At 43.5% G+C, this 1,099,790-nt stretch overlaps 21 protein-coding genes, 6 long non-coding RNA genes, 4 other non-coding genes and 2 pseudogenes across 95 annotated transcripts; 15 read left to right on the top strand and 18 right to left on the bottom strand.

Moving 5' to 3' along the window:
• Window positions 1-59,237: 59,237 nt before the first annotated feature.
• DAPK2 (death associated protein kinase 2) lies at window positions 59,238-183,459 on the bottom strand. Its single transcript, XM_038580648.1, is given in 13 exon segments — window positions 59,238-59,863; window positions 62,930-62,992; window positions 62,994-63,014; window positions 63,125-63,214; window positions 75,280-75,325; window positions 76,369-76,521; window positions 79,410-79,436; window positions 80,230-80,278; window positions 85,887-86,016; window positions 103,075-103,213; window positions 112,624-112,845; window positions 176,772-176,869; window positions 183,416-183,459. Coding segments are annotated over 13 exon segments (1,134 nt in total). The 5' UTR covers window positions 183,431-183,459; the 3' UTR covers window positions 59,238-59,782.
• Window positions 132,767-132,871, bottom strand: LOC119866964. The gene has a single exon (XR_005381916.1). It is a non-coding gene; the product is annotated as a U6 spliceosomal RNA (small nuclear RNA).
• A 17,006-nt stretch (window positions 183,460-200,465) lies between the features above and the next one.
• CIAO2A (cytosolic iron-sulfur assembly component 2A) lies at window positions 200,466-216,300 on the bottom strand. The gene is made up of 5 exons (XM_038580652.1): window positions 215,997-216,300; window positions 210,881-211,045; window positions 204,792-204,841; window positions 202,376-202,421; window positions 200,466-201,758 (listed from the first exon to the last, which is right to left on the bottom strand). Exons 1-5 carry the CDS (start codon window positions 216,124-216,126, stop codon window positions 201,661-201,663), a joined length of 489 nt encoding a protein of 162 aa, XP_038436580.1. The 5' UTR covers window positions 216,127-216,300; the 3' UTR covers window positions 200,466-201,660.
• Window positions 216,301-216,377: 77 nt separating this feature from the next.
• On the top strand, window positions 216,378-257,609 carry SNX1 (sorting nexin 1). 3 transcript variants are annotated; one of them, XM_038580651.1, is made up of 15 exons: window positions 216,378-216,520; window positions 232,102-232,210; window positions 238,358-238,485; window positions 239,633-239,699; window positions 245,404-245,447; window positions 247,166-247,307; window positions 248,598-248,676; window positions 249,149-249,224; window positions 251,197-251,310; window positions 251,531-251,624; window positions 252,639-252,844; window positions 255,234-255,377; window positions 255,960-256,040; window positions 256,537-256,608; window positions 257,178-257,609. In XM_038580651.1, the coding sequence occupies exons 1-15, from the start codon at window positions 216,506-216,508 to the stop codon at window positions 257,226-257,228; spliced, it is 1,422 nt and encodes a 473-aa protein (XP_038436579.1). In that variant the 5' UTR covers window positions 216,378-216,505; the 3' UTR covers window positions 257,229-257,609. The 3 variants fall into 3 exon arrangements, with proteins under 3 accessions (XP_038436579.1, XP_038436578.1, XP_038436577.1); XM_038580650.1 differs by lacking the exon at window positions 216,378-216,520 and adding an exon at window positions 216,893-216,925; XM_038580649.1 differs by lacking the exon at window positions 216,378-216,520 and adding an exon at window positions 218,054-218,269.
• Window positions 257,610-260,532: 2,923 nt separating this feature from the next.
• On the bottom strand, window positions 260,533-266,390 carry LOC119866853. The gene is made up of 4 exons (XM_038581111.1): window positions 266,358-266,390; window positions 266,066-266,278; window positions 264,613-264,709; window positions 260,533-261,823 (listed from the first exon to the last, which is right to left on the bottom strand). The coding sequence occupies exons 1-4, from the start codon at window positions 266,388-266,390 to the stop codon at window positions 261,456-261,458; spliced, it is 711 nt and encodes a 236-aa protein (XP_038437039.1). The 3' UTR covers window positions 260,533-261,455.
• Window positions 266,391-266,702: 312 nt separating this feature from the next.
• On the top strand, window positions 266,703-269,423 carry LOC119866915. Its single transcript, XR_005381767.1, has 3 exons — window positions 266,703-267,156; window positions 268,862-268,979; window positions 269,233-269,423. It is a non-coding gene; the product is annotated as an uncharacterized LOC119866915 (long non-coding RNA).
• Window positions 269,424-269,516: 93 nt separating this feature from the next.
• On the top strand, window positions 269,517-274,439 carry SNX22 (sorting nexin 22). 6 transcript variants are annotated; one of them, XM_038580654.1, is made up of 7 exons: window positions 269,519-269,678; window positions 270,004-270,087; window positions 270,473-270,577; window positions 271,069-271,163; window positions 271,539-271,571; window positions 271,804-271,871; window positions 272,295-274,439. In XM_038580654.1, the coding sequence occupies exons 1-7, from the start codon at window positions 269,604-269,606 to the stop codon at window positions 272,447-272,449; spliced, it is 615 nt and encodes a 204-aa protein (XP_038436582.1). In that variant the 5' UTR covers window positions 269,519-269,603; the 3' UTR covers window positions 272,450-274,439. The 6 variants fall into 6 exon arrangements, with proteins under 6 accessions (XP_038436583.1, XP_038436582.1, XP_038436585.1 ...); XM_038580656.1 differs by having other exon boundaries at window positions 269,521-269,678; window positions 272,337-274,439; XM_038580655.1 differs by lacking the exon at window positions 271,539-271,571 and having other exon boundaries at window positions 269,517-269,678.
• PPIB (peptidylprolyl isomerase B) lies at window positions 272,851-278,778 on the bottom strand. The gene is made up of 5 exons (XM_038580653.1): window positions 278,588-278,778; window positions 277,799-277,912; window positions 276,214-276,307; window positions 273,754-273,938; window positions 272,851-273,204 (listed from the first exon to the last, which is right to left on the bottom strand). Exons 1-5 carry the CDS (start codon window positions 278,720-278,722, stop codon window positions 273,082-273,084), a joined length of 651 nt encoding a protein of 216 aa, XP_038436581.1. The 5' UTR covers window positions 278,723-278,778; the 3' UTR covers window positions 272,851-273,081.
• Window positions 278,779-280,682: 1,904 nt separating this feature from the next.
• Window positions 280,683-450,715, bottom strand: CSNK1G1 (casein kinase 1 gamma 1). Of its 37 annotated transcripts, none has more exons than XR_005381769.1 (16): window positions 450,267-450,524; window positions 407,467-407,515; window positions 389,148-389,547; window positions 363,708-363,748; window positions 358,074-358,143; window positions 329,176-329,259; window positions 327,325-327,476; window positions 325,422-325,656; window positions 320,288-320,373; window positions 318,382-318,466; window positions 317,978-318,255; window positions 317,239-317,346; window positions 305,247-305,357; window positions 294,214-294,320; window positions 287,038-287,176; window positions 281,032-286,883 (listed from the first exon to the last, which is right to left on the bottom strand). XR_005381769.1 is itself a non-coding variant. In XM_038580676.1 (16 exons), exons 3-16 carry the CDS (start codon window positions 389,326-389,328, stop codon window positions 286,829-286,831), a joined length of 1,485 nt encoding a protein of 494 aa, XP_038436604.1. In that variant the 5' UTR covers window positions 389,329-389,547; window positions 407,467-407,515; window positions 450,267-450,523; the 3' UTR covers window positions 281,032-286,828. The 37 variants fall into 37 exon arrangements, 35 of the variants coding, with proteins under 35 accessions (XP_038436622.1, XP_038436592.1, XP_038436588.1 ...); XM_038580676.1 differs by lacking the exon at window positions 287,038-287,176 and adding an exon at window positions 290,893-290,916 and having other exon boundaries at window positions 317,978-318,123; window positions 450,267-450,523; XM_038580664.1 differs by lacking the exons at window positions 281,032-286,883; window positions 287,038-287,176; window positions 450,267-450,524 and adding exons at window positions 280,686-280,873; window positions 450,695-450,715.
• Window positions 299,600-306,631, top strand: LOC111093364. The gene is made up of 3 exons (XR_005381771.1): window positions 299,600-299,663; window positions 304,411-304,525; window positions 306,247-306,631. It is a non-coding gene; the product is annotated as an uncharacterized LOC111093364 (long non-coding RNA).
• Window positions 327,208-327,315, bottom strand: LOC119866971. Its single transcript, XR_005381921.1, has one exon. It is a non-coding gene; the product is annotated as a U6 spliceosomal RNA (small nuclear RNA).
• On the top strand, window positions 375,904-376,007 carry LOC119866981. Its single transcript, XR_005381929.1, has one exon. It is a non-coding gene; the product is annotated as a U6 spliceosomal RNA (small nuclear RNA).
• LOC111093365 lies at window positions 450,130-452,165 on the top strand. The gene is made up of 2 exons (XR_005381772.1): window positions 450,130-450,258; window positions 451,012-452,165. It is a non-coding gene; the product is annotated as an uncharacterized LOC111093365 (long non-coding RNA).
• PCLAF (PCNA clamp associated factor) lies at window positions 451,031-465,385 on the bottom strand. Of its 7 annotated transcripts, XM_038580699.1 has the most exons (5): window positions 465,191-465,373; window positions 464,737-464,817; window positions 461,634-461,796; window positions 456,026-456,063; window positions 454,156-455,153 (listed from the first exon to the last, which is right to left on the bottom strand). In XM_038580699.1, exons 1-4 carry the CDS (start codon window positions 465,234-465,236, stop codon window positions 456,051-456,053), a joined length of 303 nt encoding a protein of 100 aa, XP_038436627.1. In that variant the 5' UTR covers window positions 465,237-465,373; the 3' UTR covers window positions 454,156-455,153; window positions 456,026-456,050. The 7 variants fall into 7 exon arrangements, with proteins under 7 accessions (XP_038436624.1, XP_038436623.1, XP_038436627.1 ...); XM_038580696.1 differs by lacking the exons at window positions 454,156-455,153; window positions 456,026-456,063 and adding an exon at window positions 451,031-451,100 and having other exon boundaries at window positions 465,191-465,377; XM_038580695.1 differs by lacking the exons at window positions 454,156-455,153; window positions 456,026-456,063 and adding an exon at window positions 451,086-451,161 and having other exon boundaries at window positions 465,191-465,378.
• Window positions 465,386-470,081: 4,696 nt separating this feature from the next.
• TRIP4 (thyroid hormone receptor interactor 4) lies at window positions 470,082-527,517 on the top strand. The gene is given in 14 exon segments (XM_038580706.1): window positions 470,082-470,238; window positions 474,593-474,762; window positions 475,410-475,501; window positions 475,503-475,544; window positions 479,874-480,086; window positions 481,670-481,748; window positions 485,313-485,442; window positions 487,355-487,570; window positions 491,747-491,873; window positions 495,825-496,012; window positions 499,623-499,747; window positions 501,439-501,530; window positions 518,891-518,993; window positions 527,216-527,517. Coding segments are annotated over 14 exon segments (1,746 nt in total). The 5' UTR covers window positions 470,082-470,137; the 3' UTR covers window positions 527,284-527,517.
• A 4,846-nt stretch (window positions 527,518-532,363) lies between these two features.
• Window positions 532,364-741,553, top strand: ZNF609 (zinc finger protein 609). 4 transcript variants are annotated; one of them, XM_038580703.1, is made up of 10 exons: window positions 532,364-532,559; window positions 562,518-563,391; window positions 685,181-685,406; window positions 729,309-729,396; window positions 730,140-732,480; window positions 733,480-733,846; window positions 735,619-735,794; window positions 736,022-736,238; window positions 736,748-736,826; window positions 737,147-741,553. In XM_038580703.1, exons 2-9 carry the CDS (start codon window positions 562,645-562,647, stop codon window positions 736,819-736,821), a joined length of 4,236 nt encoding a protein of 1,411 aa, XP_038436631.1. In that variant the 5' UTR covers window positions 532,364-532,559; window positions 562,518-562,644; the 3' UTR covers window positions 736,822-736,826; window positions 737,147-741,553. The 4 variants fall into 4 exon arrangements, with proteins under 4 accessions (XP_038436631.1, XP_038436630.1, XP_038436632.1 ...); XM_038580702.1 differs by lacking the exon at window positions 532,364-532,559 and adding an exon at window positions 532,733-532,844; XM_038580704.1 differs by lacking the exon at window positions 532,364-532,559 and adding an exon at window positions 532,733-532,844 and having other exon boundaries at window positions 562,518-562,812.
• LOC609207 lies at window positions 551,396-552,646 on the bottom strand (annotated as a pseudogene).
• LOC111093416 lies at window positions 677,005-695,299 on the bottom strand. 2 transcript variants are annotated; one of them, XR_005381776.1, is made up of 4 exons: window positions 695,167-695,299; window positions 694,694-694,904; window positions 682,295-682,444; window positions 677,005-677,129 (listed from the first exon to the last, which is right to left on the bottom strand). It is a non-coding gene; the product is annotated as an uncharacterized LOC111093416 (long non-coding RNA). The 2 variants fall into 2 exon arrangements; XR_005381775.1 differs by having other exon boundaries at window positions 677,009-677,129; window positions 682,295-682,399.
• Window positions 741,554-742,957: 1,404 nt separating the features above from the next.
• OAZ2 (ornithine decarboxylase antizyme 2) lies at window positions 742,958-759,980 on the bottom strand. Its single transcript, NM_001289914.1, is given in 5 exon segments — window positions 742,958-744,204; window positions 744,460-744,545; window positions 745,367-745,542; window positions 746,759-746,916; window positions 759,826-759,980. Coding segments are annotated over 5 exon segments (570 nt in total). The 5' UTR covers window positions 759,846-759,980; the 3' UTR covers window positions 742,958-744,073.
• A 470-nt stretch (window positions 759,981-760,450) lies between these two features.
• LOC111093359 lies at window positions 760,451-785,053 on the top strand. Of its 2 annotated transcripts, none has more exons than XR_005381773.1 (5): window positions 760,451-760,542; window positions 765,089-765,269; window positions 778,104-778,193; window positions 782,900-783,223; window positions 783,330-785,053. It is a non-coding gene; the product is annotated as an uncharacterized LOC111093359 (long non-coding RNA). The 2 variants fall into 2 exon arrangements; XR_005381774.1 differs by lacking the exon at window positions 760,451-760,542 and adding an exon at window positions 760,954-761,050.
• A 2,016-nt stretch (window positions 785,054-787,069) lies between these two features.
• On the top strand, window positions 787,070-789,392 carry LOC119866916. 2 transcript variants are annotated; one of them, XR_005381777.1, is made up of 2 exons: window positions 787,070-787,753; window positions 788,052-789,392. It is a non-coding gene; the product is annotated as an uncharacterized LOC119866916 (long non-coding RNA). The 2 variants fall into 2 exon arrangements; XR_005381779.1 differs by having other exon boundaries at window positions 787,070-787,749.
• RBPMS2 (RNA binding protein, mRNA processing factor 2) lies at window positions 789,094-815,770 on the bottom strand. Of its 2 annotated transcripts, XM_038580707.1 has the most exons (8): window positions 815,648-815,770; window positions 799,070-799,147; window positions 798,418-798,456; window positions 797,659-797,721; window positions 796,984-797,134; window positions 796,341-796,492; window positions 790,451-790,520; window positions 789,094-790,220 (listed from the first exon to the last, which is right to left on the bottom strand). In XM_038580707.1, the coding sequence occupies exons 1-7, from the start codon at window positions 815,744-815,746 to the stop codon at window positions 790,458-790,460; spliced, it is 645 nt and encodes a 214-aa protein (XP_038436635.1). In that variant the 5' UTR covers window positions 815,747-815,770; the 3' UTR covers window positions 789,094-790,220; window positions 790,451-790,457. The 2 variants fall into 2 exon arrangements, with proteins under 2 accessions (XP_038436635.1, XP_038436636.1); XM_038580708.1 differs by lacking the exon at window positions 790,451-790,520.
• Window positions 815,771-839,889: 24,119 nt separating this feature from the next.
• Window positions 839,890-840,756, top strand: LOC106558045 (40S ribosomal protein S20-like). Its single transcript, XM_038579882.1, has one exon. The coding sequence runs from the start codon at window positions 840,133-840,135 to the stop codon at window positions 840,505-840,507; it is 375 nt and encodes a 124-aa protein (XP_038435810.1). The 5' UTR covers window positions 839,890-840,132; the 3' UTR covers window positions 840,508-840,756.
• Window positions 840,757-853,512: 12,756 nt separating this feature from the next.
• PIF1 (PIF1 5'-to-3' DNA helicase) lies at window positions 853,513-865,781 on the bottom strand. The gene is made up of 14 exons (XM_038580709.1): window positions 865,383-865,781; window positions 861,649-861,750; window positions 860,276-861,203; window positions 859,305-859,437; window positions 859,094-859,219; window positions 858,829-858,982; window positions 858,623-858,737; window positions 858,440-858,546; window positions 856,661-856,800; window positions 856,188-856,294; window positions 855,445-855,532; window positions 855,183-855,328; window positions 854,386-854,577; window positions 853,513-854,203 (listed from the first exon to the last, which is right to left on the bottom strand). The coding sequence occupies exons 3-14, from the start codon at window positions 860,831-860,833 to the stop codon at window positions 854,144-854,146; spliced, it is 1,926 nt and encodes a 641-aa protein (XP_038436637.1). The 5' UTR covers window positions 860,834-861,203; window positions 861,649-861,750; window positions 865,383-865,781; the 3' UTR covers window positions 853,513-854,143.
• A 5,894-nt stretch (window positions 865,782-871,675) lies between these two features.
• Window positions 871,676-894,021, top strand: PLEKHO2 (pleckstrin homology domain containing O2). Of its 2 annotated transcripts, XM_038580710.1 has the most exons (6): window positions 871,677-871,832; window positions 877,690-877,839; window positions 882,091-882,207; window positions 886,983-887,087; window positions 888,555-888,653; window positions 891,092-894,021. In XM_038580710.1, exons 1-6 carry the CDS (start codon window positions 871,821-871,823, stop codon window positions 892,103-892,105), a joined length of 1,497 nt encoding a protein of 498 aa, XP_038436638.1. In that variant the 5' UTR covers window positions 871,677-871,820; the 3' UTR covers window positions 892,106-894,021. The 2 variants fall into 2 exon arrangements, with proteins under 2 accessions (XP_038436639.1, XP_038436638.1); XM_038580711.1 differs by lacking the exon at window positions 886,983-887,087 and having other exon boundaries at window positions 871,676-871,832.
• Window positions 894,022-937,492: 43,471 nt separating this feature from the next.
• ANKDD1A (ankyrin repeat and death domain containing 1A) lies at window positions 937,493-982,515 on the top strand. Its single transcript, XM_038581112.1, has 15 exons — window positions 937,493-937,652; window positions 942,187-942,290; window positions 943,130-943,228; window positions 947,246-947,344; window positions 953,779-953,883; window positions 954,586-954,684; window positions 959,713-959,811; window positions 960,199-960,297; window positions 962,689-962,787; window positions 972,827-972,925; window positions 973,485-973,583; window positions 974,519-974,689; window positions 978,011-978,206; window positions 981,183-981,314; window positions 982,309-982,515. Exons 1-15 carry the CDS (start codon window positions 937,493-937,495, stop codon window positions 982,368-982,370), a joined length of 1,722 nt encoding a protein of 573 aa, XP_038437040.1. The 3' UTR covers window positions 982,371-982,515.
• LOC119866846 lies at window positions 957,511-958,047 on the bottom strand (annotated as a pseudogene).
• A 4,460-nt stretch (window positions 982,516-986,975) lies between the features above and the next one.
• SPG21 (SPG21 abhydrolase domain containing, maspardin) lies at window positions 986,976-1,007,880 on the bottom strand. 5 transcript variants are annotated; one of them, XM_038580715.1, is made up of 10 exons: window positions 1,007,730-1,007,880; window positions 1,006,895-1,007,126; window positions 1,004,108-1,004,194; window positions 1,001,306-1,001,467; window positions 997,495-997,575; window positions 995,835-995,980; window positions 992,730-992,838; window positions 991,817-991,924; window positions 989,104-989,244; window positions 986,976-987,698 (listed from the first exon to the last, which is right to left on the bottom strand). In XM_038580715.1, the coding sequence occupies exons 3-10, from the start codon at window positions 1,004,168-1,004,170 to the stop codon at window positions 987,582-987,584; spliced, it is 927 nt and encodes a 308-aa protein (XP_038436643.1). In that variant the 5' UTR covers window positions 1,004,171-1,004,194; window positions 1,006,895-1,007,126; window positions 1,007,730-1,007,880; the 3' UTR covers window positions 986,976-987,581. The 5 variants fall into 5 exon arrangements, with proteins under 5 accessions (XP_038436643.1, XP_038436642.1, XP_038436644.1 ...); XM_038580714.1 differs by having other exon boundaries at window positions 1,007,723-1,007,879; XM_038580716.1 differs by lacking the exon at window positions 1,007,730-1,007,880 and adding an exon at window positions 1,007,498-1,007,595.
• TRNAK-UUU lies at window positions 994,511-994,583 on the bottom strand. Its single transcript has one exon. It is a non-coding gene; the product is annotated as a tRNA-Lys (tRNA).
• A 9,620-nt stretch (window positions 1,007,881-1,017,500) lies between the features above and the next one.
• Window positions 1,017,501-1,044,520, bottom strand: MTFMT (mitochondrial methionyl-tRNA formyltransferase). 2 transcript variants are annotated; one of them, XM_038580712.1, is made up of 9 exons: window positions 1,044,287-1,044,520; window positions 1,041,190-1,041,399; window positions 1,038,728-1,038,850; window positions 1,036,958-1,037,060; window positions 1,035,720-1,035,795; window positions 1,027,717-1,027,808; window positions 1,020,314-1,020,392; window positions 1,019,379-1,019,461; window positions 1,017,501-1,017,977 (listed from the first exon to the last, which is right to left on the bottom strand). In XM_038580712.1, the coding sequence occupies exons 1-9, from the start codon at window positions 1,044,505-1,044,507 to the stop codon at window positions 1,017,783-1,017,785; spliced, it is 1,182 nt and encodes a 393-aa protein (XP_038436640.1). In that variant the 5' UTR covers window positions 1,044,508-1,044,520; the 3' UTR covers window positions 1,017,501-1,017,782. The 2 variants fall into 2 exon arrangements, with proteins under 2 accessions (XP_038436640.1, XP_038436641.1); XM_038580713.1 differs by lacking the exons at window positions 1,017,501-1,017,977; window positions 1,019,379-1,019,461; window positions 1,020,314-1,020,392; ... (2 more) ...; window positions 1,036,958-1,037,060; window positions 1,038,728-1,038,850 and adding an exon at window positions 1,039,782-1,040,037.
• On the top strand, window positions 1,044,422-1,067,571 carry SLC51B (solute carrier family 51 subunit beta). 3 transcript variants are annotated; one of them, XM_038580722.1, is made up of 4 exons: window positions 1,044,422-1,044,546; window positions 1,064,445-1,064,643; window positions 1,065,598-1,065,688; window positions 1,067,246-1,067,571. In XM_038580722.1, exons 2-4 carry the CDS (start codon window positions 1,064,547-1,064,549, stop codon window positions 1,067,454-1,067,456), a joined length of 399 nt encoding a protein of 132 aa, XP_038436650.1. In that variant the 5' UTR covers window positions 1,044,422-1,044,546; window positions 1,064,445-1,064,546; the 3' UTR covers window positions 1,067,457-1,067,571. The 3 variants fall into 3 exon arrangements, with proteins under 3 accessions (XP_038436650.1, XP_038436649.1, XP_038436648.1); XM_038580721.1 differs by lacking the exon at window positions 1,044,422-1,044,546 and adding an exon at window positions 1,055,093-1,055,236; XM_038580720.1 differs by lacking the exon at window positions 1,044,422-1,044,546 and adding an exon at window positions 1,056,903-1,057,328.
• Window positions 1,067,521-1,081,140, bottom strand: RASL12 (RAS like family 12). Its single transcript, XM_038580719.1, has 5 exons — window positions 1,080,919-1,081,140; window positions 1,078,710-1,078,766; window positions 1,073,076-1,073,149; window positions 1,072,185-1,072,375; window positions 1,067,521-1,069,417 (listed from the first exon to the last, which is right to left on the bottom strand). The coding sequence occupies exons 1-5, from the start codon at window positions 1,081,019-1,081,021 to the stop codon at window positions 1,069,042-1,069,044; spliced, it is 801 nt and encodes a 266-aa protein (XP_038436647.1). The 5' UTR covers window positions 1,081,022-1,081,140; the 3' UTR covers window positions 1,067,521-1,069,041.
• Window positions 1,081,141-1,086,755: 5,615 nt separating this feature from the next.
• KBTBD13 (kelch repeat and BTB domain containing 13) lies at window positions 1,086,756-1,090,061 on the top strand. The gene has a single exon (XM_038579883.1). It carries the CDS (start codon window positions 1,086,868-1,086,870, stop codon window positions 1,088,374-1,088,376), a length of 1,509 nt encoding a protein of 502 aa, XP_038435811.1. The 5' UTR covers window positions 1,086,756-1,086,867; the 3' UTR covers window positions 1,088,377-1,090,061.
• The last annotated feature ends 9,729 nt before the right edge of the window (window positions 1,090,062-1,099,790 follow it).

Below are 1,099,790 nucleotides of genomic sequence, written 5' to 3' on the forward strand. Positions count from 1 at the left end.
TTATGTCAGCAAATAAGCCCTGACTTTGCACCCTCGCCTTGACCATTCTTTTCTAACACTATTCTAAACAGTCTTTTTCTAAACACTCTTTAATATTTTTTTAAGATTGTATTTATTTTAGAGAGAGAGGGAAAGAGATCACATGTGCATGAGTGAGGAGATGGAGACAGAGGGAAAGAATCTCAAGTAGACTCCATGCTGAGTGTGGAGCCAGACAAGGGGTTAGATCTCACAACCCTGAGATAGTGACTGAGATAGTGACCTGAGCCAAAACCCAGAGTAGGAGGCTTAATGACTGAGCCACCCAGGTGCCCCAACACTCTTTAGTATTTAAATCAACATCTACTGAAGTCTTATTGTAGTATCATTCTCCCAACTCTACCAGTTCATTTTATCTAGATTTTCCCTAGAGAAAAATGTTGAAGTTGGAGGAGGTGATAGAAGGAACTCCAAGTCAAGGCCTCAGCATGGCTGGCCCTTGCCCTGAAAGTCCTCTGAGCACTGTGGCCACAGTGTGGCCACACCAATTAGCTACAACTTTCCCCACACATACACATCACCCCCTTCTCATGCCACATATTCCACAATCCCAGGCAGAGGAACTGGAGAATCAACAGAAGAATATATATTTTTCAGGGATGCCTGGGTGGCTCAGCAGTTAAGCATCTGCGTTTGGCTCAGGGCATGATCCTGGAGTCCCAGGATGGAGTCGCACATCAGGCTCCCTGCATGGAGCCTGCTTCTCCCTCTGCCTGTGTTTATGCCTTTCTCTCTCTGTGTGTCTCTCATGAATAAATAAATAAATTCTTTTAAGAAATGAAAGGAATGTATATTTCTCATCTTTCAACTGCATATAGGAAATATGTGGCTCCAAAATAAAAAGTAGTGATGGACTAAGGGCCCATAGAGGGTCCCACAGAACCAGCTGAGAGAGTCCCTGCCTGTGTGCAGGATAGAAATCAAATGTGAATCAGCAGGAGGTAAAAGCAGAGTTTATTGAAGGTATAGAGGGCAGGTACAGATAGTGTCTGGGAGACTCAAGAGGGAAAGAATATTATCTTTGTTCAGGACCTGGGGTTTTTATTGAAGATTGTAGTCTGGTGTACATGTGTCCAAGAACCCATTAGAACAAAGGCAAGGGCCCAGGTGTTATTCCTTGGAGCCAGGGGGTCTCGGCATTAAGATGTCTAGCACCACTGGTCTAGAGTGTGCAGATGAATGCTTCTTCTGGTCATTCTCTCTCTCTCTTTTTTTTTCTAAGATTTTATTTATTTATTCGTGAGAGACACAAAGCGAGAGAGAGAGAGAGAGGCAGAGACACAGGCAGAGGGAGAAGCAGGCTCCCCACAAGGAGCCCAATGCAGAACTCGATCCCAGACCCCGGGATCACGCCCTGAGCCAAAAGCAGACGTTCAACCACTGAGCCACCCAGGTGTCCCTCTTATGGTCATTCTCACCTGGCCCTTCCTTAGATATAATCTATTCTAAAGAAATCATTAACTCCTTGTCCCTTACAAGGGACATAATGCTTGCATTATGAAGTGTAAAGTCGGGGTGCAGGTCCTAGTAAGAATAGAAGCAGGAGGGACACCCAGCTGGCTCAATCGGTGAAGCATGTGACTCTTGATCTTGGGGTTCTGAGTTCAAGCACCAAGTCTGGTATGGAGCCAACTTATAAAAAAGTTTAAATATACGTGTAAAAGAGTGGAAGCAGGAAAAGGAGCAAAATGCAGATTTTTATGGAATACTTCAGGCTTCCTATCTCAGTAGGGCTAAGTCAGAAGTGAAAACACCCAAGAGAGGAGTACAGTGTGGAGGCAGAAAACTAAGAGGACTCAACAAATAAGTTTGTTTTGCTTTTGCCACATGGCTCAGAAAACAACAGTTCCAGTGTTGAGAAAAGCACTCTAAAGATCCAGTCATGAGTCCTGGTGTCTCCTGAAAGTGCAGCCTATTTGCCCTTAGATCATACAGCCTTTCTGAACCTCTTCTCAGATCTGTAAATAGGGTTGATAATGAGATTCCTGCCTGTCTCAGAATATCATAGAGTCAAATAACATAAGAAAGTGCTTTATAAGTCTAAATTTCCATAAAAATGTGAGGCTTTCTTATCATTCATTCTTTTAACAGTTCAGGCACTTTTGCAAGGCATCAAATATATTATTGTTTAAAACAATATATTTGTTTTATATATATTTTTATATATAATATATATTTTTGTTTTATATATATAAATATATATAAATTTATATATATAAATATATATATAACAAATATATTGTTTATATTAAGTTGAAGGAGCTTTAATACCTTCCCTCAAAGAGCTTCTAGTCTAATAGGAGGTAGTAGGAAGAAAATAGATCATTATAATACGATGTTAGAAGAATGCCAGTGACAAGAGTATGGGCAGGGGGAGGATTGAGCAAGAGAAAGGCAAAGAGCTGAAACATTCTTGGAGAAGGTTTGGAAGGACAGCACACATAATGAAGAGCCAGCACAGTTCATGAAGAATGATTTATAAATCAACTCCAAAGTAACTTCGACAAGGTCTGTGTTGTGGCTTGCGAATTCTGCTTTGTTCTAATAAAACTCACATCTCTTAAACCATTAGAAAACAGTCTTTGATGTGAATTCATTATATACACCCATTAACTTGGAAGAAAAATGGAATTAATGGAGGAAAAAATCAGTGGTATCTGAATTAGAAACATTTTGTTCTTGTGTTTAAATACTATTAAAAAAGAATGCATTCTACTTCACATACTTAGTCCCCAATTGTTCCTTTCAGCCAGTCTTTCTGATCTGGGTAATATTGCAGATGGGAGGCCAAGAGGCATTTCCAAACTGTGGTAATAATGTCTTTATTATTCTCCACTTCTTTACAAAAAGACTTTGAGATGATTATTAGCACTTTATTCTCAATCATGTTACCCTGCAAAGAAACTCTGAAAGAGTATATATGTCATTCAATCATTTCTCACATTTATTAATGCCTACTTTATATAAGACATGTTAGAACTGTAGGCTGGACAAAGTAGGTCCATGCCTTCTAGGGTTCTGAAAATGAAAGGTGGAAATAAATATCCATAAAAAGATAGCTAAATAACTACCATAACGTGGATTCTATTCCTGTATATTTTTTATTGTTTGAATGAGCAAAATTGTAAAGTTGAGTGCCCAATTCTGAAACTTGTTTACTCTATTGTTCCTCCAAAGAAGCAGGTTACATAGGAAGGGCAAGATGTTTATTGTAACTTGATATTTATAGATGTGTGATAGGTATTTTAATAGGTCGTCTGGAATACATCATCCTTTAAACAGAGTGTAACCATTATAATTTTCTCTGAGTACAGGTAAGATTCAAAATCAGCCAAACCCCAAAACCAATTAAATTTATTCTAGAAGACAAAAACCTGCACAAAATAACAGACATCAGTAAAAAGCAGTATGATGCAAACTAAAAGAAAGTACAAAAAAAATATTCTCAGAACTCAGAAAAGAGAATATAGATTTGGGGACAGAGAGAACTTCACCCAGGTGATAGAATTTGAGAGGGGAGTTGACAGCTAAATATAAAAAAGTCACGTATCCTGATAATAATGTATTTTCTTTTTTAAATAGATTTTATTTATTTATTCATGAGACACACACACACACACACACACACACAGAGGCAGAGACACAGGTAGAGGGAGAAGCAGGCTCCATGCAGGAAGCCCAATGTGGGACTTGATTCTGGAACTCCAGGATCGTGCCCTTAGGAAGGCAGACGCTTAACCACTGAGCTACCCAGGTGTCCCTGTATTTTCAAAACACCAACCTCCAAGCTACAAAAGTTGCCTAGAATTTTTAAATGTATCTTTATATGAAAACACACTCATTACCTCTTTTCTCCCTAATGCTAACAAATAATTGATTTGCCAAAGAGGTTTGAAGGGAAGCTGAGATACTAAAAACAGAACCATGAGATTGGCAGGTGATCCTTTGGGAAATGGAGTCCCTTCTTGCTGAATGCAAGCCTTATAGGGTTCCCACTTGAAATTCATATACTAAATGAAATATCACATATACCAGGACAACCCACCATCTAAGCATCAGTCACAACTTCCCCCACCAGTTCATTAAGCTTACAAAGCAATAACCAACCATTTTTAGATAAATTCTTTTTACAACAGTTTGTTAGTGTTACCTAATCAAAACACAACTGCCTGGGGCAGACACAGATGTACATTTTCTCACTCAGCAGCAGGAAATGGAATTTTGGTGCTGGGGAAAGTGAAGCTACAGGAAGAGTGCCTACAATGAGGAGAAGGGAGAGGAGAAGGGAACTAGCATTTATACCATGCTATCCATGCCAGACATTGTGGTAGTATGGTGGGAATAAGATGAACAAGGCAAATCTTTGTTCTGGAAAGAAAATAGTAGAGAGGGTGTATATATAAATAATTATAATGCAAGTTAGGAAGTTCTGAGTACAATAAGGTAACTTTTCTCTCCTTTTAAAGGATTGAGGGGCTTCCAGGAGAGATAGGTTAATTCCTGCAGGTTGAATCAGGAGATAGTGCATGAGAAATGAGGCCTTAAAGACCAGGTGGTTAGTTTTGGACATGTGAGACAATGGAACATTCTAGGCACAAAGAACAGCACAAGCAAAAGTGTGCTCAGGATCAGTAGGCAGTCCAGTCTTGTTGTAGTGATATGAAACATGTGCTATCCAGAGTTGTTGGTTGCAAGGGACAGAAACCCAACATGATCTTGCTTGGGCGAAAATGAAAAAGAATTAGCTCAAGGAATCCGAAAAAGAGTGAACAGTGAAACCAAAGGTGGGAGGTTGGGAGAGCAATGAACCAAGGCTGCAGGAAATTTCAGAACCAAAAACTTCAGCATCACCAGAACTCTCTTGCTCTTTCCTTGCTTCCCTTGATGTATTGACTTCAGTTTCTCTCTAAACTGGTTTTTTTTTTTAAGTTTATTTTATTTATTATGTATTTTAATAACCTTTACACACAATATGGGACTTGAACTCACAACCCTGAGAGCAAGAGGCACATGCTTCTTCAAACTAAGCCAGCCATGTGCCCCCAAACTGGCTTTCTTCATATATCTGGAAATATGGCACTCCCAAATTTTGCATCTGACTATTTCTACCACTAGAAAGGGACTAACGTTCTTAATTTGAATTTGAGAAATCCCAGAAGGTAAAAAGTGCTCATTCCTAGAACAATCCCAGGGCTCAAGAGAAAGGGAAGGGCACATGGTAGATGTACACTACAGTACCCACTAACCATCTGAGAAAAAAGTGAGAGATGGGTCTGGAAAGGCAGAATTGTAAGGCTGTACTCTTAGAGTTGGTAAGAATTGAATTTGGCATCTGTAAAGGGAGCTTTTTAACCAGGGGGTGTGGGAGAGTGGTGGGGATGTGTTGGCCCAAAATTATGATGAATATTCGCTGGACTATGAGGTTAAAAATTGGGTTGAAAATTTTGTTACTGTTCAAACTGATGAATATTTTGTCATTTCAGTCAAGATGTGAAACAGAGTGGATCTCTCACATTGACTTTAAGGACAATGAGACCTGGGATCCTTCTTCAGCCTTCTAGCTGGTTGACTTTAGGTGGATATCTTAACTAATGGAGCCTCAGTTTCCCCCACTGAAAAGTAATAGTAATCATGACAGCTAGTGTCTGTTGAATCTAGATATTCTAAGGACTTTTCAAACATTATTTCATTTAAACTTTAAAACAACCTGATAGAGCTCTATAAATCTGAGATAATAATTCCTGTTCACTCAGTTGTTATAAACATTAAAGAAACCATGTAAGAGGGCAGCCAGGTGGCTCAGTGGTTTAGCGCCGCCTTCAGTCCAGGGTGAGATCTTGGAGACCGGGAATCGGGTCCCGTGTTGGGCTCCTTGCATGAAGCCTGCTTCTCCCTCTGCCTGTGTCTATGTGTGTGTGTGTGTGTGTGTGTGTGTGTGTCTCATGAGTAAATAAATAAAATATTTTTAAAAGAAGAAAGAAAGAAAGAAAGAAAGAAAGAAAGAAAGAAAGAAAGAAAGAAGGAAGGAAGGAAGGAAGGAAGGAAGGAAGGAAGGAAGGAAGGAAGGAAAGAAGGAAGGAAGGAAGGAAGGAAGGAAGGAAGGAAGGAAGGAAGGAAGGAGGAAGGAAAGAAAGAAAGAAAGAAAAGAAAGAAAGAAAGAAAGAAAGAAAGAAAAAGAAACCATGTAAGAAACAGAGCCCATTTGCCCCCAAAGTCCTCCCGTAAAACTGATTAAAGAGCCATTTGAAATTTCTTGTCTTTTGACCTAAATGCTGTCAAATAACTGGGATTATTCAGCCAAGGACAGGAACTAACATTCACTGAGAAAAAAACAATGTGTTTGGGCTCTGGACTGAGCTCTTTAAATACATTAGTATCTTTTATTCCCCCTCCCCATCTGTCAATATTTTCTCTGTTATACAGATAAAGAAACTGAGGCTGAGTTTAGAAGTAATTTGGTACTTTTTAGTTAAGTAGCAAGGCTGGGATTCAAACACAGACCTGTCTGACTTCAAAGATTTGAATATAAAATAGTCCCACTTCCTTACCAGGGAGAGATATTCAAGGCATGAGTACTACCAGAACCTGAGAAAATTGGTGAAATAGTAGGAGTTTCTCAACTCCTCTTTTACCTACCCTCTCTCCTGTGGTCATCCCCCTCCCTTACCTTAGACAACACCTCCTGACTGCCCAGGGCTACAGATTCTTTCCAAAGACTGTCCTCTTATCAAAATGTATCTGTCCTGGGGCACCTGGCTGGCTTAGTCTGTACAGCATCTGACTCTTGATCTTGGCATGGTGAGTTCAAGCCCCACCATGGGTGTAGAGCTTACTTTAAAAAGAAGAAAAGTATCCTCTCCTACTCTTCACCATAGAAATAACAGGTTCTAAAGTGGCTCATTCCTCAAGTTAACACATTTTATATTTTAAAGATTTTTTTTAAAATTATTTATTAATGAGAGATACAGAGAGTGAGAGAGAGAGAGAGGGAGGCAGAGACACAGGCAGAGGGAGAAGTAGGCTCCATGCAGGGAGCCCGACCTGGGACTCGATTCCGGGACTCCAGGATCAGGCCCTGGGCTAAAGGCGGTGCTAAACCGCTGAGCCACCAGGGCTGCCCTAGTTAACACATTTTAAATACATTTTTGCATTCTAAAAGTCCCAGGGACTTCCTGGGAGTACTACAACAATATTAAGAAAAATTCATATGATGGAAATTTCAAAAGCTAGAATCTGGGATGAATCAAACCAGAGATTAACCAAGAGCTCCCCTGGTTGCACCACATAGTTCTTCACTCTGCCTGGTGTGAAGTGTATTTCCGGAGTGTGAGTTTCCTGAGCACTGAGCCTGGGAGTGTCATATTCAATCCCTGAAAATTGATATATATACAATGAATTGATTAATGTCATGGTGGGGGTAAATGACTCCATTGGGGCTTTAAAAAAAAAAAAAAAAACGATGAATAGGGCAGCCCAGGTGGCTCAGCAGTTTAGCACCGCCTTCAGCCCAGGGCCTGATCCTGGGGACCCGGGATCGAGTCCCACGTTGGGCTCCCTGCATGGAGCCTGCTTCTCCCTCTGCCTGTGTCTCTGCCTCTCTCTCTGTCTCTCAAATAAATAAAATCTTAAAAAAAAAAAAAAAATAAAAATAAAAAAAATCTAAAAAAAAATAAAAAATAAAAAATAAAAATAAAACAATGAATAGATGAATGAATGATACCTGCAACACAGGACTGCCCACTACTTCCCCCAGGCTTCAGATTACCCCAACAAATGTGCCAACCGTTGCAGGTGATGGGATTTTTTATTCCCTTTTGATAGAACATCCCTTCCATTCCCTCCTTCTGTGAGCTCTGCCAACTTTCAAACAAGGTCAGAATGAACCATGCCTTAGTGAATGACAATGGAGTCCATCCACCATTATAAAACATGGAATAAAGCTTTTAAGACCATTGGGAAGAATGAAGGACAGATTTGCCTATGTGTGGCAGTGAACGTGAGTTACCGCAGATACTTGAAGCAATCACCAAAAATCCAACAAAACCAACAGTTTCTTGAGAAACATTTACTAGCTCTTTGAGAGTCTATAGATACGTGGTTACAAACCAAAGCAGTATAAATAAAGGGACTTTCTTGGTTCATATAAATGAAAATTCCATGGATATATCAAGCTTCAGAAATGCCTGGATGCAAGTAATCAAACAAGATCATCATGGACTTTGTCAAAAAAAAAAAAAAAAAAAAGCCCCAAATGGAGTTGTTTACCCCCACCATGAGAGCAAACCAAGATTTAATTACAGTCCCAGGACTGGGATCTTGAAGAAGAAGAAGAAGAAGAAGAAGAAGAAGAAGAAGAAGAAGAAGAAGAAGAAGAAGAAGAAGAAAGAAGAAGAAGAAGGAGGGGGAGGGGGAGGGGGAGGGGGAGGGGAGGGGGGAGGGGAGGGGAGGGGAGGGGAGGGGAGGGGAGGGGGAGGGGGGAGGAGAAAAGAAAAAGAAGAAGATTTTATTTATTCATGAGAGACACTGAGAGAGAGGCACAGATATAGACAGAGGGAGAACAAGGCTCCTCGCAGGGAGCCCGATGTGGGACTTGATCCTAGACCTCGACCTCGGGATCATGCCCCTGAGTGCAAGGCAAATGCTCAACTGCTGAGCCACCCAGGCATCAAGATTGGGATCTTTTAAAAGTCAGCCTGAAATTTCCAGATCAACACTATAAGGTGACCTGCATGATAAAAGAACAAAAAAACAAAACAAAACAAACCACCCAACCCAACACCCCAACCCAAACGTTCAGGCCTGAAACAATCCTTTCTTTTGCTAATAACTTCTTGTCCCCGCCTCCTGCCTATGAAAACCTTCCGTTTTATACAACTCCGCGAAGCATCTCTGTACCTACTACATGGATGCTGCCCAGTTCATGAATACCTTAATAAAGCCAACTAGATCTTCAAATTTATTCAGTTGGATTTTGTTTTTTAACAACTTAATGTCTCACATTCTGTCTCTAGGTCCTGTGTTCCTCTGGGCATGACTTCATTCCCTCTCTGCATACAGGAGACAAACAGCTCCAGGCTTATGTTGTCCTTAGAACTCTTTTTTTTTGACTGCAAAATAAAACATAGGTATACCAAACAAACAAAACACAAATCAAAAGCATAGTTCAATTTAAGCTGAACATTCTTTTCACCACCAGCAGCTCTACTCCAGGAGCCCTATGCTTGGAGCCCCTTCCCAATTACAACCCTCTCCAGACCCTGATTTTTATAATACTCATCCTATGATACGTATATCCCTAAACTGGAGTTGGGTCCTGCCCATTCTTCTCAAAAACAATACAACTCTAAATCTCTTTCAACTGGTATCTCCAACCTCTATCCTTTTGCTTTACCCAATCTGTTGAAGAATCCTTTTGACTTACACAGCTTCCCACAGTCCAGATTTTGCTGATTGCATACTCTTGGTACATTTCAACATGTTTCTCTGTGCCCTATATTTCCTGCAAATATGTAGCTGCATCCGAAGACAGAATTAGACTCAGGTTTGGTCCTTTGGCAAGACTATAAGGAGTGTTTGGCAAGACTATGAAAGGCACACAATGTCTGGTTGTCTCACTTTTTATGATGTTAAAATCCACTGATGAGAAAGCCCATATCTATTAACTCACCGAGGGCTGTTAAATGAAGATATTCTGATTCAAGGGTTAGCAAACCCTTGTTATGTGGGCTAAATCTGTCCAAACTTCCCCAGTTTTTATAAATAAAATGTTATGGCCAGGAAGTGACAGTCAGACGTAGAAAACCAGGATCCAATCTCTCTGGATGCACCAGGCTTCTGGTCCCCTCTCGGGTTCTGGAATCTCCCTGAGACTAGCCATTTTAGGTTACAAATTCCCAAAAGTCGCAGAATTTACAGACTCGTATTCCTCTCCTATCTCAACAACTCTCCCTTCACTCTCCCCACCTAGAACCTCTCTCCATTCCTCCTGAATAGTCTTCCCAGAGAACTCAAACTTAGGGGAACCAAACCTATGACAGCAGGCTGCCTTAGGTAACTTCTCACACCCCTGTAGCTCAAAGTTCCTCTGAGACAGGAAACCCAAAGCCTGTCTACCTTCTCAGAACAGGGAAATCCCAAGAATAAATAAACAAATGGCTGTTTCTTTCTAATTCTTCTATAACTGCAAAAGCATCATCTAAGTACACTTTCCTGCCACACCTTCTTGGCTATCATATGCCAAAGAAAGGGTTATTCTGGAGGGCTCTAACTTTATGAAGCCCTCCCTTTTCGCAAATAATGGAAAAATTATTCAAATTAGCTGAAGGAAAATGGGGGAATCCATTAAAAGGATCCAAGCACAGGAGTGGCGTGGCCTCACTCATGAGGAGTGAGCAGCAGGACTGGGACAGCTGCTCTGAATCCCCTCAGACCTCACAATGTCCTCATCCTGCCTCTTGTTGTACATTTACTCCATTCTCTTTTCTTTGCAAAACACCCCTCCTTGGTTCTCTGTTCTCATAGCAGAAAGCAGCCATCCTGTGGCTCCCAATTCTCTTTCTTCTCAGTTCGAGAGACCAGCAAATATTCACTGGTATTTCTTAGAGGCCTAAGTTTCCAGATTAACAAATCTGATTGTCCCATCTTTGGTGTTTGCAGACTTCTCTTCCACTCATGTCTTGGCCAGCATTTATTCAAAGGGCCACACCGAGCAGTGAGGGAGGCAGGGCTGTGTGTTCTCTCACTGGATGGTCACAAGCTCCGTGGGATCTATTACTAAAAGCAAGAAAGGAAAATAGCCACTGGAGATAATTAGGTGCCTCTGCCACAGTCCACATCAAATGCTTAGCTGTTTAAGACCATGATGGGTATGGCAGTCTCTAAGGCCAAAGACACATGCTAGATCTAGCTCATGCAGGGAGCTATGACTTGTGAAGAAAGAGAAACTGACACCATCAGGAAACAGACCCAGTACCTTGCTTTTATTGAATAGATTCACAAACATGAGGCTCTCAGGTCAATTTTTTCCAGCTTTATTGAAATATAATTGACATATAATGTTGTATAAGTTTACGTTGATTTGATATACTTAAATATTACAATATTATTCACTCGTGAGAAAGAAGTAGATGCTGCCATTTGCAACGATATAGTTGGACCTTGAAGGCATTATGCCAAGTGAAATAAACTGGACATAGAAAGACAAATAAGGGGGGTTGGGGATGCCTGGCTGGGTCAGTCGTAGAGCATGTGACTCCTAATCTTGGGGGGTTGTGAGTTAGGGGCAGAGCTTACTTTAAAAAAGAAAATGAAAGGAAGGAAGGAAGACAGATATGGTATATCACTTATATGTGGAATCTAAAAAAGCCTCCTGGAAACAGAAAGAGAAAGTGGTTACCAGGGGGTGGGGGGTGGGGGTGGGGAATATGAGAGATGTTGGTCAAAGGGTACAAACTTCTAGTTAGAAGATGAGTAAATTCCAGAAATCTAATGGACAGCACAGTAACTGTAGTTAATAATACTGTAGTATATTCTTTTTTTAAAGATTTATTTATTTATTTTGAGAGAGAGAGAGAGCAAGTGAGGGAGGCAAAGGGAGAGGGATAATCTCAAGTAGACTCCTCCCTCAGTACGGAGCCCCATATGGGGCTCCATCTCATGACCCATGAGATCATGACCTGAGCTGAAATTAAGAGTCCCATGCTTAACCAGCTGAGCCAACCAATCAGGTACCCCTGATAATACTGTACTCTATTCTTGAAAGTCATGAAGACAACAGATCTTAAATGTTCTCACTGCCAAAGAAATGGTAGTTATGTGATGCAATGGAGGTGTTCTCAGATCAGTTTTAATCCGTGTGGCCTGATTACTTCCCAAAAAGCGGTCCTAATTGCCATCTCTATCAGCAATTGGTGAGGGTGCCTCTTCCCCCAGTCTTACAAACACTGCAGGTTATCCGTGTTTCTAAGTTTTACCAGACTGATGGATGAAAGACAGCTCTACTATGCAGTTCCCTAATTACCAGTGAGTTCGCATTTTTTTTCTTGGTTTTAAGCAGGGTAAGTGTACTTCCTGTTTATTGCTTTGGTCATGGCCTTGGGGCACAGTGGTCTGTGGTATCCTTTTAACTCACTTCTGTTTGCAAGGCCTGGAAGGGAGCCCTGCTCTACCTCTCAGTCAAAGCAGCTGCACCATTTCCTGTACATTTGTGTAGCCCTCCTGGAAACCAATTTTGCCACCTTTAACCCTGGAAACCCTCTTTTGGGAATCTGTCTTACAGAAATAATCTAGACTTCAGAGTTAAACATTTGCACAAAAATGTTTATCACAGCATTATTTACAATGGGAGAATTTTTATAACAGTCCAAATATCCAACAATATTTAAGAAAAGGTTAGGCAAAATATGGTATGTTGCAAACCAAAATCCATTAAAATGATAGGTATAGAGACTTAGAATAGGGGCACGTGGTTGGCTCAATCGGGAGAGTATACGGCTCTTGATCTCAGTGTTGTGAGTTTGAGTCCTACATTGGGTGTAAAGATTACTTAAAAATAAAATCTTAAGGCAGCCCTGGTGGCTCAGTGGTTTAGCGCTGCCTGCAGCCCAGGGTGTGATCCTGGAGACCTGGGATCGAGTCCTACATCAGGCTCCCTGCATAGAGCCTGCTTCTCCCTCTGCCTGTGTCTCTGCCTCTCTCTCTCTCTCTGTGTCTCTCATGAATAAATAAAATCTTTAAAAATAAATAAATAAATAAATAAATAAATAAATAAATATCTTAAAAAAAAAAGACTTTGGAATGAAATACAAATTATTCATGTTATAAACTATGGATAGAGAACAGCTCCTGTTTTTTGCATGCCTGAACGTGTCCTATCCGTTAAAAGAAATGCCCTTCTCCCTGGCTGTATGGAAATCACCCCGTTCCTTCTAATCCCTTCCTGCAGGAGTGGGTATGTGATGCAGGCCCAGACAATGGGCCCCTACCTACACTGGTTTGTCCAAGTGTCCAAGGGCATAAGACTGATGGCAGGCCAACCAGAGTCTCAGCATGATATTCGGTATGTGGCTACTTTATTTTCCTTTGGGATGAAGAGCTATAAGGCCCACAGAAGCCTCCTTATGCGATTAACCATCCTTCACCCCCTATGAAAAGAGAGCCCCCTCCCCGCCCCCCGGATATTGAAGCCACACAGATGAAAGCAGAGCCAATGCCTGGAGAGACAGAGAACCCTAACATCGTTTGAGCACATGGATCTGGCTATTCCAAAAGCCAGTGCGCTTCCCAGTTATTGAACCCACAAATTTCCTGTTTTTAACTTGAGCTACTTTGAGTTGGGTATTGGTTACTTGAAACTGAGTCTTGACTAACAGAATGCACATTTGAAAAGAAGATTGGAGGGACCCCTGGGTGGCTCAGCGGTTGAGCATTTGCCTTTGGCTCAGGATGTGGTCCTGGATTCCCCAGATCGAGTCCCACATCAGGCTCCTTGCATGGAGCCTGCTTCTCCTCCCTCTGCCTGTGTCTCTGTCTCTCTCTCTGTGTCTCTCATGAATAAATAAAATCTTAAAAACAAAAAAAAGAAGAAGAAGAAGAAAAGAAGATCGGAAGAAAATGCACAGACGAATTATGGTGTTAAAGTGAAGAAATTAGGAAAAATGATTTAAGAAAGAAAAGCAGTCTACCCTCTCAGGGCCCACTGCAGTTAAAAATGATCATATTTTAGGGTCCACACACCTAGCTAGGTTAGGAGATCAGAAAAGGCTTCTAGGAAATTATGAACCAAGGTCACACAGCTGAGGGGCTGAGATGTAAATTCCAGTCTGCATTCTCCAAAGCCAATGCTACAAATCAATCTTCTTTCTAATTTAAAGGAATGTCATCAGTGAAAAGAAAATATATAATGATTCCACTGTATTTGATGACATACTGTTGTAATAACTGGCAGTTTAGGATATCAGTTTTTGTTATATACATTCGTCATTTCAATTTTATTATATAACTTTTTAAAAGATTTTATTTATTCATGACATACAGAGAAAGGCAGAGACACAGGCAGAGGGAGAAGCAGGCTGTGGGGAGCCAGATGTGCGACTTGATCTCAGGAGCCTGGGATCATGACCTGAGCCAAAGACAGACACGCAACCACTGAGCCACCCAGGTGCCCCCAATTTTATCAGATATATTACACTCATTTCCTATCACCACAAATGTAGTGGCCTAAAAAAACACACTTCCTATCTCATAATTTTGGGGGTCAGAAGTGTAAAATAGGTCTCACTGGGCTAAAAATAAGGTGTTGGCAGGGTCGTATTCCTTCTGGAGGCTCTGGGGGAGCCTTCGAGGGGTGGTCATTCTGCCTACCATGACAAGTTATATAACTATAAAATTTAAAACTTGGAGTATGTACCAAAAAGTTACCCACTATTCCTCCATCATCCTAATATTATTGCCAATAATATTTCTGTAACTCTTTCCAATCTATTTTCCTATTCAGTCTTTCACACAGTTATGCTTTACCATCGTGTCTTTTTTTTTTTTTTAATAAAGATTTTATTTAGTCATAAGAGGCACAGAGAGAGGCAGAGACAGAAGCAGAGGGAGAAGCAGGTTCCCTCCCAGGACTCCAGGATCATGCCCTGGGCCAAAGGCAGAAGCTCAACCACTGAGCCATCCAGGTGTCCCTTGTGTCTGACTTTTTCACTTGATATATATTATAAGCCTTTTCCTGTGCTCCTGGGTGGTCTTTGCGATACTCCGTACCAACAGCTCTATAATATTCTGCCAAATAAATATGCTGTGGTTTATTTAACCAGCCCTCTACTGTTAGGCTCTTACGTTGATGTTTAGGATGGTTCCATCTTTTTTTTTTTTAAGATTTTATTTATTTATTCATGAGAGACACACAGAGAGAGGCAGATACATAGGCAAAAGCAGGCTCCCCACAGGGAGCCTGATGCAGGACTCAGTCCTGGGACTCGACCTGAGCCAAAGGCAGACACTCAACCACTGAGCCACCCAGGCATCCAGGATGGTTCCATCTTTTAACTCTTTTTTTTTTTTTCCATCTTTTAACTCTTAAATGCAAAGACACAATGAAAACCACAGGCATATAGCTCTAAATTTGTGGATTATTTGTTTAGAATAGATTCTCAGAGATAGATTTACCAAGTCTAAGGAAAAAAAAAAAAACCTTTGACATCAATAGCCAAATGACATTCTCAATGGTTATAGTGATCACTGGCACCAGTGATGAAGGAGAGTGCTTGCCTCACTGCTTCCCATCACTTTTTTGTTGCTCCAGGGCCATGAGTTCAGAGCTGTTGCCAAATGTCATTTGACTCATTCCCTATTTCCTGTTTGTAACCTGGGAAAATTTGCTCCCAGTCACCACATTTGAGATAAACCTGAGGCATCATGCTTTCTCAGGTGTGTTTTCATCAGTTATGACTGAGTTAGTCTGTTCACTATCTCAACCCTTTTGTCCAAAGACACATGAAGTTAGACACATCTGCTGTTGTTTTTTATGGTTTCATGGGAGAGACAGCATCAATCCCCACTACGACAGCTGTGGAGCATATCTGGAACCTGTCCACATCTCTTCCTTGTCTCTTACAGCTGTGCCTAGCTGAACCCACCAGGGAGATCCTCAGGCTGCCTGACCTCGCAGTGCTTGCCAAGTATGTGGTCTCAGGCTGCTGTGACAACATGGAGAAGTAAAGCTAAGTTGGTACCTAGCCTTGTGGCTGCCTCTGGTCCAGAATTAAAGCTTTTTCTGAAAATGATAATAACACAACAATGATACTAACAATAATCATCACTATCTCCTCAGTAATTGCTGAAGGCCAGGCAGTGGGCTGAGTACCATATATAGATCATCTCCTTTCTCCATACAAGAGCTCTAGGTATCTGCTATTACAATGGTTTTTAAAGTTAAGGAACTTGAGGCTTGGAGAAGTTATGGAACTTGTCCAAGGCCACACAGCTAAAAAGTGACAAAGCTGGAGTGTGAGGGTAAATTTTATCTCACTCCAGAGGAAGATTCTTAACCACCACATTAGGTGGTAGTGTGGTTTGCTAAAATTAGGTACAACATATTGTCTTAGTGGGTTGCTCATCCAACCAGTGTCTCAGGGAAAAGCCACCTGGTGCCTTTCTGTACATTCAAAGAAAAGAAGCATGGAAGGCCCCTAAACAGGGTGTTGGGAAAGAATTACAGAGATAATGAGGAGGCGTTTGTACCTTGCTGCACATTCTGCTATCTGACCTGTTTTCTCAATTGGAAAATACTCATGAAGAAATGAATGTGTACTTGGGTTCAGGATCCTGGTTTGTCTTCCAGGGGAGAAGATCAGACTTGAATTCTGGCCTCTTTCATGTTTCTGCATTTCTCTGGTGTTCCAGAGGGTACTGGGCCAGACAGAAACTCAGACAGAAGGCCTTGGCTGGTGATTCTGAGTCAAGGTCTCTGAGCTAGGAGGCTGCGCACCCAGAAACAGACATCTAGCACCTATCTGGGGCCAGGCAGATGTTGACCTCCTTGGCCTCGAGAGCCCTCAGGCCAAAGTCAATCTCAATGAGCAGTTTGCAGTTGTGACTTCCACCAACCCTTCCTAATCCCCAACCTCCCTCTTCCTTACCACTGTCTCTCTTGTGGCTCCTGCTCTGCTCTTCAGCTCTTGCTGGTAGTGGTAGGAGTAGCAGGAGCAGAGGCAGTCACAGTAGTGGTAGTAGAAACCGTGGCAGTGGTGGTGGTGGTGACCATGGTAGGAATGAGAATACTTTCTATTATTATGTATCGTGGCACTATGCTGAGTACTTCACCTGCATTATTATTTTTTAAAGATTTTATGTATGTATGTATGTATGTATGTATTTACTCATGAGAGACACACACAGAGAGACAGAGATACAGGCAGAGGGAGAAGCAGGCACCCTGCTGGGAACCTGATGTAGGACTCGATCCCAGGATCCCAGGATCATTACTGGAGCTAAAGGCAGATGCTCAACCACTGAGCCACCAGGTGCCCCTACCTGCATTATTTTATTTCATCTTCATGACCTCCCTGAGTGAGGGAGGTATTGATGCTTCCACTTTATGGATGAGGAGTTGGGGCTCTGAGATACTGTGTAATGTAGCAGAGCTGGGATTCAAATCCAGGTCTATCTGCTTCTAAGGCACAGGCTCTTAACTGCTTTGTTATTTCCTTTTGATGAGAGATGAGTTTTCTACTGATCACCAGGCCATGTGCTAGTTGTCTTGGGATTTGGTCACAGCCCTTCTGTGTTAGTTTTCTGTTTTGATAAATTGCCACAAGTTCAGTGGCCTAAAACAAGAATTTATTGTCTTACAGTGTTGGAGGTCAAAGCCTAGAGTGGGTCTCACAGAGCTGAAATCAAGAGTATTCCTCAAGGCTTTGGGGAGAATCCATTTCTAGCTTCTGGAGGCACCTGTATCCTTTGGCTCATGGCCCCTTCTTCCATCTTCAAAGAACAATCACTCCAAACTCTGCCTTTGTCGTCACATCTTTTTCTCTGACCCTTGATTACTTTGGGCCCACCTAAACGATCCAGGCATATTTTCCCGTTTCAAGATCTTTAACTTAATCACATTTGCAAGGTACCTTTTGCTATGAGGTAACCTATTCACAGGTTCAGAGATTAAGATGTGAACATCTTTAGGGCACCATTATTCGGTCTACCACACCCACCAATGACCAGTTTCCACAACCCAAAGGCAGGCAGGAAGAGAAAGTCCCATTGAGCGAGTGGCACACACCTGCCCCTCCCCTCAGAGGCTTCCTCGCCAGGGTCATGGAATTTAAACTTGGTGTTGGTCTACAGAGGGATGTGTCAGGAACAGGGTCAGAATGAAAGGAGAGATGTGGTTACCCACAGAATCCAGAGCTGGATGGAGTAAAAGGCAATGGAGAATATATTCCATGCATTTGACCACAGCAGGCTTCTACTACATGTTTTAGATAGACCTTTGCTAGAACACCTCCTGGAATGGGAACCTCATTCCTTTACAAGATGGCCAGTTCCATTGCTGGCCACTCCAGTTGTTAAAACTTATTCCTTAACTTAAGCCTTCCTCTTCAGAATAGTGCCCAGTGGTCTTGGCTCTAACTGAGGCCGAACAAACACTCTCCTCCTTCTGGAGGTGAGGCCTTCAAGAGCAGTGAAGAATCTGAAGGGTGCTTCTGCTCCATTGAAGGCACCAGTTGCACCTGGGGTGCTTTCTGTCATCCTCCAGTGCTGCAGCAGGAGATAGTGGATACTCTGGGGGCTATCAGAGACCCATGTGGCCATGGACAACCCCAGGCTGGTGCCTCCCACACAGTAAAGGGCTCACAGAGGCTGTGCTCTGGACTGCTCTCAAATAGCAGAGCTGGTTCAACCTTGAGAGAGAAGGGCTGAAGCAGGTTTGGAAGCCCCAGATCCGGGAGCCCCAGATTCCTCTCTTTAAAGCAGCTGCCAGAAATAAGAGACTAGAAGCAAGTGATAAAAATTATATAGGGTGATGCGGGACAGCACCTCCTACGGCTTTAGCCCAAACTGAAAGTACACTTCAGGCCTGATTTTTCCTTCCTGCTCACACTCATGGGCTCTGCTGCTGCCTCTGCCTCTCCCCCTTGTCTCTCTCACCTCTTCTACCTGTGGAAGAACCACTGTGCCTCTCCTGGGCCTGTGCCATTTGCCCTCCTTGCCAGTCCTCTTCTTTCCCTGCTCTGGTCTGTATTACAGGCTGCATTTTCCAGGCTCCTGGATCAGCTTTGGCCAATGGGAGGCCCTGGAGGGAGGTACTGGGGAAGGGCCAGGCTATTTCTTCCCAACCGGTGCCTCTGACTGCATCTCTACATTTGTTCTGTGGTTCCAGCTTCTGTTGGTGTCCCTGGCTCCTGTGCCCTAGAAGCTCTTCCCGGGAACCTTCCAACCTAGGGTTACAAGTGGCTTCTAGCTGCTTCTCACCTCTGAGCTGTATTATGTTCCCCCCACTCTTGTTCTTCCATCACTTTTGTAGCCAGTTCTCTTTATGAACATCTATGTTTTAAAGTAAATACTCAAGAGGGGCCTGGGTGGCTCAATGATTGAGCATCTGCCTTTGGCTCAGGGCGTGATCCTGGGGTCCTGGGATTGAGTCCCACATCGGGCTCCCCACAGGGATCCTGCTTCTCCCTCTACCTATTATGTCTCTGTCTCTCTCTGCGTGTCTCTCATGAGTAAATTTTTTTTAAAATCTTTAAAAAAATACTCAAAGTGGTTTTTGTTTCCAGGTGAGACATTATCCCATATCTGTTTTGTTACCCTTTAAGCTGTCATGTTTCAAGCAAACCATACTGGTGTACAAGTCCTAAACTCCCTCCCTTTATTATTTTTTAAAAGATTTTATTTATTTATTCATGAGAGACACACAGAGAGAGGTAGAGACATAATAGATAGAGGGAGAAGGAGGCTCCCTACAGGGAGCCTGATGTGGGACTCCATCCCAGGACCCCGGGATCATGACCTAAGCCAAAGGCAGATGCTCAACCACTGAGCCACCCAGGCGTCCTTCTCTCCTTTTAGTCTAAGTATTGATTTTCATGTAACAGCCTTGGTAGCTGATTTAGAAAATTCCTTTTTGTTTCCTCAAATCTCTGAAAAGGAAGATATAAGCCTGCGAGCCCTGCAAAGGGCAAGAGTGGGATCCAGTTTCATTCATTCCAACAAAAATCTCCTTGGTTCTCAGCATTCATTCATTCATTCAACAAATATTTATTGAATACTCATTATTTTCCAGGCACTGCTATATCCCTAGGAAGGCCCCGGGACAAAATCTTTGCCTTCGTGGAGTCTAGATTCTAGTGAAGGGAGACCATGAACAAAGAAGCAAATAAATCTATAGTATATCAGACGGTGATAAGAGTTACAGAGAAAATACAAAACTGAGCAAAGGGGTGGGGAGTTCCTAGGAGGATTGGAGTGGAGTGAACAGGAGAAAGGGTGACGGGGATGAGAGAAGAGAGAGAGGAGTGGGGAGGAAGAATCAGGTGAAGCAAAGAAGATCAATGTAAGAATGCTGGCTTTTGCTCTGAGATGGGGACCATTGGTGGGTTGTGAACAACTGAGTGATGTGCTCTGGCTTGCATTTTTGAAAGGACTGCAACATTGCAAATAGATGAGATGAGGGCAAGGATGGAGGCAAGGAGACCTATGCAGAAAACCGGGAGGCTAGAAAAATGACCCAGGGAGAGCTAATGATGGTGTCAACCAGGGTGGACGTGGTAGAGATGGTCATATGAGGTTGGATTCTGAACATATTTTACAGGTAGAATCAACAGGATTTGCTGATATAGAATATGAAAGATGGGATCATAGGCGACTCTGTTTTTAGACGTGGGAACCTGAGAGAATGCAGTTGCCATTTATTAAGATAAGGAAGACTGCGGGAGGAAGGAGTGTGGGAGGGAAGGTCAGAAGTAAGTCTGACTGCTCAGGGGCTCCTGGGTGGCTCAGTCAGTTAAACATCTGCTTTTGGTTCAGATCATGATCTTGGGTTCTTGGGATCAAGCCCCCCATTGGGCTCCCTGCTCAGCGAGGAGTCTACTTCTCCCTCTTTTTCTGTTCCTCTCCTCCTCCCACTCATTCTCTCTCTTTCTCTCAAATGAATCAATTTTTAAAATCTTAAAAAAAAAAAAGTCTCTCTGTTTTGGACATGTTGAGTTTGAGGTGCCCGTCAGCCATCCAGGTGTGTGTGTCAAACAGACAATTGGATATAAGTGAGTCTGGAATTGATGGGAAGAGTCTAGGTTGAAAAAGGGGAGTCATCAGAGAGCTGGTGGTGCTTAATGTCATCAGACTGGGTGGGATTACCTGGGGGAGTGAGTGCCAACAAGATGGGAGGTCTGAGGACTGAGTGCTGAGAACCCCTGTTTAGAGGTCAGGAAAATGTGAAAGAAGTAAGAGAAGGGGCTGGGAAGGGTGTGTGTGTGTGTGTGTGTGTGTGTGTGTGTGAGAGAGAGAGAGAGAGAGAGACAGAGACAGAGACAGAGAGAGACAGAGAGAGACTGAGAGACTGACCCTGTGGGTGACTGCAGTCTGTGTCCTGCCTGTCTCTAGGTCAAGTAACTCCAGGTTTGTGAGGCAAAGGGAAGCCACACAGACTTTGAATCTGTAGGCAAAGCTCTAGGCTTGCAGCATGAGTTCAGTGAGATTCCTAAGAAGCGTACTTAAACTCAGTTCATTGATCCCTCCAATAAGCCCCCGTGACTTGAGTTCAATATAGTCCCCAAGAACGTCCTGTTGGCCCTGAGCTCAGTACCCTCCCTTGGACATCCTGACAGTCAGAGTCAGCACTCAGCACATCTGCCCAGAAGCCCTCTTCCTGAATCTGTGAGTCCCTGCAGAGCCTTTGTAGCCTGAATGGAGTACATTTCCCAAAAAGATCCCACAGACTCAACTCAATGCTACCACTAGGATGTCCTCAGAGCCTGGATTCTAAGATTTCTCAAGGGTTCCTGCAGCCTGATTCCAAAGCATTCCAGAAAAAAAATCCTGACGGCCAGAATCCCTCTATGTCCTATGCCTAGAACTCCTAACTTTGTGGTCTGATTTCCAGGGTTCATTGTACACCCAATCTCCATTACTCCAGGCTCACCCCTCAGGCTCTAAGTTACCAAAACCCAAGCCCATGACGGCAGCTGAAGCCAGGAGTCTTTTTCTTGAATAAAGGGGGGAAGCTGGGTCTCTCTTCATGCTGATACCTTGACAATGGCCTCTGTCCTCTCACTGGCAGTCTAGGGTCCCTACTTGGGGATCCTCAGGGGTGGCCACAGGCAGATCAGGATGCAGGCTCAGGATGGCAGGAAAGAGGGATCCTAGGCAAGGAGAGGGATGAATCACCCTGGCAGTTCTGCCTCTGTCCCTCTCTCTTCTTTTCCCCAGTTCTGCAGAATTGCTGGGCACAACTTCCAAGTCACGTTTCCTGAATGGACTCCAGAGTGGGTGGGAGAAACAGGGGAGAGAATGTGGAATGGGAGCCCCAGATGGCCCTAACACAGACCAGCATGTTGGCGGGGAGCTGCCAGAGGTCTCTGAGGTTAGAGAGCTCTGCGACCACCCCCAGGAAGAAAGTTTTGAGCTGGGTGGGCCAAGGGCTCTGGCCCTTAGTCTGCTACAGAGAGCAGAGAAATGCTTATTCAAAACCATTCCAGACCTCCCTAATGCCAAGAAAATTATCCTGATCACGACAGGGACTCTGCAGGATTTTTAGCAGGTAAGGGCAAAAATTGGTTTTTGTTTTTGTTTGTACATTTGGGTTTTTCTAAGAATCCACTGGCTGGTGACCTGGGGAGTGGTCTGGAAATGGGGAGATCAGGAGTAGAGAGCACAAGTAACAGTGAAGAGGTTGTTGTATTTGTCCAGGCAAGAGATGAGGAAAGGTTAGACTAGGGTAGCAGTAGAGCCACTGGAGGAGCAGAGGTATATCGGAGGATGTGTTAGGATGCAGAATAGACAGGTCTTGGAGATGGTTTGTGTACGTAGGGACAGGGCAAGCATTTATTCAGCAAATACTTATTAGGCACACCTATAGCCAGAAATGGTTCCAGGTGCTTAAAATATAGGGTTAAAAACAACTAAGGGAACAAGGTCTCTGTCCTGGTAGAGTTCACATTTGAGGGAATGACTCCAGGTTTCTGTCCTCTGGTGCTTGGGGCTTGGGGACAAGGGGAGGGGAGCTGGTTTGGAGCTGGAGAGGATGATGAGTTCCATGTTAGATAGACATGGTTGACTTGAGGCCCCTGTGGGATGACCAGCAAGGGTAGCCACGTGGGAGTTGAGGTTGGAGCTCAGATGGGAGGTCCAGCAGGAGGTGTAGTTTTGGCACTGGCACACGAGGCTGTCCAGGGCAAGCAGGAACAGTGGCAGAGGGCTTGGGACCAAAGTCTGAGGTAAACCAGCCTCTAAAGGCAGGGCAGAGTGAAGGAGGTAGAGGAATGGTCAGAGCTGGGAGGATTGTGAGAGTAGGATGCCATGGGAGCATAGGAAAAGCCAGCACAGTTGCCAAGAGAGGCAGCCATTGCATTTGGTCACTCAGTGACACCACCTGCAATTGGGGTCGCATCAGAGGAGCAATGGGATCTCGGTAGGTTGAGGAATAACAAGGAATGAGGAAGCAGAGACAGTGGTGGATCCTTCTTTCCAGAAGTTTGGCCAGAAGGGTGGCTTATTCATGTCCTCAAAGGAGAACCTTGTAATAGGCACAAAGGAGAGACTGGTTCAAAGTTGAGTAGGAAGGGCGGGTGAGGAGCCACCAGGGACCAGAAGGTACTCTGTAGTTTCCCCTCCCTGACTGCTGTGGGCACCAACCAGCCCGCCTTCCAGCCACTCTGGACTGCTTCCCTCTGAGGGACCTCTCTGCCTCAGGAGAAGGCAACACGACATGCGGGGAAGAGCTCAGCTTTCAGGGTTGGCAGATCTAGATTTGCACGACTCTACCTGGCCACTTCCTCACTGAGTAACAGTGGGTGAATTTGTTAGCCATACTCAGACTCAGTTTCCCATCTATAAAATGGTAGTCCTCACAGATATTGAATGAAACACTGGGAATGTAATGAATGCCTCTGAATTGTCCACTTAAAAATGGTTAAAATGATCAATTTTATGTTATCTGTATATATATTTTGCTACAATTTAAAAAGATTTATAATGTAATATACCAAAAACCATTAGGGATGCCTAGGTGGCTCAGTAGTTGAGCGTCTACCTTCAGGTCAGGTCATGATCCTGGAGTCCCCAGATCGAGTCCCACATGGGGCTCCCCTCGAGGAACCTGCTTCTCCCTCTGCCTATGTTTCTGCCTCTCTTTCTGTATCTCTCATGAATAAATAACTAAATCTTAAAAAAAAAAGCGTTAAAGTGTGCACTTTAAATGAGTGGGTTGTATATGTGAATTACATCTCAAAAAAGATAGTAAAAAAAAACATTAACGGGCAAAATTGAGTTAGTACCTGCAAAGTGCTATTTAGAAATTGTGCCAACCTACTGCCAAAGTTCATTTTTATTTATTGGTATATACTACCCTTTATGCACAGAGTTTATTGTTGGATTTTTACTCTAAGTGTTGTAATTAAAAGGACTCAGGCCTGGGAGGAAGAACTTCAAAGAACACCTTGACAGGTCCCTCGGAACCTGAGTTTGGTCCTGGTTTTGAAGGTTGTCAGACTCCATCTGCAAAGTTCACATAAGGAAACCAAGCTCTGGAGCATCTAGGCCTGGGCTCCAGATTCCTGAGAGACTGATTAATAAATAGGAGAGCCAGTTGATTCATTTAGCAATGGGCTCACACGGAGAGTCCTGGGGCAGGGCCATCCCCTCGTGGGGGGCCTAGCAAGCAGAGAGGGAACAAGACAGGGAGCTCCGTGTTCATCAGCTACCTCCTTCTGACAATCACACCCAGTTGTCATTGACCTGGTTCATTTTATTGTGGGATGGAAGTCAGTGACATAGAACAGATAGGAAAAGAGAAGCATTAAAAAAAAAACTAATGAATTAGAAATATTTGATATTTTTTCTTTTCTCTAATTTGGCCTCCAATAAAGCCAAAGATATGTTTGTTTTTGTGAGTTGCCTGCATCTGCACAGGTTTTTTTTTTTTTTAAGTTTATTGGTTTTTATTAAGATTTTATTTTATTTTTTTAAGTAATCTCTACACCCAACATGAGGCTTGAACTCATAACCCCCAGATCCAGAGTCACACACTCCACCAACTGAACCAGCCAGGCACCCCCATTATCTGCATAGCTTAAAGAGTCCAAATGCAGGTGCCTATAGGTGACTCAGTTGGTTGAGTGTCTGCCTTCAGTTCAGGTCATCATCCCCAGGGTCCTGGGATCAAGCCCTGTGTTGGGCTCCCTGGTCAGTGGGGAGCCTGTCTCTTCTTCTCCCTATGTGCTTTCTCTCTTGTTCTCTCTCTCGCTCTAATAAATAAAAAATTAAAAATTCTAAAAAATTATAAAAAATAATGGGCCCAATTGCTCAAAGTGCGTTAGGAAAAACAGCAGTCCTCCCACTCCTGTTTTATACTTCCCAGAGGAAGCCCCATGTTCAACTCTTTTCTATTTCTTTTTCATATCTACATCTTCCTGATGTTGTGCTATTTCTTTTTTGTACCTACATCTTCCTGATATTGTACAGATGAGAAAACAGCTGTAGGAAGTTCTAGGTGGGGGCCCCAATTTTGATGGTTGCTCTAACATAAATGTAAACACTATATCCTAACCTCTTTACCACAGCTAATTGGTTTGTATTGCTCCACAGATCGCAAAGCATTTCCTTCTAAGTTACACCATTTCTTTAAAAAAATTATCATTTTTAAAATTGTGGTAAAATATACATAATGTAAAATATACCATTTTAAGCATTTTTGAGTGTACAGTTCAGTGGCATTAAGTTCATCCATATTGTTCTGCAGCTATCACCGCCATCCATCTTCAAATCTTTTTTTATCATCCCATGCTGAAACTCTGTACCCCTTAAACAATAACTCCCATTCTCCTATCCCCTAGTTCCTGGTAACCACTATTCTAATGTTTTTCTCTATGAATTTGACTATTGTAGGTACCTCATATAAATGGAATTATACAATATTTGCCCCTTTGTGTCTAGCTTATTTTATTTAGTATAATGTATTCAAGGTTCATCAATGTTATAGCATGTATTAGAATTTCACTTCTTGTTTAGGATAAGTAATATTCTGTTGTCTGTAGAGACATTTTAAAAAATTCATTCATCTGTTGATGGATATTTGAGTTATTTCCACCTTTGGGCTATTGTGAATAATAATGCTGTGAACATGGGTGTACAAATATCTGTTTGAGTCCCTACTTTCAATCTTTTGGGTATATACCTAGAAGTGAAATTGCTGGATCATATGGTAATTCCATACTTAATTTTTAAAGGAATTGTCACAACGGTTTTTTGCTGTAACAATAATTTTATGACAGAGATAAGACAACTATTCCCACCAATAATGCAAGACACTTGGTGACTTGCCTACAGTGTCAAAGCTTGTTGGAGGGTAGAGCTGGGATTTGGTCCTCTTGCTGGAAGTCCAGACTTCTCTCCACCATGTTGTCTCCCATGTTGTATTGGCCTTCTTCAGTCTAAAGCACCTAACCAGCAGTCTCAAATATTTCTTTTCCTCCAGAGAATGAAGAAGACCTTTCATTTATATAGGTCTTTGTTTGCAATCATCATTAGTATTTGCCATTGGAGCATGAACATTCCATTACAGTTCTCAAATTAGAACTCACTTCACTTCCATTTAGACCAACTCTGTTATGGATGTAGGGGTCTCATCAGCACATTGGAAAAAAGAGTCTCTTTGCAAAGATTCATGCCTATGCTGTGTTAACCTGTAGATCACAGGGGCCCTCTTTTGGCCCCAACTTTGGGTCCCCTCTAATCTGGACCAACTACTTCAATATAACTCATGGAATTGAAATAACCATTTTCAAGCAGCTGCCACACTCCAGGAACTGCACTGAGGGCTTTGCACATCTTATCTCATTTAATCTACTGGTAATATTCCAAGAGATGGGAAAAATCTCCCTTTTTCAGATAAAGAAACAAGGCCAGAAGCAAGCGATCAAGTTGCTTGCCCGAGCAAATGCCCAGGATCTGATGGTGCCAAAGCAGTGCCACTATTGCCCCACCTCACAACACCTCCTTCCCAAGGAGGTAGTCTCATACCCTATCTTGCCACTATGTAAAGCATCTTAATCTAATGTTGTGAGATTAGATCTCATATCAGAGGGTTTTTTGAAAGGATGACTTTTTTCCTCTTTTCTTATCTCAAGTTCAGACTTGATTTCTAATTGGTAGAATTTATTACTCCTTTAGATCCTCTTCTGCAGGACTAGCTACCTTGAGTCCTAGTTATCTGTGCCTCTTTTATTTTTTTAAGATTTTATTTATTTATTCATTAGAGACAGAGAGAGGCAGAGACATAGGCAAAGGGAGAAGCAGGCACCCTGAGGGAAGCCTGATGTGGGACTCGATCCCAGGACTCCAGAATCATGCCCTGAGCTGAAGGCAGATGATCAACCACTGAGCCACCCAGGCATCCCTATCTGTGCCCCTTTTAGATTTCTTCTCATTATCCAGGTATTTGTAATAGTAAGGTGCCATTTAGCCCCCGTGGGTCCTGGCATGTAATAGATGACCATGATCTTTAGGTTTCTGGTCTAAGACCAAGTGTTCCTGTTTAGCCAGTTCTCACTGATCTGTGTTGAAAGAATTAATACCTTTTTTAAAATTTTTATTTATTTATGAGAGAGAGAGAGAGAGAGAGAGAGGGGCAGAGACACAGGCAGAGGGAGAAGCAGGCTCCATGCACCGGGAGCCCGACGTGGGATTCGATCCCGGGTCTTCAGGATCGCGCCCTGGGCCAAAGGCAGGCGCCAAACCGCTGCGCCACTCAGGGATCCCGAATTAATACCTTTTTGTGTTCCACCTACCCACCATTGGGTAGATGTGTTCCATCTACCCAGTTATAACTCTCCTCAGTGTTCTCTGCTTCAAAATAGTAGGGGGCAGGGCATGAGGACTATGGAGGTGAGAAGAGGCAAATATGATACAATTAGAGTTTCAAGGTCCTAAGTTGAAATCCTGGTCCAGTCATTTACTCTGTGGCCTTGGGTAAGTAACTTAACCTCTCTGAGTTGCATTTTCCTCACTTGTGAAAAGAGAATAACAACTCGGGCTCCTGGGGTGGTCGGTCATAATTAAGTAACATGATGGGTGTGAGGGTGTGAAGATGAGAGAAGTTGTCCAGTACACAGGAGACACAAGATAAACATTTGACGGGTAAACAAATGGATGAAAGACCTAGAAAAAAGTATACAATACAGAGTCTATTTAAAGAAGTGCAGTTTTAAATTTTTTCATGCAATGCATTTTATCTTTTGGAGCTATAAATGGCATTAAGCAATAAACGAGGTGTGTCAATGAACAGTTATGACTCACAGTGGAAATGCCAAGCCTTTAAAATCTAACAGCCAATTACTGGATCCAGCATCAAAGACACACCAAAGGACTTTAAAAAATTCCCATAGTCTCAGATATGACAGAGTCGCTGTGTGTGGGACAGTGCCCTTTATTGCTTAATAAGATTCTGAATAATCAAAGTGGAAAATTTTTCTTCTTCATAGCATCAAGTGAGAACCCTATATCTTATATCTGGAATAGGGCTAATCAAGATATCAGGGTCTAAATGATCTTGGTGATCTTGGCCCAAAAGCTGCAGTCTCTTAGTTCCTCCGCTAAGGGGCTAGCGTTGGCCTAGATCTTCGAGGCCTTGGAACTCCTTACCACTGCTGGTCCCTACCCTTTTGCTCTAGGAGGGAACTCCCGGCTCTCCCACACCCTACCTGGCAGCCCAGGTCTAACATCAGCTGAGTTCTCTATCCAACCAGCCTGTGGTGCTGTCCAGATGCTGAGAGCTGGGAGCCTTCCCCGCCCCCTGAAATACCACAGGAGCTGTCCAGCCTGAGATCAGCGAAGGGTCTTGGAGCTCAGGCAACACCCACATGGCCCAGAACCCAGAACCTCTGAGCCAAGGGAACGTAGCTGGAGGGCCCATGGAGGCCACATCCATATGCAGAGGGGGGGAACTGAGGCTTTGAGAGGACAAGAGTTGGCTCAGGGATACTTAGCCCAGGAGCAGACAGCAGCAGGTTTTCTACCTCTGAGTCCAGCACTCCCTCCACAGTGCTACACTGTGGGCTCTCATCCCCCACCATACAGTATTACCCGCTCTTAGGCCAGTGTCTGTTGGACACATGCCTATTGTTGACAATGGTGTTCACTTATACAGCCCTTTACAAGGTGCTTTTTACTAGTATCTCATTTTTACCACTACCATGTGATTAGCTTTGGTAATACTGGCATCATCAGCCCCATTTTCCAGATATAGAAACTAAGGCACAGAGACATGTCTAGGGGACTGGATGTAGCAAGAGGGGTGGGTCAGAGAAGGCTGCCCAGAAGAGGAGACATCTGAGCTGGACTGGAGAAGAAGACGTTGACTAGGAGGGTGAAGGAAGTGTAAGGATGCTATAGGTAGAGGAACCAGCAGGCAAGGTGTGGATTTACTGGATGGGAGGAGAGTTGTGGAGGGGGACATAGACAAAGAACATGATGGGATCATGAGGGTAAAGTCAATGTTCTGGGCAAGTAGAGGCTGGGGACTGCCTCACACAGCTGTCCCCAAAGGCTCCCTCTGAGGGAAGATATCCGGTAGTGTGGAGGTAGCAGATGGTCTGTACCCCAGCTCAGAGTACTTGGTAGCAGAGCCTGAGAATCTTCCCTGAGGGTGTTCCAGAGAGGGCATGGCTCACTGTGCTGTAATTTTCCTTCAATAAGAATGACAATGATCCTGCTGGGGTCTCCTCCTTCCCCATCTCAGGGTTGAGTCATGGGCTGCAGCCCCATAGTGATAGAGGCTCAAGGGCCTGCCTGGCTTTCCCCTGTGGATGGCTGGAGGCAGGGGTGTTGAGGGAGGAAGGATGGTTGATGAGGGGCTGAGCAGAGGGGGTCATGTTGCTGCGTTGAACTTGCCACTAGGTGGGGTATAACAAGGGAATGAAGGGAATCTGTGTTCCCTGAACATATACTGGGCACTTGTCTCCACTCCCAACACTGTAAATATGCGTTTTATTTAATTCCCTAGCCCGCATTTTGCAGTTGAGGAAACAAACTGAGAGGTGAGAGAATTTTTAAAAATTTTTATTTCTTCATGAGACACACAAACACACACACACACACACACACACACACACACACAGGCAGAGACATGGGCAGAGGGAGAAGCAAGCTCCCTTTGAGGAGTCTGATGTAGAACTCGATCCAAGGACTCCAGGATCACGCCCTGAGCCAAAAGCGGACACTCAACTGCTGAGCAGGCATCCGAGGTGAGACAATTCTCATGACTGATTCCAGGAAAGTAAACTATATTATTAGCCACCAGAGTAATAAAATGACAATATGCCATTCTTACTGCTTCCAGAAATATAATAAGAGATCACTGAGCCCATCCCTCATATCTAATAAATTCTAAACAGCCTGGTTGCTATCTCAAGGCTCCAGGAAGAGGAAATGAACATAATTATTTTTATTGTTTTTTTTAAGGATTTTATTTATTTGAGAGAGACAGACAGACAGAAAGCATGAGTGGAGGGAGGGGCAGAGGGAGAAGGAGAAACATATTCTCCACTGAGCAGGAAGCCCGATGCAGGCTTGATCTCAGGACTCCAGGATCATGACCTAAGCTGAAGGCAGATGCTTAAATGACTGAGCCATCCGGGTGCCCCCACAAAATTATTATTATATTTTTAAAGATTTTTTTTTAAATTTTTATTTATTTGTGATAGTCACAGAGAGAGAGAGAGAGGCAGAGACACAGGCAGAGGGAGAAGCAGGCTCCATGCACCGGGAGCCCGATGTGGGATTCGATCCCGGGTCTCCAGGATCGCGCCCTGGGCCAAAGGCAGGCGCCAAACCGCTGCGCCACCCAGGGATCCCCTATTTTTAAAGATTTTACCTATCCATTCAGGAGAGATACACAGAGAGAAGCAGGCTGCATGCAGGGAGCCTGATGTGGGACTCGATCCCAGGACTTCAGGATTACACTGTGGGCTGAAGGCAGGCGCTAAACCGCTGAGCCACCCAGGGATCCCCACAACATTATTTTTTAAGGACTTCTGTGGTAGGAGGTGGGAGGACACCTAGACTAGAAATACGCTGTACTTGGATATGCTCAAGGCAATATTTATAGGTTCTCTGCCCTTATCTACTGAAAGTATCAGAAACATCTTTTCCCAGGGCTGCCTATTGTGACATTAGCCAGATGACATCAGGCCTTGATCACCCAGGCAAATCATTATAGACTGCCAAGGAATCAGCTGTGGCCTAGGACACTCAGGGTCATGGAAGAACTAGCTGTCACAAGAATGCCGGAAAACCAGAGAGGAGAGGACACCAGACTCAAATAATGAATGCTCAGAATTATATCCTAGGGTTCTAAAACACCTTCGCCCCAGGCCAGCCACGCTCCCTCAGTCCCTACTCTTCTATCTAAGTCCTATCTATCTTTTAAAGCCCAGCGCAGGTTTCACCTCCTTCCTGAAGCCTCCTGTGGCCACCTCTTTCCACATTCATCTCTAGAGCCTCAAAGGGCTTAGAGGCTATTCTGTCCAACACAGCCTTTCTTGTCTAAGCTCTGCCTTTTATAGCCATGGTCATCTAACATTTGGCTCCAAGACTCAGTTGTGAGTTCTTAGAAAAAGCCAGGACTTTCATGTTCTCCTCAATTCCAGACACACAGTAAATATAGATCTTCTTTGACTTATGGTAGAGTTACACCCAATTAGCCCATTTTTTAAGTTGAAAATATTGTTAAGTCAAAAGTGTATTTAATACACCTAACTTACCGAACATGATCCTAACCTAGACTACCCTAAATGTGCTCAGAACACTCAAAATCAACTAACATACAGCCTATTTTAAAATAAAATGTTGGATATGTCATATAACTTACTGAATACTGTGCTGAAAGTAAAAAACAGAATGATTGTATCAGTTGTTTTTTTTTAATAATTTTTATTTATTTATGATAGTCACACAGAGAGAGAGAGAGAGGCAGAGACACAGGCAGAGGGAGAAGCAGGCTCCATGCACCGGGAGCCTGACGTGGGATTCGATCCCGGGTCTCCAGGATTGCGCCCTGGGCCAAAGGCAGGCGCCAAACCGCTGCGCCACCCAGGGATCCCCATATCAGTTGTTTACCATCGTGATCACGTGGCTACTTGAGAGCTGCAGTTCACCTCCACTACCCAGCATCATGATAGAGAATTGTATGCAGAGAGCTAGCCGAGGAAAAGATCAAAATTTATCATTTGTAGTTTCTATTGAATGTGTATTACACTTTTGTACCATCATAAAATAGAAAAATCCTAAGTTGAAAATTGTAAGTTGGGGGCCAAATATAAATACTCATTGGCTTGCATACACAGTAAGCACTCAATAAATAAATGTTGATTTGGTATCCAATAGATGCTTAATAAACATCTATTGGTTTAGTTTATAGAAGGTGCTCCAAAAAATGCCTGCTAGTTTGGTACACAATAGGAGTTTGATAAATGGTTGGCTTGACTTAATAGATTTTTTAGGATCTCTCTCTCTCTCTCTCTCTCTCTTTAAAAAGATTTTATTTATTTATTTGAGAGAAAGTGAGAAAGCCGAATAGGGTGGGGAGAGCAAAGGGAGAGGAAGAAGATGACTCCCTGCTGAGCAGGGAGCCCAATGCAGGGCTCAATCCCAGGACCCTGGGATCAAGACCTGAGCCGACGGCAGATGGTTAACTGACTGAGCCACACAGGCGCCCTTCTTTCTTTTTCTTTTCTTTTCTTCTTTTCTTTTCTGTTCTTTTTTTTTCTTTCTTTTCTTTTCTTTCCCTTCCTCTTCTCTTTTCTTTCTTTCTTTCTTTCTTCTTTCTTTCTTTCTTTCTTTCTTTCTTTCTTTCTTTCTTTCTTCTTTCTTTCTTTCTTTCTTCTTTCTTTCTTTCTTTCTTTCTTTCTTTCTTTTTCTTTCCTTCCTTCTTTCTTTTTTTTTTTTTAAATAAGCTCTATGCCCAGTGAGGCTTGAACCCACTGACCCTGAAATCAATACTCAGCAAGGTGCCCTGGGTCTCTTCTTTGATGAGATCTAAGCTGATTGGTGCTAGCCAGCCACTGGGAAGCTGGATTGGGTTCTGAAAGACACTAGGAAAGGAGAGCTCCCTAAAACAGGCCAAAGTAGGGAGTGAGCTGGTAGGAAAAATCCAAGCCAAGTTCCTGAGTGGGACTCAGAGTCAAGTCTGGAGAGCCCAGATACAAATACCAGGTTCCAAGAGGCATCTCCAGTAACTCTCAACAACACTTGCTCAGGGGTCTACGAAAGTAGCCCTGCCATGCCCTATCATTCTCAGGTACACTAACTACCCTATTTTATTTAATTCTTAGCATCCACATTACTTGGCATTATTGGCATCATTACCATTTCCCACCACACCCAGCACCCACTTCATCTCCCCACTAGAATGTATACCCTAGAGAGATTTTCTTGTTCATTGACACTTACCTTGTTCACCAACATAATCCCACTCATGGCTACAATAGTGCCATCACATAGTAGGTGCTCAATAAACTGATCTTGAGTGAATGACTAAATGAACTGAGAGAAGCCAAAAGAGAGGAAATCACCAGGAAGTAGATTCAGACAGATGTGAATAGAAACTAGCAACTGTCTGGCCTTTAGCCATAATTGCCCATAAGCCTATGTTTTCCACCTCCTTTTGCGGGACTGCAGGTGCCATGAATGGTAGTGTCTGGTTGACTTAAAGGGACATGAAGGAAGGATCAAGGAAGAGGGGGTCAGCCTATCCCCTGAACATTTGTTCTATCCTCTAACAAGATTATATAATGACTCTCTATCTTATTCTTGGAAAGCCTTATAGGATTCTCTCTAGTGGACAACATGAATGCATCTCAGGAAGTACATCATGCTCATTTTGTTATGCAAATCATAACTAATAAATTTAGATTATTACTCAGCATATATTCACTTCCTTCCTATTCTTATTGTGGTGGCATTTACTTCCCTGCTCCATTCATGTTGGGCTTGGCTAACATGTGACTTGCTTTAGTCAATGACACATTATTGAAATGACGTAAACAGAGGCTTTCTATGTACTTATACACTTTGGCTTGTGTCTTGGGCTCTTTAGACCTGGAAAGAGAAGCAAGTCCTCGATAGCTGCTGTCTCTTCAGCCAGAGTCCCAAAATGAAGACCCATGGAATAGACCTGAACCCAAACCTGCTGTAAGGAGCTGGGCCCAGTCGACCCACCACCTGATACAGAGCAGCGCTCTGTCAAGGCCATGCCACATCAGTCAAATTGAAGTTGATCTGCAGACCATGAGCATAAGAATAAATCCTTGTGATATAAGCCAGTGGTTTGGGGGCTGGCTTGTCCTGCAGCATTACTGTGGAAATAGCTGAGAAATATACAATACATGCTCACCATAGAAAAAAACGAGAAAACATAGATAAGTAAAAAGGAAGAAATATAAGACATCTATGAGTCTATCATCCAGAATAAACACTATTAACATTATGGTATATGGCTATCAACTATTTGTCTATATTCCACATTAATGAGGATCTATTGTACACAAATTTTTGTAACCTGTTTTCTCATACCAAGCATCTTTCCAAAATCCATAAACATTGTAGTGTTGTCCCATTGTCTTCACAACCCCCTGCAAGGCAGGCTCAGACAGGCAACCTGAGTTGCCCTAAGTCACACCTCTGGGAATCATCAGAGCCCTATGTGACTTTCAATTCAGTGTCTTTCCACCAGGCAGGTTGCCTCTTGGGGCCTAATTAACATTCCTGGCAGCTGGCAAGGTCAGTTCTTTCCCCAACAAGAACAAAATGAAACTTTATCTTATCTGGAAGGAGAACACGAGTGTTTGGTTCCCCGACTCACACAATCCCAAGGGCTGTGACAACGCACATGTCCTGGGGGATTGTTGTTTCCTCCCTGGGGTGGAAGGAGACAAGGGCAAGTGGCTGGGAAGTATTTTTTGATGGAGCCTTTGGCAGGCCAATAGGTTTCCAATTTCGTGTGGGGGAGAAACAAAGTTCTTGGGTGTTCTAGTCAGCAGGAATGGAGCAGAGGGTAGCTCCAATTCCTGTAGAAGAGCCAGCCTAGGAGCTGCTGGCACAAACCTGGGAAACCCAGGGAGACAGGCTGCATTCCAGATTATGGACAGTGTCAGCTAGAAAACTCCATGAAGGATGGAAGGAGGAGCCCAGAGCGACCAGGTCAGGAACCACAGTCACTCACCTAAGCAAAGGACCAGCACTCAGAGATGGGAGACCTGCCTCCTAGTTGTATGGCCTCAGTTTTCTCATCTCTCAAATGGTCATGGAACCATGTGCCCATTGACCCCTTTCTTCTGCTGCAACAAAGCAGGGCTGCTGTGAGGGTGGTACAGTGAGGAGTGGGACAGGGCTCTGGAACCATGGAAGTCGATTCCCAGAACCCTGAGGGGCAGAGAAGATGAGGCATGCTGGCCTTCACTCTCCCAAGGGTGACAGAAAAAGAAAGAGCCTGGATTTGGGGAGCTTCAGGTAGAGAACAGTAGAACCTACAGAATCCTCGAAAGTTTGCAGAAAGTTCCAGTCACAGCTTTTCCTGTGATCAGGGCTCTAATTGGATAAAGCCCTTTATTTGTATTTTCCTTCTTAAGTTAATTTTCTGACCCTAGCTGGTGAAAGAGAAGGAAGGAAAGAAAAGGAGGAATGAAATCAGCCCACTGGGTAGACTGGGGCCGATGTAGGTGGGTGGGACCACTCTGGGCCCAACTCCTGAGAAACCAGAAACCTTGGTGCAAACTCAAACAACGGTGGGGACAGCCTCTCCCCTCCAGGCCCAGTGGCTCTGAAGGGACTAACAGTAAGCCCTTAAGTGGCTTGTTTAGCTAAGGGCTTCCTTCCTGCCTTCTTTCATCAAGTTAAGTCCAACCTCTTTAAAGGAGAAAGAAGAGGTGGGAGAGCAGAGACCTGTCCTGCAGGGGAAAGATAGCACTAGCCCTGGAGCCAGAGACAATGGAATTGCAATTCTACTTGTGTGACCTTGTGCAGTTTACAGAGCCTCTCCAAGACTTGGTGCCCTCACCTGTAAAAGAGAGAAAACACATTTCTAAAAATGTAAGGTATCTCACATAGTGTCTGGCACCTCCTAGGCAACAAGTATCACCAAATGTCCCCAGAGAATTAATGGCAGGGCCAGGACTAGAGCCCAGGTCTTTGAATTCCACACCCTGGCTCTGCTTCTCTCAACTCGTTGATAGCAGGGAGCAGCTGGGGCTCTAACCCAGGCAGTGAGGACAGCTACAGAGTGAGCCTCCTGGGGACCTGCCAGGTACAACCTCCCTCCCTTAAGGATTCAGGTCATCAAGGCCATCTCTCTCTGAGGCCTGAGGACAACAGATTCACTCTTCGTCTAGGCTAGAAGGCAGCCCTCCACCGGCAGGAGTGGGTTCTCTGGAGTCAGCACTCTCACCAGGCCCCAGGAAATGCCAACAGGAAACTGGCCTAGTGGCTGCTCCCCAGAACACCTGCCCCAGGAACCCAGATCTTGACAGCTCTGCTCTGATTGATAAGCAGGGAAGAGGGGTCCTCATCAGAGAGCTCCACAGCATACCTGGGGCCCCCATGCCTTAGCAAAGCTTGAGAGGGCACTGGGACACTCAAGTTGCAGCTGTTGTGACCCACTGCCCAGGTGAGAAGCCACCTTCTACCTCTTTCCCTCCTGCATATAATTCTTTCATCTCTAAATGCCAGCCACCAAAAGACATTCCTTTGTTTGCCCAGCCACCTGGGGATGGAGATCACTCCATCTTTAGCAGAATCCCTCAGCTCCTGGCACAGAGCCGGATACAGGGTGTTCAGCAAGCCGGATACATGGTGTTGAGTTGAGGGGTGAGAAACAGAATTGGAATCTCAGGGGGTCTTCAAAGGTACTTCAGAATTCTCAGGACCAAAATGAGTTAAGGAGAAGTTGTAAGACTTTCGAGTGCCTCAATCTCTACCTTGGTTCACCTGCCAATATAGATTTCAGTACTTTAAAGAAAAAGCAACATAGATAACAATTATACATGGGAAAATGTATTGTTCACCATGACTTTGTTCTCGTTAGAACTATAATGCATGTTCCCTGGGAACACATTAATGTATAAAAAGGAAATGTAGTTCCGTATGCATATGTATATAATGCCACTGTTCATATTTCAACATGTAGACTGGGAGTCATTTGCTAAATATAAACTTTGTTCAAAATTGTACATCTAGACACATTCCCCAGTCTGAAGTGAATTCTGTCAGCCACCCGAGGCTCTTACTGATTGCCTCCCGAGGCAAAAACAGGAGGAAGGGAGATTTCTGCAATTAGGAATCCAGGCTCCTTTGGGATGCTAACCTCAGACCCTGAGAGGCTCAGTGGGTTTGTGGCTGTGGGTGAAGGGGGAAAGGGGGGCAGAAAAGGACAGGTGACATCCAGGCACATGGAGTGACAAGTGAGGGAAGGTGACTTCCCAGAGGGGGAAAGGGAGTTCCTAGTTATTTAACATGTTCCCCGCACACCAGGCTGGAGATGGCTAGCAGGTCACTCTGGTGCAGACATTGCTGGTGGACCCCAGCACTCTTACTGCCTGTCCACACAGCACCCTGGGCAGCCACTGCCAGTTGCCACCTAAGTTGCTAGACTCTTTCAATTCATTGCCTCTTCAGTCATCACTGCAGCCCATTGCTAAGGTAGGTCCCCATTTTATGATGAGTAAGTCAAGGCTCAGAATGTTTAAGTCACATCCCCCAAAGCACTCAGTGTGAAGTGCCAGAGCCAGGATTCAAATCCAGTCAATTGGAATTCATAGCCTGAACACCCTCTCTCTCCTCAAGCCCAGAGACCTCAAGAAGGACATTGCAGCGGCCCCTGGGAGCTTCACAGTGCTTTAGCGGGACTCTTGGCTGCCATTCCCAGGACACTCAACTGATAACAGGCCAACCCTGAGAATCAGATACCTTTATTATTATTATTTTTAAAGATTTTATCTATCCACTCATGAGAGAAGAGAGAGAGGCAGAGGGAGAAGCAGGCTTCCTGCAGGTAGCCTGATGCAGGACTCAATCTCAGGACCCCGGGATCACGACATGAGCCAAAGGCAGACAGTCAACTGCAGAGCCACCCAGGCATACGGAATCAGATACCCTTAAGTCCTGCTCCTCACCATGAGGTGGGCAAAAGGCCTCCCCATCCCCTATCCCCACCCTCATCAGCTGCCGCTCCCCTATGTGGAAGGATCTGGAATCTGTGCAGAGCCTCCAGGCCAACTGGGAATAGGAAGGGCAGGACAAGCCCCAGAGCCACCACATCCTTGTCTTGACCTCTTGTCTGGCTTGGGGCCAACCAGGCAGAGAGGGTAGGGAGGAAGGTTCTTGGGAACTTTCCAGTGACACCTAGAGGGAAATGCCTTAGCTTGAGGGGAAATTCCCAAGAGAAATAGTTCAATCAACTTTCTGTGACCCAGGGCCATTCCCCGCCACATGATTGAGGGGGTCACACTTGGGCCCGTATCTTGGAGCCCCCTGGGAGAGAGGATACTAGTGACCTATTTCAGCCATTTTCATTGTAGTGCAAATGGGTTCAATGCATTTTCCCAAAAGCTGAAGAAAGAGTTTAAGCCCCAAGGTCTTATGGTAAGTAGGTCCCAATCTGGGAGACTCAGAATGCAGATGCAAACCTGGGTTCTTCTACTTGCTGAGTGAATTGGGGCTAATAACCACCCCCACCCCCTTTCTCCATCCCAAAAGTGGGGAAGTAACAAGTCCCAGGTTGTCGAGACCAAGCATGGAGACACCTGAGTGAAGATGTGCTTAGGCATTGTGTCTGCCTATGTGGCTGCCTTCTTCACAGGGCCTCAGGTGGAGGAGGACCGCCCACCTCATAGCTGTTCCAGGACGAAGTCAGAGTAGCCCCAGTGCATGGAGAGGCTCTGAGTGACCGACCTGGCTGAGAACGAAGCTGGAGCCTGGAGCAGGGCTCTAAGTGGGTTATCTGGGACTGGCCTGGACTGTGGCCTGTGGGTGGAAGTGCTCTGAATACCTGGATCTGACATGAACGTTGACATCAGCAGAATTATCTTCACAAAGTCAGGTGAGGAGAGGCCAGTGCAGGGCAGGGCCGAGGGGATAGGCCTTGCTTACCCCCCGGGGACAGCCAGGGATCTAGAATCCCAGGGGTTTTGCCCAGCTTTACCCCTTGGGTAACTTAGTCCCCTCTGAGGCTACTACAGACCCTTTTGGGGGGGGCCAATGAGGTCCCTGGGAGTGAGGAAAAGGCAGAGGGCAGTAGTGGTCACAGTCCCTAGGCCTCAGAAGGCAGCCTGGCATGTGGGGAATTTCCTACTGGGGCCGGGAGCATTGGCAGGGCGATCATAATAACCATTACTGGGCATAGATTGCATGCCAGGCTCATTCAGCACTTGCCTGGCATTTTCTGTGGGTCCTTGGAAGCAGACAGACCTCCAGTTTCAGGACCAGGACTGTGGAACACAGCTCCAGCATGGCACTTCCCATGGTGGAGGGCTGCCCCAGAGCTGGTAGGGACAGGAAGGTGGGGAGCATAGGAGCTGTTGTCCGAGAGGGACAGGGATTTGGCTTTGCTTGCCTTCATTTGTTATTAAAGAAAACAACACAAGATAGTCTTTGAACAAATAAATCCAGTGTGCCAGCTGCTGGCCAGACTGTCCAAGTGGAAAACCCAGAAAAAACCTTGAACTCATCATTCTAAAGATGGAGAAACTGAGGCCCCCAGAGGTGGCAGGACTGGCTTGACTTCATGAACCAGGACTTCAACATAGGTGTCTCCACTCCCCGTATGTTGTAATTTCCACTCCAGGAAGGGTGGGGCTGTCGTCTTAAGGGTGGCAGACTTTAGGCAATGAGGACCCTGAATGGCTCCTGCTGTATACTCTTCCTCTTCCTCACACTTACTCTTCCTCACACTTACTTCATGAGTCACCTCCTGACCACATTCCCCATTCAGAACAAGTCACCCAAGCATGAACAGAGAATAAAACTCTTGTCTCTGGGTGTGAAGATGGCCAATATTCTCTTTTCAAAAAGACTCTTCAATGATAGAATCAAAACAAAAATCATCATTTAAAGTAAAGACTTATGGGGTGCCTGGGTGGCTCGGTCAGTTAAGTGACTACGTTTGGCTCAGGATCCTGGGATGGAGCCTGGCATTGGGCTCCCTGCTTAGCAGGGAGCCTGCTTCTCCCTCTCCCTCTGCTCCTCCCCACTCATGCTGGCTCTCTCTGGCACCCATGCTCTTTCTCTTTCTCTCTTTCTCTCTCTCTCTAAGTAAAATCCTAAGAAAATAAATAAAACAAAAGCTTACTTCTGCTGTGATGCACCACAGAGCCTTGTTTGTAAGTCATGGACAATTTCATGTGGTTTGAATACCGGTTTGCATCCTTGGGTCCCTCTCACCCACTAGCCTGTAATCCCCTTGAGGCCCAGACCTGGGTCTTGTTTGGCATTGAGTGAGCCAGCACACAGCAGGTGCTCAACAATGTTTGTTGAACTCAAACGGAAATGAGTACAAAAAAACTACTAAGCTGCTATTTGGCTCAGGGTGTGATAGGGAGACGGTAGGATGGGCACCAGTGGCAGGGTCCCTGTGTGTTGCTCACAACGCGGTCCTGTGAGATGCAACTGCAGTCAAGTAGTTCAGGGTCAAATAAAATTGCTCAGCTCCCAACTGGCAGGACCCAAGGAACGTGATTTACGTTTCCTGATTGCACAGCTTTTCCCGAGGGTGTTCGTATCATGTTCAACACTGCCTGATGGGAGCTTAAATTGATTGAATTGTCTGGGAGAGCAATTGAGAAATATCTAGTAAGTTGAAGGTGTTCACACCCTCGGGCCTGTGGATCGCACTTCTGAGGTATACACAGGAGAAACTTTCTCCGATGGGCACAGGGAGACTTGAAACCAAATGTTCAGTGTGATAACATTTGTAAAAATCGAAAAACAGGGGATCCCTGGGTGGCTCAGCGGTTTAGCACCACCTTCAGCCCGGGTGTGATCCTGGAGTCCCAGGATCGAGTCCCACATTGGGATCCCTGCATTGGAGCCTGCTTCTCCCTCTGCCTGTGTCTCTGCCTTTCTCTCTGTGTCTCTCATAAATAAATAAAATCTTAAAAAAAAAAAAAACAAAAAATCTCCCTCAACGGAAAAAAGACTGGCTGTGGGTAGGTTCAGGTAATGGAGTACTATATAGCAATTAAAATCAATGAGTTAGAGACACATGTATCAAGTGGTAAAGAAATGTGTGTCATGCCACTGGAGATGATGGAACACAGACGGGAATTTGAGCTCACAGGCCCTGTGAGCACCGCCTTGCCACACCTCACCAAGCCTCTGCTCTCCAGGTGGGAGCTCTCTTCCCAGCCCAGGCCGCCCCTCTGAATTCTTACAGGCAGAGAAGGTGCAAGCAAAAAGCTCTGAGTCTTTTGGGCCTTGATTGTCTTCAGCTCAAAATAATCCACGTGCCAAAGTGCACGTTCTGGGGAGGCTCATTGGGCAATCCTTCAGTAGGGCTCAATTAACTTTCAGAACACACCTGTGTACCCAGTCGAGCTCCCCGTAGTCCCCTGGTGTCCCTGCTAGTCACCACCAGCACCTCTCCGACCAAGCAGGACTCCTGATCCGACCCCACGGATGAGGGCTGACTGTTCTCTACTTTATGTAAATGGGATCTTGCACTATGTTACCCTCATTTTTAAGGTGCCTCCCCCATCTCTCCCTGCTCTGCCTCACTTTTCTGAACCTCTCCTTGACACAGGCTGTCCCGGGGCCTCCAGGAGGCAAAATCAGACAGAGCCTTATTTTTCTTCTTACCCTCACAGGATTCAAGTGTCCCGAGAAGGCGGAGGTCCAGGATTGCTGGTGAATTTTCTGGGCCCCGACCCCATGCTGAGAAAAACAAGTCTTTATTCAGTGGTAAGGCCAGCTCACCCACCCCGGCTGCTTGGTTTCCCAAAGGATGCATTCCTGTTTCCCTCTCTCTTTCTGACCCCTGCTCCACTTCCTTCCTTTGGAGGATTTCCTCCCCTCTGGGCCAGGCCTCACTGACCTTCTGTCAGCACCTCCTCCGAGGGCCAGGCCCTGGGCAGGAAGCCTGGGAAAGCTGCCCTCAGCTGCTCTTCTGTGAGACTTGGGCCAAGCAAGCCTGGGGCATTCTGCTTTGAGGTTGGTGTGAGCATGGGAGGGCGTGGGGGTGGGGGAAATAAGATCTCCAGGCAGACCTAGGGCCAGGTCCTGTTCCAGGGTCAGCTCTTATCACCCAGAAAGCCACAGGGCCTGGGAAAGGTCCCCACAAGCCTTCCTTGGACCCAGTCCTTGTCTGCATGATGCCCCAGGAGATGCAGACCCTCCAGGGAGCCCCAGGCAAACACATACAGGCACAGAACCCTCGACAAATGCCAACAACCTGCTTTTAAGCCTGCTTGAAACTCTGGAATGTTGTATTTATAGATATCATCTTTATTTTATCATATTTTGTTTTAGATTTTAACTTCCAAAATTTATCTACTGCTTTTCCCCCTTCCTTCCTTTCTTCCTCCCTTTCTTGAAGAGAATTTTCATAAAGTATGAAAAGTATATACCCACAAGGGGCAAACTAGGCCCCTGTTACAGAGCCACATGGGGAGGGTGGAGGTAGGGTTGACATTCCCTCCAGTCCCACCCCTGCCCCAGCTGGCCCTGGGTCATCTGTGCAGCAAGCTGTGTGGCTAGATCTCACAGCTCCCACCATAGTTCACTGCCCTCAAGTCTGTCCTAAGGTTAATTATCTGGATTGTCCCCAGGGCTGACGGGGTAGAAAGGTGACTGTCTACAGGGCAGGCCTCCTGGATTAGTATCTATGGGATGAGAGTCCCTACTTGGGTATCCATAAGAATATCGGCCTTATCTGCAGCTGTTGCCTTTTGTTGTCTGTCTTTAGGGTTGAACATTGTTCTCTCCTTATAGGGCCTCTTAGATTGCACTTCTCAAGGAGTGAGCTTAATGCTTTTCCTTTCCTTCAAACTCAGGAAGGTAGAGCCTGAGGAAGAACTTGCTGGAAAATGGGAAGAGGCATAGCAAGAGGGCCCTGAAGACAAAAGTGGGTGGTGGCCTAGTTTGCTGATGGGAATGGGTCAGAGGCAGCTCTGGATATAAGCGCCTTCTGGTAAGAGCCCATGAACTCCCTGGAAGGGGCTCTCTGCCTGCAGAAATGCCCTTACTATACACACACCATGAACACACTTATACTTACCACCACCCTGTCATGGGCATACTTCCTCAGCCTCATACATCCCACCCCACACTTTACTCCTACCCTCCCCACCATACACAGAGTCTAGAGCTAACAAGGATCTTAAAAATTCAGTTATTTTTTTATTTTTTATTTTTTATTTTTTTTTATTTTTTTTTTTAAATTTTTTTATTTATTTATGATAGTCATCAGAGAGAGAGAGAGGCAGAGACACAGGCAGAGGAAGAAGCAGGCTCCACGCACCGGGAGCCCGACGTGGGATCCGATCCCGGGTCTCCAGGATCACGCCCTGGGCCAAAGGCAGGCACCAAACCGCTGCGCCACCCAGGGATCCCCAGTTATTTTTTTAAATTCAGTTATTTTATAAACAAGAAGACAGGTGGAAGGAGGAGAGACCTCCCAAAAGTTGCTTAGATGTCGTGGCCTAGCCAGAGCAGGAGCCCAGGTCTCCACATGGTTCAGGGAGCTGTGTGTAGTAGATACAACATCTCATTTCCTTCCCCCAGCTGTGTGACTTTGGGCAGGTCACTTAATCTCTGAGCTTACAGTCTTCAACTATGAAATGACAGCACCCACCTCAGTAGGTTTTTTTGAGGAGTCATGTGGTATGAACACTTTCCTTACAAGCTATTAAGATGATGAGGGTTGGTAGTCCGAATTCTGGCCTTTTCCCTTCTTTTGAAAGTTCTGCAAGTTATATTGAGAATATATATTGCAAATATTTTTTCCTGTTGGTTTTTAAAACATTTTTTCAGAAACAAAATAAAAATAAAAACTTTTTCAGGGATGCCTGGGTGGCTCAGTGGTGGCTGAGCATCTGCCTTCAGCTCAGGGCATGACCCAGGAGTTCTGGGATCAAGTCCTACATCGGGCTCCATGGGAGGAGCCTGCTTCTCCCTTTGCCTGTGTTTCTGCCTTCTCTCTGTGTCTCTCATGAATAAAATCTTAAAAAAAATTTTCAGTATATTGTTTATTATATAGAAGTTTATGATTTGAATGTAGTTAAATATAACCTTTTTTTGTATCCTGCCTGTGTTTTTTTGTATCCTGCCTAATGTTGTAAGTGAGGAGCATTTTATAAATGACAGATTCCTCAGACAAAACATGGAAAAGAGAACATAAATGGATGTTTAAAATATGAAAACATCCCACAAGTTGTCTCATAAGAAAATAAATGCTGAGATATCATTTTTTAACCTTATCAGATTAGCAAAAATCCTTATATTGATAACACATCACATTGATGAAGTTGATGGACACAAGCACTCTCATACTTTCCCAGTAGAGGTATAAATTGGTATAACCTTTATCAAGGGTAATTTTGCATATTTGTAAAAATTAAAAATGCAATACCATTTGATCTAACAATTCTACTTGTAGGAATTCACCCTCAGATATCACACATATATAAAAAGACATACAAGGGTTTTCATGATAGCCTTATTTGTAACAGCAAAAGAAACCACCTCAATATCCATCATTAGGGAGCTGGTAAAAATATGTTTCATTCATTCAGTGGGCTACCATACAACTGTAACAAAGAAAAAGGAAGACATTTTTTTAATGAACTCTTATGAAAAAAGAATATTTATATTGTTAAGTGAAAAACAATGCAAGGTGTGCATGTTAATATACAACACTCTTGCCCCAAGAGGGAAACAGACCACCACATCATGGAAGCAGATCCCACAGATCACTGTGGTTGGGGACCAGGGAGTGTACCACCATATCCTGAGGGTACTCGAAAAATATACAGCCATTTGTTTGGCATCATCGTATAGCAAGAGGTTAAAGACCCTGCTCCCAAAGTGGTGATCATGAGAACCAAACCTTCCCAAAACTGAATGACATCTGGAAAGAGTCAGACACATCGATCAGAAGCTTTGATGCATTTTGGAAACTACTTTGGCTTCCATCACGTCAAATGAGTGGGATCACTTGAGAGTTAAGTAGAAGAAGCATAATGACCAAAGGTTTTTGACAGTTTGTGTGAGTGGGAATCAAGTATCCCTCAAGAGAGACAAAATAAGTAAGGATTACAGGGACACCTGGGTGGCTCAGTGGTTGAGCGTCTGCCTTTGGCTCAGGGCGTGATCCTGGAGACCAGGGATTGAGTCCCACATCGGGCTCCCTGCATGGAGCTTGCTTCTCCCTCTGCCTCTGTCTCTGCCTCTCTGTGTCTCTCATGAATAAGTAAATAAAATCTTAAAAAAAAAAAGGATTACAAACCTAGTGACCCAGACCAGTCCTAAAACCACAATTTGAGATTAGCCAATAAAAAAAAAAAATCAAATGAATTTTTATAATAGGAATCATGGCTGAGATATTCTTATTTCTACCTAATCAAGAGCTACTGCTTGCTAATATTTTTACTTATGATAACCTATGTTTTGCTAGATAGCAAAAGAATATGCTATTTTGTTATTATAATTAAAATCTATTCTTTTGTTGGATGTATATATTTCATATTTGTACGTGACCACATAAAATATGGCTCAGATCACTTTATTGCTTTAAATGGCAACTTAGTCTTATTTAATGGAGAACTGTAATATACCTTCTCCTTCTTATAAAACTTGTGGTTAAATATCTATTTTGAAATTGAATAAAACAATAAGCATGCAGTAAAAAGATGTGCAACCATTTGTATAAAAAAAGGGGAAAGAGGGACACCTGGGTGGCTCAGTGGTTGGGTGTCTGCCTTCGGCTCAGGGGGTGATCCCGGAGACTCAGGATCGAGTCCCACATTAGGCTCCCTGCATGGAACCTGCTTCTCCCTCTGCCTGTGTCTCTACCTCTCTCTGTGTGTCTCTCATGAATAAATAAATAAGATCTTAAAAAGGCGGGGAGAGGAAGAATAGCCTTATGTGTTATTATATATGTGCTCCTATATAAGACTTTTTATATAGATGACCATATATAATATTGTATACCTATGTATAATCTCTAAAAAGATTCACAAGTAACTAATAATAGTGAAAACATGCTGGAGAGTGAATGGAGATTTTTCTCTATAATATCTCTCCATACTTTAAAAATTTTGAACCATATGAATGTTACTTTGCCAATTTAAAAATGCAATGTATAAATAGTGGCAGATACTTGGAACCCAATTCAGAATACCAAACCAGACTCACAGGGATTGGATTTGTAGTTTTGGGTTAATCAGGACCCACTTAGAGGAATCCTGGCCTGTTGGAGGAGATCCCTAAGGATCCACAGAGCCTTTAGATCTAGGAGTCAAGGTCTCATGGTTTATGCTACGCCACCTGGTGGCCTTGGACAAGATTCCAAGCATCTCTCTGAAAAACCTATGAGAACGCTCAGCAGATACAGAAGAGAGAGGGCAACATGGCATTGTGCCCACAGGCTGGGTAAGTGGCTCCAGCGGGCACACAGACCCTCGGGCTTTGTGTCTAGGTCTTAATTGGAATGAGACACAGCTTCCCAGCGTCCTACAACCCCTGTGTCCCAAGGAGCCACCCAGAGGTAGCCTGCAAGAGCACGCAGCACATGCACTTTAAAGTTAGACCTGAGTTTAAACCCTGATGCCACCATCTACTAGCCTTGCTATCTCATATGGCTTAACTCTCTAGGCCCTCAGTTTTCTCATCTGCCAAATGGATACAGGTATACCTCAGATAAAGTCTGCACACAAACCTAGAAAAATGCCCGCACATAGCAGGAATTTGATAAATGTTCATTCTCTTCCCTTTTGTTACTTCTTCATAAATTCACTCCCTTGCCCAAAAGAGGGTAGCCTGGCTCCTGGGAGCTACTGTGGCCACATTGCCAGGAGGATTCAGGATCAGAAAGACTGCAGAAAAAGAAATCTGTATGCTTCTGGTCTTGCTAAACACCCTCCCTCCCTCCTTCCACCTTTATCTACCAGGGAGTAAATTCTGGCCTGGCTGATAAGGGGAGTGAACTCAGGAGGTGGCTGCAGATCTCATAGGCAGGTCTCATCCAGTTCCAGTCATTCTCCCAGGAGGCCCGGGTGCTGCATTAAGCACTTCCTCTGGCCAGGGGGCAAGACCCAGACCCTGCCCTCAGGGAGCACGTAGCCCAAGGAGAGTGCCAAATAGAGCAAAAATCACAGTGAATGTACAGGAGGGTGAAGACACCCAGAGGGCCTTGATGAAATTATTCAGTTGGTCACTTGCTCTTTTGGGTTAAGACACTGCTTCTAGAGGCTTCTGACAGCATCCAACTCAAAAGCCCACTAGCCCCTTAACCCTTAATTCAGATTAGTATTTTAGCTTCCCTCCCAGGACTTCTCAAAGATGCCAGAACTCAGGGAGATGAGACACTAGACTGAAAAAATGTTTTTTGAGGCTGTGGGCAGAAATGTTCAGAGAACAGGGCAGATGGGGGGAACACTGGTTCCAGGCCACCTGACAGTGGGGAAGAGCCAGGGGAAGAGCCTCAGCAGAGGAAAGTGGGAAATCCCAAGGTCACCTGTGTCACGATTCTGACCTGGTTGCTCCCTGTACCTGTGGTGGCAGAGGACCTTCAAGAGGTTGGATACCACTAGAAAAGAATCCTAAGTACGGGCACCTGAGTAGCTCAGTGGTTGAGCATCTGCCTCTGGCTCAGGTCATGATCCCAGGGTCCTGGGATTGAGTCCCACATCAGGCTTCTGGCCAGGGGCCTGCTTTTCCCTCTGCCTGCATCTCTGCCTCTCTCTGTGTGTCTCTCATGAATAAATAAAATCTTAAAAAAAAAAAAAATCCTAACCTTAGGCATCACCTCATTCACAGGTGAGGACACTGAGGACCAGCAAGAGGAGGTGCTTGCCCCAGTCCCAGGTAGATGATCTTGACTTGCACCTTGAGTCTTCTCCCCATCGTGTGCTGCAAAGCACTTGAGCTCTGGAGCCACATAGAACCGAATTTGAACCTGGACTCTCCTGTTCATTCTTCCCTGGCTATACAGTCTTAAAAAGGTCATCTACCTATCTGAGCCTTGGTATTCCTCCCCTGTAAGATAGACAATTGCTCTTCCTTGGGATGGTTGTAAAGACTCAAGATAATATATGCAAGTCACCTGGCACGTAGTCATTGTTGTCATTGCTTTTTCTACCCAAACTGCTCCTGGCACAGGTAGGTAGGAAGAGGGCCAGCTGGGCAGTAAGTCAGCTTTGCACGTGGTGGTGGTCACAATGGGAGTGTGGGGCTCTGGTTGGTGGGGAGGGGGCACAGATGTGTGGAAAGCAGAATGTGCCTCACGGCTGGCCCGTGAGACCTAACTAACCCTGCCTTGCATGTAGACGATGGGGACCATGCACCCAGCCCACAGTGTGGGGAAGCCGAGGAGGAGGCATGGCCTCTTAATAAGAGTGAGAGGTATGGCCGCTTATTCACATTAAGACACCTGCCAACTGCATGCTTTGCAGTCACCAGAGCAGTTGCCAGGGGCAGAAATACTACAAGGAGTGTCCTCCTCTCCCTTCTGTCCACTTTCCTCATTTATGTACTTATTCTTTTTCTGTATGACATCAGCAAGAAAGACTGTTGTAGCAGCAAGAACCACGTCTTGAGTGCAATGGACTTAGGCGCTTATGATATTATCTTACACACATTAGTTCATTTCTTATAAACCTCAAGGAACATATTGTCATCCCCATTTACGAGAGGGAAGACCTGAGGTTCGATTTCTTGCTGAAAGTAACCTGGCCAAGAAGGTGCCAGAACGGAGATTCAAACCTGGAGGCCTGGCCTGACCTCAAATCCAGCGTTTGCACACCTGAGACTCGCACTTCCTGCCTGGGTTTGATGGTTCCTTCCAGGGAAGAGGGGTAGATATGGGCAGGGCCTGCAGGTTTTGGAGGCCTGACTCCCCTGCAGGAGAGGGTACAGGCTGGGAGTCAGGAGCCTCATTTGAACCCCAGAGAGTTTTCTCATGAGACAACCCTGAAGGAGTGGAAGGCATCCCAGCAGCAGAATGAGGTAAATAGTACCACCCAGCAGGAAAGGGGAAGAGAATGAGGGAGATATTAGGTCCCTCCTGACATCTGTCTCCTTTCTCTTCGTAGTGACTTCAGTTCCCTCTATTAGGTTTGGAGGAAACAGGCTCTATGGCTCTGGGTCTCAGGCCTAAACAAATCACCCTAATCCATCCCCAGTCCCCAGCAGAAACACATGGAGAGGTTCCATGGGGTCTTCAGAAAGAAGCCGCCCCACTTCACTGAAATACCCGTAGGTAACTTTTCTATCTGGTATTTACACCTCAGTTTCCTGTGGAAAGAAAAAACTCACCATGTAGGAGAGAGGTGGGAGGCCTGTAAAACCACCACACCAGCCCCCAGGCCCTGGCTAAAGTGGTAAGAACCCAGCTGAGACCAGAGCAGTAGGGTAAACAGACACCACAGCCACTCACCCCCACTCCTGGCCCAGAAGAGTCAGCCAGGCGCCCAGGCCAGGGCACTGGGTATTTTCAGCCTCCAGCAGCATCAGCAGAGTATGAGAGACGTCAGCCATATTGTATTTCATGTGACCCAGGCACTGGGCCAGTGACATGGCCATGGGGAGCCAACCTTTCGTCCTTGCCTTAGGCCCAGGCCCCATCTCCCTTTCTGCTGGTTTCCAGAGCCAGAGCAGGGCAGAGGCCTGTGGGAGGGGCTCCGGCCAGCCCCACTGGGCACCGGAAACAGGTGGCAATAGGGACTGCCAACTTGAGAATGGGCTTGGGCACTTGAGGAACCCCACTCTCCACCCATCCCCTCCATACACGTTGTGAGAAGTGTTTCTCTCTGGGCTCTGCACAGGGGGTGGGTGACTCACTGCCCTGGTTTGCCCTGGACACTCCTGGGTTCAACGCTCAAAGTCCCATGTCCCATGAAACCCCTCAGGTCCTGGGCAACCCGAGAGGGTTGGGGTGAGATCTCCTACCGTCCTGCAGCTGGGACTCCTTTTTAAAGATGCAGAAATTGAGGCCCAGGAAATGCAAGTCTTGCCCAGGTTCACGCAGCTAGAAGGTGAGGAGCTGCCACTGGAACCCAAATGCTTCCTGCCCCATGGCCAGGCCAGGCCTGCTTCCTGCCAGTGCTGGTCAGTCCAGGAGCCCTGACCACTCTCCCTTCTCCAGACCCCTCCCCCGCAGCCCTCCCTCAGCCCTCTGTTTTTTGTTTTTCCAAAGTCTGCATCAGAATCACCTGGAGGGCCCCTTAAAGCAGATCATTTGGTCCCACCCTCCCAGAGTTTGTGATTCAGAAGGTCTGGGGTGGGGCCTGAGAACCTGCGTTTTTAACAGGAACCCCCTCCCCGCACCAGGATGCTGAAGCTACAGATCAGGGACCACACTTAGAGAAGATCTGATGTAAATCACAGCTTTGAGAAAGTCTCACAAAACCTCTGGACCTCCCCCCATCGCTCACTGAATAAAGGTCCAGGTCTGGGTTCAAGGCCTCTATGCCCCAGTCTCCATGGCCTACACAGCTCCCCTCCACACCAGGCCCTCACCGTGCCAGGCTCCTCCATGGGCTCAGCAGCTGCTCTGCCCTTGAGGCTCTGTCTTTGCTCCAGCTGTTCCTGGCCTGGCCCCCACAGCCCCTCCACAAACACAAATCTCCTTAAAGAAGCCTGTCTGTGGGGCGCCTGTGTGACTTAGTCTGTTGAGCCTCTGACTCTTGATTTCAGTTCAGGTCATGATCTCTTGGTCAGGAGATGGAGCCCCATGTAGGACTTTGCATTCAATGGGGAGTCGCCTTCCCCTCTCCCTCTGCCCCTCCCCCTGCTCTCTGTCTCTCTCTCTCTCTCAAATAAATAAATAAATCTTAAAAAAAAAATGCCTGTCTATACTGCTTCCCCCTCCAGATGCCCCCAGGGCTTCCATCCTTCAGGACAAAAGACTCCCCCCTCTGCGCACAGCTTAGCTCCTATTTCATCCTGCCCTCTGCAACAGCCGTCCTTGTCACTGGTCTGTGGACTTCCTAAGGATGTGGACTTTTGTCTACATATATTTGTTAAATGCATGTGACCCCAGAAGACAGAACCAGAACGATGAATGGATCTTCAGGAAAACCAGTTTGGTCTCAACCTGAGAAAGGACTTGGAATAAAGTGAACAGTTGGACACCAGCTCTTGAGGGTCCTACCAGGAGAGTGTGAGCCCCCTGTTACCTCTGGGCACCCTCAGTGAGGTTGGATGAGCACCTACAAAGTTGCCGAAGTCCCCAGTTAGGCAGGTATTGACAACTCCAACCTCCTTCTCAGGCCCTGCTCTCCCCAGGAAAGCTGGCCCTACGTTCTAGAACCTACCCCCCCCACCCCCACAAGGCTCCTAGGCTGGCTGGACCTTATCCGAGGAGAGTGATGGTAGGCAAGCATGAGTTTTTGTCCATGGCCTTACTGGAATATAAGATATGACTGATGGTGAGGGCTCCCTCCTCTGATTAGGCCTCCTCAGAAGGATTAACCCTTCCTGATGCACCTATACCCACTTCCCTCACCTCACCCACACCTGTGCCTCCAGCTTCACAGGCTAGGGGAAGCAGCTTATCTCAGAGTAAGCTGAATATCTCTAGGTTTGTCCCCACCTGGGATCCTTGGGAATAGCACCTAGGACCACACCAGGCACATGAGAATGCTCAGTACATGTATGTGTATCTCCCATGCTCTGCTCAAACCCTTTCCCCACCTGTGATGCCCTACCAGGTATATACCAGTGGCCACATGTCCTCTTGCCCCTTCCCATCTGCTCTTGGGAAAGATCCTATCAAATCCATTCCAATCAAGGAGCCTGTGACCGAGGCTTCCTACCCCTGCCATCCCTGGTTGGTGGGGGGCTGAATTTTACTGTTGGAATCAGACAAGCTTGAAAGACTCACTTGATTGCATTTTGGCTAAGTGTACCATTGCAGTGCTTTTTGTTTCTTTGTTTGTTTATCAGTTGGTTTAAAGAAGGAAGAAAAGGATTTTCTGGAGTCTAGACTCATGGCTTGGTGGGGTGTTCCAGGAGCAGCTCTGATTCTAAGAGTTCGGTGAGGTCTGCTGTTTGTAACATTCAAGATGACCTTCCCTGGCTTCCTCCCTCGCCAGGAAGTGCCCATCAGTCAGTTTCAAAGCTGGCAGCTTGGTTATTGGAATGGCCTGAGAAATCCATGACCCAGGGGATCCAGGTGGAGAACACCCAGGTCTCAGCTTGCCTTCTGCCAACCTCTAGGTCTCATGAACATTCTCATTTCCGCTCCTTTCTGGAGCTGGTTGAGGTCATGACCTTCTGAAAGAATACGGGGTCAGCCAGCCCATCTGAAATCTCCCCTCCCTGTGTGTGTGAAAGGAGATATGCCCAACTGTGAACACATGCAGCCCACATCCTTATGACTCAGCAGATGTGGCTGTCCTCAACCCTGTCGCCTGGAATGTCAACTAGACCAGCCTCAGAGGTCTGACAGTATTAGAACAGATGCTGTAAAGCCTGGGCTTAGAGGCACTTTCCCCATGAGTCCTTTTGGACAACACCTAGACATCCACATACACCCAGACACACCTAGTCACACAGTCAGATACATACACACAGAAGCAAAGACAGACACACGTAGAAAATTCAGATACATCCAGTGATATATGTACACACACACATCCAAATATACCCACACAGAGACATGCACACATACAGATACCTGGGAACACCCAGAAACACACACACACACATACACACACACACACACTCTTCTAAACAACTCGGTCAGAGTCAGATCTGTCCTCCATGCTTAACCTTGAACACTTCTTCCAACCCTAACAGGTGGCTACCAGCTTTTTGGCTGGGGCCCCTGGGTCTCTGACCTAGAAACAGGGTCATAGTGACTAGAGAGGGGTAATTCATCACACTACTAATTCAGCACCTGGAAAAGAAGTTTTGCTCTTTCATTTATTTGATAAGTTTCCAAAGTCCAATCATGAAAAAGCATAAGGGCAAGAAATCAGAACACCAACCCATACCTTCTTTTCCTCCTCTCTTACCAGAAGGTTATCCATCCCTTAAGGCCAGATGAAAGTCTGATGCATGGTAGGCCTGCAGGACCAATGTGCACTGAACCTGATGAGTCCATGAGGGATGGCCCTACCGGGAAAGGGTGGCTGCCCATTGCCTGGTGCTGAGGGCTCTGTTTTGGCTTCTTGCCAAGGTCCTGCAGCTACACTTGCCATTGGGTCAACCAAGGAAAGATAACTCTTTTGTTAATTCCTTCAATAAATACTTACTGAGCCTCCACTATACAGAAAACAGGAAATGGAGAGATTCAGCCCTGCTCCTGTGAAGTGTATGTCCTACCACAGGAGACAGACATCAAAACCTCAAGTAATTCTTGAAGTATTTGTTATATGCTGAATTGTGCCTCCCTCCCTTCCCCTGAAATTCCTATGTTAAAGTCCTAACCTCCAATATTTTTGACTGTGCCTTATTTGGAGGTATAACACCCCTTTAAAGAGGTAATTAAGGTAAAATGAGGTCATATGGGGGTTCCTAATCCAATATGACTGGTGTTAGGAGGTTAGGACACAGAGCTGCAGGGAGAAGGCCAATGAGAGAGGTCTCAGAGGAAACCAATCCCCGCTGACACCTTGACCTTAGACTTCTAGCCTCTAGAATTGTGAGAAGATAAAGACAGTTGTTTAAAGCCCACCAGTCTGTGGTACTTTATTATGGCAACTGTAATAAATGCATACAATATTTAATTAAAATTAATCAGTATCATGAAGGTGGAATGAGAAGTTACAGAAGGGGGACCTAAACTCTTCTGGAAGTAGGGGAGGGTCACAGGAAGTGTCATTTAAGCTGAGGTCTCAATCAGGCACACATGACAAGTAACAATGAAATTATTATCACCATTTCACAGATAAAAAAAATTGAGGTTTTGGGACACCTGGCTGGCTCAGTCAGTAGAGCATGTGACTCTTGATCCTGGGGTCATGAGTTCGAGCCCCACATTGGGTGATGAGATTACTTAAATAAAAAAAAAAAAAAAAATCAAGGTCCACAAAAGCTGAATGGCAAGATTAAGATGCAACAGCTGAAAAATGGCAGGACTTTGCCCAGGCTTTCTGGCTCTGAGTGTGGTAAGATATAATTAGGACTGATAAGAACCAGAAAAGGGGGGATCCCTGGGTGGCTCAGCGGTTTAGTGCCTGCCTTCGGCCCAGGTGTGATACTGGAGTACCGGGATCGAGTCCCACATCGGGCTCCCTGCATGGATCCTGCTTCTCCCTCTGCCTGTGTCTCTGCCTCTCTCTCTCTCTCTCTCTTCTCTCTCTCTCTCTCTGTCTCTCATGAATAAATAAATAAAATCTTAAAAAAAAAAAAAAAGAACCAGAAAAGGGAATTGATGAAAGGCATAGGATCACCTTCTCTCAATTCAAAATGAGATGAAGAAACCCAAGTGCAGCCCTGCCCAAGAACAGGGGAATGGCCCAGATGGCTTTTCAAATCCCGTCTGGCTTCTGCATTTAAACTCAAAGGGATATGAAGACACCCAGAGCAAGAGCTGGCAAGCTCAATCTACTTGGGCTCAGAAGACGTCCTCAGACGAGAGTCCTTAGGTAAACTTCAAGGGGGAGGTGATGACTGGGGAGGTGGTGCTGGGAGGGGCAGGAGGTATTTTCTGCCCCTTTTCTTTAAAATGGAAGTATTAATGGGGCACCTGAGTGGCTCAGTTGGTTATGCATCTGACTTTTAATTTTGGCTCAAGTCATGGTCTCAGGGTCGTGAGATCAAGCCCCACGTCAGGCTCTGTGCTGGGAGTGAAGCCTGCTTAGAAGTCTCTCTCCTTCTCCCTCGGTCCCTCCCTGCCTCACTTGTGTTCTCCTGCTCTCTCTAAAAACTAAAATAGGAATATTAATCCAGCCCAGGTACTCTCACAGGGTAGCAGGACGAGCTCTGATCAAGGTGCCAGTAAAAGAACAGAGAAAAGCCTGTCAGTGAGTTTCAACGGGCAAGGCACATTCAGGGATAGTCACCATGCGGCCGCATGTCCTGTCCACTCTGGCATCTGATGACCTGATGACCATTAGGATCTACTTTTTTCACCCCATTTCCTCTTTCTTTATTATTGTAATGTAATATCTGATAGATGCAAAAGAGTCGATAACTAATATATTATAAGTAAGAAAGCACAATGATGAACTCCCGTGAGCCCACCATGAACTCAGTGTTGGCTAGAAGGCTCCAACAGCCTAGCGCTCAGCTTTGTGTGCCTCCTCACCTCAGCCATCCAGAGGTAAGCTTGGCCTTGAATTTTGAGCGAGGTCATTGCCTTGCTTTTAACATGTAGTTTTATCATATTTGCCTGTATTCCTAAACGATGCACGGTATAGTTTTTGAGCTTTATAAACATAGTATACTGATACGTGCTTCTCTGGGATACTTTTTTTTTCACTCCACACTGTTGTCTCCAGGAATGGTAGAGAAGAATGTGGATTGGCCGGTAGGCAAAACCGGGCAGAATCTAAATCTCAAGTGCTCAAGCTGTGTGATTGCATGCAAATTTCTTAACTCTTGTCAAGTCTCAGCTTCCTCATCTGTATCAATGAGGCTCTTATTCCCCTTATAAGGTTATGAAGAGGGTATAAAGCCTATCTATGAAGTGTTCCTCTTGCAGAACAGGTTTTTAAAAATTACTGTGACCTTCTGTTGTTTTCTTTTCCCCTTGGCTTTCTTCTAGCTCACGGGTGGAGATCACTGATCCACCGTGGGGGGAAAATCCTTACAAAATTATTTCCCCCCTAGATAATACAATCAACTGTTTCCTAGATTAAGAACTGAGAACATGAATTTTATTCAGTAAGTGAAGACACTACTAAAACAGGTACTTCAGCTATATATTATGACTTGTGAATGGATGGAGTGGTAGAGAAAAAGAGAACTAGTGGGAGAAATGGAAAAACAGGAAGAGAGAAACTATGAGTGTAAGGTCACTGACTGTGTTTCTGCTTTTTGAAATGTCAATGTTCACTACCCTGCAATTGCTCCCATCCTTAAGCCCATCAACGTTTGCTTAGAGTGGGATCCTCTTAGCAGACTACCCAAGAAGGCATTATTCTTTGGGGTCCAGCTACAGCGAACAGAACAATGTTGGGATGACATGTTGCTGGGAACCAGGTGGAAAGAAAGTTCTACAAGCCAGCGTCCAGATAAAATTCCTTGCTATACCTCAGTCCTCAGTTTAGTTTTCACATTTACCTACTTTGGTGTCTGTAGAGCATAGGGCTTGACTTTTCTTTCACAGAGATTTTGTGGCTCACCTCCAAAATAAGGTTTTCACCAAATAAATATGTGAGTGGAAAAGGCAAATGCAATCTAAGATCTGGAGTCAGGAAGGCTGGTGAGATTGACATTAAAACACAGTATTCTAAAATATTTATGTGTGCATTTGTGAAATATTAATGCGGCATCCTGCAAACACACAGGCAGACACTCCGGGGCAGGGCTCCCTTAGATCTCTTTGAAGAGTTGCCTTTTAACTGAGCACAGCTTTTATCACTGGAATATTCCATTCACCTCAGAGTACACTGTGGTGTCTTTCAGTCTTGAAGTGTCAGCTGGCCAGCACATCCTTTTTCAGAGCCAAGCCTAAATACTTGGTTCCCATTGCCAGCTGCTCCCTTCATCTTCACACCTGGAGGGCACCAGCCATCTGCCGGGACAGAGGCCGCAGGCACTGAGCCTCTGTATGGGAGTGGCATGGGCACCTGGCTTCTTCTGGCTGCTGGCCCTCAAAGGCCCCCCTCTGTTCTCTGCCTGGCCCTGTGTTCCCAAGGGATCTGGGAAACCAAATGGGTGCCATTAGAACCCCAGAGAGCTGGGCTGAGGGGACTCAGTCAGCAGGGCTTGATTGATAGGAGCCTGGATGAGAAGAGCAGTCTGGAGGAGGAGCAGTCTGGGCAGGTGGGAGTCCTGGATTCCCAGGACTTACAGAAGAATGTGGACCCTTTCAGGGCAGGTACCATGTCTGTCCTGTTCACTCTCCAAACCCCAGAATCTAGAACACTGCCAGGTACATACTAGTTCATTGACTGACTCACAGCCCATGGAGGTTGACTGATGTCCCCGCTGGGCAGCAGTATCCTTTACTGTGAAAAGATGGACAGGAACAAGTGTCACGACGTCATCCATTTCCAGGAGTGAAGTACAAGGCAGGGCACAGGAAAGGCCTGATGAGAACTTGTTTAAAATGAGGCAAAGTAAAATGTCCATCCATACGTTTCACTAAAGGTTGACACAGTTCACCAAACTGAAGGAACAAGCACGGTGCCAGGAGTCAGGAAGTCTGGGCTTTCATCAGACATTTTCACAAATCTGTTGTGTGATATAGGACTGGTCACGTCCTGTCCAGGCTTCAGTTTCCTCTTCAGTGAAGGGCAGTGGCTGGGCTGCACAGATTCCGAAGGGCTAACTCTATGGTCATGATTGGAAACTCACGGCTGGGCTTGTCAACACCAGTCACTGCTCTGCTTCCCAGCAGGAAGGCAGACCCCCCACGCTCTACCATACTGTACTTCCAAGGAGCTCCCGCTTAGCCCGTTCCAGAACATTCTCTGCTGACTGATGTGCCCAGCCACCACTGAGAGCCCCTCACAGGCCCTGGACCTGGTTCCCAGCCTCAGTTGTCCTCCAGAGGCTGCAGTGAGGCATGGAGCTGGTTCTGCCTAAGAGCTGGGGTCACGCAGGACCTACAGGTCAGCTACAGAGCATCCCCAACACCCTGACAGGCCCACTCCCATTCTTCCTGGGAGCTTCTCTGGAACTGGGTTGCCTTTTTGTTCCTGTGGGGCCGTTTTGCTCTGGAGCCACGCACTGGCTGAGGGCAGTGTGGCCCACTCCTTTGCACCATGTGCTTCAAACCTGCTGCTGACAAAAGTACCTCCCTTCCTCCCCAGGCCCTTTCTTTTCGGCCCATTCTCCTTGCTCTCTCTTCTTTCTGGCTCACGTTTCCCTCACTCACCTTCCAAAGTTTTCCCTTTCTTCCCACCTCTTCCCACGTACTTTCTCAGTCTCAATGACTCACCCTGATCTCTGGCTTCTAAAGATCTGCTCTTGGGTTTCTGGTCAGTGTCATCATTCTTTTGGCCTGGAAAGCAGGGCCCAGATTTCTACATCATTAAGGTTTCCTTACCATATTCCTTCCAGGGTCCATGAAACCCATCTCTTTTTCCTCTCTTTTCTCCTTGTGGGTCTCTCTTTCTTTAAATATTTTATTTATGCATGAGAGACACACACAGAGAGGCAGAGACACAGGCAGAGGGAGAAGCAAGCTCCCTGTGGGGAGCCTGATGTAGGACTTGATCCCAGAACCTTGGGATCACAACCTAAGCCAAAGGCAGACACTCAGCCACCCAGATGCCCCTCCCTGTGGGTCCTTCTTTGCCCTTCTCCATCCACATCTTTCAAAAGTCCCCTGCCCTGGGCACCTGGGTGATTTAGTCAGTTAAGCATCTGCCTTTGGCCCAGGTCATGATCCCAGGGTCCTGGGATTGAGCCTCATGTCAGGCTCCCTGCTCAGCTGGGAGTCTGCTTCTCCTCCCTCCCTCAGCCCGGTCACAAGAACCCCTTGTGCTCTCTCTTCTCTCAAATAAATAAATAAAATCTTAAAAAAAAAAAGAAGTCCTCTGCCCCTATCTTGGTCACAGTTGGCAGGTGTATTCATTTTCTAGGGCCACTCTAACAAAGCTGCACAGATGAGTGGCTTAAACAACAAGAATTTAATTTTCTCACAGCTCTAGAAGCCATCAGTCTAGATATTGTCAGGGTTTATTTCTCTGAGGCCTCTCTCTTTACTCTGTAGATGGCTTCCTTCTCCCTGTGTCTTCACACAGTCTTTCTTCAGTGTCCTATCTCCCCTTCTTGAAAGGACACCAGCACATTGGGTTGGGGCCCACCCCCAATGACCTCATTTTAATTTAATTACCTCTTTAAAGACCCTATCTCCAAATATAGTCATATTCTGTGGTACTGGGGGTTGAGAGACACAACTGAGCCCCCTGCTACCAATGGTGAGGGTAGTAGTAGTGGAGGGGGCACAGGCATTTAATACCACATCTGTGCTGATGTGAAGGGGCTGAAAACCCTTAGGGAAGGACCTAGAATGCAGGTACCCTAAAGTCCAGAGGGGATGGTTCACTGTGACCTTCTGAGGCCCTGTCCACTCAGCACCCCAACCCTGGGTGCTCCTCCTGAGTCAAAGGCACCCGAGCTAAAGAAAACCAGATGGGGATAACCCTAAAAGAAGCCACACATCAGGTAAATCAGAAGTTTAATAAAAAATGAAAAAAAAATTACAATACAGTGAGCTGCTTTTAGAAGGTCTACTGTGTTGGTCAGCCCAACATGCAGACTGCATGTGAGTTCTGGGAGGTCACAGAATTGATCCCTCACATTCTAAGATTCACTTCATTCATTCTTCTTGTTCCCACATGGGAGGCTTCTGTCTTTGACCACGCTAGGTCCGAACTCCCTCATCCTGTGAGGTAACCTGCCCAAGTCTGGCCTTCCCCCATGATGATAATGTTCATTTACATTGTTTTCTCAAGTCCGCACCTCCACTGCAGGTTCTGAGGTTGGCAGACAGGTGAAAGCCCGTTTTATGGAGAATAAGAGCTTTGGGAAGGTAGAGGCCTCCTCCATAGGAGATGACCAGAGCTCCCGGGGGCTCTTTGCTCCTCTGTAAATTCTTCTGAATCCTACAGGCCCATCTGTCTTGCAAAGTGTTCAGGGATGCAGAAATGCCTGGGTGCTGGTGATGAGTGGGGACCTGGAGTCTTCACAGAGAGATCCAGGCCCACTAGGAGGTACTGCTCCTCCTCCGGGAGTGGAGAGCTTTCCTCTTGGCAATGTCCTCCTCTGTGTCACTCTCACAATTCCTCTGGAAAAAAAAAAAAAGGAAAAAGAGGCCCAGGGCAAGAGGGTCATGAGTAGCCAGGGATGGGGTTGTGCTGGGCAGCCTGGCTGATACGCCTGGGTCAGGGGCCTGCAAGCCAGGGGGGTGGAGAGATGCCTGGGTGGCTCAGTGGTTGAGAGTCTGCCTTCAGCTCAGGGCATGATCCTGGAGTCCTGGGATGGAGTCCTGCATCAGGCTCCCCTCAGGGAGCCTGCTTCTCCTTCTGCCTGTGTCTCTGCCTCTCTCTCTGTGTCACTCATGAATAAATAAATAAAATCTTTAAAACAACAGAAAAAAAGCCAGGGAGGTGGATGTTGAGGCAAAGCGTGTTGTTCTGTCCAGAATCTGGGAGTGGATTGGGTGGGGGTGGGAAGGGACCCAAAATGGGGCCAGACCAACTGCCTTGAGGCCTCTTTCCCAGGAGGAAGGAAAGTAGGCAGTGCATCTAGGAGAAACCAGACCCCGGGAGAAACCAAATTGTAATAATAGTGAAGATGACAGGTGGTGTTCTTTGTAGCTGTCACATAACCAAGACCACTTAGATAAGTGCTCTCTGGGTTGACAGGTCTCCTGAACTCAGCCTAGAGAGAGAATGGAAGACAGGGGTGAGCCACAGGGTCCTCCCCAGGCTCTGACGGCCACTGTGCCACACCCCCTCTGCTCTGACTGGCTTAGGCTGTATCTCTGGCAAGCCTTGTCAGTTTTCCAGGGACATGGCTCGTGTGCTCCATCTTTATGAAAAAGGAAGAGTAAAGTGCATTCCATGGCTAAACCAGGGTCAAGGCAGCTGTCAGGGAGGTCATAGGCCCTTTTTTTTTTTTTTTTTAATTATTTTTTTTTCATAGGCCCTTTTTTATTCAAACCACATCAGTCTAATCACACTATTAAAATTTATTTAAAAAGGTACTAATTCAGAAAGACTCCTGTGTGTCATAAAAAATCTGTTTTTGGATGTTCAGTTTTAAGGCTGCCTGAACAAAAGGACCTATTATTACTATTAACAACAATAACAATATCATCATTATTATTGAAAGGAAATTCCCTTTAGGAAAACTATATAATAGATGTCTGGGACCCAAGCTTTCCTTTTCCACTTGTAGAATGAGCCACTGAGCTGATGGCACTGAGTGTTTAAGTAAAAAGAGGACTAATTTTAAATGTTTGCACAAGGACAAAAATTAAGAAAGAAATTTATATTCTTTCTAATTATTCTCTGGTCCTATCTCCCCACGGCCTCCATTCTATCAGAGCAACTTATGTGCCATGTACCCTCCCAGAGCCTTCTCTCTCTCTCTCTCCTTCCCCTGTTCTGAGCCTGTTGGAAATCCAAGGTCAAGATTAACTTTTGCCAAATACATCCTGGACCAAGCCCGGCTATCACAATAAAAATAACTCAGGCTCTGCTGAATAGCAACTTTTTTAGCATGAGTCAGAGCCAAACAATGAAAAAGTAAGCTGGGGGAAAGTCTGCCTGTCATTAACAGGGATTTTCAGAGGGAAAGTCCAGTCCCCTTGAATAGCAGATGAGAGCAGTCAGAGAAGGGACATGGCTTTGCCAAAGCCACACAGTTGGTTTGGGCCTCTGGAGCCATAAATCCTCAAAACAAGAGCAAGAATCAACAAGAACTTCTGCTGAAGAAAGAGGATCCCAGGATGTGGGGGCGAGAGAGGAGCTGTGCCAGGTCCTGGAATGCAGCCCGAGCGCTGGGTGTCCTGAGATTGTTCTGGGTTGACTATCCCATCCGTCTCAGGTAGCTGCCCTTCTTGAACAGGAGCCACTTCTGTCCCTACCTCTGCCATCCCATACACTTCTGGGGCCTCACCACATTTGATGAGTGGCGGGGAGCATCTATCCGGGGCACCTTTATGAGCCGAAATACTAACGCTGCATTCTGAAGCACTGGCACTGCATTTTAAAGTCTACAAGGAGATTTTACACAATAATAACTGATATTACACAGTGAGCACTTAAAATGTCAGGCTCTAAGAATATGTCATTTAATCCTCATATCTACCCTATGAGATAGGACCTGTTGTTAACCCCATTTTATACATGATAGCATTTTGGCACAGAGAAGTTAAGTAATTTCCTCAAGGTCACATAACTAGCAAGTGGCTGATATGAATTCTGAAAATCTGGTTCCAGAGTCCACTCTCTTGACCAGTGTGAGTTCCTCATTTTAAATGTATATATGGGGCACCTGGGTGGCTCAGTGGTTGAGTGTCTGCCTTTGGCTCAGGGGGTGATCCTGTGGTCCTGGGATCAAGTCTTTCACTGGGCTCCTTGCATAGAGCCTGCTTCTTCCTCTATGTCTCTGCCTCTCTCTGGGTCTCTCATGAATAAATAAATAAAATCTTAAAAAAAAAAAAACTTTTGGAACACCTGGGTGGCTCAGTTGTTGAGCATCTGCCTTTGGCTCAGCTTGTGATCCGAGGGTCCTAGGATTGAGTCCCACATCAGGCTTTCCACAGGGAGCCTGCTTCTCCCTCTGTCCATATCTCTGCCTCTCTCGGTGTTTCTCATGAATAAATAAGTAAAATCTTTAAAAAAATAAATGTACATAAACATTAACAAGCTAGTCAAATATCATCTAAGTATTATTATTGTTGTTGTTATTGATGGCAATCGAAAGCAAAGCAAATGGAAAAACTGAAAAACGAATATTATGCTCTGATTCTACAGTAGATCTTTGGATTGTCAGGAATACATTTTGGATGGATTGTGGTGGTCTCGTTACTCAGAGTCTTCAAGGCAGGCTACAAGTCCTCAGGGACTGGGGCAGTGAAGCGGCAGCAGCGGTCCCTCTGAAGGCCCTCCAGGAATGGATTCAGGATCCTCCAGAAGCCCATGCTGCCCCATTGGACTGCTCCCCTCCTGGCACCACCCCAGGTGTCCCCCTGAACAAGCAGCCTCTGCTGATCGCACGGCACAGAGGAGAACAGGACGAGCAGAACAGCGGGAAATAGTTAGGACCCACCTGCTCCCCTCCATCCCCGGGCTCCAGGCCACCCCAGAATGCTGCCCAAGAAGCGAGCACTGCATGTACCTACCAGGTCCCCATCTGGCCTCAGGTGCACCTTCTTCATCAGGGAGCGGGTGAGGTGGTTACACAAGGGAGACGATGCTGAAGGAGAGCTGGGGGAGAGAGCAAACGGGCTGCCAGGTGAGAAGGTGCACAGCAACCCTGGAGGGAACTAGGAACCCGCCAGGGCCCCCTGCTTCCCCGTCCCTCCACCCCGACACACCTTCCATCGCCTGCGGACATACTGCTTCTTGAAATTCTCCAGGTTGACCACAGACTCCCTGCGGACCAGGGCTTGCTGGTTGTCCACCGGCTGGGAGACAAAGCAGAGCGTGGTGGCTGACAGTGGGCTTGGGTCGGCAGCCACCCCCCAAGCCCCCCACCGCATGCCGTCCTTAGCCCGAATCTGGCACCTCCTCAGAGGGCAGGGCATACGCAGAGGGACATCGCATTGAGGGCAGTGGTTACCGATGGCTCAGCTGTTGAGAAGATGCCCCTGGTTCCCCTGAGCTCCTGTGCCTACAGCCAGACACACTCTGGCTGGGCTGGAGAATCGTGGGAAGAATGGAGGTGGGGCCTTCAGTCCTGGCTCACTTTGGGGAAGGGTCAGGGACAGCAGTCTAGGACGCCCACTGTGTGCTGGGCTGGTTCTGGGGCTTAGCAAAACAGATGGCAAATAGAACATTAGGACTCTGTTCAAGAGGAAATTGAAGGAAATCGGGGATTCAGATGAAGTGAAGAGGAATTTAGATGTAAAGTTGCTTTTCACAGCCTGGCAGCCAAAGCTCAGCATAAAGCCTGACTTCTCCACCAAGCCTGGCCTGGCTTCTCTAAGCCTCAGTTTTCTCATCTGTATTATGGGGATAATAGCTTTATTAAGGTATAGTTGATGTATAAAAAACTGGACATATTTAATGTAAATAATTTGATGGGTTCATTGCTTCTTGAATTCCTCCCTTTCTGTAAAACAAGGTTTTACTAGATCAAGAGATGGGTTTCAGAGGTTCAATGAACCTCCGGAAATGGTTGGCAAATTTTGGTGTATGAACTGGTCTATGAATGCTCGAGCAGCATTATTCTCATAGCCAAGAAATAGAAACAGCTGAAAAGTATATTGCCTGATAAGTGAATAAATAGAATTCCATACAATGGAATATAATTCAGAAATATTATTCATAATACAATTGACCCTTGAACGATGCAGGGGTTAGGGCACTGAACCCCTACACAGCCAAAACTTTTGACTTCCCAAAAACTTAACTACTAATAGCCTATTGTCGATCAGAAGACTTACTGATAATATTCACAGTTGATTGACACATATTTTGCATGTTAACTGTTTTACATACTGTATTCTTACAATAAAGTAAGCTAGAGAAAAGGAAGTGTTACAAAAATTGTAAGGATGAGAAAATACATTTACAGTGCTGTTCTGTATTTGTAAAAAAATATTCTACATATAAAAAAAATCCACATACATCCACATATGCAGTTCAAACCTAGGTTGTTCACGGGTCCACTGTACCAACGTGTGCTACGATGTGGATGAACCTTGAAAATATTATATTGAGTCAAGGAAGCCAGACACAAAAGGCCACATGTTGTATGATTCTATTTACATAAAATGCCCAGAACAGGCAAATTGATAGGGACAGAAATTAGACTGGTATTTGCCAGGGCTGGAGAGACGGGAGGGTGGAAGATGACTTTGAGAGGGTAGGAGGTTTCTTTTTAGAGTGACAAAAGTGTCCTGGAGTTAGAGGGTGGTGATTGTTGTACAACCTTGGGAGAATACTAAAGACTACTGAATTATATTCTTTTAAATGGTCACTTTTATGGCATGTGAATAACATCTCAATAAAAAAATTTAATTCAATGGGTGTGTATAGATACACATTTCTTCCAAGGAGAGTTGATAGATTTCATCCATTCTCAGAGACCTCTGTGATCTCAAGGAAATGAGCCGCCCAGGAGAATCCATATGGTCTTATCCAGCTCGATTTTTCTCTCTGCTCTGACAGCCTCCTCACAGCAATGCCTCACGTGGCTCCTCAGTGAATGCTGAGTGACAGAGCTCGTGGGTTCCTGAGTGCTTGTCTTGTCTCCCATCCACGCTTGGTGCACACTCCTCCTGTCTTGTCTATTTTTCATCATGGCACTGGGCACCAGGGAAACCAGTGCATGGGGCTGGCCCACACTGCTCAAGACTTAAAATCTTCTGGCGGGAGGCACACTTTCCATGTCCACCCAACGCCCCGTGCTCTGGGAAGGCCTCTGCGTGTTTCAAAGCCCGGTTCAAGCGTGACCTCCAAGGCAGCTTCTGAAAAGCAATGTCTCCCTCCCTGCCATGACTGAAACACAGGTGAGCTCTCTCAGTTTTTCTCACCAACCTTAGCACTAGTGAAAAACTACTTGAGGGAACAGAAGGAATTTTCTTCATGGTTTTGTCAATGTTCTCTGCCCTACCTCCTCCCTACCCAGAGCATACACCAGTGGGTGCGTAATAGTTGCATAGTTAGTTTCCTCGAGTTGCTGAAGAGACACCCTGGCATGAATTCCTAGGACCCAGGACCTGCTCACTCTTGCCAGTGAGAGGCCCAGGCACCTGGATCAGCAGCCATGACACTGTGACTCCCTGCAGCTCTGCCTGGGAGTCAACAGAGCTCTGTGGGGGGGGGGGGGGGGGGGCAGGGAGCAGGTTGGAAAGTACGCACACCCCTGACATGGAGGGGGGATGAGAGAGCCAGGGGCTGTTCACCCTCTCAAACTAAAACACTCTTTGGGCCAAAGAATGAGGGGGCGTGAGGGGAGAAGTAAGACAGAAAGGGAAGAGAAGAGGGTGAGGTTGCTGAGGGGACCATCAGGCTAAGCTCCCCCAGCTCTTTCCTTAACTGCCTCTTACCTTCTCTGCTGCACCTGCAAGCTCAGCCCCAGGTCTAGGTCTCAGTCGAGGGGAGACACAAAGAGCACATAGCTTGACTTTTCTTGGTATCAGCCTTCCAACAGCTTCCTGGCACTACTGATGGAACCCAACAAGCTCACCAAGACCCCCAAGGCCTGTACTATCTGGATCCTTCTCTAACCCAATTTCCTCCGTCTCTCCTGTCACTGTGGTTCCCATCACATAGTCTGCTTTCTGGCCCAGGAACCCAAAATCTCAGGGTCTTTGTCCTTGCTCCTTCATATATTCACTTCGTCACTTTGTTCAGTCTTTGCTCAAATGTAACCTCCTCAGGGAGGCCTTCCCTGATGACTCTATATAAAATAGCACCCCAATTGCCCCATACAATTCACTGGGCCTGCACCCTACTTCCTCCTAGCATGTGTTACTACTTGACATTTTATTCTGTATTTATTTGTTTTTTTGGTACTCTGCACCCTCCCCTGCACCTCCCAGGGTGATTTCCTCCCTCCCCAGCCCACAGAATATTTCTACCTCTAACTTCACTAATGTCTGCATTCACTTTTGAGCCTAACCCTTGTAGGGGATGTTTGCACTGTACTTGGAAAAGTCTGATGAAGTGGGATCAGTAGACTTGGGAGGGAAGGGGCCTCTTTTTATTCACTTACTGATTGGCGCTCTTGCCAGAAAAGAGATGTTGAACCCCATGGCTGGAAGGTCAACATGAAATTAGGGGCATCCCATTAGTAAGAATCCTACCTTCCAACTGGTCCAGCACTACCAGCCACGGAGCAGAGAGCCCAGCTAAAATACGAGGGAGAGCCATTCCCAGGGGCCATTAATGGGAGGTGATGCAATTGCTTCTAGGGCTCTGTCTATGTGCTACACAGAAGAGCATGAACTCTCAGCATAAACTGAGAAGGAGGCCACCCAGGCATAAATCTGTCAGGCTGGCCTTTCCTAATCAATGGGTCTCCTTGGTTGCTAAGAGGTTCACCACATGCCGACACTACCATGCAATTCTTGAAAGTCAGAGACCTATAAATTCTGCAGTGAAATCTGTTCCCAGAAGGAATGTGGCACCAAGACTTTTGATTAAATAGGGGTGTCCGGGGGATGGGGCTGTGCCCTGCCTTCTCCTGGCCCTCCCCTCTCTGTGAACAGATAGTACCCACCTTCTGGCTTATGGTCCCTTGGCCAGAGAGTAAGCGCAATTACAAACAAGGCTCCTAGGAGCACGTTTAGCATCTTGGAAAAATGTCAGGAGGGAAGGCAAGAAGACAGAAGGCTGTGGCTGAAGTCTAGTTTTGTTTATGGAGATTCAAATGGCTTTGAAAAAGTCCAGCAGGGTGTGCTAGGTCAGCACCGTCGTCCACAGAGCAGGGAGACAGAACAGCAAGTGTCTAGCCCCCTGGGCACAAAAAGAGAACTCTGGCTTTCCAGAAGAGGCACTCTGATTTTCTCTCACTACCCGGCCTCCCCCAGAAACTGCAAACAGATTGCAACTTTCCAAACTTCCATCTGTGCCACTTCTCCAGCCCCATCCTCCACTGAGAGTCAGGGACACCTGAGTACCCACTGCCCTCTCCAGCCTAGGTCCGAATGTCTCCAACTCCACTAATCTCCATTAATTGAGTCTCTCTGTAGGTGGCATCTCCAATCCTCCGTTTTGCTGGCTGGAGCCTGGGCCCTGGGGCCTCATCTCCCAGTCTTCCCAGGGAAGGAGCACAAGAGACTTATGGGGCCCTGAGTGTCTCCCTCCTTATAAAAGGGTGGGGAGGGATCCCTGGGTGGCGCAGTGGTTTGGCGCCTGCCTTTGGCCCAGGGTGCGATCCTGGAGACCCAGGATCGAATCCCACGTCAGGTTCCCGGTGCATGGAGCCTGTTTCTCCGTCTGCCTGTGTCTCTGCCTCTCTCTCTCTCTCTGTGTGACTATCACAAAAAGAAAAAAAGAAGGGTGGGGAGAACTGTGGCAAGACTGCATACAGGTTGTCCTGTACATAGATTCTTCTAGAAGCTAATGGAAAGAAGTGGGAATGCCCCTTTCCTTGCCTGACCTGGTCTCATTTTTTTTTCTTTTTTTCTTTTTCTTTTTCTTTTTCTTTCTTTTTTTTTTTTTTTTTTTTTTTTTTGTGGTCTCACTTTTTTGAGCTAGGTCTCTCAGCACTTTTAATCCTCTTCCCAGGACCTTCAGTCTTCTGAGCAATTTTTCGGTCCCCAGGAAATGCCTCAAGAGCTCTCCCTCCGGTATGGTTACAGGAGACGGGGGACCTGAGAGATGTTAACAACCAAATGCCAGGTTGCCAAACAACCAAATGTTTAGATCCTGATTTGAACACACCAACCACAGGACATCCTTGGGAAAAGTGGGGATGGGGGAGTATGGACTATGTATCCACATGATATTAAGGAATTATTCTTGGTTTTGTCAGGTGTGATAATGACAGTAGTCACAGGAAAGAGAAGGTGCTTAGTAATTAATGCCGAAGAATGTATGAGTTAAATAGGTTAAAGTAAAATAAATAAATAAATAAATAAATAAAAATAAATAGGTTAAAGTTTGCTTTAAAATACTCCAGAAAAGCAGTGGTGCATTTGAATGGAAGAGCACTGGCCGTGACTTGCTCACTCTTGAAGCTGGGAAATAGTATGTGGAATTCACTCTACCATTTTGGATACTTGTGTGAAGATTTCCCATATCACAAAGTTCAAAACAAAAACTCCCCTCCTGTTAAATCTCTAAATCTCCTCTTTAATCTCCATTCAACAGGTTCCAGGGTCCTGACCCCAATCTGGGCTCATCCCCACTCCTCCAAGTTCCACACCGCACCTTCTCCATAGGCTACAGGTTGGGAAGGAGGTGTTGGAAGCGGGACTCACCCTGAAAATGTTTCTGCCCCCTGCCGCCCCTCTTACCCTTTCTCAGTCCAAATTCATCTCTCTCCTGTTTTCTGGAATATTGGGTACCTCTACTTTTTCACTCAGCATGGCCTTTCCCAACTCCCAGTTGGGGGGGGGGGGCTCCCCATCTGTCCCAGACACTGAGTCTTTTATTCAAGGATTGTCTTGTCCTTCTCTGTCACCTCCCTCCAGAGCCAGAGCACAATCAGTGTTTGTCCAAATGAACTGGTCCCTTCGGCTCCTCAAAATATGCCCGCTGCTGGGTCTCCTCTACAGGGCAAAGAATCTTCTCCACAGGCCAAGAGTTTCACAGACAAAGGAGAAGAGGCCATTCAGTTCCACAGACATTTACAGAGGCTGACAGTGAGGGCTGGTAGCCGGGGGCATGCAGCCACCTCCCACACGGGCCCACTGTGCTGCGTGTCACAGTGAGGTGGGAAGCGGCCATCTCCATAATCACCTGAGGGGGAGGGTGGGCGGTGCGGGGAGAGGGCTGGAGGGGGAGACCGGCTTCTCCTGTCATTATCACTGCCCCGCGCCCTCACTGGCAGCCTCCTGCCTGCCGGAGAATCACCTTTCCCAACGCAAAGCTGAGCTATCATGTACCATGTGCATCTGCATCAGAGCGGGGACAGGCTGCTGCCTTCCCCAGGTGCCCACTCTCCAGCTTCCTGGGGAATCTGTAACTGGGAAGATGTGACAACACTGAGCCTCCTCTCCCCAACAGCCCAGGGTGGCATTTGCACAGAGCACAGAGGCCAACCTCTCACTGCCTGGTGAATGAAAACTCTTCTTTATGGCTAATATGGCCGAGCAGCCCCCCCCCCCGGCCCCACCAGACCTTCCCCCTTCTAGGTACTAGTGAAACAGTCCCCTCCCAACACCCCATCCGGCCACTGTCAGCCCTGCCCCGCCCTTGACTCCACTGTTAAAATTCCAGCTATGGGCAGCCTAGTGGTCTGGCTCTGCCTTCAGCCCAGGGTGTGATCCCGGGGACCCGGGATCGAGTCCCACGTCGGGCTCCCTGCATGGAGCCTGCTTCTCCCTCTGCCTGTGTCTCTGCCTCTCTCTCTCTCTGCGTCTGTCATGAATAAACAAAATCTTTAAAAAATAAAATGCCAGCTATGGGCACATGGCGGGGAATCCGACAAATCCTCCGGCGGGGCATTCCATGGGCCTCCTGGGGCTCTCCCCTTTGGCATCAGGTTCTCATGCCAAAGGGTGATAGGAGTTGGACCAGCCAGGTAACAAAGGAAGGTCACAGTCTCCTCTAATTTCCTTGAAAGACTGGGGGGGGGGGGGGGCATTTGTCAGTTCATTTCAATTTGTGCTCAGAAGTTCTTAGGTACAGAAAAGGGTCTGCTCATAAAACATCTCAGTAATCAATAGTTATCCATGATCAGACATGAACACAGAGAGGATGATTCCATGACTGTGAGGAAAACCACTTACGGTTCTAACCCCAACTCTGGGGATGACCAGTGGGGTGACTTCAGACAGGTCTTGTCCTGTCAAATGCTGTAAAACAAGGGTGTCTGGTGGCTCCCCTCTCAGTAGCTCCCCACACGAACAATGAGTGGCTGATGCCACAATTCTAAACTAACTGCTTTTCCCTCCCTGTTCCCAGTCTCCTTAATTCAAATCATCATCAACCTCTTACTCCTTTAATGCATTTTATTTCAACCTTCACAAGAAAGTCTAACCAGGAGTCACTCAACTGGGGGCTTCCTTTCCTTAGGAAATCTGGCTAAATGAGGTAAAGATCTACTGACATGGCGAGAGGGACCTTTGATACTTGCAGTGTCTTAAGCCAGATGAGTACATCACATCTCACGACAGGACAAGTAAGTTCTTGGAGAGTCTTGTACCCAGTCTCCCAGGCAGGGCACAGGAGACAGGGCTTTGCTATCTTCCACTGACTCCAAATGCACATTTTTGGATCTCTGAAATCAGGACTTACCTAATTAATGGCATCATATCATTATTGTCGGTTTGAAGAGAAGGTGGGTGTCCCAGGAGATGGCCACACTGCTTCTATTAGACATTGGGAGGCACTCAACCTCAGACTGTGTGATGTTAGATTCTCTGCCTCAGGTTCTCTTGGATCCCACTGATTGTGCAAATTCAGAAAGCAACCCTGCATGAGTTTTCACCCCTCCGTCTAGCATTAAGGATGAAACACTCATGTTTCCTTGCTTTCTCCTTTTGCATGACGGCTTGATTTCTCATTTGCCATCTCAGTGAGAGTGTCCCAGCTTTGGGGGGAGGGGAGGCAGTCTCCTATGGCACTTGGCTGTTTTCTTTCTTATTTTTGGTACATAAAATAACAATGCATCTTATGTCTGATGAAAATATGGTTTCTTACATCTGATGGAAAAAGTTTCTGTCACAAATATTATATATAATATTTGGAATGATCTAGCATGATCATGGAAAAAGAGGCAGACAGGACTCTGAAGAAATGGTTGCATGGGGGCAAAATCTCATGTCTTGTCTTAAACCATTTGCCATCTGTGCTGCTCCCTGGCCATTCCCCCACCCCACACCACCCAGGACCTCAGGCCGTTAACCAGTTTGGCACTCATCATGGCTCCCCATGACTCTTGGGATAAAAGCTCTTTAATATGGCAAAGTACCACTAGGCATGCTTCCTCTCCAGCCACATCTACACCATACACACACCTTATCCTCTCCCTTCTAGCATTCTTTCCGTCCATGTAGTTTCAGCTTCCATGCCCCATCTACCACAGAGCCCTGGCATGACAACTCTGTCAGGAACACTTCTTTCTCCTTGATTTGCTCAGCTGACCTCACCTCCAGCATCACCACCTCAGGGAGGCCTTCCCTGATTAGATCAAATGCGCATGGCTGCTAGTGCAGTACTACACACTTCTCTTTCTTAGCATGTGATCCACCTGCAGTTCTATACTTATAGAATGTTCTTGACTAATGTTGGAATTCTTTACCTGACTATGAACTCCATGAAGGCAGGAAATGTGCCTGTTTTCACTCAACACTGTATCCCCAGTGTCAACCTGAGCACCTGGCAGTTGGCAGGCGCTCAAAAATTATTTGTCAATAGATGGATGGCTGACTCTGAGTATCACTGCCCTCTAAGCAGAGAGCCGGGGGGCAGTTAGAGGAAGCAGAAAGAGCAACAGACGTATCATCAGAAGACTTTCACTTTTCCCACTACTGTGGCTTTGGGCAAATCACATCCTCTCCATTTCCTCATCTCCAGATTGGGAATAACACACACCCTGCCTATCTGACAAGGGTGTTATGTGAGTCTGTGAAGTCACTTTGAAATGATACAATCTGGTTCCCCACCTCCAAGCTTCTAGCACAGTGCCAGGCCCACACTCCACCACGCTTTGCCCATATGAGCTGGCTGACTGGCCCCTCCAGGGACATGACCTCATGCAGTCCTTAGGGAGGTGTCAAGAGGGGACCACTGAGCCTGTGCTTCCCAATTTTAAGCTCTCATGTAGTTTCTCAACTTTCAGGGCCCAATGCCCTAGGTTCATAAGAAAAGGGACCTTCTTATCGAGTTCCTTTTGGTCTTCATTTCTAACACAAGGTTGGGGCCTTTAGCCAGAAAGGGGGGAAGGGGAAGATGCTGCCCCTTGCCTCCTGCCTGTAGGCTGATCTTCACATGGAGACAGGGCTGGAGAGAACAGTGAACGGCACCCCCTCAGGACCCACTTCTCAGGACAATCGTCTAAAGGTATGAGGCATTCTACCAATACTTGGCAGAACACAGAACTACGTGAAGTTGCTAACTTTACCTCTGGAGCTGAACTTTAATGTGAAGGTGGATATTTAGAGCAAAGTCTCAATATTTCTTCCCATAGACCTCATCTGAGGCTCGGGCTTCTTGCCTTTCTGTTTCAGCCAGCGACCAAAGACTTGAGTAAGTCATTTTTCAGCTCTGCGTCAATTTCCTCAACAGTTACATGGAAATAATAGTAACAATAATAATACCACCCACCTTCCAGCTCACAGAGTTCTTTTAAAGACGGAAGACATGAGTGCAAATGAAAGATAATATTTTCTCCATGCATTTTTAAATCCTCCTTCTGTAGCAGGAAAGCACCACACTGGCTTATTGTCATCCCTAGTTAACTCAAAGATTACCCAAGATCTGCATCCCATAAGGCATAGAGGTGGGAAGTGAGATGTGAACAAACCCATTATCATGAATCAATTATTGAGCATCTCCCCCGGGCCAGCCATCCTCCCTCTGGAGAAGGGTAAGAGGAAGGGTATTCATTTGCAATTGTTTTAACAGCCTGGCTACCCTGCCAGTCAGCCTCCCAGAAAACCAGGTTGGTGAGAGGAGGTGCAGAATGAATAAGTAGCTAGCACCTTCCTGATTCTGGATTCTGCTACAGATATAGACCCTGCAGGATAATTCTAGCTGATGCCCAGGCAGGGCACTTAGAATCATGCTTCTGCAAATCATCCAGGATGCAGTACTGACTGGATTCTGGTACTCAGAGCTTCAAGCCGGCCAAGACTTCCTTGCTGGATGATGTGTCGAGCAGCTCCACCAGGGACTCCCTGGCATCCCTGTGGAACACAGAGCCTAGGCCATCTGTGTTCCTACTCTCCTGCTGGAAGCTGCCCACCAGTTCCTGGATCCACTGTAGGTCTGCTGAGAGCTCCTGCCTTAAAGCTTCAAACTGTGCCTGCAGATGCTCCAATTTCCTGCCCATGCTTCCGAGGCTGGACCCTGTGGCCTGGATATCTTCTCGCAGGACCTTCTTCAAGGACTCCACTTTGCGGAATTCATACTTGAGCTGAGATAGGTCATGCCGGGCGCTCTCATTCTCTTCTCGGTACCACGCTTCTTTCTCATTGTATATGGAGATCAGGGTCTCCACGTCATCCTGGATGGTGTCATGGGTCCCTGCCAGGGCACGGCATCCCTGGTCTACCCGAGCTACATCCTCTACTACACGGGCAAAACGTTCAAAGTTGACGTAGGTGTTATTGGGGGGCATGCTTGAGTGGCATTTGAGGGTGTATTCTCTCAGGCGCTTGGTCTTCAGCTGGGCAGGCTCTGTCTTCTGCTGTTCTGGGGCTCTGACTTCTCCTTTGGACTGGTGGGTATTTAGATAGAACAGCCAGGATTAAGCTGAGTTCTGATCCAAAGGGCAGTTCGAAGTGCAGTCAGAAGGCACATAAGCAGCCTCTTAGGCATTCACTGCATGCATCAGGCCATGGGGAGGACCATGATGGGATGAACATTTCCACAGATGATGAAAAAGATCAAAGAGTACAGGGGTGTTGCCTGCATGCTCACTTAAGGGTAGGGGGGCAGGGTCCATGGCCATTAGAGGTCTCCACATGCATAGCATTTAGGGGGCTCACACAGGCAAGCAGGCCATAGCCAGGACTCTGCAGGCATCCACTCAAAGGCAGGAGCAGGCAAGGCCATGGCTGACAGAAGGAGGCTGAGGGGCTTCTCTCCTTTAGGGCTAGTTGGCATCCTGGGTCTCGGCAACTCAGCACAGTAAGCCCAAGAGCCTCCCTAGCTCCCTAGCTCTGTGATCTGGGCCTGCTCCAAACCTAGGGGGCCCTTGGCCTTCCCCATCCTTTAACGAGCAGATGAACCTGACCTTTTCCAAAGCATTCCAGCCCTCCTGGCTCTCCATCCTTCATAAGCCCTACCCTTGCTCATCTGCATACTCAGATCACCCTAGCCAGCCCTCTTCTTTAATGATCCAGGTGCATGGGAAATCTGGTGATGCCTGGGGAGTACACATCTCATTAGTCAGCAGAAGTAGGGCCAGAATCCCCATCTCCTGGTTTCTATCCCACCAAAGTGTTTTGTTCTGTTTTGTTTTCTTCAAGTAATCCCTGTGCCCTATGTGGGGCTTGAAAGCTTGAACTCCCAGCCCCAAAGAGTCAGTAAGACATCCCTGGCCAAAGTGCTTCTAAGTTGTGACTAGACAGCAAGACCCTTCCCAAAGCAGCAGCTGGAAGCCCAATTACAAAGCAAGTTAGGCAGAGAGTTCAGCTTTGTGCCTCTACCTCCCCAGAGGGAACAGCATTGCCCTGAGGAAAGAGGCTTCCATCTCCAAACCCTGTTCCCTGAGGTCTCAAGGTACCTGAGGAAGCTAGCTGACTGGACAGTGTCATCCTTTCTCAGAGCCCCAAAAGTCAGAAAGAAGGAGCCTTGGTTACAGAGTTGAGGTTTTTAATTGTCATTGCTTTCTCTCTACAACTCAGGAGTTGATTTCTGCTTTGAGAATGAGAGTGACATGTCCTCTGACAAAGTATACTTTGTAAGATGGCCCCAAAGATAAAGGACTTCAATGGAGGTTTGTGAGGGTTTCATTTCATAATTCACCTGAGCCCATGAAATATAATCTTAAACCTATAAACCTCTTTGAACAAACCCAGACCACTTGGCACTTAGCATCCCTGCCTGGCTTTCATCTGTGCCCAAGAGTGGGTATTTCTAGCAAAGGCCTCTCCATGGGCCCTCTGCATCTGCCTGCTGCACACAGCCCTGGCGACAGATCAGGGATGTGCTTACTCACTGGCACTCAACACCATGCCCTTACCGTGATCCAGGGGTGTCTGAGAGCCTCTTGGATTGTGAGCCGTTTCCTGCAACGAGGATCAGAAAACAGTGATGATCCATGAGGACAGAAGCTGAGAACAACAGTCCCCATTCTTACTCTTGTCAGACCTGCATTTTGGCATTCTTTGACCACTGCCATCACACCAGAACAATGGGGGATGCAGAAATGGATGGGAACTGACTGAACTGCCTGCACTCCAGGGAAAGTGGTCCAGGCAGAGTGACATCACATAAACCCTCATCTTTGGTACCAACGTTGAAGGGCCTTGTGCTATACTCTACGAGAGTCCTAAGTGCTCTTGTGAGCTTTAGCTCTCCACAACTAAACCTTTGGTCTGTGTTTTTCTTTTGCTTCCCAGATCACTTCTCTACCTGTCCCTGCTCCAGTACAGATCTGACTTAGCACTGCCCTTAGATGGGGAAGCCAGGTCCCTATACTTTAGAGGACCCTACTTTGGCTTTCTCTGAAGTCTGTGGGATCAAGAGGATATGGCCTTCTAGAATCTGTGGATCTCATTCCTGTTCCATCTAGTCCATGCTCTGGGCACCCAGCACCTTACAATTCCCTGCTTAAAATCTCCTGCTTTGACTTTATAGCTATGGGGCTCACCATGGGCCTGAGGAAGGGGTAGGATTAGCATGTGTCCTATTCTTCCACTTGCTTGACACCTCTGAGTCCACCTCTCCCCAACCCCCCCACCTGAATTGGTTTGATAAACTCTGCCACTTTCCTCTTCAAATCCTAGTTCTGGATGCCTTTGGGACAGGCTGGAAAAGATAATGTGCCCTAGAGAAACCCAGGCTGACTTCCAAGCATGCGCACAAGTGCACACACACACATACACACAGTTATTTATATGTTGGCAGGAAAGAAAGCAGAAAGACTTGAGCAAACAAGACAAATGCCAAGTCTCAGCTAATCCACACATCTCAGCACCTGCCCAGATTAGACCACAATGGTGCAGATGGCAGTGCATGGCAAAGTAGGGACAGACTGATACGTCTGTTGGTAGAGGGAACAGGAGAAGGTCAGTACCTCAGAGGCCCATGCCTTTCTCTGTCATCTTACCGAGTCTCTTTAACCAGAAGCTTCCGAATAAAGTCCTTGGCCAGCTCACTGGTCTGGCTGAAGAATTCTTCATCAAAGTCGTAACTCACTGCTGTGATATTTGCTAGCGTTTCCTGCTTCGTGTCTCCCAGGAAAGGGGATGCTCCACTTAGGCTGAGCACACAGAGAGGGAACATGTGACTATAGGAAAGTAGATGGAGTTGGGGGTGATGGAGTCAGGGAACCCTGATTCATACTGTTGCATGGGGGATGGGAGGCTCCCAGCAACACCCTCTGCCCCCTCTGGGCAGCCAGTCAGCAGCCTTTTCTACTAACTGAGTCCAATTCAATCTACTTTGTGGAACTCCTACTAAGTACCTGATAGGGAGAAACTGTCTTCAAGGGACTTGACAGAGGACAGGTGGAAACACAGAGACATGGTTCTTCATAATCCCAAGCAGAATATAATGGATGACCAGACAAAGGACTGGGGGAACACATGACGGTGGGGAGACCCAGTGCTCTCCATGGGAGAGCTGACATTTGTATCAGTTGCGTCTTGAAGAATGAAAAAGTTGTCAGCAGTCAGAGGAGATGAAAGGTCTTCTAGATTAAGGGAGCAGTTTGAGCCTGAGAGGTGTGGAAATAGATGGGCCATTAGGGCCTGGAAGGGGATGTGAGGTTCCCCCGCAGGGTTTGTCAAGAATATGTATTCAAATAATGACTCCCAAATCTACTGTTTTCTGACTCATATTCCAGCTGATGGGACATGTGTCCCTATATGTGCCATTGACACTGTGCCCTAACCTCCCTCTATAAGCTCCTTGCCTTGATTAATGATGTCACTTCACAAATGCACCCAAGCTAGAACAAAGGGGCTGCCTCTGACTCTTCCATCCATTCCCTCATCACATCTAACCGGCCCAAAACTCTTGTTGGTTTTATTTACTAAATCTCTTGACATTCATCTCCAACCCCACTGCCACTTTCTTAGCATAGTGGCAGTATGGCACACTGGGAAATTTTTATAGTTTAGTCCTGTATTTGAATACCAGCTCTGCTACTCAAAAGCTGTGCAAACCTAGGTAAGTTACTCAACCTCTGAGCTGTTGTTTCCTTCTCTATAAAATGAAGAAAATAAAAGTCTCCACCTCACAAGATTGTCACAAAGAATAAATACATTTTCAATGCTCTATGAAATCTTGCCCAGGCTAAGAGCTCTGGAATGGGTGGCCATTATTTTTGTCTTTGAACACAAAGAACCTTCTATGGCTTCCATTTTCTATAGGGTCACCTCTAAACTCCTGAGCAAGACATCACAAGTTAGTCCCTACCACTTCCACAGCACATTTCACCACACTTAATCGGCTCACCGTTTCCCTCCTCATCAGACAGTCCTTCCCTCCCTTTTTACCTGGAGAATTAATCTCATTCTGTACAGCCCAATTCAGATTAACATCAATCTCTCTCTCGTCAAATCTTCCTCAGCCCAGCAAACCAGTGCCTCTCCCAGGAAGGTGTGTTCATATATCCAGCATAACCTTGGTCCCACTGTGTGAGACTTAGCTGTGTGGGGTCTCCCCCTGACACAGGGAACTCCAGGCAAGCAGGGCAGACATCCTTCATGTCAGCATCCTGAGTGCCTGGCCCGGTGCCCACCATGGAGCAGGCACTTAGTAAACTGTGTGGCACTCAAATGAGCTTCAAGAAGACTATGTGCCTTGTACACACTGAAATCCCTTAATATTTCAGTATGGAAATTAGAGTTCTGAAAAAAAATCAAGGTTTCAAGAGCCAACACAGAATTTGGAACCATCAAGCAATGCATCAAATTCTTTCTGTGCATCCAATTCCTCTGGGGCTTTTAAAAAATGCTGATGCCCAGGTGTACCTGGATGGCTCAGTCAGTTAAATGTCTGACTCTTGATTTCGGCTCAGGTCATGATCAGGGTCCTGGGATCAAGGCCTACATTGGACTCCGTGCTCAGCACAGAGTCTGCTTGAGGACTCTCTCTCCCTTCTCTCTCTGCTCCTCCCTCCACTCCTGCTCTCTTTATAAAAATAAATACATAAATCTTTTTTAAAAAACTGATTAAAAAATACTGATGCCCAGATTCCATCCCTAGCAATTCCGATGTAATATATCTGCAGTGGGCCTGGGCAGTGGTAGGTATTAAAAGGTCTAACGCACAGCCAGGATGGAGACCCTCCGCTGCAGCTCAGGGGGGTCCACCACACCGTACAGAGCTCGGGTCGATGGGCTGTTGGAAGAGTCAGAGACCGGGTATGACACACCAGAGCCTCCATGTCGCCTCTGGCTCTGATTCTTACCCAGTGTACCCTAGAAATAGCACGCACCAGGTGTACAGAGAGGAGACAACAGTTGGGAAGCACTGTTGGAATTAACATGCACTAATCAACCACCTATTATGCACCAGAGCAGCGCTGGGAAGTCTGTACACGGTAGCTTATGTGACCCACAAAACATATCCCGCGGCTGGAAGTTAGTGATTCTTATTCTCCTGATGAGGAAAACAGGCCCAGAGGTTAAGTATCTGCCCAAGGCCACAGAGATCGAAAGTGACAGATCCACTGCACATGGAGCTACACAGGAAACGTCTGCTTAAGCGACCTAATACTACAAGAATGGGAAAGAGACTCTGGGGAGAGACAACAGAGCCTGTGAGAGCTGAGGAAGGGGGCAAGGGGACAGAAAGATGTGGATCAGGGAAGTTGTGGTGGCCTGAGGGCTGTCCCCAGGCTTCTGGGTGAAAGCTGACTTTCTCCCAGGACATGCAGCCTGGGTGAAGCTGAGCGGTGGATGCCTGGTCACAGGGATGCGGACAAGCCTCAACCTCCCCCCTAGGGCCAAACATCCGAAACGGAGCTCAGAGAACAGACCCTCAGGTGTGCTATGTTGGTCAAACACATCTGGCTCGTGGTGAATGAGTAAATGAGTAAAATCAGTAAATTCAGTCTGCCCGTTTGCCTGGCCCTCTTTCATTTCTCCCAGGTCCCCTCCGTTCAAGCTAGGGGGGCGCCCCGGCATCAGGGATACTCACAGAATGTAGGTGATGACGCCTATGCTCCTGCAAAACAAAAAACAGGCCAGTCAGAGCCACCTGGCTCTGATCCCAGCCCTGCAAGGGACTCCCTGCACGGTCCTCCAGGGATGTGGTCACTTGGCCCCCCACAGCAGCCTAAAGATGCCATCTCAAGTCCACGGCCCTCTCTGTCCTACACCCTTCAGCAGCAGTCGGGGATGTGTCTGAGTCATTGAGCTCTGGATAGTCAATCGGAAGAGCCGAGTTCAAGATCAGACTCCCACACTTGCAGGCCGGGACTGGGGCCCAGTCCCTTATGATCTCTGAGCCCCGTTCTCCGCATAAAATGAAGTTAATGATAACTACCTAACAAAGCTGCTGGGAGCATTTTAGAAAACCAGGCAATCAAGGTACTCAGCCAACTCTAAAGCATTGTTCAAATGAAATGAGTCCTGTCTGTGTAGAAAATCAATCACTAAAGTATCCCTGGGGCCCCACACAGCACTTAGAGCCTAAGAGGCTCTCAGTGATCACTTGGTTGATTAACTGAACAAGCTGTTGTTACTGTTTCTTCATCACGGCTGTGGCAGGCCTGAGGGTTGAGCCTGCACCTGCAGCCTTGCCTCTCTTGTCTCTGCCTTGGCCATGTTCTAACTGGCCTCAAGTCCAGGCCTGGCTGCCTCCAGCTGCCCGGGCCTTGGGTCCAGCACACCTGGAGCAGCCAGAGGCTCTGAAGAGGGGTTTTCATGGTCAGGGGAATGTCAGCTGGAGCCAGAGTCTGAGGCCTTCTGCCCTTGAAAGGATTCCCTAGGTCACCTTGGTGGCCTATACAACTTACCACATGTCAGCCTCCAGTCCCAGGGGCTCGTAGTTCACAATTTCTGGAGCTGAAAGAAGCCGTATTGAAGAATCAGCAGGAGAATGAAAATGAGAAGACATGGCTATAGGGAATTTTAGAGCATTTGGTGACAAATGTCCCCCTCCTGATTCCTCACTAAGGAAAAATCAGAGCAACAGATGGAGATAATCTGGGCCTAAGAATTTTGAGAAATGAAGTTGCCTGTTATTTTGGTAGAAACCTTTTACAGAGAGGCCTTGAGAGTGAGGAAGAGGGAAAGTACAGAGGAACACTTGGAAGAGGAAGAAGAGAGTGCAACAGGGAAGATGTAAGAAGGAGAAATGGGGCCTAACACAACAAGCCTACTTGAGAACTTTCTGGTGGAAACCAGTCAAGTCAGCACTGGAAGGTAATAACGAAGAAAGGAAGGCAGAGAGGGAATGCACACTCCTGAGTCTGTCTGGAAGAGGGGCCCCATTCTGGGGCAGATGATGAGCCTGAGGTGCCTGAGGTGCATCCAGGCAAAGATGTCCTGGGAATGGGCGAGTTGAGTCAGAGCCGTCAAATCTGGAGTCATCGTACAGGTAGCAACAGAAGCTGTGTGGATGATGTGGTGAACAGGAGTGAGTGCAGAGTCTAGGAAAGAAGATTCTACCCAGGACAGAAGAGGACCAAACGCTGCCCAAAGATCAAGCAGGCAAGCTCTTAGAAAGTAAGTAATGTCCAGAGAGTGCCCTGCCTGTGGGAAGTAGAGAAGTAGAGATATGAGTGTAGATGATGCCATAAAAAAGCTTGACCATGAAATGGAGAAAGAGAGGTGAGTAGCCAGAGAAGAGAGAAGGGCTGAGCCTGTGTGATCACAACAGGAAAAGGGAGAGAACGGGGAAGACTATGCTTGTTCATCAAGAACAATATCAAAACCACTGGTATGGCCACCATCCCACCTGCTTCGACACAAGGAACCACTTTTCTGGTTTTGATTATTTTTTAGCTTCATAAAAATGATGTCACAGTGGTATGATGTGGTCACTTGATCCTCCCTCCCCCACCTTAACATTATACTTCTGGGGTTCATTCAGTGTTCATGCATGGTCTTTCCTTCTCACTGCTATTTAATAGTCCACTGCACTAACATATAGCATATTTTAGTTATGGTCCTCTCAGTTATCATTTGGATGGTTTCCACTTCTTTTCTTACTGGAATGACACTGCTATGAACTTTTTTGCACACGTCTCCTCACAAACACACAAACATGACTTTCCCTAGGACAGTGATGCAAAGTGTGGTCTTGAAGACAAATAATCACTGGTCCAGACAACTTGACATTGCCATGACATTCAAGTTGTGATAATTTTTCTAGGGATTTATTTTTCTCGTATCTTCCTAAAGAAGCAGTCCAGGGCAGATTGAAGAAAAAAAATTTTAAAGTCTTTCACCACAGAGAGTTTGAAAAGCACAACTCATTTTCCAGGCTTATCTGCTTAATACACATAAACAATCACTTCTGTCCTCTGTGTGCTTTTGCTTGTCCATTTTCTTCTGTGCTTTTCTTCTTATCTCTTGTTTTGTTTTGTTGTTGTTTGGATAGTTTTTTTAAAAAATTCTTGTTCTTATTATCTGCCCCCCCCCCACTTACATTTTTGTAATGGCCACCCTTGAGACTTTAGGATGGTTATTCTAATATAAAGCAATGTTTTGACTCTCGTCTAACAATACAGGCACCTTAGAACACTCATTTCAAGCACTTTGTTCTACCTAACATTATTTTCTTCAATTTTTAGTTCATTTTTTAACCCTGCAATTAAAACATCATCATCGTTATTTTAAACAGAAAACGTTTACATTTGCCTAATGTTTACTGATTTCTTTGCTCCTGTTACTTCTTGCATTGAGACCTCCCCTCAAAAGTCATTTAATCCAGAAGCAAATCTTTGGAAGTCCTATTAACAAATGTTTGTTGGTGTTTATCTTTTTTGTTGTTCATTTCTGACTTTTTTTTTTTGCTTTGTTTTGTCTGAATTGTTTACCCTCATTCTTAAAATATAAATATTCCTCAGTGTGCAGCACTGAGCTACCCAGGTGCCCCTGGGGATGCACATTTTTACAACAGTTCTGAAAATTCCCAGCCATTTTCCTCAAACGTTGTTCCTCTATTATCTCCAATCCTTCCTCTGGGATTCCAAACAGACCTAGGGTAAGTTTTCAATTTTTACCCTCTTCCACTCGTCCTCTATTTCATATTCCTGTGTCTTTGTCCTTCTGTGGTATTCTATTTTTTTTTTCAGCTCTGCCTTTTAATTCTTCAATTTTCTCTTCAGTATGTAAAACCTGCTGTTTAACTCATTCACTGAATTTTAAATTTCTAGGAGTATATATTTAATCTCTCAAAATTCTATCTGGTTCTTTCTAGAATTGCCTGGTCATTTCTTAAAAAAATATTTATTTATTTATTCATGACAGAGAGAGAGAGACACAGGCAGAGGGAGAAGTAGGCAGGGAGCCCGACGTGGGACTCGATCCCAGGTCTCCAGGATCACAGCCCGGGACTGAAGGCGGCACTAAACCACTGGGCCACCAGGGCTGCCCAAGCTTGGTCTTTTTTTTTTTCTTTTTTTTTCTTTTGCCTGGTCATTTTTGACAGCCTCTAGTTGCTTGCTAATTCTTGTGTTTCTACCTTTTTTTCTATATACACTCCATTTATTTTATAGTTAACATCTGAAAATTTCATTATCTTATGTCCTCGGATGTCTAAGTTTTACTGGTCTCTCACTGAAATGCTGATACATACCCTTGTCTTTGGGAGAGATCCTCCTACTGAATTCTTTTGCTGCTTGTAGCCGAAGCTCTAAGTTCATTTCACTGGCTTTGGTGGTGGAGCCGGTGATGCTGAAGGAGTTACTACCCTTAAAGATTTCTCTTTTTTCCTATGAGTCCAGAATTTCCATTAAAAATTTCATTTCATTTCATTAAAAAGCATATTTTTCTCAGAACACCAGGGCAGCTCAGAGATTGAGTGTCTGCCTTCAGCTCAGGGCATGATCCCAGGATCCTAGGATCGAGTGCCACATCGGGCTTCCCAGGGGGAGCCTGCTTCTCCCTCTGCCTACGTCTCTGCCTCTCTCTGTGTGTGTGTGTGCCTCTCATGAATAAATAAAATTATTTTTAAAAACAGTATTTTTCTCAAGAATCCAGTTTTGTAGCAGGAGGGCTTTTGGAAGACCGGGTCTACCACACTCCTAGAAGCTGACAGTAGTAAGTTTTCAACACTGTGCCTCAGGTTCAAATTTCAAAGGAATGGTGGGAGTAGGACAAGTGATTATAACACTGTTTCTCAGGAGTCCTAGGTAAAGAAAGTCATCATAATTTGGGCAGAGGCCTAGAGAAGTCACCTTATATACATGTAAGGTGCAAACAAAACCAGTTCTGGGCTGGAGTTAGGTCAAACTGGCTCACAAGAGTCAACTATGTGCATCTCTTCCCAACTCTGAATTCAGTGGCAAGTTGGTAGCTTAAAATTGACAAATGCTATAAATTAGGGTTGTGTTTTGTTTTGTTTTTAGCCCCAGTTGTTAGACATTTAATACCATACCACCAGAAAAAAAACTTCTACAGTCTGGTCTACTCATCAATATCTCACTCACATGGCCTGTCTGATGGGAACTCTCTGCTCAGTCCAGTCCCAGTAAATTCACTAATTCTGTCCTTACCCCCTGCTATAAATGATTGAACCTGGATGTGCTACTCCTCTACCCTGGCTCTGTCCCCATCCCTCTTCAGACACTTCTCCCACCCACGACACCAGCCCTTTGTCTCTGATTGACTCAAGGGCATGACTGGTCCCATTGACTTTGCCAGAGTGGACATTTTGTTTGAACAGTCTTTCAGATAGTGAAAGGGACCATAAGGGAAGGGGGGAACTGAGTGGGGAAAAATTAGAGAGGAAGACAAATCATGAGAGACTCTAAACTCTGGGAAACAAACTAAGGACTGCAGAAGGGGAGGTTGGTAGGGGCATAGGGTAACTGGGTGGTGGGCATTAAGGATGAGCACTAGATGTTATATGTTGGCAAACTGAATTTAAATAATTTTTTTTAAAAAATGCACAGTCTTTCAGAGATATCTTTATCATGCATGTATAATTAATCATATGCTGTGTTGTGACACTTCTTCCACTATTGCCCTGAATTTCCGGCTGAACCATTTGCTGTTGATTAACACTTGGTATGAACTTACCTGACTAAATAAATATATGCATTTTACCATGTATATGAATAGTGGACAGCAACTGCTATCTTGGACAAAGTTCAAGAATAGATGTCTTGTGTCCTAGGTTCAAGGTGGTTCTGTCACCAATTAATTATGTGACCTTGAATATGTCATTCTGAGTGTGGCTTCTTCCCATCACTGTGTCCCCAGTACCTCTCTAATATCTGTCATACAGTAGATGAAGAATAACCATTGGTTGACCTTAACTAAAATCCCCTAGCCTTCCAATTCCACATTTGTTAAACTAGACCCGGAGACCTAAAAAGATCCTTCTAGCACTCTTCCTTGGTGTTTGATGTCTCATTTCCACAACTAAATTGTAAGTCCCCTGGGGCCAAGGTCTTTTTTAAGAGACAATCCAGTGTAACCACAAGAACACAGGCTTTGATGCTGGATGTATCTACATTTGAATCTTAGCTCTACCACCTACTGGTTGTTTTGCCTTGAATAAAGCACTTGACAGAGAAATATAATTAAATCTCCTTTATGAGGTTGTTTGAAGATTAACTGACATGCCTGTGGAGTACCCTCATAGTGCCTGGCATACAGCAAGGTGCCCCACCTGGGGTCTGTGGGGCCTTGACATCACCATTCCGTAACAGCTGTGGAGCTGGTATGTGCGACCTGAAAAATCCATCAGAACGGATGATCTTACACATTCTATTTTCCTTTTGACTGTGGTCAGAAGTTTCTGCCTCCAGGTTTTGGGTAGATCTCGCCCTCCCTCCATTTCTAAGACTACTCCAACCCCCAAAGCTGAGAGACGGTAGTCCTCACTCAATTCTCATTCCTCTCCCCTCTGCAAAGCTCTAACTCTAAGACCCCCAAACCTGTAGCCCCAGTACCATGTGGGGGCTTCTGGGGCCTGAGCCAAGGCTGAGGGAAGCAGAGGGAAGAGAGAACTGCCAGGGCCCCGCACCAGCAGGGCCCCCTGTGCATGAATAAAGGCCAGGCACACAGGCGAGGTGAGTGGGTGGATCTGGCATCTAGCAGATGATTTCCCTTTTCCTTTTCAGGAAATCAGAAGCTGCTCCAGAGAAACGTGAGTTTATGGGAATGCCAGAGGGTGGGGTAATTTTACATCTTCACAATAAATTCAGCAAGGGGTGGGGCCAGCTCTGGGAGGGTTTGACTCTGCAAAAGTCTGTAAGCCTCACCTGGGGAATTTACTTTTGTCCTACTGGGTGCTCAGCCAGCACCTGGACCCTTACCCAGAAGACCAGCAGGACATTTTCTACCCACTCATTAGATTTCTAAGGTGGGGGGGGGTGTCTCCAAGGTACCATCTTGGCCCAGAGGCCACAGCCCCAGACACAGGGTTTGTTTCCAGAACTTCTCTATCTTTTGATCCCAGATGCTTAGGTGGGAAAGAAACAGGCCTAAAACTTACCAACAAATTCTGGAGTCCCAAAAATGTTCTTAAATTCAACTCCATCTTCTATTTCATGAGCCAGGCCAAAGTCAATCAGCTTGATGTGTGGAATGGGAATATTCTTGTCTAACAACATAATGTTTTCTGGCTGGAGAACAAAAAACAAAACAACAACAACAAAAAAACAACAACTATAAAAAACAGAAAGAGAAAGTAAGTAAAGAAGGAAAAGAAGAAAAGATGGTAATTAAAGCCCTGTTTTGTATTTTCACTTTGGGGTTAGGGTGGAGTTTGGTATTCTTTTTTAAGAGACTAAAATTCTTTCTGGTTTTTGTGTCCTGTCTTCTCCTGTGAACTCAAAAACAGGCACAGCGCTGAGGGCAAGGTCCATGTTTTCCAAACCTGCTGCTCACAGCAGAACTGGGGAGACCTTAGCTTTAGCTCCCTTTCTGTCTCTGAATGGCAGATCCCTTTAATGCACTGCCTCTATTTCCAGATCTGTTAAATGGGGCCATTGAGAAACTGGCAGCATTTCCTGTAAACAAAACCCCTGCCCTCTGAGTGAGCATGGGAGGGGTGGGAGCCTAGCAGCCTAGCTTCGGTTTACACATGGTTTATTAACAATCTTCTTCCTGGGGACCCCTGGGTGGCTCAGCAGTTTAGCGCCTGCCTTCGGCCCAGGGTGTGATCCGGGAGTCCTGGGATTGAGTCCCGCATCGGGCTCTCTGCATAGAGCCTGCTTCTCCCTCTGCCTGTGTCTCTGCCTTTCTCTCTCTCTCTCTGTCTCTCATGAAAAAATAAATAAAATCTAAAAAAAAAAACAAAAACAAACAAAAAAAAAACAATCGTCTTCCTGACCACCTCCTTCCCCTAGCTGGCCAGCTTCCTGTTGACAAACTCCCCTCTCCTGGACTAACTGTGTAGTTTACACTAATTTTGGCCTCAGCAGGACCAGGAAAAAATGCACCTGATTTCCAGGGAAAATACCAGCTGCCCAGGCTATCCTCCAGTGCTGCAAATAGCTGCCAGATCTGACACAACTGTGCAGGTGTGTGTGGGTGGCAGGACGGCCCTGCCCTGGCCTCATAATCCACAGGCTGTTAGTGAGGCCAGAACAGGAGCCTACCCTTCTCACTCCCACCCAACCGCTCATAGTTCACAGTGGGTGAGCATGTTGCTCTGCTTCACCCTGTCCCTTCCCACTCTCTACCATGACAAACCCAGACTCCATTCAAAGTGGAATGTCCTGAAAATATCATCCACATAAAAACATCAAATGTCACAGCTGCATATTCATAATAGTCTCAAAGTGAAAACAAGACAAATTTCTATCAAGTGGTGAATATGGTATAACCATGTAGTAGAATACTATTCAGCCATTAAGAGGAAAGAAGGCAAAGAAAAATAAAAAGGAATGAAATACTGATATTTCAGCATGGATGAACCTTGAAAACATACCTGGGTGGCTCAGTTGGTTAAGCATCTGCCTTTGGCTTAGATCATGATCCCAGGATTGTGCAATCCAGCAGGGAGCCTGCTTCTCCTCCTTCTGCCCCTCCCCCTGCTTATGCTCTCTCCCTCTCAAATAAATAAATATTTTAAAAAGGATTTTATTTATTTATTTGAGAGAGAGAGAGAGGGAGGGGGAGAGAGACAGCATAAGCAGGGGTAGAGGCAGAGCGAGAAGCAGACTCCTCGCTGGGCAGGAAGCCCGATGTGGGGCTTGATCCTGGAACTCCAGGATCATGACCTGAGCCAAAGGCAGATGCTTAACCGACTGATCCACTCAGGTGCCCCAATAAAATCTTTATAAAAAAAGAGAAAGAAAATATTATGCCAAGTGACAGAATCAGTCCCAAAAGACCACGCATTATAGGATTCCATTTATACGAACTATCCGAAGAAGTGAATCCAGAGAAACAGAAAGTAGATTAGTAGTTGCCCAGGACTGGGGGAATGGGGAGTGACTGTTAATGGGTACCGGGCTTTATTGTTTGGAGTGACAAAGATTTTTTACAATTGATTGTGGGGTCAGTTGCACAACTTTGCAAACTGTACACTTGAAATGGGTGACCTGTATAGTAGGTGACTTATTATCTCAAGAAAGCAGTTTTAAATAAAGATAAATACGTGTTTAAGAAAATCAAACATCCCTATTTTCAAAGTCCTGAAGAATTTCCCACCTTGTACCTTTGCTCGAATTATTTGTTCTACCTAGAAAACCTTCTGCTTTATCTGCCCATTAAAATCCTAGCTGGGGGCAGCCCCGGTGGCTCAGTGGTTTAGCGCTGCCTTCAGCTCAGGGCATGATCCTGGAGACCCTGGATCGAGTCCCACATCTGGCTCCCTGCGTGGAGCCTGCTTCTCCCTTTGCCTGTGTCTCTGCCTCTCTCTCTCTGTCTCTCATGAATAAATAAATAAAATCTTAAAAAAATAAAAATAAAAAAAAATAAAATCCTAGCTGGGCTTCAAAGTCTACCTCAACTCAGCTAGTCCTTGAAAGCTTTCCTCCCTGAGTACCCCCCACACACCACAAATGAATCCTACCCCTCAGTCCCCGTGGTGATTATTTGAACCATTATGTTATGACATTTGTCACACTCTCCCTTGCCCAACAGTCCTTGCTGGCTCTGTCCTCACTCCTCTACCGGACCCTCAGCTGGAGGGAGGATTGAGGTCTTTGCATGTCCACCCCCATAGTGCAGAGCACAGAGGCTGGTAGGCTGAGGGGGGCCCTAAGGATCAGTTAGCTGAACCGCTCCTGAATCTGGCCTGAGGACACTCCAGGTGCCGTATCCCAAACTTCCTGGCTCCCTGAAGTCTCTGTGACCTCATGTCAGAGTGGCTGGAAACTTTCACTTGAGTGAGCCGGCCAGCTGAGGCCTTCCCCCGGCTTCAAAAATAAATAAATAAGACATTTCCTTTTGCAATTTTTTATGCTTGTTTATCCTTCTTCCCCTCTGGAGATTTCTCTCAACTTTATTTTTAAAATGTGTCAAAGTCCTCTCCCAAGGCAAAGCAGAGTCTTAGGCCCTGCAGAAAGGAGAGTAGGGACAGGGGAGGTCAGGAAATGGGACCCAGACAGATGGCCCCGCTGCAGTACCCCCAGTCCAGCCCTCCAGTGGCTGCCCACAGACCCCAAGTATCCTGGCACCCCATGCAGGAAGCTGTGCACCATCTCCCCAGTGGGGTGGGGTGAGGGTGAGGCTTCTCCTCTATTCCACCACATTGGAATTGAGTCACCTTATTGGGACCTTCCCCTCTCCTCTGGGGACTGGTCCTGAAGCTTGTCTCTGGAGCTCAGGGTCAGGGCCCAGGGCTTCCCGATGACCAGTGTGCTCAGAGCACAGCACATGCTGAAGGGGGATGGGAGCCTCCATGGACAAAAGCAGTCACATCGGACCTGGTGACTCCCAGGGTTATGGGGCAGTAGGAGCTGGGTAGGGAACATCAGAAAAGAAGGAAGAATGATGGGAGGCTGGATCTGGCAGCACTGCTCTGAGAGGTGAGAAGCATCCTGGCCGCACACCCCCTCACCTCTGTGTCCCACCGTCCAGGAGCAGTAGCCTCTCCACTGGCTTAGGAAAACCTCAGGGCCAGGCCACGTTTTCTTACCCAGTACTGCCTGTCTGCACAAGATCTTGTCCACCCCAAGAACCTAACACACACAGCAGGTGACTTCTCCCCCACTTGGAACATTCTTCCTGCACGGCCCCTATCACAAAGCTGGCTAATTTCCTATTCACATTTCAGTAAAAATAGTATCTCCTCCAGAAGGCCTACACGTGCATGCGCGTGAGCGCACACACACACACATGCTGCCATTTAGCTGCACTGTGCTAACCAAGCACGTGACAAACCTTATACCTCACTGAACCCTCCTATCTTATACAGTGGATGTTATCATTCCTCTGTTTCAGAAAGAGAAATCAAGATTGAAATACTGGTTTGTGGACACAGGGCTTTCAACTTTTATCTGTTGGACTCCAGAGCTTATGCTCCTAACAACTAGAGTAAATGATCTCCCTTCCCTGTGGCTCAAGCATCCTGGGAATCTACTCCAGGGAGAAGTGGAGATGCTGCTTGGGCCTGGCAACCTAGGGCAGGCTTGCACCCTGGCACAGCAGGAATGTTCTGCTGGGTGGGCAGGCCTCAGATTCTTGTCCTGCCCTCACCACTCACACACTGGGCCTTTGGACCAAATGGACCTTCAGGCTCAGACCTGCCCTAACTGGGAGTGAACCAGAATATAATAAAACAGGAAAACAGTCCTCATATCTACAGTTCCTCTTGCTTTCAGAAGGGCTTCCTTCTGGCTAGCGCAGCCTCCACTAACCCAGTCTGATGTTACCCAGGAAGCAAGGTGGGAGCTGAGATTTTCTGAACATTTAGCAAGGCAAGCAGCTCACTCGTGCTCTAGGTCATCCTTGCAATCACTCTGAGGAGTAGGTGCTGTTATCACCCCCACTTCACAGCTGAGAAAACAGAGGCTCAGAGAGCAAAGGTCATTGGCCCAAGGTCCAACAGCTCATAATGGCAGAGTCAGGGGGGTTTTCCAGGGTAGTCTGGCTCCTACTCACCACATCACCCAGTTTGGTTAAATATCTTCAGTGGTCCCACTGACCATGAGAGAAAGCTCAAATGCCCTGCATGATACTTGAGGCGTGGAGGCTCTGCTCCAACAGGCCCCATGCTACCTTCCTAGCCTCACTGCCCATCACTTGCTTGTACCTGCCCATATCCCTTCAAGGTGGCTATTTCCCACACCCAGAACGACACCGCTCCCAAGCTCCAGCTGGCCCCCTTACTTAGAATGCCTTCCCTACTTCATCTTTCAGAGACCATGCCGCATGCCTGCCTCCTTCTCCCATCTCACTTTTCAATGAAGTGGTCCCTGACCTCGTGTATAACCCCCTCAGGGCTGATGATGCTTATGAGCAAGTGGTCCTAAGCTACAGGCTGTCTCCCATATTGTGACACTGCTCTCCTGGGTGGTGGCCTCCCTGGGAAACTCAGATCAGTGCTAAGTTTCCTGGCCTCCCTGATGATGTCTTGCATCCTGCACATGCCATTGAAATATGCTGACATGAACTGAAAGAACTGGGAGTTGGTGGTCCTTCCCCTTCTGCCCTGTGGAGGTCCTCCACCAGCCCGAGGGGGGCGCCTTGTGCACTCCTCCCCACAGGGCTGCTGTAGGGCTAGGTCAGGAGGAGAAATCTGAGGGAGGATCCCCAAGGGCAGCCTGAGGGCCAGCAAAGCAGCAGTTCCCCCAAGGGCTCTTTCTCAACTTCTTTGCTTCCCCCATCCCAGGCACTAGCATAGGGCACTAGAAAAGATTCCAGGCCAAGTACAGGGAAATTGCAGTTTCACCTCCACCATACAAGGCCATGGGAACTGAAGCATGCCATTTCCTCTCCCTGGGCATGAGCACCCCCAACTCTAAAATAGATACTGGATTAGACCCAGAGCCCCTTCGAGCTCTAGCCTCTGCAACTGCAACTGCAAGATGGCATAACAACCTTCCAAGCTGGTTGGGCAAATTCTCCCCTTCTGGGGCCCAAGGCGAGACATACAAAAGGCTCAGGTCTCCTGGCTCCCATCAGGAAAGAAGAATAGGCCACTGTGACCACAGAGTGCTGGGCCCAAGCCAGGCTGCCCTCTGGGGTAGCATGAGCCTATCCATCTGTCCTCCTCTAGCTTTATTTACTTCGACAAATTCTATCCACATACTTGACCTCACCTCCAAAGCACGGCTAAAAGGAGGGATCACATTCCCATAGATGCCACCACTGCCCAGCAGAGGGCTTGTGGAGTTGCTACCAGGAGGTGAAACTGTCCTCACCTGTCTAAACAAATCTATCCATTTCAGCCCATGAGGCAGGCCCCTGCGGGAGAGGCCAACATGCCCCACCGTGTCCCAGGGGATTTGGTCAGAGATACCTGCTTTGGTGCTAAACCAGAAGCTGGTCCTCTGGGCAGGACCCATGTCAGTGGGTGATCCCCATCAGTTCAGTACAGCATGTCCAAGAGCGTCTGCAGGATGAAGGCAGCCTTGCGGTGAGGGTGGGGGTGGGGGGCTATATAGTAAGGTACAAAAGGCTTGAGCTTAGAGGCAGGCAGGTCAAATCCCAGTGCTGTCACTCACAGCAAAACCTGGCCAAAGTCATTGGACCTCTTGCAGCCTTGGTTTCCCATCTGTAAAATGGGACAACACCTACCATGGCATAGGGTTGTTCTGAAGATCCAGAGAGATGGAGATGGTCCATGGAAGGATCAATGCCCAGCAAGGTTTCAAATAGTGGTGGCTATGTCTGTCCGTTCCTCTCTGAGAGTAGCAATGACTATAGTCATCCCTGGGAACCTTACTGAATCCCTGCTGAATCACCTGTGCACAACTACAGAGCATGCCCTTTCCCTGACCTGCCTGCCTCCTTTCCCACTCATCCTCACCCCCATGTCACTCCTACAGTGCTCACAGAGTTGAGGCTGCAGGGGACCTCAGAGATCATTTAGTCCCTTCATTTTGAAGAGCAGCTCCAAGAGGTCAAGAAACTGCCAAGGTCACTGAGCAAGGAGTGGAGCCCACGTCTGCTAACCCTCTGCCCAGTGTCCTCTCCAGGGGCCCGTGTAGCCTATCACTGGGCAAGGCTGCTTCACTCAGCAGAGCAGGGGCCCAGCCAGTCTGTGCTATGGTGACAAGGAAGCTCTTACGAACCTTCACTGCAAATATCGACCACAGCCCCAGATTATTCAGGAAGTGCTGGCAACCTGAGAAAGCAACACTGCCTGCTGCCAGGCCCCTATGGGCAGCTTTCCACAGTGCTGCAGCAAACACTCCCCCCAGCATACCATAGATGAGACCATAGGCAGTCACTTCCCCACCACCAGTGTGGTCATGCCCAAGGTCCTTGTCTATGTGGCATTCAGGGCCCTGCTACCTCTGGACACACACCCCTCTGCTACATCCCAACCGACCTCCTTATCACCCTTACCCCAACCTGCAGTTAACTCCGCTGGAATGGCCTTCCTCATAAGCTTCTTCTCCACCATCCCCCACAGCTCCAACACATTCATGCCGGAACATGTTCTGTAACCCCTTCCCCTCCAACATATGCAGCTAGGTGTTTCCCCCAGGGCCCGCATGGTACCTCGACATGCTTCTGCCAGAGCATTAACTGCACTCTCATTCCATATGTGTCCTCTCCCCATTCTCCTGAAGCTCTGGGAGGAGGACAGGGGCCCTGCTGCTCATTTCCACCCCTAGCACCCACGGGTGGATGGCATTGCAATTCCCAGGTGCTCAGGAATTGTTTCCTGGACAAATGAACCACCAGTGCAGTCACATACGCATCTCTTGCATATTCTGCTCTCAGGGAATCAAGACAGATAATGGCTAAGCGCCTTAGAGCCTGGGTTCCAATCCCCGGTTTTGCCATTTACCAGTCCAACACTGAGCAAGTCACTTGGCCTGTCAGCTGCAGGTTTCTCACCTAGAAATTAGTAATGATGATCAAACCTGTCTCACGAGGGTTATCAAGAAGATCAAACGGGGCTTATAAAGTGACCTGTAGCTGTCAGCATCACCTCTGAGATTATTTCCTTGATCATGTGTCTCCTTCCCAGAATGAGAGTCTTTATCATCTGCCTACTGAACTCCTACCCATCCTTCCAGGCCCAGCCAAAACTCTTTCTCCCCCAGGAAGTATCATCTAAACACCCAGTCCAGCTCTCCTTCCTTCTCCCAGCTCCACACTTGTGAGCAGCCTCACCCTGGAGCCTCAACCACCGCCGAGAGCCCTGAGTGTTAGTCCTGCCTCCCTAAACAGATTGCACACTTGCAAAGAGCAGGCTACTTCTCATGCTCTTTCTGTGTTTCTAAAATCACTCACCCTGGGGATTCAGTATAGCACAATCTATAGCATTGAGTTTACAAAGCATCCATATTCATGTAATTCTCATTCTCTGAGGCAGGCACCATCATCACCCCCATTTTACAGATGAAGAAACTGAGGCTCAGAGAAGTTAAGCACTTGCCCAGGGTGTCTCAGTAATAAGTAGGGCAGATAAGGTTCAAGCTCTGGCTGACTCCAAATCCTGTGTGCTCTCCTCTCTCCCCTGTCTCCTCTAGTTGATGCAAGGGTGCCTGCTGGGGTTGCCCTTGCCTGCTGGCAAAGTGGGGGTGTCCATCTCGACTCTGATGCCTCTGCAGCTTCCTGCCCCAGCTCCATGTTTTTCCCAGAAAACCCACAGCTGTGGCTTAGGGGAGGGCCCTAACTCGGTGCATTTGGATTTGTTAAACTACAGCTACTGGCCACTCACTCATGGCCTCCTCCACCGGGGAAGGCTGCTCCATGGTTCTGACCTCCCATTGTCCTGTATGGTAAAGCAGAAGGGAAAACCTACTCTACCTACCTACTCTGTCTCTAGGCTCCTGTGGCATGGAGAGAAATAAAAATTCACTTTTAAGGACATCCAGGACCACTGGCTTTCAGCCTTGGGCCAATCAGCAACGTTGGCTCTATGGTCTGTGTTAAACTAGCACTTGTGGTGGGCTTTCCCCACTTATCACCTCATTAGATCCTCAGAGCCACTAAGCTGTGGATGGGTTGGTGCCCCCACCTAACCAGTGAGGAACCTGGGCCTGAGTCAAGACATTCTGAGTCCCCAAGCTATGCTTTAGGGGTTCGTTTCTGAGCTAGTTGCCCACTGGAATCCCCTGGGGACTGTTAAAAATGCCAAACTGGGGGCACCTAGGTGGCTCAGTCAGTTAAGAGTCTGCCTTTGGCTCAGGTCATGGTCTAAGGGTCCTGGGATTGAGCCCCGCATTGGGCTTCACGTTCAGCAGGGAGTCTGCTTCTCCCTCTGCTCCTCTCCTCGCTTGTATGTTCTCTCTCTCTCTCTCTCTCTCTCTCAAATAAATAAATAAATAAATAATCTTAAAAAAAAAAAAACCAAACTGACGAAATCAACTCACCAGGAGTGAGGCTCCAGTATTGCTTTTGTAAAGCAAGCTCTCCAAGGAAGTCAGAAGCACACTGGGCCATATTTGGGAAACCAGTGCTGAAGAGGATCCTCTCAGGCATCTGACAGACACAGGTTTGAATCCACTCTGCCCTGCACTAGCTGTGTGGCTCTTGGCAAGTGACTCACCTCTCTGAGCCTTGGCCCCTCATCCACAAAATGGCAATATTAGTACGGTAAGGGGTTCTGAGGAGACACAATGAAGCCCTAGGAGCCCTCAAGTAACCTCCTCTTTCTATAAAATGGGTATGACCGCAGAACTTCCCTCACAGGGTGGTTGCATGTATTAAATGGGTAAACATACATACAGCATTGAGACAAGAGCCTGCTCGCTTAAGAGGTGCTCAATAACCGTTGGCTGCCATTGTTATTACGACACTGTTGACAGCAGCCTGCATATAACACTATCCTGGTTACAAAACGCTCTTGTTTTGTGTGCAAAGTCTCTGAGAGCCAGGGAGGTACTGGAGCTTGGTGCCTACTGGTTCATGACAGACCAGGAATTTTGTGAGCTGGTTTTTAAGGGAGCTACATAATTATATTAATATTAATATTAATATTAATATTAATATTAAATTATATAAACTGATATTGAAATAAGTTATATTAAAAACAATCCTTAAAACTCATTGCTGGGACGCCTGGGTGGCTCAGCAGTTTAGCGCCTGCCTTCAGCACAGGGCCTGATCCTGGAGTTCTGGGATCGAGTCCCACATTGGGCTCCCTGCATGGAGCCTACTTCTCCCTCTGCCTGTGTGTCTCTCCCTCTCTCTCTTTCTGTGTCTCTCATGAATAAATAAATAAAATCTTAAAAAAAAAACAAATAAATAAAAAAAAACTCATTGCTTCCTCATTTATTAAATCATATTTTATACTCTTGAGGTGATTTCTGCCCCTTATCTCTGTATTGGAGAAATATTAAATAATGGTGTGCTACTGCACTCCTCTTCTTTTTTTTTATTTTTATTTTTTATTTATTTATGATAGTCACAGAGAGAGAGAGGCAGAGACACAGGCAGAGGGAGAAGCAGGCTCCATGCAGGGAGCCTCCCGGGTCTCCAGGATCACGCCCTGGGCCAAAGGCAGGCGCCAAACCACTGCACCACCCAGGGATCCCTGCACTCCTCTTCTAAACTCTGGTCAGTGGCATGTTGGTACCTTGAAATTGGCCATGGTGGCTGTATTGACACCATGGAAACTGGCAGATGCTACAGATCGGGACCTGATTTATTATCTTCTTGATTCTAGACTTGAAAAGTGCTGGAGAAGATCACTTAATAATGCAGATTAAATGTAAAAGGGTGCTGTATATGTAGCCATTGTTGTGTGATTAGCACAGAAATGAAGGACATATTTTTTCAGTATACAGAAACTATTATCCAACTCAGCAAAGAAGTCATTCTGTCATTGACAAATGAGCAAAGTTCTAACACACGTCTTCATTGTATCATTTTCACCTTACTTGTTAATGTAGACAAAAATATCAACCAATATTTTTGTCAGAACTACAGTCAGGTGTCAACCACATCCATAGGTTGGCTATTGATACAAGGGTTTGGCAAAAACCAAAGAAAATGTTGTATGAGAAACAATTGGCTCTCTGGAATTTACAATAAAAAGGATAACAGTTTTTTTGTTTTTTTATTGTTTATAAGTTGTGTTACAAATCTTTATATCATAAAATTCATGGTAAATTTGTGTGTGTGTGTGTGTGTGTGTGTGTGTGTGTGTGTGTACATACACTTGTTTCCTGGCGATCTGGCTGTTACCAGAATACTACTGCACAGAACCTCAGGCAAGCAGGTTATTACTTTTTATAATAGCATAAAAGACTATCCTCACTTAAAAAATGCTAAGGGGAGGGATCCGTGGGTGGCTCAGCAGTTTAGTGCCTGCCTTCGGCCCAGGGGGTGATCCTGGAGTCCCAGGATCGAGTCCCATATCGGACTCCTTGCATGAAGCCTGCTTCTCCTTCTGCCTGTGTTTCTGCTTCTCTCCCTCTTTCTGTGTCTCTCATGAATAAATAAATAAAAATCTTTTTAAAAAATGCTAAGGGGAGCCATTGGGTCATCTCTTTCCCAAGTTCTTATCATTTCCTCCAACTATTCTACTCTCTCCTATCTATCATCTCTGCCTACCAGAATTTTCTTTCAAAGTCAGAAATGGAATCATGTGTATTCATTTATTAAAGGTCTTCCACCAATTATTATTAATTTCCTTAAGTGTGATAATGGTGGTAGGTCGGTAGGAGACTGACCTTAATCTTGGGAGATGCCTACAGAAGTGCTGAGAGTGAAGTGTCAGGAGGCTACAATTTTCTTTCAATGCATAGGTATATATGTATATAAAAATACTTTTATAGAAATATAAATATATTTTTTTCTTTTTTAAAGAGAGAAAGAGGTAAAGCAATGAGCTTACATGTTGAATCTAGGCAGAAGGTCTAATGGCGTCCATTGTATTCCTCCAATTTCTTTAAATGTTCTGAAATGTTTTCATAATAAATAATTTTGAGGGGAAAAGTCTTCCATGGTTGTGACTACCTATGCAGACTCTTTGGTCTGCCCTGGACCTTCACAATCTCACCCCATCCTATCCTGGCAGTTAAATCTCTCCCCTGTCTTACCTTTGCTTCATGCTGCCAGGTTTTAGTCTGGAAACAGTCTTATTCTTATAAATTCTACTTTCAAATACATGCACATTTTATAGCAACCGATTAAATATACATTAAAAAAATAAGGAATAACTTATGAGAAAGAAAAAACAATGTAACCAGATGAGAAATTAACTGTGTGAAGGAGACGTGCATGGCACAGCACAGATCTTTGGATTAACTATGTGTCAGAGGCACGGCCCAAGGAAGTAAGAAATCTACACTGTCAGAACCTGGGGAAAGAAAAGCTGGTAGCACACAACTTGACTTTGTGTTTCCTCATTGGCTAAGTTGAAGGCCCAGCTCTGTCATTTAATACCTGTGTGATCTTGGACAAGTTATTTAACCTCTCTGAATCTCAGTTGCCTTGTGTGCAAGAAAAAGGACAATATCTTATACCTCAATGGGTGACCATAAGGATCAAATGAGACAACAACTGTATAAGCATGCTGTATTACAGAAAGTGCCATAAACATTTAAAGTATAAGGGCATTATTCCTATGAAAGCTTGACAAACAGACCCCATCATGTCATGAACATAAAAATAATTGAAAGGATGATCAGGGCATAGAGGAATTTGGATTTTCGAGGTACTTTGTTCAGAAATTCACTTTGTAATACTATTTATATAAACCAAAAAACCTCATGAGAGTTCTGGGTTCCTAGCTTGCATATAATTTCAATCTTCATGGCTTGTTCTCTTTGCTGAAAATACCAGTCAGACCTGAGGATGACCTTCCATTTTTGATTTCTCAAATTGCAGCTCAGAAATAATACTCAGAAGGGAAATTCTCAAATGCAAAATAAACATAAAACCGCCCTCTACAAGGCCTTTATTTGTGTGTTGGGATGGCATACCAGGGTGTGGTCCCTGGGTGGTACTGAAGCCCACATTGGGTGCTACCTAGTACAGAGAGGCAGTCAGCCCCAGTGTTCCTTCCATCCATGTAATACGCAGCAACATCATCTACCCACATCAATGGCCTTTCTGTGATGTATTTACAACACACTGGCATGGTATTCCCTCTGCTGAGGGAGAAGGCTTACTCCCTGGAAGTGAGCATTTGTTGGTGAGGGTCATGCTTCGCTTTCATTTCATTTTCAGTTTCATTTCAGGTGGCCTCCCTACTGCGTCTTACCATGGCCATCTCCTAGTAGACAGTGGGCCCTTGGAAGCCAGTACCATATCACACTGATATTTGACACTCTACTTCTGGGCATACAAGAGTCCCTCAATAAATGTTCACATCACAGGATGCAAACCTGCCTGTAACCTCTTTTGCATTTACCAGGTGACATGAAAGGGCTTTGCCATCCATGCACGCATTTGGTCTTACCAAAGCATTCATTTACTCATTTACTCATTCATTCAATTGAGCCTCTGCTTTCGGCTCAGGTCTTGATCCCGGGGTCCTGGGATCAAATCTCACATCAGACTCCTCTCACATCAGGGACCCTGCTTCTCCCTCTGCCTATGTCTCTGCCTCTCTCTGTGTGTCTCTCATGAATAAATACATAACATCTTAGAAAAAAAAGTGATTGATGGTGATAGATATTCTCAGCAGAAGACTGTACAAAGAGCAACATAAGCAGAAAGGCAGGTTCATTCTTAGTTATGCTTTGGGAGGTAGCAGGGATAGGAAAGGCTTCCCAGAGGAAATGGTGTTTCTGCTGGGCCTAGAAGGAGGGGCGAGAAGGAACCCCTGGACAGAGAAAGGGAAGAACAGCAGTTTCCTGGATGGGAATAGCATGAACAGAAGAGGAAAGAGGCCAGAACATGTATCTGTCATCTGATTGCCTGGAGCTAGCATTTTGGAGTGGGGAAAGGTGGATGAGGTCAGAATCAGGGCTAAGGTAGTGTATGAAAAGCCTGAACACCATGCTGACAATGGGTTCGTTTATCCTACAGATGACAAGGACCCATCCTAGATATCTGGGCTGCAGCATACCACGATCTGTTTTACCAAGATTGCTTATTATACATTAATTTGTCCATTTATCTGCCCTATGCCACAAGCTAGGAGCATGTCAAAGGCAGGGATGGGGGGGCACATGGGTGGCTCAGTTGGTGAAGTGTCTGCCTTTGGCTCGGGTCATGATCCTGGGGTCCTGGGGTGGAGCCCTGCATTGGGCTCCCTGCTCAGCTGGGGGCCTGCTTCTCCCTCTCCTCTGCCTGCTGTGTGCTCTCGCTCTTGCTCTCTCTGTCAAATAAATGAATAAAATCTTAAAAAAAAAAAACAGGGACAGGGCCTCACCTCTCTAGCAGAGTGACTGAACATAGGAAGAGCTTAACAGGTAGTGTCCCAAGAGAAGTTGTTCATATTCAGAGGCAGGTGAGCGCTGCCCCTCCTCCATCACCTGCTCCTTCAAGCTGGAAGATGAGCATGGAGAACAGGTAGGGGCATGGAGACAACAGGGTGGCTGTGTCCCTGGGACAGCAAGGCTAGCCTGACTCACTTGGTGACGGGTAACAGAATACAAGAATTGAGGAAAGCAGAGGCACCTCATAGAGAATGAAAATCGGGAAGAAAAATATATTCATGTAAAATGATTTTTATATGGTGGGAAACATGGAACCAAGAACTCCTCCCACCCCAAACTACCAGCTGGACTTTCTATATCATCCCCTCCAGCTGGTGGAAAGTTCCAGCCAGGGGCATGCATATCCACATTCTGGCTCCAGGAAGTATCTACCCAATCATGAGGTAATGCAGCTACTCATCACTTCCTGAAGTTGCTCAGCAGGGCCTGGGCCAAGAGACCACAGATGGGTGGGCAGGCAGAGGTCAGAAGGCTCAGAGTCTGCACAACTCTAAGGATAGGAGGACAAGATGGGGGTTAGCAGCATCCTCCCCCTACACACATCTGGGGAAAACCCAGACTATCTCCAGGTCGTGGAAAGCAACCAGACTGAGCCCAGGAGCCGGACATGCCCCAGCAGCAAGCAATCTCAGCTCTCTGCTGGGCAACTGAGAACTGCACTAGCAGGACTGTTATCCTAGTCTAATGGGCCCAAAATACTGTAACAAGAGTTGTGTTTGCTTTTCCTCTATTCTGGGAGGGGAAATAACAATAGCAGGTACTATCACAGAGCACTATCTGGTATTTGGCATGTAATGCTGCTTCTCTTTAACCAAGTAGCTATTATTATTTGCATTAAAGTTGAAAGGCTGAGGTTCATTTGTATCCTGGGATATAGCAGGATGAAGATCAAACCTCGACGTGGCCACCTCCAAGCCAGCATTCCCCACAACCACAGTGGCCATACAAGCAAACTAAACAGCATGAACCTGCTGCCATCATAGCATCTATGGGATTACAACTCCTCCTACCTCTACCAGACTTCGTAGAGAAAAGACAAAGGAGACTATTTTGAAGCCAGTCTCCTGGAGCCAGTAAAGACACAGAAAATGACAAGTTAACTTTCAATTGTACTGTCAGGAAGGAGACACAAGTGCAATCCAGGTAGACCACTTTCTGCTTGGTGCACTACCACTCCGAGGTCCAAAGGTCAGCTCAGGCCACCTCCTCCTCAATGACTCCCAAGTTTTACCCCTGATTCCTGTGTGAAATGCTACAAGGTGTCTTCTGTTGGAGGAATTCAAAATACTGTGACAATCAGCATAAGGAGGAAGGACCTCTCTGAGGGGAATCACAGCAAGTCACCCCATGGGGCAGAGTAAGAGCTGGGGCGGGGTCCATGGCAAGAACTGAGCCTACATTGGGATGCCTGGGTGGCTCAGTGGTTGTGCGTCTGCCTTTGGCTCAGGGCGTGATCCTGGAGTCCCAGGATCAAATCTCACATCAGGCTCCCCACAGGGAGCCTGCTTCTCCCTCTGTTTCTCCCTCTGCCTATGTCTCTGCCTCTCTCTCTGTCTCTCATCAATAAATAAATAAAATATTTTTTTAAAAAAAGAACTGAGCCCACTGCCTGATGCCTTTGCTGTAAGACCACGGGCATGCCATGCCCTCTCTGGGCTGGTGCCCCCAAGTCATAACTTGGCTGTCATCTTGGACTCTGCCCTCTTCCTCATCCTTCACCACTAATTAGGCACCTAATCAAAACCTCAGATCAACCCTGTAGTAGATCCTCAATCTGTCCCCTCTTTAGTTTGGCACTTTCCATGTCTCATCCTCATTACTGCACTGGCCTCCCAGCTGGGCCCCAGCCTCCAGGTGTCCCCGCTCTATCCATCCTTCCAGCCAGAAGGATCCTTCTGAAACACACATCTGCTTGCCTCACCTCCCTGATCACTTGACATGCCCCCCCCCACACACACACACACCCAGCCCTTATCCCTTAGGGTAAAGTTCAACCTCTTTGGTTTAGCTCTCACGCCCTTGTATCTGCCTTCTGCTCTCCTCCTGGCTTGCTCTCCAGCCATTCAGAACATTGCCACTTTGCCTGTACTTCCCTGAATACATTGTGCAATTTTGGGACCATGTACACTGCTAGCCTCTGTCCCTTAGAAGATCCTTCCCCTTTGATAACTTCTACCAGTCGTTTGAAACTCAACTCAAAGATCATCTCTTCCAGGAAGCCCTCTCAGATACTGCAGTCTGACTTAGATGCCCCCTCCTCTGAGCTCCCCAGCTCCCCTATACTTCCTTCTACTGCAGCACTTAGAGTTGTTGATCATTCTTTTCTGTCCCCTATGTTAGGTTTCCTAGAAAAGAGGAACTGAGCCCAGACAGAGCCTCAGTTGATTTTTGTATCTGTAGTGATACCTGGCACAATGCTTGAAACACAACAGGAATTTCTAGATAGAAAAATGTGTGGGTCTTCACCCCAATAAATAGGTCCCTCCGATCACCAGTTAGAGGATCTTTATACTTCGGGTATCTGGAAAGGCTCATCAGTCTACTAAACTGAGCTCAGTTACCATGGGAACTTATCCTTCCACTTTGACCACACTCTTGCTTTATGAGGTCCTACGTGGTCACAGTGAACTTTCTTGACACTGAATACCAGTTACCACAAATGATCAGTGGCCCTTAGAAGCAGTTTTGTGGCCACAGTAGGGGATGGGAACAGAGAGGACAGCCAGCGGTTCCTGCGATCCAAGACTGATGACCTCTGGGCCAGGGGTGCCAGAGGCTGTGTGGGGCCTGGAGAGCCAGCCAACCTCAGCAGTCCTCACCCCAACACTTCCACTTCTGCCCCCTGACAAGTTAGTTCTTGGTTACTGAAGAGTCCAGTCTTGTGAAATGTGTTTGGTTTCAAGTTTCCTGTCACTGGTCTACTATTTAAAAATTACACCCCACCTGCTGCCTGAAAGAGATAAGGTATCTGTGGTCTGAGTGAGAAGCTTCTTGCAGTCAGCTCCTGTGTGAAGAAAGCCTGATGTGTGAAATGAAACTGAGGAGAGGGATGCTTTCTGTGGCCTCATTTCTTTCCCAGGAGCTCAGAGTTTTCCATGGCAAGACAAGGGAAGACGGCCAAATGGGCACCGAGCCCTTCCTGGCAGCGATGTCAGAAGGGATTGGTCCAGTCTTCCTAAAATGATTCTTCTCCCTCATTCCTTCACTGACCTTGAGATCAAAGTGAGCAATTTTCTTGGCATGAAGGTAGTTCACCCCGTCCAGGATCTGCTTGATGAAGCTGGTGGCCTCCTCCTCACTCAGAGACTCCTTCTGGGCCAGGAAGTCGAAGAGCTCTCCTCCTGACACCCTGCAAGACACCAGTGTGGGGTGGGGGCCAGGCACCGTCAGCTCCGTGTGTTAGGAGGCCAGGAGGCCAGGTCATGGGTGGCAGCTCCTGAACCTGATCCCCCACCATCTGGGCATATGGCAGGATATCCTTCCCCATCTCTGGGGGCCCCTGTCCAGTCAGCACCAGGAACCGACTTTGCCACTGATCTCGGACAACTCACTCCCCAACTCCCCCCCTCACCCCACCCCCGTTCCCAGGCAGATCTTAGTTTCCCTACCTGCAAAATGAACAGATTGAGTAAAATGGCTCCTAAAGCCCTTTCATTTTACAAAAGATGGCCTTCCAAGCTCAAGAGAATCTAGGCATGGATTCTAGACCCATCTAAAAAACCTGAAAATGCTACTTTTGTCCTCACACTTCACACTTAAACCTTATGGTAGATATGGCAGGAATAGAGGCCCACAGAGCAAAAAACCACCTCCCCTGTAAATACTAGTTTACATTTGTAACTGAATTAGGGATCTGGGATTGCCAGATAAAATAGGGGATTTTTATTTGCTGAATCTGGCAACCTTACTGGGCTTGTTTGTCCTCTGATGGACACTAGGGTATCCCGCCAGGATGTGCTTCTTTGGGGCTGAGATAGAGCCAAGGGTCACCCCAGGGAAAGACATTGGGAAGGGATGTGGGCCAGGAGGTTCCAAGAACTTAGGATCACCTGGAGAACTTGTTTAAAATGCAGATCCCAGGTCCTACCACAGACCCTAACCAATTAGATTCCTCTAACCCCCAAACCTTGGAACCTATAATTTTACAACAATAACATAATACTAGTAATTCATACCATTGAATATTTACTCTGTGCATTATGTGTGCCTTAGGCACATTATCTCATTTAACCATTGCAATACCTTATAAGCTAAGTACTAGCATTTTCCTATCTCACAGTTGAAAAAACAGAGGCTCACGGACACCTAGGTGGCTCAGTGGTTGAGTGTTTGCCTTTGGCTCACGTGATCCTGGGGTTTGGGGACTGACTCTCACATTGGGTTCCCTGCAGGAGACCTGCTCTTCCCTCTGCTTATGTCTCTGCCTATCTCTCATGAATAAATAAATGAATAAGAAAGAAAGAAAAAAAGAGAAAGAAAGAGAAAGAAAGAAAGAAAGAAAGAAAGAAAGAAAGAAAGAAAGAGAAGAGAAGAAAGGAAGAGAAGAGAAGAGAAGAGAAGAGAAGAGAAGAGAAGAGAAGAGAAGAGAAGAGAAAAAGAAAAAAAAGACAACCCAGAGGCTCAGTGAGGTTAACTGACTTGCCCAAGGTCATGGAGCTAGTAAGTGGCAGTCAGGATTCAAATCCAGGCAGAATGACTTTCAACCACTATATCAGACTGAGTGTCCTCAGATGATTCTTTATATGGCCAGAATGGCTTCTGTCCCAGTTTGGGGAATCACTCATTCCCTGCCACCTAGTTCATTCTAAACAAAGAGCACTGAAATTTCCTTTTCTCCTTTCTTTAAAAATATCCAAAAGCACCCATGGACCCACTAATCAATCCCAGCACCATGAAAAACACAACAACTGGACATGATGGGATACAACAGGAAAATATACAGCAACACCTATGAGGTATTTCATACCTACATCTGCTGAAGCCTCTTCAGTGCTATCCAACAGAATTTTCTGTAGTGATGGAAATGTCCACTAGGAACATTCTCCAATATAGTAGTCAATAGTCACACATGGCTACTAAGCATCTGAAATATGGCTAATGCAACCCAGGAACTGAATTTAAATTTTTATTTCATTTGAAGTCATTTTAGTTCAAAAACTGAAGTGGTGTAAAAAGTTTTCCTGTAAACACAACTTTATTGTTTTGATAGGATTGTATTTCATGCTAACCATTACATTGAGAATGAAGTCAATGTGCTGTAAGTGTAAAATACACACTGGGCAGGACACCTGGGTGGCTCAGTGGTTGAGTGTCTGCCTTTGGCTCAGGTCATGATCTTGGGGTCCTGGGATCAAGTCCCACATCAGGCTCCCCACAGGGAGCCTGTTTCTCCCTCTGCTTCTCCCTCTGCCTATGTCTCTGCCTCTCTGTGTGTCTCTCATGAATAAATAAACAAAATCTTTAAAAAATGCACACTGGGCTTTGAAGATGGAATATGGAAAAAAGAATGTAAAATGTCTCATTAATGATTTTTTATCGATTACATGTTAAAATGATAATATTTTGTATATATTGGATTAAATAAAAAATATTACAAAATTGATTTACCTCTTTCTTTTTACTTCTTATTCACTGTGGCTACTAGAAAATGTAAAATCACATATGTGGTTCATATTATATTTCTATTGAACAGAGCCAATATGGAGAGTATCTCATTTAGATCTATTAGTTTAGAGGAAATAAGAGACATAGAGGAACAAGTTAACTAACAAGCATGAGGAAGGAATAAGCCAAATCCAGGCTGTGAGACAATCAATGGAACAAATGACCTAGTTTTTCCAACAAATCAATGGCACCAAAGAAGAAGGGGAAGGAGAACTGCTATAGGAAATGAGATAGAAGAGGCCAAAGAACCAGATGCAGTATGTAGACCTCATTTGGAAGCTAATTCAAATAAAACAACCATAAGAAGGTATCTCTGGGTCTATCAGAAAAACATATGGACTGGAGTGGACACACCCTCGGTGGTCCCGAGGCCTTGGCTGGATATTTCCGCCAGGTGTAATACATACACAATGGGCATGTTTTTAAAAACTGTCATCAGTTAGAGATGCACACTACAGTATTTATGTGTAAAGTGACAGGATATCTGAGATTTGCTCTAAAATATTCCAGCAAACAAACAGTTGGAGTGGGGGCAGGTGTGGGCATAGGAATTTTACATAAAACAAGACTGGCAAAATGGTAATCATTTGAAGCTGGGTGATGGGCATATGAGGGTTCCTTATGTTATTCTTTCTACTTCTGTATATATTCCATCATAATAAGAAATTACCAGTAAATTTCCATGGGGGCAGGGGGAGACTCCACAATCTCCCTCAGCCGCCCTCCCTCATAATGACCATCATCACCTGGCAGTTCTTCCATAACAGATGAGGAAACCAAGGCCCACAGGAGGGGAAGTGGCCATGCAAGATCTCCGAGTAGGGGGGTGTGCAGTGAAGGACATGTCCAGGCCCTGGTCACAGTCCAACATTGTCTTCTCAGGTGAATGTGTAGACTGGAGATGAGCTGCACTAACTCTGTCAGGGACTGGGGGTCATGAGAATGTCTACGTGCTCACCTCGTTCCGAAGAGCAAATGAGTCGGTGCAATAAGGAAGGCACTCAGCCCAGTGACCCAGCACAGGCCAGCACTCCACCAGCAGGGGCTCCCGCCATGATGTTATTGTTTGTCACATGTGGTTAGTGTGGGCTGACACAGTGGGAGAAGGTGCTGGGAATGCAGTGAGGCTTGGGGAGGGTCTGGATGGAGGCAGCAAGGAAAACAGCGCCAGCAAAGGCACAGGGATGAGGAGGAGCACAAGGTGTGTCTGTGGCAGTAAGTCCCTGTGCGGTGGCCGGCCTCAGGGCTGAGGTGCACACCTGCCAGCATGCTGGTTCTGTCACTGACTAGCGCAACACTCTCCACCTCAGTCATCAGTCATCTGCCAAATAGGTTAAAAATGTCTACCTGTGGCAGACAGATGCATGTCAGAAGCCTCTGTTCCCGCTGGGGTGTGAGTTTCTCAAGGGCAGGAGCCATGAATCAGGTCCTCATCTTTATGTCTAGTGTCTACCACATAATAGACGCTGAGTAACTATTTAGAGAAGGTGGGGGACGTGGCAAATGGGTGAAGAGAGAGCGAAGTGAGGTGGCGCCTGTGAACATGCCATCCGTTAGCGCCTCGCTGTCCCCTACTCAGTCAGCTGGGTGCAGCCTGCAGTGGCTGCCTTGGTGTTTGAGATGAGGCTGGGGCACTACTTTTCCATGTGTCTCATGGGTGAAGTCATCTTCCCCCTGAGCAGGTGCTAGAAACTAGAGCCCCCTCTCAGCTGCTGAAGGAGTAACCCTGAGTTTGCTCTGTGGGCCTTGATCAAAGGGCCAGACGGTGGTGGTCCCAATCCTTCCCTGACACAGACCCAAACTTCCCCTTGGGGCGCTGCACGTGAGAGTTCCAGGACCTGGCTTTTCTTCTTGCAAAACAGGAATGAGGATGGGGAACCTCAGTGGCTCAGTTGGTTAAGTGTCCAACTTGATTTCTCCTCAGGTCAGGATCTTGGGGTGGTAGGATTGAACCCTGCATTGGGCTCTGAACTCAGCAGGGAGCCTGCTTCTCTCTCTCCCTCTGTCCCTCCCCCTGCTCATGCGTGCTCTTTCTTTCTCTCAAATAACTAAACACATCTTTTTTTAAAAAAGAGTTTAAAAAAAATAGGAATGAGGAGAAAACCGAGCCTATTGCCCCCTGGGAAGGTGGGGGGGCGGTTCTTGCTGTAGATTTGGACAAGTGCTAGGAGACCCTTGATAAAGTCCTGGAAGTAAATGTCACACACCATATCATTGTTAGGCGTGACAGTGCTAGAAGGGCATTCGATTCCAAGTTTATTCTACATTTGTCACCTGTGCACTGTGCTTCCCCAAGCATTCTCTCACTCAAGACTCCTATCTACCCCAGTGGGTGGATGGAACTTCTGTCCTGATTTTCCAGATGAGAAACTGAGGCCCCCTAGAGAGCAAGTGACTTGCCCAAGGTCACACAGTAAGTCATAGAACCAGGATTTGGAGCCAGATCTTCTCAGCCCCCATCCACCATGTGTATTTCTCCCCGCTGTGTCCACATTATAAAGGCCAAGTTGGTGTGAAAAGGAAAAGCTCAAAGCCACCCCGAGCATTGCGCAGTCCTCTGACATCCCTGTTCAGCCACATTCAAGCCCTCATCACACCACACTATTGTTACCTGTCCTTCTCTCTCCCTAGCTAGGTTATCTTTGCTTCCACAGCACCTTGTGTAACAAAGGCATTCAATAGAAGGTAGGCGGATAAAGGAACAAAGGGAGAAAAGCATTAAAAATATCAGCATAATATAGAATAGTCTGTATCATAGAGAAATGACGCCTTGGCATCTGCAAGGGACCTGTCTGGAGGCTGGTGCAAATGTTTAAATCCCCACCCCCACCTCCCCACCCCGCCCCCTCTGCAACACAGAACCCTGCCTGGCCCTTGTTTCCTGTACTTCCTGCTGGGTCCTGTTAGGTTGTGGCCTCAGGCACATCCTACCCTTCCTACCTTAAATAGAAGGCTACATAAGTATTAAAGAATCTCATGAGATTCTAATACATCTGGATGTGTCCTGTCACTCAAAGACACTGACATGAAGGCCCAGGCTGGGTGAGGACTTTGGGAGGCAATAATCAGCCACTCTGTTTGAAGGCGTGATCTGGGCAGGAGAGTGGGTAAGACATGGTCTCCTCTGGATAAAGAAGGGAATAATAGCTACAGTGGTCCTCAGAATCTCCCCCAGAGCCCTGGAAAGGGGGGAGGCCCACAGGGGTAAATGTCCAAGTCTGGACATCCAGGCTGGGGACACCCACATAGCTCTCCTCAAGGTTTTGTTCATTTTTCTCCCCCATAGTTTTTCCCCAGGATTTCTCAGCCCCAAAGCCTCTTCCCTGGAGCACCCTGTTTCCTCCCAAATTTCTCTCCTCTCATATCCCAAACCTCTTCAGCTTAAAGGTCAAAAGCAAATTCTAAGAGTTGGAGCCTCTTCTGCTCTCCTCTCAGCATCCCCAGGACCAGTCCCCTTCCTGCTAAGCTGATCTTCCTCCTCCCCGGTTGCTCTGCCTGCTGGAAACGCTTTTCAGACTCACTGTGCACCCATACTGAAACGATCTGCGTAGGCAGTGATTTGGGAAGGATCCTGCTGGAGCTGCTCGGGCCCAGGGAGCTGCACTCAATCTGGGGTGCTAGGAAGCCCTGCTGATCCCTTGGGGCATCCTGCCAGGCCATTCTGTGGTATATGCAATTGCCTGGGGATTGCTTCCCATTATCCTGGAGTCCAGGAGGCCCCAGGGCCATCAGGAGCCTGGATGGGAGGCCTGTCCAACCCTTCTGAGGCTAACTTAACATTTTTCAGAGCAAGCTCCACATATGACATGAGTTGATGTACTGAGACTTTGAAAATATTCTTTATGCTATACAGAAGTCAACTTATATGGAAAAACCAAATCCTTTCCATCCTTGCCTTCAACAGCCCTGACCAGAGGCAGCTGCCACTAAGGTCATGGATGGAGTAACAATAGCTAAAGGGGGCTTAAGCAAGAGCATGCCCTGCACCAGACAACAGTTGCTGAGAGGGGCAGTGGGATTGGGGTGAACCCATCCACAAAACCTGCAATTTCAACTGAATAGGCAGGCACCAATACTCATGCTTAAGCATTGGGCAGACCCATTAACCTATTAGGGCACCATGAAGACTGGGGGCCCAAAGGCTGCTGATCAGCCCAATAGGGATCACCAAGTTCAAACACAGAAACCCATGAAAAGCCCTTCTCTCTCAGGAGTCCTCCCTCTTGGGGAGGACCCTCCTGGCACATATGGCTTCAGTACAGCCTTAGCAGTTGCTAGTATTGCATAGACAAGCACCTTGAGAACAATGAGACAGCTTTAAAGAAAAGGAAACAAAGAAACTATGAATAGATAGAACCGAACAAGCATGGCAGCTCATGCAAGTCACACTGGTGGCATGGATGGTGACAGCTCACTAGAAGAGGTCACGTAACTGTTGCTGACCATGGGCCTTGCTGGGAGGAACAGGAACATCTCAAGACCATCCCAGATCCTGACCCCTAGGGTTTACAAACAGGGAGAAGCAGACAATTTCCCCAGCAATTAAAGAACAAAATTCTTTAATTTTATCAAAATAAAAATGACAACAAAGAATCATTTTATGACTATAAAGGTCAATAAATACTGAATCTTACTTTAAAACAAATGACCCAGAGGGACGCCTGGGTGGCTCAGTGGTTGAGCATCTGCCTTCAGCTCAGGTTGTGATCCTGGGGTCCTGGGATTAAGTCCTGCATCAGGTTCCCCACAGGGAGCCCGCTTTTCCCTCTGTCTATGTCTCTGCCCCTCTCTTTGTGTCTCTCATGAATAAATAAATCAAATCTTAAAAAAAAAAAAAAAATGACCCAGGGCTGACAACACTACAGGCAAATAGGAATGTTCCTATGTTATAGGTCATACTGGTTGATTAACACCGTCCCATGAAAGTGAGGCTGTCAAGAAGATACCTACAAATGTCAGCCTAGTCATCCCCTTCCTGGGAATTGATCTGAAAGGATCAATTCAAAAGAAAGTGGGATATTATGGGAAGAAATTTGTTTTATGGCAATAAATTTGTAATGGTTTAAAAGCTGGGAAAAAAACCCAAATGCCCAACAATAGGGATATATGAGTACGCAATTCAATGAAACATGACATCCTCAGTTAAAAGAAAAAAAATTTTTGGTGATATTATGCTGAGGGAAAAAATAGAGCAAGAAATTGTACAAGTACAATGATTGTATACAAATAGATAAAGACTGAGAGGAACCACAGAAAAACATAAATAGCTATGTTTGGGTGGTAGGATTATGAATGTAATTTCTTTTCAGTTGCTGGGAAGTTTTTTAAAGCAGTGGCCTCGCCTTCCCAGTGGAGGTGGGCTTGTCACTCTGCTGGGAACCAGAGTGCATGGTTCCCTGAGCCCTGCCGCATGCCACACCTTGGGCTGTCCACGTGCCTGAACACACCTGTGGGACGCCCCCAGGCTTGCTGAGTCAGGCAGCAGCATACGCCAACTAGTCCAACTGGCTGGGAGGTTCATGGGAGAGACATGAAGGATGCTGGAGTAAGAAAGGAATAGCACAGGCAACCCTATGAATTTAAACAGTGAGATGGATAATTTAAGCATCAAATGCAAGAGTATGCAAATGGCCATCTGCTACATAAATCTATATCCTGGTAATACAAGGGCTTAGCTCTCAAATTAGAATTCTTTCAAAAGTCAGGTGGTCCACCCAACCTGTAGGCAGGTTAAGGATAGCTGCCACATTTATAGATGAGAGCTGAAGCTCAAAGGAGGGAGGGGACTTGCCCGAGGTCACAAAGTCAGGGATTACCAAAGCAAATTCCACCAGTCCTCTGTTAACTGGCAGATGCATACATGTCTATGAGGCTCAGAACATTCCCAACACCAGTCTCTTTTTTTTATATTTTTAAGATTTTGTTCATTTATTTGAGAGAGGGGGAGGTGAGAGAGAGCATGAGGAGGGGGGAAGGAGAAGCAGACTCCCCTCTGAGCAGGGAGGCCCCATGCAGGACTCCGTCCCAGGACCCCAAGATCATGACCTGAGCCAAAGGCAGATGCTTAACTGACTGAGCCACCCAGGCACCACACCCCAACACCAGTCTTGCTGCTTGACTGAACACAGCCATTGTGACTTGTGCCACAGTCCAACTCAAACTCTGTTGCCTGCCAGAGCCCCATCTCCGCATTCCATGGAGACACCTCCAGGAGGGACACCAGGTTGCCAGTCCCCGGAGCCTTGGTATCACCAGACTGTGACATCTTCCCCAGCTAAGCCAGCATAAGGCCCTCCCAGCTCATGCTCATTGCTATAGATTCAAGTTCTGGCCCCACCTCTTCCTGGCTATAGGGTCTATAAGTGACCTGGCCTCTCAGTGTTCTTGTCTGCAAAATGAGCAGAATAAGAGTCTCTGTGAGAATGTTAGGAAGATTAAGTAAGGTAATAGAAGTGCTCAGTACAGTGAACACAGAGTAGCCCCTCCATGCTAGTAGGACACTTCCCTCGATAGTCTTTGGGAGGACTGAACAAGATAGCAAACACGAAGCATCTGACAAATGATTGGCTTACAGTAGGGCTTTCTAAATAATGGCTATTATTACGATAATGAAGGCATCAAACAGCATAAATGTGGGGAGGTTGGGGTTGGGGGTTCCCACGAAAGGGCTGGAGAAGGGCTTTGCAGAGCCTGGAAGATGTTTGTCCCTCTCCTCCTCATAGAGAAGACCGTTCCTGGACAGGCTTTCCTTCTCTCCTACCACCTTCTTACACCCCGCCCCCCACCATCCTCCCAGGTGCTCTCCAGCCAGGAAATGATCCCAGAGCCAGCACTGCTTCCCTTTTATTCCCAGGGTCCAATAAAAGCCAGACGTAGACCTAGTCCTTTGTCCCTGTTGCTCAGCAAACCCACTGAACTTTGACCCAGGTTCAGAAAGAGGGGGTGGGGATAACCACGGGAAACCACCCACCGCTGACTTCACCTCCTCTGGACAGAACTTAGGACTGCTTGCTGCTGCCCTCTGGGGCCCGTGGCTGGAGCACCCACCACCCTACCTGTCCTCATGCCCACCATGGGTCCCGGGCACCCACTCACAGTTCAAGGATGAGCACCACGTCGGTGCGGTTCTCGAAGACATCGTGCAGTGTGATGACGTTCGGGTGAAGCACCTGCCGCAGGATGCTCACCTCCCGCTCGATCTCCTCCCGGCACACGCCCCGCCGGCTGGCCCGACTCTGACGCTTTTTGATGAACTTGGCCGCGTACTCCAGCCCCGTGCTCTTCTCTCGGCACTTCTTCACAATGGCAAACTGGCCGCTGTGGGGACACAGACCGGCACAGTCGGGGTGTTACTGTGTCCATGGAGGAAGTGACCCAGTTATCAGCCCCCAGGCCACACTAATTTAGAGTCATTCTGCGGGTAGGACAAGTCATGCCACCAGCCAGCATCCTCACCTGCCCATTAACCAGTGGCTGAGATGGGGCAGGTACTGAGCTTCCCTTTTGTTCATATGAACCCTTTCCTTTACTAGGAACGAATGTTAGTATTGTCATTCCCAGTGTACAGATGTGACCACTGAGGCCCTGAAAGGTTATTGATTTGATCAGGATAATACAGCCTCATCATTCCTAAATCTGTTAGATTAGAACCCAAGTTCAGTATCCACTAGATAAAATCACAATGTCCAAAGGCTTATACTATATAATGTAAAGACTAAAAAGGAAAAACACAAAGATCAGATTGGCATGGTCAAAATACTAACAGTTACTTGTTTGGGTGTGCCTTATCTGGATACAAGCATGAATTCATCCATTTATAATTATAATATCTCTATATTCTTATGTTGGTACCTTTGCTCCTAACCTCCTCCCAACAAATAAAATCTTAATGACCTGAGCAAAGCAGGTCCTCAGTTGGGTAACAGAGCAAATATGAGGGTGATGCATTTAATGTAAAGACAAGGCCAGAGGATATGCTGGCTGGGTTGGTGGGATACTGGCAGAGGCAGGGTGGGTAGAGGTAGCCTAACACTGTTAATAACCCTAAGTGGGAGTTCGTCATGGTGAGAGGGCTGATGGGACCACAGAGTTGTAAAGTGTTAGAAAACTGAGGCATAGAGGAGGTCAAGTGACAAGTGTGAAGTCATCACAGAGTTAATGGCCAAGCCAGGTGCCGAGCCCTGTCCACAAAGCCACTAAGTAGTTATAGAAGTCAAGACTCTGCTTAGTGCCCTTCAGGTCTGGGTCTGGAAATGCTTCACTGGGGACCAATACAACCACCATGAAATGGCGTCCATGCCAGTGACAGGTGTCCCTGAGCCAGCTGCTCTGAGTGCTCCAAGGATAGCCCAATCTACAGGGAAGGGCAGTAGCCTTCTGTTCACGATCTCAGTTTAGGTGGGCAGGGTGGGTGAGCAGCTCTAGGTCTCTGGAGACTGCCCCTTTTTGGGGTCCTCCCACTCTTCTTCCATCATTTTCCACAACTGCCCCACGTTTTCTCACCCACAATACCCACTGCTTAAGACAGATCACCGAAAATTTTCAGGTCCAGCTTAATAAGGGAGCAGCACACCCCACACACAGGATGTACTCTCTTAGTGGCTCTGGGGTAAGAGTTACACACAATGAAATTCTCCAGATATTTGCCTCAACCTCAGAAAATAGCATCACATCTGAACCACTCCATTCCTAGAATAATCCTCAGTGAGACAGCCTTCAAAATAAACCTAAGTGGAAAAAAAAAAGTCAAGTAGAGGAAGCAATGGATAGATATGCCAATACTTAAATAGCATTCTATGGCAACCACCTTAGAGATGTCACCCGACACATATTTCTGTATCTCTCCATGCTCTCATCCTCCATTCACTCAGTGCTGCCAACAGGTACAGAGGGAGCGCTGGGAAATGATAAGGTCCTGGGGACTGGGTTAGGATGGACAGAGATGGTTTTGTGGAACCAAACTTATACTACATTGCCTACCTACTCTAAAGTTTCAGCTATTTATGCCCTGAATATAGGCTCCTGGCTGTCTACACACCAGGGGCTGACACAGGTGGAGTGAAGCCAGGCCTCCCAAAGCCAGAGTGAATACATTCAGTGAGATCTCTAACATAGCTGGTCCCTTGGAACTACTTTGGGCCTCAGAGACATTGGGTCCCTTAGTGAGTGTCAGCAAACACCTGACATAGCTTCCAGTCCCAGGCAATTGTGAGTCTTAATGTCAGGATGGCCAGTTTTTTCTTTTCTCTGACATCTTAGGGGCCTGGCATCAGGAGGCCTAGGGGCACACAGGGCTCACACTCTTTCTAGCTGACTGATAGGGAAACCAAAGCTTAAGGATTTTAAGCTTTTTGTTTAAGCTTATAGAACACAGATGTGAAGGTGCAGGGTTTTTATAAAGCAGAGAGAAATATTTTAAGTCACCTTGAGATACACTACCCCTCTCCCCACCTTGTCTTATGAGGGAAACGGAGACATTTTTTTATCACATGACTTAAAAATTCCTCAAAGTCTCAAAAAAGTAAATGAGTGCTTGCTTTTTCCTGGTTGAGTTTTCTCCTGTGAGAGCACCTTTAGCAATGCGAAGTCACTAAGAGTCAGTCCTAATATGCAGGTGACTTCCTCCTACCAAAAAGAGGTATTTTGAGAGTGGGTGAATAATGGAGCCAAATACCAAGCCACACCACTCCTCTCCCCTCTCTTCCTAGAGGAAGGATCCCTGCCCAACCTGCCCCAAGGAGCCTAATGGGAGCCCAAGGAGAGTGTAAGCTACTTATGGGTTTGCCCCTCTTGTTGGGCCATTACTGAGAAAAGGGGAGAAGATGTTCCATGAGGGCAGGGCCCAGGCCATGAGACTTTAGGAGCAAAAGCAGCCTTCCAGGAAAAGCAGGCCAGGACTCAGGGAACTCACACTGTCACCTGGGGCAAGTGGCTGCCTACTCTGAGCATCAGTTTTCTCATCCATAGAATGGGAATCATGACTCCCTACTAGGGAATCGTGATGACTGGAATATCTACTGTGCTGGGCCATGGTCAGCTCTAATGAATGATAGCTATTCTGTTACTAGTTTATTGCTCATATGAAGGCCAAGCAAGAGGCACCACAGAAGTCACTGATTTAAATGGTGTACAATATATGGCCGGGGAATCAGTGTCATTTTAAAAGTCCTCCTGATGATTCTAGTGCTCAGCCAGATATAGGAATAACATTGTTGTAAGCACTTAGCCAACTTAGCCCTTGGAGCAGTGGTTCTCAACTGGCTGTGCATCATAATCACCCAGGCAATTTAAAACCTGGCTGCCTGGGTCTCATCCCCAGAGATTCCAACCTCCTGAGTCTGGGTGGGCTGCAGTCTGGGAACTGAAATATTCAAAAACTTCCCAGGTGACTGATGTACAGCCAGGGCTGAGAAATACCAACTTACAACTGTCCTCTGATTCTCTCCATTTTACAGATGAAGAAACTATACTTCTGTTACTCACTTTATTCCTTGTCCTTTTCAGCATTCATATACTGAACTGCCATTGAAGTGTGTCAAATTAAGACTGAAGATTACCCTAGGCTTTGGGCGTAACAAGAGGGGAAGTTTACATTCAGGCATGCTCTGGTCACTGTGCCCACAGTGAATGCAAAAATCAGAGCTGAAGTAGAAAAAATATCAGAGCTGAGATGACTCTCTATTATGCACTGTTGATCCATAGATGGGCAGGTAAAAGCAGTGATGGTGATGTGCTCTCATCTGCCCATTAGGATGCTCCAAAGCCAGGGGTTCAGGTCACACAGTGCAGAAGCTGCCCAGCTAGGCTGTGGGGACAAAGGGTAGGCAGTGAGGGCCCCTCTAGGTTAGGAAAGAGCCACCCAGAGTGCCATCCAGAGAGGGAACAGAGAGGACCCACCCAATCTCTAATGAAAGTCATTGCCAATACTAAATCTAAATTATGGGAATGCTGAAACACTGACGCACATGTGCAAAGCATGCATATTCCAATCCTCCCTCCCTACCTCCCCACATTGCAAACAGTCAATACCCAACCCATGGTCTACTACAAAGGACTGGCTGGCGGTCAGGAGGCCCAATTCTTGGTCCTGCCATCAGAGCCTCATGGGCTGGCACAAGGCCCTGCCTTTCTGGTTTGTGTTTCTCCACCTGCCACCTGAGGTCTCACCTCAGAAAGCTTCTGTCAGAAAGCTTCAAAAAGCTGGTGACAAACTGAACAGACATAAGGGCTTTCCCTTCATTCTCCATGTGGGTTCTAGGCAGAGCCCCACCTTGACCTGGAGCAGCCTGTTCAAATCCTTGGGCTTCAATCTCCTTCCCTGTCAAACAGGGGTGAGAACACCTGGCCTGGCCACATGACAGGGGAAATCATAAATGATGCCTGAGAAAGGGTTTTCCCATCTAGTGCTATAGAAGGGAAGGAGGCATGGAGGGGCGGGGTGGAACTCTGCTCCTGAGGGTGTCTTGCAAAAGTCACGTAGCATGGTTTAGTGACAGATGGGCAATCCCTAGACACAAGTAAGCCTCCCTACTTCCGCCAGCACACTCTCCTGAGATGAAGTCAAGAGCACACCCCTCTTCTCAGGCACAAGGCTCAGCTCCTCACTCACTCCCAAACCCCAGGAAGATGGAGAGCAGCCTGCACAGAGTGAGGCAGATAGGGCCTCATTCAGAAACTCAGTAGTGCCCAAGGTGGCACCCCATGAGGGTGTCCTATTGTCTGCCCAGGAATCAAATAAAAAGGTGTAAACCTAGAAAGGTTTCTTGGTGCCAAAAACGGTGTTATGTCTCCAACACCAGCTCCTCAACTCTATGGAAGAGCCTGGCTCAGTCACCTCCAAGAAAGGAGGTGGTTTTTCACTGCCAAAAAAGAATAACCCGAACATAAACCAGATCTCACACCATTTAGATTTTGTATAGCACTGGGATACTACAACACTGATATCCAGCTTTTCTCTTTATAAGCTAATTGTCTATTTATTCTCTTTTTTAATATTTGCAGGTATCCTTCATAGTTCCATTTCACAGAAAAGAAAACAGAGGCCTAAGGAGGTGACTTGGTAGTTGGGCCAGCTTAGCCGGCCCTGAGGTCAGGGCTAGGACACAAAACCACATCTACTGATTCTAGATTCAGTAGTGTACCAAACAGTGGGGAGAGGAAGCCCACCCTAGAAGAGAGGAGTATTTTATCATTAATATTATTTAGAATTGCATATGGACAGTGAAAATAAAAGGCAGACTTATTTTTACTTGATTTTGTTGCTGGTGCTAATTTTCAAAAGAAAATGCACCCATCATGGCCTGCATGGAGGCGACCAAATCCTATCTTCCATGGTAAGCAGCAGCCAACCAGACTTGCTCTGACAACCACCAGGGGTGGGCTGCTAAAGGTGTTCTGTAAGGCTTAGGAATAGAGCAGACCTAACTCATTTCCTTTCTCAATCAACTTTAAAGTGTCCGTGACTTTAGTAACCCAACCCAAAGCCACCCGTTAATAAAGGTAAAGATCAAGCAAACCCAGGGATGAGATGCCATGTGAACCAAGTGATAGCAAATGGGAAGTGTTCCAAGGCACAGGGATGTGGAGACCAGGTTCCTCCTCCTGTTTGCCCCACACGGTCACTGTCGTTCCTCTTTCTACACTGCAGAACAATGAGCCACGAGTCCTCTGGAATTACCCTGCAAGTTTTCATGGCCACAGGGCAGGGAAAATACTTAGATGCTTCCAATCAAGGCCATCTCAAATGCAGCCCACCAGGTCGAGGAATGGGACCTTCAGCTAACATGTCTCAAATGCATGGGCCATGGGGACTTTGGTTAAGCTTCCAACTCTTGAGTTTGGCTCAGGTCATGATCTCAGTGTCGTTAGACTGAGCCCTGAGTCAGGCACTGTGCTCAGCATACAGTCTGCTTGTGAAATCTGCTTGAGATTCTCTCTCTCCCACTGCCCTTCCCCCAGTGCACACACTCTCTCTCTTTCTCCCTCTCTCAAAATAAAGAAATAGAATCTTAAAAAATAAAAATTAAAAGACATGGGCCAGGAACATTTCAAATCTATAGTCTGTAGGAACCAGACCAGCCTGATCCCACAGGACTCACTCCTGATTCCATGGCAACAGCCTATCTGGGGATGGTGCCATGGAGCCCCCTCCTCACCCCTCTGCCAGCCCACCTTTGACTATGGAGCCTCTGTGGCTGACCCTGCCTCTTATCTCCCTCCCATGACCAATACATCCAAGCCCTAGTCAGGCCATTCCTAATTCCCATGAACAAGATCCTTCTCTTCATTGCCTTAGCACTGAGCCTGTTCTTATCTCCTACACCCCAGTCCAGGACTTAAGAGTCAAAAGACCCAGGTTCTACTTCCAGTTCTACCTTCAGTAAATCATATCCCTTGTGTGTAAGAGAGACATAAAAACATCGCAATCTCACTAGATTGTAATGAGAATGAAATGAGACACATGTATGAAAGTACTACGTGAAGTATAACTTCACCGTGGATGTAAATTATTTTTTCTTTCCATCTAGTAGGTCGCCACATCCGGATCCTGGTCCCCATTTTCCAGTCCCAGCATATTATTGAACTCGATTCAGCTGCCAATGAACCGTATCCCCAGAGCTCAGCTTAAAACCAGATAGTGCTGGGGAGGACCACAGTAGATGACAAGCAGGTCCCCGTTTGATGCCAGGATCCAGGAAGGCAGAGGACACCTAGGACACAGTTTCTCAAGGACAAGGCAAGAAATCAGATAGCCAGGAAGTCAAAATAGGGTGAAGAAATAGAAAGTTACCAGAAGTCAGAGCAGAAAGCAGGTCAGAATTCCAGGCCACAGAGATAAGGGTAAGGAGCAAGAATTTACCAAAAGCCAGGAAGGCAGCACATCAGGAGCTAGGTGGGCAAGCAAGGAGTGCGAGGCACACAGGAGCAGCATCCACGCCAGCCTGAGGTGAGTAGAGACTCAGAAGCAGACAGAAACATCAGCACCAGACCTGTAACACAAGAGTGCCCACAGCCGTTCATATGGCCTTTTCTCCCAGCTACTGAGCCAGACCTGCTGTCCAATGAACCCGTTTCTCCTCCCTGACCATGTTGCCAATGACTTCATAGTCTTCTGATGTCGGTTTTTAAATTTGAGGTGTGGAACCCTCTCTCCCATAAATCTTGCACAGAAGCCCAATATTGACAAAAGATAAAAAGCAGTGCTTCTTTTAGCGGAGGGGCCCTGGGAACCCACCCACTCAGAGCCCACCCCCTGATGGCTAATAGGCTTCATGGTACTCCAAGAGCTCCAGGAAAGACAATTTGAGAAGTACACTGTACAATGTGGCAACATGCTCTTTGCTGATACCCAAAATAGTTTCAAACTGTAAATGGAAAGAGAGAGAGAGACAGAGAGAGAACACCTATGCTTCTCCAAATTAATGGGGCGCCTGGGTGGTTGAGTCGGCTAAGCATCTGCCTTTGACTCAGGTCATGATCTCCAGATCCTGGGATTGAGCCCCACATCAGGCTCCCTGCTCAGTGGGTGAGTCTGCTTCTCCTCCTCCATCTACTGTTCCCCTAGCTTGTGCTTGTGCTCTCCCCTCTCCCTCTCAAATAAAATCTTAAAAAAATTATTATCTAGCCTTTTAAGAAGTCACCCCCAGTAAGCCAAGCTCAGAGTCAACAGTAAGGAATACATGGAGGACAAGAATCAGGGACTACCAGTCTCCAGGGAGCTGAACCCTGACCTATGAATGGCCCCATCCACAGAGTCACAGGTGTCTGCTCCTGCTGGCCTATGGCAGTTGCACTCACAGGTTAGCTCACTTGATTCTCTGCCCCTGCAAAATAACTTCCTTCCTCTGACCTTTTTTTCTTCTTTCGTCAGAAAAAACTCCTAAAGCATAGAAAGGAAGGAATTGTTGAGCATAGCTAAGTTGGGCTGAGGTATGATTACTTTTGGATTCTATTTTTAAGCATAAGCACATTTTGATGCTGCTGTCAAGTGAACATGAGCCCACACGTCCAAGACCTGAATAAGTTAGGCCTGATTTAAGCTGGACTTGGCTCTATAGAGAATGGTTTTTGCTGAAAATACAGCTCAGTGTCCTCTGGTGTATCCTTAAGTCTAGAGTCTGGATCCTAGACATCGACATGATACAGGTTACATAATATAGTGTTGGGCATGGCGCCTTCCACCCACTCAACCTGCCTCTCTCCCTACCCACCCACTCCCTCCACCATCCACCTACGTGCCTGTTCACCAATCCATCCATTCACTAATTCATTCCTCCATTCCTCGTTTATTGATCTGTGTCCTAAGTGCTGTGAGCATGACGCACCCCACAACTTGAAGGGCTCACCATCAAATGGGGAGAGGAGACACACACTAATGGGAAAAGAAAGAGTACATGGGCATGTAAGAGATATTTGGCTCAGGGTCAGGTGAATGGGCAAACAGACAATGCTGCAGCAAGTTAGCAGAGAAAGACAAGTACAAGCTGACGGGGGCAGGGGGGGAGGTCAGTGGAAGCCTCATGGAGCTGGTGGAATTTGAACCAGGCCTGGAAGAAAAAGCTGGATTCAGACAGGCAAAAGGGAAACAGCTCAATAAAGAGAAGCAGAGAGTTATATACGAATACTTTATTCAGCAGAGGCCCCCATTACCACCTCTCTACCTCACTTCCTTGCTGACAAGTGGCCACTTTCTCAAGAAAATACATCAGAAAGCTACACTTGCCCCTTCCTCTCCTTTTTGTGGGGGCAGTGGGATGGGGGGAGCAAGTGGTTAGCCCACAGTAATGTTCTGTTGGGGTGGGCCCCTCTTCTCACTATCTAGTTCCTAGCAATCAGATGTACATTTGATCAGTGGAAGAACTTCAACAGAACTAGCTAGCTCGAGCCTAGAAACCTCAGCCTGGGTGGCTCAGTGGTTGAGCGCCTGCCTTCGGCCAGGGCGTGATCCCAGAGTCCCGGAATCGAGTCCCGCATCAGGCTCCCTGCATGGAGCCAGCTTTTCTCTCTGCCTATGTCTCTGCCTCTCTCTCTCCTTCTGTGTGTGTGTGTGTGTGTGTGTGTGTGTGTGTGTGTCTCATGAGTAAATAAAAATATTTTTTAAAAAAACCAGATGAGATCTTAAACATGAGCTCATCGGTGCAGAGTAAGACAGAACTGCAAAGGAAAACAGAACAGTCCATGATGGTTGAGGTTCTGCTATTCCTCTGGGGGTACAGGGCCATCCTCAGGAAATGGTGAGATGAGCAGTTTATCTTCTATAATCCCTCCCTCCCAACTTGCCCGACCCCCTCCCCTCCAGCACAGGCTATTTCCTGTCAACTTTTACCTCCTTGTGGCCCCCATTGCTCTGGGATCCTTTCTAGAACTCACGTAAAGTGACAAAGGATTCCAAAGGATTCACCTGACCTCACGCCAAAGCAACATATTCACATTTTAATAGCATCCTTGGCCAAGAGGGGCTTCAAGGTGGCAAATTGAGGCCCATACCGGGCAAGTTGAGAAATTCTTTGGAGATAAAATGGTCTCTCCACTTTCCTAAAATTCACATCAAATAGGTGGCTCTGCAGAGAACAGACTATGTATGTCTCTGTATGTAAATGTGAGTATATGAACAAGTCATGACCAATTATTTCTTCTTGATTTTCTTCTGTATCCCTAGATCTTAATATCCTAGGAATTCTTGTTGCAACTTCTTCATTGATACACTCAGTTGTTTGCCATCCTCTGTTTATCAGAATTTTTGTGAATTTTTCATCTCAAAGTTTGCTTCCTTGCCATTACTTGACGGTGTCCCAGATGACATCTCTCAAACACTCAGCTGTGAATGTGGGGAGATCACAAGGTTAGGAATCCTGGCTCTGTCACCAACTACCAACTTCTCTTCTCTCTTGGGGCCTCAGTTTCTTCATCTGAAAAATTAAGGGTTGGACCAGATGTCTTATTCACATCCCAGCTCAACCCCTTAGGATTGTCTGATGCAGGCCAGTATGTCACTATCTATCAGTTTGAGATACAGAGGGTGACTTCTGGGTTTTCCACTGCACAAGGCCCAGCTATAGGGTGAGGCTACTTAGACTTATCAGTCACATGTTAACCAACTACATTTCCAAACAAGGAGGGGGATTAGGGGCTTCTGGCAGGAAAGCAGATCTCAGGCACTCTCAGCAAGATACCCGTAGACCATCTTTATATCCAGCAAAATGCTGAACACACCAAAGGCCAAAGGTTATTTCTATAACAAATGACCTGGGCATTTACCTTAGCCCTTTACCACTAACCAGCCCCAAAGAGCCTGGAGAGTAAGAACTCTCACAGACCCCACTCAGCACTGAGCACACAGCAGGGAGGCAGCCAGTGCTTGCAGACAGCAAAATTTCTTCTCTTTTAAAAACTTTTTTTACTTAAATTCTATTTAGTTAATATAAACGGTGTTATTAGCTTTTGGGGTAGAACTTGGTGATTTATCAGTTGTATATAACACCCAGTGCTAATAATATCAAATGCCCTCTTTAATGCCCATCACTCATTTAGCCCATCTTCCATCCACCTCCCCTCTAGCAACCAGGTTTGTTCCTATAGTTAAGATTCTTAGGTTTGCCTCTCCTCTGTTTTTATCTGATTTTATTTTTCCTTCCCTTCCCCTTTGCTCATCTGTTTTGTTTCTTAAATTCCACAAAGGAGTAAAATCATATGGTATTTGTCTTTCTCTGATTGACTCATTTCACTTAGCATAAGTGAAATACCCTCTAGTTCCATCCACATAATTGCAAATCACTATTTTTGATGGCTGAGTAATATTCCCTGGTAGAAATATACCCCATCTTCTTTTTCTGTTCATCTGTCAACAGACATCTAGGCTCCTTCCTTATTTTGGCTATTGTGGACATTGCTGCTATAAACATTGGGGTGCATATGCCCCTTCAAATCACTGTGTTTGTATCCTTTGGATAAATACCTAGTAGTGCAATTACTGGGTCATAGGGTAGTTCTATCTTTAACTTTTTGAGGACGCTCCATACTGTTTTCCAGAGTGGCTGCACCAGCTTGCATTCCTACCAACAGTGTAAGAGGGTTCCCTTTTCTCCGCATCCACATGGTTAACAGACACATGAAAAAAAGTTCAACATCACTTGGCATCAGGGAAATATAAACCAAAACCACAATGATATGCCACCTCACACAGGTCAGAATGGTTAAAATTAACCACTCAGGAAACAACAGATCTGGCAAGGATGCAGAGATTGGAGAAAAGAAGATTTAAACTGAGGCAGCAGAAAGAATGGTGAAAAGGATCACCCACAGCCAGCCTCAATGCAGCAGGAGCTCTTACTGGCAGATTCACTTAAAAAGGAATAGGTTCCTTGTAGTTTTTTTTTAATTACAAAAGCAGCATGTTCATTATCTAAGAGAAAAAGGAAACACAGAAAAGCACAAGGAGGAGGCTAAAAATTGTCCTTAATCACACTTTCTGAGATAAGCATTGTTATCATTTGGTCTGCTCTCTTGGATTTTTTTCAGCGCATAATATAGTCTTTTCTATTTGTTTCTTAATTTTTTTAAAAATGTAACTACCCAATAAAAAATAATAAAAAATAAAAAATAAAAAAATAAATGTAACTGGAATGACACCATAAGTACTGTTTTGTTTTTTTTTTTGTTTTTTTTTTTTGTTTTTTTTTTTTATAAGTACTGTTTTGGAAATTGTTTTTTTGCTCCACTTAACAATATATCCACTTCACATTTTCCTAAATAATTAGACATTCTTTTACTGCCTGATTTTAAATGGCTACATAATATCCCATCGTACAAATAAACCATGGTTTTATTTTATTTTATTTTTAAAGATTTTATTTATTTATTCACAACAGACACAGAGAGAGAGAGAGGCAGAGACACAGGCAGAGGGAGAAGCAGACTCCATGCAGGGAGCCCAATGTGGGACTCGATCCTGGGTCTCCAGGATCAGGCCCTGGGCCAAAGGCAGCGCCAAACCCCTGGGCCACCAGGGCTGCCCTAAACCATGGTTTTAAAAGAAAATTCTTAATTTTGACATTTTGACATTTTACTTTGACATCACCTCCAATTTTTTTTTAAAGATTTTATTTATTTATTCATGGGAGACACAGAGAGAGAGAGAGAGAGAGAGGTGAAGACACAGGCAGAGGGAGAAGCAGGCTCTATGCAGGGAGCCTGATATGGCACTCGATCCTGGGTCTCCAGGATCACGCCCTGGCCCAAAGGCGGCGCTAAACCGCTGAGCCACTGGGGCTGCCCCACCCCCAATTTTTAATATAATTAATAACGCTGTTAGAAATAACTATATATATTTATTTATATATCTTTGTATACACGCCCTATGATTCTCTTTCCATTTATTTATTTATTTATTTATTTATTTATTTATTTATTTATTTTTTATTCTCTTTCCTTAAGATAAAGTCCAGAAAATGGAATCCTTAGCCAAAGGGTATATATATTTCTTAAGGTTTTTTATGCTGACAAATTATCCTCCAGAGAGACTGTCCTATTAATACTCCTAACTGCCATAAATATTGTCAGCCCCTATATTCCCTACTCTATATGCATCTTGCCAAATACTGGCTCATTACTTTTTTCAGCTTTACTATTTTGATATTCAAAAGATGATATCTCATTATTGTTTTAACTTGAATTAAATTAATTAACTTGTAAAAAAGAGGTAATTGACTTGTCATAGATTATTAGTGAGAATGAACAACTTTTCCTATGTTTATGGGTGATTTGAACTGCATACTCATATCTGCTTTGCTAATTTTTCTATCGGGGTGTTTGCCTTTTTGTTAGTATTTATGACAGCTCTTTATATATTTGTAATATTATCTATTTGTCACATATGTGCAAATATTTTACCCACCTGATTGTATTGTCTACAAAGGAGCTTCGGGTCCTCTTAGTAGCAGATGGTGTTAACCAGTTTTTCCCCTTTATCTCTCTCTACTCCTTCTTGTCGCTTCAATCACCCAGATGCTGTGCTTGAAGCACAGTGAGGGAGGTAACTTGTGGCTTGGGGTGAAACTCTTGACTTGGTTGGTCACCTAGGCACTCAAATCAGGTTATATACCTTCAAACTTACTGCATAGGCCCAGGAGAACCACCGCCATTTCTCATCCTCCACACCTGCTCCCTTCCTCAAAGTAACCTCACTTTTCCTCCTGGTGATGTCCCTCCTCCTGGTTGATAGCAGGAAGGGATGGCATCTGAGGGTGCGCAAGTCCTGCTGCAGAGGGGGCCTGGTGACCCCTGAAGGGGCTGCAGCTGCATGGGGTGATCAGCTCAACAGACCCTTGAGGGATGAAAAACATCTCTCTTGCCCCTGGATTATCCATTATATTGTTTAGTGTCCTTTGTAACAGGATACACATGATGGTTTTCTTTCAGAAATCAGCACCACGAAGAAGTCTGTCTACCCTGAAAAACTGATACTCTTCCTCATTTCAGAAAATGAAAATGACATAATCTATCTTATTTCTTTTTTGTTATCTTGGTGGTCAGTAGCAACTATGATGGCCTAGATCCTGGGTATATTTTCTTCCTCCTTCCTTCATGCCAGTGGTTCTCAAACTTTGGGGTATTTTGGAATCATCTGGGGGAACTTCATTAAAATAGATGCCCACTCATGTTCTCTCTGTCTCAGAATAAGTTAACAATATCTTTTTAAAAATGGAGTGCCTGGATGGCATAGTCAGTTGAGTGCCCAACTCTTGGTTCTGGGTCAGGTCATGATCTCCTAGGTTATGAGAATTGAGCCCCATGTGGGTCTCTGTGCTCAGCATGGAGCCTGCCTGGGATTCCCTCTCTCTCCTTCTGTCTCTGCTCCTCCCCCTGTTCGCTCTCTCTCTCTCTAAAAATACATACATAAGATCTTTAAAATGCAGATTCCAGGCCTTGCCACCTATTTGATAAATCATACTCTTTGGAGGGCACGTGGCTTTTGATCTTCTACTTTTATTTTCCAATTCTATGTGCTTCTTATTCTATGTTGTCTCCAATCCTCAACACACATAAATAGGAAGAACTAACTATAAGTGGTTCTGTGTTCCCATCACCGTAGCACAGAGAAAGACAGCTGCGGAGCACACCTGCAAAGACAGAACTCGGCCTATTTCACAGACGGCTGAAGAAGCCTCCAAACCATAAAAGATCCAAGACAGAACCACCCAAATACTCACTTGATCCCAAAAGGTGATTGATCTCAGAGCAGAAGGCATTTCCCATAGAATTAAAATGATGACACCCCATCCCCCTCCCCAGCTCACAGGTGGCCCATCCCTTCATCCCCACCCTCAGAGGGATTTGACTTCAGATCCACACCCAGTCTCCCACAAGCCTGGAGGTGGGGTGGGTGGAAGGGAACAGGTCCAAGTCTTCTTGGATTCAGATTCCTGTCCAAAGCCTCCTCCCATCCCTCCCCTGCTCCCAGAAGCCAGAAACTCTGTTGGGCAAGTGGCTCAGAGTTGCAGCTTTGCCACCTCCTCTCTCATCACCACCCCCAATTAGAAGCTACCAGGCATTCTTGGGGCTGCCACTCCCCAATTCCTCTAACTCTGCTGCTCTAAGTCATTACAGGATTTGCCACTGCCTGGCATGTTGCCTTTGAGCCTAATTGTCAGAATGCAGGAAGGGTATGTGTCACATCCAATGTGATTTATTTTTTCCTCTGTCTACCCAAATTGCAATCTAGAATAGACCCAGCCCATGGCCTCTTTGCTCTAGAAACCCACTCACAGGGCCTTCCTCACTAGCTGCCTCAGTGTGTCCCTGTCCTTGCACACATGACCCATGTAAGAGTCACAGAAGGGTAGAAATTAACCAGCCGCACTCTGAGGGCATAGGGAGCTCTGATCTGGGAAGGACCCTAGGATAACCCAGTCCAGTTCCATTACTAGCTGGCTCTGGTAACTTGAGTGAGTTTCTTAACTTTTCTTTGCCTCTGTTTCTTCATCAGTAAGATGAGGATGACAACCACCTCATAGGCTGTGATAGGATTTAAATGTATTGACAGATCTAAGGGCTCAGAACAGAATGTGCCATATGATAAACACTTGTAAGTATGATCTTAGTTCTAGCTCTCTGGGCTTCAGTTTCCATGCCTGTAAAATGGAAATAATACACTTAAACTTGCAGGAATGTTAGGGAATTTTAATTAGAGAAATACAAGGACACTTAGCACAGAGCCTGGCATATCCTCCCTGCTCAGTGAATGGTTTCTAAATGTGAAAGATAAATAAATGAGACAATGAATATCCTGATTCAGAGGAGATGTTTTCACCCAAGGTTGCAGGCTGCTCTTTCCTTCTCCTCAATATCTCAGAAAATCACTTCTACCCTTAGACAAACAGGCCAAGAGAGCAGTCACCGGCTCCCACATGGGCCCCACATGGGCCCCAGACTGGCCGGACAGGCACATTCTTGCCTTATCTTGAGAGCTGGCAGGTTCCAGCTTTCCCTTCAGAGCTGAATGAGAAGCTGAGCCACATCTCGACAGATCAAGGCTCAGGACAGCCAGGGGACAGACTATCTCCCTTGGATCTCCTGCCACTATACCATTTCCTGCAGGTCAAGGACTCTGCAGGATCCCCTGCCAGACACTGGGTCTGGCTGGTGAGCTTCATTTACACACAGAAAAGGGTCCCCAGATAATCAGAGCTCTTTACCTGGGTCTCTGGGTCTCTTTTGGGTGGGCCCACTCCCAGGGCCAGACCCTGGGAAATTGCCAGAAAGCACAGGTAGGAGGGCTGAGATTGTCAGGACCAGGGCGACAGATGCCCTGTGTATACAACTCAGCATTCATCACAATTCTTACTGCCCTGAGCTATTCTGATTGTCTACTTGCCTGAATCCCACAGCCATGCCTTCCTCCCATCCTGCAGAGCTAAAAACTCCTATAAGGCAGGGACAGTGCTGTCTTGTTCACTATTGTGCTTTTGGCATTTATCAGGGCTCAGGGCCTGTGAGTTGTATAAATGAGTCTTGAGTGCAGCCACTGGAGACACAAAGATGAACAAATGAAGTTCCTCATTCATATATGAATCACCAAGGATTTGAAGAAGGTACGTTTGCCAATGTCTTCTCTGAACTAAACATTCTGCGTGTTTTCTTTCTCACGCTCTCTGAAGGCAGCACCGTTCTGTGGAACTTCACTTTACCTCTAGGACACCTAAGCTCACACAGGGTACACAGTAGGTGCCTCTTTGACACAGACTAAACTCAGCTCAGAAGCACCACATGTATACTCCGCTGGCCACCCGCCCAGTCCCTCTCTGTTTTGCAAGGAACTTTCTCATGATCCCAGTGGAGAGGAAGATGCAAAGTTATTTGGTCAAAGTTCCCCTTCCTTTCCAGCTGAGGAATTATCTGACCAGGCTGGGATTGAGAGTGAGAATGGTCCACAGGCCAGGTGTGAGAGCCAAGTCTGTCCAGGGCACAGCCAGGGGAGTGGGAGGGACAGTCCTGCTCCCACAGCTGCCAACAGCTGCTTGTCACGGAACTGTAGGGTAAAACCACAGGGGAGAGGAAGGACCCCTCTGACAGTTGAGGAAACACTCAGGGCTTGCCCAAGGTCACAGAGCAATTCACAGCTGGGCAGCCTGAGATCCCAGGTCTCTCAGCACCTGTTCTGTGTCTTTCTTCTTTCTTTCCTTCTTCTTTCTTTCTTTCTTTCTTTCTTTCTTTCTTTCTTTCTTCCTTCCTTCCTTCCTTCCTTCCTTCCTTCCTTCCTTCCTTTCTTTCTTTCTTTCTTTCTTTCTTCTTTCTTTCTTTCCTTCTCTCTTTTTCTTTTCTTTCTCTTAAGATTTTATTTATTCATGAGAGACACAGAGAGAAAGGCATAGACACAGGCAGAGGGAGAAGCAGGCTCCCTATCCCAGGACCCCGGGATCACAACCTGAGCCAATGGCAGATACTCAACCACTGAGGCACCCAGGCGCCCCTATTCCATGTCTTTCTAGGATGGCAAGGATTTCCAAACTTTTTCTGGTAGCAGAGCTCTTTCTCTTTTCACTTTTTCTTTCTTAAATTTTTAGCAAAGTAATGCCCATGACCGTGGCTAAATAAAAATGAAATTGCACAGAAGGCGGTAGAGTGGAATCACACACAGAGGAAAGCCCCTAAGTCTGCACCAGAAGACTCAGTGTGAAACCACTATAACAAATGTCCCCTTACATCACAGCCTCCTGCTTTTACTTGGTGCCTGCTATGGAGGCAGAGGAAACCTTGCTCCCTGCACAGACACCCCCGCAACCAGGTCTACCTGCATTTTATCCCCACAGCTCCTGCCATACCCAGACTCCTGAGGTATCACCATCTGTAACAAAAGAGACCTCTACAAAGCACCAGGCTTTCCTGTGGCTCGGGCTCTGATGAGACAGCAGTAGGGAGGAACCCACCTGTGTCACAGCTGTAACAACATAAATAACTAACAGCTACTTAGATTAGCGTCATGCAGGCCTAAATTAGTTGAATCCGATTACTTTCCTACCAATTGGCATAATTCAGCTATGCTGCAGAAGAGAAAGGAAATTTTGATGCAAAAGGAGAAGGGATAAGTTGGAAGTGGGGAGCACTGAGGCACCTAGGAGAAAGCAGAGAAAGATGGGCCCTGCAGCGGAGGTCTTTGGGGGTGCTAGAGGTCAGCATGAGGGCACCCAGAGTTGGAAACTGGGACGAGAAGGTGATAAAATGTGTCAGAAGGATGCAAAAAGAAAGGGTGGGAGCACCTCAATTGCTTATTCCTCAGCCGTTCCCTTTTGCAAAACACTTGAAGTCAACATTCTTCAGCCACCTCCAGTACTGACAAAGAAAAGAGTTCTGGTCTGCACCGGATTCAGCTGTGCTGCCCACTGGATGCTGAAGGCAGGAACTGGCTCATTCTGCTCTCTCTAGATCACTGTCCAGCCATGAGGAAATGCAGCTTGTCACCTAGATAGGACGGTTACCATACATGATGGTGCAATCTCCTTCCTTCCTCCTCCTTCCCCTAAGCTCTCACAATGTGCTTTTCTTCCTCCAAAATGCAGAGCAAAGGGGTGCCTGGGTGGTTCTGTCTTTTAAGCATCTGCCTTCGGCTCCAGTCATGATCCCCAGAATCCTGGGAACAAGTCCCACATCAGGCTCCTGGCTCAGCAGGGACTCTGCTTCTCCCAATTCCCTCTGCCTGCCGCTCTCCCTGCTTGTGCTTGCTCTCTCTCTCTCTGTCAAATGAATAAATAAATCTAAAAAAAAAAAAAAACTAAAATGCAGAGCAAAGACACAGTCCAGGAAGATAACAGCCTCTTTCAGATGAGGATGGGAAGGAAGTAGGGGCAAAGAATTCCAATCACAGCTCCCACCACGATCTTCCTGGAAATCTCCCTCCCAGGGCCCTGGGCTGCACTTCCTCTCCTTTCCTCACCACTGAACATTGCACCCCCAAGAAGATCATTCCTCAAAGTGATATATTTGCACCAGTGGCATTGACTTCACCTGGGGAGTGGTTAGTAAAGCAGAATTTCAGACCCCATGCTAGCACTACTGAATCAGAATCTGCATGTTACCGTGACCCCCATGTGAGTCATGTACATATTAAAGTTTGAGAAGCACTTTGTTAAAAAAACTTATATCAAGCCCCCAATCTACTACTTAATAGAACTCTGAGTATCCAAAAATTCACTCCACATTCTCTTTGGTTCTGGCACTTCTTGCTGGAAATCTGGACCTATGAGACTGTTTACATACTTTGGTAAAGGACAGAATAATGAGCAAACACATATTAATAAATATCTGTTGAACGATTCCTCTCTTGAATAATAATAATAATAATAATAATAATAATAATAATAATTGACTCTTACAAGGTAGCATTATGATTTACAAAGTGGTTTTATAAAAAAACAAAACAAAAAACAAAGTGGTTTTATGTGAGCTCTCTTATTTCATATTTACCAAATCCCTAGGAAGCCCTTGGGGACAGGTATTTTTACCAATTCCCATTACAGAGGAGGAGCCAAGCGTGGGGGTCTTGAAGAGAATGGCATAAACAGCCTTAAAGGTGGCACCTTGGAGCCACAGCTGGTGGAAATGTAGCAGCTCAACACGGATTAACCATTCATAGAGTTTGGAGGAAAGGGTGACCTGATTCTAAAAAATGTTTTAGTAACAAAGTTCATCAGAAATTCCTTCCTTATTTGGGTGTTCTTGTTGGGAACATGAATCAGCTTTACCTGCCTTAGTAATGAATAAGATTCTATATATGTGCTTTGATCAAATATGGCTTTGAAGATTAACAGATCTTGAAATGTCTTCAAGTGCTCCTCTTATCAAGTCTTCCATAGCATCTATTATGGTAATTTGCATGTAACTGTCAATAAATATTTTTGAATGAATGAATGAACTGATAGATAGATGTGGCAAATTTGTCAGAACATATCTTTTCATCTGTCATTGGAGAGGGCTGTAAACTGAGCTATGGGTGTGAGAAACTGGGGCCTTACCCCTAAAATATAAACTAGATTCCTGATACCATCTTGTTTTCTTTTGATCTGCCTATTTAAAGGGTCACACATATACACATGCACACAATTCCATTTGGCAGAGGATTATAGTTAACTGAAGTTTCATAGAATGAGACCATAATGTGTCTGATTGTCTCATATGGTTTGCAATCTGGCACAGAAGGCAATTCCCAGGAAAGAATTTCAGGACTATTTTCAGAATTGACAGCATCCTTGGAAGGTTCTCCAGTTTATTTAAAAACAACAACAACTGATCACTCATTATTTTGTAGTTATATCTTGCTCTATTTTACGAAGACTTTTTACTCGTTTTTAAAAATGAGAGCTACCATTTATTTCTTGTTATATTCTAGGCACCATTTTAGAATGTATTAACTCACTTGGTCCTCTTAGTGATCTGATAAGAGAGGTATCCTGATTGCCCCATTTACAGATGAGGCTCCTGGAGCTCAGAGAGGGTGAGTAATTTTCCCCAATCACACAGCTAGGAAGGGGCAAAGCTGGAATCTAAACCCAAAAGAACTGGCTCCAGAGCCTTACTCCTGACCTTGCTTGGCTCATCTAGAGTTGATGGGAAATTGGTAAAAAACAGACTCAGCAGCCTGGGGAGAGACAATGAGAAAGGAGGTCAGGATTCAGATCACTTTGACAGCCAAGCAGGACCGAGTTTGATCCATCCTTGAACATCACCAGAATGTGTTGGGAACTTGGCCATGAGAGAGCAATCAATTCAAGTTTCGTGTCATCCTTGCGCAGGGGCCATGCTAATCTTCTCTGTATCGTTCCAATTTTAGTATATGTGCTGCTGAAGCGAGCACTCAATTCAAGTTTCTACAATCAATCCAAGTTTCTACAATCAAGTTCTTTTTTTTTTAAGATTATTTATTCATGAGAGACACAGGCAGAGACATTGGCAGAGGGAGAAGCAGGCTCCCTGTGAGGAGCCTGATGTGGGACCCAATCCCAGAACCCCAGGATCATGACCTGAGCCCAAGGCAGACACTCAACCACTAAGCCACCTACGCATCTCACCAATCAAGTTCTGACTGAAACAAAAATCACCAACTGACCCCTGAACCCGAATGTTCCTTTCTACCTCAGTCACAAGTAATTGTAGACTTTTAGGATAGGCCTGCAGAGGCAGAGCACCCATCCTCAGAACCTACAGCCACTTGTCTACAGATGCGATAGGTGATCCCAGGACTCAGGTGGCCTGGGATCTGGTACCAGCTTCCTCGAGAGAGCTGTCATACTTGGGTAAGTCATAAAGTCTCTCAGCCTCTTCCTACTCTTCTATAAAATGAGGGTACTCCCTGCCTATGGAAGGCTGCTGTGAGGCCCACCCATGACAATGGAAGTGAGCACACTTTGTAAACTGCAGAAGGTCACACAAACACATGGACAAGCTTCATGGGTCTCATGCACAGACACAGTGGGCAGCTACTGGTAAGATCTGGGGGGCCTCTGACCCCATACCACGTTTCTTTAAAGTAGTATTCCTTATAGTACTGGAGCTTTTTAACAGAGAATCATCAAGCTAATAAAACTGGCAACAGAGAGAGAGAGAGAGAGAGAGAGAGAGTGTGTGTGTGTGTGTGTGTGTGTGTGTGTTGCTGGAGGTGGGGGGGTAGGGTTGTGGGCAAATCCTTTATCAACTCATTCAAAGCAGGAATGAGTAGGAATGGGCCCTAGGCTGGGAGGCTGAAGAGGGCAGGGGCGGGATGCAGGGAGGTGAGGAGGGGAGGAACTGACCTTGGGAGCAAGGACAGGGCCTGCCTGCTTTGGCTCTTCTCTGCTCCCTGCAGGCCACATATCCAGATCCCATCCCTCTTCAGTGACTGAAAAAGTCAGAACCCAGAAGGCCAACACAGCCTAGGGTGTGAAACTGACCTATATTCATGGGAAGATTTAGTGACCGTGCTTCATCATAGCCAGTCCCATTGCTGGCAGAGACCTAGACACATGCTGTAGACTGCAAGATAAGGTCCTTACGGGGTATCTAATGCTTCCAGCATCACCAGGATTCTTGTTTCTTTACTTATCCCTAATAAAGTTCAACAACCCAGGTTTAATCTGCCACGTGATGGAGAGTAAATCAGTCACCCTATCTGGACCTTAGTTGCCTCATTTTGGGGGAAATATTTTTATTTATTTATTTATTCATGAGAGACAGAGAGAGAGAGAGAGAGGCAGAGACATAGGCAGAGGGAGAGGCAGGCTCTCTGCAGGGAGCCCGAAATGGGACTCGATCCTAGGGCCCCAAGATCATACCCTGAGCCAAAGGGAGATGCTCAACCGCTGAGCCACTCAGGCATCCCTTAGTTGCCTCATTTTTTAAAAAAAAGATTTACTTGTTGGGGTGCCTGAGTGGCTCAGTCAGTTAAGGATCTGCTTTCATCTCAGGGTCCTGGGATCGAGCCTTGAGTCAGATTCCTCTGCTCATGCTCTCTCTCTTGCTCTACTCACTCTCTCCTCAAATAAATAAACAAAATCATTTAAAAAAAAAAGATTGATTGATTAATTTGAGAGGGAGAGTAAGAAAGAATAAGCACAGGTGGGAGGGGCAGAGGGAGAGAGAGACAATTTTGAACAGACTCCCTGCTGAGCACAGAGCCCGAGGTGGGGCTTGATCCCATGACCCTGAGATCATGACCTAAGCCAAAATTAAGAGTCAGATGATTAACTGACTGAACCACCCAGATGTCCCTAGTTGCCTCATTTTAAATGAGATGACTGATGTAATCCAGTCTTCAAACTTCTTAACTAGAAAAGCCCAACATGTAAAACAAATGAAAAGAGAAATGCAGGGATGGAGAAGCCACATGCTCAATCCCCATTCCCCTTTCTCCTGTGTTGGCCCCCAGAGCGGGGGCTGTGGCTCCAAGGAACACAGCTTGAATATCACGAGGTCAGATGGACTCTATGTTCCCGTCTATCTCTAGCTGATGGGACTCCATGGTTCATTCTGGGAGCTGGTGATGAATGTCAAGGTGAACTGGGAGCCAAAGTGATTCTTACAGCCAAGTCCAGCAACCAGGCTACACGGGAAATTGGCCAAGCTTGGAGTTGGGGGGGATTCACAAAGTTAAGCAGACACAGCTTGCAGCTGCCCATGGAGAATTCATCCCTTGACTGAATTCGTTTGCCATATTTAAGATGAGGTTATTAAATCTTCCTTACAGAAGAACTCCAAATATATATATATATAAAATTATACCCCCCTCTCCATGAGGCAGAGCTGAGTTCCTCTCCCCTTGAGTGTGGGCCAGACTCAGTGACTCACTAATAGAGCATGGAAAGGGAAAAACAGTAACCTTCCAGTGAAGAAACCTGGTTGACACCTTAATCAAGTCATCAAAATTAACATCACCAGTAATGAGTCATGTTGATGTCAGCTACCCCCTCCTAGCAGGGAATGAGAAGGGTACTTCACCTTGGTGGTATTCTTGCCCCAAGTTCAGAATCTCATGAGGAAAACATCAGACGAACCGAAACAGAGGGACGTTCTACAAATACCTGATCAGGACTCCTCAAACTCCTCAAGATCGTGAAAAACAAAGAAAGACAGAAATAGTCACAGACCAGAGTTCCTTTGTCCCCTGTATTTCCTGCACATTAGTACTTGGACCTAGAGGTTTGCTCAGATTCAGGTTTGAATTTCTGACAAAACTCTATAGGTGATTCCGTGCCTAAGGAGACATGACAACTAAATACAAGGTGGTATCCTAGATGAGATCCTGGAATGGAAAAAAGGACATTAATGTCAAGACTGGTGAGAGCCAGAGAGAGTCTGGAGTATAGTTAACAGTAATGTACTAATGCTGGTTTCTTAGTTCTGAAAAATATGGGTATGTAAGATGTCATTAGAATTAGATGGACTTGGGTAAGGGGTATCCAGGAACTCTGTGTGCTTATCTTTGTAACTTTTCTGTAAATCTCAAATAATCCTGCACATCTGAAAAATTCCAAAATAATAGTATCTACCTTACAGAGTTGTGATGATCAAATGGATACAAAGAGCAAAGAACAGCATCCAATGCACAGTAGATTTTCTATAGATATTAATTACTCTTATTATTACTACTACTTTGTGCCAACCCAGAAAATAGAAAATCATCCTATTCTATTTCATGTTCTATTGTACTGGAGTTCATATGGTCCGCAAATATTTCAGTGATGCTTGTGACACCGAGACTTGGTACATGTCTTCTGAATAAGGTTTCTGAATCAACTTGGAGGTCATGCAGTCCCATAAAAGTTTTTGTCCAATCTCATTAAAAACAATTTTTTTCAACTTCCACAATTATCAGTTCCTAGCCTTCTCATTTCGTCTGCCTACTGACTCCCCACTCTGCTCGATTATCTTAAAGCAAATCCCAGACATAATAGTATGTCATCTGTAAATATTTAAGGATGTGTGTCTCAAAGGTAAGAGCTCCTTTTTAAAAACTATAGCCACAGTACCTATCATACTTCTAAAAATAAAAATAATTCCTTAATATCAATACCCTGTTGGTGCCAATATTTCCCCTATGGTGTCATAAAGGTTTTTCACAGTTTGTTTCATTGAATCAAAATCCTATTAAGGTCCCTCTGTTGTAACTGATTGAGAATGTCTCTTAAGTCTCTCTTTTTTTTTTCTTAAGTCTCTTTTAATCTACAGATCTCCTTCTCCCCTCTCTTCTCTTTTCCCTGCTTTTTTCTCTTCCCTCACTCTTTTCTCTTTCTCTCTTTCCCTCTTTCCATCTCTCTCTTTTTCTTAAAATTCATTTGGTGAAAATACTCAGTCTTTTGCCCTGCAGTTTTCTTTTCCAGTTCTGGCTGACCCATTGTGTTGTTGAACATGTTTCTCTGTCCCCTGTATTTCCTATGGATTAGAAATTGGGTCTAGAAGTTTGATCAGATTGAAGTTTGAGTTTCTGATAGAACTCCATAGGTGCTTCATTAGGAGCATACACAGCTGTCTCTCTGTATTATTAGCAGCTTTTGATGATCAGTATCTAGAGTCATTCATTCAATGTGGGGGATGGGAGTAAAAATCATCATCACTGGGGCACCTAGGTGGCTCAGTTGGTTAAGAGTCTGACTCTTGATTTCAGCTCAGGTCAAGATCTCAGGGTTGTGAGATCGAGCCCCATGTTGGGCTCTGTGCTGGGCATGGAACCTGCTTAAGATTCTTTCTCCCTCTCCTTCGGCCCCTCCCCCCTCAAAAAAAATCATTATCATCATCCCATGACTTGCCCCATGCTGATACCTTTACTTGGAAGGGACAGCTTCTTTTAGACCAGTAGAATGTCCTGAGGGTTTGGAGCTCCTTAGCAGGATGCAGACTTTCAAAGTTGTTACTGCCCCGTTGGCATGGTGTGGAAGTGGGGGTCTCTACTGATTGGTTTGGTGGGGCCTTCCCCTCAGCTTTGATCAAAGCAATCACATGGTAGGCCCCAGGGTTTGGCACAGGCTCTGGGATGCACACAGGCTCTTTTTCATGGGCTCTCACAAATGCACTGGGCATGGGCAGAACTGCCTCCTGCATCAGCCAAGACACAACCCAAGACATAACTCTAAAAGCCACACCCTCCCTTTCAGCAGCCACAAGTTGTTTTTTGACCTAACATTCTTGGCTTCAGGGCCAAAATAGTGACGACTTCTCTTTCTTTCCTTTGCAACATTAATTCCTTCTATTCTATAACTCCTTTCAGGTGAGGGTTTCAAGAGCTTTCAAAAACACTCTCTTACCTAATCCTCCCAGCACTTAAGTGAGTAGGGAAGGTGACTAGCAGAGAGCTCCACTCCCCAGGCAGGGAAACTGAGCCCAAAGAGCTCAGCTGGACTACTTGCTCTCCTGCTCTGGCCTAAGGCCTATGCTTCAGATCTTGCCTATACGAAGACAAAGACTGTCTTGTAAGTCCAATACCTTCCCCTGGGGAATCTTCCTACCTGTGATATTGGAGGAGCTAAGAAGCTCTCAGCAAGACAGGTTCCAGTCAGCTTGTAGCAAATTATCCTGCCTAGATTTTCCACAAAAGCAGCAATTTTAAGCATTCTGTTCTACTCTCAGGCTGTGTGTGATGCCATGTGTTTTGATCAGGGATTTAGTAAACAGTCACCATACATATTGGAAACAAGAACAGAAACATTATCCTCCCTTGACCCAAATCCCAGCTGCCAGTCCAGAAATACCACATGCAGCTCAGGAAAGATGTGCAGGTGCTGGAGAAGACATAGAAAAGGATGTCCAAAACAGCCCAGGAGGTGGGAGGACAGCCATGTACCCTCCCAAGATGGGAATGGGCTTGTACCAATCTGCCTAGAGTCCCTCATGCTTGAGGCCAACAGCCAACACTGGGAGACAGATGGCCAAGGTGGAGGCGGGAGTGGGGAAGAAACAAGAAACTATGTTGCCCACAAAGGAGGGAAAGTGAACACAAGGACTGGATCCAGGAGTAGAACCAGACCCATCCCACATAAATCTCTGCAACATGGGCAAAACCAACCTGCCCAGCATTGCTCTGCCTATGCCATCTCCTGGCACCCCAACAAGAGGGCTTCAGCACCAACCAACACCAAATGGTTCCAGCCCACCATACCGGTCCACCTGGCTCCCCCATGCCAGCCCTGACTCCTCTGGTACCATAGCAACACCTACCACCAAGGTCTATACCAACCTGAATCAGACACATATAGCTTTTGCCAGTTTACCAAAAAAAGGCCAGAGTCAGAGAATCAGCTCTTAGCATCAGAGGCCACAGGCTTCAGGGTGACCGATCAGAAGCAGGAGACACTAAAGTAACTTCTCTCCTCATATTATGTTCTGGTTTATATGATACATATTGGCTCCTGACACTCCCCAGCTAAGGATGTACAGAAGGGTCTTATGTCAGGACCCTCAAGAAACAAACTCCCCACAAATTGCCAAAGCAGACAGAGCCAAACAAGGAAAGTTGTCTGAGATCTCCCAGTGCACAATAAAACTTGGCAAACCTCATAGAACCATGGAAATAAAGGGAACTTCTCACCATCACCCTCACTTCCTAGATGGGACAACAGAGACCCAGCAAAGGGAATGGCCCTGCCCAAGTTCCCTGTTCTCCCAGGCAGCAACAAATCCAGGACCAGACAGGTCTCCTGACGGGCAGCCCAGTTCTCTCTCCTCTCCTCTCCAGTGTGCCTCAAGTTTCAGACAGCTTAGACCTGGCGCCTAAGGGGAAGGCCTGGCAGCTAGGGGAGGAGGAGGCCAAGTCCAGATTACATCAGTCTCACAGGGAGCCAAGCAGGAAGTGGAGACTACTCTTCCTTCCCACCCACAGGTAGCCTGGCTCCAACAAGTGGCCCAGCTCCAAGTAGCCACTGATAATGCAAGGAAAGCTCAAAGACAGGGGTGGGCCCATCCTCACTTCATCACGCTCATCATCACACAACCCTTTCTCATGTACCCCCAAATGATGGGAAGGCATAAGATCCCCTCAGCTCATAATCTAGCCAACCCAGTGCCCCCCAATTTTCCCTCTGCTCTCCTATCACGGCAACCTGTCTTCTGCTCACACCTGTCCAAGATGTCCACCTCCTCTTAGCTCCAGCCAGAGCTTTCTATCCTTGAAGAGCTAGTTGGAAGGCCCCTCCTCCAGATAGCCTTCTTTGCCTCCTGAAGTCCTCCCTCTGATCTCCCAGCCCTGAACAGTTAGTGCTAAGAAGGAAGGCAGAGGCATCCTCCTAGAAGGCATGTGCTTACTCTGCCCTGGGATTCTTCCTAACTCACTGGGACAGTTCTCTGATGGGTCTACTAATTTCTGTGGTTTAACTCTTATGTTTTTTTTTTAATAATAAATTTATTTTTTATTGGTGTTCAATTTGTCAACAAACAGAATAACACCCAGTGGTTTAACTCTTATGTTGGAAAAGTACCCAAGAGTAAGACCAAGAGACCTCCTTTCTAGCACATCAAACAGCTTGGGACACACAGCAGTGTTTGATAAATGCCATTTAGCACTACAGTGCTATCATATCAAGAATGATACAATCTAAATGACCATCAACTGACACATGGATAAGTGAAAATTTGCTATATCCATACAAAGGAATATTATTTGGCAATTAAAAGGAATGAAGTTTTTGATGCATGCTGAACATGGATGAGTCTTAAAAAACATTATGATAAGTGAAAGAAACCAGTCATAAACACCACATATTGTATGATTCCACTTATATAAAATGACCAGCATAGGCAAATCCACAGAGATAAAATTAGATTCATGGTTGTATAGGGCTAGAGGGATTGGGGGACATGGGGAATGACTGTTAACGGGTATAAGGTTTCTATTTCAGGGTGATAAAATGTTCTAAAATTGATTGTAATGATGATGTGCAAATCTGAATATACTAAAAGCCATTAAATTGTGTAACTATAAAGGGTAGGTGAATTATTTTACTTAAAGAGATTTTTTTTTAAAAAAAGAAGGAAATAAAAAAAAATAAAATAAAATAAAAAAAGAAGGAAATATAAAAATACTCACATCCTTTTACTGAGTGATGTCAACTGTGCCTAAAGAGGTATAAAACCCTTCCACGTACATCCATCCTGGGTCTCATCTCAAAATCCTGTACAGTCACTATTATCTCCCTTTTTATAGACCAGGAAGTTGAAGCTTAAAGAGATAGCTAACTAGCCACAGACCTGGAACCCAAAATCAGATGATCTGAGTCCAAGTACAGTGCCCTTTGGGAATGACCTATGGAGAGACTTCAAAAGAAGAAACAACTCCATACACAAGGAAAAGCTGGAAATAAAACATCTTCAGCTAAGGAACTGCCGTAGAGTACAGCAACATGAATGTGATAAATAGGATCACCGCGTATTATAAAAATGTTAAGTAAACATGTGCAAATGGTATGTACAGTTTGATTTCCGTTTTTGTTTTGTTTTAAATACACTTGTGTGACCAAAACATAGTAGAGAACATGGGTGCAAAAATGTGCTGGGATGATGAATAGCCAAATGAAAACTTTCCTTTAAAAATTTCCTGTGTTGTTTTAACAGTAAAAAAAGAGAGAGAGAGAGAGAGAGAGAGAGAGAGGGAGGGAGAGAAAGAGAGAAACTAAACACTTGAATGGACACCCCCCACCAAGCAGCACAGCAGAGCACTATAATTATCCAGTCAGGGGTGAATTCCCTGGGGAATCAGCACAGGCCACTGAGCCGCAAGGTCACCAACAGCCTTACAGGCAACAAGGGGAAAAGGCAGGACCCCGTTTGTAGTCTGCAAACATAAGATCAAAAGGGGCACAGGAGAGTCAGCCAGAATTTATTCAGTCACTACTGATCTTTCCTTCAAAATGTTCCTTGTGTCCCTCTCATGGCATTCAGCACATTTTACTGGAATTCTCTTTTTATATATTCTTCTTCCTCAGGAGACTGGAGTCCTCAGGCAGAGCCAGGAATCACTCATCCTTGTATCCACAGGCACCCGATACAGTGCTGGACACACAGTAGGTCTATGGTACATGTTTTCTGAATGGAATTGACTAATCTCTCTTCATACCTGCCACTATCTTGAGCGAGACTGTTGCACACAGATACACTTTGTGCCACCTCCTGATCAGCATTCCTGCCCACAATCCTCCACCCACACACCCTCCATGTCCATCTTCCTGAAATGCTGATATCATTTCATTCTCCTCTGCTCTACCTGTTTACCCCTTCCCATCAAGCCTGAATGCCTTGGCCAGGCCCCAGGGCCCTTTCATCACCTGGCCCCATTCGACCCACCCAATTATCCTCTAGCTTCCCAGCAGGCGCAGCCCAACACACTCATTCCCACCTCCAGGCTCCAACTAGCCCTGTTTGCCTATCCTGAGATATCTCCTACCTACTCAACTCCCACCTTTGTTTAAAATCAAGTTCCAACTCCTCCTGAGGCCTTCCTGACCATGCCCACCCCCAGGGATCCTCGCCTCTGGATGTGTCAGCTCCAAAGCTGAGTATACCTAATAATCTTTTTGTACCCCTTTCTTTCCGTGTTTGTCTTTTTCCCACTCTCAAACTAGATTAATCTTCTTAAGGGCAGGGCAGGGTTACACTTCATCAGTGTGACCCACCACACCCACTGTTAAGACAGGCGCATTGTAGAAGCGCAATACATCTGCAAACCATATTGGTGGTTACATCTCAAAATCTGCAATATAGCTGTGGTTAGTAATGAAAATAGGTTTTTTTGTTTGGTTGTTTGTTTGTTTTGTTTTGTTTTCCGGGTGGTACAGAGACTGGTTCTAGGCAGCTGCACAACTGGAGCATGAGTAGGAGGATTTCTCAAAAGGGGCTTAGAAACTTAAATCTATATCATTAAAACAGCAGAGTCCTCTCTAGCTCCTGATGGTGCCCAGTAGCTTCCGCACCACCTAGAAATTTGTTAGAAATGCAAATTCTCAAGCCCTACCCCAGACCTCCTGAATCAGGAATTCTGGGAGTCAGGCCTAGCATCTGTGGTTTAACAAGCCCCCCAGGGGATTCCAACATCCACCAACGTTTGAGAACCACTAGTGCAAACACTTAAGAGGAATATCCTGGTATATCTGAAAGAGCACTTCCTCCTGTCTCTAAAAACTGTGTATGGATGTGATTTTTAGCTCCTATCTTCCTGTTTCCTATTATCTCTACTGCCACTAAAATTGAAAACTGCAGTTGGGAAAATTAGCAGAGAGTACTGAGCTATTAATAATAACTATTATTAATAGTTAGTACTAATACCCAGCCCTAGTAGTAACAGCAGTACTACTACTTGCTACTAGTACCAGCAATAACAATTATCAGCTTCTCAGTACTCTCTGCCAATTTTCCCAACTAAACGGTAGTTTCCAGGAGCAGGAGTAGAGAATAAAATTTATGAGGCACTGGGTATATGCATTCATGACCCTTCCAGGGTGACCATGTTCCCCATTTGTCTCTCAGGTGGGTTTTTTTGTTTTGTTTCCTTTTTAAAGATTTTATTTATTTATTTATTTGAGAGAGAGGGAGAGGGAGAGGAAGAGAAAATCCGAAGCAGACTCCACTCTGAGCGCAGAGCTCAATACAGGGCTCCATCCCACGACCCTGAGATCATGACCTGAGCCAAAACTAAGAGTCCAACACCTAAATGGCTGTACCACCCAGGTACCCCAGCTTCTCAGTTTTGACCAGTGATTTCTCATCATTCCCTAACTCCAGAGGACAACTGGAGACAAAGGCTACACTAGCTGCCTTCTCAATCATCTTGATTTGCAGTTTGCACTTGAATCATTCTAAGCCCCTACCAAAGGCTGTGGTCTCTACTTTGGATACCCGCCCCCACCTCTGAAAACACTGGGTCAGTCTCCTGGCATCTCCAGTTATATTCCATCCATGAAGACAAGCTTTACATGCTCTCATTCTTCAGCACCTGTCCAAGGGCAGATCACTGGGAGGCATGGGGTTGTGTGCACAGCAGCATCCCAGCTTCCTGCAATCTTGTTCATAAACTGTGGATGCTTGTCCTGACCCCATCCATCAGAAGAGGGTTCAAGAGGAGGACTGCAGTTTTGGGGAAGAATATACAAGGCATAGCATCACCTTGTAGAGGTGGCTGACTTGCTCTGTGGTCTCCTGGTCTTGGGAACAGAGCGAGAACAGATACCCAGGGCTACTTGGCAGAGGGCACCTGATCTGGGCCCTTAGGCTCAGCAAGTAATCAGGGCAAGGGAAAATATGAAGCCATAAAGTGAAGGGGTCCTCAGTAAAAATGGAGCATATTGGAGAGGAGGAAACACAGGAGGAGGGCTGGCTCAATCAGTAGCTTTGTACCCCCAGCAGTGTGACTGTGGGTAGCTAATTGCTTCCCATCTGTGAGTCTCCTTTTCCCTATACAGCTGGAAAGTGAAGATGATCTCAAAAACTCCCACAAACAGCCAAGTGTTCAGAAGAAAAATGATGTTCCAGCCTTACACTCTATGCCAGGGCTGCGGATGATGGAAACGTTCTGTAAGTGCGCTGTCCAACGTGGTAGCTCCTAGCCACACGGGCCTACTGAGCACCTGAAATGTGGCTACTATGCCTGAGGAATTTGTTTGTAATTTTATTTAATTTTAATTACTTTACATTTGAATTTAAATAGTCACACATGGCTGCTGGCTACTGCACTGTAACAGCACAGCTCTAAGTAAATTCATGAAATGCAAGTCGTTTAAAACCCTATCTCCACATAGTAAATGAAAAGTAAAAACTAACTTAATCTTCCAGTTTTAAAATGATTTAATTGATTTTTTTTAAAGTATTTTATTTTCAAGTAATCTCTACACCCAACTTGGGATTCGAACTCACAACCCCAAGATCAAGAGTCATGGGGTCCACTGACTAAGCCTGCCAGGTACCCCTAACATGCTTTAAAGAGCAGAGACTCAGGACCCCTTAAGAGGCCCAGGATGCAAAGCCCCTATTCCTGGGTCCTCATCCCAGCCTTGCCCCCAGCCAGCTTCGTGGGGAGCCAAGAGCCCCATCACCAACTTTAGCTCCACCTTACCTCTCTGTGCCCCAGTTCCTTCTGTAAAGTGCACACCTGTCACTCTGACTTTCCTACATAGTTGTGAGGACACACTGCAAAGTGGTACCCTAAGGAACCTTAAAAGTACTAACAAACACATTATAGTCACCACTCACACCCCACATGAATGCTGTTAATGACCTTTCTGAAGCCTCACTAAATGGCCCTTTAGCCACTCAGAGCTGGGGAGAGGATGATGATAATGTGGCCAGGAGCAAGGGCAGGTGGAGAAAGTTTCAGGCTGCCACTGATTTATCATTCAACAAAATACAGGCACACCTCAGGGATATTGCAGATTCAATTCTAAAACCACTGCAGTAAAGCAAATATCACAATAAGGCAAATCAAATGAATTTTTCAATTTCCCAATGCGTATAAAAGTTATGTTCACACCAGGGACGCCTGGGCGGCTCAGTCAGTTTAGCTTCTGCCTTTGGCTCTGGTCATTATCTCAGGGTCCTAAGATCAAGTCCTGCATCAGGCTCCCTGCTGAGGAGCCTGCTCTCTCTTTCTCTCTCTCTCTCTCTCTCTCTCTCTCTCTCGTTCTCACACATGCACTCTCACTCTATCAAATAAATAAATAAATAAAATCTTTTTTTAAGTTATGTTTATAATATACTGTAGTCTATTAACTATGCAATACCATTATACCTTAAAAAACAATATATAGGGGATCCCTGGGTGGCTTAGCGGTTTAGCGCCTGCCTTTGGCCTTGGGCATGATCCTGGAGTCCTGGGATCGAGTCCCACGTCAGGCTCCCTGCATGGAGCCTGCTTCTCCCTCTGCCTGTGTCTCTGCCTTTCTTGCTCTCTCTCTGTCTATCATGAATGAATAAATAAAATCTTTAAAGTATATATATATATATATATATACCTCAATGAAAAATGCTTAATTGCTAAAAACTGCTAACCACCACTTGACCTTTCAGTGAGTCATAATCACTGACCACATAGATCACCATAACAAATATAATAATGAAAAAGTTTGAAATAATGCAAGAGTTACCAAAATGTGACAGAGCCACAAAATGATCAAATGGTGTTAGAAAAATGGTGCCAAAAGACTTGTTCAGTGCAGGGTTGCTACAGACCTTCAATTTGTAAAAACAAAACGTAATAAAACAAAGCAGGATAAAATGAGGTATGCCTATATTCTATGTGGCTTAGATGCATTCAATAAATGTAATAAATCAATCTGCCAAAAATTCTGCTTTGAATTTATCTTACAATTATACCAGTACAAACATGGCACAAGAGTTTGTCTTATTTACTGCAGAATCCACAGTGCCTGAAATCATGCTTGGTAGTTAGAAGGTGAGTAAATGCTACATGCAGATACGCAGATGTACAAGGATGCTCATTGCGGTAACAATTCAAATGTCTACCAACAAGGGCACTAATTAAATTCATTATGGTCCATCTATAACAGGTGGTACAAGTAGCTGTGAAAAAGAACCTTTCTATCTCACACATACACACAGATCTGGGGAAAAGCACAAAATTTAAAAATCAAATTGCAGAACAACATTCTGATCCCATCTATATGTCCCTCTCATCCCACCTACATTCTAAAAACTACAGATTATGCATATATATGGTTGTATATGCATAGATCATTTCTGGAAGGATACATAGAAACTTAACAATGGTCACCTCTAAGGAGAGGCCAGAGAGGTTCAGGAGGATGGGGCAGGAAATATCCAATGCATTATTTGATTTTCTTTTTTATTGACTAGTTTTCTTTTATTCAACTATAAAAGTTAAACATGATCATGTTAGAAATTATATCTGGAATGTCACGTGGGCCTATATATATAACTGAGGGAATGACAAAAAAAATGTTTACATTGTAATGCAACTGGGGAAAATGGGATATAAATTGTACCTTCGGTGTGATCATACCGTGAAATAGACAAAAAAAGAACAACGTACAGATGCAAAACCCTGACACAGCCCCTGACAGTCTAGTCCCTGAAGACCTGAGGCCCCTGCCATCCTCACCCTGAGCCAATCCACAAGGTGGCAACCAAATCATTAAGGAGCCTCTCATTTCCACAGCCAGAGCACAGGAGGCAATCATAGTAACACTGCAAATGTCCTGAAAAGTGAGACCAGGTCCAGCTCCCTCACTCTGAGGGAATATGGAGGTGGAGTAAGCCTGATTTAACTCTCCCCACGGGCTGAGACTTTGTTCTTTGTTACTGAGATATTTTGGGCTGGAAGCTGCAAGCTGGAGGACCTAAAGTGAATCTGTGCAATCTTAAAAGACCAGAAACTAGCAGCTTAAATTCCACTAGGTGCCTTTGAGATTTAGTAATTAGAAAAAAAAAAAAAAAAATGAAGGCAGGCACAAGGTTTCCAAGCCGCTGAGAGGTCTCTGATTACCTTCAATAGCCCTATGGACACAAATACCTCAGGAAAACAGAAGTGTTCGCTTCAGGAAGGGGCAAGAATTTAAAAGCAAAGAACCTAAGGGGTGGAAGGCCCTGAGATACTATCTAGCCCAACCCCTACATTGCCAGAAAAGGACTGAGCCCCAGATAAGAATGCATTCCTTCTAAAATAAGTGCAGACCCAGGAAAGAGGGTGTTATTAAGTGACCAATTGAGGCTTCCTGGCAGCGACTGGGAAAGCAGGCTAGATTAGAGAAATTATCCCTTCTGGAAAAATACAGTTGGCTGCACATCACATGGAAACCACAGGAAGCAAGGGCCCAATCCCTTACAAGAGTTCCAGCCTCACATGAATAAATCATGATGCCATTGCAAGCATGCATGTTCCAGATAGAAATCTCCTGCTTCTGGACTAATTAGTCATTTCACTTAGTAAATCCCAACCTCCTTTGGGTGTGGCTGGCAGCTTCACCAGAAAGAAACACCTTCCAGGTAGGGTTCTGGGCTGGGCGGCTCTGTGGCCTAAGTCCTTGTGACGTGGCAGTGACACAAGTCAAGTGTGTTTATTCACCTCATTTTCCTCTAACTGGGCTCCATGATAGCCTTCCCGGGTCCCAGAGAACATGACCCTAGGGAAGTGGGGTTCTCTCAAAGACTCCTTACAGAGAAAAGCATGCATGGCCCCACCTGCCGTTTGGTTCCCTGAGGAGAAGCCCTGCTGTGGGTGGCGGTGGAGGACTGGGTGTCTCTGACCTACCTCAGGCACAAGGAGAACTTTCATGTTGGCCAGAGCCTGCCATTATCAGACGTGATCCTTCAGAGACCTGAGGGCTGTTGGGATATCATACAATGTTCAACCTGAAGAGGACCTTACAGAATATCTAACAGCTCAACACTCTGGTTTTCCACAGGAAGAAGGAGGACTGAGGAAGTGAGTGACTTGTTCACAGCCACCCAATATTTACGAATAAATCATCCAATTCCTGGGCTTTCATTTCTCCCTACAGCCCTCAGGTCTCTGAAGGAGAGACCTCAGGTCCTAGATGAAACCCACAGTCCACATCTTCCGATGCCAGATGAGCAGCTAATGGGCCACCAACAGTTATTTATCAGACACTGCATGCAAAGTATAATGGGAGCGTACATCTAATGGAAAAAATAGACCTGATTCCCCAGAAAAGTTAACGCCATTAAATAAAAACATGACTAACCACCAGTAGGGGAGGAAAAAGAAATTACCAGACAAGCAAGAGGCATGGAATAAGGAAAAATCCCAAGAAGAGGCAGCCAGAAAGTATAAGGAGATCTAGCCAGAGAAGGAGAGCAGATCTTTGCAGGGTAGTCAGTCAGGGTGAGGCGGCAGGAGAGGGCACTGCATGGTGACCCCTGGGGCCCTGCCATGCCAAGAATATCCCCTCTCCTTCCTATGCCATACACCAGGAGGACAGCATGTTCCAGGTGGGAATTACTGCTCTGAAATTCAAAAGCAACTAATGCCAGTGCTCTATGTGCATTTTATACAAAAGCCTCCCATTGCCAGTCTTTGGGGGCCAAGACCCACTCGACCATTGCTTCAAGGGGCTGCTTGGGGAGAAGAGGCAATGCATGAGCACAAGGCCCAGCCTGCAATGAGAGCATTGACCCCAAAGGTCTCAGGCAACTCCAAGAGGAAAAGGGGGTAGCAGGTATAGTGAGTTTAATAGTAGTCCCTAAAAAGATATTCTATGTCCTAACTTCCAAAATATATGATTGTGGCCCTATTTGGAAAGAAGGTCTTTGAGGATGTAATGAATTTAAGGATCTTGAGATGAGATCACCCTGGGTTACCAGGGTGGGTCCTAAATCCAATGACAGTTGTCCTGATAAGAATGAGGCAGAGGGAGACCAGACAAAAGAGGAGGACACATGGAGGCACACAGGGGAGAAGGCCATGTGAAGACAGAGGCAGGGAGATGCAGCCACAAGGCAAGGAATGCCAAGGCTTACTGACAGCCGCCAGAAGCTAGGTGAGGGGCAGGGAAGCCATTCTCCCTGAGAACCTCCAGAAGGAAGCAACCCTATCAGCACTTTGATTTTGGACTTCTGGTCTCCATAACTGTGAGAAAATAAATACCTGTTGTTTTAAACCACCTAGTTTGTGGCAATTTGTTATGGTGGCTCCAGAAAACTAATACAGCAGGGCAGGGGGTGGGGAAACAGGCTGGGGAGTCTCAGGAGTTCTAGGAGATGATGTCACTCGTGTTTGTGTAACAGAGGTCACAAGACAAGGCAGCCTCTGGCTCCTGAGGACTTCAGGCCAGCTGGATACAGGGGCCATGAACAGGAGCTTGCGTGTTCCCATCAGGTATGGCTATGACAGTGGGGCTCCCTGCCTCTTGGTTCTCTGTCCAGTGCTGTGGTCTTGTCCATCCAGCCCAGGCCCTCCACAATGGATTCTCTTTATCAGTGAGTCCCCCAAAAGTAAGTGGCAGCATCCAGTGATTTTTTCAGAGTCCATTATCATCGGCAGTGTAGTTCAGTGGAAAGTATTCTGGCTTTGGAGTCAAACACACTTGGGTTTTGTGTTTTTTTATTATAATTATTTTTAGTAATCTCTACACCCAATGTGGGCTCAAACTCACAACCCCAAGATCAAGAGTTGTGTGCTTTTCCGAGTGAGCCAGCCAGGTGCCCCAAACAGACCTGGGTTTAATCCCAGGATGAGTTGGGATTAGAGTGACTGACCTCTCTGAGCCTCAGTTTTCTCATCTGTAAAGTGGGGCAAGCATCTGCTACCTCACAGAGCTACTCTGGCCATTAGAAATAGCACCGGTAAACCGCCCAGCCCATGGTCTGCTTGATAACAGGAGTGCAATAGGTGGTAACAATTATCACCATTATTCACATGAATAATGAAGTGGAACACTGGCCTGAGCCCACCTTGTTCTCATTGCTGTGGTGAATACAAAGACAGCCTCAACCCGGGGGCTGCCCTCAAGGGCTCTCACTGAGCAGAGAGTTGCTGAGCATCTACTGTGTTCCTTCTGTTTAGTCCCTCCTTCCCCAGGCACTGGCTGTGACCACAGCCCCCAATGTAGCTCCAAGAGACACCCAACACACACTCGTTTTATGAATAACTAAAAAAAAAAAAAAAAAAAAAAAAGTGACACCGACTGAGTCACCCACCTCTTAAAACATTGTTTTTCGCATCTGCAAAATGGGACTAATAGCATCTACCTATTCTGCTGCCTCACAGGGTGAATGTGAAGACCCAACAGAGACAGTAGCCACAGAAGCCATAGAGGCAAAGCCCCAAACTGTACCTCAAGGCCTAAGGAGATTGGCTGTGCTGGGCCTATTTCAGGACAATGGCAGGTCCACATCTTAACTGGGTACAAACCTCCCTGCCTCCCCTGGTCTGGAGTCAGGAAACCTTGACTCGACTTCTGACACTGCCTCTTCCTAGCTATGTGACCAGGTCACTTAACCCAGCCTGAGCCTCAGTTTTCTGTAAAAGAGAGAGCTCATTGCTTTTGCTGATCTAGAAATATAGCTATGAGAACTAAACGCGGTATATGTGAGTATGCTTTGCAAACTGTAAAGCTCTATACAAACATAGGAAATTACCATGATTATCATGTCAAAAACAGGTACTCAACACTGGTGTGAACCTCAGAGGAACAAAGACTCCTAGGCCAGAGAGAGGAAAGCACAAATACCCCTGCTCCTTTCAATCTGGGTAGCTTTGAACCCTTCTCCATCAAATTTCAAAGTTCTCTATGGCTTTGCCAGGAAACCAAAAATATTCTACCCACAACTCTGGAGAACCACAAGATAAGCCATTTCTATAATGGGTGCTGCTGGGCTTCAAACAACTCGGCTGCTTGGGACAAAAAGAAATAGTTTTTAAAAAAAACACCACATACCACAATTCAGCCACTCCTCTAGAACACATATCTTTTCTCCTAAGAAAACTAAAAAAAAAAAAAAAAAAAAGGAAACCAACTTTAACAGATTAAGTCCAACTCTGAGATATTCATTCTTGGAAGGCAGGCCTTCCTGGATGAGGGGGCATACAGAGCATTCTCCAGTTACAGTGCTCAGGCAGAGAGATTTCCAGGGGAAGTGGGCGAGGAAGTGGGGCACCAGTCCCAAGGGCTGTGAGGACTGGATCTAGGAGCCCAAAGAGGCAATCGCTGCCTCAGATTCAGAAATTAAAGCTACTAATCCAGTTAAAGAGCTAAACAACCATAAGATTCCTTTAGTGGTTGTTTTCATTCACCAGGCATAAAGAAGGTCCAGAGACCACTTTCTCCTCACTCATAGGCCTTGATGCCAATACCTCAAGCTCCAATTCCTTTCTCCTCAGCAAATGCATCCCCCCTCCCCTCCCCACCAATCTCATAAGCAGTTAGCAGATAAAAGGCCCTCTGGACTGGCCAGAACTATCCTCAAAGGAGGTCTACCTATCTCATGGTTCTCTTGGCTCTACCAGCTCCTTTGGGTCACCCCAGGGCCAAGGAGGCAGACACACCCAGTCCTGGGATCAGGGCTGACTCACAAGGATCCTCCCTGTAGCTATTCACCCATGTTTTACACTTGGGGCTGCCTCTTTCTCCAAAGACCCTCAGTCCTGGGTGAAGGCTGCATGCACCTTGTTTCTTAGCTCATGCTCTCTTTGGAAGTTTCTGTTCTCTAGTGCTAGACCCTAAATCACTTGATAGGCAGCCTGGCATTGTGGGAAGAACACATGTTATGCAGTCAGGCAGACGTGGGTTTGACTCCAGGCCTGCTGCTGACTGGCTCTGGAGCTTTGGAAAGGTGACTGTCCTGGCCCTGGTTTCCTCATCCCTAAGAAGTAACTAATTCCTATCACACAGTTTTGTAAGAATTAGTAATAATACATGGAAGGCTCCTATTATATGGTTGGTGCTTAATTAGCAATAGTTATTATAATAATGGCACTGCCACCCCCATGCTCCAAACTCTAAGGCCTAGTCCCTCCATACCTGGCTCCTGTCACCTTCAGCTCCCATATAACCACTCATCAGAGTGTCCTGTTCTTAGACCTGCCAGTTCTGGGCCAACCCAGGCCTCACCACTGGGGTGTATAGAGCTGGCAAACAGAAAGCATTCAAAGCAGTGTTTGTTTACTTAGGAAAAAAATATCCTGTTGTTTCACAACAGGTTTGCCACCAGAACACAGGTGTCATGAAAACCACCACTAAACCTAAACCAAAATGGGAAAGGAAAAGACTCGCATCATCGTCATTGGATATATGCCTCAAGGATGCAAGTATCCACTTATTTAAGATTTGGGCAAGTCTACCACTACTGGCCATCTGATCTACAAAAGTGGTGGAATCGACAAAAGAACTATCGAAAAATTTGCGAAGGAGGCTGATGAAATGGGAAAAGGCTCCTTCAAATATGCTGGGTCTTGGATAAACTGAAAGCTGAATGTGAACATGGTATCACCACTGATATCTCCCTGTGGAAATTCGAGGCCAGCAAGTATTATGTGACCATCATTGATGCCCCAGGACACAGTCTTTATCAAAAACATGATTACAGGCACATCTCAGGCTGACTGTGCTGTCCTCATTGTTGCTGCTGGTGTTGGTGAATTTAAAGCAGGTATCTCCAGGAATGGGCAGACCCGTGAGCATGCCCTTCTGGCTTACACACCGGGTGTAAAACAACTAATTGTTGGTATTAATAAAATGGATTCCACTGAGCCACCCTACAGCCAGAAAGAGATATGAGGAAATTGTTAACAAGTCAACATCTACATTAAGAAAATTGGCTACAACCCCGACACAGTAGCATTTGTGCCTATTTCTGGTTGGAATGGTGACAACATGCTGGAGCCAAGTGCTTAACATGCCTTGGTTCAAGGGATGGAAGGTCACTGGTAAAGATGGAAATGCCAGTGGAACCACACTGCTTGAAGCTCTGGATTGCCACCAACTCATCCAACTGATAAAGCCCTTGCATCTGCCTCTCCAGGACATCTACAAAATTGGTCATATTGGTTCTATCCCAGGGGGCCAAGTGGAGACTGATATTCCTAAGCCTGGCATGGTGGTCACCTCTGCTCCGGTCAATGTTACAACTGAAGTCAAGTCTGTTGAAATGCACCATGAAGCTCTGAGTGAGGCTCTTCCTGGGGACAATGTGGGCTTCAATGTCAATAATGTATCTGTCAAAGATGTTCGTCATGGCAATGTGGCTGGTGACAGCAAAAATGACCCACCAATGGAAGCAGCTAGCTTCACAGCTCAGGTGATTATCCTGAGCCATCAAGGCCAAATCAGTGCTGGATATGCACCTGTGCTGGATCATCACACAGTTCACATTGCTTGCAAATTTGCTGAGCTGAAGGAGAAGATAGATCGTCGTTCTGGAAAAAAGCGGGAAGATGGTCCCAAGTTCTTGAAATCTGAGGACGCTGCCATTGTTGATATGGTTCCTGGCAAACCTATGTGTGTTGAGGGCTTCTCTGACTATCCACCTCTGGGCCATTTTGCTGTTCGTGGCATGAGACAGATGGTTGCTGTGGGTGTCATCAAAGCAGTGGACAAGAAGGCAGCTGGAGCTGGCCAGGTCTCCAAGTCTGCCCAGAAGAAGGCTCAGAAGGCTAAATGAATATTATCCGCAATACCTGCCACCCCTCCCCACTCTTAATCAGTGGTGGAAGAACCATCTCAGAACTGTTTGTTTCAATTGGCCATTTAAGTTTAATAGTAAAAGACTGGTTAATGATAACAATGCATCGTAAAACCTTCAGAAGGAAAGGAGAATGTTTTGTGGACCATTTGTTTCTTTGTGTGTGTGTGTGTGTGTGTGTGTGTGTGTGTGTGTGTCAGTTCTAAGTTATTAGTTTTTAAAATCAGCACTTTTTAATGGAAACAACTTGACCAAAAATCTGTCACAGGATATTATTCAGTAGGCAAAACACAAAGGTCTGAGGTACTTGGGAGATTCGGAAATTTCCTTCAGACTCTTCAAAGAAAAATATGTCATTTCTAACACATCGCCCTTTTGTAATTATAAAAGTAATATGTGATCATTGCAGACACTATGGAAAGTAGGAAAAGTATATGAAAAATCCAAATGAGTGACAATTTCACCATCTTTAGAGAATATTGTGGAGGATGTTTTGGTGTATTTCCTTGCATTCTTTTCTCTATATGCCTCAAGGATGCAAGTATCCACTCATTTAAAAGTGAACAGATGAATACACAGGCCAGCCAGTGTCTACAAGAAAGCAGCAGTTGATTGCCCACGAAGGCTTCCTTGTCCTGTTTTCCATTCTCCCCAACCCTAAACAACTTGTTAGTGACATACTCCCACATTGCAAAACTACATCTCAGCTTATCAGCACTTGGTGAACTCTTACCTCTGAGTGAGTTAACATAGTCATCTCTGCTTTCCACTTTCATGTCACAGGGTCAATATTTACTAGCTGTGTTGCTAAAACAGGCTCTGGGCATGGACTCCGTGCCAAATGTCCCTGTCTAATCTCAGCAGCAGCAGTCCCAGTGGCACTGGGTGCTTTCCTGTGCCACAGGCCACAGCATCAGGTGAGTGACTCCTGCCCTAACTAAGCAGGTGGCCTCCAGCCTGGCAAGGATGCTTCATATAATCATCAAGTACAGGAGACTAGTGTCAGGAGACACTTAAATATTAGAGATAGTGTGTGGGAGGGTGGCCTGGGTAGCATAGTGGATTGAGTGTCTGACTCTTGGTTTTGGCTCAGGTCATGATCTCAGGGTCATGGGATTGAGCCCCTCATTGGGCTCTACACTCTATGCTCCTTCCCTATCTCTCTGCCTCTCACCTTGTGCACTCTCACTCTCTCTCAAATAAATAAACAAATCTTTAAAAATATATATTAGAGATGGGAAAATTGAGGCCATATGGGGGAAAGGACTTGCCTAAGCACATGCAGCTCCAGAACCAAAGCCTGGACACACACACACACACACACACACACACACACACCCTGCCACTGCCCACCCCACATCAGCACTCTCTCTCACTGCCCTCTCATTGAATGCCTGGACACAGAGAAAGAGCAGAGATGGCAGGTGGGCACAGGTCACATTTTATCAGGCCTTTCATTGCCAAGTGGGCAGGTGCTGCTCTGAGATGGTCCATTTCACAGGGTGGTCTTCCCAAGAGTGGCCTGATCTCTTACAGTGATGATTAAGGTAATATCGTGGCATCATCAATTCTCCTGTTTCTTGTTGTTATTCATTCATTGCTGCATTCGTTCATCCGTTCATATGACAAACAGTTATTGAGCCCAGCTGTGGGAGGGCATCGCTTGCTGCACTCAAGCATTTCCACTTTACCCTCCTCCTCTGGGGAGGATCTCCCTGCAGCTGTCGAAGGAGACAGACTGTCTGGTAGCCCCCAAGGGAGTCTGAGGCTTAAAGAGAAATGCCTATAGAGGGGCGTCTGGGTGGCTCAGTGGTTGAGCGGCTGCCTTTGCCTCAGGGCATGATCCTGGAGTCCTGGGATCAAGTTCCACATCAGGCTCCCCTGTGGGGAGCCTGCTTCTCCCTCTGCCTATGTCTCTGCCTCTCTCTCTCTATGTCTCTCATGAATAAATAAATTTAAAAAATAAATACCTATAGGAAGGAAATGTGGGAGAATTGTGGTTTGGGGGTAGACCCTTGATAGCACACCTGTGGAAGAAAGCCCCTATTCCTAAAATCACCTCAGGTACTGAAAGGAATATGTGTTTCTGTGCAACAGTATAAAGAGCCAAGGACCTGGAGTGAAGAGACCTGCATTCAGGTTCCTGTCACACCACCAAAATGCTACATGGCCCAGCGGGGAATAGTGCCTTGCCCAAGGCACAACATATTAGTGGCCAAAATGGAACTTGAATCAGGTTCCTTTTTTTTTTTAAGATTTTTATTTTATTTATTCATGAAAGACACAGGGAGGGGGACGGTCAGAGACATAGGCAGAGGGAGAAGCAGGCTCCATGCAGGGAGCCCGATGTGGGACTCGATCCCGGGACTCCAGGATCACGCCCTGGGCTGAAGGTAGGCATTAAACTGCTGAGCCACCCAGAGATCCCACTGAATCAGGTTCTTTACTCCAAAGTCCACGTGTGGACTATTGGCCTGGATGCCCCAAACGAGGCTTTCTATGTCTCTTATCCTCAGGCAACCCCAAGAATGCCACAACCCTGATCTGGACCTTCTAGGGCAATAGGACTCCTCTTCATCTTCTCATCTGAGATTGGTACCTGTGCACAGGGTGAAGAGCTCCCTGGACTTAGTCACTCCGCTTGGGTTCACAGAACCAGGCTCAGCCACTTCCGGAGATGCAGGAGCAGGAAGGCCACCAGGAGGCTACCAGGCTAACCCCAAGGGAGGAAGAAGCTGTGAGGTGGGGCAGTTGTGGCACACGAGAGGGAGAACAAGCGGGCATTCTGTCCAGCTGCTGAGATGTCAAAGGGCTCTGCACACTTGGCCTGTTCCCGGCTCCACCCCCCTTCAGGCAAGAAAACAAAGAAGGTCGTGTGAGCAGGGCTGTGAGGAAAATGATGCTGCATTTCTACCTTCTTCTGGGCTGGTCAACACAAACTCAAGCCCTTGGGGCTCAGCGCTAGCTGAGCACGGGTTATGGTCTCACCAGCCCTGGCATCTGCTGACTGCCTGCTGTGGGCCAGCCCCATGCCAGAGGTGGCGGCAACACTAAGGAAGATAAATCTCGGCCCCTGTGCTCCAGGGGTTCCCAGTCTGGCACAGGAAACAGAATGAACCTCCACGAAGCCTTCTACCTCAGAGTAATTACGTCTGAGACACAGACTCTAAGGGCTCTATGGCTCCTCGAAGCTGAAGAGATGGATGAAGCCAGGGCAAGTCCCAGGGAAGGCTGCAGAGGAATAGGAGGTATTTTCAATGAACTCGAGGACTGAGGAACACTAGAGGAGGAGAGGAAGAGAGATGAGAGAGAAGGGCCTCCAAAGGAAAAAAAGAACATCTTATTAAAAGGCTTGGACACGAGAGGGGTACCTCAGTGGCTCAGTCGGTTAAGCATCCAACTCTTGGTTTCGGCTTAGCTTGTGATCTCAGGGTCATAGGATTGAGCCTGGAGTCAGGTTCCATGCTCAGTGGAGTTGGCTTGAGATTCTCTCTCTGGCCCTCCCCCTGTTTTCTTTCTCTCCCTAAAATAATTCAATTCTTAAAAATTTTTTTTAAATTAAAAAAAAAAAAGGCTTGGACCCAAGAAACAAGTGTTGGCAAGGATGTGGAGAAAAAGGAACCTTCATGCACTCTTGGTGGGAGTGCAAACTGGTGCAGCCACCCTGGAAAACAGTACAGAGGTTCCTCAAAAAGTTAAAAATAGAATTACCCTAGGATCCACCAATCACAGTCCTGGATATTTACCCCCCAAAATACAAAAACACTAATTCAAAGGGATACATACATCCCGATGCTTATAGCAGCATAATCTACAATAGCCAAGATATGGAAGCAGTCCAAACGTACATCGATTGATGAACAGAAAAGGAAAAAATACTCCACACACAATAGAGCATTTTTCATCCATTAAAAAAAGAATGAAATCTTGCCATTTGCAAGGACATGGATGGAGCTAAAGAATATAATGCTAAGTGAAATAAGTCCGTCAGACAAAGACAAATACCATATGATTTCACTCATGTGGAATTAAAAAACAAAATGGGATCCCTGGGTGGCTCAGTGGTTTAGTGCTTGCCTTCGGCCCAGGGTGTGATGCTGGAGTCCCGGGATCGAGTCCCACATCAGGCTTCCTACATGGAGCCTGCTTCTCCCTCTGCCTGTGTGTCTGCCCCTTTCCCTCTCTCTCTCTCTCTCTCTCCCTATCATGAATAAATAAATAAAAATCTTTAAAAAAATAAAAAAACAAAAATAAAAAACAAAACAAGCAAAGGGGAAAAGAGAGAGAGAGAAATAAAGAAATAGGCTCTTATTTATAGAGAACACACTGATGGATACCAGAGAGGAGGCCGGTAGGGAAGTGGGTGAAATAGGTGATGGGGATTAAGGACGGAACTTGTTGCGATGAGCACTGGGCGATGTATGGAATTGCTGAACCACAATACTGTACACCTGAAACCAATATAACACTGTATGTTAACTAACTGGAATTAAAACTTTTTAAAAATCTAAAAATATAAGACTTGGACAGAGGGGCATAGCAGCTAGGGTAGAGAAAGTCTGGGAGGTACGGAGAGGTAAGTAAAGTAAGCAAAACAATAGAGCTAAGTAAGTCAGCCACGTCCCTCAGTTTAATCAGCCAGTCACTTCTTCCTGACTCTGTGTTGTTTGTTTGTTTGTTTGTTTTTTCTGACTCTGTGTTTGACAAAATATAGGGAAGATGTGGCTTCGACATGGTCCTGAATCACCCTCCCTGCAAAGAGGAAACTAAGGCAGATAAGTCAGAGCCATATACCTGTGGGCATAGAGTGCAGCTGTACACGACTAGCCACGCCAGTGCCAGGTAATCTCTGGCTATCCAGCAATCTCACAGAGACAGCAGGAAATGCACAATACTGTCATCACTAAACGGGCACCTGTTGCTATTAACAGTTTAAGTTCTATTCTCAGTTAATGGTCATGTTCAAAGTCCTAGGCAAAGGCTTTCCAGGCTTATTTTGGGAGGCTCTCGTTTAGGAACAGCTTCCTAAAGCCAGCTTCACTGGAATTAGGACTTGAGCTAGAGTATATAAAAATACGTGGCACTTCACCTAACAGACAAGATCCCAAAGAGTGAACTTTTTGAGAGTGAAGTCACTTTTTTTTTTTAATACTCACAGAAGAAAGTCTTGTGCATGGTGAACACTTCTATGAAGAGCAGACTACTTAAAATTTTTAAATTACTCTAGGGGTGCCTGGGTGTCTCAGTAGTTCAATGTCTTGCCTTCAGCTCAGGTGGTGATCCTGGGGTCCTGGGATCAAGTCCCACATCAGGCTCCCCACAGGGAGCCTGCTTCTCCTTCTGCCTGTGTCCCTGCTTCTCTCTCTGTGTCTCTCAAGAATAAATAAATCTTTTTTTAAAAATATATTAAATAAAAATTACTCTAAAGAGCTTATGGTACATTGAAGGGGTTAGACATATGGTATCTGGGGCCCTTCTGGGCTAAATTCTGATGGTGTGATGACAAATGACTCTTTCCAAACCCCCTGATGTATCTGCCAGAATTTTTCTGATGAGAGAGCCAGGAGACTCATAGTAGGTACCAGGATGGATCTGTCACCACTTCGTTACCTTCCCTGGTAGCTGCTGCCGTACTGACTCACTAATCCTTCAGCAAGTGTTTCCCGAATCTTTTCCTTGTCAAGGACATAAGGCAGTAAAGCCACATCCCTCCCCTGAGATCCCCTCCAGATCCTCATCACCTCATATTCTCTAAAGCAGTTCACTCCTCTTTAGCCTGACTCCCATGTCCCTTTCTGCATGCGGTCCCATTAACCTTTCCTCCAGCTTAAAACCAGCAAAAAGTCCAAAACTTCAAGCATGAGATACTTAAAAAGTAGTATGTTCTCTATAACATAAATATATATTAAATGTTTTTTAGAAGATACAGAGAAGTATAAATAAAAAACCGTTGGGTGCCTGTGTGGCTCAGTAGTTGAGCATCTGCCTTTGGCTCAGGTCATGATCCCAGAGTCCTGGGATCAAGTCCCACAACGGGCTCCCCGCAGAAAGCCTGCTTCTCCCTCTGCCTGTGTCTCTGCCTCTCTCTGTGTGTCTCTCATGAATAAATAAATAAAATCTTAAAAAAAAAAAAACTGTTAAATCATCCCTAGTCCTACCTTCCCCTCCATCTCTGCCCCACCCACCCCTGTAACCAATACCATTAAATCTTTAACAGCTAGCTAAGATTTTTGTCCATCTTCTGTTTGCTACTCTGGGCTTGCCCACTGCTCTCTGACCAGAGTTGGTCACCTAGTTTCCAAGGGACCCACCCCCTGCAAACATACCTTGCATGTTCCTGCTCATTTGGGAGGCTCAGGTATATCTGGAATGCCCACCCTCCCCAACTCAGCCTCAGGTCTCAATTCCAACCACTCCTCAGTGCCCCACTTAGCTCCTATCTCCCAAAGCCTTCTCCAGCTGTGCCACGCCATGGAGGTGGCCATATTCTAAACTGGAAAAGAGGGACTGAGGACCAGAGAAGAGGAGAAACATGACTGAGGTCATGGTGCAAAGCCAGAATAGAGACTACAGAATGGAGCCAACTGAAACCAGAACTCATCTGAACATTTATTATGTACCCACCATATGCCGATCACTATGTAAGGCACTAGGAAATAAAACAGAATGGCCTCCAGATCCTGTGATCAGAAAACTTGCTGGACTGTGAGCTGATTTAGGGCAGCTGTTTGTCAAGAGGTAGTGTAAAACACAGTGCAAGCAGACTCATGAGCAAATAATGACGGGTATCCACATATATTGTAGGACTGTAGACACTCCCAACCCAGCCTGCAGTCAACATGCCTGCATTAGTTTGGGCAGGCTTCCAGGAGGAAGCAGCCATGCATGGCTCCATGCATGGGTGAGAGTAGAGAACACTGGAGAAGCCTGCTATTCGAGCTCTTTAAGGGAACGGTAGTCACTGGGAGAAACATGCAGGAATGGGAAGTGAACCTAGAGGCCATAAAGGAATCAGATTGTAGAATCAGTGGCTGCTCCATGCCCTCCTCACACTCTGAGTCAAGTCTCAGAGAGAAGCCGGTTAATTGGCTTTTAGCTAAGTATCATAGCTCCTAGTGGGCAGAGCTGTTTTAGCTCAGCCATCTCGTAGGATATCAGCTAGCCAATGAATGGGTCACTTTGAGGTCAATCAGGGGCTCCCCCTGCACAAGAACCAGCCCAGCCCCACTCTACTAGGGTAGGCGAGTGGGAAGAGAATAGTTCTAGCAAGAAAGGAATGTTGAGGATAGTAGACACCATGCAAAAGCAGGGGATTGCCGGGGAGGGCAGAGGAGGCAGGGAGGGTGGCATCTCAGCATGGGTGGCTGTGAGCAAAGACAAAGAGGTAAAATTAACAGAGGATAATACAGAGACTTGCTCCATCAGGGGAAGAAAGGAAGAAACCGATATCTCTGAGAGCCTGCTAGGTGGTGTGTCTCAAGAGCTATTTTGAAGAAGTGATCTCAGATCCAGTTGTATATTCTACACAAATTGGGACAACTTACAAAAATACAGAGCCCCACACCAGGCCTTCTAGAGCTCAATTCCCTGGCATGTAGGCATGTTTGTTTATAAGATTTTATTTTTAAATAATCTCTCTACCCAATGTGGGGCTTGAAGCTACACCTTCAAGATTTAAGAGTCACATGCTCTATCAACTGAGTCAGCAGGTGCCCCAGGTTTCTTTCTAGGTTTTAAACCTCCTGTGTGATTCAGATGTACTGCCTAGGATCACAACCATGGTGGTGCATGTTTCACTCTTTTTTTAAGTAGCCCAACATGGGGCTTGAACTCATAACCCTGAGATCAAGACCTGAGCTGAAGCCAAGAGCCAGACGCTAACCAACTGAGCCACCCAGGCACTCCTACATGTTTCTGTCTTAATCTCTTTCAATTCTCTAGAATCAAGAGAGCTATCGATTCACATCCTGGCTTGATAAGGCACATGGTATGTCTCCCATTTCACAGATGAGAAAACCAAGGCTCAGAGAGGTGAAGTAACTTGCTCAAGGTCACAGTCATACAGGCAGTCAGTAGTAGTCGGTTTTTTATAAGTTTGACCCCCAACTCTGAGGGACACATTCTTGGCTGTGTCCTGAAGAGGAGTGGTTCAGCTGTCCCATTAGAGCAGCCCAGCCACAGACCTTCCTGAAAGATAGCAGCACTGGGAACCACAGGATGTGGAGAGGTGGGAGTGGAACCAGCCAGCCTAGCCAGCACCTGGCAGCGCTCCCTGACCAGCAGGGATCTAACATCTTCTCAGACGTGTGTGGCCTCCAGGAATGATCCTACATCAGAATTGCTCTGATGAGACATCAGAAAGAATTTCAAGACCCCAATCTCTAAAAATGCTACAGAGTTAGCTAGCTCTGAGAGTGCTTTATAAAATCTCTTTCTCTAAGAAATATTTTCAAGATTGCTACATGGACCTGTGTTTATAAACCTCTGTGGACACACAGCCTTAACTCCACTCAGTCTGGCCCTTCTGCTCTCCAGGGTAGGGACTGGATCTTGTGCCTCTGTTTTCTAATCTGTAAAATGGGGACAGTGACTTCCCACCTGTTTGCTTACGCTAATCAGGAGTCTCCCCATCAAATGAGGTAACAGAGAAGCTGCCCAACCCAGCTCCTCTCCATAAGCTCTCCAGAACAACTGACAGCCAGGCTTTCAGCACAATGATGTCCATATCTGTAACCATTTGGTAGGTGGATGCCTGGCTATGCCCCTCACATCTATGGCAGGAATGGGAAAAGTGGCATTTTTTTTTAAATTATTTATGATAGTCACACAGAGAGATAGAGAGAGACAGAGACACAGGCAGAGAAAGAAGCAGGCTCCATGCACTGGGAGCCCGACGTGGGATCCGATCCTGGGTCTCCAGGATCGCGCCCTGGGCCAAATGCAGGCGCCAAACCGCTGCGCCACCCAGGGATCCCAAAAGTGGCATTTTGAAAGTTGCTGAGAGCTGTTACCATGTACTAAGGGAGACAGAAGACTCCATCATGGGGGCAAAGTGGGTATAGGTCAAAGATGGCTTTTGTTTGGGAAAAAAAAAATTTTTAAGAGTTTATTTATTCATGAGAGACACAGAGAGAGACAGAGACAGAGAGGCAGAGACACAGGCAGAGGGAGAAGCAGGCTCCATGCAGGGAGCCCAATGTGGGACTCAATCCCTGGTCTCCAGGATCACACCCTGGGCTGAAGGCAGCGCTAAACTGCCGAGCCACCCAGGCTGCCCTCTTTGGGAAAAATATTAAAGGGCCTTTGATTCAGGGTCCATTCAGGGACAGGTTGCAACAAGGAGCTAACCTGGTGCTATCTGAAGGATAGGGGGTCTCCCCTGGGTAGTAAGTATAAAGAATGGTAGCAGATTTGGGGCCTTGGGTGGGGTCCTGGAAGCCCCAGCATCATGACACAGGTCAGGAGTCAAAGGAGCAGAGGGTTCTGCTACCATACTTTAAGCCATCTCTGTGCAGAAATTCCTTTCATTACCCTCAAGCTTTAGGAGAAACTCAGCATACCCTGCAACCAGTCTTGGTGGTGAGAGAAGGCACTCAGAAATGGGCCTGAGTCCATGCCTGAGCCAAGGTCACAGAGGGAGCCCAGCTTTGTCTCACAGGAGGAAGAAGCCCCCAAGCCCAAGGCCTTGAGACTCAGAGAAGGATATGAGTACTCCCCAGGGAGAGCCAGAAAGGCTGGATTAGGAAGAGGACTTCCTGTTGCCCTGGAATGGAATGCTCGTTATTCTTATTTGGACATTAAAGAATGGGACCCCAGAAGGCTGGAAAACATGAAGAGACTCAGATTCCACATGTGGTATTTCAACAATCCTGTGAGATGGGGACCATCTTAGGATGAAGAAACAGAGCCTGTGAGAGTGAAGCTGCCGGAGGTCTAAAAGCTCCCAGGAGCAGAGTCAAAATCAAAACCGGGCCTTGTGGCTCCTGCACCCAGAATAGTCACTGCCAGGCTAGGGCTCGTCAGTCTCCTGCCCTGAGTCCCTCAGCTGCTCTTTTCCCCTCTGCCCTGTCTTCTCAGCTGGGAAGGGAGGACAGAGGAGAGAGAAGCAAGGCTCTCCTCCCTAAGCCTGGTAGGAATGCTTTTTTTCCCTCCCAGAACCACCCTTCAGCTAACTTACCCCCGTTAGCTTAGAGGTCCTTCCCCAGGGTGCCAAATTAACCTCACCCCAAGGAGGGAAGCTTATTTCATCCTCCCCCAGGCCTGGTGGCCAGGACGCCAGGGGGCCAGCAGCTCAGAATTCAAGATTAGGGTCCTGAGGCCTCAGGATTAGATGCTGGCCACCAAGGGCAAAGGGTGAGCAGGGAGCCAGCCTTGGAGGTACACCAGATTCAGGACAACTAGGCTCTCACCAGACCTCCTTCAATAGCCTACCAGGGGGATCCCTGGGTGGCTCAGCAGTTTAGCGCCTGCCTTTGGCCCAGGGTGTGATCTTGGAGTCCTGGAATCAAGTCCTACATCAGGCTCCCTGCATGGAGCCTGCTTCTCTCTCTGCCTGTGTCTCTGCCTTCTCTCCCTGTGTTTCTCATGAATAAATAAATAAAATATTAAAAAAAAAAAAGCCCACCAAGAGCAGGAAACAATTGTATCAACCTCCTTCTTTGTTCTCTGGAGGAGACCTGAAGGTCTGAGGCAAAAAGAAAATTCAGGACATCTGGGTATCTCCAAGGAAGTGCTGGACTAGGAGTCAGAGTCATGGGCTTAAATCCTCACTGACACCTACCATGGCAAGTCAGCCAAGCTAACTAAACTCCAGCTTCATCTGCAAAATGGGAGAAAGACCTATCATCACATAGGCTGCACGAGGATTAAACCAGGTAATGAACTCCTGTGGCTAGTGCAGGACCAGATTTAGAGAAGACACCCAATCCCTAACACCCAGCGCTCCTTTCCCTTCTTCTTAGCCCAGCACTCTCTGAAGAGGACAGGATTTTTTTTTTTTTTTTTTAGATTTTATTTATTTATTCATGAGAGATACAGAGAGAGAGGCAGAAACATAGGCAGAGGGAGAAGCAGGCTCCCTTTGTAAAGCCTGATGTGGGAATTTAATCCTGGAACCCCGAGATCACGTCCTGAGCCAAAGGCAGATGCTCAACCACTGAGCCACCCAGGCATCCTGAGAGGACAGGATCAACCTAGGTAGACAGTGGCTCTGAAACCGCCTTCTTGGAGGTTCCTTGCAGACTACGAGAGGGAGGGCAAGGAAGAGAGCCAGGTAGACCTCTGCTCATCCCTTCTTTTGCCTTTTCTATAATGGCACCTTCACTTTGATCGCTTTATATCCTGTCCCCCAGCCCATAATAATCCCCTTTTGAAAGTTTTATTGCTTAAGTAACAAACTCTACTGAAGGAAATCAGGAGTAGTCACCTTTTTCCACAAAGAGCCAGATAGTAAATAATTTCTGCATTGTGGACCAAGAAGCAAAATCAAGGTAATCTATATAAGGAAGAAGAAAACAAAATCTCCATAAATATTTAGTTGATGAAATTCAAAATATAATACGGAGTTTTATTTTATTTTTGTTTGTTTTTGTTTTTGTAATACAGATCTTCCAATGAGAAGAATAGAACATTTTTGGTGGGAGAGGGATAACATTTTGCTTAACCGGGGTCCAAAGTCAGTGTTCCCTATCATCAAATCCGTTGGAACTGTTCATCTCTAAAATCTGTTCATAGCCCCAGGGCCACTCAGACAAGTGGCAGAACAGATGTGGGGGGTTATAGGTTTCTACCCCCAAGACTAGACAGGGTAGGGTAGGACTCCTTGCAGATTAAAGTTCTTGGGCTCTAAAGCCTGGTGAAGGCTGCTTTGAGTCTGGGCCAATATCCCAGAGGGACACTGAAAGCCACAGCCATCACCTCTGTGGGAAGACTGGAAGCATCAAGGTCTCCTCCAACCTCCTACCTGCATGGCCAGAGCCTGAGCTGCTTGACTGCCACTAAAGTGATGGGTACCTAAGGCCCAAACTCCTACCACTAGCCTCAGCTCTTACCCCTCATGTGGATTTCCTCAGCAAGAAGTACAGGGTAACCATGTTCTCTCCTTTGCCCTCAGAAGCAGGCCCTTCCCCAGGCAGCCCTTCCCCCAGAGCTCTCAAAAACCTGGAGACCCCTTCCAGCCAGCTTCTAAAAGTACGGACAAAGAAGCAGAAGCTTCTGCTGGAGTTCTGTAGTCTCCTACAGACCTTGGATCCCCTCCGCCTCTGAGGGGAGGGAGGCCACCCCATCTCTGCCTCTGGTCCTGGCACGGCTGGGTCACAGACATATCCCGAACCTCATCTGCATCATTTATAAAATGGGAGTGATTACATTTGCCTTACCCACCTTGTCTTGCTTTCAAAACTTCAAATTATCCAATGATTGAAAATGTCATGACATGTAAACACCACGAAAGAGGGCAAAGTCAGAGAAAGGAAAAAAGGTTGGAACAAAGGGAGAAGCACAGAAGAACTCGACCGCTTTAAACGTTCCCGCCGTGAAAACTGGAAGGCATCTTTACAAAACTCTCAAAGTCCCCAAAACACACAAGATCGATGAAAGCGTTTCGGCAAAGCCACATGGAAATGAGCATCTACTGGTGACCCAGTAAACCCATTCGGTCTCCAGTTTCAACTATGACACAAATCAGTCATGACCTTCGACCCAGTATTCCACCTCGGTGAATACGCCCAGCAGAAATAACGCAGAGAGGAAATTAAACAAATATGTCCACAGAAACATTTATTTTTAGTAGTGAGAAACAACAGGGGGAGCTTAAGTAAACCGGCAACGTCTGTATGGCAGACTCTGATCCTGGGGTCCTGGGATGGAGTCCCACATGGGGCTCCCTGCATGGAACCTGCTTCTCCCTCTGCCTGTGTCTCTGCCTCTGTGTGTCTCTCATGAATAAATAAATACAATCTTAAAAAAAAAAAAAAAAAAGAAGACTCATGGAGGGGCACTTGGGTGGCTCAGTGGTTGAGTGTCTGCCTTTGGCTCAGGTCGTGATCCTGGGGTCCTGGGATCAAGTCTCGCATCAGGCTCCCCACAGGGAGCTTGTTTCTCCCCTCTATGTCTCTGCCTCTCTCTCTCTCTCTCTCTCTCTCTCTGTCTCTCATGAATAAATAAATATAATCTTTAAAAAAAAAAAAAAACTATTGACGAAATTGCAATGAGGGTGATAGCATTGATAAAAATATTTTATCAGAGTTAGATGTCCTGAAGTTGAAAACTGTTCTCTAGATGTGAAAGAGAATAGTCAAGCTCTTCAGAGATGCATAATCAAGTATTAAGGGATAAAGAAGCATAATGTCTGCAACCTATTTTCAAATGGTTCAGAAGCAATAAGAGACAGTCAGACAGACAGACAGAAAGGAAGGAGAAAGAAGGGAGAGGGGCAGGGGGAGGAGGAGGAAAGAGGGGAGGGAAAGAGAGAGAAGGTTAAAAAAAATATTCAAAATTGGTGTATTTGAATAAAGGATCTATGAGGGGCACCTGGGTGGCTCAGCTGGTTGAGTGTCTGCCTTCAGCTCAGGTCATGATCCCAGGGTCCTGGAACTGAGTCTCACGTCAAGCTCCCTGCTGAGCAAGGAGCCTGCTTCTCCCTCTCCCTCGGCCTGCCGCTCTGCCTGCTTGGTATCTGCTCTCTCTCTCTCTCTCTCTCTCTCTTAATAAATAAATAAAATTTTAAAAAAATAAAGGCTATATGGGAGTTCTGTTATTCTGAAAACTTTTTAAATTAAATTTGAAATTATATTGAAACAAAAAATGTTTAAGTCATATGGATTCAGGATACATGGAACGGTATAAATAAAACAATGTCAAGTCGAAAACAACACAACACAGACATAGATACTGGTGATGAAGTAGAAAAGAGAGTGTACACTATAGATATAGGTATCTAATTATTTCAGTGACCCACCACCACACCTAAGTGCCTCCCTCCTACTCTTAGAGTTTTCATAATGCAAACAGAGCTCAGTAAGACATACCCCTCAGGGCAAACGATTTGCCCCGTGTGCCAGCTTCTGACGGAAGCGTGGGCAATGCAGCCACTTTGTTTGAGTGGCTTTGTGCTTTGTTTTCCTAACAATGAGTGATGAAAGCGCCTCCCTCCTTCTTCCATTGCCTCTATCATCCAGGGCCCTTGGCGGTCGCCTGTCCTCCTGCCAGCCCCATCCCTTCAACCCCCACCATGTGTCCTCTTGCCCAAGCCTAGGCCTGCTGTTCCTCAATTCCTGGCAGAGCCCTAACCTTGGGGTGGTTACCTGCCATCTCCTGCATTAGACTGTGAGGTGCTGTCCTACCCAGGGTGAGGAGTTCCTCCTCTGAACAGCTGGCACATGTTTTTGGTGTCCCCCTATTAGATTGTGATCTGTTCCATCTCATTTCATTTGAGGAGAGCACTCCTGTGCCCTAAACGATCTTAAGTGCTTCTGGGGCCAGGCCCAAGCCCTAAATGTCTTACATCCATCATAGTGCCCATTGTACAGTGGGTGCCTAGGAAGGATCATTTGACATGTGATAATGACCTAGAGTATAGACGTGAACATAGGCATCCACATACATACCACTCATCTTTCAGAAACCACTGGCTTGCCCAGGGCACAGTATGGCCCAAAAGCTACCTTGCCACTAACACCAAGCTGAGAGCTTCCTGGGCCTGAAGAAGACAAGCTTAGTGTTAATGGCAAGGAAGCCTTTTGGTACGAGGGACAAGAGTACACTGTAAAACTTCTCTGAGTCTCAGTTTCCTCATCTGTGAAGTAGGAATGTGACCCAGCTCATATTATTCTGGAAGGATGGGAAGTACTTGGTACAGACACTGATGTGAATGCAGAAGATTCTTTTTTTTTGTTTTTAATAAATATTTTATCCATTCATTCATAAGAGACACAGAGAGAGAGCCAGAGACATAGGCATAAGGAGATGCAGTCTCCCTGTGGGGAGCCTAATACGGGACTTGATCCCAGGACCCCAGGATCATGCCCTGAGCCAAAGGCAGATGCTCAACCACTGAACCACCCAGCATCCCAGCACAGAAGATTCTTAACACATGTCAGCCACATTCACCTTCCCAGCAACAGGAAATATAAGCATGTATGTGATCAAAGAGGCACAAAAATCTCAGGCCAGGGCAGCAGGCAGTGCTTTGTCCAGTAAAGTTTCTGGCTTTTATTTCTGACTTTCTCTGGGATTGGCTGTGTGGCACAGAGGTGGAAATTCCCAGTTGGCTTCTCCTTGATAAAGGAAATCTGAATTTCTTGAGCCAGCTGCCTACCATTTTGAAGACTGAATTTCTTCATCTGTGAAGTGGGAGTGATAACTGCTTCCTGGGATATTACAAGGATTAAATATAATAATGTGTGCCCAGAAAATGAAGGTAATTACTGCATTTTGTTTCCCACTTTGTGTTTGTAAAGTCCTGGCCGATCATGGACTTTGAGGCGTGCTGGGGGCTTGGCTGAGGTTTTCTGCCTCAGATTTAAGCCAAGGTGGGTTCCAGACAGCGCTGCGGTTTACTGATGGGTATCTGTGGGGGCTGAGCACTTATCAAGTGTAAAAGGCCTGTTCTGGACCCTACAGAAGGGAGCCCAGCTTGGAGGAATCTTCGTGCAGAGATGACCAGGTGAACCCTTTCAGGTAACATGAAGTATGATGACCTGAGCACTTAATATGGATATGCGTCTAGAATAAGAGGTATTTAAACACACGGAATGGGGTGGAATAGGTAAGGTAGGTCAGGCTTTGCCAGGGAGACAGCATTTGACCTGGACCTTGAAGGAAAAGTTTCATTTTTCCAAGAGTAAGGGAAAACAGCAAGAGCAAGGAGAAATCAAAGAGGTTGTTAGGACTTCTGGCTTTTGTCTCAGTTCTATAGTGATGCTCAAAATAAGAACCTAGGGGGATGGGTGCTCGGGTGGCTCAGGTCATGATCCCGGAGCCCTGGGATCAAGTGCCTACACAGGGCTCTCTGCTCAGCGGGGAGTCTGCTTCTCCTGCCCTTCCCCCCTGCTCGTGCTCTCTCTCTCTCTCTCTCAAATAAATAGATAAAATCTTAAAAAAAAAAAAAAAAAGGACCTAGGGGAGGGGGTAGAAAAGTGGGAGGGGAGGAGTGGGGAGAGAGGGAGATAGATGATGGGGATTGAGGAGTACATTTGTTGTGATGAGCACTGGTGCTGCATGGAAGTGCTGAGTCACTGTACTGTACACCTGAAACTAATATTACACTGTTAACTAACTGGTATTTAAATAAAAACTTAAACAAACAAACAAAATAAGAGAACCTGCCTTCGAAGGGCTGACAGCCTGGTACAAACGAACTTGAGATAGGCCTCATTTCATCACTGGGTGATCCCAGAGCCATAAGCACTGCTCCAGTAGCACAGGACTTGGGAGGAATGTTAACTCTGAGCATATGTGCCTCAAGCAAACACAAAAGAGGAGGGCATGTGTGGGTGTGAGAAATAGCCCTGGAAAAATGAGAAGGTAGGACTGAGAAATAAAAATAGTTGCTGAGTTAAGGCTGTTAATCTCTCATTGGCTTAACTTCCCTTCTTAAGTTTTTTATTTAAGAAAAAAAAAATTTCATCCAAAATAAGACTCACAGATCTTTATATATTGCTGTAAAAAGATATTCAATGTATTTCATTAAGTGAAAAAAGTAAGTTGTAGGTTTTTATGGTTATGTGATCCCCATACACACACCTACTTTACTTAAAACTTCTGAAAGGTGACACAAGAAAAGTATCACCAAAGTCCAGCTGTGGGCATGAGACAAGGTGGAGGGAGTTGACTTTTTACTTGAACTCTTCAGAGCTTTATGACATTTGCCATGCATTACTTCTACAACTTTTTTTAAAAAGTGTTTTCTTTTTAAAGATTTTATGTATTTATTCATGAGAGACACACAGAGAGAGGCAGAGACTTAGGCAGAGGGAGAAGCAGGCTCTCTGTGGGGAACCCAATGTGGGACTCCATCTCAGGACCCCGGGATCACGTCCTGAGCCAAAGGCAGATGCTCAGCCACTGAGCCACCCAGGTGATTCCCTCCCAAAAAAGTTTCTAATTTAAAAAGAATAAAAGCAGGCAGCCCCGATGGCCCAGCGGTTTGGCACTGCCTTTGGCCCGGGATGTGATCCTGGAGGCCCGGGATCGAGTCCCACATCGGGTTCCCTGCAGTGGGCCTGCTTCTCCCTCTGCCTGTGTCTCTGCCTCTCTGTGTGTGTGTGTGTGTGTGTGTCTGTCATGAATAAATAAATAAAATTTTTAAAAAAAGAATTTAAAAAGAATAAAAGCCCCTTTGCTTTAGAGTTCACCTTGGAAACTCTTTTCCCAAGGACTGAGATGGGGCAATCCAAACACCTGCTGTTGCAGTTTTCTCTATAGTGCTTTGTGGCTAGACTGGGCTGTAGAACCCAGCCTGGGTAAATCTGAGCTCTACACATTCCTGAAGGTTTTGTTTCTATCCCCAAAAGAGGTTGCCCTGACTAAGCTGAGTGTGTAATCTTAACCACAGAGGACCCCATAGGGTGACTCAGGTCTGGCAGGCAGCCCTATCAATATGGATGTCGCAGGGAATTCCTCAGTTCTGTTTAGGAAGGGTGAGGTTCAAGAACAGTGGCTCCTTCCCTGGCCCAAGGCTCCTGCCCTTACAGAAGGGGATTTTGCAGGTGTCATGCTTAGCAGGGTGCCTTGTACACAGCGCCTCCTTTAAGTGGCAGGGCATTCAGCTGGTGTCTCCACCAGGGGAGAGGGGAGGGAGAGAGGGCATGTGTGGGGTCATGATGAGGTAGGCTCCTCGGCAGAGCCAGAGCTGTAGATAAAAGGTGAATGAACATACAGATAAACATTTATCTGTCGGTTTAAACCAACACAGTGTGGTTCAAAAGCTTCTTTGAGTTTCACTTTCTGTATTGCTTATTCTGCAACCTTGGACAAATCACTTGCCCTCCCTCAGCCTCCCTTTCCTTGTCTATAAAATCAAGACTTGGGATCCCCGGGTGGTGCAGCAGTTTAGCGCCTGCCTTTGGCCCAGGGCGCGATCCGAGACCCGGGATCGAATCCCACGTCGGGCTCCTGGTGCATGGAGCCTGCTTCTCTCTCCCTCTGCCTGTGTCTTTGCCTGTCTCTCTCTCTCTCTCTCTCTCTCTGTTTGTGACTATCATAAATAAATAAAAATTAAAAAAAAAACCTTTAAAAAAATCAAGACTTTAGCTTCTTGTTGAGATTGGTTTGGCATAACATTTTATCACTTCATGTTAATGCAATAATCTAAGTAAAGGAAAGTACTATAAGTATAGGAAAGGAGAAAGCGCTGATCATTATATGATATAGATCATATACATTAAATTACCTCATATTTTTGGGCGTACATCCCTCTGGGGAACATCACTCCTTCCCAAATGCTCACACTCCTGATTCTGACTCTCAGAGTTGCTACCCTAATCTCAAGGTCAAAGGGAAAAAACCACCCTGCCACATATTTTCCCCAACTCCCCAGAAACATTCGAATGAGAGCAAAAATGAATTTGTGCTTCATGAGTTCTGATGGTGTGATAGCCAGAGCTCTAGACTAAGAGTCAGACCACCAGTCCCTACCCCTGAGTGACCTCAGACAAGTCACTTCCTCTTTCTGATCCTGGTCTTGTCTAAAAAGGAGGAGTTGGATAGGTTTTTATTTTTATTAAGATTTTATTTATTCATGAGAGACAGAGAGAGAAAGAGGCAGAGACACAAGCAGAGGGAGAAGCAGGCTCCATGCAGGAAGCCTGACGTGGGACTCGATCCCGGGTCTCCAAGATCAGGCCCTGGGCTGAAGGCAGCACTAAACCGCTGAGCCACCTGGGCTGCCCTAGATAGGTTTTTCTTTTTTTTTTTTTTTTTATGATAGTCACACAGAGAGAGAGAGAGAGGCAGAGACACAGGCAGAGGGAGAAGCAGGCTCCATGCACCAGGAGCCCGACATGGGATTCGATCCTGGGTCTCCAGGATCGTGCCCTGGGCCAAAGGCAGGCGCCAAACCGCTGCGCCACCCAGGGATCCCAGGTTTTTCTTTATAAGTCCTGCTCTGATAGTCCCCTGCTCTACCCAGCCCCAGCTACCAAGGCTGAGAGAAGCCAGAATCGACAGGCCAGCATTTCTCCATTCCCAGAAAAAGACAATCTCCAGCATCCCCAGCAGGCTGGTGCCAAAATGGGAGCACAGCCAAGCGCCTGTACTCGATGCTGGGAGCCAGAAATCAGGCAAGATGCACAGGGTCACAGCCGAGGACCCCCTAGCCAGGGCATGCTGTCCTGATGCAAAGGTGGATCCTGCAGCTTTTCTCACAGATGTCCTCTCACTTATAGGATAAAGACATAGAAGGCCTCCAAAGGAATCAAAAACATGTGTTTTGGGGGCCAGACCAGGACGAGAGTGAGAGAGTCCCTGTTTGTCAATGTACAGTTTTAGTTAAGGTATAACATGCCTACCGAAGATGTACATAAACATGTATGGCTTGATATATTTTCATGAAAAGAATGCATCCGTGAAACAAGAACCTAGATCAAGAAACAGAACAATACCCATCTCCCAGGCACCTCCCTCGTGCCCCTTCCAGTCCCTAGTTCTTCAAGAATAACCACTATTCTGGCTTTTAGCACCACTGATTCATTTTGCCTGTTTGGAATGCCACGCAAATGGAATTATACAGTATGGACTCATTTGAGTCTGGCTTCCTTTGCTCAGTGTTATGTTTGTGAGCTTCATCTAGCAGCATAGGTAAAAATGAAAAACTGGGGTGCCTGGGTGGTTCAGTGGTTGAGCGTCTGCCTTTGGCTCAGGGCGTGATCTCAGGGTCCTGGTAAAGAGTCCTGCACTGGGTTCCCCGCAGGGAGCCTGCTTCTCCCTCTGCCTATGTCTCTGCCTCTCTCTGTCTCTCATGAATAAATAAATAAAATATGTTTTAAAATGAAAAACAGTACTACTCATTTTCATTTTTGTATAGTAAGGATTTAACAAGGAGCTAAAATCAGGAAAACATTCCCTGAGTCTAACCTAGGGTGCTCACTGACAGCAGAGGAAGCCAGGTTTACATGTAGCTCTCCCCAAAATAAGAATGACCCAACCCTGTTCTTCCTGCAGAGTCCCTCCTAGGTGGCTCCAGAGGTGGGAGACAGGGCCTTGGTACCCCAAACTTACTTCAAAAGTTGGAAGCCCTTGTTCACTGAACATTTACCTTGTGCCTGGCTCTGGGAAGGGTACCATAGACTCAGCATCTCACTTAATCCCCGCAACTATGAGCTAGGTATTGTTATTATTCCTATCTTATGGGTAAGAGAACAGAGGCCCAGAGAGGTTGAATAAGTTGTCCTAAGGTTGCACAGCTAGGAAGGGGACACAAATTCTAATCTGTGTTGACTCCTAGGGCCGAATCTCTCCACTACTCTGTGTTGACAGGGAGCTCACTGGCTGGCTCTGGCCCCCACCTATGTCTCCAACCAATTCTAGTGCTGCTTACCCACATTTCAGCAGCTCAGTCCTCAGGCTCTACCCCGCGCTGGGCCTGTGTCCCTGCTCTTGCCTTCACCTACATATTTACCCTCAGTTTTTAAATGAAGAGTCACTTCCTCAGAGCAGCATTCCCTGATCAGTTGGTCTCAACTGTGCACCTTATTCTCTCTCAACACATCCTGGTCTCTCCTTGCACAGCCCTTAACACAATGTCATAAGGAATTATCCTTTGGGTTCTCCTGTTCATGGGCTTAGTACCTTTCTCCACCAATGTATCAGAAGCTGCAAAGGGACAGGAGTGTGTCCCTTGGGCAGTGGCTGGTACACGATAGCTCCTCAACAGCCAGTGAAGAAAAGGAGGAGAAGGGAGAAAAAAATAAGACTGCCTCTTCTGAATCTGAACACTCGTCTGCAGAAGCTCTAGCTCTAGCCTGTTTATGGCCCCCGGCAAGACCACCCCACCACAAGCCTCAGTCTCCTCAGTTTTCAGATGAAGAGTATGGAAGAAAGGATCTCTAAAGGCCTCCGAGCTCATCTGGACTCTAGACCACAAACCACAGGAGGTCAAGATATTCCAAAGGCCTCAGGACTCTGCAGCCTCTTACCCACCCTATGTCCAGTTAGCACTTTAGAAATGTAAGGGGGTGGGTGATCCAAGGTTCCCAGTCTATGAGGACCAAAGAACAAGAGGCTTCGTCAAGCTCTAATAGCCCTGATGCATGAAGTTGAAGAGAGACAGGACTAAAAAGGAATAATAGATGAATTCCCCAGGAATCTGGCTCTACTTTCTTCTGCAGAGCCCCCCACCCCGACAAGGTCCCTTCCAACTCTGCCCTTGGCAGGTGCCTGGCTGCTCCACAGCCAGGTAAGAGCTGGATCTAGGAGGGCAGAAACTGTCCATGTCTTGCTCATCTCTATGCCTGGAGGACTTAGCACAGACCCCTACAGCTAAGATGTGACTAAGGTGAGGCTACCGAATCAGATGCCATTGGCAGAGCCTGCCAGGGCCTGCTGCTGAACTTTCCACTTTCCTCTTGGTATCATCACCTCAAGAGAATCCCCTGGCTACCCATTCAGAGGCAGACTCCAACTGACCACCATCTAGCCTCTGGCCCTCCATCTTCTTCCCACCCCTTCCCCTAGTCCCTGGGTTGCCAGTGGCAGTCAGCTCAGACATAAGGCTGAGGACTCATGTTCCCCCTGGGTTTCTGCAGTCTTTTGCTCCCCCACCCAGCCAGCCAGTCAGGAAGGACAAGCACTTCCTGGACTTGAAATAATTGCACCTTCTTCTTGAAATAAGGCTCTTCTGGCTTTGAAGCTCTTTCTATTTTGTCTTTTTAAAAAAAAAAAAAAAAAAAAGGGCGGGGGGAAGATGGAGGTGCCTGGGTGGCTCAGTTGGTTGAGCATCCAACTTTTGATTTCAGCTCAGGTCATGATCTCAGGGTCCTGGGATCAAGCCTTGCATCAGGCTCTACACTCAGGGGGAGTGTGCCTAAGGATTCTCTCTCCCTCTCCCTCGGCCCCTTCCCCCACTCGTATTCTCTCTTTCTCTCTCTCTCTCAAATAAGTAAATCTTTTAAAAATAATAAAATTAAAAATAAAATTGAAGTAAGAGAATTAGGCCTGAACCCAGGAGCTCTATAAAAAGGGGAAAGACCTCCTGTCTTGCATCCTGGATATAGCAAAAGCCTTAAACCCCCAAGTTTTTACTCTTGGGGGTGTGAAGGGGTGAGGCTGTACTGATAAGCACAGGTAAGTGTGCAAGTGCTGTACTTATTGGAAAAGGAATGACAGGTGTGCAGGTATAAACTGGACTGGCCAGACCTTGGCTACATCGCTCTCTGGTTAAGCAACTTCGAGCAACTTGCCTAATCTATTTGGACCAGTTTCCTCACATGAAAAATGTGAGTGAAATGAATTTCCATCTCAGGCATCATGGTGAAAATCAAACCCTTGGGCTGGTGTTCTGTAATCACTGAAAAACCATCTAAATATTAGCAGATTCTAGAAATGGAAGGCAAGAAGAGAACTTCAGGAAAAAAATCTTCATTCCTTTCCAAACAATAACTACTTTCAGATCTCAGAATTCATCCCTGGCTACATTCTGGATTTAGCAAACCCGAAAATGCACCCAATCGCTCAGATCCTAGGAACCTTCATGACTGGGCTCCTGTGGCCTGTTACCCAATGCAAATCCATTTTCAGGAGGATTACTTCACCTCCCATTCAGGCGCTGAGCTTATGAAACAAAATCCTGGGAGCCGTGGAGAATCCCAAGTGGGGCTCAGAGAAGAAAACCAACAGGCCAGGTCTCAGGCCAGAGTCTGGGGAGGGCTTTGTGAGAAAATGAAACAAGAATCATTTAGACTCCCCATAACTGTCAGACAGGCTATACTGAAAACACAGGGCTCAAGAACTCTAGTCCCTTCCCCGGCAGGTCGTTATTTCCACAGAAATGACTACTTGTGGAGCCACACATGAAGATGAATTCCTCAGGATTGTTTTTAAGGCTTCCCACGAGTCCCGTGACAAGCTCATGCCCACATGATCAAGCAATAAGCACACCAGGAGAGGCGCCCCCTCCACCTCTCCCAGGCTCTTACCTCCCCAGCTCCTCTCCAATGTCGTAAAAGTCCTCCACCTTCTGTTGCTTGAATGTCTCCATGTTTGAGCTCCTCATTGAGGCCTGGAGCATACAGCCCTGAAACCAAAAGAAACCCAAGGTCAGGCCAGCCAGGAACATTGGTGCAAGCCTGAGTCCAGGCTTAAAAGTTATCAGCTGCATGGGAGTTTTTTTTTTTTTTTAAGATTTCATTTGTTTATTCATGAGAGGCACAGAGAGAGAGACAGAGACAGAGACAGAGACAGAGGGGAAGTAGGCTCCTTGCAGGGAGCCTGATGCGAGACTCAATCCCAGGACTCCGGGATCATTCCCAGAGTTGAAGGCAGACACTCAACCGCTGAGCCACCCAGGCCGTCCCTATCTGGAGTTTATAATTTAACGATAATCCACAGCCCTAGTTCCTCAAGAACTACCCTCCTCAAGACTATTCTCACTAGTGACTGATGATGTCTGGTTTTTATTTGATTTATATCAATTTGAACCTGTTAAGGAGACAGAAAAGGAGTCCTCATCACTTCTTCAGATCTGCTCTGAACAAGTTCAGAGAAACAGCACCATGGCCAACTTTGGCCATTTGTTCTCATGAAATTCAGATCTACTGTGAAAAAGAGGCTGCCGTGAAGCAGGGAAAAGCATTCATCTTTGAGTCGGAAGTTCTGGGTTCAAGTCCCACTTGCCTGGGCAAGTCATTTAAACTGCCAGACTTAGCTTCCCCATCTGCTAAAGAGGTTAATACTGTAAAACCACTGCAAATCATGAAATTATTTTGTAAATTATAAAATGCAGTGGAAAGGTAAGGGATTGGGTGGCTCGGGTGGCTCAGCGGTTTGGCATGAGCCTGCTTCTCCCTCTGCCTGTGTCTCTGCCTCTCTCTCTCTCCTCTCTGTGTATTCTCATGAATAAATAAATAAATCTAAAAAAAAAAAAAGGAAAGGTAAGAGATTACCATGACCTCAGCTTCCTTGGGGGCTTATACCACCCAACTGCAAGTCTGAACTGATTTGTAAACCCTTTCACTCATCACCTCAAGGGAAAGAGGGACAGGAGTGGTGTGACAAATTATAGTAGGCACCAGGAGTTAGGAGCTGGAGGTTCTGTTGCCAACTTTGCCACAACTAGCTCTGTGACCTCATCTCTTGTCAGAGGAGCCTCAGATGCCTCACCTATAAAACGGACCTAACTGCCTGCCCAGAGCACCTCAGTGAGAGCCAGAGGGCAACTCTGAGCCATGGGGAGTGTTTACCACTCCACCAGAAGAAGACTGTTTACATCCTACCTGGGATCTCCCTGCCCCAAGAAGCTCACCCATTCCTGGGACAACCACATGCCACCCTGGACAGCACCCCAAGGGCGGGACCCAGGGCACAGTCTGCAAATGACAAAGATAAACCAGTTGCCTGGGGATGTGTCTCTCAAGAGTCATTAGCAAAGGCTTCTCAGAGCTCATTTTAGCTAGCATTGACAACTTTGCTCCTGACTGCCGATCAGATATCAACTACGCCTGGGGCCCCATGAGCCCCAAAAGACTGTTTTCACCAGACTGGGTGGAGGCTCCATTACATAAGGGTGTGTCTCATCAATGCCAAGTGGCTGGAGCTGTTACAACTCTCAAAGAATATATATATATATATATATATATATATATATATATATATAGACACACACACACACACACACACACATTTCACCCTCTTTTCTCCAACGCTGTCCCTTGCTCTGTTACCAAGATGCCGCCTGCCTCTCTCCCTTCCATGGGACACACATTCTTGAGGTCCCCCAGGCAAGGCTAGCCTGGATCCTGGGCCATACTCTCATGATCACTTGCTGAACTCCTGCCTGTTGATGCACATGGTCCATCACGCATCCTTCTCCCTGCCCAGTCTTCACCCTGTGCTTGACCTGAGCCCAGCAAGCATGGAATATGAAAAAGAGCAGGCTCCCAGGAGCCCCAGTTCTAGACTGGCCTGGGTGTGTATTAGCTGTGTAACCCACACAGGTTGGCACCCTCTGGGCCTCAGTCCCCTCCTCTGTAAACAAGGTTGATGGATGACATCTCTATCATCTACTTCACACAGCCATGTGGGGATCCATTTGTGATAAGGGCATAAACTCTTAGGCAAATAAAAAGGTGATTATTACTGTTAATATCTGGCTTATTGCAGGCCACTATTTGTGTTTCTGCTTCCTACAGGAATTCCCTTCTAGGGAAAAGGTTTTGGGATCCTCCTGGAAAGTTTGGCTTGACCAAAATCAGAAGCTAGAACTCCTCATTCATCAGCACCCCCCAACCCCTATCCTGGCAAATTTCCTGAGACTAGCCCAGAGGGTGGTAGGACTGCTATCTACCATCTTCTTTTGGATCAGGTAAGTCCTGAGGCATCCTGAGAGGTTACTCACTTCACACACCTAGAGGGAAGCAGAAAACTTTTAAAAATTCTGTTGAGAATAGTCCCTAAAACAGCTAAGATCCTCCATTTGGCAACAGGCCAGCTTCATTTGCTAATCAAGAGCTGAACTGGATTTGAAGCAGCCCCAGCTCCCTAGCAAAATGATGAGTCCCTACCTTGAGCTCCAGAAGTAGCCAGGGGGTAGGGGGCAAGGAAGCCTCCCCAAGGACAAACTAGGACCATCAGTCTGGCCCCAACTAAACTCTCTGGCCTTAGCCCTCTCCCCCTACATATCCTATATTATAGCCGAAGTAGACCTTTCCCATTCCCCCCAAACTTTCACCCTTGCCATTCCTCAGCTCAAGCTGTGCCCTTTCCATAGAAGGCCCACCTGGAGAGCCCTCCTAACAAAACCACTCCCTTCCCATAAGGCCTGACTCAAATGCCACCAACTCTGTGAGGCTCCATGACTCTTTTTCAAAACAGCTTAAAATCCCCCTCCCCCCTTAAATTCCCAGAGAAGTCTCTTCATACATTTTTAGGGTTAGGGCTTTTCATATTTTGGCTCATAACTGTCTATGTCTAACATAGAAGGAGGAAGCACAGATTCTACAGTCACACAGGACTGAGCTGGAACCCCAACTCTATTACCTCGGCACACACTGAACATGGTACAACTTTTCTGAGCTTCAAATTACTTACAAAGAAAATGAGTCTGGACAATGCCTAGTGTTGGTGACTACATGGAGCAATCAGAACTCTCAAACACCCTCAAGGAGAAGTATACTCTGGGACTACCACTTTGGAAATCTGTTGGGCAGTTTCTACGGACATACCTAAGAGAAGTGGCCTGTAGATGTTTTCCAAAGTGGCCCATGTTAGAATGTTCACAACAGCTATAGTGATAACTAAAAATCAGAAACAACCAAAGGGCTATCAGTAGAAGAACAGATAAGTAAATTGAGTTACACCCATACAATGGAATTATACACAATAAAAATAAACTATTGCTATGTGCAACCCCAGAGATAAAACTCATAAGCATAATGTTGAATGAAAGAAGCCAGACGCAAAAGATCACATACCATGTGATTCCACTTAGGCAAAACTCATCGATGGTACTAAAAGTCAGAATAGTGGTTACCCCTGGATAGGGGGTTATGTCTGGGACACAAGGGAAGTTTCTGGGTGCTGGCAATGCTGCTTCTTGCTCTGGGTAATGGTTACATGGATATGTGATATGTACACTTATTTTGTATCCACTCAAAATTTTACATAATAAAAATGAGACTAAGATCTGCTTTTTGACAGATGAGATAAACATAGGTAAAATGACTTATGTAGTGTTTGGAAGGTTCCAACAAATGTGAATTCCTTCTCTCCTACCTACTGTCTTGGAGCCCCATGAGGACAGTGGTTGTGACAATCTCACATCTGTCCCCTTGTAGCAGCTGGTATACAACAGGCACTCCCTAAATGTTCTGCTGACTTAAATGTAGTAGCCCTGTTTCCCTTCTCAAGGTTGCTGCTCAGCTGCCTCATCAGATAAAAACAACCAGTAATAACTTAAAAGTCTTTTCCTAATATCTCTCCCCAAGAGGAATTTGCATTTTATCAATTTTTATCAATTTAGAGACATAAAACTAAAGGGAAAAAATTCTGAGGTGGAATTATAGTTACCAGTGAGGGTCCAGAGAAGGCCACAGGGCACAGGTACCTTTCTGGCCTTGAAAAGATGAAACCACACAGCAGAGGGGAAGGATACAGCTACAATTTTTGGTCAGAGGCACAGGATATCTGCTCCAGACATTCCAAGGACGAAGCCCACCTTAATGCTTACATTTCTCTTAATGGAATCATTAGGACTCACACTCCAGCCCTCAACGCTCATAGTAGGCAACCCTTCTGAGGTTTAACAGATTTCCTAGAAGCTCACAAAAAAGGACCTCAAAGATCACCCAGGGGATTTCCAGACTCTGCTTCAGGAGCCACCAGCATGAGGAAGAGGAGCCAGAGCATTTCCACTTTATCTATACCATAGGTTGGGGTTCTGTGTAAGAATTCATTGTGAGCGGCCAAGTTTAAAAACCCACTGCTGTCTGGTTTAACCCACTTGTCTGACAAAAGAAGGAAACTGAGGTCCAAACAGGGCTTGAAAGTCACCCAGCTAGCCCAGTACAGCTGTTCTGGCCTGGGCTTCTGATAACAGCATCCTCAACCCTCCAATGTAGCACCAGGGTTGGGGAAATCACTGGCCTCCTGAGGGATAACTTGGGAGAAGCCCTCCAGGACTATAGGATCACCCCCACAGGAAACCCTCAACCCTACGAAGTCCTCTCACTCACTGGCCCCGGCTCACTCTGTGGGACATTCAGAGATCCTCACCCAGTGTCAGCCAGCAAAATGGGACCACTGCAAGGAGGCAGGCATGATTGTCCTCTTATACCTCCCCCCATATTAGGAATCATCACACTCAGGCTCTGAGGAGACTGTCCACAGAGCCCCTCCATGCATTCGAGCCTTTGACCAGGCTCAGAGAGGCTACCTCTGATGAGGAAGCTCAGGCTCAGAGATCAGCAATTTGCCTAAATTGACACAAGAAAACCCCATTTTTCTAGTGAAGGTCCAGCTCCACTGGACAGCCTGCTTGTTCCTGTTCGCTCTCACATCCAATAAGGAGGGAAACCCTGGGGAGATGGTCAGGATCAGTTCAGGTCTCATCCCCGTTAACCGGAAACTTGCTCTAGGCCAGCACACCCCCACCTTCATTCAACACACCCCTGTACCCCCCGCCCCAGCCTCTCTCAAAGCAGCTGAATCATCAGTAGGGCCACTTTACATGTTAAAAACACATCTTAGGAGATGGGTGGTTTGAGGAAGAACAGGACTCTGAAAGTATTTCTGAAGAGACCCAAGCACCAGATCCCCTTAGTCACCAGGACTGTCCCAGAAACACCTTACATGGAGGCAGCTGGGCAACAGAGTCAGAAACCATAGAGGCAGCCCCCAGCTGCCCTCCACTGGATTCTAGAATACAAGGTGTCAGAGGCTGTGTTCTCTCCACCAGCCTCCAGGGACCTTCCCACCTGCTTCTGAGGCAACCAACGAGGACTCCCTGTCTTCCAGGGTGCACCCCTAATCATGCACTACCTGCATGGCCTCAACGCCCACCTCGCTGGGACTCACTTTCTCCTCCCTAGAGTGAGGATACGAACTTCCACCTCGCAAAGCTGCAGTGAGGACTAGCCAGACGCACACATGCCCTGAGACATCCACAATGCCCGGCCCAGAGTCAGGGTCAACTGCTGACAACCCTTCCTACCCACCCCAGCCTGCTGCAGACCTCCCGGCCACCCACATTCCCACATTCCCACCCCAGCTCTGGCCCCGGCCCGGCCCCTGACGGCGGGGACCACCGCTTCATTGGGCCACAAGCAGGCTGACTGTGAGCGGGGCAGCCTTCTGGAATCGCGTCCTCGCCGAGCGGGAGAGGAGGTGCGCGAGGCCAGGCGGCTGATGGTGAGAAGAGGAGGTGCGCGAGGCGGCTGCAGCCCCCCCCCCACCCCCAGGAACCTGTAGTGCCCTAACCATCCCGGGGCGCTAAGTTGATGAAAGTCTGTTTCCTATCTCCTCCCGGGGTGCCAGGCCTGGGCCCGCCGCCCCCACCCGGGTCTTCGGGTCAAAGTGCCGGGCTTCGGGGCGCGCCCCCGGGGCGCGGTGGGCAGGTCCGGGGCGGCCCAAACCCCGGGAGGTGGCGTCAGGGACCGGGGCTGCGGGCCAGGGGGCCGCGACAGGGCGCGGGGGAGCCACCTGCCCCGCCGGCCCCGGCCCCGGCCCCGGCCCCGCGCGCCCTGGCCCGCCCGTCCGGCCCGCACGCGGGCGCTACTCACGGCGGGAGGCTGCGCTGGGCGGGCGCGGCGGGGTGCGCGGCGGCCACGGCGGGGTGCGCGGCGCTCGGCTCTGCTCTCCTCCCCGCCCGCAGCCCGCCCGCCCGCCGAGCCGCAGAGGAGCCGAGGGGGCGGAGCGGCCGGCCCCGTCCCAGGCGCCGGCTGGAGGCGCGCCCGGCGGCCCGGGCCCGGGGCTCGCGGCGCCCCCTGCTGGGGCCCCCTGTGCGCGGCCCCGAGGGGAGGCCCGAGAGCCTCCTGCAGTCGCGGCGAGAGCCCGAGGCCGGACCCCCCTGGCGTCCGTACGGGCTCCTGTGCGCACAGGCCGAGCGGCCCTGGGCAAGTCCACTGACCTCGCCAAGCCTCATCTGCGAAACTGATGTGAATGAGCCGACGATAATGTGATAGAGCCTGGCACAATCGCTTGGAAAAGGGTATTTCCTTGCCCTCCTCCCCCCCCCACACACAACCCCCACGCCACCCCCAGCGCACACACCGTGAGAGAGGAAGTCCCACCAGGGAACAGGCCGTTTCCTCCCTCCCAGCCAGGATGCTCCCTGATGGATTCTTCTGGGAACCTCACCACCGACGTCTCACAGCTGGGTGGAGGCTGAGATGCAGAGGGACACTCCCCTCGCCGTCCCCAACCCCCAGCTTGGGAGTGGTTTAACCTCATTTGCCCTCTTTGCCCCCTCCCCCCAGCCTCTGCAAGGTTGGTGAGTGAAGGCCCACATCACCATCAAGCCTTCCTTAATAAAGGACTTGGCAGTGGATTCCTCCTCTTTTCCTTCTGCCAAAAATCCCAGGAGGAAGAAAAAAAGGAATGAGAGTGGAGAGGGTGATGGGAAGAAGGAAGCAGCAACAGAATCACCGCCAAGATAGAATTTACTTGAAGAGAAGAGACTGTTTAAGCGCAAGGAAATGGAGGCCCCCTCCCAGAGTTGCCCATCCCTAAGTCAGCCACAGGGCGCCTCAAGGGAGGAAAAGGTGTTAGATGCAGAGTTTTGCCCTTTGGTTCAAAGCCCTGCTCTGCCATTTCCCATGTATAGTCTTGGGCATGGCACCTGAGCTGCTCCTTCATGTGTCTAACGGAGCTATTATGGGGCTGAAATGAAAGCACATGGAAGATGCACCCGGACGACCTCCACCAGTGTGAGCAACTTCCCCCACACAGACTGGGGTGCTGACAAGTACAGATAAGCCCCGCTCTCCACCCCACCCCTACCGCCAGCTGACCACTGCCTGGACAGCCAGGAGAAAGACCAAAGAGCTTCCTTGTTTATAAACTTTATTACATCCCAGGACAGTGCAGGCTCTGAGCCTCCTTCCCAAAAGCACCATGCTACCTAGAGTAACACCCAAGACCAGAGATATCTTCCAAAATCAGTGACAGAGGAGGACAGTCACTGAGGTTTCACCAGTGTAGGGAGACCCTTCATCCTCAGATGACCCTCAAAACACATACCTCCCCAATTCCAGTATCTATTGCTTTGGAACAAGCTACCTCAGCCTTAGTGGCTTGAAACAGCGATCTTGTCAGGCTTACAAATCCTGAGGGTCAGGAATTCAGATGGTGCACAGGATGGCTTATCTCTGCTCCACAATGTCCAGGGCTTCAAATGGGAAGAACCGAGTGGTTGGAATGATTTGAAAGGCTGGGAGTTGGAATATTCTGGAGGCTTCTTCATTCACGTCATAGCCTGGGCTATGATGAATCCAAGCTGGACTTAGCTGACACTGCCAGAACTCCTATATGTTGCCTCTCCATCCCTTCCCCTATGAGCCTCATGCTGAACACCTAACTTGCAACAACAGCATCCCTTGCATGAGGCAAAACAGACATTCTTAGGTTTGATACTCGGCAAATTACTCAAAGAACATCACAGCTGGAAGAGTTGTTGTCAATCATGCCATCCAGCCTGTGATTCTTCAGATGAGGAAACAGAGGCTCAGAAAAGAAAAAGTGACTTGCCTGAGGTCACACAGGGATGAGAGGCAGAGCTAGGATTGGAACCAGGCCTGTCCAGATTCTGTTTGGTGCTCCTTGCACTGCACTTGCCAAATGCAATTGCCTAGGGAGGTACCATCTGGAAATGCATTTTATGCTTAAGGTTGAGGAAGTTGATCAGACCCTCACCTGTGGCAGCAAGGGTACCTATTTCAGAATGAAACCAGAGGAAGGGCCAGGTATGAAGAGCTAAGAATCAAGCAGTTCTGCTCCAGCTCCTGCATGCTTCCCGCACCTGGCAAAAGAGTACAAATGCCTCAGTCTGGCAGCAAAGGCTTCAGCCTGCATTTCCCAGGCCCACACACGCAACCTCTCCCCTCTTGTGTATGCACAGCCAGCTCTTTTGGCAGGTTGGATTATTGGCTAGTTCCTGCCTCCATGCTTTTAAGCCACTCCACCCCCATCCCCAATCCCATCCTACAAAATCATATCCATTCTCAAGGGCCCTGTCAGGTATCTTCCATGGATATGATCTTCCCTCCAGATGGCTTTCTCCACTGAACCCTGCCGCTCTTGATTTGTATCTAAAAGGCATTCTCTTGAATAAAATCTTTAAAAAAAAAAAAAAAAAAAAAAAGGCAGCCCAGTGGCTCAGCGGTTTAGCGCCACCTTCAGCCCAGAGCCTGATCCTGGAGACCCTGAATCGAGTCCCACGTCGGGCTTCCTGCATGGAGCCTGCTTCTCCCTCTGCCTGTTTGTGTCTCTGCCTCTTTCTCTCTTCTGTGTATTCTCATGAATGAATGAATAAAATCTTTAAAAAATAAAATACATAAAAGGCATTCTCCTTCCGCTGTTTTATTTTTTTTTCCTTCCCCTGTTTTAGTTGTCATTAGTGCCCACTTCTCTTTTCCTTTAGGGCAAGGACTAAGTCTTGTTCATCTGTGCACCCAGGTGATGCCTGATATCCGAAACCCAATCAAGTTTGTTAAGTTGGGTTGCTAGAATATAAATGGCACAAGACTGCAACTGTCTTGTTTTGATTGTCCCCCAAGGATACCGATGTACCTGGCACTTAGTAATTGTATGTTGGATGAAGAGATGTAAAACCCACTTTAATAGCTGCTATGTATTGCAGTTCTTTCAACGTGTGCCTTCTCAGTGCCAGGAACTTTACTCAAGGTGGATGCAATTATCCCTTCTTACAGATGAGGTAGCTGAGGTTTGGGAAAGTTGACTTGTCCAAACTCACCCAACTTGTAAGTGGCTGAGCTACACTGTGAATCTGACCTACCCATCTCCGAAGTCCAGGCTCTTTCTGCTCCCCTGCCCCTTCCACACACTGTCTGCCCTCAATGGAAATTTCCAAGTATTCTAAAATGTTGTCAATACAGGGGTTCTCAGCCCTGGCTGCACATATGAACTTCCTGAGAGTGTTTAATGATCCCCATGTTCAGACTACACCCCTCAACAATGACATCGCAACCTCTGGGAGCGGTGTCTGGGCATCAGTAGTAGTTAAAACACCCCCAAGTGATTCCAGTGTGCAAGTTGAGAGCCACTTTGTTCATGTCACAGAGACCTGGGGAAATGAAAGTAGCCTCCACAACCCACCAAACTGCAAACACATCTGAACACCTGCTTTGTGCAAGACACTCCAAGAGACCATGAGATGGGGGGGGGCTGTCACAGGAGCTTGAAGCTTCCACAGGGAGCAAGCCCACGGGGAAAGAGGTAACTGTGGCAGGCAGCAAAGAGCAATGAAAGTGGTGATATTGTAAAGCACTCTTTGGTGCCTGGCAAGTGTACAGAGCCTAACAAGCTGCTGGCAAGGAGACAGGGCAGGGATTAAGAAGCTGCATGTGTTGGCTGGGGCAGCTGGCCCTGGGGTCGCATAGAGGCTGCATAGTGTGAGGACAAATAATGCCAGATGCCTGCATGCAGTTTACTTACTGTGTAATCTAGGGCAAGCTTCTTGATCTCTCTGTGCCTCATTATCCCCAATGGTCAAGTGGAGCTAAGAATAGCGTTTGTCTCATAGTTTGTTGTGAATGTTCAATTCATTGTGGATACACGTGAAGGACTTAGATCAGTCTCTGGCACATGGCAAAGTGCTCAATGAGTATTAGCTCTTTTAATTTTTCCTTAAATGTCTGGTGTGAGTTTCCCTAGAAGATGAAATGGATCTTAGCCATTTTTTGCACCCCACCCACCGCCAGTCTGGCCCAGAGCAGGTTCTTAGCAAGTGTCAAATGAAATCTGGAACACAGGCTTCTTGACAATGGGCCCAGCACTGACTCTTTTTCAGGCTATCAGAGCAGGCCAGGAGAGGGCACAGGTGGTTCCTCCCTGGCTGGCTTGTCAGGCAGGCAGGAAGCCTCCTCCTCCCCAAGGTGGCCTGGTGACCTGGCTTCTCAGCCCTTCCCAGCCCTGCCCACCCTGCCCTGTGCCCTCTGTTCTCCCACACCCAGCCAGGGAGGCCCTGGGGGTGTGGAGCGGTCCTGGAAGCCTTCCTGTTTCCTCCCTCAGGAGGTCCATTGGATCCTACAGCCAGAGGTGGCTGCTTCAACCTCTAGCCTTGCTGGACTCAGCAAGCCTTTGACCCCACCAAGAAAGGGGCTGGGACATGGAAGGCCTTGCCTTTTCCTGGAAGCCTGAAGGATGGGGATTTCCTGGGCATGTATGCACACCCATTCAGTCTGCAAACATTCAAGGACACCTCCCGGGACTGGGTGCTGTTAGGGACAAGTATAGACTCAATGCCCAGAAGTGTCAAGCCTACTCCAGCAGGCATCATGAGGGGCATGAGGGGAAGGAGAGGCTTGATTCAAATTTGAAAGAAGAGGATTTGGTGAGTAGGGAGGTGGCAGGGAGAAAAGCACATTAGGTGGGAGCAGCCGTGTGCACCATGGACTGGGGATGAAACCACCTGCCATTTACTGCCCCAACTCCTACCTGAGCCAGCATGAGGATCATGTCACACCGTAGGATCATGACCCAGGCATTTGCCATCACCTTCGGTTTGGGACAAAGGTTGGTGTCACAGGCACGGAGTTCTTAGAGAGGGCCCCCAAACGATGCCTACCTTTAGAGCTACCAATTTCCCCTACCTACGTCTCTAGATTGAGCAGTCGGGTAGGCCTATTTATACTCCTGTCCAGCCAATTTTTCGGGAAGTCACTTTTCCTTTCCTGAGCTTCAGTAGCCTCATCTGCAAAATGGGAATATTACGTCTTTCCCTCAGGGTTGATGTGAGGACTGGACACAATATTTGAGAAAGCACTGGTATGAATGCCACCTTCCCTCACAAAACTGATGTGTCCCTCTCTCAAGATGGTCTGTCATTTGTGCCGTATCTCTCCAACCATGTTGTTATTATGACTGTCCCTGAAATACTTTCTTCCTTTCACCTTCTTTTATCCAAGACTCAGCTCAATTCTAGCCCTGTTTACTTTTCAGACATTGCCTGGTGCCCCTCATGGGCCAGACCCTAGGCTGGACACCGAGAGAAATGAGACACAGGCTCTGCTCTTCAGGAGCTCCAAGCCAAATGGAGAAGCAATCCTGGGGACAAAGATCCAGAGCCCCATGCTCTGGGGCCAGGCCAGAAGCTGGGCAGAGACCCAGAAAAGCCCAGAGGTGGGAGGGATGGTCCCTGAGTGCCATGGGCAGTGGCAAGAAGGCTCTTTTGAGGAGAGAGCTCTTCCTCGATGTCACAATCATATGTGCTGAGCTGAAGATAAGATTGCACCTTCCCCTTTTTGTCAATGGGTCCTTTGAGTCACTCCTGCCATCCTTCCCACACTTTGCTGGTGGTGTGGTTAGACCCATCAGAGGCCTTTAGTGGATCTGTGAAGGAAAGATGGGGATGACAGCATTTCTTCCTAATCCTCCACCAAAGAAATTTCAGGGCCAGAATTGGTCAGTCTGCAGCTACTCCTTCCACACCCCTAGCTGATCCCTGACCTCTGTGGCTAGCCCTCCAACTCAGGGCTCCTGCCCTGGCCTCCCTGGTCTGTATCTCCCTCTCAGCTGAGTCCAGGTTGCCAATCCATTTATAAGCTGCTGCATCTGGGAAAAACAAAGGCACAAAAGGCCAAGTCCAGCTATCTACAGTGGCTCTGCCCCAAACACAACTGGGCCTCCTTCCTCGCCAGAACTGCTCTCCTCAGTAAGGGATCCCCAGGCCACTCCCCTCTCCCAGCTCTTTCCTTGTAGGTCTTCCAGCCTCTCAGTCTTGGTTTCTGTCACTGCATCCACATAGAATACGTTCATCTTCTACTCAGATCAAACAAACATTTATAGAGAATCTATTATGAGCCAGGTACTATACTAAGCATTTTCCTATTATTTCATGTAAACTCCAAGGTGAATACTTCTATTGACTAATACTATTTTTATTATGCAGATGGGGAAACTGAAACTCAAAGAACGTAGCGGACATCCACATGTGTTTTGGCTGTCCAGCGGCCAATGCCTCCGTCTTATTTGAGAGGAAACGACAATGATGGTGGTTAGAGTGTAAGCAGAGGCAGAGGCGATGCACCACCTTGCCCCAGGCAGCAGGGAGAAAATCCTCCCTCCTCCAATCCTTCTCTGGTGAGAGCAGGCCTGGCCCATCACATACTTCTGCTCAGCACTTTGAATCTCAAGTAAGTACTGCCAAGATGTTCACAGTGGGCAGCGGCAGCAGCAGGACATGCTGGATGGATTGTTCTAGCTCTAGAGCCTCTTTGGTTCCTTCTAGTCCAGCCTCTCATTGATTCTGAGACTCTCTAGCCTTCCAGCAAATCCCTTTGTGCTGAGTTGGCAACAAACTGACTAGTACTGGGAGAGACAGGAATGTGAAGGGCCAGGAACCAAATGAAGACACCTTCTTCTACTCCAGCCCAGAACTTCCAGCACAAGAGAGAAGTGGCTGGAGTTCCCAGGATGACCTTGAAGGGGAGGGTTGACAGCGTGCAGCAGGCCTAGGGGACAACCATTTGAGACTGGAATGGAGGAATCTGCAGGGAGCGAGGGTTCCAGAAGTGATGGTCCCAAGAAAGAAGTGAAAGTGATACATCAGGCAATGTGTTTTAACCTGTTGAAGGGGTGCCCTTTGAGAGGAAAGTTTGGGCTTGCATTTATTATAGGTACACAAAAAATTACATGAATAGAAATGATGAAGTGGGATGCCTGGGTGGCTCAGCAGTGGAGCACCTGCCTTTGATTCAGGGAGTGATCCCAGAGTCCTGGAATCGAGTCCTGCATTGGGCTCCCCACATGGAGCCTGCTTCTCCCTCTGCCTGTGTCTCTGCTCCCTCTCTCTCTCTCTGTGTCTCTCATGAATAAATAAATAAAATCTTTTTTAAAAAATTACAAAGTGATAATTAATTCCAAAAAATAACAAAAAGGTGTATAAGGGAGGAAGTGTTCACAATACACTACAGCTCAGCTTTGAGCTGTGAATAATATTTACATGTCATAACAATGTGAATGGTAAATATTTATCTTCTCTCATTAGAGAGGAGGTTGGAGAATGGGGAAAAAGTATGAGCATTTAACTCTCATCTTTCTTTTTATACTATATGTTGGCAAATTGAATTTAAATATTTTAAAAAATAAACCCTCATCTTTCACAGTAGGAAAGCAATAGATTGTGCTTCTATATTACTCTTGTGATTAAAGAAAACTAGTAATTAATTAATAAAATATATACAATAGAGGTTGCTCTGAAGATGTAAGCTTATATCCATGGAGGCCTCTTCATTCCAGAAAAGAATTAATAAATATCATGTTTAGTGCCCATTAATGCTCATCAAGCTTATAGACCTATTAATGTACACTCATTAATGTTCTTAGAACTCAGTCTGGCTTCCTCAGCCTCGTTTCTGCTCAACAACAACTCGTTAAAGGGTTTGCATTCTTTACTAAACCTTGCTAAGAGGAAAAAATACTGCTAAGAACATTGAATATCACAAATGTGAAGACCCATCAAGATATAAATATCCTGGGTGGCTCAGGCCCTGTGGTTAAGCATCTGCCTGCAGCTTAGGTCATGATCCTGGGGTCCTGGGATTGGGCTTCCTGCTCAGCAGGAAGCCTGCTTCTCCCTTTCCCCCTGCCCATCTCCCCATTTGTGCTCTCTCGAATAAGTAAATAAAATATTTTTTAAATGTAAATATCTCCAGAAATTGATGAAAAGGACAGACTGAGTAGAATCATGTCTTGATTTTTATGTCCTATTATGTCCTGTTTGTTTTGTTTTGTTTTTTCCCACCATGGGGTTCTTTGTCAATTTACTGTTTTTTGTCGGTCTACAAAATAATTAAATAATCTGGAAAGTTTCATATTTTATTCTTTTAATTCACTTTAATCAGCTCAGAGAAATGATTTGCCTGAATCATGCTGATTATTAGCAAATGCTCCATTGGAATCCAGACCTCTTTCCATATAACGTAACCCGATAGTCTTGGTTCTGATTTTTCCATGCTGGGTGAATGTAGACAGGTCACTCAACATCTGTCCACCATTTTATTACCTATAAAATCATGTAGGATTAGATTAACATAAAATCAGCCACCATGGTCCCCGATGGTAGCCTTGTGTTTCACTTGGGGAAATGAAGATCCAACAATACTCTGTGACTTGCTAAGTTTCACCCTGCAAGCCAACCTTGGGCTTGGCATATGTATTCATTTTATATTCTGACTCATCTGAATGGACCTCACCTTAATGTAGCCACAGAACACTGATAGGACAGCCCCCAGGAATCCAGTAACCAAGAAACTCAGCTGATGTGACCCAGTTTAGCTTAATTAACTTACTTCAAACAGCAATAACATCATCAACCACCATCACCATCTATGAAGCATACATTACTTAAAAAACAGCAACAACTAATAAGCTTTGCCACTGGGTAATAAATTCTTCTAAATTCTGCATAAATCAACAGATTAACAAACCGTGGCCCAGGCTCAATATTATCACTCTTGTGGCATTAATGATGTTAATGGATCCTTGGAAGCCCAGGAAAGCCAGAATCCATTGTAGCTTCTAATAGGCAGAAATTTGAAATTGGAAGGAACCTTAGAGATTATCTAACACCTTCATTTTATAGAAGGAAGAAGGAAACCCAAAGCAAGGGAATTGACTTTTACTCAAGTTCGTACTTGTTTGGGCAGAGCCAGGATTAAAGGTCAGGTCTGACCCATCATCTAGTGGACATTCCTTATATGAAATGCCAAAGGCTGAAGCCCTGTGTAAAGCTGAATCGCTTCATTTTAACCAAGGCGAGCTTGAAGTAATTCACCAAGAAAACACTGTACCATGAGCTGTGGGGCGAATTAGGGAGCACCTAAGAAGATGGGAAATAAAAAACCGACTCAAGATAACCAAGAATCTGAGCAGTGTGATACAATACTAGCCCCAGGAGTTTGGATAGAATCAAAGGAAACTTCCACAAGGGGGGAAATAACATTTTACTTTAGTTATCTCCCACCTGAAATATCTACTTTATACGATGGCTTTATGAAGGAGACATGTGCCATAAGATGTCTGCATGCGTGTTTAGTAACATTTGTTAGGGGTTATCATAGAAAACATATTCATTGCAAATAAACTTTTTCTAAAGCAGAGATAAGGGGCAGCCCCAGTGGCGCAGTAGTTTAGCACCGCCTGCAGCCCAGGGTGTGATCCTAGAGACCAGGGATCAAGTCCCATGTCAGGCTCCCTGAATGGAGCCTGCTTCTCTCTCTGCTTCTCTCTCTGCCTCTCCCTCTGCCTGTGTCTCTGCCCCCTATTTATTCTCAAGAATAAATAAATAAATATTTTAAAAATAAATAAATAAAGCAGAGATAACTACTCTTAAATTTTTAATATATTTGCTGCTAGCCACTTTTATATGTAATGCACTTTCGTTTTTAATTGGGATAGTTTGGCATAATTATTTTATATTTTGCTTTTATCTCTTGAGAATTCTCCCATGGAATTAATGAGTCTTTGAAAACATTGAGTCCATTAAATGAATGTAGTATTAATTATTTAACACTTTATCTTTTGTTAGACTTTAGGTTTTACATTTTTCATTATAAAAAATAATGTGACCAGGGTGTCTGAGTGATTCAATCGGTTAAGCATTTGCCTTCTGCTCAGGTCATGATTCCAGGGTGCTGGGATCAAGCCCCACATCAAGCTCCACATCAGGCTCCCTGCACCCTCTCCCTCTGCCCCATCCCGGTTCATGCTCTGAATCTCTTTCTATCAAATAAATAGATAAAATCTTTTAAAAAAATAATGTGACCGTTTGATTCATAAAGTAAGATCTGAAAATAATGGCCATGGATAAGATGGACCATTCAACAAAGGGTATCAAGACAATAATTAGCCATATGGGTAAAAACAGAGTTGGGTCTATTCCTTGTGTATAGCAGTATAAATTCCAAATGGGGGGGATCCCTGGGTGGCGCAGCAGTTTGGCGCCTGCCTTTGGCCCAGGGCGCGATCCTGGAGACCCGGGATCGAATCCCACATCAGGCTCCCGGTGCATGGAGCCTGCTTCTCCCTCTGCCTGTGTCTCTGCTTCTCTCTCTCTCTCTCTCTGTGACTATCATAAATAAATAAAAATTTAAAAAATATATTAAAAAATTCCAAATGGCTCAAAGATTGAAATATTAAAAATAAAATCATTAAAGTGTTAAAAAGGAACATATGATAAATGTTTTATAACCTTGGAGAGGAGACAATATTTCTAATTATGACAAAAAAAATCCAGGATACATAAAATTAAAGATCGATAAATTCAATCACATAACAACAAAACAAAAAAACACACACACACACAAAAAGAAAACATTAAAAAAAAGAAAAATATTTATGGCAATAAAAAATGAGAAAAATAAAAAACTAAGTGACAAACTGGAAAAAAACTTGCAACACATATCACTATGACTCTCTTATATATAAAGATATCCTACAAATCATTAAGAAAAAGACTAACCAAAAAAAGAAAAAAAGAAAAAGACTAGCCAGAAAAATGGACAAATTATATAAATGGTTCACATTAAAGAAAATATACATCTCTAACTCATGTAAAAATGATGTTTAAAAAAAATGATGTTTAACCTCACTTGTGCTGCGGAAAATACTAATTAAACTTCCACTGAAATAAAGTTTTTCACCTAGCAGCTTAACAAAAATCTAAAAGTTTGATTATGCCCTATTTGGCTGCAATGCAATGGACACATCCATCCATTGATGATAGGAGTGCAAATTGGCATAATCGCTACCGAGGGCAATTTGTCAGTATCTATATAGTGTAAATGGATCCTTTATCCAACAATCCCATTTTCAAAAATTTATTCTGAAGATCCACTTGTAAATGTTTGTTTTGAGATGAGGTTGCTTATTATAGCCTGGTCTGTAATAGAAAAATAACAGAAATAATCCAAATGTTTATCAATAGGAGGCTTGTTAAATAAAATAGGATACATACAATGGAACACTGTAACATGGAAAAAATGAGGAAGTTCTTCAAAGATTGTTATGGGAATATATCAAAGATACACTGTTAAATAGGAAAAAAATAAAGCAAGGCATAGAACAGCATGGCCTGGCACAACGTATGCTAAAAATTGTGCCAAAAATGGCATAGATATTTGTATATTGGCTGTTAGAGGCATAAAAACTCTCTGGAGCTATACAAAATTATTAATCATGAAACCTGTTGGGGAAGGGTGAAAACCGGGTAGACAGGGTTGGGAAGGAATCTCTTCATTGTATACTTTATACTATGCTTTTCTGATGTTTAAACCACCTGAAGGTATTACTCATTCAAAAATTGAATAATTCATGTTATTTATTAACATGTTAACTTAGTTTACATTAGTTAGTAGACATTAATTAAACATGCCTCTGCAACCAAAAAATTGGAAAATATATTTGAAGTATATATGCAGAAAATGCTAAAACCCATACTGTATACATATAAAGTGAGCATCTCGGGGCACCTGGGTGGCTCATTTGGTTAAGCATCTGCCTTTGGCTCAGGTCATGATCTCAGGGTCCTGGAATCAAGCCCCACAATGGGCTCCCTGCTCTGTGGGGAGTCAGTTTCTCTCCCTGCTCCTGCCCTATCTCTCTCTCTCTCAAATAAATAAAATCTTTAAGAATAAAAATAAATAGAAAGTGAAGGTGGGCATCCCGGGAGGCTCAGCAGTTTAGCACCGCCTTCAGCCCAGGGTGTGATCCTGGGTACCCGGGATCGAGCCCCACATTGGGCTCCCTGCGTGGAGCCTGCTTCTCCCTCTGCCTGTGTCTCTGCCTCTCTCTCTCTCTCTGTGTCTCTCATGAATAAATAAAATATTTTTTTTTAAGTGAAGGCATATAAACAGGTGATTTTTTAAAATCCCAATAGAAATATTTTCCAATGTTTAATCTTAGCAAATAATGTGAATGAAAAAAAAGGTAGCATTTTATTTTTATTTTTTATTTTTTATTTTTTTTTTTAAGGTAGCATTTTAAAATCTTCCGCCTAGGGCAAAGATATTTTTTTTTTTTAAATAATAATATCCTGCCCAAAATAAATGAAGTAACAATACCCAGTATTAGTATGGGTCAGAGACACAAACTCCCATTCTTGGTAGGATGTCAATCAGTACAATTTCTTCAGAGAGCAATTCAGCAAAATATATCAAAAACCTTAAAATTATTCATAACCTTTATCAAAGTAATTCCACATCTAAGAAAGTCAGGATAATGACCCCAGTCAGAACAAAGGCAAAGCACACAGTGTGGGGTGGCATTTAGTGTAGCTGGGTTAGAGTGGTGGTGAGGGTGCTCTGGGGAGTCCCTCAGCAGGTGCTCTCGCAGGTGCTGAGAACACCTGGGGCAGGAGACCCTCAGCAGTCATCGGGCTGACCAGCTGAAAACCTGAAAGCTGGCACTAAGGAATCATGCTTTGCTGCCACCTAGTGTTCCTCAGGTAATTGCACACAGCTGGGGAGGAAGACTGTCCCTCCATCAAGTAACTTAGCACCAAGGGGCCCTCTCCTATATTTTTACTTTACAAACACTAAAATAAAGCATTTACTATGTCCCAGGCATTGTGTTCAGCATTCCCTCTTAATCTTCTTAACAGCCCTATCAAATACCTCACTTTACAGATGAGGGAACTAAGGCACAGAGAGGTTAGGTAACTTGCCCAAGGTCACACAGATACCCAAGTGGCTAAAACAGGATTAGAGGAAGGTGGCATGTTGGCACCAGGGTCTGTCTCTGAATCACCTCCTCTGCGAGGGGCAATGGTCTGTGTGATAATAATAGTACTCGAAGAGAACCTCACAGCCCGTACAGCAACTGCTACCCCTTCCCCTAGCACATCTGCCTCAAGTAAGTTCACGCAGGGACTGAGTCTGCCTCTGCCAGATAGGCAGTCTAAGTGGAGTCAGGAACAACCTATGGCCCAGGTTAAATCCAGATGGACTTTAAAATATATATTATTTGGAAAATATTTCATATATACAAAAATATATATAAGGAATAACATAACGAATATTCAGGACCCACCAGCAGCTTTTAAAAATCGTGTTTCCAGTAGTAAGTGGTGAGTTTCGATCCCTAGTTCACAGACTTGTTTTCTACCACTGTATTAGCACACAAGAGACACCAACTGGGCTCTCAATGCAATGCAGCTTTTATAGCAGTCCTTCTCTTTCCTAAAAAACAGCCCTCCCCCAATTACAGTTAATTGTATCCTGCTGGAGACATCTGCAGTTTGGGTAACAAAGCGGTTACTTCATGCTGAAGCTGAGAAAGCTGCTCAATTATTTGTTATGATCTAAGAAGGTAGTGGCTCCCAACCAAAGCTGTGAAGCCTGGGGCTCTGAGGAGTTATCGAAAGAACAGGAAGCCAAAATGCTCAGTGCATTATTTGCAGCCCAGATTATAAATACCTCTTAGCAAATCCATGAAAGTCCTGCAGTCACATGCAAAGTGACTTTTCCTTTCAGAAAAGGAAAAGGATCCACTCCCTACCTTTCATCAGATTTTCAAAGAGGTCTGAGACCTTCCAAAAAAGTTATGAATCATTGCTACAGATCAGGGGTTGGTAAATGGCCCAAAGGCCAAATTTTTCCTAATACTTGCTTTCATACAACCCTCAAGCCAAAAGGGGTTGATTTTTTTTTTTTTTTTTTTTTTTTGGTTTTGGCATTTGAGAATAGTTTTTATATTTTTTAATGGTAGGACAAATTCTAAAGAATATTTCATGACGCATAACATTAAATGACATTCAAATTTGTGTCTATAAAAAAAGTCTTATCGGAACACAACCACACTCATTCATTTCCTCTTGCTCTGGCTGCCTTTGTGCTACAAGAGCAGAACTGAATAGCTCAGAAACACAAAACCTGAACCTTTACTATCTGGACCTTTTCCGAAGAAGTTTGCTGACCCAGCCAGAGATGGGACTAGATAATATATCTTATAAGTATATGTGCCCCTACTTTTCATTTATGTATGATTTTTTTTCATTTATGTATGATTAAGAACAAGTTCATCTCAGTGTATTACTAATGTAGTGGACATTAGGCACTGAAACCCTCTTAACAAATCTGGGGAGTTCCCACCACATGAGTCTTGCTGAGAGAGAGCAGGTGCCCCATACAAAAGACCAGATTCTCCTTTCTCCCACCTCCCTGGCACTCAGGGCATGGACACAGCACTTGAGATCAGAGACCCCATCTAGGGCTCTTAAGCTAGAGTGAGTCACACGACACAGCAGGGAGAGGAGAGATCATTCTGGCAGTAGCAGAGACACTACAGTCACATCTAACTTCCAAGAGCAGCACCACCAGCATCCCACCAGGATGGGAAAGCCTGCAGCAAGGACTCGTTGCTGGCTGCATGTCAGTGGTCTCCTCACTCAACAGTCCCTAAGGAATGGTTTTAGTCTTTGCTTCTAATTGTCTAGCCTCTGTGTTTACCTGGCCAAGCCAAGCTCAGGCACTAGAAGGGATGGCCTGCATCATTCATTGCCTGCAGCAGAGGGGCGGAAGGCAGGGGTTGGTTAAGTATGAAATCCAAGAGGACAGAGTGGTCCATCCGTCTCTATTCTCAGCACCTGATAGTGCCAGGTACTCAGAGTGCTTGCTAAAATATGTTGATGAGAGCACCGGTGAGTAAGTTTGAGTTGGTGAGAGCATACACTGGGGATCTCTGACTTTATTAGATTCCAGCCACCCGAAACTATCAATGAGCATTTCATGTATCAGGGTCTCATAAGAAGGAAATATAAAGACAGCCCTACTCCTTAACCCTAGCTATGGCTTCCTGGGTTTCCCAGACCAGCAAGACTCTAGTGATAAGAAATGGTCAGAACTTGAGGACTGATATGAATATGACCCTGGGCTATTCATCTCAGAGGCCCTCTGATAGTATCTGCCCGATCTCGTAGAAGCAGAGAGCTGGTCCAAGAGCATGTGTGTATGCACATGTGTGCGCTGGCTGGGAGAACATGAAACAGGGTCTATAGCCTCAGTACACTCAGCTCTTGCCCTGGCCCTACACTGCAAACTGCCAAGAAGCAAGTGACTCAGCGTTGACACTAAACACCTTATCTGGTGGATCTGTAATTTAGAACAGTGATTACAGTGATGACTGAAAATTCAAAACACTTTATTATTTATGGACCTGTTTATATATGCTGGGTGACAGATTTCTAATTACCTGGAAAAAAGAGAGGAGCCGATGAGAACTTTGGTAGCAAGAGATCAAGAACCAATAGTGACATTTCCACAAAGCTAGTGCTCCAATGCCACACCGTCTGATTTTTCTGGACAACAACATTTTTAGTAATCTCGAGAGAGAGGGAGAACAGAGGGCTAAAGCTGTGCTGAGACAGTGAGGACTTAGAAGCCAAGACAATTTCCACAGGACGTCTAGAACCAGTATGTTATATAAGAATTCATTCTATTTTTGTCTGCTGCTACCTTTGACACTTTGTTAAGAAGGCATGATCTTCCTCTGTCCAATGGTGAAGATTTGGGAAGAGAGACGATTCCCGTCAGATGGACTCTTCCCTTCAATTTTAATCATAAAATCTTACTGTAACTAAAGAATCTAGTCACATCTCACAGTCAAAACTACAAACTTGGCATTAACTCTTCGAAGGGACGCCCAGGTGGCTCAGCGGTTGAGTGTCTGCCTTCAGCTCAAGGCATGATCCTGGGACCTGGGATCTAGTCCCGTATCAGGCTGCATGTGAGGAGCCTGCTTCTCCCTCTGCCTATGTCTCTGCCTCTTTCTGTCTCTTGTGAATAAATAAATCTTTAAAAAAAAAAATTCACTAATTTGGGTCTGTTTCAGGCTTGAAACCTACAGCTGAGCAGCTGAGCAATGGGATGCTGTCCTTTCCTTCTCTCCAACCCTCCTGCATCCTACTTGTTCTACCACTGCCCTAGAAGCTTAGGAGGGAGGAGCACTAGAGATAGAACAGTTCTTACTTAGCTGGTTGGCTTTGTGCTCTCTGGGCCTGCCTGGTTATTAGGGCTGGCTCTCTCTCTTGGGTTGGTACTCTCATGAGCTAACCAGAGGTTCCTGCTGTGCCCCTTGACCCTGGTAGATGCATCTCCCCCATTGCTGTCCTCTCTCCTCACTCCCTGGCACCAGGCAGGGACATGTTGAGACCCTTTCTGCAGAGGTCTCCTTGGCCCTGCAGCTGGCCTATTGGACAACATCAAATAAGACCCCATAGCAGTCCATGTGAAACAGATATGCATACCTTGCCGAGGGCTGTCATCAAAGTCATTGGCCTTGCCGCTCTCTTGCCCTCTAGACTTCTTTGTTGTTGTTTTTTTTAAGATTTTATTTATTTATTTATTCATGAGAGACATACAGAGAGAGAGGCAGAGACACAGGCAGAGGGAGAAGCAGGCTCCATGCAGGGAGCCTGACACGGGACTCGATCCCAGGTCTCCAGGATCAGGCCCTGGGCTGAAGGGGACACTAAACCACTGAGCCACCTGGGCTGCCCACCCTCTAGACTTCTTAGGCAGGAATCAGCCTGCCTTTGACCCAGCCTTAAGTCCACTTCCACTTTCTTTCTCAGGCCTGAGTCAAGTAAGTTGCTGAATCTCCCAACTACAGGAAATACATTTATAAACTCTCCGAGCTGTCACCTTTGAACTCCCCTCAGCAGATAGTGTTCCTTCCCTAACCTTCTTCCACCAAAACAGGGGTTGGAACTCAACACAGCAACAGCTTTATAAAAAAAAAAAAATTTCATCAATAATCTTCTTACCAAATTCTCTCTGTTCTTTCAAAACTTACATTCTCGAAGTGGATAAAAGGATTCAAGAAGCATGGACTCTCCTGTTTTCCCCCTTTGTAGCCTCAATTAAATTGGAGGCAGAAGAGTCCCACTCTTATAACCTGTATATTGTTACTTACTGCTGTAGTATAACAAATTACCCCAAAACTTAGTGGCATAAACAATAAACATTTATTATTGCTCACAGCTTCTCTGGGTCAGGAATTTGGGTGGCTTAGCTAGACAGTTCTGGCTCAGGGTCTCATGAGGTTCCAGTTAAGTTATCAGCTTGACTGAGGCTGGAGGATCACTTCTAACATGGTTCACTCCCATGGTGTGCAAATTGGTGCTGGTTGTTCATGCAAGGCCTCAATTCCTCTCCTTATGGAATTCTCCACAGGGCTGCTCAAGTGTTCTGATGACACAGTGGCTGGAGTCCCACGGAGTGAGCAATTCAAGAAATCAAGACGAATGCAACAACACTTGTTATGATCTAGCCTCAGAAGTCACACACTGTCACCTCTGATTCTTGATTAGCCATACCTACCAGCTCTGTTTCAACATGGAAGGGAACTATACAAGGGCATGAACACCAGGAATCAAGGATCATTAGCGAATATCTGGGAGGCTGCCTTCTACACCCTGTTACACTTGCAATGATCATTATCTCCTAAAACAAACTGAACAAAGTTCAAGTAAAGGAGAAACCATAAATTTAGATTGCTTTAAACAAAACTTCTTTGGGGATTTCTCAATTTTCAAAATTATGTATGTTATCTGGCCCTCTCTACATTTGATCCTCATCTACAAATGGGTCGAGGACTCTTCTTAAAGGAAGGCAGAGCCTATGCCTCATTTTCAGGGTTCTTTCTGGTTCTTGAATTTCTGATTTTACATAATAATCAGAAAATAAGGGTTTGTAAATATCTTTTAGAGTTGATATTTACACTAAGATTTATAATTCAACAAAAACATTCTAAGGTACATCATTATAAGAATCATCTCTGTTTTATTTATTCTACAGAATAATGATTTAAATTGAATACATTTGGGCACAGTAAATATTTGACATGAAAAGTAGTTGCATCAGAAGAGGCGTCAGAAAAATACCAACCCATCTGACACATAGTAACTAGAAAATATTTTTCTGTCTCATCATTTAAGTGTTACAAATCCTGAGAATGTTATACACTGAACAAACTAGGTACTACTACTTATAATTAAATCTTGCTTGCAAATCATCTGTTAAAAAAATGCTTTGAGGTACAAATCACCTATGTATTAAACATGAGTCTTTTACATTTTACAAAGAATTTAAACAAATATATCAAACAACTAAAGTTAAGTGGCTCTTAAAACAGCTATTAGTCAGGTTCAAGGACACACTGTTCCACAATTTCCCGTAGATTGGGGTTTTCCATTGCAGCTGCCACTCGCTCTTTGTCATTTATCTGCTTGTTGACTGCAAAACACAGATAAAAGTTAGCAGAGGAATTATGGCAATATATAGGGACAGACAAAAATCTTATGAGCCCATTAAAACAGAATTTAACCCCTTCATAGCTTAAAGCTGATTTTGGCTCATTTTTCGTAAGTTCTAGAAGGAAGGGAGACTTAGAGAAAAATCCATGGATCTTCATATAATAAAGGTATTGGCCTATATCTTCTGTCTATAATTTGCTAAAAGTGTTGTTAATGTAAGTGTTCAAAAGAGCAATGTCCATATTCTTTTCTAGACCTTCAATTTCAGTTTCAAGTACATAGCTTTCTGTCCTGCACCAAAGAAAAAAAATCAAGCCTTCTTTAGAGTCAGGGTCCCTAGAGATGGATGTTCTTTAGAGATGTGCAGATTGGCTGATTGCTAAATCAGCCAATATTCACAAGGCCTGCTTCTGGTTCACCTGGAGTCCTACTGAAAAATTACTTTCTTGAAAAACCTAGATTTCCCCTCAAGGAAGAGCTAATAACTAATTTTGCAGTTTTTTGCAAATGACCTGTAGATACTTGGATAGTACAATAATGGTATCCAAGATGAAGTACTAGCTAAAGTTGTTTTTTAGTGAGTCAAGATTGACTTACTGTCTTCCTCTGTTGAGTGGGTTCCTTCAGAAATGTAGATTTCCAACTAGGAAAAAAAAATTAAAACCAAACATTTAGAATGCTCTGAGGTAACAAGTGAAATGGAATGCACAGTGGACTCAAGAGTCTAGGATGAAAGTCCAAATTCTATTCTTAGTTAGCATCAATGACTTAACTTAAAGACAAATCCTCTCAAAACAGAGAATGAAATTAGTAGGATTTTTAATTTTTAAATTTGCAGAAGGCCTGCAGGGGGTATCCCCATTAATTACTTTTTAAAATGAATACACACAAATAAAATTTCACACAAATGAGATCTCATATATATTTTACTCATGGATCTCTCTACCCTACTACACTCTATCTCTTCCTCCCAAATCAGTACCTAAAGTATCTAAACTTCCTCTCTGCCCCAAGCCCCAAGAAAACCATATTAATAAACCCAGTGTAGTTTCTTCCATATTTTTCTCCATACCTACATAATGGAATGTGGATTTTATACATACAGGTGCACACACACATGCCAAAGTTGGAAGTTTCTTTGCTTATTTTACAAAAATGGGATCACAAAATATAGTGTTCAGTATCCTCCTTTTCTCATTCACTATTATTTTGCTAAATTTACTCTCAAGTATCATATCGGTTAAACTAAACCTCTTGGCCCTGCTGCATGCCCTCAGATTAGCTAACCTCCAAGAACCAGAGCTTCTGAAACAAACACATAAAATTACTTCCAAATTCTATGGCAAATAAAGCATGCTATATGATAAAGACATGCTTACTCTCCAGAAAATACTGGAGTGTATGAACCATTTACTATAGTTATTTTATTACTAAGATAAATGTTTTTTAAGAGTGAAAAAAATCATACTTTATTAGGGCTAAAAGAGACCCTAGAGATCATCTAGAACAGTTTTTTTTTTAAAAACAAAACAATTTGGGGCACCTACATGGCTCAGTCGGTTAAGCATCTGACTCTTGACCTGAACTCAGATCATGACCTCAGGATTGTGAGATTGAGCCCAGTGCCGGGCTTGGGCGTGGAGCCTGCTTAAGAGTCTCTCTCCCTCTGCCCTTCCCCCCCCACCAAAAAAATACCATATGAATTCTGCTAGTGGCATAATACCAACTCTTGTTCCAGACAACAAAGCAACAGTTTAAAATCATTCTATACTCATTTACCTTGTTTTAAAATTATGCGTGACTCAAAAAACAAAACAAACAAAAAAAAATTATGCATGACTCAACTCTGAAAAATAGTTAAGTAAAAGGGAAAAGTCAAGCATTTACCCTGCTATTCCTGTATGAACTATACCTCAGGGAAACCACATAGTAAGTTTGGCACATTGAAGCCACAAAGACTTAAATTTGAGAGGTTACTTGTGGCCCTCTCTAAGTGGTTCTTCCTGTGTTTTAAATTTTTGCTCATGAAAATATGCTCAACATTATTAGCCATCAGAGAAACGGAAGTCAAAACCACAACTGAGTTATCACTTCAAATCCACTAGGATGGCTATAATGAAAAAAATAGATAATATTAATAGAGAAATGCAAGTGAAGATGTGGAAAATTAGAACCCTCATATACTGCTGGTGGGAATGTAAAATGATAAAGCAGCTATGGAAAACAGTGTAGCAGTGCCTCAAAAAGCTAAATATAGTTAGCAAAAGATCTAGCAATCCCCCTCCTGGGTGGAGAAAAGATGAAAACAAATGAAAACAAACGAAAGCCTGTATGCTAATGTTCATAACAGCATTACTTATAATAGACAAAAAGTGGAAACAACCCAGATGTCCACCCAGTAATCAAAGGATAAATAAACTATGGTACATCCATACAGTGGAATCATATAAGGCAGCAAAAAGGAAGGAAATACTGGCACATGGTACAACATGGATGAATTCTGAAAATAATATTTTAATTGAAAGAGGCCAGTCTAAAAGACCACAAACTGTATGATTTCATTTAAATTAAACATTCAGAATAAGCAAATCTATAGAGATCAAAAGGAGACCTGTGGTTGCCTGGGGATAGGATAAGGCTTGGGGAAATGGATATGGGATTTCTTTCTGAGGTGATGAAAACGTTTTAAAACTGACAGTAGTCGGGCACCTACGTGGCTTAGTGAATTAAGCATCTGCCTTCAGCTCAGGTCAAGATCCCAGGATTCTGGGATCAAGCTCCACATCAGGGAGCAGGGAGCCTGCTTCTCCCTTTCTCTCTCCTGTATGCTTTCTCTCTCTCTCAAATAAATAAACAAAATCTTAAAAAAAAAAATAAAAAACTGATAGTGATGGTGGCACAACTCAGTGACTATACGAAAAACTATTAAATTGTACATTTTAAACAGGTGAATTGTATGAAATGTGAATTAAATCTCAATAAAGCTGTTAGAAAACAACAAAAACTTCCTTACCTTATGTTTAAATGGTAAACACCGCTGAAGTTTTACTCTTAAGCACAGCCCTGTAGAGGAAAAAAAATAAAAGGCCCCAATTACCTCTCTTCTTATTAGTTCTTGAAAAAGCATACAGCTGCGTGTAGGTGTCTCCTGCAATACAGTAGCTGGAAACAGCTTTGGCTCAGTCCAGCGTAGGTCTCCTTTGAACCAGGCACCATGCTAGCAACTTTAATACATTTAGTCTTACATATTCTTCACGATAATCCAGTGAGCCATGTATTACCAAACCCATTCTACAAACTATGAAACTAAGGTCATAATGTAACTTGCCCAAGGTCATTGAGCTAGTAAAGTGGCAGTTGGACCTAAAACCCAAGACCACTGCAAAGCCTAGGTCCTTTCTACTACATCAATTTACCTTAAAGCAAAAGTCAATTCACTCATTAAACTTCATGGAACACTCACAACAGGCCAGATCATGCAAAAATTGAAAACCAAGTAAGAGCCACTTAAAAAGGACCACAAGAAACTTCGCAAATTTGGAATCTTCTATGCCTGTGATATACAAGTAGAGTTGTTTCCCTAAAACAAGCTCCTCTAAAGCTCAGTTTACCCCAATGCCACATCACAGTTCAATATATAGATCTTTTTTCCCAGTTGAGACTTACAAGAGAAATTAAAACTGGGCTGGGAACAGATCCTCAGTGTGCCCATCTTTCATTTCTCCCCCACCTCAAAACAAGGAATGGATTTTTAACTAAATCTACACCCCTAGACACAGAAGATAATCAGACTGTTCTTATTATGCACACAAAGTGTTTCAGAGTACTTAGAGTCTAGAACACAGTAATTCCATAGTAAATGTTAGAGAACTCTGAAAACAATGTATAGTTTCTTTAAGAAGGCCTCCCATGGGATGCCTGGGTGGCTCAGTCAGTTAAATGTCTGCCTTTGACTCAGGTCATGATCTCAGGGTCCGGGGGTTGAGCCCTGTGTAGGGCTCTCTGCTCAGCAGGGAGTCTATTTCTCCCTCTCCCTCTGGCACGCCTTCTGCTTGTGCTTCCTCTCTCTCTCTCTCTCTCTGTATGTCAAATAAATAAAATCTTAAACACACACACACACACACAAACACACACACAAGAGGGTCTCCCTGTAGATCTGTCCTAAAGCATATCTGGAGGGTTCTTCTCTTCCCTCTGCCTCCCACACTGCCTCTTTAATTTGTTACCTATGTATCATCTCAGCATCCTCATGTATTCTGCTCACTGTTGGTGTTTCACCCACATGGTAAATAATAACTGTTTCACAATTCACAAAGCACTTTTTTGAGCATCAATATCCTCAAGATAGGCAGTACAGCATTACTAAGACTACAATACTTTGAGTTCAAAAATGGCTCCACTACATACTAGCTATGGGATCCTGGGCAAGTTATTTAACCTCTCTTAAGCTTCAGTTTCCTTATGTGTAAAGCAAGTATTATAATATACCACTCAATATAGGATTGTTACAAGTAGTAAATAAATTGTTATGCAATGCGCGTAAAATAGTACTTGGTACATAAAAAGCATCTAATAAATATTAGCTATTACTATTGTATCATTTTCATTTTACAGCCAGGAACCAAGATAAGCGATCTGTTTGACATCACATAGCTAACAAGTGGACAGCTAGGAGTTAAACATAGACTCCAAATCCTATGCCCTTCATATTGGACCACACCTGCCTTCAGCTATTCTTATCAGAACTAAGTCAACACAGATAGCTACTAGCTGGTTTCCCTACCTTACCCACTCCCAGGGAAGACCCCTGGGAGTCTTCCTCATCTTTGCAATTACTTACCAGGATAACTATAACCAAGTGATGACCTAACCAGTCGGGGTGGAACGTATACTCAGGTTCCTTCCCCTGCTTCACACTACCTGCTCACAGGAAATGCCTCCCAGATCCCAGAAAGAGGGGTCTCTCTCTTTTTTAAAAAAAATATTTTATTTATTTATTCATGAGAGATACAGAGAGACAGGCAGAGATATGGGCAGAGGGAGAAGCAGGTTCCCTGCGGGGAGCCCAAAGCGGGACCCGATCCTAGAACCCCAGGATCACGCTCCAAGCCGAAGGAAGACATTCAACTGCTGAGCCACCCAGGTGTCCCAAGAGGGCTCTCTTTATTTAGTTTTCCACTCATGTTGATTGAACATGGTTACTACACTACTATACTAACTTCTAAATAGCCAAGGGTCTTAACCGAAACTATTAAAAGGACCTGACGAAACTTTGTTCAGGGAGTGGACAGATGTGAAGCAGCTACCATAACCAGATCTGGGCACCTCTTTTTTTTTTTTTTTTTTTTTTAAAGATTTTATTTATTTATTCATGAGAGACAGAGAGAGAGAGAGAGAGAAAGAGAGAGAGAAGGCAGAGACACAAGCAGAGGGAGAAGCAGGCTCCCCTCAGGGAGCCCAATGTGGGACTCTATCCCAGGACTCCAGGATCACGCCCTAGGCCGAAGGCAGGCACTCAACTGCTGAGCCACCCAGGGATCCCCAGATCTGGGCGCCTTTAGAGTTACTTTTATTTCATGGGCTTTCTCAATCTTTGTCCACACACAGTTTTTCAATAATTACAATCATAATGCAAATGCAATTTAGCATTTCAATTTTTTTGATTACTTGACATTTTCAATAGAAATAAGAAATCCCATTTTACTGGTAGCATTTCCTTATTAATAGGTACTATAGTTTTTTCCAGGTTTCACTATTATAAATTTACTATAAATGTTTGTACATGTTACTGTTTTCTTCAATAGAATTATTTTCTTAATTCCTATGTCAAAGAGTAGAAACCTCTTAATAAGGATTTGCCAATATGTACCCAGAGGCTTAAAACTACTTACACCATATGACCCAATAATTCCCATTAAAGGAATTTATCCTGAGGCAATAACTAGAGATATATGAAAATATTTATGTAGCCCCAGCCGAAGGCAGATGATCAACCACTGAGCCCTGCGTCCCAAAAAAGTTAATATTTAATGAAGAATAAAAACTATTCCTAAAAAAAAAAAAAAACTATTCCTTATCAATTTTATTACCTAATCCTTATAACTGTGTTGATACTCTTATCTCTACTTTACAGATAAGGAAACTTGAGGCTCAGAAAGTCTAAGTAATTTGCCTAAAGCCACAAAGTGGCAGACCTGATAGAGATAGAATTTTAGCCCAAAGCACACATTCTTTTATGATAATTGATTTTTATTTTCTTCTTTACACTTTTGTGGAGTTTCCAGATTATTTTGTAATTTAAAAAAAACACAGGCTAAGTGTTACTTTTTGAAAAATCAAAAGAGCCTTTGCTAAAAGCTCTTAGAGTAATAGATCCCCTACTTAAGAACTCTTACATATCAAAGTATTTTAAGACACCCCCCTTCACATTAAGAGAGTAGCAGCACTTCCAATATCTAATGATTCAGAAACTGTCCAATAACAAAAAATAAGTATGCATTCAAAAATGCTTTCTCCCAGGACTCCTGGGTGGCTCAGTAGTTGAGTATCTGCCTTTGACTCAGGGTGTGATCCTGGAGTCCCTGCATGGAGCCTGCTTCTCCTTCTGCCTCTGTCTCTCTGTGTCTTTCGTGAATAAATAAAAAAGTCTTTAAAAAAAAAAAATATGCGGGGCAACACCGGGTGGCTCAGCGGTTTAGCGCCACCTTCAGCCCAGGACCTGATGCTGAAGACCTGGAATCGAGTCCCACATCGGGCTCCCTGCATGGAGCCTGCTTCTTCCTCTGCCTGTGTCTCTGCCTCTCTCTCTCTCTCTCTCTCTGTGTCTCTCATGAATAAATAAAATATTTTTAAAATAATAATAAATAAATAATAAATTTTTTAAAAATGCTTTTTCGGGATGCCTGGGTGGTTGAACGTCTGCCTTGGGATTGGGGTCCTGGGATCAAGTCCCACATTGAGCTCCCTGCGAGGAGCCTGCTTCTCCCCTCTGCCTATGCCTCTGCCTCTCTCTCTGTGTCTCTCATGAATAAATAAATAAATCTTTAAAAAACTGCTTTTTTTAGTATGGAGTATTAATATCCACAATATTATTGGGGCTCCTGATTGGTTGGCTCACTCAGTTAAGTGGCCAACTCTTGATTTCAGTTCAGGTCATGATCTCAGGGTCCTAGGATCAAGCCCTATGTCGGGCTCTGTGCTCAGTGGGGAGTCAATTTGAGATTCTCTCCCTCTGTCCCTCCCCCAGCTCGTGTTCTCTCTCTCTCTCTCTCTCAAATAAATAAATAAATAAATAAATAAATAAATAAATAAATCTTAAAGAAAAAAATAACTACAAGATGATGTATGGATTCATGGACCCTCTAGTGCCTCAATATACGGCCTCTATGCTGGAAATCACTAATGGGGATCCCAGAGCAACAAGTGAGAAGAGAAAGACAGAAATTGTTGTAACAATGGAAGCAATAATAAAACATTAATCTTTTCAGTCCATTTTATAAACTTATCTATTTTTTTAAAGATTTTATTTACTTATTCATGAGAGACATAGAAAGAGAGGCAGAGACATGGGCAGAGGGAGAAACAGGCTCCCTATAGGGTGCCCGATGCAGAACTCGATCCCAGGACCCTAGACTCACAACCTGAGCCAAAGGCAGATGCTCAACTACTGAGTCACTCAGGTGCCCCTAAACTTATCTATTTTTAAATAGATAATATATTCCCATGGTTCCAAAACTTAAAAATATAAAAAGGTATATAGTAAAGCCTTCCTCCCACCCTGTCCCCAACCTGCCCAGTTGCTACTACCACTCCTATCTACTCCCATCACAGTTATTCATTTCTTAGGTATTCTTTACACATATACAATCAAAATACAAATTTGCTTTTGCCTTTTTTTATACAAATGTAGCAATATTACACTTGCTTTTATCTATTTTATTTATTTTTCTTTCTTAACAGTATGTCATAAATATCTCTCCATACCAGTACATGGAGAGCTTCATTTTTCATAGCTATGTAGTATTCCACTGTTAATATATATCATCCTTGATTATTTCAGCAATCCTCTACTGATGAACATTTGGTTTGAAATACACTTCATCTTCTTTATTTTTATTTATTTATTTTTTTAGAGGAGGGAAGAGGGGTAGAAGGAGGGGAAGAGAGAGAATCTTAAGGAAGTTCTATACCCACCACAGAGCCCAAGCAGGGCTCAATCCTATGACCCTGAGATCACAACCTGAGCCGAAATTAAGTTGGATGCTTAACTGCCTGAGCCACGCTGGTGCTCCTCCTTTATCTTCTTTATAACAAAGTATATATTCAAAGACATCTCTTGCATATCTTACTGCTAACTACTCCAAAATATTGGGAATGCAGCCTCTCAATAGAAAACTACCTCAAAAATACGCTCTCAAATAAAAAACTTAAAAAAAAAAAAACAAAATACTCTCCCACTAGGACTTATGCCCATACTGCACTGAAGCCAATACAGCAGCGAAAGGTGATGGCAGTAGTGCTAGTCTGACAGCATCCACTCCAATCTCCAGAACAGGAGGAGAGGACTGGTCCACACCCACTCTCTTAATTGTAGGCATGTACAGGGAAGAGAAACAGAATGTATAACTAAAGAAGATAACACATTTGGAGTCAGGAAACCTGCGCTTGAGCCTCAGCTACATCATTTCCTGCCTATATGATTCTGAGCAAGTCACTTAAACTCTCTCAGTCTCAGTTTCCTCATCTGGAAAATTCTCTCATAGGCTGTGAGGGCTACAAAAGATATACATCTGAAAAGACTCTGTGAACTATAAAGTATAAACATGATGCTAATTGTTATTTTGGGTCAAAATCAGTAAAATAATTTAGAATTAAAATATATTTATAGGGATCCCTGGGTGGCGCAGCGGTTTGGCGCCTGCCTTTGGCCCAGGGCGCGATCCTGGAGACCCGGGATCGAATCCCACGTCGGGCTCCCGGTGCATGGAGCCTGCTTCTCCCTCTGCCTGTGTCTCTGTGCCTCTCTCTCTCTCTGTGACTATCATAAATAAATAAAAATTAAAAAAAAAATATATATATATATATTTATATATAAAACCTTACCAATAAGGGTTGCCAAAGAGCAGTGAGGTACTGTTGGTGTGAACCTGATAATAACCAAATAGTCTTCTTCATTTATTTCCTGAACCTCCACACTACTTTCCGTCACCACTTCCAGTTCTTCTAAAGTATTGGGCTTCTCTGGGTCCCGGATAGTTCGAATCAAATCTAAAGAATCATTGGAGACAAGGTATTATGTTAAAACATGAATATTCTAAATAAGGATGACTTTGCTAGTCCTAATCCAAACATTGACTTCTTCTTTTTAACCAAAGATTACAGTAACTCCCCGTATTTCTGACAGAAATTTCCATGACCAGTTTCCTTTTGAGAAAAATGTTTTCTTGGTTTATTATTAGATCATGACCAGTTTCTTGGATCCAACATTGCAGAGAGAATATAAGAATGAGGAAAGTGTCACAGAAGCTCAAGGAGAAGAAATAACCTTTAGCTTGGGAGAATATGGTACACAGAATTTATGAAAGTGGAATCTGAATCAAGCCTTTAAAAATGGGTGACATTTCAATATTTGATATTTAAGGTAAAGGAAATTAAAGGAAAAGAAGTTTAGGAGTGCCTGGCTGGCTCAGTTGGTAGGGTATGCAACTCTTGATCTTGGGGTCATGAGTTTGATTCCCACATTGGGCATAGGGAGTACTTAAAACATTTTTAATTAAAAAAAAAAAAGTTTAGTCTCCTAGGAACCCAGCATAAATGAGGATATAAGAGTTTGGGCCAGACCATCAAGGATTTTTTACAGTCAGCCACAGGCAATAGGGAATCCTCAAGAGGCTACTCTGAACAAGGGAGTAATGTGGACAGCATTGCACTGTCAGCTGGTAACTCATCCACTAGCTGGTAAACTCAGAACTAAAAGCAGAGCCAGAGATACCAGCTGAAAATGCTAGGCCCAAAATAGGCACATGATAATAGTAATGGAGAGGAGGGGACAGATGGAGAAGTAATTTCAGCAGCAGAATCAACAGAATTTGACAGTTCTTTGGATGTAGAAGACGAGGAAAGGGAAAAAGGAGGATGATAGATTTTTTCTGTTTGGGAGAACACTGACAGAATGGAAAAAAAAAAAAAAACCTGAAGAACACAAGAAAGTTGGATGGGGGCTGGGGAAACTGGGTTCAATTTTATACATAATGATTTGGAGGTGCTTAAGGCGCAACCCAATGGGATATTCCAGCAAATACTGAACAGTGATGTAAAGTTTAAGAGAGCACCAAAGCTAGACACATGAAAAGATGCTCAACATCACTCACCATTAGGGAAATGCATATCAAAACTACAATGAGTAACATCTCACACCTGTCAGAATGGCTAAAGTCAAAAAACACAAGAAACAAGGCAAGGACGGAGTGTTGGCAAGGATGTGGAGGAAAAGAAACCCTGTGCATGGTTGGTGGGAAAGCAAACTGATGCAGCCACTCTGGAAAACAGTACAGAGGTCTTCAAAAAGTTAAAAATAGAGCTACTCTATGATCCAGTAATCACACTACTGGGTATTTACCCCAAAAAATACAAAAACACGAATTCAAAGGGATATATCCATGACTATTAGCAGTAGCAGTATTATTTGTAGCAGTATTATTTACAATAGCCAAGAGATGGAAGCAGCCCAAGTAGCCATCGATTGATGAATGAATATAGCTGATATATATATATGAATATTATTCAGCCAAAAAAGAAAGAATGAGGTCTTGCCACTTGCAAGGACATGAACAGAACCAGACAGCATAATGCTAAGTGAAATAAGTCAGTCAAAGACAAATACCATATCCAAATATCACTTGTACAAGTTCACCTGTAGGTGGAATTTAAGAAACAAAACAAATGAACAAAGGGAAAAAAGAGACAGACAAACCAACAAATGAATTTTAACTATAGAGAACAAACTGATGGTTATCACAGGAGAGGCGGATGCGGGAATAGGTGAACTAGATGAAGGGTTTTAAGTGTACACTTACCATAATGAGCACTAAGTAATGTATAGAATTGTTAAATCATTATATTGGACACCTGAAACTAAACTGAAACTTTAACGGAATTAAAATTTTAAAAAATAGATAAAAAGAGAGAGTACCAAAGCTAGAGTGGTTGTTGAATCCCTGAGATTTGTAAAGAATGAGCAAAACAGTAGTTTTCGACCTTGGGTGAACAATGGAATCATCAGGACTGCTTTAAAAACTGATGTCTAGGGGTCCCTGGGTGGCGCAGCGGTTTGGCGCCTGCCTTTGGCCCAGGGCGTGATCCTGGAGACCAGGGATCGAATCCCACGTCGGGCTCCCGGTGCATGGAGCCTGCTTCTCCCTCTGCCTGTGTCTCTGCCCCTCTCTCTCTCTCTCTCTCTCTCTCTCTCTGTGACTATCATAAATAAATAAAAATTAAAAAAAAAAAACTGATGTCTAAACCCAACCCCCAAAGATCTTGATTTAATTGATTCCTAGTAGGGACTGGGCATTGAGCTTTTTAAAAAATTCTTCAGGTTGCTCTTATGGGCAGCTCAATCTCAGAACCACTAATGTAAAAGGAGAGACCCAAGGATAGATTGATGGAAAGCACCTAACTTAGGGATCAGAAGGAGAAAGAAAAGCCAGAAGCAGAGATGGAGGTGTGGGGATATTAATAACATTAAATGCAGCAGAAAAATCCAAGTTGATGAGAGCTGAAATGAGTCTTTGGATTTGTCACCCAGAAAATTACCTGTAAGAAAGCAGTTTCAGTAGAGAGATGAAGGCAGAAGCCAGCTTGCAAATGCGGAAGTAAGCAGGAACTGAAAATGCAGTCCTAGGCTCTGGCAAGGAAGGGAGAGGGCAAAGGATGGATAACGGATTTAGACAAAGCTAGAACAATGATGACAAGGGTAAGGGAAACTGAAACATGTTTTAGAGCCCAAAGGGAAAGATCAAATAGAGGAAGTAAGAGTGAAAATATAGGAGGGAGGATGGGGGACTGGCAAAATAAGCAGAAGGGAATGAGACCAAGGATGTGGGAGCCTGGGTCGTCCCCCTTAGAGAGGACAAGATTTCCTTCCTCCTCTGAGGTTGTAGAAAAAGATGGGAAAGGGGAAACAACAGAGAAATGGGGAGGTAGAAAGGAGAGCACAGGGAGTTCACACAGGATGGGCGTGATGTCTTAAGCCTAAGGTTTTGTTCTATTACCGATAGCACCCCTGTAATCAGAAATGCTACTAGGAGAAACAAGTCAAGCTCCACCTTCTCCCCCAACAACTAACTCCTAGGCTTATCACTTGATTAGCCACAGAATTTGAAAATGAAGACAGGAAAAAAAAAAAAAAAGACAAAGCTGCTTCTTCACAAGGCTCTGTCACCCACGAGGCTCAGAGAAACACAGCTTTTAAAAAAGAAATGTATTGCCCCTCATTTTAGGCATTTTCTCTTTAAGGCTCATTCACACAAGCTGCATTATACACTTTATATGCTACCTAAAGCTGAAATTAAGTCTCATCCCTTATTAAACTTCTCTGGTTTTCTATTGATTTGAGAGATCTGGATTTATTTCTTTAGAAAGAAAGCAATGTTGCTCTTCTCACATTACTCCCCTGATGAAAATTCTCCTATAGTTCTGCACTGACATACTTTATACATTTACACCTTCAGTATCCAATCCTGACCTGGTATCTAAAACAATTTTTTTTAATCACATTTCCACTCTTTAACCACAAACTCTATCCTGGGGCCCCGCCATTCCCTAACACGTTGTCATCTCCATACTTTTGCTTCCTTTTCTCTGCTTAGTACACTTTCTACCCCCCTTATATCCAGAGCCTACTTACGCTTCAAGGCCTAACTCAAGTGACTCCTCCATAAAGTCTTTCCAGATCCCCGACTCAGAGATTACTATCTCACCTTCCTCTGAATTTCCGGATTTCTTTTTCAGGTTGATGGACTTCTACTACATAAAATTGTTTTAAAAAGTACATTTCTGCATGTATAGGTCTCCACCGGTATTAAACTTTAGGACAAGAATCATCCCCCTTCCAAAGCTGTATCCCCCAAGTGCCCTTCTGTCCTGAGGTGCTATAGACAGAAGTCTGATAGGACAGGAATATGTCAGTTTTGTAGAGATCATTACACTCATAATCATCTAGCTGGGGTTAGGTCCCGCCTCTAGCAAGAGAGGAGTAAGTTAGATTGGCTCCAAAGGTCTTTTCTAACCCTGGCCTCCTTCTACTGGCCCATAATCCTTCCCCACATTTTATTTGTATCCTTATAGTTAGATCTTTCACCCTCAGTCAGCAGGAATCACTGAACATTAGTTAGAGCCAGTCTTTTTAGCCTTCAAAAACAGTACTACACAAGTCCAAAAACAAGGAGTCATAAGGCAATTGTGAAATGGTGTAAAGTGCACGAAATTTGGAATCAGAAGACACGGGCTTTGGTTTTTGCTTTTTCTTTACTGGCAGAGTGACCTCTGGGTGGTTGCTTGGCCATTCTAACCTTCTGTTTCCTCATGTGTACAATGAAGATGGTCCCAGGGGTTTAAAAAAAATACGTGACTCTGTGTGTGTGTGTGTGTGTGTGTGTGTATTCGTTTATGCACTCCAGGCTTGGCAGTGATAAGAAACTATAAAGTCTAGGCCGGGGTACGGGAAACCCATTTTGTCCTCTTCTCTCGGGGGCTTTTGGAGGGGGAGAATCCTCTTTTTTTTTTTTTTTCCCCAAGAGAGCGGCTATGACCTTAGGCCAGTCCCCAGCAGTGCTCTCGGTGGTGGCAGAAGGAATGCGAGTCTAGGGGCTAGGGACCACAAGGGAGGAGACAAGCAGTGCCATCAGGCCAGCTCTGCTTCCTAACCAAGCACCCTAACCGCCTGCTCTGCCCAGAAGTCTTGACAAGGTCAGAAGGGCGTAAGGCCGTCAAGGGAAATGAAGTGATTAAGACCTCCAGCCTCGGCTAACGCCAGGTTTAGGAAGAGCCCAGGTCTTAGATCCACATTCCTGCGTGACTCAGGACCCCGGAGAAAAGGCTTCCCAGGCTTCGGACGAGACCCAGCAAAAACCGGTCTCCACCCCCAGCCCTCTGGTGAGGCTCCCGTTACCCCCCATCTCCACGTACAACGCCAAACGCTGCCCTGGGTAAAATTAATTACCATAAACCTCTAGCGCTTTCTCTTCCATGATCCGGGGCTGCCGGGCAGCTCCCCGCTCAAAGAGGCCGGAGAGCCACAGTACTCTGCTCAGCGTCCAGGAGAGCAGCCCGGACACCCGCTCCATCCTCATGCTCCGCCATCCCTGGCGACTGTCCCACCCGAGCCACCGTCTCTCAGCAGCGGGCCTCGCAATTTATCAACTTCCTGGTCTTCAAAAGGGCCGAGACAAGCCTAAAGATCCCGGGGAGCAGAAGATAGGCGGGACCTGACCGGAGCAGCGCGGAGGACCTAGGGAAGGGCCCCGCAAAGACTACAAGCCCCAGCATGCTTTGCTCAGTTTTGGCGGGACAAGGCGGGGAGAACTCCTTTCAGCACGTGAGGTGCATTGCGTGCTGGGACATATGGGACAGAGATGTATTCTGGGATTTGTAGTCTAGGTCGGGGAAGAGGCGATAGGTAACTGTTACCTGCCACTGTTTGCCTCATTCAGCGCCCCCGATGAGCTGAAAATGAATCCTCAAGAGGTAGGGGAAAGGAGATCTTGATTTCTTTTGCTGGAGGAGCGTGTACAAAGAGTCTACGGTTACTTCTCTGAGGGAGCCGCTTCTTACTTCCTAGTCACGCCGGAAGTGAGTTTCCGTTGCCGTGAAACGGAAGGTGTTGGGAGTCCAAGGAGGTTGATTAGGTGATTAGGTGCCGGGCCGGGGAGGGCTTTTTGATTTTTCCCGTTTCAGAGGAACGGAGGTCAGCACAATTCCCCAACGGCCACCTGAAGATCCTGCCATTCGCCTTCAGAGACAACTTAGAATGAAAGAGCTCTCCCTGGGCCCAGCATATCCAGTAGTGACATACTGCAAATAGATCATCATCCTAAAAAGAATGTCTTAAGTCCTCTGGTGGTCGTGGCTGTGATGAATGCCAGGAACAAGGTGGATGATGTTAGTTTTACCTACCCCTCCCTCCGAGTCTCAAACGTTTATTGGGCACTTACTTTCCCAGACGTGGTGTATTTATAGACGCCGAGAATACAAAGATAGGAGGCGGCCTCTGCCCTCCAACAGCTCATAGACCTGGGAGGGAGCCAATCCCTGAAGTTGAGTGATTTGCGATTAGAAACAAACCAGACTTTGCTACCAAATGCCATCTCTATTGAGAAGGATCATTTTGCAGAATTACCCCCATGCTAACATATCCCGTTTATCTTTATAAAGTTTTGTTTATTGTCTGGCTGATTTAGACTTTAGGCTCACCAGGTTAACAAGGGAATAGTTTACGCCCCAGGGAAATTGTGTTCAGGGTTTTAAGAATTTCCCTGCCATCTGTCCCACTCCACTCCACGGCAACTAAGAGGATATAACACCGACTTACTTGTAGCCAAATTTAGGACGCCGAGATGTCCCCTGCTCTGAGGCCTCCCTGCATCTCCAAGCGTAACTGATACCCTCTTTCACTGCGCCCAGAGCAGATTACAGCACCGAACACCGTTGCATTTGTTCATTTAACGTGTGTGTCTCCATCAAGTGCCTCGTGGGTCAGGAGCTTCTTTATTTCTGTATTTCCAACGCAAACAGTAGGTGCTTAATATATGTTTCTTGAATGAACTAATAACTAGATGTTGTCCAAAGAATAAAGTGAATGAAACTTTACCGCCGCCTTTTGGAAAGACCTCAATCAAAACCACTTACTGAATCTCAATGAGAGAGCACCGTGCGTGGCATAGGTAGGGGGCACGTAGAGGAGCTTTCAGACTCCTTATTCGAACGACATCTTAAGAAGGCTGTTGGCAAACGCTCTCCGGAACACAAAGGGCCCTAGGAATCTGAGCCGCCGCTACCTCGCTGGCTCCTCCTTTTGTGCCCCCCTCCCCGCCCCGGCCCTCGCGCAGTTGGTTAAGATCTCAACGTCACGATGCGGGGCGGGGGATTGGATGGGTAGGAGCGTTGGGCCGGCCGGCCCCGCCCCCCGCGGCCAGGCCCCGCCCCCCTAAGCCCCGCCCCGTGCGTCCCGCGGGGTTGGTCACGACCATCCCGCTCCTCGTTCCTCTGGAACGTTTTGCTCGCGGCGCTGTCTGTCTATAAAGTTGTTGTTGCGGCTTCCGCCGCGGGTGGAGGAAGATGGCGTCGGGTGGTGGTGGCTGTAGCGCTTCGGAGAGGCTCCCTCCGCCTTTCCCCGGCCTGGAGCCGGAGTCCGAAGGGGCGGCCGGGGGGTCAGAACCCGAGGCGGGGGACAGCGACACCGAGGGGGAGGATATTTTCACCGGCGCCGCGGCGGCCGTGAGTTCGCACCCTTCGGGGCAGCCGGTGGGCGGGCGGGCGCCCCAAAAGGGAAGAGGCTAAGCGGGGGTCGAGGAAGCTGGGCAGAGTGGGCCCGCCGAGACCCTGCGATGGTAACGGTAGTCGTGGCTTGGGGCCCTTAATGAGTGCCAAGACGCTAGGGGCCTGACTTCCAGATCCCGGAGGCGGACAGCGAGGAGCGAGGAGGGGTGTGGTGGCTTCTCCACCGAGGTCCCTGACAGCGAAGAGACGTCCAGGCCCAGGCCGGCACTTGGCCCTGCCGTGTGGTGACCCTAAGGACCCACGAGGCTGTTTTGTGGTCGTTTCCCGCCGGCCTGATTTAATAGGTCAAGATAAGGGGATGGGGTGCAGACTTTTCTTTCCCTAACCTTACTGCTCCGAGGATGAAATAGTGTTATCTGGAGTGGCTCAGGACAGACCCGCCCACAAATCCTTTCATTAGCTCAGAACTTCCCGTTAATTACCAAGGGCCCATTCTGGATCTAGTTTATAGGGGCTAAATGGACTCCTCTGATCTCTAAGGAAAATCCTGACAAGTCAGTTGGAAAAAAAAAAAAAAAAGGCCCTGCCAGATAAGTCGCTGCATAGACAGCAAGCTTTGTCCCTTTTAAAGGGATATATTAAAGGGCCTGAGTACCTCCGTGGGATTCAGTCTCTCCATGTGAGGAGGCAATGGTGCTTCCCTTAGTAATATCCAGTTTTCTAAGAAGAGGTGTTGGGAAAAACTGATCTTTATGTGTGGAATGTGGAGATCAGTTATCAGTTCTGGAACCATTGGAGACGTTTGGGTCTGTTTTATAAGAATACTGACTCATACCACTTGGTACACTTCGTTCCAGGTTGAAAACTTCAGTGCTAGGTCTGGGAATTTATGTACTATCTTGGATAATACTTCTCTTTGTAGTAGCTATTCAGTGTATAAGTGACTATTCGGGGGATCCCTGGGTGGCGCAGCGGTTTGGTGCCTGCCTTTGGCCCAGGGCGCGATCCTGGAGACCCGGGATCGAATCCCACATCGGGCTCCCGGTGCATGGAGCCTGCTTCTCCCTCTGCCTATGTCTCTGCCTCTCTCTCTCTCTCTCTCTCTCTCTGTGACTATCATAAATAAATTAAAAAAAAAATTAAAAAAAAAAAAAACCTTTAAATTCTTTATGCAGCATGTGTCTGAAAAAGTTTGAGGCTTGCTTCATTTATGTCAGAGTTCTCTTGAGTGACATCTTTAGAATTTTCCCTCTACTGTATCAGGGAACTGAATTGGTAATCCCAGCTCAAAAAGTACTTGTTGATGCTAATATAACCGCTTAAACTGTCTAATGAAGTCTCTGTCATTCTAAGAAATAACTCTTGCTGCAAATTTAGTTTTTCCATATCATTTACAACAAATTCTTGGTCTTTTCCTTTGGTAATTCTCCCATAAGCCATGGAGAGAGGAGGTACTGTTAATAACTACCGAGGTGGTAGATATTTCAGACCAAATATCTGAAAACAGAAACTCTGACATTGAAAGTGACTGGTCAAGTAAGCAAATGATGATTTATTTTCCAAAAAGGGCCCTGAAAGGGTGAGGAGTTGTTTTCTAAAAGAAGTTGAAGAGGCTGTGACTTGACTGATCCTAGATTATTTACAAAGGCATCAATACTTTTCTCTTACAAGACTGTGTGAAAGTACTTTGCCTCATTTCCAACCAAAGAGAGGAGGAAGCAGTCAGGATGAGCTTGTTCTACCACAGAAAGCATAATGATTTTGAGTTAGATTTTGATCCAGGAAAATTGAGTTGCTGCCAAAATTAAAATGCCACCTGTAAGCCATTTCTTGAGCTGCCTGTTTTGATGTTAATCTTCAGGAAGACAAGACTCCAAGATTTTTCACTAGTTACACTGTGAGTTTCTTGTTAAAAAGCCATTAAATAAAAAAAATAAAAATAAAAAAGCCATTAAATACATTACATCCCCATAAACGTTTTAGTTGTGAGTCAACGTGAGAAGATAGGGGATTGCAGTGCTTCTCTATCTTAAGGAATAACATTGAAGAATAAAACAAAAGTGGGCTTTGAAGGCTGAGTTAAATCCATCCAGGTTCTGTTACTTGGGCAAGGTACTTAATTATTCTTTTTTTTTTTTAATTTTTTTTTGGTACTTAATTATTCTGTATGATTTCCTCATCTGTAAAATGTGAATAAAAATAGAATTTACACCTACCATTATTGTGCTCATTAAATTCGAGTATCTGTGAAATACTTGTGAAACAAGTGTTGTAAACTGTAATCACTCTAAGAATCAAAAAAAAAAAAAAAAAAAACTGAGAGAATCTAATAATGGGCCAGAAAAGTTATATTTGTTAACTCTAGAAATGGATAATATATCAAAATCAAGCTAGTGATAAGATTGATTTGATTAATTGAAAATCATCAAAGTAGGCACTTAATGACTTCAGTAGCATCTTATTGAACCTTCATATTGTGTTTTGTTGGGGGTTGGAGACGGAGGGGTATTAAAAATTGGGAAGCTGAGGCCTGTAAAATTTAAAATAATTTATGGTATGCATGTAATTTCCTGGACATTGATGTAACAGCTGCTGTTCTTAATCATCCCATCTGTTCTCTTTTAGGGCCCAAGAGGCTTTGTTAATAATAAAAAGTCTGATTTATAATTTTAAAAAAGCAATCCATAATAAACATTTCAGAATCAAGTACATGAATGGGATAAATGGGAGTTAAAAGTTATTAAAACAAATCTGAAAGCATTGCCTTAAGATTGAAAACCAGCTGAGAAATATCTTAAGATGATTCTCAAGATACTTAAGACCTTATCTTCTTTCTGCTTCTTACTTTGTGGGCCTATATATAAAAAAGTCTAAAATTCTAAATGTATTATCTGAATCTTTGATTGGACCTAAATCTAGATATATATCTTTTTAGTTAAAACTCTCTTAATTCTGGGATAGGATTCATTTTTCCCCTTAATAAAATGAGAGAGCCATTTTTTTGGTCCTCCTAAAACTTAAAATTATGTTAAAAAGACTTTCTTTTTAGCAGTATGCACACATATTTTTGCATCTCATTTGACTTCAGTGGTCTTACTTGCATATTTCTAAAACTGAATAGTAGAGTTGAAGCAAGTTCTTTATTTGCCTTCCCAGGAATTCTTATATGCCCATCTCTTTTTAGCAGTATGCCAGGACCACAATTAGATATGCCCTCTAAATGAAAGAGAACTGCAGATGCTACAAGGAAGGAGGAAAACATAGATAAATGATAACCTCACTTCAGATTTTGGCCAATTCTGGTAACTACTACTTCCAGTAATCTGTCAGACCAATTAGAATTGTTTCTCATTGCTCTTAATCTTGAATTGAAACTGTAGTAATTACAGAAATGGCTAGAAAAAATAAAATAGGGGGCACCTAGGTAGCACAGTTGGTTAAGTGTCCAACTCTTGATCTCAAGGTTTTAAGTTCAGGCCCCATTTCGGGTTCCATACCTAGCCTGGAGATGACTTAAATTTTTAAAAAAATAAATAAGTAATAAAATAGGGTAAAGAAGAAATAGGAGACTTGAAAAGTCATAGATTGAAAAATTAGTTCTTGATTAATCAAGTCTTATTTACATATCATCACTGGTGTTTAAGACAAAAGAATAGTAAACTTTTATTGGTATTCCGAAGTCATGGATATCAAGTGGCTTCTGATTGACAGTGATCTATAAACTATATAGTTTAACTATATAAACTATAAACAGGGAATTATATAAATGTAAGTTATGTTTAACATTTAGACAGGAAAGGACATGTTATTTTTAGACTACAGCCTACATCATGATCAATATAACATGTATCCTGAGGAAGAATAAATCAGGGTTTTTTTTTTTATTGTGGTATAAAACATGTAAGAAAATTTACCATCATTAACCTTTTTAATTGTACTGTTCAGTAGTGTTAAGTATACTCACATTTTTTTTTAAAGATTTTATTTATTTATTCATAGAAACAGAGAGAAAGGCAGAGACACAGGCAGTGGGAGAAGCAGGCACCACACAGAGAGCCCGACGTGGGACTCGATCCCGGGTCTCCAGGATCACGCCCCGGGCTGCGGGCGGCGCTAAACCGCTGCGCCACCGTGGCTGCCCAGTATACTCACATTTTTATGCAACAGATCTCCAGAACTTTTTCATCTTGCAATTCTGAAACTCAATACCCAATAAATAACAGCCCCCTTTTTTCCCCTCCCCCAAATTCCTGGTTCATTCTGCTTCCTGTTTCTGCGAATTTAACTGCTTTAGATGACCTCATATAAGTGGGATCATGCAGTATTTGTCCTTTTGTATCTGGCACAATGTCCTCAAAGTTCCTCCATGTTCTAGTATTCATCAGAATTTCCTTCCCTTTTAGAGCTGCATAATATTTCATTGTATGTATATACCATATTTTGTTTATCCATTCATTCCTCAGTGGACGTTTGGGTTGCTTCTACCTCTTGGCTCTTATGAATAGTGCTGCCATGAACACAGGTGTGTAAATATCTTTTCAAGACCCTTCTTTCAGTTCTTTTAGATATATACCCAGAAGTGGGATTGCTGGATCATGTTATCGTTCTATTTTTAATTTTTTGAGGAATCTCCCTACTGTTTTTTTGCAATATTTTACAGTCCTAAGACCAGTTTATTTCCTCTGTGTGTTTATAGGATAACTTCTTTTTTTTTTTTTTTTTTTTTATAGGATAACTTCTTTAGATCTATACAGAATTTGGTAATTTTATTGAAAGCCTTCAGGAGATTGATAGTTTAGCTAGCTAATGTTTTAGTTCTGTACTGCAAATGCATGGTGGCTGTTCCCAAAGATACAGCATGTCCTCGGTAAGATTTTTGATAACATCCCTTCTCTATCCTTAATCAGACTTACAAAAGTTTATCTATGTAACTATTTTTAAATTATTTACTGCTTAGTTTTTTTAGTTAATGATATATAGGTATACATGTTCCTTTAGTGTGTGGTATTTTCTATAGGCACTTGTCTCAAGGACTTGTTTTTGGAGCTAATGTCACATCAGGTGGTCTGATCTGATCTTACAAGATTAGTAGTTTGGCACCTGAGTGGCTCGGTCAGTTAAGTGTCTTTGGCTCAGGTCATAATCTCAGGGTCCTAGGATCAAGCCCTGCTTTGTGTTGGGCTCCCTGCTCAGCAGGGAGTCTGCTTTACCTTCTCCCTCAGTTCTCCTCATGTGTGCACTCTCTCTCAAACAAATAAAATCTTAAAAAAAAAAAAAGACTAGTAGTTGAAATTCCACATTTTTCACACAGGTCTGATACATATGTTCTTGAAAAAGCAACTGGTGTTATACTCCAGGATTGATTTTATTTTATTTTATTTTTTTTTTTTAATTTTTTTTTTAAAGATTTTTTTATTTATTTATGATAGTCACAGAGAGAGAGAGAGAGAGAGAGGCAGAGACACAGGCAGAGGGAGAAGCAGGCTCCATGCACCAGGGAGCCCGACGTGGGATTCGATCCCCGGTCTCTAGGATCGCGCCCTGGGCCAAAGGCAGGCGCCAAACCGCTGCGCCACCCAGGGATCCCTCCAGGATTGATTTTAATGCTCAGTTCAGATTGTAAACAAGTTTGATTTCTAATAAGTGTAGATTTTCCTGAAGTTATATAATCATTAATTTCTCGATCATAGAATTATACTAGCACATAACCTAGCTTTTAAGGTTAGGCGGGAATTGCTAACAAATGTAGTTATAAAGCACTTTTGGAGGTAGAGGCATGAGAGAAGACTTTTAAAGATGATTAATAAGAATTCAGCTTAAAATTTTATTTAATATTAGAGTTTGGGGCTAATGGTCAAAGCAATAAAGGTTGCAGTCAGACTTCTGGTTTCCGTAGGAGTTGCTACTCTTTGCTTATTCAGGTGTTAGGGTAGTTCTGATGACTTGATCATTTGTGATTTGCTTGCTTGGGAGGGAGAGGAAAAAGAACACTCCAGTTTCTCTCTTGGTCCTCAAAGCTTCTCAGCACTCTTGAGTAACTGTTGGCATAAATAAATCATGAGTAGTTGATAGTTACTAGAGCAAGTAGCCAGCCATAAGTATCTCATCTCCAGGAAAAGCCTGTTGCACAACTTTTTTTCTGGCTTCTCTTGCTTAGTCAAATGGACAGCTGGGGCTTCTTTCTGCTTTCAGAGCAGATTTAAACTGGGTTTGCTTTTTCAAAAATAGAAATTAATGAACTAAAAAAAAAAAGAAATTAATGAACTCATTAGAACTCTGATCCTTTTGCAGTTTTCTGGGCCCTTCTAAATTTTATTAGTTTGAAACCATAAAGATTAGGGAAATTACACCAGAGAATTCAGTATATTGTAGCTAAATTTTGGTAAACCATGGTATGCCCTTTAACTTTAAGGTCTCTCATTTTCCCCACCCTTCCAACTTCCTCTTTTCTAGTTTCATTAGGCTTAGAGGGACTAGCTCAGAGGTTCTTTACCTTTTTTGTGTCACAGACTAATCCATTAGCAGTCCAGTGAACCCTATGGATCCATTCTCAAGAATATTTTTATGTGTATGAAATAAGATTACAAAGGAAACCAATTACACAGAAATGCAGTTAAAAAAACATTAAAACAATTTTATGTTTGTAATGTACTTTTTAATGCTTTACATAGTAAGATCTAGGGATAGATATGACTACCATAATTTTTTTTTAAATAGAGATAAGCATCAATGATATTTTGATAACTAACAATTATAATGTCAAATAAAAATATCTTATTTCTATTAGTTATAGTCTCAAGTACTGCTATGACTGTTGTGGTTTGTTGCCTATCTTTGTAATTGAAGAAAATGCTAAATTTCAGTTAGAGATTAGTGAAAATGAAATCTTAATTTTATTACCATCTAAGTTCCTAGACACCCTGAATTCTGTGGCTCATGGTTCCCACGATAAGAACTCCTACTTCAACTTAAGTTGTGAAGGGGGTTAAAATTGGGAAGTCATTTGGGTTAGTTGAATATTTAACCAATTCATAGAGTAAGTTGCACCCTGTTCCCAAATCCAGTGGACACTAAATTCCATTCTCCCAAGCACAGAAGCTTTTAGTCCATCTGTGCCATTTTTGAAACGTGGTATGGGAGAGGAGTCACTATCTGTGGTAAGTAAAATAATTGCCCCTCCCTAAGATGTCCACATCCTAACCCCAGAGGCTGTGAATGTATTAGGTTACAAAGCAAAGGGGGATTAAGATTGAAGATGGAATTAAGGTTGGTAATCAGCTGACTTTAAGGTAGAGAAATTAGCCTGGGTTATCTGAGTGAGCCCAGTGTAATCACAAGGATCCTTTAAAAATGTAAGAGTGTCAGAGAGTGACTGTGGAAGATGAGATCCACAGAAGAAAGGCGCAGAGTGTTGGATGTTGTTGGCTTTGAAGATGGAGGAAGTAGGCCATGAGCTAAGAAATGTGGATCACTTTTCAAAGCAAAGATCAAAGATCAAAGCAACAGATTCTTCCCTGGAACCGCCACAAAGGAACATAACCATGGTGACACCTTGATTTTAGCCCACTGAGACCTATATTAACTTAAACAGAACTATAATAAATTTGCATTGTTAATCTGTTAAATTTGTGATGATTTTGTGTTGCAGTAGCAATAGAAAATGAATACACAATCCCACTTACCTTATTTTTCTGTGGAAGTAAAAGTGGCAAATAAAGCAGTATTTCATGCCAAGGTCTTCCACGGTGATTTTTAAAGACTTTGTGACTGCCCTGTTATCCAGGTATAACTTCTGGGCGTGACTTTTTCCTAATTGTGTTTGCCTTGTTACATTAGTATGATCACACAGTTCTGTAGCTGTCTTGCCATACTAAATTATATTAATTTTTCGCCAGAAGGTTAGTACTCTAGTTCTTCAGAAGTACAGTTTTACCTTAGCTTTTAATTTGGATTCATCCTGTAAATGCAGTTGAGAATTTAACAGTACTACCCTTTTGAGGTCCCTTGAATAATGCAAGGATTCTGCAGAGAGCACAGAGCAATTGAGCAACATAAGGAAGAATCACAGCTCAGTAACTTAAAGGGAAGTTATGCAGAATCACAATAGTACTTTTCAGGACTGAATGGATATGCAGCTATGAAGCGCAGCAAACTCAGGCCTTTCCCTGAGCTAAGAACATTGTGTTAGTGGCCTGGCCTCGAGGTTTGAGGCTGGTAATTGGTGAGGAATACCTGTTTACTCTTTACACAAATACTCTCTCACTGTAGTTCTTTCTAGTGCCTCTCTGAGAGTTAGATTAGGCTGTGCGCCTTGGAATTATAAACAGAAATACTTGAACTTTTAAATAGGCTTATCACTGGAACCACCTGCTAGAATTAATAGCCAAAAGGAGTCAGAAAGGGTAGATATCCTAACCTAGGATTCTGTCACTGAGGAAAGCATGCCTCCTTTATTTCAGAGGAGGGGGCAGGGGAAGGTGGAGGGACAGGGGAAGTAGGCAGGGTGTTGTTTTGCTTTACTAACTATATCACAAACATACTGTTTTCATCATAGAAAATATTTTTATCTGTTGCCTAGAAATTTAGCTCCATTTAAATAGATGGATAGTTTGTGATTTGCGGACAATTCAGAGATTTTAAAAATATGAATTATAAGCAAATGTTATTTTTAGTATTTTGCAATTCAGTGTAATCAGTATGCCTCTTCACTTCTTCCCCCAAAATGAGTCCTCCCTGAAATTTTATTTTTTTAAGATTTTATTTGTTTGTTTGTTTATGAGAAAGAGTCAGCAAGCGAGCATGCACATGCATGTGCGCAGGAGCAGGGGGAGGAACAGAGGCAAAGGCAGATGCAGACTCCCTGCCTGCTGAGCAGAGAGCACGAAGCAGGGCTCAATCTTGGGACTCTGAGATCATGATCTGAGCTGAAGACAGATGCTTAACCAACTGAGCCACCCAGGCACCTCTGAAATTTTAACTGTTGATTCAAAATTAGCTTTTTCTTTATTATTTACTTTTTAAAGTAGGCTCCACCCTTAGCATGGAACCCATGGTGGGGCTTGAAATCATAGCCCTAAGACCCAAGGTGAGATCAAGAGTCAGATGCTTAACCAGCAGAGCTGCCCAGATGCCCCAAAATAGCTTTTTTGTCGTTGTTGTTAGTTGTTTATCAATCAAGAGAAACTATTCCGTTACCCAGTATTCGTGTTTCATAGTTAAGGAACACAGGTCAGTGACAAACTTCAGTGGAACTCAGCCCAAAGAAATTCTTTCTATTCCAGAATCACCTTGTACTCTTGAGGATACCAGCCTTCTTCATCTCCTCAAAATCTTTCATGGAATCATAATTCCTGTAGAAGAAGGCATATGCCTTCTTCCTGGTTCAGCTACAGCAAACGTATAGAAAGCTGCAACCCCCATGGATACAGCAAACATTCCAACAATATGAAATTGCAGACGCTTGGCCCAGAAGGCCTCGCATCTGAGGTTTCATCAAAGCACTTGAAGTCCTGGTAGTTATTCTCCTCAACACCAGCCTCAAACCCAACATCCTTCCTAACAGAAATGGACCCAAAATTGGCTTTTTAATATAAATTAATAAGACTGATTAAAAATTAGATTATTAAACTTGGCCCAATCATTTGAAATGTGTTATAATGCCCAGGTATTTATTTTGATGACTCTAGTCTCATGGAAGACTTATTTTCTATTAACAGTTCTGTCTTGGGATGCCTGGGTAGCTCAGTGGTTGAGCGTCTGCCTTTTGCTCAGGTCGTGATCCCAGGGTCCTGGGATCGAGTCTCACCTGGGCTCCCTGTGGGGAGCCTGCTTCTCCCTCTGCCTGTGTCTCTGCCCCTCTCTCTGTGTGTCTCATGAATAAATAAAATCTTAAAAAAAAAAAAAAACAGTTCTGTGTGAATGTAGGATACTTTGTCCATTTCTCATACTTAAAAATAGTTCTCAGCTTTTATGGAATCTGATTTTAAGTAAAACTTGAGAATATAGGGATCCCTGGGTGGCGCAGTGGTTTGGCGCCTGCCTTTGGCCCAGGGCGCGATCCTGGAGACCCGGGATCGAATCCCACATCGGGCTCCCGGTGCATGGAACCTGCTTCTCCCTCTGCCTATGTCTCTGCCTCTCTCTCTGTCTCTCTCTCTCTCTCTCTCTCTCTGACTATCATAAATAAATAAATAAAAAATTAAAAAAATAAAAAAAACTTGAGAATATTATGCCTCAAAGACCAGTTTTGTGTTGGGTACTCCCCAGCCTAAAGAAGTAAGCTTAGCTTGTCCAGTGCAATTATTCAACTGAAAATAAATTTGGTAATGCCCAAAATAAAACAGACATGAAAAGAGATAAAGTAAGGGAGGAGTACTATACAATATGCCTGAGAGAGGGTTATATAAGAAACTTAGGTATACTTATATAAGAAAAGTGTACATCTGAGTGCTGACTCAGCATAGAAAATGAGCAAAGGACATCTAGACAAGTCACAGGGGCTCAAATGGCCAGTAAACATGCGGAAACAAGACTTTTCACCAGTCAACCTGGCAAAGATTTTTTAAAAGAAAAAAAAAAGAGAGACTTCGGGGTACCTGGCTTGCTCAGTCAGTAGAGCATGTGATTCTCAATCATAGGGTTGTAAATTCAAGCCCCATATTGGGTGTAGAGATTACTTTAAAATCTTGGAGATGGGCAGCCCAAGTGGCTCAGCGGTTTAGCGCCGCTTTTGGCCCAGGGCCTGATCCTGGAGACCTGGGATCGAGTCCCATCTGGGGCTCCCTGCATGGAGCCTGCTTCTCCCTCTGCCTGTGTCTCTGCCTCTCTCTGTGTGTATCTCTCAAGAATTAATAAATAAATAAAATATAAAATCTTGGAGATAAAAAGACTGTTTAGTGTTGCTGTGGGTGCAACACTCTTAGGCATTAGGGGTGGAATGTATAAATTGATGGTCTTTCTGGAAGTCAGCAGAGGCTCTGAAAAATTTATGTCCAATAATTCTACTTAGGAATCTATCCCAAGAGTGCCTGGGTGGCTGTCAGTTAAGAATCTGCCTTTGGCTCAGGTCATCATCCCAAGGTCCTGGGATTGTGTCCCGCATCAGGCTCTCTGCTGAGCAGGAGGTCAGCTTCTCCCTGTCCCTCTCCCTCCTGCTCGTGTTCATGTTCTCTCAAATAAATAAAATCTTTAAAAAAAATATCCCAAAGAAATATTCAGATGTGGACTTATATATAGGGATGAACATCATAGCATTATTTGTGCTAATAAAAACCTGGGAACTGAAAGTGTGATTTTTGTCCAACTCTTGATGACATGAAAAAAAGATTCAGATGGTGGAGGTGGTGGGGAACAGACTACAAAGCTTATATACATAGCAGATTAATTTTATAAAAGAACTACAGAGGAGAGAAAAGAGGAAGAATAAATATAGTAACCAGTCTATCTTCAGCTTTCTATGAACACAGCCATGAATACTTTGATTTGGGGGATGAAATCCCAGAGTATATCTGAGGTGCAGTTTTTTTGTTCTCACAGGTAGTTATTCCCTAGCATACCGAGGGAGCATATGTCTTTGTTTTCATCACAGTTCTAGTCTAGGGAATAATCTAGAAAAGATTAAAACCCAAGACACATTAAGGATATATATGTATATAATTCATGGTTTGGGCTTGAAGAGAGTCTGGTAGAGAAAGAGAGACAGGTGGCTATTCTCTAGTAGTCTTTGGAGTGTCTTGTCCATCTCAGTCTGTCTCTTCTGATTATTATAAGAAAAGGCAAGCTGCTGTTATCTGTAGTCTTTAAACTTCCAAGTTTAGGGACTCCTGGGTAGCTCAGTGATTGAACGTCTGCCTTCTGCTCAGGGTGTGATGCTGGAGTCCTGGGATTGAGTCCCGCATCAGACTCCCTGCATGGAGCCTGCATCTCCTCCCTCTGCCTCTCTCTCATGAATAAATAAATAAAATCTTAAAAAATAAATAAACTTCCAAGTTTAGATGATGAATCAGAAATGGAAAGCTGGCTGTATTCATCTCTGTATCACAAGAATGGGTTCTTCCAGCGGTTTTTTTCTTTTTAATGGCTAAATTCTAACGTGTGCTTTTCCTGTTGCTTTAGTCTCCGTGGGCTACTCTTAAATTACATTTAATTATATATATGATATATACAATATGTTATTATATAATTTTATTATATAATATATACTTTTATATAACATACTTTTATATATTATAATATTACATTTAATTTCCATATAGTTATAATAAAATATAAATATATTATGAAATAATTGTATTAGAAAATACAAATTTTTTATATATATATCTTTATGTATTTTTTTTAATGGCTAAATTCTAATGTGTGCCTTTCCTGTTGCTTTAGTCTCCCTGGTGGGCTACTAGTAAATTACATATAATTATATATATTATATATATATATATATATATATATTACTGTGATTACTATGATTTTATTATATAATACAATTTCATTTAATTATATATATAAAATCATATTTTAGAATTATATTTCATTTTATATATATATATATCTCCTTATGTCTTGAGTTTTAATCTCTCCTAGATCTCCATTTAGAAATGACTGGTATCAGTGAGAATGAATTAAATCAAACCGCTTTTGGTGAGGTCCCCATACTGTCCAAGAGCACAAGAGTAAAGAAATGTGTATGTAGGAAGGTAGTTGGCAACGTATGAGGCAAAAGGGAGCTGTGGATTTTGCCTTATTATTTATTTGTTGTCTTTTTCTCTGCAGTAATTTTGTTGTTGTTGTTGAAGATTGGGTAGGAATTTCTTTCCCTTAGGTTGGCCCCAGTACTGGGATGAAGCTGTTTGCATGGCAAATTCAGAATACCTAATATATCATTTGTCATTTTACTTTGTTAGGTTGGGTCAGAAAAGGCCTGTTTCTAAGGAACAAACTCCCTCAGATTTGTTAAGGAAATGTTTCATAAAAGATTCCTTAAGTCAGGTCTTTTAACTGATTTGGCCTTGGGGTCTGATTTCAAAAACCCTGCAATACCACACCATGGCTTTTGAAGCCAGATTCCCAGCATTCTGTTCATGTTCTGCACAATCCAGCTTTGTTCACTCTGGTACCGGTCTGGGCCCCACCCAACCCTTGTTTGTGAGTGATCACTGAGCTTTTTGATAAAAGCCATCAACTGACTTTATTTTTACCATGTGCCCACTAGGCAAAGCATGACTGGTTTTTATTTTGCTAGCCTGGCATGGGTGTGGTTGAAAATTGTGTCTGGGAAGTTAGGGATAGAAATATAACTTATATTTATGAAGAGCATTAGATAGAAATTGTTATACCTTCCTTTGCCTGTCAGGGGGTCAGTAATACCTACACAGCTGGGTTTCTGTGAACAGTTTAGCCAAGGCCACACAGTAAGCCAGGATCAGAGCTTGAATTCTGCACTCCAGTGTGGTGTCCTAGTCACTGGAATGTGCCCCTTCAGCATGTGAAAGAATAAAGGTCATCAAGTGAGAAGGAGAAATGCATATGGACAGGTTCTTTTGAAAATTATCTGTGTGTACACATGTCAATATCATGTGCTTTGGGGTTAGGGCATTTCATCAAGGTTATGGTGTTAGAAATTAACTCCGAAATGTGTGAGTTTATTTTAGCTCTGTGATTACTTGTGCAGCACTTACATCACTAATGTTGATTTGCTGCTTATTGAACTGGCTGAATCGTGAGCCTGTCTTCCACTAAACACCTATGGATGCAACTGAGGGATGCATTAAAAGTCAGTTTCTAGGTTTGTTTTTAATAGTACTGTTTTATTCAGAATATCTCTTCGTTTTCAGAGTAAGCCCCAGTCTCCAAAGAGAATTGCTTCCCTTCCTATCAACAATGGCTCCAAAGAAAATGGGATCCACGAGGAACAAGACCAAGAGCCCCAGGATCTCTTTGCAGGCAAGTATGGACTCAAAACATACTAGGAGTCTTCTCAGTCGCTGAGTTAAACACACAAGATGTATACTGGAAACATAACTCAGGACTCCTGCGTGGCTCAGTGGTTAAGCGCCTCCCTTCGGCCCAGGGTGTGATCCTGGAGTCCTGGGATCGAGTCCCACATCGGGTTCCCTGCATGGAGCCTACTTCTCCCTCTGCCTGTGTCTCTGCCTCTCTCTGTGTCTCTCATGAATAAATAAATAAAATCTTAAAAAAAAAAAAAAAAAGGAAACACAACTCTATGTAAGGATATGCTTGTGGAGGATTCCAAATCATGTAGAATGTAGCCCCTGCTGTCAAGATTCTGACAAGTTTAGGGAGTAAAACCTAAACATACAGATAGTTAGGCTACTACTAAGCAATGTAATTGTGGCAGGAAGAATGCTATAAATACTAAGTGTCTGATCTTCGTTTGAGATCAGACTAAAGTAGTATTTTTAGACTTATGACCAAGATACATAGTAAGAATTACATTTTGTGTCCTAATCCAAAATGTATACGTACTTATAAAGCTGACATAAAAATTTTATTAGGTGACTTGCCTTTGCTACTTTCAGTAAAATCTGAAATATCCTGTTGTTTCTCCTTTCTTTTTTTTTTTTTTATTTTATTTATTTATTCATGAGAGACAGAGAGAAAGAGAGAGAGAGAGAGAGAGAAGCAGAGACACAGGCAGAGACACAGGCAGAGGGAGAAGCAGGCTCCATGCAGGAAGCCCGACATAGGACTCGATCCCGGGTCTCCAGGATCACGCCCTGGGCCAAAAGTGGCGCTAAACCACTGAGCCACCCGGGCTGCCCTCTCCTTTCTTTTTTTAATGCTATTTGCAACCCATTGAATTGATTTCACAGTTTACCAATGAGCCGCATCCTGCAATTTGAAAAACACTAATATGGAATAAGGTTTCTTTTTTTTTTTTTTTTTTTTTTTGGAATAAGGTTTCTTAACCTTGGCACGATTAACATTTTGGGCCCAATAATTTTTTGTTGAGAGAGGCTCCGTGTTCCCAACAGAGGGTGATTCCTCTCCCCCCGACCCCTGGAAGACACTTGGCAATGGTGAGAGATATTTTTGGTTGTCCCATCTGAGAGGGCTATTGGCATCTGGTGGATAGAGGCTATAAATGCTGCTAAACACCCTACAGTGGACAAGACAGCCCGCCCAAAAAAGAATTATCTGGCTAGGGACTGACGCCTGGGTGGCTCAGTGGTTGAGCATCTGCCTTAGGCTCAGGGCGTGATCCTGAGTCTGGGGATCGAGTCCCACATCAGGCTCCTTGCAAGGAGCCTGCTTCTCCCTCTGCCTGTGTCTCTGCCTCTTTCTCTGTGTCTCTCACAAATAAAATCTTAAAAAAAAAAAAAAAAGAATTACCCAGCTCAAAATGTCAGTAGTGCCCATACTGAGTAATTGATCTAGAATATCCTTGGAAGACTTCCTGGAAGAACGATTTATGTAGGAGAAAAGGAAAAGGATACAAATGGTTGGGCAGAGAATATAAAAGTACATTTGAAGGCCAGTAAAATAAACTTGGTGGGCCAGAGCAGGGAGTTCGTAGAAAAGCCATGGAAGATAAGGCTTTAAATGTAGTTTAGGAGGATTTTAGACATCAGTAATAATTAGTTTGAATTTTATCCTACTGTCAGTTAAGAGCCATTGGCAGTTTTGAATTAAAAAAACTGATTTTTTTTTTGTTGTTTTGTTTTTTTTAAGATTTTATTTATTTATTCATGAGAGACAAAGAGAGAGAGAGGCAGAGACACAGGCAGAGGGAGATGCAGGCTCCATGCACGGAGCCCAACGTGGGACTCGATCCCAGGTCTCCAGGATCAGGCCCTGGGCTGAAGGCAGTGCTAAACCGCTGCGCCATCCATGCTGCCCAAGAAAGTGATATGGATAATGTTTTAAGAAGACTGATCTAGGGATCCCTGGGTGGCGCAGCGGTTTGGCGCCTGCCTTTGGCCCAGGGCGCGATCCTGGAGACCCGGGATCGAATCCCACATCAGGCTCCCAGTACATGGAGCCTGCTTCTCCCTCTGCCTGTGTCTCTGCCTCTCTCTCTCTGTGTGCTTATCATAAATAAAATAATAAAATAAAATAAAAAAAAAAGAAGACTGATCTAGTGGGATTATATAAAATGTATTGCAGTAGAGAAAAACTGGATACTTCAGAAAGCAATCACAAATTTGTTCAAGAATGAAATGGCAGGGCAGCCTGGGTGGCTCAGCGGTTTAGCACCACCTTCAGCCTAGGGTATGATCCTGGAGACCTGGGATCAAGTCCCACGTCGGGCTTCCTGCATGGAGCCTGCTTCTCCCTCTGCCTGTGTCTGTCTGTTCCTCTCTCTCTGTGTCTCTCATGAATAGATAAAGTCTTTTAAAAAAAAAAAAAAAGAATGAAATGGGAAAGACCAAAAATGAGATGATGTAAGTGGGAAGGGAAAAGTGAAAACTTTTCAAAAGAAAAATCAGCAAAATTTGGTGTTTATGTTTAGATATAATGGAAGTCCAAAATTGAGGGTTGAAAACAGAGTCAGGGGCGCCCCCGGTGGCACAGCAGTTTAGCGCTGCCTGCAGCCAAGGGCGTGATCCTAGAGACCCAGGATCGAGTCCCAAGTTGGGCTCTCTGTATGGTGCCTGCTTCTCCCTCTGCCTGTGTGTCTGCCTCTCTCTCTCTGTCTCTGTGAATAAATAAAAAATATATTTTTAAAAAATATTTAAAAAAAAAAAGAAAATAGAGTCAAAGGTTTTAAGTACAAGGGTTAAGAAGAAAATGGTACCATTGTGAGAACTACTTTCTAAAAGAAGAAACTGGGGGCACCTGGGTGGCTCAGTTGGTTGACTATCTGACTCTTGATCTCAGCTAAGGTCTTGATCTCAGAGTCCTGAGTACCATGCTGGGGGTGAGGTGTCAGGGGGCCTACTTAATAAATAAAGGGGTGCCTGGGAGGCTCAGTTGGTTAAGCATCTGCCTTTGACTCAGGTCATGATCTCCAGGTCCTGGGATTGAGCCACATATAGGGCTCCCTCCTCAGCGGGGTGTCTGCTTCTCCCTCTGCCTCAGCCCCTCCCCACCTTATGCTTGCATACTCTCTCTTAAATAAATAAATAAATAAAATCTTTAAAAGGGGGGTGGCCACTTGGGTGGCTAGTGGTTGAGTGTCTGCCTTTGGCTCAGGTTGTGATCCCGGGGTCCTGGGATTGAGTCCCACATCACGTTCCCCACAGGGAGCCTGCTTCTCCCTCTGCCTATGTCTGTGCCTCTCTCTCTGTCGCTCATGAATAAATAAATAAAATCATCAAAAAAAAATATTTGGGGGAGGGGGGCACCTGGGTGGCTCAGTTAAGCAACTGGCTCTTGATTTCGGCTTAGGTCATTCCTGGGTTTGTGAGATCCAGCCTGGCCTTGGCCTCCGCACTCTTTTTTTCTTTTTTTTTTAAGATTTTATTTATTTATTTATTTATTTATTCATTCATTCATTCATTCATTCATTCATGAGAGACAAAGAGAGAGAGAGAGAGAGAAGCAGAGACACAGGCAGAGGGAGAAGCAGGCTCCATGCAGGGAGCCTGATGTGGGACTCAATCCCTGGACTCCAGGATCACACCCTGAACCAAAGGCAGATGCTCAACCGCTGAGCCACCCAGGCATCCCGGCCTCCGCATTCTACACCAAGTCTGCCTGTCCCTCCCCTTCTGCTCCTCTCCCCACTTGTGCCTACAATTCTCCCTCTCTCTCTCTCTCTCTCTCTGTTTCTCTCTGTCTCTCTCTCAGAGAAATAAAATCTTTTTTTTTTTTTTTTAAGATTTTGTTTTTATTTATTCATGAGAGACACAGAGAGAGGCAGAGACACAGGCAGAGGGAGAAGCAGGCTTCATGCAGGGAGCCTGATGTGGGACTTGATCCCGGGTCTCCAGGATTAGGCCTTGGGCCAAAGGCAGTGCTAAACTGCTAAGCCACCTGGGCTGCCCAATAAAATCTTGTAAAAAAAGGGAGATTCTTTCTCACTTTCCCTCTGTCTGTCCCCTCTGCTCCCCCATGTGTGCTTCCTCTCTCTCTCTCAAAATACTAAATCTTAAAAAGGAATACCTAAGATAAGACATTTAGTTTAGGACTTGAGTAGCTTCTCAGAATTTTTAGATATTGAATGTGGTAATTTAAATGTTCTAGTTTTATTTGCCACATAATTAGTTCCATGATGGAGCCCAAAGGCTTTTCTATCACTCTTTTCAAGTTTTGGCATCTTTGTCCCATGAATGTCAGTAGAAAATGCACAGTTCTTCAAAGGACTTTCAGTAGCACTTAATAAGCCAAAGATTTTAAATGAGAAGTACCTCCTGTTTCACTTCCAAACTCATTTATTAACTTATTATTTACTTGGGACCTGCATGGTCTGAATATCTTCAACATCTTTCTGCTGGTTACTTGCTCCAAAGAATACTACCATCCTGAGGTATTTATTATGTGTACTTTGTTTTGTTTTGTACTCCCATACCATGGTCAGATTATATTACCATCTCTCTTCTTTTCCTGATAAGAGACCAAGTTCCAAGAGTGTGGCAATCATGTTTGTACATGATTCACATTTAATGATTAGAACATTCATCTAGGACTTAGTCATGCCTTATAGTCCCCCATCTTGTTTCATTTTAGTTCCAAATGAAAGTCTAGAAAAGAAAAGAAATAGGGGCACCTGGGTGGCTTAGTTGGTTAAGCATCTGACTTCGGCTCAGGTCATGATTTTGGGGTCCTGAGATTGAGCCCCACATCTGGCTCCCTGCTCAGTGGGGAGTCTGCTTGTTCCTCTCCTTCCTCCTCTGTCCCTCCCCCCATCATCTCTCTGTCTCTCTCTCAAGTAAATAAATAAGATCTTTTAAAAAATAAGAAAGAGGGGATCCCTGGGCGGCGCAGCGGTTTAGCGCCTGCCTTTGGCCCAGGGCGCGATCCTGGAGACCCGGGATCAAATCCCACATCAGGCTCCCGGTGCATGGAGCCTGCTTCTCCCTCTGCCTGTGTCTCTGCCTCTCTCTCTCTCTCTGTGACTATCATAAATAAATTTAAAAAAATAAAATAAAATAAAATAAAAAAATAAAAATAAAAAATAAGAAAGAGAAATAGCTTCTTTGAATTCCCTAGAACTAAAATTGCATACCTACTGATTAGGCCAAACTCAAATAGATACTATGTTTTTCTTTACTAAAGAAGAAAAAAATCTTTGGTTTTAGGTTTTGAATTTCTAATGCTATTGCTCTAAGTTGAAAGTGTGTCCTTTTTATTAGTCAAAAAAAATTTGTCTAAAAATGGTGCCTTCTGCTCTTCTAAAGTCCATCTCTAGAACACTTAGAGAATGAGTTGTTTTGCTCAACTGAGATGTTCTCAGATAGACAAAGGTGGCTTTTAAGCACCATTTTTCACAACTATTCTTATTAGAAGGATTTTCAGATATTACATCTTTTTATCCCCCTTGGACAAAATGTATCAAACATAAGTTTGCAAGATGATCTAAAAACTGTTATTGTAAAGAGTTATTAAACTGCTAAAACAACATTGCCATTCTCAGGTGTAGCAAATAGTACCTTTTCCCAAGTGTTACTGTCTTTGTATATTGGGTCTATTTTTTCTAGCTTACCAGTTTTCCTTTCTTTGATGTCATTTTTTGCTGTCAATACACCCACATTTAGCTGAACTTACTCCTCTTTTCCAAAGTTATAGCAGGAATAAGTAGAGTTTATATAAGATTTTAAAGGAATATTCCTCAGAGTAAAATAAGTTGGTACGCTGACTTTGTAGTCTTTTGCTTAATATCTGGTTCTTGCCTAAATCTTAGGGAGGAGAGGGTAGCCAAGTAGCTATAGAAAGTGGGAGAGATTCTTCCATCAGGCCTGTGCTAGAGTACTTCCCTTGCTGTCTTCCCCTTTTATCCACGTAAATTCTTACTTTTTCTTGTTCTGTTTACCTGGACCAGATTTCACAACTCTTGTTCTCAGTTTGAAAATGTGTAAGTATTGAGAGTGGTTGCTATTGTTTGTGTCTCTTAGCTTATAGAACTGAAATTTAGCCATCAAAAACCCATTATTGATCTTCATTATAGAATATCAACTTTTGTTTTAGATGCCACAGTGGAGCTCTCTCTGGACAGCTCACAAAATAATCAGAAGAAGGTGCCAGCCAAAACGCTCATTTCTCTTCCTCCACAGGAAGCCACAAATTCTTCTAAGCCCCAGCCAAGCTATGAAGAGGTGAGAATTTGTGCTCTTGGTCTTGTTTCTTTTGGATTTTTAGGACTGTGCTGCCAGTCTGAAGTTCAGTTGAATATGAACCTTGAGAAAATATTTATGATTCTTGAAGAATGAAGAAGGCCTTTTTCATTAATGGACAGCGAGAATCCCATGAAGAACTCTTTCTTGGGGCACCTGGGTGGCTCGGTCAGTTAAGTACCTGCCTTCAACTTGGGTCGCAATCCCGGGGTCCGGTGATAGAGCCTTGCATTGGGCTCCCTGCTCAGTGGGGAACCTGCTTCTCCTGCTCCCTCTGCTGTTCCCCCAGCTTGTGTTCTCTGATTCTCTCTCTCTCAAATAAATCTTAAAACAAAACAGAACACCTCTTGGGTAGAATATCACCCAAAGGATGGCACGGAGGCTTTCGATGAACACTAATGATAATTAGTGTTTGAAGCTTCCATATTCAAGAGTATAGGCTTTCCTTATTGCCTCCGTAGCCCAACAGAGGCAAATCTTACAAAATCTAGTAATTATGCATTATGATCAAAATAACATTGTTGTTTTTTTAAAGATTTTATTTATTTATTCATGAGAGAGAGAGAGGCAGAGGGAGAAGCAGGCTCCTAGCAGGGAGCCTGATGTGGGACTCGATCCCGGGTCTCCAGGGTCACGCCCTGGGCTGAAGGTGGCGATAAACCACTGAACCACCTGGGCTGCCCCAAAATAAGGTTTTAAGAGAATAGATGTAACAGACTTATAAGCAGGGATCCCTGGGTGGCGCAGCGGTTTGGCGCCTGCCTTTGGCCCAGGGCACGATCCTGGAGACCCGGGATCGAATCCCATATCAGGCTCCCGGTGCATGGAGCCTGCTTCTCCCTCTGCCTGTGTGTCTCTCTCTCTCTCTCTCTCTCTGGGACTATCATGAGTAAATAAATAAAAATTAAAAAAAAAAAAAAAAAAATTTAAAAAAAAAAAAAAAAACAGACTTATAAGCAGACTTCAAAGTGTGAAAGTTGATTCCTTGGGATTTGGGAAATGGACAGAACTAAACTGATGTATAGAAGGTTATAGCTTGATGATGTTATTTTGATACATAATAATTGCAGGGTAAAATTCATAGCCTTTTTGGTGTATTAATTTTCATGGTTTGTCTTCTCTTTAAAAGCTAGAGGAAGAAGAACAGGAAGACCAATTTGATTTGACAGTTGGTATAACTGATCCTGAAAAGATAGGTAAGTATACTTGGGACTCCTTCTGATATTAGGATGTGGCCAAGGAGAGCATAGCTAGCTAATTTCTACACAGTTACCTCTAGAGCGAATTAGCTAACATGAAGTGTTTCATCATTATCTTTCCTGTAAGATTATACCCCTTGCTATGCTTCTAAGGCCAGAAATAGCAGTTACCTAGTACTTTATTAGGCTTTTCTTTGCTTTTGGGGAAAAAAAATCAGAGACATTAAATACCACTAGAATCCCCTTTTTTTTTTTTTATAAATTTTTTAAAATTTTTATTTATTTATGATAGTCACACAGAGAGAGAGAGAGAGAGAGAGAGAGAGAGAGACAGGCAGAGACACAGGCAGAGGGAGAGAGAAGCAGGCTCCATGCACCGGGAGCCCGATGTGGGATTCGATCCCGGGTCTCCAGGATCACACCCTGGGCCAAAGACAGGCGCTAAACCGCTGCGCCACCCAGGGATCCCCTAGAATCCCTTTTAAAAGTTTTTTATTTCTTTTTAGAGAGAGCACACATGAGCAGGGAGGAGGTGACAGGGCAGTGGGAGAGGGAGAGGGAATCTTAAGCAGGCTCCACACCCAGCACCGAGCCCAACACGGGGCTCAGTCTCACTGAGATCATGACCTGAGCTGAAGTCAAGAGTCCGTCTCGGGAATCCTGGGTGGCTCAGCGGTTGGGTGCCTGCCTTTGGCTCAGGTCTTGATCCCGGGATTAGGGATCGAGTCCAGCATTAGGCTCCCTCTGCCTGTGTTCTCTGCCTCTCTCTCTCTCTCTGTGTCTCTCATGAGTAAATAAATAAATCTTTAAAAAAAAAAAAAAAAAAAAGAAAAGTCCATTTCTTAACTGACTGATCCAACCAGGGGCCCCCCAAATTTTATTTTTAAGTAATCTCTACACCTAATGTGGTGCTTACAACCTACAACTCTGAGATCAAGAGTCACATGTTCCACTGACTGAGCCAGCCAGGCACCTCAGAATCTTTTCTTAAGAACCCAAATGTTAAAAAAAAAAAAAAAAAAAAAAAAAAGGGACCCAAATGTTGCTTTCTCCCACAGAATTGATGAGACCATTTTACTCTTTTTTTTGAAGTCATACATTCCATTTAAGTATCCTAAAAGAGGAGCATCACATTAATGTGATATAATCCAATCACATTTGAATTCCATGTGAGCCTGGGTGGCTCAGCGGTTTAGTGCCTGCCTTCGGCCCAGGGCATGATCCTGGAGTCCTGGGATAGAGTCCCATATTGCTTCTCCCTCTGCCTTTGTCTCTGCCTCTCTCTCTCTCTGTCTCTCTCTCTCTCTCTCTGTCTCTCATGAATAAATAAATCTTTAAAAAAAAGAAAAAAGATAAGTATCCTAAAAGACATGTACTGAATTGTTTTTCCTCCAAGAAGTTTGGAATTCTTGTTATTTATCATGCACTCTTGATAGCCTAAAGAAGTATGTAAATCTGGGATCCCTGGGTGGCGCAGCGGTTTGGCGCGCCTGCCTTTGGCCCGGGGCGCGATTCTGGAGACCCGGGATCGAATCCCACATCGGGTTCCCGGTGCATGGAGCCTTGCTTCTCCCTCTGCCTGTGTCTCTGCCTCTCTCTCTCTCTCTGTGACTATCATAAATACATAAAAAAAAAAAAAAGAAGTATGTAAATCTGCATCTCTCTTTGATCGATAAAAACTAAAGGACTTAGGTTGAATTTTGGTCATATTTGGGGAACGTTAGATTTTCAGAAAGCACAGTGCTTAACTTTAGCTAGAACTTAGATTTACTGGATAGCCTTCCCATGTTCTAGGGTTGTAAAAGCTATTAATGAGTAGAGAGCAACAGGCCTCAACTTTCCTTGTTCTGTACTTACTCCCTGAGAGAAGAGACTTTACAAAGCTTTTCCTCCTAAACAGGGATGATGTTTATATGGTTAAGAGGAAAATGTAATTTCCAACCCCATATAAAGTGTAATTAGACTTTATGCCAAAATGGTTTGTCGTTGAACTGTTGAGTTTGACTTTTCCTAGACTGTTGCCCTGGTAGGATGTTTATGAGTATCTTATACAGTTTCCTCATCCAATAATAGAGGAAACTGAGGACCAGTAGGTGAAATGCAGCTTTCTTTTCAGGTCTCAGTGTGGTCCATGGTAGAGCCTGGACCAGTACTTTGGATTACATGTGCAGGATTATTTTTTGCCTCTAATATTTTAAGTATTCCATATAAGCAGATTGATTTTATTTATTTATTCATGAGAGACACAGAGAGAGAGAGAGAGGCAGAGACACAGGCAGAGGGAGAAGCAGGCTCCTAGCAGGGAGCCCGATGTGGGACTTGATCCCGGGTCTCCAGGATCAGGCCCTGGGCTGAATGCGGCGCTAAACCACTGAGCCACCAGGGCTGCCCAAGCACATTGATTTTTAAGCTAGTTATTATCTGCTTTAAATCCTTGGTAGAGTAAGAAAAATTGTAAGTCAATAATATTAATTGTTTTAATATTTAAAAATCATTATATTTAAAAAAATTAATAAAAGTCATGATGCTTAATAAACCAGGAGAGGGAGAAAGTATATTAGTTTCCTAGGACTTCTATAACAAAATACTAGTAACAGGGTGGGTTAAAACAACAGGAATAGGGATCCCTGGGTGGCGCAGCGGTTTGGCGCCTGCCTTTGGCCCAGGGCGCGATCCTGGAGACCCGGGATCGAATCCCACATCGGGCTCCCGGTGCATGGAGCCTGCTTCTCCCTCTGCCTGTGTCTCTGCCTCTCTCTCTCTCACTGTGTGCCTATCATAAATAAATAAAAAAAAAATTTTAAAAAAATAAAAAAATAAAAAAAAATAAAAAAAAAAAAACAACAGGAATATATTTGCTCAGAATTCTGAAATCATGGTGTCAGCAAGGCCATCCTCCCTCTGAAGGCATTAGGGAAGGTTGTTCCATGCCTCCTGGCTTCTGGGAGCCTCAGGTATTCCTTGGCCTATAGATGTATCACCCCAGTCTGTGCCTTCACTGTCACATGGCATTCTCCCTAAGTTTCTTCACGTTGTCTTCTCTCTTTATGTGTCTCTCTGTGTCCACATTTTTCTTTATAAGGACACCAATCAAATTGAATTAGGGCCCACACCCTCTGACCTCATTTTCACTTTACTTCTATAAAGACCCTGTTTCCAAATAGTTTCTGAGATACTGGGGCATTAAGTCAGTCTTTCTTTCTTTCTTTCTTTCTTTCTTTCTTTCTTTCTTTCTTTTTCTTTTTCTTTTTCTTTTTCTTTTTCTTTTTCTTTTTCTTTTTCTTTTTCTTTTCTTTTCCTTTCTCTTTTCTTTTCTTTTCTTTTCTTTTCTTTTTCTTTTATTCATGAGACACACAGAGAGAGAGAGGCAGAGACATAGGCAGAGGGAGAATCAGGCTCCATGCAGGAAGCCCGACATGGGACTCGATCCCAATGCCCTGAGCCAAAGGCAGATGCTCAACCGCTGAGCCACCCAGGCATCCCCACATTAGGACTTTCAACATATCTTTTTAAGAGGACAGAATTCTACCCATGACAGTAATTTAAACATCCCGTGGATCAGATTTATTTAAACACATATTACCTTGGTGAATAGCTTTCATTCTCTGGTGCTACCGTCTAGATTCTTAGTCATGTTGATGCCAAAAAAACAGCTATTTAAAGCATATTCATATTCAAGACCTGATCTTGGGGCACCTGGCTGGCTCAGTCAGTAGTGCATGCAACTCTTGATCTCCGAGTCATGTTCATTCCTACACATATCTAAATAAGAAACCAGGGTTCCTGGATGACACAGATGGTAGAGCATGCACCTGTTGATCTTGGGGGTCATAAGTTAGAACCCCACATTGGGTGTAGAGATTACTTAAAACCTTAAAAAAATTAATTAATTGGGACACCTGATGCTGCAGTTGGTTAAGCAGGCAGCTCTTGGTTTGGGCTCAGGTGGTGATCTCAAGATTGTGAGATCAAGCCCTGCGCCAACAGAGTTTGCTTCAGATTCTCTCTCCCTCTGCCCACCATATGTGCACATGTGCACACACGCTTGCACGCACTCTCTCCCTCTCTAAAATAAGTAAATAAATCCTTTTAAAAATAAATTAAAAATAAATAAATAAATAAATAAATAAATAAATAAATAAATAAATAAAATGCCGCTTCTACCGCTTTTTAGACTCTTGGTAATTTATATATGTCATCTTCAACTTTCTGAAATTATTTAGGAAATAAGCATAAATTTAAAACTGCTATATTATTAGCCCATTTCCATATTTTATGAACTCTGTATATACATGCAGGTATGTTTTTTCTAACTCATTAGCTCAGTAAAAGCAGGTAATATGCTGGCAAACTGAAGATCCTGCTTTGCTGTCATGTTTTATGTATGTTTGCACTTAGGCTTTCCTTAATTGTAGGCACTAAATTATGGGATTGACCTTTGGAAATTTGACTATGCCTTGTGAATGAAATTTTGAATACTTTTTCTATGAAGTAAATTTAGATTTTTTTTCCTTTTAACAGTGATAAATATTCTTAGCAGTGTTAAGCAATGTAGTATAAGTGGTTTAGAAGAGAACTAACAGTGGTAATTGATATGCAGTAATTTCTAAGCTTTAGCTTATGATTTCTGTTTCATACACACCCTTTTGGTAGGATTAGAGAGGTAGGAAACACAAGCTCTCTATTCCCATATAATTTCCAACTTCTCTGTGTACTTTTTAAAAAAGCAGGCATTCCTAGCCATGTCATTGAAACCAAGTTGCAGTATGTAACCCTGTTGATCCGATACTTCACCACATTCCCCTGTGCCCTCTCTCTCTCAGGACCAGTTCAGGAGCTTAAGCAGCTAGTAATGGTTGACCTAGGTTTTCCTGTTTGGTGTAGGGAAAGAATTGAGGGGTTGGGAAGAAGGGAACAAAACCAACCCAAAACACCAGATTCTAGTACTAGAGCTTTGTTTGAGTCCAGTGTGTCTTTTCACTGCTCAGGGAGTCAATGGTGCCTTTATGTCCCTAAGTGGTCTAGGTCAAGACACTACCACGGAGAAAAACAATTGCTTGAATCCCAAATTATTTAACAGTCAAAGACTTTTTCAGAAAAATAATTCCTCCAGGAAAGAGATTTGTGTGACATCAGGCAGCCGGAGCGTCTTCCTGCCAGGCCCTTTGCTTGGGTGAACATGCTAGATGAGAGAGGTTAGTGTCCCCCAGCACCAATGGAGGGATCCGTGACAGTATTTCTGAAAGAGCAAACCGAGCCCAGAGCTAGCTTAGGGTAGAACTGCTTGTTTCCTTTTACATCAGTTGCTTCCTTCTCCTCCTCCTGCTTTATACAGCAAGAGAATTGTTTGGTTTTAGACAGATGTGTATAACCAGCCCAAATATTGGCATGGCAACAACCGATGGATTGTGAGTATCCAGTGCTGCTTTGTGGAGGGTATGAATGGAGCCTACCCTTGGAACAGGGGGATGACTCTCTTGTCTAATTCATCCTGGGGCCCTGCCAGCATCTGTGGGGGCATAATATGTAACACAGAGACCCTAAGGCAAGATTATAGGATAGTATATAAAGCTTGGAGATGAAAGAAGTATCCCTTCTTATGTAGGACTTCTGTGGTTTACGATTCCTGGTGAAATGTGAGCAAGATCAGCACTGCTTTGGTTTATAAAATAATCCTCTTGTGCTCTGTTGTTCTCCACAGGAGATGGTATGAATGCTTATGTAGCCTACAAAGTTACAACACAGGTGAGTCCAAGTGACCCTACGGTGACTGACTTAATAGACGTGGGTGTTTATACCAAGAAGGTCATTATTCAGATTATTTCTGGGTATTTCTTTAGTTTCTTTGCCAACATCCTCCTTCAAGTTTACTCAAGATGGAGCAAGCCTGCATCCCTTTGGTAATCTCATCTGAGCCTTTCCACTTTTCTTCCAGAGAGCTAACACTTCAGTTTGAAACTTTGTAAGTTTTATTAAGACATGTGGTATATCTGATATATCCCCATCCCTCTTAGGAACTTTGTGGTTTAGAACTAGTTTGGTGGATTGCCCCAGACTATATCACCTGTTTAAAAATCATCACTTCTTGTGAGGTTCCCTATGTGGAGCTTCTTTTAATACTTTCCCTACCCTTTTACCCCTAGAGTCTGGTCTTCCTTTTTTATATAACATTAATGCATACAAAACTTACACAATGTTGTATGCAGGTTATGAAGCATAAAAAATGAAGCCCCGAACCTACCACCAGTCTTAAGATGAGTACCATTGAATCTACCTGCGTGTTTCTCCCTGTCATATCCCCTCCCTCACACCTTAAGGGCAGCCACTCTCCTGAGTCTCTCATTTCCTTTATAAAGAGTCTTCACATATGTATCTTTAAACAAAATACTGTTTTGCTTTGTTCTTAAGTTTCATAAAAACGGCATCGTGCTGAAAATAGTGCTTTCTTTACTAGCATTGTTTCTCAGACCCATCCATGTTGTGTGTAGCTGTAGTTAGTCCATTGTGTGATTATAGCATAATATATTTCTCCGTTTTCCTGTTGTGAATATTTGGCATGTTTCCAGTTTTTGTAATTATGAACCATGACCTTTCTTGCACATGTCTCCTAGTATACATATAGAAGAGTATCTCTAGAGTATATACCCAGAAGTAGTCCCCTGGGTCATAGATAGGGCAAATGTTGAGGAAAGGGAATACGAACTTTTGTTTTTATTTGTGGAATACAAATTTTTTCAAAGCCCTTGTACCAATTTATACTCCCATTGGCATATAAAAATTCTCCTTTGATATACTTCTTTGCCAATAATGGGCAAGGACAGCCTCCTTAAATTTTGCCTGCCTGGTGAGTATTAAATGGTCTGTCATCATGATGTAGGCCTAATCTTTTTTTACTAGAAGTCTCCTTCAAGTTTATTGTCTCACTGCTATTTGTTGGCCTGCCACCTGTGAGTTCCAGATTCAGTGACACCTTAGAAGCTAAAATGTCTACATTGTGGACATTTCACTTAATCCTCCCCCTTTAGTCTGTCTTTAGTTTCACTGCTTTAATTCCAGGAACCAATACCCTTAATTAAGCAGTGCAAGATGAAATAGTTACAGGTAACCATAGATTTCCATTTTAAACTAGATTTCAACATCAGTTTCCTTTTAGAGGAAGAGTTCCTAACCTGGATGTGGAACTGGATTTCAATTTAGTTACTTGCCTTTATAATCCTATACATTTTATGTTATGCATTTAAAATCCTTATTCTGAGAAGGGCTCTGTAAACTTCCAGACAGCCAGAGGGGGACTGTAGTTCAGAAGGTTTAAGAATCTCAGCTTTGAAGAAAGTTGTTTGCTGGGTAGCTAAAGGACAGGGATCTAGGAAGTAGATTCCTTTCACTTAAGCCAGATGACTTTAAAGATCTATACTCATCTTCTATTTGAAATGAAATTGCCTTGTGTTTTTTCTGTCCCCAAGACGAGCTTACCAATGTTCAGGAGTAAACAGTTTGCAGTGAAAAGAAGATTTAGTGACTTTCTGGGTCTTTATGAGAAGCTTTCGGAGAAACATTCTCAGAATGGCTTTATTGTCCCTCCTCCACCTGAGAAAAGCCTAATAGGTAAGCTATGTGGTCTTTAATTCTTCTTGGATTTTTTTCCTTTGCATTCCTTCTGTAGTATAGTTTCTAATTAGTATAAGAGACTACTATTTTTTAAAACATTTTTGTTTAGGTATCCCTGGGTGGCTCAGTGGTTTGGCGCATGCCTTTGGCCCAGGATGCGATCCTGGAGTCCCGGGATAGATTCCCACGTTGGGCTGCCGGCATGGAGCCTGCTTCTCCCTCTGCCTGTGTCTCTGCCTCTCTCTTTCTCTCTCTATCATGAATAAATAAAATCTTAAAAAAAAAAAAAAGATTTTTGTTTAAACCAGATTTTATTTATTTATTCACGAGAGAGAGAGAGAGAGAGAGAGAGAGAGAGAAGCAGAGACACAGGCAGAGGGAGAAGCAGGTTCCATGCAGGGAGCCTGATGTGGGGACTCAATCCCGCATCCCAGGATCACGTGCTGAGCCAAAGACAGATGCTCAACCGCTGAGCCACCCAGATGTCCCAAGAGACTACTATTAAAAGCGTGGAATCTTTTTTTTTTTTTTTTTTTTAAAGATTTTATTTATCCATTCATAGAGACAGAGAGAGAGGCAGAGACACAGGCAGAGGGAGAAGCAGGCATCATACAGAGAGCCTGATGTGGGACTCGATCCAGGGTCTCCAGGATCACGCCCCGGGCTGCAGGCGGCGCTAAACCACTGCGCCACCGGGGCTGCCCAAAAGCGTGGAATCTTATGGTCAGGAAAGATAGTTCCAGCATTTTCCTATAAATCACATAAGGTCTACAGAAATAGCGTGTTTTGACATGTATTCTTCCTTCAGGTGCAGTAGGAAGCTCTGCTTTGAGCTTTCACAGCTCTGTGTGTATGGGTGTGTGTGTGTGTTGTGTTGTGTTTATGTTTGTATTGGTATCAGGAGTCTTAAATGATTCCTGTTTCCTCCAGACTGAAATGTTCTAAGTAAGATGGGGGCCCGAGGGAGCCAAGGAACATTCCCATTGCCATCAATTGATGTTTGTTAATCTATACTCAGAGTCCTGTGGCCCTCTTTTGGAAAATGTATAATGTTCTGCAAGTCTCAGAGTTTAGAACCTTCAACACTTTGCATCTAGTTCAAAATATGACTCTCGTGTGAAGAACCTTTTGTTCATGCACCTCATAACATGAAAGTGTAGAAGTGGCCTTTGGTTATTTTTTGTAATGCTGTTCTCATTGCCTTTCCTTCTGTGGGCTTTTCTACAGGTGTTTGTTTTTAATTCACAATGATTTAAAGTTATTTTTACTTTTTAAATTCCACTCCAGGAATGACAAAAGTAAAAGTTGGGAAGGAAGATTCTTCTTCTGCAGAATTTCTTGAAAAACGGAGGGCTGCTCTAGAAAGGTAAGTGCCATACAACCATTTTCCTGAATGATATAAGAACAGGAAAACAGGTAGGAACCTGAAATTGAGACTTAATTATGAACAATTCACTGGAGTTAGTAGAGATGAGAGTCAACTGAATTAAAGACTCACACTTCTGTAAGTTCTCCAACATTTCCTAAGTCTCTGATCTTCCCACCTTAAGAACAGACCATCTTTTCTTTCCTCATCCCGAGTGAGCAGTTAAGGATATTCCCTTTGACAATCATCTATGACTGGCTCTGAGGTCTCTTTCTGAGCAGTTATGTTTCTTCCCTTTTTAGAAATATGTGAAGAGTATGAATTTCAATGTGTTTAAAAGCAGAGTCACATTCAAGTGCCTTATCTGAGGACATCTTAAAGTAATGAAAGATGTACCTTTGCCAACACTGTATAACACCCCAAACCTTGTGAGGCCAGGTTGACTAACCAGATAACTGTTAATACCCTGTAGGTACCTTCAAAGGATTGTGAATCATCCTACCATGTTACAGGACCCTGATGTCCGGGAGTTCTTGGAAAAAGAAGAGGTTAGTATTATACAAACTGAATTGCATAATTTATATCTGCCTCTAGTGAAATGAAACTAGTTCATTCAACAAACATTTGAGCACTTTACATGCATTTGGCTTAATATAAGACTATATTCTAATTTGTAAGCCCTCAAGAATGACAGGTATTTTTCAGCCTTTGAAATAAAAAGTTCTGCCTATAATTGAAAGCAACTGGTTTTAAAGGTCAAACTGCAGCCTAGTTTTGTCTTACTGGAACAACACAATGATCTACTTGGCAAGTCCTTTGCATGTCTTTCATAGGTTACTATTAGGCTCAAATTGAATGCTTATTTTGTGCCAGGAGCTGAGAGGCGTTGGTTCAAAACCACTTACCACAGACCACAGAACTGCCATGTAGTGAAAGTGTTGATTCAAATAGACCATCTTTTTTACAGGCTATGCATAGTCTTTTCATAATTGTGAAAAGTTGGAGATGGCCCAGTTGCTAAAAATTGAAGAAGTAAGTGAAATATATCAATACAACATATACTTTATTCTCATCATTAACAGAAAGTATACAGAAATGTTTATATATATTCATTGAAAATATATATTAAAAAAATTACGTGGAGTGCCTGGCTGGCTTAGTTGGTGAAGCATGTGACTCTTGATCTCAGGATCTTGAGTTCTAGTGTGAGTTCGAGCTCTACATTGTGTGTAGAGCTTACTTTAAAAGAAATTATAAAAAGTGAAACTTGAAACAGCATGTATATAGAGCTATGGGAACATGTTAGTCATTAAGGATGGAAAACAAACACTGGAATGAAATAATGTATCTCATATGAAAGAAAACTAGAAATAAGTTAGTGACAAGGTGGGGCTATCATTGTGTATTTGTTTTTTCATTTTGTTTTTACTTTTAAGTTTTTATTTAATTTGCATATGATATGCATTACTCTAATGAAGAAAATGGTACTAAGTATATCGAATTCCCCCCACCAAATGAAATTTTTTTAATTAAAATTTCTTTGCTTAATGCAAAAATCTTTTCATTCCTCCTCTGGGATTTCTATATATATTTTTCCTTTTTTTGGCCCCTCATCCCCATGTTATAACCCCTAAAAAAGAATTTGTCTACAACACTGTTGATACTTTGGGCCGGATCATTCTTCGTTCTAGAGAGCTGCCCTGTGCATTATAGGTGTAGCAGCATCCCTGGCCTCTATTCACTAGACTCCAATAGCATCCCCTCCCCAGTTTTAATGACCAAAATTATCCGCAGCAATGGCCAAATGTCCCCTGGGGGGCAAATGTGCCCCAAGTGAAAACTATTGCCCTAACAGCCCTGAGCACTAAAATCTAATTTTTCAACATGGTATATACTATATTTACTATAGGTTCTTTTGGATCCCTTCCATGCTCTAGGAAAGTTGTGGTAGGGCTGAACCAACTAAATTGTTCTTAAATGTTTGACATGCTTGGCTTAATAAGGTCATCCCTAAAAATACCCTCAATCTGAATAAATAACACTCCTGTCCTTAGTCCTTTGTTCACTGAGAAAAATCCAAATGGAATCACAGCACAGCTTCAAAGCTTCTCAAGACCTTTCATCCAGTTTTGTCCAGAGTATACTAATCCAAAGGATCTTTTAACAAAAGCATGTTTGATATTTAAGCAGTTTGTGCCTGGGATGGCAGACAGTCTCAACACAAGGTCATCAGACCACATAACAATCTTACTCTCCTGTCTTTCTGCATACTGTATCAAAAGCTGAACATTTTCCTAATTCTGTAGGTAACATAGAATTATGTGTAACATAGCCCTTTTAATTTTTTTTTTTTCTGTGTGTGCTAGTTACAGATGTGTCTAACTCCTTTGAAAACAACAATCTCCAGTTCAAATAATTTGTTTGGCAAGTTTTGGGCATGCCATCTGATGGATACTAATTCTTCTGAACCTAAAATAGGGGCAGCAGATAACATGCCATCCCGCCTTCTTGGTCTTATAGCTGCCACGCGCCGTTGGTACCCAGACATTGAGTGGCGCTGGTCTCCTCAAGATGTTCAACAAAGCCACAGATGCAGTCAGTAAAATGACCATCAAGATGAATGAATCAGACATTGTGAGTAGCCCAATTCCTCTCACCTTCCCCTGCCCCATCCCTCCCACCTTCCCCTGCCCCATCAATCTTATGGGTGAGAAGCCCTGAGGAGTCCTGAATTTCTCAGAGACTTTCCTTTAAAGATAATTCGGTCCCTTTTTGAAAAAACTGCTAAGGAATATGCTGTGCTGTATACCTACATGAGTCCCCTCCATTAAAGATCTGGGCTTGTGTGTTTCAGTGGTTTGAGGAGAAGCTCCAGGAAGTAGAGTGTGAAGAGCAGCGCTTACGAAAACTGCATGCTGTTGTAGAAACTCTAGTCAACCATAGGAAAGGTAACAACGTCGGAAATACACTTGGAGCTGGGGGAAATTGATGTCTCCATTGAGCTGGAGATGGGAGGGCATCCTGTTCCCAAGTTTATCAGCCATTCAAGTTGAAATTCTCAGCCCACCTAGTCCTTGATGTTCTCATCAAAAAAGTATGCCCTGCACCTCCTGCCTCAGTCACTGTAAGCATTGACTTTTTCTACCTGGAACATGGACTTAAGAGCTGATGTGGTTTGAATTGGTGGCTTATATCTGAAGTGATGTCACACATTTTAGCTACATGGTCAAATTGGCAATACATAAATTCAGGGAAACCATGTATGTCTCCTCACCTTGGCCTAAGAGCTAGTAAAATTTGCCAAGTTTGAATGCTCTGCCTTAAACATGGCAATAAACAGAAATCCGAACAGGCAGAGAACAGTTAGAATGAAGGCAATGTAAGACTTGGCAAGATATGGCCTAGTCCATGAGCCACATCAGGCCCTGACCTACTGCTACAAGCTAGGAATGGTTTTTACATTTTTAAAGGGATGAGTGAAAAAAGAGAAAATGAGACCAGATGTGGTCCTCAAAGCTTAAATCATCTGGCCCTTCACAGAAAAAGCTTGTCCTGCTCTGGAAGATGTAAGAGTAGGCAGTGTGCACAGACTCTTAACAATGAGCTTTAAAAAAAATAAAAATTAAAAATAAATAAATAAACAAACCAATGAGCTTTAACATGAAAATTAAAATCATTTGGCCTGTTGGTATCAACTGGCCCCTAGTTCTCAGGAATATTGGAACTGCTTCCTCCAGGTAGTCCTCAACCTAGTGAAACTTAGGCCAGCAGGTGCCTCTCCCTGCTCGTGTGACCACACTGCATTCCCCTCACTCTTTACGTACAGCCATGGTATAAGTGACTGGGTTGCAGAGTCCCCTGTTGTTAGATACACAGAGGCAGGTTTGCTAAGGCATGCCATGTGGTGCCAGCTGACTTGTCCCTTTTCCTTGAGATCAGAGGCCTCTGCTGTCTTCTTCCAGAGCTAGCGCTGAACACAGCCCAGTTTGCAAAGAGTCTAGCCATGCTTGGGAGCTCTGAGGACAACACAGCATTGTCACGGGCACTCTCCCAGCTGGCTGAGGTGGAAGAAAAAATTGAGCAGCTCCACCAGGAACAGGCCAACAATGACTTCTTCCTCCTTGCTGAGCTCCTCAGTGACTACATTCGTCTCCTGGCCATAGTCCGTGTAAGCCTCTGTTTCCTTTCCTCTTTCTCCCCCCGTCCTTGATTTAATTTGTCTTTCTTTTGCTTTTCCCCTCTCCAAGAAGCTTCCATCCATTATAGCTGAAAATAGGTGTAACTTTCTTCTACTCTCAAGAGAGACGGTATCTTATGAACCAAAAAATCCATTTAACTGTTAGCTAGTTATCACTGAGTCATTTTGAGGCCGACAGTCAGTTTTTCAAATGCATTTAGAGAAAAGACTATTCTTGAATTTCCAAGTAGGCCCCTCATTATTATTGAAGCTGGACAGTGCTCCTTTCATCAAACAAGGTTTATGACAGGCCTGCTGTCTCGGCTCCCTGGAGCAGTGACTTCCTCAGTCCTTTGGTCTTTGCCTCCTTAACAGTAAGCAGCAGCTTTGCCCAGGTACTGGCTTCACTTGTCCCTCTGTTGTGGGTAGTCAGGTAATTACACGGAACGGCTTGGCATTGCATGGAGGAGTGTGGCCAGGGGGTAGAGAGAGCTTGTCACCAGAGTCCTTTGTGTGCTGTGCTGACCACTGGTAACACCGCAGCCTACCTCTTCTCCTGGTAACCAGGGCAGCCTGGTTTCCCATGACCTTTTAGAGCAGCCAGGGAAGCTCCTTTGGGCAGTGGTATTAGCTCTTACATGGCCTCCCCGAGACAGAGAAAGAGCCAGGAGAGATCCTGGCACCTGTCTTATAAGGGCCTTACACGGAACCAGCTTGGGACCAGAATGAGCCCCTGAGTTAGAACAGAGCCACCCTCACTCCTCGCCTCCAGCATCTCCCCCACTAGGGAGCTCCCATGTTGTCAAGAACCTAGCTGCTCCCAGGGCTCTCGTTTCCTCCATGGTAGAGTTGCTCAATATAGCCTGTGAGGTTGTTCATTGCCCTCTCCTGCTCACCCCAGAGTGATAAGAGGCTGGAAAAATAACCTACTTTGGAATTCCTAGATCTGGTCAGACTACAAAGACTGGAGCGCCACCTCAGGGCCCTCTCTGGGGAGCTTCCAGAGGGGGCATTGTGTGGAGTCTCAGGAGAGCACAGCTCTAGGATGTGACCTCCTAGGCTGGGTGAGCCCCTGTGGACAGTGGGGAGAGAGGCCCAGCCTAGAGCTCCATGCAGAGGCTGGGGCAGCATGTCTGTGCAGAACTTCAAGCTGGGATTTTTCTCAGACTCTTCAACTGCCCTCCTCATAATCATGAGCTGGCAGTGGTATAGAGGAGATGAACAAATATTTCTCTTTTGCTTTTCCCTGAACCTGGAGCTGCACTGCTCTTAGCCCAGAGGTTTAGGCTTGAGTCTTACATGGATATGAAGTTACCCTTTACCCATCCTTTGACATTGAGCTGCTAAGAAATTACAAGTGAGCACAAGTGGCAGTCAGTGCCAGGAAAGGTGAATTTAGTGGCATTCACTCCTCAAGTTTCAAACTTTGGCACTATGGAGACCTAGGAAACATCCAGGGAACTTCCCGTAGTGAAGGAGAGCAAATGGAACAGGGCTAGGAGTCTGGCCCCACACACAGACCTCTCATCCAGGCTGCCTCTTGAAGTCTATTAAGTGGAGGTGGTACATGGTGTGGATAGGCCAACAACTATCCTCTGGAAATGTGATCAAGGGACTGGAAACAGGGAAAACAAGCAGTGGACCTGTGAACCTAAATAGCCTGCAATAGTTGAGTGTATAAATGAGATGGAAGCTGTGTGTCCCCTGGTAGCTTCAAGCATTCATTTAAAGATCTGTTAAACTAACCTGTATACTATTGGGCATATATAATAATAGGGTTGCTTCCTTAGATTGACCTTAGCTTGTATATCCCCCCGGGCTGAGGTAGGTCTCCAATTATGTTACTATGTTATAGGTCCCCTGCTTGTTTTCTCTGTATTCTGCGTATGTCTAATTATTAATTGATAATTATTAATATAATGTCAGTGGTTTCTATTAGATTGTAAGCTCCATTAAAAAGCAGAACCATGTGTTTCATACCTCAGTATATCCTTAGTTCCTGGCATATGGCAGGAGTTCAGGAAAAGTGTGTAGACCCATGGACTCATCTGAGAGAGGCAGTTTGGGAGCCATAGTGCTGGGCATTGGCATCAGGCCACCTACTGTGCTCCCAGCCATCCAGCCTTGGGAGTCGCATGAAGCAGCATGGCCCTGGCCTTCTGGAGGGTTGGAAAGGAGTCTTACCCAAGCTTGTGCTGTTTAATGTTAAGCTTCCAACTGGGCACTAACATGTGGCTGCAGAACCTGTCCTTGCTCGGTCCTTCTCTAGCACAGCTATTGGAAGAGCCAGCCTTTCTACCCTTACCCCCTCCTTCAGGCTGGAGCCAGTGGAGCTCCTGAAGGGCTGGTTGTGCTCTTCCCCAACCCCCCACCCTTACAGGCTGCCTTCGATCAGCGCATGAAGACATGGCAGCGCTGGCAGGATGCTCAAGCTACACTGCAGAAGAAGCGGGAGGCTGAGGCTCGGCTGCTTTGGGCCAATAAGCCTGACAAACTGCAGCAGGCCAAGGACGAGATCTTAGAGGTGAGGCCCCCCAAGGCAGATGAGTGGGGGTATTCTACTGTCTCCCCAGTGAGCCTAGGTCCCATCCCACCCAGATGCTTGAAACCCCACAGCAGACAAGAGAGCTATTTGAGCCTAAAGGATGGTGGCTGCTGAGGAAGCCTCAGAAGAGTCCAGGCTTGCCTGAAGGCCTGACACTTTTTCCCTTTTCCCATTCCACCCAGACTTGTCAGATAAGAATCTCTTTAAGAGGGGTCCTGGGTGGGTCTTAGAAAAACTCCAAGGTGACTCAGATATGCCCCTCTGGTGAGAACTAAATTCAGTTCTCTGGAACTCCCAACTCTGCTGGTGGGTACCTAAACCAGAGGCTTTGGAGTGCCAGAACTTCCTTAGAGACCAGGCCTGGCCTGGGGCACACAGCATCTCTTTTCCAGCCAGATGGCCTTACACACTGAATCCCATATGGTTTCTAATCTTACCCAGAGAGAGAAACAGACATAATGACCAATTGAGGTCTCATGTGTAGAATTGCTGTCCAGAGGGAAAGACTCAGTAATGATACTATAGTATTAAGTGATCCTGTCTTTCCCCTTTTCTTCCCAGTGGGAGTCTCGGGTAACTCAGTATGAAAGGGACTTTGAAAGGATTTCAACTGTGGTCCGAAAAGAAGTGATACGGTTTGAGGTGAGATAGAACATCCTATTTCTCACAAGTGTGCAGTGCCTGGTTTAGTGGTGGTGTTGGTTTTGTTCAAGTCTATTGAGTCAGGAGACAGACGGAAGTGCTGGTGACTTGGTAGTTGTTGTGAACCAATACCGCCTTCTATGTGTGTTCACGTTTGTGTTCTGAGGCAAGGTAGCTGTCCTGTACGTGTTGCTAGACCAGAGCAGCTAGACACAGAACAAAGCTTGCAGCTGTCCTTTGTCTGTCCTCTGGTCCTCTTTCCTCTCTCTTCTCTTCCTCCACCCCCCTTCCCCCCTCTGACCCCCCGCCACCCACCATGAAGAAAGCTTTGCAGGGCCTTGCAGAAGCTGTTTGGCTGGAAGTTATAGCTATTCCAACTACTGGCTGTAGTTTCTGGGGCTGTGTTTGGCCTCAGTCAGCAATAAACACCACCATCTGATCAAGAGGGGTAGGAGTAACTGTCTGGATGATCACTCTAGAATCCTGTCTCCTATAGAAAGAGAAATCCAAGGACTTCAAAAACCATGTGATCAAGTACCTTGAGACACTCCTGTATTCACAGCAGCAGGTATGTAAGTTATACATGACTTTCATCCTCTGTGCCTGATCCAGAGGCCTGCTGCCTACTTTGGGCTTTGGTAATGGGATGGGCTAGGCTGGCCCTGTTGCTCTAACATGGAACATCTAGTAGGGTCTTTTGCTAAGCAGGATTGCCCGAATCCTATAAGAAATTAGTTTTAAAGGAAAAACTCCACTTAACCCTCTAAAGGCTGAGGCACCAGGCAGTGTGGTGAACAGTGGGCCCCATTGTGAGGAGCTAACTGAGCTGGGCAAAGCTGTGGCCCCCACAGGGGTACTCCCTCCAGGGCAGAACCAGGAGTATCTTTAGTGATTTCCCTTGAACTTGATGCTTCCTCTTAGTCTAGAGACAGGTCAGGGCAGTGTGGCTTGCTGGCCAGTCTGTCCCAAGGTCCACTCAGCCTAACCATTTCCTCAGCTTGCCTCAGCTCCAGCCTCCCTTGAGGTGGCTCAGGCATCTGAGGGAGTGCCATGCATGGCACTGTGCTTGCTCCCCTCCCAGGCTCAGGCTCTGCCACTAGGTGGGGGCACTTGCTTACTGTCCCCACTTCTTTGCAGCTGGCAAAGTACTGGGAAGCCTTCCTTCCTGAGGCAAAGGCCATCTCCTAATGGACCAAGGACACCAGAATCCACCTGCCTGACGCTGCCTTTTTATACACTGTCCTCCACCTCTGCTGGACTCCAGTGATGCATCCTGCCTAGCCTGGACTTTACCCCTTCCTCCCTGCCCCCACGACCCCTGTCCCTATTCTAACCATTACTTCATTTAGCTTCCATATATATTTTCTTACCTGAGAGAATAGTTTCTTGCTTTAAGCAAAAGACCTACACTAGGTGGTGGAGTTAGGGGATAGGGGTGGAGTACTGATATAAATATATAAATACAAATGTATATTTTTCAGGATGTGGTTAGGAACTGGGAATAACGTTTTCTGTTACTCCTGATGGTGCCATGAAAAGATTATGTAATAAAATATTTTAAAATCAGGTCACATGCCTCAGAATGGTCTTGCTTTTTGCTTTAGGCTGGGAAACTGTTGGGAAGCAGGTCTGGAATACTCTGAACCAAGAAATTGCCCAAGTTGAGGAAGTTTCTCTCTACAGGAGTTTACAAGCTTTTGCTGCTGTTTCCCTATGGAACTAGAATTTCTTTTTTTCTATCTACCTCAGCTACCTGCTCGGAGGGTCTCTTAATCTGTTTAATTCTTATTCCTACTTTTTTAGGGAAGGAGTTGTAAAGACATCTCTTACAGTAATAGGGTCAAAATGGATTCTCCTGCAAAGGAGGCCGACTCTCTTTTATTCCTACTCTGTTTCCCTTGGCTGCCCAGGGCTCTCTGAATCTTGCCCTCTGAGAGCAGTCATGTGTTCTGAACTTCTTTTTGCCCATGTCCTCAGTAGACTGATGTTAAAAGTGTGAAGGGGCTGATATGGACTTAACACTTTATCCGCACTGCAGCAGAGCCAAGCACTCCGCTTTAGATAAGGCCACCCAGGAGTTCCTAAACTGTTTGAGGTTCCAGGAAGCTTTACTGCCTATGCCCAGGACATAGCATGCTAAACGAGGCCCCAAGTGTTGTCCACACAGTCCAAGGACATTCAAAGGGGTCTCTGTCCCGGCCTGGCCAGGGAGGCTCAAGTCTCAGATGCGCTGTTGCTGGGCTTCCCCTCAGCTGTATCCACAGCTGCTGAAACTGGCTGGTCAGAGTGGACTGTGAAAGCTGCTCTGTGGCGTGGGGTTGGCAGACTGCCTGCCATGGAACCTTGCCACTCCTGCCTCCCCTCCTCCAGCCCGAGACTCCCTTTTCTGAGGGTGCTTCATACCTACTCTGTTAGTTCTCTTTGGTGGGTGGTTAAGGTTTGGGAGGGGTGAAGCTTGAGGCAAGAGAATGCAGTAAACAACACTGATTTCCAGTACACCAGCCTGGTGGGGGCAGGGATGTGGGGGGTGCAGTGCTGGCAAGTATCTTTTTCAACGGGTTGATTTTTGGGGAAAAAAATCTGGCTCTTCCTACCCTCCAGTGTCCTCATTACCACCCTTGATTTAACCTTCCGGTCCTTACGTGTTTGTTTTTGCATAGTTGTCATAATATACACAAAATACTTTGTATCCTGCTTTTATCATTCAGCACTATGTATTTTATGAGCATTTCTTCTATATTGTTGTATATCTTCACATACTTTTATTTATTTATAAGGCTATGTAATTTTAAAGCTTCCACAGAGTGACTGTTCCATAATTCTGACTCATCCCTTGTTGTTGGATTCTTGGTTGTTTGGTAAATTTTAAATTTTAATAGAATTTCAATCCTATAGAAAAGTTACAGGATATCACAAAGAACTTCCATAGGAACGCCTGGGTGGCTCAGCGGTTGAGTGTCTGCCTTCCGCTCAGGGCGGATCCCAGGTCCGAGGATCAAGTCCCCCCTCCCCCCCCCCCCAGCATCGTGCTCCCTGCAGGGAGCCTGCTTCTCTCTCTGCCTATGTCTCTGCCTCTCTCTCTCTCTCTGGTCTCTCATCAATAAATAAATAAAATCTTTATAAAAAAAAAACAAAACAACTCCCATATATCCTTTACCCAAATTCACCAAGTTTTACATTTTACCTTATTTGCTTTTTGACTTATTATCTATGCTTACATATTGTATTTTCTGAAGCATTTGAGAAAAGTTGCAGACATTGTGCCCTTTTATCCCAAAATCTGTAGTATACATTTCCTTAAGTACAAGGACACTCTCTCATAACTTAAAACCATAAGTACGGTTATTGAAATCAAGTTTGACACTGAAATAATACTGTTATATAACTCACGTCCATATTTAAATTTTGTCAGTTGTCCCAGTAATTTCCTTTATAGCAATTCTCTTTTTCCTGGTGCAAGATCATGTGTTACATTTAGTTACACAGGATTACAGGGTCTCTGTTGATCCAGAACTTTGGTTGGTTGCCATTCATTACCTTTGCATTTTTGAAGAATATTTGTAGAATATTCCTCAATTTGGATTGGTCTGATGACTAGATTAGGGTTTTGCAATTGGGAACATCACAGAAGTAACATCCTCCATGCATTTTATTTTTTTTCCTCAGTGCATTTTAAGTTGGCATATCATGGCAGTTGGTCCTGCTAATGCTGCAGTCAACTCTGATCACTGTTACTATTTTCCCCTTTGTAATTAACAAGGAATTTGTGAGTTGATACTTTGAGATCATGTAAATATCTTGTTCTCTTCCATTGTTCTTTTCTAACCCCATAATCTGCATTTACTGGTTGGCACCCTACTGAAGAAAGGCATCCTTTCTCCCTTACTTAATAATATACTTGTTTATCAGTATGGATGAATGGATTCCTATTTTACTTCAAATTGCAAGCCACTGCTTTGATTTACTTTGATTCTCAAATCATCCCAGATTGCTGGGAGAGTCCTGTATCTTTTTAACCTGTCTCCATTTTTGAACACTTTTGTTATTTTTCTGGCATAATGTTTCGAGCTTCTCTTGTGTCTTCCTTGCCCCAGCCCTGGAATGGGCCATTTCTCCATGGAGTCTTGATTTCTTGTAGTAGAGAATTGTATTTAGAAACCAAGATCTGAAAAAAAAAAAAAAAAGAAAGAAAAAGAAAAAAGAAAAGAAAGAAAGAAACTAAGATCTGGGCACCTGTGTAGCTCAATGGTTGAGCGTCTGCCTTTGGCATCAGGGAGTGATCCCGGGGTCCTGGGATCGAGTCCTGTATCAGGCTCCCTGCAGGGACTGTTTCTCCCTCTACTTATGTCTCTGCCTCTCTGTGTCTCTCATGAATAAATAATATATTTTTAAAAAAGAAAAGAGGACATACCCCGTGGGCTCAGCAGTTTAGCGCTGCCTTCAGCCCAGGGTGTGATCCAATCCTGGAGAACCAGGATCGAGTCCCACGTCGGGCTCCCTGCATGGAGCCTCCTTCTCCCTCTGCCTGTGTCTCTGCCTCTCCCTCTCTCTGTCTCTCATAAATAAATAAATAAAATCTTTTAAAAAAAGAAAGAAAATAAAAAGAAACCCAAGATCTGGGTCCGGAGAATGCTCATTTCTCCTGCAGCGTCATTGCTTCTAGGCTCTTGGCAGCCAGACAAGAAAATAAGGAAGGATAAAGATCTATATAGCAACAGAGAGAAAGAGAGATGACATAAAGAATTAGATATTAGAAATCATGAATTCACACGGATACTTCCACTCTAGTCCAATTGGGTTTATCCTAGTCTCCCTTTTCCGTATCTGTCTCTTCTCCAGAGAAACTTAATTTTAAAACTTTCTCCTTGCTTTGTTATGTTCCATACAATGATCATCTTGATGCAAGTTTTTTTTTTTTGTTTTTTTGTTTTTTTTTAATTTTTTCCTTGGGATGGACTCTTCTGGTTTCAGAACTTCCTCCTCAGCCTCCAGCATCCGAGGCTGACCGGGCCTGTGCATTTCTGTACAGAGCTTGCAGATGTGGAAATTCAGGAGGCCAGCAGCAGGCGACGAATGCTGAGCCGAAGGCCTGCACAGTGGTACGAAAGAAGGAGTCCTACTGGGGACTCAAGAAGAAGAAATATGTAGAGAAGAGGATGCTTGCCCTGGGTCTTAAAGGTGAAGAGGTATTTGCCCCTTCTGGGGCCATTCTGCTTTGCTGCCTCCCAACAGTGGGAGGTAGGCACATCTAGGGAAATGCAAGTGGCTCCGTGTGGCCAGAGTCAAGTCAGTGGGCAGCCTGCAGAGTGATGAGCAGGAGGCAGATCCTACCATCTGTACAACTTGTGAGGCACATAGAACATCATCCAGAAGTGTGGAGAGCCAGCGAAGGGACCTCAGCAGGAAGTAACATGGTCACTTTTGTGATTTAGATCCATTCGAAGGTGTGAGACAGGCAAAGTGAGCAGCCAGGCCCTTCCCAGCCAGCCGGAGGGGGCTGAGGGGGGCAGAAGGAATGGTCCTGGAGCTCCCAGGAGAGGCTGGGAGGTGCACATGCAACCACAGGCATCTGGTCATTGAGGTGATGAGAGGCCTTAGGGAAGGGCAGTAGCTAGCCTGGCCTGCAGGTTTCTGGCTCGGGTTCTGGGGTAGACAGTGAAGCCCTCCTGACACAGGTAACACAGGCCGAGTAGGTGAGGAGCAGATGGGAGTGGACAGTGAGTTTAAAAGGTGCTGCCCATGTCCTGTTGTGTCAGAGGCTCCTCTGGGAAGGGAAGCCCGTGCTGAAAGGTGGGAGAGAAACAGAGTGAAAGGAGCCTTTATTTTATTAAAATGTGGGTCAGTGGGGGATCCCTGGGTGGCTCAGCGGTTTGGTGCCTGCCTTCGGCCCAGGGCTCAATTCTGGAGTCCCAGGATCGAGTACCGCATCAGGCTCCCTGCATGGAGTCTGCTTCTCCCTCTGCCTGTGTCTCTGCCTCTCTCTCTCTCTCTCTCTCTCTCTCTTTCTCTATCTCTCTCATAAATAAAATCTTTAAAAAATAAAAAGACTTGCATTCTGAATGCACATGTAGCTGGGAACCCTAAAGAAAATAAAGAATGCCTTTGCAGCTCAAAGTGTAAAAATGGGGAGTTGATAAATCTGCTGAGAGTGGGACTGGGAACTGGTTGAGGAGAGAGCATGGTGATGGAGAGAGTGTCCACTGCTGAGCATGCCTAGGGCCCATATGGGACTGGAAACTGTGGATTTGAGGGGCATCAGGCCCAAGGTGGTGGGATTTTCCCCACAGCAGCCTACGGACACGGGAGGGAAGGGGAAGATACTGATCCCTCCTGCAGCAAAGAAGGATAGACTTTGCTGCAGTTGGCATACATTTGGATGAACATTTTATCTTTGGAGACTCTGGCTGAGATTTTCTGCTCCATGCTTGGGGAGAGTTGGGCCTGAGCTGAGAGCTAGAAATGGGTAAGAGCTCATCCGTGTCTTCTGGCTGTGGGGCTGGTACGTACTCCATCTGCCAGTGCCTGGTGACACCAGATGTGTGGCTGACGATGGCATTCTCTGCCAAATAGTCAACTCTCTGAAGTGGTACATCTTTGTGACTCTATGGTCCCATCAAAGATTTGGGCTCAAAATAGGTCCTGAACAGATAAATGTGGAATGATCTCCAACTGCAGGTTGTACCACTGGCATTCACAGCCTCCTGCAAGAGGCTCCATCCAGTTCACCTTTCCTGTTTATCTCCTAGTGTTTCACACAACAGTGCCAACACCTCACAGAAGCTGCCTCCAGACATGCTCTTTCCTTTGTCACTTCTGTGTGGCCCAAGGAGCCTTTTATTAATGTTGGGCTGTGTACCTCATGCACCCTGTCTCTGCTCCCATCCCTCTTTTCAGTCTCAGAATTACACCTATCTGAATGGGAGCGGAAGTAGGTAGAGATGGAGGGCACTGGCCAACGTGTCAGAACATTCACTGGGGATACCCATAGACATATCTAGAAACCAAGTCCGTGAAGATGTGTAGAGGTGCCCATCTTAGCATTGTTTACAGTTGTAAAAATTGAAATCAATCTCAGTGTACAGCAGGAAGAGATTAAATGAATTGTGGTACGTAATACAATTGGATATTATACAGTCATTGGAGATGATACATAGCTATATTCATTGACAAGGAAAACATTTTTAAGTGAAAAAAGTAGGTTATAGAATTACATATATGGTCTACATTTATACAAAATTATATGGGAAGGATGTTGATTGAATTGATATCCATGATTGCCTAGAGGGATGGAATTTGCATTATTTAAAAATTTTATGCCATTTTCTGTTGCTTGGAATTTCTGTGTATTGTCATTATAATCATAAAAATTAAAGTGTCTTCATTATGGGAAAACAAGCCAGTGCACCCTTTGAGGCCGACTTTATATGTACATTCTCTGGGAAGCTTTTCTTGATGCACTTTCCATTCCACTCCCAGACTAAAAGGGTAGCCCTACCTCCTGTTAGCTCTTTGTAGCTCATCCTCTTAAACCTCTGGTCTTTCTCACTCTTCTGTGCATTGTTATCTCTGAGATGATCTAATTAGCCTCTGGGGCTCTGAACTCCTTGAGATCACAGACTGTGTTGTTCCTACTGGTCTCCATGTTCTCCACCCACAAAGGCAGCCTCCGGGGTCAATGGCTGCCATTCAGCTCTGGCAGTTATTGTTTTATGAGCCTGTGGGCCCAGATCTTGGGGTTTTTGAAGATATCCAGAAATCAGGCCTGATTTGGGTTTTGATAAGCCTTGCTGCAGTTGGCAGGAATAGTGCTTGAGGTGGGTATCTGCAGGCTGGGAAGTGATAGCCACTTGTCCCATGCTCACTCCAGACAGGACTCCTCCCCTTTCCCCTTGTCTGTTGTGGAAATGCCCCTCTGGCTGTGATGACCAGATCTCTGGAGCAGAAAGCACCCCTTACCCCAAGGCTGCTCAGCCTCCATAGGATGCACTTTGGATCCAGAAAAACCACAGAAAAACTATTCAATCTGAGGACTGTTCCTTCTAGGGATGTGACCATCGTTTCCAAATGACTGCCCCCTCCGAGCTTCAGAGCTCTCAGCTTCCTCTTCCATTCTGAATGGCGGCAGTGATGACCACAGGAGCCCAGCCAGCAGGTCACCAGAAATAATGATAAGGCCCCGGCAGGCCAGGAACCTGTGTGGGGGCAGGGTAATCCCTTCCCACCCCGGAGCCTAAAGATAAGAGCTGTCATGTATTAAACACCTACTCTGTGCCTGTGGGCTTAGAAACATCTCTAATCTAGCATCGGGAACCTCAGGCCTATGTTAAGAGACTGAGGCTTTGAGCCCTAAAGCAGCTCACTCAGGCTCACACCCAGAGCTCAGAGCTAAGACTTGAACCCAATCTGCTTGACCCAGCTTGTCTACCACACCATGTCCCACATGTTCTAGACAGGGATGGACAAGAGGAACCTAGATATTAACCCACGAAGTTGTTCCTAAAGACGTGAATAAAAAAAAAAAAAAAGACCTGAATAAAGCCCCTGGTAGACCTGTTGAGGACATGTTACCCACCTGAGCTTAGAGGCACATGAGCTGCTCTGACCTCTGTGAGATACTCTGTCCCCAGACAAGCATTGTGTGTGGCCCAGTTGGGTGGCAGGAGCAGAAGCTGGAAAACAGGAAAGAAGCTTGGGTGAGTACTGGGGGACCATTGGTGGCAGAGACTAAAACCTCCACTTGTTGACAGACCACAGGCCGCGCTCAGAATTCGGGGGTGGGGGGCGGGAGCAACTCCATTCCAGACGTCAGGGTCTGGGGCCTGGCTTTCCTCTCGGCCTCAGTTCTTGGACTCACAACTCTTCATGACAAACTGCTGTGATCTGAGGGCTCCTGAGCACATCTCCGTTCCCTGAACCCCAGTGCTGAGCAACCCCAGAGGGGCTGATTGTTTGGTCCACTGACATAATCATTCTAAGTAAGGGGTGTTGGGAGTTGTGGCACCAGAAAAAAAATCTCCCTGGGAAGCTGTGCTAAGCCTCTGCTAACTCCCTCCACTCCAGCCATGAGTCATGTCTGAAGCCACCAAGCTGTCCTTGTCACCTGGACAGGGGCGACGGGGATTCCTAGTAGTGGCACTGCTGGCTGGAGCCCCAGTGCTAGAGCCTGCAGGTCCCCTGAGAAGCAGCCCTACCCGGAGGCAAACTTTGTTCTGGGGGGTGTGGCAGGACACACGCAGCAAAGGTGCTCTCCTAACCCAACCAGCTCCAGGGCTCGCTTCCCCTTCTGCGCACCTCCATTTCCCCATCTGTAAAATGAAGACTGTAGACTCTAAAGTCCAATCTTCAAGACCTAAAGGGATGGTGTTTTTTGGGGGAGGGGGTGTTTTATTAATCAAAATTCATAAGCTGTACCTATTAGAGAGGCACTCAGTCATAACTGGGAGGTTGTTAGAATGAACAGGATAGTTGCTGGTTTACACCAAACGCCGCTCCCAGTCATATTACCATTTTTTGGTTGCATAGTATTGACAAAGGAAAATTCTGGTCACCAAGTTAGTGGTTAAAATAGTTCATTTCTAACGCTAACCTTGCAATCTCAGGATACCGAGAGGGGAAGGATAAAGCTTGTGTTGTTTCAAAATTGAATCAACAATGTGTTAGGATGAACCATATGTAATTGCCAATGTCCTACCGTTTTGACCTACAAAAACAGCAAATTCGGGATCCCTGGGTGGCGCAGTGGTTTAGCGCCTGCCTTTGGCCCAGGGCGCGATCCTGGAGACCCGGGATCGAATCCCACGTCAGGCTCCCGGTGCATGGAGCCTGCTTCTCCCTCTGCCTGTGTCTCTGCCTCTCTCTCTCTCTCTCTGTGACTATCATAAAATAAATAAAAATTAAAAAAAAATTAAAAAAAAAACCAGCAAATTCGTATAATTCAGCAAATAATAAGAGCTAACATTTATTTACTGTGTGCCAGGCCCCCGCTGAACACTTTGCAAGCATGAGGTCTCTCAATCCACACTCACCGCTCCGCTGTATAGATAAGGACCCCGAGCGCGGGGAGCTGTCGGAGCCTGTCCAGTGACCAGGGCCTCCAGGTGGCAGGGTCCCCTGGGGCTCGCCCGCCTCCCCCACGCCTCGCTGCGACCAGGTGCTCCAGGGACAGGAAGATTCCAGCCTCTGTGCCAGGCCAGCCCCACAGCCCAGGAGCTGTTGGTTTTCTTAGAGGGATTTGCCACCTCGAGGGCAGCCAGTCACCAAGGGCTGCGGGGAGCCAGGGCCCAGCTGGGCCGGGGAGGGGACACCCCCACCCCACGCCCTCGCTGCCCTCTGCTTGGCGGTGACCCTCATCTCGAGGGGCCAGTGTGGGAGTCAAGAGACTGGCCCCCAACCAGGAGCAGCAGCGGCAGCACCAGGGGAAGTTATGAAAACCACCCTCGCCCTCAGAAAACTGGGGTCAGAGCCCTATTTGCAATTCAGCAGGTCTCTTGGGTGATGCTGATGCCTGTGGAGGCGGGAGAACCACCGCTCCACAATCTGATCTGGAAATACTCCGGCCCAGGCAGTGTGACCAACCAGTGCTTTTAAGCTCCCTTCACTCAGAAACTTGGAAATGAAACTCGTGTGTTAGAGAGTGCTGGAGAAAAGGCTTGTATAGTAAGACTCATTCTAAAACCAGAAGTCACTTTGATGGTCTACACAGACATCATATAGTGTGTGGAACTTAGCTCTGGGTTTATATACTGAGCTGGCCAGTGCTTAAGGGAAACAGAAAATAAGATTTTCCTTTGACCATCGTAAGCGCTATCCTGTATTCCTCTTTACAGGAAAATGTTCTCCAGAACTTGTTTTATCTTCCCCAGAGACATCCAAAAATGTCTCCAGGCCAAGGATCTTGTTTTTCTTCATTTGGATCTTCACTCATATACCATGGAACACTGTGGAATCAGGAGCTGCCGGTTTACTACCAGATGTTTGACAAGCCAGGTGCATCAAATCTCCCTGTGTAACTGATGAAAATCCATTGATTTGAGGCTTCTCAGAAACACCTGAAAGTTAAGCAGATAAGATGGACAACGATCTGCAGAGAGGGAGAGAGAGATGTCCAACTCTGAAGGTGGGCAGAGGATCCCCTTTATCCCCTTACCCCCACAGGCCTTACTCTAACTCCTCTCTCCTGCCTCTCTCTCAGGCCTTCACTCTGTTCCCCAGCCCTTTCCCAACATCCCCTCCATCCAGTCACAGAGGCTTTCAAACAACAAATGTTTTTTGAGTGTCTCTTACATTCTTGGCACCATGGCAGCAGCCTCTGACAAGACCAGATCCCTGGCCTGATGGCACTGTGAGAGTCGAGGGCAAAGTTGGAAAAAACAGAGAGACACACAATAAACAGTAACTATGTATTGGAAGACAGGGTGATATGATAGGGTAAGTGGTCAGGAAGGAAGATCTCTTTGAGGAGGGTTTTTTTTTTTTTTTTTTCCCCTAAAGATTTTATTTATTTATTCATGAAAGACAGAGAGAGAGGCAGAGACACAGGCAGAGGGAGAGGCAGGCTCCCTGCAGGGAGCCCAATGCAGGACTCTATCCCAGGACCCTGAGATCACAACCTGAGCCGAAGGCAGATACTCAACTACTGAGGCACCCAGGCGTCCCATTTTTGAGGAGGTTTTAGGCTACAAATTGGAAATTTTAGGCTAAGCCCACCGGGTAAAGAGGGAAGAGTGTTCCAGAAAGAGAAAACAGCAAGCACAGAGGCCCTGAGGCAGGAGAATGCTTGTGGGGTTTGAAGAACTAGAAGGTCACTGTGGCTGGAGCCTGGTACAGAAGGGGAAGGAGAGGAAATGAGATGAGAGGTGGTAGCCAGGCTGGGTCACTTAGAGCTCTTCAGATTGTGGTGGGAAGAGTGGGTTTTGTTCTCAGGGCAACGGGAAGCCTTCTGAAGTTTTAAAGCAATGCCTTTATGGTGGTCTGTGCTATAGTTAGAGAATGGACCTTGTATGAGAGAGAGAGGCAAGGAAAGACAAGATCCATTCAGAGATGTAGCAGTTTTCTGGGTGGTAGGAACAGGGACAGAGGGGAGTCCTTAGGGTAGATGACCAAGAAGTTTGGAGGCCTGAGGGTCCTGGGAGAGGACTACGTGGTCAGTAGATAAGGAGAACAGGGTTTCTGAGCAACGGGGCTTTAAAGTGCAAGGGAAGAAATGAAACCCCAGCACTTCTGTTCATAGTGGGTCGTTTCCCTTGTGGGAAATTTCAGCTTCCTGATTCTGGGGCTCTTGTGAGATGGATTTTGGGGGAAGAAAGTGTGGGACATAGTATTGGTGAGACCTGCTTGCCCTCTTTGGGTTCATCTTCTCAGCTTCTCTCTGGGAGCAGAGTGGGGTAGGGGATGGAGGGGTGGGGAGAGTTTCTGCTCCAGTTCAGAAGCACCTCTGCACTAGCAGGGGAGGAGGTGAGTCAGTGGTCCTCCAATCAGCAGCTGCTACCCCTAGACAGGTGCTCTGCTGGATGGGACAGCTCCCTTACGGCTGAAGTGCAGGGGCTCACTGGGAGAGCAGAGGGGCGAGAGGGTTCTGGATGAAACCCCGCCCCCATACCCAGAAAGGCCCTGCCCGGAGGGGTGGGCAAGAACAGCCCAGTTCCATCTCCCACAGTCTCTCTTCCCCTGCTCTTGCCCTGTACGCGGCCCCCGCCCACCTCTGGCTCCAGGACAAGCCCACAAGCTGCCATCTTCTAACACCTGCTCTGCCGAGGGCTCACCAGGCATCATCTCAATTTTCAGACGCTCTCCTGAGGGAACCTGTTATCCCAATTTTGCAGGTGCGAACAGGTCTACATGGTTCAGGAAATCCAAGCTATCTGACCCCCAACGCAGAGCCCAGGTCCCTAAACTGCTTCTTCCCGCCAAACTGGACCTGAAGCAGGTTGGAGCTGAAAGGTAAATGAAGGGATGGAAAAAAAAAAAGAAAGAAAGAAAGAAATGAAGGGGCTTGTGGATGCTGGGCGAGGCGGCCTCAGAGCCAGATGGCCACGCCCTCCCCAGGCGTGGCCGCGCTCCCAGGGTCCAGGTGAAAGGTGGAGGGAAGGGGATGGGGGCAGCCTGTTCCCGGGAAGGCTGAGCGAACGCAAAGAACATCCTTGGTGGTCCCCAGGGCGGGCGCTGAGGTCTGGCCCCCCCCCTTCCTGCCCAGCGCCCACCGACCCTAGTCCTCCCTGGGAGCTCAAGAGAGTGGCCGAGATTTGGGCTCATCTGCGTTCTCAGTAAGTGTCGACGAACGGACGGCGGTCGGCCCAAGGGTCCCCCGGCGGCCCACGAGGCTCCAGGGGCGGAGCTCTACCCCGCCCCCCGCGCGCGGCCTAATCTGCCCCCCGCAGGCCCCGGCGGCGCGAGGGCACGCCCGGGACCCGGCCGGCTGGGGGCGGGGCCCGGGGGCGGGGCCGGCCGGGGGGCGGGGCCGGCCGGGGGCGGGGCTGCGGGCCCGCCGGGGTCTGCGGTCCCAGCTGGGAGAGGTCCTGCTGGGAGCCTCGCTCGGAGGGCTTGGGGGCTGGAGCCGGGGTGCGGATGCTGGAGGTTCACATCCCGTCGGTGGGACCCGAGGCCGAGGATCCCAGGCCGAGCCCAGAGAAAGGCCACATGGTGAGCGGGGACACCGGATGGGAAGGGGTGCGGGACCCGCGGGACTGCCCCCGCCAGGCGCAGAGGGGATCCCGCTCCCGGGCTGGGGCCTGTGGGCGCGGCGGGTCAGGCAGCCCTGAGACCGCCCGCCGGGATTGCCGGCTCCGTGCACGGCCGTCGGGCTCACGAGGGGCCGGAGCAGAGGGGCGGGGCCGTCCTCGCGGGGTCGCGAGCGTGCGGGGAGCGTGGGAGGGTGCCCCGAGGTTGGCCTCCGACTGCGGGAGGGCGGGCGCGGGGCCTCCCGCGGGGCCTCACGCGCACCCGGCCGCCCGCCCGCGCCCGCCAGGTGTTCCGGGTGGAGGTGCTGTGCCGCGGGCGCAGGCACACCGTGCAGAGGCGCTACAGCGAGTTCCACGCGCTGCACAAGCGGGTGAGGCTGCGCCGCCGACCGACCGCCCGGCCCCCGCCCGGCCCCCGGGAGACGGACAGACTGGGCCCAGCCTCATCCATTGCCGCCGCAGCCCCTGGAGGGCTCCGGGCCTGGGCACAGACCTCCCTGCGGGCTGCAGGGGCACGCAGAGGAGCAGGGCCAGCCGGTACTGTCGATGCCAGCGCGTGGCCCGCCGGCCCCCGGGCGCCTGGGGGTGGAAGTGGGGGCTGCGGTCTCCTTCGCGGGTCCCAACCGTCACTCACTAGGGTCCGCCCCAGGGTAGGGCCTGCGGGGGGGGGGGGGGGGCTGGGAGAGACTCTAGGGTGCAGGGAGCTTGAGGGCTCTGTGAGGAGGCTGTGACGGCACCGCCGCAACCTCCCGGCAGATCAAGAAACTGTACAAGGTGCCCGACTTCCCCTCAAAACGCCTGCCTAACTGGAGGGCCAGAGGATTGGAGCAGCGGCGCCAGGGCCTGGAGGCCTATATCCAGGTGTGTGTGGGGCTCAGTCTGTTGCCGCCCAGCCTGCTGGACCAGAGGTGTGGGCCAGGCAGAGGGGTGTGGGGGCAGGGAGTGAAGGGGACCCACATTTTGAACATGCTCTTTACTACCCCAAGCCTCAACTTTCTGAACAGTAATGGGTCCAGAGGCCAACTCTGTGTATGTAGGACGAGAGGAGGGAACACGGAGGCAGGCGGTTCTCATTCCTCAAGGGTGGGAGCCTGTGCTACCCTCAGTGATGAGGATTTAGGTGGGGATCCTCCCCCCCTTCCCCACCCAGCGCTGCCCCATTGCAGAGCAGGTTGGCGTCCTGGGCTTACAACCCACGCAGTCATCCAGGGCCCAGTGCTCAGAAGGCCGCCAGGCTTGGTTCAGTGCTCTCTCTTGAAATTCTTAATCCTTTTGGGAGGGCCTCACATTTCCATTTTGCACTGTACGCTACCCAGCTGGGTCTGATTACAGGTTCCCTCTGATCTCTCCAGGGCGTCGTGTACCTGAACCAGGATGTCCCCAAGGAGTTTCTAGAATTCCTGAATCTTCGGCACTTCCCCACAGACCCTAAGGCCAGCAGCTGGGGGTGAGCTCCTTTGGGGGTCATGGCGAGGCAAGAGAGAGGGGCCCCAGTCTTGGGGAGCAGGAGGTCTCTACAGCAAGCGGGTAAGGAAAGGTTTTAGAGGCCAAGCCCGTTTTCTTCCGTTGGCCAGGCACTAGCCTGGTTCTTCTCTGTGACCTCCCTCATTAGACTTCTTGGCTGGGGTTGAGGGGCTCTTTTCTGGACAGTCTTGGTTTCCCCAGCCACCTCCGGAACTGAGCTGGTTACAAATAGAAGCAGTGGTCCCCTGGGAGGTGAAGCGCTGGGTTTGCCTGTCTCCACCTCTTCCTCGCTCGCGTGCCTCCCCTCACCCCACCCCCCACCCGGACCACAGCTCACAGCGGGTCTCCTCTTTTTCAGAGCCCTGGGGGAGTTCCTGCCAAACGACAGCAGGCAAGTCCGAGCCCCCGCCCCCCTCCTGCTGCCCCCTAGTGGCCAGGTGCCAGGAGGCGGGCCTGCTGCTGCCTGGCATCCCCACCGGCTCAGTTTCTGTTGGTGCCTCCTGAACCCAGTTCCCACTCATTTTCCCCCTTTTGGATGCTTAGTGAGCCCAATCCCTAGTCTCTACCAGACAGGAGACTCCTGGCCCACCTCACCCTCACTGTTCCGGACTCTTCCCTTTTAGCTCGCAGCTGCACCACCAGCCTGTCATCAGCTTCCGCATGGATCCCTACATTTGCAGTCCATCCCCAGGTGAGGGGGTGCCTCTGACCTATAACCCATCTATAGGGCCTAGGTATTAGGGTGGGAGTTGGAGGTGAATGTGCCATTTTCAGTTCAGGACTTGCAGGCAGCATCTCATGTCCACTGCCAGCCTTTGCAGCCACACCTGTCCTGTTGCTCCTGTAGCCTGCTTTGTATTCTCCTTCAAGAAGCAGGCATGAAAAAAAAAAAAAAAAGCAGCAGCAGGCATGGTCTTCCCTGGTTTCCGCTCCTCACCAGCCTGGCTTTACCAAGCTAATGTGAGCAATGTGACTGGGGAATGCCAAAGCCTCATTTAGGGTGGCCTTAGCAGGGGCTTCTGTTCCTGAGGAGAGGGCTGAGCTTATGGGCTCCGGAGCTCAAGGAACTGCAGGCCAGAGGCTAGCGCCCCCTACCTCTTGTCTTCCTTTCCAGTACCCTACCCCTTCCTCCTGTTTTTTCTTCCCTGTCCTACAGAGCCTCTGCCCAACGTGGTGGTGAATGGCGTGCTCCAGGGTCTCTATGGCTTCACCAACAGGCCAGCTAAAGCTCAGCCAGAGGTTCCTTTTCAAACTGCTCCTTTGCCCTGATGCCCTGACCAGCCAAGAGGCCTATGGGTTGCCTGTCAGGACAGGCACGTGCTTCATTCTATGTGCCTCCCGGTCAGAAGAGGCTGCATCCCCCTTGGCCCAGACCCAGGACTTAGGCACCCCAGGTGCCAGGGCACGGACAATGGGGAATAAGGAATAAAGGGAGAAGTCAATTTAGAGGTAGGCTGTGAAAGGTGGAGGCAGATTTTTTCACCTTCACCAGAAGTGGGCGGGGGACACTCAAAGGTTGAGGCTCTGTGTTGGCAAGGGTTAGAAGCTAGAGCAGAGTTGGTATCTGGGGAAAACGAGGACAGCTACCCACCCCTCCACCCCAGGAGTCCCAGAGGCTGGGACAAACTAGAGCAGGTGTTGCAGGCCCAAGAACCCAGCCCACACACTGGTTATAAAAAACCCACCGTTTTTTTTTTTTTAATTGGTCAGCATTGGTAGGAGTTTGAGTTTGTTACAAAACCAGGCCGCTGGCCTATGGAATGTGAGGGGAGGGGTCCGCTCCGTCAGATGCCAGCACCAGGGCCCCGCAGCACGGTGCCCTGTGGCGGGCCGTCCTCACCCATGGGAAGGCGACAGGGACTCGCAGATGGTGGCTCAAAGGGAAAGCGGTCCCTGGGGCTCTACTCCTTGGCGATGGCGAAGGGCTTCTCCACCTCAATCTTGCCACAGTCTGCGATCGTCACATCCTTCAGGGGCTTGTCCCGGCTGTCTGTTTTTGTGCTCTCCACCTTCCGTACTACCTCCTGGGAAGGGAGGCAGCGGGGTACAGCAAAGTGAGGCAGGAGGGCCACCCCTCAAGGGAGAAAGGCCCCGGAATATGGCTGGGAAGGCTGAGAACCCCATGTGACCAACAGCATGCAACTGTGAGGCAAGCAAAACCCTCAGGGAATCCTAGCCAGGGAGAGCCCAGCTCTGAAGGGAGGATGCAAAAGTTTTGATCCTCTGAGCTAAGGCCCAGGGGAAGAGGGTGGCTGGGGACTGGGTACCAAGTATCTTCTCAGGGACGTCATGTTTGGCTGTGTCCTGCTCAACTTGGGGGGGGGAGCTGCCAGCAGAGCACCAAGTTGTGACATGGAGGCTCCTGCACCTGCGCAGCCTCAACAGGCCTCGGGGCCGGAAGAATCAAGAACTTGGGGGCAGAGAAATTGGGTAGTTCTGAATATGTACCAGGTCTGTACATATGAACACTGGTGGGAATCTGTGGGTTCCCTTCTGGGAAAGGGGTAAAATATGTGGCATCCTTGCTGTGGGGTGAAAGTTGCCCAGGTTTAGCCCTTGCCCCCCAAACTCACCATGCCTTCCAAAACTTTGCCGAACACCACGTGCTTGCCATCTAGCCAGGCAGTCTTAACCGTCGTGATAAAGAACTGGGAGCCGTTGGTGTCTTTGCCTGCATTGGCCATGCTCACCCAGCCAGGCCCATAGTGTTTCAGCTTGAAGTTCTCATCAGGGAAGCGTTCACCATAGATGCTCTTTCCTGGGAAGAAAGAGTAGGTCAGGGAGCTGGGTTGGCCCAAACCAAGCAGATCTTTGGGGTGAGGATTCCAGGGACTGAACCTGTCTTCGATGCCAGGCTGCAGCAGCTTATAAAGACAAAAGCTGTCCCCTTCCTACCCTCTGGTCTAGGAGCCAAACTGTGCTGACAGACCCAGCCTGGCCTTATGCCCCGCTGATTTAGTGAACAGCTCACCCGATTACTTTGAGAATACAGTTTAGTGGATTTTAAATAAGGCGTAGATCAACAGTTACCCTTGGCTATGGCCTGAGAGTTCTGCCACAGAAACTGAGATACTTTGGTATCTGCAGACGCAGAGACACAGAGGAGGTAGGAACTCTCCAGAAAAGGAGGACAGCTATAGTTGACCAGTTTTTCTTCGTAACAGCACAGAAGACAGATGAGTAGGGAGAGGCTGCCATTTGGGTTCTGGATAATTAAGAGCCTTTTACCAATGAACATAAAATAAAAGCTAGTTGTTGATGTGTGTGGTGTGTCTATCCGCGAGGGGTCTGAGTCATTTCAGAGATCCTCACCTAAGTCTCCAGAGCTGCTTCCAGGAGAAATCCTGCCCCCTTCTTTTTCCCTGTCCCCTCTCGGGAGATTCACACCATGCACATTAGCTACTACGGGCCCTGGAGAAACCCAGTAACGAGTCTCATTTTGTTTTACGCAACACCTTTAGAACTTATTTGTGTATGAAACCCCTTTTCTTCCCCAGTGTACCTATTTTCAGCCTGTGGTTCCAGAGAATGGACCCAGCTTGGGAAGCTGTCCTGGATGGCTGCTCATCAGGGAGGCATTTCTGACTATGCAGCAGGTGGGGAAGGCTAAACCCAAGAATTGCTAGACGCTGGTGGGGGCATCTCAGGGCCAGGCCAGGGAGCAACCCGACCCTCTGCAGAGACTCCTGGCTTGAGTGCTGGCTAAGAGTGTCTCCGAGGAGAGAGACCTCTTTGTAAATCTCCAATGACAGCAGGATTTCAGTTACTGCCACTCTCCAGAAGACCCCACATCTCCATCTTGGGTCCGATCACCCTCCCAACACACATAAGGAGTTCCAAACTCAAATGGAGAACTCTTCATTTTAAGTTCAGTGTATTTCATCATCTTTCCCTCCAGACTTCAGTTAGTCTTTTGGCCTTTCCCTTGCACACTGTCCACGTGGTTCCCACTGCATTATCTATCTAGATATCTAGAGAGCGTCTGCCACTCTCACTGCAGAAACAACTAATGCTCAGAGTAGGAACAGTGCCTGCCAGACAACCGTCACGAGCATTTTATACATAGGAAAACTGCCTCATGATCTTCCCTCAGACCCCTCTGCGCCTGGGTCTTCCTCCCATTCCAGTCCTCCGTGGATCCTCCCTCCACATAGGACAAAGCCCAGGTTCCCAGGTCTAGCCAGAGCCTACCTCTCTCGGCCCGCAGTGTGGTGGGTGCTCTCCCTCCACCTACAGACCCCACCTTCAGCCACGCTCCTGCCACAGAACAGAGCTGTGTTCACCTTAGTCCTGCCTCTTTGCCCAAATTCTCCTGGGCCAGAACCTTGCTCAAATCTTCCCTCACATTCACAAGGCCACTTCCTGATCAGCTTGGCCCGAAAGGACTCCTCTGCTTGCTGGCACCTCCACAGTGGCAGACGTACCATATGCCAGCCACCTACCATGCAGCACCCCAACTCCTCCCACTCTTACTCTATACAGGGGGAAACAGATACTGAGAGGACTCACTTGCCTGAGGTCACAAAGCACAGAGATGGCAGGTTTGCCCACTGTGTCTGACCCCGTGCACACAGTGCTAGTTCTATTATGTCTGCTCTGTCTCTCTCGGGCATTACTGCCAAAGGCCATCACCTATGTTCTGTACTGCTCTATAGCTTTCATGTGGTCTTCCTCTGGTTCCTCCCACCCTCAGGGTAAACAACCCAAGGACAGCCTGACCCAGAATCGTGACCCAGGTGTTTCACTTAGCCTCCCCATCCCCCAGGGGGTACCTCAAGAAAAGTCACCAAGGCTGTAGGCCCTGAGCAGGAGGCCTGCCAGCTGGGTGAGAGCCACATGACCCCTCACCACTCTCCTCTCCTTTGTCCTGGGGTCCCTATACAAAGAAAGATGCAGCCAGTCCGCATGTGGGTGCCAGTCCTGACCCCAGTGGAACTGGGTGAGCAGGAAGCCCGGTCTGCCCAACACGGCCCACACCTCCCAGCCTGGAGGCTGCACTAACAGACCCTTCTGCCCAGGGGACCTGAGGTTACCTCCAGTGCCATCTCCTCGGGTAAAGTCTCCACCCTGGATCATGAAGTCCTTGATCACACGATGGAATTTGCTGTCTTTGTAGCCAAATCCTTTCTAGAAAAGAGAATGAGAAGGTGAGAGGTGGCATGAGGCACCATGCAGATATTATGTATCTGCAGATATAAGCTCCCTGCAAGAGCCCAGTCCCTAGCTCCTGCTCACAGAAGAGACACTACTGCTGACCAGATCTCTCATTCCACATGCTACTGAGTGAGCAGTTACTGCAGGCCAGGCAGGGAGCCCACAGGCCCAGGAAAGGCTAAGACTGCACATTATCTTTATACAATTCTATTTCACATGCCTCCACCTTTCCCCACTTATGCTTTTCTCGTTTTCTCTTCATAAGAACAGATGTTGGGGAGCCCGGGTGGCTCAGCGGTTTAGCGCCGTCTTCAGCCCAGGGCCTGATCCTGGAGACCTGGGATCAAGTCCCATGTCAGGCTCCCTGCATGGAGCCTGCTTCTCCCTCTGCTTCTCTCTCTCTCTCATGAGAAAATAAATAACAATCTAAAAACAAAAAACAAAAAAACCCCCAGATGTTGGGGCGCCTGGGTGCATCTGCCTTTGGCTCAGGTCACCATCTCAGGGTCCTGGGATTGATCCCCTGCTCAGTGGGAGCCTGCTTCTCCCCTGCCTCTGTGTGCTCGCTTGCTCTCTCAAATAAAATCTTAAAAAAAAACTAAACAAAGGAATGCAAGAAAGCAGACCAAAAACCAATAAAAAGTTACCTGCTGAGTCACTGCAAAGTTGGAATACAGGGTTTTTTTTTTCTTTGATAATTTTTTATTCTAATTCCAGTGCAGTTAACAGTGTTATTAGTTTCACAATATAGTGATTCAACAATTCTAACGTTACCCAGTGCTCCTCATGGTAAGTGTGCTCTTAATCCCCCTTCACCTGTTCACCCCATCCCCAGCCCTCCCCTCTGGCAACCACCAGTTTGTTTTCTAGAGTTAAGAGGAATACAAAGTTTCTTAAGCAGGGCACTCCTGTTTCTTTAAAGTCTGCGGAGCTCTGGGCCCCTTAGCTTTAAGAGAAAGTTCTGGTGCATAGGCCACAAACTAGTTTGCTAGTAATCAAGTTTCCTTGATTACTGCAATGTCTTAAAAATGAAAAATTTTCTCCAAAAAAACCTCACCACACATATTTCTGGATTTTGTTTAAAAACCCTCAAAGAGGGCAGCCCGGGTGGCTCAGTGGTTTAGCGCTGCCTTTCGCCCAGGGCGTGATCCTGGCGTCCCGGGATCAAGTCCCGCGTCGGGCTCCCTGCATGGAGCCTGCTTTTTCCTCTGCCTGTGTCTCTGCCTCTCTCTCTCTCTGTGTCTCTCATGAATAAATAAATAAAACCTTAAAAAAAAAAAAAAAGAAAGAAACACCTCGAAGAAATGGTGATAGCAGGTTCCCAGAGCTGCGGGTCGGCGGGGGGCTGGTACTCTGCGAGCGCCAAGCTAGAGATGGGCCACGCTCTGCACTTGAGTTTGCTGCCAGCCCTGCTCGCCAGCTTCACTTCAGGGGCCTCCGAATACCTCTGCCCTCGCCACTTACCTCCCCGGTGGCTAAGGCCACAAAATTATCCACTGTTTTTGGAACAGTCTTTCCAAAGAGACCGATGACCACCCGGCCTATATCTTCATCTCCAATTCGAAGGTCGAAGTACACCTGAGGAAGAAGACCATTTCAAACTCTGCCTTTTGTACAGGGGTCCTGCCAGGGAAGGGAGGGCCCGGGAAGGTGCCAAGACGGCAGAGAGCTGGGCCCTGTTTTGAGAGCAAAGGTTCCGAAGCTGCTTTCGGTGGTGACCAGAGAAACCCTACGAGAATCTAATGAAGGCTCCAGACCCTCTTCCCAGAAAACGTTTGTCTGCACTTCCTTTAGACTACAGGGCAGCAAACGACCTTTAGTCTAAATAAATCATGAGCGCAGATTCTAGAAGTGGGCACCCCCAAACCGTAAGGAGGGCAGTCTAAACCCGTCATGCAAGTTCCAAGGGGACAGCTGTGCTTTGTAATTAGTTGGAAGCGGGTAAAATCTGGCCCAAGTGAAGATGCACAGTTTGCCACACGTGAGGCTTCGCCGCCTCCCCAGAGGCTGGACGGCGTCGGCGACAGAGACCGCCCCGAGGCGGACAGTGTCAGCCCGCTCCGGCTCACGGCGGGGGGGCCGGGCATTCTCCGGGCGGACGGAGAGGGCTGCCCGGACGCCGCGAGGCCGCCGCGGGGAGCCGGGGACGAGCCGAGCCCCGGGGCCTAAGTGCCTCGCACCCCGGCGCCCAGGCCCGAGCGCGGGCAACGGGGGGTGGGCCTCGCCGGGCAGGTCGGGGAGGGGAGCGCGGACCTTGACGGTGACTTTGGGCCCCTTCTTCTTCTCGTCGGCCGTGGAGGGGCCTGGCAACAGCAAGAAGAAGACGGAGCCCACGACGAGGGCGGCGGCGAAGAGAACCTTCATGTTCCGCTCGGAGAGGCGCAGCATCCACCGGCCGACGAGAGCGCGGCCCCGGCAGCCGAGCGCCGGAAGAGGGTGGGGCCGCGTCGGCGTGGGTCCCGGCGGCACCACCGAGCGCGGCTGCGGGGGGGGCCGGGGCTCCTGCGCGCCTCCTGGCGGGCGGCGGCCCCCGCGTCCCCCCTCCGGGTCGGCGCCGGGTGGTAGGTCCCCGCGGGGGGCGGGGCTCGGCCTGCCGTCCGGGCCGGCGGCGACGCGGGCTCGCGGGGGGCTGCCACGTTACGGCGGCCTCATTGGCTCCCCGGCTCGCCCACGGCCCCCGCCAGGCGGCGGCTCACGCACGGCGGCGCCGCCCGCAGAGCGCGCGGATTGGGTCCCCGCCGGGACTCCAAAGCCCAGCGTGCCGAGCGGCCTGTCCCTCGGCCCGCCTGCCCCTGGGGCGGAGCGGGGGGAGGCGCTCGTCGCTTCCCGCCTTGGGCCCGCCAGGCCGGAGCTGCACCAGCTCGGGTGTAAGTGGTGGCGTCCCACGTGGGGCCGCTTCTGCTCACCCAGATGACCTTACTGCTCCTTCTGCTTGTCTTGCTAAGCTTCCTTCAAAGCCTTTTGTTTTCCACTTTGTCCCTGTCCGTTTACTACCTGTTTTTCTCTGGCCTTCCTGCGCTTACTGCTCTATGTAGGAGTCAATGCACACTTTATTCTTGTGTACTCTGGTTCTTAACTTCCTTTCTTTACCTCTTTTCCCAACTAACATTATTATTACTATTATTTTTAAAGTAGGCTCCACACCCAGCATAGAGCCCAACACTGGGCTTGGACTGACGACCCTGAGATCAGGACCTGAGCTGAAATCAAGAGTCGGAATCTGAACTGACTGAGCCACCCAGGCGCTGCCAAGTAACCACTTTTTTTGTGAGCAACGGACTGTGTTGCAGGTGTTGCACTTATTTTGTGTACATCTCCCCCAGAACTGTTGCAGACTGAAGTGTCCAACAAATATTGATTGCAATAGCATCATGTTAACACTGAGGTGGGAAATAATTTACATATATATATGTGTGTGTATATATGCCATGGAAATGGCCTGAAGTTCAGTCTCTCTCCTCTAGAAACCTTCGGCAAGGTCGACGATAGTCGTCAGATGCTTTCACACTTGTTCTGGTCTACAACATATATACTTTGGTGCTGGGTCTTACCCAGAAAAATTAAATTACACCCATCTTTCAAAAATTTCCACCTATGATGTCATTAAATGTCTTTAAGACCAATATTCAAAGATTAATATAGAAAACTTTGGTCTTCACAACCCAAATTGTAGGTAGGCATGGCTCTGTTTCAATTAGTTGAACCCTGCAATTTGTTCTCTGAGATGTGGACCTAAGTTTGAGGTTATGCATTGTCCCTGGCATCGACTTGTCCTTGCTTACACTGAGGTCAGTGGAGCTAGGCTGCAAAGCTTCCACAGGTCTCTCACATAAACACAAATAACACTGGCTGTTTCTAATCCTCACACCTCATCCAGACCACTTCAATCTGGCAGAGGTTCTTCCTAGGTAAAACTGTTGGATTGACGAAGTTCATCTTCCAATCTCCCCACTCCCACTATTTTTTTGGTCAGGCTTCTTTCCCCCATGAACTGGTCTCATGCTGTCCAGAGCCATTGAGAAAAATGTTTACTGCTATGGTTTCAGAGTAGCCTGTTCCACATGAGGAGCTAATGCCAAGATGTCATAAAAGCAGCCTGCTCTGTATGTCCTCTACCACTTTTGAAAGGAAAAAAAAAAAAAAAAAAGCTTGATGGATAACATGTTCTAAGTGTGAAGTTTTTCTCTCATGATCTTAAAACAGGTCTTCTGCTTACTTACCTACCAGTGAAAAAACCAAATCATTAAGTAGTGATCGAGTAGTAACAAAAAAATGGGAAACGGCCAATCATGCCAATTGAGAGTTTTGTGGCCATATGTATATATACACTTACGATGTTATAATTGCACATCATAGTTTTATTCTCCATCTGCACAGATGTTCAGTTAGTGGAGCAGAATTTTTAAAGCTATTCCAAAGCTGCTCCACAGAGTAGATCTCAAGAACCACAGGAATTTAGGGACCAGTATGTGAGTGATCAGTGTCCAGGTTCTGCCAGGAATATTTAAAGTGACAGACAAGAGAGAGCGGTGTTCAACCCTAAAGAATGAAGCAAGAATACCACAGAATCAGGCATCATTTTCATTCATTGGAGCCCTGAGTCATATCTGAGTTCATCCTAGCTGGATTGGATTCTTAGTTACAAAGGAACCAGGGAAAATTAAAACCAGACCAACCAACCAACCAACCAACGAAAATTAGTCAAGAAAGGTAAGACATTTTATTTTACATACAAAAAGGGTGCAAACTGAGTTCTTTCTTCCCCAAATTGGGGAAGAGGTATACTTAAAGATCACATTTGTGTTTTCCATGGTGCCCTAGGAAATGGGCTACTCTGAGATAACATATCAAGACCCATTTTCCATTTTCTCCAAAGAAGGCTACTTCCTCTGCAGAGGAGTTTCCTAATGGTGTACAAATCTCTCTCCTGGAGGAACCGTTTCAAATACACTCGAAATTGACATTCATGTTTAAAAATACTACAAGTTTCATTTTCACAGCTGAGCTTTGCGACCAGTGCCAGGGTTTATGAAACAACATCACATATCTAAAATAAAAAAGTTAAAAAAAAAAGGCATTTAACAATAATCAGACACATTCACACAGCAATTAAAACTGATTTCCACAGCTGATTTATACATCATCTAGTCTTTAAAAAATTGCAATCAACATCCCAACATCTTTTTCAAAGTACAATGGGCAAAGATTAAAGAAACAGACAAAATAATATAATAAATTAGAGGATGTAATATATCCAATGGGAATTGATGAATCAACATTACTTTCCATTGGGGGGGTGGGTTATATTTTTGGTTTCATCTCTTTTCTGCTGTTTACTCTTCTGCTCAATAAATGGGGCTCATTCCCAGAGCCAGTTTGCTGTGACACTAATTTGAGAAGCTCACTTGTTATTTCTTTACTTCTGAGAATACTCAGTAACACATGGTCCCAGCAGCCTGGGCTGTGAGTCTTTATGGAAGTGAAACGCACAGATGAGAATGCACGCGTGCGTGCACACACACACAGGCATACAAGTGCAACCACACACACCCATCTGTAAATATATTTCCCCCCAAAGAAATGGCTCATCTCTCCTGACACATTCCTAACAGATTGACAAGCCTCTTAAAAAAGCTTTCGGTGCAAGGGCTGGCCTGGGATTTGGTCTGGAGCTCATGCAGAGGAAACTGACCATGTCTCGCCTGCCCGAAGGGGTTTGCAGGGAAGAGGCAGTCAGGACAGCCGTCCTCTGTGTATTACTGGGATGGGTGCACTGCACCCCCACTTATTATCATGGATAACCCTCTGGTCAGACTTTGAGGGTGATGGCACTGGAAATGATTGTGAGGAGAAAGAGGAGGAAAGTAACAAAAATTCTGTCCACAGAACTGAGGTTTCTTGATTACATCAAGTTTGGTAATGAAACTAGAAATATATGGAGTACACATTCACTTTTTCCTTTGTAAGCTGATCTACAAATACTGGAGTGGACTTCCTGGTTGCTTTTTGAGGAACTCTGTCAACTACTATTGTCTATATCCAGGGAACCTACTTACTATTTTGAATACAATGGAGAAATCTATTCTTTTGCATTTACTCACCTGCAAAAGGAGTTATAACATGTTTTTAAGACTGCTTAATTGATCGAAGACTTCCAAGATTCCTTAGTTGTGGCTAAACTCTGCAAACCCTCAAAAGGGCCATGGTTTCCTTTTCTTTGTATTCAGAAACAAAGCCACCCCTCTCCCTCCCCCCTCCCCCCACCCAACAAGATAACAAAACTGTAAGAATCTTATTTCGATTCCTGCTGACCCATCAGAGGGAAGACTGGGAGTCACTGGCCATCAGTCTCTAGACAGGGCTTTCCTGGAGGCCTGGAGTTGGCAAAAGCAAGAACCCCAGAAACAAGTGCCTGTTGCTCATACAGCCAATCCAGATGTGGATTGTTCCAGCCAATCCAGAGCCTCGTTACCCCGGCTCCTTCATCTGCACACCTTGGGGGCAATGGCAGGGACGGTGGCAGTGGACTGGCAAAGGCAACATTGCCCAGACAGCGCTGCAAGTTCCCAGTCTGAGTGACTCTAGCTTTAATGTGGCCGACCCTGGAGACGACAGTATCAGGGCAATTCACTGGGGATGGAGACTTGGTTTAAATATGAAAATGGAAGAGGTGACTGGGACACACAGGAGGCATATGGAATTGGGAGAGATGCATCAGAAGATCAAGTTCCTTTGAGATGCTTTCTAGGCCGCCATGAAAGTACTTATTTTTTATAAATGCAGGCCGTGCTTGCTCACTTAGATGGGGAATAAACTGTATCTTTTGCATACAAAAAAGTTAAGGCTATGATCTTTAGTAACCACTCTGACATACATTATTACCATCACTGCATATTCCTGACATTAAAGATGGTTACTAACAGTGAATATGCACCATCAGGGGAGACTTCCAGTGAACTAAGTTGGGAGATACAGGTGACGGACCCTCTTCTGGCTAATGGCAGGGGCTGCTTCTTTGTACCTGGAGTTCACAGAGATAAACAGGCAAATCAGCACTTCTACTGAAAACCCCAGGATTCTGCTGCCTCCTGTTGCCCCTGCGTTCCAGAGTTAAGTGGAGCTTTAACTGGAGGTCAACCAGTGTACTCTTCTTAGACCCTGTTTACTCCTAGACAGACTCAATATACCAGAATGTTCATCAAGGCCGTCGTGAAAGCACACTGGCTACTGGCACACCACCCCCACTCTTGCAGAGTAATCTAGAGTGAGATCACTGGGAAATGCCAGGGTGTGTGCAGCAAGTGATCAACCCTTACAATGCCTGACTGTACAGACACAGGTCATTCTCTGGTCATACAAGAAGGACCATTTATGCCTGGGTGGATGCCTGGCCTGCTTGCTTCAATCTGCTCAAGATGCGATGCCAGAAGGACCACAGGGCTCGGGAGAACTCCTAATAGCATATAGTAAGGGTTTTTTTAATGAACAAATGCTGTTAGTACTTACTGCTAGGTCAGTAGCAACTGCATCAGTCCCAAAGAAAAAGATCCCTAGGCACCATGTTGTGAAATGGAGAAAGCTGGAAAAACTGCAGTGAGTGGATTGGGGTGTTGGTGGGTGGAGGGAGTGCCCAGCCTCAGGCGACTGGCTGAGGTACAGTGCTAAGCAACTAGAGCAAGAGGGCTGAGGAAGGGAGCCCTGATGCGCTGCTGGGGATGGGACTGATGGCCCAATTATTCCTTAGGTAGTCTTTTTATTTACTTCTTAATTTTCAGGAAGATCACAATAGAATCCAAGGGGTCTGGGACCACCTTGGAGTGCTAATGGCCTTAGAAGAATCACCATTACCCTTTGTTATGAAAATCAAATACCTAGTAAGAGATTTGTGGGGAGCAGAGAAAGAACAGTGCATTAGGAAGGACCCCCCCCCCCCATAACTGCTTAGGTTTAAACCCCTCAAGAGCTAGCTGTTAAAAACATTTTAAGACCAAAAAAAAAAAAAAAAAAAAGTCACAAACCCAGCTGCAGGGGGCTTGCCCTGAGCCAAGCTGGTCACTGCCTTTGCTTTTTTGTGGAAGCAGAGGTGGGGAGGCACTTAGTGGGTATGGAGTGCCAGGATGCTAGAGGCTTTGTCACCATTTCCCCTTGCCCTCCTTTGAGAGGCAAGGCTTTTTCTATACAAGGGATAAGGAATTAAAGTTTCTATATGGGAAGTTTGAGTTGTCCAAATGCCAGTTGTGAAACTCTAAGTTTCTGAGATGGTGCCTTAACCACTATGTAATATCAAAGAAGCAATATTCAAAAATCCTTGTGGAAAAGGGCTGTGACGCTGTGTCTCCCAGCCACTGTTTTGTATATAGGAAAATTTCTTTTAAAGAAAGGAAAGACTACAATCTTTACATGAGCTAAGCAGGTCTGAAGCCAGTAAAGTGATACTTCCTAGCCAAGGCCCAGTAGGACAGGGAAAGCCCAGTAACTCTCATCGATGTGACTGCTGCTATTTCTGCTCCATGTGAAATACATCAAGGGACTTGTCAGGAAATGCCAATTACCAGAAAGTAGCCTCAGATCCTCCAGTCCAAAAGATGGCCCTCCACCTCAAGTCAGAGGCAATGATTTCTGTGTTCCCAAAACCACCAGACTCAGTCACCAGCCACTGTCCTCCATGGTCAGCTCTCTCTACTCCCAGATACAAGGCCTTGTTCCCTGATGTGATTCTTCTCTATCACATCTGGAATGAGGTCACTGTTGGCATAAGCCACTGAACTCAAATGAAAATTGAGCACAATAAGATGAACTCCATACATTAATGACTTTCCAAGCAGTACATGAAGAACCAAGACCCTTCATCGTAGTAGATTAGGTGGACTGGGTAAAACCAGACAGTGGACTGGGTAAAACGTGCTCTAGATCCATGGCCATCTTACTTGGAAGGAGTCTATATCCAATTAAGAAGATAATTTCAGACCTTTCATTTCAGTATCCTTTCCCCTGGAATTTTCTGGCACCAACCAATCTTACCCTCCTGTTCACTACAGCCCCATGTGCTCAGTCCTGAACCTGCTGCAGGTGCCTGGTTTCTGATAAGGCAGGCCAGCCCAAACGCTACCCCTCAGCTACTGGGGCAGACAGTACATACTGATTTTATTTCATGGCCCTATGATGCCAAATCCTGAGGTTCTTCTGGCAGCCGGAAGAAAGGCTCACTTTCCTCCTCTTCTTGTCCACTAGTGGCAAGATGGTGGTGGCTCTTTTATCATTAATTTTGTCCCCCAAATCACTAAGGAAGTCACATGGCTATCTAGTTGGAAGTCCCTGGCAGTGGAGGAAACCGGTATTTCCAATTTTTTTGTCAAGCATCTCTTTCTCCTGGTCACAGTCTGGCTTGGCTGGCTCATCCAAGTGCTGGAGAGCTAGGCTGTCCAAACTGTAGGCTGATGAGGTCAAGAGGCTCTGGTAGGGACATTCTTCAGCAGCTGAGAAGATGAATGAAAATTCAAGTATGTTTCCTTGCCAACCTGAGCGCTTACTCAGAATGACAGAGTTTGGCTTCTTCTCTTCTGGGTGCTGCAGACCCAACTTTTTTCCACTGAGAATGTCCTCTGGACCCATGTTCTCTCTGAATGGCTTGGCTGGCCCCATCCCCCTCAAAACAGAAAAAAAGTAAAACTCTCGATATAACCAGACACAATATGCATCTGCCATGTTTTTTGTTTAAAAAAAAAAAACAACTAAAAGTGCAATAAAGTCAGTTTTTGTTTCCTTTGCGCAGAACAATTTGCATTGTCCTACTACCGTCTGGAGAACAGAGTTCGCTTGTTGAGAGAGCGAAGAATGCCAACACGCAGGGACAGTAGACTGCAAATTTCTCACAGCTTGTGTCCGACAGTGTAACTTCACAGGAGGAAGGGAGGGAGGGACCTGCACCCCGTGGCCAGCTGGGGATGGAGGCCGCACAGGCACAGAGGAGGGGGAAGCCATACTGCCAGGCACAGCTGGTAGTTGGAGAAGGTTCTTCTCCAGCCCAGGCCTGCCATCTTCCCCCTGCCTTCTTGGCCGCACCCCCAGCCTCTTAAGCTCCTTCAGCAGACAAAGCCTTTAACTCACTAGCTTTTATGCTGGAGAGGGTTGAGGGTGGGCAAGAATCAGGAGTAAACTAGGGGAGGGAAGAGAATAGTAGTCCTTGAGTTTTTGTGAATGACACCTTCACTGTAAACAATAGGAAGGAGAGTCAACCAGGCAGCCCCAAGGGCAAGCAGAGGAGGAGCAGCAGCTCTGGGACCTGCTCAGAGCTTTAGGCAGGCGGGGATGGCCACTGACCCATTGGGCCCTGGCTGCCCACACTGGCTCCTTCTGGGGGCATCTGTTTTCTTCTTTTTGGTTTGGATCTCTACCCTCCCCCACAGAGGAGTCCCTTCCAATGAAAAATGGCAGGAGCTGCAGGTGCAATCGAGTTAGAGTCCCCAGGGCCTGAGGACTCCTGGGAGGCACTGGTCACTTGTGGCGCTGGGCAGTCTTCTTCCTTTTCCTCTTAAAAAAACAGCAGCACCTGGAGCACAAGGAACATTGCCAATCAGTGCGGGAGGCCTGCAGCTTCTGACAGCTTCTGCCTGCTTCTGCTTCCTGAGGGTGGGGTGGGAGAGAGGCGGATTCCAACCCCCCACCCCCCCCCCACCCCGGCATCTAACCACAGGGCCACCCACCTTCTACAGTGCACACACTGGAAGTAGTAGGCAGTGTCTGCCAGGATAGCCAAAGGAAGTAGCTGCCTCATTTCAATCTACAGCTACCAAGCCTCATCATCAAAAGGCTGTAGACGAGGCAGGGCCAAAACAGGCATCTCTGGAAGGAGGAAGAAGGCTAGTCTTCTGGTCTCCTACTCAGCCCACATAGCTCATCTTTATCTAGAACCAAGGTGAGGGGTCCTCAGGGCTGCTTAAGACTAGCCTGCATTGTCTGCCCCTTGAAACGGAGAGGAAAATGATTTAATGCAGCTTCAGGAGGAAGTAGGTAGGAAGCTAAACTGAGGCAAACAAATCCCCCCCCCCACCCCAAAGTATGACTGGAACTCTAGCAGGATCTCATGATGCTGCCAATGAAGGATTAAGGATGCTCATCATCCTGCATCCCCATTCCCAACCCCACCCAGCTACCCAGAGCAGGCAGGAGGAGCCCCGAATCTAGTAAGAACTGTGAGCCCAGATCCCCCAACTGAAATCAGCACAGCCCACTTTTTGTTCGGAGGGGACTGGGGCCGCAGCCCGGGAGCTGAGCGTTGGCAAGTGTATGGCTGCAGGTCCTCAACTTAGCTACGGAGACTGCTGCTGCTGTGCCAGATGGGGTTAGAGTACTGGCCCTCATGCAGGGTGGAGTTCAGGGCCTGCTCCCCTTATCCGCCCTCCATGTTCTGTTCCCTGGGCAAAAGCCACGCTCTGGAATAGCCCTAAGCCCGAGCATCCCCTCCTTGCTCCTGTCTCTGGAATAGGGAGCAGCTCTTGCTGAGGCAGTGACTAAGTCCAGAAGGGGGTGATGAGGGCTGTGGCATGACTGGTGCAAGAGATATGTCCTTCCCAGAAAGCTGATATGTGGGAAATGAGGATGTGAGGGCCAGAAGGAATGGATGAGTCAAAGGTGCCAGATGGTGGAGGGGAGTCAAGCCGCAAACTTGACCCTTGAAAGGAAAGCTTTTTGGAGAGAAGCTTTCTGGTTCTCTTGCTTAAATCCCACTGGGTTTAACGCCAGGGCTATTCGTATGAAAATAAAGAACTGGTGCTTATTTTCCATACCCCTAAATTCTCCATCCACTGTGGCTAAGATTCTCTCCTTTTTCAGCCTGACCCCTTGGTATTTGGACAGGTTATTAAAATTTTGGAGGTCTCTTAGAATGCGGAAACCCATTCATACAGGTAATGATAACCTTTAACAATATCTGAATGAATAAAAAATGAAAATTATGGAAATAGGACCTTCTTAAGGGAGTCTTAAAAAAGATTTTCTGAAGGTATCAATGACATTTGTGAAATGCTATTTTTTTTTAAAGTTTATTTATTTAACTAATCTCTACCCCCAACATGGGGCTCAAATTCACAACCCTAAGATCAAGAGCCACATGCTCTTCTGACTGAGCTAGCCAGGTCCCCTATGAAATACTATTAATGGGTATTAATATAGTCACTAAATAAAGTGGCATGTGTATCTGGAGATTCAATAAATTCTTTTAAATAAAAATGACCAATGCTTTTGATTAAGACCATCTTCTCCCTGGAGAAGGCTTCAAGAAAAAAAAAAAGGTCTTTTTCTGTTATATATGCTTAAGAAAATGGACATTTTCAAGTTGAAAGTCCTGAAATTAATATTAACCAAGGCAAACTAAATCTCATGGGAGCATCAGTAATGCAACAGTTACCTGTTCTCTGTTAACCATGATTTCAGAGACATCACTAAAATTTAAGTCAATTCTTCTTCTTTTTTTTTTTGAGGATGCTAAAATGAGGATTTTGTATTTTTAATAAGTAAGAGCAATCACAATGAAGTTTGAAATACTATTTTGGTCCCTTTCAGACTATATATTTCATTTTACTTCCTTCAAGGCAAGTCATAAGAATTAATGTCTGCTTACAAGTATCACTGATGTCCCATGCTGAATTTGCCTGCTCAAGGGGAATGTGAGCTGTGGTTTTGAAGCCTAGATTAATTTTTGCTAGTGTAGTTAATGCTTCAGTAATAGCAGAAGCTTTTCCTGATCCTAACCATGAGGAAACAGGCCCCCAATCTGCTCTTCGACCCTCTAGTTTCTGCGATGACTACTAGCAGCAGGACCTGTTAAACTGGGTCAGACCCCTTATCAAGCCCATCAACTAACTCCATACAGATGTCTTACTCTCCAAAGAGAAGGAAGGTAAGTGATGAACTCTTCTTGTGTTGCAGGTTTTCTTCCAGTCAATTCTTTGATGGGATGACCAGAATTTCCTAATGTGCTGGAGTGAGAATCAATCTGGTCTCCCTACTCACAAGCCAGACCTGTGAGCCATTACCTTTCCCATACTGCTCTCTTGCTCCATCCTAGTTCTCTCCCCTTCTGCTGTCCCTTTGCCATGCTTTTCTTCTTTAGTGTACTCTCCCATTCTTCCCTTATTCTAACACCTGGCTCAAGCCTCACTGTATCCATGAAGCCTTTCTTGACCATTTCCTGTCCATAGTGACCTCTTGAGGGATAACAGAAGTGTCCTGGAGAACTACTTGTCCTTTCAAGTATATATGTTTTATCTCTATACAGCTAGATGGCACCTAAGTTCTTGGGGCTCCCCCTAGAGTTCCAAGCAGAGTTGGATGAGCACACAGCAGGTCCTGTATGTGTAGTCAGGTTTACGTGAGTGACATCTCACAGGAAAAAACAGACTATGACAATGTAAGATTCACACAGACATATTTGCTAGATAAAGGGGCCAAGTGTAGTTCTCAGTACCACAAGAGTACAAATTCTATTTGTATAAAACCCAATTATTATCTTCCATATATCCCTGTCCCGGGGAAACCCTGTAGGCAACTTGGCTTGACCACTGGGGTTCAGAAACTGGTGCCTGACCCAGTCACTGAAGACAAACAGAAACAAGGTGATCACAGAGTCCAGCAGGCCGTTATCACCACATAGAATATGACCTCATGCATGCAGACAATGTGGGGGAGTTGTAATTCCAGACTGCAACGACCAACTAGCTCAGGAACACCTGGAAGGTCACTGGCAACATCTAAGAAGAAAGCTGGCAAGGGGGCTCTTTCTTGTAGCAAGTATTTATCTCAGTGAATGTGGATTCTTTAGGGCTTCCCTCTCCACATAGCTTGCACTGTTCTTAAGAATGCACTCAAGGGACCTTTTCCAGGAGTGAAAAGGAGAGGCTCCAACATCTTATTAGCTGAGTCAGCCCTTGGCTCACTGTACTCTTACAGGGAAAAGAAAAGAAAAAGACAATAAATGAAAAACAAAACCCCTCCCCGAAACAACAAAATGTCCATTTCTTTCCCAAGAAGGAGCTCTTTTTGAGAGACTCATTTTACAGATGGAAGAACTAGCTGAATCAAAAAGAAAAGTTTTTTTTTTACCAAAGCAGCCAATTTCCAGGTGAGAGACCAAGCCACACAATGTGAGATAATCTGGCAACAAGTGCCTTGGGGTTCTAAAGAATAATCAAAATGACTGATACAGTAACCTTGTCCTCCTGCTTCTGTCCCTCTCTGTCTGATAATCTCTGGTCTATCAATTTGAGAGATAATTCCCTCAGATAGAAATAGAAAGATAATTTTGGATACTGTGGGATATTGTTTTGACAGGAGGAGAGAGTGATGAGATGGATTTGAAAGGAAAGAAGGAACAGATTAATTCCTGGGTGTAGGCCTGCCCCATCCCCACCTTGTGGATCTAGTTCCCCAGTCTGGGTGGTTATGGCACAAGGCGGCGTATGGAAGCCATTCAGTGTTCCTAAGGCATTTTGTTTGGCTTTGCCAATCCCAGCCTAGTCTGGTCCGCTCCCCTAGCATGTGGACTGGAGAGAGGGACTCACCACAGGTTGAGCATTTTCAGGCAGCTACAGAGTGTGTAAAGAGAAAAACACAGAAAGGAAGAGAGAAAGAGAGAGATATTAGTCCACAGAGGTGAGATGGAAGCGACTCCCTGTGAGCCATGCAAACATGCAGTATGTGTCTGTGTTTCGTTTCTTCCTCTGTTGAGGAGGTAGGGTGAGTAGGCTTGGGCCACATGGCCCCCACACTAAGGTGGAGGGGGCAGGCACCTGACAGAAGCATCGAGGAGGGAGCTGGATATCTCAGTGAAGGGTAAGGTAAAACAGAAAGAGTTGGTGGGAGCCCCTGAGTGGGTTTTCTTGGGCAATTTCCAGGAAGGTAGCAGGAGAAAGAAGAAATGATCCTGCCTGTAAGGATTCAGTCAAGCACCTAGGGAGCCATTTTGGTTCCCACACAAAGTCTTACTGTGCAATGTTAAGCTGATCTCCCAAGTATTCTGAGGGAAGGAGAAGTTCCTAGCCTTTCTGTAAGTCCAACACACCTGACCAGAGCCGTTGGCAGTTAGGACTTACTCTAGATGGGGGGAAAAGCCTTTAGCAACAGGAGATGAAGCAAAGCAAGGGGGAGATCACTGCTCTGTACTGAGGTATAACCGTCAGGAAAAGGACCTTCATCCATTCTTATCAATTCTCAGGAGACAGGAGGTCCACATCTGCTAAATTATAACTAAAGTCAGGGGATAACCAAAAACTCCTATTTTGACCATAACAAAAATCCACCAAAAAGCTGTCTTGCCTCACCATCCTTCCATCATATTTGAACAAGGACATATGTCCTCTAGCCAGAAGAACAGGGCAGTTAGATGTTCATATCATATACAGAACAAAAACCAAGACCTTGTTATTTCTCTCATCCTTTACACAAAACAAGCTGGGTGAGGAGCTCAAAATCAAGAGCTTGGATGTGAAGGTTTCACGTATCTCCCCAGCCCCTGGTTGAATCTTAATATAGACAACAGCCCTCTTTTCTTCCCTACAAGTAGGCTGCATGGACAAATGGCATCACAGCTGCGTGCAATGAGGGGTTGTTTGGGACATCTTGTGCTTCTCTAGCTGTGACTTCTTCCCATGAAAATGATGGAGCAGGTGGATTCATGGCTCCCTTCCCCCTTTCCAAAACACATAGATGGCCAAGAAGAAAACCACATGGCTGTGCTGACAGTTTCCTCGGCAAGATGGTTTGGTAGCTCATGAAATCACTAGGGGAATCAGCACACAAAATGCCCTAAGCTGTGAGCTTTCAGATGATGTTTGGTCAAATACAACTGCTCCCTCTGCTTTCCACACATTTCAGAAGGCCCTGGAACTAGTGGCAAAGAGGCACAGTAGTCCTTTTTACTAAATGGGGAGACTTTAAACACTCTTCACACCCTAGATTTTAGATTATACCACAACAGAATTCACCACATTGAAATCTCTTTGTGTGAACAACCCCGTTTCATACACAGGACACAAACACCACACTTACATACATAATCAGTGTACACATTTACCAAAACAAAATGAGAGAATGGGTTCAAAAGATAAGCCTGAATAGGACATACTCTAAGACTAATAAGCTCTTTCAATCTTGGTATTCAAAGTACACTATCAAATCCAGAATTAGACTTCTAGCCTTCAAAGTAATAGCCACAACATAAATTGGGAATGGGGGGGGAGGGGGCGGGGAGGGTACAGCCATCCTTCAAGCCCAGACAATGTTTAAATCAGAACATGCTTTAGCACCATGATTCCCAACCTCGGCCACACATCCGAATCACCTCAACTTTAAAATTTCCTGATGCTCAGGCCATAACCCCAGATAAAATCAGACTGAGGCCATGATTCAGATATATGTATTTTCTAACATGCCCCAGGTGATTCCAAAGTGCAGCCAATATTGAGAACCCAGAGGATAAGGAGTACCATACTGTTTATTTGGGAGAATGAAGTTTTGTCACGGAAGCTTAAAATCTCCAAAGTCCCTGAGAATAAAGAGCATATTTCCTTACTAAAAATGGTCTCTTGCTGGCATTAAAAACTCTCCCTGCCTTTCTTTCTTATCAGGGCCTTATATAAAGCAGGAGAGAAGCATCTGAAGCTGCCTACAGTCAGCACAGATGTGACAAGAGAAAGGTCCAATTTCATCCTTGGTTGCTTTTTATCTACGGGTAGGAATCCTTAAATCCTGGCTTTTCAAGAAAAGGACCTCTTGGAAGCAAAGTGAGCTCATCATACAGATGAGCAGGAGAACAGAGGAATGGGCAGGGGACAGCCCTGTAAAGGAGGGCTGGAAGGAAGAATGCAGGTCTTGACTGGCCTCCCACCACTTGAGACCCCGAGGTGCAAGCATGTTCAGGCTGGTATTGGGGCCATCTGGGGGCTCAAGAGACCAACCAGGGATACAGTATTACTATTCAAATGTTGTCTGCTTCCGAGAACAAGATACTGGGATAGCCTGAATGTTCTCAAAGGGTTTATAAGAAAGGTTACCCATATCAGGCTTGGCAGCAGTTACTGATTTGTAAAGGACTTCTCTCCCTACCTCATGTCTTTTTGGAGTTTAAGTCTGGATTGGAATTTGAGATGGGGCAAAAGGGGAAAGAAGAGAAGAAATGCTGCTTTTGCAGAATTGGCAACTATTCCTCCTTCTATCCCATATGCTAAAGAGTTTAACCACACGCCATGCAGAGAGCACCAAGGGGCTGATGGAATGGGTAGGGCAACACATTCACAGGCAAGAGCAGCAGAAAAGGGAGTGGACTCACCGCTTCCCAGTTGTGTGATTTCCTCTCCTCCCAAGACTCTCTTACTCACAGGTGTCAAGACTATCTTGCCTGACTTATCGGGAGTTTGAAATTGGGATTCTGAATCCAGAATCATTTAAGTGAAAGCACAATGGCCCTGAAACCCTTGCTTCCATGATTCTACATGCAGAATTCTTGGCTAAGAACCAGAAATCAAATGCTGTTCAGTATGGTCCATGGTTTAAGATAAACAGATTTTTCTCTGTATCCCATAGGGAGCAAGAAGCTCCAGGAACCCAAGAGGCTCAGGACTGCTATCTGTTCTAGCTTTTACACCACGATTCTTTTAGTTCACTAGGTCTTTTGCCCCATGCGGACTAGAAAAATGCAATGGCCTTCCCAGAAATCACAGCTAACGAGGGCAGAAGCAGCCTTAAGTACCATGCAAAAAATAGTCAAAGGAAGAAAGCTGAGGACACAAGCATGAGGAATCTGGTCTGAGATGCACAGCACATAGAAAGGGAAAGATAGATTTTTCAACCTAGGACTCAAGAGCCCCCTTAAAAGATGAACGTACTTAGCTTCCTCGACTACCTCCACCTCGGCGTGAGCTGTGATTGGTGCATTGGAGTGGGCTCCCGTGGGGTCATCGACATTCAGCTCACCATTGGTTGAGCTAACCACCTGCAACAGAAAGATGGAGTGTGACAGACATCATGGCAACAGGAGCCTCCTGCCAGCACCAGAGAAGGTCCCTAAGGGGGTCTCTAACTAGTCTATAACTTAGATACTAACCAGGCAGTGTCTGGAATACTTGTTTTCCTGAGCTGAGGGGCCAGATATCCTCATTTAGGTAAGGTTCCCAGGCCATATCATGAGAGGACACAAAATGCAACGATGTGATCCTATAATAACTTCCATATTGAAAGCCTACTCTGTGTCAGCACTCTGCTACACTGTGTGTAAATTTAATCTTCACAAAAAGACTATGAAATAGGTCATGTTACTCTAATTCTACCTCAGTTTATTATGCTAGAATTATAAATAGACTCAGTGATGATGCTGAAAAAAATTCTAAAATGGAAATCAATAGTGGGCATCAGAAACTATAAGTAATCACACTTTCCTTCAGAAATTTCTTCATGGCTTTGACCACTGGTTTGAAGTTACTCAAATAACAAGACTGCCGGATCCTCTCTGTCCCGTGAGAGGACAGACAGAAAGGAAACGCTTTTCCTTGGAAGACCAGTCTTATTTCAACAACCTTTATTTCAGGTTCACTGTCATCCCATTTCTCACTGATGGTCCCCGAATTGTAACTGAAGGCTCTCACTCCTGTCATCTGGTTAATGTGGACCCGATCAGGCTTCTCTTGCTTGTGCAGCTGCTTCTGTCACCTGGTTTCATTTCCACATGATTCCTGCTTATGTGGGTGCTGGGAAGTGGGAAAAGGGACCCCGCTGGACAAACCACTCTGCTGTTAAAGATCTTGGCTGAAACATGGGAGAGAACCACAAAATAGGATGAACGGTTCGGATATCATATGCCCTTGGGTAAGTAACTTCTATTTGAGATGGTTTCTTACAGGTTGATGGGAAAATTACACAAGCAAATGTATGACATGGTGTCCGGTACAATACCTGGCACACAATATGGTAGCACAGCATACATAGTAACTACGAAATGCGTTCTAGGATTAGTCAGCCCTGGAATTGAACCCTAGCTCCACCACTTACTTGCTGTGAGTCCTTGGGCAAGATCCTCAATCTTTCTGTGCCTAAGCTTTCTAATCTGTAAAATGGGGAAACAGTGCTGCTTACCTGATAGTGTTACTGTGCAGACAATGCACACCCAGTGTTTAGCCTATGGTACATGGTAATGGCTCAGTAAGTGTTCATACAACTGCTATTCTCCCTCCACAAATGTTCATTCTTATCTCCCTCTAGATCTGGGGTCCTCACCAGCAGCTTATTTGAAAAAATTTCCTGCATAGTCATAAAAGGGCAGGTGGAAATGTTTAGTATAAGGGATCTTTGGGGTATTTATTCAAAGAATAAAGGGCACACAAGGTAAACACTGCTTACTAGCAGTATTTACTTACCATTATTTCTAAATCAGAATATTTATTGATCTTATTAATAATACATGATTTAAAAAATGGAAACAATGCTGTGTGGTTAGTCAAAGAAACTTACAACAATAAATTTGGACTTATCCAAGGGATCTGCTAGTGATCAAATTTAGCACCTCTGATTAAGGGAACCACTCAACTTTACTTATCTCCTGACATAACAAATATTATATAACCTTATCTATGTGATATTCTTGCCAAAGAAAGTTTTATCTGGATCTAAGTATGATGGGAAAAAAAAAAAAGCAGACAAACCCAAAACATGGGGCACTCTATAGGACAGCAAGCCTGGACTCCTCAAAAAAGACTTCTCTTAAAAAAATTTTTTTCCCCTTTTAACACAGAGATGAATGTTACAGACTAAGAGAAATTAAATGACTAAGAGATTGAAAGAGACTAAAGGGTTATAAGAACTAAATGCAAATGTAAACCTCGATTAGATCCTGGACCCTATAAAATTAATCTGGGGGACAATTGGAAATGTGATAAGGATTGTAGATTAGATATTATGGAATTATTTAATTTCTTAGATATGACAACAGTGTTAGTTACATAAAAGAATGCATTTGTTCTTAAGACACTTTGACTAAACTACCGTGAGATAAAGTGCAATCAATGTTTATAATTTACTTTCAAATATTATTAGCACACACTCTCCCCCTCACCCCTCACACCACCACCACAGAATGAAAGACATGTGGCAAAATCTTAATAATGATTAACTTGAGTTAATCTGCATGATTTGCATGCGTTCATCTGACTACCACCACCACTAACTTCTCCATAAATTTGAAAATTTCAAGAAGAAATTTGAAGTTAGGGCGATAAACAGCAAAAACAAAATTTGAGGAATGAAGGTTTGCAAATTAGAGAAGCACAGCTCCTCATGCTAATGCTGTCCTGTGAACTTCCTCGGCCTACATTTATTTCTTGGGGCACATCCTGGCTGCACACTGGCAATCATGCTGGTAAATGCATTCTGCAAGCATAAGGGCTACAGGAGAAATCATTGTAAGTTTTCTAATGAACAGCTCAGAACTAGACAAGATGTTAAATAAAATATCTTGGCCTCTACTAATATGAACAAAGCAGGGGGCAGCAAGCATCACCACTGCCAACTACTTGATGACTTTGGATCATGGCGCCTGCCCACAGCGTCTCACATGTATGCTCTCTAATTTCTCATTGCTATGAATTGCCACTTGGCCTATTAGCAATGTTGGGCAATCTAAGGAAGAAGAGGTTATCTGCATTTTACAGACTGAACATCTTATCTGTATTAGTGAGTACCTGGTCTCAAATGAATCAGGCACAAATCTAATTACCAGGTGTCTAACTTTTAACTTAACTATACCTAAAATATCCTTGGGAATCAGCGGCTACTAATCTAGGTCTTTAGAGCAACCACTTCTGAGGCTAGAGGTGCAGTTTGTCAAATCATGAACTGTTGCCTAGACACAGTGGAATTACCGCTAGAATAGGTGACCAGAAAGCTGGGTTCCAGACCTCACTTCACCATCAACCACCTCTGGCGAGCCCTGGTTTCTATTCTCTAAGACCTGGCCAACAACCTTGGTCCTATCTACCTCATAAATACTACGGTAGTTAAATACAATGATGTTATAGAAAGCAATTTGAAAAATTGTAAAAACAACAAAAAAACCATACACAACAACAAAAAACAAACCAAAACACCCTTATGAATATACTAAATTATTAGTATTTTAAGCAGTATCATTTTTATACCCTTTCTACTGAATTTTTAGTATAACTTCATTAAAAAATAAGCTTATTTATGTACCTAGAATACTGAAAGTTATTTTGTCGTAATCACTATTAGAATTAATCCGACATTCCTCTGGCTATATCACTCACATAAGACCAAAGCAATAGCTTAAAGGACTAACCATGAAAGAGATGAAGGTAAAGTGCTATTTGGAACTTTACTCCTCAATACTGGTAACACCTCCTTTAATAAGTAATTTAATATTTTAAGTAAAAATTTTGAGTTATTAAATTTCATTTTTCAAAACATGACCATGAAGAAAAATGGGAATTATGTATCAAGGAAGCAATATTTTAGCTGCTAATCAACATTTCAATCCTACTTCTCACAACTATATATGTGGTAATTTGGTACTTTAGATTCCCTACCTATAAAATGGGAATACTATTGACCTTAAAAAGAATTGTAAATGATTAAAAATTAGAAAGATTTGAGCAAAGTAATTATTAGTTAAAAGTTAACTGTCGGGCAGTCCAGGTGGCTCAGCGGTTTAGTGCTGCCTTCAGCCCAGGGCATGATTCTGGAGACCTGGGATCGAGTCCTGGGTCGGGCTGCCTGCATGGAGGCTGCTTCTCCCTCTGCCTGTGTCTCTGCCTCTCTCTCTCTCTCTCTGTGTCTCTCATGAATAAATAAATAAAATCTTAAAAAAAAAAAAAGTTAAATGTCATTCTCAAATCTCATGCTTTTGCTTGGTCTTGGAGCTTTCTAGATATTTTCTACACATTTTAATTTAAACAACTTTGGAATCATCTTTTTTGAAAGAAAAAATATACTGCCTTCTTGAATTTAGATCATCCACATTTGTAAGATCTATGGATATAGTGTTGTGGAAGGATGGGAAACATGGAGGTATAGGAGCGGGGGGGTCCTGCCTATTACACAGGTTAGAATAGGAGTGTCCACATGCCTTACCAAAGCAAGCTCTTCTCATCTTGGTGCTCTGCACTCCCTACCAATACCAGAGTTTTGGTATCTGCAGGTTATCCAGGTAGGCTAAGCATGGTTTGACCACATTACCTTTGGGAAGTGAGATGACTTGAAAATATGTGGGCATCTGTTGTGCTAGAAAAATACAGCCAATTTGGTTTGCAAAAAGCATAGCTTTTATGAGTATACACAAACTGGGGCTACAATGAAAAAGGCAGATGTAGTAAGGAGAACCAGAACTTAATGTAATATTAGGGAAATGGTACACTTGCCTGTCCTCTATCAAGGAAGCTGGCAGAACTTAGTTTTATAGGGAGTAGAGGGAGGTTGCATTTTCCAGAAGTGATGCCAGAGACTCTAATCAACTCCAATTTTAAAGATAACCCATCACAGTGGACAGTAGGAAGCACTACCCAAATGAGCACCTCTGTGTTCTAAGAACACAAATCTAATAAACTGTCCAGATATTCCTGATTATGAGGTATTTTTCTTTTAAAATTATTTAATCTTTGCATTTTCCCCTAATTAAAAGGTAAGCATGTTTATTGTAAAAAAAAAAAAAATTAGAATATTAAAAAAGACTACATAAAAAGTGCAGGTTTCCAGTGACATGGCAGAGGGAAATTCAGTATCTTTCTTGAGAACAAAAGTATGCAAAATATTTACATAAAAAGACTAGTAAATATTTTAGGCTTTGTGGACTATACAGTCTGTGTGGAAACTACTCAACTCTGCCATTGGTACAAGAAAGCAGACATATATAATATATAAACAATTGAGTATACTTATGTCCTAATAAAGCTTCATTTATAAAAACAAGCAGAGGGTGGGATTTGGCCCACTGATTGTGTTTGTCCTCCCTTACTCTACATTGTTTCTTTTTTTTCTTCTGCACACACTAACATGTATGTATATTAATCCTTTTATATATAAATATTTTTGCATATATGTGTGAAAGTTAAAATGGGGCCAATTTTTTTTTTCTTTTTTCTTTTTTTAAAGATTTTATTTATCTATTTGACAGAGAGAGAGCACAAGCAGGGGGAGCAGCAGGCAGAGGGAGAGAGAGAAGCAGACTCCCTGCCAAGCAGAGAGCTCAATGCAGGCTTGATCCCAGGACTCTGGGACCATTACCTGAGGTGAAGGCAGACACCCAACAGACTGAGCCACCCAGGTGCCACAGGTAAAATTTCATATATTGTTTTACAACTTGCTTTTTCTACAACACACCTTGGGTAATTCCCATAAGACCCAGAGATCTCTATCCACTGTATGGAAGTATTATGTTTCTTTAGTTAATGCTGAATTTTATATTATTTTTTAATTACTGTTGAACATTATGAACATTTAGTTGTTCATACATATGAACATTTAGTTGCATCAGGTTTTCTTTTTTTTTTGCATCAGATTTTCTGATATTAGAAACAAGTGGGGGCAGCCTTGGTGGCTCAGTGGTTTAGTGCCTGCCTTCGGCCCAGGGTGTGATCCTAGAGACCCGGGATCGAATCCCACATCGAGCTCCCTGCATGGAGACTGTTTCTCCCTCTGCCTGTGTCTCCCTCTCTCTCTCTCTCTGTGTCTCTCATGAATAAATAAATAAAATATTAAAAAAAAAAGAAACAAGTAGCAACAAATATTCTAGAACTGCAGCATCCTTAACAATAGCTAAGCTATTGTGGCTGCTGAGCACGAAAAATGCAGCTAGTCCAAACATGTTCTGTAAGAGTAACATATATATCAGAATTCAAACACTACATTTAAAAAAAAGGAAAATATCTCATATTTCCCCCCCCAGGTTTTATTTTTAAGTAGTTTCTACACCCAATGTGGGGTTCGAACTTACAATCCTGAGATCAAAAGCCGCACATTCCACCAACTGAACAAGGCTGGGCATCCCTCTCATAACTATTTGTAATACTGACTACATGTTGAAGTATTTTAAACTAGATTAAATATGTTATTTATTATTTTTTAGATTAAATGTTATTAAAGTTAGTTTCACCTGTTTATTTTTACACTTTTAGTGTGATTACTAGAAAATTTGAAATTACAAAAATGACTCATTTCCTTTAGCAGCATTGTTCTAAAACATGAATCCTCAGTATCTGTGCATTTCTGAGGAATATTTGCCTGAAACTGGATTAATTGAATCAAAAAGTATAGGTATTTAAGATTTTAAAAGATAATACCAGGGGATCCCTGGGTGGCTCAGCGGTTGAGTGCCTGCCTTCTGCCCGGGGCGTGATCCTGGAGACCCGGGATCAAGTCCCACATCGGGCTCCCTGCATGGAGCCTGCTTCTCCCTCTGCCTGTGTCTCTCCCTCTCTCTCTCTGTGTCTCTCATGAATAAATAAGTAAAATATTTAAAAAATAAATAAATAAAAGATAATACCAAATAATCCTCTGAAATAGTTTTAACTCCTGTTTCAACAATACTAGATGGATAAATTTCTGCAAATGTGACAGATGAAGGCTGATATGTATGTATATGCATATAAATTATTTCTACAAGGATTCGGGGTACCTAGGAAGCTTAGTCAGTTAAATGCCTTCCTTTGGCTGATGTCATGATCTCGTTCGGGGTCCTGGGATCAAGCCCTGTGCTGGGCTCCCTGATCAGCAGGGAGTCTGCTTCTCTTGCTCTGCCTCTGCCCCTATCCCCCACACTAGTGCACATTCTCTCTCTTTCAAGTAAATGAATAAAATCTTAAAAAAATATATTTCTACAAGGATCATTAGGAAAAATAGCAGTCTCTTTCCCACTCCACTATTTTTCCTCCTTTATAATGGATTCCTTTGGTTTTTACCTCCATATCTCTGAATAACATGCATCTTGATTCTTTATTTTTAGGCATTAGATTCACCTTTTCCATCCCTCTAGTCTTCTTCTACTATAGTTTATACTGTAATTCTGATCAGATCAATTTGTAGTTTTATATTATGACTATTAAAAACTATTTATAGCTGTGCCATAGAGTATATACCATGGTTCTTTCCTTCCCTGTATAATTTTTTTTTAATATTTTATTTATTTATTCATGAGAGACACAGACTGAGAGAGAGGCAGAGACACAGGCAGAGGGAGAAGCAGGCTCCACGCAGGGAGCCCGACGCGGGACCCGATCCCGGGACCCCAGGATCACACCCTGGACCGAATGCAGGCACTAAACTGCTGAGCCACCTAGGGATCCCCAATTTCTTGTTTTCCTTAGAGTTAATTATATTTTGTCTTTTACTATTTCATTTTTTAAACCCTTTTAACTTTAAAATGTTTAAAGTATAGTTGACATATATGTTTCAGATGTACAGCATAGTAATTTATTTATTTTATTTATTTTTTTTAGCATAGTAATTTAATAACATACATTATAAAATGCTCTCCACGATAAGTGTAGTTACCCTCTGTCACCATACAAAATTATTACATTAAAAAATTTTTTTTAAGTAATCTCTACATCCAACATGGGATTCAAACTTACAACCATGATATCAAGAGCCAGACACTCTACCCATTGAGCTAGCTGAGTGGCCCCAAAGTTATTACATCACTGACTATATTCCCTGTGCCATACTTTTCATCCCTGTGACTTGTTTCTTTTCTTTTTTAGAGAGAAAGTGAGCAGGGGCTGGGGTGCAGAGGGGGAGAGGAGAGCGCATCTTAGGCAGACTCCATGAGCAGCTCAGAGCCTGACGTGGGGCTAGATTTCATGACCCTGAGATTATGACCTAAGCCCAAATCAAGAGTTGGATGCTTAACTGATTAAGCCACCCAAGTACCCCAGCTTATTTATTTTCCAACGGGAAGTATGTATCTCTTAATCCTCTTAACCTCTTTTGCCTCCTCTTTAGCAACTACCAATTTGTTCTCATATTTATAAGTCTTGTTCATTTGTTTTGTTTTTCTGATTCCATAGATAAGGGCAACATATGGTATTTGTCTTTTTCAGTTTGACTTATTGCACTTAGCACAAAAGCCTCTAGTCCACCCATGTTGTCAAAAATGGCAAGACTTCATTTTTATGGCCAAGTAATATGCATGTGCACACATACACTACATCTTCTTTATCCATTCATCTATCCATGGACACTTAGATTGCTTCCACATCTTGGCTACTGTAAGTAATGCTTCAATAAACAGAAGGGTGCATGTATCTTTTTGAATTAGTGTTTTCATTTTCTTTGGATAAATATCCAGAAGTGAAATTACTGGGTTACAAGGTAACTCTATTTTTTATTTTTATTATTTTTTAAAGATTTTATTTATTCATTCATGAGAGACACACAAACACAGAGGCAGAGACATAGGCAGAAGGAGAAGCATGCTTCATACAGTAAGCCCAACATAGGACTTGATCCCGGAACCCCAGGATCATGCCCTGAGCCAAAGGCAAATGCTCAACTGCTGAGCCACCCAGGCATTCCTATTTTTTATTTTTTGAAGAAATATTTTCTACCATTTTAACCTCTCTCTTTGCTCTACTTTCTGGGAGGCTTTCTTAAACTATCTCAAACTCTTGAGCTTTAAGTTATCACGTTCTTAATTTCTAAGAGCTCTCTTTTTTTTATTTGCTCTTAAATGTTCCTTTTTATTTTATTTTTTATTTTTTTAGATTTTTTTATTTGTTCATCAGAGACACAAAGAGAGAGAGGCAGAGACACAGGCAGACAGAGAGGCAGAGAGAGAGAAGCAGGTTCCATGCAGAGAGCCCAATGTGCGACTTGATCCCAGGTCTCCAGGATCACACCCTGGGCCGAAGCAGGTATCAAACCACCGAGCCACCTAAGTGTCCCAGAATGTTCCTTTTTAAAATAGCATCCTGAGGTGCCTGGTTCAGGATATGATCTCAGGTTGTAAGATCAAGCCCCATGTTGGGCTCTGCACTGGGCATGGAGCCTGCTTAAGATTCTCTCTCAGGGTACCTGGTGGCTCAATCGGTTAGGTGTCTGCCTTTAGGTCAGGTTGTGATCCTGGGGTCCTGGGCTAGAGCCCTGCATCTGGCTCTCTGTTCAGTGGGAGCCTGCTTCTCCTTCTCCCTCTACTGCTTGCCCTGCTTGTTCTCTCCCTCTCTCTCAAATAAATAAAATATTAAAAAACAAAAACAAAAACAAAAAGATTCTCTCTTTCGGGATACCTGGGTGGCTCAGTTGGTTAAGCATCTATGGACTCTTGATTTTGGTTCAAGTCATGATGTCAGGGTTGTGAGATCAAGCCAGTGTTGGGCTCCGTGCTCAGCAGGGAGTCTGCTTGAGATTCTCTCTCTCCCTGTGCCCCTCCCCCACCAATCCCCACCATTCTCTCTCAAAAAAAAAGAAAGAAAAAAAGAAAAAAAAAAGTGGGAGACTGCTAAGAGTACAGGGGTGGGACTTTTTTTTTTTTTTTTCCAGGGGTGGGACTTTTAAGTATGGATCACACATTAATTCAATATTCCTTTTCTTCAATATAGCTCCTCACCCCCAAATGTGCTCATTTCCCCCAATTGTTATACCCTCTATTTTACCCTTGCCAAAGAATAAATCTTTGGTCTTTGCTAGGGATGGGGAGAGCATCTAGGTATCTCTGGCTTCTTAGAAAACAGACTTTTAACCACTCTTTATTTCAGCACATGGCCCTCCACACCAACTTCCCCTTGTAAAAAGCCAACTTCTGAGTCTTTGGAGGATTACCCAGTGAAAATAGGCTCTATTGGCTCAGAATTCAGTTTTCTTGGGACTCCTAAGTCATTGAATAATTGCCTATGTGCTTTCTAGTATGTCACATTTTATTGCTATTGCTTCATCTGTTTTTTCTCTCCTTGTATGGATTCATGCCTTTCAAAAAAAAGCCTTTTATCATTCTTTTAGTGCTGTTTCAGGTGAAGGTGAGAGCAGATCTTTGAGTTCAATCCATCATTATTACCTAGATGTTCTTATGAGTTTTTTTTTTTTAACAGAACCAACAGCTGACTCCTGACTTCCTGTGAATAACACAGTGTTCATGAATCACTCCATGTAAAAAACATATTCTAGACAATCAAGCCTATCAAAATGCATTTCTACATGCAAAAGGTTTGTCTATCCTTTTATATGATTTGGTGGCTTTGAGTTTACTTTTGTGCCCCAACTGATAGTGTCACTTAACAGTATGAGAGACATATTTGAATTAAGATTATTAAAAGAGTAACATATAAGAAGAGTAAAGAAACACAGATGTTCTAAAGTACAAGAGACAACAGAGCTTCAAAATAGTCCAAATGAAATCAGAAATAATTCTCTAAGATCACACTTACTCTAGAAGGAAAAAAGAAACAACCCAACTTCTTGGGTACCCACTCAGAAATGACTTTGACCAATTAACATCCTCATCTTATGTGCTAAGGCACATACATCATGGAATGAGCTACATATGCAGTCTCTATCCGAAAAAATACTTATTTTCTATATTTCGAGTCTGTAAAATTCACATACTAGACACTAACATACTTCTCCCTTGACATTATTTTTATGGTTTATCATGAGATCAAGGTTGTAAGATTTGTTTAACCAGAAACCAGTTCAGAAATCATATAGATATTTCTTAGTCAATGACAACAACCAATAATCATCTCAACAAGTGATTCTTACAAGTCCACTTAGGCAGAAAATCAGCACACAGATATTGAGTTAACTATAGAAGCAGCTCAACCTTACAGTAGTTTCCTTTCTAAAAGAACCAAAGTTTCAGAAGCAAGTCAACATTCCACCAGCCAAGCTGAAAAGGCCAGGAAAGGGCAATAAAGGCAGTAAGTACCTGCACTGATCCCCCATGGCGGTCTGCAGCCAAGTGAGACGTCAGGTACGAGGTATTGGTCTGCCGGCTGGGCTGGATTTCCCACTCTCCTCGGCGCTCTGACGATGCAGTCTGCTCAGGCATTAGGAAGCATGAGAGCAAGATATGGAAGGAAAGGTGAAGCAACAGCAAGCAATAACAAAATCAAGTACATTAGTGTCCCTGAGTGTTTTGTTTTCATTTTGGATTTTAAACTAACAACCGCTGCAAAGCACTGAGAAAAAGTTAGCTTGGCTACATTCATTTCAGCCTAATGAGCCAATGCACACCAACCTCACCCAGACACAAAAAAACAATAATCACCAAAAGAGGGGTGGGGGGATCACCAAAAGCTGCAATCAATTTTAGCTTCCATATTAGTAAAATTTCAGTAGCCACTAAGCAGACCAAATTCAGAATGTTAATACTGTTGGACAAAGGAACAATCATACTTACAAATCATTTCACTGATTAAAGATCTACCTAAATAGACAGTAGTCAATACAGAAAATTCCTAGCATTATGAATCAAGATAATATGGCTTTTCCTTAAATAGGGAGCCCACCACTCTCAACATAAACCTCTATAAGACTTTCAACTAAGATAAAATGAGCAGTGAGAGTGGCTGGAATATGCTTTCTTCTCTAAGAGGATGAAAAAAATATATCTTCAAAACAGGTTCATGGGTCAAGAAATATGAAAAGATGAGGGTGGGTAAGGCTACAATGTTTACCTGATTCCTCTAGCTAATGGCCTCTAGTCTGGAATTAGAAATAGTTTTAGATATGACTACTACGAATTGCTTTCTTCTAGAAAGCAAAAGGCAGATCTTTCCCCAGCAAAAGGAGGGCTTCCAATCCAAAATGTTTTTGGGTTCTGCTTTCAGTTCTGCTGTCATTCAGGCTCTCTTCATTCCTTCTTTACCTGTTCTTTAGATCTCACACTATTCTGATCTTGCTCATTTGTGATTTTTGTTCTGAAGAATCTGTTTAGGTGCCTCTTCCCCTGTACCAGATGGCTGAGGAGGTGTTAACATCATGATGCTCAGCTGTAACAGTCCTAAGGCTCTACAAAATGAAAAATGAGGAGTTGGAGAGGCATCAATGAAGGATTAGTAAATCAAATTTTAATTGCTGCTGATATAAACAACAGCAGGGGTTGGGATATGATATTGCTGCTCTGCATGAAAACCAGCAGGGATGCAATAAATCTTAGAGATGCTCACAGCTATCAAAGTTGTATTTTATAAAAAAGAAACGGTAAAGGAAAGTGGTTTGAGGTTCATACTCACTTTCCCTCTCCTGTATCTCATGGACAAGAGTTGTTTAAAGGTCCTCTGTAACTTACCAAAAAGGCTTTTTCCATTAAAACAGAACCAAAACAAAACCTGAGCCTCATATACCAGCTACAATTTATTCATCTTTATTAATGGAATATGAAGTACTGTAAAGGATCCTGGATCCTGGATCATGTTTCCTGATATTTCTAGGGAATGAGCATATTCTGTAAGGAAGCAGCTGTATTAACTTACTTGCTAAATTCTCTAACAAAAGAGGGGTTTGGTTCTATATCACTAGTCACATCTGAGAAATCAAAGCTACCCAAAAAACCTGCCCTTCAGACTATTTCTGCTAACAGAAGTACAGATGTTTCATTTTCAAAAATAAGACTGTAGTTTATAACATAATAACTTTTATAAACTTACTGACAGTATCCTATCCTCAGAGCACTTAATCTTGTATCTTCTTACTACTAGAGATTTGAGAATAAATCTGGGTTTATTGTTTATTTTTTAAAGTAATCTCTATACCCAATATTGGGCTTGAACTCACAATCCCAAGATCAAGAGTTGCATGCTCTACTGACTGAGCCCGCCCAGGCACCATAAGAATAAACCTGTTCTAATATTATAGGTAAAACCCATAACTATTACCCATTAGTGATAGTTTCTTCAGTTCTCTCTAGGACTTTACTGTTTTTTTAAAAATTTTTAAAAGATTAAAAAAAATTATTTATCCATGAGAGACACAGAGAGAGAGAGAGAGAGGCAGAGACAAAGGCAGAGGGAGAAGCAGGCTCCATGCAGGGAGCCTGATGTGGACTCGATCCCAGGTCTCCAGGATCATGCTCTGGGCTGAAGGCGGCACTAAACCGCTGAGCCACCCGGGCTGCCCAACTTTACCTTTTGTAATATTTATTAAGTAGGATATTTAAGCTCCTAAACTACTATGAAGAAGGGTCAGTTTTCAAAAAAATTTAAATATTTAAACAGTATCCAGACACTTAAAAGCCACTTGGTGTTGTTTTGAGTTCTAGGATACATGTTAAGTATGATTACTTCTTTCATGAATGCTCTCTGTTTTGCACTTGTTCTTAAGGCAGATAAAGCTTTGAAAATGGCAAGAAATGTACATAAAACACTCATATACTTTTAAGCTTAACAAAATCTGAACAGCTGATCAACTATTATTTCCATTTTTACTGAAACACATATCAGAAGTCTGGTTTGAGGCCCCTATCTGATTCACAGGACAGTGTACCATTTATACTCATTCTAGTTAAATACATAATTTGTTGGAGGAGTTAACATTTTTGTGTAGATTTTGAAAAAAGAAGACATTTTCCAAAGGCCAAAATATCATACTCCATCTCTATTATCAAAGCAGTGTGTTATTTATCTTTTAAAAAGAGAAAAACAATGTTAACTGCTTCATAAATGCTTCCACAGTGATGAATGAAGAACATACCACACCATACTACTGCCCTCCAATGCCTTCTATATCCACCGAAAGCAACAAAATCAAGAGAGAGATATCAATCTGAGGTTGCCGGTTTATCACACTGGGAATTACTCTTCATCACAATACTAAACTCTATGGCTATTCTCTTCTAGAATTTAAAGACTAGGACTGGTATGTAGAAGTTGATACAGTAGAAAGGGTCATTTGCCAGTTTTAGAAAGCAACCGAGTACCCAGGAACTAGAAGAAACCGGGGAATTGTGACAAGTAGAGTATGCTGCTAATGTACCTGAATGGTAGTCTAAGCAATGCTGTGTACACACGATTATGACTGGGCATAATCTGCACAGGATATGGCCATACCAGTAGAGGACATCAACATGTAAACTCTTCACTCTCCAAGACCACTCATGCACATATGTCTATCTAACAGGCAATCAGGAGCTTCCATGGACAGAAGTGTCACTGGGCAAGATCAGTCCCCTCTGCATTACTTGAAAGGCAAAGGTCCACATGGAGTGTGAAAATCCCCAAAGGCAGGAGCAGGAATCTCAAGCACTGGGAATTCTTTGGGGGAACACTTTAAAATCTTCTGCGGTGATTGCATTACCTGTGTGGAAATGTTTGGTTTACTGTCCAGAAGGTGAATGTGGTGATCACATTCAAATCAGAAAGCAGTGACCCAGCAGAGCATAAATCAAAGACAAAGTTAACAAAAGTTACTTAAGGGGAAATTGAGAGGAGCCCAGTGTAAAAAGTCAAAACCACCACGTGTGCTGTCAGGCAGAGGAAATGAATTTTTCCCTGCAGTCATCTGGCCAGGATTAAAGGACAAGTAGGGAGGAGGACACTAACAAGAGGGCAGGAAAATATAGTCTGGAGACACCCCAGGTACCACCTCCATCTATGGCTTGAAAATCATTTCCAATTTTTATTGGAGATAAAGCTCCTGTTCTCAAGTAAAAGGCAGGCAAATATTTTTCTTCTGTTGCAGCAAATAAATCACTGAATCCTATTCTTTATATAGTTATATAGTCACTTCGAAAAATTAACTTTGATTACATTTATTTTATTTTTTTTAAGATTTTATTTATTTATTCATAGAGATGCAGAGAGAGAGAGAGAGGCAGAGACACAGGCAGAGGGAGAAGCAGGCTCCACGCAGAGAGCCTGACGTGGGACTCGATCCAGGGTCTCCAGATCATGCCTGGGGCTGCAGGCAGCACTAAACCGCTGAGCCACCAGGGCTGCCCCTTTGATTACATTTATTTATTATTATTTTTTTAAATTTTTATTTATTTATGATAGTTACAGAGAGAGAGAGAGGCAGAGACACAGGCAGAGGGAGAAGCAGGCTCCATGCACCGGGAGCCCGATGTGGGATTCGATCCCGGGTCTCCAGGATCGCGCCCTGGGCCAAAGGCAGGCGCCAAACCGCTGCGCCACCCAGGGATCCCCTTTGATTACATTTATAAAGAACTTTCCTACATTTTACTTTATGGCTCCCGAAGTATTGTATTTATTTTATTTTTATTTTATTTTATTTTATTTATTTTATTTTTTTAAGATTTTTTTTTTAAATTTATTTATTCATAGAGATGCAGAGAGAGAGAGAGAGGCAGAGACACAGGCAGAGGGAGAAGCAGGCTCCATGCAGAGAGCCTGACATGGGACTCAATCCAGGGTCTCCAGGATCACACCCTGGGCTGCAGACGGGGCTAAACTGCTGCGCCACCGGGGCTGCCCGGCTCCCAAAGTATTTTAAAAGGTGCCACCTATACAGAACATTTTGGCCTTCCATGTCAGTCTTCTAGGCCTCGTTAATAATTAGTCTTCAACTATAATTAACAAGAATAGGGACTGAATAGTGCTAAAAAGTTCGTAATGAATACACTAGGTTACACTGTCTTACCACACTTCCATGCTTAAAAAAATTTTTTTTTAAGTAGCAGGGGTAAGATGGAGGAAGAAAGAATGGGGCAGGAAGCATCTCAAGATTTTTTTTTGGAGTATATTATATCTTAGATATGAAATTTTAAAAAGCTGGCAAGGTTACTGAAGTATATACTTTAACAAAATTAAAAACTTCCTTCTGTTAAACTCATGAAATACAACCAATTTCCTATGCCAGACAGGGATTATTCCATGCTGTCATGTGTGCAAACAATGCCTTCTTGTATTCTACAAACTTGGTATCAAATATCAGGGATGTTTGATAATCACTGATAACAACCTAGAAGGGATTATTCCCAAGTTCAATACTACGTAGGCCCACAGAGCTAGTATTATCAACTCTGTGAAGCTCCGAGAAAAATCACAGGAACCATTCTAGAGGTCTACAACTGTCTACTCAGATCCTGTCCTATTCTTATTCAAAAGGATTTCTCCAGAATCTCCTCCTACAAAGGAGGTGCCTCAGAACACAGGATTTATGCTGAAATACAAAATATTGAAGACTGCACAAAGAAAACTTTTATTACAGAATAGAGAATTAGAGCAGACCCGAGTGTCAGCAACTAAGTGCCAGAATGGGAGAAGGTAAGAAAAGGATTGTATTGCAGTTTTACTCTTGTTTCAGTGTCCACCTTGGGGTAAAGGTCTCAGAAATGAGGAGAGATAGCCTCATTCTGCAGACGGCTCTATGCTGGAGGGTGACAGGGCAAGTATGCAATCTACACCAGAGTTCCTAAACAGCAGGTAGTAAGTTAGGAAACTACATACAGGTCAGAGAAAGGCAAATTCTCTCTGAACACACTCATCTGTCCCTCTAACTAGCAAACTGTGAACCTTGCTGAAAATGAAGTAGTTCTCTGTCAAAGGAAGGGAATGGAAAATTAATCAACTTTTGTTTTTTCTCAAGCTACTAGCCTTTCAAAAGAATATATAAAGATATTCATTTTAGGAAGATCTCTGACCATCACGGCTATTTAGCAATCTGGCTTAATCTTTTTTTTGGAAAAGTTATAACAAGCTCAACAAGCACAGCACCACGTATACTTTTTTAAGGCTATACATTCCTTAAATCTAATCTCTTGGAGTCTAGACACAAACAAACAAATCTGAACCAGATTTTTTTTTTAAAAATAATCTCTAAATCCAACATGGAGCTTGAACTCAAACACCTAGGATCAATAGCTGTATGCTCTACCAACTAAGCTGTAAGCCAGCGAGGTGTCTCTCAACCTCTCTTTTACTGGGGGCACATCTTCAGAACTCAACATGATTTGACCCTTTTAAGTTTTATTGTTCATTTCTTGTGTGTACTGAATTCGTTTAAATATGATTCTTCTAGAAGGATGAGGGACCAATTTTTCTGACATTGGATTCATATTTTCCTGCCTCGTCAAACTTGAGAATTTGTAAGTGAACAGTTCACCTAGTAAAAAAATTACAAAAAGTAAATTCTTCCCCTTAAACATATACTGTACATATAAAGATGAGTAAGTACCATTCAATATTATCATAGTCGGATGCACATCTGAGTTTAATAGTTCTTGACGGCCACTGTGATTCTTTCCAACCTCAAAACAGATCTGTTCTCCCTAACCTTGTAAGTCAAGTACCCCTTCTTTATATGCTGACAGAAAACCTACATAACTATCAAAATTGCTGAACCATGGTAGCATGTGTATAGCATTTACCTGAGTAAGGACGGTCACAGGCTTAGATTCAGCAAGAGCAGGAAGCTTACTGCTGTGTGAACATTCTAGTCGATGCAATATTCTATATTTAGCATGTTGAGCAAACACACTGAATAAAACCTTCCACAGTGCAATATACTGCACTCCAATAATAGATCTCTGGATAATGGCAAGACTTACTTCCTGATCGCACTTGCAAAGAAAAGCTTTGTCAGGTAGAAAGAGGCAGAACTATTTCTCACCCCCTTCCTGATGGATGGTAAAGCAGAATTCTTTAGAGAGGAACCACAGTCATGGCAAGATTTACCATCTTTGGATCTGGGAAAGGACAAATACCAAGGGGAAAATGACAGAAAAGACAAAAGTTCCCAATGAATTTGAAATCATAGTTCTGTAACTCGGTGATTGGGTGATATTTATGTTATTACTCTGCATCAACAGCCTGCTGTGTTTTTTTTTTTAATATACTTCCCCCTTTAGTAGACAACCTTGCCCTACTTTGGCAGCAGAATGGCTCTTTGTGGAAACAGAAAACAAGTACGAAGAAAAGCTTACAATTTATTTTTCATGGAAGGTTAAGTAAAAGTCTTTATTTTAAACATCTGTCTTCATCTATGCTCTTCATTTGACAGATTTCATTCATTCAAGCAATTACTTATCAAGTGTCTACTCTTCCAGACATTATTTTAGGTGTTAGGGAGATAACAGTGAATGAAACAATAAAAATCTCTACTCTTACTTTACCGGCTTACATCTGAGAAAGCTGAGCCCCACCCCAAAGGTTATATGTCCCATGGCCAAAGCACTGGGATAAGCTAAAACCAAGTCCTGAGCTCCTCTTCTTTTTCCTCCTACTCTAAGTAGGAGGACTAAACAGGGTCAGCCAATCCCCAGGATCACTCTCCTACCACAACTGAAGAGTAGATTTACCCAGAATAAGGAAGCTCTTCTGGTATTATCATCAATGTCAAATGCATGTTTGGACTTCGAAATATGTCACATTCATTCATTCATTATTATTTTGAGAGCCCTTCTCTGCCTGCTAGCCATCTTTTTTTTTTAAGTTTTATTTATTTATTCATAAGACACACACACACACACACACACACACACACACACACACACACAGAGGCAGAGACACAGGCAGAGGGAGAAGCAGGCTCCATGCAGGGAGCCTGACGTGGGACTCGATCCTAGGACTCCAGGATCACGCCCTGGGCTGAAGGCGGCGCTAAACGGCTGAGCTACCTGGGCTGCCCTGCTAGCCATCTTCAGCTAGAATACACTCCTAGTATTTGAAACTCCAGATGCCTAAATTCAAATTTCAAGTAAGTCTCTCCTCCAACTTCCCCATTTCTAGGAATCATACCACCCTGCTTCCAAATTACTGGGGCTTCAAAATCTCAGCAACAGCTCTGACTCCTCCTTCTCCTTCAACCTTGACATACATGTGGGTTCCCAAGTCTGGTAGATCACACCCATATATCATTTCTCAGTTCTATTTCATTTTCGTGATCACAGCCCATGTAGGGTCCTTTTACCTCTGAAGGAGATGCACTATGTTCTTCTTAGTGTCTCCATGCCGGCTGCCAGGCTGTTATCACCTTCTATGCCAAAAGACTTCTAGAGGAAAGCTTTGATCATATCAGCCCTCTGTTCAAAAACCTTTAGTAACTATTCCCTACTGAAATTAAGTATCAACACTTTCCATCCAGCCCAGCATTCAGGCACTTCATCAAATGGCTCCAAGGTATTTTCCTAGCCTTTTCTCCTTTATTCATACTATATATTTTAGTAAAATAAACCAGATAACCTGTTGCTTATTATTCTTTTTGCTTGAAATGCCTCTTTCATTCCCACATTACTCTTCCAAGAGCACTACAAAAGCAGCTTCTTTCATGAAACTGTTGTGCTCAGACTAGATGAAAGGTCTTCTTCCAATCTCTGATGATGATAATTTGAAGCTTGGGATGTTTCTCTGTTCTGCCTGTGTTATAGTTATCTGGCTACTTGGCAAATCTGCTTGTCAGTTGAGGACAAATATTCCCTACTTATCTTGGTACCCCCTAGGGCATACTTGCACAGAGCAGGTCCTCAGCTAGACTTATTTAATGGAAATTGTTGACAAAAAGTTAGCTGCCCTGAAAGTGAGGTTAATAAATGTCAATATCTCTCACAGAGAAACTTAACTTTCTTCTTTTGCTGATTTTAAAATTGAAAAGAGGGATCCCTGGGTGGCGCAGCGGTTTGGCGCCTGCCTTTGGCCCGGGGCGTGATCCTGGAGACCCGGGATCGAATCCCACGTCGGGCTCCCTGCATGGAGCCTGCTTCTCCCTCTGCCTGTGTCTCTGCCTCTCTGTCTCTCTCTGTGTAACTATCATGAATAAATAAATAAAATCTTTAAAAAAAAAATAAAATTGAAAAGAATCAGTCTAAAAAAGAACATTCTGATTTCAATTCCTAGAGTCATGTAAGGGACCTATTTAACAGCAATTTTTCTTAAGAATAAAAAACAAAACCCCCAACACATAAGAAGACAACCCTAAAGATGGAACAAAAGTAGAGACCACAGCTCAAGACACAGTGTAAAGGTAGAGGAGACATCAGAAAAACATTTAGCCATAGGGCACAGTGCAGAAAGAATTCTACCCAGCAAGGATTAAGAATCCTGCTGGGAGGGAAGTATAAAATTTGCATTAATGTGGGGATTTTCAATCCCTTAGCAGCCATAGGATACTAAAAAAACCCTAAAAGAAAAAAAAAATCAGAGAGAATTTCAAGATTCAATTCTTCAAAAAGCAGCTTATTATTGCTTTGCAGATAAGATTTCCTAATTACACAGACTGGTTTAATGACCCTTCACTTAAAAGTACACTGAAAATCACTACTTTTACTCAGACACTAGGTATGACTGACTTTTTCACCTTGACAATCCAGGTTTTCAACATCTCTTCTTCCTCCTACTTTTTTTCCCTCCTGCTTTTAAAATCTATTCAAAACAGCAACGTTGATTAAGAATTCACTGAGGCAGAAATGACAAGCGAAACTAAAGGAAATAAATACCTATTTTAGTTTGAAATATTCTGAAAACTTGAGTGGGCAGATATGCTGACTTCACTGACTACTTAAATTATTTTTTTCTTTCCATATATTTTCTATTTAAATGTACCTTTCATCATAAGGAATATAACCTCATCACAGAATAGTTTGGAAAAATATTATCCACAATATTATCAGTTGCAACACTATTTCTGTTAATAAATTGGCATTATCTCCTCTCGCTGATTTTTTTCGTTTTCCCTTCCCCTGAGGGGAAACAAGATGTATTTCTAATTTTGCAATCTGATTTCTTCATTCTACAAACCATAAACATTTTCAGTTGCCACAAGTTTTCCAAATATTATTTTAAATGGCTACATAATATTCCACTGAATAAGTACACTGTAACTCACTTTATTATAGCCCAGTTTATTCAATAAAAGATTTGAACAGGATCCATAACACTTCCTTTAGGATTAGATAGATGGATCGTTTCTAAATCTGTTTCAAATCACACTGCAACAATTTTATGCACATAACTTAATCTAGATCTTGGGTTGTTTTATTATGATTGATTCAAAATACTAAGATTTTTCTATCCGAAAGAACAGTAACTTCATCCAATTACCTTCTGGAAAATTTGTAACAATTTGCAGAGTCCAGAGCAATGTATGAGAGTGGCAGTTTATGCACTCAGCTATACTTTTAACAAGGGAAGGCAAAAGAGAAAAACTGCAGAAGTCAACAGTACTCTGTTGTCAAATCAGAGGTCAGTCAAATCATAATTCTTAGCCAACTACTTTGATTAAAGCGTATAACTATGGACCCAATTAGTGTACATGATTTGCTAACCCCTACCTTTTTGCCTATCTACTCTTTCTTTTAGCTACTAATACATAGATTTCCTTCCTTTATACTTTTTTTTCTTACCAAGCCATTTTGCTACAAGTATATACTTATGGTGAGTCTATCTGTTATTTGTATATACTTCACTTTACCTATATGTGTATGTATTTCTATGTGCTATGTGGTTTCATATGTACATCTGAGATAAATGTTTTTGCATTTTATTATAAAAATATTTGTGAATATTAAAAAATGAGGTCAGGGGTGAGGACAACAAGCTAATTTGATAGGTGATAATGACTGTGTGTGTGTGTCTGTGCGCGCATGTGTATCTGTTTATTATCCTTTGTTTATTTATCTACTAGGGTCCTCAGTTTTCTCTTAGCAATGTGCAGTTGACTCTTGAACAACATTGAGGTTAGGTGCATTGGCCACCATGAAGTCAAAAACCCCCATATAACTTTTGACTCCCCCCAAATTTAACTACTAATAGCCTATTGGTGACCAGAATCCTTACCAGTAATATAAACAGTCAATAAACACATATTTTGTATGTTACATGTACTTACAATAAGGCTAACATACTATATACTGTACTTACAATAAAGCTAGAAAAAAATGTTACTAGGAAAATCAAGAAAGAAAACATTTACAGTATTGTACTATATTTATTGAAAAAATCCACATATAAGTAGACCCACACCTCTCAAACCTGTGTTGTTCAAGGGTCAATTATATATGATATAAAGATGAAAGTCGTCATTTTACTTCCCAATCAGTGACCCCTTTCTTTAAATGTTGTCAGATTTGTCGATTTTTGTGTGTTTGCCTCTCCTGTCTTTAGGCTGAGGGAAGCCTCTCACACTGACCACTAGTTTTTCAAACTATGAACACTGAAGGACTGATGACATGGCCTTCTCTGGAGTGGCCTAAAGCAAAGCTGAGTCTTCACTACACCATCTCAGATATTGGCAAGTTCTAGAATTAACCTGGGAACAGGGGCAAAAGGGGGAAGAGAGGTGCCAGTTTATGCCTACGTCAGCTGAAGTCTAAATTACCTACTCTTCTTTTCTTATAAAATTTTTAAAATTATATTTATATATTTTTTGTTTATTTATTTATTTATTTGAGACAGACACACACACACACACACACACACACACACACAGAGGCAGAGACATAGGCAGAGAGAGAAGCAGGCTCCATACAGGGAGCCCTATGTGGGACTCGATCCCCAGTATTCAGGATCACGCCCTGGGCCGAAGGCAAGCGCTGAACTGCTGAGGGAACTGCCACCCAGGCATCCCTTACCCACTCTTCATAACCAGCCAAACAACAACAACAAAACCCTCAGCATTGGCAAGATTGACACACTGGACTGCAGATGAGGCTCAAAATAGGCTTCTCTGTTCATCCTGTATGTTCAGCAGGTCTTTCAAGGCTGTGGCAGACTTTTTTTTCAGCCAACAGACTTGGACAAGCCTAAATTCTCTCGACTGGATACTTGATGTAGGTCACCCAGCTGCATCTCAGCAGCATTACAAAGCCCTGAGGGATGCTGGAGGGCCGCAACACACCACTGAGAGATGGCAAGTTCTTTGTCTTTAATTTCAATGTATACACTGAAGCAGAGAAGCTGAAGACTTTCAGTGTTTGTATTATCCACGAAGAGGAAGAATGTCTGAAATAACGAAGGCCCAGCACGTACCTGATTTCGGAGAGGCTGTTGTTGTGATGGCCGGTCCCTGTGGGTGTGGCTTTCTCGTGTTATTGCAGACGCACCAGAATCTACATGAACTGACCCTACTGGCGTAGGCTGGAAAGACAGAACAAAACATCAGATGGAAAATGGGCCAACTTAATGCCTCCACAAAGGAGAGCATCATTCTAATTGTAATAAAACACTAGTGATTATTATTTTCAGCCACCAAGGACAGTTTCCACTTTTCTTGTCTTTTGTTTATCTGCAAAAGGGAGGCCGCCTGGTCCTCAAGAGCTCACTGGAGAGTAGCTTACCGTGGAAAATAAGAAAAACATTCTACAGTGATGTGTTAGCATGCTCTTAGGCACTGTGGACCCCTGGCCAAAAGAGCCAATTCGAAAGTTTCTTATGGGGCTGGGTTCTATCTACTCTGTAGAAGTCAAGTACCTTATCAGCTTATGTAGCACCAGTTTCTGGATCATTCAAATTAAATTTCTTCTTAAGAATTGGCTTAAGTTCTGCTATCTTAGGACATACTGGTCATAATCTTAAAAACATATAAAGGAGTTGCTCTTATTTCCTAACTCTAGTAATTGCAACCTATGGCAATCACCCTGAAAAGGTTGGCAAATGTAAAGTCTACAGTCAAAGGAATGTTTTTTCTACAGACTCAAGCAGAAAGTCTGGCAAGTCAAGTGGTGAGGTAGCACTGGTTTAAAGTGAGGAGGTAAAACAGGATACTTACAATGGGCCTTCCAACCCAATCGTAGGCATAGTCAAACGTGTAGCCTTTCCTTTCAAAGAGGTCTGTGAAGAGGGTCCGTAAATACTCATAGTCAGGCTTTTCAAAGAAGTCTAATCGCCTGACATATCGCAGGTAGGTTGCCATTTCTTCTGTAGAAAAGAGGTGAAAGGCCATGCTCATGAGTTGAATGCTTCCCATGGCGAGAAGCTCTGGGCCAACCCAGGAATATCTGGTGTTTTCTTTATGGCCCAAGTGAAAGTGATAAAACCTGTCTTGGTCTAAATGACAATAAAAGGAAATGTGAATTTTCTGGAGAGCACCCTTATCTAGAGATACCAAGTCATGGTCTCCACCTACTTCAGCGCTTCAGTCACACTGGCTGGACTGTCCTTCTAGCATCCTACCTGGAAAGTTTTCACAGAGAGCTTCAATGGGAGTGTTCCTTTTGGTGTCACCAATTTTTTGATATCTCTCTTTTAATGTATCAGCCTGTAGAGTAGAGAGAGAAAGTTATTTGGAAAGAGGTACCAAGTACGGGAGGTCTAATACGTTTGGGGACGTGATGGTTGTTTAACTCAAACTCGCAAGATTTGCTATTCTCAGTCTTCTTTCTAATAAATAAGAAACGTAGTAGAGATGATGTACTTAACATCTGCTCTGTTCTGGAAGGTTTTCCTTCTAAGTATATTTAGTTCAGATAAACCCAATCAAATGTAATGAGATGAGTGGCTAGGATAACAAAGTAAAAATATCGTATGGCAGTATTTTCAAAAGGTTCAAAAGTGATTCAGCCTTCCCCCTCTTAGATCAGTTCTATGATAAGATAAAAAAAAAATACTGCTAATCCAAGTGGGGGCAGACAGATAGATAGCTCGAAAGAATATTTACTGTGAAGCTGAACAGAAAAAAAGAATAAGCAGTAGAAACACATGCCTTTCCACAGTGTGCTTCTAGAGGGAAAAGTGTTATCTATGATAGAGGCATGGCTACCAGACAGGTTTGATATATGTCAGTGGTTCAAAACAGCCAAGTCTGGTTTGCTCGGGATTATAGACAGAAGGCTCCTGGAGCTTGGACCAACATGGTCTCAAGGGATGCTCGTGAGGCTCTCGCTAGCCTGCTGCACCCAGATTTAAGGAATAGTGTTCTAAAGTAAGTTGGAGGAATTTTAGATCTATGACTGCCACTAAAATGATTTGTGGACCATGGGAAAGTTTCGAACAATTAATAATACACAAATGCATTGTTTGGCTATGTGATGAGCAAAGAGAGTGTGAAACTCTTATCTGACAGCTATTAATACCAATGAGAAGATATATATATGACTAGGAGAAGACTAGGAGGTGTTAGGAGAGGAATTTAAGAGGAAAGAAATAAAATCTTCCTAAAGGGAAGGGGCAAAAGATTTACTTTTCAGGACAACAGACCAGAAAGCACAGCAAATGAATCATTCTGTCCTTCTGTAGGGAGAGAGGGAGGGGGTTAGGGGTGTAGAGGTACCCAAAACTATTGATTTAGTTTTTTTCCATACTAACACGTTGAAATAAATTACAACTCAAAAATATGTCTCACATTTAACTATCTAATGGGACTTAAAATGGCTGAGAGGCTCACCATTTCCTACTCTAACTAGCCAGAGGCATGAAGTAATTGCAGTGGTTATAATTATTATCAATAGTTACCTTGAACACAAACGCACTGTACAGATACCTAACTATGGAAGGCTATTTAAACTACATGCTTCCTAAGGAATGGCTAATGTCTACATGGGCATTTACTGAATAAAACATGTGAAATATAACATTAAACCTTCATTTTTGTTTTAGTTCAGGTGGTCCCTTAGCCTACAGACTAAGAGGATGAACAAATATTTTCTAGTTCTCCTTAGGGGCACACCCAGCCCTGCTGGCCTTGCTGGTAAAATGTGTAGCAGCTGCTGTCATCAATTTGTTCCAGAAATTCCCTAGCACACTGGGAACACTCTTCCTGCTACATAATGGTAGTGGAGGAGGAAAGTGACACAGAGAAAAGCAGCACTGCCAAGGCTGGGAGGGAACAAGGGAAGAGATTATGGAAAACCCCAAAACAAGGAAGAAGGATTCAGAAGGGGAAGACCACAAACGTAGGTAAACCAGAGCTCCCAAAGCCCAGGGAAGCATTTATCATAGACTGATGTAACTAGTCCCTGCTTTCTCATCTCTAGCCAACCTATCTTCCCGACTGTGCTTCTTAGAGACATCGAGTCAGCAACCCCTCCATTAACAACTGCATATTGAAACAAAGCCCTCTGCTGAACACTTTCAAGGATACCTTGAGTCCTTGCCAGGGTAGGCTGCCTCGAAGGAAATACATGAACATATGGCCTAGGGCTTCCAAATCATCCCGCCGGCTTTGCTCTAAAAGGGAAGACAGATCACACATTATGTTTGCAGTTATTAAAGCAGAAAGGGGTTCAAAACCGAGTAATCCCTTCAGAAAACCTTCTGCTCTGGAAAGGCTCTGCTTACTCATTCTTTGTGCAGCTAAACCAGGGATAGTATTTTAGATCAAAACCAAAAAACTTTATGTACTTCCTTTGCTGTCACTGGCAAGTAAAGAGGAAAAGAGCAAATCCTAAACTGAAACCAAATCCAAATCACTAAATGGTGAGTAACCACCCCTCAGTCATTGCTGTCACCTTCCTGAAAGTCAGGTAATTTAAAAGAAATTATATGAAGATATATTTTCACATATTTGGCTACAGTTACCCTTTGGGTTACCATCACAGAAAGTGAGAAGCAGATTAAATAGCTAAAACTTTTAAACAGTCCATTCTGGGATCCCTAGGTGGCTCAGCATTTTAGCACCTGCCTTTGGCCCAGGGTGTGATCCTGGAGTCCCAGGATCAAGTCCCACATCGGGCTCCCTGCGTGGAGCCTGCTTCTACCTCTGCCTGTGTCTCTGCCTCTCTCTCTCTTTCTGTGTGTCTCTCATGAATAAATAAAATCTTAAAAATAAAATAAAATAAAAATAAACAGTCCATTTTGGCTAGGCCTGCAGAGACACAAGCTGTAGAATGCCTAGCACACATGGCTAGTACTTTTAATTCATCGTAAAAATTAACAAATAAAATTTAGTTTGCCATAAACATCAATGTAGAATCTCAGCTTCAATCCATCTGTACCATGTTCCATAGCCACCCTAAGAAAAATTTAAAATTTATTATGGGAGGTGCCCTTTATGGGCACATAAAACAGGATCCCCACATTCTGGGGCCTTATCATGTAAAACCAGTTGTTAGATTTTTCTTTCTTTTCTTTTAACTGGAAAGACTAAGATGGCAAAGAACTGAAGAATATTTAATAAAAAATGTCATTTCATCTCATAAAACATCCACTACCATTATTGGCAGAATGAATGTAAGTAGTACATGCCCCTCTATTCCTTATTTGCCACTTATGGCTCATCTCAGACATCTTATGTGTTTATGTCTCCAAATGAAGTTTAGGGTTTTATCAAGAGAAATTAGAGAGACAAGACTAAGGGGCTACTCTACACTCAATCACGCTTTCTTTGTGTAGGAAGGAAAAATCGAAGAGGCAGGGAGGCAGGGAAAGCTACTCAGCTCAAAATACAAAAGTACAATATGTTTAAGGACTGCCTCCAATTATGGGAAATGTGCATGAAAAAGAGTGAATAGAACTCTACAGGGCAGAGGAGGAAAGAAAAGGCAACTTTCTAAATTGCAGTTTGAACACGGTTTTTGGCAAGGTGGTCAAGTATTGGGAAAAGGGAGGCACCCTGACTAGAGACAAATAACAAAAATGAGTGGATGCACATCAATTGAAATGGTCTTAAAAAGAATGAAATAAAACAGCAAGACCAACAGAAGCTTTTGTCTACACGCTTGCCTGAGATTTGCAACAAATTTTATATATAATTGAAAACAAAAAGCCACTAGATGAAAAGAGTTTGTTAGCAGAACCTAAAGACACACGAATGAAAAAGAAAGTACAAGCAGGGTGAGTTGAGGCCTCCTACAAAGCAGGGCAGATAGAGAACCCACACCCTGCAGTTTCTCACACTGTATCACACCTACTCATTGCCTTTCCATTTTTATATCCACTTCCTGTAACAAGAGGCCCCCTTGATAATAAAAAATTCACTGGACAAATGGTTGCACTTTTGTCAGTTGAGCACTAGAGGGCAAAACTCTCCACATTTTCAATGCCGATCAGCATTTGAGAAAAAAGCCCAACTTCTCTCCATAGTAAAGCCCATTATAAAATGTGGTTTTTTTTTTTTAAATTAAAACCATCCACACCTAAACCCACTGGAATAACTAATAAAATAGTTTTCCAAATACTTAGCACTATGAAAAATAGCTGTGGAAATTATAATCATAGGAAGATCAATGGCTCCTGAGTCAGGTTATCTAGCTCCTGGCCGATTCTTTCCATTAATTGATCCATGTGAAATTAAGCATAGACAAGTCATGTACTTTGGGCTGCAATCCGCTCATCTGAAAATAAAGTGGTTGATTTAGATAATCTGAAAAGTAATTTTCCAGTTCTAAAATTCTAAAGTAATTAATCTATGATAATTTGAGCCATTAATAATCTATAATTTAAGCCTTCTACCCCTCAATAAAAAGAGGAGTAGAAGGCTTAAAATAAAGCATGAAGAGTCATGCTTTATTTCCTTTTTTTTTTTTTTAAGATTTTATTTATTTATTCATGAGAGACACACAGAGAGAAAGAGGCAGAGACACAGGCAGAGGGAGAAGCAGGCTCCATGCACCGGAAGCCCGACGTGGGATTCAATCCCAGGTCTCCAGGATCGTGCCCTGGGCCAAAGGCAGGCACCAAACCACTGCGCCACCCAGGGATCCCTTATTTCCATACTTTGAAAACTTCACATTCATGTAATTCAGTATTTCCACATGCCCTCATTTTTTTCATGAAGAAAGATTTTTTTATTTTGGTTTTTTTTTTGTTTTTTTTTTAGAAGAAAGGTTTTAATATGAGTGGGACCAGTAGCACCTAGAATTCTTCACACCATAAAAGCCTGGTTTCAGCCATTCAAAAAGATGCTTGGTTTACATGTGTCACATCCCTGATTCTAGGTCAAATATACTTTGCTGGAAGAAAGGGGCTAGGTGCCCCATTGTTCTCATCCTAACCTCAACTGTTAGAGAATACAAAATAGGCTATCCTTAATCAGCTAGAAGGTAGCTAATCTAATGCAGTCATGTCAGGTTTGGGAGGCTGCTTCCCTTATTCTCCCTCACAAAATTAACAGGCAATTCGCTCCAAGGCACTTGAAGATACACTTCTTTTTATTTTTAAAAGATTTTATTTATTTATGCATGAGAGACATATATAGAGAGAGGCAGGGATACAGGCAGAGGGAGAAGCAGGCTCCATGCAGGGAGCCGGATGTGGGACTCGATCCCCTGTCTCCAAGGATCCCACCCTGGGCTGAAGGTGGCACTAAACCACTGAGTCACCGGGGGCTGTCCACACTTCTCTTCTTCATTACAACATAGAGAATGCTACACATTTTAAAACCGGTATGATTGGAATTCCTATGGAAACCTCTCTGCTTTGAGACCCTGACCAGAGTTTAAAGGGCATGTGAAAACCATCAATATGTATTCTCTGTAATATGGAGAGGACAAAATACAGTGACAGGTTTAATGTGACCTGGAAAACTCTGGAACTCAGGAAGTTCAAGCTTGGAGATAAACTCAAAAGTTCCAACAGCAATAGCTACGCCAAGAGATGAAAGAACCCAGTCTGATGACCATGTGTACTTGAAACATATTTTATCAAATAAATATATGGCGACCATTTTGAGTCTTTGCTACTATTATGCACTATGCTAAACCCTTTACATGCATTATCAGAATCCTATAGTATAAGGTACTATTATCATACTCATTTCATAGATGAGATAACTGAGGCTAAGAGAAGAAGGTTACTGGACCAAAATCACATAGCTTTAAGTGCAGGAGCCACGATTTGCATCCCTTCTTTATAACCATTACCTTGTACCTTGTACAAATATAACACAGATACCCATCCCTTGTCTCTTCTAGCCTTTCCTGACAAGAATTATAAAATCAGAACATGAATTGCTGTACCTAGGGAGCAGGCATTAGAACAACTTCTACAGTCTGTCAGTTAAACCAAAAAATCATGTCTTTACTATTTACGACAGTCTGTCTCTTAGTAAAAAGGAAGGAAAAGGGAATACTGAACACTATGCAAGAGATCTGTGTTACATATACTACCCATTCAACCCACAAAACACATCCTTATGAAATACTACTTTCATTTTACAGATAAGTTTCAGGAAGATTAAGCAACTTCTCCAAAATGACACAGATAGTAAGTGGCAGAGGACTTTCTGGTCTAATCTTAAAATATTACATTTAGTTAAGTGAGGATTTCCATATGGTTACCAAAAAAATCCTGACAGCCTTCATGATTTCAATTCAAGTTATAACACTTTGTAATATAATTTTCACTCTTTACTAACATTAGAATCCTCATCTGAATACCTAGGCAGTTTACTCAATAAGGCAACCTTGCAGCCATTTAAAACACTTATTAGTGTACAAAAATTCATTAATATCTTAACACCCAATATAATTAGCTATGTCTAGGAGTATGGAACTTGAAAATATTATTCTGCTTACATGTCTACTTTACTCTCAAGAGTGGTGATTTTCAAACATTTTAAAAAATCACTGTGGAACCTTTTCTACTATAGAATCTTCCAAGGAAGGCCAATATATAAAATAGATAAAAAGGGAAGTTTTTCTGGAGAAGCTAGTGAGGGGCCGAGGGTCTTGTCTATTTGGCCTTCCTTAGGCTTCTCGTTATTTATTTATTTATTTTTTTGGCTTCTCTTTAAATATTCTCCTCTGGACTAGTTCCTCTAACAAGTAAGGCCTCCTGCCTTGATTAGAGCTTTTAGCAAGGATTTGTATAAATTGTCTATCTTGAAAAAAAGGCAAGACTCATATATTTGCAGTGAATAAGACATAGGCTTTTCCTCAAAGCCAGTATTCCTGGAATTATGCACAGTGACCAGAAGCAGAGTCCATGTTTTAGGGACACACTTCCCCAATACAGATACCAACCAGCACAATGTCCTTTCAGAACTGTCATATATGGAGTCATTCATCTGTAAACACCAAATTTATCACTAGACTTACTAAAATGCTATCATCTTAATACAAGAATTCAAGTACCCACAATACTGAGAAACTAAGTTGTCAACAGGATACTTAGGAAAGTCACTAATTTACCACTTTAGTTTCTCAAGTATAAAAAGCACTTGCCTTGTGAAGCAATAAGAATCACAAGTCATAATGCACAATGAGGACAAAAGTAGCATTGGAATAAAAGGTTATCTTAGGGACCCGCCCTTTTCATGAAGCAGAAAATAAACACACCTTTGCCAAGATGTGTGTTGATAGACATATATCTTGCAGTTCCAGTTAAACTTTTGTGCTCCCTATAAGGTATGTGTTTTTTGGTTTCAGGGTCAATGTATTCCTTGGCCAGTCCAAAATCTATGATGTGTATAACATGCTCTTTCTTATTGCCTTGTCGGCCAATCAGGAAGTTCTCTGGCTTCACATCTCGGTAAATGAGATTCTTTGAATGCACATATTCCATTCGAGAAAGCTAAAAGAGAAAAAACATCAATGAAAATACTCTAAAGAAGTTTATTGAAAAAAAAAAACCATCAAAATGTGTTTTTTTTTTATCAGCCCAAGGTTTTAACACTGAAATAAAAATATAACTAATTTCTTCTTCACCACTCAGTCACTTCATGCTTATAAACCAGTAAATATTCTCTGATACAAAGATATACATAATATCCAGATAAATGAAAACGGGACAGCACTGTTCAGCTAAAATATATAGTTTTACCTCATAATGTTACAATTTATAAATGATGCATGGAATTAGGTGTTTTTAGGGTACTTTAGAAAATACGCGTTTGAGAGGCAATAGTATGTCCAGCCAGGACTAGTGTTATTGGCCTCTGGAGACAGGTGCCACTGCCACATGCACCTCCTGCCCACACCTTCCTATCCTCAGTCAGACAGGACTCCCCAGCCTAGTTCTCTCTCTTGCAAAAATATGGGAAGTGAGGTCCAGAGAAGTTAGTACTGGACCGATTTCATAAAGCTAATTAGCAGCAGAGGTAGAAGTGTAGTTTTTATGTGAAAATAAACCGAGCCCCAAATGATAATCATAAAATTGTTTCAGGGGCATCCGGGTGGCCAACTGATAAGTGGCCAACTCTTGATTTCTGCTCAGGTCATGATCTCAGGGTCCTGGGATTCAGCCCCACGTTGGGCTCTGTGCAGTGGGGAGTCTGCTCAGAGATTCTCTATCTCCCTCTCCTGTCCCTCCTCCTGCTCACATGCACATGTGCGCTCTAAAATAAATAAATCTTTTAAAAAGTTATTTCACATTTCATTAGGTTTTATTTCCATCTATGATACTTTTCTACTTAGCACAGAAAGGGAAGCTCAGGCATCTGAATTTGGGACTCAAAAGTCAAGGTCAAGGTCAACTTTCTAACATTTCCTAATCTTTTACTGTAAAGTGCGTGAGACCATCATCATTTCAGACCAATAAAGATACATTTGCATCTTCCTCTAAGGGACTGACAAAATACTCAAAGGAACTGCCTTAACTGCTCTTGAACTGGCACTGGTGTGTAATCTGGTTGGAGTAAGAGAGCTGTCTCTTCAGCTCTACCAGTCTCTGTGAGAAACGGAGGCCAGAGAACTAACACAGGCTCTTGGTCACACAGCTTGGGAATCTGATTGTTAGAGCAGTGGGTTACATCACCAACCCTTTCTTGGATGCAAGGGTGAGGGGAGAGTACAGTACCTTACAGCCATGTGCTTAAAACCTATAAATAAAACATCAAGGAAATTACTTGCATTTGTACAATTTCACCTAATCATCCTCTTTCTTCTCAATCTAAATTATATGCTTCCACTTCAGTTAAGGGCAGGGTGTTGCTCCAAGGTGCAAATTCTTAAAATAGAGCACACAAAAGATACACCGTGACTTCTCTAGGTTAACCCTTTTTGCCTGGCCTCCTTTGTAGAATGTCATCAATCCTCTGAGCGTGCATTCACCAGGTGTCACTACAGCTGAGAAAGCACTAAAAGGGGCACAAGGATGTAGCTGGGGAACCCATCTGTCTTTCTGCAGAATAGCAATGCCCACTTACCAATTGCATGTCATCCTTGTGCAGGGGCCATGCTAGTAGTCTCTGTACCATTTCAATTTTAGTATATGTGCTGCTGAAGTAAGCACCCCACTTACCAATTGGATGGCTATCATCAACACCGTCTTCAAAGTAAAAGTTCGGTCACAGAGGTCAAACAAATCCTCCAGGCTCGGGCCGAGGAGCTCCAGCACCATGGCATTGTATTTCCCACATGGTCCAAAGTAATACACCTGTGGCAGACCTTCACCTGCAAGCAGGGAAGAGATGGGGTACAGAGTGGGGGACACAAAACCCAAAATATGAGGTCGCTCCATCAGCACTGAGTAGACAGAAAGTGCAATTTGTGAGATGTCCATTTTCTTTCAAAGTCCTCCTGGAGAACCAGAACTGAGCACAGCAGCTTCAAAGGGAACTAATAATGGGCAGGAAAGGCGAGCCGCTGCACAATGGCCTCAAATAAGCAGCTATTTTATACCAGAGTGACAAAGGTATTTCCACTGCTGTATAAGACAGAGAATGGTTCCTGATCCATTACTGGATCAGAGCATAAACTATTCTCCCCCAAGGAGGCCTGAAAGTACACAGTTATAAAAGGTTCAAAAGACAGCTCACTGTGTTCAAAGGCCAGCCCAACCGGCCCTGTGGCATTAGCTGTGGTTTCCTCTGTGCTCCCTATGCTTACTGCCAACGGCACACGTAGCTGTTTGCAGCTGGCACCCCAAGGAGAACTTGGACTGAGGGTTGAGGTCACAGAGGGTGCAGCCTGACCCTCTTCTCACAGGCAGTCTCTGTACTTTCCTGTTTTCTATCAGCTGGGGCAAAGTCAACACACAGGGTTTGGTTACTGGTAAGTAATTCTGAAAGGAAGGGGTGTGTGTGGTGGGGGAGACAAGGCTGGGCTTTCCCCAAATTTGAAATTCATAGCTCTGAGGTGCCAAAATCTAGACTTTCTCACCTAAGTGGCAACTTGCGAATGAATTTCCTTTTTAAAGTGTATTGTAAATATGAAGCATTCAGCAAATATGTGTTAAATGGCACCATGTGAACAGTAGATACGAACAAGACTACAGAACATTTTAAAAATCTGTTCTCGAGCAGAAGCACTTCCATCTTACACATTTATGTATACCATGGTGTGCAGTTGCTTCTGCCTACAAGTTTTTTAGACAACATTCTCTCCATCTCTCTCTTCTCTTAATATGTACAGCAGGATATAAGCAGAGGTGATTCTCTCTGCTATAATCTGAAGGCTTGGGTCTCTGCCTCTCCCTCCCCAAATTCCTATGTTGAAAACCTAATGCCCAATGTGATGGTTTTAAGAGGTGAGGCCTAGGGGTGACTGAGTGGCTTAGTGGTTGATTGTCTGCCTTTTGCTCAGGTTGGGATCCCAGGGTCCTGGAATGGAGTCCCGCAGCAGGCTCCCCGCGGGGAGCCTATGTCTCTGCCTCTCTCATGAATAAATACATAAAATCTTAAAAAAAAAAAAAAAAGAGGTAGGCCTTTGGGGAGAAATTAGATCATGAAGGTTCTAAGAACCCTCGGGACTAAGATTTGTGCCCTTATAAAAGAAACCCTAGAGTGCTCCCTAGCCCCTTCCACCATGTGAGGACACAGCAAAAAGGCAGAAGAGGGTCTCTGCCAGAACCTGACTGTGATCAACACCTGATCTTGGACTGTGAGAAAGACATTTCTGACTTTATAGAGCCACCCAGTCTATGATATTTTGTTACAGCAGCCCAAAGAGACTTAGACAATATCTGAGACTTAAACCTCTAGCCCAGCATCCCCATCCTTATCCCCAGGAGAAATCTGGTCTATGTGGAGTTGGTGCAATGTCGTTGCTATGCCATGTATTTCATGCCTCTCTCTTGTGCTGCTGGCATCTCTTGTTCCATCTAGGTCTGAAGCAACTTCAGTGTTTTGATATGTTCATCCCTAGCTCGTACCATCGAATGTAGTGTACTCTGCTCCTGCCAGCTCCATAAATATCCACTGAATTGTCCTTGTGGTTGTTTCGATTCTCCCTATCTCTAAAAGGAAACAAGATTCAATTTGAAGTGTCTTTTTCTCCCCTGTTGTTCTGAATTCATTTTTCAGTTTGTTTAAAGTACACAAAACCTAACACCTGTTCCCAATGTGTCCTGCTGAAAAACCAAAGCAGAACACCATCGTAGAGAGTCACTACTTTTATTAATCAGACATTTGGGAGATGCTAGTTTGGGGACCTTTCAAATTTATATCCTATATAATAGTTTTTGATGTCACTAAAATTTGATTTTCCTAAATATTACATTCTTCAAAACAACTTTGTGGCAGATCTGTTAGTTGCCTGCCCAGTGTCCATTCTCTCCTCCCCTCCTTACTTAGTAAGAAAACTTCTAATCACTGGAATAGCAACCTTCCCAGTTATAACTTTCCAGCCTCCCTTGATAACAGGAATGACCAGTGAGGTAGAAGCAAAAATTGCTGGATAAGTGGTTCTAGAAAAGCTCTTTCATGGTAGCTGACGCAATTTGGAGGTATGCTCTCCTCTGATGATGGCTCAAGCTCCAGCAGCCATTTAGAACCACCAGACACTTTGAGGATATCAGACAGTGCCAAGAATGAATGGAACAAAAAAGAAAAAAGTGAGTCCCTGTTGACGGTGAAGTAATCAGTAGTGTTGGACTTCCCTTCCCACTAGACTTTTTAATCTAAAAAAAAAAAAAAAAATCAATTTCTACCTTGACTGAACTGTTATTTGGATCTTTTTTCATAGCCAAATCTAATCCTAATTAATAAACATATTATTCTTTTAATTGGTTAAATTGCTAATCTGGGCCCAATATCCTCCTTCTGAAGTACAAGCTAGAAGTCAGGTCTGCTTAGAAATATAATACTGACATAACTTCCTAGACTTGCTGACAATACTTAAGGATCAGTTTAAATGAGACAAATGATCATTTGTTCTTGACAATCTTTGTCTTGTTTCTGACAAATCTAGGCATCTCTTGTCAGAAATTTCCATGTTTACTAAGAAGTCACAAAAGCATTCGGGGTAATGTCTATAATTTCTAACTATGAGTTCTATCACTCATAACTCCACCCTAGTACCTTCAAAGATGTGAGGTGTTCCTGCTGGTTGCATTTTTGCTCCTTGTATTAAATACCCTGACACTTCACAATACTCTGACAGGCTTCAGATGCTCAGGACAACGTCTAGATTCCTGAGTAGCTTGCAGCTTTTCTCAAAGATGGACTAGGTTTAAGATACTATTGTAGGAAGGGCTCAAGTCAGTCTTTGATCTAGTATTTGGTTCTGCTACCAACCCTGAAAATTCTTTCATGTCTCTCTGCTTTTCATGTATAAAAAGGAGGGGTTTAGACTGGTTACATTTTTTTTTTTTTTAAGATTTTATTTATTTATTCATGAGAGACACACACAGAGAGAGAGAGGCAGAGACACAGGCAGAGGGAGAAGCAGGCTCCATGCAGGGAGCCCGATGTCGGACTCGTTCCTGGGTCTCCAGGATCATGCGCTAGGCTGTAGGCGGCGCTAAACCACTGAGCCACCAGGGCTGCCCTGGTTTCCTTTTAAAACCAAATTCCTGACAATAGCTAGGATTTCCTTCTAGCTACCTTCTAGGTTCCTCTTTCTAAAGCCACAGAATCCATATGAATGAAGTATGCCTCCATCTTATACAGAATACGTGTGGGTCAAATTAGAATGTAAGCTGGTAGTGGTAGTCAACTGGAAATGTCTCTCTTGAAAATACCTTTAAAACTTTAAAAAACAGATGCAGTGACTTCACTTCAAAACTACTAACCCCGAACTTATGGTAGTGGATGTAAGCATGATTCCACAAGTCATTTTGAAGTGTGACCTTAGCTGGAAAACTCTGTATCTAGAAGGTAGAAATAAAGGGCACTGCAATGTTTTATGACCAATACATATATTATGAGGACTCAGAAAACTGATCAGTCTCTTTCAAAAGTTCTTTCACATCAGAATATCCAGACTTAATATATTTTAACAGGAATCATTTTAAGGCTATTTAAAAGACTTGTCTGTTTAGTTTCTTAGGTTTTGACAGAAAACCTGCCAAATATAAAAGTCTCTTTGGGAGATGGAGCCATAATTTATTAGAATTATCTGTACAGGAAGATGCCCACGCAAGTTCCATTCTGTGCCTAGTTTTTCACATGACTTCCCATAAGTGGCCAGTACTGGTGATGAAAGACATGGACATAAGCCCACTAAGAAAGTCTATCTCTTTGGTCAGAGATTAGCACATGCTAATGACTTATCCTGGGCTGCATTTAAATGAGAAATCCTGTATGTGCTATTTCACTTTTCTTCTGCAGAGCCATCTTGAATTCACTGCTCAAGATATCTTTAATCAATCAACATTATGCTGTGAACTCCTTTAATAAGACTGGGGGGGGGGTGGCTAGAGCCCTAAATGCAACACAGCTATAAATGTGGTAAACAAGATACTTCCTGGAAGTAAATATGAAGTACTGAGAATGAAGTGAGAGAGGTGGGCAAGGCAGACATCCAATGAAGTCTTTGATCCATGAAATCTCAGAAACTAAGGTAGTTTAATAATCTCTCATCTGCTTTGAAATAAATCATAAATAAGATCTCCTTCCTAGGGATCCCTGGGTGGCGCAGAGGTTTGGCGCCTGCCTTTGGCCCAGGGCGCGATCCTGGAGACCCGGGATCGAATCCCACGTCGGGCTCCCGGTGCATGGAGCCTGCTTCTCCCTCTGCCTGTGTCTCTGCCTCTCTCTCTCTCTCTCTCTGTGTGACTATCATAAATAAATAAAGAAAAAAAATATTAAAAAAGAAAATAAAATAAAATAAATAAAAAAACAAAAATAAAAAAATAAACCAAAACTGCAAGGTTAGGTATACCCTGCACATGCTATCTTGTACATTTTTGCAGGGTACTTTGAAACACCTTTCCCATCCATCAATAACAAATTCTTATAAATCCTGCTGGACATGCGGCTCACACACGTATCAAGTCGCACAGAACAGGAAGTGAGATGCACAACATGACATCTAATTTTCAGTCTGTCATAAATTTAACTTGGGTTAAACACACCAAACCAAGGATAATGGCTTCTTTATCATCTAAAGTGTTAGCTAAAAAGATTCCATAAAGCATTATGAACAGTAACTACTCTAAGTAGAGATATTTTTAAATGCACATCAGGCTGAGAACTGAAATAGAACCACCTCGAAGCTTTTGGCAATTTGATCACATTATTGCTTAATAATTAGCCTTTCACTCTTTTTGAAAAACTAAATTACCTAGCTGTGAAGCAAGTTCAACTAAGTCCCATACCTATATTAATATCTGGATGTAAAAAATAACACCTATATTAATATTTCCATAAAAAATAAGTATACGTAGATGATGACTGCATCTGAAATCAGGGCTGGAGAAAACCTTTAAGAACATAATGACCTTGGGATCCTTGGGTGGCGCAGCGGGTTGGCGCCTGCCTTTGGCCCAGGGTGCGATCCTGGAGACCCGGGATCGAATCCCACGTCGGGCTCCCGGTGCATGGAGCCTGCTTCTCTCTCTGCCTGTGTCTCTGCCCCTCTCTCTCTCTCTGTGACTATCATGAATAAATAAATAAAATCTTTAAAAAAAAAAAAAAAAGAACATAATGACCTTGGCAGTTCCCTTTTGTTTACACAGTTTGATTTTTTAATTTTTCCAGAAAATAGGACAGTTTTTCTCCAAAACTTAACTGTCTCATGGTAGCTGTCTTCTAGTACAACTACTGAATGTTCTTTAGTGTCAGTCAGTGATCAGGAAATTACTGTTTACATGGTGAATTATCATCAGGATTAATGATGATATTAAACAAGTCCATTTAACAAGAAAGCAGATGGAATAGGGAAATAAACAGGATGGTATTCCATAAGAAGTAAAAGGTGAAAATAAAAACAGCCTTTAAAACTCAGAAAATAACTCTATAAATGCCTCTTTACAGTATGAATCAGTTCATATATGAATCTATTCAAAATGCTGGCTTAATAAAAAAAAAAACAAAAAACGAAAACAGAAAATGAAAACAAAGCCCCAGCTAGACCTAGAATTAAGGAATCAGGATTGCTTTGTCCTGTAACAAAAAATGTTTTATAATCATCTTGTTCACAGGCCACTTGGGAATTTGAATATTGCTAAACATATGCTGCTAACATGAGCTCAAATTTGTATGGTTGGGAAAGAGAAGATGAAGAAAGGCAAGAGCAGATGAAAAATCTCACGTTCCTGAGCCCAAAAATTGTGCATTTATAGTTTCTGTATTACACACACACAATTACCAAGGCCTTGAGCCTCAAAGCATGTTCAAAGTTGTATTCATCCCAAGGAGCCAGGAAAGAAAACCTAAGGTGGGAGAACAGATTTTTTTCTGTAATAGCACCTAAGATAAAAACTGTTTAAAAATGTGTTGTGTATTGGGCTTGGGTGGGGGTGGGGTATCTTCTGTCTTTGCAAAAAGACTAACATAGCTCAGAACTGGTAAAAACCTTACAGGACAAAAACCCAGTCTCTGAAAAATTTGCACTTTCTTTAGTATTGCATTCACAGTTCCTATGATTAAGTTATAGATACAGAATATCTACTGAGTTTCAAATGCTAAAAAGAGATATCCAATTCTTAACACACATCTGAGCAACAACTACAAAGTCAAGAAAGTTCTAGCAAGCACTTAAAAGGAATGAAAGAAAAAAAATGAGGCCACTCAAAAAATAGTGAACCCCTTCTTGACAATCTTGTCCCACTCCCATTATACTTTCTTTGTCCATGTGTCTGTCCTCCCTTCTAACAGAAGACCGTCTGAACACTATGACTACTATGTGTTAATTATGCTTATATGCCAGTGCCTAGCACTGGTCCAAGCATATGGTAGATAAGGGCAGGATAAATACTAAGTAAATAAACAACAAAAAAAAATTCAATGAAATGTCACTTGAGTTTTCTATTTGGAATGTACAATGCCTACCTCAAGATGCTAAAATGCACATATACAGAGCAAAAACAACTTCATCAGATTTTAAATGTGCAGGATGTGCTAACAGAGTTGATACTTATGGGTAGTTCTTGTTTGTTTTTCATAGAAATGACCTTTTTTTTAAAAAAAAAAGCTCTACTGGACAAGCCACCACTATGAAGATTCCAAGTAACTCAGAATTACAGTATTTCTACATTGGTTTTCTTTTGTGTATATTCTTCCATGATGGTTGTATATGGTACCTGCAGTTTTACCTTGCTATTTCCACATGTGGGCGAACTATTTAGAACTCTTCGTTTTAGTTAACAGAACCAAAAGCTACACATAAACAAATGCTTCCCCTCTCTCAAAAAAGCACCTGCTCAGGACGCCTGGGTGGCTCAGTGGTCAGCGTCTTCGTTCGGCTCAGGGTGTGATCCTGGAGTCCCAGGATGGAGTCCCACATTGGGTTCCACAAAGGGAGCCTGCTTCTCCCTCTGCCTGTGTTTCTCTGATGCTCTCTCTGTATCTCTCACGTATAAATAAAATCTTTAAAAAAAGCACCTGTCCCACCCAAAGAGATTAAATGACCAACAAAATGAGTCATCTGAGCCATTTAATGGGCAAAGGCAGTCTGATGACATCTTCATAGCCCTTTCTTCTCCTACATCGTTCATTTTATAGACCAGTTCTTTACTTTGGTCCAGGCTAACTCGGAATTACATGGTCTTTTCCTTATGTAAGCAGCCCTTTTCTGTTACTTGTCATCCTGTGAAGAAAACAGGACAACTAATTCATTCCATTTTACATATGAGTTGGAGACCCAGACATGTGTGACCCTTCCTAGGTAACAGGGCACCCAAGTAACACCACCAGATCTCTGGACTCCAGATTCACTACTTTCTTCTTCCATTAAGTTGCCTACACCTCAGTCTCTGTTCTCCTTCCCATTCATTCATGTGGCTGCCAAAGTTATTTTCTACACTCCCTATCCTACCTCTTCCAAACCACATGCTTTTTTTGGTTAACATTTACTTTTTCTAGCAAATCTCTGTCACTCTTCTAGGATATAAATCCCTTGCCATATTACAAAAGCAGCTTAATTTGTCCTATCTTTTCCCTGGGTTCCCATTATTTTTATATCAGCTCCATGAATACCATCCTTTCAGCTTTCCTGTCATATATCCAGCTTCTATGGTTCTTGAGCTCTGTCAATTCCAGTCCCTGGTCCAGAAGAGGGGCAACCTGGGGCATTACTTTTTAAATTATGAAAGTGATATATACACATTCAAACAAATATAACAGCAAACCAAAAACAGTACAGGAATATATGAAGAAAAAGTATTCACATCCATAACAGATTAGATACATTGACATAATGAAGAATATTTTTCTGCAACTTCATTTTTAATTTAATATTATATAGTAGGCATTTTTTCTTGTCATCTCATGAATATATCTCATTCATTTTTTTAAAAGATTTTATTTATTTATTCATGAGAGACAGAGAGAGAGAGAGGCAGAGACACAGGTAGAGACAGAAGCAGGCACCATGCAGAAAGCCCGACGTGGGACTCGACCCCGGGTCTCCAGGATCACGCCCTGGGCTGAAGGTGGCACTAAACTACTGAGCCACCTGGGATGCTCTATCTCATTCATTTTAACAGACACAGAGTAACCCACCCTATGATCTATTACATTTAAGTTTTTGTTAGTACTGATGGACATTTAGGTTGCATCTATATGATCTGGTGTTAGAATTAGACATAGTGAACTATTGCTTTGGCTGGCCTGCATCCTTTCTTCCTCTGATAACACCACTTGACTCTTCCAGTGAGGAAGCACCATTTCCTCGATACTACTTCATATCGTTAAAGTGGGGTCAATTCATTTCCCACTTGCCATTCCAAGGATATGACTCAAGCCAGGTAAATCAAAATATTCTATCCCCTTGCCTTGGGGAACTGGGTCAAGGATGGGAGCTTGACTCATGCCAGTACAATAAGAGTCAACTCTAGGACTTTTGTGGAACAACAAAGAAAGAGGACAATTCCTCCCCACCTCTGCCCTCCCCTCATTGCTAAACTGGAAGGAGCTTAGCCTGGAGCTACCAGAGACTAACTACTACATGAAAACAGGGAGACTGCCTATGAAAATGAAACACAGAGAAAGCAGAGCTGAGAGAAACAGAGACAGATAAATATGTTTCATAACCTGAGGATTGAGGACAGTGTTGGTCCTGGATCTGGCCTGCCTGAGGTGAGAATATTGCTGGACTTATCAGTTCCAAGTTCTTCCCATCTCCTTGACACATCCCTACCCTCACCCCCAAGTGAGCCTGAACTCTATCATCTGAAAACGAAACGAATCTAGACAAATATGCAAATAATATAGCAAAAATCCTTGTGCCTACATTTTGGGACACAAATAAAAATGTATCTCTCTCTCTTTTTTAAAGATTTTATTTATTCATTCATGAGAGAGAGACAGAGAGGCAGAGACACAGGCAGAGGGAGAAGCAGGCTCCATGCAGGGAGCCCAACATGGGACTCGATCCCGGGTCTCCAGGATCCCACCCTGGGCTGAAGACGGCGCCAAACCGCTGAGCCACCAGGGCTGCCCAATACAAATGTATCTTGAGGGTAAAGTTCCTTAAGAAAAAATGTTGAGTCAAGAGGCATGCATATTTAATATATGCATATATTTATATATTTCACTATATATCACCAAATTGCCAAAGGTCTAAATCCTCGCCTGTCCCTGGTGTATCACTAGTTCTGGGCCTATTTTATTTTTTTATTTATTTAAAAAATATTTTATTTATTTATTCATGAGAGACACACAGAGAGAGAGAGAGAGAGAGAGAGAGAGGGAGGCAGAGGCAGAGGCAGAGGGAGAAGCAGGCTCCATGCAGAGAGCCCAATGTAGGACTCCATCCCAGGATCCTGGATCACACCCTGAGCCAAAGGCAGACGCCTAACCGCTGAGCCACCCAGGCATCCCCTGAGCCTATTTTAAATACAAGTCATATTGCTTATCTAGGCCCACGGAGTATTTAAAAATGCTTTCAGAACCTGCCTTGATGGGAGGTTATGAAGAGTTTTTATACAGGTTCTCCCATTTAATCCGAACAAGTACATATAGGTATTACTATTCTCATTATATAGGTAAGGTAATTGATCTGAAGTGACTTGCTCAGGTCATATAATGAGTAGTACAGTCAAGACCTCCAAGTTTCAGGCTCTCTTATTATATCACATGTACGTATCTGTGCTCAAGTTCACACATATCTAGGGTGGCAGTTAAGTTCTACTGGGATGCATTACTTTGATAGGAGATTAGCTGATTTTGTAGAGATTCAGTAAAACATGGCCTGTATATGAATCTAATGGACAACCATGAGATACTAATGATATTGATACGTTATAAACACAAGCTATAAAGAAAGAGTAATATTTCCCTTACGAAAGCACAGGTAAGATTGCGAAAGTGCAAAAGTGCTCTTTTCCTAATACAATTACCAAGGAGTCAATCTTCAAATGAAGCCTATTAATAAATTAAACATACATATCATTTAGGAATTCAGAAGGCAACTTGGCAAATGCTTAGAATAACACAGAAAGTATAAAAAAAAAAGCAGATTAGCATTTGTTTTCATTAACTTTGGGCCCATTTAACAAATTGTTCTCAGAAGTTCTCTGATTAAAACAACAAAACAAAACCCACTAAGGCATACAGTCTAATCACAGCAAAGAAACAGAGTGTCCCCTATTACTGAACTCTGTTAATATTGTAAAGTCCCTTCCTTAAACATCAAAATAGCCCTGGGAGAATAAAGAACCAAGTGCTACCCTCATTTTTCTGCACGGAAATGCAGAGGTTAAGTGGCTTGCCACAGAACCACCAGTCAATGTAACAGATGCTACAACCTGCCATTCTTTTCTCATTTGAGCCTTCACCCAAATCTCTCTCCAGTCAGAGCAGATGTGACCTGATGGTACATTCAAGATGACCTTATAATTCTGGTCACTGAGGAAGCATGAAGACTTACAAGGAAGCAAAGTGAACTCATTTATCTTACTGATTTTCAGCAAGTCTGAGGAATAAGTGCTACAATGTTCCTGCTTCCAGTTTCAAATTCAATTAAGTTCAAAGAGTCTGGTGCTGAGTCTGCCCATTCATCCAACATCACAAGTGAGAACAGAGTGCTACAGGGACAGTAGAGAGGGGCATCTAACCTTGACCGAAGGGGATGGGACAGGCTTCACAGAGTAAGGGCCATGGGGTAGACTTGAAGGGTGGTTAAGAGCTGATCAGGCTGGAGGGGACAGAATGAATCCTGCTGGCTGAGAGAGCAACAAGCATATAGGAGCTAAAGGCACTGAACTGAAAGCATAGAGGCCAAAGGTCTCTGAAATTAGAAAAACTAAGAGTATTTTGCTCTCTCCTGGAGTTCCTTTTAATTCTGAACAACCAGTTGGTTTAACAAATGTCTCTAAAAATTATGGCCGAGGTCATTAATGAAGTTGAAGAGGCAGCGATAGTGGAGTAAATAAAAAGATCACAGGAATAAAGAGAAAAAAATAAAGATTTCATCTGAGTATTATACACCCATATTGTCACATTTTAAGATTTTATTTATTTATTTGAGAGAGAGAGACAGAGAGTCAAGCAGGGAGGAGAGGGAGAAGCAGGCTCCTGATACGGGGCTTGACCCCAGGATTGTGACCTGAGCCAAAGGCAGACACTTAATTCACTGAGCCATCCCCCCCAGGTGCCCTGCCTTAGTATATCTTTAATAATAGTTTCACAGTAAGTATTTTAAGTATACACTAGGTACATACCACTGCATTATAGCAGCACGCACAGAAATACAATGCAAGCCATGAATGAGAACCATGAGTTTGATTTTAAATTTCTCTAGAAGCCAGATCTTAAAATTAAAGGAAATGGGTGGAATCAAGTTTAATATTATATTTAACTCATATCCAAAATATCAACATTTCAACATATAATCAATTTAAAAATTACTGAGATATTTTACATCCTTTCAGAGGGGGAGGAGGACAAATCTTTGAAATTCAGTGTGTATTTATACTTCCAGCATATTCAGATTAGCTTTTGGTTCTAATTCAGATTTTCCATAGGCACATGGCTCAGGTCTCTAAGGAGTTTTGAAAGATATAAAGAGCCTGGCTTATGCATAGAAATGGTACAGGAAAGAGGTTCTAAACTCAGCAATCTGCATGACCCCTAACAAGGAGCCTTCTCTACTTCTCCAGCCTACAACTCTCTCCTTCCTCTCAACTCTCCAGAACTGCTGTTTCTGATCATTGGGTAGTCTCTCTTTTAGGAAATAGTTAAGGGCAGTGCCTACTCTTGTTCACCACTGTATCCCCAGGGCTTAACTTCAAACAGTACTTAACCCAAGTGGGATGCTCAACGAATACCTCTTTAATAAATGCATGAACAGACACATAGCTGCCTCTAGGCCTTAGCTTATTTTGCACTTGGAAGGCTTTCCTAACTCTTCTATTTGAACATGTCCAAGTAAATCATATCTTTTTTTTTTTTTTTTTTGGCAAGTTCAGTCCCTAGCTATCACCCTCTGTATAAAGCCTTCCTGGTCTCCCATTATTAGTAATCATTTCTCCCTTCAGAACTTCCTTATCATTTTATATGTACCTTTTAATAAACTAATATTCCACTGTTTTTGTTTGCATTATAGTTATTCACATACACTAGTGAGCTCCTTGAGAGTAGTACAATACCTCATAATAAACATACTGGAAACTCAGTAAACATTACATTTTCTTTTTCTCTAGTCTTCTGAAGGGCAGAAACTTTATGATTCATAACCCTGTGGCCCTCAATTACTCAGCATAGTGCTATGGATACAGCTGATATTCAACTTTCATCTCCTTGCATTATGGCTAAAGTAATTATTAGCACAAGATCGCTATCAGCTGGGAAGGAATGATAAATTAAAGCAATATGAAGGATAAAGAAAGAGGAAAATGTAGGGTGCCTGGGTGGGGCAGTTGGTTGGGGATCTGGCTCTTGGTTTTGGCTGGGGTCGTGATCTCGGAATCATGGGATCAAGCCCTATGACCAGCTCTGTGCTCAGTGGGGAGTCTGCTTGGGACTTCTGTCCCTCTCCGCCAACTCTCTCAACTAAATGAACTAAAAAAAAAAAAAAAAAAGGAAAATATAGGGAAAAGTTAAAATTGTGTCAGACTATTGAAAGCACAAAAGTACAGAGGTGTACAGAGCTGACAAATTATTCTTTTAAGTGGGAGGAATATAAATTACTTGCTTACGAGTTGTTCAGAGAAGATGACAATATAATTAGTCATAAATGTTAAAAACTTTTTTTGGATGGTTTTTGTCTTAAGCATGCTTATAGGTAAGTATTATTGTACAAATACTAAAGGGCTCAATCAGCAATTGGATTACTATTTTGAAAGGAGGTACAAGGACTCATCTGTCTTTATGTGGTCTGTTATTTGAACTTAAAGAAAATATTCTCTCAACAATGACACTGACAGACATTGGAAAGGAGTTTGTTCAGTTTTAATTTGCAGAAGAGTAGATAACATGCTTCCATCTTCTTATAACTGAAAGGAATAATTCACTTCAGTGACTCATCTCTTTCATTACATAGTACTCCACAGCTTTGAGGATGCTATGAAATGTTACTTTCCTTCTCAATAATTACTTTTGACAAACTGAATTAGGTAGGTGGGGAGAGGGTCTGAGCTTTACTCTAGCCCTTAGTTTTGGCTGAAACTTCTCCTGCCTTTGCCCTTCTTAAAAAAGCATTCTCTACGGGCAATCACTAAGTCATTCTTAATGACTGAAGAGTGGCCATGAGGACACCAAAGGAAGAGATACATGCAGGTACACATTAAAAAGGTGTGGATAAAGATAGACACGTAAAGTATGAACTAGATGAAAGGAGAAAACAGCATCAGAAACTTCAAGTTCTGGGTCGATTTATAAGCAAGCTCCCACAGACAGACTTCGGTGATGGACTTTTCCCCAGTGTTTACCCGTATTAGCACTATATTAGTCTAATCACAATTCTCCAGCCCTTTCCACTTACATATAAATTACTTGGGTCTATTATTGGAACCCTGCCTTCTATTTTCCATTAAGTTCCTTAAAAGTAAAAAATTCTGTTCAGATTGAGCAAGTATCTTTAGCAGTTCTGCACTTTGCAAAACAATTCACCAAAAGGTGTTTGTACTCTGTGTTACTGTGAGGCCAGTTTCTATAATAAACTCATAACACTCTGCTTGCAATTAAAGAAATTATTGGCACAACAAGTCTTCACCAGTAAAATGTTTAAAATAGAAGTTCTCTGCCCCAGGAGGGAGAAGGACGAATTTTATGTATGTAATTAAAGGTAATTACTCAATATGCTTCATGGGACTTAAAGCTATTTGAGAGTTTTACGGGGCAAAGAAGGGCCACGTGGGGTTTGACCCTAGCAGATAAGCAAGTCTCTTACAGCATTATATATAAACTTTTCTGCTTATATTTCACTATACCACAGAGCACACTGCTAGCCATAATATGAGAAATGTTGTACTCTAAACCATGAAAGATACACACAAAGGACACATCACAATACAATTTATCCTACCCCAAAATGTACCAAATGCTGGGCTTCAGAAATATCAGTTCCCTTTGTCTGCTTGGCTAACTATTGAGGCTATTTAATAAAAGCTTAGGTCACAATCCTTGGAAGAATGAACAGAAATTCACAAAACTATCAGCAGTAAATTAGCTCCATTAAAGACTAGCAATTATTAGTGCTAAGTATGTGATTTACACCCTTCCAAGTCCAGTATATGAAACAATCCTTTCTATATTTTTTTCATAAAATTAAGCATTAGCCACAGATTGGACTTATGCTGTAACATCAATGAAAGGATTTAAATGTCCTTTTAAGGGACACCTGGGTTGTTTAGCGGCTGAGTGTCTGCCTTTGGCTCAAGTCGTGATCCCAGAGTTCTGGGATCGAGTCCCACATCGGGTTCCCTGTGAAGAGCCTGCTTCTCCCTTTGCCTATGTCTCTGCCTCTTTCTCTGTCTCTCATGAATAAATAAATAAAATCTTAAAAAAAAATAAAAATTAAAAAAAGTCCTTTAAAATGTTTTCTAGACAATGAAGGTAGATGTGGTAACATACACCCATGCACATACACATTTTAAAAGGAAAAGATAATGACCACACCACACGTGTCCTTGTCTAAAGTTCATTCTGATGGAGATGGAGATGCTTTTCATATACTAATCTCAGGTTCCTGCTGCTGAGTCATCAACTTAAGGACACTTTTATATTTAGGTTTTGCTGCTCCCTTAGAGGAACAATAATGACATGGGGGTTGCTCCTTCTGCAAAGCATATGCAGAGGTTCAGATATTTTCACACATTCCTCTCTCTGTGGAATGGTGGAGTCTACATGATCCTGTACCCCTGAATAAGGTACCTAAGGCCAGGACTGGAAAGCTATTGAAAAGCTGAGTTAGTTGGTCCCTTACTCAGGAACCCGCAATCCGGACCCAGGGACGCAGTCAATCTCTGCTGGGGTTTAAATCAACAGGGGCTGTGTGAAGGCCTTTTCCTACCAAACATAAAGAGGAACAGAGAAGGCTGGTAATGTGGAGAAAATGAAAAGGGCTAACAGACACGGAGGCAAGAGATTTTATGGCCCTAAGCAGGAAAGTCAAAGTGTCAAAGTCTGGAAGAGTTGGACAGAAAACCAGAGACAAAGAGTAGTTGTCTTGGTTTCTAGAGACTTTCAAGTACTTTGTACCAATCCCTAGTGAGACCTGTATAATATCTCCTTTCTTGATTCCAAGAAGTGTCCCTGTGATCTTCCAGTAAATCTTCATTTTGGATCTAAGCTAACTGGAATAGATTCTGTTAAAATGGTAATCAAAATAGTGTTGACCAACGCATACACATAACTGCTCATCTTCCTCCTCTTTAACCATCATTTCCTTAATACTCAGTATGTAAAGACACTACACTAGATGCATTAGGGAGTGAATAAATAAAAGACATAGACTCTGCCCTTAGGGAACTCACAGGTAGAAAACAGAGAAGAAGACAGCTAGCATATTTACTAGGTCAATCCTTTCATAAAAATTAGTAAAATGAAGAAAGAGTGGAATGTGGAATGGCATAAGAACAAGATTTACTCAAATCTAACGATACATATTTGGCCAAAGTTTAAATTAAAAACTACCATTAAATATTTTGCAGATGTACCACTGTATATACTATATATATATCCATACTTCGCAATACAAACTCACTGATTATGATCATATACAAAACTCCAGTGGGACTATACATTCTATGGGCAAATTAAGGGATTTTTCAAGGCTAACCCTGATAGTGTATGATTTTTCACCTGTGTGCTAACTTTAGCTCCTAACCTCACATGTGACTCCTCTGTTTTTAACAGTTGGTTTCCTTAGACAAACTGCCACCGGGGTGCCTGGGTGGCTCAGCGGTTGAATGTCTGCCTTTGGCTCAGGGTGTGATCCCAGTCCGGGGACTTAGGGACTGAGTCCCACATTGGGCTCCCTGTCTATGTCTCTGCCTCTCTCTGTATCTCTCAGGAATAAATAAATAAAATCTTTAAAAAAAGAGGAACTGTCACCCTTGAAATCCCAAGATTTTGAATAAGATACTAGTTAAATGTGATCTGTGACATTTCGTGGTCATCCAGTTATTTGACTGATTATTAGACTCTCCTAGGAGCCAAGTGAACTGAAAATATGGTGTTCTAAGAGGTAACTAAGGATTTTGAACAAAATTTACAGCCTCAAATGAGGTACTAAGTCCCCGATGTAACAGTGCCTCCATACAGGAAATAAGTATACAGATGAGACTCCACCAGCTTATTTTCTAACATGTTTTATTATCTTCCTAGAACTGTTTCCAATATTGCAATATGCATTGCAATTATTTTTCTAAAATTTTTATTTATTTTATTTTTAAGTAATCTCTACACCCAATGTGCGGCTTGAACTCACAACCCTGAGGTCTCATGCTCTGCCGACAGAGCCCACCAGGCGCCCCATTATTATTTTTTTAACATGATGTTCAACTCGACAGTTAGTTCATTTCACCCCTTTAGTGTTTCATCTCTTAAATCTGTATTAAATAATAAAACTAGTAAGTGAAATAAGTTAGAGAAAGACAAATGCCACATGATTTCACTCATGTGGAATTTTTTTTTTTAAGATTTTATTTATTTATTCATGATAGACATACAGAGAGAGAGACAGAGAGGGGCAGAGGGAGAAGCAGGCTCCATGCAGGGAGCCTGATGTGGGACTCGATCCCAAGACTCCAGGATCATGCCTGGACCAAAGGCAGGCGCCAAACCGCTGAGCCACCCAGGGATCCCCTCATATGTGGAATTTAAGAAACAAAAGAACAAAGCAAAAATAGAGACAAACCAAGAAACAGAATCTTAAATCTAGATAGCAAACATAAGGTTACCAGAGGGGAGGTGAGTAGGGGGGATGAGTGAAATAGTTGATGGAGATTAAGAATACACTTATCTGGACGAGCACTGAGTAATGTATAGAATTGATAAGAGAGAGAGCACAGACATGCACATGTAGGAAGCGGCAAAGGGGGGATGGGAAGCAGGGGAAAGAATCTCAAGCAGACTCTGTGTTAAGTGCAGAGTCTGAGATAGGGCTCAATCTCACAACCCTGAGATCATGACCCAAGCCAAAATCAAGAGTCGGATGCCCAAATGACTGAGCCATGCAGGTACCATTCTTTAAATATCTTTTTAAACCTTCAGTGTTATTGGTTTTCTCCAGAACTTATAAAATAATTCAAGTGAAAAAATTGCTTTTCCTTTGGGCAAGCTGTGCACAGTTAATTGCAAATTTATCCTCTAGAGTTACTTTATTTTTTAGGTAGTAGAGTTAAGAGATCTAGGCTGTCTTTTCTGAACTATACCTGTTGAGAGTGGAGGCAAGCATAAAGTTGACAAGATATGACCACTGATTGAATGTAATTGTGTCCAAAGAATTCTCTAGCTGCTGATGGGCTGTTTATTCTGCAGACTTGCAATGCTCTAGCCACCATACTGAGGAGAACTACATATAATTCCTACCTTCCACGGGCATCAATTCAAAAACATTTATCATAGAGTTCTTGGATACTCTGTCGGTAGTAATGAATATAAATGTCTCTGACTGTATACCAGATACTTGTAGAAATAATTTGGGGAACTTCCTTCTAATAACTTCAATGACTCATATCTCTATTCTGCTTTTTTTAAAAGATTTTATTTATTTATTCATGAGAGAGAGAGAGAGAGAAGCAGGCTCCATGCAAGGAGCCTAACATGGGATTCAATCCTGGGTCTCCAGGATCAGGCCCTGGGCTGAAAGCGGCGCTAAACCGCTGAGCCACCGGGGCTGCCCTATTCTGCTTCTTTAATACAGGTAGTAATTACCAGCATAAGCAAATAAAGAAGAGGCTGAGTGTGGAAAGGACAGTACACATGAAAGAAAGAAGTTTCAACTTAAGTTGGTGATTGCACTGCCAAACACTGCTCAAAGAGATTTCATCATTTTAACAGACATTTTTGAGTCTCCTTTGGATCGAGGGATATGCAAGTGATGTTATAAATGAATAAAAAATATTTCTTGCCCTTAAAAAGGTCACAACCCAGCAGCATATTACACTGTGAAAAATCTACAGTGAGAAAGATATGGCTCCAAGTCTCATTACAGTGCCCCAAAGTGGTCTAGAGTTCTTTGAGGTAATTTCTATATTCTGCAAACTGAATGGAAGGATAAGAATGAGTAAGAAGTTTTGGTCACTACCACGCTAGAACTCGGATCAGTAAACTAAGCCCATAGGTTACATCTAACCTGGCCTGGATACTTTTGTATGATTAGAGAACTAAGTATGGTTTCCGCATTTTTATTTTTCTTTTATTTTTAAAGATTTTTATTTATTCATGAGAGACAGAGAGAGAGAGCGAGAGAGGCAGACACAGGCAGAGGGAGAAGCAGGCTCCACGCAGGGAGTCCGACGTGGGACTCGATCCCAGGTCTCCAGGATCACGCTCTGGGCCAAAGGCGGCACTAAACTGCTGAGCCACCCGGGCTGCCCTGGTTTCTGCATTTTTAAATATTTGAAACAATTACATAAAATTCTAATTTCAGGGACACCTGGGTGGTTCAGTGGTTGAGCATCTGCTTTTGGCTCAGTGAGTGATCCTGGAGTTGCAGGATCGAGTCCCACATCGGGCTCCCTGCATGGAGCCTGCTGCTCCCTCTGCCTATGTCTCTGACTCTGTGTGTGTCTCTCATGAATAAATAAATGAAATCTTTTTAAAAAAAAATTCTAATTTCAGAGGTGCCTGGGTGGCTCAGTGAGTTAAGAGTCTGCCTTTGACTAAGGTCGTGATCTCAGGGTCATGGGATGGAATCCCGTGTCAGACTCCCTGCTTAGCAGGGAGTCTGCTTCTCCCTCACCCTTGGCCTGCTGTTCCACCTGCTTGTGCTCTCTCTCAAATAAATAAATAAAATCTTTTTAAAAATTCTAATTTCAACATCCATAAATACAGCTTTATTGGAATACAGCTCATTCATTTACTTATTCTCTGTGGCTGCTTCTGTGCCACAAGAAAAGGAGGTGAATAGTTACAGGAGAGACTAACGGGCCACATAACTTCAAGTATTTACCTGTTTCTTTACACTGTCTGGCTTCATAAGAAATATCATTTTCCACACTGGAGGAGGAGGGAGCCCTCCTTTACTACAGATATTCATTAGCAGTCCTACAGACCCTATAATAAACCTGCCTTGTGATGTTTCATTAGTTCAGCACTAGTAATACCACTTCCTTTCCAAATTTATAAATGCATCCAGTTATGATAAGGACCAAATATTAATTGAACCAGTTGGCCTGGTTCTTGCATAATAGTTTCAACTTGGTTTTACAGAAAAAAAAAACAGGTATGGCAATGTGATCTTTTTTCTCAGGTATTATAAGACTGCTGTGGCCAAGTGTCCTCTCAAACTGGCATGAAAGGCTATAGAGTTGTGCAAGTAAATGTTCTCACCAAGGAGGCTTCAGTGAGCATAACTGTATTTCAATATAACTATATTCAGCTCTTCTGAAAGAAACAAACATTACCCTCAAGATCACAGATGTGATGGGTTCACAATAGGTGAAATTCTGCTCTACTAAATCAGAAGGACTGGGAAATATTAAGTCACTACCACTTGAGAATACATCAAAAATTCTTCAAAGAAGAAACTGTTATCTCTTCATTCTGAGATTCTTTAAAGCCATGAGAAATGTTAGTAGGATAGTTCCATTTCTTTTTTTTTTTTTTTTTTAAGATTTATTTATTTATTTTTGATATACCTAGAGAGAGAGAGAGGCAGAGACACAGGCAGAGGGAGAAGCAGGCTCCATGCCGGGAGCCCGATGCGGGACTCGATCCTGGAAATCCAGGATTGCGCCCTGGGCCAAAGGCAGGCGCCAAACCGCTGAGCCACCCAGGGATCCCCGATAATTCCATTTCTAAAGGAAAGTTAGATCTTCAGTTTCAATGTAAAACAATAACTGCCTTGTATTTATATAGCATATTTCTCTGAAGAATTCAAGGCTTTTACAGACATTACCTCATTCAACCCCAGCAAGTCTGTAAACTGTAAGAAACAGGTTTTCCTATCATGTAAGGAAACTGAGGCATAGCAGGGGCACATACTTAACACCAAGTCTAAAAGAAAAAAAAATGGTGGGAAGGGACATCTGGGTAGCATAGTCAGTTGTGCATCTGACTCCCTGGTTTTGGCTCAGGTCGTGATCTCATGGGTCGTGGAATGGGGCCCACTGTCAGGCTCTGAGCTCAGTGAGGAGTCCGCTTGAGTTTCTCTCCCCATCTCTTTGTCCTTCTCCAACCCCCTACCCTGAGGATGCTAGCTTGCGCGCGCTCTCATAAATAAATAAATAAATAAATAAATAAATAAATAAGTAAATAAATAAATAAATAAATAAATCTTTTAAAAAATCAAAGCAAAACAAAAAACGGTGGGAAAACATGGGCTAAGTTTTACTCCTCCCTTCAATTCTTAGCTGCCTCCTCTTAGTTACATTACCTATAGAGATGGCAAATGTCTAAAACTCCATGGTCCTCAAAATGTAATTTCAAAGCTGCCCATTTATACGCATTAAGATCAGTTTTCCCCATGGGACGCCTGGGTGGCTCAAGTGTTGAGCGCCTGCCTTCGGCCCAGGGCTCAAGTCCCACATCGGGCTCCCTGTGTGGAGCCTGCTTCTACTTCTCCCTCTGCCTCTGTCTCTGCCTCTCTCTCATGAATAAATAAAATCTTAAAAAAAAAAAAAAAAAAAGATCAGTTTTCCCTGAATTTACTGGTATGTGTCTCCTCCCTCTATAATACCCCTGGCAGAGACTTCTGAAAAACTTGTAAGTGGCAAGAAAGGTCCAGATTTCACTTTCTTTTACAAAAGTTCACTATTTCATTCTTTCTTCTCTTAGGAAAACTTTCTACCACACTGGAGACCAAAAAGTTTCTTTTAAATTCCTCAAGTGCTCCTAACTACTAGACTTCTACACTGAGGTATGTTCCTTGTTCACAGTGCTTCTGGTTACATGATTTACTTCTATTTTAAGCAAAATTCCCATCTTTGCAGTATCCCCTCAGCTGTTCTTATTTTTAATTTTCCTGTGTTTGCCCAGCTTGTTTATCATATACTCAAGGAAGATCACAACATTATAGGAAGGTTTTGTTAATCTCACACTTTCTGATGATTTTCTTCAGATGTATGCTTTATTCCTTTGTTGAAGGAGAAGCACATTCTTTTTAATCTAACAGTTGCCTACATTCAAAGCTCTTTTTCTGGTACCAACCAGCATCTCCCATCTTTTTTGATGACATACAAACCCATTCCCTCCTAGAAATTTGAAATTTGCAAAGTCTAATCAGCTCTATGAACACTGCCTTTATTCACAGCATAAAGGTTTCAGTGGGTTGCACAGAGTAAGCTCTAAGCTTCTCAGTTGTATACACATATATGTATTCAACATAAATGATTAATTTACTCTGGAAAGAAATCTTTCATATCTAGATCACCCAAGGCCATAGAAAGTTTTGGGGGTAACAAAGACAGCCTTCTAAGGCATAAAATTTGAAGGTACTGGGATCCCTGGGTGGCGCAGCGGTTTGGCGCCTGCCTTTGGCCCAGGGCGCGATCCTGGAGACCCGGGATCGAATCCCACGTCGGGCTCCCAGTGCATGGAGCCTGCTTCTCCCTCTGCCTATGTCTCTGCCTCTCTCTCTCTCTCTCTCTCTCTGTGACTATCATAAATAAATAAATAAAAAATATTAAAAAAAAAAAAAAAAAAAATTTGAAGGTACTATGTGAAACAGGAAATCCTACCTTTTACTGGGCGAAGTTCCAGGCCTTTGCTTTAATTAAACACTTTTATGACTTATCTTCTACCACTCTATTATAATCAGGTAAGGGATAATGGGTGGAAGGCCCCAGGCATCTGCTGGGGATATGTGTAAGTATACACACAGGAAAAAATTCTGTATAAAAACATTCCTAGCTTAGGTTTGCCTGTGTGACCCTAGGTAAGTAAGTTAGTAAACTCTGTGCTAAAAAATGGGAATAATGAAATAACCAACCACATGAAGTACCTACTGGATACCTTCACATACTTTCTCTGCCCAGTAACATTTTACCTGGGCTTTGTTACATTGTGAAATTTCAGTATCTTGTTGTCTTTTTAAATTTGAGTATTAGCATCTCCTTTATAAGATAGATAGCCAAAACAGAATGGTCATTAGCAGATCAGAATAGCTGCTGAAAAGCCAGGACATGGGAGCTCAGGCTTAGCTCACCTATGACATGACATTTATTCCCAGAGCCCCTGAGAATTTTTCCCAGTCTTGCTAGATAGAAGTGGAATTAAATGTTTAACCAGAAATGAGAGGAGTTCCTGCACTCTTAAAACAATTAAGAAGGCTCCAGAAGCAAAAGATCATTGTAGTGTCTGTCTGTATTACAGAGGCTTTTCCAAATGCCAAGTGGTGAGAATTTACCATGACCTACTCTTGTATTTTTACTAAAAAGGCCAAAGTCATTAAAGAATCACTGTTCCCAAGAAATGGTTAACTCAGAGAACAATAAGAGAAAGCAGCTTTAAATATCCTTCTGGTTAAGCCAGAGGCCTCCACCATATTTTATCTACTTGCACTCTCATATCTGTATCTAGAATCCTATTTTCCTGCCATTTGGATATTCCTTCCTCCCATCCTTTCATTTGTTCCTGCCCTAGCTCATACATTCTCTTTCCCTCCTTTCTCCCCTATCACTTCAGCTGTCATGCTTGGTTCTGGTTTATTCATCTTTTATTTATTTACCAAACATATACTAGGTCTTTACTATGTGGCCAGTCCATATGTAGCTGTGAACCTTTAGGCTCATGCTGACCCCTCTCTTATGTTTAGGCCTCTGGTTTTGCCCATCTCTGCCTCAAATCCATCATTCACCAAGTTCTATTCCTTTGTGTTAGGATAGCAGCAAAAGTGGGAAGTGGATGGAAAACGATTAGTGGACTGGGAAATTTTAAAATTAATGATGTATATACTCCCCTAAGTAAAGGGATCTTCAGAGCACAGGGAAACCTAAAAAGAATCCCATAGCAGGAAAATGAGTTTGGGACTTACCCATAGTGGCTATAATACAATAATAGAACATTGCTGACCAAAAAAAAAAAAAAAAAAGAAGAAGAAGAAGAAGAAGAAGAAGGATGGTTCTTTCACCTGCTGACTGCAAAGCTTACAGCCTTTAATTACCATGATTAAATACTGCTGTTCTCTCTTGTGATGCTGGCCCATTGTACCAAATAAATAATAAAGCACCTAGGAGGGCAAGCAGGTTCTGGGGAATCCAGAGTAGATCTTTAAGCCTTGACTCCTACTCTTACATATTCAGAACAATCTATAGAAACTAGCTATGAAAAAAAAAAAAAAAAGCACAAATGTGCACACTGCCGAAGCCCTTTGTGCTTTAAAAAATCAGAACACAGTGATTTAAGAAGGAATGAAACAAAAATGAGACAAAACTGAAGAGTGTTTTCCAACAGTAAGGAAAAGAATACTTTTTCATATTCTTTACATATAGTTGCAGTTTCACATTTAAAAAGTATTGTTTTTATTTGTAATAACTTTGGAAACTCTCCAGTAATCTCAGATACAGTAAGTTAAAACCATAATATGAAAAAAAAAAAAAAAACATAATATGCAAATAAAAATCTACCCACCCCTGCCATCCAATTATGTGAAAAAACTAGGCAATGTTCCCATATTGATTTATTGGCCACTGGAAGTCCACTTTGCTAGGGTTTATTTATATAATGTGATTAACATAAAAAATACATTTATGTCTTCTGCAACTGAGGAAGATACCAAGTATAAAATAACTGCATCAGGTTTCTTGTACAGGAACATAGTTTTAAAAAATTTCATATCCAATCTTAGAGTTCAATAGTTCTTTAAAAAGTCATGTATTCTAACTTTCTACCCCATGCACAAATCTCCCTCACAACATCCAGAATGCATAACCATTCAACTGCTGCCTGAAAACTGCCCTTCCCTGAAGAGACAGGAAATCCTACTGCACAAGATAGCTTATTTCAGTTCACAATTGTTTCTTCCTACAAGAAGGTGTTTGGCAAAAAAAGGAAACAAGATATTGAAGCACTTTATTATCATTTGTTGAACTTATGCCTGAAACTGTTAACACATGGCTCAGGATAAATGGGGACACAAATAGGTTGCCTGGTGATATAAGAGGAAGGAGGAAGACCATAAATCCACTGCTGCAGTCTTTTAAAAAGTTAGTTGTTATAATAATAATAATAATAATAATAATAATAATAATAATACATGATCAGAACAAAAATGCAAAAATACTAAAAGATTAATATAAAAACTTAAGAGCACCACCACTTCCCATATCTAATCATACTCTTCAAAGGTAATCATTATTAAATTTTTTTTGTATGTCCAGTCAGATATTTTCTATGCTTATGTGGACATACCTGTATTATATATGTATATCTTATACTACACAAATATGACAATATACGGTTTTGCAAACCTTTTCACTTAAAAACATACTGGGGCATCTTTCCTCATAAGTACAAGGCTCTACCTTCTTTTTCATAGCTAATTCCACAGCATAAATATGTCATCACTTATCCAGATATAAACTGGTGACATTTAGATTATTTTCATACTGTTCTAATTGCTATACAAAACCAAAATTTATCCTTCCTTTAATTTCTTTCAATAATTTTTGTTTCAAATCATTTGGAATAAACCTAATCTACCATTTAATAGCTCTTTAAACACTAGAAAATCACCATCATATGGGGATAAATGAGAGAACAAATACAAGTTTTGAGTTATAATACTGGGATATCAGAAATCAATAGGGGGAATGATTTCCTCAAATTAAAACAATCTAAATGTCTGACAACACAAAATAGGTGCCTACATTATGGCCTACGAGGCTGATGGGCTACTACACAATGATTAGAAACATGAAGACTGCAGCACCATGACAAATGTTATAATGCTAAGTGAGAGTAGTAGTAGTTACACAGAACTGAGATTGACTACGAAATAGGTCTGCATATGAAAAGAAGAGACACTCAAACATAGTTCAGGGTACTCTGAGCATGGATCATTTCTTTTCAAAATATCCTTTCATATTGTATAACTTAGTTTCTATGGTGAATGAAAAGAGAAAAATTGAGAGCTATTGCAAAGATCAAGATAATCATTCTCAGTTTCAGGGCTCTCAAGGCCCTCTTTACTTTTTTCCCTGATTATCTTGGAGATACCAATCATTGTAAATAATCAGGTCTTGAAATTTCTTGATGGCAAAGCTACAATCAGCAAACAAAGCATAAAGTGTGACTGCCCACAAGAGAACAGAATGGAATGGAAGGAAAGGTTTTAGAGAGATTAAACAAAGAAAAGAACGGATAAGCAGGAAGAGTTCCAACTTAAACCATGTTCACAATCATCCAGGGCTACTATTCTATCTGCCCATGGATAGAGAACTGATATGAATTTCTAGGTCATACTGGTCAGGGTAATATGGGAGTCAAAAACCCAAGATAATGATTAAGACCTGGGTACTTAAGGAAGAAATAGTCATACTCCCAAAGCCAACACAGAAGTTCCTATTTTGGGAATTTAAAGTCTCATACTCTGGTCAGAATAGAATTCTTTAAATTTATAAGCATTCAGGGCACCTGGATGGCTCAGTTGGTTAAGCGTCTGCCTTTGGTTCAGGTCATGATCCCAGGGTCCTGGGACCCAACTCCATGTTGGACCACCTGGACACCTGGAGGGGTGAGTATGGTGTGTATCTGCTCCTCCCTCTCCTGCTGTCCTTCTTCCCGCTTGTGCTCTCTCAAATGAATAAATAAAAATCTTTTTAAAAATAAACATACATACATACATAAATAAATAAATAAATAAATAAATAAATAAATAAATAAATCCATAAGTACTCATTCCTCCCAAAAAATTTCACCCATTTTAAAAAAAGATTAATTAGAATGAGAGTGCAAGTGCCTGGGGGTGGGGAGGAACAGAAAAAGAGAGAGAGAGAGAGAATGAGCGGGAAACACAAGCAGACTCTGGGCTGAGTGGGGAGCCAAACTTAGGGCTTGATCCCACAACTCTGATCATGACCTGAGCAAAAAAAAGGGTGGGAGTCTTAACCAACTATGTCATCCAGGCACTCCTCATCCATTTTATAAGCACTAATTAATTCCTTGAACAAACCTAAGTCACCTGGGCTTTTTTTTTTTTTTTAAGTATTTTTTGTCATGATACCCAAATATTTTGCAAATCACCAGCCTGTGATGAATGATAACAGATAAACACTTGTGAGTAAAAACAACGATTATATTATTTTGGTCACTGGGTGTGCTTCTGGCATGAAAGGTTGTTTATTTACAATGCCACATCACCTAGGTTCTGAAGAGTGGCATATAAGCTCTGGCTGTTTAAATATTAACTACTGATGAATCACATTTGCAGCTGGAACTCACTCTAGAAAAATAGGGAGAGAAATATTTGTGCTGGTAAGTTAGGACTGGGTGTTCATGCTCACATTTATAATAAGACACAGTGAAGTCTTGTCTACTTTCTTGTCAAATGATTTACTTTCAAAATAAATTTCCTTTTTTGGCCAACCCCCAGGAAATATTTTTTTTTCTCTAGGAAATATTTTTATTAACTTGGCAAAATCTAAAAAGACATGCTTATCAAATCTTCCTAACTTTTTTCTTCACCAAAATACTTCCTAACTGCCTATCATGTGAAAGACCTATGTCGAGTCTTGAGATAAACTTAAGACACAAGGGAGAAGCCTTGTTTTCTAGAACTTATGGTCTCATTGCAGGGCTGGGGGTGGGGTGGGGATATGCAATTACCATTAAAGAACGTTCAATACATGATCACCAGGAAGAAAATCAGTATTGAAAAAAAAATCCCAATGTAGAATTTAAAGAGGTTTATTAGGTACTCAAAATCAATTATATACCACAAAATACAGAAAGCCTGTGTTGATGGCAACTTACATAAAAAAGATGTACAGAAACAAAAAAAAAGATGTACAGGTTTCAGCTGAGTAAAACTATAAAAGCATAAAAATCAACTAGTGAAATGGTTAAGAGAGCTACTCTAAATTAATAGAAATATTGTGTCCAGACCAAGAAAGATAATAATCCCACTATGTCCATATCCAGAGTTAGTGGTTCTCTTTTATGAGGCTCATTTAAAAGGAACATAACTAGGAGAGAGGGAATGAGAGAGAGCATGTATTCATGCTTGACAGTGGTGCAATGATAGTGAAGTGTTTGTAAAACATATATACAGAAAGATTGATGAGCTGAAGACATTTGGCTTGAAAGAAGACTGGAGGTGAATGGTGAAGGGGGAAGCATGTAACAGTTTTGATGCCTCTGAGCTAGTAACAGAGAGCTTAACTGTGCTCCATGGAAATAAAGACAGATTTTGGCCCTATATAATTTTCAATGCCCTGGGCTTTCCAACACTGAACTATGTAGAACAGTGGTAAATTCTACAGTAAGTAGTAGACAAGCAGAGATGACCATTTGTTATGGAGGGGGCAGCCAGTGTGGCTCAGCGGTTTAGTGCCACTTTCAGCCCAGGGTGTGATCCTGGAGGCTGCTTCTCCCTCTGCCTGTGTCTCTGCCTCATTCTCTCTCTCTCATAAATAAATAAAATCTTAAAAAAAAAAAAAAAAACTCTAGGAGCAATTCTTGCATTGGGCAGAAATTTGTAACAGATTTCTGAAGCTCTTCCTATCTTATTAGAAAAGCTTGTGGCTACCTTTTTAGCTGCAGGTAAAGAATACTGAAAAAATGACACCCACCACAGGTACTTTTAAGTGAATGATCTCAAAAAGCAGAAAATGAGTCAGAAATCACCAATGAACTTCATGTAAGACCTAGAAGGCTTTGTGACTTTGAGATGATTGCCAGAAATACTGGGAGGGAGACCAATGGTGGCCAATAGCTGGCCTGACCACTCAAACAGAGCTCTTGCTATTCCTACTAGGCTCAGAGGTTGTAGTTTTTCCTTGCTGCTTTAAGTGAAAGGCAATTTTTTTTAAGTCCCCTTTCCTCCAATACTCTCCCTAATTAATCCTTTTCAGCACATGGAGAATGTCAAAACGTCAAGAATCTGAAATATTCTTCCTGTATTCGGGAAGAGTATAAACCCAGCAGCACAGATGCTATTCCTACCTAATAGGTTCATGAAATTTTTGGCTACATATTGAAAAGAGAAGATTGGCCTGATCTGGGAGGTCAACTGGAAAGGGCTCATAGAGGAAATCCTGCACAATGGCCTGGTCAACATCCTTAGGCCCCCTCAAACTTCTAAGTTGGGCTGCATCTAGCATGTTTTTACTTGAGCCTTAGATTTGTGAAAATGTATAAACATTTATCATAAGCGAGCTGTGAGAACTGTCACCCTAAAATTTATAAAAAAAGAGAAACCACGTAATAGCCAACTTTAAAAGTTTAGTTCAGGGAAGAAAAGACTCAAGTTACACGAAAGTCCTATGAACTCAGTTGCCAATATTAAATCCTATGCCTGGAACTCTCCATATTTAAGGATATAATCAATGAACAAACGTGTGCTGAGAGTCTATTGTAAGAACCCATTTTAGGTTCAATGGAAGGCAGATCTTGGCCTTCCTGGGTTATGACTATGGCTGATTATTGCCACAATCAGGATATAAGACCACCTGAATAATACTGTGTGGCTCTTAGAGAATTCTATATATACTAGGAAGTGAAACTCAAATTTTCTTTTTCAAGATTTTATTTATTCATGAGAGAGAGACAGAGACAGAGACAGAGACAGAGACAGAGGCAGAGGGAGAAGCAGATTCCATGAGGGAGCCTGATGTGGGACTCAATCCTGGGACTCCAGGATCACATGCTGAGCTGAAGGCAGATGCCTAACTGCTGAGCCACCTAGGCGCCCTCAAATTCTTTCAATAGTACTTCCAATAGTGGTGCTTGAAATAAAAACGTTTCAGTCATTCACATAAAACTGCCACATTGAAGAAGGCACAGAGCTGAGGAATGTTTACTAATGTCAAGCAATGAAACCAGTGCTAACAATTTCATCTTTTGCAAGAGGTATCCAATAGGTATAATCTCCTTATGGTTGCTAACATTCGCATAGTCAAGATATTTTTCTGGAAGCCAGTAAGATATTTCAGAAATTAGACCTTTTAGGTAAAAAATAGGCATGTTTTAAAACATTATAAATTTAAAAATCCTCAAAGGTCAAAGGTTATTACAACATAAGATAGGTCTTCCAAATTCAGAGGACAATAGACAAAATGAGTGATGGTATTTCAGAATGTGTATTTTAGTATGTTTTTAAAACGAATATATAAGGACACCTGGGTGCCTCAATTGGTTAAGCGTCTGCCTTTGGCTCAGGTCATGATCCCAGAGTCCTGGGATCAAGTCCCACATTGGGCTCCCAGCTTAGTAGGGAGCCTACTTCTCCCTCTGCCTGCTCTGCTCCCCCTGCTTGTGCATTCTTGGTCTCTGATAAATAAAATCTTTAAAAAATTTTTTTTAATTAAAAAAAAAAAGATATATAGTCTCAATATGATAAAATATTGCTTGTAAATTACCACCCCCTCCTCCTTTCTTTTGGTATAAAGAAATGAAAAGAGAATGAAACTACCAAAAAAAGCAATACCCCGGGAACCCTGGGTGGCGCAGCAGTTTAGCGCCTGCCTTTGGCCCAGGGCACGATCCTGGAGACCCGGGATCGAGTCCCACGTTGGGCTCCCGGTGCATGGAGCCTGCTTCTCCCTCTGCCTGTGTCTCTGCCTCTCTCTCTGTGTGTGTGACTATCATAAATAAATAAAAATTAAAAAAAAAAAAAAAAGCAATACCCCATACAATGTGTATTTCAGGTGGATAAAAGTATTCAAAGGCTGGTTTATGGGCATGGTCGTGGCACATCACAGGTCCCCAATCAACTGCCCCTCCAGGAGCAGAGAGCAAGTAGCTTTAGGTGACTATGTTTATTTACCTACCCAGCAGAAGCAGCGGAGATATATGGTCTGGTAAAAAAGGTCAACTAGACAAGAAAGTCTGCATACTTTTGGGCTTTCAGCTAAGGTATATGCTAACTATGTACACAGAGAAAACAGACTTGACTTACCTGCACTGCCGAGCTGTTTATAAAACCTGTACTCTAAATGAAGCTGTGGAGCACGTGATTTTATTGGTTCCTGAAACCCAAGAAGAGAAATTGTGATCAGATTTAGACAAATAAAATTTACCATTCCTAGGTTTTCAAAGTCAACTAGAGCTAAGACCACTTAATATTTTAGAGATATGTAATACATTTTCTTACTACAATTTCTCTTTGAAAGCACAGCTAGGGAAGATGAAGCTGAAGTATATACAATCCCTTCCACAGATATTTAAGTACAAATACTGTGTATGAGCCATCATTCAAGGATAGCTCCCTCACCAAGAGGTATTCTCCTGGAACATATTCTTCTAAGAAACCAGATGCCAAACCTCTGAATTCAATACCAGCATGAAAAAAAATTAAATAAATACATACCAGCATGTATTCCCTGCTTGTTTTATTATGAATTTTGGGTGATAAACAGTATTGTTTTTAGAAAAATGATACATGCTCAGAAAAAAAAATTCAAATACACAAAAATTAGGAAGAGACTAAAAATAATCTAAGATCCTACCATTTTAAAAAAAGCACTATTAACATTTTGGTGAATGTCCTCCCAAATATTTATTGATACATATATTTAGATATAATACATACTTGAAAATATATTTAAAATACACAAGACATTATATTTGCTCTTTTGTAGTGTGTCTTTAAACTCAACTATGTAATGATGACATCTTTCCATGTCAGTAAATAGCTGTGTGTGTGTGTGTGTGTGTGTGTGTGTGTATTTTTTTTAAGTAGGCCCCATGACCAACATGGGGCCTGAACTCATGACCCTGAGATCAAGAATTGTATGCTCTATTGACTGAGCCAGCCAGGTGCCCCAGAAAGCTTTATATAGATTTTAATGGCTGTAGTATTCCCCCTGAGTGTCTGTGTGTGTATGCACACACATATACCACAATTTTAGGACATTTTGACTGTTTTCAGTTTTTATTATTATGAATAATGCTGTAGGAACATTGTATGTATATTTATTTTTACACTTAAGAAAATTGAAGACTGTAAATGCAATTAAAATATGTATGTTAAAAAAGTAAAATATGTATCTTTAATCAATATGATGCTTGAGTTTGCAAAAATAGTGTTTTCTAAAGACCCTGGAGATAAAACAGCCAAACTACTACATTTTGTACTACATTGAACTTAACCAGCCAGTTAATTATTCTGAACTGACAGCATACTGGGCAACTAGTTAACAAGAAAATTAAACATCACCCTGGAAAGTAGATCCATGTACTCATTAGGATAGCTATTATCAAGATCACAGAAAATAAGTGTTTGTGAGGATGTAGAGAAACTGGAGCCCTTGTGCATTGCTGGTGGGGATGTGAAATGGTACAGCTATTATGGAAAATGATATGGCAGTTTCTCAAAAAATTAAACATAGCATTACCACATGATCTAACAATTTTACTTCTGGGTATATACCTCAAAAAACTGAAAGCAAATATCCAAGCTGGTATTTGTACACCCATGTTAATAATGGGTATATATGAATAAACAAAATGTGATTACATTTTCCTGCACACACACACACACATACACACACAGAATATTATTCAGCCATAAAAATGAAAGACATTTGAACACATACTACAACATAGATGAACCCTGAAGACATTATGCTAAGCAGAATAAGCTAGACACAAAAGGTCAAATACTGCATGATTCACTTATTTGAGGGATCTAGAGTAGTCAGGTTCACAGAGACAGTAAGTTAAATGGTGGTTGCCAGGGGCTATGAGGGAGGAAATGGAAAGTCAGTGTTTAATGGGGATAGAATTTCAGCTGAGGAAGATGAAAAAGTTCTGGAGAAGGATGATGGCAATGATTGCACAACAATGTGAATGTATTTAATGCCACAGAGCTGTACACTTATAAATGGGTTAAAATGGAAAATTCTAGATACAATTCTTTATCAGATATATGTTTTTAAATTTTCTCTCCCATTCCATGGTTTGTATTTTCACTGTATTCAGAGTCCTTTGATACACAGTTTTTTATTTTTATAAAGTTCAATTAATCTCTTTTCTTGGTTATGCTTTTTGTGTCATATCTAAAAAATCACTGCCAAATCCAATCTCGTGAAGCTTTTCCCCTAAGTTTTCTTCTAAGAGATTTATAGTTTTGGCTCTTATATTTAGGTCTTTGATCCACTTTGAGTTAAATTTTTATGTGTAACATAACATAAGCGTTCAACTTTAATGCACATGGATATCCGGTTTTCCTAACAACATTTGTGGAAAACAGTCTTTTCTCCAGCGAATGGTCACTTGGCCCTTTTAAAAGATAGGCTCAGAAGAAGGAGATCCCCCAGTTTCCCTTGATAATTCATGCTAATGTTAAACACATTTCATGATTTCAAAGGTCTTTATATGTAGTTTAAATCTCCATGACTGAAACTAAACCTATTTCTCCTTTGTCCTCGACAAAATAAAATAGCTCTTCAATAAACTCTGAACACTAGAACAACTATCTTCAAATAACAAAACTATTCAATCATTTCTTAGACTATTAGGCAAAGACTTAAGACTATTAGACTATTAGAAATAGACTAAGTCTATTTCTTAGACTATTCAATTCCTTTATTCAGACAATGTAATTTCAATTCCTTTAAACTTTCCTCACTGGTCCTATTTTTTAGTTCTTTGATCATCTTTGAAGGCTCTTCCTGAACTTACTTGTTTTCTGACATTTTTCTTAAGATCTAGAATCCATAAATCAGAAGTTTCCTTGAAGTTATCTAGTCTATCCCTTTGCTTCTAGGAAGCTTTTATCTAAATCAATTCAGGCAGGCTGAAATAGTTCATATCTCTACTGAGTTCTATGAAAGAATTCATATTTTTCTTTGATTATAAAATCAGCACAGTTGAACTTCAAGCTTCTCAAGATTCTTGTAATCAAAAGAAAAAGTACATAAGACTAATTACACTGTAAAGTCACTTCTTTATTCATTTATGTCCTCAATAGAGAAAGATCACTCTTGAGAGTCTCCATTTGGTTTTAGATCTTCCACTATAGTACTGTTAAAGCAGCCAATTATGGAATTTGTCCTTCAGAAAAATCCCTAATAAGTCACAAGGAACCAAACAGAAACAGGATAACAAGTTAATATGGAAGCAGAAGTTGATCTTTCTGGAGGTTTTTCTGGAGAAAAGTCTTTGGATTCTGACAAGCCCCAAGGAGCAATGAAGGAAAAAGTCACAGATCCTTCTTCAAATATAATACTCTAAAACTTCACAGTGAATATCTTAATAGAAAATACTAAAATCTGATGTTGGGTAACTAAGCTAGCAGATTAAAAAAAAGTAAAAACTCTTTAGAGTTACAAGGTTGAAAGTGAACATACATGTCAAATGTATTCAGACACGAGGAGCTTTTTATCACAAATGATAGGATTTATATCCTTTAGGCCAATTCCTTTAACATATAGTTAAAGTCTGCTCACACAATTACAGCTTCAAGGTGCTCTTCTGGAAGCACTATGAACAAAGGACATTATGAACACTGAGTCTACATCTTGTGGAAGGCAGCAAAATTAGCAACATGGAGAGATTTTTTTTCTAACAATTGTTACGAACTTATTTTAAAAAGAGCCTGAGAAATCTCAGTGATGGGGTAAAGGAAGGGTTCATTATACTATTTTATGTTGTATATGATTTTTTAAAAAGGTTCCTAAAAATCTAAGAAACAAGAGCCCACAATGAAGATCCAAAGTAGAAGGAAAAAAGTACCAGCAGGCCTTCCTTGTATTTCTGTGCCAGATGCTGATTACATTTCCACAGAGGGCTGGCTATTTGCCAGAATCACGGTTATTCTGGAACACACATGTCTGCCTGAAATCCTAAACCGACAGCAGACGGCTACCTTGTAGGACTATAATGCTTAAGGCAAATTTTGCTGTTACAACAAAAAGAGCTCAATTACTGCCCTCCTATCTCCCATGGAGAACACAGACCAACAGCAAAAGAGGCAGCCCGTAGACAAGATTGTTATCCTATAAAAAGCCTTTATTTAAGATTTATTTGAAAAAGAAATGAGCTCCTGAGATACACCATACTAGATGACATGAGGTCTATTTTTAGCTTTCACTCTTGGCCATACAAAGTAGAATATAGTTTAACAAACTGTAAGTGAAACGCAGTGATCCATCATGTCAACAATATATAGTAAGCTTATCTAGTTAACTAGTATGAACTTGGAAGAAGAAATCTAGGTAGAAAAAACTGCCCCTAACAAAAAACCTCAAGAGAAGTCTTGATAAATAAAAGGACAAAGACCAATATACAGTGTTGAGACAGTATTTTAAAGAGTTTCAGGAGCTACTTCTTCCTGTTACTAGTCCAACTTACCAAAGTAGTAAAACAGAAAAAGTAAACAAGCAGATAAACTAGGGAACACTTTTACGGAACCAAATTCCTATAAAGAATATGGTTAATCCTTTGATATTCAATCTTAGAAAATATTTGGCTTGCATTGTTACATGCATTACCTGTCCTCCTGTTCCCATTTCTCCAACAAGAGTTCCAAGTTAACAAACAAAAGAAAACACTAAGTTCCCTAGCAGCTACCTGCTCTCAGCCCTGCTTCCTATCCATGTCTTTGTAGAGAAACCAATCTGATAACTGTCTGACAGTTGTCTTCATAAGACAACTCTGACTTTTTCACAAACTGACAAACTCAATCCACACCCAGAACAGGTGTGGATGTGGTAAGTGCAATTCGTTAGAAAAGAACAGCATTATGACAATTATCACAAGATACTTCCTTCAATCATTAACTCCTCTGTCTTCCAACTAATAAAGCCCCAAACTGCTTTAAATCCTGGGAAACTTACTAGAAAGACAAACATTTACACAGTTTCATAGAAACGAGTCATATGACATATTTCATATGACTAGAAATGATTTTGTATTGACCTTAAATATAAGATAAAGAATTTTCTTCTAAAATTACTCTTCCTTAAAAATAATATATATCTTGATAGGATGCTATCTTTAAAGACCATGTTAGTTATTCATAAGATTAGTACTGACAAAAGTCAATTTTTTGTTTCAAATTTGACCACAAGATGTGTTTTTCATATTTGACAACTTTTTAAGGCAATGATTTGATGGATCAGATTTGGTTCTCTACTAAAAGTATATTAATACATACCTTACATTTAAAAACTGGATTAGTCACAGTTAAGCAAAAGAAAATGATAAAATTTCCAACAGCTTTATCTTTCAAAAAATAGCACTCTGAAAGGTACAAACTTCACAGAAATTACTAGTCTCCCAACAATTGTTTTTCTTCCAGCTATTTTTAGTAACTATTTTTAATTTTTTAATAACTATTTTTTGACTCATTGTTGCTGAAACTATAATTAACATCATCTGACTGACTATATAGCTTTAGACTATATAGCAGTGATGAGTCACTGTAACACTATATATATATATAGTTGAGGGAAAGTGACTGTGGGATCATATGCAAAGGAAAAAAACATTAGTATTCCTGTGAATCCTTACAACTATTTCCTGTAAAAAGATATGTGAGGGATGAGAGTACCAAAACATAATTACCACAAATATAAATTCTACTCACCAGTTTGATAGCTACATATTCATTGGTGTAGAGATTTTTACCTAGGGGAAAAGCAGAATGTATATGTTTTAGTGACATTTATTTTGGGAAATGCAAAGCAAAATCTTAGCTTACAGGGTCATGAGAAAGGTCACATTCCCAAAGCTATTCACATATATGAAACATGATTTATAAGTGAAAAGCTAAACAGAGATAATTAGACCCAGTAAGACAAGAATAGAAATCACTTGAGAATTTGGAAATTTAAGTTAGACATGAGAACTTAAAAAAAAGAAAACAAACCTCTTTTCTCTCTCACACATTTTGTTATTATTTCCCAACTATTAAACCATGAAGCAAACCAAGAAGTCCCAGAATATCAAATACACAAATTTTAACTTTGGCACAACAGACACAAACCCTCACTTTTTTTTTTTTTTTTCCAAACCCTCACTTTTAAACTCACTAACAAATGGAGATTATATATTACTTGTCATGGTATTTAGTGTTGACTTGGCAAAAAGGACAGTGTGAAATAAACCCAATTACTGTCGTACCCTCCTTCTGGAAAACTCGTCTAATGTCTGTAAGTAGATGATTCTCAAAGCTGTTGTGATTCTTCACCAGAACTCTAGCTCTTTAACTATGAGCAGGAAACAGCTCTCTGCCTGAATACTTAGATGTCTTAAAAGTTCTTTCTGCAATAGTAATGATTTTTTCCTCTCAACTTCTCTACCTGTATAAATGGAATCAATATTCTCCTAGACATCTAAAGTAAGTACCTAGAGTGAAGATGAGGATGAAAGCAGCATTTAACCACTTGGTAAACCCACACTCCAAACCAGGTACTTATCTTCCCTAACCTGTCCATCTCTACTGATTCTTGAAAGCTAATTTTAATTCCTCCTGAGTGGTTGTTTAGTCACTGCACTGGACTTCACGTTTCTTCTTCTTATATATTTGTCCTATCTTAATCAGCTAGACTATAAATATCTTGAGGATAGGAATTTTATCTAATGGTTCTCTCAATGTCCTATGGGGCTTAAGACTCTGTTCTGCACATCTCAAAGACACCCAAAACCTTGACTGATGAAGTTATTGGCACATATAATTACTTTTTAAGTAATACATAGAAGTAAATGTTATATTTATACATACACATACATGTACATAGCTGCCTATATATGTACATGGAAAAGGATATAGAAAGATGTACATTAAGGCGTTAAAATGACTGTCTTAGTATTTCCTGATTTTTATATACTATAGTTTGCTTTTATAAATGAACAGTATGCTGCTTGCAATTTATGTTCCTATTTTAATTAATTAATTTTTTAAAGATTTTTATTTATTTATTCATAAAAGACACACAGAGGGAGAGAGAGAGAGGCAGAGACACAGGCAGAGGGAGAAACAGGATCCATGTAGGAAGCCCGACGTGGGACTCGATCCCGGGACTCCAGGATCACGCCGTGGGCCAAAGGCAGGCACTAAACCACTGAGCCACCCAGGGATTCCCTTAATTAAATTAATTAATTTTTAAAGATTTTATTTATTAATTAATGAGAGAGACAGAGAGAGAAAGAGAGAGAGAGAGAGAGAGAGAGAGAAGGGCGGCAGAGACACAGGCAGTGGGAGAAGCAGGCTCCATGCAGGGAGCCCGACGCAGGACTCGATAGGGGGTCTCCAGGATCAGGCCCTGGGCTGAAGGCGGCGCTAAACCGCTGAGCCACTCGGGCTGCCCTATATTCCTATTTTAACCAGGATCTAGACAACAGATGGCCCTTTGCAAATCATACCATTATATTTTTAATACCGCTATCAGGTTGCCAAGCACCTTTATGTGTCAAAGAGTACACTACTTTAGGAATAACTTTTGTCTGCAAATAACAGTAAAGAGGACTCACAGATTGCCAGAGAAATACTTAAGAAACCATTATAAGATGAACAACTTCTTTTATAAAGAAGCAAAAGTAGAAAATAGGTATTTTTTTCTCTATATATTAATTGCATTAAGCGCCTAAAAATTGGTGTTCCTGATTAATCCTCTCACCAAAAACATTTTTTAATAGATTTTATTTATTTGATAGAGAGTATACACACACCAGAGAGCTCGAGCAGGGGGAGGGGTAAGGGGAAGAGGAAGGGCAGAGAAAGCAGCAACTCTCCGCAGAGCAGGGAGTCCAACATGGGGCTCAATCAGTGGACCCTGTAATCATGACCTGGGCCGAAGGCAGACACTTAACCAACTGAGAGCCACCCAGGCGCCCCACTAAAAACATTTAAAAAAATCTATTTGATGAGATTGTGAAAAGGATACTAATAACGGGGAGAGGATAGTTGAAGTAGAAACAGCCAGTAGAAGCAGATTAAAACCCAATAGAGGCAGGGCATCTCATACCTGTGTGAATTCCCTTGCATGTATAAAGTTAAATTTGATTTTCTCCTGTTTAAAAAAACTCCAACTTGGCCACAGACTTATCCCCATATCAGATATAATACCGCATAAAGATTTTTCAGGACAGTCCTTCCTGGCACAGTATAAGCACTGTTATTGTGACCCCAAACCAATTTTGGCACAAAGCTAACCCTAAGAACTTAGTATCTCTTAAAGGAAAATGGTCAAGTTTAAAATTGTAAACGGGGATCCCTGGGTGGCGCAGCGGTTTGGCGCCTGCCTTTGGCCCAGGGCGCGATCCTGGAGACCCGGGATCGAATCCCACATCGGGCTTCTGGTGCATGGAGCCTGCTTCTTCCTCTGCCTGTGTCTCTGCCTCTCTCTCTCTCTCTGTGACTATCATTAAAAAAATAATAATAATAAAATAAAATAAAATTGTAAACACGTTTGGGAGTCTTTCAGAATTGGACACCACCACCCTACCCAGCCAGTTTTTCAGCAGTAAGAATTCCTACGGCGGGTAGAGGTACCAGAATTCACCCCTTACTCATTTAAAGTATAACATGCCTTTACTGTCAAAAAATTAACTTAACCAACCTTTGAAGTACATGCTTAATGTAACAGATCTTCAATTCAACTGATACAATATTTAAGTGAAGAAAGGTGCTTGTGTAAGTATAACGGAGTACTAAACCTAGATTCTGATCTGTGAGCAAAAAAACAGAGGAGGGCAGCCTGGGTGGCTCAGCGGTTTAGTGCCACCTTCAGCCCAGGGTGTGATCCTGGAGATCTGGGATCGAGTCCCACGTCGGGCTTCCTGCGTGGAGCCTGCTTCTCCCTCTGCCTGTGTCTCTGCCTCTCTCTCTCTCTCACTCTCTCTCTCGCTCTCTGTGTCTCTCATGAATAAATAAATAAAATCTTAAAAAAAAAAAAAAAGAAAACAGAGAAGGCAAATCAGGAGCTCTCAGGGAAGAAATTATTTTCTTTCTTTCTTCCCCCTAATTACTTCCCAACCACCCACCTCTGCCCAGAATCTTTAAAAATGAGTAGGATTAAAAAAAAAAAAAATGAGTAGGATTTTAATAGATGAAGGGGAAAAGGCATCCCAAGGCAAAGAAACTGTATGAACAAACAAAAAAGTGACAAAGTAGATGGTACAGTCTAAGAATGATAGGTGGTCTGGGAATAGATGGACTATAAATTCTATCATGAGGATCAGGAAAGGGTAGAAATAGGCAAAGAATGGTTAGGGTAGCAAAAGAGACTAGAAAAGCAAGGCTCAGGACTTTTAAGAAAAGTCCTCAATGCCATCTTAAAGTTTAAAACAAAAGGTTTTAAAGTAGCATGGTGACATGATCAGATCTGTGATTCTAAATAACAATTTGTGAGGAAGCATAAACAATGAGTCAGAAAAATAAGAGACCAGGGGCCCATGGGTGGTGCAGTCGGTTAAGCCTCCAACTCTTGTGTTGGCTTCAGGTCATGATCTCAGGGTTTTGAGATCGAGCTCCACATCGGGTGCTGTGCTCAGTGCAGTCTGCTTAAGACTCTCCCTCTGGGCATCCCTGGGTGGCTCAGTGGTTCAGCGCCTGCCTTCAGCCCAGGGCATGATCCTGGAGACCCGGGCTCGAGTCCCATGTCAGGCTCCCTGCATGGAGCCTGCTTCTCCCTCTGCCTGTGTCTTTGCCTCTCTCTGTGTGTCTATCATGAATAAATAAATAAAATCTTTAAAAAAAAATAAAAAAGACTCTCCCTCTGTCCTTCCCCTCCATGCTCTCTAAAATAAATAAAAAATCTTTTTTAAAAAGAAGAAAAATAAGAGACCAGAGGCAGCAGAAATTGTTTGAACATTTAATATCCATCTTATGCAGATTATCAGACATCTAAGATGAGCAACACTTAGTTTTCACCCCAGAAGAGACTGTATTCTAGCTCCTCACACAGGGCCTTGCACAGGCAGCTCAATTTTTAAATTATTTTTTTAATTTTTAAATTATTAATCACATACTGTGATGAATTAAAAGAGGAATATGAACAAGTCAAGTCGGCACTCGAGGGGAGCCTTGAAGGACAAACAAGAGGAGACAATAAAGGATATTTCCTAGTGTATAAAAAAATACTAACTTGAATAGTGAGGTGGAAACAGGATAGAAAATGCACAGAATCTGATTTACTGCAGGTGGACCAATATGAATGAAGCACAAAGTATACAGAGAGAAATGGTGAGGAGTAAAGCCAGAAAGATCCAGTAGGGACAGAATGTGAATAACCTCAAATGCCAGGTTCTTACTCTGAGGTATGCACAACCACGCATACATGGAGATGTGTCAGGGCATAAGCTACACAAATAAGACATGCTTTTCCTAGATCCTCATTTTTCTTTGAAGATTTGGGAAAAATCTTTTTTTATAGTAAAACAAACTTATTATAGAAACTGCACAGATTTCGTTTGAAGAAAAAAAATGCAAGAGTTTAAAGAAATCCCAGGCACTTATGGATATATGCTTCTTGCAGAGTCTAGGGAGTCTCAGCAATCAGTCGGGAAGCTTTTTCTCATTTTCCCTGTGTTCTGCTAGGTGGCCCAGTTTTCACAATGCACTTCACTTTCTACAGGGTGAACCTTCCATCTCCTGTGAGTCAGGTGATACCAGGGAGGGAGGTGATTTAGCCATCCAACTGCTTCATATATAGACTTACCACTAAACTCTCTGTTTTTACTCCTTTGCATCCTCACTTTCTGAGTTTCCAGTGTCTCCAATTCTTGAGCTCAACTGGCATATTTTATGTTACAAACTGGCTTATCCTTTCAATCATCAGCTTTCTCTGGACTGCTAAGTCAGTTACCATTTAACCATCTGCTTTCCAGCTTCCAAAATTCTGTTAACATTTTTCACCTGTTCTCCTCTTCTCTCCCACTTTTTTTGGTTCCTTGTGGTTTTATGACTTAAAAGGTCAAAAAGAATTTTCAACTCATCTTTTTATCCCCAGCAACAAACATAATACCTGATTTGTAATAGGTAACAGATGCTGGCTGCAGTGAACCAAATTGATGTAACATACAGAAGGTTCTGAGAAAGTTCTAGGGTAGTAAAAAAAGAAGCCTAGTTTACAATCAGATATGGATAATCCTAAATGCAAATACAGGAGTTCTGACTTCCTTATTCAGCCTGCTGTGAACCAACAAAGGTCTTGTGCTAAAAGAAAAAGCATGATGGTGGAATATTAATATTAATCTGGCCCCAAAGTATAAAATAGAGAAGAATACCCAGAAAGATGAAAGGGGAAGCTTTGATAGCAGAACATTTAAAGAATGACATCTACCACAAACTATGTGGTTATGAGCATTACATGACTTAGAATTTGTAAACTGCAAGGTGCTAGATAAACCTAATTTTTATCTAATTCTTTTATTATTGCAGGGTATGAGCCAATGTTTCCTGGCAGAAAACAACTTAAAAAATACAATTTATAATCAAGGCATTTCAAAGAAAAAACTAATAACCTTTGGATTATATGTAAACATGAGGGATACTGAAAAGAGGAGGGTCAAAAATAATGGCTCCATTAGTGGAGAACAGAAAGAGCCAAGAGAGGAGGCACTCTTCTACTCTACCATGATGATGCCTCCTTTCAAGGTTCCATTAAACCTAAAAGTAATAGATAATTATGAAACATCTCTCAGCTTCAATTTTCATACCTATATAAAAAATATAATTGCAGAAACATAATGAATGAGACAGCCTATGTTAACACCAAATGTGATGGATGATACATCACAAAATGCTGGCTTATGTTTGCTTACTTTCTCTGGGGGCACCAAAAGAACTGAACACATGTCACCCTCTTACAAAGCAATTATCCTTATTCCTAAGAGGCAATGGAGGTGACTGGATAATTCTCTTAAGCTATGCATCACTCAAATGAATTCCTCTGCCAGAGGGCATTATTAAGACTGAACAGGCCAACACAAAATGCAGCCATGTGGAAGGCTAGACAATAACTCAGCCACTATCCTCTTGTGATATACTTACTCAAAAATTTTGCTCTGGAAGAATTACAAAAATAGAGGGTTAAAATCCTGCCCATTTAAAATGAACGACTGCTTCAACTGAAATGTATTTATTAAGTATATATATTTAAAACATATAAATAACTGAGAAAGGCAGGCAGTTTAATGGACAGCGAAATACCATCGATCAGATGCACAATCCCAAGCACTCAAAGCTTTTAGTATCTGTTGCACAAAATCCACAATGCTTCCCACGCTGACTTCCTGGCTATGAGTTCTTTTATTGTTAATGGAAATGAAACTGCATTACATAGTAGTTTCTGGAGCTTTACATCTAAACTCAGCCCTTTTGAAGCAGCAGTCCTGGATGTGATGCCGCCCATAAAACCCACTGCATCAAAACTTCCTATTTCAGTAAGTCACCTACAGAGACAACATTTACCGTAAGCTTCATCAGACACAGCATTATTTCAAAGAACCAGCAGGTCTCAGTTCTCAGAGTCACACTGATAAAGGAACATACAGCCTCAGGTTCCCAGTTTAGTTAGATCTCCAGCTGTCACATTTTCTTGCCCTAAAGTGAAAGTAGTACATTTATAAATTACTACCTAGAACTGTAAAAAGAAAATAATCCAGCCAAATGAACTTGAGGTATTTTGTTTTAAAACAAGAAACCACTTTTACATAACTCAGATAGGTTACCGTGTCTATTTAGGGCCAAGAGGACAGGCTGGCCTAATGCCTTCACTACCCAGAGAACATCTTTTTAAGCAGGCAGTATGATTAGGGGTAAGGAGATAACAAAACATCACTACAACTTTAAAGAAAAAAGCCACAAATCCTTTTAATTTTTACTACCTTAATTCTACTAGTATATTAGTATAATGTGCAGAAATATTTCCCAAATGGTTAGCAAGAATAATTTCTCCTGGTGTTAAGTTTTTTGAAGGGATTACTTATCAAATCATTAGTATATTATAAAAAAAAACCTATTACATCTTGCTTAACACTTAGAACAGTATAGAGCACTTACTATTAATATGCAAAAACATTTGTATTTATTTATATTAAACATGACTATTTTAGACCATATTAAAATGTTTTCTCAACTGCAGGACATGATCTATTCATGGAATGTGAAACAAATAAATACAGAGGATCCTGACCAACATGTCCTTTAAAGAAATATAGCCTAAAATAAAAAATAAATACACACTTAGCAAGGGTATTATTTCATGAAATGTTTGCTGCAGATATACATACATATTAAACTATGTATGTATTGGATCACAATATAATTTATTTTTTAGTGTAGGTCATAGTGAAAAAAATAAAAAATAAAAACCTTCCAGGGGTACCTGGCTGGCTCAATTGGTGGACCATGGGACTTTTTTTTTTTTTTTTTTTTTTTGACCATGGGACTCTTAATCTCAGGGTCATGAATTCAACCAAAAACAAAATACTTATGAATAAACCTAACCAAAGAGGTGAAAGACTTGTACTCTGAAAACCATAAGACACAGATGAAAGAAACTGAAGATGACACAAAGAAAAAGGAAAACATCCCATACAAATAGCATTAAAATGTCTATACTACTCAAAGCAATCTACACCTTTAATACGATCCCTATCAAAATACCAATAGCATTTTTCACGGAGCTGGAACAAACAATCCTAAAATTTGTATGGAACCACAAAAGACCCCGAATAGCCAAAGCAACCTTGAAAAAGAAAAGCAAAGCTGGAGACATCACAATTTGACTTCAAATTATATCACAAAGCTGTAGTAATCAAAACAGTAAAGTACTAACACAAAAAGAGACACACAGATCAAAGAAACAGAGACTCCAGAAATGAAATCATAACTATGTGGTCAGTTTAATCTTTGACAAAGCCAGAAAGAATATCGAATGCCAAAAACACAGTCTCTTTAACGAATGGTGTTGGGAAAATTGGACACCAACATGCAAAAGAACGAAACTGGACCACTTTCATACACCATACACAAAAAAGGACTCAAAATGGATGAAAGGCCTAAATGTGAGACTTGAAATCATAAAAATCCTAGAGGAGAATACAGGCTACAGGCAGTAACCTCTTTGACTTCAGCCATAGCAACTTCTTTCTAGATATGTCTCTAGAGGCAAGGGAAACAAAAGCAAAAATAAACTATTAGGGCTTCATCAAAGTAAAATGCTTCTGCACAGTGAAGGAAACAATCAATAAAAGTATAAGGCAGTTTATGGAATGGGAGAAGATATCCAAGTGGCATATCTGATAAAGGGTTTCCTTATAGATTTCCAAAATCTATAAGGAAATTATTTAAAAAAATAATAAAACAACAAAAAAGGAAATTATCAATCTCAACATCCAAAAAATGAATAATTCAGTGAAAAATGGGCAGAAAAAATGAACAGACATTTCTCCAAAGGAGTCATCCATATGGCCAACAGATACATGAAACGATGCTCCACATCACTCATCATCAGGGAAATACAAATCAAAACTACAATGAGATATCACTCCACACCTGTCAGAATGGCTAAAATCAACAACACAGGAAACAACAGGTGTTGCAAGAATGGAGAAAGGGGAACCCTCATGCACTATTGGTGGGAATGCAAGCTGGTGCAGACACCCTGGAAAACAGTATGAAGGTTTCTCAAAAAGTTAAAAATAGAACTACCCTACAATCCAGCAATCACATTACCAGGTATTTAACCAAAGAATACAAAAATACTAATTCAAAGAGATACATGTACCCTCATGTTTATAGCAGCATTATCAACAATAGTCAAATTATGTAAAGAGCCCAAGTGTGGACTGAGTGATGAACAGAGAAAAATGTGGTATATAGATATATATAATGGAATATTACTCGGCCATAAAAAAGAATGAACTCTTGCCATTTGTAATGACATGGATGGAACTAGAGAGTATTATTACACTAAGTGAAATAAGTCAGAAAGAGACAAATGCCATATGATTTCACTCATATGTGGAATTTAAGAAACAAAATAAAGAAGCAAAGGGAAAAGAGAGAGAGAAGAGAAATCAATAAACAGACTCTTAATTAATTACAGAGAACTGATGGTTACCAGGGGAGGAGCAGAGGGAATGGGTGAAAAAGGTGATGGAGATTAAGGAGTGCACCTGCTGTGATGAGCACCAGGTATTGAATGGAAGTGTTAATCACCACACTGTACACCTATAACTAATATCACACTGCATGTTAACTAGAATTTAAATAAAACATATAGATACATGTGAAAAAATTATTCCAAATAAAAACCTTCTGAAAAGTAGTTTCAAAAATCTCAATTTGAGTCAGTGATAGGCTTAGCTTTATTGACTTTCCTAAACTATTTTTTTTTTTTTTTTTATTCATGATAGTTACAGAGAGAGAGAGAGGCAGAGACACAGGCAGAGGGAGAAGCAGGCTCCATGCACCGGGAGCCCGATGTGGGACTCGATCCCGGGTCTCCAGGATCGCGCCCTGGGCCAAAGGCAGGCGCCAAACCGCTGCGCCACCCAGGGATCCCTCCTAAACTATTAAACACAATATTATGATCAATCTGTAAGAAAAATGCGGGGTTTCTAGTGGCTCAGTTTGGAATGACGCTCAGTAGAGTAAAAGAAGGTGTGGGAGTATCATTTATAAATGGGGTCAAAGAAAGAACCACGTACTCTGTTTCAAGAAGGTAGCCTGTGAAGTACTTACAGAGGCCTATGCTTTATTAAGCAAATGTGCAAAACTGTCCACATCAAAGTGGTAAGAAAAAAATCTGAATCACCTCAGAAAGCATGATATGCAGAAAAATATTTAAGTATTTTTTTTGTATTCTGTAAAATTTTAAAGTTATATAATGATTACCCATGTAACCTCACCCAATTTCAAAAAATAATTTTGAAGCAAATCCCAGGTATTATATTTTATTAATAAATATTTCATTATGAATCCTTAACAGATTTGGAGTAGTCTTTCAAAACAGGTAGATTACTTGCTATTTGAAGACTTCTGCAATACAAATGTGGAAAATTAAAAGACCAAATGAAGACACAGGGACAAGGAGAAGGTTATGGCACTAGTCAGAAATTTCATTCAGGAAGAAAAGTCCAGTTGGTCCTTTGAAAAGCAAAAGAATTGAGTGAAAGAAGACAACTATGAACAGAGTTCAAGGTAAAGCAATTGACTCTAGAAAAACTAAAACCATGGATTGTCAATAATTTGAACTTGGTCGTTAGGTAAAAACAGTCTGTTATTAGTATTTTTGTTGTCGTTGTCGTATCTAGGAATCTAATGTCAAATCTGAAGGCATGAAGATTTAGCTTTATCATCTATGAGTTTTATAGTCTGGATTTAGTTCTTTGATCCATTGTGTATTAATATTTGTGTATGGTATGAGGTACAGGCTCAAATTCAATCCTTTGTATCTGAGTATCCAGTTGTCTCAGCACACTATTTGTTGAAAAAATTATACTTTCCCCTTTGAATGGTCTTGGCATACTGATCAAAAAGCAATGGACCAGTTCATATCTGATTCTCAATTCTGTTCCATTAATCTATTATATCCATTCTAAATCTATTCTAATGTAACTACCACTAGCATTAGATCACTGCTGCTTTGTAGTAAGTTTTGAAATCAAAAAGTGTAAGTCATGGAAATTTGTGGGTTTCTAAAAATTTTTATTTATTTATTTGAGAGAAAGCATGAGAGAGAGCATGAGAAAGAAGAGAGACAGCACAAGCAGCAGGGAGGGATAGAGGGAGAAGCACTCTCCACCCAGCAGGGAGCCCAATGCAGTAGTTGACCTGGGATTGTCACCTGAGCCAAAGGCAGATGCTTAAACGACTGGGCCAAGCAGGTGCCCTGTTCTTGTTTATCAGTACCGTTTTGGCTCTTGTGCATACCTTGCAACTCCATATAAACTTCAGGATCAGCCTGTCAATTTCTACAAAGGCGGCAGTTTGAATTCCTTTTTTTTTTTTTTTTTTTTAAGATTTTATTTATTCATGAGACACACAGAGAGAGGCAGAGATACAGAGGGAGAAGCAGGCTCCACACAGGGAGCCCGATGTGGGACTAGATCCTGGGAATCCAGGATCACGCCCTGAGCCAAAGGCAGATGCTCAACTGCATTTAGGCCAGGGACTGTGTTGAACTAGAGATCAATCTGGGGAATATTACCATTTTAACAATATTAAGTTTGATCTTGAATATCAATGTCTTTACATGTATTTAGGTCTTCTTTCAACATTTTATAGTTTTCAGAGTATAAATTCTATACTCATTTTGTTAAATTTATTCTCTTCTGATAGTATTGTAAATAGAACTGTTTTCTTAACTTCATTTTCAGATTAAACATAAATACTTTCGTTTAATAAAATTTGGACCTCTTCTCTCATGACCCATTACTAGAAGCATATTATGTCTTATAATTAGAAAAGTATTAGGGGGTGGGGTGCCTGGGTGGCGCTTAAGTGTCTGACTCTTGATTTCAGTTCAGGTCATGATCTCAAGGTCATGAGATCCAGCCCCACATCAGGCTCATTCAACACATAGTCTGCTTGAGATTCTCTGCCTCTCCCTCTGACCTATCCCCTGATTACACTCTCTCCCCCATCCAATCAATCAATCAATCAATCAATAAAATACTTTAAAGTATTAGTATCTTTTAAACTCTAACTAGGAAACCTTTTATATAAATGAATTTTCCAGATAAGTGACACTCCTTCAATAAAAGCTAAAAGGTAAAATCTCTTACAATGAAAATGTTTCTGAAGTTTCAATCTTCATAAAAAGTATCTAGCACTCATTTTGGAAGCACATACACCAGAACTGAAATGATACATAGATTAGAATGATCCCTGTGCAAGGATGACATGCAAATCTGTGAAGTGTTCCATATTTTTTTTTTACAAATTTCCAATTATAAATAACCAAGCAATGGGGATGTAATGTGTAGAATGGTAACTACAATAAATAATGCTATACTACATATTTATAAGTTGTTCAGAAAGTAAATCTCACAAGCTCTCATCATAAGAAAAACAATTGGTAACTATGTATGATGACAGATGCTAACTGGACTATAATGACCATTCTAGGGATCCCTGGGTGGCGCAGCGGTTTGGTGCCTGCCTTTGGCCCAGGGCGCGATCCTGGAGACCCGGGATCGAATCCCACGTCGGGCTCCCGGTGCATGGAGCCTGCTTCTCCCTCTGCCTGTGTCTCTGCCTCATTCTCTCTCTCTCTCTCTCTGACAATCACAAATAAAATAAAATAAAATAATTAAAAAAAAAATGACCATTCTATAGTATATACAAAAATATCAAATTATGTTGTGCACCTGAAACTAATTTATATGCCAATTATACATCAAATAAAATTGTTTTTATGGTTGACTTATCTTAGAGAGAAAGAGAAAGAGAGCATACAAGTGGAGAAAGGGGTAGAGGGAAGGAGAGAGAGACCCCCTCAATGAGCACAGACCCCAACACAGGGCTTGATCTCACAATCCATGAGATTATGACCTGAGCCAAAATCAAGAGTCAGACACTTAACCAACTGAGCCACTCACACACCCCTAAAAAACTTTAAGAATATCCAAAGTTTTAAAAAATGACTCTAGTCAAGATGAATAATAATTATATCACATCACTCGAGTGACACCCTTAAAGGTTAATGGAGTATATAAGGCTATTCTGCCTAGACGGCTCTGCTTTGCATACTCTGTCCCCTCCCTTGCTATCTGTCCGCTAGCGATTACTTCTTGATTTATCAACACCCTCTCCCATGTTTCTTATATGGGAGACTAAGAAAAGTGTAAGTGTGTTATAAATCCATATAAAATATGAAGACAGAGGCTTTAAGGAAAAGACTTTAGTTCTAAAATACAGAAACTTGGGCAACCCAGGTGGCCCAGCGGTTTAGTGCCGCCTTCGGCCCAGGGCGTGATCCTGGAAACCCAGGATGGAGTCCCACGTTAGGCTCCCTGCATGGAGCCTGCTTCTCCCTCTGCGTCTCTCTCTCTCTCTCTCTCTCTCTCTCATGAATAAATAAATAAAATGTTTAAAAAAATAAAAAAAATAAATAAAACACAGAAACTTTTGGGTACATAGGTCCTAAGATGTCTATTTTGGCTGCTAAGACATTTAAAATTTTTTACTGTTGTTTTGGTTTATTTGCTAGTCATCAGCTTTGGTGTTCCACAGAGCCAGAACTTGTTACAAAAAATGATACCATATGCAGTTTTACTGTAGCATGGCTAAAAATTTCAGCAAATGTAGTTTACAATTCTAATTTACCTTAATGTTAACTTATACTCTATATAAATTTTTGTGAAAAAATAATCAAATATTCTGAAAATATAGATATATTAGAGTATTTGTAGAAAATTATACTTGTATCACTGATACATAAATTTCCTGCCCAAAATATATAAAACAAAATTAATTTTCTCCAATAAGCTATGAGGATGATGTTATAGTTCTGATAATTATCTTTATGAAAATGTTTATTGTATTATTTACTTATAATAATAATAAAAATCTACAAGTAATGAGAAGCCCAATTATATGGTAACAATTGTGGTAATCCACTTGATGAAAAAGAATATAGCCATTAAACTTGTAATCACGAAAATCATATTAGCAATTTAGTAAATAAAAAAGCAGAATCCCAAAGCATATCCAACTTTGTTTAATGTACGTGCATATATATGTATTTGTGAGTTAAAAAAATTATGTACATTATATATACACATGACAAAACAAAGACGTGCTTTAATTTTCTGTGATGCTACAATTCTACCACAACAAACTAACAAAAACAATACAAAGCTAGCTTCATGAGTTGCACTTTCTGGATGATCAAATCCAAACCATCTAATTATTATTTAGTTTAATGAAATCTCTGAAATAGTTTACAAAATAAAGATAAATCAAAAAGTAGCAATACAACCTCAAAAAGCCATGTTAACTTTTAGTTTCATGGCACAAACATTAGCCTAAACTACCTAGAAGAGCCCTTTAATCATAGAAACACAAAATTACTTAAAATCACAAAGCATTTATTGTTGAAGCAAAACCATCCAAACTGGAGAAACTCCCCAGTATTATTCCTTACATACCAGTACCACTAGATAAAGCTTGTTCTGTGTTGTTTTTACAATACAAAAAAAAAAAAAAAATCAGGGGGGCCGGGATGGCTCACTCAGTTGGTTAAGCATCCAACTCTTGATTTTGGCTCAACTCATGATCCTGGGGTCATGGGGTCACACCTGTGTTGGGCTCCATGCTCAGCAGAGTCTGCTTGTCCCTCTCCCTCCCCTCCATGCACGCTCTCTCAAATAAATAAAATCTTAAAAATATATATATAAAAAACTAAATACCTTCCAAGTTTTTAAGAAAAATTACAATTTTTTGTGGGAAGGGGGAATGAGATCAGAAGTTCTTATTAATTTGTGCTCTCCAGTGGGGGAAAAGATGACATGTAATGCCTTCCCAGTTTTTTTTACCATCAATAGGATAAAGTCCATGATCTACATCATGGCCCACACCTCATCAAGAAAGGACTGCTGACATCTCTAGCCTCACATCCCCCACTATACCTTATTAAAATAAAAATCTCAGGGCAGAATAAGGTACAGTGTTCATAATATCCTCCTCCACTTTGATTTTATTCTAAATTCGAAAATACATGCTTTGCAAAATTGAAAATAAATAAAAAATAATAATTAGCCAATGCTTTCCTTCCCTCCTTACCTCCCAGATAATTCCTGTAGATTAAAGTTGGGGATGGTCCACTATAAAAATTAAATAATGTTACTTAAAGAAAGGATTATTGGCTATCATTTTATACTTTATATTTCTTTTCCTAATAATAGGCAATTGTACTAAATGCCAACGACTATCATTTTTGGAATGAGATATTCTAGTGCCCTTTTTTTTTTTTCTGGATTTTTTTTTTTTTTGGATCTAGTGCCCTTTTAATTTTTTTATCATCATGTGGTATTTTCAACCACACACTTAAATGACAAGTGGTAAGTTTACAAGAACAAAAATAATCTATTTGGGATGTCCCAGATCTGGACTCTGATTTCAACTCTGTGGCAAACTAGTTTATTTTAGCTTAACCAAGTCATTTAGTCTCTAATCTCTTTCCAATGCCAAGGTTCCTTACAGGCCTAAAACTTAACTATTACTTTTGTTGTTCTGGACTTTATATACCATTAGTGATGGCAGTAATCCGCTAACTAATGCTTTGTTGATAGTTAAAACAACTACTAATCTACCTTACTATCTCATCAGCTAGCTCATATTCCTATATGTTTCTAGAATATCTCAAAAGTCTGTCAAATAAATGCTTCGCTGCATAAAAAGGTATAATGCATTGAGGTATCTGGCTTAACACGGCAGATAAAAAAGATGCATTTATCTTTATTTCTCTCCAAAACCCCACTGAAATGACCAAAAACAAAACAAAACAAAAAGACAAATAAAGGAAATGAGAAAAGAGCAGACTCAAGATGTCAACATTCAGAAGTAGTGAACAGACAAGACCTGAGAAGGCAGACCTATACCACAGAGGAAAAATCTAAATGCTAAGACTGCCTAATAAGATTGATAGAAAGCTTACAATTCTGTTGGAAACTTGAGAAGATGAGGATCCCTGGGTGGCTCAGCGGTTTAGCACTTGCCTTTGGCCCAGGGCGTGATCCTGGAGTCCCGGGATCGAGTCCCACATTGGGCTCCCTGCATGGAGCCTACTTCTCCCTCTGCCTGTGTCTCTGCCTCTCTCTCTCTTTGTGTGTCTCTCATGAATAAATAAATAAAATCTTAAAAAAAAGAATTAAGAAGTACTGATACTTGATTTGTACAGAATTTTCTTAGTTATCCACATATCTTGCATTAATTCTTGACTTTCCTTTTTTTTTTTTTTAAGATTTTATTTATTTATTCATGAGAGAGACAGGGAGAGAGAAAGGCAGAGACACAGGCAGAGGGAGAAGCAGGTTCCATGCAGGGAGCCCAATGTGGAACTTGATCCCAGGACTCCAGGATCAAGCCCTGGGCCGAAGGCAGGTGCTAAACCACTAAGCCACCCAGGGATTCCCAGTATTCTTAATTCTGAGGGAACGGAGATGGGGTTGTACATGAAAGAAAATATAATAACAGTGCTCTCAAAGCTCAGCTGTGAACAATATTTTCACAGTCATAAGACTATAAATGTAGAAAAATAGTTTAAGTATAATAAGTATATTGGGAGAATGTGGGTAGTGCTTGGGATGGTGTATACAAGAAAAATAAAAAACAATATTTAATAACACTTAGAAAAAAGGAGGTATCTAGAGGACATTGTTAAAAGAGTTGAAATGCTTTCTTGTAGAGATTAGAACTTTACAACCTATGCCATATGGTTGTTTTCATCAAAATTAGACTTTAATAATAGGGGCACCTGGCTGGCTCAGTTAGTAGAATATGCAACTCTTGATCTCAGGGTTTTGAGTTTGAGCCCCAAATTAGGTATAGAGATTACTTTAAAAATAAATTCAAATTAAAAATTAGATTATAAAAAATATAGATCTATTGCATCCTCTTGCACTAGTAACCGAACTCAGGAAAAAACTGGATTAATCTAGCATGATCTGCTCAGAGAGTCCACTTTGGCTGCCAGTAAGTTCCACTTCCTTTGATAAAAGCTTTACCTTTTTGGAAAAGTTCAGATAGTTTTCTCCTTAAGATGCATGACGACATTACGTAAATATTGATTCTGAACTCTCTTCATAATCAAATCAAAGTCATCTTTGCTTCACAGTCCTGCCCACACAATTCCAGATTGGTTTTAGAATTCCTGGAAACTTCACCATTAAATTCTCCTGATAAACTAGCCAAGATGCATAATCCTGCAAGAATCCTCTCTGTGGCACTTCTAAATTTGCCTTATTAACGTGATGCAGACTGTGTGTCAGCGAATGTAGTTGAAGTGCTTGACTCCTACCGTTTTTTGATGGATTATGCTGACAAAAAAAAAAATTCTTCCTCAAGATCTGTTAAAGCTGTTTAATCTCAACAAACTCTGAGTTAGAACCATACTCAAAAGAAATAATTAAGAAAGGCTATAATTCCAAAAGAAATTTAAACTACAATACTACTAAGAACAAGAATTTTATACTTATTTGTAGTTTTTTCAAGAAAATTAAAATGACTTATTTCTGGAATCATAATTTTATTTTATTTATTTTTTTTAAGATTTTACTTATTTATTCATGAGAGACACACAGAGAGAGAGGCACAGACACAGGCAGAGGGAGAGGCAGGCTCCATGCAGGGAGCCTGACGTGGGACTCGATCCCGGGTCTCCAGGATCGCGCCCTGGGCCGAAGGCGGTGCTAAACCGCTGAGCCACCTGGGATGCCCTGGAATCATAATTTTAAATTAAACCCCTCTACACATACTGTGGACGCAAAAGAAAGGATATAACTGTTGCACACCTGTGAAGTGTGCATCTCTAACTGAGGGAGGAAAGTATTTTGTCAGATCTACAGCTTACTTTTTTTTAATTTTTTAAATTTTTTTTAAAGATTTATCTGTTTGTTTATTTATTTGTTTATTTATTTATTTATTTATGATAGACATGGAGAGAGAGAGAGGGGCAGAGACACAGGCAAAGGGAGAAGCAGGCTTCATGCCAGGAGCCCGACGTGGGACTCGATCCCGGGACTCCAGGATCGCACCCTGGGCCAAAGGCAGGTGCCAAATCACTGAGCCACCCAGGGATCCCCTATAACTTACTTTTAAATGGTGCAAACACAGACAGACATTTGCACACTCCCACACAAATGTACACACATCTCCAAAGATATAGAGCATATGGGACAAATTGGGTGTAGAGATTAACCGCTGGTAAATCTAGGTTAATAGTATATTGTGGATAATCACCATCCTATTCTTTTGCTTTTTAGTAAAATTTTAAAAATCTTCTTCAGGGGCACCTGAGTGTCTCAGTGGTTGAGCATTTGCCTTTGGCTCAGGGCTTGATCCCGGGGTCCTGGGATCGAGTCCCACATTGGGCTCCCTGCGTGGAGCCTGCTTCTCCCTCTGCCTTTCTCTCTGTGTCTCTCATAAAAAAACAAAATCTTAAAAAAAAAAAAAAAAAAAAAAAAACACTTCTTCAAACAAGGTTGAAAAAAATTAAAACAAAAGTTTAAACAATATCTGTATTATATAAGTGCTCACTATGTATCAACACTGTATTAGGTGATTATATACATTATCTGAATTATAGCTTCAAAACAAATCTGTAAAGTAGATATTATTATTAATCTCATCTTAAAGAGGGTAAAACAAAAACAACTTGGAAAGGCAACATGACTCCAGGACTCTGACTTTTAGTCACTTGGGAAAAGAGAGTAATGACATGACTTCTAAACTTGTTTGTTCTGCCCAAAGACCCTACAAACTAACCAATGTATAGGAAAACCTTAACAATGTTGTAAAAGCATAATACATCAGTTTTTGTTTCATTAGTTGGCGTGGTTTTTGGCTGATACAAACTTAGTTCTACATGTTCAAAATGTTACGATTACTAATAAACTATGAATAAAAAAGTATAAAAAAGTAACACTTGATTTTTTAATGCCTTCACTTTCAACCAGAGAATAAATACTCTTAAATTTTATCTTAAGCTTATATTCTTTCAGATGAATGATTTTCAAAAATTTTTTAACACAACAGAGGGGCATCTGTGTAGTGCAGTTGATTGAGCATCCAACTCTTGGTTTCCACGCAGGTCATGATCTTGAGGTCATGGAATCGAGCCTCAAGTGGGACTCTATGCTGAGTGCAGAGTCTGCTTAAGACTCTTTCTTTCTCTCCCTCTGCCCCTCCTCACCCTCTTGTGTGTGTGTTTCCTCTCTCTCAAATACAATCTTAAAAAAAAAATTTTAACTCAGCAGAATGGTATCTTTTAAACAAAATCTTACTGAAAACTCAGTATATAGGTGAGAGCCTAACTCCTAACTCTTCCTTTCCTATCCTAAGAAATAAGGACTCTTAAGACCTAGTGGGATACAAAATGGAACCAAGGGTTTTAGAAAATACGCATCTGTAAACTGTTAATGATCACAACTGCCAAACATAGAACTGACTGGTAAAAGCTGAAGTTACAAATTCCAGTTTAAATTCATTAGTGATAGGTCATTCAGGTAAGGAAAGAACAATATGCAGAGATTTTGTCATGTACACCTTATTTTAGTCACAGAAATAAGTATCTTATTTTAGAAGCCAAGGAGGAGGGTGTCAAAGGACAAGCTGCTACCCTTGGCCAATTTACCTTCGTCAAAAACATCCTCCTGTGTTAATGTACTTTTACATATTTCGTCAGATACAAAAGATGAGAAAAAGCAAAAAAAATGAATTCTTCGTGCCTCCATTTCCTTATTTGCAAGTAAAAAGATTCTCTAACAATGTCCTATTTCATAAGGATAATATGAAGATTATTTTTTTTATTTATGAAGATTATTAAAATTATATGCAAGACTGTCTAGTCTAAGGGATCTCCCATTAACATAGGTACATACCTATTAGGATGTGAAAGAAATATTATATATTTATTCTTCCAACTAAGAAGAAAAACAAGCCATTATTTTTAGACTATAATAAATGTAGACAATATTTTCTTAACTCTGGAGGAATAGAATCATTTATATCTTTTTTTTTTTAAGATTTTATTTATTTATTTATTCATGACAGACAGAGAGAAAGAGAGGGGGCAGAGACACAAGCAAAGGGAGAAGCAGGCTCCATGCAGGGAGCCTGACGTAGGACTTGATCCTGGGTCTTCAGGATCCGGCCCAGGGTTGAAGGTGGTGCTAAACCACTGAGCCACCTGGGCTGCCCAAATCATTCACATCTTGATGTTTACATGGTCTTTCTAGGCCTGATTCAGCAGAATACTCAAAATTTTAAAAAACTCCTCAAAATAGCCCCCATGTTTCTCAATTAATAAAAAAGGCAATCTGCACATCTCTTTCCACTCTATCATGTCTTTCTACCTTTTATTCACAATCATCCTTCATCAATCTTCCTTTCTCAAATCCTCAAAAATCCCTTATCTACTGAGGCAATATACACAGGGAAGACTCCACAGAAATAATCTTCCCACTGAGAAACAGGCAAAGACCACAAAGAAGCAACTCTTAAAAGAAGAAATATAAATCAATGTATAAAGACATTTTATGTGAACTTATACACATTTAATGAGACACCATTTCCCCCGTATCAGACTGGCATAGATCAAAAGATTCTAAATAATGCTCAAGGCTTTTGAAAGGGTAGGGAAAGAACCACCTATGCAAACACAGGCAGAAAGTAAAGAGAAATCATCTTTCTAGGGGGCTAACTTACAATATGCAACAAAATCACAGATATGTATATCCTTTGACTCAGAGTGTATATTTTCAGGATTTATCCTAAGAAAATAATCACCCAAGTTTGTACTACACGGATGTATTATAAGCATCTATAAGGATGCTCAATATAGTATTATTTAGAATATGAAAAAACAATTTATATACATATATAAATTGGCTAAATAAATTACAGAATAACTACAGACATTAAAACTGAATGATCTAGGAATGCCTGGATGGCTCAGTCAGTTAAGCATCTGACTCTTGATCTCAGCTCAGTCATGATCTCCAAGTCGAGAAATGGAACCAATATAGGGCTTTCACACTAAGTATGGAACCTGCTTAAGATTCCTTCTCTGTCTCTACTCCCCTATCTCACGCATGTGCACACTCTCAATCTCTTAAAAAAAAAAAAAAAATTACCTATATTTAAAGTAAAATGAGAAGTCTGTGCTATAATAAGTGATAAAAGTAGGTTTATAGTACAATTTGATTACATTTCCAAATATGTCCTGATATACATTCTAGAAAATTAATCACATAAAAATAGTGGTTATCTTTGGAGAAACTTTTTTTTTTTAAGATTTTATTTTTAAATAATCTCTAAAAAATAAATAAATAAATAAATAAATAAATAAATAAATAAATAAATAAATAATCTCTAAACCTAACATGGGGCTCGAACTCACAACCTCAAGATCAAGAATCGCATGTTCTGCTGACTGAGCCAGCCAGGCGCCCCTGAAGAAACTTCTAAAGTAAAATTTAAAAGACTCTTCTGACTTTTTAACCTCTTTCCTCTTCAAGCTTTTCCTCTTCCAGCATCCCTTAAATGCATCTTTCTCCCACTCATACAAACTCCGTAAAGTATCATCTTGTCCTCTGGGACTGCGTGTCCACAAACACCTACACGATGATGATTTCCTAATTCCTATCCGAAGCCTAAACTTTTCTTAGTCTCAGACTCACATTTTTGTTTATGTGCTACACACCCCTCGAATTCAATATATTCACCTGTCTACCTGCCCTCCTATCACCTACTTTAGTCCTATATTTCCTATTTCCATTAAAAGTTTCCTCATTCACTTGGTCTCTCTAAGCTGGCAAACTCATTTCATCTTTGAAAGCTTCCCCTCAAATACCTGGTGGTTCAAATCCTGCCTACAATCTACTTCTGAAATTTCTAATTCATCCCTTCCTCTTCATCTCACTGCCATTTTCAGAGCTAAGAGCTAAGGCAGGCCTACCCATTTCTGATTTAGAGTACAAAGCCAAACAAACATTTCTTAAGTATCCATTAACATTTCTAAAGTACACATTATATGCCATACCCAGTAAAAGGAGCCGAGAATATAAAGATTAATGAAGCAAAGTACTACCAATCAAGCTAATCTTGAGGCAGAGAGATGGAGGAAGATAATACAATGTGACAAATTCTACAATTAGAGCAAAATCCACAAGAATGTCAATTTCTTTCCTATCTGATCTAATCTTACAACTATCTGAATTATCTTTCTATCTAGAATACAAACCAGATCATGTCACTCTGTTGTAAAACCCTTGATGATTCTATTCCACTGCCTATAGGATGAAGTGCAAATGCTTTAATACCATCCAGACACTTCACAATCTGGTCCTAACCTACTTAATAGGCTCATCTATTACTTTTCTTTTACTTCACGTCTGTTAATGCAGTCATGTGTAACTAGCAGCTACTCCGATAATGTTTTGCGCTACTACTGCTGGAGAGCCCTTTTTCCTTGGGCCAACCAGTGGAAGTCCTGTCCTACTCTCAAATAATACTTCCTTCTTGAAACCTTCATTAACCTCTGCCAATACAGTTTTTATATAATCTAATACCTACCAATTCATATTATAATTTGTTTTCTTCTGTCACTACACTGTGAGATTGAGATTTTTTGTTTTTTTTTTTTTTTGAGATTGAGATTCTTAAGGACAGAAACTACATCATGGTTATTCTATCTTTCCCAAAGTTTAGTAAGATAGTAATTACTGAAGAAATATCTGTTAAATGGATGATGGGGTAGAAACAGGTTTGTAGAGACTAAAATGTACTAATCATTGTGTTATTTTCTTTGTTCCTCTATCTGGAATCCAGAGCTCTACCTAAATCCAGTGGTACTAAGGCCACTACCTCCCACCACCCTCAGATGCCAGGAGCCTGAAGGAGGCCATGGGTTTTTCATTCTTCCTAATTCATCTGGCCATCTATCCATCCATCGCACAGAATAACAACAGTAAATAACACATAGAATCCCCACCCTCCATTGGGGTTATATTCAAGTAAGCAGGGATAATTAACAGGTAAACAAATACAAATAAATCATTTCAGGTGGTGATCAATGTGATGAAAAAAATAAATGTTTGATGAGATAGAATACAGCTAGGGGAGAAATGTGCCATTTTAAATGGAGGTGGGGGAGAAATTACCGAAGGTTTCTCTGAGAAGGTAACAAAGGGTAAAGCCTGAAGGATGAGAAGCAACCACTTAAGCAAACTTTGGAAGAATTCTATAGTAGAAGGAACTTGAAGTGTAAAAGTTCTGAAGTAGAAATGCAATTGGCTGTTTGAGGGTCCATAAAAGAATGTGGCTAAAGAAATGAATTTGCAGAAGAAAGTATCGCCTTATAGGTGGTAGCCTTGGTGAAGCCCCCCATCTGCACCTGCTTTGAGTTTGGAATTTCCTAATTTACATCTTCTGTTGTCCACATAATCTCCTACTTATTGATATCACAGCTAAAGAGCAGTGGAATGGACTATATAGCATGCCCTATGTTAGGAAGATGTCAAATGATTGTGGAAGTACCTTTCTGGTTTCTGTTGCTAAGAAGTATTCCTAATGTCATGACAATATGGTCCTAGGGCTAACGAAAACCTGATAAGCACACAAGACTAAAACCACTTCAGAAGAAAGACAAGTCTTTCTACTGACCACAAGGCAAGCCAAAATGAAAACTACCAAATTATCCTAAATTCATATGAGGAAATAAAATACAACACTCTACTACTCTGAAATACATATGGGCTACAAATTTATCCTTTTAACTCAATAAGTTTTTCTATTCCTACGTAAACTTAAAGATCATATAATATGAAGCCAGACTTAAGTAATTAAGACATTTCCAGTTTTCACTTAAGTTTTTTCTCACCATTAGAGAAATCAAGCACTTTTATGATGTTCTGAGAAAGCAAGAATTTATATGCATCAAACTGCCTCTCAGTAGTAATTCTGTGGATGTTTATGTCATAATCTATTTAATTCAAGTTACTACTGTGATGTTAGAGCAAAGTCAATCCATTACATAAATGAATATTCACAAAACTAGCTGCTAAAACAACTCAGTAGTTGCTAGGAACTCAAGCAGTGTGAAATTACACATCTTTTCTCCTATTCTCAGTAGCATCTGCTAGATTTGCTAACTCGAATATCACTAAATATAAAAAGCCTTCCATTACACTAGCCAGGTCTTAAAATTCCAGGCTGCTGGCCTTCTACCAGCAAAAATAAATTCATACTCAGCATCCTTAAATTCAATTGTGCACCCAATGATCTCTCACCAGTGTAGTGATGCTTCCCTGAATATCTCTACCGGGGATCGGAGACAACATTTTTTCCTTCTTTTTTTTGCAGATCAGAAGTAGCAGAAGTGACAAACAATAATCATCTTACCTCACACGCTCCTATTTCCCCAGGGGCCAGAGTCTCTTACAACGGGTCTTCATAATAACCCATACCCATAACAGCTATGGAGAAAGGGCAAACACTTTCTCAGTGTTTGAGAGCCTAAAAGGGAACCTCTTTACATTCTCCATGGGGCTGTCCAACTTCATATACTTGTAAGATCTTTCATTTTCTCTTCCCAATTCACCCAGGGAAGAGCATTAAAAAAATTTATAAATACCTATTGTATCTTCTTCCCCATTTCACATCTTCAAACTGGTTGGTTTTGTAATTTTCATCATCATAGTCATAGATTCATACTTGAAATTTAAAAATCCATTTCCTTGGTTGGGAAATAAAATTGCATAATTTCTCCCTGGAGTTCTAGCTCAATCCTGATGTTGGTATTTCCAGGAAGAAATGCAAACATATTATCAGCTGGAAAGCCTCTCTAAACAGGATATATATCCTTACAGACTAAATCTAGGCATTATTCCGTAAGGATTTACCCCCTATCAGGGGTAGAGTGTAAGGCCTTACTCCCTTCTCAGAGTATGGTTCAAGGACTAACAACACCTAGGTCACCTAAAGTTTGTTAAAAAGATTTTAAGGCTGTACCTTTTAGACCAATTATATCAAAATTTTCATTTTATTGATATCTGTATGCAGATCTCTCTACATCATAAAATCTCAGAATTGGTGGTAAATTTACAAGCCTATCACACACAGAGGTGAACCCAGGATACAATTATAACTGATAATCACTTTAGTCTCCTTCACAAATTCTTTAGTTTTTATAATGACAGGCCCTACTTAAAATAATTTCTCATGAAATTATAACTGCTTGTCTTAAAACACACCAAAGCTAATTATAGCTGATGGTGGTGGTGGTGGTGGTGGTGGTGGTGGTGGTGGTAGTGGTGGTGGAGGAAGCTGCTGATATAATCAAGTTCTTACCTAATCTGAGCTCTCCGAAGTTCCCACACCCTATCTTCTTGCCAACCCTGAAGTTGGGTCCCACCATAAGAACCCCAGAGGATGTTGAGGAGCCAGATGGTCGGGAACAGTGTGTACTCCTTTGTGCCATAGGTTTAGTTGTCCGTTGTCTTTCATCCTTCTCCCTACTAGGATGGTCCATGATCCTACACGACAGCGTCTCTGCACGAGTAGCCTCAGTCTGTATACCTCTCTTCAATACAAAAGTATGTCCAAATAAACCGTAGTCAGAGAAAAGTAAGGAGATCTTTTGGCACCATATTTATGTTTCTAATGTATCTCCACGAGATGAAAAATCATTGATTTGTTCTTGTAGGACATGTAGTCTGTGGATCTCAAGCACAGGAGGATATTTTGTAACCTAGGTAAAAATCAAGAAAACATAGAGTTAAAAATTAAATTTTAAAACAAATTCAGAAAGTTACCACTAATTAGAATGGATCCTATCCAAAAATGAACAAAGTGGATAGTTTCCTGAAATGGGTTTTGGTTTTATATTCTCCAACAGTTTAACCATCTGGGCTAGTTATTCATCTGGTAACATAAGCTCAGTAAGCGCCAGACCATGGCAGCTAAGGGAACACACAAGCCTTTAATATAAAATGCTGTCCTTGGGGCACCTGGGTGGCTCAGTCAGTTAAGCAACCGACTGCTGATTTTAGGGTCATGAGTTCAAGCCCTATATTGGCCTCCACGTTGGGCAGGGAGCCTATTTACATACATATATACATAAATAAATTCTGTTTTCTAGTACTGTACATATGACCCACAAGAAAGCTATTTGCTCCCTTTTTCATCACTGGCCAACAGAAAGATACAGTGGGGTTAAGCGTAGTTAAATAAACTGAGGACAACTGAAATCTCTTAACTTTGGACGGAGGCTACTTACTACCATCTCCCTCCATCCCCACCATTTATCAAGCACAGACATCAACAACATAATCGAAAACAAGTTACTGATGACACAGACTTCTATAAAAGACTTCCCAAAACCCTAGTGGTACTAAGCAGTCCTAGACTAAAGCTTTGTAACTGTATCTAATATCCTTCAATTATCTTTGTTGTTAACTAAAAGTCCTTCAAATAGTATTAGTAAGAAAAGGGAAATAAAATGTTTTAGGTAGTCCTATCTGAACCGATGTATGTGTCCATGTATGAGAAACTGTCAGCCTATTCTTTCTTCCCTTGCCTTATAAATTTGAGGACAGGAAAAAGATGTATCTTAACCTATCCAGACAATTTTGAGTATTCAGCTAACTCCCAAATTTTCATAAACTATCACTAGTGTAATAGTTTCATTTATAAGATTTGGAAAACTGTACTATCTATTACTCTTCATATTTTTCATATGTGCTCACTCTAACAGATGGAGGTTATTTTTATAATGCTGGTCATTAACTTTCTCCATTGCACTTAAACTCACGAAACATTAGGTAGAGTAATCACATACAGCCTTCATTATCCATATATACTTGCATGTAATAGAAAAACATACAGTACTTGCCAGGTTAGAAATCTGCAAAGTCAAAAATCGTGTTCAGCTGAGAAAAGGATGTAAGTATAAGATACTAATTTAAGATATCCCAATTTTCTAATCTATGCATGGGACATAAGCATGATCTAATCTATAATTACGAAAGATGAATAATATTTAACACTACTAGTATGTGGCACCTCGTTTCAGAAATCAAACTAACTGAACAATTAAATTTTTCAAAATCCTTTATTTATCACCACCCATTGCTCAAAACTATTTTCTACTTCCCAACTGCAAACTCTTTAGCTTGTCACTGGAGTCCCTTCAATATTAAACTCCTTACTTAAATTCTTGTATTAAAAAGTTACCACATATGGGCACCTGGGTGGCTCAGTCAGTTAAGCATCTGCCTTTGGCTTGGGTCATGATCCCAGGGTCCTGGGATTGAGTCCTGCATCAGGCTCTCTGCTCAGCGAAGAGTATACTTCTCCCTCTCTCGGTCCCTCGCCCCTGCTTGTCCCTCTCTTCTTTCTCTTTCAAATAAATAAATAAAAACCTAAAACAAAAAATAGTTACCACACAAACACAAGGAGGATCCACTGTTGGCCCTTATACCTAGAATAGCCTCTTATGTCTTAAAGGCCTGACTCACATCCTATGTCCCTTGTGAAACCTTTTATAACCAATTCATCATTAAAACTTGGAGCACCACTGTGTATACTATGTGTTCATTTGCCACTTAACACGCACCAGATAATAGTGATATGTACTTTAATATTCAATTTGATTATAAGCTTTTGAAGTTAGAGATCTTGCCATATCTCCTTTAGTTTCTTGTATATAATTGGTACTTAATACTGAGTAACAATTATGATGATCTTGTTTCACAGAAACAGATTTTTGATGACATAACCAAATATTTACATAAAATAGTACAAGAGAATCCTGATTAACCCTAAAAACTCTTAGAATTCATCTACAAAAAAGCTAGCATTATTTCATTTCAATTCACTAGTGTTAAAACAGAATACTTAGGATTTCCATTTCACAAGGATATTAAATTATTTATTTTCAGTTACTAGCAGATGACATATGAAAAAGTTAGTTCAAGGACCAGGTCAAATAGAACATCCAAGGTAAACATTAAGTTATACTTTAACTTTATTATTTTTTTTTAATGACTTCCAGGGATGCCGGGGTAGCTCAGTTGGTTGAGCATCTGCCTTCCGCTCAGGTCATGATCCCAGAGTCCTGGGATCAAGTCTCGAATCGGGCTTCCTGCTACCCTTGACCTCTGCTGCTCCCTCTGCTTGTGCTCTCTAGCTCGTTCTCACTCACTCTCTCTTTCAAGTAAATAAAATCTTTAAAAAGTAAAATAATAAAAAATGACTTCCAAAGATAGCAATAAAAGACAAACTATATGATTTATCCTTATTCTTTTTAACAGTAAAAAAAAGAGGAGGGAAAGCCCACTTTTTTGCACCATACACAAAAATAAACTCAAAACAGATTAAAGATCTAAATGTAAGACTTTAAACCACCGAACTCCTAAATACACACATACACACATAGGCAGTAAACTCTGGGTTATCAGCCTTAAGCACTATTTTTCTGGATCTGTCTCCTTAGGCAAAGGAAACAAAAGCAAAAATAAACTATTTGAACTAGGGATCCTTGGGTGGATTTAGCGGTTTAGCACCTGCCTTTGGCCCAGGGCGTGATCTTGGAGTCCCGGGATCAAGTTCCACATCAGGCTCCCTGCATGGAGTCTGCTTCTCCCTTTGCTTATGTCTCTGCCCCTCTCTCTCTCTCTCTCCCACTCATGAATAAATAAAATCTTAAAAAAAAAAAAATTAACTATTGGGACTAAACTAAAAAGCTTTTGCACAGCAAAGGAAGCCATCAATGAAACAAAAAGGCAATCTACTGAATGAGAGAAGATATGTATAAATGATATATCCAATAAGGGTTAATACTCAAAATATATAAAGAACTCACACAAATCAATGCCAAAAAAAACCCAAAAAAACAAAAAACCAAAAAAACAAATAACCTGATTAAAAAATGGGGAGAAAATCTGAATAGATATTTTTTTCAAAGACAAGCATCTGCTTGTCTTGATATGAAAAGAGGCTCAATATTACTAATCAGGGAAATGCAAATTAAAACCACAATGAGATCACCTCACACTAATCAGAATAGCTATAGGTAGTATCAAAAAGACAAGAAATGGGGTGCCTGGCTGGCTCAGTCAGTAGAGCATGCAATTCTTGATCTTAAGGTTGTGAGTTCAAGCTTCATGCTCAGTACAGAGCATGGAGCATTTTACTTAAAAGTAAAATCTTAAGAAAAAAAAAAAAAGACAAGAAATAATAAGTGTTGGCAAGGATGTGGAGAAAAAGAAACCCCTGTATACTGTTACTGGGAATGTAAATGGGTGTGGCAATTACGGAAAACAGAATAGATTCCTCAAAAAATTAAAAATAGAAATACCATATGACCGAGTAATTCCACTTCTGTGTATTTACCTGAAGAAAACAAAAACACTAATTTGAAAAGATATATGCACCTCTATGTCTACGTAGTATTATTTACAAAACCCAAGATGTGGAAGCAACTTAAATGTCCATCAATAGGTATGAATGGATAAAGAAGATGGGTAGTGTGTGTATGTGTGTGTGTAATGAAATATTAGTCACTAAAAAGAATGGCATCTTGCCAGTTTGTAACAACATGTATGGACCTAGAAGGTATTATGCTAAGTGAAATAGGTCAGACAGAGAAAGACAAATACTGTATTTCATTTATATGTGGAATCTAAAAAAACAAAACAAAAAGAGTGCCTAGGTGGCTCAGTCGACTCTTGATCTCAGCTAAGGTCTTGATCTCAGGATTTTGAGCCCAAGCCTCACACTGGGCTCCAGACTGGTTGTGGAGCCTACTTAAAAAAACAAATGTATAAACAAACAAAAAGCCAGATTCATAAATAGAACAAACTGGTGGCTACCACACAGGAGGGGGCAAAATAGGCAAAGGAGATTAAGAGATACAAAATTTTAGTTATAAAATAAGTAGATCACAAGGATGAAAAGTACAGCATAAGGAACGTAGTCAATAATATTGTAGTACTTTTATATGGTGACAGATGGTAACTACACTTATTGTGGTGAGCATTTTATAATGGATATAATTGCTAAATCACTATGTTGTACACCTGAAACAAAGTATTGTATGTCAACTAAAGGAAGGAGGGAGAGAAATTACATAAATGCAATAAGGAGAGGTTTCTTTTTCTGGTAAATAAGCTATCTGGCAATTACTTGTAACTTATTTATTAAACATATGTTATGATAAATTTTTAGAATCACGCCAGCAAGTTCCTTAAGAAGCTTAATTCTAATAATTTCTATGAATTTAAGCATGCCTGAATTAAGAGGAAAGATATTTTTTCAAGTATAACACTCCATATATTCTTTGTAATCAAAAGTTATAATTCATTTCAGGAAATGGTTTAACACTTCCCAGAAGGCATCACTCCATTAATAAAGCCACACTTTGTGAATAAAAGCAGATTTATCCACATAGCTTTCTTGGCTGGAAAATTATAAGGCCTTTTTAGCAGGCTAAAGAATTATTGCTAAAAGTAAAATTTTTTAAATCTAATTCATCAAATCGTGAGTAGGGAACTGATGCCAAATCTGCTGGTTTATGATAGAGTTGAAGCAGATGGCTATCTTCAACAGTGGTCAGTGAAAAGTTTTGCTTCACAGACTGCTCTAGAAGATACCTTAGAAACTTAGGTTTCTAGAAACTACCACTCTGAGCCAACATACAAAAGAAATAGGCCAAAACCAAGGGTTCATCTGGCTCAAAGTCACTCTAAGGCAGCAACAAATGCTTTACAGAGGAAATAGGCATGGTCTTCTATCATGAATGAAATTACTAAAGTGAATTTATTGCTTTATGTAATACGTATTTTGAGAAGCTGCATGAAGTCTAAAAAAATTGAGTCACGGGATCCCTGGGTGGCGCAGCGGTTTGGCGCCTGCCTTTGGCCCAGGGCGCGATCCTGGAGACCCAGGATCGAATCCCATGTCAGGCCCCCGGTGCATGGAGCCTGCTTCTCCCTCTGCCTATCTCTCTGCCTCTCTCTCTCTCTCTCTGTGACTATCATAAATAAATAAAAAAAAAAAAAATTAAAAAAAAAATTGAGTCACATTATAAAACCACCACAGAAAATGTTTAAAGAATTATAGCTGTGAATCTACTAAGAGAAAATAAATTACTGAATTACTATCTTTGATTTCAGATTCTCATATACTGGCACCATCAAAATGAGGCATGTAAATAATTAAATTTTAAAGTTAAAACACACACAGCCTTTGGTGATAGTCAAGACAAGAGATAGCGTTCTAAATCTCTCTCTTCTGATATAACTTAGGATGAAATTGCTTTAAGGTGTAGGACTGCTGGGTCGTATGGTAAGTTTATGTTTGAAGTATCTCTGGAATGACCAAACTCTTCTGCTGTTCCTTCATCTACCACATACTGGCTTTGGTGCAAAGGCTTATTACAGCCTCTTAGTCACAAGTTTCAGTTTCATATATCATTTCTCACACCAGTATCCAAAACAGAAACGAAAGGGCAATAGCAAAAGACTTTCTCATTGTTTATTTGTTTTTCGGTAAGGATGAAAATTCTTCCCAGAGCCTAGAGTAAAATTCTCCTTGTGTTAGGTTGCCAACAGTATACACAACAATCCCTGAAATTCTCACTGTAAGCTCCTCAAAGAATGAGATCAAGCCTGACCTGATGTTTAGAACATAGGATAGTTTCAAGAGCAGTATCACAGTGAAAGAAGGTACTGAGTAAATATTGAGTAAAAATGGGTTTCTGCATGTGTGCAAATGCTTCTATGTGTGCTAAAAGACCCTCAAAATTACAGAATAAAAAAATTAAAGGACACTTTAAGGACACATAAAAGTCTCATAACTCATTTTAGCATAAAAGAAAAAAACGAGTGGGGGTGGGCAAAAAAAAAAAAAAAAAAAGGAAAGAAAAAAATGACACAGTAAGAACATCACTTTAATTAACCTAACAAATGGCCAAAATTGATTTACTTTAGCCACAATACAAAAGTGCTATTATTAAAGGGAAGAACACTGTTTACAGGTCCTGATACTGTTTCTCTTTTCTACAAATTCCAATTATTAATGTCTCCTAAATGTTTTCCATTCTACCACCTTACCCCTCACAGCTCAGTCTATTCTCATCTAATGATTAGTTTTAAGACCATGCTCTTAGTAAATTCCAACATAAAATATAGTATTAACTATAGTCACCATGCAGTACATTACATCCTCAGAACTTTTTTATCTTACAAATGGAAGTTTGTATAGGAGTTTCCCCATGTCCCCCCTTAACTAGTTTCAGTTACCTATGGTAAACTACCACCCAGGAGCAGATAATCCTCCTCCTGCCAAACCACCAGAAAGTCAATAAAAAGCCTAAGGCTACAGCACAATGCCAGTGTCATGCATTTCACTTGTCTCATCATGTAAGCACTTTATCATCTCATCATCACAAGAATAAAAAGGGGAGGGGTGCCTGGGTAGCTCAGCCAGTTAAGAAATCTGCCTTGTCTGGCTCAGGTCATGATCACAGGGTTCTGGGATCCAGCCCGGAATCTGGCTCTCTCTGCTCAGCGGGGAGCCTGGTTCTCCCTCTCCCTGCCACTCTTGCTACTTGTACTCTCTCTCTCTCTCTCAAAAAAATAAATAAAATCTTAAAAAAAAAGGGGGGGGATATAGTACAGTAAGATAGGCAGGACCATTCACATTAACATCTATTACAGTATATTGTTATAACTGTTCTACTTTGTCAATTATTGTTGTTAATCTCCTACTCTGCCTAACTGATAAATTGAACTTTATCACAGGTATGTAATATAGGGAAAACTTTATCACAGGTATGTAATATAGGACATATAGGATACTACACTATCCATGATTTCAGGAATCCACTGGGGGTCTTGAAACTTACCCCTTGCAGATAAGGTGGGGGACTACTCTACCTTTTAACCACCTTCACAACCTCCACCCCACCCACCCCTACCCCTATCTCTACCTCAGGCAACACTAATCTGTTGTTCTGAGTTCAGATTTTTTAGATTCCATACATTTGACATCACATAGTATTTTGTCTTCCTCTGTCTCATTTCACTTAGCATAAAACCCCAAGGTCCACAGTCACAAATGGCAGGATTTCATTTATTTTTATAACTAAATAATATCCTTGTGTGTGCATGTGTGGGTGTTACATACATTTATCATATTTTATTTATTCATTTATCTGCTGATGCACACTTAGCTGTTTCCATGTGATGGCTATTGCACATAATGCTGCAATAAACATAGGGATACAGTTATCTCTTATTTTTAATTTCTTGAGGAATGTTGCTACTGTTTTCCCCAGTCTGTACCAATTTACATTTCTACCAACAGTGCACAAGGGTTCCCTTTTCTCTACATCCTCACCAACATTTGGTATTTCCTATCATTTTGATAACAGTCATTTTAACAGGTGTGAAGTGTTACTTCATTTTGCTTTTGATTTGCATTTCCCTGATGATTAATAATGCTGGGCATCCTTCAATACCCATGTTGGCCACCTGTATGTCTTCTTTGGAAAAATGTTTTTTCAGTTCCCCTACTCATTTCTAATTAGATTTTTTTCCTATTGACTTGCTTGAATTGTTTATGTATTTTAGATATTAACCACTTATCAGTTATATGATTTGTAAGTATTTTCTCCCATTTAGTAGGCTGTCTTTTCATTTTATTGATGACTCCCTTTGCCATGCAGAAGCTTTTTAGTTTGGGGCACTTGAGTGGCTCAGTTAAGAGTCAGACTATTGGTTTTGGCTCAGGTCATGGTTTTAGTGTCATGAGATTGAGCCCTGAATTGGGCTCTGCATGGAGTCTGCTTAGGAATCTCTCTTCACACACATACACCAGCCCGGTCCCTTCTCCCATTCGTGTGCATGCTCTCTCTTGCTAAATAAATAAATCTTTAAAATAAGATGTAATAAGATAAGATAAGATGTCTGATGTAATTCCACTTTTTATTTTTGCTTTTGTTATCTTTGCTTTTGATATCAAACTAAAAAAACTCATTGTCAAATCTAGTATCAGGTTGCTTATCCTCTATGCTTTCTTCTAGGAGTTTCATGGTTTCAGGTGTTACATTCAAGTCTATAATCATTTACGACTTCGTTTTTCTGATGTAAGATGGGTCCAGTTTTCCCATCACCATTTACTGAAGAGACTATCCTTTCTTTATTGTATATTCTTGGCTCCTTTGTCGTAAATTAATTGGCCATATATATACATGGGCTTATTTCAGGGATCTCTACTCTGTTCCATTGATCTTTGTGTCTGTTTTAACCCCCAATACCACACTGTTTTGATTACTGTAACTTTGTACTATAGTTTGAAATTCAGAAGTGTGATGTTTCTAGTTTTGTTGTCAAAACTCCTTAGACTATTTGGGGTATTTTGGATACCCCAAATTTTAGGATTGTTTTTTCTATTTCTGTGAAAAATACCACTGGAATTTTAATACAGATTGCACTGACTCTATAGATCACCTTGGCTGTATGCACATTTTAACAATATTAATGCTTCCAATCCATGAGAATTGAATATCTTTCCACTTATTTGTATCTTTTTTTTTTTTTAATTTTATTTATTTATTCATGAGAGACACAGAGACAGGGGCAGAGACAGGGAAAAGCAGGCTCCCTGTGGGGAGCCTGATGGGGGACTTGATCCCAGGACCCTGGGATCATGACTCGAGCCAAAGGCAGATGCTCAACTGCAGGTGCCCCATATCTTCTTTAATTTCTTTCATCAATGTCTCACAGTTTTCAGTTTCACATCCCTGATTAAATTTACTGCCAAGTATTTTATTTTTTGATACAATGATAAATGGGATTTTTAAAATTCCTATTTTCTGATAGTTCATCAGTGCATAGAAATGCAGATTTTTGTATGTCCATTTTGTATCCTGCAACTTTACTGAATTCACATATTTTTATTCTGTATATCCATTAAGAAAGTATTGTAGCTTGTTATTTTTTCTACTACTTTTCTTTCTTAACCTTCATACTAGATTTATAGAAGTGATTTACCCACCACAAGATTAGAATATTCTGGACTTAAGTATATATTTACCTTTAGTAGTGAGACTTATACATTCGTATGTTTTCCTATTAGTCATTATGATCCTTTAGTTTCAGCTTGAAAAAGTCCCTTTAGCATTTCTTATAAGGCTGGTCTAGTGGTGATGAACTCCTTCAATTCTTCCTTGTCTGGAAAATTCTTTATCATTCCTTTAATTCTAAAGGATTTCTGACCTCAGTGACCATCTTTTATGACAATTATTTTGAATTCTTTATTAGATAAATCACTTATCTCCATTTCTTGAGTTTTTATCTTGTTCTTTTGTTCAGAAAATATCCTCTGTTTCTTCATTTTCCTTGACTCTGTTGGTTTCTGTGCATGCTAAAACATCCACCTCTCCCAGTCTTGACAGAGTAGTCTCCTATAGGAGATGAACCTTACTGCTCAGCCAGGCCCTAGCTCTTAGCTGTTTATTAAATCTCTGTGATTGTCCAAGCCTTCTTTATTCTTAGTGGTTCCCAATGGTTACAGATGTGAAAAGACCTGTCAATGTCCCACAGGGGAGGATCTTAGTCAGCATTTCAATGAAGGCTAACTAGAAGCTGGACTTTCAAGCAGCAGCCTTTTGAAGTATGAAAGTAGATCACTTTCAGGGAGACTAAGAGCTGGGCTTTTTAGTCGGCTCCCTCTGCACTGAACCCGCAGGGCTATAGTCTTGTGGGATTCACAAACACAAGCCCTGCTGGCTACCAGAGCCAAGCAATCAAGGGGTGCACCCCCAGGCTGGAGCCACAGAAGCCAGGGCACCAGACGGTTGTACAAAATCATTCTAAGGAGACACTGATGACATGCAGTGGGCCAGAGGGAGAACGTGAAGATGGCACCTGCCAGCCTCCCAGGCCTCCATGGAAGATTGTGGTCGGTCCCTAGGTGTGTGCCAAATCAGAAGCCTGACTCTCAGGCAGCAACTCTTCAAATATACAAACAGTCCTCCTTCAGGTAAAGACCAGGAGATGGACATTTCTGTCTTCTGCCTCTGCACTGAGCTGAGAAGGGAGTAGCTGGCCATGGCAGATTTCTCAGAGGACTCAAACTGTTTGTTTGCTATAGTTTTTGGGTTTGCAGACACAAGCTGCACTGGCTTTCAGTGCTAGGTATTTGGGGGGTCTATCCCTCAGATGGAAATTTCAAATGTTGAGACACTAGATATTGGGTGCAAACTCTTCACTCCTCAGGGAGAAGGTGGGAGTTGTGAGTGCCCTCTTAAATTATAGATTTCTGTGCTGGGGGTGGGGTTTATAGAAAGAATATGTCTCAGTCTCTCCTATCCATATCAATGAGGGTTTTTTTTCCTCACTCAATGTATAGGAATTGTTCAACTAGTTTCTGGATTCCTTCCAAAGGGAATTCTTCTGTGTATGACTGTAATGAAGGCCAAGCCCACCTGACATTTTTCAGTCCTTCTATGTCTCACATTTTATTCATACCTCCCCATTGAGAAAAAAAATGTACTACCATTTAAAAAACAAAACATACCTTTAGCCAGTTATTTTGTGAGTATTGACAAAATGATTCTAATATGAAAAGGCAAAAGAGCCAGAATAGCCAACACGTATTTCAAAGAGAACAAAGTCAGATGGCTAACACTACTCAACCTTAAGACTCACTATAAAGCTTCCATAATTGGGCCACCTGTGTGGCTCAGTGGTTGAGCTTCTGTCTTTGGCTCAGGGCGTGATCCTGGGGTTCTGAGATAGAGTCCCACATTGGGCTCCCCGCAGGGAAGCCTGCTTCTCCCTCTGCCTCTCTCTGTCATGAATAAATAAAATCTTAAAAAAAAAAAAAAGCTACAGTAATCAAGACAGTATGGTACAGGCAAAAGAATAGACAAATAGATCAATGGAGCAGAACAGAAAGCCCAGAAATAGCCCACACAAACATAATCAAACTGATCTTTGATGAAGGAGCAAAGGCAAAACAGTGGAGGACTGTCTTTTCTAAAAATGATGCTGGAAAAAATGGACACTACATGCAAAAAAGTGAATCCAGACACAGACCTCACACCTATCACAAAAATTAACTCAAAATGAATGATAGAGCTAAATGGAAAACACAAAACTATAAAACTACTAAAAGGCATTATAGAGAAAATCTAAGTGACTTTAGGTTTGGCAATAATTTCTCAGATCCACCACCAAAAATGCAATCCATGGAAGAAAAAATTGATAAGCTAGACTTAATTAAAATTAAAAATTTCTGCTCTGCAAAAGTCATTGTCAAAAGAATGAAAAGACAAACTATAGATTGGGAGAAATATTCACAAAACAGATGTGTGAAAAAGGATTGTTACCCAAAATATACAAAAACTTGAAACTAAAGAAGAAAATAAAAATAAACCCAATTTAAAAATGGGCAATTGGGGGTGCCTGGCTGGCTCAGTTGGTCAAGCATGTGACTCTTGATCTCAGAGTCCCGAGTTTAAGCAACATGTTGGGTGTAGCACTTACTTAAAAAAAAGAAAATGGACAATCTGAACAGATACCTCATAAAGACATACAGATCACAAATAAGCATATGAAAGGATGCTTAACATCATATGACATTAGGGAATTGCAGATTCATATAAGATATCACTATACTATTAGAATGTGAAAACACGGGCAGCCTGGGTGGCTCAGCAGTTTAGCGCCACCTTCAGCCCAGGGTGTGCTCCTGGAGATCTGGGCTCGAGTCCCACGTCAGGCTCCCTGCATGGAGCCTGCGTCTCCCTCCCTCTGCCTGTGTCTCTGCCTCTCTCTGTGTGTCTCATGAATAAATAAATAAAATCTTAAAAAAAAAAAAAAAGTGAAAACACAAAACACTGACAATACCAAAAGCTGGTGAGGATGTGGAAAAACAGGAACTCTCTTCATTGCTGGTTGGAATGCAAAATGGTACAGCCACACTAGAAGACAGTTTGGCAATTTTTTTTTTATTTTATTTGTTTATTCATGAAAGACTGAGAGATAGAGAGAGCCAGAAACAAAGGCAGAGGGAGAAGCAGGCTCCATGCACCGGGAGCCCGATGTGGGACTCGATCCCGGGTCTCCAGGATCGCGCCCTGGGCCAAAGGCAGGCGCCAAACCGCTGCGCCACCCAGGGATCCCCAGTTTGGCAATTTTTTACAAAGCTAAACATATTCTTACCATATGATTCAGCAACCCCTGGTACTTATTCAAAAGAACTGACAACTTAAGTCCATACAAAAACCTTCAGGTGGACGCCTGAGTGGCTTAGCGGTTGAGCATCTGCCTTTGGCTCAGGGTGTGATCCGGGTCCGGGGATCGAGTTCTGCATTGGGCTCCCTATGAGGAGCCTGCTTCTCCCTCTGTCTATATCTCTGTCTCCATCTCTGTGTCTTTCATGAATGGATAAAAAAAAAAAAAATCTTAAAAAAAAAAAAAAAAAACCTTCACATAATGTTTCTAGCAATTGGAAGCAACCAAGGTGTCTTTCAATAGGTGAATGGATAAACTATGATATAGCCATGCAGAGGAATATTATTCAGCAATAAAAATAAAGTATCAAGTCAAGAAAAGAAACAGAGGAACCTTAAAAGAATATCACTAAATGAAGGAAGCCAATCTGAAAATACTATACACTATATGATTCCAACTATATGACATTCTGGAAAAGGAAAAATTATGGAGACAGTAAAAAGATCAGTGATTGCTAGGAATTCAGGGAGAGGAAGGAAGAAAGGGATGAAAAGGGAGAAGGGATTTTAAGGGCAGTGAAATTATTTTGTAGGATACCATAATGGTAGGTACATGTCATTCTGTGCCTGTCAAAACCCATAAAATATGTAACATATTCTATGGATTCTGGATTCTAATGTGAACTATGGACTTTAGTTAATAGTAACACAGCCAACCCTTGAACAGCACAGGTCCACTTATACAAGGATTTTTTTTATAAATACAGTACAATATTATAAATGTATTTTCTCTTTCTTATGATTTTCTTAATATTTTCTTTTCTCTAGTTTAAGAAAACACTATATAATACATACAACACACAAAGTTTGTGTTGACTGCTTATGTTATTAGTCTGGCTTCTAGTCAACAATAAACTATTAAGTTTTTGGGAAGTCAAAAGTTTAGGAAAATTCTCAACCACACTGGAGGGCTGCCACTTCTAACCCCTACATTATTCATAGGTCAACTATAATTTTAAATAAGCATATACTATTTTAGTTATTTTTTTAATCTTAAGATAAAAATTCCCTTGATTTTCTAGCACAAACCAGCAAAACATGTCTGCAAAACCACCATCTTTACATCATCTTCTTCCTGTCGCATACAAAATAGGTGGTCCCCCTGCCCAAGGCAAATAACTTATAAACTTCACTATGTCATCTCTCTCAATCTATACCTTTATCCTCTTCCTCTCTACTGATTTCCTACAATAAGCACCAAACATGTTCAAAATATTTCCATTAAAAATATAAGACAATACTCATCCCTTGGTCATTACCTCCAGTCCAGCTACCATCCTCTCTCTCACAGGACTTTCAAAAACAAACTGAAGAGTTGTCCTCACTTACTGTTTCTATTTCCTCATTAGTGAACACTGCATAACAGGGTTTTTAATACCACTGCCCCAAACCATTTTTTCACCTTTCTTTTCCCCAGGTAAACCACACCCTTGAGGTTAAATCTGAGAAACAATTTTCAGTCCTTAGCTTTTTGATTTCCTGGCACTAGTGGCCTTTTACTCTAATTTAAAAAATTCTTTCCCCGGGGCACCTGGGTAGCTCAGTCAGCTGGGCATCTGCCTTTAGCTCGGGTCATGATCCCAGGGTCTGAGGATGGAGCCCCATGTCAGGCTCCCTGTTCAGCAGGGAGTCTGCTGCTCCCTCTCTCTCTGCCCTTCCCCCTACTCATGTTCTCTCTCTCAAATGAATACATAAAATCTTAATTAAAAAAATACCCACAACACTTATTTCTAAAAAAATAAAAATTATTTCCCCTTTTGAGTTCATCCTGTCACTCTCTTTTGACTTTCCTTCGGACTACTCCATTTTTTTTTTTTTTTTTAAAGTAGGCTCACAACCCTGAGATCAAGACCTGAGGTGAGATTAAGAGTCAGATGCTCAACCAAGTGAGCTACAGAGGGCCCCCTAACTGCTCCTTAGTCAGCCTGTCCTTAAATGGTTTCATTTCCTCTGAATACTGGCTCAAGCCTCTCTTTTCACTGAACACCACTTACTGGTGTCTAGTCATACGTTCATTCAACCTAAATGTACTAAGCATTTATTATGTAAAGGACACTTTCCCAGGCACTGCTTACGTGTTTCTAAGCATCCATATGTTCACTTACATGCTGATACATCCTAATTCATATTTCCAGCTATCATCTTTCTCCTGAGGTTGAGATCTAGATAGTCAGACATACATCCAATTTTCTACCAAAACACAAAAAAATTCAGATACTGAAACTGAACTCCTCTTTTTTTTTGAACTCCTCTTTTGGTTCCCGTTTCTCCCACCACTCTCTTCTCCCCAAGAAAGTTTCAAACCCACTTTCTTCCCTTGGGATCTTATCTCAAAGCACATACTACTAACCATCTACCCCATAACCTAAACAGGAGACAAAAGAACTGTCAATTTTAGTTCTTAAATAACACTCAAATCTATAAGCTTTCTCCATGTTGATTAGTATCACATGGCAAAGAAACCATCCTCCCAGAGGGAATAGAACACAATCTTTTAACTGATCTCCTTGCTCCAGGTTTCCCCATTCAACTCTTACCTCTCAATAGTAATTTGTGCACCACTGCAGCCTGAGGAAAACTTCTAAAATACAAGTCTGATCATGTTATCTTCCAATGCAAAGGCTTTCAATGCCTTCCCAACAGCCTTAGAGAAAAGGTAAAATCTTTTAAGTGGCTCAAAGTCCTTCCTGATCTGGCACTTGCTTACCTCTCCACTTTCATTTCACTTCAATCGTCTCCTGGCATTAAATGTTAACGAACATCAAATTTACTCATTTCTTCCCAAGGGCCCTCAACCTGGACCCCTTAAGTTAACTTATGTTCCTCTTTAGCCTTTACCTTAAATGTCGCTTTCTCTGAAAAACTTTTCCTAACTCCTCAATTCTGTGTTACGTGTTCCTCATATGTATTTTTTCAGTAGGGCATTTGTTACAGCACTGAAACTACTCTGTATACTATTATGGTGGATATATATCATTATACATTTGTCCAAAACCACAGAATGTACAACACCTAGAGTGAACCCTAATGTAAACTACAGGCTTTAGGTGATTATGATTTGTCAATGTAGGTTCATCAATTATAACAAATTTATCACTTGGTGGAGGATGATGATAATGGAGGAGTGATGCAAGTTTGGGGAATATTTAGGGGTAAATTTCTGTATCTTTTTATTTTACTATGAACCTAAAACTATTCTAAAAAAATGAAGTCTTAAAAAAAAGGACATAACGCACATATTTGTTTACACACATTTTTAAATATTATTTCTACATAAAAGAACTTTAAGGAATTAATAGCAATTACTGATGGAGTCTGCATAATTTCCAGGTGTTGGAAAGGAAAAGGAAAAGGAAAAGCACTTTCATCTATTCAAAAGTGGAGTTCTGGGGATCCCTGGGTGGCGCAGCAGTTTGGCGCCTGCCTTTGGCCCAGGGCGCGATCCTGGAGACCCGGGATCGAATCCCACGTCGGGCTCCCGGTGCATGGAACCTGCTTCTCCCTCTGCCTGTGTCTCTGCCTCTCTCTCTGTGTGACTATCATAAAAAAAAAAAAAAAAAAAAGTGGAGTTCTTAATTCAACCAACATTTAGTGAGTGCCTAAAACTAGGAGAGTCACCAGGAATGTAATGGTGAAGTCAACATATATATGGTTCCTGTGCCCACAGAGTTTATTGTCTAGAGGTGGCATCACAATCACAGGAATAAAAGAAAACAAAGACCTGCTGAAACAAAGATTATGAGGAAGTCAAAAGGGAGACTTTTAGATAGAGGGGAATTAAGGACTTTCTTAGAAGCCACATTTATAAGAATCTCCTCAAGGATAAGAAGGAGCCAACCTTATCAAGAGCTAGGAACAGAGCCTCCAGACAGAGGAACAGCCTGTTTAAAAAAAAAAAAAAAAAACCACACACACTTGGTGGAAGAAGATCAACAAGACTGGGGATTATAGTTCTCAAGGTGAAGACAGCAGGAGTCCATCATTCAGGATTCTTATAGATCATTGGTAGAAGAAGAAGCACCCATTTAAGAATTTAAAGCAGTGGAATGACATTTATATGTAAAGGGATTTAGGGTTTACAAAGGACATTTACATTTATTTTTATTTTAGATTTAAATTTAATTTAGTTAACATATACTGTATTATTAGTTACAAGGGTGGAATTTAGTGATTCATCAGTTGCATACAACACCCAGTGCTCAATACATCAAGCAGCCACCACTCAATTATCCCATGCCCCCACCGACCTCCCCTCGAGCAACCCTCAGTTTCCTGTAGTTAACAGTCTCTTATGGGGAGTGGGGCGTGGGGCGCCTAGGTGGCTCATTTAAGTATGTCCCTTTAACTCAGGTCATGATCCCAGGGTCCTGGGATCAAATCCTCATCGGGCTCCCTGCTCAGCAGTCTGCTTTTCCCTCTTTCTCTCCCCCTCCCCACTGCTCATGCTCTGTCTTGCTAGCTTTCTCTCTCAAATAAACAAAATCTTTCAAAAAAAAAAAAAAAAAAGTCTCTTACGGTTTGCCTCCCTTTGTTTTTATCTTATTTTTTCTTCCCTTCCCCTATGTTCATCTGTATTATTTCTTAAATTCCACATGAGTGAAATCATATGGTATTTATCATTCTGACTTATTTTGCTTAGCATAATACCATCTAGTTATATCCACATCACTGCAAATGGCAAGATTTCATTCTTTTGATGACTAATATTCATATATATGTATGTGTGTGTGTGTGTGTATATATATATATATATATATACACACACACACACAAACATCTTTATCCATTTATCTGTTGATGGACATCCGGGCTTTTTCCATGTTTTGGCTATTGTAGACAGTACTGCTATAAACATTGGGGTGCATGTGCCCCTTCAAATCACTATGTTGGTATCTTTTGGATAAATATCTAGTAGTACAATTGTTGAATGGTAGGGTAGTTCTATTTTTAAGTTTTTGAGGAAACTCTATACTGTTTTCCAGAGTGGCCGCACCAGTCTACATTCCTACCTACAGTGTAAGGGGTTCCCCTTTCTCCATATCCTCGCCAATACCTATTGTTTCCTGAGTTGTTAATTTTAGCCATTCTGACTGATGGTAGTTTTGACTGTATTTCCTTGCCAAGTGATATTTACATTTTTAAAATGATAAGACTCTGGGTGGTATGTGACCTATTCAGTGAAATGAACCTAGACTTACTTGCCCTAGTAAAGCCAATTATTCTTTGCCATAGATGAGGAAACTGAAGCTCAGAGAGGTTATATTCACTGACTAGATCATACAGTCGAACCCAGCCAGGAGTCCAAAACCTGAGCTCTCTCCCATCTACCACAGTTACCAAAGAACCTTGCCCTCACTTACTCACCCATTCAGCCCCATTGAATCAAAAGTGCACTGGCTTCACAACTGTCCTCCTGAAACAATAAAAAACAAAAGCATGTGGTGATTTTTAAATGTGTCCACAATTTTTTTTTTTTTTTTTAACTAGGAAGCCAGTCTAATTCTCCCTCCCTTAAATGACTTAAAAGTTCTTCTGTTTCCCACACTGATGTTTTTTTACCACTTGAACGCTATATTTATGCTCCCTTTTTGTGGCAGAATTTCTCCATGGGATTTCATTTGCATTTTTTAAAAACACCTTTTTGAGATATAATTTACATGCCATACAACTCATCTAAAGAACATTTCTGTTTTTAAAATAACTTTGGGGGATGCCTGGCCAGCTCAGGTGGAGTGTGCAACTCTTGATCTTGGCTTGTGAGTTCAAGCCTCATGTTAGATGTGGAGATTACTTAAAAATAAAATCTAAAAAAATAATAACTGGGGCACCTGGGTGGCTCAGTGGTTGAGCGTTTGCCTTTAGTTCGGGTCCTGATCCTGGGGTCCTGGGATCAACTCCTGCATCAGGCTCCCCAGAGGGAGCCTGCTTCTCCCTCTGCTTATGTCTCTGTCTCTCTGTGCCTCTCATGAATAAAATCTTTAAAAATAATAATAAAATAATTTTTGAACTTGGGAGATATCAAATTTAGCCCACAATTAGTACAACTGGCTTTTCTTGAATTTGTTCACCTGGTAAATACTTAGCAGTTTCCTCAGTTAGCTCATTCATTTCATCAACCTGACACAGATGGGCAGGGAGTAGGCCTTAAGGAACTGTCATACAGCTGAGAAAAGGATCTTAGGAGACTATTTTTTCTGCCTTTGGCCTCATCTCTAAATCTTGGTCATATAAATTCGGTAAGGACTTCGTCATGTAGAAATAAGCTAACTGTGATATTAAAAGGCTTAATCACAGAAGAAGGAAAAAATATATTTACATAAATATTCTTATAAGTAATATATAAGTTATATATAGTTTATCACTGCTGTTTTGGCCTCAAAACACATGTACCTACCTTCCTTTTTCCTATAACATATTAATATGGCTTTTCTTTTCTTTTCTTTTTTTAAAATTTTTTATTTATTTATGATAGGGCACACAGAGAGGGAGAGAGAGGCAGAGACACAGGCAGAGGGAGAAGCAGGCTCCATGCACTGGGAGCCCGAGGTGGGATTCGATCCCAGGTCTCCAGGATCGCGCCCTGGGCCAAAGGCAGGCGCTAAATCGCTGCGCCACCCAGGGATCCCTAGTATGGCTTTTCAAACTTTATATGGTTCTGACAATAGTGCATGATCCTTCTGGAAAGAACAGTTACAACTGAATTTCTTTCAATCTGGTCTAAAAATAACTAAATAAAAATTAATTAATTAATTAATTAATTCTGGTCTAAAGTATATTGTTCCTGAAAGGCATTCTTTGCTGAAGGCAGGTGCTCGATGGCTAAGCTACCAGGTAATTAAGTAATTAATTCAAGTAATTACTTTAAGAAAGTAGTACTTATTTGGATTTTAATATTTTAAGTTTTTTTCAGTTAGCTTAATTTATCATGCTAATCTTTTTTTATTTATGTTACAGACATAAAATGTAACACCTTGGGCAGCCTGGCTGGGTCATCAGTTTGTGCCGCCTTTGGCCCAGGGCGTGATCCTGGAGACCTGGGATCGAGTCCTGCATCGGGCTCCCTGCATGGAGCCCGCTTCTCCCTCTGCTTGAGCCTCTGCCTCTCTCTCTCTCTATCGCTCACGAATAAATAAAAAAAAAAAAAATCTAAAAAAAAAAAAAAAAAAGACACAAACACTGATGCAAATATTGCAATGCTGAGAAGGACCAGATATCAAATGTAGTGAGTCATGATCACTTCAAAGCTGTAAGATGCTGAAGTGAATAATGGGCATTTCATCTAAAACAACCACATCTCAATCCCTGCTGACTTTGACTTCTACCCTGAAATAATATGGACCCAATGCTGTCTGTACTAACTCTTCAGGAGTCATTAGTCACTGAAATTTCAATAAAATCTCCCCATTTTTAGGGGCTCCTCTGTGGGTCAGTCAATTAAGCATCTGACTTCAGCTCAGGTCATGATCTCAGTGTCCCAGCTCTGTGTGGAGCTCCCTCGTGGAGCCCCATAGTCCAGTCTCCATGTCAGGCTCCCCACTCAGCGGGGAGTCTGCATGTCCCTCTCCTTTCTCAACCTGCCTCCTGCCTCCCCTACCCAGTCCTGCTCTCTTTCAAGTAAATAAAAAAATCTTAAAAATATCTCCCATTTTTATATGTTAGCAATTAATTTTTTAAAACTTTAAATAATGTCTGAACTCCCACTTGCAACCTCTGGTCTAAAGATGTTCAAGTGAAATACAGCTTTTTAAAGTCCTTAGTATAAACAATCTATGTTGCCAAAAACAAGGATGGGAACTCACAGAACAAAAAGTACCCTGTTTAAAATAAAAAGTACCTATTCACTCCAGCAATAAAAACAACTCTTATGAAAAGTGGAAGTCTGAAATAATAATGCTTTCTACCAAGAAGTTCAGAATATCATGGCTAGTACTGTTCACTAGATAAATTTAATTCATTTGTTTCTTATTCAAGGGAATATTCCCATTTCTCATTTCAAATCCAAATGAGAGTAATTTAATGTATTATCCTAGGAAAATGAGCAGCATTTAAAATGAAAGATTATTCCACATTAGATAATGCAAGCATTTATATGACAAACAGATGGGTTTATAAAGGAAAAAAGCCTATGATATATAAAATTACAAGGCCACAAGCTGAGAATGTAGCTGCTTCTGACACTGAGCTGGGTTATGGGCACAGACAATGCAAATTTCATTTAAAAGCATCTGGTCAAAGACTTAATACTAATATTGGTAAAGTGTTCTTTTTTTTTTAAGATTTTATTTATTTATTTTTTATTTATTTATGAGAGAGAGAGAGAGAGAGAGAGAGAGAGAGAAGGGCAGAGACACAGGCAGAGGAGAAACAGGCTCCATGCAGGGAGCCCGACATGGGACTCGATCCCGGGTCTCCAGGATCATGCCCTGAGCTGAAGGCGGCGCTAAATTGCTGAGCCACACGGGCTGCCTGGTAAAGTTTTCTTATTAGGAAGTGATCATATCATTAAACTTCCCTTGAGCAAGCAAAGCAGCCAACAGAGAGGAAGGAGGGGACTAGAGTTGTAATGGTTATATACATAAAGTCTGAATTCTCTTCCTGTATTTCCCATTAACTTACTGATAAGCTACACAAGGCAGTACCAAATCTCACAAGAGTGCTTGCTAGGCTCTAATTAGATCTTATGTAACATGTCATTGTATTTGTATTCCTTTTTCTCAACTCAATTACCCTGAACAGTAACTATCTTCCACCTTCTGAAATCCTTATTCTAGAACATATTTTTCTTCTCTCATGGAACATAAAGGATTATAACAGGAAGGTTTCCATATTCAGCTTTCTCTTTCTTAGTTTTATGCGTGAACTCGGTACAAAGGAATCTGATTCTTTCTCCCAGAGGTGCTGAGCTAAGCCTTTTTCATCTCAGATACATACTATATATACTCTTACTTGATACTTGCAAACCAATATTTATTTCGTGTTTTTATTTTTTAAAAATTGTTGTCAATTGTAATGGTATAATGGCTACAGTCCTTTTTTTTTTTTAAGATTTTATTTTTATTTGAGAGAGAAATAGCAAAAGAGAGCATGAGTTGTGGGGAGAAGCAAAGGAAGAAGGACAAGCAGGCTACCTGCTGATCATGGAACCCAACATGCAGCTCGATCTTGGGACCCTGGGATCATAACTGGGGCCAAAGGCAGACACTTAACTGACTGAGCCGCCCAGGTGCCCTGCAAAGTAAGGTTTAAAACTCACTCTAAAATATGATAGGAATATAAAAAGCGTTTCACATTATTTTCACATTATTTCACTATAATCTTCCACTTGCTTTTGTCATGAATGAGTCTTCATTTTTCACTGTTATCTATTGGTAACGTGAAGGGCTGCTGTTAAAAATCTGACAGCATAGGGGCGTTTGGGTGGCTTGGGGTCTGATCCTGGAGACCTGGGATCAAGTCCCACATCGGGCTCCCTGCATGGAGCCTGCTTCTCCCTCTGCCTGTGTCTGCCCCTCTCTCTCTTTCTCTCTCTCTGTCTCTCATGAATAAATAAATAAATCTTTAAAAAAAAAATCTGACAGCATTATAAATACAAACACTGCTCTAACTTTTTTATCTAACTTTTGTCCAGTTTCAAATAACTATTTGTTAATCATTGGCTAAACATATAGGCAACTTCACTCATCTGATTAGAATGTTTAAAGTTTTATTTATCCCCCTTTCCTTCAAAAGGCCATTATCTGCTTATTCTCTCATTTCGTAGTTTACTTGGTAATGCAAAAGGAGTAATTTCTTTCTATATTTTTTAAGGTTTTATTTATTTATTTATATATTTATTTTGAGAGAAAGAGAGACAGAGCACTAGAGAAACAGCATGAGTGAGGGGTCGGGGGTGGAGAAGCAAACTCCCCACTGAGCAGGAGCCCCAATGCTACTGCGAGGCTCCTTCCTAGGACCCTAGGATCATGACCTGAGCCAAAAGCAGATGCTTAACCAAATGAGCCACCCAGGTGTCCCCTTTTTATATTCTTAATACAAAGACAATCTTTCTCAGATTTTTATTAATCTCTGCATACACTTTATAGGACATAATGAAAAACCTGACACAGTTCACATCTCTCACACTACAGAACAGGGACAACTATAATATCTAAAACTTACTGGGGGCAGCCCTGATGGCCAGTGGTTTAGCGCCGCCTTCAGCCTCGGGTGTGATCCTGGGGACCCAGGTTCGAGTTTCGTGTCGGGCTCCCTGGGTAGAGCCTGCTTCCCCCTCTGCCTCTGTCTCTGCCTCTCTCTCTCTCTCTCTCTCTGCCTGTCATGAATAAATAAAATCTTAAAAATAAATAAATAAATAAATAAACAAACAAACAAACAAACTTATTGGGCCCTATGTGCCAGTGCTTTTTAAGAGATTTAAATATATTAATTCATTAAATCCTTCTAGAACCCAATCAGACGGTAATATTTTTACTATCATCCTCATTTTACAGATGAGGAAACCATGTAAAGTACCAAGTAAGATTCATAAAACTAGGAAGCAATGGAGCTTGCATACTTGGCAGCCTGACTCAGAAGTCCTTTATAAACACTATACTGATTATCCAAACTTATAGGAAGAGAGGTATATGGTTGTCCTAAGACAGCATACTCTTGTAGCTTGAGATTAAAATGAACCCCAACCAACTTCTTCAATGGTTAAGATTCATCACTGACTGCACAAAAAAATACACAGATTATCACAAGAAAGTGTAGAATTTTAGGAAATAAGAATACTACATTCCAAGTTTTCTCAAGAATATGCTGCTGAACATATAAGGTAAAATTTATTATTTATTATACAGTCCAATGTTCTAGAATGTGTTAGGTAGGGTACATTTTGAACACATTAAAGTATCTTAACCATAGGAACTTAATAAAAAATTTAGTACAGAACTCTTGGTCCTTTCAATTTTTGTGATATCTGGAACTGTGGACACTTTTCCCTGTAATCATTCTCTATAGCTAAGCTGTAATAAAATAAAAGTATTTATTTTAAGGAGAATAGAATAACATGAATTCAAGTGGTCTTCAATGATATTTTAACTTCACTGGGAATATGGTTATAGTTACATTATACCACTCAGAGGCAGGATAATAAGCTTCTATTTGAATCCTATAAATATATATGATCAGCTTTTAAACTTCATATTTCATTATTTTCAGTAAAGGTAAGTGAAGTCCATTAATTAGCAGAGGTCAAAGTGAGGAGTTAAGGTTAGGAGACAATTTACATATCTTTTTTTTTTTTTTAAGATTTTATTTATTCATGAGAGACAGAGAGAGAGAGCGAGATAGAGAGAGAGGCAGAGACACAGGCAGAGGGAGAAGCAGGCTCCATGCAAGGAGCCCGACATGGGACTCGATCCGGGGTCCCCAGGATCACGCTCTGGGCTGAAGGCAGGAGTTCTAAACCGGTGAGCCACCCGGGCTGCCCAACATTTTGGGTTTTAACTCAAACTGCCAGGGCAACTGCCTTTTCTAGCTCATACATATTGTCATTCATCTGCTAGCTCACTTTGTTGGTGTGTTTGTCACCTATTCCTGCAGTGACTCCATCTTCCCTTGAATCCACCTTCAGCTTTTCCTACTCCTGGGCCAAGTGCATGCCTAGCTCCTGGAGTTAAGAAGGCCCAAGTTCTTCTGCAGTTTTTCTTACATCAGCAAGCATGAAAGTAGTGGCAACTGATAGCACCTCAGTCTGTCTTAGTTGGTTCTAGCTTGTACTCATGGCTTCCAATTTTCCACCTTCTCTTATCAACTACCTGCCTATGAACTGCAACTCTAACAAGAGTCAAAACCTTACTGACTGTGTAACCAGTTCCCACAATTGCATAGTCAAATCCATTAACAATATACATATACACCCTAGTGATCCTGCTTTCAGATTGAACTTGATAACAATGAATCAAGGAAGAACCACTGGCCTAGTTCTTATTTTATCCTTATTAAATCCATTGCAAGTAGTTCATTTCTCATTTCACTATCTTTATTCCTGTACCCTTTTGTTCTAACCAAGACATGAAATAGCAGGAAGACAAAAGGAAACTTTCCAAATTCAGGTGAATTTGGAGTGTATTTTGCCAATATATTTCTGAATATACAATACAGAATTTTAACACTGTGCTACACATAGTATTGGATAAATTCACATAACCATTTCTTCCTATACAACACAATTAAAATACGAATGGCAAGAGCCCATTTATTAACAAGTATTAATTGACTGCTTTCTATTACCAGGTACTAAGATAGACACTGAATAAACACAAAACATAACTTTTAATGGCTTTAAGAAATATGACAAGGGCTCTTACAGATGTGCAAAAGGCAGTATAAGGAAGCAAAGACAAGGAATGTCTAACAATTTACTGGTTAAAAATACTTCCAAGAGTGAGGGGCAGGGGGAGAGGGGGACTAAGGGTTCCTGATAAAAGTATAAGAAGGGAGAGAAAAGGCATGGGGGAGGGGGGGCGGGGATACACACACACACACACACACACACACACACACACACGGGAATGGAGCCAAAAAAAAAAAAATTGCAGTCTCTAATACAGCTGTTCTCAAAGCATGATCCCTGGGTCAGGAGCATGAACATCACCTGGGAATTTGTTAAAAATAGAAATTCTAGGGTCCTAGCCCAGATCCATTAAATCAGAAACTCTGGAGGTAGGGCCCAGCAATCTGTGCTTTAACAAATCCTCCAGATGACTCTGATATACACTAAAGTTTCAGAACCACTCATCTAGTCTGATCAGAGAATGTAATTATGTTATTAAGATTAAAGCAAAGAAAGCTCGCAACCGTTAGAGACCACACTACATTAGGCATTGTATGCTAACGTTAAGTCCTGAGAAGCCACTGACAGATCCCAATCACTGAGGCTCTTTTCTTCTTATCACTGCCTGAAACAACTAGAAAATATACATTCTTTTCAAGCTCTCATGGGATATTTATGAAATATGACTATGCGCTAAGCCCAAGAGCCACCAAGATTTACCCACAAGATTTGATGTTGCATTTTCATTATTACTGAATTTTTAGTATTCCACAATTTCCATCATAACTTCTGCAACTTCAGTTATTTAGAAGTGTATTTATAAATTTTCAAACATTTTTTAAAGTTACTTTTAAAAACCGAGTCCTAATTTAGCTTGCATTGTCATCAGAGAAAGTGGTCTGAATGACAAATACTATTTGAAATTTGTTGAGATTTTCAGGGGCACTTTTTAAGGTTAAGTAATTGTTGCATTATCTGAAAACTTTAATTCCACCAAGTACTATATAGGCACACAGTAGCAATTCTAAGACTCTTTAAAATTTGAATACAATGTTCTATGTTCACCTAGTAGTTCAAGCTTGTTTACTGCATCATTCAAGTCTTCTATCTCCTTACTAAATTTTTTGTTTTTTTGTGGTAAAAACTATTATGATGATAAATTTGTATATTTATCCTTGTAATCATCATTTTTGGTTTATGTATTTTGAACCTGTGTTAGATAGTATAAAGTTACAATCCCAGTAACTTCTGGTAAACACAGCCTTTATACAGTATGGCAGAGACTGCTGGCCACTTCTATCAATACTGAATCCCTCTTCTTTCCTCAGTAAGTCCAAATTTATTCTAGGTAGCAATATGCTCACCTAAAATACATTTCATAACAGTCATATAGTGAAGGGCTAAGTGCAACTTCCATGAACTACATTAAGAGATGGCCTAATAGCTTGCATGGGCTCCACACCCATCCCCCATCCTTTCTTCTACGTGGAATCTGCAAGGGTTGGTGCCGGAAGCAGCCATCTTGGACCACAAGGTTAACCACAGGCTAAGAGATGGTGGTACAGAAAACACTCAGAGAAGTATTCTGAGACCTTAATGATAAAATGAAACCTTGATGATCAGCCCTAGAAATGTCAACTTCTAGACTATCTTATGAGGAGGAAAAATAAATACCTGCCTTCTTTAAGCCACTCGTCTCTGTGTCTACCTAGCAGCAAAAACAAATTCTCATCTTAAACACTGATTCTGTTTAGCAGTGCTCCCTTGCCTGAAGTAATTAATATAATTCAATTTCTTTTGGCTATTACTTTGCCAGGTATAAAATTTACATTCCTTTCACCTTCCAATTGCCCCTGTCCCAATATTTTAATGTCTTAAAAACTACATGTTGGTTTTGGCTTCTACATATAGTTTGACCACCTTTGTCTTTTACCTAGAGCATCTGATCTATTTGGCCTTATTTCTACCATATTATTTCTACCATATTTTTGTCCTACCCTTTTGTTTCTTTCTTTTTTCCCCCACATTATTTGAGGTTCCCCTCTCCCACTCCATTTGCTTTCTAGTTCAACTTTTATTTTTTCAAGGACTGCTCCGGTAATTTTTAAATGCATATATAATTTAAAGTTATAGGCCTCTTATCCTCTCATCTGTCTACATGTAGAATGCTGATTATATACTATGTTAGTTTTTTTACTGCTGCTATAACAAATTACGACAAACTTAGTGGCCTGGAACAACACTTTTGGAGGTCAGAAGTCCAAATTGGGTCTCACTAGGGTAAACTCTAGGTAGGTGTTGACAGGGCTGCATTCCTTGTGGGGGTTCTAAGGAAGAATCTGTTGTCATTTTCAACCTCTAGACACCACCTGTATTCCTTGGCTCATAGCTCCTTCTTCCATTTTCAAAGCAAAGGACATACATAGCATCTTCAAATCTCTCTCTGGCTCTCCTGCCTACTACTTTTCCTTATAAGGACTCTTGTGATTACAATGGACTCACTGCATAATCCAGGATAATCTCCCTGTCTCAAAATCCTTAGTTTAATCACATCTGCAGAGTCTCTTCTGCCATGGAAAGTAACATATTCACAGGTTCCAGGAATTAGGATCAGGATCTTTGGGTGGCTGTTACTCTGCTTGCCACAAATGTACACTGGAGTCTTTCTGTCCTTCTTATCTTAATTGTATTGATATTTTCTTTTTTCCTCCCTGCATAACATTCCTAATTGTTTCTTCATTTCTACCTTCTACCTCACTAATTTCCTTTTCAATCCAATAAGCTATTAAGCCTACCTTTGAATTTAGCATTTTAATTACTATATATATTTTTATTTCTGGGTTCTAATTATTTTAGACAATCCTTTGTTCCTGAGTCATAATTTCAATTCTCCCATTGTTTCTTCAGATACTTTAAGCACATTTATTTTTAAATTGTCTAGTAATGACAATACTCGAAGTCTCTGTGGGTCTGATTTAGGTATTTTGTTTTGCTCACAGTGACCTATTTCTTCATGTGCTTTGTGTAAGGGAGCTTCTACTCTCTAGAATATTATCTTTGGTAATTCTTGAAAGCTTTGAGAAGATATTCCTTCAGAAAGAATTTGGAATCATTTCTCTCTTTGCCTGGGCACAAAACCAACCTATAACCACTCAAAACAAGTCTCAGCTTTGAGATTTTTTGACGTTACACAGGTAGTGGGGTCCCAAACCTCTATGAGGGCATGTTTCTAATTATAAACACTCAAGGGAAAACTTTTTTCTCCCTCTATGTACAGCCAAAACTAAGAAGGATAAGTTTTCTGACTGTCCCTCTTTGCTAGGCTGATTTTTTTCTGCTTCTCCCTTTCCACATGGAGATGGATATTTGTGGATTCCCATTTTAAGAAGGTGGATCTCTGGCCTAACTTACTATAATGCATGGCTTCTATGATTTGTCTCCTGAGTCTCATGTGTACCTCTTAAAAACTGAAAATATAAGTCATCTGGAACTAGTAGATGCCTTCAGGACAGCAGTCATCAGATGCTTCTGAATTTAGGCTCTCTTTTTATTTTTTGTTTTGCTTTTAAATCTTTTTTGCTAGATCAACCATGACTTTTTAAAGTGAGTTGTTGTTTTTCTAAAATCCATCATTTTTAAGTGTTTAATAGTAGGAAGATTTTTTTTTTTCTTTGAAAGATAGTATTCCTTGGAGGGGGGAATATAGTCTCCCTTATCACTGGAAAGAAAGTAAATGTAACATCCACTCTAAACTGATAACAAATGTAAGACTATTTACACCAGTGGTTCTGAAATTATAACTTCCTTGTATATTTCATATCCTTATTCTTCTTCACCCCTTCAAAGTTCCTTCCTAAGTAAGGGGTGTCCTTTATCAGATAACTGTAGAAAAGTATTACCTTCCAGTCTTTTTTTTTTTTTTTTTTTTTAAGATTTTATGTAGGGCAGCCCCGGTGGCTGAGTGGTTTAGTGCCGCCTTCAGTCTAGGGCGTGATCCTGGAGACCCAGGATTGAGTCCCATGTTAGGCTTCCTGCATGGAGCCTGCCCACCCTCTCTCTCTGTGTGTCTCTCATGAGTGAATGAAATCTTTAAATAAATACATAAAATTTATTTTATGTATAAATACATTAAAATTATTGTATTTTACTGTATTTTATATATTTTATTTTATCTTTATTTTATGTATTTATTTGAGAGAAAGAAAGGGAGAGAGTGAGTATGGGGGGAGGTGCAGAAGGAAAAGCAAGAAGACTCCCTACTGAACAGGGAGCCTGATGCAGGGCTTGATCCTAGGACCCTGGGATCATGACCTGAGTTGAAGGCAGCTGCTTAACTGCCTCAGCCATCCAGGTGCAGTCTTTACCTTCCAGTCTTTACAATCCATTTCTTTTTTTCCTATTTTTTAAAAGATTTATTTATTTGAGAGAGAGAGAAAAAAAAAACCACATGTGCACCCATGCATGAACAGGGGAAGGGACAGAGGGAGAGAATATCCAAGCAGACTCCCACTGAGTGGGGAGCCCAAAGTGGGGCTCAATCTCAAGAGCCATGAGATCAGTACTTGTGCCAAATCCACAAATCAGATGCTTAACTAATTGAGTCACCCAGGCTTTCCCTATCATCCAATTCTAAGACCCCTAAAACTTCCACACTATCTCTAATTTTTATTTTTATTTTTTATTTTTTTATTTCTTATCTCTAATTTTTAAAACATGGCTTTATAGGGGCTCCGAACTGGCTCATTCAGAAAAGTATGTGACTCTTGATCTCAGGTTTGTGAGTTTGAGTCCCACACTGGGCAGATAAATTATTTAAATAAATAAAAATTTATAAAAAAATTATTTTTTTAAAGATTTATTTATTATTTATTTATGATAGACATAGAGAGAGAGAGAGGCAGAGACACAGGAGGAGGGAGAAGCAGGCTCCATGCAGGGAGCCCGGTGTGGGACTCGATCCCGGGACTCCAGGATCGCACCCTGGGCCAAAGGCAGGCGCTAAACTGCTGAGCTACCCAGGGATCCCCTAAAAAAATTTTTAAATATAGCTTTATAGATTATACAGGGCAGCCTGAGTGGCTCAGCGGTTTAGCACCTGCCTTCGGTCCAGGGTGTGATCCTGGAGACCCAGGATCGAGTCCCACGCCCAGCTCCCTGCATGGAGCCTGTTTCCCCCTCTGTGTTTCTTTGTTTTTTTTTGTTTTGTTTGTTTGTTTTTTTAATTTGTTTTTTATTGGTGTTCAATTTACCAACATACAGAATAACCCCCAGTGCCCGTCACCCATTCACTCCCACCACCTGCCCTCCTCCCCTTCTACCACCCCTAGTTCATTTCCCAGAGTTAGCAGTCTTTACGTTCTGTCTCCCTTTCTGATATTTCCCACACATTTCTTCTCCCTTCCCTTATATTCCCTTTCACTATTATTTATATTCCCCAAATGAATGAGAACATATAATGTTTGTCCTTCTCCAACTGACTTACTTCACTCAGCCCCCCTCTATGTTTCTGCCCCCCTCTCTCTGTCTCTCATGAGTAAATAAATAAAAATCTTAAAAAAAAATTTGGTTATATTACCAAATAATAAAAATTAAGTACAGCATACTTACAAACACAAGAATAGAAAATAAAAATGATTTCTGTGTTAAAATCATAAAGTTCTGGGACGCCTGAACTTTATGAACTAAACAGCAGTTTAGTGCCTGCCTTAGGCCCCAGGCATGATCCTGGAGTCCCAAGATTGAGTCCCACATCGGGCAACCTGCATGGAGACTGCTTCTCCCTCTGCTTGTGTCTCTGCCTCTCTCTCTGTGTCTCTCATGAATAAATAAGTAAAATCTTAAAAAAAAAAAAAAAATCATAAAGTTCTCAATGCCTTTTCATTTTTTAATTTTTTTTCATTGCATTACTTATGCAATAAAGTGAATACCACCACCATTTTAAACTAATTAGCTCCCCTTTTCTACACTTGGCTGAAAAATTATTCATATAAATATGCTATGTAACTAAACCCTATCAGCCATTCTCTCATGTAATTGTTTCAGGATGTTGGTAAATTTCTGTAGGCAGCCAAACTTAAGCAACAGTTACCATAGTCTGTCAAGCAGTACTTTTTTTTTTTTTTTTCCAAAGCTATAGAATGACATCTCACTTTGTGGCTGTCAGATCATCCATAAGTGTACTATATGGTCAAAGCTAACACAGCCCCAATATTATAAGCCACCAATGAAGGGAACCAAGCTGAAATCACTAAGTGGTAAATGACTATTTCAATGCATCTTCTCTGTAAAGAAGTTAGACGGCTTCACAACTCAAAGGTGAGGAAAACACAGACTCACAAAAGGGTCCAATGGTAAACAACGCATAGAGACTCTAGGCAAATAGTAATCTTTGACAATGCCTCAATTTCTTTATTGCTCAAATAAAAATGACCAACACAGAAAAAAAAACAAAACAAAACTAATCAGAGATGAAGGAACCTGGCTGGCACATGGTGGAACAGGCTTGAGTTCAAGCCTCATGTTGGGTATAGAGCTTAGTCAAAAATAATTTTTTAAATAATAAAAACTGATCACTGATTGTGGGACAATCTACAAAGAGGGCTCTTTTCCTTTCATCCCTATTCTTCCTGTAAACACCTTCAAAGAAGTAGGAGGTAAGTAGTTAAAGTAAGAAAAATTAGTAGACAAAAGACAACCATAACTTCTCCTCATATCCACATAGAGGGCCAAGAAGTTTGTCCTGTTCTTCTTGTGCCTCCATACCAAACAATAAAATCCTGAAAAGAACTTGAATTTGTTTTGGCTTGTTTGACAGTTTATAGCTATTGTAGTAAACCTGGAAATTTCTCCTTTTCTTCCCATGACTCCATACTGAATTCTCAAGAATCCACTCTTCTGAGAGGGTCTATCTCCAGTAGTAATGGTCTCTGACTGGGAAAACCCTCAACTGAAAGAAAACCCAGTGAAAATACTAAAAAGATGATGTTTGAGAGAAGCAGAGGAGGAAATGCCTCCCAATCAACTAAAAAAAGTGCTGCTGTGGTTTCAGTACCATTACACTAAAGAGACATTAAAATCGGTTTCACTTTGAAATATTAAAAGCAAAGAGCATGAAGGGTGTTTCTTTAGAGCCAAGAAAGAAAGGCAAAATGGGGAGGAAAAAAAAAAAAAGGAAGAACAATTGGTAGGCTCACTACAAAGAAGCAAAGAAACAACAACAAAAAACCCACCTAAAAATCCATATTTTAGCATTGTCTTGTAAAGCATTAATTAAAACCAACTCTTCTCTAGTAGCTTGCTCAGAAGTCAGATATATCCACGCCCACAGGATTCCCATGAGTTGGGCCAAATTCAATTATCAAGACAGTGTAGTAAAACACATAATTTTGTACATTTGGCTGCATAAAAGTCCACCTCTAAAACAATACTTTATAATTTTAGAACATAAAAAATGCCGTTACTCCAAAGCTAATGGAGTTTCACTTGCCCCTTCTCCTTTTTTACCACCTGTGAATAATCATAAATCGTTTTAATCAGTTACATAAAATTCTAAAGGATAATATATGATATTTATAAAATTTGTAGGGTAGAGTGGCTCAGTGGTTGAGTGTCTGACTTTAGCTCAGGGCGTAATCCCGGGATCCTGGGATCAAGTCCTGTATCGGGCCCTGCCGGGAGCCTGCTTCTCCCTCTGCCTGTGTCTCTGCCTCTCTCTGTGTCTCTCATGAATAAATAAATAAAATCTTTAAAAAAAAAAAATCTGTAGGGTAAATGTGACATTAAAACAAAAAAATGAAAAATTTCCTTTTAATGAATATTCCAAGATTAAATTAACATACTTTCAGATTGTTTCCTCTTCCCAACTATCATTCATACCTACCCTAACCTTTCTAACTGTCCTGTAATCAGATCTTGTCCCACCTTCTAATCTATTCATGCCTCTCTACCAACCACAATTCTGTCTAACCAAGTACTTCTAAAATATATATTTATATATGTCAAACTGTGTGCATAGATGTAAATATCTTTAAGTATAATAATCCCTCATTAGGCTAATCATTAGGAAATGATGTCTTCAGTCGATGAATTTGCTAAAAACTGAAGTTTATCCTTTTAAATCTTAAAACTAAGTTTAGACATATATACTTTACAATTAAATAGAAGCCACTGCAAAAATAACTTAACCAATGGTCCTAGCTAATTGAAAAAGAAATAAGATATAAATATTGGAAAGGAAGGGGAAAAAAGGGAAGAGAATACTTTTAGAGCATATTCTCACACATGGACTCTTAGGCAAACAAACACAAGACATTATGTGAATTTAATCTTTCGATGACTAAGAACCACCATTGTATTCTTCTATGAATATTATGTCATCCAGCACTAATGAAGTGTGTAAGGCCAAATGCTGTTACTATATAAAATGGCCCCAGATACACTAAGCTAAATTTTAAGACTATATATTTTTCTTTTTGTATCAAAAGTCACTTCCTCCAGTTGGTGTGTTCAGCTCTAGTAGCACCTTTAATTTGCTATGAGCTATAGCCAAATCTATTAGTAACGTTAGGTGACTTAGTAAAGTTAGGCAAGTATACTCTGAAGAAAAACACTTCAGTTTTAGGACTCAGTCTTTTAAAATACAGACTTCCTAGTCTCTACTCAAGTTCTCAGTTGTGCATATACAATATTCCTAGGAAAATAAAACTATAAGAGTTTCTATGGCTATAAAACTGTGATTGGATATGGGTACCTGGCTAGCTCAGTCAGTGGAGCATCTTACTCTTGATCTTGGGGTCCTGAGTTGGAGCCCCCACATTAGCTGTAGAGATTCATTGTAAAAAATTTAACTCCCCCCCAAAAAAATAAATAAAAATTTAAAATTTAAAATAGGGGCACTTGGGTGGCTCAGTCAGTTAAGTGGCTGCCTTTAGCTCAGGTCATGATCCCATAGTTCTGGGATTGAGCCCTGTACTGGGCTCCTTGCTCAGCAGGGACTCTGCTCCTTCCTCTCATGCCTTTGCTAAAAGGACTATGCCATCTCTCTGGAAGACCATCTGGTAAAATGTTCACTTACTGAATCGTGAGGAATAAATAATAATGTTCATCTATTAAGCCCTAAGGAAATGTGTCCTAGAGAAATAATAAAAATGTTTAATTCAGGATTCACAGCAGCAAATATCTGAAATAACCTAAAAAAACAATAAAGATGTAGTTAAATAATTTATGTGTTCTATAGCCAATAAGTAACTATCTGATGATATGGAGTAATTTTTTTCAATAAGAGAAAAAACAACAGTAACCTATATAATTCAAATTTTATTTTAAACATGTATTTTATGCATATCTCATATAATCGAACAAATTGGAAAGATAATTGCACTGCTAATAATGATTACTATCTAGGAGGTATTACATGTGGCTTTATTTTGTTCTTTATAATTTTCCTATATTGTTCCAGTTTTCTTTACAGAGCTCACATGAAATAATCACAGAAATTATTTTTTAAGATTTACTTATTTTAGGGGCGCATCTGTGGCTCAGTCGGTTGGGCATCTGCTTTCGGCTCAGGTCATGATCCCAGGGTCTTAGAATCAAGCCCACATTGGGTTCCCTGCTTTGAATGGAGCCTGCTTCTCCTTTTTCCTCTGCCTGCCGCTCCCTGCTCCTCTGTCAAATAAATAAATAAAATCTTAAAAAAAAAAAAAGGTTTTATTTATTTTAGAGAGAAAGCGTGTGCAAGCAGGAAGGAACATAAGGTGAAGGACAAGCAAACTCTATGCTGACCACAGAGCCCAATGCAGGGCTCAATCCCTGAGATCATGACTTGAGCCAAAATCAAGAATCAGATGCTTAACTGACTAAGCCACCCACATATCCCTCACATAAATTATTTTAAAACAGAAATCAAACCAAACGCCTTGTCCATAGTCTCAAAATAGTGACAAAATACTGAAATAATGCTAAGAAAAAAATTTTAAGTAGGAAAATAATAAACAATACAGTGTATTCTGTAACGAGAATTGAAAATATATATACATTAGCACAAAGAAAAAGAATTTGAAAGAATACACACCAAACTGTCAGATTTCTAAATGCAGATAAAATTATACTTTAGAAAGTACGCTTTGTAAAAAGAAAATGTTTTGGAAATTTTTATAATGAATGTTTTACCTCCATAAACAACTTATAACAGAAAAGTCTTACTAACACTGTTTAAATTTAAAAAATGACATTTGCAAAACAAACACATTACCCAAGAGAATAATGAAACTGTCACCACAAAAACAAGTAGTTACTAATTAGAAGTACACATTATGTCAAAGTTAACAATACTTTATCTGTTATACTTTATTATGATATTGCAATTAAATTACATTGGATGCAGAATGTTATAAAATTATATGTATGCTAAAGTTATATGTACTAAGGTCCTCCAAAAACTAGTCTGGGCAGCCCGGGTGGCTCAGCAGTTTAGCACTGCCTTCGGCCCAGGGCATGATCCTGGAGACCCGGGATCGAGTCCCATGTCAGGGTCCCTGTATGGAGCTTGCTTTGCCCTCTTGCCTGTGTCTCTGCTTCTCTCTCTGTGTGTATCTCTCAGGAATAAATAAATAAAATCTTAAACAAACAAACAAAAACACTAGTCTAAGTTGTAAAGTGACCTGCTTCCCCTAGAGGTATTTGATTATTTAAAAACCGAAACTTTTGTGCACAGCATATACTTCTTATTGGGCACACCAGAGACTATTCTCAAGTCAGAGATCTGAACTCTCTGGTCAAAGATAAAATTAAATTCTCTCAACCCTGTTATTGGTCATCCTGGACACAGGATTGTGTAACAATGTGGAGAATCAATATAATTTTAATATTAAGGATCAACTGGACTTGATGTTTAGCTTTCACCTCAAATTTAAAAATGCTTAATGGTTCTAAATAACCAACTCAACCCTGTACTATATTTTAGTACCAAGAGAAAACTCAACAAGAAAATTAGAGGCACACACTCTTGTGAACATGGAAGAACATCTCATACACAAGAATTGAATTTAAGAATTGAACCACATGCTAAAAAATCTGAATTCTAATCATAGATAAGCCAGTGACCCAAGTTAATACTTCTAAACCTTCTCAACCATAAATTGAGACTTATTCAAAAGTAAGTCCAAAAAAAAAAAAAAAAAAGTAAGTCAAAAAATGTTGGGAAAAAAACTTAAAATTTTTAACCAAAGAAAAAGAATTCATTGTCCTAACCTGGTCCACATTAAGACAAATCCCAATGGTCCTGAAATCAGTACTGGTAAGTTTGGCAAGTTAAATTTAAAATATGGTTGGTAACTGGGCTGTAGTATTTTATTTTATTTTATTATTTTTTTTTAAGATTTTATTTATTTATTCATGGGAGACAGAGAGAGACAGAGAGACACAGAGAGAGAGAGACAGAGACACAGGCAGAGGGAAAAGCAGGCTCCATGCAGGGTGGGCTGCAATATTTTAATACCAAGGATGTAAATTAGTTTAATCACAGCTGAGTGCATAAAGAGGGGGATCCCTGGGTGGCGCAGCGGTTTAGCGCCTGCCTTTGGCCCAGGGCGCGATCCTGGAGACCCGCGATTGAATCCCATGTCAGGCTCCCAGTGCATGGAGCCTGCTTCTCCCTCTGCCTGTGTCTCTGCCTCTCTCTCTCTCTGTGACTATCATAAATAAATTAAAAAAAAAAAAAAGAGGTTTATGCTGTCAGTACTGTCCTAACAAGGATACAGCACAGCCTTACCTACAAAATGATTAAAGATGTGCAGTTTAAGAAAAAAAGATGAATACTTAAGTATTTATTAATAAAAATATAAAATGTTACTTATTATTTATCATATATTAATTAAAATATGTTGTCATATATTTAATTTAAATATGTAAATACAGGGCAGCCTGGGTGGCTCAGTGGTTTAGCACTGCCTTTGGCCCAGGGTGTGAGATCCTTGAGACCCGGGATCGAGTCCTGAATCAGGCTCCCTGCATGGAGTCTGCTTCTCCCTCTGCCTGTGTCTCTGCCTCTCTCTCTCTGTTTCTCTCATGAATAAAATCTTTAAAAATAAATAAATATATAAATACAGTTAAAAACCCAGATACACAATGAAATATGATTTAAAATTATCAAATATTTCTACAGTCAATACTTAGCTCCTACTTGTCATATTAGTCCTTCATTCAATGATCATCTTGGTTACATGCCCATTTTTTAGAACATTTTCATCTTTTAGTATCTGAAAAAGCAATATTATGACACTCTTCATTTAATAAGTTATACTGAAAATGCTTAAATAAAAGCAACAATTCAGGCATTTTTTTTAGTTTGAAAAGTTTTATCTGATTCTTTCTTATATCCATTTCTCACCTCAATATTTTCACATTTGCCTTTAAATCTTTCAGCTTTTTACCAAAATTTTTTAAAGTCCTTGTGTACTAATTCTATCATCTACGCATTTCTAGGTCTATTTCTATCGATTGATTTTTCTTCTATAGATTATACTTTCTTACCTATTTGCATATCTAATTAATACAATATTCCTAGAAGGTCAGAAAACAGAAGGAGCACATAAGAATCTTCGATTAAAAAAAATGAATCTTCGCTTATGTTCTATTTCTTTACTTGAGTGATGGATATGCAGGGTTCACTTTTAATGTTTAAACTATATATGAGGGATCCCTGGGTGGCGCAGCGGTTTGGCGCCTGCCTTTGGCCCAGGGCGCGATCCTGGAGACCCGGGATCAAATCCCACGTCGGGCTCCCGGTGCATGGAGCCTGCTTCTCCCTCTGCCTGTGTCTGCCTCTCTCTCTCTCTCTCTCTCTCTCTCTGTAACTATCATAAATTAAAAAAAAATAAAAATAAAAAAAATAAACTATATATGATCCTTCAGTAAACCCTTTATGTAGTTCTTGAAAAAAATATTATAAAAATTAAGTGGGATGCTTTGAAGAGATTCAGTAGGAAAATTAAAAAAAAAAAAAAAAAGGAGGGGAGCAGAGGCAAAATATTATCAAAAATGGAAGAGTAGGGAACTCCAGGGCCCCATCCCTCAAAAAAACAAGCAACAAATAATCTGGCAAAAACTGTCAGAATCAACTTTTGTAGAACTTTGGAATCTGATCAAAACTCCCAAAAGGGCAGCCCGGGTGGCTCAGGGGTTTAGCGCCGCCTTCAGCCCAGGGCGTGATCCTGGAGACCCAGAATCCAGTCCCACATTGGGTTCCCGTCATGGAGCCTGCTTCTCCCTCTGCCTGTGTCTCTGCCTCTCACTCTCTCGGTCTCTCATGAATAAATAAATAAAATCGTTAAAAAACAAAAAAACAAAAACAGAAGAAAAAAAAAAATCTCCCAACAACCAAAGGAAGGCTTAGCAAAGAAAGAAGTTGCTACATTGCAATAAAAGAGTGTTGTGGTGTTTTAAATCACCTGCCTATCATCTTCTAATCCCCAGGTTCAGCAGGGGCAGTGAGGATGGCAGCTGCACTCCGGGTGCAAGCTGATAGTCCCAAGGGAGCAATACAAACCTTAGTCTCCAAGAACTGTGATTGAAAGTTACGACCTAACTGGTAGCTTCCTGGAGGACTGGCACAAGGACTTTGCCTTTGTTTTGCCTGACTTGGAACACTCCCAGGGCAAGCAGCTTGGGCTAAGGGAAAACAGGGAAGGGAGAGACTGAAAAAGGATGTAGGTAGGGAGAAATGGGCTTTGTAAGCTCTCAGATACAAAAAGAAATGTAGGACATGTAAATGCCCAAGACTGAACACATACACAGAAAAGGGCTAAGAAGATCCTAAATTTTTACCCCTAGCTTAGCTTCAGGCTCCACACAAACAGGTAGTGAATGTAAGGCAGATTGTAAACAGCTTGGCTTAGTGATGAATGAATATCCAAACACAGAACCATTTAGTCAAAACAGTATTATTTTCCTTTTTGGGCTACAGGTATTCAAGGAAATTTGATCAAAACACAAGTTGACTACTAAGCTAATGAAACACGTCTGTGTTCAAGGATCACACATGACCAAAAATACATACTTTACAAAAATAGTTTAGAAAAGACACAAAACAGACAATAACAACCCACAACAAGCAGTAACAAAAATCCCTGGAGAAGGGAGGAAATCTAATATCTGCAGTTGATCCACAATAATATTCAAAATGTCCAATTTTCAACAAAAAATTATGAGGTATGCAAGGAAAAAACAGTCTGGCTCAGGAAAAAAAGGAAATTAATATAGAAAACGTCCTCGAGGAAGTCCAAGCAAAGGAAACCACAAAGAACTAAAGGAAATCATGAAAACAGTATCTTACCAAGTAGAAAACATTAGTAAAGAAATGCAAATTATAAAACAGAATCAAACTGGGGGGCCCTGGGTGGCTCAGCCAGTTAAGCGTCTGCCTTTGGCCCAGGTAATGATTACAGAGTCCTGGAATCAGGCCTTGCTCGCATCAGGCTCCCTGCTTAGGGGGGACAACCCTCTCATCCTCACTCATGCTCTATGTCACTATCTCTCTCTCTCTCTCAAATAAATAAGAAATCTTAAAAAGAAAGAAAAAGAATCAAATTGAAAATGTGGACCTCAAAAGTACAGTAACTGAAATAAAAATTAACTGGTTCAACAGCAGATCTGAGCAGTAAAGAGAAAAAAAAATCAATAACCCTTAAAATAGGTCAATTAAAGTTATTCAGTCTAAGGAATAGGAAAATGAACAGATTCAGCCTAAGGAATGAAGAAAAATGAACAGAACCTAACAAACCTGTGGGACACCATCTAGTGTACCACCGTAACACATAATAGGAACCCCAGAGCAAGACAAAAGTGGTAGAAAGAGTATTTGAAGAAATAATGGCTATAAATTTCCCAAATTTAATTAAAAAAAAAAAAAAAAACATGAATCTATACATCCAAACAGCTCAACTAACACGAAGCAGCTCAACTAACACCAAGCAGCTGAAAGGATCAACACCCGGCACATTATAGCCAATTGTCAAAATACAAGAATCTTGAAAATGGAAAGAGAAAAGCAACTCATCACATACAAGAGACTTTCCATAAGATTAATAGCCAATTTCTCATCAGAAATCATGGAAGCCAGGGATGCCTGGCTGGCTCAATCAGCGGAACATGTGACTCTTGATCTGAGTTGTGAGTTCAAGGCCCATGTTGGGTGAGGAGATTATCTAAAAATAAAATCTTCCAAAAAAAAAAAAAAAAGTGGGATAACATTTCAAGTGTTGAAATAGTTAACCAAAAGTTTTATATCCAGAAATACTTTTGTTCAAAAATGAAAGAAAAATTAGACATTCCCAGAAACACAAAAGGTAAAGACGTTCATCACTAGAAGAGGTGCCCCACAAGGAATTTAAGAGAGGGTTTCTTTAGGTTGAAATGAAAGGGTACTAGACAGTGGTACTTCTAAAACATCCAAAGAAATAAAGAACAAAAGTAAGGATAGATACATAAGTACATATACAAACCAGTATTACTGCATCAGTGTGTGTTTGTTTTTAAGAATTTATTTATTCATGAGACACACAGAGAGAGAGAGAGAGAGAGAGGCAGAGACATAGGCAGAGGGAGAAGCAGGCTCCATGCAGGGAGCCTGATGGGGGACCTGATACCAGGACTCCAGGATCACGCCCTGAGCCAAAGGCAGACACTCAACCACTAAGCCTCCTGTGTGTCATGCATCAGTGGTTTTTAACTGTGTTTTGGCTTTTAGGATTTGAAAGAAACATACCTAAAGTAATATGTGCTTATTAACTAAGTATCTATTTAGTGGGAACAGTGTATAAAGATGTAATTCTAACAACAAAATAGAGAGGGGGCAGAGCTATATAGGAGCAAAGTTTCTGTGTACTGTTAAACTAAGTTGGATTTCAAGTTCAAACTTGATTGTCCTGAGACTGAGGTGTTAATTGTAATCTCCAAAGTAATATATATATATTTTTAAAGATTTTATTTATTTATTCGTGAGAGACAGAGAGAAGCAGAGACACAGGCAGAGGGAGAAGCAGGCTCCATGCAGGGAGCCTGACATGGGACTCGATCCCAAGTCTCCAGGATCATACCCTGGGCCAAAGGCGGCGCTAAACCGCTGAGCCACCCGGGCTGCCCTCTCCAAAGTAATATTAAGAAATATACCTTTATATATAGAAAAAAAGCAAGGAGAATAAAGAAACAAAACTAATTGCAAATGAAGGCAGTAATAAAGGACCTGAGAAACATATATGTAAAACAGAAAACAAATAGCTAAATAGAGAAACATCCTACATAGTAGAAATAACACCTTCCTTTTAAGTTATTTTAAATATAAATGGAAAAAAAAATAAAAAAATAAATATAAATGGGTTGGGGCGCCTGGGTGGCTCAGTGGTTGAGCATCTGCCTTCTGCCCAGGGCATGATCCCGGGATCTTGGGATCGAGTCCCACGTCGGGCTCCCTGCACGGAGCCTGCTTCTCCCTCTGCCTGTGTCTCTGCCTTTCTCTGTGTCTCTCATGAATAAATAAATAAAATATTTAAAAATAATAAATAAATATAAATGGGTTAAATTCTCCAATTAAAAGGTAGAGATTGCTATAATGGATTGAGAATAATCCAACTCTTTACAAGACAATTTATATCAAAAGACACAACAGTTAAAAGTAAAATGATGAAAACAGACCAAGAAATTATAAACATGCCTAACAAGAGTCACAAAATATATCAAGAAAAAACTGACAGAACTGAATGGAGAAACTGACATTTCTACCATAGCAATTAGAGACTTCCACACTCTGCTTTCAACAAGGATAGAACAGCCAGGTAGAAGATAAAGAAATAGAGTATTTGCACAATACTATAAACCAATTAGCCCTAACAGACATATGTAGAGCACTCAACAAATCAGAATACAAATTTTTCTCAAGTGTACATGGAACATTCTCCAAGAGAGATAATATATTAGAACAGGTAATAATTCTCAATAAATTTTAAAAGGCTGAAATCATACAAAGTGTCATTTATGATAATAGATTATGAAATTAGGTATCAATTAACAGACAAAAAATTGGAAAATCCATAAATAGTAAAAACCAAACAACATCCTTTTTTTTTATTAAGATTTTATTTATTTATTCATGATAGTCACACACAGAGAGAGAGAGAGAGGCAGAGACATAGGCAGAGGGAGAAGCAGGCTCCATGCAGGGAGCCCAACGTGGGATTCTATCCTGGGTCTCCAGGATCATGCCCTGGGCCAAAGGCAGGCGCTAAACCACTGCACCACCCAGGGATTCCCCAAACAACATAATCTTAAGCAACCAATGGTTAAAGATGAAGTCACCAAAAAAAGAAAATAAAAAATTCACAAGAAAAATCAGAAAATACCGAGACAAATTAAAACAAAAACACAACACGCCAAAACTTATGAAATATAGTGAAAGTAGTGCTGAGAGGTAAATTTATAGATACAAATGCCTACATTAAACAAGAAGATCCCAAATTGATACCCTAAAGTTTACACCTTAATGAATTTACAACTTAAAGAACTAGAAAAAGAACAAGCTAAATCCAAGGCTAACAGAAGAAAAGACATAATACAGATTAGAGTGGAGATGAAGCAGGAAAAAAAAAAAAAAATCAACAAAACCAAAAGCTACCTCTTTGGAAAAAATCAACAAAATTGACAAACTTAGACTGACCAAGAAAAAAAAGAAGACTCAAAGTACTAACTTCAGAGATGAAAGTGGGGACAATGTTACAGACCTGAAACTTACAAGGGATTATAAAAGGAAACTATGAGTATGTGTACACCAACAAAACAGATAACCTAGATGAAATGGACACGGGCCTATAAACACACAAAGTACCAAAACTTATTCTAGAAGAAATTGAAAATCTGAACAGACCTGCAACAAGTAAAGTCTGAATCACTAGTCAAACTTCCTACCCAGAAAAGCCCAGGACTACACAACTTCACTGGTAATTTCTACCAAACATTAAAAAAATAATTAACAATCCTTCTCAAACCTTCCCAAAATCCAGAATAGTTCTTAACTCATTCTGTGAAGCCAGGATTACCTTGATTCCAAAGCCAGATAAAAACATCCCAAGAAAATTATAGACCAATACAGATATAAAAATCCTCAACAAAATACTAATCCAACAGTATGTTAAGAGGATTACACATGACAAATAGCTTTATCCCAGGTGGGTCAACTATAAAAAAATCAATAGAATACACCCATTAACAGAATGAAGGAGAAAAACCATAATCATCAATGTTGATGCAAAAAAGAAAGCAAGCAAGCAAGCAAGAAAGGAAAAGTAAGTAAGTGCAGGGTGCCAGGATGGCTCAGTCTGTCTCTTGATTTCGGCTCAGGTCATGATCTCAGGATTGTAAGATCCAGCCCCATATTAGACTCTGCGCTTAAGAAGGGAGTCGGCTTGAGATACTCTCTCTCCCTCTGACTCCTCCCCCGCTCACGTTCTCTCTCTTGCTCAGATAAATAAGTCTTTAGGAAAAATGCATTTGACAAAATTCTATCATGATAAAAATAAACTAGGAAAAGAACTTCTTCAAAATAATAAATTTTTATGAAAACCCCACAGTTAGCATACTCCATGGTGAAAGACTGAAAGCTCTCCCCGAGATAAGGAACAAGACCACAATGCTCCCAAACGTCACTCCTATTCAATAATGTACTGGAAGTTTTAGCCAGAGCAATTAGGCAAAAAATATATAAAAACTTTTTAAAGGAAAGAAAGAAAAACCCATTCAAATTGGCAAAAAGAGTAAAATTATCTCTATTCACAGAGGATATGATCCTATATTAGAAAGCTTGGGCAGCCCGGGTCGCTCAACGGTTTAGCGCTGCCTTCAGTCCAGGGTGTGATCCTGGAGACCCGGGGTCGAGTCCCACGTAGGCTCCCTGCTTCTCCCTCTGCCTGTGTGTCTCTCTGTCTCTCTCATGAACAAATAAATAAAAATCTTAAAAAAAAAAAAAAAGCCTAAAGAATATATACAAAAAAATTATTACAGGTAACAAACTCAGCACAAAAATCAACTATATTTCCATATACCAGCAGTGAATACTTTAAAAATTCCACTTATCATAGCATCAAGAAATCAAGATATATTTATGCATAAGTTTATCTAAGAAGATGTAAGCATTGTACACTGAAAACTGGGAAAAAATTGCTGAAAGAAATGAATGAAGACCAAAGTAAATGGAAAGAGATCCTGTTGTCCAATTTAGATGACATAATATTGCTATGGCAGTACAACTCAAAGTGACCTGCAGATTCAATGCAATCCCTACCAAAATCCAATGGCCTTTTTTTTTTCTTCCAGAAATGGAAAAGCTGTTCCTAAAATTCATATACAGATTGCCAGTTTCTGCTCTGACATGTAAATATCACAGAACTGTGATTCCTGCTAAAAGAAAACTGGAAAGAAAAAAAAAAAAAAAAAAAAAAACACACCTCTTCTTAAATCTACCAGAGAACTAAGGTCACTGGGTAAATCACTGTCCTGAGAACTGGAGAAAAAGGGGGATAGGGAGAATCAAAGTTATTAGAAGCAAAAGTCCAGAATCATAAGCCCATAGCTAGAGACATTATCTCTTCTCACAAACAAGGAGAAGGATGAAATACTTACTGGTAAAAGCAAAAAACTACCGATCTCAAATTCTCTATCAGTGAAATTATCCTTCAGAAGTGGAGGAGAAATGAAGGCTTTCTCAAACATCAACTGAAGGGATTTGTCACCAGTAGACCTGCTTTGCCAAAAATACCAAAAAAAAGTTCAGAAAGAAGTTGACATAGATCAAAAACTTGGATCTACATAAAGAGAATCATTAGAGAAAGAATAAATGAAAGTAGAATTATTTTTTTAAAATAGATCTAAAGGACAAGTATTGGTTCAAAATAACAATAGTAACAATTTACTGGGTGACTATGGCCTGGATAAACAAGTTACAAAAATGTTATGAGGGACAGGAATGAGAAATTGGGAATCCTCTTATAAGATACCTGAACAAATCATGAAGCAATATAGTGTTATTTGGAAATTGACTTAGATCAATGTTATTAATGTATAATGCAAACCATAGGGGAGCCACTAAAAACATTTTAAAATTCATATGCAATTGCAAGGGACAACAAACAGCCAAAATACAATTTTGGAAAATCTCGAAAAATGAAATTGGAGGACTTATACTTTCTGATTTTAAAATTACCACAAAACTACAATAATCAAAACACTGTGGTACTGGCATTAAGATAGATATACAGATTGGGGATCCCTGAGTGGCTCAGCGGTTTGGTGTCTGCCTTCAGCCCAGGGCATGATCCTGGAGCCCCGGGATCGAGTCCCATGTCGGGCTCCCTGCATGGAGCCTGCTTCTCCCTCTGCCTGTGTCTCTGCCTATCTGTGTCTCTCATGAATAAATAAATAAAATCTTTAAAAAAAGAAAGGTATACAGATCAACAGAATAAAAAAGAGTCCAGAAATAAGCCCATACACCTATAACAAATTGATTTTCAACAAGAAAGCCAAGAGTATTCTTTGGGGAAAGAACAGACAAATAATACTGGGATACCTACATGCAAAAGAATGAAGCTGGACCTTAACCTCACACTGTACAACTCAAAACAGTCAAAGACCTAAGTATAAGAGCTAAAAGTATCACACTCTTAGAAGATATACAAATGGCCAATAAGAACACAAAATGACACTCAACATCACTAATGACTAAGGAAATGCAAACCAAAATCATAAGATACCATTTCATACCTAGCAGCAAGGCTATAATGAATGAAAGCAAGAAAGCAAGAAAGAAAGAGAAAATAAAGTGTTGGCAAGGATGTGAAGAAATTGGAATCCTTGTGCACTGTTGATGAGGATGTAAAATGATACAGCAGCTGTAGAAAACCATATGGTTGATTCCTCAAAAGAGTTCAACACAGAATTACCACATAACCCAGCAATTCTACTTCTGAGTATACGTCCAAAAAAGTGAATGTGGGAATTCAGATATTTGTACACCCACGTTCAATAGCATTTTATTTGGGGAAGATGAAAAAGTCTGGTGATTGTGACAAACGATGTGAATGTACCTAATATCACAGAACTGTACACTTACATATAGCTAAAATAGAAATTTTTATGTACATTTGTCACAATTTTTATTTTTATTTTTTTTAATATTTTATTTTTTGAAAGATTTATTTGAGAAAGAGCAAGTGAGTGAGTGAGCGGGGGTGGAGGGAGGTGGAACAGGGAAGGGCAAAGGGAGATGGAGAGAGAAACCCAGACTCCTTGCTGAAGGTAGAGCCCAATGCAGGACTTGATCTCATGACCCTGAGATCATGACTTGAACTAAAACCAAGAGTCAGATGCTTAACCAACTGTGCCACCTAGGCACCTCAAGATTTTATTAAGTCATCTCTATACCCAACATCGGGCTTGAACTTACAACTCCAAGATCAAGAGTTGTATGCTAAAAAAGAAAAAAAAAATTTTAAAAAAAAGAGTTGTACGCTCTACCAATTGAACAAGCTACATGCCCTCTACAATTTTTTTTTTCAAAGTAAAGATTCCAAAGAAGACATCTAGATAGCTAACAGACACGTGAAAAGATGTTCAACATCACTCATCATCAGGGAAATCAAAACCATGATGAGATACCACCACACACCTGTCAGAATGGCTAAAATTAACACAGGAAACAACAGGTGTTGGCGAGGATGCAGAGAAAAGGAAACTCTCTTGCACTGTTGGTGGAAATACAAACTGGTGCAACCACTGTGGACAACAGTATGGAGGGTCCTCAAAAAGTTAAAAATAGAACTATACTACGACCCAGCAATTGTGCTACTAGGTATTTAGCCAAAGGATACAAAAATGCTGATTCAAAGGGGCACCCCAGTGCTTATAGTAGCAGTGTCTACTAGCCAAATCATGGAAAGAGCCCAAACGTCCATTGACTGATGAATGGATAAAGATATGGTATGTTGGGATCCCTGGGTGGCGCAGCAGTTTGGCGCCTGCCTTTGGCCCAGGGCGCGATCCTGGAGATCCGGGATCGAATCCCACGTCAGGCTCCCGGTGCATGGAGCCTGCTTCTCCCTCTGCCTGTGTCTCTGCCTCTCTCTCTATCACTGTGTGCCTATCATGAATAAAAAAAAAAAAAAAAAAGATATGGTATGTATGTGTGTGTGATATATACATATATATGTGTTGGAATATTACTCAGCCATCAAAAAGAATGATATCTTGCCATTTGCAACAACGTGGATGAAGTAAAGTGTATTATGCTAAGTGAAATAAGTCAAAGACAATTATCATATAATTTCACTCCTATGTGGAACTTAAGAAACAAAACAGATGAACATAGTGGAAGGGAAGTAAAAATAAGATAAAAACAGAGAGGGAGGCAAACCATAAAAGACTCTATAGTTAAGAGAACACACTGAGGGTTGCTGAAGAGGAAGTAGATGAGGGGATGGGCTAATAATGCATGATGGGCATTAAGGAAGGCATTTGTTGGGATGAGCAATGGGTGTTATATGTAAGAGATGAATCACTAAATTCTACTCCTAAAGCCAATACTGCACTATATGTTAACTACCTTGAATTAAAATTTAAAAAACAAAAACCCCACACCCATTTTAAGATGAAGATACTTCTGACATTTTTCTAAGTCATAATATTTCTTTAGAGAGAGAAAAGTAGTATTATGAAAGCTTCTCAAGCATAATTTATTCATGGACTTATCTACTCTAAAATCTAAAAGACATTTTTATTTTTTTTAAGATTTTATTTATTTATTCATGAGAATACACAGAGAGGAGAGAGAGAGAGGCAGAGACACAGGCAGAGGGAGAAGCAGGCTCCATGCAGGAAGCCCAACGTGGGACTCGATCCCGGGTCTCCAGGATCACGCCCAGGGCTGCAGGCGGCGCTAAACCGCTGAGCCACCGGGGCTGCCCCTAAAAGACATTTTTAAAAGCTGGATGAGATGGCTCTTCTAACTTAGTCACCATGAGCAAAAGGTCAAATAAGACCTGAAAACTCAGGTTATCACAAATTACTTCAAATTTTATACCTAAAAAGCATAGTACAAAAATTTCCATCGGTTATTTCTCACAATCACTTTTACAAAAGTTTCAAGGGGTCTGACTTGTCCTATTGCCCAGTGTAAGCACTATTTATCTCTTCTGATAATGACTTCCCCTTGCTGTCACCTAGAATTAAAACTTTTCTGAGTCAGTCTTATTTCTTGGTCTCCAGATATTACTAGCTTTTTCTTCAAAAGAGGTTTTAGAGGTAAAGATACTTGAACTTGACATCTCTGTCTACTACTTATCCGCAGTGTGAACTTTGGAGGTAGCTTCCTTTCTTTGCCTCATTGCTCAATCTGTAAAATTGTAATAATGGCCACACCTCAGTGCTTGTTGTGAAAATAAAATGAGATAATGTATGCAAAGCATTTAGCATACTGCCCATTTTATAAACACTCAAACTGCCATCACTATTACTATTACATGTTTTCACTAATAATTCCTTAGAGCAGACCCTCATGGCTCCTTGAGTATATCCACTTGATTATGTCTGTGCCTCAACTGGTGTCCTTTATTCCTTTTAGTAGTCCAAAGGACTCTGCACATATTTACCTTCAGACATACAAATGCATGCTGTTACTCCCCAGCTTAAAAAACCTTCAATGGGAGTCTACTTATTGCCAATATCAAATCTAACTTCCTCTGCCTTTCATTATCCTCTATTAACAGCTGTTTCTCAAAACTGTAGTGTACATCAGAATCATCTGGAGTGTTTGTTAAAACAGACTGGAGGACCCCACCCTTACAGTTTCCAATTCAGTAAATCTAGAGCAGGCCTCAAAATTTGCATTTATAATAATTTCCAGGTGATGCTAATGCTCTGGTTAAGGAATCACACTGAGAAGTACTACTTTTACATATGACCCCATTCTGCCTCCTTAAGCTTTTTTCCCCTACTCTCTAATTGGCGCAGACAGCTTTGATTGGATTACTTTTAAAAAAAATTTAAGATTTTTATTTATTTATTCATGAGAGACAGAGAGAGAGAGAGGCAGAGTCATAGGCAGAGGGAGAAGCAGGTTCCCCATAAGGGAGCCTGATGCAGGACTCAATCCCAGGATCCCAGGATCACGCCCTGAGCTGAATGAAGGAAGACAGGAAGACGCTCAACCACTGAACTACACCCAGGGGTCTGGATTGGATTACTCTTTTCAAAGACTGTGCCAAATTCTCCCTCTCTGCTTAGCTTTGCTGCCCAAAAACACTTTCTTGCTTACTCAAATTATAACTATCTTTTAAGCCTGTAGTTTCCAGCACTGCCTGCACATTACAATCACCTGGAAAAGCCTTTTCACAAGCTACAGATGGATCCACTCCTGGAGATTCTGATTCAACTTATTCTGGAAAAGTCTCCCCAAGTGATTCTAAAGAGCTGCGAGAGCTGAGATCTACTACTTTACCTTCAATCTCCTTCCGGTCAGAATTATGAACTTAATGTTCTCCCCTCCAAATTCCTATTCACAGATTATATCACCAAGTTTGCACTTAATTACTTATTGGATTGTATTACTCTCAATCTTCCATTTTAAGTCTTGTTTCTCCAACTTGGTAAAATAATCTTATCGTCAATTTCTATATTCCTAAAGCACTAGTATGATGAATAAACAGTAGGAACTCTGTGGTTATTTCTTCATTGATTGCAGATTCAAATTAGAAGTCAGAACTTTAAAGTATTTCTAATTTATCTAAATCAGGAACTATGGTCCCTCTTTTTTTTTTTAAATACAGTTCTGCAACAAGCTTGTTATGGTGATCATTTAACTTCTTCCTTCCCCAATAACTAAATTGAAAAAAATGCCAACGTATCAAAATACTGTGGAGAATAAAAGGATTAATAGCATCATCATAAATGGCTTCACAGTTGCTTCCTTAGAGCAAACAGCCTTGTCTAAATCCATTAAAGACTGTTTCGAAAACAGTTAAAGAGAATCAAAGCACACAGATTTAAAGATGCCGAAGCTCTGAATAGTTCTATGATTTGTTTTTTCAACAGATGTGCATCCTTCAAGCCCCTGAATTCACCAGATGCATATTAAATTAATCCGTACTTTTAGTTTTACATAACACTCCACTTTAGTTTTATAAATACACCACCACATAAAGCAGAATTCCACTGTTGCTTTGACATTAAATATTAACAGATTATCTCCACTGTGCAAAAAAAATACATTAAGATTCATTTTAATGCAGCCGAATATGTGCTTACTAAATATGGACTATAGTATCTTCATTATTTTTTAATTGGTCAATTTCTATTTAGAATGTGAAAAAATGACAAATATGCTCTTAACTAAAGACCCAGTGACACCTGGCAATTTAAGAAATACTGGACATTTCAGAAGTTAGGAATTCAACCAAAAACCTGAATTCTATATTGTAGTTTAATAGTCCACTTAAATTATCCAGAAAATGTACTTCTTGTAAGATCATAATTTCTTCATTAACTACAATGAATTAATTCTTGTATTATCAGAGAAACAGGACTGGACAGGAATCAGGAGATCTGGGTTCCAGGCTCATTCATTAGCTATACCATCTTGAAGCATCACTTAGCCTCTCTGAACTTCAGTAATCTCAGCTGTAAAATCAAAGGGCCTAACTAGATCATCTTTGTTTTCTTTTAGCTTTATGATCCCATAATCTATGAAACTCAAGAAACACAAGTATTAACCAGATGGATCCCATTAAAGACAAAGTGAGCTTACACAATGATTGATTTGGAGAGCATCTATCTCTGGAAAACCTAAGTGCTTTCACAGAAACAGATTGTTCCTTGTGTCTATTATTAATTAACTAAGTGAAAAGGCAAATAAAACCCACCAAACATGGAGTTATTGAACAGTTTTTGCATCATACCTTACATGACCAGAATATTTAGAGGTCAAAATATCAATTACGGTTATGGAAGGTATCCTAGAAGTCCAGGAAGGAACAGTTAATAAAGCCAACTGAAAATGGATTCAAACTAACAATTACTATTTAGGCCATATAAGAAATAGTGTCTCAGGACAGCATTTTATTTTTTAAATTTTTTAAAAGTTTTTCCTGTTTGGGTTTCTTCTTTTTAAGATTTTATTTATTTATTCATGAGAGACACAGAAAGAGTCAGAGACACAGGAAGGGAGAGGAGAAGCAGGCTCCATGCAAGGAACCTGATGCAGGACTTGATCCCAGGAATCTGGGATCACGCCCTAAGTCAAAGGCAGACGCTCAACTGCTGAGCCAACCCAGGCGTCCCAGGACAGCATTTTATTATGTTTAGAACAGATATTCAGATTTGGAAATAATCATTCAACTATAGCAGTACCCAGGATTTCTCTTTCTAGTCAATCTTTGCCAGCTCAAGCTTCTGGATAGTCTTCAACAAGTGTAATAAGAAGTAAACACCAGGGTCACTTGGGTGGCTCGGTGGTTGAGCATCTGCCTTTGGCTCAGGTCTTGATCCTGGGCTGGGATTGAGTTCCACATCAGGCTCCCCGGAGGGAGCCTGCTTCTCGCTCTATGTCTCTGCCTCTCTCTGTGTCTCTCATGAATAAGTAATTAAAATCTTAAAAAAAAAAAAAAAAAAAAAAGCAGCAAACACCAGAGAAGGCCACCAAGAAATCTACATAACTAATACCCTGCACAATAATAAAAGGCAAGTGGCAAAGGACTTTAGTGAGATAGTTCGGGATGCCTGGGTGGCTCAGGTTTAGTGTCTGCCTTCAGCTTAGGCGTGATGCTGGAGTGCAGGGATGGAGTTCTGAATCAGGCTCCTGCAGGGAGACTGCCTGCTTCCGCCTTTCTCTGTCTCTCATGAATAAATAAATAAATCTTTAAAACAAAACCCACAAAACTTTAGTGTTAGTTCAAAAATTCTGAATTTAGATCTCCCATCAAGCCCCGTTACCACACGCAACTGTCATATGCCCAGTGCCACATTTAGCTCGCACATCCTAATACTCAATTACATATCTCAAAGAATTAAGCATCTGTTGATTACCACCTAATGACCTAATATAATCATTTTGAAAAGGAAATTCAGACTTTGAACAATGCTTCTAATTACATCTGAGAATGTTAGGAAAATCGCTTTTCAAAATCACCCCCACAAATTATTTTATTCATTTTCATTTCTTAAAAACAAACAAAAACAATGCCAGGGTTTGGGGTGAGAGGGAAGGCTGAACTGGCAGAGCACAGACGATTTCTAGGACAGTGAAAATATTCTGTATATTATAATGATGGATATTATACACTTTTACAAACCCATAGAATACACAAAATAAAGAATGAACCCTAAGCTACTATGAACTTTGGGTGATTATGACGTGTCAATAGAGGTTCATCAACTGTAACAAGTGTACCACTCTGGTGGAGATGATTTAGGGAAGTTATGTGTGTGTCATGCAGAAGGTTTATGGGAAATCGGTTTTCTTCCTTTCAATTTTGTTGTGAACCTAAAAGTGCCCTAAAAACATAAAATCTTTTAGGGGCACCTGAGTGGCTCAGTCAGTTAAAGCATCAGACTCTTGGCTTCAGCTCAGGTCATGATCTCAGGGTTGTGAGATTGAGCCCTGCATCAGGCTCCCCACTTAGCACAGAGTCTGCTTAAGAATCTCTCTCTCCGGGGGATGCCTGGGTGGCTCAGTGGTTGAGCATCTTCCTTTGGTTCAGGGCATGATCCTGGAGTCCCAGGATCGAGTCCCACATCAGGCTCTGCATGGAGCCTGCTTCTCCCTCTGCCTATGTCTCTGACTCTCTCTCTCTCTGTCTCTCACGAATAAATAAGTAAATAAAATCTTTTAAAAAAATAAAGTTGAAAAAGAATCTCTCTCCAGGGGAATCCCTGGGTGGCTCAGCGGTTTAGCGCCCGCCTTTGGCCCAGGGCATGATCTTGGAAGTCCCGGGATCAAGTCCCGCGTCAGGCTCCCTACATGGAGCCTGCTTCTCCCTCTGCCTGTGTCTCTGCCTCTCTCTCTCTCTCTGCGTCTCATGAATAAATAAGTAAAATCTTAAAAACAAAAAGAATCTCTCTCTCCCTCTCTCTCTCTGCCTATGGCCTAGTTCATTTACACACGCTCTCTCTCTCCACCCTTTCTCTTAAATAAATAAATCCTTTAAAAAAATTAGTCTTTTTATGGAGCACCAGGCTGGGTTCTATCAGTAGAGCATGGAACTCCTGATCTCGGGGTTGTAAGTTTGAGCCCCACACTGGGTATAGAGATTACTTAAAAAAATATTTTTAAAAAGTCTTTTTAAAAAATTCCACACCACATTAATACTTTGAGTAGAAAATATTTTTACAAAACAACTGGACACCTTTGTGCAAAAATATGACTAGACACAGTCCTTAAACCTTTCACAAAAATTAGCTAAAAATGGATCTTAGAACTCAGTGTAAAATGTACAACTATAAAAATTCTTGAAGATCACATAGGACAAAATCTTTGGGACCTTGAGTTTGGCAGTGAGGTTTTTAGATGCAATACCAAAAGCATAGTCAATGAAAGAAAAACTTGGTAAGGCAGACTTCATTAGAATTTAAAACTTTTTTGCTATGAAAGACAGTTAAGAGAATAAAGAGACAAACCACAGATTGGAAAAAAATTGCAAAAACCGTATCTGATAAAGGATGTGTATCCAAATTATACAAAGAACACTTAAAACAGTTATAATAACAGTAAGAAAACCACCCAATTTAGTAATGGGCAGATGTGAACAGACATCTCACCAAAAAAGATTAATCAACGCAAATAAGCCTATGAAAAGGTGCTCAACATTTTATGTCATAAGGAAACTGCAAATTAAAACACCTATTAGAATGGCTAAAGTATGGGATGTCTGGGTGGCTCAGCGGTTGAGTGGCTGCCTTCGGCTCAGGGCGTAAGGCTCCCTGCAAGGAGCCTGCTTCTCCCTCTACCTGTGTCTCTGCCTCTCTCTGTGTGTCTCTCATGAATAAAAATAAAATATTAAAAAAAAAAAAGAATGGCTAAAGTACAAAAAACTGACCATACCAAATTCTGGCAATGGATGTAGAACAACAGGAATACTCATTCATTGCTGATGGGAATCCAAAATGATATAACCACTTTGGAAGATGGTTTGGCAGTTTCCTATAAAATTAAACACGTCTTACCATACAATCCAAATAATCATGCTCCTAGCCATTTATCTAAGGGAGCTATCAAGTCACAAAAAGACATGGAGGAACCTTAGATACATATTGGTAAGTGAAAGAAACCAGTATAAAAGGGCTACATACTGTATGACTCCAACCATATGAAATTTTGGAAAACGAAAAACCTACAGAGACGGCAAAAAGGTCAGTGGTTGTCAAGGATTCTGGGGGAAGGAGAGGACGGGTTAATAGGTCTTTAAAAAAACGTTTTTTAGGTGGGTAAAAACTATACTATATTAAACTGTAATGGTGGATACATGTTGTTATGCAGTTGTTAAAACCCACAGACCTGTGTACAATACAGAGTAAGCCTTAAATGAAAATCATGCACTACAGTTAATAATGTATCAATATTGGTACATTAATTATAACTAATGTATCATACTAACACCAGATGTCAATAATAGGGAAAGTGGAGGGGTTGTAGTTTTGTGGATATGGAGAGATGGAATTCTATCTGCTCAATTATTCTGTAAATCTACAACTGTTAAAAAAATTAAAGTCTTAAAAAAAAAAATTAAAGTCTTAATTAAAAGAAACAACTAGGTATCTGTGGATAGTAGATATTGCCACTTTAGGTTAGAGAAATTCCAGAACAGTGAAAGAAATTAAATAAAATCAAACTTAAATCAATTTAAATTTAAAAAAAAAATTAACTTTAGGGGCAGCCCAGGTGGCTCAGCGGTTTAGTGCCGCTTTAGGCCGAGGGCGTGATCCTGAAGACCTGGGATCAAGTCCCGCATCAGCCTCCCTGTGTGGAGCCTGCTTCTCCCTCTGCCTGTGTCTCTGCCTGTCTCTCTGTGTTTCTCATGAATAAATAAATAAAATCTTAAAAAAAAAAAAATTTAACTTAAATCCCCTGGCCTTTTTCCTGGCATTGGTCATATCCCTGCTCACTAGCACCTATGTGAGAGAGTGACCTCTAGGAAATGGAGAAAAAAATCCAGCTAGGAAGCCACTTGACCACAGCTATGGTTAGCAATTTAGCCTGAAGAACTAAAATGAGATCCAATGAATACCATGGACACTTCACACACACACACACACACACACACACACCTTAAAACATTTTCATATTACTCATTAATGCCAGCAGACGAAATATATTTATAAACTTATCAGGAGGAACATAAATACATGGTACTTTCATTCAGAGGCCCATAAGCCTTCAACACCCCTTTTTCTGGGGTTAGAAAACGTAACCTACAGAAATCGGTGTGGACCCAATGCTATATTGTTCCTTGGAAAATTTACGTGTCATTTTGATGAAGAAACTGTAGCATTTTGACGGGCTTACCCAGCACTCAGGGGTGTTGTACCAACCGTCTTTGATGACATAGGCAATGGCTGTTCACTTAGCTTCTCTGACCAAGGCAAAATCCAAGAGAATACCCCTTTCCCCAGTATGTGTATGCCTCCATTGTGATGGGTGAGTGATTATTGAAGAACAATTCCCATCCCTGACACTGCAGCCCTTGCCATAACTACACTGCCCACTTGGAGCTTCTGGTGAGGAAAAGATTACAGCAGTATAGGAGCAGTCCATCAGTCTTCCTACAATACCAGAACATTTCTGCTGCAGACAAACCATGGCTCTCTTCTATCCAGATTGCTGTCTCTTCAGGCCATTGCTGAGAGACCACACTGCTACTTTACAGTTTCTCAAAGATGCCTGGTGTTTCTGGTCCATGCCAGGTACCAACTACTGTAACCTGAACAAGTAATGCTCAGTAAACCAAAACACCTATCCTCAGGATTTTCCAGCTCAGTAAACCAAAACACCTATCCTCAGGATTTATTAAGATCCAAACTGAAAAATGGCAAGAATATGGCCTATGAACCATTTAGATGAAAATAATAGCAACTGGCATATGGTAAGCCAAAACTCCCTATTGAAAGATTAAATTTAAGTGGACTTATCACTAAATTAAAAAAAATCCTCAGAAGCTTCTCTTTTAGTTGTAACATGAAGGAGGAAAAAAAAATCCATTTTTTAAGTAACTTCTAGCAACAAGTGTTACTGAAAAAATGGCTAAGTGAACGATGACAAGCATGAAGCTACCTAATGTTCAAATTGTTTAAAATAGCTTAACAATTACTTTTAACCATGGTCTGTGATCTTTTTGTGTAACTCAATATAAAAATGTAAGTCCTTGGGGGCAGCCTGGGTAACTCAGCAGTTTAGGGCGTGATGCTGGAGACTTGGGATCGAGACCCACATCGGGCTCCCTGCATGGAGCCTGCTTCTCCCTCTGCCTGTGTCTCTGCCTCTCTGTGTCTCTCATGAATGAATAAATAAATAAATAAATAAATAAATAAATAAATCTTTTAAAAAAATGCAAGTCCTTTTGGTTACATGTTCACTGATATAGCTGAAATTACATAACCTAAATCTACCAAGGATTTTTATTTTTGAAAAATAATCTGATGAATTCAAAGCCATAAAACATGAAAAGGGGTGAGGGAATAAGGAATCTGAAACAGATGGCATCTGATTTTTTTTTTTCCTGAGTCCATCTTGAACACAATCCCAATAATGTCAAAATCCAATTTAGCTCTCCAAATAAGTAATCCACAAACCTTAAAATGGTAATTCTGAAGTAATTTCATTTCTCCCCCTCCTAGCTTCTCAAGGTTTCTATATTAGGCAGAAATAAGTAGAAGTTAGATGTTAAAAAGAGAAAAACTACCATGCCACAAATTCTAAGCTCTTTCATGAAAGTCTACTTCCACTTATCTAAAACCTTGAAGCAGTTTCTACCAAGATTGTTGATATTAAAACCTGTCTGTGATATCAGCGTTTTTTTTTTCTTTAAACAGTGATTATTCATTCTTTTTAAAGATTTTATTTATTTATTTGAGAGACAGAGTATGAACATGAGCAGGGGGGAGGAGGCAAAAGGAGGTGGAGAAGCAGACTTCCGGCTGAGCAGGGAGCCTGAGGAGGGGTAGGCTTATTCCCAGAACTTCGAGATCATGACCTGAGCCAAAGGCAGGGACTTAACTGCTTAACCTACTGAGCCACCCAGGCACCCCTAATTATTTATCCTTAATAGAGACCAAGTCGTATCTTCAGAAAGTAATATATCCTAAAAAAAAGGAATAAGCTCTGGAAGAATACTTATTTAAGTAAAGCTCTGGAAGAATATTCATTTGGTTTGAGTAAAGCACTGCTTGGCATTTTTAAAACATTTCCATGATAACTCTTTCACTACCAATTTGACAGCACCAGTCAAATCAACTGTACTTTGTTCCTCATATGCTTCTAGTATATGGTATATAAGCCTTCCCAATCTTTGCTAAAACTCTTTGAGATCATCCAAGAGATGTAATATTAAAGAAAGGTTTAGTCATTTTTAGATTTCCTGACAAGCAAATTCCATAACTGACAACTGCAAAGATCCTTGGAATGGCCACATACTTTGAGTGGAAAAGGTCACTGAGAAAAGTGTCCTCTCAAACAGCCTCTAATGTTGCCTGCTATTTAGGTAGATCTTTTTCCTCTAACAGCTAGTATCCTATCTTCTATCCCAAAGTAAATTTAATTTAGTAATAAGTCAAAGTTCCATCAGAATATTGGGGGGGGGGGGGGGAATGGGAGCTTCTGATGGCTTTCCCAAAGCAAGATAATATAGCCTCAATTTTAAGATTCAAAAGATGACGAAAAATGATGATCCCAAAGACTTTATATACTCAGAAAAGCCATTTAGAAAGTCGAATAATCCACAAAAAATCTACAACTGTAGCAAATAAGTTCAACTCTTTAAAAAATATAGTATACTTTATATATCTGTTTATCAATTTGACCAACATTTATTTCATCCCTGTAAAGAAGCTGCAGTGGATAGAAATTAACAGTATCTCTGCCTCAAAGAGTATGCAATATAGTTGGAGAGTTCTATTTTTGGAAAAAAAAAGTTCAACTATGTAAAAGATAGACATAGGGAAGAAATGTATTTGAAAATTTCTCTCAAAACATGCAAAACCTATAAACCTCTTTAAAAAGTGATACAAACTTTATACCTACTTTCCACAAAATCTTATTAAAGGAAGTTACTGAACTTACATTTTTTAAGTATAGAGTGCATTTAAAAATTAAAAATTACTAACTACAGGGCACCTGAGTGGCTCAGTGGTTGAGTGTCTGCCTTTGGCTCAGGTAGTGATCCCCGGGGCCTGGGATTGAGTCCCACATTGGGCTCCCCACAGGGGGTCTGCTTCTCTCTCTGCCTGTGTCTCTACCTCGCTCTGTGTCTCTCTCATGAATAAATAAATACAATCTTAAAAAAAATTACTAACTACAAGTTACATTAAAAAGCAAACTATATTAGTTAATAATTTGACATCATGTTACATCTAACTGTATCTTTTAAATCTATAAAATGAAGAAAAAAAATGAATGAAGACTTACTATTCTAAGATTTAGGTCTATACTTTCATCATGAATAATTTAAAAGCAGAAATTCATTCCATTTTCATTTATTTTTACAGAATATTATACATAAGAATTCTGTACATATTGCTAATAGTTTTAAGTCTAATTAAGAGAAGTCATGCTACTGATGTTGATGTTAATCTTAAAATTACTTTCTATTTTATGCCCCAATTTTAATTCTCTTCAGAGCCATATGAAGTTAATTATACTTTATATGTTATACGTATAGAAGTGATGAATTACCATACTGCACACCTGAAACTAATATAACACTATGTTAACTGGAATTGAAAACTTAAAATTTATATACATTATTCTTTAAGTGTTTTTTATTTTTTTTTAAATCAATCTACACCACACACACTACAAATCCAAGAAAAACCTTTGAAACAATAATGGTCGCTTCAATAAACGCACATATTGTTATTTTATTTTATTTTTTTAGAGTTTAAAGAACCTAATAACTGAATTTCGTGATACTTATGATAAATTTCTACAAGCCACTGGAAGTCCTGTTGTATACATATGGTTTTGCAATATTATCCAGTTCCCTTTCCATCTCAAACCTCATTCCACAAAACCGGGCTATCTCGACTGTCTGAGATTAATGATAACAATCACTCTTTCAATTAAAAGGTGCTTTCATTTAAAGTGGACTGTTATTTTTCTTTTTTTGAAGCAGGCTCCACCTGCGCGTGAAGACCAACTCCGGGCTTAAACTCAGGATCCTGAGATGAAAACCTGACCTGAGATCAAGAGTCTCAGGATTAAACCCACTGAGCCACCCAAGGCGCCCCTTAAGTGGACTGTGACTTAAATGCAACGCACACACCCACACGTACACCCTTACAATACTGGTAAAAATGTTAACTCCTCTTACTTACGAAGTAACGAAAAGCTCTGGTAGGTCCCACGACTTGGCCAAGGTCAACAACTAGCCGGTGGCACGGACTGGGTTCAATCCCAGATTTACCTACCTCAACCTCAAAGCCAATACTTCACTTGACCACTGTTATCTCCTTAAAAGATTAAGAGGCTCAAAAGCAGAGGACCTTGTCTCTCTGAACGTTCACGTATCTATTCTGAGACATCTATCACCACACACAGAGATACAACTCGGTCGCTAATTGAAATACAAATGAAGAGGATCTTTCTGCTTCATTTAAACTAGGACAGGCTTACTGACAGGTAGGAAAGAGACTGGAAAAGCAGGCTTGCCTCAACATGTCTTAGACCTCTAGATCTATAGGGTTCCCCTAAGTCTTTTTTTTTTTTTTTTTTAAATAAACATGCATATCTACCAAACAAGGGCTATATACCCGACGACGACTAGCCTGTAGTTTGGTGCTTTTCCGTATTGCACTTTTCTACGATAATTTATGCCAGATTTAATATCGAACTGGGAGGCCTCGTTGAATATGCCATTCTGGCACTTTCCAAACACCTGAAGTATCATTTAAGGGCAGTGAGCCTAGTTCCACCTTTTTTTTTTTTTTTTTTTTTAACGCTATGATGCTTGCCCACTTTGCGGGGGGGGGGGGGGGTACCGCTCCGGTAGGACTCGAGGGCGAGAGAGCAGTAAAGGAAGAAGTGGGGGAAGCACACGGAAGTTGGGCGGAGGGAGGTCCCCTTACCCCCTCTTCTGCCCTAGCTCCGCCAAGGGCGGCTCCCCGCGGTGCCCGGCCGACTCACAACCCCCACAACCCGGGGAGCCGCGCTCCGTCTCACGACGGAAGGCAGGGGCAGCCAGGGATTGCCCCGACCGCTCGGACGATGTCCAGGCTCCCCTTGGGGCCCGGGAGGATGCTCCCCCTTTCAGAGCGAGCCCTCCAGGTGGCGAACTCCCCGTCCAGTCCGGCCGAAGTCTTCTGCATCCGAGGGGGCGCCTCTCCGCGACCTCGAGCTGACCACCCGAAACTCTCCGCCAGCCGCGTCCCCCAAACCCTCCATCCCACCCCCGCCACCCGCCACGGACGCGCAAACCGGCCTGCGCCCCACCCAGGATCTCCGCGGCCCCCTCCCCAACCTGGGGAAGGGCCCCCCCCCCCCACTCCCTACGGACACACACACACCCTCAGGCGCCAGCTTCCCGGACCCCGTCGAAGCCAGAGTAAGTACCTGGTCCGGCAGGGCTCCGAGGCTCAGACGGGGCGGGCGCGGTCCCCTCCCCGAGGCGCCGAGCGCTTCTCTACCCACCCGCAGCGGCGGCTTCTCTCTTTCCCAGGAGCGGGAGGGAGGAGAGAGGTGCGGGAGGGGAGGGGGGGAGCGAGGAGCCAAGGGGCTGGAGGAGCCGAGCCGGAACCACTAGTGCTGGCCCCACCCTCGGCCCGGCGCAGAGCACCCTGGCGCTCCCGATAGGACAGACTTAAAGCAGGCAGCGAGAAATGGACACCACCACTTCCGGGTCATCCCCGCTGCTGCCACTCCCTAGCAACCGCGTGGGGTTGCTAAGCGGAAGTGCCTTCAAAGACAACCACCCCCGGTTCTTCGGGGACTACCGGGGGTACCTGGGAGCGCGTGCTCCCCTTTGGCAAACACCCTCTCACCTCTTCCCCGTGGTCTTAGAAGGGTCACACTCCTCGACCCGGAGGCACTGAGCCCAGCTGGCTTTTCCCTTCAGCTGTGTTCCCCCCTCCAGCCACCCCCGTCCCCGCCACTATAATACACCTGCTCCCTGCCCCCCTGAGTCCCAGGCCCACCCACTGGCTCCTCCTAAGGCTCCCTCTGGTCCCTCGTGGGAGTTATTTTCTGGCGATTTAGCATCTCCCTCTTGTGGACGTTTCAACTGGGTTTAAAAAAAAAAAAAAAAAAACAACTTTAATGTTACGAAAGCGTTTTCGTGCACTTCGTTCTCCTGCGACAGCCTCTGAAGCCGAACGGTGAGGAAAGTTTCGTCTTCACCGATCTTCTCTCTTGTGGGGATTGCACGTTTGCGTACGATCTGGGAAGAACCTAGCTCAAATCGAAGGGGAAAACAAGGACTGGCTGTAAATCGAGTAGAGTGATTGTGACCCTTAAAAGAAAAAAAAAAGGCCAAATGAAGCCGGTAATCAGGCTGCGGAAAGACGACGTTTAATCCTCCTACACTCAGAATAAACTTTCATACGTACACTGTGGACAAGAAAAATGGGAGACCTCATTGATTCTTCTGTCGGGGTAATCCAGGTTTTGGAAGTATTGGGAAAGCTCCTGGCTGTGGTAAAACCCAATATAACTAATTAATCCTCTCTTAAAAAAAAAAAAAAAAAGGTTGATTTATTCATTAGAGACACAGAGAGAGGCAGAGGGAGAAGCAGGCTCCATGCGGGGAGCCCCGTGCGGGACTCGATCCCCGAACTGGGATCATGCCTTGAGCCGAAGCCGGACGTCCAAACGCTGAGCCACCCAGGCGTCCCTAATTAATCGTCTTTTTAGAAAAATGACCCATATCATTATGGCAGTTAAATATTCAGAGAAATATAGTTGGGCATTCAGAAAAAAAAATTAGTAAAAATCTTGGCTGGACTTTCTTATCTTGAATATGTCTACTTAAAAGCAGTAAAGCTGAATCTGTTCTCTATCCCATGGCAGTGAATGTACTTGCAATTGCTGGCTCTGATTTTATTGGTCATGATAGGCTCGTAGTCACCAATATTTGGCTGTTGTCCACCTCACTGGAGGCAGAGGAAATGAGCTTTGGTAGCTTAAAAGAAAGAGCAGGGCTGTTGGGTTTCCTGTTCACCTGAGACAGCATTAAATTGATTCACTCTAGGCAGTTCAGCAAAACCTGTAGGAAATCACTTGAGATTCAAATGTCAGTAATAAGTTGTTTAATAAGCCTAAAACATTTCAACTCTTGCCATGGACATGCATATGTGTGGGAGTATGCACACACAAAAAAATTCAAATGGAATCTGAATACATCCAGTAATTAATAGTTCTTTTAATGGGGTGCCTGGCTGTCTCAGTCAGTAGAGCATGCAAGTTCCAGCCCCAAATTAGGTGTAGAGATTACTTAAAAAAAAAAAAAAAAAAAAACTACCTGGCAGTAGGTGACAAGTGATAAACCTGTTACCATGACAAAATAGAGGATGGTATTTCAATTGTCAACAGAATAAAAAATTTTTAAATTAGAAAAATAAAACTATGAGCGCAATGACCAATGACTTATCTAAAACTATGGTGGACTTAAATGTCACTAAAAACCATAAAACATAATATGGTTAATGTGTTCTATGGAAATAAATATTTTATTGGATAAAATTGTTAAATGTAGTAGCCAATATAGAAATGCATCATTCATTTTTCCAATTGCCTAAGGATGTATGAGTCACAAAAGTATTCATTTAAATCTTCTCTTCCTACAGTTTTAAATTATTCAATTGCAAAATAAATAAATAAATAAATTATTCAATTGCTTTTGTATTGTTGTATCAGTAACTGGCTTAACTACTAAATGGTCATATGACTTCTATAATTATATCATTTTCTTTTTAAAAAAAGATTTATTTATGAGGAGCACCTGTGTGGCTCAGTTGGTTAAGCATCTGCCATTGGCTCAGGTCATGATTCCAGGGTCCTGAGATTGAGCCCCTCAGTGGGCTTCCCTGCTCAGCAGTGAGTCTGTTTCTCCCACTTCCTCTGCCCCTCTGCCTGCTTGTGCTTGCTCTCTCTCACAAATAAATACCAAGTATAGAAGGAGGGGAGTTATAGAAATTCAAATTTTAATTCCTAACATTTTTTCACAATTAGAGTTGCCAATTAATAAAACAGTTCACATAATGAACAGCTGTAAGTGGCTTGATTTGGACAAGATTATTTCTTGTTCAGTGAAGTTTTGATTCAGTAAAGATCCTTTCACCTCCATATGCTATCCTCAAAGATAAAAATATCCATTATAACAAAATTAGTTGGATCAAGGTCCAACTGAACCTTCCATTTTTCCAAAAATGAATTACCATGACATATTCTAAATACAGTGAAAACTGTAAGCAGTGTATATGTACATATGGAAAGGTTCAGTGCATTTAGGTTATTTTCTACTTTCTAAAAAAATAAGCATTTGTCATAAATAACTCTTTGAGCACCCTGTACAACTTTCACTATGGTATTGTTCTTCCTTTGTGAAATAAGGTAAACACAAGATACATATGATCCTCACAATGTTTAAAAATTCCAAAAAAGTAGTTTTATTCATTGTCTGGTCAGGAATTTAACATTTATATTAGTAATCTGAATAATCCATTCAAAGAGGAAAACCAGATTAACTTTGTGAAGAAGGGTATAAAATTATAAACTTAATTATCTTTTTAATGTATAAATTTTACCTTTTGATTCAGTTTTTGGTGGAAACAGTCTGTACTTCCCTTATATTTAGAAGAGGTTAAATTGCCAATCTATATTTTACAAAAACTTTAACAAGAAAACATTACATGGAATCTCTGCTAACTAAACACATTATCATATGTCGTGTATTTGGTAGCAATTACATAATTCAACTTCATTAGACACAGCACCATAAAGTTTCTCTTTCCATCAGTGAAAAATAGCAAATCGGATTTCAGATCCATCAAAACTTGACTTTAATAGAGTTCATTTGAGCTACTCCTTAATATGAAGCCTAATTATTAAGGAAGTACTTAGGATAAAAATTTGACTCTCGGAATGCCTGAGTGACTCAGTGGTTGAGCATCTGCCTTTGGCTCAGGGCGGAATCCTGGGGTCCTGGAATGGAGTCCCACATGGGGCTCCTTGCTGGGAGCCTCCGTCTCCCTCTGTGTCTCTGCCTTTCTCTCTCTCTCTCTGTGTCTATCATGAATAAATAAAATCTTTTTAAAATATTTGACTCTCAATTCAGCAACATTCTGCTTAATATCCATCTCTAAAAGACAAAGCAAAAAATATAATCTACAATCATCAGAACTTAGTTAAGAAATTTATAAAATCAGATCAATGCACTGATTTGTATTTGTAAGGAAAAAAGAAGTATCTAGTAGGATATAATCTCAGGAAGCACACAAATGGACAGTCTGTTGTGAAAATAAGTACTCATTTATTAAAAATAAAGTTCAGGAAAACACTTGTTAAAACATGGTTAATTTTGACAACAGGAGGTCAGGGAGCAAAAAGTATGATGAGGAAGTAATATCAGTTACTAAGTTATATTGTACCCACCTCTAATTACACCCCTGGTTATCTTAAAATATATAATGTTAGCTCTAAGGATTCTAGACAGATCTCTAGGTTTATGGCATGTTGCCTTTCATGTTTTATTGATTTCCAACTTTAAAATTATAAGCCCAAAGGGTAATATTTTATGATACTGAATCAAAGGCATATTCTAGGAAAAGTTCTCTCTTTTAATGTAGTCTATAAAATATTGTCTAATTGTATGCTAGTATTTTATCTGTTTTGTTGTTAGAAGCTTTATCAACTGTTTAATCTTCAAGCCAAATTGCCCTTAAGGAAAAGATACATAGCCGTCCAAATTTTTCAACATTGCATCTTTGGCCCTCTTTCTTAAAAAGGGTATAAGTTCAGTTTAATACTGAATTTTTTAATGTGCAAAAATCTAACTCTGCTTCCTAAAGCAAATAAAAGGAATGAAAATATGGCACCATTCCAATAATCAAATGCCAATAAAAATGGCAGCAGTACAAAGATCTAAGCAAATCTCAAACACAGCAGATTCATAATTGGAACACTATGCAATGATTAATTTTTAGCAAGAACAAGAAGCTTAATAACAACAGGTAAAAGAAACCAAATATGCATTATACTGAATGCTAAGCTAAGTAACCATAATTAATCTTACAAAGTCTCTAATATCATAATCACTTGCTTTAGAGTAACTATGTAAGCCTCATTTTTTTAAATTAAATGCCTATTCAACAAAACTAATTGGAACAAATACATTTATGCAAATTTACATCCTAGAATAATAAACAGGACACATTAGTCAAGGATGAATTATGAAAGTTCTATTCTTTTTCGTCATCTGAGTGATCAGGTGGCAAAGGACGTGCTCTGTGGAAAGAATAGAGAACTTCAATAGTCACTTGAGTATCAACTGTTTAAAAAAAGTAGTTATCACCTTACATAAATCATGAAAATTAATACTGTAATGTGTCTGGTTAAGTGAATAGAAATAGAGAAAATTAAACTCTATTAGTTGACAAACACCTACAAATTTCAAGTATTAGAGCAATAAAATTTTGTCAAATCAGTATTTCTCCTTTAGGATATGTTGCCATTTTTATTTAAAAAAGAAATCTCTTTTTGTGATAATAAAAGGCATAAAAAGTGGGGTGCCTGGATGGCTCAGTCGTTTAAGTGTCTCTTTGGCTCAAGTCATGATCCCAAGGTCATTTGATTGAGCCCAGGTTGGGCTCCCTGCTCAGGGGGGAGTCTGCTTCTTTCTCTTTACCCCTGCTCCTCCCCCCTGCTCGTGCTCTCTCTCACTCTCTCTCTCAAATAAATAAAACCTTTTTTAAAAATGGCAAAAAAAAAAAAAAATCAACCAATCCATTTGAGTAGAGAAAATATAGCAAGATGCTATATTTGACGATATAGCCTTTTGAACCATACAAACCTATTACCTAATTGGAAAAATCTCAAAATTGGTTAAGTTGGTATATGATAGTTGTAGCTTTTGAAAATTAGTTTGTTACCCCAGAGCCATTTTGTACTCATTACATGTATTATAGAGAAGTCAATTGAAAACTTTTCTGACATAAGTCAGAATTTTTTAGAGCAGATGAAGATCTGGGAAATCTATTCTAAAATAAGCAGTTTTCAAATTAGGTCCCATAAGCTTAAATAGTCATAGAGCTAGGTAGTGAAAGAAGGAAGCTAAAACAAAGGTATTCTGACTTGGTACGAGACTATCATCGACTTACCTCCTATTAGATTACCAAGAGGTCTTCATTGTATTTTCCTGGAAGTTACATTAACAAATGAAATACTATCAAGAGCCAAGCTTCCTTTTTTTTTTTTTTTTTTTTTTTTGCAAGAACCTGCTGTATTTTATGCACTATATAGCTCTATTCAAGATTTAAAGTAGATAGTCTTTCTTTTTTTTTTTTTTTTTTTTTAATTTTTTATTTATTTATGATAGTCAGAGAGAGAGAGAGGCAGAGACACAGGCTCCATGCACTGGGAGCCCGACGTGGGATTCGATCCCGGGTCTCCAGGATCGCGCCCTGGGCCAAAGGCAGGCGCCAAACCGCTGCGCCACCCAGGGATCCCTAGATAGTCTTTCTTGATTGACTTTCCCCATGCAACTGAAGGGAATTTACCCTGCCCTTGTGAGAAAAATAAAGATGTACGAATAGTCATGTTTCAGATTATAGAGTTTATACCAGAAGTCTTTCTAATAAACTGATAGCTATCGGGATCCCTGGGTGGCTCAGCGGGGGATCCCTGGGTGGCTCAGCGGTTTAGCGCCTGCCTTTGTCCCAGTGATCCTGGAGTCCCGGGATCGAGTCCCACATTCGGGCCCCCTCCATGGAGCCTGCTTCTCCCTCTGCCTGTGTCTCTGCCTCTCTCTCTCTGTGTCTCTCATGAATAAATAAATATTTTTTTAAAAACCTGATGTTATCTACTATCAAAAGCAAATCTATTGATTTACTATCAATAAAGAGTTAATTACAACTCTCCTAAACAAAAACAAATCTAAGAAAGAGGTCTAAAGGAATAGTATTAACCTCTACTACCTAGTTTTATGTCACAAATTTTATTATACCATGGATCAAAGTTCTTTATGAGAATATGCATGTAATCTTTCTCCATATAATTGAAAGCTTGTAATATATATTTCATTGCTATGATGATCAGTAATGGTCAATGGTATGCCATATTTGGCCATATTGTTTTGTTTTCTTAGTGGAAGTCACAAATAATTCAAGAGGGTTGTAATATATTCTAGAGCTAATATTGACTATTAGCCTGTCATATTAGAACGGGAAGAACAAAGAAGGAAGAACAAGGAAGAATGTTGCCAGACAGTGACAGGGAACTAAAAGAAACTGACAGGAATCATGAAAGCAAGTCTGTTAAAAGGCTTTATCTAAAAATGTATCCCATTCATTGTTGATTTTTATTGAAACCTGAAATCGTAAAAGTGACATAGCAACAAAGTCTAAAATTTAATCACTGCTCTAGAGTTTGACATTCCTTTTAGATATCTCATAACAGGGGAGCCTGGCTGGCTCAGTCGGAAGAACATGTGACCCTTGACCTTGAGGTTGTGAATTTAAGCCCCACACTGGGTGTAAAGATTGCTTAAAAAAAAAAAAAAAATATATATATATATATATATCTTGATTGATATATATATCTTGTAACATGGATGGCAAGCACTCAATAAACATTTATTAAATGATCTTATGAACAGTATCGAATTCTTAAAATTTTTTATGCATAAGCATCATTTTGTAATCCAAATACTTTGTTTTAGTTGCTCTTTCAGCCATTGAGTTTGTGTTCAATGGAAATCAATTCCAAACACAATGTACAATCCCAAACAGATGTATGGTGTTCAGATATGAAGGGAATATTCATTCACACCCATAGATCCCACATAGCTTGAGATCTGTTGGATCTGATTGTTCTCCTATGGGTTTCTAAAAATGACAAATACTGGTTTAAAACATATTAAGCCTACTATAGTCATATTGGATACTGTAAACCTGAGCATCAGTGTGTTAATATGTGAATCAAATATTTCATGGGGTGTCTATTTCTAGAAAACTTTCCATACATCAAGGCAGTTGTAAAAGTTTTACATTCCAGAATCAGGTAACTTAGGTTTAGAATCAATTCTAACTATCAAAAAATACTGATATAGAAAGTTTTCCAAATGTAGCTATTCTGATTCATAAAGTTTTTAAAAACGTATTCACAGAAAGAGCACAAAAGAGTTGTGAATTTAATATAGGCAAGTCTTGGGGCACCTGGGTGGCTCAGTTGGTTGAACATCCAACTTTTAATTTTAGCTCAGGTCATGATCTCAGGATCTTGGGATCAAGCCTCCCACATCAGGCTCTGTGCTCAGTGCAGAGTCTGCTTGTCCCTTTCCCTCTGCTCCTCTCCCCACTCATGCTCTTTCTCAAAAAAAAAAAAAAAAAAAAAAAAAAAATATATATATATATATATATATAGATATACACACACATGCAAGACTCCTGTCTTCACTTCCCAAATACCTAATATACATTATTTTTGCCTCCTTCATATCTTTGTATCTTAATTTCAATATTTGTCAAATATGCCTTCAAAATATATTTTTAAGTTGTAAAAAGTTATTTAAAAAATGCAGAAATAAATGGCAGAATTTAAGATTGGTTAAAGTCAATGAATTTCTTATCTTTGGAGTCCAGTTAAGTGATCCAAATCAAACAAATCTGGCATTCTTACTGGATGGGAATGTGTGATAGGAAAATACCTGTCATTTGACTTTTAAGTATATATCCCAAAATTACTCATGCTTAGATTTGTAGTAGAACATGTCAATTATTACATGAAGTCACATGCAATGTCAATTCTAAAGCCCCAGAGGAAGGAGTTCCCAAGAGAACAATGAAAACTGAACAATGTAAAACTTCATGTAGAGTATGTCAGCATTAAATTCGGACTGCTGAAATAATACACAGAGGATTTGAAATAACACCTGGTGGTTCCTTCCAAAGTACATATAAATAGCTTCATGGAAGCTTTTTATAGAACCTAATCATTTTATGGCCTTCTAAATTTCATAAATCAAAGTAAAAACCCAATTTCCATTTTGCAGCATATCCCTTTTCTCTAAAGTGAAGTTATTCTTATTATAGAGTTTTAAGTGTCCATATTTCTTAAGTTTTAAGTGTCATATTTCTTGATTTCTGTCACATCATTAATTTTCAATGTCTCTCTCTCTTCAGTCTTGTATGTGAACCTTCAGCAGATTTAATATTGGTATTCGTTATCTAGTCAAATCCTTCAGATGTTCTGTCAGTCCAAGTGGGGACTCTCACATTTTCTGTGTTAATAAAACAAAGAGTGGAATTAGTAGATCTGATGGAGACCTGTGTTTTCCTGGTCACACTGGACTTTTCTAGTCACCATATGGATTGGACTTTAGAATATGCATTCACAGGACACCTGGATAGCTCAGTGGTTGAGCATCTGCCTTTGGCTCAGGTCGTGATCTTAAAAATCTTAAAAAAAATCTTAAAAAACATATGTGTTAGTGAACAATAGGGCCTGGATCTGTTTAACAGTAGAGATGGGGAAGGGCAAGCAAGACCACAAGGAAAATGGCCATTCTGACTTGTGGCCATGACTGTAGGGCACAGGTGGACATTGTGGGTTCAAACAGAGGACCTGGGGATCCCTGGGTGGCGCAGCGGTTTGGCGCCTGCCTTTGGCCCGGGGCGCGATCCTGGAGACCCGGGATCGAGTCCCACGTCGGGCTCCCGGTGCATGGAGCCTGCTTCTCCCTCTGCCTGTGTCTCTGCCTCTCTCTCTCTCTGTGACTATCATAAATAAATTAAAAAAAAAAAAAAAACAGAGGACCTGGTGTGCTGGTTAAAAGAACGTGTGAATAAATCTGTGTGGATAGAAGCAGTGCCAGAAGTAGCAGCCCCAAACAGAGCCTGACCATCATCCCCCTTACCCATGTTGGTCATTGTGCCCTGGGTCAAACTTGCTACTTGGTACACTGGAAGATCATAGGCTCCTGGCTGGTGCAGAAGTAGCTAGCATGGTCTCAAACCAGGGGGCATCAAAATGACAGTGGCATGGCACCATCTGCCCACCCATGCTCACCATTCCTTATACCTCCAGTCAAATAATTTGTTTTTGAAACACAATTTTTCAAAATTGTTTAGGGAGCCTGGATTCTATTACTTACAACTCCATTTTTTTTAAAAGCAAGTTTTCTTTGCCTTTTTTCCCAAGTGGCATTATTTTTTTTGTGATTCTTTTTTTTTCTTTTAAAGAAAAACTTATTTATTCATGAGAGACACAGAGAGAGAGGCAGAGACATAGGCAGAGGGAGAAGCAGGCTCCACACAGGGAGCCCGATGTGGGACTTGATCCTGGAACTCCAGGATCATGCCCTGAGCTGAAGGCAGACGTTCAACTGCTGAGCCACCCAGGCATCCCTTTTTTCCTGATTCTTTAAAGTATGTTTGTTGTTGAAAGTTTGTAGCACAAAATGAATATAAAGAGAAGTTTATACCCAGACATAATCACTATTGACATCTGGTCTGTTTATACATGTTTTCACACCATAAAAACTGTACCTCTATATGCAGAATTTCTGTTTAATATTTATCATGAGCATATTCCTGATATTAAAAGCTTCAAAAGCATGATTTAATTATATTTTTAAAAAGATTTTATTTATTTGACAGAGAGCGAGAGCACAAGGAGGGGAGTAGCAGAAGGAGAGGGAGAAGCAGGCTCCTCACTCAGGAGGGAGCCCAATGTGGGGCTTGATCCAGGATTCTGGGATCAAAATCTGAGCTGAAGGCAGATGCTTAACCACTGAGCCACCCAGGTGCCTTGATTTAATTATCCTTTTTTTACAAAGTTTGTACACTTGGGGCTCCTGGGTGGCTCAGTCGGTTAAGCATCCACTCTTGATCTCAGCTCAGATCTTGATCTCAGGCTTATGAGTTCAAGCCCCATGTTGGGCTCCATACTGGGCATACAGCTTACTTAAAAATAAAAATTTGTAAAAATAAATAATAAAAATAATAAATGTTTTTAAAAAGTGTATACACAGAACTCTGTATTATGCAGTTTTATTTCTGCCTTGTTTTGAAGTATTTTTATGCATTTTTAGAGAAACTGTAAAGAAAATACACATGGTATCGTGGTTTTCAAAGTGATAGGGATTTATATGTTTTCCAAGTTTTCTATATTGGTTATTTATTTCTTGTGGAGGTGGAACTAGTCATTTTCTGAGAGGCTGAGTTAGTAGAATTGATGCTGGAAAAACCAACATAGAAATTGCTTTTTAGAAAAAAAAAAGTATAGGGCAGCCTCGGTGGCGCAGCGGTTTAGCGCCGCCTGCAGCCTGGGGTGTGATCCTGGGGACCCGGGATCGAGTCCCACGTTGGGCTTCCTGCATGGAGCCTGCTTCTCCCTCTGCCTCTCTCTCTTTCTGGGCCTCTCATGAATAAATAAATAAAATCTTTAAAAAGAAAAAAAAGTATAGAAAATAAAGCAGTAGAATGAAAGAATAAAGCAAGAAGTTCATGGTTAATAACAAAGCACTTAGCGTCTGATTGGGAATTGATCCTCTTTGAGTGACTGAAATGAGTAAAAATAATACCTTTCACTGATGTTTGAAATTTGGGAGTGACTCAGAATAAGAGATAAGCACAAGTTTTTTTAAAAAAACCTCTGGTTTGTGTTTTCTTATGACTTCAAGAAGAAACTTTAAAGTTACTCAATATTCCCTTGTCTTTTATTTTTAAAAATATACATATTTTCTTTATATTCCAGAATATAACTTACTTTTTTTTTGCCTTTCCTAAGCCACTACTTCCTGCCTCTTCAGGAATCCGATTTTCTTTTTCAGAATCTTTAGGAGACAGCCTGAAGAATTCTCCAATTCCTTTTTGCCACTTGGGAGTTGGGCGTACACAAACCGGATTCCCTCCTGCATACTTATTTTCAACTATAAAATATAAACAGACGGAACTAAATAAGAACTAAGGGTGCAATTGCCATTCCTTATAGGGAAACAATTATTTAATATTAAATCTACAGGGTATTAAGTGGTATTACATCCATCTTAAACTAATTAGAAAATGTGAGATGATAAAGTTTTATTCAGTCAATAGCATATTATACATTGTTATAATACAATGTGTAATAATATTTTGTTAAAGTTATCCTTTGTCCTAGGAAAATAAAATTAACAGTATTTTTACAACTGGAAAATATTTTTTATAATTTATCCACAGAGCTATTCAAGTAGTCTTCTGCATTGTCATTAAAATTTAACACATTTTTTCCTAATATGAGGTATAGTATAAAGCATCAAAAGTTTACTTAACAAGGTCATTTAGATAAAGCACCTAAATATAGAGCAATGTGAAAGTTTCCACAAAAATAGGTTTCATTTTTCAGAGCCCTTGGCTCCTGTTCAGTTCATAAAGCAAATCCAATTCTTTTTTTTTTTTTTTAAGTAAGCTCTACACCCAACACAGGGCTTAAACTCATGACTCTGAGATCAAGAGTCGCATGCTTTAGCAACTGAGCCAACCAGGTGCCCCAATTCCAAATTAAAAAAAAAATTAAAACAGTAATATGGAGGAAAAGTTTCCGCCTCTTTATGAAGTAATGATTTATTCTAACCAAGATGAGCAAATTACTGAGCCACTACATATACCTTTTGCTTTAAACATATTTGTCACAAACCGTTATAAAGTTGCTTCCATATATACTGTCTGAAGTTTTTAAATCTTTTTTAAAAGTACAAGTAAGCTTTTGAAAAATAGTGATCTGGGGTGCCAGGTGGCACAGTCTGTTGAGGGTCTGACTCGGTTTCGGCTCAGATCCTGATATCAGGGTCCTGAGATCAAGCCAGGTGATGACCGCAATCAGCATGGAGTCTGCTTGGAGTTTCTCTCTCCCTCTCCTCTGTCCCTCCCTGCCCTCTCAATATCTAAGAAGGAAGGAAGGAAGGAAGGGAGGAAGGAAGGAGAGAAGAGGAGAGAGAGAGAAAAAGAAAGAAAAGAAAAGAAAGAAAAGAAAAGAGAGGGAGAGAGAGGAAAAGAAAGAAAAGAAAGAAAGAAAGAAAGAAAGAAAAGAAAGAAAGAAAAGAAAAGAAAAGAAAAGAAAAGAAAAGAAAAGAAAAGAAAAGAAAAGAAAAAAGAAAAGGAAAGAAAAGAACAATCAATCCTTTGGTTCACAATTTTCCCAAAGGAAACTTAGAGGAATGCTTTAATTACTTAGAAAGTGAGCTACAGCAGCAATAGGTAGCTCAGCATAGAATTCAAACCCAACTAGGGGCACCTGGGTGGCTCAGTCACCCAGAGTCTGACTTTGATTTTGGCTCAGGTCATGATCTCAGGGTCCTTGCTCAACAGGGAGTCTGCATATCTCTCTTTCTCTCCCTTTGCCCTTCCCCCCAACACACACACTCGTGCTTGGTCTCTCAGATAAATAAAAATATAAAACAAAACAAGAATTCAAACCCAGCTCTGCTGATTTAATTGTGACTTTTACCCAAGTATGTAAACTGAGCTTAAATGTCACTTAAAATGAGATTGTTACGAATTTCATATAGTTGATTAAAAATAGAGTTCAAAAAAATAAAATAAAATAAAATAAAATAAAATAAAATAAATAAATAAAAATAGAGATCAGTGGTTGCCTCCTGGCTCAGTTGGTGAAACAGATGATTTTTTTTTTTTTTAACATGCAACTCTTGATCTCAGGGTTGTGATTATGAGCCCCATGTTGGGTTCAGAGATTACTTACGAATAAAATCTTACAAAAACAACAATAGAGATCTACCGGGGCACCTAGCCAGGCTAGTGGGTAGAGTATGCAACTTTTGAACTTAAAGTCCTGAGTTCAAGCCTCATATTGGGTGTAGAGCTTACATACAAAAAGTAAAGATCTATAAAATGCCTTAGGGTGCATCTGGCCAACATGTCAAGAGCCTATTCAGTTGGTTCTGGTGGTTCAACAGTGGACGAGACAATGGGATGTGGCGCTAACTGGAATGTAATGGTATAGGATATGCTCAGTAAATTAATCACCTTTCAAAACTTTTGACCTACAGCTCTTTTATCTAAAGAGAGTACATTAGTAAATATTTTCTAATGAAATATTTAGAACTGGGGGAAGTTAACTTAAGAACCTGTGAAGTTCACTGTGTTCCCCTGTATGTTCTTAATTAGGCCTTGTGGAATTAATCTTCCTAACTGCTCAACTTCCTAGGAGAGGAATGAAGCACCAGATGGCATGGTATTTTCTCAACCTCTCCTTGCACAGAAGGAGCAGTGTGAAGCTATTTCCACGGCCAAATTTTCCCTCCTAATGTCCCAAAGGCAGTATCAGGAACTGCACAGTTGGAAAACACACACACACACACACACATACACAATGCTAAAAAACAAACAAAAAACCAAAAATACATGCAGAAATAAAAACGAAAACGTTTACACAAGAAGACAATGTGATTAGCACTGTCAACTATGGTCCTAATTCTTAATCTAGTGAAGGGGAGCTTAAATAGCCTCTTACAGGAAAAAGCCATCTGCCAATATTAAAAATAAAAAAAGCTAAACCAGAAAAGAAAAATAGATTTCAAGATAAACTGTGTCTGTTCCTAATGCTGAGGTTTGAGATTCTTTTCCTCGGGACCCCCACCTTTATACCCCAACTGGCCAAGAGATCAAGGTCCCCTCATTATATCATTGGGCAAGGAAGAAATTATGGTATGAGGATCTCAGGAAAAATAAATTCCACAGTAGGTCAGGGGGCTTGCAGGTCAGGAGAACTGTGGTGCCAGGCCTGATCCCCCCCTTTTGTGAAGGTTTCTCCAGGAGTTGCAGGGGCGGTTTTTTGTTTGTTTGGGGGTTTTTGTTTTGTTTTGTTTTACCTTTCCTCGATGAAAGCGGTGTGGAGTTAGTAGCAGAAGTAGAGGAACCAAGCACCTTCCTGGGGGCTCGCGAAGCCACCACTGCGGAGAGGCAAAAGGAGAGCATTAAACAGAGGGGCAGTAAGGTTCCCACGCCCAGCTTCAAAGCCACGTTCTCAACACAGTCCCAACCCTGCAAGAGCCCCTCGATCCAGAACAGCAGGAGACCCTCCCCACCCCTACTATTCCCCACTCCCCATCCCCCCCCCTCCCCCCGCTCCTCCACCCCCCGCCTGTCCGCACCACTCCCCGCTCCTGGTAAACGGGCCAGGCCGTTGCTTCCAGAACGGCTGGACCAGTCTGGCTCACCTGGGCGGTGGCGAACCCCGGCCTCTCCCGCCCAGCGCGGGGCTGCCCGTACAACCCCCCTCCCCCCCCTTCCCCCTCCCTGCACTGCCTTGCTCCACTACCTCACCTTTTCTGTAGGTGCCTGGGACACTGTCCGCTTTTGTCCGCACCATGTTCAAACCCGAGATGAGAGCAATCAACCGACTTTCCAACCGAGGGTGTTTAACTGCACAAGGACCCGAAAGCGAAATCTCCCGCCACGGTTTATATTGGTCTCTTTCCCGCGCGCTCCACCGGCTCCCTCGGGAAGCCGCTCCCATTGGTCCCGCGCCGGCCGCCCACAGCCAATCACCAGTGTCCAGCGATGACACTGTCCAGCGGCGGGGGGCGGGGGGTGGGTGTCAGTACGGTCCCATCCATCAACTTTTGCAGAAGCCTGTGATTCGTACCCGCCTTAAGTGGGTGGTGCCAAGGCTCTCCCCTGGGGTGCCCTAAGAGTCGGGGCTAAGAGGATGAGCTGGGGAAGTGGGCCTGCTTCGGAAAGAACACCCAGGAAACACAGCGAATTATAACAAAAGGTACTACAGGGTTAAATCCATAGTGACTGACTCCAGAAAAAGACACTTGAAATAAAGCTGATTTTTAAAAGCAAATCAAAATAAATAACTTTTTTTTCTTCTTCTTTTTTTTTTTAAACCTCACACAAATTCTCTCTACCGGGTCCATAACAAAATAATTCTACGTAATGTTAGAAAAGGAAGGTAATTTATTTTAGAGGACTTTTCTACGTTTTTAGTATGGTGTGAAACGAAGAAAAAAACTGAATAGATTGTATGTACATACACACATAAAAAGTAACAAAGTAACAAAAGGGCTTCCCGAGATCTATATGCTCTCAGAGTTCCATTCAAAATACGTCAAATGTCAAAAAAAAAAAAAAAAAAATACGTCAAATGTCAGGGTGCCTGGCTGGCTCGGTCAGTGGAGCATGCAACTCCTGACCTTGGGGTTGTGGATTTGAGCCTCACCACAAGTGAGGCTCTTTAAGTGTAGAGATAACTTAAAAATAAAATATTTTTTAAAAATGCGGAATGTAAAAAAAATAAAAAAATAAAAATGCGGGGGGATCTCTGGGTGGCCCAGCGGTTTGGCGCCTGCCTTTGGCCCAGGGCATGATCCTGGAGACCCGGGATCGAATCCCACATCGGGCTCCCTGTGCATGGAGCCTGCTTCTCCCTCTACCTGTGTCTCTGCCTCTCTCTCTGTCTCTGTGTGACTATCATAAATAAATAAAAATTAAAAAAAAAAATAAAGTTCTTTACTAAAAAAAAAAAAAATGCGGAATATGCCAAGGGTACATCCCTGGCATACAGTGATTATGATGCTAGAATAAGAGCTCACAACTATATTCTATCCCTATGCCTATCTTATAATTACAATATCTCTGGGGAGTGATTTTCAATCTCAAAACCATGCATGAAACATAAACATAACATAATCAGATGAACTTGCCTTGGGATGTATTTTGTTAAATGCTCACTTTAAAGGCAATCCTGAAAATGTAAGCAGGGCATCAATTCTCTCCAATAAATTATGCTTGAACTTGTGGAAAATAGCCTTCTCAGTACTTCAACAGAATTGACAAATACTTACTGTTTTAGAATTAAAGGATCTTGAAAAAAGGATTAAAGGATCTAGACAACAGGTGAAATTATATGTTAATTGTATTCTGATTCTATTAATTATATTATAATAGAAACATATTGGAAATTACCTGTAGCTTTGTTTAAGCCTTGGAGTCTAGGGCACCTGGCTTAGCGTTGGAGCATCTGCCTTTGGCTCAGGTAGTGATCCCAGGGTCCTGGGATAGAGTCCCACATTAGGCTCCCTGCAGGGAGCTGGCTTCTCTCTCTGCCTGTGTCTCTGCCTCTCTGTGTCTCGTGAATAAATAAAATCGTTAAAAAAAAAAAAAAAAAAGCCTTGGAGTCTAAGACTATATTAGAATTCCTATCAGAAAAATCAACAAGCCCCAGGGTATTCCTTTCTTCTTTATCATCATGTCCGTCTCAATACACAATCATTCTTCAATACACATTCTCTCTTTTTCAGTTCAAGTGGCTTCTACAAAGGCCTGAATTACTTAATTCAAACTCATATCTCAGATTCCAGTGGAGTTTAGATAGCATAGAGATTCTGCTGGTCTTTTCTCTTAGTTCACAAGTCAAGTAAATGGCTGGAAAGAATTGCAAATAAACCTTGCACAGAAGAGGAGCAATCTATTACTATAGCTGCATTTGTATGTTTGTCTTTTAACAACAGGGAAGAATGCATATTAAGGTAAAAAATTAGGAAACAAGCAGTGATGTCTAGCAAAAATTCTTAATTTAAACGTTTGCTTTGAAAAAAAAAAAAACAAAAAAATAAAGGTTTGCTTAGAGGAAGTGCTTCTCCTTTAGTTAAAACACAGAGAAGAGGGGATCCCTGGGTGGCGCAGCGGTTTGGCGCCTGCCTTTGGCCCGGGACGCGATCCTTGGAGGCCTGGGATCGAGTCCCACGTCGGGCTCCCAGGTGCATGGAGCCTGCTTCTCCCTCTGCCTGTGTCTCTGCCTCTCTGTCTCTCTCTGTGTAACTATCATGAATAAATAAATAAAATCTTAAAAAAAAAAAAACACACAGAGAAGAAAAAATTAAAAAAAGAAACACAGAGATTTGTGTGGTATGAATTTGAAAATTTCAAAGGCCTAGGGCATTATGAAAAGTTGTAGTAGATATGTATGAAATATCTGCCTAAATTTATGCAAAGGAATATCTTAAGTCATGTTAAATAAGTACACTTGCTTTGCTCAGGCAGAAATGCATTTTAATAAACGATAATGACTGTAAATTGCATTGCATTGCATTATATACATTACAAATTAGAGATTGCAATCATTAACATATGCTTTATGTAAAAGAATACTTTATTCTTGAGAACCTAATAATTTCATCATAATTTATATGATGTACTAAGTCCTATTGTAGAAACAATCTTGTGATAGTTTGTCTCCAAGAAGTTAACATTCAAATTATGGGAACTGAACAGATACAGAAACAGGTAAACAATTTGGGTATGTCATATTAATATGAAATGTAGCATATTTTTATGAAGAAACAAAATTTGTACCCACTATTAACTTACATTCACAGATAATTTGGTTTTTTTCAAGCTATAAAATGTTTTCTAAATAATAACAAAGGCAATCTACATCCAATGTATATCAATACTTATATAATTTTGATTTATGTCAATGAAAATATTAGTATAAAACAGTGAAGCAGGATCCAATAATGCAATTGCTTAGTCTACATTACCTAATAGGAATGAAGAATCTGTAAATGTAACAAAAAGTCAGTCAATTAAATTTATTGATGGGTGCCTGGTAGGCTTAGTGGAGTACAATTCTTGATATCAGGGTTGTGATTTTGAGCCCCATGTTGGGTGTGGAGATTACTAAAAAAATAAAATCGTTAGAAAAATTTATTGATGAAATATATCAGAGGATATTAAGTTCTCCAGAATAGTCTGGCTAATTTTCTCCAGTCCATTGTCCAATGGAATGAAACACATAGAAGTCTAGTCTTCTCAGGTTGAAATACTTTGACTTTTTAAAAAATCACTGCAAGGGGTTCCTGGGTGGCTCAGTCCATTAAGTGGTAAGCCTCAGACTTGATTTCAGCTCAGGTCATGATCTCAGGGTTTCAAGATTAAGCCTTACTTTCAGGCTCCCTGCTCAGTGGGGAGTCTGCTTGAGATATTCTCTCCCTCTGCCCCTCCCTCTTTTGCTCTCTCTAAAATAAATCAATAAATTTTTAAGAAAATATAAAACCACTGCAGAATGGAGGATGGGTTAAAAAGGTGATGGGGATTAAGAAATGAACTTGTGATAAACACCAGGTGTTACATTAAGTGTTGAATCACTATATTGTACATCTGAAACTAATATTATACTGCACCTTAACTAACTGCAATTTCAAAAAAGTATTTAATTTATTTGACAGAGAGAGAGAAAGCTGGGGGGCAGGGGGTTAGGCAGAGGGAGTGGGAGAAGTAGACTCTCGGCTGAGCAGGACCCTGAGATAGTGACTTGTCCGGAAGGCACTTAACCCACTGTGCCATCCAGGTGCTCCCAACTAACAGTAATTTAAATTAAAAAAAAAATTAAAAGGACATTGTTGACAGAGAAAAAAAGTATTACAGAAGTAAAAAAACCAAAACAAAACAAATTTCACTAGGGAATTTAGGTGGAAATCCTTGAAAGCCAAATCCCAGTACCTGTTTTATTAAAGTTCCCGCCTCCCCTTGAGCTTCTCGGGTTGTCTTGACCCTCTTGGAAAAGACCTGGCTTAAAAAATAAACAAAGAGGTTTTAGCAGCAAGCATCTAGCATTGGACCACATGGATTAACAAAACCAGTACCACCAAAGCAAATCCTTACAGCGCTTCCTCTAGCTTGCAAGAGCTATTTTATTTTATATATATATTTAATTAATTAATTATTTATTTATGAGCGACACCGAGAGGGAGAGGCAGAGACACAGGCAGAGGGAGAAGCAGGCTCCCTGCAAGGAGCCGGATGCGGGACTCGATTCTGGGTCTCCGAGGTCACGCCCTGGGCCGAATGCAGACGCTCAACCACTGAGCCACCCTGGTGTCCCCACAAGAGCTATTTTAAATGTTTTATATAAAACCAGAAAAAATTTAAAAGCTGGCATCTCAGATTAAGATTTTTATCTTTTCCTCGGCCGTGGGCGTTATAGGTAATCGTACTGGGTTGGCAGGATTCCCGATTCCGAAACCCTAGTTCTAACCACGCAGAAAAATCACGGGCGGACGAGCTCCGGCAGGAGCGTCAACAGCGCCAGGAAGCGGGAAAAAGGAGGTGGCAGCGGTGGGCGGGATCTGTGCTGGGGGCGGTGCCTCCGCGAGGGCGGTGCCGGCCGGCGGAACCCGCGCGAGCGAGGTCCGTGTTGCCAAGGGGAGTAGTCCGGCGCCGGACGTGGGGTGGTTGGAACCCAGCTGGTTCCGGCTGGGAAAGATGGCGGTCGCTGGGGCGGCGTCCCGGGAGCAGCTGGTGGGCTGGTGCACCCAGGAGTTGCGGAAAACTTTCGGCCTGGATGTCAGCGAGGAGATCATGCAGTGAGGCCGGTTCGGGTCCCAGGAGGGAAGGAGCTCTGGGATGGCACTTGGCTGAGCGAAAGGGGAAGCGGGGAGGACTTAAAAGTTGATGAGAGTCAAGGAATAGGATAAAAAGGGCTACTGTCGGTCTCGAGGCGCTGAATCTTGACCTCTGGCTTTACAGTTCAGCGTCTGGAATTAGGGCATTCAGGCTCCACAATCGGCCGGGGAGGCCTTTTTTCTTAGGAGAACGCCAAATCTCTGATAATTAGTCCTCCATGACTGTCCCGGGAGCCGGTTTCCGTATAGATGCTGGAGACAAGGGGCAAGCCGAGTGGTCTTTCCAGAGGTACCTTGCAATGAGGATTTTTAGTTTGCCGGGATCTGGGATGTGTCAGTTAGGATCTGGACTTTAAATTGAGGCTGCGGTGTTAAGGCGTAAATAGCTTCTGACTGAGGAGTCCCACGTTCTGGTTTTTTGGTTGTCATTTATCATTTTGGAGCCTCTGACAACTTGATTTCCCTCTGCATAGATTAGTTTCCTCGCCTGTAAAATGAATGATTAGCCGGGCTTATCTTTAATATTTATAATTCTTATGAAGTGGAGATGGTGACATAATTTACTATTTGCTTTCAGTGGATTATTTTAGTATGTTTGTTGCACTACATAACCGGTGCTAGGGCAACAAAGACAACTGAGCCCATTGGGTTCTGCCTGGTTGATGATTGGAGGAAATGTAAGGAAATGTAAGGTGTTGTGGGAACATGGAGTAAAGTACTCCCACTAAGATTTGAGAAACTTGGAAGGTTTACTTCAAGGGATGACTTTCACCCCACAACTAAAGGGTGGGTAAGTGGAAGGGCAGTGTTGAGGCAGAGGGCAAGACTTCTGCAAAGATTGGTCTTGGTCAAAGAGCCTGAAAGTGCTTCTTTTTTTTTTTTTTAAGATTTTTAAAAAAAACTTATTAATGAGAGAGAGAGAGAGACAGAGACAGAGACACAGGCAGAGGGAGAAGCAAGCTCCATGCAGGGAGCCTGACGTGGGACTGAATCCCGGGTCTCCAGGATCAGGCCCTGGACCGAAGGCAGACTCAACCGTTGAGCCACCGGGGCTGCCCCTGAAAGGGCTTCTTGATTTGATTTTTGTTCATAGATGGTGAAACCTGAATTGCCATTTCTAGGGCTTTTGTAGGAAGTGAGTTTCTGAGTTTGGAGAAAACAGACTTGTTGGCAAGGAGACTATTTAAAAAGCTTGTATTAAAGGTTTTTGTTTTAAACATTGGAATAAACTATATTAAAAAAAAAACGCTACAAAATCACATGGCTTATCTTTACCCTTGTTTGAAGCAAAATCAGGTTAGTTTTCTTTTTTTTTTTCAAACACATTTTTTAAAAAGTGGAATGCTGTCTAATAAGATAATGAGACTTTGCAATATACCAAACAGAAAAAGTCACTCGGTAAGAACAAAAACAACACAAAGATTGAGGCTATTTTTGATGGATCAATAATGTGGTATGCTTAGATGCAGTCTTCTCAGTCTCAGTATTCAATTGTATCTTGTCTGCTTAACCAGTATTAGGAAAATTCTGATTTTCATAAATTGTGATTTAACAGCTCATTTTGAAGCCTTAGATTTTTCTCAGTTAAATTTATCTACACCCTTAAAAAGCAGTGATCAGAAATTTAAGTTTTACAATTGAAGTATGGCTAAATACCTGCTTGCATTTTTTTACTCATAAGTTCTATAAGAATTGTTCAAAGCTTTATAAAAAGCACTGAAGCTACCTATAATATAATGGTATTTGAACTCATTTGACTTACTAGGTTTTTACTAGTAATTAATTGCACAACAGGCCATGATGCCATGATCAAAGCATTTTTGTGTAAATTTGCTGTGCTTTGCCTGTACTAATTAAAAAATAGTACCGTGGTAGTGCGCTAACTTAAACAATTTGGCACGAGTGGCCTGAATTTTTACAGACAGCGCAGAACTAGTACCTTCTTAATCAGTGATACACTTATGGAACATTAAGATTTGTACACAAGATTAGCAAATAAACTTTGTACTACAATCGGCCTTAGCTCCTGTTTTGCATGACCCTATTTTGATAAGATTTTGTATATAACACATTTGGATATATGCTATTTCTTATGATACTTTGTAAATAGTTAAAATAACATTCATTCCGATGTTTCTGGAAATCTTTAAATACTTCCCTGGTAGTTTAAATACTCCACTTTTATTTTTATTTATTTTTTTAAACATTTTATTTATTTATTCATAGACACAGGCAGAGACACAGGCAGAGGGAGAAGCAGGTTTCATGCAGGGAGCCCGATGTGGGACCGCATCCGGGGTCTCCAGGATCACACCCCAGGCCACAGGCGGCGCCAAACCGCTGCGCCACCGGGGCTGCCCTAAATACACCACTTTTAAATGATCCGGGGAGGTTCTTTGCAGAAGAATTCTATGAGAAATTGATAGCAATTAATCTTTTCAAGGGGGCTGCTCAGTTTCGGGATCAAGTTGATTAAACTGTAAAAGTCTTGAAAAACAATTGTATCTTTGTAAATCTATGATGGATTAGAAGATCCTCTTAATGAGGCTCAAAAGCATAGGTTTATTCACCTATAGATCATAACTCTGCAAATGTACCACCACATTAGGAAAACAACCTAATACCTATGCTACTAGTGATGGTACAATCACATGATTTTTTTTTTAATTTAAAGGGATTTAGCATTATAGTTTTTCCTGTATCTGATACCAGTGTGTCTGACTTACAGTTTATTCAGATCTTAGAATGCTTTCATGGTCTGATTTCTTAATTTACAAGTTATTTTTTCAATTCCTTCTTTCCTAATGGTGTAACATATTCACTGTAAAAACCTAAAAAAGATAAGAGATAAAGGAGGAAACCAAAATTACCATAATACCACAATCCAGAGGTAATCATTGTTTCTCTCTTAGAGTTTTTCCTATGCATATTGTAATACATTTTCAAAACATATTCATCTTAGGGGAAAAAAAGAAAATAAACTCTCTTTAATGATATAACTCAATGGTAATCATTTTGGTATATAACCTGGCCATTTTTTCTATATTTAAGTGTCTGTATATATACATTTCTTTTATAGCAATTGGGATTATATGCTCTACATTCTATCTTGGTATTTCACTTATTATATGAAAGCATTTTTTCAGGTCAATAATAATCATTCATAAATTTCACTTTTAGCGGCAGTATGTTACATTTTGTAAAGTCCAAAAACTTGAATTCATTAGTCTTTCCCATCAGTGGATGTTTTAAATAGCTTCTAGTTTTTCATTCATTGAAATAGTGATGCAGTTAACTCTTTTGCATAAATTTTCCTGTGTCTCATATTTCACATAGAGTCCTTTAAATGGGATTAGTGGATTATTTTTAAGGCAGTTCAAATATATTGGCCTGTCAATTTTTAGAAAAGTTATACTGACTTGAACTGTTGTTCTAGGAACCCTTTGTAACATTTCCTTAAAAATAGATCTGCCTAAAAAAATAGATCTGCTTATTCTAATGTGATCCTAATCTTGATTTACAATTTTTTAAAGATTAAAAGAAAAGTTTTTTTTTTTTTTTTAGGTAATCTCTACACCCAGCATGGGGCTTGAACTCAACCCCAAGATTTAAGAGTAGCATACTCTACTGACTGAGCCAGCCAGCTTCCCTGAATTATACTTTTTGAGAATATTAAATCAACAAATGGTTAGATTGTCATATATACTCATATTTTTAACAAAAAAGAAATTTAAGGTTTTGTAGTATAGCTATTAAGTCATTTATGTTGCTAAGAAAATACAGTGATTGCAAGTATGTAGTTAGAGGAAGTATTCCTATGTTAAGGACAGCTCCATAGTCTATATTCAAAACGTTAGCTCTGGGCAGCCTGGGTGGCTCAGCAGTTTGGCACCTGCCTTCAGCCCAGGGTCTGATCCTGGAGACCTGGGATCGAGTCCCACATCGGGCTCCCTGCGTGGAGCTGCTTCTCCCTCTGCCTGTGTCTCTGCCTCTCTCTCTCTTTCTCTGTGTGTGTGTGTCTCTCATGAATGAATAAATAAAATCTTTTAAAAAAATAAAACAAACAAACAAACCCCAAAACGTTGGTTCTAATCTTCTAACAAGATTATATGAAGGTTGGGTTATGAACTACTTGAGGTCAGGATTTTTGTCATAATCAAACTTAGATCCCTAGCGTCTAGCATAGAATTTGGCTCAAAATAAACACTTTAATGGATTGATGAGTGGTTTGTACTACCTTGATTTCTGTTGTGATTATTGAAAGATATAGTGTAAGCAGATCTTGTTTCAAGAACTTATATTTTTGCTTCCCGAGGTATGTTTTGTCAATTGAGAGTGCTGAAGAGATACGAGAATATGTTACTGACCTCCTTCAGGGAAATGAGGACAAAAAAGGTCAATTCATTGAGGAGCTTATAACCAAATGGCAAAAGAATGATCAGGAGTTGAGTTCTGATGCTCTGCCTCAGTCCTTCAAAAAAGATGGTAAGTTAATATAATTCAGGGTTGAAATATTGGTAAGTGGGCTGGTTTATAGGACCTGATATTTTCGCCACTGCTGTTTCCTCACAGCAGAATCATATATATGCATATTTTTAGTTCAGTTCAACTCAAACTGTAATGAATATTGTTTTAATTCAGACTTTTCAAAAGAAAATACCACAAAAATGCTTGTTTGCAGATACATATGTGGTTTCAGAATAGTTTGAAAAATTTATCCGTGGATTAAAAAAACACTTTTAAGTCATATGTATACCCAAATAAAAGTAAGTGTTGACCAGTTTTAGTATGAATAGCACTTAGAGGTAACTAGTTAAAAGATACAAAAGATAAACACCAACCTAAATAAGTCATTATACAATTTATTAGATTTTAGTTTACTGTTGAATCCTAGTTAGTAGTCTTTATCATCAGTTATCTTGAAAATTATGGTTTAAATTTAATTCTGGTTTGAGAGGAAAAACTAACGTTAAAAGCTGCCTGAGTTCATATCTTTACTCTGAATATTAAGCGTCATCTTTTCTATATTAGCTGTTAGTTCATCAATGAATCCGGCTATTATCAATCTATGTACGTGTATGTATATATTTACATATATATAAATATATACGTAATTTTTTTTTTCTTTAAAGAAATGTTAGATGGGCAGAGATCAGGAGACCAGTTAAAGAGGAGTAGGCGAAAAGGAAGAAATAGACAGGAAGTTCCTGCATTTGCTGAACCTTGACACAACCAAGGAGGTCAAAACACCTTTTGATTTGGCCAAGGTGAGTGCTTGTAGAATGAATCTTTTTCTAGCTCTATGGAAAAGGTGAGGTGACTGATACTTTTCAGAAAGCAAAGTGTACAAATTGGTCTAGAATGGCAATTTTCAAAAAATGCATGAATTTTATGGAAAAATGATATATCACTTTTTACATGGTAGATTTTTTTTTTAAAGATTTTATATATTTATTTGAGAGAGAGAGAGCGAGCGAGCACAAGCCAGGGGAAGGAGCAGAGAAAGGGAGAAGCAGACACCCTCCTGAGTAGGGAACCCGATGGGTTCCATCCCAGGACCCAGGATTATGACCTGAGCTGAAGGTAGACACTTATTTTTTTTTTTAAGATTTTATTTATTTATTCATAGAGACACAGAGAGAGAGGGGACAGAAGCACAGGCAGAGGGAGAAGCAGGCTCCATGCAGGGAGCCCGATGTGGGACTCGATCCAGGGTCCCCAGGATCACACCCCGAGCTGCAGGCGGCGCTAAACTGCTGCGCCACCAGGGCTGACCTGAAGGTAGACACTTAACCTGCTGAGCCACTGAGGTGCCCTTATATGGTAGATTTTTTTTTTTTGCAGCCTGATTAAATAGTTATTAAAGGACATCTTGGTTAGAAATGAGATTGAGAAAGAGATATATATAAGATGGAAAATATTTAATAAAGTGCACCAGGACTTCAACATTTTGTATATGGATTTTTTTACTAAAAGAATGCATGATTCTAGCTGTTATTAAGAATGTTCCTGGGGGGGATCCCTGGGTGGCTCAGCGGTTTAGCGCCTGCCTTTGGCTCACGGCGTGGTCCTGGAGACCCAGGATTGAGTCCCACATCGGGCTCCCTGCATGGAGTCTGCTTCTCCCTCTGCCTGTGTCTCTGCCTCTCTCTCTCTCTCTCTGTGTGTGTGTGTGTGTGTGTGTGTGTGTCTCATGAATAAATAAATAAAATCTTAAAAAAAAAAAAAAAAAAGGAATGTTCCTGGGGCACCTGGGTGGCTCATTTAGTTGGGTACCTATTTTCAGCTCAGATCATGATCTCCAGGTCCTAGGATATAGCCCCAAGTTTGGCTCCCTGCTCAGCTAGGAGTCTGCCTCTCTTTCTCCTTCTGCCTCTCCCCACTGCTCATTCTTTCTTTCTCTCAAATAAATAAATGAGATCTTTATTTTTAAAATTTTTTTTTAAAAGATTCTATTTATTTATTCATGAGAGACACAAAGAGAGAGAGGCAGAGACATAGGCAGAGGGAGAAGTAGGCTCCATGCAGCGAGCCTGATGCAGGACTTGATCCCGGGACTCCAGGATCATGTCCTGAGCCGAAGGCAAACGCTCAACTGCTGACCCACCCAGCCATCCCAAATGAAATCTTTGAAAAAATAAAAAACAAATGTTCCTACTTTGGGCCATGTACCACTGCCACCACCGTCATCATCATTCATTTCTTAGAGTTTTTTTGTATTTTCTCATGGCTCTCAAAATAGCCCTGTGACGTAAGCAGAAATATTTATAATCAGGGAAATTTGACAAACTAAATTTCATAATAGGAATAATTATGCCAAGATGGAAGAGAGGTGATCCAAAAATTCTGAATGTGATGACCATGTAAAAAAAACATTGCAAAGTGTTTACAAAATAATGTTAAGTTAAAGGGAAAAGAATAGAGACTTAAAAGCCTTTTATCAAGTGGAATAAAATAAGTAAAGAAGCATCACAAGCAAAAGAAAAAACAAATGACCAATAAACATGAAAAGATATTTAACTTTACCAGTTTGTCACCCTAAATGCCTGAGACTTTCTCAATTTTAGCACTGAGAGTGCCGTATTCTGAGATTTTCCTAAGTCCAGGGCACACCAAAATGATTGGTTACCATACTAGTATTCAAATAAATACACATTAAATCCCTACAGTATTACATATAATTTTAAATTGTTAAAAGATTTTGGGATCCCTGGGAGGCTCAGTGGTTTAGCACCTGCCTTTGGCCCAGGGCGTGATGCTGGAGCCCTGGGATCGAGTCCCCTGTTGGGCTCCCGGCGTGAAACCTGCCTCTCCCTCTGCCTGTGTCTCTGCCTCTCTCTCTTTCTATCATAAATAAATAAAATCTTAAAAAAAATAAATTGTTGGGATCCCTGGGTGGCGCAGCAGTTTGGCGCCTGCCTTTGGCCCAGGGCGCGATCCTGGAGACCCGGGATTGATTCCCACGTCAGGCTCCCGGTGCATGGAGCCTGCTTCTCCCTCTGCCTGTGTCTCTGCCTCTCTCTCTCTCTCTCTCTCACTGTGTGCCTATCATAAATAAATAAAAATTAAAAAAAATAAATAAAAATAAATTGTTAAAAGATTTCTATTTTTTAATTTTATGTATTTATTTATTTATTTATTTATCCATGAGAAACTGAGAGAAGGCATGGGACATAGACAGAGAGAGAAGCAGGCTCCTCTCAGGGAGCCCAATGTGGGACTCAGTCTCGGAATCCTGGGATCATGCCCTGAATCAAAGGCAGACGCTCAACTGCTGAGTCACCCAGGCATCCCCCAATTTTTTTTTTCCAAAATTTTAAAATAGAATATTGGGATGCCTGGGTGGCTCAGTGGTTGGGCACCTGTCTTCAGCTCAGGGCGTGATCCCGGGGTTCCAGGATCAGTCCGGCATCGGGCTCCCTGCATGGAGCCTATTCTCCTCTCTCTGCCTGTGTCTGTGCCTCTCTCTGTGTCTCTCATGAATAAATAAATAAAATCTTAAAAAATAAAATAAAATAAAATAAAATAAAATAAAATAAAATAAAATAAATAGAATATTCAGTGATGGTGAAGTTATATTACTACAAGATCCCCCTGTACACTATTGGTGGCAGTGCAAATTGGCCTAAGCTTTCTGGGGGACTGTATGGCAGCATACATCAAGAACCATAGAGGTGTTCATATCCTTTTGACTTATTAATATGACTCAAAAATCTAACTTAAGTAAGCAGAAATACATACAAAGGCACCTGGGTGGCTCAGTCAGTTAAGTGACCAACTCTTATTTTCAGCTCAGGTTGTGATTCCAAGGTTGTGAGATTGAGCTCCACACTTAGCATGGAGTCTGCTTGGGACACTCCCTCTCTCTCTACCTCTGCCCCTGCCTCCTGCACTCTCTCCCTCTCTAAAATAAATAAATCAATCTTAATATATATGCAAAAAAAAACTTGAAGATTTGAACTGACTTGTTTAACAGTAAAAGATTAAATAAATATGGTTCCCTCATTTGATGGAATACCATGCAAGTAATAAAATTGTTCTCCAGAATATATAATTAGGGAAAACATTCATAAAATATTGAGTAAAAATGCATAAATGAAATATGTATGTCTGATTTTCTTTTAAGATTTTATTTATTTATTTTAGAGAGAAAAGTGAGGGCAGCCCGGGTGGCTCAGAGGTTTAGCACGGTCTTCGGCCCAGGGCGTGATCCTGGAGACCCAGGATCAAGTCCCACATTGGGCTCCCTGCATGGAACCTGCTTCTTCCTCTGTGTCTGCCTCTCTCTCTCTCTCTCTCTCTCTCTCTGTCTCTTATGAATAAATTAATAAAATCTTAAAAAAAAAAGAGAGAAAAGTGAGACAAAGTGTGAGTGGAGGGGGAGGGGCAGTCTCCCTGCTAAGCAGGAAGCCTGATGCAGGGCTCCATCCTAGGACCTCAGGATCATTTTCTATTGTGTCATCTTTTTCTGATGGAGCCATTTTTTTCTTGATTTTCCTTTTTTTTAAAAGGTTTATTTATTTGAGAGAGAGAGAGAGAGAGAGCATGATCAGGGGGAGGGGCAGAAGGAGAGGAAGAGAGCATCTCAAGCAGACTCCCTGCTGAGTGTTGAGCCCAACTTGGAGCTCCATCTCATGATCTTAGATAATGACCTGAGCCAAAATCAAAAGTTGGATGCTTAACCAACTGAGCCACTCAAGCACCCCTTTCTTGATTTTTCATATTTTTTTTATCATATTTCAAAATCTGTATCATCTACTAGTGGAATTTTTGTTTCTTATAATCTCTCTAGTTGTGCTTAAATGTGCCACATAAATAGTTTATACTGCTACATTTACCTTCTACCAGCTATAATAGAGGGCTGAAAGCTACTAATAGAAAAAGCAAGGCATATCAGCTAGTTTTTCTAGAATATAACCTATCTTCAGATCCTTGATGATAACCCTTAATTTGTATCTCTCCCACTCCTTTCCTTCTGTCATGATTCCTAGGTGGTGTATAAGTTGTCATAGAACAGAATTGAGGTTTTTCTCTTCTTGATTATTTTCATTGCTGTTAACTATTTGATGTTATTTCTGATATCTTTGTACAATTAGGCACAAGAGAACAGCAACTCCTTAAAGAAGAAGACAAAGTTTGTCAGTTTATACACAAAAGAGGGACAGGACAGGCTTGCAGTCCTGATCCCTGGTCGCCATCCATGTGATTGCCTGGGCCAGAAGCACAAGCTGATCAATAATTGTCTGATCTGTGGGCGTATTGTCTGTGAACAAGAGGGCTCTGGCCCCTGCTTTTTCTGTGGTACTCTGGTAAATTGTTTCTTTTATATTTTATTTTACTGACCTTTGGTTGAATATGTAGAAATTGCCACATCCCTGGCAATTTCTCTTTTACTTAGGAAATGTCTTCCCTCAGATTTCTAATAAATTCTAGTAGCAGGAATTTGATTAATCAAACACCCAAGGCTATGTCTTAGTACTGAGGCCTATTAGGGAGAAGTGTTCTGAGTAGATAAATTGTTGAGGACTCTCAAGTCTTGTGCTTATAACAGGTTATTATAGCTTCTATTTCCAGGACACCTTTTTTTCACCTTGTTTGTCTGAGAGAATGACCTCAAGAGTGTGGTAGTAATGACTATCTTATAAACACCCTAATGAGTTGTGTGGAAAACTTGTTTTGCCATTTAGTGGGCTGGCAGAAGCAATGGCATTGGTGTTGATGAAGGCATCCATTTTATATTGCTTTATGTTCCCTTCTCTGATAGGTCCTTTAATTATTCAGTACACTCAAAAAATAACCTGGATGGCGGATGACCTGAAAAATGAAGTGTCCACCATAAAAAATAAATATTCATAAAACAAAACCAAAATTTCATAAAATGGCAATAAATGTCCTCTGATATGGGGCTTTCTCTAGAGAAATTCCCTATAGCTACTGGCAGGAACTTTGTATGCCACTGAGGGAACTTCTAGGCAACTTCAATATTTTCCACTAGATCCTATGCGTCCTTCAGTTCAAGACACAGAGTAATATAAAAAACATTGGCCTTGAAGTCTTGCAGTTTTATAAACTCAGTATGAAATTGTTTTTAAATAATTCCTTTTATGCCTCCATTCTTACAACTGCAGTGATTTTATAATAAACAGAACTTTTTCTTTGCTTCATGTATTCATTATTTTATAAATAGGTAATATTTGAAGACAAAGAAATGAAATATGTATAGATAAAAAAATTAGACTAGTTTTCACTGGTGGCACTGTAATTTGCTTTTTCTGATTCTTTCTAATAAGACATCTGCTTATAATTTCTTCTATAAGACTTACATTTCATGATTAGAACTGGAAGGCTTTTTAAAAAAAGTATATTTTTTTCAATATTCTAAATGATGGCAAATCATTGTCATTTGGAGGTAGGTTAGATTTTTTTTTTCTTTTTTAAGAAGTCATTCAGGGACACTTCCAGTGAGATCAGTTTTTTCTATGATTTATAAAAGAAGGGGGAGGGACGCCTGGGTTGCTCAGTGGTTGGGCGTCTGCCTTTGGCTCAGCGTGTGATCCTGGAGTCCCGGGATTGAGTCCCACAATCGGGCTCCCTGCATGGAGCCTGCTTCTCCCTCTGCCTGTGTCTCTGCCTTTCTCTTTCTGTGTCTCTAATGAATAAATAAGTAAAATCTTCCCAAAAAGTGGGGGCGGGGGGGAGTTGGAAAGAGACTAAGGAAACTCATTTGGATACGTGTATTTTTGGTGTGTGTGTTTGGATAAAAAAAGCACCAACAATTTCATTATTTTATTGCCATATCTAATGTATAATTTGAGGTTACATTTTAGGTATATCAGGCCAACAAAATTAATGTAACTATTGGATCATGTATCCTGCTCTTATTACTTTATAGGTATGTACTCGTGAAGAACAGGATATTTTACAACGTGATTCAAACAAGAGCCAGAAACTGTTGAAGAAACTGATGTCAGGTAGGCAGTAATCTTCTGATTTTGTTCTAACTGTAATTGTTGCTTTCTTGTATCCTGGTATGCAATATGCAATTTATTCACGCATTTATTCTACAATCGTATTTTTTTTTAAAGTTATTAAAACCACATAACAGGGATGCCTGGGTGGCTCAGTGGTTGAGCATCTGCTTTCAGGTCAGGTCATGATCCTGGGGTCTAGGGATCAAGTCCCACATTGGGCTCTACACCGGGAGCCCAGTTGTCCCTCTGCCTATGTCTCTGCCTCTCTCCGTATATCCCTCATGAATAAATAAATAAAATCTTTAAAAACAAAAACAAAAAGTGGGACGCCTGGGTGGCTCAGTGGTTGAGCACCTGCCTTTGGCCCAGGGCATGATCCTAGAGTCCCAGGATGGAGTCCACATTGGGCTCCATGCATGGAGCCTGCTTCTCCCTCTGCCTGTGTCTCTGCCTCTGTGTGTGTGTGTTTCTCATGAATAAATAAATAAAATCTTTAAAAAACAAAAAACAAAAGTTTTATTTAATTTTTAAATTTTTTAAGAATATGATTTTTAAAAATTGAAGTATAATTGACACAAATTGTCATATTAGTTTCAAAGTGTACAAGATAGTGATTGACGGTTTTGTATGTTGTGAGGTGCTCACAAGTATAATTACTACTATATGTCACCGTATGATGTTATTAAAATACTATTGCTTGTATTCCCTATGCTGTATCTTTTATCCCTGTGACTTAGTCATTCCATAACTGGAAGCCAGTACCTCCCACTCCCCTTCATCCTTTTTGCCCACCTCTCCATCCTCCTCCCCTCTGGCAACCACCAGTTCTCAGTATTTATGGGTCTTTTTCTGCTTTTGTTTGTTTGTTTGCTTGTTTTGTTTTTAGATTCCACATATAAGTGAAATCATATGGTATTTGTCTTTGTGATAATTTTTGACACTTAGAATGTATTTGCTGTATTTACCAAAATGTACCAATCTACAATAGTGCAGTGACTAAAATCTGTCACTACTGAGTTTTGACATTTCAAATATTTTTGTCTTTATACTTAAATTTTTTATTGAAGAGATTGAACATGTCTGCATATCTTTTCACTTAGGATTTCTTTAAGGTCATTGTTATAAGAAAAGATACTTCTAAGTGTCACGTGACAGTATACAGGGTGGATTGGACGAGTGCTACCCAGGAGCCTTTGGAGCATGGGTTTGGGGGAGGGGAAGGGAAACACAAAAGGCTCTGAGGCTTTTTAAATACAGGGACTCCATCAGGTTTATGAGAGTCTAGAAGGAATCTTTTTCTATCTTTAGTTCGAGTGATCTTTGTTGGGGCACCTGGGTGGCTCAGTGGTTGAGCATCTGCCTTTGGCTCAGGTTGTGATCCTGGGGTCCTGGAATCGAGTCCCCCTTTGGTCTCCTGCAGGGAGTCTGCTTCTCCCTCTGCCTGTGTCTTTGCCTCTCTCTCTCTGTGTCTCATGAATAAATAAAATCTTAAAAAAAAAAAAAACCACTAAGTGTTTTTCTTACATTCAGAACACAAGAATCTCTGTCTCTCTCTAATCTTAAAAGAGAGTTTTGACAGGACTTTGAAGGTCAGCCTTCATTATAGCCTCATTTTCCTAACTCATCTTAGGTCTTTTTTTTTTTTTTTTAAGATTTTATTTATTTATTCATAGAGACACACAGAGAGAGAGGCAGAGACATAGAGGGAGAAGCAGGCTCCTTGCAGGGAGCCCAATGTGGGACTCGATCCTGGGACCCTGGGATCACGCCCTGAGCGGAAGGCAGATGCTCAACTGCTGAACCACCCGGGCTTCCCAGAGTTAGACTGAAGTTTAAATCTTGTTTCCACCTTCTATTTTATACCTGAGTAACTCAGTAAGTTTATTATTGTCTCTGAACTTCAGTTTTCTTTTCTGTGAAGATAATATAAACTTTTTTCACCATTATTTATTTATTTTTCTATTTATTTAGTTTCTAGTTTTGCTGTGTGAAAGTACATTTGTTTGTTTGTTTATTTATTTATTTATTTAAAGATTTTATTTATTTATTCATGAGAGACACAGAGAGAGAGAGAGGCAGAGACACAGGCAGAGGGAGAAGCAGGCTCCATGCAGGGATCCTGACATGGGACTCGTGGGACTCGGGATCCTGACATGGGACTCGTGGGACTCGATCCCGGGTCTCCAGATCACACCCTGGGCCGAAGGCAGCACTAAACCACTGAGCCACCCGGGCTGCCCGTGAAAGTATGTTTAAAGGTCATAGTCAGGGATCCCTGGGTGGCGCAGCGGTTTGGCGTCTGCCTTTGGCCCAAGGCGCGATCCTGGTGATCCAGGATCAAATCCCACATCGGGCTCCCGGTGCATGGAGCCTGCTTCTCCCTCTGCCTGCGTCTCTGTGCCTCTCTCTCTCTCTGTGACTATCATAAATAAATAAAAAATTAAAAAAAATAAATAAATAAAGGTCATAGTCAGGGCAGCCCGGGTAGCTCGGTGGTGCCGCCTTTGATCCAGGGCGTGATCCTGGAGACCTGGGATCCAGCTCACGTCAGGCTCCTTGCATGGACCCTGCTTCTCCCTCTGCCTGTGTCTCTGCCTCTCTCTCTCTCTCTCTTTCTCATAAATAAATGAATAAACTCTTTTAAAAAATAAAATATAAATAATAAATAAAGGTCATAGGGCAGCCCAGGGGTCCCCAGCGATTTGGCGCTGGCTTCGGCTCAGGGTGTGGTCCTGGAGTCCCAGTATCAAGTCCTGCTTCAGGCTCCCTGCGTGGAGCCTGCTTCTCCCTCTGCCTTTGTCTCTGCCTCTCTCTCTCTCTCTCTCTCTCTGTCTGTCTCTCATGAATAAATAAATAAAAATAAAGGTCATAGGGCAGCCCCAGTGGCGCAGCGGTTTGGCGCCGCCTGCGGCCCAGAGCGTGATCCTGGAGACCCTGGATTGAGTCCCACGTCAGGCTCTTTGTATGATGCCTGCTTCTCCCTCTGCCTGTGTCTCTGCCTCTCTCTGTGTGTGTGTGTCTATCATGAATAAATAAGTTAAAAAAAATCTAAAAAAATAAAAAATAAAGGTCATAGTCAGCCCTATCCAATAAAGCTGTTCGTTTATAACACATTTTTATATTGTTGAACATTTGGCACCCTTAGTGATCTAAATTTTCATACTGGGAATGCCTGGGTGGCTTAGCAGTTGAGCATCTCAGGGTGTGATCCCAGAATCCTCTAGATCGAGTCCCACATCAGGCTTCCCACAGGGAGTCTGCTTCTCCCTCTGTCTATGTCTCTACCTCTCTCTCTGTGTCTCTCATGAATAAATAAATAATAATCTTTAAAAAAAAATTTCCATATGGGAAGAAATAGATCCTAATGTATACTGAGAACTGATGCTGTGTCAAGCCATGCTTGATAAGTAAAGCTTGACTTGTATATTTATTTTTTATTGAAGTGAAGGCTGTCAGCCATCTGGTGTAGAGCCAGAGCTTCTGATATTTTGTTCTTTGCTGTCCAGTGATACAACTAATTTATATTATAGGCTGACGCCATTTGGTTTCCTTATTGAATTTCAGGGACGGAGAATTCTGGAAAAGTGGACATCTCTACCAAGGACCTTCTTCCTCATCAAGAATTGCGAATTAAGTCTGGTCTGGAGAAGGCTATTAAGCATAAAGACAAACTGTTAGAATTTGACAGAACTAGGTATGATGTAGTTGGAATAACAAATGCTAAGAAATAGACTGATTTACAAATTCTGGCCATTGATATGTTTTTAGGGTGGAGTATGAAAGATTCACAGCAAAACAAGAGCTCCACTGCATATGAGGCCTACATCTTGTCTTTTAATTCATGTTTGAATAAGGTAGGCTCCCATCAAGCCAGCAACGGGATCTTACCCTACAACATTTTTCAATGTTTGGCAGATTCTAGTATTCTCCCCGAAAGTTGATTTGTTTTAACAGAATTCCCCGGTTGTCCCGCTTGGAGCCATTCATTCCATCAGTCAGCATATGTCAGGGTGCCTACTGTGTGTAGGCTGCTGTGCTGGGCTCTGGGGAATCTGTAAGGAATGGCATCTGGGAGAAAGTAGGTAGTGGCTTCTCATGAGAAGGCATGATTTACCCTTCCTTCCCTTTGACACTAAATTTGTTTTCTGATTTAATGATCAATATATTAAAATGTCCCTAAATTGGCTTTTATACCCCTACATTTTTATCATTTAGCCCATTGAATTCTGTTTAGGAGACAGTTTCATTGATTTGTTAATTCTATTTTTTTATTTCTTTCACCTTTTTCTTTTGGATAAAATATGTATTTGAGAGCCAGTTAGTGGTAAAAAATGTTTAAATAGGATTTATATACTCATTTCTCAAAAAGCTGAGAATCTGTGAGGGTCCTTGGAGAACCCTGAATCTCTTATTTATTGTAACTGATCTAGGAGTCTGTTCCTGGCATTTATAATCCTTTGGTTAGATACACTTTCTACTAAACTGTTTGCTATGAATCTGAGATAGAACTTTGAAAGCTCTTTCTTAAGTAAGCCCATCACAAGGTTTGGAACTCATATTCACTCTTAACCCTTTAAATATCATTTCTGTCCCTCCCTAATAAAACTTTATCATTAGAAATAGAATTGGCAGTAGAGTATATTCCTTGGTAAATGGAAACCAGAAGGGGGTCTCTCCCTGCTGATATTGCCCCCTTTTCTTATGTGTTCCAAGGTACCAGTTTCATTATTTAGGTTCACATAGAGGATCAATTTTCTCCCTGAGCTCTCTGAAATTTCCACTCTCAGACTACTTTAAAACTTGCATAATTCTAGCTGTGAAAAAAAAAAAAATTCTAGCTGTGTCCTGAAAAATTGAAATCAGTATTTAAATCTGATTTCAGTATTTCCTTGTACTTGTGTGTATCACTGATTTGTAATTATGCACAAATTCAGTTGTGACTGGATTTGTACATTTGGAGCAGTCACTTAACTTCTGTGAACCCCAGGTTCTATTATCTACAGAACAGGAGAGTTGGATCATCAAAATTCCTTCTAGTTCTCAGTTTCTTCTTTGGTATGGTCTTAGAAATAGGCCTAGATTGTCCTACCTTGTAATTTGACCCAGTGTTTTAGTGAGAGACTAGAGATAAGTTTGGGAGGAAGGGAGCAGAGACTGACTTACAGTAGTACAGTAGTAGGATGTTCTAAGAGTAAGTCATTCCCGGATAGAACTCAATTTCTAAGGGAAAGGGCAGCAATTGGGCATAGCAAGAATAGACCAGGCCCCAATTATAAAGGGACTAGGATATTGAGTAAGCTGCCAAGACATGAACTCAGATGCAGCAAAACCAGGTGGAAGCCCAGTTATGGCCGGACTAGTAAAAAAAAAAAAAAAAAAGGACAGTGGGTTATGATGCTGTGTTTTTTTTCTGCCTAAGAGTGAGATTAATTTTAGGAGCTGAGCTGAGCCTGCAGTTGGGATAAGATACATGCAGAAGCTGGGAACCAAGCAGAGCTTGACCTGATTTTGCAACTTTTTTGGGCATCTCTATTTGAGGTAATAATCTTCAGGATAGCAAGTCCCTCTTGACCCAGTTGACATGTGTTCTTTTTTTTCCTCCTTAGCATTCGAAGGACCCAAGTCATTGATGATGAGGCAGATTACTTTGCCAGTGATTCTAACCAGTGGTTGTCTAAAATTGAGCGGGAGACCCTGCAAAAGCGAGAAGAGGAGCTGAGAGAATTTCGACATATGTCTCGGCTCTCTAAGAAAATCACCATTGATTTCGCAGGCAGAAAGATTGTGGAAGATGAAAATCCACTAGCAGAGTATCATAGCAAGTAAGTGGGCAGCACCAGAAAGGTTTTGGAAGGGAGAAGTTTGACTGTAAAGGATTTGCCCCCTGTCATGGATCTATTATTTTTATTGATTTAAAAAATAATATATTCATTTGGAATAGAAATGTATAAGAGTAGCTAAGAAAATTTTGAAAATGCACAGTAAGGGGAACTTGTCTTCTAGATATTTCCTGTAGTTTGATAAAACAAAACAAAGCAAAACAAAGAAAACAACCTTTTTAAAACCATGAGGTACAGGCTGCTTGGGTGGCTCAGTTGGTTAAGCATCTTCCTTTGGCTCAGGTCACAATCCCAGGGTTCTAGGATTGAGTCCTGTATTAGACTCCCTGCTCAGCAGGGAGCCTGCTTCTCCCTCTACTCTTCCCCATGGGTTGTGCTCATTCTCTCTCTCTCTCTCACAAAAATGAAGCATTGAGGTACAGTTTGGGCCTGGGGAAAGATCAATGAAAAGTAAAGGAATCTAGAAACAAATCTGCACTGTGTATACTTGTGTCTACACATGTGTAAATTAGTAATTGAAACAGGTAGCATTTCTCTCTTCTTTAAAAATATTTATTTCAGAGAGAGAGAGCGTGCAAGCAGGTGGAGGGGCAGAGGGAAAGGAAAAGGGAGGGAGAGACTCTCAAGTAGACTCCCCACTGAGGGAGATATCTGACACAGTGCTTGATCCCAAGCCCCTGAGATCATGACCTAAGCCAAAATCAAGAGTCAGACACTTAACTAACTGAGCCACCCAGGCGCCCCTGAAACAGGTAGCATTTCTAAGTAATAAGGAAAATGTTAAATATATGATGGGATGATTGGATGCCATGTTGGAAAAAGCTACATTATATCTCTACTTCAAACCATACTCTGATAATAAGTTTGACTAAATAGTCAAATGTAAAAGAGACAAAAGGAATCAGAAAGAAATAAAGAAATGAAGGGGAATATAGGTATATAGTCTTGGTGTAAAAAAGCTCTTTCTAAGCAAGATACAAAACCCAGAAATCAAAAAGGCAAGATATTTTAAATAAAGTAAAAAAAACACTACCAAACTGAGAGAATACTATAAATGTTTTTAAGTCAAAAAGGGTCATCTATAGTATATAAAGATGTCCTGCAAATTGAAAGATACATACAAAATAATCCCGTAGAAAAATGAGCAAAGCCTAAGGACAATTTATAGGTGAGGAAATACAAATAGCCTATAGGTGTTTTTTTAAAATGCTCAACTAGTTATAAGGGAAATGCAAATTTTAAAACATAGTGTATCATTAAATTGGCTGAAGTAAAAAAAATGTGTATATAAAATATCGCATAATCTATGAGTATAGGAAAATGGATATGCTCTTTTACTGTGGATGGGACTAGTAAAATGGTACAGCCTCAAAGCAAAGTAATCCAAAAGTATGGATTTGGGGTGATTATGATGCATCAATGTAGGTTGATTAATTTTTATAAATGTAGCACTCAAGTGAGGAATGGTTGATAATGGAGGAAGCTATAGATGTATGAGGGACAAGGAATATATAAGAAATGTGTGAACCTTCTGTTCAGTTTTGCTATGAACTTAAAACTGCGCTAAAAAATAAAGTTTAGGGACACCTGGATGGCTCAGCGGTTTGGCTCCTGCCTTCGGCCCAGGGCGTGATCCTGGAGATCTGGGATTGAGTTCTGCATCGGGATCCCTGCATGGAGCCTGCTTCTCTCTCTGCCAATGTCTCTGCCTCTCTCTCTCTCTCTCTCTCTCTCTCTCTCTCTGTCTCTCATGAATAAATAAATAGAATCTTAAAAAATAAATAAATAATTTTTAAAAGTTTAATGAAAAAATTTCCATCATGGCCAATTTCACATTTCCAACATGAAGTCACTGAACATAGAGTTCAGAGATAGGGTATTGGTGCCAGCATAGCACTGAAAAGAAAGCACAGGATCTCACTGCTTTCTGTTTTGCAAATGGCATGGATCTCTCTCTCTCTCTCTCTCTCTCTCTCTCTCTTTCTCTCCCTCACCCCCTCTTTCTCTCTGTCTTCCTCCCAGCCCCTCCTCAAATACACACAACCAGATATTTGTAAGCGTAGTAATGCTTTCCACAAAGTCCAATCCTTGGTCTTCTCTTTCAGATCTGGCAAATCCATCATAGAATTTTCCGAAACAGAGGATATTCTCTCCATAAAAAAAATTCTACCATTAACTTCAAAATAATTGTTAGTTCTTACCTAGTACATACTTGATACATAGATATAAAGAAAAAAAATTATTTTTGGGTGATGGAATTTTTCATTTATCCCCATCAATTTTTATTTTCCAGTTATAAATTGCCTTTATTATAATAACTTTATTTTTATGTTCAATAACAAATGGTATAGCCTTTTATTTTTATTTATTTTTTATTTTTTATTTTATTTAAAGATTTTTATTTATCTATTCATGAGAGAGAGAGAGAGGCAGAGAGAGAAGCAGGCTCCATGCAGGGAGCCCGATGTGGGACTCAATCCCAGGTCTCCAGGATCACGCCCTGGGCTGAAGGTGGCGCTAAACTGCTGAACCACCTGGGCTACCCGGTATAGCCTTTTAGAAGTGAAATTGAACAGTATCTCAAATTGTATCTTAAATTATGCATATTTTTTGACTTGTGAGCTATAACCAGGTAGCAGAATGCTAGTTTCTTCAACTCTCTTTCAACATTAAAAAAAAAAAAAAATTGCCCATCTGACACATGAAAAATGGTATTTATTTCATCAAAATTTTTATTCACATTTTTTTGCTTTGGTTATATGCTAGTAATTCTGAATATTTTAAAAATGTATTGGTTAGCTATTTGTATTACTTCTTTTATAGATTCTAGAGTTGTAGATACACTTCCCATTAGTTATGTCTCAAATCTGTTTCCTTCCTTCAGATCCCACTATCCATCCCTCCATTTTATTTAGACTCACCTATTCCCTCAAAAATTCTTGTTATTCTTTTTTCTTTTTTCTTTAGCTTCATACCTGCGTTTCTGCTGTTTCCTTGGTTTGGAAATCTTTCCCCCAGTCTTTGCCTTTGAAATATCCTACCTACTTGATACAACAACTATATCATAGTAATAGCTACGTCTTTCCATGTTTTGTTCATCATCTTCATAGCTGTCTTAAACCTGCCATTTGGAGTCAGAGCTTCTTGAAGGCAAGACCATGTCCTCCACACCTTTTTTTTCTTAAGCTCCACATTGGGCTTATTGCAGGGCTTGAGCTCATGACTCTGAGACCAAAACCTGAGCTGGGGTTAAGAGTCTGATGCTTAAACGACTGAGCCACCGAGGTGCCCCTCCTCCACACTTTTAAGTCACCTTGCATGTAAGACGTTTCTAACAAATCTCTCTTTAATTCTGTTCAATTAAATTATATTTAAATGGCCTTTCCTACTGGTAAATGCTTTTCATTATGTTGTGCCTCACAATTACCATTATCCACAGACATTTGTCAAGCATCTGGCAGGGACTTGGAGTACAGCAGCAAGTAATATAGAATAAGATACGGTTCCTGCAAGACCTGTGAGCTCTTACCAACCAATGGGATTAGTTCTGTAGTCTTTAAATGAATAATCATTACATTCTTTTGTGAGTTTAGAGCCAAAATAAATAACAAACACTTTAGGCACAGGATGACATGGGCTATATTTAATGACTTTTTAAATAGTAGATGTTATAGGACTCCAGAGAAAGGTGTAAGCACTTTTGTGCTGGACCAATAGAGGGCCTCATTAGAATTTCTGGGCCTTGAAGCAAGGATAGAATCCAGGACAGCAAGGAGGAGTAGAAGGAGACTCCTGAGTGGGCAGAGTACTGAATGTGTTGAGTAAATAGGCTGCTACAGAATACTCTTCTGTGGGTCAGACTATTTCTAGGCAAGTTTTCTTATCTTGGCATTTTTAGTAATCTTGTTAAACAGATGGATGATTGTAGTATGCCCTACTTATTTTCTTAGTGTTCTGGAACTTTTACTAACTCATATCCCTTAGGGTTCTTGGAGTGAAGAGAAGGAAGTTGGTGGTGTGGAGTAGGGAAGGTCATCCATGGACCCTTCTTTGAATTTCAAATTTTATTACTGTTGAAATATTTTATGTTATGGTAAGTAAGGATATTCTGAGCATAGAACATTACCAGTTATTCCATCCTTTGATTTGTTATCACAGACTAGATGAGACAATACAGGCAATTGCCAATGGAACCTTGAACCAACCACTGACCAAACTGGATAGATCTTCTGACGAGCCTTTGGGAGTTCTGGTGAATCCCAACCTGTACCAGTCCCCTCCCCAGGTTAGTGGACCTTTGCTCTAACTGGTAATGAGAGGAGTTTGGGCCCAGATCCTTATCCTTTCAAGTGTGCCTGTTTCACAGGCTTTAGATACCAATCTGCTGTTTCAACACAACCACCAACCTTATTTTCTGGTCCCAGTTATTTTTCCAATTTTTGCAGCACTTCTAACAAGTTGACCTGTATTATCTTCTTTTCCTGAGAGGGTTTTTTTTTTTTTTTTTTTTTTTTAAGTAAGAAATTTAGACAATCCCATGGTCTTTTTGCTAATGGTCTTTTATAGAATATGGGTAGTCCCATATTAGACAATCCCATGGTCTTTTTGCTAATGGTCTTTTATAGAATATGGGTAGTCCCAGAGAATGGTATTTTAAATTGATACATTAACTCTTGTCATTCATTTCTCCATTGTACATTGAGTATCTACTATATGCAAGCATAGTAGTAAGTGATAAACTGTATACTACTTCTATCATCAAACAACTACTACACTAGCAGGGGAAAAGATTACATAAGCAGCCCTAATACTAATAAAGATATAAATAAGGTATGGTGGAAACCCAGAAGAAAGAAATGCTGCTTCTAGTTGAGGAGAATAAGAGAGGCTTTTCTAGGGAAGCTATATTCATTAAAAGTAAGTATTCAAGAAAATGGATGTTTGGGGATGGTGGGAAAAAAAACATTCCAAGCAGAATGAACTGTAAGAATAAAGAATGGGTACATGTAAGTATGGCCTGTATATTTATGGAAAAAGGAATTTAGACTGCTTAGATAATACTTATCAAAGGGATTATCCTAAGAAACAGCCTAATCACTAAAGAATTAAATGTTCAGCAAGTTTTCACATTTTTGTTTTGTAAGTAAATGTGAGCCATCAAAGGTTATTATGGAAAGAGATGCAATCAGAGCAGTGCTTTAGACAGCCTAACTGGAGATACTTATTCAGCACTGTATGCATGCCAGGCTCTTTGCTAGGTGCTAGGCAATTAAAAGTTGTAAAGGTCCAGGTCCTATCCTTAAGGACTTCAAATTTACTGAGAAGACATGTTTGAGTACAAGTAATTTCAATTCCTTAAGATAGTTGCATATAACACTATATGTTAATTATACTTCAATTTAAAAAGAGATAATTGCAATGATAGACACATGTTGTGCATAGAGTAGGACTTCAGAAAACAGTTCATAAATGCACTAGAGGAGTCACCAAAGAAATAGTGTTTGAGAGAAGATTTAAAGGATGAATAATAATTTCCAATGAGACAAATCTAAGGAGGGAATTCTAGGTAAAGGTACAAGATGTACAAAGGCTCAACAGCTTAGGAGTGTTGTAGGTTTGGTAGAACCAGAAGTAAATAAGTTTTGTTAGACGTTGAGATGAAAAAAAAGTTAAGATGGACTGGTAGGTATATTAGTTTCCCAAGGCAGCCATAACAAAGTATCACAATTAGTTGGTTGTGTTAAGACAAAAGAAATAATTCTTTCACAGTTCCATAAAACCAAAATCAAGATATTGGCAGGGCCACACTCCCTCTGAAGGCTCTACGGGAGAATACTTCTTTGCCTCTTTGAGCTTTTGGTGGCTCCAGGCATCCCTTGATTTGTAGCTGCATCATTATGATGTCTACCTCCATTTTCACATGGTCTTCTTCCCTGTATGTTTTTGTCTCTAGATATTCTTCACTTTTATAAGAGGAAGTCACTGGACTTGGGGTCCACCTAGCATGACCAGTCACTGGACTTGGGGTCCACCTAGCATGACCTTATCATAATCTGATGACATCTGCAAAGACTATTTCCAAATAAGGTCACTTTCACATGTCATGGGTAGACATAAATTTTAGAGGGGATGGTACTCAGCTGAGTACAGTAAGCCACATCTTGCCATGAAAGGCTTTAAGTCTCAGGCTAAGGAGTCTGGTTTTATTCCAGAGCAGGTGAAGAGAAGTCCTTGGAGAATTTTAGCAGAAGATTCACTTGACTTTATGCCTGTATAGAAAACATGTTGGAGAAGGGAGTAAGACTAGAAGCAAGTAAATTCCTGAGAAGGTTATTGCAGTAGTACAGTGGGGAGATGATGAGGGCCCAATTTAGTGTTGTAACACTAGTAGGGCAGCAGATAGTTATTTAAAGGCTAAAAATGTAGATGAAGAGACCAGTTAGTAGGCTTTATAATAATATTATTGAAAGATAAGAGATTAATTTAGGAAAGTGGCTCTGGGAATATAGAAACAGATAATATAAACTGGAACTATAGTAAAGAAAACAGAATATGTACCTCAGAATTGTTCAAATACCAAAACATTTATGAAATCACTTATTTCTCCTCTGTATTTGAATTAAGGACTTTTTTTTTTTTTTTAATTTATTCAGAGGCAGAGAGAGAGAGAGAGGCAGACAGAGAGGCAGAGACATAGGCAGAGGGAGAAGCAGGCTCCATGCAGGGAGCCCGATGTGGGACTCGATCCTGGGTCTCCAGGATCACACCCCAGGCTGCAGGCGGCGCTAAACCGCTGCGCCACCGGGGCTGCCCAAGTTAAGGACTTCTATACCTGGCTGCAGGCGGCGCTAAACCGCTGCGCCACCGGGGCTGCCCAAGTTAAGGACTTCTATACCTGTGTAGTGTTTAATGTATTCTGCTTTATGTTTTATTTTTTTTTAAGATTTATTTATTTATTTATTTATTTATTTATTTATTTATTTATTTATTTATTTATGATAGACATAGACAGAGAGAGAGGCAGAGACACAGGAGGAGGGAGAAGTAGGCTCCATGCCGGGAGCCTGACATGGGACTCGATCCTGGGACTCCAGGATTGCACCCTGGGCCAAAGGCAGGCGCTAAACCTCTGAGCCATCCAGGGATCCCCCCTGCTTTATGTTTTATATAGCTATTTATGTGTTTGTCTTCTCCTGGGATTATAAATTCCTTGAAAGAAAGAAATGTATTTTTTTTGTATTTTATATGCTTTTCACATAGTCAAATACTCAATAAATATATTTTTTAAGATATGATGCAGTTGATTAGAACCATAAATTTTTTATTACAGAAGGATTCTTAGAGATTAATTTAGTCCAACCCTCTCATTTTATAGTTGAGAAAACTGAAACTGTTAGAGGTTAAATGATTGCTTAGAGTCTCTAAACTACCACTCTAGTTGATTTTTTTTCTCCTATAAATTAACAAGTAAGTCAGTAATTAATACAACTGACTCCAAACTTCATCATCTTAATTAAGCCTTTTTTTTTTTTAAGCCTTTTGTTTTTGTTTTTGTTTTGTTTTTGTTTTTGGAGCATTCAGTCTTCTTGTTCTCAAGAAACCTTAACCTTTGTCAGTCTGTGACAGAACTACTGCCAGTTTCCTCTATTATCTCTGTCTTCTACTTTTCTCTTTATGTGATGGGAGCCCTGTTTCAGTAGTGCTCTGTCCTGTCTTTTTAAGGACCAGATTATTCATTTCAGGGCAAGAGAATATGTCACGCATCCAATAGAACTGCTGCCTGTGATGGTATCTGTTTGGCCTTATCATGATGCCAGCATGCGACACTGCCCCTAAACACATGAAAAGTGTGTGGACCAAAATGTTGAACCTTTGTTTGATGGAATTAATGTTTGGAAATTGCCCAATCCGACAGGGATCATTAATAAGTATAAAGTAGAAATAGTTACAGATGTTGTACTTTGTCTACTAGTTGTGTTGTTGCTGGAATTAAGAAGCTATGGAGATTTCAAAATTCTAATTATCTTTTAAGATGGGACCTTTGTTTTCATATCTACAACTCCAACTGAACTTTTACCTATTAGCTTTTTTGGCCTTGTTTCAAAGATGGAATAAACTTTAAGAAAATGTGCCCAACGTGATTTTTTCATTATTAGCATTCATCTCATTTTGCATATCTATCCCAGGTTCTTTCCTTGTCAGACAGAACTGTATGTTTGTTTGTTTTTTTCTGTAGTGGATAGACCAGACAGGTGCAGCCTCACAGAAGAAGACTTTCCATTCAGCGGGATCAGAACTAGAATTCAACTCCTATCGGCACCAGTTGCGAATCCAGGACCAAGAATTTCAGGAAGGCTTTGATGGTGGCTGGTGCCTCTCTATGCATCAGCCCTGGGCTTCTCTGCTTGTCAGAGGGATCAAAAGGTAAGGTGGAAATGAATCTTGGCAGTGGAAGATTCTACAGTGGTATAAGCTTGATTTAAAATTATGGATTGGGGAGGTGCCTGGGTGGCTCAGTTGATTAAGCCTCCAACTCTTGATTTTGGCTGAGGTCATGATCTCAGGGTTGAGGTCGATCCCCAAGTTGGGCTCTGCAATGGGCATGAAGCCTGCTAAAGATTCTCTTTCCCTCTCCTCTCTATCCTACTTACCCCACCTCTCTGTTTCTTTCTCTTAAAAAAAAATATACAGATTAGAATTCGTTTTCTTTAATCTGGTGATGATTTATAATATTCTTCACCACATAGAACTTTAAGCAATATAATCATGTATTGATTTGGTAGTGGTGTTTTTACTGAATAGCTTTAAAAAAAACTGAGGTTAGAAAAACTAAGGATCCTAGTCATAGAAAGAAGAAAAGAAAAGTGGTCTCTGCCTCTCTCTCTCTCTCTCTCTGTCTCTCATGAATAAATAAATAAAATCTTAAAAAAAGTAATAAAATCTTAAAAAAAAGGCGTATTAGTTTATTTATTTATTTTTAATTTTTATTTATTTATGATAGTCACAGAGAGAGAGAGAGAGAGGCAGAGACACAGGCAGAGGGAGAAGCAGGCTCCATGCACCGGGAGCCCGACGTGGAATTCGATCCTGGGTCTCCAGGATCGCGCCCTGGGCCAAAGGCAGGCGCGAAACCGCTGCGCCACCCAGGGATCCCCTGTATTAGTTTAAAGTATACAACATAATGGTTTGATATATATGTATATATTTTTTAAATGATTTCTCAATAAGTTAATACCTATTACCTCACATAGTTAGAAATTTTTTGTTTCTTGTCATGAGAACTTTTAAGATCTCCTTTTTTAGCAGCTTTTATTTATTTATTTAAACTTTATTTTTTTTTTTTAATTTATTCATGAGAGACACAGACAGAGAGAGAGGCAGAGGCACAGGCAGAGGGAGAAGCAGGCTCCATGCAGGGAGCCCAACATAGGACCTGATCCCGGGACTCCAGGATCACGCCCCAGACCAAAGGCAGTGCCAAACCCTTAAGGTAGCCACCCAGGTTATCCTCTTAGCAGCTTTTAAATGTACAATACAATATTGTTAACTATAGTCACCAGCTGTACATTACTTCCCTAGGACTTAATTATCTTATAACTGAAAGTTTTGACTATCTTCACCCATTTACCTCTGGCAACTACCAATTTGTTCTCTGTATCTATGAGTTTGGTTTTTTTTTTTTTTTTTTTTTGATTCCACATATAAGTGAGATCATACAGTATTTGTCTTTTTCTGTCTGATTTAGCACAATGCCCTCAAGTTCTATCTGTGTTGAAAATTAAATGACTGAATTTCCTTTTTATGACTAAATAATGTTACATTGAGCATATGTACCACATTTTCCTTTTCCATTCATCCATCAGTGAACATTTGATTGTTTCCATGTCTTGGCTATTGTAAATAATGCTGCAGTGAATGTGAGGGTGCAGATAGCTTTTTTTTTTTTTCCTTTCTATTTTGTCTATTAGAATTTACTATGCCTGGGGCACTTGGGTGGCTCAGTTGGTTAACTGTCTACCTTAGGCTTAGGTCATGATCCCAGGAGCTACATGTTAGGCTCCCTGCTAAGCACTTCTGCCTCTGCCACTCCCCCTTCTTGTCTCTCTCTCTCTCTCAAATAAAATCTTAAAAAAAAAAAAAAGGAAAAAGGAACTTACTATGCCTAGGCAGTGTCCTAACTCATAACAGTAATAATACCTTATATTTAAATAGATTTTTTTCAGTTTTAAAAGTAATAACCATGAAATATATCAGGCCAATGTTATTACAGTCTTGCACAATGAGCACTCTTAGGTAAGTAAAGATAAAATAGCTTTCTCTGAATTACAAAGCTAGTTTGTAGCAGAGATAGAACTAGAGTTCAAGTTTTCAGAGTGTTTTTCCCACTCTCACTGTGTAAACTTCATTCATTTTTCTTCTGAAAAAAATTTTTATTGGCATTTGGGATCAATCATTTCTACTTTGGTGTCATCATCATTAGCTGTGATTTCCTTTCTTCATTAAGGTCTGTTACTGTTACTATTTTTCTCCCCTCTTGAAGGTCAGGCCTTCTTGCTTTGGCTTGTTATTGTTTTATAGTTCATATGTGTAGTGCCTTTAGAACAAATGCATGTGAATCTGCTTCTGCTCCAGGGCAGCTAGACCTTCAGATGCCTGTTTTTCTCATTCAGTTTTCTGCAATTTAGTTATCTTTTCCATCTTCCAAAGTAGAAAACTAAACAGCTTGCCTTCTGCTGGGAGAATCAGAATGTTTACATTTCTCTCATCCTATTTTGGATCTGTGTTATTCAGATTTTGTTACTGAAAAGAACAGATGAGCAGCATCCAGCCCACAATCACTAATCCCACAGAAATAAAATGGATGGTTCTGCCACATTTGTGAGACCATTTTCCCAGTAACCCTTCAGGTTATTTGGTGTGGAGAAATGAAAGATAATGATTTATTCATTTATTGATTACCTGCTATGTGCCTGGCACTCTTTCAATTCATCTGTATTATAAAATGAAGGATATTAGAAAGTCCCTATTTCCCATTACAAGAATAGTATAATACGGGTATGTTATCAAGATGCTTTATTTCATTTGGTTGGGACTAAAAGAGGAACATCCTTTTTCTTTTCTTTTTCTCTTATTTTTGAGTATAGTTGACACAGGTGTACAGGTTAGTGATTTGAACAAGTTTATCCATTATTCTTTGCTCCCCACAAGTATAGCTACCATGTGTCCCATTATATTGCTACTATAGAATCATTGTATTCCTTATGTTCTGCTTTTTATTTCCATGACTTACTCATTCCATAACTGGAGTCCTGTATCTCCCTCTCTTCCTTCACTCATTTTGCCCATTCCCTCCTCCCCCAGGAACATCTTTTTGTAATCCTTAGAGAGTAATTAAATTCTCTTGAATGCATTGTTATTCCACTTACAGATTCTTTCAAACTAGTCAAGTTGTTTAATTATCTACAAAGAACATAATCCTTTATAAAATACTTAGCAAATATAAATGAATGTGGTTGCAATTTAAAGAGTGAAGATAATAAGCATTTTCATTTCCTTAAATTCTATTAAGTAATAATTATAAAAGTACTGTTCTTAGAGATTTGTGTGTTGGTGAGTTTTTTTCTCTTAGGTTAGAGAACAAGTAGCAAAGCTTCTAAGAAAAGGTTAGCCTTTGACTCAGAGAAGAGCAAGGAACAACTTAGATGCCTTGAAAATGTAAGATTTGGATGGTAGACGTCCCACAGCTTTTAGGCTAGTGAAAGAAGGCTTGTGAAAGATCCAACTCTGAGTTACAGCGATTGAGTAAAAAGTAGGACCTGAAAGAGATAAATTGTCTTTGTACTGATGAAGGAAATGCCAAAAACAGGGTACATACTCCAGTGAGGGATATTGTATGTTTTTCACACAAAATACCCCTCTTTGTGAGATATCTTCTATAGATCTCTTGGTTCAACTAGATGATTTGCTGTATTAAATGAGATTCTCTAGGATATTAGAATTTAGATCCTTCTACTAAATTTTTATTTGTTTTAAGGGTGGAGGGCAGAAACTGGTATACTCCTCATAGAGGACGACTCTGGATAGCAGCCACAGCCAAAAGACCCTCCCCTCAAGAAGTCTCAGAACTCCAGACTACATATAGGGTTCTTCGTGGGAAAGGTAACAGTCATATATTCGCCGTTCAGTATTATTTGATGGAGAGAAGTCATTGTCATTGATGTTCATCTTCTTTAATTTCCTTCTTCCTATGACTTCCTTTTTCCTGGGGGGTGATGAGAGGGACTTTCATCTATGTATATGTTTATTTGTTTAGTGGCAGATCATAGACAGCTATTCAAAGCATCAATTCATCAAAGAGTGCAAATAAAAATATCAGTTCCCAACACCAGAGATCAACCAACTAGTTTTAATTTTTTAATTTTTTTTAAAGTAGGCTCCACACCCATCATGGAGCCCAGTGTGGGGCTTGAATTCATGATCCTGAGATCAAGAGCTGAGCTGAGATCAAGAGTAGGACACCTAACTGACTTGAGCCAGTTTTCTTTTTTTTTTAAGATTTTATTTATTTATTCATGAGAGACACAGAGAGAGAGAGAGAGCCAGAGACATAGGCAGAGAGAGAACCAGGCTCCATGCAGGGAGCCCAGTGTGGGACTCGATCCTGGGACTCCAGGATCACGCCCTGGGCCAAAGTCAGGTGCCAAACCACTGAGCTACCCAGGTGTCCCGAGCCAGGTTTAATTTCATCTGAGGAGATTTTTTCTTTTCTTTTTTTCCCCTTAAATTGTGAGAACACAATGACTGCTATAAACCTAGGATCTTAACATTGGGAAGAACAATCACAATAAGAATTAAATTTTTAAGGAAGTAACCCAAATAGACATCTACTGTGGAATTTGGACAGGTCAGAGTTGGTTGACTTAAGCAGTGTATTTTGGGAATCTCCCCAACCACATCAAGTTTGGATTCAAAAACCACTTCTGACCCTTAGATTTCTTGTTTTTCTTCCTCTTATCTAACTTATATGGTTGTTTTGAAGGTAATATGAGAGGATAATTACAGAACTACCTTTAATAGTTTTTAGGAAACCAAAGTTTTTCGGAATCAAAAGTGCATGTTTCCTTAAAAGCACATTTTTCTTTTTTCTTTTTTTTTAAAGATTTTATTTATTTATTCATCAGAGACAGAGACAGAGACACAGGGAGAGGGAGGAGCAGGCTCCATGCAGGGAGCCCAACTTGGGACTTGGGACTTGATCCCGGGACTCCAGGACCATGCCCCGGGCCGAAGGCAGGCGCTAAACCGCTGAGCCACCCAGGGATCCCCGCATTTTCCTTTTGACTGATATGACTGGCTTGTTTTAAATTTGTGTTCTGTCATTTTTTTAACTCCCTATGTTCTGTCAGTCTTATATTTTTTAATACACTTTTTTGGTTTTTCTTTTCACACCTGTAGCTTGTTTCCACAACCATTATCATCACCAAATTCAAGGCTATTCTAGTTGAGTATAGATGGAATTGGTTTGTTTATTTTTATTTATTTATTTATTTTTTATTTTTTTTTTTATTTTTTTTTTTGAATTGGTTTGTTTAGAGTGAAGTGGGATCCTTGAACTTTGATGGTGTAAAGGTAATTTTTTTTATATAGTTTAGGATGTGGATAGTGGACTAAGCCGGCCATTCCCTAAATTTTTTGCTAAAATACAAAAAGTTGTACTAAATAAAAACTTCATTGTTTTCTATGTCTACAAATAGATAATAGAGAAAGTTATTTGTTTAGAATTGGAAACAAATTTGTGAGTTTGAGTCACAAAAGCAATTTATATGATCCTTCTGTTATTTTTGATTCAGATGTGGAATTTCCCAATGACTATCCATCAGGTTGTCTTCTGGGCTGTGTGGACCTCATTGACTGCTTGTCCCAGAAGCAGTTTAAGGATCAGGTGAGTAAAGAATAATTCTCTTGGACACAGTTGGTTTGCCACCATAGTTGACTCATAGATCCTTCAACACAGAATATTGTGGAGATAGTAAGATGTTAGCAACTGAATTTAGACATGTGAAGATAATCTTCTCATAGAGAGGTACTGGAGAGAGAAAATATCAGGACAGAAACAGAAAAACTAGTGATGTTTTGGTTTCTGATACATGTACATACCTGTATGACAAGCTGTTGTGCCAGTCAGGCTAAATGAGTACAGAGTCCTCATCCTTTCATAAAACTTTGCTGCTTTTGGTAAAGAAACCCTCCATTATCCCTTAAATTATTTCAGTTAGATGATGGGGAGGATAGGATTTGTTATTATTTTGGAATAGTTGGTACAGGCCAGAGAATTCATGATAGGCAAGTATATTTGAATTCTTATTGCCTGGACCGAGCCTATATACCATACATATATATAGGTATGTATTTTTTATTTATTTTGATCACTGAAGATTAAACTGACATAACTAGAGTTCATTTTTGAACAGCAGAGGGAGCCAAAGGACTTTAGCTTAATTTAGAGTCTTATGTTTAGACCCAAACCATCAGAAATCCAAAATGAGAAAGTCTATCCTTGAAGCATGAAGAGTCTTACCTAACAGTATGGTTTTCTTGTTCTTTGGACAGTTGCTTTATTATTTTTTTGTTGTTATTTATTTGTTATTTATTTATTTGATAGAAAAAGAGGGGGAGCACAAGCAAGGTGAGGCACAGGCAGGAGGAGAAGCAGGCTCCCTGCTGAGCAAGGAGCCCAACTCAGGGCTCATGATCTGAGCCAAAGGCAGTTGCTTAACTGATTGAGCAACCCAGGCACCCCTGAACAGTCGCTTTAGGCAACAACTGTGCCTAGGAAAATGTTGTTCAGTTTCATTTTTCGTAGTAAATTGTTTTCCAGATTTATTTACCTATTATTTTTTTTTATTTACCTATTATTATTGTTCTAAAAACTGTTCCTATCTATCTTACCTCTCTACCCTTTCCTCATAGATTTTAACCAGTAGTCACTATCCCTCTAGTTTTCTTTCATTTTCTTGTGGATTGTCTCCTCAGCCCTTCTCTGATTACTTTATTTTTATTTATTTATTTTTTTAAAAGATTTTATTCATTTATTCATGAGAGACACAGAGAGAGAGAGAGAGGCAGAGACACAGGCAAAGGGAGAAGCAGGCTCCATGCAGGGAGCCAGACGTGGGACTTGATCCCCGGTCTCCAGGATCAGGCCCTGGACCGAAGGTGGCGCTAAACCGCTGAGCCACCTGGGCTGCCCATTCTCTGATTACTTTATAGATATGAGTACAGCACAAGCTTTTTGGCATAAATTTGATGCCTAGTCTTTTGTTCTTCTCTTATTACCTGATCCAAACTAGGTAAGACCATAGACACGTGGAGGCCCTTTGTTTTCCAAACTTGTGCCAATGCCTATATGGTCTTTTGCCCATTTTTCCAGGATCTCTTTTGCTTTCCTCCTTTCCCTTTTTATTTTCAGTCTAGAAGTAAAAATTATAAAAATTCCTTACATTGGTATTCGGGATGCCTGGGTGGCTCAGCGATTGAGCATCTGCCTTTGGCTCAGAGCGTGATCCTGGAGTCTCCAGATCAGGTCCCACATCAGGCTCCCTGCATGGAGCCTGCTTCTCCCTTTGCCTATGTCTCTGCCTCTCTCTGTGTGTGTCTCTCATGAATAAATAAATAAAATCTAAAAAACAAAAAACATTGATATTGGCTTTATAGTTTCTTTTTTAAGATTTTGTTTATTTGAGGTAGAGAGCATGAGCCGGGGCAAGGGGCAGAGGAAGAGGGAGAATCAGGGATTTGAGCAGGGAGCCTGAAGTGGGAGTTGATCACAAGACCCTGAGATCATGATCTGAACTGAAGGCAGAAGCTTAACCAGCTGAGCCACCCCTGTGCTCCAGGCTTCATAGTTTTAAAGATTCTTACAGTCATTAATAGCTTAGTATGACTTAGTATGTTATTAATATATTTTCTACATAGTATATTTGCATTCTAAAAGGGAACTCAGGAGCATCTGGCAAGGTGAGTGGTGGGCTTTGGCAAGGGGCCTTCCTTTATTTTCTTGTCAATCAAGCAAATAAGGTCATCTGATATAAGGTCAAATGATTTCAATCACTAGACAGCAAGTCTTTCTGCCACAGGTTTGTGTAGAGAAGGGTAGGAAATTGTAATCCTAGTTTATCTACACGGTATGGCAAAGTTTATGGGAATTAGAAATCTAATTAACGAAACAAATCTTTTTGGTTTCTCACAGATACCTTTCTTTCAGGTCAGCATGATACTCCTCCTCAAGCTTAGAGTCTGTCTTGTATCCTGAGGATGCTGAGGGCAGCACATAGAAATGTAGGAATCCTCCCATATGTTCCCAGCTGGAGGTCCTGGCAACTCTCCTTATGAATTTCCCTGATGTGTGACATTAGAATATCCCAAAACACTGGAAGCCAGCAGGCTTTATCAAGCAGGAATCCCTTACCCATTTTCCCTGTGGTCAGCTTTTCTGGGGCTTTTCCCCACTATTTCTTTTCTGTGTTCGGGGGTTGCTCAGGAATATATTCAGAATTGGTATTAGACCTATTTGGGGATTATTTATTGGGTAAGGATCTTTAAAAAGTTGTAGCTTTGTTATTTGGCTACTTTTTAGAAAATGTCTCAAGCATCCTTGGTAATCTGCCTGTCTCTGAGCTAGGGTCCTATGATGTAAGAAATGTGATTACCTAGTCTATTTTACAAACCTTATTCTCATTTCTGTAAGAATGAGTTGAAAGTTTAGGAATAATAGCTCTAGACTAGCATTTCCCAAACTATTCCATACATGTGTTCTCTGGAGACATAAAAATGGGGGAGGTGATTCTAAATGACACATACATTTGGAAAATGTATTTGTATCAAATTAATGTGTTTATTTACTGCAGACTTTCTCAGAGCCCTTAATATGCTAGTGTGCATTGACTCTCTGATACATCTAGTGGATATAACATGCAGTGTTCCAAAAACTTTTAGACCATAAAATCCCCTCTTTCTACCCCATGCACACTACCTAGTTACATACTGCTGAATTGGTATCTTGCGGTATATACAGCTTGGAAAATGCTAGTCTACGTATGTTTGGTATTCTTTTATTCTCATAGGTCATCTCACTGAGGGCGAATCATCCGGGAAATGGCTTCTTGACTTGTGTCTTTTTTTTTTTTTTTTTTTTTTTTGCATCTTCACACTCATTTCTCATCACCCAGCTGAATTACTTTTCTTTGAAAACCAGTGTAGTTGTAATAATTTTTATTTCAACTGAAACTAATCTCCTATGTGACTTGGATTACATTTTATTTCTCCATCTTGTTCCTAACTTTTTCCTTCCCCAAAGAAACTCAGTAAATTACTTCCTGACCTCACATTCTTGGCCTTTCTTTGATAAGTTAAAATATACTAAGCCCTCACTATTTTTGGCATCGTGTGATCATTTATTCTCTTAAAAAAATACAAAACAGAAAAACTTTTATTAGTGGTTGTTTAAAATCAAGTACACTATACTCTGATTTTTAAAAATATGTGCTAAAAATGCTTTGCCCTGAGCCAAGAACTCATCTTCCTTTTATCTTCTAAGAATAGTATGGCTGGCATGGCTAATTTAGGCCAGGAAAAAAATCCCACTATACCCTCAGCCCTCCTGAGTAATGGCAGGGATTCAACCTAGACAAGCTAAGAATGATACAGAAAAGACTGTGGGCTCAACTCAAGACAGAAAGGTAGATGAGAGCCATCTAGTTACAACTTCTCCTGTATTCCCCTGGAAGGAGCCCATGCCGTTTGCCAGCATTTTATCTGCCAGCAGCAGATGTAAGCTCTCAAAAACAGCAGGGAGGATGTTGACTGCAACAATGCATCAAGGCTGTGGTTTGTAACCTCAATAGTAAGGCAGTTAAAACTTTTTTTTTTAAAGACATTTTGATTGCCAAATCCATAACCATTAGCAGCTGTGGTTTGAACAGTTCTCTAGACCTAACAAGTTTTCAAACAAAAAGTTGAGTTGGTGGCTTTTGTTTCTACTTGTCTGTGTTGTGTTGTGCTATTTATATCTCTGCCTTCAATAGAGAATCTGATTTGTCTGAAATCTCCAAGGTCATTGATTGTTCTGTTTCTTCTGACTAAATCCATTCCTCTCCTGCCAGCTTACTGACCCTTCAGTCTATTTGATCTTATGGCTTTTCTAAGAGCCAAGACCCTATCTTTAAAGAGCTATGCTGAAGCAGTTCTGCTGGGTGCCTATATATAATTGACATCGGCAATAGAATTGAAGTCTTCAGTGGGAAAGAGAGTAGTATTACTTATTCCTTCTTCTATAAGGGTATCTAAGTGATATGGATCTTCAGGAAGATTTGTAAAACTCATGTGTAGAAATCATCATTTTCTGTCACTAAAGTGTTGTCTGTAGGCCTGAGAGGTGAGCAATTAGAGAATGAAGTAATAGTATTCAAATCAGGCATTAGCCTTGAAAAATGCAGAGTCCCAAAATTTTCTTTTCTCCTCTTCTCTTCTCTTCTCTTCTCTTCTCTTCTCTTCTCTTCTCTTCTCTTCTCTTCTCTTCTCTTCTCTTCTCTTCTCTTCTCTTCTCTTCTCTTCTCCTCTCCTCCCCTCCCCTCCCCTCCCCTCCCCTCCCCTCCCCTCCCCTCCCCTCCCCTCCCCTCCCCTCTCCTCTCCTCTCCTCTCTTCTCTTCTCTATACCCAACGTGGGGCTTGAACTCATGACCCTGAGATCAAGAGTCACATTTTCTGCCAACTAAGCCAGCCAGGCATCCCTGGAAATTTTCTTTTAAAAAATGTGAAAATGCCCTTTCTGTTGTACTGAGAAAACCTGCATATTTATAGATCTAAAATATGTATTCCTAAGGAATCATGAGGGCTTTGTCAAACCAACAAAGAAGGGGAACTGTGTCTACCACAACTAGCCTAACCCTAGGCAGTTCTTTAAAATCACAGCTCACTTGAGTGAAATAGGGAATGTATTTTCAGAATTTTTGTCTAGAATATTTACTAGAATTTCTAGGTCAGAACAGATGTCTTTTTTTTTTTTTTTTTTTTTTTTAAGATTTGTTTGGGCAGCCCTGGTGACTCAGCGGTTTAGTGCTTCCTTCATCCCAGGGCCTGATCCTGGAGACCCAGGATCGAGTCCCGCATCGGGCTCCCTGCATGGAGCCTGCTTCTCCCTCTTCCTGTGTCTCTGCCTCTCACTCTCTCGGTGTCTCTCATGAATAAATAAATAAAATCTTAAAAAAAAAAAAAAAGAAATTAGTGAATCTGTAATTCACAGCATTGCTTACTTCCCCATTAGTTAAAAATCTCTATTTAAAAAAAAGATTTATTTATTTATTTAGAGAGAGAGAGACAGGGAGAGACACAGGCAGAGGGAGAAGCAGGCTCCATGCGGGGAGCCCGACGTGGGACTTGATACCGGGCCTCCAGGATAACGCACTGGGCTGCAGGCGGCGCTAAACCGCTACGCCACCGGGGCTGCCCAGAACAGATGTCTTTAAGTTGTTTTATAACCAAAGTGTCAAGTGCTCACTTACTAAGTTGAGGACAACCAATGTATGTTTTTTAATAATCGAGAAAGCATTATACTTTCTACTGAACTTACCCCGAACAGAGGAGGGGAATATTAACACTTGTCTATGGATTTATGTAAGTTCTTTAATGTTTAGCTTTTCATCTGAAAATGAACATAAAATTCTTAATATTTTTTAAAAGATTTTTTAAAAAATTTATTTGTGAGAGACAGAGAGAGGCAGAGACATAGGCAGAGGGAGAAGTAGGCTCCCCAAGGGGAGATTTATTGATTTATTCATCAATAAATACTTGAGTGCCTACCATAAATCAGACATTGTTTTAGACACTAAAAGAAACGAGAAGGTGAATCAGCTATGGGTTCTGTCCTCAGAATATTTGAAAGACCACTAGATAGATAAAATATGAATGTAAACAAACAAATACAAGATAAAAAGCAAGATAACTGTCTTGAAAAGTAGAATGTCTCTGAGAAATTTAAAGGAGGGAAAGATTGCTTCCAGCTAGGAAGGATCCCGAAGGACTTTATTAAGAATATGGCTTTTAACGGGTGCATGAGTGACTCAGTTGGTTGAGTATCTGCCTTCGTCTTGGGTCTTCACCTCAAGGTCCTGGGATCTAGCCCCGTGTCTGGCTTCCTGCTTGACGGAGAGTCTGCTTCTCTCTCTCTCCCTCTGCCCCTTCCACCCACCCCAACACCACCCTGCTTGTGTTCTCTCTCTTTCAAATAAATAAATAAATAAATAAATAAATAAATAAATAAATAAATAAAACGTTAAAGAAAAAAAAGAATATGACTTTTGAATTAGCCTTCAAGGGTCATAATAATAAAATCTATCACTTTATGATCAGCTGTTATGTGCCAGTCCTATCATGTATGTTCTAATCTTCACAGCACTCCTTTCAGGATGAGTGAATTCAAGACTCAAAGAGTTAAAGTAACTTGCGTGCTGTCAGTCAGTAACTGGTAGAATTGGGATTGCTTTTCAAGTCTTCCTATTTAATCGATAGAAATGCTTATTCTAAGGAAAGGGACAAGTGTGAGGTGTGATGTTATGGGCCTGTCCAGAGAATAATAGCAAGCCAGTTTGTTGAGAGATGAGTTATGAGTGAAGTAGAGGAAGAAAGCAAATAAGAATGGAAAAATATGTTATGGTCAGATGACAGATAGCTTTGAATAATAGGCTTCAGAAGTAAGACTTTTTTCTGTAGTCAATTGTGAAATGGAAGAGGGGTATTTAGAGTGTGATCATGGCCTTGGTTTAGGAAAATGGATCTGGCTGTAACGTGGAAGATGGATTACAGTGAAGAGCCAGAAGGTGGGGAGACTAATGAGATGGCAGTTGTCATTCCAGGGTCAAAATATTTTTAAAGGTCTGTTCTAGGATAATGCCTGTGAAATGAGACAAGAGGGGGACAGATGTAAGAAGTTTTATGTAGGTAGAATCAATCACTTAATGTGACACCTTCATTTCACCTGTAAGTAAACCCAGGCTTAGAGTGAAAGTGGTCTGCTTGATCTAGAAGGAATCTGCTATAAACTTGCTGTCTTCTTGCAATCTGTTCAAGGCTTCTTGATTTGTCATCTAGTCTACTGTATGCACCAGGTGGCAAATTACCTCTCTAATTTAAGATTTTATTGCTCAGGATATTATATAATCATACATTCAGCAAGTATTTACTGACCATCTGTCATGTGCCACGCGCTGTGCTAAAGACTAAGGATCCATAGTTTTAACAAGACATTCCATCTTTCTGGATTTTTTTTTTTTAAGATTTATTTATTCATGAGAGACATAGGCAGAGGGAGAAGTAGGCTCCCAGGGAGCCTGATGCAGGACCTGATCCTAGGACCCCCAGGATCACGACCTGAGCCAAAGGCTTAACTGCTGAGCCACCCAGGTGTCCCTCTTTTTGAATCTTTAAGTTTGGAAGAGACCAAGACAAGAAAACCCAGCCATACTAATTACCGTATGAAAAAGGAATGCACAAAAGAGAAGCCCTAACTCCTAACTCATCTTGACTGGAGGCAGGGTGGGGAGGGTTAAGGAAGCTTCTTTTTTTTTTTTTTTTTTAAATTTTATTTATTTATGATAGTCACAGAGAGAGAGAGAGAGAGAGAGAGGCAGAGACATAGGCAGAGGGAGAAGCAGGCTCCATGCACCGGGAGCCCGACGTGGGATTCGATCCCGAGTCTCCAGGATCGCGCCCTGGGCCAAAGGCAGGCGCTAAACCGCTGCGCCACCCAGGGATCCCAAGGAAGCTTCTTAAAAAAATGTGAGTCCTGAATATACCACCCCATATCATGTCTCCATACTCCTGTCCATTGGGATAGTTCCTGTTCATCCTTTAAAACAACTTAGATGTCACTCTCTCTGTAGGGTCTTCCCAGACCTCAGTTCATTTTCTCCCTGGCAGGACTATATTACTTCCTTCTCTGGGCTTTGTGTTCATATTTCTATTACTGCTCTGGCAGGTGAGTTGGACAGAAAGGAGCAGATGGTTGAAATGTTTAGGAGGTAACGTCTATATGATTTGATTGGATATGTAAAGTGAGAGAGAGAAGTCTAAGATAAATGGGTTTCTGGCTCTGGCAAATGGGTGAATGGTAGTATCATTAGTCCAGAAGAGAATTTTCTTTTAAGGTAAATAATTTTAAATGACCTGTGGTAAAGAAAACCTATATTGTAGCAGTAAAAGAAAGATGTTCTGTAGTATGTATCTCCATACAAAAATAGATTTTTTTATGACTTAAAAAGCCAAATTAATTCTAGGAGTACCTGACTTGCTTAGTTGGTAGAGCATGCAACTCTTAATCTTGGGGTTGTGATTTGAGCCCCACATTGAGTGTAGAGTTTACCTAAAAATAAAATCTTGGGGCAGCCTGGGTGGCTCAGCAGTTTAGCTCCGCCTTCAGCCCAGCGCCTGATCCCGGAGACCTGGGATCGAGTCCCACATCAGGCTCCCAGCATGGAGCCTGCTTCTCCCTCTGCCTGTGTCTCTGCCTCTCTCTGTCTCTGTCTCTCTCTCTCTCTCTCTGTGTGTCTCTCATGAATAAATAAAATCTTTAAAAAGTAAAATAAAATCTTAAGGGGTGACTGGATGGCTCAATTGGTTAAGTATCTGCCTTCAGCTCAGGTCATGATCCTGGGATCAAGCCCAGCATCTGCCTCCCTGCTCAGTGAGGAGCCTGCTTCTCCCTCTCCTGCTCCCCCTGCTGTGCACTCTCTCTCAAATAAATAAATAAAATCTTTAAAATAATAATAAGACCTTAAGAAAAAATTTAATTCCACACACAGTGTTATGGTTGTTACAATTTTTTATTTTTTGGATAGTTTAAGATAGTTTAATCTGTTTCGTTCTCAAAGACAATGTCATTTTATGAAGGGATATTGTTAATGGTAATAGCACCAGATTGCTTGACGATGACCTTATGTTAATTGATATCAAAGGATGCTCTGAACTCTGCCTCAGAATAATTGTTCTCAGTTGAGTCAACCAGCCGTTGGGAGATAAATTCTAAAATTGTCAGTTCCCTTAACCCAAGAGTTTTAGCATTCTTTTTTTTTTTTAAGTTTGTTTGTTTGTTTATGAGATAGAGAGAGAGAGAGAAGCAGAGAGAGAAGCAGGCTCCATGCAGGGAGCCTGATGTGGGACTCGATCCCAGGACTTCAGGATTATACTGTGGGCCGAAGGCAGGCGCCAAACCGCTGAGCCACCCAGGGATCCCCGAGTTTTAGCATTCTGAGTTATTAGTCCCAACGTAGACTTCAATGGTTAAGGACCTTACAAGGTAGTATCTTTAAGAGCAATTTTCTTCTAGTTCTCACTAGTTTAAATTGGAGTAGAAGCCTGATAGATGAAATTTAAGACCAAAAGTAACTGTCATGTGTGGGTGATTCCCATTTAAGTCTTAAAGAGGACAGAAAAGCTATGAGGTTAATTTTATTTTATTTTTTTAATTTTAATTTATTTATGATAGTCACACACACAGAGAGAGAGAGAGAGAGAGAGAGGCAGAGACATAGGCAGAAGGAGAAGCAGGCTCCATGCACTGGGAGCCCGATGTGGGATTCGATCGATCCTGGGTCTCCAGGATCGCGCCCTAGGCCAAAGGCAAGCGCTAAACCGCTGCGCCACCCAGGGATCCATATGAGGTTAATTTTAGAGAAAGTATACTTGCTTCGGTTCTCTTGTGCATTGAGGTTCTAGCATAGGATTTCCAAGGGCACAGAAAGCCACAGTGGAAACTTACCTGTGAGTGGGATGGGACCAGGAAACTAATACTATGTGGCTTCAACTAGGTCCTTTTCCACAAATGACTCTAAGACCTTTAAGCTGGGGGATCCCTGGTGGCTCAGCGGTTTGGCGCCTCCTTTGGCCCAGGGCGCGATCCTGGAGTCCCGGGATCGAGTCCCACATCGGGCTCCTGGAATGGAGCTTGCTTCTCCCTCTGCCTGTGTCTCTGCCTCTCTTTCTCTCTCTGTGTCTATCATGAATAAATAAAATAAAATCTTAAAAAAAATAAAAGACCTTTAAGCTGCATATCATTCATCCCTTATTCTTTTCACCTGGAGAAAATATAAACTTTAGCATTGAGCTATAAATCCCCTGTCTTTGATACTGGGTACATGATTTTTTTTTAAAGATTTTTATTTATTTATTCATGAAAGATACAGAGAGAGGCAGAGACACAGGCAGAGGGAGAAACAGGCTCCCAGCAAGGAGCCCGATACGGGACTCGATCCCAGAACCCCAGGATCACGCCCTGAGCCAAAGGCAAACGCCCAACCACTGAGCCACCCAGGCATCCCCTAGGTACATGATTTGAATTGGGTACTAGTATATGAGAGTTCAGCGATCCCACTTTGGGCTGGCTGGCATGATCTTTATCTAACTCATCACACATAATAGTAGTCATGTTGTCAAAGCATCACAATCAGTATATTAGTCTGATGTGAGAAAACTTTTATCCTTTAGCAGCATAGGACTTGAGGTACTAGTTATGTGTCTTGTGAAACCTTGAATTGCTTTGAGGGAAAATGTAAACCAGAACTATTAGAGAACACAGTTGTTTGCAGGATATGCTTCTTTGGATCTGTGTGCTTGTGTCCTTTTTATCAGACTCATTTCCTTCTCTTTTTCTGAGTACTGTCATCTCAATATTCTTGGAGTTGGTTTTCAGCTAACTAGATTTCAGAGCCTGATTTCATGTCCTATCTAGTTCCCCAAAGTTCAAACCAAGAAAACCTACAGCAAATATATGTTCTTTGTCAATGAGTTCCTTCTTAACTGTTTGCTTTAGCTGTTAGTCCTCTAGAGAGAGATCTAAGACTTATAGGTCATCTGGGGATTTGTTGTGAAGAGTGACATCGTTTAGGAGTTACTCATCCTTTCAGGACAAGGACTAAATAAATGGAGGCTTGCAGAGTTGGTGAAAAATGGGCACATGGCTCTGAATTAGTAGTGACTGCTAAAAAAAACCAGTAAACTCTTTCCCCTTATGGAAATTGTAAAAGAAATGTTTTCTAGATGTCTGGTGAACAATTTCCCTCTGGAGAAGAGAAGAAAATGGCTGTTTAGTAGTTAATTACCTGTTATGTTAGACAGCTATGAAACTTATGAGCCATGAAACCCAACTGCCCCTCCTCCCCCCAGCAGGCTGGAAACCAGGTGACAGGAGTCATGTTTTCATAGGCAAGAACAGCAGCAACTTCCTGAGGAATCTGTTACTGAATTTGAATTGTTGCTTTGAGTTGCTTGGTTTTATCATCTACATTCCCTAACCTGTCTGTTGTGCTATCTTAGTGATGCTTCCTCTAGCATCCTCTCTAAATTGGTTATGATATTCAGTTTATTTACATTGTTTACAAATTTGAACCTCCTTTCTCTTAATTTACTTTTCTTTTTTTGCTTTTTTTAAATTTTTTGCTCTTAAAAAAAAAAAAAGATTTTACTTATTCATTCATGAAACATACATAGAGAGAGAGGCAGAGACACAGGCAGAGGGAGAAGCAGGCTCCATACTAGGAGCCCAATGTGGGACTCGATCCCGGGACTCCAGGATCATGCCCTGGGCTGAAGGCAGATGCTCAATTGCTGAGCCACCCAAGCATCCCCCCCCTTTTTTTTTTTAATGTAAGCTCTGCCCCCATTGTGGAGCTTGAATTCACAACTCCGACATCAAGAGTTACATACTCTACCAACTGAGCTAGCCAGGTGCCCCTAATTTAGTTTTCTCTCCATCAGCTACATTTTAGTCTTTTGACTTTCAGACCAAAAATCTCTTTCTTGTAAGTCACTGACTTGTTGGTGTTTAATGTGGTCCACGTTGCCCAGGACTCAGTTGCAGAGATTGTACTTTTCTGGAGATACTGAGGCTCTGCCAAACTGACTTTGTGTTAGTGCATTCTACTCCTCCCAATGCATAGGCCTTACTTTTCTTTATTCTTTGCAGGCTTCTTTGTTCTTCAGCTCTGTGTCTTGTAAGTTTCTGAAGTTCAGTAATAAAACTTGGAAAAAGGGATATTCACATAAAACTTGGATTTAGATCAAGTTGGGAAAGTTGATTTTAATGTTTATCATCATTGTGAGGCATGAATGGGTCCATCCCAGGAACCTCTTGTTCTATGATTTCATTTATCCATCATTTTCCCCATTACTTGACATTTGCTTATTCTGTTAATAATATGTCAGTGTAGTTAATATTAAACATAGGGCCTAATTGGCCCACTTACCAAGACACAGAAGTTCTAATTTAGCTTGAAGGATAACAGATTACAGAGTGCACCTGCTTTTACCCAGAGTTATAGTCCTAAGAGTCTGTAGTTCCCAGCATATGTGTATTTAGCATGGTTAAAATAACCTTAACACATGAGTTGATAAATTGTTCTTTCATTCAGCAAATATTTGATTGCCTACTCTGTGCTAGGCATGATTCAAGGTGCTGAGGAGTAAACAAAATAGACAAAAATCCTTGCTTCATGGAGCTTTCATCCTAATAAAGGGAAGCCAAATTTAAAAACTTAGGGGTACCTGGCTGGCTCAGTTGGTAGAGCAAATAACTTTTTTTGTTTTTTAAGATTTTATTTATTTATTTGAGAAAGAGTGAGCACGCACAAGCAGGGGGAGGACCAGAAAGAGAGGGAGGGGAAAGAATCTCAAGCAGACTCTTCCATGGGTGTGGGCTCAATCTTAGGACCCTGAAATCATGACCTAAACCAAAACCAAGAGTCAGATGCTTAACCAACTGAGCCACTCAGGTGCCTGGAGCATGTGACTATTGATCTCCAGATTGTGAGTTCGAGCCCGCATTGGGTGTAGACATTACTTAAAAATAAAATACTTTAAACATTTAAATAAGTAAATTAATTATATTGCACTAGGTTATGATAAGAACTGTAGGGAAAAAAAAAGGGGTTGAGAGTACCAAGTTTGTGAGGCGATTGGTGCTCTGATTTTATTTTATTTATTACTTTTAAAGATTTTATTTATTTATTCATGAGAGAGAGAGAGAGGCAGAGACACAGGCAGAGGGAGAAGCAGGCTCCATGCAGGGAGCCAGACTTGGGACCCCATCCCGGGTCTCCAGGATCATGCCCTGGGCTGAAGGTGCTGCTAAACCACTGAGCCACCCGGCTGCCCAGTGCTCTGATTTTAAATAGAATAATTAAATTAGGTAAGACTTACTGCTAAGTTGACATTTAAACAAAGTTCTGAAGAAAGAGAAAAGCCATGTGGATATCTGGGAGTGGGGAAGGTGGGAATATTCCAGGAAGAGGGAATAGGCAAGTGCAGAAACTCTGAGGCAGGAACAACCAGGAAGCCAATGTGGCTGGAGTAGAGTTTAAGTGGAGATAAAAGTAGTAGAAAAACGTGTCAGAGAGGAAATGGGGGGGGGGGGGGGGGGGGGGCAGACTGTCCAGGGACCTGAAGGTCATTGTGAGGACTTAGGCTTTTATTCTGAATGAGATGAAAAGCCACTGGAGAGTTTTAAGTAGAGGAGTGACATGATCTGATATATTTTTTTAAATAGTTCTGACTGCCCTATTAAAAATAGAAAAGAGAGAGGTTAAGGACAGAAACAGAGAGACCAATTAGGAGATTACTGTGGTAATACAGGGAAACATTATGATGGCTTGGACCAGGGAAGTAGCTGTGGAGGTCTTAGGAAGTGGTGAGATATTGAATATCCTTTGAAGGTAGAGTTAACAGTATTTCTCAGTGGGTTGGTTGTGGGGGTTTTGGCCTGAACAACTGGAAGGATGGAATAGTGAGTAGGCTGGCTATCTATCTATTCATTCATTGATTATTCATTTTAAAGGGGAGTATGGATAAGAGAGGGGCAGGTTTGAAAATGAATTCAGAATCTCTATTTTTAAAATTTTTATTTGTATTCTGATAAAGTATACATAACATGAAACTTACTATTTTAACTATTTTTAAGTGTACAATTCAGTGGCATTAAGTACATTTACAATGTTGCATAACCATCACCACTATCCATTTCCAGGACTTTTTCATCATCTCAAACAGAAACTCTGTACCCATTAAATAACTCCTTCTCGGGCAGCCCTGGTGGCCTAGCGGTTTAGGGCTGCCTGCAGCCCAGGGTGTGATCCTGGAGACCCAGGATCGAGTTCCACGTTGGGCTTCCTGCATGGAGCCTGCTTCTCCCTCTGCCTGTTTCTCTGCCTCTCTTTCTCTCTGTGAGTCTGTCATGAATAAATAAATAAAATCTAAATAAATAAATAAATAAATAAATAAATAAATAACTCCTCTCCCTCCTTCTCCGTGCCCCTAGTAACCTCTATTTTCTGTCTCATAAATTTGCTTATCCTAAGTATGTCATATAGGTAGCATCATGCAATATTTGTTCTTTTGTGTATGGTTTATTTCACTAAGTATGTTGTAGCATGTATCAGAATTTCATTCCTTTTTAAGATTGAATAATACTCCACTGTATGTATATACCATATTTGTTCATCCATCTATTGATGAATGAAACTATTATGAATAGTTTCATTTATGAATGATGGTGCTACATTGATTATTAGTTCTTTTTTTTTTTTAAGAATTTATTTATTCATGAGAGAGAGAGACAGAGAGAGAGAGAGAGAGTCAGAGACACAAGCAGAAGGAGAAGCAGGCTCCAGGCAAGGAGCCTGACATGGGACTTGATTCCTGGTCTCCAGGATCATGCCCTGAGCTGAAGGCGGCGCTAAATGGCTGAGCCACCTGGGCTGCCCCCTGCTTTTAGTTCTTTCAGAGATATACCTAGGAGTAGAATTGCTAGACCTTATGGTAATTTTGTAATTCTTTGAAATAACAAAAACTAAACTGTTTTCCACAGCAGCTGCACCATTTTACATCCCAACCAGCAATGCATGAGGGTTCTAACTTCACATCCTTACCAACATTTGTTATTTTCCATGTCTTTTTGTTTTGCCTTTTGTTTTATTGTAATCGTCCCATGAGCATGAACTAGTACCTCATTGTGGTTTAGATTTGCATTTCCAGGACCTCATTTTTTCCCAGTTTTACTGAGATGTAGTTGGCATGTAACATTACATTAGTTCAGGGTGTACAAGGGAATGATTTGTTATATAATATGTTGCAAAATGATTGCCACAATAAGTTTAGTTAACATCCATCACCTCTCATAGTTACAAATTCAGGGCCTTATTTTTTAACTCTGAGACTGAAGGTTGTAAAGGTAGAGAGAGAAGGGGTTTGAGGCCTGACCCCTGAAGCACTCGCAACATTTAAAGGATGGGGTGATGAGCAGTTGGTAAAAAGCAAAACCAAGAAGAGAATGATATCCTGGAAGCCAAGTGAGGAATGCGTTCAAGAATGAAAGAGATGAATTCTTTCAGTTTCTACAAATAGATCAATTGGGATGAGGACTGAGCATTGACCATTTGATATAACAACATGGAAGTGAATGATGATGACCTCTAGTTGACCAAGAATAATTTTGGTGGAGTGATGGGAGTGAAAGCCCATTTATAGTGAATTCAAGAAATAGAGGAATTTGAAGTAGGGAGCATACATAATCTCTTAGTAAATTTTGTTATGAAGACAATCAGAAATGGGGCAGTAGCTTGAGGGATGTGGGATCTGGAGAGATTTTGTTTTATGGCAGACATTACAGAAAGTGTGTTTAATGGGACTGAATTCAATAGAGGGAACATTTACTGATGCAGAATAAAGACAAGAGAATGACTGAAATGGCTTGCAGTTCTGAAAAAGCAGAGCCATGAGCTCCTAGCAGCACTGTCCTGTGCCTCAAAACTCTAAGACACAGAGGGGAGAGAGTAGGAAAACTGAAGAGGTGTGAATTGTGACTGCTGCTGTTGTGGCCTCTGTAGAATTCAGTTGAAAGATCTTGATGGCAGCCTCTGGTTTTATTCATAATAAGGCACCTCAACAGTAACAGCTGGAACCTGCTTTTCTTTGAGTTCTAAAGATCTAGGGGATAAGGAAAGAAGATTTTCCTTCTCATCTTTAGTCTTTTTTTTCAACTGTGAACATTTTGACCTTGCCTCTGAATATAATTGTGTCTGATACTTGATCTTAAGCTATGTTATATCAAAGTACATGCCACACCTGTCCCACACTGAAAGAAAGCCATGGTATGTGGGCAGAACCAAAAGGTGCTAAAAATCCCTTCTGTTTTCTCCACAGCATTACTTACCCCCTAGGACAGAGTGGTCAAGTGGTCAGTGAGAAAGTTTTAACTATTTATGTTTCCACTAGTTACAGAGAAATTTTAATTTTCTTATTTTACTGAAACCTCCATTTCTACTTTCGAGCCTTAGGTCTTTAGAGGGCATATCTTAGCAGATGAATAAGAGTGGAAAATAAGTTTATACCTGTGATGGTAGCTACTAGGAGAAAGGCTCCTTTAGTAAAGAAGTCTGACCCATAGTCATAGTCAACCTATGAGTCATATTTGTCAAACATGCTAAATACAAGACATAAAAGGTAGGAAATAATGAAATAACAAATCAGTTGGGCATTGCTAGAGAGCACTTTCTGCCAACCCTTTTGCCTGAAATTGTGATTGTGTGGCTAGCCTAGTCTTACTCTAGGTTCTGTGTCTGTCTTTGCAGAAGGAATACAAGTCCTAAGTACTCACACAGATTTGTGATGAAAGATCCAAAGGAGGCTTCTAAATAATTTTAAGAATTGCTCTACCAGTTACCTTTTCACCCTAAGTAAGTCTGGAATGCATCCAGCAAAACAGCGTTTGCATGTTCATACCTTTCAGAATGAATCATCTTCCTTCCTTTTAGTGAAAGAAGGGCTCTGTTGACTATTTCTGGCAGAATTTCCACAAATGTGCTATTTTTCTTAAACCTTCCAGTGTTTTACTCAAGTTAACCTGGGGGAGGGGTGCCTGATGTTCCCAAAGGAGACCTCTGAATCTCCCAACTCTCAGTGATTTATGCTAAAAGAGCACTCAGTTCTGATTCTTCTGAGAAAATATCAGGTATCCTTTTTTAAAAAAGTTCCCATTATAGGAAGTCAGAAATGGCAGGTAGTAGACTGCACAAGACTGCTGTGCTAAGGCCTGGGGAAAGGTGAAGGTTTGTTCTGGCTCATTGAGCGTAATCCTCTCGACCTGACTGAAATGGAGAGTGCTATCATCAGAATGTTGAGGTGAAATCTGGGACATCCTTTGATCTCCCTGAAATTCAATATTTGTCCCAACTAGTCTGAACTTGTTATTTTTATATTTCGCAGTATCCAGACATGAGTCAAGAATCTGATTCTCCATTTGTTTTCATCTGCACAAATCCCCAGGAAATGATTGTGAAGTTTCCTATTAAAGGAAATCCAAAAATCTGTAAGTCACAAGCTTTGATGGTCTAATTTTCTTTTTTTCTTTTCTTTTTTTTTTGTCTCGTGTCTCACCTGTTTAACTTTTTAAAAAATCTTCTCTTTTTACCTTGTTCTATGGCATCTCAAGCTTTGGAGGATTAATATAATTATATTTATTGATGATAACTTTAATATTAACTACAGTATAGCCTTCCAAAGTGTACCTTGATCCACAATTATGGGCATGCTGTTGAATCACTCTAAACTTCCATTTATGACTCCATTACATTTGAGAGAGAGAGGGACACCTGGGTGGCTCAGTGGTTGAGTGTCTGCCTTCAGCTCAGGTCGTGATCTCAGGGTCCAGAATCAAGACCCACATCCAGCTCCCTTCGAGGAGCCTGCTTCTCTCTGCCTATGTCTCTGCCTCTTTCTCTGTGTGTCTCATGAATAAATAAATAAATAAATCTTAAAAAAACATATTTTAAGAGAGAGAGAGAACATGCACAGGCACGAGCAGGGGGGAGGGGCAGAGAGAGGAGGAGAGAGAATCCCAAGCTGACTCCCTGCTGAGCACAGCACCCAAAGTGGGGCTCAGTGTCATGACCTGAGATCATGACCTGAGCTGAAGCCAAGAGTTGGATGCTTAGCGAACTGAGCCATCCAGGTGCCTGCAGACCCTATTACATTTAAAATCCTTCTTTGTAAGTCAAAAGAGTCTGCTTTGCTCCTTTGCACTGTTCATTCAAGGAAGTAGTAAGTGAATGCCAATGGCAATAATGATATTTATGCATTGTTCCTCAGTATTCAAAGAATAAGACTTAAGTTTGTGTCTATTTTTGAGTGTTTGGAGGCTCCACTTCCTGCTTTTCCTGTGCTTACTCTAGCCCTCTTGTTCTTCATTCTCTTTTTGAAACCTCTTGATGATTTATCTGTCTGTAACTTTTGCTTTATATATTTTTGATGATAGACCCTCTGCATATTCACTTCTTAATCACTTTATAGACTCTATTTTATCAACTTCCAACTCTTCTTCAACTCCCAGCTTCTCTTCCTCTGTGAAGTCCTACCGCAACCTCTTCTATTTGTTTTTTTTTTTTAGTTTGTTTGTTTATTTGTTTATTTTCATTCATTCATTCATAGACACAGAGAGAGAGGGAGGCAGAGACACAGGCAGAAGGAGAAGCAGGCTCCATGCATGGAGCCTGACGTGGGTCTCGATCCTGGGTCTCCAGGATCACACCCTGGTCTGAAGGTGGCACTAAACCGCTGGGCCACCAGGGCTGCCCCAACCTCTTCTATTTCAAAGCAATCTCAAGAAAAACAAAGTGGTGTCCTCTCTGTCTAGCTTTCTTTAAAAACAACCTCAACAAACCTTCCATTTGCTCATGTCAGTTACTATTTTGTGCCTTGATGACACAGCTTTCTCATGTGACTGGATGATTTGGGGGCATGCGTTGTCTTCAGTTGTATACTACTCTACCTCACCCCGTATCTTGAGGACCAACTAGCCATTTGATAAATGTGTTCTGTAGAGAAGTGCTTCTCTTTTCCTTTCTTTCTCTTTTTTTTTTTTTTTTTAAGATTTTGTTTGTTTATTTATTTGAGAGAACGAGAGAGTGTACGAGTTGGGGCAAGGGCAGAGGAACAAGCAGACTCCCTGCTGAGTAGGGAGCCCTATAACTCTTGACTGGATCCTAGGACCCTGAGACCACTACCTGAGCTGAAGTAAGACACTTAAACAATTGAGCCATCCAGGTGCCCTCTTAGAGAAGTACTTTTCACACTGTACTGCAAATAAAAATCACCTAGAGAGCTGTTAAAACACAGATTCCTGGGCCATCTCAGAAGTGTTACTGATGCTATTGCTCAGCTGACTACAGTTTGAGTAATACTGCTTTTGATCACAAAATAAAATGCTTGGAGTATGAATTTAGATTAATGTATATTCACGAAATTCAGGCAACACTCATGATTTATGAGACATATGTTCCTGAGATTCCTGCATATTAGAAAATCTGAACATTTTGCCTTTGACTTATATATATTATTTATTTCAGACTATATCCCAGCTGGTAGTTAAGTGGTCCTGGAATTTTTTTTCTTCCTCTCTACTATTTAGGATTTATTTTTTCTATTTATTATTTTTTTTAAAGATTTTCTTTTTTAAGTAATCTCTACACTCAGTGTGGGGCTTAAACTCACAACTCTGAGATCAAGAGTTGCTTGGTCCACTGACTGAGCCAGCCAGATGCCCCTCCACTATTTAGGATTTTTTTAATTAATTAGTTTATATTTTATTTTAGAGAATGAGAGCTGGGGATGGGGCAGAGGGAGATAGAGAGAATCTCAAGCCGACTCCTTGCTGAGCATGGAGACCAACACAGGGCTTGATCTTAAAACCCCAAGATCATGACCTGAGCCAAAACTAAGAGTCGAATACTTATCTGTCTATCTATCTATCTATCTATCTATCTATCTATCTATCTATTTAAAAGATTTATTTATTTATTTATTCATGAGAGACAGAGACGCAGGCAGAAGGAGAAGCAGGCTCCATGCAGGGAGCCTGATGTGGGACTCGACCCCGGGTCTCCAGGATCACGCCCTGGGCCCAAGGCAGGCGCTAAACCGCTGAGCCATCCAGGGATCCCCAAGAGTCGAATATTCAACCAGGTGAGCCACCTAGGCACTCTTCCACTATTTAGGATTTAAATCTCTCTTTTTGGGGATCCCTGGGTGGCTCAGCGGTTTAGTACCACCTTCAGCCCAGGGCATGATCCTAGAGACCCAGGATCGAGTCCCATGTCAGGCTCCCTGCTTCTCCCTCTGCCTGTGTCTCTGCCTCTCTCTCTCTGTGTCTCTCATGAATAAATAAATAAAATCTTTTTTAAAAAAAATCTCTCTTTTCTTCTCTCTCTTTTTTGGTTGTGGGACTCGATCCCTCTCTGTTCCATTATCACCTTACTTTAGGTACTGATAGTAGCACTGGTGGCAGCAGGGAAAGATTTTAGGTTTTCTCTCCCATACCCAGTGCTACTTGACGTTTAGTCACCATAAATTTTTCTTAGCTTCCTCCCCTATCTTGGTTTTTATCTGCTCCTTAAGCTCCTGTGAGAAAATGTACTGTGTAAACAAAGTTTAGATATTTCTCTGAAATGTTTTACTCCAGTACTTTCTCTACCCAGAGATCTACCTTCAGTACATATATGGCCTCTGTTTTTCTTGATAAGGTTTAATGAAGTAGGAGTGCGGGGAGTGATGCTCTTAGGAGTGAGCTTTAGTTAAAAAAAAACAAAAAACAAACAAACAAACAAAAAAACAGGAGAGAGCTTTAGTAACCTCTTGTCTTTTCCTCATTGTTTTTGTTCTTAAAAACTTTAAAAAGCCATAATGGACTTTATGCTTATTTCAGGGACAGCAGGACTAGAGAGAAATTGTGAGACTGTAGCTTCTTCCATAGTGGGCCAAAGTGAAACATTGGTCAGAAATAATAGCAAAGTTTAAAGAATAAAAGGAAAGGATGGATTGACCAATCCCTATGTGTCTTAGAAAAAAAAAAAATATTGTTTAAAGTAGGCTCTGTGCCCATCATGGGGCCTGAACTCATGACCCTGAGATCAAGAGCCACATGCTCTACAGAGTGAGCCAGCCAGGCTCCCCAGAAAAAAAAAAAAAAAAACAACTATTGAGGGCACCATTCTACCTGAAGATTTAGTTTGGTGTGAAGTTTCTTTCTTTTTTTTTTTTTTTTAAAGATTTATTTATTTATGACAGACATAGAGAGAGGCAGAGACACAGGAGGAGGGAGAAGCAGGCTCCACGCTGGGAGCCCGACGTGGGACTCCAGGATCGCGCCCTGGGCCAAAGGCAGGCGCTAAACCGCTGAGCCACCCAGGGATCCCTGGTGTGAAGTTTCTATTCCCTGTAACTCTTCATTCCTTCATTCTTCATTCCTCTAAACCATCTCTAAAAATCTTACACTCAGGTGTTATATGCAACTGATGAATCAGTAAATTCTACTCCTGAAACTAAGAATACTCTATATGTTAACCGAATTTAAGCAAAAAATAAAAGTAAAAATAAAAATCTTATACTCTGCCAGAACTTCCTTACCGTAGGCCAAAGCTTACAGCTGGAAAAAGTCTTTGCTCCCACTGCCACAGGCAAAAATACGTACTTAGCTCTTAATTTTTTTTTTTTTTTTTAGATTTTATTTATTCATGAGACAGAGAGAGAAAGGAGAGACACAGGCAGAGGGAGAAGCAGGCTCCCCACAGGGAGTCTGATGTGGGACTTGATCACCTGACCAGGATTATGCCCTGAGCCTAAGGCAGATGCCCAACCACTGAGCCACCCAGGCATCCCTTAGCTCTTAATTTGAAATGCTTCACATTTTCTTCTAGATATATCATTACACTAAGTGGTTAAGGTCCATAGTATTAATATATTCTCTTTCAATTACAGCCCTATGACTTACATGCTTTTATTCTTGTTTTTTGTTTTGTGGGATGGCCTAGGAATCTTCTATAAATCAGTTCTATGAGATATATTCCAAGTTCTAAACTCTCACTTGCAAATAAGCTTTTAGAAATTTATCTGTTGTACCACATGTATATATGTATATATATATATATATATCTATATGCCTTGAAGTTATATATATTTTTTAATTTTTTGAGTATAGTTGAAACACTGTTACATTAGTTTCAGGTGTACAATGTGGTGATTCAACATCCCTATATGTTATGCGGTGCTCACCACAACACAACCAGTAGCTACCACCTGTTATCATACAATATGATGACAATACCATTAACTATATTTTCTGTGCTGTACCCTTTCATCCCGTTCCCTATTCATTTCATAACTGGAAGTAAAGGGATGTATTTTAATTTGTGCTTTTGGACACATAAACTTGAGCTTGCTTAACCTGGGGATAATTATGTTTTCTTGAAATTGAAATAATTCAGAAAGGAGCATTGTGCAATATGATATCACTTGGCTGTGTGTCTGCTCAAATTAGGAAATGCAAAAAAGTATAGTAGAATATCTAGGTTAAATGCTCAAAGAGATAAAGGAAATCGTTTTACTTTAAATGAACTACATGCTCTATAAACTCATGCAAATACTGCCTTACATGTTATGCAAAGCATGTGAAAATCCGTACGAGAGTTATATCGATTGATTCCAAATACTTTTTCCCCTTTTAACTTCTTGTCCATCTGCTGCACATGCATTTGATTTTCTTTTAGGTACCTGATTGAGGATGTGGTTAACACTGAAATGCTGCAGGTACTAAATATAAAAACATTGGGGAAATATCAAAACTTTAAGAGAGTATACTGTATGTTACTGTAGTTAACTGCCCAGATCCCAAGTCTTCAAAGACAAGGCTGAACTAGAACTCAGAGTTCAGAGTTCCTGCAGTCTGAGGGCAACTGTGATGACTGCTTCTTCATGCTGCAAGAAGCCCCAGTCCCTTTAGTTCATGGCTTGTAGCTGACCCAAGAATTTCTACTATTGGCAGTCACTGTGGTAGGTGTTAGGGATGCAAAGAAGTCCTTACTTAAAATGAGCTCTCAGATTGCTGGCACATGTATGGTTTTCTTAGGCAGTCTAGGGGATGAAAGAATTTCTGAATCCCAGGGAATGCTCTGGAAGTCCTTTCTTCCTCTATATCTCTTTCCTACTATTAGTTTTAAATTTTATGACATCATCTCTGCAGCCAGGGATTAGTTTGCCTACCCATTGAGTGCTTTGCTCCTATGGGTTGATTTTGCTTGAGCTGGTCTCACTGAGAGCTTTCATAATCAGACTGGAGTTTTCCGTAGATTGTACTTGGAATGTTCTTAAACAGTAAAGTTTTGAGAGTGTCAAGAAGATAATGTCTCTTTTTTTATATGAGGAATCTGAAATACATGTAGTTAAAAGACTTGCCCAGTGTTGTAAACTGAGATCATAAGAAACAGTTCTGAAGCCTCAGTATAAATATGACCACCCTTACTTTTTCAGAAAACTGAGTTTATGAAGCACTTTAATATATAGTATTTCAATGAGTTATTGGATTAAATGACTTAGTGTTTATATAGAAAACTCAGCACAGTGCTTGGTGTTTAGAAAGCACTTAATGTTAGTTGTAATTCTCTCAACTTTGCAAGTTAGTAGGAATTTTTTCTTTCATTTTTCAGTTGAGTAAATAGGTTTATAGAAGTTGTTTTGGTCACATCTTTCTATCTCTGGTTTTCCTGCTTTTTTCACTTTATCAGATTGCCTCGGAAACAAATTATTCCAATCACATTTCATTTTTAGGGCACAGTATCATAGAGCTGGAAGGAGCCTTCTGTACTATGTAGTCCAATTTTCTCTTAGCATTGAAAAAGCTGAGGACAAGAGTGACTAGGTAACTTAACTTCCTCACGTATGGCTAGGTAGTCTCAAACTACAGCGAGGACCTCAGTCTTCTAACTTACTCAATGTAGAGAACTAGAAGTCTAGAGTCCTAGGTGGAATTCTGAATTCTGTCCTAGCTTGCCCTAAAAAGTTGAATGAGATGCAGTACTTCTTTATACCTCTGGGTACCACCATCTTTACAATGGATACTCTTATGTTTATCTGATATCTGCCAATTTTGGTTACTTAGTCCCTATGATTCAAAGGTTTTGAAATTTGTAATGTCTGCTTTCTTTAATTCATTTGATGAAAACATTTATTGAGCACCTACCATTTGGCACTCACTATGGTAGTGTTAGAGATACAAAGGCAAACATGCCTTGTAATAGGGCTTTTTGCCAGATTGCTGGCACATGTTCGGATTTCCAGCTGGGCAGCCTGGGGGATGAAAGACTCCTAAATCCCTGGGAATACTCTGTGTTCTAAAGCCCAAATTAAAATCAACAGCATTGTGACTATTGTGGACAGTGTTCAGGGCATTGCTTAGTGATGATTTCTGAGGAAGCCCAGAAAATAAGTAATGTCATTCCAGAGACAGGTATACCACTAAAGAGATGAGAAGGAAAAAGAAAACAAAATTTAAGGAAACAGGGAAAAACTTGTTAGGTTGAGGTTATTTTTCTCACAATCTTTTGCAGTAGTCAAGACAAATCAAGTATTCTTATTTTAGTTGGACAAAAGAGGGTATTGAAGTCTAGAGTGACTAAATGACTTGCCCCAGGTTTTGCAGCTAATTAATAACAGACAATGGTGGACTAGCACCTGGATCTCCTGACTTCTAGTCCACTGCTCCTCTTTCTTATATACTTGATTGCTGTAACAAATGAAAAAACATATGGGAGGCAGTTATGGGTGTGGGCTATAGTACACATGGCTGTCCTTGAAGGGAGGTTCCTTGTTTATTTGTTCATCTTTTTTGTTTTTTATGCAGAGACTAAACTGACCTGTTTTTGTTTCAGTTCAGTGTCAGTATCACTATTGACTTAACTGAGACTTTTTGTGGTGGAAAGCAATGTGCAATACAGACAGGAACTTTGTTAAGATTGTCTTCATGAGATGGATAGTTCCTAAGGCTGCTACCACTGAAGCAAATTCTGTCCTGGTAGATTTGAGGAGTCAGAGGTCAGGGACCACATCAGCGAAGTACCTCTCATTAGGGTCACCTGGGACAGGAAGGTTGCTTGTTTTCTAACTTTAACACTTAGAAGAGTCATACAGCCTATGACCTTTGCCCTTCTTAGCTGGTGATAGGGGCTCTTTGTCAGTAAAGCATTCATGTGGATTCTACTCCACTGCTGCAGGTCACTCCCCCTATTAAGTCTGAGGCAGCAAAGGGGTGAACTGAACTGCTTTTCTCACTGTGAGGGAGGTTCATGCATTATGCTCAGCCAGTTAACAGGTCAGAGGAATGAGTTTCCCACTGTGTGAAATGCTTTCCTTTATTATATGTGTGTATTCTTTAAAAACTTGCCTTAGCATCAGACATCCTGAAAAAAGTGGTGTTCCTTTTGCAGTAGCTACAAAATTTAGAAATATTAACTATTTAGATTCTTTCAGCAAATACTCATTAAATGTATGTGTGCGTGTGCCTAAGTTTGTGTGTCCTTTAAACAGTGTTCCCACTGCTTCCTCATTCTTACAGAATGAAACTCTGAAGTTTGAAAGTATCTGAGTCCTGAAGCAAGATAATTGAATGTGACAGGAACACAGTAACCAGAAGACCTGGGAGGCCATGAAAGATTTGCATTGCAAATATAAAAAATAAATAATGAGGCTTCTTTTTCTCCCTTACAGGGAAACTGGATTCCAAGATCCATCAAGGAGCAAAGAAGGGGTTAATGAAGCAGAATAAAGCTGTCTGACCCAGGAAAAAAGGAACTATACAGCATAGTGGAGTTTTGTGTACTAAAATTGCTATCCACTGGTCCTTTGGAATTGAAGCATTAGAAATCTAAAGGCTTGGCATCAGGCTTGATTCTCTCAGAATTTAAACTCTTACATAAATCTGTATATTTTTCTTAAAGAATGGGATTCTTTATGTAGTAGGTCAAAATCTTTGAATACATTATTTATAAAATGCTATTTTAAAAATTCTAGGTCTTTGACATTTCTCTCAGAATGGTATCAGAAGAGAAAGGACAAGTTGGAAATTACTTTCCTCTCTGAGGCTTGGATTTGAGGTTAGGAAAATTCTTACACAGGTTAACAATTTTTTTGAGAGACCTCTTGAATTTTAAAGTTTCTTTTCAAAGTAATAGCCTGATTGGAGTATTAGGATGTTTGAGGAATCCTATATTTAAGACAAACCTGTAATGTGGCAGAAAGGAGTGGTTTTGTTTTTGTTCTGTTTTGTGTTTTGCAGAAGGGAGTTTTAACAAGTTTTTTGCTCTCGTCCAGCATCTCTTGAAGTGAACAGTTTTCAAAAAGCTGAATAACCATTGGCAGTTTGTTTATTTTATTTATTTATTTATTTATTTATTTATTTATTTATTTATTTATTTATTTTTTTTTTATTTTAAAGAGATAACCTGAAGAGGTGCTGCCACTTTGTTCCTTAGTAGGACATTAGAGGGTCAGACTGGGAGGAGATAGAGTAGAATGAAACTGCCCTATTTATTGTTTTGGATATTGCAAAAGCATCACTTGGATGGGGCAATTAGAAACACACTAAAAAATAAAGTCCCTTCAGTAAATGCATTCAAATACTCTCAAATACTGAAACCCAACCCTTTAAACCATCCACACCTCAGGAAGCTATGAGGTTTGGAAAAATAGAAGGTTGATTTGAAATGAGATTTTCACTCATCAGTCTGGCCCCCACTTAGCAAAGCACTTTTTTTTTTTCTGAAGCTGTTCAGTAAGGCTGTCAGAATCTCAGTCGCTGGCATCCTCAGGAAATTCATGGTCTTAAATGTGTATGTTCTGCTTTTTATAAAGCACCACCACCACCACACGAGGGAAGTTGGATTCCCTCCAGCAGTTGTGTGCATGACTTAAAAAAGAGAAAAAAAAAGTACCCTGTGTTATGAAAAAGATTAATTTCCCCTTTCTTTAATCCTTCATATTCAGCATGTATTTGCATTGAAATGCCTCCACTCATATGCATTGATGTTCACTCAACTGTGAACCCTGCTTGTTGCATAGCTCTGGGCACTGGTTTTGTGGGGGCCTGATCATTCTGGATTCCCAGGGAAAACCCACCCAGTTCTCGTTCCGGTAATGCAGACATGCAGCATTCTCATTCTTTTCCTGTTCAGCTTCTATAGAGAAAGTGGAAAGGACAGCTAATGGAACTTCTTTGGAAGGCGGGAGTTGGGGGAAGGCTCATTCTGGTCTCCCGAAGACCCTAGTACTATTAATGAAGGCACACTAGGTTAATAGTTTACCAAGCAGTAGTACCATGAATTCTGCACAGAAATCGTCTGGTTTCCTGAATTCCAAAATAAAACCGAAAGGCAGGAGGTGAAGGACCTAGGGAACAACACGTTTTCTGCCTTTTTACGTGACTGACAGCTCAGCACAGAGGAGTCTGGATTGATTTTTTCACCTGGATAGATTGTGTGTGCATGCCTAAAGAAAAACATCAGGAGCTGCAAGAGTTCAGGTTATGCAACCATTTTGTGTGCTGTGATAAGAAAGTTTAAAAGAACATTACAAGTTTACAAGAACCCACCTCAGCATCCAAAATATGCAGCTGGAGCCACTAAGTAAATGGCAGAGTAACTTGGAAACTTCTTTTCATGGTTAGACTGTGAAAGCCTGTCTTTAGTTCACATGGTGGTGGTGTAAGGTCTGTCTTTTATTTGTAGGACACCGGGGAGGAAGTGTGGGAGAGACTGGGGGGTAGATGGCCCTCTGTTGCTCAGTGATGAATAGCATAATTTAAAGCCTAGTGGAAATTCTTAGCATCCTGAGTACAAACTCACCCAGGAATTGCCTTTCAGTGCTTTACAACACTTTGCACTGACCCTTTTAACTTTGGGACAGCTTGGCCTGAGGGAAGTTTCACATTTCTGAGCTGCTTTTCTTTTGCAACCTAAGTATCGGCGCCCCCTTTTGGATGATTGGGTCCAGTGGCTCTCAATTTGTATAGTACCTGGAGGATACAGTGATTTTGTTTTTGTTTTTCTAGGCAAAACCCTATCTCAATTATGTAAGTTCAGAGTGGGATATATATGAAACTCGATACTTTCTCTGTCAGGATTTAGGAGGCTTTGGCTTTGCAGTCAGATGTTTGGAATGGAGTAAGGGTTTTTTTTTTTGTTTTGTTTTGTTTTTCTTTTTTTTCCCTTGCTATACCTAATTTAGGGAAAGAGAACTAGGTGTCCCCTCTTCATTTTAAGCTTGGAGTTTACAGAAAGCCATTTTTCCTAGGGTGTAGCTGTGAAAAATTTAGACTTTAAAGATCACTTTTTCGAATAATTACAAAGTTATGGTTTTTATGAGTTATAACCCTTCATCTCTTTCCATTTTAACTGCTGTCTCTACTAAAGCTCATTTATGTGGATTTCATTTAGTTTGGTAAAATTTTTTTTTAACGCTTTTGCTAGAACTCCTAGCCAAGATTGAGACAGTGTTGGGGTTGTTCTCTTGCCCAGCTAGAAAAGGCCAGTAAAAAAGCAGCATCTATTAAACTAGAGAAATCAACTAACTTCAGTTTATTAGGCCTAGGGGGAGGAAAGAAAGCTTTGTGATGAAGGAATTTTTTTTCCTTGAGATTCAAATAGCAAGTACACATCTGCTGTTCTCAGCTTCTGTGAATGTGTTTGGAGGGAGGTGATCCATATCACAGGCTCCAGCAGCAACAAGGGATCCAGCATGTGGAGGGCTTTTCTACTTCTCTCATGCGGAGAAGAAAGAACATAGCCACAGTTCCATCCTCTGACACAAAGAAACTTGTGTAAACGTCTGTTCATTTATATGTGTGCACAAAATGTGAATTAATTCATGGGGTGAAACTTGGTAAACTGATCAAATATCAGTTGTGACGATGGAGAGCCCAGAAAGAAAACCCAGTAAATGTATTCTAGCTTGGAATCAGATAAATAGGGCTGGGGTCAGGGACTGTGGGAACGGAGAATCCATACAGAGGTATGACACAGGAAGGGAGTAAGATATTGGCACAAGGGGCAAAAAATGTCAATACAGAAGAGTCTAGAGCTATACTAATATGGTAGCCACTAGCCCCTTGTGGTTATTTAAATGAAATTAAGAAATCAATTTTTCTGTCACAAATTTCAAGGGCTCAAACAGCCACATGTGGCTACTGACTTCTGAACTGGAGGGCACAATTAGAGAACATTTCCATCATTGCAAAAAGTTCTATGAGACAGTGCTTGTTCAGAGCAGGGGTCTGTACACTTTTTCTGTACAGGGCCTGAAAGCAAGTATTTCAGGCTTTCCAGGTCATACAAATCTCTATTACACCTATGGAACTCTGCTATTACAATGCAAATGAATCCATAGATAATGCATAAATGAATGAGTGTGGCTAATGAACCCATAAAACTTTATTTATGGACCCTGAAATTTGAATTTCATATTCTCACATCACAAAATATTTTGATTATTTTTCAGCCATTAAAAAATGTAAAAACCACTCTTAGCTCATGGGACATACCAAACAGGTGGTGAGCTTGTAAGCCATAATTTGCCAACCCCTGGTCTAGAGGAACAGGAGGTCAAACCTTAAAGATTCTTTTAGTGTACAGGACATCAATCCCTTCAAAATTTTTGGTAGTTCTTCCAGGCTTGAGAACTTTCTTTGGCTAAAAATTGAAGTTCACTGTAGGACTGTTTATTTTCCTTTTCTTCCCATCTTTGCAGTCTTGTCCTCTCCAATGGTAGGGTCATGCTCTTCAGTAGATGACTACCTGAGTGTTGACCCTTAATTAAATCACATCTAAGTATAAAATACCAAATCCTACTCTTTGCCTACCTTCTAAGTAGTTGAATCCTCACTTGTAAGATTGCCAAGTAGTGATTGGAAGTGTGCTGTCACCTGTAATAAGTCCTGCCCTGTACTGTATTTGTACAAGTTGAATATTGGTGAGCTGAATATCCTACACCCGGCAGGCTTACTGTTTGTCTTTAGCTCACCCCCTCCAACCACTCCCCCACCTTGTGTACTGTGTGTGTTGTGTGTGTGTGTGTGTAGATGGAGAGTAATGGGGTTTTTTGACCTGGCTGTATCACCAAGTCACACACTATCTTGAGTGGCACTGTTAAAGGATGCCTCAGGATAAAGGAAGAAAGGAAAGATTAAAAACTGCAGAGCTAAAATGATCAAGGACACAGGAAGGACATAAGAGGGGCTAAGGAGAGCCTTGAGAAATTTGCTGTGGAATGAGGTGGAAGTTTTAAGGGAAAAGGTCATGAGTTTATGTTTCACAAATGAGAGGTGCTTGGAAGGTTTCACGTAAACATGGACTGAATGTCTACCGTGTAGTGCGCTGGGCAATCACACATGAATGAAAGGTAGGGAAAGGTAAAACTTACAGTCCTGAGAAATAGAATAGTGGGTTCGAGAAGGACCGCATAGGGCTTTTAGATAATAAAAATCAACAAGATTTGGTGAGATGAAAAGGGATGTAGAAGATGAGAAGTAGGTATTTTGGAGAGGAAAACATGCGGTAATTCTAAGAAAAACTGGAGAACAAAGAATAAAAAATTAGGGGGTTGATAATTTTGCCGAACCAAAGGATAAAATGGATGAAACCATTATGAGCTGCGCTTGCTCTTCTGGTTCTTTGTGGATGTTCACGTTAGACCCCTTACGGTCTTTGCCTCTCCCCATGGTGGAAAGACCCCTACGGAACTGGTGCCTTGTGTACTTAAGGTATGATACTTCCTTCCCCCAGAGACCTCTCTGCGAGGAAGTCTGGTTCAGCGAGAGTTCTTTCCACGAGGAGAGAGCGTTAGGTTCGAGCTCTCCAATCCAGGTTTCTTCGAGTTTATCTGTCTTTTAACCGGCTCGCCGGGTTTTCCAGCATTCCCAGAGCTGCGACTCTAATCCGGGCTCCGTGTGACCGCGCATTCCGAGGCCCAGGATTTGGCTCTTTCATCCAGGTTCCGGGTTTCCCCGGCGCACTCCTGCTCCAGACTCCACAGCAGCCCGGAATCCGGATCCGAGGGCCCGGTAGTCCAGTTTCCGGGTCTTCGGGGCGGCCCTGGTTGTCCCGGATCGCGGCGGCGGCGGCGGCGGTGGCGGCGGCTGAGGGACCCGCGGCCCCGGACACAGCGGCACCGGCCGGGCGGGGCGGAGCGGCGCGGGGAGGGGGCGGAGAGCCGGAGCCGAGGCGGGGTGGGGTGGGGGGGGAGGGGCCGCGGGAACGGATGGCGGCCTGGGCCCCGTAGCAGCGGCGGCTCTACGGCCCGGGGCCCCGGGCGGGCGGAGGTGGCGGCTCCCGGGACCGGCCGCGCGGTGAGTCCGGAGCTTTGTGTGGAGCCGGGGCTGGGGGAGGAGAGAGGCCGCGGCGCTGAGGGGGGCCGGGGCTGAGGGGGCCGGGGGCAGCGGCGCCTGACGGAGGAAGTGGGGGTTGGGGGGCCGGGGCGGAGCGAGGGGAAGGTGTGTTGGGGGGAGGGGGGTCGTTGCGTGGGTGGGGGAGGGGGCGTCGAGGGGCGCGGGGTGAAGTTCAAAGCGTGGCCGGGGCGGGTTCAGCCTCCGGGTAGGGGTGCCCAAGAGAGGATTAGGGTCTGGCCGGGTTGCGGGGACAGGCCAGAGAGTTTTAGTGGCGAGTCTGGGTATCTCGAGGGGGGCCTAGGGCGGCTGGGGCTGGTCAGGGAGTTAGGGGGGTTTAGGGCGAAGGGTTGAGAGCAGGACGTGTGCGCGGCCCTGAGGGGGGAGCAAGGTGGCCGGGAGTGTGCAGTAAGTAGGTTGTGGGTGTGTGCTCCTTCCAGTCCTCGGGTCACATTTACTCCTATCCTTTTCTTCAAGATGGAGGGATCCCTGGGCCTGGCCCTTAACTGCTCTCCTTGTACCCCCGGGAGGATTTGTGACCCTGTCCTGTTTGGAAAAACCCATGCTGCCCTCTTTTCCCTTTATGTGTAATTACGGTTGGATCATCTCTGTGCTTTGCTCAGATTCTCCTTCCTCCCTCTGGGGTTGAGGAGGAGGAGACACATCTGACCAATTAATGTGTGTTTGTGAAACAGGCAGCAGCAAACAGTCATTTCAGCTTCTAGGAATTAGGCTCACACAGGGTGGAGAGATCAGAGCCCTTCAGGGGGAATATTTCTGAGCAAATCACAGATGATTAAATTCTCTAAGAAACAGCTTCCTACCTCAACGAGAGTGGGAAAGGTGGGGGAGAAAGCCTGTCTGTTTCCAGCCATGTGTCCAGAGCCCCAGGGGTTGAGGAGAGTCCCCAATCCCCCACAGGCCTCTCTTTTCTGTACTAGGCTTTGCTCTGCAGCCTTGAGTTAATTTCACCCCTGCTGCTTTGTCTTGGGGGAGGGAGTGCTGGTTTAGGCTGTTGTGAGGAGATGACTGTTCTGCTGCCACACACAATAGTCTGTGTCATTTTATCGGGAGTGCTACCCCAGGGCTGAGAACTGCTGCTGCAGAGATAAACCGGTCCCTCTCACCCGCCTATTGTGTACACAGTGAAGGTCATAGGTTCAAGTCTTGTCTGAGAGCTTTGGATATGCTCCATCTCCCAGGCTCCTCAGTGCCATTTTCTTCCTTTTCCAGACTGGGGCTTGCCATTGGAGGAGGCCAGACAGAAAGGCTCTTCTTTTTGAGTGAGGAACAATGCAGAGCTCATTGGCACACATTTTTCAGAAGAATAGGGGATGCCAGCCATGTTGTGCCTGCCTCTTTGGCTAGTCCTGTACTAAGTTGTGGAGGAATAGTGTCTGGGAGACTCAATCCCGATGTTTGTGTCAGACCTTTAAGGAAGAAGACTCCAGGGGGAGGTTTCCACTCTTGTGTGAACCATCATATTTCTTTTTATAGAGATGGGCCACTCAACAATGATTTTTGCTTGTTTAGGAATACCATCAAAAACCTTTGCAGGGTTAAGATAAGGAGTCAAGGACCAAGTCACCTTTCTAATGGTGACTTCCTGGTCAGCAATAATTGCACAACAAAAAAGCCACAGAATTTGCCTATCTAGGCAAGGACTGTGGAAACAAAACAACTTTCCTTTCAATCTTTAATTCCGTTGAAAAGAGATGACTTGCTCATTGTGCAGAAAGGCCATCTCTGCCTTTGTATTAGGGAGAAATTTGTCAAAATGATGAACATAAAAATCATTTGAGGTCTTGGGGGGGTTTTAATGAGAGAAGGATGAGAACAAACTAGGAGAAGCCCTTTCCCCTGTAAATATCTCATAGAAGTGCCCAGATAGTATTTAGGTATTATTAGTTGGGTAAAAAATTATTTGGGATTAGAAATGAGGTTTCCATTTAGTATATTAAAGAAAAATTTTCTTTAAGAAGAGATTAGAAATCAGACTCATTGTGAGAGGGCAGTTGCACACACTACACAATAGCCAACCATATCCTATAGGGTATTGTTGAATAGGAACTTCAGCCTTAGGTTTTGGTAGAGGTCTTTCTGAGGTGTCGAGTGTGATTATGTTGCCTGCCTCATCCCTCGTCCCTTTATTTCGATGAGTTTCTTAAAATGATGATTCGCCACTTAGGTGTTGGGAGGAAACATGTTGTTCTTGATGACAAAACTGTTTAAAGTCTTACTAGAAGTATTGTCTGCCTTTAGACTGTTTCCAACTTACCTTGGCTGTTTCCAACTTACCTGTCCAAGGTCTCTGAGTGAAGCCTCAGCTAAACTGAGCCCAAAGCATTTTACTCGTAGGTTTGAGCATTCATTCTGAATCCTGTCAGGTGACAGTGAAGGCAGAAGCCTCCTATTAAGTTTGCCCTGATTAAATTTAGTGGTTTCAGAGTTGGGCCCTTGCCACAAGGAGTCTTATGAGTCTTCTGATTATGACCATCTTTCAGAGAGCACTTTGGTTTTTTTTTTTTTTTTTTTTTGGTAGAAAATGTTTCCTTGTGAGAGGTCTAGATAGCTGGGCAGATTAGTGCTTATTTTGTGGAGGATATAGGAGCATAATTTTGGCTCCTGGTAGTAATTATGTTGCAATTAGCATATAGCAACTAAACGACTGGAACAGGATAATTTGTTGAGGGGTTTAGCAATTGCTCTGACGAGTAGAAGTGCCACTCCTTACTTATTGACTCGGAACACTACTGCCTGGACTTAGCCATGGAGGCTTAAGTACAGGGATGATGTGTGATCTCCAGAAGTTCTTCCTCTCTCCTTCCTGCCAGGTACCATAGCACTTTCTACTACCGCTTTCTTCTGCTACAAAGGTAGCTGAGCAATTGTTACTTCCCTTGAGGAAAGCCAGTCATGGATGGGAATACTGCCAGACAGATGGGGCCACTCTGAGATAAGGCAGCCTTATGTTGTGTGGCAAGTTTTCTTTTCAGCAGCTGAATCCTCACTTCTACTTGATTTTTAAAAATCCGTTCCCTTTAAAAAAACAAAGAACAACAAGAACAAAACCCCACAAAATACAAAATCACATAGTGCGCTAAATACGCCTTCAAGATACCTCATAAAAGTTGGCTGTGACAGACAAAATGAAGATCGGTGCTGCTGATTGGCAGGTTCTGGGCCCACTAAGTGCCAGTGAAGGACTCTTTTCACTAGGGAACAGGTAATTCACCAAAGCACCTGCCTAGCTGGGCATGTGGAATTGGCAGCAGCTGTGCAGCTGAAGAGGGATTATTGAGCAGGTGGTTAAAGAATCACATGCCACAGTGACAAGAAAATACTGAGTCTTCCGTGGTTTAGGTTCAGTTCATATGTGTGAAATTGCTCTTTGTTTCACATTTCTTAATGCCTGATACAGGTTTGTTAGTGAGACGATAATGAAAGAGAGTTAAGAGATTCTTCTTTCTCTGTGTTTCTTTTAGAATACTGAGTAATATGCCTTAGACATGGTCCTACCCGGCCTTACTGTATTTCTTGATTTCTGGTCGTATGCCCTATGAATGGGAAGGAAATAGTGGTAATTCAGTTTTCTAGTGCTTGTTTATTAGGGGGAAATGGGAAGGAGAAAATTCTTTGCTTTTAGTGTGGTGAAAAAGATTTAGCCCACTGGGAAAATACCCAGCAGGTTTTATGCAAAGGATATAATTGACTTTTTGTGTAGGTCTACCTGACATGCCTCCCTCAAGAAATTTGCATGTGTTTTTATTTTATGAATGTAAATCTCCATATGAAGTTTGCATCTCTTCAGATGTCCTGTTCCATTTTTAGTTTCTCCCAGCATCTTTATAACTCTTCTCTGGGGTTGAGATTAACATCACTGTTAAAATCAAATCACCTCAAGCCAAATCACGTTAAGAAATACTTCAACTACATATTTATCTTAAAAACAAGTATAGCATTTCCTATAACTTGAAGGAGGACTTTCTATTTTTAGGTTTTTTGTAAATTCCCAGGTTTTTCTTGTAGATTACCATCATCATCTTCTGTTAATATTTTTCTTTCACATGTTCGTGCCATTATAGAAGGCAGTGCCATAGATCCTAAAATATATGAACAAGTAACTTGGGTGTTTATTTTCTTATTTTTTAGGGCCCTTTGGTTATTTTCTGTGTTAGATCAACACAACAGGCTGTGTGCTCCTGTTGAATCTCTCTCTCTCATTGAATTCACTGGATATCAGTTAACAGTTGATTGAAGGGAAATAAGGATATTAATTGTTTAGAGTTCAGAAATCCCTTTTCCAAGTGGAGTGAAGGCTCTAACTTGTTTTTCAGAGGGATACAGAGAGAACCTTAGATACATAGAGTGATTGATTGATTGATTGATTTAGGGGAAAAGGAGGCAACTGTATGAGGCAAAGATGGGGACATTTGCAATAATCTGCTTAAACCTAGTTCATAACCTAGCTTTAAGTGGGAGCCTAGCAGTTATTTGTATAGTATTCACTTCTAGGAAAGAATATAAACTTCTTTATTTGCCCACATGAAGCCATCACAGTTGTTTGTTTATATGTTTTAAACTGTTCACAAACCACCACCATATACTTTCCTAGCATTTTCAGTAGTTTGCTTTCTCATGCTTCTTCCCCTCCCCCCATCTCTCATCCTAGTTCCCTGCTCTGAAGACTTCTCCAGCAGCTTGGAAACACTCTAATTACTGTAGCTATTATAGTCACAACCCAGATCTTCCACCTCCTTCCCACTCACCCCTTTCTGTCTTCCTTACCCCTCCCCTTGCTCTAGCAGCAGGAGTTGAACTGCAGTCTCATGAGCACAGTCAGATCTGTGAATGAGCTTTATATCTTGTCAAGGCAGAACTCCAGATCCAACAGGGCTGATTTTTCATGGTCCTCTTGCTGTTTGTTCTTGGATCAGAGTCCCAGAAATAAGAGATGGCGAATACCTATTAGGTCATATCTAGTCCATCACTCAGGAGCAGACCTCCAATCTTTCTCTTGTCTCTGTGAGAATTTTTTCCTTCTTTCTTTTGCAGGTGAGAGCTGTCTGATGCCAGGCAAGCTCTGAAACTGCCTTCTTTTTATTGTGCTCTCTGGTCATTAGTGTATGGCCAACTTTGCTCTCTTGGATTTTTATTCTTACACCGTTTTCATGATTACTTGCTCCCAGCAATCTCTCTGTATACCCTTCAAGTTCAGTCCTTTTTGACTGTTGGCACATTTGTGGGTTCCTTTAGTGCCATCAGTTATCTATACCAGAAGTTATCATTTTCCAGACCTTTGTTTGCCACTGGGGTCATTGTGCCCTTGTCTTGAGGAGGTGCCTTTCACAGACACACAGGACACACATCCTGGCACATAGTAATAAAATGGTTCAGAAAATATGTGTGAGGTGATGTCCTTAGGAGACCCCTGGGTTGGCTGAACAGGTGTTGCTGCTTTCAGTTTAATTTGGGGTACTTCCTGTTCTAACCCTTTGCTCTCCTTATGTGGATTAATTTTATTTTTGTGTGGCTTAGTTCCAGTTAAGTTATTGTCTGATTTAAGAGTGTTACGTTTTTTCTTTGCTAATCCAATTTTTCAAAGCATAGAATAGGTGTCATAAAACCCCAGTTCTCATCTGATGTGCTTCTAACTAGCTGTGTGACCTTGTGCTAGTCACTCCACTGTTTTCACTTTCCTTATTTGTAAAATGAGTACATTAAACAAGATCATCCCTTAAGGTTCCATTTAGCTGTAGAATTTTATGATGCTAAGATTGGAAGAACAGGACAAATTGGTTGACATAAGTGAGCAGTTTTTTTTTATTGCTGTGTCAAAAATATAGTCAGTATACAGAAAGGCTAATGAGTACAGCCTTAGTTCTCTGGGGCTTGACCCTCACTTTTTGATATGTTTGTAAAGCTTATGCTGTGCATTTTTTACTAGGCCATCTTCTTTTAGATGGTCTTATGCACTTATTGTGCAGGTTCACTAGCTTGTCAAATATATTTTTTTTCTAGTGTGCTCAAACCATAGGAGTGGGAATTAGGAAGCTGTAGAAAAAGAACCTCAGCTTGTGAGAAGGAAATTATACCTCAAAAGATTTGCTGGAAGTAATTTTGTGTGTTAAGCCAGCAATCTAACATTTTAAAATATCTTATATCTGAAATCTTTGAGCCAGATAGGACTGATCGTGGAGGTGTGTTGGGTACTTTTCCATTTTTGACCAATTAGTACAAAACTTGCTTTGAATTGACTTCTTGGGATTAAATATGATTGCCTGCTGTGTTTTGTTTGGAAAATAAAATTATGTGATTTTTAATGCCAAAAACGCTAACTTGATGACATTTGGTGAAGTAAGACTAACAGGGAAGATCCCTTAAATGCCCTGTAAAAGGGACTGAGGGATAAAAAGCTGGTAGGTGATAGTAGGAATTTTGGAATTGACGATAATATTAGGAAATTTTGCTTTAAAGCAGTTTAAAGGAATAAAATTGCATAACCAAGTTAATTCCTCAAGTAAGGATTTTATCAGCATTTCCTAGTTAATTCTTGGCTTGGGGACTTCCAATAGCACCATTATTTGAGTGTTATGATGGTGGTCTTATAGCCTTTCTTTGTTAACATAGCAAAAATCACGTTTAATCTACCTTTGAACATTAGAAGAAGCATTCACTGTTTTTAAATTTGCATTTGAAACATCCATTAGTCTGTAATAGAAAAATTTGGTGAGTGGAACTATTGTTTGTTTTGGACTCAAAAAAGTCCTAGGAGTGCTTTGCTTTGTTCCCAGCCATCTTTAGCATATTACTAATTTTTAGGTAATCTAAAGATTATTTTGGGAAGTGCTCCAATTGAATATGAGATTTTAGAAAGGTATATATTAGAAATCTAAATTGTTTTTGTAGATGGGTTTTTGTTTTGTTTTTTAAATGTCAGGTGATGTATAGGATATTAAGATGTGTAGGGTATTGAATTGGAAAGTGGCCAGAGTAGATGCCATGCAACCCTTGGTAATCAAACCGTACCAGGAATGAAATCCAGATCCTGGCAATTAGGCCATATTGCAGGTTTGGTACTGCATTGCATACTTGTACCTGTAGTTTCTTAGGCTGTAGTTCAGTATTTGTAGGGAAAGGCAGCAGTGTCTGCAATATTCTATGTACAAAGTACGGCTAGCGGGCTTTTGGCATGTTACCAAAAATGTTCCTAGCAACATTTCTAGGTGGACACTTTGGGTTTTGTTAGGATGAACTTTCACTTATGTGAGCAGAAGTGGATGTTCTTCTAGAATGTACCTTATAAATTTCAGTTACAAATTCTAAAGTTTGATGTGAAACTCAGCATTTATCTTTGTTCTCGAAGTAATCCTTCTAGAGCAATCTTAAAGAATGGTATTAGAAATGGAACTATAAAAAGAGAAATTGGAATTGTGCAGTCTTTGGGGTATATGAATCTAAAGGAAGAGAGAAAATTTTTTTATTTGGCATCTGCTTTCAAATGTACCTCCAGGGGATCCCTGGGTGGCACAGCGGTTTGGCGCCTGCCTTTGGCCCAGGGCGCGATCCTGGAGACCCGGGATCGAATCCCACATCGGGCTCCTGGTGCATGGAGCCTGCTTCTCCCTCTGCCTATGTCTCTGCCTCTCTCTTTCTCTCTCTGTGACTATCATAAATTTAAAAAAAAACACACACACAAAAAAACAAATGTACCTCCAGTCCATCATTTCTGAAACCTGCCTACTCTTTTCTCTCCTAAGCATTATACTTCTTCCAGTTGCCATGCACAAAACTTTGGACTCCTATTTGGTTCTTTTCTTCCTCTCTACCTCATCTAATCATTCACTAAAATTAGATTATTCTAAATATCTTGCCTTTAGCTTTGCTTTTTCACCTGACCTAGTTCAGGCCTTCATCATAGTTAATGTCTCTTTCTGTATTTCATATTATAGACTGCTGCAATATTATTATAATTTTTTTTAATATTAGCTCAATGCCCAACGTGGGGCTTGAACTCACAACCCTGAGATCAAGAGTCATCAGCTCCACCATTGAGGCAGCCAGGTGCCCCAATATTATTACAGTTTTTATTTATTCACTTAACTGATGGTTATTGAGCACTTAAGTGTCAGACCAGACATGGCCCCTTTCCTTTCAGGACTTGTAAGTGTAGTTGGGGAGACCAACAATCAACTGATAAATATATGACCATGAACTAAAGTGCTCTGAAAGAATTTGGTTCTAGAAAAGTATATAACAAGGAACCCCAGTGCAGTTGTTTTATGTTTTTTTTTTTTTTAAGATTTATTTATTTATTCATGACAGAGAGAGAGAGGGAGAGAGAGAGACAGAGACATAGCAGAGGGAGAAGCAAGCTCCCTGCATGGAACCCAACGTGGGACTCCATCCCAGATTCTGGGATTATGCCCTGAGCCGAAGGCAGACGCTTAACCACTGAGCCACCCCGGCGTCCCTTATCTTTTTTTTTTTTTTTTTTTTTTTAATTTTGTTTTAAGTAGGCTCCATGCCGAGCATGGAGCCCAACATGGGGCTTGAGCTCACAAACCTGAGGTTAAGACCTGAACTGACATCAAGAGTTGGATGCTTAACCAACTGAGCTACCCACATGCCCCTTTAAGTTTTATTTTATTATTTTATTTTTTAAGATTTCATTTATTTATTCATGAGAGAGGGAGAGAGAGACAGGCAGAGAGACAGGCAGAGGGAGAAGCAGGCTCCACGCAGGGGGAGAGAGACAAGCAGAGAGACAGGCAGAGGGAGAAGCAGTTTCTCTACAGGGAGCGGGACGTGGGACTCCATCCCTGGTCTCCAGGATCAGGCCTTGGGCAGAAGGTGGTGCTAAACTGTTGAGCCACCCGGGCTGCCTCCTTAAGTTTTATTTACTTACTTACTTACTTACTTACTTATTTATTTATTTATTTTTGTAATCTCTACACCCAACATGGGGCTCAAACTCATGACCCCAAGATCAAGAATTGCATGTTCCCGACTTAGCCAGCCAGATATCCCAGTTGGGTTTTTTAAATTATTTTTTTAATTATTTTATTTTATTTTTTAGAGCAAGTGCTCACTTGAGAGGGCTGGAGCAAAGGAGCAAAGAGAATCCTAGCAAGCTCCACTCCCAGCACAGTGCCTGATGCAGGGCTTGATCTCACCACCTGAGATCATGATCTAAGTGAAAATCACGAGTTGGATGCTTAACCAACTGAGCCACCCAGTCGCCTCTTAAGATTGTATTTTTAAGTAATCTTTATATCCACGTGGGGCTTGAACTCACAACCCTGGGTTCAAGAGTTGCATGCTCTGCTGGTTGAGCTAGCTCTGTGTGTGTCGTTCCCCGCACCCCCCTCCCCCCCACATATATTTTTAAAAATACAGTTTTTATCATTTCACTTCTTGCTGAAAAACCTTAAATGGCTCTCTTTGCCCGCATGGGCCAGTACTCCACATCCTCTGTAGTCTGACCAACCTTGGCCTTCCTCAGCCTTACTTATTTCTCACTCTTCTTAACAGCCATTCCTTCAGCTTACCGTGCGTTTTTTCACTCTGAACACCTTATTTTTTTCTTTTCCGTTGAAATGACCCTTCCTGCTCCAAAGCATTCAACTCCAAATCTGACCCTTCCTTCAACCTAGCAAAAAAATTTCATCTCCTTCCCGAAGCCTTTCTTAACCCTTTTCTTCCCACCCAACTATCTCCAGAATTGATTTCATCTTCTCTGTATCGCTCTCCTTGCTAGGATCTCTAGCAAGTACTTTCTCACATGTTGTCTTTAATTATAATTATTTGTGAATATATTTTTCCTCCCTTGTTCTGAACTGCAGAAGACACTGTGTCTCCTCTGTTTCTCATGGCTTCTAGCCCACTGCTTTTTTGAATATAACTTTATGCTTAATTAATGCTTGCTAAATTGAATTGGAATTTGATTTTTGAAAACAAACTTCTTGTAATTTTTTTTTCAGGCTTCCTTTTATGCTAAGGTAACTTTCATTCACACATTTTATCCCAAACTGCATAACCTAGGAAGAAGGCAGACTATGAAAGCTTTCAGGAATCCTTCAGACTCAAGGACAAGCATTTGTTGCATTTACTGCCTGCAGCAGTACTGTGGTTCCATATATCCTAGTTGATGGAAGACTTTGGGGAGGGGGAGGAGTAAGTACATGGCAGGTGGAGGCAATGTAGGTCAGACATGGGAACCAGACTGATTCTATTAGAGGAATATAGGCACTGTTGGGCCCTCTGGGTATTGTTGACCTCTGGGAAGTCTTTTTAGTTTTTCTTACTTCTTTCATTCTATAAATATTTATCAGATTCCTAACTATATGTGAGGTCTTGTTCTAGCTGCTTAAGATTTATCAGTGAACACAATGGACCAAAAAAAAAAAAAAAAAGAACCCCAACCTCATGGATCTTATCTTTATACAGAAGAATCTAGAACTAAGCATAATAAATAATTATTATGAGGCTGATAAATGATATGAGAAAAAATAGAGCATAGTAAGAGGGATTAGTGTGGAGGAAGAACAGGTGAGAGAGAGGGGTGGGCTGCAGCTTTAAATAAGTCAGGGGCACCTGGGTGGTACAGTAGGTTAAGCATCTGACTCTTGGTTTTGGCTCAGGTCTGATCTCAGGGTTGTGAGATTGAGCCCTGAGTTGGGCTCAGAGCTGAGTGCAGGGTCTACTTAGGATTCTCTCCACCCCTACCCCTCCACCACTGTCTGTCTGTCTGTCTCTAAAAATAAATCTTTAAACAGAATAAGACGGTCAGAATAGGCAGATTTGAGAAATGTGGTAGTGGTAGTGGTGGTGTGTTACTGGTTGTTAGGCACTTTGCTGAGGTTGTTGAATGCTGCTCTGCCTAGTAGAGAGAAAGAGGCAGTGTCTGCAGTTGTTCAAAGAGTCCAGCTGACATAGAGGGGGAAACAGCTACTCCTTATGTTCTTTTCTCCTGGCTGCTCCTCTGGCTGGCATTCCTGGAAGTTAATCATGGTGAAAATTGCAGTCAGTCATGTCTGGAAGACACCAGGGGTAGAACTGGAGGCCTGGTAGCTAGTTCCCTGAGGGGTAGGATTTACCCTTCTGCTGACTGGGCCTTGGATGCCTAGAGTAAAGGATGAGGTAGGCCTCAGAGTTATCTCCTATCTCAAGGGGAATAGCCCAATATCATGACCTTTGTGGTGGGGCTTTAGCAACTTTAAGGTAGCTCTTTAAAAATAAGGTTTCAAGGAGTGTGCACTCTGCTCCCAGCTTAAAAATTGAATTTTCAGGTTTGTGGTATTTTGACTTCCTCTAAACATATAGCTAGCTGTATTCTGGAAGTTTCAGTACCTAATGCATTAGCCTGAGGATGAAGATGTCTCATGATGTCTAGATTCTCTCGTTTCACTTGTGTATTATAAATTTTAGTATAATTTCCTTGCTTGCCCTTTTCTAATTCTTCTGTTTCTTCATTATTTTTCCTGTTACCTCATTCCTTTTTTGCTTACACGAAGCTGATAGGAAACAGAAATCCCTTAGGCCAGACTGCCACTTTGGTAATTGGCTAGAAGCTAAAATTCCTACCTAATATTACAAGAAATGGAATGTCTTAGTTCTGTCCTTGGGTTATGTAGAATGCAACTTGTGGATGTCAAGCTCTCAGCTGGTTATACTGTATGCTATTTGAAGTAGCTGAGGTGCATGGTACCTGAACACTGTTTTTAGTTATTTATACATCAACTTGTGCAGTTGTAGTACACAAGGAAACCTATTTGCCATTCCATAAAAATGTGCTTTTTTTGGTATGTAATTTTAGAATAAAGGTTCTTACTGAACTCCAGTCCATGCTAAGAAAAATTTGTTACATTTAGGCAGATGATTAGGTGGGCTTCTAAGCAGATTTCACATGGCTTTTCTCAGAATTTGCTTTATATCAATCTTGAAGTCCTAGATTCTCACTACATGTTCTTGAATGGTACAATAATATATTTCTGATATTGTGAACTTTAAGGCCAGCAGCTGTTAATTCAAGTGTATGTTGTTTTTTTGCTTTCGTGGTTTGAAAGGATCTTTGTTTAATTGACCAAGGTGTATTACTTTATTAGTAAAAATGCCTTAACATAGCTTAGTTTGCTAGTGAAAACTATTTTTTCAGTAGTAATGTTTCTGTGGTTTGTATTAGTTGGCCCTTCCAGTCTTACCAGAGCTAGAAATCTTGGCAGTGTGGATTTCAGATGAGTTCCATAACACTGTCTGACAGAGAAATGCAGGGCAGTGTTTGGCAATATTCTTTCCCTTGAACCTTTATATAAGAAAGAAATTCAGTTTTAACAAGGTCACATTGCGGTAGGTGACATAACAGTGAAGTGACACTTTGTTCCAGCAACAGATCTATAATATGTTTTACCTGAATATATGATCTGAAGCATTAGATTTATTTGAAAGTGTTACTGACGTAAACATGATTAGTGCCATTTCCGTCATCCTTATATACATTTTTTTCTCTTCTCCTTTCTTGGGAGGCAAAATAATGATATAATAATTTAATTCACATTTTAAGTACCTGATAGGACACTAATCGTTGAAATGTGGGGCTGCTAGGCAATGCACTAATAGGAATGATAGAAACAGCACGGTATTACATTTTTATAAGGATTGAAATCCTTGCTTAAATAAAAATGTCACATTTATTTATTATTTTTTTATTATTATTTTTAAAGATTTTATTTATGAGAGAGAGAGACAGAGAGAGATTGAATGAGAGGCAAAGACACAGGCAGAGGGAGAAGCAGGCTCCATGCAGGAAGCCCGATGTGGGACTCTATCCCAGGTTTCCAGGATCACCCCCTGGGCCGAAAGCGGCGCTAAACCACTGAGCCACCCGGGCTGCCCAAAGTGTCACATTCCTAATCAAAATAATATGATGGAGTTGAAACTTTTTTTTTTTTTTAAAGATTTTATTTGTTTATTCATGAGAGAGAGAAACAGAGACCTAGGCAGAAGGAGAAGCAGGCTCCTTTCAGGGAGCTTAATGCAGGACTCAATCCCAGGATTCTGGGATCATGCCCTGAGCCGAAGGTAGATGCTCAACTGCTGAGCCATCCAGCCAGGTGTCCCCTGAGTTGAAACTCTTAAAGGAAATTAAAGAAGCTGTATAATGAAGCCAGATAATAGTAATACGCAGTTTGTTTAGACATGGACTGGTTAAATGCTTCATTGGGAACAAAGATGAAGATGTAGTTTTTTTTTTTTTTTTTTTTGAAGATGTAGTTTTGAATAAGACAAACTACTTCAGTTGGCAGCTTTAGAACCTACAAAGCAAAGAAGGAAATGCATTTTACTTTGAGGAACGAACAATTGATAAAGGTTTCTGTAGGTCAACACCATTTAATAGTATTCATATCTTGGCTCTTTTCCTTCCAGCCAACTGGGAAGCCTCAAGAATTACTGTACTAACCATGACGTACCAAGCGTCATTCCTGTAGTGGGCTCTGTGCATGCATTTTACCGGGCCAGTAAATTAAATTATCTGATCTAATTCTCAACCAAACAAAAAATATTAATCATATATTGACCAAGTTCAGCATTTTTCAGGGAGAGGGAGAACAAAATCTATCACATGGGGATTCAGTTTTAAGAAATGGAGCTATGATCAAGTATGTACATTAGGAAAAGTAGAAAGAAAGGTTTTAGGGGGCAGATAACCTGCAAGTTTAAAGGCTTAAAAGCCGTTGTACTAGAATGCTAAAGGAAAGCTAGGGATCAAAAGGACCATACAAAACAGATGGTTATTTGGCATAGTCTTAAAGGCTGTGGAGAGAAGAAACAGGCATTTGGGCAGCTGCGTGTCTCAGTGGTTTAGCGCCGCCTTCAGCCCAGGGCCTGATCCTGGAGACCCTGGATCAAGTCTCACGTTCAGCTCCCTGCATGGAGTCTGCTTCTCCCTCTGCCTGTGTGTGTGTCTGCTCTCTCTCTCTCTCTCTGTCTCTCATGAATAAATAAATAAAATCTTTTAAAATTTTTATTTATTTATTTAAGTAAAATCTTAATAAAAAAATAAAAAACAGGCATTTTCATTTGAGGCCAAAGAAGCCCACAAAGTGATGATGGGTGAGTGCCACTTAGAAATTAGGTGAAAGAAAAAAAAAAGATGAAATTGATAAGCCTTTTTGCACAGCTGATGGTAAGAGTTTCCTGTTTGTTTTTTAAAGGGACATGTTAAAAATGGAAAGGCAGCTAGAAAATTGGTAACATTACTTGATCATGGTGTGAAGGATGCATTCAGGGAGGAAAACATGAGAGAATTTCCACTCCTGTTTTTCCCTTCCTCCTAAGCAGATTAAAGTTTCTAGGTCAAATGATAGATGCTTAACTTTTTTTTTTTTCCTGATTAGAACATGAATTAATCTTTTTCAAAGCACAAAAAGTACGGAAAAATATAAAGACGTCCCAAGGAATTATCCCAGAAATGTTAACATTTATTTAGTTTTTCCAACATTTTTTTCCCTTGGCTGCTTAGGTTTTTCTTGGTCACATCAATAAACTGGATTAGATCGAGTACATCTACCCAAGATTTTAGGAAGAATTAAAGGATAAACTGAATCTCGTAGTGAAAATCTATTACTTCAAGTTGTAAGTGGCGTTTTCACTACACTAAGGGACTGGTGTAGATTTCAAATGTGGTATGTCCATAAGAAGGGTCTGGAGGTGGAAAGACTAAAAACTATATTGGAAAATTGATAAAATATAAATTAAAGATTGAGTTTACTTTGTACTATTCATGTAGCTTACTGGGGCTAAGGTGATAGGTTAGTTTACGTAACAAGTCACATGACAAATCATTAACAGTTGTGTGTGGACAGAGTTGTTACCAGTGGACACTGTTTAGTTTGAAAAGACTTGTTAAAATCAGGCCAAGGCTATTTAAAAGCTTTACTCATGGAATGGGAGAAAATGTTTTGTGCATTAGCAAACTAACTTTCTGACACTAAGCATTTTTCACAGGTCCATAGTTCCTTCTCTACAGTTCTAAAACTCAAAAGCTCTGAAAACTGACCTTTTATAAGGGAGGCAAAAATCTGACTTCAACTATCAAGATGCTACGTAGTCATTTTTTTTCAAGTAAATACTCATCTTGCTTAGGAATATCAATGAGTTTGATGTTAGGGGGCCGCCCCAGGTTCTACTGAGAGTATTACACTGTACAGGGTATATTAATTATCTCCCCTTTTTACAGGTGAAGCAACTAAGGCTCAAATAAGTGCAGTGACTTGCCTCAGAGTGTTACACATCTAAGGGAGAGTAAAGAGTAGGACTGAGCTTTTCTGCCTCTTGCCTTGTTTTGTTTTGTACTGTGCTGGTTCCTCATAACATTACCTCCCGGAACCATCCTGATAAGTTCTTCTAGGTAAAAGAGTTTAAGCAATAGCATTCATCTTATTTGACCTTTTTTTTAAAAAAAAGATTTTTAAAATTTGAGAGAGAGCATGAGCAGGGTGAGGGGCAGAGAGAAGCAGACTCCTCAGTGAACATGGAGCCGAATGTGGGGCTCCATCCTTGGGACTCCAGGATTGTGACCCGAGCTAAAGGCAGATACTTAACTGAGCCACCCAGGTTCTCTTGACCTTTTAAAAAAATGTTATACAGAAGTGACATATTCAGGTTATCCCATGACATTAAGCTCTTTCACGTAGTTAGGTTCCCAAATTGCTTAGATTATAAACTTCAGGAACATTTTGGCTGTTGGGTGTGGGGAGAGGCAAAAAAAACAGATGAGCTTCAGTGTGGAAAAGTGTGACATTTATTTATTTTTTATTTTTATTTTTTTAAAGATTTTATTTATTTATTCATAGAGACAGAGAGGGGCAGACACACAGGCAGAGGGAGAAGCAGGCATCATACAGAGAGCCTGACGTGGGACTCGATCCAGGGTCTCCAGGATCACGCCCTGGGCTGCAGGTGGCACCAATCCGCTGTGCCACCGGGGCTGCCAGAAGTGTTATGTTACATTTAAAAAGAGGTAGAAAATCTAAGCCAATCTAAGCGTGAGAACTTCTAACTAACACTTGTCATCCCCCCAAAAAACTAGGAGTTTTGGTAAACCTATTCCTAGAAAAAATAGCTCCGTGTGCTGCCAGAGAAATGGTGGGCATCATTAGGAAGAGAATCAGAACTAAATAAAGATAGGGATCCCTGGGTGGCGCAGCGGTTTGGCGCCTGCCTTTGGCCTAGGGCGCGATCCTGGAGACCCAGGATCGAATCCCACATCGGGCTCCCGGTGCATGGAGCCTGCTTCTCCCTCTGCCTGTGTCTCTGCCTCTCTCTCTCTCTCTCTGTGACTATCATAAATAAATAAAAATTAAAAAAAAAAAAAGAACTAAATAAAGATAAAAATAAATACCCATCAGTAAAACCAGGGTTTATGTTTGTGATAACTGTGTGTTCTGTTGATCCCCAAGGAATACATGCCAGAGCTGGTGACCAAAGGAGATAAAGGCTTTAATGAAGACCTGTCAAAATAAATTCATCTTTTAATGACAGAGAATATTATTGGGGTGCGTGGGGTGGCTCAGTCAGTTACGCATCGAGTGTTGATCTCAGCTGAGGTCTTGATCTCAGGGTTGTGAGTTCAAGCCCTGTGTGGAGCTCCATGCTAGGTGTGGAGCCTATTTAAGGGGGAAAAGAAAAAAAGTATATTATCAAACCTTTTCAAGTGAGAAGAAGAACATACAGACTTATTTACCAGGTCTTTTTTTTTTTTTTTTTAAAGATTTATTTACTTGAGAGAGAGAGGCCTCCAACCAGGGAGAGGGGCAGAGGGAGAGAGAAAATCCTGTAGCCACACTTCTGATGAGCATAGAGATTGGTCCATCCCAGTACCCTGAGACCATGACCTAAGTTGAAACCAGGAGTCAGGTGCTTTATTGACTGAGCCACTGAGGCGTCCCTTACTTGCCAATTCATAAGCTCCTGTATTGGACAGAGAGCACTCTTTCAAGTTAGAAATGAATTTAGGTTAATTACGGGTTCTTATCAGTAAATAAGTAAAATACCTATGGGCAGTAGAAATTAAAAATAAAAATAAGGTTAAGAAGGTTTTTGTGTTTGATTTTTTGTTTCTGTTATTTATTTTGAAGAGAGGTGTAAGGGAGTGGGTTGGGGGCAGAGGGGCAGAGGGGCAGAGGGAGAGAGAAGAGAATCTTAAGCAGGCTCCAGGATCAGCAACAGAGCCTGATGGGGGCCAGGTTTAATCTCATGACCCTGAGATTACAGCCTGAGCCAGAATCAGGAGTCAAAAGCTTAAACTGATTGAGGCACACCATATTGTTTGTCTGTTTCAATGTCAATATTGATATTGTGAGTGGGGTGGGGGGAAGGGGCAGAGGGAGAGGGAGAAAATCTCAATCAGGACTCCCTGCTGAGCACAGAACCCAACCTGGGGCTCCATCCCACCATCATGAGATCACTACCTGAGCCAAAATCAAGTCAGACACTTAACTGACTGAGCCACCCAGGTTCCCGTGTTTCAGTGATTTTTTTAAACTTAAATTTGAGAAAACTGTAGTCTCAAACAGTTGTAAGATTAATACAGATGGAAACCTTGTACCCTTTACCCCAGGTTCTTCCAATAGTCATATCTTGCAAAACTGCAGTACAATATCACAACCAGATATTGACATTGTTACAGTCTACCGATCTTGTTCACGTTTCTTCAGTTTTACTTGTACCCATTTATGAGTGTATATATTTCTCTGCAGTTTTATTACCACCATAGTCAAGATATAAATCCGTTTTATCACCATAAAGGTCCCTCATATTGCCCTTTTATAGCCATACCTACTGCCTTGCTTCTGCGGTCCTTCCAATCTCCCATGAGATTTTTGATAAATTTTTGAATTGATATATTTTAACTTATTAAGGGAATCCAGGGCTGTTTGGGGGAATATATCCTTTTTATAGAATTATTTCAAAATGTGTTTTATTTATCAATACGTGGACTTGTTTGTTCTTGTTTTTCCATGAACTTTATATTGAAAAGTAGTACTATGGCTTTTTTTTTTTTTTTTTGGTACTATGGCTTTTAATGAAAATTGGTAATCCACTTTTTTTACATTCCCACCACAAAATCTTACTCCCACTAGGCAACAGCTTTACACTTTTTAGTCTTTTTCTTAGATTTACTCCTGTAACAAAATAATGTTTTCCACCTGTCCTCTCCTAACCAAATCCTCTTAGTATAGTTGTGTCCTATTTTTGGTTAAATAAATATTTGTTATTGTGATAAGTATATATTGTTTACTGTTCAGCCATTTTGTGTACTGCTGATATGTTTTCTTGGACAATTATTTGTTTTTTCCATGATTTAGTATCATTTTTTTTATATTTGAGTTTATTCTTCATTTAACTTTTAAAACACTACTAAAGTTGAATATTAAAAACAAAAGCAAGTTAGTGAGCTATGATTATAGTCCTTCACTCATCCACTACTGCATATAAAATGCCAGCAGCAGTGTTATTCACTGGCCCCATTAAGAGGTCTGACACTGAACACCACCCCTAGGATGATGTTCATCATCCTCATATGCTTCCCCATTGTAATGGCGCCATCTTTCCTGATTGAGATCAAAGTCCACCAGTTCTACCTGGTCCATTTCATCAGTCTCTTCTACTTCCTTCCTCTCAGGTAGGAGTTTTTCCAGCAAAGAAAGTTTATCAGGAGAGAGAAAGCCATTCTCGGGGAAGTTTACCTTAAATTCGATGATTAGGCGACCCTTCTCTTATGGTCTACGATAAATTGGCATGCCTTCATTTAGCACACACTTGATATCCCCATGCTTGACAGTCTGACCTGGATGAGAGGTGATGATGATGGTTCAGTTGTCAAGAGTAGATATTGGCTTTTGAAAGCCACACAGGGCTTCAACCAGCTGTATATCCATACACATGAAAAGATCTTCTCCTCGAGTAAAAACAGCATGGTCCTTCTGATCTAAAACAATGATAATATCTCCTGGTTCCAGTCCTGGTTCTTGGTCTCCTTCACCATGGAATGTTATCTTCTGGCCATCTTTCATGCCTTTGTCAATATGCACTTCTAGAATCTTCTCTCGAACTATCTTCCTTCCATTGCAGCTTTTACATCTATCTTTAGGACTGATCCGTTCTCCATGGCCCTGGCACTCCATGCACACAGATTGAATTTGCTGAACCATTCCTGGTCCTATCTTATGAATTCTTACTTGCATTCCAGTACCTCGGCAATTGGGACAACATTCGACTGCTCCTTTCTTACCACCTCGGCCTTCACATTTATTGCAAATCACATTCTTTTGCAGAGCTAGTTTTCTTGTTGCGCCATTATATAAATCTTCTAAGGTTACTGAGAGCTGATGTACAACATTTTTACCTCTCCGTTCTCTCTGCATCCTGCCTCCTCCTCCAAAAAACATATCAAATATGTCCATGGGGGAGCCAAAACCACCACCAGCTCCACCTTCTTTAATTGCCTGTTCTCCTCCTTTGTCATATAATTCCCTTTTCTTTGCATCAGAGAGCACTTCATAAGCTTGAGAAATCTGTTTAAACTTCTCTCCTTCATTTGGATTCTTATCAGGGTGGTACTTCAAGGCCAGTTTTCTGTAAGCCTTTTTCAATTCCTCCTGGGTGGCATTGGGTTTGACCCCCAAAACATCATAGTAAGTGGTTTCTTTCACCATTTTCTACAGCCGGTGAGAGGGCCGAAGCTGGTGTGGGGGAGCAGGAAGGAGCGCGTTGCTGGGTGCAGCTCGGGCAGCCGCCGCTCCTCTGTGTCTCACCGAGCGTTCTGGAAAGTTCCCACGATTTAGTATCATTAATTATTTTGTGTGTATTGGTTTGTTATTATATCCCTAATTTTTTCAGATTCTTCCAACAGTTTTATAAATCTCCTCACAGCATAGTCATACATAGGATAATGCTTAGTTAGCTTCTTCCTTTTTTACTTTGTTCCTTCTTACCATTCTCCCTAAATATCTGAGCCTGCAAAGATTGATATCATGATTCCCTTTTACCATGACTGCATAAAATGCTGCTTTAGGACCAGGAACATGATCCAGTAATGCAGCTCTCTTGTTCATAGGTATTTATGATTTTACTTTTTTTTTTTTTTTAAGTATAATGTGCATGTTATAAAGTACATTAAGTACACTAATCTTAAGTGTACAACTCAATTTTTACATATTTGTATAATTATATAACCACCATCCAGTTCAAGATCTAGAACATTTCCAGCCCAAGATTCCCTCATGCTTCTTTCCCATCATTAAGTACCACTCCCACAGCCGTGACACTTTTCTGACTTTTGTCATCTTTGATTTGTAAGTGTTTAAAATGTGAAAATGGAGTGGTTTAAGTCTGATAGAATTTATCACACATTTAAGTATATACATGAGGGCTCTCAGAAGTTGGCTATGTCCAGAATGCCTGATATGTATGCTAGCCCTATTTTGGGAAGCATCTTGTGTATGGAAGAAAATATTTGAAGGTTTAGAGAATACTCAGGAGCACATAGGTATTTTAAGATATGTGGAGACTGTTTTGTTTCTCAATCTTTCTCCTAGACTCTTGATGAACCTACATCCTTGATCCTAAAGAGGAATCCATATTCTGTTCTAGTAAGTTTGAAGACTGTCAGGTAATTGAGATAGCTTATAACTAGAGACAAGTGAATTTGAAGTAAGAATGGAGAAGAGAAATGGCATCCTGGACACCATTATGATTCTACTTGTTGAGGAGAAAGCAGCGTTCACTTCCCTCATTCATTCATCCATCCATTCATTTATTTTTAAAAGACTTATTTATTTTAGAAGAGTGGTAGGGGCAGAAGGAGAGGGAGAATTTACAGCAGACTGCACACAGAGACAGATGCAGGGCTTGATCTCATGACCTTGAAATTGACTGAAGCTAATAACAAAAGAGTGGGATGCCCAACCAACGGCGCCACATTCCTCCTTCCCTCATTTATTGACCAAAATATTTATTGAGGGCTGACTGTGAACCAAACGCTGTTATTAGGATACAATGGTGGGCAAAAGAGACAGCCCCATCCTCTCAGGGTGCTTGCAGTCCAATAGATGAAACAAATATTAATAGAGTCATCACATATATTGGGAGGTAGGATGTACCTAGGGAATGCCTTTCAGGTAAACGCCATGAAGCAGTAAGGTCAGATTATGTGCAGAGGACACAGCATGACCAGGAGATAGGACTAGAGAAGTAGATAGCTTTATGGGTGTGCATATGGATGTCACCATTTTTTTATGCCTAACCCTGTAGATAGTACCTTTTGACAGAAAGGTTTTCTTTGCTCTTTAGAGTCAGGATAGCATAGTAGCTTTTGTGTGAGATTTAGGAAGGGAGGTGAGGTCTATAAAAAAATGAAGGTAATTCCTTATATTTCCTGAAAAATTCTTGGATTATTTTCTTTCCCTTATGCCCGTGAACTTGTCCCACATTATCACCTGTTTTACAGATGAGATGATTGATATAGAGAAAAGCTTTCACATGACAGTTGTATGTAGAGGGCCAGTTTCTTAGATCTGATACCTAGCCATCTCTACTATTCTTTTTTTTTTTTTTTTTTCCTGAGAATTTCCTCATTAGCACAGAAAGCTTACTTCTCAGGATTAGAAATAAATTATAAAGGGCTATGTAGTCCTCCAATTATTAGGGGGATGGTGGAGCTTTATTATTTAGATGACTTTGCCTTCTGCTTCTTGGCCTACTTACACATAGGTCTTGGTAAGGGTTTTCTCTGTGGACTAGTTCCACCAAATCTCTATAGGTTTGGGACTGAATTATTTACATATTCAGTATGCTGTTTACCTATTGTCAGATGTATGCTGGCACAGCAGTATCACCAACCACCAAGGCTCTAAGCCTGAGCCCTGTTGAATAGTCATATCCTGGTGGAAGTGTCAGTTGCTTCTGTGAAATGAAACAGGTCAAGCCTTATAATCTTTGTCTGAGAATAGCAGCCTGTGAGGACCATAAAACTATTCATGAGATGCAGCATAAAAACACTCAGGGACTGAGAGACACTATACTTTTTACTCATCTGTCCTTAGGTGACACATGGTCAGATGAACCCAGTTGAATTGGATCCGTCGTCTTAAATTGGCACTGTTAGTCTGTTCTTTATCTGATCCCCCATTGGAGATATAAGCTGAGAGCTGTGGTACTTGAGGAGATGACACAGTTCCTTTGTTACAGTAATTAATGTAATAAATTAAGGGAGAGACCCAAAGGAAAGTTGATTGTTTCTCGTTAGAGCCCTAGGTGGAAATTCAGTTGATTAGTGAGCTCCTATGAAGTGTGGCAGGTGGAGAGGGAGATGCCTGTTCTTCCAGCTGGGTAAGCTTAGAGTCACTGAGGATGGTTTACATGTTGTACTAGCTTCACCAGAGGTTGGCTAAGCACACACTGATTTCAGGGTAGCATCTGGAATTTAAGGAAGATGATATAATTTGGTTTTTTGTAGCAGCTTTGCTGTATCCCATTGATTTGTTGACCTTTCCCTAGGACATCAAACCCATGAATCTCCCACAGTTTAGATTTGAAGTCCTGTCAGTGGGGTCAACAACCTAGTGGATTGGAACAAGTGATAAAATAGAGTCCAGATGTTAAAACCATGAGCTTTTAGAGAGTACCTTGGCCCTGAGGGACTTTTGAAGGAAGTTGGAGTCTGTCACTGTAGTGTAGGATTTTGAGCCATACCTGAAGGTACAGAGTATCCTAAAAAGAAAACTCAGACTTCTGAGTTCATGGAAGAAAAAAGGATTGCCATTTTTCTTTCGTAGAACTTAGATTGATATCAGTACTACCTGTAATTTAATTTGTGAAAAAAATTTTAAACATTTTTCCTTCATATTTTAAAATACCTTGATACTCTATATAAGATCTAATTGTGAAACAACCCTCTTTAAGTTCAGATACTAGAACAGTACCAGAATATTTGGGTCATTTTATATTTTTGAGTTGTCTTATATTTCTCACATTTGTATGCTCATAATATGCTTAGAACCATGATGGGTGGGATCCCTGGGTGGCACAGCGGTTTAGCGCCTGCCTTTGGCCCAGGGCGCAATCCTGGAGACCCGGGATCAAGTCCCACGTCGGGCTCCCGGTGCATGGAGCCTGCTTCTCCCTCTGCCTGTGTCTCTGCCTCTCTCTCTCTGTGTGTGACTATCATAAATAAATAAAAATTAAAAAGAAAAAAAATAAAAAGAACCATGATGGGTGCTCCCTCCATTTTATAAATGAGAATATTTAATGAAGCAACTTGGCTAGGGTCAGTGGAAATTTGAGTCCAGAAGTCCTCTCTTCTTTCTCTCTCTTTTTTTTTTTTTTTTTTTAAAGTAAACTCTACTCTTAACATGGGGACCAAACTCATGACCCTGAGATCAAAAGTCACATGTTCTAGGATGCCACCTGGGTAGCTCAGTCAGTTAAGCTTCTGACTCCTGATTTTCCTGAGGTCATCATCTCAGGTTCATGAATTAAGCCCGACATCTGGCCGTACTCAGCAGGGAGTTTGCTTGAGATTCTCTCTTTCCCTCTCCTCCGCTCCACCATGTTCTGTCTCTCTCAAAAGATTTATTTAGAGAGAGAGAGAGCACACATGTGAGGGGGAGAGGGACAGAGGGAGAATCTCAAGCAGACTCCCCTCCTAGCAGGGAACTGACGTGGGACTCAGTCTCACAACCCATGAGATCACATGACCTGAGCCAAAATCAAGAGTCCCTCTTTGAACCAACTAAACCACTCAAGTGCCCCAGTAAATAAATCTTTTTAAAAAATGAGGCGCTTGGTGGTGCAGTTAGTTAAGCATCATACTCTTGGTTTCAGTTCGCCTCATGATCTCAGGGTTGCTAGATTGGGCCCCAAGTTGGGTTCTGCACTCAGTGTGGAATCTGCTTAAGATTCTCCCCTGCCCCCATACTTGCTCTCTCAAATGAATAAATCTTAAAAAAAAAAAAAAAGTCATATGCTTTATTGACTCAGCCAGCCAGACACCCTCAGAAATCACTCTTTTTAAGTTTTTTTTTCCTTAGTAATCTCTGTAACCAACATGGGGCTGGAACTTGTGACCCCAAGATCAAGAGTTGCATGTTCTTCTGACTGAGCCTGTCAGGTGCCCCAGTAATCATATTGTGATTCTAAGTTCAGTGTTCTTTTTTTCTACACCACACTATCTTCCTAAAAATATTATGGCATTTTTTTTCTTCTTTGGCCATACAGCATTTAGAGGTAACTACCGGGGATCCCTGGGTGGCTCAGCGGTTTAGTGCCTGCCTTTGGCCTAGGGTGCAATCCTGGAGTCCCGGGATCGAGTTCTGCGTCGGGCTCCCGGTTGGAGCCTGCTTCTCCCTCTGCCTGTCTCTGCCTTTCTCTCTCTCTCTATCATGAATAAATTTAAAAAAAAATTTTTTTAAATAGAGGGAACTACCTAGCCAGACAGCTGACTCTCACATTTAAATGTGTATGATCTCTATGGTCACAAGCAGATTATACACACTCACATATAGCTGTCACTCACCCAGGGCAAAGCCTATAAGAAGATTGATCCAAAACCCATAAGAAGAGGGGTAGACAAATGAGTTGACAGCAGAACAGCATTGGAGTACTTGCTACTGAGACCAGATTATCTATGGGTAGTTGGCAGTTAAAGAGATATTCTCTGTTTATAGTCCTCTAGGGAGAAGTACTATCCTTATTATGTTTGAATATCAGTACGGTCAGTTGCCACTTTTGTCTTCTGGGCAGGGGAAGAGACCTCACAGGAAGACTCTCATTCTTAGCCATCTTGAAGTCATTGTTCATTCCTAAAGTGGGAAAGTGGTGTGATCTATGGCGTGTGCTTAAAAAAAAGTAATTAATGACCCCAAATATGTGATTACAAATCAGTGTTTGGGCTGGGAGTCTGAGCGATGGAATTGGGTTCCAGAGAGGAAACTGGGATTTGAACTTTTGTTGTTACAGGTATAGGATATGGGGAATGATTATCATGGCCTGTCTTGCTCCCTTAACTATATTCACACAGAGAGGAGTTGTTGGTGATCAGGTGCAGGAACAAAAAATAAATGGTACTGACAAGTAATTCCAGAATTGGGTGAATTGTGGTCCTAAATAAGAATGTGCAGTACAATTAGAAGAAGAGAAGAGAGAGGAAAATATTTACAGAAGCTCTTGAAAGTTGAAAATGCTTAGTGGTCTTTGCAGGGTATTGGTTCTCCTGATTCTGCACTTTCTTTGCTATGGAAGCAAGAGGTCAGTGCTTTTCATTTCCAGCAAGCATGCTAGTTGCCCTACCTCCTGGGGTTAAACATCTCTGCAATGACCTGTCAGAGAATTGATTATTAGCAGTCTAAAGCCAGGGATGCTGTAGGGAGCAGATGGGAAGTGGTTTGGCTGCTGCAGCCAGGCTGATTAAGGAATCCTTGGCAATTTTACAGTGTATCTTTGGAAATGTACCACCAAAGTTACTGTGAAGCCTGCTGGGTTTAGAAAACTGAATTTCTGAAAAGTCACCTGGTTAAAAGTAGTACTTGTGAAAGCTGTTAATACCTCAAAAATAGGACAGTTGACTCTCTAAAGAACATTGGGAATACTAAAGATCAGTCCTCAAGATACGTTTTTTTGGTTTGCATCTTGATCCAGAAATTCTGGGTAGTTTTCTAGGAAGGAAAGCACTTTTTGTTAATAGAATTAATAGAATTGTAGATTTGAAAAAGGCCCTAGGCATACCCAGACTACCCCATACCACACATAGAGAAATTCTTTATGTAATTTGCTTGACAGATGATTATGCTTTTTCTGCTCAGTACTTTCAGTGATAAAGATATGGCTTCATTAAACATTGTGGGCCATTGTTGGAAATCTCAGGTTATTGAATTTCTTCCTCAGCATCACAGGATAAGTTTCTCTCTTCAACATTTCAACCATCAGATATTTGAAGCTCCCCAACCTGTCTCCCTTCAGTATTCTCCTTTCCAGACTAAGGAATACTAATTTGTAAGACAGGGGTTTTTGATCTTTCAGTATACTCTTCTAGACATCCTTCTATTTAATGAATAGATGTAGAACCTGGAAATGAGCACAGACCACCAGATATTCAAGTTTTCATCTCCAGCTCCCCTTTGAGAAGAATCACATAAACAAACAAACAAAAAATAAAGTAAGGGCAATGTTTCTTATTTTACAAGAAAAAAAAAAATTTGCCAAGACATACAGAATTGGGAGAAGAGGAATTTGAGGAAGTGTCTTTTCTTACTAGTGTTTAGGCTGAACTTTGGGTTTTACATTATTATAGGCATTGGTTTTACCTCAGATCTTTTTCAGGAATAATTTTTTTAGAGGATTTTATTTATTTGAGAGAGAGCGAGAGGGTGTACGTGAGCAGGGTAGTGGGGAGAGCAGAGGGAGGGGGACAAGCAGACTCCATACTGAGTGTGGAGCCTGACATGGGCTCCATCCCACAACCCTGAGATCATGACTTGAGCCCAAACCAAGAGTCGTATGTTCAACTGACCAAGCCACCCAGGTGCCCCTGTTACTTTTATACCTGACAGACAACTCTGTGTAAGACTTGACTAACAACCTTTTTTCTTCAAAATTCTGTAGATTTTTCATTCTTTTTTAACATTTAATATTGCAGAGCAGTCTGAGGTTGGCCCAATTTTTGTCCTTTATAATTGGAGAATTTTGCCAGAATGTGTGCAAATTTGGCTTTTTAAATTGATTTTGCTGAAAAAATAGTAAACATTCTCAATCTGCACACAGGATTTTTTTCAGCCCAAGATATTATTCATTTATTATATCTTAATGGGTTGCTTTCCTCCCATTTGTTCTAGTCTCCTCTTAGTTTTCAGTGCTATTAAATGATGTATCTCTCTCAATTTCCCTCATTTTCTCTTTGCTGTTCTTTCTCTACACGTTCTAAGAAAAAATCTCAAGTTTTCATGTAGTTTACTGAATTATTTCCCACAGTTTCAGTTCTGTGCTTTTTTGATTTCTATATTAATTTTCATAGGTAGTTCATTTTTTGTTTCCTCCTTCCTCTTTAAAAAATGACATATTTTCATATCCTTCTAAGTTCATATCTTTTCATTTCCGCCTGTTTTCTTCTTAATGCTATCTCCTCCTTACTGGTACACTTCATTTATCCTGCTCCATATGATGGTCAGCCAATATAGTAAAGTGAGAACTGTCATAAGCTCTCTGAGTACTATCATTTTTATGTACTTTATATTCTTTCCCCCAGAGTCTCTCTTCTATCACAGTCCTGTTTTCTAGAGAAAGGTTGTATTTGTTTGTTTGTTTGTTTATAGAGGAAAGTCTTTTGAAAGTTTTGTTTTTCCAAGGTTAAACGTAGGGTTGTTTTATTTAAAGATTTTATTTATTTATTCATGAGAGACAGAGAGAGAGAGAGAGAGAGGCAGAGACATAGAGATAGAAGCAGGCTCCATGCAGGGAGCCTGATGTGGGACTCGATCCTGGGACTCCAGGATCACTCCCTGGGCCAAAGGCAGGTGCTAAACCACTGAGCCACCGAGGGATCCCCCATAGGGTTGTTTTAATGGTTAAATTACATACTGATGATAGTGCAGCTCTGGAGGAAAGTGGGTAAGCCTTAAGTGAAGAGTGAGTGTGAATGTATTATGTTCTGAGCCTAGCCACAGTTGCAAAGATTGCATGCAAGGTAATAAATTTTGATGTTGGAAAGAACTATGCTTTAATACTCCACTATAGTGTAGATTCAGTTAGAATTTCCTTTTCTAGAAACGCTCACTTGTCTCTCATAATAGAATTATTTTCATACCATATTCCACTCCCTTATTCACTTATTCACTGCTCTATTCCCAGCACCTAATTTAGATACTAGCACACAGTAGGTAATAAATACAAATTTTTTTGGAATGAATGAGCAAAGATTTGCTATACTAGTATTTATTGGAGGCCATATCTTCTTAGGTGGTATTAAGAATTCCAAATATTTTAACAAAATTTCTTTAACATTCTAGACATTTTTAGAGGTATCATTTCTCTGACTTCAGGGATAATGTTTCCTTTACTTTGTGGGCATTTTTTCATAGTTCCTACATCATGCCCACCCCACGTTCCCCCCCCCCCCCCCCGCCATTTTGCTCTTCCTTTTAAGAAGTAAGATCTCTATAGACTTGATGCCAGCAATAGTTGTTCCTGTTGGTACTAAGCTCTCTACTTGTGTAAAGGATGTATTTTCTTCTCAGATCTACAGTTAAGTGGCAGGTTAATGTGCACACCTTTTTCTCTTAAATCCCAGTTGCTAGTATTTAGTTGGTACAGCTCTGCTCTCTTGGGATGTTGTCTTCTCTTGTAACTGCACCCTGGTTCTTTGATACTGTCTTGAGGTATTAGATGAAAAAGTACAGTTTGTCTTGTCTCTGTCCTATCTGTAACATATACTACTAGAAATCACTTTGTAGGATTCATTGTGCCACTACTGGTTGGCTCTTTGTTATCTTATGAGCGTTCTTTCCTAAATGGATATAGAAAGATAGTGGACAAGGGAATGAGCAAGAAAAGAACTCTTTCACTGTGTCATAACATAATACCTGGATGGTATATATTGGGTGCCAGGTTTTCTAGATGGTACACTCCCAAAGTCTCATGAACCAGGAGACTGGAGAGTGTCGTCCCCCACCCCCTTTCTTAGCCAATCTCTGTTTCATGTGATGATGCCTTGGTATTTATCAATACCATGCCACCAATCTTATATAAAAATGTGGAGAGTTATTTCACATTCTGCTGTTAGGGATTTTAGTAGTCTTCAGTCAGGGTAAATTTTTTCGTGTGTATATGTGTGTGTCTTCATAGATATTTTAGTGGAATGTGGGAAAGGCCACACTGAGTTATGCTATTTGGACATAATTTGAAACCTGGAGTTGAATAAGGCTTATTTAACTGAAATTAAGCTGATTGGATTGAGTCCTCTCTGAGGATTGCCTTCATTAGTTGCAATATTTGTCTTCTATCCTAATGTTATATTTTCTCTACTTCTTGTTTTTCTCTTTCACTTTTATCCATAATAAGACTTTTCCCCTCAAAAGAGTAGAATGGCAAGGAATCCATATTATTTTTAGTAGGGACAAGCCCTGTTAATAGAGGACTTTTACAGCCTTTGCAAGTCCATGTTCTGAGTCTCTGATCATTCAAGAAGAAGCAAGGAGAGAGGGGGTATGAGTAAAGTTGTGCTAGAGCTTGAATCTGTTATGTGCCAGGGCCTGTATTGATTGAGAGAGGATTGCCAGCTGGCAGTGGCAGTAGAAATAAGTCTCTTGGGAATGGGAAACTAACTCTAGAGGATTCCTAGTTAAGACTACACAGAATCTCCGGGCATTTGGAAATACTGTACTCTCCCCTGGGGAGATGGAGCGGGAATTAACTTTTCCCCTGGTCCAATGTGACTTGGTTAGAAATACAATTGAACCTGTTTGTCTTGTCCATTGTGATGTGGTAGCCCCCTAGGAACAGTCTGTTTTGTGTGGGAGTTTATTTCAGGCTGTCTCCTTGCCTGTATTGTTTCCTTTAACAGCTCTTTAAATTTTCTTTTTCCAGCAATGATGTTGTCCACTGGGCATGTACTGACCAATGTGGCAGGTCTGAGAACATAGCTGAAGCTGAAAATAGGAAAGCTGGGGGCAAGGAAGAGCCTTGAATCTTGAGGTGGGACGTTGACTCTAAGATGTCCTTGAGCAGTGGAGCCTCCGGAGGGAAAGGAGTGGATGCAAACCCGGTTGAGACATACGACAGTGGGGATGAATGGGACATTGGAGTAGGGAATCTCATCATTGACCTGGACGCCGATCTGGAAAAGGACCAGCAGAAACTGGAAATGTCAGGCTCAAAGGAGGTGGGGATACCGGCTCCCAATGCTGTGGCCACACTACCAGACAACATCAAGTTTGTGACCCCAGTGCCAGGTCCTCAAGGGAAGGAAGGCAAATCAAAATCCAAAAGGAATAAGAGTGGCAAAGACACTAGCAAACCCACTCCAGGGACTTCCCTGTTCACTCCAAGTGAGGGGGCAGCTAGCAAGAAAGAGGTGCAGGGACGCTCAGGAGATGGTGCCAATGCAGGAAGCCTGGTTGCTGCTATTGCTCCCAAGGGCTCAGAGAAGGCGGCTAAGGCATCCCGCAGTGTAGCCGGCTCCAAAAAGGAGAAGGAGAACAGCTCATCTAAGAGCAAGAAGGAGAGAAGCGAAGGAGTGGGGACTTGTTCAGAAAAGGATCCTGGGGTCCTCCAGCCAGTTCCCTTGGGAGGACGGGGTGGTCAGTATGATGGAAGTGCAGGGGTGGATACAGGAGCTGTGGAGCCACTTGGGAGTATAGCTATTGAGCCTGGGGCAGCGCTCAATCCTTTGGGAGCTAAACCGGAGCCAGAGGAAGGGGAGAATGAGTGTCGCCCGCTAAAGAAAGTCAAGTCTGAAAAGGTAAGAGGTGGCCAGATCTGGCTGCCTACTGCCAGTCAGAACTGCCCTGGACTAACCACCAAATGCTTTGTACACTCTGTGGGAGGCTCATTAGTTTGTGGGTAATGACCAATTACAAGGTCAGAGCAGCTGGTAATGATAATGCGGTTTTGTTCCAAATTAGGGGATTCTCTACAGATTCATTAACAGCAGGCCTGGACATTTTGGAGAATATCTATTGTTGGGGGCAGCTACTTGGTAGAATGAATTTTCTCTAAGTCGAGAACCTGCCACCTTGTCCTTGTCCCACCCTCAAACACTTGTTGCTGGAGACTGGCATCAGCCTTTATGTGGTCTCCAGCTTAACTACTTTCATCCTCAGAGTCATTGATAAACAATAAATTGATAATAGGCTTTCAGTTGAGTGCGGTTCTTAATGGGATAAATAGTGCCGCTGGGTTTCTGGAACAGAAAAGGTTAAATAAGTTTTATGGTATGATATCTACCAAGTGTTCTATTGGTGGCTACCAAAGAGCAAAGGGGCAGGTAAATAGGGGAGCAAGAGGTACTGGCTGTACTAAGAAGTACTTAATCAGGCCTTATGAGTTAGTGTTGTGGCCATGCATGTTTGGCCTTGAAAGAGATTCTTTGGCCACTAAAGGTATAGTTCTTGGCCAAGTATCTCCCTCAACTATTGATAATCAAAGTGTCCTGGTGGTTTAATAGCTGCCAAATAGTGTAATGATACCTTACCTTCTGCTTGAGTTGGAAGGACAGGTGCTTGCAGCCCCAGGAGGGGCTCTCCTCCTCTGGGAAGATGATCTTAGTTCACGTCTCAGGAAATAGAGCTTGTAGGGCTGGAGCAGAGTAGGTGTGAGTCTAGGGTCAGCTCAGGCTGCCTTAAACTTAAGCAGCTTACAATTTCCTGCAAAGTGGCTGGTCTGGTGTTGAGCCCTTCATTGGCTCTTGATTTTTCCGCTCTGTGTTTTTTGCTCACCCTGTGCTTTCAGCTGATCCCAGCAGATGCAGTATAAATTGGTTTCTCTGTAATTACATCAGCTGCAACAGGGAATACCTATTTCCATATGTAAGTGTTAATAAATAGAGGCTGGATGTGTATGTTTGTGTGGTGGTGCCCTTTCTGGGCCTGGATTCCAGTGGTAGCTTGTACTTTCTTTGCTGTAGGTATTTTGGTCTTTGCCTCCGGCACATCTGTAGCTCTTAGCAACATCTGGGCTTCCCTAGTAACAGGGCTGTGAATTTTCTTCCACTAATAACACAATGGTTCATTCCCTTTCACCAGAGGCAGCTGCCAGAGAGAAGCTGCCTGTGTTTAGGTGACAGATGCTATAGTCCACCTCAGCAGCATCAAGTTCCAGCTGGCTACTGGCATGGCTTGTCCTGTGCTGGCTGTGATTTACCATTTTCTCTGGGGTGCAGATGGATAATACTGTTTTTAAAGAGGCCTAGGAGTACCAGGAGTTGTTGCTTCTGTTCCAGGCCCATTAGACTGTTCCCTACATCTGGCTGCAGTAAACTCATGCCATATATTCATGTTCATAATCATTGTTCTTCCTGTGCTAAAAAATGGCCATTTCTGAGAGTAGACTTCTTTTCCTTTCTGTTTAGAATTCTTGACTCATGTTGCAATCTTGCAGGCCCAGTCAGTAGTCATCTGTAGGTGACAGGATTAATGATGCTGAACTTTACATTGGATTTAAATCTAAATGTCCATTATAGTCTCCAATACAGTAGCAAATGGAACTTGTTTTCTTTTAGAGGTCCAGGGACTGATTGGGTGGCCGCTCTTCAGAATTTAATTAGGCTGAAAGATGCAATGTATTCAGCTAAGAAAACACCTTGCTGCCAAGGAGGTTTGCCCCTTCATAATGTAGCTGTGCTATGTTCGCCTTGTCGCTCAAGGAGACTGAGAGTGGGGCAATGGAATGAGAGAGGAAAAAGAGAGAGAGACTGTGCTTCAGTTTTTGGAAGAAAGATAAAATTGCTAGGAAGTCCTTTTTTTAAGAAGCAGAAAGTTGCTCTGCAGTTTAATATTACTGTAAGCCAAAACCTGGTTTCTCAGTTCCTTTCCCTGTTCCCTCAAACCTTTTGAACAGTCTGGTTCTGGGGGTGCCTTTCCATAAAGCCTTTGATCATTGAAATAATTATTTAAATGTTTGGAAGTTGCTAGGAGATGAAAACACTGTGCAGGAAGAGTGTTTCTAGAATGGGAGGAGGGGAAGACTTAAGGGAAAAGAAGGCTAGGAATCTTATAGCAGATCAGCTTTTGGGAAACAAGGACTCTGGGGTTTAGGGTATAATAGGGGCTCAGTGATGATTACTACTAGAGCTTATAAGCTAAGTCTTTGAAAACTTTAAGATTTTCTCTCTGAGATATGGGCTTGCCTATGCCTAATTGGTTTGGAATGTTCTTTCTATGTGGGGACAACCAACAAAACTAAAACAGCAAAACAGATGTTTTGATATAATCTGGGAATTACATACTCTGAGCGAGGAGCTCTCATGAAGAAAGAAAACTCATAAAATTTGGGAAGTGTCTTGGCTGGAATCTCCTCCTAACCATGTCCCACCCCTACCCCACCACCCAACACCTTGGAAACAGGAAGCAAGACAAATAGTTTGTGGTGTAGGATAGAATTGTCACATGTCTACACTAGCTAATGAGGGAGATAAGAGTATTCAAATCATCTACCTCAGGACCTTCTTTCTCATCTAGGTGGGTATTTCAGGCTGTGGCTGAGGGCATTTCCTCTCAGCCAAGGATGTGGATTACCCTTCATGGGATCTCACTTAGGCTCCATTACACCTTTCTCTGGAAGGGCCCACTGTGCTATTTCCCAGAGATTTAGGAGAGACCAGAAATGGCTCTTAGCAACTGCTGCTGCCCTGAATTGTTATTGAACACTCCTGTTCATACTTCCTGCCAGCTGAAGAGATGGGGGAGGGAATGTTGAGGAATAAACAAGAAGGAGCTTAAGGGTTCCTGCCTGTTCCCTTGCTTTTGTTTTGATTGGTAGATTAAGTTAGGGATGGAAAGGGTAGGGAGGGAGGAAGAAGGGTGCCTGCCTGAATGTTCTAAGCTTAGAGCTTAGTGCTTGTGTTGCCACTCTAACAGGTAAGGAAAAAAGAATTTACAAACCACAGAAGGCAGTGATATATCTGTGTGGAGTCTGTCCTGCATTACAGACCCTTGTCAGAGTGGGCTTAAACCAGGAATTTAAGGTGGGACTCCTTATTTTTTCAAATCATATAAAGTAAGCAGTAGGCTCTAGTGGCTAAAGGATCTAGAGGTTTGGAACCAGAAGCTCCCTGGCCTCTTTAGCTGCTGTTTTTGATCTTGCAAGGTAGGAACAGTCTGCACTCTGCTTTCCTCCTGTTTTGGGTCTCAGCTTCTGCTACTCTCAGACTGCTACATATATTACCACATCCCCCCCTTAGTTCAGGATAAAACAAAACAAAACCCATTAAGTGTGTTCTTTGCTCTTTCCCCTTCTGATCATGGTTGCCATCGTATCCTGTGTTATAAGAGCATCTTCCTTTGCCCTTGGTTTTGTTTTTCTGCCCTAGTTTATGCCTTCCAGCTCAGTTTTCTCATGTTACAATCCCTCATTGCCCAACCAAGGTCAGGTCTCTTTTTCTTTCTGATCCAAGGCTTTCTCTCTTAAAGCCTTCCTCCTTCACGAGCTGTTCTTTCTTAGCTATTGATTGCATAGCAGTCAGCCATGCTTCCTGAAGCCAAATGTCCTCAAGCATTTTCCTTCATGGAAAAAATTAAAAACGAAGTTGATATTTATGTGGGACAGAGATGCAACAGAGCCTGAGCTTAATTTATTTCTTCTTAGGTAGCTCTGTTTTCCACCTGGGTGTTGCAATTCAAGCGGGGGGCTGGCGGGGGGGGGGGGGGGCATTGAAAAATTACCTTATCCGATCTCCTCGTTTTTTGGAAGAAACTAAGACTAGGGAGGTCATGTGACTTGCCTAGGCTTTTACAGGTAGTCAGTGGCAAAGCCATGCTTAGAAACCAGGTTTTTGGTGACCAACTTCTTGTGGCATATTGTTACTCTGGGATTATTAAAATGTCTTCAACTGTAATGAGAGATTCTGTTTTTCAACCCTAAAAGCTACCTTAGAAACGTTGCATGTAAATTCCCAGATAGGCTAGAAATTGTTTTCATTGTTTTTCATACTGATTTTAACATTGTAGATAATCAATAAACAAAGATCCTTGAGTTTAGGGTTTTTTGGTATGATGATGATGTTTGTAAAGAACTATTTATAGCTGGTGTTAAATCTATCCTATTATATAGCTAAAGAGGGAAAAAGTTACTTTTTAACTGCTACTTTAAACTTGGTTTTCTGTGTGTGTGTTTTCTGATTTTTTTCTGGAATATTGCATTCAAATTTTCATTGGGGCATTGCCAGTTCCCTCTTTCTTTGCAACTGCAGGTAAGATAAAACTAGTGCTTCTTGGACATACCACTAATAGGTAGACCTTAAATGTATTGTGGATATTAACTGTTTTGTAAAAACATGACATATATATATACTGTTGAATACCATTCATTCAGTACATTGAATGCATTTTATTTTTATTTTTAAAAAATTTAATTGAGATATAGTTGACAATCAAGTGCATTTTTGATTCCAGGTATTGTACTTGGTGCTGGGTATGCATTAGTAAATAAAACAGAGAAGATTCTTGCTCTTTGGACCTTATAGTTTACCATCTACTCTAGTAGAATCCCTAAAAGTGTGGCCCATAAAGCCATGTATATCACATCAGCTGAGTGTCAAAATGCAGATTCTTGGACCCTACCCCAGTTTTGCTAAATAAGTTTTAGGAATAGGGGCCCAGAAATCTTTCAGAAGTCTCTCCAGAGGAGCACCTGGGTGGCTCAGTGGTTGAGCATCTGCCTTTGGCTCACGTCGTGATCCTGGGGTCCTGGGATCGAGTCCCACCCACATCAGGGGGAACCTGCTTCTCCCTCTGCCTAAGCCTCTGCCTCTCTCTGTGTCTCACATGAATAAATAAAATCTTTTAAAGAAAAGTCTCTCCAGATAATTTCTATATACTTTAACATTTGAGAACCATTGTGAATTTTCTTTTTAAGGTGAGAATTGGGAACCACTTCTGACATGAAATGCTAGCCTTCTTTATAAACTTAAATTTCACATCAACTTTTATCTATAACTTAGAGGTTAAGAGTGTAAACTCTGGAGCAAGAATAGCTGGTTTATATCCCAGCTTTGCCACTTATTAACTGGGTAATCTTGAGCAAGTTACTTAACTGCTCTACTTCAGTTTTTTTCATCTGCGAAATGAGGAAAACAATAGTTCCTATGTAGTGTTGTTATGAGATTAAATTAATTAATGCATATAAAACACTTTGAACAGTGCTTGGCATCCAGTAGGAAGCATTCAATAAATATTAGAGAGAAAAACATGTTTAAGTTAAAATATGTCTCAGTCTGCCCTAGGCAATAATGGGCTGAAATACAACATTCCACCTATACAGGAAGCCCAGTATTAATAGATAAACATGTTGGCTAAGATTTTGAGAGCTGTGCTCAGAAGTTCCAAACCTGGGTTGGGAAATTTTCATGCTGGTGACGGGTTCTAAAGCTCCTGATATTTATAGTGGGGTTTAGAAAAGGGGAGAGACTGAAAATTGGCTTTAAAAGATCTTGAAGTAGCCTGTTGAATTTCACATTTCATATAAATTGAGTTTCCTTTCTGGCCATATCCCCAAATGTGGGATTGCGTATGTTGGATAGATGTTTTTGTGGGTTTGCCAGCCTCTGCAATCCCTTGTATGCTGGAAGAGCACTAAATGCTTTTTGTTTCTACATAAGAGTGCATGGAAAATCTAAGTCCCAGTTCTTAATCTTCCTTCCCCAGTGCGAACTTGTATTTTTGCCATTTGGGTATAAGAGCTTTTACCAGCAGAGCTCATCCAGTGAGGCAGCAGGACTTGGGCTTTCAGGCTGGAGGTGGCAGTAACATACACAGCTGAGATCCTGCCACTGCTGGCTGTCTAAGCCCTCCTCTCTGTGGTTTTCACTCTTCAAGCCATGCTTGAGTAACCCGCCTCCAGAGCTGCTGACAGGGCCGTGTTCAGAGGCCTTGGAAATTACACTGTTCATTTCCTTATCATCCCCTGACCTGCAGTGCAGAGCCTTCTGGTGCAGGAACAAGGCAGAAAAAAAAATCCAGAGGGCTCCCAGCCAGCATGTGTCAAGGGCTACAAAGAAGGAAATTGGACTTGCTCACTTCAAAACCATGGGGTTAGGCTTTGATTTTTGGTTCCTGCCGAGAGTTATTTGTGTGTGTGCGCATGTTTTATCTCTGTGTATATGTATAGAATGAGTCTGTGCATGGCAAAGCTGTAGAGGAGGAGCATCTGAAAGTAGAGAGCAGAGGAAAGATTGCTTTTTCTCTTCGGTTAATTTCCCAGTTGTGCCATTGGGATGGGCCTGGAAGGATTAGCATCAGGAAGGTGCCAAGCCATATTAATATTTTAAAATATATTTCTCTTGGTACAACTTAGTCATGGTTGACAGCACCCACCCAAGTAAGAAGCTTCCCTGGCAGGCTGAAGAGACATTTTTAACAAATCCTATGCCTGAAGTCATTCATCCTAGAAGACATTGATATAATCAGTGTTTAAGCTACCTGAGAAAGGATAGACTTTGGGTGAGTCTTGGGTAAGAGGAATAGCGAACAGCTCTTTTGAGATGGAGGATAGTGTGACAAAAGAGACAGACAGAAGGAATTTATAGCATTTTGAGATTTTTCTGTTTATAGGGGAAAATTCTGTTTAGAAGAACCTGTCCTAGATTTTTCAGCATTACAAAACAGTCTAGGGATGCCTGGGTGGCTCAGTAAATTAAGCTTCTGCCTCTGGCTTAGGTCCTTGGGGTCCTGGGATCAAGCCCCATGTCTGGCTCCCTGCTTGGTGGGGACCTTACTCTCTCTGCCACTCCCCTCTGCTTGTGCTCTCTCTCCCTCTCTCAAATAATTAAAAAAAAAAAAAACTGGCAAAAAACAATCTACCTCCTTTTTCCTTTAGCATTTCTCTTGCCCTAGGACACCTAAAGGAAACACTTTCAGGCTAAAGAAGTAAAATGTGGGTGGTGAGAGGCTCTTGAGCAGAATTTACAATCATTCTGTTCTTAATTTTCCTTTTTTAGATTTCCACTGCCTTAATGTCATTGGTGATATTGGAGCCTTTGTGAAGTGGGGGGAAAAAGAAGTCTTTGAGCTTTCAGACCCTAGAGGTTTTTTTAAATCCTAAGTGTCTCTCTTGTTAGAAGTACTCTGTAGAGAAGTGTTTTCACATGAGAAAGTGATAGGTAAGGTGAGAGGGGATTACTTTCTCCTTTTTATAAAGCAGTAGTCCCTGTATCATCATCATCAGCAGCAGCATCTGGAAACTTGTTAGAAATTCAAATATCAGAGCTCATCCCAGTCCCAGTCCCCCAAATCAGAAACTCTGGGGCTAAAAAAAAAAAAAAAAAAAAGAAACTCTGGGGCTGAGGCCCAACAATTTATGTTTGTTTTGTTTTTAAGATTTTATTTATTTATTCATGAGCGATACAAAAAGAGAAGCAGAGACATAGGCAGACCTGAGCCAAACGCAGACACTCAACCACTGAATCACGCAGGAATCCCCAACGATTTGTATTTTTAAAAAAATGTTTTAATTTTTATTTATTTATGATAGTCACAGAGAGAGAGAGAGAAAGAGAGAGAGGCAGAGACATAGGCAGAGGGAGAAGCAGGCTCCATGCACCGGGAGTCCGATGTGGGATTCGATCCCGGGTCTCCAGGATCGCGCCCTGGGCCAAAGGCAGGCACCAAACTGCTGCGCCACCCAGGGATCCCAACGATTTGTATTTTAATATTAGTTCTTTTTTTGACCATGATATACATGATATACACTGAAGTTTGAGATTGGCTGTCATGGAGCACCTTCTCCTTTTTAATAATGAGGATCAAATTGGAAGGAATACCTAAGGGTTTGGGACTTTGAGAGCAGTAAAGATATTTAAAATACTTAACTTTTCCAAGCTGCTTTTCTTATCTGTAATGTGGAAGTGAATGATAGTTCTGACCTTACTGTGAGGATTAGATCAGATAAAGAACGTTAAATACTCAGCACAGTGCCTAGCATATTGTAACTTCTCAATAAATGTTAGCTATTGCTGATACTGTTATAAGCTATGAGGTGCAAGGTCATTATGAAATTAAGATGACAGGATATTTTTAGAGACTTTAAAGAGTTAAGCGCCTGAAGGTTTTGGAAAGAATGAGTTTTTGATAGTTTATATTCTAACTCCTACTGATTTCCAGGAAGGCTTGAGGAAAGATTGGTTCAGAGCACTCAGAGCCATTGAGGTTTGGAGTTCTATTGTTTGATTAGTTAGTTTGGAAGTGTTTGTTGGACTCCTGGTATAGGGTTGATCTCAGATTGAAGAACCATGGCTCTTACTTAGCTGTTTCCCATTAAAGTTAGATTTTTTGGTATATATTCAGGCCTTCTGAATTGTTTTTCTAAGGATTGAAATGAATGTAACATGATTGCTTTTGTTTAGAAAATGTTTTCCCTTCTGTAAAGGAGTACAGACTTCATTCAGCCTTTCGAAGGAATTACACCTACAGGTAATCTGAACAATGAGGAGAAGAATGAGGATTAAGATACTTCTTTTTGTGAACTTGTCACTAGCTGCAGGAAATAAGACAATTCTTTCATATTGGTAGTGGTCTGTTTTCAACTTGAAATGTCCATTGGGAGAATACAATTTATGTGCCTGAAAAATGCACTAATTGAGTATTTTTAAGTTTGAGACCATTGGATTCCAGTGGTCTAGTAAATACTATATTGTGTTTAGATGAGCCAGACCTGGCCATGAAATGCTTTTTGGTCTTTTTTTTTTTTTTTTTAATTAAGGGATAATTGACATATTAGTTTCAGGTGTACAACATGGTGATTTGGTATTTGTATGTATTTGCAAAATGATCACAATAAGTCCAGTTAATATCTGTAACTACATATAGTTAAAATCTTTTTTTTGTGATAAGAATGTTCAAGATTTACTCTCCTAGCTACTTTCAAATATACCATACAGTTTTAATTAACTGTGGTCACCATGACATACATTAATTATGTCCCCATGGCTTATTCATTTTATTCATTAATTTAAAAGATTTTATGAGAGACACAGAGGTAGAGACATAGGCAGAGGGAGAAGCAGGCTCCCTGTAGGGACCCTAATGCAGGATTAGATCCCAGAACCTCGTGATCATTACCTGAGCCAAAGGCAGACGCTCAACCACTGAGTCACCCAGGTGCCTGGCTTATTTATTTTATAACTGGAAATTAGTACCTTTCGACCTTATTCCATTTTACCCACTTCTCAGGCAACCACTGGTCTATTCTCTATATCCATAAGCTTAGGTGTTTTTTTGTTTTGTTTAAGTTCCACCTAAAGGGGTGCCTGGATGGCTCAGGCAGTTAGGTGTCTGACTCCTGCTTTTGGCTCAGGTCATGATCTCAAGGTCATGAGATCAATCCCTGCATTGGGCTCTACACTGGGTGTGGAGCCTGCTTTAAGAGTCACTTTCTCCCTCTCCCTTTGCCCAATCCACTTACCCCCACCCCACCCCCACATGCATGCTTATGCTCTCAAAAAAAAATGATACATGTAAGTGAAATCATATAGTATTAATCTTTTTCTGACTTATTTCACTTAGCATAATGCCCTCAAGGTCCCTCTGTGTAGTTGCAAATGGCAAGATTTCATTCCTTTTTTAATGAATGAAAAGTATTCCATTTTATGTACATATACACATGCCACATTTTTTTTTTTTCCATTCATCCATTGGTGGACATTTAGGTTGTTTTCATCTCTTGGCTATTGTAAATAACGCTACAGTGAACAATGGGTACATATATCTTTTCACATTAGTATTTTTGTTTTCTTTGGGTAAATATCCACAAGTGGAATTGCTGGATTATATGGTTTTTAAGATTTTATTTATTCATGAGGGACATAGAGACACAGAGACACAGACAGAGGGAGAAGCAGGCTCCTCAAAGGGAGCCTGATATGGGCCTCGATCCCCAGACCAGGATCACATCCTGAGCCAAAGGCAGATACTCAACTGCTGAGCTACACCCAGGTGTCCTTGTTTTTAGTTTTTTAAGGAAACTATTTTTCATAGTGGCTGCACCAGTTTACATTCCCACTAATAGTGCACAAGTGTTTATTTTTCTCTACATCCTCACTAACACTTGTTATTTCTTTTTAATAATAGTTATTCTAACAGGTATGAGGTATACCTTATTGTGGTTTTGATTTGCATTTCCCCGATGACATTGAACATCTTTTCATGTACCTGTTGGCCATTCCGGTATCTTCTGTTGGCCTCCCTTTTTTTTTTTTTTTTTTTTTATGATAGGCACACAGTGAGAGAGACAGGCAGAGACACAGGCAGAGGAAGAATCAGGCTCCGTGCACCGGGAGCCTGATGTGGGATTTGATCCTGGGTCTCCAGGATCACGCCCTGGGCCAAAGGCAGGCGCTAAACCTCTGCGCCACCCAGGGATCCCGGCCTCCATTTTTGTTATTGGGTTCTTCCCATCATAAGTTTTTTGTAAACTGGTACCCAGCCCACTCAACTCAGAGTTGCTATTTCCTATATATTTCTTCAGAAGTTAAGTACTTAATTCTGCACTGAATCAATCCTCAGTGAAAGGTACAGAGAGTATTGTAGAAAAGAGGTATACGTATTCATCATACACCAAGCAAAGTAATATGAGGTTAGAGAAATTAACATTCAAGCTGAAGAGTCTCTTAGTGTGGAGGCTTCTCAACTAGAAGTGTGTATCAGAATCACTTTGGAGCTTCTACAAAAGTAAAAGTGCCCTACTGAAGTAAAATCTTTAGAATTGGGGACCCCAAGCATGTACATATTTTTTAAAACTTCAACAGATGCTTTCCATGTACCTTTTGGTTAAAAACCATTGTCATTGTGGAAGTTGTCCTTGTTTTTTTTTTTTTGCCATTTCCAGATGGAGCTATGTTCTGCACTTTAGATATCATAGGATTCTCAAATGTTTCTCAGCATACTCAAAATTCTCCAACTCTCCTTTTTCATTTCTCATTGTGTTGGAGTCAGTCATTTCAGAATATAGCTATAATGAGTCTGACTTCTCATTAACCTCCTAATTAGAACTAATTCCTGAATTTCTGACAGTTATTGTATGTATGTATGTTTTTATTTATTTTTAAAAGATTTTGTTTATTCATGAGATACACAGAGAGAGAGACAGAGAGAGAGAGAGAGAGAGAGAGAGCCATAGAGGGAGAAGCAGGTTCCCTGCACAGAGCTGGTGGGACTCGATCCCAGGATCCCGGGATCACCACCTGAGCCAAAGGTGGTGAGCCACCCAGGTGCCCCTTGTTACAGTTTTTATTTATTTGTTTGTTTGTTTATTTTTAAAATATTTTTTTTATTCATTCATGAAGGACAGAGAGAGAGAGGCAGAGACACAGCCAGAGGGAGAAGCAGGCTCCATGCAGGGAGCCCGATGTGGGACTCGATCCCGGGTCTCCAGGTTCACGCCCTAGGCCAAAGGCAGCCGCTCAACCTCTGAGCCACCCAGGTGTCCCTAGTTACCCTTTTTAAAGGAGATATCCGTATCAATGTTACTGATTCCATTTTAAATTATCGTACCAGAATTTTTAAGGCAAATTTGAGCAAAATTCTTATGACTAGATATATTTGCCATATAGGGAACTTGTGGTATTTTTAAAAATATAAATTAGAAGAGAGTAGAAGACAGGTTTAGATAATCTAAATTTATTGCTAATCCAAAAACAGTTTATTTTCTAATCTGTTTGTGAATGTATTTCTGTGTTTGTTAGACCATAGGTGTTCATAATTTTCTGGAAATTCATGGCATCCCAATAAAAAAATAACATAGCTATCCAATAAAGACTTTATTCTTGAGCATGTTTCTCGACACATTCAAATTAAACATGCTCTTAAAAAGAGAGAACATCACCACATGTAAATAGTAGAAGTCCCCTATGTTTTTTGCTTTTTTAAATAAACATATACTATTTCTTTGAAGTTAAGAAGAGAATTAAATATTTTTGAGGAAGTATTTCCCTGCTGGGATTTTAGGTCTCATGCCTAAGGAAGAATAATTAGAATGCGATAGAGAGAGAGAGAGAGAAATGAACACATACTTGAATTATCAGAAATGAACACATTTCTGGTTATCAGAAATGGTGGTTATCAGAAATGAACACATACTTGAATATGCTGCAAACTCAGTTAAAAACATGATGGAATGACACATCTTGGCCAAAATTATAATTATATAATACTAAATTCTCATATAATAAAATTTAAAATATGTTTTGTTTTTTAAAGATTTTATTTATTTATTAATGAGAGAAATAGGCAGAGACATAGGTAGAGGGAGAAGCAAGCTCGCTGCAGGGAGCCCGGTGTGGGACTTGATCCCAGAACTCCGGGATCATGTCCTGAGCCAGAGGCAGACACTCAGCCGCTGAGCCACCCAGGCATCCCTAAAAACAGTTTTTAGTACTGGTACATGTATTACCTATGCTTTCAGAATCTATATTGATCTATAGTTTAGATCTTTTTAGGTTTTGGAGTATTTCAAACATATATACTACTGAATAGGGAAAGAAAAAATGGCAAATGTGGGGAAGAAGTCATTATACGATGTGACTACACATTTATATACACCATATTAGACTAGATCTTAAATCCGTCAGTATGCAGATTCGTAAACATCTGGTAGAGTGTCTGTTTTAGATAAAATATGCCATAAGGCATTTTTCATTTTGCTTATACATATGTGCTTAGATTGAGAATGTGGAGACTTGAAATCAAACAAGCTGATTGCTTATTACAATTTCAGAAGGAGGCTGAGAAATTTTTTCATTTTTGTTTGCGTCTAGTATCTTTCCTGTCCTTCCCCATCCCTTACAAGGATCAGGTTCTAAAGTCAGGGTATGAAGCACTTGGTCAGAAAACACTTTTGAAAATTACTTAGGATGTCCCCCTGTTGGAGATTGGCATACTGGCTTCATAAATTCAACACAATTTTTTTCTCCAGCAGTAAAACTATTATTTTTTTCAGTTTGAAGTCTCATATAAAATCTGGCTTGTGTTTAAGGATTGTACTGATGAAAAATATGTATTTATAAATACTGGAGTTCCCCTAACCCTGACTAAATAACTTGTACTATGAGAGGCACATGGGAATGGAAGCCAGGTAAGTCAACAGACAGTTCAACTTTCCCATCTCTGTCTCCCTCCGGAATATATACTCAATGAGTAAAATAACTGTGAGACCCAAACCATTCAGATTGTTCTTTCTTTTCTTTTTATTGCCAGCCACATATAATTAATTTGATTATGTTAAATGTATATATCCAGTTATCTAGTATACAGTATTTAGAATACAAAGACATTTTATGACAGAGGAAATCTTAGAGTGCAGATTCTCTCTGTAGTGGAAATTTACAGGTCCTTGGATTGAACCGAGTTCAGAATAATGAATATTCTTCTGCAGCATTTACTTTTCAATAACCACAAATTTTTTCTCTTTTAGGCTTCCTTGGTCAGTGAAAAAATAGGCCATTTCTGGGGCACCTGGGTGGCTCGGTCAGTTCAGCATCTACTTTCAGTGTGAGTCATGGTCCTAGGGTCCCAAGATCGAGCCCTGCTTAAGGCTCCTTGCTCGGTGGGGAGCCTGCTTCTCCCCTCCTACTCATGCTCTCTCTCGCTCACTCTCTCAAATAAATAAATAAATAATTTAAAAAATAGTCCATTTCTTTTATATGGTAGCCTCAGGTTTTACCCTTAAGTTAAACAAGAATCATCCTATAGGCAAACTGAAGAACAGAGCTATTCTATTCTACTAACATAAATATCCCTGAGCCTAGTGTCTTTTAGGCTTAGTGCCTTTAGTAACTTCTTTGAGTACTCTTTACTTTCTATCCTTTCCTGACTTTCATCTAGAATCTGAACCATGCTTTAAAAAACAAAAACAAAACAAAAAAAACCCACTGTTTTAATTATTTTTTGTTATTTCTGAGACTCTTAACATTTGTTACTGGTCCTGTCTTAATCAAGTGAGATTATATTTAGTTATACAGATTTAGAGAGGTATTTTCTTCTTCCTCCTCCCCTATTAAAAATAATTAACTAGGAAAATGTAACCATGTTTTATGTTCTCTATAGACATTCATTACACTCTGGGCACAGCATTGGTTGTATCAAGAAAACCACTGTACTATTGACAATGAGGTTTTACTAATTCTTTGAAATTGCTATTAAGCTACTGCTAGGTACTCCTTAGAGATGGCACTGCTGTGAATAGCATACCTTATTTGAAGGCATGGTGCCAATGGCATGCTTTCAGCTGTGTACTGGTGGCAGCTCTTGGAGAGAACATTGCACTTGCCCTATAGGACAGGATAAACAAAAGTATTCCTATTGAAGAGCTAGGTAAAGATAATTCTATAAAATAAAAGATTCTGGGTAAAGGCCAATAAAGATCACTGAGGCAGGAGAGAAGTATAGTTTGCTTCTTTGTAAGAAGCAGTTTGGGCAGTGCAAAACTCCCAGATATGGGCATTCTAAGCTTACTGATTTGGGAAGCTCTGAGTTTCACAAAGCCCCTCAGCCTTTGTGAAATGGAGCTTCTTTTCAGAAGTGAGGATAGGGATGAGACAAACTTAAAGGCTTAAAAGTAATGCCACTTTCCAACCCTCTAATCACTCTTAGAACTAAACAGGTGTCCTCAGATAACAGAGGCAAAGATTGACTATTATTTAGAACCCAAGTTAGAGCAGTCCCTAGCTTCTGCTGGATTAGTGACCTGAAGTGGCATTCGAGGAAAGAAAAGTCTGGGAAGATACTTGGAAAAAAATACAATTACATTTTCATATTGGACCAAAATTCTCAGATTTTTTCATTTGTTTTATATCCCTAGTCACATTTCATCCTCCATTTCATATCTAATAACCAAAATCAAGAGAAAAGGGCCAGGCAAATCTGCTTTAATCCTTCCCATTCCCTTGTCCCCATAGAGCTTTGATACTCGTGAAAGCTTGTCCAAATGAACTGCTGACAGCCTGAGAAATATGTTTGGAAGATAGTGGCAGTGAAGAGATAGTGGGGTTAGGCTTTGTGATGTGGGGAATGAGTGCTTGAATATAAATTTTGATGGTTTGTTTTTACTTTTATTTCTATTTTTATTAAAGATTTTATTTATTTTAGAGAGAGAGTATACTAGCAGGAATAAGAACAGAGGAAGAGAGAGAGTGGGAAAGACTCTCAAGCATAGGGCAGCCCGGGTGGCTCAGCGGTTTAGTGCCGCCTTCATTCAGCCCAGGGCCTGATCCTGGAGACCCAGGATCCAGTCCCACGTCGGGCTCCCTGCATGGAGCCTGCTTCTCCCTCTGCCTGTGTCTCTGCCTCTCTCTCTCTCTCTCTCTCTCTCTCTCTCTCATAAATAAAATCTTTTAAAAAAATCTCAAGCATACTCTGCTGAGCATCGAATCCAACATGGGGCTCAATCCCACAACCCTGAGCTCATTACCTGAGCTGAGATCAAGAGGCACTTAGCTGACTGAGCCATCCAGGTGCCCTGGGAAAGAAAGAATTCTAAGCAGGCTATACCTTAGTATGGAGCCCAATATGGTGCTGCATCTCACAACCCTGACTGACATCATGAGCTAAGCCGAAATCAAGAGTTGGATGCTCAGCTGACTGAGCCACCCAGGTGCCCCTTTAAGATTTTATTTTTAAGTAATCTCTACATCTACTGTGGGGCTTAAATTAATGACAAGATCAAGAATCATATGCTCTACTGACTGAGCAAGCCAGGCACCCCTAAAAATTATCTTAAGTAATCTTTTATTGATCTTAAGGATGGTTCCTTACTATATTTCTCTTGCTTACATGTTTCTGTATCTTTCAAATCCATTTCCAAACATTGGGGCACCTGGTTGGCTCAGTCTGAGAAGTGTGCAACTCTTTGTTGGTCTCAGGGTTGTGAGTTCAAGCCCTATGTTGAGTATAGAGAATACTTCAAATCTTAAGAAAAGAATTTTCCAAAGTACATCTTGCAGGTTACTGTATAATAAGTCCAGTGGGGCATACAGTCTAGGAGAGACAGAATGAACTCAAATAATCACATGCATATCAGAGTGGGGGTCAGAAATACCCATGAAGAAGTGTGAGTAGATATCTGAAGGATAATGGTAGCTAATTTGGAAGAGAGTTAAAGGAATGAACAACTAAGTGGAAAAGTCTCTTAAGGTCTGGAGCCATGAGAGAGAATTGGAAATACAGAATTGGAAAATGTAGGAGTTATTAACATGAACCAGTAAATGGTAATTGATACCATAGAACTGGATGAGCTGGGGGATCCCTGGGTGGCCCAGCGGTTTGGCACCTGCCTTTGGCCCAGGGCGCGATCCTGGGGTCCCGGGATCAAGTCCCACGTCAGGCTCCTAGCATGGAGCCTGCTTCTCCCTCCTCCTGTGTCTCTGCCTCTCTCTCTCTCTCTCTCTCTCTCTGTCTATCATAAATAAATAAATCTTAAAAAAAAAAAAAAAAAAAAAGGAACTGGATGAACTTACCCAGGGCTAATGTGCTTGTTGAATGAGATGAGAAGAGGGCCCAAGATAGATCCCTGAGGAACACCCAAGAGGGTAGCTAACTTAGCATATTAAGAAGTGCTTTTCTGTGTAATGAAGAGCATATAAAACTGCAATGCAACTGGGAGCACATGTCTACAAAAACATTTAAAAATCCTCTGAAAGGTATAGGACTTACTTGGTTCTGTAGTAACCCACTGCTCCACCCAGGAGCCCCTGGATTGAGTCATGCTTTAAGGGAAAGTTCCTTTCCTGTCTATTTGTGAACAATGAAAGAGTGATCTTTGTTTCTTACTTTAACCACTTTCCATATTTTTCCTGCTTTTTACAGCCTCTTCCAAATTGGTCTCAACTTCCATAATTCCATTTTTACATAATTACAAAGCACAGACATTGTAATTAGACCTGTGTTTGAATCTCAGCACTTTCACTTAATAGACATGGAATCTTGCTAATTACCTCTGCATCTCATTTTCCTTAAATTTTGTATGGATTAAAAGTATATTTAAGTGTGCAGAATATGGTTCTCTAGTAGTTGTAGGCCAGCAACAAATGTGGGTACTCTTTTCTTTTTTCTTTCTGTCTATTTCTAGGCAGGTGAGTTTTTCCATCTGATCACTGAGGCTCTGACCCACCTCTTTATGGAATCATGTAATAGCAACTTCTCTACTAGAGTAAAGGAGTTTTGCATTTCAAGTGATAAAAGTCCTTTCTGGGGAGGAAGTACAAGGTAGTTTCTGCATTGTTGTAATGTTTTCAACAACAGCACTATTGGCATTTGGGGCTAGATAATTTGTTGTGGGGGCAGTCTTGTGTATTGTAGGATGTTTAGCAGTGTTTAGCCTTTACTCACTTGATGCTAGGTAGCATCTTCTCTAAGTTGAGGCAACCAAAAATATCTCCAGACATTGTTAGATGTCCCCTAGAGAGGAAAGTCTCCTTTTGAGAACTATTTGCCAAAACGGTTTTCCTGATGTGAGTGTTACTTACATGGCTGTGTATGTTTATGACCATGCAGTGAGTTGTATATGTGATAAATGCAGTGTTCTACTGTGAATGCTATGTTTCCATGAAAAGTTTTTAAAATACTTTTATTACCAAAGGCAATAGAGAACCAGGCTGTAACAATGATATCTAAGTCAGTCTAAGTTTTCATTCTTCTCCTTCAATCCCTAAAAGGTGACATTGAATTAAGGCAAGAAAGGGATCTGTGGTAGGATGGAAAGGCAACAAAAAATAGTCTAGGGCAGCCCCGGTGGCGCAACGGTTTGGTGCCGCCTGCAGCCCAGGGTGTGATCCTGGAGACCTGGATAGAGTCCCATGTCGGGCTCCCTGCATGGAGCCTGCTTCTCCCTCTGCCTGTGTCTCTGCCCCTCTCTCTCTGTCTCTCATGAATAAATAAAAAAATAAAATCTAAAAAAAAAAAGTAGTCTAAAACTCTGGCATCCAAATATCTCTTTTCAGCTCCTAGCCAATAGGGTGTGGAATTCAACCTATGAAATTTTCTATTACAAGATTTCAGAAATAAGCTCTGAGCAAGGGCACAGTTGAATTATCAGCAAAACAGGTATCTTCCTTCCCACCCTCGCTGCTATTCTGTGACAGCAAGAGAGGATCACCTTATTTTGGTCACTTTACCTCTTATGACTCCTTTATTGATGATGGTCACTAGAGTTACTTCTGAAAGTGTTTGCTTTTACCTTTGATATAAAATCTTTCACTTTTTGTCTTTGTATGAATGGGTGGAATGTCCTTCCATATTGGGTGATATTGACAGCTGCCTGAGAATATAAGCCCCAAAGAAGTCCTTGGATAAATCCAAACTGAAAGCGGTAGATTAAGTAACCCACCTCATTGTCTTGAGAGGATTCCAAGAAAAGATCCCATTTTGAAGTTTGAGAGATCTGTAAAGAGAGGGCAGGACTTGGGCCAAGCAGCTTTTGAGGTGGTAACCAGCTCATAAACAAGAACTGGCATGTGCCAACAGAGTCTCTCTTATCCTGGCTCCAGAGTTGGCTGAGGGGAGAAAAGTGTGGAAGGCTCTGTAAGTGGAGAGATTGTTCTTGGCTTTAGCTATAGGACGGCTAGAAATAGAGCAGGGAGGGAGCTTGGACCTGGTCTCTGGGGTCTGGGCATTGCCCTGAGAGGAAGGGGTTTTTCCCTTCCTTTCTTGTTCTATTTTTTTTCCCTTCTTTCTTAGTATTAACATTTCAAGGTACAGGAAATAGTTGGATATTGAGTGTTTTACAACTCTTCTAGAACAGTTTGTTAATATTCTGGTCTGCTAAAACAAAAGCCAGAAAGGATTTAACTAGGTAGAATCAAGCGTCATAACATTTATGAAAGTGCCCTAATCAAGATACCCTCAGTTTATTTGGAAGTGTTTAAGTTTTGCTATAATCTTGTCATTGCCAGCATAGTTTTTTAAAGAGCATAGACAGTCATGGTGGTTAAACCAAGACTAACCAGTAAGACCTGAAGTTGGCAGCAGAATGAAATATCTGAGAATAAAAGAAGAGCATTGGTATGAGAAAGAGGTACAACTATGCCTCTGGACCCCTGTCCCCTCATTATTCTTTACTGGCCCTGGCAACTGCCAAAGCTTGCTCAATAGAGTTGTAGGCTGGGGATTGTTTCTTAATCCCTGTATGGGAGTACCAAACTTCAGCTGCGTTATCTAGGCTCTGAGCCTCTGGCACTTGGCTGAGGCACTTGCTGAGGCATCTGGTAACTATAGACAAAAGCCTATTTTGTCAGAGAGAAGATTGGGGCAAAGTACAAGCATTGTTATCTCTGATGCCCTCAGGGTAAACTGTCTGCTTGGCAAGGGAGCCTGTCTTGACCTTGTGAATCACAGCAACCTGTCCACTTGGTCTTTCTTTGAGATTATTTTCTACTAGTGACATTTCAGCATTCAGGTGTTGAATGCTACTCTGAAAAAACTAATAATTTTTTAAAAGTTTTAAATGTCATAAAAGTAATAGATGCTTTATTATTAAAAATTTGGAAAATACAGAAGAGAGACAAGAAAAAATCATATTTAGTTCTATCATTTTCTTAGCAGAATAATTTAACGTTGTGGATCCGGCTAGATTATTGGTTCAGGGCTGGCTTGGACATGACCTCTATATACCTCATGAATCTCAGCTCTGTTCCCTTAAGCATATTTAATTTTCCCATTTGGGAACTGACCTGGTCCGGCCCTGCTTAGCTAGGTTTTTATTACATTGATGAAATCTCACCCTGGAGTATGAAATTCTATCATCTATATTTAAGTTTTTATAACTTGTCTCAGGCCAAGTTTTTATCTTTATCTGTGATTGTCTTTAATGAAGGAATGTGTAGGGGGAAGGTTTTATTGTTTTTAAAGGCTGAATGTTAACTCACTTTCTCCTTTTAGAAAAGAGATATCTGTAGGGTCAATTAACATAATTTGCTTTCATTGATGAGCTTAGTCAAGAAAGTCTTATGAGATTTTTTATTATATAAATAGAAAAAGGCTGTCTTTTGTGGAATCTTCAGACAAACCAAGGCACAGGGACTTTTTTCCCCACCTAGAGTAACATTTTAGTTAAGGCAGCTACACAGAAACAAATCTACTTTTCTATATAATTTCCTATCTGGATTTATATTGTTTAGGCAGGAGCTTCTGCTTATTAGGTGCTTAGATTATTAAACTCTTAGAGGTTTGTGGTAAAGAAAATGAAAATCTTGGCCTAATAGGGAAGTGTAATTTGAACATATTTATTACTCCTCCTTTTTTTAAAATGAGATGGAACTATATGCGATTGATGTTTAAAAGTACTCTTTGGCATGTTCTGTATCAGGTGTAGCCATTCCCAGAAGAAAGGATTTAACTAGGAATGTCTCTTTCCAGAAGAGACATTCATTAATATATGCTTATGATCTTTTAACAGGACAGAGATGAGGAGAGATGTTAGGTACATTTAAATTTATATTCTCTGAATGTATGCATTCTATATTGATGGGTTATTATAATAATATTCTTGTCATTTAACATGGATTCTCCATATAATAGGGAAGAGGGAGCTTCCAATCAAAATAATTATCCTAGCAGCTCTGAGACACCTTCAGAACTATCATCAGCACTTTGAAGAAATCAAATCAGGATTGACTATATAATAGTAAGCTTTGACCAACAGCCTGACTTAAGAATTTAAGGAAATCTAGCAAAATCTTCCATGTGAATGACTTAAATATGAATAGAAGGTTGAGAAATGATGTCTGGTGGCCTTATCTTTAGGCAGAATTTCTGCTTTTTGCATGTTTATCAGATGGCTTTAATGTTTCTGCTTTTATTTATTGTCAAAAAGTAGAAAGTAATCTGTTTCCAGGACTCTTTAACGGTTGATAGGTAGTTGGAGAATTTGGGAGATGAGTGAGCTAAACAAGTTATATATGGGGATTTTTATTTTTATTTTTTTTTTTACTAATACAAGTTTTTAAAAATGAAGATAGTCATATTTTCTTTTTTTTTAAGTGTAAAATTCAGTGGTTTTACAGTATACCCACAGAGTTCTGTAACTATCACCATTATTCAATTCCAGAATTTTTTCCTCACTATAGAAAAAAGCCCTTGGCCCTATCAAATAGTGTCTGTCTCCTCTTCTTCCCACCCCCACACCATTCTTCTTTTCCCTCAGCTGCTGCCAATCACTAATCTATTTTATATCCTTATGGATTTGCCAGTTCTGGACATTTCATGTAAGTGGAATCATACAATATGTGGCCTTTTTTGGTCTGGCTCCTTTCACTTAGCATAATGTTTTCAGGGTTCCTTCATGTACTTCATTCTTTTTTTATGGCTGGGTAATATTCCATTATATAGATATGCCAAGTTTCTTTATTCATTCATCATTGATAGATTTTTGTTTTCCCTTTTTGGCTCTATGAATGATGTTGCTATGAAAATTTCCATACAAGTTTTTTTTTTAAGATTTTATTTATTAATTAGAACATAAGCAGAAAGAGGGGGCAGATGGAGAGGTGAGAAGCAGACTCCCTGCTGAGCAGAGCCCAACGTGGGGCTCACTTCTAGGACCCCGAGATCACAACCCAAGCCAAAGTCAGACACTTAACCGACTGAGCCACCCAGGTGCCCCTAGAATACAAATTTTTGTGGTGGACATGTATTTAGTTCTCTTGGGGATATGTCCATGAGGAGAATTGCTGGATCATATGATACCTCTGTATCTTTCCACTTTTAGTGGAACTGCCAGATTTTCTCAGAGCAGCTACACCATTTTACATTCCCACCAGCAAGTGTACAAAGATTCTGATTTCTCCTCATCCTTGTCAACACTTGTTGCTGTCCATTTTTTCATTATAGCCATTCTAATGAGTGTGAAATGGTACCTCATTGTGATTTTGATTTGCATTTCTTTAATAACTGATTCTGAGCATCTTTTCATTTGCTTATTGACCATTTGTTTATCTTCTTTGAAAATATGTCTATTTAGATTCTTTGCCCAAATTTTAACTGGGTTGTTTGTCTTTTCATTGCTGAATTTATCTGAGTTTACATATTGTGGATACTAGTCTCTTAATAAATACATGATTGACAAATAATTTTTCCCATCTCTATGGATTGTCTTTTCACTTCTTAAGATTTCATTAATTTGAGAGAGAGTGAGAGCACAAGCTAGGGGGGAGATGCGGTGTGGGGGGGGAGCCGACTCCTTGATGAGCCCGATATGAGGCTGGATCCCAGAACCCTGAGATCATGACCTAAGCTGAAGGCACTTAACTGACTGAACCACTCAGGTGACCCTGTCCTTTAACTTTCTTGTTAGTGTTCTTTGAACCACCAAAGTTTTAAACTTTGATGAAATAGATTTTATCAATTTTTCCTTTAGTTTCTTGTGCTTTTGGTGCATATCTAAAAAACCATTGTCTAATCCAAGGTCATATGATTTATATCTCAGCTTTGTTTTATGAATCTTTTGGTTTTCACTCGGATCCATTTTAATTTTTGTACAGGATGTGAGGTAGGGGTCTTCATTTTTTACATGTGGATGTTCAGTTTTCCCAGGACCACTTAATGAAAAGATTGTTGTTTCCCCCAGTGGAATGTCTTGACACCCTTGTAGAATATCACTTGACTTTAAGTATATGAGTTTTTATGTGGGCTTTCGGTTCTGTTCCACTGGTCTAGATGTCTGTCCTTATACCAATATTACCATTTTAATTACTATAGCTTTGCAGTATATTTTGTTTTTTGGTTTTTTTTTTTAATTTTTATTTATTTATGATAGTCACAGAGAGAGAGAGAGGCAGAGACACAGGCAGAGGGAGAAGCAGGCTCCATGCACCGGGAGCCCGACGTGGGATTCGATCCCGGGTCTCCAGGATCGCGCCCTGGGCCAAAGGCAGGCGCCAAACCGCTGCGCCACCCAGGGATCCCTGCAGTATATTTTGAAATCAGGAATTGAGTTTTCCAACTTTGTTCTTATTTTCAAGATTGTTCTGGTAATTCTGAGTCCTTTGCATTTCCATATGAATTTTACTTTTTTAAAAAAAATTTTGTTCAAAAGATTTTATTTATTTGAGAGAGAGAGCTCAAGCCCTAGTGGGGGGAGGGGCAAGGGGAAGGGAGAAGCAGACTCATCACTGTGCCCTGAAGTGAGGCTCAGTCGGGGACCCTGAGATCATGAGCTGAAGGCAGATGCTTAACCTATTGAGCCACCCAGGCATCCCTCCATATGAGTTTTAGAATCAACTTGTAATTTCTGCAAAAAAGCTACTGAGGATTTTGACAGATTGTGTTGACTCTGTGGCACAATTTGGAGAGTATTGCAGTCTTAACGGTTTTAAGTTTTCCAATCCGTGATCATGGAATCTCTTTCCATTTATTTAGGTCTTCTTTGATTTCTTTTAGTGATATTTTACAGTTTTCAGTAATATAAGTTTTGTACTTCTTTTGTTAAATTTATTCTAAGCATTTTGTTTTTTTTAAGATGCTATTTGTTTGTTTGTTTGTTATTTATGAGAGACACACAGAGAGAGGCAGAGACAGAGGCAGAGGAAGAAGCAGGCTCCCTGTAGGGAGCCTGATGTGGGACTTGATCCCAGGTCCCTGGGGATTACGACCTGAGCCCAAGACAGACACTTAACCACTAAGCCACCCAGGTGCCCCGGTATTTTGTTCCTTTATTTAATTTATTTTTTTATTTTTTAAAGATTTTATTTATTTATTTATTCATGATAGATATAGGGAGAGAGAGAGGCAGAGACACAGGCAGAGGGAGAAGCAGGCTCCATGCAGGGAGCCCGATGTGGGACCCAATCCCGGGACTCTAGGATCGCGCCCTGGGCCCAAGGCAGGCACCAAACCGCTGAGCCACCCAGGGATCTCCTATTTTGTTCTTTTAGATTGTGTTTGGATTTGTATATATATTGTAAATGGAATTTTTTTTTTAAGATTTTATTTATTCATGAGAGACACACAGAGAGATAGAGGCAGAGACATAGAGTGAGAAGCAGGCTCCATGCAGGGAGCCTGATGTGGGACTCGATTCCAATTCTGGGTCTCCAGGGTCACACCCTGGGCCAAAGGCAGGTGCTAAACCACTGAGCCACCCAGGGATCCCTAAATGGAATTTTTTTTCTCAGTTTCATATAGCTCTGTAGAAATACAGTTAATTTGCATTACTCAGTCTTGTATCTTGCATCCTTTCTGAACTCTAACATTTTTTTGTGTATGCATTCTTTAGGACTTTCTATCTATAAGATTATGTCATCTGCAAATAGAAATATTTTTAGGGATCCCTGGGTGGCGCAGCGGTTTGGCGCCTGCCTTTGGCCCAGGGCGCGATCCTGGAGACCCGGGATCGGGTCCCACGTCGGGCTCCCGGTGCATGGAGCCTGCTTCTCTCTCTGCCTCTCTCTCTCTCTCTCTCTCTCTCTCTCTCTGTGACTATCATAAATAAATAAATAAATAATTTAAAAAAAAAGAAATATTTTTATTTCCTTTCCAGTATGGATTTTTTTTTCTTTTTTCTTGCCTAATTGCCCTGACTATAACCTCCAGTACAGTGTTGAGTAGAGGCAAAAGCAGACAGCCTTGGCTTGTTCCTGATTTCAGGGGAAGACGTTTAGTCTTTCACTGTTAAGTAGAATGCGAACAGTGGGTTTCAGAGGTGGTCTCTTTTAATAAGGAATTTTGAAGGGAACATTTATACTCATTTGAGATTTAAGAGAATTTTTTTTTTTCATGACAAGATAGTCCTTGAACTAGGGATGTGTGTGTATGTATGCGCGGGTATTTGTCAGGGAGAGGGGGTTAGAGAAACCTGTGGAATGTAAAGCATACAAGATTGAGAGCATCTGGATTCTACAGTCCATTTTACCACTTAAACTGTTTAACTCTAGGCATGCTGTTGTATTCTCTGTGCCTTCTTTCATGCTTTCTGTTTATCAGATATTTATTGAATATCTAGCTTATTAGTTATGTATTTGAGGACACAAGGATAAAAGGCTTTGAGGTCTTTGTCTTTGAATAGCACTGTACTGCAGCTTTACACTCTTATCTCAACAACTTCAATTTGTGAAATGGAAGTGTTGGGTATTTGTTGATTTGTGGGCACATGTTAAGGCCCTCTGAACTCAGAGTTCAGTATGGTATAAATGTTAAGAATGGCTTTATATGTATACATCACAAGTACTACATATATTTCAATCTCTTATATTATTTTTTCTTTCTTTTTTTTTGTTTAAAGATTTTATTTATTCATTCAGAGAGAGCAAGAGAGAGGCAGAGACACAGGCAGAGGGAGAAGCAGGCTCCACACAGGACACCCGATGTGGGACTCGATTCCGGGTCTCCAGGATCACACCCCAGGCTGCAGGCGGCGCTAAACTGCTGCGCCACCAGGGCTGCCCTATTCTTATTTTTTCAAACTACTATAGTTAGAGCAGTGACTCTCAAATTTTTCTTCTGTCCTGACCACTTTTCTAAGTTTGACCATGGTTTCCAGCTGCCTAACATATTTACTTACTTGGTGGTCTCAAATATACTTCAAACTCACAGTATCAAAAATAATATGTCCCTGAAGCCCACTTTTCTCCATGTTTTCTCAATTACAGTAGTAGTACTATTTCCTTCCATTCACCCATACTTCTTTCACTAGGCTGAGCATCTTAATGTCAAGAACCACATTCATCAATAAATAATTATTGAGTTTGAATTTATTTAATGTGATAGGATGAAATGCTAGGAGGTCTTCTTGACAATAATACTGTATTCCCTACTATCTTGACTACAGTTCCTTGGGGATTTGAAGGTTTTGGGTTTATATTAAAGTTACACGTTCCCCTGGAGAAATAATACCTTGTGCTATTATCAAGAACTATCCTATGGGAATTAGTTGTTTATCAGCTGCTCTCTAATCTGAGAAAGACCTTACAGAATGAGACTGGATGAGACAGAAAGAGGAGACCTGGGCATACAGTATCATGGGGAATAAAATCGCTATTTCCTATTTGCCTTAAAATTACTTACTCTTTTTACGGATTTGTAATGGACATCATGCCACCTAATACACCATGGTGACATTTGGTAGCCTTGGCTGTTCTGTGGAAACTGTGGGATTGTGTCATGTAAGAGTGAGTCATTTCTGTTAATTGAAGGTCTAAATTAGATTATTTAATACTTTGTGATATTAGAGGCATGACTGCAGACTTATTCCTTGTAAAGACAGTTAATAGCTTTCTATTGAGTACTAAGAGAGAGTATTCTAGACTTGGCCCCTAACTTTGGCCAGCTATCTGATAAATGAGTATCAGCTATCAGCACCCTGTGAACTGCCCAGAGGAATATTGAGCACAGATGAAATGATAAACTTGAAACCACCGAAAAGGCTACACAAATGCAAAGTGGATTATTCCAGGCTTGAACATGGGACTTTGGAAAACTCTCTTAGCTTCCCATTCCCAGGCTTCAGTTTCCTTATTTCTAAAATGAAAGTTTTAGAAAAAGTTATTTCTAAGGCCCCTGGTCGGTTCTAAAATTTTGAGACTCCATCCTGTCTCTTTCTCACTGGTGTTTCTTGCTTTCATGAAGTCATAACACGCCAGCCATAGTTATTCTTTAAAATTTGTCTAATCAATATCACACCTTTCCTCCGAACCCTCCATTGGCCCTTCATTTCCTTCAGAGAAAAAGCCAGTGGTCTGTAAGGCCTTGTATATGTGATCTGTGCTTCTCCCTGCCATACCTCTGTGTCCTTACCTCCCAACTCTTCTCCAGCCGAACCAGACTCTGCTGTTCCTTGAATATCTCAGGCATGATCCTCTTACCTTAGGGCTCCTGTTCTGGCTTCTAGAATTCTCTTTTCGTAAACAGCAGTATTGTCAACCCCCTCATTTCCTTCAAGTTTTTACAACTGTGTCACTCTTTTAAATTTGCAACTGCCTCTACACTGCCCCCCTTACCCTGTTCCACTATCTTTTCTCAAAGCAGTTATCTACTAATTTACTAAATGTGTACTTAATTACTATGTTTATTGTTTATTATCTGACTATTAGAATATAAGTTCTATCAAGGAAGAGATTTTGTTTCTTTTAGTTTGTCTACACTTGTTTTCCGAGTGCCTTTAATACTACCTGGCCTGTTAAATATTTGTTAAACATACGCATGCGTTGTTCATTGTGGTGAATACTAATTTCATTTTTAGCTGATATGAAATCTCAGTCGACTCATTCATAAAATGCTGGTTTTGATCTCTATCTTTTATATTAGAGGCTTTCTTCAATATCTAGTAGTTCATGGTTTTCTGCTCATGGTTTAAATATCTGTAAGTTGGGGCACTGAGGGGCCCTGGGTGGCTCAGTTGGTAGAGCTTTGGACTCTTGATTCACTTCAGGTCATAATTTCAGGGTTGTGAGATCGAGCTCTGTGTCCCGCTCTATGCTCAGTGTGGGGTCTGCATGTCTTTCTCCTTTTGTTTCTCCCCCTGCTCACGCTCTCTCTCTTTTCTCCCTCTCAAAAAAGTAAATAAATAAAATCCTTTTTTTAAAAAGATGGGGCCCTGAGAGATTGAAAATTCTGAGTACCATTAGCAGGGTGTGTATCTTTTAGGTCTTTCCTCATGGGTTTACCAGATTCCTTAGATAAGCCTCTTCTAGTCTTCCTCAAGGCAAGGACAATAACTACTTGCTTTTCTTTTGCCAGGTGAAAAAAAAAAGAGAGCCAGGGTCTCAGCCTTCAGCATCACTATGTTTAAATCTACATTTAATCCCCTTATTTTAGGTATGATCCTCATCTCCTCCCCTGTGCTTGGAGCAAGCATCCTCATCCTGGGTTCTATTTGATCCTCTCCAGATGAGAAACCTCTAGTGTCCTGAATTAGGGGTGGGTGGAAGTGTATGAGTGAGAAAACAGATTAAGTTTATATTTGCTTAGACAGTTTTCAGTCTTACTCTTAATCTTACCTGTCCCCCCACTCCCACCCCAGCCTAAATTACCTGCTGCTAACAGTTCCCAAGCTCTTGGGGTGGGAGTGTTGACTGGTATAGTTGGAAGATTTCCCTACTGCGAGTTTAGCATTCAGCATCTTTGGGTATGCTTCATCAGTTGCCATTTTTTTTGCTTTCTAGATTACAAAATGTTGCCAAACGGCTGAGCCACCCAGGGATTCCCCTGGTATAAGGTCTTAAGAACTCTTTACCTGGTCCTAGATCTAGATCCTGAAGGACCTGAAGATTTTCTCCTGTTTTTTTCTGAAACTTTTATAACTTTATGTTTTACACTTAAGTTTGTGATCCATTTTGAGATAATTTTTATAGAAGGTGTGAGGTTTAGGTTGAAGTGTGTGTCTGAACCAATGGATATCAAGTTGCTCCAGCACCATTAGCCAAAGGGCTAACCTTCGTCCATTGAATTGCCTTTGCATCTTTGTCAAAAATCATTTGAGCAAACTTGCAATTGTCTATTTCTGGGTTCTCTGCTCCTTCCAATGATCTATGTCTTTCCCTCTGCCAATACTCCATTGCCTTGATTACTGTAGCTATTTAATAAGCCCTAATATAGAATACTGTGATTCCTCTCACTTTATTTTCCTTTGTCAAGATTGTTTTAGTTATCCTTAGGCTAATGCCTTTGTATATAAATTTTAAAATTGGTTTATCTATAGCTATAAAAAAAACCTTGCTAGGATTTTGATAGTAATTGCTCTATGGAGAGATTAGATATCTATCTTTTAAGTTTCCTTACTTATGTGTTTTGATCTTATAAAAGTTTGTATTTAATGAAATCTGTGAGTCGTCTTTTTCATGACTCCTGAACTTCATGTCTAATTTAAAAAGAACTTCTTCACCCCAAGATTATCAAAATATTAACCTCTGTTTTTTATTTAATATTTTGATTTTAAATTTAGGTTTGTTTGATTTTTTTAATTTTTAAAAAGAGTTATTAAAAGAGAGAGCAGGGGGTGGGTCAGAGGGAGAGGAAGAGAGAGAGAATTTTAAGCAGGCTTCACACTCAGCATGAGCCCAACATAGGACTTAGTCTCACGACCCTGAGATCATGACCTGAGCTGAAATCAAGAGTTGGACACAACCAACTGAGCCACCTGCCCTTAAATTTAGTCTTTTAAACCACCTGATACTTATTTTGGTGTACTATCAGAATCTAATACGTATTTTTTTAAACCTATTGGAGAGGCAGTTGTCCTCTCATCATTTCCTGAATTATTGAATGTTATTCATAGTTTTTCATTTTGTTTAAGATGCCATCTTTATCATAATCTGAATTGTTACATATAGTGGGTCTGTTTCTGGGCCATCTTGTCTGTCCAGTCATCTATTGCATCATCACATCATACTTTTTAATGATCCCTTGTGGATCTGTGAGACATTGCAGTGTCTAGGAGGCGGCGTAGCATGATAGTTAAGAGTTTAACTATAGTTGCCTAGTTGAATACTAGCTCTACCATTCACCAGCTAGATGACTTAGTGTGAGTTATTTAAATTCTCTAGACCTCAGTATCATCTGCAAAATGAGGATTATAATATTATATAAATTTTAGGGTTGTTTTGAGGATTAATGCATTAATACACGTAAAGCTCTTTTAATGCTATGTAACATAGTAAGTCCTGTGTAATGGTTAGGCTATTGTAACAGGGCAAAGTTATCCTCATGGTCCTCCTATCTAGGCTAGCTTTAAAAATGTTTTCTTATATTCATACCAAAATCCAGTTCAACTGCTGATTGTAATTACATTGATTTTATAGCTTTAAAGGAGAAAAGATCTTTATAATAATGTAATAAACTACTTAATTGTCATTATATGATATTGGCTTACCACATAAGAACATGGTGTATTTTTTCATTTACTCAAATCTAGAGTCTTCTATCAGTTTTGGGCTTAACAGATAGTTTTGTATTCTCATCCAATCTAAAACACAAAAAGAGAAATATCGGGACCTATGTAAACGTCACAAATGTGATATTATTGGTTCGCTTTTTCCCTAGAATAACAGCAGTATAAAAATATGATGCTGTAGACTACATCATTAGATGCTGTATAGGTGTTTGCATCTATGTTGGTGGTTTAAGCCAGTCTTCTCAGTACTGTCTCACATTTTTTCACCCTAACGTATATGAGTGTTTGAGTAAATGAAAAAGAAAACTCAAGGAATGATAATCTTTGGAACAGTACTAATGAAATTCAGAATACATGTGAGTATATATATGAATATTGAGTGAATATACTTAAAGGAAATAATGCAAGTGAAATTGGTTCTTTTGAATTTGGCCATTGGGATTTTCCTAAAGGAGAGTCCCTCAGATCTGTGCTGTAGGTAAGATGCCCATATATTATCAGTTTTTTAAATCACTGACCTCAAGGGATGCCTGGGTGGCTCAGTCAGTTAAGCATCCAACTCTTGATTTTGGCTCAAGTCATGGTGTCATGCATAGGTCATGGGATTGAGCCCTGTATCAGCCTCTCTGCTTGACGGGAAGTCTACTTGAAAATTGTCTTTCTCTGCCCCTCCTGCCATTCTTTCTCTCTCCAATAAATAAATCTTTAAAAAAATAAAAAACAAAATCACTGTCTTCTTTCCTCAGTTTTTATTAACATCTGGTTGCAAAGTCTAGCTGGATGCTTTGCATTGTAGATTGTTCAGTTTTAAAGGAAAAACTACTTTTGATTATGCATAAGTGAGCTCCCCAAACCAAATCCCTCGCCTGCATTTATCAGTTAATGGTTTCAAGGAAATAGCAAGTAGGGCAAAAGACTATTTCCAATGAGGGCAATAGGAGACATCATATACAAATGCCCTTAAACCATGCTTATTTTTGTTTTCCTGATTTTTCTCCCAAAATTGTTTAGGTTTGATAGGTGGTTATGTTTATTCTATGAAGGAGTGGATTCGGAGTAAAAAACAAATCAGTTGTATATTTTGACTAAGAAGTCTTGTGCTTAAACATCAGTAGATGCTAATCAAAGTGTAGCAATATATACTATTCTTTTTTTGTCTTATGTTTGAAGTTTGTTTTTTAAATATTTTATTTATTTGAGAGAGAGAGAGTGAGGGAGCACAAGCAGGGCTCTGGAGAGGGAGAAGCAGGTTCCCTGCATAGTGGATTTATGGCTCCATCTCAGAACCCTGGAACCATGACCTGAACCGAAGGCAGACATCCGAACTACTGAGCCACTTAGGCACCCCATACGTTTGAAGTTCTTATTAACATTTTGGTAGTAAAACAATAAATATAAGTAAATAAAGGTAATAACTATCAATTATATAGAGTAATATATACTTTTTATTTTGAGGTGTTTTTTTTTTTTTTAGTTTATTTATTTATTTATTTATTTATTTATTTATTTTTAGTAATCTCTATACCCGATATGGGGCTCGAATTCAGGACTCCGAGATCAAGAGTCATATGCTCTTGTGACTGAGCCAGCCAGGTGCCCCTTAAGAAAGGTTTTATTAAAAAAGGTTTTATTGGGATCCCTGGGTGGCTCAGTGGTTTAGCACCTGCCTTTGGCCCAGGGCGCGATCCTGGAGTCCCGGGATCGAGTCCCACGTCGGGCTCCCGGCATGGAGCCTGCTTCTCCCTCTGCCTGTGTCTCTGTCTCTGTCTCTCTCTCTCTCTGTCTATCATGAATAAATAAATAAAATATTAAAAAAAAAAAAAAAAAAAAAAAAAAAAGGTTTTATTTAAAAAGGTTTTATTATACATAGAAAAAGTGCACTAATCGTAAGCTTACAGCTCATTGAATTTTCACAGTCTGAACACACTCATGTAACCAGAACCCAGATCAAGAAACAGAACATTACTTACTAGACTGTGGGAACTTCTCTGTGCTGCTTTCTAGTCATAAGCCCTCTAAGGCTAACCACTATGCTGATTTCTAACAGCATACACGAGTTGCTTGTTTTTAATTTTTATACAAATGGGGAGTCCTACACTGTTGAGCCTTTGAGAGTCATACACATAGTTGCATGTAGTTGTAGTTTGTTCACTCTTGTTGCACTGAAGCCATCCACTGTGAGAGAATATACCACAATTTAACCATTCTACTGTGATGAATATTTGAGCATTTGTACTTTTCAGAGCACTTCTCACCCAGGTTTTTTTTTAATGTTAAAGAGACTATGGACATTTTCTGACATATACTGATGAGGAAATCTGACAATTATCATCTCTACTTTAGAAATTTTGTAATGGTGAATATATACCTTTTAATTTAGAAGCTTAACCAAACCCATTACCTCAGTTAGCCGTTGTATATGCCAATTTAATGGCTTAAAACAACCACTGTTTACTTAGTTTTTTATTTATTCTGAGAGTTAGCAATTTAGGCTGGATTTTGCTATATGGTTCTGGTGATATGCACCAGATTTAACTTACCTTGGTTAGGACTGCCAGGCCACCTCTCCATGTGGTTTTGAATTCTCTTGCAGGCTATGTAAGGGTTATCCACATGGTGGTCTCCCTTCTCAAGGGGAAGTGTGGGATGTGTGCCAGGCCTCTTAAAGCTGAGGCAGAAAACTAGCATTTTCTATTGGCCAAAGCAAGTCACAAGACCAGCACAGAATCAAGTGGTAAATAAGTCGAATCCTGTCTCTTATTTTATTTATTTATGAGAGAGGCAGAGACACAGGCAGAGGAAGAAGCAGGCTCCATGCAGGGAGCCCGACATGGGACTCGATCTCGGGTCTCCAGGATCCCGCCCTGGGCTGAAGGCAGTGTGCTAAACTGCTGAGCCACCTGGGCTGCCGGATCCTGTCAATCGATGAAAGAATTGCAAAGTGGGTGGGTTCAGGGAAGGGAAGAATTTGTGACTTTTTTTTCTTTTCAAACTACCATTTGTTTGCCTTTTTTTTTTTTTTTTTTTTTTGAAGATTTTCTTTATTTGAGAAAGAGTGAGAGAGAGCATGAGAGGGGGAAGGGTCAGAGGGTGAAGCAGACTTCCCACTAAGCGGGGAGCCTGATGGTAGGGCTCAATTCTGGGACTCTGAGATTGTGACCTGAGCTAAAGGCCGATGCTTAACTGGCGCCGATGCTTAACTGGCTGAGCCAACCAGGCGCCCCACTTTTTCTTTTTTTCTTTTTTAAAGATCTATTTCAGAGAGAGAGCATGTTCAGAAAGGGCAAAAGAGAGAGAGAGAGAGAATCTCAGGTAGACTCTGTGCTGATGTGGGGCTGGGGAAGGGAGAGTGGGCTGAGTCTCATAATCCCAAGATCATGATCTGAGCCGAAACCAGGAGTCTCTTTAACTGACTCTGCCACCCAGGTGTCCCTACATTTGCTTTTAGGAAAATAAATCCCAGTGATCCAACTTGAGTGAGGTCTCCTGTCTTATTTTTTATATAACATATTAGTTTTCATATAAACTTTTATTATCTTTACCTCTATTTTATTTTATTTTATTTATTTTATTTTTTTAATATTTATTTATTTATTTATTCATGAGAGAAACAGAGAGAGAGGGGGGCAGAGACACAGGCAGAGGGAGAAGCAGGTTCCATGCAGGGAGCCCGACGTGGGACTCGATCCCGGGTCTCCAGGATCACGCCCTGGGCCGAAGGCACGCGCCAAACCACTGAGCCATCCAGGGATCCCTTTACCTCTATTTTAAAACAGTGTTTGGAATGATAAATGGAAGTAGGGCTATCTTTTATTAGAGTGGCATTTTGATTTCATTTGTTCTTCCCGTCTTTTTTTCTATGCTAGTCATCTTACTATTCAAGAACACCTCTTCAACAAAGGCTTTTTGACTTTGTGTCATTCCACCCCACTCCCAACCTGGCATCTTCCCATTGAAACCCCTCATGGCAATATTTAGCATCCAATAATGTTTTATTACAGTCAGTTGTTTTCATGTCTGTTTCCTGTTATTGGACTTAGCTTCTGTATGTATCTCCAGTGTCAGATATACAAATCTTTTAAAATGATAGATGAAAAAAAAAGATTGGGTGAAATTGTGAGAAACCTACTAGAGTTTTTTTCTTTACCAAATCTGCCTTCTCCATTTTAGTGCAGAATTGTTTATCCCTGTGCTTCTATTCAGATGTAATTGTTGCTGCTTTGACTAGATGACAGTATTTAAATTTTTTTGAAAATTTTATTTTTAAGTAATGTCTCCACCCAATGTGGAGCTTGAACTTATAAGCCTGAGATAAAGAGTCACAGGCTCTATCAGCTGAGCCAGCCAGGTGCCCTGGCAGTACTTAGATTTAAGTTACTGAGAAAAGTCAAATATCTCCATGCATATATAAGAATAATTGTTGTTACTTCTTTTGTAATATTTGTGTTATTTTGATTAAATATAACTTTTTGTTTTCTTCTAAGATACTGTGCTTTTATTTAGAATGTAGTATTTTACATAGATACACCTTTAATACTTTGGAAGATGGAATAATTTAGTACTGTAATGAACATATAATATCTTTTTCTTTTTTCCTACCAGTTATCTGAGCTACTGCCTTTTGGGGAAACTCCTTACCTATGAGTTTAATGTCTACTGTAAAATCAGAAAATGCCAGATGCTTACTTTACTACCCCTCTTAGCAGTGAGTTTGAGACCTGATCCAGGCTTCACTAACCACGTGTATCATCCCTAATGTTTTCATGTCTCTGATGCCAAGGAACAAAGGAAAATTGTTTATAGTACTGGTGATGACAGCACCATCCAGTCTTCCAGAGGCATCAAACGGTTCAGTTGTGGAGGCAGCTCTATCCTTACTAGACTGATAGTGTAGCATGTTTTGTAAGTGGTTCTGGTTGTATAGCTTCTTCATGTGCTTGCTTGTTTTCTAAGCCTAATTCTCCAGACTTCCGGTGAGTTCTATGAGTCACCCATTAACCTTTCATCTTTTGCTTAAATCAGCCAGAGTTACTTTCTGTAAGTAATCATGAACCATGAGTGATAGAATAAGTAGTTGCATTTTAGGAGTAGAAACCCAATACTATACATCCTATTGAGACAAAACTCAAGAAATACTAGAACTAAATTATGCAGAAATGTGATAGCTTGTATAACACAGATTGTAAATGATATAAAAAAAGGAAAAATCGGTGGAAGAATATTTGGAAACAATTTATAGAGAAAGTGGGCCTCTAGTGAGTGTAGAATTTGGGTATAAAGAAAAATGTTCAGAAAGGTAAAAGTCAGGGCACCTGGGTGGCTCAGTGGTTGAGCATCTGTCTTGGGCTCAGGTCATAATCCTGGGGTACTGGGATTGAGTCCCGCAGCAGGCTCCCCGCCTGCTGCTCCCTCTGCCTATGTCTCTGCCTCTCTCTGTGTCTCTCATGAATAAATAAATAAACCTTTAAAAAAAGGTACAAGTTAATTAGGAAAATGTAATTGTTAGTTATTTTCACTGAGAACTTTCGATAATATTTAGATACTTCTGCTTCATACTGACCAAAAACAGGAAGGAAAAAAAAGGGGAGGATATTAGGATTATATATTTAAGTAGACCAGAAAAGCGTATGCTTTCACTATTTGTAATTCTCCTAACTGTGTATAACTGGGAATGTTACAGGTCTGCCTGTGGACGAATATGTAGACATTTATTTTTGTAGAAGTTCTTTTTCAAAATCAATGAAGGCTAGCAACAGTTTTTTTTTTTTTTTTTTTAAGGGGCAGGGAGAGTGGGGCAGCCCCAGTGGCGCAGCGGTTTAGCGCCGCCTACAGCCCAGGGCGTGATCCTGGAGACCCTGGATCAACCCATGTCAGGCTCTCTGTATGATGCCTGCTTCTCCCTCTGCCTGTGTCTCTGCCTCTCTCTCTCTCTGTCTCTATGAATAAATAAATAGAATTTTTAAAAGGGGGGGGCAGGGAGATTTAGCTATTCTCTCTCTTTTTTTTAACTTTTAAAACCTTTGATTTGTGATTTTTTATTTTTAGAGAGTGAGCGAGCCAGCATGGGGAGGGAGGAGTGGGGTAGAAGATGAGAGAGAGAGTCTTTCTTTAGTAGGCTCCATGCCCAGTACAGAGCCTGACCTGAGATCATCCTGAGCCAAAATCAAGAGTTGGATGCTTAACCAACCAGAGCCATCCAGGTGCTCTTACACTTTGAGAATCATACTCCCTAAAATCTCTTGAATACCAATAATCCATTTGTCCATCAGGTATCCTATGCCTCATGGAGCATTTGGAGCTTTCACTCACCTTGTTTTGTAAATAGAGTTTCATAGTTTACTTTGTCCAGATAAAAGTTAAACTTAATTGAGGCTTGTCTTCTCCAGCAAATCGATGCAAATGAGTATCCTTTTTCTTTCCTCTCATAATTTTGCAGACTTTATTAGAGTGCTGATTTGCCTTATTCTGTTAATTTCTGTTCTTAAGTCTGATTCCCTACCCTCCCCAACTTCTCCAGTCCCCATCTATGAACTATTTTTAAATTAATTAATTTATTTTTAAAGATTTATTTATTTATGATAGAGAGAGAGAGAGAGGCAGAGACACAGGAGGAGGGAGAAGCAGGCTCCATCCCGGGAGCCCGACGCGGGACTCCATCCCGGGACTCCAGGATCGCACCCTGGGCCAAAGGCAAGCGCTAAACCGCTGAGCCATCCAGGGATCCCCCCATCTATGAACTATTTGATAAGAACTCATTCATCTTTGCATCTCCAGTGTCTGGCACATGATTGGGCTCTATATATATATTTTTTTTTTTAAGATTTAGTGAATTATTTCCTTTAAGTGCACTTTGAAGGAATTGAAAGAGTTAAGATTTTCTTTGGTTCAGAGTTGTCACGAAAATTAAGTATTGTATAGCTGACGTGGTATGTTTGATTTTTGAATGTTTGAAAAGATTTAAGATACTTGGTCAGATACCTGTGCTTTGTGTGTAGGTCTAGCGATTTCCATCTATTCACTAGCTCTAGCATGGAATTATGCTGTTTTACTTTTTTGAGGTGGGAGTAGACTTTATCTTTTAGAACAGTTTTAGATTTACAGAAAAACTGAGACAATATTACAGAGTTCCCATATATCCCCCCCCACCTAGATTCCCTTCTTACTAACATTTTACCAATTATTAGTATGGTATATCTGTTACATTACTGAACCAGTGTTGACATTATTATTAACTAACCTTCATATTTTGTCCAGTTTTCCTTTGTTTTTGCCAGATGTCTTTCTTCTGTTTCAAGATCCCATCCAGTAGACCACATTACATTTAGTTACCATCCATGTCTTCTGAAACTCCTCTTGGCTCTAACAGTTTCTCAGATTTTCCTTGTTTTTGATGACCTTGACAGTTTTATAGGTTTTGGGGGATTTTTTTTTTCAGAATACCTTTATTGGAATATGTACTTGGAATCAGATTTGATTTTGTAGACTGTGACAGTTTTGAGGCATAGTGGTCAGATATTTTATAGAATGCCTTTCAATTTGTATTTAACTAATACTTTGCTCTTTTTTATTTTCTAATTTTTTAAAGTAATCTCTATGCCCAGCATGGGGCTTAAACTCACAACCCTGAGATGTTTTGTTCTTAATTAGACTGTAGCTATGAGTTTGGGGAAAAAGGACTATAGAGATAAAGTCACATTTTCATCATATTACATTAAAGGTACATACTGTTTATGTGATTTTGACATAATTGGTTTTTTTTTAATTTTTTTTTATTTTATTTTACTTATTAATGATAGGCACACAGTGAGAGAGAGAGAGAGAGAGAGAGGCAGAGACACAGGCAGAGGGAGAAGCAGGCTCCATGCACCGGGAGCCCGATGTGGGACTCGATCCCGGGTCTCCAGGATCGCGCCCTGGGCCAAAGGCAGGCGCCAAACCACTGCGCCACCCAGGGATCCCGATTTTGACATAATTGTTGATCTTGACATTGTTTACTTGAGAGAGTGTCTGTCAGGTTTACCTGCTGTAAAGCTACTCTCCTCACCTCCTTTACTTTTGGAGGGAAATCACATGTAGCCAGCTCGTAGGGCGTAGGAAGTCAAATGTTCTCCCTTCCTAAGGACAGAGTATCTACATAAATTATTTGGAATTTTTCTACATGGGTGGTTCTGTTACGCTTTTTTAATAACTCCATAATGGGGGTGCCTGGGTGGCTCAGTCGGTTAAGCATCTGTCTTTGGCTCTGGTCATGATCCCCAGGGTCCTATGATTGAACCCTGAGTCAGGCTCCCTGCTCAGTGGGAGTCTGCTTCTCCCTCTCACTCTGTGTGCACAGTCACGCTCTTTCAAATAAATAAGTAAAATCTTTATTTAAAAAAAAATAGCATGATTGTAGAGGAGGGTGGAAAGCTGTGAGGTATTTGACAACATTCCCCAACTCCAAGGGTCTTAACTGTAGGTTCTTGTTTCTGTGAATAAAGTCATGTCAGGTGCCCTAAGTAAACACTATTGGGTTATGATTCATTTGTCTAGGTGGTTTTTGTTTGACCTCCTTTTCTCTTTAGACTTTCATTGACAATGATGTTAGTGAACTTCTGAAAAACACCGAGAGCTTTATGTACTTGTTTCTTTTCTTTTTTTTTTTTTTAATTCATTAGAGACACAGGCAGAGGGAGGAGCAGGCCCCATGCAGGGAGCCCAACACGGGAGGGACTGGACCCTGGGTCTCCAGGATCACACCCCGGACTGAAGGCAGCGCTAAACTGCTGAGCCACCGGGACTGCCCCTGTTTATGTACTTGTATCCAAAAAAATGTACCTAGAGCTCTGATGGTTTCTGAATAGTCCACTTTAGTTTTAAGGAAGGAGGAGGAGGTTTTATGACTACTTACATTGCACATTGAAAGAAAATATTTGTTATACTGCTTTAGAAGCCAAAGAGCAAAACCCACCAGAGTGAGTAAGACAAGGTATACCATCACTTTTTCTCAAATAATCTGATACATGATCAAATATGACCACAAGTGTGTGTGTGTGTCACACACACACATATATATATATACACACACATACATATACATCTCACTGGTTACAGTTTTTAATTTAGATCAGTGATTTTCAGAATGTGATCCCACATCAGCATCAGCATCATATGGAAGTCTGTTAGAAATGCAAGTTTCCATCTCTATCTCAGACCTGCCCATCTCCGAAACTCTAGGAGTTATGCCAAGCAACAGCCTGTCTTAACAACCCACCTCACCACCACCACCAGTGATGGTCCTGATCTGGTTTGGTTTAGTGAGTATGCATAGTAGCCTAGATAGCAGTTCTTTTTCTTTTTTTTTTTTAAGATTTTATTTATTTATTTGACAGAGCGCACAAGCAGGGGGAGCAGCAGGCAGAGGGAGAGGGAAAAGCAGGCTTCCCATGGTGCAGGGACCCACTGTGGATCTTGATCCCAGGACCCTGGGATAATGACCTGAGCCGAAGGCCGACGCTTAACTGACTAAGCCACCAGGGGCCCCTAGATAGCAGTTCTTATGTCATATTGGTTATAAGTAACATTTGCTTTTCCTATAGAGCTTATAGAAGAATCTTTTCTCTTTTAATCAATGTTTGACTCCTAAGATGTTCATATCTTCCTCCCTTAAGATCATAGTTGCTGAACCTGATGTATCAGGGGTTGTCAAATCACCGACTGCAGGCCAAATCAGGGTCACCTCCGTTTTTGTAGTCTGAGCTGAGAATGGTTTTAACCTTTTTTATAAATCTGCTTTATTGAAATATAATTCACATACCATAAATTTCACCCATTTAAAGCATGCAATTCAGTGGTTTTTAGTATATTCACAGAGTTGAATAGTTTACCACTAATTTTAGAATGTTTTATCATCCTAAAAAGAAACCTTGTCTGCTCCCCCGCCCTTCTCCCCTTACCCTAGCCCAAGCTTACTCTGGATATTTTATTTAAATATTTATACAAAAAAATATGTGGTCTTTTCTCTCTAGCTTCTTCCACTTAGCATAATGTTTTCAAGAGTCATTCATGTTATAGCATGATTGAATACTGCATTCCTTTTTTTTTGCCAAATAATATTCCATCATATGAGTATACATTTTATATATCTTTTTGTCATTTGATGGTCATTTGGGTTGATTTTTACATTTTTAAATTATTGAAAACATTAAAAGATGAACAATATTTTATGATGTGAAAATTATATGAAATTCAAATTTTATTGTCCACTAATACAGTTTTATTGAAACACAGCCATGCTGGTTTCTTTATGTACCATGCTACTATTGCCGAGTTGAATAGTGACTGCAAAGAATTCAGAATTTTTTTTACCAGCTGGTTTATAATGCTAGCTTTCTGCATCTCTCCTATGACCTATCACATTATAGAAAAAAGATTGTTTTCTCACATTTTCCCTACCTTCATCTTCTTGTCATTTTTTTTTTTTTTAAGATTTTTATTTATTTATTCATGATAGTCACACAGAGAGAGACAGAGAGGCAGAGACACAGGCAGAGGGAGAAGCAGGCTCCATGCACCGGGAGCCCGACGTGGGATTCGATCCCGGGTCTCCAGGATCACGCCCCGGGCCAAAGGCAGGTGCCAAACCGCTGTGCCACCCGGGGATCCCTTCTTGTCATTTTTTTTAAAGATTTTATTTATTTATTCATGAGAGACACAGAGAGAGAGAGGCAGAGACATAGGCAGAGGGAGAAGCAGGCTCCCCATGGGGAGGTCAATGCGGAACTCAATCCCTGGACCCCAGGATCACGACCTAAGCCAAAGGCAGATGCTCAACCACTGAGCCACCCAGGCACCCTCTCAATTAACTTCTACTTCAGCGATCAGTAGAAGTTTTACTCTGGGAAGCTTTGTTTCTGAAGACCTCATATGTATTTGTGTCATAGAATTTATCATACCGTGCTATATAATCTAATTTTTACTTTTTTCCACCCAGACTGTAAGATCTTCTGGAAGGCAATGTTTTGTCATCATCTTAGATTCCATATTATACTTCACACAGCACCTGGTTCCAAGTAGATGCTCCATAAATGCTCATTGACTGAATCTCATTCATGTTAAAAAGAAAAAAAAATTCAGTGGAACAGAAAGGTTTTCAATTTGAGCTCTGGACCCATTTATTCCAAGTAATGTTCATTAGACCCAAAGTCCAACAAAATCAAAGAATATAAAATTTGGGGCCTGTTGGAATATAGTTTGATGTGCTTTATACAGTCACTGGTTTTTGGTATCCAGATTCGTGCAGAATCTTGATTAAGGTAATTCTTGTTAACCAAATGATGCTGAGGTTGGAAGTTCTCTTTTCAGGCTGGTTTTGCTTACTGTTTTGAAACAACAAGCAGCATTCTTTTTTGTTTGTGATGAAGACCTTGATTCTTCTACAGCTTCATCTGAAACACCTCTCCAAGGCCATGGGTTACTGTCAGACTTTGCCCAGAGTTTTCTCAACAGCAGTGCCAGGACTAATCCCTTCTCATAAATCCTCTAAGCTGTCAGCAAACAAACCCCTTCTTACCATTCTAGCATGAAAGCCATGAGCTAGGAATATAGGACAGGTACATTAGTTGTTAAAGGGCATCTGATTTTCAGTCTCTGCATTGCCAGTCAGTGCTTTGTCCTCTGCTGTTGGCCCATCAAGTTGTAGGTGTTGTGCTGCATACTTCAAGGTGGCCTCTAGTTGTTGATTTCCCTGATTATGAGAGAACTGTGTACTTGTGGTTTCTGCCATTCTGATTAGTAGGTAAAAGAGATTAAGACTGGCTACTTAACAGGATTAATGAAAGTAGAAACCTATTTCTTTCTTGAAGGCTTTGTATCTCTAGGAAGTACTTTCAGCCCTTTATTTTGCAACCAGATCTGCTTGATAGAAATGGAGAGAAGAGGATTTTTAGGTGAAAAGAGGATCCAGATAATCAGGGTTTGTAGAAATTAATTTATTGAGTATAATATCCATATAATAAAAAACATATTTTGAATGTACAGATTGGTGATTTTTGACCAGTGAATTCACCTGTTTAACCATCACCCAAACCAAGATGTAGAATATTTTAAATTCCCCAGAAAGTTCCTTTGTGCTCCTTTGTGTTCAGCCTCCCCTAACCACTCTGTTGCAACCAGCCACTAATCTGATTTTTGGTACTATAGATTAGTTTTACTTGTTCTAGGATTTTGTATAAAAAAGAATTACATGGTGGATATTCTTTTGTTTCCAGCTTTTTCTCAGTATAACATCTCTGAAAATTGTCCATGTTGTTGCATATATTAATTGTTTCTTTTTATTGTTGAGTACTATTTTATTGTATGGATCTATCACAATTTATATCAATTTATATTTATTAGTTGAAGGAAATTTTTTTTTAAGTATTGGGCTTTATAAATAAAGCTGTGAATATCTATATATACATTGCTCTTCATGGATCTTGGGTCTCATTTTTCTTGAATATACACCTAGAGTAGAATTACTGGGTTATATAAGTGTATATTTAACTTTGTAAGAAACTAGAAAACTATTTTCCTGAGTGGTTGCACCATTTTATACTCTGACCAGCAATGTATGAAAGTTCTAATTACTGCAAATCCTTGCCAAAAGTTGATATTGTCTTTTTCATTGTAGCATCTTAGTGGGTGTGAGGTGTATCTCATTAATATTTTAATTTTTCATGTTTTTTCATTTTTAGAAAACAATCTTATTTAAGTAGCCTCCACACCCTATGTGGGGCTTGAACTTACAACCCTGAGATCAAGAGTCACATGTTCTACTAATGAGCCAGCCAGGTGCCCCTAATTATTCATACTTTTTGATGCTGCTGTAAATTGTGTCTTTCACAATTTCATTTTCCACTTTTTGTTGCATATAGAAATGCAATTGAAAATGCATGCAACCTCAAAGTTACTCTTTTCTCCAGCAGTTTTTTGTTTTGTTTTGTGTGTGTGTGTGTGTGTGTGTGTGTGTGTGTGTGTGTGTTTTGTTTCAGATTTCCTAGGACTTTTTTACATAAACAGTTTGGTGTTGATATTGCACTTATCATATTCAACTTTAGACAGTAAGCATAGAACCACATAATACGGATTTTGGGCTTGTGTAGTTTTCTGGATATTTGAAAGCCTTATCTTTATAGGCCTCTGTATGCATGTTAGGATGACATAATTGAAGTGTGAACCATGAATATGAAGTGGATGAACACAGTTGCAGTAATAATCTTATGTAGAATTAGGATGGCAGATGGTAAACAAGGCTGTTTTGCCTTCTGGGTTTTTGAAAATTTAGAAAGAAGGTCCTGAGCTCTAAAGAACAATAAAATTTGGCTCTGACCCAAAAACAGTACTTCGTAAAACCAAGGTACAGCAGAGGCATTACCTCTGGCCATTTGTAAAGCCACTTACATTCATTCATTGGACAAATATTTAGTGAGTAAGAGTGCTGTTTTGGTACTGGGGATACATTACATTCTAGTGGGAGAAATACACAATAAATATTAAGCATAAAAATCTGTCTTGCTGGCTATTTATAGTGAACAGGGCTTTGGATAAAAATTAGGTAGAGAAGGAGGATGGAGTGAGTGTATAGGAAGTATGCTGTTTGTAAGACCCCTATAGACTACTTGGTTAAAGCTGGAAAGTCATCAGATTCACCTCACAAACCAAGTAGTAGGAAAAGTTAATAATTATTCAGTCAATGATGATCCTCTGATGAAGATTATTTCAAGTTTAGATAGGTATTCCCTAATGATTTTCTTCTCTAACCTAATTGTCTTATTTGCAAGGAAGAGTTTGGAGAAGGAACAGTTCCAAGCAAACTACACTGATCCCTCACCAGAAAGTATTCCCATTTTCACAGGGAAAGAATTAGAACATCTACAAATACAAAATAGGAAAGATAGATTTACACAGTTACAGAATTATTTTACCATCTTGCTTAGAAATGGTCAATAATATGCTTGAGATCAGCAAAGAAACAAAGGTTCACTTTTGAATAATTCTACTTTGAACATTGTAAAACATCAGATGCCATAGAAACAGCACTACACCAGATGGCTATTAAATTCATGCTTTTCAGTACAGATTGATGAATCAATAGACATTAGTAAATGTGCCCAGTAATAGCACTGCTTAGAATCTCTGAAGAAAAAAATCTTAGAACATTCTGCATGTCTACTAAAGCAAACTATTTGAGATAAAATATCCAAAATTATAAATGAAATCTTCTAAAAAATGAGATATGGAAATCTTTCCTCAGTTTGTGTAAGTGGTAGGGCTGCTTTATATCAGTTCACCTGAAAACAGCATATATATAAATTGTTTTATTCAATTTTGGGTAGAAGAAACTCAATTTTGCCCCTAGGCCTGAATTACACATTAAATTATGTTTTCAAAATGGTCAATCTAATAATAAACGCTTAAAAATAGTACTCACTATGTGCTAGGATTGTTGTAAGAAGTTTATATATATTTACCAATGTAATCATCACAACAAACTTGATGATGTAGGTACTATACATGTCATCCCATGTATAGCTGAGGAAATGAGGTAAAGAGCAGTTAGGTGGTTTATCCAACGTCCCACCCTAGGAAGTGGCAAAGCCAAGATTCAAAACTATGTAACCTGGTTCCAGAGTTCCCCCTCCCTTTTTTTTTTTACTTAAAAAAATTGTGATAAGATATACATAACATAAATTTTATCATCCTAACCATTTTTAAGTATACATATCAGTAGTGTTAAGTACGTTCACATTGATGTGCAACCAGTCTCCAGAATTGTTTTCATCATCGTGCAAAACTGAAACTGATGTATCCATTAAATAATTCCTTTTTTTTTTTTTAAAGATTTTATTTATTTATTCATGAGAGACATAGAGAGAGGCAGAGACATAGGCAGAGGGAGAAGCAGACTCCCCACAGGGAACCCGATGTGGGACTTTTTTTTTTTTTTTTTTTATAGAGTGGTCAGGTAGGGTCTTATTGGGATGGTGGGTTTCTTTTTTCTTTTTTTTTTTTTTAAGATTTTATTTATTTATTCATAGAGACACAGACAGAGAGAGAGAGAGGCAGAGACACAGGCAGAGGGAGAAGCAGGCTCCATGCAGAGAGCCTGACGTGGGGACTCTATCCAGGGTCTCCAGGATCACGCCCTGGGCTGCAGGCGGCGCTAAACCGCTGCGCCACCGGGGCTGCCCCCGATGTGGGACTTGATCCCCGAATTGGGATCATGCCCTGAGCCAAAGCCAGACGCTCAACCACTGAGCCACCCAGGCGTCCAAAACAATTCCTAATCCTGTCTTCCCTTGCCCCTGAAAACTACCATTCTACTTTCTGTCCCTATGAACTTGACCAATCTAGGTACCTCACATAAGTGGAATTATATAGTATTTGTCTTTATGTAACTGTTTTTGTTACTTAGCATAATGTCCTCAAGGTTCATTCACATGACAGCATATGTCAGAATTTATTTTTTAATGCTGTATAATGTTTCATTATAGGTATATATCCCATTTTATCTGTTCCATCTTTTTTAAATTTTTTTATTTTTATTTTTTATTGGAGTTCAGTTTTCCAACATATAGCATAGCACCCAGTGCTCATCCCGCCTGTTCCATCTTTTGATGAACACTTTGGTTGCTTCCACTTTCTGGCTGCTGTAAATAATGCGTTTATGAATATATGTGTGCAAATACTTGCTTAAGTTCCTGCTTTAAATTCCTTGGGGTATATACCCAGAAGTGGAATTACTGACTCATATGGTAATTTAGTGTTTAATTTTTTTTAAGTATTATTATTTTTTTAAAGATTTATTTATTTATGATAGAGAGAGGCAGAGACACAGGAGGAGGGAGAAGCAAAGCAGGCTCCATGCCGGGAGCCCGACGTGGGACTCGATCCCGGGACTCCAGGATCGCGCCCTGGGCCAAAGGCAGGCGCCAAACCGCTGAGCCACCCAGGGATCCCCAGTGTTTAATTTTTTTAAGGAATTGCCATATTGTTTTCCATAGGAGCCGCATCATCTTTTGTATTCCTAGCAACACAAAGGTTCTAATTTCTCTACATCCTCACCCAACATTTGTTACTGTCTGTTTTGCCTTGTTTTGATTATTTTGCTTTATAATAGCAACCATAGATCCTAATGAATATCAAGTAGTACCTAACTGTGGTTTTGATTTACATTTTCCTAATGGCTAGAGATGTTGAGCATCTTTTCATGTCCTATTGTCCTTCATATATCTTCTTTGGAGAGATATTTATTCAAATCTTGTGTCCTTTTTTAAAATTAAGGTTTTATTTACTTGAGAGGAAGAGAGCACAAGCAGAGGGAGCTGTAGGGAGAGGGAGAAGCAGGCTTTCCTGCTAAGCAGGGAGCCTGATGCTAGGCTTGATCCCAGGACCCCAGGATCATGACCTGAGCTGAAGGCTCTTCAAAGAGTTTTAATAGTTCTAGCTCTTATGTTTAAGTCTTTGATCTATTTTGAGTTAATTTTTGTATATAGTTAAGGTAAAGATCCAACTTTTAAAAATATTTTATTTATTTATTTGAGGAAGTGGAGCACAAGCGGGGGAAAGTGGTAGAGGGAGAAACAGACTCTTCACTGAGCAGGGAGCCCAATGCAGAACTCCATCCCAGGACCCTGGGGTCATGATCTGAGCCAAAGGCAGACACTTAACCAACTGAGCCACCCAGGTGCCCCAAGATCCAACTTTTATATCCTATGGCTTAATTTCTGACCTATTGTCTTTACTTCCCACCCTCAATTTAAAGAGTTGGTATAACAGATATAGGAAAAGTAGGTAGTAAGAAAGTGACAGTAACAAGTATAGATTACTCATTTAGAAATCTCAGTAGTTAGGGGAGGAAAAGAAAAAGATTACTATTTTTAAGTAGAGAATATTTTTCTTTAATAACATGTTAATTGAAAAAAATTGGAGTGGTCAAAAATATTAAGTAAAAAGGTAATTTGGAAAACAATATATAATGTTTATGGATATATAAATATGTGGTAAATGCTTAAAATCTTTGCTTGGCAATGATAAATCGTAAGTTCATTGTAATGGTTTCCCTTGGGAACAGAAGAAGGGAACAGGATGAGGAAAGGGTATGTAGAAGGCCTCAATCTATGATGTTTTAATTTTTTTAAAAAAGATGTCTGAAATAATATGACATAATACTAGGATTCAACAAACCTGGTTGATGGCTACAGGGTATTTATGCTCTTTATTTTTATGTGTTTGAAATATAATAAAAATAACTTAAAAATAAACAGAACATAAGGAGCACCTGGGTGGCTCAGTCAATTAAGCATCTAACTTCAGCTCAGGGTCCTGGGATCAAACCTAGCATCAGGCTTCATGCTCAGCAGGGAGTCAGTCCCTCCCCCCACTCATGCTCTCTCTATTTCTTAAATAAGTAAATAAAATATTTTTTTAAAAAAGATTAAGGGGGGGATCCCTGGGTGGCGCAGCGGTTTGGCGCCTGCCTTTGGCCCAGGGCGCGATCCTGGAGACCCGGGATCGAATCCCACGTCGGGCTCCCGGGGCATGGAGCCTGCTTCTCCCTCTGCCTTTGTCTCTGCCTCTCTCTCTCTCTCTCTCTCTCTGTGACTATCATAAAAATAAAAAAAAATAAAAAAAAAGATTAAGGGACACCTGAGTGGCTCAGTGGTTGGGCATCCTGCCTTCAGCTCAGGGCATGATCCCAGTGTCCTGGGATCGAGTCCCACATTGGGTTCCCTGCGGGGAGCCTGCTTCTCCCCCTGCCTATGTCTCTGCCTCTCTCGTTGTCTCATATGAATAAATGAAATGTAAAAAGTAATAAAAAATAAAAAAGATTAAAAAATAAACAGCATAAAAGAATAAAGCTTCGAAAGAGGTTTATGTCTTTCTCTAAGATAGGAGGGGGACAGGGAAAAGAAGTTTAAAAAATTTTATAAAGAACTTCTGAATTAATAGAAATATAAAGGAGCCCAGGTTGGATAAATCTTAGTCTCGTTTTGGTTGCAAAGTCATTTGCTGAGGGTAGATTGGGAGTACTGGGGATGGTTTTGAGAGTTTCAGGTTGGTTGGAAAAGTTTGACCGTTTGAGGACAGGGAGCTGTGCAGGAACAAAGAAGTTGATTGCTGAATAGTATTGACGAGCCACCAAAGGATGATTGTCAGGAATTTGTTGTTGGACAAGATACCACAGTTATGTGAATTTGCTAGCATTACTCTGTAGCCAGGAGGAAAAAAAAAAAAAAAGAATAAAAACAAAATAAGAGCAAAGAATTGATAGGTATTGGATTAAGGTTGTATTAGGAATAATTGGGTTGTAAGGACAAGAAATCCCCGGAGTCCTGGGATTGAGTCCCACATCAGGTTCCCTGTAGGGAGCCTGCTTCTCTTTCTGCCTGTGTCTCTGCCTCTCTCTCTGTGTCTCTCATGAGTGGATAGGATAAGTCTTTAAAAATAATAATAATGGCAAGAAATCTACTCTAACAAAAGTCAGTGGGGAGTTATTGTAAGGCTTCAGAAGACACTCATAAGGGCAACCAAAGACAGAAGCACAGTTAGACATCTTTGCCCTATGTTCATCTCTGGGACTCTTCTCTTTCTTGAGTGCCCTATTCTGCATGCACATGGTTATACATGACTGACACAGTACTTCTTTTGTATAAGTCCCCACCCTCCTTATGAATTGCAGATTTGACTCATTAGTGGGTTATAAAATCAATAAGTTGGTCACAGCATTTTTAAAAGCAGTTCAGTACAGTTAGTAAGGTTATTTTAAGTTGTATATGTATTTGAATGCATATTTATTGCAACATAAAATTAATTACATTTATCAACATAAAATTAATTACATTTATTGAATGCCTGCTATGTGCCAAACAGGGATACATTAGTAAACATACCAAAATTCCTGCCCTTTGCTTCCTCCTGCCCAAGAACCTCTTAGAATACAAGGCAGAGTAGGCAGAATTCAGTTGCCCCATGGGGAGGGCAAGGAGGGCAGGTTGTAGGAAAACTGCCTGAGCTAGATAGATCTTGCACTGAGTAGGAAACAGAGGTTGTGTGCCCCTGGGGTAAGTTCTACCCCTGAGGTTCAGGTGTACAGGGCCTGCCTCAGGCCAAACCTGGAGTAAAAGAATCTTGTTCCCACACCTAGTCTTTCACCGAGTAACAAGCAACATCCATCTGCCACTTGGGGTGGGGCCAAGAACATGGAGAGATACCTGTCCTATGCACAGGTATATAAGACCTACCGAGGGGTCCTGGGTGACTCATTCGGTTAAGCAGCTGACTCTTAATTTTGGCCCGGCTGTGATCTCAGGGTCCTGGAATCAAGTCCCACCTCGGGCTCCATGGTCAGTGGGGAGTCTACTTAAGGATTCTTCCTTTCCCTATCCCCTGCCCCCTGCTCATGTTCTCTCTCTCTCTTTTTCCCTCTCTCTCTCTCTCTCTCTCTCTCTCTCTCTCTCAAATAAATAAACCTTTTTTGAAAATTTTATTCATTTATTCATGAGAGACAGAGAGAGAGAGAGGCAGAGACATAGAGGGAGGAGAAGCAGGCTCCATGCAAGGAGCCTGAAGTGGGACTCGATCCAGGGAATCAGGAATCACGCCCTGAGCCAAAGGCAGATGCTCAACCGCTGAGCCACCACGTCTCTCAAATCTTAAAAATAAATAAATAAAGACCTACTGAAAACGGGAGATGAAGCAAGAATTTTCGGGAAAGTTCTCCAGCAGTCCATTCCTCACACTAAAACCAAGGTATTGTGGGTTTAGTACTAGAAGAATTTGAAGCCTGTAATGTACTATATAGCTAACAAAAGTAACAGTAAAATCAAACCCAGCTCACCTATGCACTAGACTGATTCATATCCCCATCCTAATGGCGTGGCAGGAACTGGTGTGCTTATTTCCAGACATAAATATTGTTTACCTCAGTTTCTACTTTTTTTAGACACTGTATCTAGTTTAATAAAAAAAATTAAATACACAAAAGAAGCAACGTAAATACAACTAGACTTAGAGATTGTCCAGATGTTAAAACTATAACACAGGGATTTTAGGTAACTTAATAAAGAATCTTAGAGGAAAAACTCCTGCCTTTATGAAATTTATAATCTAGTCGACAGAGACAGACAATAAGCAAAATAAATATATAGTGTGTTAGATGGTGATGAGTGCTATGGAGAAAAAGCAGGGAAGGTGTGGGTGATTTGGGAGGGAGTGGAAGGAGAAGGTGACATCTGATAAATGACCTAAAGGAGATAAGGAAGCAAGTTAAGAGGATATCTGGAGGGAAAATGTTCAGGGAAGGGCAGGGTGGGAGCTAAAAACAGCAAGTGCAAAGGTACTGAGGTGAGAGGGTGGTGCTCTGTGGTGAGGTTTTTTCCTCTGGTGGTGGGAGCAGGCACTGTTCCCTGCTGTGTGAGCTACAGGTATTTTTTCCCTCTTACTACTTTTTTTTCCCCTTTTTTTTTTCCCCTCTTATTACTTTTGACTGTTTTCTTTTCTCAACCTTAGATTGTTCCCTCACATACATGTATGTGTATGTATTCAGCTGACAGTATTGAAGTATTCAGCTGACAACTTGAAGGGGACCTTTGCAGATCTCTAGAATTTGTGCGTGCTTTCCTTTGTTATACTTAGCCCTGTAAATTCTGGCTGTTTTTCTGGCTGTTTTGACCCTCTCTAAACTTCTAGTTCTGTGTTCTCAATTCTGGAAGACTGCTGGGTTCTGTTTGGGTTCCTCCTCCCCACATAACAGCCTAGGAATTCTTTCAGGCAGTACTGGGGCAATTGTAGAGCTTACCTCATTTATTTCTCTTTTGGGTAATCACTATTTTCATTTTTTTAAAGATTTATTTATTTTAGAATTTGAGGCAGAAGGTGTGCAGTGGGGAGGGGCAGAGGGAGAAGAGAATTTCAAGCATTTCTTGATGTCCATTGTCTTCAAAAGCATTTCATATATTTTTATTGTTTTTTTTCTTTTGTTTCAGATAGGAGGGGAAATCTGATCTCAATTTTGGATGGAGGTGAAAAGTCTCATCATTGAGTTTTTAACAGGATCCCTCTAGCAGCTGTATTGAGAAAATACTTAGAGATTGTCAAGGGTGGAAACAGAAAGACCCATTTGGGAGAGAATATAATCAAGTGAGAGATGAAATAAAATGTAATTTTCACTGTATGTTATGGTCAAAGAGGTTGAGAACCATTGATCTAACTCCATCTCTTGTTTAAGATTTTCAGACATTTAACTCTGATCATTTAGCTGTCTTCTTCTAAGTTAAGTCTTTTTTTTTTTTTTTAAGATTTTATTTATTTATTCATGAGAGATAGAGAGGCAGAGACATAGGCAGAGGGAGAAGCAGGCTCCCCACAGGAGCTGATGTGGGACTTGATCCCAGGACCCTGGGATCATGCCCTGAGCCAAAGGCAGACACTCAGCCACTGAGCCACCCAAGTTTCCCTCCGTTAAGTCTTTAATGTCTCCCATCCTCCTACTCCCACATAGTCCATTCAGTTACTGTAAGTGGCCCAGGAGTAAGTTGGTATGGATAGGGGCAAATTTCTTAAGAAAGGAAGAACCATACTAAAATGGGATAAATATCTTCTAAGAAGAGGTTCCAAAAGATGTATTCTAAAACAAGGTATCTGTGTCTATTTTTAGTGGTTTTTAAATTCTCTTTCAGAGGGTTGATATTGTCATTTGATTTTTTTGGTCATCTTCATGGTGAGTGAGGGAAGATGGCCCTGAGCCTTTTCCAGACCTGCTCTGCTATCCCAGCCCTTCAGGGAAAAGTCCCAAGTATTGCTGAAAGACAGAGACTAATGTCCTTTAACTGTCTTCTTTTCACCCTGAAAATACTGAATTGACATTCATATAGCTTCAGTTCTGGTGGCACTACTGAATATAGCTTTACAAATTGATTTCTTTATGTAAAGAAAATTTGTTTTTGTTCTCTATTTTTTCCTTTCTTCCTGGGAAGGCACTGTCCTTTGAGAGTGACCTTCCTACGTTTGGTACTTAAATTCCCTTTTATGAAATTATGATGATAGACGATGGTGTTTAATTTTTTTTTACTATCCTTTTTTGACTAAATAAAAAGTTGTCAACCATATTTCAGTCTTCAAATTTTATTATTTTTCAGAACTAGTTTGTGGTCTATGAAATCTACCACAGTGAGATCCTAATTTAAAAGGTTGGTCTTGAAATCAGGCTGAGTGGCAAGGGAAGTCTTGGTGATGATCAGAGTGAACCTGGAATATGAGAGATCAAAGTGCTAGAGTCCTCCAGTGGCTCCTAAGTAAGGGATCATGGGAACCTACAGCACCAAAAGCCTAGAGAGAAGGGGTTAGGAGTTATGATTAGAGAGATTTTGTCATTTAATATCCTAGAGGTGAGGCATTTCAGAATAATGGCAGAATCCATAGTCTAGCAACATTTATGGAGATAAAAGGCATTGTGAAAATTTTATTTTATACCTTGGTCAATTTTTCTTTATGTGATGAGGTATATGGACTGTGGGGGCTAAACTGTGTTTAGTATATGATAAAATAAGAAAAAAACAATCTCTTTCTCTTATGATTTTCTTTGCAAATCTAAACTTAGGATAAAGTAATGTTTTCCCTCTACTATCATCTTCTCCTTTCTACCTGCTTGTTCTTCCTTAGATGTTTTTAGGGGCTGCTCCGATGGCTTAGCGGTTTAGCGCCGCCTTCAGCCCAGGGTGTGATCCTGGAGGCCTGGGATCCAGTCCCACATCAGGCTCCCTGCATGGAGCCTGCTTCTCCCTCTGCCTGTGTCTCTGCCTCTCTCTGTGTTTGTTTCTAATAAATGAAATCTTTAAAATATAAAAAAAAATTTTTTAATGTTTTTATTGGAGGTGTGCTATAAGTAAAAACTAACACTTCATCTTACTGCCAGCCATACAGCTTACTGCCATTGACTTTGGTATAACTTTTTTTTTTTTTTTTTTTTGGATATGTGGTACTGGGGTGCTTGGTGGTGGTTCAATTGGTTAATCATCTGACTTCAACTCAGGTCATGATCTCAGGGTTGAGCCCTAATTCAGTCTCCATGCTCAGTGGCCGCTTAACTGAACCACCAAATGCTCCCCCCCCCCCCCCACTTTTTAATAAATTGTTTTGATTTTTGTTTTCATTTTATTTGGGAGACTTTTTGTATCTCTGTTTTAATTATTTGTTTGAGTCCTTCATTACAACTACTAATCTGTCAATAATGACAGCACTTATTAAATGTCAGGTATCATTCTAAATGCTTCATATGCATTAACATTTTTAACCCCCAGATATTTTTTAACAGAAATGTTAAATAAATGTCAGTTTTCCAAGCCTAACTAGAAATTTAATATACAAATATTTTTAGTATTTATTTACTTTAGGGACGTTTGGGTGTCTCAGTGGTTGAGCACCTGCCTTTGGCCCAGGGCATGATCCTTTAGTCCCGGGATCGAGTCCCACATGGTTCTCCATGCATGGAGCCTGCTTCTCTCTCTGCTTATCTCTCTGCCTCTCTCTATGTGTCTCTCATGAATAAATAAATAAATAAAATCTTTTTAAAAAAAGATTTATGTACTTTAGGGAAAGAGGGACAGAGGGAGAAGGTGAGCCATCCTGAGGCAGACTCCCTGCTGAGCCTGGAGCCCAGTGTGAGCTCAATCCCAAGACCCCAAGATCAGGACCTCAGCAGAACTAAAACTCCAGCTGAAACCAAGAGTCAGCTGTTTAACTTACTGAGCCACTGAGGCTCAGTAAAATAAAATTAATAATTTTACCCTTCCTTCCTAGCCACTAATACTGAATACTACTAGTTTTGGGTGTACTAAGTAACTTAATGCATTTATAGCCCCATGATACAATGTTGACTAGTATTCAGATGTTATATACAGTGTGTTTAAGGGTTATATCATTACCTAGGTCTATTAAAATTTTTTCCTACTGACTAGATTTAATATGTATTTAAAGCTATTCATTACTTGTGAGAATTTTTAAATTATTATTTATATCCTATTTGCTTAGAAAAAGGATTTTGTGTGATTTATAATAAATGAGACCTACAGTAGGACTTTTAAGCATTAAAGATAAAAAAAAAAACCTCAAAGAAGAAATAAGATAATTATACCTAAAATCTAGACCCATTCAGTAAACATAATATAGTACTAAATATAGTTCTTCCTGATGTTTTTGTTAAGAATGAAACTGGCTCTTGAGGGTAGCTCAGATTCATTCTTTTGAAATTAGGCCTGTCACCCCTCCCCCCAGCCCTGTTACCAACTATTCCCTTTTAGCCAGTGAGTCTTTCATTTGAACCTTCACCCTAGAATTTAAGGTTTTTCTGTTTCACCCTATTTTTGTCCCTCAGTCTGAAAGTACCAAATGACCTTTTTAGTGTCTTAGGGAATTCATGCATTTCAATTAATTTTGCCCCTTTAGCTTTGGCTATGAAGAAATTCCCAGGGAGGATAATTCACAGGGTGGGCTCTACCCTTATAATTATTCTAATGTGAAGCCTGAAAGTTGTGTAGATTTTTCATATAAGATCAAGAAAGTGCTTGTTTTCTGCCTTAATTGCAAGGTCTGTTTGGAAAGACAAGACAGATTGACTTAAGATGGAATAAAAATGTGATGCTAGTGAGACTCCAATCCTGGAGAAGAAAAGCAGAGAGCCAAAAGCTGACCTTAGTTAGTCAGCCAGGGATGGAGTTGGGGAGAACCTCAAAGATAAGAATGGTGAATAGCAGAATTTAAGGGGAAAGGATGATTGGCTGAGGGCTTAGGGTCTATAGATAGAGAATACTGGTGACCAAATCAGGAGGGGTCTTGTGACTAAGCACCAGAAAAACCTTTGTGTAAAGTATTCCCAATATTGACATTTATTTCTAACCTGCTGTGTGCTAGGTGCAATGATCATTGTTAGGGGGAATTTAAAAAAATGATATGGCCTTTTAGAGAATTTCACTATTTAATAGGAAAGATGGATGTAAGTGAATAATTAATAACTGCTAACATTTGCCACAATCTTCAAGGATATAAACTCCATGAGAACACAGACAATGTCTACTTCTGTGTCTACTTTTATGTCTACTTAGACCATGGTAGTTGTTTAGTGAATATTAACTGAATAAATGAATTTTTATAACCTCTTCCAGCTTACTAAGTGCCTTCATAGATAGCTCATTTAGTATTCTACTTTTCACTCTTGTTTATCCCCTCTGTGATGTAAGCAAGATGCATAACAGTATCCATAAGAATAATAGTATAACATAAGGCAGAATAAATTCAGTTAAATGGAAGTGCAAATATGAGACTATAAAGGAGAAAAAAATTAACTCTGGGTTGGTAAGGTCACAGAAACCCTCTCTCAGGACATGGCCTTTTAACCAGGCCATTTAAGGAGATAAGATTTTGATAAACAGAGTAGAGGAAATTAGGGGCTTTTGTAGTTATATCTTGCACCAGATGAATTGTTATACCTCTGTCCTGGATCTAGAGTAGCCACATACTTTCAACACCCTTCTTCTTTCCCTAGCTTTTTGTTTTGTTTTTTTCTCAACAAAGGGTCCTTTGGCTTTCTACAACCCATCAGATGCTATTCCATCTCAATCAAGTTTATTTATTCCTTGTTCATGTTCCACTCTTACCCAAGGAATCCCTTATTTTCTATTTCTGGAAATGAAGTACTTTTTCATGCTCATTATTTAGATTCTAACAGAAAACTCAGGGACCTCCCTTTTCTGACAGGCTTATCTCTTAAATTTTCTGCTCATCTCCACAAACATACACATGTTTGAGAGAAGGCCTGGAAAAGAACAAGAGAAGGAAAAGATTTTAAAGTGGGATGCTTGGCAAAATGGATAAATGACTATTATGAAAGAAATTGGCAGGACTTCTTCACTGATTGAATTAGAGAAGCCAGGACTAGAAACAGGTTAAAGATGACTAGAATCCATAGAATGTGTATTTCAAGTGCTAAACTTCAGCACTTTATGGTCCCTCAGCCTGGTTGCTCCTCCCTAGTACCTGGCTTACTCCTCAACCTGGTTGCTCCTCCCTAGTACTGGCTTACTCCTCTTTCAGCCATCCATTCTTCCAGATACACTTATCTAATAGTACCTTCCTCCAGTTATTCCCCCATTTCCTTGTTTTATTTTTGTTTTTTTTTTTGTTTGTTTTTTTAATTTTTATTTATTTATGAGAGAGAGAGAGAGAGAGAGAGGCAGAGACACAGGCAGAGGGAGAAGCAGGCTCCATGCACCGGGAGCCCGACGTGGGATTCGATCCCGGGTCTCCAGGATCGCGCCCTGGGCCAAAGGCAGGCGCCAAACCGCTGCGCCACCCAGGGATCCCCTTGTTTTATTTTTGTAATAGCACTTGCCACTTTTGAAGCTGTCGTCTTATTTTGACAGTCTTTGTCTTATAGAGAAATCTTTGTGTGTGTTGGTCCTTGTCCACTGATTGCTAAGTCCCATTGCCCATCCATCTTTATTGTGTCTTAACATAGTAAACCAAAATAGGATAGATCTTAACTTCAAAAAATAATATTGCTACTTAATAAGATTGGGTTGCTTAGGGACCTAAGGTTTCTGTGTTTTGACTCCCTTTTTATGGCACAAAGCGGATTCTCTCATAATAGTTTTCATTCCTGATTCTTTCTGGTGTCTAATGACAAACTAATACCTACCAACACCTTATAGCCAAAATCCTGTCCTCAGCAACTGATCAAGTATTAACATTCAGTTTCCTCTTCTCTGAGAGGAAACTAAACATTTATGTATTTGGGTATTGTGAGATGAAAGTCATTCAGTTATTTTTCAGAGTAGGCCTGGTATGTGCCATTTTGTTAAGCTACCTTAAGAACTGGAGTTTAAGTTTCAATGAGATGAGGGTATACATCCTGCTGCCTGTGAAAAATTAGATATTATGTTTAGTAATGTACCATCTGACATCTGAATTATCTTCTTGAGTTTTACGAATTTCCAAACTCCTTGCAAACTCCTGAGAGTAAATTTCAGATCCCAGTGTAAAGCCTAATAATTTCAGTTCAGTCTTTTTATTCTCCAAGATCCACTCTTCATTCTTAGTTTGGCATAGTACCAAGGATATTGATAAATGTTGGTTGCCAAAAAAATGTAAAAATTCTGTTCACTGAAAGTCATTGTAATTAGTAATAATAGCTATCATTTATTTTGAGTGCCTTCCAAGGAGACTGTGCTAGGCAACAATTTATCTTGATAATCTCACAACAACCTTGACAAGAAGGTGGTAACTATTCTCATTTTACATCTGAAGAAACCATGGCTTAGAAACATTTACTTCCCTAAAATCATACAACTAGAAATGAATAGAAGTTGATTTATCACCTAGGTCTGTGTGTGACTTCAAAGTTGGCCATTTTACCACAATGCTTGGCTGCCTGTATCATTTAATTTGATGGAGGCACTAATATGACACCCACATTCAGCTCATATGTTACTAATAATCCCTTTGTATCACAGCCACACACATTCTTAGCGTTCCTGGCTGAGATAACTTTACATAATTCTATTAAATTTCTCAAGTTTTAACTAATAGTGCTAGCAAATAGGAAGGGGATTTACAGTCTTTGTTTATTTGCAATAATCCAATGATTGTTATAATTAAACAGTAACCCGAGTTTATAGCTCAGAAGTTGAAGCCAGCAAAAATTTAATCTTAACATTAGCAGCAGCTTTGTATGTGTGTGTGGTGGGGTGGAGTGTGTGTGTGTGTGTGTGTGTGTGTGTGTGTGTGTGTTTGCCTAGAAAGAGAGAGCAATTACTAATTATCTAATTGGAAGAAAGAAGTGACCTATACTTATAAAAAGGATTAAGATGACTAAGTATACTGAATAATCTACAAGCCAGATGAATAATACAATAATTCCTCAGTGGCTCAGAAGAAAGTTGTGGTCAGGGAAGCTGCTTGTTATGGAATCCACTCTAGCACTAGATCACCTAAGAGGAGCTATAATCATACTGAGTGTTCTCTTACTGCTTCTCTGGTCCTGTTTAAGTTGGAGGGTGTTGTAAGGAAGAGGTTAACATTAAAAGGTTGAGAGCAAAATGTGAAGGTTTATTTTGACTTTATTTTTTGCTTTTTACAACACTTTGAAATAAAAGGCATGTTGTTTTGTTTTAAGGCATAATGATATACATCCCTCAGTGAAAATTGATTCTCTATGATATTTTGTTCTATTCACAAGGGAAACCAGGGTCTTTATGTTTTGTTGTAGAGCAAGTGAAGAGAACTGTACCCATTTCAGTGTGACTTCAATCTGTTTGATCTGTTAAGTTTAATTAAACTGTTTATATAAGAACATGTGAAACTCAACCACTTCCTTTTTTTTTTTTTAATTTTTATTTATTTATGATAGTCACAGAGAGAGAGAGAGAGGCAGAGGCACAGGCAGAGGGAGAAGCAGGCTCCATGCACCGGGAGCCTGATGTGGGATTCGATCCCGGGTCTCCAGGATCGCGCCCTGGGCCAAAGGCAGGCGCCAAACCACTGCGCCACCCAGGGATCCCCACTCAACCACTTCCATTCAGTACATTTAGATTATAGTGAATAACAGTATTGTCAATGATCTGTTGCTAAAAAAAAAAAAAAAAAAAAAATGAATGATCTGTTGCTATGCATACTGCTCACTAAACATATCTATACCCTAACGGCTCCTTAATTTTGTTTGTACCTTTCCTGGGATAAAGTAAGTTCTTTATTAATAATTTATGAAACTGCTTCATATTTACCCCTAATGTCTGCTTCAGTTACTAAGAGTGCCCACTAAGTTACATAAACAGTTTAGCAAACAAATTTAATATCTTTAATTTTAGAAGTACTGAATACAGAACAGAAAACCAGCAAAATTAGGTTTGGCCAAGGGCGTTTGCAGCAATCACTGTGGTGATTCTGATCATCTCCTAAGAGAACCAAGATAGGAATGATAATAGAATAAACATCCTTAATATTGAGCTAAGTTTCATTTTTCTTTTCTTTTCTTTCCTTTTCTTTTCTTCTTTTTCTTTCTTCTTGAAATTCACCCTGAGTTTTAGTTAAAGTAAGGAGGGCAAGAAGTACTCACTTGATGCTGACCTATACATTAAGTCAGGGACTCCTCTGTTTAAGTAGCCATGAGTAGCCATGCAGAAAGAAGTAAGCATTGACCAGTGTGTGTTCTACAGTTGAACTGTCTGAAAAGTGAACTTGGGGTTTTTTTTCTTTTTTTTTTTTTAAGATTTTTTTTTTTTTTTTTTTGTAATTTATTTGAGAGAAAGAGCAAGAGAGCACAAGCAATGTAAATGGCAGAGGGAGAGGGAGCAGCAGGTTCCCCACGGAGCAGAGAGCCTGATGCAGGGCTCAATCCCAGGACCCTGGGATGATGACTTGAGCCAAAGGCAGGCACTTAACTGACTGAGCCACCCAGGTACCTCTGGACTTGGTTTTAATAGGAACTCCAAATGAGACTTTATACGTGGGTACTTCAGAATATGTATGTGTGTAATGTATATCAGAAAAATGTGATTTGAAGAGATAGCGAAGAGCCAAACATTCTAATCATTTCTTAAAAGGCCAGTTAGCTAAGTTAAGTGTATGTAATAAATTAGGATTTAGGGGATCCCTGGGTGGCTCAGCGGTTTAGCGTCTGCCTTTGGCTAAGGGAGTGATCCTGGAGTCCTGGGATCAAGTCCCACATCAGGCTCCCTGCATGGAGCCTGCTTCTCCCCCTGCCTGTGTCTCTGCCTCTCTCTCTCTCTCTCTCTCTCTCTCTCTCATGAATAAATAAATAAAATCTTTTAAAAAAATAAAATAGGATTTATTTAATTGACACACAGTTTAAAATTAAATGTGAGTAAAGCAAAGATGGAAGAGATAGAGAAAGGTTTAGAATTGGGAGGTCCTAAACTGCCTGTGGAGGGAGTGGTAGAGACAGTACTTCCTTCTTCCCAGTTTCACCTTGGGTGCACCTAATTACAGTTCAATAATTCTGAGCTGCTTTTGAGAGCTAGTGGAGAGAGATTGTATTACAGCCTAGTAGTATGTAACTCAATTTTGCTGGAGGTCACCATCCTCTTCCAGGTCATGGGTGATATCTTTTATTGTCATTCAGAGGTAAGGACTATTTCATGGCAGGCAACCTGAAGCTGCTGATAGCACGGAGGCTTTTAAGGGTAAGCTTTGGGAAATCTGATTCCCAGGAAGAGTGAAACATCATAAACTCTGTAGGGAATGTGAGTTTCACCTATTATACAGTTACAAGGTAATAAAGGACTAAAAAGGATATTGCTAGGTAGAATTAAGAGAAAATATAAACAAGCTTTAAATAGTTTTTTAAAAATTCAAAAGCAGGTTTTTATTTTATATTTTCAACTGGACTAGTATGAACTGACACCTCCTTTAAAGAGCCTGGCATTCCATCTAAAAATATTACCAAGGGCAGCCCGGGTAGCTCAGCAGTTTAGCACCACCTTCCGCCCAGGAGACCCGTGATCCCAGGAGATCCAGGATCAAGTACCAAGACGGGCTCCCAGGAGATCCGCCCATGATCCTGGAGACCCAGGATCAAGTCCCAAGACGGGCTCCCTGCATGGAGCCTGCTTCTCCCTCTGCCTGGGTCTCTGCCCCTCTCTCTCTCTGTCTCTCAAGAATAAATAAAGTCATAAATAAATAAATAAATAAATAAATAAATAAATAAATAACCAACCAACCAAGACAGCTTTTGAGACATAATTGACTATATTGTGGCAAGATATTCTCCCTCCCTCAATCTTTTTATATGAACAATTTTAAATATACAGGAAAATTAACAGACCACCCACCACCTAGATTCAATCAATAACTGTTACAATTTTGCCATATTTACTTGGCTGTATGTGTATATTTTATTTATTTGTTTTGCTGAACAGTTTGGAAGCTTGAAACATTATGATGTTTCCCTCCTAAACATTTGAAAATGCGTTCTAAAAAATGAAGACATTTGCTTATATAACCAAAATATCACTGTTAAACTACACAGTGATTTCTTAATATCATCTGCTATCCATATGTAGCAAGATATTTTATTTAAGTTTGTTTCTCCTTATTCCAATAACTCTACTCCTTCCAGGGCCTTATTTTTCTTTATCACTTTGCCATAAACCTGATGTGAGGCAAACTTTCTGGATTCATCCCTGTTGCCTTCTAAGCTTTGATCTAGTGTCAAAAGCCTAAAATTTCCAAAAATTGAAAGTTTGTTTTGGACTGTATTTATCTTTCTTGGTTGCATTCCTATTAGAATTTTACAGTGTTGGAACAGATTGAGGAGACTTCTATGACGAGCAAGTTCATTTCTCTTATTTGCAAGTGGCCACTTTAAACTGGTGGTTCTGTGGAGTAATAAGAAAAGTGCTGGATTGGGAAATGAAAGGTTTAGATTCTGGTTCTGGGTCTGTAATGAACAGACCTGCCAATAACTTCCTTTCTCTGAACTTCATTTTATTCATGTGTAAAGTGAAAGATTAGTTTGGATAACTTCTAACATTCTGTGTATCCGTGAATCTAGGGATTTTTGACTTGGAATTCCACACTACCTTACTACTTGCCCTCTACAGACTCTTGTAGCCTATAATTCATAAGAACAGTTTTATGTCTTTTTCTCTTTGAAGGTCCATGCCTTGACAGGAATGAAAATTCATTTTGCACAGAGCAAATGCTGAAGTTGATACATGTATTCCTTCCATAGACTTTTTTTTTTTAAGATTTTATTTATTTATTCATAAAGACACACAGAGAGAGAGGCAGAGACACAGACAGAGGGAGAAGCAGGCTCCATCCAGGGAGCCCAACGTGGGACTTGATCCTGGGTCTCCAGGATCACACCTCAGGCTGCAGGCGGCGCTGAACCGCTGCACCACGGGGGCCTGCCCTCCTTCCATAGACTGTTAATCTTAGAGGGATACAAGGAACTTTGGGGCATAGATCCTTCAGTAAAGCAGAAAGTCAGGCAGAGGCAGAGGCTCAGATAGATACTTCAGTTGAATCACTCATATGCTTCCATTGATGACAGTAAGAATGACAGCAAACATTTATTTACTGTGCACTAAATGCAGTGCTAAGCACTTTAAATGTATTAATTGAATGGATTAAGTAGGTTAATAAATTTAGAACACATAGAATAATGCCCAGTACATGCTGTAGCTTTATAAGTAATAGCTGCTATTATTTTTATTATTATTATATTTTTGTGGTGGTGGTTGTAATTGATCCTCACAAACCTATAAGGTAGGTACTATTTTTATTCATTTTGCAGGATTGAATTGAATCAGGAAATAGAATTCTAACCTCTTATTCTGTGTAGTTGAGTCTTCATTTGGTTAAGAATGCCGAAGTAGGGAGAAGTAGGGACCGTAGGGACACCTGGGTGGCTCAGCGGGGATCCTTGGGGAGTTGGGGATCAGGATGAGTCCCCCATCAGACTCCCCATAGGGAGCCTACTTCTCCCTCTGCCTGTGTCCCTGCCTCTCTCTCTCTTCGTGTCTCATGAATAAATAAATAAAATCTTTTAAAAAATAAAAATTTTTTAAATTTAAAAAATACTGAAGTACATTGAGTAGCATTTTACTTAGAGTAGCGAGGGAAGGCCCCTTTGAGGAGGTGACATTTAGGCTGAAATTGAAAAATAAAAATGGAACAAACAAAAATGGAGGAAGGGGGAGATGTGCCAGAAGGAATTCTAGGTAAAGAATAAGGCAGGTGCAAAGGCCTGAAGGGAAGAATGGGTTTGATAATATTCTCAACATAGAAATGTCATCTCCTCATTGAGTTCTTCCCTGAATACTCTAAAATTATACACCTACACACTTTTCCCTCTTCCCTTTTTTATTTTCTCCCTAACACTTATCACTGTCTTACATCCTATATAATTTCTTTAGGTTCCTCTGTTTCCCCACAAAATGGAAAATAAGTTTCATAAAGACAGGGATTTTTGTCTGTTTTGTTGTCACTGTACCTAGAGCCTCTCTAAAGCCATGGGCCTTCTTTTAGCAAATTAGAAACAAATCTTCTTCCTAAGAGACTACAGCTCCATGCCAGGACATGCAGCTTAGTTAGCAAAGCATGATCTGTATTGCAGCCTCTTCCTACTTCCTCATTTAGAAGCCCTTACACAGGATGGAATTGAACAATCATTACATGACAGACCTATATGCATCCCTGGTACCTACAGCAGTGCTAGCGTGTAGCAGTCACTGACTAAATATTTGTAGAATGATGGGCTAGTTATGAATGAGGAAGGGAGAGTGGTTATGAGATGAGAGGTAAGCAGAAACCAGATCTGGTAAGGACTTCCAAGGAATTTGTTTTTTTGTTTGTTTGTTCCCCCTAACAACAGTCATCTGGGGAGTCCCCTTAAATACTTTTCATTGAATCATAATCTTCTGTATTTTTAATAAGGAGAGCAAGTAATTCTGTAATAGAGAAAGGCATAGGCCAAGTAAGTCGAAGTCCAGCTTTCAATAGTTTTGGACCTTGGCCTCAGGGATCTCTCTCCTCCCTATTTCACCCTTGTCTGTTTGGCTTTGCATTTTGCCTTCATATGTTAATTTACCATGTTCTGTCAAGATATGTGCAAAGGGCTTTGGGATAAGCTGTATATGAAATGACCTTTTATTTTCTTATAACCTCAAATCCAGACACGTAGGGTAGAATTTTTCAGTCAGGGTTGTTAGAGAAAACCCAGAACCTGTGGTTTTTGTGAATGAATAGTGAGTGAGAGGGGAAATGAAGGTACCTTAACATTATTCTATTTAGGAATTTCCCAAATGAATTAGTCAAGGCCATCAAATTTTTTCATCAGCTTCCACACTTAACCCCTAGAACACCAATCTTCATTAATGTTACTTAGGGTTCCCTTGTTCACTGAGGAAATGACAGCTGGAATCTTGGCATTGAATGACTATTTGAGCTTTTGTTTCTCTTTCATGCTGATGTTTTTCTGGCACCCAAGCCCACGTTTCAGAGTTCACTTTCTCTCTGAGAGATTTTTGTTGGCAGTTTTTATCTTATTGCCTTTCTTGTCTATGATAGGATAAGGATACAGCTTGAAAAAGAAAGAAACTGCAGAGGTTTATTGATGGAGTTCCTGCCCCACCATGCCCTAGGCCTAGGATGTGCATGCTTCTGATGAATCACTGCTGTTAATATTTAGTATTTACTGATCCTCATATCCCAGTATTGTGCAAAGCATAGAATCTGCCCAAGGGACTTAATGGCTAAATCACCCACTTGATCTGTTGGCTTTCTCCCTCCCTCATCTTTGTTGGTGGCTACAAGGAGGAATATGGGAGATATAAAACTGTAAGCATGAGGAAATCTAGACTATGTAGCTTTATTGCTGCCTGGAAAGTGCCTGGGAGTTCAGATGCAAGGATTTGATGCTCTGTGCAGCTGCCATAAATAACCTGCTCTCATTGGGGTGAGGATGAAATATTTCCACATGGTTGCTCAAGTCTCTTTTCTCTTTGCCCTGATGCTCCCTTCTTCTTTCTCTCTTTCATTAATTGCTTTGCAGTTGCTGATGCAATTAAAACAAGATGTGTCTGCAGCCTCTGTGGTTTGCTGTCAGGGGCCTTTCTCTAAGGTCTTCATCTTGCTGCTAGGGATGAGTGAACATCTGATTTTGAAGCAAGATGAGGGAGGGACCTGTGGCTGCAGTTAAATGCGTTTTTCTAAAAGCAGCAGCTTACAGAGCTAGATTTCTCCTGACATTCTAATCATTTTACCAAGCCAAGCCCTAGTCCCTTGTGCTGTTCATCAATGGGGCTTATATTTGGCAGCACAGTATATAGAAATGAATCCTGCTGAATTGCTTTTGTTGGTGATATAGAAGGTACTTTTCATTTTTAAATAGGCAAGAACAAGATGGAAACAGCAGTCTCAAAGTGCAGAAGAGTCAAAACCAAATCCACAGGTTTCCATGGAAAACAAGAACCTGATGTTAAGCGAACTGGACTGCAACACTTAGTCTGTTTTGGGTCACTGGGTAGAATATACACTACACCTTCTATTATGTATGTCTCCCTCCTGGCTAGCATTTCAGCTCTACTCTGACTTGTTCCCTTTTGCTTATATTTGAAATTGATGTGAAAAGCTCAGAGGATCTAACTGTTGTGTTTCTCCTGAGTTTCTGGTAGGGGATGGTTGACTGCTTGCTTTACCAGTATTGCTTGGTAATCATGTAGCAGGTAGGTTGCTGTGTGATCTGAATTCTTCATCTGCTTATCTGTCTTCCAGACCATTGTATGCATTTGCCACTTTTATGGAGGGATCACACTGCCTGCTCAAACTTCAGCATGCATAGGAATCACTTTGAGAGCATGTTAAAACAGATTTTTAGGCTCATCTCCAGAGATTCTAATTCACTAAATCTGGAGTGAGGTCCATTTGCATTTTTAACAGATCCCTAGGAAGTGCTCATGCTCCCAATCTAGAGACAAAGTAGTACTGGCCTAGGGATAATGCCTTATGCATAGCTAAGACTCAATATTTTGTCAATTTGATTTGATTTTTCTAGTGATTAGTTCTCTCTCAGGATATAGATTTCAGAGATTTTTATCTGCTTTTACTTTCAAGCAAAACTAGTCTGTTAATAATATTATCTGAATTTTTCTTTCAGCCACTCTCTCCCCACAGGTTTCTTGTCAGATCATCCATGTTTATTGCTAGTTGTATATCTGTCAGGGTATTTGATTCTGATATGCAAAGATGTAGTTACTTTGAAACTTAAATGTCTTATATTTATGATGAGACAGCTGATCTGATATTACATGTCTGGGTTAACAGGTTCTAAATTGTTAAAGAAGGGGAAATGTGTAATGTTTCTCTCTTTGTGAACTCTACTAAATTCCTTCATCCGCCCTGATTTGTTAGAACACATTCTGACCTGACAGCTGGGATCATTATTGTTTCTTTTTTTAAATAGACTTTTATTTTTTAGAATAGTTTTAGGGGGACCTGGGTGACTCAATGGGTTAGGCGGCTTGCCTTCTCCTTGGGTCATGATCCCATGATCCCTGCCCAGTGGGGAGCCTGCTTCTCCCTCTCTTCCCTGCTTGTGGTCTCTCTATCTCTCTTTATTAAATAAATAAATAAAATCTTTTTTTTTTTTAAGTTTTAGATTTATAGAAAGATTGAGAAGATAGTATGGAGAATTCCCATACACCTCATACTCAGTTTAGTATATTATTAGTATGATACATTTATTTATTTTTATTATTCATAGAGAGAGAGAGAGAGAGAGAGAGGAGAAGAGACACAGGCAGAGGGAGAAGCAGGTTCTATGTAGGGAGCCCGATGTGGGACTTGATCCTGGGACTCCAGGATCATGCCCTGGGCCGAAGGCAGACACTAAACCACTGAGCCACCCAGGTGCCCTAGTATATTATAATTCTTATTAACTAAAGTATATATCTTATTTAGATTAACTTATTTTTCCTTTTCCAGAATCCCTTTTAGGATACCACATTATGTTGTTGAGTCTCTTTAGGCCCTTCTTGGCCACAGCAGTTTCTCAGACTTTCTTCATTTTTGATAACCTTCACAGTTTTGAGAAGTATTTTGTAGGATGCCCTACTATGGAAATTTGTCTTATTGTTTTCTCATGATAAGACTGGGGTTATGTCATGAGTTATCGAGAAGGTACCCACAGAGATAAAGTGCCATTTTTATCACATCACATCAGCATATATACTATAAACATGATGTATAACTATTGATGTTGACCTTGATTACCTGGCTGAAATAGTATTTGTCAGATTCTTCAATATAAAGTTACCTCTTTTTTCTTCCCTTTCTGTATTGTACCCTCTGGAAGGAAGTCACTATGTGTAGTCCACAGCCGAAAGAGTGAGGAATTTTGCTTTCCCTCCTTGAGGGGAGAGTATCTACATAAATTATTTGGAATTCTTATGCATGGGAGATTTGTTTCTTCTCCCCATTTACTCATTTACTCAAGCATTTATTTCAATGCCAGTATGGACTCATGGATATTTGTTTTATATTTTGGGTTATAGGGATCCCTGGGTGGCGCAGCGGTTTGGCGCCTGCCTTTGGCCCAGGGCGCGATCCTGGAAACCCGGGATCGAATCCCACGTTGGGCTCCCGGTGCCTGGAGACTGCTTCTCCCTCTGCCTGTGTCTCTGCCTCTCTCTCTCTCTCACTGTGTGCCTATCATGAATAAATAAAAATAAAATAAAATAATTATATTTTGGATTATAATCCAGTACTACTTTATTTTGGGGTTTTTTTTGTTTTTGTTTTTGTTTTTAATTTTTTTTTTTTTTTATTTATGATAGGCACAGAGAGAGAGAGAGAGAGGCAGAGACACAGGCAGAGGGAGAAGCAGGCTCCATGCACCGGGAGCCCGACGTGGGATTCGATCCCGGGTCTCCAGGATCGCGCCCTGGGCCAAAGGCAGGCGTCAAACCGCGGTGCCACCCAGGGATCCCTACTTTATTTTGTTGCTTAAGTTGTCCTGGCTTCAGCAGTTGGGACCCCTTGTCTGTCAGTTTCCACATTCCTTTGTCATATGGTGTGTGTGTGTGCACACACCCATGCAAATGTGCTCATGTGCTTAATTTTTTAACACTTCCTCACTTTCTTGAACTATAAGATGAGGTAGACGAGGTAGACTCATCTTTTAAACTTCCTGCCCTAGTCCTATAACCAGCCCATTTCTCTAAGGAGACTTGATTCCTATTATTAGAGAATGATATCAGAAAAAATGAACTAGGCATTAGGCATGCTCCTTGCTACTGTAGTGGGGTCATTATTTTTCAACAAATAGATTATTCCCATTATTTTATGTTTTAGTGTTTTTGTTGCTGTTAAACATAAATACAGTTCTCACAGAGTTTGATACATTATACATAGCCTATATTGATCCTTCAAATACATACTAATGTTTTAGTACTGTTATGCAGTTGTATGAAGTTAATAAAATTTCTCCTGGCCCTTAGCTTATTTTTTTTTTTAAGATTTTATTTACTCATGAGAGAGACACACCCAGAGAGAGAGGCAGAGGCAGGCAGAGGGAAAAGCAGGCTCCATGCAGGGACTTGATCCCCAGACCCCGGGATCACTACCTGAGCTGAAGGCAAATGCCCAACCGCTGAGCCACCCAGGCATCCCTTCCTGGCCCTTAGTTTAAATCTCCCTTAGTCTGAGAGATTTTCCTAATTCTGAGCCTTGACTATTGTGTCAATCCAGAATCCTGGTTGATTGTAAGCATTGATAAGACATCGGGGAACCAAGGGAAAGTTAGAATGTCCCCTACTTACACAGTTTTTTTTTTTTTTAAGATGTTATTTATTTATTCATGAGAGATACCGAGAGAAGGCCGAGACATAGACAGAGGGAGAAAGAAGCAGGCTCCCTGCAGGGAGCCCAATGTGGGACCAGAACCCAGAACTCTGGGATCACACCCCAAGCTGAAGGCAGATGCTCAACTGCTGAGCCACCCAGGCGTCCCTACACAGTTTTCATTAAGGGAGAAAGAGAGAATTTCCTCTGAACACCAGTGGTTTGAATATTGACTCCTTAGAGATTGCGTGTGGAGAGGGGAAGAAAGGAAGGGAAGCAGAATTGCCTATAATCAAAAGAGAGTTGACTCACACAAAATTTTTGGCAATGTGAATCTTCTGGAGACAGATGAGAATAACAACCATTGAGAAATTATTTTGTATCCTTGGGGAGGTGACATCTTTGTTTTCTCTTGATAATGAATTCCCTTTTCTTATTTCAGGGTTCTTGTTTGCTGTTAATTGCATTAATTACTGAGATCCTGGGCAGTATAACCTGTGCATGTTTACAAAAAGGTTTTGAGGTCTTAGCAAGGTAAACTTAATGACATAGTCATTTTGCCAATATTTGGAATTTAATCTGCAATCCAATCAAGCAAACTGGTTTTACCCAACAGAGAAAATATAAATACAAAAAAAAAAATTACTTGATACATTTGAGAAATTAATAAAATTGGAGACTAATCAAGATCAGGCAGCCTGGGCAGCCAAAACTGCTGGTTTAGCTTCTTTGGGGTCAAAGTTTATCTACTTTGTTTATATCAGAATTCACAGATATAAATATAACATTGTTACTACCATTTATTCAGTGCCTATCTGCTGCCAATTTTAGGAAGCTTTCTTTAAACATTAGCACTAACTATAAGCTAACTTAAATGTATTACAAATTCTGAAACAGACTTCCATAGTCAGGTGGTTCTCAGTTTCTATGTTAATTCAGAATTCATCATCAGATGTTTGTGCTAAAAGTTAGTAAGAAAGTCAGTACACATCATTGTCAGATATTACATCCAAGAATAGGCCTAGAGGTTTTGTGTGTATGCGTGTCTCTGTGTGTCTTATTTAGCCAAACTATCAGTCTTGTATGAAGAACTAGAATAAACTTGCAATGTCTCAAAAAATGTACTTTCCATACACCATTCTAGGAAGCTGGTAGAAGATATTTTCCACAAAATAAGGATTTAAACCAGGAAAGAGGAAGACATATGATGGAGGAAGCAGGAAATCCATTCAACAAGAAAGGCTAGAAATAGACCCATAAATATAGAGGGGTAGGGGGTAGAGGGATGAGCAAAATGAGTGAAGGGGATTAAGAGGTACAAACCTCCAGTTTTAAAGTAAATAAACATGAGGATGAAAATACAATGCAAGGAATGTAGTCAGTAATATTATAATATATTTATTGTTGGTGAGCATTTCTAATGTACATTTTTTTAAAAGATTTTTATTTATTCATGAGAGACAGAGAGAGGCAGAAACACAGGCAGAGGGAGAAACAGGCTCCATGCAGGGAGCTCGATGTGGGACTCGATCCCAGGACTCTGGGACCATGCCCTGAGCCAAATGCAGACGCTCAACCGTTGAGCCACACAGGCGTCCCTCTAATGTACGTAATTGTTGAATCACTGTACTGTATACTTGAAACCAAAATGTCAACTATACTTAAATTTAAAAAAAAATTTTAAGAGCAAAAAATTTTTTAAAAAGAAAGAAGTAGGGGGCAGCTCAGGTGGCTCAGCGGTTTAGTGCCACCTTCAGCCCAGGGCCTGATCCTGGGGGCCTGGGATCGAGTCCCACATCAGGCTCCCTGCATGGAGCCTGCTTCTCCCTCCGCCTGTGTCTCTGCTTCTCTCTCTCTCTCTCTCTCTCTCTCTCTCTCTCTTTATCTCTCATGAATAAATAAATAAAATCTTAAAAAAAAAAAAAAAAAGGAAAGAAAGAAAGAAGTAAAGGCAGGAAGGGAGGCTGGGGGGATTCCTCCAGATAGTGAATAGAGACTTCAGATAAACAATAATTTACCAGCAGTAAATGGCCAGCCAGCCCAGATTAGAGAAAGTTTGAAGGCTCCAGAAGAGAGACTTTAGGAAGATAGAATAGAATAGTTGACGGGTCTGAATGTCTTGAGAGGAAATGTAGACAACTGACAAAAATTTTCTGGGTTGAAATAATGATAAATACATGGAAATCTAAGCAAATGAATAAAAAAGATAATGCTTACAGAAAAAGCAAAAAGTTGTGCAGGAAAAGAAAAGGAATCATGGTTTACTATGGCTCAAATGTGAACAGCTTACAAAGTCATTACAGTGTACGGCGAGTAGTGAACTAATTAAAATATATCATCATTATAAATGATAGTTGGGGAGGTAGAAAGTTTGCATGTGCATGATGGGTACAGGAGGAGAAGAGAGATCTAAATCATCATCTTTCAAAGTAGGAAATCAATAGAGAATTCCCAAAACTGAAAAATTTAGAGGTAACAACATGAGCATGTCATTTAGAAACATGGAGATGAATTCCAAAATAATCACAAATGTGGAAGTGCTTCTGGGGACTGGAAATGGAACAGCAACAGAGGTGAGGGCTACTGTTTCTCTTAGCCAACTTTGTAGGATTCTGATTTAAATTATGTGCATGCTCAACTTTGATGTCTTAAAAAAAATAGTTGTGTGCCTTGGAGGAAAATTTTAAAGGAAGAACTTAATTTAAAACACAATTGGCGGGCAGCCTGGGTGTCTCAGTGGTTTGGCACCACCTTTGGCCCAGGGTGTGATCCTGGAGACTAGGGATCGAGTCCCGTGTCAGGCTCCCTGCATGGAGCCTGCTTCTCCCTCTGCCTGTGTCTCTGCCTCTCTCTCTCTCTCTGTGTCTCTCATGAATAGATAAATGAAATCTTAAAAAAAAAAAAAAAATGAAAGAAAGAAAGAAATCTTTAAAAATAAAATAAAATAGAAAATAAAATACAATTGGCGTAGGTACCTGAATGGCTCAGTCAGTTAAGCCTCTTGGTTTTGGCTCAAGTCATGATATCAGGGTTGTGAGATTGAGTGTATGTTGGGCTCTGTGCCGGGCATGGAACCTCCTTAACATTCTCTCTCCTCCCTCTAAAAAATAAAATAAGATAAAATATATACACAGTTGGGATGCCTGACTGGCTCAGTTGGTAGAGCATAGAACTCTTGATCTCAAGGTAATGAGTTCGAGCCCCACATTGGTGTGGACCCTACTTAAAATATTTTTTAAAAACCCCACACAATTAGCTACTCTCTAACAAATTTTACTGTGTTAAGAATCCTAGTTCCCTACATAGATCTTTGTCTGCATTTCTGTTTTATCTGTTAATTTGCTTTTAGCTGCAAGTAACAAACTCTTTTTTATTTTAAATGGCCTAATAAGGAAATTTCTTATCAGTCGTAACAGAATTTCAGAGGTCAGGTTTGGAATTTTTTATTGTAGTTGGTTTGTTTTGGATAATGTGGTGGCTGAAGCTTTATAATATTTTGTCCAAATACCACATGAGGTTAAGAAGGGAAATCTTCTATTTCTTAGGAGTAAGGAAAACTTTCCCAGAAGCTCCCAGCAGACTTATATTTTCATATCTCTTTGACCATAACTGGGTCATAAACCCTCTTTTAAACTAGTCACTGACCACAGGAATGGATTTCAATGATTGTCTCTGTGTGTGTGTGTGTGTGTTTAATTTTATTTATTTATTCATGAGAGAAAGCCAGGGAGAGAGAGAGAAAGGCAGAGGCAGCGGGAGAAACAGGCTTCCCAAGGAGGAGGGAGCCCAGTGCAGAACTTGATCCCAGGACACCCAGATTATGATCTGAGCCAAAAGCAGACGCTTCAACCAAATTAACCATCCAGGCGCCCTCAGTGATTTTCTTTGACCGATTGTCTCAGATGAAATGGATGTTGGGAGTCAACATAATGTCTGCTGTCAGTTATTACCTATTAAGTACTTAGTGAGAACCCACTTCTCTTTCAAGAAGCTTTACTGTTTAAAGGAAAAAAGAAAATGAGTGGTTAAAACAATTGATCATCAATATGGACAGTACCATAGGTACTCAGTAAGTATTGAATGAGTTAGATGAATCTAAGTAAAAAATTTTTTTAAGTTTTTTTTTTTTTAAGATTTTATTTATTTATTCATAGAGACAGAGAGAGAGAGAGAGGCAGAGACACAGGCAGAGGGAAAAGCAGGCATCATACGTGGAACTCGATCCAGGGTCTCCAGGATCACGCCTTGGGCTGCAGGCGGCACTAAACCGCTGCGCCACCAGGGCTGCCCCTAAGTAAAATTTTTGGCATAGATATAATAAGTACTTTTGAAGTTCTAGGTTAGGAGAAATACATGAGTTTAGACTAGACCAGGAAGCTTGTTGAAGAAGGAGGAAAACTTGAACTTGTTTACTCAGTGTTGTCCTATTAGAATAAATATACTTTTTTCCATTGGTATGCTGGTTTAACCAGCTTGGAGAAGGGGACAGGTTTTTTTTGTAGTATTTACCAGTTTCCACAACATAAATAATCTTACCCTGGCCAATCAATATGGATAATCAATCCATATTCTGTCAATACGGATTCTGTCAATATGGAATCAATTATCTTGCACAATTACTTCTAACAGTATTATTTTTATTTCTAACCTACTAAGATTAAGATCACATATTGATAAAAGCAATATTTAGCTTTTTTTTAGCCTTGTAGGTGATCAATAATAAGACCTAGGTTATCAATATAAGGTAGTTGGTTTTGGTGTTTTGGACAGTGGTTATGTTAGAGAAGTATAATTTTAAGATACTAATAAATCCTAGTGTTTGAAGACTTTGAGAAATGAAAAATCCTTGTGGTTAGCTTTAGGTGCTGGATGAAATGTTACTAATTCAGTTTTTATGAAGCACCAACTATATGCTCAGTGCTATAAAAACAAAAATAACTCTAGAATTTCAAGAGCCTTCCTCCTTAGTACATTAGGAAAACAATAATTGGGACACTTGGGTGGCACAGCGGTTGAGGGTTTGCCTTTGGCTCAGGGCATGATCCCGGGGTCCTGGGATTGAGAAGCAGGGAGTCTGCTTCTCCCTCAGCCTGTGTTTCTACTTTTCTCTCTGTGTGTCTCATGAATAAATAAATAAAATCTTTTTTAAAAAGTCAAAGGAAAACAGTTATCAGCAGAGAACTTCCAGTGGAAGAGTGTTAAAGGCTCTTGAGTTTTAAACTGCTATAGGAACACAAAGGAGAGGACAGCTAAATTTGGGGACATCATAGAAGTGGGTATTTGAATTATACGTGGAAAGGAAATCCTGAAAGAAAAAGATCATTTCAGACAATAGGAACAACATGACCCTGATTACTAGGGGATGAAAAACCTGATATATTTCATTGCTTTTTGTTTGTGGTTATATGTGGGTAAAGCTCAGAGCGGGTAGAGTACAGAGAAAAGAAAGAAAGATAAGCCAGGTTCAGATTGTGAAAGTCCTTAAGATATTTTAAGGAGTATGGATTTCCTTATTATTAAGTATAAAACTCCTTAATATAAAAAAGATTTTAATACACAATTTTATTTTTCTACATATCTTTACCCAAAGTAGATGTTTATTATTCTTTATAATTATGCTAATTTGGGACGCCTGGGTGGCTCAGCAGTTGAGCCTTCGGCTCAGGGCATGATCCTGGGGTCCCTGGATGGAGTCCCACATCAGGCTCCTTGCATGGAGCCTGCTTCTCCCTCTGCCTATGTCTCTGCCTCTCTCTGTGTCTCTCATGAATAAAAAAATAAAATCTTTTTTAAAAAGTTATGCTAATTTGATGGGAGAGATGCTTTGTCATTTTAATTTGTGCCTTCCTAATTATTAGTGTGGTTGAATGTTATTTTAAAAATAAATCTATTGGTCACTTGTTATTTCTTCTGTGTATTGCTTGTTTTATAGCCTTTACTCATATTTCTATTGGATTGTTGATTTTTCTTAATGATTAATAGGAATGATCTATATATAAACTATAGATATTAATCCCTCATTTTAAGACTTTTTAAAAGACTACAATTCTAGCTTTTATGGCGGGTAGATTGGAAAAGGGAGAGACTGTTGTCAACTTGACCAATTGGGAGATAATTAAAATAACCTATAACCATAGACCAGAGATGGTAGAGACTTCAACTGTGGTAGTAGGGGAAGAGGAAGGCAGATTAGAGATCAAACTGCTGCCACCCAATGACTTTGTAGTGGAGTTTGGATTAAATGTCAGTGCTACTTTTAATTTAGTGCTCTTTGTAGAATATTGTCTCCCTTATTCTTTGTCTCTTTTATTGTCTCTTTTATTCTCTTTTCCTTCTGATTTTATGAAAGAAATATAAGAAAGCGTTCTATGCAGCAGAGTTTACAGTAAGGTTAAAATGAATGAGGGCCTAACTTAAGGATCTGGATGTAAAAAGAAACTGTAGATGAATATTTTTCATCTGCTCTCAGTATATGTGAATCACTTTCTAAGCCTGAATGCAGAGAAGAAACAAAAGTTTGATAGGTTTTACTAAATAAAAGTTGTTAATTTCTTTATATCAAAAAAGATTATAAATATCCCCCCAAATGATCCTGCTAGACTGCAGTCCTCTCAACTAATATCTGTCTTCTCTTTTGCATTCCTTACATCACTAAACGTAAAAGTGGGGTTGGTGTCCTCCTTTTTCTTTCTCATCGCTTTTGGATCATTGTCCCTCTTCTCTAAAAGCTCTTAGAGTTGTTTTGTCATTTGTCTATTTTAGTCATCTTATACAGACTCTGGGGTTACTTCTTCTCATTCTTTAATTGGGATGTTTAATTCATTTACATTTAATGTAATTATTGATAAGATTTATGTCTGCCATCGAGCTATTTATTTTCTATAAGTCTTATTTTTATTCCTCTGTTCCTCCATGACAGTCGTCTTTTGTGTTAAATATATATGTTCTAGTGTACCATTTTAATTCCCTTGTTTCTTTTATTTTTTATTTTTTATTTTTTATTTTTTAATTTTTATTTATTTATGATAGTCACACAGAGAGAGAGAGGCAGAGACACAGGCAGAGGGAGAAGCGGGCTCAATGCACCGGGAGCCCAACGTGGGATTCGATCCCGGGTCTCCAGAATCGTGCCCTGGGCCAAAGGCAGGTGCCAAACCACTGCGCCACCCAGGGATCCCCCTTGTTTCTTTTAATATAATGTGTTGAGTTACTATTTTAGTGGTTGCCTCAGGGATTGCAGTTAACATCTTAATTTATAATAATCTAGTTTGGATTAATGCCAATTTAACTTCAGTAGTATGCAGAAATTTTGTTCCTGTATAGCTAAGTTCCCTCCTCTCTCTTGTGCTGTTATTGTCATACAGATGACGTCTTTAAACATTATGTGCCCATCACCACAAATTATAATGATTGCTTTGTGCAATGTCTTTTAAATCAGGTAAGGAAAAAAAAAGTTATAAAAAATCCATTTATATGTTTTTTGTATTTATCGACTGTGGTAGGCAGAATAATGATCCCCTAAAAAACTGTTTTACTAATTACTGGAACATGTGAATATGTTACCTTATATACAGAAGGGATTTTTTTTTAAAGCTTTATTTATTCATGATATACAGAGAGAGAGAGAGAGGCAGAAACACAGGCAGAGAGAGAAGCAGGCTCCATACCAGGAGCCTGACGCGGGACTCGATCCCGGGACTCCAGGATCGCGCCCTGGGCCAAAGGCAGGCGCTAAACTGCTGAGCCACCCAGGGATCCCCACAAAAGGGATTTTATAGATGTGATTAAATTAAGTATTTAGAGATAGAAGAGAGAGATTAGCCTGTATTATTCAGTTAGGCTCAGTGTAATAACAAGGATCTTTATTAGGGAAGGAGGGAAACAGGAAAGTAAGAGAGAGAAAGATTTAAAGATGCTAAACTGCTGGCTTTGCAGACAGAGGAAGAGGCCCTGAGCCAGGGAATGTAGGCACCCTCTAAGGGAAAAAAAGCAGGAAAACAGATTTCCCCCCCAGAGCCTCTACATGGAAATGCAGCCCTGCTGACATGTTGATTTTAGCCAATGAGAACCATGTCAGACTTCTGACTCCAGAACTATGGTAAATTTGTGTTGCTTTAAGCCTCAGAGTTTGTGATTTTATGTTGTACCAACAGAAGAAAACTAATACAACTATAGAGTTAACTTTACTGGTGCTCTTTATTTCTTTTGTGGATTTATGTTACTGTCTAGTGTCCTTTCATGTCAACCTGTAAGAATTTCTCTTAGTATATCTTGTATAGGAAGTCTACTAGCAATGAATTCTCTTGGTTTTTGTTGTTGTTGTTGTTGTTGTTGTTGTTGTTGTTGTTGTTTATATGGGAATATCATAATTTCTCTTAGTTTTTGAAGACTAGTTTTGCTGCTTATAGAATTCAGCACTCAGCCAGGAAATTGATACTCTGGTTTAGCCTTCACTTTGTGCCTGTGCAAAGCCTCAAACTCAACCAGAGATGAGAGCTTAGAGCCATCTTGGGCCTTTTCTACGCTTGTGCTCAGCTCTGGGAATGCACACAGCCTTCTGCATGCATGTGGACTTGTGGATTCTCAGGACCATATCAGAACTTTTCAAAGCCCCTATGGACATCTCCTTCCCTAGCTTTCTTTTTAAGCTCTTTGGTAGTCTGTTATTTGCCCCAACTGTTATCCACTGTTTCAGGCAGCCATAAAGTTAAACATGTGCCTGCAGGTATTTTCAACAAATATTCCCACTACCAGGGAAAAAATTATTCATGATGAGCAAACTCTAAGTCTGGTCAAATATAGACAAACTTACAAGTGGGATCTTCCAGGAAACCACTAGAAAGGTCACATAATGAGAATTCTTTGGAAATGAGGCTTGGAAGGATCTTCAATCCTGCTCTGCCCCTTCAGTGTTTGTCAGGCTTTTCACTGTGATTGTAGGCTATTGATTTTTTCAGCCCAGAGGATGGGAATAGGGCAAGTAAAGATGCCACAAAGCTCACTGTTACCGAGATTCAATATCAGATTTGACTCTCAATATGTGATGAACTGTTTTATTCAATAAATACTCCTCAGATTGCTATAAGCCTTTGGTTAATTTCCAGAATTCTGAAAAACTTGATTCTGACGATTTTTGCCAGTTTTCTTACTGCTTGTATGGATGAGGGAATTTTCAGAGATTCTTGCTCTGCCTTTTTTGCTGATTTTTCCATCCCCCAGTCCCACCCCACCATTCTTTAAAGGTTTTAATTCCTGGCTCACAGTCACTGTCTCCAGCATTGTTCCTGGACTTAATTCTTGATAAATTCAATGTCCTTATTAATGATCTTTCCCATGCCTTTGCTTCTTAGTTCCTGACCTCCTTTCTCCCAGTGACTTGTCCTCCATCCTGTCTCAGCTACTGCTTCCATGTCTCAGTGTCCTTGGGCTAAACTATTTTTGTAAATATAGTTTATTTAAATGTGGCTTTGCTCTGTCATTCATGTATTATCTACAGCTTCTTTCAGACTACAACAGCAGAGTTGGCTATTACAGCAGAGACCATTGGTCCTTAAAGCCTAAAAGCTCATAGACTCTGGCCCTGTCAGAGTTATATTTCTTCTGTTATTTCAATTTCAAGCATCATATTCTCCAGCCATCCCCCGCTCTTTTTGCAGCTCTTTCCCTCTAGAATCTCAACTGCATCGATTCTTTAACCTTTTGTACTGTGCATCTCACTTTTTTCAGATCTTTTCTTCCCTCCTTACCCTTACTTCCTCACATTGTAATTAATTCCTTCTATAATTTTTAAATTGCTCATTGACAAAAACGCAGCTGTGGTTAAATCTAACTTTTGGCTTTCTGCATGCTTGCATGTATGCATTTAAATATGGCTGGAGAAAACCACACAACTGTTCTACCTGTTCTCACTTTTAAGTTCATGATCCTTAGCCTTAAGCCAGCCTTCAATACTTCACAGCAGTCCTACTACATTTCCTATCTATTCATACCTTCTCATCTCCTCAAACTTGCTGCATCCCTCTCCCATCCTCTCTCTCACTTTGCTTGCTTTTCCCTGAGGGGGAAAAAATAGAAGCAAGGGCTTCCATCCATTCTATGCTAACCTTTCCATTTATTTTTACTCATATGTACCCATTTATCTGTGTCTTTGCCCATGAGCTGTTTGTGTTCCTATTTAGAACTAATCTCTTATGCACAAAATCTCTTCCTCTTGTCTACTCAAGGAGTTCACTCCAGCATTTCTCCTTTTCCTCAATTGCAGAATTACTTTTCCCCCCAGTGTATAGGATCATTCTCATCAGTACCAAACATGCGCAAAATTTCTCTAATCTTTTAAGAACAATCTCTCTTAATCGCACATCTTCATTGAGAAAGTGCCCTATTCTCTGCTCCCTTTAACACAATTTCTCAAAAAGCAGTCTATACACCAGTTAAAATTTAGACACAGTGATGGTCTACACAGCCATTTCCATTGCTTTCCTCCCTTTCTCTCCTAAAACCAACTCTAATCTGACTTTTGTCTCTGCCATTCTACAAAAACTGCCCTTATCAAAGTCACCAGTGACCTCTCCATGGATTAATGGTCAGTTCTGAATCTTTTTAAGTAATAAGTTTCTTGAGATATAATTCACATACCATAAAATTCACCTTTTGAAAGTATAGAATTTAGATGATTTTAGTATATTCACAGAATTATGCAGCCATTGCTACTGTCTAATTTTAGAGCGTTGTCATACCTCCCCTCCCCAAAAAAGCCCTGTGCCTATCAGCAGTCTCTCTACATTCCTATGTTCCCTTAGCTTTTAGAAAACATTTCTTTCCATCTCTGTGAATTTGCCTATCCTGGACATTTTATATAATGCAATCCTATAATATATGGCCTTTGTGCCTGGCCTTTTTAACTTAGCATAATGTTTTTAAGGGTCATCCCATTTTATAGGATGCATCTATATTTTGTTCCTTTTTATGTCCAAATAATGTTCCAGTGTATGGATATATATGCTACATTTTGTTTATCCATATGTCAGTTGGTGGACGCATTTAACTTGTTTTTACATTTTGGCTATTTCAACTAACGTTATTATGAACATTCATGTATAAGTTTTGTATGTTGATATATATTCTGTTCTCTTGGGTATATACCCAGGAAGTGGAATTGCTGAGTCATATGGTAACTCTGTTTAACATTTTGAGGAACTGCCAAACTTTTTCCCAAAGTGACTACACCAGTTTACAATCCCACATACAGTGTAAGAAGGTTCCAACTTCTCTACATACTTACCAACAGTTTTTAATGTCTGTCTTTTTTATTTTAGCCATCTTTGTGAGTATAAAGTAGTATCACATTGTGATTTTAGTTTCCTAATGACTAGTGATTCTGAGCATCTTTTTTGTTTTTTAAAGATTTTTTAAAAAGATTTATTTATTTATTTATTCATGAGAGACAGAGAGAAGCAGAGACATAGGCAGAGGCAGAAGCAGGCTCCTCACAGGGAGCCCGATGCGGGACTCAATCCCTGGACCCAGGATCACCTCCTGAGCTGAAGGCAGACGCTCAACTGCTGAGCCATCCAGGCGTCCCTTGTTTTTTTTTGTTTTTTTTTTTTTTTTTTAATTTATGATAGTCACACAGAGATAGGGAGAGAGAGAGAGAGAGAGAGAGGCAGAGACACAAGCAGAGGGAGAAGCAGGCTCCATGCACCGGGAGCCCAACGTGGGATTTGATCCCGGGTTTCCAGGATCGCACCCTGGGCCAAAGGCAGGCGCTAAACCGCTAAGCCACCCAGGGATCCCCGTCCCTTGTTTTTTAAAAAGTTTATGTATTTATTTGAGAGAGAGCAATGGGGAGAGAGAGAGAGAAGCAGACTCCCTGCTGAGCAGGGAACCCGAAGTGGGACTCAATCCCAGGACCCTGGGATCACAATCTGAGCCTAAGGCAGACACTTGGCCACTTAGCCATCCAGGTACCCCGAGTTTTAAGAATTTTTAAAATACATTCTTGATACAAGTCCTTTAATATATGATTTGCAAATATTTTCTCCCACTCTCTAATGAAGTGTCTTTTCACTTTCTTGATAGTCTTCAAATCTCATTCTTTATCTTATTTGACCTATTAACAGATTTGATTACTCTCTCCTTCATGTACTTTCTTCACCCAATTTCCAGAATACCACATTCTTCTAATTTTTTTTCTCACCTTACAGTATGCTTCACCTTGGTCTCTTTTGCATTTTATTTTTTATTTTTATTTTTTTAAAAGATTTGTTTATTCATTTATGATAGACATAGAGAGAGAGAGAGAGGCAGAGACACAGGAGGAGGGAGAAGCAGGCTCCATGCAGGAGCCCGATGTGGGACTCGATCTGGGGACTCCAGGATCGCGCCCTGGGCCAAAGGCAGGCGCTAAACCACCGAGCCACCCAGGGATCCCTCTTTTGCATTTTAATCTCTCCAAACTCTAAACACTGCAGTGCCCCTGGGCTCAGTCCTTAGACTACTTGTTCTATTGCACCACTCTGTTATCTCCTCTGCTCTCATTTATATGCTGACAACTTCAAAATTATTATGTCTCATATATTCATCTGCTTTCTTGACATTTTGACTTAGATATCTGATCGGCATTTCAAATTGATTTGTCTAAAACCAGACTCTAGATTTTTTTTTTTCTCAAAAACCTGATCCTCCCTCAGTCTTACTCATCTCAGCAAATAGCAATCCCATTTTTCTAATTCCTTGGGCCAAGGAGTCATTCTTGAATCTTCATCCTCTGCTTCCCCACATACAATCCACCAACAAATCCTACTGGCTTTATCTTTAATATATTTAGAATCCAAGCTCTTTTTACTACCTCCACTGCTACCAGCTGGTCCAAAACATCGTTTAACTTCTGGATTATTTTAATAGCTCTTAACTTGTCTCCTTATCTTTAGTGCCCTATAATCTTTTCTCAACATAGCAGAGTGATTCTTTCAAAACATGTCAGATTGTTTCACTCTTCTACTTAAAGCTGTGTTGTGGCTTCCCATATCATTAATAAAAACTTAAAGTTCTTATAGTCACTGACATCATCTAGCCTCTATATTCATTCTGACCTCATTTTCTCTCTCTGCCTCTCTCACTTTTTTCCTGTCATACTAACTTCCTTAATATACTTCACATACCCTAGCCATATTCCAACCTTTTGGCCTTTGTGCATGTGCTTCCTTCTGCCTGTAATGCCCATTCTTCTGCATGGCTTCAATAACTGTGCTATGCAGGGTCATACTGGAGCCAGAGGCAAAAGGAAAAATAACTAACAACAATCCAGTCAGTCTTTATTTAAATTTTGATATTTTGTTCATTGTGAATTTTTGCATTACTTTTGACTTTTAAATAATATTATATTAAGATATCATTTATCTTGATTACTGAGTTTTTTTGGTACTCCTTTAAATTTTTTACACATGCGGTGAGTACTTTTTATTCCTCTTTTGCCTTCATTGCCTCACCTTGCTCAAGAAAGTAGGAATAGAAGGGAATCTCTTCCTGATAAAGGGTATTTACCATAAACCTACGGCTAATGTCATAACTAATTGTGAAAAGCTGAATGCTTTTGCCTTAGAATAAAGACCAAGATATGGATGTTTTCTCTCACCACTTCTGTCCATCATTACACTGCACTTCTATCCATCATTACACTGAAGGTGCTAGCTAGCTATCTGATAAGACCAGAGAAATAAATAAAAGGCATCCAGATTAGAAAGGAAGAAATAAAACTGTCCTTGTAGATAATATGGTCATTTATGTAGAAAATACAAGGGAAGCTACCAAAAAAGCTGTTAAATATGTGAGTCTAGCAATATTGCAAGACAGAAAATCAATTGTATTTCTATATACTGGCAATCACATTGAATTTTTTCAAATACCACTTATAATAGCATCAGAAGTATTACATAGTTAGAAGTGAACCTGACAGTTATGCCAAGTGAAATAAATCAGTTGGAGAAAAACAGTTATATGGTTTCACTCATACATGGAATATAAGAAATAGTGAAAGGGGCCGTAAGGGAAGGGGGGAAACTAAGTGGCAAAAAATTAGAGAGGTAGACAAACCACAAAAGACTTATAACTCTGGGAAACCAAACAAATGGTTGTAAAAGAGGAAGTGAGTGGGGGGATAGGGTAACTGGGTGATGGTATTAAGGAGGGCACATGATGAGTTGAGCACTGGGTGTTATAGTATATGTTGGCAAATTTAATTTAAATTTAAGAAATTTAAAAAAAAAGTTAACATGACAAGAGATCTATAAGACATGTACAATAAAAACTATAAAACATTACTGAAAGAAACATTGAAAGTCCTAAATAAATGGAGAAATTTACCATGTTCATGAGTGGAAAGACTCAACAGTGTTACAATGTCAATTCTCAAATTGATTAATAGACCAGTGAGTCCTAATTCTCAGCAGGTTTCTTTAATAGAAAGTGACAAGCAGGTTTTAAAATTCATAAGGAAGTACACTTAACACTATCTGACTTTAATTCTTTTTTTTTTTTAATTTTTTTATTTATTTATGATAGGCATGCAGTGAGAGAGAGAGAGGCAGAGACACAGGCAGAGGGAGAAGCAGGCTCCATGCACCGGGAGCCCGACGCGGGATTCGATCCCGGGTCTCCAGGATCGCGCCCTGGGCCGAAGGCAAGCGCCAAACCGCTGCGCCACCCAGGGATCCCTAATTCTTATTTTATATCTGTAATGAGTACAACAGTGTGGCATGGACACTGAGATAGCTAAGTATGTGGATCAGTGGCAAAGAGTCCAGAAATTGACCTATACATAAATGGTCAATTGATTTTTCTATAGAGGTGTAAAGGCAATCCAACAGAGAAAGAATAGCTTTAACAAAGCGTACTGGACCTATTGGATACCCATGTTCCAAAAAGTGAAGTCTAGATATACCTCACAATATATACAAAGTTTAATTTGAGATGGATTTAGACTATAAAAATTGATGGATCTAAGACTATAAAAATTCTAGAAAAAAATCGTAATAGTAGAAAGCCTACACTCTCTCTGTGTGTCAAATAAATAAGTCAATATTAAAAAAAATAAGAAATTACATTCCATTACAAGGTATTTACTTGGTTCACATAGTCTTCTTCATAAACATTCATAGAAGTTTTTTTGTAATATCCCAAAATTGGAAACTGCTCAGATATCCATTAACTGGTTTTGGATAAGCAAATTTTGCTGTACCTATGCAATAAGTTATTACTCATCAACAAAAAAGAATGCTCTATTGACACAACATGAACGAATCCCAAAATAATAATCCTGAGCAAAAGAAACTATATAAAATAGTTATATATTGTAAGATTTTGTTTATATGAAATTCTAGAAAATGAAAACCAATTATAGTGACAGGAAGCAGATCAATGTTTGGTTAGGAATGGGATGGGGAAGGCCAGGAAAGATCTGGTAGGACTGAGGAAGACCAGAATGGAGGATTAGAAAGAGGCATGAAGAAAAAACTTCAGTGTATGACTGATATGTTCACTCTCTTGATTATGGTGATGATTTCACAGATTACACATGTAACTGTATCATTTTTTTTAAGATATTTTTTTTTTTTGAGAGCAAGCGAGAGAGCACGATTGGGGGGGGCAGGGTGCAAAGGGAGAGGAAGAAGCAGACTCCCTGCTGAGCAAGAAGCCTGATGTGGAACTTGATCCCAGAATCCTGAGATCATCACCTGAGCTAAAGCAGATGCTTAACTGAATGAGCCACCCAGGTGCCCCTAGATTGTGTGATTTAAGTTTGCACTACTTATCATGTATCAGTTATACCTTAACAAAGTTCATGTAAAAAAAAAAAAAAGGCAAAAAATAAGACTGACCATTGTAATCAGGATATAAAGCATCACATATCCTCTTATTAGAAAAGTTATTTGATGCAACTTTAATAGAAGACAGGTTAAGAAAATGTATTGAAAATGTTTATACCCTACAATTCCACTTGTTAGGAGTTAATCTTGAGTAAATAGTTAGAAACATTTTCCATTGACTTATGGAAAAAATGCAAGCAACCCAAAATTATAATTATAGGAAGCAAATTAGATAAATTCCAGTTTATCTGTATAAGGAACATTATGCAGCCATGAAAAACTATATTCTCAATAGCAGAGAAAACCGTTCATGTGAAAGTGAAAAAAAAAACTGTTAAAAATTGGTATATTAGGTATGTCCAGCTTTTTTTTAAAGATAAATATAAAAATATTTACAATTGTTTTCTTTGGTAATGAGCTTACTAGTGCTTTATACTTTACTTGCCTGTGTTTTAAAATATTTTACCACGAACTATTTATTATCCAAACATAACCTTAAGTAAAATTTTTAAAATAGATACTGGATCTAATATGGTTTAAAAGAACGTGTGAGGCACCTTATGAGGAGGAGATTGTTCATTCTTGGTTGGAAAATCTGTAGCTTCATGATGTTGTCCTGTGCCAGAAGCAGTGGTTGATTTTGGGAAAAGTATCTTAACAAAGACCTTGCATACTTATAAACACATTGACTTGTTTTTTGAATGTAAAATTCTAATTTCAATGGTAATCAACTCTATAGTTGATTGTAAGGTGGAAACAATTCCTAAGAAAACATGCAAGGAGTGGTATTTAGTATTTGTTTCTTCCAACACCACCACTCCCTACCCTGCCAAAAGAAAAAAGAAAAACACAACTAGGGATGAGGGGTGCCTGAGTGGCTCAGTGGTTGAGTATCTGCCCTTGGCTCAGGTCATAATCCTGGGGTTCTGGGATGGAGTCCCTCATCGGGCTCCCCACAGGGAGCCTGATTCTCCCTCTATGTCTCTGCCTCTCTCTGTGTGTCTCTCATGAATGAATGAATAAAATCTTAAAAAAAAAAAAAAAAAAAAAAACTGGGGATGAATGAATGAATGATAAATAGTTCCAGAAATAAGCTTAGCAACATGCATTTTTATCATAGACTCATCATCAACTACTCATACCAAATTCATCTAAAGAGAAACCTCATCAATCAAGTTTTAAATATCTAAACTGTTAAATCTGTTTATATAGGTCATTCAAATTAATTTGATTGGTGTTTTATATGGGATCTCTTGATGTGTAATTTTGAAGTAATGAATTTTAGATTGTTTCCAAAAAGATTAGGTTATTATAACTAAGAGCTTTAAGTGCAGATTATTTAATAAGGTTATATTCAATTTGGCATACCACTTTGAACTATATATCTATTAATGCAGTGTCTGTATATAGTTTTAAAAGTTGAAAGTACAAGTTGGTTTATAATAGACAGCAGCTCCATGCCTTATCCCTGCCTCCCATCCATCCATCTCAAAGGCAACGCTTTCAAGTCTTTTAACTGTTTCTTTGGTATTTACTTCACTGTTCAAATAATAAGCTTATTCTGTTATTTGTTTTAATATTTCTAATTTATTAAATTATCTAATAACTTATTATGATGACAGATAAGATGTAGTTCTACTACAGCTTTCCCCTTTCTAATCCATCACATGCATACTACCTCTATTACACTTTTTTTCTTGCACAGTCTGTTTCTTGAATTTAATTTGTTTGCTTAGAGTTTTATATATCTGTCAGTAATTCAATCTGAGACTCTTTTATAGAAGTAGAAGTCTCTTCTTGATATGTTATAAACTTGATATTTTTTTAGTTTTTTTTCACCTTAAAGACATTACTCCTTGGACACTCTCTAAATGTGGACTGCTGTCTTTTTAGGCCAGCTGCATAGCTTTTGTCCAAGATTTATCCTTGGAATTTTCCTTCTTTGTTGGATCTTCGTCTTTCTGGATGCCATGTCTTTCTTTTAGTTTTATTTTCTTGTGCTGGAGCACATCTTTCAAGAGTAGTTTTCTGAAGAGGATATGAGAGGTAAATTTTTTGAGAATTTCACTCTAGGAAGTTTGTCTAGATATTAAATTCAAGATTGGAAGTAATAGGTTGAGCTATGAGCAATTGCCATTAGCAATTTGGGGCCTACAAAAATGGTAGTTTCATACATTCGACCTAATAGTTCTACCTTTTGAAGATATTGTATTATCTTTTTATTCTTGTTATCCTGAAATTTTATTACGATGTGCTTTGGTGTGAGTTTCTTTCCATCTGTCCTAGTAGATAAGTTCTAGAAAGCCCTTTCAATCTAGAAATTTATCTGCATATTTTGTTGTTTCCTTTTTAAAAAATAAATTTCCTTTTCCTCTTCTTACTTTTACAACTCTAATTACTACAACTTCCTTATTATACTCAAATGTTTTTTCATAATCTCTTGTTCTTGTTCCATGAATGATATCTTATGTTTGATATGGTAGTTTTTTAATTGTTTCTTTTTTCCTGCTCCCTGTATTGTCTCTATTTGCTATGAGTTCATTCGTTGTTTAGTTTCAACTCATTAGGATTTTATCAAGTATCTTGTCAGTCTTGATTATCTACTTGTATTTAAATGTGAGATATTACAGGAGTGCCTGGGTGGCATAGTCGGTTAAACATCTAGCTCTTGGTCTTGGCTCAGGTCATGATCTTGGGTTATGAGATGGTGCTGCACTTAGGGCTCTGCCCTGAGTGCAGAGTCTGTTTAAGATTTGTCTCTCCTTCTCCCTCTGCTCCTTTTCCCTATACCCCTCTCAAATAAATAAACAAATGTTTAATAAATAAATAAATAAATAAATCTTTAAAAAATAATAAAAGTGAGACACTACAGTCCTTCTTTTAGAAGCTTTGTTTGCATTGATGGGGTTTGTCAATTGGTGGGTTATACTATAGGGGTGACTGACCATTTTCGTGGGAGTCATCTAACTGCCAGCATCTGTAGCTCCTTTTGTCTTAAGCAAGTCATTTTTCTTTCAGAGGAATCCACTAATCTTCCTGCTCTTACAGAGCCCAGTAGAGGGAACACCAGTGTATTTCTCTGGTGCTCTCTGTGTTCTTTATTCCTATTGTCAGTTGTGCTTGGTGTGGGTGAGTACAGAGCCTGGATAGCCAACATTATCCAGAAAGTAAACCTTGAGACTTCAGCTAGAGTCATGAAGGATAGGGTAGGGAGATGGGAGGCTGTGTTGGATGGTAGAGATAGTCTAGAGGTCTGATGGTATCTTTTAAAGACTATAGGCTGATCTTTCTGAGTTTTATCGTCTTTTTTTAGAAGTACCTGATGCTACTAAGCTTTTCCTGAGTTTTGAATGTTCTTTCACTTCCAGCCTATAGATTTAGGTCTATTACAGGTTTCGGTTTTAGCTTTAGCTTCCTTTGGTCTGGTAGTTCATTTTGAGGGGTGCTGGTTGTCTGCTTTATCTCCTACCTACCTACACTACTTCCCACAATCTTTGATTTCTTAACTTTTAGGTTGGCTGGCTTGAGGAGGAAGGGAGTTAGAGACGCCTGCATGGCTCAGAATCTGCCTTTGGCTCTTGGTCTTGATCCCAGGGTTCTGGCATTGAGTCCCGCATCAGGCTCACTGCTTCTCCCCCTGCCTATGTCTTTGCCTCTCTCTCTGTGTCACTCATGAATAAATAAATAAAATCTTTAAAAAAAAAAAAAAAAAAAAGGAAGGGAGTTAGAAATAACTTGAACTGATAATAGGTGTCAGCAGCATTTTCTACCACAGCCTTTAAAGGAATGCTGGGTAGAATGATGACTGTATTGAAACAGAACAAAAGGCAGCAAAAGTCTTGAGTTTAGTGAAACAAAATAGTTCTCAAGTTTTTTAGGACCACCATTTAATGCATTTTCATTAGTTGTCTCTAATTTTAACCTTTCCCATATATTGGAAGCAGAGAAGCAGCTATAATGTAGCAACTTACGCTCCTCTCTTTTGGCTCCAAAACAGAGATGTTTATCTTCAAGATAATTTCTTTTCTTATAGCTTTTTTTCCCCTATGAATGACTATCTCTGTGTGTTGTTTTCTAGAACAGGTTCCAGGACAGTGCTTTGCTGTTTATTTGGTATTTTATGAGAAGCTACTTTTCGGAACAGAGAGTGATATAATTTAACTTAAAGGATGGCAAAGTCTAAAGGAATTAGTTCATTGTTTAGAGCAGCTGAAGGAAATAGCAGTCCATTGTTCTCCAAAGTGTGGATCTTTGCCACCCACCAGTTGTTGAAATCTCAGCTTTGTCTTTGTACACATTTCAGTGTCTTAAGGGGTTTACGGGGTTTTGGAAGGAGGCTATCTTACCATCATCTTTTTACATGGAGTGACTGTTACATAGATAAATGACACTATGTCAATCCTGTCAGTGCCATATTTTCAGCATTTACAGAAGGGACTCGGTAAACTTAGTTACATAAATGCTGAAATAACTACCAGGTTCTATGTATTAGAACTTATGTAGTCAGAATGCCTAATAACAGGGATGAAACATCAAGGTGCTGGAAAGCTGTAATTGTTTTCTTGCATTTGTGCAGAGACTAGTAAAAGTTACCCAACTTAATTAGATCCTGAAAGTCATTCATTTATGCATTCGTTCAAAAAATAGTTATTGAGTACTTCCCATGACCAGGCATTGTGTGCGAAGGCCCTGAGATAGAGTGTTGGTGGAGGGGATACCCTTCTTCATACAATTTCTAGTTTATCATTGGAGGGAGACATTATAAAAAGTCATTTTGTGGGATCCCTGGGTGGCGCAGCGGTTTGGCGCCTGCCTTTGGCCCAGGGCGCGATCCTGGAGACCCGGGATCGAGTCCCACATCGGGCTCCCGGTGCATGGAGCCTGCTTCTCCCTCTGCCTGTGTCTCTGCCTCTCTCTCTCTCTCTGTGATTATCATAAATAAATTAAAAAAAAAAAAAAGTCATTTTGTGTAAGGTAAATGCTACAAAGGAAAAGTATACCTTTGAGATGCTATGGAAGTAGACTCTGTAGGTTAATTTTTTAGAGAATTAATGTGGTTAGTAGTAGAATCTCTACTACCTAAAGACGTCATCAGGAAAGCTTGGCATGTTTTCTCATTGTAACAATGTATAGGCACTAGATAATAAGGAATAGTTTGCCTCTGGGTATGATTTACTTTTTTCTCTTAGTTTTAAACTGTTTCAAGAAGAACAATAAGAAGAATACCTGTACCTGTTACCCATCTTAAGAAGTAAAGTATTAATAGCATTTTAGGTTTAAACCTTCAATGTGACCCTTTCCTAATGAGGCTCACCTGCTCCTTCCTCTTTACCTCCCACTGATATTTTATATTAATCATTCACCTGTTATCTTTATATTTTTTTCCATTTGTATCACTAAGCAATCTTTCTTAGTTTTGCCTGATTTTGTTCTTGATTTTAATGGGATCATTATGGGGGTGCCAAGTAGGCTTTAATGGGCAAAGCACGCATCTCTTGATTTGGGTTGTAGTTTCGAGCCCCACATTGAGGGTAGAGATTACTTTAAAAAGAATAAATGGAATCATTATGTCATGATTTTTTTCCTTTGTCCCATGTTGATATGTGCAGTGTAATTTTATTCTCACTGCTTTTAGTATTCCACTGTATGTACATGTACACATAGTTCATGATTCATATGAAAATATGTGTCATCAGTCAATTGAGGGACATTTGGGTTCTTTCCAGCATTTTTGCTATATAAACATTGCTCCTATGAGCATTGTATGTTTTCCTGGTGTACATGTACAAGGGTTTCTCTGGGGTACAAATGTAGGAGTGGAGTTGCTACATAGTAAGATGTGCACATCTTCTACTTTACCAGGTAAGGCTAGTTTATGAACCAATAATTTATCCTTAATCAGTACTTGGTATTGTCAACTTAAAATTTTTTGCCAGTAGGGTAGGTGCATAATATTGTCTTAATTATAGCCAACAAGTGATTAAGGACAGCGTGAGCATCTATCAGTATGTGGTATACTGAAATCTGTCTTTTCTTTCTCTTATTCTTTAAGAGAAACAACCTGAAAGAGGAATATAAGGCTGGGAGTTTAAAAATTCTGAGCCCTTACCTCTAGGTTTATAAAGTACAAAGTATCACTTCCTGAACACTATGAAACAAAGACAATGTACTAAGATAAGATCCTTCTAAATATATGTGAATATAGACTTTCCTGCTAAATAGGAAATCTAGTCTTATTAGGATGGTAATGAGATTAACTTGGTACTTTGCTGGGGTGCCTGTGTGGCTCAGTAGGCTAAGCGTCCGGAGTCTTGATTTTGGCTCAGGTCTCAATCTCCAGATTGTGGGATCAAGCCCTGCTTCAGGCTCCATGCTGGGTGTGGAGACTGCTTATAAGATTTTCTCTGTCTCCGTCTCCCTCTACTCTCTTCTCCCTCTCTTTAAAAAAAAAAAAAAAAGAAAGAAAGAAAAAAGAAAGAACTTGGTACTTTGCCACATGGCTTAAAATACTGTATATGAAATAAGAACTTAGAATATGACCCTTTTTTTCCTGTAGGAGATTAGAAAAGAAATTCTCTGATTTACTGCTAAGTAAACCTTTAGTTTGAGGGAGAACAGAAAGATTTGCTGTGAGTCTGTTGGTGGTTACACACAGAACGATGCACATAGTGAACTTTTACTAGGAGCTTCTCTTTAGACTGGTGGAATTAATTGGACGTTGATTTGAGGACATGAGGTAAACAATGAAGTTGAAAAGCATGTATTTCTGCCACATGTACTTGTTAGAAATATTAAAATAGTATTTCTCTTCTGTATTGGTCTCTTCCTTCCTCCTGACAGTTGTGATTTGGTTTATTTAGTTTCTTGCTAGTTCTTGGCATGTATGTGCCTGCTCTCTCACTCTAATCTTTTATTCAAGCAGATCAATCCAGCTTTCAGGTTAGAAATCCATAGAATCTCTTCTGGCAATCTGAGCAAAACTTACAAGGAAAAGAAACATTACTAGGCTCTGGAACACTAGAACATTCCAACATAGGCAATTTTAATATTTCCTAGATTGAAAGAAGAGATCTCATTGCCTGAGGGATAAATGCATCTGAATTATTTTACTATGTGTTTTAATTAAAATATACATATTTCTGTGGAGCTCAAAAAAAACCTCTTCTGACACCTGTCATGCTTGGACCCTAAGCCTGATGTCAGTCCAGAGGCATTGTGTTTTAGGTGCTGCCTTTATCTTGTTCAGATCATTTTGAAGAGGTTCCTGGTTGGCAGTGTTTAATTTTTGTACTGCAAATGCTTGCTGAATGGAGAGATTTTCATTTTGATGAATACCCTTGTAATAAAGCTCAAGTTAATAACAGTGGTGTTAAGGATAGCTGCCCCGAGACAGTCATGCCAGATTGGATTTAGGCAAAAATCGAATTTAGAGAAAGACTAAAAACCTAGCATTTTATTAATCTTGTAAGGAAACTGAGGCCAAGAGAGCTGAAGTGACCACAGCTAATGTCTAGAAATCTTAAGGTGCTAGACAACTAAGGAGCAGAAGCCAGGATAGCTTTCTTTGCAGAATTAAGGTCTGCTTGTTACAGAGGACAGAAGAGGGAACAGATTGAGGGAGACCTTCCTGATCTGTTTTAAGACAGCTAAAGTATTTGTGCTGTAGGCATTTTCCCCTTATTAGAAATCTGTCCCACCCATTTGTTTTTTCCAAAGGTTCCTTCTCAGGCGAGTGATTAGCCAAATGCCTCATTGAAGTGGAGATTAAGTGCTTTCTTTCTGACTCCTTAGAGAATTATAGAATTATTACCAACTTGTCACCTGCTGACCATTTTTATCTGCTTGAGGAAACTGTGGGCTGGTGGGTTGTGCAGTTTATTCTACAAGAAGGGAAAGGATATACAGACTGCTGGAGATTATGGCAACCTCTTTCTCAGATTTAATAGTGCAAGAAAGATAATGTTTCAGCTACTCATATAGAATAAGTGGTTTATACATCAGAATGTCCTTTGGGGACTTTCTCTCCTGGGTTTGCTCTCTCTCCCAGCTTGCTCAGATGAACACTAGCAAGTTCCATTTTAATTCTTCTTATGGAGCCCAGTTGTAGAGTAAATATAGGAATTATGGAAGCTGCACTCACCTTATGTGCAACTGTTCCAACCTGAAATAGGGATGGGCTCAAAAAACTAAAGAAGAGAAGAACTCAACTTAATTTCTTAAAGTAATGATTTAGTAGCCAACTCTTGGCCTGCTTTTAGCCCGGAAAAAAAGCTCCTATGTGGCTTTGAAACTTTCTAATCGTTCTGAAGTAAGGGTCAGTGGACAAAGCCCATCTGGAGGATCCCTAGGGCATACTTTGTGTGTGTGTGTGTGTGTGTGTGTGTGTGTGTGTGTGGTTTTATTTTATTTTATTTTTTTTTATAATAAATTTGTTTTTTATTGGTGTTCAATTTACCAACATACAGAATAACACCCAGTGCTCATCCCGTCAAGTGCCCCCGTCAGTGCCCGTCACCCATTCACCCCCACTCCCCGCCTTCCTCCCCTTCCACCACCCCTAGTTCGTTTCCTAGGGCATACTTAATAAAAACAGAAACTGCAGCAGCAGCATTTAACATTTATCAGGCTCTTGTGCCAGGTAACAATGCTAAATGCTTTCATTTGATATTTGATTTAATTCTCACAGTAAATCTGTAAGATATGTTCTAGTATGATTCCTGTTTTACTAATGGGAAGACTGTGGTTTAAAGAAGCTAAATGACTTGCCTAAAATTGCAACAGCCAATAGTGGAGGATCTTTTTGAACCCAGGTTGGCTGTCTTCAGAGTCCATTTTTCTTAATAATCTCCTACTTATCTTCACCCTTTCCTTCTGTCTGAAGAAGTCTTTCTTTCCTTATCCATTCTTAAACCAAAATCCTCCTCTGTTACTTACTAAACAGTTTGTATCTATGGATGTTTTCAGGGATATTCTTTTATATGAGATTTTCTTTTCTACAAGGTTAAAATTATAAATAAAATGGTTAAGGAATTTTACATATTGGAAACAGACCCAGAAATTTAAGAGTCTTGTTCATTATAAAGATTTTGTCAGGAAAACTCATTTCAAACGGCTCTTAATGGAATTCACAATGAAAGCTGAGACTGATAGATCCTGGTGAAAAATTAATGTGGTGGGGGATCCCTGGGCGGCTCAGTGGTTTAGCGTCTGCCTTCGGCCCAGGGCATGATCTTGGAGACTCGGGATCAAGTCCCACGTCAGGCTCCCTGCATGGAGCCTGCTTCTCCCTCTGCCTGTGTCTCTGCCTGAGTGTGTGTGTGTTTATGTTTATGTGTGTGTGTGTGTGTGTGTGTGTGTCTGTGTCATGAATAAATAAAATCTTTAAAATAAAATTAATTAATTAATTAATTAATGTGGTATGCTTGATCATACTGGTTATGGTAAAGGCTAAACATTATTCAGGTTTACTAGAAAGTCAAAGAGCCACCAGAAGTTGGAGAGAGAAAGAAAAAACACATACTGCTCATGGCCCCATTAATTTATGAACTTAAATCTTTACTACCTGCCAGCTGCTTGCTGATTAGAAATTTCCCCTCCCAACCAGTGCTCTAAAAAAATCTAGCCTTTTATTGCCCTAACCTGCAAAGGATTCAGACTCTGCCCAGTATTCAGGCTCTGGGATCTGAATTATTTGAATCTTACCTATGGCTAAATATAAGGTCATGTGGGACTCCTGGGTGGCTCAGTCAGTTAAGAGTCTGCCTTCAGCTCAGATCATGATGCCAGCATCCTGGGATCAAGTCCACATTGGGCTCCTTGCTCAGCAGGGAGCCTGCTTCTCCCTCTGTCTGCTGCTCCCCCTGCTTGTACGTGCTCTCTCTACCTCTGACAAATAAATAAAATTGATAGATGATAGATAGATAGATAGATAGATAGATAGATAGATAGATAGATAATAGATAGATAGATTGATTGATTGATTTGGGAGGGGGGCATGAGATTAGACCCACCATATATAGTATATGTTGTATGTCAAATTTTTTATATACTTAGGTTTTGAGTAGTCATTTGTAACCCAGAAAAGGAATCCAGAAATTAGTGTAGACCTCCTTAAGATAAGAGCAATTGCTATAAATGTCAATTTACAGGGTTGTAGTTAGAGAGACATTAAAAAGAGAAAATGTTATCCTTTAGGGATAAAGACAAAATAAGTTCAAAGTAGAATACTTTGAACATTCTTAGTAACACCTAAAAAATGTCCTGAGGAGGGTAAACAAATTACCCTGGAAAGGTAGGCAAAATTATAGACGTTTTTTTTTAAACTTAGCCTGTCTGTAAGTTGATAAAATAGTGTGTATCAAAAGCCTTAAAATATATATACTCTTTTATGCACTGTTCTCATATGTAGGACTTTAGCCCTGTGAAAGTAGTGAAACAGGTATAAGAGATTTAGCCATTAAGATATTCTTCTCAGCTTTGTTTAAACAAGTGAAAATACAGCCTAAATATCCACCTGTAAAGGATTGGTTAGACAAATTATGGTTTGTTTATTCAGAGGAATTCTATTCAAAGATTTAAAATTGTTTTAGGGGCCCCTGGGTGGTTCAGTCAGTTAAGCATCTGCATTTGGCTCAAGTTGTGATCCTGGGGCCCTCGGATCAAGCCCCACGTCAGGCTCCCTGCTCAGTGGAGAGCCTGCTTCTCCCTCTCCTTCTGCTACTCCCTCTACTTGTGCTTGCTTGCTCTACTCTCTCTCTGTCAAATAAATAAAACCTTTAAAATAAATAAAAATTTTTCAAAATTGTTTTGAATTAATTGCTAATTGATACAAAAATGATCACGATACAGTGAAATCCTCATAATATGGCCTTTTGCAATCTGAAAATTCCAGTTGGTCTTCAAGAGAGTATCCGTATTCAAGAGTATAAAAAAAAAAAGTAATCCAGAATGTTCTGATGATCCAACTATAATTTATTCCTATAGTAGACCTGGATGTTTGTTGCCTGGCCACAATACTACTATTGTGGTGGAACTCCTTAATTATTCAAGTATTTTGTTTGAAGAAGATGCAAAAATGTAATACTTTTTTTTAAAGATTTTATTTATTTATTTGACAGACAGAAAGGACAAGCAGGTGGAGTGGCAGACAGGAAGAGGGAGGCAGGGAGAGGGAGAAGCAGGCTCCCCGCTGAGCAAGGAGCTTGATGCAAGGCTCCAGGGTCCTGGGATCATGACGTGAGCTCAAGACAGCCGCTTAACTGACTGAATCACCCAAGTGCCCAGAAAATGTAATACTTTTTAAGAACAGGAGAGGTGCAAAGGGTTTTAAATCATGAACAGGCTTATTAAGCATGTCTTCACTTTCTAAAAAAATGAAATACTCTATCAACAGCTTCTAATATTTTAGAAGAAATTGATGCTAAACCCACTCCAGAGCCAGGTGACTGGAGAGACCTTGTGATTGCCCATCTTACTAGTTTCTAGTAAGATACCTGGGAGGGAGACAGTTTTCCTATAGGAAAGAAGAATGCTAGGCAGAGCAACTTTTTTAGTTATATGAGAGCTACTAAATTCCCTTTTTAAGATAAACTAATAGAAATCAGCCCCACTCTTACACAGTGTGTCTTTTTGGAGAGACAGTGACTACTATCAGTAGAGAACTGACTCTAGTCCCATAGTGCTTATTTTTCTAAACTATTGGATAAGAGTTCTGTCCGTAGACCATACCATTTCATGATTGATATCATCATAACTAAGTCATCTGTGAACTTAGTGGATAATACCTGGCTAGCTATTCTAAAGCTGCCCATTCCCTGGGCCTCTTAAGCTTCTAGAATCAGCAGACTCAAACATTTTTCTATGGGTGTATCTGGTAGTATGAAATGAAATGTAGGCCTCAAATATATACCAAGCTTTTTCCTACCTTAGGGGTTTGTATATACTGTTTCCCCTGCCTTCATTCATATCCCCAGGTTCTCTGTATCTTCTCATCTTTTAGGTCTCAGCTTAAATCCAATCTCTTCAGAGATTCCATCCCTGACTACCCAGCTCACATGGTTCTCTTATCACTGCCCTGTCTATTCCTTAGTAGATTTCCAATTCCTATTTATTTATCAGTCTCTTTTACTATTCCATGTGCAGTGTCTAGCACAGAACTTACACATAGAGGGTATTCAGTAATTGTTTATTAAATGATTGAATCTTTTGTATCTGTGGCTTGAAGAAAAACAATAAAAAGCACTCTTTGGGCCCTTCCGTTAGCCTTATCCTAACTACCTTAATTGCTCTCACACCTCCATTGACTGAACATATGGCATGAATCCTGAAAAGAGAGGAAACTAAAAGCTGTACTTAACCATTATACTGATAATTATCTCAGGCATTTTTGAGTTAATATTTTATTACTTCTATTCTTCAGCATGTCATGCCTTGTTTTTTCTTTTCTCTGTGACTTCTCACCTACCCACTTGACTCTGACTCAGATTCCTCACACTAAAAGGGTATATCAAGAAGTCAGATGGCCCTGGGAGCAGAGGAGGAAGGATGGAATGACAGGGGCTACCAGAAATCTCCTTCAGGACTCTAATCACTCTAAGGTCACCGTTTAGAGTCTGGAATGAGAGGGACTTTGAGTGCCTCTTTTTCTTGCTCAGTGCCCTCAACTTGAGTGCTGAGCTGGCAGGCGGGCACCTTTCCTCCTCAGTTACTGTCAGAGCAACATGAAGGTCAGGCAGAGAGAGACAAATGAGAGCAGCTCAGGGAAAGGAGGTTACCACGGTAACAAGCAGGCGGGACTGCTATTTGGAAACAGGCCTAATCTTTCTCCTTCTCCCTCCTTCCCAGCACAAGAAGATGGGTATTGTTTAGCTGACCTGCATCCTTGGGGTGGGAACCATAATCCCTTTCTGACAGTTCCCAGTGACACTGGAGTGAGCTGCTTTGCATTTTAATTTGATAAGCAGCAGCCACAGTTTTCTCAGAAGTGCGGGAAACATGGCTTTTTCTGGCCCTGTTCCAGGTAGGATTCTGGTTGCCACAGAGAGAGGTTTGGGATTGTTGTTTATTTCCCAACAAAGATTTTGCATATTTGCACATGCATGAAAGATGCCATTCAGTTCTCAACAGCTAGAATCAAATGAATATAGGTAGTTTCTAGCTTATGAATATCTGCCCTACGAAGGTCATAGAGATGTTTGTGTAGAACTGCCCATTTCCCTAGATCTTAGCAACTACCCAGCTGTTGGGGGCCAGTCCTATTGCCCAGTGACCTCTACAGTGGATGTACTTAGTTTCCTTACCTTTCTTCCTCCTCCTACTTATATGCCCCACTGTTGCTGCTCTTTTTGTGTATCTGTCCATTTCCTCATCAGCCTCAGCTCCTTTTCTTATAAGCCTAAACCTGGGGCACCTGGTTGGCTCAGTCAGTTGAGCATCCTCATCTTGGTTTCGGCTCAGGGTTGTGGGATCAAGCCCGTCTCTGCTGGATATTCTCTCCCTCCCCTTCTGCCCTCCACACCTGCCTCATACTCTTATCTCTAAACAAATAAAATCTTTTAAAAATAATAGTAATAATAAAAAATAATAATAAAAATAATAGTAATAAATCTAAATCTTCACATATGTAAATATCTCTCCCTTTTCCTTTAAAATAAAAATAGCTTTTTAAAAAACTATAAATTCAAAAAAAAAAAAAAACTATAAATTCAGGGATCCCTGGGTGGCTCAGCAGTTTAGCGCCCGCCTTTGGCCCAGGGCGCGATCCTGGAGTCCCGGGATCAAGTCACGTGTCGGGCTCCTGGCATGGAGCCTGCTTCTCCCTCCTCCTGTGTCTCTGCCCCTCTCTCCCTCTTTCTCTCTATCCTGAATAATAAAAAAAAAAACTATAAATTCTAAATATAATGAAAAATCAAATGTTGAAAAATTTAAAAGAGAAACTAAAAATTACCAAGATTCTTACTACCCAGAGATGACTGTAAGAACATCATTTCAGATCTCAGCTTCCACTTCTAATATCTGATCTACATATTGTTTAAGAATCAGATATACTTAATGTAGACAACAATTTAACATTAATAGGCTAATCTAGTACATGCTGTGTCGAAACCTTCTGTTCACTCAAAAATATGCTGTGGATATCTGTCCTTGATGATAGAGATCTCTGCTATCATGGACATTTACATGGTTTCTGGGCTTTGCTTTTTTTTTTTTTTTAACTTAGCTATTAAAAGCAACACTGAAACAAATTATATATCCTACATTTTTTTTTAAGATTTTATTTGAGAGAAAATGATGTGAGCAGGGGTGGTAAGAAGGAGAGGGAGAGGCAGACTTCCCATTGAGCAGGGAGCCCAATGTGGGGCTCGATCCCAAGACCCTGAGATCATGACCCGAGCCAAAGGCAGATGCTTAATTGACTGAGCCACCCAGGCATCCTGTCATACATCTTTGTGTGCCTGACCTGTTATCTTCTTCATGTAAATTTTAGAAATGGAATTTTGGTCCAAAAGAGCACATGCAATTTACATTTTGTACATAGTGCCAAAGTGCCCTCCACCGAGTTTCTGCCAACTTACATTCCCAACTACAACAGAATACTTGTTTTTTTCCAAACTCTTGCCAGCTTGAATATTGGTTCAACTTTTTCATCTTTGCCCGTCAGATATGTGGAAAATTATATTGTTTTCATTAGTATTTATATATTATTCTGACATCTCTCACATTGTGCTCTGAAGACCAACCTACTTCTTAGAATACTGACAACTGCGGAAAGTTTAAAAGAAAATAAAAAAAAAAACTAATCTCATTCTTCTTTCTTTAGCCTCTCTCCAGATCAAAACTAAAACTTGTTTTTTCTTTTCTTTTTTTTCTTTCTTTTTCCAGTATGGGATACCATCCACTTGAATTTAAGGTCCAGAGACTGGGATTTTAATCTGTTTGGTTTTTAGTGTATCCTGAGCACTCACTTAGAATAGTGCCTGGCATGTATTAGGTGCTCAGTAAATATTTGTGGAATTAATCATCTCCCAACTACCTGAATCTGAAATTCTAATCATGTCTGACTCCTTTACTGATTACCTACATGTCTGATATCTCATGAAGTCAGGTTGCTTGTACATCCTGAATGTCTCTTGACTCCTTCCTGTCATCCCCCTCTTCCTGACTTACTGGGTTTATTGTAGCAGCAATCTATCTTGGAGCCCTCCTTTTCTCTTTTAGTCTACTCCCTTCCATTAACTTTATCTTTAAATATTCAAATCTGATAACATCGTTTCCTTGTTTTAATTCCTTAGCAGTTTCTTTTTTTAAAGATTTATTTATTTGAGAGAGAGAGAGCACAAGCAGGGGGAGTAGCAGAAGTAGAGGGAAAAGCAGGCTCCCTGTTGAACAGAGCCCGACATGGAGCTTGATCCCAGAACCCTGGGATCATGACCTGAGCTGAAGGCAGGCACATAACCAACTGACCACCCAGGCGCCCCCACCCCTTAGTAGTTTCTTAATACCTAGAAAGTTAAATCCAAATTTGACTCTCCTTGTACTCTTTATTCCAATCAAATCAAGCAGCTTGTAGTTCTTTTAATATATTGTATTTGTTCCTGCCTATGCAGTTGTTCCTTCTGCTTGGAGTGTGCATTCTTCTTTTCTTGGGAAACTCTTACTTATGCCTTAGGTCCACTCCAGTATGAAGTCTTCTTTATTTCCTTTGGCAATCACTCCCTGGGCAGGGTACTTTCAGCCTTTTGTTCATCTTTATTGTAATTATATTTTTACCAATCTGTCTTCCCATCTAAAATGAAGTTTTACAAGCAAAGACTTAAACTTTGTATTGACTCTGTAAGTAGGGGATACATCTGTTTTTCTGAGCCTTATAGAGTTGTGTGATTCTCTGTTTTATTACTTTGTTGAATGGATTTGTATTAGAATAAGAACCATGTTTATGTATAGTGGTAAAAGCAGTAAAAATTTATAACTAGAATATAGTTACTCTTAATTGTTGGGTTTGACTAATGCACCACCTTGATTAAAGAGATTTTTTTTTAAGATTTTATTTATTTATTCATGAGAGACCGAGAGAGGTCTCTCCATTCCATGCAGGGAGCCTGATGTGGGACTTGATCCCGGGTCTCCAGGACCACACCTTGGACTGAAGGCGGCGCTAAACCGCTGAGCCACCCCGGCTGCCTGATTAAAGACATTTTTATTTTTATTTTTTTTTAAAGATTTATTTATTTATTCATGATAGAGAGGCAGTGACACAGGAGGAGGGAGAAGCAGGCTCCATGCCAGGAGCCTGATGTGGGACTCGATCCCGGGACTCCAGGATCGCGCCCTAGGCCAAAGTCAGGCGCCAAACCCCTGAGCCACCCAGGGATCCCTTAAAGACTATTTATTTATTTATTTATTCATTCATTCATTCATTCATTCATTCATTCAGCTTTCTTTTTTTATATATATATTTATTTATTTATTTATGATAGTTACACAGAGAGAGAGAGAGGCAGAGACACAGGCAGAGGGAGAGGCAGGCTCCATGCACCGGGAGCCTGACGTGGGACTCGATCCCGGGTCTCCAGGATCGCGCCCTGGGCCAAAGGCAGGCGCTAAACCACTGCGCCACCTAGGGATCCCCTAAAGACATTTTTAAAGATAAGAATTCTTTCCAATATCATAGTACTCTGATGTCTTTCGAAGTTATGATATTTAAGAAACTTTCTGTCCCTTGAAAGATGAATTGCCCTTCTTAATTTCGGTAGGATTTCATGAGCCCCATATGTTATGGGTGTTCTACAAAATTCTAAATTTCATATAGTGTTGTTATTTAGTATTTGGGGTTTTGTTGGTCTTTTTTAGTAGAGCTGAGCTAAGCAGTAGTTGTTAAAAAATGAAATAGAGTTTAGCAAAACTTGACTGCATTATGACAGATGTTTCAGTCTCACCTCAGAGGATATTTATACTGAAAAATCAGAACCATATTCAACTTTAAGCAATAATAAAAATAAGGATTTACCAAAAGTAATGTGCAAACCTAGATCCAAAAATGGATTAAAACTCTTGAACAGAGATGCCTGGGTGGCTCAGCGGTTAAAGCATCTGCCTTTGGCTCAGGTTGTGATCCTGGAGTCCCGGGATCGAGTCCCACATCGGGCTCCCTGCAGGGAGCCTGCTTCTCCCTCTGCCTGTGTCTCTTCCTCTCCCTCTCTCTGTCTCTCTCATGAATAAATAAATAAAATCTTTTTTAAAAAAACTCTTGAACAACTTTGTTCTTTTTACAAAAGATAAGTTTGCTTCACCAGAAGACTACGAAATAGCAAGTATCCTCTTCTTTGAAAGAGCATCCTGAGTTTTGACAGAGTGCAAGTGTCCAAATCCAAATTAATCATATTGGAAAATATTGAAAAAATTTGTACATGGAGTCAGAGATCCTGTTGTCTAGGGAATCCTGGCAAATGGGAGAGAACCAGAGGAGAACATTAGACAGGCAAATATCCAAATTTTCAAAATTACAGATCATTAAACTTACATTGATCTTTAGCAAAATCTAGATAGTTTGTGAGTCACTTGTACTCTCCTTCCTGATCATGACTAAGATTCTTCAGAGTAGCATCGTATAAAGGAGGAAAGTATACGTTTCAGAGTCAGACATACCTTGATTCAACTCCTGGACCTGCCACTTAATATTTGGGTGATTATGGCCAAATCAATTAACCTTCCCAGGGCTCTGTTTTCTATCAAACAAAGCTATCATCTACTTCATAGGGGTATTAGGCGATTTAATGAGATAACATATGTAGAACTCCTGGCACATAGTAAACTTGTAATAAATTCTAATTCTCTTCCCTTCACCACTTTATGCTTTTCTTTACCCAGTGCAGTCAGTTTAGCTTCTTAGCTTCTGTGCCTTACCCTTTCCTGCAATTTCAACTTCTTACTAAGATTATTCAACACCAGCCCATTCTCTTCTTGAAATAACATTTTCCTTTGACTTCTTGTGACACCATTTAGTTTTGGTTCTCACCTTCTTTAACCCACGCAGTCATGGGTTCTGGAGCCAAACTGCCTGTGTTTGAATTCTAACTTTATCACTTAGTAGCTGTATGACCTTGGCCAACTTACCTAACCTGTTTAGCCTTAATGCATTCATCTTTAAGATACTATGAATGCCACAATGAGATACCACTTTACTCCTGTCAGAATAGCTAAAATTAAAAATACAAGAAACAACAAGGATACCAGTAATAAGCCTACTTAGGATGTGGGAAAAAGGGAACCCTCATGCACTTTTGGTGAGAATGCAAACTGGTACAGCCACTGCAGTAAACAGTATGAAAGTTCCTCAGAAAATTAAAAATAGAATTACTGAATGATCAAGTAATCCCACTACTGGGTATTTACCAAAGGAAAATTAAAATACTAATTCAAAGAGCTATATGCACCCCTATGTTTAGTGCGGCATTATTTACAGTAACTAAGATAAAGAAGCAACCTAAGTGTCCATTGATAAATGAATGGATAAAGAAGCGCGCGCGCACATACACACACACACATTTGCATACAATGGAGTATCACTTGACCATAAAAAAGAATGAAATCTTGCCATTTACAACAATAAAGATAGACCTAGAAGATGTTATGCTAAGTGAAATAAGTCAGAGAAAGACAAACACCATACAACTCACATGGGATTTATAGGAAACAAAATGAACAAAGGAAAAAAAGGCAAAAAAAAAAAAAAAAAGACTCTTAAGTACAAAGAACAGACTGGTCATTGCCTGGGGTGGGAGTGAGGCATAAAATAGGTGAAGGGGATTAGAATATACTATTTTGATGAGCACCGAAAAAATATGTGGAATCATATTGTCCACCTGAAACTAATATAACATTTTATATTAATTATACTTGAATGAAAATAAATTTTCATTTAATTTCTTAAAAGGATATACTGTATTACAGTTTTAATTACCACAGTGGATGGTTTTGAAGAATATATATAAAATGCTTTGAGGGTCATCTGGGTGGCTCAGTTGGTTAAGCATCTGATTTGGGCTCAGGTCATGATCTCAGAGTCCTGGTATAGAGTCCAGTGTTGCCTACCATCGAGCCCAGCATGGAACTTTGCACTTAGCCAGGAGTCTGCTTTTCCCTCTCCTTCTGCTCCCCCACCAAGACTTATCACTTGCCATAATACCAGTCTTGCTACTGTGGTAATTATTTAATATTTCTGAATGAAGAAAAGAATCCAGAAAACATTTGCTTATTAGAAACCAAATTAAGTCCTTAAGCAGGGTACTGTAAATTTGCTTTTACAAATACAGTTGTTGGGTAGGTAGATTGCAGTACCTTAATTTCTTCAGGGTATTTGAAAAAGCCTGGTATAATATTCTCTCTCTCTCTTTTTTTTTTTTTTTTTTAAGATTTTATTTATTTATTCATGAGAAACAGAGAGAGGTAGAGACATAGGCAGAGGGAGAAGTATGCTCCCTATGGGGAGCCTAATGTGGGACTTGATCCCAGGACACCATGATTATGACTTGAACTAAAGGCAGTCACTCAACCCCTGAGCCACCCAAGCATTCCCTTTTATGATATTCTTAATGACGTCAGCGAAATGTAGACTGGGTGGTGATACAGTTGGGTGACTTTATAGCTGAGTGAAGGGCTATATTTAAAGAGTATTGATTACTTGCTGTTTGTCAGCTAGGATGGAGGTGGTATACCACAAGACTCTGCCTTTGGTCTAGTCTTGTGCAACATTTTTATTATAACTTCCATGACTAAATATAAAATAGGCATATAAATTTGTGGGTGATACATAGTGGTCAGGACTTTTTCAGTTGTGATGGAAACCTTGTTCAAGCTAGTTTAAACAAACAAGGAATTTTTTGTTCCCACAAATAGAGTTCCTTAGTTTCAGGCAGGGGTTCAAATAATGTCATCAAGATTCTGTCTTTCCTCATTTCCCTATTCTCCTTTCCTGTGAATTGGCTTTATTCTTAGTTAAGCTTTTGTCATGTGTTAGTAGAAATGGATATTGGCAGTTCCAATTTTAATTTTATTTTTCCAGCATCGGGTACCAGAGAAGAATATCTATTGCCTGTGGAGAACTTACTGTATTTTATGTAGAGTTCTGCCCACTCCTGTAGTGGTATGAGATTAGGGGAGTGGAATTTTTACAGGAAAGAGAAATTCCTCTACCAGAAGAAGAAGGAAAGGAAAGCATGATGAAAAGTCACAACTGAGGACACCTGTGTGGCTCAGCGCTTTAGCGCCTGCCTTGGGCCTAGGGCGTGATCCTGGAGACCCAGGATCGAGTCCCGCATCAGGCTCCCTCCAGGGAGCCTGCTTCTCCCTCTGTGTCTCTGCCTCTATCTTTGCCTCTATCATGAATACATAAATAAAATCTATTAAAAAAAATAAAGTCCTAAAAAAAAAAAGGCGAAACTGTGCCATGGCAAACCACTACAGATAAAGAACTTAAGCACTGTATGTCTGAGTAGAAATTGACAATGTCATAAGAGACTGGAAAATGGAACTAAATTAACAAGATATTGTTATTATTATTAGCAGCAGCAGCTAATATTTATTGTACTGTGTCCTGGGCACTGTATATTAAACACTTTACATTCAGTTAATTGCTACAATGACCATATGAAATATAGGTACTCTTGAGGTTTTTATTTTACAGAGTAAAATAGAATCAGAAAGATTGCATAAAGTGTCCTTGGTCACCTGACTATTAAATAATAGAGCTGAGAGGGGCACCTAGGTGGCTCAGTTGGTTGAACTTCTGCCTTCAGCTTGGTCATAATCCTGAGGTCCTAGGATCGATCTCTGCATTGGGCTCCCTGCTCAGCGGGGAGCCTGCTTCTCCCTCTCCCTCTGCCTTCCCCCCCCACTCACACTGTCACTTGCCCTGCTCTCTCACTCTTTCTCTCCAATAAATAAATAATCTTTTTAAAAAATAGAACTGAAATATCAACCAGTACATCTTTTAGAAAGATGAGCGTATGAAGTTTAAAATCATTATCTACATTTTTGTTACAAAAAGTAACAAAATTGTTTATAAACAAAATTTGTTTTATAACAAATAAGTTATAAAACAGTATATATAGTACACAGTCATTTTGTCTAAAAAGAATTAAGGGAAGTTACAAGCAAGCAAATACATATGCGTTATGTTGGTTGCTTCTGGGAAAGGAAGCTAAGGGTCAGGAATGAAAGACAAACTTTTTGAAGTTTAAGTAGAAAAGATCTAGAGAGTTTTAATGAATATAAAATTCATTTTTTAAAAAAGATTTTATTCATGAGAGACACACAGAGAGAGGCAGAGACATAGGCAGAGGGAAAAGGAAAAGCAGGTGCCCTGCGGGGAGCCCGATGTGGGACTCAATCCCTGAACTGGGATCACGACCTGAGTCAAAGACAGATGCTCAACCGCCAAGCCACCCAGGTGTCCCTAAAATTCATTTTATGTTGTATGAGCTTTGAAGAGTGACTTGACTATTAGAATAACTAATAATGGCAATCATTTGAGATTGCCAAAATACTATATATTGCTAGGTACTTGACCTATTAAATAATTTAATCTTTTAAACCACTCCAGTAGAGTAAGGATTATTTTCTCCTCTCATATAGGTAGGTGGGGATGGAGTTTGAATAAGGTTTTTATGACTACCTGTTTTGGAAAATATTTCACCTTGAGTGGTTAGTTAGATGGTCTTTAAGATTCTTTTACATTATGATGTTATGATTTTTTCTGCGTATATTCTTTTAGGAACATACACCTGATAGAGATGAGATGCTAAAGTATGAACCTGCTCTTTAGGAACCCAAATCCGTTTTTGCTGCTCAGGGTGCTTTCTTTAGAATGAATGACGTCTCATTGGAATTACCCACTGTTACACAAAATCACTGGCTATTCTGTGACCTTCTAGGACACAAAATTACCTGGGAGACACTTTGGCAATGAAGCCTATCTAAGCAGATGGCCATTTCCCGCTTGGTTCAACAGTGGTAAGGTGTCCGTAATCAGGAGTTAATCTATATTGCACGGTACCCTTCATACCACTTTGAAGGTTTATCTCTGTAATACCTTTAGTTTAAAAAGCATAGACAAGATAGACTTGTGTAGGAAATGATGGCTCCTGGTTAATTGAAAACGTGTTTTAAAATTCTTTTAGATAATGGCTTAACTTCTGAACTAGTAAGCTGTTTTTCAAAGAATTCTTATCCTTGGCAATTTGAAAACAAATAGGCGCTAGAAAGACTGATTTCCCCTCCTCCTACGATGGTAAAGTCAATTTTCTTTCTAATAACCATCGTTCATTTGTCCATTTCCTAAACCATTAGCTGAACTCTTCATTCTCCCAAATGTTTAAAAATACCATTGCCCAATAGCTGAAATTTATTATTACCCAACTGGTAAACATCCTTTACTTACAAAATCCTTAGTCTGTGGATCCTAGGAGCATTCTTTCCTACTGCCCTCTAGCTAATAATGTTGCCTTCATGTCTCTTTTTCCTTCACCATCACTTCAAAACTGCCCTGTTGTGGCAGACTTGTTTGCCCACTAAACAGGCAATCTCAACTTCCTGGCTACTAGAATCTCAGTTTTCTTCAGGAATCAGATGGGCATATGGTTCTGGAGAACCTGATCACTTCTTCAACCCCAGAACATGAAACCTGATTTGTTCTCGAAATATATTTTTTAAAGATTTTATTATTTATTTATGAGAGACACAGAGAGAGAGAGAGGCAGAAACACAGGCAAAGGGAGAAGTGATGTGAGACTCCATCTCAGGACCTCCGGATCACTCCCTGGGCTGAAGGCAGATGCTCAACCACGGAGTCATTCAGGTGTCCTTTGTTCTCAAAATATAATCCTCATGGGCAGCCCCGGTGGCCCAGCGGTTTAGCGACGCCTTCAGCCCAGGGTGTGATCCTAGAGATCCAGGATGAGTCCCACATCAGGCTCTCTGCCTGGAGCCTGCTTCTCCCTCTGCCTGTGTCTGTGCACCCCACCCCCATCATGAATAAATAAATAAATAAATAAATCTTAAATATATATATATAAATAAAATTCTCAGACCCCCTAGATACCTCTGGGAGCTTTTCAGAGGTTCTGCTAGGTCAGAATTATTTTCATAATAATAGTAAGACATTATTTGCCCTTTTCACTCTGTTGACATTTGCACTAATATGCACTGATAGTGCAAAAGCAGTGGTGGGTAAACGGTTAGTATCTTGGCGCACATCAGATAAGTGGCAACAAATTGTATTACTGGCCATCACATTCTCCACTGCTGTGACGTTACAGTAAAAGTAAAAATTGTAAAGCATTTGAGAAGGTTTGGTATTAATCTTATTTGAATGTTTGGTAGAATTCACCGGTGAAGGTATATGGTCCAGGACTTTTTTGTTCATTGAGAGTTTTTTAATTATTGATTCAATCTCTTTAGTAGTTATTGGTCTGTTCATACTGTTTACGTAATCATGATTCAGTCTTGATAAGTTATTTGTTTTTAATCCATTTCTTCTAGGTTGTTCAGTTTGTTGGTATATAATTAGTCTCAGAGGGATGCCTGCGTGGCTCAAAGATTGAATGTCTGCCTTTGGCTCAAGGCGTGATCCCGGGGTCCAGGGATCAAGTCCCATATCGAGCGCCTCGCAGGGAGTCTGCTTCTCCCACTGCCTGTGTCTCTGCCTCTCTCTCTCTCTCTCTCTCTCTCTCTCTCTCTGTCTCTCATGAATAAATAAATAAATAATCTATAAAAAAAATCTTAGAAGTCTCTTAGACCTTTTGTATTTCGGTGATGTCAGTTGTAATATGTCGTCTTTTATTTCTGATTTTATTTGAATTCTCTCCTTCTCTTTGTCTCTCTGTCTCTGTATGTCTCATAAGTCTAGCTGAAGTCTTACCAATTTTGTTTATCTTTTCAAAAACTACCTCTTCGTTTCATGGATCTTTATTGTCTTTTTAGTCTTTATTTCTGCTCTAATCTTTGTTATTTCCTTCCTCTCCTAACTTTGTACTTCATTTGCTCTTTTTCTAATCCCTTATAGCTTCTAGTTCCTACTTGTTTATTTAAGACTTTTATTTTATTACTGTGAACTTCCCTCTTAAAAATGCTTTTGCTGCATCCCAGAAATTTTGGTATATTTACATTTCATTTGTCTCAAGGTATTTTTTTTTATTTTTCTTTTCACTTTTTCTTAACCCATTGTTTTTTCATGTTGTTTAATCTCCACATATTTGTGAATTTCCCAGTTTTCCATTTGTAGTTGATTTCTAGTGTCATACTAGTGTACTTGGAAAGATACTTGGTAAGATTTCAGTCCTCTTAAATTTATTAAGACTTGTTTTGTGGCCTGACATATGATCTCTCCTGGAAAATGTTCCATATGCCCTTGAAAAAAACGTGTATTCTGTTGCTTTTGGATGGAATGTTCTGTATATATCTGTTAACTCCATCAGGTCTAAAGTATTATTTAAGCTTGGTATTTCCTTATTGATTTTCTGTGGAATGATCTATCCACTGATGTAAGTGGCATAGTAAACTCCTCTACTATTACTATCTTGCTATCTGTTTTTCCCTTTATGTCTGTTAATATTTGCTTTACATGTTTAGGTCCTGTTCCTCTGTTGGCATAAATATTTACAAATATTATATCCTCTTATTGGATTGACCTGTTTATCATGTAATGCCCATCTTTGTCTCTGTTTTAAAGTCTGTTATACTTAGGGAGGCTATGACTTTTAATCTTAGAGTTGTAAGTTCGAGCCCCATGTTGGGCATAGAGTTTATTTTTTTTTAAGTCTATTTTGTCTGGTATAAGTATAGCCATTCCAACATAGAGTATCTTTACCAATCTTTCACTTTGAATCTATGTGTTCTTAGATTTTTTTTTAAGATTTTATTTATTTATTTATTTATTTATTTATTTATTTATTTATGAGAGAGAGAGAGAGAGAGAGAGAGAGAGCACAAAGCAGAAGGAGGGGCAAAGGGCAATTCCAGAACCCCAGGATCACACTGAGCCAAAGACAGACATTTAACTGAGTGAGCCACCCAGGCGCCCCTGTGCGTTCTTACATTCAAAGGGAGCCTCTTATAGGTAGCATATAGATGAGTCTTCTTTTTTCATCCATCGAGCTGCTCTGTGTCTTTTGATTAGAAAATTTACTCTACTTACATTTATTTATTTATTTACTTATTTATTTATTTATTTAAAAGATTTTGTTTATTCATGAGAGACACAGACAGAGAGAGAGGCAGAGACACAGGCAGAGGGAGAAACAGGCTCCATGCAGGGAGCCTGGTGAGACTGGGTCCGGGCCTCCAGGATCATGCCCTGGGCTGAAGGCGGTACTAAACCACTGAGCCTTGGGGGCTGCCCATAGTCTGTTTACAATTAAAGTAATTCTTGATAATTCGTAATTAATACCATTGTGTGTCAACTATGCTTCAATTAAAAAAATACAAATAATTTAAAATAATTATTGTTAGGTATTTATTGCCATTTGTTAATTGTTTTGTGGCTGCTACTGTAGTTCCTCTCTGTTCCTTTCTTTTACTCTCTTCTTTGTGGTTTGATGACTTTCTTTAGTGGTATACTTATATTGCTTTCTCTTTCTCTTTGTGTATTTACTGTAGGTTTTGTTTTGAGGCTACTGTGAGGCCTATCTATGTAACCTATATCTATAACAATCTATTTTAAATTGATCCCATTCTAAAGCTTAACATTTTTACTCTCCCCCTACCCAGGTTTTGTTGCTGTTGTCACATTTTGCATCTTTTTAGCTTGTGTATCCCTTAACTAATTATTGTAATCACAATTATTTTTCCTACTTTTGTCTTTTAGCCTTTATATTAGCCTTATATATGATTAATCCACTACCTTTTCTATTTTTAGAATACTATTTTAGAATACAGTTTTTCAAATTCATTTTATGGGGCCAACATTACCTTGATACCAAACAAGGACACCACAAGAAAAAATTATGGGCCATTATGCCTGATAAACACAAGTGCAAAAATCCTCACAAAATATTAGCAAACCAAATTCAACAGTTCAAAAGTATCATATACTATGATCAAGTGGGATTTATTCCAGGGATGCAAACATGTTTCAACATCTGCAGATGTGTTATAAAACACATTAACAAAAAGAAGGGTAAAAATTATAATATGATCATCTCAGTAGATGCAGGTAAAGCATTTGACAAATTCATTATCTGTTTATAATAAAAACTCTCAACAGAGTGGGTATAGAAGAAACATGCCTCAACATAAAAAAGGCTATATGTGCCAAGCCCTTAGCTAATATCATACTCAATGGTGAAAAGCTGAAAGCTTTTCCCCTAAGATGAAGAACAAGACAGGAATGCCCACTGTTACCTCTTTTTTTTTTTTTTAATTTTTATTTATTTATGATAGTCGGGGAGAGAGAGAGAGAGAGGAGAGAGAGAGAGAGGCAGAGACACAGGCAGAGGGAGAAGCAGGCTCCATGCACCGGGAGCCCGATGTGGGATTTGATCCCGGGTCTCCAGGATCGCGCCCTGGGCCAAAGACAGGCGCTAAACCGCTGTGCCACCCAGGGATCCCTGTTACCTCTTTTATTCAACATAATAGATGAAGTCCTAGCCAGAGCAATTATATAAGAAAAGAAAAGAAAAGACATCCATATTGGAAAGGAGAAAGTAAAAAAACTGTCACTATTTGCAAATGACATGGTATATATAGAAAACCCTAAAGACTCCATTAAAAAAACTGTTGGAACTAGTAAATGAGTTCAGTAAAGTTGCAGGATACAAATCTATTGCATTTCTATACACTGATGACAAAATATCAGAAAGAGAAATTTTAGAAAACAATCCCATTTACAATTGCATCAAAAAGAATAAAATAGGACTAAATTTAACCAAGGGGGGGTGAGGGACTTATATATTGAAAACTACAAGACATTAATGAAAAAAGTTAAAGACACAAGTAAATGGAAAGTATTCCATGCTAATGATTTGAAAGACTCAGTATTATTAAAATGTCCATACTACCTAAAGCAGTCTACAAATTGAGTGTAATTGCTTTCAAAATTCCAATGGCATTTCTTATGGAACTAGAACAAATAATCCTAAAATTTGTATGAAACCACAAGAGACTCCAAATAGCCAAAGCAATCTTGAGAAAGAAGAATGAAGCTGGAGGCATCAAGCTCCTTGATCTTAAACTCCGTTAAAAAGCTGCAGTAATTAAAACAGAATGGTATTGGCATAGAAACAATAGATCATTGGAACAGAATAGAAAGCCCAGAAATAAACCCAGGCATATATGGTCAATTTATGACAAAGGAGCCAAAAACATACAGTGGGGAAAGAACGGTCTCTTCAGTAATTGGTGTTGGGAAGATTGGACAGCCACATGTAAAAGAGTGAAACTTGAACATCCATCTTACAGCATACACAAAAATTAACCCCAAATGGATTTAAGACTTGAATGTAAAACCTGAAACCATAAAACTCCTAGATGATAGACAACATAGGCAGTAAGCTCTTTGACATAGGTCTTGGCAATGATTTTTTTGAATCTGACAACAAAAGCAAAAGCAATAAAAGGAAAAATAAACAAGTAGAACTATATCAAAATAAAAACTTCTGCATAGCAAAGGAAACCATCAACAAAATGGAAACACAGCTTGCTGAATGGGAGAAAATATTTGCTATATATATATATATATATATTATATATATAGTCTGTTACTTTACATACACACACACACACACACACATACATATACACTTTACAGAGAGAGAGGGAGGGCTAATATCCAAAATATAAGAAGAATTCATACAACTCAACAGCAAAAGAAAGAAAAGAAAAGAAAAGGAAAGGAAAGGAAAGGAAAGGAAAAGAAAAGAAAGAATCCGTTTAAAACTGGGTAGAAGATCTGAATAGACATTTTTCCAAAGAAGACATACATATGGGCAACAAGTATATAAAAAGATTTTCAACATCGTTAATCATTAGGGAAATCAAATCCACAATGTTATCACTTCAACACCTATTAGAATGGCTATTACCAAAACAATAAAAATTAACAAATATTGGTTAGGAAGTGGAAAAAAGTTCACTGTTGGTGGGAAAGTAAATGGGTGCAACCACTATGGAAAACATATGGAAGTTCCTCAAAAAAATGGAAATAGAACTACAAAATGATCCAGCAATTTCAGTTCTAGGTATTTATCTGAAGAAAATAAAATCACTAAAAGATAAAAGTACCCCCATGTTTATTGTAGCATTAGTTAGAGTGGCCAAGATAAGGAAACAAGCTAAGAATCCATGAATGAGGGAATGGATAAAGAAGACATGGTATATATATATATATACAGTGGAATATTATTGGGCCACAAGAATTAAATCTTGCCATTTTCATATGTCAACTATACTTAAATAAAAAACAAAAAATCAGCCATTAAAAAAATGGTGGGGGGGATCTTGGCTCTTAAGACAGAGAAAGACAAATACATGATCTCTCTTATATGTGGGAGTAGGGGTGGCAGAAATGAGTGAAGGAGGTCAAAAGGTTAAAAAAAGTCTTTAAAAGCTAGTTTCTCTTTAAAATATCTTTTTATATATATTAAATCTCACCTCTTGAATACATGTCATTTTATGTTGTATGTGACAAAATGGGAAGTACACATACTGCTGCATGCCAAAGTATGATATTTTTCTCTAGGTAAAGTACTTTTGCAATTGAGTTGCAAGCTGACCTAGTCACTTATATTATGGAATGTCATTTTTACTTGAAAGAACAACTGACAGAGTATAGGTATTCAGAGTTGGGTACTTGGCAGATATTTTCTTAAAAGTAAATGAAACGAGCCAGTTACTCCAAGGAAAATAATTGACACCATTTGTTATTAATGATAAAATACAAGCTTTCAAGCAAATATTGTAATTTTGGAAAATTTGCGTCTGCTCCCCCCACCCATTAGTTTGACAGCCTACCAGTTTGTAAAGGGTTCTGATGAGCTCAGAGGCAATATGACTTTTTTATATTAATGGAATGTGTCAGTATTTGAAAGAGCTGTATAACTCAGTGAACCAGTATTTTCCAAATGACTAATATATGATGTTGAAAATCATGCATGGGTAAAAGAAGCATTCAAAGTACTAGACAGACCAATAGATTGTAATGTAACAGAGTACAAAAAGTTCATTGATACAGTTTCAGATTCCACATAGCCACTAACCTTTAAGAACTATCATTTGTTCAGTTTTGGTGTCCTATCAAAGAATAACCACAATTATCTGAAAAGGATACATATATAAAATTTGTGTGAGGCCGGTTTTCTTTATATAGTTCAACACATTTCACCAACAGATTGAATGCAGAAACAGACATGAGAATCTAGCAGTCTTCTATTAAACCAGCCATTGAAGAGATCTGCAAAATGTAAATCAATGCCACTGTTCTTTTTTCCCTTTTCTTTTGAAAAAGTATAGCTATTTTTATTTAAAATGTTACATATATTCATATATAATAAGTTTTTAAATGTCATTTAAAACAAGTTAATGCTTATCAATTTTTTTCTTTTTTTTTTTTTTAAAGCTTTTGTTTATTGATTCAGGAGAGACAGAGAGAGGCAGAAACATAGGCAGGGGGAGAAGCAGGCTCCCTGTGGGGAGCCCAATGCAGGATTCCATCCCAGGACCCTGGGATCAGTCTCTTGAGCTGAATGAAGGCAGATACTCAACCACTGAGCCACCTAGGCATCCCAATTTTTTTCTTTTAAGTTCTAGTATGATGAATATCAATAGATCTATTTCACATCAGAGCTCTTTGGGGTCTTCAATTTTTTGTTTATCTTTTAATTTTGAGATAATTAATAGTTGTAATAAATAATTCAGAGAGATTTCATGTGCCCTTTACCTAGTTTCCTCTAATGGTAACACCTTGCAGAGGTATAGTTCAGTATTGCAACAGGGATATTGACAGTAATGCAGTCCACCTATCTTGTTAAGGTTTCCTCTATTTTACTTGTGCTCACTTGTGTGTGTGTGTGTGTGTGTACGCATATTTAGTTCTGTGCAATTTTATCATGTGTAGGCCTGGATTATTTCCCACACAGTCAAAATACAGAACAGCTCCATTACTGGAGCATTAAGGATCCCTTGTGTTGCTCTTTCTAGCCATACTCAATTTTTCTATCTCCCACCAACCCTTCTTCCTGACAACTACTAATATGTTCTGTGTGGCTCTAATTTTGTCATTTCAAAAATCTTTAGTAGTTTTATTTTTTTAATATTTTATTTGTCTGTTGTTTGTTTATGAGAGAGTGCATGAGCAGAGGAAGGAACAGAGGGGGAGGGAAAAAGAATCCCAAGCATACTCCATGCTGAGCATGGACTCCAACGTGGGAGCTTGATCCCAGGACCCAAGATCATGACCTTAGCCAAAACCAAGAGTTGGAAGTTCAACCAACTAAGCCACCCGGGCACCCCTCAAAATCATTAGCTGTTTTAGTACATTAGAATCTTTCACTTTTAATTTCTAGTACAGTAAATATCAACTGATAAATCCTGTAAAAATCAAAGCTCTGTAAGATTCTCTGTTTTTAAGACTATGAAGGTTTCCCAAGACCAAAGTATTTAAAAACAGCTACCTTGAAGTAGGAAGAATCATTCCTATTTCTCCTTCCCAAGCTACTACAGAACAAGATGTGGTTTGTGATGCCTCAATTCAGAATTCTCATGTTATCTAATGGGACCGTCAATATAAATGATGATTAGGTTCTTTAGTACAATTTGTCCATCCATGATATAGGTTAAATTGAGACTCTTCAGGATCCCTGGGTGGCGCAGCGGTTTAGCGCCTGCCTTTGGGCCCAGGGCATGATCCTGGAGACCCGGGATCGAATCCCACGTCGGGCTCCCGGTGCATGGAGCCTGCTTCTCCCTCTGCCTGTGTCTCTGCCTCTGTGTGTGACTATCATAAATAAATAAAAAATTAAAAAAAAATTGAGACTCTTCTACTGATATCTATGATTCTGAATGATTCAAAAAAAGGCTTTAGCTTTCTGTTGTATTCACCTTATTTTGTCTGTGGGTTATTTTTTTTTTTTTTTTTCTGTTTTTGTATCCTACGGGGTAAGAAAATGGAGTTAGAGATGACCATCTCCAGTCCTGACTTTTTAGGAAAGGAGAATGTGAAAGGAGGTAAGAATTGTGTTCAGGAAAGGAAATAGTATAGCCAAAGAATGAATTTTTCTCATTCTTTATTCTTGAAAAGCTGATTCTAGTGCTTCCCTTGGAACAATACAGAAATGGGAGGGATCATCAACCTTCTGTGGAAAAAAATAGTTTCAGAGGTAGTACCTAGGACCCTATCATCACTCATCAACTGCAAAGTTAATAGCTTTGCTGAAGGACAATGTGGTGAATTTCAAGAAGGCAGGAGATTATGGAGTGAGAAGACTTAGAAGAGCAGAATAGATGCTTCTTTCAGCAAAACCTTTGTCATAGTATGGACAGTGCCATGTGATTTGTGTTATGCACTGATTTCATTTATGATATTTTTTCTTCCTTTGTTATACTTCCAACATAATATATCCATCCCCACACACTGGAAAGTTAGACAGGCTTAAATTATTAGGGTCTTTTGATCTGCTATCTCCTCTTTACCAGAAGAGGTCTTTCGGGTTTGAGCCTGAGATTCTATAGGGATCATTGCAGGAGAACTCCTTATGGCCAGTCTTACAGTCTTCAAATTGTATGTTCACTTGCACTTGCATTTTCTATAGAAGTACAGACTGGAGCAGCTTCACTGCTGACCTTGACCAGGCGCTGATTGGCTAAAATTGAGTGCTAAAGTAAGTCTTCTGTGAATAATAGTATGTAGCTTCAAAGAACTGTTGGATGGCTGGTTATGGAGCAAGCTACCGTGTCTTTCTTTTTTGCTTTTTCTTCCTTGCCTTCTGCTACAAGATGTCTTGGAAATTAACCAGAGTTACAATCAAATTCTTTTTCAAAGCAATCTTAAGTGAAATCTGGAAGCTCAGCAGACCTGCAGCCTCTGCTTTCTTTTCCCTTCTTCTTTTCTACCTTCCTTCCTACCAACAGTCAGGGTCAAAGAGTGTTTGAAAAGGAGGTGATTTCCTCCTTCACTAATATTTAAATGTTGTGGGGTTTTTTTTGTTTTGTTTTTGTTTTGTTTTGTTTTGTTTTGTTTTTTAGATTTTATTTATTTATTCATGATAGTCCCACACAGAGAGAGAGAGAGGCAGAGACATAGGCAGAGGGAGAAGCAGGCCCCATGCAGGGAGCCCGACGTGGGATTAGATCCCAGGTCTCCAGGATCGAGCCCTGGGCCAAAGGCAGGTGCTAAACCGCTGCGCCACCCAGGGATCCCCTGTTGTGTTGTTTTGTGATTTACTTGGAATATTCTGCATTCTGTCAAGAGCTTTAGCTTTATGGAATGGAGGAATTCAGATATCTCCCTCCATCCTCATTCTATGATTTCTACCTGCCGGGCTCTTGCAAACAAGCAATTACTGATCTTCAAGGATAAGCAAAGATAATCTTTAAGAAAATACAGTACACTTATTTTATCTCAAAATCTCAGTCAATAGGAGGCAGTTCAAATAACTGAGGATTTTTTTTCTCTGTATTTTAATTTGAGAGACCAATAAATTGATAAATGGGGGATGCCTTGGTGGCTCAGCAGTTGAGTGACTCTTAATTTCTTCTGGAGTCATGATCTCTAGGCCATGGGATCGAGTCTCCCATCAGGCTCCCCACTCAGCAGAGTCTGCTTGGGATTGTCTCCCTCTGCCTGTCTCCCCCACCCTCTCTTTCTCTCTCTCTCAAAAAAAATAAATAAATAAAATTGATAAATGGGATTTTAAATAAATACTTGTTCTTCTTTTTAATAACCCACCATAAGGGTACCTGGGTGGTTCAGTTGGTTAAGCATCAAACTCTTGATTTCGGCTTGGTTGTAATCTCAGGGTCATGAGATTGAACCCCATGCTGGGCTCTGAACTGGATGGAGCCTGCTCAAGATTCTTTCTCTCCCTCACCCCCTCCCCAGCACTCACTCTCTCTCAAAAACAACAACAACAAAACCCCACAACAAAAATTTTGTGAGCCAAACAAGTTTTTTAGGGGAGTACCTACATGTTTCATCCATGAATCAGGAACCTAGATTATTGTTAGCATTGCTGATGCTGAGTCACTGTAAAATCTTGAAGGACATTTGAAATTATCAAAAAAAGAGAACATAGCTATTAATGTATATTTGATGACATTCTGCTTTCTATATAATCTTCTCTGATCATTCTGAATATATCTGAACATTTATCTAACCATTATTTCCGATTATCTTTCATTCTTGGATAAAAGGAGTTTCTTAGAGTTATAGCAGTTGTCAGTAGAACAGTCTTCCTCTCCACCTTTTGACTGTGAAGGTGAAGATATCAGACTCATATTTGTGAAGGGGAGGGGGAAAGATCTGTCCCAAACATTTCTTTGCTACATTTTCTATCCCCCCAAATTATGTTGCAGCCTTGAAATTTTTCTTCCATCAGTTCCTCTCATGTGTGGGAGGCAGCTGAAGTCAGTGTATAATTACTTCTTGAGGGGAGATTAATGGCTCTGGCCTTTCTTTATTCTCTCCAGTCCTCATTTCTGTGTCACCTGCCTATCAGCACTTAGATCTCTAATAGGTGCTATTAAGACTAATATCTAAAGGTGAATTGAAAAGAAGTATCATTAAAAAATAAAGGACATGAACTATTGGGAAACTTACGATATTTCCATTTTTAAATTCTCTCTTTTCAGGTTTTTCTTTTGTTTTGTTGTTTTATCTCCCTATTCAGTGAGTCCCAGGAGCCCTGGTGGCACTCCTTGGCATTTCAGAGACCAAGAATTGGCCCAGCTTTTATGGTTGTTGTAGCTATTAAGATATTTAATGACCTTAACTTTTTATATTCCCGTTACTTAATTTTCCCTGCTGGCACCAGTCCCTTGACAATTCCTGCTTTTGTATCCTAGGTATATGGAAAAGGTGGCAAAATAAGTCCTTTTCTGATTTTTATCCTTTCCTGGAGAATGGTAAATGAAGCTGTTCCAGTGAATAGTAGAATATGAAATCCCATAAAGCCATCTAGGTTATTAGATGAATATCACAGAGCTGCTTATTATGCACTATGGCTTAATGTAGATTATAGACGTGACCAAATGATAATTAGCAGAGCTTGAGCTGTAATTAAACATTATTGTGCTGCTCTATGATTTCTCCTCAGATTTCTGTTGCAAAGTAGGAAACTGAGTGGTTCTAAACCCATAGGTGGATTTCTTTACTTCTTCCCACCCCTCAAAAAATCTCTTTTAATTAACTGACTAAATAAAGTCATCCTCACACAGAGATCTTGAATTCTACTTAGTACCTCTGACCAATAAGAGTAGTTTGGTCCGTATACGTGTTAATCAGCTTTGTATATTAATTCTGTTTTTCTATTTAATCATTTCTGCTAAGTTCCTTCTCTGTACATATTCTGTAGCAGGATTTAATTTGGCAAACTGCGCGCAACAAGAGTGTCTCTTACTTACATCTTAGACGTTTTCAGGATCTGCCGGTACAGAACTGAGGGCTTGGTTTTATTTACAGTGTTAGTAGCTTCCCTTCTCCTTGGCCTCCCAGAGACACTGCATAACCTAGCAGGAAATGAAACCAGTTCTAGATACAGCTGTCCTTGATGCCTGAGAGAGAGAGAATATATGTATATATAGAGAGAATATATGTATATATAGGGAATATATATACATATGTAAGTCCCCAGAGAGAGAGAGAGAGTGTGTGTGTGTGTGTGTGTGTGTGTGTGTATAATATATATATATATATATATATATATATATATATATATATATATATCTCCTCCTTCTGTGTTTAGGATTGCTGTCTCATCAATGGAACAGGTTGCAACAAGACATGCTCAAGTGAGGTAGTCAGAAAGTTCAGAGGAGTGACTTAAGGTTCAGGCCAATCTGTCCAAGAAAGAAGACCTTGAAGGAATTTCTCTTGCTAGTAAAAGAATGATATAAAAAAGACAACAAACTCTAAGCAAAGAAAATGCATATACTGATTGTGAAATTGTTTTTGTCTCAGGTCTTCCCCAGGAGAAAAAATACAAAACAGAGGTGAGGCCAAGAGTAAAGATGATCTGTGTACTCTGTATCTAATTTTCTCTTTTTAGTAATTCTCAAGGGTAAAATCTCCAGGAAACTTCCTTCCAAAGAGATATGAGCAACCTTCTTGAAGAGTTCCTGAAAGAGCTTGATGATTAGACTCAGATTTCAGCTATACACAGGGGTAGTAAAGAGTTGAGCTTATGTTTTCTGTTTTTACTTTCTGATCTGTGCATAGAAATTTTAAAGGTCTTTCAGGGACCTACCACATCCCAAGAAGGTTGCCAAATTAAATGATGAATGCCTGATTTTCAGAAGTGCAAAAAGAAAGCAAAAATGCCTGTTGGCATTGACCATAATGCAGAAAATTCATTGTATGGGTTTTGACTTCCATTTCATTTTATAAAAGAGGTGGAGTTAGGGACGTATGGGGAGGGGGATAGGAGGTGGATGCATGCCAACAAGCAGATAGGGATAATGTTTTGACAGCTTCTCAGGTACCAGAATTCATCAGAATCTATGTTCTAGGGGATCCCTGGGTGGCTCAGCAGTTTGGTGCCTGCCTTTGGCCCAGGGCGTGATTCTGGAGTCCCGGGATCAAGTCCCACATCAGGCTCCCTGTATGGAGCCTGCTTCTCCTCTGTCTGTGTCTCTGCCTGTGTCTCTGCCTGTGTGTGTGTGTGTGTGTGTGATGAATAAATAAATAAAATCTTTAAAACAATCCATATTCTAGCATTCAGTGGAATCTGGCAGTGATGATTCACAAATAACTGTGACTTCTAAGCCAAAAAATGGAGAGCTAACTGCATAGAGTAGAGGCAATACCCAGATCTCAGCTTCTAGAGTAGTATCTGAGACCAGGAGTGTGTGTATGTGTCAAGAGGAGAGAAGTGGATTATAGGTAGAGCAGTGGTCATTCAGTAAAACCAGAGTTCTGTTGCATAACTGTCTAGTAGCTTGGATTATGGATGCATTTGTGGCTGTCTGGATGTAGGTCCATTGAAGGAGTACTCAAACTGTACTAAAAAATCTTTTATGGGGCACCTGGTGGCTCAGTCATTTGAGCATCTGACTTGATTTTGGCATAGGTCATGATCTCACGGTCATGGTACAGAGCCCTGCCTCTCATTGGAGCCCCACCTAGGGCTCTGAGCTCATCAGGGAGTCTACTTGAGATTCTTTTCCTCTGTCCCTCCCCCGCTCACTTGTGCTTGCTCTCCCCGCCCCCCCTCGAAATAAATAAACCTTTAAGAAAAAAAATATTTCACAAGGGGAAGAAGACTCTCATTTTTAAGTCTATTGATTGGTGTCATACTTAATCTTCAGGGAAGATTTGTCAGTGTGTGAATTGAGCACTGTTGCATGTGCAGGACACTGTGTTCAGTTAGGATTTGGGCCCTATAGACAGTACTTTCATCAGTCTGATAAATGCTAGGATTTTAAAAAGTTAAGGGATTATTACCCTCTTTATTATAACTTTTAACTGTTGATATATTGAATTCTTGGTTTCTAAGAAACTGCATTCGTGTGAGAGGTTCGAATTCTAGAGGTAGATTTCTGGTTTTTGTGTTCTCCTATTTCTGTGTGTGCATAATCAACTTCATCTGCAGACTGCCATGAATTGGCTTCTGGATAGTAACAGCACCTGCTGTTTCTTAAAGATAAATTTGATGTTAGATTCAGGCTCCAAAATGCTATTCTCATTAACTAGTTAGTCACTGCTGTAATCTCTACAGGTTAGAAACCCCCATCAGGTTGCTCCTAGCCCTCCTATAACTTTTAAGTAGATGTCCACCTAGCTAAAGATGAATTAAAGCACTAGTCTTGAAGTAACATTCCTAGGATCTGGTTATTTTCTCCCCTTCTTTATCCCTACCCATGTTCTTGGATTTTATACCCAATTAATGTATTATTTGTCAAATGATAGATTGGTGGGAAACAGTGGTGGCGGTGGAACATGCCTTAGAAGGCTTTTCTTTCTCATCAGTCTGTGTGCTCTAATATTGTTGAAATCTGGACGTGGTTCTCTGTCACTAGAGATTTTCAAATGAGACAGGATTTTTTAATACACTTTTAGCTAAGCACAGTTTATGAGAAAGATCATTAATAAGAAATCGAGCTGCACCAACCATATAAACCACTAGATATGTGGTGGTATCATGAGCTGGAACTTGAAAGGAAGGACCGAAGTCTTATATTTAGAGCCTTCCACACTGGCAGGAAAGAATGTAGGACTAGATTAAATATAGAGAAGGTATTTCCTCTAAATGTTCTCTCTGCAACTCAGCTACTACTTTTCTTTCCTCACAGATGGAGTCCCCTGTCTCTACACCGGCGGTGCTGCCACTGCACCTTTTGGTACCAGTGGTCAGTAATGACATCTCATCCCCCTGTGAGCAGATCATGGTTCGTACCCGATCAGTTGGGGTCAACACATGTGATGTGGCTCTAGCTACAGAGCCTGAGTGCCTGGGCCCCTGTGAACCTGGGACAAGTGTCAACCTCGAGGGCATCGTGTGGCAGGAAACAGAAGATGGTAAGTGCTATATGTGACTTTCCCATCCCTTCTCAACCTACTTCTGCCAACATGGGCTTATTGTTGTAAACAACACCAATTATTTTTTAGGAGTCTTAAGTGACCATAGTCTGCTGGTGATACCTATCCAGAGGATTGCAGCATACTTCTTGGTGAAATCATCCAGCTTCTCAAGATTACCACTTTTTAAAATTAATTATCTCCCCTTCATAGCTATCAACGGTGTTAGCCCTGCTATTTAAGCAGTCATTCGATAAGTACTTGCCAGGTAATTCAAACTGTGTCTATACTCTCCATACTCCTCTTTACCATTTTATATGGGAGAATTTGAATGTAAATGAACTTTTGGGTCAGGCTTGAAGAGAATAAAATAATGAAAAGACAGCTGTTGGAGTCAAGGAAACAGAAAACAGTCACCCTTAAATTGACTTGGTGTTGGCTCATTGAATATGCAGCTCTTGCCTTTTTTTAACACCTGGCGGTGCAGCCAGTAACTTCCCACTGGTTGCCTCTTTGCCCAGCCACCCACACCACTTGATGCATCTGTCACTTAGTACAGATTTTATAGGCCTAGGCAACAGGGAAATGTTCACATGGTCTTGTTTTCAGGCATCCACTAAGCAGTTGGTTCACTGTAGGGTGCTTCTGCCTGAGGCTAACATCCAGACTTCTAGTATGTTCCATTTGTCCCTGAGAATAGAATCTCTTCTATTTTGGAAGTTCATAAACCTGAAAAAATAGGGGTGCAAAGGGACTTCACCAGGTATTTCTGATCCCTTGGTACCATCTGTGGCAATTTGATTTCAGCACATACATTCTTTTTATAAAAAAAAAAATCCAAGTTCTTGTTAAAGAATGTGTGGTTTAAAGAGGGGCTGGGCCTCACAGTCCCACCAAGTCTCTGCATCAGTAACCAGACTTTCAAAGCATCCTCACTCTGGAGTGTAGAGGCCCAGAGGAGCACAGCTCATTATTTCTAATTATCATAAGCTATCTTGTCAGTTTGCCTGTGGAAATTCAGGTGTTTCATTCTGGTCTTTCTAATCAAAGTTTATTCCTCTGAATATTTTGTTGTGATTCAGTATTTATTTAAAGTCTACCGTGCAGTACGCATTGAGGTGATATATATAAAAAATTCTGTGGTTTTTTGGCTTTCACATTGTTAAACAGCAGTATAGTAAAGCTTCAGCTTTCAGAATAACATTGCTGATGAGGTTTTATAGTGTGCCTGAGATTGTCATGCCAGAAAAAAAAAAATCCTTTTGTGTTAGAAACTGATGCAGAGACAATGGAGAGAGAGGTTGACCCTAGAAGTTGACTCTGGGTAGGTGTATTCAGTATACAATCTGGAAATCACAAGTGGCTATCTCTAATTTTAAAAATCATCTGCCTATGACCAAACATCTAAAAAGCCACAGAGTCTGTTGGAATAACAAACATGTCCAGACCACAGCTCTGTGACACCAAGCAACCTTCAGGGCCTGTTGCCTCAATATATTGAAGATAGAAGACATCAATTTCCTGCCTATTTATTCTATCCATCTTCATAATGGTGACTTTTCTCCAAGGACAAGATACTTTTCATATATGTGAACCTGACGAAAACTTTGCAGGAAAATGAGGCTAACCCTTTTACTCTCCTGAGAACAATGGATACCTTTTTATCTGAGGATCCCTGTTCTCCCTCCCTGCCAAGGAAATGTTAGGGCGTGCGCGTGCGCGCATGCGCGCACACACACACACACACACACACACACACACACACACTTTTTAAATTATTTCTTCTGAAAGGCTCTCTGGTTGTACCTGACAGCTTATTACTAAGTTCCCCTGTTACACATTTTGAATGCACCCTGCAGTTTATTTCACAATAGTTATCACAGTTTGTAATTTTATATAATTTTATTTTTCTAATAATGTCTGTCTCTTCCATGTTTTAGAAATCTGTGAGCTCAGGGACTATTTTGCTCATCATTGAATATCTATTACTTAATACTTGGCATCTATGGTAGGCCTTCAAGACTATTTGAATGAATGCTTACATCTAGTCATTGTCATTTCTAAATTATTTTTTAAAAGATTTTATTTATTTCAGAGAGAGAGAAAATGAGCAAGCATGAGCAGGGGAGGGGCAAAGGGAGAAGCAGACTCCTTGCTGATGTGCGGCTCCATGCAGGACCCTGGGATCATGACCCTTGCTGGAGGCAGACACTTAACCTACTGAGCCACCCAGGTGCCTCTAGTCATTGCTATTTCTAGATCTATGTTAACATATATCCAATGGATACTAAAATAGTTTGAAATTAGAAACCATATCAAATACTTTACAAAATTCTAGACTGTCTCTGAAACTCAGAATACATACTACTGTCACCAGATTTGAGATCACTCTAATTTATACCTATAAGATTTTTAGTTCTCTTACTTTTTAATATCATATTTTCTCCCATTTATTATATTGCATTTCAGGGCTTAGTACCTTTCCTCTTTCTTTTTCATTCATCACAAGGGAAAGAGAACTGTTCTGCAATTATATACTCTACTCTGCTTTCTGACCCTCCCAGAGGGCCTTCACCTGAACTGTCAGTTGGTAAAGGTCTGAATTGGGATCAGAGTTGGTTTACATTCCTTTTCATCTTCAGGTGACAGAGATTTCCTGCAAAGATCATTCTCTGCAGATCTATAAGATCTAGTATACTGAGTCTGTCCTCAAGTTAATAATAAGAACTATATATGGATACTTTTTTAAAAAATCCTTCAGCCTTCTGGGCTTTTTGTCTGCTACCTGACTCTTTGTACTTCTGTCTGTCTCTGCCCAGCAAAGATAGCAAAACTACTATCTTCAAATGGAAAAATCCTTAGAGCTTAGAGAGAAGCTGTGAATGTTTGGCCTCTGAGGGAAATGGAGGATTATGAGGTCCTTGTAGAACTGAGCCTTCTTGCTGCGAACAGGTGTAGGGGTCAGGACCTCAATTCTTCCTCGTTTCTTTGCCTACCTGTCCTGTAGTGTTGCTTCTTTCTTTCCTAGCTTATAGTGCAAACCTTGCCTTGGAAACATCTTTAAATTCCTGCAGATTCTACCTCTTTTTAGGCTGTTCATAATACAGCTAGCACTGTAAAGATCTTACTTGACTAGGCTCAACCTTAGGACTTTTAAGACTCAAGTATAACTTGGAATGTTTTCTTTGGCTTTTTTGAGACTTAACACTTCTGCAGAGGTCTGATTCTACCTGATTTCATTTTGTCCCACCTCACTTCAAATAAAAATATCAGGGGTACCTGGGTGGCTCAGTTGGTTAAGCATCCAACTCTTTTTTCTCAGCTCAGGTCTTGATCTCAGTGAGGTCATGAGTTCATTCCCCACCATGGGCTCTATGCTGGAGGTGGAGCCACTTAAAAAAAAAAAAAAATCAAAAGAACAGGGTTCCAAGTCCATTCCTAGTTCACAAGGCATACTTTAACCCAGGGTCCTGGAAACAATGTATAAGAATCTTTTTTTTGTTGGGGAGTACACTGAGTGGCCCAGTGGTTGAGCACCTGCCTTCTGCTCAGGCCGTGGTCCTGGAGTTCCGGGAGTGTGTCCCACATTGGATCCCGCACCGGGTCCGCATCAGGCTCCTGCATGGAGCCTGCTTCGCCTCCCTCTGCCTGTGCCTCTGCCTGTGCCTCTGCCTCTCTCTCTCTCTCTCTCTGGTTCTCATGAATAAATAAATAAACAAATAAAAAGATATTATTTTTTAAAGATTTTATTCTTTTTTTTTTAAGATTTTATTATTCTTTTTTTTTAAGAGTTTATATATTTACTCACGAGAGCCAGAGAGAGAGAGAGAGGCAGAGGCACAGGCAGAGGGAGGCGAAGCAGGCTCCATGCAGGAGCCCGATGCAGGACCTGATCCTGGAACTCCAGGATCACACCCTCAGCCGAAGGCCGATGTCCCAATGTATAAGAATCTTTAAGGCAGAACATATTCTTTTGCTGAGACAAAATTGCTTCCTGGCTTCTATGGTGTTTTTAAGAAAGGCAAGGCTAACTTTAAGAATTCCAGGAGATGCTATAGGTTTTCTCTTTTAAGCAGCCACACTAAGTGTAGCATTACTTTAGCAAATGTGCTTTCTGGAAGAATTTGTGGTATGGTGGCAAGAGCACTGGAGTGAAAAATAGGAGAACCATTGGCTATTATATTTTGAAAATGAACAGTTTCATAAATCAAAACTAAAAAATATTAATACCAATGATGAAACTTCATTATACACTTTTATAAATTTGTTTTCTCAGAAAAACAAAACTACTTATCTTGCCAGTCTCCCATTCAGGGGATCTCCACCTGCATTTTTCAACTCCTGATCCTAGTCTGACAAGTGGAAGAATTCACAAAATCCAGTTGCTTTGGATGCAAGTATATGCTAGCTGACTTAACGTTGAGCTTGCAGTACTGCTTAGCAATTCCTTCATCACCTTGTTACATTCACATTTGTCAATGCTTAACCTCATTCTCAAGATTCATTCATTAGCCCAATTCATTTTCTTTTCATGCTCTTAAACAGCTAGGATCAAAGACACCCACCTAAACCCTCCCAGCTTCCCTCTTCTTTCTTAAAATGTATTTTTATGTCCTATTATTTCCTTTTTCTCTCCTTATTCTGAAGATTCTTTAAGATTTTATACCATGAATTTATCTATTCTTTCTTCTTCGTCTTTATTCTTTCCCCTTGTATTTAAATTCTTTCCCTCTGCAACAGTTTTTTACAGTGAAAGTATTTTCCTCATCCTTGCTACCCCTTTGAATTATTGACCTCTCTCCTTTTCATCACTGCTTGCTATTGCTGTTTACAATCTCTTTTTACCTACTCGGTATCATGCACCTTCTTGCCATCAGATTTCTTCTGCCACCATTTGACTGAAATAATCTTATACCAATGAATTTTCCAAAGGTCTTTTCTCAGTCTGCCCTAGACTTTTAGAAGCTCTACTGTTTCTCTATTCTTGAAACTCTCCTCTCTTGTCATTATCATACCTCTCAAAAATCTCATTTGTCTTTTTGACTGGTTATTTTCTTTGTATCAGTACTTCCTCCTTGTATTTATTAGGTCAGAAATTCCAGAAGGGTTTTAGGGTGCTGAAATATTGGTTCTGTTCTGTTGGCCTTTAGCGAGGGCCTTTGGCAACTGGTGCCCCACTCCTTTCTCCTAGACAAGCAGCCTTATCCACATATATTATTTTCATGTACTATGTTTGCCATAATGGGGAAAGTTGAGGAAGCATTGCGTTAAGAATGGGATTTGACTGCTAGGAACAGAAGATGAAGTAATAATGATTTAATATAAGAAAACTCTGATGGTAGGCAGTGCAGGGTTAGTGTGATGACTTCTAATGTCATCAGTGTTCCAGGCTCCTTAAAGTTACATCTTCATTGCAAGATTTCTAATGTAGCTCTAGACATCACATTTACTTTCCAGGATTGAAAATGAAGGAGAAAAGTAAAGTAGTTTCTGCCATCCACCTAATCTGTTTCCCTTTGACAAGCTTTCCCAGAATCCAGATCTAAGACTTCTGCCTACATCTCATTGGCTACCCTTTCTGCAAGGAAATGTAGTATTTTAACTGGATACATTGTTTTCCCACACAAAGGAAGAAGGGGAAGCAGGTAGCTTGCTCTGCTGCTCTACTTTGCATAACCTTCATACGTCGTAAATCCCAGAAGTCATTGCTTCAGCAGCCTTCTTTTAGGAAGTGCAGTCTTTTATATTCATGGCTCCAGCTGTCTCCCTTATATGAACAATCTCCAAATCTTTATCTCTAGACTTGACCTTTTGGCTAATCCCATTTTATACATCACCAGAAGCTGATTTCTTAAATTCAGAATGTTTAAAAAAGAATAATCTTTTTCCTGAAATTTTGCTTCTTTCCCTCTTCTGTTTCTCTTTATTACGCCTACTTTTATGACCTGTTTTACTGTATTACCATTCTACCTGTTTTCTAGGCTCACACCTCCCTAGAGTTATTTCTGACTCTTAATTTTAATTCTTCATCTTTTTTTTTTTTTAAGCAAGCTCCACACTCAACGTGGAGGCCAACATTAGCCTTGAACTCATGACCCTACACCCAGGTACCCCTATTCTTCATCTTTTTGTATAGTTTTACTGGTTATTTTGGGGATTATAATATATGTATTCAATTTTCCACAGTCTACTTAAAATTGGAACATTTTTACTACCTCAAGTGGAATGTAGAAATCTTACCACTATGTAAGACCCTTTCCCCTCCCTTTCTTTATGTTGTAATTGTCTTATGCTCATTGCCAAAAACAGGTAATGTTTTTTAACAGTTGGAAAAAATCAAAACAAGAATATTATTCTTGTGAAGATTATATGAAATCCAAATTTTATTGCCCATAGATAAAGTTTAACTGGAACCTAGGCGTATTCATTTCATGTATTTACAGCCACTTTGCACTAGAGTGGCAGAGTATTACAACAAAGACCATATGGCCTGCAGAGTAAAAAATATTCACTGTGTAGTCTTTTACTAAAAAAGTTTGTAAACTCCTGGTCCTATGAATTACATTTAATACATTGAAAACCCCATCAGACAATTTTTAGAGAATTTTCCCTTTCAGTCATGTGATATATACTTTAAAAACTCAAGAGAGGGCAGCCCCAGTGGCACAGTGGTTTAGCGCCGCCTGCAGCCCAGGGTGTGATCCTGGAGACCCTGGATCGAGTCCCTCGTCAGGCTCTCTGCATGGTCCCTTCTTCTCCCTCTGCTTGTGTCTCTGCCTCTCTCTCTCTCTCTCTCTTTCTCTCTGTCTCTATGAATAAATAAATAAAATCTTAAAAAAAAAAAACTCAAGAGAGTAGTTTATTACTTTTACCCATATAATATTTCTGTTGCTCTTTCTTCATTCCTGGTGTTCCAGTTGTATCTCTCTTGTTTTCCGTCTGTCTGAAATCTGAATCTCTTCCTAATTCTTTTGGAGCAAGTTCACTGGCTATTAATTCTCTGAGAATGTCTTTATTTCACCTTAATTCTAAAAGATATTTTTTCTGGATACAGACATCTAGATTTGTATTTCTTTTCTTCTTACACTTTAAAAATGCTCTGTTTCCTTTTTATAGCCTCCATGGTTTCTAAGAAATATGTAATCACTTAAGTCATTGTTCCCCTATAAGTAATGTGTCACTTTCCCCTGTTTACTTCTCTGCATTTTGATTATGATTGTGATGTATCTGATGTGGATTTCTTTGTGTTTATCCTGTTTAGGGGTTTATTCATCTTCTTGAATCTGTAATTTTGTCTTTTTTCAAATTTTGGGAGTCTTCAGCCATTACTTCAAACATTTTTTTTGTTCTGTATTCTCTCTTGCAGCCTTTTAGGACTACAGTAAATATAAGCCTATCCTTATTAGTTTCCACCTAGGATTCCTTTTTTTTTTTTTTTTTAATTTATTCGTGAGACAGAGAGAGAGAGAGAGAGAGAGAGGCAGAGACATAGGCAGAGACATAGGCAGAGGGAGAAGCAGGCTCCATGCAGGAAGCCCAATGCAGGACTCGATCCTGGGACTCTGGGATCACGCCCTGAGCCAAAAGCAGATGCTCAACTGCTGAGCCACTCAGGCGTCCTTCCACCTAGGATTCCTAGGTGTCTTTTCTACTTTATTAGACTATAAGATACCTAAAGCCAGAAATTGCATTTTATATATCATTTTATTTCCCCCAAGAACTAGTTCAGTCTTCATACGAAAAGTAAAACTATAGATAAATATTTGATTAAACTGCCTCTGCCTTGTGCCCATGCATTTTAGATATGTAGATAAAAATATAATTTTTTGGTAACCTCTCTCAGGTTCATTTGGTATGTACTAACTAAAAATAATAAGAGTTTGCTTGCTCGCTTGCTTGCTTCTTTTTCTTCTTTTCCTCCCTCCCTCCCTCCCTCCCTTCCTTCCTTCCTTGTCTTCCACCACCAATCTTTTGAAATTAGAAAAGTCAGAGATAGAACCTTAGGTGTTTTCAAAGGAAATGGTTTGAAGTTATAGTCTGAGGAACTTGAGCATGGAGGAGCCTCAGAAGCAGTCATAAGAGGAGTATGGGGTGCTGAGTGGGCAGGCCTCAGGCCCCACCTTTGCTACCCCACCACATACAACCCAGAATAGTTCTACTTTGGGGTGATTTATATGTTAGGCTTCTTTGTGAAACTATATTTGAAGGGGATTCTGCTGCTAAAAAGTTGTGATATCGTTTCTCTGGGTTCACTTTTCCACTCCAGTTGCTCTTAAAATATCTCTGAAATCAGTCTGGCCTTTACCAGAATATCAGAAAGACACCCCCCACCACCACCACCAAATCAGAAAGACAGAAGTTACAGGGCTCTAAGACCATGTTTTTGAAGCTGAAGCGAGTACAACTCCCTGTATGGAATGAAAAGCTGTAAGTTTGGCCCATCTTCCAAAGCTGCATTCTAGCTTAAAGATTTAGTAAAGAGAAGGGAGTTTCAACTTCTGTACTCATTAAATAAATATGCACAAGTATCCTCATCTCCGTATTTTTATTCAAAAACTATAAGAGTGTCAGGAACTATTTGAGAATAACTGTCTCAAGGACTAATGGTATCTTAAAGGCATAGTAGTGCAAAACAAATATCTGAACTAGCGTTGAGAGAGTTGGATTCTAGAACAGATGGTAACTTTAGCTAGCTTGTGTTAATTTGGTTAAGTCTCTTAACTTATCCTAGCCATAGATTTCTAATTTATGGGGGCTTGGGCTAGATTTGCACTGTTTAGTAAAACTTTTTGTGATGGAAATACGCTGTCCAAAATGGTAGTCTAGTCACATGTAATCCTGAGCACCCTAAAATGTGGCACATGATACTGAGGATTATTAAGTTTAAATTTGGGATGCCTGGGTGGCTCAGCAGTTGAGTGTCTGCCTTTGACTCAGGGCATGATCCCAGAGTCCTGGGATCAAGTCCCACATCGGGCTCCCTGCATGGAGCATGCTTCTTTCTCTGCCTTTGTCTCTATCTCTCTCTCTGTGTCTCTCATAAATAAATTAATTAAAAAAAAAGAACTCTTATTAAGTTTAAATTTAAATGGTCATGTGTCACTAGTGATTTACTATATTGGACAGCAAAGGGGCTAGATGATCTTTATGTAATATGTACTCTGGAAGCGTAATAATAAACTGTGAGATAGAAGAATAAATGTGTGGGAGGGTGAAGAAGCCACCCTTCTTCAGTAACTACATTTGCACAGACCCAAGGTGACTCCTATGACTCTGGCGCCTGTTACCTGGGAGAACATTTGGCCCTGCTTCAAACTCTGTGGTTGAGCCTTGTACTTTGGTCTGTGGGTTGCAGTTTTCTCATTATCAGAGTAATAGGCAGTGGTTTTGCTTAGCAGGAAGTTAGTTTGCCTGTGGTAGCTCCACTGAGAACCTGCCTCAGCAGTTCTTCATCCTCATCTGATTGCAGATCCCAGCTTCAGGTCTTTATCCTTCTTGCTAAAAAAAAATAAAAATAAAAATAAAAAAAAAAGAAGGGGCTGTCCATTAATCTTCTTTCATGGAAATGGTAACCTTGATAGTTACCCTTGGTATATTCTGTGTGATTCTGATGTAGGGAAGTATGTGTGTGAAACCATGAAGTATCCAATTTAAGATATTTATACTGGAAAGTTATGCTGGTTCTCAGCTTTTGGTTTTTCTTTTTCCTTTACCTAATTAACAGTCCTTCACCTTCACTCTTCCCTCAGGCAGCACTTACCTGGAGAAAGAAATGGTGCACAGTGACCATGCTTTCTCCACTGCTTAGCCAATTACTTACTAGCCTGACTCCGGCAGAAACAGCTCCACCAATAGGAGAGTCATAAAGAGTCTAGCAGCCATTGTCTGGCACCACAAATCTTCATAGCAACAGACCACCACATGGCAACAGCAGCCACACAAAGGAAACATTAGGGAAATCAATACTTACTTTCTCCCACCCCTCCCCCACCCAAAACAACAGCCAACACATTTTTCCCACCTAGCAGCTGACTCCCAGGGGATGCTTTAGGGCAGTTACGTGTCTGTATACCTTTGTAGATTATGTTATCTGCCCACTGTCATATACTTAAATCCTGAAGCCCTAAGGAAAATTTTCAGTTACGGACTTTTTTGAGATTCATTTTACAAATTGTAAAATAAACTAATATCCAAGGAAGAGAGATGTCCTTTTGTGTACTGTCACCCATCACCTCCCTCACCCCAGGAAAGCACAGTGGGGTGGTATAGTTGGCCAGACTATGGATTTGGCAGATGAGCAAGATTGCTTAAAATGTGATTATTTTGATATTTCAGTTGTTACTTTAAGATGGGTTCAGAGACATACATATTTTGTTATGAATGTTATCCTTTAAAATAATTTAGTTACTAATACTTACGTATGAAACCCAGTAAGTGATACTAAGGCAATAAATACAGTCTGGTATAAATGGCATATGATTTGGCCTATGATTCCAAGAGGTAAAAGGATAAGGTTGTTTTACTGGTCTGGGCCATAGTGTCCTCATTTGTGAAATGAGGAGGTTGGTCCACATATCTCTATGGTCCTTTCATTTGTGATATTTACAATTCTGTGATCATTTGTGTGGGACAGAAGAGAACTGTCTTTGTTAATCATTCATTGGTTGTGGTGAGATCTGCTGGAAGATGTTGTTGAGCCCTCTGGTCTCAGTGCTTACACTGCTAAAAACAGGTCCTGGCCCTGCCCTGGTTGATAAAGCTGCTGTAACAATGATGGGCAGAAGCTATTAACAAACTTGGCAACCAGCCTTTTCTCCCACAGCAGTAGTTTTCAGACCGGTTCAGGCAGAGCTTTGCTCCCAGGTCGCTGCTGTTGCCTCTTAATGATACCAGTAAGAACTCCCTCTTTCTCTCTCTTCTCTCTGGCTCTGACTGCTTTATGAAACAAGAAGCTGTTCTGCACCTTTTCTGATACTTCATTATCCTATCTCCCTCAGGCTTTACTGAACAAAGAAATCATAGGGCATCAACTTCATAATTTAGGCAGCTGGAGATCATTTCCCCAGGATAGGGGTGGGTAGGTAGCTCATTCCCCCTGGCATGAGGCAGCATTGCTAAATGGCCTGTGTTTTGTCTGCCAGGCTTAGGCTTTGTTAGGCCCATTCAGCCTTCTCTGTATTTGAGTTAAATTATAGTGGCAAACCAAGCCCCTGTACTTTCAGAAGGGTAGGGGTTAGGAAAAAATGGAAAGTGTGTCATTTATAGTCCCTGCTACTTGCTAATTGCTCAAGGAATTTTTGTTTAATCCACTGTCACTGTGCTTACTCCTGCCAGATCCTTTATTTCCCCTAGTTGCTGCCTTCATGGCCTTCTCCATAGCAACAAGCTCTGTGACAAAAAGGCTATGGTGAGAAATTGAGTAGTTTCCCCTCCTACAAGCTGTACTCTATTTTTTGTTTAGTATGTCTTTAAAAAGCCGAAAAGACTGCTATCGAATACTTTTCTACCCCAATTGAACTCAAAATCAATGAAACTTTTTAACCCTGAACTAATTCAGTGAAAAATCTGCCTTCTACTTGAGTCTGATTATGCCCACCTTTTGAAAATTTTCTTTTATCATTCAGTATATTAAAATACTGTGCATATTCCCATTTACTAAGCTCCCCTCTGCTTTTCAGCTTTTAGCCTGCTCCTTAGAATTATTCTATTAAAATATCTCCCAGAATCAGTTATCACTATGGAGAAAGAATGGATGGAGAAAGTAGAAACACTTTCCCCCACCACTACCACCCCAAGCGCTGTTGCATTAGACACTAGACTGGTCTGCTACCCTGGAGTTTGGGCAGACTGCCCAAAGTATAGAACTAGCTTACATCTCAGCTGATCCTGATACTGATGCACAGGAGTCACAAACCCAAGTGTTTTTGTTTTTATGTTAATAGGTCTTATTGAACAATAACAGATATAAACATGTGCACAAATTATTAGCAAGCAAGTCATCAAGTTTTCAAAATGAACCCACTTTGTGGTATCAGTACCTAGATGAAGAAATGCATTATTACCACAACCCCAGAAGCCCCTTCATTCTTCCCTTCCAATAACTAACCACTTAAAAAAAAAAAAAATCTATTCTGACTGCCAACTTCATGGATTAGTGTCCTCTATTTTGAACATTATAAAAATAAAATCATTACATTGTGTACTTTTTTAATGTCTAGGTGTTTGACATTATGCCATTGAAAATTATCCATGTTGTTACATGTAGTGGTACTTTGTTCTCATTATTTTATAGTATTTCATTATGTGAATATAACACTATTCAGTTGTTGATGAGCATTTGGATTGTTGTAGTTTGGGCTGTTGTGCAAAATGCTGCTGCAGAAATTGTTGTATGTGTCTTTTGAAGACTGTATGTACACATTCCTATTCTGTATATACTTAGGAATGGAATTACTGGGCAGCCCTGGTGGCGCAACGGTTTAGCACCGCCTTCAGCCCAGGGCGTGATCCTGGAGACCCAGGATTGAGTCCCACGTCAGGCTCCCTGCATGGAGCTTGCTTCTCTCTGCCTCTCTCTCTTTCTCCCCTCTGTGTATTCTAATGAATAAATAAATAAATAAATAATCTTTAAAAAAAATAAAAGGAATGGAATTACTGAGCCCTTCAGTACATATCTGGTCAGCTCCAGTAGATATTGCCAGTTTTCATGAGTGTCTGAACTGACTCATAGTCCTACTTCTGATTAGAACCCTGGTTGCTCTGCATTCTTACCAGCACTTGACCTTACTTGTCTTTTTCGTTTCAGCCATCATGCTTGGTATGGTATCTCATTGTGATATTAATTTGCATTTCCATGAAGATCATGAAATTGATAAGATATATTTTCATGTGCTTATTGTCCATTTGGAAATCTTTTATGAAGTGCATATTCAAACATTTTAACCACTTTTGGATTGGGCTGTATGTTTTTTCTTATAAATTTGTAGGAATTTCTTACATATTCTGATTATGAGTCCTTTATCGGGGGGGGGGTGTATAATGTCTTCTATTTTGTATCTTGCCTTTTCTCTTATGGTGTAACTTTAAATGAATTAGAGGTTCTTCATTTTTGTGAGATCTGGTTTATCTTTTATTTCTTTTATAGTTAGTGCTTTGTGTCCTATTTAAGAAAATTTGGGGGGCACTTGGTGGCTCAGTCAGTTGGGCTTCTGCCTTTGGCTCAGGTCATGATCCCAGAGTCCTGGGATCGAGTTCCACATCAGGCTCCCTGCTCAGTGGGGAGCCTGCTTCTTGCTCTCCCTCTGCTGTTTTCCCTGCATATGCTTTTCTCTCTGTGTCAAATAAATAAATAGGAAAGAAAATTTTGCCTTTCCCAAGATAATAAAGATATTCTCCTATATATTTTTTGAGAACTTTACTTTTTAAATTTTTCATATATAGATCTACAGTCTATCTGAGATTGATTTTTCTTTAGGGTATTAGTTGGGAGTCAAGATCCTACTTTATGTATATGGTTACATAAATGACCATAAATGACCCAGCACCTTATTGAAAAAGGCTATTCTCTCCACCATCACCCCTGCACTGCAGTGTCAAATTTGTCATAAGTCAAGTGACATAGGTGTGGGGTGTGGGTTTATTTCTGAACTCTTCTGTTCTACTCATCCATTTGTGGTCTTGTGTGAGTACTACACTGTCTTAATAACTATAGCTTTCTGAGGCTTGGTATCTAGTACTATAAGTTCTCCAGCTTTATTGTACTTCTTCAAGATTTCCTTGGATATTCTTGGGTTTTTGCATTTTCATATAAATATTAGGATCAGTTTGTGAATTTTTATGAAAAAAAGACACACACACAGCCTGTGGAGATTTTGAGTGGAGTTACATTGGCTTGACAAATAAATTTGGGAAAGAGCCGAAGTTTTATCCTTTTATTTAAGCTAGTGTTACTCAGTTGGGGATTGGCATAGTGGTACATGAGATCAGAGCAAGTCAGTGATATCACTTAGGAAGCTTGTTTAAAAGATATGTTGACTGTCCCTTATTCCTGATGTTCTGAATCAGCAGTCTTATAGAGCTTAGCTATTTATTGTGAAACAACTTCCCAAGAAATTATGATTTGCTGCCATCATCACTGTTCTCCACCCATTCTGTTTGAGAGCCACTGACCTAGACTGTAATCTTGGCTAGCAGCAGTAATTCACTGAGGCTAATTGAGGTAAAATCTGATTTAATCAATGCCAGGTCTGCTTTGGAGGCCATATTTCCTAAGACTACAATAACTACCAAAAACTGGGTGGTTTAAAACAAATTTATTATCTCACAGTTTTGGATGCTAGAAGTCAGAAATCAAGGTGTTAGCAGGGCAGTGCTCTCTCTGATGTAGGCAAGAATGTTTCCTGGCCTTTTCTAGCTTCTGGTGTTTGCCAGCAATCCTTGGCATCCCTTGGCTTATAGATGTCATCACTCCAGTCACATGGTTATCTTCTCCCTCTGCCTTCACATCTTCTTTCCTCTGTATGTGTCTGTCAGTGTGGCCAAATTTCCCCTTTTTATTAGGACACTAGTCGTACTGGATTAGAGCCCACTTAAATGACCTCATTTTAACTTGATTGCCTTTGTAAAGACAGTTTCCAGATAAGATCACATTCTAGCTATGGGAAGTTTAGGACTTCAATATTTCTGTTTTGGGGGACACAATTCAACCCAAAACAGAAGCCATTGAAAATTTCAAAATACTTATTGTCACAAGTTAGAGGAAGGAAATCCAGAACCGTTTATAATAATAAGAGTCGTTGCTTTGCAAAGCCGCTCTGGACAGAAGATCATCCACCCTCTGACAGTCTCAACCATTCCTCTCTCTACATTACTATCTCCCCTTCTTTTGGCACTGAAAACTACAATGTGGTTTGGTTCTGCTCTGTTAACAAACCCTGAAAATGCCACGTGGGGGTTACCAGAAAGAAAAAGAGGCTTCAGCATTTAGCTGTTTCTGTCAGCCTCTAGCTGAAGAAGACTGGAAGGAAAAGTGCCTCATGTAACCTAGCTACTAGCCATGTTCTTATCCTGGTTTTTCCTGTTAGGCCATAAAGCAGTAAAACTGTGGACAAGTGTGATTCCATCTCAGCCTCAGGCAAGTATTTCTTCAAAGCTGTCCCATTGAGATGATACCATCCTTCTTATTTCCAGTAGCTTTCAGACAAGGACTCCAGCTGGACAGCCGAGGGCATGATGACCTCTGTTGGCTGCCCCCCAGTGTGGGTACAGTGTGTGGCTACCCCAGCAAGAAGGAAAGAGAAGATGTAAGATTTCAGGGTGTAGTGAGCCAGCCTTTGATGCACTTACCCAAAGTTTCCATGGTGTGGGAACTTATAGATGGGAGGAGAAATTGTATTAGATCTTTACTGTTCCTCCCCAGCCTCCTTGTCCCTACAGATTGGGGGTGGAGTGGCTTACATTTGGTAAATGTGACAATGGTTTCAGCTGCCCCTCTATTATACTTTTGCCTGAAATTCTGTGGAGAGAAAATACCATGGTTATGTGAAAATGGTTCCAGGATGGTGGGTGTTGTCTTGTGCTTTCTTGGTTCATTCAGCCCCAAAACATCTCAGAAATAAGAAACTTAGGACTTTTTTTCCTGTCAATCCCAGGACTGAAGGCAGAAGAATTTGAAGACACCATTTTCTATAGCAGTGGTTCCCAGATTTTGCTGTACATTAGAATGTGGGGGCAGGGATTTAAAGACATGATACTCAGGTCTCACCCAGTTATTAAATTAAATCACACTGTCTGTAGTGGGAGCCAGGTGTCAGTATTTTTAATCATCTAGGGGTGCATCCCATTTACACCAAGTTGAGGAAGCACTGTTCATAAGCTTCAAACATTTTGGCAAAAGACTTTATTCCAAATTGCCTTATGGGATAACTTCAGAGGTTTATACTTAGAATATTAATAAAGGGCTCCTGGGAAATACAGATTCTCTTTGGAATTATCTTCTCTAAGGGAATAATAACCACACTTCTGGCTTTGGGTTTCTGGTTTTGGAAGACTCATACATGACTTGATCCTTCCCTACAGTCAAATTTCTGACTTGCAGATGAATGGATTGCCAGGATAAGTGAGATTAAAAAACAACAACAACAACATAACATCTGGGGATATTGCTCTTAAACTGATTTGGGGTTCTGCCTGCTTGAGGTTTAGTAGGACATCAGAATTTATACCATAGTAAAGCATTCTCTGTAATAATTTTTACCGCAGTAGACAAATTGGGGACTAGTTTTACCTAAAATATGACACTCTGTCAACGTTCCTGATATTACTACATGGTAAACCCATTTTAAAAAAGAATAGTTTTCGGAATATATCCAATTTAGGGGGGAAAATACTTAGGTAGTAGATGAACCACAGATGGCCCTAATTTTCTTTAGTCTTTTCATTTCTGAAGATGACTAAGTTGGATGAATTTCTAATTATATTCACCCTTTTCCTACACCTCTGGTTTGAACTTTAGTTTTGGAAGAAACAGTGCTCAAAATTTGCATAATCTCTAATCACAGGGCAAGATTAAACATTAGACAGTATACCAGAGATCGGCTGTGAGAAGTAAACAATTCCTATGTTCCACCAGTTAGGGTTTCCACAGAGGTAATAGTTTCAAACCAGCTGTCCTCTTGGCGTCCTCTTGTGTAACTCTCCTCTCAGTCCTACCAATTCGTACAGTATACTACTCCAACCCAAGATGCAGCTATACTTACACGTTTCCAGAAACTGTGACTTATTTACTTTCCTCCACCCTTATCTCTACAGAGGACTAGAAAACCTGAAATTAGTATTGACTGGGAGTTGAGATATTTGTTGCAGATGCATCATCCTCCTTCTTGCCCCTACTTCCAATACCAGTTGACAAACATGTCTGTCATTCTTATTGAGAAAGAAATTAGAACTATGCAGAGCCCATTTAACAGGCTCTTCATCAGTTAGTGGTGGCTAAAAAGACCTGTGGCCCATATAAGAAGTATGGGGCGTATAAAGAAGACTTTATCAGGAAAGCAAAGAGAAGAGCACAATTGAAGGCATATTCAACTTCCAGAGACAGGACTAAATTGTACCACACTTGGGCATCATTATAAAGAATGTTAGTAATAACCATTAGTGTTTACTGTTAACCACTCCCGTTGGTGCTGGACATTAGCTTAGTTCTTTTTGTTTCTCTAACCACACTAAGGAAATACAGCTTCCAAGGGGATCTTTTTTGTGGTTATGTGCTTTTTTAAAAAGAAGGGCAAGGGGGGGAAAGGGGTCTTTTAAAAATAACATTATAGAACTGATGTTTGCACATCCAGGAATGAATCCCTTTATATGACTGACTTCTTTCTTAAGATGTGAGTATTAGAGGTCAGTTGTAAATTGCATAGAACAAATGAAATGGTTTGGTACCAAAGGAGTCTTGCTAAGTCCATTTGTATTAAACTGTGCAAATGATCTAATATGTCATCTGTAAATGGTGGGCAAAGTTGATGAGTTGTTGATCCAGTGGGTAACTTTGTTTTTGTTATAAAAGTTAATAAGTTGAAAGTTTGAAGTAGAGAAGGTTTTATATGTATTTTTAGACCAAGGAACTCTCTACTAGGTCACGTTCTAGTAAGAGGAGGAATGTGGAGGCTTAAAAGTCTTTGTTTTGAGCTTTTTTAGACTGCTTTGGATTCATGATGAGAGGCAATAAACTATAATTTCCTTCTGCATTTTCTATCCTACTACTAGCAACTATTTTTTCATCGGATTTTTTTTTTAAGATTTTATTTATTCATGATAGACACAGAGAGACAGAGAGGCGGAAACACAGGCACAGCGAGAAGCAGGCTCCATGCAGGGAGCCCCATGTGGGACTCGATCCCAGGACTCCAGGATCATGCCCCCCGGCCAAAGGCAGGCGCCAAACCGCTGAGCCACCCAGGGATCCCTCTCATCTGATGTTTTTTAAAGTTATATTTTTTGCTGATTTAAAAATGCCTGGTTTCTTAGATATGACACTAAAAGCATGGGCAATAAAAGAAAAAATAGTTAAATTTGATTCCATTGAAATTAAAAACTTTTATTCATCAAAAGATAATATCAAGAGAGTTAAAAAGACAACCAACAAAATGAGAGAAAAATTTGCAAATTATGTATCTGATAAGGGATTAAGGCCCAGAATATATAAAGAACTCCTGCAACTCAACAACAAAAACACCAAACAACTGAATTCAACCAGAGGACTAAAATAGACTTTTTGCCAAAGATGTGCAGATGATCAAGAAGTACATGAAAAGATGCTTAACATTATTAATCACAAGGGAAATGCAAATTAAAACCATAGTGAGATACTTCACACCTACTAGGATGGCTGTTATCACAAAAAGAAAAAGAAAAGGGCAATAACAGGTGTTAGAGAAGATGTAAAGAAATTGGAACCCTCATAGATTATATATAGATGGGAACATAAAATGCCATAGCCACTGTGGAAAACACTGTCCTCATTCCTCAGAAAGTTAAGTGTAAGAATTAACATATGATCTAGCAATGCCATTCCTAGATAGATACCTCAAATAATTGAAAACTAGTGTTCAAATAAAACTTGTACATGAATATAATATTTGTAGCAAAATTATTCATAGTAGCCAGAGGATAGAAACAATCCAATGTCCACCAACAGATGAATAAACAAAATGTGTTGTATACTTTCAATGGAATATTATTCAGCAATAAAAAGGAATGAAATTTTGATGCATGCTACAATGTGGATAAACAATGAAGACATTATGCTAAATGAAACAAATCACTCACAAAAGAACAAATACTGTATGATTCCACTTAGATGAGGTATCTAGAATAGGCAAATTTATAGAGACAGAAAATAGAATGGAGTTAGCAGGAGCTAGGAGACAGAACGGGGAATTAGTGCTTACTGGTTACAGAGTTTCTATTTTGGGTGATGAAGACCTTTTTTTTTTTTTTTTAAGATTTTATTTATTTATTTGAGAGAGAGGGGGGAGCAGGGGGAGCAGCAGCCAGAAGGAGAGGGAGAAGCAGGGAGCCCAATGGGGGATTGATCCCAGGAACCCCGAACCCCGGGATCATGACCTGAGCCAAAGGCAGATGCTTAACCAGCTGAGCCACCCAGGCACTCAGGTAATGAAGAACCTTTGAAAATAGATAGTAACTATAGTTCTCAAAAAATCAATAACAAATATTTATTGACAATCTGGAAAATAAAAAAAGAATTCATAAATCACCCAGAGATGACTACTGTTATGATTTTGTTATATTATACATACATTTTCTTTTAGTTTTAACAAATTGGGACCTGTCTCTATATATTTGTAATCTTCTTTGTTTATGGATGAATATATAATGAACATTCTCCTTATAACCTTAAATTGTATCCTGTAACATTGTTAAAAACCACATATTCCATATTAAGGATGTATCACGATTGATTTAATCAAGTTACATTCCCCCTTTTTTTTTCATGACTTAGATACTTCTGGATTTTCCAACTCTTTAAGAACTGAGCTTTGTTTTTCATATAAATATAATATAAAGGGAAACACATTATGTGTCTCACAGCTTTGCGCTGTTGAGTTTCTGTCCCCTAGCTCTTTTTCCTGTTTCTATCCTCTTGCTGCCTTTTACTTTGACATTTTCTTTTTGCTTCTTGCCTCTTCTGCTCTATGTATCTTCCCCTTTGCCACCAGTATGCAGCTTTATTGGTGCTTCTGTTTCTTTTCTGGTAGACAGAGGTCAAACATAAAATCAATACCCTGCTTCTCAGCCAAAAATAAACCTACAAGTGTTGATGTCTTTCACTCTAGCCCACAATTTTATTCTCAAATGCAATACACAGACCATTTAGTGTTTTACACCTGGAAATGTGGGCTGCTGAGAACCAAGAAAGTGTATCCTCATATTGTGAGACAACATAGTTAAGAATACAGGCTTTAGAGTCAGACTGATTTGGATTCAAATCCTGGCTTTGTATCTTATTTAGCTGAGTAACAGGAACAGATTGCTCTAACCTTCCATTTCTTCATCTGTAAAATAGGAATGATAATAATTTGGAGATTGTCAAGAGGATTAAATATGAGATAATATATGGAAGACTCTTCTAACACAAAAATGGGAACTTTTTAATGAAAAGCAATGCTTTTTACTTTTTATTGAAGTTTAGTTGACATGCAGTGTCATATTTCAGGTGTACAATGTAGTGATTCAACAATTCTGTAAGTTATGTTATGTTCACAGTAAGTATAGTTACCATCTGTCATCCTACATTATTACAGTATTACTGATTGTATTCCCTGTGCTGTACTTTTCATCCCAGTAAGTGGTAACTACTATCTTGAAAACCATCAACAATGGGACGTCTGAGTGGCTCAGTGGTTGAGCGTCTGCCTTCAGCTCAGGGCATGATCCTGGAGTCCCAGGATCGAGTCCCACATCAGGCTCCCTGCATGGAGTCTGCGTCTCCCTCTGCCTGTGTCTCTGCCTCTCTCTATATATCTCTCTGTGTGTGTCTCTCACAAATAAATAAATAAAATCTTTAAAAAAAAAAAAAACATTAAGGATAAATACTGTACTTCCCACCCCCTCCCCCAAAAAAAGTCAGAAAAAGCAACAAAAGATTTAACTTATGTCTGGGACTAAGCCATCTTTTTAAATCATTAGGACTCGGAAACTTCTTCCACAACTTCAGTGGGATTAGAGCCTAAATCTGAACTGATGGGGCAGCCCGGGTGGCTCAGTAGTTTAGCATTCCTCCTTCAGTCCAGGGCCTGATCCTGGGGACCCGGGATCGAGTCCCACGTCGGGCTCCCTGCATGGAGCCTGTTTCTCCCTCTGCCTGGGTCTCTGCCTCTCTCTCTCTCTCTCTCTCTCTCTTGTGTGTGTGTGTGTGTGTGTGTGTGTTTCTCATGAATCAAAATAAAATCTTAAAAAAATAAATCTGAACTGAGTGGGCAGACATAGTATACGATAACAATTAAGGGATGCCTGGGTGGCTTAGCAGTTAAGCACCTGCCTTCGGCCCAGGGCATGATCCTGGAGTCCCAGGATCGAGTCCCACATCACGCTCCTTGCATGGAGCTTGCTTCTCCTTCTGCCTGTGTCTCTGCCTCTCTCATGAATAAATAAATACAATTTTTAAAAAATTTATGATAGCAGTTAAGGTCTAGGATGGTTCATCTCATAAGTGGAAGAGGAAGATGGATGCTTATTGCAAATTTTGCAACAAATTTTTTCTGTGGGAAGCCTGAGCTCAGTGGTTGAGCACCTGCCTTTGGCTCAGGGTGTGATCCCAGATTTCCGGGTTCAAGTCCCATGTCGGGCACCTTACATGGAGCCTGTTTCTCCCTCTGCCTGTGTCTCTGCCTCTCTGTGTGTCTCTCATGAATAAATAAATAAAATCTTTTAAAAAAATTTTGTCTGGCAGCAAGACGTAAATAAAAGGCAAGAATTTGAACCGACTCCAGTTCAAATTGACTGTCAGACAAATTCAGACATTTGCTTTTAAATGTGAGCCCAGTAAAGTAAAATATGTATAGTGAGTTTGGCTTTTTACAGTCAGTATTCACCTTTAGATGAATTTTGAAAAGGTAAAATTGTTGTAACTTTAAACAGAACATCAGAAATATAGGATTCAGTTTAGTTTATTTGTGGTTTCTTTTTAAATTCTAGATCTTTATATTACATTTTAATAATATAAACTCATTATTGCTGAATTTCTTGAACCCTAGCACACACGCATGCACACGCACACACACACACACACAGAGGTACACACACAGCCAATACTCATGCTGCTAGAAATTTGGTGAACCACACAGGGTTGAGAATCAAAAACTAACTGATTCTTACAAATATTCTTATCTTTGAAAGAAGGAAAAGTAGTTGAGGAGCTCCTTTTCTGCTGTCAGCTCATCAGCCAGAAACGAAATCCTGTTTCTATCTAAACCCTGCCTGATGGGTTAAACAGTATTGGGGTTATTCATTCTGTTCATTAGTTACTGAGTACCTGCTAAATATCTATATAGGGAAGAGGAAAATGTAGATGTTATCTATTCTAATACAACATCATTGGGGAAGGTTGGGGAAGAGCAGGTGCCACGTTTTATTGTTTATGTGCATATGTGAAATGGCACAACATTCAAAATTTACATAGACAATAGAAAGTAAGTCTTCCTCCCCTGTCTAGGAGCTCACCTACCTTGAGACAACAACAGTTACAATTTCAAAGTATAGTTATTAATATAATATTTTAAATCAGAACATTTATTTAGAAATAGAAATAATAGGGCAGCCCAGGTGGCTCAGCAGTTTAGCGCCGCCATTGGCCCAGGGCCTGATCCTGGAGACCCAAGATCGAGTCCCACGTCGGGCTCCCTACATGGAGCCTGCTCCTCCCTCTGCCTGTGTCTCTGCCGCGCACGCTCTCTCTCTCTCTCTCTTTCTTTCTCTCTCTCTCTCCCTCTCCGTGTCTCTCATTAATAAATAAATAAAATCTTAAAAAAAAAAAGAACTAGAAATAATATAGCAGTCACAAGGATACATTTTGAGATATCAGGTAAGAAATTACAAAAAGTAAATCATTAATTTCTAAATCAAATAAGTTCAGTCACAGTAGACAATATATGTATCTGAAAGTCTTGGGGTTTAGAGGATTGAAGCGGATTAAGTTTAAAGGAGGTATAGAAAATCCATAGAGGGGAGAAATCCTTAGGCAAAAGATACCTGTACTAGAGTAGAATAAACCTGTGTTAAAGGGTAAGAGATCCTCTCTACAAACTCCAGTAACTTGTCTTTAGCATCTCAACCTCCTGAAAGTAGGAAGCTGGAGACTTGGGCATTAGTAAAGAGAGAGAGACCATTACACAGAACATTGAAAAAGGGGACTATAGAACTTTGAGGAAAAACCTTGCAGGGTTTATGTCTTTACCTGAGAAAATAGCTAACATGATTAGATAGATAACAGAATACTCATTTAGTGTCCAGTACATGTGTTAGGAGGGTAAGAGGGAAATCTTTTGCCATTTTCTTAAAACTAAGAAAAAACTAAAAATTTTGTCTGGTAAGGGCCCAGTAGAACCAATTTGGCTATCTAGAAACAGACCCTTATTTTTTTTTTAAAGATTTTATTTATTCATTTATGATAGACATAGAGAGAGGCAGAGACACAGGAGGAGGGAGAAGCAGGCTCCATGCTGGGAGCCCGATGTGGGACTCGATCCCGGGACTTCAGGATCGCGCCCTGGGCCAAAGGCAGGCGCTAAACCGCTGAGCCACCCAGGGATCCCCCCAGATTTCGTTATATTAAAATGTAAACCTTGGGATGCCTGGGTGACTCTGGTTGGGCATCTGCCTTCGACTCAGGGTGAGATCCCGTGGTCCCAGGATCGAGTCCCAACATCAGGCTCCCTGCATGGGGCCTGCTTCTCCCTCTGACTATGTCTCTGCCTCTGTGTGTGTGTGTCTCTCATGAATAAATAAATAAAATCTTAAAAAAAAAAAAGTAAACCTTTATTAAATCAAAGAACATGTTGAACAACTTTGCCTAAGGCTAGTCCTGTTTACTTTCAAATGAACTGGAATGAAAAGAAATTTATACCCGTCACATTTTTGCCCTGTAATGCCAAATAGGCAGCTTTGTTTTCTAAGATTTGTGGAGTTGTTTCTTTCACATTTGCTTTGTATATGGGAGTTCATTTTCAGGGAATCTGATAACTGAAGTATTTTCAAATAAATATAGGCAAATAACTATACCACCAAAATAGAGCCCTATTAATGCGTACAACTGGCAGATGCCATATAATTGAGAACCAAAAAAGATCACTTTTGGCTAAATTATAGGGTTCAGTTAGTTTTCAGCTTTTCCCAAAAGGGCAACTCTGAGTAAGGCAGTTGAGCAGTCCACAGTAGCTCTTTATTAGCCTAGTTAGGTGTTCCCAGCCCACTAGCATTGGAGGGTGAAGATTGTGACAGAGCTTTCAAGAGGACTGACTCTACAGGAAAAATGCATCCTTGACATAGCAAGGATATGAGATGACCTGAAGGTTTGTAAGCTGCCCTGGCAGTAGTAGCTAATGGAGGAGGCCCAGCCAAAAGTTTCTCACAGGTGTTCTCTAGATACCAACACTGTAGTTTTCTGTAGATGCTCTCCTCTTGAGGAGGAAGTAGAAGCTGTTTTGTTTTATTCACGTGTGTTACCTCTCTCATATCTTTCTCACTAAGCCTGCTGTCGCCACCTATGTACAGGAAGTACAGTTATTCAAAGTATTTTTTAAAAACAAACCAAAAGGGAGCTCCTGGGTGGCTCAGTTGGTTGAGCACCTGACTCTTGATTTCGGCTCAGTTCATGATCTCAGGATCTTAGGATCAAGTCCCATTCCAGCTCCTTGCTCAGTGCAGAGTCACTTGAGATCCTCTCTATCTTCCTCTGCCCCTCCCTCTGCTTGTTGCATGCACCTTCTCTCTCTCAGATCTTTAAAACAAACAAAAAAAAAAAATAAATAAAAAAAAAAAATAAAACAACAAACAACCTCATAATGTGAAATCCTAGAGTTCAGTTCACATCCCTCTATCGTTATGTCTTATTACCTAAGATACTGAAAGTCTGTATAGAATGCACAAAATGGCTGTTCCTAAACAGGGTTTCCATTTGGTCCAAATACTTAATAATATGTAAGAGTCTTGGGTGGCAGCTATATGGATGTCCAACAATTTTATTTTAAACCAATCCTTAAAAACTTATTGCTCGTCCTTATATAAAAAAATTATTGCTTGTCCTTATACAACTCTTTATTTCCTTAAACAGGTTAGAATATTCATTATCTACACATTCCTGTGATGTGTTGGATTAGTAGTGGTAAGCGTTACTAGTAATGATGTCTTCTGCCTTATACTAAGAGTTTTACTTAGTATAAACTTTTTACTTTTTACGTCATTGTAGATTATAAACTTCCTGGAAGCAGAAACTGAGAATTATTCAATCCCATTCTTCCAAACACACACAAATGGCACATTGCTTTGAATTTACAGCTCTTTGTAGGTTGGATGAGAAACCATTGGGGTTTGAGTTGTCTGTGGTTTTAATTTCTTAGCAATGTCCAGGATTTTTCACTGCCCAAGACTGGGAACCAGAGGGGAATAAAATTGGTAGAGAAGTTATTAAATTGCTAATGAGTCATAAATTACCTCTTACCCTTTACATAATGTTGAAGGAAACTTCAGTTATAAAAGATAATATGGTTGCTCTAGCACCATCTAGAGGACAGCCTAGAAGTGTTTAAAATTTTATTTTACAACTTTATATCAGTTCACTTAAAACTAGATGCCACATCCTTCCTGTCTTTCCTCTTTTACTAAATATATCATGTTATGGTAAGGTACAGTTAATTCAGCTATTCAACCAAACTTTACGCTGTCTTTATCCATTGCTACCTGATAGCATGTTACTTTTTTGTGTGTTTACCTGTTCCAGCCGGAGTGTAAGATACATGAGGATAGGATAAGGACCATGGCTTCTACCATAGCCCCTAACTACTAATAGGAACTTATTATATATTGATTAATTAATGATAGGTATAGACATTACAAATAACCTCATGGGTTAGATCTAATATAACAGTATAGATGATTCTTAACAATGTAATGCCAAGTTGGAAAAAAAAAAAGGAATGAAGTCTGTAACATAATCCTATATATGTAAATTAAAATACACGAAATTAAGACAGTAATATACATTTTATATGCATATATACAAACAAAAAATGTGTACATTAAACAAAGAATGGCTATTGGAAAGAGGCATAGGAATTGTGTAAAATGAGTCAAGTGATTAATAACAAAAAGAGGGTGAAAACTATAACCTTCGTTCTTAGCATATTTAGAAAACAGTAGATGAGCAGCAGTTGTTTGTTGGGGGAGAATAAATTAAGCAACCCAGCGCACACCAATCAAAAGTTTCTATCTTATTTTCTATCTGTAACTTAATGGATTAGTGTACCAAACACTTTAGTATTATTAACAAGTATTTATTTAGCAACAAGTATTAGACTGAGTAAAAGACTTAAGGTCTTTTTCCTACTTTCTGACACAGCCTCAGCTCATCATTACATTATTTCACTCATGTGTATCATGCTCATGGTAAATTTGTAAAATCTTACCTATTCTTCCTTCTCTGATCTACATATACTCCATGGCTCTACCACAGTATGCAGCACATGTCGTCTTTTTGATTAATGATTTTATGTATGTTCATTTTTCTCCCCTCCAAGAGAGTAAAACTTTAAATTCAGTGAAAATTTTGAATTTCCAATAGCACTTGGCACAATGATGGGGAATAATAAATAATGTATATTTGCTGGCTAATTGCATGAGAACAGTATATGAAGTAGAATAATCTGATAATGGTTTACCAGTTGGTTTGACAGAAAAAATTAAAGCCTGGAGTAAGGACACAAGTCAGAGGCTTTCGGAATAGTCTACAGTTGAGTTAATAAGACTCTGGTGGCTGTGGTGGGAATGGAGAGGAAGACATTTAGGGAGTTCCAAGGCAGAATGACAGGCCTGGTTACTGGCTGTTATCTAGATGCCACAGAAACCCAGCTCTGCTTCCTCCCTTTTCAGCCCATGAACCCTCCTGTTTATGCCAAAGTTCCCTGCTTGCTTTACAGGTCCAGAATTCAGGTCCTCTCTTCGGGTCCAGAATTCTCGTAACTTAAGAGAATTCCAACTGGGCAAGCAGATCTCCAGAAGGCAAAACTGACAGCAGTGGTAGAACTGGCTGGTCCCCAACTTTCTGTCTTCCAGCATGAAGGTAGCAGCAGCTTTTAACATCTCTATAAAAAAGCAAAAGTAAGGATGCCTGGCTGGCTCAGTTGGTAGAGCGTACGACTCTTGATCTCAGGGTCTTGAAGCCCCACATTAGGCATAGAGTTTACATAAGAGAAAGAAAAAGATTGGGGTACCTGGGTAGCTCAGTTGGTTAAGCGTCCAACTCTTAATTTCAGCTCAGGCCATGATCTCAGGGCAGGGAGATCGAGCCCCGTGTGTGTGTGTGTGTGTGTGTGTGTGTGTGTGTGTGTGTGAGAAAAGAAAGAAAGAAAAAGGCAGAAGTGAAACAGTGCCTGGATTTTATGCCTTAAGTCATCAGTTCTAATAGGTTTTGTATTCAAGACTCCTTTCACTCTTAAAAATTATTCAGCGGGTGCCTGGCTGGCCTCAGTTGGAAGAGCACGTGACTCTTGATCTCAGGTTGTAAGTTTGAACCTTACATTAGGAGTAGAGATTACTAAATAAATAGACAGCTAAATATTAAAGACTTCTAAGAGCTTTTGTTTATATCTATTGATATTGTATCTCTTTATATTTACCATAACAGGAATTAAGAAACTGTTAAATTATGTAGTTTTTAACCCATTTAAAAACAATAGTAAGAAACCTATTATATGTTAATGTAGGTTTATGAAAAATATAGTTTCTAAAACAATATTTAGTGAGAAGAATGTTTTAAATGTTTTTACAAATGTCTTAAATGTATGGCCTAATAGAAGACGAGCTAGATTTTCATCTATACTTACATATTGATTTGTTGAAATATCACGTTATATATAGCCTCTAAAAAGACTCTTATTCAGGATAGAATGAAAATAAAAGACAAATTTGTTTTAGTATTATTATGAAAATAGTTTGATTTTGCAGAGCCCTTGAAACTATCTTTGGGACTTCCAGGGGTCCCAGAACCATACTTGGAGAACCACTGCCCTTAAGCAGTGCTTTTTAATTTCTCTCTCTAGGAGAGACTGAAAGATGTATCTTTCATTTTGTAGCCATGCCTAAGCATTCTTGGCATTTTTACTGAAACCCTCATTGCCCATTGGTAGAAATAACATACTTAAAAAAGGAATAAAAACAAGTCTTCAGTTTTAAAAATTTTGTTTATTGGATATTGGTCACACACACATAGAATACTAAATTCAAAGCTCACTAACAAACTAATTATAGAGAGTTACCAGAAATGGTTTTGTCTGACTGATTCCTTTGTCTACCAGCTGTAGAATTTTCCTCCATGAACTGTGTTTTTTGTTGTTGTCATTTGTTTTTAAATATTTTTTTTTATTTTTAGCAATCTCTACACCCAATTTGGGGCTTGAACTCACAATCCTGAGATCAAGAATCATGTTTTACTGATTAAGCCAGCCAGGCACCCCTCCCCCTGGACTTTGAACTCAAATATAACAGACTCTTAAGAGAATCACGGCATAAATGGATGTAGAATGTATGTGGCCATGAAGTCAGATAAAAGGACCTATAGGGCTGATGATTGAGCTATCTCAGTGTTGACTCCCTGATTTTCTCTAGAGTAGATTACAAGAAGGAAGTTGGATGATACACAAAAGTTGGTGATAAGGGGACGATTGCTACTGTGAAAAGTAGACCTATTAATGACAAGAAAAAGTGACTGCTGACAACCAAAGAGGAGACTGAAAAGCCAAACAAAAACTTAACAGAGCAATTTGGTTGTAATTAATAGAGGGTCATTAAGCCTTAATACTCCAGTAGCCTTTTTTTTTAAACAGGTTATTATTTTTTTAAAGTAAACTCTACCCCCAACATGGAGCTCAAACTCACAACCCTGAAATCAAAAGTCCCATGCTCCACTGACTGAGCCAGCCAGGCATCAAACCTTTAAAGGGACACCTCTTTACCATACCATAGATAATTATATCTAGAATAATTCCCTGGGTCATCAAGAAAAAGATTAAAATATCCTCTGTATATGGAGAGTTCTCAGCTTATAAATGGCTTGTTTTCCAGAGTTGATCTCCAGAACTGTTTTTGGGGACTCAACCCATTTTTCTATAGAAACAGTTAAATAATTGTCATTTTGGGTCCCAAACTGCTTTTCATTTTATCTGTTTAACAACTTCTGAGTGCCTAATATCAAGTTAGCTCTCACTTACATCTTTGTTTTAGTGGGAGAATGCAGCTGAGGCCCAGGCCTGAGCATATATACTCTTTCCTTCTGGCTTCCATCATTTGCCCTATATGGAGTTAAGAGTCAGGAAACTATGCCCTTGGTGCCAAACCCAATTTGCTGCCTGTTTGTGTCCTTCAGTCCCTAATCTGCCTGATGTGGCCTGCCCTCATCTCCCTGACTTCATCTTTTTCTCATTCCACTGTAGCCTCATATCCACTTTGCTATTCCTCAAAACATACCAGGCACATTCCCATTAAAGGTCCTGCATTTTCTTCTACCTAAATGTTCATCATTCTAATCTCCATGCAACTCACTGTCTCCCCTCTGTCAGGTGTCTCACCTTGTATGTCACCTTTTCAATGAGGCTTTTCTTGACCTCCTTTGTAAAATAGCAACATCCCCACCCCTCACATTCTCTTTTCGTCTGCTTCTGCTTTATTTTTCTCCATAGAGCATACCACTGTCTAACATATTTACTTGTTCATTTATTTATTGTCTGTCTCCCATCATTTGAATATAAGTTGCATATAAAAGCAAGGACTGGGATCCCTGGGTGGCTCAGTGGTTTAGCTCCTGCCTTCGGCCCAGGGTGTGATCTTGGAGTCCCGGGATCGAGTCCCACATCAGGCTCCCCGCATGGAGCCTGCTTCCCCCTCTGTCTGTGTCTCTGTCTCTCTCTGTCTCTCATGAATAATTAAATAAAGTATTAAAAAAAAAAAAGAGCAAGGACTGTCGGTTTTGTGCATTGCTATATCCCATCACTTCAGACAGCAACTGGCCCAGAGTAGATGTTCATTTGTTGAATGAATGAATGAATGAATAATGAAAAAGATAAAGAGAGATACATGAATGCTAACCTGCTTTTTATCCAGGGGGTAGTTGTCAACATCAACCAGGATTGAAAATTGGTATTGAAATAAGATTTAAAAGTAGCATATAGGGGTGCCTGGGTGCCTCAGTCAGTTAAACATCTGCCTTTGGCTCAGGGCATGATCTCAGGGTCCTAGGATAGAGCCCTACATCGGGCTCCCTGCTCCATGGGGAGCCTGCTTCTCCCTCTCCCTTTGCCTGCCACTCCCCCAGCTTGTGCTGTGTGCATTCTTGCTCTCAAAAAGATAGATAGATAGATAGATAGATAGATAGATAGATAGATAGATAGATGATGATAGATAAAATCTTTTTTAAAAAAATAAAAATAAATAAAAATAGCATATAGGCAAATGCGAATGTTTCCATTTGAAAATTCAAGCCTACTAGAGTAGTTGGTAACTTGTGAGCTCTTCCTCCTGCCCTTTCCCTTTCTCAGTACCTTGTCCAGTGAATTCCACAGAGTAGGCTTTTATTTTTTTTATTTTTATTTTTTAATTTTTATGTATTTATGATAGTCACAGAGAGAGAGAGAGACACAGGCAGAGGGAGAAGCAGGCTCCATGCACCGGGAGCCTGATGTGGGATTCGATCCCGGGTCTCCAGGATCGCGCGCCCTGGGCCAAAGGCAGGCGCCAAACTGCTGCGCCACCCAGGGATCCCCAGAGTAGGCTTTTAATAAGTACTTGGTTCCAACCCAGGAATGGACCCTGGTATCTTTGTAATTGTTTTTTGTTTTGTTTTTGTTTTTGTTTTTACCTTGAATACTTAGCATAATGTCTGGCAAATAATAGAGGGTCAGTAAATATTTGCTCTAGGAAGTAATAAATAAGTTAAATGAATTCTTTGTCTACTCAGAGTAAGACAATGCCCTGGGTTATCTATTGTAACAAATTACCTCCAAAGCATAAATCAATATTATCTCCTGTAGTTTCTATGGATCAAGAGTAGCTTAGGTGGCTGGTTTTGTCTCAGGGTCTTTCCCGAGGTTGCAGTCAAGATGCTACCATGGGGCTGCCATCATCTGAAAGCTTATGAAACCCTGGAGGAATCTCTTCCAAGGTGGCTTACTCACATGGCTATTGGCAGGAGGCCTCAGTTTCTAGTCTCATGGACCTCTCCATAGGGTGGCCTGCTTGAGAGTCCTCACATCACAGCAGATGGCTTCCCCAAGAGAAGTAACCCAAGAAGCAAAGAGGGGGCCACAGTCCCTTCTATCACCTACTCTAAGTCATGCACACTGCTTCCACCACATTCTGTTTATTAGAAGCAAGTGGCTTCTGAGTACAACCCACACTCAAGGTGAGGAGAATTAGGCCTCACCTTTTTGAAGGGAGAAATATCAAAGAATTTGTGGACATATTCTGCCACAATCACCCTGGTCCTCTAAACTGAGTAAAGAGAAGGTGCCCATATAAAAGAAACAGGACAGGTTTTTTCAGAGATAGTGTCTGTCCTGCCACTTATGTGCCCTTTTCAAGTCCAGTATTGCCTGCGCTTTTGCCCAAAAAGTTTTTTGTTGCTCTGTTTTTGCTTTTTAGAGAAAGGGTTGGTACAGAGGGACAGATGAAGAAGGAGAAAAAGAAATATGAAGCAGGCTCCATGACGTGGGGCTCCATCTCACAACCCTGAGATCATAACCTGAGCCGAAATCAAAAGTTGCACACTTAACTGATTGAGCCACCCAGGTGCCCCTAGAAGGAGACTTTTTAGAACATCTTTGAAATTCTCCCTACCAAAATTAATAACTTTTTATATTTATTTTTTAATATGTAAAACATGCACATGGTGCAAAATTCAAAGGTAAAATGAAAAACAAGTTTCCCTTGTCTGAAACCCAGCCACTCAGTTTTCCTCCCTGGATAAGACTGCTATTGCTAGTTTATTTATCCTTCCAGAGACCTATGCACTTTTACATATTTATATACTTTTTTTTATATACAGATGGTAACATAACTATGGTTACTGTTTTATATCTTGCTTCTTTTTCACTTCAGATTTGTTCCATAGCAGTTTATAGTTGCTTTGTTCTTTTTAACAGCTGCATAGTATTTCTTTGTGTGGATGTACAAAAATGGATTTAATTGGTCCCTCATTGAAGGACATTTAGTTTGATTTCCATTTTTTGCTGTTAAACATTGCTGCAGAAAATACCTCATGCATATTGTACCCTGAGAATTTTTATGGGTAAATACCTACAAGAGGATTTGTTGGGTCAAAGAGTATGTGCTTTTTGAAAAGTAATCCCAGGAGCCACCTGTGTGGCTGTTGGTTGAGCATCTAACTGTGGCCCAGGTCATGCTCTCGGAGTCCTGAGATCGGCTATGTTGGGCTCTACACTCAGCAGGGAGTAGATTCTCTCCCTCTGCCTTTCGCCCTATACCCCTTCCCCTGCATGTGTGTGTGTGTGCTTGCTCTAATAAATCTTTCCAAAATGTGTTTAAAAATTTAAAACAAAAAAACAAAAAACGAAGAGAGTAGTCACCTGAGCATGAAGGTACTAGATCCCTGAGAGAAAGAAGGTGCTAGCAGAAGTGGTAAAATGAAAGCCCCAGTGGTAACATTTACTCTTTCCACTATTGTGCTTGGATCAGTCTAGGCTGTGCAACTGTTTTGAGACTGAATTGTCCTCTAGAACAGAGCAGTGCTGCTTTGGGATTGGGTTTTTTCTCAACATTGCATTCCTCCTGAGACCAGGCAGAGCCTGACTGCTGCCTCATACCTAAGTCATTTCCCCTTCACTTTGCTCTGGTATCCATCACCTGTAAGAAGGGAGAATATTCAGCATCCTAAAATTCAATATTGCTTAATGAGATTATGTCTATAAGACCCTTGGAAGATAACCACCTAGAGAAACAAACAAAGCACTGTTTATTACTACTATTTTTAGCATTATTATCTTGAAATATGCCAAGCCTTTCCTTATTTTGTGAACACTGATTTAAAATAGGAAGCTTTTGGGGGTGCCTGGCTGGCTCAGTTGGTAGAGCATGCGACTCTTGATCTTGGGGTCGTGAATTCAGCCCCCATGTTGGACATTGAGATTACTTAAAATAAAACAAAACAAAAACATCTCAATAAAGTGGCAGATCTTGTTAAAAAAAAAAAAAAACTTTATAAAATAGAAACCAATTTTTCTCTTTCTCTGCAGTCTACATGCTACCCTAATAGAGAAACTAACTCCATTAAGTGTTATTTTCTTTTTCCTTCCTGTCCTCTTATTCTTCCAGCTGTCTCAACTCAGAACCTTGTAGGAAAAGAGTTACACTTCAGAAAAATGTGTTTGCTTTGACATTTAAACAAGCCTCCATTTTGTTTTTCCATATTAGAATTTTTCTTCTTCCCCTCTCATTTCCAGCACTTTATCTGACCTGTCTTCTTTTCAGCTCATTCATTATTGCTAAGGTTTGCAGATTATACCAGAGGAGGAAGACAGATTTATAAACATGTGTTCCTGCCCGGCTGTTTCAAGTGTAGGAGTAACATTTATCTTCATATTGTACGGCTGCTTTCTATATGCAGCTGTGCTCATCTGCTCTTATTAATGAGGTGCCTATCTCTAAGTCTTACATTGTTTAGAAATAAATGGACTCTTTTCCTATTAAAATTGGTAATGCAGTAATCAGAGGAGCCCACCACTGGGAGGAGACATCTATTTGAATTCACTTTGCTAATGGCCATAAAGAATTTAGCCTAATTGCTTTCTTAGGAGGTTTGCCATTTCCCCTAAGATTCCAGGGCCTTGGCAGCCTGGGTGGCTCAGCGGTTTAGCACGGCCTTCAGCCCAGGGTGTGATCCTGGAGACCGGGGAGGGGATCGAGTCCCACATCTGGCTCCCTGCATGGAGCCTGCTTCTCCCTCTGCCTGTGTCTCTGCCTCTCTCTCTCTCTCTCTCTCTCTCTCTCTGTGTGTCTCTCATGAATAAATAAATAAAATATTAAAAAAAAAAAAAAAGATTCCAGGGCCTTGGAAAGGGGTAGGAATTCTATTCTTTTCCTCTCATGGCCCCCTGCAATCCTTATGTGTCTTTTATCTAAGATGAAAATAAAGGGACATTTTAAGGAAACTATGTATAGTGTCATAATCCATTACAGATAATTGTGTAATACCTTGACCACTAATAAATAATGAGATCTTTGATAAATTACTTAACCTTTCTTAGCGCTCATTTCCTTGTTTGCAGAGTAGCTGTAACAATCACTGTATGATCAGGATTATTGGAAAGATTGTGCTTTCTCTGTATGGCCTGCCTTGTTAAAAAAAGTGAACAAGGCTGTGAATATTTGATAAGATCATGAGTATGAAAACACCTGGTACATAATAGATGTGCAATAAATGTTTGAATTAGAATCCATTTGGTTAACCCAAAGTTCTTTTTTGCCCTAATTTCATCAGTGAGACTTTCTGGTAGGGTAATCCTTTTATTTTTATTTTTTTTCCTTCTTCCAGCTCCCTTGTCTGATCTGTTTTTATGATCCAGCATCCTAAAATTGCTTTTTGAAAGAAAACAGGGACTAAACAAGGTCTTATTTAAAGTCATGCTCACAATTCAGGGTTCAAGTACTGATGCTCTATGGTTTTGTCTAAAGCACTCTCTTTGGACTTATTTAAAGCCTACTGTGGGCTAGTTAATAATCTTACTTATTTCTGTTTTAATCCTGGAGTATTGATTAAAAATCTGAGAGTCATAGAGGTTAAGTGACTTGACCAAGGTTACACTGTAACAGAGTGAGGATTTGGACTAAGGTTTTCTAATTCCAAGTCCATTGATCTTTAGATAGCATTCCACATCAAAGAAGAAAATGAATATAGGTGAATTACTACAAATATGCCCTGGGAGTGCTGGGTAGAAATTATATTTTATTAGTATATGACCAAAGACAAAGAAAAGGCTAATTCTAGAGTTCCCAGACTTTTCTGTAGATATATTAGAAAATGTGCTTTGGGACTTCCAATCAAGATGATTTACTATGTTCAAACCTTTGACACATCCCCTGTGTTTCAGACACATAGCAAGAAATAAAATATATAAAATGAAAATCAACATATTTGGGCCCAAAAACAAAATAACCACCTTCATGGACCAAAAATAGAAGAGATTCAAGTAACTGGGTAAAGGTGAAACTGTAGGCCTACTAGCCTCTAGAGAATAGAGAACAGTGCCTGAAAGATGAGTTTTTTGAGTGGTAACTAGATACTGAAATGCCCCATAAAGAGATAGAACTTAGAAGCCAGGGGAGATGCCATCCCCCAACCAGCCTCATGAAAGATTTCCAAAAGTTAATTGAGTGGGGAGGAGGGAAGCCTAAGGAGTTGTGAAGAAGTATGCCAATCTGCCTTCTCATACAATGATTAGAACTATGATATCCTAAATTTCTTCTAATGGCAGAGGCCATTAAAAGACCTATTCAGGCTGTGTTTTTAGGGGACTAGATGAAAGAAATTGCAAAACCTATAAACAGAGAAGGGGGTAATTAGTTTAAAAAAATCCCACTTAAAAAGCCTGCAAAGTATAATTTTATATAATAGAAATCTAATGCTAAGAATGATAATAAAAATTAACTAGAACTTCCATTTTGGAGAAGATGGAGTAGACATACTTTTCCCTATTTCTCCCACTAAATACAACCAGAAACCCTGTATATCATATATGAAAGAAATATAACAGGATGGTGAAGGTGGGTAAAAGAATGCAGACCATCCAGGGACCTCAAATCCTTTGGAACAACATGATAGTAAATTCTCTGGGTTTTCTTTTTGCCTTGTATGTCCCCAACATGGAGCCAAACATTATACTTAATAATGAAAGAGTAATTGTTTACCCCAGTAAGAATGGGAAAAAAGCAAGGATGTCTGCTCTCACTACCCTTATTCTATATAGTGCTAGAAGTTCTAACTAGTGCAATAAGGTAAGAAAAAGGAAAAAGGCATGCAGATTAGGAAGGAAAGAATATAAGTGTACTTATTTGTAATTCCATGATTGTCTAAGTAGAAAATCTCAGTGAGTATATAAAAAACTCTTAAAACTCTTAGAAGAATGAGTGAGTTCACTAGGTTGTAAAATATAGAATAAACATAAAAATCTATTTTGTGTCTATGCTAGCTATGAACACATGGACACTGAAATTAAAAATACAGTACCATTCACAATAGCTCAAAAAAAGTGAAATCCTTGGGGCGCCTGGGTGACTTAGTTGGTTAAGTATCCGACTCAGTTTTGGCTCAGGTCATGATCTCAGGGTCATGGGATCAAGCCCCACGTCAGGCTCTGCACTCAGTGTTGAGTATGCATGTCCCTCTCCCTCTGCTCCTTCCCGTTTGTATACTCTCTATCTCTAAATAAAATCTTTTTTAAGTGAAATACTTCGATGTAAGAATACCTACATGATTTGTGTGTTGAAACTATATAGTACTGATGAAAGAAATTGAAGAAGATCTACATAAAGGAGGAGCATAGAATAAGGATGTCAAATTTTCCCAAATTGATACACATATTTAATGTTAATTACTATCAAAATTCTAGCAAGATATTTTGTAGATGTAGACAAGATTATTCTAAAATGTATATGGCAAGGCCAAAGAAACAAAAACAGCTAAAACAGTTTTTTAAAAAAAAGAACAAACGGGAAGAATCAGACTACCTGATTTCAAGACTTATAACCACAGAAATCTAGGCTGTGATATTGGCAGACAGACACAGACCAGTGGAACAAAACAGAGAACCCAGAATAGACACACAACTACACCCAGCTGATCTTGGTAAAGGTGCAAAAGTAGTTCTTGGGATGAAAGATAGCCTTTCCAACAACTGGTGCTGGAACAATTGGACATCATGGGCCAAAACAAAGGAAGAAGACTCTCATACAAAAACTAACTCAAAATGGATCAAGGACTTAAACAGAAAACATAAACCTAAAAGAAATCTTCAGTAGGCAAAGAGTAGGGTTAGGCAAAGAGTTCTTAGAATTGGCATCAAGAGTGTGGTTCATAAAAAGGGAAATGGATAATTGTATTTCGTCAAAATTAAAAATCTTTGATCTGTGAAAGACCTTGTTAAGATATGAAAAGTCTGGGATCCCTGGGTGGCGCAGCGGTTTAGCGCCTGCCTTTAGCCCAGGGCGCGATCCTGGAGACCCGGGATCAAGTCCCACATCGGGCTCCCGGTGCATGGAGCCTGCTTCTCCCTCTCCCTCTGCCTATGTCTCTGCCTCTCTCTCTCTCTCTCTCTCTCTCTGTGACTATCATAAATAAATAAAAATTTAAAAATTAAAAAAAAAAAAGATATGAAAAGTCAGGGGATCCCTGGGTAGCTCAGCGGTTTAGTGCCTGCCTTTGGCCCAGGGCGCGATCCTGGAGTCCTGGGATCGAGTCCCACGTCGGGCTCCCGGCATGGAGCCTGCTTCTCCCTCCTCCTGTGTCTCTGCCTCTCTCTCTCTATGTCTATCATAAACAAACAAACAAACAAACAATCTTAAAAAAAAAAGTCAAGCTAAAGAATAGAAAAAAATGTCCAACGAAGGACTAGTATCTAGAATACATAAAGAACTCTTAAAACTCAACAATAGAAAACAATCTGATCAGAAAATGGGCTAAAAACATGAACAGATATTTCACCAAAGAGGATATGCAGATGGCAAATAAGCACATAAAAAGATGTTCAACATCATTAGCCACTACAGAAATGCAAATTAAAACTATAATATGAGACGTTACTACACAAGTATTAGAATGACTAAAATTAAAAGTTAATGCCAAATACTGGCAAAGATGCCATGAAACTGAATCTCTAATGCTTTGCTGGTGGGAATGTAAAAGAATATATAGCTACTCTGGAAAATAGTTTGGCAGTTTCTTTAAAAACTAAATATGCAACTATAAATGGTCCAGTGATTATACTCCTGGGTATTTATCTCAGAGAGATGAAAAGTCAGTTTCACTAAAAGCCTGTACAGAAATGTTTGTAGTAGCTATATTCATAATAGCCAAAAACTAGAAACAACCCAGATGTCCTTCACATTCAGTAGGTGGATGGTAAAACAAACTGGTACCTCCAAACTATGGAATACCAGTCACCAGCAAAAAAGACTGAACAATTGATACATGCAACAACTTGGATGAATCTCCAGATAATTATATGCTGGGAAAGGGGAGGGGGGAACAGTTCCAAAACATTATGTGCTGTTTGATTCCATTTATATAACATTATTGAAATGACACAATTACAGAAACAGGTAACAGATTAGTGGTTGTCAGGAATTAAGAAGGAATGAGTGTGAGAGGGAAGTGAATGAAGCTGTAGAAGGGCAAAAGGAGGTATCCTTGTGTTGATGGACATATTTTGTATCTTCATTGTGTCATTGCCATTAGGGGAAACTGAGTGAGGGTTCAATGGGGTCTCTGTTATTTCTTACAACTGTATGTGAATCTATGATTATCTCAAAATGCAAAAAGTAATTTAAAAAATTTAACCACCGGGAGTTAAATGAACACCTAATGAAAATAGAGTATGGTACAGTCAAATAGAGACTAATAAGTCCGAGGTACCTGGGTGGCTCAGTTGGTTAAATGTCTGCCTTCTGCTCAGGTCATGATCCCTGGGATGGAGCCCCACCTCAGGCAACCTACTCAGCAGGGAGCCTGTTTCTCCCTGTCCCTTCCTGCTGCTCCACCTGCTTATGCGCTTGCGCTCTCTCTCTGTCAAATAAATAAAATCTTAAAAAAAAATTACTATAATAAGTCCAATTAGAATTCTTAAAGAAAAAAAAAAAGAATTCTTAAAGAGAAACAGAATAATAGTGTCTATTAAACAAAGAGCCAGAAATTAAATAATGTCATGTAGTTATGAAAAATTAACCAGTTTAAAATTTGGAAATAATAGTCTTTGAAATATGTATTATAGTCATTGAAATTTTTTTTTAATTCAGTACCTTAGATAAATTCTAGGAACAAATTATGAATTGGAAGAATCAAACACAAAGAGAAAAAATACCTTAAATAGAGGGTTAATGGCTCAAGAGGCTCTCAGACATATCAGACATGAGCCCTAGGATATAGAAGAGATTGAAAAAATGGCAGAGACACAGTAAATGAAAATACAATAAGTGATGATTTTCCTGAATTAGATTCTAATTAGAAACCTGTTTGGGTAGGTTGTACATTTGAAATATACTAAATACATGAAAGTAAATGCATTATTTTAGTAAAACATGATAGATTGAAAGTACATATTTACCTACCAGTTTCTCCCTTTATAACTCATTCAAATGTCGGTAAAGGGATTTGTTTTTAAGGTATAAACTCACAGGTTTCTTTAAAAACAGACAAGACGCACCTGGGTTGCTCAGTCAGTTAAGCCTCCCACTTTGGCTCAGATCATGATCTCAGGGTCTTGTGATCAAGCCCCACAGAGGGTTCCTGCTAGAGATTCTCCCTCTCCCTCTGCCCGTCCCCCTGCTGTGTGTGCTCACTCACATGCTCTCTCTCTCTCTCCCTCTCAAATAAATAAATAAACAAACAAACAAATAAACAAATCTATCTATCTATCTTTAAGAAAAAACAGACAAGATTACTGCAAACAAGTATAATCAATAGAACTTTGGAAACTAGAAAGCAAATGTACAAGTACTGATTTAAGAGACCTGAAAAAATGAAAGCTTGTTTTTTTTTTTTTTTTTTTTTTGGTGTTGTTTCTTTGTTTTCTTATCTGAGATTGGGAGGAAGGAGAGCCAAGAAATAAGGAGTACACTTATCATAATGAACACTGAGTAATGGATAGAATTGTTGATTCACAATATTGTACATCCAAAACTAATATAACACAGTATATTAGTTATACTGAAATTTATTTATTTTTAAATTTTATTTACTTATTTATTTGAGAAACAACACACGTACATGTGAAAGCAAGCAGGGAGAGGGAGAGAGACAAGCAGACTCTGTGCCAAGCACAGAGACCCAACAGGGCTCCCTCCCATGACCCGAGATCATGACATGAGCTGAAATCAAGAGTCAGACATTTGACTGAGCCACCCAGGCCCCTTGGAATTTATTTTTAAAAATAAAAAAATGATAAAATACATTTACAGTACGGTACTGTATTTATTTAAAAAAAAAACAACAACAACCCACAGGCACCTGGTTGGCTCAGTGGGTTAATCATCGGACTTTTGGTTTTGTCCAACCCTTGGTTTTGGCTCAGGTCAGAATCTCAGGGTCATGAGATCAAGCCCTGTGATTAGGGCTACACACTCAGCAGGGTATCTCTCTGAGATGCTCTCTGCTCCTTCCCACCTCATATATGCATGCATATGCTCTCTCTCAAATAAATGAATCAATATTTTTAAAAGTAAGTCCATATATAAGATGACCCACACACTTCAAGCCTGTGTTGTTCAAGGGTCAACTATAACTAAATATATTTGGAGAGGTAAGATATTGCATCCATGGAACAAGAACAGGATCCCCTCTTTTTTTTTTTTTAATATCTTATCTATTTATTAGAGAGTACAAACGGGGAAGGGGCAGAGGGAGAGGTCGAAGCAGCTAGGCTGTCGCTAAGCAGGGAGCCTGATGTGGGTCCTGATCCCAGGATCATAGCCTGAGCTGAAGGCAGATGCTTCACTGACTGAGCCACCCAGGCGCCCCAGGATGCCTTTTTTAAATTAAAACTACAGTAGTAAAAATGGAAATTCCAGAATATAACTTAGAAGATGAAGGAAATGCCTTAGAATATAGACAAAGGAATGGAAAATAGGAGTGAAAGATAGAAAAGAGGATTAATATAGAAGATCCAAATTCTAGAGAAATAGGAAATCCAGCAAGCAAGAACAAGGGGCAAGTAATTGATAAGGTGGCAGAAAATTAGTGGCAGTATAGTAGATTTGAATAACTATCAGTCATTTATAAAACACCCTAAAACTGCAGAGTATACATTTTAAAATATTCTTTTCAGGTACACATGGACTATTCTTCAAGATAGATCATATTTCAGACTATTTGAAATCATATAAAGTATGTTCTCTGCCACAGTCAAATTATATTAGAAATGAATAACAAGGGCAGCCCCGGTGGCGCAGCGGTTTGGCGCTGCCTGCAGCCTGGGGTGTGATCCTGGAGACCCGGGATCAAGTTCCACGTCGGGCTCCCTGCATGGAGCCTGCTTCTCCCTCTGCCTGTGTCTCTGCCTCTCTCTCTCTGTGTCTATGAATAAATAAAATCTTTAAAAAAAAAAAAAAAGAATAACAAAAAGATATTGGGAAAATCCCCAGATAAAGATTTGACAACACTTTTCTAAATAACCAGGGTCAAAAAGGAAATCACCAGGGAAACGAGAAAATGTTTTGACCTGAATGATTATGAAAACATATCAAAGCATGTGGAATGCAGCTAAAGTAGGTTATGAGGGAAATTCATACCTTTAAATGCCTATATTTGAAAAGAAAAAGATCGAAAACAGGCTAGCAAACTTGTTCCATAAAGGGCCAGGTAATAAATATTTTAAGCTTTGCAGGCCACACAGCCTCTCTGTTGATACTCAGCTCTCCCTTACAGCATGAAATCAGGCATAGACAATGCATAAATGACTGAGTGTGGCTATGATTCCAATAAAACTATATTCATGTCACATAACATAATTTCACATAACATAGTATTCTCCTTTTCATTTTTCTACCATTAAAAATGATCCATAGCTTGTTAATAATAACTTTAAAATATCTCATGGGGGACGCCTTGGTAACTCAGTGGTTAAGGGTCTGCCTTTGGCTCAGGGTGTGATTCCGGGATCCTGGAATCGAGTCCAGCATTGAGCTCCTCACAGGGAGCCTAGTTCTCCCTCTGCCTCTATCTCTCCCTCCCTCTCTCTCTCTCTCTCACTGTCTCTCATGAATAAATAAATAAAATCTTAAAAAAATAATATATCTCAGGGAACAATATTTATGACTGTAATAAGATGTAAAAACCATAAGCCATAAAGGAGAAGCTCAATATATTTGACTTCACTAAAATGTGAAACTAACCAAAAATACTTTAGAGGATAAGCCACAAAAACAAAAAGTTAAGTTTTAGGAGCACCTTGTTGGCTCAGTCGATAAGAGCATCTGGGACTCTTGATCTCTGGGTCATGAGTTTGAGCCCCATGTTGGATGTGGAGATTACTTTAAAAAAAAAAAAAAGTTTTATGCCAGATTGACTTCTAGATGGATTAAAGATTTAAAGATAAAATCGAGTGCCTGGATGGCTCAGCAGTTGAGCATCTGTCTTCAGCTCAGGGTGTGATCCCAGAATCGAGTCCCACATGAGGCTCCCCACAGAGAGCATGCTTCTCCCTCTGCCTATGTCTCTGCCATTCTCTCTGAGTCTCATGAATAAATTTTTTTTTCATGAATACATTTTTTTTAAATCTTTTAAAAAAATAAAATCTTAAAAAAAAATAAAGATGAAAAAATCAAACTGTAAAAGTACTAAAAGAAACCATAAGAAAAAAACAATTAATGAAGTGATGGAATAAGGAAAGCCTTTTGAAATAGGACAGAAAACTCTGAAGCCATAAAAGATTGATAAATATAACAACATAAAAGTAAATAATTTCAGGGCACCTCCTGGCTTAGTAGGGCATGCAACCCCCCCTTTTTTTTTTTTAAGATTTTTATTTATTCATGAGAGACACAGAGAGAAAGGTAGAGACATAGGCAGAGGGAGCAACAGGCTTTCACAGGAAGCCCAATAACCTGGACCCTGGAATCACGCCCTGAGCCGAAAGCAGATGCTCAACCACTGAGCCACCCAGGCATCCCAATAGGGCATACAGCTCTTGATCTCAGGGTCATGAGTTCAAGCCCCTCATTGGGTGTAGAGATTACTTAAATAAATAAATCTTCTTATAAAGGGTAAATAATGTCTACGTAGCATTAACCACCATTAGCAAATGACAGATCGGGGGATACACGTGATATGTATAATAGACAAAAGGCTTACTCTGGTATATTAAGAATTGCAAATAAACTATATAATTTAGTAGAAAACTGAGCAAAAGATTTGAACAGATACTTTACTTAGGAAGGAAATATATCTCATAATGATGTTTTATTTTTTTTTAATTTTTATTTATTTATGATAGTCACACAGAGAGAGAGAGAGAGAGAGAGGCAGAGACACAGGCAGAGGGAGAAGCAGGCTCCATGCACCGGGAGCCTGACGTGGGATTCGATCCCGGGTCTCCAGAATTGCGCCCTGGGCCAAAGGCAGGCGCCAAACCGCTGTGCCACCCAGGGATCCCTCATAATGATGTTTTAAAATAATATGTACAGGGCAGCCCTGGTGGCTCAGTGGGTTTGGCGCCGCCTCCAGCCCAGGGTGTGATCCCGGAGATCCGGGATCGAGTCCCACATCAGGCTCCCTGCATGGAGCCTGCTTCTCCCTCTGCCTGTGTCTCTGCCTCTCTCTCTGTGTGTCTCTATGAATAAATAAATAAAATGTTAAAAAAAATAAAATAGGGATCCCTGGGTGGCGCAGCGGTTTAGCACCTGCCTTTGGCCCAGGGCGCGATCCTGGAGACCCGGGATCGAATCCCACGTCGGTCTCCCAGTGCATGGAGCCTGCTTCTCCCTCTGCCTATGTCTCTGCCTCTCTCTCTCTCTGTGACTATCATAAATAAATAAAAATTTAAAAAAAAATAAATAAAATAAAATAAAATGATATGTACAAACTCACAATAAGAAACATTAAATTAAAACTACATAAAACGCTCTTTTTCTACTATCAGGTTGGCAAAGATCAACAAGTTTGAGAACACCGTATTGCCAAAGGAAAAGGACAGCTGGTGTTCTCATGCACTACTGATGGGTATATAAATTAGTATATCTTCGATGGCAGATTGGGAGTATTTATCAAAAATCCAAATACAAGTGCTCTATGATTAACAATTTTACTAACAGGAATTTATCTTACAAATTACAACAAACTCTTATTAGATAAAGATTAAAACATTTGTAAAAGGTTATCTGAATCTTCTTGTCTTCCAGGGATGTTGGTGGTGAATGTAACATGGAGGAACAAGACATATGTAGGTACACTTCTTGACTGTACACGGCATGATTGGGCACCCCCCAGGTAAGCACTCTACAGCTTTTTGGTGTGTTTTAATCTGAACCACCCTAATCAGTGCCCTTATGCCTTCATCCTGTTAGACTTGGATATCTCTTAAGACACCCAGCTTTTAAAAAAAAAAAAAAAAGACACCCAGCTTTTAAAGAATATGATGGTGTAAGGTAATATAAGGAAGGTACTCTGCTGCTCTGGCATTCAAGAGTAGTAAATGAATTATGTGTTAATGAGTTGGATAGGAATGGGGAGGAGATCCTTTTTTAAGCCTTTTTCTGGAATTACTAGTTCTCTGGAACTCTGGCTTCTAGCAGTAGTCACTTTGAGACCAAGGCCATTGAGTCTGCCTGTGGGTGAACAAACAATCATTGATGATGCTTTTTGATGGTAGCTATCTCCCAGGAGTTTAAACTCAGGAACATTTTCAGTTTTATGAACACTAGACAGTGTGGGTTTCACAGGGACCTTTTCAGGTTGACATTTCAGTGAATGGCACTTTATAGCTTGTTTGTACCCAGTTTGCCAGGGTTTGGGGAGTCCAGATGTTGGAGAAAGATGTACAGCTAGCATGCAGATAGCATCCTAGGAGCTCACCACTTAATGCAGTTCCCACGCTTTCAAAAGTTCTTTAACAAATCATATTCATTGAAAATGATAGTTACCATCTGGACAGTTCTTCTGGAGGCAGCTACACTGGTTTGAAGATGTTTTCTCTTCTTAATAATACCCTGTTGTGTTTGCCCTTTGCTAAGGTTCTGTGACTCCCCCACCAGTGACTTGGAAATGCGCAATGGCCGGGGTAGAGGCAAACGCATGCGTCCCAACAGTAACACACCTGTCAATGAGACAGCCACAGCCTCTGACAGCAAAGGGACCAGCAGCAGCAGCAAAACCCGAGCAGGAGCAAATAGCAAAGGCCGTCGGGGCAGCCAGAATTCTTCAGAGCATCGCCCACCTGCCAGTAGCACCTCTGAGGATGTCAAGGCCAGCCCTTCCTCAGCTAACAAGCGGAAAAACAAACCGCTTTCAGACATGGAGCTGAATTCTAGCTCAGAGGACTCCAAAGGGAGCAAGCGTGTCCGTACGAATTCCATGGGCTCAGCCACTGGTCCCCTCCCTGGGACCAAGGTGGAACCCACTGTTCTAGACAGAAATTGTCCCTCCCCAGTCCTGATTGACTGTCCCCACCCAAACTGCAACAAAAAGTATAAGCACATCAATGGACTTAAGTACCACCAGGCTCATGCCCACACAGATGATGACAGCAAGCCGGAAGCAGATGGAGACAGTGAGTACGGAGAGGAGCCCACCCTTCATGCAGACCTAGGGAGCTGCAATGGTGCATCCATCTCACAAAAAGGTTCCTTGTCCCCTGCCCGTTCAGCTACCCCCAAAGTTCGGCTCGTAGAGCCCCATAGCCCTTCTCCTTCAAGCAAATTCAGCACAAAAGGTCTCTGTAAGAAAAAGCTGAGTGGGGAAGGGGACACAGACCTTGGGGCCTTATCAAATGATGGCTCTGATGATGGACCCTCAGTAATGGATGAAACAAGCAATGATGCCTTTGATTCTTTGGAAAGGAAGTGTATGGAAAAAGAAAAATGTAAAAAGCCCTCTAGTTTGAAGCCTGAAAAGATTCCTTCCAAAAGCTTAAAGTCAGCACGGCCTATTGCCCCTGCCATCCCCCCGCAGCAAATCTACACCTTCCAGACCGCCACCTTCACAGCAGCAAGCCCAGGCTCCTCCTCAGGCTTGACCACCACCGTGGTCCAAGCCATGCCCAACAGCCCCCAACTCAAGCCTATTCAGCCCAAGCCTACTGTGATGGGAGAACCTTTCACAGTCAACCCGGCCTTGACTCCAGCCAAGGACAAGAAAAAGAAAGACAAAAAAAAGAAGGAGTCTTCCAAGGAACTCGAAAGTCCTCTGACCCCTGGGAAGGTGTGTCGAGCAGAAGAAGGCAAAAGCCCATTCAGAGAATCATCAGGAGATGGGATGAAGATGGAGGGGCTCCTGAATGGCTCATCAGACCCCCACCAAAGCCGCCTGGCTAGCATCAAGGCAGAAGCTGACAAGATCTACAGCTTCACGGACAACGCCCCCAGCCCTTCAATTGGAGGCAGTAGCCGCATAGATAGCACCACCCCTACCCAGCCCCTGACTCCTTTACATGTAGTGACCCAGAATGGAGCTGAAGCCAACTCCGTCAAAACCAACAGCCCTGCATATTCTGACATATCTGATGCTGGGGAGGATGGGGAGGGCAAAGTGGACAGTATCAAATCAAAAGACCCTGAACAGTTGGTTAAGGAAGGGGCCAAGAAAACTCTTTTCCCCCCTCAGCCACAGAGCAAAGACTCACCATATTACCAAGGCTTTGAGAGTTACTACTCTCCAAGTTATGCACAGTCCAGCCCAGGGGCTCTGAACCCTGGCAGCCAGGTGGGACTGGAGAGCCAGGCTCTGAAGACAAAAAAGGACGAGGAGCCTGAGAGCATAGAGGGAAAAGTGAAGAATGATGTCTGTGAGGAAAAGAAACCAGAGCTGAGCAGTTCCAGTCAGCAGCCCTCCGTCATCCAGCAGCGTCCCAACATGTACATGCAGTCCCTGTACTACAACCAGTATGCCTATGTGCCCCCATATGGCTACAGCGACCAGAGCTACCACACCCACCTCCTGAGCACGAACACAGCTTACCGGCAGCAGTATGAAGAACAGCAGAAACGGCAGAGCCTGGAGCAGCAGCAGCGGGGACTGGACAAGAAGGCCGAGTTGGGCCTCAAGGAGCGGGAGGCAGCACTCAAGGAAGAATGGAAGCAAAAGCCTTCAATTCCGCCAACTCTCACCAAGGCCCCCAGCCTGACGGACCTGGTCAAGTCGGGACCTGGGAAGGCCAAGGAGCCAGGGGCTGACCCTGCCAAATCAGTCATTATCCCCAAGTTAGACGACTCCTCCAAACTCCCCAGCCAGGCCCCAGAAGGACTTAAAGTGAAACTGAGTGAGGCTGGTCACCTAGGCAAGGAGGCCTCTGAGGCCAAGACAGGCGCTGAATGTGGCCGGCAGGCAGAGGTGGATCCGATACTCTGGTACCGACAGGTAACTGTTCTGGGAGAAGATAGAAATACTATTTGATAGCCTCTCTCTCTTCCTCACAAATCAGGGCTTTCCTTTTGTGGGGGTCAGCAGAGTACAGCTTGGCAGGAGAGATCTATACTTTTAAGGATTCTTTACCTTTGTAAATCATGTTCATGTTTTTAAAAAGCACATTTACATCAGTTGAAGGTGTTTTTCCCATTTGACAGAAGAGGCCCAGGTAAATTAGCTTGATTTGTCTAGGGTAATTTGCAACTTCATTGGCAGAGCCAGAACTAGAACCAGGTCATCTCAATTCCTAGTCCAGTGTTTCTTCCACTGTTTGATTCCTATGGAGTAAGTTAATGGTGATCTCTCCATTTCCCAGAGTGAGTTACTAGTCAGACTGAGTTACTTCTAAAAGATTTTATAGGTGGGGTGCCTGGCTGGCTTGGTGAGTGGAGCATGCAACTCTTGATCTCAGTGTCATGAGTTCAAGCCCCAAGTGGGGTATAGAGGTAACTTAAAATCTTAAAAAAAAAAAATTTATAGGTAGAGCTAGAACTAAGAACTTGGTTTCATACCATGCTCTGCTCATGAGACTTAGAAAGTCTCCCCTTTCCTCTTAGTGCCACAGCTAGACCTCCCTCCTCTGAGCTGGGCAGCACTCACACTCTGCCCCTGAGATTTCTCTGAAGATGTAAAACTGCCTCAAATGCCTTAGAAAGGGAGCAGCTTCTTCAAGGGTTCCTTTCCCCAGAATGCATATTCTCTCCTAGAGAAGACCCACTGATGGATTTTCCTTTTCCTTCCCCACATCCTGTTTCCTCTTGGGCAGGGAGGGGGCAGACTTTTTAAACAGAAGGAACCAAAGTTGATTCTAAGTGGGAAGATCAACAGAGGCCAAGATTATACCCTGTCTGGGTGTCTGGTATTACCTGCTCTGGTGCCTTTAGTGCAACCTTGGGCTTGAAATCTCTCTCTTATCTGTGCAACACTCAGTGCTCGTTTTGTGATTTTTAGGAAGCAGAGCCCCGCATGTGGACGTATGTCTATCCTGCCAAGTACTCGGACATTAAGTCAGAGGATGAGCGGTGGAAAGAGGAGCGGGACCGCAAGTTGAAGGAAGAAAGGAGTCGGAGTAAGGACTCTGTCCCCAAGGAGGATGGGAAGGAAAGCACAAGTAGTGACTGCAAGCTGTCCACATCTGAGGACTCCCGCCTCGGAAGCAAGGAGCCCCGACCAAGCGTCCATGTGCCTGTTTCCTCCCCACTCACCCAGCACCAGTCCTACATCCCTTACATGCATGGCTACTCCTACAGCCAGTCCTATGACCCCAACCACCCCAGCTACCGGGGCATGCCTGCCGTGATGATGCAGAACTACCCAGGTACGGCACCCACCTTCCCACCCACCTGTGCTCTATTAACCAGGAAGGGACTGAAGCACAGATTTCAGAGTCAGTTTTCTTTTTCTCTTTTTTGAGATTTATTTATTTATTTGTTCATGAGAGACACACAAAGAGAGGCAGAGACACAGGCAGAGGGAGAAGCAGGCTCCTGATGTGGGACTCGATCCTGGAACTCCAGGATCACACCCTGAGCCGAAAGCAGACGCTCAACCACTGAGCCACCCAGGCATCCTGAGAGCCAGTTTTCTTGCTTGGCCCCAAGGCTTAATGAAGCTCAGATGACTGCCCTGTTTTGAATAGGACATTCTATGAGTGGCCAGTCTAGTCCCGAGCACCTTGAATGGCCCCTGACTACGGTCTGTGGGACTGCGTCACTCTGTCTTGCTCCCACTATAGTCATGCCTCTCTGGTCTCTTTTCCCAGATAACTGAAGGCAAAACTCCCCTCTACCACTGCCACTACCTTCCCTCAGTGGGGATTTTTTTAAACACTACACTCTACATTTTGCAATGGGCTAGGCACTTTGGGGAATACAAAAAAAGACTAGTTCCCTCTTCAAGGAGCTTACAACTTAATTGTAGCAGGAGAGGCACGTGGAACAAATACAATGCAAACTAGGACAGTGCATGTCTTCATTTACAGGATGATGTTCAGCTGGAAAGTGGGAGGACGGTGGGAGAGAGGAAGAGCTGTTTGAAATCAGAGTAAGGGAAAGTCCGATCGAAAACATTCAGTTTGGGAAAGATAAGATCCTGACTCTGCCATCCATGAGTTCTTGGGGAGTGTTTTTTTTAACTTGTTAGAAGACAATGCTCCTGTTCAATTCCTCACTGGTTTCCATTGTCCAAAGAGCCACATGGGATGCTTCTAGAGCAGAAGACCACTTCTGTCACTCCTCATAGCTCCCACCTCCCTATCAAAAAGCAGCCTAAATAGTCTTGATATCCTGGTTGAACACTGCAAGGCAAACCCTAGCGCAAGTAAGCTTTTCAAACAGAGCTAGGAAATTGTCTCACCCTGTGGTGTTCCTTTCTCCCTGTTACCCCATCCATCCATATAAAAATAATACTTCCACTTGATGGGCAGCCCCAGTGGCGCAGCGGTTTGGCGCTGCCTGCAGCCTGGGGTGTGATCCTGGAGACCTGGGATCGAGTCCCACATAGGGTTCCCTGCATGGAGCCTGCTTCTCCCTCTGCCTGTGTCTCTGCCTCTCTCTCTCAGTGTCTATGCATAAATAAATAAAATATTTAAAAAAAAAATACTTCCACTTGATGAGTGCCTGCTGTGGGCCAGACACTGTACTCAGTGATTTACATACAGTATCTTGTTTCCTCTTCTCTGTGGAGTAGTATTGGTATCTTCCTCTTGATGGTAAAGAAACAAGCTCGGAAGGGTTGTTAATTAGCTCAAGGCTTACCCAGCTGGTAAGTCTTGAGAGGTAGATTTGAGCCCAGTCATCTGACTCTTAAATCCTCTGATCTTTCCACTTTACCATAATGCCTCTCCAAGATGAATCTCTGAGACTGGGGCTCTAGGGAAGCTGATTCCCCAGAAGTTGAGGGCCATGTTCCTAATATCTCTCTAGACCTCAGTAAAGAAAGGACAAACTAAGAGTTTCAAGCCTGAAGACACCATGGTAGAAAATATCTCAGCCTCTGCCTAGGAAAGCTGATACCTGCCTAACCAAGCTCACTTAAGCTGAGTTTGTTCTACTTCTCTCATTTCTGACTACTTTATTTCTCTTTCCCCAGGTTCCTACCTACCTTCCAGCTACTCTTTCTCCCCATATGGCAGCAAGGTCTCAGGGGGTGAAGATGCTGACAAGGCACGAGCCAGCCCCAGTGTCAGTTGTAAATCCAGCTCAGAGTCCAAAGCTCTGGACATCTTACAGCAGCATGCCAGTCACTACAAGAGCAAGTCTCCCACGGTAAGTGGCACTGGCTGCTACCAAAACCCTGTGGGGCCAGATCCAGGGTGTGGAAAAAGCTGGGCAGGCAAGTTCAGGTCTTAACTACAGGGCAGCCTGGCTGACTTGGCATTGACTTTACCAGGCACCTCCACGATTCTTTGTAAGGAGTCCTAATGTGGGCTTGGAGTATTCACTGTCATCTGTGTGTCTCACAGTAGTACTTTTGTGTCTGCTTTTTTTTCCAGATAACTGATAAAACGTCTCAGGAGAGAGATCGAGGAGGTTGTGGGGTGGTTGGGGGTGGTGGCAGCTGTAGCAGTGTCGGAGGAGCAGGAGGGGGTGAAAGGAATGTAGACCGGCCCCGCACCTCCCCTTCTCAGCGCCTGATGTCCACACACCACCACCACCACCACTTGGGGTACTCGTTGCTCCCAGCACAGTACAACTTACCCTATGCAGCAGGTAACCCTCCTTCCCTACCTCTCTTCCCCTTATAATGTCATCCCACTAGCAGAGTAGCATTGCTCACAGCAAGGGACCCCCCAGCAAGAATCCTCTTTTATTTTTTCTTGAGCTTCTAATCTGTCCAGGATCTTAGCTCCCTGCAGACCGTCATTAAAGCATGTGACATTTATTTCCTCTCGTGGAGCTTAGGGACTCTCAGACTCCTCTAGGAAATTGGCTTTGATATTCAGAAGAATAAGGACCAGGTATTCTCATAGCCAAAGAGCAACAAGCAGCTGAAACATAGAGCCTTACTATATATACTATCCACAGCCACTATATCTGGCCGAGTATCAGATTTTTTTTCGGTCAGCACCCCAAACTCAGTGGAGCTAGGAATTTTTTTTTTTTTTTTTTTTGAGTTAGGAATTTAAGGAGCAACTCCTCCCATTACCCACCAAGCTGATAAAATGTTTAATCGGAGGTTCTGGGAGTGTTACACTAAACATGTCTTCCTTCTCACTTAGGGCTTTCTTCTACAGCCATTGTTGCGAGCCAGCAAGGCTCAACCCCCTCACTCTACCCACCCCCACGGAGGTGAGAATGGTAAGTCACTTTTTAATTTGGAACAACACATAAAGCAGGGATAGTTGATACCTAGATCACAGAATTTCCTGTGGAGCCTAGGTGAGGGAAAGCTGTGTGGGGTCAGTGGTCTGGAAATGGTGTAACCCTGGCCAAGCCTCTTGTAGGAGTCTCTCAGTGTCTGGTTAAGCCATGTACATCTGCCAAGAGCTGTCCAACAGGAACGGTCCCCATGGGGCCAGGACTGGCCTCCCTTGCAGTTCATTTTGTCAGAGTGCCACCTGGTGGTTGTTATACCAGCAGGCTGAGTGCCTGGTTATCTGTCCATGTTTCCCTTGCAGAACACCAAGTGCCCGGATAAAGTCAGCTTCACGGGCCCGGACTGGCTCACCCAAGGAGGTGCTGGAGGTGCCATTTAGACATCAGTTAAATGGTGTTGATCATCCTGTTTGCCGTTCCACCATGACCGAAGGCAGACCCTTGGCTATCTCACCTCCACCAGATCCCCGGACTCCCCGACCCTCCCTCTTCCTCAGGAGCTGGAGAGCTGGTACCTAGCAAAAATATTTATTCTCTCGGCCACAGTTGTGACTATTGTGGCCCATGTGGAGATGAAGGCATGGGGAGCAACCAGGGGAACATGGCCTCAGCCCAGAGAAGTCACTGCTCTGTTCCCCAAGGCCTGGTCAGCTGCCGGAGCAGTGCCAACACCCCCCACCGCAACCCTGGGGAGGGACTCCCAAGCTCTGGGTAAGGTCTGAAGACAGCACAGCAGCCATACCCCTCTCACCGTCATTACCACAATCACCAGATTCCTGCATCTCCCCAGCAGTTTGGGCCCTGGGAACTGGCAGCATGTGGAGGAATTAGAATCTCAGGAAAGAAATTAGGGGCTGTTTTCTCTCTGTATTTGTGAAAACAAGGTCTTCAGACATGAAGACTTCTCCCCTCTCACATGAGCACATATAAATGCTCAGAGCCTAGCCTGGAAAGGAAGACCAAGGCATTTGCCCCACCGTGGCCTTGGGCTGCCCGTCAAACCCGTCAAACAGAGGGCCGGGGTCCCAACACCAGCAGAGGGCTCCCCAGGGATACTGGGAGTAAGCTGGAGCTGGAGCATGAATGGAGTCTGTGAAGTAGAACCTGCATCCCCACTGAGTCCTGCTGCTTCTTAGCCCCCGACTCCTTGCCCTTTTCTCTTTCCTCCTGACCCCTTGGTGCCTTTCCCAGGGGGATCCCCATGCTGATCGCTCCTTTTCTTTTCCACTGCTTGGCTCTGAAGACTCAGGCAGGTAAAATAGTATTCCCCCCAGCATGGGGAGCTTTAGAGTCTGCGAGGTCACCGTAGGGCAAGGCCCGGGAGGCAGACCCTGGGAGCACCCAGCAGTTCTTAGAGGTGTCCTGTCCATTCAGCCATCAGAGCATCCTCCTCATTTAGGGCCACAAATATAACAGCCCAATTCCTCTGTATACAAGTACATGATTTTATATAGCTCAATCTATAACCCCGTGTGTGCCAATATAAGCTGTGTTTTTTTGTAACACACTTTTTTGCTTTAGGGGCCACTGGCCATGGGAAGTTAGGTATTCCTTAGACCCTGGGATGATACATCCAAGCCATTACTCCTCAGAGCCACAGAGTGTTTCTCAGTGGAGCTGTGAGGCAGCAGACATTTCTCTGCTCTCCGTAGAAACAGTCTACCAGTCCAGCTTTATGCTCTTTGCCCTAGGAAACGGACAATGATTTGGTAGCTTTATTGGAGTCACTTCTTCCCCAAGGTATGGGGAGCTCTTATTTTGCTTTTGAGATATCATCCCTTAGTTCCCCTTGGCTATCTTTCCTTGATCTTCTGGACTGAGAAAGACTGACACACACCAGCCTAGGCTAGAGAGGGGTATTTGTGACCAGAGTGCCAAAGTGACCATTTAAGAGCAAGGACTTGGCTCTGACTCCATTTGGGGCATGGAGGTGGAGGACAGTAAGCACAATGCCCGGCAGAGGCTGCTTTCTAAGAACCCTGAAGCCCTACTCTGAATGGCTTAGGGTCATTTGCCCAAGAGGAGCCCCTTTGACCTATAGACCTTTCCTCTGGGTTTTCACGTCATTGTTTTTATTCAAATTGGGTTCTGAGCCCTCCCCTAAAACCCACTCTTTTAGACCATTTAGCAGGCCTCCCTTGCCCCCATCATTCCCTCTGCCTCCTGCTAACCCAGAGGGCAGTGTTCTGGGGAGTGACTTCCCTTTCATCCATGGAAGTAGTTGGTTTGGACACCTTCACCCCACCTAACCTGAGTCACCCCCACCAAGAGGATGACTCGGAATTTCAGCCTGATTATGCCCTCCCAGGCTCCTGTGGGGTGGAGCCAAGGGCCCATCTCTGTTCCTGTTTGTTTTAAATATTGTTGTGTGTTTTGTATCTGTGGCGCTGGCTTACAGCGTACTCTGTACATATTGTAAAGATACCGTTGGAATAATTTTCTTTCCCGTTGGGCAGGCCTGGCTCCACATTCCTGCCCTTTCCACTTTGTTCTGTAACACAGAGAAGAGGAACTTCTGTATTAGCAGGGCAGTCTTGGGTTCTGCAGAAGGGGACAGCTTTTTCTTTTTCTTTTTCTTTTTTTTTTTTCTTTTCCTTAAAAAACATTTGGCTCTCTGATCCTTATATCCAAGCCTCTGTACAAGAGTAGGAGCTGAGCTGCCCAGATAAGCAGGTAAAAGAGACAATGGCAGCATAGCACTGCCTTCTCCCAGTCCCCGGTCCTCGCCAGGTCCAGTCTTCCCTCCCTGAAACAACATGAAGCAGCAACAGCGGAGGAAACAGAGATCCTTGACAAGTGCCAAGGGAAGGATCTGCTGTCCACCTCCAGTCGCTGTATATGAGGAGGCAGCCCACAGGCAGGGGTACCTGTGGCTGCAGTGACCTGCTCAGAGAGATCAGCCCCTCAACAAGGATCCCACCCTGCAAGCAAAGGCCAGCGAAGTGTGCCATTAAGGGCCACGACCATCAGACCAAGGCTCACTGTGAGCTACCCCTGCCCAGGCCTCTTCCGAGACCTCGCTCATAGGGCTCTGCACCAAGAGGCTAGAGGGAAGGAGCCTCTCACCCCAGCTAGGCCAGCCAGGGCTGGGAGAGCTGCTCTTTAGGGTTCACCTCTGCTGCTTCAGTTAAGATGTGCTGGTTTCCTTTATCCCCTTCCCTGCCTGTACATGTATGAAGTTCCCTTCTCTTACCTCATCCCCTCTACACGTCTCCAGGTCAAAAGACCACATGCAGAAGGGTTAAGAGGGCACTCTGTGAAATGAAACGGTGATTCTTGAGTCTTCTGTCCAGGCTCCAAGGCGAGGGTGAGAGGATGTGGCTTCGGGTTTGGGAGGGGGAGGCTGAAGAAGGGCTAGAGTTACCGTACACGGGCTTTGAGGTCACCCATGTCACTTATTACACTATCTACCCTGTCACCATCCCAGTGTCTACTCTCCTGCCCCTGTGATTCAACTGGGCAGCTAGCTGGCCCCATGATTCTGGGCCTTTGTCATTCGTTTTACTACTAGGGCATCCCAGGAAGCTTTCTGATGATCCTCTGCCATGGGCCCCTCCTGGGATCAAGCCCCTCCCAGGCCCCGCCCCCAGCCCCTCTGGCCCCAGCCCACCCGCTTGCCTTGGTGCTCAGCCCCCCCATTGGGAGCAGGTTGGGGCGAGCTGGAGGCCCGGGCTGGAGGGGCAGTGTTGCTGTTCATAGCTTTTGTTCCATTGGCGTTGCTCTGTTGGATTTAATTTCAGTCTTCCTGATTCTTCCCTTCTGTAAAGTGTACATTACCAAGTTCCTTGTTTTTTATATATATATATATAAATATATATATATACAAACTGTACTCTTTTTGCCTTTGTACATTCAGGCAAGAAGAGAAAATAAATCTTTTTAAGAGACAATCACAAATCTGTGAGGGCTGCTGGTTATTTCTCCTGGAGTTTGCTGCTGAGCTGCCTCCTCCTTCCTCCCTACTTTTCTGTTTTCCCTCAGCTTTCCTGATCTTCCTGGCCCTGCTCCATCTGCATCCTCAGCTCCACCTTCCCTGGCTGATGGCAAACTGTTGAATCCAGTGTCCAGACTACCTGAGCCCTTTCTTGCCCAGCAGTGTTTTCTGGCTTGGCTGCTTGGCTGAAGCCAGGGGCTTTATCCTGTGCCCTGGCCTCTCCCGTCTTCCCCCTTAGACCTACCATTCACCAAAGTGGCTTTGGACCCCTCCATACCCTGGGACCGGGGACCTGTCTTCCGGAGGCCCTAGCTTTGGACACTCACTTGTGAAACTATGCAGCTGGGAGCTCTCTATGCTTAAGAGTTTGCACTACTTAAACCTGCCTGGGAGTTAGAACGGATGGTTTTTTAGGAATGAGTGAGAAACTGTCCCCCTGACGCTCCCCCCAGATTCCAGCCTCCGGAACGCTCTGATCCAGAGCCCAGAGAATCATTCCTGGCTGGTAGACTCCTATGGCCACCCCATCAGAACAAGGGCTAAGGGTTTAGGAGTCGAGAGCATTTGATCAGAATTTTAAAGGGTGGTACATTCTGAAACACAGCCCAACCAAACCATTGTTCTGCCTCTTGAACTTTCTCTTTTTCCTCTGATCTCCTCCCCCTTTTTTCCCCTTTCTCTACTTCCTTTTCTTAATTGGCTTTGGAATTGAAGTATATTTTTAAATTATTTGTTGTATTTATTGAATAAAGTTTTTAATGTCCCTGTTCTTAAATTTAGACTTAAGTTTGCCTTATCCATCACCCCTCAAATTATTATATCTTCTAAGTTACTTTTTTAATTGGAGTGAAGCTTTTGGGTGTCATATTTCTTTCCCACCAGTGATCCTATCTAGCAGAATTTTTCTTTTTGAAAGGGAAATCTTGAGTGAGTGCCTGGGTTTCCAGTTCAGCCCTTTCTGCCTCTAGCTGTATTGAAGGGGATCCACCAACAGATGGCAGCAGAACCTCAGGCGTGTCTCCTGTTGCCTCTGCTTGTCTGAAGGAACCATCAAGGACTGAGTTTTGTCTTGTCTATCCCAGTCTTGTAGATGGATTCCCTGAGCTTCAATTTAACGTGATCCTAAACTGCCTTCGTTACCTTGGCCATTGTCCACATTCCCGAGGCCCTCTGCTGAAGGTGTCTCAGGGCAGTGACTGTTTTCCAGTCTTTATGCTGCCTCTAGGGGTTATCTCAAGTGGAAGACCTCTTCCAGTCCTTCCTATTCCAGCTGAATGTCTGGGCCCAGACCTCCTAACACTCCTCCTAACACTGCGGAAGGGGGAAGTGTTACATTCACTTTTAAAGAGCACCAGGTGGAGTCCAAAGTTAATAAACATAGCCTGGTGTGAAAACCAAACCAGCTCCACAGAACACTGTGAAAAGGGGCCAAAGACTCAGAAAACCTAAGGATAGCCACAGCTCAACACTAGATAGTTCCAAAGATATGGTAAGAAGAAAAACCTGCCTAGTACTTGGGAAACAGAAGCAAAAGGAAAAAAAAAAAATTGCTAGTAAGCCCTTAGAAGATTAAAAAGGAGTACTTAAAGGGTGTCTGGCTGGCTCAGGCAGTAGAACATGCAACTCTTGACCCCAGGGTTGTGAGTTCAAGCCCCATGTTGGGTGTGGAGCCTAGGGGCTTTTGGGGGGGGGGGGGCGGTTAAAAAAGCTAGCTCCCTACAGTGCCACTGAGAGCTTTATTAATCAGGCTGGTGGTGCAAGAGGAATGGCAATCACATCCCCCTCCCAGGGAGGGTGTGTGCTGCTTTCTTCAAACACCTCCAGGAATGAGAATGTCAGGGCAGCTCCACTCGAAAGTCAGAACCCAGTTTCAGGACCCAGCCTTCTATACAAAAAGAAACACTGAGAATGGATCCCGGGTATAGCCTCTATTTTGGATGAAGCTGATATATACATACCTCTCTAGGGGGTACTGGCAGTTTGTTCCAGACTCCTAGCAACTGTGTTGTGCAGTGTAATGTGGCCCCAGAGGCTTCAGCTGGTTTAACCGTCCTGAGGCACTGCAGCTTTTCCCCCCTAAGAAGTATGTATCACACCCCCACTACGTTATGCTCTACACTCAAAAGAGTAGTGGTAGAAAGCTGGTCCTGGTACAGGAATGAAGAACAGACCAACCACAAACTTTAAATCAGTTTATTGACACAGTAACACAACACACTTGCCTCCCTGACACCCCCACCCCCTCTAGCCCAATCTAGAGCTCTCCCCTTCTTCCCACCTCAGAACAAGCCGTTCAGTGAAAACAGAAAAGGGTAGGCCACTTGTACACCCCCAGTCCCACCCCTCAGCCCTATGGGGCAGGGGCTCAGGCACTATTCAGAACCTGTTAGGAGGAGAGGAGGGGCAGTCAGCACTATACTCAGCCAGGCAGAGGCATCCAGTCCCTAAGATCAGATCCCACACAACCCCCAGGCCCTGAGTTGCTATTCCTCTTCCTCTCTGCTCTTTGTGACCCTAGGAAGGAGACCCCTTGGGGCCTGGCCTGCAGCCAGGAGCAAGAACTACTAGCTGTGATTTGAGAATTGGGAGTTTGGCTAGTGTCTTAAGGCCCAGGCACCCCAAAGAAAGCCCTGGTGGTGGGAGTGAACTTCAATGCCCCTATTTAAAATGCACTGATAACATTAAACAGATTAAGCCAGCTTAACCAAATGCCAGAGTAACACTAAGCTATAAAGAAGGAGGGGGTCAGACCTGGCTTCTCCAGGCCAGACACAAATGCACACAGAGGAGCCCAGGCAGAGTGTCGAAAAACAAGGACACAGCCCAGGGGCTGGAAAGCCTCTACTCAGGAGTCCCTGGGTTAACAGGAAGCAAAGAAAGAAAATACACAAGTCTTAAAAACCAAAAAAGAAAGCCCAACAGCAGGGGAACCTGAGCCTGACGGTGCTGCCCACCAGCCCTCGCCCCTGGACCCAGACAGCCCCTCCCCCTCTAGGCAATGTCCTCCCCTAGGCTAGATAGAGCACGTCACACAGCGCAGTTTAAAAAGCTTCTAATGCCAGTTCATAAACATCTTCATTTACTATTGGTGATTACATGTGAATAATATGTTTATACTGTTCTTTATGGAAAACAATTTCAACGAGTCAACTCCAAGAACACAATAGGCAACCCTCACCCTGAGCCCCTCAGCGTCCTTCCCTAGACAGCAAGGAGCCCCCTTCTCTGTCCCAGGGCTGCCTAACTTCCCCTCTTCCCCCACTGTGGCTCTTGGGCAAAGCATCCTCTATGACCATTAGTCCTCATCGGACAAGTTCTGGTCCAGGGGGTAAACCATGAACATCACATCTGGCCGAGAGGGAACACAGGGATGGCCTGGACGCACAATCTCAAAGCCCAAGAAGCTGAAGGTCTTCAGGAGTGGAGCTGCAGAAGAGTGTAAAAAGGATTCTGATGAGAAACACAAGGGTAGGTTCAATTCGAGGGAAAACAAAAAACAAAGATGGAATAAGCATGAGGCCTTCACTAAAGCCCCTGCAGGCAGGCACTCCCACCCCTAGGATTTCCCAGGATTTATACTGGCAAACTCAAGAGTCCTACTTCACTGAATAAGGAGCCCCTTACCCCTCACTCCTTCCTCACTGTCTGGGCAGTAGGTCTCAGGCTACTTTGATTTCTCACCTCTGTCTTCTCGGCCCTTCCTGAAGCAGATGAAGACGTAGTTCACTTTCATCTTCTCTTCAGCAAACTCTAGCAGTGCTAACAATCTGCCAGAGACAAAGAAAACAACTCAGGCCCACTACCACCTCTCTAGACTTCCCACCTACCCACCCTCAGAAAAACCTTCTCTGAGGCTTACAGCCAGCATTATAAATAGGGAACTGCCAGGGAGAAGCTTCCTATTTGAAGAGAAAAATAGAGCTTCCTATTTTTTTTAGAAAAAGCCACAATCCAAAGAAAAATGTTACTGAATTATCTCTCTTCCTGGAATAAGGATTTTTCATCTGAAATTAATGCTAACCAACTTCACCAATGCAGTTCACAAGATAGTATGGGGCCTAGGAAAAGAACCTAGTTTTTCTCAGGGGTCTTCCAAAGTTGCCAAGTTTGATGACCACTTGCCACTGAGACAGATGGGACTCTGGGCCCTGACATGCCTAAAAGGATTTCCTCACAAGCTAGGGGCACTCAAGAGAACTCCAACTCTACAGCTGTGCCTTATATACCTGACTGCCTTGGAGGGCCTTGCCCAATCCAATAAAATCCCACTGTATCTCAGAGCTTCCTGCCCGTTTGAACTGCATCATTGTATGGCGGCTCAAGGGGACTTAACGTCTGCTGAGAAGAGTGAACCAGGGAGCGATTAAATGACCGATTTGGTTAATGTGATAATGATCGCCTTTAATTACAACCCACAGCAGGCCTGTTTTACTGGCTAAAAATAAGCTGTCACGAACTGGTATCAGCTTGGGAAACCTAGAGCTAGATAAGGTGGCAGACCTTCCCTGTTCATCTGTGAAGCCCAATGAGCACAGTCCCTTCTCTGGAATGGACCCTCCTTCCCCTTCCCCAGCACTTGCTTCCTTACCCTTCTTTGCTCCCATCAGCTAATAATCCATCTGGGATTTCTACAAACAGGCTCTGGCTGGACAGGACTGCATCCCAGGAAGAGACTTTCACCTCGGTGACCTCATACTGGAAGTGGACAATGTGAGGTTTTCCATCATTCACAGGGAGGTCCTGGGTCACAGTGAGCTTCTCGTCCTGGGAAGAGATCAGGTCAGACGACCAGGTCACTACTGCTCTGGCCACATCACAGGCTCCCTAACCTCAGTGGTCCTGGAGACTTCTAGGGCCAGTCTCAGGGTAGTATGGGATGAAGGGCATACTGAAAATGGAGAGCTGCATGCCAGCTAAATGGAGCCATCGTCACTCATCAACAAAGACCAGCTGATGGCAGCTAAAGGCCAGCATGACAGGAAGGGAAACATTTACCAGGTGTCCACTAGATGCCAAGTACTATGCAGGTGCTTTCCCATTTCTCAGTCACCATCAGAAGCATCTGAGGTAGTTATTAATATCCCCATTTAAACCTGAGATACTAGGGGCCCAGAACAATTAAGCAACTGACCCGGGGCTCCAGAGCTAGTAAATGACAGAGTTGAGATTCAAACCAGGTCTCCCAGACTCTAAACCCAAGTGTGTCCCACCAACACCAATCTCTTTCCCTTCTCTCTCTGAAAGAGAAACAGAACAAATAAATGAGGATATATGTGAGGCCTTGGCTGGAGCCCAGCTCAACCAAAGCCTGCTTCCAGGTAGACTACAGGTCCATGTTGTCTCCCTTGGGCACAACCTCAAGAGACCAGAACTCAGCCATCCTGCTACCCTTCAGTGCCAATCTTGAGAAGCTAAACCAACTTCTGGGCCTCAATCAGGAGATTAAAGGGCAGCAAAGAGCTGGCTACCCCAGCCCAAATCATTCTCAGAGCAGATTGCCAAGATTCTCTCAAGCTCCTGGGATGTTACCCTAGGCTGCCAGGATGACAGATGATAGAGCTGCAAAACCCCTTCTCCTTCCCCCTCAGCCCACCCCCAATTTCAATTAGGGATGAAAATCAAAATGCCTAACAGGCGTGGGCAACTGCTCCTCCCGGCCCTAGGTATTTCTCAAGAAAAACTGAGGAGTCACACCAAAAAGAGTTTCTGCACAGCCCCCCTTCATCATTCTCCTTTCCACTCAGGACCCTGAACCGACACTGAAGTGCTGACCACCAAGCTAAGAAGATGGCAGCATTTGCTTAATGTAGATCTCCTCCTCCTGATACTCCCAAAAGCCACATCAGCCTCAGTTGAAAGAGTCCTTCTTGATTCCCCTACTGGCCTAAGACTAAAGGCAGCAATATCTGCCCTTAAGCACCAGCTGAGTGCAATCTGAGACTGCTGTGCTCCAAGCTTTCCACCCCAGAGTCCTCCTTACCTTATATATTAGAGCTGAGAGAGAAGGATCCCTGCCGCCCCCTCGCCCACCGGGGATCTTCGACAGTGGGTGAGGGGCATCAGGAGCACCACAGAGGCCCCGGAACAATGTGCCTGCAGCACTGGAGCTGGGGACAGTTACTCAAAGGCAAAATACTACTGCAAAAGACAGAGAAGGTAAGAACAGTAAACACCAAGACTTAAAGATTTAACACAACATCTCACTCCAACCTCTGCCCTGGCTCTCCCTAAGTGCTCTAAAGCTGTACCAGGACCTCCCACCCCCACCCCCATCCTTTCAGCTTCACCTTCCAGACCTACTGCTGTGCTTCAAGAGCAGAGGGAGCCCCAGATGCGCTAAGGGAGCCCAGCTGGACATATCTGACCAGAGGAGCACCTGTTCAACATAAATCTCTGTGGCACTGGCGAACCCTGAGAGGAACCAGATTCTGGCTTCCCTTCAAGGCTTTAAAACCCTGTCCCCCCGTCCCTTTCCTTATTCTGACAGTACTTCAACAACCTACGTGGCAATTTCAACACCTACACAGTCACTTCTGGCTGGAGAGGTATAGGAGTCTTAAGAGATCACATGGGCTAGGTACCTTGTCCCTGAGGAACTCCTTTTCCAACCACTTTTCCAATGATGACCTCCTCCCCAATCTAAACAAAAGACTTGGACAAGAAATCAATAACCCAAATCTCTCCAGGGTCAAGAAGTGAATTAAATCCAGGGATTTGGTTCTCAGAGAAGAGGTATACTGTAGTACACAGTATTATGGTCTGAGTTTGTCCCTGGTGTGCCACCAAATGTTGGGCTTCTTCGCCCTTCTTTGCTAGAATCTGACCTGAGCATGGGAGTTTAGGTAATACTGATACAATTAGAATGGACACTCAGGCATATGTCAGGGGTGGGCTGAGAGAAGGTATATTTGCTGGGAACTAAGGAAGCCAATAATCAGAATTAGAAAAATAATAATAATAATAATCAGAATTAGAGGATGAAAGGCTCCTAAAGGAGTTCCTGGTCATCTCCAGGTGTGTGCCCTTACTGCCCGTCCTGATTTTCAGGTGGACCCAACAGGGCTCCAGATCTGTTCCACTGCCTTCTCTGAAATCTGATTAAGTGGTTCCTCAGGCTGAGCTGTAGCTCACTTCACAGGCCAATAGCCAGTGAAGCAGGGAAAGCAGCAGGCTGCCTGTGCATGTATACCACGAGTCAGCAACACACCCGTCCCATGGCCCCAACACCCCAGCCTCTAAGCAGCTTCGATGCAATGGAAGACATATGGGAGGGCCACTGCTGGGGTGTGCTAGAGCCAGCTCACACGACTGTGCCCATCTCTTCCCAACTGTGTGTTTAATAATGTCATGTTGGTAGCTCGAATAGGCCATAGGGGAAGTATTTACACCACAGAAATCAGCATATGACATAAATCAAGGGTTTTTTTTTTCCCCCTGAAAGCCAGTTGTAATCTGATGCAAGGCACATTCTTCACACTTTTTGCTTTATGTGGCATGGCATACCAGATTTGAGTTTTTCACTTGGGCTCAGAGTGACAAAACAGAACTCACACCTACCATGGCAATGGTACAATAACCAAAGGGGCATCCAATTAAGATTCTCAGTACTCTAAGAGACCCATGTGAACATTCCAGCTGAGACAGGAAGTCCAAACCCATCATTGATCTAGCTCAGCTCCTCTTTCTCTCAAGGATTTCAACCAGGGGCCTGAAGTCACACTTAAAAATTTCATTGTGGGGCTCTTGGGTGCCTCAGTTGGTTAAACATCTGACTCCTGATTTTGGCTCAGGTCATGATCTCAGGATCCTGGTATCAAGCTGTGTCAGGTTCCACACTCAGTGGGGAGTCCACTTGAGATTCTCTCTCCTGCCCCTCCCCCAGCTGGCACTCATATACACACACACACTCAATCTTCAATAAATAAATCTTTTTTAAAAAGAAAAGGAATTTCATTGGGAGATGGGAGTTCCCAGGGAAGTATCTGTGGGCCTGGAGCAGCATCAACAACACCTGGGGTAAAAAAAACACATGGTACCACCTCCTGCCTCCTCTAGAAAGCCTCAGGCCATCCTCACCACACCCCCCATTCTCAGCCTTGCCAACACAAACTAGCAGAAGGGGCATGATATATGTTATTTTCACGGAGGGACTTCTTTTCTTCTAGGGACAATGAATGATTATCATCCCCCTATTCCAATGTGTTAAGGGACAGAATAGTGTTCAGGCCAGAATAAATTAAGCAGGGGCTTCCCTAAGAAAGGTATATACACCCACCCCCACCTCCCACCCCACCCCCCCCACACACACGACATGGTTCTGTTCCCATTCCCTGGTGACCACTTTGGGTCTTTGTTGAGGTTCTTGCAGTAACACCAGGAAGCCTGGGCCACTGAAGAAAGCTGGCTTGCAATGTATTAGTCAGTGGAGCTACCCAAGAACTGGCAAACTTCTCTGGAGTAGACGAGATATGGCCTTGGATACCAGAACTACATAGGTTCACAAAACCACCAGATCACCTTGCAGTACTAGAATTCTGGTGCTAACCTCAGACTCCCATTCCCAGAAAATTGTGCCTCCCTGTTTGTTTTTTTCCTCCCTGGTTCTAGATGAGAGCACATCCAACCTGATAGCCATTCCAACCACCATCTTCATTATGGGCTAATTTTTACTTGCAAATGGCAGAAGCAATGGGGCCAATCTACTAGAAAGATAAGAATAAGGTGGGTTTTCCTTTTTTTAGATCCAGAATCCCCTTTGTCTCCTAGAAATAATCCCTAGGGCCTGCCCTATGTTTAGCCCTAACCCATGCGCTCACTCAAGTAAATGCAAGAAGTCTATCCCATGGTAACAAACCATTTATTTCCCCACTCTTACACACAAGGATCCTGGAAATTCCTCCTCATCCCCAACAAAGTCTGCACAAGAGCAAGTGTCTCTGTGAGTGAGGATGGAAGGGTTTTTCAGGTCCCCATCCTGGGATCCACTTCCCTAAGAGAAACAGCTAAGGTTTAAAATAAATTTAGTAGACTGGAGTTCACAATCAACAATTATCACCCATCATAATGGTCTGCTTTCTGTTATTTGCTGTGAATGGCAAATTGCTTCTCTTTCAAAAAGCTTGATTGTCATTTCTGAAGTGAGAAGGACAGGGAGATGGGTACATATGTGGTAAAGAAATTAAGGGCATGATCAGCAATTAGGCAAGAAAAATAAATAAAAGGTACCTTGTCACTAGTTGTAGAGGACATGCTACTATACATATAAAAAACCCCCAGTACCTCCACCAAAAACCTTAAGAATAAATCAGTTTAGTAAGGTTACAGGATACAAAATCAATTTACAAAAAGCTGTTGCATTTATATATACTAATAACAAACTACCAGAAGGAGAAATTAAGAAAATAATCCTATTTACAATTGCATTAAAAAAAAAAAAAAATGGATGCCTGGGTGGCTCTGTGGTTGAGCTGCCTTTGGCTCAGGTTATGATCCCAGGGTCCTGGGATCAGGCTCCCTGCTTCTTTTTTTTTTTTTTTTTTTTTTAAGATTTTATTTATTTATTCATGAGAGACACAGAGAGAGAGAGAGAGAGAGAGAGGCAGAGACACAGGCATAGGGAGAAGCAGGCTCCACGCAGGGAACCCTACGTGGGACTCGATCCTGGGTCTCCAGGATCACGCCCTAGGCTGTAGGTGGTGCTAAGCCACTGAGCCACGGGAGCTGCCCAGGCTCCCTGCTTCTTGCTCACCCTATGTCTTTGCCTCTCTGTGTGTCTCTCATGAATAAATAAAATCTTTAAAAAAAAATATTTAGGGACACCTGGGTGGCTCAGCACTTGAGCATCTGTCTTTGGCTCAGGTCGTGATCTCAAGGTCCTGGGATCAAGTCCCACATCAGGCTCCCTGCATGGAGCCTGCTTCTCCCTCTGCCTCTGTCTCTCATGAAGAAATAAATAAATCTTTACGAAATAAAAAATATATATATTTAGGACTAAATTGAACCAAGGAAGTAAAAAAAACTGTACTCTGAAAACTGTAAGACACTGATGAAAGAAACGGAGATACAAACAAATGCAAAGATATACCATGACATGAACTGGAACAATATTGTTAAAACGTCCATACTACCCAAAGCAATCAAAAACTCCGTGCAAGCTCTATCAAAATACCAATGGCATTTTTCACAGAACTAGAACAAATAATCTTAAAAGTTTGTATGGTACCACAAAAGAGCCCAAATAGCCAAAGCAATCTTGAGACTCAAAAACAAAGCTGAAGGCATCACATTCTCAGATTTCAAAGTATACTACAAAGTTATAGTATTCAAAGCGGTATGGTATTGGCACAAAAAGAGATACATAGATCAGTGGAACATAATAGAGAGCCCAGAAATAAACCCACACACATATATTTAATTAATCTATGACTAAGGGGGCACCTGGGTGGCTCAGCAGTTGAGCATCTGCCTTCAGCTCAAGGCACGATCCTGGGGTCCTGGGATTGAGTCCCACATCGGGCTCCCCACGGGGAGCCTGCTTCTCCCTCTGCCTATGCCTCTGTGTATCTCTTATATTTATTTATAAATAAAATCTTTAAAAAATATCTGACAAAGGAAGCAAAAATATACAATGGAGAAAAGATGGTCTCTTCAAAAAATGGTGTTGGGAAAACTGGACACTTAAATGCAAAAGAATAAAACTGGACCACTTTCTCATGCCATACACAAAACTAAATTCAAGATGGATTAAAGACTTAAATGTAAAACATGAAACTATAAAATACCTAGAAAATGTAGCAGTAAGCTCTTCATTAGTCTTAGCACTATTTTCCTGTATCTGCCTCCTTAGGCAAGGACAATAAAAGCAAAAATAAACAAATGGGACTACATAGAACTAAAAAGCTTGCAAAGGAAACTCAACAAAACAAAAAGGCAACCGAGTGAATGGATGAAAATATTCGCAAATGATATATCCAATAAGGGATTAACATCCAAAATATATAAAGAACTCATACAAGGTCACCTGGCTGACTTAGTGGAGCATGCAACTCTTGATCTCAGGGTCAGGAGTTCAAGCCCCACAGTGGGTATAAAGTAAAAAACTAAAATCTAAAAAACAAAAAAACAACTCCTATGACTCAATATCAAAAAATAATCTGATTTTTAAAAAGGCAGAGGAAGGGTGTCTGGGTGGCTCAGTTGAGCATCTGACTCTTGATTTCAGCTCAGGTTATGATCTCAGGGTCATGGGATCAAGCACCAAATCGGGCTCTGCACTCAGTGGGGACTCTGTTGAGGATTTTTTTTTTTTTTTTAAGATTTTATTTATTTATTCATGAGAGAGGCAGAGACACAGGCCGAGGGAGAAGCAGGCTCCCTGCAGGGAGCCTGATGTGGGACTGATCCTGGGACTCTAGGATCACACCCTGGGCAGAATGCAGGCACTCAATCACTGAGCCACCCAGGCATCCCTGCTTGAGGATTTGTTTCCCTCTGCTCCTACCCCCACTCATGCTCTCTAAAACAAATAAATAAATCTTTTTTTAAAAATGAGCAGAGGGCCTCAGCAGGCATTCCCAAAGAAGATATTCAGATGCCCAACAGGCATATGAAAAGATGCTCAACATCACTAATCATCAGGGAAATGCAAGTCAAAACCAGTGATACGTCACCTCATATCTGCCAGAATGGCCAGTATCAAAATGACAAGAAATAAGTGTTGGTGGCTAAGTCTGTTGAGCAGCCAACTCTTGGATTTCAGCTCAGGTCATGACCTTAGGGTTGAGACTGGGCCTCTCCTCCAGCATGGAACCTGCTTGAGATTCTCTCTCCCTCCCACTCCCCTTCTCTTAAAAAAAAGAAAAGAGGGCAGCCCAGTGGCTCAGTGGTTTAGCGCCGCCTTCAGCCCAGGGCCTGATCCTGGAGACCCAGAATTGAGTCCCATGTTGGGCTCCCTGCATGGGGCCTGCTTCTCCCTCTGCCTGTGTCTCTGCCTCTCTCTCTCCTTCCCCCCTCCCCCACACCGTGTGTGTCTCTCATGAATAAATGAATAAAATCTTTAAGAAAAAAAGAAAAAATAAACAGTGAGAACGTGGAGAAAAAAGGAAACTTTGTGCACTGTTGGTAGGAATGCAAACTGGTGCGGTTATCATGAAATAGATTATGGGGATCCCTGGGTGGCGCAGCGGTTTAGCGCCTGCCTTTGGCCCAGGGCGCGATCCTGGAGACCCGGGATTGAATCCCACGTCGGGCTCCCGGTGTATGGAGCCTGCTTCTCCCTCTGCCTGTGTCTCTGCCTCTCTCTCTCTCTCTCTCTCTCTCCCTCCCTCTCTCTGTGACTATCATAAATAAATTAATTAATTTTTAAAAAATTAAAAAAAAAAGAAATAGATTATGGAGGTTCCTCAAAAAATTAAAAATACAACTACCATAAGATCCAGCAATTCCACTTCTAGATATTTATCTGAAAAAAAATGAAAATATTAATTCAAAAAGATACCCTATGTTCATCACACCATTATTTATGAAGGCCAAGATACAGAAACTGTCCAGCAATATATGAATGAAGATGTGGTGTATATATACACAATGGTATACTACTCGGCCATGAAAAAGAAGAAATCTTACCCTTTGTGAGAACACGGATAAACCTAAAGGGCATGACACTAAGTGAGATATGTGAGACAGAGAAAGACCAATACTTTATGATTTCAGTTATGCACAGAATCTAAAGGAACAAAACAGAAACAGACTTATACAGAGAACTGACAATTGCCAGAGGATTAAACAGGTGAAGAGGATTAAAAGGTACAACCCTCCATTTACAAAATAAATAAGACCTATAATGTAAGACACAGGAAATATAGTCAATAATATTGTAACAACTTTGTATGGTGATTCATGGTACCATTTTGTAATGTATATAAATACTAAATCACCTGAAACTAATACAACATAGCATATCAGTTATTTTTCAACTTAAAAGAATAGGGGAACCTGGCTGACTCAGTTGGTAGAGCATGACTCTTGATCACAGGGTCATGAGTTCAAGCCCCACATTGGGGGCAGAGATTACTTTAAAATAATTATTAAAAAAAAAAAAAAAGCCTTCTGTTCGTGTATTGACTTTAGTCTTCAAAATGGTATGCCACCAATTTCAACAGAGAACAGTGAATCTTGCAGGAACTTTTGCACAGTGAAAGTAGCTTCTAAACACAGGCCCTTCTGTCATAAGATCCAAAGCAGATTAGGTTTTGTATTCAGTAAAGTTGTGTTTCTACTGGCTCCAATGCCCAGCTTTTTCCATTCCTTCCTCAAATCTTGCTCACTCCAGTGAGGGGCAGGCATAGTTTAATCTTTACCATCAAAAAGAGGACTTAAGCTCAGTCTAGAGACTGAAAAGATCAGACTCATTAAGAAGTATCAAATGTTATCAGACTAAACCCAAACAGCTGGGCTGGTCTTGCTTTTGGAGAAGAAAAAAATATATCACGCTGGAAATGAGGGTGTCAAGTATCCAACTCAGTTCAGAAGAAAGATGGGAGATTAGAGCCTATCTGTTAGTGCCTTTTATTTTCTCAGTTGTTATCAGACATGCCCTTGGAAACACTCCTCAGGATACATGAGTGCTACCAACACATCATATCCTGCTGCCTCTAATTCAAAGCATTCTGTGAAACTGCTGCCTGAAATGTCCTTAGCAAGTTATAATTTCATACACTGGTTACAGACAGGCAGGGTATATAGCAGATGTATTCCTGGGGAGTGTTGCTAGTAAATCAAATTTTTATAATTCAAATCCTATTTTTAAATCTTTAGGGTACTTACTATTTAAAGAAAGGAACTTAAATCTCTTGATAGAGGATCTCCTGTTAAAGAATCACTTCCAGTTGACTTTGTCAGTTTTGATTTTTATATTTACTGTGCTCAAAGCAGGGGACGGCCTGCTACATAGAGATTTAATATAATTCTGTGGCTAAGTCCTATTCAGCTACATCTAACAAATATGTGGATTCATATTCTCCTTAATATACTTTTGATTGTGTTTCACTTGAATCAGTGGCCTGAGCTTGCCACTTTCTTCTCTCTGGTTTCCATTACCTGTCAGGGTCGGGGCATATAGCCTTGGTATTATTACCTACCTTGTGGTATTCAAGGGAAAAGACATAAAAAAACCACATTCCCAAGCTTCTACATTCACTCCCCTCTTTCAACCTTTTCTGATCCATTCATGTCTCAGGCTCTACCTCACAGAACACTCTCTAAGCCCAGACTTCCCTCACACAGGCTGCTTTTACGGAGGCTAGAAAGGTCTCTGATGACTAATTCCTATGCAAAGAGGGACCAATCAGGGCTGCCATCACATTCAGCTAAGAAGTAGTAGGAAGAAAGGTAGGAGGTGATGGCCACCTCCAGTCTAGTGGGACCGTAGAGGCTAATTTCCAGCTGCCAATTCCTTTCCCATATGAGAAAAGGACTCTGGTCAGATGCCAGTCATAAGTCATTTCGCTAGGGCTGTTCTGTATGCCAAAGGGAGTCTACTTGCTAAGCACAATTATACAGAAAATGACATCACCACTCTGAATCACAGACTGAAAGCAAAACTGGGTTTTGGTTGATTCTCCACAAGAAATGTACTTGTGGTGGCAGCTAGAATATCCACCTCTGAGGTCTGTTTATCTTCCTATACACAACTGATATTGGTACATCAATCTGCCAAAGGTAGGCAGACCCACATACGCTACAGAGGTGGATGGATGGCAAGGTACTCATTCTTTAAAATTAGACCTTAAAGTACCTTGATCTAGTTTGTATAATAAACTCATCACCAGTTCCAGCCCCTCTTCCCACAACAGACTTATTTCATCATTAATATGGTATCAAAGACCTAGGAAATTTTCTTAAGGCTTATCTTATACAAAGCATTTTATTCTGCCAACAGGAAACTACCGGTTTTGTTCACTTCAAGTAACAAAATTCTTGCTCACCGACTTGGCTATTTCTGGTATAGCTTTCAATTAGGCTTCATAGCCTCGCAAGTCATGGCACCAACTTGAATCAACACTGCATACAGTTTCAAGAAGGGATGAATTACTTTTTTTTCTCTAGAAATGCACATATGTAACATCCTCTACCCCACTCCTCAGTCCCCATTTTTACATTTCTGAGCAGCTCTGACGCTAAATTTGGATTTGTTGGCAGAGTGAGGAATGACTATTATTAGTCCACACTGCTTTCTGAAGCATACCTTCAATTTGGGGGGATTCCCAACGATACTAGGACTCTCTGTCTCTCTCTGTGGAATGACCTTGAAGGTACATGGTAGGAAAACTTGCTCACCCTACTATCCCACACCCAATAAGCCATAGTGCTAATAAATGAGGAATAACCAAAACCGTATTCTTGGGGGAGAAAAAAATTCTGTTACCCAGGGAACCATTCTGTGAAGACACTCAGGGTATCTCTAATGTGCTCATGTGCTCTGTCCACCCCCAAGAGAAAATACCTGTGGAGCCAAATGCTTCTCAAAGCCAATCAAAGATTGATTATAATATGGATAAAGCCAGGGCAAGCTTTTCTCCACATACTGTACTGTCACAAGGTACTAAGCTGGCCTCAGCCAGAACTGTCTTCCTGCCCCTACAAATCCAGGGAGAGCAAGGCCTTGAAGCTTCATTTCCTCGGACTTAAACCTCATGTTCAAAAACCATGATAAAAGTGCTTGTCCCTGGTGTCCCCTTCCTGCCCCCACCATCAGGAATTTTGACATTCTGGAAGTACTAATTGAAACAAAACTGAAAAGGAAAAGCTTTGTTTTCAAAACATACTACCGGCTCCTCTGCAACTATTTCTTCCAGGAAACCAAGCCTCCACCTCTAGAGTAGTTCACTGGAGCCAGGGAAGATAGAGAGCCCATCCCCCACCCAATGAGAGCTAAACTCCTAGCCAGCTCCCCCTCCTCTCTGCGGATACAAAACACCAAGCACACAGACTGGGAAGAACATCCGGCTCTTATCGGAATCCCCAGTTAGGGCTCTACCAGGATCCTTTTAGAAAGTTATGGGCAGGCCAGAGGAGGCTGGGAAACATGTTATGGAAACAGCATTGCCATAACTCAAAGAAACCAGACACCCTGCACACACACCACCCCACCCCCAGGCCAAAGTGGAGGAGCCTGATCCAAGGCCTCGCTCCTGCCCAGGCCCTGGCAGGCCAGCTGGCTCCTCCCTCCACCTGCCTTTCATACAGCCAAGCCCCTCAAATTACCAACACACTAAGCAAGGGCCCTGGAGACAAGCCTGTTTTGCCACTTAAGAAGCTGGAAGGAATCTTAAATTAAGCAAATTCAATCCCTTCTTTTTACATGGAAGCACACTAGCTAAGCCCAAACTAGAACTCAGGTCTCACAGCCTCACAATCAATGAAGACCCTTATGTGTTGGTTCAAAATGCCAAACTCTCAAGGCTCAGCCTGCAAAGGACTTGGCACCAGACCAGCTCAGTCCAGAGGATGCCAGAGAATGCCTGCTGAAACCATACCACCTTCCAAACCCTACTGTGGAGACAAAAATATGGAACAGAAAAGCAAATCCATCTCATATACCCTTTTGGCAGATTTTCCTATAGGTTCCTTTGCTTCCTTCCACCCCTGCACTTTATCCTGCCCTCTCTCATACCTGCTGTCTTATCCTCATCACACACAGCTTTACCACAAACACCACCTCTGGCATCCAGCACCATCCAAGTATATATCCACCTCCACCTCCTCAGCTCCAGAGGGGCTGGATAGAGAAGATATAATAAAAGCAGGGACTGCGAAGGGACATGGACATTGACAGTCTCAGAAAAGGAAAATAGAATGGGTAAAGAAGTCTTGAGAGGTAAGGGTAATGAGCCAAATACAACCATAACAAACCAGGAAATGAGTGAATTTTCTTTCTGCATGTAGGGAAGAAACAGAGGTGTTGGGGGCTAAATAAGAGCCTGAGAATGAAAATGGCCAATGGCTGAGAACAGAGTAACTCAAGGTAGAATTTAAGAGTCTGCTGTGGGTATCTTGGGTATTTCTGGACAGCACCTGAGAAAGACTAAGAAAGCCCTGAAGGAAACAAGGCCCTTTTCGGTAAAGAGCTGACACTCACTAAAGAAATATGATGAGAAAGATCTTGGGGGGGGGCGGGGGGGGGGGCAGTGGTTCTTAGCCCTTGCTGCATATTACAAAGAATTATCGAGAGAGCTTTAAAGATATATACTAATAACCAGGCCCCACCCTAGACCAATCACACCAGATCTTTCAAGGTGGAGTCCAGGTAGACTGATTTTTCAATGTGCAGCCAGGGCTGAGAAATACGGAGATACAAGAAAAACTAAAACCCAGCTGGAATATTTAAGGATGGTGCTGCTAAAAGACTGGGAGATGGCATGTCAGAGACCACCTTAGGGAAAAGGAAGCCCAAGTTTGAGAGGAACCTTGAATGGCAGGTGGAGCCCCACGGGGAAAAAAGGCAATAAGGAAGGATATGTTTGTAAAAGGAACAACAGTCTAGCTCTGCCAGGCCACGGCACAATTTAAGGAGGATCTGCAGGGAATAGATCTGCTTGCAAAACAATGATGCCCAGGTGTGGAACAGAGGCCATAAGGCCAAATCTGGGGACAAAGGGTCTGGTGTGGAGAACTAAATGAGCTTCAGGCTAATTTTGGAAGGGACAGCAACAAGTCTAGGAGGAAAAATGAGGAAGAGAATTAGACCCAAATCGTAAATGGAAGACATTCTGATGTAGAAGCAACTAGGGTTAAAAATTGTGAGGAATCAGGATTATGGAACAGTTTCACAGAGTTTGGGGCAGAAACACCGGGTATGTATGAGAAGAGACGGATGACAAGGGCTGCCTTAGGAAAAAGAGGAGAGGTAGAGAGAGGAAAGCTGAATGATCAATCCTGTCTAGTATGAGCAGGGCAAAGTATATAGGAGGCAAGTTTAGAAAACCACTGGTGCTGTTTCAGAAAGATATGCAGCCTTTCTCTCCAATTAATGGGGAACACTGGGATCAGGTGTTGAGGGAGGAAATTTGCAAAGCCCCAGTATCCAGAGTACTGACCCTGATCCAGTACTGGGGCCTGATCTGAAGGCACTGGAAGGCCAGGGAAAGAGAGTAGGCCTTCAATGGAAGCAAGCAGGGCTGAGTTCTAAGATCTAATGATCTGAAGATGGGATTCAATTAAGAAGGGTAAAATAAGAGTAAAGATGAGTTCCAGCTGAAAGTGTCTAGAGGGTAGCTGTGTTTAGAAGTGTTGGGGGAAACCCCAGTAGGGAAATAGGGCGGCGAACAGGAGTCAAGTCCGAAGCGTTTGAGAAATAAAAGGCGGCTGGGAGCCGGGGAAAACGGGGCCTAACTGGGAAAGGGGTGTCGAGGGAGGAAGGATGGGAAAAGGCCAAGCAGGAGTAAGGGACCAATGGGACGAGGGGGCATCACCGTAAAAACTATTAGGCCTGAGAAACCGGGGAGGGGAAGGGGGAGGGGGAATTAGTCCAGTGGAGAGCTGAAGGTTGGAGCCCGACTGGGGGAGGGGCGGCCGTGATAAGAGAAGGGTTTGGTTGGAGGATGCAGTTTGAAGGGAAGAGATTCGAAGGGAAGGGTTAAGTGACTTAAAGCGGGAGGAAGAAAGATCTGGGGAAAATGGGAAATAATTTGAGGAACCTGGATGAGGGAGAAAGCCCAGTCTAGGGAATGGGGCACCGTCCGACGGGACTTAAAAGAAATGGGGACTTGACTGAAAGGTTGGGTCCGCGTCTGATGGGGGGGGGGGGGGTTTGGGGGGGGAGGAGGCCCGGGTAGGGGGGATGGGCCGGGCAGGAGGGAGGGGGCTAAAGGACGGAAGGAGGCCCCGTTGCGGGGCTGGGGGCTCGGACTGCGGTGGCTCAAGTGGGGAAGGGACCCAGTGCGGGGCGGAGAGGCCCCGCTGCGGGGGCTAGAACCGGCCGGGGTTGGGGGAGGCCCTCTGGAGCAGATGAGGGGAGGATGGGGGCGGGGAGCTGGGCCGGGCCGTTACCTGTCCTGGGTGTTTATCATCCTCGGCGGCTCTGCTCAGGGTGGGAGGAGGCGGCGCAGGGAGTGGGTAGGTGGATGAGAGGGTGGGTGTGGGGTCGCGCGCGCGGGGCCGATCTCTGCGGGCTAAGTCCCTGTCAGGCCGCGGGCCCAGAGCCCTCCTCCTGCCTCAGCGAGCGCCTGCCTCCAACTGACCCTCCCCGGCCGCCGCCGACGCCGCCGCAACCGCCCCGCCCCCGGGCCTCATCTGCATAGCCCCACCCCAGCGCCGCACGGTGTCCTGGGAAACTGGGGCCCACAACAAAGGGCAAAGCCCGGCCCCGCCTCCGCGCAGGCGCACCGGGGGCTGAGGGGCTGAGGGGCTGAGGGGCTGAGGGGCTGGGGGGGCGGGGGGGGCGGGGCGGGGGGGCGGGGCGGGGGTCTGGACGAGAAGCGGTCACTGCGCGCGGCTCCACGATGCGTTTTATTTCAAGGAGAGTTTTCTGGGCATTGACCCAACCTAGTCCTCGTTTGCGTGGGGCCAAGTGTGTCATTCGTAGACTCTGGGAGGATATTTTGTTATACACAACAGAGTGGAATCTAAGAGGAGAACACACGGATTAGCGCCCTTCCCAGACTGAGCCCAAGTTCACGGATCTCAGTAACCTCGGCTCATAACGCGGATCAGTAACCTCGGCTACCAGCTGAGACCAACAGTCCCTGCACCTGACAGACATCTCAGGTCAGTGGTCAAGGTCTGACACTGGCTGGTGGTCATGTGAAGCCAAGTCTCCGTGGGTCAGGATCACAGTCCCCTGACAGCAGTGGTAGAAGGCACCATTTATTGCTAACGTGTTCGCAACCACTTGAGCTCACAATCATGCAAAGTTAACAGTTACCTCCATTCACTATCCCTGCCGGTCCTTATCACAGGTCAGTGAAAACAGGTCACAATCGCTGTGCAGAGACTCCTCAAATCACAGTCACTGCAGGCCACAAACACAGACATTTCAGCACAATCGGTTTATAGTCAATCCAGACCACAAAGGAGAGGAACACAGTGGGGTGCCATCACCTCAAATCCCATTCATTCAGTTATTCAGCAAATAATTATTGAGCAGCTACTTACTATGTGCTCCAGACATGTGCTAGAGTCCAGGAATACTCAATGATCAGTTAGGCAAAGTTCCTGCCTTGGATGTCACAATCTAGTCAGAGGGAGAGACACAGAGAGGCCATCATAATATGAGGTAAGTAAATGTCCAATCTGAGACCATAGAGGTAATAACTAGGGAATTATGGGTGGCCTCACAGAAAGGTGATCACAATCACTCCAAATCAGAGGTCACTATGACTCCTAGTACATCATAGCCCCAAATCACAGACATCTCCCATTAGAATCTCAGAACACCTCTACTTCCCAAACAATATACTTTTGGTTTTTAGATGATGGGGATGCAGGGATTAAAAAAAAAAAAAAAAAAAAGGTTGGAACTACAAAACAAAGGCTTTTTCAGTAAAAATCAAAGTGGCAGGGATCCCTGGGTGGCGCAGCGGTTTAGCGCCTGCCTTTGGCCCAGGGCGCGATCCTGGAGACCCGGGATCGAATCCCACGTCGGGCTCCCGGTGCATGGAGCCTGCTTCTCCCTCTGCCTGTGTCTCTGCCTCTCTCTCTCTGTGTGACTATCATAAATAAATAAAATTAAAAAAAAAATCAAAGTGGCAAATGATACTGAAACTGTCCAAATTATGGGACACCTGAGTGGCTCAGTCAGTTAAGCATCTACCTTCAACTCAAGTCATCATCCTGGGATGCTGCTCAGCATGGAGTCTGCTGCTCCCTCTTTTTTTTTTTTTTTTTTTTTGCTTCTCCCTCTCCCTCTCTGCTCCTCACCCCCACCTCATCATGTATGCTCGCTCTCTCTCTCTCAAATAAATAAAATCTATCTTTTAAAAAAAGAGAGAGATAGAACTGCCCAGATTATGACTAGAAGCTTCCATACTATGGCTCACTTTAGATCCTCCACCTTGTCCCCTTGCTATCTCTACCTGCACTTCTAAGTTCCCCAGAAATGTTCTTACCCCAGCAGAACTGAACAATTAAACCCAGCCCTGAGGGCACCTGGAGAGCTCAGCTGGTTAAGCGCCTGCCTTGGGCTCAGGTCGCATTCCCAGGGTCCTGAGATCAGCCCCACATAGGGGGTCCCTGCTTCCTGCGGAGCCTCCTCCTACCCCTGCCCCCTCCCCTGCCCGCTGCTTGCGCCCTGCTTGTGTTCACTTTCTCTCTCTCTGCCAAATAAATAAAATCTTTTTTAAAAATAAAATAAATAAAATAAAATAAAATAAATAAAATAAAATAAATAAAATAAAATAAAATAAAATAAAATAAAATAAAATAAAATAAATCCAGCCCCAAATGACCCCATGTTGTAATCTGAGAGACCTGGAACTCCAAAGGAAGCGGCATGGCTCAGTTCTGTGAGCCAATCCCTCGACGAGTAATCTTTTGGCCTGAAGGACAGTTTTTGATCAATCAGCAAATATTAAGAACTCACTATGTCAATACTAGGGACTATTTATTGAACACCATGCTAAAGCACTCATTTTTACAACAGCTCCCCACTCCCATTCTACAGATGAAAGGAAACCTCAGACAGATTTTGTCAACTAATATTTACTGCAGGCCTATATATACCAAGCAAGTTAATTTATTTGCTCTAATTCAAACCTAGTGAGTGGTAAAATTAGAATTTGGACCTCACGTTGTTGCTTTATCCTGTGCTTTGTCTGGATTCGCAGGATAGAGGAGTGAGAGGGTCTCTGCTACACCTTGCTATGTGGAGGAGTGACCATCCTGACAGCCACCAGGCCAGCAAGCGAAAATGTCACAAAAATGGGAAGCCACCTTCCTCTAACTTGGGCTGTCCAATATGATAGCCACATGTGGCTGGGTGGTTACAGTGCAGATTTTCCAACAACACAGAAAGCTCTGGACGGCACTGTATCTCATCATTCATTCTCCCATCCCTGTTACCTCGATCATCACCACAGATTTGAGTTCCCTCTCACTTAGTATCACTCCATCCTTGTCCTCCTACTGGCAAGATGCTCCCAGCTCCTGCCCTCAGCCACGTCCCTCCTCTGTGCCCCCTGCAACCTGTGATTGGCAAATTCTTCCATATGCTCAGCCTTTTCTCAGAATGCTGCCTTCACCTCCTTGCCTCACTGAAACTTTGCTATCTCCTAAGTACACTGAGTCTTCAGCAGCCCTCTTAAGTGAATGCTATTTTCCTCTTTTTCTCCTGTACCTCAGTCAGGAAGTGGCTAAATCTACTCCTCTCCCACCCCAAATGCCATTTCTAAACCAGTGCTAATTAAAAAAAATAAATAAACCAGTGCTTCCCCCACCCCTCCTACAAAACCCCTGTTCCTTTCAGCCTTCACCATCTGGACCTACTATCTTGGTTAATGTGATCAATCAATCTCCCAATCGCTCACTGCCCATCATTCAGCTCTTGGCTCACTGCCTCTCTCTCCACCCTAAGTTTTGTTATATTTGGTGAGCGCCACATCCATGTGAATGGCCTCTCAATCACCTCCCCTGACCGCCTCATTTCCAGTGATACCTTCCACACTCCATAGCAGCTGCCCACTCCTGTGGTCACACTCTCAACTTTGTCTTCACCAGAAGCTACTCCACTTCCAACCACCGCTCAGGCTGGAGACTCTCAAACCACAACCTTTTACTTAATTCTCTCTCAACACTTTTTTGACCTTTCTCATGAGTTCTGATCCCTTGTCCTCACTAATGTCTCACTACTCATTAGACCCACCTTTCATATTCCTTCTTTCTCACCTTCATTTCCATCATCCATTACTATAACCACTCTCTTGCCTGGCTCCTCCAATTTACACTGGCCTGGCAAAACCCGTACTCTGAATACATCCACCATCTGCCTTCGCAGTGCTTTTGCTAGAGCAAAACCACACTTTCAGGCAGATTACCTTCATTTCATGCTCACAATCCTACCCTCAGATTCTCAACACTACCTAGGAATGCCTTTGACATTTCTCCAGTAGGTTTGCTTTTACACTCTCCAAGACAACTTTTTTTTTAAAGATTTTATTTATTTATTCATGAGAGACGCAGAGAGAGAGGCAGAGACACAGGCAGAGGGAGAAGCAGGCTCCCTGCAGGGAGCCCAACGTGGGACGCGATCCTGGGTCTCCAGGACCATGCCCTGGGCCGAAGGCAGGCACTAAACCGCTGAGCCACCCAGATGTCCCCAAAACAACTTTTATACTGATTCTCTCTATATAAAATCTTCCCCTCTCAACTGATGGTGTAGGTTCTTAAATGTTTTTTTTCCAGTTGTAGTGAGATGTGATTGACATACGACATCGTATTAGTTTTGGTGTGCAACATGATGGTTTGATGTACAACTCTTATTGCCCTAGCCTCCTCTATGTAGCTGAGGCAATAGAAGCAAAGCGGAGCTTCCTCTCATTCCTAACACAACCTGCAAACCCATCTGCCTCTGCAACCTCCAATATCTCTCCCCACCTTGTACTCTGAAAAGCACCCCCTTCCTCATAATCCCACCACAGGAGCTGTGGGGCCTACCCTCTCTCCACTTTTTAAGAACCTGGTTCCTACAAACTAATCTTTCCCGTCAGCATACGAACATGCTCTCCAATCCTTGAAAACTAATCACACAGCCATTCTGGAAAAACAGTTGGGCAATTTTTTAGAAAACTAAGCGTGCAAGGGCACCTGCATGGCTCAGTCATTTGAGATTCTGACTCTTGAGTTCAGCTCAGGTCATGATCTGGGGGTTGTGAGTTCAAGTGCCCCCATTGGGCTCTGTGCTCAGCTGGGAGTCTGCTTGAGGATTCTCTCTCTCTCTCTCTCTCTCTCTCCTTCTCTCTGCCCCTCCCCCTGCTCCCACTCTCCATCACTCTAAGATAAATAAAACCTTAAAAAAAAAGCTGGGGATCCCTGGGTGGCTCAGGGGTTTGGCGCCTGCCTTTGGCCCAGGGCGCGTTCCTGGAGTCCCGGGATCGAGTCCCACATCGGGCGCCCTGCATGGAGCCTGCCTCTCCCTCTGCCTGTGTCTGTGCCTCTCTCTCTTTCTGTCTATCATAAATAAATAAAATCTTAAAAAAAAAAAAAAAAAAAAGCTAACCACACAACTACCAGATGATCCAGGAATTGCCCTCTTGGGCATTTGTTCCAGAGAAATGAAAACACCTTCCCATAAAAACTTGTATATGTATGTTCGTTGCAGCTTCATTCATAATTATCAAAAATTGGAATCAGCCCAGTTGGCCTTCAGCAGGAGAATGATTAAATACAATGTGGCACATCCCCACTATGGACCACTAGTCAGCAAGAAGAAGGCTGAACTATTGATCGCTATGTCTAACAACTTGGATGAGTCTCTTGGGAATTATGCTCGCTGAAAAAAGGTTAGGTGCTGTATGATTCCATTTATATAGCATTTGGAAATGACAATATTTTAGAAACGGAGGACAACCGAGTGACAGGCCGCTGTTTGGGATGGGGCAGGGGAGGTAGGGAGGTGGGCAGGAGGTCAGCATGGGCAACACTGGTGCCTGGGTGGCTCAGTGGTCGAGTGTCTGCCTTCAGCTCAGGTCCTGATCCCCGGGTCCTGGAATCAAGTCCCACACCAGGCTTCCCACAGGGAGCCTGCTTCTCCCTCTGCCTGTCTCTGCCTCTTTCTCTGTGTCTCTAATGAATAAATAAATACAATCTTTAAAAAAAAAAACACTAAGGGGATGCTGGTAGTTACAGAACTGCTTAGCTCTTGATTCTAATGGTGGAAACATGAACCTCTACATGTGCTAAAATTGTATAAAACCAGACGCACGCAGGCACACACAAATGAGAACAAGAAAAACCGGCATAACCTGATTAAGATGGGCAGACTGCATCAGTGTCTGCATCCTGGTTGTGATGTTACACTATGGGTAGTTTTGCAAAATGTTACCACTGGAAAGAAACTGGACAAAGTGCATAAGGGATCTCTCTGTATTATTTCTTACAACTGCCTGTGATTCTACAGTTATCTCAATATAATGTTCAATTCAAGAAGAATATACATAATGTGATAGTTTGACATTGAGTTAAAATTATGTATGTAAATATAATTAAAATGTATTTAACAATAACAACAAAAAAAGCTATGAGTGGGGTGCCTGGCGGCTCAGTCAGTAGAGCATATGACTTTTTAAAAAGATTTTATTTATTTATTTCAGAGAGAGAGAGAGAAAAAAAACAGAGCAGGAGGGAAGGGCAGAGAGAAGCAGGCTCCAGGCTTAGCAGGGAGCCTGAGCAAGAGCTTGATCCTGGGACCCTTTAGCAGACACTTAACTGACTGAGCCACCCAGGTGCCTTGAGCATGTGACTCTTGATCTTGGGGTTGTAGGTTCAAGCCCCATATTGGACATAGAGCTTACTTAAAAAAAAAAAAAAAAAAAAAAGCTGTGTGTTAGGTTACAAAGCAGAAGAGTATTCTAGTCCTTAGGAACTGCTTTTGTAAGTATGACAGTGACAAATCAAGGGACCAAAAACAGGTAACTATGAGGAGGATATATGATAAGGTACAAAGGAGGCTAAAGGCGTAATCAGTGGACCCTATTTAGGGAACCAGTGTCTGTAGGATCTCATTCAAAAAAGCTACATGGTGCCATGTGGCTCAGACAAATCTGAGCTTGGCCTCTGCCTGTCTGTATGACTTTAGACTAGTCACGTGGCTACTAAAAGCCTGTCTCTCCTCCATGAAAAACAGGGGGCCACAGCACTCGCCCTTCAAGACCACCATGGGGATTAAGTAGAATAATGAATGTGAAAGCACCTAGCCCAGTGTCTAGAAGATGTTCTGGAAATGTAAATTCAGTCCCAATTCTCTCTGAATAAAAGTCTGCTCTCCAGAAAAAATCTTTTTTTTTTCCGGAAAAAATCTAATAAAAACTAATTTACAGTGATAAAATTCTTGAATAGTTACTGATGCTTAAAAAGAAATAAAAAATAGCGATGCCTGGGTGGCTCAGCAGTTGCGTCTGCCTTCAGCTCAGGATGTGATCCTGGAGTCCCGGGATCGAGTCCCACATCAGGCTCCCTGAATGGAGCCTGCTTCTTCCTCTGCCTGTGTCTCTGCCTCTCTCTCTCTCTCTCTGTGTCTCTCATGAATAAATAAGATCTTTTAAAAAAAAAAAGAAATAATAAAATAAAAAGAGGGGTGCCTTGTGGCTCAGTAGGTTAAGCATCTGCCTTTAGCTTGGGTTGTGATCTTGGGGTCCTGGGATTGGGCCCCATATCAAGCTTCCTACTCAGTGAGGAGTCTGCTTCTCCCTCTCCCTCTGCTATTCCCCTCTGCTACTGCTTGCTTTCTCTCTCTCAAATAAATAATTTTTTTTAAGGAAAGAGAGAGAAAAAAGAGAAATAAAAGAAAAAAAACTTCATTGATCATCTTTGGAGAATTCAAAGGAACCAACTCATTTTTCTGAAAATTGGTAAATAAAGGAAGAGAATCAAGTCAAGCATTTAACTTGCCTTTCTTATATGAAATACACTTCAGGTTGACAAAATTGCTGATCTGAGAACCCCTAAGAGTAAGAAACAAGCATTCAATCTGGTTTTCATTACAAACATTCCTCAAGGTAACCAATAGGTTGATAGAATACGGAATAAATAGAACATCACCATTTTTAAAAATATTTTATTTATTTATTCATGAGAGAGACAGAGAGAAAGGCAGAGACATAGGCAGAGGGAGAAGCAGGCTCCATGCAGGGAGCCCAATGTGGGACTTGATCCTGGGACCAGGATCATACCCTGAGCCAAAGGCAAATGCTCAACCACTGAGCCACCCAGGCATCCCAGAACATCACCATTTCGTAAACTTTCATTGAGATGAAAGTCACCAATATCTGTAAAGGAAAGATGCTTAAAGGTTGGGTGCCTCTTGATGAAAGGATACAGCGCCACTTATGAAATATTCTTGACAAAAACTTGAACCTGAATCAGAGCAAGCCTTTTTTTTTTAGAGCAAGCCTTTATATCTATCTACAGTTTATAGAAAATGAAAGGTGACAGAGGAACAGGTTAAATGTCACCATATGAATGCAATCAGCAAAATGAATGTAAGAAATTTTTTTTGTAAGAAAATTTTTAAAAATAAATAATGGGGATCCCTGGGTGGCGCAGCGGTTTGGCGCCTTCCTTTGGCCCGGGTTGCAATCCTGGAGACCCGGGATCAAATCCCACGTCGGGCTCCCGGTGCGTGGAGCCTGCTTCTCCCTCTGCCTGTGTCTCTGCCTCTCTCTCTCTCTCTCTCTGTGTGACTATCATATATAATAAAGAAAAAAGAAAAAAAATAATGTATTTGTTTTACAGAGAGAGACAATGCATGGCACATGCGGATGTGTAGTGGAGGGAGGGGCAAAGAGAGAGAGAATCTCGCAGACCCCCTACTGAGCCTGGAGCCTGACATAGGGCTTGATCCCACAACCCATGAAATCATGACCTGAACTGAAATCGCGAGTTGGAAGCTTAACAGACTGAGCCACACAGGCGACCTGAATGTAGGAAATTTTTAAAGGACAAAAATCTCTGTTTCTTCACCATAATAGCATTGATGGAGAAGTTGGGAAGGAAAATCTGTATATTATAATAAATTTGAGAGTTGTCCACCAAATGTAACACCAAATGTAGCACTTTTGGGCTGGTGACATAGGACCATATGACATGATATATGACAATCATGACAATTTCTGATATCTCTATGAAATGGCTTTAACCTCACATGCCCAAATCCTTGATTCCACCTGCCCCCTCAAACCTGGTCCTTCCCAAGGCTTGTCCATGCTTCCTATCTTCACAAATGGCTCCACCACCACCTGGTTGCTCAGGCAGCTACCTTGGTGTCATTATAATTCCTCTTTCCTTCACCCCTCCCCTCTTGTTATCCAAACCATCATAACAAGTCCTGCCAAAAAAAAAAAAAAAAAAAACAAGTCCTGCCATTTCTGTCTCAGAAGGGGTATATTTCTTCTCCATCTCTTCTGCCCCAATCCAACCCACCGCCATCACTTGCTTGGATCACTGCAGCCTTCAAATGACCTCCTGTCTCCTTTCTTGCTATATTCCAATCCATTCCCTTCAATTCAGCCAGGATGATTAATATTTAGTATTTTTAAAATATAGGTAGGTGTCGGGGAGGAGGAACTGGATGAGGGTGGTCAAAAAGTACCAACTTCCGGTTATAAGTAAGTACTAGCGGTGTAATATAAACATGATGGCTCTAGTCAACAGTGTTGTGTGATGTATAAGAAGGCCGTATGGGAAGGAGAGAGGATCCTAAGAGTTCTCATCACAATGAGAAAAAATCTAGATAGATATACAGAGTTGTAATTGCTCTTAGTTTTTTTTGGTATGTTTTAAATATCTCTAGGAGATGACAGATATTAATTTACCGTGACAACCATTTCACAACATGCGTAAGCCACGTCATTATGCTGTATACCTTAAACTGACAGTGCTATATGTCAGTTACATCTCAATAAAGCCAGAAAACAAAATGAACAAACAGAAAAGAAATCACATTGAGCCCAATCACAAGGTACTGACCAGGTGCCCAAAATGAGCTTATTCCTGCTCAGAGAAAAAATAAACTAGCTATTTATCCCAAAACATAGATAGGTAGGTAGATAGATAATAATAAAAATCAGAATATAGATCATGTTGTTCCTGTACTTTAAACCCTCCAGTGGCTTCCTAACTCACTTATAATAAAATCTCAATTCCTTACCTTCTCCTGCATTTGAGACTCTGGATTCCAGCCTTAAGTCCCCTCCAGCTGCCTCCCATGCCCCTTGCCTTCCCGGAGCGACTCTAGGCTTCTTTGTAGGGTCTCAAACATGACAAGCTCAGGGCACTTATTCCCACTATTCTCTTGGCCCAGACCACGCTCTCTCCAGATCTTCACAGGGCCGGCTCACCATCCTGGAGACCTCACCCAAAGTGAGACCTCCTCTGAGAGCCCTGGGCATTCCCTTCTCAGCAGCTGTCACACTTGCTATCGTTGGTCAGTTGTTTCCTTACTCACAGTGTCTTGTGCCCTTTATTTTTTTGTAAGATTTTATTTACTTATTCATGAGAGACGGAGAGAGGCAGAGACACAGGCAGAAGGAGAAGCAGGCTCCCTGCGGGAAGCCCGATGCGGGACTCGATCCCAGGACCCTGGGAGCACACCCTGGGCTGAAGGCAGACCCTCAACCACTGAGCCACCAAGGCGCCCCTGTCTTGCGCCTTTAGACTGGAAGCTCTTTACAGGTGAGAAGCAAAGACCCAGGGCTATAGTAGGCAGTCGATGAATATTTTTTTTATTGCGATAAAATTCAGTGAATACTTGCTGAGGCAGGAAAGCTTGCAGCAGAGTTGGAGAGACAGGACTTAACATTTATTTACGAAACAACTGGAAGCAAAGGCAGATGGCATAATTAGTGCAAAAGCAGGTTGCTCAGCCTCTGAGTCCAGGAGTTTAGAACAATTAGCATCAGCTTCTTTGCTGAGAACAAAAAGTTCAAATACCACTTTTTCAAGGTGAAAATAGAGCCAGAGGTACTAAAAAAGATGACAAAAATACAAGTTCTAAAAGGCTCAAGCAAGAAGATCAGGATGCCAAGTGACTGACATGTTTTTCTCCTGTTCCCTCCCAGGGTTATGCCAACACCGCCCTTGGAAACCGTAGAAGGTTACAGAAAGGCATTGCCTAACCTAAGAGTCAGAAAACCTGAGAGTCCCAGTTCTCCCCCTCACACTGGTTGTTGATCTTGGTCAAGGCACACAAGCTCTTCGTACCTGAGCTTCTCACCTACAATCTGAGTTTGGGAGCAGGGCTCTTGAGCCCTCTTTCCCCCTCTCAAGACTTTAGGCTCCAAGTGGCTCCTTGCATAGGGTCAAGCTACATAGGGGCACAAATCATTGAAGGGGGGGAACCAAAATGTCAGGGGAAAGAGACTGGGAGTGAAGACTCAGCTCACCCATATCCTGGCACCACGCACCACCCTGGGGGTGGCAGGAGAAAGGGTCTGCCCATCAGCCTGTGGTCACCTGGCTGGTAAGCTCCCCTCATAGACCCTAGTTTCCACCCCACTCCCTACTCCCTGAATCGGATCTGGGGAATGGAAGAGACACTGGTTTGGCTCTCAGAGGTGGCAAAAATTTGTGAGGAATCCTGCCCCTTGGCTCCCAGGGCAGGAAATGCCTGGCGGAAGGCAAGGCAGGGGAAAGCACTAGAACCGAGAATGAGCAAGGAGCAGTACTGCCTGGGGCGTGGGGTTCCGGACCCAAGCAGAATATTATTTTAGACCAACAGGAAAAACAAAAGTAATGGTTCCCACCGGCTTCCCAGGCCCAAGAAACTGGAAATGACTAGTGATTCCTTTCTGTTCCTCTGAGAATGGCCCCCCAGGCCTGCGGGCACATCCATCCCCTCCTGCCCCATTGAGAGGGCTCTGTCCCCAAGAGACAATGAGGACTTCAGGGGCTCTTGTTCCAGCACTCTCTCCATTCTCAGGACTCGCTTTCACCTCTGGAGAAAAAATCTAGGAAAAATGACCCTTCCTTCCCACCATTCCCACTGGCCAATATCGCCATCAAAGCTTAGCTTCTGGCGCTCATAGGAATCCTACTCAACTAGAGGTATGGACATCACCCACCACCACACAGCAGGGAAGGGGCAGACCCAGGAGAGGAGCCAAGGTCCTGTTAGCCATCTGAAATTTCCGAGGGATGGTGAGAAGGTAGGGAGGAAGGTCTGAGGAAGGCAGCCTTGGGGACAGGGACCAAGAGGGGGAGAGTGCGGTGGGCTAGAGCAGCTGGGGCTGGAGCCCAGGGCCCTTGGCTCATTGCCCAGTCTCTGATCTGCTGCATTGTTCAGCTACTTCCTTCCCTGGAGGTAGTAAGCGGGTGGAGGGGACTGGGACGACGGCAAGGCTGGGAGTCAAGGGAGCAGGGTGGAGCTTCCATTAGGGGAGGGGAACTCGAGTCCGTTCCCATGACCAGCTGCCCTTCCGGCAGCCATGGGACTGCGTGGGAAAAGGTCTTGGGAGTGCAGGGGACAGTGTGTGTGTGTGTGTGTGTGTGTGTGTGTGTGTGTGTGTGCATGCGCACAGGGCACACTTTTTCATCTGTGTCTGACTTGCCTTGCTTGGACTTAGTCACAGGACAAAGCCCTTTGAGAAACAGTCACCAGTCTCTGTTCCCACTGGGCTCTGCCCTGGGAGAGGCATAAGAACCTACCCAATGCCTGAGAGGAGGGTGCTGGAGGCTTAGGGCCAACTCCCTGGAGGAGTCTTGACTTCTAGTGAATCCACATTGGCTGACTTCCCTGGATTTATGAGAATGCTTCTGGAATCTTCTGCAAACCTCCCAACTTCCTGGCAGAGCTCTATTACTAGCTGCATGTTGGAAAGCAGGTGGGAACCAGACATGAGGAGTGAAGTCAACCATTCCCACAGCATCTCCCTAAGAAGCCTGGAGTCCTTCATAACCACAGATCTTAGAACCAGGAGGCATGCCAAGAGATTACATGATGGTCGGGTACTCTGCCTTTAGGCAAGAAGCCTTAAGACAAAGATCACATGGGACACCTGGGTGGCTCAGCGATTGAGCGGTTGAGCAGCTACCTTTGGCCCAGGGCGTGATCCTGGCGTCCAGGATTGAGTCCCACATTGGGCTCCTTCAAGGGAGCCTGCTTCTCCCTCTGCCTGTGTCTCTGCCTCTCTCTCTCTCTCTCATGAATAAATAAATAAAATCTTAAAAAAAAAAAAAGACAAAGGTCACAAATTAGCAGTCCACAAGTCAAATACATCCTGCAGGGCAGCCCTGGTGGCTCAGTGGTTTAGTGCCACCTTCAGTCCAGGGTGTGATCCTGGAGACCCAGGATCGAGTCCCACGTCAGGCTCCATGCATGAAGCCTGCTTCTCCCTCTGCCTGTGTCTCTGCTTCTCTCTCTCTCTCTCTCTCTCTCTCTCTGTGTGTCTCATGAATAAATAAATAAAATCTTAAAAAAACAATCAAACAAATACATCCTGCAAACACATGCCTTACTTGGCCAGTACAGCACTTAAGAAATTTTTGAACCAGGGGGCACCTGGGTGGTATAGTCAGTTAAGCATCCGTTTCTTATTTCAGTTCAGCTCATGATCTCAGGGTCCTGGGATGGGGCCCTACTTTCAGCTCCATGGCCGGCATGGAGTCTACTTTATTTATTTATTTATTTATTTATTTATTTATTTATTTATTTATTATTTATTTATGATAGTCACACAGAGAGAGAGAGAGAGGCAGAGACACAGGCAGAGGGAGAAGCAGGCTCCATGCACCGGGAGCCCGACATGGGACTCGATCCCGGGTCTCCAGGATCGCGCCCTGGGCCAAAGGCAGGCGCCAAACCGCTGCGTCACCCAGGGATCCCTGGAGTCTACTTTAGATTCTCTCTCCCCTCTTCCTCTGTCCCTCCCCTCCCCCTGCGCTCTCTCTCTAAAATAAATAAATTTTTAAAAAGGAAATTTTGAACCAATATTGAGAGATTTCACACACAAAAAAAAATCTCAATTTCTACAGTCCCTTGAAGATGCGACTAACATTGATGCCATGCTTCCCCAAGACAGCATTGAGTGGGCTGAGTAATGGTTGCTCCTGTAGAAAGAGCTCAGGCTGTCCATTTTGCCACAGTCCCTACCACCTCCATTGTCCTCAACACTGAAGCTCATCACACTTGTATGATTATTACATAGTTTTCTGGGCCCTTGTCTCTATCAAAAGTGGGGACATAGGGGATCCCTGGGTGGCTCAGCAGTTTAGCGCCTGCCTTCGACCCAGGGCGTGATCCTGGAGTCCAGGGATCAAGTCCCACATTGGGCTCCTTGCATGGAGCCTGCTTCTCCCTCTGCCTGTGCCTGTGCCTCTCTCTCTCTCTCTCTCTCTCTCTCTCTGTGTCTATCATGAATAAATAAATAAAATATTTTTAAAAATGTGGGGACATAAAAGAAACCAAGAGGGCCACCTGTTTCTAGAGAGAATATTTCTACCCAGCCAGGAATATCTGCGAGCAAATAAACATGGGATATGGTGTCCTCCCACCACCTTTTCTGCATCATCCGCTCCACTTTCCAGAGGCATGATGCTTAATGCCACCCTCTGACAATACTCTGTCACAGGCTTGGTGCCAAAATTAACCCCTGTTCCTTCCCTCACCACCAAATCACAATTCTCCTTTTCTCAGTAGGAAAATTCTAGTCATAAGCCATAAAAAAGTTATGTACTGGAGCAACCCCCAGCCCTTGGTCGTTAATGACCCTGTGATAAAGCTGAAACACCTAACCTTGCTGTTCTCTCACGCAGCAACCTGTGCACCTTAGAAGGAGCTAACACCAAACTGAAAAACCAAGGTCACCCTTGGGGAGGTGGGGAGAGGGCCAGAAATGGAGGTGATGGTCCCAAACCTATCCCTAAAGCTTTAATATTTTCCAAGAAGATTATAATCATGTGTAACTTGCATTAATTAAATTAAAAGGCAGAAATGCCTTAGCCTGGTGACTGTTAGTGTCACCCCAACTAACCTTTCATGCTTATCTCCATGAACTCACAAGTTCCTGCTCCCCAGTTTCTGTGCCCATACTTTTACTCTTCTTCCTACCCAGAATGCCTTTCTCCACCTCCTCCACCAAGCCAAATCCAGCCCAATCCTCAAAGCAGTAGTCATTCAAAAACTTAGCCCATAAACATTCTAAACAAAAATTTTAAATTATGTACCCTTCAATAAAGCAGATTTTTAAAAGCTATGTATTCTTGGGGCACCTGAGTGGCTCAGTTGTTGAGCTTCTGCCTTTGGCTCAGGTCATGATCCTAGGGTCCTGGGATTGAGTCCTGCATCACGCTCCCCATGGGGAGCCTGCTCTCCCTCGGCCTTTGTCTCTGCCTCTCTCTCTGGGTCTCTCATGAATAAATAAATAAAATCTTTTTAAAAAAACAAATAAAAGCTATGTATTCTCTTGAAATTAAAAAAAATTTTTTTTCAAACTACATTTAAATACAGTTGACTCTTGAACAATGCAGGGGCCCGGGGTGCCAACTCCTACACAGTAAAAATCTGACTCCTCCCCCCAAACTTAACTACTAATAGCCTACTGTTGATTGGACATCTTACAATAACATAGTCTATTCACACATATTTAATACATTTATTATATACTGTATTCTTACAATAAAATAAGCTAGAGAAAATAAAATGTTACTAAAAAAACCATAAGGAAGATAAAATACATTTACAGTACTGTACTGCATTTATTAAAAAAAAAAAAACTCTTGATCTTGGGATTGTGAGTTTGAGCCTTATGTTGGGTGTAGAGATTACTTAAAAATAAAATCTTTTAAAAGTCTATGTATAAGTGCACTCTCACAACTCAAACCCATTTGTGCAAAGGTCAACTACAGTTGCAAAGGATATGATTTTTGGCATAATGACATACTGACTTTTTTTTTTTTTTTTTAATTTTAGGGGCACCTGGATGGCTTAGTCAGTAAGTGTCTGTCTTCAGCTCGGGTCATGATCTCAGGGTCCTTGGACTGAGTCCCATGTTGGGCTCCCTGCTCGGTGAGGAGTCTGCTTCTCCCTCTACCTCTCCCCACCCCCCACGATCATGCTTGCTCGCTCTCTCTCTCTCAAGTAAATAAATAAAATTAAATATTTTCATTTATTTACTTGAGAGAGAAAGAGAGGGATGCCTGGGTGGCTCAGCGATTCAGCATCTGCCTTCGGCTCAGGGCAAGATCTCCGAGTCTCGGGATGGAGTCCCGCATCAGGCTCCTTGTGGAGAGCCTGCTTCTCCCTCTGCCTATATCTCTGCTCTCTCTGTGTGTCTCTCATAAATGAGTAAATTTTTTAAATTTCTTTAAAAAAAATTTAATGAAAATAAAAAGAGAAAGCACTTGTGAGTGAGCACAGAGAGAGAGCATGAGCTGAAGGTAGGGGACAGAGGAAGAGGAAGCAGGCTCCCTGTTAAGCAGAGAGCCCAACGCAGGGCTCAATCCCAGGACCCTGAGATCATGACCTCGGCTGAAGGCAGATGCTTAACCGACTGAGCCACCCAGAACCCCAACATACTGACATTTTATTTTTTTTAATATTTTATTTATTTATTCATGAGAAGCACAGAGAGACAGAGTGGGGCAGAGACACAGGCAGAGGGAGAAGTAGGCTCCATGCAGGGAGCCCAACGTGGGACTTGATCCCGGGTCTCCAGGTTCATGCCCTGGGCGGAAGGCAGCGCCAAACCTCTGAGCCACCCAGGCTGCCCCATACTGACATTTTAAAATAAAACTGATATTAAATATATCCACTGGAATCATAGTGATTTGATACTCATCATCAGCCATTTGCAAAATACATAAGCAAGTTCTTCTTATTTTTTTAATTTTTATTTATTTATGATAGTCACAGAGAGAGAGAGAGAGAGAGAGGCCGAGACATAGGCAGAGGGAGAAGCAGGTTCCATACACCGGAAACCCAACGTGGGATTCGATCCCGGGTCTCCAGGATTGCACCCTGGGCCAAAGGCAGGTGCCAAACCGCTGCACCACCCAGAGATCCCAAGTTCTTCTTTAATAGAGGAAAATTTAGGGATACTTGGGTGGCTCAGTGGTTGAGCATCTGTCCTTTGGCTTAGAGTGTGATCCCAGGTCTGGGGATCAAGTCCAGCATTGGGCTCCCTATGGGAAGCCTGCTTCTTCCTCTGCCTATGTCTCTCCCTTTCTCTAACTGTCTCTCATGAATAAATAAAATCTTTGAAAAGAAAAAAATAGAGGAAAATTTACATCACTGCTTTTACTCCTTGAATGCATTCTTTTTATTTCTCCCACATAATGCTATCCTAATGTAATATATAGTTTATGCTTGAAAATAATTTATCATCAAATAATACTGTTATCATACAAATAATATGTATATGTATACATATACATATGTGTATATATATATATATATATATATATATATAAAATCTAAAATTGTATTCTTTTATTTTTATGGCCATAAGGCTCTAGAGTTTAAATTTTTCTTCTGGAAAAAAATAAATAAATAAATAAATTTTTCTTCTGTAATGACTTATCATTACAATTATTATTTGTTCAGTGTTTGTTAAAACAACATAAATATATTGCAAATGTTGATAGAGCATTATTAAACATAAGGAGTAAAAATATTTTTTAAGTAAGCTCTACACCCGGGGTGGGGCTCGAACTCATGACCAAGATCAAGAGATCAAGAGTTGCTTGCTTTACTGAGCCAGCCAGGTGCCCCAAGCAGTAAAATTTTATAAGAAATACAACTCATATTGAGATAGTTGTATACATGCTGGAATGAGACAGCGATCAATAATTTTATCCCTACATCCTATTCTTATGATGATAATGCTGAGAAATCTCATTCATGTAAATAAGTACATGGGAATGGAAGAAGTTCAGGCAGAGTTACTGAATACCCCCTAAACATCCAACCAATAACAACTGAATTTGTTTCACCCCCTTCATTGGTTGAAAACAATATACTGGGAAATCTTTGATTTGAAAAACGATGTATTGCTCAGGCATCCAGAGTCATTTGCTTTCTCAATATTGAAATCATTATTTTAAATTGTTTCTTTGGAGCCCCAGAGATTTTTACACACCAAGGCAACACACCAAAATAAAAGTTAGGATGGTGGAAAAGAGGGACGCCTGGGTGGCTCAGTCGTTGAGTGTCTGCCTCTGGCTCAAGTGATCATCCCAGGGTCCTGGGATCAAGTCCTGTATCAGGCTCCCTGCAGGGAGCCTGCTTCACCCTCTGTGTCTCTCTCTGCGTCTCTCATGAATAAATAAATAAAATCTAAATTAAAAAAAAAGGCCAGTGGAAAAGATTAAGTCCTTTGTATAACAGTGTAGTTAGGCTATAGTAACAAGAAACCACAAAATCTCGATTACTTTATTTTATTTTTTTTAATTTTTTTTAATTTATTTATGATAGTCACAGAGAGAGAGGCAGAGACACAGGCAGAGGGAGAAGCAGGCTCCATGCACCGGGAGCCCGATGTGGGATTCGATCCCGGGTCTCCAGGATCCCGCCCTGGGCCAAAGGCAGGCACCAAACGGCTGCGCCACCCAGGGATCCCAAAATCTTGATTACTTTAAACCAACAAAGATTATTCTCCAGAACTCACGATACGTGTCCATCATAGGTCAGCTGGGGGTTCTGATCCATGCCATCGTCACTCTGGGATCCGGACTCCACCATCTGAAATGTCATCAGTCACCAAGGCAGAGAGAAGGTAAGGAGAACCATACAGAGGCTCTTAAATACTTCAACCTAGAAGTTACATTTTTGCTCATATTTCATTGGCCAAAGCAGGTCACATAGCCACATCTGGCTTTTTTTTTTTTTTTTAAAGATTTATTTGTTTATTTTGAGAGAGAGAGAGAGAATAAGCAGGAAGAGAAGAGGGAGAGAGGACTCAAACAGAATGCCTGCTCCATCCCACAACCCTGAGATCACGACCTGAGTGAAACCAAGAGTCAGAGGCCCAACAGACTGGGCCACCCAGGTGCCCCTAAACCTGACTTCTAAAAAGTGGGAGAGAAAAAAAAATAAATAAATAAATAAATAAAAAGTGGGAGAGTACTTGGAGGAGAGCAGGGCACATGGGTGAGCAGCACTAGTGGTTAATACACCTCTCTTTTGTAAAATGTGAGTCAAAAAATGGTGGACATGAAGGGACCTGAGGCGTTAGGAAGCACAGTCTAGTCATGTTGAGGAGGACGTTCTGGAAATTAATTCCCTTCAACATCACCCTGCCACCTACCCTTAGAAAAGCCTTTTTTGCACCTTTAGAGGCACACCTACCCAAGTGTGAAGACCACTGCTGCCTTGGTGAAGCCTTGGTGAGGCCTTCCCTTCCTTCAGATCCAGGGCTCTCTGAGTTCCTGCTGTCGTGATTGCCTGTACTAGCCATTTGGAAGCTGAGGAGTTAGTGACATTTTTATATATGTGTTTCATGTTTTCCTAACAGGCTGTCATTTCTTTGAGATTAGAAACCATTTTAAGTTTTTATACCCCCCCCCCCACACACACACACACTATCTATCAAGGACAGTTAGAACTTATGAGTTCTGATGACTGAATTGGTCACTTTTCTCTGTGGGCTTCCATCTCATTATTTTCTTGTTTTGTTTTTAAAACCCTGACCCTCCTCCCCTTTTTAAGGATTTTATTTATTTATTCATGAGACACACAGAGAGAAAGGCAGAGACACAGGCAGAGGGAGAAGCAGGCTCCATGCAGGGACCCCACTGTGGGACTTGATCCGTGGATACAGGGATCACAGCCTGAGCTGAAGGCAGACGCTCAACCACGGAGCCATCCAGGTGTCCCTCATATTTTATTTTATTATTTTATTTTGTTTTATTTTATTTTATTTTATTTTTATTTTATTTTATTTTATTATTTTATTTATTTTATTTTTTATTTACTTATTTGCCAGAGAGAGAGAGAGAGATTGAGCAAGCGCAAGCAGGGGGAGCAGCAGAGGGAGGGGGAGCAGCAGACTCCTCATGGAGCAGGGAGCCTGACATGAGGCTGGATCCCAGGAGCCTGGGATCATGACCTGGTGACCTGAGCCACCCAGGTGCCCCTGCATCCCGTCTAGGCAATCGGAATAACCAGGCTCGCCCTGAGAACCACAACTAAGAGGACCGAAGTGAAAGCTCCTCCCATCCCACTCCCGTTCACGAGGCAGGGATCAGCGACTGACACTCCACTTGTGAAAGGCTGTATATAACGACGAGCCCTTGAAGGTTCTTGAAAGGTCGCTGGCAAAGTGGGTTTAGGGGGGCCAGGCTGCCGGCAGCGAGCCCTGGGTGGCTCAGGGCCTGCCCGGCAGGCGGCGCGGCGGGACGGGAGTCCAGAGGGGCTGCAGGCGACGAGCCTCGCTGCACCCTCAGGGGCCGACCCGGCGCCTTGCTGAGCGCCCAAAGCTGCACTCGGGGCTGGAGCCCGCGCCCGGGCCGAGGGTGACACACCCCACGCTTCCGAACGGTCACCGCACCCGCCCTGCCACCTGGTGGCCTCGGAGGCATTGCCGGCACCGCTTCTACCCCAAGGAGGCCGAATGCTCCCGGGGGGCCTGGGGTTAACGTGGGTGAGGACCAGCTGGTCAAAACTGCTTCTGTAGAAAAAGAAAGGAACAAAGGAGGGAGAGGAGGGGACCATACACACAAGGGGGGGGGGGAGGGTTAGCTGAGCACTTGTGGAGGGGGTGTCGCCCCTGGACTTACCCAACAAAGTGAAAACCAGAATCTTTGAGTTGCAAACCAACAGCAGCACAAGGGCATGGTGTAGTCCATGCAACGGTTTTTTAAATTTTTGGATTAGTTGCCAACATCCAAAATCAGGGATTCGCACATTAAAATCTGAATGTAAATAAATAAATAAATAATAAAATAAAATAAAATCTGAATGTCTAGCTTCCCCTGAAAAATCAAAACATGGAGCCATGTAAGGCCGCCATCCTCTTGAGCAGCAGCTGGCTGGGGCTGAGAAGCACTGTCTCCTTCAGCAGGACGCGAGCTCTCCTGCCCCCCCAGTCACCCAGGCTGCTACCCTCAGTGCCACCACCCCCTACCCAGCAGGCTGGGAGTTTGCAACTCGTGACTAAGGTGGACATTTCATGATGGAGAGCAAGAGCAAAAAAATATCAGGATGGGGCCAACCAGTCATCCAGTGCTTGACTTGCCTCCAGAATATCCCCACAAAGCATCATCTAGCTTATGCCTAAAAAGACCTTTGGGGACAAGAAAATCATTGCTTACTAAGGTAGCTCATTGCACCTTTGGATGGCTCTGACTGCTTCCACAGCGTGGGAACAGTCTGTCGAGATTGCATTCTCTTGAGGATATATGTCCAGAGATGGTATTGGTTCGGGGTGGCGTCCTGCTAGCAGATCTTGGTGTGGCGAATCCAAGGTGTGGAGCCTGTCACTCCCTTGTGGCGCCTCTCTCCTTCTGGACCAAAATAATTAAAAAAAAAAAAATGGTGCCCTAGACTATGCTGGTGAGTGGTGATGGCATGACCTTGCCCTAAAGAAACTTCCAGTGTGGGCAGAGACCAGCCAGGTTTACATGGATTCTATCAACACCAGGCAGTGCTAACCGATATAGTGACATTTGGGAATAGTGCACTGAAAAGGAGCTGCCCAAATTTGAGCTCCCAAGGGGCTCTATCCCTGCCATTCCCATACACGAGAAGTTAAATATGTAAGCCCTGATAATACCAATAGTGGTTCTAAAGCTCAGTGCCATTCCTGGCACATTACTACAGACAACTGGGAGTTTAATCTGTGAGCCAGAAAGGCATACAGGTAACTGATTTAATCTTTTGTGAGACATTGAGTCAGAAGACCTGAGTTTTATGTCAATTTTGCATAAGGGAGTGAACTTGGGCACACCTCTTTGCCTCTTAGGGCCAAGGCTCCTCCATCTGTGAATGCAAATAAGGGGCTGGGTCAAATTTCTCAGGGCCTCATATTTACTTTCATATCCCCAATGCCAGCACAGTAATTGGCGATCTACAATACAAACTATGTACAAATCCACTGGGTGCTCCCTAAATTTTTTTAATATAAAATTTTTTAAAGTAAAATCTATTCCCAATGTGGGTCTTAAACTCACGATCCCAAGATCGAGTCCCAAGCTCTACCGACTGAGCCAGAACAGGTGCCCCAATGCTCCCTAAATGCTTGTCTTTTTTTTTTTTTTTAAGATTTTATTTATTTTTTAATGAGAGATACAGAGAGAGAGGCAGAGACACAGGCAGAGAGAGAGGCAGAGAGAGAGAAGCAGGCTCCATGCAGGGAGCCGGACGTGGGACTCGATCCCCGGTCTCCGGGATCACACCCTGGGCCGAAGGCAGGCACCAAATCGCTGAGCCACCCAGGCGACCCTAAATGTTTGTCTTTGCCAGCCGACTCTGCCTCTGAGGGCTTTAGCCAGAACAGAGGCACCCAGAACAAATGGACTGGGCAGTAGCTCCAGGCAGAGTTCCTCCTTGGGAGAGCAAAAGGGAATAATATCCGAGTGAAGCTTGTGACCATTTTTGACCACGAGAGGGCGCCAGAGCCTCACTCCGCCCACCTGGCCCCCAGGAAGAGGGAAGCCTCATCCGAGGCCACCTGCCTAGTGCGGTCTTGGGAGAGCAGAAAGCCACTGGGAACCCCCACCCCAAACACTGGGCCCAGACAAGATGCCGGTGATGTACACACAACAGGAGGGACCACTGGGTGACTCAGCGGCTGATCGTCTGCCTTCGGCTCAGGTCATGATCCCTGGGTCCTGGGATCAAGCCCTGCATCAGGCTCCCCACAGGGAGCCTGCTTCTCCCTCCGCCTGTGTCTCTGTCTCTGTGTATCTCATGAATAAAGAAAAAATAAAAATCTAAAAAAGAAAAAGGAATGAGACCTAGGGGAGATCACACTGGGTCCCTGCGTTACCTCAATTTCAGAGGTAAAACCTCTCTCTGAGGATCTCAGAGCCTGCACAGTGATCAGTAACTCTCTTGACTTGAATGCAAAGTAAAGAAAGGGCCAGAAGGCAGATGCAGGTGTGTCCTGAATGCCTGAGTTTGACCGTCGGCGTATAGGCTCTAGAGAATTATAAAAGAAAGTCCTTCGAAAGTGTGAAAGTGGTATTTTGGCATGATTCCCCTGTGGCTGTAGACAGGAGAGATTGAAACGTATACGTCCAAAAAAAGAAAAAGAAAGAAACATATACGTCCATAGGGGGCGCCTGGCTGGCTTAGGTGGGAAGAGCATGGACCCTTGATCTCAGGGTGTGAGTTTGAACCCTATGTTGGGTGTATAAATTGTTAAATAAATAAATAAATAAATATCTTAAACAAATGCATACATCCACGTAGAGTATACGCAAAGACATCTGGGGAAATTGATCTTTGGGGAAAATCCTAGTGGAAATCATTGCTCTGTAGGTGGTTGCTCCCTCCTCATTCCCTTCATGGTGCTTTTCTCTCCATCTCTTCCTGAGACCCAAGCCCCTGTCTGGAAGGCATGCTCCAGCAGTTCCAGGGATGAGAACCTGGGTCTGGAAAGAGAAACTGGCACAGTTGAGAAGCCTCTACTAGGAGAGGCTGCCTTTCCCAGGGGCTGAAGTCTACGGCATCCTGCTCTGGAAGCTGAGGAGTTACACTGGGGTGGGAGATGGGGGCATCTCTCTCCTCGCCTACGTCTTAAACCACCCAAGTAGCTGTCCTGAGAAGCCAAGCACAGAACCACAAACATAGCTCCAGAGCAAGGTATGGACTTAGGGGAGGGGAGGCAGAGGGGACCAGGAGGGCAGCATCCAGGGGGGGAAGACTGAGCTATTTGGAACCACTGACTTCTTTCTTTATTTATTTACAGAGGGAGAGGAGTGGGGGGAAAAGGGAGAGAGGGACTTAAGCCCAGCACGGAGCCTGACATGAGCTCCATCTCACAATCACGACCCAAGTCAACTGCTCAAGCAGTGGAGCCACCCCAGTGCCCTGGAACCACCAACGTCTAAATCTTCCCCTCCTGGTTACTACGCACTTGAGTAGATCCACGGCCCAGATCTATAGCTGCACCCCCAGAAGGGGGACTGTGCTTCATGCTCCACCTCAGCACGAACACAGGCTACGTAGGGAATAAACATACAGTGAGAGTCCGTGGCAAGGAAGGATGACCACAGAAGGAGAATGAATGGGTGAGAGGGTGTGGTCCCTCCCCTCAGTGACGAGAGCCAAATACAACTTTGGCACTTCTCCGGACTTGAACTTCCTGTCCATGAAATGGAGGTGGTTATTCCCCAGGCCATATCCTAGAGCAACTGCAAAAATCAGAGACAAGGGGGCTTCATGACTACAGGCTATGGACGTAGCTCCTGCCTCCTCTCCTAGTCCCCGAGATTTTAAGTCCTTGAAAGCCACAAACTCAAGTAATTCATCTTGAGTGATAAAAACTCCTCATTCAGGCAGCTTTGCAAAGATGCAATTGCTTACAAACGCTAATAAGATCACCTAAGTCATCACATACAGGTAGTAGCTATAGGCACATGTATGATCCTGCTTCTAGCCAGGTTAGGAAACAAGTCTACCTTCAGAGACTTCTGAGCTCTGACCACCCTTATCCAGGAGGCTTCCCCTCCCATGTTCTGTAATCGTTGAAACCTTGTTTGTGTACTTTTGCAGCCTCTTTCTTAACCAGGTAACTAGAAAGGTTTGGGTAACCGCTGGCTTTTCTTCCTGCCCAAGGAGGGTATTTCCAGTTCCATGAGGCTCTCCCAGAGTCTCCCAGGAGCCCTGGCCTTTGTGGGACCCTGTGGCCTAGAATCACAGAGAAGCATTTAACTCTGGACAGAAAACCGGGTCTTGAGCCTTTTGCTTTCCATGGGACCGACCTCCTTTTCTTTCTTTCTTTCTTTTTGTTTTTTAAAGATTTATTTATTCATTTGAAAAAGAGAAAAAAAAAAAAAACAGGAGGAAGGGTAGAGGGAGAGAAGCAGACTCCCTGCTAGGCACAGTCCTGACGTGGGGTTCGATCTCAGGACCCCAAGATCATCACCTGAGCCAAAATCAAGAGTTGGCCACTTATCCAACTGAGCCACCCAGGCGCCCCTCTGTGGGACCCTTCTAACTTCAACTTCCATAGCTGCAAAAGTAAGTAATAATGCCTTTCTTATCTCACAGGGCTTTTCTGAGGATCACCAGGGATGGTGTACACGAGCATATTTTGTAAACTGTAAAGCAGTATGTGACTGTATTACCGTTGGTACGACTGCTGCTACTGTCAGAACTCTCAGATCCTACAAGCTAGCCCTGGAGGCTTGCAGATGTCCTCTGGGATTCCTGGGCCCCTGCCCTCTCCTTTCTCCACCATTCCTTCAGGTAGAACGTGGGGCTAAAAACCTTTTGAGAACCCTTGATCCACTGGGAATATAACCAAGGAGTGCATAAATTAGAATCACCTCAATTTCAGGAGGCCTGGATGCCTCCGCAGTTGGACATCTGCCTTCAGCTCAGGTCGTGATCCCCGGGTTCAGAGATCGAGTCCCACATTGGGCTCCCTGCATGGAGCTGCTTCTCCCTCTGCCTGTGTCTCTGCCTCTCTCTGTGTGTCTCTCATGAATAAATAAATAATTTTTTTATTTTTACTTCTTATTTATTTATGATAGTCACACACACACACACAGAGAGAGAGAGAGAGAGAGAGAGAGAGAGGCAGAGACACAGGCAGAGGGAGAAGCAGGCTCCATGCACCGGGAGCCTGACGTGGGATTCGATCCCAGGTCTCCAGGATCATGCCCTGGGCCAAAGGCAGGCGCTAAACCGGTGTGCCACCTAGGGATCCCAATAAATAAAATATTAAAAAAAAATTTCACCTGGATTTCATTACTTGTTAAGGATGCAAGAAAGATGAACATGTGCTCTTCTCAACATGACCAGAGCAAAGTGTCACTGGGTACTTACCATGCTTTTGGCACATTCTCTGCTATCATTACCCCTCCTAATACTGGGAGAAGGGCCCAGATGCGTAAAGAATATATACATATTCAGAGGGGTTTGGAAAGATGGGCTTTCATGGAATGATACAGCCATTCCTTATCTGAGACTCATCTTACTAAATTGTGTTACATTTTCTCTACCACAAGCAGAAATGGAAGTACACCATCTTGGTTCTTGTATAAGCAGGAAGCCAGATGGGTCCTACGTATCCAACAAGCTTACCCCTTGGGTTAAAAGACCAGAGAGACAGCACAGTCCTGGGCTGAAGGTAGATCAGTCACTGAGGCTTTCTCCGTGTCCCTTCATCCAGGAGCAGGACCCAGTCTCCTAGAAAGAGATCAGGCCACACTGAGACCAAGACACCTGGACAGAAAACAGAGTGTGGCATGACAGGATCCCTGAGCTCTAGTCCTGGCTTCTGGAACTGTCAGATGGCCATCCTGTGGCTGCTGCCTCTCTGCTGCTAAAGGGTGTGTGTGTGTGTTTCTGGAATGGCCACGTGGGGTGGTGGAAGGAGCCGGGCTGGGAGTCAGGAGACGTGAGTGAAGCATGCCTTAGCTGTTGTTTTTGTAACCTTAGAGCAAACCACTTCATCTCTCTCAGCTTCAATTTCCTCGTCTGTAAAGTGGGAGCCTGAACTAAATACTCTCCATACTAACATTCTGATTCTGATGGTCAAGGGCGCCTCAGAAAAGCAGGCAAAGTGGTTTGCTCTAAGGTCACGAAGACAATGGCCGAGGGGCACCTGACCTCCCCTTGCTGACCTCCCTCCAAATGCTGGCAGGGCTCCCACTCACCCAACCCATTCAGAAGCCAGAGAAGGAGGGAGCTTGCAGATGTTGTCTGCACTGAGCAGAGAGTGTGGGTGGGCTGGGTGATGGTCAAGGAGACCCAGGGAAAATGCCTCAGGAGCTCAGGCCCCTTTCCTGTCAGCTCTGGAATAGGGCCAGGACAGTGATCTGCCCAGCCTCTCCCTTCTCACAAGGGCGGGCCCCCAGTTTCTATAGCCCCCTCCTCTGTTCCTAAGAGAACACATCAGGGAACAGGGCCTGCTCTCCTGGAAGAAGCCCATGCCTGGGGGTGGGGGAAGGCCGTGCATGCAGGGAAAGGTAGGTGGGGTAGGGTGTCGCTGGCTGCAGTTTTTGCTTCTTCCTCCTGACACTTTGCTGGAAGTCTTTCTTCCTCCATGTTTATTTTCCCCTTCCAGGGTCCCCTTCTGGTACTTTCCCTAATCCCACTCGGAGGGGCTTTGCCCCATTTCTCAGGGATATCTGCATTCTGACGGAGAGCTCCCCGAGATCACAAAAGCTTTATTCCAGACCTCAGAAAATGGAGCTAGGCAGGCACAGGCAGGACAGGCAGGGCAGAGTGGAAGGGGCAAGGGATGAGTGAGTCCCCTTCCCTCCTGAGACTTCTGGGACCCCACGGAGCCTAAGGCCTTACCCTGTACTGATCCTCAAGGAAGCCCAATATCAGGCCTGGAGGTTCCAAAGGTGGACCAGGGAACCTGCTCTCCTGCAAAGGCTCCAAATTAAGTCACATCCCTAAAAGGGCTGTTCAGGCAGCAATGCCCAAGAATGGCCGAGTCTCATCTCTACCCCAGGAAATAAATAGCCAGCTTCAGGCCAAGCACCGGGGGTAGCCCGGGCTCCCCCAGTGCCTCAGGGAGCATCCATTCACACAGGCCTCACCGGCGTGAGAGGGCGTGAGAGGGCGCGGGCAGTGCGTGCACCTGTGAAGACAGCCTCCTCTGCCACGGAGATGGTCTCGGTGCTGCTTGGAAAGGGACCCCCCAAGCAAAAGAACCCTGGTTGTCCCCAGATGCCTAAAATCCTTTTGGAAAGAAGCCTTTCACCTGTAATCAGACCAGGATGAAACCCCTCTGGGAAGGAATACGTGCTGTTTTGGAAGAAGCCCGGAATAGGTGACAGGACCTGGCTGCTTCTGGCTTGTCTTACTGTCCTGGCCAGGAAGCCTTTTAACTCTTCGGGTTCACAGCCTCACAGTGCAGTCCAGACAGGACTTTCTGCTAAGGCCTCTCACCCTGAGGAAAGGCCCCAGTCCTGTCGGAGAGCCCCCCTGGGATGGCCTCAGGCCCCCCTCTTCTTCCTGGCTCTTCCTCTCAGACCAGGCCTGGGCTCTGCTCAGTAAGGCGTGAAGGAGGCCCCCCCAGGGAAGCCAGAGGAGCGGGGGCCTTTAAATTATGGAGCAGCTTTCCTAGCCCCTCTCGGAAAGGCCCAGCGCCCTAGCTAAATAATTCACCACCTCAGGAAGACCCAGTGGTTTCTGACACAGCTGAAGTAGGTCAGGCATCAGCTTGGCCCTGGGGGTGGGGGAGGTGGTGGTGTGGCGGGGGGTTGGGGGGGCCTCGGAGCAGCTCCCCACCAGCACTGCGAGAAGCTTCAGATTGGGAAGCAATGCCTTGCTGGTCCGGCTACGCCCGGGAGGTGAGGGGTACCCAGGGAGGTGAGGGGTACGGGCAGGAAGCACCAACCCAGCCTCCCAACCAGACCTCCCTCTGGGGTCTATGAAACTCCCACCTGCCACCCTGCCAGGCTCCTCCTCCCTCACACCCGGGGGTGTGTTCTCTCTTCACACGCAGATACCATCTGGGGATGCCTGTGCCACCCCCTAGCCTTTAACAGCGGACACGTTCTTCAGAACACGTCAGATCCACATCACCCAGTGCAGGGCTGGGATTCCGAAAACGTGAGGCAGGGAGGACAGAGGGATGCCAAGGTCAGCCACAGCTGCTCCCCTTTTGCTCGAACAAGACTAGAATGAAATCCTGCAGCGGGGGCCTCGGGGCCTTTGGGGCCCTCCCTTTCTAAACACAGCTTCAAGCCAAGCTGTGAAGGTATGGGGTGGGGGGCAGGGGACGTAGATGGAAAAGACCAACAGCAAAGCCCTAGGGACAGTGCTCCAACCCTCCAGGAGGTGGAAAGGATTCCAAGCCACCACTTCACAGAGGAAGAAACTGAGGCCCCAAATCACAAAATAGTTGGGCTCGCTGCGGGCGTCCTGATTGGGTGCAGGGCAGTCCAGGGTCTCGGCTCCACAGTTTCCCCGACCTTCATACCCGTGTACTCTGGCTTCCAGCTAAACCTCCCCTCAGGAATCGGCCAGCACCGAGAGTTCCCAGGGAGCTTACAAGGGTGCAGGAGCACAGATAACCCTTTCTGGACCGGACTCCTGGGTTCTCCTTCCCTCCTGCACAGCCTCATAAGACCTACACCAAGGACGCTTCCTGGAGGAGCCCACCCTTCCCAACCACAGTCTTTTGCTGCTGGAGGGTCTGAAAAGGCCACAGGCCAGGAAGGGTCAGTCCAAGTAGAGCACCGCACCCAGAGGAAATAAAGGTCCCATTTGGGTGCTACCCTGAGTGCAGGGAGCCTCCATCCAGATCTTCAGAACTCAGATGAGGAAGAAGCGAATCAATCAAAACGAGGGTGGGCTGGCAGGTGTGTGCAAGGAAGGCCCTTTCCCTCCAGGACTTCAGTTACTCCGGGAAGGAAGAAGAGCCAAAGCGAGCCCTAGGGCCTGGGCCCACTTCGCCTCCCTCTCCCAGCTTGAAAACAGCTACCCCTCAGTTGTGCCCTCCCGGCGGCCACCTACATCCCCTGGAAGCAAAGGTCAGAGAGCAGTTCCTTTGGATGACTTTTTATTTTGCATTTCATATATTATCCAGCTTCACATTCTCACAGGATCTGCAATTACAACAGCCACCTCGTCTCCCAAGTCTGAAAACGTCAAGACAGCCACAGCTGCGGCCAAAGGCAAAGCACTGATGTGCTCACGAAACAACAACAAAAAAATTGCACAATTTTTTTTTCCTTCATTTTTCTGAAACGAACACCTGACACAAAGGCTCATTGCTGGAGAATGGAAAACCTTTTCTTCTTCATGCCTCAAACTAAACATTAAACTTATCTGACAAGGCGAACAAGGTCTCTTTAATAATTAATTGCACACACACACGAAAAATCCTTTATGATGCATAAATATTTTGTTACACAGGGTACAAAAATACTTTCACTTTTTGGTTGGTTTCGAAGTTCGGAAAGAATGAGGAGCACGGGCAGGGGTGGGGTGCGCTGTGGAGAGGTAAGCAAACCAGGCAGAGACAGGATTTTCTTAGCGGTCGGTGGCCCCTCTAGGAGGAGGTGGAAGCGGGGAACCCGGATTTGAAATGAAAAAGAAAACACTACCTCTGTCAGGTGGTCGTTGCTGTTGGGCCTGGAAGCGCGTGGGGGTGGCGGGGGGCCCGGGCTGTGGGACGGAGCGAGCTCCCCGGCTCGGTCCTCACGGAAGCAGGGGGACGTGTAGGGGGTGGGAGTGTGGAGAGAGGGACAGGGAATGATGAACCGGTTGGTGGCCAGGACCTGTTGCTATGGTGACACAATGTGAGAACAAACTGTACACTCACATATACACAAGTTTAAGTGTCTTAATTCATGCCAGAAAACATGCAAAATTAAATGCCTCGTTTCTCTGAGGTGGAGCTAGGGAAGCAAGTCTGGACCGAGGTGGGGCCCCGCGCGGCCCCGGGGAGACCTGGGCTGGGGCTGGGCATCCCAGCGGGAAGGCCCCCTTCCTCCGGGGAGGCCTCGGCCAGGGACTTCGGGGAGGGACAGGGCCCAGGAAGAGGAGGAAGCAGACAGGAAGCAGTCCACTGAGTCAGGCTTAAAATTCACAGTCTTTGGAGGGCAGCGGCGGCTCAGAGCGGCTTCCTCCCCAGCGGGGCAGGGCCTCCGAGCTGCGGGGACAGGACCTGGAAGGAGGCGAGAGAGGCGGCTATGAGCGGGGCGCGGGGCGGCCGGAGGCTGCAGGACGGACGGCAGGGGTGAGGGGGACAAGGGGGAGGAAAACCGGCCACAGAGCCTAGCGCGAGCTCGGGGGGACACGTGGCCCAGTGAGCTGCTCGGGCGCAGGGAGGCGCCGCGGGCCTGCGGGAAGCCGGGCCCGGGCCCCCTTCCTCCTGGGCCTCTGGGCCACACTTACTGAAGAACTAACAGAACTGCCGGTATTTCCATCCTTGCTGGGTGGTGTCAGAGGAAGGGTACCAGCGCACCTGCAAGAGAAGCCAACGTCAGGAGCTAGCTGTGCAGTCCCTTCTCCTGACCGGGGAGCCTTCGGGGTCCCTGCTGGCCTCCTGGTTCTGTCCTGACTGGCTGATGCCGGGCCAGGTACTCACCTCGAGGCATCATCAATTTCTTCATCCTGAAAATGGGAGCGCGCCACCTGACCTGCCTCCTTCCTGGGACTGAGGTTCCAATGAGAGAACGATCACGAAGGTGTTGACACTGCCCTAAGGCGATGTGTGTGTGCACCGGGTTGTGCCACATGGAGCGGGTGGTGGGAGTGCGGGGTGGGGTGGGGGTAGGGGCACTGGTGCCAGCAATCTGCCCTCCCCTCTTAGCAGGGGGAGTGTAGCACTCCTGCCATTGGGAGAACGAACCTAATATATTTTTGCTCAGCTTCCCAGTGCCCTCATCCACATATGGGACAGAGGTGACAAGGTCACAGGCGTCTGTGAAGATTAGGTGAGACAATATACGAACACCTTAGAAACCAAAGCTGCGGATCCCTGGGTGGCGCAGCGGTTTAGCGCCTGCCTTTGGCCCAGGGCGTGATCCTGGAGACCCGGGATCGAATCCCACGTCAGGCTCCTGGTGCATGGAGCCTGCTTCTCCCTCTGCCTGTGTCTCTGCCTCTCTCTCTCTCTGTGTGTGACTATCATAAATAAATAAAAATTAGAAAAAAAAAAAAAAAAAAAGAAACCAAAGCTGCCCTGGTCTCCAAGGGGTACGACTCTCAGTCGTCAGTCCCGCCCTCGTACGATTCTCCAAGGAAGCCAGGGCTGAGACCAGCAGATGCTTCCATCCCTTCCCAATCCTCCATTATCAGCCTCCCAAGTCTAGAGATTTGTAACCCACCAGCTGAGCCCTCCAGGGGGGCCTGGCAGCTACTTCGACCCCCAGAAGTAGCTGAAGTTACGGAGCAGTAACCCCAGAGCAGGATTCCCAGAGACGGGGCAGGAAACAATGTGCCCTCCCCTCCTAGGCACACCCTCCCCATGGGCCAGTCGTCTGGGCGGTGAGCTATGCTGGGTGCCAAGGTTGCAGGGAGGCCACCTGCCCCAGTTACAGAGAGCATGCCTGCCCCGGCCTGACCCATGGCTGCCTGGGAGTGGTGGGGGCACAGGGCATTACAAGACAGCTCAGGGGCAAGGGGCAGAGTGCACAGAAAACAAGTAGCATGTGGACACACAGACAACTCAACTCCCCTGACGCTGTAGTAGTGGACTCAGTTACCCACTTGGCTGCCTGGAATCCCTGCCTCTGTAACAGAGACGATATGGAGCGATGCCAGGTCATCTAGGGGCTGATGGAAGCTTCCTGAGAACTTCTGTGTCTCCTTCAAATTTTGGGTGTTTTGTACACCCCAAGACTCTGGTCACCACATGCTCAGCAGCAAGTCAGAGGCTGGCTGCCCTACATGCCATACAGCAGGTGCAGGTCCTAGGGCACCTGTCCAATACCAGAATCTTCCCTGGGCTACAAGGACGTGGCACTGCTCTCACCAGGACACAGGTGACACCCGGCTGCCAGAACCACCTTGATTAAGTGTCATACCGCACAGAAAATGCTGAGCTGTCCAGCCTCTGGGGCTGCTACCTTCTCTTCTGTCTCTACAACATCTGGAAGCAGTTCCCTCCCCTTCTGGCTGATGAGTGGGAGGGAGTGGGAGGACACCTCTCCTCCCCTTGGCTGAGCTGTGGGATGCGAGCTCAGCTGGAAGGGTGGCTGGACACTGAGCTTAAAAGAGGGACAACAAGGAAACCAGCATGGGGGCTACCAGCCAAGCCTGTGGCCCAGTCCAGCTCGGGAACCGCCCCCACATCCTGGGGGGCTCTGAAAACTGCCCCTCCCCCAGCCTCTGGCTGGTGTCACCCTGCAGCAAGAGGTCTGGACAGGCTGAGTGTCTTGCAGGGCTGGAAAAGGGGTGAATGTCAGTTAGGTGGGAAGGGCTCGGAGGCCTCTGACTCTCTCACAACTGGGGAAGCCGAGGCTTCCAGCAGCTGTGTAAGGGCTCACTCGGCAAGCCTGCCTCATGGGGTTCCCCGCTCTCCCCACTCATTGCTGCAGCTGGCCTCCAAAGCAGCAGCTGTCCCCTTAGCCCGAGATGAACCACCATGTCCTTGGGGAGGAAGCAGAAGAAAGCCCCCACTTCTTTTGGGACAGATGTGCCAATTTGGGACAGATGTGCCACCCAAGTGGACAGAACATACTTGAGGGGCTGCCTTTCCACTTCCTCAGACACCTGATAGAGGCTGGCAGTCGGGGCCTCTAAAGAAGCACCGTCCCTTCCTGCCCCAGCTCAGAACTAGAGACCCAAGACCCAGGGACCAGGGCCAACACATCAGGGAGTGAGTGATCAGCCTGTTCTCAGGGCCTCCAGTTGTTAATGGGGATTCTGGGGGTCCTGAGAAGCCACCCCACAGGGGTAGGCTCCCCCACAGGTGTAGGCCCCCCCACAGGGGCAGGCCTATGGGCTTCTAGAATGGCCAGGCTCCAAGAGGGCCAGCATCATAACAAAGAAGGAAGGGAGCAGGGCACATGAACTCAGTCCTCTCAGACCTTGGGACTGACTGAGAAGATACCCAGGGGCAGAGAAAGGAGTAAATCCAAGAAGAAATAGGAATAGCCTAGAAATACAGCAGCTTCACTCAACAGAAAGTCAACTAAAGGAACACTGAGGTTGGCGTGTCTACACTTTGACCCTGTAATAGTTCTAGGAATTTATGATAAGGAAACCCAGCAGGACAGGTGCACAGGGCGCACAAGGGCGCCCAATGCAGCATGGCCTACCAGCGGCAGAGAAGTGTGTTAACAACCTAATTTACTATCAACAGGGAGCTGGACACATTTATACAATAGTGGGTTTGCGAGGCATCCAGAATGTAGGTCTACATTGACTGATGGGAAACAAGTCCTAATATTTAAGTTTTAAAAAGAGTAAATGTCTAACTTTCATAAAAGATCCACATCTATGGATCGTATTATACCTGTGCACCCAACCACCTAGCACGCCTAAGGATTCAAAGCAGCAATTTTCAGGGGAGCAGGATCATAAGCAAAGGGAAAAGAGAACCCTACCATGCCCATTATACAGATCAGAAAATAGAGGCAAAAGAATTCACGTGACATTAAGGTCACCAATAAGAGGTGAGCCAGGGTAAGAGGGGAAAAAGCCACTGTCAATGATCCCCACGGATCCAGGCAGAAGTGGGAAATGAAGTCCGGTCTGAGAGGACCCTGGGATGCAAGGGGACACAGAATCCCTGCCTCAAGGCATGTGCCAGGCCCCAGCAGGCCCCTGCCACCCATACCTCTTGCATGCCTCACCCTTATCTTAAAGGGGAACATTCTATGAAGAGAACCAGAAGGTGGAAAAGATGGTCTCATGCCAAGACAGAGTGGGCCTGAGCCATCTCCAAGCCCCGTCCTGCAGGCCGGGCCCGGTGGCCACATCCGGATGCTGAGGCTGAGCTAGTGGCAGAGGGCATGCAGTCAGGGTGTGCATGTTGGGGAAGAGAAAGGAAGGACTGCTTTTCATCCCCTTTTGCTACTACCTTCTCTCCAAGTCACCTTCTTGCCCACAAGCACAGAAAGTCAGTTCTGTTGTTCCTCTGGGTTCAGAATAATGCCCTCGGGATCAATAGGTTCTACTTTCTTTATTTAGGGTTTTCAGCCTCCACTTCTGGACAGCACTGCCAGGGCCCAATGAGGAAGATCTTGGAAGGTAAAAACACACTACTACTGCCACTACTGGGAAAATATTCTCATGCTTTGGCTCAGACGATGTTCTTTGCTGTTGCGGAGACGGATGTCCAGAGGTGTCGAGTGGCAGGGACAGAAAACTAGTTCCTACCTGGTCTGGTCTCTTGCCATTAGCCTGCCTCCTGGAAAATGCTGTTATCCTTTGGGGTGGCCTGTATCCCCTTCCCAGGGAGGCCAGAGATAGGCTCTGAGACACAATGAGGCCTCCAGCCTCAGAGAAGACCCAGTGGGCACCAGACAGTAATGGACATTAGATGACAACTATGACAATCCGCACTTCTCCAGACTCCCTCTATGCTAATATGCAAAACACAAACACCTATCAAGTAGGTATGATTATCATCATTCAAAAAAAATGGAGACACGGAGCGGTTAGATAACTTGCCCAAGGTCACACAGGTGTCGAAAGAGGCAGGATTTGGACTGAGACAGCTGGACAGGCATCAGCCTCTGGGCGTGGACAGGGTGGGCGGAAGCTAGAAAGAGAGCCAACCAGAGGGCACGGAGCCCTGCGGTCTGGGGTTGAAGGACAGGTCGTCGTGTGCCACTGCCAGCCACCCAGGGAGCCACCTCTCCTTATTAACTTGCCGGACTGTCTCTGGCTCCCAACCTCTGCCTCCCCGTTGTCACGGCTGAGCGTCTCAGCAGATGCAGGAGAACCTCTCCACCGGATCGGGTCTTGCCCCCTTGTTTTACAGCTGAGGACAGGTAGCTAACGAGTGGCAATGCTGGGATCAGAGGCAAGGAGCCCAGCAAGACCGCCGCAGTCGGAGTCCCTGCTTGGCCAGGAGCACTCCCGCCAGCCTTCCACACTCCGCGAGGTCAGAGGACAAGGACTGTCTTCCGGGCTCCCCACAGAACCTGGTTTGTGGTAAATACCCAAACATTTCCCTGCAGGGAAGGATCTTTACCACCTTCCTATCCCCTGGATCGGTTTTCCAGCTGTTTGTGGTGCACAGCTGGGGAGCAGCGCCAAGTTTAACCTCACTTCTAACCTCAGCACGATCTCAAGTGGCCGTGGCCAAGGAGAATCCTGCCGCTGAAGGAAAACAGCTTGCTGGGGTAGGAGCCGGGTGGACCCAGACAGACATGCGCTCCACCCCCCCTCGGGCAGGGCGCCCAACTTCTCCCACCTCGGCTTCTGGTTCCGGTGAACTTCTCCTGTCCTGCTCCTCCTCCTGCCCTACTGCCCTGGCTGGGCAACCTCCGTCAACCGCACAGCTTGCCTGGCTATGTCGCTCTTCCCAAGGCTCAGCTCTTGCTCGGTCTACTGATCACAGGCCAGAGAGGCTCGCCATCGCCGCTCAGCCCCGCTGTGCTGCCTGGTGGCACCAGGTCCACACCGCCGGCAGCGTAACCCATGACCGCGGCTCGCCAGCCTCTCGGGCACCTGGCACGGCCCTCGGAGAGCACAAAGCCCTGTGGTGCCTGGGCCCTCCCGGCCCAGCACCCCCCTCCCCAACTCTCCCCTAGAACCGATGGTTCCCTCTTTCCCGCCCCAGCACAGGTTCACCACAGAGGGCGTCCAGGCTCCACGAAAACAAGAGCAAACACTCACTGAGCGCTCAGGACCTTCCAGGTGCCGTGTTGTTAACATGTGGTTCTCACAACAACCCTAAGGCAGATAATACTGTTCTCATTCTTCCAGACAGTAAAAAAGTCAAGACACTGAAATCTTTGAGAGCTTTCTGAAGTTTATAAAGACCAGAGAGGCAGAGGCAGGTGGCCTGGCTCCAGAGGCCACACTCAGGTTGGCTTTGGAACAGTGGCTCTGTCACCATGGGCAGTACGCAGCATGGTGCGCACCCGCGGGTGTTCAGGGGGTGGTAGAACCACACTGGGTCTCTCTCGGCACTCATGTTCTGCCGCGGATCCTTGATGTGGCCTAACGGCTAATCCTCTCCCTCCCCTCTATCTGATCCCAAACCCTAAAGATAAGGTCATGGAAGAGAACAGTCCTGCTGCAGCTCTGGAGGCATGAGCGGCCCAGAGGCCACCTAGGAACAAAGTCTGGCCAGCTTAGAGCCTCCTCCCCCAGAGGGGCTTACCTGAGCGTGGAGGGCAGCGGCAGCAGCGGCAGTGGCAGCTGGGTAGGTAAATGCAGCAGGTGAGATGGCGGGGGTCAGCTCTGTGGTATACAGTGGGTAGGGGGCCCAGGCCTCTGGGGACGCAGGGATCAGAGCAGCCCCCATGAGGTCATCTGCAATGGGAGACAACAGCCCCACTCTCAGAGCACAGGTCTCCCCTTCCACTACTCCATTCCAAACAGAGAAGGGGATCTATCACTGTGGTTGAAGCATAAGCTCCCCGCTGAGGCCAGACTTCCCCCAAGGACCCCAAGACCAGAGAAACAAGCCCAGCTAACCTGACCCAGAATGCTGAGCATCCTGTCTGCTTCAAGAAGCCCTCAGATGGGCCTTTGCCCACCTCAACCAAGAGAACTCAGGAAAGGCTTCAGGGGAGTTGGATGATATATATGGATAGCTCAGGGGCTCAGTCTGCAGTCCAGCAAAGGCTAGGGGGCAGGAAGGAACCCCAGAGACAGGTGGCTGTGGACAGAAGCAGCCTCCTGGCAAGGACGGACTCCCTCAACAAGAATCTCGATGTCTTCCCTCTGTATACAGCTCTGCTCGGGTCCCCAGCTCGGGCCAAGTAAAAGGACAGCAGACAACAGCTCTGAGCGCCACTCACAGGGGTCCCGTGCGATGAAGTGTGCTCCTAGGGCGGGGTGAGCGTTGGTGGGATTAGGTGTAGCCATCAGCTTGTTCTTGGCCATCTTGGTGTTGGCTTTGGCAAACTCTAGCCTCAGGGTCTGTGGGTTCTCAGGATCAAAGCGAATACCCTATAAGAGAAGGGAAGCAAAGGAAGAAACTGTGGCACCCGGACTGTGCAATGGGCACAGAGGGGCCCCAGGAAAGATCTTGCCTAGCAGTGTCTGGGTGGCTCAGTCGTTTGTGCGTCTGACTCCTGATTTTGGATCAGGTTGTGATCCCGGGGTCCCGGGACCAAGCCCTGCGGTGGGAGAGGAGTCCTTTTGTCTCCCTTTCCCTCTGGCATCTCCCCCTGCTTGTGCTCTCTCTCAAATAAACAAATAAATCTTAAAAAGAAAGAAAAGAAATGATCCTGCCTAAAAGACGCACCCATGCAAGGGACAAGACAGAAGACACATTGCTTAGACCTTGTGAGCAGTGGCATTTGACATAGATAGTGCAGCCAGGGACTTTGCCCCAGAGTGGCTGGGAAATAAGGCACATCTGTAGGCCCTTTTTTGGGGCGTGGAGTGGGGGAAGGTTTACAGGAGGTAGAACAGGAATACTAGTTGCCTAGAGGTCTGTGGGTCAGAGAAAGCCTTGTTTGTCTACTCACGTTCAACGCATTCTTGGCTGCTTCTGCTCCTGCTCGGCTGTCAAAGATCACAAAACCAACGGGCTAGTAGGAAAAAGAGAGAACACCCTTGCATCTCTCCCTCAAAATTAAAACAAAATAAAACAAAAACAACTTCTTGCTTATATTCTCCTTGTGTTTAGCTGTTACAGTAGAAGCTTCTCGCACACCCAAAGTCTCCCACCCAGGTTTCACACTGTGTGAAAGGGTGCACTGACAGAGCTTTATCCCACCACATTAAACATCACCCTTTCCATAAATCTTTTTTTTTTTTTTCTTTAATGCATGCAGGTAATTAAGAGTAAGTTCCAGTGTTTTCCCTAGCAAGAAAGAGGATAGCAATGTATCAAGCACATGAGAAGGCTCCAGGTTCAATCAAGGGGCAACAGGTTGAAAACTTCTCCAACTTCATTCTGGCACATTCACTCCAGACCCCAAACGGCCCCCCAAAGGGCCATCAGAAACCAGAGCACAGCCACCATGTCTGTGCTCTTCAGCCCTGGTGCCAGGCTGTGGCTTCTCAAAAGCCAGAGGTGGAGGGACCAGGAGCTGACTTAGGAAAGGACAGGGGACCTGTGGAGGCTGCTCTCACATCAGCCCAGAACAGAAACGGGATGAAAGGGAGCAGGTCTCAGCTGCCAAACGCCTCAGGATGAGGAAAAGGCCAGCAGGCTCGGGTCCAAGTTCAGTAGTTGGTCTGGGCTGGGGTGGGGGGGGGGGAACACTTTGGAGAGAAATTACCTGTCTCGATGTGAGCTTGATCAGGGACCCTTCATAGCCCTGCAGAAAGAGGTGGTCATCACCAGGAAGGTCAGAAGCCCTTTGCTGTGCTAATCCCAGCCACTTGTGACGTCAGCCCCCCTCCTCCAACGCCCGGTCTGCATCATTCTCACACTCTTCCCCCAACCCACATGGCCACCACCCTGATCTCTACCACTGTTGAGCGCCCTCTGGCCCTGTGTTCCTTATCACATGGTCTAGCACACGGGGTGGGCATCATGCGGCAGCATTCATCATTTCATGCGTAAATTCCCGCTTGCTCCGCTGACTTGTAATCTGGAAGGACAGACCCTAGCTTGTAAAGTTTTCTCAAAACTTAAACTGAAAAGTGTACACTGAATCTCAAAGATTCCTTATATGGCAAAGTCTACTGACAGTCTCTCTCGTTTCCACTTCACAGATGAGGAAAGAGAGGCTCAGAAAGGGCTAAGCAACTGGTGGGAAGCCACACGGGAATTAGCAGAACCAGGAGAGAACCAGAGAGCCAGGGCTGCGATCACAGTTTCTGATACACTGTCCTCTGCCTTCCTGCTGCCCTTTCCAGGTCAGAGTCGTTCCTGATGCTTCTCCTCCATCCTAGGCTCTGCCCATGGGTGGCTGGGTCCAGACTCACCTTGAACGGCCGGAAGAGCAGGTACAGTTCTCTGGGTTTAATGTCCACAGGGAGGCCACTGACGAATAGTGTTCGGACCTGGGGACAGAGACCACAGCAGGCAGGGATAATGGCTCCTCCTTCAGGAAGGAACAGGAATCCTTCCAGAGGTGAGGGAAGAATTTTGAATATCCTGGGCTTCCTTTGGAGGCCGAGGCAAATGAACACTTGGCAAGTTTTTTTTGTTTTTGTTTTTGTTTTTTAAGATTTCATTTATTTATTCATGAGAGACACAGAGAGAGAGAGAGGCAGAGACACAGGCAGAGGGAGAAGCAGGCTCCACGCGGGGAGGCCGAGGCAGGACTCGATCCTGGGACTCCAGAATCACACCGAGCGGAAGGCAGCGCTCAACCCCTGAGCCACCCGGGCGCCCCCACCTGGCAGTTTAAGCATTTCACTTTTCAAAGCCCGTAAAGTGCTGTACGCTTCCCTGAGACTTCAAGAAACCTATGGTGTCTTATCCCCAAAATTATGTAAGTCAAAATGTATATATTTTTCCAAATTACCAATGGACCCCTGGTTGAGAGGCTCTCGGCCTGGTCTAGAGAACGGATCACAAGAAGTCTTAGGCCACACTACACCCTAGAGGGATTTCCACAGATGGCCTAGCACGTTCACATCCGTCTCCGAGTGCTTCCTACACGGATGGAGGCTCTTCAATGGCAGGGAATGTGTTGTGCTCCCGCCCCTGTGCCCAGTCCTTAGCATGGTGCTGTACTAAATGTTTACTGAATAAGGGACCTGGCTAAGGAGTCAGAGATGGAACAAAAATGCTGGGTTTTGAAGAAGGAGTAGGATCTCACCAGCTTCAAGTGAGGCAGATGGTGCTCTAAGTTATGAGCCTTGCCCTCAACATGGCTACAAGCTGGTGGTAAAGCCAGATCTAGATGCCAGGTGTCCGTCCTGTAACTCTGACCAAACCCTACCTCCCGAACAGCAAGTGAGTTCCCTAAGAGGACCAGCAGACACTCTAGGTCACCACTGCTAGCTACATGTTGCTGGCACCAGATGCTAAGGTAGCAAGGCCAGATGAGCCAATAATTATAATTGGAAGAGAGGATCTTCCATCGTTCAGGTCCATTAAAAAATACGTATTAAAATTGTGGCTGAAAAAAAAAAATTGTGGCTGAGTCATGAAAAACCCAAATGAATAGAGCTTCCCTATACACTGACTCCTGCTCTCAAGTAGCGTCTCATATCACCAAGCCAAGCACAGGTCTTCTCAACGCATCCCTGCCGGGTTATGAAAAAGCTCACATGCCTCAGCCACTCCCATCCCCCCGTGTGGCCACTCCTGAGAACATTTGGATGCCCTCCAGTGGCCACATCCCCTACTCCAGAGGCACCAAAGAATGTCCTTCATGCTCCAGTGATGGCCTGATGGACCCAGGCAATAGCCCTTTCAATGGCTTGAATCAGGAACCTGAGCAGCCAGGCAGTTACACCCAAGGCAGGTAGACAGACAGACATAGACACATAGACACCCCCCCCCCCCCCCAATAAATACACAGACCTCAACAACAGAGTCAGGAATGGCAAAGCAGACCAGAGTCACAGTCCCACCCACACAAGAATGACTCCCAGCCCGTGGCTGATAAGTAAGGACAAGCTTCTTCTCTCACATAGGGTTTTGCCAAGAAGCATCCCAGGCAAAAACCCTTGCCATTCGGGATGCATCTACCCCCTCTGGTCATGCATTTCCCTTGCCACACACACCTTTACTTCCTGGGATGAAGGTTCTGCACATTTCACATCGCTGTGTACACAGGTCTTGCGCATGGCCCTATTTCTAGAAGAAGCTAGAAAGACCTGGACAGCCCAAGCTCCAGGTAAACCCAGCTCCAGGACTCCAGAGAACAATGGTCCTCTACACCCCTCTGCTCTCTGATTAAAGGGCCTTTAATTTACATGTAAAACCTCAAACGGAGTGACATGCTCAGGTCACCCAGCTTGTTCTTAAAAGGCAGCAGACCCAGGACTCAAGACCTAGGTCTTCGGACTGCACATCTGGGCTGCTTTTGGGTGCCAGCACTTGGGCACCCAGCCCATCCCCCAAAGATGGGCTGAAAGAGGGCAAGCCCAGCCAGAACTGTGCTGGGCGGACCTGGATTGGTACTACTCCCTCCTCTTCGGGATGTGGTTTTGGTCAAAGACACGGAACCAGAGCTGCCCCACAGAAAGCTCTGCCTCAGTTCTCCCCAGGGGCCACCCATTTCACCCAGGCTAATTTTAAACCCTTCCTCAAATGGCTCCTTGCTGGCCAGACCTCCCCTGGGGCCCCCTTAAATAGCAAGTTCTCAGCACAAAATTTCCTGCTTGGGCTGGGGGTGGGGCTGAGGGTGAGGACAGGGGAGCTTTCCCTCATTCCCAGCTCGGATCCTTGTTTCCAGCCTCCCCTCCGGGCCAGATGACCCCTTTCCTGTTTCCATCTTTTAGGTTTTAAGTGTCCAAAATGCTACAAGACCGCTACCGTCTTCCATCTGGCCACCTCTCAGGAAACAAGCTGAGGTCGGGCAGTTACGGATTAGGTGGTGGGTCCCCACATGCCAGGTCACAGGAAGCCCAACCTGAATACTCTCCTTGGTTCTTACTTGATCTCCCCGGTAGATGATGTGCCCTCTGCCTATCCTCTTGTACAGATGGGGAAGCTGAGGCCCAGAAAGGGCTCATGCAGCTTAGCTCACAAAGGAGCCAAGCTGGGTAAGACCCAGGCACCCTGACTTAACCATCTACACCACCAGCAATCCATTTGCTGTGGGGACAGAGGCAGTGGCACCTTGGTGGCCTCGTTAGCCTCAGGAGTGGGCAAAGAGCTGCCATATGTCCATTCAGTAGGCAGTCCCCTCCCCGGGCACTTGTTTAGATGACAGAGTGATGGGGGCAGAATGAGAAACAGGCAAACCAGAGGTGGAAGGAAGTGTAAGCTCGGCAGGCTGGTCAGCTACATGTGGAGAGGACAAGAGGCTGCAGAGCCCACCCCACCTCCCTCCCTCCTGCTTCCGAAGGCCCCGGCCCCAACTACTCCAGGTCCCAGACAAGCACCCACACCAGCCTGTAACGAGGCCCTGGGTTGGGCTGCCCCTCAGCGTACCTCTTCCTCACTCCCTGAAGGGCACTCCTCTTTTGGGTCCCTCACTCCCTTTCCTTTCTCTGAAGTCTTATGGGGCCAGGACCCTCTGCCTTCTGTCATTCCCACAGTCCAAACTTACCCCCTCCATCTGGAATCGATAAAACCCCAGATAGGAGCCAAGTCTCCAAACTTTTCCATCCCCCAATGTGCCTAGAGTCAGGCCTCAGCATTTGAACTACGCACACCCCTCACCCATCTCTATGCACCCCAGTCCGTCCAAATGAGAAACTCCCAGCCAGAGACAGATGTGGCCCAGCAGGGCACGGTGACACCAGACATGGGGAAGGCTCTCGTTGGCTACACTGCAGTCTGCATCCCAGCTTTTTGCTTGGCTTGGGGAAGCTGTCTCATCTCTCCAGATCTCACTCCCTTCATCTGTACAACCCTGATCTCCAGGATACCTCCAGGTAGATCTCCATCTACCTCCAGGATAAAGAGCTCACTTTACCCTATGACCAGCACGTAGGAGAGGCTCAACAAAATGCTGGTTCAGGGACGTCTGGGTGGCTCAGTGGTTGAGTGTTTGCCTTTGGCCCAGGGCCTGATCCTGGAGACCCAGGATCAAGTCCCACATCGGGCTCCCTGCATGGAGCCTGCTTTTCCCTCTTCCTGTGTCTCTGCCTCTCTGTCATGAATAAATAAAATCTCAAAAAAAAAAAAATGCTAGTTCACTTAGGGTTCCTGTAATCACAGCACTGACCTGGACAAAAACCTCCCCTCTATCAGGTACCATGAGCTATTTATTTATGAAGTTGCCTAGTGAGTCAGAATTGGATCCAAGTCTGTCTAGAGCTGGGAATGCAGGTGAGTCAACCAGGTAGTCACTGAATTCTTTACTGTTCCTCGTCCCTAGGGAGGGAATGGCCAACGTGGAAGGCACCATGGAGACTCGCTTGTTGGGCACCCTCTTTCTTCAGATGAGGGAAATGAGGCTCAGAATAGAGGGGAGACAGAGCAAGCTGACAGTGCAGTCAGGATCCTTTAGGGGACAGCAGGGACAGAGACATACAGCTACCTCCCCAAGGCCTCGCCAACTAGTCCTGTGTCCCAGGCTGGCCCTGGAAGCCACTCCTTCCATGCCACGACTGACGCCAGCCTCATGGCAATAGGGTGCAACGTTTAGGAAAGAGGCTGGGTACAGGCAAGGATTTGGGCACCGACTGTAGATTGATGCCAAGCTAGAAAGACTAGCCACAGAACCCATGTCCTGCCCTATTATACATGTTTAGTACAGGAATTCAATGCAAAAATGTTTTAAAGTATTTGAAGAGGAATCCCCGAGTGGCTCAGCAGTTTAGTGTCTGTCTTTGGCCCAGGGAGTGATTCTGGAGTCCTGGGATCAAGTTCCATGTCAGGCTCCCTGCATGGAGCCTGCTTCTCCCTCTGCCTCTCTCTCTCTGTGTCTCTCATGAATAAATAAATAAAACCTTTTTAAAAATTTTTAAAAAATAAAGTATTTGAAGAATGGGGCACCTGGGTGGCTCAGTCGGCTGGGTGTCTGCCATTGGTTCAGGTCATGATCTCGGGGTCCTGGGATTGAGGATTTCCACACTGGCAATCCCCGCTCAGCGGAGAGCCTGCTTCTCCCTCTCCTCCCCACTTATGCTCTCTGTTGCTATCTGTCTCTCTCTCAAATAAATAAAATCTTAAAAAAAAGTATTTGGAGAAAACATAAGGGGTGGTTCATACAATCCCAGGCTACTGGAAGGCACTAAACTCGTTACTTGGGCCCTCTCCTTCCATACACTCCACCATCTCTCCAGAAGTATCCAGGCAACCCAAGGGATTATGTCCCCTGTCCTGAAATGTCAAAGGCAACCACAGTCCTTTTAAAGTGGTCTTTAGGGCAGCCCCAGTGGCACAGCGGTTTAGCGCTGCCTGCAGCCTAGGGCATGATCCTGGAGACCCTGGATCGAGTCCCATGTCAGGCTCCCTGCATGGTGCCTGCTTCTCCCTCTGCCTGTGTCTCTGCCCCTCTCTCTCTCTCTCTCTCTCTTTCTGTGTGTGTCTCTATGAATAAATAAATAAATAATCTTTTAAAAAATAAAAAAAATAAAGTGGTCTTTATAGCAAGTACAATGGATGGTGCTGGACCACAGCTATATCCTCAACACAGTTGGAAGGTTAAGTTTGGAACAGGGTAGGGAGAGTATTAGGGGAAAAGTGGAGAATCTTTAGAAGTCAGTGAAAGAAGAAACATGTTGAGAAACAGCTCTTCTGGTGGAACCTGCTAGAAGTACCAGATTCAACACGGACATGGAACTTGGCCAGAGGAGTGTGCCCATAAAGACACTGCAGACATGGCTACGCGGCCTTCTTGATGGTCAGGAGCAGACTTGGCCTTGCTGGAGGTCCCAGCCAGCCCCAGGCCTGCCTAGAGGAACCAGACAGCATTCAGCACAACTGCGCCCCCCAATCAGCAGGCTCTGTGGGCCCCGGGGCTACTGCTCCCTTAAGCAAGTCCCTGCTGCCTGTCCTTCCCCTGAGCTGTTGGCAGATAGGGTGGGGGAGGTCCAGTCTCGTGTAAGTCCACTCTGCAGGCTATCACTGGTGGTCAGACTTCCTGGGGTTGTCTAGCTCCCCGCTCCAGCTCGTGCTGGGCCTACAGTGCTGGGGCCAGGGAGAGTGGGGTGCTCCTCACCTCCTCCACAGGAGGCCAGAGCTCACTCCCAGTGCTCCAGGGGAGGGGCAGCATCTGAGTGGCCTCCCCCACTTCCAGCATTGTTCTTGAGGCTCCTGTGGAGGGAATGCCCCCCAGAAGGAGCCTCTCAACCCACTTTCTAACCCCAGCACGTCAGGCTCCCTGGACTCCCCGGCTATTTCCTTCAGGTCTCAAACTGGAGGTGTCTTTCTCTCTCTCTCTCTCTCTCTCTTCGGCCCTCTGTAGCACTAAGAATACCTTCTAAAGAGAAGTAGGAAGAAGGGACTCTGACAATCTCATTCATATCTGTGTGCCTGATGTTCTTCCTTCAGACAAATTGACATTTGTTTCTAGATGTTCAGGAAAAATGAAATCAAACAAAAGGCTTCAGGAGCAAGATGATAGTGAGACATGAGGCACGACCCTTATAGCACAAGTTCTGGCTTCTGTGGGAAAGGCTTCTAGACAAGACCCACCCTCTTTCCAGCAGTCCAAGTGGACATCTCTTGTGGTCCTGGACATGCCCACAGGCAGACCTGCCATCCAGGGCTCCCAACAGTGGACAGTGGCTGCTCAGAGGTCTCCCTCCTCCCCAGCAGGGCACACAGGGCACCCAGCTCACATGGAGGCTGTACAGGAGCTAAAGGAAGGGGGCTGTCAGGGACAGGGAACACCATCTGGGTCTTCTATACGAGGAAAACAGCCAATCAAAGCTTCCATGAGGCACAGGACTGGGCCAGCAGTCGACCAAGGGCCCTCCTCCAATAAAGAGGACCCCACACTCAGGCTGGGGCCTGGCCGCTCTGCCTTCACCAGATGGGTGCCTTCCTTCGCAAAGAGGGACAGGCCTGATGCTCAGGGCCCGGTAGCTTCACCTCGCCCCAACCTTTTTGACACAAGACTCCCTTCATTAAGCATTAAACATTCAACTGTGTGGTTTAAGGGCCACAGCAGAGTATTGTGGCTGAGAGGACAGGCTCCATAAGTTCCAGCTTTTATTATGAGACAGAAAGGGTCAACGCTGCTCTCAGAAACAGTGGAATGCTCATGGATATTAAACGCTCTCATCTTTTGACTCTGAAGGACAGCCACAGCCTTCTTCAAAACCCCAGCCTCGGGCAGCCCGAGTGGCCCAGCGGTTTAGCGTCGCCTTCAGCCCGGGGCCTGATCCTGGAGACCCGGGATCGAGTCTCACCTTCAGCCCGGGGCCTGATCCTGGAGACCCAGGATCGAGTCTCACGTCGGGCTCCCTGCATGGATCCTGCTTCTCCCTCTGCCTGTGTCTCTGCCTCTCTCTCTCTGTGTCTATCATGAATAAATAAATAAAATCTTTAAAAAAAAATTCTCCAAAACACCTAACAGAATTAATAAAAAAACAAAACAAAAAAACTCAGCCTCGGAATCTCCAAGATAGCACCCTCTCTGGACTTGAGGGACCACCTGCCCGGAGGACAGGCCTTTCTCCACAAAGGATGCTGAAGCAGGAAACATCAGGGCCACCAGGAACACTGTGCCCTAGGAGACAGACCCCTGCCTTCCAGGCAAATATCTGCCTCAGGGGAATGGGGCATGAGGAGGACACACCCGGGGACACTGGGCTGTGGGCAATAGACACCTCCTGCCAAAGAGATAAAAATGACATTTGAAAATGGATTCTTTGCAGCAATCCTGTAGCAACTCTGGAAGCTTGAATTCAATCTGGAAAGGAGGAACTATTTCAACTGTACATTGCATCCAACTGCCCAAGTGATGGGCTCGCTCTGAATCCCCACCTACTCGCAGCTTAGAGAGAGCTCCAGTGTCATCTGGATGGAAACCACCATTTCTGGATGGAAACCACCATTCAGGGAAGGGAGACGGGGGAAGAGTCCAGAAAGGGAAAGACCAGCCTCTCACAAGCCCCTCCCACATCCTTCCAGAACTCCCAGCCCACTGAAGCAACTGAAAGGCAGAATATTTGAGCTGGAAGAAACTTTCAATGAGGAAACCAAGGCCCAGGGGTCCAGCGAGTTGCTCCCCCTAACTAAGCATTGACTAAGCATGTCAAGAAGCAGACCCAGGGTCCCCAGGTGCTCATGGGTCAATGCTCCTTTGCAGACCTTGATCTCAACACACCAACTTCCTCAGACCCCAGTCAGGTGGGCACACCTTAGCCTCTGAGCTGAGAGGACAGAAGCAGCCCCCAGCCCCTCGCAGAAAGCTGACTTGGGGTGGGGGTGGGTCCTACTGGATGATCCCATGCTTAGTCCTTAACAGAATTAATCACAGGCAAGTCAAAGGAAGATGGACAGACTGCTAACTCCCAGCAGCTAAGTGGGGATGGCCCTGTGCCCGGCAGACTTGCAGGCAGGAGTGGCAACAGGGTCACACACCTGCCTCAGACAGGGCCCCAGAAGCCCCAAGTCCACACGGAAGCCCAGGCCACCCCATCTACCATTCCCACCCCCACTAGCTGGACCCCGGGAGTTTATGAAGCACAGCTGCGTTACATACGGCTTATGGCTTTCCTGAAACAAAGATACGAAAGGTCCCTTTTCCTTTTTTTATTTTTATTTTTTAAGATTTTTATTTATTTGAGGGAGGGGGCAGCAAGAACAAGTAGTGGGACAGAGATGGACAAGCAGACTTTGCACTGAGCATGGAGCCCAATCTCTGGACCCTGAGACCACAACCTGAGCTGAAATCAAGAGTCGGATGCGTAGCGGTCTGAGCCACTCAGGTTCCCCCTAAAAGTCCTTTCTAAGCTTATACCGGCCATCATCACCCCCACCTCTGCTCTGGCTTCTCCAAGGGGAAGAAACTCCATTGAGAATCATGACATTGGATTCAGGCTAAGCCTCCTGCTCAGCAAGCATTGCTGATCGGATGCAGAAACAAAAGAAAAAGAGCCTCAAACCAACTGCCAGGGAGCCTGGGTAGAAATCCCAGCCTGGCCACCAGCCAGGCAGGTGGCTTTGTGGCCTTCCTCTGCTGCCTCGACTATAAAGAGGAAGGATGCACTGGCCTCAGGGTCCTTCACACTCCACCTTGTAAGAGACCAAGGAAGCAGGAAAGGTGACTGAGTCTTAGAATAAGGCTTGGGCACTGTCCTCCATCTGCTCAGAGTTTAAGCACTCCCCTTCTGCCCGTAAAAAGGCAAAGAAAGTGGTGAAAAAGGGGATAGAGAATGAGAGGGTGACAGAGCAGGAAGTCAGCAGCCAGGCCCTGGGGGTCTGGAAGGGGTCTCTGCTGGGGCAATGGTGGGGTTGCCAAAAAGAAGCCTCAGGGCAGTCTCCCACACAGAACTCCCACCCAGAGGTCTCAGCGGCCAGGGCTTTTTCTTCTGTGCATGGATGTAGAGGGCGGGGTGGGGGATGGTTTCTTCCTGGGTCCCAGGCCTAGGCTTGGCACTAGCAGGTCGCTCTTACCCCTCCCGGGGGAAAGAAGTCCCTCTGAGTGGGGCCACTTGACGAGAGGTGGATGGAATGTGGTGACACGGCCCGCAGACGCAGGACTTATAAGGGCTGAACAAGGCCACAGGGAAAAAGAGCAAGCAGATACAGCCAGACAGTGGATGTGAACGGAGACACACACTCCCAGAAACCCAGGGCTTCCCATGCGCCCTCGGAGGAGCTCGGGGCTGCTCAGCTCCTAGGCTAGGACACTGCCCAGCTTCCCCCCACCCAGGACACCTCCGATGCCATTACTCTGACCTGGTGTGAAGCACCAGGCTTAGGATATGTTGTACATCGTTTTGCCTGCCCCTGCTAATTACAGGTCCAAATCACAGGGTTTGGCTCTCGGGCTCTTCTCTGGGCAGCACTTTGTGGCTTCTTGGTCTTTCCTACCTACCATCATGTCATGGGGCATCATGGGCATGTCAGGCTGACAGTCCCTTGATGTAACAGGCAGGGCAGTACTGGCCCATTTTACAGATGAAGAACCAGCTCAGGGATCAGGTGTTTGGCCAGCTAGTGGCAGAGCTGGCAGTAAAATCCAAATTGTCTGGGAAGTTGAGGCATTTCCCCTACAGCCTGCAATGTGTCCTAGAATCCAGACTGTGGATGTATAGGGGTCAGGGGAACCAAGCTGGGATGGTAAGAAGTTCCCTAAAGGGTGGGATAGGGCTGGATATGAATTGAGTTTTAAATAATGAGGCTCCAGACCTCATACTCCAAGCTACTTCTAGCCCCAGGAACAGAAGACACAATTTCTTGGGGACATACCCAGTCAAAAAGCCTGTTGTGAGCACAGCCTACACTTCATTTATAGGGAACCAGACCAAACTGCATGAACTGCACCATGCAGACTCAGTGCTATGGCTGGGTGACTGTTTTCCATTTGGTTCCAGACAGTGCCAGGGGCCAAGGCTTTCAGAGGCAACTCAACTGGCAGGTTCACAGGGCCCCCAGCATGGAGGTCTTCAGGGCAAGGCTTCCCTCCCTCCTGTGCCATCCACCTCCCCTCTGTTCCTCCTGGTGCTGTGTGGTCAGCCAACACAAATCTACTGCTCATTCCTGCGCCTGGCAAGGGTTGCAGCTGTCACCACTGCCACACACCAACCCTCGCATCAAAGTCTTAGCCTGGGGGAATCTCATGCCCCTCCCCCAGCTCCAAAACCAATACCTCCAACCCTTAAGCCACCTGATGTTACGCCACTGTGAACACAGAGCACGGAGCCTACCACACCTGCCCACTACGTGAAGGAAGAAGATGAGGCCCAATAAGAGATGTTTCCCAACCTATGCTCCTGTTGGGAGAGGCTGTTTGGGAATGGAAGCTGCTTCAAGGGTCTGCACTCTGGTTTGGAGCTCCCCTGTCACAAACATCCCAAGCTGTGCCTGGATATGGCCACAACCAAATGTCAAGAACGAAAACCAGTCTGAGCAAAAGTTCAATGAGAACATTTCAACAAATGTTCTCAAAAAAGGGTCCAGGTCCTATTCCAATAACCTCTCCGGACACTTCCTCCACCAACAAAAGCCCAAGACCCATTTGGGGAGGGCAAGGGTGGCTCACCAAAAAAGTCTAGGTATTCCAAACACTCCTCCCATGGCCTAGTGCCTTTCTCCCCGGGAGTCCCAGGCCTGTTCAGAACTATACAGGCAGCCTTGATGACTTGTGACAGCCAAGAGCCTCTGCTCAGTGGGCCATAAACTAAAGGCCATGGTGGATAGGCCCAAACAGACCCTCCCAATACACATAGCCCCTGCTATTCTCCAGAGGCTCCTGGCCCAGATGGATCCACCAGCCAACTCTTCAGGAATTGCTGTCTCTTCTGTCAGCTTTGGCACAGCTCAGAGGTAACCATATTTTTTCCCTCCAAGGATAGCATCGGGGAAGCAGCAGAAAAAGGGAGGCCATGCTGTCCCTGGGCAGGGAATAGGGGTTCTGAAAGACAGAGCCTTGTGTGGTATCTATAGCTCCTGCCTCACGGCACCATGGTTTTTGAAGTATGGTGACAGGCTCTGCCCCACTGCCTCATGGCTTTGCCAGGGGTGTGAGGACCCCTCTGAGGCAGCCACGGTCAGGGGATGGCAGAGAAACTAGCAAGTTATCAGATGTCACTGCTATCTAAAACCAGTGGCCCAGCAGAAGCTGGGGGCCACTGAGTGGTGCCAGAACCTAGCACTGTAGTTCAGTTCTGGATAACCAGAGGTTGGAGGCCACAGACCAGCAGCCCAGCCCTCAGGGCAGGCGGGATGGACTCCTCTCACTCTCAGGACTGCCTGGAGGCCCAATGGGATAAATAGGTGGAGAGCATGAGAGCAAGAAGCAAGGCATCCCGCACTTCACATCTTAACTCTACTTAGAGCACCCCACTGGAGATGGGGAGGAGAAGAAACCAGAATGTCCAAATGCTTAATAGGATTCAAAAGCTGGTTCTTACTGGGATAAGCTAGGAAGGCTGCCCATGTGCAGGGAAGGAGGAGATAAGGAGACCCAAGAAAATGACCCCCTCCCCCATGCACAAAATGACAGGCAGTCACTTTAGAGTGGGTACGAAGGTGGGCCAGGGAGAATGAAAGCAGTAAGCCCCCATACAGGCAATAAGGGGGTGTACTGCCTGTAGACAACTGAACAATAATAAAACGGACTTGATCTGGTTTTACCACCCTGGGATGGCAATTCTAACCTGTATCTGTGTTAAAATGCTCCTCCTACAAGAGCTGCCAGCTTCCATCACCCAGTCTTCAAATACCCTCAGGGAACTAGCCTGGAGCAGCAGCATCCAAAGCTCAGGCCTCAAAAACTTTAGTTGCAGGACTTTTTTGAGACTCCCCCCCAAAAAAAAACCCCTAATATAAAACAGAATAGCAGTTATACTGTATGGTTAAGGGCAAAATCTAGGTTAAAATGCCAACTTATCTACTTACTAGCTACATGAAAGTTTTAAAAGATTTTATTTATTTGAAAGAGAGTGAGGGACGCCTGGGTGGCTCAGCAGTTAAGTGTCTGCCTGCCTTCAACTCAGGGTGCAACCCTGGAGTCCCGGGATTGGGACTGAGTCCCACATCGGGCTCCCTGCGTGGAGCCTGCTTCCCCCTCTGCCTGTGTTTCATGAATAAACAAATCAATAAAATCTTAAACACACACACACACACACACACACACACACACACACACACACGACGGGGAGGGGCAGAGGGAGGAGAGAATCCCAAGCAGCGGACTCATGCTAAGCACTGAGGTAGATGTGGGGCTCCATCTCAGGACCCTGAGATCACGACCTGAGCCAGACGCCCAACCAACTGAGCCACCCAGGCGCCCCTACACAAGACTTATTTAACCTCTCTTGATTCCTCATTCTTAACAAGGCGATGACAATAATGTAGCAATTCACAGTGCTGTTGGGAAAGTTCAAGGAGGTAAAATGGTAAGAATAACGCCTGGCACGAATACTGTGATAGGTTTACCATCATTAGGACAGCCTATTAGGTTATTTGAGCAGAGAAGTCACATCCCCAGCAACCCTGAGGGAGGAAGAGGACCCACAGCCTATAGAATCTGCCTGAATCTACCTGCCTGGGCCCTGTCTCCAGGTAAACGGCCAAAAGTACAGATGCCTCCCTTCCCTCATACAAAAAAACAAAACAAAACAAAAAAGCTTACAGATAGAGCACCAAAACATCCCAGATTCTGTCAAATATTTTTCATGGCAGAGAAAAGGCAAAGTGGCTGAATCACACGCTAGACCCCAGAATTCCTTCACCTTCATCTGGAGTGCTAACTGTGGCCCACCCTGCCAGGGACTTGGCTGGTTCCTCAGATGTCTAGAGGACACATGATGGACCCAAGGGTGCCAGGCCTGCAAGGAGCCATGTTGGCCCAGGTACACTGGATGCAATGGACACGCAGAGATGGGAGTGGGAGGGGAGCGAGGGGCCAAGACTCTCAGGTCAAGCTGTACTTCTGTGGCTGCCATTAATGCCTGCCTTTCTATAGGGTTTAATGCCAGCCTTTCATTAGGCTGGCAAAAAACTTCTTTAACTCTTAGAAACTTGAACTCTATCCACCCAAGATTTCAAATATTACCTTTGCTCTCCTCACCCTGCCCCAGGGAATTACTGTAACTTACTATTACCTTGTATTTTGAACTTAAAGTCTCCCGTTTTCAAAATAGAGTATGTTTTCAAACCATAAGCAGCCCTCCCCAGAAACACTGTAACCCTCTAGTCAGCCCTAAAGAATCAGGCTTGCTGGGACCTGGGGATCCAGATGTGCTACTGTATCACCTCACCTTCTGGATCTCCAGCACCAGGCATGACCCACCTGGGTTAAGGCATGACCTCTAGGCTGAAAGGGATACTTAGCTCTGCCCCTGTAGACCCTCTCCTTAATTCATCGCTGCCGTCCTTAGTTTCAAAGGGTATCAAACAGTACCAGAGCTCCTAACACATCTCCTTTCCAAGTGGCAGAAAAATGACGATTTTCCCCCACTTTGCATGATCTCGGACTCCTCGTAGTGTGGACTCCAGTATTGCTGCAGCCTAGCAAACTCCTGGTAGTCATGTGGTTCCACCACTTACCTCTCCCTTTGACATTTGCTATTCCCTCTTCTTGGAATGCTTTCTGACCGGCACAGGCCTAACAACCTCCTACCCAGCCACATCTCAGGGAGGCCTGATCTCTACCTTCTCAGGGGCACCACTGCATCACTTGCTGATACTCTCTTATTTTATCTACCATTGCATTTAACATCTCGTCCCCTCTTCCTTCTCATCTTCTACTCTGTGATCTTTCCCCTCAAATCCTGCTCCAGAAATCCTGGTCCAGAAAAAGAACCTAATGCCTGTGATAGGGTCATGAAGCCCCCATGCATAGGGTGGCAAAGCAGAGGAAGTCAAGGCCATACAAAGGAGCTTAAGATGAGCAGCCCCACTGATAGTCCCTTCTGGAACTAAAACAACACACCCCTTTCTCTCCAGCAACCTAACACCCTTAGGAATTGAAGTCTTGTGGTGGGCAAGTAGGATTCCTTGATTTTTTAGGTTTGCTTTACCTAATCTCCAAGAGCCAGCCTGGCTCGGCCATGCTAGTTAACTACCTCTGCCAACACATTCCCCGGATGGTGGCTCCTGCGGGATGCAGAAATGACTGCCTAGGGAGCATCTAAGCTAAAGGGATGGAATCCAGTTCCAGTCCAAACCATCAATTCAAGAAGGACCCTCAGCAGAAGAGCTCTTGGCCCAGAAATCTAATGAGAGGAGGGGGCTCATTCTTGCACTTACCTGACTAGAGCAGACACCAGGATCCAGGAGATTCCCAGAACCTTAATTTTGGACTTCTGTTAAACACAGGCCCGGGCCGCTGCATCAGCACCTGTTGCAATGATTCCCTGAACCTACAGGGCTGTAACCCACTTCTGCGCCAAGGAGGAGTTCATAGAGATTCCATTTCTTGAGGTTTCTGCCCTCTTTCTCAGAAAAAAAACACTTAGAAAAAAGTGACCAATACTTCAAATGCTTTCTCTAAGAATTTAGCTTGGCCACAAGGTTCACCCTTCCCACTTCAAAGGGGTAGGTCTGAGGGTCAGCCCACCTCTTGGATGAATTCCCTGCTGAAGTCAACCATCTAGCGTCAGTGGCATTCTGGGTCTTTTCCCAGCTTCACAGGAGGCGGCTTCTCCCCACCCCCCCAATTCCAATCCACAGGAGGCCAAGTCGAGATCCCCACACGCACACCAGCAACCCTGTCACCCTCCCTCGAATCTCAGGGGAGATGCTGAACAACCAGGTAGAGTCAGGATGGGGTTAAGGTTCCCATCAGTGCCATGGGACTGTCAGCACGTCAAGGTCCAAGGAGGACAAGGCCTTTAGGGGGCAAACCACCCCACTGCACTGGAGCCCACACAACACTGGCAGACAAATGTCAGGCCCTCCCCGGCCACCCTTCAGGAGGGAAGAGTTAGATATTCCCCCCTCCCCCGTCAAAAAAAAGTGAGATCTAGACCTAGATTCTCAAGATGCCATGCCATTGGTGGACTAGGGCTAACAGCAGGCCTCTGAATTACTAAGAGTGGGAGCTGGTGGTGTGACCCTCCCACCATCCCTCCCACAGTGAGGAGCCCAGCCCAGCAGTGGGCCACTGCCGCCATTCTGCACCAAATCTATAGCACGGCCACCAGCACCACCGCCACCGCACTGGAGCGAGGTAGCAACACCAGCCCCCACCAGGGGCTCTGTGGTTTCTCCCCCAGACCAAGGGGAAGGGACCTCAGGGTGGATAACTGGCCCTTGGTTTCCTGGGCAAGGGCCTGCCAGGGCGCGGCAGGAAAGGTCTCTTAGCCCTGGAGTGACACAGCAGGCCAGAGGCCCTTGGAGAGAGCTGCAAAGCCTGTCCCCTTCCACAACAGTTTTTGTCTCGTCAGGCCCGGCTCCTGGTCTCCATTTGCCGCCCGTAGCCTTAAGGCTTATATCCAGCACTTCACCCCCCCCCCCCGCCCCAAACACACCCTCCCCGATTTCGCCATCCCATTAACCACCCCAGCTGCTGCTGATTCCACGAAGCCCACTCACACTCCCTCCTCTTTAGCACATGTCTGGTGGACAAGATAATGTCGCCTCTCCTTGAGGAATCCCACCCAGGCCGGCTCTGGGGTCCCGGACCGCCTGCCGGGGCAACACCGGAGAGAGGAGACCCGGGAGCCGAGGATCCGCAGGCATCCCCTTCCCAGCTCTCGTTAACGGCCCGCTGGCCTCCCTGCCCAAGCCCGGGTTCCGGGGCTGCACGGAAAGTCCGTCCACCCCCGTGACTACAGCGAACCAGGGAGCCGGGCGGACGGGCCCGGGCCTCCAAGGTCACGGGGAGGGGTCAGGGTGGAAAGTGCAAGGGAGTGAGGCTGCCGCCCGCCCGCGGTGCTAATCCCGCTCGGCTCCTTCCAGCGGCGGCGGGACTGCGGGCCTCGCCGGGGAGCGCCTCGGCTCGGGGGCGCGGGCCGGGCCGGGCCGGAGCAGAGCCCGAGGGACGCGCGGGGCAGGCGCGGGGCAGGCGCGGGGCAGACGCCGCGCCGCTCGCCCACCGCGGGGCGCACGGACGGCGGCCGGCGCGCGGCCCGCCCCGAGCCCGGGAGGGCGGGGAGACAATGCCCGCCCGGCGGGGCAGTCCAGGCCGCGCGCCCCCGCCCGCCGGACACGGGCTGCTCCTCCCCGACCGAAGGGCAGCGGCGGGAAGGCGCCCCGAGCGGCTGCCAGCCCGGCCCCGCGCGGCGCGGGAGGCCCAGCGCGCCCCGTCCCCCGCCCACCTCCGCGTGCACTTCGCCCCGACCGGCCCCGGGGCCGAGACCCACCTCCTCCTCCAGGGCGCCGCCGGAGCCCGAGCCCGTGCCGGTGCCCGTGCCGGTGCCGGTGCCGGGGCCGTGCTCGCCGTCCGGCTTCAGGTTGCTCATGGTGCGGGGGGTGGGGCGGGGGCGGCGAGGGGAAGGGAGCGCGGAGGGCGAGCGCGGCGCCCGGCCCCGCGGGGAGGTGGGAAGGGGCGCGGTGAGCGGTGCGCTCCGGGGGTGCGGGCGGGGCGGCGGTGGGGGCGCGCGGGGCGGTGAGGGGGGCGGCCGCCGCGGCGGGCCGGGGTCACATCAAGTTTGGCGGGTGCGGGAGGCGGGGAGGGGGTGCGGCGGGGGAGGCCCTCGGAACCGGAGCCGAGCCCGAGCGGCCGCCGCCTCCGCCTTTTCACTGCGACCGGCGAGTGCGCCCGCGGCGGCGGCGGCGGCGGGGGGCGGGCGCCGGGGGAGGGGGCGGGCGCCGGGCGGCGGCGGGGGGCGGGGGCCGGAACCGGCCTCAGCTGGGGCCCGGCCAGCCCCCTCCCCCGCCCTCCTCGCGGTCTCCGGGGGAACGCGCAGCCAATCCCCGCCGCCCACTGCGGGCTCGCCCCGGCCCGGGCCGCGGCGCGCCGGCCTCCGGCGGGGCTTCTCCGCTCGCGCCCTCGTCGTCTCTCCCTCTCCTTCCTCTCCCCTTTCCCTACTGCGAGACAAGTTTTTAAACTTTGATGAACTCGCCCAGTGAACTTTCTTAAAGGGTCCGCGCGCTCCGAGCAGTCGCGGCCCGCGGGGGGCGGAGCTGCGTGCAGGGCAGCCGCGCGCCCTCGTCCCACCCGTGGCCCGCGGCGCCCGAAGCGGGGCTCCCCGGCCGTCGGCTGCGAGACGGAGCTCGGCCCGCACCCTGACTGGGGATCGCAGGGCGCCCGGCGCACTCCTTTCACCCCCAAACCCAGCCTCCGGGCCGGGTCCACGCTCCTGCCTCCCCGAGCCTCCCCGAGCCTCCCCGAGCCTCCCCGAGCCTCCCCGGGCGCAGGACTGCCGGAGGTCGGGCTCAGGATCAGGGCCGTCGGGGGCCCGGCACCTGGGCTTTGGCCCTGGCTGGCCGCTGCTTTGCTGCGTGACCTTGAGGAAATCACTTCCCCTCTCTGGCTTCAGGCCTCCAGCCCAGAGGGTGGGACTTAGATCTCAAACTCCCCTCCCGCTCCTGGTCACTGAATAGGACTCTGGGCGGGGAGACGAGTCTTTGGGACCCAAATGGTTATCAGCCCCGGGAGGGGGTACCTCGGATGATCGGGATTCCATTCGCCTTCCTCCCTCCCACCCCCCACCCCCCACCCCCTCTTTGGGGTCCTCTCCTCCCTCGGCTTAAATACCGCCCCCCCTTTCCCCTCCTCCTCCTCTGCGGAGCCCGAGGGCGGGGGGAGGGGAGGGCAGCCTCGCGTCCTGGCGGGACGGTGGGGAGCCCCCGGCGGGTCTGGAGCCCGCGCCCCGCTCGCAGGTTCGCCCCCGGCCTGGGAGCCGCGCCGCCGGGGCCAGCCCCTCTGCACCGCGTACACGCTCGCGCCCCGCTCGCCTCGCGCCCGAGGTGCAGCAGCCCCGAGCCCAGCCCGGCGGAGCAAGCCCGGCCCAAGACCCGGGGCCCTCCCCGGCACCCCGGTTCTGGAATCCCAGCCGCGACCCCGGGGGACCCCGGCTGCAGGCTCCGTGTGGACTGGAGAAGACACTGCCGAGAGCTTTAGGGGAATCCTGTGTGACCCCGGCCGGCTGCAGGCGCCCCTGGGTGTGATTCGGCCTCTCCCCGCCGAGCCAGGTCGTGGCACCTGGGTTCTGAGATGGGAAGCAGGGCGCAGCGTCAGTGGAGTGGGAGAAGCTCGGTGTGCGGTTGTGAACCAGTTAGGACCGCGCCACTTTGGACGGGTGACTCAACCGTTCTGAGCCTTGATACGCTGACCTCTAAATAGGGCTGGCACTACCGTATGGGAGTATCAAGCTGGACCCGTACAGTGTTCCCGTGACTTAGTCTCTCCAACAAATTATCATCCCTTTCCTAACCTGCCATTCCACAGATAAGTAAATTGAGGCCCAGAGATAGGTGATATCCTTCCCAGTGACATATTCTTTCAGTAAATTGCTCAACGCCTATTGTGTGCTGCGGACCTACTGTGTTCTGATGTCAAGACCGGGAGCACCCTGGTTTCCCAGCCCCCACATTGCCAATACTTGGTTCAGGCCCCATTAGGAAGGAAACTGCCTCCTATAGGAATTAGGTACTACTATTAGTGATAGGTGCTTCACTTAACCCAGAGATTTCTAGGTTCTTCCAGCTTCTGGCACCTCCAGAGGGAGCCAACCTGATGAACCTACAGATACTCTCACCATCCTTCAGAGGCCTCAGTCCAATTTGGCTATATTCCCACTCCTAAACCCTCTTAGGATAGATCTCCTCATTAGGCATGCCTCCAACCTTGGCCCAGCAATATTCTTCTCTCCCCCCTACGTCATATGGAATTCAAATCCTCCCCTCAAGATCCTTTTTCAGCCCCACTTTTTCCAGGCAGAGGAGCTTAGGCCAGTTTTCTAAATTCAGGTATCCTAAGAAGTGAGTGAATTTTTTAAAGAGGAAAGGGTTCTCATCTTGTCCTCAGGTCTTCATTATATGGATGAGGGAGCTGAAGCCCAAAGCAGGTGACAAATCTGGGTACCTGGCTGGCTCAGTTGGTGGAACATGTGACTCTTGGTCTCAAGGTCCTGAGTTTAAGCCCCAGGTTGGGTGTAGAAATTACTTAAAAAAGCAGAACAGAACAAGGCCTACTGTTGACCTTCATCACTATTTTTCCATGACATGAAGCTGATGATTTTTAAAATAATCTTTATTACTTTTCAGATGATAAGAGCAATACATGCTCATTGTTGAATAGTTGGAATCTACATAATAGTTTTGAAAACAACTTGAAATCTGGAAAGCAAGATTATTAATATTTCCCTCTAGTCTTTTTGTCTGTGCATATTTTAAAAAACAAAATTGCCGAAAATTTTAAATATTCCTTTTTTTCTTACATTGATCACTTTTTTTAAAGATTTTATTTATTTATTTGAGAGACAGTGTAGAGTAGGGAGAGAGCATGAGCAGGGGAGAGGGGCAGGAGAGGAAGGAGCAGGCTCCCCATTGAGCAGGGAGCCCAATATGGGACTCAATCCCAAGATCCTGGGATCATGACCTGCACCAAAGGCAGATGCCTAACCAACTGAGTCACCCAAGTGCCCCCCAACCTTTCCTTTTAAGTTCTTTAGTCATATATATATATATATAGTTGTTGTTGTTAGAACAACTCAGCAAAACAAAATTCCGGTTTATTGTTTAGTCATATATTTTTTTAAGTAGGTTCCACACCCACCTGGAGCTCAAACTGCTGAGGTCAAGAGTGGCATGCTCTACCAACTGAGCCAGCAGGCACCCTTCTTACTCATAATTTTGAATGATTGCTTAACCCCTATTAGATGGGCCAGAATTTATTTAACTTATCTCTTGTTAGACATTTGCATGATTTCCAGTTTTGTTTTGTTTTTTCTTTTTTGCCTTCATAAGAAACACCTTCTGGGATACCTGGGTGGCTCAGCGATTGAGCATCTGCCTTCGGCTCAGGTTGTGATCCCGGGGTCCCGGGATTGAGTCCCACCATCGGGCTCTTTGCATGGAGCCTGCTTCTCCCTCTGTCTATGTCTCTGCCTCTCTCTCTGTGTCTTTCATGAATAAATAAACAAATCTTTCTTAAAAAACGAAAGAAACACCGTCTATACGGATTCTTAATGCTTCAGAAAGCTTCATGTATGTGTGACCAGACCATAAGCACTTTAGGGGCAGCAACTTATTTCTCTGCATATCCTTGAGAGCCACAGAAATGGGAGAAACTCTGACTCCAAGGGGATTTGGAGATCATATAAATGCAAAACTCCCACCCAGCCTGGCATGAGTACCCATCAGTGCAGACCTGGGGTTGATAAAGATGAGGCTGAAGTAAGAAGAGTTTGGGGTGTACAACTCTGGCAGACTGCCTGGAGGTGGGGAGGTTGTGTCTTTGTCTTACCCAACTGTGGTAAGCGTCCAGTAGCCTTTTCAGTGTCCCTCTCCTCTCCCAGTGCTCAGCTCCACATCGCCTCTGAACTTCTCACATTTCTCTTCCCTTTGCTTGGAACCACCCCACTTTCCCAGCTTCCTGACCTTTCTGACTGTTCTCAGAGCGCCTCTTCTGTGTCCTCTTGAACCTGGGAATCCCTTGTCGTGCAGTCTTACCTACCAGATGGGAAAATCTCTGACTAGCAGTAGTCACAGACCCTGCTAAGTGAATAGAACTTGACTCTCTATCTCGGCAGCCCCCTCATCTCTAGTAGAGAGCTTGATGAGTGGTGGGCATTTGCAGTAGTAGGTATCCATAAGCCTTTATTGAAATGGTACTGGGCCATTCCTGGGGTCTCTAGGTTATGTGGTGCCTGTCCCTTTCTGTCTGATTTACTGTACATGCATTATCATTTGATGGCTCATTCCTAGGGTAAGGAAAAGTATCAGATGTCCTCACTCTTGAGAAACACTGCCTGGGACCTGGCATCCTGAGGCTGGGCCAGGTTACTTCCAGGCAGGCCCCCCATTCTAACTCTACCTCCCCTACCACTAGGAAAGCCTGGATAATAAGAAGGCAGGTAGAGGGGCACCTGGGTGGCTCAGTGGTTGAGTGTCTGCCTTTGGCTCAAGTCGTGGTCCTGGGGTCCTGAGATCAAGTTCCGTATTGGGCTCCCCACAGGAAGCCTGCTTCTCCCTCTGCTTATGATGTTTCTGCCTCTCTGTCTCTCATGTATAAATAAATAAAATCTTAAACCAATTTTTTTAATTTTATTTATTTATGATAGTCATCACAGAGAGAGAGAGGCAGAGACATAGGCAGAGGGAGAAGCAGAGGGAGAAGCAGGCTCCATGCAGGGAGCCTGATGTGGGATTCGATCCTGGGTGTCCAGGATCGCGCCCTGGGCCAAAGGCAGGCGCCAAACCGCTGCGCCACCCAGGGATCCCAATAAATAAAATCTTAAAGAAAAAAAAGAAAGGGCAGGTAGAGAGGATGACCTTGAGGCCCAAAGGCTAGGATGTATCTGAGGTGTGTTTTCTTGGCATTTATAGGTCTAAGCTCTACTTGGGTGCAAGAGGTCTCAGGAAGGAAAGGAGGCAAGATGCTGGCATTGAGAAGGTGCCTACTTCTTCCTACCTGGGCAGTGAATATGTCTTCTTGTCCAGTCCTCCCATTGTTCCTGCTATTCCTAGTTATAGATTAGAAAACTGTGGCTCTGAAATATTAGGGGAACCCACCTAGCTACTGGTAGATGGCATGGGTGGTGGGAAAAGCATGAAGCAGCCCTGTGATGGGATTCTGATTTGGTGACCTTGCACAGATTACCAGCTGAGGATCAGTCAGTTCATCAGTAAAGTGGGGATACTAATGCACAACTTCAAGGATGTGTTATAGAAGACAAATAACCTCATGGTAAGCTCTTGGGGGTTGTGATTTTTGCCCGTGGTCCTGCTGCTTGTGTGAAGGTCAAGGTCTGAGTGGTATAGGTCAAGATCAGAGTCTGGGCCATTTCAGCCCAAAGTTTTTCTTTTCAAAAAACTTTTATTTACTTACTTGAGAGAGAGAGAGAGAGAGGCAGACTCCCTGCTGATCAGAGAGGGGGCTTGGTCTCAGAACTCTGAGATCATGACCTGAGCCGGTACTCTGGGCCACGTAGTAACCTGAATCACAGGTTCAAATCCAAGGCAAACAGTATTTTCAGAATACCTATGCCAGAAGATCTAAGTTTAAGTCCAGGGGACCAAAGCAACTTGTGTGACCATGAGCACATAGTTTACTTTCTAAGGCTTTGTTTTCTCATAGAAAAACAAGAGATGCCTTTCAGGCTTTCATGAGTATTATCTAGGCTTTGGGGGGTGCTTTCAGATCATGGCTCTGAAAGTTCTCTAATGACCTCAAAGCTGTACGGCAACAGGAGGAGTGATTATAAAATCAGCAAAGGAGGGGTCCTGGGGTGGCCCAGTCAGTTGAGCATATGCCTTTTGCTCAAGTCATGATCCCAGGGTCCTGAGATTGAGCTCTGAGTCAGGCTTCCTGCTTATTGGGGAATCTGCTTCTCCCTCTCCTGCTGCTCCCTCTGCTTGTGCTCTCTCTCTCTCTCTCAAAAAAAAAAAAAAAAAAAAAAAAAAGATTTTATTTTGTTTATTCATGAGACACAGAGAGACAGAGGCAGAGACAGACAGAAGGAGAGGAAGTCTCCTCACAGGGACCCTGATGCAGGACTCGATCCCAGGACCCCAGGGATCACGACCTGAGCCAAAGGCAGACAAACACTGAGCCACCCAGGTGTCCCAATAAATAAAATCTTTAAAACAAAACAAAACAAACAAAAAAAAACAGCAAACCATGAACTTCAAACCAAAGACGCAGTATCTCCACTTCCCCCACCCAAAAAAGTTATTTCTTCTACCCCATGAAAATTAGGGGAGGACCCTAAGGACAGGGATTATGCTTTTTTTTCTTTTAATCTTTGAATCCTTGGTCCCCAGCCCAGATCCTTGTAGATGGGGTTCAATAATGAACATGGAATGAATGAAAGGCTTAGGTTTCCATGGAAAAATCCCTGAGAGAAATATTTTTATACTAACATGTCAATGACTGCATTTCCTCTCTCAGGATGGGAGAGAAAATGGAATGCCAGGAACCTCCAAGGAAAGAAGATTTAAGAACAATGATCAGGAACCCAAAAGGGGTGTCTTGGGAGGCCAAAGGTTCCTAGGCTATTCAGAACTCTGAGATCATGACCTGAGCCGAAGGTTGACTCCCAACCGACTCATCCCCCCGCCCAGAGTTTCTGAGCTCTGTTTTTGTCTTCTTGCCTCCGGTACTCTAGGTGGGCCACCTGAATCACAGGTTCAAATCCAAGGGAAACAGTATTTTCTCAGCTTACACCCTCCCTCTCAGCACCCAGAGTCCCTACTCCACTGCCAGTTTCTACCCAACCACTGGCCAGTGGCATTTGCAGATGGGGAAACTGAGGTTTAGCAGCTGAAATCAACTTATTTGAGGTTGCATAACAGGGTACTGTGTTCGTTTCATATTTCCTCAAAAGCAGGTGGCTTAGAAATTTTCTAAGAAAAAAACAAACTAATCACAGATCTTTCCTTACAGAGTTCTCAAATTTTATTCCCCAGAAAGTCTGTGTTTCCAAAAAAAAAAAAAAAAAAAGTTCTGGCAACGATTAAATGGTACTTGCTAAACTTTTACTGGTTTTGAGTCCTTCCCAGGGAACCAAAGGTCACTGAGAATGCCTCTCTGGCCTGCCTGCCAGCCCATTGCTGGCTTCCTGGAAGCTGGGAGAGAACCCTCTAGACCAGACGAATTCTGCAGAATTGCCTGTCATGCCTGGGAAGCTGGACCCACTGGGAAGTGTCTGAGAAAGACCAAGGGGGTAGGAATGGTTTGCACTGTACCAGGGTCCAGTGGGGCAAGTGACAGTTTTGGGGCTCTGCATGGAGTGGAGAGCATGTCAAGGAACAAAGATGAGCTGCCGTCACTCCCATCACTGGAGGTGGCAGTGAGGCTCCTGAGCCCTCCATCTCTGCAACCTTTTTTGCCTTTCCAAAAGCCTGCTGCTCATAGGGAAAGGGAGTAGCTGGACTCATTCTTTCTAGAACCTTAGGGATATAAGAAGGCAGGAGGGGGAGAGGACAGTGCCTCACCCAGAGGAAGGCTTCCCCCATGGTGGGTGTTAAGGCATTGCAGGTCATAGAATCTGTGTTAGAGGGGACCCTAGAGGTCATCCAAGCTGGTGGCTGCAGGTGAGAATTGCCTTTGGAAAGAGACAGATTCCTGGGACCATCTGAAAACAACTACAGCTAAATCTCTGGGGACAGATCTTGGGACTCTCCTCATACCTTCAAAACTAGAACCCAGGACCCTAATCCAATTATCTGTATCAAACACTTGAATCTCTATGAAAAGCTAATCCAGCCTCTACCTGAACTTGGGGAGAAGCAACTCACACTGCCCCCCACCATTCCCAAACTGCTCATTGCATTGCTACAACTCTAGCTCTACTTACATGAATGTTATCAGATAATGATTAGTGATCATTAACATCTATCAAGTGCTTGGCCATTGACCCTGTAAATACAGAAGCTAAGCTTCCAAGTTCTAGTCTGAGACAGGCCTGGATTCAGATCTTGCAGCACTTTACATATATTTTTGTCACTTTGGGCAAAGTGACAAAGGACTCTGAGCCTCAGTTTCCTCATCTGTGAAATGGGGATACTTCTTGTGGAGTCACGTAACAGTGCTTGAAACCATGCTTGACATTATGTCCTCTCAATGAAGAAGTTGTTCCTCCAGGTAAACCCAAATCTATCTCCCTGTGCCTCCACCCAACTCCTCCATATATATGCTCTGGGCTCCATGGCTCCATAAAGCAAACCCATTCTGCTCCCTGCCCTAGGGCAGTCCTTGGTAGACAGCAGGCCTCTTTCCCAGCAGCTGGCCCTAGCTCCTGTCCTCTTGCACCCTAGTTGGCCACTTTTCTGAGAGATTGGCCCTAGAGGGGATGAAATTATGGGAGGAGAACTGCTCAGCAGGCCAGGCCCCCAGGAGTTCCTTGAGTGTGTGGGGAATCAGAGGAGCTTATGTAAAAAAGGCTGTAGGGAACAGTGATCCCAGGAGAGAAGAGGGTGGCTCCTGTACTCTGCTAGTGTAAAGCCACTAACCTAGGCAGCCAGCTGTGTGCCAAGCATGGGCCCAGGCATAACACATCCCTCAGCTTATTCAACTCTCACAACTGGCCAGGTAGATGATTTTTCCTTATTTTACATTTGAGGCACAGAGAAGTTAGGTAACGGATGCAGTGATGCACAGCTGAAACTGACAAGCCTGGGAGTTGATCCGAGGTCTCCCTGTACCCCACACCTGGAACTAGAATGGAACAAAGGAGTGAAATTTGAAGTCTAAATCCAAAATGCAGGGGATGCCTGGGTGGCTTCAGCAGTTGAGCGTCTGCCGTCAACCCAGGGTGTGATCCTGGAGTCCTGGGATCAAGTCCCACATCAGGCTCCCTGCCTGGAGCCTGCTTCTCCCTCTCCCTCTGTCTCTGCCTCTCTCTCTCCCTCCATGTTTCTCATGAATAAATAAATAAAATCCTTTAAAAAATTTTTTTAAAATCCAAAATGCAGTTTCCTTTAGAAATCTAGATAAATATTTGCTCATTTCTTACCTAACGATAATCCTTTGCATTTGCAGTATGCTTTTTTTCTTTCCATGAATGTACACCTTCACTTTCTTTTCTTTTGTGAGGTGGGGGAAGTGCTGACATTTGCTTATGGTGCGCATAGCATAAAATTCACAAGGTACATAAGAATATTGAAAACAGCTTTCAGTTCTTAAAACAGTTAAACACAGAATTGCCATATGACCCAACAATTGCACTCCTAAATATGTACCCAAAAGAATTGAAAACATGTATTCAAACCAAAACCTGAAAAAACAACAAACCAAAACCTGTACATGAGTGTTTACCGCAGCGCTATTGCCAATAGCCAAAAGGTGGAGACAACCCAAATGTCCATCATCTGATGAACAGATAAACAAAATGTGGTATGTCCATACAATGAAATGTAAAATCCATGATGAAGATCAGCATGGATAAACTCAAAACATGCTAAACGAAAGAAGCTAGACACATAAGGTCACATATTGTATGACTCTAATTATATGAAATATCCAGAATGGGAAAATCCACAGAGACAGAGCAGATTAGTGGTTGCCAGGGGCTGGGGGAGAGGGGATGGGAACTGCTAGTGGGAATGGCAGGTTCTTTTTAGGATGATGAAAATGTGGACTGACATGGAGGTGATGGTTGAACTGTACGGAAATTGTACACTTTTTTAAAGATTTTTATTTCTTTGAGAGAGCACTAGAGAGAGACAGCAAGCACAAGTGGGGTGCAGAGGGAGAGGGTGAAGCAGGCTCCCTGCTGAGCAGGGAACCCAATGAAGGGTTTCCATCCCAGGACCCTAGGATCATGACCTGAGCCAAAGGCAGACACTTCACCCACTGAGCTACCCAGGCGCCTCCAAAATTGTATACTTTAAAATGGTTCATATTGTGTTATGTGAATTTTACCTCAACTTTATAAAAAGAATACTGAACACTGAGTCGCTCCCACCAACCCTATCCCCTAGCAAATGGTACGTGAACAGATATTCTGAGCATTTATAAACATTTGTGCATATAGGTTTTCATATAAATGGCAGCATCTTGTATATGTCATCTGTACCTTGTTTCTTTTACTTAACAAATTTTGGAGATTATTCTACCTCAGGACTTAGAGACTTGCTAGGCTCTTGCTTTTAACATCTCTCTACTGCTCCATTTCCTAGATTTGCCCTGGTTTATCTAGCCTGTCTGTCGGCTTTTGATGTACATTTAGATTGTTTCCAGTATTTTGCTATTTCAAACAGGCTGCCATGAATAGCTTTGTACATGGGTCATTTCACACATGCCTCTATCTGCGGCGACTTCCTAGAAATGGAGTTGCTGGGTCAAAGGGCATGCACATTTTCATTTTTCCAGTTGCAAAAATAATGCATACTTGTTATACAAATTTCAAACAGCTCTAAAGCTCAGAGGCTAGAAAGTGAAAGAAGCTCTTCCCAGAACCCTTATCCTCCCTGTTCTTCGTCTGCCTCCGTCTTCTGTGCACTTGGCCCCTGGTCTGCAGCTCTCAGAGCCTTCCCTGCCTGACTGATTCTTGGTCTCCCCTCGGCCTCCTCCCCCCTCTTCCTTCCCTCGTCCCTCAGTAGAGACTTTCTCATCTGTCCCCAGGGCCTGGGCTGGGACCTCGGCTCACAGTCAAATATAGCCTATTACCACCAAACCTACCAATGGCAGGTCCCTGGCAAGTGCTTTCAAATCATAAAATGCTCAAGCCAAAAGATTAGGGGCTTCTCACCCACCCCTCACATTCTACCTTACATAGGAGGCAGCTGAGGCCCAGAGAAGGGAGATGTGGTTCAGTGAGTGGGATTACAGAGCCAAAAAGAGAAGCCATATTGCCTGACATCCTGTCCAGGAGTCATTTTGGTAATAAACAATTATTGAGTACCATGAGTGCCCACTGTTGTCAGGCACTGTTCGAGGCACTAGAAAATGGTCATAAGTGCCATGTAAGAATAAAAAGGGACTTGAGCCCAGGAGTTTTAACTGGGTGGTGATATGTGAGCTAAAACCTGAATGGCAGGAAAGAGCCAGCCATATGCAGAGGTCCTGAGGTAGAAAGAATATTTGTGGATTCAGTAGACAAAAAGAAGGTACACAGGGCTAGTCACTTAAGGACCTGGAGGCAGAGTAAAGTCATTCTTCAAAGCCGTAAGGTCAGCTTCAACTGTCCCCCCCAACCTTTGCCCCCAGTAGTTCAGCCTGGAGGATACAGAAGGGGTTCCTTGAACCCTTGCTGAGTGATGAATGAGCACCATGTGTTAAAGGTGAGTGGAGAGGCACAGAGGTGTGTTACAGAATCCTTGAACAGACGTAGATTCAAGCCCCGGATTACTAACCGTGTGGCTTAGAGCCTGCTACTGTTCACCTGTATAATTATCATAGTGGCAGCCAATTCTTCCTGGACTTTGTGAGCTATATAGTTACATCCGTGTTGCAAATCTGCCCTTGTAGCCATCGTGGGAAAGCAACTGTAGATAATACAAAACCAAAGGTGTCACTGTGTTCCAATAAAACTTTATTTGTGAAACCAGACTGTGAGCCAACCCATTCTTTAAAGAGTGCTTAAAATGTACCAGGTACAGCTGTAAGACCCTTACGTATATTAACACCTGTATGAGGAGCTCAAGAGTCACAGTAAGTTGTTCTGTATCTCAGTTGGGTCTTGGACACCAGTGAGATTCAGGTGGTGTCTCTGGATGTTCACTGCGGAAATCTACACACACACACACACACACACACAGTTGTGCACACAGCTCGGAGGCTAAGGACCTTTTGAGGCTTTTGTGGGTGCCCTAGATGCGTAATCCTGAAGGCCCTTTCTGCCTCTGACAGTATCAGGCGGTAGTGCTAGGAGTTGTGGAATGGCAGTGGGAGGGCTCTGAGAGAGTGGGAACCAACCTTCCAGAGCGGATGGCGTGTCTGGGACAGTGGTGGAGTTCCTAGCTGAGAAGAGTCTGAACTCTGGAGGGTTGTCTTCCCAGGGAACCATGGCCCCTGGAGGGCTTCCTTCCCAAAGTGAATGGCAGAAAAATCCTAGCCTGGGGAGGAGCCCTGCAGGAGCCCCGCCTTAGTCCTTTCTCCTGGTAGCAGTAGAATGAAGGAATTGGGTTAGACTCATTCTTCCCAGCTACAGATGTTTATGGGCACCTACTGTGTACCAAAGACCACCTTGGGCCCCACCAGTGATGAAGCAGCCTCAAGAATGAAGAACTATGCCCAAACAGAATGAGAAGCCACTTGTGGCCTCCAGCCAGATGGGGAGGGGAGGCGCCTAGGAGGGCATGGCCCTAGAGCCAGTCCCTGAAGATGGGTAGTTGGGGGCATTCCAGGCAGAGGAAAGGACATGCATGTAGGAAGACTCAGAGTGTGGAGGGCCTGGTTTGGCTGAAGTGTTAGGTGAACAGAGAAGAATTCTCAGGAGGAAGACAAGAATGACAATTGGGTCCACAGTGGTTAGGCCCCAATGGGAACTAGACCAAGGTTCATCAAGAGGTAACAACTGGGGACCCTAGGTGGCTCAGCAGTTGAGCTGAGCCTTGGGCTCAGGGTGTGATCCCAGAGTCCTGGGATCAAGTCCCGCATAATACTCCCCGCAGGGAGCCTGCTTTTTCCCTCTGCCTGTGTCTCTGCCTCTCTCTCTCTGTGTCTCTCATGAATAAATAAATAAAATCTTAAAAAAAAAAAAAAAAAAAAAAGAGGTGACAACTGTTGGGGAACCTGGGTGGCTCAGTCAGTAAAATATCTGCCTTCAGCTCATATCATGATCTCGGGGTCCTGGGATTGAGCCCCACATCAGGCTCCCTGCTCAGCAGGAGTCTGCTTCTTCCTCTCCCTCTGCCTCTGTACTCTCCCTCTCTCTCTCAAATAAATAAATAAATAAATAAATAAATAAAATCTTTTTTTTTCAAGATTTTATTTATTTATTCGTGAGAGACACAGAGCGAGAGAGGCAGAGACACAGGCAGAGGGAGAAGCAGGCTCCATGCAGGGAGCCCGACTTGGCACTCGATCCCGGGTCTCCAGGATCACGCTCTAAGCAGAAGGCACACGTTTTAACCACTGAGCCACCCAGGCGTCCCAAAATCTTCAAAAAAGTAAATACCTGGGTGGCTCAGCCGTTTGGCGCCTGCCTTTGGCCCAGGGCACAATCCTGGAGTCCCGGGATCAAGTCCCACGTCGGGCTCCCGGCATGGAGCCTGCTTCTCCCTCTGCCTCTCACTCTCTCTCTCTCCCTCTCTTTCTCTCTGTCTATCATGAATAAATAAATAAATAAATCTTTAAAAAAAATTAAATAAAGAGGTAACAACTGTAGGGCCTTAGGGGGAGAGAGAGAGACAAGCACTGGGCCTCACAGAGCATCGGAGGAGGGAAGTAGAGAGAGTAGGAGGCCTGGGTGGAGGCACCAGGGCAAGGGAGGACAGAGAAGAAAGCCTGGTTTGATAGGACATATTTGTCTCTCCGCTGGAAATGGGAGCCTGGAGCTGGGGACAGATTAAGGGAAAGCCTACCGAGTGTGAATGGTAGGCGGTGGCTGCCTTCTCAGAGAGAAGATGTTGGTAGGTGCTGCAGGAAGCAAGTTTGAGGGTTTCCATTGCTCTCCTTCCACCCCTTAATCCTCCTGGGGGGGCCCACAAGGTACGTTAGCATGTGAAAGGCTCACAGGGGGGACATGAGACCCTGGTTTAGCTGTTTCTACAGGCTGTTCTCTGGGCCTGGGGGCTCATTGAAGCTCCCATGTGGACTTACTGGAAGAACATTTCAGGCAAAGTAAATAAACCTAAGCAGGCATCAAAAAGATTTAACCGTCAGGGCGCCTGGCTGGCTTAGTTGGTGGAGTGTTCAACTCTTGACCTCAGGATCGAGAGTTAGAGCCCAAAGTCGGGTGTAGAGATTGCTGGAAAAGATTGAACTGTCTGACAAAGTTGAGGATACTTTTTAAATGTTGTGAAGTAGGGGGATCCCTGGGTGGCTCAGTGGTTTAGCGCCCGCCTTCGGCCCAGGGCGTGATCCTGGAGTCCCAGGATCGAGTCCCACATCAGGCTCCTCTGCCTGTGTCTCTGCCTCTCTCTCTCTCTCTCTCTCTCTTTGTGTCTCATGAATAAATAAATAAAATCTTAAAAAAAAAATAAAATAAATGTTGTGAAGTAGCTTCAGTTGGAGAGGTGGATGGAGTCTGTGTTGTGTCGCTCAGAGAAACCTGAGCCATGTCCATCTCTAGTGGAACCCATCTCCCCTCCACATCCTAACCCAAGAGGTTGGGGGGGTGTTATCCCTGTTCCAGATGTTATCCCTGCCCCAAGATCACACAACAGGAGAGTAGGGAAGCCAGGACAGGACCAGAACCCTCTAATTTCTTTCTCTTAAACTCTAGGACATACAACCTGGCAAATAATTTAACTCTTAAAAAGTTGGGATTATGGGCAGCCGGGGTGGCTCAGCGGTTTAATGCCACCTTCAGCCCAGGGCCTGATCCTGGAGACCCGGGATCGAGTCCCACATCGGGCTCCCGGCATGGAGCCTGCTTCTCTCCCTGCCTGTGTCTCTGCCTCTCTCTGTGTGTGTCTCTCATGGATAAATAAATAAAATATTTTATTTTTTTAATCATGAGAGACACAGAGAGAGGCAGAGACACAGGCAGGGAGAGAAGCAGGCTCCATGCAGGGAACCTGATGTGGGACTTGATCCTGGGACTCCAGGATCACGCCCTGGGCTGAAGGCAGGTGCTTAACCGTTGAGCCACCCAGGCATCCCAAATAAAATCTTTAAAAAAAAAAAAAAAGTTGGGATTAGGGGCGCCTGGGTGGCTCAGTCCATTAAGCATCTACCTCTGGCTCAGGTCATGATCCCAGGATCCTGGGATCAAGCCCCACTTTGGGCTCCCTGCTCAGCGGGAACCCTGCTTCTCCCTCTCCCTCTGCCTGCTGTTCTGCCCACTTGTGCACTCTTTCTCTCTCTCTCTCTCTGTGAAATAAATAAATAAAATCTTTAAAAAATAAAATAAAATCTTAAAGTAGTAAATTGAATTAAATCCAAGGTTGGCAGACAAAGCAGTCAGGTCCCCCCTGGTCTCCCACCATACCAGTGCAGATGGCTTATTGGCCACCTATCCTCAGCCCCCAGGTCCTTCAGAGTGGCTGGCTGTCCTCAGACACTGAAGCCAGGAGAAATGGCAGGGTTTCAGGCTTGGTGCCGCTGGTAGAAACAGGCAAACTGAGAAGAGGAAATCATTTAGCAGGACGATTTTAGTTCACTTGCCATCAGACTTGGATCTACCCCTTATCAGGTTTGTGACCTGGGACAATGAATAAACCATCGTGTAAGTAAGCCTCAGTTTCCCACAATGGTAAAATGGGGAGAGTAGGGTACCTACCCCACAACATACATGAAAATGAAATCAGGACCGTCTGTGTGTACGGCAGCAGCTTTTGATTGTTCACGTTGATTATCCTCAGGTGGTTGGGATGGGTCCTGGGGTTTCTTTGGTATTCTGCAGGACTCTAATGAGTTCACAGTTTGAGCCTAAGCTCCCCCAAGCTGTTGGAACTGCAGGATGAGAGGTCAGGAGAGTGGGGTGGAAACTGGCCTGAGTCTGCAACACAGCTCAAAGGTGGTCTCTGGGTCTCTGGAGCCAGGGCAGGGGGCGGGGCATCTTCTGCAGAGGAGCTCAGAGATGCTACCTGAGTTTTTTTCCCTTTTCAATCCCTGCTAGGCGCTCACCGACCAAGCTCCTCTCCCCACACTCTGTTTGAAGTCACCCTTGGAGAGGGAGGAAGCCAGGCTCTGGAGTCAAAACTCTAGAGATCACACCTTGTTGTGTCAAGCTATGTGAACTCGGGCAGGTCAGTCAATGTCTCTCATTGGCTGTTTCCCTATTTGTGCAGTGGGATATATAATAATGCTAATCCCGGGAGAGAGGTTGAGAAGGTAGGTCTACATTGTTGGGTTTTTTTTTTTTTTTTAAGATTTTATTTATGTATTCATGAGAGACACAGAGAGAGAGACAGAGACACAGGCAGAGGGAGAAGCAGGCTCCTCACAGGGAGCCCGATGTGGCACTTGATCCCAGAACTCCGGGATTACACCCTGAGCTGAAGGCAGATGCTCAACCGCTAAGCCACCCAGGTGTCCCAGGTAGGTCTTCATTGTAAAGAGAAGATATGAAAGCGCCTATTAAACTTTAAAGTTTACACAAATGCCGAGCATAAATTTTCTTACAGAGCTGAAATCATTGGCACCCCTTCCATGAAGTCTTCCTAGACTGCCCAGTTGGAAGTGATTTCTTCCTCCACTGATTTCCCACTGCTGCTCACCTGAACACTACATATACAGATGCTGCCCCCATCAAGAGGCACAAATCTGAGTACTGAACAGGCCAGGTCTCCTGAGTTCCATCTAGTATCTTGGTAGTTTCTTCTGGCAGTCCTCTCGTGGCCTGTCCCCAAGCACTTTCCTAACTCTGTCTTGTTCTCCTTCTGCAGGATGTAAGACCAGTCAAGTTCATCCTATGTGGCTCTGCCCCCGAACACATACCTTGGGGCACGGTGGAGTCCTTAACCCAAGTGGGCCAATAGGGTCCTTCCCTGAGAATTTATATTTGGCCCTGCGATTGACAGGGAGTCAATTCGGCATCTGAGTAACTAGACCTTCCACACACAAAACTCAGAAGCTGGTAACTTTCCTTTTCCACCACGTAGATGGGGAAACAGGGAAGGCTGTGATCAGACAAGCAAAGACAAGGGATAGGAAGAGGTCTTCCTGGGACTCTGTGGGGCTTCATCACTTTTTGAGGCTTCCTTCCAATAAATTCCCCTTTTTGGCTTAAACCAGCACTTACTGGTAGGTTCTATTACTTCTTGACCTTTACATAAAAGGAAACTGAGTCTCAGAAAGGCTTACTAGCATGGCTGGGGCCACACAGCAAATTAGCAGCAGAGACACCACATCACAAAATCGTGTTTTAAAATTAATTGAGAAAAATAAAATAAATTAAATTAATTGAGGTGTAATTGACCTACAATAAACTGCACATAGGTAAAGCATACAATTTGATAAGCTTTGCCATAGGTATACATTTATGAAACCATCATCACATTCAAGATAATGAACATATCCATCCCCCACAAAAGTTTCCACCTGCACCTCCTTAATCCCTCCAGCTCTGCTCTGACTCTGCACTGACTCCCAGCCCAGGCAGCCACTCAACTGCTTTCAGTTACTAGAGACTAGGTCCCATTTATAGAATTTTATATACATGGAGCCATACAGTATGTACTCTTTTTTGTCTGTCTGCTTTTAGCTTATTTTGAGAGGCATCCATATGTTGTATATCTTAATAAGTCCAGTTCTGTTGCTGACCAGTAATCAATTACATGGACATATAATTTGGTATTTATCTGCTGATGGACATTTGGGTTGTTTCCAGGTTTGGGCTGTTACAAACCAGGCTGCCATGAACATTCATGTATAAGTCGTTATATAGACATATGCCTTTATTTCTTTTGGATAAATACCTAGGGGCTGAGTGGCTTAGTCGCATGGTAGGTGCATGCTATGCTTAATTTCTGCTAGACCGTTTTCCAAAGTGGTTTATATACTGTTTTACATTCCCACCTGCAGTGTATGGAAATTCTATTTGCTTCAGATCTTCACCAAACCCGTAGTTTCAGTCATTTTAATTTTAGAAATTCTAATAATTGCCTGTAGTTTTAAGTTTTAGATCTGTCATCTATTTTGAGTTAATTTTGGCATATATATGAAGTCAAATTTCTTTATTTTCATGTGGGTATGAATGTCCAATTGTCCCAGCATCATTTGTCGAAAAGATTATCCTTTTTTTTTTTTCTCAATGAATTGACTTTTTATTTTTTTATTTTTTTTTTTTTTTTTTTTTAAATTTTTATTTATTTATGATAGTCACACAGGGAGAGAGAGAGGCAGAGACACAGGCAGAGGGAGAAGCAGGCTCCAAGCACCGGGAGCCTGACATGGGATTCGATCCTGCGTCTCCAGGATCGCGCCCTGGGCCAAAGGCAGGCGCCAAACCGCTGCGCCACCCAGGGATCCCAATGAATTGACTTTTTAAAATAGATATAGGGCAGCCCGGGGGGCTCAGCGGATTAGCGCAGCCTTCGGCCCAGGGCGTGGTCCTGGAGTCCCAGGATCAGGTCCCACGAGTCCCACGTTGGGCTCCCTGCATGGAGCCTGCGTCTCTCTCTGCCTATGTCTCTGCCTCTCTCTCTCTCTGTGTCTCTCATGAATAAATAAATAAATCTTTAAAAAAAATAATAAAATAAAATAGATATAGGGCTTTTTCAATTATTTATTTCTTCTTGAGTTAGCTTTCATGCTCTGTGTCTTTTATTAAAGAACTTGTCCACGGGTACGTGGGTGGCTCAGTGGTTGAGCATCTGCCTTTGGCTTAGGTCCTGATTCCAGGGTCCCGGGATTGAATTCCGCATCGGGATCCGAAGGGGCCTGCTTCTCCCTCTGCTGTGTCTCTGCCTCTCTCTCTCTGTTTCTCTCATAAATAAATAAATAAAATCTTAAAAAAAAAAAAAAGAATTTGTCCATTTCATCAAAGTTATCAAATTTACTGGCATAAAGTTTTTATGAATGATGTCAAGCATCTTTTCATGTGCTTATTGGCCATTTGTGTATCTTCCCTGGAGGAATGTCTATTCAGATCCATTGCTCAATTTGTAATTGGTTTGTCCTTTTATTATTGCATTGTAGGAATTCTTTATTTATTCTCTCTATAAGTCCCTTATCAGATACATAATTTGCAAACATTTTCTCCCATTCTGTGGACTTTTTCTCTTCACAAAAGTTTACATTTTGATAAAATCCATTTTATCTCATTTTTCTTTTGCTACTTGTGCTTTTGGCATCATATTTAGGAATCCAAAGCCGAATTTTGGATTTACTCCTATGTTTTTTGCTATGAGTTTTATCATTTTAGCTCATTTAGGTTTTTGATCTGTTTTGAGTTACTTTTTGTACGTGTATGAGATAAGGGTTCCAATTAGGAGGAGGGGAGGGCAGGAAGGCGGTAGGAGGAGGAGGCGGAGGAGGCGGAGGCAGGAGGCGGAGAGAAGGAGGAGGAGGATGGGAGGAGAGGAGGAGGAGGGCGGAGGAGGAGGAGGGGAGTGAGGGGTAGCGAGGTAGGAGGAGGAGGAGGATTCTTCTTCGGTATTTATGAGTAGGAGGGGCGAGGAGGCGGAGGATGCGTATGTCTGCTCTTTCTTCGTATTCTTCTTCTTATGATTCTTCTCTTCTTCCTTATCTTCTCATCCTTCTCTTCCCTTCTTCCCATCCTCCTCCTTCTTTTTGCACATGAATATCCAGTTGTCCCAGCACTATTTCCTGCAAAAACTATTCTTTCACAATTAAATGGTCTTTGCACCCTTGTTGAAAATCAATTGACCGTAGACACATGGCTTTGTTTCTGGACTCTCAATTCTATTCCATTAACTGATATGTCTACCATTATGCCAGTACCACACTGTCTTAAATTTTTGTTGGCTGCTTTGTAGTAAGTTTTAAAACAAGGAAGTATAGATTCCCAACTTTGCTCTTTATTTTCAAGACTATTTTGGCTATTCTGCAATTCAAATATGAATTTTAGCACCAGCTTGTCAATTTCTACAAAGATGCAGCTGGAATTCTAATAGGGGTTGTGTTAATTTGTAGATCAAATGGGGAGGATTGCTATCCTAACAATACTAAGTCTCCTGGTTCATGAACATGGGATGTTTTTCCATTTATTTTTATCTTTAATTTCTTTCACAATGTTTTTTGAGTGTAAGTTTTTCACTTCCTTTTTAAAAAAATATTTATTTATTTGAGAGAGAGAGCACATGCACACAGAGGGAGGGGGGAAGCAGACTCCTCACTGAGCAGGGAGTCTGACTCGGAGCTTGATCCCAGAACCCTGAGATTATAACCTGAGCCAAAGGCAGACCCTAACTGACTGAGCCACCCAGATGCCCCTTCATGAGCATATTTTATTAAATCTCTTCTGAAGCATTTTGGTGCTCACTTTGGCAACACATAAACTATTCCTAAATATTTTGTTCTTTCTGATGCTATTACGAATGGAATTGTTTTCTTAATTTTATTTTCAGATTCTTACATGTAGAAATACAATAGATTTTGGGGGCACTGGGTGTATCAGTGGTTGAGTGACTGCCTTTGGCTCAGGTCATGATCCTGGGGTCCTGGAATTAAGTCTTGCATCAGGCTTCCTGAAAGGAGCATGACTTCCCCTCTGCCTATGTCTCTGCCTCTATCTCTCTCTCTCATAAATAAATTAATTAATTAATTAATTAATACATTAATAAATAAATAAATAAATTCTTAAAAAATACAATCGATATTTATATACTAGTCTTTTATCTTACAACCTTGCTGAATTTTGATTATTGGTTCTAATAGTATTTTTGTGTGGCTTCCTTAGGACTTTCTCTACACAAAATCATGTCATCTACAAATATAGCTGTACTTCTTCCTTTTCAACCTTGGTTTTTAAAATTTCTATTTCTTGCCTAATTGCCCTGACTAGAACCTCTAATACAATGTTGAATAAAAGTAGTGTCTTCTTTTGTTTCTGAACTTAGTGGGAAAGCATCAAGTCTTTTTTTTATTTGAGATTTTATTTATTTGAGATGGAGCGTGAGAGAGAGAGAGCACAAGTAGGGGGTAGGGGCAGAGGGAGAGGGAGAAGCAGACTCCTTACTGAGCAGGGAGCCAGATGTGGAGCTTGATCCCAGAACCCTGGGATTATGACCCGAGCCAAAGGCAGACTCTTAACTGACTGAGCCACCCAGGTGCCCCAAGTCTTTTACTATTAAGTATCATGTTAATTGTGAAGTTTTTGTAGATGCCCTTTACCACATGGAGGAAATTCCCTTCTATTTTTTTCTTCCACCTTTTGAGACAATCATATGCTTTTTGTTTTTTATTCTATTGATAAAGTGTATTACAGTAGTAGATCTTTTTTAAAGATTTATTCATTTGAGAGAGAGAGCATGAACAGGGAGAGAGAGAAGCAGACTCATAGCTGAGCAGGGAGTCCGACATGGAGCTGGATGCCAGGACCTTGAGATCATGACCCGAGCCAAAGGCAGATGCTTAACCATCTGAGCCACCCAGGCACCCCCAGTAATAGATTTTTGGAGGTTAAACTAATCTTGCATTCCCAGGATATATCCCACTTGGTCATAGTGTAATTCTTTTTATATGTTGTAATTCTTTTTAGTTTGCTAGTATTTTGTCAAGGATTTTTGTCTCTATATTCGTAAAAGAGATTGGTCTGTGGTTTTCTTGCAATCTCTGTCTGGTTTTGGTATCAGACATAATAAGATGAATTGAGAATTGTTTCCCTTTCTTCTATTTCCTGGAAGAATTTGTGAAGAATTGATATTAATTATTCTTAAATATTTTGTAGAATTCATCAGTGAAACTATCTGAGACTGTGGGTAATTTCTTAAATTAATATTTAAATCTCAGAGTATCCGGATGGCTCAGTCAGTGGAATATGCAGCTCTGGATCTTGGGATTGTAAGTTTGAGCCCCACATTGAGTATAGGGATAACTTAAAAATAAAATCTTTAAAAAAAATACTTCAATCCCTTTACTTATTATAGGTCTATATAGATTACCTATTCTTTTTTAAAATATATATTATTTATTTATTTATTCATGAGAGACACACACAGAGAGAGGCAGAGACACAGGCAGGGGGAGAAGTAGGCTCCATGTAGGAGCCCGACCTGGGATTCGATCCAGGGACCGCAAGATCAAGCCCCAGGCGGAAGGCAGGCACTAAACCACTGAGCCACCCAGGGATCCCCTAGATTACCTATTACTTCTTGAATCAGTTTTAGTAGTTTGTTTCTTCTAGGAACTTGTCCATTTCATCTAAGTTATTAAATTTATTGGCATACAGTTGTTCATAGTATTCCTCATGTTTTTATAAATAATCCTGTCTGTTTCATAAGGTTGGCAGTAATGTTCCTTCTTTCATTTCTGATTCTAGTGATTTGAGCCTTCTTTTTTCTTGGTCATTCTAAGTAAAAGTTTGTCAATTTTGTTGACCTTTTCAAAAAACAGCTTTTGGCTTATTGGATTTTTTTTTCTATTTTTCTATTCTCTATTTCATTAATTTACACTGAAGTTTTACTATTTCCTTACCTCTGCTTGCTTTAGTTTGCTCTTTTTTTTTTTTTTTTTTTTAAGATTTTATTTGTTTATTCATGAGAGGCAGAGAGAGAAGCAAGCTCCGTGCAAGGAACCCAATGTGGGACTCGATCCTGGGACTCCGGGATCATGCCCTGAGCCAAAGGCAGACACTCAACCACTGAGCCACCCATGTGTCCCTCCTTTTAAAGTATCTTAAGATGGAAAGTTATGTTATTGATTTCAGATTTAGTAGCGTATGTATTGACAGCTATATATTTCCATCTAACTGCTTTAGCTGCATCCCATAAGTCTTGGCATAGGATTTTAATTTATTTCAAAGTATTTTCAGGATGCCTGGGTGGCTCAGCAGTTGAGCGCCTGTCTTTGGCTCAAGGTGTGATCCTGGGTCTGGGGATCGAGTCCCACATCAGGCTCCCTGCATGGAGCCTGCTTCTCTCTCTGCCTATGTCTCTGCCTCTCTCTGTGTATCTCTCATGAATAAATGAATAAAATCTTTTTCAAAAAAAGTATTTTTTACTTCCCTTGATATTTCTTTTTTGGACCATGGCTTATTTCAAACTCATTGCTTAATTTCCATGTCTGAATTTTCCAAATTCCTTTTGTCATTAATTTCTAATTTCATCCCATGTGGTCTCACTTTCATTTTTGATTTTTTTTTTTTTTTTTTTTGGCTAGGTAAACATCTTAAGTTGATGTTGTATTTTTTCTTTCTGTATTTTTTTATTTATTCATTTATTTAAGTAAACTCTACACCCAACATGGGGCTTAAACTCAAGACCCTGGGATCAAGAGTCACATGCTCTTCTGACTGATCCAGCCAGGCACCTCTCTTCTTATATTTTAAAGATATGCCTCCACTGTCTTTTTGCCTGCATGCTTTCTGACAATAAATAAATAAATAAATAAATAAATAAATAAATAAATCTGTTAGCCTTATTTCTCTTTGTATGTAATATGTCTTTTTACTCTGGCTGCATTTATTTATTTATATTTTTATTTTTAAGTTAGTTCCTTGCCCAGCATGGAGCCCAACATGGGGCTTTAACTTGTGACCCTGAGATCGAGACCTGAGCTGAGATCAAGAGTCAGATGCTTAATTGCCTGAGTCACGCATGTGACCCACTCTGGCCTCCTAAGTATTTCTCTTTATCACATTTAAAAAACAATTTATGATACACCTTGGTATAGGTTTTTTGGAGGAGAAGGAGCTGAGTCCAGTGTCCTTTATTGGTGGTACACCACAGGGAGGCCTCCCTAAGCCCCTCCCACTCTTTAGGGATTCTGGGATTGAAACTGTAGAGTCTGTGTATGTTGAGAGATTGAGTTGGGATAAACACTCTCAAGGAGCTAAAGGCCTCTCTCTTCTTGTGCTTTTGCTGGGGGTGTTGGCCTAGGAAACTCTTACTTCTTGGAGGCCATGTGGACCATAAGGTCTACCACCCTATTACTGTAGTCAAATTCATTGTCATACTAGGAAATGACCTTGACAAAGTGGTCATTGAGGGCAACACAAGCCCCAGCATCAAAGTGGAAGAGCGAGTATCCCTATTAAAAATGCAGGACAGGGGATCCCTGGGTGGCGCAGTGGTTTAGTGCCTGCCTTTGGCCCAGGGTGTGATCCTGGAGACCCGGGATCGAATCCCATGTCGGGCTCCCGGTGCATGGAGCCTGCTTCTCCCTCTGCCTATGTCTCTGCCTCTCTCTCTCTCTCTGTGTGACTATCATAAATAAATTTAAAAAAAAAAAATGCAGGACAAACCTGGCCCTCAGTGCAGCCCTGGATGCCCTTGAGGGGGCCCTCTGATGTCTGTTTCACCACCTTCTTGATATCATCAAATATGACAGCTTTCTCCAGGCAGCAGGTCAGATCCTGCTGACACATTGAGAATAGAAACATGGAAGACCGCTCTTTGAGGAAGACACAGTCACAGAGAGAGGGGAGCCCAGGACGCCCTGCTCCTGCTCCTGACTCCCCGCTGTTCACCAGGAACAAGTCGGTCAGGAAGCTGCACCACAACCATGGCACTTAAAGACACTGGGAAGACCCCCGTGGAACCAGAGGTGGTGATTCACCGAATTAGAATTACTCTAACCACCCACAACGTAAAATCTTTGGAAAAAGTGTGTGCTGACTTGATCAGAGGTTCGAAGGAAAAGAATCTCAAAGTGAAAGGACCAGTGAGGATGCCTGCCAAGACTCTGAGAATCACTATGAAAAAGACTCCTTGTGGTGAAGGTTCTAAGACTTGGGATCGTTTTCAGATGAGGATCCACAAGCGACTCATTGATCTGCACAGTCCTTCCGAGATTGTTAAGCAGATTACCTCCATCAGAATTGAGCCTGGAGTTGAGGTTGAAGTCACCATTGCAGATGGCTTAAATCAACCTTTTTAATAAATTGATTATCTGTTGTTAAAAAAAAAAAAAAGAAGAAGAAGAAACATGGAAGACCATGTTGGTGAGCTTCCATATAGCTCAGAAATTACTTTGCCCTCAGCCTTGGCAGTGCCAGTGGAAGCAGGGATGATGTTCTGGGCAGCCCATGGCCGTCATGCCACAGCTTACCAGAGAGGTCATCCTGTCTTCTGGGTGGCAGTGATGGCATGGACTGTGGTCATAAGTCCCTCCATGATGCTAAGGTGGTCACGGATGACATTAGCTGGGGGGGTGGGGAGGGGCAAGCAGTTGGTGGTGCAGGAAGCATTTGAGGGTCCTGAGGGAGTTGTCATACTTCCTATGGTTCATGTCCATCACATACATGGAGGCATCAACAGAAGGGGCAGAGGTGGTGACCTTTTTGACTCTACCTTAAAATGAGCCCTAGCCTTCTCCAAGGTAAAGACACAAGTAGACTCTATAACATATCCAGCACCAGGATCACCCCACTTGACATTGGTGGGGTCTTACCCCTCAAAGATGGAAATGGGCTTTCCATTGTTGACAAGCTGCCCATTCTTAGCCTTGACCATGCCATTGAACTTGCCACATGTGGACTCTTACTAGAATATGTAGACCATGTGGTTTTGAGATCAATGAAGGTGTCATTGATGGCAACAGTATCCCCCTTGGGACACCTGGCTGACTTAGCTGGTACAGTATGCAACTCTTGATCTTGGGGTTGTAAATTTGAGTTCCACATGAGTATAGAGATTACTTAAAAATAAAATCTTAAAAAAAAAATATAAAGGCCTGGTAACCAGATATCCAATATGGCCAAATCCATTTACTCCAACTTTTACCATTGTGTCTTAGGGACCCAGCTGGCATTACACAAGAAGATGTAGCTGTCTGTTGAGTTGGGAGGAGCAGAGAGCCTGGTATAGTTTCTTTATGTGGATTGTGCTTGGTGTTCATCAAGTGTCTTAGATCTATGGATTTATCAAAAAATTTTAAAAGATTTTATTTATTCATGAGAGACACAGAGAGAGGCAGAGACACAGGCAGAGGGAGAAGCAGGCTCCCTGCGGGGAGCCCAATGTGGGACTCGATCCCGGGACCTCAGGATCACACCCTGAGCCAAAGGCAGACGCTCAACCACTGAGCCACCCAGGCATCCTGGATTTATCAAATCTTCATCAAAGTTTTCATCAAACTTAGAAGTTTCTCAGTTATTTTTTTTTTCTTTTCCTTCAAGTATTTCTTTTTTCTTGTCCTTCTCCCTCTTTGGGAGACTCTAATTACACATGTATACTTGGCACTTGAAGTCATGTCACAGGTTTCTAAGGCCACATTGTTATTATTTTGATATCTTTTTCCTTTGTGTATTTTATTTGGGATAGTTTCTGTCTCTGTATTCAAGTTTACTAGTCTGTGACATCTAAGGTTCCATTCATCCATCTAGTGTATTTTTTATCTCAGGCATTATAGTTTACATTTTTAGAATTTCAATTTGGGTCTATTAAAAATTATATTTCTCTACTTAACATGGTCAGTCTTTGCTTTATCTTCTTGCGCATATGGAACATAGTTATAACTGTTTTAATGTCTGTGTCTCCTAATGCTATCATCTGGGTAATTTCTGGGTAGGGTTTTTTAATTGATCGTTTTTTTTTTTTCTTTGCATTCTGGGTCATACTTTCCAGGTTCTTTGTGTACGTGCTAATTTTTATCAGTTGCCAGATGTGGTGAATCTTATTTTCTTGGGTGCTCGATTTTTTGTATTCTTATCAATATTCTTGAATTTTGCTCTGGGGATGCAAAAGCACTTCGCAACAGTATGGCCTTTTTTCAGGTCTTGCTTTTGTTAGATGGAGCCAGAGGAGTGTTTCCGTTTTCACCCACTTCTGAGTCAAAAAGTCTTGTGAGTGCTCTACTCAATACCCCCCCTAATTGTGAGGTTTCCAGTTTGGTCTGTGGGAGCGAGCACTATTCCCAGCCTTGTGTGAGTTCCAGGGATTACTCTAATCATATCGGTTGATTCTAACAGTGCTTCTAGTAGTTTCTTCACATGCAGGTACCAAGCTGAATGAGTGAAGAGGTTACCCTTTGCAGAGCTCCAGAGTCCTCTCTTTCCGCAGCTCATTCCTTTTTGGTTCATGGTCTTGGTGTCCAGTGTCTTGAGAACCATTCTTTCATATATTTTGTTGGGTATTTTAGTCATCTTAGGTGGGGATGTAAATCCAGTCCTGGTTACCCCACCTCAGCTGGACCCAGAGATCCTCGTGATGGTTTGTTCATTTGTCCAGTGGGCACTTACTTGGGAGAGCTTGCTGGGCCGCCTCGCAGTGGTCTGTGGCTCTCCAGACACCCCAGATTTTCCTATCTCAGGGCCTTTGTGTGGGCCCTCTCCTCTGTCTGGAATGCTCTTTCTAGCTGTACTTCCCTCTCTCAGCTCAGAGGCCTTCTCTGACTACTCTGTGTAAAGTGAATTGCTCTCTCTCTTTTTTTTTTTTTTTTATTTCCCATCACACTTCTGCTTTCCTTTACAACTTCTTTTACTAGAATGTGGGCAGGAATTTCTGTCAGATTCCCTGGAACCAGCTCAGGGCCAGGCACACTATAGGTGTTCAATAAATATTTATTGAATGACTGAGGTCTCTGTATATTTCATGGTACCTGTTCATATAACAGAGCTCCGTTAAACTGGGGGTGCTTGGCTGATGGGAGCACAGCTCCCTGCCCTAGGTCCCCAACAGGGAAGGGATGCAGAACCCCTGGTCGGAGGCCACACTCTCCTTAGTGATAACTGAAGGCCCCCGGGTGCCGGCCAGGGGAGGGCTGACAGGTGGGGCTGATGAGTTCCAGACCCAGGCCTCTGGGCCCCGGCACAGCCCGACAGAACCGGACGCTGGGCAGGAGCCAGAGCCAAGCTTCCATGACGTCGCTGCCTTCAAGGGCCATGCTCCCCCCTAGCCCCTTGGAGGGGCTTCGGGTCTCAAAGCTGTGTGCCACTGGGCTCTGCGGAAAGAGCCGTCTTGCCTGGTTTGAGTCCCAGATCTGGTTGTGTGACCAGTGACAACTATCAGAACACTCGCAGAGTAGGCTTTATAAAGTAAAAAGTACTTTGTACACTGAAAACCTCTGTAAACCAAAAACAGGTGCTCCCTGAACTGGCAAGGCCTTAGGGAGCTTCTGTCCTGAACCCCTGCTTTTGACGAAGGGAGAGCCTGAGGTTTAACTGAAATAATGTATGTAGACTGCTTAGCACGAGGCTTGGGACTTTGTGTTTTTATTCTAGCTACTAACCACCTGCCTACCGCTGGCTAAGCAACCTGTGCCTCGGTGCCTCCTGGCTTCCCAGCCCTTCCTGCCTCAGCTGGAGACCTTGGTCCATCTCTCTCTCTCTCTCTCTCTCTCTCTCTCTCTCTCTCTCTTTTTTTTTTTTTTTTTTTTGAGAGAGAGAACACGGCATGAGCTGGCGGGAGGAGCAAATGGAGAGAGAGCAATAAATTGCCTGCTGAGCAGGGAGCCCGACTCAGAGCTTGATCTTGGGACCCTGGGATTATGACCTGAGCTGAAGACAGATGCTTAACTGACTGAGCCATCCAGGTGCTCCCCATCTGTCTTCAATAGGATTATAATTACTATTTTTCTGAGCGTTTGTGAGGTACCAGGCCATGAGCTAAGCACTCTGTATACATTGCTTAATTCTTTTGTCGTGGGATTAGATAGTATTATTGTCCTCATTTTACTGATGAGGAAGCTGAGGCTCAGAGACATTAGGTAATCTCCCCAAGGCCCTACAATTAGCAAGGGGCTGAAAGTGTTTAGACCCCAAAATAGGAAGTCTCCAAGCATCTTGGTTCTGGCTTCTTTTCCTTTAGATATCTCTTCTAATAACTTATATTTGCTGCCAGCTACTCCTTCCTGGGGCTTTGGGAAGTTTTCTGAGAATCCACTTGGTCAGCCACCAGAAGAGGGCAAGACAGGGTCTTAAACCTCCATCTGAAAGCCTCCCCTATGGCCCAGTGAGGAGCTTTTTTTGGAGTTGGCAGTGACGAGGTCTCTGAGGGTCAAAAACACAGCCCTGGGGAAAGAGATAGGGTGTGGGCAGGAGCCCACAGACCCAGCCGTGGTCTCAGCAAGCATCCTGCCAGCTTTTTCTCTACGAGTCCAGTTATACATTGCCCATGGGATGGTGGGAGCTGCAGATGGAGACAGGCGGATAGAATCCAGCCCTGTAGGAGCTCCATATGGGCGAGGTCACCTCTGATGGGGACCCTGGAGGGCCAGCCTCTCTAGGAGGGGCTGGGACTAGAACCAGCTTTGAAGACCTTGCCAGCTTGGTTAAAGGAGAGTGGTGGTGGGATGGACAGCCTTTCCAGCCCAGAGACACCAGTGCTCGTCAGGCTATCCAGCACATGTTCCAGTGTGTCCATACCACAGCCCTACCAGTGGGAGGTTATTATGTCACTTGGCAAATGAGGAAACTGAGTCCAGGATTCAAGACTCCAGGCAAGATGTGCTGAATGCCAGGTGATGAGGTGTATGATTTTTTAAATAAAATATTTATTTATTCATGAGAGACACACAGAGAGAGGCAGGGACACAGGCAGAGGGAGAAGCAGGCTCCCCACAGGGAGCCCAATGCAGGACTCAATCCCAGATCCCTGGATCATGCACTGAGCCGAAGGCAGACGCTCAACCGCTGAGCCAGCCAGGTGTCCCAAGGTGGATCATTCTAAGGGAGGCCAAGGGGGACCACAGGAGGTTCCTCAGGATGTTACCTGGGCAATGTGTGGGGTGGAGGAAAAGAATAGAGGCCAGAGACATGCAGAGATTGTTGGAACAATCTCAGTGGGTGATGAGGGAGATCTAGACCAGTGCAAGAGCCAGGAAGAAGACGCCTGGGGTGATGGGGCTGGGCTGATGGAAGGTGCAGGAGGTCCGAGTGGGAAGGGATCTACCCAACCCACCTGTTTTACTCAAGGAAACAGAGGCCCAAGGAGAGAACGGAGTTTACCTAAGGGCACACAAGAGGTTAACAGTAGAGCCACACTGGGGTGCCCAGCTAGCTCAGACAGTAGAGCATGCCACTCTGGATCTTAGGGTCATGAGTTTGAGCACCACATTGGGTGTGGAGTTTATTTAAAACTTTTTTGGGGGGCACCTGGGTGGCTCAGTGGTTGAACATCTGGCTCAGGTCGTGATCCCGGGGTCCTGGGGTTGAGTCCTGCATCAGCCTCCCTGCCGGGAGCCTGCTTCTCCCTCTGCCTATGTCTCTGCCTCTTTCTCTGTATCTCTCATGAATAAATAAAATCTTTAAAAACATAAATATAGGGATCCCTGGGTGGCGCAGCAGTTTGGCGCCTGCCTTTGGCCCAGGGCTCAATCCTGGAGACACGGGATCGAATCCCACATCGGGCTCCCAGTGCATGGAGCCTGCTTCTCCCTCTGCCTGTGTCTCTGCCTCTCTCTCTCTCTCTCTGTGACCATCATAAATAAAAAAAAACAAAAAACAAAAAACAAACCCATAAATATAGGGGCAGCCTGGGTGGCTCAGCGGTTTAGCGCCACCTTCAGCCCAGGGCGTGATCCTGGGGATCCAGGATTGAGTTCTGCGTCGGGCTCCCTGTGTAGAGCCTGCTTCTCCCTCTGCCTCTCTCTCTCTCTCTCTCTGTGTCTCTTATGAATAAATAAATAAAATCTTAAAATATATATATATATATTTTTTTTTTTATAGAGCCACACTAAAAAATCCCTAGAAGTTCAAGAACACTCCTATTAAATATGGAGTCAAGTTTCCTCCTATAATAGACCCCTCGCCCCCAGGGATCAAGTCTTTATCTGGGGTTATCAGGTGTCCCAGTATTATCCAACTCAGCTCCTGTCTCACTGTGGGACCCCAGAGCCTTCCCTCTCATTCCCTGGGCAACAGCTGGGTCATCTGTGACATGAGCCATTGGACCAGCCGACAACTAAGACCACTTTCTGCTCTAAGTACCTAGAGGTACTAGAGCTTCTTCCTTGTTCTGGCCCCCCAGACCGCAGTCCAGTCGGACACTGACACGGGTTAGGACTGGTCCTGCTGGGGCTCACATGCCTAAGGAGTGAGTGTCTGGTCCCGAGGAGGCAACATGATCTGTAAAGGATCCCTAACCCTCTCCTTTTGAACCCTGAAGAGGGCATCTCAGTCATGTGAGGACCACAGGGACATTAGCCCTGCCAAGATGGGAGATCAGGGTGCTGGCTACCTAGAAAGATGGGAGAGAAGAAAGCAGGAGAGAGCGGCCTGAGATCTCAACGGGGAAACTGAGCTATGGAAAGGGCCCTGTAGGGGGTTTGCAATGGGAAAGGTGCCCAGCCTGGCTCCTCTGGAGGGGGGTGGGACATGCCACCTTCTGCCTATAATTTTCTCAGTGTATGAACCAAGTTAAGGTGAGTTTTTGTGGGCCAGGCCAGAAACCCAGGAGAAGGGGAAGGAGAGGAGTGGTGGGCCTAGAGGAAAGAAGGAGGCAGAAGGAAAGGAGGAATCAGGGCCCCTGACCTGGGAGCTATGCAGGCAGAGGGAGGGTGTGTGCAGGGGGCTTTCTATGATGTCTTGCTCCTGATAAGAGTCACTGTCAGGTGTCACATACAGCCCCAGGCACAAGGACACCTGGCATGAAGGGGGGAAAGCATTAAATTTGAGCCAGGTCAGGCTCGTATTTCAGACCCTTCCACTCACTAGCTGTGTGGCCCTGGGAAGGTCTCTTGGCCTCTCTGAGCCACAGATTCTAGAACCAAAGAACAGTTGTGTTTCATCCTTCACAGTGGGCAAGCTGTGGAGATCAGATGTCAGTCCTACCCTAGACCCTCCCACTTCCCTTACTGGTCACCCTGCTTGTGCTACTTCTTCACCCAAGTATGCTCCCGTCACAGGCCCTGGGACTGGCACTATTCCTCATCTCCCCCACCCCCCAGTGCCACGAAGCATTCTGGGAGCGCCCCAACCCCTCTAAAGGGGTTTGAGCCAATTGAAGGCCCCTTACTAGGGGACCAAAAGAGAGGCTGGGAGTGGGGGTGAAGAGTGGGGCAAGGACCTTCCCATACCTGCTTCACCCCCATATCCCCTTCCCCCCACTCTCTGATGGGCTGTCTGGGTCTCCCCTCCCCTTTCCCTAAGCTCAGGCCTTGCTTGTCTTCTCCACAACAAGAAGCGAATGTTATTTAAAAGGAGATCAGGAGATTTGCCTTAAATAGGCATGGAGTGCTGTGCCAGGGCCCAGGGTGAGGGGCGGGGGAGGAGGCCACCCTGGGTGGAGAGGGAAAAAAAGAAAGAGGAGAACCTCCTCAGGGGTGTGCAGAGCCTTCTAGTTTACCGAGCACAATCCCAAGCTTCAGGGCATCAGTCAGACAGGGCTTATTCTCACCCTACCCCCATTCTGAGGATAAGGAAACTGAGACCCAGCTCAGGGGACTGAGGCACACTAGCTACCAGATGCCAGATGCTGTGGTCTTTCCATAATAGTCCCGGAGCTCGGAGGACTTCAGGAAGGCATTGAGTCCAGAAGATAGGGTCCCCTGTGGCAAGAATTTTGGGGTTCCCCTGACACCTGCTCCAACTGTCAGTTCCCAGGCCTTTGGCTCCTGCCCCCAGGTGGCCCCTGCCTGCCCTCCCAGCCCCAGAATGTAACTGGACGCCCTCCTCATTCCACACCTTAACAGGTGAGCTGAGGCTCTGCTTACTGAACCCAACACCGGCAGGGGAGGAAGTGAGGGGGCATTCCTGGCAAGGAGGGAGCCAAGCCAGAGGCAAGGAAGTAAGAGGAGTGGGAGGTGGGCTAGCAGTCAGCCCCCTCCCTGCAGGGCTCCTCTGGCACCTGGAGTTCTCTTCCCCATTCCGGGTCTCCAGTCAAGCCCTTCCTCTTCCATCTTGGTCCCTCCCAGCCGTTTCTGTCTCAGCAGGTGATGCTCTTGGAATCTTAAAGAAATGGAGTCTGGAATGTGAGGTTTCTGGGACAAAGCTAGGGGCTCAGAAGCACCCATGCTAGCTCTTTTTTCAAAGGCTCTGAATACCAAGGTGAAGTTTTATGCCCATCCTAGCTCTGCCATTCACAGCTGTGACCGAGCTGCCCGCCTTCTGTGAGTCTGTCTCCTCCCTGATAATCTCAGTCTAAAGATCCCACTCAGGGGTGCCTGGGTGGCTCAGCCGGTTAAGGTTAAGCGTCTGCATTTAGCTCAGGTCATGATCCCAGGGTCCTGGGATCCAGAGTCCTGGGATTGAGCCCTGCCATCAGGCTTCCTGCTTGGTGGAGAGTCTGCCCCCCTCTCCTTCTGTTCACCCCAACCCTCTCTCCCATGTTCTCTCTTTCTCTCTGTCCCTTTCACATAAACAAAATCTTAAAAAAAAAAAAAAAAAATCCCACTCAAAGAGTTGTCAAAGCTGTGTTAAGAGGAGGGATGGAGGGGGTACTTGGCTGGTTCAGTTGGTAAAGCATGTGACTCTTGATCTCAGGGTTGTGAGTTCAAGCTCATGTTGGGCATGGAGCCTACTTTTAAAAAAAAATAAAGTAAAAAGAAAAGGGACAGAGGAAAGAAGAGGACCAGTTCTGACAAATGCACTCATGGACTAGGGCCTCATGTTTGCTGGGGGAAGAGAGGAGGGCCTTCATTCTCCCCTTCCTTGTAGTGGGTGGGCACAGCCTGGGTCCTCTAGGAGGGAAGACTGAAAGGGGACTTTTCATTTATTCTGGATCCTGTAAATTCTTTGTGGGGCCACTGTGGGGCACGGTGCAGGGTGGCAGCTTTAAGTGTAACCAAGACCAGAGGAGCTAACCAGGAGGGCTCACCCATGCCTGCCTCCACCCCAACTCCTTACTTGTCCCAACCCCATTGATCGCTCTTAGACTCACTTCACTGATGAACCGAGGGCTGAGGATTTAGGCAGCTTGCTCAAGGTCACAAGGGCAGTGGCAGAGCCACTTGGAGCCTCGGGGGGGGGGGGGGCCCTCTGCTGACTTTGCAAAAACCCCAGGACCCTGTAAGCTGGGACGTTCTAGACCCAGCTTGCAGCTTAAGTCATCTAACCTCTCAAGAAATTAGTTCTCCCTCTATAAGGTAGGGATAAGGTCTTACTGTCCTCTCAGAATTATCGTGAAAAATGAACAAGAGGGCTCCTGGACACAAACCATGAGGTCCTCCACACACAGTGCAAGCTTCTCAACAAGGAACCTCCCTTCCCTACACCTACTGGGCAGCCCAGCTCCCAAGGAGCCCAGGACCCCGGCCCAGGCACAGCAAGGAGACAAAGGACCTGCCAGGTGTCAGGAAAGGGACTAAATGACCCCTTAGTGCCACCTAGTGGTCTTCAGTGTGCGTGGTGCTTGGGGAGTGGGAGGGCCTAGTTACTCAGGGATGGGGATTCTGAGCATCACCACTGGCACAGGGGGTAGAGTGGAGGTAGGTATGGGTGGGGGGGGGGGGGTAAGGTGCTGGTGGGCCTTCCCTCTCAGCCCCACATTTTACTTCCTCTGGACAGCTCCAGGCAGACGATGGGGTGGGGGCGGAGGGTTCTAGTTCCAGCTCTGCCACTGCCTACCTGGTCTGGCCTGCCTGGCCTCAGCTACCTCCTCTGTGAAATCAAGAGTAAACATCCCCATTTATCAAACATCTTATGAATTATCTCCCTTCTGAAGTCACCGTGCTGAGTGCTGTGGGGACACAAAGACTTGAGAGCCAGGTCTCTCGCTCCCAAGGGCTCCAGCTCATTCCAGGAGACAGACTTGTAAACTGCTAATTACCATCGGAGGCAGGCCACAGCTGGCCTGAGGACAGAGCACTCGGACACAGGAGACAAGTGGGGGCTAGCAGGAAGTGGGAGCCCCTCTCGCCCAAGAGGGATTCTCACCCCTATGTTGAGCCCCCTCGGCTATATACCTGACTCCCCCATCTTGCTTTCAAGTCTAATAAAGCAGAATGTCGAGCTCTACCTCTGCACTTTGGCACTGCATTTCCCTCAATGCCTTTCTCCACCCTGTCCACCTGCTAACTTCCCCCTAGCCTTCCTCTGGAGGAATGGGAAGTCCCCGTGACGAGGCAACCAGAGAGGAGACAGACGCTCTCCTGAGCAGCGGCGTAGACCCCCCCATCACCGAGGCTGCATGCTTAGGCAGGGGGGAAAGTGGGAAGCCCTGTGGTCCCCTAACTGCAGGCTCCCTGCGTTCTTTCATTGGGTTATTCATTCCATGCTGTCAGCCTGCCCCAGTCCAGGTGTGGGGCAGGGTGCATGGGTTGCAAGAAGCAGGGACCTCAATCCTGCTCTGAAGAGCTTTCTGGTGCAGGAGGAAAACCCACAGGCAAGGACCCCATGCTGCATATTCTCAGAGACTGGAACCATTCTTCTAGAAAGGGGTAGGTCTAGATCCTGGGAACAGAGATGATGTTTGAGGGGAATCGGGAGAGGTTAATTGGGGTATTTCAGGCTAGAAGCATGTAGCCCAAGTCAGGGAGGTGTGCAGGGGAAGGCACCCCCTTCACAGCCCCTTTCTCCCCCTATCCTCTAAGCAAGCTCTCCTCGCCCTATTATTTCATTGTTTAGCTTGTTATTTGCTTGCTTGTTTATAATCCATCTCCCTCTATTCACTTGAAGTATCCCAGGACCATGTCACTCTGGTTTACTACAAGGTCTCCAGTATCTAGTCCAGCATGCTGGAATATTAGAGGCTCTCAATAAATATTTATGGAATGAACCCATGAATGCACACACAGGATGAGCAGGAAGTGTCTTTTATCCCAGAATAATGATGATTACTGGAGATCTCTTTTGTCCTGCCCATCCTTAACTGTCCACCCCTGTCCTCATTATTCTAAACAGGGTCACGAGGCCTTTGTGCTTCTTTGCCTCAAATCCAGGGGCTGAGATCACACTCTTCCGGCTTTTGCTTCCAGTTCTTTGAGGGGACTGTGCTAGGGGGTAAGGAGAGGCAAAGAAAGGAGGGTCCCCAAGACTAGGGAGGGTTGAGTGATCAGAGGGTCCCCTGGGAGCACCACAAGGAGGTGGTGGGGCTCCAGAGGGCAGAGAGGGAGGCCCCTGCAGAAGCTTGACCTCTCTCCAACCCTTACCTTTCCCGGACCCTGGGTAGAGTTAAGGCCTATGGATGCTTGTCACTGTAGGTATCTGCAGCCACCATGAGGCCATTGACATGAGGGGCCTGCTCTTATCAGCCCTACTCCCTGCCTGTATGACTTTAGGGGTAGGTGAGAAACCCTTGAATCTGACTGAGAGATGGTGTTTCCCTACATCCCCAGAGATCAAGGTTTGAAGTTAGATTACATTAGATGCACAAACCCTGGTTCCTCATGCACCTTGATGGCATATTCAGCCTCTTGCTAGGTAGCTGCAGGACCTGCATGGGAGACCAAGCTCAACCAGTCATATCTCTGCACCTTTAGGTGTGGGCTAAGTGAAGCAGGGAGGCAGAAGAGTACAGGACTCTCCCTGATGGCCGTGCTTGTGTCGTCCAGGGGTGGTGACAGGGCTCCTCCCGGCCAGCTGTTCCCAACTCCACTCCTGTCATTAGTTCTAGCCTCCTTGGTTTCCACTTGGATCCTAGCCTGGGTTTCTGGGCTTCATATCTGTTCTTTGAGCTAGCCTTCCATTCCCTTCCTTTCCTGCTTGTTATCTTGAGTCAGGTTCTTCTGTTTCCATCCAAGAACCCCAAATGGGGCAGAGCTGCTAGAGAGCACAAGACAATGCCATCTGTGCTGAACTGGATAGTCACCAAAATGTGTTAACAGGAAGGAGTGAAAAAAGCAAGGTGCAACCAGATTGTAAGGCTCTTGAGGTCAGGTCCCTGGTGAGGTCTGCTCACAGCTGGATCTGCAAGGAGGGCTATGTCATATGGGCGGATGGGAAACACTGACTTTCAAATGGCAAACCATTTAAAGGCCTCCATGATTGCCCACTGTTGGGGGGGGGTCACCCTGAATGACTTGGTTTCTCTTAGGAGGTATCTTCTATTTGGGGCAGAGAAAAGGGTTCAAGCTACAGAAAAATAGCTCCTCAAGATCAAGAAGAGTGGTGACAGGAGCGAGACAGGTAGGGGTTGTCCAGGGGTGAGCCTCCGAGCACCCCTCTGAGCCTCCACATCTTGTCTGTCAAAGGAGTGCAGGAACCAGACAACACTGTGCTCTGCAGACATCATGATGATAATCATTAGTGATCATACATGTTAATGACAGCTCCTGAGTTCCTGTCACGTGGCTGGCCTTTCCCCCAACAACCCTACATGAAAGTCAGTTACAACCTGCACTTTATAGATGAGGACACCCCCAGACATGCCTAGAGTCACACAGCCTGTGCTCCACAGGCTGTAGCCCTGCCTCCTCCACAAAGCCCACAGGGAACATCTGAGGCCGCTTAGCCCTTCTAGCACTGAGCTGTCCTATCCATGGTCTCCCCCACTTAACCAGACACCCCTTGAAGACCTGCTCTGTGCTTGGGCCTCAGCTGGCTTTGGAAGACAAGGATAAGTGTCTTCAAGTACCCAGATTTCATGTCGTCGTGCAACTGGCATGGTTTCACTCCTCCTACCATGGTCGATTTTACATTTAAAATATATTTTACTCATAACTAGGGAACCTTAGTTTTAGAGCCCCTAAACAATTTCCACCAGACTTTTTGATCAACAAGCTAGTTTGTTGATCCTGTTCAAGCTGGAGCCCCACCTAGCCAGGCACAAAGTGAGAAAGTTGCAACAGGCCCATTTCCTGCCATGTGGATTCTCTCCTGTGTCCTTGTCTGACCGCTAGGCAACAGTGATTCACCTTGTCATTTCATTGTGAGTCATCAATTTTGGGTAACTCAGCTTTCCAAATAACCAGTGATCCTAACAAAAGCTCACATGAGGGCGCCATGAGCTCAGTCATCATGATGTAAACAAACACCTCTGTGTGCCCTCCTGGGGAGAGGGCCTCAGCAACAGGTGTAGCCAATGCCTAGAGCAGTGATGCCTTCTTAAAGAGAGCAGAAGACTCAACTTGCAGTTGAGTCACAAGTTTATTTGTCCTAAATAAATATAATCTGAGAATATCCATCTCAATACCCCTAAATACTATTTCTTTTCCAAAAAAGCAGCTTAAGATAGAGGCACATGGTTTGCATTGTATTCTCAGGTTAGGCGCAGGAGGGTGTTCGTCCTGGCTTGTGCTAGCCTGGGTTTAGCTGTGACAGTAACCCCAGGTTCCCTTCTCTGTTTGGGGCCTGTACTTGGCCTGAGTCTCCCAGTCCAGGGCTCCTATAGCCTGTTCCTGCTCCTGGAGTACCTGTTTGCACTGCCTCTCCCTTCTGCAGCCCAAAGAGAACAGCATTCACAACTCTGTGGCCCTGGGCCAGCCCTCACAGAGAGCTTTGTTCTAGAATACCAGGTGCTACCACAGGCCCTGTCCCACTGGCCTGGAAAGGCTTACTTCTTTCTCAGGGCAAGGGAGAAACAGAGGCACAGCTGGCAAATGGGTAGGAAGTGCTCACCCTTGTACCCTGGCAGAAGGCTGAGAGCCTTAGTGGAGGGAAAAAGAGACACTGGCTATCCTCCCCCAGTTATCCCCCAGGACCCTGGTCCACTAGGGAGGAGGAAGAAGGGGAGATCATTCTTTGTCTTCTCTTTGAGGCTCAAAGATTTGGGTCCTCATTCTCCTGGTCTGAGGCTGCCTCATCATCATCTGGAGACTTCTGGATCAGAGAGGGAGAAACCCAGTCATGGACTCATGCATTTCCCCCAGGGCCACAGCCAGCATCTTGTTCCCTCTTGACCCTGCTCCCAGCAGAGCCAGAGAGGCTCTACACCACAGGCCCTTGGCCTTCCCTCTGTCTAGCTCCCAGGCTTCCCGCACCATCGAGTGACTCCTTCTTACCAGGCTGGGGCCCCTGCCCCTCTGCAGAGTGGCATAGAAGCTCAGTACACGAGGGTCACAGCGAACCACCATGGGATCAAAGTCCAGCACACGCAGGCCCTCCAGGCTGCGGGCCCGGGAGAGGGCCACATAGGCCTGGCCACTGGCAAACACACGACCCAGAGAGATCTCCACGCAATCCAGGGACATGCCCTGCGGGAATGGAAGGACAGAGCCAACTCATCCTGAAATCCCTTGCGCACAAGAGCCTGACCCCAGCTATACTGGCCCAGCTACTGCCTCCAGATCTCTTCAGCCAGTCCAGAGAGCCTAAAGGCAGAGAGGCAACAACTGGGCATCTGAGTAGGAGAAGCTCCAAGAGACATAGATTGAGGATTAGAGTAGAAGGATGGGGGGGTGAAAGCAAAGAGCTCAGGCCTGGGTCAGACAGGCACGGAAATGTGTCCTGGCTCTGCCTCTCTCTCTCTCTGTGACCCTGGACAACTTACCCAACACTCTGAGCTTCAGTTTCCCCTTCTGTTCTGACAGGAACGATGGTCACATCTATACCTCATACGGTCATTATAAGGGTTAAATGTAACATCTGGTAGTGGCTCAGAAAACAGCAGGAAAGGAGATGACAGAGGAATGCGTACGGGAAGAGATGAGGAAGCAGGATGGGAAATGCACACAAGAAAGATTAATTCTACCGCTAGTCTGGAACTTTCCATCCAGGGCAAGCTCAGCCTCCATAAAGGCCTTAAGAACCCCCTCGAACATGCCCCAGCCCTATCCTGCCCCCTGCCCTGCCTGCTCACCTGGCTCTTGTGGATGGATATTGCCCAGGCCAGCTGAAGGGGCAGCTGCCGCCGGCTGAGGAGCTGGCCTCCAGTGGCCTGCACTGTCCAGCGGTCAGCATGGATGACCTTGGTGACTCCGCACAGGAACCGCACCTGGGGCAGCCCTGAGGGAGGTGTAGAAAAGCCCACCTTTTGGTCCTGAAGTGAGGAGCAGGCCTCACCCTTCCACCCTAGCCTCATCCTCACACACACCCTGGGGCCCTGCTCCCTCATCACTTACCTCTCCCCTCCGTCTCAAACCCCACGACCACCCCTCGGGCGCCATTCACCAGGCCCCGGGACACTGCTAGGTTCTTCACCAGCATCACCTGTGAGGGAAAGAGAACATGAGGTGTGGAGAGAGCAGCCTATTCCCACGCTTGGCCTCAACCCAGCAGTCACTGCAGCAAGTCCAGGAAGCTGGGAGCACTCCTGGAGAGGCACTGAGTCCTGACCCGTAACTCTGTCACCGGCTCATGGTGACTCCTGTGACAAGCTGCCTTGTTTTCTCTGCTCTTGGTTCCCCCTAGCATCAAAGGGGAATGACATTGGTTATGTGCCTCAGGAGGGGGTAAGGAGCAATAAGATAACGCGCATCACAGGCTCTGAAAATGCTCATGTCTGTCATGGGGTATGTGTATGGGCCAAAATCGTGAGGTCCTGTCACCCCTCTTCCAGCCTTGAAGTGCCCCTCAGAACCTGCAGAAAGTCTCCCACGTGGCCCACCCCACATCATAGAAAGAAGCAGGATGCTCTCACACTATACAGAAGCGGACACGGAGCGCCAGCAAGAGGAAGGGGCTTGATCAAAGCACTGTTGCTGGTGCCCCAGACCGAACACGATGAGGGCAACAGGAGGCTGCAGGCAGGAAGATGAGTGGGAGCAGGATGGAGGGAGTTCACTGGGGTCACAGCCGGGCCCTCTGGCTATGGAGCTGCCTGGGCAGAGGTGCAAGGACCAGGGAGGCTCTGCTTCTCACGCACCTGGGCCCCTAGCTTTAGTTGAAGGATCTGGCTAACAGGACACTGGGCATCCAGAGTCCGGGCTTGCTTGGGGTCACTGTCCATGGCCTTAAAGCTGTGTACCTCACCTAGGAAAAAAGAGTTGGGCCAACAGATTACAAGTCACTGATTTGTGGCTCAGTTAACAAAAACATATATTATACCAAGTGTAGAGGACGGTAGAGGGGACAGCTCAGGCAAGCTGGCACTTTGGAATCAGGGGCCTGGGTTCAAGTTTTACTTCCAGCATTTATTGGCTCAGTGATCTTGATGCATTCAAGGTCATGCCTTTCAAGGTCACAGTTACATCTGCAAATGTAAGGGCCTTTATAGCCAGAGGTTGGGGGCCTAAGTATGCAAATAACCCCCAAAGGCCAAGGCTGGGGGGTGGGGGACCCACACCTGCCTGAGGGCCCCTCCCAGCTGGTCTGGCCCAGCCCTGGCTCCCTGCTCACCTGGCAGTTCCTGCAGTCGCTTCTCATTGGTGAGGGCCACGTCATCCTGGTGAGTGCAGAGCCTTGTGGCCACAATCCCATCTCGCCCCACCTTGTGGGAGGCTGTGGCCTGGAGCTGGCGGGTCACTTCATCTGAGCACCTGTAGGGGCTGGGCTGTCAGGGCAGGGCCCACCTGAACACCAGGGAAGGTGGGGCACATGGCTGATATGGCTCAAGCAGTAGGCCATGGGTCAGACTTGAGGATTAGAAAGGGGCACCAGGGCAAAGTGTGCTGGCTCCCCAAGCAGGCCAACTTGCCTTTCCCTACTTGGACCTGGGGAGCGATCATGGGCAGGCACCCTTCCCTATAAATAGCCCCAAGTAAGAGCTAGCCACTCTCCCACCCTGGTGCTCCTGAGGAAGTTGGATATGATGAGTGTGAGTGAGCACAGGCCAGAGGTTTAGAGGACCTAAACAAGGCACTGATGTTAACACCCTGTCATACTGGTAGCCTATAATCAGGTCAGCCTCCAGGCTGCAATCTTCTAGCCTCTTGCTTGCTGCCTTGGAGGCAAAAAATCTAGCCTGTGTTTCTTTTCTTTCTTCTTTCTTTTTAAAGTATATGTCTTTATTTATTTATTTATTTTATTATATAACTTTTATTAATTTATAATTATAAAATTATATATAATTATAATTGTAAGTTATATGTTGTATAAATATATTTATGTTTATTATACATGAATATAGATATAAATATAGAAATACAATAAATATAAAATTTAAATATTTTAGAATTATTTTTAAATTTTAAATTAAAATTATTTTTAAATATTTTAAATTAAAATTTTAAATTTTAAATATAAAATTTATAAAAATAAATTTTATTAATTTATTTTATTTAATTAATTATTTAAGTAATCTCTACACCCAACAATGGGGCTCAAACTCTCAAACTCAAGATCAAGACTGGCAAGTTCCCCCAACTGAGCCAGCCAGGTGCCCATAGCTTGTGTCTCTATCCCAAGTCTTCTTCCACTTGGGAGAAGCCTGGGTACCCCAGCAAATCACTGGGGAGGAGGGGGAGCAACTTAGGAACTCCATCTCACTGCTCTGCCACTTGGTGTCCCTCTTGTTCCCCACATTGGGTGGTGTGTGCTGTGCACCTTACTACCTGCCTCATATGTCTGTGAGAGGGTTCCTTCAGCAGAAAAAGCCCCTCACTACCACCATCTCCTCCCCTCATTCTGTCCCTATCTGGTTTTAAAGGACCCCCCCTGGCTCATGGCTTCTGCCTTCCTGGCTTCCTGCCTCCTCCCACATTAGAGTTAGTCCTAGCATTTCCACCTTTCCTCTTAGCTGGGACAAAATAGGATCATGTCTGTGACCTCTCTTTTTCACCAAGTGACCCCACAGGATCTACTAATGGAAGGGACTTGGGCTTTTAAGTCAGGCCAGGTTCAAGTCCTGGCCCAGTCCACTTACTGGCTGGAACTTTGGGCAAATCACTTCACCTCTTTGAAGCCACCCCATTTCTGCATCTGTGAAATAGGATTAACATCTCTGATTTCTTCTTCTGCACCCAGGTGCCCATGCTTCCCTAACACCTACTCTGTGCCAGGCCCTGTGCTGGGTGCTAGGGACCCAATCTTGGAGGAGGCAGGATTCCAGTACTCAGAGTGTGACCATTTTCTATGGGGCCATGAAACACTTTTCCCCTTCTCCGGGTCCTTGTGCTCCTTTGTGACCCATGCTTGACTCCTCATCCCATGGTCCCTTCTCTGTTCACCACAGCCCACCTTCCCAGTCTGACAGCCTGTAGCAGAGAGATGAAGGTCTGGTCTGCCTGCCTCCACACCTCAGTCAGTTCCAGGGTCACTGGGACACACCTTTTCCAGCTCTTGGCCTGGTGGGGACAAGGTAGGAGTTTCAGGGAGAAGAGCAGACACTTATGGGGGGCAGGGCCAGGGGGTCAGTGATACCTGAAAGCAGAACTTTGGGGGCTGGGAGCCCTTGGTTACAGGTGGCAGCTGCAGGAAGTCCCCACAGATGATGAGCTGGATCCCTCCAAATGGCTTGTTCTGCTGCCGGACAGTTCTAGAGAGGAGCATGGGGTACTTTAGGATCTGGGGTAGGCAGGTTCCATATGAAGAACCACCAGAACACAGTCCTTACTGCATATACTGACCTGGCCACAGCTTCCAGCTTGTCAAACAGGTCCGCCTCCACCATGGAGATCTCATCAATGACTAGCCGCTGGCAGTTTAGCCAGCCCTGCTTCACAGCTGGCCGCTGGGCCAGGGCCACACACTGCGCCAGGGGAGCCTGGCCTGAGCCAATGCCTGTAAGTGACACTTCAGCCTGAGACCTTAGCCCTGTCCCAACCCTGACCCTCCCGTTCCTTCTCAAAGGCCTGGTTTGCTTCAGTTCAAGCTCCAGAAGTCCCCACTTACCTGCAAAGGCGTGGAGGGTGGTACCCCCAATGTGGCAGGCTGCCACCCCAGTGCTGGCAGTAGCCACAGTACCTGTGGGAGGCAGTGAGCCCAGGATACGCTTCAGCAGATAAGATTTCCCTGTCCCTGGGCAGAGGGTAAAGTCAGGGCCACCTGCTCCTCCATCCTACCCCATCAGCGTTCCCCAACCCCTGCCCCTGCCACCAATTACCTGCACTCCCAGTGAAGAAGACGCTCTGGCCTTTCAGGACAACCCTCAGCACAGCAGCCTGTTCCTCAGAAAGCTGTGGTTTGGTGGGGGGCAAGCTCAGCCTCTTCACAGGCAAGGGCCACCTTGGGGCTTCCTGTGGGGGCACAGGACTGTCTTAGGGCTTCCTACCACCCCTTAGGCATTTCCTCTCCCTTCTTAGCCTGGGTGCCATGCTAGGCCTACTCTGTGCCTCTGTGGTTTCACTCCTTGAAGCCCTTGCGCAGCTTTGGCTCCCGTGGAGATCTTACCAGTTATTCGGGGTCAGGTCTCTCCTTGAGGAATAGATCATAGCCAGGTCTCCACTGATCCCTGGTACCCACACTATGTGGGTCTGGATCCTCCATCAGCTCCCTCTCCTGGTCCCCCTAGATCTCCTGGCTCTCTCACAGGTCCTTCCTCCTCACTTCTCTTCCTGTCACAAACCCGTGTCTCTCACAGCAAAACCCTGCCTGGTCAGGGTCCTTTCTTGCTCCATTTCCATCTTCTCCCCAGCTTAGTCTCACCCCCCTGTGGTCTGTGATCCACCTGCCCCAGTTCACAAACACGGTCAAACCTACCAGACTCTGTCCCCAACTGCTCAGACCTGTTGGCTGCCCCTGACACTGCAGATCACTTCTTTCCAAAAGCTCCTCTCCTTCTCCAGACCAACAGTCTCCTACTTTTACTTCTAAAATCACCTTTCTGGCCTCCTTCTCTACTTTCTCTTTTCATACGACCCGAGCCCTCGTTTCCTATTCTAGCTTGCACTCATGAGAAGCCCATCCCGGTCATACTCAGATGTCCGATGGGCATCTCCCCGGAGACAACCCGCGACCCCTCCCATACTGCCACCCCCACCCCCTACCCCCGCCCCACACTTGGGCCTCCTTGGTCTCTTCCATCTCAGCGCCCCCCCCCGCCCCCCCGCCGCGTCCCCGGTTTCCCATCCTCACGGTGCTGGGCTGGGCTCCCGCGCAGGGTTGCAAGGGCCGCTTCACGGGCGTGGCGCGCGGGTCCCGGGTGGCCACCGCGCGCCGCAGCTCCTCGGGCTGCACCGGGCTGATGGTGACGAAGTCGCGGGGCCGCGGGCCAAGCAGCTGCGCACGGGCGGAGGGCGGCGCGGGCCCCGGGGCCGCGGCCAGCTTGAGGCGCAGCGTGCGCAGGAAGCGCCGCAGGCGGTCGGGCGGGCAGTCGGAGAGCAGCAGCTGCACGGCGCCCGCCCCGGGAGCGCCGGCGCCGGGGAGCCGCAGCGTGCTCCGTCCGGCCGCCGCGAAGCGCGAGAAGAGGCGCGCGGCCCGCAGAGGGAAGCAGCGCGGCGGGCCCGGGGGCCCGGACGCCCGCAGCCGCAGCAGCAGCTCGCGGCGCTCGTTCCGCCCCAGGCTCAGCTCGGCCGTGCGCAGGGCCTGGCGCCTTCGCGGCTGCCCGCCCGGGCTCAGCTCCTCCACGGCCACGCGGCACCGCAGCTCCGCGTCCTCGAATTCCGCCGGCGCCGCCGGGGTGCCCGACGGCATGGCCACAGCCTCCGCAGATCCGCACAAGGCCCGGGGCGCAGGGGCCACGACTCGGTGGGCACGACGGGGAGCCCAGCGGGGCCGCAGAGGCGGTCACCGGTAACACAGAGGTCACGGCGACGGTAAGGGGGGACCTGCGCACAACCGAAATTCCTGCCCTACACCGTAATTTCCAGAGCGGTGGATGAGCTGCGCCAAAGCACCCAGGAACGGGGAGCCTCGGCTGCCCCACCTACGCCGCGGAAGCGGGGTCCTGAACAAAAGGGAAGCCTGCTTCCAAGAAGCAGGGCGGGCGAGGGGGTGCTCAGAGTCCGAGGAAGCAGGGAAGGTCAAGCGGAGAGATGCGCAGGGGACCTTGTCTTCCGGATACCTTCAGTGGGTTAAAAAAAAAATTTTTTTATCTTAAAGATTTTATTGATTTACTGGACAGCGCACAAGCAGGGGGATCAGCAAGGAGAGGCAGGGGGAGCCTGATGCGGGGCTCAATCCCAGGACCCGGGGATCGTGACCGGAGGTGAAGGCGGACGCTCAACCAGCTGAGCCACCCAGGCGCCCCCCTTCCGTGGTTTATATGCAGCCAGGGCAATCTCCCCATTCCCCCCGTACACAAGTGAGAACAAGGAGAAGCTCCAAAGACTGGTGGGAGGCAGGGTTGGTGTGATTCCCGAGCCCTGACTCTTCCCATCTCCAAGGCGGGCACTGGGTGGAGAAATCGCGGGGGACCCTGGCGCTCGGGAATCCCTGTTTCCTCCGTCTGACCCACTCGTCTGCACCCTCCCGGCAGGGACCCTTTGGAAAATCAGACTGTCTCCCACCTCTGGGATCGCGCGGCCCCTCAACTTGCACCGGCCCTCGGGGGAACACGCAGGACACAGCCGGCCAGCGGGTGCAGCTCCAGCACTGGGAACTTTCAAATACTAGTGGTAGAAAATCACCCTATTACCGGCCGGATCTTTAAACACCCAGCCAATCCGAGACAGGGGCGTGACAACGGGCGTGTCTTCCGAGGAGTTCAAACTCCTAGGGCTTGGGCTGTACCAATGGCACCCGGTGGAAGGAGGCTTGTGGTGGGCGAGCGTACCGAATCTCGTGCACCAGTGGGAGAGGGGGGAAGGGGCGGGGTGCCATGTCACCCAGTGCGGCTCGAAAGTTTGCTTTTAGAGCCGTGCCTCCAACACACTTTTTCTCCTCTCTAGCTCTCACACTGCGGCTGAACTTGGCTTTTGGGAAGAGCTGCTTCTGATCCCTCCCACTGGTGTTTACTTTCACTTAGCGGTTGCCCACTCCTGGACCCACCACCCCGAGGCCTGCCGCTTCCGTTGCCTAACCACCCCCACCCCCCACCCCCATCTCCGCTACTCTTTCCGCCCTTCTGTGCCTCTGTAATGGTCATTTTATTTTAGCCTTGTGTCTCCCACCCAGCTGAGACCCATAGGTGAGGAATTCCAAGACCTGGGCCAGGTGCTCAGGGAGTACGAAGGAAGCCCGTGAGCCTCTGTCTTCAGGGAATTCATATTGCGCTGGATGCCCGGGTAATTTATTTTTAATTATCTTTTCCTCCCCCCACCCCCCTTGAAGCTTGGAATTACATAGGTGGAAGGGCTCTTACAGGTGAATCACCCTCCTCATTTACTGGATTGCCCTCCTTTTTCAAATGAGGAAACCAAGGCTCCAACGGATTTTACCAAAGTCACATAGCTTGCAGACAGCAAAACAAAGCCTTGAACCCAAGTCTAACCTGGTGTGAGCATCTGCTGTTTACTGCCCCACACTGCTCCCAGGTGACTGGTCTAACTTCATGAAGGGAATCCAGGCCGGCACTGGAATCTCAGCGCCTGACTGCCTCTGCAGTGCCCCAGCCCTGCCAGTTAAACTCTAAGCAAGTTTCCTTAATGTCTCAAGCCTTTGTTTCCTCACATATATATACAATGGTGAGAGATGAAAATATGATGATTGCATAATTGTGACTATACTAAAAACCACTGAATCATGTGCTTTAAATGGGTAAAACTGTATGGTACATAAATTATATCTCGGGGGGCTTCTGGGTGGCTCCATCCTTTAAGGGTCTGCCTTCGGCTGAAGTTATAATTCCAGGATCCTGGGATCAAGCCATGCATTGGGCTCCCTGCTCAGTGGGGAGCCTGCTTCTCCCTCTTCCTGCTGCTCCCCCTGCTTGTGCGCTCTTTCTCTGTCAAGTGAATTAAAAAAAAAAATTTAAAAATGTATCTCAATAAAACTTATGAAAAAAATCAGGAGAAATACTGTTCTTCTTCGGTGCTGTCTTGGCATATGAATACCCAGTAGCATAGGGAAATTTTCAACATCACTGTGGCAGGCAGAATAATGGTCCCCCTAAGATGTCCCTAACCCTCGTAATCCCCAGAATTTACTAATATGTTACCTTGCGTGGCAAAAGTGATTTTGCAGATGTGATAAATTAAGGATCTTGAGGTGGAAAGATTATCCTGGATTGTTTGGGTGGGCCCAGTGGAATCACAAGGGTTCCTATAAAGGAAAGGGAGGCAGGAGAGCCAGCAAAGGAGATGTGATAAAGAAGCAGAGGTATGGGATGCCTGGGTGGCTCAGTGGTTGAGCATCTGCCTTTGGCTCAGGGCGTGATCCTGGAGCTCTGGGATGGAGTCCTGCATCGGGCTTCCTGCAGGGAGCCTGATTCTCCCTCTGCCTGTATCTCTGCCTCTCTCTGTGTGTTTTTCTCATGAATAAAGAAATAAAATCTTAAAAAAAAAAAAAAAAAAAACCCACGAACTTAAAAAAAAAAAAGCAGAGGTGTGTGTGTGAGAAACAGAAAGATTTGAAGATGTTACTGCTGGCTTTGATGATTGAAGGAAAAGAGCCATGAATCAAGCCATAGAATTTGTGGTAATTTGTTAGAGCAGCAATAGCACCAAGAAACTAGTACAGTCACACAGCCAGAAAGTAAAAGAACTGGGATTATGAACCCAGGCCTGTTTCCAAAGACCCTCGGTTCTCTCTTCCCACTACCTTTTGCTTATAATGGGCCCAGCACCGTGACAAACAGCCTGCTGCCTTCCCCTTTCCCTCTGTGGAGTACCCCAGACTGCCCCCGGAGAAGGCACGGACACTTCCACATGGATTTTTTCACCAACATTTTTTTTCTTTTGACTTTCAAACTTAAAAAAAAATTCAATATATGTAACATATAATTTGCCATTTTAACTATTTTTAAGTGTATAACTCATTGCCATTAAGTACTTTCAAATGTTGCATAACAATCATCACTATTTCCAGAAAATGTTCATCATCCCAGTGTATTTGTCCTCATTAGACAATATCTTCCCATTCTTTCTCCTTGCAGCCCTTGGTAACCCCAACATTTTATTCTGAAAATATTCCAACATATACAGAAAGGTTGAAGGAATTTTGCAGTGAACACCCATATGCCCAACACCAAGATTCTACAATTAGTATTTTGTTGTATTCATCACATGTCTAGTCATCTGTCCATCTCAACATTCATGAATCCATCTGCTAATGCATTCTAAAGTTGCAGACAACAGGACACTTCACATCTAAACATTTCAACAGGGATCCCTGGGTGGCGCAGCGGTTTGGCGCCTGCCTTTGGCCTAGGGCGCGATCCTGGAGACCCGGGATCGAATCCCACGTCGGGCTCCTGGTGCATGGAGCCTGCTTCTCCCTCTGCCTATGTCTCTGCCTCTCTCTCTCTCTCTCTCTCTCTGTGACTATCATAAATAAATAAGAATTAAAAAAATAAAATCTTTAAAAAAAAATAAACATTTCAACATTAATTGTTAACTAACATTAATTAGTTTATGCTTTTTTCCCCCTTAAATAGGCTCCATGCCCAAATATGGGGCCTGAACTCATGACCCTGAGGTCAAGAATTTCATGCTCTACGGACTGAGCCAGCCAGGCACCCCTATGCTTATCTATGTATTTATTTTTAAACGTTTTTTTTTTTTATTTATTAGAGAGGATGAGAGTGGGGGAGGGGCAAAAAGAGAGGGATAAGCAGACTCCCACTCTGGGGAACCTGATGTGGGGTTCAATCCCAGACCCTGAGATCATGACCTGAGCCAAAGTCAGATGCTTAAACCAACTGATCCAGTCAGTTGCCCCTATGCTTTTCTTTTTTATGCTTATCTTTTTTAAAAAAAACATTTATTTATTCATGAGACAGAGTGGGGCGGGGGCGGGGGGGTCAGAGACACAGGCAGAGGGAGAAGCAGGCTCCATGCAGGGAGCCTGATGTGGGACTCGATCCCCGGTCTCCAGGATCATGCTCTGGGCTGAAGGCAACACTAAACCGCTGAGCCACCCGGACTACCCTTTAATTTTAAAAAAGAATTATTTAGAAGAGCAAGCACACGAGCAGAGGGATTAGCGGGGGGCGGGGGGGGGGGCAAGCTCCCAGCTGAGCAGGGAGCTGGACATAGGACTCGATCTCAGGACCCTGGGATCATGACCTGACCTGAAGGCAGAGGCTTAACCAACTGAGCCACCCAAATGCCCCTATGCTTTAATTTTTTTAAAAAATAAATACCTCAGTGAGAAATTACTGGGTCATCGAGGGGTGGCACAGTCAAGGCTCGGACTCTCGGTTCCCGCTCAGGTCGTGATCTCAGGGTGGTGGGATGGAGCCCCAAGCCTGGCCCCATGCTCAGCACGAATCTGCTTAAGTTTCTCTCTTCCTCTCCCTCTGCCCCTCGCCCTTGCGCGCTCTCTCTCTAAAATAAATAAATCTTTAGAAGAATGCTGGGTCATCGAATAGGTGTACATTTAGTTATGAAACTGCCAGAGGTTCTTCCCAAGTGGTGAGGTTGTAGGAGTAGCAACGACGAGTCCTTGTAGGGAAAGGAATCGAACGAGTCACTGGGAGGCAGCTTAGCAGCTGATGAACGGAGCTCAGGCCCCGCCCCCTCCCCGTCCCGGGCGCCGCGGGCCGGTCAGTCGGATCCTGATTGGTCCGTGGGGAGGGGGCGGAGCCAGGGGATTTCGCGTCGAGGGCCGGACTTCCTCCCCTCCCCCGCCCCCCGCCTTTGGCAGCCGGGGCGTCGGCGCCCCCCGCGCTGGGCTCCCTGCTGCGGGAGCCGGAGCGATCCCGAAAAGCAGCGCAGCGCTGCTCCCGGGTCTCTCGCCTAACCCCAACCCTGGTTTTAATTTAACGCAAACTCTCCGGAAGAACGAGTTTTCGTCTTTATGAAATTTCCTCAAGAACTCTTTGCAGACGTCTCATGCGCTCTCTTTCACAGGAGGCCTCAGTTTTGGTCGCCTCATTAATAAAAATCAACAGTGACATTGATAGCACAGGACTGGGCGGTTTACAGACTGCGTTCTCCTCCGTCATCTCCTCTGATATTTAAAAGAGACTTTACAGCCCTAAGCTTACAGGGACAGTGTCGGAGAGATGCTGAAAGGGTGTCACCTGGGAAGGCTTCATCACCGGGTAGTTGACACTCATTTCGTTGGACCTCTGGTGCAGGTGACCCTCCCTCCTTGAAATCCTCCCTTCTCTTTCCACAACACACTCCCCTTGTTTACTGGCTATTTATATTTATTGGCTGCTTCATCTAGGTCTCCTTTGCTAACTCCTTTTCCCCACCCAGACCTCTCAAGGTGGGAGGACTTTTTTTCCCTCCTATCTTTTCCAATCCCATGGCTTGATTATCAGCTGCATGCTGATTCCCAATATTATATCTCTAGCCAGCTGTTCTCCCCTGAACTCCAGACTCTGTCTCCATTTGTCCTCCTGCTATCACCACACAGATGCCTAGCTGGCATGTCAAACTCATTTTCTCCAGAACAGCTTTTAATCTCCTTCCCCAGCACCATATAAACCTGTTTTTCTCCTGTCTTCGTCTCAGTAAATGCACCATCTTTTTTCGCTCAAGTTAAAAACCCACATCATATTCTTGTTTCCTTCTTTACTTACCACATCTAATCCACCATTGAAATTTGTTGTTTCTCCCTCTAAAATGTATCGGGGTCCTTTTTGTTGTTGTTGTTTTTAAAGATTTTTTTTACTTATTCGCGAGAAACAGAGAGGCAGAGACAAAGACAGAGGGAGAAGTAGGCTCCATGCAGGGAGCCCTATGTGGGATTAGATCCCTGGTCTCCAGGATCATGCCCTGGGCTGAAGGCAGGCACTAAACCCACTGAGCCACCCAGGCTGCCCTCTAAAATGTATTTTGAATCTATTCCCTCCATCCCCACTCCACACCCTAGAGCTAGCAGCATGTCTTCTCTCCCTGGATTCCAGCAGTAAGTCTCCCAATGTCATTGGCTTCCTAGCTTCCACTCTAATCCCCCACAAGTCAATCCTTTCTCCAAATAGCAGCAGATGGGATCTCTTCAAACATATAAACACATTTTGCTACTTTTAAGCCCTGGATGCCTCTCTAGGCAATTCCTCTTGGAATAAAATCTGTGGTCCTTATCACAGCCTGAGACCTCCCTTCCTTCCACTATGAATTTAAGTCTACCACTTTCTTTCTTACTCACCGTGTCTGTCACACTAGCCTCCTTGGTGCTCCTTGAACACTCATAAGCCCATTTCTATGCCCAGGTCTTTGCACTAGTATTTTCCTCTGCATGAAATACCTTCCCCCAGGACGCCTGGTTGGCTCAGTCTGGAGAGCATGCGTCTCTTGATCTAGGGGTGGTGAGTTTGATCCTGAAGTTGGGGGTAGAGTTTACTTTAAAATAGGTAAATAGGGCAGCCCGGTTGGCTCAGCGGTTTAGCGTCTGCCTTCAGCCTGGGGTATGATCCTGGGGACCCAGGATCGAGTCCCACATCGAGCTCTCTCCATGGAGCCTGCTTCACCCTCTGCCTCTGTCTCTGCCTCTCTCTCTCTGTCTCTGTGTAATAAATAGATTAAAAAATTTTAAAAAAATAGGCAAATAAAAATAGCTGTTTTAAAGGGGGAGAAAAAAAAAGAAATGCTTTCCACCTCACTCTTTTTGTGGCTCTGTCTCATCTTTCAGGTCTCAGCTGAAATATCCATGTATTTGCATATATTGTGAAATAATTACCACCGTAGGTTTAATTAACATCCACCATCTCGGGATCCCTGGGTGGCACAGCGGTTCAGTGCCTGCCTTTGGCCCAGGGCCTGATCCTGGAGACCCGGGATTGAATCCCACGTCGGGCTCCTGGTGCATGGAGCCTGCTTCTCCCTCTGCCTATGTCTCTGCCTCTCTCTCTCTCTCTGTGTGACTATCATAAAAAAAAAAAAAAAAAGAAAGAAACACTATATAAAAAAAAAATCCACCATCTCATATAGACCCAATAAAAACAAAAGAAAACAAATTTCTCCCTGTGATGAGAACTCTACTCTCTTAATATCTTCTCTATATACCATAACAGAGGTACTAACTATAGTTATCATTGTTGTACATTATATGCTAGTACTTATTTACCATATAGCTGGAAGTTTGTACCTTTTAACTACTTTCCCCAACCCCCCTTCTCCCATCCCACCCTTACTGTCTCTTGAATCTATATCTGCCCCTACAATCCTCATAACCACTGGCCTGGTTCAGGCTCCATCACCTCCAACCTAGATTTTCTGTAACAACTTCCCACCCAGGGGGCTGACCCGTCTCTAGTGCTCTTGTCACCATTCTTCACACAGCAGTCATGAAAATGAGGTTTTAAAATAAAAATCGTGTCCACCCTGCTTTGATGCTTCAATGGCCCCCTGCTACTTGCAGGAAGAATTTTACATACCTGAGGTCAGCATTCAAGGTCCATAGTGCTCTAGCTTCTGCGGGCTCCTCGGTAGTACCTTTCTGAGCCTCTCCTGCCTCCCCACCCACCCCTGCTACACACGACTGCACAAATGTGCCTACAGTTCCCCTAGCAAGTCACGCTGTTCTATCAGTTCTGCTTTTGTGAGATGTCCATCCTAATGGAATACAACTCAGTCACTCCAGCCCTTCTTGTGAGGAGCTCTCACCACACGCTGTACACTCATCAGAGCCCTTCTAAAGACTTGTCCGCCTTCCTACTGGCTCTGCAGCCCTCCAAGGCAGGGCCTGGATCCTGTGTGCCTACTCATACAATGCTGCCAAAATATTTAGTAGAGAGCACAGCCTCTGGAGTCAGGTGAGGTTTGATTCCTTCCACTACCTCTCACCAATCAAGGGACCTGAAACAGGTCTAAGCCTCAGATTCAAGATCTGTTCAATGAAGATAACAATAGTATCTATCTCATGGGTCATTTATCCACTTTTGTGAAGTTTTTTATTATTTTATTTTATTTATTTATTTATTTATTTTTAATTTTTATTTATTTATGATAGTCACAGAGAGAGAGAGAGAGAGAGAGAGAGGCAGAGACACAGGCAGAGGGAGAAGCAGGCTCCATGCACCGGGAGCCCAATGTGGGACTCGATCCCGGGTCTCCAGGATCGCGCCCTGGGCCAAAGGCAGGCGCCAAACCGCTGCGCCACCCAGGGATCCCCTATTTTTTTTTTTTTATTTATTCATGAGAGATACAGATTGAGAGGAGAGGCAGAGACATAGGCTCCCTCGCAGGGAGCCTGATGCAGGACTCGATCCTGGATCCGGGGACCACGACCTGAGCCAAAGGCAGGTGTCCAACCGCTGAGCCATCCAGGCATCCCACTTTTGTGAAGTTTAAATGAGATACATGTGAGGAGTTTAGTACAGTGAACAGATGACAGAGGCTCCCTAAATTCTTTTGAGTGAATAGATAAATGCCAGGATAAAGTATTGGAAGGCACCCAACTTCAAAGGCCCTCAATAAGTTTTGTTGACTAAGTGATGTACATGCAAAACAGACTCCATCACCTCCACAAACAAATGTTCAATGACTTCCCATTGCTCCGAGGTTAAAATATAGTCCTCTCAACAAAGCCCTCAAGGCCCTGTCTACACTGAACTCTACTTCTCCAGCCTGGCTGCCCTACACTCACACTACTGTTTCATGCCTCTTTGCCATGGCTCATACTCTCCCCTCTGCCTACAATGCCTGTCTTGCCCCTTTGTCCTGATTTTGGTGCTTTTCCTATGTACATTTACCTTCACATTTAATATATGGTTTTCTCATCTGTTTACATACATGCCTTTCTCTTCTGATAGAGGACAGGGACTCTGAGCCTTGCCATTATCTTTCAGCCATTAGTGTAAAGCCTGACAAACAATTAAGGCGAATAAAATATTTGTGTTGGATGAATGCATGTGGTGTGGAGGCAACAACTAGAGGGCTGGCATGGGCTGGATGGGGAAACTGATGCCAAAGTGGCTATCAGTGGCTTATTCTCAAAAGTGGTGGAACTTGCTGGATATGAAAACTGACCTTACCCCACCCCAACCATGAGCTGCTTCTGTGCCACAACATGAATTCCTCAGGGTCTTTGGTCTCCTGTAGATGGAATCTGACTTTCCAGATAAAGGATCTTCTGAGTCCTCAGGCATGAGGTGCCCAGCTCTGGACAGGGAGTAAACCACCAGGGATAAACCACATTGAAGGAATAAAACCTTGTGGTAGCTGCAAGAGGTTGCCACATACATTGACTTTCTCAGATCCCTAGGCTGGATTTTCCTCATCCTTTAAGATGAAGGAACCCAGGCCCAGGCATAAAGAAAAAGTATGCTCCTATCTTCCTCCCCCTTGGGCCAAGGCTACCCTTTTCCATATAGGGCTGTAAGTGGCTTGGGGACCTGAGGGCTAGTAGAAGGCAATGAAAGGGGAACTTGGCCAACTGTGCAGCTGCTGCTATAGCAGCCAGAGCCAAAGGAGGTCACCATTGATCCCACTTAGACTTCTTTCTGCTGAAGCAAGCTTGGGTAGAGTTGGCTAGGCGCGCAGAAGGAAGGGTTGGGGTGGGCAGGAATGGTGCTGGAGGCTGGGATGTAGCCACTTCCTGTCTCTGGGCCTCTGTTTCTCCAAGTGTAAAATGAAGGCGCACGGTGTAACACTCACCCCAGCAAGGCTGTTGAGGCTGGAGGATCACCGCTGGATGGGGGTGGGAGGTGGAGGGTGACCTTCCGATATAGGAACCAGGGAGAACAGCTCTGAGCAATGTCCAACGAGGGCAAGACAACACTGCATTTTGGGACCCCTTGAGAAGCAGCGGTAGACCGCCCCGCCCCCCGCAAGGGACCTCGGAAGTCCAGACTCCCAGCCCCAAGTCTTCCCGTTACCCGACTCTCGGGACCGGACGCGAGGTCCAGGCCCGGCCCTTCGAGGAGGTTCCTGGAAGAGGAGGACCAGGTCGTCGCCACTGCCCCGGCGTCGGGGAAGAAAGAGGAGGAGCCTCTCGGTGCCCCCGTCTCTGGGCCGCCCAGGACGGCGCGGGCTAGTCGGGCAACCTCAGCCCTCCAGGGTCTGCAAACCTCAAAGGCGCAAGCCGCCGGCGCCTCGGGCACTCGCCGGTCCTGCCGCACCCGGGCCCGCCCCCGGGCCCCGCCCGCGTCCCTCTCGTCCGCCTCTGGCCGGAAGCCCCCTCCCCCTCCCTCCGCCCTGTCCCCGCACCCTCTGTCTCCTCCCAGTCCCTCTCCCCGGGCGGGTCGGGGAAACCTCTCTCCGCCCCGTCCCTCCCCCTTCCTCCGTGCGGGCTCCTGGGTCCAGTCCCCAAACCCACGCCCGGCCCCGCCCCGGCCCCGCCCCCACAGGCCCCGCCCCCGCATCACACAGGCCCCGCCCCCGCATTCCCGCCAGGCCCCGCCCCTCGTTCCCCGCCCGGGCCCCGCCCACACACAGGCCCCGCCCCCTCGTTTCCCGCCCCGGCCCCGGGCCTCCCAGCGCCGCTACTCCCCTCCCCGGGCCCCGCCCCTTGGCCCCCGGAAGCCTCTCCCCGCCCCCAACCCCGCCCCCCCGAAGTTTCTTGGGCCCCCGGCGGCCCGCGGGACAGAGCGCAGAGAGCCGCCGCCCGGCTGCTGTGGATGGAGGTGGCGGAACCCGCGCGGCGCGGGGAGTGAGCGGCGGAGCGGCGGGGCTTGAGCGGACTCGCGATGGAGGAGGAGGTGAGGGCCGGGCCGGGCCGGGCCGGGCGGGGGTCCGGGGCTGGGGTCTTCGGGCCCCTCACTTTTGTTGAGGTCGCAGGCTCAGGCCCCTGTTCCCACCAGCCTCCCTCTCTCCGGACTCCGGACACCCACCCCCACCCCCACCCCCACCCCTCCCCGGGCAGAGCCTAGGCAGGAGGAGCAGGGGCCGGGGTAGGGTTCCGCGGCCCGCACTTCGCAGACCCAGCCTCCTCCGTTCTGTCTTTGGCTTCGCTCACCCACTGTGGGCATCGCGGTGGTTATTGTTCCCATTGGATTGACGGAGACACTGAGGCGCTGGTCAGTTAACGACTTGCTGGAAGTGGCTTGGGTTACTGGCCTCGAACCCGGTTACGGTTCACACCCCGTGCTGGCCAGGTCTGATCCTGGGGGGGTGGTCTGTTGGTTTTGGAGTCCCTGTCTCAAGATTCCTTGACCGTGTTCAGAAGTTGCCTTTCTCTCCCCTCTGTAAGTACCTGTGACCCTCTTTCCCCTGCTCTCTCCCTTGCCCCAGAGTCAGGCCCACATAGGGGCTGATCCAGGCCCGCGCCTTCCCCACGTCCTTGGGAGGGCCAACTCCCTGGAGCAGCTGGGAGACTGGAGCAGCAGTGAGGCCTCTTGATCTGTCCTCTTCCCCCTCAGGACCCTCTTAGTCTGGAGTAGGGTCAGGCACTCATGACCCCCTTACCCCTTCACTTGTAAACTCAGTTCTCCCAGCAGCCCCATCATAGAAGCACACAATGTGAGCACTTAATATATACCTGTGGAATGAATAAATTAGAGCCAGGACCTGCGGAGTCTCAAGGACTGCTTCTTGTCCCCTGAGGGGCTCTCAGCTTTTGCCCCTCCCAGCTCTAGGGAAGGGGATGTGTAGGCCGGGAAGGGTGGAGAGGAAAGATGAAGCTTTCACTCTTGGGGCAACCCTGGCCGGCTGGGGAGCCCTTGGTGGACCACATTGAATCTCCATCAGTTATACCTCCCCATTCCCCCGGGGCCACTGTTTGTCAGGGTTCCCTCTAGGCCAGGCCCTGCATTTCTGTGGGATGGTAGATAAGTCACTTCCCCTCTCAGCCTGCATTTCCTCTTCTATGAAATATAGGGCTTGGCCTCCTCTCCAGGTCTTGTGTGATTGTGTCCCCTTCCCTCAGAGTGGGTGGAAGTAGGGGGCAAAGTTAGGCCACTATGATTTGCTGTGGTTTCTTGCTGACAGGGGTGGGGCTGCCCTCCCCCATTCCAGGCCCCTGCTGAGGGTTGGACTGTCTGGTTGTGGCCCCTCCCCTTCTCCCAGAGGATGTGGGACAGGATTACTCCATCTCCTGATCTGTTCTGGCCCCCAATTAAGGGAAGTTCTCCTGGGGCCTCCTGGGCCGATGGTTTGTCTCGTGGTCAGCCCAGCCCAGCCCTGTACTCGCTCTGGTTCTGAGTTTCTAATATTGCCATTTACTGACTCCCAGATGCCAAGAGCTCCCCACATACCTGAGCCATCTAAGGTCTTGCTCACCTCCTCCCCTCATAGTCAGGGGCTCCCTATCTCCTACCTCCCCTTAGGCATTCCTAATTCTCTTCCTCCCATTTCTTCTAATCACTTCTTTTTTCTGTAAGTCTCAGTGCCCATCTTTGTTTCTCTAAACCACCTCTTAGATCATAGTCACCTGCTCTGCCCCATGACCTCAGGCTGGCCTCATCACCCTATTCCCACATAGCTGTTTTTACTCTCCCCCTAGCTTAGAGCTTCCTTCTGGTGCCCCAGCTACCCTGGTGCCAAGCCCCTTGAGCGTCAGTTGCCTCCTCTATGCAATAGCTTGGTAGTCCTCGTCAGTCTGAGGCTTACTGAAGAATTGTGGGTCTGGGCACTGGGCATTTGTGCCTTTGAGTTCTCAGGGCCTCAGTTTCCTCATCCATAAAATCAGAGAGGTGGGCAATCCACAAACGTGATGATACACATGCAAAAGTTTTTAAAACTGCAGATGTCGTGGGATATTGTTTTTGCCACTGGAGTAAGGTTGTAAAAGCCCAAACCAAGGCTTTCTTTCCTGTCTCTGCCCTGGGGTTCTCTCCTTGCCCCCCTTTCCCTCTCACAGTCATGACTTTCCTTGGCTCAGCCTCTAGTGGCTCCGGGCTGCCCATTTGCCCATATCCCTCTAGAGAGAGGCAGGGCAGTGTCCTGTCCCAGCCCTGGTTTTGTGACCTTGAGCTAATCTCTTGCCCTTTCTGGGCTATAGTTTTTCATTCGATAGTGAAGGGGTTGAGTATAGGGTCTTTGATACCTTTTGTGGCCTTCCTTTTCCTGTGGGTCACCCCAAGCCCTTACTACCAGGGAGCTAGGGCTGAGGTTTCCCTTTGGGTAGGTCCTGTGTTCCCCCCAAAAGGCTGGAGCCTGCACAGGCAAGGGATGCCCTCCCCACCTCCACACTGAGGACTTTTCTTGTGCAGGATCTATGCTGCCCCCCATCAGACTGGAAGTTGCTTCTGGGTAGAGAGTGTATGCTTCCTCTTTGTTTGCCCCATCCCAGCCTTTGACCCAGTGGGTTCTTAGCGGGGTCTGGTCAGTACATAATTGGGTTTAGTTAAAGGGCAAAGGTCCTAAGCTACCTGTGATGTGAGGTGCCAGCAAGGTCTCTTCTACTTGTCTCTATCTGTCTGTCATGGCCTGTCTTGTGGCTTTCCACCTGTTCCCTTCTGTGCAGAGGGTTAGGGTGACTGGCATCTTTTTCTTAAAGGAATGACCCAGAGATCCCCCCCACCTCAGACAAAGTGGAGCCTGGCTGGTATTCAGGGGTGCCTCAGAAGCTGCTCACAGTGGGCAGGGGAAGGTCTGAGTGAGGATGGGTAGGAAGAGAGAGGGTGAAACAGGAAGAGCAGTGGTCAGCTGGTCAATAAGAAGAGAGGAGGCTGAGAAACTGGGCTGAGCAAGACAAAACCTTCCCTGTGAGCCCTGCCAGGGGGAGGGACCACTTATTAAAACTTACTGGGGCATAGCCAGGCCCCCTGGTGGGAGTGTCTGAGGGGCAGAGAGAGGGCCAGGGTAGAGGGTGGCAGGCAAGCGGGATTCTGGTCTTCAGCCAGGCCTCCCTTTTGGGAGGCTGATTCCTGACAAGGAGACCTTGCCCTGGGCTTTGGTTCATGCTACCTCCAGCCCCTCGGTTGTCACTCCCCTCTATCCCCCAAGTGACTTCTTGTCTCAGTGCCGTCCTGTTGCCACCCATCCCTAAAGGCCTTGGACTTGCTTCTTTCGCTGACTCAGTCATAGTATTCACTGGGCGCCGCTCTGCTACACCCCATGAGAGGACAGTGGTTAAGGCACAAGCTTCCAGTCTTGCCCCTCGGGAACTTCCAGCTGACAGGAAGTTTTCACAGGTCAGACAGTGGGTAAAGCAGGCAGGGGAGGTCACAAAGGGAGGGAGTTCAGAAAGGGGTGTGAGATCCCATGGGGTGGTGGGTGGGCCCCTGCAAAGCAGGAGGCAAGTTTGGAGCTCAGCAGTGGGAAACCAGGCAGGAGCTTCATGGTCTGCAGTCTCTACTGCTTTGTTCCAGAGAGACTGAGAATCAGCAGACCTAGGAAGTGGCCAACAGCATTGTAGTTGCTGATGGAGGGGTGTGAAGTGTGGCATGGGGTTATACATCTCCCACTTCTTCCTCCTAGCACTGGGCGTGGGCCAGCCTGCAGGGTTCACTGAGGGGGATGAGGCCCCTGCTGGTCATTTAGCTAATGGGGGCTGAACACAGGGTCTCTGGTATTGTGAGTGGTACATGATAGGACGTGAGAGGGTTGAAGCGTGCTGAAGTCCCCTCTTTCTCTGGTCAGGGTGGCTCATAACTGGCCTGTAGACAAGTCTCCCACTTCTTCATTCTTCCATCCAGGAAGACCCTTTGGGACCATCTCACTTTGCCATTCCATCTGCCTTCTACAAGTTTCAGAGAGATGATGAGAGGCATGCCACATTCCTGGAGCTCCTGGGGTGACGAAGCCCAGCAGCTAAGCCCAGAAAGGATTTCTCCTGAATTCTGAACCAGGCCCAGGGAAAGGCTCCCTGATTGCCAGAGAGGATGCCAATGACAACAACAGTGATAATGATAGCTACCATTTCCTAAGTTTAGGGTATTCTAGGCACTGCTTTATATGCCATATTTTTATTCAACAAACATTTATTGAGCACCTACTGTATGCCAGATGCTATCAAGGCATTGGGGATATTGCAATAAACAAAAATCCTTGCCCTCGTGGAGTTAAAATCCTTGCAACTTCTGTTATATCTTCATTTCACAGATGAAGGAACTAAGGCTTAGAGAGGTTAAGTGGCTTGTCTCTGGTCTGTGTGACTGGGGCTTCAAAGCTGACTCAACCACCAGAGTGTGCAGTTCAGAGGGGTGGGGCCACAGTGAGAACCAGGCTGGGGCTCCCCTGCCATGATAGAGAGCAAGGAGGCAGTGCCCTGCCCAGCCCCCAACAGCTCACCACACTTCTGCCCGGGCTTGTCCTTCCAAGGGCAGCTGTGGCCACAGGGTATCCCTGGGGAGAGGCGTGCTCCTTTTAACTGGGGCCCCTTTTTTGAACTTTATGTAAATTATAAAGTAGTCAAAATTAGTCAGTGCTAATTTCCTTCTAGCATCCTCTAGATTTGACAGGCTCTTGACCTTCTCTCTTCTACCCTCCCCTTCACACTCACTGCTGTGGGCCCCAGTCACTGAAGCAAAGTGGTTAGCAAATTGGTGTATTTTTATTTTCCTTTCACAGATGTTTCTTGAACATCCATTATGTGTAAAGGAACAGTGCTAGGGGCTGGGGACAAGAGATAAATATGATCCCATCTGATAGGCATGTACCTGACACCCAGCAGATAAATTGAGGGCCACAAGATGTCAGTGGCTGGCCTGGAGGCTCCAGGGTGGCTGCCCATGTCCAAAAAGAGGGTTCAAGTTTATCTCCTGTACCAGCCTGAGGTTGAAGGCAGAGTCCTTGGAGCCCTTACTGGATGGATGGCCACCCCCCGAAACCCTGGCCTATAGTGGTGCTAAGAACATAGGGCCTCCTACTTTGGGCCAGGAAACGGGCTGCAGACAGGGTTCTCCTGAAGGGCAGGGGTGGAGAGACAGATTGCCACCACGTGCCTTCTTCCTCCCATCCTTCTGCTCCTGCCTGAATGTCCTCTCCCCTGGGATGCCTTCCTGGGCCACTCAGACCTGAGCCAGGTCCCCACTGTCCTCTTTCACTCCTTCACGCCCCCTTCACTGTTCCCTTCATAGCATTTCATGCTTGTTAATGTATTTATGCCTGGTGTTTGTTTGGCTCCTTCTTCCCTGCATTGCCAGCTCTATGAGGACAGAGACACGTTAATTTGATTCTTCTCTGCTTATTCCAGCACCTGTGATGCTGTAGGTGCTCAGTATAGCCTTTCCTTGACTAGTTAAATGAATCCACGAGAGACAGAGTGGAGCTGAAAGAACACGGGATTTGAGACCTGGCTTGAGTTCTGGATTTGTCCCTCTCTCTGTGTGACTCTGGCAAGTCATCTCCTCTTTGAGCTTCAGCTTGCTGTACCCTGTGGATAACGATGCTACTGCCTCAGAGAGTAGTTATATGGGTTAGGTGGGATGATGTGTGTGCAACGTAATCTGGTAGCTCAGTACTGACGTGCCTGTTGCTGTTATTCTTGTTGCTACCCTTATGACTGTTCTTTCTGATACTGGATTAAGAATCCCTGTCGTGGGGGTTTTGGGGAAGCTCATGTGGGAAGATATGAAGAGGTACCCAGCAGAAGGATACATCCCTTGTGTGGCCATTAGACTGTGGGGCCCCATGGCAGCAGCCCTCATGGCATGTCCTGATGCTATCTTACAGGGTGTGAAGGAAGGGGGAGAGAAGCCTCGGGGAGCGCGGATGGCGGACAAAGCTGGCTGGATCAAGAAGAGCAGCGGTGGCCTCTTGGGGCTTTGGAAAGACCGGTATCTGCTCCTCTGTCAGGCCCAGCTGCTGGTCTATGAGAATGAGGTAAAGACCCACCTGGCCGTGTGGTTGGGGGTGCTGGGGCAGGGGGCAAAGGAATGGTGGCCAGGAGGATCCCATAACTGGCCCTAGAAGACCTGCTGCACTTTTGACATACTGTGTAACTGGATTTGGTTCCAGACCTGACTCCCTGGGCGATTCCCTGATCTTCTCTGGGTCTCTGTGGTAGGAGGACAATACCTGTAGGTGCAAGTCTAGGGCTCTGGAAGGAGGGATTCTTTGAAGTGTATGTGTACAGAGATGTGCTTGTCTCCTCAGTGTATGTCCGTTCTGTAACTCCTTGTCACGGGGCTAGATGCCTTATAAATGAATGTTTCGGAAAACTAAAGCTTGTCCCATTCAGCAATGAGAGTAGAAATAAAACTGCACTCATGCTTGTCTGGGGCTCTTACATATCTCTCGTATAAGGCTCAGAGTAGTCCCATGAGAGTGTCATCATGTCCCAGAGGAAGATACTGAGGCCCAAGAGGGGCTAAATGACTGCATCTCAGTGAATGAAGAAGTTGGGACCAAAACCAAATCCAGTGCTCTTTTCACCCATAGATTCTGGCAAGTAAATTCTAAACCTTATTTTCGGTGGAAATCCTCTAAAGCATGTTGAATATTCTCTGCCTTCCTCAAGAGAAGGTGTTGGACTAAAAGTGCGTCTTTACCTGGTAGCTCAGAGTCACCTATCATCAGACTATTCCGGACTGCAGACTGTACTTTTCAGCTTTTCTTTTTGCTTTTATGTCAAGTGCCAGTTGCCACTTTGGCTGTCCTTGTGCCTGTCCTGGTCCTCACGGCTTCCCACTTCAGTCTTGTGCCCCTTCTCATTTCAGTAGGCTCCGAACTTAACCAAGGATGTTAAAATTGTGTGTTAAGACTTGAAAGAGCTCTGGGTGAAGATCTGAGGAGGAGAGGTGGCTTTTGCATGTAGATGCTGTTTGTGTTCTGGGACTGAGGCCATCAGAAGGCCCATCTGTGGAAAATGGGCTGTCACTGTGTGCCTTTGACAGATGGAAGAACTGGCCTGGAGGCAGAAGAAGAGGGATCCTTCCTCCTCCCCACCATCCTTTCTCAGCATCCCTCAGGTTATCTTGGCAAACTCCTAACTGTCCCAGGCCAAGAAAGGTGGGGCAACCTGTTCTGACTGTTTAGAGGAACTGCCTTTGAGAAGCACCTTGCCTTTCCTGCCCAAGTCTCCAGGCTCATGGAGTTGGGGTGTCAGAGAAGCAGCTGGAGTAGGATGAGGCAATGAAATGTGCAAACAGCACCCCCCTCCCCACGATGTTCTATACTGCTGCTGTCACCAAATTAGGACGTGCTGTAACGGCAGGAGGGGGATTTTTTTTTTTTTTTTATAAATAAAGGCAGTTGTCACAGCTTCCTTCGGTCCCAGCTGCCTTAAGAGTTGAGTGACAAGCCCCCAAGCTGTCAGCCTGTCAGGCACTGCCAGACTTGTCCTGGTCCCTCTCTTCACATCTGGCCACAAACTGGGAAGCAGGAAGGATTTCACATCCCATAAACACGAAACATCTAAATTATGCTTTTAAAAAAAAGTCACTATTAAAAACCTCAGTGCAATTTCAAGAACTTCACACTTGGGGGTAGGGAAGGTTGGCCCAGGAGCAGGAATTGAGAAATGCTTATTAGTTCAATTCCTCTTTCTGATGTAAGGAACTAGGCGAGTGCAAATGGCTCTTGGCTGTTTCTTCGCTGTCAGTGAGGCTGACATTCCACAAATGCTGCCCCCGCCCAGTACTGCTGGTTTATCCGTTTTTGTGAGCTGCAGAAGGGCCAGATGATTCAGCCTCTCCGGTGGAGAGGAAGCCCAGGTCAGGCAACCCTAGTGAGCCGGGTGGTGGGGGATGGACTGACTTTTCGTTCCCAGACAGAGGAGGGTATGTTTGGGCCAGTAGTTGTCCAATTGAGGGAGGCCTGTGCGCTTGGCACAGGTGAACTGCTCTCTCTGGGACCAGGCATCCTTCCCCAGGCAGCTTCCTTTCTCTGGATGCAGGTGGTAGGAGGGGACATCTTGGAGCCTCACACTGGGGTCAGGCCTTCATTCCAGCAAACAAGTCCTACGTGTGCCCCTCTTGAGGGCTACCTTTCCTAGGGCGCTGTAGGGGGACAGAAGGGAGAGCAGACAACATGCAGCACAGGGCAGGGAGAGATGCCTGGCAGGGAGGTAGGACTGTTCTTCCCATGGCAGGATGGCCCCAGCACCTCATACAGTGCCTGTGCCTGGCAGGTGCTTTGTGGATGGGGAACCTCAGAGGAGACCGAGCACCAAGGCTCAGGCTTGGGGGTGTGGTAGGAGAGCTTCTGGGAGCAGGTGATCTTACTAGCCCTTGTGTGGAATGAAGGAACTTGGAAAGGATTGGAGACTAGGGGTTGGAAAAAGATGCTTGGAAGCAAAAGTGGGCACAGACATTTAACTGAACCTGGATGGGAAGGATCAGGCCATCCTGGCCATCCATCTGTTCCCTTCCCCTGAGGGCCCAAACAGAGAGCAGGTTAACAATTATTGCCCTTGGCTATACCGTCATCTCCCTTGAAAAATACTGATGCCTGGGCTCCATCCCACAGAGGTCCTGATGAAACTGGTCTGAGATGTTGCCTGGGCATTAGGGTTTTTAAAGTTCCCAGGTGCTATCAAGGTTGAGAACCTCTGTTCTACAGAACATACATCAGAATAACCTGAAGTGCTTGTTCATTGTCAGATTGTTAGGCCCATTCTCCCTGTAGTTATGATTCAGGAGAGATGAGGCCTGAGAATTTGCATTTCTAACAAGTTCGCAGGTGGTGCTACTGCTGGCCCAAGTACCACACTTGGAGGGAGGTCACACTTGGAGGACTGATACAGAGCTACCTGTTGGCTAAGACCTTGATCACCAAGCCCCTAACTGTGGCTGGGAGGAGTGTTGTGCGCTAGAAAGAGCTCTGGCCTGGGAGGCAGGAAGTAGGTTTGCATTTGGCCCTGCCCCTTATATTTGTGTCTGTGCCCCTTGGGCAAATCAGTCTACCACCAGGCCTCATTCTCTTCCTGTATACAGTGAAGCGAATACAGAGGCTCTAGGCTTTCAGAGTGACTGAGAGGCTCAGGAGAATCAGAGATGCAAAAGTGCTTGCTAAGTGTCAGGAGTTCTTAACATATGCAGATTATCATGGAGGGAAATCACGGCATTTCCTCTGCAAACAACTGAGACACTGCCTCTCGGATATTCCACCAAAAACTGCAGAGCACCAACGTAGTCCCTGGTGGGTGCTCTTGCTGGCTCTTTGAGTGATGTCCAATAGCAAGCATGTCCTTAATTTGTTGGCCAGCCTCTGGGGCAGCTCTCTCCTCCAACCCCCACCTCCAAGACACAGTGTCCCTGGACACTCAAGAGTGAGAATGTAGCACACTGAGAAATCGTCCCAGCTGGGTCTCCGCTGGAAGAGGAAGGAATTGACCCAGGCAGCTTGCTAGAAAGGCACCTGGTAGGTAGAGCCCACATGGAGAAGATACTCCAGTGCCAGGGCTGGCGGGCAGGAGGGCAGCTCAGCCAGGGTCCAGGGCTGGCCCAGAAGAGGCTGGCCACTGGTTTTCTTAATGATGGGGCCTCAGGATAGCAGGCTACCCTGCTATCCTGAGGGGATTGCTTTTGAAGGAACCCTTGCCCTCTCCATTTTGCAGGCCAAGGAAAGTGGCCTCTCCACCTAGCCAGGGGTTGGTGGAGGAAGATGCCAAGTCAGTTCAGGATCATTGTGGTAAAAGCAGGGCAGGCAGCCCAAGTGTGCCTGGTTCACACTTCCCTCTGTGGCCCTGCGTAGAAAGTCTTTTCTTTGTTTTTCTCATTTTGTGACATCCTGCTCCCTCTTCCAGGCTACCTCTTCCACAAATCTCTGCCTGGCCTCTTGGCCTGCATGGACTCCCAGGTTTTCCTAAGTCTCTCCAGCTTCCCCTGTGTCCTCCTTTGGCCTTAGGCATTTGAGTCAACCCTGCTACCCACCTCCGGGCTGGGTGCCCCATTTCTCATGTGGATGCTAAGCCTTAAGGGCATCCCTCCAATCAGCATGGACAACACCATCTACTTGCTGGGGGGTCCAAATACCACATCTTTTGGTGATTGATTGGCAGCCCAAGGTTGCCTTCCGACCGAGTGATGCCTTCACTAACTGATATCGGAGTCTGAGGTGGGGCCTGGGTGTTTGAGGGTCTGGGTGTGTCTGGCTCTCACCAATCCATGTCCCCTCTATCTCCCTCCCCAGGACGAGCAGAAGTGTGTGGAGACAGTGGAGTTGGGCAGCTATGAGAAGTGCCAGGACCTTCGTGCCCTCCTCAAGCGGAAACACCGCTTTATCCTGCAGCGATCCCCAGGGAACAAGGTAGGGCTATGCCCACTGCTGTCTGACCTCCCTCCAGGCCTTGGTTGGTTTGGGAAGATCACCCCTCTCTCTAAGGCAGGTCAGGCCCCTGGATATAGCCTCTGGAGGGTCTCTGGAGTGTGGCTGAGGTTCAGACCCAGGGGCTTGTCTCAGGTTGGACCTTTTGCTCATTTTGGCCTGGAGTCTCCCCAACCCCTAGTTGATAGAAGATGCATTTAGGGCTCTGCTGAGAAATCTGGTCCCCTCTTCCCATCCAGGCTCTGGGGCCTCCTTCCCAGGCTGTAGTTGGGGGTGGGGCCCTTTGCCTGCCCCCACACCCTGGACACATGAGGTGCAGGCCTGAGACAGCAAAGTGGGAGAATGAGCCCTTCTGCCCACCAGGCCTGCAGTAAGTACCCTGATATCATCTGGGGCAGAGGGGAGGCTGTGACCTCCGCTTCATCTCAGGCCTTCGTGGGTGGGCCACCCTTTCTGCCTACATTCTGGACTCAGTGCTCAGACCTGCAGCCCCCACCTTTCCTCCCTTTGCACACTCCCTTCGTGGCTGAAGCTGGAGAAGGTCTCTTGCCTGGGAGGTTCTTCCCCTGGGACATGCTGTGTGTGTGTAGATGATGTTTGCTGTTTGCACCACATTTCTCTGGCAGGGATTCTGGGTGGGTGTTGATGCATGGTATAGTTTCACAGATGTCAGGAAGGAGTTCAGATTTGGGGCTGGCGGGCGCAGCACCTCTTCAGCTCGCTCCCATCTGCAGCTGGGCCCTGCCTCACCCCAGCCCCTGCACGTCACGCAGAGCCTCACAGAGTGAGTCTGAGTCACAGAGGCTGGGGGTTGGGGAGCATCTGGTCTGGGCCTGCTGGAGACCATTCTGTTCTCCCCCAGCTTTAAGGGCCAGGAGCCTAAGTCTTCTGATCCCCAGGGCTCTGGGCCCCAGAGGAGGCTGTGATGTGTAACTCACTAACCCTTTGTCCAGCTGCACAGCGGGTGGGGCACAGAGGCAACTGGAGCTCTGAGAGTTGGGGGATGAGTCCAGGTTTGTGGTGTTGAGACAGTTCATGGGGCTAGACCCAGGTTCCACTTGACCTCTGCAGCTCAGGGCTCTCCAGAAGAGGAGAGCCATATTTTGTCTTTCAGTTCCGTTAGCCCCCTCCCTGCTCTAGGAGACCTACTTTCCTCCCCGAGCAGGCACTGTCCGTTGGGTGTATGTGTGTGTGACATGCAGAGCACGTTATGTGTGGTCTGGCACGTGTGTGAACCTCTTTATATGCAGGTGAGTGTTCACCTGACCGTGGATCTGTCGGGGTCTCTGTGTCTCTGAGTGAGCTTCTGTGATGTGGAGGGGACAGGGCTGTGCTGCTCTGTCCTCTGCCAGTGCTGTTCTGTGGGCTGCCCCCTTCCCCAGCTCTGCCGATCAGCTGATGGTGGGCTTGGGTGAGTTGGGCCCAGCTCAGGGTGGGCTCTTACCTTCAGAGAGGTCTGTTTGTGCAGCTGCATTCTTAGCTGCTTTGGCCTACACCCTCCCTCCTTCCACCCTCCTATCCTGCCAAGAGTTGAAGTCTGCTCCCGGTGACTCTGGGAACAGGATGATAAGTTGGGGAGATGGGGCTATGGAGCAAGTAGTGGGGGCTGAGGATGGTGGGGGGACAGCACATCCTGTTCCACTCCCCCTGACTCTCACCGCCTGAGGAACTGCTATGGGGAGCACAGCTCTCCAGAAGTCAGATAGCGGACGGCCCAGAGCACCATGGCCCCGCATCCTCTCACCCTCCTTTCCTATCACCCTGGGTGTTCCCCACCCTCAGGGAGGCCGCCTGCCGGCCAGGAGGTCACATGACCCTGGCTGTCTGGTCCTGAGGCCTTTTTTTTTTCCCCTCTAATCAAATAAACAAAGACTCCAGTGTCTTGCATGGCCCTCTCCCCCTGCCTCCCATCCCCACGCCCTTGCCATGAGGTCACAGGCGGACGCTGCCAGGAAGCAGGGTGGCCTAGCTGGGCCTTGCTGCCCTGCTGGTCTCGGCCAGTTTGGCCCGTTCCTCTTTCCTGCTCCCTCTCTCCCCCTCCCACTTTTTTCCTCCCTGCCATCCTGTCCTCCCTCCTTTCCCAGGCCATGTGGGCCTATTCTGTGGCCAGTCCCGTTAGCTGTGAGACTCCTAGCAGCGCCTGTGCCCCTTAGGGCTTCTTGGAAGGGCTGGAGAGGGATGTGTGCGGCCTGTGGCTCTTCGGGACACAGGGCTGGGGGAGGAGCAAAAGGAACAACTTCTTGGGGTTCCACTTGAACCCTTCTGGTCCCCCTTGCAGAATGCCTGGCTCATTCAGCCAGGACAACAAGGTTCCTTAGAGTGGGACTGGGTCCCATTTAACTATGTATTCCCTCTCCTGGGGGATCCCTTTGGCTAGTATGTAGGTCTTCCTGAGGCCTTCTCCCTCACAGGGAGCAGAAGAGAACAGAGCCCCAGAGCCTGCCTCAGGGAAGCTGGCCAGTGAGGAAGGACTGCAGCTTGGGTTGGGCACAGTGGTTCTGATCTTGTCCTGTTGAGGCCCTGGGGAGTGAATAGGCCTGTATGTTGGGGTTGGTGGGAACTAGAACTCTTTTAGCTTGACTCCCACCCAGGCCAGTGCCCCTTCTCTGCCCTATGCGTGTTTCATCTGTGGCTGAGTTCAAGTGTGTGGCTCTGCAGCTCCCCGGCATGCTAAATCCTGCATTAAGCAGGGGCCCCACCATCTCGAGGCCTGAGAAGGAGCAGCAGCTGGGCTCCAAGGGGCTGGCCCTCGGGGCCGCCTTTCTGGCAGCCCCATCACAGGGTTGGGTGGGCCCTTGCAGAGCCTGGATGTAGCCACTGGCCCTCCCTGAGCCCCCGATAGCCCTGGTGGCTGGACTAAGAGGCAGTTGCCAAGGTGCCCTGGGGCTTCTGACTTAACTGCAGATCTGCTGCCAGGATCGAATTTATCCTGGTCATGCAAATGAGCATTTGGCTGTGCCTGGCATGGGGAGGTGGGTGGGACCCAGGGCCCTGTATGAGGAGGAGGAGGCGGCAGCCAGGAAGGAAGTTATATAACGAGGATGCTGCGGGGGCCAGGCGGACTGTGGGGTTACATAACGTTGAGGGTGGCAGGAGGGAAGGCGCTATCTAACACCACAGCAGGGGGATGGGCAGGCTGGCAATCCGCCCAACAAAGAACTAGGGCATCTTGAGGTCAGAGTGGGCAGTGGCCCAAAAACGGGGCAAGGGAGGGAACTGTGGGCCAGTTCATTCATTTTTTTGGCTCATTCATACAGCAACTATTTGCTGAATACCTACTATGTGGCCCTGGCTTTAGTCATGTTTAATTCCCTTGGCATTGCTTTGGGAAGGCATGATCCCTTTATCCAGATGAGGAAACTGGGACTGTTTTGTCAGAAGGAAGGCAATGGTGATAATTCTTGTTACTGAGCACTTACTCTGTTCCCAGCTCCAGATTCAACACTTTATTTTTATTTATTTTTTTTAAGATTTTATTCATTTGAGACTGAGAGATACAGAAAGAGAGAAAGAGAGAGAGAAAGAGAGAGAGAGAGAGAGAGAGAGAGACTATGAGCAGGGGGACAGGTAGAGAGAGGGAAAAGCTGAGCTAGGAGCCTGACATGGGGCTCAGTCCCAGGACCCAGAGATCATGACCTGAGCCGATGGCAGATGCTCAACCATCTGAGCCATCCAGGTGCTCCGATTCAGTACTTTAGATATACATCTTATCTTCACAGCTCCATGGGGCAGGTTGTAGTGGTCTTGGCCTTTTACAGATGAAGGAACTGAAGCCCAAGGTCAGCCAGCTGTAAGCGACATTCTGCTAATATGTCCACCAAGCAGAGTGGCCCTTCAGTTTATGTGGCCTTGCTACTTCTACCATTTCCTTCCTGACTTGGGGCCTGGCAGGGAGAGGGCTCTCTGAACAGCCTTCTGACTCTTTTCTTTTTTTTTTTTTTATGATTTAAATTTTTTTTTTTTAATTTTTAAGTAATCTCTATAGCCAATGTGGGCCTCAAACCCACAACCCCGAGATCAAGAGAAAAATGCTCCACCGACTGAGCCAGCCAGATGTCCCTCTCTGATTCTAATGTAGATGCTGGGAGCTCCTGCCTGAGATGAGAACCCTGGTGTGGGGTGAGGTGTAGAGTCAGGTGTCATGGGATTACTTTAGGTCACCTTGGCCAAGTCTCATCCCATCTGTGAGCCTCTGTTTCCTCATCTCTATGATGAGGGAATTGGAATTGACCCCCAGTGCCCTTTCTCTTGTATAGTCTATGATTCAAGGCCAGAAAGGAGACCCTAGGACTTTTTCACTTGGGCAAGGCTGAGTGGGGGACCCCAGGGAAGCTGCATTTGGCCCTGGTTCCATGGGGTTTTCACGGATGAACACCCTCCCTACCTTTCACCTCTGTCATGGTACTAAGCCTGGTGTGCATGTAGACTGGGACAACTCCTATTTTATGGAGAAAACAGGCAGCTCGTCTAGGGAAATCACATGGAGTAGACCAGATAGTGGCTTTTTGTACAGGGCAAAACAGATTCGAATCCAAATCTCTGGTAGCATCATGTTGACACCCAACCCCTTCTCTGCTGGATCCATCTCCTCCCCTTCCCTGAAGCCCCATGTCTGTCTGTTGTGGAGGTCATTTCAGTTTGCTCCTGGCCAGATGTGCCAGGGCAGACTTTGGGATCTGGGATAGGAATCTTCCTTAAGACCCCACATGTGAATTTTGTTAAACATCTGCCATCCATCCCATCCATGCCCCCTGTAGGTCAGCGACATCAAATTTCAAGCAACCAGTGGGGAGGAGAAGGAATCCTGGATCAAAGCCCTCAATGAAGGGATCAACCGAGGCAAGAACAAGGCTTTCGATGAGGTGCGATGCAGTCCTGTGGATGGCTCCATGTCCTCTTTCCCACTATGTGTGATCTCAGAGAGGATCCTGCCCAGCCCACTTCACACAACTCTTTGATTATGTCACTGCTACAAATACTATTGTTACCTCACCTAATACTTACAACACACCCCTCAGAGCAGATGATAGTGTACCCATTTTAAGGATGAAGAAACTGAGGTGTCAGGAAATTAAAGAATTTCTTTTAAATTAAAAAATGAGTAAGTAGAATTTAGTGGTAGCCATGCATCCTTTCTAACCCAGCCTCAGCTGAAAACAGCAGGCAGGACGAGGCTGGAGGTGTCTGGGGGACTGAGCTGAGACCTTTCAGTTTGGCTGTCAAATTCAGGCCAGGCTGACTCTGGCCCTGGGCCTTCCCATCTGTCAGCAATGACCAGCAGCTGCCTGTACTGTGGTGTGACCTGTGGCAACAGTGGCTGTGATCAGGGCTTGAGGTAGTCAGGGTGTTCCATGGGGCCAGATCTCCTAGGGAGGATTTGTCTTTGACATCATGGATTCGTAGCTATTTGGGCTAAAGTGGACCTAGGGGCCACCTAAGCTGACCCCTTGGATTGCAGAAGACTGAGACCTAAGGGAAAGAATCTTCCCAAGCAAGTCTCTCTTAACACTCAGGTCTCCTGACTCACAGCCATGGTTCCTATAACATGTTTTATGAGACTGTGTTATGCTCAGCTCTTCACTAGCTGGAGAAAATGTCCCCGTTTCGGTGGTGAGGGGTGATGGGACATAGCATGGGTATTGGAGGCCAGTCTTGGTGGAGCAGTCAGGAAGGAAGACTATTGAACCTCGCCCCAGCCCCCACCCGGGGTGGGCCTGACCTTGAGCCTCACCTAAGGGTTAAAGAGTCTTAGCCATACTCTCCATCAAGGACAGGCTTCAGAGTCTGGATTTCCCATGTGAATCCTACTTACTCTGGCTTCCCAGCTACTCCTACCTGTCTTTCCTTACATCAGAGAGGATATGCTGTCTTCTAGATACCCTAGCCCAGAGGGTTATCTTTCCCGGGCTATCCCAAAGGGACCTGGGAAAGTGACTGGGGCTGTTTTCTGGAAGCCAGACACCAGGGGATCATGGGCTGCTTTCTCCCTGTTCCCCCAGCTAAGCATAACAGCAGCCTTGGGCTGCTTGTGTATATTTGCAGTAGACTGAAGGGCAAGGGCTCGTAGCCCGTATCCAGGCAGAAAGACTGAGGCAGAGAGGATGGCTCCAGAGAGGGAGAGCCGCAGACTGCAGAGAGATGACAGGCAGTGTAGGGACAGGAAGAAAAGCAGAGGTCCAGACACACAGATGCCTCCAGGAGAAGACCAGTGGTGGGGCCCTGACCCTCTAATGGAAAGATATAGGTGTAGACCCAGCCTCTGAGTCGGGTTAATGCCTGGGCATTTCTTCCTCTCCCTGGTGGGCACTGACCTCATTCCTTCTGCCCAGGTAAAAGTGGACAAGAGCTGTGCCCTGGAGCATGTGACACGGGACCGGGTGCGTGGGGGTCAGCGGCGCCGGCCACCTACAAGAGTCCACCTGAAGGAGGTAAGAATTTGTCCCAAAATGTCAGTTAAGCTGGGGATCCCAGCTCCTCAGGGTGGCAGCCAAACTTGGGGCCACCTTTTCCCAAGGACTCGGAGTTGGGCCTTCCTGCGTGGTATACAGGGTGTTTGTGTGTTATATGTGTCTGGGGTGTAGATAGGCCTGCTTTGCTTGTTGAGTCTGCACACTGGCCTTATCCAGAGTTGGGACCTGAAGGAAACTGAGACCCTGAGGCTAGCCCCCCTGCCTCTCAGAGCTCAGCTTCCACCTGGAGAAAAGACCTGTCCACAGACTGCTCCAAGCAGAGTGGTGTGTAACTTCTGTACAGGGAGGGGGTCTGAGAGGCCAGGCAGGAGAGACCACAGAAGGGCCATTGGCCTTGGGTCGGCCCTTGAAGGATGTGGAGGGTTTCCATTGGCAGACTTGATGTGAGGGAGCTCCCTGGTGGAGGGAATGACCTGAGCTGAGGCAGGAGAATTTAGGGTATACCGAGTCCCTTTGACCAGGAGATGGGTCTGGGAAGGTGGGTTGAGGGGAGGAGACTGGGCAGGCCTTAAATGCTGGAGCTGAGGACAGAATGGATGGGAGGATGTGACCCAGAGGTCAGTTTGAGCCCCAGGGTATGGTGGGCTGGGTTGAAGGAGGGAAAGGCAGGGAGCCATGAAGAAGAGGGAGGAGGTAGGTCCTCCAGACTCCAAGAGGGGACAGTGGGAGAGACACTGGGCTTGTCACAGAATACAGGGCTAGAGGAGACAGACCAGACGGTGGGAGAGGGTTGTCCACAGGTGCCTCCAAGCCTGTCGATTGGGTGAATGGAGTGCCTGGGCACAGGGAATTTGGAAGAAGTTATGGGCAGGGTAGGGATAAGGGAGGAGCCCTTTTGCAGACCAGTGTTACTGACGGGAGTGGGGGAAAGATTTTGGAGGCCAGGAAAGAACCTCCACAAATGCTACATTTCGGGGAGTGGGGGCCAGGCAGCAGAGAGCCAAAGACGAGGAAGCCACAGAGGCAAGCAGCACATCCAGAGGGAGAGAAGGGCACAGGACATGGGGCTTATCAGCTAGGTTGGCAGCCACAAGATACAAAGCAGGAGTGGGGAAAGGGGCAGGTGGTGACATTTACTGCATCAGTTTTCTCAGAGAAGGTGGCTTAGATTTGTCAAGGGCCGCAGAGCTGGGGGTGCCAGAGGAAAGGGACCAAGGTCACTGGAGAGTTTGTTTTTGAAATGAGACAGGCTGTTTGCGCCTGTCAGCTAAGGGAATAAAGCCTGTAGAAGGAAAGACTGACATAGCCAGAGAGAAAGGGAATGCCTGAGGGGAGGGCTAGGTGTTGGGGGAGGGCCAGCCTTGGACAGAGAAACCCTCAGAAGAATTTGGGGAGGGACTCATGTCCCAGTGACTAAGTGAGGATATGTGTTGGTCAGATCACCTGTGTGCATGGTGAAAGGGGGTGGGAGTCCTAGCCAAGACCTCCATCCAGAGGGACCTTGGCAGAGGCCTCCTGCCCAGTCCTGCTCCAGGGCCTCTGAGGCTCACTGGGAGGGTCTCCATGACCATGGGGCTGCTGGGTGTCCCCATGAGTCCCTGGGAGGGGTGGGGCAGCTGCCTACTTGGTACAGCTGTCCGCCCTTGGCAGTCAGCTGTGGTCTGGGGCCACCTCTGACGGCATGAGGAGAGTAGGAACTGGCCGCAGAACAGCTGGGCAGCCAAAGGCTGCAGAGATCTGGGCAGGAGGGCTGGTGGTGAGGCTGGCAGATCAGACGGCAGTCTCCGGGGGTAGGGGGGTGGAGAAGCAGACGTGAGTGGGCTCCAGACAACTCAGGAGACCGTGTTCGAGTCCTGGTCCCACTGGCCCCCTGGGTGGGTGGTTGCACAGATGGGATCCTCCCAAGGCCAGACAGCCAGAAAGAGGTCAGAAATGGAGCTGGAGGGCAGCCTGGGTGCCTCAGCAGTTTAGCGCCACCTTCGGCCCAGGGCCTGATCCTAGAGACCCGGGATCGAGTCCCACGTCAGGCTCCCTGCATGGAGCCTGCTTCTCCCTCTGCCTATGTCTCTGCCTCTCTCTCTCTCTCATGAATAAATAAAATATTTTTAAAAAGAAAAAAGAAAAAGAAATGGAGCTGGAACTGTGTCCCCTGCTGCCCAGGCCAGTATCATTGCCATTAAAAAGCAGTCTCTTTCACAGGCTGGGACACCAAGAGGACTAGGCTCTGACTTCCAGGCTTGTGACCTCCAAAACAGGGAGTTCTACAGTGAGGGAGAGGAGAGGATTCATCAGAGAACCCCTTTATCTTCTAATCACATGGCCCTGGAAGCCAGGGCCGAGAGTAGGGGGCTGGGGGCGTGGGCAGCCTTGATGGGACGGCTTGAGTACCCTGGTGGGTGGGCACTGACTCAAATGCCAGTCATCCAAGATGACGCCCATATGCTGTCCCCCGCCAGGTAGCCAATGCAGCTTCTGATGGGCTTTTGCGCCTGGACCTCGAAGTTCCAGACAGTGGGCCTCCGGTGTTTGTCCCCAGCAATGATGTCAGTGCAGCCCAGCCCCGGGAGATTCTCAGGCCCCCTGTGCCTCCTACCAAGCCTTCCTCAGCACCGGAGACGACCAGCCTTGGTGACAGCATGGAGACCCCTGCTGGGGAGAGAGCCCCATCTCCTGCCTCAGCAAGCTCGGAGTCCTGCTCTGGGAGCCGAGAGGACTCAGAGACTCCAGTGCAGGAGGACAGTGGCTCTGAGCAGCCCCCCAGCAGGGTCCTGCCTGACAAACTGAAAGTTAGCTGGGAGAGTGCCAGCCCCAAGGAGCCCCCCGACTTTGAGAGTACAGAACTCCAGGTGCCCCGCTCTGAAACTCCTGAGGCTGTGCCCAAGGAGGGTGGGAAGCCCCCTACACCACCACCCAAGATCTTATCAGAGAAACTGAGAGCTTCCATGAGTGGGATGGGGACTTCTGGGCCAGCCCAGATTCCTGAGGCCTCTGAGACCTCTGCCCCAGCCCCAGCACGGATCTCAGTAAATGGCATGGATGACAGTCCTGAGCCAGTCAAGCCACCTCAGGCCTCGAGCGTCCTAGAAACTCCCTCAAAGGATGTAACAACACCCACAACACTGCCCCACTGGAACCTGCCATCTCATTTCCATCCCCGCTGCTCCTCCCTGGGGGACCTGCTTGGGGAAGGCCCCCGGCGTCCACGGCAGCCTGGAGAACGGCTGTATCGGGCCCAGCTGGAGGTGAAGGTGGCCTCAGAACAGACGGAGAAACTGTTGAACAAGGTGTTGGACAGTGAGCCGGCCTCTGGAGGCACTGAGGCATTGCTCAGCCAGGCTGTGGAGCAGCTAAGGCAGGCCAACCAAGTCCTACAGGAAATGAGAGATCTAGGAGAGCTGAGCCAGGAAGCACCTGGGCTACAGGAGAAGCGGAAGGAGCTGGTGACCCTCTACAGGAGAAGTGCACCCTAGGACCTGCTGGGCAGGGCATGGTCCCTCCTAGCCGGCCCCGTCCATCATAGCCCAGCCCTGCCAAGAAACATGCTTCTGCTCAGGCTGCAGAAGGGCCATCAGGCATGTTGGGGGTATGGCCAGGGCCTGCAGAGATTCCTGGTATCCTTCCTGCCCCACCCTGGCCAGTGGTGCCAGGTGCCATCCAAGGCCACTCTCTGGCTGTCTGGCCCAGCCTCTGGGCTTGGACTGGGAGCACAGACTTGGTTGCTTGCATGGTTGTTCTGAACTGCCCCAGGGCTTTAGCACGGCACTTGGGGTGTCTGGGGGTGACATCTCTTCTTTCCACTCCCAGTAGTTTACATTCCTGACTTCTGAATAGAGCACAGCTGAGCCCCCACCCTGCAGCTCCCACGTCCAGATGTTCCCGGGCAGAGAGCCTTATGGCAGAGGCAGCTTCGAGCCATAACAAACCCTCTCCACCCGCCTACTACAAGTAGCTGCCAGGGCCTTAGGTCCAAGCTGTAGGTTCTTCCCTCAGCTGAGTGAGACCTGGAATCCAGCTAGGGCCTGTGAAGGCAGGTGGGAGGCAGCTGGGTGAGAAAGCCATTTGATGTGTGGTTCTTCTCTGGGCCTGTTCCCTATTCATCAGGCCTTCCCCTCTGGCGAGCTATGACTGGAGGACTCCAGGGTAGAGGAGGAACTCGAATAGTCTCCTAATAGTCTCTACCCCTGGACAAGCCTATGTCCAGCCTTGCACATTTCCTGTAGAGGTGAACCTGAGAATGGCTCTGATGTCAACATCAGAAAATCCTGTATATACTTCATTATAAATCAACCTTCAGAAGAGAAACCACCTCAAAACTTCTGTGCCTCTCCAGATGGGATTTATATCTGGGCCTCTGGTTCCTCCTCAACCCAAACAGGTCCAATACCCCAATCATTTCTTTGATTGGTGATGGGGGGTATGAAATAACTACCCTTTCCTCTCTTCTCACACCCCTCTGGCTCAGGCCCCAGATGGACTGCTCCTCCTGAACTTCCTAGGGGCATTTTCTTCTGTCCCTTTCCTGGTCCATGCCTGCAGCCTGAGCCTCTCTCTATCCGGCCTGCCCCCCCTACAATTGTCCCTGGCTCTCCGTCTAGGTGCAGAGGCCCTGAGGGCCACAGCCACCCTCCCTGGGGCCTGTGGGAGTAGGAGCAGCTTCTGACAGGTCTGCTCAGGGGGTTTCTGCATGCGCACTTTTATTTACTGAGAGAGGAGAGGGGAGGTCACAGCTGCATGCCCCGGCCTTTCTGTCCACTGCCCCATCACCAGTCGTGCCCACTGAGACCTGCCAGTGTGGGTCAATGCCTTCTTTACTGTACTTCTACTTTGTTCTTGAGGGTAGTGGCCAGGGGTCAAGAGGGGTAAATATCCATTCTGCAGCCTGTCCTGGGCAGGGTGGAGGTAAACAGTAATGTCCTGACTCATGAGCCCCCACTGACCTCCTCAAACTACACTCTGCAGACAAACTAGGTTCCCATGTCACAGTCTGCCTGTCCGTCTGCCTTCAGTATAAGAGCAAGAATGTCATCAGGTGCTCACGTCACATGGCCCCCTGCAGTGTTTTCTTGGGGAACAGCTTTCCCCCACTAGCAGCCTGGGCTGGCTGGGGCTTTAGCCATGTCACCTGTTTCCAGGGACTAGAGTCTCAGTTTCCTTCTCTGATAAGTGGCCAAAATGAGCAAGTAGCTCTGGGGCCACCTCAGTGACCTATGCCATTGGTTCCTATGGGGTCCCCATGCCTTGGTGGCCTGTGGCCCAAGGGGAAGGATAGAAAGATTGGGAATATGCAGGGGCTGCCTTGCCTGCCTCCTTGAGGAGGTTGGCCTTCCATGTCTTCTGTTATGAAGCGCCTTTCTTGAAGTTTGGCAATAAATCCCTTTTTATGGAACTTCTCTGCTGCAAGCCTGTTTGTTGGTGTGGGGATGGGCTCCCTGGCCTCAAGGAAGCAGAAGGTAGGTGGTGGTTGGTGAGTGGCATCACCAGTCCTTCAAGCTTCATTCTAGGGCTCACCTCCTATAGGCTGGGCTTCATCTTTGCTAAACTCAGCCAGGCTCTCTAATTTTACTCCCTCCCCACCCCCGCCTACATTATTTCTACAGGCTGGAAGCTAAGTGTCATAAGAAACAATGCTTTTCAATTTTCAGAGACGATTTGGAAATGATTTAAAACAGAACGATTGCAAGAATAAGAACAGTATGAAGAACACCCATGCTCTTTCAGACTGACCCACTGGGTTATCTTTTGAGTGCTTTCGGTCTTTAACATGTATAATTTTTTCCCAAATCACTGGGGAGTTCGTTTTCATGACCCCTTATCCCTAAATACTTCAAGGAGCATGTCCTAAGAGTAAGTATATTCTTTCATGTAACCATAAAACAGTGATTAACTTGAGAAAATGTAACACTAGTATACTTACTAATGCTCTTATTCCAGTTTTGTCATTTGAGCCAATAATCCTATATTTTTCCTTCAGTGTAGGCTTCAATATTACATACACGTCTCTCTAGTTTCCTTTAATCTGAAATGTTTCCACAGCCTTTATCTTTCATGATGTGGATACATTTGAAGAATACAACCCTTCCTCCCCCCTCCCCTGTTTTTTTAAAGATTTCTGTTTTAGAGAAAGAGGGAAAGAGAGAGAATCTCAAGCAGACTCCCCACTGAGTACAGAGCCTGATGTGGGGCTTGATCCCAAGACCCTGAGATCATGACCAGAGTTGAAAGCAAGAGTCAGGCACTCAACTGACTGATTCACCCAGGTGCAACCCCCCCCCCCCTTTTTTAAGATCTTATTTATTTATTCATGAGAGACACAGAGAGAGAGAGGCAGAGACACAGGCAGAGGGAGAAGCAGGCTCCATGCATGGAGCCTGATGTGGGACTTGATCCTGGGACTCCAGGATCAGACCCTGGGCTGAAGGCGGTGCTAAACCACCGAGCCACAGGGGCTGCCTCCCTTTTATTTTTATTTTTTTTTATTTATTTTTTTTTTTTTGCTGCCTCCCTTTTAATGAAGCCAGGAAGCTGCATAGGTAATACTGGGTCCTTAGGGCATCACATCTGGAGACATGACCTTCATCCATCCCTCATTGGTGATATCAATTTTGATCTGGTCAAGGTGTCTGATTTTTCTGTTGTATACTTATGATTTTTTCTCTTAGAACTAATAAACAATCCGGGAGATATTTTAAGACATCACAAATATGTTTCACCTCATCAAAATTTCCCTATTGATTTAGTATTCATTGAGGATTCTTGCCTGAACTGGTGATAGTTCAAAATGATTCCCTGTTATTTTAACTTCAGAGCCAAAATAATAATAATAATAATAATAATAATAATAATAATAATAACTTCAGAGCCTGTCCTGATTAGGGGTGAGCCTGGGCCATGCTCACAGCACCCCAATACATCTCAGCAGGATCCCAGGGCTTCACTGAGTACTCTTTGGAACCCCCTTGGGCCAGTGTTTAGAGCTCTAATTTAAACTGCCAAGGTTCCAGTCCCACCCAGAGACCTTGGTGAATCTTAGCCTTGAGGGCCTCAGTTTACTCACCTATGGAAAGGAGATGTACAATGGCCCTACTCCCTGATGTGAAAAAACACTGATGTGCTCCCCAACACCTGACTCCCTTCCTCCTGTGAGGGCTGCTGGACAGGCCTGGGGGCCAACATAACAGGAAGCACCTGACCCAGGGCCTGTTGACTGTGGGAAATGACCCTTGAGTCCTTCCTGAATTCCCCTGCCACTGCCCTCTATGTCACAGCCATACTGAGTGAGTGCCCTATAGAGCTGGGGGACTGTAGGTGAATCATTTCACCTTCACTGGTCCTGTATCTCTTGAGAGGGAACCAAGGTAAGGGAGAGGGACCCCTTTATTGGTAGGGTGCCCCCCAGCCCTGGCCCGAGAATGAAGGCCCCTATGGAAGGGCAGCTGCGAGGAAGGTTTTAGTGGCCAGCCACAGGGCTGAAGGATACAGTGAGAACTTTCTCTCTGGACCTAGGGGCTGGGGGCCTGTGTAGAGAAGGCCTTTTTATTTTTAAATACTGGTCACAGTATCTCAGTGGTCTGAAGTGCTGTGGGTAGTTACAGTGCAGAGTTCTGTAAACCACAAGGTACCCACATTCCGACAAGACCCAGGACAGAGGGGGAGGGACCGTTGGGGGTGGGGGTAGTATCTGGATTGCCCCTCCGTCTTCCCCCACCTGAGTCTGGGCCTGGGGAAGCTCTCTGTGTCTTTCTGGAGCCACTGTGTTTTGTCCCACCTCCAAGTCCTATCTTCTTGTCTTCCAACATTTACTCACGTACCTGACACAAGACATGTCGGAGATATGAGACTTGGCCGTCAGAAAAGGCCACATACACTCAAGTGGAGGTTTCTGTGCTGTTATGAGGAGTCTGTGGAGGAACATGGTAAGGGCAGGGAGAGAGATGATGGTGAATATTCCTCCCTGTTGTCATAGTTTTATTGAAAGAACAAAAATTAAAAAAAAAATAAAAGAACAAAAATCCTAGAGGAAGTAGCAGGGTACAAGTAGAAAAAAACATGACTTTAGATTTAGAGGCAGACACATCTAGATTAAAACTCCAGCCATGAATGAGTGACCTTAGGCAAACTGCCTCAGTTTTTCCTGTCTATAAAATGAACAAATCCTCCCTTCTTCTCAGGGTTTCTGTGGAACACTTAGCCCATGGCCTGCCTCATCGACAATGTTTAATAAACCCAGTGGCCTGGCTTCACAGGGCACATCCTACATCCAATGTAGGGCAGGCCTACATTGACCACCCATTGTCACCACAGGGGCCTCATGAGGAAGATGTATTTATGTTCACTCCATTACAGATTAGTAAACTGAAGCTTAAAACAACTTGCTCAGGAGACCACAAGTTAGTGCCAGACCTGGGATTTGATCCTCACCATGGCCTTCTCTGGGGCTTTTTCTCTGGAGAATCCGACTTCAGCTGGATGCTGAGCCTAGGGAACCTCTGGCTGACTTGGGGCTTGGGACATCCCCACCTTTCCTGGCTCCTGGAAGATACTCCTGGCTGGCCAGGCTCTTCACCAGCCAGCCATGGCCCAAGAGAGAGGCTCAGGAGGCCCTTCCCTTATAAGGACAACAACTCGGCTATGATGAAACTTTTCTTCAGCCTCCCAGTTGGGTGGGCGGAGGAAGGGAAATGACAGGCTCCAACAGCTACAGCTGAGCTTGAGCCTCCTCAGGAACTTGCCCACAGTCTCCCCCTCCCCCTTCCTGTGTTGCTCTGAGGGGCTTTCCAGAGGGTCCCACTGGCTGGAGTCGGGAGGAAGAGCCAGGGCCTGGGAGGCCTAGCCAGTGACCCAGGGAAGGGAAGATATGCAAACTGGGGCTGGGAGAGAGGACAGGACCCCTGAAGACCCAACAGGAAGCAAGCACACAGTCTTCAGACTGATTGAGGCCATCTTAGGGCCTGGGAGAGGAGGATGGAGGAGGCTCTTGGCCAAATGCTTCTCTCCCTTTGGGCCCCTCAGATCAAGTCAGAAAGGGGAGGGGGCTGGTCTGCTTGCAGCACAGCATAACCCTATTCCCCTCCTCCCATTGCTGTGTCCTTAGGGTACTACCCTCCCCAACAAAATCACCAGCCAACTCTCCACCTGAGAAGCTAAGTATGGAATCACAGAATATCAGGACTGACAAGGATCTTTGAGAGCATCTAGTTCCTGCCACTGATTTTAGAGAGGAGGAAGTAATAGCTCAGAGGAAGGACTTGAGCTTGCCCATCAGTTGTGTTAAAATATATGTGTGTGTATACAGATATATGTATATTGTGTATATCATATATGTGTGTGTATATTTATGTGTGTATATATATATATATATATATATTTAAATTGAGAGGAGGGGCTTTCCCTTGGTTTCCTATTAAAAGTTCCTTTTTAAGAAATCCCAAAATGGGACGCCTGGGTGGCTCAGTGGTTGAGCGTCTGCCTTTGGTTCAGGGTGTGATTCTGGATTCCCAGGATCGAGTGCCACATCGGGCTCCTTGCATGGAGCCTGCTTCTCCTCCCTCTGCCTGTGTCTCTGCCTCTCTCTCTCATAAATAAATAAATAAAATATTTTAAAAAATAAAAAATAAAAAAAGAAGAAATCCCAAAATGTTAGCTGAATTAAAGGACAAAGGACTTGTTCTACAGATCTGGTTAGCTGTGGGGATTGGTGCTTCTCTAGGGACCACATCTGTGGTTGGCAGTAGGGTGAAGCCCTAGGCCAATGGAGAACCAAGGATGGCAGCTGGTGAATCAGTCTCTGACACCACTGCGCACGATTTGTATGACCTGAAGCAGCTGCTCAGCCTCTCTAAATCTCAGTGTCATCTTTCCCAGCAGGGTGATTTTGAGGATAAAATTAGAATACTTATATAAAGCATCGAGCTCAGGGGTTGGCACATAGTAGGGGCTTAGTAAATGGGTAACAATATTGTTTGCAGGGCACCTACTTTATATTAGGTGCTGTGGATCCCAAAAAAATGGGATCCCTCCCCAGGTTGCTCACTGCCACTCAGGAGAGGCAGACAGACAGACTGACACCACCCGCTTCAGTGAGCACGGTGGGATTAGCTGTGTTAGATGGGCAAGTTCTCAGCAGCACAGAGCAGAGCTCAACAGGCTTCTCTGGCTGAGGGAAATCAGACAAGGCCTCATGGAAGAGGCCTAGAAGGAAGTGTAATACCAAACAGAGGAATTGGGGAGGGCATTTGAGACAGAGGGAATAGGCTACCAGAGCTAAAGCAAATTCTCTGTGTAGTATCCTATGGGAGGAGATGCTGAGGGAAGGGTGGAGGCCCAGGAGATGGGGTGGCAGAAAGCAGAAGGTTGTGATGTTCACCCAGAAAGCTTGGACTTTGTCCTAGAGACGAAGGAGAGTCACGGGTGGGTTTTAAAGAGGGGAGACACAGGCTGTATAGGGTGGAGATTGGAGGCAGGGAGACCAATTAGGAAGTGGCAATGGACAAGGTGTAGACGGGGGAGGGCCTGAGCTGGGACAGTGACACTGCGGGTAGAGTGTTGGGGTAGAATTTTTTTAGGATGTAGAATGAGGGGCTTGGGATCTCGTGGATATGGGAGGGCTGGAGAGAGAGAGAGGAAAACTGATGACTCAGAGGGTACTTGGGGTATGGAGATGGGGAGCACTAGGGAAGAGGCAGCTTGGGGAGAGGATGGCAACCATATGAAGAGTCCAGTGAACTACCAGAACTGCGCTGGAGCAAATGTGAAGATCATGGGCATACAGACAGTGGGTGATGGAAGCCACAAGTATGGCGCAGTTACATCTTAGATGTTGTAGGATTAGATTTGAGTATGACTGACAAGAGGCCATGGAGAGGCCATGGTGTCAGGAGAGTTCATCAAGGCCAAAATCTGGGCCCTGGGGGAGTAAGGCCAAGATAATAGTGATACTGGTTTTCTCTCATGTGAGTCAAATCCAGCAGTAGAGTCCATCCCTACTACAGCAGCTCCAGAGTCACCTAGGACCTCCTCCTCTCTCACTCCTCTGCCATCTTATCACCTGACTCCTACTCATGACCTATAAGCAACTCGGCTGCAGCCTCATCACTTGTATTCTAACTGCCAGGAAGGGAGAAGGGGTCACAAGGACACACACCTTCCCTTCAAAGACACTTCCAGGAAGTTTCACTTCTGCCAACCTCTCATTGGCCAGATTTTAGTCAAACGGCCACACCTAGCTGCAAGGGGGAATCTTTCCGTTTCTTGGTCTTTTTTTCCTGGTGACCGTGTGCCAACTGGAAATTGAAAGTCTTATTACTAAAGAAAAAGGAAAGAATGGCTCTCTAGAGCAGTGGTTCTCCATGGGGGGCCAGGTTGCCCTTCAGGAGACATTTGGCAATATTGGGACGTATTTTTGTCATAACTGGGAGGCACATTCCTGGCATCCAGTGGGTGGAGGCCAGGGATCCTGCTAAACGTCCCATAATGCACAGAACAACTTCCACAACATTTGGCCCAAGATATTAGTGGTGCTGAGCTTGAGGAACCCTGACCTACACGGACAATTTCTAGTCTCACTGCTGTAATCAAGAGAGCATGCAGAGTAAGTGGACAAGTCACTTGCAGCCATGCAAGCCACATGTCCCTGGCAGGCCACAAAATCAGACCTCTTTGTTTCATTCATTTCTTTCTATTGGGCCCAGAAGTGCAGTGTCCCAAGCTGGACTCTGAGGGAAGGGGCTTATGTAACATATGGGCATTTCTTTGCCCACCAGCCACCAACTTGGCTGCTAGTGGGGGAGAAAGCTCCATAGCTTGGGCCACCACAGCCAGACTCTGGTTCAGTCCCTTATGGACAGTGTGACACAATCAGGACTCTTCCCGCAGCCTCTTACCCACAAGGCAGGGCTGGGTGGTCAAGGAGAGGCCCCTGGCCCTGAATCCACAGAGATGCCAGGGCAGCTTTTCTGGCTTTGCCCATAGCACTGGGCTGGGCCTTTCTGTGCTTCTTCCCTCCCAGGCAGCCTTCCAACCAAGTCAGGGTTTCTGGGCCCCTCCCACCTTCATTTCCTTCCCAGCCTGTGGCCTTGGGTCTAAAGGGAAAGCAGACCTGCCTCAGCTGCGGAAGTGCCAGGCCATGCTGATGCTGAGGCCTGTGGGTCCCCAGAGTCCCCGGGACATGGGATAGCCTAGAGAGTGCCAGTCAGTGGGATGGGGATGTGTGTGAATAGCTCTGTCTCTGGGGAGGCCTATGGGAAAGAATAGCCCCCAAGCCATTCTAAACTGTTCGTGGAGTCCTCACCACAGGTGAGCAAAGGTCTCCCCAGGCCAAACAGCCCCCCACCTTTGTCTAACTAGAAAAGGCTTCTTGAGAGGACCTGGTCTGAGAATAGCCCATTGGGCCTGGACGAGGGTCAATCCCCAAGGTGGGTCTTTGGAGGCAGGGTCTCCATGAACTCAGGAAGGTTTAAGCTCCCACCTTCCAACCTGTTTCTGGAAGCCCAGATGGGACTCTGGATTTTCAAATATCTGAGTTCTTCAACAGGACTGGTTATGGATTTGATTGGTGGCACAGACCCTCTGCCTTGTGACCTCTGACAAGTTGCCTGACCTCTCTGCTCCTCAGTCTCCTCATCCGTTCAATGAGGAGAGTAACACCGACCTGAGAGTTGTGTGGATTAATCTGGAGACAGCCTGGCCCACGGGAGGCACTCAGGCAACTGCAGCTGCTCTTCTCATCATTGTATTATCACACTGCTCTCAGGAGAGCCTCGCTACTCCTCATCAGAAAGTCCTCCCCTGGGGGCAGCCCGGGTGGCTCAGCAGTTTAGCGCCACATTTTAGCGACCACATTTGGTCCTGTCCTGATCCTGGGGACCCGGGATCGAGTCCCACATCGGGCTCCCTGCATGGAGCCTGCTTCTCCCTCTGCCTGTGTCTCTGCCTCTCTCTCTCTCTCTCAGGAATAAATAAAATCTTAAAAAAAAAAAGAAAGAAAGAAAGAAAGAAAGAAAGAAAGAAAGAAAGAAAGAAAGAAAGAAAGAAAGAAAGAAAGAAAGTCCTCCCCTGAACTGTCACTAATTCTTAGCACGCAGAGTCTGCAGTGGGAGCGACCTCAGTGACCTGCATTTTACATATGGAGGAACCAGGGAAGAGACTTGCCCAAGGTCACACAGGAGCCTGTGGCATCAACCAAGCAGAATCCTTGAGCAACATTCTTCTCCCGCTCTCCCAGGGCTCTCCCTCAACTCAGTAAACAGGCCCAGTCCTTTCACGTGCACTCTTTTTGGCAAGAGCCCCAGACACCAAAAGGCTGTTTTCCTTCTGTCCAGTTCAGTGTTGATGGCTGCAATCAGGAAATGGGGTGATGGGATGTCCTTTCCAACATCCTCCTGGTGGGTGGCAACCTCATAGGGCTGGGCTTCCTGAAATATAGCTGTGGCAGCAACTGCAGGAGTTGGCATCACATTAAGCAATCATTTTTAAAAAGTCTGATACTGAGAATGAGGTGAGAAGGGAGGAGAGGTGGGGCAGATGTAAGGAAACAAACTCTTCCAACAGACAACGAACAGAGTTACTCTAGGGTGGATACATCAAGAAACAGAGGCATTGGGGATCCCTGGGTGGCTCAGCAGTTTAGCGCCTGCCTTGGGCCCAGGGCATGATCCTGGAGACCCAGGATCGAGTCCCACATCGGGCTCCCGGCACGGAGCCTGCTTTTTCCTCTGCCTGTGTCTCCGCCTCTTTCTCTCTCTGTGTCTCTCATGAATAAATAAATAAAATCTTTAAAAAAGAAAAGAAAGAAACAGAGGCATTAAACATACTGTTGACAGGGAGAGAATTTTTTACCTTTTTACCTTTTTACAAAAGGTAAAAATCATTGCTACAGTGGCACCTCTGGGCAGTGGTTCTGGAGTTGGGAGAATTTAACTCTCATTTGATACTTTTCAGTACTATTTGAATTGTTATCATTTGTTTTATTATTTGCCATATGTGTATGTCATGCCTATCAATAAAATAGTTAATACTGAGCTCAGAAGCAGACAGGGGCTACTTGGGCAAAGATGCAGTGTGGCTTTTTTTGTCTCTAGACTCCTTAGGTGTGACTCCCTCTGGAAGTCCTTGGTCAGGCCTAGAGGGAATTCTGTGTCAGTCAGATTTCAGCTGGGCCCTCCCTCCCTGCACCCCTCAAAATACGTTAAGATTGGCTCTAGGAAAAGAAAAAGACTGGTTCTAGGACCGTCCAACCTAGAAAATCCAGTTATCCATATGGAAAAGAAAAAACTCCTACTTCACACCACATACCACATTGGAGCAATGGGATCAGGAACTCCAAAGTTAAACATGAAAACCTTTAGAAAAAAATATGGTATCTTTCCAATATCTCATTGGTTACAGCGAAGAGCTTCTCATCCAAAGACACCTTGAATAAAGTGAAAAGACAAAGCTACAAACTGGGAGAAGAGACACTATTTTGTATAACCAAAGGATCAGTATTAAGAATACATAGGAAGGGGCACCTGGGTAGCTCAGTCATTTAAGCCTCTGGCTCTTGATTTCCGCTCAGGTCCTGATATCAAGGTTGTGGGGTTGAGCCTTGTGTCGGGCTCTCTTCTCAGCAAGGAGTCCGCTTGGGATTCTCTCGCTCCCTCTCCCTCTGTCCCTCCTCCCGTTTGAATTATATATATATATATGAAAAAACAGAGTGAGAATTCCTACAAATTAGTTAAACAAAAAGGTAAATGATACAAGAGAAAAATGAACAGAAGATGTGAAGAGGCCTTTGACTGAAGGGAAAATATATATGGCTAATAAACATATGAAGGAATACCCAACTTCATTAGCATTCAGAGAAATGCAAATAAGCACCATAATAAAGACAATTTTACATCCATTTGGCTGGCAAATGTTTAAAGTCTGGCAATACAGAGGTAGAAGGGGATATGGACCATGCGATACCTTAGGTAGTTATTGGCGATATAAATTGGCAGGACCCCCTTACAAAACAAATTCGACGTTTCTTATCAAGCTGAATATACATCACCCAGCAGTAGATTGAATTATTATTCCCATTTTACAGAAGAGGAAACTCAGGCACAGAATGGTTAAGTGAGTTGCCCGAGGTTATAGCTAGTAAGTAGAAGAGCTGGGGTTTGAATCAGCCTGGCTCCAAAGAAGGAGAAAGGGCTTTTTTTTTTTTTTAAAGATTTATTTATTTATGATATATATATATATAGAGAGAGAGAGAAGCAGGCTCCACGCAGGGAGCCCAACGTGGGACTCGATCCCGGGTCTCCAGGATCGCGCCCTGGGTCAAGGGCAGGCGCCAAACCACTGAGCCACCCCGGGATCTCCCAAGAAAGGGCATTGATAGAGCACCCCCAGACACTGGGGCAGCTGCTGGCAGGGCCTGAGGTTCTCTGTGACCCCAGAAGTGAACGCTAAATGAAACCTCTGAAAATGACACAAATGTAGACATGTGATTCCAGCCTCACAGGGTGGAAGAGGCCTTCCTGGGCATCTGACTCTGCTGCCATGTGAGTTCTGGAATAGTAATCACAGGTGCACTGCCCTCCCTGCCTCCATTCGGCCTGTGTGCACAGTGAAGGTGAGTGTAAGATAAAAAGGTACTGCTCTCTCTCTCTCTCTCTCTCTCTCTCTCTCTCGCAGGAATCAGCCCAATGAGGAGATAGACATGTAGGAGGCCCAGAAAAGTGCTGTGGTGGCTGGCCGCATTGAGGTTGCAAACACTGAGGCAGGGTGGGTGGGCACCTTTCCCTGCAACCCAACTGTCTTGTGAACCCATGAATACTCAGATAATTCTGTTGATTTGGGGAATATCACGGACCTTGTGCAGACAGTAAATGTAGGCCCAGAGATGACCATAGGCACACAGTTTAGGTGTGGCTTAGCAGGGTCTGGGATCCAGGCCTTCTGAGGCTAACCCCTGCAAGATCCCCTAGCAGGTCACACTCCAGGTCCCCAAGCCAACACACAGGTTTGAAAATGCCTTTCTGTGAGCCACACAGGCTCTTGTACCTCCCCGGCTTTCCTCCTCAGAAACGGATGTTTCATCCTTCCATTGTCTCTCCCTTCAACAATGGTTGAGGCAAACTGGGTGAATCACGTCTAAAGCAGAAGCAAGTCTGTATCAACCCTAACACCTACTCACTCAATTTCCTGTCTTGGGTTGGGGGGCGGGTGGTCACTTCTTAGGAGTTTTCAAGCTCCAGCCCATGTTCCAGACCAGGCTCTGCCTACAAGGGCCTGTGTTGAGATATGATTTCGGGGCAGGGGTAGGAAGATGTGGTGGGGTCCTCTGGTTAGATGGATCTCCCTACTAACCACCACCACCTGCAACACCAGCACTAAAGCCATTCCTTTGTGTCATTTCTCCAGAAAGACTCTGCTAATTGAACTTGTCAGCCATGCATCCTGTACGATAGCAATGAAAGTGCTTTACAGTTTATAAAGTGATTTCACATCTAAGTGGTTTTTTTTTAAGATTTTATTATTTATTCATGACAGACACACAAAGAGAGAGGAAAGACATAGGCAGAGGGCGAAGCAGGCTCCCTGCAGGGAGCCGATGCAGGATTCAATCCCAAGACCTCAGGATCTCGACCTGGGCCAAAGACAGACACTCAACCACTGAGCCACCCATGTGCCCCACATCTAAAAATGTTTCTGACTCTCATGACATCTATGAACTTAAACATGGGCAACAATTTAAACTTGTCCATCCAACAGAGGAGGACACTGAATGAGGCTCAGAGAGGCAGCAGACTTTGTAGCTAATCAGTACCAATACTTGGATATGGATCTTTAATTCCAAATTCTATGTACCTCATATAACTGGGAGTTGTCCTGCAGAGCAGATGCTGAAGGGACACAAAACAACTGTTTTTTGTTTTATTTTGTTTGTTGTTTGAACAGGTGGGTTTGGACTAGAAAACAGAAAAGAAAGGATGAGGGGAGAATGTTCTGTAGCGGGGGAAGATGGTGGCAGACCTGGACTACAGGGTGGACACAGGTCCCCAGGCACTGACAGTTTGGGCAGGAGGCAAGGTGGCCTGGCAGTGGGCAGGAGGCTGGAAAGGAGAAGTTGGGGCTCAAGCTCTGGCGGGGAGTCAGAGCCTGAGTTCTGGCTGGGCCCCTTCCTGAGGGCTGAGGCACTGAAGCGGACCTCTCCTCTGGGCTGCCCTTTGCCCCCTGGGCTCTGCTGGTCTCCCAGCTCACTGCCAATGTCTGTGGCCTGATTCCCAGCCAAGTGTCTTGTGAGCCTGTCAGCACTGACCTAGTCATGCTGGCTCGTGACTGTGCTCCTCCTGCACACACATGAGTCAATTGGGGAAATAGGCGCCTAAGGGCTTCCGGGGGATTCCCACGATGCAGGCAGCTCTGGGCCCCGGGTGCAGAAGGCAAGGCCTTCAGGGGCCCCAGGGTGCCTGGGAGGCTGGAGCTTCCTCAGGGTTGAAGGCCAGTCAAAATAACTCTAGAGCCAACTTGGTTCCTCTCTTGAAGATCTGATCAGATCTTGAAAACTCTGTTAGATACAATTACGTAGACATGATATAAAATAATCAGATAGAGCAGCCCCAGGTGGCTCAGTGGTTTAATGCCTGCCTTCAGCCCAGGGTGTGATCCTGGAGACCCAGGATCGAGTCCCACGCACGTCAGGCTCCCTGCATGGAGCCTGCTTCTCCCTCTACCTGTGTCTCTACCTCTCTCTCTCTCTCTCTCTCTGTGTCTCTCATGAATAAATAAAATCTTTAAAAAAAGAAAATAAAATAATCAGATAAAACTAGACCAGGAGTTCCTAATCTGGGGTCTGTGGGATCCCCAAAGATCTAAGAAGAGAAGTCAAGGAATTTAAAAATTTGGGAGAGAAAAAAAATCCATCTTTATCTTCTCTGACCTCTGAATTTTTTCTTTGGTGATGTGGCAACAAACCACAGCAGCGTAGGCAGGACCTGTGATGGTGTTACTGATAGAATTACAGATATTTTCAAATCACCATTACAGCTTTTTCAGATATTTCAAAATATGGTTTACGTTCATCACGATTTCAAAATCATGGTAGTTATTAGACCTATTGCTAGATCTTGATATTATATGCCTCAATTAGGAAGCACTCTTACTACATCAAAAATTTTTTTTAAATTTTTGATAAGCACATTTTAACATAATTGGCTTCCTTTATCAGCCTATGCTATTTTATTTTGTGCATTTAACGTTATTATGAGATGGGGTTTATAGGCTTCACCAGATGACAAAGGGGAGATGGCACATTCTCACATAAAGGTTAAGAGACCCTGACTAACACTTGCCCTGCAATATTTGGGAGATACTCCCTTTTAAAAAGTGGATCCTGATTTTTTTTTTTAAGGATTTTATTTGTTTATTTGACAGAGAGAGAAAGAGTACAAACGGGGTAGCAGCAAGCAGAGGGAGAGGGAGAAGCAGGCTCCCTGCTGAGCAGGGAGCTAGGTGTGGGGTTCAATCCCAGGACCCTGGGATTATGACCTGAGGCAAAGGCAGACACTTAACCAATGGAGCCACACAGGGTGCCCTAGATCCTGATTTTTTTTTTTTAAAGATTTTATTTATTTATTCATGAGCGACACAGAGAGAAGCAGAGACATAGGCAGAGGGAGAAGCAAGCTCCATGCAGGGAGCTTGATGTGGGACTCGATCCTGGGACTCCAGGATCATGCTCTGGGCCAAAGGCAGGTACCAAACTGCTGAGCCACCCAGGCACCCCCTGATTTTTTTTAAAGACTATTTTCCAATTACATTGGAAAGTTGAATGCCAATCTGGTTATTTTACTTAATCAAGTGAAAATGAACTCCCCGTCATCACTGGGTAGTGAGCAAGGCACAGCTCCCCAGTTGAAGGCTTCTAACAGTCTGTTAGCAGAAACATCTTTCCCTCCAAACAGGCATTTACACTGTTTAACCTAAAACTGAAACAGCCCTGAGTCTTCTGCATGTTCTTCTTCCTCTACATGTACACTCACCAATTAGACAATGTCCTGAGAGGAATGGTTAAGGAATTGGAAGTCTTTTGGCTAGACAATAGGCTGCCAGTGGGAGGAGAGCTGTGGGGGAGAGAACACAGGATGGCTATCTTGCTTTCACAAAAGTGGCCCTTACATTCCTACAGGCAGCTCTGGAAGTCTATCAAGGGCAAGAGGTTTGCAATCAGATTAACCCAAATGCCCAGAGAGTCTCTACTCTCTCCTTACAACCCACTGATCCCCTTCATCACTGTCCCTCTCCAGGCCCTGGTTCCTTCTGCTAGTTCCTCTCCCTACTATCAAAATGTGCTCTGGGAGAAAGGTCCTGAGAGAGAGGGGCTGGTAGTGTGGATGCAGTGGCAGACCCAACAGATGGGAGGGTTGTAGTGCTGGCCAGGGCACTGTAGGACCCATCATCAGCCTTCTCTCTGTCTTGGTTTCCTCGGCTATAAAATGGGCATCATATCTGCACTCAATGGCACAGACTAAGTGAGATGGTCAGTGAGAGAACATTTATAGTGGTAAGGTCACAATGGTCATCAACTCACACTCAGGTAGAGGACAGTGATAAAGCTTCAAGGGTGGCTTTTCCCAGTGGGTGGACTTTGTATTTAAATTGGAGATCAAGGGCAGCCCAGGTGGCTCAGTGGTTTAGCGCTGCCTTCAGCCCAGGGTGTGAACCTGGAGACCTGGGATCGAGTCCCATGTCAGGCTCCCTGCATGAAGCCTGCTTCTCCCTCTGCCTGTGTCTGTGCCTCTCTCTCTCTCTGTGTCTCTTGTGAATAAATAAATAAAATCTTTAAAAATAAATAAATAAATTGGAGATCAAGTCTAAGTTGAAGGACTGACTTCTTTTCCAATGGTGAGCTCTCCCTTCACAGGGATGGATGAGGGAAACTGCACAGGTTCAGAATCAGATTGAATCCTGTCTCTTCCCTGCCCTTTATTAAGCCCTGGGCAAGATAGCTCACTTCTCTGAAACTCAGTTTTCATCTGGGGATAATAACATCATCGCGAAGATTCAGTAAAATCCTTTGTGAAGAACACTTGGCCCAGAGCTTTGCGGAAGAAATACCCTAGAAATGTTTATTGATGAATATGATCGTTCAATATTCCAATCCTGAGTGAGTGAATAGGACATGAGTGATTAAGGTAGGCTGGGCAGACCCAAGAGTGAGAATGGTAATGGGCTGAAGGAAAATGGAGCTCCTCCCCAGCACCCCCTAATAGGGCTTCTTCCTGACACAGGAAGATGCTGCCCTGTTGCCCCAGAGGGTTCTTCTGTGTCAGCCTTGAAGTGAGAATACTCGACCTCCTTGATGACCTGCCCCTGTGGGACTGACCCCAGACTGCAGGGTCAGCCAGCAGGCTCTCTCTGGGTTCTGTATCCTCTCAGTCCCCTGGGTCCAGGAGGCTGGCCAGCTGTCAGGCCTGATGTTCAGCTGCATGGAACTGGCTCCCTTGGCCAGGCCCAGGAGGGAGCGCCCAGAAATGGAGTCACTTCCTTAGGGAGGCCCAGAATCTCCCTCTTGCCTGGACGGCTCCACAGACAATGAGCAAGGCTGAAACTGATAGAGACAGAGGAGAGTAGGAACTGGGACCCAAAATGAGGACCTAAAATTGAGGGAGGAAGGGGAACCCACACAGGGCAGGCCAAGTGGAGAGCTTCAGCCTCTCCTCAGAGTTGACTGCAGGTGCCCAATGGCTACTCTCATACTTTTTCCTGCCTGTCTCCTTCCCCAGAAGCTCAGACCATCCCCTCCTCCATCTTACATCTCCCTGGGACTCGTTTTACCCAGGATGAACTGCCTCCTCCACATACATCTGAGCTGAAGGCTGCGCGGCCCAAAGGACTGGACAGGGGGACCACTCAGGAATTTGCCAACCATGGTAGCCAGGCAAAGACCCATATTCACTGCCTCTGACCAGGTGGTTTCAAGCATTGTTTCTAAAGCACCAACTGTTCACTCATTATTTTCCAGGATTTGGGTACTTAAACTATTTTCCATTTAATATTTTTCTTTAAATCTTTAATCCCTTTCAAAATTTAGTGTAGAGAAAGAAGAACAGAGCTGCAGGCAACACACTGATTTTTAAACTCTATTACAAGGCTATGATAATTAAAACAGTATTGGCATACAAACAGACACATAGATCAATGGAACAGAATAGAGATCCCAGAAATAATCCTATATATATATATATGGTCAATTAATTTTCAACAAAGGAGGCAAGAATATAGAGTGGGGGAAAAGACAGTGTCTTCAACAAATGGTGTCAGGAAAACTGGACAACAGAATACAAAAAAATGAAACTGGACCACTATCTTATCATATAAACAAAAATCAACTCAAAATAGATTAAACACTGGAACCATAAAATTCCTATTAGAAAACATAGGCTGCAAGCCACTTGACATAGGTCTTGGTGTGGTTTTTTTAATCTGACACCAAGAGTAACAAAACGAAAAATAAACGAGTGGGACTATATCAAACTAAAAAGCTTTTTGCACAGCAAAGGAAACTGCAGACAAAATAAAAAAGCAACCTCCTGAAAAGGAGAAAATATTTGCCCCCAATCATTTATCTGGTAAGGGATTAACATCTATATAAAGAACTCAAACAAAGTAGAAAAAAAAAAAAAACTTCAAACAATCTGATGGGAAAATGGACAGAAGATCTGAATATATATTTTTCCAAAGAAGACATTTAGATGGGCAACAGGTACATGAAAAGATGCTTAATATCACTAACCATCAGGGAAAGGCAAATCAGAACCACACTGAGATACCACCTCACACTTGTTAGAATGGCTAGTATCATAAAGATAAGTAAGAGTAACAAGTGTTGATGAGGATTAGGAGAAAAGGGAATCTTTTTTTTTTTTTGTAAATATTTTATTTATTTATTCATGAAAGATAGAGAGAGAGGCAGAGACACAGGCAGAGGGAGAAGCAGGCTCCATGCAGGGAGACGGGACACAGGACTCAATCCCAGGACTCCAGGATCACGCCCCGGGCCAAAGGCAGACGTTCAACCACTGAGCCAACCAGGCGTCCTGAGAAAAGGGAATCTTTGTGCACTATTGATGGGAATGTAAATTGGCATAATCACTATGGAAAACAGTAGGGTAGTTCCTCAAAAAATAAAAAATAGAATTACCATATGATCCAGCAGTTACACTTCTGGGTATTAAACTCAAGAAAATGAAAACACTAATCTGAATAGTGCACTCCCATGGGATTGCACTCCCATGTTCACTGCAGCAATTATTTACAATAGCCAAGATGAAAACAACCTAAGTGTCTATTAATGGATGATGGGTAAAGAAATTGTAGTATATGTATATAGTAGAATATTATTCAGCCACAAAAGGAATTGAAATCGGCAAAGATATACTCATCTTGCTGCCACCTATGACCCACTTCTCTAAGTCTTCTTGATAAACCACTGCTTGTCAAGCTGGGGGGGTGGGGGGGGAGAAAGGAATGAAATCTTGCCATTTGCAACAACATGGATGGACCTCAAGGACATTATGCTAAGTGAAGTAAGTCAGACAGAGAAAGATGAATACCATATGACTTCTCCTACATGTGGAATCGAAAAAACAAAAACAAAAATAAAAAAACTCCAAGCTCCCAGAAACAGAGAATAGATTGATGGTTGCCAGAATAGGGGGTGGGTGGTATGGGGAAATGGGTGAAGGGCATCAAGAGGTAAGCAAAAAACTTCTTTTCAGTCTATTTCCAAGCAATAATAGCTGTGAAATCCTGAGTTTGATGCGCTTATTTTTTCTGATTTACATTTTGATCAATGTATTATTAAAAGAAAAAAGAGTTCACACACATATCACCTAAATGCATCTAAGGAACCATATTTTTTTAAATTTTTTATTTATTTATGATAGTCACACAGAGAGAGAGAGAGAGGCAGAGACACAGGCAGAGGGAGAAGCAGGCTCCATGCACCGGGAGCCCGACGTGGGATTCGATCCTGGGTCTCCAGGATCGTGCCCTGGGCCAAAGGCAGGCGCTAAACCGCTGCGCCACCCAGGGATCCCCATATTTTTTTTTTAAAGATTTTATTTATTTATGCATGCATGACACTCAGAGACAGGCAGAGACACAGGCAGAGGGAGAAGCAGGCCCCATTCAGGGAGCCCCATGTGGGACTCGATCCCGAGGCTCCAGGATCACACCCCGGGCCGAAGGCGGCGCTAAACCGCTGAGCCACCGGGGCTGCCCAAGGAACCATATTTTTAAGTTCTTCTTGTGGTCCATGTTTTGGGAAATCATTTAGTGGAAAGAACAAAGATTTTGGGGTCATATCACATAGGTCCTACTATAGCAGACCCTTGAACAACATGGGTTTGAATCGTGCGGGTCCACTTATACGCAGATTTTATATATATATATCAGTACAGTACTGTAAATGCATTTTCTCTTATTATTTTCTTTTTTTTTTTGAGATTGTATTTATTTATTTGAGAGAGAGAGAGCAGAGGAAGAGAGAGCACATGAATAAGGAGGAGGGGCAAAGGGAGAGGGAGAAGCAGGCTCTTTGCTTGAGTAGGGAGCCCAACGCAGGGCTAGATCCTGGGACCCCAGGATTGTAACTTGGGCCAAAGGCAGATGCTTAACGGACTGAGCCACCCAGGCGCCTCTCCGTATGATTTTCTTAAGAACATTCTAGCTTACTTTATTGTAAGAATACAGTACATAATATATACAACATACAAAATACATGTTAACCAACTGTTAATGGTATCAGCAAGGATTCATTCAGGTCAACAGTACACTGTCAATAGTTAAGTTTTAGGAGACTCAAAAGTTACACTTAGATTTTCAACTACGCGGGGGTAGTCAGTACCCCTACCCCTTGCATTGTTCAAGGATCAACTGTACTTTCTAATTCTATGACCTTGAGAAAGTCATTGAACTTCTCTGAGCTTCAGTTTCCTGATCTATAAAATAGGGATCCTCTCTCTTACAGCTGTCATGGGCATAGGTGTGAGTACTGAACATGGGGTCTGGCCAAAGTAACTTTCTTTCTCCTTCTGAAATCTTGCCCCTCTTTCCTGTAATATATAACTTAGGTAGGAAACCTGGTCTCTCCAGCCATTTTCCTAACCACAGGGAGCTACTGCATTCCAGGGTATCCTACTCCAAAGGCATGCCTGGGAGGAGGTGTGACTTTGGCACCCATCCAGGTCTACCAATTCTAGGTAGAGAAGTGTTTCCCCGGCATCAACTCTAAGTCTCTATGCTGCAATGCCAGCTCCTGTTCTTGTGCTCTAACTCAGGAGAAACGATCATTAGTTAGGGAGCCTCCTTCATGGAGGAGCAGCCTGGTGGTATGGAAAGGGTTGTGGCAAGTTGGGTTCAATTCTGGCACTGCCATCATCTCACCTGTGTGCCCTGTGCCAGTCACTGACCCTCTCTGTGTATGGGTTCTCTCATCTGTAAAATGAGGGGGCCAGCTTTGACTGTGAAACCTGACTCTTCCCCATGTATTCTCACCCACCGTAGATGGGGTGGGTGGAAGGGGCAGGGACTCCTGCCTTTTCCTACTGAGGAACTAATTTGTTTCTCTTCTGGTTGAGGATGTGGGAACTGGGAGAGAGCAGGGTAGGGTGGGGATGGGGGCGGAGAGGAAATCACTAATGAGGACATAAGACTGGCTGCCACTAAGCCCTTCCCACTGGAAACTTCCTTCCTGTTTCCTCCCCTATACAACCACAAGTTAGAGTCTAGGTGTTTCCAAGGATAGCCTGGGAGGGGTTAGATCAACAGACTAAGGGATATTCTCCGTGGGATATCTGGATTGTGAGTGGTATCTCCCTCTGAAGAGTATACTCTGGATGCTAATCTAGGTCTCCAAAAATGGGGGAGTAGGAGGGTTCAGAGATCACCTAGTCTAATCCCTCATCCTTTCACAGAAAGGGAAACTGAGGCCCAGAGTGGCACAATGCAATGACTTGGCAGCAGTATGGGACAAGAACCTAGGAGCCCTGCCCCCTGCTCCCATCTTCCTGCCCTGCTTTCCCATCTCTCTTCCTGTAACTCTGATGACACTTCCGGGTAGAACTGGGGCTTCTCTAAAAAAAATGCTCTAATTGATTCTTAACAGGAAGTGTGGGCTTATTAACAACCACAGCAGCTAAATACACACAGACAAGCACACGTGTTCCCACATATACACACTCACACACACACCCAAATTTGTACACAGCTGTGTGTACACAGAGCCACCTGCTTGTACTTGTCAGCATTTAGGCATAGAGACGGGGCACACTTATGCACTTCTCGCTAGGTGCCATGGGATGCCCAATTGAAGACTCCCATTTTGTCCCCCTCTGATCTGTTTCATGCTTCCAAAGTGGAAAGAGGATTTGAAAGTGGGGGAGCTGAGACGTGGAGACCAGAGAGGGCTTCAGTGGGTAGCAAAGGCCTCGGTGCCCCAGACAATCTTGGGCGTGAGGGGGCTGCTCATAGTCCACAGGTAGACCAACATGGAAACCCCTAATTTGTCATGGGGGCCCAATGAGCTGAAGAAATGGGGGCACTGGAGAGCTTAACTGACTTGCCCACAATGGCCCAGCATGTAAATGCCAAAGCCCAGATTTGAACCTGGGTCTGGATAGACCCAAGAACCCAGGTTCTTGGTTCCACAGACATAGTTTTCTTCACATCAAAGGACCTAATCCAGGCAGTAGTGACTCGTGTACCTACAAAATGCCGCAGAATTTCTCCTCGACAAAATAAAGGAATCAATACTTGTACGGATGAGTTGGCATTTGAAGAGGCTTTAAGAATGAATGAGATTTTCCTTCAGAGAAGAGTAAGAGGGGATGGGGAAGGGCATTGCTAGTGGAAGGAACAGCATAAGCGAAAGCAGTGCAAGAAAGTACAAGGAGCAGCACAGAGTACAGCGGAAGGAGGAGGGATGACTGGACAGAGACGTATGGGGCCAGAGTTCTGGGATGCAGCTGGAGGACTGACGTGTGTAGTTAGGGGGTTAGGGGCCTTGAGTGCCAGGCATGGTATTTGTGGCAGGTGTGGCATCCTGGCAGGTGCTTAAGGAAAGGTGTGACTCCATCAGTCCATTCTGTGTCCCAGAGGCTCACCCTGACTCCAGAATGAAGGATGGTGATGAGTAGATGCAAGGACACAAAGCTGAGGCAGGGGTACCAAGGAAGAGCGGTCACAGGGGTCCATGCAGAGGTCAAGGGTCTAGAACCAGGCCTGGATCAGTGGGATGGCAAGAAGGGTGGGTGGGGGAAAAGAGACAGCCCAAGAACAGACAGGGACTCTCCAGGGATTCAGGCAAGGATGATTATGCAGCCATAAGGTGGAGGCTTCTGAGACCACTCAGTGCCCACCTCTACCCCAGCCCAGGCCCCTGGACTCAGGCTGGAAGGCCTCAGAGCAAGTCTCACCCCCACCCTAGACTCCCTGCCTGCCATTTCTAGGTTTACCCACCCTATCCACTTGCTCTGGGGGAAGCACCTGCAGGCAGGGCAGGATTTTCTCCTTCCTCCACTCACTCCAACATTCAATCTTTCCACACAGCTGGAGGGATGACACTACCTGCTACTTCTGGGCATAGACACTGGCTCCACCAGCAGGGAATGAGGGACTCTGCCACTGTGAATGACTGTTGTTGCCTCTGGAAACCAGATGGGGCTCCTGTTGTCCTTAACTGACTGCCATGATGGATCCGTACAGTTACTGCCTCAACACAGAGTCCGGGGGTGGGGGTTGTGCTAACTGGCCGGGTTTGGTCACATACCCAGCCTCAAGCTGCCTGGGAGGCTGGAAAACGGAGCATCTGTCACACTTAATCTCAGTGGTGGAAGCTGGACTCTTCCTCTTAAGAGTGAAGAATACCCCACACATAGGAAGGAATTTCAGATGCTGAGTGGCCAACACAAATGACAAATGTCCAAAATGCTATCTAATGGTAGGGACGCTGCTGAGAATTAAATTATATGTTCCATGTAATAGTGCTTTGTGGGCAGCCCGGGTGGCCCAGGGGTTTAGCACCGCCTTCAGCCCAGGGCGTGATCCTGGAGACACTGGATTGAGTCCCACATCGGGCTCCCTGCATGGGGTCTGCTTCTCCCTCTGCCTTGTGTCTCTGCCTCTCTCTGTGTCTCTCATGAATAAATAAATAAATAAAAATCTTTTTTTTTAAGTGCTTTGTAAAGCATCTGGTATAAAGAACATGCCCGGGGCTCCCTGTCTATGTCACTAGGTGCCCAGTGTGGTGCCTGGCACATAGTAGGAGCTGGACAAACGTTTGTTGCATGTATGTCTTGCTCCTCAAACCTGTGCTCTGTCCAACCTTGCTCTCCTCTCCTTTCTCTTTCTGCCTTGGTTGTGACCACAGCATTTTCCGAGGAGGAGACATGTGCGGGAGCAGAAATAACACTGTAGGAAGAGTCAGGTGCCCACACCTCAGCTCCACAACCAACCCACTACGTGATCTTGGGCAACTCATGTCCCCTCCCTTGGTCTGGGGTTCTGCATCTGCAAAATGGGTACAAGAACCTCTGCTACTCTGCCCCATATCTCTGACATAAAAGACAAATGAGAGCATGCAAGAAGCTGATTGCAAAGCAGCAAAAAGCCTCCTGCACCAAAGCCGGGGGAGGAAGCAGCTGCTGAAGCCATCCACAAAGTATTAGGACTCCACCCCCCAAAGGATCTGCTTTTGAAGAGGGACTGAGGGGGAATGCACCGGGGAAACAGCCTTCCTCTCCCCTGAGTGAAAAGGCCTGCTCTTCATGTAGTATCTGAACTGAAGCTATTTTTAGGTAGCACAACTGCTATTATGACAGGGCCTCTTCCTGAAGGGGAAGGGTGGGGAGTAGACCTGAGTCATCAGTGGGGTGGTCAGGCTGCACAGGCTGACCCAAGGCTACTCAGGGAAGTCAGACCTATCCCCCTCAAATAACTCTTGGCTTCTGCCTTCCTCAGATAGAGGCCCCAAATAGGGCAGTGGGGCGGGCCACCTGCCCCAGAAAGGATTAGGTCAATCATTGGGTCTGGAGCCTGTCAATCATTGTTGGTCTCCAATGAGCGATGGGCTAGCAGGTCCCTGGGCGGGAACTGAGGACCTATTGAAAAGAGCTGGAATAAATAGATGGAAAGGATGCCTGCCCCACCCTTCCTGCTCCCTGCAGGGTTGGCTGACTGAAATTGAGGGTTCAGCTAGGGTTTACTGGGCATGGACTGCATGCGCCCTGCGCTTAGGGGCTTCATGTGTCCCCTTTTATTGAAGTCCTCCAATACTGTCCCCCTTGGGAATGGGGGATTTGCCTCCATTTCAGAGCCAAGGGCATCGAGGCTCCGAAGCTCTGTAGGGACGTGACTGACCCAGCCCCTCGGCATTCCTGACTGAGTCCTGAGCTGATGGACCCAACAGGAAGGGTGATTATTTTCTTTACTGGAAGACAGGGCAAGGCTTCCCAGAGAAGGTGACATTTGAGCTGGCCTCTAAACAATGAGTGGGATTTAGCTCTCTTGTGAGGCAGGGAGAGGGGAGAAGGCAGGCATGTGACACAGAAGGGAGAGAGCATGGACAAAGGCATGGGGATGTGACAATGCATGGCTTGTTTGGAGGTATCAGGTCATGCAGCAGGAGTGGTAGTGCAGAGGGTGGGGCTTGCAGGCCAGGCTAAGAGGTTTGGGCTTTTTGGGGTTCCTGCAGAGTTATGCAGTCCCTAAGCATACAGCCGGAAGTGTGATCATGCAAGGGGCGGGTGGGGTAGCCCACAGCGGAGGAAGGATAGGGGGTGGCCTATCAGGCCCAAAGGAAACCAGGTAGGTTTCCTGCCCTGGAGCATGAGCTCAGACAGTGGCCAGGCCTGGTGGTCCTGCTGTCCCCCACCGGCCCAGCCTCAGTCAGGGCTCTGGGGCCTGGCTCCTTGATCCTGCAGGGTCCCTCTCCTCTGCCCTCTGAGTGCTTTCTCTGTGCCAGCACTGCTGCCTACAGTATTCCCTTAATTCCTAACAGCTACTTGCAAGGTGATTGGCCTGCCTATCTTGAACCAGTCTCTTTCTGGAGCTCTAGCCCAGCCGAGAAGCCCAGCAGCGAGGGACAAGTGGGGGTGCAAAGACTTGGGGGTGGGGGATGCTTATGGGATAGGTGATAACTTGGGGCTTCTGGGGGAATCAGAGGCAAAATACATTCAGCCCTTTCATCTCACTTGAAACACTTCAGACAATTCAGGGGGAAGAAATATGCCTCTTCTCAGGACACTTTATGTGATCTTTCTGAAAAGTGTACTGATTATGCAAACTTTGGTGGCATTGAGGTGACTGGCGCCCCCTAGAGCTGTACAGTGCACAATTTGCACAACTGTGAGCAGCCCTGAAAATAGAGCGAGTTCTCTGGTAATTCTCTTCACTTTCCTGTCCCCTCTCCTCTTTTCCTTATCGTTTCTCACAGAGCCAGGGACCAGGGGGCCATTTCTCACCAGGCAGAGAAAGGGAAGGAAGGGCAGAGACAGAGGAGGAGGAGGGAGAGTGTGAGGGGCAGCAGAGGGCAAGGGCAGGACTTGTTTCGGCTCTTACAAACTGAAACCAAAAGTCCTGGCAGGAGTCAATGTGAAAGGCAGGTCTGCAGCAAAACGCTAAGGTTGCAAAGCTGTGCTGGGGGAGCAAAGTCGCTGTATCTGGGCAGCAGCCCTGGTCAGAGACACTCTGGCCAAAACCTTTTGTTGCTATACCAGGCCTTGCCCCTCATCCTGACAAGAAGTACACAAGGCAGGAGTCTGTTTTCTCTGAGAATTCAATCAGCCCCGCCAGACATTACAGCGCCCAGCACTGTGGTTAGGATCATTGCCGGAGCAGGGAGTGGGTGCCTACTCAAGCCAGTGAGTCACTTAATGGCCCGAGAGTGGGTGACCCTTAGCTTTGGCTGGAGTTTGTATTTTTGTGGACGTACACACACTCATGAAGCTGGGGCAGGTGGCATCTGTATATGTCTGGCCCTATTTCCCCAAGTTATGCCTTTAAAAAAAAAAAGATTTATTTATTTATTCATGACAGACACAGGGGGGGTGCAGAGGGAGAAGCAGGCCCCACGCAGGGAACCCAACGCAGGACTCGATCCAGGGTCTCCAGGATCACACCCTGGGCCGAAGGTGGTGCTAAACCATTGGGCCACCGGGGCTGCCCCCAAGTTATGCTTAAGACGTATGAAGTAACATGGATTTTTGTGTCCCACCTGATTGTGAGAGGTCATTGAGGTACCACCATATTGAATTCTTTGGGGTGCTTGATGCTTTATCCAACAATAAGACAGAATGGTTAACATTTGGACTGTCTTCAAAAATTCAGTTTCTTGAACTGGTGGTGGAAGGGGAGAAGGGCAGGGGGTAGGGGTGACTGGGTGACGGGCACTGAGGGGGGCACTTGATGGGATGAGCACTGGGTGTTATTCTGTATGTTGGCAAATTGAACACCAATAAAAATAAATTTATTATTAAAAAAATAATAATAAAATAAAAATAAAAATTCAGTTTCTAGGGGGATCCCTGGGTGGCTCAGAGGTTTAACGCCTGCCTTTGGCCCAGGGTGTGATCCTGGAGACCCGGGATCGAGTCTCACATCGGGCTCCCTGCATGGAGCCTGCTTCTCCCTCTGCCTGTGTCTCTGCCTTTCTCTCTCTGTATTTCTCATGAATAAACAAAATCTTTAAAAAAAAATTTTCAGTTTCTGTGGTTACCATTTCTTGTGGCCTGTATGACTCAACAAGCCAGCTGGATCTCTAAAACTCAGGTGTCACCCCTCCCTGGAGGTTTCCTGGATCCTCTATGTAGGGAAGGATGCTGCTCCTGGAGCACGGTGGCTCCCACCTCCAGACTGGGCAGCCCTTGTGTGCTGAGACTGTGTTTACTTATCTTTGTACTTCTCATGAAGACAGGTGCCTCCCCTCCTCAAGATTGTCAGAGTATAAGCCCCTGACTTCTCCATTTGCTTCCCCAAGGGCTGACATCCACCCCGTGCTGGCCTCACAGCAGCAGGGAAGAAGGGGCAAGTGCAGGGGTAGGAGTAGATGGATGAGTCAGAGTACAGGGGAAACTGGCTCCACCATTTCCTAGCTTGGTGGCCTTGGACAATTTCCATTCCTCTCTGAGCCTCAGTTTCTTCATCTGGAGATAGGGATGATCTATATAGCTGACTTTGACTGAGTACGTACTGCAGATCAGGTATTGTGTTAAGCATATTGCATTCAGTGACTTGTTCAGAAAGTACTTATGAGGGTCTCCAATGTAGGAGGGACACCAGGAAGTCAGCTGAGGGATTGGAGGTTCGGAGAGTTAGGTGACTGCCAAGGTCAGATGCAGATGAGTGCAAGTATATGTACCCCAGAACCCACTCTTTTAACCAGCCATCTGTGCTAAATGGACCCCAGGGGACTTGGGTAGATAGGCCCAAGGAGAGCTCAGCACGGAGCTGGCTCAGGGGAAGTCTACATGGTGGTGCTGTTATCAACGGAGGCCAGGCCTAGCTGGTCCAGAAGGCACTTAGCTGGTATCCAGTGGTTGGGGCAGTAAAAGCCTCACCAAGTGACCCAACAGGATGCCATGGGAGGAGGCCCTCCAAACCAGAATTCTGAAAAATCATGTCAGCAGGAGGTGTCAAGGCTGACAAAGTCCCTGAGGAAGGGCAGGCTCTTCACTTGTGGCCTCAGATGCCCCCACAAGGTCTGGAACCTGAGAGGAAGCCAGTCGAGAGAGTGATGGAAGAAGGAGGAGGTCATATTCAGGTCTGGCTGACCCATGGGGCCCAGGCTGAAGAGCGTGGATCTGGGAGTGCCCCAGAAAGCAGGTCACTAAAGTGGCAACAGTCAACTCACTGGGGCTGCCGCTTGGGATCTGGCTTCGCCTCGGTTCCCAGTGCCTCAGGGGAAGAATCTGGTTCTAACCTCAGACCAAGGACTGGCAGAGAGATGGTTCCAAGTAGAGGGGGCTGAGACTTGCTCAAGGACCCCTCCTGGAAGTGGCTGGGAGACCACTCAGCGTGCCAGAGAAGAGATGGGTCTGCGGCACCCAGAGGGAGAGAGTGTTGAAGGCCAGGCTGGATGGATGCAGGGAACCCACAAGAACCCCAGCAGCCCTGCTAAATCCAAAGCCCAGAAACCTTGAAGCATCCTTGCCTCCTTTTTCTTGCACCACACATCTAATCTGTTAGCAAATCCTGTGGGCTCATGTCTTCCCTACTGCCATCTCAGCCACCTGGGATACTCCAGTAGTCCCCTCACTGGCCTCCCTGTTTTCCCCCCTGTCCCCCCAAAACTGGTTCCACACAGCAGGCAGAGCCATAATGTTAAAGATCAGTCTCTCCTCAGGTGGGGCCTCCAGTGGCCCTGCCTCTCAATCCATACCTCTTTGATACCATGTGCTATTCCTCTTCCCTTCCCTCTGCTCCAGCCACTCCGGCTTCTTGCTTCTCCTCAAAATGTTCAGACAGACCAGGATACCAGCTAAGTGCCTTCTGGACCAGCCAGGCCTGGCCCCCATTGATAACAGCACCACCATATAGACTTCACCTGAGTCCCTGTATTTCTGTGTTCCAGCAGAATACAGTGCTCAAATTAGGATTATTTGAGGACTATTCACAGAGGCGTGAATGGGATATAAGGAAACCCCAAGGGAGAGTACAATGCCCAGGCCCAGGAGCATGGGGCACCTTTACTACTCCCAGGCTTTCAGGCTGCTAAAAACAGGAAGGAGAGCATTGTGGGAGTGGACCACCTGTCAAGAGCTATGGCCCTGCAGGGAGGGAGCCAGGGGAATGAGCACCTTCCTTTCCTTCCTGGCTTTCCTACATGGGATCCCCACTGGTGAATCAGGCTGGAGGGCAAATGGACATGCCTCAGCAACACTGCCTTCTCTGCTGCTTGCACCCCCAGCCCCCAAGTCCTTTTACCTTGCTCTCTTGTCTTCCATGGCATTTATCTCCTAACATTTTACATTTTCGCCACAGTTATTTATGTCTACAAGCTCTTGAAGGTCAGGAATTTTGGTCTAGGGCATGCCAAGAACACAGACTGGCACATAGCAGGCGCTCAACAAACAATCCCGGAACAGATGAGTGCCCACTCGGTCTCCCTGGGTGCCTCTGGGCAAGCCTTTGGGCCCCTGCCTGGGTAAGGAGTGGCTGGATGCTGCTGGCTGAGGCTCTGGGATTGGAGAAAAAGCTCTGTGGAGCCAAGGAGGGTTGGGAAGGCAAAGCTGAAGGCCTGTGCTCAGAGCTGCCACTGTACCTGTGGTTCCCAGAGCAGATTCCTGCCTCTCCCCATGGCTGTGATGTTGAGACCAGTAGGACTGTCCTTGGCAAAGGCCTTACTATTTGGTTTCTTGAACAAGGTACCGCTCTGTGAAATCTCCTACCTCATGAATCAGCTCTTTGAGGGAACATCTGGCCCCTCTCCTGGGCCTCTGAGGAATGTTTCCTTTAGGGAAGCCTGAATTCACCCTGCATGGAGCTCCAGAATTGTAGCTTTGGGTTGTGTTCTAGGCATCCCTTGGCCAAGCCTTGTGTTCTCAGGGATTGGCCTGTGCAGGGCCCACTTGACCCCAGGGTGCCCCTTGCTAGGCTCTTGGGCTCCCTCTCCCACAGGTGCCTGGGGTACTGGGTCTCCCTGAGATAGCACAGCCACCCCCTCAATAATCCTCAATGTCCTACAGAAGAGAAGACTCAAAACAAGGTAATGATCAGCCCTGCCCTCCAAATATAAAGTTGCACATTTTCTCTAAGGGGTTTGTCAACTGAAAGCTATTTCAATCCAAATACCAACAAGATTGCGGGGAGGGAGCCTCAGAAAATGATATTAATCTTCCTCTGGAAAAATAAACATTTGAAACTAGCAGGAACATTCTGAAAAGGGAAGGAACACACCACACAAAATCCAAAAATCTTAAAGTAAAAGACTGGTCATTTGAACACGTAAAAAAAAATTTTTTTAACCCAAATGGAGAAAATTATCAAAAAACAAAGCCAAAAGGCCACACGCTGGGAAAATAATGTGTAACAGAATGTCAGACAGAGAGCTAATTTCCTTAATATGCACATTTTAGAAGTCAATATGAAAAAGAGGTAACCAAATTTAAAAATGGGCAATTCACAAGGAAAGAAAAATTCTAGATGAACAGTAAATAAATGAATAGTTCTAGATGAACAGTAAATTACCTCCAGCATTTTGGAGGGCAATTTGGAAACAGTTACTATGGTAACGGTGGGCACAAATTCTTTGACACTTCTCCCATAAAGACAGGGGGTTGGTGATCCCTTCCTTTGAATTTGGGCCTGTCTTTAAATTCTCTGACCAATAAAATCTAGCAGAAGTGATACTATTTTAGTTCCCAGCACATCCCTTAACTTGACCAGCAGATTCTGCTTCCTGCCTCTTACCTAAACCTCCGTGACCTGCCATCACCATGCCATGAGAAGCCCAAACCACATAGGGAAACCCTGGAGGATATGACATCACTCGGAGAAAGAGGTCAAGAAGTGCTGAGGCCTTGTCATGTGAGTGATGAAGCCAGCTCGGCAGAGAAGCAAAGATAAACCATACAGCTGAGCCCTTCTGAATTCCTCACCTACAAAATTGTGAATAAAATAAAACAGTGGTTTTAAGCATTGAGTTTGGGGGTGATTTGTCGTACAGCAACAGATATCTAGAACAGCCATCCAAATTTAAAGTTACCGTTTGACCCAGCAATTTCACTTCAATATGAATCTAACCTACCAAAATGTTTGCACGATGTACAAAAACATCTGACCAAAGAAGTTCACTGCAGCAATGTTTGTAATAGATGGCACAAAACTAGAAACAATCAGTCTGTGCCTCATTAGGGGAAAAGCTAATATACCTAGTTCATGATATATATGGTACCTACTGAAAGCCTGAACCAAGAAAAGGTGCCATTTGCCGTCCTATAAGCCTAGAGTGACATAGAGCGGTTAAGAGCATGAATTCTGAAACTGTAAACCCTGGTTCCACCATCTGTGATCTGTGTGACTTTGGGAAAATTGTTTAACCTCTCTATCCTATCATTTCCTTATCAGTAAATTGAGGATGATAATCCTAGTACTTATTTCAGAGGGCTGTAGTGGGAAATAAATGTGTTAATATTATAAACCTGGCATGGATCTATGCAATATATACTTTAAGATGTGAAGAGCCTGAATTTAAATTGAGTTGGACCAGACTTTTAATATCCTTAAGGGACTGCAAAGCCAAGGCTCTGACAGATTGCCATCCTGAGACAGGCAGGGGAGATTTGACAAAGAGTTGAAGGCAGTGGTAGGAGAATGTTTTTAGAGAAATGGACACATGCTATGCTTCCTGTTCTGTTTCTTGCTATCTCTTAGACATACTTCCTACCTCAGCACTTACAGATCCATTCATTTCTTTCTTTCTTTCTTTTTTTTAAGATTCTATTTATTTATTCATGAGAGACACACACAGAGAGAGAGAGAGAGAGAGAGAGAGAGGCAGAGACACAGGCAGAGGGAGAAGCAGGCTCCATGCAGGGAGCCTGATGTGGGACTTGATCCCGGGTCTCCAGGATCACGCCCTGGACCAAAGGCAGGCGCTCAACCGCTGAGCCACCCAGGGATTCCCCCTTTCATTTATTTTTTAACAACTGTTCAGTATCGCCTTGTATGGTTTCATCTCAATTTATTTCACCATCCTCTAATTTTTTTCCCAGATTTATTGAGAAATAACTGACATACATTACTGTTTAAGTTTAAGGCATACAGCATGATGGTTTGATTTACATATATTACAAAATGATTACCAACCCCTACTGGTGGACTCTTGAGTTGTTTCCTACATTTACAGACAATTTTGCAGCAATTGTCCTTGCACATTTACTTTTGCCCTAGTACGGCTATTATTTCTGTGGTGTAGATTCTTCCAAATGGAGTTCAGGGTAAAGTATATGTACAATTAAAAAAAAAGATTGATAGTCAAATCGTTTCACTATCTGGTCCCATCCCCACTGCATTTGTTTTCACAATTCTACTGTCTCTTCGTATTTATTATTTTTTTTTAGATGGACTTTAGTATCATTTTGCAAAGTATTATCTGGCCTTGTTTTTGAATTGATACAGAGATGAATCAGCCACCATGTCTGTCTTGAAAAATTCAGTCTGGTAGAGATGAGGGGTGCAAAGTGGTATAGCGTTTGGGGCAGTAGCTGTAAAATAGTCACTCCATCAAGGCTAGAGCGCTGGCACAGAAGGCTGGACCCTGGGCTCTGGGAGCCCCCAGGAATGAGCAGCACTGGGGTCTGAGACAATCAGGGAGGTCTCCATCGAAGTTTCCTGCCTAGCCTTTGCACTGGCTACAGATCATTTTCTAGAACACTGACTCATTGAATTCTCACAGTAGCCCTTAGCATGCGGGAGTATTATTATCTCCACCTTCCAGATGAGGAAACTGAGGCCTGGAGAACAAAAGTCTTGCCCAGCTCCAGCCTCAAACTCTTAACTTCCCCTTTCCTCCCTTCGCTGGGCTTCTGCTCTCATGCCCCCAGCCCCAGCCCCTCCTGCCCCAACCCTGGGCAGCCAGAGCCCCGGGCTATGGGCCCTGCTTCTGGACAGAGGCTGGGAGGCAGACCCCACGGGTCCAGGTGGCACCCCGCCCCCTCCGCCCAGCTCTGCACCCGCGCAGCCTCGCCTCCCAGCCCACAGCTCCGGGTCAGCCCCGCCCTCCTCCAGCAAACACCTCCGGGAGATCAGGCCCTTGGAAGTTGGGAGTTGAGCACTTGCCCCGTGCTGCTGTGCATTAAATGCACGCTCCCCTGACGGGCACGCAGAGCCAACTGCCAGCTGTTCGGTGTGAATAGCGTTACTGTATCTGCGCTCGGGGGGGGGCAAGGCCTGAGGCTCTCGGGGGGGCCTTCGGCGAAGGGGAAGGTCAGGGGAGTGGGAACTCCGCCCGCAGTTCACTCCCCACCCCGGTCCTTACACCCCTGCAACTCTGCCCCCTTGCACCCCTTGCCCCCCGGGGGCCAAGTCCTTGCCTGGCGTTCAGCGATCTGCGCCGCCGTTCTGGGGAAAACCTCAGAAAACAGAGCAGCAGGAAGCCGGCGTGGGGGTCCAGCTCCGAGAGACTCGGAGCCCGCGGGAGGGACGCCGCTGCTCCGCGCGGAGCCGCCTCCGAGGCGGGCGGAGCCGGCCTAGCCCAGGTCAGGCCGCAGCTGCCGGGCCGCTCGCTCCGCGGGGTTGCCGTGCGCACACGGGAGGAAATTACGGTACTGGCCGCCCGCAGCTCTGGGCGGCTCTGGCGCCCCCGCGTGCCGGCCTCGAGAACTGCAGCTGGGCCGAGCGGAGCGGCTGCTGCGTGCCTCCCTCGCGTCTGGCTGCTTGCACTGTTTCCTGAGATTTTCCTCCCAAAACGCTTTCTTTCTGGGCGACAGAGAGAGAGCACCCTAGAGTCAGGGTGCCCCAGGGGACGCAGACCGAAGAGACATATTTGGCCTCACCTGGGGGTTGCAGCGCCAGGTGGACCACCCTACGTCACCTTGGTCTTCGGAAAAGGCACACCTGGATTCCACTCTCAACTCTCCTGTTCGCAGTGTCCCTGGGCGAGTCATTAACCTCTGCGCTTCACTTGCCTTCTCTGTAAAACGGAGCTCAGATTTACTAGTTCTTGCCCCACGGGGTTATCAAGATGATTCAGTAGGGATAGGTGGCAGGTAATAATTACCACCATAATGAGTCACTCATTGTGCGCCGCTGACTGCTCTAGGTATTTTGAAATGACCCTATAAAAAAGGATCATCCATAGGTGAAGACATTGAGATTTAGTGATTTGCCCAGAGTCACACAGCTAGAGAGTGGCAGAGCTGGGACTAGACTCAGGAAGACATGAGTAGCAAGTGTTGGGATGTGTAGATGGGGTCTAAGTTTTGACGTTTGGGGGGCGGGCTGAAAAATAAAACAGCCCTGCCTTCCTTTGTGTAGTTAATCAATGTTTTCTTCTTCTAATGAATTATTCATCCTGTCTTAGTACAATACTTTCCTGGGCAGGGAGTAAAGGACCATCCAGGCCTACTTCCTTGTGAACAGATGGGCAGAGACTTTTCCAGGGTCACAGAGTTGGGCACTGCAGAACAAACAAGGTTGGAGCTCACTCTTAGCCCTGTGCTAGGGCTGCTTCCATCTACCTTTCCCTTCTGGGTAAGCAACACTAAAACTACCCATTCCAGTAGTGGCACCTCTCCAGGGGCTGTCCACTGGCTACTCCTGACCCTACTTGGTCAGAACCCTCTGCCATTCCCATCTCCAGGCATTCCAGGCCTCTATCCCCTTGAAGGGCTGATGCTCCAAGCAGAGAGACCAGTTCAGCCTCTGGCTTCCAAGAGCTGGCACCTGACCAGTAAATATTTTGCCATTGTGTGTGTGTGTGTCTTTTTTCCTTTTGTTAGAATGGGGCTAACTGGGACATCTGGGTGGCTCAGTTGGTTAATCGTCTGCCTTGGGCTCAGGTCCTGATCCCAGGGGTGGGGTGTGAGGTGGGGGGGGAGTTCTGGGATAGAACCACATGTTGGGCTCCCTGCTGAGCAGGGAGTCTGTTTCTCCCTCTTCCACTGCCCCCTCCCCTGCTCACGTTCTCTCTCTCTCTCTTTCTCTAAAATGAAATGAAATGAAATGAAATAAAATAAAATAAAGAATGGGGCTAGTTAGCTGTGGTAGATACACTTGTGGTGAGCATAGCATAACTTTATAAACTGTCTAAACTTGTCCAATCATGATAATGTTCATCTGAAACTAATGTAACATTGTGTGTCAGCTATACTCAACTATACTCAAAAAAAGAAGAAAGAAAGAAAGAAAGAAAGAAAGAAAGAAAGAAAGAAAGAAAGAGAGAAAGAGAAAGGAACTAACATATAATGAGTGATTCCCAGTGTCATCTTTGAGTATATAAATCATGGCTATATTTTTCTTTGTATTTTAACCTTTTTTTTTTTTTTTTGGTAATGAACAAACATTACTTCATGAATAAGACAAGGAATAAAAGTTGTCTTAAAATTGTCTTAAGGCAAATGCCAATAATCATAAAGAAAATGAGCTAGAAATAAGAACAGATTGTTCTCAGGACAATAAAAAAGGAAAATGGCTTTTAAACATAGACAAGAGAACCAGCTTTGCTTGTAATGACAGAAACAAAAATTAAAACTACACTGAGTTACCATTTTTTACCTATCAGATTGGCAAAAATCCGAGTGTGACAGCATGTTCTGTTGGGAAAGCTATGAGGAAACAGGCACTCTCATACATTGCTGATGAAGTGCAAAATAGTACAGATTCTGTGGAAGGGATTTGGCAATCACTAGCAAAATCACATGTACATTTACCCTTTAACACAGCAACCCCACTTCTAAGAATAGATCCCATAGATGCACTGGTTAAAAAAAAAAAAAAAGCCAAATGATACATGCACAAGGCTGTTCATTGTAACTCTATTGTAATAGCTGAAGATTGGATATAGGACATGTGTCCATCAGCAGGGACTGGTCAACTAAGCCACACAATGAAGGACACGAAACTGCAAAAGGGACAAGGAGGATTGTGACATACCACAGCAGAGAGATCGCCCGGGTGGGTTCTGTGAGTAAAGCAATGTGGGTGTCCACACTAGGCACATCTGCAGAGACAAGATAGAGTAGTGGTTGCTGGGGGCTGTGGTGGTGGCAAAAGTGGGGTGAGAGCTAAAAGGTATGGGGTTTCTTTTTTTAGGTGATGAAAATGTCCTAACATTTAATGGTGATAATAATACAACTCTGAACAATACTAAAAACCACTGAATTGTACACTTACATGTGTGATTTGTATGGTGTCTTATATCTCAATAAAGCTGTTATAAAAAAAAGGTGAGATGAGACAGTTGTGTATGTTATTGTAGGAAAGGAAAAAAATATACCTATGTCATGTTACATATACATACGTGTGATTGATTTAAAGAATATAAGGGGAGAAAAAAAAGAATATAAGGGGGGGCGGCCTGGGTGACTCAGCGGTTTAGCGCTGCCTTCAGCCCAGGGTGTGATCCTGGAGACCCCAGATGGAGTCCCACGTCGGGCTCCCTGCATGGAGCCTGCTTCTCCCTCTGCCTTGTGTCTCTGCCTCTCTCTCTGTGTCTTTCATGAATAAATAAATAAAATCTTAAAATAAATACAAAAAATAAAGATTATAAGGGTAAGCAACAAGAAAAGGTTATTGTGTCAGCCAGGATTCAACTGAAGAGCAGAATCACTCTGAGATTACAGGATGGGGGCTTTATTATAGTAATTTGCTTTGTACAATTGTGGAAGGAGCTGGTGAAGACAGTGACTGTAGGGGAGTTGGGGGATCAGAGGAGTCACTGGCCAGTCAATCTTAGAAACTAAGTGTGTCCAGCTGCCTAGATGGAACCACGGGGGTAGTTGCAGGGAGGTGTATAGGAAGCTGTTTTCTCTACATAGAAGATGCCTCAGGGCCTGTCTCTGAGCATCTGTGGTCGCCTGGGGCTGCTGTTGGCTAGTAGGGTCATCAGATGGGGAGAAAGGCTAGCTATGAATTAAGAAGAGCAACATCCAGCTGGAAGCTGCTGGTCTATGACAACTGACTGTGACAACCTTCAGAGACTGACCTGACTTTGAAACTATAAATATTTTATATAATTACTAAACAAAATTAACACTTAAAAAAGCAAAAATGAAACAAACCTATGCATTTTTCCCCCCAAACCTATGTATGTTGAGTTGGTAGCAAAACTACAGAGAGGATATATATATTCCAAGTGACTTCAAAACAGTAATGTGATTATATGCCCCTAGTGGAGTATATCCAAATGACAAGAAAAACTTTTTTTTTTTTTTTTTTTTTAAAGTAGGCTTCAGGCCTAGCACAGAGCCCAGTGTGGAGCTTGAACACAAGACCCTCAGGTCAAGGGCAGCCCGGGTGGCTCAGCAGTTTAGCGCTGCCTTTGGTCCAGGTTGGGATCCTGGGGACCCAGGACCGAGTTCCACGTCGGGCTCCCTGCATGGAGCCTGCTTCTCCCTCTGCCTGTGTCTCTGCCTCTCTCTCTCTCTCTCATGAATAAATAAATAAAATTAAAAAAAAAAAGACCCTTTGATCAAGACCTGAGCTGAGATTAAGAGTTGGACCAACTGAGCCATCTGGGAGCTGCCCTCCCCCCTTTTTAAGTAAACTCTACACTCAACATGGGGTTCAAACTCACAACCCTGAAAAAATCAAGAGTCACACACTCTACGAACTGAGCCAGCCAGGCGCTCCAACAAGACAAACTTTTCAAAATACTTAAGCAGTGTTCAAGAATCACATTGTTGGTTTTTATGTTGGAATTGTTATTCTGAGACTGTTGTGAGTATATTATGGGTAAAGTGAATGAGGAATTATGTTGGAGTTACTGAGAAGTGGGACTTCCAAAGTGGAAGAAAGAAAATACAGATGTAATTTTGATAACGTTAGGTAAAAACCCTGTTGTCTTGGAATTTAAGTTTATATTCATTCAGTCAGGAGTATGAACTCATGATCCATTTTATCGGGAAACAAACAAATGAAACATGTCCTAGCTCTATCCACGCGACAGTCCTTGAAATAAGACCAATCCAGTATCAATGATCATCCCTAGAACCCAGATTCTCAACATCTTTCCCACTAAAAGGACCCAAGACTCCCTGGAGAAATGGGTGATTCTAGGTCTGGTGCTGGGAATGTGCTGGCTCAATCTGGAGTATCTTGTCACAACAGAAGCAGGGAAGCTGTTAGACAACTGTGGTTGAGGTAAAAGCCTTTAGGCTCCAGTTTGACCAAAGAGGACATAATTTGAGCCTTGAAAAATAATGCGAATCATTATCTTTAAAGTGGCAGGGAATTCAGGAAAGTTCAGACTGTTAAAAAAGAAAACCACAGGCCCAAGATGGTGTGAGGCCAAGTCGCCAAACAGCAGTTTAATACCTAACCTAAGTGCGCTTTCAACCTCCCTTGGGTCATCAGACACATGGGTTCTCTCCTTGCCTGGAACAATCCTTTCTTTTCTTTCGCTAATAACTTTCTTGTCCCACCCCTCTTCTATAAAAACCTTCCCTTGCACATTCCTCAGGAGCTCCCCTCTACTTGCTAGAGGAGATGCTGATTCTTTTTTTTTTTTTTAAGATTTTATTTATTTATTCATGAGAGACACACACAGAGAGGCAGAGGCATAGGGAGAAGCAGGCTCCCCATTGGGAGCCCGATGTAGGACCGGGCTCTGAGCCAAAGGCAGACCTCAACCACTGAGCTACCCAGGTGCCCTGAGATGCTGATTCTTGAATTGCTTCATAAAGCCAATTAAGTCTTCAGATTTATTTAGGTTTTTTTTGTTTGTTTGTTTTTTGTTTTGTTTTGTTTTTTTAACAAAACACAGCACAACTTCCTAAAAGCTGTATTTCAGTATCTCTTTTCCCCTAAAGATCCCCTCATTCTAGTGGGGCCTCCACTTCTCCCAAATCTCTGCTTCTCTTCTAATCAGACTCTTTTTGTATTGCCCAGATGTTCACTGCCCAGCCTGGTTTAACATATAGAATAGTTTTGTCTGTCTACCCTTCCTGCCACTGAGAACTTCCCTATCACCGCAACAGCCCTATTGGGTGCCCACAAGCGCCAGTCATTGCCTTCAGAGGCTGTAAAGACTCATAGTTTAATGATTTTGAGCATGCAAGTGAATATTTATTTGTCTGTTTGCTTGTGATTTACCTCTCCTACTTCTTCTTCTTTTTTTTTTTTTTAAGATTTTATTTATTTATTCATGAGAGATACAGATACAGAGGGGCAGAGACACAGACAGAGGAGAAGCAGGCTCCATGCAGGGAGCCCGACGTGGGACTCAATCCCGGGATCCCGGGATCACACCCTGGGCCAAAGGGAGGTGCCAAACCACTGAGCCACCCAGGGATTCCCCAGAATGAAGATTTAAAAGCCAGTGTTTCCTTTCTTCATGTTACCTGTAGAAAGAACCATTGTTCCAAATTGGGCTGCTCTGAATCCCACCGGGAAAAATTCATGGGGATGAATGGAGCTGGGATGGGGACGAGGATTGCTCTCCCTTGGCAGATGTATAGCAATAAACCATGGTCCTGGGATTCCAGGACCATGCCCTGGCCGAAGGCAGGCACCAAACTGCTGAGCCACTCAGGGATCCCCTTTTATTTATTTATTTATTTATTTATTTATTTATTTATTTATTTTAATATTTATTTATTTATTATTTATGATAGACATAGAGAGAGAGAGAGGCAGAGACACGGGAGGAGGGAGAAGCAGGCTCCATGCCAGGAGCCCGACGCGGGACTCCATCCCGGGACTCCAGGATCGCGCCCTGGGCCAAAAGCAGGCGCTAAACCACTGAGCCACCCAGGGATCCCCCCCTTTTATTTTTTTTAAGTAATCTCTACACATGATGTGGGGCTCGAACTCAGGGCCCCAAGATCAAGAGTCCCAGGCTTCACGGACTGAGCCAGCCAGGTACCCCTTTCCCCACTCCTTTAAGCACTTCTATTCACCATTAAATCACAAAGAGAGGGGAAAGAATGACTGAATCAGTAGAAAATAAGTCTTATTTATTTGAGAGAAAGAGCCCCGGAGCGAGTACCCGAGGTGTGGCCAGGAGAGGCAGAGGGAGAGAGGAAGCAGACACCCCACTGAGTAGGGAGCCTGACTTGGGGCTTGACCCCAGGCCCCTGAGGTCGTGACCTGAGCTGAAGGTAGATACCTAACCAACTGAGCCACCCCAGTAGAAGGCAAGTCTTAATGGCACATGACTCCCTAGTTGATGGAAGCCCTGAACTTGTAGGTTTGAAGTCCCAAGTGCCCCAAGCAACATTTGCAAGGTGTCCAGATACTCCTAGATTTTACTCCCAGCTCTGACCTTGCTGGGTTTGGGAGCTGCTCTATTTGGTGGTCTGGGACCATAACACTGCTCTCAGTCGCAAAGAGCTACTCAGAATGGTGCCTAGGGGTCTGAGGTCTGAGCTAAGAAGCCAGTTCACTGAAGCAAAAGGATCAGGACAAAGAGATGATTTTTTTTTTTCTCTTAATGTTTTACTCAGAAAAATTTCAAACCTACAGAAAAGTTGAAAGAATAGTACCACATATTAATATTTCTCCATATTTGCCTTATCCAAGGGATAGGAATTCTGTTAAAAAATTATAGAAAATTTCAAATATACACAAAAGTAGAGCAAATAATATACTAGTCTTATACTAGTCTAGTGTTCCCCTTGAGTATAAAATGACAGGGCAATGACTCCTGAGTAGGAACAGATAGACTCAGTGTTATTTGTGTGTTCCAGAATTACAAATTGTGACTGTGCTCTGGAGGCAAAGGCTGCTGTGAGAGGGACAGTGAGGGGTGGCACAACTAACATGAAGCAATGGACACTTAAGCCAGTCAAAAAAGACAAAGAGCGGGATGCCTGGTTGGCTCAGTGGTTGAGCGTCTGCCTTTGGCTCAGGGCGTGATCCCAGAGTCCTGGGATGGAGCCCCTCATCAGGCTCCTTGCATGGAGCCTGCATCTCCTATCCCTACCTCTCTCTCCAAGTCTCTCATGAATAAATAAATAAAATCTTTTTTAAAAAATGACAAAGAGGTAATTGTGGAAATGGAAATGGCAAGTGCAAAGGCCCTGAGGCAGGCCAGAGGAAACTTCATTCTACTGAAGGAACTGTAGCAAGTTTAATTTTGTATTGTTTTTTCCTCCCCCAGTGAGATGACTTCAGCTGCCTTCCTTTGACTCGATCCGTTCTTGATTGATTGATTTGTTGATTAGGTTCTTCTTTCCAGCTTATCTCTTAAAAGACCCTGCCGGCCAAGCATCCAGTGACAGGAGCTGAAACTACCACCCCCTCAAGCAATAAGGACTGCCCTGATGCCGGCAAGCTCCAGTGACTGACCCCAAGACAATGACTGACCTGACCTCTACTGCCCTGCCTACCTGCACGTACCCAGTACCCACTGACCTTTGCCCCACATTTTCCTTATATAAACCAACAAGCATTCTCAGCACTTTGGAGATGGGCTTTGAGATGCTGGTCTAAGGTCTTTTGGGTGTTGGCCTCACTGAAATAAATTCCTTTCTGATTTTATCACCGCTCATTTCTCTGCCTCGGGATTTTGTCAGTGGCCAGTGGCCAAATCTTGGTCTGCTTGGGATCTCTGAAACCAGGTGCCCTTGCACCCTTGCACCCCAGCTGCATGAAGATTGGAAAAGGAAAAAGACATTTGAAATGATGTGCATCATTACTAAGCTACAAAGTTAATAGGCTAACACGATACGTAGAGCTCATAAATGACTATAATTGACATTTCTTCCACAAACAAAAAAGTTTTCCATCCATTTTTCCTCACTTTGATATTTTTCTCATTATTTCTAGGAAGTTTTTTTTTTTCTTTTTTAAAAGATTTTATGTATTTGTTCATGAGAAACACAGAGAGAAAGAGAGAGAGAGGCGGAGACACAGGCAGGCTCTATGCAGGGAGCCCAATGGGGGACTCGATCCCAGGTCTCCAGGATCACACCCTGGGCTGAAGGCGCTAAACCTCTGAGCCACCGGGGCTGCCCTAGTTATTTCTAGTAAGTTTTAAAGTCAATCACATCCCTCTGTCACACACACTCATACAGGTCCTGGAGCCACCCCCACATGGTCTACCCCAAGCCTCAGCACTGCGCTTTCAGGTTCTCTCTCCATCCCTGTCAACTGTGATGGTCTCTGATTTACCTCTTCTTTTCCTGACCCCACTGTCCTTAATGCTAAGGGGATGGAGGCAGCGTGTTACTGTCTTCTTTGAGAATGACCTAGGGATCATCAGATTGAGCAAGTGAGTGATTGAGTGTGTATGGGGGTTGGGGGATGATGTTGAGTGCTGGAGCTGGAGACCCAAAGTGAAAATGGACTCTGCATCCCATCAGCGACAGGAAGAAGGCAGAGCCAGGGTTTGTGTACCCCAAATATCTCCCTCCAAATATCCCCAAAGAGAGAGCCATCTTACTCTCTTTGTGCATATAACCGTGGTTGTTTTAATAAAAATGCAACTTTTCTACCCCCTCCCAGTTATCATGTAAAATTGAAGTCCTCACTGTGGTTTCCTGTGCCCCTCATTCACCACAGTGAATTCCAACATATGAACATGCTAGTTTGAGATGCAAAAAGCAGCAGCTGCTTCATTCTGCTGGCTCAGGCCAATGGATCTCATGGATGGCAGGTGGGCAGTTATGCCAGCCAACTGCTCCCTGGCACCTCTGCATCCATCTGGGAGGCCAAGGCCTAGAGACACTGCCTGCTGTCTGTGGCTTTGACTCCATCAGCATCCTCTCCAGCTGCCAGATGCTCATGCTCTGGCTCTTGAATCAGACCACCTGGGTTAGAACCCTGGCTCTACTACTTACCCATGTGAGGTAGGGAGAGTTATTTACTGTCTCCTGCTTTAGTTCCTCCTCTGTAAAATGGTGCACGTAGGGTGGTTTGGGGGACAACATGAGATAATCCACACAAAATGCTTAGCTTGAGGCTCTTTAAATGTTAGCTATTATCATTATGTTATTTTTCGAAGGCCATCCCAAATACCTCCTCCTCCAGGAAGCCTTGAACTACACTAATGACTGAAAAATATTTTTCCTTCTTTGATCCCAGAGAAGTAGTAATAGCTCTTTATCTGGGGGTAGAGATGCCTGGGACTCCACTATCCCTAAATCTAAAGGAGCTGTAAATGCCTTAAAGCCAAAAAAAAAGCAAAGAAGAGAAGACATGGACCCAGGGGTCTGAAGTGAAACCCATTCTGATGTATAATGTGTATCTTTTTGTTTGTGCCTTTGTAATCTGTGTTGTCCTGTGTGTGTGCATTTATTGATATTGTGTTACAGGTCTCATGGGTTGTTTTACCTTTTCAGCTTAGCACTGGGCATTTGAATCCCTCTTGTGAATACACCTGGGTGTAGAGGCTGCTTTTATTTATTTATTTATTTATTTATTTTTCTATTTTTTTAAACTTACTTATGATAGTCACAGAGAGAGGGAGAGAAAGAGAGACAGGCAGAGGGAGAAGCAGGCTCCATGCACCCGGAGCCCGACGTGGGACTCGATCCCGGGTCTCCAGGATCGCGCCCTGGGCCAAAGGCAGGCGCCAAACCGCTGCGCCACCCAGGGATCCCTAGAGGCTGTTTTTAAATAACAGGATTGAGCAATGGAAACCTGAGCAAGGTAAAAGGGCCCACAGCGACCACCGACAGAGCTGAATGCAAACAGACTCATTATGTGACGTACCTCCCTAACGCACCAATGGGGTACTTACAACCAGGCACAGTCACCAAAAAAGGGAAAATTCACTCTGTCCCCGTACTTCCTCACTCTGCCCTATAACTATAGCCCCTTTGCTACTGCCTTGTGGCAGTCCCCGCTTTGTTGTCCTGCCTGAAGCCCCCTTGCAGTGTATCCAACAAACTTCTGACTTTTTTGTTCTGCCTTAGGTGAATTCTTTCACAGCCTGCGCCCCCAGCTGCCATCCACTCCCCAAGCCACACATTGTTTCCTTGCTTCTCTTAACTTGTATTTTTCTTTCTCTTTTTTTCTCCCTCCCCTATTTCTTATTCTTTCTTTCTTTCTTTATCTTGAGCTTTCTTTATCGTCGGTCGAGTTCGTGGATCTGAGGCTTCGGCCTGGTTAGGGGCTGTGTGCAGTATTAATTAACTCCATGTATTCTTATTTGTGCCTCATCATCCGTCAGTAGTAAGGACTACTACACTCTTTTCCTCCCTCCCTCTCTCTCTCTTTCTCTCTTTCTTTCTTTCTTTCTTTCTTTCTTGGATCCCTGGGTGGCGCAGCAGTTTAGCGCCTGCCTTTGGCCCAGGGCGCGATCCTGGAGACCCGGGATCGAGTCCCACGCATGGAGCCTGCTCCCTTGCCTGTGTCTCTGGCCCCTTCTCTCTCGCGATGGGACATCATAAATAAAAAAAAAAAAATTTAGGGAGTGCGGGCGGGAGGGCGCGGGAGGGAGGTAGGGAGGGAGGGCAGTATTACGTGAGGAATGTATGTTTTCGGGATGGCGTAGGTAGTGGGAGGGAGGGAGGGAGTGGATTGTTTTCTTGCGTACGGTCTTTCTTTTCTTTAGTATGTCGTTATTTCACTTTCTTTCTTTTCTTTTCCTGTTCTTTCTGTCTTTCCTGGGAGGTCTTCTGGCTTGCTTTCGGTTTGTCTTTCTTTATTTCTTTCTTTCTTTATTTCTTTCTTTCTCTTTCTTTCTTTCTTTTCTTCTTTCTTTCTTTTACTTTTCTTTTCTTTTTCTTTTCTTTCTTCCTGAGAGACACACAGAGGCAGAGACATAGGCAGAGGGAGACGCAGGCTCCCTGCAGTGGATCCTCTTGCCGGACTTGATCCCAGGAGCCTGGGATCACGCCCTCAGCCAAAGGCAGCCGCTCAACCACTGAGCCACCCTTAGCTTGTATTTTTCTGATCATGAAAAAATCTGAGCACGTCTTCATATGCGTACAGGCTTGCTGGGGGGTCTGTTCCTTGATTGCCTGTCCAGACCCTTGGAGTCTGACTCCCAGCGTCCGGGGGCAGCTGGGCAGGCTCCAGAGTCCCGAGGGTGGGGCCTGCAGGAGGCCTAACGCGAAGGGCCAGGGCCGGGGACGCCGGGACAGCCCCGGGGGGAGATACGCCCCCGGGAACCCCCGCCCCGCCGGCCTCGGTGTGAAAGGCGCGGAGCCGCGGGCAGGCGGGGTCCGCCCCGGAGGCACCTGCAGCCCGGTCCTGCGGGCGGAGGCCGCGGCGGCTGCGCGCACGTCATGCTCCAGGGCTCGGGCGGGCCCGAGGGGTCTGCGGCCGCGGCCGCCGCGCGCTCCCCCGCCCCCCCGGGGGCGCCCGGGCCCCGACCTCGGCAGGAGCGCGCGCCGGGGCGGCGGAGCGGCGGCCTGGAGGAGCCCGCGGCGTGGGAGACCGACGGCCGTGAGTCCGCCGCGGGCCCGGGGGCGGGGGCGGGCGCGGGCGAGCCCCGAGGAGCCCCGCACTCCCGCGGGGGCGACCGAGCCGCGGCCGCCGGCTTCTTTGTGGCGTCCGGGGGACGCTGGCCGCGGTCCGGGGCGGGGTGGCGCCACCAGGCCCGGGAGCAGCGCGATGCGGCCGCGGAGACGTTGGCCGGAGACACGATGCTTACGCGGTCCTGTGTGCAGGCTCAGCTGGTGCGCGGGGCTCGCTGTGTGACCTCCGCGGAGGACCCGGGGCGCCATCTGCTGCTGTCGCCGTTTTGCAGAAGAGAAAGCTGAGGCTCGGGGAGGTTAAATAAGCTACCCAAGGTCACATGGCCTTTAAGTGGTAGGAAGCCCGAAGGCCCCAGCTCTCCCGGAATGTTGGGTTGGACGGGGAGTGAAGACCATACCAGGTGGGGAAACTGGAACCCAGAGGAGGGAGGCTGCGGCTGCAGCAGGTGGCTGAGCGCCCCACAGAGCATCCCTCCAGGACTGCGCTCCGTACCAGGGCCTCCAGGCTGGGAGCAGCATCCCTGGGGGCATGAGCCGGCCTGAGGGGCTCCGGTTGCTCTCCCTGGGAGAGGGGAGAGAAGGGTTGTGCCAGGGTCCTCGCTGAGATGGGGGTGTGGGGTGAGGAGCTCTATGGAGGTGCTGTTTCAAAGGGCGCACGGTCGGCCTGGGGCAGAGGATCATTTGAACTGGCCCTTAAGAGCCGGAGGATCACTTGAGCTGGCTCTTACGAGAGAGCCATTCTTTAAGAGAATGTGCAGGAAAAAAAAAAGAATGTGCAGCAATGGAATATTGGGGTGTGTGGGAGGGAATTCTGGGCAGAGGAGGCGCACTGGGGAAGGTCTCCAAGGCCAGGATTCAGTGTGTATTTGATATGGGCCAGAAAGAGGGTGCATGAGTGGAGGTGGTTGGAGGAGATGAGATTGGGCTTCACTGGTGCCTTGCAGGGTCTGCTGGCTCCCGCTCAGACTCATGGCTGTTTGCCAGCACAAACCAAGCCACTTGTAGGTTTCAGCTAAGAAAAAGGGAGTCCTAGCTGGAAAGGATCTCTCTCTCTCTTTTTTTTTTTTTTTTTTTAAGATTTTATTTATTTACTCATGAGAGAGAGAGAGAGAGGCAGAGACACAGACAGAGGGAGAAGCAGGCTCCATGCAAGGAGCCTGATGTGGGATTCGATCCAGGGACTCCAGGATCATGCCCCAGGCCAAAGGCAAGTACTAAACCTCTGAGCCACCCAAGGATCCCAAGGATCTCTACATAGAACTTTCTTCACCACCCTGCAGTTTTATTTATTTTTATTTTTAAAATATTTTATTTATTTATTTGTGAGAGACACAGAGAGGCAGAGACCCAAGCAGAGGGAGAAGCAGGCTCCCTGTGAGGATCCCAATGCAGGACTCCTTCCCAGAACTACTGGGAATCCCAGGATCACTACCTAAGCAGATGCTCCACCACTGAGCCATCCAGGCGTCCCACCCTCCTGCGGTTTTAGAACTGAAGAAAGGGAGGCCTCCAAGGGGTACATGGCTAGCCCAGGATCCTGCTGCTAGAAAGTGGCAGAGTGGGTACTAGAACCCCAGCTTCTCTAAGCTCACACCTGAAGTGCCAGCTCTCTTCCTGAACCTGGCTCATGGTGTTCAGCCAAGAGGTTAAGGAAACAAAAGCTTGGGACTGACTCCACGCTTCCTGGAGATGTTTGAGATCTGAGAGGGGTTCTTCCAGAAGAGCCTTCTCCTCACCTACAGGAAGGGTACCCCCCTTTGTGGATGGGGAAGGGAAGAGCTAGCAATGGAGACCACACTTAGAAGGTGGTGTTTCCCCCTCCCCTGAAATAATTGATCTGAAGCTGCTTCCTCCTCAAAGCCTCTTTCCTGCCATTTATCTGAGCTTGTGGTTTGATTTTCCGGGGGACTAATGAGTCTTAATTGGGACAGTATCTTAGAATTCGAAGGCCCCTGAAGAGATTAAATGATTTATATGTCACTCATTCATTCAACACATGTGTGCCAGGGCCTGAATTTGGGGATACAGCAATTAACATGTCAGACTAAGATCTCCTCTGTCCAACCCGGCTATAATAGGGGAAGCAGGTAATAAACCTAATAAATATGTAAGTATATCATACATCTGTGGTGAGGGGTGCCATGGAGAAAAATAATGCGTGGAGGTGGATAGAGAGGGTGCTTTCTTTGGTTGGGATTTCATGGGCTTAGAGGACCCTAAGTGAAGGAGGCCCCACCACCTCCAGGTCTTTGGCCACCAGAATTTACTTTGCCTTAGAGGAATAATGGTGAGGATGATGATGGCACTATTTGCTAGATAGATACCATGCTTGGGGCTTTTCTTATCTTATATCTAATCATTACAATAACCCTACAGGGTGGCTAATGTTCCCTATTTTGCAGATAAAGGAACTGAGGCACAGGATAATTAAGTCACATGGCCTGGAGGCCTGGAAGTGACTCGCCAGAGTTGAAACCTAGGGCCATGTGATTGCCCTGGGGCAGCAGCTCTAAACTCCCCAAATTGTGTTTACAAGGCCCTTGAAAGCCCAAGACCCTGTCCCATACATATCTGGAAAGTAGACTGATGGCCAGCCTGTCTGTCACCTCAGTGCATCCTAGTTTTCCCTGCCAAAACACTGGCCACCTGTCCCTGGATATACACAGGGGCTGGATCTGGACATTCGCATTGGACCAAACATGCAGGATGTGGGTTTGGCAGCAAGTAGACCACAGATTATCTGCCCTCTAATGACCATGCAAAGGACCAACAAATATTTGTGCCTGTGCTAGCGTGTCGAAACCTTTCTGGGGGAGGGACAGTTATCTATTAGTCTGAGGATTTATGTGTCACTCATGGAAACAGAGTTTTGTTTTTGTTTTAAGATTTTATTTTTTTTGTTCATGAGAGACATGGAGAGAGGCAGCGACATAGGCAGAGGGGGAAGCAGGCTCCCCAGCATGATACAGGACTCGATCCCAGGACCCTGGGATCACGACCTGAGCCAAAGGCAGATGCTCAATCACTGAGCCACACAGGCACCCCTGGAAGCAGTTTTATGGAGCCCTCCCTATGTCCAGCTTTGGGCCTGCTGTGAGCTGTAGGTGGATTGGCAAAGGTCAGATTTGGCCAGGGCCCCCAAGGACCTTGTGGTCCAGCTAAGGACACCAGACATCCTCACAAGCCAAGAGCAGTCAGGATGATGGCAGCGTAGGGGTCTGGTGAGATGAGACCTGGACCCTGTCACCAGGCCTGGATCTTCCTGGCTTGGCTACCACCCTCTGAGCCCACCGTTGGCAGGAGGCCAGCAGGGGGAGCTCTGAGGCTCCCTCTAGTCTGAGATAATGGTGCAGTGTTGAGGCAAGAGGAGCCCAGAGAGAAGGCAAATCTGGGTGGGCCCCACAGCTGGGAGGTGACAGCTGTTTGGGATTGGGGATGAAGGGAGAAGAGGTGGAGGGACAAGGACAAAGAAGGAAGGTGAACATGCCTCTGGCCTTGCCCAAGCTTAATGAAATACGTGGCTCAGTAAATCCTGGCTGCCTGCCCAACATGGGGCTCAATCCCAAGACCCCAAGGTCATGACCAGAGTCGAAGGCAGATGCTTAACTGACTGAGCCACCGAAACACCCCTCCATGGCATTTTTAAAAATAGAGGCTGAAAATTACTGCAAACTTTTGTTTTTCCTTTTTTTTTAAATTTTTATTTATTTATGGTAGTCACAGAGAGAGAGAGAGAGAGAGAAAGGCAGAGACACAGGCAGAGGGAGAAGCAGGCTCCATGCACCGGGAGCCCGACGTGGGATTCGATCCCGGGTTTCCAGGATCGCGCCCTGGGCCAAAGGCAGGCGCTAAACCGCTGCACCACTCAGGGTTCCCACTTTTGTTTTTTCTAAATAAAATTTAAAAATAGGGGCACAGGGACACCTGGGTGGCTCAGTGGTTAAGCATCTGCTTTCGGCTCAGGGTGTGATCCCGGGGTCCTGGAATCGAGTCCTGTATCGGGTTCCCTGCAAGGAGCCTGCTTCTCCCTCTGCCTGTGTCTCTGCCTCTCTCTGTGTCTCTCATGAATAAATAAATAAAATCTTAAAAAAAAAAAAAATCCTGTCTGCCTTCTTCACTGGACAAAGCCATGGAAAAGGCAGTTATCAACTCCAGTGGGAATGAATTCCATTCCCTTCCTCAAGAGCTGCTGTTGGGGTCATGAAAACTGGATGAGGACCATAATGGGCACATACCTGGCTCCCGTGGGCAGTCTCGCCCATGCTGTCCCGTCTTTGGGGTTTTATTGAGTCCTGGTCGTGGGCACTTGTGGTGAGTTAGTGAAGAAAAGCGGCTTGTCTGGGGAAGTCCCCAACATCCAAAGGGAGGAGAGGCATCCCCACCACCAGTCCTAGCTAGAAGACTCCTGCCTGGGAAACATTCAGGGCAGGGAGGAGCTGTTCATCTCTCCTCTAGGCAGTGGGCACCCTCCCCTCATCCCACATCCCCTTTTCTGCCCTTAGTGCTTCCTCTGGAACGGCAGCTCCATGAGACCGCCCGACGGAACAACATCGGCAGGATGAAGGAACTGATTGAAAGGAGAGTCAACGTCAGAGCCAGAAACCACGTTCGTACAGGGGCTCTTCCAAATTGGGATGCTTGGATAGGGACAGTGCCTGCCATGGTGACACCTCCACACCGAGGGAACAGTTCATGGAGCCCTTGAAGGCAGAGCATTGCATGTGTTCGCTTGGGGGAGGCTCAGATTGTTCATGTTGTCTCCAGGTCTCTGAGGCCTGGTCCCAGGTCAGGGTAGGGATTCCCAGCCAGGCTTGGACAAGTGGGGATCACATACTCTTCGTTCCTGTCACCCATCTGAAAGGCACACCCAAGGAACAAAGGTTAGAGTCAGGAGGGCCAGGGAAGCAGGATTCCCCCAATCTTGCTCAGATGTGCTGAGGCCAAAGACCATGATGAACTTCTGGGGTGGTCTGACAATGTGGTAGGGGATTGGGCCCCTTTGGCCTGTTCTGAAGGAAGGGGGGGCACAGAATGCAGGCAGTCAGGGGCCCTCAAAGACTAGGACAGGACTCCTCTGACAGGTGGCTATCCAGCAGGAACAAAGACAGGGCAGGGGGGAATAGTTTGGCATTTCTGAGTAGTGGGCAGGGCCCAGGGTTAGGAGTTTGTCCCAAGAGCAGTGGGAAGCTGGGAAGCCTTAGGTGGGGGGTAGGGGGATAGCTGGATCTAGTCATTGCGTTTTTACTACGTTTGTTTCAGCCGCTGTCATGTGAAGGTGGAGGAGAGGGCCTGAGTGGGATTGGGGTCCTGCCCCCTTGTCACCAGAGCCTGCACAATCCCTTCCACCCTGCAGACCAGCTGTCCTGCAACCGGAGACACCGGGGGCAGGGAGGGGGTGGGCCAGGCAGGCAGCTGGCACCTCACACTTTGCTCTCCCCCCGGCAGGTGGGCAGGGTGGCCCTGCACTGGGCCGCGGGCGCCGGGCACGAGCAGGCCGTGCAGCTGCTCCTGCAGCACGAGGTTGCTGTGGACGATGAGGACGCGGTAGGGGACCCCTCGCACAGGCGCGTCTGCGCACGTGTGCACGGCTGTGTGCCTGCCTGTCCCGGGGTGGGGAGGGGACACCCGCTGTGGCTGTCCCCGCGGAGGCTGCACTGATACACGAACACACAGGCAAGGGGCGGACGGGAAGCGGTTTAGGGCCGGTGACACTATGCTGATCCCAGGTTTCCCTTGTGCAGCCATCAAGATCTCTCCATTTTCAAGAGCTTTTTTTTTTCTTTTAATTTTATTTATTTATTCCTGAGAGACACAGAGAGAGAGAGAGAGGCAGAGACACAGGCAGAGGGAGAAGCAGGCTCCATGCAGGGAGCCCGACGCGGGACTCGATCCCAGGTCTCCAGGATCACATCCTGAGCTGAAGGCAGCGCTAAACCACTGAGCCACCTGGGCTGCCCATCAAGAGCTTTTTAGTTCTCGGTCCCTCATGATACCATGTGAACAGGGAGAGATAGGGGCTGTAGAACAGAAAATTGGGTGGATTGATGAACGACTTATTGGTAAAATCCTCAGGAGGTGGGTCTCCCATGATATGCGATGAGGCTTTGCCCTGGCTGACGCTTTAACTAGAGACTTGAATGAAGACTAACAGTCTGGGGCTCCTGGATGGCGCAATCGGTTAAGCAACCGGCTCTTGGTTTCCGCTCAGGTCTCATCTCAGGGTGGTGAGATCACCCGAGTCTGGCCCCTGCGTCCGGCTGCGCTCAGCAGAGTCTGCTTAAGACTCTTTTTCCCTTTGCTCTTCCCGCCAGCACAGGCACGCTCTCTCTCTCTCTTTTTAATATTTAAGTTACTAAAAAAAATTTTTTTTTAAATATTTAAGTTACTTTCCACTTTTTTTTTTAAAGACTTAATTTATTCATGAGAGACACGCACAGAGAGGCAGACACATAGGTAGAGGGAGAAGCAGGCTCCCTCTGGGGAGCCTCACGCGGAACTCGATCCCAGGACCTGGGATCATGACCTGAGCCAAAGGTAGACACTCAACCATGAGCCACCCAGGTGCCCCAATAAATCAATCTTTAAGAAAAAAAAAAAAGACCAATAGTCTTACTTAACAAGTTGGCAGACAACACATTGCTGAGAGAGAACACTAAAGAATAACAGGATCTATGAAATCATCTCTAGAGAGTTGGGGAGAGGACTGAGTCTGACGATGGCACTTGACAGGGATACATTTAAGAGTCTAAATTAAACAACTTTTAAAGAATTACAAACTTCCCTACAGAGAGACACCTTTCACAGAAAACTGTTCTTTGCCCTGGCCTCTCTCTGTTCCCAGGCTCCAGTATGAGGGGGAGCTTGATGACAAGCTGGAGTGGGGGGTGGGGGCAGGAAGCAACCTCTACCCCCCCCTCCACTCCTGCCCCATCTCTCTGCATTTCCTTAGGCCTCATTTAGAGGTGACTCTGGAAGGAGGATGCTTGAGATCCTTTAGTCTGTGTTTCCCAACAAAATATTGGGACCTCACACGATGGGCCTATGCCCACAACCGCCCCCCCAATCACCTCTGTGCTCTGTTATTTCTTCCTTGAGGGAATCAGTGAGAAAAGAAGATATGAGGAAGAATAGTAAGATATGGTGCTTTTATAGATGTGTTTTCTTTGCAAATAGTAATAAATATATTTTGAAAAATAAGGGCAGTCTGGGTAGGTCAGCAGTTTAGCGCCGCCTTCGGCCTAGGGCATGATCCTGGAGACAGGGGTCGAGTCCCACATCACGCTCCCTTCAGGGAGCCTGCTTCTCCCTCGGCCTGTGTCTCTACCTCTCTGTCTCTCTGTTTCTCATGAATAAATAAGTAAAATCTTAAAAAAAAAAAAAAAAAAAAAAAGGAAAGTGAAAGTAAGAAAGCTGATGGGCATGTTATTATTTTTTTTAATAATAAATTTATTTTTTATTGGTGTTCAATTTGATGGGCATGTTAACTTTAGTTAACAGAAGGGTTGGGGAGACAAAGAAGGCGATTCTGCTGTTGGGGGGAAGGTCTTGAAGATATGCCATAGAGCGCTGTCCTGGACGGTTCTTGGTACTAGGACACAGAAGTATCCCTGGGGTTCCCACTGGCAGGAGGCTCTGGCTCCCATGACTCTCCTCCCCCAGCCCTGAGCCTTAACCCTTTTCATTCCCAGGTGCCTGTGGGCTTCTCCCTTCTCCCCCTGGACTCTGCCCTGGGAGTATGTATCCTCTTCCTTAGCCAACAGTGATTTGAGAGCCTACCCAGTGCTGGCTTATACGCAGAACCACATGAGGGCAGAGGTCGGTGAGGGGGTTCTGATGATCCCAGAGCGCTTCACAGATGTTGAGAAGAGCAGCCTGCAAATAGGTGCTGGGCCACCATCAGAAAAGGGCCCAGACGTATTCTTAGTTGCTCCAAAGGGCCAATGGGGTGGAAGGCACAGGGATGCAGATTTCAGTACAGTGGAAGAAGATGCTTTCCAAAGTGAGCAGTGTTTGTCAGTGCAGTGCATGTTTTGTGAGGCGTGAGGTGTCTGCAGGCTTAAGCCATGTGTCTGGAGGCCATCCTTTAGGAGATTCAAACAGTTGGTTCCCAAACACCAGTCCAGGGTGAGGTCTTCACCGGCCCTAGCAAATAAAAAAATAAGAACAATAGAGTGTGTTTTTCATGAAGCTGTCTCTGGAAAGACCATATTCTGAGATTAGTTTCTCCTAAAAATTTTTTAAAGATTTTTTTTTTTTTTTTAAATTTATGATAGACATAGAGAGAGAGAGAGAGAGAAAGAGGCAGAGACAGGTAGAGGGAGAAGCAGGCTCCATGCTGGGAGCCTGACGTGGGACTTGATCCCGGGATTCCAGTATCACACCCTGGGCTGCAGGCAGTGCTAAACCACTGTGCCACCCAGGGATCCTCTCTCCTAATTTTTTTGTATTAAAAGGTTTCATATTTATTAAATGATGGGGAGAAGAGATGGTAGTTGTTTTATTTTTGTTATTTATTTATTTATTTATTTATTTATTTATTTATTGACAGCACAAATGGGCCGGGGTGGGGGAGCAGTGGGAGATGGAGAGAGAGAATCCCAAGCAGGCCCAGACCCAGCACAGAGCCTGATGTGGGGCTGCTCTCATTACCCTTAGGTCATGACCTGAGCTGAAATCAAGAGTCAGGCATGTAACCAGCTGAGCCACCCAGATGCCCCTATTTTATTCTTATTTAAAGATTTTTTTTTTTTTTTAAGATTCCATTTATTTATTCATGAGCGACACAGAGAGAGAGAGGCAGAGACACAGGCAGAGGGAGAAGCAGGCTCCATGCACCGGGAGCCCAATGCGGAACTTGATCTGGGGCCTCTGGGATCGTGCCTTGGGCTGAAGGCAGGCACTAAACTGCTGAGCCACCCAGTCATCCCAAGATTTTTATTTATTTATTCATGAGAGACACACAGGAGAGGCAGAGACATAGGCAGAGGGCAGAGCAGGCTCCAGGCAGGGAGCCTGATGCAGGACTGGATCCCAGGACCTGGGGATCACAACCTGAGCCGAAGGCAGACGCTCAGCTGAGCCACCCAGGTGTCCCTGTGCCTCTATTTTATTTATTTATTTTTCCCTGCGGCTCTATTTTAAAATTTTATTTAGCAAAAACAAAAGGTTGTGATAGTGTTTCAGCCTCTATTTAAAAAAATGCTATGGAGGGGTGCTTGGGTGGATCAGTCGGTTAAGCATCTGCCTTTGACTCAGGTCATGACCTCGGGGTCTTGGGATGGAGCCCCATGTTGGCCACTCTGCTCAGCGAGGAGTCAGCTTCTCCCTCTCCTTCTGCCCCTTACCCCCCACTTGTGCTCTCTCAAATAAATAAAATCTTAAAAAAATATAAAAATAAAAAAACGCCATGGTTTTCACATTCCTAGAGTTTGGTGCTCCCTGGCCTGAGTGGCATGCATGGTCCCTTATGTTTGTATGATTTTCATCAGAGACCTGGGCTCATGTGGCACAGTGACACCTGCTTACGTTCACCTCACCTCCTCCCCGTGTCCTCTCCCCCAGTTTGGTATGAACGCGCTCCTCCTGTCTGCCTGGTTTGGCCACTTGCGGATCCTCCAAATCCTGGTCAACTCTGGGGCCAAGATCCACTGTGAGAACAAGGTAAGGCCTCAGCTGGCAGCCCCCTTGCTCCCCGAGTCCCTGCCCCCAGTTTGCTCCTCTGCCCCTGCTGCACTGGTCTGCCTCTCACCCCCACCCCCTTCCCAACGTGGCTCTGCTGTCCTGGCTTGCCCCTGCCTTCTGAGAACCCTCCGGAAGCCCCAGCTGAGCTCAGCCCCGTGAGGGTGGGATGCTTGCTATTTCCACTGGGCCTGGGAGAAGTGCTGGGGTGGCTCTCTTTAACAGCATTAAAAGCCTCTTTCTTCTAGTGCCCCGACCCTTTATCCCTTTACCACTATGCCTGCTGCTTAGAGACAGTCCCTAGGCCTCAGGGCAGCCTCCTTAATCACACAGGAGGAATCAAAGTAACACCTTTAGAAGGTGGTTAGGAAGATTTAATGAGAGGCTGGGGCTTCCTCCCACCTCCAGCTGGGCCCTGCCTCCCTTGTGGTGTGGTGGGGTAGAAGGAGCAAAGTTCTGGTTACCAACCCTGGGACCTTGGGCAAATTACTTAAGCATCTTGAGCCTCAGTTTTCACCTTGGAAAGTGGGGATGCTAGTACCTCTGAGCCGAGGGAGAAGCTCAGTGCTATGTGTAAAGTACCTGACTCAGCACCTGGCACAGTAGGGAGCCTGGCTGCTCATTGGTGTGCTCTGTGGTCTGAGGGAGGAGGCCCGCTAGTCCGAGTGCCAGGGATCTCAACACTGGTGTCTTACCATTTAGGGGGTCAGTGGCCCTAATGAAAATGCAGACATTTCTGGACCAGATGCTGTCAGCCAGGGATTCTCAATGTGGGTCCTTAGAGAGAATTCAGGGTGAGGAATAAAAAGAACATTTCTGTTTTCATTAACTTCTAACTTCTCACTTTCATCAACTTAAAAAATTGAACATTTTTTTTCAATGATGAATGAACGCAAGAGTGGAAATGGCATGGTCTCTGGAGGCTACAGCTGGGAAGTCACATGATACCACTTCCGCCATATTCTGTTGCTGGCTTCAGGAGATGGAGAATATTGGATTCTCCCCCTTGAAGAGAAAAGAGGACAATCCTATTGCTTTGGCTGTTTCCAAGGGTGGGAGGAGTGGTTGTGGCCATCTTTGCAAGGAGACCATCCAACTACCTTTCTATCACTTGTTCAGGATCCTTCCTAGAAGTCTCCATCTCCCTTGCAGAGGAGCCTTGAGCCAAGCCATGGCTAGGCCACAGTTGGTTTAGCCCTGGAGCTTTCTTTTTCTCTGCTATTCACCTGGCTCTACTTTGCCAGGCGCTGGTGATATCTAGAGTTTTGTTTTGTTTTGTTTTGTTTTTAAAGATTTTATTAATGAGAGATATATATATAGAGAGAGAGGCAGAGACACAGGCAGAGGGAGAAGCAGGCCCCACACAGGGAGCCCGATGTGGGACTAGATCCCGGGTCTCCAGGATCAGGCCCTGGGCTAAAGGCGGCACTAAACCGCTGAGCCACCTGGGCTGCCCGATATCTAGAGTTTTACTAAACTATAGGCTGTGTTAGAATTTCAGCAATTTTCCCATTAATATCCCCCAAAGTAGTTGGTCACCTTGTCTCTCCTTAGTCTCCTCTGATCTTATGACAGTTTCTCAGTCTTTACTTGTTTTTCACAACCTTGACACTTTTGAGGAGTACTGTTGGGCATTTTGTAGAATGTCCTTCAATTTGGGCTCCTTTGATATTTTTCTCATGATTAAATTGGGGTTATGGAATTTGGGAAAGAAAACGAGAGATTCACTGCCTCCTATCAGGGGTCATTGGACACTGTCCAATGACAGTGAAAACTAAGTGCAGGCTGAGGTGGGTTTATTTTTATTAATTAATTAATTTGTTTGAGAGAGAGAGATTGAGGGCATGAGCTGGGGTGGGGGAGCTGGGAGCAGAGGGAGAGGGAGGAGCAGATTCCCTGCTGAGCAGGGAGCCTGACTCAGGGCTGAATACCAGGACTCTGAGATCATGACTTGAGCCAAAGACAGACCTTTGGGGTTTTTTTTTGTTTTTTTGTTTTTTTTTTTAATTTTAAAACATTTAAATTAATTAATTAATTTTATTTAAATTCAATTTGCCAACAAATAGTATATCACCCAGTGCTCATCTCATCAAGTGCCCTCCTTAGTGCCCATCACCCAGTTACCCCATTCCCCCAACCACCTCCCCTTCCTCAACTCTTTGTTTCCCAGAGTTAGGAGTCTGTCATGGTTTGCTCCCTCTCTAATTTTTCTCACTTAGTTTCCCTCCTTTCCCTTATAATCCTTTCACTATTTCTTTACTCCACACATGAATGAAACCATATGATGATTGTCCTTCTCTGACTTATTTCACTCAGCATAATACCCTCCAGTTCTACCCACATGGAAGCAAATGGTGGGTATTTGTCTTTTCTTTTTTTTTTTTTTTTTTTTTTAAATTTTTATTTATTTATGATAGTCACACATTGAGAGAGAGAGAGAGGCGGAGACATAGGCAGAGAGAGAAGCAGGCTCCATGCACCGGGAGCCCGACGTGGGATTCGATCCCGGGTCTCCAGGATCGCGCCCTGGGCCAAAGGCAGGCGCCAAACCGCTGCGCCACCCAGGGATCCCGTATTTGTCTTTTCTGATGGCTGAGTAATATTCTATTCTTTATCCATTCATCTGTCGAAGGACATAGTGGCTCCTTCCACAGTTTGGCTATTGTGGACATTGCTGCTATAAACATTGGGGTGCAGGTGTCCCGGCGTTTCACTACATCAGTATCTTTGGGGTAAATACCCAGTATTGCAATTGCTGGGTCATAGGATAGCTCTATTTTTAACTTCTTGAAGAACCTCCACACTGTTTTCCAGAGTGGCCACACTAATTTTCATTCCCACCAACAATGCACCAAAGATAGACGTTTAACTGACTGAGTCACCCAGGTGCCCCTGAGGTAGATTTAGTTTCATGCCCTGGGCCAGGTCACTGGGTCAGCCTCTATTTTGTAGATCTCGATATAAGAATTAACTTTATCAATACCAATATGGCCTGTCACTGGTGGCATTACCTTGATCCAATTCTTTTTTTTTTTTCTTTTTAAGATTTTATTTATTTATTCATGAGAGACAGAGAGAGAGAGAGAGGCAGAGACACAGGCAGAGAGAGAAGCAGGCTCCCTGCAGGAAGCCTGATGTGGGACTCGATCCCAGGACCTTGGGATCATGTCCTGAGCTGAAGTCAGCTGCTCAACCACTGAGCCAGGCGTCCCTACCTTGATCCAATACTGATACCAGTTCCGATGTGTGTGTTTTTTCCTTATCACCAAGCAATTAGTTAAATTTTCCATGGACACTAACTGGGTATCCCACAAATTTAACTCAATTCTAACATTATCTGCCTGGAGAGAGCACCAGATACCACTGGTTAAGGGCTCAGTCTCACAAGGCCACCCCCACTTTAGAAGCCAGTCCCAAATCCAGGCTGTTACCTGGACTTTTCACCAACTGGCTATGAATAAGAGGTTCCCACAACCTCCTCCTTGGGTTTGTTTAATTTGCTAGAGCGGCTCACAGAACTTACTAGATCACAAATTTATTACAAAAGATATTAAAGGACACAAATCAATAGCCAGATGAAGAGACACATCGAATGAGGCCCCAAACAAAGGAACTTTTGAGCTTGTGGAGTGTGGGACCCGGCACGTGGACACGTTCTTGTTCACCAACCTGGAAGTTCTTCCGACCCTGTCCATTTGCATTCTTATGATGCTTCATTTCATAGACAGGATAGATTAAATCCTCGATCTTTGGGGATTGACTCAACCTCCAGCCTCTCTCCCCTCCCTGGAGGTCAGGGGGTAGGACGGAAAATTCTAATCCTCTAATCAAGTTGGTTTCCCAGGCAACCAGCCCCCATCTCTAGGTTACCTTGGGCTTCCCTTGTCACCAAATTAACATAACAATAGACACTTTAATCACTCTATACACTTAGAAAATTCCAAGCATTTCAGGAGCTCTATGCCCAAAACAGGACGAAGACCAAATACACATTTCTTTTACTTTTTTTCCTTTTTAAAGATTTCACTTATTTATTGATGAGAGACACAGATAGAGACAGAGGGAGAAGCAGGCTCCCTGCGAGAAGCCTGATATAGGACTGGATCCCAGGACCCCGGGATCGTGACCTGAGCTAAAGGCAGGTGCTCAACCACTGAGCCATCCAGGTGCCCCTCAAATACATATTTCTTATAATAAACCATAAGCTCACTCTCGATCACATGGTTAAAGCGGGTGTCGGCCAGGTTTCTCCACCATAATGGTAGCATTTTTTGCTTTCCCTATGCTATTGTTAGAAGCTCTTTGTGGTTTTAATTTGCATTTCAATACTGACTAATGGGGCAGCCCCGGTGACGCAGCGGTTTAGCGCCGCCTGCAGCCCGGGGTGTGATCCTGGAGACCTGGGATCGAGTCCCACAGCGAGCTCCCTGCAGGGAGCCTGCTTCTCCCTCTGCCTGTGTCTCTGCCTCTCTCTCTGTGTCTCTATGAATAAATAAATAAAAATATTAAAAAAAATACTGACTAATGATGTTAGATAATCTTTTCATGTGCTTATTTGCCATCCATGTATCTTCTTTGCGTCAAAATGATTTTTTAATTGGGTTGTTTAATATCTCATTGATGAGCTTTGAGAGTTCTTTGTAAATTTTGGAAGCACTTTCAAAATAAATTACAGACATCACTATACTTCCTTCTAAATACTTCAGCATGCATAACATTAACTAGAATTTCTTTACCCATGATGAAATACACAAATCTTAGGTTTATTTATTTTTTTTTAATTTTTTTTATTTATTTATGATAGTTACAGAGAGAGAGAGAGGCAGAGACACAGGCAGAGGGAGAAGCAGGCTCCATGCACCAGGAGCCCGATGTGGGATTCGATCCCAGGTCTCCAGAATCGCGCCCTGGGCCAAAGGCAGGCGCCAAACCGCTGCGCCACCCAGGGATCCCCAAATCTTAGGTTTATATTCACTGAGACTTGACAAATTTTACTCCAGTGTAATCCAAACCACTGTCCAGATGTAGAACGTCATGATTTTTATGACCATCAATGGTTGCAACCTAGTTGAAAAACAGTGCTCCAAACAGTCTAGCTATAATGCAAGGCCTTGGTAGAAGCTCTAGGCTACAAACATAGGATTTGTAAACCTCCCTCACTTAAATATTGCTTGTGGGGCCAAGAGACCTTCTTCCTGCCTACCTTTCTCCCAACTCTGGCCACTCCCTTCTGTTAAAGAATAAAATTCAAGTGAGTAAATTTAAAGATCCAATTGGCTTTATTCAATGATTCATGAATTGGGCAGCATCCCATGTAGCAAATAGGAGCTCTGGGGAGCTGTACAAGATGAAAGACTTTTATAGGCAAAAGGAAGTGGGGTAAGGAAGTTATTCTAGCAAAAAGTGGATTATTTTAGGCAAGATCACTTTCCTTTGGGGACCAGCGGGGGGTGGTGGCATCTGTCAGGTGGACCTCTTCCCTAGTGTTTACCAGGAAATTCCAGACTCACTGGTTAAGAGTACTTATTTGAGAGAGGCTGCAGCTGCAATTTGTCTGGTATTAAGTCTCTGTTTTGGGGATGCCTGGGTGGTTCAGTGGTTGAGCATTTACCTTCGGCTCAGGTCATGATCTCAGGGTCCTGGGATTGAGTCCCACATCAGGATCCCCTCAGGGAGCCTGCTTCTCCCTCTGCCTATGTCTCTGCCTCTCTCTGTGTCTCTCATGAATAAATAAACAAAATCTTAAAAAAAAAAAGTTTCAGTTTGGTGATATGGGTGGACCTTAGCACAAGTGACTCCATTGTGGATCTATTTTCTTTTTAACACATCCTAGTCCCTGCAGACCCCATCAGTTCTCAGTCCTCCCCAGAAGGTTAGGAGGTGACCTCCTAGAGACAGATACTGGGCCCTTAGTCACCTCGTTTCTCATTTGGGGCTGTATCAAGGCAAGCAGTGGTTACAACCTTATAACAGTGTATTGATGGGGGCGGGTATTCTGGGGACTGTTACTGCTATACAGCCTCACCTTACATCCTGAGTTGTTTTTCAGCGCATAAAAAAACTTCCTGTAAGTGACGCTGTACAACCCCCCTCAGTCACCCACTGAGGTAGTCACAGGTTACTTTGACCTGGAGAAAAATAGAGGCTCATGGAGGTACAGATAACTTGGTCAAGACCACACTGAATTGCTCATAAATGCTGGAGCTGGGATTTGAACTCTGGCATCCTTACTCCCACCAGTCCCTGTGAAGCTGAGTAGGCACCTCCCCAGGGGGCCCATCTCCATTTATGTGCTGTGTTGTTTCCATGGCAAAGCTGTGTTCTGGGTTGCAAACACTCACTGTTTGGGGGACAGCCAGTGTGTGAGAAACAACCTCCCTTCATAGAGATAGGGACCACCCTGGTCTTGTTTCCAGGACGGCTTGACCTTACTTCACTGTGCGGCCCAAAAGGGCCACGTGCCGGTGCTGGCATTCATAATGGAGGATCTGGAGGATGTGCCCCTGGATCGTGCTGACAAGGTGAGAGTGGCCTAAAGGCTGTTTGTCCTTCCCGTTGGGTTTGGGGTTCCTAGGGCTACTCCTGTCCATTCCTTGAATGCATCCTTTGAGCTAGTACTGACTGGACCCCACCTCAGGGAACTGCTGGTCTAGAAGGTTTAATAGGGCACAAATGAGCAGGACACAGGAAGGAAATGGTCTGTTCCCCCAGAGAGGTGCTGATAAGGACTAACCAGACAGAGCCACTCCTTTCTGCCTCCTAAAGGAGGTGGCAGTTAGTGAATGAACTGGATTTTGTTGGTAAGATTACAAAGCAGGGAGGTTTTGTAAATAGAGAGGAGAACATTGTTAGAGCTTCAGAGGTGGAAAGGGGCCCTTTGCATGTGAGTTCAGATGGACTGGAATTTTGGGAGCGAGGGCCAGGGGGTTAGTGGGAGCCCCTCATGGAAATCTCCACTGACTTCAAGTCTCAGAAATCTGTCCTTTATTCAGTAGGCAGCAAGGAGCCACAGAAGGATTTCAGTGGGGTAGGGACCCCACATAGTAGGTCTTGCTGGAAAGTTGGGTCTGGGCTTTCTAGGTAAGATGTGTAGAATGAGGGGGCCAGGGAGGGTTCTGGGGCTGGAGAGGCCCCTGCAAGCTCTGAGTGGTTGGCTAGGTGGGCAGGGTGGGCATGCCTACTACAGGGTGCAGAAGGGTCACTTTCTTCCCCTCCCCGGGCAGCTGGGAAGGACAGCGTTTCACCGGGCTGCTGAGCATGGTCAGCTGGATGCTCTGGACTTCCTTGTGGGCTCTGGCTGTGACCACAGTGTGAAAGACAAGGTACTGTCACTGGGTCCCAGGGGAGGTCCAAGCTCTGGGCTCCTGACCAGGGTGGGTGCTGGCAGCTTACCTGTGCCTACTTCTGACTCCAGCATGCTGGAGGGCCGGTGGCTCGAGAACCAGAGTGTCCGATGTTCACCCAGCAGCGATTTTTCGAGCACATGCTATGGGCCCAGTCCATGCTGCCCATGAGTAGCACAACAATATCTAAGACACAGTTTTTCACTCAAGGAATCCGAGCTGCAACTCTAGTAGAAGGCTGTGATCGGATATGGGGAGCCAGGAAGGCAAATCTATCAGCTGGTGATGCTGCCTGGGATGGGTTAGAGTAGGATTGTCTTGCCCCTGGGGCTGTCTATTGTTGGGGGTGAGGGGAAGAGTCAGGGGGTGGTGGTAGCAAGCCTGCTGGTTATTTACTCTCTTTGTCATTTAGTCATCTACTATGGTTATGGTAAAAATAGGATGAGAGCCCAGAGGAGGGAGCAGTTCATTCAGGGTGGAGAGTTTACAAGCAGGATATCACTAATCTGAGGAAGAGGAGGGCTGGGCCTAAGGGGACTGCCCTGTAAATGATTCATGTCCCTGAGCCTTGTGAATGTGAGCCAAGTATGTTGCAGCAAATTCTAGACAGTGTTTCCAATAAAGGGACAAACTGCATTATTAATCTTCTGATTAATACACTAGGTCAGGATAGAGTTCTACTTATAAGCTAGTGACAGGGTCACAGACAAATGTACCACAGGGTCTTAGAATTGGAAGTGTCCTGCCTTGAGGACCTGTTCAACATTTCTCATTTTATAGTTGTGGAAACTGAGGTCCAAAGAGGGGGATGCTTTAGCCAAGGTCACAACAGCAAGATAAAAGTTGAGCCTGGTTTGGAACCAGCAGCCCGATGCCCAGCCCTGGGTTGCTCCCTCTCTTTAAGTTGCCTCCTGGGCACTAAGCTCTGGGGGTTTGCACCGAATCCAGTTGGGCACATTCATCCTTTTGGTCCTTCGGATCAGATCAGGTTGATTGCCTTCATTCTGGAAACATGGGCCGAGTAGGTCATGCTCTGAGCTAGGCTGTGAGCCAGGAACTGGGAGTACAGAGAGGAGTAAAGGACAGCCCCTGCCAGGACGCATCTACCTAGGAGTTAAAAACATGATCATGGGGATCCCTGGGTGGTGCAGCGGTTTGGCACCTGCCTTTGGCCCAGGGCATGATCCTGGAGACCCGGGATCAAATCCCACGTCGGGCTCCCGGTGCATGGAGCCTGCTTCTCCCTCTGCCTGTGTCTCTGCCTCTCTCTCTCTGTGACTATCATAAATAAATAAAAAAAAAAAAACTTAAAAAAAAAAAAAACATGATCATGTTCAGGGTGCCAGGATGGTAGGAGCACCAAAACTGGAAAACAAGCAAAGCCCAATTTTGATGAGCTTACCCAGAATCTTGTAGTCAGAAATTCTAGAAAGAAGCTTTTAAAATTGCATGCCCCTCTTGACACCTACATGGCTTGGTCTGTTAAGTGTCTGCCTTTGGCTTAGGTCATGATCCCAAGGTCCTGGGGTCAAGCCTTGCATTGGGCTCCCTGCTCAGCAGGGAGTCTGCTTCTGCCTCTTCCCTCCGCTCATGATGTCTCTCTCTCTCTCTTTCTTAAATGAATTTTAAAAAATCTTTTTAAAAAATTGAATGCCCCTTTAAGTTTTGTATTTGCAGCTGAAAAGTGTTTTCACTTTGAATTTCATTGGGTGGGAGGCGTAGTAATATGCTTTTCAAGGCTCTGGGCCACTGAAGGTCTGACTCCTGCTAGGACCCCACAGCCTGCTAAGATGGACCTGTGAGAACCCATGACAACACAGGGCATGCCACAGGTGTTATGATGTCAGGGAGGCTTTGAGAGCCCAGAGGGAGTGATTAAGTCCATTGGGAACATTGAGGAGCTGCTGACAAGGCATCCCAGAAGTGGAGAGGCTGGACATCCTCACAGGAGGAGAGGAGAGGATACTGTGCCCAATGCTATGGCCTCCTTCTGCCCGGTTCTCCTGCCTCGGAAATCCCTGCCCTGCTCAGATAGAGTGAGAATGCTCTGTTAGGGGGTCTGTGCCATCTGCACCTTCAAAGAGCAAGATGTGGATATTTATTTACTTAAAGATTTTATGTATTTATTTGAGAGAGAGAGAGAGAGAACCAGCATGAAGGGCAGAGGGAGGGCAGCCCTGGTGGCACAGCGGTTTAGCGCCGCCTGCAGCCCAGGGCGTGATCCTGGAGGCCCGGGATAGAGTCCCATGCCAGGCTTTCTGTTTGGTGCCTGCTTCTCCCTCTGCCTGTGTCTTTGCCTTTCTCTTTGTGTCTCTATGAATAAATAAATAAAATCTTTAAAAAGGGGGGGGAGTAGAGGGAGCTGGACAAGCTGACTCCCCACTGAGCAGGGAGTTCTATGCAGGCAGGGCTCAATCCCAGGACCCTGGGAACATGACCTGAGCCGAAGGCAGATGCTTAACTCACTGAGCCACCTGGGGCCCTTCCCAGAAGGAAAACAAAACCTGCCCGCCTCCCCCATCTCAGCAGCCCTGCTACCTCGGGGTAGGTATTGGGCCCTCATGGTTTACCACTTCCTTTGTTTCCTTGAATGCAGACTTCACACCATGGCTACCTCCCCACAGCCTGGTCCTTGCTTGCAGTTGTTAGGCAGCTGTGCACACATCTACAGAGAGAGTGGGAAAGGAGCTAGCAAAGCTGTTGAGGGTACATTTTGTTGTTGTCGTTGAGGGGATCATTTTATTTTATTTTTATTTTTTGAACATAACCTCAAGATTTTATTGTCTTCATAACAAAATATGAAGCTTAGAACTGGATCACTTGGCCCTTTCTCTTCTTATCCCCTCTTAGTTCAAAATGCTTGCATCTCTTAATAGTCAGCATTCTCTTAGATCTACAGTTGGGCTCAACACATTCAAGCCTCAGCACAATCTTCTTTGTAGTTTTAGGCTTTTTTCAGAAAATTGGCTTTGTCTGCCCACCTTAGCCACTCTGCTTCCTGTCATAATGCCGCTTTCCCTGGACATAAAGAGAATCTTTGCTTTTCTTGTACTGTGTCACTTTGTGGGGTTGGTGCTTGCCACACTTCTTGCAGAAAGTCCAGCAGGTTTTAGGAATGTTGGCTCTGTTTGTGAGAGTGCTACGGGGGCAGAAAGAAGGGGTTTGTTTTAAACTTAACTTTTATTTATTAACACAAGATGGTAATGATCATAGAAGAAATATAAATGTTTCCTCTCCTATCCCATAGGATATAGTTGTTTTATGTATGGATGGATTATCATGAGGTATGTCTATAACTGCTTTAAGTACTGTTTTGGCATCAGAATATGTTCACCCCCTCATGGGGCCCTGAAGACTTCTGGCCTAATGTGAATGTCTTGATTCCTTCCTTAGGAAGGTGCTGAGACAGGCCAGGGCAGAGGAAAAGACCTTGAGCTAGAAGCCCCCACAACTGGTGTAGCTAAATCTGTCCTAGAGCCCTTCTGGGTATGATGATCGCTAAAGCTGGCCTTCTGATGATTTTGCAGGTTCCCTCAGGAGCCCCTGCTCTGGTTCTCCACGTGTGGTTCTTCCTTAGGGACATAATTCTCTGGCTGGCCCCTTCCAGCTCTCTTCCTCTGTCCTCATCATCCACTTGTCCTTTGCAGAAAGTCCCCCCCCCCCCTTTTTTTTAAGATTTATTTTTAGAGGGGAGAGGGAGGGACAGAGGGAGAGGAAAGGAAACAGACTCCCTGCCAAGCTAAGAGCCAGACATGGAGCTCAATCTCATGACCCTGGGATCATGACCTGAGCTGAAATCAAGAGTTGGATGCTTAACCCACTGAGCCACCCAGGCACCCCTGCAGGAATATCCCTTTAAGGATAACCCCACCAGGCTGCCCTCTGGCAAGAGCCTCTTCTGATACAAAGAACAGTGTGCCCTTTTGCCACACCCAGTGGAGCCACCTCTCTTGGCTCTGTCACTGTCACTTTTAGACTTCTCAAGTGTGAGATAACTACCAGCCCTATGGCTCTCAAGTTCCAGGAGACACACGTCAGTCTCTCCATCAAGTATTCACTCATTGAACAAATATTTTATTGAATGTCTGCCATGTGCCCCAGGCCCTATTCTAGGCACTTGGGGAAACATCTGAGAACCAAATAGACAGAAATCCCTGCCCTTTGGGTGTTTGTGTTCTAGCAGGAAGAATCAGACAATAAACAATAAGCATAGTGTACAAGCAAATTATAGTGTTAGGTTATCAATGCTTCAGGAGAAGAGGGAAAGAAAAATGGACCAGGATCAGGGGATCAGGAGAACAAGGGTGGGAGTTGCAGTTTTATTTCATTTTATTTTTTAAAAAGATTTTATGTATTATTTGAGAGAGAGTGAGTAGTCCAAGTCAGGGGAGGGGCAGAAGGAGAGGGAGAAGCAGACTTCCCGCTGAGCAGGGCTTGATCCCAGGACCCTGAGATCATGACCTAAGGTGAAGGCAGATGCTTAATTGACTGAGCCACCCAGGCACCCTGGAGTTACAGTTTTGAATAGTGTGGTCAGCGTGGCCACACTATTCAGTGTGAAGCTACCATCTTGAACCGGGCCACACGGCTGGCTGCCTGGGCATAATCTGAGTGCAGAGAGTCCTTGGAGCTGTGGCCTTGAGCAGGGGGAGGGATGGATCTAGGATGGCTCAAGGAGGGACTGGCTTTAGACAGGGGCATTGAAAGTAGGGATTTTTCCCCCCAAGTATTGTGTCTGTCTTCAAGTATAAGGAGAGACTAGGACTTGGCACTTTGAAGTGCCCCTGGTTGTATAGTTTGGGGCCCACTTCTCAGGTGCAGGGAGACATTGGCCCAGTGTTCAGGGCTGTAGATTTTCAGACCTGCTCTGTGACTCTAGATGTGTCACTTCCCCCTCTCTGGACCTCAGCTTCTGTGTCTGTAAAATGAGGGGCATTGCCAGCAGGTCCCCAGGGACCTCAAGGGTCTATGATTCTACTGGTCCCTCGGGAGCCCTTCTACCCACAGGAGGGGAATACAGCCCTTCACCTGGCTGCCAGCCGGGGCCATCTGGCTGTGCTGCAGCGACTTGTGGACATCAGGCTGGACCTGGAGGAGCAGAACACGGTGAGTCACCACCCAGAGGATGCAGAGATGGGTGATGCTCGCTAGCTCCCTGTTTTTGAGGAACCCACAGACTGAGGTGCAGCCTGATTTCCCCCTGCTAGAAGCTTCTGAAATAAGAAGGAATAGACAGAGAGCAGGGGTGAGGCAGCTTGGAGGGTGAGAACATGAGCAGGGATGCAGAGGTGCGAGCAGATGTCCCACATGCTCCTCAATGTGAGAAAATCAGGTACCGGGCTCAGGGAACCACAAATAGTAACCCAGGGTATTGTCCTCTGTTGCATGGCAGTGGGGAGCTCAAGAACCCTGCAGCCATGGACCAAGAGGTCCCTCTCGTCCCAGGGGTTGGCCTCAGCCTCCCTGCCATCCTCATTGCTCTATGTGTTTCAGAAGGGTCTGACTGCCCTGCACGCAGCAGCTGAAGGTGTCCACGCGGACTGTGTGCAGCTGCTCCTCGAGGCTGGGAGCAGTGTGAACGCCCTCACCCAGGTAATCAGTCCTCCCCGGGACGGATGTCTGCCCTTGGCTTCTGACCCCTAACCCTAACCATGTCAACGGTAGCAGCCACAGTGGTTCCTGCACGTGTGTGAATAGGGGCCCTGGGGCAGCAGGCCTGGGATCTGGTCTTGGCTTCTCCACTGCTGAGCTCTGTGACCAAAGGCAAGTCACTTAAATTCTCTGGCCTCATTGCCCAACTATAAAATGGGGGTGCTATGGAGTCACTTTTTTTTTTTTTTTTTAAGATTTTATATATTTATTCATGAGAGAAACACAGAGAAAGAGGCAGGGACACAGGCAGAGGGAGAAGCAGGCTCCATGCAGGGAGCCTGATGTGGGACTCTATCCCAGGTCCCCAGGATCACGCCCTGGGCCAAAGGCAGGCACTTAGCCGCTGAGCCACCCAGGCTCAGAGTCACGTTTTGACATTGCTGCGAGGAATAAATACCCCTGTTTTACTGATGAAGAAACGGAAGCTTAGAGAGATTCAGTGACTTCCGCGGATCACAAGCTGGCAAGAAGCAAAGCTGAGTCTGAAAAGCCTATTCCCTGGAGTCCAGAGCTCATGGCCTGGAAGCTTTGCCCTGATTGTGCAAAGGCCACACCAGCCCTCAGAGCTGGGGCCTGGGACAGGCCTCTTTTCTCTCTCACTACTGTACTCCATAAGTCAGCTATTGGAATTCTCTCTGTGTCCTGCAAAAGGCGTTGTGGCCTTCTTTAGGTAGGGCATTAGTATTTTTGTTTTGTTCTGCTTTTTACTTTTAGATCAATGACAAATAATCTTTCCTGGCTGATTTGAATGGCTTCAGGGTCTGGAATTCTCTGTTCTAAATTTCAGTAAGAAAGCAATAATGATAATAAATAAAGTATAATAGCAAAAATAGTTTAAAAGTCCAGGAATTAAAATAGTATGCTAAAAATATTTAACACAAAAGGAGGCAGTCAAGGGACGCCTGGGTGCCTCAGTGGTTGAGCGTCTGCCTTTGACTCAGGGCATGATCCCAGGGCCTGGGATGAGTCCCACATCGAGCTCCTGCAGAGAACCTACTTCTCCCTCTGCCTGTGTCTCTGCCCCTCTCTCTGTCTCTCATGAATAAATAAATAAAATCTTAAAAAAAAGAAGAAGAAGAAGAAGAAGAAGAAGAAGAAGAAGAAGAAGAAGAAGAAGAAGAAGAAGAAGGCAGTCAAGGAGAAACAGAACAAAAAAGACAGGAGACATGTAGAAAATAAGTAGCAAAATGGCAAATGTAAATTCAATAATAATATCAATGTTAAACTCTCCTAAATGTGAGTAATACTTTATAAATCACAAAATGCTTAATTTGCAGAACTTCCCTAACTGCCCCAAGGTGTCAGAATGACACCGAGGTCCACCCAGAGGGAGAAAGTAGCTGCCCCAGGGCACCCAACTGTGTCCTTTCAACTGCTCTATGTCGCTCTTTGGTCGGCAGCCCTTCCTGTGTGTCCAGCACAGGGTTCAGGACTGGGAGGGATAAAAGAAGTGAAATGTCAAGGCCATCTCCCCAGCAGTAACAGCAAAGGGGTTTAGAGACTGGGGAGGTCATATCCAGCTGGTGGTCATTGACAGGGCTGGAACTGCCCACTGCACTGGGCCTTGTGCTCTAGCCTTGGCTTGAGGTTTCTGGCAGAGGGCATGTTCTATCTGGACACCCTCACCCCTTGCAGGGTCTCTGAAGGTGGGGCTAACCCAAACTGATTACATTTCCCATTGGGAGGTGGACTAGTTCACACTCACCCCGGGCACTCAGTTCAGATAGGACTTTGGGAAGGTGACCAGCTCATCCCAGTTTGCCCCATACTGTCTTGGTTTCAAAAGTGGAAGTCCTGAGGACCAGTCTGGGCAGCCTGGGACAGTTGGTTGCCTGGAGAGATCTGCCTGGTAGAATGGGATATCTCACGTGAGATCCTTGTTTGGCCAGGGGTGGGCTCTGACTGAGAGCACTTAGAAGGCCCATGGGGATGAAGCCCTTGCTCTGGTGCTGCTAGGCTCCTGCCCAGACATGCCGAGACCAGCTCCAGCGGGGCAGTGTATGCCAGGTGGGGTTTGCTCTGTACTGGTAAATCTTATGTGTTCCCCTCTTTGAAAACCTCAGAGTATACTCTGCGTGTCTTCACCAGCCTAGGAATTGTGCCGGCTTTCATGTATGTTCTCGAGTTTGTGACAGGAGGCGAGGAAAAGCCGAGACCACAGTGAGCTCATTTTACTAGTCACCAGGCCTGGGCAAGGCATTGATCTCTCCAGCCTCAGGGCTCAATGGGGGTAATAGTCCTGGGGGTCATGAGACACAAATGGAATAATGTATCCCAAAGCTGCACTATGAGGAGCATTTAGGACCTTGTACTGTTGCCTGTTTCCTCTAGAAAAAACAGAGCTGCCTCCACTACGCAGCCCTTGGTGGCTCCGAGGACGTGGCCCGAGCCCTCATCCATGCAGGAGGCCAGACCAATGTAGCTGATCATGTAAGTGTGGGATCTTGGGCTGAAGGGGGTCCCCACTGCAAAGTCTTCATGACCTCACTGGTGAAGCACAGCAGGGAGAGATGAGTGCTTTGGGCCCCTGGGTTTGGGATGGGGGCCAGGACTGGGGGACTTGGTAGCGTGAGGGAGAGTTAGATAAGCTTCTAAGCTACAACAGGGTTCACAAACAAGCTGCATTTCCTCCCAAGTGAATTATTTGCTCGTGTTCTCCATTTTTTTAATCCATTGAGACTTAGTGATGGTCTTTTATATCACAGATCTAGCCTCTTGGTTGTTCATTTTTTGTTATGTTGTATACTACATTCACAGGCAATAGTATATCCTTATGGTTAAGACATGGACTTTTTCAGACAACCTGGCTTTGAGGCCTGGTACTACCATTCACAAACTGAATGACCTTGGGCAAGTTGCTTTGGCCTCCCTGGGGACATATCTCAACATAATAAAGGCTTCATATGAAAAACTCACAGCCAACATTATACTCAATGGAGAAAAACTGAGAGCTTTTTCCACCATGGTCAGGAATAAGACAAGGATGTCCACTCTCACCACTTTTATTCAACACAGTACTGGAAGTCCTAGCCACAGCAGTTAGACAACATAAAGAAATAAAAGGCATTCAAATTGGTAAGGAAGAAGTAAAACTCTCAGTATTTGCAGATAGCATAATACTATATAGAGAAAATCCTAAAGACTCCACCAAAAAACTACAAGAGCTGGTAAATGAATCCAGTAAAGTTGCAGGATATAAAACCAATGTACAGAAATCTGTTGCATTCCTATACACTAATAATGAAACAGCAGAAAGTGAAATTAAGAAAACAATTCCATCTACAATTGCACCAAAACAATAAAATATCTAGGAATAAACTTAACCAAAGAGGTGAAAGACCTGTACTCTGAACACTGTAAAATGCTGATGAAAGAAATTCAAGATGATACAAAGAAATGGAAAGACATTCCATGCTCATGGGTTGGAAGAACAAATATTAAAATGTCCATACTACCCAAAGCAATCTACAGATTTCACACAATCCCCATCAAACCAGCAACAGGATTTTTCCCATAGCTAGAACAAACATTCCTAAAATTTGTATGGAACCACAGAAGACCCTGAGCAGTCTTGAAAAAGGAAAACAAAACTGGAGGTACCATAATTCCAGACTTCAAGTTATATTACAAAGCTGTAGTAATTAAAACAATATGGTACTGACATAAAAAGAGACATATAGATCAATGGAATAGAACAGAAAATGAACCCACAATTACATGGTCAATTAGTCTTCGATAAGTGAGGATTGAACATATGATAGGAGAAAGTCTGCTCAAAAAATGGTGTAGAGAAAACTGGACAGTTACATGCAATATAATGAAACTGGACCCCTTTCTTACATCATACACAAAAATAAGCTGAAAATGAATTACAGACCTAAATGAGAGACCTGAAACCATAAAAATCATTGAAGAGAGGACAGAGAGTAATTTCTCTGATATCAGCCATAACTCTCTCTCTGTCTCTCATGAATAAATAAATAAAATCTTAAAAAAAAAAAAAAGACACAGACCTAAAGAGTGAAGATCTTAACAAGTCAATCTGATTTTTTCCTCTGCTTTTTAAAAAAAATTTTTTTTTTAAAGATTTTATTTATTTATTCATGAGAGACACAGAGAGAGGCAGAGACACAGGCTGAGGGAGAAGCAGGCTCCATGCAGGGAGCCCGACATGGGACTCCATCCCGGGTCTCCAGGATCAGGCCCTGGGCTGAAGGTGGCGCTAAACCGCCGAGCCACCAGGGCTGCCCCATCCTCTGCTTTTTCTTATATTGTTTCTATGCCTGGAAAGTGAATCTCCTTACCCATAACTTCAAAATACTTTGTTCTCTTTAATATTTGCATAAATTGGTTTTTAAAGGTTTAATTTTTAAAAGATTTTTTTCCAAATTGATTTAGTGCCAGTAAAAACTTGTTTTTATTGAAAATGACAACAAAAAATGTGATATGTTTCTATCAAATAATGCAAGTAACATTATGATTTTCCTTTACTTTTGCCATTTTGATCTAAATTTAATACTTTTTTATTGGAGTTCAATTTGCCAACATATAGCTTAACACCCAGTGCTCATCCCGTCAAGTGCCCCCCTCAGTGCCCATCACCCAGTCACCCCACCCCACCCCCGTGCACCAAAAGATTTTATTTATTCATTCATGAGAGAGAGAGAGAGAGAGAGAGAGGCAGAGACATAGGCAGAGGGAGAAGCAGGCTCCATGCAGGGAGCCCGACACAGGACTTGATCCCAGGACCCCGGGATCACAACTTGAGCTGAAGGCAGATGCTCAACCACTGAGCTACCCAGGCATCCCTATTTATATGTTTTTAAGTAATCTCTACATGCAACATGGGGCTCGAACTCACAACCCCAAGATCAAGAGTTGCACACTCTTCTGACTGAGCCAGCCTCAATAAGTTGAGTTTTAAAAGTCAAAATTGGATTTTAAATATCTAATAAGGATCAATGTGTATTTTTCCCTCCAAAATTACGAACTAGGGATGCCTGGGTGGCTCAGTGCTTGAGCATCTGTCCATTGCTGGATCCTCAGAGCCTAGAACAGTGCTTTGCACACAGTGGACACTGAACGCATACGCACTGAATGAATGAATACCAGCTAAACATTAACCAGCTTCAACTACCTCTATCTGCTGTCCAGGAGATACCAGAGCTCTGCTAGCTGGTTATCTTTGGCTTCTTCCAGCATGGATGTCCCCTCCCACCGATGCGAGTTCCTAGAGCCAATACTCTGAGCCAATTACCTGCCTACAGCATAGGGTGTATCCTGGTCTCTTTTAGGGATGCCCTGTCCTCCTTTGTCCTATCAGATTGCTGCAAGGTGTGGCTCATACATGTAATTAAAACAGGTTTTTTGTTTTATCTATTTATTTTTTTAAGATTTTATTTATTTATTCATGAGAGACACAGAGAGAGAGGCAGAGACACAGAGGGAGAAGCAGACTCCTCGCAGGGAGCCCGATGTGGGACTCAGTCCCGGGACTCCAGGATCACACCCTGAGCTGAAAGCAGATGCTCAACCTCTGAGCCACCCAGGTATCCCTCTATCTTTTTTAAAGTAAGCTCTATGCCCAGCATGGGGCTCAAACTCATGACTCCAAGATCAAGAGTTGCATGCTCTACCAACTGAGCCAGCCAGGTGCCCCTATTTATCTTTTTTTTTTTTCCTTAAACAATTGAAGTTCAAAATAGCTAAGAACACTCTGAAAGAGAAAAGTGGGGTAGGGGAGTTGTCCTAAATCCACATACAATAAAAGATTGTTTTTAATTTTTATATAATCAAGTTTATCATTTTGCCTGGCAAAAGAGACTATAAGCCACGTCAAAAGGTAAATGACAAACTAGACTCAAAGATAAAGGTCTGAGTCTTTCTAGTATATAAGAGTTTGTGCAAAGTATTACAACATAAAAAACAACCCAAGAAGGCAGCCCAGGTGGCTCAGAGGTTTAGTGCCGCCTTCAGCCCAGGGTGTGATCCTGGAGACCCAGGATCAAGTCCTGTGTCAGGCTCCCTGCATGGAGCCTGCTTCTCCCTCTGCCTGAGTCTCTGCCCCCCCCCCCCCCTCTGTCTCTCTCTGTGTCTCTAATGAATAAATAAATAAAAATTAAAAAAAAAAAACCCAAGAGAAAAATGGCCAAAGGATATGAACAGACATTTGACAGAAAAGAAATACAGATGATTCTTAAGAGAAATACAAATTAATACTACCTACACATACGATTCTTCACTCATCAGATTGGTACAAATCCCATAAGTTTTGCCAAATGTGTTGACAAAGCTGTGGGGAAGAAGGCATTGTCATATATTACTGGAGCCAGTATAAATCGGTACAATCCACAACGAGCAATTTTCACAATATATATAGCAAAGTGCAAATGCATGGGCCCTCTGACCAAGCAAATCTACTTCTAGGGATTGTATGATCTATGTCTTTCTCTGACTTATTTTGCTTATTACTCTCTAGCTCCATTCATGTCATTGCAGAGGCAAGATTTCATTCTTTCTTATGGCTGGATGATATTTCATTATACATATATATCATATATATATGAGAGGAGCCCAATGTGGGACTTGATTCCAGATCCCGGGATCACACCCTGAGCTGAAGGCATACGCTCAACCGCTGAGCCACCCAGGCGTTCCAAATTGGGAAAGTTTTTGAATAAATATACTTCTATGAATAGATCTTTTTTTTTTTTTTAATTTTTTAAATTTTATTTATTTATGATAGTCACATAGAGAGAGAGAGAGAGAGGCAGAGACACAGGCAGAGGGAGAAGCAGGCTCCATGCACCGGGAGTCCGACGTGGGATTTGATCCGGGGTCTCCAGGATCGCGCCCTGGGCCAAAGGCAGGCGCCAAACCGCTGCGCCACCCAGGGATCCCCTATGAATAGATCTTAATACTGTAGTTATGTAAAAAAAATAAGATGAGCATTCTCCACCAAAAGGTACCAGGGCTCTTGGAGCAATGACTATTAGGACTGGGGCAAAAAATTTATAGGATGCATCTGGAGTCTCTTGCAGTGACAGAAAGAAGTGCTTCATAAAAACACAGTGATATTGGGCAGCCTGGGTGGCTCAGCGGTTTAAGCGCCTGCCTTCCGCCCAGGGCATGATCCTGGAGTCCCAGGATCAAGCCCCATGTCAGACTCCCTGCATGGAGCCTGCTCCTCCTTCTGCCTGTGTCTCTGCCTCTCTCTCTCTCTCTCTCTCTCTCTCTCTCTCTCTGTGTCTATCATGAATAAATAAATAAAAATCTTAAAAAAATAAATTATAAGCAAAAAACAAAAAACACAGTGATGTACACACCTACTAGAATGCGTCCAAAAGCTGAAACACTGGCAACACCAGATATTGATGAGGATGTGGAGCAGCAGAAACTGTCATTCTTTGCTACTGGGAATGCAAAATGGTACAGCCACTTTGGAAAACAGTTTTCACAGTTTCTTACAAACTAAATCTACTCTTCCCATACAATCCAGCAATCATGCTCCTATGTATTTACCCAAAGGAGTTGAAACTGTATGTCCACAGAAAAACCTGCACAAGGATCTTTATAGCAGTTTTGTTTACAATTACCAAAATTTGGAAGCAACCAAGAAGTCCTCCAGTAGGTGATTGGTTAAATAAACCGTGGTATATCCAGACGAGCAATATGCCAGAGTTAGCAGGACGGATGAACAGATGAAGAGGATTTTTAGGATGGTAAAAACACACCGTATGATACTGTAATGGTAGATACATGTCATTATGCATTTATTTTTTAAAGATTTTATTTGAGAGAGAAAGAGCAAGCATGAACAGGGGGAGTGGCAGAAGCAGAGGGAAAAACCCACTCTCCACTGAGCAGGGAACCCGACGTGGGTTCATGACTTGAGTTGAAGGCAGATGCGTAACCAACTGAGCTACTTAGGTGTCCCTCATACATTCACCTAAACCCACACAGAATGCATGGGACCGAGAGTGAACCCTAATGTTTTTTTGTTTGTTTGTTTGTTTTTGAGTGAACCCTAATGTAAACTAAGGATCTTGAGTGATAACCATGTGTCAGTGTAGGTTCATCGGTTGTAACAAGTGTCCCACTGTGGTGGGGGATGTTGATAATAAAACAGTTTATGAACATGTGCAGGTGGCAGATACATGGGAAATCTCTACCCTCTGCTCAATATTGCTGTGAACCTCCAGCTGCTCTAAAAATCTATCCTATTAAAAACGTCACCACCATCATCACAATGAAGAAGCCCTGTCAAGGGGACGCTGGAGCCAACTGAAAGGGTGCCCAGTGGTCAAAGCTGGAACAGTTTCAGCAACAAAATAAAGTGGTATTGGATTATAATCCAAAGTATAAAATAAACATGAGTCCATACTGATATAAATGAATGAATGATTGAATCAAGTAAGTAGAGGAGGGGATCCCTGGGTGGCGCAGCGGTTTAGCGCCTGCCTTTGGCCCAGGGCGCGATCCTGGAGAACCAGGATCGAATCCCACATCGGGCTCCCGGTGCATGGAGCCTGCTTCTCCCTCTGCCTGTGTCTCTGCCTCTCTCTCTCTCTGTGTGGCTATCATAAATAAATAAAAATTAAAAAAAAAAAAAAAGTAAGTAGAGGAGAATAAACAAACCTCCCATGCAGAAGAAGTCCAAATAATTTATGTGGATACTCTGACCTTGAGAAAGTAGAGCATAACTCCCCATTCCTTAAACGTGGACTTTGAATAATGACTTTCTTTCAAAAAGTATAATATGGGAAGGGAAAAAAAAAATGTAACCTCACAGGGGAGAAACCTGACACTACCTCAGCCTGGTGATTGAGGCCAACGTCAACAGTGATAAATCATGTTGACGGTATGTACCCTTAATACAGTGTGATGAAAATGACATTTTCCTCCTGTGATCTTCTTCCCCCAAACCCATGATCCTGGTCTAATCATGAGAAAAAATATCAGACAAATCTCAAATGAAAGACATTCTACAACATAGTGACAAATGCTCAAAACTATCAAGGTCATCAAAAACACTGCATGTCTGAGAAACCATCACAGTCCAGAGGAGCGAAAGAAGACATGGCAATTAAATATAATGTCCTCTGCATGGGATCTGGGAACAGAAAAAGTACATTCAGTGGGGCACCTGGGTGGCTCAGTTGGTTAAGCGTCTGACTCTTGATTTCAGCTCTGGACATGATCTCAGGGTTGTGAGATCAGCAACACGAGAGATCCTTGGGAGGGAACTATTCTGTATCTTGACTATGCAGTGGATTCATGAACATGCACGTGTGATAAAATGGTGTAGACTGAACACACATGTGTACAAATGACTACAAGTGAAGCTGAGGGGAGCTGAATAAGATGGGGGATGTTGTCAGAGTCATTATCCTGCTTGAGATATTGTACCAAGGCTGTTTTTGTGTTTTTGTTTCGCATTTATTTATTTTATAGAAGGAGCGCAAGAGTGTGCTGGTAGGTAGGAGCAGAGGGAGAAGGAGAGAGAGAAGGGAGGAGGGAGGGGGAGGGAGAGAGAGAGAGAGAGAAAGCAGGACTCCGTGCTGAACTGAGCAGGAGCCTGATGCAGGGCTCGATCCCAGAACCCTGAAATCATGACCTGAGCCGAAACCAGGAGTTGGCGACTTAACTGACTGTACCACCCCAGCACCCCTGTACCAGGGTTTTGTAAAATGTTACCATTGGGGAAAAATGGGTATAGGATACACCAGAGCTCTCTGTATTTTTTGGCTGCGTGTGAATCCATAATTATTTAAAAATAAAATTTTAATTTAAGGTTCTGCTTCTTTAAAAAATTTTAAGCATCTCTGGAAGGATGCACATAAAAGCAATGATTAAGGTTACCAATGAGGTTTAGGGGAGTATGAGCAGATGGGTGATGGGGGTGGAAGAAGGCTTTCACTGGATACCTTGTGTACTTTTTGGTTTTTATAAATAAAATGTAAACCAACTAAAAGCCGTATTTGCTCTCTTTCCACTTCCCTTTCTAATCACATTCCCCCAGACATGAGGTTACATTCAGCTTATTTTCTTGTTTTATCTCCATACCCTGCTGCTTCCTTGGAAGCCGGGTCCTTGTAGTTCTTTTTTTTTTTAAACTTTACTTTTTTTTTTTTTTTAAGATTTATTTATTTATTTATGATAGACATAGAGAGGAGAGAGAGAGGGAGGCAGAGACACAGGAGGAGGGAGAAGCAGGCTCCATGCCGGGAGCCCGACGTGGGACTTGATCCCAGGACTCCAGGATAGCGCCCTGGGCCGAAGGCAGGCGCTAAACCGCTGAGCCACCCAGGGATTCCCCAGTTCTTGTAGTTCTGACAAGTTTCCAGGCTCACCTGACTTGTGCATTTGAGTCCGTTTCAGTCTCTGCCCATTACTGGCACAGCAGACCTTTTTCTGGCCAGATTTTGATTTCATAGTCATCTGGCAAAGATCCGAGGACACTGTTGAAAGTCTTACAGTAGTTTTATCTGAGTTAAAAATTTTTTTTTCTAGATGTGTTTCAGAATACTTTTTGGCATTTATTGAAATTTGGGTTTAAAAAAAATTAAAAAAAAAAGAAATTTGGGTTTAGGATTACATTAAACTTGTAAATAATATAAAATGGTCATCTTTATAATATTTTTTCACTAGAAGCATAAAGTCTTGCCATTTCTTTATCTTCTTTTATATCCCTCAGTGATGTTATATAGCTTTTAGTTTGCCTTTGGTATGTCCATTAACAATTATACTCTTCATAGATACTTTATATTTTTGGCTGTCGTGAATAGGATATTTTATTTTTTAAAGATTTTATTTATTTATTCATGAGAGACACACACACAGAGAGAGAGAGAGAGAGAGAAAGAGAGAGAGAGAGAGACAGGCAGAGGGAGAAGCAGGCTCCATGCAGGAACCCTGATGTGGGACTTGATCCCGGGCCTCCAGGATCAGGCCCTGGGCTAAGGTGGCGCTAAACCACTGAGCCACCCGGGCTGCCCGAATAGGATATTTAAAAAAAAAAAAAAAGTCATTTCTTATAGGCATGCAAAACAGGAATGCTATTGACTTGGGTTTTATATGACCTTTAATTAATTTTATTAGGTTTTTTTGGGGGGTAATAACTTTTTTAACCTGTCTAGGTATACAATCACATTGCCTACAAATAATTGTATAGTTTAAATCTTTCCCAGGGTGGCTCAGATGATTAAGTTTCTGCCTTCAGCTTAGGTCATGATCCCAGGGTCCTGGGATCAAGCCCTGCATCTGGCTCCCTGCTCAGCGGGGAGCCTGCTTTTCTCTCTCCCTCTGCCTCCCCCAACCCCCACTTCCCCCCTCCTTCATACTCGTTCTCTCTCAAATAAAAATCTTTTTTCAAAAAGTGTTTAGAGGGATACCTGGGTGGCTCAGTGGTTGAGCATCTGCCTTCGACTCAGGGTGTGATCCTGGGATCCGGAATCAGATCTCCCTCTGCCTGGGTCTCTGCCTCTCTCTCTCTTATGAATAAATAAATAAATCTTTTTTTAAAAAGTGTTTATGAGCGCTTGTGTAGCTCAGTTGGTTAAGCATCTGACTCTTGGTTTCAGCTCAGGTCATGATCTCCCAGTTGTGGGATCATAGACATTGCTAGTGGACATTTGTGTCGTGTGTGTGCGTGCGTGCGCACGTCCTCAGTTCTGTAATCATTCTATACTCAATATATGAATGTTTTTCCAACATTGATTTTATTGGCTTTGTACTATTCCACTACTTATGTGTCACTATATCCAGTGAGAAGGATGCTGTGGCAGGCAGTAGCTCCACTTTGTCATGTGGTCAGGGATCACAGGGGACCATTGATGAAGGAGTCTTCCAGCCTTGAGCAAGGCCTTGGAGGTGTGTTGGACTTGTGAGGTCTCTGTTCTGGTCCCAGCCGGCTCTTTCATTCATTCCTTTCATGGGTAAAGAGTCATCAGGCACCTATCTGGGTGCTGAGGGGAGAAACTTCCCAATAATACAAGGTTCCTATTAGCTATCAGGCAAGTCACTTAGGTCTTCTGAACCTCAGTCTCAGTGTTTCCTGTTTTTAAGATGAAAATACTAATAACACCATTCCTATATACACTTCCTAGGTTCATGTGTGGATTCACTGAGAGAATTTTAAAGTGTTGCTAGAAGGGACCTTAGCAAACATTCGTTAGGTGAAGAGTAGCAGAGAAGGGAAATGACTTGTCTGCAGTCACATAGGAGTTCCTGGTATAACAAGGTCTCAAACTTGGTCTTCAGGCTTCCACCCACCTTGAGAATAGAGAAACTACAGGGTTTCAGCTATTGTGGTTATAGATTCCTCAAGCCACCCATGCCCCTGGAGGAGCAAGAAGGGTCAAACCTAGAAACATTATATCTATCTACCCCTTCCCCACTTCCAACCTACCAAGCTGTGCTGGGCAGTCCTGGGAGGGACCCACTGATGGATCCGTGTCTCCTTCCCCAGCAGGGCGCCTCTCCTATGCACCTGGCTGTGAAGCACAACTTCCCTGCCTTGGTCCAGCTCCTCATTGATGCTGGCAGTGACCTGGATGCCACCGACAATGTAAGTGGCTGCAGAAACCATCTGGGCCCCAGGGAGCCCCTGGGGCATCCTCCCAGGCTGGCAGGGCTTGGCTGCCATCTCCTAGCATGGCTCATAGTTGAGAAACTACTTTTTGAGCTTGTAAAAAGCTCTTTGAATATTTGTTGAAGGTAACGTCATTTCATCAACCATTCCTCTATTTTGAACATTTTGGTGGTTTCCAAGTTGTTGCCATGGTCTGTGTAACACTGCAGTAAACATCTTCCCACGTTCAGCCATTTCCAACAAACCAAAAGCATCCTGCATTAAAGACTAGAAGAAATATATTAGGATCATTACAGAGATTGACTTAGTGAGCTAGCCAGTGGTGTTTTTTTTCTGTTCTTCATGTTTTTTTTCTTGTTTTGTTTTCTCTGGTATTAGATTTATGACTAAATCCAGCTTACTCTCTCTCATAGCTTCTTAGAGACTTTTTAAAGCCTAGTTAGGAGTGTACCCATCTTGGACTTGTCCTGACTTTGAGCCTTGGGCCACTGGTACGTGCTGTTCTACTCCTCTGTCCCCTTGGCTTCTTCCCCAGAGGCAGCAGACGCCCCTCCACCTTGCTGCTGAGCACGCCAGGCAGGACATAGCGGAGATGCTCCTCATCGCGCGGGTTAACTTAAACCTGAGAGATAAGGTACCTCTGCTCCCAACCAGAACTGGGATGTGGTTGTCTTTGGTCTCATGGCCCCTCAGACTTTGAGCTCCTTGAGTCATCTGGTGGGGAGAGGAAGGAGTAGAGGAGCTGCACATCACCACCCCACAGCCCCCTACGTGTGGCACAGGGATCGGGAAGCTTCCTGGCTCTTTGTGCCTCTGGGGTGGTTGCTCCTTCAGGAGGCCAGAAGTTCCAGACCAGCTGAGGACTTGGTATAAGGCCAAGGAAGTCACAGGCTCATGAGGGGAAGGGGCTAGCATACGAGGCGCATCCCGAGGACAGTGTGGGAAGAGTTGGGGGCAGGAATTGGCCCTCGGGCTAGACCTGGAGGGGCTCCCTGCTCTGAGAGGGCAGCCAGCCAGGTGTGCAGAGGAGCCCTCCATCTCCCTGCACCATGCCAGGGACTGAGGCCAGCCCTGTGCCCGAGGCCTGGAGCCAGCGGCCTGGTGGGGCGGGCAGACGTGACCTGAGGAACCCAGTCCTTCTCCCGGCTTTGGTTTCATCTGAGAAGCAGAGCAGGTGACCCCTATTTCACAGGTGATGTTGAGGAGTTAAGCAGGCTGTTATGCTCTAAGACTTCCTAAATTCTAAAGAAAAACAAGAGGCAGTTGCTGGAATTATCATTGACTCATTTTTTTTTTAAGATTGTATTTATTTATTCATGAGAGACACACACAGAGAGAGGCAGAGACACAGGCAGAGGGAGAAGCAGGCTCCACGCAGGGAGCCCGACGTGGGACTCGATCCCTGGTCTCCAGAATCAGGCCCTGGGCTGAAGGCGGCGCTAAACCCCTGGGCCACCCGGGCTGCCCCTCATGGCCTCACTCTACCTGTGCCTTCCACACCCCTTGTCATGCCCAGGAAACTTTTCTGCTCTTCAGTGTAGACTGCTGGAAACTGCTTTCTTTGGGCAGGAACGTTTGCAGCCGATGCTAGAGGCCACCCTACACCTGTCCGGTAGCAACCCTGGCCTCCCCTCTTCCTTGCAGCAAGGGAAAACTGCCCTGGCCGTGGCCGCTCGCAGCAACCACACCAGCCTGGTGGACATGATCATAAAAGCTGATCGCCTCTACAAGCGGGAGAAGGTACTGAGACCTTGCACGTGGTCCCTCCATGTTGCAGAGGGAGTGGCCTTGAACCCCGGCCCTGACCAATTCAGGGACCCCCTCAGTTTCCGCGGAGGTGATAATCCCTGCCTTACCTGCCACCAGGGTTGTCTGTGAGCATCTGGAGACAAGTGAGCACTGAAACCAGGCAGAGCGAGGTCCTGTCGGTGTGGAGACAGTTCTGGATGCTCTTGTAGCTCCTGCTTGATGGAGGCATGGGCGCACGCCTGCGTGCATGAATAAAGAGGTGGCAAGTTGGTTTCAGCTCACTGCCATCTCCAGGTGACTGGAATTGCTGCTTGGGGTGCTGTATACGGGCAACTTTCAGAGGCCAGAAGGAAAGTGTGCTGGGATTGATTAGTGATTTTTGCCGAGGAATTGGGGAAGAAGAGTAGCAGATGTGAGGCCATGCTGTCCCAGTTGTCAGCAAATGGGGGTCGGGTGGGTTTTTTTTTTTTTTATGTCTTTGAGGTTGTTTTTATACATACAAAATAATTTTGCATTTGCTTCAGTTTTAAAAATTAATTTATTATAAATGTTAAAACCTAGTTTTCTGGGGCACCTGGGTGGCTCAGTAGGTTAAGTATCTGCTTCAGCTCAGGTCATGATTCTAGGATCTTGGGTTCGAGCCCTGCTTTGGGTTCCCTCCCTGCTCATCAGAGGGTCTGCTTCTCCCTCTGTCCCTGCTGATGCTCTCTCTCAAATAAATAAATAAAATCTTAAAACCCCACAAAACCCAGTTTTCCTTAAACTTTTAAATTCATTTTATTTTATTTTTTATTTTTTTAATTTTTATTTTTTTTAAAGATTTTATTTATTTATTCATAGAGGCACAGAGAGAGAGAGAGACACACAGAGACACAGGCAGAGGGAGAAGCAGGCTCCATGCAACAAGCCTGATGTGGGACTCGATCCCGGGTCTCCAGGACCACACCCTGGGCTGCAGGCGGCGCTAAACCGCTGCGCCACCAGAGCTGCCCTATTTTATTTTTTAAAAGATTTTATTTACTTATTCATGAGAGACACACAGAGAGAAGCAGAGACACAGGCAAAGGGAGAAGCAGGCTCCATGCAGGGACCCCAACGTGAGACTCAATCCCGTGTCTCTAGGATCAGGCCCTGGGCTGAAGGCGGCGCTAAACCGCTGAGCCACCCGGGCTGCCCTGGACTTGGATTTTTTAAATCAAGATTCAATTTTATTTTTGCTTAAAGATTTTATTTATTTATTCATGAGAGATACACAGAGGCAGAGACACAGGCAGAGGGAGAAGCAGGCTCCATGCAGGGAGCCCAATGTGGGACTCGATCCCAGGGCCTCCAGGATCATGCCCTGGGCCAAAGGCAGGCACTAAACTGCTGAGCCATCCCTTTAAAATCCCTTTAAAATCTTAAACATTTTATTTTATTTTATTTTATTTTATTTTATTTATTTATTTATTAATCTTAAACATTTTAAACTAATGATTAAATTTAATAGATTTTTTAAAGCACTTTGAATGCTTCCTATGTTCTTTTTTTTTTCTTTTTTTTTTTTTTTAAGAGAGGGAGGTGGGGGCAGAAGGAGAGGAAGAGAATTCCAGGCAGTCCATGGGGCTCAGTGCCACAACCCTAAGATCATCACCTGAGCCCAAAGCAAGAGTTGGATGCTTAACCAACTGAGCCACCCAGGCACTCCTGTAAATTCTTAAATTATCCTTGTAAATCCAGTAAATTAAACCTATAAATTCAATCTTAAATATCTTAAACATTCCAATATTGCTTACAAGTTTAGTAAACCTCTCAAAAAATCACTATTTCAAAATCAATTAACAAATTTCAATAGGAATCATAAGATATTCTCTTTAACGGATATGCTGGGTTCTCAGAAACATTACAGCCCCTTTGCATACAACAGATTGCTCCTAAATGTAACCCCAAAATATTAATACCAAGAATTTTATGAACGGTTTCCTCTCTGTGCTTAATTCTAACACTTTAGACTTTAAAAATTCTCAACGCTTAGACAGTGGGGCAGTTAGAATGACCAATCTCCCTCCCACACCAGGCTAATTTAACCAGAATCGCTGGTGTAGGGACCAAAGCTTTGGTAGCTCGTTTTGTTTTACTTTTTTTTAAAGATCTTATTTATTTATTCATGATAGTCACACAGAGAGAGAGGCAGAGACATAGGCAGAGGGAGAAGCAGGCTCCATGCAGGGAGCCCGATGTGGGATTCGATCCCGGGTCTCCAGGATTGCGCCGTTGGCCAAAGGCAGGCGCCAAACCGCTGCGCCACCCAGGGATCCCTTGTTTTGTTTTAAAGATCGTACTTTTGGGGCTCCTGGGTGGCTTAGCTAAGCTTCTGCCTTCAGCTCAGGTCATGATCTCAGGGTCCTGGGATGGAGCCCTGCATGGAGCTTCCTGTTCAGTGGGGAGCCTGCTTCTCCTCCTGCTTCTGCAGCTCACCCTGCTTGTGCTTTCTCTCTGTGTCAAATAAATAATATAAAAAAATATTTTTTTTATTCTAAATTAATCTCTATACCTAGCTTGGGGCTTAAACTCACACCCCCATGGTCAAGAGTTGCATGTGCTACCTACCAACTGAGCCAACCAGACACCCCAAACATCTGAGGAGGTTTTTTTTTTTTTTTTTTTTTTTGCATCTGAAGTTCTTAAAGCTCCCGGATGATCCCACTGAACAGCTGCAGCTGGGAACCTCCCCAGGTGAGAGCCAGTCTCCTTGGTCATTACGTCACAGGTGCCTGGCCAGACACTGTTGACCAGGAGGTTAAGATTTGCAGCTGCAGACGCCAGGACTCACCTGGGCTTTTTTAACAACCAGAACTTTGTATTCACATCCTGAAAAGGAGCTTACTTAGGCTTTTGTGGGTTTAACTTATGCCACCACAGAATTCCTTTGTAACTTCCCATTATATTACCTGCTTTGCAGAGAAAGAATCCTGTAACCTCACCCTTCTCCTCGTTGGGATTCAGCAAACCTAGTTAGTGCCTGATCCTGGCCTTGACTGGAGTTAGCCAAAGCCTCTGAGTCCTTCTGCTGGCTCTTGTGCCCTAAGAAGAGGAATTGGGTAGGCTTCTTGGAAGAGGTGGCATGTGGGTGATCTTTTGACTGTGGCAATGCGGTTAAGGGACAGGCAGGTGAGAAAAGGAATTCTGGATGGAGGAACAGTATGAGCAGCTGGGGTTCCAGAATTCAAAGCAAGGCACAGAGTGAGAAATCAAAGTAGCAGACCCAAAACCCCAGGCCTGTGGTGCTGCCGGAGCCTGGCAGAATCTGAAATTCTGGGATCTGCTCCACAGGATCACCCCTTGCGCAGGGAGCCTTCTGGGAAGAACTTGACCTTTAAGCAGGATCATCGGCAGGAAAGGCAGCAGTTCCACTCTGTGCTGTGGCGACTGGCCTCCAGGGACCTGCGGCCTCATGAATGGAAGAAGCTCGCGTATTGCTGGGAGTTCACCGACGCCCATGTCCACGCCATCGAGCAGCAGTGGACAGGTACTGGCCTGCTTCCCCCCCTCCACAACCTCAGAGCAACCAGTGGGTGGAGGGGTGGGGGCACCTGTGTATTGGGTTTTCTGTGTGTCTAGGAGAGAAGCCAGTGCAACCCACAGCCCAGCCACATGCCACCCCCAACATCCTGTGTGCCTGTCTTTCCAGGCCTCTTTGCTCAGGCTGTGCTCTCTGCCTCTCCCTCCCCATTGACCTGTGACCTTCATGTTCTTCATGAATTAGCCCAAGCTGATACCCATCATTCATACACCAAACTAAAGGTACTCCCTATAAAAAGGAGGAGACCAGCAGTTGCCACCATTATTTAATATCTGCTTGGAAATGTTGGCCTAGGGCAGCTGGGTGGCTCAGTGGGTTAAGCAGTTAAGCGTCTGCCTTGGGCTTGGGTAGTGATCTCAGGTCTTGGGATAGAGCCCCATGTCTGCATCCAGCTTCCTGCTCAGTGGGGAGTCTGCTTCTCCCTCTCCCCCTCTCTCATGCTCACTCTTTCTCCTCTCAGATAAAATAAAAAAGAAATGTTGGCCCTGGTACTAAGGCAGAAAACAAACAGAAATAAGGACTGTAAATATTGAAAAGGAAGAGAGATTTATTAGCTTCAGATGCTATAATCCTCTACCTAGGAAGTCCAGAAGAATCAACTGAAAAACTTAGAATAGGGACACCTGCATGGCACAGCAGTTGAGCGTCTGCCTTCGGCTCAGGCTGTGATCCCGGAATCCTAGGATCGAGTCCCGCATCAGGCTCCCTTCGAGGAGTCTGCTTATCCCTCTATGTTTCTGCCTCTCTCTGTGTCTCTCATGAATAAATACATAAAATCTTTAAAATAAATAGAAATAATTCAGTGAAATGGCTAAATATAAAATATACAGACACATGGTATTCCTATGTACCATCAATAAGTGGGGAAAATATAGAGGTATTTTTGAAAAGATATTCCATTTGGAATAGTGTTTCTAAAAACATATTCATGTTTTTATGAATGTGTTTTAGAAAGTGTTTTTTAGAATAGTGTTTCTAAAAACATGAAAAATATGAATGGCATCTGAGTAAAACAATAAAAATTAGTTCAACTATAAAAAAAGACTTATGTGGGTGGAAAGATATTCTATATTCCTGGCTAGAAAAAGTATCAGGTAGACATTGATTTTTTTCCCAAACTAGATTGAAATTTTGATTTTTAAAAAGCTTTTATTTGAGAAACAGAGCACAAGCAGGAGGAGGGGCTGAGGGAGAGAAGCAGACTCCCCACTTAGCAGGGAGCCCAACGTGGTGCTCCATCCTGGGACTCGAGGGTCATGACCCAAGTGAAGACTGATGCTCAACCCACTGAGCCACCCAGGTGCTCTAAATTTGATTTTTTTTTTAAGATTAATTTATTTTAGAGCAAATGGCAAGGAGAGGGAGAGAGAATCCCAAGCAGACTCTGCACTGAGCTCAGAGCCCTACGTGGTGCTTGATCCTACAACCCCAAGATCACGGCCCTGAGATCATGACCTGAACTGACACCAAGAGTTAGATGCTTAACTGACTGAGCCACCCAGGTGTCCCTGATTTGGGTTTAATCAAAAATAGGTTTTTGAAACTTGACTAAAGGATTCTAGAGTTCACTTGAAAGAATGTTTAATTTTTAAAAAAATATTTTATATATTCACTTGAGAGTGAGCATGTATGTGAGAGAGCACAAGAGACAGCATGAGTTGAGGGTGGGGGGTAAAGGGAGAGGGGGAAGCAGACTCTCTACTGAACAGGGAGTCTGACAGGGTCTTGATCTCAAGACCCCAGGACCATGACCCGAGCTGAAGGCAGATGCTTAACCAACCAACCCAGGCGCCCCAAAGAGGGAATACTTAAATGAATATTCTGGGGGGGGGGGGAGTGAAGAGGATCCAATCCAACCAGACTCAACCGTTTACAAAGCTCAAATAATTGGCAAAGAGAGACACCTGACAAAAATCTGCATACCAGGGATCCCTGGGTGGCGCAGCGGTTTAGCACCTGCCTTTGGCCCAGGGCGCGATCCTAGAGACCCGGGATCGAATCCCACGTCGGGCTCCCGGTGCATGGAGCCTGCTTCTCCCTCTGCCTATGTCTCTGCCTTTCTCTCTCTCTCTCTCTATCTCTGTGTGACTATCATAAAAAAAAAAAATCTGCATACCAATTAGTGCGATAGAGCAGGATATCCAAATGCAACCTTTGTGACAGGTAAGAACTTTCAGAAATGTAAAAGAGCACGGGGACTTTATAGGCTGGGGGCAAGGGATGGTGAATAAATGGCCCAAATGAAAGCTCTATGCCAAGAGCAGCATCATGAGAAAGTGTGTGCTGAGGGCCCAGAGGAGGCCAGAAAGTCCCAGGACCCAGTGCGCGGGCTGACCTGGCCCTGCTGGCTGTGCCGGCCGGGAGAGCAGACCTGGTCACAGGGTGTGGGACCAAGTTAACCCTCCTCCTCCGACACAGTTTTTTTTTTTAGTAATTTTTTTTCTTTATAATTTTTATTTTTATTTATTTATTTTTTAATTTTTATTTATTTATGATAGTCAGAGAGAGAGAGGGAGGCAGAGACACAGGCAGAGGGAGAAGCAGTCTCCATGCACCAGGAACCTGATGTGGGATTCGATCCCGGGTCTCCAGGAATCACGCCCTGGGCCAAAGGCAGGCGCCAAACCGCTGCACCACCCAGGGATCCCGACACAGTTATTTTCAAACGTGGCTGTACATTGGAATCACCTGGGAAGCCTTAACACCACTCAGTGCCCAGTGTACCCAGACCCAAGGAGGTCGGAGGGGAATGGGACCCAGTGTCCGTGCTTTCCCTAAGGCGTCCCAGGGGGTTCCAGTGAGCACTTTCCCACCTGGGCATGTGCAGGAGGTGGTGCAGGACAGCACAGACACTTGCTTAAAGCTGGCTCTGCCAGGGTCGGCCCAGCAGGCTCCTTCTCTTTCTCCCCTCGTGGTCCTCAGGCACCAAGAGCTACCAGGAGCACGGCCACCGGATGCTGCTCATCTGGCTGCATGGCGTGGCCGTAGCCAGTGAGAACCCCAGCAAAGCGCTGTTTGAGGGCCTCGTGGCCATTGACAGGAGGGACCTGGCTGGTAAGTGTCCTCTGTTCGGAGCTGTATGGCCCCCCTACAATGAGACAGAGCCCCCCGGAGGTCTGCTGAGAGCACAGGGCTGTGGTGCTGGCTCCGAACCTTCCACACTCCTGGGCCTAGCCTTGTCTACTGGAATTCAGGGAGAGCCCTGGACAAACCAGTGCCTCCTGGCCCCATTTCCCCATCTGTGCCACGAGGGGGTTGGCGCAGTTGACACCTGCAACCTTCACAGCCGCAAAGCCACTGATGCTATCACCTCTTCCTCTCGGGTCCTCTGTACTTTTTTTTTTTTTTTTTTTCTAGTTTGGAATAAGGCTGGAACAGCCTGCAGGCTTCTTTTCCACAAACAGTGGGCCAGAACTGGCTTGATAGGGGTTGAACCAGGTCGATCTGGTCAAATATTTCTGAGGCCATCACCACCTTTTGAGTCTGTCAATCCCAAAAGCCTGGTTTAGAGATTCTGAGCACCCTGTGGAATCATCAGGCAGGTGAGATAAAAGGTTCAAGACTGATCCCTCATTAAACATAAAATCAGCTCATGATGAAAGAACCTTAAATACCGTAGTAATGTGCACTGGCCTGATGCATTCTGGGGGCAACCACAGGACAGGATGTTAAGCCGTCAGCAGTAGTAACGACGACTGTGTCAGGCACCAACAGTGAAAACATGGGTAGCATGGTATAGAGGGGAGAAGGGAAAGCTGCCTGTGTGGTGGGTAAAGTCACCGCTGCTGCAGACAAGGTGGGAAAACAGTCATTTCAGGATGGAGGAATTAGGGACGACCGTCTTCTTCTGAAATGTTCTGAAATATTATTGCACTTTTTTTTTTCCCCCAAAATCAGTAAAACTTTATTCGCTTCCATTCTTTCGCCATTAACAGAAAACTGGAGAAATTATCTTAACACAAACAGTGGCAGGCAATTAAAACATAAAACCAGCCCTGCGAGGCAGAGCTTAGGCAACATGAAGCAATAGGATTCTTCTCTTTTGCAGAAAGCGTCAGGAAGAAAGCAAATGCTGACCCAAGTGCCCCCAGCAGGTGCATGGCCATGTAACTGGAGAGGCCAGACCTCCAGAGGCATGGGGCCTCAGAATGGGCACCACTGAGCAGAAGAGGACCACCATTTAAGGGCTTAAAAAAAAAAAAAATCACTGTTAACAGATCTCCAGCTGCTTGTATTAAAGTAGGCAGTCGTGCCAGAGTAGCAGGCACTGCTTGAAATCTCATTTCCAGGGTTGGTCCAGGGGCTGGTTCGGGTTCTGCAGGTAACCTCTTCCCACAGGAAGGGTCCTTTACAGCTCTTGGAACCTCACAGCAGTCCCCTGAGATGCAAGTGGCACCTTTTTAGAGAGGACATGGAGGCTCAGGACGGAGAAGCAGCTAATCAGCTATTGAGGTCAGGTGCCAAACCCTGCCTTCCTGTCTCCCCAACCTGGCAAAAGGGCTCCAACTGTCCCTTACAAAGTGGGTCACCCTTCCCACATTCACTGGCTTTTAATGAATGCTGTCCATGCACCGGGAGCCCGATGTGGGATTCGATCCCGGGTCTCCAGGATCACGCCCCGGGCCAAAGGCAGGCGCTAAACCGCTGCGCCACCCAGGGATCCCTCCATAGCTGTTCTGTTCCCAAGCGTATTTGTACACCGTGATGGTTCTGGGAGGCACACTTTTTTTTTTTTTCTCTCTTGTTTTAGAATTTTTAATTTTTATTTATTTTAATTTTTTATTTTTAGAATTTTTTAATTTTAAAATTTTATTTTGAAATTGTTTCAGACTTCAAAAAACATTGCAGAACCAGTACAGAGAATTTCTGAATACGCTTCACGATACAGCTTCCCCGAGTACTAATGTCTTACATAATACAGCTAAATTTTCAAAACCAGGAAGTTAACACTGATACCAACCATACTACTGACTCCTCTTCAGACCTTATTCCGATTTTGCCAGTTGAGCCATTCAAGTCCTTTTTCTGGACCAGAATCCAGTCCAGGATCACACCTTGCATTTAGTTGTCATTCTTAGTTTTAAATAGCCCCATACAAAGGGTCACCTGTCCAGAGCTGCACCATCTGACAGAACTTTCTGTGGTGACCCAGATCTGTGCTGTCCCTGTTTACCTCTAGCCACCTGTGGCTACTGGGTACTTGAGATGTGGCTAGTGGGACGGAGGAACTGAATTTTTAGTTTAATTTTAATTTTTGGAAGTTTAAATAGGCGTCTGTAGCAAGTGGCAGTCATATTGGGTGGCACAGCTGGTCTGGAGCTTTGCTTTTAGGTGCCAGTGAAGCACAGGTGGCTTGGCTGCACCAGGAAGAGTGTGGAAAATGTGACTCTGGATGCCTCACCATGGTGTCACAGATGTGGAGAATATCTATGCAGGATAGCCTGCAAGTTTTCCATGAAAGCTTTTTTTTTTTTTTTAAGTTTTTTAAATTTATTTTTATTTTTATTCATGAGAGATCCAGAGAGAGAGGCAGAGACACAGGCAGAGGGAGAAAGCAGGCCCCATGCAGGGAGCCCGATGTGGGACTCGATCCTGGGTCTCTGGGATCATGCCCTGGGCGGAAGGCTGAACCACCCAGGCTGCCCTGGGAGCTCTTTCTAATTTGAGCTCTCGCGCATGTGGCACAGCTTGCTGTGGCCACTCTAGGAGCCCACGTCTTAGGAAAAACTCCCCACAGAGTTACTCGCTGGGCCTGAGTCCTGGGAGGGAGGGAGACCATAAAAGACATTAGAGCTAAGAGGGGCTGCAGCCATCACCTATGCATGGTGGGAGCTCACACACAGTGGTACTGTCCTCTGAAAGGTGGCTGGCATTCTATCTGCCAAAATTACAAATGCACTTCCCCCTTGACCCAGCAATCCCACCAGGAGGTATTTATCCTACAGATAAACCTGCAAACGCTATACTAACACTAATGCAAAGAAATAGAGCAGAAACTATGCTGTGCAGAGGGGTGCATGGGAACCTGCTCAGGGTTTTTTTTAAAACTGTTCCTATTAATAATCTTAAAAAAAAAAAACCACTTAAAGCTTATGAAAAGAAAGAAAAAGAGGCTTTGGAACCAACCTATTTTACAGGCAGTAACCTGTAGGCCTGAGGCCTCAGAGTTCACAGCCAGATTCAGACCCCCAGGGGTGGCACACGAACCTCCGTGTCCTTCCTCTGCATGTGCTATGGTTTTGGGTTGTTGTTGTTGTTGTTGTTTTCTTAAGTAGGCTCCACACCCAGTGTGGGGCTTGAACTCATGGCCCTGAGATTAAGACCTGGGCTGAGATCAAGAGTCACTCAACTGACTGAACCACCCAGGCGCTCCAGCATGTGCTTTGTTGAGGGGGGCGGGGGAAGAGTCTTCTCTTGCATTTATTCCATTTAGGAAATGTATTTTGTATCACACAGGACCATTTATTTGGATGAATTCTGTGGAATGAATTTTGTATTTTTTGAGACAAAAACAAGTTCTTAAATAAAATTGAAATGTTGAAATATAGCTTTCACATTCCGTATTCCTTTTGTTTGGGAGACGTATGGCAAAATTTCAAGCCAGACAAGCTGTTGTGGATTGATTGTGTAACCATACCACTCGGCTCACCACTGCCAGTCAATATTTACTGTCTTCCGTGCCAGGCAGTCTGCTGGGAGCTGAGACTATAGTGTGGAGTGGCCACAGTTCCTGCCCTCTGGAAGTTTGTGATGTTGGGGGGTGGAGGAGCTGGGACCCCAGTGAGGCGCTGTCATGTGGTTGTTGCTATGTGTGTGTAGGGAGAACTGTGGGATTTGTTCTTCCTTGGGGAAGGGAAGGAGGAAGGGGAGGAAGGTCTGAGAAGCTCTCAGAGAAGACAGAAGTGGGCAAAGCACATTGCAAGCAAAAAGCACAGTCTGTGCAATGGCACAGCGGTGCGGAGCTGTATCTCCTTGCGGAATGGTATGGTTGGAACACAGGAAGCATGGGAGGAAGAGGAGAGATGAGCTGGAGGGGCAGGAGGGCCTGGCTATTTCAGCCCCTGATGAGACGATTCCAACGGACACTCGTAGCTCCAGAGCCTCCTACGTGGTCCACCAGTGCTTGGTCAGCCTGTCACAGCTCAGCTTCTCCCCTGCCCAACCCTGCTTACTTCCACACCTCTTTCCTGTGATCCTCAGTAACCACCTGGCTCATCTCGAAGTTTCACCTTGGCATCTGCTTCAGCCTGAGACCTGGAGATGGGGGTGGCTGGGTTTCTAGCTGGGGAATCTGGGGGCACAGTGGTGCTGGGAACGGGGAGGACGGGTCTAAGAGAGAAGGAGCAGGTTTGGGCAGTGGGGACATGGGTGTGCCTGTAGAAGGCTGGCCTGATGGGCCCATTAGGCATTCAAGGCCATCTCAGAATCAGTTGGGTTTGGCAATGGCAGTCATCAGGTCCTAGAGCCAGGGAGTGGTTGAAGCTGTCGGAGGAAGTGGCTCACTCAGGGAGAATTTGAAAAGAAAGCAGAGGGTAGTCCCACAGTTCACCACTGTACCAGGTAAGGAAGGGGCTGCTGACCATGTGCAGCCTGGCCCTGCCCACAGGAGTTCCCTATTGGTTGGGAAGGAGCCTCAGATGCGAAGAGTTAAAAACATTAAAGCTCTACCTTCATGGCTTACCAGGTGTTTCCATAACTCCAGACTGTTCTCAAGTCACAAGGTAGAGCACACACTAACCTACATGGAAAGATCACTGGTTTTAGGGATGGTCAGGCCCAAGTTGCCATGCCAGCTCCACCCCTCCCTGTGTGATGCTGAACAAATCTCTTGTCCCTGTTTCCATGATCTCACCTGTAATATCAGCCTAACCAGGGTTGTGGTGGGCATGAAACTGGAAATAGTATGGTTAACTCAAAGTTCTGAAAACTTAAAGGGAAAGAAGCATCGATGCTGATTTTTCTGGTCTAAATTGTACCCCAGTGAAACCAAATAGTTGATGAGGGGAAGATTCTTAAATCCGAGGACTCTAGTTAATAGAATAAAAATTAGAGTTACTTGTTACTGCTCTGCATCCTCTAATGACATAGTGCATCTGTGCAGTGATGAGCAGTGGCAGGCAAACCATCAGTGGAATTCCCCAATGACTGACTGGATCTGGCTGACAACGTCTGAATCTACTGAGCAATCTTCACAACTTAGGGACAAGCAGATGTTCTGGGCCTCCTGCAGTGACATAATGGGAAACACACAGCTTCGCCTATGAAGTATTCCTGCCCAAAAGACTGAATGTGAAACTGACCCTCTAGATGTAACCACCAGTTCATGGGAAATACCAGGGACATAGAAACAAGTTAAAGGACACTGTGAGGCTGCAATCAGCCAAATCGAGACCGTGGGGGAATTCTACAGGGCAGATGAGCCTGTTTCTTCAACAAATTCATGGCAAGACAAAAACAATAATTTACAGTTTAAAAGAGATTTAAGAGACATTCCCACTAGGGGAAGACAAGAAGGTATGAAAAGTACTTGGCACATACTAACAGCTCAATAAATGAGAGCTACTGTTAATTTACAATGAGCAAACTGCACTTTGGTGAGAGTAAGTCACTTACCTGATGTCACCAAGAACTAGCCAATGACCCCATGGTCTGCTTTGCAGAAAGTCCTATGTCTATGCAGTCCAGTTGGGCAGCTACAATAATCACCAAAACCACTCACTGAAATTGAATTTTTATTCCAAATGACTGTAATGGCTAGAAAGACAACAGATAAAACTGAAAATGATCTGCTTAACTGGAAATTAGAAGTAGCTGATTTTGTAGGAGAGCAAACGGTGGGGTGACAGACAGCCTTGGCACTTGATAACGGTTATAACCAAGAAAGCATAAAAATAACCGATGTCCTTCTGATACACAATCTGGATGTGCAGCATTTACAGCAAATATCATAAAAAGAAAGAAAGGAGGAAAGAAAAGAAAAAAACTCCACAAAATCCCAAACCTCAAAAATCAACATTCTCTTAAGAACACAGTGGTGAGAAGACTTTTGGTAGCAAAATTTTCACAATTCTTAAAGTGAGAGTCTTCAAAAGTACTTCCTCAAATTCAAAAGCTAAAAAAAAAAAAAAAAAATGCAGAGGGAACAGTCACACTGGCTTAGAAGAGCTGCCGCCTGTCACAAAGATGACAATCAGTCCTGCTTCCAAACACAGTGATGACTGGCGAGCCTGACAACTGAACAGAGCCTGCCTGGCGGGTGCTGACGCAGCTGATTGTACAAGAACTCTCTGGATCACTCATCATCAACAGGCGACAACAGAGCTACTGCTCCTCCTGACTGATGCTCAGGCTGCCTTTCTGCACCTCTAGTTCCTCAGCACTGACCATCGACGGGTCGATGGCCGCGTATTTTGTTCCATGGAATTGTAGCAAATGGATCTGTAGAAACACAGAATCATTATTTTAAATGTCACAGTAACACATAAATGTTTTAAAAAGGTTTTATTTATTTATTTGAGAGAGTGAGAGAGCGCAGAGATGAGAGGGAGAGGGGGAAGCAGACACCCCCTGAGCAGGGAGCCCCAACATGGGGCTTGATCCCAGGATCCCGAGATCACAACCGGAGCCAAAGGCAGACACCCAACCGACGGAGCCACCCAGGTGCTCTAGCATATAAATGTTTATAGTTCTAAAATTATAATGTAATTAGAGAAAAACTGGAAAACATAGAAAAGTCAAGTATTTTGAAAAACCACAATGTGGGATCTTTGTTCCCTATTTAATATATAACAGGTCTCTCCAAGTTCCTATAAACTCTTCATCAACATCTCAGAGGGTGGCACACCACTCTGTGAGTGGGTGTTTACCCTCCTGCTTTGCTGCTGTGACTCAGGTCCTCCCCCGATCCTCTGCTGTTCTGTGTGAGATCATGATCAATGTCTCCTGGCATCAGGTTTTTTTGAATTTAGGGTCTTCTCCTTAGGATCCATGCCACAAATAGATGGCAGGACCTAAGGATGTGACTGGTTTTTGAAGCTCTTGATACTTCCTACCGAACTGCCAAAGCAATAATTTCTCACTGCTATTTTATTTTTTCTTAAAGATTTTATTTATTTATTCATGAGAGACACAGAGAGAGACAAAGGCAGAGACATAGGCAGAGGGAGGAGTAGGCTCCATGCAGGGACCCTAACGTGGGACTTGATCCTGGGTCTCCGGGATCACGCCCTGGACCAAAGGCGGCACTAAACCACTGAGCCACTAGGGCTGCCCTCTCACTGCTATTTTAATATCCATTTGGGTAGAAGATGAAGTGGCAGCTTTTGCTAGTTTGTGTGCATGCGTGCGTGTGTATATGTTAAGTTATATTTAAGTAATCTCTACACCCCATGTGGGACTTGAACTCACAACTCCCTGAGATCAAGAGTCTCATGCTCTTCCGACTGAGCCAGCCAGGCACTCCTGCGTGTGTTTTTTTTAACGTGTTAAAAATGGATCAGGAAGTTGCTTCAATGAAGGTTCCTGTTCTGATTGAATTCACTGTATCCAGGAGGCAAGGTCACATCATGTGGCATGGCCACTTCAGTATGTGTGGATGCAGGCCTGCTGTTCTTAGAAAAGAGATGGTAGGCAGAGTCACTCAACTGTTTCTAATATACCCGCTTGGCTTCTGCTATAAATTATTAATGTAAACCACCTTTATCAAGTGAATGACTCATTGCTACAGAGAATTCTGTAGTCTCTTATTCCACCATCCAAAAAAAAAAAAAAAAAAAAAAAAGCTTTATGTTTCAAACCATACACTTTGGGTTCAAAGTGTTCCGGCTCCCAAGCTGGGACTTACCTGCACATAAAGATTCACCTCCGCACTTCTGCACAGGTATGGGAAGTTGCCCCCTGTTTTAAGATGAGCCCTCCGGGCATTAGGATACAGTTTATACATTTCTTCTTTAGCTTCAGTTGAAAGTGCACTCTGGTCAAATACCTTTTAAAAAAAACACAAAGCTGTAACCTACCAGTGTTTTAGTAGGTTTTTTGTACATTGTGGAAAGTGCCTTCCAAAGCATCTCTTTCTGGCTTTCTAGTGAAGAGATACCGCTGAACCCCTGGCCAGCCTGGGTAACTTGCTCATCTCTGGTAACTTCTAACTCCAACATAAGCTACAGATTTTGTTGTCAAACACCTCTTGCATTCATTGGGGGGAAAATTCTTATCATGAATTTTTTCCCCTTAAACATAGCTAACTAACTAAATTAAAAGAACAATAGTGAATGCCAATTCATTTCAAAAAGATCACTGAAATCCCCCAAACTTTTTATTTTATTTAAAGATTTTATTTATTTATTCATGAGACACACACAGAGAGAGAGAGAGAGAGAGAGAGGCAGAGACACAGGCAGTGAGAGAAGCAGGCTCCATGCATGGAGCCCGATGTGGGACTCGATCCTGGGTTTCCAGGATTACACCCTGGGCTGAAGGCAGGTGCTAAACCGCTGAGCCACCCAGGGATCCCCCCAAAACCTTTTAAATTTTATTATTACTTAAAAACAGTTACATAAGTACTATATGATCAGAAAAAAAATTCCAAAAAAAAATTTTTTTTAAGAGTATAAGAAAAAGTCCAGATCCTTTCCTGGGGGAGCCATTGTTAGCTGTTTGGAGTATATGATTCTAGACATCTTCTAATGCCCACATAAACTTACCTGTTTTTTGTTTGTTTGTTCTTAAAGATTTTATTTATTTGAGAGACACAGAGAGAGAGATAGCATGAGCAGGGGGAGAGGGGGATCAGGATCCCAGGACCCTGAGATCATGACCTGAGCCAAAGGCAGACACTCAACCAACTGAGCCACCCAGGTGCCCCTAAACTTATGTTTAAACACATGCAAACAAGTTTTCAAAAAATAATATTTAAAATGAAGCACACACACTCAAAAAGTATCTCCAACTTGCTAAAGCTTACATACAGTTTTCAGTGACCACATACCCAAGTGGTGAGCTCAGCTTTGAAAGATGGGCAAGCAGAGCAAATGTACCATGAGGACCAAGTATTTTACCAAGAGTACCGAAAAGCTTGTTCTGTGTCATAGTAAATTTTGAATGTAGAGATTACAGTGGAGAATTAGAAGTTATAATTTACATGCTTGTAATTTCCTGAAAAATCAATTCTTAAAAATATTATTTGATTTTAGCAATACATCCACTTATGAGGCAAAATAATTATATGATTAAAAAAAAAAGCCAAAACCACAATGAAATACCACTTTGCATCCATCAGAATGGCCATTATAAAACAAAAACAAAAACAAAAACAGGAAATAACAAGTGTTGGGGAGGATATGGGATGACTTGAAACCTTGTGCACTGTTGTGGGAATATAAAATGGTACAGTCTCTGTAGAAGATGATATGACGGTTTCTCAAAAAGTTAAACACAGAATCACCAATATGGCTCAGCAATTTCACCTCTAGGTATAGACCCAAAAGAAGTGAAAGTAGGTACTCAAACAGGTATGTGTATACCAACATTCAGAGCAGCATGATTCACAAGAGCCAAAAGGTGGAAAAACCCAAATGCTCATCAACAGGTGAATGGACAGGGGCAGCCAGGTGGTTCAGTGGTTTAGCGCCACCTTCGGCCCAGGGCCTGATCCTGGGGACCCAGGATCAAGTCCCATGTCGGGCTCCCTGCATGGGGCCTGCTTCTCCTTCTGCCTGTGTCTCTGCCTCTCTCTCTCTGTGTCTCTCATGAATAAATAAATAAAATCTTAAAAAAAAACAAAACAGGTGAATGGATAAATAAAATGTGGTATATACACACAACAGAATATTATTCAGCCTTTAATACATGCTATAACATGAATAAACTTTGAAGATATTCTGCTAAGTGAAATAAGCCAGACACAGAAGTACAAATATTACGTGATTCCACTTCTATGAGATACACAGAATAGTCAGTACATAGAGCAGAAAGTACAATGTGGGTTACCAGGGTCTGGGAGAAGGAGGGACTGGCAAGCTAGTGTTTAATGGGTACAGACTTTCAGTTTGGGATGATGCAAAGTTCTGGAAATGGATGGTGGTGACAGTTTCACAACACCATAAATGTACTTAACTCCTCTGAACTGTACACTTGAATATGGTTAAAATGGTAAGTTTTGTTACAAGAAGCAAACTTTCATGCTAATTAGACTTTATGGAATTTTTGATTCTCTGCCTCTGTGAGGCAACTTTTGCTGCACAGATGTGTAGTAGCTAAAGTACAGTATTTGGTGATGACAATAGAAAAATCCATCAAAATGGGTAAGGATTACCATGTTTGTTTATGTTTATTCTGATTTCAATGGTGTTATTCCTGCCAGGGAAAATATGGGGTAAGCAATAAACTGATTGTTTTAGAACTGTGGTGGTGGTGGTTGTTAAAAAAAAAAACAAAAAACAAACACAAGGCAGCATTTAAAGAGGCACACTGAAAAATTATAAAACAATTATGAGGAAGCTCTTGATATATACATTTATAAAGCTAAAGCATCTATTTTTTTTTAAAAGGAAGCTTACATCCATAATGGTCACAGGGATGTCTCGAATCTTATGAGGTTCCACATAAGAATTTTGACAATTCAGGGTAAGTCTTGAAGCCAGTTCACTCTGACCCAAACTTTCCAGCTGCAGGAAGAAACACAGGCAAAGTTTTTGAATTAAATTTGTTCCTCATGTTATATTAAATCCACAGATAATACCTGCACTTATAAAGGCGCCATCATGTGTGGTGGGCCGGGTCACCAGTGAGGAAATACAATGTATCTGAGAGACCATGCACTGGGCCTCCCAGCTGGTGGTGTTCTATTCTGGGAACCTAGCATTACATACCCCTCACCCTGAACTGCCTCTGCAACCGGGTAACCGTGGGTAGCAGGCTACTTCCCAAAGCCCCAAAGTGACAGATAAACACTTTTACAAGATTTTGGAGCTGGAAGAGATCTCAGAAAAATCATCTAGCCCCATAGCCCCTAAATGCAAGTCTGTAGACCTGCTACTTTGGGTTCCCCTTGTGGGGGAGAAAGAGAGGAGGAAGAGAGTAAAAATGCAAATTCCCAGACCCTATGCCCATGGATTCCAGTTCAGTGGGCTGGCAAGGCCTTGGAATCTGTATTTTTTTTTTTTTTTTTTTGAAGTAGGTTCCATGCCCAACATGGGGCTTGAACTCATGATCCTGAGATCAAGAGTCACACGTTCCACGAACTGAGCCAGCCAGGTGCCCCCGGAATCTGTATTTTTAAAAGCTCCTCCCAAGTGATTCTGATGAATTACTTCCCAGGAGTAACATCTGTTGGGTATATTAAAGTAAATATGGAAGACTGCTTAACAAACATCTCTAACATACTCAACGAGACAGATCTATCATCAAGAACTAGGGAGACATGGAGATTCCTAGTACAAAGTGTTCCCATTCTAATGCCAAAATCCTTACCCTGTCCACCATAAAATCAATAGCATCAGCCATCATAGGGTCCACTGGGCCAGATGAAAAGTTTCCGAGAACGATTTTTTTGAGCATAAATGATGGCATCAGCCAAAAGCTGTAAAACAAAGACCTGATCATCAAATCTGCAAGACCACACAAAAATGGCAAATATTCATTCGATATTGAAGCTCTGTATTAGCTACTTAGGATCTAAAGATAAAATGATCTAGTCTCTTCTTTCAAAGAGCTGGTTTTGAAGCATCATATTTTTATGTAAATTTTCCCGAGCTCCTAAAAGAGTTATGGTTTAATATAGTCAAGTTTTATTTGAGGATTTGGAATAATTATAAGCAGTATTTCAAATATCTTTACCAAGGTAGACATTTTGATAATTCTGAGTTTTGGTTTTGGTTTTACTAATTGGCCTTATTTCCAATGGCTAAAACTATTCTCCTTAGAAAATGGAAAATGTGGGCTGCCTGTGTGGCTCAGTCGGTTAAGTGGCCGACTCTGGATTTTGGCTCAGGTCATGATCTCAGGGTTGAGGGGTCGAGCTCCACAGTGGGCTCCGTGCTCAGGAGGGAGTCTTCTGGAGAGTCTCCCTCTCCCTCTGTCCCTCACATTCTCTCTCCCTCTGTAAAATAAATAAATCTTAAAAAAAAACAAAAACCTGAAAACTTAAGATTTCAACCTTCAGGTTTTTATCACCTTTTGATTGCTCGGTATTTCAAAATAGCAAAATGAAAGAATGATTGTACCTTCCAAAGTTTGCTACTAGTAGATTCAACTGCACTAATTCAAGGCAATTCAATTTATGAATTTCTATATGTGATTTTTAGTTGGTATTTATGCCATTAATTATGAATGTTCAGAGCCATTATATAGGGTGAACACTACTTTCTCCAAACCTATGCTGAAAATGACTTAAAAAAGGAAGAGACCACCTTCTGATGTGCCTTTTCCATGGAATGGCTTGTTGGAAGGTGAGCATCCCTCACGAGGACAGCTGGCCATCCTTCATTACCTTTCTCCAACCCAACCCCTATGGCTTCCTTAGCTTCTCTTTTTTTTTTTTTTTTTTTTTATTTATTTATGATAGTCACAGAGAGAGAGAGAGAGAGAGAGGCAGAGACACAGGCAGAGGGAGAAGCAGGCTCCATGCACCGGGAGCCTGATGTGGGATTCGATCCTGGGTCTCCAGGATCGCGCCCTGGGCCAAAGGCAGGCGCCAAACCGCTGCGCCACCCAGGGATCCCCCTTAGCTTCTCAAGGTGATCCTACCTAGGCACCTCGTGAGGGGCAGACCCTCCTGGCTTTGCTTGACCCTGTGGCCTCAATGGGTGGTACACAGCAAGCACTCAGATAGTTGATAAAATGTAGCTCACGTGCTGGAACACAAAGTGGGGGCTTTCTTGGTTCTGACAACTAAAACAACATTAAAATCGCCAAAAATTGTCAAAAATGGGCAGCCCAGGTGGCTCAGCGGTTTAGCGCTGCCTTTAGCCCAGGGCCTGATCCTGGAGACCCGGGATAGAGTCTCACATCAGGCTCCTTACATGCTCTCTCTCTCACTCTGTCTCTCTGTGTCTCAAATAAATAAATAAATAAATCTTTTTAAAAATCGTCAAAAATAATCAGTGAGCTTTAGTGCATTGTGTGGACATGAACTATTTTTGTAGTAAATGTATGTAAGAAACTGTTGCACAAATGCTGAACTGACTACTGAGATAATATCAAGCAAAGGTTTTAGAAAGAACAGAGTACAATCTTTTTTTAAGTAAGCTATATGCCCAACATGGGGCTCAAACTCATGACCCAGAGATCAAAAGTCTCATGCTCTACCAACTGAGCCAGCCAGCCGTCCCTACAATTTTAAAGAGATGTGAAAATCATGAAAACAATGTTTATCTATAGTATTCTGTGAAAATCAACCTGATCTTATTTTTTTTTAATTTTTATTTATTTATGATAGTCACACACAGAGAGAGAGGGAGAGGCAGAAACACAGGCAGAGGGAGAAGAAGGCTCCATGCACCGGAAGCCCGACGTGGGATTCGATCACGGGTCTCCAGGATCGCGCCCTGGGCCAAAGGCAGGCGCTAAACCGCTGCGCCACCCAGGGATCCCTCAACCTGATCTTCCAGGAATGTTTACTCACTGGGCTTTTTTTGCGGGGGGGCGGGGCAGGGGGAGCGAGTTGAGCCTAGCCTTGCTAGCAATGAAAGAAACCACATTAGGTCAGCTTTAAGGTACTATTAGATACTTTCAAACTACTAAAAATGGTATCTTCAATGAAAGGATGGCTCAAAAGTAACAAGCACCCCACTGGTTGCTCCAAAAGCATTCCACCATTTCCATCTTTCTGAAAGCAGACTAATATTAAAGTGTCATGATGTGCAAAACATCCACTGACAGACTAAATGTTCTATTCTATTTTGGGAAACACATCTCAAGGAAATAACCCAGAAAGGGAAGGAAAAAAAAGTAATTTGTATAAAGATTTACAGTAGAACATGATGAAAAACTGGGGGATGCCAAATGGCTAAAGAAACTGTGTTGCTCAATAGATGGCATTGTTTACAGAAAATAAGTGGAACAAGTAGAACACTATAGTTATATAGGCACTGAAGAGAAACTGTAAGAGCATATAAATGTACATTAAACAAAACTAAACAATTTAGAGTAATAGAAATAGCTGAATCCAGAGTTTATTTATTTTGTAAAGGTGATTGTAATTTTATTAAAAAATATTTTTAAAAAAGATTTGTCTATTTATCTGAGAGAGAGAGAGAGAACAAGTGGGAGGGGCAGAGGGAGAGGGAGAAAGAATCTCAAGCAGGCATCACACTGAGTGCGGAGCCCAACTCAACTCACAATCTCAACATTAGGACCTAAGGTGAAACCAAGAGCCAAGAGGCTCAACCAACTGTGCCATCCCGGTGCTCCTAATTGTTTCAATTTTAAAAGCCAGGGCAGTTTCAAAAGACAGGAGTAGACATAACCCCTTCCTCCTGCTCTTCGATGCAATGAAAAAAACCCCAAAAGCCAACATATTAAAAATTCCACTGAACAAAAATCATAAGAATTTTGACCAAGTGTTTACGTTCTTACCTGTTTGCAGTCCAAGTTTGGTTGAAGATAGAAGTGTCACTGAAGGAATTGCAGAGGATGAGGGAATGGACTCTGGGAGATTTGTGTGTATATTCAGCAAATTTCTGGGCCAAAAAGCCTCCCAAGGAAGCCCCAAAAAGATGAACCTAATTGCAAACAAACATAAGGATACTAAAACAATAATCAATCCTAACATAAATACCAAAAAAAGCTGTTTTAGTTATCACCAACCACAGAATATAATGTCACTATAGTGTTTCATCACTAGTCATTAGATGAAAATATCTATAGTACTTTGAAACCTAGGAAATATTGTATTTTTTAAAGGTTTTATTTATTTATTCATGAGACACAGAGGGAGGCAGAGACACAAGCAGAGGAAGAAGCAGGCTCTATGCAGGGAGCCTGATGTGGGACTCGATCCCAGACTGCGGGATCACGACCTGAGCCCAAGGCAGACGCTCAACCACTGAGCCACCCAGGCGCCCCAGGAAATATCGTATTTAAATACAATTTATACATCCTGTCAAGAAAACAATTTGTGCATACAAGTTAAAAAATATTATCCACAGATTGCGTTAGAGAATAAAAAAAAACCCAAATTACTAAGTGGTTTCCAGATTTTATTTATATTTGATAGAGAGAGAGAGAACATGAGTGGAGGGTGGGGCAGAGGGAGAAGGAGACTCCTGCTGAGCAGGGAGCTCCAGGAGAGCTGGATCCCAGGACCCTGAGATCATGACCCGAGCCGAAGGTGGAATTAAGCGACTGAGTTACCCTGGCACCCCACTTAGTAATTTATGTTTAAGAAAACTATGACTACTATGATTCTACTCCTAGGTACATACTCAAGAGAACCAAAAACATATGTCCATACAAAAACTTGTGCACAGATGTTCAGAGTAGTGTTCTTTCTAAGAGCCAACAATGGCAACAATCCAAATGTGCATCAACTGACAAATGGATACATAAATGTGGTACACATGTACAATGGGATATTATTTGACCATAAAAAGGAATACGAAGTACTGATACATGCTACTATGTGGATGATCCGTGCAAACATTATGTGAAGATAAAGAAGTCGGTTAGAAAAGGTGAATATCACATGATTTCATTTATATAAAATACCTAGAAAGTATATATTCACACAGGCAGAAAATAGATTAAGTTGCCAGGGCCACAGGGAGCAAGGTGAGGAGTGACTGCTAATGAATATGTGGTTTCCTCTGGGTGAAAAAAATGTCCTAAAATTGACTGTGCTGTTGGTTGCACCTATCTGTGAATATATTAAAAACCATACTCACACACCTTAAAAGTGTAAATTTTCTTTTGGGAACTGTCATTTTAAAAACAAAAGAAAAAATTAAAAAATAAAAGAAACAAAAGAAAGACAACGCCAGCCTTTATAATGTAAATGTTGCATTTATGGGACGCCTGGGTGGCTGAGCAGTTAAGTGTCTGCCTTCGGCTTAGGGCATGATTCTGGAGTCCAGGGCGCGTTTCTGCAGTCCCAAGATCATCCCACACCGGGCTCCCTGCATGGAGCCTTCTTCTCCCTCTGCCCCCGTCTCTGTGTCTCTGTGTCTCTGATGAATGAATAAATAAAATCTTAAAAAAAAAAAAATCACATTTAAATAATTAGTTTTAGGGTACTCACTTTATCCAGTTGTAAATGGTCTAAAAGTTTTCTGAATCCATCACAGAATTCAAGATGGTCCCAATAAACTGGATACTGCAACTGAAATAACAGCAATTATTATTTAATAACAATATATAAATATATGAAAAATTCAGGACTCTACCATAAAGCTTTTCTTTGCTCAAGCTCTGCTCCTTATTCAGTCTATGTGAAAATACGCTCTCATCTTCTTCTAAACTTTAAAATTCACAGTTTACCTAAGAGATCAATTTAAAACAGAATAGCACACCAGTGATATGAGTAACAATTTCAATTCACATCTGTTTCCTTTCCCAATAGCTGAGAAACTCTGGGGCTCATAGGATGAATACGCCAGAACCCTTCAAAGTAAAGAAATACTGTTTTCCCTTAAATTCAACTTAATTCTAATTACGGTTCAGGAGAACTTGAAATAAAATTCTATGGAGAATTCCCGCTCTTTTTGGCAGCAAGGCCCAAAGGGAGTATTCAATAAAATTGTTCCTCTTTTATAATTGACTTAGTCATTCTATTATCTGATTTCTTATACTTTTGTTTTTTTTTTTAAGATTTTATTTATTTATTCACGAGAGAGAGAGAGAGGCAGAGACACAGGCAGAGGGAGAAGCAGGCTCCATGTAAGGAACCCGATGTGGGACTCAATCCCGGGACTCCAGGATCAAGCCCTGGGCTGAAGGCAGGCGCTCAACCGCTGAGCCACCCAGGGATCCCTTATACTTTTATTTGTGACCAAAAAAGTATGGTGCCTGTCCCTCAGTAGCCTATGGATACTGAGGACAAGAAATATAAGCCACTAACTCCTTTTGAGGGGACTCAAGCTTGTCACCTAAGAATTCCCCTCTATAATAATAAGTAAAAGTCCCGACAGGTTAGTTGTTTTAAGCACTTAGATTAATTTTTTGTCATTAACAAATCGCTGGAATAGATACCACCATGTATATTATAGCATAATTTTAGATTTGATGTAATTATGTTACTTTTATTATTAAACATTTTATTTGTGCGTAAGATTCCACTATTCTGAAAGGATGGAGACCTGCTGCTCCCTAGCAGAAAATTTGAGAATTTGAGAATTTGAGTCAGATGATAGAAAACAAGATTTTTTTTAAAAAAGGATTTTATTTATTTGAGAAAGAAAAAGAGAATACACATTTGTGCGTGCACAGGAGCAGGGGGACTGGCAGAGGGAGAGGCAGAAGACTCCCCGCTGAATGTGGAGCTCGACCCCATGACACAGAGATCATGACCTGAACTAAAGTCAGAGGCTTAATGACGGAGCCACTCAGGCTCCCCAAGAAGATATTTTTACGAAGCCTTTAATTTAAAGATATTTATGTTCTAGACAGGTGATAAAATTGTATACAACTTAACACACACACACAATTGAGTACAAGTAAAACTGGAAATCTGAATAAGATCAGTGGATTGTATTAATATCAATACTCTGGTTATGACACCCTACTATAGTTTTGTAAAATGTTACTGTTGGGAGAAACTGGGCCAAGTATACAAGGGATATATCTCTGTCTTATTTCTGACAACTGCATGTGATCAAATTATTATTTTTTTTTTTTAATTTTTATTTATTTATGATAGTCACAGAGAGAGAGAGAGAGAGGCAGAGACACAGGCAGAGGGAGAAGCAGGCTCCATGCACCGGGAGCCTGATGTGGGATTCGATCCTGGGTCTCCAGGATCGCGCCCTGGGCCAAAGGCAGGCGCCAAACCGCTGCCCCACCCAGGGATCCCGCATGTGATCAAATTAAATTGTATTTAAAATCAATAAAAATCAATAAATCAGTAAAAATTTAAATGAGAAAAGTGCCTGTGCCTTTTAACTGTGAGATACTAACAATTATTTAATAAATTTTAAAATCTCATGGAGGTAGGTGTATAAGGACAAAGTAACTTTGAAGGCACCATTGGCCTTTTCCATTTTATTTTTAAGATTTTTTTAAACTTTTTTTTTTTTTTTAAGATTTTGTTTATTTATTCATGAGAGCACAGAGAGAGCAGAGACATAGGCCGAGGAGAAGCAGGCTCCTGATGTGGGACTCCATCCCAGGACCCTGGGATCACGACCCAAGCCAAAGGCAGATGCTCAATCACTGAGGCACCCAGGTGCACCCTTTTTAAAGATTTTATTTTTAAGTAATCTCTACCCAACATGGGGCTCAAATCCAGAACCCCAAGATCAAGAGTCACATGCTCCACTAATTAAGCCAGCCAGGAGCCCCTGGCCTTTTCTTTATTCATTATCCAGCTTATGAAATAAGGAAATCCCACATCAAGAAGCTTGAGGGCAAGAAGAAATATCCATCCAGAAGGCAAAGCGATCGTGACCTGTCAGTTTGGAGCAATAAACACACGGTCAACTTCAGACAGTCTCTAAAGTGGGAGAGATGCCTGTGGCCCCTCAGTTTGCCCGTCCCTGGCTGATTAAGAGTGGCCACCAGGAAAGGTACTGTGGTAGGGTGACATCTTGCTCTCCTGCAATGCTGTCCATCAAGAGGAATTTACAAAAACCCAGAACAAGGGAGGATTATTTTGCAGAGACTCAAAACACATCATATGAGGAATGATTAAAGAATGTGGAGAATTTTGCCAGAGAAGAAAAGACGTTGGGGGAAGGCAGCAGGCGGTGCTGATAATAACTAGTTTTCTCCACAAGGGCTGTCAGGAGGAAGAACTAGGATTTGTTTTGTGCGGCCCTAGTTGGTGGTAAACCCAGCAGAATTTTCAGTTACATTCCAAGAGAAGAGATCTGGCCAGCATTTTCTCTCCTTCAGACAGTAAATAAAATGTATATTAACATTTTTAACTCCCATAGGGAGGCCCGTTTCTGTGTTACTATTCCAGCTCCCAGAAACAACTGCCAGCTCAAAGCCAGAGTCTCTCCTTCCTGGGGAGTTAGGAGACCAGCCTCCACTGTCACACAGTCGAGGCACTGCCACAAAACTAGTCACAAAATACAGTGCCTTCTCTCACCTCCACTGTTCGCCCAGAAGAGATTCAAGAATGATCAACGGGAAACTAGATTTAGACCAAAGGTAGTAAAAAGGTAACAACTGGAAATAAACTTAACCAAATGCTGAGAGTCTGAGCTAATTCATCAACCTCGTCTCAACTTACACTGAAGCAAGCTTTCACTCACCTGAACGTGGGCAGACCCCTTTGCTGTGCCATAGTGCACGGTACCATCTTTATTCTAAAGGCTTCAGTTCACATTTTTAAAAAAGGAAAACAGGGGCGCCTGGGTGGTTCAGTCTGTTGCAATTCTGCCTTTGGCTCAGGTCATGATCTTGGAGTCCTGGGATTGAGTCTGACATCCAACATCCGGCTCTCTGCTCAGCAGGGAGTCTGCTTCTCCCTCTGCCCCTTCCCCCAGCTCATAATAAATAAAATCGTTTTTTTTTTTTAACGATTTTACTTACTTATTCACGAGAGAGAGACAGAGAGAGAGACAGAGAGGCAGAGATACAGGCAGAGGGAGAAGCAGGCTCCATGCAGGGAACCTGATGTGGGACTCGATCCCAGGTCTCCAGGATCACACCCCAGCTTCAGCACTAAACCACTGAGCCACTGGGGCTGCCCTAATAAATAAAATCTTAAAAAAAAAAAAAAAAAAACACAAACAAAAAAACAGGAAAACAGTAGCTTCCTTCAATTAAAAAAAAAAAACCATACGCATTATAATTAATCAGAAACATAAGCACACACATAAAAAAGAAAAAACCCCACCCCCACGAAATGTGGACTTGAACTGTAATACTGAATCCACAATACTTACAGCTATAACCCGGTAACCCCATCCAGTCAAAGCCAAAATCTGCCGGAAAAATACATCTGCAGTTCCACTGACAGGGGGAAGAAATATCAGAGGACACCTGATATTTCTGGGGCCGGCATCGTACAGTGACCATATTTTACTATCATCATCATCCACGATAATCTAGAGGGAAAGTTATAAGAAAAAGATATGGAAAACTTTATGGATTTGGTTTTATATTGTTACTGTCTACTATAATTTCTCTGACAACTTTAATGCCTTGGTGGTTACAAGGTATCCTGGGATCACACCAGACTAGCACATATAATAAACTGCATTTGGTCTCTTTTTGCCCTCCTCAGTGCTAACATATTATACACAGAATTGCTTCATACTCTTCCAAAGAGTTTTTTTTTTTAAATCAGTTTTCAATTTTCCTTCCCATCCATGATTATATGAAGCCTATTTTATTTATCATTAAACAGTAAACTGTTCATGGCATCTTATTTCTTTCCCATACTTCTGGCTGTGTGTGTGTGTGTGTGTGTGTGTGTGTGTGTGTGTGTGAGTGTGTGTGTGTCTAGGAGGCAATTTGCGGAGTCATTCTCCAGCGCTGTTCAGAAGGGAGAAAAGACTCCAAGCTCTCAGGACAAACTAGGGAGAGACGGTACCACTCAGGAGATGCTTCTGGAACCTGATCTAGGCAACACCTCTGAGGGAGAGATTTTTGCTAAGATAGGAAGGATGCTGCCGCTGTAGGTGTCCCTGTCCTGGAAGAATGTTTCAAACCAGTCAGGAGTGGGGAGTGGGCACAGGGAAAAAACTGGCTTTCTTGGGAAAAAAGGGTAGGGAGCAGGAAGGTCATCACAAACCTTCCTTAATTAGTGGTCCTTACACAACAAGGAAAAAGGATGAGCTTTAAATGAACTGAGACAAGTCAAGTGCTCAGTGCTGAGTTTGGCAGATATTTTGTGTTCAGTGTTAGTATTATTCGCTGTGTGATTACTTTTTGTTTTCTTTGACTTTTTGGTGGTATTTGGAAAAGTACATTAACTGCCTGAACTTTTGCCAATGTGAATCAGTATTTATCCTACTTTTACATTAAAAAATTCAAGGCCTCCAGATTCTGTTTTCTGAGAGCTCCTAGCTGGAAATACTGCGGGTCCATGGTGTCATTGCAGACAGCAGCACACTGACTGGGATCACAGGTGTCACTGGGAGCAGTCAAATAGGGCAAGGTAAAGTCCAGTGGATCCTAACAATTCCCTTTTGGACTTCCCTGGGTCAAAGATGATGACAATAATAGCTCATACTCATGTTTTTGCACTTTGTATTTTGCTCCTCACAGTTTGGCTTTTCATTGTTTTTCGGTTTTTCTGGGTTTTGTTTTTTTTGCTGTTGTTTGTTTTGCTATAATTGTGGTAAAACTCTCTTAACAGCCTTTGACAGTGCACACAGTAAATCCCAATCTTGTAGTAATAAAATTCCCAGAGATAAGATATTCAGATCTCTAAAATTTTGTAGGAAATGATTTTAATAATTCATTTGGAATAAGTTTATCACTTCAATGTTCTCAGAGCTCTTTCAATGGCAATTTTGTCAGAATTCTATCTGATAATTTTAGAAGACACAGTATCTCTTTGATAATTTAAAATCTAGCACCATGAAATTTCAAGCAAACTTATCACAATCACGGACAGATGGACTGAACTGACAGCTGGAGAAAAGTACATCAATGAAGCTACTTGCTATAACTACTTCTAAGAATATTTCAAGAAGTTTGGGTTGCTTTGGGTCTGGTGATCAGCTTGCTGAGAAAGTGAGTCCATCAAGAGGAGCTCACATGAGTTACTTGAGGGAATGGGACAAGGTAGAGGACCCCAGGAGCTAATCATCTTTTGGCATGGGCGGTAGTTTCCCAGGGAGCAAGAAGGAAGGGAGGCTCCCTTTGGTTACCAGTCAAGTACTTCTGGCTTTGATGCCAGACTAATTTGATTATGATCCAGACTCTACCAAGCTATGTGACCTTTAACAAGTTAACCTCTCTGAACTTCAGTTTTCTCATCTGTGAAATGGGCACATAGCTACCCATGCTTTGTTAAAACTGTTAGAAGAATTAAATAGTGCTATTACTATAGTGACAGTTATACGGCAGATATCCTGTTTATATTTAGAAAACTGTATCTCAAATTTCTAGATGGAGAGCAGCTATGTTATTAATTCAAATCTGTATCGTACTTCCACAGCTGTCTACCCTGACAAAATGATTTTAACAAGATATAGATGATTTTCAGATCATCTTAACTAGCTTTTGTTAATGTGATCCCCAAACATTTGGGATTAATTAGGAGCTCAGAGTCAACAGTCAAACTTCAAGATAAATGCTTAGGGTTTTTGGACATCCCAGGCAAATAAGGTTTCCTGAAGACAACTATCATTGCAAATATAGGATTTATAATGTTACCCAATGTAACTCTTAAATCTGAAGAATAGGAAAAGGCTTTATAATAGAATCTGACTGTACCTACTATATAGTTGTTGTTACTGCAAGCTTTCCACCAAACAGAGTACACATATTTCTGCTTGCTTGAATACATAAAAGCAATTATAAAATAATGAGTATAGTTATACACCCACTTTTACTCTTGAATGAGTCTCAAAATCTGATAGCGCTTGACAAAGAGGTGAACTTTACGCTCTGCAACCCAGAGTCAGGATACTTGGCAATAACCTTTACTCTCAAACACTACTAAGGCATAACATCTAAGTCACAAGAACAATACATGATTTTGCAAATAAGAGGTGTAGTAAAATCATACATACCTTTTTAAGGGGAACTGTACTTCTAAACCAGTTATAATCAGGAGAGACTTTAATCTCTCCCATGATTAGCTGAAATGGAGGTTAACCCTGAAATAAAAGCATGTGATGTTTCATGTCAAGAATTCATGTTTACATCAGAACTAAATGTAGAGTCTGCTCTAGCTATACCAACAGTACTTTATATGGTAAAACCAAGGAAATGGGCTATTTTACCTTGTCAGAAAACAATTTTGTGAAATCCTATAGTCATAAAGCAGGAAGGGGCCCTGAGAGATAATGATTTTAACTCCCTTAGTTCCTCCAGATGAGGAATCCAGTCTAGAAAATTTCAATGACTTACCAGAGATCCTATGGCTATTGCAGAGCTAGGCCCAAAGGCAGGGAGGGGAGTCTTTTCTGACACTGACTGCCTGTCCTAGTTCAACGACTGCAAACTGCAGTGCCCTCACCTATGTGTTGACAGTACCTTAAAAATCCACTTTAACAAAGAGGTCTGATAAAATTATAAGGAACAGTCCATGCTAGAGAAAGGAGGTGATTTAAGTCTGCCTCCTGATCACTCCACAAAATGCTATAAATCTAATTCTGGTTGAACATAACTTCAGAACTTCATATGTAGTTCCTAATGTAAGATACAGGAAAATTTGCTGTTCACCTTGTTGGTGTGAATAAAAATGATATAACCTCCTCTGAAAGATCTATGATAAAATACCAAGAAAGGCTTGAAGGCAATAATTATTCCTATAATTAGGAATAAAACATATGTCTTTAGAAAAAATATGTGGTCTTTTGTTGTAAGATTAGTGATTTCTAGCTTTTATATAGCTCTGTGACCTTGGAAAAGTCACCTACCCTCTCTGGATGTGTTTTCTCATCTCTGTTTCACCACTCTATCTCCAGAGCCTACAATAGTGTTTGGCACAGAACACGCATTATTCATTGGCTAAATGGATGACTATGTCCTAAGAAGACTGCATCGGGAAATCCTAGAGTCCCTTTTGACCCAGGCCTCAGAGCTTTGGACTGGCTAGGCATCTTCAATTGAAAGGCTGCCCCTCTTTGCTCAGGCATCTGTGTTATGTCCTAATAGGAACCTGAAATTACAGTTCCCATTGCAGATTCTTATTGCCAAATGAGGAACTTCCACCCACTGGTTTAGAAGGATTCAAATTCTTGCTGTGTGTCCTGTCCTGTACCCCCAGGGCAAGTCTGGATTTCCTAACCAGATGTAGGATGTGTTCAAGACCATAGGACTTAACTCCTGGGCTGACTCCACGGGAGCAGGGGGCTTCTCTGGACTGGCCAAGAGCTGGGGACTCTAAACCCAATGAAACTCTTCCTTTTTTGGCCCCTCACATCTGCTATCTCAGGAGTACAGGGAACTCAGCAGTCTTAACAGTTACCTCTAACCTTGCGGGGTTACTAAACTAAACCCCAAGGAGATGGTAAATGTAGACATCCATTATTAAACTTGATTTACAACCTTGACATTGTAATAATGGTCTGTTCTCTCAAGGCTGGGATGGTAATTTTAGAAAAGTTCGTTAAAATCATAAGTTGTTCTAAAAAGTACCAACGATATCATTTAGCCAGTCTTATGCTGAAATCAGTGTGCACAGATGTAGTTATAGTTCATACTGGAATCAAGAAAATCATTCTTTGCATATCCACTTTCTCTTAACAAATAATAACATGTTAAAAAAAATCTAAGCCATTTGAATCTACTCAGCAGGTTCATAAAACACCTAAGCTACTTATAGACAGATAGCTTCTAGATTTGCCAAACTTGGAATAAATTATTCAGTTTTGGAATCGGCTGCAATGTACAAACCAACTATCATACATATACCAATCATACGCAGGCACTCACATGCACTGTCATCCACTTCTTCCCACAGCAATAAGTAGAAAGATGTTCCTTACCACAGTCCTCGGTATTATTCACAACCAACCCAGTATTATAACATTTTATAACTAATCTCACTTGATGGAGAGATTCCACCCAACTGTGACTACATTTTTGTAGGGGCAAGTGATTTTAACACTTGTGCTGGTTTGGCAGCACATCAAAGGTAAGATAGATACCAAATGTTGCATCTGACCAACTGACGTCTAAGTTAAAAAAAAAAAAAAAAAAAAGAGCTCATTCCTGCAAAGGGAAAACAGCTGTGAGTGGTATGAAAAGGAAGTTTGTTCTCCTAGCTCTCAATCACTAAAGGGGTATACTTTTCCAAGTCACAAGAAGAACATTTCTGTATACAGCAAAAAAAGGTTAACTGAGATTGTGACCAAACTGGTCAGTATTAAGTAAGAAAGAATGTGGATCATGAGCTCAAGGCTGATTTGATCTCTCACGATTCAATTCTTCACAAAAAACAAAAGCACCTGTTCATGCTGGTGGGAAAAGGGCTGCAGAAATTAGCCTTAATCTTGCCTACAGAAACCCCTCCTCAGGGAGTGTTCTGGACACCCAGTCCTCTCTCTGGCCCTTGAGGTACTGGACGATAAAATTGCCAATTATGAGTGTGCACCTAGAATTACATGCACTTATCCCTCAGGGTTTCAACAGAACCTGCCAGTTTACAATCAATGGAATTGTCTCTAAAAATGTTTAAGTCACATAACCAGCTTAACTAGTCAGAGGTTTTCGGAACCTTTATCTCAACCTGTAGTTGCTCTGCATACGGACAATCTGTGATTATTAATACCAGCCGGAAGTAAGTATTAAACCCTGAGAGTCTCCAGGAGATGCAATTGGCTTTTTAAATGCAAGTCCCCATAACTCACCACACCAGTAGACAGCTATCCTTTTTTCAGCTCTCTTCGGGGGAAGATTTATCCCTCTCTTCTTCAGGAACTTATTCCATTATCGTCTAAATCTCATGGGAGGAAAAGCTGCCTACTTGACATTTCTTCTGTGACACCTCATCTTGTGCTGTCTTGGGATAAAAGCTCTTGGAAATCTGCACACAGCTATTAAGTTACTCCTCAGTCTCTGGAGTCTTTCTGCTAACAGGAGCTGCAACATCGTACGAGGAGACAAAGAAGCAGCATAAGTGCAGAATTTAGAACTCCCCAGGAAAGCCAGAAGAGGAAAAGCAAAACACTCTAGCCCTGCTACTTTCCTCATTCCAACCCCAGCCCCCCTTCACAAGGCTCACACTTGGCGATGACAAAGACATTTGACACTTTCAGGCTGAGGTGCACTCTCTAACATAACTAGCTTCTTTCTGCTCAGAGTTCTTAAAAGTTGGAAAAACATATTCCTGGACTGCAGGAGTATATCCCCAGGACCGGATTACAGCAGTATGCTCTGGTCAAGCGCCCCCCCCCCCGCCCCCCACCGCCACCCCAATGATCCAAACAGACCCCACCCTCTCCCAGTCCCACCAAAAGGCAGGGTCACAGGTACACCGACCACCCCGTGAACTCCACCTCGACCTCAGACAGACAGACACACACGCACGATCACGTGCACAGTCACATGGACCAGCCCACTAAGGGCCACACGAACAAAGTCACACCCACGGAGGCAGCCGCGCACACTACACACACACCCACCTGCAAGCCTCAACACATCGCGCACCCACACCCGCTTCCCAGGGCCTCGCCCACCTCTCACCCGCCGTGGCCTCCTCCACATACGTCCCTGTCCCTCCTCCCCAAGGCGGCTCTCCCCTCCCGCAGGGGCGCGGGCCCGGGTCGCCGCCTGCAGCCGGAGCGCTCGGTCCTGGCAGGCGCCGCGGTCGGCGGGGGCGAGCCGGAGGGCGGGCCTCCGAGGGGCGGGGCGCGCGGCGGGCGAGCCTGGGTCCCGAACGGGCCGCGCAGTGGGCGCGAGCCTCGCGCTTCCGGGTTTGGGGGAGGCGGGGCCACGTCCTGAGGAAGGGGCGGGGCTGCGTGGCTCCGGCGGTCACCATGACGACGGGGCGGGATGGAGCCGGGAGAGAGACTCGGCGCTCTCTGCGCATCCTGCCGCTTGGGACCTGGCGGCCGCCCCCGGGGTGGCGGTGGGCGCTGGGGGGAGGTGCGAATTGCCCCTGGGTCAGCCCTAGGTCACCCATTCGCTGCGGGCACCGAGGGAGAGATTGTGCGAGCGGCAGACGGGGGCGCCTGACACCTGGGACCTGCCTCTGCCTTCAGTTCGCGCCCTCCTGGAGGAAGCAGGTGCGGACCGTTTTCTCTCCGCCACGTGAAGCTTTGGGGGACCACCCCCCTGGGTTACAAGTTTTGGTGAACAGCACTTTGTATACTGTCTTTGCTTGGCAAGATTTTTTTTTTTTTTTTTTTTTCCCATCTTGGCACAACGCCCTCCGTGGTCTTACCCTGTAAGGCTCTCACTGCTCTTTGCAGACTTGCGCTTTCTGGAGGATTTTTGAGAACAGCTCCCACCAGGCCTCCGGCTCCTGCATCACTTTCCCCTTAAAGGAATAGGGAATGTTAATATATTTATAAGCATTCTTCTTTATTTATTCATTCATCCATGAGAGACAGAGAGAGGCAGAAACACAGGCAGAGGGAGATGCAGGCTCCATGCAGGGAGCCTGACGCGGGACTCTATCCCAGGACCCCCGGGGTCACTCCCTGGGCTGAAGGCGGCGCTAAACCGCTGAGCCCCCCCACCCCCACCCCCCGGGCTGCCCTATAAGCATTCTTCTTAAGCAAAATTTGGTAGAGGTTACAGTAAAACATTGGCAGCTTGCTGAAAGAATGTATAATAAGGTTGGATAACATGTAAATCTTATTTGAAGTCTTTCTGTGATCCTGCAACAAGGTCCTGTTGAAAGTGGCTCTCCCTAATCTGTTTTAGGGAAAGCTTATACCCTGCTAAAGCTTTTGGCATAAACAGCAACTGTTTATGGGATTAAGGTCAGGGGAGAATCTCAGTAAATTGGAATCCTTAGTCATGATCTCTGCCTTCCTGCTTGTGAATGTTGGGTCCCAGTCTAGAACTCCAACAAATTGCAGATGCATCCCCCAAGAACACAATCACACGTTAGCCTCCTGTTCCCCAACTCGTCACTTCTTTCAGAATTCTCATAGGAAGTGGTCTTTTATAATGAGCACCAGGTAGGTGTATAGGGCATGTTTCTACAGAAGATTTTTAACCTGTGGCTTTCCCCTCAAAACTTTGGAATAGTTTAATGAATGGAATAATTGCCAAAGCACTGGTTGTGTGTAAAGACTGTTATGGATGCTCATTATTTTTGTCTCCTGAGGTGGTCTGTGAGCTTTAATTTAGGGCAAAAGGAACAGAGTAACCAACCAGTGTGTTAGCACATGATTTGGCTCATAGTAGGTACTAAATGTACCTTCAATGAATTAATGAGAGAATAAATATATCTATCCACACATATTCCTAACACTGGATTCCTTACTCCTCACACTCCTAGACCTCACTTTAGTAACAGCCCTAGTGAGATTTAAGCTATGGATATGCCTAAATATATTAAAAGTCCTTATTTTGTTAGTTTGATGATAATTTTTAATTTGACTGTTGATAATGAAAAGCCATCTCATTATGTAGGTTTTGTTACATGTGAACTTTTATTACAATGTAAAAGATTAAACCCAAAATAATGAATGTTTTCTTTCCCTGAGAAAAGTACCCCTTGGTCATGTTTGGATCTTCAGTTGTCCTATAACACATGGCAGGCACATTATCCATTCCCTAATCTGAACAAGGAACATTTAATCTCTGTGAATTCCAGCTGTCCTGTAATTGCACAACTGCAGGGAGCAAACTTTTGACCCAGGACAGGCCCTGGTGCAGGCAGACCTGGGGGATATGGCTGTGAGGGTTTGCAGCTGTCATGGTTGGGGTCTTCCAGATGGTTCCCACAGCACCAATCCCTGTGTGAGAACCTCAGTTAAAAACTAGAATGTTCACAAAATACTCTCTGAACTCCAGGCAAAGTAAACAGATGGCCATCTGGTTCTCAGAATTGCCCAAACTGAAGATCTATCCTTCAAATTGATCTTTTGATAGGATAATATTTGTTTTAAAGCACACGTGCAAAATAATCCTAGATATATCTCTTATGCACAGTTACCTCTGAGGAGAAACTGGAGGATGGAAGGGGGGTGAAGAACTTTGGCTTTAGATTTAGCATTTGAATTTATGTAAGAATGTGTTCATATATTATTGTATGATTTAAAAATAAATTAAAATCAACTTTATTCATGGTCTAAGCCCTGCTTCTCCTTTAGTAGCACCCTCCTCTATTCAAGCTAAAGTCCAAGGTCCACAGGCAAGAGCAGGTCTGGCTCTCTCAAAGGGCCCCAAATACCCTATGAGGTCTCAAACCTCTAGGTGTTTATATATACTCTTTACTCCTCTTAGAATGCCTCTTCCACTTGACCCACCAGAGTGAAATGCCTCTATTTTACCCGCCCCCCAAACCACAGATGTGTGAAAAAGTGAAAGAGAAACTAAACACTTAGTTTTTCACAGTAATACCAGTTCTCGGAATACTATCCTTTAAAGCTGCCCAGGATACATTTGACTACAGCGTTATATATCAAATTATGCTGAGACCCAAGACTGAAAATAAAGGCTGTTTCCTTACTGCCAGACTCAGTCTGTGTCGGATACATGCCTCACTGGATTATAGGGATCAGACACAGAGTAGGGATTCTGGAACTGCCCGAGACAGATGCTGGTGTGTCTATTTCTATAGTTTCCTACGTATTGAACTAAGGTCCTATCAAACAAGTATATACAGTTATTTATTTATTTGAACTTGTTCTAAGATTTGTATTTATTTGAGAGAGAGAGAGCACATGTGTGTGCAGGATGGGGGAAAGGAGAGGAGAGAGAGAAGCAGACTACTTGCTGAGCAGGGAGTCTGACTAGGGCTTGATCCCAGGATCTGGAGATCATGATCTGAGATGAATCAAGGCAGATGCTCAACTGAATGAGCCTCCCAAGTACCCCTACTGTGATTTATAATTAATAATTCATTATTATCCAGGAGTTAAGAAACTGGAGTTTTATTCTTGGGCAAGACATTTCTTCTCTCTAGTGTGGTTTCCTTCTCTGTGAAATGAGTCCAAGGTTAGACTAAATGATCTCTAAGTTCTTTTTTTAAAAAAATATTTTATTGGGGATCCCTGGGTGGCTCAGCGGTTTAGCGCCTGCCTTTGGCCCAGGGCATGATCCTGGAGTCCCGGGATCAAGTCCCATGTCAGGCTCCCAGCATGGAGCCTGCTTCTCCCTCCTCCTGTGTCTCTGCCTCTCTCTCTCTCTCTCTCTCTCTCTCTGTCTATCATAAATAAATAAATAAATATTTAAAAAATTTTTTAAAAATTAAAAAATATTTTATTTATTTATTCATGAGAGACACACAGAGAGAAGCAGAGACACAGGCAGAGGGAGAAGCAGGCTCCATGCAGGGAGCCTTATGTGGGACTTGATCCCGGGACTGAGATCATGCCCTGAGCTGAAGGCAGGTGCTCAACCACTGAGCGACCCAGGCGTCCCTATCTCTAAATTCTTAACAAGTCTAAGATTTTAGATTCTATATGTTTATGACAGGTATATCACAGAATCTTTACAATAGCCTTGTTTCAAAGCTGTTCTTTTCTGGTAACCCCCCCCCCCACATTGCCTCTCCCTTCCAATCAAACTTTTAAAAAGCAGCCTGTGGGGGATCCCTGGGTGGCTCAGCAGTTTAGTGCCTGCCTTCGGCCCAGAGCGTGATCCTAGAGTCCCAGATCAAGTCCCACATCAAGTCCCACATCAGGTCCCCCTGTGTGTCTGCCTCTCCGTGTATATGTGTCTCTGATGAATAAATACATAAAATCTTTAAAAAGAAAAAAAAAAGCAGCCTGCACACAAAAATGCCTTTCTATAGGAATAATATTTTACCTTCTTAGATAAGCTAATATTTGTCCATTGTTAACTTTTTAAATATAAAAGTGCCTAAGCAAAGGTAACACATTTTAAAAAATCATCTGACAACTAAGCATTTCATTAATGTTTCTTCTGTAAATAACAATGTGACAATCTATCTTCTGCAAGAAAAGCTGCAGTAAAGAATCCTGGAAAACAAGAACGGCACTATTATACTACAAAATAAAGCAGCTTCTATCTGTAGGATTCTAGAAAACTTTATGAATTCTTAGAGGTAATAAGGACAGTGATTAAATAGTAACTGAAATGAGAAAATCTTCTTTTTTTAGGATTTTATTTATTTATTCATGAGAGACACACAGAGAGAGGCAGAGAGATAGGCAGAAGGAGAAGCAGGCTCCCTGTGGGGGGTGCCCAGTGTGAGACTTGATCCCAAGATTCTGGGATCATGACCTGAGCCAAAGGTAGATGCTCAACCCCTGAGCCACCCAGGTGTCCCAACAAGGTTATTTGTAACAATAAAATGAGATACTTCAGGTCAAGTCCTTGAAAGTCTGGCTAGCACTCAGTAAATGTTAGCTAAAAATAATGCTTTTGAGAACCTACTATGTTCCAGGCACTGTGCTGGGTGCATTACATATATATATTCCTCATGACATCCCTTGCAAAGTAGGTACAATTTTCATTTCATAGATAAGGAAACATATTTAGACAGGGTGATTAACCAGCCTAGACTTAGGGTCAGTAGCAGGGCCAGGGCTCATGCCATGGTTGTTGAATCTAAGTCTCTGCCTTTCTTTATAAGAAATCTTATATCTTCATTTTGAAATTGTTTGATGAATATTAAGAAAAGTGGTGAAAAGACACTGTGCTGTCTTAAATACAAAGTATAAAATAATAAACATCTCTTGGCAGCCATTATCAAGAACTTGATTTTATGCTCAGATAAACTACTCTTGTCACCCAAACCAAACCACGAGTAAAATTCTTAACAGAATTTACTGTGGTCTTGAGGTTCTAATCCTAGTATTGTCACTAGCTAGTTGTTACTAAGTCCTTGTTTCATCATCTCTTAAATGAATGAGTTACTAAATCATAGGACCTTTCCTATTCTAAAATTCTTTTCTTCCTGTTGGTCTAAAGGCATCTCAGCAAGCTGTTGCTGCCATCCAGAGGAGAAAATATTGTTGCAAGGCTCAAAGAAGGCATTGCAGCAGTATTATTAGACTCTGCTGACAATAATATCTAGCACTTACTGAGTATCTACTATGTGCCAGGAAGTTTCTCGGGCATATTCGATGTGTGTTTCTATTCTGCAAGGTAGTTATTATTACCCTTGTTTTTTTTTTAAGATTTTATTTATTCATGAAAGACACACACACACACACACAGAGAGAGAGAGAGAGAGAGAGAGAGAGAGACAGGCAGAAAGAGGGAGAAGCAGGCTCCATGCAGGGAGCCCGCTGTGGGATTCGATCCCAGAACTCCAGGATAGTGCCCTGAGCCAAAGGCAGACGCTGAACCTCTGAGCCACGCAGGCATCCCCACCCTTGTTGTAAATTAAGAAATCATTAAAGAATTTAAGTAACTTGTCCTAGGTCACCCAACTTTTAATAAGTAACTAAATTCTGTTTTCAGTCTGATTTTTTTTTTTCTGCAATGACAAGAACCAATATAGAAGCATCTTGCATAAGGAGGCAATGTTTTTGTGATCCATCCTGTAAGCCAGAGCACAGAATAGGCTGTGTTCCTGGGAGGATCCTGGACCTAGGGGTCAGAACATAGTTCCATGTGCACCTCTTAAACTAGTTAAAGCTGTTACTACTCTAGCATAAAAATTACTTGTTGAGTGTGATTAAATGCAGAGTCCCATCCTGAGAGACTGATAGAAGGTCTGCAGTTGGGCTCAGGAATCTAAAATTTTGGTGCACCTGGGTGACTCAGTCTGTTAAGCATCTGACTCTTGATCTCAGCTCAGATCATGATCTCAGGTTCATGAGTTCAAGCCCCATGTTGGGCTCTGTGCTGGGATGGAGCCTACTTAAGGAAAAAAAAGAAAAGGAACCTACATATTATGTATGCATGTATGTAATCTACGTTTTAAACAAGTACTCCAGGTGACTCTGGCTTAGCTGAGAAACATTGCTCAGTCATACTGGACTGTGGTTTTTTGTTTTTAAGATTTTACTTATTTATTCATGAGAGATAGAGATAGAGATAGAAAGAAAGAGAGAGAGAGAGAGAGAGAGGCAGAGACGCAGGCACAGGGAGAAGCAAGCTCCATGCAGGGAGCCTGACATGGGACTCAATCCCAGGTCTCCAGGATCAGGCCCTGGGGCTTAAGGTGGCACTAAACCGCTGACCCACCTGGGTTGCCCTCGACTGTGGCTTCTATAGAGGGCCTGAAACTATAAATATAGCTTCCTGAGGCTTAGCTGGGATGTGTACCGTTTACGTTGTCAAAATGAGTTGCCAACTGCAAATGGCATTTCTAAACCTGGTGTTTGCCCTTTAGGCCCAGGATGGCCTCGAGGATCTCTGCATGGGAAACTGCCCTCTCTGAGATAGGTCTTGCCCTCTTGCCTCAAGATTTCATAGGTATGAAAGGTATTTCATGGTATACCAACCATGCCAATCATGGTAGCCCGCTTCCCTTTCCAGCTCACACAGCCTCACCCACAGCCCCCTGCTTGGCATTAGGCAATGTGTTTTGTGCAGGTAAAATCATTGGGACTGGACTAGGTCTTGACTCACAGTCTGGCCAAGGGCTAGAGGCAGTCTGACACCAAAGATTCTACCCAGGAAGGCCAATGGTAATTAGCAAAACAAGAGAGGCTCTGCCCAGAACGTGGGGTGGCAGCCCTGAGACCATTCACCACTAGACTGTAAGAGATCAGAGAAAGCGGTGCCCTCAGTGAGGTTCTCCACTCCCTGTGGCAGTGTCTGAGTGGGCATTTCCTTACCTCTAGTCACCACTACTGCACTGCTGCAAGCTCCGAGGTGGTACTGATTCTCGTTCTCTCTGAATTCCGTACCATGACGGCAGCCCCTACAGAGGAAAGTAAGTGCTCCATGCATATTACCTGGAAAACAACAGCAAAAAAGCACTTTCACACAGGCACTAATTCTCAGTGACTTTTCGGAGCGTTTTTTCTCTTCAGCCCCATTTCACATATGAGGATACTAAAGTTCAGTGAGGTTAGTGACTTACTGGAGATCAAAAAGCTAATCAGTGGTGGAGCCAAAACTCTCCATCAGAATCCAACACCTGAACAATAACCACATTCTCACTTCTATAGCAAAAATCTGGTAAATTCTTTTCCTCCCTTCCCCATAACTGCAGCTATAGTTCAGATTTTCACATTTCTAACTTCCCACCAAATCTTCCTGCCACACATTTTACCTCCATTCCACCTTCTGCCCCACTACCAAAGTCACCTTTTTGAAATACAAATCGGGTTGTCACTTCCCTATTGCATGGCAGACAAAGGTCCAAAGTCTCATGGTCAAACCCTCCGTGAAGGTCCAAAGTCTCATGGTCAAACCCTCCGTGAAGTGGCCCTCCTGTCTTGCTCTCCCAGTCTCATCTCCATCCATCCTATTCCATTCCTGCCAGTTCTTCCAGTTTCTTCAAAACACTGTGCTCTTTCCCCCCGTGTTTAACTTGCCATTCGTTTCTCTTCTGTGATCCAGTTAGTTTTTCCCAGCCAGGTGCATATATGTCTGTAAGTGTATAACTAGCTCATACATTGAAGAAAATGCATAGCAAACTAATGGTTTAAAGAATCATAATAGGGACGCCTGGATGGCTCAGTGGCTGAGCATCTGCCTTCAGCTCAGCGCGTGGTCCCAGGGTCCTGGGATGAGTCCCACATCGGCTCCTCATAGGGAGCCTGCTTCTCCCTCTGCCTATGTCTCTGCCCTCTCTCCGTCTCTTACGAATAAATAAAACCTTTAAAAATAATTTTAAAAAGATTGATAATAAAAATAGATTGATAATAAAAAGCTTGTTCATGTTCCCATCATCCAGTTAAGAACCACACTTCCATACCCCACCCCCATGAGATAGTGTTTTTTTATGCCATTGTGCCTCTCTATACACACTAGAATGCCTTAAGTCTGCATGGTGAACTCATGATTTAGAACCAGATTCAGCTTTACCTTCTTTAGAAAGCCTCCCCCCGAATCCCTTGAGGGAGATTTAATGCTTCCATTATGCCTCCATTATGGCATTCACAACAGTATTATATTTGCTTACATGTTTGCCTCACCAGTAGATTGAAGGTATCAAATATTATTTAATCTCTGAATCTTCAGCAAGCAGCACAAAGGCTGGTAGCACAGCAAATGTTCAGTAAATAGGACAGATGTCCGTACAACCTGGTTTGCCTGGGAGAGTCCTGGTTTATGCCTGTTGTCCAGGAATTATTGTAAGTGCTTCCTTTACTCATGAACGTGTCTAATTTAGATGGCCAATTATATGATCACCCTATCAATAAATGTGGAATGGATGAATTAGTGAATGAGAAAAGATTTTTACTGATAGAATCTAGGCAGGAAGAGCTGGTATGTAATGATTTTCAAAAATTCAACAGCTGGCCACTATACCTCCCCTTCCTGCTCCAGAAGTGCTTGAATCTCTTGGAGACAGATGAGTTTGCACAGACCAGATGCTCAATAACCTTTATTGCATAATTAAGTTGAAAAGTGTTAGCATATTCCTACTTCAAGAAAACCTAGATGTGAAATATGAATTTATAGTACAGATTCATGTGACAGAGATGATTATATATTATGTATGTTTACTATTTTATGAAAACTAGATGGTAGATAAATTTAAAGAACTGATTTTATTGCTTGTTGAAAATCAGAAATGTAGAATTAAACACTGCTGAAATTGATAGCATAATCAACGGGGACATATGATCTAAAAAATTTAAATAGATGCACTTTTTTATTTTTTAATTTATTTATTTTAAGATTTTATTTATTTATTCATGAGAGAGAGGCTGAGACACAGGCAGAGGGAGAAGCAGGCCCATGCAGGGAGCTTGATGTGGGACTCGATCCCGGGACTCCAGGATCACGCCCTGGGCCAAAGGCAGGCGCTGTACCGCTGAGCCACCCAGGGATCCCAGTTTTTTATTTTTAAAATATTTTATTAGTATTTTATTTATTTATTCATCACACACACACACAGAGGCAGAGACACAGGCAGAGGGAGAAGCAGGCTCCATGCAGGAAGCCCAATGTGGGACTCGATTCCGGGACTCCAGGATCACACCCTGGGCCAAAGGCAGGCGCCAAACCACTGAGCCACCTAGGGATCCCCTAGATGCACTTTTTTAAAAAGAAACTCAGGGTGTGATCCCAGAATCCCGGGTTTGAGTCCTGCATTGGGCTCCTTTCATGGGGCCTGCTTCTCCTTCCCCTCCCTCTGCCTGTGTCTCTGCCTCTCTGTGTCTCTCATGAAAAAATAAAATCTTAAAAAAAAAAAAAAAAAGAACCTCTATTCAGTATGTATACAGACACACACACTAGTTATTAATTAGTTGCATTTACTTTTAGGGAAAGATAAAACCTCCTTGAGTTTCACATTATAAATACAAATTTTATTTAAAGCTTTTTTGGTTATTCAAATAGAAAAAAGTTTTTAACTACTGTTAAACAAAAAATGGGAAGTGAGGTAATTCATCTTTTTGACAATAATCTTCTTTCCCTCCAACAGTGTCATCTTCTTTGATAGTCAAGGTAATTCCTTGTAAATAAGGCTTTTAATAAATTACAAATATGTAGTAGGTTCTTGTCCATCTACTTAACTACTTAATGCACTGTTGCATAGCAACAATTTTTTTTCCCCTGCTTCTTCTTTGTTGGAAGTCTGAGAGTCTGAAATCTGCATTGGCTTGGTTGAGCTTCGGAATCTTTCTGGTACCAGGAGTGCAGATATCCATTGTAGAAATCAGTAGCTGTTAGTGTTTTCTTGAGCATCACTGATCGAACACCAATCCAGCCATCCTAACGGGCAAACAACAGTGAACAGGCAGTGATGGCAAAACTGGCAATTTTAGCTTATACAACCTTTATCATGAAAACAAACAAACCTACAAATCTTTACCAAATGCCTAGCTGCAGACAGCACTGTACCAAGTAACATATATGATTCTTTGGCTCTAAGTTTACTACCAAGTGATAACAAATATACAGATCTGTATAAATAAAACAAATTTAAACACAAAGGGGACAGAATAAAGACGAGTGCCATATTGGATGGTACTTTACAGTGTTCAGAATATGCCCACATATCTTATTAGGATTGGTCATCAGAAATATAACTACTCTAAAAGTAGGCAGATCCAATATCATCCCTTGTGGGAACTAATGTTAGAAGAGAAAACTGATGCCCAGAGAAGTGAGTGATTTGTCTGAGGTGACATAACTGGTGGAACTTAAACTCACATGTTCAGACAACCTCAACCTCCGCTGCTTCTTGAGAGCAAACTGCAGATTTGCAATATAGACATTGCAAGGACAGACCCAGACAAGGACAGCAGACATGTGCACCCTCCACTGTTTGGGAATAAACTGAAGAAAGATGAAGAGAGGCTGATGTGGGGGCTCTGTATCCACAGTCTGTGTAGGTCGGATCACCCTATCACATACTTTAAACATGGCCTCTGGAGCACAAAACATTGCACATAACCATGGTAGGACAGAAAACACCAGGAGATGAAGAAACATGGTCATTTTATAGGCCGTTGTCATAAAATAATAATGGTTCTAAAGTCATTTTAAATAGGTTAAGAAATCTCTTTAACCACTATCAAACTGTAAAAGCAAGTAGGATACCCGTACTATAGTGGTTCAGGTAGGTACTCTGATATGGCTGTCTTCTGTGATCATTGTATTAGCAGGATGAGTTGCTAGTTGGACAAGACTTGTTAGTTATTAACAAGAACTTGTTAATTAAATTGAACTACTGAGAATATACAAGTTTCTTTTAAGAAAGCACTAAAGTTACTGAATCTTCTTTCAGTAATCATGCCTGGGTAAAATTGCATCACTTTCAAAAATTATCCTAGAGATTCTACTATTTCTTTTTTTTTTTTTTAAGATTTTATTTATTTATTCATAGACACAGAGAGAGAGGCAGAGACACAGGCAGAGGGAGAAGCAGGCTCCATGCAGGGAACCCGATGTGGGACTCGATCCCTGGTCTCCAGGATCACACCCCAGGCTGCAGGCGGCGCCAAACTGCTGCGCCACCGGGGCTGCCCGAGATTCTACTATTTCTCAAGAAAAATTAAACTGTCCATTGGCTCAATCTGATGAATAAACAGGTGAGTGAAGTCTTAACTAAAGATGATGAACCATAAATTTAGTAAAACAAATATAATTTAAAATTAAAGGAAAATGTACCTTGCAACGAACCAGCAGTATTTGTGACTGTTTGTGGTATATGACTGATCCTGGAATAACAGGTTGTCCTGTTAATTTTGGATCTAAAGAATTGGTGGGGTAGGGGAGGATAGGAGAGAGAATAAATAATTATGCAACTTCATGCTGTTTACAAATAAAAAACATCCCGGGAGGTAGTACTAATACTGGAGGGTGTAACTGCTGATGTCCTGACCCTGACATCCAAACTTATGATGGAGCCATGGTGCTCTGTATCTCAAACCCAAAAGTAAGCTTTCTATATACATATAGGAACTTGCCAGTCCTTTACCCAGTCTCCCAAAGATCAACATAAAAACGTCGAATTTAGAAGTTTTGACCATTTGGGGGAAATAGCTAGCTACCAGTGGTGAGGTATATAGGAAGCTTAGGATCTAAGCTGACCCTTCCATCCATGACCCAACAAATCCCAATTCTTAGATCCCTGGGGCACTCCGACTCCCTCTGAGCTGCACCAGCTCCCTTTGTGGCTCCCACTCCTTTAGTCCACCATATTGGGAGGGCACTGATGGGCCCTTAGAATGGACTGTCATAAAATGCTACACCCAGGCCTAGGAGTCTCACTGAGCTGCCCAGGGATTTTCATTATGATATTCAGCAGAATGAAACTGACCAAGTCATTTTGCATTTCTTGAAAATCTTAGTGTACAAAATCACAGAGCTTAACATGGGATAGTAACACTGCTTTGCCTACTTCCACATTCTTAGGATGACTGAAAAAATACATGTGAATGGACAACCAAAAAAGTAAGACAATGAATGTAAAGTATCATCATTACTGAACTGACACAAACTAAATCCTTATTTTTACTAAATGTGACCTATGATAAACAGACACATTTTCAAATGGCGAACAGTGAAGATATTTTCCACATCAGCTATTCAAGAGTTAGTACCAGTGAGGATTGAACTATTAACTTCAACCAAATCCAGAAGTTTAATGGTATTATCCATCCAGAGAGTCTGCAATGGAATCTGTAAATAAAATTAAAGAAGGTATGATAATGCAATACACTCAACCTCCAAACTCTTTTTAACTACTATCTTGCATTAATTTGGTCTAACTTCTCTCCCAATTACAGAAGAATTAGGAACCCAGTCTCTAAATCTTATGAAACAGAACACATATGTGACCCTCTACATCAGTCTCCAAAATTTATAATATCTTAAACACTATTTTAAAAATCAAGGTTTATATCTTTATTAATATTTCTAATTTATTTTTATGTTCATTTTAAAAAATACAAGCATTTACAACAACTATGCTAAAAAAAATTTAGGGGTGCTGGGCTGGCTCACTTGGAGGAGCTTGTGACTCTTGAACTTGAAGTCCTATGTTGAGTGTAGAGATACTTTAAAAAGTTTTTAAAAATTTAGAAAAATTCTGTACTCCCATCCCCAGAAGTAACCACTGTTAACAATTTGATGTGTATATCCTTGTATTTTTTTCTGCAAATATTATAAAAACCTAGAATATACTGTCTTAAAAGGAAGTCTTTTGCCTAAAGATGAAGCATGGGCAACTTTCATAGTGCATGCATATCTATTTCCCTCTTTATCTAGTGGCACAGTACTCTCACTTTGACTATATCCTAATTTATGCAACCAATACCTTTATAATGGATGTTTCAATTATTTTCAATTTCTTGCTACTATTAATGGCAATTTTTCTTAGTGTATGGCCCTTTAATCTTGGGTACAGCAATTTTTTTCTGTGCATAATTTTTAAATTTTTTTAAATTTTTAAATTAAAAAAAATTTAATGGAGTAATATTAACCAGTTTTTTCTTTCATGACTCCAGTAGTTCATGTCAAGCTTAAAAAAGGCTATCCCACACTTTAAGATTGCTAAATATTATAAAATCATTCAACTGTACTTTTCCCTTAGTTCTTTGTGGTTTCAATCTTTTACATTTAAATGCTTGATCCATCTAGAATTTGACTTTGAACGGCAGGATTTGAGGGCTTTCCCCCTCTAATGGTTAACCAGTTCCAGTTGTCTCAACCCTATTTACTGGACAATCCATTTCACCTTTCCCCACAGTGTGAAATGCCATTTCCATCACATTTTGATTTCAGATTAATAAAAATTAACATGTACCAGGAAATAAGTTCTCTCAAATTTCTGAAGTAAATAAATTTATTTTCAGATTATAGCTCAAACCTTTATTTCACAGATAAGGAAAGTGAGGCCCAGAGAAATGCAGCTATTTTCCCAAGTTTAGACACAGGTAGTTAGTTAATGGTAGAGCCTAGGACCAGAATCTAGGTTTCCTCATTCTCAGTTCAATGCTCTTTATGGCCTCCCCTAAAGAGGACATTTAATTTTCAGAAGAGTTAGGTCAAAGATTTGAACATGACATCAAAGAATTTAAATACATTTGAAGAAAAGTTCATAGGTGTTCATCACCTTACATATGACATATTTTAGGACAATATCCTCTTCTATAATTTGCTGGCTTATTTTTCTCTCACCTGCTTCCAGTAGAAGTTATGAAACAATTTTTACATGTATAACTTCTTTCTTTCAAAGAACTCAAAATACTTTTGGAATGTGCTGACTAAAGAAGGGTTTATATTTACTGAGAGTTATAAATATACTCGGTATATGGTTCTTTTTTTTTTAATCTTTTTTTAAAGATTTTAGTTATTTATTCATGATAGACATAGAGAGAGAGACAGAGACACAGGCAGAGGGAGAAGCAGGCTCCATGCAGGGAGCTCGATGTGGGACTCAATCCCGGGACTCCAGGATCACGCCTTGGGCCAAAGGCAGGCGCTGGAACCGCTGAGCCACCCAGGGATCCCCCTCGGTATATGGTTCTTGTTCAGAATATATACTTCTTATTCTTGAGGAGGGTAAAGCTCACCTTCACCTTATCATCACAGCGTTGCAGAAAGGGAAGGGATGGTAAAAATATAGTCATTTCAGTATTACCATCATTACTGTCAAAATCATATATTTGCACAGACTTAAAAAGGTTTATCTCCTTTGATCTTGGCAGTTGTGGACATGGTCATTAACCCATTTTTAGAGGTATAAAAGCAGAAACCCAGAGAAGATACAGGTTTTGCTCTCGGTTAGTAAATGACAGCTCTAGGAATCAAATTTCACCTTCTGGCTCCTAAATTATCATTCTGTTATAGCACAAACTTTTTCTCAGTGGAGAGGAAAGGTGAATTAGAGAAGATAAGGATCATTATATGGTAATGTAACTATGTTTAACTTTTTAAAGATTTAAGTAATCTCTACACCCAACATGGGGCTTGAACTCACAACCTCAAGATCAAGAGTTGTATTATACTCTAAACTGAACCAACCAGGTACCCCTGTGTTTAACTTTCTGAGGAATTGTCAAACTATTTTCCATAGCAGCTGTACTAGTTTGCATTCCTGCCAACAACATGAGGGTTCCAAATTTTTCCACATCCTTGTCAACACTTGTGATTGTCTGTTTTTTAAATGTTAGCAATCCTAATGGGTGTGCAGTGGTAACTACAGTTTTGATTTGCATTTTCCTAATGACTAATGAAAATGATTGTCTTTTCATGTGTTTATTGGCCGTTTATAGATCTTCTTGGAAGAAATATCTATTTAGATGCCTTGCCCATTTTCTAATCACATTTGCCTTTTTGTTGTAGAGTTGTAAGAGGTCTTATATATTCTGGATACAAGACTGTTATCAGATATATGATTTGCAAATATTTTCTTCTACTCCATAGGCTGTCTCTTCATATTCTTTTTCTTTTATGATTTTATTTATTTATTCATGAGAGACACACAGAGAGAGGCAGAGAGCCTGATGTGGGACTTGATTCCCGGACCTGGATCATGCCCTGAGCCAAAGGCAAACATTCAACTGCTGAGCCACTCAGGCATCCTCATCTCTTCATATTCTTGATGGTTTTCTTTGAAGTGCCAACAGTTTTTAATTTTTAAGTCTCACTTCTCTATATTTAGTTTGGTTGCTTAGGCTGTAGGCAACATATCTAAAAACTATTGCCTAATTCAAGGTCACAAAGACTTATCCCTATGTTTTCCTCCAAGAGTCTTATCATTTTAGCTTTTCTATTTAGGTCTCTATCTAGAGTTCATTTTTGTACATGGTGTGAGGTAGGAATCCAAATTCATTTCTTTTGATTGTGGATATCCAGCTGTCTGAGCACCATGTGTTAAAAAGACGATTCTTTCCCCATCAAACTATGTTGGTACCCTTATCAAAAATCAATTGATCATAAACACGAAGGCTTATTTCTGGGCTTTCAATTCTATTCCATTGAGAAATAGGTCTATCCTTATGTCAGTATCCCACTGTCCTCATTATTGTAGCTTTGTAGCAACTTTTGAAATTAGGAAGGGTAAGTTCTTTAATTTTCTTCTTCTTTTTCAAGATTTTTTTGGCTATTCTGGGTCTCTTGGGATTCCATATGAATTTTAGGATCATGTTGTCAATTTCTGCAAAGACATCAACTGGGGTTTTTATAGGAATTGTGTTGAATCTGTGGATCAATTTGGGGAACAGTGCCATCCTAACAATATTAAGTCTTCCAACCCATGAACAATGAAATCTTTCCATTTACTTAGGTCTTCTTTACTGCTTTTATTAGCTCTAAAAGTTTCTTTTGGGGGCAGCCCTGGTGGCCCAGAGGTTTAGCGTGCCACCTTCAGCCCGGGGTATGATCCTGGAGACCCAGGATCGAGTCCCACATCAGGCTCCCTGCATGGAGCCTGTCTCTTTCTCTCACTCTCTCTGTCATGAATAAAAAATAAATAAATAAAATAAAATGTTTCTTTTGGATTCTTTATGGTTTTCTATATGTAAGATCATGTCATCTGCACATAGAGTTTTATTTATTCCTTTGCAGTTCTGATTCCATATTATTTCTTTTTTCTTGCCTAATACCCCTAGCTAGAACTTCCAGTACAATGCTGAATACAAGTGGTGAGAATGGACATTTTTGTCTTGCTTCGACCTCGGGGTGGGGGGGGGGCGGGGGAGCAGGAAGCTTTCAAAGTTTTCACCATTAAATATGATGTTAGCTGTGGGTTTTTGTCAGGTTGATGAAATTCCCTTCTAGTCTTAGTTTGTTGAACATTTTTTATCATGAAAGGGTGTTGGATTTTGTTAAGTGCTTTTTCTGCAGCTACTGAGTAAACTGTGGATTTGCCCTTTATTCTGTTAATATGGTATATTACATGGGTTGATTTTTCTATGTTGATGCAACCTTACATTCCTCAGATAAACCTACTTGGTCATGGTATATAATCCTTTTTTATTTTTATTTTTATTTTTTTAATAATCCTTTTTAATACGTGGTTTGTTTTAGTTTTCTAATTCTGCTGAGGATTTTGCCGCTATATTCTTAAGGGATATTGATTTGTGGTTTTCTTTTCTTGTGCAGTCTTTTATCTTGTGTTGCCTACTTTAGGTTTTGTACTAGCTGCTCCCTCTGCCTAGGGATGCTATTTTCCTCATCTTGGCATAACTAGCTCCTTATTGTCTTTCAGATCTAAGCTTAAATGTCAGTTCAGAGATGCCTTCCCCACCTACCTAATCTAAAATAACCTCCAGTTAGTCTATCACATTTTCCTATTTTAATTTTTATCAAAACACTTATCACACTCTGTTTTAATTTATTTGCTTATTTGTTTCTGTCTTCTCATATGTTTATCTTTAGTACCTAGTACAATTCCTGACAAATCATAGGCTTTCAAAAAAATATTTTAATGAATGCTTGAATATATGAATAGTAGATAACATTTAATGAGTACCTACTCTTTGTCAGATCCTATACTAGATTTTTTTTTTTACTAGATGCTTTATATACATTATGTTAGCCCTAATTTTCAGATGAACAAACTAAAGCTCAGAGGCTAAGTAATTTTCCCAAGTCTACCAAATTAGGAAGTGACAGAGACAAGATGGAACCCAGCACTGCCTGGTTCTAAAGTCTATGTTCCTTTTCCTATGCCATTCTGCTGCAGTGGGAAAAGTACAGGGTATGAAGTCAGACAGATCTGATTCCAAACCTGCCTGTGATTAACAAGCATTGTGACCTTGAGCAACACTTAGTAACCACCCATTCTCTACTTTAAGCCTCAATTTCATCAACTTAAAATCAGGTAATACCCACACATGAGATTGTGATCCTCAGTGAAGAACTTGGCATCCTAGAGATATTTAGTGGCAGGTCTCCATCTTACTCAATATTAATAACAAGTGGTCTATTAAAAACCCCACACTTGGTAGTTCCCGAGTTCAAACAACACAAGAAGCTATCAAAATGAAGGGGGAAAAAACCAATACATTTGTCAAAGAACTGATAATTTAACTTAGCTTTTTTAAGAAGTTTTTTTTTTTTTTAACTTTTTAAAAAAGATTTTAAGTAATCTCTACATCTCAATGTGGGGCTTGAACTTACAATCCTAAAATCAAGAGTCACATGCTCCACCAACTGAACCAGCCAGGTCCCCTAAGGATTTTAATAAGTCTTTAATAAAAACTATAAGTATACATAAAGAACTATTTAATAAATAAGTTACAGTTACAACTCCATTTTGTATACCATCTGTAGAAATTGAGGATTTAAGAAGTTAGTTGTAGGGGTGCCTGGGTGGCTCAGTCAGTTGGGTGTTTGCCTTTGGTTTGGGTCATGATCCTAGAGTCCTAGGATTGAGCTCCATATCAGGCTCTCTACTCAGCGGGGGTTCTGCTTCTCCCTCTGCCCCTCCCCTGTTCATGTTCTCTCACTCTCTCTCTCAAATTTGTAAAAAGACTTAAAAAAAAGAATTTAGTTGTAAAAAAATTGGCTATGGGTAGAAAGATATACTAGAAAAAGCACTGGATTAGGAGTTAGAAGATTCAGATTCATTAGTGATGGAGCACTCTGAAGTTCATACTTCACTTTTATTCCTCTCATCTATGAGAAGGGTAATAAAATTTGGTTATGGGAAACTGCAAAATATATATTCAAAAGTGCTTTGTGAATTCTAAGGCCCATATAAAAACTTGAAGTCTGAAGAATATTTTAAAAATGAATTTCAGGGGGATCCCTGGGTGGCTCAGTGGTTTAGTGCCTGCCTTTGGCCCAGGGCGTGATCCTGGAGTCCTGGGATTGAGTCCCACATCAGGCTCCCTGCATGGAGCCTGCTTCTCCCTCTGCCTGTGTTTCTGCCTCTCTCTCTCTCTCTGTGTCTCTCATGAATAAATAAATGATATATTTAAAAAATAAATAAATAAAATAAAAATGAATTTCATATACAAAAGAATTTCTGAAAGCAGGGACTTGGACATATTTGTACACCAATGTTCACAGCAGCATTATTCACAATACCCAAAAGGTGGAAGCAATCCAAACCTCCATTGACAGATGAATGAATAAACAAAATGTGGTATATACATACAATGGAATATTTTTCAGACTTAAAAAGGAATGACATTCTGATACACGGTACAGCATAGATGAACCTTAAGGACATTATGCTAAGTGAAATTAGCCAGACACAGAAGAACAAATATTGTATGATTCCTCTTAGATGAGGTACCTAGAATAAACAAAGAGACAAAGTAGGATAGTGGTTACCAGGGATTGTGTGAAGGAGGAGTTGGGGACATTAGTGTTCAGTGGGTAGAGTTTCAGTTTGGGATGATGAAAAAGTTCTGGAGATGGATAATGGTAATGGTTGCACAATGGTATGAATGTACATAATGCTATTGATATATACACTTAAAAATTGTAAAAATAGTAAATTTATGTATGTTTTACCAAGTTATTATTATTATTTTCATTTGACAGAAAGAGCGAGTGAGCACAAGCAGGAAGAGGAGCAGCAGGCAGAGGGAGAAACAGGCTCCCTGCTGAGCAGACAGTCCGACCCAGGGCTCGATCCCAGGACCCCAGGATCATGACCTGAGCCAAAGGCAGATGCTTAACTGACTGCGCACCCAAGTGCCCGTATTTTACCAAATTAAAAAAAAAAAGTTTAAAAAATAGAATGAGGGCAGCCTGGGTGGCTCAGCAGTTTAGCGCTGCCTTTGGACCCTTTGGCCCTTTGCCTGGAGACCCAGGATCGAGTCCCATGTCGGGCTCCCTGCGTGAAGCCTGCTTCTCCCTCTGCCTATCTCTCTCTCTGTGTCTCTCATGAATAAATAAATAAAATCTTTAAAAAAAAAAAAAAAACAATGAATTTCGGTATTCTTTGGTTTAGTTTGAGATTCATTCCTAAATAAAAACATTTTGAAAGTAATTTCACATACATACACAAGTAGGTAAAACTGCAATCTGATTTCCAACTTACTATATTTCCAATGGCACGATAAAGTCTGAATATTTGCTCTGAAGTTTGTTCCTCCCATTTTATACAGCTGGTACCAGCAGAAATCTTAGGAGCTACAAGATAAAACCAAGAGCAAGAAAAAATATTAGATTCAATGTCCATGAATTAATAACTATTGATTGATGTGGAATAATAGATGCAAGAGAACTTGTATTATTTTATCAACTTTTGAATATGTTTGAAATTTTTAAGATGAAGTAAAAATAAATCAGTTATACTAATACTAAGAGAAAAAATGAATGCATTTCTTTATAATCTGGGAGTAGAAAAAGCCCTTATAACAATGACTCAAAATCCAGAAACAATTAAAGAATGATAAATATGACTACATAAAAATAAGATTTAATAAAAATAAACTTTTTAAGACAAAAAGAAAGGTCATAAATCAAGTTGAAAAACAAATGACAGGGGTACCTGGCTGGCTCAGTTGGTAGAGGATGTGACTTTTCTTTTTAAGACTTTATTTATTTATTCATGAGAGACACAGAGAGAGAGGCAGAGACATAGGCAGAGGGAGAAGCAGGCTCCCTGTGGGGAGCTCAATGCAGGACTATTCCAGGACCACAGGATCATGACCTGAGCCAAAGGTAGATGCTCAACCACTGAGCCACCCAGGTGCCCTGAGCATGTGATTCTCAATCACAGGGTCATAAGTTTGAGCCCCACATTGAGTGTAGAGATTAGTTAAAAAACAACAATAACAAAAACAAAACCTGAAGGTATTTGTAATTTTTAACATGATAGTTTAGATTTATAAAAAATAAAAAATTTATAATTACATGTTAATCTAAAATATCTATGTAATATAATATTAATATATCTAAGGGCATTTATGTTTATTATGCAGACTTATTTATATCTATTATATAAAGTACTCCAAAAAACTGAGAAGAAAAAGACCAAAAATATGATAGAAAAATGGCAAAAGATACAATGTCCCTTCCTGGAAAAAAGAAATGCAAATAGTCTTTAAACACATAAAAAGATCCTCAATGTCACTTATAGAAGTAATGTAAATTAAAACTACTCCAGGATGTAATTGCTTGTCTATTTGATTCAGAACTAAATATGCTTCAAGTTATTTATAATGGCATTATTTGAAATAGAAGTTTGGAAACAACCAAAATGTCCATCATCCATCAATTGGGGATCTGTTGAATAAATTATGATACATCCACACAAGTGAGAACTATGCTGCCATAAAAAGGAATGAGAAAAAAAAAAAAGGGAATGAGGAAAATCTCTTCTATGGAGAGGAAAGGATTTCCAGGGTACACTGTTAAAGTAAAACAAAACAAAACAAAAAGCAACAAAAAACACAAAGGTACAAAAGAGTATATATTTTATGCCACCTTTTGTGGAAGAAAAAAGAAAATATGAATTTAAAAGTATGTGGTATTTGCTTGTTTTGATAAAAGTAAACAACTGGAAGGCTAAAATCAGATACTCCTAAAATTACAGAGGGAGGGGAAACAGGGAGGAGGAGCTACGGATGGAAGTGAGACTTCTCTGAGTATAATTTTTCAAATAGGTTAAAAATTTTAATCATATAGATGTTTTATATGATTCAAAATATAAAATTTGGGCAGTCCGGGTGGCTCAGCGGTTTAGCGCCGCCTTCAGTCCAGGGCCTGATCCTGGAGATCAGGGATCAAGTCCCACATGGGGCTCCCTGCATGGAGCCTGTTTCTCCCTCTGCCCGTGTCTCTGCCTCTCTCCCTCTGTGTCTCTCATGAATAAATAAAATCTTAAAAAATAAATAAATAAAATTTAATCATAAAGAGAAAAAAAGCAACTCTGAAAGCTGAAAACAAACTGAAACAAACAAACCTAATTATATATCAAACTAGGTAGCAAAAAAAAAAAAAAAAAGGAAAAAAATTATCTCCAGTAAGTCTTTTTTTTTTTTTTTAAAGATTTTATTTATTTATTCATGAGAGATACAGAGAGGAGGAGGCAGACACATAGGCAGAGGGAGAAGCAGGCTCCTTGCAGGGAGCCCGATGTAGGACTTGATCCAGGAATTCCAGGATCATGTCCCGAGGCAAGGGAAGACCTCAGCCACTGAGCCACCCAGGCATCCATCCCTCCAGTAAGTCTTTTTTTTTTCTTTTTAATTTTTTATTGGATGGGATCCCTGGGTGGCGCAGCGGTTTAGCGCCTGCCTTTGGCCCAGGGCGCGATCCTGGAGACCCGGGATCGAATCCCACGTCGGGCTTCCGGTGCATGGAGCCTGCTTCTCCCTCTGCCTGTGTCTCTGCCTCTCTCTCTCTCTGTGTGACTATCATAAATAAATAAAAATTAAACAAATATATATATATAATTTTTTATTGGAGTTCAATTTGCCAACATATCGCATAACACCCAGTGCTCATCCCGCCAAGTGTCCCCCTCAGTGCCCATCACCTAGTCACCCCAACCCATCACCTACCTCCCCTTCCACTACCTCTTGTTCATTTCCCAGGGTTAGGTGTCTCATTGTCACCCTCACTGATATTTTCACTCATTTTCTCTCCTTTCCCTTTATTCCCTTTCACTAATTTTTATATTCCCCAAAGGAATGAGACCATATAACATTTGTCCTTTTTCGATTGACTTATTTCACTCAGCATCATACCCTCCAGGTCCATCCACGTGGAAGCAAATGGTGGGTATTTGTCGTTTCTAATGGCTGAGTAATAGTCCATTGTATACATAGACCACATCTTCTTTATCCATTCATCTTTCAATGGACACCAAGGCTCTTTCCACAGTTTGCCTATTTTTTTTTTTTTTTTTTTTTGCCTATTGTGGACATTGCTGCTATAAACATCGGGGTGCAGGTGTCCCAGTGTTTCACTGCATCTGTATCTTTGGGGTAAATCCCCAACAGTGCAATTGCTGGGTCTTAGGGCAGATCTATTTTTAACTCTTTGAGGAACCTCCACACAGTTTTCCAGAGTGGCTGCACCAGTTCACATTCCCACCAACAGTGCAAGAGGGCTTCCCCTTTCTCCACATCCTCTCCAACATTTGTGGTTTCCTGTCTTAATTTTCACCATTCTCACTGGTGTGAGATAGTATCTCATTGTGGTTTTGATTTGTATTCCCCAGTGATGCGGAGCATCTTCTCATGTGCTTTTTGGCCATGTCTATGTCTTCCTCTGTGAAATTTCTGTTCATGTCCTTTTCCCATTTCATGACTGGATTGTTTGTTTCTTTGCTGTTGAGTTGAATAAGTTCTTTATAGATCTTGGATACTAGCCCTTTATCTAGTCAGGGTCAAATAGGTCATTTGCAAATATCCTCTCCCATTCTGTAGGTTGTCTTTTAGTTTTATTGACAGTTTCTTTGGCTGTGCAGAAAGCTTTTTATCTTGATGAAGTCCCAATAATTCATTTTTGCTTTTGTTTCTATTGCCTATGGATGTATCTTGCAAGAAGTTGCTGTGGCCAAGTTCAAAAAGGGTGTTGCCTGTGTTCTCCTCTAGTATTTTGTTGGAATCTTGTCTCACATTTAGATCTTTCATCTATTTTGAGTTTATCTTTGTGTATGGTGTAAGAGAATGGTCTAGTTTCATTCTTCTGCATGTGGATGTCCAATTTTCCCAGCACCATTTATTGAAGAGACTGTCTTTTTTTCTGATGGATAGTCTTTCCTGCTTTGTTGAATATTAGTTGATCATGAAGTTGAGGGTCCGCTTCTGGATTCTCTATTCTTTTTTTTTTTTTTTTAATTTTTTTTTAATTTTTATTTATTTGTGATAGTCACAGAGAGAGAGAGAATGAGGCAGAGACACAGGCAGAAGGAGAAGCAGGCTCCATGCACCGGGAGCCCGACATGGGATTCGATCCCAGGTCTCCAGGATCGCGCCCTAGGGCCAAAGGCAGGCGCCAAACCGCTGCGCCACCCAGGGATCCCTGGATTCTCTATTCTGTTCCATTGATCTATGTGTCTGTTTTTGTGCCAGTACCACACTGTCTTGATGACCACAGCTTTGTAGTACAACCTGAAATCTGGCATTGTGATGCCCCCAGCTATGGTTTTCTTTTTTAAAATTCCCCTGGCTATTCGGGGTCCAGTAAGTCTTGAACACAGTACTCTGACTGCACACTCTTAGCAGGATATATTAAAAAAAAAAGAAAACCTGCAGAGAAATCTGAAATATTACTCAGTAGTTTTACTGTTTGTAGTAATACTAGTAGTGTAATTTTGAAACTATTTTACGTCTAGTAATTAAATAAATAGGTCAGTTTAACTTTTGAAAAGATAATTCCGTTTATTTATTTATTTATTTTTAAATTTATTTATTTATTCATGATAGACAGAGAGAGAGAGGCAGAAACACAGGCAGAGGGAAAAGCAAGCTCCATGCCAGGAGCCTGACGTGGGACTCGATCCCGGGGCTCCAGGATTGCGCCCTGGGCCAAAGGCAGGTGCCAAACCGCTGAGCCACCCAGGGATCCCCGATAATTCAGTTTAAAAGAAAACGCTGGGATCCCTGGGTGGCTCAGCAGGTTTAGCACCACCTTTGGCCTAGGGCGTGATCCTGGAGAGCCAGGGTTGAGTCCTACATCGGGCTCCCTGCATGGAGCCTGCTTCTCCCTCTGCCTCTCTCTCTCTCTCTCTCTCTGTCTCTCATGAATAAATAAATAAAATCTTTAAAAAATAAATAAATAAAAATAAAAGAAAAACCCTGAAATTCAAAATCTGAATCGGGGGTGCCTGGGTGGCTTTATCAGTTGAGCATCTGCCATTTTGGCTCAGGTCATGATCTAAGTCGTCAGATGGAGCCCAGACTCAGGCTCCATGCTCAGCAGAGTCTGCTTGTCCATTTCCCTCTGCCCCTCCCTGCTCTCTCAAATAAATAAATAAATAAATAAATAAATAAATAAATAAATAAATAAATCAAACCTTAAATAAATATATAAAAAATTGAATCAGTAACTGTATGAACTCAAATATTATTTAAAAAATTTAATGCCTCACCTTGTCCACTGACACCTTATCTTGAAACACACTGTTGTACCAGGTGATTTTCTAAATACCACTCCCCCAACTAAAATGATCAAGGGAGAGATGGCTGATTCCAACATGGGACAGAGAATTCATGAAGTGAGCCTGGGACATCTTATAAAAGAAAGCAAGGAAGCACTGAAAAACTAGTTGAGGCTGTCGAAAGGATGCAGGACCCAGCTTTAAGGGGCTCCCACTGGCCAAATTTAGGATGACTTGAAGAGCACAAAGCATTATAAATGTAATTAACTGGGAGCGACTGGGTGGCTCAGTAGCTGAGCGTTTGCCTTCGGCTCAGAGCCTGATCCTGGTCCTGGGATCAAGTCCCACATGAGGCTCCCTGCAGGGAGCCTGCTTCTCCCTCTGTCTGTGTCTCCGCCTCTCTCTGTGTATCTCTCATGAATAAATAAATAAAATCTTAAAAAAAAAATCCACTAGTCCAATCATAATTTTAAGAACTCATTTGCCACCATAATTGAAGATGATTATGGTACCAACTTCTTCCTCTAAAAATTAGTAGAAAAGGAATTAAGCATTGATCTTGCCATTTAGGATGAACTAAGTAAGATTCATTGTTAATTAATGAGGAAAAGCTCTTCTTTACAGAATAAAGTCAGATATTAAAAGCAAAAGGAATTGGAAAATGACCATTTTGTAATCCCAAGTGAAATAATCCATTCAGGGAAGAAGCATCAACCCATGCCAAAATCATTACGTGAAAGCTTGTTAGAGAACAGGATATTTGCATGGTGCCAAAGTATTATCCCACAGATTACTTGCCAACTGCAAAGGGAAAAGCGAATCTTTACACTGGACTCAACCAAGTGACCTATCTGAACTTCACCAGCCTTGCTGCAACCTGATATTTGGCTCACTGATGTGACATCCAAAAACTAGAGCAGAGAGAGGTGACACTTCTCTGAGTTTATCCTTGTAGACAGTTTTGACTTTTGAATCATGTAAATGGTTTTACATGTTTGAGAAATAAATCATAAATAAAAATAAAAAAGCAATCCTTAAAATTAAAAACAAATACCACTGGAACACAATACCATCTATGAAATACTCTTTCCAGAAACTTCAAGCCTGAGTCTAATCAAACTCTTAGAACTTCCAGTTCACAAGAAGTATGAAGGCTAAAAAAAAACAAGTTAAATAACACTGGAAGGAAACAGACAACTGGCCTGGTCTCTTCAAAAAGTCAATGACAGGGATGCCTGGGTGGCTCAGCGGTTGAGTGTCTGCCTTCGGCTCAGGGCGTGATCCCACAGTCCTGGGATCGAGTCCCACATCAGGCTCCCTGCATGGAGCCTGCTTCTCCCTCTGCCTATGTCTCTGCCTGCCTCTCTCTTTATGTCTCTCATGAATGAATAAATAGAATCTTTAAAGAAAAGAAAAGTCAATGACGTGGAGCGGGGGAAAATAATGGAGGAATTACTCTAGCTTAAAGAGGCATACCAACTGATTACAATTAGATACTAGTTTGAAAAACTATACAGCTAAAGAATAAGTTTTTAGACAATTGGGAACATTTATGTACTGGATATTAAATGCTATTAGGGAATTATTCATTTCTCTTAAGACATGCACGCTGAAATACTTAGGAGGTAAAGGTTATGATACAGGCCCAGGGCGTGATCCTGGAGACCCGGGATCGAATCCCACATCGGGCTCCCTGCATGAGCCTGCTTCTCCCTCTGCCTGTGTCTCTGCGCCTCTCTCTCTGTGACTATCATAAATAAATAAAAATTAAAAAAAAAAAAAAAGATTTAGGGATCCCTGGGTGGCGCAGCGGTTTGGCGCCTGCCTTTGGCCCAGGGCGCGATCCTGGAGACCCGGGATCGAATCCCACATCGGGCTCCCGGTGCATGGAGCCTGCTTCTCCCTCTGCCTGTGTCTCTGCCTCTCTCTCTCTCTCTCTCTCTCTGTGTGTGACTATCATAAATAAATAAATAAAAAAAATTTAAAAAAAAAAAAAAAAAAAAAGGTTATGATACATACCTCTGAAGGATTAAGCAGAAATTTAAAAATATATACTAAGTAAACATCCATATGCAGAGAAAGAATATATGACCAAATACTAATAATTGTTGAGTCTAGGTTAAATAGGTATACACCATTTAAAGATTTATTGGGGTGCCTGGATGGCTCAGACAGTTGAGTGTCTGCTTTCAGCTCAGGTCATGATCCCCAGGTCCTGGGATCGAGCCCCACAATGTGGCAGGAGGGAGGATAGTCTCTGCTAAGCAGGGAGTCTGCTTCTCCCTCTCTCTCTCTGCCTCTATCACTCTCTGTCTCAAACGAATAAAATCTTAAAAATAAAGAAGAGAACTTATTTTTAAAGAAATTAAAGATTTATTTATTTTAGAGAATAGGAGGGGCAAAGGGAGAGGAAGAGAGAGTCTCAAGCAGACTCCCCACTGAGCACAGAGCCCAATGTGGGGTTTGATCTCACGACCCTGAGATCATGACCTAAGCCAAATACAAGAGCTGGATGCTTAACCCACTGAGCCACCCCAACACCCTGGTATTCATTATCTTTTAACTTCTCTCTTTGTTTGGTACTTTTCAATATAAAGATAGTTTAAAGTTAAGATTCTTTATTTATTTACTTATTCATGAGACAGAGAGGCAGAGACACAGACAGAAGGAGGAGAAGCAGGTTCCATGCAGGGAGCCTGACGAGGGACTTAATTCTAGAACCCCAGGATCACACCCCAAGCCAAAGGCAGATGCCCAACCACTGAGCCACCCAGGCATCCCAGGAAAAACATTTCCAATCCTTCAAGAGACTACATGCTAAGAGGGAATGGGAGACCATACCAGCCATTCTTTGGAAAAGGACATATAAGTGGGCAATCTTGAGTCAAAATTAAGGGTGATGTGCCAGTGAAGTCAGAGCACTCAGGTGCTATCATGACAGACAAAACCTGGTGAAGGAGGTAGGGATCTCTGCAGTCTTCACTTACCATGTGTCACTCCCTCAGTTGGTTGTTGCCTTCCATTGCTCAAACTCTCAGGCAAATTTTTCAAAACTGAAATTAGCTTTAAAAAAAAGGAGAGCAACATATTCAAGATGAAAAAAACAAAAGTAGAAATACATTATGATTCAGTACCATGACATTAGAGAAAGTTTTGAAGGAGCTGTGTGGCAGGGTAGGGTGGTAAACTGGATTGAGCTGTGACAATACAGGTCTACTCAATGGAGTTTCAATGTTGCTGTCTGCAGAGGACAGAGCGATGATGTGCTTCCAGAGAATGCTGAGCTTTGCTGGCTATGTAAGCTGTTGGTGTCAGGACAGCATGGGCTCAGGAATCCACACTCTAACCCCATAGGAGGTGAAGGCAGTGGAGCCCCAAAGAAGGAGAATGAATTCTGGAGACACACTGTTTTGGGTTCAAATCTCAATTCCACTACCTACTCATGTGTCATTGTGGAGAAGTTATTTGACTTGTGTGGCCTTCACAGTCATCATCTGTAAAACAGGTGACAGTAACAGCTACCTCAAAGGTTAATTGGGAAGGTAAAAAAAAAAAAAAAAAAAATCTACAGAGGATCCAGAATAGCCCTGGCACACGAGCCAGTGTTCAAAAAACGAGAGCCACTATTACAATACCATTTCTGAGGTGAGTGCCTAGATTAGGAAGCACCATCTAGATAGTTAGGGAAAAACTGTCCTCTACAGAATATTAACCAGTTCATATGAAAATCACTGATTTGGTTGTTTAGCATTCACTCAGATCTACTGCATGCAGATCTGAGCTATGCAAAGCCAGAGTTCATTCACAGCAAAGGGATCAGCAGAACTCCAGTGCGTATGGAGATTATGACCACCATGCAGGCACAGAGGTGGGAGGAGTGCTGGGTCTCTGAGGGAATGGCAGTTGGTGAGTCTGACAGGGGCACCAGGTGAGTCTAGGAGTTGGGAGGGTGAACCCTGAAAGAAGTGTCTAAAGGTCTCACGGGAACATGGTGGGGCCACAGAAGCTCATGTGCTTCAGGAGAATCTTTATGAAGTACCCACTCTGTGCTTTTCCCAAAGACTCACATGAGAAATGCCAACCTCAATTGTAGGAAGCAAGGATAAAAATCACTTAAGAAAAAAAAAAGATGAAAATTATGTATCAGGAAAGCATTCTTTGCATCATAAAAAGTTAGGAGACCTAGTGAATGAGTACAAACCAGTGAGATATTAGAGGACCCTACCATGTCAGCACCCAGTCTTGACAGCATTGCCTCCAGTTCCTTGGCGGTGCTCTTAGGTGGCACAGGAACCGTTTCCTGTTTGATAATTGGGCCGACATCAAACCTGACAAAAATCAAAAGCAAATAACATTATTCTTTCTTTCTTTTTTTTTAAAGATTTATTTATTTATTTATTTATTTATTTATTTATTTATTTATTTATTTATGATAGACATAGAGTGAGAGAGAGAGAGAGAGAGACAGGAGGAGGGAGAAGCAGGCTCCATGCTAGGAGTCTGACGTGGGACTCGATCCCGGGACTCCAGGATCGCGCCCTGGGCCAAAGGCAGGCGCTAAACTGCTGAGCCACCTAGGGATCCCCAACATTATTATTTCTTAAGATCAATATGTTTGTCTACATGAGTGTTTACATACCACAAGGATGGTTTAACTCTGGCTATTATCTATAAGCAAAAGAGAAATGTCAGTTTGAAAGAAGAGAAAGCACAATCTGGCCTGTACTCAGATTTTATATCTATCTTTTCCTAAAAGAAAAAAGTATGAAGTTGTATAGCAGAAATTTAATTGCAGTTGTAAATAGCTCCTTTAGTAATAAATAGTATTTTAAAAGTTTCTATTTATACAATAAAGGCGTAGAGCAAAAAATTTCTTTTCCTAGGAAGTACTATTAAGAAATGCATAACGGGGAACCCTGGGTGGCGCAGCAGTTTAGCGCCTGCCTTTGGCCCAGGATGCGATCCTGGAGACCCGGGATCGAATCCCATGTCGGGCTTCCGGTGCATGGAGCCTGCTTCTCCCTCTGCCTGTGTCTCTGCCTCTCTCTGTCTCTCTCTCTCTGTGACTATCATAAGTAAATAAAAATTTAAAAAAAAAATTAAAAAAAAAAAAAAAAAAAAAGAAATGCATAACGATTTCTTTCTAGATTTCCTTTCTCAAAGGACAAGAGTTGTGCCTGGTTATGAGTAGGTACAAGTTTGTTTTCCCAGTCTTACAATTTGCATCAAGCTCTGTAAATACTGCTATGAGCTTTTATTAGAAATATGCCCTATTTTAAATATTCAACTTTGCAGTTGTTAATTCTATTTTCAACCTCTGAGCTTTAATAAAATGCTTACTATGAAAAATTGCAAACATCCACAAAAAACAGGAGTGAATAGTCTTCTTGGATCCCCAGAGTTTAGAATTATCAAAGTTTTGCAACTCATTTCATCTGGCCCTCTCGTTTTCTGAATTAAGTTAAAGCAAATCCCATGCAGTTGTTCTTGTGAACCAATGAATTATTTTCTGTGGGGACATTAGGTGATAACAGATAGGGGCTTAATATAATTCTGTTTTAGACTTTAGTAGGATAAAAAAAATGAAATGCTTAAGACAGTTATATTACACATTGGCATACAATGTAGTCCTAATTCAGGTTGCAAAAATTTTTTGACCAAAGAAACCAAGACCAGCAAAACCAAGATTCATTACAACTCATATACAAAAATCCATCTTTCATTTACACAATGCTTTTTTATGGAAGTCCAGTTGTTAATAATATAATTTACTTCAATTAACAAGTTAAACATTTCACAAGGACTGGGATAACTGCAATAATACAAAACCACATACAGTGTATGTCAGAAAATAGGAAAAGACACAAAGGGAAGGCACTCTGGAGTTAGAGGAATTAGTGAGCACTATCCATTCACCCACTTCCACGTCCCCTCCAAACAGACTGAAATCAACATTCAAAACCATAAAGTCTCAAGAAAAGAAAATGTCTTCTACCTTTTAGGTCTAATTTGCATAATCGTCACTCCAGTAATTGTGTCTCCATGAAGCACAGTATGGATTATAGGGGCTGGACCACGCCACCTCGGGAGGCAACTGGGATGGACATTCAACATGCCACTGAGTCAGAGAAGGCAGAAATTAGTGGTGCAAGTGGGCTTTACCACTTAGTTCCTGCTACCTAAACAAATATGCAACTTTTTATCATTACACTTCCCCAGAAAGTTTGAAAATCAAAGTTGAATCTAGTTTTATGCCACCTGTGAAGGGAGTCAGAGATGAAGTTTACTCTCTTACCATAAGAGACCAATGAAACTCAATTAAAAACAGAACAACTATTCATTGTCCCAAAGATATTCCACTGCAGTCTGTGATATCTGGGAGTTTTTAAAGATTTTATTTTTTATTTTATTTATTATTATTATTTTTAAAGATTTTATTTATTCATGAAAGACACAGAGAGAGAGGCAGAGACACAGGCAGAGGGAGAAGCAGGCTCCATGCAGGGAGCCCGACCTGGGACTTGATCCCAGGACTCCAGGATCACGCCCTGAGCCAAAGGCAGATGCTCAACCGCTGAGCCACCCAAGCATCCCAAAGATTTTATTTTTTAAATAAAGTCTATACTCAACATAGGGCTCGTGAATCTACAACCCCAAGATCAAGAGTCACATGCTCCACCAACTTAGCCAGCCAGGTGTCCCTGGGATTTTTTTTAAATAAAAGCAAAAAATACCTTTTATACTGTAGGAGAAAAAGCACTCAAACCCTACTGTGCATCTATGGACAATGTGAATATTTATAGTTTCTTCCAGTTACCCTGTTTCATTTTGTTTGCCTATAGAGTCACTAAAACAAGTTTCTTGAATCTTCCTATCTAGTCACCTTTGCTGTTTATCCCAACACATCTATTGCTCATAGACGAGCAATTTAAATCATTTACTAAGTAAGCTGATTAGTTTGATGTCTCCATTATAGGAATATGCAAGTGGGAGTTTGTTTTTTTATTTTTTTAAAGATTTTATTTATTTATTCATGAGATACACACACACACAGAGGCAGAGACATAGGCAGAGGGAGAAGCAGGCTCCATGCAGGGAGCCCGAAGTGGGACTTGATCCCGGACTCCAGGATCATGCCCTGAGCCGGAGGCAGACGCTCAACTGCTGAGCCACCCAGGCATCTCGAAGTGTGAGAGTCTTATATTCAAAGTTCCATTGCTCAGACCAGTCTCATTCATCAACAAATATTCACTGAGCACAGTCCATGTGCTGGCACTGTTCTAAGTGATGGCGTTACAAGCAACACTGAACCAAAAGAGAAAAAAATTATACACACAGGGAGCTTACATGCCAAGAGCGGGAGATAAGCCAATACAAAAATGTGTAAAAAGTTTGGCAGATGGTTCTAAGGGCTGTGGAGAAAAATAAACCAGAGCAGGGGTAGGAGTACTGGGTGGGAGGCTACAAGTTTCATAGGGGTCACAAAGTTTACCAGTAAGAAGACAACACTTGAACAAAGATGTTAGGAGGTAATGGACTAAGCCATGCAGACATATTCCAGGCAGAGGGAACAATAAATATCTTGAAGAAAGCAAATGTTCAGCAAGTTCAAGGAACAGCAGAGAGGCCAGTGTGGCTGGAGTGGAGTGAATCTGAGGAATAACACTAGAAGATGAGGCCACAGTTAAGATGGAACCAAACCTACCCAGAAGGCAGGCAGGTCCCTACAGGCCCATATAAGGACTTTCAGGTCTTCTGAATGAGATGGAGAAACATCAGAGAATTTTGAGCAGAGTGATGTGATCCAACTTCTGTTTTAAAAGGATCATTTTGGCTGCTGGGTTGGTAGAAGACCAAGAAGGCCAAGGACAGCAGACAACAGGTGGAGCTTACTGGAGTACAACAGGTCAGAGTGGTAGCAGTGAAAGTGTTGAAAGAGCCAGTCAGATTCTAGATAGAATTCAAAGGCAGAGCCAATGGGATTTCCTGATGGATGGGATGTGTGGTGAGGGAAGGACTCACGAGCGACTGAAAGGTTTTGAGTCTGAACAACTAGAAGGGTAGAGTTGCCATTTACTGAGATGAAGATTTGGGGAGGAGCAGGTTTTGGGCAAAAGTTCAGGAATGCAATTTAGGACACCTTAAGTGTAAGGTGCCTCTCAGACACCCAAGGAGAACTGTGGAGGAGGCAGTGGGTATTGGTGGCCTGGAGTTCAGGGAGAGATCTGGGAATTGTCAGCATATATATGGAATTTAAATGAGGGTGGGTGAGAACCCACAGATCAAGAGCATCATACATTTCAACAATTAATGCACTAACAAGATGTTTTAAGAGAAAATAGTAAAGAAATCAGAATTAGAATTCAAGTCATTATACTTTAGACACCAGGCCCATATATAAAGACCAAGGCTTCTATACTGTATTCCCTTAAAAAAAAAAAAAAAAAAAACACTTACTAGGGAAATTTAAGAATAAGAGCCTCACTCAAAAGTCGGCCAAATGAAGCTACCACTCCAACGTCGTACTCTCCAGATCCCACATCTGGCCACTCATACACTGGAAGCTGAGACTGGACAGCATATTGCTTCACTGGCAGTCCTTTTGGTGATGGAGAGGGCACTGTGACCACCTCCAAATTTTCAATTAACTCTTCCTCTTTATTTTCCCTAAGTTGGAAAGATTGGAAGAAAATGTGAATTTTAAGACAATGACTCAAAGTTAAACTACTTCACATACTACCACAGTACTTTTATTTTTTTTTTAATTTTTTAAAATTTATTTATGATAGTCACACACAGAGAGAGAGAGAGAGAGAGAGAGGCAGAGACATAGGCAGAGGGAGAAGCAGGCTCCATGCACCGGGAGCCTGACGTGGGATTCGATCCCGGGTCTTCAGGATCACGCCCTGGGCCAAAGGCAGGCGCTAAACCGCTACGCCACCCAGGGATCCCCCACAGTACTTTTATGATTAAATTCATGAAACAATTAAGGGTAAGTGATTAAAACTAGCACAACTGAGAGACTGAGTTTTTATTTTGTACTTAATTTTAGTTATTTGTAATTTAAAGAGCCACATGTGGCTAGTGGCTACTGTTTGGATAGCATGGTTCTAGAAATTTCCTGTGCATACAGAAACTATACGGTGCAGATACTTTACACAATTAGAATTTTATATGCAAAATACTCTGCATTTTGTTTTGTTTTTTTTTTTTTAGAACACTATTACTATTATGTGGTGAGTCTTTTTATAAAGTGGGTTACGGTGATCCCTGGGTGGCTCAGCGGTTTAGCGCCTGCCTTTGGCTAAGGGCATGATCCTGGGGTCCCAGGATCGAGTCCCACAACGGGCTCCCTGCATGGAGCCTGCTTCTTCCTCTACCTATGTCTCTGCCTCTCTCTCTGTCTCTCATGAATAAATAAATAAAATCTTTTAAAAAAAGCGGCGGGGGGGGGGGTGGCGGTTAAGAATACATTTGCTTGTATATCCAGCAAACATTTCTAGAATAAGAGAACAGTGGCTGTCTCTGAAGAGAAGAACTGGATATAGGAGATAGAGGTGGAAAGAACTGACTTTTCACTATAATATCCTTTGAACCTTTTGAATTTTTTTTTTTTAAAGATTTCATTTATTTACCTGACAGAGAGCACAAGCAGGGGGAATAGCAGAGAGAGAAGCAGATTCCCCACTGAGCAGGAAGTCAGAGGTGGGGCTCCATCCCAGGACCTGAGCTGAAGGCAGACACTTAACTGACTTAGCCACCCAGGTGCTCCTGAACCTTTCGAATTTTGTACCACAACCATGTGTTAGCCAAATAATAAATACTTTTATTTTTTAATTTATTTTTAAAGATTTTTAGAGAGAGAGAGAGGGCACAGGCATGCAAAAAAGCAGGAGGGAGGGGCAGAGGGAGAGGAAGAAGCAGGCTATCCACTGAGCAGGGAGCCCGAGGTGGGGCTGAACCAATAAACACTTTAAAATGTGTGTGTGTGTGTGTGTGTGTGTGTGCGCGCGCGCGGGCATCATTACATAGTAATACATGTGTACTCTTTCTTTTTATCTGCTGTGTTGTCCTCCAGTGCTCAGAGGGTGTTAGTTTATTTATTCTTAAAAATATTTTATTTGGGGCAGCCCTGGTGGCGCAGCGGTTTAGTGCCGCTTGCGGCCCAGAGTGTGATCCTGGAGACCCGGGATCGAGTCCCACGTCGGGCTCCCTGCATGGAGCCTGCTTCTCCCTCTGCCTGTGTCTATGCATCTCTCTCTCTGTGTGTGTCTCTCATGAATACATAAATAAAATCTTAAAATATATATATATATATAATTTATGTATTCATGAGAGACACACACAGTAACAGAGGCAGAGACACAGGCAGAGGGAGAAGCAGGCTCCACGCAGGGAGCCCGACGTGGGACTCGATCCGGGGTCTCCAGGGTCACGCCCTGGGCCGAAGGCGGCGCTAAGCTGTTGAGCCACCCGGGCTGCACGGTGTTAGTTTATTTACCAGGTATTGCATCTAGTGTTGAGGAGTTATGAGAAAAGGAGTATATAGGAGGGCCCTAAAGACAAAGCACAGGGGTAATGGAGCTGCCAAGCAAAGCATCAACAGAAAGGTCAACACATGCAGTGAGATTCGGGAGGCAATCTGGGGAAAGCAGCACGTGGAGAGGTACATCACAGAGGGCGTGCAAAAGGAACATGTGTGAAGGGAGTGTTTCAGGGTGTGTGCGGAGAACAGAGTGATGGAGGGAGGAATATGTTATGGGGGGAATGATGGGGTTGTCCATAGGAGGGGCTGCTGTGAACAATCTGTAGGAAAGACTTGATGGAGATGACAGAAATGAGTGTTGGGGGCGCGTCAGGAAAAAAGAGCGCAGAAATAATAAATGGAGGTTGGGGGAAAGAAGGCAGAGCTGTACAGTTGGGTAGGGCCATCACATAGCATGGACTTTCAGAACAGGTTGGATCTCAATCCGCCGCCCCCCCCCCCCCCCCCAGTAAACCAACATTTGTTAATTTTTAGAAATACCAAATGTATACTTAAGAGTTCTGACTTCTACATTTATTCAATAGCTGGAAACAGTTGTTTTTGGACTGTGCCCTTATTTCAGCCCCAGAAAACTGGGTCCCACGGTATACAGGGAGGAGATAGGAAGCGGTGAAGGGAGACGTGGGTGTGCAAATGCCCAAAGAAGCCCACAACCATGTGTTGGGACTGGAGGGTACAAAGTAGATGAACGGAGGCCTGTGATGACCTCGGGCAATCACTCAACCTCTCCGAGCTCGAGTTTCCTGACACACGGATGCGGCAAGGAGGTGGTGGCAGAGGACAGAGGCGACGTCTGCGAAGCGGGTGGGACAACGGAGAGCGCGGAGCAGGAGCGCAGACCGGAGCCACCGGGCAGGCGCGGGCACCTTCCGGGAGCCGCAGAGACGCGGGCCCAGACCCTTCCGGCGCCGCCGCGCTCCCGGGCTAGCGGCGCAAACCCTCGCGGCCGCCGCGGGGCTCGGCTGCGGGGCCTCGGCAGCCGGGCCCCCCACGCCCCGGCCCCCGTACCTGGCGGCGTGCAGCGCCCGCAGCGCCTCGCGGGCGAACCGGTCGGTGCCGAAGAAGAGCACCCGCCAGGGAGGCTTCTCTCGGACGCGGACGCCCCGGCCGTCCTCCCCGCCGGGGGACGCGCCGAGCCCGGCCAGCGCTCGCCACTGCGGGCTCGGCCTTGCGCCTGGACCGCCCCCCACCGGCCGGGGCCCCCAGCCGCGCCGCACCAGCACCCTCATCGCCTCCGCGGGCGCCCCGTCCTGCGCAGGCGCATCGAGGTGGGAGGGGGCGCGCGCGCTCGGCCGGAGGGGCGGGGCCGAGGAGAGCTGGTGGGCGGGGCCTGCTCGCGCTTGGGGGCGGGGCCTGCGTGGTTGGAGGCGGGACCCGCCTGTGTTGGAGCTCCTCCAGGAATCTGCAGGCTCGAGCCTCCCCATGATTATGATTTTTTTAAAATAATTTTTAAAAAATATTTTATTTATTTATTCATGAGAGACACAGGGAGAGGCAGAGACAGAGGGAGAAGCAGGCTCCATGCAGGGAGCCCGACGTGGGACTCGATCCTGGGAGTACAGGATCACGTCCTGGGTGGAAGGCAGATGCTCAACCGCTGAGTCACCCAGGCGTCCCTTAAATAATTTTTTAAAAAGATTTTATTACTTTATTCATGACACACACACACACACACACAAAGGCAGAGACACAAGTAGGCTCCATGCAGGGAGCCCAATGTGGGACTTGATCCCGGCACCCCAGGATCACGCCCTGGGCTGAAGGCAGGCGCTAAACCGCTGAGCCACCCAGGGATCCCCCTCCCCATGATTTTTATTGCATTTGTTTGCATGATTTAGCCAATCTCCTCAAAAGAACTCTTTTGGGAGCAAATCATGTGTTTTCAGACAATGAAATAAATTAGTAAAGTATATATTTACTGTAGACCACGCTTTGGCTAAGCATTTTATATCCATTATTTCAGTTACTCCTCATATCGAGCATACAAGATAGATATTATCACAACCATTTTATTGAAAAGAATCTGAGGCTCAGTGAAGTGAAGGGAATTACCTACTTAAGGTCCTAACAGCTAGTCCATGTTGCTCCGAAGTCTGTGGTCCTTACCATTTGGTTTTCATGGCGATTCTATGTACTAGGTAAGTCAAAGCCTCCATCTTGCACCTGAGGAAACTGAGGCTCAGTTACTTGCTCACAGTCATTCTGATGAATCTAAGGCCCCACTCTTGCCCCTATACTGTGGGTTCCCTCCCCCACAGAGGGATACCATAGGGGAGGTTTTCAGGGGGAAAAAAGCAGGGGAAGCATTCCCCAGAAGACCTGTAAGGAACTTTAGTGCTTAGGTTCTATATTCCAGAGGCCTACATAGTGACCTTCTCACATATGGTTACACATCTTGTGTATGGCTATAGAGTGGAGACTAGATCTCCTTTCTAGTCTTACTCTTACTGCATTTCCCCATCACACAGTGTTAGACCCAGTGACCCTGGGTCAGTCCTTTTTCCCAAATTATGAGTTCTGCACATTCCTGCTTCTGTGCCTTTGCTTGCTGTTCTTTTTTCCCCCTAAGATTTATTTTTATTTTAGAGAGAGAGCAAGAGAGCACACAAGCATGGAGAGGGGGAGGGGCAGCGAAGAGGGAGAGAAAGAGAGAATCTCAAGCAGATTCTATGCTAAGCATGGAGCCTGACGCAGGGCTTAATTCCACCACCCAGAGATCATGACCTGAGCTGAAACCAGAATCTATTGTCCCTCAGGTGCTCCTGCCTGTTGCTCTTTCTAGGCTGCCCTCCTCATATCATTTCTCTAAATGATATCCACTCTTTTTTCAGACTTTTATTTTTATTTATTCATAGACACAGAGAGAGAGAGAGAGAGAGAGAGAGAGAGAGAGAGGCAGAGACACAGACAGAGGGAGAAGCAGGCCCCATGCAGAGACCCCGACGTGGGACCCGATCCTGGGTCTCCAGGACCATGCCCTGGGCCAAAGGCAGCGCTAAAACCGCTGAGCCACCCGGACTGCCCTGGTATCCATTCTTCAATGCCAAGTTCAGATATCCTCCCAGAAGCCTGTGCTCTGTGGGAACCGCTGCTTCCACACAGTTTAGAATTACGGAAGGAAGTTGTCTGATTTTGCACACACATTGACAAATTCACCTGTGTGTTAAATAGACTTACTACTCATGGTAGTAAGTTAGGAATATATGGGGGAGTATACTTCCAAGCCCAGGAAAATCCATTGCTGGAACTACTATAAAGCACACAGAGAAGATGAAGATTCCAGCCCCTTATGGCAAGCAGTTTTAAGTAATAAGTTAAGATGTCCAGAAAGTACATCCAAGGGACTGGGCTGTAATATTACCCTGGTGCTCTGGTTTCCAGAAATTTCTCTCTACTGATGAATGAAGTATATATGTATGATGAATCAATGAAATTTCTCCAGGTTCTGAGTCCAGGTGACAAGGCAAGAGTAGGATCACTGACAGAGAGGAAGCCTGCTTGGTGCTGTGACGATGTTTCAGCTTTGAATGCTTAAAGATTGAAATGTTGAGAATCAAGTGGAGATGTTTGGTGGAAATCTTGAATGTAAAATTGACCTTAATATCTGGAGGGTGAGAAAGCTGATCTGGCATGAGAGGAAAAAGGAAGCATTCCCTCTTCCTGTTCTCCATCATCTCACCTTAATCCTGAATATGTGTGTATAATTTCTTTTCTTTTCTTTTCTTTTCTTTCTTTTTTTTTTTTTGTAAGAATTTATTTATTTGTTTGAGAGCGAGAACAAGAGTGAGCAGGAGCAGAGAGAAGGGAGAAGCAGATTCCCCACTGAGCAGGGACCAGATGTAGGACTGGATTCCAGGACCCCAGGATCCTGATCTGATCTGAAGGCAGACGCTTAACCTATTGAGCCACCCAGGTGCCCTGTGTGTATGATTTCTGAGGAGTGCAGAGGCCTGCCAGAGAGTCAACTTCTGTGTGTGTGATTAGCCCTTTTGGGCTGAGAGTCAAAAAGGAGGAGCAGCAAGAGCCCTGGGAAAGATGGAGCAGGAGCACAGGGAGGAGAGTGGTCAGAGCTCTAATTGGTAAAATGGCCAATGCCTGAATCCACAAGAATTTCCGAACATAATCTGGGAGACAATGCCACATGTGTCAGGAGAGGGTATGGTAGCATAGGCTGGTGCCAGCCAGGGTCAGGAACCGAACTATGGGGCGGCCTCGAGCAGCACTGTGAAAGGTCTTTTGGGAAGCAGTTTCATGTAATACCATCTCCTGCCTGTAGTTGCATCAGAAGTCCGCCAGGAGGTGCTGCTCACCAATATTTCCTGTCGTTGAATGTGATGGCCCATTCCCAAGCTCCAGCACTTTCCACTTGGATTCGCTGTCAGTGTTGTTTCTACCCTATGTGGTCTCAGTAGATGTCCCTCCGTAAGCTGTCCAGCTGCTCGGTAAAGCAGGACTGGGCTACAAGTCCACTCACTGGGGACAGACCGGGACAGGATGCCTCCCCACCTAACCCATCCTGTACCGGGTACAGGTGATGGCACAAATAGTAAGAAGGCTGTTCTATGTAGTAGGTTGTCTCTCAGTAGGAACCCAGGTGTCTTACCATCCTAAGTGAGAGCTTAAGAGGCAGGTTGTGCCCACAGGACTGGGTGACCTTGAGGAGAGATTCTGGAGAGATCAAACGTCATCTAATGGACGTTAGAGTCCCAGGAAGGGAAGGAAGCTGGATGTGGTAGTACAAGAATGAGAAGCAGCCTTAAGATAAGGAAGATTTCCCTTGCTGCTGATAAATAGTAAAACCAAGTGAAATATCAAAACAGATGTAAAGAGATCAAATCTTAAAATCTTTAGTTTCCCCCTGGGAAAAAAGCTGTACAATGTTAACAAAGGAGTATTTCTTTTTATAAAGTACATTTTCCTAGCTCTGTAAGGAAGATGATAAGATAATAATGTGGGGGCTCAATCTCATGACCCTGAGATCACAACCCCAGCTGAAACCAAGAGAGGGATACTCAACAGACTAAGCCATTCAGGTGCCGTGTATACTCCATTTTTTAAAAAGACTGTCTGATTTTATTACAAAGTAAGTAAAATGCCAACATAACATTTTAGCTCATGTAAGGCTTGGATTTATATTCTGATAAGCCCAATTAATTGAAATTTCCGAATTCTTTATACTTGTCTTACAGGCCGTTGAAATCATTACTTATACAAAAAATATAAGATTATGTACATATAAGCATGAGGCCTCAACCAAATTTAATTATAATAACTAGTGTAGTATGTAAACTTCATGCAATGTTGTAAACCATATGGAACCACAGAATTACATTGCTTGCATTACCTGAGTAAAATTTAGCCTGTGTATTTAATACCAACAGTGATTAATTTAATATTGAATGTCAATTTGAGTAATAATTCTAAGATAACTAACTTTAAGTGTTTAGACATATTAATTTAATTAATAAATGATATTTGGTTGTCTGACAAAAAATTAAGAAATTAAAAGGAGTAGCATGGAAACAGTACGAGTACTTGGAGATTGCACAATACTTTTTATAACCAGTCACTAAAAGACCAAATAAATGTACGATTCCACCTATATGAAATGTCCAGAATAGGCAAATCTATAGAGGCAGAAAATAGGGCAAGGGTGGATGTTGGTAGAAATGAGGGATTCTTGGGGTGCTTGAGTGAGTCAGTTAAGTGACCAGTGATTTCGGCTCAGGTCATGACCCCAGGGTCCTGGGATTGAGCCCACGTTCGGCTTTATGCTCACTGGGGAGTTTGCTTGAGATTCTCCCCCCCTCCCTCCCTCATTTGCTCGCTGTCTCTCTCAAATAAATAAATCTTTACAAAAAAAAGAAATGAGGGGTGCCTGCCAATTAGCACAAAGTTCCTTTTGGGATTGATGCACTTTGAAACTGATTGTGATGATGGTTGCACAACTCTAAGAACATACTAAAAGCTACTGACGTACACTTTAAATGAGTGAATTGTGTGCTATGTAAATTATATCCCAATAAACTTGTTTAAAAGTTATATTTTTATTTACTCTTATCCATACAAAGTGTACTTCTTTTTTTTTTTTTAAGATTTTTTAATTTATTTACTCATGAGAGACACACAGAGAGAGAGAGGCAGAGATGCAGGCAGAGACACAGGCAGAGGGAGAAGCAGGCTCCATGCAGGGAGCCCGATGTGGGACTCAATCCTGGGACTCCAGGATCACGCCGTGGGCCGAAGGCAGGCGCTAAACCACTGAGCCGCCCAGGGATCCTCCAAAATGTACTTCTTTCCTCACAGTCAAGTTACAAGAATAAAATTATTGTAGTAAAAAAAAAATTTTTTTTAATTATTGTAGTAAAAAGTATCTTAAGAGACTTCACAAGTCTAATTTTATTTTTTAAACCAAAATTTAGGGGCATCTGGGTGGCTCAGTTGGTTAAGCATCTGCCTTTAGCTCAGGTCATGATCCCAGAGTCCTGAGATCGAGCACCACATCAGGCTCCCTTCTCAGCGGGATGTCTGCTTCTTCCTCTCTTTCGTCTCCTCCCCCTCTGCTCAAGCTTTGTCTCCCTGTCTCTCAAATAAATAAATAAAATCTTTTTAAAATTTTTAAAGCTTTGGGCAGCCCCGGTGGCTTAGCGGTTTAGCGCCACCTACAGCCCAGGGCGTGATCCTGGAGTCCCAGGATCGAGTCCCACATCAGGCTCCCTGCATGGAGCCTGCTTCTCCCTCTGCCTGTGTCTCTGCCTCTCTCTCTCCTCTCTGTGTATTCTCATGAATAAATAAATAAAATCTTAAAAATTTTTTAAAGCTTTGAATAATGTTGTACCTAACATTATTTAGTACATTTATTTAAAAAATATATAATGAGATATTAAAATTAGTTAAATAATTGGGAAGCATATATATAATAGGATATTAATATAACTCCACTTTATACACTGATCACATGTCTGATCGTGTGTGTACAGTCTATAAGTCATCTGAGGTAGTGAAATACAATTTTATTTTTCTTCTGCATAAATGACAGAAGCTTTTTGCTGTAACTTCCAAAATGTAGACTATTAAAAGAACCCATTAACTTCCAGGGAACTTTTGGAAATACATAGTCTGCAAACAGCTATAAGCAAATAAACAAAATGACAAGAGATTCCTTATTTCTTTTATGGAAATGATACTATAAGCCCTCCAAGGAAATGGCTTACGGATCATAACCTTCCAGGTAGAAAAGGCTGCCACTTCCAGGCAGGCCAGAAACATTGACAACCTTCAGGGAGATTGACCAAATCTGGTGAGGTGGTTTCTGGCCTCAGAGCAAACGTGCTGATAAGGTCAGTAGAAAGCATATCTGGCACCATGGAAAGAATGGAAACTTACCCCTGGGGCTTTATACAATTTACAGGGAAAAGTTAACTTTCTGCCTCTAATTTTGTGGCTCTAATTTTGCTTACTGTTCAGCAAGGTCTTTGCACATTTATAGATGCCTCTTTTTAGAACTCTGAATTAAAACATGACACATAGAATAACACTTACATGATTCAGATTCATAAGCTGCATGAAATTGTTACCACCAGACTGAATCACCATACAATATTCCTTTGGAAACTCTTCCCAAATATAGGAAGCTTGTTAAAAGGAATAATATTAATGTGGATATGAATACTTCTGACAATGATGATTATGTATGTTTTGTATGTCTACTTGCCTCCGTTTTTAAAAAAGATTTTTATTTTATTTATTCATGAGAGACACAGAGAGAGAGGCAGAGACATAGGCAGAGGGAGGAGCAAGCTTCCTGCGGAGAGCCCCATGCGGGACTTGATACCAGGACCCCTGGATCATGCCCTGAGACGAAGGTAGATGCTCAAACACTGAGCCATCTAGGCATCCCTACTTGCCTCCATTTAAAAAAAAAAATGTAAAAAGTGATCAAGCAGGCATGACATTTAATTAACATAAAGAGACAGCCAATTTTTTTGACAGATCTTTAAAAATAATCTGAGCCAAAAGGAGAGGCTTCAAAAGAAAAATTGTCCCAAACCTAATTAATCAAGGACAGAACTTTTCTTCTTTTTAAATAATTTCACAACTTCCTTCTGGAAAGAAATTATGATTCCTCATCAAAATGTGTAGACAATTTTCTGCTAAATTTAAGACAAGATTTGTTCTAGAAAACTAGTCACCCACCCACCCAACTGACACCAGTCAAGAGTCTTAGTGACCCTTTAATCAACAGTCTTCTTTTTAAAAAAATCTAGTCTGACAATGATTATCTAACCATTCACCAAAAGTGAATTTTTTTTTAAAGATTTTATTTTATTTATTCATGAGAGGCAGAGAGAGAGAGAGAGAGGCAGAGACACAGGCAGAGGGAGAAGCAGGCTCCATGCAGGGAGCCCAACGTGGGACTCAATCCCCAGGATCACACCCTGGGCTGAAGGCCGTGCTAAACCGCTGAGCCACCCGGGCCTGCCCCAAAAGTGAATTTTTAAACTAGGACTACCAGAGGCGTTTTCCCTTATAGCAAGATTGTAATAAAACTAAATGGTCCTAACTAAATTATCAGAAATGTTTTCTTTAATGCTGGTCAGCTGTATGCTGCGGAGTTCCCCCCCAAAGAATGCTTACTGGCTTGCCAAAGGTGATAACAACAAAATTCAGACAGATTAATACACAATGCTTCCTTTCCAAGTGGTCAGGGACACACCCCTCACGTTATTTAGCAATTCATTTTCAAATGAAGCTATTCAGATTGCTGTGTATGGGAATGATTAAACTTCCCATGTCTCATAAAATGAAAGGCCGAGAGACTCTGATTTGATTTTACTCTTGGACTTTGATTTAGTCAGAAGATAATCGGTTATACTGTAACCAGGTGCAAAGGGTCAAAGACATAGAAATGAGGATTATAAAGAGGGTCAACGATATAGAAAGTATCAAATGCTGTAGCTAAGTTGAAAGTGGTGACTGCCCAGTGTCCTTGCTTGGAGAAAGTACATACTTCGTTCCATTGCTACACACCAGTCTCTTCCTCCAACTTCCAATACTTTGCAAAGTTCCTAAAATGCTTCTGGCAAGATATAGGTCTGTTGAAAAAGGATTTGCTCCCTGAGATCATTTTAGTTCAGGATAAAGATTGCTTCCCTTCGGATACCTGTCTCTCTTTTCAACCACTCTCTTACAGATGGAGGCATCAAGTCAGTGCTTAAGCATCATTAATTTTGGACTTAATTGCCCTACCTTTTCCAAAAATGCCCACACTAATTCTACTCTACATTTCTTTCCTCTGGGTTTTTTTTTTTTTTTTAAGATTTTATTTATTTATTCATGAGAGACAGAGAGAGACAGAGGGAGAAGCAGGCTCCATGCAGGGAGCCGGATGTGGGACTCGATCCCGGGACTCCAGGATCATGTCCTGGGCCAAAGGCAGGTGCTAAACTGCTGAGCCACCCGGGAATCCTCTCCTCTGGGTTTAATATAAAAATTGGCCCGTAGGAAAAAAAAATACCTGGTTCCATTGGTACCATAATTTGACCCCTACCCGGTTCTTGGCCAGTTAGATTTTTCTAAATCATCTTAAACAGTGTTGCAGTAAATATCTTTGTCCGTCTGTCTCTGCTCCCCTGTGCTGTCATTTCCTTACATCATCATCTTTAGATTTCTTTTCGGTGTTTAGGAAGTTTTTCTCTACTGAGAAGAGAATGTGCTACTATCAGGAAATTGCCAGAATTATTTTTGAAACGGAATCATTAGGTTGGCTTCTGACTGTAAGTGATGTTTGTGAAAATGAAGGTGAGAACAGATGGCTAGCCAAGGGCTTGTCCGCCCCTCCTGGCATCAGCTGATGATGGATGGCCCACCCTAAGGAGCAGAACAGCCTGAGCTGGACGTACACATGCAGCAGGCTCTACCACCTTGAAGCCTCTGCTGGCTGTCAGCCCAGCAGGCATTGCAGAGGCAGGCGGCTGAGAAGCAGAAAGATGCTTCTCTTTAGACCCTGGAGTTCTGGCCAGACCTCCACCCAGCACCTTACTCCTGGGCTGAGATTAAAGTGCCCTGAGCTGAGGAGTCAAGACCCTGGACAGCCCAGGGGGTATTTCCCTAACTTCACCACCCATTGTTCTTAGGAAAAGAGATCTCCTTCATGTTGGGTTTTTAACCTTTTCTTTTTTTTTAAACAGAAAAACTAACTAGTTGGACCCAGGGGAATATCTCCTGAGTTTAAAAGACCTGGGTTTTGTCAACACATGATTGGCCCCTTCTGATAATAGTTTCTAAAATACCTTTCCTTTTTACTTCTCTTTGAAGCTTATGTATAATTAGATAAGAAAAAGAGGTGCAGGTGACTGGCTTAAGGGCACATGGCTGATTGCAGCGAGGATGAACAGGACTAGAACTTAGTTCTTCTGATGCTACGGTATTCCCCTACTTAACAGTTTTGGGGCACAACTAATGTATGTATCAGTTACAGTACTGGCTAAATTTTTGTAACAAAGAGATCCCAATCATATCAAAGTTTACTTCTCTCACATATAGCCCTCCAGAGGTAGACAGGTAGTCAAGGGCAGGTAGGCTGCTCTCCTCCATAAGGTCATTCAGGGACCCAGATTCTTTTATCTTGTCTGGGTCACGAGCTCTCTCTGAAAAGGGCCAAATGGTAAACATTTAGGCTTTGTAGGCCATACCATCATTGTCCCAACAGCTTGATTCTGCTAATGTAGTATGAAAGCAGCCATAGACATTACACAAGCAAATAGCATGGCCATGTTCCAAGAAAACTTGACTTACAAAATAGGCTGCAGGTCAGATTTGGCTCATGGGTTGTAATGTAATGACTTCTAGCCTCAGATGTCCTTTTCACCATTGGATTTGTGTTCCAGACGGAGGAAAGAAGTGGATGGGTTGAAATTTTTCTTCTAAAAACAATAACCAGGGGTGAAAGAAGTAGATGGGTTGAACTTTGTCTTCTAAAAACAAGAACCACAGGCAGCCTGGGTGGCTCAGTGCTTTAGCGATGCCTTCAGCCCAGGGTGTAATCCTGGAGACCCGGGATCGAGTCCCATGTTGGGCTCCCTGCATGGAGCCTGCTTCTCCCTCTGCCTGTGTCTCTGCCTGTGTGTGTGTGTGTGTGTGTGTGTGTGTGTGTGTGTATGTGTGTGTCCCTTATGGATAAATAAATAAAATCTTAAAAAAAAAAAAAAAAGTCAGGATAGTGGTTGCCTTTGTTGGGGGGATAGTGCCCAGAGATGGACGTAAGTCTACCTCTGAGTTCTGGCAATGTTCTATTTCTTGATCTGGATGGTGAGGGTTTCACACATGGGTGTATTCATGTGAAAATTCTCTAAGCCATAGCTTAATATTCATGTACTTTTCTATATGCATGTTCTTTTTTTTTCTATATGTATGTTCTACTTCAGTAAAAAAAAAAGAAGTTTACAAAATTTGCAAAAAAAGAAAAATGATTCAGAAGTATCATACTACTTCTCTCATTACTTGGGCTGAGGCAGGCTCCTCTGAAAGGGGACACAGGGCCCTCTGAGGGCATTCCTCAAAGGCGGACAGAGAAGATCTGGGAGGATTGGGGTCAAGGAGTCACTTCAGGCACCCACACTGAAGTGGCTATCCAGCTCACAGTTGTGGTTCTCCCATGGGCATGAGATTTGAGCCATCCATGGTACCTCACTTTCTGGTCATGATAACTGATCCCAAAACATGGGTACATGATCCAGGCCAGGACAAATGGAGTCCTTTCTCAGGAATTGCCAAACTGAGGAAAGGGACCCCTTTCCTTTCAGCTATAAAGATGTGAGCCTGGATTTCCTGCAGCCTGGTCCAGGTTCCTGGAGATGGCTAGACTTCGGGAATGATCCTGATATCCAGAAAGAAGCAAGGAGAGAGCAGGAGAAAGAGCTAAGGATCTTCAGGCTCTTGGTTCCAGCTATCCCAAAGGTCAGCTCCACCCTGCTCTTCCCAGTTATAGGAGCCAATAAATTCCTTTTGAATTCCTTTGATGTTTAAGAGAATTAGTGTTGAGCTCCTCTCTCATGAAAACTCTCAGCTGCCTTTCTCCCCAAAATGCACCCTGGATCAGACCACTTCTTATCATCCCCACAATCCTTTTTTAAGATTTTATTTATTTATTCATGAGAGACACAGAAAGAGAGGCAAAGACACAGGCAGAGGGAGGAGAAGCAGACTCTGTGCAAGGAGCCCAATGTGGGACTCGATCCTAGGAATCTGGGATCACACCCTGAGCCAAAGGCAGACGCTCAACCACTGAGCCACCCAGGCATCCCTCATCCCCACAATCCTGACCCAAACTACCACTGTCTCTTGGCTGGATGAATGCAAGTCTCCCAGCTCCTTTCTTGCTCTTTTACAATCCGTTCTTCACCCCAGCAGGCCAAGTGATCTTAGATAAATATCAGTCAGACCACATCACTTCCTGCTTAGTGATTTCTCATTACATCCTAACTCATCCTGTTTTATAAGGCCTTGCATAATCTGCTTCTGTCTTTCCTCCAACTTTATCTCCTGGCACTTTCCTTAATCACTAGCTCCTTTGCTCCCTCCCTCTTTTTTCTCAAACTCATTAAGATCATTAAATCTTCGGTGCCTTTGCACCCCCTATCCCAGATCTTTTGGGTTTTGGTATAGTAATACAGTAGTCACATTTCCCCTGCCCCATCTCTCTGTATATCATTTTGTTTAAATTATTCACAGGAATTGTCACTAGCTGCAATTATCTTATGTTTTTGCTGACTCTTTTGTTGCTTGTATCCCCCTCCTAGAGTGTGAGCTCCAAGAGAGCAGTATCCTTGCCTGCATGTTTGCCAGGCATCCATACAATAGGTGCTTGGGTACTATTTATTGAGTGAATGAATGAGTTACAAAATGACGTTGGGCTGGAGAACCTCAGACTGAGGTTCACTGTGGGGTCTCCTTTCCTCTGCACCATGCTGCATTCCACACTGTTAATCAGTATTAACTCGTAAAGGAACTTGGACCTCTTACTTGGCTTCACTTGACCTGTTTGCTCATTTGCGAAATGGGAACTCCTTGCTGACCCAACTCCAAAGGTTGCTGGAGATGCAAGGAGCCAGTGGGTGGAAAAGTCCAGAAGAGCCCACCGACAATCAGAATTGCACGGATCTGGGCACCTGGGTGGCTCAGTGGTTGAGCATTTGCCTTTGGCTCAGGGCGTGATCCTGGGGTCCTGGGATCGGGTCCCGCATCAGGCTCCTCGCAGGGAGCCTGCTTCTCCCTCTGCCTGTGTCTCTGCCTCTCTCTGTATGTCTCTCATAAATAAATAAAATCTTATTTAAAAAATGAAAGAATCGAACAGATCTGGCCTTGCTCTGCTTCTCCACCAAGTCCTTCCCCCACATGATCCTATTCAACCTAGCCTGTGGAACTCCTCCTCTCCGGGTCACTCACGGCCTCCCTTGCTTTGCCTTCCCCCACCCTTGGCCCTCAAAAGGTCTTATTTTACAGCTCCTTGTAGAGAATTTACACAAGGCCATGAACTTCACTGTGAGAAAGCACAGGCTATAAAAGGCCAGGCTTGGCTCCTTGTGCCATGGTTAAATATTGATCATAGCAGGAAACAGAGGCCTGGGGTGGACAGACCACATATTCCCCCACAACAGTGGACCTCCCAGACCGGGGGTCCTCCCCAGCCCACTCTCTAGGCTGGTGAGAGGATCTAGATGTTTTTTCTTTACTTGAGGCCAACATATAAGGAAAGCATGGAGCTCCTGGTTCTTTCAGATCCTGAAAGTCACATGGAGCCAGTTTGTCATCTGAGGCCACTCACTCAAGAGGTCATTCACCCTGGAGTGACGGAGGAGGTTCCAGGCCTGGGCGTGTGCCAAGGGCGTGTGCCAGAGCTACCAGATGGGCTCCACTGACACAGGCTCTGGAGCACGGCCCCACAGGGCTCAGGTACAGAGACCCCTTGGCACTCCTGTGAGAGAAGGACCCAGAAACTAGTGCTGCTCCTAACAGCAGATCAAGGCACGACCCAGAAGCGGGATCCAGGGTGAGTGTCTTCAACCTCCCATGGGGATGGGCGGCTCAGGATCTTTGGCAGGAATGCCAGCCTAGCGGCAGATGGATGGTGAAGCCCTGTATAAAACGCAGGACTCTCCCAAAGCGGCCTAAGGAGACATGACAGCTAAATGCAATGTGATATCCTGGATGGGACCCTGGAATAGGAAAAGGACAATAATGGAAAAATCAAAGCCAAATGAATCGTGAAGTTTGGTTAATAATTTTTCAATAGCAGGTATATTAATATGATGCTCACTGTAGAAGGAAACTGATTAGGTGCTCTGAAGGAAATGTGTCCTTTGTTCCTGTGGCATCTAACACAACCAGGGAGGGCTGACGCTCAGTTCAAGTCATGCTATCATTTTGTCTTTTTGTTTGTTGGTGTATGTTGATTATAACAATATTATACAATTTAAAACACACCTTCTGGGGATCCCTGGGTGGCGCAGCGGTTTGGCACCTGCCTTTGGCCCAGGGTGCGATCCTGGAGACCCGGGATCGAGTCCCACATTGGGCTCCCTGTGCATGGAGCCTGCTTCTCCCTCTGCCTGTGTCTCTGCCTCTCTCTCTCTCTGTGCGACTACCATAAATAAATAAAAAATTAAAAAATAAAATAAAATAAAATAAAACACACCTTCTGCTGTGGACATCAGCCACATGCAAATTTGTACACTTTTCTGATTAGTTCCAATACCACTCTGTCCTGCTCACTGTAGCTTTATTTTTTTTTTAAGATTTTATTTATTTATTCATGATAGACAAAGAGAGAGAGAGAGAGGGGCAGAGATACAGGCAGAAGGAGAAGCAGGCTCCATGCCAGGAGCCCGACACGGGACTCGATCCAGAGACTCCAGGATCACGCCCTGGGCCAAAGGCAGGCGCCAAACCTCTGAGCCACCCAGGGATCCCCTCACTGTAGCTTTAGAGTAGGTCTTGTAGTTGGGTAGCATCGGTCCTCTGACTTTGCTCCTCTTCTTCAATATTGTTGACTATTCTGGGTCTTTTGCCCCTGTCCATCTGTATAAACTCTAGAGCCAGTTTGTCCATATCCATAAAATAACTTGCTGGGATTTTTGATTGGTATTACCCTGGATCTATAGATCAAGCTGGGAAGAATTGACATCTTATTAGTTCTATTCATTAAACAACCCCTATTGGAACTGTTGTCTCAAAAGGTAAATATAATATATACGAGCATTAAAAATACACACAAATACATCAAATATATATTTAAAATATACATACATTAAAATATAATTACATGTATTGTTTTCATGAAGATAATGTATACTCATGAGAAACGTATGTAATACAGAAATGTTCAAAGTGAACGTCTCACATGTTTAGACCCCATCCTACTTCCCCGGGGGGGAGTGAGTGTTGAGGATCTTGACCTTCACACTCTTTTCTCTATGGATCTGGGGGGGTCTGCATATGTGACATAAGTCTATGGCCAATGTTACTAATTAATCCAGACACTCCTGCGTCTGAGACTGAACAGAAAATCACAACCCCTTTTAGCAAGTGCTCTGGACAGACAGTTGGAGCTGGAATAGCAAATCACGTAGATTAGCCATTCCTGTAACTTTGTCCTTCCATTAGTCGACATATATTCAGTAAGTAATGAGTAAGTAGGTAGTATGCATCCAAGTCCCAGAAAGCATAAAAAAGATCTTTCTTTTTCCCTGAACTTCCATCTCTATCTTGACACACAAATGATCATTCATATACAAAAAACTTAGCTCAGTGTTATATTTGTGTCAAAATATTTTCCCTCAAAGTCTGACGCTTCTTCAGTTTTCTCAGAGTATTTAGAGTTGGAAAAAAACTCTGATGTCAATCCTTTTATTAGTACTTTGCTTTTCTGTTTGGCTGTTTGCCATCCAGCTGTTTTGGGATGTTCCTGGCTGAGCATCCAGAGGCTACTACAGAAGACAATGTCAGAGTAGGGGCACTTGCGATTGCCTTGGGGACCCTCCTGTTCTCTCTGCATTTGTCATTGTTAGTAGTGCCACCATGTTTTCATGATTGGTCTGTTCAAAACCCCTCTCCTGTTTCATTTCTTAAGTTACTCTCATTTTCATTCCTGCTCCCTTTTTCCTCTTCCCCCAGAGATAAGTATCCTAATGTGCGTAATGTGTATCTTTCTTTAAAATATGTTTTTGTAAAATATGTATTACGTGCATATTTTGAATTTTCATAAATGCTATGGCATGCTCCCTTATGATCGAGGATAATTTTTGGGGGGATATATATATATACACACACACTCAGGAGCAGGATTGCTGTGTCGTGGGGGGTGTATACTTACTTTGGCTGATTTGCTCTTAGGATGGCTGCCTGTCTACACTCCCTCTGTTAATGCCTGGGGCTATAGCCCCAGAGCCCCAGCAAGTCCCAGCCTTAGCTACCTTTCAAACCAAGTCCATCTAATAGATGCCAAGTATTATTTCATTTTTGTTTTAATTTTCATTCTTTTGATTTCCAAAGAAATTGATCCTTTCTTCATATGCTTACTAGCCTATGAAGGGTTTCCTATTTTGTGAATCGCTTGTTTACATCCTTTACCTTTTTTTTAGGGTTCCTGTCTTTTTTTTTCTTGTTAATTTGCAAGAATTCTTTGAATACTCTAGATATCAGTCTTTTCTTGATTTTGAGCATTGTAAGTATCTTATCCCAACCAGAAATGTGTTTGTTACTTGATTGATGGTATTCTTCATTGAATGGATAATCTTTTTTATATAATCAAATTCGTCAGTTTTTTAATTGAATGATTTGAGTTTTTATGGTTTTGTTTAAGAAGTCCTACTCCACTTCTATTAACTTTATGTTTTCCTCTTATATTTAGGTCTTTAATTTTGGAGTCTGTTTTGGTTTGCTATTCGTTAGATGTGCATCATCCAGTCTTCCTTTTCTTCATACAGTGAGCTAGTTTCCCTGACACAGTCTGCTAAACAATTCCTCCTTTCCCTACTGGTTATTAGAGCTACCTTTATTGTGTATCCAGTTTCCATGTGAACATGGGTCTCTATGAAATATCTGTTCTGATTCCTTGGTATAGTGATTTGGTCTTGTGTCAAAACCACCTTTTTAATCACTGTCTCTCAACCTCTACTGGGACCAGTTCCTCCTCTTAGTCTTTTTTTTTTTTTTTTTTTTTTAAGATTTACTAGCTACTTTTGTGTGTTTACTTTTTCTATGTAAACATTAGAATAAGCTCATCAAGGTCCTCAAAAAATCTAATAGAATTTTGATTGTGACTGTATGGGATTATTAATTTGGAGATAATTGACATGTTCATAGTATATATCCTATCCAAAAACATAGATGTCTTTCCATTTATTCAGACCACCTATTTTTTTCCTCTGTAGAGGTCTTTCGTATGCTTGGATAAGTTTATCTAGATGATTTATGGCTTTGATGCGATCTTGAATGATATCCTATTTTTATTTAATTTTCCAGTTTCACTACTAATGTGAGAAATGCTATTGACCTTGTATACAGCAACAAATGTATAAATGTAGAAGCAGTAAATGCTTCTGTTAGTTCTAATTGTATATCTTTCTAGGTAGATGATCTTGTCATCTGAGAGTTACAAGTCTCAACTCTTTCTTATCAAATCTCACACTTCATTTAATTGAATATATATTACATAAAATATTGTGTAAATTTAAGGTGTACAATATGTTACTTTGATACATTTCTATATTGGAATATGATTGTCTTGTAGCTATGGTTATCACATTACATAATTACAGTATGATATTGTCTATTTTCATTATATTATGCATTAGATGACTATGGCTTATTTGCTATTAGTTGCAAATTTGTACCTTTAAACAATATAAAGCTTATCTTCCCAACTCCCATTTCCTGACAACCACCATTCACTCCATTGTTCTTACAAATCTGACTTTTTTTTTAAGATCCCACATAAAAGCAGAATCATACAATTGTCTTTCTTTGTCTGATTTATCTTATTTAGTATAATGTACTCCAGGTCCATCCATCTGGTCATAAATGCCAGGATATCCTCCTTTCTCATGGCTGAATAATATTCCACTGTGTATGTACAACACATCTTTTTCATCCATTGGTCTGTCAGTGGGCACCCAGGCTGCCCTCGTATCCTGCCTATTGTGAACAACGCTGGAAAAACATGGGAGTGCATATACTTCTTCAAAATATGTTTTATTTTCCTTTGCATATATTTACCCAGTGGTCAAATTGCTGGATCATATGATAGATCTAGATTTAATTTTTTGGGGAAACTCCATGTTGTTTCCCATACTGTTTGAACCATTATACATTTCCACCAACAGTATATGCCAGTTTCCTTTTCGCCACATCCTCCCAGCACCTGTTGTCTCTTGTCTTCTTGATGACAGCCATTCCAATGGGTATAAGGTGGTATCTCACTGTGCTTCTGATTCACATTTCCCTTCTGATGCGTGATATTGAGCATCCTTTCATGTGCCTGTTGGCCATTTTGATGTCCTCTTTGGAAAAATGTCTATTTTGTCCTGCCAATTTTTAAATCAGATTGTTTTGTTGTTTTTATTATGTTGTATGAGTTCTTTATATATTTTGGATGTTAACCCCTTATACGGTTTGCAAAAATTTTCACCATTCTATAGGCTTTTTTATTTTGTTGATTTTTTCTTTCATTGTATGGAAGCTTTGGAGTTTTATATAATCCCATTTGCTAATTTACACTTACTTCTTCTTCTTTCCTTACTGGGACCTCTAGGACTTATTATAATGGTCAAATTCAGCCAGCAAATTGTTGCCTTGCCATCTTAAAGGGAACGCATTTAAAGCTTCTCCATTAACTATAAGGTTTTCTGTAGGATTTTTATGTTGCCTAGACCAAACTGAAGAGGTTTTCCTTCTACTTCAAGTTTGCTATGAGTTTTTTAAGATTTTATTTATTTATTCATGAGAGACACACACACAGAGAGAGAGAGAGAGACAGAGACACAGGCAGAGGGAGAAGCAGGCCCCATGCAGGGAGCCCGGGTCTCCAGGATCAGGCCCTCGGCTGAAGGCAGCGCTAAACCGCTGAGCCACCCGGGGCTGCCCTATGAGTTTTTATCATACATATCAATCATATGGTTTTTTTCCCCCTTAGCCTATTAATGTAGTAAGTCATACTGATATAGTTTCTGATGTCAAACTGTCCTTCCATTCCTCGTGTTTAAGTTCCTTGGTAATGCTTTTTTAAATACATTGTTGAATTTGAGTAACTACTTTATTTAGGATTTTTGTGTCTACTTTCATAAGTGAATGGGCCTATTATCTTCTCTTCTTGCATGGCCCTCATCTAGTTTTGAAACCAGTGTTAGAAGAGCAATCCAGTTAGTGCTGTCTATTTTGAGGGACTTCTGTAAAATAAGAATCAATTGCTTATTAAAAGTTTATTAAAACTCATGATTAAAGCCATGTAGGCCTAGGTTTTATTTTTTGGAGAGGAGGACTTGGCTTATCATTTTAATTTCTTTTTTCTTAATAAGATTTTTTTCCTAAAGATTCTATTTATTTACCTGACATAAGGAGAGAGAGCACAAGTAGGGGGAGTGGCAGAGGAAGGGGGAGAGGCAGGCTCCTCGCTGAGCAGAGAGTCCTATGTAGGACCCCAAGATCATGACCTGAGCTGAAGGCAGATACTTATGAGACTGAGCCACCCAGATGCCCCTCAATTTCTTTATTATTTAGAAGTTTTCAAGTATCTTCCTTGAATAATTTTGATATTTTCTGTTTTTCTAGAAATTCATCCATTTCATCTAGTTTGTCAAGTCTCTTAGCATATAGTTCAAAATACATTTTTATATTTCGAAATCTCTGGTCTTTTTTTTTTTTTTCTTGGTCCTATATTTTATTTGCATCTTCTTTTTCTGGGTCAATCTTGCCAGAGATTTATTTACTAATATATTTTTTAAACCAGCTTTTGGTTTTGTTCATCATGTCCATTTCTCCCCTTGATTTCTGCCTCTATTTTTTTTTTTATTATTTCCTTTTTTGTTCTTCAGAGGACCCAAAGATTTGCCTAGACAAATTAACCAGAGGCAGAGCCAGATAAGGGGCCAGCTTCTCATAGCCCAAAGTTCACTTCCGATGGCTTGCTATCATCAAGCTGGGAGCCCAGAGCAGTTGGGAGAATCAGCGCCATGGCCTGGTCTCGGCCTGGGAACAGACCTGGCTGTGTCATAAAGTAGCCTCATGAGGCCACTGAGCACTTGAAATGTGCCTAGTCAGAATTGAGATATGCAGTAAGTGTAAAATTTACACACCAATTTCAAACAGTACCAAAAAGGTAAAATATCTCAACCATTTTTATATTCATTACATTAAAATGATAATATCTGGTATGCGTGGGGTTAAAGAAAATACGTTGTCAAAGTTAATTGTACCTATTTCTTTTCCTTTGAATGTGGACTGTGAACATTTTTGTATTAGGTAGTAATAGTACAGGCAGTACAAGAATACGTCGAGATTTGTGACAGTTTGGGGATGGATGGAGCTTTGGTAATCACAGTTAGCTGAACCTGCTTTGTTCTGGAGGAAAGAAAACAGGCTCAAATTAAGGAAGGATTTATCCAGGGAGCAGGAGTTCAGGCTCTTCCGCTGCGCCTCACTTGGTAGCAGGTGCTGGCAGCTACCTCTCTCTGGCATTTTTCTATTGTCAGCTCCAGCTCACAGGTATGCCAGTCTCCAGGAGAGACACTGATGGGCCGGCCTAGGTGGGGACACGGGGGCCTATGATTCACTATCATCACATGAAAATCAATGGAGGAAAGTGGGACAATTCTCTAAGGAACCAGGGTGACGGAGCACATTGGGCTGCAGAAGCTTGATGGGGATGCTGGGCAGGCAAGAACAGATGTCCCCTGCAAGGGTCCCAGAGTTCTCCCTCCAGGTCAATGTCCCTCTCCATGTGTAATGAGTCTTACTAAAGATTTGAGTGACTCCTACTTCTCTGGTGTCTGCCTCTCCAGACTCCACCTGGCCTGACACCCAGTTGTGCACCGGAGGAGAGAAGGATTTGGGCAGTAAGAGGGTCAAACTGGAGTGGGCTATCCTGTCATGCTCTCTGCTTTGTTTCCAGGTGTCTTCAGGGCTTCTTGCTCAAGGGCCAGGAAGGCAGCTGGAGAGCCAAGAGACCTAAGGATTTCCTTTTCCAAAACATAACCCAACTAGGAGCAGGGGCATGGACCACAGTGACGGAGTCACCCAAGCCCCAGCTGGTACCGTGGTGCCTCAGGAACTGCTGGAAGAAATGCTTTGGGTTTTTCGGGTAGAAGATGGTAAGTTGTGGAGGGCTGGTGGTAGGGGTGGTGGGGTCTGTTCCTCGACACAAGGAGTGGAATCTGGGTCTCCTTTATGGCAGGCTGCACATTTCCCCCAAGGCAGGTACTGAGGCTGAGGGATCTTCATTCCCAGAAGGGTCTGGCCTAACTGTACCCTCCACTTCTCGGGGCATGGTCATTCGTATTCTCATTTACTGGATCATTAACAAATATTTAATAAGTTCCTTCTGTGCACCAGGCACTGTTCTCAGCATTGGGGTTACGGTAGTGAATGAAGCACAGAAGTGTCTGCCCTCATGGAGCACACATTCTAACACAAGAGAAAATAAACAAGACAAGCAACTAAAATGTATAGCACATTGGTGATGAGCTGTAAGGAGGAAAATTAAGCATAGTAAGGGAGTGGAAGGGAAGATACTATGGTCAAGGAAGGCCTCACTAGGAAGCTGACATTTGAGTAAGGGTCTGCAGGAGGTGAAATGATGAGCCACAGATTATGTGGGGGAAGAGCATTCCTGGCAGGGGGAACAGGAAATGCAATAGCTCTGGAGCTGGATCCTGCCTCATTTTGGTTCAGGGTGGACAGAGCTTATTACCTAAATTCAAAATAGTCACTTGATGTACTCTCCGTTGGCAGTTGTTGGACACGGTTTCACTGCCACCCCTTCCTCCCCCTCTCTCCCCATGGCCACACTATTATCCAACTGTAGTGCTGTCCCTCATTAGACAAGGGCTTCTGCAGAGCAGAAACTGTCCCTCCCTCCCCTCTCCCCAACACCAGAGCTCCTGCAGGGCAGGGGCTCATCTTCATTAGTCTCTACCACACTTGGCCCACAGCAGGGGCCAAGAGCTGATGCCATGAGCTGAGTCTGAGCCCAAGCCCCAACTGTGCATGGGCCTGAGGGGGACCCAGCCTTTCCTCAAGTCTCTGTTCCTTGTGTCCTTCCCCAGCATCTCCTTGGAATTACTCCATGCTTGCCCTGGTGGGCGTAGTGGGCATGATCAGCTTCATCCTCCTGGGAAGGAGCATTCGGGCAAAAAGGTGAGCTGGTTTGGTTTGGGGGTGATCCCTGGGGGGTGGGGGATCTGCCCTCCCAAGGGAAATCTAGGGAGTGGTCACCTAGAGGTGCTGGCTAGCCATCTTTTGGGACAGCAAAATGCAGCCTTATAGAATTTACAGTTTGGTGGGGAGACAAGTATAGTTCAGAGTGACAGATACTCTGTGTGGGACAGAGTGTGTGGGAGCACAGTGGTGGGATCTGGGGCCTTCAGGGCAAGAGGGAGAGGGAGAGTGGACCAGGGAAGGCTTCTAGACTGAGGGACAACAGCCACCAAGCTTGAGATGCTGGAAAATGAGGGCCGGGCCATATGGCTGTGGAGTGTGACATGGAGTGGGGGCGGAGGAAGGACAAGAGGCAGGCAGGACCCAGAATTCCATCCCAAGGAATTCAGGTTCTAGCTCATGGGCATTGGGGAGCCAGAGAATGGCTTTGCACAGGGACATGAAGATTTGTTTTAGCAAAGTTAGTCTGTATGTAGGACATAAAAGGAGCCACAGGGGTGTAGCTTCTAAAAAGGTGACCTTGCCTTTCTGACCCTGTCAGGAAGCATGGCCCTTAGAAGGTTAACTCAGGGATGAAGTGGCTGTCCATGGGAGCAGCAGACACTGAGCAGCTCCCTCTACGGCCCCAGCAGTCTCTGGGCAGTCTCCTGGTCCCACAGCTGGGTCCCTCCACTATGGCCACGAAGCCTAGGAGTACCTTGCATAAAACCACCTTCGAAGGGAGGACATTTGGGGGAGTTACTGGAAGGAAGGCTAGGTCTTGAATGCCAGGTTAAGGACATGGGCAGTGGGGAGCTACTAAAAGTGCTTGAGCTGAGGTGTGATATGTGTGCACCAGAGTTTTAAAAACATGACCGGTGGGGATCCGTGGGCGGCTCAGTGGTTTAGCACTTGCCTTCGGCCCAGGGTGTGATCCTGGAGTCCTGGAATCAAGTCCCACATCAGGCTCCCTGCATGGAGCCTGCTTCTCCCTCTGCCTGTGTCTCTGCCTCTCTCTCTCTCTGTGTCTCTCATGAATAAATAAATAAAATCTTAAAAAAAAAAAAAAAAAAGACTGGTGTGGGTATGGGGGCTGGTTTGGAAAAGCAAGTACCTAGAAGCAGGAAGACTAGTTAGGAACTTCCTGAAGTCCTCTGTCTGGGGATGAGGTGGATGAAGGTGGGGAGGGGGTAACAAGAACCTGCACTAAGCAGGAGGACAGGCCTGGGATAGAGAAAATGTCAGGAGACTTAAATGCATGTCCAAGATATGTGCTTCTTTGAACCCCATTTTACCTGTAAGGGGAGCGTATGGTGATAATAGTTGAGCTCATGGTGGCTATGAGGATTTGATGAGATGATGCCTGGGTGAGTATAAGCTGTTTCTCTGCCGAAAGCACACCAAACTATCTCCGCTTTCTCCCCTAACAGTTCCCAAAACTGCCTCCTGGATTTTCCCCTCCAATCCACTAATCCACTTGGGAGACCCAGTATTGCCCCAACCACTCATTACTCCAGCTCAGGGAACCCAGCTTCAACCGTGTTTTCTCTTTTTCAGAAATCAAAAGATCCGGGGGAGAAACAAACCAGAAAAACAAACTCCAGAAGACCAAGACTTGGCTGAGGCTGAAACCAGAGATGACAATAACCTGAACATCCTAAGACAGACTTTGCTCTCAGAAAAGGAAAATTTAGTCCAGGTGGAAATTAAATTAAAAGAGAAAGATGTGTCACTGGTTTTCCCAGAGCTACAAGAATCAGAGACCTAGTAAGAGTTCAGAGCACTGCCCCATGCTGTCAGATAAGATAAATGAACTGCAATCAAACTAATAATCTGTTGGGGGGGGGGACCACTTTTTATTAAAATGCTTCTGGAAGCAGGCATTTGGAATTGCATAATTTGTTCAAATGGCAGTGGTCTGACACAAGCGGCTTGGAGCAAAAGCACAAAATCCAGAACCGGCCTGTGGATCAGGAAGCCCGGCTAGGACTCCTCATGCGGTCTTGAGGGGTTCACAGCCTCACTCTGACCTCAGCTTCTCCATCTACAGAATGTGGCTGAAGGCTGGGGTAGAGCTGTTGTTCTTAACTCCACCTCCTGGGATTGCCAAGAGCAGGGTTCTGGGCTCAGAATCCCCTTCCACCCCTTCCTCCTACCTGAGCCCTCTCCTTTACCTGCTTATCTGCTGACGATCCTAAGAGACTTCCTTTGGGCCAGGGGCCCCCGAGGTAAACAGCATTAGAAGACTATGAAACTCCCTGTGCTAACAATGGAATCCCATTGGTGGGGGCGGCCCCAAATAATTTATGTAAAAAATTGCTTTATGAACTCAAAATGCCTTAGGTTCTATCTTTCAAAAGTGGACTTAGAACACTCAGAGCCATTGTTGAAGGTACTGGGTCCTGCTAGACCAGGCTCCCAGCTGGCATACTGTGTTTCTACCTACGAGCCTGGAGCAGGCTAACTGCCCACTGGGTGCTTGATACTGCCAGTTGCAGGTTCCCTGGAGTCCTGGGTGATGGCCATTAGAGAGAATGATTTTGTTCTGCAGTTTTGATCATTAAACTTCAGGAGGCTGGATCTGAGGCTCTGTAGAGCATCTGTAATTTAAGATGGGAAAATAAGGGGGCCCTGTCTCCTGGTGAAACAAAACACTGGAGGCTCCCTACTCTGGACGACCCAGAGCCCCCAATCCTCATTGAAAGCCAAAGCACATGAAATGGCCCTTCTGGGAATTTTACTTCTCACAGCCTGTCCCATAGGATTATTTAAACCAGATTTGATTTGGGTAAACTGTGGGATTTATTGCCTGGGGCTGCTGGGAAGTCAGAGGACAACAGGAGGGCCAGGCTCAAGCCCCCACATGACCCGTAGCCGCTCTGCCCTTCTTGTCCACCAGGTGGTGCTAGGACCTCAGGGTGCGCCTCCTGTGGACCACTCGCCGCCTACCCTTCCTAGAGCTGGACCATGCAGAGCTGTCCACTAGAGGCCACATTAGGCCTGGCTGTCGCTAGAGCAGGGAGGGGTGATGGCACCACGACGGACACCACAATTTCCTTCCACTTCAGGCTGACCCAAGGTCTCTGGGTTGTCTCAGTAGCTATTTCCCTTCAGGATCAGGGAATGCGGTGGTTACCATGGAAACCAAGGCCTGGAGTGAGCAAGAGCAGCATTCCTGCCTGTCCTTCTGGCTCACACTGTGAACTGGGTTTGGTGCCAGAAAGGGGTCAGCTGCTCACCAGAGGGCAAGGGCTATCGTTCTGTTTGAGGGAAGGCCACTGGGAGAGGCCAGCCCCTGTCCTGCAGCCCCACCCAGCTGCTGAGTCTGGGATCCTCAGACTTAGGCGGGGCCCTCAGAAGATCTTGAAGCCCTTCAACAGAGTCAGGGTGGGTGCCTTGCGCTTGCTCTGGGCCCGGGATGACTTCACCGTGACCAACTTGGCCTGGGCCACGGCAGGCATTTCCTTCAGACTGACGGTGGAAAGTGTGTTGAAGGTACAGCTGGCCAGACCATGCCGGGCGGTGAGTGGAGCCTGGTGGGGCAGGGCCCTCTCCTCGCAGATGAAGAGGGGCCGGGGCAGAGAACTCTTCTCCAGCTCCCGCCGTGCCTCCCGCACCGCCTCGTGGAAGACATGCTGCACGTGCTCAAAGTCCAGGCAGGCGGAGACCTCAAAAAACAGGCACCCGAACTTGCCCGCCAAGGCCGCGCCCTCGGCCTTGGTGACCTGCCTGGTGGGAAAGCAGGGAGAGGCAGGGTCAGGAGCCTGCGTCCAAGTTGGGTGGGCCAGGGCCTACGCTCATCTCCCCACTCACTGGCTTTGTGACCTGGAGTCATCTCATCAGTACAATGGGATGAACATCTGCCTCTCAGGGTTGTTAAAAAGAATCAAGAAAGACCATTTGTACTGTGTGCCTAGTATAGTACCCGGCGCAGGGCCAGTACTCAATAAACAGTGGCTGATGTCTCCAAAGCCAGAATTCAGGAACAAAGCGTGGGCAAGGGAGAAACTTACTGGCTAGACCCTGCTTGTGGCCAGAGGAAGGTGATCATCTCCAGCCCTGCCTCTCTCTAGGTTAGGCCAGCATGGATTCTTGGTCAGGAAGTGAGCCACCCTCAGCCCTGGCCTGTTGGATCAGCTCTAGAAAAAGGCCTGGACTGAAGGGTGTGAGGCCACAGAGGCCTCAGGATGCCTGTGGTTGGCAGAGGTCTCAGGGCTCAGGCAGAGTTTTGCCAGTTTGTCCAGGGGAGGGGCAAGGGACAGTAAGGGTGAAAAGGGGAGAGGGGACAGCACCCATTGTCAGCTTCATCCTACATCCTCTTTCATGGCAGTGGGATCAAATATTTAACTGGAGGGATCCTAGCAGCTTCTGACCTGAAATCAAGGTGAAAGGAAAAAAGACTGGCTCTTGGGTAGGTCAGATGTCCAGAAGAAGGAAGGGGTGGGCCCTGCCGATTGCCCCACCCGCCATTCAGTGGCATAACCCATGAGACAGTTGGTGTTGGTGGGAAGAGGTTAATTTGGCGAGAGCAGGGGGGACTGTGAGTGGGCTAGCTGCCCAGGGGGAATATTAGACAGAGTGATTGTGACAAAAAAGTCCAAGGGCAAAGCATCTAGACTCCCCACCCAGGTCTGGTGTCCTGTCTGTAAGCTCACTGCTTCCTGAGGAACCCTCTTTGAAGGAATACTTGGTATTATTTGCTTTTATGATGAACTTGAGTTTAAAGACTTCTCATTTGGGGGCTTGAATCTTGAATTTTCAGAAACCAGCACCCCATGCATGCAGACATGTATGTAGATGGGTGACACAGGCGTGTAGCATTACCCTCTCTTATTTTTTTGCAGCCTGGTGACAATTTTATCAACGGTTCAGGAACCACTGTTCTAACCCACCTTCTCCCGTTTAGTTCCAAGACTGTCATGGGAGACGACACGCTGATGCTCAGCTACAAGACTGACTGCCCATCAAATCCTGACCCACTACCAGGCTGGATCAGAGAAGGAAATGAACGTAAATGCCATGACTTTCCTTAGGGAATTGAAGCTGCTCCGTCTGAGCCCCATAATCTTTGTTACTTGTTCCCAAACCATTTTTACACAATCTTTTTGGCAAAGATTGGGATCAAAAGAATGGTCTGGTTTTTTTCCCCTCACACTGAGGATAGATTTACCACAATCCAGTCTTCTGACCCCTTTTCCAGGCATTGTGGGCTCTGATTCCTCTAAACCCACCTTCTGGGGGCACCTGGGTGGCTCAATGGTTAAGCTTCTGCCTTTGGCTTGGGTTGTGACCCTGGAGTCCTGGGATCAAGTCCCACATCGGGCTCCCCACAGGGAGCCTGCCTCTCCCTCTGCCTATGTCTCTGCCTCTCTGTGTCTCTCGTGAATAAATAAAATCTTTTTTTAAAAAAACAACAAAAACAAAAACCATCTTTTGGTTTCAATATGATACAAATTCCTTCATTCTCTTATTCTCTGAGATGGAATTTGTCTTCGTCTGAGGGCTTGGTGGCCTTTGAAGGCTCCTACAGTGTCCCCTCTTCATGAGATGCTCCTCCCTTTCCCACTGCCCATCTGATTTGTTCTGCACCAAAGGTCCCCTCCTGGCTGATACTAGTCAATGGGCCATTGGGGCCTGGGGAAGCAGGAGTGACTGCCATGAACAGGGAGGGATAGGTGGAAGATGGGTGGAAGGTGCTGTATTTTGAAGGTGGCCTGGCCACACAGGATAAATGCCAGTGCTGGAGAAGGGCAGTGGGATTACTCATCAAGTGGAAGCATCGTGCTTTCAGGGGCCAAGCAAGCAATTCGAATGTATGCAGAGTGGAGGAAAGCCAGCAGGAGTGGTAAGGCCTGTGGTCAGCTGGAGAGAGCATGCCCCTCCTCAAAGCATTCCAATTCTGGGTCTTTTAAAACACTGTGCTCGCCAAGCAAAATGCTGCAGTGTCTGCTGATAATCTGTCCTCTGGCCTAGTCTGTGACCTCTGATTCAAGTCCAATCCATTCTAAGAGAAGCTGCCCTCAGCACAGCCAACTGGGAATGAGCGAAAGGCCATGCTTGGGTGAGGCGAAAGCTGGTTGGTCCTGAACAGACACCTGCTCAAGTTGCCAATCACAGCCTTCCTTCTCAGAACCGAAATTGGGCACCAAATAATAACCAGCCAGCTATGAGGAGTGAGGATGGAAGGTCCTATCAACGCAAGGAAGGGTGAGGCCAAGAGAGACCACAAAGCCCCATGAGGATGGAAGGAGTGGTTTCTCTTCTGACTTTTAGGCTCCAATCCCTGTGTAGGCCAGAAGCTCTTCCCTTTCTGCCCTTGCCTGTCTGGAAGCACGAGCACCCTGTACCCTTTAACCTAAATTTCGAGCACCCTGTACCCTTTAACCTAAATTTGAGGGGATTACTTTCCTTATCAGACCAATAATCCCTGATGATGACACGCAGCCTTTCCAAATGAGGAAATTGAGCTCCAGGGATGAGGACAAACTGCACTCACCTGTACTGGGCCATGTCCAGCTTGTTGCCCAGCAGCAGGGCAGGGGAGCTGCGCTGTGTCTCCTTGGCATGCAAAGCAAGCAGCTCCAGGTAGCTGCTGCTGTCCTCGAAACTCTGGCGGCTGTCCATGCTGTACACCACCAGGAAGGCGTGGGCCCAGTTCAGGTAGCGCTCACAGTTCCTGGGGGTGTCCTGGGGCAAAGGAGAGAAGCCTTGGTGCAGGGAAAGGTCGTCCTCTGAGCTGCTCCATCCCACCACCCCACTCCCTGGGTCTTTGCATATTGTTCCCTAGCAAAGCCCTTTGCAAAGGGACACTTGAGTGTGGATTTGGCTTGGTGTGAAAGGAGACATTGTCTCAGGAGCCTCACTCCCAGCACCCAGCCAGAGGCTTGGAGACCTTGGCCTCTGGGGCACAGAGCCAAGACTCTGGTATGGCTGCTACAGAGACCTGGCTGTCGCTGGGCACTGCTGGTGTGGGGTCAGGTTGATGGTGCCCTTTGGCTTCTGAGAATAATTGGTATCCAGTCCTCGTAGGGGGTGGTGAGAACATCAGGGGAATGTGTATACTGGGGAGAGCTGGGCTGAGGAGGGGCCTCCTCATAAACGTGTGTGCCCTGTCTCCACATGTGCATGAGCATCAAGCCCCAGAGCTGACATGATCTCAGAGCTGACACCAGCAACCATCAGGTCTCCCAGGCCCCATCCCATCCCTTCTCACTTGGCAAGAGTAAAGGTTCAGGCCCGGAGAGGTCAGCGCCTCATTCAGGGGCACATCATAAACTAGAGCTTAAAAAGTTTACAAATTCCCATCTGAGGCCTCCAGCCTGGGATCAGGACTTCTCGGGAGGTTGCACTGACTCTCAGCTCTCCAAGGGTAATGGGGTAATGTTACCGGGTCTGCAGTATCCATGACCCTCAGGTGGACAGGCTGGTGGTCCACTGTCTCCTCGGAGCTGTAGGTGTCCTCTGCAACAGATGGGCAGCCAGGTCAGAGGCCAGGCAGGCCACTCAGTGCTAGGCTGGGTCTGAGTCCCAGCCTCCCTGTGCTAGACCCTGGGGGTATCTATTCTGGGGCTGGCTGAGTTGGGACAACTGGAAAGGCCTTAGCTCTCACCCAAATGGAGAACACGGACAGAACCTCCCACCAAGGAGATGCTGCTCTGTCAGGGCTCAGAGCATAAGACGTCATTCACAGAACATGCCACAGGGGATGGGACTGTATTCTGGGTCCACCCACCAAGTCTACAGGATAGAGTGTGTGGCCCACAGGCTTGGTTAGCAGCAGAGGCCTCTGCATTTGCAATGCCAGCGCATCCCTCCCAAACTTCTCCACCTTCTTCCCTCTGACCATAGTACCTGGCCCACGGGAAAGCCCCCAAGGATAAAACTCCCGCTCCCAGTGGGAGAAAGGATGGGAAAAGAAAAACGCACAGCATATGGCATGGTGTGTGTGTACGTGTGTATGACTCTATTCAGAACTCCCAAGAAGGTTTAGAAATAATCCTTATCAAAATAATAGCAAAGGAGTCTAGGGTAGTTGAATATTTTAGGTTGGACATGTGGAATCACACCCAACTTCAGCTACCTGTTAGCTCTGTGACTTGGCCAAGTCGCTGCAGCTCTTTTGAGGTTGTTTCCTAACTTTACAATGGGGACAACATGGGTGCCTGTGTGGCTCAGTTGGTCGAACCTCTGACTCATGATTTCGGCTCAGGTCATGATCTTGGGGTCCTGGGATCGAGTCCCATGTCGGGCTCCACTCTCAGCTTGGAGTTTGCTTCTCCCTCCCCCTCTGCTCCTCCCCCTGCTTGCTCTCTTTCAAATAAAATCTTTTTTAAAAAAGTAAAGTGGGGATAACGTGATAACATTAGCTAAAAGTTTTCTAGATTTTACCCTGTACCAGGCACTGTGCTAAATGCTTGTCCCCGCACCCTCACAGGGCTGTGTGAGGACTGGATGAGCCTCCAGGCATGGGGCCTGGCCCACCCTAAGTGCGTGGTAAAGGACAGTGGGGATTGTGGTGCTCCAAAGCTTACAGGGCAGGTTCACATTCCTAGGTGGTTTTTTTCTTTTTCTTTTGAAATAATTTTAGACTCATGTAGAAATTGCAAAATAGTACAGAGAGTTCCTGTGTGCCCTTCCCTCTGCTCCCCACAATGTTAACACCTTACATAACCATAGTACAGTGATCAAAAGCAGAAAATTGACTTTAGTACCACACTATGAACTAAACTACTGACCTTATTTGGATTTCCTGGGTTTTTACCTTTTTTTGTTGTTCTCATGACTTCAAACCTGAGAAAGCAGCATGAGGCCAGGCATGCAAAGAGGACCTCATTGTCATATTGGTAATCATTCTCCCTACCTCCAACCTTCCCCTATGCCACTGGCCCATGTGTATGAATATACTTGGCCATCATCTTTCCCTGGGTGCCTCTGTGCCCCCAAGTAACCCCTAAGAAGACCTGTTTGGGCAGAACTAGGGCCCTCTCTGTCTTCCTCCACTCCCCAACCCTGGCTGAATTCACAACCACTTCTCTCTGAGAGCCACTGGCAGTCAAGCCAGGCCTGGACACATGCCAGGTCCACTAGCAGCCAGCAGGAATCACAGACAGCTCCCATCCCCAGCCTGTTTGGGGACTTGGATAAATAACTGCTCTTATTCAAAGACAAAAAAAAAAAAATCTAATGGAAAATATGCCCCAAATGTTTAACTATATTTGGTGCAAGAAGAGCTGCCCCTAGATGCCTACATCTTGTTCAGATTTTTACTTTCCTGCCAAAGTTGTCTAGTGCACCCCTCTTAGTTGCTCCATACCCCCCACCCCTACCCCCAAACAGGCATTGTGTCCTTCCCAGTCCAAGGAAAAATATTAGTCCAACATTGGCCTCCTGTGGTTCCTCACAGCAAACAGCCTTTCAAGGTTACTGTTCTCTGCATTGTAGGGAGATGAAGCCCAGAGGAGGGAACTTGCCCACTGCCACACAGCACCCCATCAGTGGAAGGAATCTGGCCTTGGGTCTTCTAGGCTGGGCTCCTCCCGAGAGGACCAGCTGATCCTCGAGCTCTGTCTGGGCAGAGTACAGGGGAAGAGCAGAAGCTCCCAGTCCAGATGTGGCACACGCCTGGGCAAGCTGGGAGAAGCCTTGGAGATCATTTTATCCTGCTTCCTCTCCCTTGGCAAGTGAGGTGACTGGAGGTGGGGGGGTCCTTTCCAAGTCACAGTCATGTCCTATCTTCTCATCCCCAAGTCCTGCTCTCTAGGGCATTCTGGGGTACTTAACCACATGGGTTTCATAACTCCTAGCTCTCCCTAATATTCTGAGGACTTTTTTTTTTTAAGATTTTATTTATTCATGAAAGAGAGATACACACAGAGGCAGAGACATAGGCTGAGGAGGAAGAAGCAGGCTTCCTGTGGGGAGCCTGATGCGGGACTTGATCTCAGGACCCTGGGATCACAACCTGAGCCAAAAGTAGATGCTCAACCACTGAGCCACCCAACTGCCCTTATTCTGAGGACTTTTATGCCGAGAGAAGATTCCTCTTTCTCAAACTATTTTCCCCTTGTTTATGCAACAATAATTTTCTAAAGGTGCTAAAAGTGCTCTGATCAGAGTGTGTGTAGGATGATGCATCAGAAACGGTGCCCATGTTCTTTCCAGAGCAGGATGAGGGAAAAAGAGGTGAGAAGCTGTCATTCTGCCCTGGGCAAGCCAGGCAAGGAGCCCCCAGCTCCTCTGTGAGAGGATGCTCTTCTGGGGACCCCTACGTCTTCCCGGAGCATTCAGCACAGGCACAGCCTTTCCATAAGCACTCCCTCAGCTCCTACCAGCTTTCCTGGCCACAACCCTTACTCAGAGCACAGGCTATTGGCCCCATCTTCCAGATAGGGAAACTGAGGCTCAGAGAGCCCAGTGCCACACAGATCTCTGATTCCAGGCCCTCTAGAGCATAGGCTGCCTTAGGGGAAAGCTGCTGGAGTGGTACCCATCTTCCTATGTGCCTGAGGTTCTCCAAGGCAATTCACTGAGCCCTCTCTGCCTCAATGTCTTTACCTGTAAAATGGGGATAATAGTTGGAACTCTTCTTTAAAGGCTAATCCCAAAACCCAAATTCAATCTCATGTTGAAGAGCATCTATGTTGTGCCTAGTACCATACTCCATGCTGGAAATGGGAATGGGTAACACAGGTCTCCGCGCTCAAGAAGCTCACTTTCGGTTCAAGGAAGACCTCTGAAAAGGAGTGGTTTCACATGTCCCAGTGGCTAACCTTCCCCCTTGGATGCTCAGACCACTCTCCACAGAAAGAAAGGCTCTGGTCCCAGAGTCCCCACTATAGCTGTGGCCAGCCACTGGACAGTGGCTGGAATTTTTAGATGGTGGAGCAGAACTCCCAAGGAGTGCCACTGGCCTCCCAGAAGGCTGAAGGAGAGCGTCTGGTCATCTCTCCAGCTTCAGGTTCTTAGGCTGGGTGACGGACCACTGTGGAGCTGCTGCCGGCGCCCCCCTGCCCCCCACTGGACAGTGTGATCTTACGTTCCACTCTCAGGTCAGAACTCCAAAATGACTCAATCAGGAAGCCCAAACCACTATACTAGGCTCTTCTGGCAAGAACCTTCAAGAAGGGTAAGGATTGGGGACAGGGAGGAGGACACTTGGAAGTAGGCTGCCAGAGCAAATACAGGATGACCAGTTAAATTTGAATTTCAGATAAACAGCTAATATTTTTTAGTATCAGTATTCCCCATCCAGGCTAGGCAGCATCTGGCTCTTGAGGAACCATCCTTGGAAATAATCATTTTCCCTTTCCAGACAGCCCTGCTTGTATGCTTTGACTTCCTACTTCCTCCCTGTCTTCACTGCCCCACTCCACCTGATTTCATGTTCTGGCCTCACCCCTCTCAACGGAAGCCTGGCCAGCACAATTACATCCTGTGTCCCACTCCTATGGGCAATGGGCTCTGCTAGTCAAATGGGGTCCCCCAGACCTGCTGTGTGACTCTGGCCTGGAAGCCTCAGCTCCTTGGGCCTCTTCCTTCTTCTGAGGCACCAAGGGGTTGGGTCTGAGTGCAGGTGGTCCAACCAGGCTTTGAGAAACAAACCCCTTAGGGACTGGCAGTGAGCTGGCTGCCCTGTACTCTTGACTTAACCAGGGGACCTCCACCTCTTTCTCTGTTTGACACCCTGGGATTCTATTTAAGATCGCCTGGAAAGAAGGGCTTCTGGTACTTAGGGGAAAAAATTCTAGAAATCAATAGACTAAATAGCCCTGAGGTCCCTTCCTGTTCCGACACTGGGATTCAATATTCCAACCTGAACTTAGGGCACCAATGGGCTCAGGGGCTCTTTCTTCCAGGTGTCACAGTACGTTCCATCTGAGACCTGTGGCAGAGGTTTCCAGTCCGTGCCCCATAGCTCTGGGTTTCTGGGAGGGCCCTCAGGGTCCCACAAATGCTTTAAGTCTTATGAATGAGAAAAATAGTCCAAGACTGCACCGCTCATTTTCATAAGGCTAAGTGTATCCAGACAACACTATTTTTCTCAGTAAACAGTTTACAATAAACAAATGTTACAGATATAAACTTTAAGGAAAGAAGAAGGAGGGGCGCCTGGATGGCTCAGTTGGTTGGGCCTCTGACTCTTGATTTTTGGCTCTGGTCATGATTTTGGAGTCCTGGGATCGAGACCCAAGTCAGGCTCTGCGCTCAGCGGGGTATCTGTTTCTCCCTCTGCTCTTCCCCCTTCCCATTCTCTGTTTCTCTCTCTCTAATAAATAAATAAATAAAATCTTGAAAAAAAAAAAAAGAAAGAGGAAGGAAAAGTGAATATGCATTGAGTGTCTACTGTGGATCAGATACTAGGATAAATCTTTTACGTGTGTTATTTCTTTAATCCTCTCAGTAATTTTCTGAGATAGGTATCTTTATGCCCATGTAACAGATGAGGAAATGGAAGCTCAGAGAAGTTAGGTTATTGTTTGAAGGTTGCACAGCCAGAAAGTGGCAGAGCTAGGGTTCAAACCGAGCTCTAATAACAGAGCATCCTTTCTTCCAATATGTCATGATATGGCTATAAAACAAGATGAGTTTTCTCATGTGGTTCAGAATGGGCCAGAAGCCAGTACCACTAGAGAACTTCTCAAATGTTTTGTCCAGCTTTTCTGGAAAAGTACATTGAGTGATCATTTTGAAGAATAACATTTAATGGTTGTAGACATTCTGCTGTGTTTGATTTTTTTTTTTTTTTAAGTCTCACCATACCTCATAATCTAGGGCAAATCAGCCTGTCTCGGTTCTCTTAATTAACCCAACCTCCAAGTTGTCAGGGGTAGGCTGTGGAAGGATATATTTCTGGCACTTAAACCATTTTGTCCCATGGGCTGACTCATCCTAGTGGCTCCTCCCCTCTGCCCTCAGATAATGGATCCTGGCCAGGTCTGGTGAGCCCACCACAGTGTAGGCATGTGCTCTGGAGGATTCAAGGGGGACACAGTAGGAGGAATGAGGAGGAGTGGTTCCTTACCCAAGTTGGGGTCATATTCGCTGATAAACCTCCTGGTCAGAAACTTCACGGTGAGAGCTGCAGGAAGCAGAAAGAAGTGGCTGAGTCTTCCGCTGCTGTGTCTGGCTGCTGGCCCCTGGAGGTTGCCTCTCTCATTTTAGGGAGGCCCCATCTAGCCTCTGTGACTCCTGGCTGACACTAAGCTCAGCTCTCTGGGGGGATGAGTCTGAGAGCTGAGAAGTTGGTTTGAGAAGCTCAGCAGAAACCAGAAATGTGGGGAACCATATTTCCTCCAGTTGCATCCTGGATTTCTTTCTTTTTTTTTTTTTTTTTTTTTATGGCAAGAAAAGCTGTGAGAGGCAAGCCTAGGCGGGGTGTTTATAAAGACTCGAACTAAGGGGTCCAGGACCTATACAACCAGTTACCTTAGGGACAGTCTGGTGAAGCTCAAACTGGAAGGGAGACATCCCCCTGGTCAAGTTGTGAAAATTCTGAAATGTGGGGCACATCTATTCTGGTTTTGGGTATAAGCCAAAGAGTAAGAGCTGAGTTGACTAGTCTGTGATCCCCGGGAGGAGCATGAACACTCACATCCCAAGTAAACACACTCCAGTCCTTCATCCCCTTCATCTCAAGTCTTGGCTCCAGGCTTGGGCCTCCACACTCATCATGAGTGTCCCAAAGAATGTAAAACCTAAAATGAAGTTCTCCCCGGTGGAATTCATTAATAGGATTCTGATTCTGTTCAGAATTTAGCCACATAAAGCCTAGGGCCAACCAACTGTCATGCTGGACTCTTTAAAAGTAATGTGATATTTTAAAGAAAACCCTTAAAATTCTTTCCCAGGATTCCTAACAGTGTCATTCTGCAAACTAATACCCAGGGAATACATACTTTAAAATTTAAATTCCTTCATTCATGTAGTCACTGGCTAAACTGTACCAGTGACAGAGCTACAGACACAATTTGACTTTCAAAGGGAAGAGGGCAAATCTTTTCTGTAACAAAATCTTTTCTGTAGGAAAACATGATTCAGAGTCCCCTCTCTGAGTCAGGGGGCTGGTCTCACAAGTGGAGAGGAGGATCCCATCAAGTCTCAAAGAATACTGCTAACAGCCCATGTTGGCCAATCCACTAATGGCCGTGACTGTAAAAGAGCCGGTGAGGAGCCCCCTCTGCCCTCCTACCTTCAGCTGCCTGGGACTGTGAGTGGCGGTGGGAGGGGGAGTATAGACCCTTTTTCTGGGTCTCTGTCTATGGTGACACATTCTCCCCTAACCCACCTGGGCTCCACCTGGATGAGAGCTGCTAGGAATGGTTAAGGCAGTTTGTTGTTGGCAGAAATGATGTCAGTGGCAACCCAAGATGTTGATTCATCAAGAATAAGTCCCAGGCACCTGGGATCACAGTCCAATGTGCTTTGAGAAAGTCAAGAGAGGGGTCTGACTTGAAACAAATACATATGATAGGAACTACACTTTGTTCCATTCCAGGGAATTGGGGTGAGCCCCTTCCTGGAGAATCCCAATAGCCACTGACCTCTACCACATGCCTTCATCCCCAGCCTACAAGCTCATAGGGGCCTGGGCTTCCGATCAGCGCCTAACAGGTCCCTTTGGTGCCAGGCACCAGTGCTGACTGGGGCCCCAAGGAGAGGAGATGCAAGGCGGTCAACAGCAAGGGAGAGACCAGTAGGGGACTGGGAGACACTGAGAGACACAGGGGGAGGGGAGAGACCAGCGGAGGACGGGGAGACACAGAGACACAGGGGGAGGGGAGAGGCCAGCAGAGGACGGGGAGACACAGAGACACAGGGGGAGGGGAGAGGCCAGCGGAGGACGGGGAGACACAGAGACACAGGGGGAGGGGAGAGGCCAGCAGAGGACGGGGAGACACAGAGACACAGGGGGAGGGGAGAGGCCAGCGGAGGACGGGGAGACACAGAGACACAGGGGGAGGGGAGAGGCCAGCAGAGGACGGGGAGACACAGAGGCAGAGGGGGGCGGTAGCTAGTGTCACAGACACCGGGAAAGACGGGCCAGGAACCCAAGGTGGACGAGAGGCCGGGGAGGTGAGGGCAAAGCAGAGAGAGCCAAGCCAGAGAGAAACTGAGGCAAGGAGCCTCCGGGCGTCGACGCGGCCCCCGGGCGCAGGAAGCCCGCAGTCACGCGGGGCCTGCCTCCAGCGGTCCGGGGCGCACCCCGCGCGTCTCCGGGCCCCGCAACTCACCGGACTTGCCGGCCCCGCGGCGCCCCAGGATGGCCAGGTTGACCTCGAGCGGCGCGCTCTGCGGCCCGCTGCCCGCGCGCGCTTTCCCGAACACCGAGGACATGGCGACGCTGCTGGGGGACACGGTCCCCGGTCGGAGGGCCCCGCGCAGCGCGCCCGCCCGTCGGGGCCCGGAGCGCGAGGGCCGGCGAGGGCCGTCGGAGTCCCGCCCGGGCCGGCGTCGAGCGCCAGGCGGGCTGCGTCCCGGGCGGCGGAGCCCGGCGGGAGGAGGAGCCGGGGCGGGGCCGCCCGAGCAGCCGCGCTCCTTGTAAGGGCTGCGGGAGCCCCCGCGGGACGCCTCGGCCGCTCCCCACGCGGGGAGGCAGCTCCGCGCTGGCCCCGCCCCGGGCGCCGGGACCCCGCAGGGAAGGACGGGGGTGGGGGGCGGGAGAGAGGCAGCCCCGGGGTAGAGGCTGGAGCGGAAGGAGGTCTCTTCCCACCTGCTCGAGAATCCGCTCCTTCCTTTGTGCTACCCGCAGCCCCCGCCTCCTCCTCCGGGAAGCCTGCTGGGTTCAACCCCGGGCCTTTCTCTAGGTCACAGCCGCAGCCAGCTCAGCTTGGCACACAACTGGGCCCTTCACTATGGGAACTCGCAGGCAGCACTGCAGTGCCCAAGCGGAGCCCTGCGCAGGGGAGGGGGAGACCTCCTTACCAGCATTTCATGGTCAGTATGGGTTCGGCTTTAAGAAACCACCCACCCCGATCACTGTTTTCTCCCTAATGGGAGCTAATGACTTGCAGGTGTTTGTGGTCTAGTGTATAAATGGAGCGTTTTCTTTATTCTAAAACCTGGCACTCTCTTGCCTACGATGATTCTAGGATTGGTGGATGAACCTGGTAGGGGTCACCTGTCATTTCTTTTGGGACCCAGGGTAAATCTGGTCATGATGGATACAGAGCAAAGGGCCCACATGGGAAATCCAGACGCTTAGGATCTAGTGCCAGCTCTTTCACAAAGTGACCTTGGGCAAGTCACCTGACTTCTTTGAGCATTGGTGCCCCCATCTATAGAACTAGAGGAAGGAGAAAATAAATCCCAAATCCCATGATGTGATTCAGGTCTAACAGAGAGTGACAGCATAAGGTTTAGTACTTTCTAGAACCCGTGGAGCCTCTCTTTTGGAATACTCCAGGCTAGAGTGGAGAAGGGCATGGGAGTCTCAGAGACCCCTCACTGCAGCCCTTCTCCCTCCAACCTCCATAACTCCCCTCCTTGCCCCTGTTAATCTACCCACCCACATGAAAAAGAAACCATGGAAATCCAGATCAGTAGGCAGAGTCTGGGGTCAGAGCCTGATGGTAATAACTTCTCAACCAGAAAGGAAAATTATTTTCCAGGGTAGGACATGAATACTGACTCAGCCTAATTGTATTTGTAGGAGATAATGGTAAACCAGCTGTGTTATTAGGACTAATGCCCAAGGGTTTTCCTTTGAGTTGTAGGTGGAGAAAATTGGGAGCCAAGTTTTTAGCCACCTCCCTGGACTGGCCCCAGTCTTGTGAGGACAGGCTGGTTCTGAATGGGGCTTATGGGGAGAGAACCAATTTCATCAGAGAACTGCTGGAGAGACGGGTAAGCTGTGGACCCCTGTAGGCCCAACTAGGTGTAAACTTGGGCTCTGTTATGGCCCTGCTTGTGTGAGCCTTAAAACTTTAAGACTGACCAGTAGGTAGGCATTGCAAGGAGGCGGGTTCTACCTTCATGTGAACCATCTGAGCTGTCCCTAGTTAGAAGGGACTATCTTTAGAGGAAGTGAGCCTCCCAACCCTCAAGGCAATCAAGGGGGTGACCACTTCAAGGAGGTGTTGTAAGGAGACTCCTTCATGACCTGCAGGATGAGATGGGATGACCCTTAACTCTCATCTAGGTTAGAGATTATTTGAACTAGTTGCCAGCTGGTTACTCAGGTCCTCAGCCTTGATTGCTAATTGCCCAAAGCCTACCTGTCCTATGAGGCCTGGGAAGCCTGGGAGGAAAATAGTGCCAACCTCACAACTGTACCCAGTCCCTCTCTCCATCCTCAGTCTCCTTGTCTGGGCTGCTTGTCCACCCAGAAGCACCCACTGTGGACCAGGCCTTTGGAATCAGCCACTTTCTCTCAAACCACAGAATAAGCAGGGATAGTATTAAAACAGGGATAGTATTAAGGGTTAGATGAGATGACATGAAAGTGTCCCACCCAGAGGTTGGAACAAAAGATCGTTTCTTTGTTTGCCCACTCCCCCTGGGCAAGAATAGCACACATTTCTCACCTGTCTACAAAGAAGCCACAATTGTTTAGCAGCCAGAGGTTTGGACACTCAGGGGCAAGGGAGAGGTTTTTCTGTAAGGACAAGTAGCACAATCCTTATTCCCTATCTCCAATCTTCAAGGCTCTTATATGGGGCCCTCAAAATGAAGAGGATGTGGCACCTGGTCCGTCCAGCAGTGAACTTGCAGGTGTTCAATAGATGTCTCTGAAGTGACATAAGTGGTGCATGTATAGGTCTAAACAGGTAAGTCCTCTGAAGATTTCCAGATGCCAGGTCCTACTCTTGCCACCAACACCCCAGGACCCACTCCACACAAAGCTAAGCTATTGGGACCCCTTTGTGATTATGTCTGCATTCCCTGGAGGCACAATATGACAAATATTTCTGTGGCTGCTCAATGATAAATTCAGGTGTCAAAGCTAAACAGAACCTTAGAAGTCAGATGAAAGTTCCACTTTACAGATGAAGAACTAAGGCCTGGAGAGGTTGGGTAGCTTTTGCGAGTTAGTGGTAGTACCAGCATTAGAGCCCAGTGGGAATCTTGACTCCTAGTCCAGTGCTCTTCCTCAGGCCCAGGCAAGCTCCTCACTACCCTGTGTAGTGCCATGGGTGGCAAGGCCAGGGGTCCGCCATCAGGCTTGGGGGCATCTCAGGGCTATGTGTCCTTTATTAGACTGCGGGCTCTTTTGGGACACAAGGGTTGTGTCTCTTCCATCACATTAGGGACTCTCACTTAGGTTAGGGCCCAGGAGTCTACTTAACAGACCCCTTACTGTACGCCAATCACTGTGGATGGAAAGATGAACAAAGCTCGGTGTGAGCTCTAGAAAGGCTCAGATTCTGACACAGACACAGCTCCCCTTTCCTTGCCCCCACCCTGAACCTCACACAGTATGGGGGTGCAAAGTGGAGGGAGGTTGGTGTGAGGTCGGACAGAGCCTGGGAACTCCGTGGGCTGCCACAGCCAGGATAGTCCCTCATCCTCTCCAAGTCCCAGAGGGAACACTCACTGTCTGGGTAGAGGAAACTCTCACCAGCTGCAGACGACACCCCACTGGGGCATTGGGAGCAAGGCCAAAGGGCCTGTCCTCAGCCCAGCCTTAGAACCATGAACCTCAACCTTGGGTGACCCCTGCCCCAATGCCTAGCTACTGAGGGTTGGAGCTGAGTGTGTGCACAGCATCCCAACCCACTGAAGCCAGGGCTGGACTTGTGAAAAACTGACACTGGGAGCCAGCTTCGGCCAGAAGAATTGCTCTCCTTCCACTCCTCTCAGGAGAGGGCCCAGCAGAGGTTCAGTCTGTTGTGTCTGCCCGTCACCAGGTGCCTGAGACAGACCATCTGAGAGGCAACTGTGTCCCCTTGAGGGTCAGCCCTTCGCCCTTCCCCAACCCTGTTCCTTAGCTGGGCCCTGGCAGGAGGCAGTTTTTTCCCTACCCTAAGAGAAAGGCTAGTACTGGGCTGAGGCCTGGGCAGCAGACGGGGTTCCATCTAGTTCCACATCTTTGTGCATACCAAGGAAAAGCCCATGCCATCTGTGGGCCTCCCTTTCATCATCTATGAAATGGGAACAGTCAGACACCTTCTCTTCTACCCCTGGGGCCACCAGCAAGGACAGAATCAGGACTGGGCACCACAGGGCCCACTTTCCTCCAAGAGGGGGACAGTCATGCTTTCAACCAGTATCTGGCCTCAGGAAAGGAGAGGCTGGCAGAGGGCCTGGGAGAGTATTTGTGAGGACTCCTGCCCACTCTCCCTATCCCCTCCTACTCTTCCTGTCTAGTCCCTGGGGCAGAGTGTCCCGGATATTTCTGGCTGCCTCCTCCAGGCCTTTGGCTTCCCAGGCTCACACAAGTGGTCCCCATATCCCAGACCTGCTTTGATGGAGTGAACTGGGTGGGAGTTCCTGGCAGAAGAGGCACATTTGTGTTGGGTCTGCAGATTCATACGTGAGAATCTGTGCATATGTGTGTGTCCTAGGAGTGATAGAAGTTCCTCTGCCCCCTCCCAACTGTGGCTGTGTCATCATAAGCCACTCCATCCTCTTGGAGAAAGCCTGTAGTTGAACACGTCCTGAATGGCAGATACCATCCTATCCAGGTCTGGGCCTCAGTTTCCCCACCTGTAGCATAAGGTCCCCGGAGAAAATAATCACTAAGCTCTCCTCCACCTGATATTTTCAACCCCAAAGTCTTAGCTGGTCACCCAGGAAAGTTCTTTGCAGTGGGGAAAATGCCCAGGGATGGGCAGCAGGAGGCCTCGGGTTGTCTGCCCCAAGCTACATGACACTGGGCAATTCCCCTTTTGGTCCTTCACTGTCAAGTCAAACCCTATGAGCCTAAAGTTCCTGTCACCTGTGAACTCCTGGCAAGAGGTGAATACCCAGGATTTGTAGCACAGGCAGGCAGCAGGGCACAGTGGTTAGGGGCACATGCTCTATAGTCAGACTGGCTGCAAGCCAGTCCTAGCTCTGCCACTCTCTGGCCATGTGACCTTGGGCATATGACCAAACTCTTGGTGCCTTCCGTAGTCTCTTCATCCATGAAATAGAAACTCGTACTATTTTTTAAAGCAATACATGGGTAACTATTAAATGAAGGAAAATGACAGTGTCTACTCATAGGGTTATTGCAAGGATTACAGGAGTCAAAGTGTCTACAAAAGTGCCTGACACATAGTGCACGTTAACTATTATTATTTCAGGAGGCCCTTCCCCTTCCCATCTATAGATATATACGATCCCCTCAGCAGCCCTACTTACTTTTCCCCAAAGCCCAGAGCTACACAGCAGTGGATGGACGGGTGAAGAGTAGACATCAGCTTTCCATTCCAAAAACCAACTGAAGGAGTACTTCCACATTCAGAGGTTTATTGGATGCTCACCTTCTACGCTCCCATTTTTAGAGAGAAGGAAACCAAGGCTGAAAGGGAGATTGAATTAGCTCAGCGTCAGGGGCAGAGGTTCAGGTAAATTAGAACCTGCTCCATGGGGCCCCCAGGCTGGTTCGGTTGGTTAGGTGCAGACTCTTGATTTCAGCTCCTGCAGGTCATGATCTCAGGGTTATGAGATTGTCCCCCATTGGGCTCCGGCCTCAGCACCAGTCTGCTTGAGCTGCCACTCCCCCCTGCGCTCACTCGCTAGCCCGTGCTCTCTCTCTCCGAAGTAAATTAAATCTTTAGAACCTGTTCCAGTCCCCAGCCTGGTCCATTCCATCTTGCTCTATATCTGCCTCTCCCTCCAGTGCCTAAGATCCACCCCCTCAGCCCCCAACCAACGAGGTGGACTACGTATGAATATCGTCCTTGCTTCTTCCCAGCTGAATGACCTTGGACAAGTCAGGTAAATTCTCGGGAGCCTCATTTCAAACACTTTATGGCCATCGGCCCAGTACCATGAGATAGGTGCCTATCGCCGGTCACATTCTGAGAGCCCAGGTTACCAGGTCAGAGTTAGAGTACTCGGACAAGAGCACACAGCTGCTTTAGTGCAGGTTAAACGGGGTGGGGGTGGGGGGGTGTCTTTGTAGGCAGCCCTCACAGTGCCCGCACGCGGCAGGGTCGCTGCTGTCACTCTTGCCCACAAGGAAGCGAGTGCCCCTGCAGGTCTCCCGATGCCCACGGGCTCAGGGCCATGCAGCCTGCCGGCCACCGCATCACATGAGCCGCACTATCTTTAGACAGGGAGATATTTATAGCCGTCGGGAAGTTTCTTCCGCCCCGGGGGAGCCCCAGAGGCGGTGGCCGCGGAATCCAGGCCTGCCGGCGCCCCCCCACCTCCGGCTCGCCATGCCCCGGGCCCCCGAGGCCCCGCCGGTGCAGGTGTGGGTGGGCGGCCAGCTGTTCCAGGCCGACCGGGCGCTGCTGGTGGAGCACTGCGGCTTCTTCCGCGGCCTCTTCCGCTCGGGCATGCGGGAGACGCGCGCCGCCGAGCTGCGCCTGGGCGCGCTGAGCGCCGGCGGCTTCCGCACCACGCTGCAGGTGCTGCGCGGCGAGCGGCCCGCGCTGGCGGCCGCCGACGAGCTGCTGCAGGCCGTGGAGTGCGCCGCCTTCCTGCAGGCGCCGGCGCTGGCGCGCTTCCTGGAGCACAGCCTCACGTCGGACAACTGCGCGCTGCTGTGCGACGCGGCCGCCGCCTTCGGCCTGCACGACGTGTTCCGCAGCGCCGCGCTCTTCATCCGCGACGGCGCGCGCGAGCTGGCGGCCGAGCTGGCGCTGCCCGAGGCCCGCGCCTACGTGGCTGCGCTGCGGCCCAGCAGCTACGTGGCGGTGAGCACGCACACGCCGGCGCCCGGCTTCCTGGAGGACGCGTCGCGCACGCTGTGCTACCTGGACGAGGAGGAGGACGCGTGGCGCACGCTGGCCGCGCTGCCCCTGGAGGCGAGCACGCTGCTGGCGGGCGTGGCCACGCTGGGCAACAAGCTGTACATCGTGGGCGGCGTGCGCGGCGCCAGCAAGGAGGTGGTGGAGCTGGGCTTCTGCTACGACCCCGACGGCGGCACGTGGCGCCGGTTCCCCAGCCCGCACCAGCCGCGCTACGACACGGCGCTGGCCGGCTTCGACGGCCGCCTCTACGCCATCGGCGGCGAGTTCCAGAGGACGCCCGTGAGCTCCGTGGAGCGCTACGACCCGGCCGCCGGCCGCTGGAGCTTCGCGGCGGACCTGCCGCAGCCGGCGGCCGGCGTCCCGTGCGCCCAGGCGCGCGGCCGCCTCTTCGTGTGCCTGTGGCGGCCGGCAGACACCACGGCCGTGCTGGAGTACGCCGAGCGGGCCGACGCCTGGCTGCCGGTGGCCGAGCTGCGGCGCCCGCAGAGCTACGGCCACTGCATGGTGGCCCACCGCGACAGCCTCTACGTGGTGCGCAACGGACCTTCCGACGACTTCCTGCACTGCGCCATCGACTGCCTCAACCTGGCCACCGGCCAGTGGACGGCGCTGCCCGGCCAGTTCGTGAACAGCAAGGGGGCGCTCTTCACGGCAGTGGTGCGCGGCGACACCGTCTACACGGTCAACCGCATGTTTACTCTGCTCTACGCCATTGAGGGGGGCACCTGGAGGCTGCTCAGGGAGAAGGCCGGCTTCCCGCGGCCGGGCTCCCTGCAGACCTGCCTCCTGAGGCTGCCTCCTGGCGCCGCGGGGCCTGTGGCCTCCACGACACCAGAACTGTGACCCCGGCTGCCCTTTAGGAGGGGATAACCCGGAGTCTTCCCTGAGCCACGGCTGAGTCCATAAGGCTGGCCCTTCGGAGCTGCTCGGAACTTCTGTCCCCCTGGTTGAGACCTGCAGGTCTTGGGCCTTGTGCTAGGAAGGTGGTGGGACACGTGATAGGAACGTGTGTGGAGAAATTCAGAGAGTAACGAGGACACCGGGGTCTGCACCCTCGAATTACGTGGGCTCTGCGGAGAGGTGGTGGGTCACAATGCCGGCGGAATGGGCCACGGGAGTGGGATTTCACTAACCCAGGCTTGTGTGTGAGTGGGCCAATAATTGAGCATGGCTAGGAGTGAGATAAGCGATGTTAATCAAACTGCCAGTCAGTTGGCAAGAATTAGGCACCTACTGTGTGCCAGGTACAGTGCAAGGCCTAATGTAGGTGTAGGTGCTAGAGAGGTCCACGAAGCCTAGAGTCTGGCCCAAGACCAACAAAGGTTGATACACACTTAGTCTTGATCCGCTGAGGGCTAAGGGCAACACGCAGAACGAAAAACTCACAGTGGAATAAAAGTATGGAAGAAATCAGGGCAAAGGGAACATAGGGAAGAGGAAAAATATTTAAGTCCAGGAAGGAAGAGAGTCTCCCAAGTGCGTGAAGAAGGCAGGTGGGGTAATTAGCTGCTACAGGAAGGTTCAGAGGGAAGGGGGGGAGGGAGGCTGGAACAGATGGGAAGAGGCTCGGTGAGCCCAGCCTTTAAGGCAGAACAGCTGTGGACGGACGCATTTGGGGAGCGGGCGAAGCTGGCAGGGCTTGCAGGGACCATAACAGCTGAACCTGTGAGAGAGAGAGGGCTCCCCACACCCCCTCACAGGATGCTGGCGGCGGGAAAGAACTCAGTTGCAAACCCCTCGCCCACTCCCGTTTTTGCCGTCACCCTGTGGGCAGTGGATTATTAACTTCCATGACTTTAGATCACTTGCGTGGGAGCCCACTCCTGGCCAGGTCTCACTGCTTCCTCTTCCTCAGTGGCGTCCCTCCTCCACATTCTGCGGGTTAATTCCCTCTTCCAAGCCTCTGCTCCTGCCATTCTAGGGGCCTGGAATGCCTTTCCTCCCTGCCACCCCCCACTCTGTTGCCTCTGTACCCACCTCTGTGCAGGGTTGGCTCTTGCTGACCTTGGCTGCCTGCGTTGCTCGTTGGACCCCTGACTGGCATCATTCTGTGCGTGAAACCACACAAATGTGCAGATAGCAGGGGCCGAGATCCTGTTGTGCTGTCAACTGACCTGGGTGCTTCCCCACCTAGAGAATCCAATCTTGAGGTCCTGATAGAACCCAGGCTGTAAGGGCTAGACCACTTCGGAACCTGGTGTTGGATGAGGATTCTCGTCCCTCCTTTAGTATGTTCCTGGCCTGATTTCTGGTCACCTGCATACCCTAGTCCTTCAACTTCTCCATGACCTGTGTGTCCCCAGTTGTTTCCATCCTCCAAGACCTGAGGCCCATGGGAAGTCCTAGCCTCATTAGAAGTATAGTATGCAGCATCAGCATGGAGCATAGTGTCGGGTCTGCCCCTCGTTGCCTTTTGCCCTGACCTATGTCCCAAGCCTTGGGGACTGCTGCCCCCAGAATCCCAGGACCTGCTAGCACTGGAGAAGCCTAAATCACAGCAATAAATTCTGACTTTTGCATCCTGTGAATAATGTGCATAGTACTTTCACATCCGTCTTCCCGCTCCAGCCCTCAGTCCTGGGAGTTAGGTACCTTCGCTTCATGGCAGACAGATGAGGTATGTGAGGCCCAGAGGCTGAGCAATTTGCCCAAAGCCTGTGTCCCCGTGCCAGGGCATAACAGAGCCCCTCACTTTTTGATTTTGTCAAAGTATAATTTTTATCACATATCAAAGGTTTATTTAATTCGTCAATAAAGGAAACAATGGTAAAGCTGGTTCAGAGGAATATTTGAGAGACGAGATTTATGTCTTTGGTTGGAAAAGACCTACTGAAATTAGTTTGCTAAGATAAGGGGTAAAGCTTACAGAACCTTACAGGACCTTACAAACCATAACTTGGGTTTCTGTACCGGAGTAAAATCCTTTGGATCTTCACATACACGCACCAGCCTATATATACATGCAGCGACAAGTTAGCAGGTAGCTTCACAAAGTCGGGACTCTAGTCAATAGTGAATTCTAAAACAGAGGCATTTCGTTTTTCCCGAGAGAATTAAATAACTCTTGGCTGTTCAACCCTGCCCCACAGCAACATTGAAACGACAAGCAGTCCTTTCACCTATTTCCAAGTTATGGATAATTTTTCTGAACAGTTCAGAGCACTCTCTTCCTTGTTCACTCCTAATGGTGAACCCTGAGATTTGCAATCTTGAGATCCATCTACTCATCTGTTCTCTCAACCTACAGAGCTTGTGGATGTCACCTTTTGCAGCTGGCTGTGTGGACCTGCCCAGACAGGGCCTGCTGGCTCCTGCGGTGGTGGTATTATTCCTTGGTCCGGAGCAGCCTTTTCTGAGATGTCTTTTGTGCATAACAATGACACTGTTCACAGTGAGCTTTCCCACAGTTGACTTATTTAAGCTAAGAATTTTAAGTGGTTTTGCAGCTTGGCAAAACCTCTGCTCTTAAAGATTAAATAACCCAAACACCCAAAGGTCACGTGATTGGAAGAGGCATGACAAGGAAGTAGCAGAGCCCCAGCCTTGAACCCAGGGCCACATGCTTGTTTTCCGTGGCTGCCTCCCTGCTTCGCTGACATTCTGAGATGGACCAGGTGTTTCTGCCAGTCTCCTTAACACTCCCCTCCCTGTCACCCTTCCCCCTGCACCACCTTTTCTTAGTGTTTACCTGTTCCCCTAAACCCAGTCCTTTCCACTCCCCCTGTGATAGGAAAATTAACTGTCCTGGGTTCCCTTGCCTGAGGATCTAGCTGAGATTCTAATGGCCTGCTCCCTGAGGGTGCTAATGACTTGTTAAGGCCCTGAGGGGGTTTGCACTGTTACAGAGATTACCTCCCTCTCACGAAGTGTGGGGGTAGGTTTTCATAATCCAGCCCACCTTCTCTGGCCTCACGGCTCAGGCTCCGTGCTGTTCCTTCCACAGTCCACCACCCTCCACAAGGGTGGTCACCATGTCTGTTTGCAGGTGAGGAAACCAGCAGAAAGCTGAAATGAGTCACCCAAAGTCACATAGCCAGTCAAGTGGAAGAGCAAGGACCCGGAACAAGGACTTGGGATTCTCAGGCTCTCATACCCTGACACGTAGACTTTACCTCTGGGTGAAGGTGTGGTTTGGGAGGCCAAACCAGGTGGGGTGCAGCGGGGACAAATATACAGAGACACAGGGGTTACTAAACCCAGAAGGCAGGGTTTAAAAATCTCTCCATCCCAGCCCAGAGGCCCACTCTGAGAAGTCTATCCTTCCAGAAAGATCTACACACACAGCTTAATGCGGCAAGGAGCATCTTCCTGAGTCTCCTTGGCAGCCCTGCAGCCCAACTCTCTGGAGCTGTCTCCAGTTCTCCATACACTTTCTCCTTGACCCTGACCCTGGTAGCCTTGCACCCCAAGCTCTCCTCTTCATGGAAACTATCCTGTTTGGGTTCTATAGCCTGCCTGACAGAGGCAGAAGGAGAAGCCAGAACTTCCTACGCTCAACCCAGGGCCTGCTTGCTTGCTTGCTTCCCTTCAGTCTGCTCATGTGGCAGCCAGAGCCATCCTAATGAAATGCCAGGCTGACCTTGCTGCTTCTCCATTCAGACCCTTGGGTGGTTCCTCATTTCACTCAAGTGAGAGCCCAAGTCCTTTCAGGATCCCCTGCCCCATTTCCTCTCTTGTGTTGTCTCCTACCACTCTCCCCCTGGTCTCATTGCTGTACTTTAAACACGCCAAACACACTCCAGCTGCAGGGCCTTTGCACAGGTACCCATGCCAGGCATACTTCCCTTACTTAGTCCCCCCCCCCCTTTTTTTTTGGTGATAACAGATCAATTTTAATTCTAGCACCTGAAGCTATACAAGGGTATGCTTTATCAATTTCATGGGACTGTTGTACACATTCAATAAAGTGACAACTGTGCAATACCGCTTAGTATTTCACAATCAGGAACATACTTTGGAATTTAAACACAATCCACAGAATTAAAAACAAAATCAGAAGCCACCCACAGTTATACTAATTGTCAGTTAAAAGGTTTACACTTAATACTTGATACAACAGTCAATACCTAGTACAGGATACCAAAAGTGACTTCAGATTCTCATCCTGTTGTAATCTCCGGAGGTTTCTCAAGCAGGTGTGTGACTGGCCAGAGGCGGCGCCACCAGGGCCGGGACCAGGTGACTGCCCACCTCCTACAGGCCTTTGCTCAGATGTCACTTTCATTCTGAGGACATTCCTGGCCTTGCTCCCCTTAAAGTCTATCTTCCCCTTCTCTGCAGTTCCTACTCCCTTTTCCTGCTTTATTTTTCTCCATAGCATCTAGCATCGTCTACCATGCTATATTTTTACTTCTTTAGCATCTATTTCCTCCTACTAAAACTTGAGTTCCATGAAGACAGAGACTTTTTGTCTGTTCACTGCTGTATCTCCGGGACCCGGAACAGTGACTAGACCATAGTAGGGGTTTAATTATTTAATGAATGAATGGTGCTCAACAGATGTCAGAAAAATGAATGAATAAATTGATCAATTGGAGGAAAACTCATAGAAGATTTCAGAGCAGAGGGCTATCATTTCCTGCAGGGGGTGAGGCTGCGCAGGTGACCAGGGGAAACTTTGATGAGGAGGTGATGAACTGTGAGGTCCATATACTTCCAGGGGAGAGTGGGATCTGAGAACAACAGCAGCTCACAGGTCACTTCTCTGCCTTCAGCAGAGGGGAGGAGACTGCAGTTGGAAGTGCTAATCATCCTGTGAAGAATCGCTCCTCTTGGCGGTGGAATACGCACAGGGCCTTCTGTTTATTTTCCTTTGGCTTCAAGCAGCTGGGCCTCTTTTTCACCCTAATTGCTTTGCTTCAGGTTGCTGTCATTTGCCAGGAATAGTAGCAAGTTAATTGTGCTAGTAGGAGAGGCAGATGTCAGCAGATGGGCCTCCTCTGAGCACCTGATCGTGGGCTGGGAATGTGGGGACCCCCAGGGAGGGCCTCACGGGGCTCATCCCTGCAGTGTCCTCTGCAACCCTCATGATTCTCAGCCCCAGCTGGAGTGGGAAGCATGAAAAGGAGGAGCTCCTCTCTCTGGTGACTCAGCAATTAGAAGGTAAAGGGGGCCTTTATGGGGCTGCAGAGTCTTGGACTAGGATATAATAAACATTTCGTGCACCCCCTCCTTTTACAGGGAGGAAGGGAAGTTCCGGGGGACAGGGGAGGCAAGTAACTTGCCTGGAGACGCACAGCCATGCAGCACACCACTCTGAGCTAAAACCCACATCTCTCAAATCATCTTCCCATCACACCATGCTGCATCTCTCTGCTGCCCACCAGGACACCTGTGAGGGAGCTTCCCCAAAATGACCCAGCAGGCCTGCTCTCCCTGGTTCCAGACCTCCATCCTTATTTTTCCCACTAAGCCTCCCTGTTCTGGGATCTCATGCTTTCAGCACCCTGCTGACAGACAAGGGGATTGAGCTCTAACGGTGGCATCTGGGCCCCTGGGCCCCTCCCAGCTCTCTCTTTCTCACACACCGTTTGATAACACTGAGAGTGGCCTGATGCCATTCGCCTAGTACGCTTCTCTCTCCGGTAACGTATTTTCATCTGACAGTGGCCTTCCGTAGATGTGCATAAGCCCGCAGGCCTGATGAGCAGGGGCAACTGCAGGTGCCCAGAGACGGAGCTCGCTAGCGGGTCAGCCGGAAGGATGGGACCGAGGATCCTGCAGGCGCCGCTCGCAGAGGGCCAGCTCTGTCTGCCAGGCATCCAGCTTCTCTTGGGGTCCGGCCTTGGCTCTGACAGGAACTGCCCTGTGACCACAACTCAGTTCCTTGACCTTGCTGAAGTGGAAGTGTCTCAAGCCCAGACAAAGAGGACAATCCCTGCCCTGGAGGGTTGTTATGAGAGTGAAGTGAGAACCTAGAGGCCAGCATACATTATCCTCACCTTCCATATTCCTTACCCCATCCCCTCCCTTTATCCAGACCCTTTCTGTGAGGTGGGCAGGGTTTGGATGAGCCGAGGACTGTCCACCAGTCTGTGCACTGAGGAGTCAGTGAGGATACAGGATGATAGAACACGTAAGCTTCGGCTTCAGGGGACCTGGGTTCGTACTCCAGCCCCGTCACTTGCCAGCTGTGTCATCTGGGCAAACTTGGTTTGTTTATGAAATGTTCATCATGCTAAGACTTAAATGTTCATCAAGATACAGAGTTGCTGTGCAGATAGATCATGTGAGTCGCCAATAGCCTTCCCATTAGGGAGATAGGTTGGAATCTGAGTGGAAAGCGCCTTGAATGCCGGGCTAATTTGGGTCTTATTCTGTAGGAAGTGCGGATCCCCAGCAGGTGTTTGAGTGGTGAGTATGGAAGCCAGGTACCTGTTTCTTGAATGCCAGTACCAGGCCCCTGTGCTTCATGGCTCCTGTCTGCCCTGCCAGGTCCACTCTCCTTTTCGAGGCTGCCCTTGGGGTTGTATCACTGGGCTCCCTTGACCCCAGGTCACATCGGGGACACCAGCAGGTGAGGGGTGGGGAGGAGTGGGAGGTCAGGGGATTTTGTTCCCGGCTTCCTCCCTGCAGGGCTACCCCACACTGACCTTTTCCCTTCCTGCCAGCCAAAGTCACAGCTCCCCTGGGGTGACCGCCTCCCCTCCCTCTCCGGTCTAGGCGCAGCGAGATCACCTCTCATTGGCCTTACACTATCCCTCTCGTAGCCTTTCTGCCTTTGTAAATGCCATCTGCTGACCCAATCTGAATGTGTCCTCTCTTTCCTGCTGAGATACATGCCCTGTCCCCACTGGCACTCATCTCTCTGGGCATCGGTCCCTGAGTGGCTGGGTTTGGACACAGCAAAGGATAGTGAAAGATGCTCATCTCGGCGCCTTGGCCTGATTTCACAGTGATGGGAACCAGAAGAACATCTTACCAGAAGGGGTGGAGCCTCCAGTGTCCGGAAGCTAGGGCTTTGCCTCCCGAACCACTTGAATTTGAGGGGAAAAAAGTGACCTTTCGAAGCTCTCTGAGGAGTGGCTGGGAACGGAAACAGAACCAGATGCATGAGTGTCAGGGAGCAGGCTTCTGCTGTCCTTTCCCAAGGGAGGGACCAGGCAGGTCTGCGGCTCCAGCCTCTGGGCAGGGCCTTCTTCTCTGCAGCCCTGGCCACACCTGACCTTTGCCAGGTTTAACCGAGGGGTCCTGCAGGACACGTAAGGGGAGCCCTGGAGATCCTCACCCCAGGCCCACCCTGCCACCCATTTGCTGGGTGATACCAGCCTGGTGGTACTACCTCTGTGAGCCCCACTTCATATCTGTCATGGGAGACGATAGTCCATCTGGTGCATATGCTTGCTGTGTGGTCAGGTGGGGGACTGTGTGTGCCGGGCCCATGTGAGGGGAGCCGGGTACTCTGGCTTCTAGCTCAGACTTTCTGGGTTCTAACTCTAGCAGGTAGTACTTTCTGACCACATGACCTTAGGCGGCTGCTAACTCCTCTGAGCCTCAGGCAGCCTCTGTCAATGAGGGTGTTGAGAGGTGAGTGACATAGGACACAGAAGGAGCTTAGGACAGCGCAAGGCCAGTGTCAATAAACCTGAAAGCCTTCTGCTCTGGGCGAGGGCCGCAGATCATCTTGCCGGCAGCAGTCGATCTGACTTCTTGACTTTGAGGGGAAAAGGTGATTAATGACTATACGGTGAGGTTGGGTGAGGTTGGGATTCCCAAAGACGGGCTTTTGGCCTTGAAAGCATCTGCCACCACTGTCTCCAGGATATAACCCCTTGACCCTGCACCGTCTTAGGAATGTAAGCCAGGAGAGGTGGAGGGGCAGACGTGTGCATCCTCTCAGCACGTCCTGAAATGTCTCAGCCCTGTGATCCTTGGCCCCAGCACCTGTAACTCGAGGCCCTGAACCCCTGGGAACTCCAAACACTTAGCTTCAGAAACAGTGACCTAGCTTGAACCCAGAAAATAGTCCCGGACTGCTGCTAAGCCATCTCCTTGGTCATCTGTCCCCACCTAGCCTGGGGTGGGGATGGACAGAGACGAGGGGTGGTGGGTTCCTTCACCTGCAGCACACACTCCACTCCTCAGAGCACCACCTGGTCCACCACAGAGTGTGGCCTGTGGGATGGTGGCCTGCGCTTGCCTCTGCTCAGCTCTGCCACCATCTCCAAGGGGCCATATTCTCCCCAAAAGAGCACATGCAAGGGTCATGAACCAACTGGACCTCTGTCCCTTCCTGGGGTACTAGGGGGCCTCGTACAGATTCACACCAGGATCCTCCTGGCAGCCACCAGGCCCCGCATGTGGTCCCTCCAGGCTCTGAGAGGCAGGCGCTAAGGAGTGGGGACTGGCTGCCTTTGTCCCTTGAAATCACCACACTGATGGTGTTCTCCCAAGTACCCAGGGCTTCCCTTCATACTCAGGTGAGTACGTCACCTGGCAATTCGGTGAGCCCTTTGTGGCACCCAGTTACCTTCCAGCAGGGAAGCCCTCGGTGGGCTGACTTTCCTGGGCTTCCCTCCTTTCCTTCCTTCCTCCCTCTTCATCCAGTAAACACTTGGAAGCACATTCGCTAGCCACCAGCCGTGCCAGGCGTCAGGGGCAGAGAGACAAACCAGGTTCAGTCCCGGTGCCCAGTTCGTCACAGAGGAACGAGGAAGGCGGCCCCTGCGCAACTATAGGACCCCAAGGTGAGCCCCCTGATGGAGGGACACCTGGGTGGCTCAGTGATTGAGTGATTGCAGATCATGATCCCAGGGTCCTGGGACGAGTCCCGCATCGGGCTCCCCGCCCAGAGCCTGCTTCTCCCTCTGCCTGTGTCTCTGCCTCTCTCTGTGTGTTTCTCGTGAATAAAGAAATAAAATCTTAAAAAAAAAAAAAAAAAAAAAAGACAAAACCCTGATGAAGCTAAGCCCCCTCATTGAGACCCATCATCCCACTTTCCAGTCAGACCTGTGTCTAGCTCCCGGGAGGGACAGGACACTCTCTGCCCCACGTGGCAACTGCCTTTACTCAGGTCCCCTCGTGGCATCCATCAGGGTGCTGTGGCTGGCAGCAAGAGCAACCGCCTTCTTGGTCGAAGTTAAGGGGAACAGGATTCTTTTTTTTTTTATGAATTTATTTTTTATTGGTGTTCAATTTGCCAACATATAGAATAACACCCAGTGTTCATCCCATCAAGTGCCCACCTCAGTGCCCGTCACCCATTCACCCCACCCCCCACCCTCCTCCCCTTCCATCACCCCTAGTTCGTTTCCCAGAGTCAGGAGTCTCTCATGTTCTGTCTCCCTTTCTGATATTTCCCACTCATTTTTTCTCCTTTCCCCTTTATTCCCTTTCACTATTTTTTATATTCCCCAAATGAATGAGACCATATAATGTTTGTCCTTCTCCGATTGACTTATTTCACTCAGCATCATACCCTCCAGGTCCCTCCACGTCGAAGCAAATGGTGGGTATTTGTCGTTTCTAATGGCTGAGGAATATTCCACTGTGTACATAGACCACAGCTTCTTTATCCATTCATCTATCGATGGACACCGAGGCTCCTTCCACAGTTTGGCTACTGTGGACATTGCTGTTAGAAACATCGGGGTGCAGGTGTCCCCGGCGTTTCATTGCATCTGTATCTTTGGGGTAAATCCCCAGCAGTGCAATTGCTGGGTCGTAGGGCAGGTCTATTTTTAACTCTTTGAGGAACCTGCACACAGTTTTCCAGAGTGGCTGCACCGGTTCCATTCCCACCAGCAGTGCAGGAGGGTTCCCCTTTCTCCACATCCTCTCCAACATTTGTGGTTTCCTGCTTTGTTAATTGGGGAACAGGATTCTATGGGAAGGACTTGGGGCAGCTCCAGGCTCCCGGGAAGGCCACGGCACCTGGCAGGAGGAGGACGGGAGCTGAGCAGCGAGGAGCCACAGCAGCAGGAACTGTGTACAGCCCTCTGAAGCTGCCCCCAAAGGCGGATGCTCAAGATTCGGAGGTCACGTGGCAGAGTCAGCCTGGCCCTGGGTGGGTGACATGCCCACCCTCTGGTCAGGGGAGGACAGGACCTCTTGACTCACAACACACTAAGATGGCCCATAGCTGGGGAAGGAAATTCTTCCAAGTTCACTGGTGTCACTTAAGAAAAATGGGGCGTGGCAATAGAATAGAATAGAATAGAATAGAATAGAATAGAATAGAATAGAATAGAATAGAGTAGAATAGAATAGGTGGAAGAGAATGGAGTAGGGGGTGTCCAGTAGGGACACTCTAGGGGCCATAGGGGCCACTGTGGTCTCTCCTCCATCATCCGTGTTGACTCCACTGTGTCAACTGTTGCCCCCTGGCCACAGCATCGAGTCCAAACTCCTCAAGGCCCAGCCACAGCCGTCCAGGCACAGAGTTCAGCGGTCCCCGCCAGCCCTAGGCTGTCTCATGCCTGGGTGACTGTTGCCCTGAACGTCCTTCCTTCACTTCTCCGCGTCAAGAACTCCCGCCCACCCTGCCAGGCCCGGCTCTATTGTGCTCCCTCCCTCTCAGCCAGGCTCTGGCTCCTGCAGTATGGGGTGTCACATTCGACAGGAGGCTGCCCATGTCGCTCCAGCATCAACCCTTATTGGGGAGCCCCCATCTAACCCCTCTTTCTTGCACACAGCTCAGGGCCTGCTGAGGTTCATGGGATTCTTTGGCTGAGGGTATTCAGAATCTGTGATTAAGCCATGCCCTAGGGCTGGTCTGTCCCGGGTCCAGGGCCCCCTGGCTTCCATCCTACTGTCTTCACCCAACACCCAGTTAATGTCTGCAAAGCCTTAAAAGACTCTTTTAATGACCATAAATACATAAATAAATAAATAAAATCATAGGTTAAAACTTTTGAGCAGTAAGACAGCAGATGACGCTGTGTGGGCAACTTCCCAGAGGACACAGAACACACACGTCTCCTGAGTGGGTGGCCTTATAAGGACAGGTTCAGGAAGAGAATGGGCAGGAGGCAGGGCCACTCGCCAGGAGAGGAAGAGGCTGGGCTGGGGGTGAGTGCCCCACTGCTGGTTTGGGAGCAGGGACTGCAGGGTACTGGCTGGGACCCAGTCCCACAGGGGGAGCCAGCAAAGTGCTACCTCCAGAGGCCCTCACTGGCCCAGAGCCTGCCTGTCCTTCTGCCTTCACTGCCATCGTCACCAGCACAGGCACTGACCTGCTCTCGGCCAGCTGCCATGCTGACTCTCCTGCCCCAGGACAGGCCATTTCTCACTCTTCTTCCCATCTTCCCCGACTCGTG

The sequence above is a fragment of the Canis lupus genome, chromosome 30 (assembly GCF_011100685.1).
Source record: "Canis lupus familiaris isolate Mischka breed German Shepherd chromosome 30, alternate assembly UU_Cfam_GSD_1.0, whole genome shotgun sequence".
Taxonomy (NCBI): domain Eukaryota; kingdom Metazoa; phylum Chordata; class Mammalia; order Carnivora; family Canidae; genus Canis; species Canis lupus.

Coding starts and splice junctions, on each gene's coding strand:
- RASL12 (XM_038580719.1), bottom strand. CDS start 1,081,021: ATGTCCTCGGTGTTCGGGAAAGCGCGCGCGGGCAGCGGGCCGCAGAGC. Junction 1,072,376..1,073,075: donor TCATGGATACTGCAGACCCG/GTAACATTACCC, acceptor CCTTTGCCCCAG/GACACCCCCAGGAACTGTGA. Junction 1,069,418..1,072,184: donor CTGGACATGGCCCAGTACAG/GTGAGTGCAGTT, acceptor CTTTCCCACCAG/GCAGGTCACCAAGGCCGAGG.
- ZNF609 (XM_038580703.1), top strand. CDS start 562,645: ATGTCCTTGAGCAGTGGAGCCTCCGGAGGGAAAGGAGTGGATGCAAAC. Junction 563,392..685,180: donor AGAAAGTCAAGTCTGAAAAG/GTAAGAGGTGGC, acceptor CTTTCCTCACAG/ATGGAGTCCCCTGTCTCTAC. Junction 685,407..729,308: donor GTGGCAGGAAACAGAAGATG/GTAAGTGCTATA, acceptor CTTGTCTTCCAG/GGATGTTGGTGGTGAATGTA.
- LOC106558045 (XM_038579882.1), top strand. CDS start 840,133: ATGGCACTTAAAGACACTGGGAAGACCCCCGTGGAACCAGAGGTGGTG.
- PCLAF (XM_038580695.1), bottom strand. CDS start 465,236: ATGGTGCGGACAAAAGCGGACAGTGTCCCAGGCACCTACAGAAAAG. Junction 464,818..465,190: donor CCCAGGCACCTACAGAAAAG/GTGAGGTAGTGG, acceptor GCCTCTCCGCAG/TGGTGGCTTCGCGAGCCCCC. Junction 451,162..461,633: donor TTAGGAAAGGCAAAAAAAAA/GTAAGTTATATT, acceptor TTTTCTTTTAAG/GGTCACAATCACTCTACTCG.
- CSNK1G1 (XM_038580664.1), bottom strand. CDS start 389,328: ATGGACCATCCTAGTAGGGAGAAGGATGAAAGACAACGGACAACTAAA. Junction 363,749..389,147: donor CTTCGGAGAGCTCAGATTAG/GTAAGAACTTGA, acceptor CTTTTCCCCTAG/GTAAAAATCTCTACACCAAT. Junction 325,657..327,324: donor TGATGATAGCCATCCAATTG/GTAAGTGGGGTG, acceptor TTTCTCTTTTAG/CTTTCTCGAATGGAATATGT.
- RBPMS2 (XM_038580707.1), bottom strand. CDS start 815,746: ATGAGCAACCTGAAGCCGGACGGCGAGCACGGCCCCGGCACCGGCACC. Junction 798,457..799,069: donor TGCTCTTCCGGCCGTTCAAG/GTGAGTCTGGAC, acceptor CTCTTTCTGCAG/GGCTATGAAGGGTCCCTGAT. Junction 797,135..797,658: donor CAGCCAAGAATGCGTTGAAC/GTGAGTAGACAA, acceptor CTTCTCTTATAG/GGTATTCGCTTTGATCCTGA.
- LOC119866853 (XM_038581111.1), bottom strand. CDS start 266,390: ATGAGGGTCACCGCCAAGCAGAGGGCAGCGAGG. Junction 264,710..266,065: donor CTTATCTATACAGCGGAGCG/GTGAGTGTGGAT, acceptor CCTGTTTTCCAG/CTTCTGCTCCTGCCACCCAA. Junction 261,824..264,612: donor TCATGTGCCTCTAAGCTCAG/GTGGGTAACATG, acceptor CCCACCTTTCAG/CACGGGCTTCCCTTCCCAGA.
- SPG21 (XM_038580715.1), bottom strand. CDS start 1,004,170: ATGGGAGAGATTAAAGTCTCTCCTGATTATAACTGGTTTAGAAGTACA. Junction 992,839..995,834: donor CAAACTTGGACTGCAAACAG/GTAAGAACGTAA, acceptor TTTGTTTTACAG/CTTTTGGCTGATGCCATCAT. Junction 991,925..992,729: donor TTGATTTTATGGTGGACAGG/GTAAGGATTTTG, acceptor TTCTTCCTGCAG/CTGGAAAGTTTGGGTCAGAG.
- SLC51B (XM_038580722.1), top strand. CDS start 1,064,547: ATGGACCACAGTGACGGAGTCACCCAAGCCCCAGCTGGTACCGTGGTG. Junction 1,064,644..1,065,597: donor GGTTTTTCGGGTAGAAGATG/GTAAGTTGTGGA, acceptor GTCCTTCCCCAG/CATCTCCTTGGAATTACTCC. Junction 1,065,689..1,067,245: donor AGGAGCATTCGGGCAAAAAG/GTGAGCTGGTTT, acceptor TCTCTTTTTCAG/AAATCAAAAGATCCGGGGGA.
- SNX22 (XM_038580654.1), top strand. CDS start 269,604: ATGCTGGAGGTTCACATCCCGTCGGTGGGACCCGAGGCCGAGGATCCC. Junction 270,088..270,472: donor TCCACGCGCTGCACAAGCGG/GTGAGGCTGCGC, acceptor ACCTCCCGGCAG/ATCAAGAAACTGTACAAGGT. Junction 271,572..271,803: donor TTCCTGCCAAACGACAGCAG/GCAAGTCCGAGC, acceptor CTTCCCTTTTAG/CTCGCAGCTGCACCACCAGC.
- MTFMT (XM_038580712.1), bottom strand. CDS start 1,044,507: ATGAGGGTGCTGGTGCGGCGCGGCTGGGGGCCCCGGCCGGTGGGGGGC. Junction 1,035,796..1,036,957: donor CAAGACTGGGTGCTGACATG/GTAGGGTCCTCT, acceptor TTTTTTTTAAAG/CTAATTTCAGTTTTGAAAAA. Junction 1,020,393..1,027,716: donor ATCGTGCCATTGGAAATATA/GTAAGTTGGAAA, acceptor TTTTATTTACAG/ATTCCATTGCAGACTCTCTG.
- PPIB (XM_038580653.1), bottom strand. CDS start 278,722: ATGCTGCGCCTCTCCGAGCGGAACATGAAGGTTCTCTTCGCCGCCGCC. Junction 277,913..278,587: donor GGCCCAAAGTCACCGTCAAG/GTCCGCGCTCCC, acceptor CTTCTTCCTCAG/GTGTACTTCGACCTTCGAAT. Junction 276,308..277,798: donor TGGCCTTAGCCACCGGGGAG/GTAAGTGGCGAG, acceptor TCTCTTTTCTAG/AAAGGATTTGGCTACAAAGA.
- ANKDD1A (XM_038581112.1), top strand. CDS start 937,493: ATGCTCCAGGGCTCGGGCGGGCCCGAGGGGTCTGCGGCCGCGGCCGCC. Junction 937,653..942,186: donor GGCGTGGGAGACCGACGGCC/GTGAGTCCGCCG, acceptor TTCTGCCCTTAG/TGCTTCCTCTGGAACGGCAG. Junction 972,926..973,484: donor ACCTGGATGCCACCGACAAT/GTAAGTGGCTGC, acceptor CTTCTTCCCCAG/AGGCAGCAGACGCCCCTCCA.
- KBTBD13 (XM_038579883.1), top strand. CDS start 1,086,868: ATGAGCCGCACTATCTTTAGACAGGGAGATATTTATAGCCGTCGGGAA.
- CIAO2A (XM_038580652.1), bottom strand. CDS start 216,126: ATGAGGATGGAGCGGGTGTCCGGGCTGCTCTCCTGGACGCTGAGCAGA. Junction 211,046..215,996: donor GAAAGCGCTAGAGGTTTATG/GTAATTAATTTT, acceptor ATGATTCTTTAG/ATTTGATTCGAACTATCCGG. Junction 202,422..204,791: donor GTTTACCATTTAAACATAAG/GTAAGGAAGTTT, acceptor TTTTTTTCCTAG/TTGGAAATCTACATTTCTGA.
- SNX1 (XM_038580649.1), top strand. CDS start 218,111: ATGGCGTCGGGTGGTGGTGGCTGTAGCGCTTCGGAGAGGCTCCCTCCG. Junction 238,486..239,632: donor CCCAGCCAAGCTATGAAGAG/GTGAGAATTTGT, acceptor TCTCTTTAAAAG/CTAGAGGAAGAAGAACAGGA. Junction 251,625..252,638: donor TCTAGTCAACCATAGGAAAG/GTAACAACGTCG, acceptor GTCTTCTTCCAG/AGCTAGCGCTGAACACAGCC.
- PLEKHO2 (XM_038580710.1), top strand. Junction 877,840..882,090: donor TGCTGGTCTATGAGAATGAG/GTAAAGACCCAC, acceptor CTCCCTCCCCAG/GACGAGCAGAAGTGTGTGGA. Junction 882,208..886,982: donor AGCGATCCCCAGGGAACAAG/GTAGGGCTATGC, acceptor TGCCCCCTGTAG/GTCAGCGACATCAAATTTCA.
- PIF1 (XM_038580709.1), bottom strand. CDS start 860,833: ATGCCGTCGGGCACCCCGGCGGCGCCGGCGGAATTCGAGGACGCGGAG. Junction 858,983..859,093: donor CACCCTCCACGCCTTTGCAG/GTAAGTGGGGAC, acceptor TGTCACTTACAG/GCATTGGCTCAGGCCAGGCT. Junction 856,295..856,660: donor GCGACTGCAGGAACTGCCAG/GTGAGCAGGGAG, acceptor CTTTTTTCCTAG/GTGAGGTACACAGCTTTAAG.